The 1063304-nt window shown below is 55.0% G+C and overlaps 14 protein-coding genes, 4 long non-coding RNA genes, 1 other non-coding gene and 1 pseudogene across 88 annotated transcripts; 11 read left to right on the forward strand and 9 right to left on the reverse strand.

Moving 5' to 3' along the window:
* Positions 1-17505: 17505 nt before the first annotated feature.
* FAM20C (FAM20C golgi associated secretory pathway kinase) lies at positions 17506-85390 on the forward strand. The gene is given in 10 exon segments (NM_001193713.2): positions 17506-18338; positions 20105-20283; positions 35115-35193; positions 72528-72620; positions 74592-74707; positions 81403-81583; positions 82202-82311; positions 82553-82634; positions 83546-83605; positions 84536-85390. Coding segments are annotated over 10 exon segments (1755 nt in total). The 5' UTR covers positions 17506-17733; the 3' UTR covers positions 84786-85390.
* Positions 85391-122492: 37102 nt separating this feature from the next.
* On the forward strand, positions 122493-127019 carry FOXL3 (forkhead box L3). The gene is made up of 4 exons (XM_001091091.4): positions 122493-122839; positions 123224-123392; positions 123634-124263; positions 126830-127019. Exons 1-3 carry the CDS (start codon positions 122565-122567, stop codon positions 124066-124068), a joined length of 879 nt encoding a protein of 292 aa, XP_001091091.1. The 5' UTR covers positions 122493-122564; the 3' UTR covers positions 124069-124263; positions 126830-127019.
* A 137715-nt stretch (positions 127020-264734) lies between these two features.
* LOC100424078 (uncharacterized) lies at positions 264735-268396 on the reverse strand. Its single transcript, XR_013415828.1, has 5 exons — positions 267827-268396; positions 267638-267783; positions 265753-265855; positions 265325-265391; positions 264735-264850 (listed from the first exon to the last, which is right to left on the reverse strand). It is a non-coding gene; the product is annotated as an uncharacterized LOC100424078 (long non-coding RNA).
* Positions 268397-337959: 69563 nt separating this feature from the next.
* On the reverse strand, positions 337960-360503 carry PDGFA (platelet derived growth factor subunit A). 5 transcript variants are annotated; one of them, XR_013414996.1, is made up of 9 exons: positions 360160-360503; positions 359145-359274; positions 357610-357706; positions 352533-352637; positions 351244-351431; positions 341775-341901; positions 341247-341649; positions 341100-341168; positions 337960-339242 (listed from the first exon to the last, which is right to left on the reverse strand). XR_013414996.1 is itself a non-coding variant. In XM_028845421.2 (8 exons), exons 2-7 carry the CDS (start codon positions 359205-359207, stop codon positions 341113-341115), a joined length of 636 nt encoding a protein of 211 aa, XP_028701254.1. In that variant the 5' UTR covers positions 359208-359274; positions 360160-360503; the 3' UTR covers positions 337960-339242; positions 341100-341112. The 5 variants fall into 5 exon arrangements, 3 of the variants coding, with proteins under 3 accessions (XP_028701254.1, XP_028701256.1, XP_077852059.1); XR_013414995.1 differs by lacking the exons at positions 359145-359274; positions 360160-360503 and adding an exon at positions 358400-358528; XM_028845421.2 differs by lacking the exon at positions 341247-341649.
* A 30793-nt stretch (positions 360504-391296) lies between these two features.
* On the reverse strand, positions 391297-873623 carry PRKAR1B (protein kinase cAMP-dependent type I regulatory subunit beta). Of its 3 annotated transcripts, XM_028845428.2 has the most exons (12): positions 873530-873623; positions 575107-575179; positions 558902-559100; positions 527958-528128; positions 524317-524408; positions 454516-454577; positions 453319-453365; positions 440470-440628; positions 428722-428782; positions 423559-423680; positions 393574-393655; positions 391297-392677 (listed from the first exon to the last, which is right to left on the reverse strand). In XM_028845428.2, exons 3-12 carry the CDS (start codon positions 559076-559078, stop codon positions 392505-392507), a joined length of 1146 nt encoding a protein of 381 aa, XP_028701261.1. In that variant the 5' UTR covers positions 559079-559100; positions 575107-575179; positions 873530-873623; the 3' UTR covers positions 391297-392504. The 3 variants fall into 3 exon arrangements, with proteins under 3 accessions (XP_028701261.1, XP_028701259.1, XP_028701260.1); XM_028845426.2 differs by lacking the exons at positions 575107-575179; positions 873530-873623 and adding an exon at positions 574750-574812; XM_028845427.2 differs by lacking the exons at positions 575107-575179; positions 873530-873623 and adding an exon at positions 559961-560022.
* DNAAF5 (dynein axonemal assembly factor 5) lies at positions 574239-629089 on the forward strand. The gene is made up of 13 exons (XM_028845424.2): positions 574239-574855; positions 577186-577370; positions 588658-588782; positions 589253-589371; positions 599571-599803; positions 601388-601600; positions 606506-606649; positions 608636-608804; positions 615139-615286; positions 617267-617417; positions 618213-618369; positions 623255-623446; positions 628147-629089. Exons 1-13 carry the CDS (start codon positions 574261-574263, stop codon positions 628281-628283), a joined length of 2568 nt encoding a protein of 855 aa, XP_028701257.1. The 5' UTR covers positions 574239-574260; the 3' UTR covers positions 628284-629089.
* SUN1 (Sad1 and UNC84 domain containing 1) lies at positions 662396-720295 on the forward strand. 50 transcript variants are annotated; one of them, XM_077995905.1, is made up of 24 exons: positions 662396-662616; positions 677874-677955; positions 678349-678445; positions 686301-686489; positions 687932-688116; positions 689241-689267; positions 689383-689562; positions 693329-693526; positions 694406-694489; positions 694800-694910; positions 696493-696591; positions 697157-697250; positions 697817-697875; positions 698000-698142; positions 698597-698806; positions 700152-700238; positions 701519-701562; positions 702969-703098; positions 705215-705469; positions 707332-707416; positions 712439-712554; positions 715123-715290; positions 717879-717971; positions 718624-720295. In XM_077995905.1, the coding sequence occupies exons 2-24, from the start codon at positions 677928-677930 to the stop codon at positions 718738-718740; spliced, it is 2799 nt and encodes a 932-aa protein (XP_077852031.1). In that variant the 5' UTR covers positions 662396-662616; positions 677874-677927; the 3' UTR covers positions 718741-720295. The 50 variants fall into 50 exon arrangements, with proteins under 50 accessions (XP_077852031.1, XP_077852032.1, XP_014988617.3 ...); XM_077995906.1 differs by having other exon boundaries at positions 698003-698142; XM_015133131.3 differs by having other exon boundaries at positions 662396-662426.
* Positions 721799-742923, forward strand: GET4 (guided entry of tail-anchored proteins factor 4). 5 transcript variants are annotated; one of them, XM_015133150.3, is made up of 9 exons: positions 721799-722009; positions 731584-731662; positions 732090-732171; positions 733037-733186; positions 736144-736282; positions 737387-737527; positions 739947-740022; positions 740107-740179; positions 741822-742923. In XM_015133150.3, the coding sequence occupies exons 1-9, from the start codon at positions 721855-721857 to the stop codon at positions 741908-741910; spliced, it is 984 nt and encodes a 327-aa protein (XP_014988636.3). In that variant the 5' UTR covers positions 721799-721854; the 3' UTR covers positions 741911-742923. The 5 variants fall into 5 exon arrangements, with proteins under 5 accessions (XP_014988636.3, XP_077852056.1, XP_077852055.1 ...); XM_077995930.1 differs by lacking the exon at positions 721799-722009 and adding an exon at positions 722120-723264; XM_077995929.1 differs by lacking the exon at positions 721799-722009 and adding an exon at positions 723290-728346.
* On the forward strand, positions 737534-739686 carry LOC144339683 (uncharacterized). 2 transcript variants are annotated; one of them, XR_013414998.1, is made up of 3 exons: positions 737534-738525; positions 738560-738768; positions 738804-739686. It is a non-coding gene; the product is annotated as an uncharacterized LOC144339683 (long non-coding RNA). The 2 variants fall into 2 exon arrangements; XR_013414997.1 differs by having other exon boundaries at positions 738560-739686.
* Positions 744368-804479, reverse strand: ADAP1 (ArfGAP with dual PH domains 1). 2 transcript variants are annotated; one of them, XM_001084174.5, is made up of 11 exons: positions 804196-804479; positions 786112-786242; positions 774510-774601; positions 767720-767802; positions 754271-754383; positions 752022-752168; positions 747115-747198; positions 746666-746728; positions 745899-745970; positions 745492-745720; positions 744368-745409 (listed from the first exon to the last, which is right to left on the reverse strand). In XM_001084174.5, exons 1-11 carry the CDS (start codon positions 804275-804277, stop codon positions 745381-745383), a joined length of 1125 nt encoding a protein of 374 aa, XP_001084174.2. In that variant the 5' UTR covers positions 804278-804479; the 3' UTR covers positions 744368-745380. The 2 variants fall into 2 exon arrangements, with proteins under 2 accessions (XP_001084174.2, XP_077852052.1); XM_077995926.1 differs by lacking the exon at positions 746666-746728.
* COX19 (cytochrome c oxidase assembly factor COX19) lies at positions 820281-827415 on the reverse strand. Its single transcript, NM_001257834.1, is given in 3 exon segments — positions 820281-821081; positions 824875-824986; positions 827240-827415. Coding segments are annotated over 3 exon segments (273 nt in total). The 5' UTR covers positions 827322-827415; the 3' UTR covers positions 820281-821002.
* CYP2W1 (cytochrome P450 family 2 subfamily W member 1) lies at positions 836146-842182 on the forward strand. Its single transcript, XM_077995934.1, has 9 exons — positions 836146-836319; positions 837639-837801; positions 838181-838330; positions 838397-838554; positions 839840-840013; positions 840313-840451; positions 840550-840734; positions 841309-841450; positions 841664-842182. The coding sequence occupies exons 1-9, from the start codon at positions 836146-836148 to the stop codon at positions 841849-841851; spliced, it is 1473 nt and encodes a 490-aa protein (XP_077852060.1). The 3' UTR covers positions 841852-842182.
* Positions 849087-974876, reverse strand: C3H7orf50 (chromosome 3 C7orf50 homolog). The gene is given in 5 exon segments (NM_001193747.2): positions 849087-849844; positions 852485-852566; positions 858950-859143; positions 965996-966125; positions 974842-974876. Coding segments are annotated over 4 exon segments (585 nt in total). The 5' UTR covers position 966125; positions 974842-974876; the 3' UTR covers positions 849087-849664.
* MIR339 (microRNA mir-339) lies at positions 868328-868421 on the reverse strand. Its single transcript, NR_032481.1, has one exon. It is a non-coding gene; the product is annotated as a microRNA mir-339 (primary transcript).
* GPR146 (G protein-coupled receptor 146) lies at positions 886576-901392 on the forward strand. 5 transcript variants are annotated; one of them, XM_015133124.3, is made up of 4 exons: positions 886576-886733; positions 892635-897636; positions 898286-898422; positions 899641-901392. In XM_015133124.3, the coding sequence occupies exon 4, from the start codon at positions 899665-899667 to the stop codon at positions 900664-900666; it is 1002 nt and encodes a 333-aa protein (XP_014988610.3). In that variant the 5' UTR covers positions 886576-886733; positions 892635-897636; positions 898286-898422; positions 899641-899664; the 3' UTR covers positions 900667-901392.
* On the forward strand, positions 904636-906189 carry LOC144339684 (uncharacterized). The gene is made up of 2 exons (XR_013414999.1): positions 904636-905214; positions 905641-906189. It is a non-coding gene; the product is annotated as an uncharacterized LOC144339684 (long non-coding RNA).
* On the reverse strand, positions 925533-927998 carry LOC144339685 (uncharacterized). The gene is made up of 2 exons (XR_013415000.1): positions 927877-927998; positions 925533-926403 (listed from the first exon to the last, which is right to left on the reverse strand). It is a non-coding gene; the product is annotated as an uncharacterized LOC144339685 (long non-coding RNA).
* GPER1 (G protein-coupled estrogen receptor 1) lies at positions 928043-935155 on the forward strand. 3 transcript variants are annotated; one of them, XM_077995927.1, is made up of 3 exons: positions 929380-929618; positions 930251-930387; positions 932683-935155. In XM_077995927.1, the coding sequence occupies exon 3, from the start codon at positions 933002-933004 to the stop codon at positions 934127-934129; it is 1128 nt and encodes a 375-aa protein (XP_077852053.1). In that variant the 5' UTR covers positions 929380-929618; positions 930251-930387; positions 932683-933001; the 3' UTR covers positions 934130-935155. The 3 variants fall into 3 exon arrangements, with proteins under 3 accessions (XP_028701310.1, XP_077852053.1, XP_001084531.1); XM_028845477.2 differs by lacking the exons at positions 929380-929618; positions 930251-930387 and adding an exon at positions 928043-928202; XM_001084531.5 differs by lacking the exon at positions 930251-930387.
* On the forward strand, positions 934219-935155 carry LOC144340106 (uncharacterized; annotated as a pseudogene). Its single transcript, XR_013415829.1, has 3 exons — positions 934219-934532; positions 934651-934768; positions 934827-935155. The product of XR_013415829.1 is annotated as an uncharacterized LOC144340106 (transcript).
* Positions 974877-981176: 6300 nt separating the features above from the next.
* Positions 981177-992914, reverse strand: ZFAND2A (zinc finger AN1-type containing 2A). 2 transcript variants are annotated; one of them, XM_015133122.3, is made up of 6 exons: positions 992717-992914; positions 991239-991338; positions 990732-990826; positions 988656-988787; positions 986270-986421; positions 981177-985529 (listed from the first exon to the last, which is right to left on the reverse strand). In XM_015133122.3, the coding sequence occupies exons 2-6, from the start codon at positions 991291-991293 to the stop codon at positions 985421-985423; spliced, it is 543 nt and encodes a 180-aa protein (XP_014988608.1). In that variant the 5' UTR covers positions 991294-991338; positions 992717-992914; the 3' UTR covers positions 981177-985420.
* Positions 992915-1063304: the final 70390 nt, after the last annotated feature.

The following is a 1063304-nucleotide window of genomic DNA, read 5'->3' on the forward strand; positions in this document are numbered from 1 at the left end:
GGAGGAGGAGAAGCAAACCCATCGGGGAGGGCTCACGGGCCTGGTGGTATCTGCAGAGGCTCCTGAAGGGTGTGTGAGAGTGTCCAGGAAGGGTGCTTGGAGGGAGCCCTGGGCGAGTGGCCGGCACGAACAAAGGCCTAGGGTGCCCAGAGCCCTGTGTGGGTCGGAGCTGGGTCTTTCCAGGTCAGGGTTAAGGTTCGGGCTGTGTCTCTTTTCCACAGCCCTTGAGAGCGTAAGATTTCCGCAAATGTAGCTTGCATGGTTTCTGACAGTCAGAAATAATCCACATGGTAGGCTTTCTGTAATCCTGTACTTTAAAATTGGCATCACAGACCAGTGCCCCTGCAGAGAGCAGCCTGGGCCTCCAAATGGAGGAGCCTGCTGGGGAATGAGCTGTCTCGGGGGTCCACACTGGAGGAGCCACGCCCAGGCTGGAAAGCCTCTATGCATAGCGGGCCCCGGAGCCGCAGGTCCCTGGTGCAGGGGGTGGAGGTCAGGCAGGCCCTGGGCAGCCAACTGCTGCCCGAAGCCCACCCTGAGGAGGGAGGGAGGCAGAAGAGGAGGCAGGACAGATCCCTTGGGGGAGGCAAAGCCACTTCCCCAGACCCAGCAGTGCCCATATCTGGGGGACCCCAGGAAGGGCCGGCACTTCGTGGACACCCCTCCGGCCAGGCCCTTGGTTCCAAGTTCACACCAGTTCCCTGTGGAATGGTCTGACGGACAGGAGTCTGACCTGGAGAATCCATGCCTCTCACACATGGAGCTGGGCAACAGCTGGGACCTGCCCCGCTCAGCCTCAGGCTCCCCGGAGGCTCCCCTGCCACAAGAGGGGCTGTCCCGGGTGCTTCGAGTGGAGTGAGCTAGAGGGAGTGGGACAGTAGGGCCGCCTGGGAGAGCCGGCCTTGCCCACCACCTGGCCGGAGCTGGACTGACGTCGGCTGGCTCCAAGTCCAGGAGGACACTCATGAACTCTGAGCTACTCAGAGGGTACGAGTCCTGCTGCAACACAGTGGTCTTTACAAAGTGTGAATGAACTGAAACTTCATAAATCATCTAAATTTACAATATCCAAACAGAACTACCTCTTTTTTAGATTTATTTATTTAGTTATCGAGAGAGGGTCTCGCTCTGTCACCAGGCTGGGTGCAATCGTGGCTGACTGCAGCCGCGAACTCTCAGACCCAGGGGTCCTCGTGCCTCAGTCTTCTGAGTAGCTGGGACCACAGGTGGGAACCACCAGGCCCAGCTAAAATGCCTTAAAAAGAATCATCTAAGGCAGGGGTAGAAGCTACAGCTCCAGGGCCCAAGTCAGCCTCTGTTTTTGTCGCACAGGGGGCTAAAAATGATTTTTGTATCTTTAAATGGTTGGAAAATCAAGAGACTATTTTGTGACATGTGAAACTTATAGGAAATTCAAATTTTAGCTCCATAAACAAGGAAAGGTGGGGGGCACAGCCACACGCACTCATCGTGTGTGTCGAAGTCTGCTCTGAGCCACAGCGGCAGACGTGAGTGTTTTCACTGGAGGCAGAGTGACCTCACGGCCTGAAACGCACCGTCCTCCCTTCACACAGCAGTGTGTCCGCCCAGTTCTCAGGCTCCTTGGCAAGGCTGGAGCCCCAAGGGGCTTCCTACCCCCGAGTTTCCCCTGCCCGCAGACCCCATAACCAGAAGCCGGCTCGCCCGGTGCCCTGATCCCACCCTGTCCATGCCACGGTCCCCTTCCTGTCCACACATCCCAGGTCTTCCCTGGCAGCCTTTGGTGACAAGTGCAGACACGCTGCCCCTCGTCGTCTGGGGTCCTTGGTCGCCTCTCACCTGTCACCCAGGTGGCAGGTGCGGCCCTCGGGCCCACTCTGAGGGTGATGGGCTGATGCTCCCGGATGGACGTCAGGCTCCGTGACGGCTGGTCCTACACGGTCTTCCCCAGCTGTCCCTGAGGCCACGCCCCTCTCCTGCTGCAGAAACCTGGGTTTCCTATGCCAGGCTTAAATGAAAGCAGCCTCGGGACAGAAGTCCAAGAAAGGCCAAGAGGACTCCAGCTTGATTGTTCCTCAAGCCTGCTCTTGGCAGAGAGAACCGGGTAAATCTGAGGAACTGGGGAGAGGGCCTTGCCCCATGGGCAGGATTGTCACTGCCAGGACAGGGGCTGCTTTGGGTGCCGAGTCCTGGAAGCTGCTTGGACCCATCCACAACTTCTTCTGTGTGCTGCCGGCAGCTGACCAGCGGCCACACATCCTGGACGCGTGGGGATGGAGCCACGGGCAGGGTACAGTGGCAACCGCAGAGCTGGGGCTTCCCAGGGGCACCGGTGGGGCCCAGCAGAGGCACCCATGGAAAGGAGTGAGTCCTCCAGGGCCGTCTAAGCAGTCGTGTTCCACCCATTCAGTAGCTTCAAAAACAGGCTCACGGTTTGGCTACAAGCCCAGGTCTCCAGCTCAGTTCCCTCACCTTAGGGCTCCCCGTGGTCATGGGCAACACAGCGTCCCACGTTCCAGATGGAGGTCAGGAGCGGAGGGGACAGGAGGTGAGGAGGTGAGTGGGCAGCGCCGACAAGGAGGGAACCCACCCATGCTCTAGACAGGGTTTAGGAGTGGAGGGGACTGAACAAAAGGAATCGTCTTCATTTCACCTTCTAGTAAAGAGAACAGGCTTCAGCCAAGGGAAGGAGGGTGGAAGTGCAGAGCCCTCCTGTGCGGGAGCCCTGGGACGGGGGCACCATCCCCCAGCCCCCGGGAGCCGCCGATCCCCCCAAGACCGGCCTGCACCTGCACATGCTGGGGGCGGGGGCCTGGAATTGTTCTGCCACAGTGGCCCGGCCGGCAGGGAGATCAGAGGAAGAAATAAAATCCTCAGACCTCACCGGGGGTCCCGAAGAGCAGCCTTTGCCCGGGGCCCTCACGCAGATCCCCGCGTCGCAGGGCATCGCGGTCCCTGTTACCATAAGCGATAATGCAGAAGTGTGATAAAAACCGTCTGTCGTTCATAAAATGTGATGATGCCTTTCTGCAAAGCCATAAGCCAGCCCGGGGCTCAGCCAAGAAACGGCTGTAAAATCTGGCGTCATGGCCTCAAAGCATACTTTCCAATATAAAGAATTTTCTAGGCAGCTGTTTCCAGAATTTATCTGTGTGCAATAATTGTACACCTAAAACTATGGCTGTGTTCCACGTCTGGTGGTCTCTTTAGCAGTTCCTCCCCTGTGACGGCGAGAAAGCGCCTTCTTAATGCGGATGGGCTCCGGGTGACGAGTGACCGCCTCGGGTTTGCTTGCTAATGACTTTGCCATCGGACATGAGCACAGGTGCCTGGGGAGGTGCCGTCTGTCTTTGTGATCCCCCAGGTTGCCAGGAAGGAGGAACTCATGCCTCTGTTGAGAAGAGCAGGTTTTGTCTTGATTGGACTCAGAGGCCCTGAGAGCAGGAATTCCCCTCCCAAGGGCTCCCCAGGAGACCCCTCGGGCCAGGACTCCCAGGGCCCCCCAGGAGACCCCTCGGGATGGGACTCCCAAGGGCCCCCCAGGAGACCCCTCGGGACAGGACTCCCAGGGCCCACACAGAGCCTGGTGTTCGGAGGACAGAACCTGTGGGGACCAAAAGCGGGCACAGCTGGGCTTGCACGGAAAGCCGGGGAGGGAGGGGGAGCTGGAGCCAGAACTGGCCCCTTTGGCGGTGGGGGTGGCGGGGTACAGGGAGTCAATGGCCCCAGCCCCAGCGACAGCACAGCCGCCCCCCCAGGGGGAAGGGGATGCTGAATGGGACAGAGAACCCCACATCCTCCACACCTGAGGCCATAGCCCGAGGCTTTCACTCCAGACCCAGACATGTACCGGCTCTGATAAGAAGTTCCCTGTAATTTATTCTCCCTTGAGTCTGAAATTTGCTTCTAAATATCCAATCTTGTTTGTCTGATATATGCGTTTTCATCTCGAATCACCAAGCCTGTAGATTACACTCATGCATGAAATATTTGGTGAATACCTTTTAATTTTACAAAATGCCTCCTTCTGAAATTACCCCTCCGTACCCGGGAAAACACAGAATGACATCACATCACGGCCACCTTGGAGGTACAAGTATTTTGCAAATCTTTTTTTTTTGAGACAGAGCCTTGCTCTGTCGCCCAGGCTGGAGTGCAGTGGCCGGATCTCAGCTCACTGCAAGCTCCGCCTCCTGGGTTTACGCCATTCTCCTGCCTCAGCCTCCCAAGTAGCTGGGACTACAGGCGCCCGCCACCACACCCGGCTGATTTTTTGTATTTTTAGTAGAGACGGGGTTTCACCGTGTTAGCCAGGATGGTCTTGATCTCCTGACCTCGTGATCTGCCCGCCTCAGCCTCCCAAAGTGCTAGGATTACAGGCTTGAGCCACCGCGCCCGGCCGCAAATCTTAACAATGTTGGCTTTCTACAAGCAAGTGGGCGAGTGTTGATGGACACAGAGTCACACTCTACCTGTTGGAGGAAGGGGACGATTTAATTGATGACATCTTTGGTTCCCGTCCCCATCCTCCCTGGGCCCCTCTGTACTGGGGGGCTGTGGCCTCGCGATGATCTAGGCCCACAGAGCAGCCCCCAAATCCTCTTCAGATTCCTTTCAACTCGGTGCTGTGACGTCTGTGACTTCATGAGAAAGGACGCGCTTCCAAGCAGCCGCTGAGAGCGACAGCCAGGCCGACCGGCAAACAGCCCACAGCCAGCACGAGGAGCCGCAGAAGCCACAGCGCCCACACGGGGGTCTCCATCCCCTCCATGGAGGTGCTCCCTGCCTATCCGCTGGGCCCACTCACAGGGCCCCTCTGCGGACGCTGCCCGGCCTCCCTCACCCCCCTGAGGCATCCCTCCGTCAGGTGCTGAGAACCTGCGTCTCTCACCTGCTTTTCCCAAGGCTGGAGCTTCCCCAGGATGAGAGCGGGGCCTGGGCTCCCAGCTCTGGTTTCTAGCCTGGGACCTGGCCCCTGGCTTGTGAGAGGACTGAAGTGGCTGTGTCTCCACACAGCTGACAGCTTCACGAGACAGAAGGGGAGGTCAGGGCCAAGCCCCAGTGATGAGAGGACTCAGAACCCCATGACCCGGCCACAGACGGCAGCTGGCTTAGTCCTCACGACAAGGTGAGAGCCAACAGCTCCCTCCCGCCGTGGGAAACCAGCTCTGAGAGATTCCCCGACATGCCCAGGGCCGTCCGGCTGGCGAGGGACAAGCCAGACCTAACCCCTGTGTGCTGGCTCCAAGCCCACCCTCAGCCTGTCCCTCCCCCAGCGCTGGCCTGTCCCTCCCACACCCCTCCTGCTGCCTCCAGCACGGGGAGCCCCAGGGAAGGGCAGGAGCCCGGGAGGCAGATGTGGGCATCTTGTTCCTAAGTGTCCAGAATTCCAAGACGGCTTAGGGCTGAGTGGGTGAGGCTGGTGGAAAGGTCAAGTTTCTCTATAAAAATAGTGACCACAATAATAGCAACATATGCTTTGTAGCAAAGACTCCCTGCGTGCAAACCCCTGAGGCTGGCCCAGCTGCAGCCACGCCAGGTGCCGTCTGCTGTGGGGCCAGCTCCTCCCTCCTCCTCCAGCTCCTCGGGCTGTCTGGTCTGGGGCTGTGGCTTTGGGGCCTCTGGGGCTCGGTGGCCTGCAGCCCATCCCCTTACCTTCAAGGGCCCCTTAGGGCACAGAGCGCCCCTTCGAGTAGCATCTCTGGGATGCAGGGCCAGCTGTGCCCCTGGGTGCTGCACCCTCTGCTCTGCCTTCTCCAGTGCCCCGGTCAGGATTGGCCCCCCGACTCCGGCAGGAGCTTGGTTGGCTGTCCCAGCCCTGGGCATCTTCTCCCTCAGACCGTGGCCTTGCAGGGCCCATGAGGGTCAAAAAGCAGAGTTCTGGCTGTTTTGTTTTTTGGGTTTTTTTTTTTTTTTTGAGACAGGGTCCAGCTGTTGCTCAGGCCGGAGTGTAGTGGTGTGATCGCCACTCACTGCAGCCTGGATTTCCTGGGTTCAGGTGATCCTCCGACCTCAGCTGCCTGAGTAGCTGGGACTACAGGCATGCACCACCACACCCGGCTGATGTCTGTGTTTTTTGTAGAGATGGGGTCTCCCTGTGTTCCCTCAGCTGCTCCCGAACTAGCTCAATCAATCCGCCCACCTAGGCCTCTGAAGTGCTGGGATGACAGGTGTGAGCCCCCGTGAGCCCGGCCCCTGAACATTTTTTGGAATCTTTCATGTAACTAATCTGTAGGCCTAGAAGTTTGGTCATTGCTCTAAGTAGCTTCTCGGTAGAGAACTAAGAATTCTGTGTTTGACGACTGTAGGGGCCACATCTGACCCACTCCCTTCTCTCCCCTCTGTCCCTGGCAGAGGCAGGGTCTGGCACACAGCAGCTGCTCACCAAATGCAAAATCCAAGTTTTGGCCGGGCGCGGTGGCTCAAGCCTCTAATCCCAGCACTTTGGGAGGCCAAGACGGGCGGATCACGAGGTCAGGAGATCGAGACCATCCTGGCTAAACGGTGAAACCCCATCTCTACTAAAAAATACAAAAAACTAGCCGGGCGAGGTGGCGGGCGCCTGTAGTCCCAGCTACTCGGGAGGCTGAGGCAGGAGAATGGCGTAAACCCGGGAGGTGGAGCTTGCAGTGAGCTGAGATCCGGCCACTGCACTCCAGCCTGCGTGACAGAGCGAGACTCTGTCTCAACAACAACAACAAAAAAATCCAAGTTTGCGCGTCTTCTCTTCACCGGCCACAGGTCACCGTGGTCACGGGGCTGATGTCACTGCCCAGCCTCCCGCAGGCTCAGCTAGCAAGGGCTGGAGAAGCAGGCAGAGGTTTCCATGGAGGATAAAACTGGTGCCAGACGGTGCAGGACAAGGACGGGCTCTGGAGAAGGTGAGGTTTAAACGGGGTCCTGAAGAGAAGGAGAAAGTAGCCCAAAAAGAGGAGAAAGATGTGTGCACCCCAGACAGAGCAGAGGCCGCGGAGCCAGAGTGAACCTCAGCCCGGGAGGAGGAAGTCATTTTGCCCACAGCTGAGACCAGCCTGGTCTTCCGGCCCCGTGGCCCACGAGGCTCTTCCGACAGGCAGTTCCACACCTGCGGGCCCACCCCACACCTCCCTGCCCGCCGCTCACCAGGCCACAGTCCCTCCTCAGGGCCGCCCCACACGTCCCCGTCAGGTGAAATTGTCTGGCCTGGCTTCTGTTTTAGGGGTAAATATTGGACTGCCCTGGTTCTCTGACGGTGATTGGTGTACCCTGAGATCCATGGTTTTCTTTTTTTTTTTTGAGTCGGGGTCCTGCTCTGTCACCCAGGCTGGAGTGCAGTGGCACGATCATCGCTCACTGCAGCCTCAAACTCCTGGCTTCAGGTGACCCTCCTGCTTCAGTCGCCCAAGTTGCTGGGACTGCAGGTGCACACCACCACACACAGCTATTTCTTAAAATGTTTATGGAGATGGGGTCTTGCTATGTTGCCCAGGCTGGTCTTGAACTCCCGGCCTCAAGCGATCCTCCACTATGGCCTCCCTCTGGGATTACAGGTGTGAGCCTGTGTGCCTGGCCTAGCTCTATTTTCCAGCGCAGAAAGTACTAGGACCAGAAGTGTTTCAAGTTTCAGATGTTTCAGATTTTGCAATATTGGCACATATGTAATGAGATATCTGGAGGATAGGATCCAAGTCTGAACATGAAATTTATTTATGTTTCATGCACACCTTAGACACAGAGAAGGTAATTTGTTCACTATTTTTAAAGATTTCATGCATGAAACGAGATTTGGACTGTGACCCACCTGAGGAGTCTTCCACTGGTGGCCTCGTGACGCTCAAAAGGTTTCCTGTTTTGGAGTATTGTGAATTCTGGATTTTCGGATTAGAGATGCTCCCTCGATTTCTTGAGTCCGTTTTGGCAATCTGAATTTTTCTTTAAAAATAACCATTCCATTTGCATTATCGAATACGACGGTGGCGGGTGGCACGGTTCTCCGGGACTCCGACGAAGTCTCGCTTCACGTCCCTTCTCACCCCTAACGGCACTGATTTTCTCTTCTCTCCTTAATCTCACAAACTGGCTTCTGCGTCTTTTGAGGAAGGGTCTTTGTTCCTTCATCAGCTCCGTTTGGTTCTCCTTCGCACTGGTTTTTGGTTTGTTCTGTAAGAATTTGTTCCTTCCTTGTTTGGCCTGTTTTATTGTTTTTTCCAGTTTCTTTAACTGAAAGCCTGGCCATGCCCTTCCCTCCCCTCCCTTCCCTCTGCTTCCCTCCCCTTCCCTTCCCTCCCCTCTCCTTTCCTTCCCTTCCCTCCGCTTCCCTCCCCTTCCCTTCCCTTTCCTTCCTTTCCCCTCCCCTCCCTTCCCCTTCCCTTCCCTTTCCTTCTTTTCTCCTCCCCTCCCCTTCCCTCCGCTTCCCTCCCCTCCCCCCTTCCCTCCGCTTCCCTCCCCTCCCCCCTTCCCTTCCCTCCGCTTCCCTCCCCTCCCCTTCCCTTCCCTCCGCTTCCCTCCCCTCCCCTCCCCTTCCCTCCACTTCCCTCCCCTTCCCTTCCCTTTCCTTCCTTTCCCCTCCCCTCCCCTTCCCTCCCCTCCCCTCCCCTTCCCTTTCGTTCCTTTCCCCTACCCTCCACTTCCCTTCCCTTTGAGGCAGAGTCTCACACTGTGGCCCAGGCTGGAGTGCGGTGGTGTGATCTCGGCTCGGTGCGACCTCCACCTCCTGGGCTCAAGCGATTCTCCTGCCTCAACCTCCTGAGTCGCTGGGACTACAGGCGCCCGCCGCCACGCCCGGCTAATCTTTGGATTTTTAGTCGAGACGGGGTTTCACCATGTGGGCCAGGCTGGTCTCAAGCTCCTGACCTCAGGTGATAAACCTGCCTCGGCCTCCCGAAGTGCTGGGATTCCACGCCTCCACGAGGCATGAGCCACGGTGCTGGCCTCACTGATGTTCAGTCATTATCATTTTCTAATGAACGTGGTTGCCGTTCCTCCGAGCGCCGCCGCGGGCGTCCTGCGGATTTCAGCTGGTGCTGTTCCCATCCGTGTTCGCTTAACACAAACTATGATGCCCCTTTTGCTCCTTCAAAACCCAGAAATTACATATGAGTGTTTTTATTTGTGATATTAATTTCCAAGTAGACTTTTTTTTTTTTTTTTGAGATGGAGTCTCACTCTTGTCACCCAGGCTGGAGTGCAGTGGTGCGATCTCGGCTCACTGCAACCTCCGCCTCCCTGGTTCAAGCCATTCTCCTGCCTCAGCCTCCCAAGTAGCTGGGATTACAGGTGCCCGTCACCAAGCCTGGCTAATTTTTTGGAATTTTAGTAGAGACAGGGTTTCACCATGTTGGTCAGGCTGGTCTCAGACTCCTGACCTCGTGATCCGCCCACCTCGGCCTCCTGAAGTCCTGGGATTACAGGTGTGAGCCACCGCGCCCGGCCCAGGTAGAAATATTTTTAAAGTCAGTTTTTGTTTCGTTATACCACACTGTGTCTACGAACAAGCTGTAGACTGTGCGTGTGTGTGTAGATGCCGTGACAGCCTCTAGATTATCTGCCTTTTGGAATTTCTTGATATTTTTATGACGAGCAAAATGTAGTCAGTTTTTGTGGATACTCCGTGTATAATAGAATGTGAATCCTGTATGTGAGGGATACCAAATAAAGTCAAGATTTACATTGTTTTATTCTTGTGTTTTCAGCTTCTTGATCTGTTGCTTTTAATGAAAACAAATGAGTTATCTTTTCAGAGACCCTCAGACTGTGGATGGGGAATGGGTAGCCCAGGAGTCCAGCGTCGGGGCGGACTGGCCGGCCGGCCAGCGACAGCAGCCAGAGGGACCAGCGCCACCCTGCCCCGCCACCCCGCGTCCCTCGAACCCAGCCCAGCAGATGCAGAGCTCACATTTCTCCTGCTAGCGGCTCTCCCGGCTCCCCTGTGAGCCCCGATAGCCAGGCCCATTCCCTGTCAGCACCTGCAGCCAAGCAGGAGGCCTGGGGACGGAGGAATATTGTCCTGTTCTGGCTTCGCCAGGCCAGGATTAGAACTGCATGCAGTGCAGCATCTGACGCTCGCTGGACGCTCAGGAAGGACGAGACGGCCCTCCTCCTCCTGCCACCCAGAGCCCCAGCCTCCTCCCAGCCCCCCCAGGCTCCCAGAATAGCCTGCGGCCAGAGCTGGCCTGTGGTAAACAGCTCCAGAGCCTCTGGGTAGGTCTTGGATGAGTAATCCTTAGCAAAACATCGTGGGATCCAGAAAGGTGCAGGTGCCAGGCCTGAGCTGTGTGGGCCCCTCCAGTGCCCCCACCCGGACCCTCCGCTGGGCCACTCCAGGCCAGGCGTGAGTAGAGGCACAGGTGGTGCTCCCCTCTGTCCCATCCCAGGAGGGCATCCAGGAGGCTGGGACGTCCCCCATCCATGTGGGAAGGAAAACCCGCCATCCGGTTGCTGATGGGGCCTCAGGGCGTTGTGGGGGGCCCCTGGGAGGAGGTGGGAGGCACATAAAACTCCATCTGCGGGTGGACTGCACACCCCTCTGGCCACAGCCCCCAGGAGGCTTTCTCCTCCACGCCATCACACACCCCAAACTTTGTGGCCCAGCATCTCTCTCCCACCCTTGTCCATACATTGTGGTGCACCCTTCGCAGACGAGCACTGCGTGAGTTCCTTCAGTTCTCTTCCAACATCCCCTGCGCAGCCATTCAGACAGGCTTCCTTCTCTCCCCTTCTTACCCGAGTGGCACGGCTCTGTGCTTCCTCTCACACCTCACTACTTACGCACAGCGGCCTCCTTCTCCTGGGTCAGCCAGGCCAGCTGGCTGCTCAGGGCTCAGGCGTTGGCTCCTCTGAGGAGTCCTGGGCTCCGACCAGCTGTTGGGCAACGCCGGGACGACAGCCTCTCCTGTCTTAAAGGGCAGGAGGTACTGCGGCTTCTTCCCCTGCCACAGCCCCAGGGACCCGACGGGGACACTCTGCCTCTGCCTCTGTGCGGGGTCATGCTCTGCCTGGAAAGCTCCTCCTTCCTTCCTGGCCCATTGGAAAATCGCCATGTGTCCTCTGGCCAGTCCCAGCACCCCCAGGTGGGACCCTAGCAACCCTGCACCTCCCACTGCAGCCCTGTCTCCCTCCTCCTCGCAGGGCAGCTGCCAAGCCTCACCCAGTCCAGGTCTCCCCAGGCAGGATCCCTTGGGGGAAACCTGAGGAGGCAGCTGTTTCCCCCACCCCCCAAGTGTCCTCAGAGAACCCCTTCCAGACCCCAAAGTCCAGAGCTCAGCCTCAGGTTCCCTCACTCGGGTCTGGGAACTGGAAGCCGGTCCTGCTCCCCTCCCCAGCCTCTGCCCCATTTTTTTGTTCGCTTCCATGTAGAGCAGACCAGAATATGCCACCCCAAAATATGCCTCTTTGGCATAAGCATTATTTTGAGCTGCTTATTTTGAGAAACTGCAGCCACAGGAGAAACTCTGCAAGCAAGCATGGAAGCTGCTCTTCTGTGAGAGAAAGTCACATCCGTACAGGAGGTGCCTCCCTCCCTGAGCCAGAAGGCCGGCTGAAGTCACCAGAGATGCTCATCCACGGAGAAGGCCTGACCCCAGTTTGGGGTAATTTCTTGGGCCCCTCCCCACACCCTTTCTCTGTTTCCGTTGAACATGGTATTTAAGCCTGAGCTCCAAGCCACGTCTCTGAGACATAGTCTGTCCCCTGAGTACGTCCCGTGCAGACCAAGGTGTACATGCTATTAAGCTTCTGTTTGTTTTTCTCCTCTTATCTGTCTTGCGTTACAGGGGTCTGTCCCAACTTCAAGGCCTGTGAAGGCTGCAGAGAGAATTGCTTTTCCACCTTGCAGCACGAAGCCTCCCCCCAGGATCCTCCACGCCCCCAGCTGCTCCAAGACTTTCAATTATGAGCACCTGTGCCCTCCTGGAGTCTGGTGGTGCGGGAGGGGCGGGCCTGGTCCTCAGCCCTCGGGTCTTCTGGCCCTTCATTCCTGGGGAGCCTGTCTGTCCCCCTCATTCCTGGGGAACCCATCTGTCCCCTCATTCCTGGGGAGCTCGTCTGACCTCTCATCCCTGGGGACCCCGTCTGTCCCCCTCATTTCTGGGGGCTCCGTCTGTCCCCCTCATTCCTGGGAGACCCCGTCTGTCCCCTCATCCCTGAGGACCCCATCTGTCCCCCTCATTCCTGGGGAGCCCATCTGTCCCCCTCATTCTTGGGGAGCCCATCTGTCTCTCTCATTCCTGGGGACCCCGTCTGTCCCCCTCATTCCTGGGGACCCCGTCTGCCTCTCTCATTCCTGGGGACCCCATCTGTCCCCCCTCATTCCTGGGGACCCCATCTGTCCCCCCTCATTCCTGGGGACCCCATCTGTCCCCCTCATCCCTGAGGACCCCATCTGTCCCCCTCATCCCTGGGGACCCCGTCTGTCCCTCTCATCCCTGGGGAGCTCGTCTGTCTCTCTCATTCCTGGGGACCCCGTCTGTCCCTCTCATCCCTGGGGACCCTGTCTGTCCCTCTCATCCCTGGGGAGCTCGTCTGTCTTTCTCATTCCTGGGGACCCCATCTGTCTCTCTCATTCCTGGGGAGCTCGTCTGACCCCTCATTCCTGGGGACCCCATCTGTCCCCCTCATTCCTGGGGAGCTTGTCTGTCCCCCTCATTCCTGGGGACCCCATCTGTCCCCTCATTCCTGGGGAGACCCTCCCATCTGTCCCCTCATCCCTGGGGACCCCATCTGTCCCCCTCATCCCTGGGGACCCCATCCGCCCCCCCCATTCCTGGGGACCCCGTCCGTCCCCTCATTCCTGGGGACCCATCTGTCCCCCCCTCATCCCTGGGGACCCCATCTGTCCCCCCTCATTCCTGGGGACCCCGTCCGTCCCCTCATTCCTGGGGACCCCATCTGTCCCCCCCTCATCCTGGGGAGCCCATCTGTCCCAGAGCTTTGCACACTGAGGCCTCGGAATCCACAAGCTTTTTCCTAATTCCCAACACATCCACATGACAGCAGCCCATCCGGGACTCCGGCTGGACCTCCCTCCGTCCTCACCACACAGCTGCTCTCCCTGCCCCACCCTCAGCCCTCCTCAGACCCACCCACCCGGACCCTAGGTGAGCCTCTCCCGACCCAAGCCCCAGGGTCATCCCTCTGTCCCCAGCCCCCCCCACGGCCCCTCAGTCGGGACACAACCCACAGCCTGGCCCCACCTGCGGACCTTACAGAGGCTACTTGGGCCCTCACCCAATGCCCACCTCACAGGACTTCTCTCCCCGCAGAGGGCCAAACATGCCCCTGCCCCAGCCTTGGCACCTCCAGCCCCACAGGCCTCCAAGGGGCTGAGCCCTCAGGTACAAGCTTCTGTGCAAAGCCATGCCCGGAGGCCTTCCCAGACCACACGGTCTAAGACAGCAATCCCCTCACGCCCAGGGCAGGCGGCCCTCCCTGCCCAGCCCCAGTGTTATTTACCTACGTCACTCCTGTCACCACCTGGCACTCACCTTGGCTAACCGGAGCTCCAGCCCCTTTGGAAGAAAAGTGTTCCCAGAGCCACTCCCTGGTCTCTGACGGGGCCACGTGTCCTCCCCAGGTGCTCTCCCCAACAGCCAGCCCCTCTGCCTCCGCACAAGGGAGGGCCCAGGGAGGCTCAGGACCTGTGTGGCTGTGTGTGTCTACGTGAGTGTCTGTGTGTCTGTGTGTATCTATGTGTGTATCTGAATGTGTGTGTATCTGTCCATGTATCTATGCGTATATCTGTGTCTATGTGTGTGTGTCTGTGTGTATATGTGTCTGTGTGTATATCTGTGTATATGTGTGTATATCTGTGTGTACCTGTGTCTTTGTATGTTTATGTGCGTATTGGTGTGTGTCTGTGTCTGTCATGCATTGACGTGTATCTGTGTTTTTGTGTGCATCTATATGTATCTGCGTGTATGTCTTTGTGTATCTATAGATCGGTGTCTATGTGTAGATTATTTGTGTGTCCATCTGCGTATTGTATGTCCATGTGTGTCTACGCGTGTATCTGTGTGTCCGTGTGTGTGTGTCCATGTATCTGTGTCTATGCAGGTATCATCTGTGTGTCTATGTGTATTGTGTGTCCATGCATATATCTGTATCTATGTGTATGTCTATGTGTGTGTCCATGTGTTTCTGTATCTACGTATCTGTGTCTACGTATCTGTGTCTATGTGTGTATCATCTGTGTCCACATGTATCTGTGTGTATCTGTGTGTATCTGTGTTTCTGTGTGTGTCTATGTCTGTATCTGTGTGTCCACATGTGTATATCTGTGTTTCTGTGTATTTCTATGTGTGTATCTGTGTTTCTGTGCGTATCTATGTATCTGTGTTTCTGTGTGTCTATGTGTGTATCTGTGTGTCCACATGTGTATATCTGTGTTTCTGTGTGTTATCTATGTGTGTATCTGTGTGTGTTTCTGTGTGTATCTATGTATCTGTGTGTTTCTGTATCTATGTATCTGTGTGTTTCCGTGTGTATCTATGTATCTGTGTTTCTGTATCTGTGTATCTGTGTTTCTGTATCTGTGTATCTGTGTTTCTGTGTGTATCTATGTGTATATCTGTGTGTTTCTGTGTGTGTCTATATGTGTATCTGTGTTTCTGTGTGTATCTGTGTGTATCTGTGTGTGTTTCTATATGTGTCTATGTGTGTATCTGTGTGTTTCTGTGTGTCTATGTGTGTATCTGTGTGTCCACATGTGTATATCTGTGTTTCTGTGTGTATCTATGTGTGTATCTGTGTGTGTTTCTGTATGTATCTATGTGTGTATCAGTGTGTGTCTGTTTTCTCTTTGTTTTCACAGTGTCCACAGACGGGCAGACTGAACCACCAAATTCCTCCTCAGAGCCCAGTAAAGGCACCAGGCAGAAGGGTCCGGCCGAGGGCTGGCCGCTGTCTCCTCACTCCTCAGTGGGGTCCTGTCTTCTGACTTTTGTCACGTGCTGCCGCAGCCTGTGGACGCCTGGTCCCCACGTGGAGACGGGCTTGTGGTCCCTCCTCTGAGAGCCTGCTTTGTGCCCGGCCCCGGGCCGAACTTTGAACGAGGCTCCTGTCTTACTCGAGTGCTTATGTTTTGGGGAGATAAACAATAAACAGGAACAGAAGAAAGTGTCTTCAGACCACGGCGGGTGCTGTTGGGAAAACAGTGGTGGGGCAGGGAGGGGTGCTTCTGAAGGATCTGGCGAGGTCAAGGTCACTGTTCTGAGGGGGCGACAGACGAGCTGAACTAGGATCCTGTGCAAGGGAGGGAGGCGTCCAGTGGTGCACACGGGTCCAGATAACAGCCGGGCTCCCGAAGAACCTACTCTGGGGAGGGGTGGGGGGCAGGAGGCGAGTGGAAGTAAGTGCCCAGGGAATCTCCACGAGGCCCCACACTGGATAATGGTGTTCCATGGGGTCTGGTCACCCCCATATCAGCCCGAGACACTAGCCACAGCTCTGCGTCGAGGTCCTGCAGGCCACGGGAGAGATGGGGGGCAGGAGCCTACAGAACCCCAAGTCCAAGGGAGACCCTTGCTGGGCTGGGAGAACACAGGCCAAGACCTTCCTTCCTGCCACAGGCTTCTGTCCCTGCTGTCCGCTCCCCTGGGACTCTCCCTGCACCCGGGATCTTCCCCCTCACCCTCCTTGGCCTCTCTCGGTGACCCTGTCTACACACAGATGTGCTGTCCATGTGAGTGGAAGGAAGGATGAAGTCCACTCACAGGGATGAGGCTGTCTCCCAGGGGGGCGGCCCACCTCCAGGTCACACCGCCCCACCCAACACAGCCTCCAGTCCAGCTCCAGGTGGGCCGCACCCAGCCCTTCACTCACTTCAGATGGCCCGAGAGACATGGATTCCACTGACCAGCCCCACTTCTCCCCTTATAAGTATCTAGTGGGTGCCCACGGAATGCCAGGCATTGGGCAGGCTCAGAGATGAGTGAGTCCTCAGGAACAACGAGCTCAATGTCCTGAATTCACATAAAGGAAACTGAGGCTCAGAGAGGGCAGGGTGGGCCCAGGTAACAAGCCAGCGAGTGAAAGAAAGAAGGGGGGCCCAGGCCCTGCTCCCAGCCCACAGGCCTGGACTTGCTGCAGAGGCTGCTGGCCCAGGCAATCTGGGCACTGGGGAAGCAGCTGGCTTGGGGGACAGGCCTCCTCCCACACACTTACCTCCCTGACTAGGATCTTAGGCTGACATCCACCTCCCCTTATATTCCCTACTGGGAGCTGGGGGGCCAGAAGCTGCTGCTTGCAGAAGCCACATTGTACAAGCACCGCTGCCCTGGGTGTGGGTGACAGATGAGATGCACTCGCGTGCACACACATGCATGTGCACGCACATACAAACACACACGCACGCACACACACAAACACACACTCATGCACATGCACACACACACGCACACACACAAACACACACTCATGTACACACACACTCATGCACACGCACAAACACACACGCACACGCACACACACGCACACGCCTGCACTCACACACCCCGTCGGCCCCAAGCAGGAAGGCGCCCCCCGCACACCAGCCCCTCTCTGCGCCCCCAGCGGGCACGGAGTCCGGAGGGTTAAGGCGGGCGCGTCCCCCGGGCGGGGCCGGTGCCGGGAGCTCCACGGCCCTGGCGTCCCCTGGGTCCGGGCCGAGTCGCTCCCCGGGTCTCCCGCGGGGCCGCCTCCGCCTCCTCTTGCCGAGACGGGCGTGGGGCACGGGGTCGCCGCCCGGCGGGGAGCTCATCCGGCGGCGCAGACGCCCCGCGGCTCCAGGGAGGGACTTGGCCCGGGCCCGGCCCCGGGCTCCTCCGGGGAGGAGCCGAGAGGCTGCAGCTGGCGGCGGCGGCGGCCCTGGGCGGGCGGGGGTCCCGGGAAGCGGCCAGGCCGGAGCCCCCCACTGGGCCGCAGCTGCTGGCCCGGCCGGAACCGAGCGCGCCCCCACCCGGCCTCCGCCGCTTCCCTCTGCAAACCGCGGGCCGGAGGCGCCCTCCCTCAGCGGGCCCGGAGCTGCAGCGGCGTCGCGGGGCGCGGCCGAGGGGAGGAGGAAGGAGAGCGCAGCGCAGCCGGCCCGGGCCCAGCAGTGACTCGCGGGGCGGCGGCTCCGCCAATCTGCGGGCGCTGACGCGGGGGGCGGCTCCGCGGCGCTCGATATCTGCCCGCCCGGGGCGCGGGGCGCCGAGAGGCTCGGCCAGGCGGGAGCTGCGCTCGGGGCGGACGCTGCACCTGCCCGGGACCCCGCCGGCCGCTCCGCGCCCACCCTTCCGCCCTTCGCCCTCCCAGCCCCGGTCTCCCGGGCGCGGCGTGAGGGCAGAGCCCGGCCCGGAGGAGCCGCCCCTTCCCCGCCCGCCCGGCGCCTGGAGCGGACCGCGCTGAGGATCGGGTCGCCTGCGGCCGCCGCCACCGCCGAGGCCCGTCGCGCCCCGGCCGGGATGGACCCGCGCGCCCGATGAGCCCCGCGCCGGCCGCTGCGAGCGCCGAGCCTCCCCCTGCTGCGGCCCCCGTCGCCCCCTGCGCGCCCGGCCCCGCGGACCAGGACCCCTGCGCTCCCCGGCTGAAGGCGCGGCCGCTCCGGAGAGGCCGAGCGGGGACGGCCCCGAGATGGCGCGGGGACCCAGCGCTTTGGCGGCGGGCGCCCTGCACGCGGTCCGGGCCCGGGCACAGCCCCGGAGCTGGTAGCCGCCCGGCGCCGATGGACCTTGACCCGCGAGGCGGCGCCGCGCTCGTGCCCAGCCGCAGCTAGAGGGGCGCGAGGGGAACGCGCTCCAGGCCCGGGCCGGCCGCGCGGCCATGAAGATGATCCTGGTGCGCCGGTTCCGCGTGCTCATCCTCATGGTCTTCCTGGTGGCCTGCGCGCTGCACATCGCCCTGGACCTGCTGCCCCGGCTGGAGCGGCACGGCGCGCGGCCCTCGGGGGAGCCCGGCTGTTCGTGCGCGCAGCCCGCGGCCGAGGTGGCCGCGCCCGGCTGGGCCCAGGTTCGGGGCCGCCCCGGGGAGCCCCCAGCCGCCTCCTCCGCCGCCGCCGATGCGGGCTGGCCCAACAAGCACACGCTCCGCATCCTGCAGGACTTCAGCTCCGACCCCTCCTCCAACCTCTCGTCCCACTCGCTGGAGAAACTGCCGCCCGCGGCGGAGCCGGCCGAGCGCGCCTTGCGGGGGCGGGACCCCGGCGCCCGGAGACCCCACGACCCCGCGCACCGGCCGCTGCTGCGAGACCCCGGCCCGCGTCAGTCCGAGCCGCCGCCCGGCCCCGGCGGAGACACCTCGCTCCTGGCCAGGCTGTTCGAGCACCCGCTTTACCGGGTGGCGGTTCCGCCGCTCACGGAGGACGACGTCTTGTTCAATGTGAACAGCGACAGCAGGCTCAGCCCCAAAGCGGTGGAAAGCCCGGACTGGTGAGTGGGGGCTGGCAGGTGCCCACCACCAGCACGGGAGCCGTGAGCCCAAGGCACGGCGGAGAGAGGTTCAGGGGCCCCGAGAGGCCGCCCCCCAGGGAAGAGGCCGGGCAGGGAGTGTGGTGTGGGAGGAGGCAGCCGCCCAGCTCAGGGCACTGCCTTTGTCTCCAGAATAACCTTCTCCTTGGGAGGGGCTGCCGGGTGGTGGGAGCTGTGCCCCTGTGGCTGCTGGTGAGGAAGCCAGACCCTGCGCCCTTTAGAAGCGAGTCCTGGCCATCAGCTTGGGAAATGGGGGTCAGGCAATGAATGAATGGGTTGGTGAGGGAAGGAGAATGGCCTTTCCCAGGGAAGGGGCCGGGCTGCCGCTTGGCTTTCAGACACTTGGCGAGGGTGCTCTGGGTGGGTACCTTGGAGAAGGTCTGGATGTGCCTATTGAGTCTTTTAAACCCAGTGGCTGGGGCAGAATGATCAGAGGGGTTTGCTGGCAGCCATGAGGTGCAACAAAGGGGCCCACCCAACAAGGGCGGGGGTGTGCTGGCTGCAAAGAGAGGATGGCTGGATAAAGGGCGAGAAGCCACGCAGGGAACATCTCTTTCAACTGTCCTGGCTGAGTCCTTTCCCCACCCCCCAGCCCTTCCCTCCGCCACACAGATCAAAACAAGCAGATGCTACAACCCGAGGCAGTGGAACATTAACCACGGCAAGGCCGGATAAGTAACTCCCTGCAGAAGGTTACCCCAGCAGCAGAGGGGAGACCAGCCTCCCAAAAGATCTCACTGCAAATCCCTTCTCCCCTGAAGTGTGACCAGGCCCAGTGCCTTCTGTCTGAACACACTGGCTGTTTGGAAGCCTCTGAGCCCTGCCTGCTGGTCAGGTTCAAGGAAATGCTTGGAAATTTGAGAACCAGAGCAGCGGCCTGGGCTGTGGCTCTCGGCAGGGCAGGGAGAGACGGCCACCCAGAGCAGTGAGTGGCCAGGAAGTGGATCCTAGCCCCCCTCCCACGTCCACCGCAGGACAGAGCTTGGGCAGAAACCTTCTCCACTTTAGGTGAATTCGAGCTAGGACAAGTTCCACATTTCCCTCCAGCCCAGCAGGCAGACGGAGGGTCTGTCCTTCCTCCAGTACCGTCCCTTGACCCCAGAGATGTGAGGACAGGCTGCGTGGGCGGCGGGTCATCCATGGGAGCCTGGGCTGGAGAGAGTGCTGCCTCTTTCCTCTCTCCCCACCCAAACTGCTCTCATTAAAATCAAATTTAGCCTCTTGCATCATTCTGCCCCTGGTTGTTGGAACAAAAGCAGAGAGCCAGGGAAGGTTCCTGACAGACTGGGCGTGTCTGTGATTTTCATGCAGTCTGCAGTCAATGGTAGGTTCTCCCCTCTACTCCAAGGGAGAGCCAGCAGCCCCTGGTACCCCCAGCTGACATCATGGTGGGGCCATTTCGGTGACCCCGGGACAGACATGGCGGGGACGGCAGGGCAGTGCTGACGTCCTGGGATTAGTCTTGCTGTAGTTATAGCTGTCTGTGGCATCTCCAGAGGGTGAATAAGAATTACAGGCCTTTCACCGTGTTATTAGCTGGCAGCAGAGCAGCCACAGAAGAAAGTGCAGACATTGCAGGGCCCTCTTTAAGCAGAGGCACCTTCCACAACATCTGCACTGACTTGAACCCAGAGTTAAAAACATTGGCGTCGGTGGCCTCTCCCCCGTCATCCGGCTCACGGGCCTGTTCCTTCTGTGCTGATGTTCATCCCCGCTGCTCCCTGCAGGCCACATGTGGGTGCTGAAGGTGCAGAATTCCTCTCCACCGGGGAGGCAGCCGCGGACTCCTATCCCAACTGGCTCAAGTTCCACATTGGCATCAACCGGTACGAGCTGTACTCCAGACACAACCCAGCCATCGAGGCCCTGCTGCACGACCTCAGCTCCCAGAGGATCACCAGCGTGGGTAGGTGTCCTTGGGCGCACTTGAGGGCCATCTGTGTGCCGGCTGGGGCTGGCGTCAGGGCTGCCGGGGCAGGCTGTGCGTTAGAGAGGTCTGGGAGGCCGTTGTTCGTTGTTCGTTACCGCAGCATTAACCTCCTGCAGCGATCTGCACGGGAAGCGCGGAGGGACAGAAGGCTCACGTCTCGTGTGCTCTCACACCGGATGTGCCCCTGATCTGCTGCACGATGAGCTGGGAGATGCCTGGACAGCCTGTCCACTGTGCTCTGCCTCCTCACCTGGGTGGTCCTTGGGGTGCCAACTGAACGACAGCGTCTTTCCCTCCTGGGGTAGAAGACTAGAGGGGCATCCTTGGCGGCGGTGACCCCTCCACCGAGATCGTGTGCGTGGGACTCTCCTGCTTTTCTGCACATGACCCTGGCTGGGTGGGGAGATAGCCTTGAGCCTGCTTCTTGTGGTTTTGAAGCCGTCCTTCGTCAGAGCTCAGCAAGGCGCTGTGCGGTTTCATACTGAGGAGACGTAGGCAGGGCTCAGGATGGAGGCCTGGGCCTCCCGGATGGAGGAGTTTGAAGGCAATGTCTCCAGGTAGTTTGGGATCTGCTGAACTGGACAAAAAAGGGCATCGGGTTGCTGATTTCAGGAAAATGTACCACTGCAGCTTCTGAGCGTGGAGGTTTGGTGCCGTTGTTCTCAGCTTGTAGGCAATTGTTTGTGAAGCTCCCGTTTGTCACCAGGGCTTGGAGAGGCAGTGAGGGCAGGGCTGAGGCCCTTTGGTGGGAGCGGCTGCTCCCCGGGGATTGCAGGGAGTGGGCCTGGGTGCACACAGTGGGCAGGTGCAGAGGCTGGGAGAGCCTGAAGGCAGGGCTTTCTTAGCGCTGTGTGATGAGGCCAGCCGTCCCCGCATTAGCTGCGTGTGTGTCTCAGAAGCAGCCCTGGGGCTGAAAGGGTCCTGGCAGCCTGCGGTTCTGTCCAGTTGCTGACACAGGACTTAGGTGTCGCCTTTCAGGCTGGCAGGTGGGTTTTCCAGAGCCCTGCAGGGCTGTTCCTGACTGTCTCTGCCCGGTGCCGAGTTGTTTGCTGGGCATTCACCTGGTCATGGGAAGAGAACTTGCAGCTTTCTCCCCACTCCGTGATCAGCTCACCTCATAAGAGAGATCAGCTGGACAAGCTGGGGGTCCTCTTCCCTCCATGCCTGGGAGGAACCTGAACACCTCCCCCTCCCTCGAGGCCCCCCTCCTTGAAAACTCTGCCTTTCTCCTGCCCTGCAGGGGTCTGAGGGCTTCGAGCTGCGCTGGGGAGCAGTCCTGCAGACAGCCACAGCCGGAACGTCCCTTCTGCCCCCGAAAGTGAGCGTGGCCATTAAGGAACTATCCGATGCATTGATCAATGTGTGGGTCCATCCAGCAGATTTTACCGGCACCTCCTGCATGTCAGGCCCCGTTTCTGGGTGGTGGGGAGTTGAGGATGAGTTCAGCCTCAAGGAGATCCGCTGCCTCTGTGGACCGGACGGCCTCCGGAAGAGACGCACACGCAGTGCCCGGTCCTGAGAAGGAACGAGCACTTCAGAGCCACGCACGCCAGGCAGGGCGTGTGGAGAGGAGGGGGCTCCACTGGGAGGGGCTGAGGACCTTCCACGGGGTCCGTCAGGCGGCTCACCTTCCAGGTGGGGTCCGTCGTGGCAGGAAGAGGAATGTGAGAGCATTGCACACCAGCCAGGGCGTTCGGGAGGCGCAGCACTCACATTTGGAAGCCTCCCATGCCGCTGTCCGTGTGAGCCTCTCTCCAGCTCATTTTCCCCGTCTGTCCAGCGGGGTCTCCCCACGTAGGATCGATGCAAGGATAGGATGAGATGGTGCATGTGAGCAAGCTTGTAAAACATTAACTAGTACTTCGTGCGTGGCCTTCCACAACAGCCCCCTCGTATGCACAGGCAGGGTCTGGGCAGAGGGAGCGCTTGGTGGATTCCAAAGGCCACTACGCCCTTGGCGGGCACTGCAGCTCGCCGCATCCCTCAGGGACCAGTCAGCTTTCCAACACCAACACTGCAGAGGTGCGGGAGTTCTGTGCCCAGGAGCTCCTAGAGCGGCTTCAGGGAGAGTGCGGGGCCTCTGGGACCTGGGGCAGCTTTGCCCACCTTAGGAGCCCTTTGTCCATCTGGACAGGCTAGCCCTGGGTCACTGCCACCCCCTTTGGTCCAGCTGCCCCAGGGCAGTGGTGCCCAGGCTGCCTGACATTGCGGTAGTGTGGACAAAGCCTTTGCCAGGGAATCCCTGCCCCAGGGTTCTGGTGTGGCCTCCGCCTGGGTGTGCCCTGGTAAGTCCTGTGCCTACTGAAGGGCTGCCCGAGTGGATCTCGCTCGCCCGCCTCCTAGGCCACATTGGCCACACTGGTTCTAATCCTGTCTTCTTGGGTGGGGGCCCATCCGAGGACAGGCTTGGTGCTGACAGTCATTCTGCAGGGCCTGCAAGGAGGGCGAGTGGACACAGCCCCGTCACCCAGGCGGGACAGCAGGCTCTGGCCCAGGAGATCTGGGGGTGAATCCTGGCTCTGCCGGCCACTAGCCAGAGCGGAACTGGGCAAATGGATTAACCCCTCCAGCACCTGGCTTCTCGCTGAGAACATAGAGACAGTTATAATCCGGACCCCGTAACCTCTGACTTACAAATCTGAATGCCAAACAAAACCCATTCATTAGCAAAACCTGACTCAAGCTGAACGGATTTGGGGGCAGAACGCCGAGGCTAGTTAAAAATCCTTATTTTTCTCTCTTACGGTGAATATTCACGTGTTCCTCTGAGGAACACGAGTGTGTTTGATTGTGGGGTTCTGCCCCAGAGCCGTGTGGGCATGCCACGAGCAGCAGCCACGTACCGCCTGTGCTTTCGTCATCGAAATACTCGCAGTCCCCAAATACTTCTGCCCCCAAAGATGTTGAAGGAGAGCCCGGACCTGTGGTGCCGGCTTCACGAGGTTGTTCAGGCTTAAATGTGCAAATACGAGTAAAGACATGAGAGCAGAGCCTGACAGCTCACCTGCTGGGTGGGGTCTCTGTGTGGCAGCAGCATTTCGGGGCAGCTCACCTGCTGGGTGGGGTCTCCAACACTGCAGTAGTATTTGGGGGCAGCTCATCTGCTGGGTGGGTATTTGGAGGCAGTAGTATTTGGGGGCAGCTCACCTGCTGGGTGGGGTCTCCACTGCAGTAGTATTTGGGGGCAGCTCACCTGCTGGGTGGGTATTTGGAGGCAGTAGTATTTGGGGGCAGCTCACCTGCTGGGTGGGGTCTCCACTGCAGTAGTATTTGGGGGCAGCTCACCTGCTGGGTGGGTATTTGGAGGCAGTAGTATTTGGGGACAGCTCACCTGCTGGGTGGGGTCTCCAACACTGCAGTAGTATTTGGGGGCAGCTCACCTGCTGGGTGGGGTCTCCAACATTGCAGTAGTATTTGGGGGCAGCTCACCTGCTGGGTGGGGTCTCCAACATTGCAGTAGTATTTGGGGGCAGCTCACCTGCTGGGTGGGGTCTCCAACATTGCAGTAGTATTTGGGGGCAGCTCACCTGCTGGGTGGGGTCTCCAACATTGCAGTAGTATTTGGGGGCAGCTCACCTGCTGGGTGGGGTCTCCAACATTGCAGTAGTATTTGGGGGCAGCTCACCTGCTGGGTGGGGTCTCCAACATTGCAGTAGTATTTGGGGGCAGCTCACCTGCTGGGTGGGGTCTCCAACATTGCAGTAGTATTTGGGGGCAGCTCACCTGCTGGGTGGGGTCTCCAACATTGCAGTAGTATTTGGGGGCAGCTCACCTGCTGGGTGGGGTCTTTGTATGGCAGCAGCATTTCAAGGCGGGCTGATCCTTCTTCTCTGGGGAAGCCAGAGCTGGGCAGGTGCCTGAGCCTCGTGAGGGTCTCGGACTGGATGCTGGGCCCTGTACTCCCCCTGCCTTGGGCTTGGAGATGCTCACAGGTGAGTTCTCATTTTTGAAGAGGTCTGTCTTCCTAGGAAGCAGAGATCCCTCACCTGGGAACCAAGCGTCCCGCTGGAGTTGCTCCATGCCCAGGCCCAGGTCTCCTGGTCTGCAGGGCACGGCACAAGGGGGCTGGCCTAGGCCAGGCCAAGTGTCCCTGGAGGATGTACTCTGTCCCAGAAGGGGCCTGACCTGCTTGCTGACCCCGCTTGCTGCTGCCTGGCTGACCTGACTCAGCCACGGCTGTTCTGAGGGCCCTTCTGAGTACGAACTCCCAGTTGGAGGTTCTGGGTGAAGACCCAGCTGCTTGAGATAGCAGCCTCTGGCTGGGCCCTTGGCATCGCCAAGCCAGTCAGGCAGGTGTAGAGCCTGATGCCCCTAGACAGGTCCTGCAACCAAGAACAGGGGTAGCCTTCAAAGGCCAGCCCTGCCTTCCAACCACCGCTCCACAACGAGGGAAACCCAGGCTCTAAAAGCAGGAGGTTTGTCCAAGATTAGCACCTGCGTGCTCCAGGCTCCGAGTTCTGTCCCCTCAGCTGTCTGGCCCCTGGGTGCTCGCTTTCATTTCAAGTCACTCATCTTGCTATTAAACATGAGCCCAGAAGTATTGTTGTAATGGAGAACGAGGCCTGAGAGTCCCTCAGAATGGTTGCATGAAATCTCCCCTGCTCAGAACCACCCAGTCGAATTCATGGTGCTCCACGTGGCCTGCAGGACGGCTGGTTAGAGCCGGCAGAGGTTTATTTATAGCCGGGCTCCTGGCTGCCTGGTAACGGGCCACTGCCACCTTTAAAGAATCTTGGGATATTATCTACCTCTATTCAGCTTGAAATCCGGCATGCGGTGCCTTCGGCTGGCGCTGGTGATAATTAAACTGCCATCATGCACAATTATGGATGCAAATAATAAATGACATAATTAACGACTCTGAGCTGGGCGCGGTGGCTCAAGCCTGTAATCCCAGCACTTTGGGAGGCCGAGACGGGCGGATCACGAGGTCAGGAGATGGAGACCATCCTGGCTAACACGGTGAAACCCCATCTCTACTAAAAAATACAAAAAACTAGCCGGGCGAGGTGGCGGGCACCTGTAGTCCCAGCTACTCGGGAGGCTGAGGCAGGAGAATGGCGTAAACCCGGGAGGCGGAGCATGCAGTGAGCTGAGATCCAGCCACTGCACTCCAGCCTGGGCGACAGAGCGAGACTCTGTCTCAAAAAAAAAAAAAAAAACGACTCTGTACTTGGAATTACTTTTTTAAAAAGTCATCCCACTGGCGTGTGAGGATTTGGGCAGCTTCTGGACTGAAATACAGAATTGCTCCATCCGGATTGGGTCAAAGCCTGTGGTTGGGAGAACATGCCTGCACAAGGAAAACTGACCCCACGGGACGAAAGTCCTTGACACGAACTGATCTGCCAAAAGGGGAAGAATGGGTCTAGCTAGAATCCAGGACTAACCGGCCGGTGAGCTTCGAGGAACAAAGGGCCTTCCGCTGGGTCAGCCCACGAGAGGGAGCTGCCTGCAGGTGCCCGGGAGGGCACGGCCACCCTGTCTGTCCGTTGGGAGCAGAACTCCTTGGAAGGCAGCACCAGCTCCAGAAAGGTCACCGTCCCCCCATCCTGCCCACCGCAGGTGGCAACTGCCTCTGCAGGTCACAGTCCCAGAGCGTGGCTTGGCCGACCTGGAGGAGAAAAGGGAAGATGCCTGATTAGCTGGAGGCCCATGGCCCCAGGGCTAGGGGACTGTGGGTCATCCTGAAAGAAGGACAATGACCGCCTGGAAAGGACGATTTCGGGTGGAGCCTGGAGGAGGCGGCCAATAGCTCAGTCTGCACTCAACTCCCTTCCCAGCCGTCTGATGGAAGGCGAGGAGCTAAAGCTCATGCTGCTGAGGCCTGGGGTCTCCCAGGCACCGGCCTCCACACGCCCAGCAGAGACAGCAGTCGCCTAACTGCAGGAGTGTGCCCCGACGTGCTCCTGCCGACGTTCCTTCTAATGGCAGACGTGGTCCCCACTGGGGCAAGGCTGCAGTTTTCTTTTAAAAAAACAGATCTTTCAAAATAAAAGGGGCCTTGAAGAAAATTGGGAAATAAGTAACAGTCTGGGCTGGAGGCAGTTCTGGCGAAACTGTCCTGAGGGTGGTGTGTGATGGACGGGACTTGCAGGGCTGACGTGGCCTTGCCTGTCACCTGAAGCCTCCAGGAGAGTCGAGGACTGGCAGACCCAGGCCCGGAGCAGGTGCGGGCTCTCAGCTCTTCCGGCCCCTTACCTTGCAGTGGGGGCCCACAGTTCTCACCTCCTTGATGCCAGCCCCAGAGTGCTCACTGCTGGCCAACTCTGTCCTTTTCCATCTTTTCCTCAGAACCGGGTCCTTCGGTGCCCACGGTGAGTGGGTATATGAGGCTGTGTGTGGGCACCTGGGGTCTGGGACACCCAGCAGACCTCTCTGGCTTGGAGATGTGTGGCGTGGGAAGAACAGGGTGACCTGAGCCCTCCTGGTGTCACATTCTTCACATCTGAGCCCTCCTTGGGTGAGGCCCTGCTTCCAGCACACACAGCTGACCCCGTTCGTCTTCAGGCATAACTGCTTCACTCTGACACTTGAAGCTAGACGGTGGCTGTGAACAGCAGGGGCCTGTGAACAGCCTGGCTGTGACCCCCAAGGATGACGCTGGCCCTCTTCACAGACGAGATGACCCGGGCCAAGGGCAGCAGCATGGTGGCCCACACCGACTGCAGCATCTCACACCTGGATGTGTTTGTGTGGTCCACAGGCCTGTAGGAGGTGGAACTGGTTCATTTAGTCAGGTTGTGGATCTTGTTAGAAAGGGTTCCTGCTCCCACCCGAAACCAAGGCTGAGTGGTGGTTGCACCCGGTCTCCATTCCCGTGAGCACCAAGCGGGGTGTGGGGACCCCCAGCCCCGGGCCACACACCTCTTTCCTTCGGGGCCGTCTCTCCCTCTCTCTCGCCAGAGCTGCTCTGGGTTCTTCCTTACAGAACTTCCCAGCGGGTTGCCGGAGCTGTCTGGGGTTATGTGGCTTGCCCGGGGCCACACTGACTGGGGCCAGGCACCGAAGTCCATTCGTATTTCCGTGACAGCAGCCATCTTTCTATATATTTCTTATTTCATAGGAGATGCCAGCGTCTCCTGGAGTCCTTCTGAGGAGGCACCTGCATACTGACATCGCCTCACCCGGGGAGAGACCGTGGGCAAAACCCAGTGATGTCCGAGAGTCTTTGTGGCCCTGAGCTCTTAGTGCTGACAGCAACTTGAAATAATGAAAGCACAGGGCACTCTGTTAGTGGCTGTTAACTTGTGTAACTAGTGGATGTTAATCACATTAACTAGCCATGTTACCTAGTGATGTAGATTAATCAGTATGAATGAATCACGTACACTGACGGGTATCTGGGCGATGGGATTCTTCAGGGAGGCCGGGGAAGAAGCGGACCTGTCACCTTCGGTCTAAAGGTGGTGAGTTCAGTGGTAGGAGGTGCTCAGGGCAGGTGGGTCGGAAGGGGAGAGTGTTCCAGATGGGAAGAAACTATTTGAAAGGCAGTGGACATCTTCCCGTGTGCACAGAGAGGACGGGTGGCCGCTGGGTGAGATTGTACTGGGGAATTGGGGGGCTAGTGGACATTTTCCCGTGTGCACAGAGGACGAGTGGCCGCTGGGTGGGACTGCACTGGGGAATGGGGCCTGTGGAAATCTTCCCGTGTGCACAGAGAGGACGGGTGGCCGCTGGGTGAGATTGTACTGGGGAATGGGGGGCCCTGTGGACATCTTCCCGTGTGCATAGAGAGGATGGGTGGCTACTGGGTGGGAATTGGGAGAACTGGGTGGGGGGGCCCTGTGGATATTGTCCTGTGTGCTTAGAGAGGACGGGTGGCCGCTGGGTGGGAATTGGGAGAACTGGGTTGGGGGGCCGGTGGATATTGTCCTGTGTGCATAGAGAGGACAGGTGGCCACTGGGTGGGAATTGGGAGAACTGGGGAATGGGGGGACCCATGGACATCTTCCCGTGTGCACAGAGAGGACGGGTGACCATTGGAGCAGTGCAGATGGGACCTGTTTCCAGAAGAAGGACTGAACTGACCAGATTTGCATGTTTTTATTGCCCTGGGAATTGGGGCTTGGAGGCCTTCTGGGGTCCAGTTGTGCTGTTGGTTTGACGATGGCCTGTATTTGGCGGGGGTGGCTACAGAGGGAGATGGAGGGAAGGTGGTAGGTTGGAGGGGGCTTAGCAGGTGAGTCTCTGAGACTTGTCCACGGTGTGGGGTGACTCTGGGGTCTGTGCCAGGACGCCCCCGTCTCAGCCAGCTTCACGGGCATCAGAGGGATCAGCTCTCAGTGGGCCCCTCCCCAGGCTGGGGCTGGGCAGGCTCTGACTGACCCCTGTCCACCGGGGGCACAGGGGGCTGCATCAGGGAAGGTGTCTCCGTCAGTCCCGTCCCCAGGGCCTGTGCCCACGCGCCTGGGCTTCTCCCACCAATGAGGTGAGATTTCCAAGCGTCGTGAACCTTGGTCTGTCTTTAAGAAAACCCAGAATGGCACCTTTTCGTCGAGGCCTGCCCTGCGTCCTGGCTCTGCCACCTGCTGACCCCTTCCTGGGTGTGAGGGCAGGATGACCCGTTCAGTGACAGGAGGGTGGACGTCTGCACCTCCCAGCCATCCCAATGTGCGCCGAAGGCCTGAGACGCCGGGCGGCTTGTGTGCTGGTCTTTGTGGGGAGATCATATCTGATTTTAGAGCGGAATTCCAAACATCCTCCAGCAGAAGACCCACTTGGTAGACTGAATGGTGGGCTCAGGTGGGCGGCACGGCCCACGGTCCACAGGCAGCGGAGTCCTCAGTTGCTGTGAGATCTTCATGCCCTTTAATTTCTAATCGTTTATTTGCTCCGTGGGGAGGAGCTGGCCTCACAGCTGAGCACAAGGGCCGGGGAGACCGGACCTGCTTCCGGAAGAAGAAGGACTGAACTGACCAGATTCAGATAATATGGTTTCTGTTTGTTTGTTTGCTTGTTTGTTCCTGAGACGGAGTCTCGCTCTGTCACCCAGGCTGGAGTGAGTGGCACGATCTCAGCTCACTGCAAGCTCTGCCTCCCGGGTTCACGTCATTCTCCTGCCTCCAGAGTAGCTGGGACTACAGGCGCCCGCCACCGCGCCCGGCTAATTTTTTGTATTTTTAGTAGAGATGGTGTTTCACCATGTGAGCCAGGATGGTCTCGATCTCCCGATCCCGTGATCTGTAGGCCTCGGCCTCCCAGAGTGCTGGGATTACAGACGTGAGCCACCGCGCCCAGCCAATATGTTGTTATTCTAAAAAGCAGGGTTACGAGCCCTGGAAGGAGCTGATACACCTGGTACAGGAAGGAACCCTTAAATCCTGTGACCCCAGTTACTAAATGGAAATGGGAACGTCCAATGGAGCTTAATCCAGCCGCTAATTTTTTAATCATCACTTCTTTTTTTCTTACTAAAAACTGTACTCCCTGTTCGTTGTGGAAATTAGAAACACAGTTAAGGAAAAAAATGGAAAACTAAAGTCAACCACAGTTTTACTTTTGGGAGAAAACTACCCAGCTTCAGGTGCCCATCCAATCATCCCAGTTTTAAAAATCCGTGCACTGTATTCAGAAGAAAATGGTTATGGAGTCTAAGTTTTTAATGGGCTGCCTTGATTATTGGTAAAATCATATGCTGTTTGCTGTCACTGAAAACCCCCATGCCCAGTAAGAAGCCGGGATGGAGCCCGTCCTGGTGCCCGGTGAGAAGTTGGTCGGAGCCCGTCCCGGTGCCTGGTGAGAAGTCAGATGGAGCCCGTCCTGGTGCCTGGTGAGAAGCTGGGACGGAGCCTGTCCCGGTGCCCGGTGAGAAGCCGGATGGAGCCCGTCCCGGTGCCTGGTGTGAAGCTGGATGGAGCCCGTCCTGGTGCCCGGTGAGAAGCCGGATGGAGCCCGTCTACGGTGCCCGGTGAGAAGCTGGATGGAGCCCGTCCCGGTGCCTGCTGAGAAGCCGGGATGGAGCCCGTCCCAGTGCCCGGTGAGAAGCTGGATGGAGCCCGTCTACGGTGCCTGGTGAGAAGCCGGGATGGAGCCCATCCTGGTGCCCGGTGAGAAGCCGGGATGGAGCCTGTCCTGGTGCCCGGTGAGAAGCCGGGATGGAGCCCGTCTACGGTGCCCGGTGAGAAGCCGGGATGGAGCCCGTCCCGGTGCCCGGTGAGAAGCCGGATGGAGCCCGTCCCGGTGCCCGGTGAGAAGCCGGGATGGAGCCCGTCCCGGTGCCCGGTGAGAAGCCGGGATGGAGCCCGTCCCGGTGCCTGGTGAGAAGCCGGATGGAGCCCGTCCCGGTGCCTGGTGAGAAGCCGGGACGGAGCCCATCTGCGGTGACCGGTGAGAAGCTGGGATGGAACCCGTCTATGGAACCTTGAGCTGCTGGCCCGCCTGAGGCCGGCGTTCAGATTCTGTGCAGTGTTTTGGAGAGAAATGAGATTTGTTGCTGCTTCCTTCACCTGCGGAGGGCACAGCCTCAGACAGTTTCATTGACAGACCTGACTGCACAGTGGTCCAGGGCGCTGAGCCCAGCGCCAGTCTTGACCTTGGCCTGTCAGTCGTGGTTCCTGACAGGGCAGTGGCTGGAGCAGACGCTGCCTGGAGGGAATGAGCACGTGACCTGGCCAGGCCGGGGTGTGAGCTGTGAGCTCAGGGGCAGCAAGAGCATCAGAAATGGGGAGGGCACATGGCACCTGAGTGGCCATTGCGGTGGCGAGCCCCCACTGCTGCTGCTCTCACACTCAGGGAAGAGACGTGGCACTCACACAACCTTTGCCGTGTAGAGTGCCCACGTCGTCGCTGTTTTTGGTGCTCGGGGTGGGGCCGTGGCACTCATGTGGCCTTTGCTATGGTGAGTCCTCACACTGCCACTGTTCTCAATGCTCAGGGAAGGACATGGTGTCTTGTGGCCTTTGCTGGGGTGAGTGCCTACGCCATTGCTGTTCTCCGTGCTCAGGGAGGGGATGTGGCATCTGTGTGGCCCTGGCCATGTTGAGTCCCCATGCTGCCACTGTTGTCAGTGCTCAGGAAGGGCACGTGGCACTCATGGCCTTTGCCGTGGTGAGCACCCACACCGTTGCTGTTCTCTGTGCTGGGGGGAGACGTGGCACCTGTGTGGCCCTGGCTGTGGTGAGTCCCCACACTGCCGCTATTGTCAGTGCTCAGGGAGGGGCTGTGGCACTCATGTGGCCTTCGCTGTGGTGAGTCCCCGTGCGTGCTCTTGCTGTTCTCAGTTCTCAGGGAGGGGACGTGGCACTCGTGTGGCCCTCGCCACGGTGAGTACCCGCACGGCTGCTGTTCTGACCACTCATAGCACTGTCCCCACGTAGTCCTAAGGGTGGTCCTGGATGAGGCGTGTCACCCCCATTCTACAGGAGCAGCCGAGGTTCTGGCAGGTCACATGAGGCACCAGCCAACTCACCAGGACCCTGGAAAGGAGGCGGGACAGGTGTCTGTGTCCTGAGCCCCATTGTTTTGTAGAAACGGGGTCTCTGTTGCCCAGGCTGATCTTGAGCCCCTGGCCTCAATCTTCCCATGTCAGCCTCCCGCATAGCTGGGACAGACACACACCACCACCACGTCAGCCTCCCGCGTAGCTGGGACAGACACACACCACCACACCGTCAGCCTCCTGCGTAGCTGGGACAGACACACACCACCACACCGTCAGCCTCCCGCGTAGCTGGGACAGACACACACCACCACACCAGTTAATTTTTAAAGTTTTTGTAGAGATGGGGTCTTGCTATATTGCCCAGGCTGGTCTCAAACTCTCCGCCTCAAGCAAGCCTCCTGCCTCGGCCTCCCAAAGTGCTTGGATTTCAGGCGTGAGCCGCCACACTCGGGCACTGGGCCCTATTTACAGGAGGGAAAACTGAGGAGAGGGAGGTGCAGACCTCTCGGAGACACCTGGCCGCAGGAAGCCGAGCACACTGCCCTGAGGGCGCATCGGAGGCCATTGACTGTTTCTGTGTCTGTGCTGGGCTCAGGCTCTGTCTCCCTTCTGCCTGGGGCCGGTGCCAGCTCCTCCCTTGTGCCCAAAGTGACATCCCGTGGATGGTGGGGACTCTGCTTTCTAGTCCATGCTCCCCAGTGCCCCTGGCCTTCCTGGAGGATTCAGTGTCCTCAGGAAGCATCCACGGCACCCTCAGTCCCTCCCCAAAGCCCGCTGTCCTCACGCTGACCCTCCCTCCCAGCCAGCCGCCACCTGAGACCTCGGTTCCTCTGGGGCAGTTCTTCCTGTCTGAAGGGACTGTCTTGAGCTCTCTTCCACCAAAGCTACAAACCCATCTGCAGGCGGCTCCTCCGTCCCACCATCCCCTGCAGGGCTAGGCCCTCCCCGAGTTCCACACCCTCAGCACACGCATGTGCCCTCCAGCCACGTGGAGGAACCGTGAGGTCCCTGGAGCGTCTCCGTCGTCCAGGGCTGGCTGGGTTCGGTCTTCTGTCCACGCCATTCCTTCTCTGGCCGTCCGCCTGCTCCATATCCCACGTCACTCCACCAAATACCCTTCAGATCCTCAGATATTTCTTCAATTTTTCCATTTTTCCATCTTTATCTTCAACCAAACCGCCACTGTCTCCTGCAGCTGCTGCAGCCCCAGCCTCCCCCACCTCCAGTGTCCACCGTTGGTTCTGGGTCAGCAACAGCAGCCAGGGACAGCATCTGCACCAGCCCCTCAGCCCTGCTGCCCCGCGCCGGCCGCCCTTACCTTCTCCTGGGAACCCCTGAGACCTGCTGGCTCACCGGCCCCCATCCCACCTTTTCACCCTCCCGTCCACTGTGATGCGTTGGCCGTGGCCCCCTCAGCCCTACTGCCCCGCGCCGGCCGCCCTTACCTTCCCCGGGACCCCCTGAGACATGCCTGGTTCACCCACCCCCATCCCACCTTTGTACCCTCCTGTCCACTGTGATGTGTTGGCCCTGGACTCCCTCAGCCCTGCTGCCCCACGCTGGCCCCCCTTACCTTCCCCGGGACCCCCTGAGACCTGCTGGCTCACCGGCCCCCATCCCACCTTTGCACCCTCCCGTCCACTGTGATGTGTCAGTCATGGCCCCCTCAGCCCTGCACACGTGCTCACTGTCTCCTTCAGGGACTGCGCTTGCTCTGCCTCTCTGGGGTCGTGCGGTCCCCTGTGGGGCCAGGGCCAGCCCTGCCCCTTGCTCTGAAGGCAGCTCAAATGTTAGCTCCCCAGGGAGGCTGATCCTGAACCGTGCCCAGGGCCCCGTCCCACTTCCCTCTTCACCTTTGCACGCGAGCACTCGCATGCCACCCCACCACGTTCCGTTTACGTCTCTCCCGGCAGGGACGCCCGGCTCCTGTTCACGCCCGTGATGTTAGCGTGTGGCCAGTGCCTGGTGTGGCCCCGTGAGGCCCCTCACACTGGACAATCCCCCGTGTGGCCAGGACCTGGCCAGTCCACACCGTGTGATGACCCCCCGTCTCGGGCGGCCTGGAGTCCCTCGCTGTGGCCAACTTAGCTCCCGGGGCGCCCCAGGCCGAGGCCAGCCCCTTCCCTGCTGTGGGAAGCCCCCAGTAGCCTCCTTCCTTCTCCGTCAGCAAAAAGAAAATCCCAAAGTGGTTAAAGGAGGGTTTTATTGGGAGTTCTTGAGCCTCCTGGACTGGTGAGGTGGCCAAAGCTGGAGGAGGCTTCTGGAGGCTTCCACACCCCCACCGAGTCCTTGCAGAGCTGCAGGAGCTGCCTCCAGTGAGACAGGTGCTTTCAACCCCAGGTCTCCCCAAAGTCACCCTGCTCAGGCTCCTTGTAGCTCCCCAGAAACGCGGGCGGGAGGCGCCACTCCCCATTCTTAGGCAGGTGCAGGGGATGCAGGGTGTGTGTGGATGTCTGTGGGGGTGTGAGTGGCTGTGTGTGGTTGTGCAGGTGTATGTAGGGGTGTGTGGGGGGTGTCTGTGGGTGTGTAAAGGTATGTCGGTGTTTGTTGGTGTGCAGGTGTGTGCAGGTGTGAGTGGGTGTGTGAGGTGTTGCAGGCAGGTAAGCACACCTGGCTGTCCCTTCTGGGGTCAGGCCCTGTGTCTGTGGGTGTGTAGGTGTGTGGTGTGTAGTGTACGGGGGTGGTGTGTGTGGTGTGTGAGAGTATGTACATGGCTGTGTCTGTGGGTGTGTACGTGTGTGTGGTGTGTAGTGTATGGGTGTGGTGTGTGGGGGTATATACATGGCTGTGTGTGTGGGGGGGTGTGTGTGTGTATACGTGTGTGTCCAGGTAAGCACAGCCGGCCATCCCTTCTGGGTTCAGGCCCTGTGTCTGTGGGTGCATGTGTGTGTGTGTAGGTGTGTGGTGTATAGTGAGTGGGTGTGGTGTGTGTACCTGGGTATGAGTGTGTACATGGCTGTGTGTGTGTGTACGTGTGTGTCCAGGTAAGCACACCCGGCCATCCCTTCTGGGGTCAAGCGCTGTGTCTGTGGGTGTGTAGCTATGTGTGGTGTGTAGTATACGGGTGTGGTGTGTGTGGGTATGTACATGGCTGTGTGTGGGGGTGTGTACGTATGTGTATATGTGTGTGTCCAGGTAAGCACACCTGGTCGTCCCTTCTGGGGTCAGGCCCTGTGTCTGTGGTCAGCAAGGAGAGATCTGCCCCAGTGCTTAACCCTGAATATCAGGCAGGGAATCCATCAGCCAGGTGAGAGCTTCACTGCAGAAAACTGAAACTTCCCAGGCGGAATGGGACGCCTGGACCGTGCCCAGAGGACCTGGCTGGCCTGTGTGTGTGGATTGCAGCCAACAGCCCTCGTCCGCCCAGGAGAAGAAGGGGCGTGCGGCCAGAGAGTGACCCTGTTTCTCTCCCTCCTTCCTGCAGCCATGAAGTCGGGGGGCACGCAGCTGAAGCTCATCATGACCTTCCAGAATTACGGGCAGGCGCTGTTCAAACCCATGAAGTAAGTGCCGAGGCCTGTGGGCCGGGCTTCTGCCGGGGGGGCCGTGTCTTCTCCCAGGGTGTTTTGGGGAGATGGTGGGTGACCACTCTCCACTCTCCCCATCGTGGCAAACGAGGAACAGAGGTGGCCTCATTTTCTCTCCTCTCCCACGGCCTCCCCACCTCATCCCTTTTTATAGGACCGAAAACCTACTGCTGGTGTTTCTTACCCTGTGAGAATGAGCATTTGTATTTTAAACAAGTAACCTGGGATGTGAACACCAAAGAATGCCTCTCTGAACGGGGTGACATCCACGCCCTCCCAGCACGCCTCCGCAGCCCGTATACCTTTCTCACAAAGGGCCGGACGCAGCTGTTTCAGGCTTTGCAGGTGCATGGTCTCTCCCCAGTATTCAGAGGGTGTTCCCAGCCCCAGAGCAGCCACACGCAGTCCGTGGCGACGGGGGAGGCCGAGTTCTGATAAGTCTTCATTTATGCAACAAAACGGGCTGGATGTGGTCCAGTGAACAGTGCGCCCTGTTCTGGATAAAATAGAAACCGTGTCACCAAGACCAGTACCACAGTGCTCCGTGGCACGTGACACCTCGTGGCGAGGGGTGTTTGGACACCTGGCCACCCCAGGAGGTTCAGCGAAGTGGCTACGGTGTGGGTCTCGGGCTTACTACCTCCAGTGGGCCAAGGTTGTCCTGCGATCTTCTGTTAGTCCCAAACGAGGCCATTTATGCACTGGCAAGAGAGATTCGCTGTGTTTCAGGCACAAATGTCCTGAGGGACGTGCAGGTCATGCCAGGGAGGCTGCTGGGCTGGGTGCGGCCTGTGGCAGGTCGAGGGGTGTGCGTCCCACAGGAAGGGGTCAGCAGCCTGTCGGTTCACCAGACCTTGGCCATCTGGCCTGATTTCTAACTTTCCAGAGAAGCTAGAAGTATGAATTTTTTAAATTGTTTAATCTTAGTAGTAACTAATTCAGAAGCTCGTAATATGCTTTGCAGGTCAAACAAAATATAGCTGCCTGCTTGCAAGTTGTGGCTGGAGGCAGATGTTTGCAGTTGGGCTTGGTTTCTGGGCCCCTCATTTCTCTGGACAGAGGTTCTGGAGGGACTTGACAGAGGGAGGTGGCCCTGCTCCGGGCTTCCCCCAAGACCCACAGACTGGCCTCAGACCCGGGGCTGCCTGGAGCCGGTGGGTGAGTCACAGTCCCATGCCCGAGCCTGGGGCGAAGGGCATCCCCGCTCACCCAGGGCCGAGGAGCAGCCGTTCACCAAAATTACACAGGGGCTATCAGAGCTCAGGGCCTGAAGCTAAGGGCTGCTGCCAGGGGTGGGATGAACACGTGGGAACTGACCCGCTGCCCCCACGGGTCTCACGGCCAGCCCTGCGTGGGGCCTGAGATCACAGGTGCTTCCTTCGCCATTTCTGTGCATGGATGTGAAACAGCCTCCTCGGGCCTCTCGTGGCCTCTGACCCCATTGAGGAGGCTCAGCTGGGAGAGACGGCGTCGCCCGGAGACCTGAGGATCTCCTGGGTTACGTGAAGGAGCTGTTTGAAGACCCCTCCTTTCAGGGTGCTGTGGTGTGGAGTGGGGAGTGGGCAGGAGACAACAGAGCCTGGGCGGCTGCTGCTGGGTGGACCCTCCCCCTGGCAGTAACGGGAGCGGAACAGCCACCGAATGGCAGCGTCTGGCGTCTTCATCTCCCTTGAGCTGGCTTCGAGTCGCAGGTGTGGTTCCCACCCGTGGGTGCGTTTTCCAGCCTAGCAAATGTTTCCAGATTCATTCAGGAGCGTCCCCTGGAGGGGTGGCCCCATCACCCTGAGCTACGGGCCCTCGGGGTGCTGTGCTCCGGCCACGGAGAGAGTGTTCCTGGGCGCCGGCTTGTCCGGCCCCTATTTCATGGTTTGTGTGAATCCCTGAGGCCCCATTTCTCATCTCTGAGGAGGTGGAAAGTCCAGCTGTGGCTGGCAGCAAAACAGTGACATTTGCGGGGCCGCTGCTCTGCGCCAGGCCCCGCAGTAACCAGCGTCTTGGGCACTCGGCGGCTGTGGGCCCGGCCTGTGCTTGGGGCTTATGTACAGAAGCCTTTATGTTTGTCCATCCTCACGTGTGAGTTGTAGGAGGTAGCGTTTACTGCCATTCCCAGAGCTGAGGGAACTGGGGTTTGGAGAAGGAAAGTAGAGACCAGGATCCAGTGTCCCCTTAAGCCCAGGGTGCCCGACCTACCCTCCACCTCCCCCCACCTTCTCCCTTCCTCCTCCCCCGTCAGCCTCCCCTGGGCCTCCTCCCAGCCTCCCCCAACCTCCCCCAGCCTCCCCTCGGACCTTCCTGTGTCTCCTCCCAGCCTCCCCCTACCCTCTCCCAACCTCCCCCAGCCTCCCCCAACCTCCCCCATCCTCCCCTCAGACCTTCCCATGCCTCCTCCCAGCCTCCCCCAACCCTCTCCCAACCTCCCCCAGCCTCCTCCAACCTCCCAGCCACCCCCGAACCTCCCCTTGGACATCTCCCCACCTCCTACCACAGTCCCTGCAACCTCCCAAAGCCTCTCCCAGACCTGCCCCAGGCTCTTCCAACCTCCCGGCCTGCCCCCAACCTTCCACCTCACCTCCCCCACCTCTTCCTCCTCAGGCCTCCCTAAACCTCCCCAGCCCCCCACCATGGTGGGCACCCACGTCCCCAGCGTGGCCACATGTGGGCTGACTGTAGAGGTCAGGAGACCTCCCATGGTCCTGCAGCGGGCAGAGGTGGTGCCAGGCTCCCGAGCCGCCTCCCCAGGACTCTCAGCCCCCAGCCGGTTTGTCGGGGCCCTGCCATCCCAGCTTGCCTGAAGGCCAAGGCCACTGACCGATGGGCTGGGCAGGGCTGTGCTGTCACCTGGGGAGGCCGGTGTGGCGTGTGGGCTGAGTGGGGAGGTGGGGGCCGGGTTAGAGCATAACCAGGAAACAGGCCTGGGAAGCTGCAGTTGGGGAAACTGAGGCCCGGAAAGGGACAGGATGTGTCCAAGACTGTGGCGTCCAGAAGCTGGTCTGGGACTCGGTCTTCCCACAGGGCACGTGGTGGGCAGAGGCAGGGACCCCACACCTCAGGCGGGCGTGTGCGAACCTTTTGCAAACCTCCCAGCTCGGTCCTCTCACCGCCACCCCCAGGTCAGGTCAGGGCGTTGCTGGTGCCCGACCTGCTTTGCCGACCAGGGCCTGGGTCTGCCGTTGATCGAGGTCCTGCAGCCAGTCGTGCCCCTGATGACCTATGGGGGCTGTGCCCAGGGCCTGGGGGATGCACGTTTTTCTTCCCCAAAGGCTGTAGTTTGAATACGAAAGCAGCTGTGGTTCATGACTGCGACATGAATGAATTAAGATCCATGATTAATAGGTCTCTTTAAAGGCCGGGCACAGCGGCTCGCAGCTGGAATCCCAGCACTTTGAGAGGCCAAGGCAGGCAGATCACTTGAGTCCAGGAGTTCCAGGCCAGCCTGGCCAACATGGTGAAACCCTGTCTCTACTAAAAAATATAAAAAGTAGCCAGGCATGGTGGTTTGCGCCTGTAATCCCAGCTACTCAGGAGGCTAAAGCAGGAGAATCGCTTGAACCCGGGAGGTGGAGGTTGCAGTGAGCCAAGATCACGCCCCTGGACTCCAGCCTGGGGGACAGAACAAGACTCCGTCTCAAAAAAAAAAAAAATAGTTTTCTTTAATAAAGGACTTTGCTCTGTGCACTCATCATGGCTTGGTGAGTTCTCAGTACAATGTCTGAATTAGTTAGATGGACGCAGTGTTGCTCCTCTGAGCTGCTAGACGTAAGGTGAGAGGGTGTAGACGAGGGGCCGGCGAGGTGGGGGCCAGGCCTGGGTGCTGCACCGTGTACGTGGGGCGGGGTAACCAGTGGAAGTTTCAGGGTCTCCATTTCTGATAGACCCTGGAAAGCACACGTGGCCGGCACATTAGCCCAAGAGCTCCCGGGTGCATTTGCTTTAGGGTTACATGAAGGTATTTAAGTTCTTTGTCTAAAGTCAGCTTTACTGAGATATAATTCACACGCCAGGCAGTTCTTAAAGTCTGCAGCTCTGTGGCGTTTAGCTCAGAATTGTGCATATTCATCCCCACAGTCGATTTTAGCCCATTTTCCATGACTCCACAAAGAAATCCTTCGCCCTTCTGTCGTCGCTCCTCAGCCCCTTTGTCCCCCTCCAGCCCCTGTCAGACACTAGCCTCCTTTGTGCTTCTTGATATTAGTAAGTTACTTATTCTGGATTTTCATACAAATGGAATCACGCATTGCGTATTCCTTTGTGAGTGACACATTTCCAAGGCTCTGGAATCCTGCAGTATGTATTCCCTTGTGACTGACATGGGGGGCTCTGGAGTCGTGCACTGCGTAGTGTTTTGTGAGTGACACGTTTCCAAGGCTCTGGAATCCTGCAGTGTGTATTCCCTTGTGACTGACGTGGGGGGCTCTGGAGTAGTGCACTGTGTAGTATTTTGTGAGTGACACGTTTCCAAGGCTCTGGAATCCTGCAGTGTGTATTCCCTTGTGACTGACATGGGGGGCTCTGGAGTTGTGCACTGTGTAGTGTTTTGTGAGTGACACGTTTCCAAGGCTCTGGAATCCTGCAGTGTGTATTCCGTTGTGACTGACATGGGGGCTCTGGAGTCGTGCATTGCGTATTCCTTTGTGAGTGACACATTTCCAAGGCTCGAATCCTGCAGTGTGTATTCCCTTGTGACTGACATGGGGGGCTCTGGAGTCATGCACTGCGTAGTGTTTTGTGAGTAACACGTTTCCAAGGCTCTGGGGTCGGTCGCCGTGCAGTCCTTTGTAGTGACACGTGGTTCCGTCGCCCATTGGTGCTGCAGCACGGGTAGGTGCCTCGCTGTTTTTCATGGCTGAGTAATATTCCACGGTGTGGCTGTTCATTTGTTCCTCTGTTGATGGGCATTGTTTCTGCTTTTTGACACTCGAAGCTAATGTTGCTTTGGACGGCTGTGTGTGAGTTTCTGCGAGGGCAGGTGTTTTCCGCTCTCTTGGATATATTCCTGGGAGCAGCTGCCAGCTCACGTGATAACTGTGTTTAGCGGTTTGGGGAACTGGCTGTCCGTTTTCCGCAGCGGCTGCACTGTCTTGTAACCCTGCCAGCTCGTTCCCGGGTTCCAGTTTCTCCACTTCCTCGTCAGTGTGTGCTGTTGTCTGTCTTTTTGATGACCCGTCCCGGTGGGGGTGGAGAAGTGGTTCGTGGTGGTTTTGACTCACGCTTCGCAGTGACTAACACTGGAGCGTCTGTCCATGTGGGCATGGGCCATTTACGTGTCTTCTTTGAAGAAATGTCTATTCAGAGCTTTTGCCATTTTGTTCAGTTAGGTTGTCTTTTTGTTATTAAGTTTTAAGACATCTGGGCTGGGCACAGTGGCTCACGCCTGGAATCCCAGTACTTTGGGAGGCCGAGGCAGGCAGATCATCTGAGGTCGGGAGATCGAGACCAGCCTGACCCACAAGGTGAAACCCCGTCTCTACTAAAAATACAAAATTAGCCGGGGCGTGGTGGTGCATGCCTGTAGTCCCAGCTACTCAGGAGGCTGAGGCAGGAGAATCGCTTGAACTGGGGAGGCGGAGGTTGCCATGAGCCAAGATCACGCCATTGCACTCCAGCCTGGGCAACAAGAGTGAAATGCAGTCTCAAAAAAAACAGAAAAGAAAAGAAAAAGACATCTTTATATGCTCTGAATACAAGACTCTTACCACATACGCGGTATCCTTTGAAGGACAAGCTTAATTTTAGGATGTCCAATGTAGCTACTTTTGTTGTTGCTGGTGCTTTTGGTGTAATGATGTTTGAATGTTGAAAACAGGTATGTTAGGTAAGGAGGGGTGTAGGAGGTGACACTTGGACCTGGCACAGTCAGCGGGACAGGTGCAGCTTTAGGAAATGCCATGTTGCCACAGAGCGATGGGCCTGGTGTAGCCACTGTTGCTGTCTGACCTGGCTGAGTGCCCTCCCCTTCTGGGACTCGGCGTACCTGTCTGTCAACAAGGGCGTTGGAAGAAGAGGTCTCAGACGCTTGCAGGGCTGAACCCTTTTGACCTGGCCTAGGAGACCGGGCACTGACTTTCCAGCTTGGAGAAGCAGGGGACTGAGCATGGGTTTGAGTCCGGTGGACACACCAAGCCGGCTGTTGGCTGCAAATTCCATCTTGCGTCCCGGAAAGAACCTTCCAGGCGTGCGGTGGCTGCCCATGACGCTGGCTGTGACCGCCTCCAGGTGGAAATACTTATTTCGTCATCCCGCAAACACGGAGTGCCTGGGCCTGGCCTCCCGCCAAGCCCTGGGAACACAGATATGACTCAGACTCGATGCCTGCAGGGGGTCTGACCTCGAGGTGGGGAGGCCCCAGCCACAGGTGCTGCCTAAACACTCCTCGTCACTATGCGCTCCTAGGCTCTGGGGGAGACAGGCAGCTACATGTGTCCGTGTGTCCAGCCTCCCAGCGTGGCCCAGGAGGACAGGGCATGGTTAACAGTGGGAGCCCTGTACCGAGGGAAAGGAGAAATGTACAAAAGAGGCAGAGTGAGCGAGTGAGCACCGTGCCGTATAGTTCAGAGGCTCCAGCTGGGTGGGGAGCAGGGCCCACGGTGGTGTGGAGAGGATGGGCTGGGTGGGGGGCCCAGGGCCTGTGATGGTGTGGAGAGGATGGGCTGGGAGGGGACCAGGGCCCGTGGTGGTGTGGAGAGGATGGGCTGGGTGGGGAGCAGGACCCACGGTGGTGTGGAGAGGATGGGGCTGGCGGGGGAGCAGGGCCCGTGGTGGTGTAGAGAGGATGGGGCTGGGTGGGGACCAGGGCCCGTGGTGGTGTGGAGAGGATGGAGATGAGTAGGAGGAGCATGAGTGACTGGGTAGTTAGGTGGCTGTGAGCATTTGGGGGCTATTGGTGGCTGGGTGGCTGTGGGTCATTGGATGGCTGTGAGCGGTTGAGTGTCTGTAGGTAGCTGGGTGCCTGTGGATGGTTGGGGGCCGTGGCGGTTGAGGGACTGTAGGTAGCGGGTGACTGTGGATGGTTGGGGACCATGGTGGTTGGGGGGCTGTAGGTGGTTGGATGACTGTGGATGGTTGGGGGCCGTGGCAGTTGTGGGGACTATAGGTGGTTGGGTGACTGTGGATGGTTGGGGGCCGTGGCGGTTGGGGGGCTGTAGGTGGCCGGGTGACTATGGATGGTTGGGGACCGTGGCGGTTGAGTGGCTGTAGGGAGCCAGGTGACTGTGGATGGTTGGGGGCCGTGGCAGTTGGGGGGCTATAGGTAGCCAGGTGACTGTGGATGGTTGGGGCTGTGGCGGTTGAGGGACTGTAGGTAGCTGGGTGACTGTGGATGGTTGGGGGCCGTGGCGGTTGAGGGGCTGTAGGTAGTTGGGTGACTGTGGATGGTTGGGGCCGTGGCGGTTGAGGGGCTGTAGGGAGCCGGGTGACTGTGGATGGTTGGGGGCCGTGGCGGTTGTGGGGACTATAGGTGGTTGGGTGACTGTGGATGGTTGGGGGCCGTGGCGGTTGGGGGGCTGTAGGTGGCCGGGTGACTGTGGATGGTTGGGGACCGTGGCAGTTGAGTGGCTATAGGGAGCCGGGTGACTGTGGATGGTTGGGCGCCGTGGCAGTTGGGGGGGCTATAGGTAGCCAGGTGACTGTGGATGGTTGGGGACCGTGGTGGTTGAGGGGCCGTAGGTAGCCGGGTGACTGTGGATGGTTGGGGCCGTGGTGGTTGAGGGACTGTAGGTAGCTGGGTGACTGTGGATGGTTGGGGGCCGTGGCAGTTGAGGGGCTGTAGGTAGTTGGGTGACTGTGGATGGTTGGGGCCGTGGCGGTTGAGGGGCTGTGGGTAGCCGGGTGACTGTGGGTGGTTGGGGGCCGTGGCGGTTGAGTGGCTGTAGGTGGCCGGGTGACTATGGATGGTTGGGGCTGTGAGCAGTTGAGGGGCTGTAGGTGGCCGGGTGACTGTGGGTGGTTGGGGGCCGTGGCGGTTGGGGGGCTGTAGGTGGCCAGGTGACTGTGGATGGTTGGGGACCGTGGCGGTTGGGGGGCTGTAGGTGGCCGAGTGACTGTGGGTGGTTGGGGACTGTGGCGGTTGGGGGGCTGCAGGCAGTTGGGTGGCTCTGAGCAGTTTGGGGACTGGATAATTGGGTGGTGGTGGGCAGTCGAGGAGCTGTGGGTAGCTGGGTGGCTGTGGGCAGGGGACAGAGCTCACCAGCACCCCTTTGTCATTGACCTTTAGGGGCATTCAGGTGGAGGTGTGGTTTTTATTTTCAAGTCCCATTCACAGAGGAGGAAACTGAGGCCCAGGAAGTTTGAACACAGTGCGCCGGTGGTGGGCCCGGGCGTGAGTCCAGGTCCTGACTGTACATTCCCAGCCTGTGGGGTGACATCTCGCTGAGGAAAGGCCAGCTGGGAGCCCTGGTCCTTGATGCTGGCCCGGGAGCCTTTTCTCCGGAGGCTTCTGCCTTCCCTGCTCCTTCCAGCCGGGGAATTTCTGGCCGTCGCCGCCTGGTGATGGGGCTTAGCCATTCAGATGTGTCTCGTGTTTGCCAGGCTGGGTTTACGGCGTCGGGGGCGAGGTTCCTGCCCACGGCATCCCTTTCCCTTCACGTCCCAGTCCTGCTGTCCGTGCCGGGGCTCAGCGTCGGGGCCTGATGCTCCGTGGTGGATCTCAGGGCTTGCAGCCCTTCTCTGTTACAGTCTGCTTTTCTTTCGTTTTGCGAAGAACAGAAACACGTATGCGTGTGTGTGAGTGTGTGTGTGTCTACATCTCCCAAAGAAACTGTCTGCAAACAGCTGTCCCCAGGCCCAGGAATTCCTCCCAACCAAGATATAGGAACAGAAGCAGTTGCAGAAAGGCTTTCAGACTGAAACTTCAGCCCTCCTTCCGGGCTCTGACAACACATGGCCCGCCAGGGCCTGTCTCCGGGCAGCAGAGCGTGAGCAGTGAAGAAGAATTAAAGGCAGGAGGGGACCCACTCTGAACGGCCCCATCCCACGCAGCATCGTGCTGGTGTGAAGAGGCCCCGTGTCCTGTCTGACTGGCTTCCTGTGACCCAGGCACAGCACCAGGGCCAAAGCCAGATGACTCTTTTACCGAGCGAAGGGACCCAGGGGAGGATGGCCACCAGCAGCCCCCCGGGGTGAGCAGGTGCGGCTCGGACAAGCCTTTCCCAGCTGTCTTGGGGCTGCCGACCACCCGAGGCCTGTGGGGGAGGCGGACACAGCCTTGGCCTCGGCCTTGCACCTGCGTGGGGCATTCTGCGTGGCCTGTGTCCAGTGCGGGTGTTACTGGGGTCAGAGAATTGCCCAGGCCCCTCCTGGGGTCGTCGTCCCTGGCTCCTGTCGCCTCCTCTAGGTTGGGACGTGGTGGTCACAGACTGGCTGTGGGTGAGCTCCAGCCCCTCCCAGTGCCCCCCTTTAGGGCAGAGCTGCATCTGGCTTTTTGTGTATCAAGGGGGTAATGTGCACCTGGACCTGGGGGAGTTTCGGGGCCGTCCTGGGAGACGCTGCTGAAATGGTGGCCTTGGGTTCGGCTTGAGGTTAAGTGTGTCCAGGTCCTGACTGTAGATTGGGTGGCAGACAGCAGCCTGGCACAGGGCAGCCCTGTAGAGGTGCCGGCTTCCCCTGAAGCTGCTCCCGGGGCCTCCCTCTCGCAGCTGTGTCTCAGGGCCAGGCAGAGGTGCCCTCTGGATTCTCCACAGTCCCACGTGGCCACGTCCAGGGAGGGCAGCACAGATGCAATTTTAATAAGAAAGACAGCAGAACGATGACCCGGGGCCCATGCGTCCCTGCAAAGCGTGTGCGGATTCCTTCCACTCTCTGTTTGTATGAGGAGGGGACTGAGAGGTTCGATGAGCACGTGGCTGGGGACGGCCGCAGTGGCCACCCTCGGAGGAAGAGGGGCCTGGCTGATGGTCCTCGGTCCTTGTCGGCTGGGTGAGGGGAGGCAGCTGCTCTTTAATTGACGTTCTGTCGACGTTCCTGTTCGATAAGCCACCTGGGGTCCTGTACAGCGGGCCGAGGGCTGCCAGTCCCCGTCGGCCCCGGGATGCTTCGTTGGGAGGACGTGTGAGGCCAGGAGCGGTGGGGTAGGGGTTGGACGCTCAGGCCTGCCACCTGTGGGCTGGCTCTCGAACTTCCCTGGGCCTCAGTCTCCTCATCTGTGAAATGGGGTCACACGAGCTGCCAGGCAGGCCACAGCGTTCACTGGGTAGCTCAAGCCCAGCCACAAAACCACACTGGCTGCTTTTCTCAGTGAAGCACGGAGTCTACCACGTGGCTGGGGCCTTTCTAGCAGCTCCTCACCCTGCAGGCCTGGGCTCGGCACTTCCCAGCAGCTGGGGCCCCTTTCCGGCGCTCCCGTCCTGGAGGGCTCCTTCCGTGTGCCCTGCGGGGCCTCCGTCCAGCGCCGGGCCGCGTGCTGCCACCTCAGTTCACCCGCACTGACTCCCGGGCGCGGCCCCTCTCACGCAAGTGCATGAGCTGCTCAGCGTCCCGGTAAGCTCGTGGCCAACCCGGAGCTGAAGAGAGGCTGGGACACCAAGCTCCAAGCCTGGTCAGAGGGAGGGCAGGGCAGGGTCTGAGTGATGAGTGTGGGGGCGTCATTGTGCGGCCTCACCGCCACGCTCTGACCCCTCCTGGCTCTCTGGACGTGACCCGTGTCCACCACGTGGCCCAGCCGAGGGACAGGGCTGGTCACTCCTCCATCCCACGGCTCACTCAGCCAACGCTTATTGATTGGTATAGATTGGGAAACTGAGGTGGGAGAGGTGACGGGAGCTGACACGGGCCCAGGACAGGCAGATCACTCCAGTCCAGCCCAAACCCAGTGGCATGGACGGGACTCGCTCAGAACCTCTTAGCGGCTCAGACGGGACATACAGTGAGGGTTCCCCAGTGCTCCCCACCGCACAGAGGCTGCAGAGGACAAGGCACCCCGCCTCTGGGCACCATGGGTGGTCGTGGCGTTTGGAGGCATGGTTGCGTCTCCTCGGTTCTTATCCTTTCTCTGTGACGCAGGAAGCCAGGCTCCACCTGGGGCGAGGTTTGAGGGGAATGTGTGACTTCGTTGTCCAGGGCTGGGCAGGTGAACAGGTGGAGAATGGGGGGAGGGGCTGGGGTCACTGTACGAACCCCACCGTGGATGTGCACAGTCCGCACTTGCTGAGTGCATGGATGAAAAGTGAAGAACACCCAGCCCAGGACAGCATCGGCCAGCCCAGGACAGCATCGACCAGCCCAGGACAGCAACAGCCAGCCCAGGACAGCATTGGCCAGCCCAGGACAGCAACGGCCAGCCCAGGACAGCAACAGCTAGCCCAGGACAGCATTGGCCAGCCCAGGACAGCATAGGCCAGCCCAGGACAGCAACGACCAGTCCAGGAGAGCAATGGCCAGCCAGGACTGTCAGCGGGGTCTGAGGGAGGCAGGTTCCCTCTGGGAGTGTGGGCTTGGTTTCGAATCCGGTACCTGAAGCAGCAGGAGGTGCCTGGGCCATGGCTGTGCAGACCCTCCTGAGGCTTTGGCCAAAGGCCTTGGGACCCACAGGAAAAGCAGATCCGGCCAAGAGGACTGTCCGGCAGTCAGCCCAGGGTGTCCTGCAGAGACTCTGGGGTGAATCCCACCCAGGCAGGGTCCATGCCTCCAGGGCCGGGGTGAGGACGGGGAGGGCAGGGGAGCTGGGCTCACGCTGGCTCCTCTCCTAGAGTCTGCGGGAGCTTGGACTACCAAGGCGGGGCCTCGCCTGTGCCTGACGCGGGGTGGGCAGTGGGGCTGCCTCTGAGCTGGGAGCTCCTGCGGGCAGAGTTTGGGCTGATGTAGTCCACTGGGGGCCCGAGGGAGACACGGGTAGTTCCTGCCAGGGGCCCTGCAGCACCTCAGTCCCCTCAGGGGTCCCAGGGCATGAGTTTCCCATTCCCAAAAGAGGGCTGCTGGCCGGCCTGGAGCTGAGGGGATCCCCGGAATTCAAGATAGACACTTCTGGCCAGCCAGCCTCAGACCCCGGGCTCCATGGAGGGGGAGGTGGCAGCCGCAGGGGAGAGGGGGTCAAGCGCCGGGCACCGCAGGGGAGAGGGGGCCGAGCGCCGGGCGCCGCAGGGGAGAGGGGACTGAGCGCCGGGGTGCCGCAGGGGAGAGGGGGCCGAGCGCCGGGTGCCGCAGGGGAGAGGACTGAGGGCTGGGTGCTGCAGGGGAGAGGGGGCCGAGCGCCGGGCGCCGCAGGGGAGAGGGGGCCAAGCGCCGGGTGCCGCAGGGGAGAGGGGGCCGAGCACCAGGTACGCAGGGGAGAGGGGGTGGAGTGCCAGGTACCACGCAGCAGCCTTTGCTGGCCCTCCCTGCCCCACCCTTGGTGACGTGTGGGTGCCAGCCTAGGTGTGGAAGGGCTGAGGACAGGCAGCACGGGAACCCTTGGCTGCTGCAGGGCTGTCCAAGGAGCTGGGTGTGGAGCACAAGGTGGCCAGCATCAGGCCCTGCTCCACACCGGCCAGTCCCCATCAGAAGGACCGGAGTGGACATAGATGGCACAGATCAGAGGTCAGAGCCTGTGCAGAGTCCAGCCTGGCGTGGCCCAGATCCCCAAACACCACTACCTCTGGCAGAGATGCAGGACAGCGCCTGTGAATAGCCGGAGACCCCTGGGGGGCCCCTGGGCAGCTGGTGTCTCTCCTGCCTGGGCTCCAGTGGGGTCTGGAGATGCAGCGGGACAAAGAGGTCTGTATTTCCACAAGGCCTCCTGCTCTGAGTGCATCCAGGGCAGTGGAGAACCCTGAGAAATTGCACAGCCTGCCAGAGCCGCAAAGAATAAATCCTCCTGGCAGGGGACAAAGCTGGCCATGGACTTGGGAAACGGAGGTGGGGGACTGACAGGAGCCTCGCCATTATCTGTGGGCTTTGCCGTCCTGGACCAGATGCAAACCTGGAGAGCATTGGTGGGCGCTGACGGAGCGTGGCCGAGACCCGCCGGCATGGACCCCCTTGGTGGCCCACGAGAGCCCCAGAGAAATCGAAGCCGAGACCCTGAGGGTGAAACTGGGGAGTGTGAATGAGCCCTTGGGGTGGGGGGGATGCCTGGAGACCGACCTTGCCAGGGGATGGTCCCCTGATTGTCAGGAGAACCTGGGGATGGTGCCTGCTCTGTGCTCACTGGGCTGGGCCCTCAGGGTTGGGCAGACGCAGCCCTGGGAGTGAGCGCTCAGGCTGATGGGTCTGCAACCCCTGCAGACATCAGGACCCTTTGCTGAGGGCTGTGCAAGGCAGTAGGAAGAATGGAAGGGGGTCTCTGCTCCTGAGCAAACTCTGGGGAAGACTTTTGAGTGTCTGCGGGGTGGACGGGAGGCCCTCGGGTGTCTGTCGAGTGGACAGGAGGCCCTCGGGTGTCTGTCGGGCGGACAGGAGACCCTTCAGTGTCCGCGGGGTGGACGGGAGGCCCTCGGGTGTCTGCGGGGTGGACGAGAGGCCCTCGGGTGTCCGCGGGGTGGACGGGAGGCCCTCGGATGTCTGTCGGGTGGACGGGAGGCCTCGGGTGTCTGTCGGGTGGACGGGAGGCCCTTGGGTGTCTGCGGGGTGGACGGGAGGCCCTTGGGTGTCTGTCGGGTGGACGGGAGGCCCTCGGGTGTCTGTCGGGTGGACGGGAGGCCTCGGGTGTCTGTCGGGTGGACGGGAGACCCTCGGGTGTCTGCGGGTTGGACAGGAGTTCTCCAGGGACACCCAGCTTGGGAAACCTTCCAGGCACACGCCCCCCCCAAACTAAGGCTTGGGGAAACAAAATGGTCTTGAGGATCAGTGAGGGATCGGTCTGCAATTTCGAAGGATTTTCTGTTCTGGTGTTAAAAATTCATGTTTCTCTCCCCTGTGGCCTCGCCGGCTCCAAAGGCAAACAGATTGCCCAATGGGCTGCGTGGGTGTGGACCCAGCAGAGGCCTGGACCTGACCAGACCTGGACAAGGACCCCTTTGTGTCCACACTCGGTGTGGGCCGGCCTCCAAGCCTGCTCCTCACCCTGGGTCTGGCCGGGCAGAGCTGCCTGGTGCTCAGGAGCCCGTGCTGGCTCCCTGCAGGAAGCTAAGCCAGGGTCCCTTGCAGGAATGTTGATCGACTTCGTCGGAAGCTGCTGGGACCCCCACATGCCGTCCTCACTGCTGTGCCCAGGGGGTCCCTGTGCTCAGAGCTGCTGGCTCCTGGCGTGCCAGTGGCCTCCTGGGTCCTGCCTGAGAGGCTGTCCCTCACAAATCTCCGGCAGTTAGGCCCTCGAGCAGAGGCCAAGTCCCTTCTCCTCTCACCCCTGCCCTGCCCAACAGGGCCGCTGGGCCACCACTGAGCACCTGCTGTGGCTGGGAGATGCTGCTCATGCAGGACCCCACCTCGAGTGGAGCCTAAATGCCTAGGGGCATGGGCAGCGCACATGTGAACAGATACGCAGGAACGTTTCAGAGAGGGGTGACGCGTGGAGGGACTGAAACGAAGGAGTGTGGCAGAGACAGGCTTGGCGAGGGGGGCATCGTTCCACTGACCTTCTGGGGTCTCTCCCACAGATTAAGTTAAGCATGGCCTCTGTGTAGGCACCGCCTGGGGAAGTCCTAGGAGGCCTCGTTGGAGCTGAGACCTGAACAGCAAGGTCGGCGGCATGGGGAGGTCTGGAGTGGAACATTCCTGCAAGGGCCTGCGCTGGCCGCGTGTGCAGCGGGGAGAGGCCTGAGGGAGGGCAGGACACCTGCGCACAGGGAGCTCCACGTGGTGTGCAGGTCATGTGGTGCTGGAGCGCAGGAGGCCTGGGCAGTCGGCTGCATTTTCCCTGGGCACCCAACCGTCACGCCCTGGGAGTGAGGACAGGAGGCCTCCCATGCCTGGGAAGTGAGAGCCCGGAGGGTGGGCCTGGGGCACAGGGCGGAGCCTCGTCTCTAGCAGGGCAGGGAGCTGCATGAGCTGTACTTAGCATCCGGGCACTCGGGAGGGAGGGGCCTGCGCAGGGCCGGAGCTGCACAAGTCAGGAGACAGGGCAGGGCTGGGGCCACACAGGGGTGTCAGGAGGTCCAGGGCAGCTGCGCTGTTGTATTTTGTTTCTCAGAAAGCGTGTGTTTGAGTGTGCAACGCTCGTGTGGTGGGTGGGTGTGCAGGCGGGCATGCCTGTGTGTGCGTGTGTGCCTGTTCAGGGCTAGTGGGCACGAATGTGTGTGAGCATGGGGGTGCGTTCCTGTGGGGTGGAAGTGCACATGTATGTACATGTTTGTGTGCACGTGTAGGACTGCAAATGTGCTCATATATTTGTGTGTGTGGTGGGTGAGTGTACGTATGTGTACATGTGTGCTTGTGCGGGTCCGTGTTTGGACGTGCATGTGTGGGCATGTGTACACACGTGTGTATGAGTGTGTAAGGGTATGTATGTGTATGCATGTATGTGCTTTTGTGGGTGCATGTGTGGGCCTGTGTACACACATGTGCATATGTGTAAGGGTGTGTGTGTGCATGCCTTGCTTGTGTGGGTGCACGTTTGGGTGTGCATGTGTGGCATGTGTACATGTGTACACACGTGTGTAAGGGTTTGCATGTGTGTGCATGCATGTGCTTTTGTGGGTGCATGTGTAGGCATGTGTACATGTGTGTGCCTGTGCGTGTGTACGTGAGGGCGTGTGTGTGCACACGTGTGTGTGTGCATAGTTTGCACACCCATGCGCATGTAGGCTTATGTGGATGTGGGAGAGTGTGCATATGTGTATGGATGAACCCGTATGTGTTCCTATGAAGGGCAGTTAGGACCAGGGCTGGTCCCCAGTTCTCAGGGAGAGGGCCTGGGGCAGGCTCCCTTTCGTCTGAAGCCTGAAGTGTGGGTGTGTAAACTCGTCCCAGCCTCACAGGGACGGGGACTTGGGGATTTGTGTTGTTGGATCGTCCACGGAGTGACAGGCTCCACGGGGGGTGGGTGCTGAGTCTTCACTTAGCTCGACATTGTGTCCCCGGCACAAGCCACACGGCAGGTGCTCAGTGTGTGGTTCTGAGCAAGCGAATGAGCACAGAGCCTGCGGGGTAGAGGCCGAGGAGCGTGTCTCGCCCTCCAGGGCTGTCTTCGCGGCCATGGGCCCTGCAGAGGCAGCAGCTGCAGGTGATGCAGGAGGAGAAGGGGACAGGCGGGCGCGCGTGGGGCAGGTGTCGTGGGGGCGGATGCATCCCTGCAAGTGACGTCTGCAGCCGGCTTGTCTATGTGGGGGGTGTCCCAGCCGCTGCCCCGAGCCCCGTGGGGACGGCACCTGGTACCTGCAGAGCGGTCACCCTCAGCCCCTGTTGCAGGGAGAGGCCCTTCTGTGGACGCCACAGGTGATCCCGGCAGTGGCCTTGCCGGCCCCAGGTAGAGGACTTTCGCGTTGCTTCCCATTTCATGGCTTATTTTTATAATCAGAAGAAAAATAAACTTTCTTCATTTGAAGAACGATCCTGAAATGAGCTTTTGAGAGACTTTGGTGCCCCTCCCCCCCAGGCATCTCAGAAGCATGGAAGGATAAGGAGGCTGAATGGGGGCCGCCCCTGAGGGGCACCTGGGACCCCTGAGCCTGCCCAGCCCTCCACCCCAGGATCATCCTGTGTCTGCCCCGGGCTCCTGGCCCGCGGGGACCATCACGGGGTCGCACGGCAGCTGTCCGCCTGAGCCTTCTCAGTTCACAGAATGGCACCCTCACGGGGTCGCATGGCGGCTGTCCGCCTGAGCCTTCTCAATTCACAGAATGGCACCCTCACGGGGTCGCATGGCGGCTGTCCGCCTGAGCCTTGTCATTGCATGGAACACCCTGGGTTTCACTGAGCTCCGTGAGACCGGATGGGAGGAGAAGCAGGGATGATCTTGGGGGCAGACGCCAGGGCTCACCCTGACTTGCCAGGGTCTGTGGCCTGGAGTGCGGTGGAGGCCTTTGGAGAAGGAGCTTAACCTCCCAAACCCGCTGGGTTCAGCCTGCGCCCACTGCAGGCCGCCCTCTTGGTGTCCACGTGGCCGTTGTCCCACCATAGAGCATGCATTCCCTTCCTCTGCCTCGTGACGGGCTGAGCTCTCTGAGTCCCCGGAGAAGGCCAACTAGGAGGGGCCCTGAAGGGTCACAGTGCGGGGAGTGGAAAGTTTGAAAACAAAACCAACGTGAACGGCGTGTCTCCTGCATGGGCTGACTCAGATGGGCGTGCTACAAGGCCTCGGCACCCTCACAAGAGCTCCAGCACTGACCAGCCAAGGACGAGGGCCCAAGGCTCAGGGAGGAGGGAGTCGCTGTCCCGCAGCCACAGGGCCGCCCAGCTGGGCCTCTCAGGTGACCCTGTGTGCCCCCCGGTCATGACCCTGACACCAGGTGGTGACTCCACCCTCTCGCAGGTCTGTGGGGACAGGCACAGGCGGCCGCTCCACCCCAGTGCCCACCACAGGCCCAAGTCCGCCAGGGCTGGAGCCTCCGGCTGCTGAGGTCACTCTGGCTTGTCCAGACTCCCCGGTGATTTACTGGTGGCCAAAGTTACATCACCTGAGGCTGGCCACAGAAGGTGGCTGTATTCTGCCCTCACCTGGCAACTGGACATTTCTTTGCTTAATAAGTAAAAGGAAATTATTAACAATCAGGTAACCGTTTCAGAGACTCAGATGGGGAAATAAATAAATAGTAAAAACAGCAAAACCCTCAGAGAGTGCGGTTCTAGGCCCTGCACCCACTTGACAGATGGGGAAACTGAGGCCTGTCCCTCCAGCCATCCAAGCCCGCACTGGCTCCCTCCCCTCGGCTGTTCCGATTAGACCTTCTCAACCTCCCCAGGCCGTCCGACTCTGGCCGACTGAGGGCGCGTGTTTCCATGGGGCTCCTGGAAAAGCTGATCCCCTTTGTTGAAAATCAAAGAAAGTCATTTTTTTCCCCAAAAACATTCCCCTGAACGGCAATATCGAGGGTCTTTTTGTATTTTCTCCGGTTATGACAGTCGCCGGGGGTGCCGCGAGCATGTGGGCTATCGTTCTAATTGTCGAGAAAGGGAGGGAAGATGAAAAGGACGGGAAAGAAAATACGGCCTTCATTTTCCCTGTACGGGGGACGAAAATGGAAGCCAGGGGATTTCGTTCAAAAGCAGTTTGATCGGGGCTGGTTGCTTTTAATGCCCCAAAAGGAAACTGCAGATTTAAGACCTCCTTAAACATGCAGAGAACAGGCTCAAACACAAACCCCTAACTATGGATTTAGTTTATTTTTTTTAACTGATGTTTTTTTAAACATCGAGGGCTCCATGGAGGAAAAACAAGATTATAACAGTAACCTCGGTGCTAAATATTTAATCCTGGTTGAGTAGTTAGTAGCAACTTACCCTTTTATTACTTTGAAATGAAAGGAATTATCACAGGGGCTTCTGTAAGAAACACGTGTGCACCTGTGTTTTCAGGGCTCCCGGAGAGTCCGCGTTCCTTTCCACTCTAATCCAGCTCCCCTGAGTCCTGTCCATGAATACTGGATGAGCCGACAGAAGCGTATTTAAAAATATAGTAGGGCTGAAACTTTCAAGCAATTCTTCTTCCCTGTTTGCTTTTGAAATAAAGTCTAAACCATCACGATTATTTTTAAGTGGGAATGACTTTAGAGTTTCTTCACAGTTACAAATCATTGAATGATTTTGAAATGGGTTTTCATTAAGTTGACTGCTTAAGAGGTTGAAGAGCCTCTTCTGAGATGATTTTCCAGCCAGAGAAATGATTTTCTCCCTCTTCTGTGTCTCATGTTGAAGAGCTGGTACAGAGGTTTCCTGCAGACCCGGGAGGGGTACGTGGGGCCAGTTAGGAGGGTCCTGGGGTTCACCGGAATGGTTCGGGAGCCCTCGCCGTGCCACACCGACCCGTCAGAGCTGGTGGGGGACGCCAGGCACGGCCAGGTGCACAGGCCTTAACGAAGCACCAGGAGGAACACCCATCCCCCTGGCATGGCTGTGATGAGGTCCGTGGCCAATCAGAGAGATTCTGAGAAAATGAAAGATAGGTCAGTCGGCAACCCCTGCCCTGGGCAGGGTCTTGGCTCGGTGCTGCCTGCCCCCGTGGGTTCTGAAGAAGGCGGGTTCGTTGGAAAGGCTCGGAAATCTCTAGTCCTTAGATCGTAGGGACTCTCGTCAGTGTGGCTGTCTCAGACTGTGAGGACTCAGGCCCTCAAGCCCCTCTGCTGGGTTGAGGAGACCCCCAGAGACTGGCCACCCAGGGGGCTGGTGTCACGGCTCAGTGTGGGTTCAACAAGCCAGGTCCGTGTCCCTGTCCCTCCCCTGTGAGAGGCTGACACTGCCATGGGGGCCGTGGAGGGTGGAAGGGGAGACACCCGCTGCCTTCACCCCCAGCTCTCCACTGAGGGCGGCATTTCCCCCAAGCCGGTGTGAGCTGGGGAACGACATGTCCCAACAAGAAGCTCAGGTTTGGACGACGGGTGCTCGGAGCTGAGGTCCTTAGCATCTCGGCACAGCCTCCAGCCTCCGCGGCACCTGTGGGTCAATCCCACGTCCTCCACCAAGAGTGACCTCACTGAACAGCCGCCACGACTCTTGGCTCCCGCTGACGGCATGAGCGGGGTCCCGGGCAGCCTCCTCAACGTGACTGTGGTCCTGACCTGGAACAACTGCAGGGCGGTTCGAGGGTCCCACGCTGGGGGTTCCTTCTCCTGGAACTCAGCACTGGGAGCCACTTCCAAGCCCGCTCACCAAGTATCTCGTTCATGGATGGGGATCACAGCCAGGACCCAGGGTCAGGCCACACCGTGCCCCACCCATGCACGCACCACCCCCACCTCTAAGATGCCTCCCTGTCAGCCTCACGGAGGCCACTCTAGGACCAGAAGCCAGGAAATGTCCCACCCACGAGGGGCCCTTCACATCCGGACGAGGTCTCGGCACAACCTTCAGCACCTCCAGGTTCGTGTGAAACAGGAGGACTGTCTGGGCTCCGACGCGTGGGGAGTTAGTTCGCTTCCACGTGCACAGGAGGCAGCCCCCTTTGCTGTAAGGAATGCGTTTTCTGGGAAGTTTCCTGCAATGTGTTCTGGCTGGTGTATAAATAATTCCGCACATCGCCGCCCTCCGGTCCTTCCTGGGCCCTGTGCCCTTCCCATTCCCAGTTCTCCTGACTCGTACACGGCAGCCAAAAAAGAACCCCTGTGTTGAGCGGGGATGCCCTCGGCTGCAGCTGGTCCAGGTCACAGCCGAGCCCAGCCGTGCCCCTCCTGCCTGCGGCCCTGTCGCTGGAGAACTCGCCGTCCTCACGCAAACAGTCCAGACCACAGCGGTGGCGCATCGTGAGAATGACAGATGGGGGATGAGCAGGTGCCAGGGGTTTTAAATAAGACGGCTGTGTTTTGCCAAACGGCTCCCCCACGGGGCTGGAACAAGTGACGCTGAAATGGGCAGGAAGTGTGGACCGCGGACTCGGGAACCCAAAGGTCAGGCTGGAGTCACTGCCAGGGAGAACCCCTCGCCTTCCAGAGCTCTGCCGGCTGAAAGCCTGGCATTAAACAGCTTAATATATCTCGTTCATGACAGGTGGTGGTTTTCTGCTGTGTGAGTGATGAGAAGATTACCCAGGATAGAAAGGCTAATTTTTGCCTCCGTGCCTTCATTTAGTAAGTCAGGGATCTATTGTGTGTTTGGAGGAATAGAAAGTGTCTGTCTTATCTAGTTTTTGGACTCCCTGAGTTTGGCCCTGGGGAAGGGAATACAAGAGAAATGGGATAGAAAGATGGGGCAGGGGGTGGGGAAGGACCTGCTCGTGGCTTCTATGACTCTGAGATGCCCCGAGCATCTCAGGCCCTAGCCGTGGAACCTGTAAACGTCACCTTCTTTGGAAAAGGAGTCTTTGGAGATGTGATTAAATTAAAGACTTCAAGATGAGGACTTTCCCTGGGCCCGAAATGCATTCCCCTGTCCTTAGAAGAAGGAGGTGGAGGGAGATTAAATGCAGAGGAGGAGACCAAGGGAAGCGGTTGCAGGGATGTGGTCACAGCCCAGGAGCTCCTGGAGCCCCCAAGCTGGGAGAGGCAGGAAGGATCCGCCCTGCAGTCTCCACAGGGAGCTCGGCCCCGCCCACACCTCAGCCTTGGATTTCTGGTCCCCAGGACAGGGGAGAACAGATCCCCGTGGCTTCAAGTGCCCCTGTCTGTGGTTATTTATTACGTTGGAGCCTTGTGGCCTCTGTGTCCCAGCGTTCGGAACACCAGGAGCCCTTCACGAGGCTCACGTGGGGCCGTGGGTGGACGGAGGGTGGCCGGGCCGTCTGGTCCGCATGCCTCACCCTGGCCGGCGACCTCAGACAGGTCCCTGGTGTCTCCCCGACTCAGTGTTCCCATCTGTAGAATGGGTAGAAAAACACCTGCCCTGTAAAGCTTGGTATCCGATGAGTCGCGACGTAGGAAGCTCTGAGGACAGAGCCTGGCATGTGGAAAGTCCTGTGTGTTTACTGCTCTCAGTAATATACTGAAGAAAACCCACTGGTGAATACAGGGAAAAGCAGCACATCCACCTGGCTTCCGTGTGGACCCGCTGCTGCACCCTGGTGGGTCCTGTAGCCCCAGCTGCTCGGGAGGCTGAGGTGGGAGGTTCGCTTGAGCCCAGGAAGTTGAGGCTGCAGTGAGTGATGAAAGAAAAGCCGGCGAGGGAGATGATGCTGGAGGACACAGACCAGGGTGGTCCCGGCCAGGGCAGCCAGTGCAGAGGCAGGAGCAGCAGCCCCAGCAGGACCCTCCCATCCGAGCAGCAGGACGGGGCCGACCCCAACCGTCACGCAGACAGGAGACAGGAGTGGGTGCACTGGGGGGTCTGTTCCAGGGCAGCCAAGACTCCTGGAGGGCAGAGCGGGAGCAGCAGCAGTGTGTGCCGGGAGCCCGGGGTGGTCAGGGCTGGGGATGGCGACTGACACACGGGTAGTGGTGGATGACACTCATCGGCAGGGCCCCATGCGAGGAGGGTCCCGGCATCGAGGGCCCCATGGGAGGAGGGTCCTGGCATCAGTGGGGCCTCATGGGAGGAGGGTCCTGGCATCAGTGGGGCCTCATGGGAGGAGGGTCCTGGCATCAGTGGGGCCTCATGGGAGGAGGGTCCCGGCACCGAGGGCCCCATGGGAGGAGGGTCCCGGCACTGAGCGCCCTGTGCGAGGAGGGTCCCGGCATCGAGGGCCCCGTGGGAGGAGGGTCCCGGCATCAGTGGGGCCCCGTGGGAGGAGGGTCCGAGCACCAAGGGCCCGTGGGAGGAGGGTCCCGGCATCAGTGGGGCCCCGTGGAGGGAGGGTGCCGGCATCAGTGGGGCCCCGTGGGAGGAGGGTCCCGGCACCGAGGGCCCGTGGGAGGAGGGTCCCGGCATCAGTGAGGCCCCGTGGGAGAAGGGTCCGGGCATCGAGGGCCCCGTGGGAGGAGGGTCCCGGCATCGAGGGCCCCGTGGGAGGAGGGTCCCGGCACCAAGGGCCCTGTAGGAGGAGGGTCCCAGCTGAGGTCATCCAGCAGCCGCACCATGTGGCCTGGGCTGGAAATGGTGCTCTTGGTAAAGCCCAAGCGTGGTCAGGAGGTTGCCTGCCTGTGTCCAGGTGGGTGAGCAGGAGGCCTGAGGCCCAGAGGAGCACCTGTGAGGTGCGCGTGCGTCTGGCTGGGTGGGCACCTGGCGGTGTGTGCAGCCTTCCCGGCTCCCACGGCCTCTCAGGTACCGGGTCTTTTTCTGCCTGTCTGGCAGGGTTTGGAAGACGGTGGTTTTACATAATGCGTGAGAGGTTGGTGTTTGGCCCACCCCTCTTTGGGCCTCAGTTTCCCATCTGTGCCCAGGGGCCTGGGGTGTTCCTCGGTGCTGAACAGGACACCCAAGGACTCCACCCTCCAGCCCCAGCAGCCGCCGCCACCCAGGGTTCTGCCTCAGGCTTTGCTGTTGGTCTCTGCCACAGACCCGGCATCCGTTCCATCGGCCTCGTCGGGCTGTCCCTGCTTTGTGGAACGCGCTGACCCGGGGAAGGCATCTGGCTCCCCCATCAGACCGGACGCCCCTTTCCCTGCTCGGCGGCCGGCCTGGCTGGGTAGCAGCGGGAACAAGGAAGGACAGCGGCTCTTTGCTTTAGGGGAGGTGACGTCCTGAGCTGCCTCCTCTGCAGTGCTTCTTGGAGAAACCCTGGGGCACACCCCACTCCCCATCCACCTGGAGAGGGTGGGAGTCGGGGGCCCTGCACCAGCAGACCTTGCCTGCCCGTCTGTTCTCCCACGTGTCCAGTGGAGAGAAGACAGCCGAGCCTCCCACCTCTCAGACCCCATCCAGGGACATCCCATGGCTCCACAGAGCCGTCTCTCCCTGGACAGAGCAACCCTCACACCTCACACGTGGCCCTGGATGAGGGCCACGGTGCTCCCGGGTCACCACCTGCACTGACCGTCTCCGGGACTGCAGAGAAGAATGTCCCAAAGGTTTTTCGAATCAACTCACTCAAACTGCTTAGCACAGCGCTCAGTGCAGAGTGAGAGTCACGTAACTGTTGGCTTCTCGTCCCTTACAGGCCTTGGTAATAAGCTGCCAGTTTCCTCTATTTTTAACCAAAGCAAACGTTTTCTATTTTCCCACAAACTGAAGAGCGTTGAAATGTTTGTTAGCGGCAACAGTGGGAACCATTCTATGAGAAAGTGACACGTGGTCCTGACGGCGGTTGGAGGGGCCAGCTCCGGGAAGGCCTAGCGCCGCGGCTGACCCGCCCCTCGGCCGTGTGCGTTGCGGGATGGAGCACCCGGCGTGGTGTCCCTCTCGCTGAAGCCACAGTTGTTAAGGAGCCCTGGATTTTGGAGACACAACAGATCCTCTTGGAGCCAGGACCTCTCCAGGGATGGGTTGTGGAGCCAGACCTCTGGGCCTGCAGCCCCAGCCTTCCTGGGCCCGAGGAGGCCGGTCCTCAGAGGGGCCCAGATCCAGGAGGAAACACGGACGTTCAGAATGGCAGGAGCCTGTGTGTGATTTCTGGAGGGCCCTGAAGCAAAGAGCACAGGCCTGAGTCAGAGACTCCTGGTTCCCGTCCAAGCTGTGCCATGTTCTAGCTATGCAGTTCTATAGACGCCTCTGTCTCCTTCCAGACCTCGGTTTCCTTGTCTTTAAAATGGGGGCAGCCATGAGAGCCGTGGGGGTTCCTGTGAGGACGCGTCGCCCGGCCCAGGGATGCACGTGTGGCGTTTGTCACCCTCTCTCTGGCTCATTCGTGAACAGCGGTGCCTTCTCTCGATCATTCCGTGTCGTTTCCTAAGTGTCACGAGCCTTAGCAGTGATGGCCTGACCGGATTTGGAGGAAACAGGTCGGAGTTTTATAACCTTTTCAGCTGGGGCTAAATCACCGTGTCCATCTGCCCTGCCTTCATGTGGCCGGGGGTCCTGTATTCCCCTCCTTGGCTGCTGGAACAAATCACCGCAAACGCAGTGTCTTCACACAACACAAGTGCCCTCTTCTCAGCCAGAATGCAGGAGTCCGAAAGGACGTGAAGGCTGAGCTCCCCCGGGAGGCACAGGGCGGAGCCGTGTGCCGGCCCTTCCAGCTCCTGGAGGCTCCTGCATTCGAGGCTGGGGTCCTTCCTCCACCCTGAGACCCGGCCACACAGCGTCTTCCTCAGTCGGGTCTTCCTCGGCCCCTCCTGTGGGGACCCCGTGGTCTCTCCTTCCTCAGAGCCTTAGCCACATCTGCACAGTGCCTCCCGCCACGTGAGGCAGCAGTCACAGGCCCTGGGGTTCGGACGCGGACAACTTTGGGGCACCATTACTCTGCCCGCTGCAGAAAGCCTGGGAGAGGTCAGCTCAATCTTCATTCTCACTTTAGAGTGAATAACCACAATTGGTACACCTCCTGTGGCTTTTATCAGAGCTGAGGGAAGCCTTGTCACAGGTGCTGTGTCCCCCTGGGAGCTGCCTTCTTGTGCCTGCCTTTCCGGTGCCCTTTGAGGCCCAGGGAGGCCGTCCTGGCAGGTGGAGGGGTGACCTCTGTGGGGCCTTCCTCAGTGAGGAGGAGCGCACGAGAGCCTTCCTGGGTTCGGCCACCAGAATTTCACCCGGTTCTGCCGAGTCCCCCTCCTTGTGCCCTCATTGGAACCCTGACCTCAGAGCTGCGGCCTCTTTCCTCTGCTGGGCTTTTACAAGGGCGACAAGCCCAGTCAGAGGTTTTGAAGTCGGCCTTTAAAACTTGTCACTGCTGCCCAGGACTGAGGGTGGGTGTGACCAGGTGCAGCTTGATCTGGCCTCACAGGCCTGACCACTCCCTGTATTGGGGGTGGCGGGCCAAGGGCAGGGCTGGCGTGGCAGGACCGGGACTCCTCCTGACCCCTGGTCCTCTGGGGCCACAGGCTGTGGCTGTCTCTCGTGTCTGACGCAGGGGGCTTTGCCGAGAAGGTTCTTGGGGAGGAGGAGCTGCTGCATGGGGTCTGCGGCCCCCGGCACTATCGGGGCATCCCTGGGCCCAGTGTCTGCCCTCAGCATGTGGCATCCCTGGGCCCGGTGTCTGCCCTCAGCATGTCGCTCCTTCATGCACAGTTCAGTAAGTGACCTAGGAAGAACAGAAAGGCGGGTGTTGAAACTCTGCCCTGTCCTTCCCACTCTGAGGCTGTCCTGGCAGAGTCATGTGGAAGGTCTGGGACGGACAGCCCGGCCCAGGCCCTCCCTCTGTGGGTCAGCGAGCTCCCGTCCCTGCTGTTTCTCCGAGATGAGTCCCAAGAAGCCCACGGCGCTGGATGTCTCATGGGGACCTCGGCACCCGCTTCCCGGGAGCCCCCAGACCAGCACCCCCATCAGGTGCATTGCAACGCGGCAGCTAGGCAGGCAGGGTGGGGCGAGGCAGGGAATGGGCCACGGTCATGCCAGGGATGGGCCACGGGCCACTTGCTTCTCGGAAGTTCCCTGTGTGTTGAAAATGAGAGAAATGTCACATCACTTTAGCCCAGGCTGTGGCATTTTCAAACTGTTTACACTGAGCCCAGGCTGCGGCATTTTCAAACTGTTTACACTGAGCCCAGGCTATGCCATTTTCAACTGTTTACACTGAGCATGCCGGTGTCTTCTGTCCCCACGGTCCAGGGTATCCGGCGCCTTCTCAAATGCCAGACGCACATGCACTGCCGATCTGTGAGCTCAACCCTGCAGCCCGGTGAGCCCCTGACATGAGTGTGAGTTGCGGTAACCGGACCTACGTCCACGTGAGGGGCAGCGGGTGTGAGTCTCAGGACGGCCGGGCAGGGCGTTCTGTTCCACCCTGCATGCAGTCGGCCTGTTTGTTTTTACTGACTTCCTTCTTTGAATGATGGGTTTTTTTTTTTTTTTATCATCTCATAAAAAGCAAAACCAGACCCCCTCCCTGAGCCCTGCCGAGGAGGCCCTGGGTAGCTGGCCCTTCCCTGAGAGCAGCGCTGTCTCCTTCCACTCGGGTGGGGCCGGTGGCGTTGGAGTTGCTGGAGCGGCCGGTCAGCTCAGCTTTTGCTGCTGGGAGGGACACTTTGTCTGGCCTGAGTTGCGTGGAGGGTCAGTGGCGGATGGAGCTGCACACCTGTCCCACTCGCTGGCAGTTTCCTGGCACGCTGACCAAGCTGGTGAGGACCGTGACTTCCGGGCCTGGGCCCAGGGCTCCCGGCGTGCTTTGGACTGATCGTTCCTGTTCCAGGAAGCTTTCGGGCGACTGCCCTGCCTCTCCCCCAGCCATGGCATGCTCTGCTGCTCGGCCAACCCCGCTGGATCTGATAACATCTTTCCACGTTTCAAACCCCGACTCCTGGACAAGCAGACCGTGCCTGTCACCTGCTCTCCTCACCTGGTACACCTTCTGTCAGGGCGCCCAGGAGGAAGGAGAGGCTGCCAGGTGACCGCCTCGGCCGAGTTCGTCCCCTTCCGTGCAGCGGGTTCAGTACTTTTCCAAAACCTTTTTCCTGGGGGCTGTATCCGCAGCACCCCTCCGAGGTGAGAGGCTGAGCGTCTCCTGGCCGAGGTGAGAGGCTGAGCGCCTCCTGGCCGAGGTGAGAGGCTGAGCGCCTCCTGGCCAAGGTGAGAGCGGGCCTGCTGGTCTCCGCCGAGGCTGCCCCTCTCCTCTCAACCTTGCAGGTGTGGAGAGAAAAATCCCAGTCTTCCCAGGTTGCCCAGCACTTCTGGCAACCCTTGAGGTGTCCTTTGCAGCTCCTGTGAGCCACCTGGCTCTGAGAAGCCTGCATGGCAAGGCCAGGGGATTGAAGCCACAGATGCCTCCTGCTGTCACCAGTAGACCTGATCTCAGGTTTTTATTGGCTGCAAAAACATCCCCCCTTCCCCTCTCCCTCACCTGGAGACCCCCTGGGATCGTCTTGCTCCCACTTCGTACTCTGCAGAAAGGGAAACTGAGGCCTAGGGCCACCCAGCAAGCACTCTTTCTGCTCCCCTCATGGGTCAGGGGACGTCTCACCAGGGCACAGCAGAGCACTTGATGGTGGTGATGATGATATGGAGGGTTGATGGTTGGGGTTTCATGTGGAGATGAGGCAGGGTGCCCTGGAGTCTGCAGACCCAGTGGCTGTCGGGCTCATCTGGATGTGTGGTCAGAGGGCAGAAGACTCCAGGAGCATTTCAGAGCCTCTTCCAGGAGTGGAGCCTGGACAGAAAGCGTGTCATCACCACTTCCCTGAACTTCCTGGACTGTTCTAGGAAAAGGGGCCATTCAGAAGCCAGGGACAGCCCGGAGGTGGCCCGTGGGGCAGATTGTCTTGGCCTGCATGTCAAAGCCGTGAGGATCCCGGAGCAGGCTGCCTCCGGGCTGGGAACAGAGCTGCTTGTTCTGTGAACAGCCAGGGTCATCGGAAACCCCCAGGTATGATATGTAGGGATCAGGAACCGTGCTAGAACCAGATTGGCCTCAAGGCAGGGCCTGGTCCCTTCTCAGTGCAGCAGGGCTTGGAGCCACCTGGATTCCACGTGCATGAACTGCTCAGAGGAGTAGGCAGGGGCAAGGAGAGAGGGACAAAGGCCAAATCATTGGCAGAGAGAGAAGCTAACATTTTGGCATCACATCCGTTGTCACCGTACCTCAGGTGATAACAGCTCAGGGTACACTCATAGCAGCAGTGGTGCAGATGCTGGTGATGACGGTGCTGATGGTGATTGTGATGATGTTGACAGTGATGATGGAGATAATGTTGATGGTGATGATGAAAATGATGACGATTATGATGGTGGTGGTGACCATGGTAGAAGTGATGGTGACAGTGATGATGGTGATGGAAGTAATGGTGACAGTGATGGTGATGGTGGAGGTGATGGTGATGATGATGGTGGAGGTGACGGTGATGATGGTGGTGGAGGTGATGCTGATGATGGTGATGGAGGTAATGGTGATGGTGGTGATGATGGTGGAGGTGATGGTGATGGTGGAGGTGATGGTGATGATGATGGTGGAGGTGATGGTGATGATGACGGTGGAGGTGATGGTGATGGAGGTGGAGGTGGTGATGATGGTGGTGGAGGTGATGGTGATGATGGTGATAGTGATGGTGGTGATGATGGTGGAGGTGATGGTGGTGATGGTGGTGATGATGATGATGATGGTGGAGGTGATGGTGGAGGTGATGGTGGTGATGATGGTGGAGGTGATGGTGATGATGATGGTGGTGATGGTGGTGATGATGGTGGAGGAGGTGATGGTGATGATGATGGTGGAGGTGATGGTGGAGGTGATGGTGGTGATGGTGGTGATGATGGTGATGATGGTGGAGGTGATGGTGATGATGATGGTGGTGATGATGGTGGAGGTGATGGTGGTGATGGTGGTGATGATGGTGATGATGGTGGAGGTGATGGTGATGATGGTGGAGGTGATGGTGGTGATGATGGTGGAGGTGATGGTGGTGACGATGGTGATGATGGTGGAGGTGATGGTCATGATGGTGATAGTGATGGTGGTGATGATGGTGGAGGTGATGATGGAGGTGGTGGTGATGATGGTGGAGGTGATGGTGTTGATGGTGGAGGTGATGATGATGATGATGGAGGTGATGGTGATGGTGGTGGAGGTGATTGTGATGGTGGTGGAGGTGATGGTGGTGATGGTGATAGTGATGGTGGTGATGATGGTGAAGGTGATGATGATGATGGTGATAGTGATCATGATGGTAATAAGAATAATGATGGTGAAGGTGATGACCATGGTGGCAAAGATGATGATAGAGGTGATGGTGGAGGTGACGATGATGTGGAGGTGATGGTGATGTGGAGGTGATGGTGATGGTGGTGATGGTGGTAGAGGTGACACTGATAGAAACGGAAGGAATGAGATGACAAGAGCTCGAGGCTGCAGATAGATCTAGACCTCTCTGGACAATTCTTTGACTGAGTCCTCATTCATTCATTTGTTTATGAAACGCCTGTTCGGAAACAAGCACTTGGCCAGGCATGTGATCCAGAAAACAGAACACTCTTCCCTGGGGCCCTCCCCCTTGGGTCCAGCGAACAATGCCATCCAGTGTAGCCAGGGCCAAGCCACCTTCTGCCTCAGGCTCCAGGAAAACCCCACAGAGGGGCTGAGACAGACCATGGCAGGGCTGGCAGGGGGCACGTGCAAAGGCAGCGGACGGGGGGGCTGCGAGCTTGAGTCTGGCTTCCTGAGCACATCCTCCCTGAGCAGGGGGCGGAGGGGAAGGAGAGGAGGGGCAGGTGCTGGAGAGCTGACTTGTATTCTAGAGGGAACTGGTGAGGGTTCTCCAGTGATTGGAAAAACCCCAAGTGGGGCCAGGGCTTAACGGGTGGGGTGACCTTCAGGGGTGAATTGTCCTGAAGGGGTGGTTTGTTGGAAGCTACTTTCTTCCTTACCCCTGGGGCTGTTCCCTCCCTGCTTCCTCCTGCTGGGGGCACCTGGGTCTGGCCCCTTCCCTGGGACTTTCAGCCCGCCTGTGGCCTCGGGAGCGGAGCCCAGAGTAGAATTCACTGCCCGCTGCCCTCTGCCCGGGAGTGGAATGCAGGGTCAGGTGGGAGCCGCCAGATGGGATGTGCTGTAATGACGGGATTTGTGCAGGTGACTCAAGTCGGCAAGTCATTCGTCTTCTGTGTGAACTTTGTCTCTTTGCAGTGAGGAAATCGGACTCCACCTTCACTAAATGCGCTTTCCCAGCCCCTCTGCAAGGCTGTGCCGGGGACAGATCGTTGGAGCCGGGTCCTAATCCCCATCTCGCCAAGAACCCTCTGACAGCGCTGTTCTGTGGGGGTTGTGTGTGTGTGTGCACTCCTGTGAGTGTGCATATCTGTGAACGCACACACGTGCACTTGTGAGTGTGTAAGTGTATGGATGCACGTGTGCATGAATGTGTGTACGCACATGTATCTGCACGTACGTATGTGTGTGCACACGTGTTAATGTGCATCCATCGTGAGTGCCCGTGTGTGCGTTTGTGAGTGTGCAGGTGCGTGTGCAGGGTTTGTGTGTACATGTGTGTTTGTGCATGCGTGCGCGTACTGCAGTGGGTGGTCAGAACTAAACCACCCAGCATCCGGGCCCAGCCCCATGCCGATGCTCACTAGACACTGCCTGGGCCTGCCCCTCCCTGGGCCTCAGTTTCCCCAGAGGCCCCCTGAGCTCTGGCAGGCCTGGAGAGCTCTGCGTGGATGTCCCATTATATTTCACCTGCTACTGAGACGTCCACATCACCACGCGGTGAGCTCCTACAGTATACCAGGAGTGTATGCCCGTCCCACAACAGCCCTGGCAAGCAGCTGCTCTTATTCTCCCTCTGGGGTTTGGAATCCGGACTGGCGAGAGTCAGTGACAGCAGCAAGAGGAGCCACCAGACCTGGAGATGTGCCGCCTGTGGGCCTGGGGACGCAGATCTGACAAACGCCCTTCTGCAGGCCTCGTGTGTACGGGACAAGGGGCGTCTGCAGGACCGAACGATTGCAGAGGGTCTTCCCGGAGGCGACGGCCAGGACAGTCCTGACTGAGGAAGCAGGAGGAGGAGGATGGGAAGGGAGGGCAGGCGGGGCCGTGGGCCAGGGAGGCAGTGCTGTTCAGTGCACTGGGGGCAGGGCTGGTGTGCTGGGGGAGGGGGTGGACTCGGCTCCCTCCATCCTGGCCAGGGCGCGGGACGGACGGTGAGCAGACACCAGAGGCCTCAGAAGGCCCCATTTTCAGAGCCCCACTGCGCACTGCTAGCTGGTGTGCCCATTAGATTTAAGATAAAATCAGATTTAAAACTTAGATCCTGGAGGCTCTGGTCACATTTTGAGTGTCCCACAGCCATGTGTGGCCAGTGGCTGCCGAGTTGGACAGCACAGAAGCTCACGTCCAATTTCGAGTGTCCCACAGCCACGTGTGGCCAGGGGCTGCCGAGTTGGACAGCACAGAAGCTCACGTCCATCACCGAGGAAGCACCAGTGGACAGGCGGGCTGGGGGTGAGAAGGTGACCCCAGGCGCCCACACCAACGGGCAGGCTCAGAGGGACATGGAGTGGCTGTGTGTCCAGGGGACCTGGCCTGGGTGAGAACAGCTGCCCCCACAAGACAGTACCTAAAAGAAACCTGTGCCAGCCGGGAGACCTGTGCCAGTCGGGACACCTGGGCCCCAAGAGACCTGTGCCAGCTGGGAGACCTGGGCCCCAAGAGACCTGTGCCACCCAGGAGACCTGTGCCACCCGGGAGACCTGTGCCAGCCGGGAGACCTGTGCCAGCTGGGAGACCTGGGCCCCAAGAGATCTGTGCCACCCAGGAGACCTGTGCCAGCTGGGAGACCTGTGCCAGCCGGGAGACCTGGGCCCCAAGAGACCTGTGCCAGCTGGGAGATCTGTGCCACCCGGGAGACCTGTGCCAGCTGGGAGACCTGGGCCCCAAGAGACCTGTGCCAGCCGGGAGACCTGTGCCAGCTGGGAGACCTGTGCCAGCCGAGAGACCTGGGCCCCAAGAGACCTGTGCCACCCGGGAGACCTGGGCCCCAAGAGACCTATGCCAGCCGGGAGATCTGTGCCACCCGGGAGACCTATGCCACCCGGGAGACCTGTGCCAGCCGGGACACCTGGGCCCCAAGAGACCTGTGCCAGCCGGGAGACCTGTGCCAGCCGAGAGACCTGGGCCCCAAGAGACCTGTGCCACCTGGGAGACCTGGGCCCCAAGAGACCTATGCCAGCTGGGAGATCTGTGCCACCCGGGAGACCTGTGCCAGCCGGGAGACCTGTGCCAGCCGGGACACCTGGGCCCCAAGAGACCTGTGCCCCAAGAGACCTGTGCCAGCTGGGAAACCTGGGCCCCAAGAGACCTGTGCCACCCTGGAGACCTGGGCCCCAAGAGACCTGTGCCAGCCGGGAGACCTGTGCCAGCTGGGATACCTGGGCGCTGCCTCTGCAGTGGATGTTCTAGGAGCTCACAGTTTCCTAACTGCTTTATCAGGCACCCTGTGGTGCAGGGCTTTGCCCCAAGGACCTACAGTGAATTCTAACTGCCCAACTAATGAGTCGCTGAGGATTTTCTAAAGAAAATAAAAATAATAATAATGATGATTATTTTTTGGAGACAGGGTCTCACTGTGTCATCCCGGCTGGATTGCAGTGGTCCCTGCAGCCTTGACCTCCTGGGCTCAAGTGATCCTCCCATCTCAGCCTCCCGTGTAGCTGGGACCACAGGTCCACCATGCCCAGCTAATTTTTTTATTTTCCGTAGAGATGGGGTCTCACTGTGTTTCCTAGGCTGGCCGTGAACTCCTGGACTCATGCTGGGCCGTTCCGGGGAGTCACTGTGCAGACATAAGGCTCGAAGTTTATGGAAAAGAAATCTCGCCTGCATCTGGATTTCTCTTTTTCCAGCTAAAAGTTACTAAAATCTAGTAGAACTCGTGTTCTGTGGAACGAGTTTTGCTCAAAGCTAATCCTTCCAAGTTGAATACGACGACGGCCTTTTAACCTTAAAAATACCCAACACTTCAGCAGCTACCAGCCCCGGAACTGCGGGCTGACTGCAGCGGACCGTTTGGTCTGACCTTTAGTGTTTTAGAAAAATGAAATCCATTTGTCAGCACTTAAAAACCGGGAGATTCCACAAGGTCTAGACTCTTTCTCTTGAACCTCAGGATCCCGGCCAGCCTGGGCCTCGGCTCTGCAGGGCCACCCTGTGGGCAGCGCGTTCAGTTTGCCGCCACACCTGCCCCCGCCCTGCCCCACAGGCCGACCCGCCTTTGCCGCTGGTGTGCACAGAGACGGCAATGACCGCAGACCCGCGGGGTCGTGAAGCAAATGTGTCCTTCAGGCGCCAGCCCACCATCCACGTTTTATTTTAAGTAGCTCCTGGAATCCCCATCTGGCCTCGCACCTACTCGGGGCCCTGTCAAGGCAAATGTTACGTGGGATCGTGGAAACTGATCTGTTCCGTTTCTAGCAGCCCAGACTAGTTCTTAGAAAGGCCGTGCGTGGTACAAATCCTTAACCCCCAGCAAGAAACATTCAGGAAACGTGGAGAATTGTGGCCACAGCTGTCTGAGAACAGTGTGGGAGGAAGGGAGCCCGGGCAGCCTGTGACCCAGACGTGGTCTCCCCCAAGGGATGTGGACGTCCCACTCAGGACCTGAGCCCGGCCCTGCTGTTCGTGCAGTGATGATGTCAGCCCGTGGCAGGGCCAGGAGGCTCCCAGGAGTCAGGCGGACCGCCGCTGTGTATATGGAGGGAAGGACCCGGCCGGGGAAGCCAAGGGTTGGGAAGGTTACGGCATCTGCAGTCTGCATTGCTGGAGTGCTGGAGCCCAGAAGGAACGCCGTCAGCCCTGAGTGGGAGGTGTGGGCCGCAGGGCGTGTGAGCTGAGGATTCCCGCCGGCTCTGTTCCCAGCACCTGGAAAGGTCACCAGCGTTTGATTCTGGTAAATTCTTCCTGGGTGGGGGGCTGAGTTCCCTCCCTGGGCCTGGCCTGGGAGGACGCCCTGGGACGGGCTCTCCCTCCGGTGGAGGCGGCGGCCAGCCTTGGTGGAGGAAGCATGCTTCCCCTCAGACATGACCTTGACAATTGGTCAACATTTCCACCATGATCACATCGGTCAAACACTTGCGTGGACAGGCACGGCACAGGGCCCTGCGGCTCGGCCCCCCTTCCCCTGGAGTGTTGGCCTGAGACACAGAAGCCCTGTCGTGTTTACAGAACGGCACTAACCTTTCCTAAGCAACCCCACCTGTGGCCTTGTGTCCCTTGGCCAGGGTGGAGGGACAGGGCGGTGCCCGCATTGCCCTTCTTGGCCTCTTACTGTGGGAGGCGTTGACGGCAGAGCCAAAGGGTCCTGGAGGCCGTGGGGGAGACTCGGAAACGGGGGAGGTGGGAGGTGACAGGGTGCACACAGCAAACCGGGGCTGAGCCCGGCCTGGGACACTGAGCCCAGCCTCTCCCCCGTGGTGTGACTGTGGGTCCAGGGTGGGTGTGCCGGGGCCCCCCAGCCAGTGCAGGAGAGGCCTTTGAGCTGCTTAACTGAGAAGGGGCCACTGGGAGCTGGGACCCCGGGCCTCCGTCACGTGGGCCTGGGCTGCTCTGCGGGCCCGTCCGCATCTGGGTCCCCGTGGTCCTGAAGACTCAGGGTGGCCCTGAGAAGGCTGGAGCTTCACCCCACTTTTCAGATGAGAAAACTGCAACAGACGGCGTTTGCGTCGCTGTAGGGGGCGGGGGAGGCACACGGGGTCTCGGGTCGTGGCAGTAGGTTGAAGAGCAGCCTGTGAATCTGAGTAAGACCCAAGTAAGAGTGTGCGCCTAGGGCTGACTGGACCCAAATCCGTGGGTGGGCGCGTGAGTGTTCTGAGGCACTTGGTGAGGAGATGTGCTCTGAGACTGCGTCTACTGGCCTTGTTTCCTGATTAAAAACTGGTGTCGTGCTCCCTGGGTGCTGGGCCGGCTGCCGCCCTGCTCACCCTCACAGACAGCCACAGGCCCGCCTGACATCCCCAGCCTGCGTCCTGCTGTGCTCTGGAGCCTCTGCCCTGCTTCTCCGAGGGGCCGAGCAGGGCTGGGCGGCGGTCAGGGTCCCAGCTCCAGGCTTGGTCTCAGGTGTCCTGGCTCCCCCAGCCCCAGGCTCCCACCACGTGCAGAGCAGAGCCCCTGGCACTGCCCAGGCTTGGTCTCAGGTGTCCTGGCTCCCCCAGCCCCAGGCTCCCACCAAGTGCAGAGCAGAGCCCCTGGCACTGTCCAGGCTTGGTCTCAGGTGTCCTGGCTCCCCCAGCGCCAGGCTCCCACCACGTGCAGAGCAGAGCCCCTGGCACTGGGACAGGAATGGGGAGTTCGTGGAGCCCAGGAGGCTCCTTCGACCCGGGCTGTTCACATGGAGACTGGACCTCCTGCCCCCGGCCCAGGCCCCCTCTCTGCCCAAGGCCAGAACAGTGCTTGAGTGTACTAAGCGTAGTCGCTCTACTGCCTGAATTAATGAATGAATGAACAAGTGAATGGACGGGACCCAGGAGCCCTGGGCTGAGCCACCGACGCTGGCCCCTAAGGAAGTCACTCACTCTCTGGGCTCCATGTGCTCATCTGTAAGTGGGTGAGCGTGTGACCTCCAGGTCTCCCTCGTCACGGGAGAGCCCCACGGATTCCAGGCCTGGGTGACAGCAGCAAGGGAGTCCCACTGAGCAGCAGCCAGGTCCTGTGGGGAGCCAGCACCCCCGAGAGCAGCTAACGGGGTCCCTGTTCCCCGCAGGGCATCTGCCTGCCCCTCGACTTAGGAACCCAGACCCAGGCCTCGTGCTGCTGGGAGGGCCCCTGACAACCCCAACGTCCACTGGGTCCTGGAGAAGCCAGGCTGGGAGTTGGGTGGACCTGGTGCTGGGCCATCCAGGCGTTCTTTACCCCACCCTGCTCCTTCACCCCACCCTGCTTTAGGGGCAGGCTCAAAGCAGCCTGTCCTGGGCCTGGGGCACTTAGGCAGCATTAAATCCCCACGGTCAGCATCCACCAGCCCCTCACTTTCCATGTAGAGAAACGGGGACAGCGAGGGGGGAGCTGCTGACCAGCGTCCACTGCGGGCGAGGTGGCTGGCGGCCGCTGGTGGTCCAGCTGGGGCTCTGCGTTGGCTGTCACGGGCGGGGCACCGGAAGTTCCAGCAGCGTTCGCCTCTGCTCACTGGGCTGGGGGTGCTTGTAGCGGGCAGAAGCTCATCCTTGCTGTGGCATCTGGGAAGGTTTTGTGGAGTTTGCCTTTGAGCCGGGCCTTGAAAATGACTTGCACTTGAAGCTTCAACCAACAGACCTCAAAAGTACAGGGTGTGGGAACATGCTGTACACACACAGAATGAGTTCCACAGTCCGTGTAGGGCTGGACACCGTGCGTCCAACAGCCTGTCTGCAGGCCTTGTCAGAGCCTTTATGACGCGCGTGTGGATGGGGAAGACCTGGCGGGGCGGGCGGGAGGAACTACTGCCCAAACTCCAGCCTTCTCTGACCAATGACTTCTTGAGTGCTGAGAAGTTGAGGCCCGGCCGTCTGTAAGACACTCGTTAGGAAATGCTAACAGCCGTCTGGAGACGTGAAGGGAAGGTCGTCCCAGGAGGGCGGAACAGCGTGCACAAAGACAGGAGTGTGGAGGGCCAGGAGACAAGCGTGGGAAGCAGCAGCTGACAGCCGTGACCCCAGCTCAAGAGACGGGAAGCAGCTCAGTGGGAACTGAGGCCGACCGGCGGGCCCTGCAGGGCGGGAAGGAGGGAGACATTGGAAAAGGGGTCAGGTCACCTCTTCCAGGCTTCAGAAAGAGGACCCACGGCAGCCCCCAGAAATCTCCCAGCCTCCCTCACGTCCCTTCCTGAGAGCTGGCGGGCAGCGGAGGCAGGTGTGAGGGGCAGCCGGTCCGACCTGACCCTGGCCTCCGGGGAAGTCCGTCTCGTTTGTTGAGGGGGCTCCTCTTGTACCAGGGCCTGCCCCTCCCCGTGTGTGGGCCCATGCGGCCCATGCTCTGCCTGAATCTCTGGGCACCAGGCAAGAGCGGCTTCTCGGGAGAATCCGTTTGGCTGGTGGCGTGAACCTGGGGTGGGCTGTAAATATTTAATAACCAGCTCCCCGGGCGTAATAAGCCTGATCTGCAGTTTGCCCGTTTCCGTGGTGTGAGAACTGCCCCCCGGGCTGATTTCGAGGTCACCAGCGTGGAGTTGGGAGCACGCGGGGTGCTGCTGCTAGAGGGGACTTTGGCTCTCGGCTGCAAGAGACAGAAACCCCTAATCAGGAAGGGACGAGACCCTGGTGCCTGTCGCTTCTGAAGGGAATGTGTTTAACGTAAGTTGATATCGTTTAATTTTTAATGATGATTGTGTTTCTTGACAGTTAGCAACACCCTTAGAAAGAGAACAGTGGGCTCTGGAGGGCCGAACCCAGCACGTCCCGCCTCCTCCGGCACCCGGAGGTTTTCTCGGTGACAAACCGTTTCCGTTTCTGTCCTGTTTTCGCAGACAAACGAGGGAGCAGGAGACGCCCCCTGACTTTTTTTATTTCTCTGACTACGAGAGGCACAACGCGGAGATTGCAGCCTTCCACCTGGACAGGTGAGCCCTTCCTCCGTCCACGCTCCCGTGCGCTCAGACCCACCGGTCAGCCGGGCCGTCTTGCGCTGGACACAGCAGGACGTCGTCGTCACCTTGGTCACCATCAGGCAGCGCTGGTGCCTGCTCTCCCCCCACCCCGAGTGCTGCCCTGACCAGGCCCTGTGTGTTCCCGTAGCCCACACAACACGTGGTAGGGAGACCCTTTCATATCCCCCCTCACAGACGAGAAACGGAGGCAGTGAGAGGCGATTTGCCCAGATCTCCGTGCTCCTAACCGTCCCTCTGTCACGGAGGGAGAGGGTGCCCTCAGGGAGCCTTAATCCAGATGGGCCCCTCAGGCACCCCCACCGTTAGGGCAGACAGGAGGCGCAGTAGCTGCTGTGCGGTCCGTAATAGAGGAAAAGGCAAGAGGGAAGGAGGCAGGGAGGGAAGGGGGAGTATTTAGTGCCACGAATCTTAACACGGAGAGTCACAGGGCGCAGATGTCTCCGGGAGACCAAAGCAGGCTTCCCGAGGAGGAGGAAGCCACGTTCGCAATGAGGGGGCCCGGAAGGCCCCGCGGTCGCCTGTCTCCGCTGCCCCAGCCCAGCAGAAAGTGAACCCGTCGTGAGGGTCAGCTTGGCCCTGCTGCTGGGGAAGTGAGGGGGTCCGTGTTCAGTACCCTCCAGGGGCAGTTCACGGGCCTGGCCCTGGGTCCAGAGGGGCCCCGTGGATTGAGGGACCTTGCCCTGGTGCAGTAGAGGGAGGAGGCGCCACCCTCAGCCCCCTAGAGCCTCCTTGTCTGCCCTGCAGGGCCCTGACATGTCCCAGCCCGGGGTGCGGCCCCAGAGCCGGCAGCACTGGCATTGCCCTGGGCCAGTTGGAATGCAGAGTCCTGGGCTCCACCCAGACCTGGGACCAGAATCTGCATTTTCACAAGATCTCTAGTGACATGGGCGCACGTTGGAATTTAAAGGGCTTTTTTTTTTTTTTTTTTTTTTTTGAGACGGAGTCTCGCTCTGTCACCCAGGCTGGAGTGCAATGGCTGGATCTCAGCTCACTACAAGCTCTGCCTCCCGGGTTTACGCCATTCTCCTGCCTCAGCCTCCCGAGTAGCTGGGACTACAGGTGCCGCCATCACGCACAGCTAATTTTTTGTATTTTTTAGTAGAGACGGGGTTTCACTGTGTTAGACAGGATGGTCTCAATCTCCTGACCTTGTGATCCACCCGCCTCGGCCTCCCAAAGTGCTGGGATTACAGGCTTGAGCCACCGCGCCCGGCCTAAAGGGCTTTTTTAAGGATCAAAGTCTCCTGTGGTGACTACAGAAATCGCCAGAAGCCCGATTTTCAACCATTTCAGCTATCTAGAAGAGCCTGAACCCATAAAAGGGCTTTTCTATGAAAAGAAAGACAGTGGCCACCAAGCCAGGGAGGGTCACTCGTTAGGAAACAGCTCCCCTCGGATCAACGTGTTTATAAAGCAGGACACAGAGCCCGGTGCCCAGGCAAGCCGTCTGACAGGTGGAGGGGGCAGGTGCTCCACACAGAGGCACGGTCGGGCCCTGGGCCCCGGGTCGGCCCTGGCAGACGGCCCACGTTCCTCCACACCTGGTCATCTCGCCTCACAGGATAATCACCACGTCCTCCATCAGCAAGAAAAGCTCTCGCCCTGCATTCTCCACTTAATTAAGCAAGTGGGAGCCTGCGGTGTGGTTCAGAGAGAGTTCCATTAAAAGTGGTGCCTTTAATTTAATTTTGTTTTAAATTTAGCCCTGGAATGAGGGCAGGCTTTAGCTATGTGGGCAGTTGGCGGTGTGTGCCCATCAGCGAGGCGACGCCAGCCCCGGTCCCTCAGGGGCCTCTCCCGCCCCCATCACCGCAGGGCCAGGCAGAGCCCCCGGGCCTAGGGCTGGGTTTATTCGGAGGCAGGGAGACAGAGGCCGGCTCAGCCGCACAGAGCACAGAACCTCCCATGCCCCTTTCTTGCCAGGATCCTGGACTTCCGCCGGGTTCCTCCCGTGGCCGGCAGGATGGTCAACATGACCAAGGAGATCCGGGACGTCACACGGGACAAGAAGCTCTGGAGGACCTTCTTCATCTCTCCAGGTAGCCTGGCACGGGGGGCCCACATTCATCTCTCCAGGTAGCCTGGCACGGGGGCCCACATTCATCTCTCCAGGTAGCCTGGCACGGGGGGCCCACACCGAACCCACAGTGATGGGGCTTGAGTACCTCTAACTAAAAGAAACCACGTGCAGTGCCGTTCCCAACCCACCTCCCATGTAGGGTGCCCTGTGCCCCCTTCCACACCAGGTGCCGAACCACAGACAGCTTCAAGGTGGCACCATCACCATTTAACCGACGTCCTGCTGTGCACAGAGAGGCTGTTTCTTCTTCCATTTGTTTGTTTATTTTAACTGGTGAAACGATTCACTTTCGGGAGGTCCTAGCCTCTCCAGGGAGCCTTCTCCAGGTGGCCCAGCCAGCAGACCTCTCTGGGACCTGCCCACCCAGATTTAAACACACCCAGCAGAACCCCCGTCCTATAGCAACAGGGTGGGCGGCCTCCCCGGCCTCGGTGAAGCAGCTGGACTGTGAGCAGGGCTGGCCCCGGTCCCCAGTCCCTGGTGCCCTTGAGGGGATACAGGATGGCCTGAATGTCAGGTGGGAATAGATGTCTCTGTTGGTGCTGAGGTTTATAAAACCTTCAAGACTGTACGTGATAAGTACAGTGCACACGTAAACACACTATTTTCTACTTAATTATCTACCCAGGTTGCTTTAACCCTGACATTTGGGCTGGGTGTGGTGGCTCATGCCTGTAATCTCAGCATTTGGGGACGCCAAGGGGGGAGGGTCACTTGATTTCAGGAGTTTGAGGCCAGACTGGGCAACATGGCCAGACCCCTGTCTACAGGAAATAAATAAATTAGCAGCCGTGGTGGTGCTTGATCTGTGGTCACAGCTACTCAGGAGGCTGAGGTAGGAGGATTGCTTGAGCCCAGGAGTGGAGGCTGCCGTGAGTGGGGATCGTGCCAGTGCCCTCCAGCCTGGGCAACAGAGTGAGACCCTGTCTCAAAAAAAAGAAAAGAAAAGAAAAGAAACTGGCATTAGCGGCTCTGCCGAGGGCTTAGTCCTCCCCTCCGAGCGCCTCCCTTGCGCCAGGCCCCTGCTTCACAGCCTGTTCCCATTTCCACCGCTCACCTGCCGAGCTCTGGGACACTCCCCTGCCTGTTCTGAACTCGGTCCCCTACGTTTCCATCTTGAAGGTCAAGAGTGGTCCCAGCGGTGGTGAGTACTGCGGAATGAAGGCACCCAGTGGTCACCCCAGGATACCCTGCAGAGCAAGGACCTCGCTGGGGAGGGGCCCTCCGGGTTGGAGGCTCTCGCTGTCAGGGGCCTCAGCCGCTCTCCTGGCCCGTCTGTTTAATTCATGCAGATAAAATCCAATTAGGGCCCCTGATTAGCTGCGTCTTCAGATTTGCTGGCACATAAAACCTTGACCTGAAAGCTCATTTTCTGCAGATGTTTCAGATCGATGTGTGGACTCTGCACTTTCTCTTAACTGTATTCATGAATTTGTCAGAACCAGGCTTCTGAATCCATGATTTAATTAAGTTTTGTTCCGTCAGCCGGGGCTCACCGAGATCCTCATTTGTTTTCTTCCTCTCAAAGCCCATTAATAAGAGAAAAATAGGACAGAAAGCTCCACAGAGGCAGGAAGAAGGGCTCCCTTCCCTGGTCCAGTGGTGCCTGGCCTCACACACCAGGAATCGGGGCAGAGGCAGAGCCTGAGTGTGGGGGTCTTTGAGGGCTCCCCGGTCCGCTGTGCCTGAGCCAGGCACACCCCAGTGATGGGGAACACATTGGCTCACAGATAATTCAGTCCCTGTTTGGATGGCTTGAGCTGTCCATCTTTTCTAAGGGGCTGAAACTCGCCTCCCCACCCTGGGAGTCCAGGGCTTCCTAAGCACGACTGAGCTCCAGCCGCTGTCAGCCGTTGGATGGACCCTGACCGCACCATCCGGGCACTGCCTCCTGCCCCACCGTTCACAGGACTGACCGCCCTGCAGCCCGCCATGCACACCCTGGTGCCCGCTGAGGCTGGGCTCCACCCCGGTGATGCCTGGATGCCTGACTGCTTCTTATCCACGTCTTTTTACAATTTTTTATTGCAACTTTTACAGTGATGGATTCCAAAGGTTCCAAAGACTAACATTCTCCATCCTCAGGTGCCAGCACCCTGTGCAGCGACGGCGGGAATTCCTCCAGCTTAGGCTCGATTCTCTGCATTGCAGACCAGGCTGTCAGTTCAGGACCGACTGAAAGAGACCGTCACAGGGTCGCGCAGGGAGGAGTCAAAGACACCCATTGATGCTGAGAACGTGCCCTGCCTGGCCCTTCTCCGAGCAGCATCTCCGGAACTCCTCACTTCACTGTAAAACGAGCCTGTGGGGGCAGGTTGCTCCCTCCCCATTTTTAAGGTCTTACTGAGTGACTGGGCACAGAGGCTCACACCTGTAATCCCAGCACTGGGAGGATCACTTGAGCCCAGGAGTTCAAGCTCAGCCTGGACAACAGAGCGAGACCCCATCTCTACAAAAAATGAAAAAAATCAGCCAGGTCTGGGGGTGTGCACCTGTGAGTCCAGCAACTCGAGAGGCTGAGGCAGGAGGATGGCTTGAGCCCAGGAGGTCAAGGCTGCAGTGAGCTATGATTGCACACCACTGCTCTCCAGTGTGGGTGACAGAGTGAGACCGTGTCTCAAAAAAAAAAAAAAAAGAAGACTGAGTTGATTATCAGTCCAAGCAGGTGTATTAAGTCACTTCTACGTCCCATGTTGGCTGACGCTTGGAATCCCCAGGTCCTCAGCAGGCCAGGGACGGTGGTCACCGGAGCACCCCTGAGCTCTGCACTGCAAGTCAGCCGTCGACCACCTTTGCTGCCATTGCTGGAATCCCTTCTCACGTCTCCCTGGAGCCACCACTTTGATTACGCGTTCTGGCAGCTTCCCTGGCTACTCCTGGTTTCCGGATATTAGTTGCGTTTTCCAGGGCAGCGCAAGTTTCTCCCCTAAAATCCCAAGATGTCCTCGGCCGCCGGAGGCCCCAACAGTTTCGTCTCCCTGCCCGGACAGACGAGTCCTTGAATCTTCCACAGCAGCTGGGCCCAGCATTGCCGGGCGCCTCGGAACGCAGCCCGCGGGACCCCACTGCTGCCACTCCGGCCACTCTGCCCTGTCAGTCCGATTTCTTCCAGAAGCCTCTATGAGCACTTGGCTTTCTCTAAAGCAGCAGGGAGCGGTGCAGGAGCCAGCCTGGATTCCTCTTCCAGGGAACAAAATCTGTTCCGATTCGTTTGCTCCACTTTGCTTTGCGTACGTCTCCCGACAGCGGATACCAGGTGACCTCAGAGGCTCTGCAGGAGCCCCGGGCACCTCGGAGGGCTGAGCCCACTGCAGACAACCCCTCGGCCTCCCGTGGCCTGAATGACCCTCCCGTGGGGTCAGTCAGAAAAGGGAAAATCCCATCAGCCAGGGCAAAGTGAGGGAACGAGAGGCAGCCTGGACTAGTGCTTGGGGAAAGTGGGCTCTGGGAGGGGGAAGCAGGAGGGTGAGCCCTAAGCAGCCCCCTGCCCCGCGTAGGGATTGTGGAGCTCAGGTTTGGAGAGGGCAGTTAGGATCCCAGCACCGCACAGCCGTGTAGGGGCCGGGCCGCAGTCAGAGCCTACCTCTCCTAAGCCCCAAACGCTCACGGAACTCCCTCCCCCACTTCTCATGTAAGTTACCATCTGCACATTGCACACATCCCAGAGGTGCACAGGTTGTCCACGCACAGCTTTGCGTTTCTGCAAGGTGAGCGCCCCCAGGACCAGGCCCAGGTGCCCCGCAGCTCCAGAAGCCACTCAGCCCGACACAGCCTGGACAGAAGGGTTTGCCATCACTCGCTTCACCTTTTTTCCTGCCACGGTGGCCTGGGCTTGGCAGAGTGGTCATCAGGACTCTCTCCAGTGCCGTGTCCAGCTTAAACGCACGTTGAAGGTGGCAAGTTTCCAGCTATGGACCCACTTCGCGCAGCCAGAGCCGCTGCCCTAAATAACAGTGTCCGCTGGGCCCACAGCCGTCCAGGGTGGCAGGTGGCAGACGTCCGCCTTGCAAAACTCTCCTCCTGCTGGGCCAGCCCCCCGACACAGTCAGAGATAGGAATGGTCAGAGATGCTCCAGCCACAGGGTGAAGGGGCCGCCTTGGTCCTTGTCAGGAGCCACACTCTTGCCCGGCTTGCTCTCCAGGAGGCCAACCGTGACGCCATTTTTGGGCGACTGGAGGAGGCAGGATCTCTCCTGGGTGTGTCCGGGACCCTGGCTTCCTCCTTGCTGTTTGTGTCTTTTATTATTTACTAAAATGGAAAAGGACTCACACTCCTTCCTCCCAGAAAGCCCAGCCCTCCAAGTGCAGGGCAGCCTGCGTTACCTTGACAGCTGCCTTCCCACGGCTTCCTTGTGTGATTCCCAGCCCGAGATGCAGGCATTGCTGGGTCCCCCGCTTCCTGGGCGAGGGGCTGGGCACGGAGCAGGGAGGCACTCGCCCGAGGTCACACAGCTCAGGCCCCTTCTAACCCCACCCGGGAGGCCCCTTTAGTACCCGACTTGGATCTGCAAAGAGGAATGGCCGGGGGCCCGAGAAATGCCCTTCTCTTTTAACCTGATACCATCTGAAACCGGCTTAGCCGAGGACGGCAGACGCATTTTAAGCCTCCAGCCAACGAGTGCTCAGATGAAGATTTTGCTCCTGAAATGGAGCTCCTGCCCCGGGGGGCTGCCTCATCCGACTGTGGGCTGCTGATTAATCTGTATCAACACACAACAGGATTGCAGCTGGTCTTTCTTTGATCGTTCTTACAGTAATTACCCAGCATTGGCACCAGGGAGAGGGGGCGCGGGAAAGAGGGGGCAGGCAGGTGATCAGGGCGTTGGGGCCAGACCAGCCGGGACCTGCCAGGTGCGTGGGGTGTGGTGGGGACCAGGGCGGCCTGGGACTCACCCCATTGCCTCTCAGAACCTCAACTTATTCAGCTAAAAAAGGGCAGCCCATACCGGCCGCCCTCCTGTTCACTCCACTGGGAAGTGCCCTGCCAAATCTGTCTTCAGATCTCACGGGGAGCCTGCCCTGCAGCCTGGAGGCTCCAGGAACACCCCAAGAGACCCTTGGAATCACTCAGCCCGGCTGCATGGCTCAAGGAGGGACCCCTTTGGCTGAGACGTCAGCCGTGTGCTCAAATGACAGAAATGCTGGGACTGGGGGTGCTGTGAGTGAGGTTCGAGGCTCTGGCCCCGACAAAACCACGTCCTCACCAGTTCTACAGCCCCAGACTTTCCAGCGTTTCTCCACACACAAATAAAGCATGAAAAACGATTCAGTCAGCAAATAAAGTCAGGAATAGCGCCGTCGGCCGGGCCTCCAGCGTCAGAGCAGTGAACCCCATTGCTAGCGGGCCTGGACAGCTCTTGCATTTTTCTCATTACTTTTTATTTATTAAGGTATAATTCATGTACCATGAAATTTACCACTTAAAAGTGTACAGTTCCATGGCTTTTAGTATATTCACAATGGTGTGCCACCATCACCACTGTCTGAATCCAGAATTTTGGGGTCTTCCCAACCCCAAAAAGGAGCCCCGTTTCTGTGAACAGACCGTCTCCATTCTTCGCCCCACAGCCCTCGGCGGCCAGTCCCTCCCCCAGTCTATCTGGATTTGCCTATTCCGGGCGTTCTGTATCAAGAGGGTCGTAGGACGTGTGGCCTCCTCTGTCTGGCCTCCTTCGTGGAGCACAGGGTCCTCGGGTTTAGTGAGGGCTTCATTCCTTCTCTCATTTCATTTCGTTTCGTTTCATCGTGCGGATGGAACACGTTCACCCCGCCTGTCCACTTCTCTCTTGATGGACATTTGGGTCGATTCTCTCTTTTTCGGCCGTGGTGAGCAGTGCTGCTGTGAGCATTCGTGCCCGAGTTTTTGTGTGGAAATGTCTTTTCTGCTCTTAGGGGTTTACGTGGGCGGGGAGTTCCTGAGTCACACAGGGACGCTGTGTTGAATCCATCAGGGGTGCAGACCATTTCTGCCACAGCTGCACCGTGTGCGCCCTGCCTGCCAGCAGTGCACAGAGGCGGCAGCTCCCCATCCCAGCCAGCAGCTGCTGTCCTCTGCTCTTTTGATGGAAGCCATCCCAGCAGAGAGGAGGTGGTGCCTCACTGTGGTTTTGATTTGCATCTCCCTGGTGACTCACGATGGCACCCGTCTCTTCTCATGCTTGTCAGCCATCGGCATCGTCTTTGGAGAATCATCTGTTCAAGCCCTCCGCCCGTGTATTAGTTGGCGTTTCGTCTTTTTGTGATTGAGTGATGAGAGTCCTTCATACCCCCTCAATGCTAGATCCTCAGATGTGTGGTTTGCGAACATTTTTTCCCATTCTGGGGATTGCATCTTCACTTTCTTGACAATACAAATGCATTTTTAAGCAACTAAACGTCAGCCCTAGGATGTCCATAGACCAACCCCTGATTTTTGAGGGGTCAGGCCAGGTTCTGCCTCTGGGGAGCTGTGTGGCCTCAGGAAGTCAGCTCTGTGGGTTCACTTTTCCATACCGTGCGGTGGAGGTGTTTGCTGGGATTGATGGGGGAGCTGTGGGTGAGTCCTGCCCGTGAGAAGCACCAGGCAGAGCCCGGCCCGGCCTTGGGGGCCGTGAGACCACAGGTGAGGACGCGGCCCCGTGTGGCCCGGGTAACCTGCAGCCTGTCCCTCCCCAGCCAACAACATCTGCTTCTATGGCGAGTGCTCCTACTACTGCTCCACGGAGCACGCCCTGTGCGGGAAGCCGGACCAGATAGAGGGCTCGCTGGCAGCCTTCTTGCCCGACCTGTCCCTGGCCAAGAGGAAGACCTGGCGGAACCCTTGGCGGCGCTCCTACCACAAGCGCAAGAAGGCCGAGTGAGTGTGGGGCCGGGGGTTGGCTCTTGGCCGCCCGGCAGCAGAGGGAGCTGGGTCTGGGCGGGCGTGGGACCGTCAGTGGCCACAGGGGTGGCAGAGATGGGTGCAGAGCCTGCTGTGCGATGCTGGCCTGTGTGAGACGACCGCTTCCTGATGAGACAGTGACAAAGGGCTTCCTTACTCCAGTAATTCCATGCACTTCCCTGACCTGGGCTGGTCTGCCCAGCAGGTCCCTCAAATTGGGGCCTCTCAGCGTTTGAGCTCTGCTCTCCCCGCTGCCCCTCTCCTCCCTCCTGCGGGAGAAATGGCCCCTGTTCTTTCCACCCCGTGCTGTCCTCGTGAGTGTGGTGTCCAGGTCCTGTTTCCCCACAGAGACCCTGCAAAAAACACGGGGCCCAGAGCCGAAGGCAGCTCCAGGTGGGGTCACCCCGGGGCAGAGCCACCCCGTCCCCTCCCACACCCATGCTCCCGCTGATGCAGCCTCAGCACTGCGGCCGAGGCAGGTCCATCTGCAGACGCCAGGGTCCCTGCCCCAGTGTTTCTCCTATGCTCCTCATGGCGCACCGGGCTCCCCGTCTGCACAGCAGAGCCCGGCCGTCTCACACTGGCTCCCTGCAGGTGGGAGGTGGACCCTGACTACTGCGAGGAGGTGAAGCAGACACCGCCCTACGACAGCAGCCACCGCATCCTGGACGTCATGGACATGACAATCTTCGACTTCCTCATGGGTACATCCTGCAGGGGAATGGGGTCCCCGTGTCACCCACCCTGCGTGGAGTGGATGCACCCAGGGCTCTGCAGGGCATGGTCCGTGGCGTGGCCCAGCTGTGGTTCCATGGCCTGGGGAGGGGTCAGATTGCTTAGAGGTCACACTGGGAGGAGGAGACGCCGCTCTGCAGGGCACAGAGGCCTCTGAGCTACGCAGCCTGGCTTCCCACAAGCTGTGATGGTTTCTGCTTCTTTCCACAGGAAACATGGACCGTCACCACTACGAGACGTTTGAGAAGTTTGGGAATGAAACGTTCATCATCCACTTAGACAATGGAAGAGGGTGAGCCTGTCCTTGCCCTGCACACCTGGGGAAGGGGCAGCCGCCTCCTGGCCCAGCTACCTGCAGCCCAGCCGAGACGCCGGGAAGTGGGGAACAGACCCTCCAGTGGAGGGATGGGAATGCCACAAAGGCCCATCTTGGAGCCACATGCAGGGGGTAGCCCCGAGCCCCAACCGGGATGGAGGGCCGCCCCAGGAGCGGGACCTCCGAGGCACAGGAACGCTGCAAACCAAGTCCTAGCAGACCTGGTGTTACCTGGGAAACAGAGGCTGGGAGAGGCTGCTGGTAGGAAGAGCAGGACTGTGCCGAATAGACGGGCCTCTGCCCGCACGTGGGACCTGGAGCCAGCCTACCGGGGATAGACAGCCTCTGCATCCCCCCTGCGGCTGCTGCTGGCCTGCCACGGGTGGTCTTGGGCGGCACGATGAGACCCTGGTGACCAGGGAGGGTGACCCCTAATAAACAAAGCACGAGGCGAGCAATTCGGGCAGGAGGACGTCCATTCCTAGGCTCGGAGGTAATTCGGGCAGGAGGACGTCCATTCCCAGGCTTGGAGGCCTCAGAGAGATGGGCTTTGGGCCCCAATAGCTTGTGTGTGTGGCTGCAAAGATGGCTCCACGGCTAAGCTGTGGGCTGATGCTCCCTGGAGCCATCTCAACTCGGCTGCCCAGGACCCTTCCCCAGGCCAGAGGCCAGGACCCCACATACAGGGCTGGAGACGGGCGGGGTGGACCCACTGCGGAGACGGGCGGGGTGGACCCACTGCCTGGGGTGCTGGAGATGGGCGGGATGGACCCACTGCCTGGGGTGTCGGGGACAGCCAGGGTGGACCCCTGTCCTGGCTCCCAGCCCAGCAGCCTGTTAGGAGCCTTGTACAGAGGCCCTTGACAATTCTGCTTTTGTTCTGGAAGGTTTGGGAAGTATTCGCACGACGAACTGTCCATCCTGGTGCCGCTACAGCAATGCTGCAGGTACAGCCCCTGCCGGAGCCGGCTCCAGCTCCACCCTCCTCCCCACTACGCAGGAGACAGAGGAGGCCACGGCCTTCCCCACCCCACCCCGGCCATTACACTGGGAGAGGAAAGTATGATTCCTCTTGAATTCAACCACAGCCCCGAATTCAACCCACACCCTCACTCTGCTGCCTGGAGGCGCAGACCTCACCTGCCCACCCCCACAGGCCCATCCAGCACATCTGTGTCCATCCTGCCACCCCAGTTACAGAGAGGACTCGAGGCCAGGGCAGACTCTGACTGAGACACAGAGACCTTGCTTCCCCGCGCGGCTGCCGGACTCTGCCATTGCCACTGCCACCTTCTACCAGGGTTCAGACCCCCTTTCCCCCCTCTCATGGCTGGGGACGCAGCCTACAGGGCAAATGCTTTGTCCTTCTCTAACGAGGCATCAGAGCACCCGTGTTGGGCAAATGCGCCGAGTTGGGGTCAGTCTCCTGGGTGAGCGGGCCGTCCTCCTCACTCCCCATCCTCCTGCCGGACCCCTCTGGGAAGTACGCCGGCCACCACATCCTGCAAGGGCACCCTCATCCCTTGTGCAGATGAGAGGCCGCAGATCACCCTGGAGCAGATCACACAGCCCAGTGACTGACGAGGCGTCAGATCGCAGGCCCCTCCCTCGCGGTCTCTCTCATCTCTGCTGTCTCTGTCTGTCTCTCTGTCTCTGTCTCTCTCCCTTTCTCTCTCCCTGCTTTCTCTGTCTGTCTCTTTCTGTGTCTGTCTTTCTCCGTGTATGTCTCTTTCTCTCTCTTTCCGTCTCTGTCCCCCTCTTTCTCTCTCTGTCTCTTCCCACTCACTCTCTCGATCTCCCTCTCACTGTCTCTCGCTGTCCCATGGCCAGGCATCTCCCCTGTCCCGTGCCAGGCCTGACGCCCCTCTCCTCCCCAGGATCCGGAAGTCCACCTACCTGCGTCTGCAGCTCCTGGCCAAGGAAGAGTACAAGCTGAGCCTGCTGATGGCCGAGTCTCTGCGGGGGGACCAGGTGGCACCTGTGCTGTACCGGCCGCACCTGGAGGCCCTGGACCGGCGGCTCCGTGTCGTGCTGCAGGCCGTCCGGGACTGCGTGGAGAGGGACGGGCTCCGCAGCGTGGTGGAGGATGACCTGGACACTGAGCACAGAGCCGCCTCGGCGAGGTAGTGTCCACCGGCCGCCGCACTGCCCGGGACGGAGCCAGAGGGGCCGGGCCTCCCAAAGAGCGCACGTGCCCGCGCCCGTCGTGAATTCAGTGAATTCAGAGGCAGGACGAGATCAGTGGAGTCGGGAGCTGCTGCCTCGGGAGGCGAGGCTCCCCAGGTCTAACAGGACACATTTTGTCAGTGTTCGACCAGAAAAGGTTTGGAAGGAGGCGCTGTCTGTGCTCACGGACAGAGGCGGCCGGCGCCCGAGGCATTCCATCCTTTCTGTAGGGAAAGGAGCCTTTATTTACTATTTTGTATTTATATATGATGAATAAGTATATAAACAGAAACGTGTACACAGACTCCGATCACCTACCAAACCAAACACGAGGGCCGCCCTCCCCGGTTCTGGGGGCCCCTCAAGGCCACGTTCAACCCTCAAGTGCTCTCACACTCGGGACCTGTTTCAAGTCAAAACTCTCCTTCCTGGGGCCTCGGCTCCTGGAGGGCTGGAGGGTCTCGTCTGAGGATGGGAGGAGGCTCTCGCTGGACGTCTGGCCTGTGTGCTGGTGGACGGATGCCCACGTGATTTTGGAGGACCTGATGACCAGGCGTCCTGCGAGTCCGCCCGCTGGCCCACTGTGCCCATCTGGGACTTGACTGCAGATGATTGGTGCAAGCGTGTCCTGCAGGGCTGGCTGTGCGCAGCTGTGGGTTGACCTTTGCAGAGTTTTGTGGAATCGTTTGCAATGTGATAAAAGTGCAATAAAGGTACAGCAGATGTGTGTCGGCCTCACGGGGCGGGTCCCTCACACCCTGGTGCGTGGCTGCCTGTTCACCCGCTCTCCAAAAAGCCAGTCCTGGAACCAGGCACGGCCGAGAGTCAGCATTCAAGGTGGCCTGGACCCAAGGCCTGCTGGAGCCGGAGGGGGCTGCCTGTCAAGCCCTGGTGCAAACAGGCCAGGTGAGGCCCCGCCTCCAAGACAGGGTGGTCGGTCCTGGACTGCTCTCAGAGGATGGGGCCACCACCCAAAGCCGCGGCGGCCCTGAGGGCACCCCCTGTCAATAGCCCTGGCAAGGTGTGACTCCTGGTGTTCCAGCAGGACTGGGCAGCCATGGCTGGGTGCGGCGGGGCAGCTGCTCCAGGGCTGTGGTGAGCGAGGGGCGATGTGAAGGGTGCCAGCCCCTTCCCACTGCAGGCCTCTGCCCTGGGAGCCCCTGGGAGGCCCCTGGGGAGACTCTGGGCTCCTTCCAACAAGCCCCAGGAAGGCCCAGCCCCGGAGGGAGAAAGGAGAGCTTGTGGGCCAAGGGCGCCGAGAGTCCCGGAGGTGAGAGTGTGGGAGTCACAGCTCCTGGGGGCAGGGCCCCCGCTCCTGAGCCGTTTCGTCACGGTCACTCCCGAGCCGCTTCCTCGTGGCCACTCCTCACCGTGTGGCCACCGTTCTCTGTGCTGCACGCCCACCAAGCCATCAAGGTCAATCGTTACTCGTCTCTGAAGCAAAACCGCAAGGTTGATTTTATTTTTCTGGTTTTACAGATGGAAAAACTAAGTCTCAGAGAGGGAAAGCCTCCCAGTCCCTACATCAATTTAGGTTCCTGGAACAGCCCACCCAGTGCCTGAAGCCCCATGAGCTGGGAAGAGGTACAGAGGCCCCACCTGGACCCCCGAGTGTCCCAGGGCTGAGTTGAGGGTGGGGCAGGCTCCCCCGACAGCCAGACTCGCAGAGGACTGCAGACCCCTCAAAGGAAACAAGCGGACGACGTGAGGAAGCCCTCCAGCAGGTTCCCCAGCCTCCCTGCCTCAGTGCAGGGCCCAGCCCTCCCTGGAGCTCAGCCTTCCTTCCATAACCGTCCCACACGTCGCCTGGCCCCGGCTTCACAGCTGCACTTGCCACACACTCAGCTCTGGCCTCTTGCCATTTTCTCCCAGCCGAGGGACTCAGCCGACCCTCGCCTCTTCTTCTCCCTGCCCTGAGGACCCCCAGAAGCTGAGAGGAGTAAGGTGGGGGCTGCAGAGATGGGACTGGGCTCCCGGGTCAGAGTCTCCTTTGCTGGCACTGTGTGAGGGGCAGAGGCAGGAGCCGCCATCTTGGCTGCCACCTGCCCAGGGTCACATGGCCCAGGAGCCCCAAGAAATCAGCTGTGGGGCCGGTCACTGTGGCCCCCTCTTCTAAGAGTCTCTGCATACACTCACCTGTCCATTCCACAAAGTCCCTGACACCCATTGAAGCTGTGCCAGGCTGGGTGCAGCACAGCCTGAGAGGCTCAACTCTGTCCTCATCACCATCGCCTTGCAGAGCAGTGGGAGATGCACAGTAAATGCACTGACGGGTCACAAACAGGACCCTGCACACGGCAAGGAAGGCAGTGAGGGCAGAGGATGAGCCGGGCAGACACTGTGTGTGGGGCAGCCAGGGAGGCACTGTGGCCCCATCATTCAGTGGCTGGAGGTGGCCCCACCATGTCTCTGCTTGGGACTGAACCAAAAGAGGTGATTAAGTGGCATGAGGGTTTGGGTGGCCCCAGTCCCATCTGACGAGGGCCCTTATGAGGAGACCAGGACACACACAGAGGGATGGCCCCGTGAGGACATGGAGAGGATGACGTCCATGAGCTACGGAGAGGCCTGGAGGAACCAGCCCTGCCACGCAGTGACCTCGGACTCCAGCCTCCGGGACCGTCTGTGGTTGAAGCTGCCCTGTCCATGGTGCTGTCACAGTGTCCTGAGTGGAGTCACGCAGCCTCCAGGAGGGGCTTCAAGGGGCCTGAAGGAAGGGAGGCAGTGATGCCAGGAGCAGGGCCGGGGGCACAGGTGGAGAAACGCAGTGGCTGTGACCACCCTGCCATGTGGGGCTGGTCCAGAAATGCTAATGTCAGGACCCACGACCATGATAGAATTAAGTTAGTGTTTAAACAGACATGCCCCAGAGTCTGGACTGAGAGGGGAGTGCTCCACACAGAAGCAGCGGTCGCCATCATCCAGCCACCACCACCAGGGTAGCAACCACAGGGGAGGGAAGGTGCGCAGATTCCAGGGCCCGGGAGAGACCAGCAGGACCTGCTACGGGACTGGAGGCGGGCAGAAGGAGAAAGTGTGACCTCCAGGACCTGACTTCGGCCAGGGCATGGGGCACCCTTCACTGTGGGGTGTTGGGGGAAGACCCAGAGGGGCAGAGGAGAGGCGTGAGGAGTCCCTGCAGGCACCAGATGACAGCAGGGCTGGGTATAAAACGTGGTGCTGCCAGCACGGAGTCAAAACACTGAGGAGGGCGGCACGAGGCCCATGACAGCTCATGCACTGCTGGAGTCTGGGTAAGTGGAGGGACAGCAAGGGTGGAGCTGATGGTCCAGACAGAGTGGCCGGCCCTTGCTGTCCACTATGGAAAGACACACAAGCACCATCACACGTGTGAGAGCCTTTGGCATGAGAGACACAAAACCACAGGGAAACACGTGGCATGGAGACTGTGCTGAGAGCAGAGATGTGGAGACAGCAGAGATGAGGAGATAGCAGAGAGTGGACGAACGAGGAGGGCGTGGGGTGGCTGGGGACAGTGTGAGGTCCAAGGAACAGGAGGGGCTCTCATGCACCAGCATGGGTGGAGAAATGAAACAGGATGAAGCCTGGACAGAAGGAACAGGAGATGAGACTGAGGAAGGTACCAGAGAGCAGCGAGGGAGACCAGTGGCTGGAAAATGAGAAAACAAATCCAGAGGCCCCAGCAGCAGCCGCAGTGCTGACCAGCAGGGGGCATACAGCAGAGGCGCAGAAGCCACAGCAGTCCCAGTGCTGACCAGCAGGGGGCACACGGCGGAGGCGCGGAAACCACAGCAGCCCCAGTGCTGACCAGCAGGGGGCACACGTGGAGAAGAGGAAGCCGCAGCAGCGCCAGTGCTGACCAGCAGGGGGCATACGGCAGAGAAGAGGAAGCCACAGCAGCCCCAGTGCTGACCAGCAAGGGGCACACGGCAGAGAAGAGGAAGCCACAGCAGCCCCAGTGCTGACCAGCAGGGGGCACACGGTGGAGACGTGGAAGCCACAGCAGCCCCAGTGCTGACCAGCAGGGGGCACACGGTGGAGACGTGGAAGCCACAGCAGCCCCAGTGCTGACCAGCAGGGGGCACACGGTGGAGACGTGGAAGCCACAGCAGCCCCAGTGCTGACCAGCAGGGGGCACACGTGGAGAAGAGGAAGCCGCAGCAGTGCCAGTGCTGACCAGCAGGCGGCCCGCGGCAGAGAAGAGGAAAGGGCAGCACCCCAGTGCTGACCAGCAGGGGGCACAGGGCGGAGACGCGGAAGATGCAGCAGCCCCAGTGCTGACCAGCAGGGGGCACACGGTGGCGGCGTGGAAGCCACAGCAGCCCCAGTGCTGACCAGCAGGGGGCACACGGTGGAGACGTGGAAGCCACAGCAGCCCCAGTGCTGACCAGCAGGGGGCACACGGTGGAGACGTGGAAGCCACAGCAGCCCCAGTGCTGACCAGCAGGGGGCACACGTGGAGAAGAGGAAGCCGCAGCAGTGCCAGTGCTGACCAGCAGGCGGCCCACGGCAGAGAAGAGGAAAGGGCAGCACCCCAGTGCTGACCAGCAGGGGGCACAGGGCGGAGACGCGGAAGATGCAGCAGCCCCAGCGCTGACCAGCAGGGGACACAGGGCGGAGATGTGGAAGCCTCAGCAGCCCCAGTGCTGACCAGCAGGGGGCACATGGCGGCGGCGTGGAAGCCTCAGCAGCCCCAGTGCTGACCAGCAGGGGGCACACGGCAGAGAAGAGGAAGCCACAGCAGCCCCAGTGCTGACCAGCAGGGGGCACACGGCAGAGGCGTGGAAGCCGCAGCAGCCCCAGTGCTGACCAGCAGGGGGCACAGGGCGGAGACGTGGAAGCCACAGCAGCCCCAGTGCTGACCAGCAGGGGGCACAAGTGGAGAAGAGGAAGCTGCAGCAGTGCCAGTGCTGACCAGCAGGGGGCCCACGGCAGAGAAGAGGAAAGGGCAGTACCCCAGTGCTGACCAGCAGGGGGCACACGGCAGAGGCGTGGAAGCCACAGCAGCCCCAGTGCTGACCAGCAGGGGGCACATGGCGGTGGCGTGGAAGCCGCAGCAGCCCCAGTGCTGACCAGCAGGGGGCACACGGCAGAGAAGAGGAAGCCACAGCAGCCCCAGTGCTGACCAGCAGGGGGCACACGGCAGAGAAGAGGAAGTGAGGAAACGGAAAAAGAGGGTTGACCTGAGCTGAAGGACATGAACTTCCAGATGAAATAGTCCCAGGGCTGGGCATGGTGGCTCAGGCCTGTAATCCCAGCACTTTGGGAGGCTGAGGCAGGAGGATTCCTTGAGTCCAGGAGTTCGAGACCAGTGAGACTCCCCTATCTGTACAAAAAAATACAAAAATTAGCCAGACACAGTGGCTCACACCTGTAATCCCAGCTGCCCTAGAGGCTAAAGCAGGAGGATCACTTGAGTGCAGGAGGTCGAGGCTGCTGTGAGCTATGATTGCACCACTGCACTCCAGCCTGGGCGACAGAGTGAGACAGTGTCTCAGAAAAAGAAAAATGAAAAAACTAATAATTAAAAGTAAATAAATAATCCCGGTTTCAAACAGAATAAAAGGAAGGTCAGCAGAAAGGCCAGGACGGCCCGAAGGAACTTCAGTGCTCTGGCATGGGAAGTTCCCAGGTGAGGAGAGCCTAGTTCCAGCTCCGGAACTGGAGCACTTCTGCTTCCCCCACGGGAGGGCTGGGGCTTCGAGGCGGAGCCATCACTTCCGGACACCGGGCCAACGGACCTCCCTGCAGAAGCACAGAGGTGAGGGCATGAAGTCACGTTCCACACACAGGATCTAGACACGGCTTGTGGCCTACGCACCGGAAACCAGGATGTGCATCAGGGAGGAGGAGGAATGGGGCACAGTAGGGGGACAGAGGCCCTGAGTCGCTGACAAGAGGACCCCCCAAGGGGAACATGGAGACAGGAGCAAGAGGATCCTGCAGAGAGGGGTGGGCGCCCACCCAGAAAAACAAGCCGGGGAAGAGGTGAGGCTCCTGGTACGGCAGGGACGCCGTGGCTCAGCCATGAGTGCGGCCACAGATGCATCATAACAGGAGCAGCCAACGTCATTTTTCCATAAAGAATGTGATATCACCGTATTGGGGAAGGGAATGTTTGAGTGGGGAGATGTTGAGCTGTGACATAAGCCTGTTATTTGGAAACACGGAGGTAAATACAAAAATCAAACACACCCAGCAAAACAAAGAAGGTGATTTTCTCTGGGTCCTTGCCAGGGGCAGGAGGGGCAGGGCCTGGTGCGTTTCATGATTGCGGTGCCATTTCAGACTTTTTAAACACTATTCACTGGCGTGGTGCTATTTCAGACTTTTTAAGCACTATTCACTGGTTTGATACAAGGTCAGAATGCAGTTTGACACACCCACCATCTGGGTCAGAGCTGACGGCCTCCCGGGGAGGGGTCAGCTCGGCCCCACGGCAGCCCTAGTGCACGCCCATAGTGAGGCCTGAGTTCATCTTACCTGCTTTGCTCCTCACAGTTACTCAGGGGTAGGAATCGTGGCCCCGTGTGCCCACGTCACAGCTGTGTAAACCGGGGCTCAGACGGTGGAACGACTTTCTGAAGCTCAACACGGACAGTGCCTGCGTGTGGACCCTGCCCTGACAGCCCTCCTCCTCCCACGTACCCGAAACACCTACGCCACACACAGAGCCACCCACCCGCGGAATCAGGTGGTACAGAGAGGGGACGGGGGCACGAGACCGAGGGCTGAGGAACAAAATGAAGAAAAAGGGCTTTCAATTAAGTTCTTTCCCTTGGTGCGGGCTGCTTCCCATGGAGCACTAAGCTGCCGCTTTGTCCGCAAGTAGGACAGTGTCTTGCCAGAGGGATCAACAAGAAGCGTGGGGGTTGAAATTCAAACATGATTTTTTACAAACCAGGGGAAAACCTGGGATTTCACTCCATAGAATTGAGGGTCAGAAAGGGGGTGGCTCACAAGGGGGCTTCTGCCTGGCGCTGGGATCCCCGCCCCTGAGCCGCTGGGGCCATGCACCTGGCAGAGACCACGGGGCTGAAGGTGGGCACCACTTTTCTCTGAATTAAAGTAAATGAATGAAGAAATAAATAAATACATGAATGGGGGCTCGTGTGTGGCCCAGCCCTCCAGGGCTACAGGACAAGACCTGAAGAATAGGCTGCCGGGGAATGCAGGTGGTGGACACAGCCCAGCCCGGATGCAGAAGCCTGCTCTGAACACTGAGGACATTACCCACCCCAGCCCACAGCCCACAGCCCAGCCCGGCTGCCGAAGCCTGCTCTGGATACACAGAGAACACCGCCCACCCCAGCCCACAGCCCACAGCCCACAGCCCAGCCCAGCTGCAGAAGCTGTTCTGGACACACAGAGGACACCACCCACCCCAGCCCACAGCCCAGTCTGGTTGCAGAAGCCTGCTCTGGACACAGAGGCCACTGCCTGGCCTGAGGCCACGTCACAGAAGGGCAGGGTTCTCGGCCTGCCCAGGGAGCTCCCTGGAGGCACCTGCACCATCCTCACCTGGGAGTGAGTTCCATATGCAGATTTCCGGGCCAGATCCCCAAGCCCAAATGCAGAGGTCGAGGGCAGAGGCCTTCAGCCGGCTACCCAGGGGGCCTGGACGCAGGGGCTCCCAGGCTGTCCTTTTGGGATTCACTGTTCAGTCCTTCCCCACCCGCTGGGGGGTCCTCCCCAGAGTAGCCCCTGACTGCACAGACACCCTCGGCACACCTGGCCTGCAGCCAGTCCGTTCCACAGAAGCCCCACGCCACTGTCCCCCAGGAGGGCCTTCACTAGGGCAGATGACAAGAGAAGGCTCCAGAAGCCTCTGCCTGCCCAGCTGGGCCTGAGAGGGGCGAGGAAGATGGATCGGCCCAGACCAAGCTGTTGTCTGAGGAGCAGAGTTCCAGTTCCCAGTGTATGGAGGATGCGGACATCTTCCTGTGCACAGAGGGCTCTGCTGACCCTTTCAGTGGGCGGGAGGGAAGGTCACCTGCATTTGGAAGAAGGGGCTTGTGGCTGGCCACCTGCTGGGAGGGCGTCCTCCAGAAGGGAAGGCATTTGCTCCCACCCTTGCAGCTTGTCCTGAAGTAGCCCCTGGGAAGAGTGGGAGATGAATTAGGAGAGCCCCAGAGCTGCTGCTGTGTGGGGTCTGGGCGTGATGGTGCTTGCTGGGCCCATATCAGCCATACCCCTAGCCCAAGTTGCCCAGGTCGGGGACCCAGCTAGGCTTCTGTGGGGGGCTCCAGCCAGCCAGCCCCTTCCCAGAGCGCCTGCCCCTCTCGTCTCTGTGGGTCCCAGGGCTCGGCCGTCCTGTGAGCTGGAGGGACCCGCAGGTCCGCAGGTGAGCTCAGGCTCCTGGGACACCTGCTCATGTCTGGTCCGCGTGCTCCATCTAGAGGACAGCTGGGGGAAAGCAGGAACCGGCGTCCGTCCGTGTGAGGGGCGGCCCCAGCTGAGAAGCAGGTGTCTGTCTCATCCTCAGCGCCCAGGGTCAGCGTGGCTCCACCACCTCCCTCAGCCCAGCCCAGAGCCCAGACCGCAGGAAGCCTGTGCGTCGCCCGCTCCCACCTCCCCAGGACCCAGCTCAGTCCTGGCAACTCCATAACTTCCTGCCAGGTAACTGGGTTCTTCTTCAGTATGTCCATTCTGAATGAACATTGGGCAAGTTCAGTACCCTGCACACCAACACACCTACGACAGCCTGCCTTAAAACGTGGAACCGGAAGCCTGCAATTGCCCTGGAGGGGAGCGGGAGCTGTTGCAGTCCCCCGGCCTTCTGGAGCCTCTGAAACCCCCCGCACGCATGGAGCCTTGGGGCCTTGGCATGGCTGCCCACTGGAGCTCTGCCCCTGCCCAACCCCTTCACTTCGTTAATTCCTATCCTGACACAGCTCAGACGTTTCATCTGGGAGGATAGTTCAGGCGCACACCACCACACCCAGCCAATTTTAAATTTTTTCATAGAGATGGGGTCTTTCTATGTTGCCCAGGTTGGTTGTCTCAAACTCCTGGCTTCAAGTGATCCTCCTGCCTCAGCCTCCCCAAAATGCTGGGATTCCAAGCATGAGCCACCGTGTCCAGCCCCGTTTTCTAAATAAGATCACATTCTGAGGTTCTGGGAGGACATGAATATCGGGGGCACACATTTAACTCACTACTACCTTCCAATCCAGATGAATTTTATCTCTTGTTCATAGCTCAGACCATTTTGTTTTCAAGCGTGCTGTGAGTCTTAACGAGGATAGCAAGTGCCACTCCCCATTCAGAGTAAACCATCATCTCATTTAGAAAAGACAGAGTACATTAGATACAAAAACTCAAAGATGTTTAGATGTGATTGTGGCAGGGACACAAATTAACTGCAAATTGCAGCTGTCATCCAGGGCAGATTTCCCGAAGAGACGCTCCCTGTCTAAACGGTAAGAAACATTTATTAGAACTCATGGCTATGGTGACTTCCAGATTTGGGGGAAGTAAAAGGCCATGATTGGTGTCCCGCGAGGCACAGAAATCCTTATTTCTGAAGAAAAGCTGCACACCAGCCAGGGTGGCTGAGAACCCTGTCCTGAAGAACAAATCCAACTTTCCCATCAGCTGCGCCTCAAAGAATATGAACATAAATAGAGTCTCACTCCCTACATCCCAGGCCAAAGGCCGCAGCTCAAACCTGCACAGTCCTGAGTTCTGCCTGGCCTAGTGTTTATGTATTGGCCACATGCGGAGATTCTGAGATGAATGAGAGACACATCTGTGTGTCTATAAACTCAACGCGTGTTTGCTGAGTGTCTACTATGTTACAGGAAGTGCCCTTGATGCTGGGATGGAATGGGGAGCAAGACAGGCTCTGTCCTCGGAGGCCGCCGTCCTGGGACACGCCAGCAGGTCAGGGCAAGTGCATGAAGGCCGTGGGCTTCGGACTTTATCGGCGACAACCGGGACCGCTGGAGGATATTCGGTAAGTCTCTGGAGTGCACACAACGGAGGTTCTCCTCCTGTCTCCTTTACACTTTCCTGGCCACTGGAGGATGGCTCAGTGGGCCCTGAATCCCTGCAGTCAGGGCAGACCATTGACTTTGGTGTCTCGGCCTCAATTCATGAGACTGCTGAGTCCAAGATGTGACTCAAAGCTCTGCCCTTGCCCCTGGACTCAGTCGCTCCCTCCCAAGGCTTAGGCTGCAGGGGGCTTCTCCATTCTCCGCCCTCCTTCCCTGTCCCCAGCTGGCTTCGCTGGTGGGAAAGGCAGGGAGGGGGCCGGGGTGCTGAGTAGAACCTTGAAGCTGCCTCCGCGGTCCGGTCCAGCAGTGCATGAAGACCCTCCTCTCATTTGGGGTCATCTTCTCCTCTGTCTGGTCCTGGAGGGGTTTGGGGACCTTCCTTTCTCCTGAAGTCATTTCCTCCTCGGTCTGGTTCCGGAGGTTTCTGGAGACCCTCTTTTCTCCTGTGGTCATGTTCTAGCTCTTTGCACCTCTCCTCTCCCCAGGGGCTCACAGAAACCCCCTCCATTCCTGGTGGCCGTGGAAGCCCCATCTTAGCCCGGGGGGCCCAGAGCTCACCCTTGGCCTCTCGCTGCTGGCCACTCTCCTGGGCCTCTCCTGTCCTTCCTCTCCTATACGGCATCCATGGGAAACACTCGCCCAGCAGCTGCCCGGGGAGCCTGCGAGGGGCAGCCGTGGCAAAGCCACCCTCTCCTCACCCACCTTTCTTTCTTTTTATTTACTTATTTATTTTTTGAGACAGAGTCTTCCCCTGTTGCCCAGGCACAATCTCCAGTGGCACAATCTCAGCTCACTGCAACCTCCACCTCCCGGGTTCAAACAATTCTCCTGCTTCAGCCTCCCAAGTAGCTGGGATTACAGGCACCTGCCACCACACCCAGATAATTTTTTGTAGCTTTAGTACAGATGGGGTTTCACCATGCTGTTCAGACTGGTCTCGAACTCCTGACCTCATGATCCACCCGCCTTGGCCTCCCAAAGTGCTGGGACTACAGGCATGAGCCACTGCGCCCAGCCTCGCCCACCTTTCTTAGCTGTAAGTCAGGGCCTCTGGGCCTGATCCCCACAAGGACCAGGGGTGAGCACAAGGACACCCACGGTGGTACCCGGGTCACTCGGATCCTCAAGGATATCTCTCAGACCTCCTGCCAGCTCCAGCTGGCCAAGGGGCCCTGAGTCTTGGTCTGGTCTTCTAAACACCCTTTGTGAGTTCCTCATGGGGTGAGGCTGGGGCGTCTGCCTCTCAGGCACTCAAGAAGTTCCCACTGTGTAATCTGGGGCCTGTCAGAAGTTTCTGTAAGGAGGCGAGACCTCTGCCTTCCCCAGGGAGCTGGCAGAATGGACGAGGACATCTTCCCCCATATCCAGCCTCCCCAACCCCAGCAGCCTCTCCTGCCCTCTGGCCCAGAGGCAGAACCTCCCACGGCCGCCCAGGCTGGCCAGCAGCCACTCTCATTCCCACAGACCTGCGCCACAATTCCTCAAGGTCCGCTCAGCCTGGGCGAAATTCGTTTGTTCTTTAATTCCCTTCAGGGAAAGTTTGAAAGTCTGCAAATTGAGTTTCCTGCTTCAAGAACAAAGAACAACAACAAAACACACACACACTAAGTTGGGGGCGTGTTTTAGATTAGAGAAGAACAAGTTGATGGAACAATCAGTGCAATATGTGATCTGTGAATACTTGGATCTAAAACTAGATAATAACTTTCACAGGCAGAGGCAGGAGGATCGCTTGAGACCAGGAGTTGGAGACCAGCCTGGGCAACATAGCAAGACCCCCATCTCCTCAAAAAATTAGAAGATTAGCCATGCATGGTGGTGCGCAGCTGTGGTCCCAGCTACTGAGGAGGCTGAGGTGGGAGGAGCCCCTGAGCCTGGGAGTTGGAGGCTGCTGTGAGCTATGATTGCACCACTGCACTCCAGCCTGGGGTGACCCCGTCTCAAAATATTAAAAATAAATAAATAAATAAACAGAAGGATATTTCAAAGGACATCGTGGAAACAACTGGACAAATTTGCCTGTGGGCTATACGTCAGTGATAGGACTGTGTTGACGTCCCATTTCCTGGGCTTGGCGCTGTGTCCATGGAGGAGACTGTACTTGTCCTTGGGAGAGGCAGGCTGAGGTCTTCAGGATGAAATGTAAAGGCATCTGCAACTCACTTTGAAATGTTTCAGCAAAAAATACTCACCAGGAGTTCAAGAAGATGACTAAATTCAGCTCGGGGATGAAATTTCACCCACAGAGTATAATTAGAAAAAGAAAAATACATTTTATGCAAACTATGTTTTTCTGTCAAGTAAGTGAGTCAAGATGTTCACGACTGGCGGATTTAGGAGCTGAAGCATTTGTGGGTGTTCCCTGCATGGTTCTTTACACTTTTTGGTGGGTATAAGAGAGTGTGCACCGTCTTCATGAATTGTCTGGAGAAAAAGGTGTGTAGGCACAACTCAGGGCCCTGTTTAGGGACAGGAGTCAGCTCCTGCCCTCCCATTCTCCTCTCTTGCCAGGCAGAGGCTGAGGATGTGGAGGAGGGGCCGCACCTCAGGCCCCTGCAGGGAGGAGCGGGGAGGGAGCACGGCTGAGGATGTGGAGGAGGGGCCGCACCTCAGGCCCCTGCAGGGAGGAGCAGGGTGGGAGCACAGCTGAGGATGTGGAGGAGGGGCAGCATCTCAGACCCCTGCAGGGAGGAGCGGGGAGGGAGCACGGCTGAGGATGTGGAGGAGGGGCGGTATCTCAGGCCCCTGAAGGGAGGAGTGGGGAGGGAGCACGGCTGAGGATGTGGAGGAGGGGCGGCATCTCAGGCCCCTGCAGGGAGGAGCGGGGAGGGAGCACTCAAGAAATACTTCCCAAGTCCACGTTCCTGCATCCCAGATTTCCTCTCGTGGGGATGGCTGTTGGACATCCCAAATTCCACCAAAGCTGATCCCGCACTCTTCCCCTACAAAAGGTTCTCCCCACGCAGCCCTCCCTCATCATCAATAACAACTCCCCGGACTCGTCTCCTCCCCCAACACCCCTCATGCGCTCAGCTCCACTTCTGGGGATGAAAGGTCCACACCACCCCTCCCTCAGGCCCCCACCCTGCACGTTCCTGGACACTGAAATCGCCTCCTAGTTTTGAATCCCAGCAGCCTGCACAGTGACCTTCACAAGAGCACCACCTCGGCACATAGTCCAAGGGATCTGTAAATGTGTGAGCAGATTACACTTCCTTCTGCTTCAGGCACCATCCCTGTCCCACACGAGGCAGAGTCCTCACAAAGGCCTTCGGGGTCCTCTGCAAGTGGCCTCGGTCCACTTGCTAAGATTATCCTGCATCTCTTCCTGTCACCGGTTCTCCTTCAGCCCCAGGCCCAGCTGCTTCTCGGTCAGTGGGTGTTCACCCACACAGCCCCTCTGCCCTGACGCCTCCCCCAGCCTCGCATGGCTGGTGCATCACCTCTTTCGGGTCTGTGCACAGATGTCATCTCACAGGGAGCCTACTGTGGCCAGCCCATGACCACACACACACCCATGGGTGCACACACACACCCAGGCACACAGGGAGCCTACTGTGGCCAGTCCATGACCACACACACACCCATGCCTGCACACACACACCCAGGCACAGAGGGAGCCTACTGTGGCCAGTCCATGACCACCCACACACCCATGCGTGCACACACACACCCAGGCACAGAGGGAGCCTACTGTGGCCAGCCCATGACCACACACGCACCCATGGGTGCACACACACACCCAGGCACACAGGGAGCCTACTGTGGCCAGCCCATGACCACACACACACCCATGCGTGCATACACACACCCAGGCACACAGGGAGCCTACTGTGGCCAGTCCATGACCACACACACACCCATGCCTGCACACACACACCCAGGCACAGAGGGAGCCTACTGTGGCCAGTCCATGACCACCCACACACCCATGCGTGCATACACACACCCAGGCACAGAGGGAGCCTACTGTGGCCAGCCCATGACCACACACGCACCCATGGGTGCACACACACACCCAGGCACAGAGGGAGCCTACTGTGGCCAGCCCATGACCACACACACACCCATGCGTGCACACACACACCCAGGCACACAGGGAGCCTACTGTGGCCAGTCCATGACCACACACACACCCATGCCTGCACACACACACCCAGGCACAGAGGGAGCCTACTGTGGCCGGCCCATGACCACACCTGCACCCATGCATGCACACACACACTCAGGCACACAGGGAGCCTACTGTGGCCAGCCCATGACCACACACACACCCATGGGTGCACACACACACCCAGGCACACACACCCTGGACCCCTGATCCTATTATATTTCTTTCCCCATAGTACTTTTCTCACCTAGATTATCATTTTAGTCACCTTTTGGTCAGTAATTTTTCTCCTCCAATAGAACCTAAGCCCATGAAGATGAAGACAGGGCAGGTTTTTTACTACCAGCATTGTTCGCTGGCATAGCCCAACCACATCCACCACATTGTAAGCTCTTGATAAAAAATAAAAATTACTCAACATGACAAAAAGAGCCACCATGTGGTCAGAAGGGACCAAACCACAGACCCACTCAGGTCGTGAGGCATTTCTCTTTCTGCTTTCAGGACTCGATGGCCTTTGACAACTTCGTGAGGATCTCCGAGTTCACCTTCCTTGGAATTCACTGAGCTTCTTGGATGTGTAGAGTCATGTATTTCATCACATTTGTGACTTTTTGGTCATTATTTCTTCAGCTATCCTCTGTCCTTCCTCACTCTCCTCTCCTTCTGGGTCTCCTATTATGCACAGTTAGTGGCTTGTGGGGCCCACAGGTATCTCCAGCTTTGCTCATTTTTCTGTATTCTTTTTTCTTTCTGACCCTCAAACTGGATAATCTCAATTGACCTGTCTTCAAGTCACTGATTCTCTTTTTCTGCCTGCTCAAATCTGCCACTGAACCTCTCTAGTGAAATTTTCATCTCGGTTATCTTAGTTTTCATCTCTAAAAGTTGTTTGGGTAATTTTCATAATTTCTGTCTCTTTATTGAGATTCTCTATTTGTTCAAACATATTCTCCTGGTTTTCTTTCTTTGCCCATGTTAAACCCAACTAAATATGGCCTCAGAAGGACTCTGTACTTCTATATTTGAGTCCTTGTGGACGAACTGCAACCTAGCTTAATAGGTAGACAAGATTGAAAACCTAACTTAGGAATCTGCACCCATAACAATAGCTGAGTCTTGTCCAATCCCAGCAGCTATAGTTCAACCATTCATACACTGCTGAGTGTTAAACTGTGTTCAAATAAGGCAAACACCGAGCTGTAACCAACCCAGCTGTTCTGTACCTCACTTCTGATTTCTGTATATCACTTTCCTTTTTTTGTCTGTAAATCTTCTTCCACCACATGGTTGCTCTGGAGTCTCTTTGAGTCTATGGTGATTCTGGGGGCTGCCTGATTCACGAATCTTTCATTGTTCCATTAAACTCTTTAAATTTAATTCAGCTGAAGTTTTTTTTTTTCCACCCACTGTTTCCTTTAGCTCCTAAACATACTTTAAATAGTTGATTAAAGTCTTTGTCTAGTAAGGCATATCAAAGTCTCTGCTTCTTCAGAGAGAGATTCAGTTGATCTTTTTTTTTTTTTCCCCCTTTACCATCTATGGGCCATATTTTCTTGTTTCTTTGCATGCCTTGTAATTTTTTGCTGAAAAGTAGACATTTGGAATGTTATAATGTAGCAGCTATGAAAATTTCCTCTCTCCCCAGATTTGGAGTAGGGAACTCCAAAATCCATCTGTTCACAAAAGCAATGAATAAACTGACAAAAACAATCAAAACCAACTCATTGCTGCTTATTTAGGTTTTTTTGTTTGTTTGTTTTAGTTTATTTTGTTGCTGCTTATTTTTAGTATGCGTCTGTTTATTTAGTAACTTTTCTGAGCTAATTTTATGAAGTCTGTGTTCTATGCTGTATGTGGTCAGTGAAGTTTCTGTTCTGTGAGTTCAGTCTCAGCTAATGATTCTACAGAGTGAGGACTAAGCTCTGGCTTTTTCTTATCTTGCCCTTCTATCTAAGGGGTCTGGGGAGTCATGCCCTACGAACCATAAATTCTCATCAGATGGGTTTTATTTAACCTTGTGTATTGTGACTTACTTTCCAATCTGTCTCTGGCATAACATTACGTGACAAAGAAGAAAATAAAATCAGTTTTCCTGAAGACATGTTTCTTTGCCATATGCTGAAATGGCCCTGCAAAGCCATCCTTTGTGGGGAAAAACTTGCATCTGTAAAGAATCTCTAGTAACATAGCTAGATCTTTTTCTTCCAGGCCCTCCCAATCCTGAAGAGATTAACTGAGAGTCTAGCACCTTGTAAAGCTCTGAATAGGAAACATTTGTCATTGATTGTCTCTAAGGGCAGCCATTATGAGACTCCAAAAGAACCGTGGTCTCCAAAATCTTTTATCTTAACCTGAATATTTCCTTTCTATTGATCCCAGGTCTTTAGACAATCTCAACCAACTGTCAACCAGAAAATGTTTAAATTTACCTATAACCTGGAAGCCCCAGAGGCCCCCTTTGAATTGTCCTCCCTTTCTGGCCAAACCAATATATTTCTTAAATGTATTTGATTGGTGTCTCATGCCTCCCTAAAATGTATAAAACCAAGTGTTAGGGAATCTTTGGGATTTCAGTTTTCTTCCCAGACACCCCTGTGGCTGGTGGCACCTTTGCTGAGGTCTTGTCCTGCATCCAGGAAGAATGAGGTATGCAGACAAGTGGAGGGTGAACAAAATGAAGAGGAGGTTTACTGAGTGTTACATCAGCTCAGAGGAGCCCCTCAGTGGGTAGCTCCTGTCCATAGGCGGGTCATCCCCTCAAGTGCTCAGCTTTCATCAGAGACGAGGCCCTGGAGAGGGTAGCTCCTCTCTGTAAGCAGATCATCCCCTCAAGTGCTCAGCTCTCATCAGAGACGAGGCCCTGGAGAGGGTAGCTCCTCTCTGTAGGCAGGTCATCCCCTCAAGTGCTCAGCTTTCATCAGAGATGAGGCCCTGGAGAGGGTAGCTCCTATCTGTAGGCAGGTCATCCACTGAGTATTCAGTTCTCAGCAGAGAGGAGGCCCTGGGGTAGTTTCTCTCTGCAACTGGTCACCCTGATGTCTGCATCTCTTAGTGGAGAAGAGGCCCTGGAGAGGATGGTTCCTCTCTGCCAGCAGGTCGTCTCTGTAGCTCTCAGCAGAAAGAGTAACTCCTCCCTGCCAGCAGGTCATCTCTGCAGCCCTGAGGAGAGAGAGTAGCTCCTCTCTGCATCTGGTTGTCGCACAGTCTCTCTTCCCTCTGTCCTCTGGTCATCCTCTGCCCTGCTCTGGCTAAACCTAGGGCTTTTATGAACCTCAGAGGGGAAGGAGTATATGCTGATTGGTCTATGGGTGGCCATGGGTGGGCCTGGAAGAAGCACTATGGGTCCCCTCTCCAGTCCGGGGGACGCAGTCCAGCCTCCAGCCTTCAGGGTCTCCCTGGCTGAAGGTGGGGCCTTACTGAGAACCTGCCCCTTCCACCCAGGAATCAATCTGCCTCCTGCTGCCATTCATGGCCCCTGGGGCTCAGCCTCAACCCCACTGTGAGATCAGAACAGGCACCCGGAGCAGAGACAGGCCAGGCAGTGGAATCTGATCCTGGAGCCTGCAGGGACCATGACTGCAGACGTGGGCCTCCCACTCTACAGAGCAGGCAAGAGCCAGGGACAAGCAGGTCCTGCCGCTTCTGAGCGGGTGGGGCAAGAGCTCCCCAGGTGCAGCTGCAGCCACCCTCCAAGGCACAGGACCCGGGCATCCCTGCAGCCTGCACCCTCAGGGGCCCAAGAAGGCTCCCTCCCTCCCACTGCACCCAGGCAGGCAGGTCCTGACGGCTCCTGGCCTTTCCAAGAGAACAGGGAGGCTCAGAATCACAGCTGCAGTTTGGGTGGGTGTAGCCCCGCCCAGGAGGGCAAGTCTCCCACCAGCTACATGGAGCGTGCAGCCCAGCCGTGCCTCCCAGCTGCAGCCAGTGTGATGGAGCAGCCCATGGGGCGTGTGGCCCAGCCGTGCCTCCCAGCTGCAGCTGGTGTGATGGAGCAGCCCATGGGGCGTGCGGCCCAGCCGTGCCTCCCTGCTACAGCTGGTGTGATGGAGCAGCCACTCACCTTGGGTATATGATCACCTTGGGTACATGATCACCTTGGGTACATGTTCTCAGGACCTCCAGAGGGCTGTGTCATGGGCCACGGTCACTCGTATTTGGCTCAGAATAAATGTCTTCAAATATTTTACAGAGGTTTCTGTAAAATTTCATTGACAAGAGGTTTCCTTAAACACTTGAAACATAGCACACACGGGCAAAATACCTCCCAGTCTTTGAAGGGCGGGGGGCTCTGTGTGTGTTCAGGGGCACGCCTTCAACATGGAGGCAATTTTCAACTCTGCCTTAGCCTTCATTTCCTGCTTGCACAGACGCTGAAGGTCAGCCAGAGGTGAGCACGCAGAGCCGCCTTAGGTCTTTTCTACATTTGTACACACTCCTGGGTATGCGCCTGGACTTCTAGATTCCAAAGAATATGCAGAAACCCTCAAAATCTGTACCTTCTAAAACATCTCAGTTCCCAGTCTTTCCTCCCAATCTTTATGGTTCATCTATTGTTTGCCCCAACGGTTATCCCTTGCCCCAGGCAGCAGTGACTAATACACTTGACTTTTAAATGTTTCAACAAATGCCTATAGGGAGACACCTAAGAGCTCCAAGTTATGTGAAAGAAAGGCAAGCCCTTTGAGCCTGTCCATCCAGGGGCCACAATTGTCAGGGGCATTTGAGCCAGAGCAACTCCATCTTGAACAGGAGCTGGCTAAAATGAGGCTGAGACCTACTGGGCTGCATTCCTAGATGGTTAAGGCCTTCTAAATCACAGGATGAGATGGGAGGTCGGCACAAGACACAGGTCATAAAGACCTTGCTGATAAAACAGGTTGCAGTGAAGGAGCCGGCCAAAACCCACCAAAACCAAGATGGCGATGAGAGGGACCTCTGGTCGTCCTCACTGCTACACTCCCACCAGCACCATGACAGTTTACAAATGCCGTGGCAATGTCAGGAAGTTGCTCTAAAGAGTCTAAAACGGAGAGGCATGAATAATCCACCCCTTGTTCAGCATACCATCAAGAAATAACCATAAAAATGGGCAGCCAGTGGCCCTCGGGGCTGCTCTGTCTATGGAGTAGCCATTATTTTCTTAATCAACTTTTCTTTCCTAATGAACTTGCTTTCAGTTTACTCTATGGGCCTGCCCTGAATTTTTTTCTTGCGTGAGATCCAAGAACCTTCTGTGGGGGTCTGGATCGGGACCCCTCTCCTGCCACACAACCACATGCTAAGGTCTGTCCCCTCCTCTGCCGGTGCTAGACTCCTGTGCTAGGAATGTGTGCTGTTGTCTTCGAGGCCTCAAGCTGGCAAGTGGTGGATGGGTCCAGGGTAAGTGAAAAGGCCACAAAGCTTCCTTACTGAGATTCCTGATGACGCACTCCCCTGGTGGCTGCAAGCTTTGATTAGTGTGCAGAGTTCTAAGAAACTTGGTTCTGATCATTTTTGCTGGTTTGTTCACTGCTTTTCTAGACAGATGGATCCGGGGTTCCCTACTCCAGCTTCTTCACTGATGTCTCCGTGGTTGGGTTTGGAAAGTTCTTCATGCGTTCTAGATACAAGTCCCTTATCAGATATGTGCTCACAAAGATTTTCTCTCTGTTTATGGCTTGTCTTTTCCTTCTTTTCACAGTGTCTTTTGAAAGCAGAAGTTTTAAATTTTAACAAAATCCAATTTATCAATGAATCGTTTTATGGGTGGTGTTCCTTCTCCTACCCCACTGCCCAAATTCTCTTATTTTATTGTACGTGTTGTGATTTTCTTTTTACCCCCAAATTAGATATTTGATTCATTTACTGGTTCTCTGGATTTTAAAAAGTATTGGGTTTTGCTCTGGCCTTTTTTTCTTCCTTTCTGTTTTCCTAAAGGTTGGTGTTTGAATTATAAATAAAAACATGTGTCTATGCATGTGCACTTATGTTAGTTCGATGTTTAATTCAATATAATATTTTTATTTAATAATGAAAACATTTAAGAATCTTGATTGACCTTTGCTACACTTAGAATATTCATTAAAAAGCCTAAAATTACATCTTAATTAGCTCCTTAATCCAACTGTTGTTTAGCCAAGGGCTTCTTAATTTCTAGTGGATGAGGCATTTTCACACCAAGTCTACTCTGATTGCACTCTACTTTTAAGAGGTAGAATGCGTGATGTTTGCATTTGAGATAACCGAGGTTTGCTTGGTTTTGGTCTTTTTGGTTATTTTAGCCTAGTACATCATTTAATATTATATAAGAAATGTGCTATTTATAGGTGACAAAGTTTTCTGTATACTTATTTATTCAAATGTTTTAATTATTCAAATAGTTCAACAGTAGAGCCTACTTGTCTTAATTTAGTGCATCCCTGAAAGACTGAGAAATACATTAAGCTTTCTTCACCATAAGTGCCTTCTGTTGATGTCTCCCTTTATTTCTAATCATTTTTGCTTTATATTTTTGAGAACTAAGTAATTCAGAAAAAGTATGTGATGTTTTCACTGAAGAGTATCTATTTTATGAATATAAAACGACTCCTTTATTTAATATTTTTACTTTAATTTTATACTGATGTTAAGATCAGCACTTTGATTTTTCTTTATTTACATTTGCCTGGTAACCCTTCAGTCATTCTTTTGTACATGTGTATAACTTTTCTCTTCCTATTTTCGTGAGGAATCTAAAACACTTATATTTATTATCAAAACTGGGAGGTTTGGCTTTATATATATATATTGCTTTATAGTTTCACATTTTGTGTTTCTTCGTAGTTTTGTTTCTTTTTGTCTCTTTGCTTTACATAATAATTTCTATTTGCACTTATTTCCTGTACCAATTTGACAGGTAGCAATTCAGTTCTTCTATAGCTGTTGCTGTTGAATTTGTTCATCACGTCCTGACACAGTCCCACCATTGTCAGAGTCAAGAACAGGCCCTCACCCAAGACCACACACCTTCTCCTCCAAATTCAGGATTGGAGCAATGAAATAAAGGAAATCTGCAAAAGCCAAACCATTATGGAAGCCTCTTCCTTGTGAGACACAGGACGATAATGCTCCCTTTCCCTCCTAAGGCAGGAGAAAGTCCAGGGCCCTTGTCAGTTCTGAGCTGCCCAGAAGTGGGGCCTGGGTGGACATCCACTTACACCCCTGGGATGAGCCAGGTGGGCAGGGGTGGCCCAGCTTCGAAGAACTTGGGTTCCAGGATCACAAAGACCAACCAGCAAGGCCTCAAGTCCTAACCCCTCCTGCGTGCTGTGCAAACTTGGGCAAATTATTTCACTGCTCATGCCTCAGTTTCCCCAATATAAGATGGGATAACAATAGTTCCTCCTTATGGAGTTGCTGCAAAAATTAGATGAGATTGTGTCAGAAATGCCAGCAATTGTTATAATTTCTTATTATTACTATATGCAAAGAGCTGGTGGGTCTTGGTGAGGATCTAGAAAATGGGCAGGGGTATGTTCCTGGGGGTGCGTCAGGCAGGGTTTTCAAGACGGCCCCAAAGACATCCACAGAACATGTCTGGAAACTTTATTTGCTCAGCCTTCCCCCTTCCCCACCGCCCAAAATGTCCAATTTCTGTGGGATCCCGCACCACTCATTAAATATTGGAAGATTTTCCTCCGAGGAGGTGGGAATGCCACTCACGTGACTTCCATTTGACATTGTACTGGTGCTCTAGCTATCCACTGCTGTGCTAAACCACCCCACAAACCTAGTCCACTCCTGTGCTAAACCACCCCGCAAACCTAGTCCATTGCTGTGCTAGACCACCCTGAAAACCTAGTCCACTGCTGTGCTAATCCACCCCACAAACCTAATCCACTGCTGTGCTAAACCACCCCGCACACCTAGTCCACTGCTGTGCTAGACCACCCCGCACACCTAGTCCACTGCTGTGCTAGACCACCCTGAAAACCTAGTCCACTCCTGTGCTAGACCACCCTGAAAACCTAGTCCACTCCTGTGCTAGACCACAGCAAACCTAGTCCACTCCTGTGCTAGACCACAGCAAACCTAGTCCACTCCTGTGCTAGACCACAGCAAACCTAGTCCACTGCTGTGCTAATCCACCCCGCAAACCTAGTCCACTGCTGTGCTAGACCACAGCAAACCTAGTGACTCAAGTCTAGAGCCATCGCCTATTTCCCTCTGAAACTACAGCTTGGCTGGGGCTCAGGAGGTGCATTGCTCCACGATGGCATCAGCTGGGACAATGGAGCTGGTTGTGTACCCAGCTAGTGAGCATCTATGGCTGGGAGCCCAGCAGGAACGTCAAGGAGGCCCCGTTCCTCATGGATGTCATGTCCGCTCTAACTCTCTGGTAATATTAAATCCACTTGTTAGTAAATTTCCTTCTGTGTGTTCTGTTCATCCTGTGACAACCAGAGTCAGTTCCTCTCATGTTGAAATTGCTACCTCTCTTCCTGGACACCACATCCCTCAAATGTTTGATGTTCTCAATGGAACAGAAAGGAGAATCCAGAAATAAAGCCACACCCCTACAGCCATCTGATCTTGAGGAAGTTGACAAAAAATAAGCAATAGGAAAAGGACTCCCTATTCAATAAATGGTGCTGGGATTGCTGGCTAGCTGTACACAGAAGATTGAAGCTGTATCCCTACCTTTCATCATATACGAAACTTAAGGCTGATTAAGGATTTCAGTGTGGGACCTCAAACTATAAGAATTCTAGAAGGAAACTTCGGTGGGACCCCATTAAACTAAAGGGCTTCCGCACAGCAAAAGAGACTATCAACAGAGTAAACAGACAACCTAGAGAATGGGAGAAAATATTCACAAACTATGCATCCAGCAAGGGTCTAATATCCAGAGTCTACAAGGAACGTAAAAAATTCAACAAGCAAAAAACAACCCCGTTAAAATGTGAGCAAAAGACTCAAAGACTTCTCAAAAGAAGACATACAAGAAACCAACAAACATACGAAAAAATGCTCAATATCCCTACTCATTAGAAATGCAAAATCACAATGAGCGACCATCTCACACCAGCCAGAATGGTTATTATTAAAAAGTCAAAAAACAACAGATGCTGGTAATGCTGTGGAGAAAAGGGAACATTGGAACACTGTTGGTGGGAATGTAAATTACTTTAGCCACAGTGGAAAGCAGCTTGAAGATTTCTCAAAGAACGTAATACAGAGCTACTGTTCAACCCACAATCCTATTACTGGGTATACACCGAAAAGAAAATAAATCCTTCTACCACAAAGACACACGCACTCATGTGTTCATCTCAGCACTATTCACAAGAGCAAAGACATGGAATCCACCTAGGTGCCCATTGATGGTGGACTGGATGAAGAAAATGAAGAAAATGTACACACGTGTGTGTACGCCGTGGAATACGACGAAGTCATAAAAAGAATGAAATCGCGTCCTCTGCAGCAACATGGATGGAGCTGTCGGCTGTCTCTTTAAGCAAATTAACACAGGAACAGGCACTTTGGGAGACCAAGGCTGGTGGATCATGAGGTCAAGAGATCAAGACCATCCTGGCCAACACGGTGAAACCCCGTCTCTACTAAAAATACAAAAAATTAGCCGGGTGAGGTGGCGGCGCCTGTGGTCCCAGCTACTCGGGAGGCTGAGGCAGGAGAATGGCATGAACCTGGGAGGCGGAGCTTGCAGTGAGCTGAGATCGTGCCACTGCACTCCAGCCTGGGCAACAGAGCGAGACTCCGTCTCAAAAAAAAAAAAAAAAAGAAAAACAGGAACAGAAAAACAAACACCGCATATCCTCACTAATATGCAGGAGCTAAGCATCAGGTACTAGTGGATGTAAAGACGGAAACAGTGGACACTGGGGACTCCCAGGGCAGGGAACGAGGGGTGAGGGTTAAACAGTGGACAATGGGGACTCCCAGAGCAGGGAACGAGGGGTAAGGGTTAAACAGTGGACAATGGGGACTCCCAGAGCAGGAAAGGAGGGGGTGAGGGTTAAACAGTGGACACTGGGGACTCCCAGAGCAGGAAAGGAGGGGGTGAGGGTTAAACAGTGGACACTGGGGACTCCCAGAGCAGGAAAGGAGGGGGTGAGGGTTAAACAGTGGACACTGGGGACTCCCAGAGCAGGGAACGAGGGGTGAGGGTTTAACAGTGGACACTGGGGACTCCCAGAGCAGGGAACGAGGGGTGAGGGTTAAACAGGAGACACTGGGGACTCCCAGGGCAGGGAAGGAGGCGTGAGAGTTAAACAGTGGACACTGGGGACTCCCAGGGCAGGGAAGGAGGGGCAAGGGTTTAACAGTGGACACTGGGGACTCCCAGAGCAGGAAAGGAGGGGGTGAGGGTTAAACAGTGGACACTGGGGACTCCCAGAGCAGGGAACGAGGGGTGAGGGTTAAACAGGGAACACTGGGGACTCCCAGAGCAGGGAAGGAGGGGGCGAGGGTTGAGTGTACATTTAAATATGCTTACTGTGTAGTCGAGGATCCTGGAAGAGTAAATATTTTTAACTTTCTCCATTCTTTCTAAAGACTCAGTAAGGCAAGGAACTTGGCAGCAGAGGCTGACTCCGACGCCTGGACGCTCCAGCCAGAGCGACTCTACCCATATTCCTCTCCCAGAGCTGCCTGAGAGAAGTGCTCAACTATTTAGGTTCAGAAAACATTTGCTTTAGACTGAGGCAAGGCTCTGTAAATACTTTTCTCTCTCTGGAAGCTTGGATAGACGGATTGTGCTCCCTGAGCCGACGGCCGTGTTGCCCTCTCAAAGGGGCAGTCACAGCTACCAGCGTCATTAATATATAATATGTGAGCTATGGATTATGTCATCAACATATACACCAAGGTGAGGTCGTCATCCCCTAATCAAATCTCCGGACTCAGCAGCCCCGTAGAAGTGTGGTACAAATGAGGAGGAACTGTGAACGAATACACCAGGCTCACCGAATTTACATCCTCTGGCAGATCAGGGAAAATGTTAAGAGAATCGGTAGGTAAACGGTCAGCTTTGCTGGGGAGCCTGTTCCTGCTTCCATTTTTTTTTCCTTTTTTTTGTTTTTTTGTCCTTCTCTGAACTAGATGGCTCCTAGGGAAGCATGAATTTTCTTTCTTTCTTTCTTTCTTTCTTTCTTTCTTTCTTTCTTTCTTTCTTTCTTTCTTTCTTTCTTTCTTTCTTTCCTTTTCTTTTCTTTCTCTTTCTTTTTCTTTTCTTTCTTTTCTTTCTTTCTCTTTCTTTCTTTCTTTCTTTCTTTCTTTCTTTCTTTCTTTCTTTCTTTCTTTCTTCTCTCTCTCCTTCCTTCCTTCCTTCCTTCCTTCCCTCCTTCCTTCCTTCCTTTCCTTCCTTCCTTTCTTTTTGAGACAGAGTTTCGCTCTTGTCAGCCAGGCTGGAGTGCAGTGGCGTGATCTCAGTTCGCTGCAACCTCTGCCTCCCGGGTTCAAGTGATTCTCCTGCCTCAGCCTCCTAAGTAGTTGGGACTACAGGTGCCGACCACCACACCCAGCTAATTTTGTATTTTTAGTAGAGACGGGATTTCACCATGTTAGCCAGGCTGGTCTTGAACTCCTGACCTCAAGTGATCCGCCCGCCTCGGCCTCCCAAAGTGCTGGGATAACAGGCGTGAGCCACCGCGCCTGGCCGAATTTTCTAAAATAAAATAAAACATCAGTTCCCAGAAAACAGTTTCTCACTTTGAATTACGTGGTTTCCGCATTTCAGCTGATTACAGCTATACTTGCACATCTCAAAAATTCTCCAAAGAAACAAGTCTAATGCCAGCGATTTTTATAAATGTGCGCTCATGGCTGCCTTTTCTTCAGCAGGAGGGAAACCTCACCAAGCGATTTCAATGATATTCCACCCCTGGGAGATCAGGGCCACCACCTCCCAGCCCAGCTCACCCAAGCCTTGAGTTTATTCTGCCTGCCTGAGTTGGAGTTCGCCCTCCCTCCCTTCTGGGGCGAGTGGAGGGGATGCCAGTCATTGTGCGGTTTCCCGAATGCTTACTGTGGGCTACGCAGTGTTAGACGCTTCATGTAGGAGTCAGACAACCCGGCTGAGACACCTGGTTAATAATTACACAGGTCGGGTCGGGTGCAGTGGCTCACGCCTGTAATCCCAGCACTTTGGGAGGCTGAGGCGGGTGGATCACAAGGTCAGGAGATCGAGACCATCCTGGCTAACACGGTGAAACCCCGTCTCTACTACAAATACAAAAAATTAGCCAGGCGTGGTGGTGGGCGCCTGTAGTCCCAGCTACTCGGGAGGCTGAGGCAGGAGAATGGCGTGAACCCCGGAGGTGGAGCTTGCAGTGAGCCAAGATCGCGCCACTGCACTCTAGCCTGGGTGACAGAGCGAGACTCCACCTCAAAAAAAAAATAATAATAATAATAATTACACAGGTCTGATTACACGTAATTAGACCCGTCACAGAGATGAGGATGTTGAGGCTCTGGAACCTGGTGGTGTGGGGGTCGCCGTGGGCCACCTTGCAAGCAGTGGGCATTGTGTGGTCTCTGCGAGGCCCCTTTGCTCTGAGGCTCGGGAGCACGGTGCTGTGGGGGTCCTCGTGGACCACCCTGTGAGCGCTCTGCATTGTGTGGTCTCTGCGAGGCCCCTTTGCTCTGCACGCAGCTGGCCCTGGAGAGGAACCCTGGAAGGGAAGGTGGGCAAGGCCCCGGGCTCCGTCTAGGGTGCTGGCTCCTTCAGAACCAGGGAACAGGCCAGCACACATCCTGGTTTTGCAGCCCAGTCCCAGCGTGGGGACAGAAAGGGGCAGGGACTCTCCTCACCTTTCTCTGGGCCAAAACATGCTTAGTGGGGTCTCCAGGCAGGTCTCCAAATACGTCCCGGTGATGAAACAGTCAGGGGAAATTCCTCCTGGACTTCAGCCTTATTTCATTTTATTCCCCACCCCTGGGGCTGTGGTTGGGATTTATTGTGTTTATTTTCCGAAGTGCAGCTTTTATGATCTGGGGTCTGCTGAGGGGGCCTCAGACATGACCCTAAGCTGGGTCAGGTCACACGGTGCCACTCACTCTGCTCTGCCCACATGCGCGGCCCAGGAGGAGCGCCCTGAGTCACAGGCGTGGAAAGCAACGATGCCACTCGCTATCTATAAGAGCCTCTTTCCCTGGGAGAGGATAAGGTCCCTCCCCTAAAAATTCTCAAAAGAAACAAGTCTAACGCTGGCAGTTTTTGTAAATGTGTACTCATGGCTCTTTCTTTAGCAGGAGAGAAACTTCTGCAGTTTATTTCACTGTGGTGGACATGGCTGTTTTGGGGCACCCAGACTCTGTTCCCTCTTTCTGTTAACAGACCCCTGACTCTTAGATGGGGCCACCCCCTTCCCACCTCAGTCCTCAGGGCCTGGGTAGGGCTGACCTCCCTTTCAGGCACCAGCCTGGCACTTCCAGAGGCAGAACCCTAACCTCCTGGCGGGAGTGACTGACCGAGGGGCGAGGGTGACTCTCCCAGGCCAGCGAGAGGTGAGGGCACTCACTGGGCCATCGGGAAAGCCGTTCTCAGCAGAAGGACCTTGTGTGAGATGCTGGTGGCAGGTGAAAGGGTGAACCGGCCCCATTTCGAGGGCAGAGTTGATGTCGTGGGCTGTGCTCTCTCTCTTTTTTTTGAGATGGAGTCTTGCTCATCGCCCAGGCTGGAGTACGGTGGCGCGATCTCAGCTCACTGCAAGCTCCTCCTCCCGGGTTCACGCCATTCTCCTGCCTCAGCCTCCCGAGTAGCTGGGACTACAGGCACCACCACCACGCTCGCCTAATTTTTTGTATTTTTAGTAGAGACGGGGTTTCACCGTGTTAGCCAGTATGGTCTCGATCTCCTGACCTCGTGATCCGCTCCCTCGGCCTCCCAAAGTGCTGGGATTACAGGCGTGAGCCACCGCGCCCGGCCGGGCTGTGCTCTTTCTTTAGCGGCTCTTGACACCAAAATGCAGGGTTCTGTAGAGAATTTTTGAAGCCTGAGACATTGTAAACGCTGCGTTGTGCCTCTGATGTTAAAGCAGCAGCGACTGGGTGCCAAGGAGAACCTCAGGATGCTGATTTCCTCATCTGTGCTGGTTGCCGGGAGCGTGGTCAATGCAGGGACGCAAACATGTTCCCATGCCAGCTAGGCTGGGCTGAAAAAGTGACGTGCGTCTCATTTCTGTTTCTCCCTGAGCCCCTCCACGCATCAGGCCCGCCTGAGGCAGAAGCAGAAGAGACAGGCTCCTTCCTCGCTCTGAGGAGTTCCAGCAGCACCGACGGGAGAAGACCAGGCTGACCCAAGGTCCAGGTGGCCGTCAGGTGGGAAGGGCAGCTCACAAGGTCAGAGGCTGGTGGGCGCTCAGATGAGCAAACCTCGAAGGCTTCTATTGTTTCTATTAAAACGTTTTTTTTTGTTTTGTTTTTTTTTTGTTGTTTTTTTAGAAAGATAGGGTCCTGCTCTGTCGCCCAGGCTGGAGTGCAGGGTTGTGATCATGGCTCACTGCAGCCTCGACCTCCTAGGCTCACCCCATCCTCCCGCCTCAGCCTCCCAAAAGTTGGGACTACAGGCATTTGCCACCATACGTGTCCCAGGCTTCTATTCTCAAAAAATAAAATAAAAAATCAATTCCTAGAAAATAGTTCCTCACTTTGAATTATGTGACTTCAGAATATGAGCTGATTTTATTTTTGAGAATTTATGCCTCCCTAGTAACTGTCTAGTTCAGAGAATGACTAAAAAATACTGAAGGAAGAGCAAGCACCCAGAAAAGCAGACACTTCTCCTAAGGATTTTCCTAATGTTCTTTTTAAAAATTGTGTCTGATGGCCGGGGGCGGTGGCTCACGCCTGTAATCCCAGCACTTTGGGAGGCCGAGGCGGGTGGATCACGAGGTCAGGAGATGGAGACCATCCTGGCTAACACGGTGAAACCCCGTCTCTACTAAAAATACCAAAAATTAGCCAGGCGTGGTGGCAGGCGCCTGTAGTCCCAGCTACTCGGGAGGCTGAGGCAGGAGAATGGCGTAAACCCAGGAGGCGGAGCCTGCAGTGAGCTGAGACCGTGCCACTGCACTCCAGCCTGGGTGACAGAGCGAGACTCCGTCTCAAAATAAATAAATAAATAAATAAATAAATAAATAAATAAATATAAATAAATAAATAAAAACTGTGTCTGATGTCGAAGAAAATTCAGCACTCATAAATCTATAGTTAGAAGTTGGCAGGCGATTATTCATATTATGAGGTTCCTGACATTACGTGCTCCCCAGATACATTTAAAGATGTTCGATACCCCGCCTCTACTAAAAAATACAAAAAACTAGCCGGGCGAGGTGGCGGGCGCCTGTAGTCCCAGCTACTCGGGAGGCTGAGGCAGGAGAATGGCGTAAACCCGGGAGGTGGAGCTTGCAGTGAGCTGAGATCCGGCCACTGCACTCCAGCCTGGGCGACAGAGCGAGACTCTGTCTCAAAAAAAAAAAAAAAAAAAAAAAAAAAAGATGTTCGATAAATGAATTCTGACACATTCAACAGTTCATAGACATCAGAAATCAAGCTTTTGAACCATATTCTATGATGGCAGTTTACAAACAGCACTCACTCCAGAATTAGAAACACGAACTTCACAGTGTGAGCTGCGGCCAGCTTGGAATGACGGAGTTCTAGGAGATGTTTTATACCTCCCTCTATTTTATAAGCTTTCTGCAACAAAAACTGCTTTTAATTAAAAACTACAAGTAACATATAACCTGGCCAGGTGTGGTGGCTCATGCCTGTAATCCCAGCACTTTGGGAGGCCAAGGCAGGCGGATCACTTGAGGTCAGGACTTCAAGACCAGCCTAGCCAAACGGTGAAACCCCGTCTCTACTAAAAATACAACACTGAGCCGGGTGCAGTGGCGGGTGCCTGTAGTCCCAGCTACTCTGGAGGCTGAGGCGGGAGAATCGCTTGAACTCAGGAGGCGGAGGCTGCAGTGAGCCAAGATCGCGCCATTGCATTCCAGCCCAGGTGATAAGGGCGAAACTCTGTCTCAAAAAAAAAAAAAGACATAACCAGATATCACAGAAATAACCCTAAAGTCCCCCAGGTTCCCCACCAGTTCCATCCTTCTCTATCCCCCTCTAGGCCAAATGCAAGCATAGATTTGGTGTTTATCAAGATTACAATTTATATTTTTGCCACGTAGATATGCATCAGAAACAACCTAAGTCACTGTTCTATTTTTGGGGTTGATTAATGGTGTCTTATTACACGTGTTGTCTAGAACGCACGCATTTCGCTGGATGTGTCTGAGAGCCGCTGGATTCGTGAGATTCACTGCTGGTCTTCGTGAACGTCCCCAAAACAGGCTGCAGCTCCCCACTGGCTGATGGCCTGCTCTCTGCTTCCCTTGCACGTGTGGGTGGGGGATGCCCCTCCCGCCGTGTTCTGAGGGTTGGGATTTGCTGGCTGGGTGTGCCCCTTGCTAGAGTTGGGAGCCAGGGTGCCCAGGCGGGACCCACCTCACAGCCACAGGCGGTGAGACAGCGGGCGGAGGGGTCGGCTTCTTCCCCGGAGACACTGGATGGTTCACGGATGGTCACGGGCCAGGCGAAGTGGAGGTCCTGGAGCTCGGCTGGCACTTGGTGCGTGTACGTCGGCCGCTGGCATGTTGTCATTGTCATCGCTCTTGTTCTTATTATAATTGGTGTTTTAGGCAATTTTGGGCTAAGCGTTACAGAAGCCCTTCCTGTCACTGCCAGGCCCCAAATAAATCGAGAGGTTATTTTAGAAGTAAAGAAAGCAAATGTTTCAGAACACTACGAAACCCAAATTCATAGCGACAGCAAAAGGTTTTCTAACCAACCAAACTTTATTTTCTATTCAACAAAATAAGTAGACAACGTATGTTGCTTTTTTTCCAGCATCTGTTTTTAAGGTTTACTCATTTCCTGCTTCAAATCCCCTCCCCTCCGCCAGGGCCCCCTTTCCGGCAGCCCCATGTGAGGAGACAGACAAAGGGAGAGATCTCAGGGTGGACAACGCTGGCCTTCAGCTCACGCGTTTCTGGTTCAGCGGTGCACGGTGAACGGGCTTCTCCTGATGGCTGACGGCAGCCACACAAGGTAAAAGCAGGCGAACATTCTCAGGACATCATGTAAGATGCCAAAGACGTCGGTTCTTTGTTCGACTCCCTGGATCTGCTGAGCCAGCTGGTGACAACGGAGAAAAGCGTCACACAAAGCAGAAAGCGTCACACAAGGGCCCAGGCGGGTTCAGCGGCTCCTGCAGGGTGGCCCAGGGGCCCTGGCACCCCCTCCCTGGGCAGCAGTCACCATCTTCGGTTTCGGGGTTCCCTTTCAGAGGTGAGGGCTCCCGTTTCGGGTGATGACACAGACGGCCTTCTTCTTCCAGCGACCAGCGCTGTCCCCAGGCCACGGTGCCTCTCTTGGGCTGGAATCCAGAGGCCTGTAGCAGCCACAGTCTCTGTCCCTGCCGCGTGTTCATGATTCTGGTCCTAGAGGTTGTTGACGACATTCAAGGTGGCTGTGTTTTTCCTTAATTCTAAAGGTTTGCGCAGACACGCAGCGAAAAGCGTGAACTCAACACCCTGCCTTCACTGCAAGTTCTCCTTACTCATGAAAACAGAGAAACACACTTTTACATCTTACACAGGAACGTCCCCCAGCATTGCTCTCATGTAAGGAGACTTAATTAAACCACCAAGGTCCACCTCCTTTCTGGATTGTAAGAGTACGTGATGCTGTTTGATCCACTAAACATACTCCTTTTATTAAAGTTTGATGCCTTTGGAAATCTACCTGTGGTTTATCGGACGGCTTCAGGATTTCTCTTCCGCAGTTTTGAGTTCGGAGACAGGACTGGATTCTGGAGGTGAGGCTCATACACTGGAGCAAACAGAGGACTGGATAGAACACAACCAGGACAAAGCAGGTTCCCATAAGCCACGCCCACCAGAGCCCCGTGGGTTTACGTTGCTGTGGCAACGACAGGTGTTACCACCCCTTCCAAGGCAATGATTCAGCCACCCAAGAGCTACCATCCCTTCTCTGGACGTCTCTGCACGCACTGCCCCTTAATCTAAGCGGGTATAAGCATGGCTGCAGAACTGCCCGAGCCGCTGCTCTCTGCCTGCCGCTAGCCCTGCTCTTCTGGGGCAGTCACGGAGCCCTAACACAGCCGCTTTGATACAGCTGTTTTCTTCCCTCTACCGCCAGCTGGCCCTTGAATTCCTTCCTGGTGAAGCCAAGAACCCTTGCGGGCTAGGCCCCAGTTTGGGGTTCACCTGCCCTGCATCAGCTTCATTCTGATGCCTGGATGTGTGGGTGGATGGATCCTCTTCCTCCTGCTCAGTGCACAGGCGCCCTTCAGATCAAAGAACCTCTGCTTTCCTTCATATTTCCTTCCTACTTTGAAAAATCCCTGGTCTTCATTCCAGTGCTTCCCTGCCACACCCTCTCCACAGCCTCTCCACCTGCCCTTCTTGTCTCTCAACTGCTCTGTCAGCTGCTTTTGTGTCTCTGGGTCTTGGTGCTGCTGTGTTCTTCAGTTTTATATTCCAATATCCTATTTTTTTTTTTTTTTTGAGAGGGAGTCTTGTGCTGTTGCCCAGGCTGGAGTGCAGTGGCGTGACCTCAGCTCACTGCAAGCTCCTTCATGCCTTTCTGCTGCCTCAGCCTCCAGAGTAGCTGGGACTACAGGAGTCTGCCACCACGCCTGGCTAATTTTTTGTATTTTTAGTAGAGACAGGGTTTCACGGTGTAGCCAGGATGGTCTCGATCTCCTGACGTCGTGATCCTCCCACCTTGGCCTCCCAAAGTGCTGGGATTACAGATGAGCCACTGCACCCGGCCATTCCAATTTCCTAATTATATCTTCAATGGCATCTGGTCTACTTTGCTTAGTGGCTATTTTTCATCTTTAAGATCATCAAAGTGGTTTTTAAAATAAGATATAACCTGGATACTGTGAAATCCATGCTTCTTAGTGTACAGCTGGGCAAGTTTTGACAAGTGCATTTCGCCATGCAGTCAACACTACAGCCAAGACAAGAACGGGTCCATTGCCCAGAACCTGTCTCCTCCCATCCCCAGCCCCTGGCAACTGCTGATACATTTTCAGTCCCCATGGTTTTGTCTTGCACCATGTTGTGTAAGTGGAATTATTCAGTAAGAACCTTTGACCACATTGCTTTCATTCAGCATAATGCATTGGGGTTCAGCCTTGCACACCTCAGTGGTTTTCCTTTTTCATGGCTGCATAGTATTCCAGCACATGGCAATACCACAGCTCATTTGCTCACCAGAATATTTGAGTTGTTTCCAGTTTTTAGGGAAAACAAATAAAGCCACTATAAACCCTCATACACTCATAAACAGGTTTTTCTATACCAGTTAGCATTTGACTTGTCAAACACCTAGAACAAGGATGGCTGGGGCATGGAATAAATATGTATATGTAACTGCAAGAAACTGCCAGGCTAGAGTCCCAAATGGCTGAGCCACTTTGGATGCCCACCAACAAGTGAGAGTTCCAGTTGCTGTATCTCCTCTCCACTACTTGGTATTTGGAGATGGTTTTCGTTGGTTGTTGTATTAGTCAGGGTTCTCCAGAAACATAGAATCAACAGGGGTGTGTGTGCATGCGTGTGTGCACACGTGTGTGCACATGTGTGTACACGTCTGTGTAGCAGGCACTGGGAGGGGAGAGACAATTTAAGGAGTTGATTCATGTGACTATGGAAGCCTGGCAAAATCGGATGGCATAGGTCCACAGACTACGCCTGCGGACTCAAGAAGGAATCTGAAGGCATCTGCTGCAGAATCCTTGTGGCTTGGGGAGCTCAGTCTTTGTTCTTTTGAGGTCTTTGACTGATTGGATGAGTCCACTCAATCCTGGAGCGCTGTCTGCATTACTTAAAGTCCACTGATTTCAATGTCAATCTCATCCAAAAGACACCTTCACAGAAACATCCGGAATAATGTTTGACTAAATATTTGAGCGTGGTGGCCCAGTCAAGTTGACACATAAAATGAACCATCACAGTTTTGTTCTCTTTTTCCTCTTAGCTGCACTAACAGATGTGTGGAGGTGTCTTGTTGTGGTTTTAATGTACATTTCCCTGATGGATGACAACGTGGGGCAAATTTTCATGTGCTGTATGTTCTTTGGTGAAGTGCCATCTTAAAAACTGGGCTGTTTGCTTTGCAAATATTTTCTCCTAGTTTGCAGCTTGTCTTGTAATTCTCCTGTCTTTTAAGAGTAGAAGTTCTCAATTTAAAGTGCAAGTAATGCATTTTTTTGTTTATAGATCATGTTTTTGGTGTCAGATTAAAGAAATCTTTGCCTAACCAAAGATCATAAAGATATTCATCTTGCCGGGTGCAGTGGCTCACGCCTGTAATCCCAGCACTGTGGGAGGCCGAGGCGGGTGGATTATGAGGTCAGGAGATCAAGACCATCCTGGCTAACACGGTGAAACCCCGTCTCTACTCATCTCTACTAAAAATTAAAAAAAATTAGCCAGGCATGGTGGTGGGCGCCTGTAGTCCCAGCTACTTGGGAGGCTGAGGCAGGAGAACAGCTGGAACCTGGGAGGCGGAGCTTACAATGAGCTGAGATTGCACCACTGCACTCCAGCCTGGGCAACAGGGCAAGATTCTGTCTCAAAAAAAAAAAAAAAAAAAAAAAGATATTCATCTATGTTTTCGTCTACAAGCTTTATAGTTTTATGTTTTACATTTAGGTCTATGATGCATTTTGAGTTAATTTTTGTTTATTTATTTACTTTTGAGACAGGGTATCACTCCATCTCCCAAGCTGGAGTGCAGTGGCTCAATCTTGACTCACTGCAACCTCCACCTCTCAGGTTCAAATGATTCTCCTGCCTCAGCCTCCCATGTAGCTGTGATTACAGGCACACACCACTGTACCCAGCTAATTTTTGTATTTTTAGTAGAGATGGGGTTTCACTATGTTGGCCAGGCTGGTCTCGAACTCCTGACCTCAAATGATCGGCCCACCTTGGCCTCCCTAAGGGTGGGGATTACAGGCATGAGCTGCTGCTCCCACCCTACCCCAAACGTTTTCATCATCCCCAACATAAGCTCTGTGCATGTTAAAGAACAAAGCCTCCCTCCCTTCTCCTCCAGGCCCCCATAACTGGCGGTCCACTTTCTGTCTCTATGAATTTGACTACTCCGGGGACCTCAAACTAGTGGAACCACATAGCATTTATCCTTTTGTGTCAGGCTTATTCCACTAAGCATGATGTTTTCAAGTCCATCCGTGTTGTAGCACATATCAAAATTTCACCCTTTTTTTGGGGTGAATCATTTAGCTCTTAGAAAAACAATTGGTGAAGATCTTCATGACGTTGGATTTGACAAATCCATGAATGTGTATGACAGCGAAAGTACAGGCAATAAAGATAAATCGGTAAACTGGACTTCATTAAAATTAAGAACTTTTGTGCACGAAAGGACACCATGAAGAAAACCCGTGGAATGGGAGAATGGGAGACAGTATTCGCAAGTCGTTTATCTGACAGGGAATCAGCAACTTTATTTTAAGGCATCAGGTTTTGGTCCAACTGCTCCACAAAGTTTATCTGATCACGAGTGGATTCCTTTTCCACTTGTGGACTTGGGTGGCCGCCTTTCTTTAGATTTCCATGGGCGTCTTACAATTTGGGTGCACAGGCTCACTGAGTGGAAGAGTCTTGGTTCTTCCTGTTCTCTGTCTCCCTTGCTCTCCGGTTCCGGCCCTCTCTGTAGTGGGCTGTGTTTTCCAGAGGTGGCTGCATGACTCTGTGATCCCACCTGTTCTTCGCACTCTCATGTAAGGGGGATTATGTCGTCTGGAGCCTCTACAAGCTGCTTTTCACACAGTTGGGATTCACCGAGACCATGGCATACATTCGTGGTTTGTTCCTTTTTGTTGCAGAGCGGTAACCCACAGCGTGGATGTACCACAGTTTATTTAACCGTTCACCTTTTGACGGACATCTGGCTTGCTTCCAGTTCGGGGCTATTAGACAGAAAGCTGCTATAAACGTTAATTAGCAGGGTTTTGTGTGACCATAACCGGGGTTGCACTCTGGGAATAGATGGTTACCAGTGTAACTTCTGGATCATGGTGGCTACATGGTCAGGTTTTAAAGAAACTCAAACTGTTTTGGAGAGGGGCTGTACCATTTTACCTTTCCTCGTTCCCGCATATTTAGTTTTGACATCTGATTAAGGGGACAATACAGAGTCACTGAGTGTGTTCGAGCCTGAGTGTGACTCGGATCCCGAACGAGGCCAGGCAGCCATAGTGCCCACCCCAGAAGGGGGAGTTGCACGTGCCCACCCCCATGCGCCAGGTTTCTCCTCCAAGGGGGACCCCCGGGACGCTGAGCCCGCCTGCAGACGTGGCTTTACCAAGGGCAGCGACAGTTCCAGGCACCCCTGGGGCCAACTGGGTGCAAGCAGTATAAGTCACCTCATATTTTAACAAGTTCATTCATTCATTTATTTTTTATAGAGACGGCGGTCTCACTCTGTGGCTGAGGCTGGTCTCTAACTCCTGGCTTCAAGCGATCCTCCCACATCGGGCTCCCACAGAGCTGGGGTTTCAAGTATGAGCCCCCATGCCCCGCCGTCTGGGTCGTTTCAGAGCTGAAGGCGCTGCTGTGAAGGCGACATTTCCTGGAAGAAGACTGTCTATCCAGGGCTTTCTGGCCTCAGACCGACTCACAGACACGGCTCTCGGTCAGAATTCTGCAGATTATTCCTGGAAATACTATTCAGTCTCATGCCTACCGTGAAACAAAGCCCCCTACTCCCGTAGGATCCCGCCTCTCTACTTTTCTGCAGAATTTCCTAACCCGGATGGCTTCTCTTCTCTTCCCTCTGCGTGCACCTAAAACGGAGCTTCGGCCCAGAGGGGACCCGTGAAGCGGCGACTCTGCGATGGGGAGTCCACCTCTCTCGGGGCCCCGGCGGGGACTCACTTCCAGGCACTGAGAAACCGCGGGGCGGGAGCACCCGGCGCTGCAGAAAGCGCTGGGACCCGCGTTTCTGGCTTAGCTGACCCACTGACCAAGGCCAGGAGACAGCCGCCGGGCACCACGGATTTGGCCTGGACCCCCGGTCGCTCTGGGGTGGAGAGCAGCGGACAGCGCAGGTGGCGGAGGGGGCCACAGTCCTGGTCTCCGACGCCGACTCCAGGCTGTGCTCTCTGCTGAGACCCAAGTGTCCACCCGGGGATCCCGGCGCCCGGAAAGCACCACCGAGTCTCAGGCGCCCCCAGGGCGCACGAGAATGGGGCGCACGAGACCGGGGCGCACGGGACCGGGGTGCACGGGACCAGGGCGCACGAGACCGGGGCGCACGAGACCGGGGCGCACGGGACCGGGGTGCACGGGACCAGGGCGCTCCGAAGAGACTTCCGTCAGTGCAGGGAGGCTGCGAGGACACCCCAGGCTACCTCCAGGGACGGGGACGGAGCGAGCCCTGCCCTGAGCTCCCCGGGAAAGGAGCGGGGGCCGCCCCGCCCGTCGGACCACCCAGCGCGCCGCCTCCTCCTCCCTCCCCCCGCAGAGGTCAGAGGGTCACCGAGACGCCCAGCTCCGCTCCCCTCGGCCGCTTTACGGGTGGCTGGGGCCTCCCCCGCGCCGGGATTGGATGCGAGAGGACGGGGTGGGGGAAGGCGGGGGACCCCAGAAACCCAGGTTCCGGCTCCGGCGGAGAAAAGCCCACAGTGCAGTAGCTGCTGGGCCGCGTGGAGACGGCTCTGCGCGAAGCCGGCGGACTGCGCGGAGGAGGCGGCAGCTGCAGCCGGGGCGCACCAGGATGTTTGACAGCTCGCAGTATCCCTACAACTGCTTCAATTACGACGCCGACGACTACCCCGCCGGCAGCTCCGACGAAGACAAGAGGCTCACGCGGCCCGCGTACAGGTGACTGCGGGGGTAGCCGCGGGGGTTTGGGGAACACGGACCCCCCCCTGCAGGGGTCCCAGGTAGCCGGGACCTGCCTGGGACGAAGGAAGAATGAGGGGGCTTTCTTCTCTCCGACGGAGCTCAGAGAAAGGAGGCATTTGTCCCTACTTTGGGGAGAGCCAGGGAACGTTCTTGGCTTCCCGGGGAGGGACCTTTCCAGCCCGGGGAAGAGCTTCTGGGGTCTGGGTGGCGCCGGGGGCCGCGAGCTGCGGGGGACACTTTCCCCAACACCGCCTCACTCCTCCGCCTCTGCGCCCCACGGCGCCCTGCGGAACGGGGAGAAGGACGCGCTGTGGGGAGGGCTGCCCCGCGGAGACCCCGCCTGACCCCCGGGCTCCGCAGCTACATCGCCTTGATCGCCATGGCCATTCAGCAGAGCCCCGCGGGGAGGGTGACCCTGTCCGGCATCTACGACTTCATCATGCGCAAGTTCCCCTATTACCGCGCCAACCAGCGCGCCTGGCAGAACTCCATCCGCCACAACCTGTCCCTCAACAGCTGCTTCGTCAAGGTGAGCGCCGCCCCCGACGGGCCCCGGGTGTCCCCGCGTGGCGACCCCTGCACCAGGGCCTCGGTGACGGGGAAAGGAGGGCACCGCTGCGGCTGCGGGGAGGTCCGTCCTCAGCCCACGGGGCCGCCTCCACCTGCGCAGTGCGCTACCGTCGCCCGGGTCCAGGGCGCCCCGAGGGGACAAGGCGGGCCGGCGAGCAGCCCAGCGGAGCCGCTCCCAGCCCCTCCCTCCACGCGCGCAGGTGCCGCGGTCCGAGGGCCACGAGAAGGGCAAAGGCAACTACTGGACGTTCGCGGGCGGCTGCGAGTCGCTGCTGGACCTCTTCGAGAACGGCAACTACCGGCGGCGGCGGCGGCGGCGCGGGCCCAAGCGCGAGGGGCTGAGGGGTCCGCGTGCGGGGGGCGCCCAGGGGCCCCCGGGTCCGCCCGAGCCGGCCGCCGGGCAGGGGTCCCTGGCACCGGACAGCGCTGGTGAGGGCGCCCCGGGACGGGACCCCCATGCCAGCCCCGCCAGCCCCGCCCCCCAGGGAAAGGAGCACCCCCGGGACCTCAAGTTCAGCATCGACTACATCCTGTCCTCCCCAGACCCCTTCCCCGGACTCAAGCCGCCCTGCCTCGCACAGGAGGGCAGATATACGCGGCTGGAGAACGTGGGCCTCCACTTTTGGACAATGTGATGTGGGGCCACCCGGGAGGCCCCTGCAGTTCAGTCTGGGGTCTTCCCCAGACCCTCCCTGGAAAGACGAGTCCAGCCTTACCTTGAGTCAGGAAGCCAGAGTTCGGCAAATCCTACGATTTCTCCTGCAGACTGAAGGTCAGGTGCCACGCTAGGCCTGGATTGGGAGGACAGGCGGAGGTGGTGCTCCTTAAAGGTACAGACTGTGAGGCTGTGACTTTACCTGTTCGGAAAACAGTTGTCTTACAGGGAAAACCCCACTGGGTTCCAGTTTTACCTGAGGGTTTGCTCTGGACTGGCCTAGTGCTCTTGCTCTGAGGAATAAACACAGGTTCATGTTCCCTAGAGTCGGGAAACATTTCATTCCTTGGTCACTTGAGGGTGAGCTTTCTAGACAGCCACATCCCAAAAGCCACAAGTGCCCAGTGTGCGGTCAGTGGGCTGGTTGACGTCGTCCCCGTGGTTAAAATAATAGTGGTAAGGCACAAACCGTGAAGAGGGATGGCAATTGGCCCCATGAATTAGTCACCCCGAGGCTTATGATGGTATCCGTGCTAGGGGTGACATGATCGGAAGTGACAAATGTATCTTGTTGGGTCAGCCGAGTATTTTGGTGACAGTTTAAGAAATCAGTTGTGCTTTTTACACCACAAGGGAGAAAGGCAAGGTGGGAAGGTGGGGCCCAAATTTGGGATGATACTGGGGCAAAGTTCAAATTTCTTGATTCTTCTGAGCAGGCAGTAAGCCCTGATTCAGGCACCTTCTGTCAACTGGTTTCCCAAAAAATCAGGTGCTCAAGAGAGCAGGCTGTGGATAAAATTCCTGCAACACCTCACAGGGCACGGTCACAAGCATCTGAGGTGGGCGCACTCCACTTGAAATGTAAATGATTTAATTACTGTGTAGAGATGGGCATTCTGAAAAACACAGTTATGCGCAGTGAAACTATTTGACCAGCCTTATCGTTTTTCACCAGTCCATTTTTGCAGAGTTAATTGCTTTCAGTGACTTAATTGGAACATTAGTATGGATTACACCTAATCCGATTCGCTGGGTGACAACGATTGGCTAATTTTGTGAACAGCAAAAACGCACCCAACGAGGCTGGCTGTCTGGTTTGGGAATTACATAGTCTTGCTTTATCGGACCCTTAAAAACAGGGACTGGGCGGCCGTGAAGGTAGGCGGGCTGCAGAGACAGATCAGAACATGCAAAAGATGCTTGGCCCTGGCTTCATCTCTGTTCGGAAAAATCCAAGCATTCCCCCACTCACCTGCCCTGTAAATAGATTTGATGTGTTTGGTTCATTGTTTTGAGAAGAGGGAGGAAGGCCATTGCTGACAGATGCTGTGAACGCCTGGCCCCGTGGAGATACGCCCACTCCCCAGCCTCCTGGCTCAGACAACCGCAGCCTCTGCCTACAAGGGCACCCTTCGCCCAGGGAGAAGGAGCCGGAGCCCAGCTTCAAATGCCTGTTCCTGGAAGTGGAAATGAGGCTTGCAATGTGGACACCTCTCCTTTGCGAATGTCAGCTTCTGGTTTCCAGAACTCTCTGCTGGGAGAGCAGCCAGCATTTCCGGCGCTCCCACCGCCCACCAGGTGTAGGATCCCAGGAGATGGGTGCTGCGGCTCTCACGCTCGTTTTACGGATGGGACCGTGCATCGCAGGCATGCAGCTCCAGTTTGGCTCCTCACCCTCTCCATGCTGGCTTGTACAGGCTATCAGCATGGTGTGTACACGTGTGTGTGCGTGTGTATTGTGGTGTGTGCCCTGTGTCTGTCTGCACTCTTGTTATTTATATCCCTTTGCTGGTTGTGCTAAAAGCCTAGATTTAAATCATACAAGATGTAATTTAGACGGTCATAAGAGGCAGATGCTCCCATACGTAAGTATATGGCAAAGAAAGTATCCGAAGATATATTTTTCTGCTGCCAACAGAGGAAATAAAATTTACATTTTATCTTTTGAGTTCCTGCACTTTGTTCTGGTAAGCAAAGCCTGACTTGAAACAACAACAAAACCCCTTTTCCTAAACAGGACGCTCCTGGGGGGGCCTCAGAATAAGTCAAGGTCTTTATAGCTTATCCCCTCTGAGAATGTATTTGTGGCCAAATGCAGACTCTATGCCCGGGAGAGGCAAGGGCGGCACTGGGGGAAATCTGTGTATGATGAGGTGTAGCATTTGTTTTGCAAAGGGTATCAATCATATTTTTAAAAGCAAAGGGACATTTTCAATTTGCCAGTGTGTGATACCCTGCAACTTCAGAAAGGTTCCCAGCCCTTAGAGTGAATGGCATTTAATATAACAGGGTGAGGGCTGGCTGTGACCTACTCAAATGTCGCCGCCACCACGCAGACTTGCCCCACACAATTATAATTAAATACTTTATGCCTTTCTTGCAAATCCGCTGATTGATCATCGATATGTACATTACCACCGCATTACCCCCGAGCAGATGTCTGCCACACGCAGGTTACGGATCACCGGGCTTCCATTAACAAAGTAGGGAGGTGCTGCTGGGCGGACGTTCAGCAGCGTGCAAATGACTGTGTGCAAATGACTGTGCTTGGGACGAAAGTTCCCAGGCTGGGTGGCACCTGGGCCCTGACCTCCTTTTCCCGAGATTTCAGGGCACCCCTTCTCGCAGAAGCTGGGCAGAGGCTCCTCCACCAAATGTCACAGGAGTGAGGGGATGGCCCATGGTAGCTCCTGGAGGATGGAGAATCCCAGGAATCCCACATTTATCCCTCCCTCCCACAGATGGAAGCGGGAGAGCGGCAGATTTGAGAGCAACCACCAGGTCCCTGAGTGCAAACTGACCACAGATGAGACCCTCCCCCGCACTGCTGACTGGTTGGGCCTAGTGTAGCAGCACCCCTCCAGAGAGGCCTCCTTGGCTGACACCTGCCCTTTGCACCCAGCTGAAGTAGGACTCTTGGAATCTGCTGTCCATTGGCCCCTGGTCTGCCTCCTGGGGAAGAAGAGAAAAGCCTTTTCTTCAAATTCCTTCCGTCCTTGATTGAGCAGGGTGGGAGCTGTTTGTTTATTCACTAGCAAACATTCGTGAGCCCTGAGCTAGGAGTTGGGGCACAACCATGAACCCAAGAGGCCTAGACTGCAGCCCCACAGCACATGCGTGAAGTAGACAGACAGCTCCGCGTGTGTGCAGAGCCCTGCACCGGGATGTGTCAGGAAGGGAGCCCACAAGGCGCTGAGCAGAGGATGAGTGCTGCAAAGTGCATGGCCAGGCCAGGCTCTCAGGAGCCGAGGCCGTGACGGTGACAGTGAGCTGGAACAACAAGCTAGGAGGAAAGTGCCTTCTAGGTAGGGGGGCAACCTGTGCCAAGCCCTGTGCCGGGGACCAGAGGCCAGTGTGACTGGAGGGAGGTGCAGCCAGGGAGCCACGCACGGGAAGACCCCAACCACACCCACCAGCCCCCACATCCGGGCCAGACTTACCATCTCTTTAGCCTTTGAAATGCAGCTCCTGCATCCACCTCCATTTGTCCCTGTTCTTTCTGATATATGGAACACCTGCACAGCTCAGAAGGACAGTCACCTCCCATGGTCTGGGTGTTTGGCCTTGGTTAATGTAGCCTCAGCATGCACCACACACTACTCTTGCTCCTGTCCCCAAGCGTTTCTTCCTGGCCAGTTCCATCCTGTGCTCATAGAAGGTGAGGATGGTGTACAGAGGGTGGGGGTCTCCGTGAGCCCCCTCCTCAGTGTCGCCCAGCCAGGACAGCTGCCCTGAAGGTCTGCGGTGGCGCTGGCTTCCCTGGGACAGAGGAGCAATGGGCTGGGAGTCGTGCCTCTGTGGGTCCACAGCAGGGTCTTCTGCCCACTGGAGTCCGAGGCTCCTCGCCCGTGGCATGGGCTGTGCACAGCACCACCCAGGGCTTAGGCGAGAGGCTGTCAGCTGGACCCATGGGCCCTGGCCCAGCTCTGCTCCCATCTCACGCCCCTGTGCATCTGCCTGGCCCTGGGACACAGAGAGGGAAGGGACCAGCTCCCTGGGGTATAAAGGGCTGAGCTGGGCGTCCCCGTGGAACCTGGCTCCCCGCAGTCCCCAGGCCAAGGGGGCTCTCTGGGCACCTCCCTACCAGGAAGCAGGCCCTGGACTCCCTGCCTCTTTCCCTGGGACCCTGTGGTCTGCCCCAGGCACTGTCAGCTTCCTCATGGCCACCTCCTATCCGACTGGCAGGCCGGGGACAAAAACTTCCTCAGGATGACACCAGGGCAGTGAGGGGCCAGTGAGGGGCCAGAGGACACAGCCCTCAGTGGGCTGGGACTGGCACGAGGACACAGCTGGGCGTTTCCCGCCTGGATTCTTCTGAGCGGCCTCCACTGGCCTCCACGCAGGGGTCGGGTGGCCCCCTCCTCTGTCTTGGTTTCTTCTGTGGTTCTGACCGGATTTGGGGAACAAGGGTGCCCCCACTCCCACCACCCCAGGCTGTGACAGGGCTGGGCTCTTGAAATTCCTCAGTTCTAACCTTCCGGTTCCCAGCCCTGCCCCAGGGCCAGGCCAAGTCCATCTCCATGCTGAGGGCCTCGGAGTCTCTCCGTGTGCACTTTCCAGAGGAGGAACCCAAACAAGCCGTTTCTCACCAAAATGTGAAACTCAAAACAAGCACAGGGCCTGCCTGAGGCTGCTGGCGGCCTGGGGACTGAGGGTCCAACTTTGCCCCCTCCTGGCACCTCCTGACCACCCCTACAGCCCCCAGGCTCCCCTTGGCCCCGCCAGGTCCCACCTTGCACTCCCACATCCCTCTCCCAGGTCCTGCCCAGCCCCTCCTGTGCCCTCAGCCCTGCCTGGTCCTCCTGACCCCTCTGGCTCCCTTTGGTCCCTCCTGGCACCCCCTGGTCCTCCTGGGTCTTTTCTGCCTCCCAGCCCCTCCCATTCTCCCCCCAACCCCTCTCTACCCCCAACTCTTACTGGCCCTGTAGCACCCCCAGGTTCCCAGGCCGCTTCTGGACCCCCAGCCCTTCCAGGCTTCTCCTCTGACCCTTGAACTCCCCAACTCTCCTGGCTCCCCAAGCCCCTCCTGGCCCTGCCTGGTCCCTCCTGCCCCCCAGCCCTCCCCATCCTCCCCCAGCACAGCTGGCCCCCGGCTGCCAGGAGTCTGGGGAACACCAGTGGCTTCCTCAAACAGGAGACTGTGCTTTACACTCAGGCCACTGCACCTGAAACAGCTGCACGTGTCCAGTGCCTCAGGCCATCCTGGGACTAGACTGAGAGTCTTATTGACAAAGCTCTGCTAAAGATGGGACTCAGAGGGGCAAGGTTTTGAGAGTCTTTGGTCAGGCTGAGGTCCCACAGTGAGCATCTACCCAGAATGCCTGTCCCAGCGTGGATGATGGGACACGGGGCTGTGGGGTGGGGGGAGGAGGTGCTGGGAGGGAGTGGACGGGTGGATGATGGGACACGGGGCTGCGGGGTGGACGGAGAGGTGCTGGGAGGGAGTGGACGCGTGGATGATGGGACACGGGGATGCGGGGTGGACGGAGAGGTGCTGGGAGGGAGTGGACGCGTGGATGATGGGACTTGGGGCTGCGGGGTGGAGGGAGAAAGTGCTGGGAGGGAGTGGACGCGTGGATGATGGGACCAGGGGCTGCGGGGTGGAGGGAGGAGGTGTGGCAGAGAGTGAACGTGTGGATGATGGGACAGGGGGCTGCCGGGCTGCAGGAGGAGGTGCTGGGAGGGAGTGGGAGCGTGGATGATGGGACGCGGGGCTGCAGGGTGGACGGAGGAAGTGCTGGGAGGCAGTGGACGGAGCACATTCAATCTTCAGAATTCCTACACGTGGGTCACTTCCTCTCCTGCACACAGTAGGCGCCCTGCACACAGATGATGAATAGATTCACGGGGTCCGAGGAGGAAGCTTCTTTGAGGGGAGGAGATGGATGGGGAAGTTATATCGTTCACAACGACTCTGCCACATCCCAGCAAACCCAGGCCCAGTGTCCCCAAGGTCAGCCCAGGAGAGCATACGAATCCTGGTAGAAACAGGGGCTGGTGTTTGCCGAGGGCTCTCCATGTGCTGGGCACGGTTCTGAGAACACTCACCCCCCAGTACCCCATGGAGACAGTAACACTCATCCCCCAGGGCACCGGTGAGGCCTGGAGAGGGTCACGTGCCTGGTCAGTGTGCGGAGGGGTCTGAGCTCAGAGGTCAGCAAATTGTCTGGAGTGACCCACAGGGTCAGTGTCGGGGCCCTGAGAGTGGCCGACGGCATTTGGAGGAGGGGAGATAGGTCTTCCAAGCCCAGGTGCAGGTCCAAGGGCCCAGGGTCTCCACACACCCAAGCCTCCGGGGCGTGCCGCCACCTCGCAGGGCCCCCAGCTCTCCCCACTGAAAGGGAACGATGTAATGACAGTCCAAGAGAGAACGGAGGTGCCGTCAGCTGCAGTGTAAGGCTCGGGGCTGTGGGTGGTGGACCTCTTGGCGGGATGCTAGGGGCCCCACTCTCATCTCCTCGGAGGTGCAGTTCCCACTCCAGCAGGTGCAGAGTGAACCTCAGTCCAAGTTGATACGTAAAGAAGCTCGGTTCTCCTCGGAGGTGCGGTCCCCACTCCAGCAGGTGCAGAGGGAACCTCAGTCCAAGTTGATACGTAAAGAAGCTCGGTTCTCATAGCTCTGCTCTCCCACAGGGATCTCACCCTCCCGCCAGCCCCAGCAGCCCTGTAAGAAGAGCACGGGGCAGACTCCACAGCTCCATGACCCAGAGCAGGAAACTGAGGCTCAGAGGGGCCTCTCAGAGCTTGCTGGGGTAGAGGCCAGACTTGCCTGATCCCAGGAGCCCAGGATGCCCGGCCGAGGGCAGCATGACATCCTCTAACCTGGAAGTTAACGGGCACAGGCTTGAGGCCTCCTCCATCCCTTAGCTGTGATTCTGTTCAACTCCTGAGCAAGTGTCAGAGATGGTGGGAACATTCTGGATCCCAGGGGTCCTGCATCGGGGTGGGGCCGCCACTCCACGCACAGCCTGGCCTCCCCCAGCTCTGGAATGTGGCTGGCCAGGACTCACTGCTGCGAGGCGCTTCTGGGGGGACACCCCTCCCATTTCCACCAAGAGGGGCCTGGTGTGCCGCGCTTGCCGTAATTACAAAAGAAACCCAGGAAAGGGGAAGTGCACACAACCTATTACCTGTAATTTGATTTTGCTATTCAGCCAAATTAACAACCTATAAACATTTGCAAAATTACATGTTTTCATCCTGTGAAAAATACCAAGTGCCTCTTATGCAAATGTGCCGGGTCCTCGCGCTCTGCCGTGCCGGAGAACGGCTCCTCAGAACCCAGCGCGGGGCTTGTCAAGCCAGGCTGTGCATCGTGGATTGCAAATTAACAGGCCTCACATGCTTGTGTACAATTACATTCCCACCAGCTTTAGGCAACTGTAGACCCAGATTCCAAGTAAGATGTGAGTTCACTCAACTGAAACTCGTGGTATTAGATTTATAATAAACAAAGGGAGGTCACACGGCGATGCCATTTGTTTTAAAAGAAAAGGAAATTGAATGACAGCCCCCTGAACTTGGTTCAACTTCCCCTCTGCATCAGAGCGACTTCAGCGCACACCACACACTACACCTGCTCTATATGGGTTTGCAGTGGTACCCCGGTGGACCCGGTGTCAAGCGAGACATGTTCGGCTTCCCCTGCACTCTGTGTGGAGTGAGGCAACAGAGGAGTATGGAGCCTTCGCCAGCCAATGGAGGCACCACAGCCGGCACACCTGATGCCTGCCCACTGCACCCTCCCAGGCACCTGCCCCGAGCCAGGGCCGAGTGGACCTTGAGGTGTCTGCACTGGTGGCTTCCAACATCCACACTGCTCGCCAAGGAAACCCATCCAACCCTTTGGGACCAGCTAACAGGTCCTTCCACGCCCCCCAGCAAGCCTATGTCCAGAAACTCACCCACAATTGCTAATTCTCACCCAGGGACACCACCTCTGGATCCTCCAACTAAACTCAGCTCCTGCAAAGTGAGGTCAGGTAGCAAGAAACGCTGCATTCTTCGTTCCCGAGTTTGGGGTAGGAAGAAGAGAGAGTTTGGACCAGCCCCCTCTTAAGACAGTTACCTGAATCAATTTGGTTCCAGAGAGTGAGAAAAATCTGCCCACTCGTGCAATTCATTGCTTAACGTCTGTTAACAGATGTGATGCTGCTTCACAGGTTAGCGTGGAGCCACAGGCCCTTCCTTCTGTGCAACGCCGCTCCATCCTGGGGCCGCGTACAGGGCTGGACAAACAGCAACGGACATGGTCAGAGTGATGCCTGCAAGGGCCCTGCTGCATGAGGGCACCCTGTGCAGTTCTGAGGCTCCTCACGCTCTCTCGATAGGTGCTTTTGGCCACCAGTAACAGAAATCCTGGGCGATGACAGCGTCGACAAACACAGGAATGGCTTAGCTCCCCCAGCAAGAAGTCTGGGGTGGGGCATACGGCTCCTTCCTGGGGCAGTTTAATGTCTGAACCCAACAGAAGGGATGAGGGCAGCCCCAGCCACAGATCCTGGGCCTTGTCCACACAGGGAAGGCCAGCTGCTTTAGCCAGAGAAAGACGGCACAGGAGAAAAGGCTGGTGTATGTGGGGGAGAGGAAGAGGGGAGATGGGTTGCCCCCCTCAAAGACACTGCATCTGGGCCGAGGGATCGGACAAGTCAGGGCCTTGAGGAAGTTCTGTGAACCATTTTGCCCACAGCCTCCTTTGTTTCTAGTGCCCAGGGAAGGTGCATCCAGGCAGCAGAAGCCAGCATGCCGCAGGCTGGTGAGCCCGTTGATGGGAAGTTCTGGTGTTGAAAGTGAATCTTGTGTATCATCCCGGGTGAGGTTCTGCAGAGGATACTCCCAACAGCCGTCACCTTATCACCCTGGGAGGGTACAGGGCAGAGAACACTCTCCTCTATCACCCTGGGAGGGTGCAGGGCAGAGAACACTCTCCTCTGACAAATGGGGAAACTGAGGCTTGAGAGGACCCACAGCTTTAAAGCAGCCAAACCCAGGAATAAATCCAGCCCTTCAGATTCCCACCCCAGGCTGTTTCAGACAGAGGAGGAAGAAATGGTTTATTTCACCCAGTTCTCCCGCTTGTCCCTAGAGTCAGCAGGTCCCCTCCCTGGTGTCCTGAAGCCTCCTTGCACCTGAGGCTGACCAAGTGCAGATGTGCCTGGCTGTCTACTGGGCCTGCCTTCATAGGCCTGAGATGCAAAGACAGAACATCACATGGACATGCACACACATGAACACACACGCATGTACATAGACATACATGCACACACATGAACACATGTGCGTGTGCATATACATATATGCACACACATGAACACACGCTTGTACATAGACATATATACACATATGTGCACACACATGCACACCAACATAGGCACACACACGTGAACATGCATGCACGTACACAGACATATCCACACACACGCACATGCATGCACACTAACATAGGCACACACACATACATGTGTGAGCACACAAACATGTACATAGACATGCATGCACCTGCACATGTGCACACTAACATAGGCACACACACGTGAACATGCATGCATATACACAGACATATCCACATACACACATACGCACACACGCCTGTATGCTCAAGCACACACACATATAGCCACACACATGTGCATGCACAATGCACAGCATGTGAAATGCCCATGGCTATGCTTGGGCACAGTGAGAATGTTCCTCTCTCTGTCTACAGGATGGGAGAGAAAATGGGTCCTGCTGAGCTGAGACTGCTGGCTCCATCTGACCTGCCACGGTCACGCTTCCATGCCCTCACACACGTGGTTTCCTCCCTCTGCAATGCCTTTTTCATCTTTGTAGCCTCGTAAAAACCCACTTGGCTTTCAAGGCCTGGTGCAAAATGTCCTCCTCTGCCTAGCCCCCAGGCAGAGCCGTTTGGGTGCACACTCCCAGGCCGAGAGGTGAGGAGGCATCTCATAGTTAACGGACACATCTCATCTCCTCCCCGTGTCACAGATGAGGAAACTGAGGCACAGAGACCTGCCTAGGGCCGTGTGGTTTGAGGTGGGGTAAGGATTTGCACAAGTCATGCTGGTTCCAGGGTCCCTGCCGCACATCTGAAGGAGGCTGGAGGTCCTCACGCTTGTACCCCTAGTCCCGCCTCCCGAGGCTCCCGTGCCTCCCGGCTTCCCGGCCTGCAGTTGACCCCACACATAGTAGGTGCTGCGATGTGTTTCTTGGCCATGCTCCTGCCTCCCGTAAAGCGTTGGCTCACAGAGCAGGCACGTATGTGGCTCAGCCATCCCAAACACAGAGACGAGGAGCCACGTGTGTCTGGCGTTTCTGAAAAGCTGGGAACAATTTCTGAAAAGCTGGGAACAATTTTTCCCACTGTTTTCTTTGTAGAGGAACTGATTCGGCCAGATGTGGGCCAGGAAAACCCTGGCTCGAGGTGTCTCCCTCAGCACGGAGGAGGCTGGCAGCTCGGTCCCAGAAACCTCAGGCTCTCCTGCTCACAAGGGGCGCACGCCTCCCCTCCGTGGCGAGGGGTCTGGGCCCGGGTGGATGGGGGGGCCCCGGGCTATGCTGGGCCTGGCCTGAGGATCCTGGGATCCCCAAGGGTGTCTGCCCAGCTGGGCCTGGGAGATACACTCTCTCTGCCTGTGACTTCTGGGGCCTGCCTGGGCCACAGCTTCCCTGTGTCAGCACTGTGCGCTGGGGAGCCTGCTATCCTGGGCCTGAGCTGGGTGACCCCATGGGCCTCCAGAAGCAACAGCCCTCCCAGGCTCAGTCCTCAGCGCCCGGCAGCATTTTCAGCCTTCAGCACAGCTCCCTGAAAGGTTGGGTAGGTGGATTTGGTCCCTTTCTGTAGATGGGGGGACTGAGGCCTGCAGCAGACAGGTTCTGTGACCCCCCAATGGCCCAGGGTCAGGTATGGCCTCCTGCCGGCCGTGGACCCAACGGCCATCCGTCCCAGGGTCAGATGTGGCCTCCTGCTGGCCACGGACCAGGCACAGCGGGGCTAGGAGCCGCTGGAGTCTTTTTTTTTTTTTTTTTTTTTTGAGACGGAGTCTCGCTCTGTCCCCCAGGCTGGAGTGCAGTGGCCGGATCTCAGCTCACTGCAAGCTCCACCTCCCGGGTTCACGCCATTCTCCTGCCTCAGCCTCCCGAGTAGCTGGGACTACAGGCGCCCGCCACCGCTCCCGGCTAATTTTTGTATTTTTTTAGTAGAGACGGGGTTTCACGTGTTAGCCAGGATGGTCTCGATCTCCTGACCTCGTGATCCACCCACCTCGGCCTCCCAAAGTGCTGGGATTACAGGCTTGAGCCACCGCGCCCGGCCAGCCGCTGGAGTCTTTCTGTCCACACTGGTTTGCTTCAACAGGGCTAAGGGAGGTTTTCACTTTGGTCCTGTCATGCCTGGGCCGTGGGAGCCTCTTGCTGGGAGCATGAGGACAGAGAGGGTCCTGTCTGTAACCATCCATTTAGAGTCACCTTTCATGGGGTTTCCTCTAGGAAGTGGCCCCTGCCCGCTGGTTAGGGTGGGGGTGACCTCCTTCATCCTGGTGTTTTTTTTTTTGAGACGGAGTCTCACTCTGTCGCTCAGGCTGGAGTGCAGTGGCGCGATCTCGGCTCACTGCAAGCTCCGCCTCCCAAGTTCACGCCATTCTCCTGCCTCAGCCTCCCGTGTAGCTGGGACTACAGGTGCCCACCACCGCACCCGGCTAATTTTTTGTGTTTTTAGTAGAGACGGGGTTTCACCGTGTTAGCCAGGATTTTTTTTTTTTTTTTTTTTTTTTTTTTTTTTTTTTTTTTTTTTTTTAGACAAGGTTTGGCTCTGTCACCCAGGCTGGAATGCAATGGCGTGATCTTGGCTCTCTGCCACCTCCACCTCCCAGGCTCAAGCAATCCTCCCACCTCAGCCTCCCCAGAAGCTGAGACGACAGGTGTGCACCACCATGCCTGGATAATTTTTGTGTTTTTTATAGAGATGGGGTTTCACTTTGTTGCACAGGCTGGTCTTTTGAACTCCTGAGCTCAAATGATCTGCCCTCCTCCCAAAGTGCTAGGGTTACAGGCATGAGAGCCACCACACCTGGCCCACTATCAACCTTGAGTGGACCCCTGACCCAGGCCTCACCAGCTGACCCCTTCCCCTCAGCCGCAGAGACTGGGGTGGAGGCATCACATGACCCAAACGCAAGGAATGGACCCCAGCCCTGGGCTTCTGCTGGAATGGATGGGGAGGGAGGGTCCACACAGTGGAATGTGGTCTGGGACTGTCGGTGCCACCTGCAGCCATCCAGGGAAAGCCTGTGGGAGGATGGACTCCACAGCAGAATGCAGAACCAAAAGGCAGGAGAGGCAGGTTCCTGAGGGCTTGTTTCCAGCACCTGGATCCAGCCACGCCTGAAGCCCAGTGTTGCCTTCCAGTCACCTAAGCCAATCATTCTCCACTGGGCTCAGGGTGGTTTGGTGACAGTTGGACAGTTGCAATGGAAGGAATCCTGATTTATACAAAAGCAGTTCAATATATGTTTAATAATGGGGGATAAGTACTTTGGTCCAAGAAACAAAATATCCCTAATGGTGGAATCCTGACTGATGAGATGGGCACAGCAGCCTCAGATCCTGGGGGAGGTGTGGCCTAGTAGCCACAGCTAGGCTGCCTGGGTACTGCCTGTGAGAACTGCCTGGGAGGTCTGATGCAAATGCAGGTTCTCCCACAGGTTCTGAGCTGCTGCAGCTGAGGCGGGGCTGGAGTCTGCATCCCCAGAAGCTGCTGAGGCCCAGGAGAGTCTGAGAGCTGCAGTCCTGGCCTCTCTGCTGCTGGGGACGGTTGTGAGGGGCGTGCCCTCTGGGTGGTCAGGACCAAGGGCTGGGGACTTGGTCAGCAAGGGGACAGCTCTGCAAAGGCCTTTAGGAAGAAGAGGGGACGGCAGGGGCACTGACCACTTCACCATTTGTTCCCTGCTGTCCCGTCTGTCCCCATCCAGGGCTGGGCTCGCCTAGGGCCCCTACACAATGCCCGTGACTCTCAGGGTTCCCAGTGCACTGAGCCCCAGGTACCTGGGCCACAACCTGCCCTTTTACCTGCACTGGCCGCCTTCCCTTCCCTGTCTCCCTTCCCCACCATCTCCTGGAACCCAAAACACACTGCTGTCCCACGTCCGGCTGTGGAACCGCCTGGATCATCCGGCCTGACCACCTCCGTCCAGATGTGAGTTGAAGTCCCGTCCTGCACAGGCGCCCCAGGGTGAAGAGGGTACTGGGGCGTCTCTTCCATTGGTTCAGCCATCCGCATGTTCTGTGTGCGAGTGGGCATCGGGTGTGTGCCCACGTGTACACGTCTGCTGGGTGTGCCAGTGTGTGTTTGAGTGGGAGTGAGTCTGTGTCCCTGGATGAGTGAGTGAGCATGTGTGTGTATGTGAGTGTGTATGTGTGTGTGTGAGTATGTGAGTGCATATGAGTGTGTATGTGAGTGTGTATGAGTGTGCATGTGAGTAAGCGTGCATGTGCATGAGTGTGCAGTGTGGATGTCAGTGAGCACACATGTGCTTGTGCCAAGTGAGTCTGCCCATTAGCATGTGCACACAAGTGTGTGGTGTGGGTTTCTGTGCACTCGTGGGGTGGGGCTGTGACGGGGCAGCTGTGGGAGGCTGCAGACATGTGAGGGGGTTTCTGGGAATCCATACCCCTGTCTGTCAGCTGCACAGTCTCACGGCCCCACAACTGCTCACATCAACACAGAGTTGGCAGTCACCGTCTTTTTCAACGCCGTTTGCGCAGAGAAAGGAGTGCACAGAGCCGTGGACCTGCAGCTCCCGGAGCTTCCTGGAGCCTGTCCTCCAGTGGAGGTGCTGGGGATGGCCAGGACACAGCCTCGGCCTTCGTGCACCAACCTGGGGTCTCCACGAGCAAGCTCCGTGTTACAGGAGGCACTCAGCCTGGGGACGCGGTGGGAAGAGCTTTGGGAGGAGCCCCTCGGAGCTGCCTCAGCGCAGCTGATGAAAGCAATCAGCGCCCGCCTGCGCTGGATGTAAAGGTTAATACATAAATCAAAGGGAAATGTCAGATGCCTTTTAACACTGATTGAGATGTAATTGGGCGGGGGCCATGCACCAGGCACCCGTGCTCACGGAACCACGGCAGGCCGCGGAAGAAATTATGTGGCTTATTTGTTTGTGTGTCTGCAATAGCATCAAGACCGATGGGACCTCGGCTCTGGACAGACACCCCCCGGCCTTCTGAGGATGCGAATATTCATGGCCTGGCGCCAGGTCCAGGGCTGGCTGGCGTTGCTGGGCACTGAGGATGCACACGCACATGGAGTCCAGGCCGTGAGAACCTTCCAGATGTCCCCAAAGAGACCCCCTCATCTGCAGTCATCCCTGGGATCACTGGGCAGACTCGAGACAGAATGACCCAACCCCTTGCAGGTGCAGACCTCCCATACAGCCTGTGTCCTGCACCCTCCAGCCCGGGCCTCTGCCCTCTCTGTCCCGGCCCTGGGCACCCTCTGGCCAGGTGGCTCCCAGCCCCAGGGAGGGGCTCCAAACAGAACTGAGTGCCCGTCCAGGGCAGCCTTGCTGTTTCCCACAGCCACATCCCAGCCCAGGGTCTCACAGGTCTGGAGGTAAGGGGCTCCAAGCCTCACCTATGTGAGGGCTGCAGACAAGGACGCTTTATATGAGATGAGATTGCACACAGGCGTGTGTGACAGAGAAATGTGTCAAATCACTAAAAGTAAACATTAAACATTTAAACAAAAATTTTAAAAGGTATAGCTCTGTTTGGCCACTTGTCCCATTTTTGAAAATAATCCCCTCCCCCCCCTTTTTTTTTAAGACAGGGTCTCATTTTGTTGCATGGGCTGGAGTACAGTGGCATAATCACAGCTCACTGCAACCTCGACCTCCTGGACTCAGGTGATCCTACCACCTCAGCCTCCCGAGTAGCTGCCACCACGCCCAGCTAATTTTGTGTGTGTGTGTGTGTGTGTGTGTGTGTGTGGACGGGGTTTTCCTATGTTGCCCAGGCTGTTGTCAAATCCCTGGACTCAAGTGATCCACCGACCTTGGCCTCACAAAGTGCTGAGATTACAAGCCACCATGCCCGGCCTATTCTGTATTTTTTTTTTTAACATTCCTGTGACTGCAGTAAATACAAGTGGCCTTGTTCCCTCTCTGCCTGGAGAGACCCTGACCACACCCTGCTCCCCCACCCAGAACGGGCACCCTCAGCTCTCCCAGTCATGCCTGCTTTCCTTGTTGGTTCTCTATCAGCCTCCGGAGATGCTCTCTGCCATGTTTTTTGTCTGCTAAAAAACAAAACGTTAGCTCCTCTGCTTAGGAGGGCATCTTTCCCCCTCTCAGCTCAGCTAACCCCTATTTGTGCCCTGAGATGCAGCTCCCAGGCTGCCTCCTCCAGGAAGTCTTTCCTGATTACCCCTCCTCTGCAGGTGGGGTTGGAGACACCTGCCCCCGTGTTTCTGACTTTCAAGCACCAATTTCTGTCTATTTCGATCACAGCACCTCCTAGAAGGGCCCTGATGTTCACGAGGAAGAATGCCAACCTCCCCTTTATTCCTCTTGGTGCAGAGCCCACCGGGCACTGGGGCCCTGCCTGCCTGGCCTCCACCTCACCTGCCATGTGGATCCTGATCTGTCACCAATGGCTTTGGACTGTCATCTGCTAGAAAATTGGCATAAAAAATACATACGTGTATAGGGTCTACAGTGTGAGTGGTACTTTTTGATTGTGCAGTACACAACCTGTACAACTATACTCAGCAGCCCTGCAAAGTCTCGTCTGTTACTACATCCACCTCCTCGTCCAGTGCCTCTGGGTAATGTTCACTCTTCTTCTGGTTCAGTCATAACCTCTGTTGACAACCAATGTCCTAAAATGTAAAGGTTAAACCCCACCACACTACCCATATCGGGGTCTCTCAACCTTGGCACTGTTGACTATGGACATTTAGGGCTGGATTATTCATTGTGGTGGGGACTGTAGGGTGTTTGCTGGGATCCTTGCCCTTTCTCAGTGGGAACCCCTCAGTCATGACAACCAAAAATATATCCAGACTTTGCCAAATATGTCCTGGAGGTAAACCACCCCTGCTGAGAGCACCTGCCTGTGCTGCCTGTGCTGAGAGCACTGCCTGTGCCGAGAGCACCTGCCTGTGCCGAGAGCACTGCCTGTGCGGGATGGGGCAGCAGGAGAGCGAGGGGGAAGAGACCCACAGAGACATCAACCAAAGGCGGCATCACCTCGCCCCTGAAGGCCTTGGGAACGCGCTTGTGTTTTTGGTGGTTGTGATGACTTGGGAGTACACTGACAAGCATTGGGTGTGGACTGAGGTGTTAAACACTCCGCAGTAAACAAGACCACCCCACACAATGAAGAATCGTCCTTCTCAAGATGCCAGCCTGCCCTACTGAGAAACACTGTCCAACGTGGCAGGTGCCAGGCAGGGGCGACGGTGAGGCTCCCAGGGAGAAGCCCCCAGGGCAGGGCCAGGCTTTGTTTCTGGCTGGGCACATTCCGAGTTCAAGTGCCCTAATATTTGTTAATAAGTGTGCTTTCTGCTTAAACTTAGCCAGACCAGATGCGTTGTTTGCAACCAAGTATCGTGACTGATACAAGTTCCAGCTTGTTCTTTTAAACCCCAGATTACTCACTGTTCTTATTGTTTTATGTAGCAAATACCTGGACACATGTTTCCAGATGTTTGCCATTTTCTTCACTCGTAGTTTGTTCCCGGGTCCTACTCCTTCCTTCTGGGATAGATTTCCTTCTTCCTGAATTAGATCCTTAAGTAGTTCTTTCTGTTGGTGGTGATATCTCCGTCTTAGTCTGAAAAGTAATGTCTTCCTCCATCTTTCCCTCCCTCCTTCCTTCTCTTTCTTTCTTTGTTTCGATTCTAAAACAGTATTCCATTATCTCCTGGCATAGACTGTGGTTGTTTTAAAATTTGCTGTGTATCAATTGATCAGTCCTGACCGTTACCACCTCTTGGTATTTCCCACTGACATTTCATTATGAAAATTTCAAGCAGGAAGAATTGCGCAGTGAACAGCCATAGACCCACCAGTTAGATTCTGCAACTGTTACCATTTTGTTACATTTGCTTTATTATATGACATGTATCCATCAAATCTTTTATAAACTTCAAAGTGAGTTGCTCACGTGGGTGCACTTGGCCCCTGAATATTTCAGCATGTGTATAACTAACTAGAGCTCAATACTTGTTGGCAGAATTTTAGTTTTTTAGGTAAATTGTACCTGGAGTGGAAGGCACCCGTTTTAAAGGTGCCATTGTGAGTTTGGATAAATGCATGCAGTGGGTGGTCGGACCTGAAGGAAAACAAAGACCAATTCCCCGACTCCAGAAAGTTTCTCTCCTCAGTCAGCCTCACAGACAAACCTATTCTGATGTTTTTCTCCACAGATGAGTTTTGTGTGTCGTAGAACTTCATACAACAGCTCCTTCCCGGGACAAGGCTTTGAGACTTGCCTGTGTCTTGCGTGCATCCGTGCTCCGTTCCTTTCCATTGCTGAATAGGGCGTTTGGCTTATTTATGTCGGCATTTCCTCTTTTTCATATTTGAGTTGTAGGACTTCTTTGTACGCTCCTGAGAAAGTCCTACGGGTTTCGCACGACTTTTTCTCCCGGTCTGTGTTTAGCCTATTTATTTTCTTCATGGAATATTGACAAAAATAATTTTTAATTTGATAAACTCTGATGTGTCAAAAAAATTTTTTCTCTGCCTTAAGAAACCTTCCTTATACCCAGGTTATAATTTTGTCTAGAGGCTTTACAGTTTTCTGTTTCACATTTGGTAATACGCTCCACCTAAAATCAAGTTTTGGGTAACAGTGTCAGATAAGTTTTTTCTCCATATGATCATCCTGGCACCGTTCGTTGAAAAGATTTTGTTTCCCCAATGAGATTGTTTTGATGTCTTTGCCGAAATCAATTACCTATGTGTGTGAGGGTCTATTTCTAAACTCTGTTCTGTTCCATTGATCTATTTGCCTCTCTTAACATAAACACCACGGTGTTGATAACTGTAGCTTCCCAATACATATTGAAATCAGGTCGTGAGAGTCTTACAGCTTTTCTTTTTCAAAGTTGTTTGGGTTATGCTAGGTTCTCTGCAATTCCAAAATAAATTGTATAATCAGTTTGTCAATTTATATGAGAAAACCTGCTGGAATGATGATTAGGACTGTGTTGAAGCCAAAAATCTGCTGTGGGAAAGTTGACATCTTAGCAAGTTCGACTTTTTATAGGACTCTACACGACAGTTTTAAATTTTCCATTTCTGATTACTTCTCAGTATGCAGATATGAAATTAATTTTTGTCTGTTGATTTTATATTCTTCCATCTCACTAAACCCATTTATCGGTTGTAATTGCTTTTTATAGATTCTGTAAGATTCTCTACGTACAGCCTGTCTTCTCTGAATACAGGTTTACTGTCTCATGTTCAGTCTGGATGCTTTTCACTTACTTTCTTGCTTTACTGCACTGGCTGGAGCCTCCAGGACCCTGTTGAATAGTAGGAGCGAGAGTAGACATCCTTACCTTGCTCCTGGCGTTACGAGGGAAGCGTTCCATCTTTATACCGGTTATAAAGTTTATAGGCCACAGGTTTTTAAACATAGATACCCTTTATCAGGTTGAGTAACTTTCCTTCTATTCCTAGTTTGCTGAGAGTTTTTATTGGGAATGGATGTGAGATTTTGTCAAATGATTTTTCTGCATTGACTGAGATAATTATAAGGATATTCTTTTCTGCTTTACTAATATGCTTCATTACATTGATTGTTTTGCAAATATTAAATCATCCCTGAATTCCTGGAATGAACTCCATTTGGCAATTATATGTATACATACATGTATGTGTTTTTAGAAACAATGTTTTACTCTGTCATCCGGGCTGGAGTGCAGAGTACAGGGGCACAATCATGGCTCAGCATAGCCTTGAACTCCTGGACTCAGAAGGTCCTCCCACCTCAGCCTCCCCAGTAGCTAGGGCTACAGGCTTGTGCCACCATGCCTTATTAATTTTTTTAAATAATTCTTTTCAAGACAGGTCTCATCTTGAGACCTCCAGATGAGCCCCCCAGTCTCATCCCTGTGGGGCTCAGACTGGTCTCAAACACCTGGCCTCAAAGTGGTTCTCCTCCATCAGCTTCCTGAGTAGCTGGGATTACAGGTGTGAGCCTGGCCCGGCTCTAGTAGACTTTTTATATGAGGAATGTTAGTCTTTAGTTTTCTTTTCTTCTAATGACTTTAACCTGTTTGGGTATTAAGATAATGATGACTTTATAGAATGAGCTAAGAAGTATTCCCAGCTTTTCAATTTTCTGGAAGAATTGGTGTAGAATTAAAATTCTGGTAGAATTCACCAGTCAAAGCCATGTGAGTTTTCTGTGTAGGAAGGGTTTTAATTGCCAATTTGATTTCTTTAATAAATATAGAGCTATTCAGGTTATCAATTTCTTCTTCAGTAAGTTTGGTGATTTGTGATTTTTAAGGAATGAGTCCATTTCCTATAAATTGCTAAACTTACTGGCACAAAAAAGTTCATAATATCTTATTAGTCTCTTAATAGTCATAGAATCTGCTTGGATGCCACCTCTCTCATTCCTCGTATTAACTGGCATTTTTCTGTTTTTTCTGATCAGTCTACCTAAAGGTTTATTAACGTTATTGATTTTTCTGAAGAACACACTTTTAAATTTATTTTTAATGTTTCATTTGTTTCTGCTCTGATATTTATTAGTTCCTTTTTCTACATACATTGAGTTTAATTTGCGCTTATTTTTCTTGCTTCTTAAGGTAGAATCTGAGGTCATTGATTTGAAAACTTTCTTCTTTTACAAAACAAGTTTTGAGAGCTATAAAATTCTCTTTCAATACTGTTTTAGCATCACCCTGCTCATTTTGGTACGATGCTTTTAAAATTTTTGTTCACTTCAAAATACTTTCTAATCTTCCTTTTGATTTCTTCTTTTACTCCTGTATTGTTAAAAGTGTATTATTTAGTTTCCAACTGTTTTGTGATTTTTCAAAGATCTTTCTGTTGTTGGTTTCTAATTTAATTCCACTGTGGTCAAAGAATGTATCTTGTATCATCTGAATCCTTTTAAATCTACTGAGATTTGCTTCGTGGCTCAGAACATGGACAACCTGGTCAGTGTTCCGTATGCTCTTGAAAAGAATGGATATTCTGCTGCTATGAGAGGAGAGTTCCATAAAAACAACTAGGCTAAGTTGGTAAACAGTGTTGTTCAAATATTCTGCATCCTTAATAATTTTCTGTCTACTTATTTTATCAATTACGGGGAGATGGGCGTTGAAGCCTCCAAACAGAGCAGGAGATTGATCGATGTTGGTGGCAGCCCTATCAGTTATTGATCCCTGTTTTATGACAGCATATTATTAGGGGAATAATTTACTGAGAATTGTTATTTTCTTGTTTGTTGACTCGTTTATCCTATGACATAACCTTCTGTATCCCTGGTAATCGTGTCCACTCTGAAATTTACTTTTCCTAGTGTTATTACAGCAGCTCCAGCTTTCTTTTGATTAGTATTAGTGCGGTATATCTTTCCCATCCTTTTACTTTTAACCTATTTGCTTTTATATTGAAAAGTGTGTCTCTGCAGCATACAGTGGGTCTTGCTGTTTGTCTCATCTGACAATGTCTGCCTTATACTTGGGGTATTCAGACTATTAACGTTTAATGTGTTTATTGATATGGTTTGAGTCTATCTTCTTGCTGTTTGTCTCATCTGACAATGTCTGCCTTACACTTGGAGTATTTAGACTATTAACCTTTTTTTTTTTTTTTTTTTTTTTTTTTGAGATGGGTCTGTCTCTGTCACCCAGGCTGGAGTGCAGTGGCACAATCTCGGCTCACTGCAAGCTCCGCCTCCCAGGTTCAAGTGATTCTCCTGCCTCAGCCTCCCAAGTAGCTGGGACTACAGGCGCCCGCTGCCATGCCCGGCTAATTTTTGTATTTTTAGTAGAGACAGGATTTCACCATGGTGTCGATCTCCTGACCTCGTGATCTGCCTGCCTCGGTCTCCCAAAGTGCTGGGATTACAGGCATGAGCCACCGGGCCCAGTCGACTATTAACCTTTAATGTGTTTATTGATATGGTTTGAGTCTGTCTTCTCGCTGTTTGTTCTCTTTTTGTTTTTTCAGTTCTTTGTTCCCCTCTTTGCTTCCTTTTTTGATTGAATACTTTTTATTATTCCATTTTATTGTCTTTATTGGCTCACTAGCTATAACTCTTTGCTTTATTATTTTAGTGGGTACTTTGGGGTTTATAATATACTACTTTATCTTATCACAATCTACTTTTAAATAGTATTATATCACCTTTCTTTCAGCATAAGAACCTTACAATGGGGTACTTCTTGGCTTTTGTGTTACTGTTGTGATATAGTTACTTTTACCTACATTATGGTCCCCATGATACACTATTAGTATTTTCTTTCTTTCTTTTATGCTTTCAAAAAAAAAAAAAAAAAGAGTCTCACTCTGTCACCCAGGCTGGAGTGCAGGGGCATGATCCTGGCTCACTGCAACCTCTGCCTCCCAGATTCAACTGATCCTCCTGCCTCAGCCTCCCAAGTAACTGGGACTACAGGCGCCCGCCACCACACCTGGCTAATTTTTGTATTTTTAGTAGAGACGGGGTTTCACCATGTTGGCCAGGCTGGTCTCGAACTCCTGACCTTGAGATCCACCCACCTCAGCCTCCCAAAGTGCTGAGATTACAGATGTGAGCCACTGTACCTGGCCTATTATTTTCGTTTAAAGAGTCATTATCTTTTGAAAAGACTTAAATAAGAAAAATCTCATATATTTACTCATGTGTTTACCACTTCTGGTGCTCTTCTTTTCCGCTGAGTAGACTTCTATTTCCAACTGGTAGCACTTTCCTCCTGCCTGAAGGAGATGTTTGCCTGACTTTCTATATCCTCTCTTGGGATCCGGGTTCAGTGGTGGCAAATTCTTTCAGCTTTTATATTTTCCCTTCATTTTTGAAAGATATGTTTGCTGGGTACAGAGTTGTAAATTGACATTATCATTTTCCTTTTCTTTCTGTACTTTAAAGATGTTTCTCCACGGTCCTCTCACTTGCATTGTTTATGATGATAAGTCTGCAGTCAGCCTTGTCTTTTCTCCTCCCTGTGGAGCATGCCTTTTTTTCTCAGGCTGCTTATAAAATACTCCTTTTGCCATTGTTTTTAAACATTTTGATTATTACGTGCCTTGGTGTGGTTTTCTTCATGTTTATCATGCTTAGGGGTTCATCAAGCTTCTTCAGTCTGTGAGTTCATTATTACTGTTACATCAAAATGGGACATTTTTAAGCCATTATTTCTTTAAAAACTTTTGCTGCCCTGCCCCCTGCCTACTTTCATGCACCCCAGTTGCACATACATTAGTCTCCTCGAAGTTGCTTCTGAACTCACTGATACCCTGGTCATTTTCTCACTCTGTTTTCTCCATGGTTTTACCTTAGATCGTTTCTATTGCTATGGCTGTGAGTCCACTAACCTTTTCTTCCACAATGTCTCATACATTGTTAATCTCAATTGTCTGTTTTTCATCTCAGACATGATAATTTTCATCTCTGGAAGTGCAATGTGTGTTTTTTAGTATCTTCCACTTGACCATTGAACTTTTGGGGGGACACATAAAGGACAGTTATAATAAGTGTTTAACATCTTTGCCTCTGCTAATTCTAACACCTATTCAATCCAGGCTGGTTTAGATTGATTACATCTTCTCACTCTGGGTCATGTTTTCCTGCTCCTTACATGTGGTCGTCTTTAATTAGATGCTAGACTTTGTGAATTTTTCTTGATTGGATTCCGGGTGTTTTTGTATTTCTATAAATATTCTTGTGCTTTGTTTTGGGAAGCTTCTCAGCCAACATCCCTTCAAATATTTCCTTTCCCTAATTTTCCCTGTGAAACAGCAGTTAGACATATTACAGCATCTTAATTGAAGTTACTTGGAAACAGTTTGATCCTGAGTGGAAAAGATCAGTGTTGGGTTTAGGGCCAAACAGTCCCCCCTGTGGAAGTAAGGCTCCTCTGTGTTCTCTGTCCCATGAACATGAGGCTTCCGACCTGGCTGGTGAGAACAGGCACTATTCCCTTCTCCGGTGTGGGCACCAGGAACTGGTACCACTAATCCTTTCAGATGGTTCACTCTGCAGCCCTGGTTATTTTCATCACATAAAAATAATGCTGATGAGTATTTAGCTGAATATTCAAGCAGCAGGGGGTTCCTCAGCAGATACCAGAACTCGCCCGTGCCCCTCTCCCCTCTCCTTCACTCTGTCCTGTGAGCTGTATCGTCTTGGTTTGTTCTTCCTGAACCCTCAGTTCTGTGTCCTAACTCCAAGAGTCTGCCAGGCTCCCCTGGGTTCCGCCTCCCTGAGCCATGTCCTGAGAACGTTTTCAAGGCAGGAAGCCGGGGTGGTTGTAGGGCTTACCTTGTTGTTCCCGTCGCTCAGGGATCATTATACTTTGTTATACGATGTCTCGTTTCTTGAAAGCTCTCATTTCACGTAGTCTGCCTGGTTTGGGTTATTTTAGGTAGAAGGATAAATCCGGGTCCTGTTACTCCATGTTGGCCAGAAGCAAAGGTCTCCAGTTGCCTTTCTGAATCATCTTTGCCTTTAGTTTTCTTCTCTTTCATCACAATATGCTGTGTGAAAATTCGTTTTTATTTAACTTGCTCAGGACTTAGGATTTTGAATCTGGAGACGCATGACTTCCATCAGTCCTGGAAATGTCTCAGCCACTATCTCTTCAAATGTCTCCCTTCACCAATTTTCCCTGTGGAACTCCAATTAGACACATATTACAACATTGTAATCTATCATGTAGATAGATCTGGGAAAGGAGACATTTAAAGAGATAATGACTGAGAGATTAACTTCCAAAACAATAATTATTTATGTGTCTGTCTCATTCTTGGCAATTTATTCAGATCTATCTTATGAATTCTCAGTAGCTGTATCTAAATTGTTTCAATTTCAGTGACTGTATTTTTCATTTTTAGGAGATTTTTTGTTGTTGTTGTTCTTTTCCAAATTTGCCTGATTTTCTTACCTTGTTTGCTGGTCTTTACTCGTTTTTTAAGATATCATCTTTCCATACTTTTAATTGTTTGAAAAATTTTAATATTGCATATTTGATGACTCTTTTGTCTGGATTTCTTGAAGATGTCATCTTGCCACTGCACTGCTTTGCATATTTTGCATTTCTTCTTTGCAGGGCTTGTAGGTTTCTACTGTGAGTTCACGGTCTATAATTTTATCCGGAAATGCTGTGTGGCCTCTGTTGAGGATGTGTCCTCAACACATCCTCAACACTGTTGAGGGTGATTTGCAATTTGCTCCTGCCAGAGGCCCCCAGGGGTTTCCACGCTCATCCCACTTTTCCCCCAGTTTCTCATTTGGGCATTCCCGGGCCTCCTGGTGGTGCATTTTTTCAACCTGACCACAATGCAGGCAGTTTTATTGTTGTAATTCTTAGCAGAAACTTTCTTCCCACCAGAGCTCAGACTAAAACAAACAAGCTCTGCTAAGGCCTGGGCTCCACCCACGGTCGCGGTTCTCACCCCCAACGTGTGTGAGTCCAAGGCCTCATCTCTGTTCTGTCGATGGGCATCGAAACACAGGCTCTTCCCTGCTGAGCCTAGTTGCCCACCCCTGGAACGGCTGCACCATCTGCTCACACACCTCCTGCAGCCGTTTTCAGCTTGGATTTTTCCTAGTTTCTGAAAGTGCAGCTCTGCATTTGAAAGGAATCTGCCATGTTTTGGGATCTTTCTTTCTTTCTTTCTTTCTTTCTTTCTTTCTTTCTTTCTTTCTTTCTTTCTTTCTTTTTTTCTTTTTTTTGAGATGGAGTGTCACTCTCTCGCCCAGGCTGGAGTGCAGTGTGGTGATCTTGGTTCACTGCAACCTCTGCCTCCTAGGTTCACGCCATTCTCCTGCCTCAGCCTCCCGAGTAACTGGGACCACAGGTGCACACCACCATGCCAGGCTATTTTTTTTTTTTTTTGTATTTTTGGTAGAGACAGTGTTTCACCGTGTTAGCCAGGATGGTCTTGATCTCCTGACCTCGTGATCCATCCATCTTGGCCTCCCAAAGTGCTGGGATTACAGGTGTGAGCCACCACGTGCAGCCTATTTTGGGATCTTTCTGAGGGATTTACATCATACTAAGTGATTTGTCGGAGGTGCTTTTGGGACAGTTAGTCCACAACATTGCTTATGCCAGATAACCCCGTGTTACAGGTAAGCAGACTAAGGCCACAAGCCTTCCTTCCCCAGTGACACAGGCTAACACGTGCAGGGCCTTGGATGACAGGGGAACTTGCTCTGGTGCAGACAGCAGAGATGCCTCAGTCAACAGCAGGGAGGCAGGACGCACGCATTCTGAGGGCACATCCTTCCTGTATCTGCACCGGATGAAACCCAGAGAAACTCCCGTAACTTCCAAAACGATAGCTCACCAGGAAGCAAGGATTACTGCTACACCTGGCCCACTCTGATACACGCTGAATTTCCTCTGTGCAGATCCCATGACTTCTACATTCCATTTCTGGCATTCTGGGATTCAGCCCGTTGACAAACCTGCCCCCCTGCCAGGCCCAGCCAGGCCGGTCCTGACAACAGGGTGCCACTGTGCCTGCAAACAGCCCACCGTCAGCTGGGAGGGACGGAGAAGCAGCCACCGCACCAGACATCCACCAGGCAGCGTCGACGGCCACAGGGCACAGGGGCCAGCCAGACGCTCTGAGACAGAATCAGCACCCCTGTTTCTTCTAAGCCTCCTTTTCTCTCTAAAGAATAACAGATTTGGTCTAAGTTTCTTAGATGATGGAGTAAAAGGTGAAAACCCCATTTACCCTCCCTTTGTATGCATCAGCTCTTGCCACGATAATGCAGGGAGAAAACCACCCTGGCACCCAAGGGCTCCTGCACAGTAACCGCTGGTCAGGGCGGGCACAACAAGTGGCCATTCACAGGCTTGGGCAGCAGTAACCACCGGTCAGGGAAGACACAGCCGGTGTTTGTTCACGGGGAGGTGAGCTGTGCTTCGCCTTGTGGATTGGGCTCAGCCATTTGTGCTTTTTTCTGGGGCGCAGGCTCAGGTGGCAGCTACCCAGGGGGACACTCATTCCAGGTGGGTCAGGAGAGGTTCCGGAGTGCAGTTCCCACAACACACACTGCAGCTCCCACTAAAGCCCCATGTCCGAACAGTTTCCACGCCAAGCCCAGTGGCAGGGAGCGGGGACGTGCCCTCCTTCCACAAGAGGGTGGGGATGAACATATAACAGTTTATAACAGTTTTATCCACCTCACCTGCCTCCCTTCAACCTCAAACCCCAAAGGCAGCTGCCCTGAGCACCAGCACGTGCCCTCTGCACACTCGTTTCTCTGCAGATGCAGACCTCACATTCTAGTTTTTGTCACACAGATTGGATCCCGCTCTGTGTGCCATTCTGCCTTTCCCTCCCAGGTATTCGGGTCAATATTTGCCGAGCTCTGTTTCCCCAGCTCTGTGCTTGGGCAGCTACCAAAAAGGGTCCGGCGCAGCCTCTCATCTCTGGAAACGTGCACCCAGCATGCGTCTCTCTGTTTGTCTGATTTGGCTTCTCTGAGAGAGAATCTGAGAGCAGTCTGGGGTAACAGCACCCTCCTGTTTATTGCCTGATACCACATGAGCTCTCAGTCAGCCTGGGAGGTCAGTCCCACAGGTTAGCCCTATTTGGGGTGAGGGCACAGGGATGATAGAGACGTGGCCAACGTCGCAGAGCAGCTGAGAGGCTAAGCTTAGTCCATCCCCAGCCGGGGCAGCGGCAGAGCCGTGTTCTTGACCCTTCTCCACGCCCAGGGTTGGATGGTGCTGGAAGCGGATGATCTTCCTGATTCCAGGTGGTTCAGGGAGGGAGAGGGGCAGCCACGAGCACTCGGAAATCAGCAGGGAGAAGGCTGAGGTCACAAGGAGCCCCGGTTATAAGGGTCAGGGGCACTTAGCTCAACATCATAGGTTCTGGGGGAGGGCAAAGGTGGGGCAGGATTGGGGTGGGGGCCTTTGCTAAGGAATGCAGGAGTTGAGAAGAGCAGGAGTGTGGGATGGGTCACCTACAGCCTCCCCCTTCTCCCCACTACCCATCTGTAAGTTATCACTGGCTCACACACAGAGGCTGCAGTGGCAGAGAAAACTCACACCCTGACCAGACAACTGGCCTTTGCTTGAGAGCACTGTTTGCTGAGCACTCGAGAACTTTATGCAGAGCCCAGGTAACTTCAGCCAGAGCGGGAGTGAGATTTAAAATCTGGCCTAGACTCAGCAGTAAAAAGACAAATAATTCAACTTAAAAATGGGCAAAGGATTTGATAGACATTTCTCCATAGAAGATATACAAACGGCCACTAAGCACCTGAAAAGCTCGTCAATGTCACTAAGTTATTAGGGAAACGCAAATCAAATCCACGATGAGACTCCACTCCACACCCACTAGGATGGTTATAAATTTTTTAAACAGGAAATAACAAGAGTTGATGAGGATATGGAGAAACCAGGACCCTCACACACTGCTTGTGGAACGTAAATGGTGCTGCCACTTTGAAAAACAGTTTGGCATTTTCTCAAAAAGGACAACATAATTACCATATGACCCAGCCGTTCCATTCCTGGGTATAAACCCGAAAGAACTGAAATACGGACTCAGACAGATACTAGGATACAAATGATCACAGCAGCATCACTCACAATAGCCACAAAGTGGGAGCAACCTACCTGTCCATCAACAGATAAATAGAGAAACAAAGAGTGGTTTGTCCATGCAGTGGAATATTATTCAGCCATGAAAAGGAAGGAAGCGCTGGCCCAGGCTCAACCTGGATGAACCTCAAAGTCACCTAGATCAGGGGAAGCAAGCCGGGCACAGCACACCACCGACTGCAGGACTGCATTTGTATGAAATATGCAGAATGGACAAATCCACTGAGAGAGAGAGCAGATAGGGGATTGCCAGGAGCTAGGGAAGGGACACTTGTGAGAGACAGCTAACAGGTACAAGGTTTCCTTTTAGGGTGATGCAGATGTTCTGGGATTAGGTAGTGGTAATGGCTGTACGATATTGTAAATATACTGTAAACAGCTGGCTTGTACACCTTAAACTAGTAATTTTCTGTTACAAGAATTGTGTCTTCTTTTGTCTTTTCTTTTCTTTCTTTTTTCTTTTCTTTTCTTTTTTTTTTTTTTTTTTTTGGTCACAGGGTTTTACTGTCGCCAGGCTGGAGTGCAGTGGCACAATCTTGGCTCACTGCAATCTCTGCCTCCTGAGTTCAAGTGATTCTCCTGCCTCAGCCTCCCGAGTAGCTGGGATTACAGGCGCCCACCACACCCAGATAATTTTTTTTTTTTGTATTTTTAGTGGAGACAGGGTTTCACCACGTTGGCCAGGATGGTCTCGATCTCCTGACCCCATGATCCGCCCGCCTTGGCCTCCCAAAGTGCTGGGATTACAGGCGTGAGCCACCGCACCCGGCCCTGTGTCTTCGTTTTAAAAGGGCACGCACACAGTCTGGCCCAGGATGAATCCTGCAGCCCCTTCCTGCTGGGGAAGCCAAAGCACTTCATCTCTCTCTGAACCTTCAGCTTCCTTGTGCCTGAAATAGGGGCAATAGCGCCTGACTCACTGGCTGTTACACCAATTAAGCAAGATAAGGAGAGAAACACCCAGCACTATTGTGCTGAATTAATGAGATCATGCAAACAGTGTAAACCCGGGATTGAAAATAGGGCCACTTAAAAACGTCACTTGGCCCTGTTCCCGTCACACCTGTGGGTGACTTAGCTTGACACCTGGCAGTGGGCCGTAACCTCCCTGGATCTCTCTCCACAGCAAATCCTTCAGCCTCTGTGCTGAAGTCCTAACAGCCTGGACCTAAGCCCCTTTGCCCAGGACACTCGCCTGAAGCCAGCACGTCCCTACCCACTCCAGCCAGGCCTGCAGGCAGTGTGGGACTTGAAGCCACATCATGTCACACTCCTTTTCCCCGCAGCCCCCTTTAGGAAACCTTGCCAGGTACCTAGAATAAAGTCCACCTCTTTATGACCCACGGAGCTCTGGGATCGCCCTCCCCCACCCTGCCCCAGGCCTGGGCAGCAACCGGTTTCATGCATCACTCCACACCCAACCCACCCGGCCAGAGCAGTGCCCACGGGACAAGCCCAGGCTGTGGCCTTCCGGCTTTGCTGTGTTTTCCATTGCACTTCCCGCGTGGGAAGCAACTATGCCATGCTTTCTGATGTTAGGCTGCGTTAATTGCATGACCGTTTTGTGCGCCTCTTTCCTTGTTTGCCCCACAGACTCCATCCACAGACCAGGGGGTGAGTGGTCGATGCACGGGAGGACTGCCCTTGGGAAGCGCAGCCACTGCCTTTCTAGCCTCAGTTTCCCAGCTGGAAAACGAGGGGGGCGGGTCCCTGATGCGCAGCCCCTCCTAGCTCTCGAGGTGCAGCGTGGGGCTCCCCAGCCCAAGTGGTGATGTGCTTGTCACAAGCCCCTCTCCCTGTCTGGGCACGGAAGCCGAGGCGTGACCGGACGCTGAGGAGCCGGCAGCTTCCTCCTCATCCCACCCTCTCCAGATCCACCCCTAAAGCCGGAGGTCCTTGCCTTCCAGGAGCTCAGTGCACCTGCTGTCCCGCAGGTGAGACCCAGGCTGCACGGCTACGCCTCGCCACCAGGTGGCAGCAGAGCGCCAGGGATGGGCAGGACCGCGGGCTGGGCCAGGCGCAGAGGGCGGTGATCCGGGCCCCGCCCCAACCCCGGCCTCGCCCCGCGAGACCCAGGCCCCGCCCCCGAGACCCAGGCCCCGCCCCCGCTTCCCCGCAGAACCAAGTCTGGGGTCCGGGTCTGCAGCCCGACGCCCCAAAAGACAGCAGCGCCCTGGACGGAGCGGGGTTGGGGTGGCAGTGGGAGGGCTCCACCAAGAAAGCTGGCTCTGTAAGCCCCTGCCCCACAGCCACCCTGTAAGAGGGGCTGAAACGTGGTGAACGCTTGCAGAGCTGCTGTCCCGGGGCGCAGCTCGACAGTGACCCGCTCAGCCTCTGGCGCCCAGCCGCGCTGCCCGCGGGCCCCTCCGTACCCCATCTTTTCTCAAATGCCCTTTAGGGCCTCTGCACCAAATTGAAGCCGAGTGGTCTCTGGATTCACTCCTGTCCTTACCTGGGAGGGGTATTGCCCAGACCCCAGGCCAGGGGTCTTGCTGGGGCCAGGAGAGCAAGACCGGGAGGGGGCCCAGAGATGTTTAGCTGGAGACAGATCCAGGCCAGAGGTTTGCTGAGGACAGGGGGCAAGGAGGGACCCCAGGGACCCTAAGCAGCTGCCCCAGAGAGAGACTCCGGCCAGGGGCCTTGCTGGGGCCAGGAGGGCAAGGTGGGGAGGGGACCCAGGGACCCTAAGCAGCTGCCCCAGAGAAAGACCCCAGCAAGGGGCCTTGCTGAGGACAGAGGGCAGGGCAGAGGGGGCCCAGGGACCCTGGGCAGCTGCCAGTAGAGAAACCCAGGAAGTCCAGCCTCTCAAACTGAGGTGCCCTCCACTCCCCTTGAAGGAGCCTCAGAGTTGGGAAATCCAGGCAGATAGGAGGGTGCCCCCCTAGTGTCTTCTTCCTCTGTGGTGTTAGTTATATAAAAATTATAGAAGACCATGGTTTTGAACTAAGTGCCTGCTCTGGGCCCTACATGGGCCAGACTAAAGATCAAATGCAGTCGCCCATGCTCAGGCTGTCCGTCACCAAACCCAAGTGAAGTTGTCATCTGACCTTCCAAAAAATCAAGAGAGGGCGATTGGCCAGGCACGGCAGCTCACACCTGTCATCCCAGCACTTTGGGAGTCTAAGGCAGGAGGATCGCTTGAGCTCAGGAGTCTGAGACCAGCCCGGGCAACACTGTCTGGAACTTGGAATCCTGTCTCTATAAAAAATAATAAATTCTTTTTTAAAAAAGAGAGAAAAATAAGAAAGAAAGGAGAGAGAGAGAATGGCCAGTTTCCCAAACAGGCCGGTTCCAGTCTTCAATCAGCATGGAATGAAGTTCCCTCTGCTTTAATCCTTAGCCTGAAGTCACCCAATGTGAGACAATTAGTTACTGCCCTGCAGGGACAGTGACTTTGAAACGACCCCTCTGCCTGTGTTCTTCACCTCTGCTTTCTTCTAGGAAGCCCTTTCCGTCTCTAAAGCCGCCCCCCTCTGCTCAGCTCACAGAAGCACTAATTCTGTTTTACAGAGGGACATGTTGTCCAATTCTAGAATCGAAATAGAGTCCATTAAGGTCTTTAAACGATATGTGTTGTCATTCTGTCCGTGGACAGTGGAAAACCATTTAACGCATTGTTTTGTACTAAAGCAAATACAGATGTCCTCTGGAGTCGAATGCAAAGTTTCCATGAAATCCTATTTAGAAAACAGAAATGTCGACAAAATTTTGGACCTGGGGGTGCTGTTTGAGGTTGTGACCCCAGATCCTTGTGGGGCCACACATTTGGCATCCTCTGATTTTCAACGCCCACAGAGATGTTTGAGAAAGCACACGAAACCCACGGTCCCCACTAACAGGGTCGTAGGAGAGAATTTGCTGGAAGTCTGGAGGGACAGCAGTGCAGGTGTGGGCAGGACACCAACGCCGCCGCAGGGTTGGGTGCGGGGCTGGCCCACCATGGCCACTCCAGCAGTGACCATTCCAGCCTCACATGCATCGGGGGAGGCCAGTGTGGGGGCAGTGCTATGAGAAGGGACTTGCAGACAGGCCGGGAGGCAGTACTTACAAACCCGTCCCTGCCACGTCCCCAGGCAGCATCTCCTCCCATCTTTCCCTGGACCTCCCGCCCCAGGCTCCCCCAGCTTTGCCCTCTCCAGAGCCCCAAACCCACCTCTGATAGTCAAGTGTCATATTTTAAGTGTTGAATTTTAAGGTAAAAGCATGACTATCCTACAAATATGAAATGTATCAAGGATTTTATTGAACACCTTAATTAGCAAGGAAATCAATAAGATGTTAGAATTGGCTCACAGGAGAATTCAAAGCATATTATATAGAAAATAAGGAATGGGCCGGGCACGGTGGCTCATGCCTGTAATCCCAGTACTTTGGGAGGTCGAGGTGGGTGGATCACTTGAGGTCAGGAATTCAAGACCAGCCTGGCCAACATGGCGAAACCCCGTCTCTACTAAACTTACAAAAAATTAGCCGGGTGTGGTGGCGGGTGCCTGTAATCCCAGCTACTTGGAGGCTGAGGCAGAAGAATTGCTTGAATGTGGGAGGCGGAGGTTGCTACTTGGAGGCTGAGGCAGAAGAATTGCTTGAATGTGGGAGGCGGAGGTTGCAGTGAGCCGAGATCGCGCCACTGCACTCCAGCCTGGGTGACAGAGCAAGACTCCGTCTCAAAAAAAAAAAAAAAAAAAAAAAAAAAGGAAGAAAAACAAGGAGTACCGAAGTGGATATACAGAACATTTTTACAGACACACGTCATTCATATTATTGTATTATTGTCAGGTTTCTGCAAAAGAGCGTGAAAGGCGGCAAGACCCCGGAAGGGTGCGGGAGACGGGACACACAAGCTTTTTTGCCCATTTCAAAGTCTTAAAATTTTCCCGACACAGGTAAAACTGCCTACTTACCCACCATTGTCCCAAACTCAAAAAGTCGAAAGCCCTGTCCTCACCTCCCCTGTCCCACCAGTCAGCCCCATGACCGTCTCCTCAGGTGTCTGGATCTTCACCCATCTCCTCTCCAAGTAGGAGCCTCGGGTCTGCCCAGAAGCCACCACCAGCTGCCTCCCTGTTCCTCAAGGGTGTCATGTGGGAGTGGGTTCCACAGACCCAGGTTCGAACCCTTTACCAGGTGTGTCATCTTGAAACCTGTGGTTCTGTGTCTCAGCCTCCACATTTGAAAATGGGAGTGGCACTGACAGCCACCTGCCCACCCTTCTCCTTCCACGATGAGGGGAGACGCTGCTGCCAAATGGTTGTGAGGATGGAGTGAGTCCACAGGGAGGAGTGGAGCAGACTGGGCTTCCCGGGCCCCACCCAGCCCCTCTCCCTTCACCCACCATCTCTGCCCCACACACCTCCCGGCCCCGGCCCCCCCACACCCCCCACAATCCCCTCTCCAGCTGCATAGACCTCCCTCTCTCCAGCCCAAAGCATTCCTAGCCCCTGATCATCTTAAAAATGAAACCCAAATGCCTTGTGCAGAGGGCAAGCTCCCTTCCATCCGGCTCTGAGTTCCAGCTCCAGCTCCACTGTTCAAGCATTCGTCCCTCACCCATCCGTCTCCATCTCTGTGTGCTTGGGCCAAGCTGCCCACAACCCCTCTTCCAAAGGAGTTGTGATTCCCTCACATTCGTCACACAGTCCTGTCCTCTGGCCATGTGCTCACATAGCCCGGGCATCCAATCAGGGTGCTCCTCATGCAGACTGCAGGGACAGACACATCCTCTCTCCTGGGCAGGGTGGGATGCAGATGTGAAGCCTGGCACTGCAGCAGCTGTTTTGTGCCCATGAGGAAGAGCTGGCTTTGGAATAAGGCCAACTATGCAGAGGGCAGAGATGGAAAGAAATTGAGGCCATGACAGCCTTGTTGAGCCCCTGGGTCAAGCCAAGCCTGAACTCCACCTGTCTCGGGACCTCCCTGTCCCAGGCGTCAGTCCATTCTCTCTCAGTGAAGACAGTTGATTTGTCTTTTCTGCTCCATGCAGCCCAGTGCTTCCTAACTCATTCCTTTCCCTCATCTGCAGCTTTTGCTGGTTTCTGTCCTTGTGCTGTTTTCCTGGACGCCCCAGGCACTGGGTGGTCTGCTGTCTGTAAGTCCAGCCCACTCGCTCCGTGTCCCGCCCACCAGCTAGCTGGCACTATGGCCAAGTTTCCAGAGACCCACAGAGGTGGCCACTGCCCAGAAACAAGGCTTGTTCCAGGGGCGACTGAGACAGGGTCTCGCCCCCACGTGAAGCTGTGGATGCACCAGTGAGCAGCTGCCATGTTCAGACCCAGGACCCAGCACCCAGAGTGGTCACCCTGGCCATCGTCATGGCTCCTTTTAAAGGGGCAGAGCACATTGGCACAGATGTCAGGGGCCCATGGGTCTCCCTTGGCCTGGGGGACTTAAAAGTTTTCTCTGTATTTGTTTTCCCCTCTCCAGCACTTTCTAATATACAGACTAAAACCCCACCTCAGTGGGAGGCCAGGATATCGACGGGCTGGAGATTTATAAGGGAAGAGCCAGGCCCCACCAGCAGGCCCTAATAGCTCCCTAATTCCTCTCATTAGTCAATGAGAGCCCCTAGGTTCTCTCTACACAACAGCTCGAATGTAATTACCAGCCGGGAGTGCTGGGCACGCAGGCCTCGTATCCTGCGTTTTGCAAAATTCCCTGAAATGCACTTCACGATTCTGGAAGCTTCAGTCGGCCTGCAATTACAAGTAGCCCTTATTAAAAATCCATGCAGCCTCCCACATCAAACAAAATTAATCAGTAACAAGCTGTAAGGCTATTAGGTCATTTCCCAACACACAGCAACTCAGGAGTGGCCCTATCTGATTGGCCCCCGCACGGAGGCAGGAATTCTCCCATGTTTCTCCGAATGCCGTGAGCTTTACAGGAGATGTTTGTCTTTGCTTGAATTACAGTTGGGTATTACTCTGCTGAACGTATTCCAATTGGCCTGGCAGGCTCGCTTTGCAGCACACACACCACCAAGATGGTCATCTCATTTTGGCCAAGAGCGTGAGGAAAGGTCTGGTCCCTGTTAGGGGAGGACCTCAGGTGTGGCCGGGGGACCGAGCAGGTGCTGTGGGACCCTTTTCCGTCTCTGTTGCAACAGGGTCCTGCCCGGTCTCCCCACGCCCACCTTGCCTTTTGCACGCAGCTCTGGCACACAGGCAGCCGGGATGAGTCCTTTCAGTCGGCACTTTGAATCTCATAGCCACTGTCTTCCGTCCACCTGCCAGGTGCCTGCACCATCGGGTCTCTGCCGGCCTCTATGCTTCACCCTTCACTCTGCCTACTGGCTGCTCCATGACGGACACAATGACATCTCCCAGCCCAGCCAGGGGCTCTTCTTATGAGAGACTGATAGGAAGGTGGGGTCCAGGCCCCTGCCCTGGCCTCCAGGGTGGGCTTGTGGTGACGGCAGAAACAATCGGCTTGACTTGTGAGGTCTGAAGTCACAGGAGCCGTTGGTGTCAGCCTGGTTTCTGGAAACAGGCACTTGCAACCCTGAGCAGCTGTCCAGTTAGCCGTCTGGACGCTCTGAGTCCACCGTGCTGTGAAACGCGCACATGGAGAAGCCCGTAGACCACGGGGAGAAAGAGAGATGCCCGCCCTGCCCGTCCTGCCCGCCACGGCTCCCAGACCAGAGCCTTGGCTCATTCTATGCCCTCTGCCTGGACCGCTGTTCCTCCTCCCTGTCTCCACGCGGCCGGTCCCTTTGCATTCTTCACCTCTCTGCTCAGAGGCCACCTCCCCTTCAGATCACCCTCTGAGAAGGACACGCGCACTCCATGATCCCCACAACTCCCTCCCTCAGTGACCCGCGCATTCCCTCTTGTGGGGTGACGTTGGTCGCAGTTCACGCTTCCATATTCACTCGCTGACCTGGGTGTCGTCTGCTTCCCTAGCCAGAACGCGACTTCCCACACCTGCCTGGCTCTCTGTTGCTTTCCCGGGGTGGGACGGGTGCTCGGCGCGCGGGACACGCTTGGGGTCGTGGCCCACTGTGCCGCTGCCCAGATGGGTGCGTGGAGGGACGGTGGCCGTTCCCCCGGCCTCTGTTTCTGTTGAAGACTCCTACCCAAGGTTTCAACCTTGAAGGAAATCTTTGCCACTTCGGTGGGCCACTAGAGTGCCACATATTTTTTTTTTTTTTTAAGACGGGGTCTCACTCTGTCGCCCAGGCTGGAGTGCAGTGGTGTGATCTCAGCTCACTGCAAGCTCCGCCTCCCGGGTTTATGCCATTCTCCTGCCTCAGCCTCCCGAGTAGCTGGGACTACAGGCGCCCGCCACGTCGCCCGGCTAATTTTTTTGTATTTTTAGTAGAGACGGGGTTTCACTGTGTTAGCCAGGATGGTCTCGATCTCCTGACCTCGTGATCCGCCCATCTCGGCCTCCCAAAGTGCTGGGATTACAGGCTTGAGCCACCGCGCCCGGCCGAGTGTTACTTTTTTTAAGCACTGGAGAGGAGGGTGTGTTTTCCCTGTGTTCATCGTAGGTGTTCTTTTTTCTCTTAGAAATTGCTTGGCCAGTCCTCTGCCTGTGTTGTTGTCGGCCATAGTCCCCTTTCGACCCTCCCCGCTGCCACCCGGAGGGCCTGAACACAAGTGCCTGTGATGACCTTGGTACCTGCCCCTTACCTGGGGCCGCCCACTTGTCCCCATCCAGGCTGTGTCTTTGTGTCTCTCTATGTCTTTTTCAATGAATTTTGAACAACTTAAAAGCAAGGATTGAATCTTCTACTCTCTTGTCCCTGCAACACCCAACGGGGCAGCTTCATTCCGACAAGATTGTGAGGACGACACAGAGGCTCAGTAAGCTCTTGCTATTTGCCCGGTTGGTTGGGTTGACTTTATTTAGAGTTTCCCGTAGCTCTGGCCTCGGTTACCAAAGTTAATGAAATTAAATAGCATATTTTAGCAGTAGCAAAAACAACAAACTTCTAGGAATAAGCCTAATAAGAAATATGCAGGACATCGGTCAGGTGCAGTGGCTCACACCTGTAGTCCCAGTACGTTGGGAGGCCAAGGCAGGCAGATCACCTGAGGTCAGGAATTCAAGACCAGCCTGGCCAACTTGGCGAAACCCCGTCTCTACTAAAAATACAAAAATCATCTGGGCGTGGTGGTGGGCGCCTGTAATCCTAGCCACTCAGGAGGCTGAGGCAGGAGAATCACTTGAACCAGGGAGGTGAAGGTTGCAGTGAGCTGAGATCGCGCCACTGCACTGCACTGCACTCCAGCCTGGGTGACAGAGTGAGACTCCATTGAAAGAAAGAAAGAAGGAAAGAAAGAAAGAAAGAAAGAAAGAAAGAAAGAAAGAAAGAAAGAAAGAAAGAAAGAAAGAAAGAAAGAAAGAAAGAAAGAAAAGAAGAGAGAGAGAGAGAGAGAGAGAAAGAAAGAGGGAGGGAGGGAGGGAAGGAAGGAAGGAAGGAGGAAGGAAGGAAGGAAGGAAGGGAAGGGAAGGGAAGGAAGGAAGGAGAAGGAAGGAGAAGGAAGGAAGGAGAAGGAAGGAAGGAAGGAAGGAGGGAGAGAAAGAGAGAGAGAGAGAAAGAAAGAAAGAAGGAAAGAAAAGAAATATTAATATTAAAATACTACAAGCCAAAATTAACAGATAGCCCACCAACTGAGGAAAAGGCGTTAGCAATTCATATAGTAGACAAAGTGCTGCTTTCCCAAATACATTAAAAAAAAAAACCTCCTGAAAACAATGAGATAAAGACCAGCAAACTCATCAAAACATGAGTAAAGAACTTAAATGGGCAACCGGCATTTTAACACACAGAAAGGCGCCCAACCATACTCATAACAAGGAAACGCAAATTGAAACTAAATAGAGGTTCCATTTTATGACGGGTCAGACTGGCAAAAAGCAAAATGCCAGGCAACCCTCGCTGTTGACAAACTTGCAGGGAAGCAGGCGCTGTCGTACATAGCTGATGAAAGTACAAGTTAGCACAGCGTTTATGACCACCAAGTTGGCAACATCAATAAAAATGTAAATGCATCTGCCCTTTGGCCCAGCAATTTTGCTTATCCTATAGATACCATCAAGCACAGGTGAGGTCGTCTATGTGTGAAATTACTCACTGCAGCATTATTTACAAAGGCCTAAAAGCCCGTTGATAAGAGGTTGTTATATAAATCATAATAGATCCATAAAATGAAACTCAACTCTAAGAAAAACGAGGAGGCTGGGCACAGTGGCTCACACCTGCAATCCCAGCACTCTGGGAGGCCGAAGTGGAAGGCAGCATGATGAAACACCATCTCTACAAAAATAAGTGAACTGGGCATGGTGGTGTGCACCTGTGGTCCTAGCTACTCAAGAAATAGGCTGAGGTGGGAGGATGGCTTCAGCCCAGGAGGTCGAGGATGCAGTGAGCTGTGACCACATCACTGCACTCCAGCCTGGGCAAAAGAGCAAGACCCTGTGTCAAACAAACAAACAAACACAACACAACAACAAAAAAAGGAGTCTGCTTTTGGCTTCCATCAACCAGGTTGGAGAAAACAAATGACCACATGTATTCTAATGTGTCAGAGAGTTACCAAGGCAGCCAAGACCTGAAGGCCCAAGATATTGTGGGGGAGGGAAACAGGAGGTGAGCTGAACTTCTGCACCCTTTGGGGCAACCGCAAACCCATAACTGGCATGACCGGAGATGCTGAGAAGCTGAGCAGGGAGGCCTGCTGAGAATCCGAGAAGCTCAGAGGAGCTTTCCGCACTGTCATGCCAGCAGGAAGATGAAAATCAGAGTTCAGGACTGCTCACATTGCCAGGGCTTGGAGAGACAAGATCCTGGGGAGAGGAAAGGATCCCAACCGTCCAGGATGTCTATTAAAGGATCCCGACCGTCCGGGGTGTCTATTTACCAGCAGCACAGGGTGAGGGCACAGAGGCTGAGCAGAGGCTGCTAGGAATCTAAGCAGAACTGTGGGAGCCCTGCAGTACTGGAGAGGGAAAGATGGGTTCAGACCTGTCGTGCCAGAGGGTCCCCCGGAAGCACCTGAAGCTTTCATACGGACCCCTGGAGGGCAACGTCTCCTCTCAACTCTAGATTTAAATCCAAGAGGCTTCTTGACTTTGACTTCCAGGAGGCATCTCAGCCAGGACATTTTCAGAACAAACTCCCCATTGTCCTCCCTGCACTGTCCATCCCCACATGCCACCTGGGTCGGTGCGGACTCATCCCTCTAGCGAGTTAGGCGAGACCCCGGGCTCAGATCAGACCCTCCCATCCTCTCATCCCCACATTGACTCTGTCAGCGACTCTTGTTGGCTTCACCTTCAACACATACCTGGAATCAGACCCCTTCTCCCAACTTCAGCACCACCCTTTGGCCCAAGCAACCATCTCCTCCCCCACTCCCCTGGCACTGGTACCCAAGCCGCCATCTCCTTCCTTCTGCATTGGTGTAGTAGCTGTCCAGCTGCGATCTCAACTTCCACTTGGTCCCTAGAGACACAGCACCTGCAATAGTAAAAGTCATTGTGCCAACACTCAGAGCAAAGCCCAAAAACCTTAGAGTGACCCACAGGATCCAACCTTAGAGTGACCCACAGGATCCACCTCAGAGTGATCCACAGGATCCACCTTAGAGTGATCCACAGCATCCATCTTACAGTGACCCACAGGATCCACCTCAGAGTGACCCACAGGATCCACCTTAGAGTGACCCACAGGATCCAACTTAGAGTGATCCACAGGATCCACCTCAGAGTGACCCACAGGATGCAACCTTAGAGAAATCCACAAGATCCACCTTAGAGCGACCCACAGGATCCACCTCAGAGTAACCCACAAGATCCACCTTAGAGTAATCCACAAGATCCACCTCAGAGTGACCCACAGGATCCAACCTTAGAATGACCAACAGGATCCACCTTAGAGTGACCCACAGGATCCAACCTTAGAGTGACCCACAGGATCCACCTCAGAGTGATCCACAGGATCCACCTTAGAGTGATCCACAGCATCCATCTTACAGTGACCCACAGGATCCACCTCAGAGTGACCCACAGGATCCACCTCAGAGTGACCCACAGCATCCACCTCAGAGTGACCCACAGGATCCACCTTAGAGTGAACCACAGGATCCACCTCAGAGTGACCCACAGGATCCACCTCAGAGTGACCCACAGGATCCAACATTAGAATGACCCGCAGGATCCACCTCAGAGTGACCCGCAGGATCCACCTCAGTGACCCACAGGATCCACCTCAGAGTGGCCCACAGGATCCAACCTTAGAATGACCAACAGGATCCACCTCAGAGTGACCCGCAGGATCCACCTCAGAGTGACCCACAGGATCCACCTCAGAGTGACCCACAGGATCCAACCTTAGAGTGACCCACAGGATCCACCTCAGAGTGACCCACAGGATCCAACCTTAGAGTGACCCACAGGATCCACCTCAGAGTGACCCACAGGATCCACCTTAGAGTGACCCACAGGATCCACCTCGGAGTGACCCACAGGATCCACCTTGGAGTGACCCACAGGATCCACCTCAGAGTGACCCACAGGATTCACCTCAGAGTGACCCACAGGATCCAAGCTTAGAGTGACCCACAGCATCCACCTCAGAGTGACCCACAGCATCCACCTCGGAGTGATCCACAGGATCCACCTCGGAGTGACCCACAGGATCCACCTCGGAGTGACCCACAGGATCCACCTCAGAGTGACCCACAGGATCCACCTTAGAGTGAAACACAAGATCCATCTTAGAGTGACCCACAGCATCCATCTTAGAGTGACCCACAGGATCCAACCTTAAAGTGACCCACAGGATTCACCTTAGAGTGACCCACAGGATCCAACCTTGGAGTGACTCACAGGATCCAACTTAGAGTGACCAACAGGATCTACCTTAGAGTGACCTAGAAGATCCAACCTTAGAGTGACCAACAGGATTCACCTTAGAGTGACCCACAGGATCCACCTTAGAGTGATCCACAACATCTAACCCTAGAGTGACCCACAAGATCCAATCCTAGAGTGGCCCACAAGATCCTATATTATATCCTCCCCCAACTCTTTTTAATGAAACTTTTATTTTAGATTTTATGTTTAGTTTTTGTTTTGTTTTTTTGTTTTGTTTTGTTTGTTTTTTGAGGCGAAATTTCACTCTTGTCACCCATGCTAGAGTGCAATGGCTTAATCTCAGCTCACTGCAACCTCCATCTCCTGAGTTCAAGCAATTATCCTACCTCAGCCTCCTGAGTAGCTGGGATTACAGGTGCCCGCCACCATACCCAACTAATTTTTTTTTTTTTTTAGTAGAGACAGGGTTTCACCATCTTGGCCAGGCTGGTCTTGAACTCTTGACCTCAAGTGATCCACCGGATTTTATGTTTAGATTTACAGAAAACTTGTGGAGAGAGCAAAGACATTTCAGTCTACTCTGCACCCGGCTTCCCTCATTCCTACATCCTTCCTGAGGACAGGGCATTTGTCTCATTAATGAAGCAATACGGGCACACCAGTGTTAACTAAACCTGACCTTTATTTGAATTTCATTATACTTTCCCCACTGCGTTCCTTATGATTTCCAAACCTGCCTGAAATTTTGCACCCTGTGACTGAACTACTGGTTAATGAAACTATTTATTTTTTAAAAAGTATTTCTTAATCCCACCGGGCCCAGGAGTGGACATAGACCCGTGAGTCATATTCTGGGACTCACAGGTCCCCATCTGAGACACCTGACGCAGAGAGTACCGGGGAGGTCAGGCCACTGCTGCTGTGTGTTTCAAGGTTGGGGGCCGCCCTCTGGGGTGCCAGGAGATCCTGTGTAGACACTGGGCAGGACAGAGGGCGGGGTGCTGGGGTGCTGTCCTTGGGAGCCTGTCCAGGCCGGATGGCTTTTCTGCAGGCTGGCTGAGGAGCTAATTATCGAGGCAGCCGACCGAGGGTGTTTGCCTCTTGACCTTTTGTGATGCTGCCTGTGGAAGCACGCTTGGCCGCTTCCCAGGGGAAATGCTCTCCCAAGTGTGAAGTGGCCCACCAGTGGGGTTAGGGGAGAGGGCGCCGCAATCCCCCAGCCCTGACCTGGAATGATCATTTTCTGGTGCGGCGTGGCCCTCCTGCGGATGCTGACAGTCACAGGGGCAGGGGGGAGCGGGCTGGGCTCTGCTGGCAGGTGCCAGGGCAGGTGCCAGGGGTGTGAGGGCTGGGCTCTCCCACCAGGTGCAGGGGTCTCCCTGGTCCACACACCCTGGCCTAGCCTCAGACGGCCAGGGTTGTGCGGACTCCAACAAGAACACCCAGTGGAGGGCCCGGGGAGAGTCTTGGAGGCGCTGAGCCCAGTCCCGTGCCCTCACCCCAGGAGCCGGCTGCTTCGTCTCCACGTGGCCTCAGGCCCTGCAGGTCACCCGGGGGCCGCCGCCGCCAGCAGGGGGCGCCTTTCTCTAACCTCCCAGCGAGGAGCAGGTGCCTCCCCCAGCCTCAGACCGCGCTGCAGCCTGTGCCGCCCGTGTCCTCCGTTCTGTTTGCTCAGGTGTCCCCCGGCTTGGGAGCGGGGCCCCCAGCCTCGGTTTGAGGCAGGACGTGGGTAGGAGGGGCCCCTTCCATGGAGCGCGGGGCCCACCGGGGAGGCAGCCCTGGAGCCCCCCACCCCCCACAACCCGCCCAGGATTGACAGCCCCTGCCTGGGGCGCCCTCTGACCCCCCGCGGTCACCGGGAGAGGAGGAGGCCCCAGACAGGTTGGGCCGGGATGCAGGTGGCCCCGGGCTCGGGTCCCAGCGCAGGGGCTGCTGGTGAACGAGCTCCGCCCTTGCCCAGGGAGGGGCCGGCGGGTGGGGCCCCCTCAGAGGACATTGTCCCGAGGGCACCAGGGCCCGGCCGCCCCGCCCAGCGCCGCCTGCCCTCTGAAAGGCCTTTCATCCCGGAGCCGGCAGCGCCACTGGCCGCATCAAAGAGCGTCTATGGAAAGTCATATTTTTCCCCAAACCAGAAAAGTTCAGGCTGGGAGCACAAACATTCAGCTCATTATTTAGAAATAACAAATCCTCTGGGCCCTGGTATCAGATCAAAGCTCGGAAATTAAATTCTCCAGAAAAGGAGGCGGCCTGGGATCAGCAGATTTGTGTTTGCTTATTTTTTTTCATTCAGCAGCTAAAAAAAGGGACTCGAAATCTGCCTAGCGGTTTGGAAGTCTGGCCCGGGGTGTGTGAGCTGCGAGGAGACAGTGAGCTCCGGAGGCTTCTGGGCGTGGAGGCTGAAAATATTTGGTTGACATGACAATGGAGACGGCCTGGCAGCTTGTCAAGCGCCGGGTCCAGGAATGTCCTTGTCCTACCCTACCCCCCAAGGCAGTTCACACACACGCACACACATGCACACATGCACCCACATGCCTGCAGAAACACACACACACACACAAACGTGCACACATGTACCCACATGCATGCAGAAACGCATACACACATACACAAATGTGTACACATGCACACACATGCATGCAGAAATGCACACGCATACACACACAAACGTACACACACACATGCACCCACATGCACACAGAAACACACATATGCACACACACACAAACGTGCACACATGCACCCACATGGATGCAGAAACACACACACACACACAAACGTGCACACACACACACCCAAATGCACGCAGAAACACACACATGCACACACATACACACAAATGTGCACACACACGCACACCCACATGCATGCAGAAACACACACACATACAAACATGCACACACATGTGCACCCACATGCATGCAGAAACACACATACACACAAACATGCACACACATGTGCACCCACATGCATGCAGAAACACACACACATACACACAAACATGCACACACGTGTGCACCCACATACATGCAGAAACACACACATACACACAAACGTGCACACATGCACACGTGCACCCACATGCACACACATGTGCATACATGCGCACATAAATACATACACACAGAAGCTCACACATGCACACAGAAACACACACATGCACACATACATGCACGCACAAACACATACGCACAGATGTGCACACATGCACACAGAAACACACACACACAGACACATACAAACGTGCACACATGCACACAGAAACACACATGCAGGCACAAACACACGCACACACAGATACAAGCACACACACACCCACATGCAGACAGAAACATGCACACACAGGCACACATGCACACACGTAAGCAGAAACACATGTAAAACACATGCACATACACAGAAGCACACAGAAATACACATGCACACACAAACACATGCACACACACACAAGCACACATGCACCCACGTGCATGCAGAAGCACACACTCATACAAAACACATGCCTATGCACCTGCACACATGCTCACTCGCACATGCACAAACATGCACACACACACATGTGCCTGTGCACAGATGCTCACCTGCCCACAGGAGCTCACATCTCCAGGGCGCACACATGCCATATGTACTCATGTGCACACAGGAACACTACAGTGGTTAAAACATCTGGCACAAGAATCAGGAGTGTGGCTCTTTGCTCTTGCCCCAGGAATTGGGGCTGTTTTGAAATTTGTGGCACACCAGAGGACAACAGACCTGCCCTAGAGCGTGCAGGGGCCTTGCTGCCTCCAGACTTGGGCAGAGATGCCCTTGGCAGCAATACTGCCTCTTGCTGTTCCATCCTCATCCCCTCCAGAGGTCCCCAGACCCTGGCTGCAGGTTTGCGTGGCCCACCAAGGGTCACAGGTGCACAGAAGGCACTGGGCACGGTGTAGTGGCCATCACATTCCCCTGCAGTGCCCTGGTGGGGCCACCTTTGTCCTCTCCAGCTGGGGACATGCTGGGATTATGGCAGAGGTGCCAGCAGGGCAGGAATCTCTAAGAAAAAGACCACATAGCCTGTGTGGAGGGCAAGAGGGAATGTGGGCCCCTCCTTGCCCCACTCCTGTGCCTCTAAGCATGCCCCGGTAAGCATCCTACACCTGGCCACTGGGGCACCTGACTCAGGTCCAAGCCGAGCACCACAGTCCTACCCACAGGCCACTAGGGTTGGCTCATTTATGGGCATGTGGCCTAGTCTCAGCAAATGAGATGGCAATGCTTTGGCTGCTCAGGCCCCAGTCCTGAGCAGCATGGAAGGGGGGACACCCGGGCCCCTCCTGCACCGTGGGGGATGTCCAGGGCCTCTACCATGAGAAAGGAGGCCCATTGTGGTAGAAAGTTCTCCACCACCCAGGCCCCTCTACCATCATGGGGGACATCCAGCCCTCTCCACCACCATGGGGATGTCCAGGCTTCCATCGTTCCCACGATGGGGAACGTCCAAGCCCCTCTATCACTATGGGGGACATCCAGGGCCTCTACTAGGATGATGGAAACCCAGGCCTCTCCACCGCCTTGGAGGACATCCGGGCCTCTCCACCACCATAGAGAACCTCTGAGTCTCTCCACCAGCATGGAGGACGTCCGGGCCTCTCCACCGCCATGGAGGACGTCCAGGCCTCTCCACCACCATGGAGGACGTCAGGGCCTCTCCACTGCCATGGAGGACGTCTGAACCTCTCCACCGCCATGAGGGACATCCGGGCCTCTCCACCGCCATGGAGGACGTCCGGGCCTCTCCACCACCATGGAGGACGTCTGAACCTCTCCACCGCCATGGAGGACGTCCGGGCCTCTCCACCACCATGGAGGACGTCTGAACCTCTCCACCGCCATGGAGGACGTCTGAACCTCTCCACCGCCATGGAGGACGTCTGAACCTCTCCACCGCCATGGAGGACGTCTGAACCTCTCCACCGCCATGGAGGACGTCTGAACCTCTCCACCGCCATGGAGGACGTCTGAACCTCTCCACCGCCATGGAGGACGTCCGGGCCTCTCCACCGCCATGGAGGACGTCTGAACCTCTCCACCACCATGGAGGACGTCCGGGTCTCTCCACCGCCATGGAGGACGTCCGGGCCTCTCCACCGCCATGGAGGACGTCTGAACCTCTCCACCGCCGTGGAGGACGTCCGGGCCTCTCCACCGCCGTGGAGGACGTCCGGGCGTCTCCACCGCCGTGGAGGACGTCCGGGTCTCTCCACCGCCGTGGAGGACGTCTGGGTCTCTCCACCGCCATGGAGGTTGTTGGGGCCTCTCCACCACCATGAGGGAAGCTGTCCCAGGACAGGGCCAACACCACAGATGGCCCAGGCAGCCAGGTTCTGGGACACAGCAGAGCTGAATCAAATTCACCCTGAAGTCCACACTGGCAGCCAACCTAAGCATCTCAAAAGACCATTTAAACCCCTTCTTATGTGGGGTAGTCCGAGCCGGGTTCCTCCTGAATGCCACAGACGTGAAGCCTGAGGGCAGAGCCCTGCCTCCAGGCATCCTCCTGGTCTCCGTGAAACAGCCCCAGACACAGAGGCTGACGCCTGGACACAGGCTCCACGGGCAGCAGGATCAAGGGCGTCTCCCCTCAAGGCCTCGAACTCAACCCCTCTGCAGAGCCCTTTCTTGCCATATAAAGGAACACCGGGTTCCAATGTGGGTATTGTGTCTCTTTGGGTGGGTGGGCGGGCATTATTCTGCCTTCCACCTGTGCATATGTGAACAAAACACACATGTGTGCACCTGTCCCATGCCCACCTGTGTCTGCAGACAGACAGACAGACAGACAGACATGCTGTCTTAGTCTAGATTCCTCAAAAGCAAAGCCTGAGGCAGGGATTTCAGTGCAGGTGGTTTATTTGGGAGGAAACCTGAGGAAGCCAGAGGAGGGGAAGTCAGGAGAGGACGTGCTCATGAGCTGACCGCTGCCCTGGCCACAGCAGGCATCTGCATGGCTACGCACACATGGGACCCCATAGCTAGGGATGTGTCTGTGGCCTTTGCACCCCATTCAGGGCTCCCCTGGACCAGCGGAGGAGCCTGTCGTCCTGGTCCCTCATGGGTGATGCTTATTAACCCCGAGGGGCCCTCACCAGAAGACAGGCGTGTTCGGGTCTAACCCGTGGAGATGCTGATATCCCTCTAAACGTCTCCCAGCGCTCCTGCCTCTAAGTTTAGCACCACACATAGAGCAAATAAAGGGGAAGAAATGGGAAACATCTGGAAACACCGACAGTGTGCCTCTTTTTTTTTCTAAAAAACTGATAAAAATAGTGTCATCGACAAGTTCGTTTTCTAGGCAATGTTATTTTAGGCAGCATGTTAATGGCATGAGAATTAGTGCAAATTCAGTAATTAGGCTAGGCTGGCAGCGAGAGCTGGCAGGCGCCAACAGCCCGCAATTTGAATTTCTGTCCTGACGCGGCGTATCTGACAACGGGGTGAGGGGAGCGTGCCATGCTGCCGAGGACACGGGGCGAGAGCAGGGGTCCACAGCCAGGGTGCGCCTGAATACTTGTGTCCTCTGGGTGTCCCTCTGGGTCTTAGGGACAGGGCAGCCCAGGCTCAGAGTAATCCCGTGGGCCAGGAGTGCTCAGTGGACACCAGGCCAGGCCAAAGCCCTCCTGCTGGCTGTCTGGGCAATGACCTTCGCTCTGGACAGGGCTGCGGGGCCAGGAGACTCTGTGAGGCTCACCGCTCCCCACCCGGCACTCCGCTCTCCTGCAAGGGTGTCTGCCTGTGCCCATTTTCATGGTGGCGGGTGGGCTCCGTGGGCCTCCAAAGGTGCCTGGCTGGACAGCAACATCGGTGATGGCTTCTTCATAGTGACCTGCTCTAAGAGAACTGCTAGCCCCTTTCACAGATGGGGAGACAGACTGCAAAGATGAGCTGATCTCCCAGGGCTGCAGAGCCTGGAGTGGGAGAGCTGGATCTCTCACTCTCCTCCATACCTTCCCAGGTCTAGGGCAGGCAGGACTCCGTGCAGGACCCCTGTTCTGTGCGACGAGGATGGCAGCGTCCAGGGCACGTGCTGGCTGCCGGCGTCCTAAGGGCAGGGTGGGCAGCTCTGCTGGAGGCCTCCAGGTGCTCCTGGTGGAAGCCATGCACCCAGTGGCTCTAGCACCTCAGGTCGCTGTGCATGGTCCAGGAAAGCCCCTTCTGTACTCTCAGCCTCAGTTACCTCCACTGCAGAAGAGGGCTCCAGGCTTGTTGGGAGGGTTGAAAAGTGAGATGCACCTTGGGGGACACAGGAAACACGCAGCAATAATCATGTTTGCTGCTATTGTGAGCCCTGGACACACCCTGGGCTTGAGTCCTGTTCCCTCCCAAAGCCCAAGCTTCAGTATCTCTCTTGGTCAGTCCATCTTCCAGAGAAACTTAGCTTTCAGCAGAATCTCCTTTCTTTCTTAATTTTTTTTTTTTTTTTTTTTTTGACAGGGTCTCGCTCAGTCACCCAGGCTGGAGTGCAGTGGCATGATCATAGCTCACTCTAGACTTGACCTCCCAGGCTCAAGAGAGCCTCTGCCCTCAGCCTCCCAAGTAGATGGGACTACAAGTGCCACCACACCCAGCTAATTTTTAAATGTTTTGTAGAGACGAGGTCTTGCTACGTTGCACAGGCTAGTCTTAAACTCCCAGCTTCAAGCCTCAGCCTCCAGACCCTCCTGTCCAGCCAGAACATTCCCAGATGAAACTAGGTGCCTTTTCCCCATTATACTCCACTCCCCTCTCACTGATGCACCCCCAGTGCATCCCAGCACCGTGCCCAGCACACAGTCGGTGCCCAGAAATCATTCACCGAGGGCTTGGATGGCCAAAGCCCATACCAGCCCCTCCTCCCCAGAGGCGGCCCTCCATCCCCAGGCTGCTCCAAGCTCCATAGGGAACAGACCACGCTTTGCTTCCCTCAGAGCACTGGGAAGTTCCTGGAGGCGGCCACCATTTGGGGCCTGCTATCTTCCCACAGAGGCCTCGGATGAAGCCCCAAGACCCTGGCTCTGGCTACCTTGTGACGTCGTCTCCTAAAGGACTGGCCTAAGCAGGGGAGCATTTGGATCCCAGCGTGGGTCTCACTTTGGATTTGCCCAAAATCAGGACCTCAGGCAAGGGTTCGGTGGAGGGTCTGCTTTGGGAGGTGGTCTTGGAAGCACAGGGAAGGGGTGGGCTGACGACCTGCAGAGGAGCAGGTTCTGCTGCAGGCAGCGGGGGCCCCGCCGTGCTGGTAACCCCTGAGGAGCTTCTTGTGAAACACACCTCCACACCGCCCTGTGGAGGGACAGGAATGCTGGCTATCTTTCCAGGACTGGCATCTGTCACTGGCCTGAGATTGCCCCTGCAGACGATAACGCCTGGCACTTTGGGGCTGCTCTGAGTGAGGCTGAGCACGTTTCCAGCCCCCCGTGCAGAGCAGCCGTGGGATGCAGGGACCTGAGAGGGGCATCAGTCAGGGTGCACGGGAGCCGTCCGATGCACCTGCAAGTGGACTTGAAGGTCGCCCGAGGGGCCGTGGTTCAGGACACTTAGTGTCTATTAAAGCAACAAATCCTTCTGAGGGAAGAATGGCACCCTCCGTGTGGCACTCCTGTACCCAGCACATGGGAGGAGGGCGCGGTGAGTGTGCACTGCACAAAGAGGTGATAGCAACCTTGCCCGAGGGTTACCGAGGAACAAGGAAAAGGTTATGTGAGGCTCCTGGGCATCTCATTGGAATACATTACCGTGCACAGCAGGGCCTAACACAACAGAAGGGTCTTATGGCTCCGGAGGCCGGAAGTCTGAACTGAGGAGGCCGGCAGGGTGGGTCCCCCTGAAGGCCAAGGGAGGGTTGGCTCCAGGCCCCTCCTGCCTCTGGTGCTGGCCACAGTCCTTGCCACTCCTTGTCTTGTGGCCGTGCCACTCGAATCTCTGTCTCCACGGCCTGCTTCTCTCTGTTCTCCTCTTCGGAAAAGGACACTTGTCATTTGATTCAAGGCCACTGGAAATCCAAAATGATTCCATCTTGAGGTCCTCAGCTAATTACATCTGCAAAGACCCTCTTTCCAAAGGTCACATTCTGAGGGTTTGGGTGGGCATGAACTTTGAGGGGTTACCGTCCAATCCAGTACAGGGACTTTCCAGCTGCAGGTCCTAGGAAAGGTTCTACACTAAAATGCAGGCCCTGGGGAAGGCTCTGTGCCGAAACACAGGCCCCGGGGGGAAGGCTCTGTGCTAAAATGCATCACCAGTTCACAATGCGGGGCAGGACAGTGCAGGCTGAAGGAGCCATGCTGTTGAGGGGCCTGGGTAACTGTATAACCTGAGGGTCTCCATGCCTTCCGGCCTGTGTGGGTGCCTCTTCCACTGTGAACTGCCCCACCCCCCACTCCAGAGGGGCAGCCCCTCAAATTGTCATCTCTCACCACCCTGGACTCTTCAGGGCAAACCGAGCATTGCTTAATGGAAACATTTTTTCTTTAGAGGTGACAATTCCCCCCCACCAGAGTCGTCCCCAGTCTGGGTACTCGAAGTGGGATTCCTGGACCTGCAGCTCCAGCATCACAGCGCTGTGCCCCGACCTTCTGAATCAATCACAAGACCCCCAGGCGATTCCCGCATTTGGCAATGTGTGAGAAGCACCAGCCTGTGTGGCCAGATCAATGGACAGCTTGTCCCCTGGTGTCCACACTTGTCCCCCGGCATCCACGCCTGTCCCTAGTGGTCTTCATCTTGTCCAGAGCCGCCCGAGCAGACAGGACAGGATGTAGCAGTGAGGATGACGTCTCCTTCCGCTCACTGGTCCACACCAGGCATGTTTCTGACAGTGAGGGTCTCCTGCAGCCCTCAACACTCTGGAAGTACTGGGATGTGGTGTGTGGGTTCCCACTACTCTTGCTTACTTCGAGGACTCCAAACTTTTATTGACCATCAAGCATGTTTTTCTAGAAACCCTGTCTTGTGGGAGCAGGTGTTATCAGTCGTGTCCTGGTCAGTCCTGCAAAAGGAGGAAATGGCCATGGGCCACCTCCTGGTTCACCTGCACCTGTGTAGGCAGCTCCCATGCACCCTGGCCACTGCCCTGCTCAAGTACCTGGGCCTCACTGCGGGTGTGTGAGGACCTTCTCGGGCCCCTCGACGTGGCCGTGTGTCCAGCTCCCAGGCACTCGGCGCCCTGTCCCTCGTCCCCTGTCTCCCGCCCCCTTGTTTACCAGTGGGGAAGACGGGCCTGGCTGGCGGGGGTGCGGGTCTGTCCCTGGCCCCAGCTGTGGAACAGCTGAGCTCATTGGAAACGAGGCTGTGGGCCTGAATGCAGCCCTTGTCTCCTGGCCGCTGTTAATAGCCTCTATAACTGCCCAGCATTTCTATTGACTCAAGATAAGTTCCGGGGGCTGGAGAACAGCTCACTGTTTGGCCCATGTCTGCTGGCCAGGCCGGGCCAGACCGGGACGGCAGGGTTTGGTGAGTCCTGCAGGCCGGGCCCCAGCGGTCGGTGCTGGCAGCTCAGCAAACAGCTCGCCCGGGGCCACACGTTGTCCTCCTTATCCCTCGGGCCCGGCCAGAAACCTCGCGGCGATTACACTATCAGCCTCCCTCGGCGGTGCCAGCGTGTGACACAGGTCACATGTTCTCAAAACTCTGTCCAGAAACAGGTGTTCCAGGTGACATCATATCTGACCAGAGATCACTAAGTCTTCCGACTTCTATCAATATTTGTGTTTCCAGCTCCACGGAGAATCTAATCAGGCTTCTGATGACACCTGCCACATTTCTGGCCCGCTTTGCTCCCGGCTGCGGGTATCGAGTCCCGTCTCCACTCGTTTTGGATTGACCCTCCTGAGAGCCTAGTGAGCCGACAGGAAGGGCCTCTGGGGCGGCCGGATGAGGGGAGCAGAGCCAGGGGGTCGGGAAGGAGGCCCTGGAGCAGGAAGAGGTGGGGTCCAGCCTGTGGGCCTCAGCCTGGGTAAGAAGAGTCCTCTCTGGGCCCTTGGCCTTTGGTGGCTCCAGCCACACCTCACCAGGGCACAAGTTCAACATGCAGGCCCCAAGCGCAGCCGAAGCCCCAGACTCCAACGGCCCAGCCCACAGGTGCGTCCCAGAGGCCGGAGCAGGGCAGCCCTCGGCCACCAGGCAAGAGCCACCACGATGGGTCTGAATCACCACGATGGGTCCCTGCTCTAGAGGAAGAAACTGCACCCTTTTTAAAAGAAAGGAGCAGAAACAAGAAAACAGAGCCTCGCGGCACCTGCAGGCCGTGGCATCCCTCAGGCCCCTGGAGCTCGGGCTCTGGGTGGGGGTGAAGCCCCTCGTGGACAGTGAGTCCCCTCTCAACCAGCCCCCGAGGGCCCCAGAACCCCAGAGAAACTCCCAGCCGCATCTGGGGTTGTATCGAGAAGCCACGAGCAGGAGATAAACCTCACCTAATGTCAGAACAAATAAGAGGTTGAAACCAGAGAGGCCTGCGAGAGATAAGACAGGCACTCGCCCGGGCCGTGCCCCCCAGCCACCCGCACCCCCATCCCGGCCCGGGAGAAACAAAGCCTCCAGAGCTGCCCGCATTAATCATTTCTGGGTGGCCCAGGGCAGGGAGGTCCTGTTTCTTGGCTCCCTGGAGGCCCCGCCTGCCAGACCAGGCCAGGCCTCGAGGTTTCTGGGGGTTCCTGTGCCTGCAGCCAGCACCGTGAGACCAGGGGGCCCAGCAGTGTATGAAGTAAACCCTGTCCCTGAGCTGCACACGCTGAGGGTCAAGCTTGAGACGCAGGCTATTCAGAGAACCACACAACCACACTAGTGAGTGGACAAAGGGCGGTAGCTCTGAAGCCCAGGACCATACAGCATCGTGGGGTTCCTCACAGGCAAAGGGGATATGGTAGCAGCTTGAACACGCACATTCCGAATTCAGTAAGCACCATGAGGCTGGGAAGGGCTCCGTGCCTGCTCCTGGCTGAGGCTTCACGGGGCATATGAGGAGCGTGAGAGGGACAAGCTCTTCCAAACCCAGGCCCAGGTTGAAGTCAGTGTCCCCCAGCTCCCTGCTGAAAAAACCAGGTGCTGACTGGGCAGGGAAGGGAAGGGAGGGGAGGGGAGGGGAGGAGAGGAGAGGGGAGGGGAGGATAGGAGAGTGGAGGGCCTGTCAGGGGAGGGGAGGGGAGGGGAGAGGAGGAAAGGGGAGGGGAGGGTCTCTCAGGGGAGGAGAGGGGAGGGGATGGGAGGGGAGGGGATGGGAGGAGAGGGAAGGGGAGGGGAGGGGAGGGAAGGGGAGGGGAGGAGAGGGGAGGGGAGGATAGGAGAGGGGAGGGCCTGTCAGGGGAGGGGAGGGGAGGGGAGGGGAGAGGACGGGAGGGGAGGGCAGGGGAGAGGAGGGGAGGGCCTCTCAGGGGAGGAGAGGGGAGGGGAGGGGAAAAGAGAGGAAGGGAGGGCCTCTCAGGGGAGGAGAGGGGAGAGGAGGGGAGGGGAGGAGGGGACGGGAGGGAAGGGGAGGGCCTCTCAGGATTCCAGGGCTCCTGTGCTCAGGGGGGTGCCCAGGCCGCCCCCCAGCCACTGGCAGAGAGGAGCCATTGTGCCCAAGCCAGGCGGTGGGTCAGAGGCTGAGGGGAGCCTGGCTGGCTGTCCATGGGCAGCCTCGGTCCAGTTCTTGTCTGTTCATGTCCAGGGCAGTGAAGCTCAGCCCTACAGAAGTCGAATGACTGGGGGAGGCCTGCTCGCACCCACCTGCGGGCAGAAAAGAGGCCCTGGCTGGGTGAGGTGGGGAGTCTAACCCCTGCCCTGGCAGGTCAGGTCTGCAGCAAATTCTCCAACACCGGGGGCAGGTGGTCTTCTGGTTCAGAGCAGAACCAACGGCCCTGCCCTCCCGGAATCTTCCCGCACTTGGGAACAGCAGGTGCGCTCGCTTCCACCCCTTGGGAAGCTGCTCATAGGCCCCGAGGGACCTCCCAGCCGCGGAAAGTCCGCTCTGTGGGATGCATCCAGCCTGCCCCACAGTCCCCCTCAGCATCGCGGGAAGGGAGGCTCCTGACCCCCCAGCCCCTCCTCCGCTCCTCACCACGACCTTCTTGTTGACGTCAGGCTGTGGGGCCGGGGTTCAGGGTCCCTGCCGCCAATCCCACATCCACCATTGCGTCGACAGAGCTCCAGCCCCAGGGTGCACAAGGCAGCTGAGGGGCCCCAGCCCCGTCCCGGGTCTAAGCCATCCCTGCGAAGGTGGAAGACAGCACCCAGAACACAGAGGCCCCCACCCGGGCGTCTGGGGACAGGGCCACAAGCAGAGGAAGGGACATCTCACAGCAAGATGTCTCTTGCTGGGCTGGAGAAAATCAATTTCCTCTGCCCGCTGCGTCTGTGGACACGCCGGTCCCTTTTTAATTCAACCTGAATTAATTAGCAGAGCAGAGGCAGATGTTCCTTCTTGGTTTCTCTCTCCGGCTCTCTGCCTTGTTCGTTTGCAAACGGCTGGGGAGCCTGCAGGGAGATCTGTCCAACAGTGCCAGGGTCCAAAGACCGAGGGGCCCCGTATAGGTCTGGGCACTCACGTCCGCAGCACCTCAGGACCACCAGCAGCTCCAGGGGGGCTCAGGATCCCTCCAGTCCCTGCTGGGGGTCCCTTGTTGCTTTATCTCTGCAGCTGTCGACTCCTAAGCCTTTCCTGAGTACAGAGATTAAGATTCTAAATCAGGATCAAAGAACCAGGGGTGACCCATGGACATCCTCGCTGGGCCCCGAAAGTGTGGCTGAGCCCCTGGTGGTCCGGGGAGAGCACGGCCTTCCAGGCCTGACCGTGGAGACCCCGGCTTGGTCCCGCCTGATCTCTGCAGACCACAGGTTGGTGAACAGTCTCTGGGATGAGGCTGGAGCTGGGAGCACCTCATGCTCAAGGGAACTTAGCATGTGGCTCCAGGAATGGACATCCCGGGGTGGGGATGGGGGGCACGTTTCCATTTTCAACACACCCAACCTCAGCACAAGACTCCCAGATCTGGCCGGGCGCGTTGGCTCAAGCCTGTAATCCCAGCACTTTGGGAGGCTGAGACGGGCGGATCACGAGGTCAGGAGATAGAGACCATCCTGGCTAACAGGGTGAAACCCTGTCTCTACTAAAAAAAAAATACAAAAAAAAAAAGCTAGCCGGGCGAGGTGGCGGGCGCCTGTAGTCTCAGCTACTCGGGAGGCTGAGGCAGGAGAATGGCGTGAACCCAGGAGGCGGAGCTTGCAGTGAGCTGAGATCCGGCCACTGCACTCCAGCCTGGGCGACATCTCAAAAAAAAAAAAAAAAAAGACTCCCAGATCTACAACAGGGATGGGGACAATCTCAGTCCACCGTGGCTAGAGGGAAGAAAGGCCCCAGGGGCCATCAGTGGCTTTCACTTCACTTTACAAACAGAAAAACGGCGTCCAGGCGGGGCGAGGTCAGTGGCAAAGACGAGATTCATGCCCAGGTCCCCTGGCCCCAGAGACTGCCTCTCAGTGGACACTGGCTGCCAAACGCACCAGCATTCCTGAGGCACAGAGAACCCAGTGGGGTCTTCACAAGGCCGGACATCGAGGCCCTTATCAGCGACCCTCCAGAAAGGAGACCAAGCACCTGTGTGCCCAGCCCCGCTGGGTGCTTGTCCCACAGCCACGGTGGAGGAGAATCAGCAAGTACAGGAACCGTAAACCGGTGATCGGATGTGGCTCAGACCCAACAGGACCCATGGGCCCAGGACGCAGGAGAGGAGGCCCCCGGCCACCTGGACCTGGACATCGCCACTGCATGGGGGGTTCAGGAGACGAGGACCCCGTGAGCTGCTGGGATACGCATGAGCCACCCGGGCGGTGGGTCTGCACCCCATGGGAAACACTGCAGAGAAGGTAAGAACCAATCGTTCAGTGAAACAGGAATCCCAGCAGCTCCTGACCTGCACCGAGGACCGGGCTGGGAGCCGGGGCAGCCTCAGAGGCTGCCACACAGGTGACCCAGGGTCCCCTGGTGATCCTGCCACCTCAGGCCCGGAGGACAGTCCCATCTCCTCCCCCTGACCGCGGCGTCTGGCAGGAGGCCAGCTTCGCGTGTCCTTAAAGGCGGGGTTCTCCACTTCCAGGGTGCAGCACCCACCCGCTCCAGGACCTGTGCCTCTTCAGGCCTTGCCTCAGTGCCCATGCCAGGCCCTCTCAAAGTGTGGCCTGCCGACGCCTGCGTCTGTCCTCATTAACAGCCAGATTCAGGGATACTAGCAGGGACTCCAGCTTCCGAAAGCAGCGAGAGGTCTTCACGGGGCAAGTAGCTCATGCTCGAGTTCTCCACGCCACTGCCGTGCTGCTGAGAGACCGGCCACAACAGAAGGAGCAGGCGTGCACAGCTGTGGGTCAGCAGGGCCTCAGATGGACGGTCCCTCCTCTGCAGGCTGTGGTCAGCGGGGCCCCAGATGCAGGCTGGCCTCAGATGGACGGTCCCTCCTCTGCAGGCCGTGGTCAGCAGGGCCCCGGATGCAGGCTGGCCTCAGATGGACCGTCCCTCCTCTGCAGGCTGTGGTCAGCGGGGCCCCGGACGCAGGCTGGCCTCAGATGGACGGTCCCTCCTCTGCAGGCTGTGGTCAGCGGGGCCCCGGATGCAGGCTGGTCTCAGATGGACGGTCCCTCTGCAGGCTGTGGTCAGCGGGGATGTGGACACAGGCTGGCCTTCAATGGACGGTCCCTTTTGCTGCAGGCCGTGGTCAGCATGACCCTGGGCGCAGACTGGTCTCGAAGGCACGGCCCCTCCCACTGCAGGCCGTGCTTGGTGAGTTCCGTCCACATGCATCTCGTCCTCCACGGTCCAGTTGGCTCGCTGGACTGTTCTCTTTTCGGCCTGGGCAGGACCACAGGAGAGCAAGGCCAAAGCCTAGGCTGCTTGGTCTCACCTTGTCAGCCACGGCAAGTCACAGGATGCACCGGAGTCCCGGGGCAGGGGCAGCTGCTCTGTCCCCGTGAGGGAGGAAGACAGCATCACCTGGCCGAGGGCTACGTACAGCAGGGGAAAGGGGGTGAGGGGAACCTCCACGTGGCTCCACGCTTGAGGGCCCCGGGGTTAGGTGTGTTCTCTGTGTCTTACTGGGAATGAAAGTCTGACCCGTCTTCTCCATGAGAACCTTGCAGACATCACAGACGCCACCACGTCCCTCTTGCTTTCTGCCTAGGAGAGAATTCTGTCTGTCTGGGGGAATTCTCTGCACGTTCCCCTGGCAGTGGCACCCCCTGGTGAGGTGGGACTAGGGCCTTGAGTGCTGAGGTCCCTGGGCCCCAGCCCCAGGCGCCATCCTGTCTACACAGCGTCACCTCACCAAAGGCCGTGTGAACGAGGGCTCCCTACCCAAGTGGAGGAGCCACGGTCGCTGGGAGCCCTGAGAGCCCCATGCTCCACACCGAGTGTCTTCCTTTTGCTTTAACCTCCACCCTGCCCAATCCGCCCCTGTGTCCGGCTTCCCATCTCCAGAGACAGGGCCACCTCGGCCCACCCCCCGCCCATGTGCACGGCTCAAAAATGCAGGCGGCCTCCCCGTATGGACAAGCCCATGTGGGCCTGTGTCTCCCACTCTCACTGCTAAAAGCAGCTGTGAGTCCTGGCATCACGGCGGAGACAAGCAAAGCATGCCACAGGTGGAAACAGGAGGTTAGGGTTAGGGTTAGGGTTAGGGCCTCAGCACAGCAGAAACAGGAGGTTAGGGTTAGGGCCTTGGTGCAGCATAAACAGGAGGTTAGGGTTAGGGTTAGGGTTAGGGCCTCAGTGGGCCAGAAACAGGAGTTTAGGGTTAGGGTAAGGTTTAGGGCCTCAGCGCAGCATAAACAGGATATTAGGCTTAGGGTTAGGGTTAGGGTTAGGGTTAGGGTTAGGGCCTCAGCACAGCAGAAACAGGAGGTTAGGGTTAGGGTTAGGGCCTCGGTGCGGCATAAGCAGGAGGTTAGGGTTAGGGTTAGGATTAGTGCCTCAGTGAGGCATAAGCAGGAGGTTAGGGTTAGGGTTAGGGTTAGGGCCTTGGTGAGGCATAAACAGGAGGTTAGGGTTAGGGTTAGGGCCTTGGCGGGGCAGAAACAGAAGGGTTAGGGTTAGGGGGTTAGGGTTAGGGCCTTGGTGCAGCAGAAACATTCGGTGGGCTGCTTATGGCCTTGGAGAAGAGTGATCGCACAGGGCCGGTGTCTCATGACCTCCCTCACCCAACAGAAGAGGGGGACTAGGCCCAGCCTTTCCCAGCCACCTAGCAGAGGTGCTGGCTCAGTTTGGGTCATTCTCCCAGAGCAACGGGCATCCCTCTGACAAGGGGCCTGGCGAAACTGGCATGGAGGTTTGGTCGGGAACCCCACAAGCAGTGAGTGGTGGGAATCATCTCCTTCCCACCACCCAAGCCTGGGACTCTCCTCCCAGTGGGAGCCTGGAGCACCTGCACGGGGGACGCTGCTGCAATGTACACCTGGCCCAGGAAGCGTGTTCTTTCCTGCAGGCCTGACGCTGGGAATTATGGAGCTGAAAAATGCAGTTTCAGAAACAAAAACTTACTACTGGGCTCCGTAGTAGAGTGGAGAGGCCAGAGGACAGGCCCAGTGAATCTGAGGACAGAGCAACAGAATTCACCCGACATGAACAACAGAGAAAAGACAGATACACACACACACACAGGGTGCCAGAGCCGGGGCCCAGCGCCATCTCTGTGAAAAACTCAGCACGTGAGTTGGGTATCACTGGTTTTTCAGAAACAAAGGACAGAGGAAGGGTGGCCAAAAGAGGATCCACATCAATAATGGCTGGAAGTTTCCCATATTTGGCCAAGAAACAAACCAGCGACAAGAAGCTGAGCAAATACCGAGTAGGATAAACCCGAAGAAACCTGCACCAGCACACATCAAACCACAACGTCCAAAGCTCACACGCGCGTTGAAAGCAGCCGGAACAACAGAACTTTCCTCAGAGAGGAAATGCCGATTCGAATGACAGCAAATTTCTCATCAGAAACCACGCAGGCCAGAAGGGAGAGGCTCCGGTTTTTGGGCTGGTGGGGGCTACAGAGGGAGGAGGAGCAGCCGGCAGTGCCGAAGCTGTTCTGATTGATGGCCTTGACGTCGCATCCTGGCTGCCACACGGCGCTCGGCTTTGCCAGATGGAACCAGAGGGGACATTGCACAAAGGGCACACAGAATCTCTCGGTATGAATTCTTAAAATTACACGGGAATCTACAGTTATCTCAAAATTAAAATTTAATTTAAAAAAAACCGAAGTGATCACCTAGAGTCCTGCTCCACCCCCAGTATCCTCCAAACAGGACCTGTTGTCACCGAGTCCCGCTCCCAGCACCACAGAGAAATCGAGCCTGTGCCTCCTGTCCCAGCACAGTCCGCACCCAGCTCCCTCCGTCCCCAAAGCCAGCGGCTCTGCCTCCCCGTCGTCCTCTCTCCCTCCAGCAGCCGGGGCCACAGCCTTCGAAATCACGTGAAAGCTTGCCTCCCGCTGCTCACGCCCCGTTACAGGCTTCCTCTTCCTCCAGGGCCGAGAGCCCCGTAGGCCTCCATCAGAGATCTGCTCCCACCCAGGCCTTTGGTGGCACCTCTGCCTGCCAGCCTGTCCCCAGATCCTGGCTTTGCTGCTTCTCGTCACGCAGGGCGTCCTTGCGTCTCAGGCAGCAGAGCCCCCTCCTGCCCGGCTCTCCCCACCCTCTTGCCTTGCTTTGGTTTCTTCTGTGTTTGACGCCAGCTGACTGATCTTGCTTCCTTCCCTGCCCTCCCGTCTGTGTCCGTCCCCACCCCCAGGAACTGGCGTGTCTCCGTCAGGACCCAGTCCAGGCTCTGGCACCTGTGAGGTGCCCGCCGTGTGGCCTGCCCTCCAAATGGATGACCGGTTGAAGGGATGCGGCCTCCACCAGCCTGTCTGGGCTGCGGACATCCGTGGTCTGTGTCACTCTGACCCCCACTAGCTACAGCCGGGGCCTTGCGGGGCTGGGATCTGCTTTGGGAGACCTCTCTGTTCCCAAGGTCCGCCTGGATCCACCAAGGTCCACCACGGCCCGGCTGTGTCCGGTGAGTGTGGGTCACAGTTCTGGGGACTATAGTCTCCCTGGCTCCTCTCCCAGATCTCGGCCCTCGTACCCCATCCATTCTCTCTTGCTTGCAAAACGTCCTCCAAGGTGAGGCCAAGCAGTGCTCATGCCCGGCCCCACCGGCTCTCCCTGGACACCCTTGTTGTTTCAGAAAACTCCCCTCTCCCCGAACGAGGCACTCAGTCTCCAGACACCCCTTTTCCTCCACCCTACCTACACCTGGTATTTTACGAGCCAGCCTCACTCCTGTTAGCCCTTGGCCCCGTACTCAGCTGAGAAAGTGCTGTGGGGTGCACACCACCTCCCCACCTCACCTCCTCCACCCAGGAGGGACCCCTGGCTCCATTTTGCAGGTGAGCAAACAGGCTCTGAGACCTCGAGGAACCCTCCACACAGGCCCTGTTCTCTGTCGATTGGCTCCAGTGCTTCAGAGGCCCAGGCCGACAGGAGGCATTTTCTCCTCCTGTTTCCAGATTCGGTAGAAACGCCACAACCCCGAGGCACCAGCCTGTGGGTTCTCAAGCCGCAGAGGCCTTGGTTCCAACAGACGTGCAAAGAGGAGGGGGCCCTTGGGAGGCCCTGAGTAGGGCACTGTTCACCACCCGTTTGTGGGGTCTGCAGGGGGTGGGGGCTGGGGCTCTGACGTCCCCGGCTTTCCTGTTCCTTCTCTCTGTGATCCCTGCTATAGCCCTTGGGAGGCCCTGAGTGGGGCACCGTTCTCCCACCCATTTGCGGAGTCTGGAGGGCGGGGGCTGGAGCTCTGATGTCCCCGACTTTCCTGTCCCTCTCTCTGCCCCCTGCTACTGTGTCACAGGCCCCAGTGTCCACAGAATCTGGGCGATTCCAAATTATGCAACGGCCACCAGGAGGGGAAGGGGACGGGGTACAGGGACACTGGGCGGGCAGGCCAGCTGCTCACAATTCAGGTCTCGCCCAAAGGATGTGGGCGCAGCGCCCACAGGGGAAGCCCTTTAGGACCAGTGCCCGCCGCCCGGCATGCTCCGGGAACATTCCTTCCAGGCTGGATGTGCGTTGCCAGGGAATGGGATGCCAGGAGGGAGCGTCATTACCATAGTCAGCCACCACAGGATGTGCCCAAGCCTGGCAGGGTCCTCAGGCTCACCAGATCCCTGAGGGCTCCAGGGAAGGGGCTCCAGGGGCAGCCAGTGCAGGGGCAGCCTGGGTGCTACAGACAGAGGTCTGGGGCCAGGTCCTGTCCTTCACTCCATAGCAGGACGGCCTTGGGCAGGTCCCACATCACCTGCCCAGGCCCATGTGAGACTCTCAGTGCCACAGCTTGTACACAGTAGGTGCAAAAAATGGGTAGTCTGTCTTCAAGAAGCATGATCTTGTGCTGCCCATGCCCATCTGGGGTGAAATTAAGTCCTGTCCAGGGGAAATCTTGACTCCCCAAAACTTCTCTGCAGAGAAGAGTCAAATTCCAAGACATCTAGAAAGGGGGCCTTTGGGGGCTCCAGGGTCCAGGCCTGGGAAGGAGGCTCCTGGCCCGTGAGTGACCTCATTAAGGACGTTGCTAGTGCTTGTTGATGAAGTCGTGAGCTCATGGGAGGGGGTGTCATCCCTGGTCTTCCAGGAAACGAATGTTCTGGGAAAGATAAAAATCAGTGGCAGCAGAAAATCGAGCCTGAGCCAGGAGGGCCTTTGGGGTTCCGGGCGGGCACGTCCTGCTATCTCGCCAGTCAGGTCCGAAGGAAAAGGGCCAACCCGAGTTGGCGAAACTACACCCCAGTGGGGCCGAGGCCTCAGGATTTATGATTATGATTATATTATGATTATATTATGATTATCCAACATCACCCCTGCACCCTCCCAGCACCACTGACGAGCCCATGGGGCCAGCCCTGGGTGGAGATCCAGCTCTGTGTCCATCGCCTGGGCTCACAGCCCCTGCCCTGCACACCTGTGAGACGCTGCTGCCTGCAGGCCCTAGTTCTTCCCAAGTGTCTCTGGGGAGCTTCCGGATGTTTTCAGGGGTGGGTCCTTTGCCCTCAGTGGCAGTGGGCAGATGTCACAGGTGCCCCTGTGCCAGGGGTCTCTGGGGGCTGCTGAGGACAGCCCATGGAGCAGGCAGAGCTGTGCCAACCCCCTCCACAGTCAGCCTTGCCTTCTGTCTCCTGGGGCCCGAGGCAGAGCCCCATGGGCCTCGGGCTTCTCACACTTCCGGCAGCTTCCTCTGCAGCTCATGTCCTCTCCACAGCAGTCAGGCCCGGGCTGGGGTGGGCCTGCATCCTCCATTCACAGAGCAATGCAGTGGTTGAGAACATGGGCTCAAGAACGAGTAGACGGGACTGTGTGCTAGCTCCCAGTTTACTCACTCTGAGCACGGAGCCCTGAGTCAGGTTCTCATTGTCAGCATCCCCCTATGCATAGGGTCTGTCTGGCTCAGGGTGTGTCCAACTCTGCACACACTGGAATCACCTGGGGATGCTTAGCAAGCCCCATGCCTGGCTCCCACCTCAGGCACTCTGACTTAGCTGGTCTGGGACTGAGTTAGCACTGGAATTTTAAAAACTCTCCAGGTGGTTCATGGGTTCAGCAAAGTTTAGGAACCACTGACCTAACTCACAGAGTGGCTGTGAGGGGTAAATACTATGACAAATGCAAAATACATAGCACCAAGCCTGGCTGCAGACTGGACTCAGTGAATGGCCAGTATCGTTATTGTCATTTTTAGTATCACCACCATCAGCACCATCAATATCACCGTAACCACCATCATCAACACCATCACTGTCATCATCGTCATCACCACCATCATCATCATCACCATCATCATCATCATCACCATCATCATCATCATCACAACTGCCATCCACACTGTCATCATGATCACCATCATCACCATCATCACCACCATCACCATCACCAATACCACTGTCATCACCATCACCACCATCATCATCACTATCACTACCATCACCATCACCATCATCACCACTATCAACATCACCATCAGCACCATTGCCATCACATCATCACCATCACCATCATCACCATCACCAGTACCATCACCAGTACCACTATCATCACCATCACTATCACCACCATCACCATCATCACCATCAACACCATCACCATCACCTCACCACCATCATCATCATCATCACAACTGCCATCCACACTGTCATCACAATCACCATCATCACCATCATTACCACCATCACCATCACTGTCATCACCATCACCACCATCATTATCATCACTATCACTACCATCGCCATCACCATCATCACTGCTATCAACATCACCATCAGCACCATCGCCATCACATCATCACCATCACCACCATCATCATCATCATCACCATCACCAATACCACTGTCATCACCATCACCACCATCATTATCATCACTATCACTACCATCACCATCACCATCATCACTGCTATCAACATCACCATCAGCACCATCGCCATCACATCATCACCATCACCACCATCATCATCATCACCACCATCACCAATACCACTATCATCACCATCACCACCATCACCATCATCACTATCACTACCATCGCCATCACCATCATCACCGCCACCACCATCACCACCACCACCATCATCATCATCACATCACCAATACCACTATCATCACCATCACCTCCACCATCATCACCACCACCATCACCAACACCACTATCATCACCATCATCACCATCACCATCATCACTATCACTACCATCACCATCACCATCACTATCACCACCATCCCCATCACCATCATCACAGCTATCAACATCACCATCACCACCATCGCCATTACCATCATCACAGCTATCAACATCACCATCACCACCATCGCCATCACCATCATCACAGCTATCAACATCACCATCACCACCATCGCCATCACCATCATCACAGCTATCAACATCACCATCACCACCATCGCCATCACCATCATCACCATCACCATCATCACCACCACTCCCATCACAATCACCACCACCATCACCTCCATCACCATCACCACCATCATCACCATCACCACCATCATCATCACCATCACCATCACCACCGTCTCCACCACCACCACCATCACCATCACCAATACCACCATCATCACCATCACCATCATCATCATCACCACCATCATCACCACCATCACCACCATCACCACCATCGCCACCACCACCACCATCACCAATACCACCATCATCACCATCACCATCATCGCCATCACCACCATCATCACCACTACCATCACCACCATCGCCATCACCATCATCACCATCACCACCATCACCATCATCACCACCACCACCACCACCATCACCATCATCACCACCACCATCACCATAACCACCATCACCACCATCACTGTCATCACTTCTGCATTGCTCTTCTATATTTTTATCAGAAACTGATGCATAAAATTCTTCGTTCTTTTTCCAGCCAGAAAGCTTATCTGTATCAACTGCAAGTGTAGGCAGGTTGCAGGGGAGTTACTATCCTCTGAGTCAGTGTTGGCTCACATATATCTGGGACTACTGGTTACTTCCATGTTTTAAATTTCTAAGGAGCTTCTCGTTTAAATCTTACTGTAGCCTTGGTATGTGGGCAATTTTAATATCCTTTTTTACAGATGAGGAAACAGGCTCAGGAGAGTTAGTTGATGTGTCCATGGTCCCACTGCCACCTAATGGTAGATCTGGGATCTAAATCCAGGTGTCTATCTCAAAACCCTTGCAAATTAATTGTCGCCCAGAGTCTGGGGCATGGGCTGAGACTCTGGTGTCCTGGTTTTACCCTAAATGTCCTTGTTCCTACTGCAGATGCCTCCCCTTCTGCTTGGATCACAGGAGGCCTTGAGAAAAGGCTTCCAACGGCTTTGGGTCAGCAGAGAGGAGGAATGAGGCTTCCATGGCGCACTCTGTGCCAGGCCCCCAGCCCACCCTTGACCGCTCTGCCAGGATGTCAGGCAGGACTGGGCTGAGTCTGGCTCAGGCAGCCAAAGGACACAGCACAGATTGGTCCCTCCTCTCTCCCCAGGGAGGCCTCCCTCTTCGGGCCCCAGAGCCTTGCCTGCCTCGTCCGTGCCCAGGGGCCTGGGCGGGCAGGGTGGATGCTCTGATCCCAGGAAGTCCTGAAGCAGGGAGGGGAAGGGGGCTGACAGAGAGCACCCGGAGCAGGCTGCTGCTGCGGGAACAGGGGAACCCTCAGACCAGAAAGACCTCAGCTCAGGCCCCAGCACAGGACCTCTGCCGCCCTTGAATGGAAGCTGCTCCCTGTGCCAGCTGCTGGGCACTCAGAGCCCGTCCCCAGCCTGGGCCCAGCAGCACCGAGGGCCAGAGAAAGCCTTTGGACGAAGAGTCCTGGACGTTGTTAGCACAGCAATGGCAGCCCTGGGAAGCAGGTGGGGATGCAGCCGACCCTGCGCTCGCCTTCTGAGAGTCACGGGGCTCTCCCCTTTGAGGGGATACGGGAGGAGAGGTGCACAGAGCCTGGCAGTCTGAGAGGGAGGGAGTGTTCGGCTGTGCTTTTTGAGGGAGAGAGGAAAGGAGAAGGGAGAGCATGTGGCGGCTGCCCCGGGACCTGCAACTGTGGAAAGCAAATGGTGTCCAACGTGCACAAACTGCTCCCTGGCACTGCAGGGAAGGGACTTTTCCCAAATCAAACCAGACCTGCTTCCCACCACTGGCTCTCCCCCAGGGATGATAAGCTCAAGTTAGGAGCTCTTCTCAGCCCCCTCCTGCCCCGCTGGTGGGGCCCTGGGGCTCTGCAGGAGGCGGCCCCACTACCCTGACCCCAGGAGCCCTGGGAGCTGTGAGAGGTCCCCTCCGCAGCCCAGTCACGCAGCCGAGTGAGCCAGCTGTGCTCGTCGCCCAGGCCTTGGTGGCTGCACCATCTCCAGCCCCTTTCCTGCCACCCACCCTGGCACCCTGCTTGGAGACAGGGCCGTGGAGCCACCCTCCCTACATTCCCACATTAGCAAGCATCTACAGCCCCAACTCCACAGAGGCACCACGGTCTCCACTCCTGCCCCTTCCAAGAGGAGAGCAACGCTTAGCTTCTCTTCAGACCTGCTCACCCTCTTCTGGGAATAAGGCAGGCCTTGAGAACAAAGGCCTTCCTGTCAGACTCTGGAACGGTTACTGAAACAACAACAAAAAAGCCATCAATCCATCAGCTTTACAAAGATAGTTTTGGCATGATGTACCTTGTAACTCCTGTTCTCCTGCTCTGTAAGAATCTGTGTCAATTTTTCTGATAGTCAGACTCCACAGTGGGCCTCGACAATCAAGACCTCCCGGTGTTCACACACTTAGGTAGCCGTCCCCCATGGCAGCTCATGACAGCCATTGTAAGGCCAGGCGCGATGGCTCAAGCCTGCAATTCCAGCACTTTGGGAGGCTGAGGCAGGAGGATCACTGGAGTCCAGGTGTTCAAGACCAACTTGGGCAACATAGTGAGACCCCATCTCTACAACAAATTTTAAAAATTAGCTGGATGTGGTGCTGGACGCCTGTAGTCCTCCCACTCAGGAGGCTGTGGTGGGAGGACAGTTTGAACCCAGGGTTTGAGCCTGCAGTGAGCTGTGATCATAACACCACTCCAGCCTGAGCAAGAGATCTAGACCCTGTCTCAAAAACAAAGTCCCTGCAGCTTAGTCTCTTGGATTGTGCATTCCTGGAGGCTGGTGGCCATGTTGTAAGGAAGCTCAAGCAGCCCCGAGGAGAGCACCCCCCATGGGGAGGAGCCTCCCTTCCAGCCACATGCAGGAGCCACCTTGGAAGGGGCTCGCCCGGCAGACTTTCTGCAGACAGCAGACTCATGAGACCTACGGCAGAAAAGCCCTGCTGCGCCACTCTCAAGTTCATGACCCACAGAAGCCATGAGAGATGATAAATTATTATTATCCTTTGAAGCCATTATGTTTTGGGGTGATCTGTTACGTGGCAGCAGGTAACACATTTTTCAACAGTTCTGGAGTTTGCATTATGGAGCTTTTTCAGGGGTCACTGTGGTAAAATAGGAGGCCTTAAGGTTCGAGGTGGACTCTGGTGTCAGACAGGCCCCACGAGAAGAGGGACTCCCTTCTCTGTCCCCTGCCCTTCGGGAGCCCCCTCCACACCTGCCCCCACAGGCCCACCCACCCCAAGCTGTGCCTGGAGAAGTAGGTCAGGCCCCCAGCCCAGACCCCTGCAGGTTTCTGCTCCAAAGGAGCTCTTCGAGGGGCTTCCTTGGCCACCCTTCCATTAAAAAGCGGGTGTCTGGAAAAGTCTTTTGCAGGGAGGTCCCTGGGCATTGTCCTGAAGCCACATTCTAGGGAGCCTGTGGGTGTCTCTGCCTGGGGATGTGGGTTCCTGCTTTGGCAATCCCACATCCTTGGCCATTTGTCCCATTGTGTTGCCAGCCTGAAGGGAGGAGAGAGGTGGAGAAGATCCTGTTTCTCCTGCACATATCAGAAGCTGGCAGCCCTAGAAGGGGCTGAGGGATGGAGCATGACCCTCAACCTGTACAGACAAGGGCCCAGAAAGGCTGTGGAATCCGCCCGGGGCCACCCAGCAGGCAGTCAGTGGTGCCGCCAGCCAGAGTCCCTCCTCCCAGCCCAGCCTCTGCCCCCGACCCAGGTTCCTCCCAAAGGCTGTTTTCTCACAGACGTCTCCGAGGTATTTTTTCTCTGAAAGCTAAACAAACACTTCTTTGCTCTTAGGATGAGATGCGGTTTGTGTCTACACACAGCAGACCCGGCTGCCCTGGGCCCCAGGCTCCCACCATCTGGCCATGCACACGCTGTCCTGGTCCTGGCCGGACCAGAGGGCGTCTGCACAGGTACAAGGTGGCGGGTGGAGCCCAGGACCCCTGGACAGCCAGGCCATCCCGGGGCTCGGCCGGAAGCCAGGATGGCCTGGCCTGTTTTCCCGGCACCTCCTGAGCCCAGGCCATGGCTGCCTGCAGGTGGGGACCCTCCTCCCAGGAGGTCTGGGGACGGCGCCCAGTGGGTGCGGCCGAGGCCGTTTCCTGGGAGAGTTGCTTCCAGCTGGGCACCCAGAAGTGGCTCGGGGCTGTGTGTTTACTCCGACCCTGACCACTGGCAAAAGGGATTTGAGGGCCGGCTCGTCTGTGGCAGCCGCCAAAGTCAATGGAAAAACCACATGGGAGGAAGGGAGGGATGTGGGGTGTTCGAGCTGCAGCAGGGGCATCCCTGAGACGCACGCTGGGGCCACAGCTGGGCGGAAGCAGGTGTACCGGTCCAGCCAGGGTGGGGCAGAGCCCCGGGGCGGGTGGGTGCCACAAGCAGCCCGATCCAGCTCCAAGTAGAACCGATTCCTTTCTGTTGAAAGTTCTGTTTCTAAGAGCGATCGTGCTCCCAGCAGAGTGAACACAGACATTGGTGTCGGCTCTGCACAACGGCTGTGCGGGGGCCCCGTAAGCACCCCAGGAGGACACAGAGCGAGCCCTCCCCTCTCACACCCGACCCACCTCTCTCAGAAGCCACTGCCCTGGTGTGTGACGGCCGCTGCCTTGCCTTTTCCCATGTAGTTTTGCGATAGATTATTTAGCTTTGTTTCTTAACTCCTAAAACACAAAACTGAACCCCCAACGATGGCCTGTGCCCCGTTCCCCAGTGCGCAGTGCCAGCCTCCTTCCCACCAGCGCCCGCACGTCTCCTGGCGGTGGCACCGTCTCCTGGCGGTACTCCCAGGTGTGAAAGGGCTGAGCCATCTCTCGCTGCCACTGGGCTTCCGGCGGTTTCCAGCGTCTTGCTTTCTGAGCAACGCCGCCGTGAACATCCCACAGACTCCTTGAGTCTGCCGAGCATGTCTTCAGAGATGGCAGGAGGGTCGTGCCGGCCCCACGCGGGCAGCCCAGCAGCTCTGGGTGTCGGTGCCACACGTCACTGTCCGGCCGCGGGTTCCCTTGCTCCGTCCTCCCCAGCCCTGGGTAGGGCCAGGCTTTTCAAGCTTTTGCGAATCTGCTGGTGCGTGAGGCTACTTCGCTGCGATCTCGACCTGCCTTTTCCTGATTGATAAGGAACTGAGCGCTGGTCTCGCCTGGGTTGTTGTTGGGTGACTCAGCGCCCGACTTCCACTGTCCGAGGCTTTGCTATGTCCACGCCTGTTAACGTTTTTAAATATTCTGGGCCTCCCTTTTCTGGTCAAATAGATGGCAAATGTTCTCCTTTGGGGACTTGACTTTTCACTCCTTTTATGGTAGATTTTGATGCAACAGAATGTCTTGATTTTAATGTTTTGCAATTTACCAATCTTTGCCTTTATGATGATTAGTTTTGTAGATTGTTTAAGAAATCCATCCCTAACTCAAAGTCATGAAAATAGCCCTTTAAATCCTCTTCTAAAACCGTGATGGGCTTATGTACATTTAGGAATTTAATCCACGCAGGTCTCCCTTTAGTGGCGTGGGGAGGAACAGCACTCTCTGCTTTCTGTGTATGGGCGTCCGGTTGTCCCAAAGCCACCCTCCCCCCACACCTCCCTGTGACCCTAACTCCCTCCCACTCACACCTCCCTTTCCCCCCAACTCCCTCCCACCCACACCTCCCTGTCCCCCTGACTCCCTCCCACTCACACCTCCCTGTCCCCCTGACTCCCTCCCACTTACACCTCCCTGTCCCCCCAACTCCCTCCCACCCACACCTCTGCCTCCCTGTCCCCCCGACTCCCTCCCACCCACACCTCTGCCTCCCTGTCTCCCTGACTCCTTCCCACCCACACCTCTGCCTCCCTGTCCCCCCAACTCCCTCCCACCCACACCTCCCTGTCCCCCCGACTCCCTCCCACTCACACCTCTGCCTCCCTGTGCCCCCAACTCCCTCCCACCCACACCTCTGTCTCCCTGTCCCCCAACTCCTCCCACCCACACCTCCCTGTCCCTGACTCCCTCCCACTCTCACCGCTGCCTCCCTGTCCCCCCGACTCCCTCCCACCCACACCTCTGCCTCCCTGTCCCCCCAACTCCCTCCCACCCACACCTCCCTGTCCCCCCGACTCCCTCCCACTCACACCTCTGCCTCCCTGTGCCCCCAACTCCTTCCCACCCACACCTCTGTCTCCTTGTCCCCCAACTCCCTCCCACCCACACCTCCCTGTCCCCGACTCCCTCCCACTCTCACCGCTGCCTCCCTGTCCCCTCGACTCCCTCCCACCCACACCTCTGCCTCCCTGTCCCCCCAACTCCCTCCCACCCACACCTCTGCCTCCCTGTCCCCCCAACTCCCTCCCACCCACACCTCCCTGTCCCCCCGACTCCCTCCCACTCACACCTCTGCCTCCCTGTGCCCCCAACTCCTTCCCACCCACACCTCTGTCTCCCTGTCCCCCAACTCCCTCCCACCCACACCTCCCTGTCCCCGACTCCCTCCCACTCTCACCGCTGCCTCCCTGTCCCCCCGACTCCCTCCCACCCACACCTCTGCCTCCCTGTCCCCCCAACTCCCTCCAACCCACACCTCTGCCTCCCTGTCCCCCTGACTCCCTCCCACCCACACCTCTGCCTCCCTGTCCCCCCGACTCTCTCCCACCCACACCTCTGCCTCCCTGTCCCTCCGACTCCCTCCCACTCTCACCACTGCCTCCCTGTCCCTCCGACTCCCCCTCACCCACTCCTCTGCCTCCCTGTCCCCCCGACTCCCTCCCACCCACACCTCTGCCTCCCTGTCCCCCCGACTCCTCCCCACCCACACCTCTGCCTCCCTGTCCCCCAGACTCCCTCCCACCCACACCTCTGCCTCCCTGTCCCCCCGACTCCCCCCCACCCACACCTCTGCCTCCCTGTCCCGACTCCATGCTGTGTGGGCTACTATTCTGTCCCCATCTCAGCATCACCTTGTCACAAATGTTATGACTTTTTAATAAGCCTCAATACCAGACAACCCCAGTTCCTGCCCCGATCTTTGTCCTTCCAGAGTGATTTCGCTATTCCCAGTTCTTTGACTTTCAACATACATTTTACAATCAGTTTTCCATGAACCACCACAAGCAGTTGCAGGAGTCTGGCTATGGAACACGTGACACACGTGAATTCCTCTGGGGAGAGTTGACATCTTGATAACTTGGGACTTCTCGGTTCATGAACACAGTTATTTACGGAATCATTCATCTGAGTCTTCTCAAATGTCTCTCGGCCATGTTTTCTTTACATCAGCTTCCTCTATAAAAATCTTATACATTGTTTGTTCTTCCTAATATTTAATAGGTTCAGGCTTTTGTAACTGACATCTTTTCTAAATTTCACTTTGTCTCTGGCATATGAAGCAAAACAGCTGATTTTTTTTGTGTATTGATTTTGTCTCCAGCAAACTTCCCAGCTCTCTTACTGATTTAATAATTTACCCTGGCGCTCTGTGACTGTCAGGCGTTGTATTTGGAAAGGTCCAATCTCGTTAGCTTTCATTTCCTTTCCCTGCCTCGGCCCGGACCTGCAGAACGTCGCCGGCAAAATGGTGCCAGAACGCATCCCTCCTTGGTCCCAGTATCAAAGCAAAAGCTTCCGAGGGTGCTTCTGCTGTGGGTGTTTGTACAGACCGTTTATCAGGTTAGCGGGCACTGCTGTTCCTACTTGAACTATCTTTTTTCTGAATGGACGTCGACTTTTATCAAACATTCTTTTCTCATTTATTGAATTGACGGTGAGATTTTCCCTTAAACCTGTTGGTGTGGAAGGTTCTATTTGTTGCCGTTGTGACATTCAACCCCTTTTAGTCCTGGGACAGACGCGGCAGCCACGAGGTGTGATCCCATCCACGCGCTTAGCCGTTGGGCCTTGTTGCTGTCTTTTACAGGCTGTTATCTCCCTTCGGTATCAAGGGCCTCTCGCCCCCTGAGATGGGATGGAGAATACTTGCTTCGTTGCTGTTCTCTTCACGAGTTAAAGGTAGTGTTATTTGTTTCTTGAATACATTGATAAAAATCACCAGTGAGGGCGTTTGAGCCGGGAATTTGTTTGTTTTGAGACAGGGTCTTGCTCTGTCACCCAGGCTGGAGCGCAGTGGTGCGATCACAGCTCACTGCAGCTCTGATCTCCCAGGCTCAGGTGATCATCCCACCTCAGCCTCCCGAGTAGCTGGGACCACAGGCAGGCACCACCACATCCAGCTAATTTTTAAAATTTTTTGGAGAGATGAGGTCTCACTATGTTGCCCACGCTGGTCTGAAACTCTGGGCTCAAGAGATCCCCCCACTTGGCGTCCTGAGTAGCTGGGATTACAGATGCATGCCACCGCACCCGGCTACATTTTGCATTTTGTAGATACAGAGTCTCACTATGTTGCTCAGGCTGGGCTCGATCTCCTGGCCTCAAATGATCCTCCTGCCTCGGCCTCCCAAAGTGCTGGGATCACCGGCACGAGCTGCTGCACCCAGCCCAGCTGCCCCCTTTCCTTGGTGGGAAGACTCACACGTTGCTGGCGTGGGAGCAGCTGACATGTGCACTTCGAATAACTGTTCCGTAACATCCACTCGGGCCCCGAAGCCACGTGCGACTCCTGGCAGGATCCTGGGACACACCAGAGACTGAGTTCATGCATCTGCCCAGGACACGCACAAGCACCCACACCTGCTATACTGGTGACCGCAAGGAGCTGGAGACCACGCCAACGCGTCTGCAGGGGAGCGGATCAGGGGACAGAACATGCCCCGGACGGGCCTCGCAGGCATGACAAGGAGGGAAAGAAGCTGGAAGCAAAAGAGTGCACATGTGAGATTTCAGTTATGGGCTTAAGAGCAGGTAAAACTCACTGATGGAGGCAGCAGCCGGCAAACCTGGGACCTGGGGGTCCCAGAGAGTCAGGCCCACAGCTACACAGAGGCTGCACCGACAGGAGCCGCAGGGGGCAGCCTGTGGCATCCTGGGAAGGTTCTGTGTCTTGTAAAAAAATTCTTTGATCTGGGCCTGGCGTGGTGGCTCACACTTGTAATCCCAATACTTTGGGAGGCCGAGGCAGGTGGATCATGAGGTCAGGAGTTCAAGACCAGCCTGACCAAGATGGTGAAACCCCATCTCTACCAAAAATACGAAAATTAGCTGGGTATGGTGGCGGGTGCTTGCAATCCCAGCTACTCAGGAGGCTGAGGCAGAGAATTGCTTGAACCTGGGAGGCGAAGGTTGCAGTGAGCTGAGATGGTGCCACAGCAGTCCGGCCTGGGCGACAGAGCAAGACGACTCCTCAAAATAAATAAATAAGTAAATAAATAAATAAATAAATAAATAAAATTCATTGATCTGTGCACTTAATATTAGCTCACGTCACATCATACACTGTGTTATACGGCAATGAAAAGAACAGACATGATCCAACTACATTGCAAAGATGCCCCCTCCCCACTGTCACCACTGCTGGATGCTGGCTGTTCTCTCTGGCTTCTGTTCCTTGACAAGCTTGTGTGTGGGGTGGGAGGCCACCGCCCACGATGGCTTCAGATCCTCTTAGGCCTCGACATGTCACAGGCAATTTTCTGATTTGCACAGGGGTGTAACACTGACAAAGTCAGGTCACGTGCATCCTTCACACGGGATCTTTCTGGTAAGCTGTTCCAAGTCAGTCACCAAACTCAAAGCTGGACACGTATGACCTCCCTCCACCTCTTCAGAGGTCCGAAAGGATCATACACCCATTTCACAGATGAAGCCACTGAGGCTTCCAGGCAAGCCACTCACCCCGGGCCAAGAAGAGAAACGTCTGGGCCTCCTCCTGCCGACTCAGCCCCTCTGACCCCAGCCGTCCTTAGAGAACCACATGGATCCTCAAGGAGACACCTCCAGAGCTGCACATCTGGTGGGTCACTGGCCTCATCACCTGCTCCCTGCGCTTTCTGTTTCTGCAAAGGGTCTCTTGTCCTTTGCCTCTTTACTTACTGGGATCTCAGTGTTGTTGCTTTTTGTGGTTGTTTTTGGGTTTTTGTTTTGTTTTGTTTTTTGAGACAGAGTCTCGCTCTGTCACCCAGGCTGGAGCGCTGTGGCACGATCTTGGCTCACTGCAACCTCCGCCTCCTGGGTTCACGCCATTCTCCTGCCTCAGCCTCCTGAGTAGCTGGGACTACAGGTGCCCGCCACCACACCCAACTATTTTTTTTTTTTTTTGTAGAGACGAGTTTCCACCATGTTGGCCAGGCTGGTCTCGATCTCCTGACCTCATGATCCACCCGCCTCGGTCTCCCAAAGTGCTGGGATTACAGGAGTGAGCCCCCGCACTCCGGCCAGTGTTGTTTTGTTATCATCAATTTGCATATGTCTTCATGTCATTAAAATGCTAATTCCTTGCCATAGTTGTTGCAGATGTGGTACCCATTTAACTTGCCTTTTCCCTTGATACACAAAAGGTTTCAGTTTCCACTTAGATAAATGTTTATTGGAATGTACTAAACTCACAAAAAAATCCACAGGTGCCGAAATGGGGTTCCCGTTCATTTCAGTGTAATCCTGACACTTCCGCGGCTCGACGGCTTCGAGGCCAGCTCTGCCACTTGTTGGAGCCGGGGCTTGTGAGTCTCAGTCTCTGTGAGCCTCAGTTCTCTCGTCTGAAAAATGGGCACGAATTCCCGGATGCTGCTGGTTGTTTAGGGATTCACTGAGATAAAGAGGGCAAGGCAGTGTCTCCCTCATGCAGGCCCTCCAGCGGCCGGGGGCCACGCCAACATGTGTGTTTTGGGGTTGACACGTACTAACTGCACGCGTGTGGGGGATACAGAGCGATGTTTGGACTCATGTATGCAAAGCGTAATGATCAAATCAGGGAGATGGGCGAATGCAGCCCCTCTGACATAGTCCTGTCTTCATGTTGTGAACATTCAAAGTCCTCCCTTCTAGCTTCAAAAATACACAATAAATTATCATCAACTGGAGTCACCCTGCAGTCCCGTCGAACCCTCACATTCATTCCTCCTGTCTCGCTGTAATTGTGCCTCCATTAACCAGCGTCTCCCCTGCGCTCCCCGCCGCCGGCCTCTCATAACCACCGCGCTCCTCTCTCCTTCTAAGAGCTCAACGCTTTTAGCTTCTACACGTGAGTGAGGACCGGCGGTATTTCTCTTCCTGTGCCTGATTTATTTCATGTGGTGGAAAGTCCTCGGAGCTCCTCCGTGTTGCCTAGAGTGACAGGATTTCACTCTTTCTTACAGCGGAATCGTAACTGTACTGTGTGCACAGATCACATTCCCCTAACCCCTTCCTCTGCTGACAGACGTGCGTTTACTCCACATCCTGGTTGCTGGGACTCGTGTTGCAGTGAACAGAGGGTGCAGATAACTCATTCGTGTGCTGATTTCCTTTCTCTCGGACAAATACCCGGTCCCGGTACTGCGGGATCACGTGGTGGTCCTGTGTTTAGCTTTTTGAGGAAGCTCCATACTGTTTTTCACCGTGGCTGTTACTAGTTTACATGCCCCCATCTGTGTATGAGACCTTCCCTGTCTCCACATCCTCACCAGCATGGTTTTTCGTTTTGTTTTGTGTTTTGGTTGTTTGTCTTTTTGGTAATAGCCATTCTGACTGGGACAAGATAGTGTTTCATTGTGGTTTTGATTTGCATTTCTCTGGTGATTAGTGAAGTTGAGCATTTTTTCGTATACTGTCTCTCAGCATATACAAAAACCTACTCAAAATAGGTTACAGACTGAAATGCAAAACCCAAAACTATAAAACTACGAGAAGAAAAACATTAGGAAAACACTTCAGGACATTGTTCTGGGGAGAGGTTTTATGGCCAAGACTTCAAAATCACAGGCAACAAAACCAAAAATAGACAAATGGGGCTACATCAAACTGAGACGCTTCTGCAAAAGGCCAAGGAAATGGTCGGCAGAGGGAAGAGGCAGCCGCAGAAGGGGAGAAAATATTTGAAAACTATTCATCTGACCAGGGACAAATATCCAGAATCTACAAAGAACTCAAGCAATTCAACAGAAAAAAAAAAAAAAAAAAAAAACAAACCACACCAGTAACTTGATTGAAAAGCAGGCAAAGGATCTAAATAGACATTTCTCAAAAGAAGACATACAAATCACCCTGAATTTAAAACAATTCCTGGACCTCACCCAGCCAGGTTCTCCAACCTGAGCACCTTCAGAATCACAGGCAGGGCTTGCCAAGGCCCGGAATTTGCATTTGCAGTGGTTCCCAGGTGACACTCACACTGCTGGTCTGGGGGTCATGTTTTGAGAACATCCCCTTCTCCAGAGAAGAGACCTGAAAGTTAGTCTTGTAAAGTCGCATGAATGATTGTGTCACCCACACACCTGACTGGGGCCTTGGGGGCTGGAGTGGAAGGTGCAGAGGCTGCTCCAAAAGGAGGAGGCAGGAGGGTGCTTCTGCGGGGGGCAGGGGGTGCAGCACCCACCCAAGCAGGGCAGCAGTGTCTGCAAACGGGACCCCCCATCCAGACTGCAGCCTGGGGAGGAGGGAGGGGGCCCTGACAGGCCTCAGGCCACTATGCCCACTGCAGGCTGGTGGTGTGAGCCATCATCCATTGATGGATGGATGCCCCTTAGACAGGGGCTGACCGAGGCTCACTGATGATAGTGGAGAAAGCCTCTGCAGCTCTAAGGCCACCTCCTGTCACCCAGGCATGGGAGAAAGGGCCTGAGGCTGAAGACCCCAGCCTGCTCACCAAGGGAAACCCCAGTCCCAGCCCCTTCTGGAAGGCATGGACTGCCTGGAGCCCAGCCTGGTCAGCCTGCTGAGCTAAGAGGATCTGGTGAGTTTGAAGTCAACCATACTTCTCTGGGCTCTGTAGAGAGGGAATGGACTAGATGGGTTGTCAGACGTGAGAAACTCTTGGTTGGGGTGGCTACTAGACAGGCCCTCATGAAGAAAGGGTCTGTGGACATCAGCTCCTTGAACAGGTGGGGAAACTGAGGCCCAGAGAGGGACGGGCCTGCCCAAGGCATGGAGGGAGTTGCCCAGATCTGAGCCAGGGCCAGATGCCCCTGGTGTGCTCTTCTTCCCGCTGCCACGTGGAACAGATCACAGCGTTCACCCGACCCAGCGACCCCACAGACTCCAGCTCAGAGCACAGGTTCTCAGAGTGTGGCTCAAAGATACCCAAGGTCGGCCGGGCGCAGCGGCTCATGCCTGTAAATCCCAGCACTCTGGGAGGCCAAGGCGGGTGGATCACAAGGTCAGGAGATTGAGACCAGCCTGGGCAACACGGTGAAATCCCGTCTCTACTAAAAATACAAAAAACTAGCTGGGCGCTGTGGTGGACACCTGCTATCCCAGGTCCTCGGGAGGCTGAGGCAGGAGAATCACTTGAACCCGGGAGGCGAAGGTTGCAGTGAGCCGAGATCGCGCCACTGCACTCCAACCTGGGTGACAGAGCGAGACCTCATCTCAAAAAAATAAAAAGACCCCACAGTCAGCAGCAATAATGGGGGCTGCCAGGCCCACCAGAGCTTATCAAATCAAAGCCCGCAACAGCCTCTTCTGTGGGTGCTCAGAACAGTTGTCCCGAGTGACCCCACTTCTCCAGGGTCCACCTGACCTTGATCTGGTCTGCCCACCGGCCACAGAGGCCTGGTGTCTCCCCGGCAGTGGGCATCCTGGACTTCACCAGGAGGGTGGAGAGAGGAGAATGCATTGAAGCCCCAGCAGCCATCAGGGGTGGACAAGCCTTCCTGGGGCCGCAGCACAGAGCCCCGCCTGGACCACGGCGTCTGGTGACCAGCAGGGTCTCCTAATGTCCCACGGAGTGCCCTGCATCTGTGGCTGGAACACACCCTCCCACGCCTGCTGTGGTCCCAGGCCAGCTGCTCCTGAATCTCATTGGCTGCTCGGGGACACGATGTGGCTTTATTCACCTGGGTGCTGTGTCAGCATCCACAGGCCCTGTGCACCGTGAGCCTGGAGTCACCCCCACCCCAGGGAGCCCCCAGGGGGCCCCAAGCCGAGATCTCTTCCCTCTTCTCGGATTCCTGTGGTGACAACCTCTGCTCCTGCAGGCACTGGGTCTGGCCGCAACTGCGTCCTCCCAGAGGCCGTGAAGGGACACGTTGTGTGGTGCGGTGGCTCCTTAACCCGTTGTCACGGAAGGGGGAACAGACGCCTGGGTAGCAGACGGCTTCGGGAGGGGCGCGGGGCATTCCTGGACAAGAGCAGACATGGGCCTCAGCGGCCAGGAAGCCGCCCCAGCCGAATTCCGGATGTGGGTCCCGGCACATGCCTGGTCTTGCGGGACAGGGGGCCCCTCCCGGTGCTGACAGCCCAGCCCCCCAGGGCAGCCTCTCTGGGCTGCAGGTGGCCTCTCGGAGGCGGAAGATCAGTCCCTCGGGGCTGGGAAGATGGGTCACATTCCTGGGTCCCACCACGCACCCTGCGTGCCAGGCCCCAGGGAATGGATCATGGCACTCGAGCCCTTAGACGGGGACTGACCAAGGCTCAAATCTGCTGTGGCCAGACGCTTGGCGAGCGTCCACTGTGCTGAGGTCCCGGGCCCCAGGCTGGCTGCAGAGGCGAACGACGCGACCTGCCTGGCGCTACAGACGGGCCGCCTACCCTGGTGGTGCCACCAACGCCACTCAGGTTACTCCACAGCTGCGTGCCAAGTCCCCGACGGGCACTTTATGGCACATTATCTCGCCTGTGCCCCACAACAACCTGGCCAGGTGGGAATTCCGCTCCCATTAAACAGATAAGGAACCGGGACTCAGAGAGGCCAGGGCGGCCCCAGGTCCCGCAGGTTGTAAAGCAAGGACTAGACCCAGCCCAGGCCCACCTGACTCCGAGCCCACCCGATGCTCTGGCACAGGCCCACACCCCGTTAATAAAATGTAATAAATAGACTCTTTGTTTCAAATAAAATGTTTTTAAAAGCAAGGCAGCCAAGCCAGGCCCAGGTAACAAGCAGAGGGAGGAGGCCTCAGCGGCGGACTCAGCCCAGGCCTGGTCTCCCCACTCCCACCGCTAGCTGCCAGGCTGTGCCTGTGGGCGCTGGAGCCCCAGGGCAGATGCTTTGCAGACTCTGTCAAGGGCCAGGTGAGCCCTAGGGAGGAGCTAGCAGCCGAGGGTGCTCCGTGGCTCATTACGCTGGCCCTGACTCACGAATACCATGCCACAACCTACGGGAAGCCACGTCACAGCCTCCATCCTGCAGGGCAAAGGGGGCTGCCCCAAGGGCATCGGGAGAGGCTGCTGCGGGCAAAGATGGCCGGTGATCTTCTAGGTTACTGGGCCCAGGAAGCAGGAAAGGGCCCAGAGATACTCTCAGTTCTTCTAGAAGGCCCTGGGGGACTTGACTTCTAACCGCAATGCGTGCGTCCAGGTGTATTACCTCATTCCCTGGCTTTTTGCTACAGACTGACCCGGCCGGCTGGGTTGCCTCCTACCAGTCACCGCTGTCAGGTGCAGACCGTTATCTGATAAAACCCAAGGAGGCCTATTAGATGGACCAGGGTTAACACGGGGGCTGTGGCCGCATGAGGGCCCACCTCCGACATGAAAGGCGTCTGGTCAGGGCCACGCTTCCATTTCCCTCCTGTGGACTTTGTTTCCCCAACTAAACATCCATTTCCCGGAGGGCAAGGACTGACCCTCAGACTTCTCCCAACACCTGAAGGGCCCAGCACACAGTAGGCATCCAAGACACCCAAAGGGCCCAGCGCACAGTAGGTGCTGAACACACCCAAAGGGCCCAGCGCACAGTAGGCTCTTAACACAGCTGAGGGGCCCAGTGCACAGTAAGCGTCCAACACACCCAAAGGGCCCAGCACACAGTAGGCACCCAACACACCCAAAGGGCCCAGTGCACAGTAGGCATCCAACACCCCCAAAGGGCCCAGCGCACAGTAGGCACCCAACACACCCAAAGGGCCCAGCGCACAGTAGGCGTCCAACACACCCAAAGGGCCCAGTGCACAGTAGGCGTCCAACACCCCCAAAGGACCGAGTGCACAGTAGGCGTCCAACACCCCCAAAGGACCGAGTGCACAGTAGGCGTCCAACACACCCAAAGGGCCCAGTGCACAGTAGGTGCTCAACACACCCAAAGGGCCCAGCACACAGTAGGCTCTCAACACACCCGAGGGGCCCAGCGCACAGTAGGCTCTCAACACACCCGAGGGGCCCAGCGCACAGTAGGCACCCAACACACCCAAAGGGCCCAGCACACAGTAGGCGCCCAACACACCCAAAGGGCCCAGTGCACAGTAGGTGTCCAACACCCCCAAAGGGCCCAGCACACAGTAGGCACCTAACACACCCAAAGGGCCTAGTGCACAGTAGGTGCCCAACATACCTGAGGGGTCCAGCACACAGTAGGTGCCCAACACACCCAAACAGTCCAGCGTATAGTAGACCTCCAACACACCCGAGGGGCCCAGCGCACAGTAGGTGCCCAACACACCTGAGGGGTCCAGCACACAGTAGGCACTCCACATACCCAAAGGGCCCAGTGCACAGTAGGCACCCAACACACCCAAACAGTCCAGCGTATAGTAGGCCTCCAACACACTCGGGGGGCCCAGCGCACAGTAGGTGCCCAAGACAAAAGGCGATGTCAGGACGGCTGGTGGTGTTGCCTGGGGCAGGTGGCTGCACAGGGCCTGTCAGGGGTTGGAGAGTGACAGTCCTATGGGAGCAAAGGTCAAGGGCACTGAGCTCTCCCCGTCCTCCGTGTCCTGAGTCGCCCACACCCTCCCTGCCAGGTGTCTGGAGGACAAAGCGCCAAGGCCAGCAGCTCAGCCGAAACCATGAGTCCCTTATTCTCTGGGCGGCTCTGCCAGCTGAGCCTGTTTCCTCCCCTGTGATGGGCGCAGGGACCTCACAGGGTCACTGAGGGAAGTCAGTTCACAGAGCTGTGCACCACGACTCTGGTCTCCCGGGGAGGTCGTCCCTCCACGTGTTCCCAAGAGCCTCCGTTCTGAGTCCTGTTACCAGGAGGATGCAGAAGTGGGGCGGTGGTGGGCGATCCTCACTCTCCTCCTCCCTGGTGGGGGGACCCCTCTCTCCTCCTCCCTGGTGGGGGGACCCCTCTCTCCTCCTCCCTGGTGGGGGGACCCCTCTCTCCTCCTCCCTGGTGGGTGGTGACCCCTCTCTCCTCCTCCCTGGTGGGTGGTGACCCCTCTCTCCTCCTCCCTGGTGGGTGGTGACCCCTCTCTCCTCCTCCTTGGTGGGGGGACCCCTCTCTCCTCCTCCCTGGTGGGGATGACCCTCCCTCTCCCCCTCCCTGGAAGACCCAGGTCAAGCCTCAGAGGCCCAGACGCCTTTGAGACGGTGAAGAAACAGCCCCGCCAGCCAGGCAAGGGGGAAAAGCAGCAACGGAGCCAAATCCACGTCTTGTGTTGGGAGCTGGGGGTGCCTTCAGCAACAGCCTCCCGCCGCCGCACGAGCTCTGATCCGACGCAGGTTACAGGCACCTACGGTGGACCAGGCCTTCCCACCTCACGGGCGGCCCTTCACTGCCTCCCCACTGACAGCCCTTGAGGCAGAATCAATCCACCCCGTGCAGAAGGGATGCTGGGCCCGCCCGGCCACGCATCCAGCCCGTGCAGAAGGGACGCTGGGCCTGCCCGGCCACACACAGCAGACATCGGGCCTGGACCGGACCCCAGCGAAGCGACTCTGCTGCCTGCATTCCCCTGCGTGCTGCTCGGGCGGCCGGAACACCAGGCTCTGGAGAAAGTGTGAGCCACACCCAGGACAGCCATCCTCACGGGCCTGTGTGTCAGTGGGCTCAGAAATGACCCAACGGAGGCCGCGTGCAGTGGCTCACGCCTGTCATCCCAGAGTTTTGGGAGGCCGAGGCGAGAGGATGGCTTGAGCCCAGGACTTCATGACCAGCCTGGGCAACATGGCGAGCCCCTGTCTCTATAAAAAATGTTAAAAAATTGCCGGGTGTGGTGGTGTACACACGTAGTCCCAGCTACTCAGGAAGCTGAGGCAGGAGGATCGCTTGAGCCCAGGAGTTTGAGACTGCGGTGAGCCGTGATTGCACCACTGACCCTAACACACCCCCCCAACCCCACACCACGAGAAAAAGAAACAAACGCTCCAAGGGCAACCATGACCGAGCTTGTAGTCCAAGTCCAAGCAGCCCTGTCCACACTCACACCAGCGCTTCGCCCCCTGGGTATCGGGACAGCAGCCAGTGCCTCTCACCCAGACTCTGTGCCCCACTCTTGGAAAGTGGGGCAGAGCTGGGCGGAGACCCCCTTCCCTTCCCCACTGCAAGGCCTCCAGCAAGCCGTATTCCCTGCTCAAGATGGCCCCGTCCTCTGCAGGAAAAGCTTCTCCACGTGCGGCTCTCACATGCCTTTAACCGCCGGTCAGCCCCAGAAGGTGCCGGACACCGCCCGGGCACCACCAGCCCACAGACACATCTGAGTCTGTCTTCTCCCCGGGGCAGAGAGGCCAAACCGGCCCCCTGCGTCCTCCTCACCCAGCTGCCAAGTTGGGGCTTCGGGGCAAGGATTCCCGCAGCACTGAAACAGCCAGAAACCATTCTTCAAGTCAACACATCACCCCCAGCCCCCACCTCCACCTCGGTTTTTAATGGTTAACCAGCACAATAAAAACAGCGATAATAGGTTTCTGATCCCTTATCGCCGTCACACGGAGGAGGCTGCCGAGGCTGCAAATGCTCCTCCGGGCCGGACCTCAGGCTGGACGCCCCTTTCATCCGCAGCCAAGCAGCTCAGAGGGGAGAGAGGTTCCAAACCAAGCCCTTTCCAGTGCAAATTTTGCAGCAAAAATAGAAAAGGAAATTCTTAATCTGCTGTTTCATGTGTGACAAGCGGTTCTGTGGTGGGACAGCGGCCCTGAGAATGCCCCGTCGCTTTCTCTGAGGCCTTCCCCACACAAGCAAGGCTGCACCGCCCGGGCCTTTTGTGCTCCGTGACCAGCGGGTCCAGGCTTTGTTGTGGGGACCCGAGGCTGGGCCGGGCTGCCCCGCTCCGTCGGCCTTTGATCTGAGTTTGGCACCGTGAATGTGGCCGACCGCCTATCCGGGCATCGGACGCCTGGAACCTGGTTCCCCACCAGGCAGCTCCATCAGACTTCGAAACAATGGTGCTGGGAGCTAAGCCTGGACACAGAGCCCACACCTGCAGCGGACAGCGAGGGACAGTCGAGGAGGGTTTAAAGCAAAGTCCAGACTCGGAGAAACCCCGCGGGGGGCCTTGGGCGGTGCAGCCTGCTCCGTGCACCCTTCCCCCTTTTATCTCCTAGGAGGGCCTGGGACTTGTAAACACACTTTACCAAAAAACCAAAAATAAAGAAAAGAAGAGAGAGCGAGACAGAGGGAGCGGGGGAGAGAGAGAGAGAGAGAGAGAGAAGAGGAGAGGAGAGGAGAGCAGAGGAGAGCAGAGGAGAAGAGAGCAGAAGGAGGGAGGGAGGGGGAAGGAGAGAGGGAGGGAAAAAAGAAGAAAAAGAAAAGAAGGAAGGAGAGAAAGGGAGAGAGACACAGAGGGAATGAAGGAAGGCAGGGAGGAAGGAAAGAAAGAAAGAAAAAAGGAAGAAGAAAGAGACAGAGGGAAGGAAGGAAGGGAGGGAGGGAGGAAGGAGGGTGGAGTTCGGAGGGAGGGAGGGAAGGATGGGAGGGAGGGAGGAAGAGAGGGAAGGATGGAAGGAGAGTTCAGAAAAATAGTTCCGACTGAAGTTTTAAGAACCTGACCTCTGTTATGTGATGGCCCCAAGGGCATGAATTGAGGGAGTCGGTGAATGAATGACTGAGCCAGCCGTGTCCCTCCCCAGCCGTGTCCCTCCCCAGTCGTGTCCCTCCCCAGCCGTGTCCCCCACAGCTGTGTCCCTCCCCAGCCGTGTCCCTCCCCAGCCGTGTCTCTCCCCCAGCCATGTCCCCCCCCGCCATGTTCCCCCCCAGCCGTGTCCCTCCCCAGCCATGTCCCTCCCCAGCCGTGTCCCCCCCAAGCCATGTCCCTCCCCAGACGTGTCTCCCCCAAGCCATGTCCCCCCCAAGCCATGTCCCTCCCCAGCCGTGTCCTTCCCCAGCTGTGTCCCCCCCAAGCCGTGTCCCCCCCAGCGGTGTCCCTCCCCAGCCGTGTCCCCCCCAGCGGTGTCCCTCCCCAGCCGTGTCCCTCCCCCAGCCGTGTCCCCCCCGCCATGTTCCCCCGCAGCCGTATCCCTCCCCAGCCGTGTCCCTCCCCAACCATGTCCCCCGCAGCCGTGTCCCTCCCCAGCCGTGTCCCTCCCCAGCCGTGTTCCTCTCCCTCTCCCAGGGAACAGCCGGGCCGGCGGGGTGGGACCCCCTGGAGTTGGGAGGCCTCAGAGATTCTTCTTTCCCCTTAAAAGGCCTGTCTCCGTGGAATGCCTGCTTCCCAGTGGAACCAGCTGCTGCTTCCCAGTACAAAAACTCACACAGGGGCCCAGGGTGCTTCTCACACACTGTCTCAGAAAAGCAGTGGCGGGTTCCAGGCCTCACCCCACTCCCACCACAGTGGCCACCTCTTTCCTCTCATGCTCCGTGGAGAGCTGGACCTGTGGGCCGACAGAGGCAGCCCCGCATACGCCCCCTCGCTCACTCGCCGTCCCCCTGCCCCAAATGCAGCGAATCTGTCCCACGGTCTCAGATTCACCGTCTCCACTCAGAGTCACCAGTTCTAGAGACAAGGACGGCCTTGTCACAGCTGGAGCGCACACGGGATGGGAAGGTGAATGGCGTGGGAAGGGTGCGTGGGCCCTACTGTTGGCTCGTGGGCCGCCCTCTGTGCTGGGGGTCTCGCGGGGCCCACAGCTGCCCGGCCCAGCCTCCTTGGAAGGAGCCTCCCCTGAGGGAGGAGACCCGAGCCCAGACCGCTGAGTGAGCCCTGCAGTGTGGAGCTTGCAGAGGTCCACAGGAACAGGACGTCTCACAAAATGTATGGGGTCCATGTGGACATCCACACCGTCACGGGACCAGCTGGGAGATCCCGGGCTCGGAGGCAGCCTCTGCCCCAGCGTCTCTTGTGCAGCTGGAAACAGCCAGGTCCTCACTCGGGGACCGAGCCAGCCTCCCCTGAGACAGGCCCTTCTGCCCCCGGGCCTGCCTCTCACAGCCCAGCTGCCCATCACAGCCTCATGCTCTGGGCAGGCCGCTCAACCTCTCTGACCCCCAGTGACCCACACCCAAGCTCCGTTTTGGCTAAAGGTGCTGAGATTCCAACCCCGCGATCTGCGAGGCCCACGACGGGGAAGCTTGGAACCCGTCGCGTAAGGCTTGAGCCTGCTCTGGACTTTCAAGGCTCCACGGGAGTCTCAGGCTGCACCATGTGCATCTGGGGTGGGGGACGAGCAGAGCTCGCTGATCTCACAGATGGGGATTCTGAGGACGGGATGCTAGAGCCAGAGGAAGGTGCCGGAAGTCCCTGGAAGCAGCAGGGCCTGGGAGTCCGTCCCCAGGGCAGATGCTCCTGAAAAGACGCGGCTGCAGAGCGGGAAGCGGCAGGGCCCGTAGACAGACTGGAGTGACCTGAGTTAAGATGACGAAGGCCACTTCCAGTTCCCTGACGGTCCCCGTGTCCGGACCACGGAAATCACTTCTTTGGGCCGTGGGAAAAAAACACAGCCGCAGGGGTGCGGCGGGGGAAGCGAGAGGGCACAGGGAGGGGCCGCTTTGCATCTTCACACGCAGAGGGGCCTGGCCCTGAGAGGAGAGGAGCCAGGGGCGTCCCGGAAGATGGGCAGACGGGCCACCGGCTCAGAGACGCTGCTGGGCCAACACGGACCCTGCAAGGACGCAGCCGGCAGCTGCCCCGAGAGAGCGCGTTCGTCAGGGGAGAGCGGGTGGGGCTTCCAGCGCCCGACCTTCCTTTCCTGACTTCACACCTCACACCTCTGATAGCTCTTCCCTTCTCAAGAGCCATGCATGACTCCCACTGGCTGCCAACTCAAGTCCCAACATCTTCCCAGAGGAAGTGGCATTTACACAGGGCCTCGGAGCCGGGGCCGGGGGAGGACAGCCGGCCAGGGTGTGGGAACCCTGCACAGAGACCCGAAGGCGTGGACGGGCGTGGCCAGTGCGGCAGGAAGCTGGGTGTGAGGACAGAGGGGAGGGCGGCCCCCCCGAGGAGCTGGCAAGCCCATCCCCTCCCGAGGGGACCTGGTGGCTCTGGAAGACCCCCGGGAGCCAGCAGCCCTTCCTGCCCTCGCCCCGGAGACAGGCTACCTGGCCCGTGGCCGCTCAGGAAGACGTTCTGTTTTCTCTCCTGCTGGAAATGGAAGGAGGGGGGGATGGGGGTGGGGAAGCTGCAGGACGGGGGGGCCAGGTGAGGGCTGCGCATGGCAGGAAGGCCGAGGACGGGCGGTGGCTTGCTGGGGCTGGAGGGGCTGCCTGGCCGGGCGTTCGCCGTGCAAGTCAGGACGTGCAGCCGCCAGCAGCCTCCCCTCAGCCCCCGACTCACAGCCTCAGGCCCCAGCCCACCCTGGGCCCCGCCTGCCTCCGCTCCTGACTATTCTGGGATTCCTGGCTTCACATCCATGCTCCACTGTCTCCTACTCTGTCCTCAAGGCAGGTCTGGGCCTGTGCGCTGGCAACTGGGGCCCTCGGTCTGATGTCTGCCCCGTGACCGGCCCAGCCCAGGCTGTGGGGACACAGGGGCACTTCTGCAGCCTGGAGGGGATAAGACACAGGCCAGGGCCCAGGGAACAGCTGAACGGTGGGCGGAGACGGGGTGTGTGTCCCCCAGCAGGACAGCAGGCACTGGGGGTGGGCTCACGGCTGGGAGCCCCTTCCCCCTGGCCATCGTCCTCGGGTGGCGTCTGGGCTGGTGTCTTCGCTGGATCCGTCAATCTTACCTGAAGTCGGGGTTTCTGAGGCCTGAGACCCAGACCCCGAGGTGCAAGGGTGGCAGGCGGGGCGGCAGCTCCCGGCGGACACACCCAGGCCACCCTACAATGCGTTCGAACCTTCACCACAGCATTCCCCTCTCTGGGCCTCAGTTTCCTCCTCTGTGACTCAGGATAGCGGTCCCAGCCCCGTTTCCAGGAAGGCAGAGGACCTTGAGGCCAGGGTCTCGGACGGGGAAAGCATGTGGTCCCCTGTGCCCGTGGGAGAGGCCGTCGTTCTCACGGGTCCCACATTGGGAAAAGAAATCAGGGCTGACGGCCCAGGGCTCGAAGCGGCCTACCCCGCACGTGGCAGAGGACAAAGCAGCCGGGACGGCTGGGGCAGTGGATGGGAGGGAGTAGCTGGGGCTCTACGGGGAGGGCATGGCAGGACCCCAGCAGGCAGCCCGCCCCTTCCCACCCTCAGGGCAGTGACCTGACTTGGCACGGAGGGGCCATCCGGGCGGGCAACGGGGGGCTTCTGTTCCCGGGGCCAGGGTGGGACGGCCTTCTCCAAGCAGCAGGAAACAGATGGGCTGACCAGGGCGGCCCAGGCCCCCCACGGAGAGGGAGTGGGGGGCTGGGAGTGAGGTCGGCCGAGCGCCCCCGTCACAGCCCCACCCAGGCCCAGCGAGGCCACCTCCGACCCAGCCACGCCCCGGGTGCCCCCGTCAGCACGGTGAGGACAGCAAGTCCAAGGCCAGGTGCAAAAGAATCCGTGGGGAGCAGGGCTGGGTGGGCGGCTGGGGCTCCTCCCTCTCCTGGGCTCAGCAGAGAGCACGGGCCTGAGGCTTCCGTCCGCACTCCGCTCACCCCAGCCTGACCCTCCTGCCGGGCGACCAGAGCCTCAGGAAGCCGGAGAGAATCTCCGCGGCTCAGCCAGGCCGGGGAAAGGTGACCGTCCACAGCAGGAAGGACCTGCCCCTTCCTGCCTGCCAGGTGTGGACGTGGCCCTGCTCCTGGCATTGGCTACTGGGCAGAAGCCAGAGGATAAAGCAGCTCACGCCCCTCTCGGTGAGACACCCAGCTCCGAATCCCACCCACAGCCCTGTGGCCTTGGGCCAGGGACTCACTTTCCTCCGGCCTCAGTTTTCTTCTTTCTTCTGAGACAAGGTCTCCCTCTGTTGCTGAGGCTACAGTGCAGTGGTGTGATATCAGCTCACCGCAGCCTGGAACTCCCAGGCTCAAATGATCCTCCTGCCTCGGCCTCCTGGGTAACTGGGGCCACAGGCAGGCACCACCATGTGTGGCTACCGTTTTTATTTTTTGTAGAGACAGATCTCCCTGTGTTGTCCAGGCTGGTCTTGCGCTCTTGGACTCAAGCGATCCTCCCGCCTTGGTCTCCTAAAGTACTGGGATTACAGGTTCCAGCCGCCATGCCCGGCCAGGCCTCGGTTTTCTTATCTGTGAAATGGGAAGACAGTAATAGCCACCTCCTGAATCACTGGGAACAGTCGGCCAGGAAATCCTCACTGCTCAGAACACAGAAAACGATGAATTGCAACAATGATCTTCATCATTAATTTATTTTTCATTCACCAAAAAGTCCATGGGGTACAACTGAGTCAGAGACACAGGACGCTGGTGTTCAGGGACAGCCACAAGTCCCTGCGAGGTGCAGGTGGTGCCAGCTCCTGAACCCGGCCACCTGCGGTCACTCACACGTTCCAGGAGCTCACAAGCCCAGCCCCAGTGCGTGGCGGCCCAGGGCCGAGGGTGTAGAGGTCACCACGTCTGCGCCCATTTCGCAATTGTGGGACTGCTCCACACCTGGGGTCTCCACAGAGCCCCACACCAGTCCTAGGTAGAGAACCGAGGATGCCCTCCTTGCAGATGACAACCCCAAGGCCGAAAGCAGAGAAGGGCCCTGGTCACCCAGCCAGGCCGGCAGAGCTGCGGCTGGACCACACCCGGTGAGAGCCCCCCCTACATGGATGCCAGGGTCTGACCCACAGCCTATCCCCGCTCTCAGACTCTCTGTGCTTGCCACGCGGCAGGATCCTCACACTTCCTCCTGCCCGACAGCCCCACAGGCGCCGGGACCCCCAGGCCTGGGGGTGTAACGCCCTCTTCTCCAAGAGAAACTCCCAACCGCCCCTCTGTAGGTCCCGGGCTGCTGCCCCCACAGGCTCCTCCCCTGGGTCACACGGGCCTGGGGACATCTCCTCTCCCCATGTGGCCTGACAGGCAGAGCTCCTTCTTAGCCAAGCACCGGGTGGGCCGCGAACAAGGCCACTGCCCTGAGGCCGCCTCTGGACACTCCAAGCTGTCCTGCCCGGAGGACGAGGCTGGCCCAAGACCAGGAAGGCTCAGGTGCAGCTACTCCGGTGCGGGACGCTGGGCAGCAGGTCTGGGGAGGGCACAGGGCTCGGAGGACTTGGCTGTGGGCAGCCAGGCACTGCCCAGGCTTCCTGCTTTCACAGCCCCGCGGCTGTCCACGTCCTGCCTGCTCGAAGTCCAGGGCGGGACCTCTTGTCATGGACTCTTCTGAAGCCACCCCGGAGGGGAGGGGCCCCCCGCAGGATTCCTGCCCCGTGCTGGTTCCTCCGTCTGCTTCTCTGAGCCTCGTCCACTCATCTGTGAAGGGGGCGTAACTGTGGCACCTGCTCAGGCCCCCTGGAGACCAGGAGGTGAGGGGTGAGGGCCCTGCGTGGCTCCCAGGGGAGAGGCTTCCCCAGGAGGACTCATTTCATCCCTGGTGGGTGGGCCACCTGCACTTGAGTGTCCTGGTCTGTGAAGTGAGGACGCGGCTCTGGCTCACAGCAGACCAGAGACTGGAGCCCACTGGGCACTGGGCGTGCATTGGAGGCGCTGCCCAACACCGCGGCGGCATCCTCCCGGCTTCGGTCCCAGTTTCCCCAAGGCCAATGGCCCCAAGGACCCGGCCCAGCCCACGGGGAAGGCGCATTGTCCGGCAACTGGGCTGGGCCGGGGAGGGGAGGAAGTGGGTGGGGGTGGCCCCTGCTGGGAGCCCCTCTCTGGGGGCGTGGCCTGGGCGGGGGCCAGTGTCCTGCTGTCTGGACCCTGGGCTGAGATAAGCATCTAGGAAAGTGTGGTTCAGCAGGAAGGAGCTGAGCAGAGTCAGAGCCAAAGGAACTTCCGGGAATTGGAGAGGGAAGTGTGGGGAGAGGAGGCTGCGGCAGGTGCCTCTGGGTTGGTTTCCAGGCAGCCAAGGGGCTGCCCCGGTGGCCCCCCCGGACGATCCCCCCGCAGGTCAGCAGGACTCTGGGCTTGTTCCATGTGCCCCATGCCCACCCCGCTCTGTGCAAATTTCCCCTTCTTATGAGGTCGCTGGTCCAACCTACTCCTGTGACCTCATCGAAACGAATCACAGCTGCGACAACCCTGCTTCCAAATACGGCCACACACTGAGGCCCCAGAGGTGGGGACTCCACACGTGGGTCTGGGGAGACACGACTCGGCCTATAACAGGCTCTTGGGCAGGAGGGGAGGCGGTGGAGGCGGCTTCTGTTCCCAGGATCCTCAATGCTCAGAATGGAGAGTGGCAGACAAGGGGCCTGGTCTGGAAAACCGATCCCCAGCAAAGCCTCCCGTTGAGTGATGCCTTCGTGCAGGTGCAGCCGGGACAGAGGGAGGGAGGGGAGGGGGCAGGAGGACAGAGGGAAGGAGGGGAGGGGGCAGGAGGACAGAGAGAAGGAGGGGAGGGGGCAGGAGGACGGAGGGAGGGAGGGGAGGGGGCAGGAGGACGGAGGGAGGGAGGGGAGGGGGCAGGAGGACGGAGGGAGGGAGAGGAGGGGACAGGAGGACGGAGGGAGGGAGGGGAGGGGGCAGGAGGACGGAGGGAGGGAGGGGAGGGGGCAGGAGGACAGAGGGAGGCAGGGGAGGGGGCAGGAGGACAGAGGGAGGGAGGAGAGGGGACCAGAGCAAAACAGCAGATGGTGAGTTCCTGGGCCAGACACAGCCAATTACCAGCCACAAGGGACAATCCCATGGCCACTTGGGATCCCAGCCCTCTCCTTGGGAGAGGCAGGGAGGGAAATTCACCTGCCTGCCCCTTCTCATCTCCCAGGTCCCACTGGTGACTGTGGGCCATGGGGTGTCAGCTCTGCAAACCTGCAGCCAGGTCACTCACTCCTCTGAGCAAGCCCTGGAAGGCAGCATCCCTGTGGATTCGGCTGGGTCAGAGCTGAAGCTGCTGACCCATCGGCAGAGGCTGCACCATGAACAGCCTTCACTCAGGAGGCAGGACTCCCTGAGACAGGGACGCAGAAGGAAGGGGCAGGATGGCCAGGCAGTGCCCCGAGGGATCACATTCCCCTGTTCACAGCTCGGGGGAGCCAGGGTGGGTGCTGGATCCCGAGGCAGCAGGAAGCCCCTGCCCTCAGCTCAGAGTGAGCCTCCGCGTTGTCCCGCCTCCCATCAGCTTGAAACTGCCTCAGTTTCCCTCCCTCCTGGTCCCCATGAACCTCCTGGCGGGTCCAAGGCTTTGGCCAGCAGAGCTAGCACATAAAGTGTGGAGATGCTGGATGGCATTGCCCACGGCAGGAGTCCCGCAAGCCTGCATGCATGCTGTGTAGACTGGTGAGCCGTTCATGGCACTGGCTCAAACCACCCAGAGGGGAGTGGGGGATGCCCACAGGTGGGGACACTGAGGCACCGAGAAGGGACTTACCAAGGGTCCTACCTAAAAAGAGACATCAGGAGATGCCTGGCACAGACAAGACTCGTTTCTCCAGGTGCCTCCCACTAAGCCCTGTTATAAATCCAGGAAATTGCACGGGCAGTGGACAGAAAATTCCAAAGCGTACAAGTGGTCAGGGCCCAGGTGGGAGAGACGGCCCAGTGACAGGAAGGAGACCCAGGCCGGGCATTTCCTGACTCCCAGCCTAGCAAGAGAAGGCAGCTGGGGGGACCCATTCCCCCTCCAGGTGCAACAGGGTCCTGGAGCAGGGGGTTTGGCACAGCAAACCACGCCTGGAAAGCCCCTTGGTCCCCGTGGGCCTGCGACCCTCCTCCCCACCAAGAAATAGGGGTGGCATCGGTAGGGGAATCCCACAGCGTGCTGGCTCGGCACAGGGGTGGCATCGGTATGGGGATTCCCACAGCATGCTGGCTCGGCACAGGGGTGGCATCGGTACGGGAATCCCACAGCGTGCTGGCTCGGCACAGGGGTGGCATCGGTAGGGGGATCCCACAGCGTGCTGGCTCGGCACGGGGTGGCAGCGGTACGGGAATCCCACAGCGTGCTGGCTCGGCACAGGAAGTAGCCATGGAGTAGAAACTTCCTTCCCCACCTGGAGCTGCCACACGGCCTGGGAAACCCCCGGCCCCTCAGGAAGCTCCAGTGGAAACTCTGCCAGCACCAGATCAACCAAGGACACCCAGACGGCACCACCCATCCAAAGAGTGAAAATGTCAGGAACCACAGCTCATGACACCAGCCAGGACCTGGTGCCAACCTACAGGGCAGTGGCCTAGGAAAATAAAGTATGTCCACAGGACTCAGAGTCTCTAAGTAGGGCCAAAATGCCCAGGATACAAGCAAAAACTGCTCATCACAGCAAAAGCCAGGGGATACACACGTGAATGAGAAAAGACAATGAATGACACCAATACCAGGACCAGCTCGAGGCTGAGGACACGACCAGGAGGCCAGGGTTGTCACCACAGGGCACCATGACAGAGCAATGCACTATCCAGAAACAAATGACGTAGAAGATCTCGGCAAAGACACAGACGTTATCAGAAAGAACCAAAGGGAATACACAGAGCTAACAATTACAAACACAGAAACAAAACTCTCCAGATGGACTCAGAAGTAAAGTGAAGATGGCAGAGGACACAGCCAGTGATGAGGACACAGCAATAGAATGGGCCCAATAGGAGCCATAGAGACAGAAAGGGAGGGAAGAAGGAAGGGAGGAAGAGAGGGAGGGAGAAAGGAGAGGAAAAAGGGAGAAGTTAGGGAGGGAAGGAGGAGGCAACAGAGGGAGAAAAAATGAACAGAGCTTCAGGAACCAGTAGAACAATAACAAAAGTCTCATCCGATTTTCAGGAAGAGAACAGGACTGACTGAGGATTTGAATAAGTAATACCTGAACACTTCTCAAATGTGGTGAAAAACATAAATTCACAGAATGAGTGAAAATAAAAATACATAAAAATTTGTGGTATGAAGCAGGGCTCAGCGGGAAATTTATAGCACCAAATACTTAACATTAGAAAAGAGAAAACATCTCAAATCAATCATCTAAGTTTTTGCCTCAGGAAACTAGAGAAAGAAGAGCAAAATAAATGAGAAGCTGGAAGAATGAAGGAAATGATAAAGGATAGAAATTAATGAAATTGAAAACAAGAAAACAGCAGAGAAAATCAGTCAACATAAATTGGTTCTTTGAAAATCCGTAAAATTGATAAACCACTAGCAAGACTGACAAAAATAAAAAGAAGACACAAATCACCAATTTCAGAGATAAAACAGGGAGTATCACTACAAATCCTGTGATCATTAAAAGGATCATAAGAAAATACTATGAATAACTTTACACTCACAAGTTTGACAACTTAGAAGAAATGAACCAATTATTTAAAAACATAAGCCATCAAAACTCAACCAAGATGAAATCGATCATTTGAACAGTCCTAGAACCATTACAGAGGTTGAATTCATAATTTAAAAGTTCCCCAAAAAGAAATCTCTGAGACCAGATGGTTTTACTGGAGAATTCTACCAGACATTTAAGGGAGCAACACCAATTTTACACAATTCCTTCCAGAACATAGAAGAGGAAGGAACACTTTCCAACTTATTTTGTGAAACTGACTCTATCTTGACACCAAATTAGTTAAAGACAGTTTTAAAATCCTACTACAGACCAATGTTTCTCATGAACATAGAGGCAAAAATCCTCCACTAAATATAAGCAAATATAATCCAACAATGTAGAAAAATAATTATACACCAAGAACAAGTGAGATTCATACCAAGTATGTGAGATTGGCTGAGCATTGAAAAACCAGATGATGCAACCCATCAGATTAACGGGCTAAGAAAAAGACAAAAATGATATAACCTTATCAATCTATGCAGAAAATATACTCAACACATTCTTAATAAAAATTATCGGCAAATTAGAAGTAGCAGGGAACTTCCTTAACTTGCCAACAAACATCTACAAAATCCCTGCAGCTAACCTCACTTAATGTAAAAGACCAAATGCTCTTCCCTGAGATCAGGAGCAAGACAAGGATATTCATTCCTGCCACTTTCATTCAACACACTGGAAGTCCTATTCACCGCACTAAGGCAAGAAAAGTAAATAAAAGACATACAGATTGGAAAGGAAGAAATAAAATGATCTCTGTTTATCAAAGATATGATTGTCCACATGGATCATTCCAACAAATGTACAAAAAAACAAAAAACTAATTAGTGAGTTCAATATAATCACAGGATACAAGATCAACATTCAAAAATCAATCATGTTTCCATAGACTAACGATGAAAATGTGGAAACAAAATTTTAAAATGTATTATCATTTACAAGCACTCCAAGAATAATGAAATGCTTAGACATAAACTTGATAACATATGTCTAGTACTTGTAGGCTGAAAATCACAAAATGCTGATGAAAGGACCAAAAAAGACCTAAACAAATGAAGAAAGATATACCATGTTCATGGATTGGGAGACTCAACATAGTTCACCCACCATGAAACTGATCAGTTGATTTAATGAAATCTCTATCTAAATCCCAGCAAGTCTCTTTGTAAATAGAGACAAGCTTATTCTAAAAGCATAGGCCTCAGCTAAACAATCTTGGAAAAAGCATGAAGAGTTACTCTGTTGGGTATAAAAGATTACTGTCTTCACCAAGTCCATAGCAGAGGCAGTTTGAACACATAGATGAATGGAACAACAGGGAACCCAGACATAGACCCACACAAATATGCCCTGCTGGTTTCCAACAGAGGTGCAAACATAATTCCTTGGAGGACAGATGGCCTTTCAACAAATGGTGTTGGAGCAATTGGACATCCATAGGCAAAAAATGAGTATCCACCAAAACCTCACACCTTATACAAAGCGCTAACAACAACAACAAAAAAACAAAACCTGTAATATTGAAACCAAAGTTTGAAAACTCGTTACCAAAGGAAAAATTCCTAAATTGCACTTCATCAAAATTAAAGACCTTTGCTCTGCAAAAGACCTCATAGAGAGGATGAAAAGAGAAATATGGACTAGGGAGGAAATGTTTGCAAACCATATTTCTGAATAAGAACTAGTATCTCAACTGTATAAAGAATACTTAAGACCTCTCACAACTAAACAGCACAAAAACAATCCATCAATTAGAAAATGGGCAAAAGACATGAACAGGCATTTCATCAATGAGGACATCTGGATGGTGAATAAGAATATTGAAAGATGCTCAACATCATCACCATTAGGTAATTGAAACCACAGTGGGATATCACAACACACCCATCAGAATGGCCAAAGTGAAAAACGGTGACCGCACCAAATGCTGGGGAGGATGTGGAGACACTGGATCTCTCGTCCACTGCTGGTGGGACTGTAGCATGTAACAGCCACTCTGAAAACAGTGTAGCAGTTTCTTTGAAAGCTAAATGTGGGCCAGGTGTGTTGGCTCATACCTGTAATCCCAGCACTTTGGGGAGACCGAGGCAGGAGGATCACTTGAGGTCAGGAGTTTGAGACCAGCCTGGCCAATATGGTAAAACCCTGTTTCTACTAAAAATACACAAATTTTTAGTGTGGTGTTGCACACCTGTAGTTCCAGCCACTCAGGAGGATGAGGCAGGAGAATGGCGTGAACGCAGGAAGCAGAGATCGCAGCGAGCCGAGATCATGCCACTGCACTCCAGCCTGAGCTACAAAGCAAGACTCCATTTCAGAAAACAAAAAAACAAAAAAACAAAAAAAAGGCTAAACATGAACTACCATATCACCAGCAATTGCACTCTTGGGCATTTATCCAGTGAAACGGACACTTCTGTTCACACAAAAACCTAGACATGGAAATTTATATCAGTTTTATTCATAATAGCCAAAAACTAGAAACAACCTAGATTTCCTTCAGCAGACGAGTGGCTGAGTAAACTGGGTGCATCCACGTCACGGGATATGGCTCCACAAAGAAAGGGAAGAAACTAGAACTCTGATGACTCTCTAGGGAATGTTGCTGAGCCAAAACAACCCCGAAAGGTCGCACACTATGTGATGCTCTGTGTATAACATTCTGGAAACGACAAAACTGCGGAAATGGAGAACAGGTGAGCAGTTGCTGGCGTTTCCAAAGAGAGAGAGGGGTGGTTACTAAAAGGCAGTGGGGTTCTCGTGCTGACGCGTGTCTGCATCTTGACTGCAGTGGGGACTGAGCCACCTGCACCTGTGATCAACTGAATGGGGCTAAACACACACGCGTGTGGTACACCTGACGTGGTTTGAATGCTTGTCCTCAAAAAATCTTGTGTTGAAACCCGATCCCCAGTGTTGGAAGTGGGGCCTGCTGGGAGGTGTTGGATCATAAAAGCAGGTCCCCTGCGAATAGCCCAACACCATCCCCTTGGTGACGAGTTCCTGCCCAGTTAGTTCAAGGAAGAACCTGGTTGTGTAAAAGTCTGGGACTGGACCAGCACGGTGGCTCATGCCTGTAATCCCAGGATTTTGGGAGGCCAAGGTGGGCAGATCATCTGAGGTCAGGAGTTCGAGATCAGCCTGGCCAAAGTGGTGAAACCCCATCTCTACTAAAAACATACACAAATAATTAGCTGGGCGTGGTGGCGGGCACCTGTAGTCCCAGTTACTTGGGAGGCTGAGGCAGGAGAATGGCTTGAACCCGGGAGGCAGAAGTTGCAGTGAGCCGAGATCGAGAAATTTCACTCCAGCCTGGGTAACAAGAGTGAAACTCTGTCTCAAGAAAACACAAAATGTCTGGGGCCTCCCCATTCTCTCTCTGCCTTCAACTTCCACCATGGTTGGAGCTCCCTTAGGCCCTCACCAGAAGCAGATGCCAGCATCACCTTTCCTGTACAGCCTGCAGAAATGTTAGCCAAATCAACCTCTTATAAATCACCCAGGATTGGGCATTCCTTTCTAGCAACACGAGAATGGCCTCAGACAACACGTAAATGAGAGACTCAAACAGTGCCAAGGTTCTGGTTGTGGGGCGGCACTACGGACGTCGTGGGAGGCTGAGGGAATCAGGAGTGCCCCCTTCACCCTTTTCCTACTCTTTCTTACGGCTGAATGTGGGTCTACAATGATCCCCAAAATTGAAAAATGTATTTAAAAAATGGCCCAGAAAAGCCTAAAACCCAGCCCACGGACGTCGGTTGTGCTCTTTCTGTGACATGACTTCATTTTTGGGGGGGTTTTCTTGTCTTGTTTGTTTGTTTGTTTTTCATTTTTTGAGACAAAGTCTCGCTCCGTTGCCCGGGCTGGATGGAGTGCAGTGGTGCGATCTCAGCTCACTGCAGCCTCCACCTCCCAGGTTCCAGCAATTCTCCTGCCTCAGCCTCCCGAGTAGCTGGGATTACAGGCATGCACCACCGCACCTGGTTAATTTTTGTATTTTTAGTAGAGACGGGGTTTCACCATGTTGGCCAGGCTGTTCTCGAATTCCTGACCTCAAATGATCCACCCACCTCGGCCTCCCAAAGTGCTGGGATTACAGGTGTGAGCCACCACGCCCGACCTGTGACATGACTTTGATGCGCATCCAGGTGGGAGACAGAGTCATAAATGCTGCTGGTGTGAAAACTCACAGCCATGTACAGGATGGGGCGTTAGAGTTGGCTGGGGCAACGGGACTGTGAGTGGCAGAAGCCAGCGCCCAGCAGGTTCAGCAGCCAGGCCGGGGGGCTCCTCGAATGCCTCCAAACAGGCCCCCTCTCTGTTGGGTCCTGCACCACTGAGGGTTTCGGCTCCAAAGGTGGACAGTGGCTCACACACGCAGGACTGCTTTCGGCGTCAGAAATGATCCTAAACAGCAGCAAATCTTAATGAAGGGGAAAATCCAGAAACAAGCAGCAGAAAGAGCTCTGGGCACTGCTGTATCCGGGCGCCATCCCCGGCCCTTGACCACCTCCCTCTATCCTCCATGACCCCAAGCGAGAACGCAATTCCCAGTTCACAAATAGGGAAACTGAGGCACAAGACGGGCACAGGGCTGCCCGTGGTTCAGCACCTAAAGGGGCTTCGTCCAGAATTCTGCCCAAGTTTTCCTCAGTTTCCCTGGTCCTGAGCCCTGGGGGAATTTTTCCTGTGTTTCTTTTTTTTCTTTTTATTTTTTTGAGAAGGAGTCTCACTCTGCCGCCCAGGCTGGAGTGCAGTGGCCGGATCTCAGCTCACTGCAAGCTCCGCCTCCCGGGTTCACGCCATTCTCCTGCCTCAGCCTCCCCAGTAGCTGAGACTACAGGTGCCCGCCACCACGCCTCGCTAGTTTTCTGTATTTTTTTAGTAGAGACGGGATTTCACTGTGTTAGCCAGGATGGCCTCGATCTCCTGACCTAGTGATCCGCCCGTCTCAGCTTCCCAAAGTGCTGAGATTACAGGCTTGAGCTACCGCGCCCAGCCTTTCCTGTATTTCTTAATGGAATTTCAGCCCCTGATGAAACTGTCGTGGCTGTGCTGGACCTGGACGTCCCTCCTGGCATCTCCGAGCCGTGGATGGGGACAGATGGCTGAACTGCCAGGAACCTAGGCTGGGAGGCAGCGCCCTGCCTTCAAGGCCATCCCTGGTTTGGGGTAGACAGACAGAAGGCTCGGCTCCCAGCAGGGCACCGGCCGACTGTGGGAACGTGGAAGGCCCAGCGTGGCCACATCAGAGGGCTGCGGCCATCTCTTGACCTGACCCTGACCTAGACTGGCCATTCACTTCCAAAACACCCTCGCTGGTGTGAACGGTACGTGGGATGTTCTCTTTCCCAGAAACCAACAAGATGTGACGCAAGGTGGCAGAACGTCAAGGTTTGGCCGAGCCGCAGGGTGGGTGGAGCGGCCTCCACCATGTTCGTCCCAGGTACGCGGCGTCCTCTCACTCACCATCTGGGGGGCCAGCTCAGCTGCCCTGAAATGGCCTCTCCAGCCACCGACTTCCTTTCCTGCATGTCTGGACACCCTGGGCAGGGAACCTTTGCTACACGTCCCTCGGCCTCCAGATCCGAGCCCGTTGTGGAGATGGAGATTCAGGGAGGAAGAGGCAGCCCTGGGGCTCATCCCCTTCCAGTCCACCTTCTTGCAAAGAGGAGAGGAGGACCCAGCGAGGAGACTGGCTGGTAATAGAGGAAGGGAAGAAAAGCGGAGAGGGGCAGACTGGACCCACATAATAAGGACCGAGAAGGTGACAGAGCCGGCTCTGGCGGCTGGGAGTGGAGGGACAGGGCCTCATATAACACAATGCCCCATGTGGGAGGACGAGGAGGTTGGTGAGAAGCATCACCAGCCTCTGCTCTTCACGGGAGAAGTGAGGGCAGCTCACGAGGCTGCTGCTGGCGTTTGGGCTGTGAGCTCTGACCAGGCCCCATCCTGAGACTGGACAATGGGAATGCAGGAATCCCTGGTAACCCATGCGCCTCAGTGCACAGCCTGGGGAACACCAGGTGCTCCTCAGCGTCTGGCTGCAACTGCAGGGAATTGCAGCAGTCCAGCCAATCGAGAGGCCATCGCCAGGGCTGACCCATCCTGCCCCATCGACCTTGCAGGCAGATTCCCTGCCTCCCTGTGAAGTGCTCCCCACCACCCACTCCAGCCTGTTCCCAGGCAGGGAGCCAGGAGGGAGCCGGACACAGAGAGGCCCCGCTCTTCCATCCCCGGCCTGGCCTCTCAAATCCTGGCCTCTGGCTTCAAGATGGGGATGCTGCCTCCACATCACCCAGAAGATGGGGGCGGTGTCCGCCCGGGGAGCCGGGATCAGCTGCTGGGTCTAGAGATCTGAGAGGAAACGGAAATGGCCGCTTCCAAAACGCACCACGAGTGGGAAGCCTCTAGGCCTCTGGCATTGCCCTCGTCCACACACCCCATTTTCAAAGTAATCACCCAGAGAGCAGCACTGCAGCTGCCACCCGGGCGAGGGTCCACTCTGGATTTTTTTTGAGACGGAGTCTCGCTCTGTCGCCCAGGCTGGAGTGAGCAGCGCAATCTTGGCTCACTGCAAGCTCCGCCTCCCGGGTTCCCGCCATTCTCCTGCCTCAGCCTTCAGAGTAGCTGGGACTACAGGTGCCTGCCACCATGCCCGGCTAATTTTTTGTATTTTTAGTAGAGACGGGGTTTCACCTTGTTAGCCAGAATGGTCTCGATCTCCTGACCCCATGATCCGTCCGTCTCGGCCTCCCAACGCGCTGGGATTACAGGCATGAGCCACTGCGCCCGGCCCATTCTGGATTTTGAGTCGGAATGGGAGCCAGAGCAGTTGTTCTTTCAATCCCCTAGCCTGGGGATGTTTGTCACGCGGCAGTAGTGACTGGAGTAACCCTGACTGGGGTTCCCTGCAGGTCAAGTTCTCTGCCAGGGGCTGGGGCCTGTGCTCTTCTCTGACGGGCTGACTCTTGAGCTGGTGAGTCTTGGGTGGTTCCCCTCCAGGAGGCCCTGCAACCCTGCCCTAACCTCCAGCCACGCACCAGCCCCTTCTTCATTCTCTAACAGATGCTCACTGGACGCCTGCTACACGGGACCCCCGTCAGTGAGAGTACCCTGTGGCCGAGATAGACAGGTCCCTGCATCCTGAAGGAGCCAGGTCCAGGAGTGCATTGCCTGAAATCAAAGTGTGCAGTTAGCGAGGAGGACCCAGGGTTAAAGCGTAAACCCAACTCCTCCCCAAGGCACACCAGACTCTGCGAGACCCTAAGCCCGCCCCTGTCAGCCTCTCTGACCCCAACCTCTCTGCCCCGTAAAGAGCTGACCCCGCCCTCTGCCCCGAGTTCTGGTCAGGGGCATCTCTGGCTTTGCCGAAACTCACAGCACAGTCAGTGGCCGCATCTCAGAACGGTCAGAAGGGACAGAATTCCCTCGATGCCCTGTCGTTTTCCGGAGCCACACTAGTGTGTTGGGGGTTAGAGTCCGTGACGTGGGTCAGCCCTGCCCTGACATCGGCACTATCTTAGCTTCTACTTACATGGGGAACTCACCTCGCCACGCTGCAGGAAGTGGCCCCCTGTGCTGCACGACCCCCACATTCGCAAGTTCTTCCTCACTGGAGCCCAGGCCGGGCTTCCTACGGACAGCAGCCGTGAGCCCCAAGCCTTCACTCTGGCCTTCCCACAGCTGAGGGACAGGGGACCAGGTTCCGGCCCCAAGGCCCCACCTGCCCCAGATGTGCTGGGTGCTGGAGCCACCCAACCTGCAGTCCATTTGAGGGTCAGGAACCGAAGGTAGAAGAGAGCCTGGGGCTCATTCATTCGTTCGATGAACACCTGCCAAGATCTTTCTCCTTTCTCCTGGGCACATGCAGGGAGAGACAGACCAGGAAGGGAGGCACAGACCAGGAAGGGAGGCACAGACCAGGAAGGGAGGCACAAGGTGGAAGACATGAGGGCGGGAGGGTGGGAGGAAGGGGAATAACGGGCAGATGTGAGGATGAAATCACAGCAGGGTGGGGCCAGGTGGGCAGGGAGGGCCTGGCTGGGAGGCGATGGTCTCACGTGTGCAAAGCCCCAAGGCAGGGTCCACTGGGTGCAGAAGGGTGGGAGAGAGGCCAGAGGGGTGAGCCCGGCCCAGCAAGGAGGTCCTCTCCTTCCCGCAAGCAGCGGCGCTCTGAGAAGGCGCCTCTGCAGGACTCTGGGAAGGCCCCACCCCGGCTCTCCTCCTCCCTCCCCGCTGTGGGACCGGTGTCTCAGGAACTAAGCTAAAGCCCTTGTTTCTCTGGGGATTTGTCTAACTGCATGAGGCCTTTCTGAACCAGACTTCAGGGTGGAATTTTTTCCTCTCAAAAGAGGAATTGGCTGTCCCGGAGACAGAGACAGAATCTTGCAGGAAGGCCAAGGTCAGAGCCTGGGTCCAGGCTGACCAAGGAAAGGGTGCGGAGGCCGCCCAGATGCTGGTCTGGGGACTGCAAGGGGCTGGCGGTCCTGGCCAAATGACTTTCACCGAGTGGCTGGGGCTGGGGTTGAGTTGGGACTCACCAGTGAGATGTACGGACATTCACACCCGTCCTGCAAGGGGGTGAGAGCTGGGGCCTCCAGGAGCTCCAGAGACACGCAGACCCCTCCTGAGAGGGCTGTGGGGCTGCACGCAGCCTGGGTCTATTCAGAGGCCTTCCTTGGGGAGTGGGCTGCATGGAGGACGGTGAGCCCAGAACCACCAGCAGCTCAGGGCCTGAAGGGCAGGGGCGGGCGGTCAGCACAGGGCCTGACGGGGAGGCCTGAGCAAGCGTCAGCCCAGGGCAGTCGTGGAAGGTGGTGAGTGTCGCGCAGCCGGTGTCCTGCCCAGAGTGGGGTCCTGAGGAGCCCTGAGGGAAGTGGCTAGGGAACAGCTGACCAGAGCTGACCGTCCCCGGACAGCCCCCAGCCCTAGGGGAGGGTGCGGGCTCCTGGGGGCAGGCTCTGTCCCTGTCTCTGAGGGCTGCACTCCACCTCCTGGCTCATCAAGGCCGGCTTCAGATGTGGGGTGTGTGGGCTCCACTCCCAAGCTCACCCAGGCCAGCTCCGGATGCTGAAGCCACCAGGCGCGGGGCTGTGTGTGCAGAAGCAGACAGGCAGGGCGGCCCAGCAGACGCTGGGAGCGGCCGCCAGCTGCTAGGATCCTGCTGCCACCGCAAGTAAGGACAGGCCCGGGTGCTGCCGCAGGAGGCCAGGCCTGCGCTCGCCGCTGTGGAATGCATGTTGTCTGACGAGCATCCCTGCAGGGGCCCAGATGGAGGGTGTGACGAGGATGGGGGCTGAGTCTCCACGGCCCGGGGGCACCTGCACACTGCCCCTGGCAGCGTCCCGGGCCTCCCGTCTGAGCTGGCAGCCCTGAGCCTGAGACCAGGGCTCTGACTCACCTCTGGGCCGTTCTCGCCACAAAGACCTGAGTGGGGCTTTCCCGGAGCCAGGCAGGGAGGCGGCCGTGCACCTGGCAGGGGCCTGAGCCCCCTGGAGGGATGAGTTGGGTGACGACAGGGAGGGATCCTGGCCTCACCACCTGTGTGCCTGGGGCTCCCTTCCCAGCGCCTCTCTGCACCCCTCGGGCCGCCTGGGCTTGGCACCTGGGACCCCAGAGCTCTGCCTACCCAGTGTGGGAAGAGGTTGGGTAAGTCCTGTGGCAGGAACCCTGTGTGCGATCAGGCCCCATGACAGAGTCCGCAGCGAGAAGAGATGCTTCCAGTGAGCCAGGATCGGCCAAAGCCTAATCACGAGGCAACCTGAGCTCACAGTGTGGACGTCCACCAGCTGCAGTGTTCGGATTTGGGAAGAAGGGTGCAGCAGCCGCCGTGGACGCTTTCACCCTGCAGAACACGCATCGGGGGCATGCACACTGGGGCCCAAGGCCAGACCAGATACAGGCCTACGTCGAAACACGAGGTTCTGCCAGATCGCCGCGACGCTCGCTGGTTGGAGCATCGTCTGTGGCTGCTGTCTCACCAAAGGCATGGAGTTGTGAGGTTGTGAAGGAGATCAATGGCCCAAGAGCACAAAATCTTTACTGTCTGGTCCCTCACAGAGAAAGTCAGCAAGCCCACGCGCACGTGATACCAAAACGTGGCAAAATGGTTAGGAAGTGGTGAGTTTTAAGGATTTATTACATTCTTAGAAATAACTTGAGGGCCGGTACGGTAATCCCAGCACTTCGGGAGGCTGAGGTGAGTGGATGGCTTGACCTCTAGCGTTCACGACCAACCTGGGCAACAAAGTGAGACCCAAACTCTACAAAAAGCACAAAAATTAGGGGCCGTGGTGGCTCGTGCCTGGGGTCCCAGCTACTCAGGAGGCTGAGGTGGGAGGATGGCTTGAGCCCAGGAGGTGGAGGTTGCATGAGCTACAATTCCACCGTGGGCCACAGAGCCAGAACCTGTCTCAAAAGGAAAATTAAAAAAAACAAAACAAATAAACAAACAAAAAGAAACCAAAAACAAAACTTTATAGTGGTATAATTATCATAAAATAAACTGTGCATATTTAGGGTAAAATTGATACATTTGGACATATGTATGAATTCCTTCAAAACCGTTACAACAAAATAATGAATATATCTATTGTCCCAGGCTAGTTTGCATTTCCTAGAATTCTATAATCAGAATCATATCATATGACATCATATTTTTTAGTTTGTTGTGTTTTGTTTTGTTTTGAGACAAGGTCTCACTCCGTCATCCAGGCTGGAATGCAGTGATGTTATCATGGCTCACTGCAGCCTTGACCTCCTGGGCTCAAGTGATCCTCCTGCCTCAGCCTCCTCAGTAGCTGGGCCTGCCTGGCTTCTTTTCACCAATGTAATTGCTTAAAGATTCCTCCGTGTGGCTGTGTGTGTCATTAGCTCATTCCTCTACTGCTGAGTACCTTTCCATCGTGTGAACATATTAGAACTTGTTATACATTCACCTGTTGGTGGATATTTGAGTTACTTCCAGTTTCAGACTATTGCAAAGAAAGTTGCTGCAAACATTTGTGTACAAGTCTTTGTATGAACATAAGCTTTCATTTCTCTTGGGTGCATATCTAGAAGTAGAATAGTGAGATCACATAGTAGGCCTCGAAACTCTCCCAAAGTGTTTATTTTTTATTTTTATTTTTATTTTACTTTTTTTTTTTTGAGATGGAGTCTCCCTCTTGCTGCCCAGGCTAGAGTGGAATCGTGCAACCTTGGTTCACTGCAACCTCTCCCTCCCGGGTTCAAGCAATTTTCCTGCCTCAGCCTCCCAAGTAGCTGGGATTACAGGTGTGTGCCACCACGCCCGGCTAATTTTTATATTTTTAGTAGAGATGGGGTTTCACCATGTTGGACAGGCTGGTCTTGAACTCCCGACCTCAGGTGATTCACCCGCCTTGGCCTCCCAGAGTGCTGGGATTACAGGTGCCAAAGTGTTTTTTGTTTTGTTACATTTTCACCAACAATGTCTGAGAGATTATTTCTCCATCTACTCATGAACGCTTGGTATGGTCAGTCTGTTTAACCATTGTAATAAATGTGTGATGGTATCTCACTGTGGCTTTGATTTTTATTCACCAAGTACCCAGTGACACTGGTCATCTTTCCCTGTGTTTATTTGCCATCTCTGTATCTTCTTTTCTGTGAGGTTGTTTGTATTTTTATCATCAAGTTTTGAGAGATTTTACATACTCTGAATACAAGTCCTTTATCTGATATGTGACTTGCAAAGATTTTGTTCCAGGCTGTGACTTTCCTTTTCACTCTCTTAACAGAGCCCGTTGAAAAGTTAACAGAACAGAGCCATTACTCTTTTTTTTTGAGACGGAGTCTCGCTCTGTCACCCAGGCTGGAGTGTAGTGGCGAGATCTCGGCTCACTGCAAGCTCCCCACGCTGGGTTCACGCCATTCTCCTGCCTCAGCCTCCCAAGTAGCTGGGACTACGGGTGCCCGCCAACACGCCCAGCTCATTTTTTTGTATTTTTTTAGTAGAGATGGGGTTTCACCATGTTAGCCAGGATGGTCTCAATCTCCTGACCTTGTGATCTGCCTGCCTCGGCCTCCCAAAGTGCTGAGATTACAGGTGCGAGGCACCGCGCCCAGCCTTCTTTTCTTTTTTTAAAAGACAGAGTCTCATTCTGTCATCCAGGCTGGAGTGCAGTGGTGCAATCATGGCTCACTGCAACCTTGACCTCCCAGACTCAAGCAATCCTCCCATCTCAGCCCCCTGAGTAGCTGGGACTACAGGCACAGGCCACCACACCCAGCTAGTTAATTTTTTAAATTATGTTGTCCAGGCTGATCTCAAACTCCTGGGCTCAAGTGATCCTCCTGCCTCAGTCTCCCAAAGTGCTGGGATTCTACACATAAGTCATCGTGCCCTGAGGGTTTTACTTTTGATGAAGCTAATTCATCCATTTTTACTGTCTATGGTTTGTGCTTTTGGTGTCACATCTAAAATATCTGTGCCTAAGTCTGTGTCAGGAAACTTTTCCTCTAGAAGTTTTATGGTTTTAGGTTTTACGTTTAGGTCTATAATCTATTTTGAGTTACTTTTTGTATAGATATGGGTGATTAAAGTTTTCTTGCATCGATCAATAAACAGATACCTGATTGCTCCAGCATCCCTGATTTGAAAAGACTGACCGTGCTTCATGGAATTGCGTTTGCACCTTTGTTGACGATCAGATGTCACATACATGGGAATCTGTTTCTGGGCTTTATTCTGCACCACCAACCTATTTGTCTATCTTGACACCTTGTCTTGATTACTGTAACTTTATAATAAGCTTTGAAATCATGTAATGTCCCCCTTCCAGCTTTGTTTTTCTTTTGTGAAATTGTTTGAGCTGATCCAGGATCTTTGTGATGTTATATGAATTTAAGGATTTTATTTGCAAGTTCAACATCTTTGATAGATAGATAGTTATTTAGGTTATTTCTTCTTGAGTGAGATTTAGTAGTTTATGTTCTTCAAAGAATTTACCCATTTCTTCTAAGTTACTGAATTTATGACACAAGGTGGTTCTTATTCTTCCTATTATCCCTTTTAATACCTAGGATGGCATCACCTTGCATTTTTGATATTGGTAATTTGTGTCTTCTCTCTTTTCTGACCAGTCTATCTCAATGTTCATATAAATGTTCTTAATCTTCTCAAAGAGCTAGCTTTTGTTTCACTTATTTTCTCCATTGCTCTTCTGTTTCCCACTTTTTGGTTTCACTCTGATCTTTATTTTGCTCTTTTTCTTTCTTCATGTTTAATTTGCCCTTTTTCTAGTTTCCCCATGTGGAAGCTGAGGCCACTGACTCAACTCCTTTTTACTCTGCTAACACAAGCATTCACTGCAGGGTCAGTGAACCTTTCTGCAAATGGCCTGAGAGTGAATATTTCCAGCATTGTTTCTAGTCACAGTTTTTGTCCCGAAGTCCATGTTATTTGGTGTCAGTAAAAGCATGGTGACTTTCTCATGGCTGCTCTTGGCATGGTACATCATTTTCCGTCCTTTTTTACTTTCAATGTATTTGTACCTTTGAACCTAAAGTGTGTCTCCTGTGGACAGTGTAGAGCTGGATCTTTTTCCTTTTAATCCACTTGGATGATCTCTGCTTTTGATTGGATTGTTTAACCCGTTTATGTTTAGTGTTACTACTGATATGGTTGGATTTGTGCCTGTCATTTTACTTTCTGTTTTCTATGTCTCATTAATATTTACTCCTCTGTTCCTTCTTTACTTCTTCCTTTTGTATTTAGTGGAAATTTTTGACAATGTCATTTTAATTCCTTAGATTATTTTTATCTATCTCTACATTTTTATATATGTCAAATATATTGTATTTCTATATGTTACAGTTCCAACAGTAAAACTGTATACATATTGCTTTATTGCAATTGTTTTTAAATCAGTTTGGAGAAGAAACATGAAATTATACTATCTTTTACAGTCATTTTCACTTTTGTAGTAGTTTCTCTAGGGCTAACAATTTATAACTTTTACTTCAGCTTCGTAGTCATGTATTTCCAGCAAGATCTAGAAATTTTACTACTATATAAGTCCATTCTATCTCCCTTTTGTGCTCTTATTGTGGCATCTATGCCCAACATGCTATATAATTATTGCTTTAGATGATTTCATGCCAACCTGGGCAACATAGCAAGACTTCATCTCTGAAAAAAAAAAAAATACAAAAATCAGCCAGGTTTAGTGACACATGCCTGTGATCCCAGCTTCTCAGGAGGCTGAGGTGGGAGAATCACTTGAGCCTGGGAGTTCAAGGCTGCAGTGAGCTGTGATCACACCACTGCACTCCAGCCTGGGTGACAGTGAGACTCTGTCTTTAATAAAGCAAAAATTTTTTAATTAAAATAATGATTGTATGCCTTTCAAAGAAGCAAAGAGGGGAAAATACATTTATGGAGGTTTTTAAGACATATATGTTAGTTTCCTTATTTGCCACGTCTGGTTCTCTTTGTTTCATCCTGTGGATTCCAGTCACCTCTGAGTACCGTTGCATCACTCTGATACAGCTTCATGTCTTCCAGGCTCCTCGTGTTGTCACTGTCAAATATATTACATTTCTGTATGTTATAGGTCCAACAGTAAAATTGTAAAGATATGCTTTATTGCAACCTTTTTAAAAATCAGTTAGGAGAAGAAATGTGAAATTATTCTATCTTTTATGGTCACTTTCACTGGCACTCTTTGTGTTTTGGTGTGAATTTGAATTTGAATTTGAAATACTCAAGGGAGTTTCTCAGATGCCCCTCCTTTTCACTTGAGAAACCTCCTTGACTATTTCTGTTAGGTCTGCTAGCAATAAATTTGCTTGTTGTTTTCTGGTTGCTTGTTTGTTTACTAGGAATATCTTTATTTCACCTCCGTTTTTGAAAAATCATTTCCCTGGCTATAGAATTCTTGGTTAGCAGGGGTTTTTTTGCTTTGTTTTGTTTTTTTTTCTAGCACTTTGAATTGCCATCTTACTGCCTCTGGCCTCCATTGTTTCAGATGAGAAGTCTGCTGTTAATTTTCTCAAGGTTCCTTTGCACACAAAGAGTCATTTTTTTCTTGCTGCTTTCAGGACTTTTCTCTTAATCTCTGGATTTCAACATTTTGGCTGTGATACGTCTGGGTGTGGATCTGTTTGCTTTTATCCTACTTGGAGCTTGTCGAACTTCTTGGAAGGAGATAGTTGTCATCCATCAAATTTGGGAAGTTTTCAGTCATTATTTCTGCAAATATTTTCCTTCTCTCCTTCTACATTTCCATTATGCAAATGCACATGTTGATGTGCTTAATGGTGTCCCTCACTACCCATTGGCTCTGTTCATTTTTTTTTATTCTTCTTTCTTTTCTTCAGGTGATATAATCTCTATTGATCTATCTCAAGTTCAATGACTCTTCTAGCTCAAATCTACTGTGGAGCCCCTCAAGTGGACTTTTTATTTAGGTTATTGTACTATAAACCCCAGAATTTACATTTGATTCTTTTTGCAATTCATCCTTTTTTATAGTCTCTATTTTATGACTCATTATCATCATGCCTTTGTTTTATTCTTTCAACATGGTTTCCTTTAGTTCTTTGACATTCTTTTGTTTGGTTTTCTTTAGTTCTTTCATGTTTTCAATAGCTTCTTTTAAGTCTTTGTCCACTGAGCTCAACATCTGGGCCCCTTTGAAGGCGACTTCTGTTGCCTGCTTTTTGTTTTTGTTTTTTTTTTCCCTGTGTATGAATCACACTTTTCTGTTTCTTTGCACATCTTAATATTTTGTTGAAAATTGAACACTTCAGGTAACATGATATTGTAGAAAGTCTGAATCCTCATCTGCCAACCACGGACTTATTATCATTGTCATTTGTTTGTTCACCTATTTGTTTGTTTAGTGGTTTGACTGAAATAATTCTGTGAAGTCGTATCTCCTGCAGTATGCATCCTGCTCACACTTTCCCCCTCATTTTTATCTTTCAGCCAGTCCTAAGTGTCATCCCTTTATTTAACACAGTTTGGTGGTCAGCCACTAATTGGTCAGAGTTTGTTCTTAAGCCTATAAGGTCCCCCAACCCTTCGCTGTTGGATCTATCTGTGGTTGGAAACCACTCACAGAGAGTGTATGAATTTACCCCACATTCAGGCAGGGACTAGAGGTTCCAGTGTTCCTCCCGTCACTCCTCAGAGAGTGCAGTCTTAGGCATGCACACAGTCTAATGGACTGCCAGGGATGATGGTGTTAGCTGGAGTCTCCGCCACTTCCCATGATAAACTTCTGTTTTTCTGCCTCTATTGGCATCACCCCACATCGATACCACCTGATTGCTCTATTGTTTTGAACAATGCCCTGGAGCATGGTTGCTCCACAGCCCATAGTCCCAATCCAAACAAAGTAGAATCACATGGCCGGAAAAGGTGTTGCTTTGAAGCTTGCTATGACCCTCCCCTGGGCAGAAGCTCTGTGCCGTGGAGCACTGAGAGCTGGGAAGTGGGGACCTCACTCTTCACCAGTCACCCCACCGGATCTCACTATGGAGCGAGGGTTTCGGAAAGGCAGGAGCAGTAACTGATGTACCACCTGGCTGCCTCCACCACCCAGGACATATCTTCAGCAGCACAGAGCCAAGGAGGATGGGATTTCCAGTGTTCACCGGTTACCAAATACACCCCAAGTAGCTATTCCACTCTAGGACGCCAGGAGATGGGAGCTGCCACACTGCAGCTGAACCCACCAGGATAGCTCCTGTGCAGCACAAAGCCTGGGGGAGGACGAGTGTTGTGTTATCTTATCTGCCTCGATCTTTCCTATGGAGCAGCTGCTGGGATGGGGGAAAAGATAATTTCGTCCAGCTGCCTGCTCAGTATAGCTCTTCTGCAGCATGTTGCAGAACAGAACAGAACAGATTTCTCTACTAATAGTCTGTGGCCATTGGATACACCCATGGAATGGCTCTTCCATTTCAGGGAGCTGGATAAAGTAGAAGCTTTGCACTAAGCCACCAAGCCTTCTGGAATAGCTCCTTTGCAGCAGAGCCAGTGGGATGTGTGCAACCCATGGCTCAGATGCCAAGGCCTTCTATCATGCTTGGCAAATTTCACAGATTTTATTGAATAAATGCTGCTCAATTTTTCTGTGAGCCTTTTGATCAGTCTCCAGAGACTTCAAACGATTGTCTTTGTTTATTTTGATTAGTCTAACAGATGTCTGTCTGGGGAAGAGGTTTTGCCAAACTCCTCACACTGCCATTTCTAAAGCCCAATTACCTTTTAAGGAGACGTAAATAATAAGAGTAAATCTAGAACTCGGTGTGGTGGCTCATGCCTGTAACCCCAGCAACTCCGGAGGCTGAGGCAGGAGGATCACTAGAAACCAGGAGTTTGAGACCAGCTTGTACAACATCACGAGACCTATTTCTAAAAATAAAAATAAAAAACATAGCCAAGTGTGATGGCACCTGCCTGTAACCCCAGCAACTCAGGAGGATGAGGCAGGAGGAGCACTAGAAACCAGGAGTTCAAGGCTGCAGTGAGCCATGATTTCACCACTGCACTCCAGCCTGAGTGACAGAGTGAGATCATGGCTCGAAACATAAAAAAGAGGCTGGGTGCGGTGGCTCAAGCCTGTAATCCCAGCACTTTGGGAGGCCGAGGCGGGTGGATCACGAGGTCAGGAGATCGAGACCATCCTGGCTAACACGGTGAAACCCCGCCTCTACTAAAAAATACAAAAAAACTAGCTGGGCGAGGTGGCAGACGCCTGTAGTCCCAGCTACTCGGGAGGCTGAGGCAGGAGAATGGCGTAAACCCGGGAGCCGAGATCCAGCCACCGCACTCCAGGCTGGGCGACACAGCAAGACTCCATCTCAAAAAAAAAAAAAAAAGAAAAAAAAAGAAAAAATAAACATAAAAAAGAGTAAATCTTACAAATTTACCCTGTGTTTACCATTTGTGGTACTTTGTATGTATGTGTGTGTGTGTCTGTGATCTACACACACACACACACACACACATTTGCCTAAAGGCTTTCTTATTATGCAAGTCTGCCGTGGTGATGGATTCTTTCAGCTTTTGCATGTCTGAATAGTCTTTACTTCACCTTTAAAAAAAAAGATATTATTATTGGGTATAAAATTCGAGACTTACAAGATTTTTCTCTATCAATAGTTTAAAGACACCATTCTACTCTTTTCTAGCTTGCATCATTTCCAATGGGAAATCTGCCATCACCCTCACATTGCCACCTCAGTGGGAAATCTGCTGTCACCCTCACATTTTGCTGTCTCTGCACATGGAGCATCATAGCTTTCTCTCTGGCTGCTTTTAAGATTTTCTATTTATTACCAGTTTTGAACAATTTATAATGTACATTGGTGTGCTTTTCTTTCTGTTTCTTGCACTTATATGTTACTGCCTTCTTGGATCTGTGGATTTCTATCTTTTATCAGATTTGGAAACTTTTCAGTCATTATTGTTTCAAATATTTTTTGTCCCCTTCTCCCTATCCTTTCCTTCAGGAACTCCACTTACACTTCTATTAAGCCACATATATTATGTATTGTCCCAAAGCTCACTGATGCTTTGTTCATGTTTAAACTTCTTTCTCTGTGTGTTTGATTTTGGATAGTTTCTATTGACACATCTTCAAGTTTGCTAATCTTTTTCTCCATAATGTCTAATCTGTCATTTTTCACGGCAATGAGTTTTTCGTCTCAGACATTGTGTCTTTTTCATCTCTAAAAGTTTGGTTTGATTGTTTTTCCTATATTTTCTATACCCCTATTTAACTTTGCACATGTGGAATAACATGCTGATAACAATTCTAATGTTTTTGTCTGCTAATCCTAACAGCCATGTCAACTCTGAGTCAGTTTCAATTGACTGATTTTTCTTTTTTCAGGAGTCAGACTTTCCTATGTCTTTATATGGTTGCTGTTTTTGTTGGGTGCCACACATTATAAAATTTGCTTTGTCGGTAACATGGTCCATACTTGAGGCTAGACCTTCTGAATAATCTCTCCCATTCCATCAATCCTAAGATGTTCCAGTTTGGCAGATAAAAACAGCCTAAATTCCTGACTCAGTATATGCTATATACTGTTTCCTCTAATAATTTCAGGTAGGTTTTCTTCCCCTTGCCTTGAACACCCAAGCACCAATCAGTCCTCTCTTAAATATTTAAGGACCATACACAGTTTTATGGAGTTTCCCTTCATGCAATTATGTGTCCTAAGAACTCAGCCACTGTGGTCTCCCCACACTCTCTGCTGTATCTCCTCCACACGGGGGGGTCTGCTGGGCTCCATCTCATTTCCCGATCCCTGCCTCACAGCCCAGAAAGTGTCCCCAGGCAGTGACTACAGAAGACGAGGGTTCTTCAGGGCTTGTCTCATTGCTTCCCTTCTCTCCAGTATTACCACCCTTCACTTTCTGATGCCCAGTTTCTTGAAGACCATGATTTCATATATTTTGTCTGTTTTCCGGTTGTTTCTGATAGGAGGGTAAATCTGGTCCTCTTGTCAATGCATCTTGGTGGCACAAGTTCTCACACATACATTTAGTTGTTTAGGAGAAATATGGTTGCTCTAGTTTTCTGTAACTCAATGATCTCAGGGCTGAGCGTTACGCCTATGCCATTTCCTCCCATCTTCGCAGCACCTAGAGCAGTACTTGCTACATAGTAGGTGCTCAGTAAATGATCAACCCACTGTGTGACTGAGAGTTTTCTCCCTCATTTAATTTCCCTCCTTTTCTCCTGTTATACGTGTGTAATGGAACGGTCCTCATGGCAAGTGTAGACTGACAGGGGCATCGGGGCCCTGGCCAGGGGCAGCAGATAGGACAGGGAGACAGAAGCGGTGAGCTAAACCCACCCACCACCAGGGCTGTGGCTTCAGATCAGGCCATAGCTGTGAGGACATGGGGAAGGGGGTGTAGAGGAAGAGGCTAAACCCCACCCAGGTGTATTAGGGGAGGAGGCTTCTCAAGGGAGTGCAGGCCTGCGAGGAGGAGGCAGAGGACTGAGCCAGGGACAAAGGAAGGGAAACGACAGCAGACTCATCCGTGCGTGGCCTCCACGAGAAACCATCAGGTGAGCCAACGATTCCATCTGCTCCAGCCCCATGTGAATGATGACGTTTAACAGCACAGACATGGTATATTCTGCTGTGTTTCTGTGTTTCTTGACATGCGACTTACATGAAGTGCACAAATATCAAGTGTGCAGCTCAGGGTGGGACCTAACGTGTCACTGAGGGGCTGTAGGGGTGGGAGACGAGGGGCTTCTGCTCCCAGGGCCAGGGTGGGACAGCTGTCTCGAAGGGGCAGGAAACAGATGGGCTGACCAAGGTGGCATCAGCCCCTGGAGCAGGTGCCCAGCCTCTGCGAAGAAGGGGTGGGGGAACCGGAAGGGAGGTTGACCTAGAACCCCCTGTCACTGCCCCACCCAGGCCCAGCAAGGCCACCTCCAGCCCAGCCACACTCCAAGTGCCCCCATCAGCACAGTGAGGATGACAAGTTCAAGGCCGAGCTCTCCTGGGCTCAGCAGAGAGCATTGGCATGAGGCTTCTGTCCACACTCCACCCACCCCAGCCTGACCCTCCTGCCAGGGATACGGAGAGCTCTGGCCAAGTCCACGCCAAGGGCTCATGCTTGGGGTGAAGGAGAATGGGTCAGACACTCTTTGCCAAAAAAACCCCCACAGAATGAGCAAAGCAATGTTGAGGGGGCAGTGGTGGCCTCCCCAGGACATGTGCAGGGCAGACAGGTGCATTCTGCCACCTCTGTGGCCGGGAGCAAGTCTCGCAGCCTCTCTAGGCCTCATTTTCCCTCTCTGTAGAGGACGATGGTGAAACAGTACCATTCACAGGTACGTGGGCAGGGCAGGCCTGCAGGGTGGACAAGGGTGGGCAGGGTTACAGGCCTCACTCTCTGAATCCTGGAACACTGTCCTTGGGGCCCCATGCACCAGGATGCCAGCTCCCTGTGATGCCGGCCTCAGGGCCACGCTGAGCTGGACAGCTCAGGAAAAAGACCTCGGGGAGTACAGAATGCACCGTGCGATGGTTCCCTAAAAAGTTCAATACGCATAGGCCCCAGCCCATCGATCTCACTCCTGGATATCTGTCCAAGACACACGAACACAGACAGCCACAAAAACAGCTGCAGGAGAATGTTTATACCAGCTTTGAGGTAGGAGGCAGCCCTCAGACACTGGACCTGATTGAGGACTAGCTAAAACGGGTCAGAGCAGAAGCAGCTTTGCCTAAGCAACCTCCACCAATGCACCATGTCAATTTACCATCACGAGGGCAACACCTGGGAGAGACCGTGCTTGTCCGTGGCAATGACCCAGTGACCGAAAAGTTACTACCCCTCCCTAGAAATGTCCACATAAACTGCATTTTACTCTGGGTGACATTAAACGTGGATATAAACATGGCTGTGAAACTGCCCTGAGCTCCTGCTCTCTACCCGTGGGGTAGCCCTGCTCTGCAGGAGCCACCAGAGCGGCAACACGGGCACTTCCATAAGCTGCTTTCTTCTCCCTACCACCAGCTGACCCTTGAATTCTTTCCTACGTAGAGCCACGAACCCTCACAGGCTAAGCCCCACGGTGGGGCCCACCTGTCCTGCATCACCTTCACTTACAGGAGCCAAAGCCAGGAAAAAATACACATGTCTGACAACAGGAGAACGACTTCATACACTAGATGACCACAGGAGAAATTACCCAACTGGAGAACAAGTTCATACACTAGATGGGCACAGGATGAAATTGCCAACAAGAGAACGAGTTCATATACTAGATGGTCACAGGAGAAATTACCCAACAGGAGAACGAGGTCATACACTAGATGGGCACAGAAGAAATTACCCAACAGGAGAACGAGTTCATACACTAGATGGGCACAGGATGAAATTACTCAACCGGAGAACGAGTTCATACACTAGATTGGCACAGGATGAAATTACCAACAGGAGAACAAGTTCATATACTAGATGGGCACAGGAGAAATTACCCAACAGGAGAACGCGTTCATACACTAGCTGGGCACAGGAGAAATTACCCAACAGGAGAACGAGGTCACACACTAGATGGGCACAGGAAGAAATTACCAACAGGAGAACGAGTTCATACACTATATGGGCACAGAAGAAGTTACCCAACAGGAGAACGAGTTCATACACTACATGGGCACAGGAGGAATTACCCAACAGGAGAACGAGTTCATACCTAGATGGACACAGGAGAAATTACCCAACAGGAGAACACGTTCATACACTAGATGGGCACAGGAGAAATTACACAACAGGAGAACGAGGTCATACACTAGATGGGCACAGGATGAAATTACCAACAGGAGAACGAGTTCATACACTACATGGGCACAGAAGAAATTACCCAACAGGAGATGGAGTTCATACTAGATGGGCACAGGAGAAATTACCCAACAGGAGAAGGAGTTCATACAGTAGATGGGCACAGGAGAAATTACCCAACAGGAGAACGAGTTCATACAGTAGATGGGCACAGGAGAAATTACCCAAGAGGAGAACGAGTTCATACACTATTTGGGCACAGAAGAAATTACCCAACAGGAGAACGAGTTCATACACTAGATGGGCACAGGAGGAATTAACCAACTGGAGAAAGAGTTCATACCTAGATGGGCACAGGAGAAATTACCCAACAGGAGAACGAGGTCACACACTAGATGGGCACAGGATGAAATTACCAACAGGAGAACGAGTTCATACACTAGATTGGCACAGGATGAAATTACCAACAGGAGAACAAGTTCATATACTAGATGGGCACAGGAGAAATTACCCAACAGGAGAACGCGTTCATACACTAGATGGGCACAGGAGAAATTACCCAACAGGAGAACGAGGTCATACACTAGATGGGCACAGGATGAAATTACCAACAGAATAACGAGTTCATACACTAGATGGGCACAGAAGAAATTACCCAACAGGAGAACGAGTTCATACACTAGATGGGCAAAGGAGAAATTACCCAACAGGAGAACGAGTTCATACACTAGATGGGCACAGAAGAAATTACCCAACAGGAGATGGAGTTCATACTAGATGGGCACAGGAGAAATTACCCAACAGGAGAAGGAGTTCATACAGTAGATGGGCACAGGAGAAATTACCCAACAGGAGAATGAGTTCATACAGTAGATGGGCACAGGAGAAATTACCCAAGAGGAGAACGAGTTCATACACTATTTGGGCACAGAAGAAATTACCCAACAGGAGAATGAGTTCATACACTAGATGGGCACAGGAGGAATTAACCAACTGGAGAAAGAGTTCATACCTAGATGGGCACAGGAGAAATTACCCAACAGGAGAACGAGGTCACACACTAGATGGGCACAGGATGAAATTACCAACAGGAGAACGAGTTCATACACTAGATTGGCACAGGATGAAATTACCAACAGGAGAACAAGTTCATATACTAGATGGGCACAGGAGAAATTACCCAACAGGAGAACGCGTTCATACACTAGATGGGCACAGGAGAAATTACCCAACAGGAGAACGAGGTCATGCACTAGATGGGCACAGGATGAAATTACCAACAGGAGAACGAGTTCATACACTAGATGGGCACAGAAGAAATTACCCAACAGGAGAACGAGTTCACACACTAGTTGGGCACAGGAGAAATTACCCAACAGGAGAACGAGGTCATACACTAGATGGGCACAGGATGAAATTACCAACAGGAGAATGCATTCATACACTAGATGGGCACAGGAGAAATTACCCAACAGGAGAACGAGTTCATACACTAGATGGGCACAGAAGAAATTACCCAACAGGAGATGGAGTTCATACTAGATGGGCACAGGAGAAATTACCCAACAGGAGAAGGAGTTCATACAGTAGATGGGCACAGGAGAAATTACCCAACAGGAGAACGAGTTCATACAGTAGATGGGCACAGGAGAAATTACCCAAGAGGAGAACGAGTTCATACACTATTTGGGCACAGAAGAAATTACCCAACAGGAGAACGAGTTCATACACTAGATGGGCACAGGAGGAATTAACCAACTGGAGAAAGAGTTCATACCTAGATGGGCACAGGAGAAATTACCCAACAGGAGAACGAGGTCACACACTAGATGGGCACAGGATGAAATTACCAACAGGAGAACGAGTTCATACACTAGATTGGCACAGGATGAAATTACCAACAGGAGAACAAGTTCATATACTAGATGGGCACAGGAGAAATTACCCAACAGGAGAACGCGTTCATACACTAGATGGGCACAGGAGAAATTACCCAACAGGAGAACGAGGTCATGCACTAGATGGGCACAGGATGAAATTACCAACAGGAGAACGAGTTCATACACTAGATGGGCACAGAAGAAATTACCCAACAGGAGAACGAGTTCACACACTAGTTGGGCACAGGAGAAATTACCCAACAGGAGAACGAGGTCATACACTAGATGGGCACAGGATGAAATTACCAACAGGAGAATGCATTCATACACTAGATGGGCACAGGAGAAATTACCCAACAGGAGAACGAGTTCATACACTACATGGGCACAGAAGAAATTACCCAACAGGAGATGGAGTTCATACTAGATGGGCACAGGAGAAATTACCCAACAGGAGAAGGAGTTCATACAGTAGATGGGCACAGGAGAAATTACCCAGCAGGAGAACGAGTTCATACAGTAGATGGGCACAGGAGAAATTACCCAAGAGGAGAACGAGTTCATACACTATTTGGGCACAGAAGAAATTACCCAACAGGAGAACGAGTTCATACACTAGATGGGCACAGGAGGAATTAACCAACTGGAGAAAGAGTTCATACCTAGATGGGCACAGGAGAAATTACCCAACAGGAGAACGAGGTCACACACTAGATGGGCACAGGATGAAATTACCAACAGGAGAACGAGTTCATACACTAGATTGGCACAGGATGAAATTACCAACAGGAGAACAAGTTCATATACTAGATGGGCACAGGAGAAATTACCCAACAGGAGAACGCGTTCATACACTAGATGGGCACAGGAGAAATTACCCAACAGGAGAACGAGGTCATGCACTAGATGGGCACAGGATGAAATTACCCAACAGGAGAACGAGGTCACACACTAGATGGGCACAGGATGAAATTACCAACAGGAGAATGAGTTCATACACTAGATGGGCACAGAAGAAATTACCCAACAGGAGAATGAGTTCACACACTAGTTGGGCACAGGAGAAATTACCCAACAGGAGAACGAGGTCATACACTAGATGGGCACAGGATGAAATTACCAACAGGAGAATGCATTCATACACTAGATGGGCACAGGAGAAATTACCCAACAGGAGAACGAGTTCATACACTAGATGGGCACAGAAGAAATTACCCAACAGGAGAACGAGTTCACACACTAGTTGGGCACAGGAGAAATTACCCAACAGGAGAACGAGGTCATACACTAGATGGGCACAGGATGAAATTACCAACAGGAGAATGCATTCATACACTAGATGGGCACAGGAGAAATTACCCAACAGGAGAAGGAGTTCACACACTAGATGGGCACAGGAGAAATTATCCAACAGGAGAACGAGTTCACACACTAGATGGGCACAGGAGAAATTACCCAACAGGAGAACGCGTTCATACACTAGATGGGCACAGGAGAAATTACCCAACAGGAGAACGAGTTCACACGCTAGATGGGCACAGGAGAAATTACCCAACAGGAGAACGAGGTCATACGCTAGATGGGCACAGGATGAAATTACCAACAGGAGAACGAGTTCATACACTAGATGGGCACAGAAGAAATTACCCAACAGGAGAAGGAGTTCATACACTAGATGGGCACAGGAGGAATTACCCAACAGGAGAACGAGTTCATACCTAGATGGGCACAGGAGAAATTACCCAACAGGAGAATGAGTTCATACACCAGATGGGCACAGGATGAAATTCCCAACAGGAGAACGAGTTCAAACACTAGGTGGGCAGAAGATGAAATTACCCAACAGGAGAACGAGGTCACACACTAGATGGGCACAGGAGAAATTACCCAACAGGAGAACGAGGTCACACACTAGATGGGCACAGGATGAAATTACCCAACAGGAGAACGAGTTCATACACCAGATGGGCACAGGATGAAATTTTCCAACAGGAGAACGACTTCATACACTAGATGAGCACAGGAGAAATTGCCTAACAGGAGAACGAGGTCATACACTAGATGGGCACAGGATGAAATTATCCAACAGGAGAACGAGTTCATACACTAGATGGGCACAGGAGAATTTACCCGACAGGAGAACGAGTTCAAACACTAGATGGGCACAGGATGAAATTACCAACAGAAGAACGAGTTCATACGCTAGATGGGCACAGGAGAAATTACCCAACAGGAGAACGAGTTCATACACTAGATGGGCACAGGAGGAATTACCCAACAGGAGAACGCATCCATACACTAGATGGGCACAGGAGGAATTACCCACAGCATAACGAGTTCATACACGGGATAGAACGCAAGATGGAATCACCACTCAGGGAGAGAAGGAAGCCAGCAGCGACGCATCAACAGACGATGAGTCCCTGGAGCAGCACCCTGAGTGAAGGGTCAGGCGTGCAGACATGAAATCCCAGCATACACAAAACTGGCCAAGCTAAAACTCAGCTCAGTGTTGCTTTGGGAGGGCCGGTGTCGGGGACAGTTCGCCGGGAACCTCAGGGGGACAGGGGGACATACATGTTCTGCCTTCGTAGGCTTATGTTGAAACCAGCTGAACGGTACAAATTCCACTTCCAGAAAAGACTGCCAAGCAAATGAATGAAATCAAAAGCCTCGCAAAAGTAATCAACGGGTAGAAGTGGGGATGACAGCCACCCTGAGTCAGGGAAGGGGCAGGCAGGCTCTAGGTGCTGGCTGTGTTCTGTTTCCCGGAGTGGTGCTGACTCCTCGGACAGGGTCACTTTGTAGCGAAAGGATTGTGCTGTGCACCTGCGATGTGTGCAGTTTTCCACATGCGTGAGATACACGGATATTCAAAACGACAGAATTAAAAAGCAGGTTCTGCCTTAGACTGGGAGCCACGTATGTCCAGGGTGAAGGCCACACAGCCCCCTCGCCCATAGCATCCTCCTGGAGCTGCACCTGCGGTGGCCACACCCTGTCACCACCCCAGGACCACACCATCGACCTGAGTGCAGCTCCCTGAGAGGTGACAGGGAAGCCCATCTGCTGAGGGAAGTGAGGGGAGTCTGTGGGACGCCCAGCTCTCCGAGGCATGGCAGGAGTTCCAGACTTGCTTTCGCTTCCCGCCTCTCAGGCCCTCAGCCTGAACCCCCACACCCTCCATGAAGGGGCTGTTCCCCTCTGAGGCTGAGCCTGCCCCCCCCAAGAGCATCTGTCTCTGAGTCTGTGCCTGTCCCTCTGTGAAGCTGAAGTCCAGACAGCTTTGAAGCCCATGTGCTCCCATGCTCAGGGGGGCCCGGGACCAAAGACGAGGCAGGAGCCAGCTGTCAGAGTCTCTGGAACCCAGCAGGAGAGGGTAAGGGCTGGACTACCAGCTGGTGTTTTGAAAGAACGAAGGCCTGCAGCTCCAGGGGGAGGGCCTGGCCTGGCCAGCCGCCGAACCTCCACCCCCTCACCAGAAACCCCTTGGGCGGCGGGCCACCCCCAACTCTCCCTCCCACCTCCAGACCACCCTGGTACTCACCCAACCTGCCTTCGCCAACAGCTGGGGGTGGAGAAACTTTTGCATGACCGGCCCTGGGCCTGACTCCTCTGGTGCAGGAAGAACCAGACCCAGCACGGGGGTCCTCCCGTCCCTGGTGCGGTCAAAGCTTCTCCAACAAGCCCTCAGACAGAGCAGTGTATGGGGGCTTCCTTTGAATGTCGAGGTTTTCCAAAGATCAAAACAGAAAGCAAGGTGTTTTGGAAATACCTCGTGTGCCAACTAATTAAGTGTCTGGCTGTTAGCAAGCCCCTCATGGAGAAGGGAAGAGCCAGCTGGATCCTCAGCCACCTTCCATAGAAGTCAGATAAGGAGAGAGTTTCTCACCCCAAAGCACAGGCAAGAAAACCAAAAATAGACAAATGGAATTGCATCAAACCTAAGAGTCTCTGCACAGCAACGGAAGCAATCAACAGAGTGAAAAGGGAAACCCACAGAGTGGGAGAAAATATTTACAAACCATCTATCTGATAAGGGGTTAATGTCCAGAATAAATAAAGAACTCTTAAAACTCAGCAACACCAACAACACCAAACAACCTGATTTTAAAAAATGGGCCAAGGAATTGGGTAGACATTTCTCCAAAGAAGACAGACAAATGGCCACCACCGTCTGAAAAGATTTCAACACCTCTCGTCAGTGGGGAAGTGAAAATCAAAACCACAGTTAGATATTGCAAGCTCCATAGATAAGATTCCGCACGATCCAGGAATTGCACTGCTGGGGACACACCCGACAGAATCAAAGGCAGGACCTTGGAGAGGCGGTTGGACAGCCCTGATTGTGGAGGGACGGTTGGACACCCCTGATCTTGGAGAAATGGTCGGACACCCCTGTTCTTGGAGAGACGGGCGGACACCCCTGATCTTGGAGAAATGGTCGGACACTCCTGATCTTGGAGAGATGGTCAGACCCCCCGATCTTGGAGAGACGGTCGGAGACCCCTGTTCACACCAGCATGATTCACAATGTAACCCCAGCGTCCATCAAGACATGAGTGGGGAAGTGCAATGTTGTCCGTCTACACAGTGGGAAAATTTTTAGCCTTAAACAGGAAGGAAGTTCTGACACCTGCTACAGCCTGGACAGGCCTTGAAGACGTCATACTCAGTGAGATAAGCCAGACACCGAAGGACAAATACCATCTAATTCCACTTATATCAGGTACTAGAGAAATTTGCATAATAGAGACAGAGAGTGGAATGGTGGGTGCCAGAGGCTGGGGTGAGAGGAATGGGGAGTCCATGTTTAATGTTTAATTAAGAGTTCAGTTTTGGAAGGTGAGAAAGTTCTGGAAATCTGTTGCATAATCACGTCAATACAGTTAACACTACTCAACCATACACTTAAAATGGCTAGGGTAGTAAATTTTATGACATGTGTTTTTACCACAAAAATAAAGAGAGGGAGACACAGAGAGAGAAATAGATTCTCCTCCCACATTCTGAAATATGAATTTTCACAAAGGGTCCTGACCATCACAAGAATAAGGTTGTATGCTCCTGGTGCCCGCACTCACCCTACTGACCTGGATGGGTGCAGAGTGGACACAAGATTGTGGGGTGGGAAGGATACCACATTAGGACCACTCCCCCACACCCAGGGCTGTGGCTGCCCCTCCCTGAGCCTCTTCGTCTCTCCTCAAAAACCTGACAACTGCACCCTCTGTTTCATGGAGGGCAACCAGCAAGGAGCTAATGAGAAGGGGACTCACTGTATGAACCGAGGGTGGCAGCCAAGGCAACTGTGGTCAGAGAGAAGAAACGTCCTGACCCCAGTGGCCCAGGGCTTGTTACCAACAGAAGCACAGCTGGAGCTCAAGCCTCCTTCCTCCCTGCTAATCAGGTCTCAGAAAAACTGCCAAACATCATCCAACCATCTACTCATTCATCCACCCACCCATCCATCCACCATCCACCATCCACCCACCCATCTATCCACCCACCCAACCACCCATCCATCTATTCATCCACCCATCTATCCACAACCCATCCACCCACCCATCTATCCACCCACCCACCCATCCATCTATCCATTCATCCACGCATCTATCTGCAACCCATCCATCCACTATCCACCCACCCACATCCACCATCCACCCACCCATCTATTCATAACCCATCCATCCCATCTATCCACAACCCATCCACCCACCCATCTATCCACCCACCCACCCATCCATCTATCCATTCACCCACCCATCTATTCACAACCCATCCATCCACCCATCTATCCACCCACCCGCCCATCCATCCATCTCTCCACCCACCCACCCATCTATCCATTCATCCACCCATCTATGCACAACCCATCCATCCACTATCCACCCACCCATCCATCCACCATCCACCCACCCATCTATTCATAACCTATCCATCCCATCTATCCACAACCCATCCATCCACCCATCTATCCACCCACCCACCCATCCATCTATCCATTCACCCACCCATCTATTCACAACCCATCCATCCACCATCCACCCACTCACCTATTCATAACCCATCCATCCCATCTATCTACAACCCATCCATCCACCCACTATCCACCCACCCACCCATCTATTCACAACCCATCCATCCACCCATCCACCCACCCATCTGTCCATTTATCCATCTATTCACCCATCCATCCACCCATCTATCCACCTACCCACTCACCCATCCATCCATTCATCCACACATCTATCCACAACCCATCCATCCACCATCCACCCACCATCCACCATCCATCCACCCATGTATCCACCTACCCACCCATCCATCTATCCAGTCATCCATCCATCTATCCACAACCCATCCATCCACCATCCACCCACCCACCTGACCATTTATCCATTTATTCACCCATCAATCCATCCACCCACCATCCATCCACTCATCTATCCACCCATCCACACACCCATCTATCCATTCATCCATCTATTCAACCATCCACCCACCCATCTGTCCATTTATCCATCTATTCACCCATCCATCCATCCATCCACCCACCCATCAATCCACTCATCTATCCACCTATCCACTCACCCATCTATCCATTCATCCATCTATTCACCCATCCACTCACCCATCTGTCCATTTATCCATCTATTCACCCATCCATCCATCCATCCACCCACCCATCCATCCACTCATCTATCCACCCATCCACTCAGCCCTCTGTCAATTTATCCATCTATTTACCCATCCATCCATCTATCCACCCACCCATCCATCCACTCATCTATCCACCTATCCACTCACCCATCTATCCATTCATCCATCTATTCAACCATCCACCCACCCATCTGTCCATTTATCCATCTATTCTCCCATCCATCCATCCATCCACCCACCCATCAATCCACTCATCTATCCACCTATCCACTCACCCATCTATCCATTCATCCATCTATTCACCCATCCACCCACCCATCTGTCTATTTATCCATCTATTCACCCATCCATCCATCCATCCACCCACCCATCCATCCACTCATCTATCCACCCATCCACTCACCCCTCTCTCCATTTATCCATCTATTCACCCATCAATCCATCCATCCATCCACCCATCCATACATCCATCCATTCACCCATTCATGTAAAAAATATTCATCAAATGCTTCTGTGCTGGAAGCACAGAGAGAATGAGACCAAAAATGTCCCTGCCCTTCTGGCGCTCACAGCCCAGGTGGGGAAGATGAATACATGGTAGGTAAATAGGCAGGTGACACAAACAATACCAACCAGGTTACTAGGATCTCATTTCACAAAAGTAAAATAGGATACAGAAGTGGTGAGGGGTGGGGACAGCAGTGGGGGTGGGGGAGTCCCCTGTAGGGAGGGGACCCTGGAGCTGCTATCTGCAGCACCGGCAGCTGTGGGGATGAAGGGAGGACGCTCCCGCCTGGGGAAAAGGCTTTGGCCAGGGAGGCAGGCAGAGGATGGCGCCTGCGGCTGGAACAGGAAGGGTGAGGGAGGCACTAGGCGGGAAGAAGGGCTGTGGAAGCCCTAGAGAGTCAGAAGGAGGAACTGCCAGGCCCTGCTCTGCGGCATGCGTGGGCGAGGGAGGGGAGCCGCCCCTTATCTAGGGTTCGATGCACCACGTGACCCCGAGTTCGCTGGCAGCAGCTCAGGCCAGACTTTGTGTCCTCCGTTGTACTGACTCCTCCCACATCCCTTCCAGGGTCTGTCCACCCGGATGTGAGACCTTGGGGGTATCCAGGGCCTTCCCTCTGTGCTGGAGGAGGCATGGGGAGACCTGAAGCCTTTGAAGGCCCCAAGATGAATCCCTTTACCTCAACTAATCCGGGCTCAATGGCACAGGAGGGTGGCCCTGGCAGGGTTGAGGGAGCCCTCACCTGGAGAAGGAGCCACCAGGCCAGCTAATCCCCACCAGACGATTAGGGCCTGATCAGGTTTCCAGATGGACCGCTGAGGCCCGGCTTTCCCAGGGCCCAGAATGTGTGCGGGACCTTGGAAGACCAAGGTACTCTCAGGATCATTCAGACCGCGCTAAGTGCAAAGAAAAAGGAGATGGCTCCGTCTCCAAGTGTCCAAAGGGCAGTTAACTGGGATTAGCCCCCACAGCCCCAGCTGGCTCACTCTGCCTGCCTGCTCCCTGCCTGGTCTACCTCGCCCCGGCCCCACCCCGCCCTGCCAGGACCTCGGCTGGGGGACTCTGTAGTTATCTGGACCCCTCCAGCCTCCCCCTCCCTAACGGAGCCTCATCACGGATGAACACGTGAGTGCCTTCCCAGGAGCGGGCGTGTAAGCCGCACATGCTGTTTTCTCAAATGTCAAGCGATCTCTCCTTTGGCATCAGATAAAACAGGAGCGGGGCCTGTCCTCTTTTCCATCTCCGGGAGCTGGTTTCATACTTGGCTGCCTCTGGTTTGGGATTTTCAAGGCACTTGTCTGCAGGGCTGCAGGTAACATCCTAGGAGGGCTGGGGGCCGGCAGGAGGCCTGGGGGGACAGAGCCGTAACCAGCTTTCCCCTCCCTGGCCTCCAAAGACCCCTTCCTCTGCCCCCAAGAATGACACCTGGCCTGCTCAGCCCCACTCCCCGGCTGTGTTTAGTCTTCCAGATTCAGAACTTTTGAGGCGTGGTGCTTTGGCGTGTGTGAGGCGTGACTCGGCCATGCAGAAACGCACCCAGAATTCACATTGAACCAGGCTTGTCCCACGGTTTCCTGTAGGAGCTCCTTGGGCCACCAGAAATCCGTGTTCTGTGCACAGCTGGGGACCTTGGCCCCACTCAGCTCCCGGGGCCTGGGACGCCTGGGCCTGCGGACGCCCGGGGAGGGGGTTGTTAGCAGTGTGACCCCAGGACCATGGGTGCAAGCTCAGGAGGGAAGTGGGTGAAGAGGAGGGAGGGGCAGGCCGGGGCAGGAAAGCGGGGAATGGAGGGAGGGATGAACCTGGGGGAGGACGAGGCTGTGGTCAGGCTACAGCAGCAGTGCACTGACCCTCTGGACCTCAAGGGGACACTCGGGTGAACATTCCCAAGCTCACACTGGGTCACACCTTGCCCAGGCAGCCGCCTCCCCACCTCAGCAAACCCTGCTCTCCACCGCAGGTGCCAGCAGGACACAGAGCCACCGGATCTGAGGGTGCTGGGCTGTGCCACAGGCCTTCGACACAGCTTTGGCTGCCTAGCAAGGAAAAGACAAGCTGGGCCATGCGGGGTGTGACTCCTGCAGGGGCAGCCGCACATCCCAGGACAGGGCACCATGTGTGCAGACACAGACCCGCGGCAGGTGGCAGGGATGCCTGTGGCGTTTCACGTCTCATCACCTTGGAGAGCAGGAGGGGGCCGGTGGGCCTGCCGGCACAAGGACAGGACATCCTGCAGGGAAGACGCAGACACAGACCTAGTGAAGGAGACAGCCACGTGGTGTGTGTGGCAGTGGGGCAGAGTACGCGGGCCTCACCGCAGCAAGCAGCAGCATGCATGCAGGGCAGACCCCACCAGGGTCTGTGGCTCTGTTCTGCAGACAGCCTGCTGTCATCGTCACCACTGTGAAGGATAGGAGGGGTCCTCCCCATGGCCCTCCCTGCAGCCCCAGCTCTGAACCACACCTTGCAAAGGCCCAGCGAGCAGACCTGCCTCCAGGGCCCGCACACCCAGGGCAGCCTCTCCAGCCGCTGAGGGTTCACCCACCCAGCCGTCCAGGACGGACACCCACAGTGGGTGCTGGGGGACCATAGTGGGTGATCAGGGAGGGGCCCCAGCATGGGGCAGGTGGGGAACAATTAAACGAGTATTTGCAGCCGCCTCTGTGTGAAGGAGGTGCTGGGACGCGCTCGGAGGTGAGCGCACACTCGGAGAGCCGCCTCAGCCACGCAGCAGCTCAGCAGCAGAAACAGGCGGGAGGCTGAACGCACACGTCCGCTTCCTGGAGGAACAAGGCCCCGGGCAGCTGCTCCTGCAGCGACCAGAGGCCTGCCTAGGTGCGGTCACTGAAAATTGTCACATTCTGCTGCAGGACAAACACAGAGAGCTTCAGAACAGGAGAACTCCTCAGTCTTTGGGCAAGCCGTTCAGGTGACCAAATGGAGGCTCAGAGAGGTGACAGCTAACCCAGGGCCCGTGCCAGGCTCAGCATGGCAATCCACACCACGTCACACCACACCACACACACACACACACCACACCATGCGGCACCCGGTAGGTGAAACTCGGCTGAAGCAGGACACAGATCCCCCAAAGTGCTCCCACATCCCCCGGAGACACCTGGTTCAGTGAGACATGACCCTGCCTGTCACAGCGACGTCTCTGCAGGCCAAGCTTTGTCTGTAACCTGCTCTCCACGCTACCAAAACGGCTCCTGCCACCCCAGAACTCAGCGGGGACTTGGGGAAATATTTGGAACACCTAGGCTGTTTTTAAGTCGAAATCGCAGTTACTTCCTTCTTTTCTCTCTGACCTTCTCTGTAGCATGCAGACATACTCTAGATGAATCCATTGGCCTGCATCGGCGGGAAAGTGGTTAACCCACAGCCAGGCCGGGCGCGGTGGCTCACGCCTGTAATCCCTGCACATGGCTCACGCCTGTAATCCCTGCACCATGGGAGGCCGAGGCGGGTGGATCACGGGGTCAGGAGTTTGAGGTCAGCCTGGCCAACATGGTGAAACCCCGTCTCTACTAAAAATACGAAACTTAGCCGGGCGCGGTGGCGGCGCCTGTGATCCCAGCTACTCACGAGGCTGAGGCAGAAGAATGGCTTGAACCGGGACCCGGGAGGCAGAGGTTATGCTGAGCAGAGATTGCACCATTGCACTCCCGCCTGGGCAACAAGAGCGAAACTCTGTCTCAAATATGTAAATAAATAAACCACAGCCAGGTGCTCGAGGCCTGCAGTCTGCCAAGGGGTCCAGGAGGGAGGGGGATTGGAAGAAGCCCTTGGGTGGCAGCCCTGACACTTGTTTTTTTGTTTTTGTTTTTGTTTGTGTGTTTGTTTTTTGAGACAGAATCTCTTGCTCTATGCCCAGGCTGGAGTGCAGTGGCCCCATCTCGGCTCACTGCAAGCTCCGCCTCCCGGGTTCCCGCCATTCTCCTGCCTCAGCCTCCCAAGTAGCTGGGACTACAGGCGCCGCCACCACGCCTGGCTAATTTTTGGTATTTTTAGTAGAGACGGGGTTTCACCGTGTTCACCAGGATGGTCTCTATCTCCTGACATCGTGATCCACCCACCTCGGCCTTCCAAAGTGCTGGGATTACAGGCGTGAGCCACCGCGCCCGGCCCGACACCTTGTTTTGAAAGAGCTCGTCCACAAGCACTCAGAGCTCGTTCCGCAGTATTTTTCATTCGCAGCCCCATGTTTTGCTCATCCACGTCTCCAACTGCCAAGCAGAGGCCGTGGCCCCTGTGAGTGTCTCCCACGGCCACGGCCACGCTGGAGAAGAGGAGCTCGAAGCCTCAGTGTTCGGGCCTTTCCTGACGCCCCAGCCATTCAAACCCCAGGCAACCTTGAGAACGCGCCCTTGCCGGACGGCTGAAACGCTCCTCAAACTTGTCCAGCGGCAGTACAGGAGTCCCCAGCCTGGGCGGGGTCCCAGCCCTCACCCCTTTGAACAACATCAACACGGTCACGTCCGGTCACCTCTCCATGCCTTGGTTTCCTCGGCTGGGAAGTGGAGCCCACAGAGGCTGCCTTTGGCTCTGGGAGGCCTGAGGGCTCTGCGTTTGGGCTCTGGGAGGCCTGTATTTTCAACCACTGAAGACCCCTCCTCCTCTCCCCCTCCTGCCCCCTCCTTCCCTCCTCCTCCCCCTTTCTCCTCTCCCCTCTACTGCCTCTTCCCCCCTCTTCCTTCCTCCTTCCCCTCCTCCTCCCTCCTCCCCCTCCTCCTCCCTCCTCCCCCCCCCACGATCCTCCCCCTCCTTCTCCTCCTCCCCCTCCTCCTCTCCTTCCCCTACCCCTCCCCTTTTTCTTCTTTCCCCTCCTCTCTCTCCTTCCTCCCCCTCCTCCCTCCTCCTCCTCCTCCTCTTTCCTCTCCCTCTTCCTCCCTCCTCCCTGTCCTCCTCTATCCTTCTCCCTCTCCCCCTTCTTCTTCCCCCTCCTCCTCCTTTTTTCTTTCCCCTCCCTCTCTTCCCTCTCCTCCCTTCTCCCCCTTCTCCTCCCTCCTCTCCATCTCCCTTCCTCCTTCCTCCCCTCCTCCTCCCCCACTCCCCTTCCTCCTCCTCTTCCTCCTACCCCAGTGTTGTCACCGTCACCATCATCTCATCATCACCGTGAAGCACCTGGGCCACCCAGCACCCCGTGTGTGAAACACGGGTGGGGCTCCCACCTGTCACCCCTGGCCGGAGCCCTGGTGTGAAAGGAGCTGATTTGTCACTTTCCACAGACAGAGGAGACCCCAGGTCACTTTGCAGCCAGGCAGGGAAAGCACGCGTGACTGGAGTGGTCCTGACCCCACGAGCGTCGCTGAGACACAGGCTGGGAGGGAGTGAGCAACCTGAAAACAGAGATCTCCTCTCCCACTGGAACAGGGCCTTATGCTGGGCAAGGGCATTGGAGTCCTGGGCGCCTGCCCTGTGCTGGCCCCTCATGTGTACATAACCCGGCACCAGCGTCTGCTTTCATCCCCACTGCTTTCATCCCCACTTCACAGAAGGGAAACCAAGGTGTGGAGAGGTTGTGTGGCTCACCCTGGGTCACATGGCCAGTTCGCGGGGGCCCCAGCCTGCAGTGCCCTCCAGGCTCACCCTGGGTCATGCAGCCGGCTCTCGGGGGCCCCGGCCTGCAGTGTCCTCCAGGATTACCCTGGGTCACAGGGCCAGCTGGCGGGGGCCGTGGCCTGTGGCGACCTCCAGGGAAGTGGGGCCCTGTGGGTGGGATGGAATGAGGGTCTGGGATGGGGTGAGACCTCGGGCAATTGTGGGAGGAGGGGAGTGGGAGTCAGAGAGAGGCACCAGCCAGCTGTGAGGGGTGAATCGTGTCCCCCAAAAAAGACGCACTGAGTCCTGGCACCAGCATGACATAATGTGGTCTTACCTGGAGACGAGGCCTTCACAGAGGTGATTAAGTCAAGATGAGGTCATCAGAGGGGCCCTAACCCGGCATGACACGTGTCCTCACAAACGGGAGCTTGGGACACAGGCACGCGGGGTGAACGCCGGGTGAAGACCGCAGCAACGCTGTTGCTAGCCAGGAAGCTGCCGGGAGCTGGGAGGGCCTGGCGCCTTCCGGAAACTCCTCAGGCTGGTGCTGGGGACACGGAGGTGGGTCCCACAGGGAGGGTCTGCTCTGGAGGGGCAACAAGCAGGGGAGAGAGGACAGAGCAGAAATCCGTGAGGGAACTGCACGCCGACCCCAGGCCAGACCCCAAATTTCACAAGGAGACACACGTCGGGGACGCCAGAGAGGCAGCGAAAAGTTTCCAGACACTCAGCGGAGCCCACAGGCTGCCCAGGAGCAGAGACCCCAGATCCCAGATGTTCACGCCACAGAGGCAGAGAGAGAGAGGAGGCACTAGGGCGCCTGAGGCTAGGAGGGGCACAGGGACCAGCCTGCCCGCCACGGGGCTGGACCTCACCTGCACCTGTGCCCTCAGCGTGGAGGCAGAGACCAGGAACCTGTCTAGGGAGAACCAGCAGCCTCCCCAGGGGACCTGGCACCCCCGTCCACCCCTGCGTCCTGGCAAAGCCCCCACAGGGTCACCCTAACCCCCTCGAAGCTGAGGGCTTCAAAACCCACGCCTGCCTGGAGAGTTCTTGCCCACTTTCTCATGTGATGTATTATTTAAAAAAAAAAAAAAAAAAAAAAAAAAGCCAGGCGCGGTGGCTCAAGCCTGTAATCCCAGCACTTTGGGAGGCCAAGACGGGTGGATCACAAGGTCAGGAGATCGAGACCTTCCTGGCTAACACAGTGAAACCCCATCTCTAAAAATACAAAAAACTAGCCGGGCGAGGTGGCGGGTGCCTGTAGTCCCAGCTACTCGGGAGGCTGAGGCAGGAGAATGGCGTGAACCTGGGAGGCGGAGCTGGCAGTGAGCTCAGATCCGGCCACTGCACTCCAGCCTGGGTGACAGAGCCAGACTCCATCTCAAAAAAAAAAAAAAAAACAAAAACAAAACGGTGTAAAGGATATTAGAACTGAGGTCTGGCCCCCAGAGGGTAGTGAACACTAAAGGGAAAAAGAAAATGATGATGAAAATCATTTTACGACTGGGACAATATAGTGAGACCCCATCTCTGTAAAAAATAGAAAAATTAGCTGGGTGTGCTGGTGTGTACCTGTAGTCCCAGCTCTTCAGGAGGCTGAGGTGGGAAGATCACTCAAGCTCAGGAGGTTGAGGCTGCAGTGAACCAAGATCACACCATTGCACTCCAGCCTGGGTGACAGAGCCAGACCCTCCCTGTCTCAAAAAAAAAAAAAAAAAATCATTTTGGTTGGAAGAAGGTAGCTGATGAAAAGTCCTAATTCAGGTTGACTACCGAGATGGCCCCGCTGGGCGCCAAGCCAGATTCCCCACTGGAGCCGCCTTTCTCCGTGGTGTGGTGTCCATCACAGTGGCAGGTCACTGCCCGGGGGACCAGACCACCCAGACCATCTCCAGGGTTTCTGGGAAACCACAGAATGGGTTGTTCTGGGGGTACAAGACCCTGGGTGCTGCCACAGGGCGGGAAGAGGGAGGAGTGGGGTCCCGTGGAGCCTGTCGGCTCCCCATGGCCCCCCAGCTCCTGGCTTCCTCAGCTGTCTTTGTGGCAAGTCAAAGCCCATAGGGTTTGCTCCCCAGGCTCCTGAACCAACCTGAAATCAACAGGAAGCCCCAGAGCTGGGCGGGTTCCTCTGGTTTCAGATGCAGCCAGCGGCCACTGCTGAAGTAGAACCCTGCAGTGATGCGGGCCTCAGACTGGCTCAAAGGACTGAACCACAACCCAGGCTGCAAAGGTCATTCTGTGAGAATCCATAAAGTCCTCACCCAGCATCCCCTGGGCCTCAGCCCTGACCTGTCCGCCAGGTGCAGGCCGGCCTCGGAGCCCAACCTCGCCCAGCAGGCCTGGTCCCCATCCTGGACCCTCCCCTGCTCCCAGGATCCTCCCAGCAGTCATCTGATAGGCTGCCTATGCCCATTCTACAGATGAGGAAACAGGCCCAGCCACTGAACTCAGCCACAAACCTAGGAGGTGAGCGAGCTGAGCCTCTCGGCCAGGTTAGGGTTAGACACTGACTCAGGAGGGTTACACCCTTCCCAAGCCACAGTCTTCTAACAACCTGGCATTCTGATTGACGAGACACTTGCAAAACAGCACCCTGAGGACTCACATGTGAGACAGGCGGTGTCCTCAAGCTGAGAGGGCCTGAGCTCACTGCCTCCGTTCAGCCTCCCTTTTTGGGTCTCAGTTCTTTCATCTGTAAAATAGAGCATGTGAGATGCTCTAGACAAACCCTGTGACCCACCTCAACTGAGTCAGATCCTCATCGAATGCTGGTTGATGATCCAGGTGAGCCTGTTTTCACACCTGTGCATTGTCTGAGACGGGATAAAAACCCAGAGGTCCAGCTCTCAGTGTGGTTGCAAAGAGACTCAGCAAGATGCATGGGGAAGATATTGAACAAATATCACTAGTGCTTGGAAGGAAGAGGGTCTTGAGCCCAGCTTACAATCCCCTAGGCCATGAGGCCTCGAGTGGAGACCATGTTTGAATCATCTTCATCTCCCCAAGGCCTGTACAGGGCCCAGCATATAAGGGCTCAAAATATTTGAGGTAAAAAAAACAGTGGGGAAAAACATGCTTTCCTAAAGATGTTGTCTCCAGCCACATACCAGCATGTCTAACGTTCCACTGTTAGAGCTGCTTCCCTTCCCCAAAGGGCTGGCAGAGTAGGAGGGTTTAGTCCATTTACGTTTATTGTAAACATCAAAATAGTTGGATTTAAGTGTGCCATTTTGCTACTTGTTTCCTATCTGTATCATACATATGTTTGTTCTTCTGAGTTTTTTCTTCTTCTTTCCTGCCTTCTTTGGTGTTAATCAAATATCTTACATTATCAGTTCTCACAGTGTAACCTGGGGACCCTTGAGGCATCCCGAGACCCTTTCAGGGGAATCCATGGTGTCCAAACCATCACATGCATATGAATAATACTAAGCTGTCGTTTGTCCTTTTGGCTCTCATTTTCTCATTGGTCTAATGCAAACACAGGTACAAGAATCCAACTGCTCTCTTGCAAGTTCAAACGTTAGAGAAATTTGCAAAAATGCAAAAAATGTTATTTACTTTGTACTTTGGAGAAAATAGTTCTTTCTTTAAAAATGTTATTTATGTCAATGTGTCATGGGCTTATTATTGTTAATAATTATTTTACTGAGATTTAGCAAAAAATACTTAGTTTGTCTTCCCATTTTGGAGATGAGCACACAGCAGCTCCCCTCCTTCACCTTGGTGTGACCTTGGGCTGAGCTGGCTTTCAGCCTTGGCCTCAATCCTTGATTCCAGGACAGAAGTGCTCTCTCTGCCCATTTGGCCTCTTCTGGTCTTGGCAGGAAAGGTCCTTGCTGACACCTCCCCTCCCCACCCCCAGTCTGTAGGAGGCCATGTGGGCAGTCCAGCCAGGATGGCCAGGAGAGCAGGATGTTTTTTTGGAATCGCATCCCAATTGGCCAGAGGCAACTCCGTTTTGTCCAGAGAACCCTTGGCTCCATCTCCCTGGAATCCTGCCCCTCTCTGAAGCTCAAGTCCAGGCCTGGAGGGGCAGCCAGGAGTGAGCGGGAAGGCTCTGGGCCAGGCGCGTGGCTTGGGAGGGGCAGCAGGAGCTGACTCTGGAAGCTGGAGGCCCGGGGGCTCTCTCCACGTCAGTTCCCGTCTTAACTTCCAGTAGCCCCAGGACAGCCCTTCCCATCGCCATCCCACGGACAAGCCTGGGGTGTCCAGGCCCTGGGACTGAAGGTGCAGCCCTGTCCAGGTCAGGCAAAGCCTTCGCAGCCCTCGCAGTCCCAGCTCCCCCCAGTCACCCCTGGTGGCCCCAGGCCTGGCCATCTCTGATGGCTTTCGAAGGACAGAGGTGAGAGTTGCAGGAACCCCCAGAGACCCATCCCTGGGCCCACCCTCCGGAAGGCCAGGGTATCCCCTTTGATGAGACCAGCAGTGTCAATCCTCATGGGCACCTGAGGACCCCAGGACCTGACACCAGGCCCAGTCAGCACAAATGGGCTGCCCACCACTGTCTGGGTCTATGATCAGTGCCCCCCGCCCAGGGGCCGCTGCCCACCCCTCGCTGCAGCTCCAAAGACGGAGGGTGCTTCCTGGGTCCCTGCCAGTGGCTGGTAGAGGAGGCCACTATCTCAGCAGCTACTTCCGAGGGCAGGCTGGGCCTCCACCCCTCAAAAACTCACCGTTTCCCAAGCTCCCGCAGGATATTCTGGAGCCCTTTGTGTTTCTCCTGAGTTTCTGCTTTGGAAGTGCTGCCTGATATTGTGAAAAACCCAACACAGAGGAACCCAGGAGCCACGGCCTCCAGCCAGCTCCAGGCTGGCCTGCCCCCTTCAAAAGGGGTGGGGGACACAGCCAGGGCGGGGCCCGGAGCAGTTCACGGTGGCGGAAGGTCTCTGCCAGCGTCTCTGCACCCAGGCCCTCCTCCAGGAGCACTCGCCCAGGCCCCTGAGGCAGGGGGACAGTGCAGGGGCTTCTCTGCAGGGACTCTGGGGAGCAGCAGCCCTGGGCACATGTCCCCCGCCCACTCTCCCCTGTCCCACCCCTCCAACCTCAGTGACTCCACAGTGAAGGTGGGGGGCCTTGTTATGCAGCCTGGCCCAAGAACAGATCCCCTGTCCCCATCAAGAAACACCAAGCAGTGGGATCCAGGTGCAAGGCTGTCCTGAAACAGCCACAAAGGGGCTCCCATGGCTCCTGCCTGCAGGGACCTAAGGGCCTCTAAGTGGTGACCAACCTACAACCAGCTCACGAGTAATGATGCTCCTCAAGGTACGCCTGGATGACAGACAGCCCCCCACGTCCCACCCACCCGCCGTCTCTGAAAGGGCCCCGGGAGCCGCTGGTGGCCTCTGGCTGGGAGAAGACCCTGCTCATACTAAGAGAGAGCCAGGCCCCATGAATCCACAGTCCGCAGGCCAGCCTCAGTCTCTGCAACCTGGGGACAGCCCTCCCTGTCCCAGGAGCTGTGGTCATCAGGTGCGGCGCCCAGGATCAGGACAGGGGCAGCCCCAGCCCCCTTTGAACCCTCCTGAGGTCCTGTCTGTCCATCACGGCCAGAGCCCTGCTTGCAGGAGGGGACCCCCAGGCCCGTGTACAGGGCCCGGCCATGCCCACCAGAGGCTTCCTGATGTGGCCAGAGCTGCCGCCTCCTTCCTAGTGGACACAGATGCTCTGGGGAGGACAGGCCACCCTGAGCGCTGGGGACCCTAAGCCTTGGATGGGAAGGTTCCCAGCTGCCTTGGAAGCAGGGACCTGGCTGTACTCATTGGGGTCTTTTCAGCACAAAAGCTGAAGAATTCCTTGGGGGGTGATGGTGGGAGCCTGAGGCGAGTCGTGGGGAAGGGACCCCACGCCAAAAACAGTTAATTCAGGGAAAGGTGGTCGGAGAAAGGAAAGCTGAGCCCCTGTGGGGGGTAATGAGGTAGCTCAGGACCCCACCACGGCCAAGGGCTTCAGGCTGCAGGGTCCTGGAGGTGGACGTGGGTGCAGGACAGCTGGTCAGGGCAGGGTCTGGGTGCTGGGCACGCCTCCTGCCCACGGCAGAGGAGTCCTCAGACACCGCGCAGCCTGCGGGGCAGGGGGAGCTCCCACAAGGGGCTGCGTGCCTGACATCCCCCTCTACCTCCGCTCAGCTAAGCTCGGGCGTGGGGGAAGGAAAAGGAGAGCTTGGAGCTCTGTGAACGGAGGCAGCTCCTTGCCACCTGCCCAGAGGGGAAGGCCTGCCGGCTTCGGGGCTGCATCGTCTGACTCTGTCGGACAAACACCCGCTGGGCTTCTGCTGGGGGCCTGGCCTCTTCCAGCAATTTGTAAATCCGAGCTCATCCGAGGCTCAGGAACCCAGGAACCAGGCACTCTGCTTCCTTCCCATGTGACGGATGCAGCTGCTGAGGCTGGAGACCCCCGAGACTCCCCAACACTCCCAGCATCGATGGAGACCCTGAGACTCCCCAACACTCCCAGCATCGATGGAGACCCCGAGACTCCCCAACACTCCCAGCATCAATGGAGACCCCCGAGACTCCCCAACACTCCCAGCATCGATGGAGACCCCCTGAGACTCTCCAACACTCCCAGCATCGATGGAGACCCCCCGAGACTCTCCAACACTCCCAGCATTGATGGAGACCGACCCCCGAGACTCCCCAACACTCCCAGCATCGATGGAGACCCCCCGAGACTCCCTCAACACTCCCAATGTTGGACAGAGACCCCCGAGACTCCCCAACACTCCCAGCATTGACGGAGACCCCAAGACTCCCCAACACTCCCAGCGTCGACGGTGACCCCGAGACTCCCCAACACTCCCAGCATCGATGGAGACCGACCCCCGAGACTCCCCAACACTCCCAGCATCGACGGAGACCCCAAGACCCCCCAACACTCCCAGCATGAAGAAGCCTGGGCATTGGCTCCAGGGGGTTCTTGCCCTACGCACCACACCCCCTGCTCAGGCCGGCTAGTCCTCAGGGGAATAAGAAAGCATCGTGTCCACCCCAAGACCCAGCGTTCCCAGAGGGCCGGGCGCCCCGGGCCTGGTGAGGAAGGGGCACCCACGGAGGCTGCTGGGAGCTTTCAGGGTGAGGGGGATGGTGTCCGCGACGGGACGCCCAGCCCAGGTTTCAGGCTGGGATTAAGGGCCCTCCGGACCCTCCTAGAATTTTAGGAGAAGCACGAGGGGGTGGGGGCATTTCTCTCTTCTCTTACGAGATCTGGAGGAGACCTCAGGCACCGCACTGTGGCCCCCACAACAAGCCGAGGAACAAGCCTGCTCACCCCCAAGAAGGCCATGCGGACCACCCACCGAGGGTCCTAGGGGGCTATGGACTGAATGTGCCTCAAGCTCCTGCTCTGAAATCCTCACCCCTAAGGTGCTGGTGTTCGGAGCGGGGCCTTGGGAGGGGATGGGGTGAAGCCCTGTGGATGGGTTAGTGCCCTTACAAAAGGGGGCTTCAAGAGCTTCCTCACCCCTTTCCCATGTGAGGACGCGCCAGAAGACACCGTCTATGCCCCAGGAAGCCCTCAGCAGACGCTGAACCTGCCGGTGCCCCGGTCTCCACTTCCAGCCTCTGGAACTGTGAGCAGTGTATTCCTGCTGCTTATGAGCTGCCTAGTGCACAGTCTTCTGTTCCAGCAGCCAGAGGGACTAAGATGAGGTCCCACAAACTCTGTGTGGAGATGGCCCCATGGGGGCTGTGTGGCCACTCTGGGCCCAGAACGCACCCCCTGCCTGGCCCCCCACTTCCTTCTGGGACCCACCTCGACCCCTCATCCTTGAGTCTAGGAGGACCAACCCTGCTGCATCTCAGGTGGGCACCTCCACAGATCTGGCCTACCAGAGGACCAGCGACGGCCAGCAGTGAGCAGGAGGCCCTGGGAACCCACCCGTGCTGCCCAGGCTGTCTTCCAGAAACACTGGGAGTGAAGGAGGTCACACCTACTTTGCACATGGAATGCGGGTGCCTCCCCACAGCAGAAGCCATCCCAGAGGGCAGCAGGACAGAGAGGGAGGCAGGGTGCAACCGTGGCTGAATGTCCAAGTCCCTGGATCAGGCCGGACCTGAAGCTGCATGTTCACCCAGACTTTGCAGCCCTGTGACCCAAGCGTTCTCACTGAGATTGACTGAGTTTCCGTCACTTGCAGGCCAAAGAGATCCAGAATCGGGAGTTGCCCACTCCTGCCCAGCCCGCCCTGCAGGACTCCCCTCAACCTCTTCCTGGCATGCACGGTGGCCAGTGACGCCATGCCCACACTCCAGCCCCCCAGAGAACACATTTCCTTTCTCGCTGTCTACACCGCCCCTAGGATCAGGCATGTGGAGGGCCCTGGGGAAGGAGCCCTGGGCATGGAGCCCAGGAATGTGCTCTGCCCTTCCCGGGCCTGTGGGGCTCAGGCTCAGCTCTCTCCAGCACAGCTGCAAGACCCTGAGTTCCAGGAGAAGCAGCCCAGACCTGCAGCCCCGTGGGCAGCTGGCACTGGACATCCTACCCCAGGGGCCTCGGAAGGAGGGGGCTGGGCTGGGGTGGGCACATGGGCTGGAGACAGAAAGGCCTCTGCCCCACCAAAGCTCTGCTCCAGCCAGGAGTCACCCCAGGAAGCGGAGGTCAGCCTTCTCCCTCCTCCCTCCTTCCTCCCCCCTCCTCCCTGGTGGGCCCATGGGCTCGGGACTGGGAGAGGAGAAGGGGGGCCTGGGAGGAGGGAAGGTGTCTGTGCCAGAGCCTGGTCCTTGCACTGAGGCTGCTGACAGATGGTGTCAGGGAACCTGGGTGCACGTCAGCACCTGCTGTCAGCAGAAGGCAATTCTGCTGAGGGCATTCAGCTGCCGGGTGGGCAGGGCCCGTCCATTCCCGCGTGGACCCCGTGTATCTGGATGCTGCTCCTTGACTTTGGGGAAGGGGGTCAGGGACGGGGAACACCCTTGGGGCATGGAAGCAGCACCCCACCTCCACATCTGGCCTCCTGCCTGGTGGAAAATATCCCCACAGTGGGGGCATCTGGTTGGCAGGGAGTTGGGCAGGGCACGCCCCAGGGGACGTCCCTCAGGGCACGTGAGCCAGCCTGACCCCAGGACAATGGAGGGGAATCTGCCCACTGGGAAACTGAGGCCCCGCAAGGCTAGGCACACTGGCTAGCGAGGCCATCCACGGGATAGGAGCGGCCCCTTGGACCTTCCCCTGCCCCGTGACTCAGTGTGCCCTGGCACATCCGTGTGCCCTGGCACAGAGCCCCCGGCCCAGTCCCCGCTCCCCAGGGGCGGCCGCTGCTTTCTTCTCGGCCCTGGCTCGGTTCACAAACCCTTTTCACTGTGTGCCCAGCCCCAGCCAACAAGGGCTTATTCAGCATCGGCCTGTGTCCTGCTGCTGGGGAGGGCAGGGCTGGAGCGGGAGGAACATTTGTGTAACATGGAAGGCATGCTTCTCTCAAAGGGCAGGAGAGGCGATTCCCAGAGAAGGACATCCAGGGAGGCCGGCCATCAGTGACCAGACACCTGACCTCACACACCGGCAATGATGCGCACATCAGACCCAGCTCGAAGCTGCTCCAGCCCACCCAGCGGACGGCACCAGCGCCCAGCAGCAGCCAGCCCCTCGCGGATGCAAGAAAGAGGCCTCAGCCCTGGGCGGGGGCTGTGCGGACGCTTCTGAGGTGCGTGCAGGTGCCTGTCATCCAGCAGGAGCCCGCAGGTGGACAGCATGGGGGCCACACACCTGGGGACCGGGCAAGGGGTGTGGAGCACCGTGGGACACCCCACAGCAGAGGACACAGCGTCAGGGCACATCCGCGTGTGGACAGCAGGACAGCAAGAGTCGAAATGGTACTATGAACAAGTTGCAGAACAGAACGGCCACGAACACATTTTATCTAAACACGGCGCATGCCATGTGTGTGCATGTGTGTGTGCGTGTGCATGTGTGTGTGTGTGCATGTGTGCATGTGCATGTGTGCGCGAGGGTGTGCGTGTGTGAGAGGGTGTGGGAGGGTACATGCGAGGGTGTGTGCAAGTGTGCGTGTGCGAGGGTGTGCGTGTGTGTGTGCATGTGCAATAGTGTGAACTGAAGCCACTGGGCCTCTCTCTGGTCAAGGCAGATGGGGCCACTCCCCTCCAAGCCTGCTCGGGAACTAAGCCCAGGGATGCATTCCCACGCCCAGGACTTGTTCCAAATGCTCCGCGGGAGGGAGGTCGGTCCCTGGAGGCAGAGATCGTCCTGCCGCTGCTCATGTGAGGACACGGGGAGGGACTGGACCCTCAGACCAGGTGGGGAGGGCCCCTCATGGGGCTGGAGTTTGGCCACCTGCCTCTGTACATGTGTAGCGGAGGAACGCCCTTGCTGGGCCCGCTGAGGAGGAGACAAACTCTAGAGGGTGGTGACCTGATTTGTGAATGGCTGAGCCATCTGATGAATGAGTGGCCCTTCGTGGACCGTCCAGCTGGTGGGTTTGGGGCTCAGAAGCCACACTGAGCCACCCCAGGAACAAGCACGGCCCCTGTGGGGGTAGAGAAGGCAGAAGGAGGGGCACCTCAGTTCCAGGCTTGGCTTGGAAATTAAGAGGTGTCTGGACCCAACCTCTCCTCCCCTCCATGCTCCACCAGCCCTCGCTGTCCTGCACCTGTCCTGTTTCCACAGCGAGTCCACACACGAAGGTCAGGCACTCACTCTGGGCCAGGACTGGTGCCGGGTGCAGCCAGCACAGCTGCGTCGACGCTGCCCTGTCCTCAGGGACTCTCCTGGGGAATAGAGGCCTCCCTGCCACTCCCCGTGCTGTGCCGGCAAACGTCTAACAGTCAGCAATCCAGGAAGACCCTGACTCGCAGCGACTGCCGCTTCCCATGGTGTAAACGCTGCCACCACAGCCATCTTCACGCTGCCCCTGTGATGTTGCTGAACATGGCCCTGCAGAATAGAGTGTGGTGGCTCCCAGGAGCTGGCAAGAGGCAGCTCCACTCCCCACCACCCCCTCCCATTGCTCTGTGATTCTCCTAATGGGGGAAACTTACACCATGACCCGCCCAGCGTAATAAGAGAACACTCCATCCCTGACTGTATCTGGAACTTCTTCAGCATTTTATTGTGGAGCCCTTGTGGAGCCCGGCACCTCCGCCTGGATTCTACGGTTAACATGGGCTCATTGTCTTCACCGTAGACCCGTTCACGGCTCCGTCCCTCCACCCCTCCGTCAACCCATCTCACTTTATTGGACGCGTTTCACAGGAAGTTGTAGGCATCATTATATTTCCACACAAATACTTCAGAAGTATTAACTAGAGTCCAATATCTGTCAACAGTTCTCTTGTTTTAGGTAGAATTTACAGTGGAATTCACAGATCTTAACGGTCCCGCGAGCTGAGTTCTGAGAAGTACACACACCTGCGTCTCCCAAACCCTCACCGGGAATATTGTCAGCCCCTGTGGAGCCCAGAGATTTATCAAAGACCTAAAAACAGAGAACTCGTCACAATCCCACTGTCCCAGTAAAGAGATTTATCAAAGAACTAAAAACAACTCATCCAGCAATCCCACTGCTGGGCAGCTACTCAGGAAATGATTACATCAAAAAGACACCTGCACGTGTTCATTCATCACAGCACCGTGCGCAATAGCAAAGACATGGAATCAGCCTAGGGCTCCACCAACAGACGGCTGGAGAAGGAGAATGCCGTGCATATACACAACAGGGTACTATTCAGCCACGAAAAAGTGTAAAATCGTGCCTTTTGCAGGAACGTGGATGGAACAGGAGAACACAGTGCCAAGTCAAACAATTCAGAAATGGGACACAGAGCACGTGTCCTCACTTTTACTGGTGGGAGCTGAATGATGGGCACCCGTGGGTGGACACAGAGTGGGGAACACTCATTCACGGAGACTCGAGAGGGCGGGCGAGGGATGAGAAAGTTCCTGGTGGGTACAATGTACACTGTCTGGTGATGGCCACACGGACAGCCCCGACGTCACCACTACACATTGTTTCCATGTAACAAAACTGCACCTGTACCCTTTATATTTACATATAAAAAATAGGCCAGGCACAGGTGGCTCACACCTGCAATCCAAACACTCCAAGAAGCCAAGATGGGAAGGTGAATTGAGCCTAGGAGTTCAAGGCCAGCCCAGGCAGCAGAGTGAGACCTCGTGTCCACCAACAATAAAAAATTTGCCATGCGTGGTGGCACGTGCTTGTAGTCCCAGGCACTTGGGAGGCTGAGGTGGGAGGATGGCTTGAGCATGGAAAGTTGAGGCTGCAGTGAGCTGTGATTGCCCCACTGCACTGCAGCCTGGGCGAGACAGCAAGACCCTATCTCAAAAATAAATTAATTTAAATAAATAATAATAATGATATAACCACTTTAAAAAGCAAAAAAAAAAAAAAAGACAATATTGTCATCAACCTAGACATGGTCTAATATGGTAGCTATTTATGTTTACACTTAAAGTCATTAAAATTAAATAAAATTTAAAAGCCGGCTCCTCAATTGCACAGGCCACACTTCCTCAATTACATGGGCCACACTTCCAGGGCTCAGCAGCCACATGTGACCAGTGACCACCACGTGGTTCACACAGACACAGGCGTTCCCACCACCTGACCGGTGATCACCACATGGCTCACACAGACGTGGGCGTTCCCACCACGTGACCAGTGACCGCCACGTGGCTCACACAGACACGGGCGTTCCCACCACATGTGACCGGTGACCACTGTGTGGCTCACACAGACACGTGCGTTCCCATCTCCATAGACAGTCCCACTGGACATGCTACCCTGGGAAGTTTCCACAGACCACATTTGGTGTTTAAAACTGGGCTTTCTTCCTCCGTGTGGCCCAAAGCCTTTTTAAACGGCTCTTGGTGGTGCGCTGAGCACCATGCACCAGATGGTTTCCCGTGGCCTGTGGGTGAAGGTGGAGCTGAGGAGGAACTCGTGGGTCCCAGGGGAAGACCTTTCCCTCACTCCCTGGAGAGAGGCCTGGTGTCCACAGGCTCTCCAAGGCACCTCGCACGAGGGACGCCTGGATCATCCATTGGCAACATGGGCGGCAGGACCGGGGCTTTGACAGCCAGTCGGCTGTGTGAGGACCACAGCATGAACATCTCGAAACTTCCTGGTGACGTTCTGACGCCATCGTGCATTTTTCATGCAAGACGAATGGTTTGCCGTGCATTAGGCTTCCTACGTGGGCCCAATCCTGACGCAGCAGCATGGGATCCCTGCAGTATTTCAACCCCGTAGAAATAAATCACAGGGTGCAGATTGCAAGCTGTCAGTTATGCGTTCCAGGCAGCCCTGGAGAGCCGCCTTCTTGCAGGGAGGCTGCTGCCCCGGGAAGGAAGCCCCTTCTGTCCTCAGGCACCATGGCGCCCTGCTCTGCACTCCCTCCCGAACACCTGTGGGGCCTCAGCCACGCTGCCTAGCTCCTCCGAGCACCCGGATCACGGGGAGGAGGGACGAGGTACCCCCGGCCTGTTGGCTCCCATTACTCCTGGAGCAGAGTCCAAATTCCTCAAAGAAACCCACTGAACCCCGCTGGGAACACCCTGGGATCCGCTGAGCCCTGGGGCCTCCCCTCCTGCACCCCCAACCCTCAGTCTGTACCCCTCAGAGACTCCCAGGCAGGGAAAGCTCACTCTTCCCTCCTCCAGCCTTCACCAGGCGTGTTTCCTCCTAGAACACGGCTGCACCGTCGTGGGCAGGCCCTGGAGCTCCGTCAAGGCCCAGGCACCACATGTGCAAGCATTTAAATACAGCCGACCTGGCGGATGCCCTAAGGCAGGCAGGGCCCGGAGCTCAAGAGAGGCCCACGCACTGTGGGTCCTGGCGTTAAATACCACCACTCTGGCTGACGCCCCGTGGAACGCACAGTTTAAATATCACCGCCCCGGCTGATGCCCCGTGGAACTTGCAGAGTGGGCTCCGTGCTCCCGCCTTGACGGACTTCACACCAGCCTGGACGTTCAGACTCAAGGTTAGGAATCTCTGCCTCCTGACAAAACACAGCCACACCCCCTGCCTCCCTCCGTCGCCTCCGGCTTCACCCTCATGGGAAGGGGGCTTCGGGCTCCTGCTGGGCCCGCACTCCGAGTGGCCATGCTGCATCCACATCCTGCACGGAGTGCCCTTGGCTGCCCCCACACCGAGCACAGCACCGCAGGCAGAGGACGTGGAAGAGGAAGACACGGAGTGCTCATGGGACCTTTGGCGCAGGAGCTGCAGGAATCCCAGGGCCTTGGGGTACTCAGGATGGGGTCGCAAAGGCAGCTCAGGCCTCGGCTGAACTGGAGGGGAACACAGGACCCCTCTTGCTCGGGGCTAAGGGTGGCACTGTCCTCCCTGGGGCCTTCAGGCTCAGACCAAAGCCTCGGTCTTGTTGGGGTCTGGTGTGAATTGGAGCCATCCCACAGGTGGTGTGCAGAGCCAGCTCATAAGAGCTGAGCCTTCATGTCCTGGAATCGGGTGAGCTGGCCCATTATACGCAGCACTATTAAAATGAAATCAGCCAGGCGTCGGGGCTCATGCTGCAATCCCAGCATGCCAGGAGACCGAGGAGGGGGGATCGCTGGAGGACAGGAGTGAGAGACCAGCCTGGATAACACAGCAAGACTTCATCTCTACAGATAAAAATATAAACCAGATCACGAGGGCAGGAGATCGAGACCATCCTGGCTAACATGGTGAAACCCCGTCTCTACTAAAAATACAAAAAAATCAGCCGGACTTGGTGGCGGCGCCTGTAGTCCCAGCTACTCGGGAGGCTGAAGCAGGAGAATGGCGTGAACCCGGGAGGCAGAGCTTGCACCGAGCCAAGATCGCGCCACTGCACTCCAGCCTGGGCGACAGAGCGAGACTCCATCTCAAAAATCAATCAATCAGTCAATCAATAAGCTGGATGCAGTGGCGTGTACCTGCGGTCCCTGCTCCTCAGGAGGCTGAGACAGGAGGTTGAGCCCAGGAGGTTGAGGCTGCAGTGAACTGTGGTTGTGCCACAGCCCTCCAGCCTGAGTGATGGAGCAAAACCCTGTCTCAAAAACAAATTAAATCATAAGAACTTACAGAGGAGTCACTATAAACAGAAGCGCTGAACACAGCACTCGCCCCCGCCTCTCGCGGTGTGGCACTGTGCGCTCCTCCAAGCTCCTGAGATTGGCCGTGTGTTGTGTCTGTCTGAGGCCAGGTCACGTGGGGTCACCGCAGGGTGCCCACCCCGGCCTGCAGTGTGTCCCCTTGGCAGCTCGAAGCCAGCCCCGGCGGGAGCATTTGCACCACAGGTACAGGCAGACACTCCCCATCTGGGCTCTTTCTTCCTTGGAGCCAGTGGTCACAGTCGCCAGCCCACTCCAAGCCACACAGGCCACGGCAATGGCAGCCTGACCACGTTCCCCCATTCCAGGCTGCCCTCCACGGAGACGGAGATGCTCCTTGCTGAAAAGCACTGCTGGGTGGAGGAAATACTTGCTCTTAGGAAACCCACTCAGCCAGCAGTGGGGAAAAGCCGAGCTTCTTTTCTGTAGGATGTTTTCTCTTTTAAGTTCTTATCTGAAAGCAAAGAAGAGGCTGGACACGGGCTGTCTGAGGGCTTCAGCTTGCCTGGGTCCTGGGGCCTTTGGGCTTTGTACCTCTGACCCTCTGCTCCCTGTGGCCACCCACCTTGGACCCAAAAGGCCACGGTCAGCAAATGTCCCAACCAAAGGAAGAGGAGGTGGGGCTGGGCAGCTGCCGTGAGGTTGGGTGAGGCCTTGCGGCCACAATGGATGTCCCTCTCCAGCCTAGAGCTGGCTGGAGAGTGCTGCTGAGGCCAGCCCGTGGCCGGAGGTGTGGGGGGCAGGGGCTGGAACAAAGGAGCAGCTGGGCTGGCGAGCCTTGGCCCTGTCCCCAGCGGCTTCCAGACACATCTCTGGCCCCGAGCTCGAGTGCCTTGTGGCCTTCCAGGGAGGCCGGCGCCCGCTCCCCCAGACTGGGCAGCCTCGCCTGGTCCCGTGGTCCTGGGGAAAGAAAGGCCTGGGCCCGGGACCCAGAGAGAGCTGGGGAATTGAAAAGGGATGCAGGCCCCTGGGAGCAGCTATGGGGTGGAGGCGGGGTGTGGGGGCTGTGGCCAGCACTCGGTGGGCTGGGAGACGAGGGCTAGGGCTGAGGTTCTGGGGCTGGCAGACTGGGAGTTCAGAGCTGGAAGATGGACAGCAGGGCCAGCATTGGCTTGAGAGCAAGGCCCTGCCATCCTGGGGCTGGGCCGCTATGAGCCCTCAGGCTGTGTGTCTGGGAAGCTGGAGGTGGGGGTGTCCTAGGGACGGGGGACAGTGGGCTGGGCCTGCACCAGGAGACTGGCTGGGGCACCTGTCATAGGTAGGTGTGTGTGGGTGGCAGTGCGGCTCAGCCTCGGGACACAGGAGGCCACACATGAGCCGTGACCTGCACGGGCACCCAGACCAAGCGGCCTAGGAGGTGTGGGTCCTCCCAGACAGGCATGAAGGCCCAAGACCATCTTCTTCCTGCATTTCCCAGAGTTCCTCTCACCCGGGGCCCGGGGAGTTCTTGTGGCCGGGAAGCATCATTCATTCTGCAGGGCGGGGCTGAGCACGGACTGCTGGGTTTGCAAAGGGAGTGACTGCCGGCTGCCCCCACCGGCCACAGGGTGGCTGTTGCCCTTCAGGGCTCCATGAACAAGTTTCCTCAGATGTGATGAGCTCCCCATCACGGGAGGTAAGCAAGAGGCATCCTCGGATGTGATGAGCTCCCCAACACAGGAGGTAAGCAAGAGGGGTCCTTGGATGTGATGAGCTCCCCGTCACAGGAGGTAAGCAAGAGGCGTCCTCGTATGTGATGAGCTCCCCATCACAGGAGGTAAGCAAGAGGGGTCCTCAGACGTGATGAGCTCCCCGTCACGGGAGGTAAGCAAGAGGCATCCTCAGATGTGATGAGCTCCCCGTCATGGGAGGTAAACAAGAGGGGTACTCAGCCCTCTGTGGTGTTTGCTGACCAAATTTCAATCTTCCCTTCCAGCTAAGACTCTGGTTTTCCTTTGGGAAAGTCCTCGATCTCAGTCAGTGTGGCTGGGGACTCTCCCACCCCTGGGCTCCCAGTGGGCCCTCCACCCAGGGCTGGCCCCGATCCTGGTGATTGTCCCAGCGTTGGACAGTGACCCAGGCCAGGTCACTCAGGCTCTGGGACTGGGATGCTCAGAAAAGAGGCCCCTCCCTGCAGGGCCACCCAGAGTGTGGGGAACCTGCCTGGGAATGGAGCCCAGGTGGAGAAAAGCAGAGCCAGAGGTGGGAAGAGTCCACGCCCTGATGGTGCTGTTGGAGCACCTGAATCCAGCCATACCTGAAACCCACCACCCTGCACTTTCTGTTAGGAGCCAGCAATGCCCACCTTGTAAATACCCACTTGACCTCAATCAATCTGAGCGGGTCTCCATCACTCGGATCTGAAGAGTCCTTGCTAACGCCCTCTGCTAGGATGCAGCCCAGTCTGTCTGTGGCTCTGCAGGCTTCCTGAGCACCTCTGCAGCTGTACCTGAGCACAGCCTCCTGGGGTTGCCATCTCTCCCTGCCCCATTGCCCCCCTCATCTTGCATCTTGGGGCAAAGGCTCCTCTCTTCCTCCCAGAATCTTTGGGCCCTCTGGAGCCCCTCCCAAGGCCGCAGTGTCCCCACCCTTGTTCCAAAGACACGAACCCAAGTAGCCACACGACGAACCCAGAGGAAGGGTCTCTGAGGGGCAGAGCCTTGTCGCCCCATGGAAGCCGGCTCTTCCTCAGCCTGCCTTGCCAGCACAGGGGGAGGTGGGACGTGGTGAGAGGACCCCACGCAGACCCCACGTCAGGTCCCCACTCCCCGCCCCTTGTCATTTCCATCGGTGTGACCCCAGGCAAGCCACATAACCACTCCAAGCCTCGCAGGTTAAAAATGGGGTCAATAACTCCAGCCGTCTCCTCCTGGAAGTGTGGAGAACACGTCCGGCCAGGCCGCTCAGCCACGGCTGCCCTAGTCCCAGGCAGGGGTTCAGGGCAGGATCCCAGGGGCTCCTTGGGCCAGGGGTGGGGCTCAGCCCCGTACTGGGGCTCGACCTGGATCCTGCAGTGCTGGGGCAGTCACCTGACAACCACTATCCTCACTGACTTCATAAAACCCACCAGGAAAAACCGTGGGAGACATCCCCACGCACAGCACTTCACAGTTCCTCAGATGCTGCGGCGTCCAGCTCAGGAAGTGAAGGTGAGGAAGGGAAAAGGGAAGGAAGGGGGTGGGTGCGGTGGCTCACGCCTGTGAGGTCAGCACTTTGGGAGGCTGAGGCAGGAGGATCGCTTGAGCCCGAAGTTCAAGACCAGCATGGACAACATAGGGAAACACCATCTCTACAAAAAATAGAATTAGCCGGGTGTGGTGTCATGCCCTGTAGTCCCGGCTGCTCGGGAGGCTGAGGCAGGAGGATCCCTTGAGCCAGGGAGGGCGAGGCTGCAGTGAGCTATGATCGCACCACTGCGCTCCAGCCTGAGTGACAGAGCAAGATCCTGCCTCAAAAAAGAATTTTTTTTATTTTAATTTGAAAAAGGAGTCCCTCGGCCGGGCGCGGTGGCTCAAGCCTGTAATCCCAGCACTTTGGGAGGCCAAGACAGGCGGATCACGAGGTCAGGAGATCAAGACCATACTGGCTAACACGGTGAAACCCCGTCTCTACTAAAAAATACAAAAAACTAGCCGGGCGAAGTGGCGGGCGCCTGTAGTCCCAGCTACTCGGGAGGCTGAGGCAGGAGAATGGCGTAAACCCGGGAGGCGGAGCTTGCAGTGAGCCGAGATTGCGCCACTGCACTCCAGCCTGGGTGACAGAGCCAGACTCCGTCTCAAAAAAAAAAAAGAAAGAAAGAAAAAGGAAGGAAGGGCCTGGGCTGGGTGCCGGGGGGGAAGGGGGTCCCGGCAGGGGTGACAGGATGTGGGTGCCCGCCTGGAGCCAGCCCGTCTGGAGGACTCCAGCGCCCTCCTTGCAGGGAAACACTAGGCCCTCCTTCCTCCCGGGTCACCCCGTCCTGGGCACATAAACCATCCAGATGGACGATGGAGGGACTGCCTGGGTCAGCCGCAGGTTGGCAGGAGCCACAGTTGTGGCACCTTCCTGGTGGGTTTCTTGGCATCCTTGGGGAGTGGCAAGGAACTGGAAGGGGGCAGCCTCTCTGCAGGAGGCTGCGGGCGTCGGGCGTGGAAAGATCTGAGCGTGGCCTTGGTGGTTCTGGGCAAATCAGTGCCCCGTTTCCCAGCTGTGCCTGGTGGACACAGGACCTCAGCCACAGTCGGCCCCCCGAGCGCTGCTTCCCTCCCCCTGCCCAGGAACCTGGCTCAGAGCCAGCAGCTGCAACCCCCGCACCTGGCTCCCCTGGGATCTGTGCTGAGTGACACCTGCAGGTGATGCAGCAGCTCCCAGACCAGCGCTGGTGGCTGAGGCCTGGTGGCTGAAGAACAGGCTGGGCCCGCTCAGCAGAACCTCCGGGGTGACCCAGACCCTCCCTTCCACAGGAGGCACATGGGTCCCCGTTTCCAGGAGCTTAACCCGACCAGAGAAATGACCCTGGAGAGCAGAGCGGCCGCCCTTGCCTGGGCACACAGGCCCTGACTCCAGACCTCAGTTTGCCGGGTAACATATTTTCCAATGACAGCTGCTGCCCATGCTGCCAGCCAGGCAGGAGAGCCGGGCCCTGCACTGGGCTGGGAGAGGCCTCCCCAGACGCCCTGGGACTACCCCGGCTCACCCATTCCCCCCAGCCCAGGTGGCCAAGGCGTGGGGCTCAGAGAATGTCCAAGTTCATTCAACAAACCTCAGCAGCCTACGCCGCGGGGGCTCCATGTGCGGCAGGGGAGGCGTACAGCCTGGCGCCAGCAACTTTCCCAAGTCACCTGTAAAACGGGGCGGTGGATCTGACCGGCAGGGTCTGGCACCGCACCCTCTGACACCCACAGCCCTGGCACCGGCTGCTGAGGGGCTCTTTCCCCAGGCCCACGAGCAGAACCATAGGTCCCTGGAGGGCTAATGGCTGTTTCCTGGAGGGGGCAGGGGCAGGAATGGCTCCCCCACCCTCCTGACGTGAAAATCTGTAAAATTCTCTGCTCTTGGAGCTCTGGGCGCCCAGCAGGCCTTGGTCAGCCTGTGAGCAGACACTGCAGCCCCATCGGCCTCCCACACAGAGAACCCCAGACCCAGTGACCACCTCAGAAGGCCTCACAGGGCCCCAGTGCCCGGCATCCCCTCAACCTCCCACACAGAGAACCCCAGACCCAGTGACCACCTCAGAAGGCCTCACACGGCCCCAGTGCACGTTGTCTCCCCCAGTGGCTTTTCATTTAAATGGATTTCCAAATCTCTCCTCCCCAAACAAAGAAGCACTCTCCCCATCCCCTGCATGACTGAGGGGCCAATCTTCTGAACAGGAAACTGGATGTCCAGCTTAGTGCGGAGCTATCTCGGGCCAGGCCAGGTCTCAGAAAGCTATTTTGAAGCCTCCTGTACCCCCAGCCGGGGTGTAGCTCAGGCCGACTGCCCTCTCCCCAGGCACTTCCCTGGGACACCGACACCTGCTTCCTGGGACGTCAAAAATCGAATGTGGTGTCCCTCAAGGCTCAGCCAGGGACCCACCAACCAAATGGCATCTGCCATGTTATGCTCCTTATTATTTTATTTTATTTCATTTTATTTTTAAACAGTGCCTCGCTCTGTCACCCAGACTGGAGTGCAGTGGCGCGACCTCGGCTCACTGCAAGTTCCCCCTCCCGGGTTCCAGCCATTCTCCTGCCTCAGTCTCCCGAGTAGCTGGGACTACAGGCGCCGCCACCACGCCCGGCTAATCTTTTGTATTTTTTTGTAGAGACGGGGTTTCACCGTGTTAGCCAGGATGGTCTCGATCTCCTGACCTCGTGATCCGCCTGCCTCAGCCTCCCGAAGTGCTGGGATTACAGGCGTGAGCCACCGCGCCCGGCCCCTGCTTTGCTCCTTACGATCATCATTGTATCTTTATGAGCTCAAGCTGCTGTCCCCTCCGAGTCTGGCGCATGCTGGCTGGAGACCGGCAGCACCTGGAGGGGGAAAAGCAGCCGTTTGGAGTCAGCAGTGACAGAAAATCAAACGCTGCTGCTCGAGGAATCAGAAGCTGCCCTTCTGAGCTCTGCTGTGCATCCTGCGGGCTCCGGAGAGATTGGCCGGGTCCTCCCCCACCTGCCTGGGGTACAGGACTTGCTGAAGAGAGTGGGGGAAGAATGTCCACATTGTTAGACAAGCTTCAGTTTTCTGAGAATTTTGCAATGCGCCCCCGTGCAGGGTGAGTGGCCCCAGGGCACATGAAGGCCCTGGCTGCCCCTGAGTTGATTTAAAGCTCGGCTGCTGATCTCCGGTGACAGGTTATTTGTGTAACCTACAGTTTTCTATGCACATAGTAATTTCCACCTCCCTCCATGTCACCCAGAAGACACGTTTTTACCCTGAGTCGGAGCAGGAGAACTGTCTGAATGAAAGTGACTTCACAAAGGGCTTGACTGACAGGCAGGCTCGGGGAGCACCGGAATAATGTCCGGGTTATCAAAGCAGACGCAGGTGGGCAGGCGAGAACGGGCATGCTCCCCGGCTCAGAAAGGCCCGCTCGGCTCACAGGAGGCCCCAGAGCAGGAACTAACAGGCACAGGGATCGCTGGCCCCGTGCGTTTCCCTTTAAACGCCGTCTAAGCCGTAACGAAGTCTGATTAGTTTCGCTGAGATGGAAACTGAGAGGAACGAACGGTGATATTCAGCAACCACCATCACCTTCCTCTTTGGACAATCCCATCTCAGTCCTGTGCTTATGCTTGTTCCCCGTGGATCCTGACTACACACCCTCACCTCATGCTTGGCAGTTCGTAAACAAGATGCCCCTCTGTGGTGATGGTGTACGCACAATGAAAAGCTTGACTCTGGGGGGCCAGACAGGCCTGATCTCGGTAGCTCTCAGGCTTAGTCTGCACGCTACCTGGGCCGAAAGAGCCGAATTCGAAGCTCTGTGTCCTTGCCTATGAAAGCGGGGAGAGCAGAACTTACTTGGAAGACTTGTGTGACTCGGGTGAGAGTTCAGCTGCACACACACAAAGCGACATGAGTGAGCAAGTGTCTGGCAATGGCGCAGCCCAGTGTGGAACAGCAGCTGCTGCCTCGTTGTGACACACAGTGGCTGCCTCGTTGTGACACAGAGTGGAGCCGTCTCAGCTCAAAGCCTGCTCTGGCCCCTCCACCTGGCCCTCTGGGAGGGGCCCCCCTTGCTCCTCCGAGCCAAATTCCTACATCTGGGGTCTCGAGGGCAGGAGGCCGGGATGGGTTCAGTGAATCCTGAACAGTGAGGTGGCTCAGTTTCCCTCCTACCAAATGGACCGGGTTACCTCTGAGGCCGTGGGAGGTGAATGAGTCAGTGTTTGTGAAACACTCTGTGGATCAGATGAAAGGGCTCCAGGAGGGGCCACCCATTAGAAGGGATCGCAGGGAGCTTGGCCCACGCTCCCCAGAATGAGGGCCAAGGGGCCAGGGCGGCGGGAGGCCTGGACGCAGAGGAGGCCACAGCCACGCCCCGCTAAGCCACCAGTTCCCGGCACAGGCATCCCAGGGCCAAGGCTGCGGGGACCGTCTCTGCTGGTCACATCCGGCGTGTGAGGCCCTGGAGGCCCCTGTGCCCGTCCGTGCGGTGATACCACCCCCAACAGCCGAGGTCGGCCGGGGGGAAGTAAGGCCGGAGGCAGCAGCACCCAGGGGTGGAGCCAGGCTTGGCCCAGCCTTTCCCACCTGCCCGGGTCTCAGCACCCTCAGTGGTCTGCAGGGAGCCTGCTGCCATGCAAGTCCCTGTAGTTTGAGAGCGTGGACACCCTTTTCTGCCACCGTGGCCTGCTCCGGTCGGGGGCCGTGCCTGAGAGTGGGTGAGGGGGACCTCCCCAGCCCCTGGAGACCCTGGCTTGCCCAGACCACGTGGCAGAACCAGAGGCCAGATCCACCCCAGTGCCGACCTCCAGGCCTCAGGCAGCCCAGGGTGCACGGACCGAGGTCCCCACAGTCTGTATCATGGCAACCCCTCCCCATGGCCCCATCCAGGCCCTCCCGTCTCTATCTCCAGCCTGGGGATCTCCGCTTCTCTCTGACCTGGGGCCTCCACTGCACTCACTCGGAGACTGAGCCAGGCCCATTAAAGGTGCAAGGTTTATCACGGAAGGTGGAGAGCTGTGCCAGCCACACGGCCCCCAGGCCTCTGCATCCACAGAGCACCTGGGGCGTGTTCCAGTCAGCCACAGCTGGGAGGGAGTCAGTGACGACTCATGACTGACTCTCACCAGCAATTTCTACATTGACTGCACATTGCGATGGCAATGTTTGGGTGATGGAGTCAAAATATAGGCTCAAAACTAAATATTACCTTTTTTTTACACGTTTTCAGGAGGCACAAGCAGATTTAAAACCAGGCATGAGGCTGCCGGGCAGCTCTGACCTAGTACGGCCACCTCGTTTTACCGCTGAGGAGAGGAGGGCTGAGCAGGAGAGCCCTGGCCCTGCAGGGGCTAATGAGTGAGAGGAGGGAGAATGGGTTACCCCTGGGAAGAATCAAATTCTGGAGGCAGGTGACCTCTGGGGCAGGCTGCAAGGACATGGGGGTAGGGAATGGACGCCTTCTTCTCTGGGGTTTTTCTTTAAACTGCACTGCCCAGTCCAGTCATTTCCAGGAGGCCTCACCATGGGCACACGCTGAGGCCGGTGGCGGCGGCCGCCTGGCCATTGGCAGACGCAGCTGTGCGAGGCGCCTTTTCTTTCTCAGAAGGACCCGGGGTGAGGAAAGAGACACGCCGGTCACTCACTGAAATAACCACGGAAACGCCGGATTCAGCAGAAGCGTCCACCTGCCCAGGCGCTCCCCCCGGAACTTCCTCCTTCAGTCCAGGGACTGCGTCCAGCTTCTCTGGGGCCCGCGTGAAGCAGGCTCACCCCTCACCCGGCAGTGACCCAGAGCCCCCGGCTTATCCATCACTGTCAGGCTCTGAAAGGAGAGCGACTCTGCTCCAAATGCCCGGCTGCTTCCGCCACACACAGGAGGGAACGGGGGTCCACGTGAGACCGGCCACTGGCAGAGGCCTGGGTCAGACTGAAAGGTGCCTTGCGAGACGGACACTCACCAGCCTGCTCCAACCAGAGCCCAGCTCCTTCTGAGAATCACATGCCCAGACAGAGGCTTGCTGAGAAGGGGGTGTCCTCCTCTCTGTCCAACCCCAGCTGCATGGAAGCGAAGCCGGCCCCAGAGTGACTGAGTCCAGAGCCCAGCCCTGAGCACCCACCAAGGGCCAGGAAGAGTCAGTGCGTGGGGCAGGCGCCGCCCCCACGACCTCATTCCCAAGTTCCCTCTGTGTCCCCGCAGCCCCTGCTGGCCAGGACGGCAAGAGGACCTGGCAGGTGCTCCCAGAGATCGCTTCTCTGCGTGTGCCCGTCGCCCTTCCTCTCTGGTCCTGCGGGCTGCTGGCCTCAGGATCCAGGTCGCCTCAGGTGCCACAGTTGGGGCCGTGCCCCACCTGCCTTCACTGGGTCATGTTGACTCGTCCGTCTACGAGAGTCTGAGCTTGAGGCTTGGAAACTCTCCTCTGCTGGACCTGCTCGGAGCCGTGGATGCACAGAGCCCTCAGCTCAGAGACCAGGGGAGGCTGGCACCACGCTCCTCCCGGCAGGCGGCTGGCTCCAGGTCATCTGGAGGGTCCCAAAGCTGTGAGACTGAGGGAGGCTCCCCGTCCCTGGAGGGGCCCAGGCAGCCCTTGTGTCGGAGCCAGGGATAGTCCCTGACCCCGGGAGCTCCCTCTCCTCCCACACCTTCCACATACCCCTCTCCCTCAGGGCTGTCTTAACTTGAGGTCACCCAGAAATAAGTTTTTGGGGAGGCCATCCCAGGAAACTTTCGCAGGAATGAGGGCTGAGGCAGGGAAGGGCTGCTGTCACCACTATGGGGGACTGCTCCAGTGAGGGGGCCGGCACGAGACCCTCAGAATCGTCCAACCCAAGGGTCATGAGAGCCAGGTCAGAGGTCGCAGGCTGCTCCCAGGGCCTCTAGATCTCTGGAGAGCCCTTGGCTGCAGTTTGCAGATGCCAATGGCTGGAGGTTAGCTGGCACTGCCACCACAACGGCCAGCGGAGGACAACAGCGTGGGCATGGAGATGGACACTCCCCCATGTCCACTCGGCTGGCCGCGGTGCCCAGAGGTGCGGTCAAGCCCCGTCCAGATGTCACTGTGGTCGTGCTGCAGATGTGATCGACACGCGCAATCAGCTAATTGTGAGTGCCGCAGGTCACCCTCCAAGACGTGGCTGGGCCTCAGCTGCAGTTGAGGATGAACGCTGAGGCTTCCTGGAGAAGGACCTCGGCCCCAAGACTGCGACATCAAATCCTGCCCAGGCTCCCAGCCTGCCCTCCTGCGGGCGGCCCTGCAGATTTCAGATTCATCAGCCTGGACCGTCACATGGGCCAGCTCCTTAAATTGATCTCCCTGTGTCTGTGTCTCTGTCTCTCTCCCTATGAAGGGCGCTGACTGATACGGGACCCTCGGCGTCTCCGCTTCTCTTAAGGGTCAGAAATCAAGGGCATACCTAGAGGCCAGAGCCTTCTTTGAGCCTCAGTTTCTCCATCTGTAGACTGAGAAGTGGGCTCAGGCCATTGCTGGCATCCCCCTGAGGTCTGTAGGATCTCAGAGGTTTATTTGCAAGGAGTTTCCACTAAGCTCCCTTCACACACATCATCCTGAGTACACACACACACATTATCCTGAACACACACATCATCCTGAGCACACACATCATCCTGAACACACACATCATCCTGCACACACACACATACTTGTCTATGCACCTTGAGGGTGGCAGGAAGTCCAGACATTGCTCCTGACCCCCTTAGCTCCAGGCCCAGGACACAGCCCTATCAATTCGTAGCACAGAGAGCACCAAAGGCTGAAAGCGTCCTCGTGGAGGGCAGGGCTGTGGGGAAGAGGCTAAGCCACCAGGGGCTCTCGGGGGCTGGAGCCTGGCCCTGAGGTGGAGACACCTCAGGATGAAGGCAAGGGTGACTGTGCTGGGGACTCCTGCCGGGCAGGCTGGGATTTGGTGGTACTGAGAGTGTCCTCTGCACACTCTGGGGGCGACCATCTCAGGGACAGTGGTCATGTGGTGATAACCCTCATTTGAGCCAGTTGGGCATTCTCTACGGGTCCCCATGCCCCCAAGCCCCAGGAATGGACTGGAGCCCTGGGTGCTGGCCACGATCACTGCAGAAAGGAAGGTGAAGAGGAGGCAGGGGTCAGAATAATCCTTTTTCCTGGTCCAGGGCTCAGCTCACGCACCAGGCCTTGTCCTGGGCCCTGAGAGTATACTGCTGCCCTTACCAAGACCAAGCCCTCCCCAGCAGCGGCCCCAGACCCAAGATGCCAGAGAGCTTCTGGTGTGGAGAATCGTGTAGAGACCACTGGGCCCAAGGTCCCCTTCTTGTAGTGGGGAGACCAAAGAGACTGGTCCAAAGCCAGCTAGGGCCCAATATCCCAGAACGCCCATCCCCAGCCCCTGCCAGCCCTCTTTTTTCATTCTCCTACTCCTGAGTGGTAATGGGAGATGGGGCCCACATTGTCATGGAGTTTGGAAGGTATTTTAGGGTTCGGCAGCTGTCATGACAGAAGCCATAAGCTGAGGGTCATAAACAGCAGGCATTTATTTCTCACAGCTCTGAAGGCTGGATCAAGGAGCCAGCACAGCTGGTTTCTCCAGAGGCCTCTCTCCTCAACTTCTAGACGGCAGCCTTCCCCCAGACCCTCACACGGCCTCTCCTCTGTGCACAGACAGCGGGGATCCCTGGTGCCTCTTCCTCCTCCAGTAAGAACACTGGTCCTACAGGATTAGGATTAGGGCCCCAACCTTATGGGATCATTCAGTCTTATTACCTCCTTGAAGGCCTGGTCTCCAAATATAGTCACAAGGGGATATAGCTTCCACCTGTGAATTTGGAGGATGCCATTCCATTCGTAACAGAATCAAATGCTAGAGTGGAACTACTCTACTTAAAAGCTCCAGCGTATCCAGGCCGCAGCACTTAACGAGGTAGGAAGAGCCGGAGAAGGCCTGGCTGGCCCTGGGATACATGTCCATCTCACTGCTGGTTCATAAACACGTGGGCACCTGGGAAGCTGGAGCGTGGCCTGTGTGATGTGGGCACCCACCACCACAATGGGGCTGGTTCATAAACACGTGGGCACCCGGGAAGCTGGAGTATGGCCTGTGTGACGTGGGCGCCCACCACCATGATGAGACTGGTTCATAAACACATGGGCACCCGGGAAGCTGGAGCGTGGCCTGTGTGACTTGGGTGCCCACCACCACGAGGACTGGTTCATAAACACGTGGGCACCTGGGAAGCTGGAGCATGGCCTGTGTGACGTGGGCGCCCACCACCATGATGAGACTGGTTCATAAACACGTGGGCACCTGGGAAGCTGGAGCATGGCCTGTGTGACGTGGGTGCCCACCACCACGAGGACCGGTTCATAACACGTAGGCACCTGGGAAGATGGAGCATGGCCTGTGTGACATGGGCACCCACCACCATGATGGGGCCAGTTCATAAACACATGGGCACCTGGGAAGCTGGAGCATGGCCTGTGTGACGTGGGCGCCCACCACCACAATAGGGCTGGTTGTGTCACCATCAGGCGAGGAAGCCATCACGCCCTGCACTGCTGAGGGGGAAGGAAGGAGGAAGAAAACGAGAAAATGACAGTGACGCCACTGCTCCCATCTGAGTCACCTCATTGGACCCTCACGGTGATCCATAGTGAGCCCTCATTGGCCAATTTTTAAAGAAAGTGTCATTGGTTTGCTTCAAGTCATGCTGACTTCCTTGGGGTGAAGTCAATTTGCACCCAGGGCCCTCAGACTCCAGGTCCCGTGCTCCTTCCACCCCCTAACCCTTGCCACACCCACACACAGCCAGCTGTGCGGAGGAGGGGCAGGCTCTTTCCGGAGCTGGCTGGGCAGCGAGAGGTCCCTGGCTGCCGATGCTGGCTGTTCCCGCAGTTGATATTTGAGCCCTGGACATGGTTATTTTTTATCCATTAAGTAATTCCGGTGGAGGCCAGAAAGAAATTGAGACCCACCTCGGCCAGGGCCAGCAAGGCTGCTGAGATAAAAGGTCACACTGAGGGTGACTGTCCGGTCTCCTGTCGTTCCAACCCAGCTTCTAAATGAAAGCAGGACTCCAGGAAACTCACAGGTGTCCACCCAGCCCTTGGGGCAGCTCCCTGATGAGAAACGGAAGCAGGGAGACTGACCGCCTGGGTTCAGACCCCAGATGGCCTCTCCCCAGCGTGTGGGTTCCTCCCCCAGCTCTTCTCCTGTCTGCAAAGTGGAATCTCCCTTACAGGAGTTCAGGTGAGCTCATGGCTGTGTGAGGAACCCAAAGTGTGATTGGCGCACAGCAGGTGCGCAATAAATGTGGCTCCCAGTCTGTTGCCTGCCACAGGCTCAAGGGCTCTGTGGAACAATGCCTGGTACTCAGAAATGCCCCCACATGGCCCCCAGCCCTGGGGGCAAAATACTTCGTGAATCCCTCTGGTTTCTGTGCTTGATTTCCCCCAAGCCTTAAAACACTGGAGTATCAGCCTCATAGGGTGGGGCTGTGTCTTGTTACTGCATCCCCTCACCTAGAGCCACATCTGATTCAGAGGAGGTAACAATGGCTAATGGATGGATGGATGGATGGATGGATGGCAGATAAAGGATGGATGGAGGATGGATGGATGGATGGAGGCAGATAAAGGATGGATGGATGGATGGATGGATGGATGGATGGATGGATGGATGGATGACGGAGGATGAAGGATAAATGGTGGATGGACGGATGGTGGATGATGGATGGATGGTGGATGAAGGATGAATGGTGGATGGATAGTGAATGGTGGATGAATGGTGGATGAATGGTGGATAGATGGATGGATTGATGGATGGCAGATGGTGGATGGATGAGAATGATGAATGGTGGATGGATGGTTGGATGGATGAGAATGGAGGATGAATGGTGGATGGATGGTGGATGGATGAATGAATGGATGGATGGATGAATGGTGGATGGTGGATAGTGGATGGATGAGAATGGAGGATGAATGGTGGATGGATGGTGGATAGATGGATGGATGGATTCATGGATGCATGGATGGATGGATGGTGGATGGACGGTCGATGATGGATGGATGGATGGATGGATGGATGGATGGATGGATGGATGGATGGAGGATGGATGGTGGGTGGATGGAGGATGGATGGTGGATGGATGGGGATAGATGGATGGATGAGAATGGAGGATGGATGGTAGATGGATGCATGGATGCATGGATGGATGGATGGACAGATGAGAATGGAGGATGAATGGTGGATGGATGGTGGAGGGCGGATGGATGGATGAATGGATGGATGGTGGATGGAGGATGAATGGTGGATGGATGGATGGATGGATGGTAGATGGATGCATGATTGGATGGTTGGATGGATGACAATGAAGGATGAATGGTGGATGGATGGTTGATGGTGGATGGATGGATGGATGGTGGATGGATAGATGGATGAAGGAATGATGGATGGATGGATGATGGATGGTGGATGGATAGATGGATGAGAATGGAGGATGAATGCTGGATGGATGGTGGATGGTGGATGCATATATAGATGGATGGATGGATGGATGGATGGATGGATGGATGCATGAATGGATGGGTGATGAATGGATGGATGGATCATAAATGGTGGAGGGATGGTGGATGGTAGATGGATGGATGGGTGGATGGATGGATGGTGGATGGATGGCAGATGGAGGATGGATGGTGAATGGATGGATGGATGCATGGATGGATGGATAGATGATGAATGGATGGATGGATGGTAAATGGTGGAGGGATGGCAGATGGTGGATGGATGGATGGTGAATGGATAGCAGATGGAGGATGGATGGTGGATAGATTGATGCATGGATGCATGGATGGATGGAAAATGGAGAATGAATGGTGGATGGATGGTGGATGGATGGATGGATGATGGATGGATGGATGGATGGATGGATGGATAGATGATGAATGGATGGATGGATGGATAGATGATGAATGGATGGATGGATGGTAAATGGTAGAGGGATGGTAGATGGTGGGTGGATGGATGGATGGATGGATGGGTGGGTGGATAGATGATGAATGGATGGATGGATGGTAAATGGTAGAGGGATGGTAGATGGTGGGTGGATGGATGGATGGATGGATGGGTGGATGGTGAATGGATGGATGGATGCATGGATGGATGGATGGATGATGAATGAATGGATGGATGGATGGTAAATGGTGGAGGGATGGTAGATGGTGGATGGATGGATGGATGGATGGATGGATGGATGGGTGGATGGTGAATGGATAGCGGATGGAGGATGGATGGTGGATGGATTGATGCATGGATGGATGGAAAATGGAGAATGAATGGTGGATGGATGGTGGATGGATGGATGGATGGATAGATGGATGGATGGATGGATGGATGGATGAAGGATAGAGGATAGATGGCGAATAGATGGATGGTGGATGGAGGATTGTAGATGGATGAATGGATGAGTAGGTGAATGGGCAGATGGTGGGTGGGTGAATAGATGAATGGGGGGATGGATGGATGGGAAGGTGGGTGGGTGAATGGATGAGTGGATGGGTGGGTGGGTGGATGGTGATGGGAGGATGGATGGATGGATCGATGGATGGATGGATGGGTGGATGAATGTGGACAGGCTGGCATAGCCCACATGGCCTCTAGCCCTTCAGCTGGACAGCTGGAGGAGAGGTTTCTCAGCCTGGGCTCTTATCCTCTGTTTCTCTGAGGAGTCCCAGGCCCTTCTTTGCAGTTGGGAAAGTCAATTCCCCAAATCCCTCCGCAACCCGCTTTCGGTATCTAAATTGAGCAGATTCTCCTTGAGGGAAAAGAGCCCCAGGTGAGCTGGACATTTCCCATCCCTCCACACTCTCCTAATGGACACCTCCCATCCCTCCACACTCTCCTAATGGCTCCAGGGACAGGGGAGAACTCCCTGCTGCTCCCTAGGCACCCACTGGGTGCTCCCTGTGCCACAGGAGTGGGCACACAGCACCCTGCAGGGGCTCTCCTGGGGACTGTCATCCTGTTTACACGGCAGAGCCTGCTGGGGACTCTCATCCTGTTTACACGGCAGAGCCTGTGGTCCATCCTGCAGCCACTGCCTACCTTGTCCATCCTGCAGCCACCACCTACCTTCTCGGCCACTGAGTTAGGATCTGGGGTGGCCCCAAGGCAGCCCTTACCCTCCCTGGGCCTTTGAAGCAGGGTCTTTGACTTCACTGGTGGGCTCTGAGAAATATCTCCCCTTTCCTTCCACCCACTTCCACACCAGGAGGCTGCACCTGCCAGAGCCCTGTGACGTTCCAGGGATATTCAGTAGCCTTTGCATGAGGGAGAGGCACACGCAGAGACGCAGAGCCCCATGAAGCCTGGGCTATCAGCTAAGGGTCAGCTCAAAGCTTCCCAGGTCCCACATACCAAAGGGTCCTGGGCCCTCCACCCTGACGCAGGGGCTGAAGCCCCGCCCCAAGCTTCCCTGCACTCACAGAGCCAGAGTCAGAACCCTCCGTCCTGACCCTGGAGGGCCTCCCCGGCCTCACAGCCTCGGGGCCCAGCTCTGCAGAGGTGGCGTGGCCAGCGGGAGCTATAAACGGGATGTGTCTTTAGCCTTGCTGCCAATTCTTGAGAAGCAAGCCCCAGAGGCACTGAGGCCCTTCCAAGTTTCTCCTTTTTCTTTCTTCAAAATGCAGTCGCTGGCTCCCCATCAAGAGGCCTCCTCTGAGTTATGATTGTTTCTCCCTCTGCGAGCTCAGCCTTGAGTCTTGACCCCCAGAAATGGGCTCAGTGCTTCTTCCTGAGACCCCCGGAATCCAAGGGGCATGGCCCCCAGCCAGGGTCCCCGGGGTCCTGACTCCACCCAGCCACACAGTCTCCACTTCCAGCAGGGAGCCAGGCCCCGTGCCTTAGGGCAGCAGCTGCTTGTTTGGGGAGAGGTTGGGGTCAGCCGAGGTGGGCTGGGGGCACCCCAATCTCCAGCTGGCCTGGAGTCTCCAGGAGCCAAGCAAGTCCGGCAGTGGCGGTGGTTCTCCTGCTGCCCTGCATGCGCCATGGCCAGAGTGGCCAGTGCACCCCTGACGTGCTGCAGGGGCGAGGCAGGTCTGTGCCGGGGAGAGACAGCCTGGCCCACAAGCCAGCACTCTGTCACCCTGCGTGCCCTCGCCCTGTCCCCTTGGGTCCCTCTCCCTACTCAGCACGCACAGTGACCTTTCAGGTTCTCCAGTGGGTCCTTTTGGACTCAGAGTAAGACCCTTACCCCTCCCCCGCCTGCCAAACACTCTAACGTCTGGTCCCCACTCCCCCAACCGCTGCCTGGCATGCTGTCCTGGTCACTGTCCTAGACCCCATCCTCATCCTCCAGCTCTTGGCTCAAGAGGCCCCTGAGGCCCCACCCCACTCTCTACATCCCCCAGCCTACCCCTTCCCCACTGCGAGCCTGGGCCCATGTCAGGACTTGTTGAGGCCCCACCTCCCTCGCGGCCACAGCGGCATCCCAGAGCCCAACAGAGCATGCAACCGGAGCCTGCAATCTGCCCAGAGGCAAAGTGCCCGGAGCATTTGCTGCAATCTGCTCAGGGATGCAGGAATGAGTGACCTGAGCATTTGGGAAGGAACAGAAAGGGAGGGAGGGGGGAGGAGGAAGGAGTGGGAAGGGAGAGGGAAGAGGAAAAGATGGAGAGGGGGAGAAGCGGGAGGGGAGGGAGGATGGAGAGATGGAGAAAAGAAGGAGGGAGAGAAGGAGGAGGGAAAGAAGAGGTAGGAGGGAGCAGGGAGAGAAGAGGGAGGAGGGAGAGAGGGAGGAGAAGGAAAGGAAGAAGGAGGGAGGGGGAGTGGGGAGGTAGAGGAATGAGGAGGATGGAGAGGGAGGAGGAAGAGGGAGGGGGAGGAGGGAGAAATGGAGGGAGGGAGGACTATATCAATAGAGCGGATCCTCTTGTCCCAGGGGAGTGAAGGGACACCCTGGCCAGGGGAACCGGAGTGGCTGGATTCCACAGGCAGAGAAGGAGGCCCCAGGATGACAAGAATGGCCCTAGCACAGGAGCAGAGCAGGGGCCCTGCAGGATGTGCCCAGGATGCCCGGCCTCCCATGTCCCTGCTTCGTGGGCCTGGATGTGCAGGGAGGTAAGTTAGAGCCTGGCTCAGCCCCAGCTGCAGAAGCTTCGTAAGAAAAATAAACCCCACGTTCCGGGGTTTCCCTGACCTCCCGGTCAACGGTGCCCTCCGATGTGAGCCCTGAGGGGGGCTCAGGGTAAGCCTCCACCTGCCTCTCCCCCTCCCAGGACCCTGCATGGCTCCCTGTGGCCCTTGGTGAGGCAGGGAGGGCTCCACGTGCAGCCCTGGGCCGTGCCAACTCTCTTGTCCTCCGCCCCTGGTGCCCTGGGCTCAGACGCCCTCTGTCTGGAGCACCCAGCCCGATTGTTCCGTTGGGCAGTTTCAGGTGGATCACGCCTTCCTCAAGACCTCCCAGTCCTACCCACCCCCAACCCTGCACCAGCCAAGGGCCCAGACTGCACTGGTCCAGCAGCGACAAATGCCTCACCTGGTGCCAACAGTGTGTGTGCCCGCGTGGCCGGCATGGTTCCCTGGATGTCAGCAAGGGCCCCACATCACCCAGCGCAGGGCTGGGCACCGAGGAGCTGCCTCCCGAGGACTGGGTGCTGCCGCCGGGGAGCCCAGGCCCAGGTTCCTTCCCTGACCCTGGCGCCCCAGCCCATATGACCTGCTGGGCTAGTTTTTGTTGCTATTGTGTTTGTTGCCCTTTTAGGGGTTTTTTTGAGATAGGGCCTTGCTCAGTCACCCAAGCTGAAATGCAGTGGCAAGATCACGGCTCACTGCAGCCTTGACCTCCTGGGCCCCAGGGATTCTCCCACCTCAGCCTCCCAAGTAGCTGACACCCATAGTCCATGCCACCACAGCCAGCTGATTTTTTAACTTTTTTATTTTTTGTAGAGATGGGGAGTCTCACTATGTTGCTTGTCTCAAACTCCTGGTCCCATGTGATCCTCCTGCCTCAGCCTCCCAAAGCACTGGGATGACAGGCGTGAGCCGCTGCACCTTGCCTGACCTTGATTTCAGTGATGGTTTCACAGTGTACACTTAGGTCAAAATATATCAAATTATATTCTTTAAGTATGTGCAGCTTGTTGTTTGACAATTTCAACTCAATAAAGCTGTTTTTCAAAAAAAAAAAAGTTAAAAAGAAGAAAGACATGTGATATTGAAATGAGACGGTAGTCATAGCAAAAAAAGGTTACCGTGGATTAATTTCCTACACCTTACACCAGAAATATATGTGAATTATCAGAGATCTAATGTGAATGGATCAGACATAGAAACATAAAATGACATGAAACCACAACGAGGGGTCCTCTGTGCTAGGGGACAGCTCCGTGTCTGGATTTCGTGGTGAAAAATGGCGCGGAACTGCACAGTCATCCCAGTGATGATTTCCCAGCTGTGACTCAGCCTCTAGTTCCCAAGACACCACCACTGGGGGAGGAGGGACCTCCTGTGCCATTTTCACAACTTCCTGGGAATCTCTAACCATTTCCAAATAAAAAGCGTTTGAAATGGATGAGCAAAGCATGAAGGCCTAGAAGGAAACAAGAATGGACTTTGCTATATTCTCTATATTTAAAAAACACCTTTTGCTGGGCTCGATGGCTCATGCTGGTAATCCCAGCACTTTGGGAGGTCGAGGAGGATGGATCACTTGAGGTCAGGAGTTTGAGGCCAGCCTGGCCAGCATAGAGAAACCCCGTCTCTACTAAAATTACAAAAATTAGCCGGGCGTGGTGGCGGGTGCCGGTAATCCCAGCTACTCAGGAGGCTAAGGCACGAGAATCGCTTGAACCCAGGAGGCAGAGGTTGCAGTGAGCCGAGATTGTGCCATTGCACTCCAGCCTGGGCGACAGAGTGAAGCTCCATCTCAAAATTAAGTAATTAATTAAATAAAATTTAAAACAACTTTTGCTTTTACAAAAAAGATAAGAAATTAAACAGATGAATGACAAAATGGGAAAACATTTTCAAGTCGTATCATGGCCAAACTTGGGTTTGGATTAATAGCTCTGATGTATTAGTAGTTTCTACAAATAAAGAAAAAGGCAAACATTATTTTTTTAAATGGCCCAAAGAAATGAATAACAGAAAAGGAAAATTCCAGTGTCCTTTAATTATATGAAAACATGCTCAAAAAAAATAGCAAGTAGAAGAATTTTAAACTGAAGCAATTTTATCCATGGAAGTGTGAATATTCATTTTTTAATGTTAGTATTTTAATCAATTAGTAAATGTTTTGAGTATAGTTCAGACAACCCAGCTAAGTGATCCTCTTTTCAACTATAAGTTTTATGAAATCTTAATGTAGGTAGAGTATTTCCGATGAGAATGTCGTGTACAAATTCAGATGTTCTGTAAGTGTGAAATACACACCAAATTTTGAAAACTTTGTGTTAAAAAAGAATGACAGTATCTCATTACCAAATTTTTTATTGATTACATGTTGAAATGATACCATTTTGGCTATATTGGGTTTGGTAAATACATTACTAAAACTGATTTCACCTGTTTTTTTTTAACTTTTATTGTGGCTACTAGAAAATGTAAAATTATGTCTGTGACTCGGATTTTATTTCCATCAGACAGCACCAACCTGGACTTCCTCATTTTTCAGATGAGAAAACTATGGAAGGGGCTGAGCACGATGGCTCACACCTACAATCCCAGCACTTTGGGAGGCTGAGGCAGGCAGATCACTTGAGGTCAAGAGTTCAAGACCAGCCTGTCCAACATGGTGAAACCCCATCTCTACTAAAAATACAAAATTATCTGGGCATAGTGGTGCGGGCCTGTCATCCCAGCTACTTGGGAGGCTGAGGAAGGAGAATCGTTTGAACCCAGAAGGCAGAGGTTGTGTTGAGCTGAGATTGCACCACTGCACTCCAGCCTGGGTGACAGAGTGAGAAAGGAAAGGAGAGGAGAGGAGAGGAGAGGGGAGGGGAGGGGAGGGGAGGGGAGGGGAGGGGAGGAAGAAAGGAAGAAAGGAAGAAAGGAGGAAGGAAGGAAGAAAGAAGGAAAGAAGGAAGGAAGGAAGAAAGAAGGAAAGAAGGAAGGAAGGAAGGAAGAAAGGAGGAAGGAAGGAAAGAAAGGAAGAAGGAAGGAAAGGAAGGAAAGAAGGAAGGAAGGAAGGAAGGAAGAAAGGAGGAAGGAAGGAAAGAAAGGAAGAAAGGAAGAAGGAAGGAAAGGAAGGAGGGAAGGAAGGAAGGAAGGAAGGAAGGAAGGGAGGGAGGGAGGGAGGAAGGAAGGAAGGAAGGAAAGCAAGGGAAGGAAGGAAGGGAGGGAGGGAGGAGGGAGGGAGGGAAGGAGGAAGGAAGGAAGGGAGGAAAGAAGGAAGGAAGGAAGGGAGGGAGGGAGGGAGGGAGGAAGGAAGGAAGGAAGGAAGGAAGGAAGGAAGGAAGGAAGGAAGGAAGGAAGGAAGGAGAACTACAGAAGGGAGAAAGCACAGCCCTCTCTCCGAGCCTGGCTGGAAGCTTTCTGTCACCCTCCCATTGTCTGTGTCCCCCAAACTGGCACACGGGGGACCAAGCAGCTGCTTCTGCACCTGCAGGCATCCACCCTTCTGAGAAGGAGCGTTCTTTGGCCACTCACTCACTCCCAGGTGCCCATAGGCCTCCTGTGCACTCCCCGGGGTCCCCCCCTTCTACTGTGAATTCCCGGTGTCCCCCCTCCTACTGGGAACTCCCTGGGGTCCCCCCTCCTACTGTGAACTCCCCGGGGTCCCCCTCCTACTGTGAACTCCCGGTGTCCCCCTCCTACTGTGAACTCCCCGGGGTCCCCCCCTACTGTGAATTCCCGGTGTCCCCCTCCTACTGTGAACTCGCTGGGGTCCCCCCTCCTACTGTGAACTCCCCGGGGTCCCCCTCCTACTGTGAACTCCCCGGGGTCCCCCCTCCTACTGTGAACTCCCCGGGGTCCCCCCTCCTACTGTGAACTCCCTGGGGTCCCCCCTCCTACTGTGAACTCCCGGTGTCCCCCTCCTACTGTGAACTCCCGGTGTCCCCCTCCTACTGTGAACTTCCCGGTGTCCCCCTCCTACTGTGAACTCGCTGGGGTCCCCCCTCCTACTGTGAACTCCCCGGGGTCCCCCTCCTACTGTGAACTCCCCGGGGTCCCCCCTCCTACTGTGAACTCCCCGGGGTCCCCCCTCCTACTGTGAACTCCCCGGGGTCCCCCCTCCTACTGTGAACTCCCCGGGGTCCCCCCCTACTGTGAACTCCCCGGGGTCCCCCCTCCTACTGTGAACTTCCGGGGTCCCCCTCCTACTGTGAACTCCCCGGGGTCCCCCCTCCTACTGTGAACTTCCGGGGTCCCCCCTCCTACTGTGAACTCCCCGGGGTCCCCCCTCCTACTGTGAACTCCCCGGGGTCCCCCTCCTACTGTGCACTCCCCGGGGTCCCCCTCCTACTGTGAACTCCCCGGGGTCCCCCTCCTACTGTGAACTCCCCGGGGTCCCCCCTCCTACTGTGAACTCCCCGGGGTCCCCCCTCCTACTGTGAACTTCCGGGGTCCCCCTCCTACTGTGTGCTCCCCGGGGTCCCCCTCCTACTGTGAGCTCCCCGGGGTCCCCCCTCCTACTGTGAACTCCCCGGGGTCCCCCCTCCTACTGTGAACTCCCCGGGGTCCCCCTCCTACTGTGAACTCCCCGGGGTCCCCCCTCCTACTGTGAATTCCCGGGTCCCCCTCCTACTGTGAATTCCCGGGTCCCCCTCCTACTGTGAATTCCCCCCTCCTACTGTGAACTCTCAGGGTCCCCCCTCCTACTGTGAACTCCCAGGGTCCCCCCTCCTACTGTGCGCTCCCCGGGGTCCCAGCCCTCTCACATTCTCCTTCCTTACTTAACGAAGTTCTTTACTTTGTGTCCGATGAGCTCGCGTTTCGGTTCCTGACATCAAAGCCTAGTCTCTGCTTTCCCGCGATTCCCAAAACGGGAGACAAACATGTGGGGATTGAGAGATGGTTTTAGGAGATACCAGGACAGTTCGAGAGTGAGGAAGTTCCTATTCACAGAGAACGCAGCTGTTCGGTGCTCACCTGGCCTGTAACACTAGGAGCTGAGGGCCTTGCCTCCGGGAGCAGCAGCCGGAAGCTGGTACCAGCGCTTCATTTTGTCCCTGTGTGTTGCTCAAATTAACCTCAATTCATGGCAGGAGATGCTGGGTTTTTTTATTAGAGATATTGCCTTTCTCTTTAATTATTTAAGTTTTTTAAGTGACCTAATTTTATATCGGAGGGAGAATGCAATTTTTAAAAAAAGGAGGAAAAAGTGAGTTAATTATTTTAAACACACGGAGTGAATAGCAAACAGCATCGTGGCAGGTCAGGCAGTGAAAGTCAGAAGGGCGCCGGGCAGTGGCCGAAATTTAGGAACCCGAATCAGGCCACACCCTCACACCACGGTGGGATAAACAGGCTCAGTCGGACACCGTGGCTCACGCCTGTAATCTCAGCCACTCGGGAGGCTGAGGCAGGAGGATCGCTTGAGCCCAGGAGCGATCGAGGCTGCAATGAGCTGTGATCACACCACCGTACTTCAGCCTGGATGACAGAATGAGACGCTGTCTATAAAGAAATGTTAAAATTAGCTGGATGTGGTGGCGAGGACCTGTAGTCCCAGCTCTTCTGGAGGCTGAGGCAGGAGGATGGCTTGAGCCCAGGAGGTTGAGGCTGCAGTCAGGCTGCACTCCAGCCCGTTTGATAGAGTGAGAGGAGAGGATATTTAAAATTTAAAAGAAAATTAAAAAGCAAATAAAATATAAAAGATAAAACAAAACCGAAGCCCCCCTCCCTTCCTTCTGAACCCTTGTTCTCCCTAAAGCAGCTCTGCCCGGGCTCTGTGGCCAGACTCTAGAACCCTCACGTAGTCCCTCCCTGGTCCCTGGCACCCTCCTGCTCTGAGACCCTGCTCTGCCCGCCCCCATACCTGCGTGGAGCCCACAGGGTGGCCGCCCCCAGGCCCTCCCGCAGGGCCCAGCTGGGGAGCGGAGCCCACACAGCATGGCTGTGCCATCGGCCAACAAGCTTTCCTCCCCCCACGCCCCCATCCACCTGCATGCAGGGGCCTGGCGAGGGCAGCTTCCCGCTGGACCAGCCACCCGCAGCCACAGCCGAGCTGATGGTGACAGGAGCTTCTGCACCTCGGCCCCACCGCATGGAGCAGGATCCACAGCCCAGGGGAGGCCCAGCGTGGGTGCCCAGGGGTGTTTGTTGAATGAATGAGTGAGCACAGTGAGCCTCCCCTCAAGCCTGGAAGTCGGCTTTAGTCCCCTTCCTGCCTCCACTAAGTCCGGATGGCCTCCCATTGCTGCAGGACACGCCCCCCCCACCAACACTTCATGACCAGGAGGGCCCTGAGGCCACAGAGCCCTGGTTCCCACCTGCCACTGCCTCAGAGGGGCCTCTGCTCCCCCCCATGCTCCTGCCCTCCTGCCCCTCTCAAGCCCTCTCCATCTTTCACTTCCCCTCCCTCTGTCTCTCCCCCTCCCTCCATCTCTCCCCCTCCCTCTGTCTCTCCCTCTCTCCGTCTCTCCCCTCCCTCCGTCTCTCACCCTCCCTCCATCTCTCCCCCTCCCTCTGTCTCTCCCTCTCTCCGTCTCTCCCCTCCCTCCGTCTCTCCCCCTCCCTCTGTCTCTCCCCCTCCCTCCTTCTCTCCCCCTCCCTCCGTCTCTCCCCCTCCCTCTGTCTCTCCCTCTCTCCGTCTCTCCCCTCCCTCCGTCTCTCCCCCTCCCTCTGTCTCTCCCTCTCTCCGTCTCTCCCCTCCGTCCGTCTCTCCCCCTCCCTCTGTCTCTCCCCCTCCCTCCTTCTCTCCCCCTCCCTCTGTCTCTCCCCCTCCCTCCTTCTCTCCCCCTCCCTCCGTCTCTCCCCCTCCCTCCGTCTCTCCCCCTCCCTCTGTCTCTCCCTCTCTCCGTCTCTCCCCTCCCTCCGTCTCTCCCCCTCCCTCTGTCTCTCCCTCTCTCCGTCTCTCCCCTCCCTCCGTCTCTCCCCCTCCCTCTGTCTCTCCCTCTCTCCGTCTCTCCCCCTCCCTCCGTCTCTCCCCCCCTCACCCTCCCTCCGTCTCTCCCCCTCCCTCTGTCTCTCCCCCTCCCTCCGTCTCTCCCCCTCCCTCTGTCTCTCCCCTCTATTCCTCTGTCTCTCTCTTATGCTCTCTCTTCTCTCTGTGTATCTCTCCCCTCCCTCTCTCTCTGTTTATCTCTCTTCTGTCTCTCTCTCCTCTCTCTCTGCTCTGTCTCTGTTTGTCTCTCTCTTACCTTCTCTCCCCTCTCTCCGTCTCTGTCCCCTCCCTCTCTCTCTTTCTCTCTGTCTCTCTCCCTTTCTCTCCCCCTCCCTCTATCTCTCTGTCTCCCTCTGTCTCTCTCTCTCTCTCTGTCTCTCTCCTGTCTCTCTCCCTCTCTCTCCTCCTCCCTCTGTCTCCATCTCTTTCCCTCTCTCTCTTCTCCTCTCTGTTCCCAGCGGGGCGTGGCTGCCCCAGGAGAGCTGAATGAGGTCTCTGAGCGCTTTGTTGGGCCCTGGAGGAGGGTCAGTCGGGCCAGAGGTGCCTTCATAGCGTCACTCAGCAGCCAGGGGACTAATTAAGAGCTTGAGTTACCCTAGCAGGGCTGGAAATGGGACCTGCCCCTGCCCCTCCGCCCTCCCCCGAGGGGCCGCTGAACCCCCTCCGCGCTGGGCTGCTGGGTGAGGGTGGCTGGGGCCTCCCCGGAAGTGACCAGGGCAGGTTCGGTCATTTCTCTGGAATCAGAGCTGCATCCAGCTGCCCACCCCCCGCCCCTGCCACAAAGAAACAAACAAACATTCCGCCCAGTTTCTGATTTTCCCAGACGCGCACTGAAGCCTGAGCGGCCTCGAGGTCTCTGGGGCCAGCGTCCTGCGCAGAGCCCAGCACAGGTGACCGCCCCGAGGCCTCCGGCCCGAAGAGCAGAGCCCAGCACAGGTGACCGCCCCGAGGCCTCCGGCGCAAAGAGCAGAGGGTGGGGTCACACCCTTCCCCACCGGGCCCCACTCCCTTCTAATTTGGGAGTGACGTCACCCCCGCCTCAGCCACGTTGGAGGAAAAGTTCCCCATTCACAGGAAGGCGAGATTTGCGGTGATCCCGAAATAGCCCCAAAGGGCTGCCTGCCACCCCCGTCATGCCCAGAAACCACGCCAGGGAAGGACAGAGGGCAACAGCTCCCGGGCCTTTGAAGCCCACGGGAGACTTGAAGAACGTCCGGAAGACCAGGCTCTGCTGGGGGCCAGCCCAGCCCCCGGAGCCTGTGAGAATGGCTCAGGGAAGGAGCCTGTGAAGCAGCGGGGAGGCGGGGGAGGGACAGGCCCTGCCTGGGGCCCCGAGGGACGCAGCCCTGTGCACTCTGAAACCGGACTTCTGGCCTCCGACGGGGGAGAGTGCATTCCTGTGGCTCCCGGCCCCACGCCCCAGCAAGGGAGGGACCATCCTCACTCTTGGCAGCCAGGATCCCGAGTGCAGAGCTTCCGGGACTTTCCCAGGCCACACAGCCACCCCGAGGCAGACGGGACGCAGAGCCTTGCCCCAGCTCCGCTGTGCACAGTGTGGCCTCAGACAGCCCCCTCACGCCTCTGCACCTCAGTGTTTGCATCTGTAGAACGGGACTGGTCCTCAGCCTCCACCTCGAAGGGTTGGGTGGGGTTGCATGGAATTTACCAAGGAAGCAAAGAGTCTGCGGAGATCACTGCTAATATCACCAGGGCCTGAGCCAGCAGGGCCCACCCTCTGAGGCCATTCAGGCCCCGTCAAGGGTCAGCAAGAGGGAGGAGGCCTGGCAGCTCCGTCCGCCCCCTCGGTCCTTCCTTGCTGAGCTGGCCCTCCCTGGGCCCCAGAAAGACAACGGGGGTGTCAGAGGTTCCTCCTGCAGGACGGCCCAGGGCCCCAGCGAGCCTGGGGTTGGAGGGGCAATTCCCACCCACAGGGAGGCACTGGGGCTTCAGGAAATGCCTGGGCAGAGGGAAGAGGGCAGGCCAGGAGGGGGTCCGTGCTCTCAACCCTCTGCAGGTGGGCTTCTGGCTGTGGCTTGGAAACATGAGGTCCTGAGTTGGGGCTGGGGCCCAGGTGGACACCATTCTGTAGAGAAGGTGCGTTTGCACCGGCCATGCTTTCCCGGCAGGATGGCGTGGCTCAGGCGTCCCCATCCTCTGGGTAGGTCTTCCTGCCGCACTGAGGCCAGCCAACACCCTCTGCCCCTGTGCCGTGTCCACCATCGTCCGGCTGGAGCCCTGGGGAAAGGCCCCAGAGGCCTGGACTGTCCAGATCCACAGGCACAAAGCAAACTCACGAGCAGCCTGAACCCAGAACGAACCTGCTTTCATTCCAGCAGACACGCACTCCGTGCCTCACCTTCAATGATAATACCTGAGTATTGATCACTTTCTCTAATGCCAGACGTCGTTCTAAGGGTTTGTATCTATGAACACACTCGCAGGGACCTTGACAGAGGTTCTGTGATCTCCCCATTTCACCGACAGAGAAATTGAGGACAGGGAGATGGAAGCAGCATCCCCAAGGTCGTGTGGTTAGTAAGGAAAGGCCCGGAATCTGACCCCAGGCAGCCCGTCCCTTCAGTCCATGTTAAGCTCCCCCGCTGTTAAAATGGCATGTTTTTATTGTATGGTTTGGTCCTGTTTTCATTTTCAGTTTGTTATGGAAGGCGAGGGCCTGGGGTCAGATGGGCTAGGCACATATTCCAGGGGCCTCTGAGGTCCTGACGGGGCAGGAGGACCGGGAATCACGTCGAGTCTCCAGCATCTTCCCATGGACGGGTGCTCCCGGCCGGCATTGCTGATTCCTGAGTCAAACGATGCTTGTCTTGCCATGGACGGGTGCTCCCGGCTGGCATTGCTGTTCCCTGAGTCAAACGATGCTTGTCCTGCCATGGATGGGCACTCCCGGCCAGCATTGCTGTTCCCTGGAGTAAAATGATGCTTGTCCCGCTGTGGACAGGCGCTCCTGGTCAGCACTGCTGTTCCCTGAGTCAAACGATGCTTGTCTTGCATCTCCAGGCCCCACAGGCAAGTGCTCCTCAGGCTCTTGTGGGGAGGAAGAGAGGAGAACGCCATCCCCTCAGCACCACCCCCAGCACAGGAGTGTCCACCACCCTCGTGGTCCTGATGCCACTGTCCTGAGCTGCTGTGACAGGTCTGGGAGACTCCTGGATCCTCCAGCCTTCCCACGCCGGGGAGACAAAGGGTCTCTTGCCCCCAACAGCTGAGCAAACAAGCCCAGGTCGGGGAAGAGGCTCCCCAAGTTGGTGGCAGATCCTGGTTCTGACTCTATGCAGACTCCAAGTCAGAATTCTCCCCATGTGTCCACACGGCCAGCTGAGGACGAGGTAAGTATTCCTGCACCTGGTTGGGCCTTGGGCCTGCGGAGCCGATGAAGTGGGAGCTCAACTAGCTGGGGTGGCCAGACCCCCACCTTCATGCATGGGTCCTTCTAGAGCCCTTCTTGTCACAGCTGCAGGCAGGCCTCAGTTTCCCTGTCTGTAAGAGGGACTGTCTAAGAGGGACTGTAAGTTTCCCTGTCTGCAGTGTTTCCATTCCCAGGAGCTGCCCCAAGTCACAGCAGCACCAGGCATCTCCCCCCAGATGGCACCGACAGCACCCACAAAAATTTGCCAGGGGCTGCTGAGCCCGGGCCACACAGCCAGAGCAGGGAGGCCTTCCTGGTGGAGGGGCCTCGTCACCCAGCCCTCAGTGAGGTGTGGGTCTGCCGGCGTCTATCCTGAGTCCGTCCGAGCACCAAGGTTACAGCCCCTGTGCTGGGGCAGAACTGCATGTCCGTTGGGCTGCAGATGGGGAGGTGCCCTGGGGACCCAGGAGGGGTGGACGCCTCCACCAGGGCCTTCTCCACTAGCCCAGCCTGGGCAAGATGCGGGCCCCAGGTCAGCATCCACCCTGTCCCCCGTGGCATCTCGGGGGCCCGGCCAGCCCAGCTGTGCCTGTCCTGACCTCCACCAGCCCACACAGGCCCTGCCCGGACAGGTGGGAAGCTCAGAAGTCAGGAGCTGAGCCCAGAGCCAGGTTCCCGCCCTGGAGCATCACTGGGGCCCGTCTCCACGTGGGCACGATGGGCAGCCTCCACCTGAACCTGAGGCCATGGACAGCTTCACCACACGGGGTTCTCACAGCACCTGGCCCTTCCCTCCTCCCTGTGCCAGGCCTGGGCTGGACTCAGGACTTGGGGACAGCTGTGACCCTGTCCCCGGGAGCACAGGGGCCATTGTGAGTATCCCAGGCAGTCGCTGCTCCCCGCTGAGCCTCAGCTTCCCCACCGCTGAGTGGGGCTCCCTCTGCCCCCCACCCCTACGCCCACAGGTGCACGGCTGGGCTGGGGTCTGAGGGTGACCTTGCTTCCCGGTGGGCTCCCCCAGAAGGAGCCTGTTCCCTGGGCTGCCCGCCCGCCCGGCCACCCACACGCCCACCAGGCAGCCGTAGGGACACTTCCTGGCCGCCCGCCAGCTCCCCGACTCGCCTGCGGTGATTCCTGGCACCCGGCCAGCCGCTGTCACTGGCCCCGGGGGGGCCCTCAACATTCTTGGCTTTTGTTTCTGATGACGCTGGGTCCACTGGGAAGGGAGAGACCAGAGCAGGAGGGGGTCAGGGAGAGTCAGCGATGCAATGGCAGGACCCCCAGGCCCCCCACCACAACGCTGGGCCCCCCACGACTCCGGGGTCCACGGAGGAAAGGTGGCAGTGGGGGCACTGTGTTGACGTTGGACTCCCAGTGTAGGGTGGGAGTCGTCTCCTCAAAGAGGCAGAGGGAGCACAAGGGGCCTTGGGTGCTGCTGGGCACTCCCGAACTGAAGGCGGGCAGAATGGACTCAGCACCAGCCCTCGGATGAGGGGCTGGGGACAGCAGTGGGGCCTCGTCCTGCCCCGTGGGGACATCGCTGCCTGTACAGCCCTCCCCTAGGCCCCACCGTCCACGGGGGCCCCTCTGGATTAAGAGCAGCGACAACTGTTCCTATTTATACCGCCTGGCTTCAGGTCCACAGGCTGCAGCCACAGAGCCCATCCAGGAATTCTGCTGCTCTCAGTTTACGTTTAAAATAAATGTTTCCTTAACTCGCATCTCATGGCCGGCGGTGAACGTCAGGAATTGTGAGCGCACATCCCACCCTCTCTGCTGGACGCTAAGGATGGGGGTCCCCTGGGCAGTAGGGATGGGGGTCCCTGGGCTGAGCCTGGAGAGTGGGGACGGGGGTCCCCTGTGCCGAGCCCAGAGTGGGGACAGGGGTCCCCTGGGCCGAGCCCAAAGAGTGGGGACGGGGGGTCCCTGGACCGAGCCCAGACAGTGGGGATGGGGGTCCCCTGGGCCGAGCCCAGAGAGTGGGGATGGGGGGGTCCCTGGACCGAGCCCAGACAGTGGGGACAGGGTTCCCCTGGGCCAAGCCTGGATGGTAGGGATGGGGATCCCATGTGCTGAGCCCAGAGAGTGGGGGTGGGGGTCCCCGGGCCAAGCCTGGACAGTAGGGATGGGGATCCCGTGGGCTGAACCTGGACAGTAGGGACGGGGCTCCCATGGGCTGAGCCTGGACAGTAGGGACGGGGATCCCGTGGGCTGAGCCTGGACAGCAGGGACGGGGCTCCCGTGGGCTGAGCCTGGACAGCAGGGACGGGGCTCCCGTGGGCTGAGCCTGGACAGCAGGGACGGGCATCCTGTGGGCTGAGCCTGGACAGTAGGGACGGGGATCCCGTGGGCTGAGCCTGGACAGTAGGGATGGGGCTTCCTGGGTTGAGCCTTGACAGTAGGGATGGGGCTCCCATGGGCTGAGCCTGGACAGTAGGGACGGGGATCCCGTGGGCTGAGCCTGGACAGTAGGGATGGGGCTTCCCTGGGTTCAGCCTGAACTGTAGGGACGGGGCTCCCATGGTCCGAACCTGGACAGTAGGGACGGGGCTCCTGTGGGCTGAGCCTGGACAGTAGGGATGGGGCTCCCATGGGCCTAGCTGTCCCCAGACACTGGAGACCTGGCCATCAGGAGCAGAGCCTGTGTGTGTGAGTGGCCGCCCCCGCCTCCCACGATCCAGAGGCTTCCTGTGGGCTTGCTGTGCTGTGCCTTGGTTTCTCAACTGGCCAGGCACCCCTGTCCCCAGACGCTGCACCCAGGGCTCCAACCAGGGCATCAGCTGGTGTGACCCAGGCCCAGCAGGGAGCAGAGGCTGGCTCAGCTGGGGTGGGGGAGTTTACAGAAGAGACTCCATGCTGCCTGGGCAGCTCAGGGAGCACCCAGGAGTGACAAGCCCAGGGCCTGCAGCAGCAGGAAACCATTACCTTAGTAAGAGCATCAGTCAGCAGGAGATGCATCCTAGAGACACAGGGCTACTGTGGGAAACCAAGATGCAGAGAGAGCAGAGGAAGAAATACCCTCACCTCTCTTCCTCCTGCCTTCCAGTCTCTGACTCAGTGCTACCATTGGCTAGTCTCAACAGGATCAGTGCTTCCCATTGGCCAGCCTCAACAGGAGCAGTGCTTCCCATTGGCCAGTCTCAACAGAATCAGTGATTCCCATTGGCCAGTCTCAACAGGATCAGTGCTTCCCATTGGCCAGTCTCAGTAGGATCAGTGATTCCCATTGGCCAGTCTCAACAGGATCAGTGTTTCCCATTGGCCAGTCTCAACAGGATCAGTGATTCCCATTGGCCAGCCTCAACAGGATCAGTGCTTCCCATTGGCTAGTCTCAACAGGATCAGTGATTTCCATTGGCCAGCCTCAACAGGATCAGTGATTCCCATTGGGGCTAGCCTCAACAAGATCAGTGCTTCCCATTGGCCAGTCTCAATAGGATCAGTGATTCCCATTGGCCAGTCTCAACAGGATCAGTGATTCCCATTGGCTAGTCTCAACAGGATCAGTGCTTCCCATTGGCCAGTCTCAATAGGATCAGTGATTCCCATTGGCCAGTCTCAACAGGATCAATGATTCCCATTGGGGCCAGCCTCAACAGGATCAGTGCTTCCCATTGGCTAGTCTCAACAGAATCAGTGATTCCCATTGGCCAGTCTCAACAGGATCAGTGCTTCCCATTGGCCAGTCTCAACAGGATCAGTGCTTCCCATTGGCCAGTCTCAACAGGATCAGTGATTCCCATTGGGGCCAGTCTCAACAGGATCAGTGATTCCCATTGGCCAGTCTCGACAGGATCAGTGATTCCCATTGGGGCCAGTCTCAACAGGATCAGTGATTCCCATTGGCCAGTCTCAACAGGAACAGTGCTTCCCATTGGCTAGTCTCAACAGGATCAGTGATCCACATTGGCCAGCCTCTACAGGATTAGTACATCCCACTAGCCAGCCTCTATGGGATCAGTGCATCCCATTGGCCATCCTCAACAGGATTGGTGCCTCCCATTGGATTGAACAGGACTGGTGCCTCTCACTGGCCTCAACAGGATCAGTGCCTCCCCTTCGCCAGCCTCAACAGGAACCCAGCCCCTGTGCACACCAGCACAGGATAATGGGTCCAGGATGGCCTAAGGAGAGAAGCTGGCTCACACGCTGTCTGATAGGTGACCCCAGACCACACTGAGCCTGCCTGTCTGCACCACAATATTCAACAGAGAGGCTGTGACTGTGCACCTGCCCAGACCCCACTGGACCCCTGGGTCCCACCAGCTGCCCCCCGCACTCATGCCCCAGGTGATTGGAGCTGCTTCCAGGGCTGAATTATTCCCAGCTGGGCTCTCCGGCTCTGAGGGTGAACCTGACTCCTCACCATCCCGAGGGAAGCCCTTCTCCCACAGCTTCCAGGACCAGCAGCTCCCCAGAAGGCATCGTCTCCTCTGGGCGTGGGCTCAGCCATGGTGGGGCAGGCAGGAGGAGGCGGGAGGAGTTGGCCTGAGGAAACCGCTGGGCACACTTTCATGTATGGGCCACTCCAAGGAGCTCACTGTCCTTCCAGGGCTGGAATGCTAATTACCTCCCCCGCGGGGACAGAGGAATCCTGTGAGGGGGGGCCACTCCAGCCTGGAGATCCGCAGCCGCTGGGGCCCTCCCTTCTCCAGGGCCGAGAGCGCCTGTGAGGGATGGATGGTAACAGCTCACATAGCTGGGTGCCTGCAGGGCTGGGCTCTGAACCACCTTCTCCATCTCCAGGTCTCCACATTGCTCTGAGGTTGGCCTGTCAGGCCCATTTACAGAAGGGGAAACCAAGGCTCAGGAGCCAAAATTAAGAGCTCAGGGCGGCAGAACCAAGATTTAAATGCAGGCTTCCTGACTTCTAGGCTGGGGTTTCAAGTACCTCCCACTCAAAGGGAGGGTGATGTCAGAAACAGCCACTGTGTACAGTGAAGGCTGAGTCCACACAGATCCCCGGAGGCCGGGAAGTGTGCCCTGACCCCAACAGCCATCTCCCAGGTGGCCAAGGGGAAGTTTGCTGAAATTTCAAGAGCTGCATTTCCAAGCCCAGCAAACACCAGGGGCCAACCGTGTGTCCTACTGGGTGCTGGGGTGTGGGGACACAGGGAGTCAGACAGGTCCTCTGTCCACAGAGACCCCTCAGCCTAGTCGGAAAGATAGAGAGTGGGTGGGTGGTCCCAAGGCATGGATCTGGCCTGTAAAACTGGATGGGTGGGGACAAAGCACCTGTGAGGGTGGGGAGCTTCAGGTACAGCTTGATCAAGGAGCTGCTGCCAGAGCTGGGTTTTGAAGACTGAATAGGAGTTTTCTACTGGGGAAGAGCATTGCATGTGGAGAAGGCTGTGTGCAAAGTGTGAAAGAGAGTGCAGAATCCCATGCACATCGTGACCCAGTTCTCAAGCTCCTCATTCACTGGCAGGGCAGCCCAGAGGGAGCCCCACGCGGGCAGCAGCAGAGGGAGCACCCCACTGTCCTGGCTCCAGTTCCCAGTTTCTCCTCTGCCCTGCGGCCCCCTGTCTGTTTCCAAACTTCCCCCTCAATGCTGCTAGCTGGGAACCGGAGGTAGCACTGGGCAGGCACCCTCCCAGTGGGGGCACAAGCTCCTCCAGCCAAGACACCAGGCACTTCCTGACTCTGGGCTCGAACGGGGGGCACCGAGGGGGCGGCATTCCAGATGGCATTCCAACTCCTCCTCAACAATCTGTCCATTTCCTGCCTGGCTGCAAATTTCAACATTTCCTCCCCGGGCCACCTCCGGTCTCTGCCCGCCGCCTGCCCTGTGCTGACCGGAGGACAGAGGACGGCCCTTGTCCTGCCAGCTCAGCATAGACCCAGTCCTGCCCTTGCTTGAGCCAAGAGGCCCGAGGGTGAGGAAACGGGGCAGAGCCGGGGTCGGGGGGCACCCGGGGTCCAGCCCCCATGCCGCCACCCCAGCTGTGCGCCTAACCTCAATGGGCACATATGCAGCACTTTCTGTGTGCCAGCCCCTCTCAGACATGAGACACGGCCAGGGGAGGACATGGCACACGGGCTCTCCCTGCAGACACCTGGGGTACAGGCACTCCCTGCAGGGAGCTGGGTCCACACTTGGGAAAGGGATTCTAGGAAGGGGAGCGTGTGAGGTGTGAGCAAAGGCCTGGAGCTGGGACAAGCCCAGACGGGAGGCACTGACCTGTTCCAGGTCCCCGCACTCGGAGGCCAGCTCCCCAGCAGGCCCAGCTCCCCAGAGCTGACCGACCTGAGCAGATCCGGGGACAGGCTGGCAGTGGTCAGAAACCCAGAAGAGGACAAGTTTGTTTCTTTGCAGGACACCCTCCCTAGGCTTGGGGATGTCCTGCCTAATGACCACGGGGGTCCCCAAGATGAAACGAGGGCTTCCCCAGCCTCCTTCACACTAGAGAAGTGGCTCCTTCCAGCTCTTCCAACCAGACAGGCTCTTACGGGGAGGTGGGTGCAGGAACCTGGTTCTGAGGAACGCTGTGGCCCAAGGTCCCCTCCCGAGGTCCACGGGCATGTCCAGGCTGGGCGCTGGCTGTGGGCTGTGGCCCTGTGGCTTAGGGAGCCCCCAGCAGGATATCCAGGGTTTGTTCAAGCCCTATCCAGAGAGTCTAGGGCCCACCCTCCATCTATGGTTTTTTTGCTTCAAGTAGCTGGAGTCTGTCTGCTGCCAGGAGCCGAGAGCCCAGCCCGTGGTGGGAGGGAGCCGGCCCCACAGCTCTGCACACTCGTGACGCCCAGTGGACGGGGTGGCTGTGGGCAGTTCTCACCTGATCCAGGTGGCTTCCTGGCCTGGGCCTGCAGTTGCCAGGAAGGACCCTTCATGATGTCCGATGAGGCCGACGGTTCTGCCCTGGGGTGCAGGAGACCAGCTGGGCTTCCGGGGATGGGTGAGGGAGCCCCGGCCGCCCACCCCTCCAGGAGCACGCTAAGGCCTGGGGGCTTCCCGGGAGGGTGGGGTGGACCTGGCCCTTGAGAAACGCACCTGATGGCTCTTGCAGCCTGAGACCTGGGCTGGAGCCCCCACCTCCTCGGCGCAGTTCCCAAAGCTGCGTCCCGGTGAGTCCCACAAGCCGGAGGAAAAGCCATCAGGGGAGGCACCCCCTGGCCTGGCCCTGATATAGTGGGGTCCTGCTCTGGCAGAACGGCCCCCAGGCAGCCCTGGGCCAGGCCAGCCCAGAAGGGCCCAGGGAGGCGGCCACGTGGTTGAAGTGGGGGTGCTGTTTTTGTTGCGGGGTGTCTGCAGGTTTGAACCCTGTTGCCCGTGACACCAATGACCTCGTCCCAGCGGGATCATGACGCTGCCTCACACAGCACAAGACTCGCCGGGAAGACGCGGGACCCACGAAAGCCCACAAAGGGGACGGGGTGGCCCAAGGTCACGCCCACGCCAGGCCCAGCACTCTGCTCTTCCTGCTCACCCACTCGGTCGGGCCTGTGCCCTCCCGCCCAGCCAAGTGGGGGCTCCAGGAAGGGCAGCGAATGTCCCGTGACCCCGGCCCCACTGCGGGCAGCCGGGAGAACACAGAACACGGTAAGGAAGGACTGGTTCCCTGCCGGGCGCCCTCCAGTAGGATTCCCGAACCCAGGGGAGTAAGCAGGAGGATTTTCCATGTGAGGCCGGCTTCCGGGCCAGCCAGCCCGGGGCGAGGCCCAGCCGGTGCCAGCGTAGAGAGAGGAGAGGAGCAAAGCGCCCTGACACATTCTCCTACAGTGATTTAATGGCCGGAGCATTTGTGCAATATTTATGCAGTAAATCCTTCCATTGGGCGGTTTCACTGTGTCACAGGAGGCTCCTCCGAGCCCTTCCCCATCCCTTCCCCCCAAAAAAAAGAATCCTGAGAAAATCTCATTTCACAGTTTCCCATCAAGCCAGGTGCACGGCAGCTGTGGTGGGCACGGCGGGGGTGATTCCTGAGGAACACCCTCTGCTGGTGTCCGCAGCCCGGGAGGGAGCGTGAAATGGAGGATTTCGGCAGGCGTGGCTGTGTCCAGGCGGGCAGGTGCTGCCGCGTCCCCGGCTGCCGGGTCTCGGTTCCCCGGAGCCACAAGACTGCAGGGCTTCACAGCTCCCCGGAGCCTGGGTCCCAGCACTGGGGAAGGACACCGGGCCCTGAGGGCCAACGCCAAACCCAGACAGTGTTCAAATCCAGCTTTCTGAGCAAGGTTCACACCACCAGGAAAGCCGATACACTTTCTAAAATCCACTTCTGAGTTAAATGTTTGAAACAGGCACTTGAAGCAAATGTTGACCTCAACGTCGGAGGAAACCATGTCCATCTGATGCCCTCAGCCCCACCAAACAGTCCACCTTCTCCCCACCCTGCCCTGGAAGGTACACCAAACGGCCCCTGGTATTGTGGGGTTGTGGGGGGCAGGGCGGCACCCACAAGCGTCTTCTTCAAAAACAGCTGCACATCTGAGCTGAAACTGCGCCAGCCACGCTGCTGAGCCGAGCACTAGGAGCTGGGCCTGAAGCCACCAGGAGGGGCTCATCCCCACAACAACAGCCAAGCCCTCGGCAGCACAGAGCCGACGCCTCCGGGGTGGCCCCTCTCCTCTGCGGGCCGCGAGGACCCGCGGCTGGTCTAGCGGCTGCACTCCTACCAGGTGTCAGGCCTGCCACACGTGGGGCTCACCTCACCCTGCACAGTAGGAATGACCCTGTCTTAGGCGGATGCAGGCTTAGAGCCTGGGAAACTGGAATTTGCCCAAGGCCCCCAGCTAGAAACGGAGAGACAGGGGCCCCAACCAAGCCACTCCCTCTGCCCCAGCACTCCTGCCCACCCTGGAGCCTCAGGGCTGCCCTGCCTCCTCTGCGGCTGTCCCGGCAGCGTGGACACAGATCATTGGCCCTGGGAGGGGCTAGAGGGGGCCGAGTTTCCAGCAGATCCATCCTCAGGCTCAGCTGTGTAGAGGAGACTAGCAGATGTGGGCCTGGTTCTCCCAGTGACCAAATGAGGCCCCCACGTGTGTGTCCCCAGGAGACCAGGTGGATTGGCTCTTTGCAGACCCCTGTGTGGCTCAGTGCTGAGCTGGGCTGACCAGCCACCCAGTGCCCAATGCCCCAACCATCCACACGCATAGAAGAAACATGACCGGGGCCTAGGAGGGTTTCCGGGCATCCGCCTCCCCAGGGCTGCCGCAGCTGCCGGTCGGTAGCAAATACAACTCTCCTCTAATAAAACCGATCGTCTGAGGCTGCGGACGCCACAAGAGGAAACAGCTGTGTGCTGCTGGCTGCGAACACGTGTTTCGAGGCCATCTCCCAGCTAGCCTGCTCCTGCTTCTGCGGAATGCTGGAATCCTGGCCGTTTCTGACAATAGAATGCTCCGGGCTATTGAGAGGCGAACCGCAGGGCCGTGGAACATAACATTATCACGCACACACACGGATCGGTTCAGCAGACCACCACGGAGACCCTGCTGCGTGCCAGAGACCCTCACAGGTGCATAAAGGGGTTCCTAGCCCCTCCCACAATCCTGACCGACTGTGGCCTCCACCACCACAGAGACAAAAGATGTCAGAGGTAAAGTGTCCCATGAGCACCAACAGACATGCAAGAGTATCCACATCCGCTGTTTATAAGGGTCCAAAATCCCAACGTTCATCTGGAAGCGCATGGACTTAACTGTCGTACAGCCGGGTGCACGGTGGCTCATGCCTGTAATCCCAGCACTTTGGGAGGCCGAGGCAGGCGGATCACCTGAGGTCAGGAGTTCAAGACCAGCCTGGGCAATGTCCGTCTCTACTAAAAACACAAAAAATTAGCTGGGCATGGTGGCAGGCGCCTGTAATCCCAGGTACCTGGGAGGCTGAGGCAGAAGAATCGTTTGAACCCGGGAGGTTGGAGCTTGCGGTGAGCCGAGGTCATGCCACTGCACCCCAGCCTGGGCCACAGAGTGAGACTCCATCTTTAAACAACAACAAGAAAAAACTGGTGTACAGTGGAACAGTACACTAACAGTTTAAAAAAAGACTAACCTATTGATAAATGCAAAATGGATTAACCTCAAAAGGATTATGGCAAGTGAACAAGGCCCAAACCGAAAGCGTGCGCCTGCAGGATTCCTCCACCGTGGTGTTCGGGAGCAGGCCATGCTAACTGGTGCTGACGAAAAGCAGGAGAGCGGCATCCTCCACGTGGGGATTGTTCTAAGGGCAGAGAAAGCTTTCTGGGCGCTAGGAAGACTTTTATTGCCTGACCTGGAAAGGTGGTGTTTACCCGAGGAGGAAGCCCTGCAGCCACACCCGCGGGTTCACAGATTTGACCACGTGGAAATTCTGTCTGCATTTAAAGCCAGGTAAATGCTTGAGGAATGTTAGCCTCCTGCCTCACCCTCCTCCCTCACCCTCCTCTCTCACCTTCATTCCTCACCCTCATCCTTCACCCTCCTCCCTCAGCCACCTCCCTCACCCTCCTCCCTCACCCTCCTCCCTCACCTTCCTCCTTCACCCTCATCCTTCACCCTCCTCCCTCAGCCACCTCCCTCACCTCCTCCCTTGCCCTCCTTCCTCACCCTCCTCCCTCACCTTCCTACTTCACCCTCCTACCTCACCCTCCTCCTTCACCCTCATCCCTCACCCTCATCTCTCACCCTCATCCCTCACCCTCCTCCTTCACCCTCCTTCCTCACACTCCTCCCTCACTCTCCTCCTTCACCTTCTTCCCTCACCCTCCTCCATCACTCCTTCACCCTCCTTCCTCACCCTCCTCCATCACTCCTTCATCGTCCTCCATCAGCCTCCTCCCTCACTCTCCTTCACCTTCCTCCCTCACCCTCCACCCTCACCCTCCTCCCTTGACCTCATCCCTCACCCTCCTCCTTCACTCTCCTCCCTCACACTTATCCCTCACCCTCCTTCACTCACCCTCCTCCCTCACCCTCATCCCTTACCCTCATCCTCATCCCCCACCCTCCTCCTTTGCCCTCCTCCCTTACCCTCCTCCCTCACCCTCCTCCCTCACCATCATCCCTCTTTCCATTGAGCCTCAAATCATGAAACAAAGTAGGAGGCAGAGGCCGGCCTTGGGGAGAATGGGCTGACCACTGCTGCCTACACAACAGAGAGGTGAGGCAGGTGTCCCTTCAGGCCAAGCCCAAATGTGAGTCCACCTTGAGCCTCAGGCCAAGGGTGTCACAATGGGTCTTTAAAGGTGTAGACCAAGAGCTGATCCCAGGTCTCCCAGCCATGTGACGTTAGGGAAAAACATATCAGGCCCCTCAGACTAGATGGGGGCTCCCTGGCCCTTGCTGACACAGGAAAAATATAGGAAAGTCTAGAGTATTGCAAAGGAGATTATCCTACCTCCTCATGGCCATCACCTCCTCACAGCCATCACTTCTCATGACCATCACCTCCTTCCACAACCATCACCACCTCCCACAACCATCACCTCCTCCCACAACCATCACTTCCCACAATCATCATCTCCTCCCACAAGTATCACCTCCTCATGGCTATCACCTCCTCCCACAAGCATCACCACCTCCCACAACCATCACCTCCATCCACAACCATCACCTCCCATGACCATCACCTCCTCCCACATCCATCACCTCCTCCCACAACCATCACCTCCTCCCACAACCATCACCTCCTCCCACAACCATCACCTCCTCCCACATCCATCACTTCCTCCCACAACCATCACCTTCTCCCACATCCATCACCTCCCACATCCATCACCTCCTCCTACAACCATCACCTCCATCCACATCCATCACCTCCCACATGCATCACCTCTTCCCACAAACATCACCTCCTGTGACCATCACCTCCTCCCATAACCATCACTTCCTCATGGCCATCACCTCCTTCCACAAGCATTACCACCTTCCACAACTATCACCTCCTCCCACAACCACCACCACCTCCCACAAATATCACCTCCCATGACTGCCACCCCCTGTGACTATCACTTCCTCATGACTATCACTTCCTCATGACCATTATTTCCTCATGACCACCACCTCTCATAATCATCACCTCCCATCACTTCCCATGACTATCACTTCCTCATGACCATCACCTCTCATGACCACCACCTCCCATGACCATCACCTCTCATGACTATCACTTCCTCATGACCATCACCTCCCATGGCCATCACCTCCTCACGACCATCACCTCTGTCACCATCACCATCTCTGTCATTCCTGTAACTGTCCTACCACCACTGCCACATCACTGTCATGGCTGTCATCACCCCCCTCATAGCCTATTTCCTTAATTAGTGAGATGTGGGTGAGTGTTCTAGTGTCTGAGGACCAGGCTGGCAGAAGACCCTGACCTCAAGCCCAGGTCTTCAGATGCCAACTGCATGCTCTCTTCCCTCTGTCCCGGGTCCTACAGACCCACCAGGCCCCTGGCCAAAGGCCCTATCCCCAGTTGCTGAGACATGGTCAATGAAAGCCTAGCTAAAAGTCATTTCTGAAATCCTGTTTGCAAACCTCTACATAAGCCACACATATCTGGAACCTCCTCCTTTTTCCTAATGAAGTCAAAGGTGTTAACTTTACAGTGATTGCATGACTGGTACAAAGCACCCTGGCTGCCTGCAGAGCTGACACAGGGCCACTTCCCACTCCCAGAACCCCACACTCACGCTTACGTAACCCTCAGAGGAAGTCTCGCACGATGACCGGCCTGCTGAAGAATGACTACCAGCAATAAAACTTTTTATGGGGTTGGTGGTAGAGTCTATATTTAAAACAATTCTGCAAATCCCTGGGAAATGAATGCTCGTTAGGATCTGGGGCAGCCTGCAAAGTAAAGACGGAGGTTTCAGCGAAGCCCTGGGGTATTGTAAACTGTAGAAAGAAAAATTGGATGTCAGGAAAGCCAGATCGCCTCAACAAAGCTCAGCCGAGGACTTCCTTCCTCTGTCTGGGACCCTGCCTGGGCCTGAAGACACCAATACGAGTGGAAAGGCTGACCTGTGGGGAGTGCCCAGGGTGTCCCAGTGACTGGCACGCATAGGCACAAGTGCCATGGAGAATGGGAGGCCCAAGGGCTGAGCTTCCACCCAACAGCCCTCCCCATGTGGGCACCTCTCAAAGTTCTGGGAATTAACTTACCTGCACAACTGTGTCTCACACGGGACTCCAGGGTGGCTTCTCCAATAGGAGAGCCATGAACCCTTGTGTGGGTACTTAGGTTAAAGTTGGATGACATTTTAAACGTTCAGACCCTCAGCTGTACCAGCCACATGTCTGGTGCCCAGTAGACACATGTGGCCAGTGGCTTCCATGTTGGACGGTGCAGATCCAGGGTACATCCTAGAAAGCTCTATCGGCCAGCGCTGGTCCACAGGCTGGGAGCCCTGCGGGACTGTGGTGGGGTCCAGAGCTGAGGGTCCGAACGCTGTCTTAGTTGGCTCTGGCTGCCATGACAGAGCACCACAGACTGGGTGGATTAAACCACAGCAACGGACTCTCAGCCTTCCGGAGCCAGAAGCCTGCAATCAAGGCATCGGCAGGGCTGGTTCCCTCTGGAGGCTCTGAGGAGTCTGACCGGCCCTCTCTCCAGCCTCTGGCGGCGGCCGGCCCTCCTTGTGTTCCATGACTTACAGGTGCACCTGCCATCCCACCTCTGTCTCCACCCACCCCTTGTGTGTGTGAGTTTCTTCTGTCTCTCATGAGGACACCAGTCACTGGTTTAGGGTCCACCTTAATCTGTCGTGATCTCATTTAAGACATGCATTTAACTAGTTACAAGCGCACACACTATTTCCAAATAAGGTCACATCACGGGTTCCAGGTGGACATGAATTTGGGGGACAGCTCAACGCAGCACACCCCTCCCCCACCCTATATCTCCCCCTGCCCCCCAGCACATCCCTCCCCCGCCCCGTAGCTCCCCCTGCCCCCCAGCACACCCCTCCCCCACCCCATAGCTCCCCCTGCCCACAGCATACCCCTCCCCCACCCTATATCTCCCCCTGCCCCCGAGCACACCCCTCCTCCACCCCATAGCTCCCCGTGCCCCTTCTCCCCTTTCATGCTGTTGGGGGCGTGTCCATCTGTTGACTGTTTGGCTCCACCTCCAGGACCCCGTGCACCCCTGCACACACCCAGCCTGGGCACACTCGGCGGACAAGCAGATGAGAAAACACAGGGTCTGACTTCCCAAGTCATGGTGTCAGCCTCAAACAGGAGCGTTCTTGGTCCAGGGAGGTGTCATGGCGTGAGCTGGGCCTGGGCTGGAGGCCTGGCTGTGCTGATGGGGCTGAGCCCATTCACCCATCAAGCCCTCATTTCTCATCTGTACTACAGGAGGCTCCCCACACTGCCCTCTCTTCCCCATCACCTTTCCAATTGACCTGGGTGGGGGCCAGATATGACCGTGGCCAGGGTCTATGGGGGATCACTGAGGTCTCCCAGATGGCCCCGGACAAGGGCTGACATCAAAGCAGGGGAGACAGAGGAGCTCCGGCCCCGTCTTGCCCAGCAGCCCACAAGCCATGCAACAGCCAGGGGCGTCCGTGTTGAGCAGTCCTGGGGAACCCGCTGCACTGAGCCGTTTGACCAGAGGGGTGGCCCGGCTGGATCGGCGCAGTGCTGAATTCTGGGGACCCCGTCACTCCTGCCTGTCCCCTAGGGGCCCACAGTGGGGCTGGAACAAGAGGGGGCCTGATGGAGCCTGCAGCCGACTGCCCAGGAAGCTTCCGGAACGCAGCCACGTGGGAGCAGTCGCTGGAACTTCCTCACACTGCCTGTCCAGGCCGGGCCGCATTCCCCCTCCAAGGGAAGGGAGGGCCAGAGCTGGTGCAAAATCTGTCCTGGCAGCTCCCCAGGGACTCCCAGGGCAGGCTCAAGTTTCGAAGGAGCATAAACTATGTCTTACAAATTAAGATAGTGACTCCAGTGACTGAAAACATCAGAAATAGCTCTGCTGAGTCAGTCCCTTCCCAAAGTTCTGTGGGAAAGACTCCGTCGGCCAGAGGGCTGACCCCACAGGCTCCGGCTCACTTGCGGCTCCTGCAGCCCAGGGAGAAGGCATGGGAGGGACCCGGGTGGTGACACCTGGCAGCTGGTGAGCAGCCCTGAAGCCCGCCCTGAACTGTCCCTGGTGACAAGGAGGGGACACAGAGGCGCCCGCCATGCCATCTTCGTGGAGCTGGGCGGGCCTGGGGTTTAGGGACTCAGCGCGGGTCCCCTGGCCCCCTCATCCTGACGCTTCCTTTCCTGGAGCTGCCTTTCCATAGCCTTATCCCTGAGGAGGAGTGACCTTTGGCTTGTTTCGATGTTAAGCGAAGAATCTGCACACGAGCCGCCGCATATGCACACACATACAGAGGCACTGATGCACGGTGGCTTTACACGAAGGCGGTGCGTTATGTCACATGACAAGAAGTTCAGGGTGTGCGCTCAGCAATTCTGTGACGCCACAGGAGCTGGGATTCCTCCTCCTCTCTACCCTGCCGTTCTCACTCGGCCTCAGACCTCAGCATTGTCTCCTCATGGTCACAAGAGGACGGCCATAGCTCCAGGCATCATGTCCTCATCCACCACCCTCTAAAGGCATCCCTGCCTTCTGCCCCTTTTATGATTTTTTATTTTTATTTTATTTTTTTAAAGATGGGGGTCTGGCTCTGTCACTCAGGCTATAGTGCAGTGGCACAGTCACAGCTCACTACAGCCTCAACCTCCAGGGCTCAAGCAATCTTCCCACCTCAGCCTCCTGAGTAGCTGGGACCACAGGCATGCACTGCCACGCCTGGAGATATATATATATATTTTTATATATTATATATATATTTATATTTATATTTATATAAATATATATAAATATTTGTTTTTATTTATTTATTTATATTTATATATTTATATATAAATTATATTTATATATTTATTATATTTATTTATATTTATTTATATAATATTTATTTATTTATTTATATATATATATATATATATATTTTTTTTTTTTTTTGGTAAAGATGGGGTCTTGTTATGTTGCCCAGGCTGGTCTCAAACTCCTGGCCTCAAGCGATCCTCCTGCCTCAGCCTTCCAAAGTGCAAGGATTACAGGCATAAGCCACCGCACCTGGCCTTGGGCCCCTTTCTGAGAGCCGGGAAGATGCTCCCAGGAGCTGTGGGTAGGCTTCCCTCCAGTCTCGTGGCCAGAATTGTCTCCTGCCCACGTGTGAGTTGGTGGCGGGCCAGGCAAATGGAGCTACCGGGGCTGCCACTTTGGACTGCTTGGCATTTGCCCCACAGGGCTGCACAGGGGCCCAGGCAAGCTGAGAACATCCCTGGGTCCAGGAGGCAGACGGAGGTGCAGCCCAGCAGCTAGGAGGTGTGTCAGGATGTTCCCCGGTCGGCACCCATGGCAGGGAGGGAGGAGGTGGGGTGAGCGAGGAAGGTCCAACATTGGGCAGCCTGCCCACAAGAAGCTCTGAGGCTAGGAGCTGGCGGAGTTGCCGAAAGTGGGTTGGGCCAGGACTGCTGGGCCTGTGCACCCGCCTGGATGCATCTGTGGTCATGGGCTGCCCTGGGAAGGGCGTTAGGCTCCCTGCAGCCAAGGATCCTGGAGGTGCCCATGCCACCCAGCAACCGGGCAACAACAGCCTGCCCTCCTTCAAGGAGCTCTGGGCAGCTCAGCCCCATGTCTACCGCATACCCCACCCCACAGCTGACGAAATGACCACAGGAGTCCGTCAGTCAGCAAAGGGGAGGGCATCAAATTCGGGGAACAACCAGAAATGGCTGAAACAGAGATAAAGAGACTGATACGGAAAGACTGGGCTGGGCACAGTGACTCCCACCTGTGATCCCGGTCAAGGCGGGAGGATCACTTAAGCCCAAGAGTTCAAGCCAGCCTGGGCAACATAGTGAGACCCCATCTCTTTTTAAAAACCTTTTTTTAATTAGCCAGGCATAGTAGTGCATGCCCATAGTCCCAGCTGCTGGGGACGTGGAGGCAGGAGGATCACTTAAGCTCCAAGGTCACAGTGAGCTGTGATTGCACCTCTGCACTCCAGCCTGGGCAACATAGCAAGACCCCATCTCTAAAAGAAAGAAACAAGACATGGAGGGAATACCCAAAAATGTTTACAATAATGATTTCTGGATTAGAAGGATTATAGGAAGTTTGTCGTTTTTTCTTTGTGCTGTTCTGTCTAAAGTGAATATGTATTTCTTTTACAATCAAAAACCTTAACTTTTTGATAAGAAGTCCTCTTGTCAATAGAGCACAGGATCTGAATTCAAACACGTGGACTCAGCTCCTTCTGGGGCAATCCCAGGTCCTGCTGAGAAGATCCAGGACAAAGTGAGTTCTGGGGACAGTCGGCTGTGCCTGCAGCCTCTGCTTCAGGGTTCCCCCACTGTCCCCTCCAGCCCACACTCCAGCACCCTGAGACCGGGGTTAGGTATGACCTTTCCCACGAATTGGCTGTGTGATAGTTTTTGAAGACAAGAATTGTCATATTGCCAGATTCTTCATCCATAAAGTGGATCATGCCCTTAGCTGGCTCACGAGTTGTGTTTGTTGAGGTGAGTGACTCTAGCTGTTCTAATAGAGCCTCATACTCCCCAGCTTGACAAAGTAGAGTTTATTTCTCACTCAGGGGAAGGCCAACCTGGATTGTTCCCAGATGGTGGGCAGAGTCCACATGGTCATGCAGGGATCCAGGCTCTACGTGACTCAGGCCCCTCCGAATTCTCCACTCAGACAGAGAAAGAGGGATCATGGTTGGGGCAGGAGTAGGGCCAGGCTTGGAAATCCCCCAAATCCCACTGGCTGAAGCCCAAGGACATGGCTGTGCCAGAGGCCAAAGGTCAGGCAACCAGGAAGCGCACTCAGCATGCAGGATGTGTGTTAGGAGCGGGAGGGGGAGGATTAAGGTTGGCCACACAAGTGTGGGATTTTGCCGGTTGGGCTGTCAGGGTCTTGGCCTCCCAACACACCCAAGTCCTCTGGCCATGCACATGGAGCATGTAGGGGGGTGCAGGAGGAGCTGGGCTTCCCCTCGGACATGGAGCCTCCCTCTCTCTCTCTGGAATGGGCACTCACGTGCTTCTGTCCAGGGATTTGAATCTTGAGGGACAGATGAAGGCCCTGGCTCACTTTAGAAATTATTCACAGCAACAGCAGTGTCGTCCTAAAGACACCCGGGGGACGTCCCCACCCTGGCTGGGACGCCAGGCGTCACGTGGCTCTGCCACCTCCCCAGCCCTCCTGCCGTCAGCCGTCCCATTATCCACCACCATCTACTCTCGTAGTTTGTAACCAAGAGCCCCGGCGGACAGGAGGTCAGTGAAGTAAGACTGACCTGGAACTCTTCTGGGAGCTTCAGGATCACACGCTCTGGCCCTGGCTCTGTGGAGGCTTCTCAGCGAGGCTGGGGAGGGTGCAGCACAGCTGGGTCACCTGAGATCCGGGAGAGGATACAAGATGCACAAGGGACCAGGTGCAGCGGCTACAGCACCAGTGCTGCGGGAGGCTGGGGCGTGAGGGAGGCCTGGGCATAAGATTACAGCACCAGCACTGAGGGAGGCCGGGGAGCTACCATGGCACACGCATGCCATGTTTTCCTTACTGAGGATGTGCAAACCCTGTGCATCCTTCTGAATTTTTATATATTTATTTTTGAGACAGGATCTCACTCTCTTGCCCAAGCTGGAGTACAGTGGCTCAATCTCAGCTCACTACAGCCTCGACCTCCCGGGCTCAAGCAATCTTCCTGCCTGAGCTTCCCGAATAGCTGGGACCACAAGCACGCGCCACCACACCTGGCTAATTTTTTAGTCTTTTGTAGAGACAGGGTCTCACTATGTTGCCCAGGCTGGTCTCAAACTCCTGGGTTCAAGCATTCCTCCTACCTCGGCCTCCTGTGCTGCTGGTGGTGTAGCCACAGGAGGCCAGGACAGGAGGCTACACCACTGGCATCTCAGGAAGCCAGAGCGAGAGGCTACATCGCCAGCACTGCAGGAGGCCAGGACATGAGGCTAGAGCACTGTGGGAGGCCAAGGTGGGGGCTACACCACCAGCACCAAGGGAGGCCAGGGTGGGAGGCTAGAGCACTGTGGGAGGCCAAGGCGGGAGGCTAGAGCACTGTGGGAGGCCAAGGCGGGAGGCTAGAGCACTGTGGGAGGCCAAGGCAGGAGGCTACACCACCAGCACCAAGGGAGGCCGGGGTGGGAGGCTAGAGCACTGTGGGAGGCCAAAGCGGGAGGCTAGAGCACCGTGGGAGGCAGAGGCAGGAGGCTACACCACCGGCACCAAGGGATGCTGGGGTGGGAGGCCACAGCAGCACAGGGAAGCTGGGATATTTCCCAAAGCCCCTTCCCAATGTGGTTCCAGGTCAGGGCTGGCCACAGGAGGATGTGCCCTGGACTTGAGAGAAGGAGCTGCTGTTTGGTGTCTGGAGTGGGTATGGGCCTTGTGGGTGGGTCTGCTGGTCGTCTGGGTGGTTCAGGAGAGCGGCCAGCACCTCTGGCTCCTGCAGGCCTCACCCCGCAGCCCTTCAGCACCCTGGGCCGGATGCATGTATGCTCCACAGCCAAGGGCCAGGCTGTCCTACAGGGGCCTGGCTAAGGAGGTGGTGAGAGAGCAAGATGGGGACACGCCAGGTGCTCTGAAGGGCCCCAGCCTGACTCCACTGTCCCCCACTTCATGTCTTTTATGGGCTGGACTGTGCCCCTCATGTCTTTTATGGGCTGGACTGTGCCCCCCAAAACATAAATATGTCCAAATTCTAACCCCCAGGACTCCTGAATGTGACCTCATTTGGAGACAGGGCCCTTGCAAACGAGATCGAGGGACGATGAGGTCACTGGAGGCCCCGATCTGGTAGGACTGCTGTCCTCATGGAAAGGGGGAACCTGGACCCAGAGAGGCTCACACAGAGGGAAGAAGATGGGAAGAGACACAGGGAGATGACGGCCATCTAGAAGCCAATGAGAGGGGCCGGGATGGATTCTCCCTCAACCCTTAGAAGGAGTCCATCCTGTAACACCAGGGCCCCGGACCTGTGGCCCTCAGAACGTGAGAGAATCCATCTCTCAGAGGCCTCCAAACGTCTGCCTTCCCATCCCCACACGCTCGGCCCGCAGCTGCTTCACCCGCCCCCAGGACACTGCCGAGCACCCTGTTTTCTGTACGAGTCCTAACAACACAGGCAAGAGGTTTCTGGGCTTGGCGCCCAAGCCCTCAGACGGTGGCAGGAGGCATCACAAGCCTCCCTGGGCTCTTTTAGGAGAGTGGTGCCAGCGGCCAGCGTGGGCTTCAGAGAAAACGGGACAAGCGGAGCTGGGCCCCCCGGTGTGTGTCCCTGGGAGAAGCGCATGTTCCAGCTGCCTCCCACCCTGGGCGCGTGTCTCAGGGGGGTCAGGGGCTGCGTGAGACCCTCCGCCGCGGCCATGGGGGAGGAGCCTACATGCGTGGCTGGGTGGGGGGACCACGGCACTGTTTCGCTGCTGTTTTGTTTTTGTTTTTTGTTTTGTGGGAGTTTTTTGTTTGTTTTATTTTTTTGAGACGGAGTCTCACTCTGTCACCCAGGCTGGAGTGCAGTGGCGCGATCTCAGCTCACTGCAACCTCTGCCTCCCGGGTTCAAGCGATTCTCCTGTCTCAGCCTCCAGAGTAGCTGGGATTACAGGCACCCACCATCACACCCGGCTAATCTTTGTATTTTTAGTAGAGATGGGGTTTTGCCCTGTTGGCCAGGCTAGTCTCAAACTCCTGACCTCAGGTAATCCACCCACCTCGGCCTCCCAAAGTGATGGGATTACAGGCGTTACCCACCGTCCCCGGACTTGCTGCTGTTTTCGTCACATTAAAACACAAAATTAATTCAGCCATTTCTCCTGACCCCAAAAAGTCTGAGGAGTAGAGCAAGTAGAGAGGTGAATTATTCATATTCACCTTTCAAGCCAGGTCACTGTTTTCTGATTGATAGGAAAAGAGGGCCAGGCAGGGTCCTGCAGAGGGCAGAGAGAAGTCCAGGTAGAACCTGGGAGGGGAGGCAGCCGGCCAGGGCTCCAGGGAACCAGAAAAGAAAACAGCCCCTCTCCAAAGTCTGGCACCATCCTTCCTCTCCCCTCAGGCTGTGGGCCCCCATGGAAATCGGACCAGGTCAGAGGGCACCACAGTTTAAGCGTAAGCCCCTGCGGACCTCAGACCTGTGAGCTGGGGACAGGTTCCCTGGGGCTGCAGGGGCTCCAGAGGAAGGCCGAGGCGGGGCCAGCCCGGCAGGACGCAGGTACCTGGTCCCGCTAATTAATTGCTTCCAGCAGGCTCTGAAAAGCAGCTGGGCCCAGGAATGCCCCCTCCAGTGAAGACCGACTCTGTCTAACTTGTAACAGTTTGGATACTGATGGCAAACCACTCTTAACAAACCTCTCTCTCCTTCTTCTCATGTACAGGTCATCTGCAGGGCTTGCTGCCTCTGGGGGGTCAGGGCAGTGGGCAATCCTCCTCCCATCCCTACCCTGCCTCCCTTCCCAACCTCCTCCCCTCCCCACCAATGGGGCCAGTCCTGCTTCTTAGTGCCATCCTGCCTTGAACAAGCACTGCCCACGTTCTGGTCCTCCTGCCAGCCCACCTTCTCTGTGCTTCACCTGCATCCCTTGCTGGTCCTTGGGTTCAGTAACACTGTGGGGAGTCTCCAGAGATCCCACTAGACCAGATCAGGCACCTTATGGACCCTCCCCACCCACCAGAGAAGCAGAATAGCCTAGAGATTAAAAACTCAGAAGGGCCAAGTTCACATTCTGACTCCTCCACTTACAAGATTTGGTGTAAGATCCTTCCTGAGCCTGTGCCTCAAATTCTCCATTTTTGAAGCATAGGTCTCTGGTAGCACCTACCCATGGGTGGTTGTGAGAATTAAAACCTGAAGCCTCTAACACACCATCTGCCCCCAAGCAGCACTAGTCACTGCTGTCATTTCCTTCATGCACTTACTTCAGTCTACAATTATGTTCCTTTTTGTATATGATTAATGCCTAACTTTCCCTCTTAATGGAAGGCAAGAACTTCATGGTGTCTGGCAGAGTGACAGGTCCCTGTTAGGTTCTCAAGAACTTACGTTGGATGGATGGATGGATGTATGGATGTATGGATGTATGGATGGATGGATGGATGGATGGATGGATGGATGGATGGATGGAAGGATGGATGGATGGTTGGATGAAGGATAGTTGGATGGATGTACAGATGGATGAATGGGTGGATGGATGGATGGATAAGTGCATAGGTGGATAGTTGGATGAATGATAGATAGCTGGATAGATTGATGGTTGGATAAATGGATGGGTGAATGGGTAGGTGATTGAGTGGATAGTTGGATGGATGGATAAATGGGTGGGTGGATGGATGGATGGATGGATGGATGGATGGATGGATCAGTGGATAGTTAGAAGAATGATAGATGTTTGGAACAGATGGGTGGATGGATAGGTGGGTTGAAAGTTGGATGGATGATAGATGGTTGGATGGATTGATAAATAGATGGATGGGTGGATGGATGGATGTGTGAATGGATGGATGGGTAAGTGAATGAATGGGTGGATAGCTCGATGGATGGATAGATGATAGATGGATGGATGGTTGGACACATGAATGGATGGATGGTTGGACACATGAATGGATGGATGGATGGATGGATCAGTGGACAGGTGAATGGATAATAGATGGTTGGACAGATGGGTGGGTGGGTACGTGGGTGGATACTTGGATGGATGATAGATGATTGGTTGGATTGATAGAGGATGGATGGATGGATGGATGGATGAATGGATGGATGGATGGATAGTTGGATGGATAGATAGATAGATAGATAGATAGATAGATAGACAGACAGATAAGTGGATGGATGGATGAGAGGATCTAGGACCAGAATGATGGCTCCACCTTGATGTCCAACTGAGGCCCCTGCAATGGGCATCATCTGATTTGAGGAAGTATCTCCACTGGAACTGGCCAGTACTTGCCCCCTCACTGTGGAATTTGGACTGGGTGGAACAGTGGATAGTTGGATGAATGATAGATGGTTGGACAGATGGATGGATGGATGGATGGATGGATGGATGGATGGATGCATGCATGCATGCATGCATGCATGCATAGATGTGTGAATGGATGAATGGGTAAATGGATGAATGGGTAGATAGTTGGATGGATGGATAGATGATGGATGGATGGTTGCACACATGACAGACTGGATGGATAGATGGATGGATGGACAGATGGATGGATGGATAGTAGGATGGGTGGATAGTTGGATGGATGAATGGATGAATGGATGGATGGATGGTGGATGGATGGATGAGTGGGTGGATGGATGAGAGGATATAGGACCAGAGGGATGGCTCCACCTTGATGTCCAACTGAGGCCCCTACAATGGGCACCATCTGATTTGAGGAAGTATCTCTGCTGGAACTGGCCAGTACTTGCCCCTTCACTGTGGAATTTGGGCTGTGTTAATCAGTGGATAGTTGGATGAATGATAGATGATTGGACAGAGGGGTGAATGGGTAGGTGGGTGGATAGTTGGATGGATGATAGATGGTTGGATGGATGGAGGGATGGATGGATGGATGGATAAATGTGTGAATGGATGGATGGGTAAATGGATGAATGGGTGGACAGTTTGATGGATGGATAGATGATAGATGGATGGATGGTTGGACACGTGACTGACTGGATGGCTGGATGTATGTATGGATGGGTGGATAGTAGGAAGGGTGGATAGATGGATGGATGGATGAATGGGTGGGTGGATGGATGGATGATAGGATGGGTGGATGTATGGATGGGTGGATGGATGGATGGATGGATGGTTGAATGGATAGTAGGATGGGTGGATAGATGGATGAATGGATGGATGAATGGATAGATGGATGGGTGGATGGATGGATGGATGGATGGATGGATGGATGGATGGATGGATGGATGAAGGATCTAGGACTAGGGGGATGGCTCCACCTTGATGTCCAACTGAGGCCCCTACGATGGGCACTGTCTGATTTGAGGAAGTATCTCTGCTGGAACTGGCCAGTACTTGCCCCCTCACTGTGGAATTTGGGCTGAGCTTGGAAAGCTGCTCCAAGCTATTTGTAGAGGGGTTTCCAGCCTTGGATCCCTAAAGGCTGCCAGAGAGAGGCTCCTGTGGTTCCCTAGGACAAGGAAACCTCTTCCATCCTCCATGCCTGTTTCTCAGACAGCGAAGATGAGGCACAGATGTGTGCTTTAGAGGTGGCTGGGGGCCTCAGACACTGCAGTGTGCAGGCACCTGTCAGGCCTGATGTGGTGATGCTCACTCAGGGCCTCTAGGGCAGCCCAGGGTCATGTTTGATTTGATGAAGGGGTTAAGTGCGCTGCTCTTTAAAAGCCGGAAGACAGACAATGTGAGACTTACTCGCTCGGACCCACCACATTGGTGGGCTTTACTTCAGCCCTAGGCCCTCCTTCAGTCCCCTCACCCCTCACCCAACTCCAAAGCCCCCTCCCCAGACTGAAAGAGGGACCGGTTCTTTCCAGAGTCGCTCTTAACCGTTTTGTGAAAAATCCATTTATTGTCTTCATTGCTTGGGAAGTTATAATCTTGAGGCTGCAGCTTCCTAAGGCGTTGCCATGGAGATGAATTTTCTGTCATAAATAAAAGTATTCTGGGGTCAGGAGATCTCAAGCATAACTAGGACAGATTTTGAGGGGGAAAATGCCAGAATTTCTGTAGCACATGAGATGATTTGGGCTGCTTTTTCCGGAGGGTGTTTTTCAGGCTGTCATGAATTTGGCCTCTAGATGTGGGACCATCCCCCCGCCGCACCCCCCACCCCCATTCCCCCCAGCCGACACCGTGTCTGCCTCCCCGCCCCTCCCCTCCTCCACCTGCTCAGGGCCAGAGCCTTGGGGGACCTGGTTTGGAAATCCAGGTTAGGGTGACGTCTGGGGTCACCCAAAGACGGGCTGGCTCCCAGTGTGTCCTCAGACAAGCCTTTCTGTCTCTGGCCCTGCCTGGGTGAGGGCCCCACTCACTTAGCCTAGGATTTTCGGAACATTCCTCACGCGCCTCCTACAGGCCAGGGCTCACTCAGGTATTTCCCCTTGGGCTTGGGGCGGGAAAGGGGACACTCCCACCCCAGCATGAGCCCGGCTTCCGAGGGCCCTGACCCCACCCCCACTCTTGTTCACTTCCCACCAAGGACGTTAGCTTTAGCTTTAGGGATTTCCTTTTGTTCAGGGTCGCTGCAGGTCAGTGTTCAAGAAGGTGGGGGAGGCGGGACTGCAGCCCAGGAGGAAGGTATGCAGGGCTGAGGGGCCTCTGGACGCCACCCAAGCCGACAGCCTCCGCCAGCAGTCAAGGGCTGTTTGCCAACCCCCGTGCACCCCCGCATTAGGTAAACACAGAGTCCTCCATCAGCACAGGGCCCTAGAGCCATCCTTTGCACAGAGGCCCTGGGGTCCCCAATGCTCGAGGGCCCCCCATGACCCTGGGACTGGGACTGCGGCACCCTGGGCCCCTCCTCCCAGCCCCCTGAGGCTCTCACTGGAGGACCCATCTTCCAAAGTTGCCCCAATCCCAGGAGGCAGCTCCAGTCCCCAGCCCCAGTAGCTCCAAAAACATGAATGGGGAGTTGAGGAGGGAGAGAAAAAAAGAAAGGAGGGGATGAAGGAGAGAGGGGGCAACGGGTGATCCCTTTGCAGTTTGGACCTCAGACTATGGTCCCCTCACCCACCTCCCCGGACAGCATCACCCTCCCTTCCCACCTGGGTGGGTCCCTGTCCCAGGAGAAAACCCATACAGACATCACACAGGAAGATCCTGCAGGAAGCCCTTACTCCCTCGCAAATACTCGCAAAACATGGCCTTTGATCGTGAAGAAACAGGCTTCCAGGGCCCCCAGGGGCTGAGGTCCACAGTCGCAGGCCAGCAAGGCACAGCTCCCAGACTGGGGCTCCGTCTAGCCTCCCCAAGACTCGCTTCTGCCTGGGGTTCTCTGCCTCCTCATAACTGTGACACTCTCTGCCCATGCCCCTTTCTGAGCAGCAAAATCAACACAGGGCAGGCTGTGACTCGCCAGGCGGCGAGGAACTGCGGGACACACACACTGCATCGCCGTCTGTGGGGCTGGGACAGCTGCAGAAGGGACGTGGCCCCAGGAGCCTGGCAAGGCATCCCACGGCGAGGGCCCCTCAGTGCCAGCTCTCATGGCCTCTCACCAAGGCTGACCACAGCACAGTGTTCCATCACCACGAGCTTGTGCAGTCCACACCCACCACCAAGAAGGGCGCTGGGGGTCAGGGCCAATACCAGGTGGGGAGGAGGAGGGGTGGCTGGACAGGATAAGGGCCCCAGAATGCATGGCCCCACCCCTGGAAGGCTGTGCCCTCGTCCACAGAACAGGCACAGGGCCACAGAAGGGCATTGTCAGGAGGCGGGGCCTCTGCACCCTGATGACTCCTGGGAAGCGGCAGAAATCAAGGTCATGAAGGATTTGTAACCGGGGGAGGGCTGTTCTCAGAGCGGGAAAAACAGACAGCATCCAAGGGGCACCCCACACTGTCCCAGCTGGTAAATGGGTACAGGTGCAGACCATAGCAGGGTCCTCAGTGAGTCCGAGCTCCTGTTCTGCGTTGGACTGAAGCATCCTCGAGGGTGTATGTGTGAGCCTGTGTGTGAGTTTGTGTGTGAATGTGTGCGTGCCTGTGTGTGAATGTGTGTGCCTGTGTGAGTCTATGTGAGCCTGCATGTGAATGTGTGTGCCTGTGTGTGAATGCACGTTTGTGTGTGATGCATGTGAATATGTGAGCCTGTGTGTGACTGCATGTGCCTGTGTGTGCCTGCGTGTGACTGTGTGTGCCTGCTTGAGCATGTGTGTGCGTGTGACTCCATGAGCCTGTGTGTGAATGTGTGAGCCTGCATATGAATATGTGTGCCAATGTGCGAATGTGTGAGTCTGCGTGAGAATGCGTGGCCTGTGTGTGAATGCATGCAAATGTGCCTGTGTGTGAATGAGTGAGCCTCTGTGTGAATGTGTGTGCCTGTGTGTGAATGTGTGAGCCTGCACGTGAACGAGTGTGCCTGCGTGTGAATGCTTGTGAATGCACGAGCCTGTGTGTGAATGTGTGAACCTGTATGTGAATGTGTGTGCCTGTGCGTGCATGTGTGTGGTGCTCCATGTGTTTTTGTGTTTATGTGTTTGTCTCTGTGTGGCTGCAACTTTCTGCGACTCTCCAAAAACCCTGATTCAAAACCAAAGACACCACAGGAAAAGAGGACTAAAGAACAATTTCCCACTTAAGCATGGACACAAAAATCCTTAACAAATGATTAACAAATAGAATCAATATAAAAAGAAAAATATTTAATGACCAAGGTGGGTTAATCTCAGGAATGCAAGGTCAATGTAGCATTTGAAAAACTAATCAATGTAATTCACAATAACAACAGAATAATGTGGAAAAAATCACGTGGTAATTTTAATAGATGCAGAAACCATACAATAAAATTCAATAGATGCAAGAAAAACTGGACAAAATTCAACAACTTTTCATGATTTAAAAAAAAAAAACAAAAATCCCTCTCAGAAAACTAATAGTAGAAGCAAACCTCCTCAACTTCATTAAAGGCATCTACAAAACAGCTACAGCTAACATCTTACTCAATGTTGAAAGGCTCATTGCTTTCTTTTTTTTTTTTTTTTTTTTTTTTTTTTTTGAGACGGAGTCTCGCTCTGTCACCCAGGCTGGAGTGCAGTGGCCGGATCTCAGCTCACTGCAAGCTCCGCCTCCCGGGTTCACGCCATTCTCCTGCCTCAGCCTCCCGAGTAGCTGGGACTACAGGCGCCTGCCACCTCGCCCGGCTAAGTTTTTGTATTTTCAGTAGAGACGGGGTTTCACTGTGTTAGCCAGGATGGTCTCGATCTCCTGACCTCGTGATCCGCCCGTCTCGGCCTCCCAAAGTGCTGGGATTACAGGCTTGAGCCACCTCGCCCGGCCGAAAGGCTCATTGCTTTCTAACTAAGAACAGGAATAAAGCAAGATTGTCCATTCTATTGTCACTTCTATTTGTTCTGGACGTCCTAGCCAATACAAAGGAATTTCAAAAAAATTCTACTAAAACTAATAAGTGAATTTAGCAAGGTTGCAGGATCTAAGGACGATATACAAAAACAAATTGAAATTGAACAACTAGACCAAAGATTAACAAGGGAGTAGAAGACCTGGACAACATCATACACCAGCTCGACCTTATGTGCATCTACAGAACACTCCATTCAACCATAAAGGTATACACATTCTTTTCCTTTTTGAGATGGAGTCTCGCTCTGTCACCCAGGCTGGAGTGCAGTGGTGTGATCTCAGCTCACTGCAGCCTCCACCTCCCGGGTTCAAGTGATTCTCATGCCTCAGCCTCCTGAGTAGCTGAGACTACAAGCATGCCCCACCATGCCTGGCTAATTTTTGCATTTTTAGTAGACACAGGGTTTCACCACGTTGGCCAGGCTGGTTTCAAACTCCTGACCTCAAGCAATCCATCTGCCTTGGCCTCCCAAAGTGCTGGGATTACAGGTGTGAGCCACTGCGCCCAGCCAGAAATACACATTCTTTTCAAGTGCACGTGAAACATTCTCCAGGATAGACCATATATTTGGCCATAAAAGAAGTCTCAATACATTCAAAATAATTAAAATCATACCAAGTATGTTCTCTGATCATAATGAAATAAAATTAGAAATCATTAATAGATGAAAATTTATGAAATTCACAAATATGTGGACATTAAACAACACACTCCTACATAACCAATAAGTCAAAGAAGACATCCCAATGAAAACTAGAAAATACTTTGAGATGAAAGAAAACTCAACTAACAAAGCTTATGGGATGCAGCTTAAAACAGTGCTTAGAGGGACATTTATAGCTAGAAACTCTTAAATTTTTAAAATAAAAAAGAAAAGATATCAAATCAGTAACTTAATCTTCCATATTTTAAAAAATGGAAAAAAGAACAAACTAAACCCAAAACAAGCAGAAAAATGAAATAACAAAGATTAGAGAGCTACTTGAGAGGCTGAAGCAGGAGGATCACGTGAGCCCAATTCAAGACCAGCCTGGGCAACATAGCAAGACTCTGTCTCAAAAAAAAAAATTACAGGGGAAATAAATTTTAAAAATAGTGGATTGAAAAACAATAGAGAATATTAACAAAACCAAAAGTTGGTTCTTGAAAAAAATAAAATAGGCAAACCTTTAGCTACACTGACCAAGAAATAGACAGAATAATCAAATTACTAAAATCAGGAATGAAAAGAGGGAACATTAGTATCAGCCTTACAGAAATAAAAATAATAAAGGAATGTTGTGAACATTGTACACCAAGAAATTAAATAACCTAGATGAAATGAACAAATTCCTAGAATCACAAACTGACTCAAGGAAAAGAGGCCTGAAGAAATATGAAGACTTATAATAAGAAAAGAGATTGAATTAGTAATCAAAAAATGTCCTACAAAGAAAAGCCCAGGAGCAGATGGCTTCACTAGTGAATGCTACCAAATATTTAAAAAGGAATTAACACAAATGCTTCCCAAACTCTTCCAAAAAATAGAACAGGAAAGAACTCATTCTATGAAGCCAGTCATATCTTGACACCAAAACCACACAAATGCATCACAAGAAAAGAAAACTACAGACTAATATCCCTCATATATGGACTCACAAAATTTCAATAAAATATTAAAAAGCCAAATCCAGCAACACACAAAAATAATGATTGTGCTCCATGACCAAGTGGGATTTATTCCAGGAATGCAAAGGTGGTTCAATATACAAAAAAAAAAAATCAGTGTAATACACCATATTAACAGAATAAAAATTAAAATCACATCATCATCTCAATTGATGCAGAAAAGGACAATCCAGTATTTTTTCATAATAAAAATAAATAAATAAACACTCAACAACTAGGAATAGAAGGGAACTTTCTCACCCTAATAAAGGACATCTACATAAAACCCACAGCTAGCTAAGGCAAAAGACTTAGAACTCTTCCCCTAAGATCAGGAGCAAGACAAAGATGTCTGCTTCAGCCACTTCTAGTCAACATTCTACTGGAGGTACTTTCTAGCCAGGGCAATTATAAATGAAAAGAAAACAGTCCTCACAAAGAGCAAAGCTGGAGGACTCACACTTTCGGATTTCAAACTTACCACAATGTCAGTAAGGAAGACCCAAGGCATAGGGAGAGAAATACAGATCAATGGAACAGAATTGAGAGTTCATTTAAAAAGCCATACATTCGTGGTTGATTGACTTGTCAAGGGTGTCAAGACCACTCAGTGAGGAAGAAGAGTCTCTTCCACAAATGGTGCTGAGACAATTGGATTTCCACCATGCAAAAGAATGCAGGTGGACCCCTGCCTCACACCACATACAAAAATTAACTGAAAGTAGATCAAACACCTAAATATGAGATCTAAACTATAAAACTCTTAGAAAAATATCATAGTCACAAACCTTCATGAATGCATCTTGTGTACAAAATTCCGAGCAACTCTAGTCTAATCTGGTTTAATCCAACATTTCAACGGCCTTACAGATGAGGAAACTGTGGCTCAGAGAGGGGTGAGGCTCTGCTGAAGGAGGTCACTGACCCACCAGGAACAGAAATGACCTTCAGAACACCCCTCCCTTTCCTGCACCAGGCCAACTCACTGAGCCATTTTGGTGCACAACTCTCTGCTGAACCAAGAATGAACAAACAAATTAACTTCTTGGCAGGGTGCAATGGCACATGCCTGTAATCCCAGCACTTTAGGAGGCTGAGGTGGAAGGATCCTTTCAGCCCAGGAGTTTGAGACCAACCTGGGCAACAAAGAGAAGCTCCGAAGCCACACCAGTCCCACCTACTCAGAAGGCTGAGGCTGGAAGGATCAATTGAGCCCAGGAGGTCGAGGCTACAGTGAGCCATGATCGCACCACTGCACTCCAGCCTGGGCAACAGAGAGAGATCCTGTCTCAAATAAATACATATAAAAATAAACAAGAGAACTTCTTGAGACCCATCAGTCATAAGTCCTCCCTGCCGTCCAGAGTGCAGGGTCTGGGCTTTTCCATCCATCAGGGCTGGAGGTCTGGCTGTGTGGACAAGTCCTAGCTCTTGGTTCCTGGGAGAGGAGATTTGGGAGTCGACCCTGCCAGTGGATGCTGAGTAGCACAAGCCTGTGCCAGGGGAGTCCAGGGGAGCCCAGGACAGGGCAGAGCCTGGACTAGAGACAGGCAGGTGGTCCTGAGGTCAGGTGGGGTTCACCACTGAGTTATGAGTCTCTGCCTGACAAGCTTGAGAAGCCTCCCACGCCAGGTGGCAGCTGCCTCTCTGGACCACAAGCCCCGGCACGCCAGAGAGGCTACATTCCCTTCTGAAATGCAGCTGTAGGGAAAGACCCAAAGCTCTGACCGCTGACCCCTCCCTGGGGATTCAGTGAGATCTCAGAAACACTGGGGCAGGTGTGCTGGGGACTATGTGTGGGAATACCTGTGCCATTCCCCAGGTGCCTCTGGGGACCTGCTGGGGCTGAGCTGGGACAAGGAAGCCTCAGTACTGGGAGCACCTAGATGGAAAGGTTCACAGCCAGGCCTCCCTGGTGAGGAGGTATGGAAGCGCAGCAGAAAGTGCCAAAATGGGGCTCCCAACCCAGCTTCTGCCCCACAGCCACATCTCCCAGCCCTCACCGGAAGGGGTGCCACAGTCCTGGCACCAATGGCCCTAGTGGAGGACAGACATTGTGAGGCTGCCCTGCCCTGTGTGCGCTCTGGGCTTTTTCCTCCCAGAGTCCCCTGAGGGAGACAGATGGGGGTTGCAGTCGGTGCTCCGTGGCCAGCGGGAGATGGCGGGTCTGTCGGCAGTGGTTTCTGCAGCCTGGGTCTAGGGCCTGCAATGAGCTTCCCTGCCTGACTGGGATTGCCTAGAAGTCAGAGTCAGGGAGGGGTATTTCTGTCTGTCTCTCTGTCCTGCACACCAGACGACTAAGGGCCTTGGTGGAGCCCCATGCCTGGGACCTCAGGGCCACCAGGCTCCAGCTCAGAAGCCAGAAGGGCTCGGGATGGCTTCTACCACCCAGGGAGGGGCAAGCAGGGGCCTCGGCCACTGGATGCTGGTGTGTGGCTGGGCGGCTGGGGGCCGGATCACAAATACTGCACATTTTTTGGTGGCTCAAAGGCCAGGGTAGAAACAGTGGTTGTTTTATTCTGTAGAAACCACACACTTTTCATCTGAGTACCCTCAGGGAGTGGGGGTGGACTCCAGCTGTGCCAGGCCAGGGTGGGAGTCCAGGGGGCAGGCCAGCTCCTTCTTGCTGCAGTTACCTTTGAGGCCATGCTGGGTCCTGCCTCCCATCCCAGCTGAATGGAAGCAGCCTCAAATGCTCACGGCAAGGACTCAGGGCCCCCAAAAGTAGGAGGGCCTCCTTCAGTGCCCGCTCGGGGCCAGGGACTCTGCCAGGTGACATGGGGTACCCAAAAAGGACTCAGCCCCCAGTGCTGGGCAGGGCAAGGTGGCCTGGGAAGTCCTTCGGAGAGGGCAGGCAGGGATGCTTACAGAGCCTGGGGTCTAGAAGTTGCCTGGTCCCGGCCCTCACTGCAGCTCCTGTAGCTCTGTGCCCCCACAAGGGCCGACCACTGAGGAGTCCCCTCACTCAGTCTTTCCATTAGGGAAACTACTCACAGGTGGGCAAAGGGGGGCAAGGGTTGGCGGTCCTGGAGCTCAGCCCACCCCACCGAGCCTCCCTCTCTTCCAACCAGGGCAGTGGTGTAGCCCAAGGTCACAGTGAGGTCGTCCAACATCAAACAGCTGGGCAGAGCCCAGCAGAGCCCAGTTCTCTCGCCCCATGCTTGGCTGAACCTGGGAAGGGGCACCTGTCTCCCAAGTACTCTGCCTCCCTGACCCCATTCCAGACCAGGCCCACCAAGTACCTGTGGTCCAGCTCACACCAGGCCCTGTCGCCAGGCAAGATTGGAGGCCTGGACGGGGGGCTGTGGTTGCCAAGGCCCTGCAGACGGCCGTTCCATAAACAGCCCTCCCCGGCCACTCCGTTTTCTCAGCTGCTGCCCCATCAGAAAAGTCCTGCCCTTTGACCCTGTTCCTTCAGCCTGGGCAGCCCCACCTGCTCCGATTCCCCCGTGCCACAACCAAGCCAGCTCAGCTGAGGTCATGAGGTGGCAGACCGGGGCCAGGGTGTGGCTGGAACAGTTGGGGTCAGGCAGGGCCCGGAGCTCTGGAAGCTTCTCAACTTCATTCTAAGCCTACAGAGCAGCAGGGGCTCTAGGAGAGGTAGGGAGAGCAGGGTGGTCTTGGGTTTGGGGAAGATGACCCTGGCTGCTCTTGGGAGAGCAGGTGGCTGAAAACAGCACGCAGATGGGTGGGCAACAAGGTTGTCCAGATGAGAAGCAGCCAGCCATGGGGAGGCTGGTGCAGGGCCCTGCACAGTGGGGGCCACGCATACGCGTGGTCTGCCCTCGGGCTGCATGCATCCTCCTGCCCACCTCTGCTCAGCTCCTGCCTCTGCCACCTGGCTTCCTACCCAGGCCTTCTCCAAGCCTCTGGGGGGATCCTGGAACCTCCCGGCATTCTTGTGTGCAGGCTCCAGGTCCCAGGATTCGGAGCCCGGAGCTGACTCAGTGAGGTCTCCTACTTGACCATTTCACACCCTAGCCCCTCCCTGTATTGCTGGGATCCGCCCTCCCGCAAACCATAGGCCCACAACTCTGTCTCTCAGGCTCTGCCTCTGGGGCACCCAGGCCAAAGCACCCCCAGCATCCCACTTAGTAGCCCCATCTATGAACGGCACCCTGATTTCCTTGGGGAACCCCATCCTCCTCCATTTTCTGTCTTGTGCTTCTGATGGAAATCTATCTAACAACAGAAATGGTACACGGGACTCAGACCCAGCCAATCCCAGGACTCGGGATGGAGCCAAGATGGAAGGTGGGGCCTGGCACAGTGGCTCAGGCCTCTCATCCCAGCACCTTGGGGGGCTGAGACAGGAGCTTGAGGCCAGGAGTTGGAGACCAGCCTGGCCAACATGGTGAAACCCTGTCTCTACTAAAAATACAAAAAATTAGCCGGACGTAGTGGCAGGTGCCTGTAGTCCCAGCTACTCAGGAGGCTGAGGCTGGAGAATCACTTGAACCCGAAAGACAGGAGGTTGTGGTGAGCAGAGATCGTGTCAGGGCACTCCAGCCTGGAGGACAGAGCCAGACTGTGTCTCGAAAAAGAAAAGAAAGGTCTGCCGAGGCAGGCGAGTCCCCTGGACAGTGGGGCACGATCCTGCCGCAGGGCTGGGGGGTGCTTCACGAGCACCTGGACCTCGGAGTAGGAGGCAGGAGGCCATGCCAGGCCCCGCACCAGGCCCCGCAGCTTGGAGAGGCGCGGGGGTAAGGAGGCACCCAGAAGCCGGACCCCACGCAGACCAGGCACCGCCCCAGACAGGTCGCGGGAGAGGCCTCGGCCCCCTGGTGGCTCAGAGGCCCCACCACTTCCCCGAGCTGGCGACCCCTCCCAGATACTCTTCAGGACTCTCCTCCCCGCTAGGCACTCTGGGGACCCACGTCCTCCCGAGCTGCCAGAGGGAATGAGGGCTGAGGCTGCCACAGCCACGGGTTCACCCTGCGGGGCATCCGCCTCCCGACGGCCAAAGGGAAACTGAGGCTTTGGGGCGTCAGGAGGCGGCCAGTGTGGCCGCAGGGGCAGGGCCATCGGGCTGTGAGGTGCTGGCTGGGCCGTGGGAGGAGCCCGGTGTCAGCCGCGGGGCTGGGGGCCGAGGCGTGCCCACCTCCAGAGTCCCCGGGGGAGCCACGAGGGCTCGGCCTCCTTCCCCCGCACCGACCCTCCTAGCCTGCCTGTCCCCGGGGCGCCGGAGCCTTGAACCAAAATTCTCCCCGCAAACGGAGGAGGCTACCTTCACTCCATCGCTGGGCACGGGTGGCGGTCACAGCGCTCCCGGGGCCTGTCACCCTCGCCGGGCGCCTCCGGGAACCTGCGGAACTCACAGGCGGCGGGAACCTGCCACTTCCGGTCCAGCCTTGGCCCCGGGCTGAGCATCAGGAGCCTGGGGTCGCCGTTCTCAGCCCTGGGCCTGTGTCCCCTCCCCCTGCCCATCCTGGAAACCCGGAGACCCCAGGACCAGGACCCGCTGGAAGCGGCTGTACAGAGGAGACGCGGATCTGTGAGGGGTCGGGGGGATCTGTGAGGGGTCGGGGGGAATCTGTGAGGGGACATGGGGTCTCTGAGGTGATGGGGGATCTGTGAGGGGATGGGGGAATCTGTGAGGGGGGATCTGTGAGGGGTCAGGGGGATCTGTGAGGGGATATGGGGATCTGTGAGGTGATGGGGGATCTGTGAGGGGATGGGGGAATCTGTGAGGGGGGATCTGTGAGGGGGGATCTGTGAGGGGGGATCTGTGAGGGGTCAGGGGGGTCTGTGAGGGGATATGGGGATCTGTGAGGTGATGGGGGATCTGTGAGGGGATGGGGGAATCTGTGAGGGGGGATCTGTGAGGGGGGATCTGTGAGGGGGGATCTGTGAGGGGTCAGGGGGATCTGTGAGGGGATATGGGGATCTGTGAGGTGATGGGGGATCTGTGAGGGGATGGGGGGATCTGTGAGGGGGGATCTGTGAGGGGGGATCTGTGAGGGGTCGGGGGGAATCTGTGAGGGTACAAGGGGATCTGTGAGGGGATGGGGGAATCTGTGAGGTGATGGGGGATCTGTGAGGGGCTGGGGGGATCTGTGAGGGGGGATCTGTGAGGGGGGATCTGTGAGGGGTCGGGGGGAATCTGTGAGGGTACATGGGGATCTGTGAGGGGGGATCTGTGAGGGGGGATCTGTGAGGGGGATCTGTGAGGGGGGATCTGTGAGCGGATAGGGGGATCTGTGAGGTGATGGGGATCTGTGAGGGGGGATCTGTGAGGGGATGGGGGGATCTGTGAGGTGATGGGGGATCTGTGAGGGGGGATCTGTGAGGGGATGGGGAATCTGTGAGGGGATGGAAGATCTGTGAGGGGATGGGGGGATCTGTGAGGGGATGGGGGGATCTGTGAGGTGATGGGGGGATCTGTGAGGTGATGGGGGATCTGTGAGAGGATGAGTGTCTGTGAAGGGATGGGCGGATCTGTGAGGGGATGGGAGGGATATGTGAGGTGATGGGGGATCTGTGAGGATACAGGGGAGTCTGTGAGGGGGATCTGTGAGGGGACGGGGTATCTGTGAGGTGATGGGGGATCTGTGAGAAGATAGGAGATCTGTGAAGGGACGGGGGGAATCTATGAGGGGACGGGGGGTCTGTGAGGGGATGGGAGGGATCTGTGAGGGGATGGGGGATCTGTGAGGGAGGATCTGTGAGGGACGGGGGATCTGTGAGGGCATGGGGGGATCTGTGAGGGGGGATCTGTGAGGGGACAGAGGGATCTGTGAGGGGACAGGGGATCTGTGAGGGGACGGGAGGGGATATGTGAGGTGATGGTGGATCTGTGAAGGGACGGGGGATCTGTGAGGGAACAGGGGTGTCTGTGAGGAGATGGGGGATCTGTGAGGGGACGGGGGGGATTTGTGAGGGGATGGGGAGATCTGTGAGGGGATGGGGGATTTGTAACGGGACAGGGGATCTGTGAGAGGATGGGGGAATCTGTGAGGGGGTATCTGTGAGGGGACAGGGGAATCTGTGAGGGAGGATCTGTGAGAGGGCGGAGAATCTATGAGGTGATGGGAAGATCTGTGAGGGGATGAGGGATCTGTGAGGTGATGGGGGACCTGTGAGGTGACAGGGGTATCTGTGAGGTGACAGGGGTATCTGTGAGGAAACGGGGGATGTGAGGGGAGATCTGTGAGGGGATGGGGAGATCTGTGAGGGAATGGGAGGGATCTGTGATGTGATGGGGAATCTGTGAGGGGACGGAGGGATCTGTGAGGGGACAGGTGATCTGTGAGGGGACCTGGGATCTGTGAGGGGACAGGAGGATCTGTGAGGGGATGGGAGGATCTGTGAGGGGATGGGGGGATCTGTGAAGGGACGGGGGATCTGTGAGGGGATGGGAGGGATCTGTGACATGATGGGGAATCTGTGAGGGGACGGAGGGATCTGTGAGGGGATGGAGGGATCTGTGAGGGGACAGGGGGATCTGTGAGGGGACCTGGGATCTGTGAGGGGATGGGAGGATCTGTGAGGGGGGGATCTGTGAGGGGACGGGGGAATCTGTGAAGGGACAGGGGATCTGTGAGGGGATGGGGCATCTGTGAGGAGGACAGGGGGATCTGTGTGGGGGATCCGTGAGGGAATGGGGGTATCTGTGAGGAAACAGGGGATCTGTGAGGGGATGGTAGGGATCTGTGAGGGGCTGGGGGGAATCCGAGGGGACAGGGGATCTGTGAGGGGACAGGGGATCTGTGAGGGGATGGGGGGATCTGTGTGGGGGATGGGAGGATCTGTGAGGGGATAGGGGGATCTGTGAGGGGATGGGGTATCTGTGAGGTAATGGGAGGGATCTGTGAGGGGATGGGGGGATCTGTGAGGGAATGGAGGATCTGAGGGGACAGGGCTATCTGTGAGGTGATGGGGGGATCTGTGAGGGGATGGGGCATCTGTGAGGTGATTGGGGATCTGTGAGGGGACGGGAAATCTGTGAGGTGTTGGGGGCATCTGTGAGGTGACGGGGTGTCTGTGAGGGGACAGGGGGGATCTGTGCGGTAATGGGGAATCTGTGAGGGGATGGGGGATCTGTGAGGGGATGGGGGTATCTGTGAGAGGCCAGGGGGATCTGTGAGGGAATGGGAAATCTGTGAGGGGACAGGGGAATCTGTAAGGGAACAGACGGATCTGTGAGGGGATGGGGGATTTGAGGGGACGGGGGATCTGTGAGGGTACCGTGGTTCTGTGAGAGGATGGGGGATCTGTGAGAGGACAGGGGATCTATGAGGGGACCAGGGTTCTGTGAGAGGATGGGGGGCTTCTGTGAGGGAATGGGGCTCTGTATGTGGGGTGGAGGGATTCTGTGATTTTTGCCACTTGAGTTCTAATCCCTGCTCTTCCTTTTGGACCTGGAGGCCATGCCTTCCCTGGGGTCTGTATCTTGGTCCTTCCTGATCCCATTTCCAGGGAGCATGCAGAGGCAAATCTCTCTGTGAATCTTGGCCCTTTGGTGATAGCTGCAGGGCAAGGACCTTCAGTGTCAGTCTCGGCACCTGCCCAGGACACAACCCCAGAAGAGCCTGGCTGGCCCTGCTGTTTGCAGGCACTCTGGGAGCTCCAGCCCCAATGCTCCTCCAGAGTCTGGGGCCCAGCACACAAGTGGGACGGGGCAGAGTCAAGGCCCAGGAGATGGAAGGGCCCTTGGATGCCCAACCACAGCACAAGTCCTGCCGCTCTGTGTCCTGAGACCCTTCTGCTTGGGGTCCCCCAGGCGTTCAGGGCATGCCAGGGGCACAGCTCCCTCATCTTTAAAATGGGAGCCATGCCCTCAAGTTCCCATCCCTAGAATCCTTGGAGGAACCTGTGGCTAGTATGAAAAGCTCAAAAAACCCGGGGAGCCCCCAGGAGGGCCGCGGCTTCTTGTGCCTGACAAGAGGGAACAAACCAGAAGGGCTTCTCTGCAGAGTGGGGTCTCCGAGCCTGGCCCAGCCCAGCGACTGCTCTGTGCACAGGACCCAGGCAAAGACCCAGGCCCACCTGGCCCAGACCCAGGCCTCAGCCTCACCTGCCGCTGGGAATCCCAAGACAGCTGTAGGGACCCAGGGCTGGAGACCACCTGCAGTCATTGACTCTCCCAGCCAGTTCCAACCCCCTCTACAGCCAGGACATGGAGGCCTGGGTAAAGAAAAGGAAATGCCCCCAAGCTAAAGGAGAAGCCCAGCAAAGGCTAGACCCCAGCTCTCATGAACCCTGGCAAGGGCACTGTGCGAGCAGGTGCGTTCAGGTTTCCAGGCAGGTGCAGGAACTTTGTTTTCACAGGCAGCACCATCACTGCTCAGCAATCCCTGTGCCCAAGGGCTTTGTCCTATGCCATACTGGGGCCTAGAAATACTACAGGCCAGAGTGAAGTCCCAGCAGGAGGCAGCAGACAAGACCTGCACCAGGCATGTCAATGGCGTGACTTCCTCACCCTGCCTGAGCTGCAGCTCCATTTCACAGATGTGCATGTAGAGATGCAGATGGAGGCCCCTCGGTCAAGGTCACAGGGCTCACAAGACATGAAGAGCTGACCCTGGGCAGAAAGCCATCTTCCTGGGCCCAGGCAGAAGCAGAAATCCCGGGAATGCAGGGCAGAGCCGCAACAAAGGCTGCAGGCCCATGTGGGTGGAGAGGCTCGGAAAGGATCCAGCCTCAGACCACAGCCTCCACCGTGCTGCAGCTCTTCCTGGCTGGAGTGGCCTCCACCCTGCCTGCCCCTCCCCAGGACTCTCCCCATGCAGGGACAGGAGGAGCTGGCACTAGGGCCCTCACCTGCATGAATGAACCAACAAGGGACGAAAGGAGGGAGTGAGGGAGGGAAAGACAGAAGGAGGGAAGGAGGAAGGAGGGAGAGAAGGAAGGAGGCCTGAGTTCCCACCTCTACTGCTACCTCAGCCACCCCTGGGCTCGAGACCTATGGAATTCTTATGGAATTCTCTCTTCCCCAATAGCACACCTGGCTTTTCTGCCCCATCACTTTAATGGACACGGTGTTACACCAGACGACTTTACACAAAAAAGAAAAACAGAGCATTGTCACCAGCATCTCACGGAAACAAATACATGTTACATTGTCACACGTCACATCCAATGCACATTCCTGGGCAAGGTGCTGTAACCAGTGCAGAGCTGGACAGTAGCCCACAGGCCCAGGCAGGGCCCCAGCAGGCGTCCAAGGAACAGGAACCAGGTTGCAACCACCTGGCCCTGCACTTCCCCTCCAGCCTCCAGGCTGCCCTGATGAGGCTGAAAACAGCACCATGAAGATAAGCTGTTGAAGACAATCCTTCGTAAGAACCTTCCATCAGCACATGGACAACAGATGCCAGCCAGCCACCGGTCCACAGATGATCCTCGGAGAACGTGGGGTCAAGATTGAAAGCGACCTCGATGGTTTGTCTCGTGGGCCTGGAGGTGGTGGAGGGGCCAGCCCGGGCAGGGTATGGTGGGCGCCGCACATGGACACACCAGGTCAGGTGGGCTCCCTTCTTGGATGAAACTCTTCATGGTCTTCTGGCTACTCTGACACTCCTCATCCGCTCCAGGGAGTGGAGCCTGCAGGAGGATGCCCTTGGCCTAACCCTCGTAGGTGCTAAACCATGGAGGCAGGTCCAGGGACCCCACCCAGAAAGCTCTGACTTCCGCTTCCACCCAACAAAACACCGCATGACCTGGCAACCAGGGTCTAGAATCAGTGCTAGAAAAACGTACCACAAAACGCTTCTCACGTCCATGGGTTTTGTTGGTGGTATTTTTTTTTAATTTTGGATCAACAAAAATGAACATAGCAGGCTCTCAGGTATATAAAACAGGTAATATTAGGTAAACATACAAACTTCACCTTTACAAAAAAACAAACCACACACACACATTTCTGTTAATACACATAAAGCACAATATCTTACCAAAAATAAAGAATTTGGATTCTGTCCAAACACTGGCAGCAGAGGGAGTGACCGCCACCACGGCACCAGGGTACGACAACACAGATAGAAGCGGCAATGCATCTCATGTGCCGCGCGGGAACACAGCATTCTAGGTGTACACTGCGGGGAACAAGGTGTCACTCAGCCACAAACAGGGGCTCTGGGGCAGGTGCCGCAGGGACGGCATACGATTGGTTGACGCATAGTTCTTTCAAAATGGCTTAAATTAAAAAATAAAGCAGGGTAAGGGAGAAACACAAAGCCAGAAACATTTAGGAAATGATGCATAGGTAGGTATACCATGTTTATTTTAATACATCTCATTAGTTTGCATCTTGCTAGGAAAAATACCGTCGCACTGTCCTGACAGTTACAGCAGCCTGTGTGTTATCGGTGTAAATGTCATCCAAGAGATAATTTAAAAAAAAAAAAAAAAAAAAAAGCTAGCCAAAGAGTAAAAAGGAAAGCTTAATAATCACTTTATGGTGTAAAAAAAAAAAAAAAAAAAAAAAAAATTTCCACTTAAGGCTCTCAGGAAGGTTTCTGTATGGGCTTAAATACTACAGCGAGGAGGTGTGGTTTCTAAAGTTCGCGTGGCGGTTTCCAAGACATTCCTGCTTTCTGCGTGCCCCTGCAGAGCCCGCCAGCACCCCTCTGGAGTCGTTCCCAAAGCAGGCTCTGCATCCTCGGCAAAAAAGCACCTGTGACCACCCGGACAGAAATCCAGTCTGCTGAGACCTCTGCACTTCCATCCCACGGGAGCGACCCTCCATCTCGTCGAGTTTAGATATTTTTGTGAGTCCGTTTTGTTTTTGTCATGTTTTGTGGTTTTGTTTTCTCTCTCTCTCTCTCTCTCTTTGACAAGGAAGCTTCTTACTGCTTCACCGAGTGCTACAATACTTGCTTTGATGTCACATTAAACAAATGTGCACTGTCTCTTTGTTCTCCCGAGTGTTCTTGGACACAGTTTTTCACGGAGGAGAACAAAGACCGCACACTGGCAATAAAGCACCGTACATAGTAGGTTCAGGAATGTAACACGCCATGTACATCCATGTCCCAGGAAAGGGCTGCGGCTCATCCTCACCTCACATCTGCAGGGAGAAGGGAAAGACAGACACTGAGACCACCGACCAAGTGAACCACCCAGCACACACATCACTACATAGGAGGCAAACAGGGTGAAAACATTTAACCCAATCAGGGGTACACATGGATTTCAAGTTTTCATGAAATTTCCAGAATCACATTTGCCACATTAGCCATGTTGCAGTACCCTGACAGGAATTGGGATTAGGCTCCCAGCATCTCACAGAAGAACATGTCTAGAGACCAAGCCCCATTCTTCCATTGTACAGATGGGGGAAACTGAGGCCAAGAATGGTTCATTTGCCCTTCTCCCTGCCTTCCTTTCTTCCAGCCGAGGGCTTAGATGTGATTTCTGGAGCTCTGGCAGCCACCTTGGCCCATGAGACAACCCTGAGAATGGAGGCCACCAGCCAGACAGAAGAGTCTGCACCTAAGCAGACCTATGCTGATTCTTTAAGAACAACTCTTCCGCATCCTATGTTGCCGCTCCTTCACACACTCCAACACTTGGGCCAACTATAGGCTGAGCATGAGTGCCAGCCAGGCATGGGACAACAGGAGTGCCAGCCTCTCACCATGGGATCTGTCACAGCAGGCCCATGGAGGCCAGAGCCTAACGCTCTGTAGAAACAGAACCTGCAGGCAGGCACAAAACCACTCATCACACCACACTTTGGGCAAACGAAGCCAAGGCTGGCTGACCAACAGTCCTGGACTACTTCAAAGACCCGCCCAAGTGGATACTTTCCTCCCAAGAGGCTCCTCATGAATGGACCTCACCCGCAGGCCCAAGTCCCACATTGCAAACAGGAGCCAGGGTTCTCAGACACCCTATCTCTGAGAGCCTCCTCTCTTCTAAAGAAACTATTTGTTTTGGCCGCCATGGAGTCCCACGTGCCAGGAGGAGGAACCAGGCCAGACAGGGCTCCAACTTTCCCAAGCCAGGCGGGCCAATGCCAAGGACCAGGAAGGCTTGAAACTGCCTCCTCCGTGATGACAGCGACTGCCTAGGTCCCATCTCCATCTGGGAAGTGACGTGTGTTGCTAGGAGACGTTTCCCAAGCTCCCTTGCAGTGGAGGGATGGCAGTTGAGAAAAACACAAAAGTCACTGGGTGGAATTTCCAGGATAGCTCTCTAAGGGTGTTATTTTGCCCTTTTCCCCCCTCACTCCTTCTTCCAGCCTGGAGCACAGATGTGGTTTCTGGAGCTTTCGCAGCCACCTTGGGCCATGAGGCAACTGCAGATGGATGCCACTAGCCAGACAGAAGGGAGACCCTGATGATACTTCAAGACTACCCTCCCTGCTCTGCAATCCCACTTTTAGATGAAAGTCATGAAGCTCGACCTTATCTCAATCCCTGTGCTGTCTGGTGTCACTAGCAGCCAAATGCAATTTCCAACACAGGAGCCGACAGCCCTGTGCGTTTATAAAGGATTTCCAGATATATTCAGCCTCCAACAGTCCTTATCTGTAATCTCAGTTAAGCCTCAGTTTTTTCATCTGTCAAATGGGGTGGGTGATCCCAGAGTGGTCAGGCGGTCAGAGCAGCCCCACCGCTGCTCAGGTCGCCCAACCCATTCCATTCATGTGCAATGCTCCTGCGTCCCCAATCAACGACAAAGAGAAGGACAAAGCTGAAGGCAGGCTCCCAGAGTGGGAGTGAGCCGCGGGCCAGGGCGTTCTGCGAGGCAGGAGCAGACGGGGAGCAAGGAGACCCAAGCCCAGCAGACACCATGAAGGCCAATCAGGGCCACGTCCCTGCCGCACCCGGCGAGACAGGAAGCGTGATTTGCTGGTGTGATCAGTTGGTTGCACTTCCCCGCCCTGCAGGACTCAGCATGTCCGGCGGACAGGTCCTACCTGGTTGGCTGCTTTAGGTGGGTTTTAACCTTTTTCTTTTCCGTTTTTTACCTGACTCCCTAGGCCTTCCTGTTAACAAAAGGGCACGGCAGTGAGTGGGCCAAGGGATGGCCGTCGGGGTGAAGAACTGAAGCAACAAATACCTACGGTGTTTATCTTTCCAGAAGAGAAGGCCAGCACCCTGGCATGGAGAAACTTCTGAGTCCCCTCGTGCTCCCAGGGCCCAGACACAGCAGGGCACAGAGGCCATTCTGCTCCTGGGTGGAGTCCGCTCAGTGGGGTGAAGGAGAGACCCCAGCCAGCCAGGGCAGCTGTAGTCCTCGAACTTGCTCCTCCCGCCCATCCCGGCAGGGGCCCTTCTTCAGATTCTTCTCATCTCAGCCCCGTGGCCCACTGATGAGTTGGGCATCTTATGCACTCCCAGCCCCTCTCAGTGAGGCCTGAACCTCCTCTCCTGTCAGTGCTGCGGCTTGGGCTCCCCACTGGACACCTGCAGGCGTGGGATCTGCCTCCTCAGCAGGCATCTGGCCCAGGAGCAGGCCAACAAGTCCTTCAACAGCAGCCCAGATGCACACAGTCGTGAGCATCGCGCTCCAGGGGGCCACCTAACACCCCAAAAGCAAGGCTCCGAGGATCTGTTCTCGAACACCAATGCCAACGAAGGCAGCCACTCACCTGTGTCCTCTTCCCGATAATCCGGATTCAGGCTGGTGGTTGCGCAGGCGCACTCCAAATGCTCCTCTAACCTCACCTGGACTTCTTTTAATTTTGGTTTCTTCCTGACGTATTCCACCTTGGCCACCTGTCCGACAGAACACAGCCCAGCCATGAATGCCTGCATGGAGTTTCAGACAACACGACGTGCTGGGAGCCAGGGACAGGCTGGGAGGGAGGAGAGAGCAGCCTGACCTCTGACCTCTGACCTCCTCCCAGGAACGCTACCTTGTGGTGGAGAGTGTAGGAGTACCAGGTGAAAAACCTACAAGCTGCAGTGCAGTTTTTTGTGTGTGTGTTTTAGTTTTTTTGAGTAGGATCTCACCCTGTCACCCAGGCCAATCATAGCTCTCTGCAGCCTTGAACTCTTGGGCTCAAATGATCCTTCCACCTCAGCCTCCCACCTGTAAGCACAGGCCACCATGCCCAGCTAATTTAAATTTTTTTTTTTTTCTGGTAGAAATGAGATCTCGCTATGTTGCCGAGGTTGATGTTGAACTCCTGGACTCAAGTGATCTTCCTGCCTCAGCCTCCCAATGTGCTGGAATTTCAAGCGAGAGCCACCACGCCTGGCGTTGGAGCATGGCATTTTGTAGATTCATCCTATTTTTGTTTAAAATAAACCCAAAGGTTCACGTGTGCCTGGGGGGTCTGAAGGATGCACACTGCTAAGGTGTGGGAGTTTGGGGGTTCTGGGGTGCAGGTGGCCAGGGAAAGTGTTTGCTTGTGTGTGGATGTGCAGCTGGAAAATGTTTTCAAATGATCATGTTGTTATTAAATACATTTTAAAAGCCAGGCTGAGCATGGTGGCTCACGCCTGTAATCCCAGCACTTAGGAAGGCCAAGGCGGGAGGATCACTTAACTCCAGGGGTTCAAGACCAGCCTGGGCAACATAGTAAGAGCCTGTCTCTAAAAACAATTTAAAAACTAGCGAGCCATGGTGGCACCTGTAGTCCCAGCCTACTCAGAAGGCTGAGGTTGGAGTATCACTTGAGCCCAGGAGTTTGAGGCTGCAGTGAGCTGTGATAATACCACTGCACTCCAGCCTGGGCGATATACCAAGACCCTATCTCTATTAAAAAAAATTTTACAGCCATGGCCTAGGAATGGGGGGTTCGTGGCTGTATCCTAGCCTGAGGTTGTTGTGGACTTGAGAGTCCAGATGATAATCCCAGCTGCTGGCCTGATGAGGTCCCCACCTCCCTGCCAGCCCCCAGGCAGCAGGGCCAGCAGACCCACAACCGGGGTCCCCTCATGACTCCCCCAGGTCCAAGGCTCTCCTTGGGCTCAGAGAGGCCTGACCTCGGAAACCAGGGCCAGGAACCCTGGGCCATCACTGAGGCTCCACAAGATGAACCGGGAGGAGCACAGGCTGGTGGGCTGTGGCTGTCAGGCACAGGCAGCTCAAAAGCGAACCAGACCTCAGCCGAGTGTCTCTCTTCAGACTGGACTCTGCCTGTCTGCAAGCCACACCTGCCCTCAATTCTCCAGGCACAGAACCACAACATAGGGGTCCTGCCTCCACAGCCCCTTCCTGGGGGAGCTGAAGGCAGACAATGGCCCAGTCCAGGCCAGAGAGGGGGAGCTTCAGGCATTCAACAAGGGAGGCAAGAAACACACACACACACACACACATGCACACATGCATAATGCACATACAAGCCCCGTCATGGGAACACAACTCCACCCCCCACACACACCTGTATAATGCACACACATACCCTGTCATGGGGAGGCAACTCCACCCCCCACACACATTCATGCAGGCATAATGTACACATGGGCCCCATTATGGGAATCTTACTACACACACGCCTGGCATCAACAGACCCCTAATGCACGGCCAGGGACCGCGTGAGTCGAGCACCGGCTCTCCCAGCCCAAACCCCAGCACTCATGTCATCCTCCCAACCACCCTATAAGGAGGCACGACTGGCACCTCCATTCACAGAAGAAGAAACTGAGACACAGGCAAGCCCTAATTAAACCTGTCCCTAACTGCTAGGCTGTCCCACCTGCCCCCTGGGGCACATGCCAGGGAACAGCCACCACCTTCCTGCCCTCCCAGGCCCTGGGGAGCCGAGCACCCAGCAGGCGCTCCATCTGTGCCCACGGAACCAGCCCTGCCGCATACAGGGTCTAAGTCCAAGAACAGCCCCCACTTCACCCCTCACGGTTCATGGGGAAACTGAGGCTAGAAAGGAAACAGAGGCCGGGTCACCCCCTGAGCACAGGGGCATGGGGGAATGCACACTGCTGGGTGAATGAGGAGACCTCAGCACAAGGTCAGATGCCCCCAGCCCAGTGGCCCTGCCTCCCAGGCAGTCAGGAGGGTAAAGGAGGGAAGAGGGGAATGTTTCCCAACCTTCTTCAGGGGGTGGGGTGGGGGACTCTGGAGACTGGGCATCAGCAGGACCCCCAGGCAGAAGGTCAGCTCTGCACCCTGGGACCAGGCAGGCTCCGAAGGTAAGCCAGTCCCTAAGGCACTGGAGACCAGGCTTGTCCAAGGCTGAGTTAATGGTTAACCCACAGTGCAAAGGGTGCCTGCAGGCGTGTGAAGTGGTCTGGCCTGCCTGGGGCATGAACAGACAGCCAAGTATGAGCTCAACAGGTGCAGGGCGTGGGACGCCTGGGGTCAGGAGCCAGCTCAGAAACAGGACCTGGCCTGGGAGGTTTCGCTACGTCACAAAGCGTGAGAGAAAGCGGCCAGGACACCGCCGCTTCCTGGATGGGGTTCCGTTCCATTCGGGAGGCTTCAGACCAGTCCCCCAACTCCCGCGGCAATCTGCCCCTTTCCCCAGGACAGAATCCTCCAGAGAGGCTTCTGCAGCTGTGCACACACTTCCACCTCCCATCTGGAAAAGGGAAGCCGATCACACCCACTCAAGGGTTGAGGAATAAATGAGGCTGCACACGCAGAAGCCCCCAGAACTGAGGACAAAGCCAGCCTTCAGGAGTGGGCTGCCACCGGCGTCTATTCTAACACAGAGCCTCGAAACCAACCCGCCCCCTGGTCCCCAGGCTCAGCACAGTACCACCCCCCACCCACCACAGGCAGAGAGTGAGTCTAGAGTCATGCTCCTGTTGAGGGCCTGGGGTGGGAGAGGCCCAGCCTAAGGATGAACTGCAGCAAAGCCTCAAGAGGAGCAGCAGGGCCGCCTGGGACCTCAGCCACCCCCAGCCCTCCAAGCATGTCTTTAGCCCTCCCTGAGTCAAGAACTGCCAGGTAGTAACTAGGGATCCCAGTGCACAAAACCAGACCCAGCCCCCTCCTGCCTTGGCAGGGGCCGAGCTCCTTCTTCCCCTCCCCTGGAGGCCCTGGACACAGGTCCCAGCAGGTGGAACAGCACCAGCCTCACATCCTGCCACCTCCTGGGCTCAAAGCACCCCTACTCTGCTGCTCCCACCCACCCTCAGCCTCTGCAGGGGCGGCCAAGTGAGGCATGGGGCAGGTGGGCTCTGAAATCTGGGTTCGTGGGGATGGGCTCGGGCAGGGCGCCCTGTTCTGCTTCCAGCCCTGACCCTCCGGGTGGCACAGCCTCTTTGGTCAACAAGCAGCCTCACCTAGTTCCCTCGGCAGGGCAGATACCAGGGCCTGGCTCGGCAGAGACGGCAGGCCCATCTGGCCAGACACCAAAGCCCAGGCGAGGGGCAGGCTTGCTGTCTCATCCACTCAAGATGGCCAGCCGCCGCAGGTATGTGGGCTCCCAGGACACAGCAGAAATGCCGCCCCTCTGGGCACCGTGCGAAAGGCACACGGCACGGCCGCTCGTCTGGGAACCCACTGTCTCCTCAGACAAGCCCATTTTTATCAAACAAAAACAAACAGCGATTTATGATTGCACCTGTTTCTGAGTATGCCAGGATTCTGGGCCGTTCCACCACCTCTGTCTGGCCAGGAAATAGCTGCATTTTTCTCCCAAGAACACAAAATGAATATTGGATTCTCACAAAAACCTCCTCCATAAAAGAAGGCCAAGTCCAAAGAACAGAGACTACAATGTCCTCAGGACCCCCACGGTAGGTGGCCCGGCCCCCAGACCCAAGCTGGAGCCCAAGTGATGGGGGGGTCTCCATGTCCTTCCCCTTTTTCTGTCCCAGAGATGTGGGCTGCACCTCATCACACCAGATATTCCAATTTCCCACAGCTGAGTTCATCTGCATCGTAAGCCTGCCCACCGCAACACTACTGGCACGAACTCACCCGAGACTATAATGAAGGGACGCTGTCACCCCTCTAGACCTGGGATGCCGAGTCCCTGCTGCTACAAAGCCTAGAGGCTGCAGACACGCCCTGAGGAGGGCTTGGGACAGTCACTCCCTGCAGGGGACCCCACCCCAACTCCAGGTTATGTCCTGACCCTTTCAAAGCTCCAAGGCAGAGTATCAGCCATGAAAGACACGTGACTGGACCGCACACGCCCGTCACTGTAACCCTCACAGCTACCCTGTGAGGACGCCATCGTGGTCCATTTTAGAGATGAGAACACACAGCACAGACAAGGGAAGCCCCTTGCCCAGGGTCACACAGTGTTGAATCTCCATTCCTAACCTGCACTCCTTCTCACCTCTTTCACAGAAAGGAAGCCTAGACTCCAAAAGAGCAGAGCCCTGGCCCCATCGCCCCACAGCCCAACCTGGGGGTCTCTCAACAGAGACTTGGAATGTCACTCAATCCAGATGCTCACTTGGGTCATGAGGATCCCAGCCGGGCGTAGTGGCTCACGCCTGTAATCCCAGCACTTTGGGAGGCCGAGGAGGGCAGATCACCTGAGGTCAGGAGTTCGAGACCAGCCTGACCAACATGGCGAAACCCCCATCTCTACTAAAAAATACAAAAAATAGCCCGGCATGGTGGCGTGTGCCTGTAATCCCAGCTATTCGAGAGGCTGAGGCAGGAGAATGACCTGAACCTGGGAGGCAGAGGTTGCAGTGAGCTGAGATCAGGCCACTGCACTACACTCCAGCCTGGACAACAGAGTGAGACTCTGTCTCAAAAAAAAAAAAAACAAAAAAAAAATCCCTCAAATCGGGCATGGAGGAGGTTCATACTTGTGATCCCCGGAATTTGACACCAGCCTGGCCAACAAAGCAAGATCCAGTCTTTATAAAAAAGAAAAAAAAGAAGATCCTGCCTCCTTCAGCACCGCCCCCACATCCACTAAGAATGGAAGCAATGCCCAGGCCTCAAGCTCGTGTAAGAGTCCCCTGCCCAGCCTGGCTCAAGAGGACCCCCACTCCGCCCACCTAGAGACTCCTGCACCAGACCCCAGAGAGTGGACAGAGGCGTGGCTGGGAGCTTCTCACCCAGAACACCCCAGCCACTCCGTTCCAGGGAGCAGAGGCCCATCCCGAGCACCAGGTGAGCACACACCTTCTGGAAGCCTCCAGCCCATCAAGGCAGGCTCAGAGTCAGCTCCGTCCCGGCTAGACCCCTGCAGCCCTCGGGCTGGCATCTCATCCCCATGGTCCATGTCCAGGCCCACACTCCTGTCCTACCCCCGAGGCTTGGGTCTCGGGGAAGAGTCAGGCGTCCAGGGACCAAGAGCTGACTGTGCCAGGCAGAGTGCAAGGAAACACCCACCCAGCTGGGGACCCTGGCCAGTCTCTCCCCGAGGCTGCCGGTCAGTCACATCCTGGTGATCCCAGCAGGGCCTGTGCTGGGCAGTGACCACTCCTGGCTTCACTACCATCTTCTAACAAGAGACCTCTGAATGTTGACTGGAAGAGCATAAAAAATGGAAACGGGAGGTGCCACGCCCAGCCTGGGTGGACAGACTGTGGGGGCCCCTCCCGGTCAGCCCCAACCCCGCTGACCTTAGCTGACCCCATGCCCACTCACAGGCATGGAGTCTGAGGCTCTGGGGCCCATCTCCTTCTCACCAGGTTGACAGCCACCTCTATCCGCAGTGGCAGGACCAGCCTCTTGGCTCAGCCTCCGCAGTGGGGCTCCTGTTTCCTCTGACCTTTGTCCCCTCAGCCAGAGCCCCTGTGTCCGGAGCCGGATGTTTTCCTCCAACCCTCGGATGGGTGGGCAGGGAGAAGACGCCTCCCAGAAGCGGGAAGGTGAGGGGGGCCTGGGTCTGAGGAGGTGGGAATTGGGCTGCCCGGCTCTGCTGCAGGACACAGCCCTGAGGTCTTAGGACACCCTGTCCCTGCTTGGGCTGACCAGGACCCTGTCCCGCCAGATGAGACCCAGAGGCAGAGCCCGGGTCCCGGCTCCACCACTGCACAGAGCAAAGCAGGGGCCACTCCCGGAGGGGGAACTAGCCCTCATCCCCAATGTTGCACGGGCCAGAGGGTGCTGGAAGCCCCTAGGCCCCACCCAGCCTGCTCCGGGGGCCGGGGGAGGGAGGCAGCACTGCCCTGTAGGGCCAAGCCCTCTTATCCTCACCCCATGACAAGCCAGGGTGGGAAGGGTGGGGCCTGCCCAAGGCTGAGCCATGGGCTGAGAAACTCTCCCCACACCTCCAAGGCTCCCCCAACACCCAGAACTGACATGAGAATCTCTAATGAGAACAAGACCACAGGTATCCCGGACTCAGAGCTCACAAGGGCCTCCAACATACAACTTGGGAGGATGCCGAGGCCCACAGAAAGGCAGAGGCTGTGCCCCAGGGAGGCACACAGGACAGGGGACGGTGCTGGGCTCACAGCCGGGGCACTCGGGCCACCGGGACCTGGAGGCCCGAGTCAGGCCCTCCCTTCCCCTCCTTCCCTGACCCCCTGGCAGTAAATACCCTCTAAGGACAGAAGAGTGCCCCAGACAAGCATCCGCAGGGCCCTGGGAAAAACTCGGGGCTTCGAAAGGGGATTGTGTGGCCTTGGAGATCCCGGGTAGTAAGATGTGGAATCTGCTTACTCAATACCCAGGCACCTCGGAGGACCAAGTCCCCAGAGGCCAAGATAATTCCCAGTTACGAGTCTAAAGTGCCTGGTCATGTGACGAGGAAACGGCCCGGCTGGCTGCAAAGTCCTTCGTGGAGAACCTTCTCCCCCTGCCCCATCTCCCTCCAGGGTCCTGGAGTCACAACAGTGGGGGGTGGGGGATGTGAAATAATTATTTTCTAAAGTCAAAGAATGGTTACTAATGTAACCCCAAAACTGAAATCCTCAAACATAATTTCAGTGATCCCATATTCCAGGAAGAGCAGGCTCAGTGGTCACCAAATCCTCAGCTGACTCGAGCCCAGGGGGTCTAGACCAGGCTGGGCAACACAGCGAGATCCCCAACTCTACAAATAATTTTAAAATCAGCCAGGCTTGGTGGCGTGCACCTGTCATAGTCGGGCGGCTTAGCCCTGGGAGTCCGAGGCTGCAGCAAACTGTGATCGCACCACCACACTCCAGCCTGGGCAACGGAGCAAGACCCCGTGTCAAAAAAAAAAAAAAAGTCCTCAGCTGAGGCCGAGCCAGGAGGCTCCGAGTCAAAGCAACAGCCTCCTGGACTAGGGGGGCCGCGCCCGCCTGCACCTGCTGCTCAAACGCGTGGGTCCCGCAGGTCAGATGGGAGCATTAACAGCACTTTAAACCAACTGAAGACAGTTTCCAGGGAGAGGAGCCCTAAGAGAGCCCACCCCTCCCAGATGGGAGCCCTAGGGAGGTGTTAGGCCTCACAGAAGCCAGAAGATACCTTAGACACTCACCCTGCAACCCCGTCCCCAAAACTGGAGACTGATGCCCCAACAGGCAGGAAACCTCCCTTGCAAACAGGATGGCAGCAGCCCCGGCTCTCTCAGAAGGGCCAGGCCCTGCCTCAGACCCATTGCACACGGGAGGAAAACACGCAGGCCAAAGCCAGCCCACCCAGGGCGCTGTATCCTGCAGGTCTCTGGGCACACTTCCCTGAATGCAGGGAGAAGAGGCCCAGCCACGCAGCCCTGGCCCTGGGACCTCAGCAACCAAAGAAGACCTTCAGCAAGTTTACCCGGGTGCTGCTCCTCCCCCAGCGCAACCCCAGGGAGGAAGGCCCTGCTGTGGCAGGAATGCCAGTGCCCCCAGGCTTCTTACGCTGAAATCCCAGCTCAAGGGGATGGCATTAGGAGGCAGGTGTCTTAGGGAAGGCATGAAGTCCTTTTTTTTTTTTTTTCTTAGAGATAGAGTCTTGCTGTATTGTCCAGGCTGGAATGCAGTGACTCCATCACAGCTCACTGCAGCTTCAACCTCCCGACTGCTTTCTAAGGCACTGAGACTGCACTGGTGCACCGGTTTGCCGCAGCCTCGGACTCCCAGACTGAAGCTATCCTCACACCTAAGCCGCCCAAGTACGACAGGTGCACGCCACCACGCCTGGCTAGTTTTAAAATTCTTTGTAGAGTTGGGGATCTCACTGTGTTGCCCAACCTGGTCTGGACTCCCTGGGCTCAAGTCAGCTGAGGATTTGGTGACCCTGACCCTCCCACCTCAGCCTCCAGAGTAGCTAGGACCACAGGCACGTGCCACCACGCCCGGATAATTTTTGTATTTTTTGTAGAGACGGGGTCCTGCCATGTTACCCAGGCTGGTCTTGAACTCCTGGGCTCAGCGATCCTCCAGCCTCAGACTTCCACAGTGGCTGGGACTACAGGTGTGAGCCACCTCGCCCGGCCTGCTTAGGTTCTAGGGGTGGAGCCTTCATGAATGCAATCAGTGCCTTAGACAACAGACTAGGGAGCCTGTTCACCCCGCCCCTCACACTGAGGGCCGAGTGAGAAGGCATCATCTATGAACCCAGAAAACACAGCCCCAGCAGAGAGAGTCTGCCGGCGCCCTGATCTTGGACTTCCAGCCTCCAGAACTTTGAGAAATACATTTGTTGCTAATCAGCTCCTAGTGGATGGAATTCTGCTACAGCAGCCTGAAAAAGACAGGCACCACCCCCAACTTAACGAAAGCGGGGCTCACCCTGGGATTCTGCAGAGGGAAGTCTGCTATCTGGCCTGGAGCCCACCCCAAGCCCTCCCTCTCCTTCTCCTGGGCTGCTCTAGGGGAGAAGCCAGGGGACCCTCCAAAGGTCAGGCACTTCCAGAGGCAATGCAGGCTCTGAATACCCACCCCCTACTCCTCCTGCCACGCACCACAGCCCCCACTGAAGAGCCTGCAGAGGACGCTCCAGGTCCCGGGGACGCCAGACAGCTTCCTGCTAAGCAGCTCGACACCTTGCAAGGCCCAAAACAGCCCCCGCACTGTGGCCTAGAGCGTGGAAAGGAGGTCAGACTCATCCCCAGAGCATCAGAGTGGAAGGCCCAGCCGGCCCTGCCTTTCCCACACCCCCAGGTGCTCCTTCTCCTCCCTGGGCCTCAGTGTACCTGCCAGGGAGATGGGAGCGCAGCCGTGCACCCCCCCCCCACCAGCCATGCCAAGAGCACCTTGTGGTCACCTGGGAGGGACCCTGGCTGCCTGGTAGGGGTGGCCCTCGGGCTGGGGTAGGGAGGGAGGGGCCGGGCTCACCTTGACGCTGCGGTGGTGGATGCGTGAGGGCTGGCACTTGACACTGCTTGTGTTGCAGCAGCCGGTGCAGCGCTTCACCTCCACGCACGGGGGCCAGATCAGGAAGTTGGCGGACGTGGGGTCAACCTGACTCCGAGGAATCTCGTAAATGACCGTCCTGGTCTTGCAGACAGCGGGGACAGCTTCCTCTGCAACGGCGGGGACACAGTGAGCAGCGACTGGCCTCTGCGACCACCGCCCCACCCCAGGGCTGGGGCGGCTCCAGCTGGGCCTGGAGGGCAACCAGGGTGAGCCACAGGCCAGGATTCCTCCTCGGCAGCAGAGGCTGAGCTGGGAGCAGAGGCTCATGGGCGGGGTGGGCAGGAGGACCACACATCCAAGTGCCTGCAGGCTGGAGGAACCTGGACAGGTGGGGCCAGTGACTGGGGGGGCAGAGCAGGACTTAGCAGAGAATCCTACAGCACTCGCTGGGGTGTTCTGGCCTTCAAGACTGGTCTGAAGGGTGCAAAATGAAGACCCCCACAGCAAATGTCACCTGGGGAGGGCCTGCTTGCATCAGCTGGGACCAGCCACCCACACATCACACTTTAAGGTGGAAGATACAAAATCCATCCTCATGGAGGAAACCACAGCTCAGAGAGGGGGGTCCACCTGCTCAGGGCCACAGAGCAATGAGCAGCACCAGGGCTCAACCCCATCAGGTGGGACCCCAGAGGACGTGGGACTGGGGTAGAAAGCAGCGACTGGCCCAGGAACCTCCCAAACCTGCTAGCTCCTCCTCAGGGGGCAGGAGGGCCATGGGGCTGCCCTGTGAGAAGGGACAAAATATCCCCCAAATGGATGCGGGGGTGGAGCCGTGAAGCCAGGCGTGAGTGGGGCAGGGCATGCAGGGTGTGGTGAGGGCGTCCGGGGCGCGCGTGTCCCCACCGGTTCAGCAGCCGGCGCGGGAGCACAGTGCCCACACTGTGAAATTAGGCACGACCATGTTTCCAGCAAGGTTCCTGGGAACAAGCCCCAACAAGACGGAGCACTTAAGGAATTTATGATGGCTTTTCTCCCCTGGAAGTTCTCTTGGCCCAGACCAGGACTCCAGGAGGAGCAGGCGGGCTGGGGCAGGAGACACCCCCGAAGGAGGGAGGCCTGGGGAGAGGCCAGAGCCAGAGGCACCAGGGCCAGGCCTATTTTAGGGAGGAGGGAACGGGTCACTCGCCTGAGGCCACTGTGTTGGGAGAGCCAGCAGCTCCTCCCCACCCAGCCCTGCCCTGCCGATTGCGGCCTCCTCCACTCACCAATGCTTCTCTTCCTTCGAATGGGCAGGGGCCGCTTCTCAGCCGCATGCTTGGTGGCGTGGACCCCGTGAACTCTCAGGCTGGTGTCCAAAGGATCCTCACTCCCTGCAGGCGGAAGGAGAGCACCGTGACTGCTCCAGGCCTGTGCGCTGTGCCCTAGGCCTGTCCAGCCACACTTCCCACAGACCAGCTTTGGGAGCCACTGGGGAACAGGCACCTGGCAGCACAGCCCCCCACAGCTCCCTGCCATGAGGGGCAGGGGGCGCCCCTGGGAGAACCGTGATTCCCACCAGGGCTTTTCAGATATGCAGGAGATGAAACGCCTGAAACTGCAGAAAACGCCCAATTAGCACAGAGAGCCCCAAATGCAGGGGCCGGCAACGAAGCTGAGGGCCCTTCGGGGAAGAGGCTACAGGCAGCCTCTCCTCTGGTGCCTCCTCCGAGGTAGCCCAGGTGAGCGCTGCCTGGGTCAGGAGGGGCTTGAGGCTGCCCGGCTCAGTGCACCTCTCCGAGGGGCACAGGGCGAAGCCAGGCCCCACCTCTGTCTGGGGGCTGGAGCAAAGGAGAAGCAGAGGCCACTGAGATTTCTGCAGGTGCCTATACGTCTCCCTCCCTCCCCCTCACGAAAGCACTCCCCGAACAAGTGGCCTAACCTTTGAGGGGCACTGGAAACAGCCAGACTGGGCTGTGGGCCAGACCCCACTCATTCCTGAAATGAGTCTACTGTAGGGCCAGCGGCCATAAGGAGAGGCAGGAGGGCACGTGGCCTCTCATGGAGCCCACACCGAGGAGTTCCCACAGCCTGACAGAGGGAGGCAGCCTGCGGAAAGGGGTTGAGAGAAGCTGGCATCTGCCAGCCGTGTTTACAGCGAGGCGGCCAGGTGCAGGTGGGGCAGTGGCCCAGAGCCAAGACCAGCACTGACCGGGGAGCAGAACTGAGAACCCTATCCCTGTCGCCCCACCCAGTGCACACACCACCCCATTCACAGGCGCTGATGGCTACGGCAGACAGGCTGGGGGAGTCTCAGGTCTCTCCGATTCCTGCAGCAGGGAGAGGACCCACAGTCCTGCCCATGGATACTGCCCGCACCTGGACACTGTGGGTGGCTCTGGGCCTCCTTGACTTGGCCCCCTGGTCCCAGCTTGGGGGGTCTCTTCCCATCTCCCTCCCTCCTGCCTCTCTAGCATATAACCAAGGGAGAACAGGCGCCGAGACAGTGAGCCTCACAGCCAGGGTGCCCCAGAGGCACAGAGATCTCCCCACCCCCTCCTGGGAAGCTTGGGAGGTCCCGGTCACCAGCCTAGACAGCTAAAGGGCTCTGCACCTCCTGGGTTCGGGACTAGAAGCCCAAAGTGTCTCTTCCCAGCCCACTGAGGCATTCGTGAGCGTCCACAAACCAACCAGAGAAACCTCAGCTTCCTCCGCACCCCGAGGAGCCTGAGACCCGCAGATTTAAAATTAAGTCCCGCAAACCTCACACAAGGTGACAGGCAAAGATGAAGCCCGCCCAGAGCCCAACTTTTTACCGAAAATGACTCAATGTTCCAATGACACTGATTTTTTTTTTTTGAGGCTCAAAATAAGATCAGAACAGAACGACTCACGCAGTAGGAATTTCCCATCAACCAACTGTTACAAGCAGCACTTCTTTTCATGAAAAAGTGACACTTCTGAGTCACATCCTGGTGGTGCCCATCTTGCCATGGCCAAACCAAAGAGCAACCGGTCCACTCGCCACTCGTAGGAGAAAATTCAATCGTAACACCCGCTCCCATTTTCCGATGCCTTGCGATAGCCACGTTTGCATCGGCCACTTTACCAATGACAGTTTCTGTGTGTGCGGTGGGTGCTATCACTTCTTTACATCCGAGGAAACTGAGGCCCAGAGAAATATAACAAGACGAGGAGGAGTGGCTCACAGGAGCCTCTGCGGTCTGCGTCCACAGTGCATGGGCCCTCCAGCCCTGGCTTAATAAACAGAGAAGACGGCAGCCCTGCTAGTTCACTGACCCTGAGAAAGCCTGAGCTGGAGAATTTCTTGAGACAAGGGACAGAAGGGGAACAGCTCCCAGTCTAACAAGCCCACCCTTTGCCCCCAGCTCAAGATGCCAAGAGTGGACCATGCTCCCCAAAGCCGCCCTTTCGATCTACACTGGCTGAGACGTGGCTCAGAGCAGCAGCCACCCACAGCTCAGCAAACACAGCTCTGAGCAGCCCAGGACCAGGCCCAGGTGGCCTGGCCGGCTAGAATCACCCCTGAAACTGCTCCCAGGACAGCTAATCAGGAGGCTTTCCCTTTTGTCTTTTAGGCACAGATGTCCCAATGACAACTCCAGGACAGGGAGAATCTCCCAACCGTCCATCCTGGTCTGACTGGCCCGAGATGGGGATGGGGATATTTATGTTATCAGCCGCTGGATGAACCATGGGCAGCGGGCCAGACTGCTTTGGGGAACAAAACACCTCAGCTGCCACTGCACACGGGACAAACAGGCCCTAAACGCCGGCTGCCGGTCATTAAAAGACCACATGCTGGCCTCCGGCTCTAAAAGCCACAGGTGACAAACCTTCACTCTTCCCTCCAGCACACCCTCCGAATGAAATGCTCGGGCTGTACCCCTGCTCCTTCAGCCACAGCCAAGGAGCGGCCAAGCCCCCAGACAGTGCCTGGCTCAGTCTCCTTAACTGTACAATGGGGACGCAGCCTGCATGCTGGGAGGAGCCAAATGCCAGTCACAAAGCCCCACCCACCTGGAGGAGGAGTCAGCATAGCTGGGGCGCACACCTGGGATTCCTCCAGGCCTCTTTCTACTTCCTACAGTGTTAGCCTTAGAGGCACCTAATGCCGAGAACATCAGCCTGGAAGGGTTATAAAGGAACCCCGAGGGAAAGTTCATTACATTGCGTTTCTCCCAGCACCCAGCCCCTTCCTCATGAGCCCTACACTGTCCCCTGCCCCTAAGAGACCAGAAGCACCTCTGGATCAAAAAGGGAGTACAGGACCCGGAGGGAGGCTTACCCCAGGAGAACTGACCTCAACCAGTTTACAACCCTCCCTAGGAGAGAGAACCTGAGTTAAGGAAAAGGCATCCCCTACAAGCTGGAGAAGCAGCCGTTGCCTCTCCTGTCCTCAGGCGAGAGACTGTGGGTCCCTCTGGTTCCATTTCCAGCCACACCTGGGGAGGGGACTGAACAGGACGAAGGAGGCCCTGCTGTGTTACAAAAGGTCCCCCACCAGGGGCAAGGCTGGAGGCGAGAGAGGAGGTAGATGCCACCCCCATATTCTCACACCCAAAACCTCCTAGACACTAGCAGAATCCTATTCAGACCCCAAAACCTCTCACAAGACAGGAGGGCTGAGATCGGCGCTCTCTGCCTTCCCTGGGGCAGGAGGAAAGAGCTCCAGGCACATGGCTGCAGGGGGAATTTGAAACCGACTAGGAGGACTAGCTTAGGGTATCCTTTTTTTTTTCTGTTTGGACCCTACAACCTAGAAGCCCCTGGGTCAGGAATGCCATCAGCATACGCCACGGAGCTGCAATGCTAAAGGCGATAATGGGTGGGGGTGGAGGAGGCGGGGCGCCAAGACCAGAATAAGAATAGTCCCAGCAGAAAGTGAATGGCCCATTTCCCTGAGGCTTCCAAAGCTAGTCCCACGAGGAGGCCCAGCTCTCCACAGGCCCCCTTCTGCTAGCACCCCCCCAAAAAAAGGCCTGAAACCTTCTCCGAGAAGCAGCCCCCCCCAACTTTTCCAAACCTATCCAGGACCAGCGAGATTCAGGCAAGGGTTCCCCGCCACAAACCAGAGCCAAATCCCTTTCCCCAGAGTTACCCATGGAGGGACCGGGTGAAAACCCCCCCCGCCCAGCTGTGCTCTCCGGGTGAAACTACCGCCCCCGCCCCCGATAAGGATCAGCCCAGGGATTTCCTGGGTCAAGAAACTACAGAAACCATCGGCCTTGTTAGAAAATGGTTTTGGCATGAAACGAAAATAGTTCATGCCTCTCCACCACCATAATTAGGTACAAATTTCCAAATGACTAGACCATGTGATTTCACTTAATCCCCCCCACGCCCCCCCCCCCTTTTTCAGAGTCCTTTGCAGAGAGAGAGAAAAATCTTCATGTCATATACATTCTTCCAATTCTGCGGCCTTTAGTTACTCTTTTTAATAAGTTTATTGCAGACCCCCTTTTTAAACCAGGTTAAGGCTCAAATGAGAGTTCCCAGGCCGAGTGCGCATTTTGAAAAGGGCGCCACAAAGGCCTGGAAGAGAGACCTCGCCTTCTAGGAAGGGGCTCTCTGGCCCTGAGGGGGCGGGCGGCCACCCTACACCCTCGCCCCTCCCACCCACCGGTGGTCCCCCCGGGGTGAGAAGCCCCTTTAACCCTTGCCAACCCGGGTCCAACTCTGCAGCTGACATTCGCTCCAAAACTCTGTGCTTGCAAATAAACTGTGTTCGCTACTGGCCCGGCCCCAGGGCCCGAGGGTGAGCCGCAAAAATAGCCTCAGGCAGCAGATGCGTCTAAGGCTTTTTATTGGGTCGTGAAAACAGTAAGACACCGGCTTCTGCAGCCACAGAGGCCCAGCCCTGCGGCAAGAACGCGGTACCAGCTCGCAGGGATTACAAAGGGGCGGGCCCCGCCCGCCCGCCCGTCGGACCGGGAGTTGCGCCTGTCCTTGGGGCCTCACTCCGCGGGCTGCCCGCCCGGCGCACGGGCCAGGGCTCAGCGCCCAGGGTCTGGGCCGGATCCCGCCGCTCCTCCGGCCGGAGGGCAGGCGCGGGGCCCGCACACCTGGCGGGGGCCGCGGCTGAACTTTGTATGACACACGCGGCGTTTTCCTTAAAGGCGAAAACAATCCTGGGGCGAGCGAGCAGCCTTCGGCCGCCGCTGGGAGAGAAAGTGGAGACTGGAAGAGAAACTCCTGACTCATCCGCCCGGGCGCTTATGGCCGGGGATTGGATTCTGACCTTTCGGTGCGCTCCTGCGCGGCGCCCCGCCCGGCCCCAGCTCGGGGCGCACAGGCCGCCCGCCCGCGCCCTCCCCGCGCGCCGAGGGAAGGGGCGCGATTTACCTACGGAGTCTATCTCCAGGAGTCGCTGGAGGTCCCGGATGCTGTGGATCTGACTGTGCGCCAGCCTCTCGATCACCTCGCGGGGGATCTCGGCTTCCTGCAAGCAGAGGCCACACGGTCAGTGCCCGCGGCCCCGACCCCGCCGGCACGCGCCCCCGGCCGCCAGGAGTGCCGCCGCCCCGGGCCCGAGGAGACCCCGCGAGCGCCGGCCGCAGTCCCCGCCCCAGCCCCCGGGGAGCCCTCGCCCCGGCCCTGGAACCAGAAGCCGGGGGTGGGGCTGGAAGAGACCCCAAATTCTCCACCCCATCCATGTTCCGCCCTTTGCAAAATCAAAGCCTCCCCCCCTTTATATTTTCAGACAAAAGCCCCCGCACTCCGGCCCCTCCGCCCGGGGTGTCAGTTACAGAAGGTATGGGGGCAGCGAGGGGGCCGAGAGTTTCCGATTTAATAGTGAGATCAACATCTAGAAAGATCAAGTTAAAATGCGTCACGGGTCGGCGAGAGTCACGGCAGCCCTAACACTTTAATCCAGGCAGGGCTTAAATTTCACGCCCCGGAATCCCGGGCCGAACCCGTGGAGAGGTCTCTCCGTCTCACAAACACACGCACGCGCGCGCAGACACACACACGCGCACACACATCTCACTCACACACTCGCCCCACCCCGGGCTCCGGCCCAGCCGCGGCCCTAGCGCCGACTAAGACGCCTAAATCCAGAAACCTCCAGGGAAAGCGAGGGTTAAACTTCCATCTCGCACAGCTCTCCTGGCCCTGCGGAGACCACCCTCACCTCTGGCCTCCCCCACTCCCCTCCCCGATTTTTAAGGAGAGTCGGGGGTCGCTGGAGAGCCTGAAGCACTAAGTTCCCACGACGGGGGCTGTGGAAAGTCATTCATCACAGCAAAGCTCCCGGGGATGGGGATGAGGATGGGGGGGCGGGGACGCCGCGGTGGGAGGGTGCGGACGCCTGGCCCGGCCCCAGCTCGCCTGGCTCAGCCACCTGTAAGCAGGCCCGGGCGGGCTGCGCCGGCCCTGCGCCCCGCCGGGCTTGGGGACTGGGAACCGGGGGCTGTGGCTTGGCGCTGCCTACCCTGCCCGGCCAGGGGCTTCCGCAGCAGCCGCCCCTACCTGTTTATCAGGCGCCCTTCTCTCCTCCCCAGGCTTCGCCGGCTCACACACACACACACACACATACACACACCCCCTTCCCCACTCCCCGCACCCCGCTGCTGCAGCGCCCGCTGCGCCCCAGCTTCCCTTCCCCGGAGAGGACCCTGCGCCCCCCGAAGTTTCTCCCCACTCGTCCACCTCGCTGTTCCCCTGTCCCTCCAAGGCAGAGTAAGCGACGCAACACGCTGGAAACTCCCCACACACACTTAGGCATGGCAGAAAATAGAAACCAGTTGGGAAAATTTAAACATCGACCACCCTAGCAGAAACCAAAACGCTCTCTGCAGAGCCCGCGGCGCCCCAGCCAGCGGGGGGTGTGCGCCGGAGGAGCCGGCGCAGGGACGGGGCGCGGGGGCGGCACCAACCTCGGCCAAAGCATGGGCGAGGTATCCGCAGCCGAGGAGCAGCAGGCAAGCCCAGGTCCTCATCGCGTCCCGAGGCGCTGGAGGCTCGGCGGAGAGGCGAGGCCGCGGGGCGGGCGCTCCAGCCAGGCTCCTGTGGCGGCGAAATTCAGTACCATCCCTTAGGGAGCGCGGCCCGGAGGAGGGTGGCGCGGGGAGCACGGAGCTTGCGGAGCGCGCCCGGCGCGAGCAGTGAGTGCAGAGAGGCAGGCAGCGCCAGCAAGGAGGAGGAGAAACAGGGAGTGCGCGCCCGCCGCGCGGGGAGCCTCCTGGGCCGCCGGGTAGGGGGTGGGGACGGAAGGGGCGGAGGGCGGGGGCTGGGCTTCTTCCTCGGTGCGTTCCCGGTGCTGGCCGCCGCCGCGCTCGCTCCCCGGCGCTGGCTTCAGGAGCGACCCGGCCGGTAATTCTGCATATTTGCGGGCATCAGCCCCGAGAAGAACTCCGGAGGGAAGCTGGGGCCGCCGCCGCCGCTGCCACCACCACCGATCACCTGTCTGGACGCCTGGCCCGGCCCCGGCTGCGAGCTGCGAGCGGCCCTGCGCGCCCACCGCCGGCCCCGCGCTCGCCTCCGGCCTCCTCTCGCAGCCGCCGCCCGGCCGGGCACAGCGCGGCCCAGCACCCCCTCCGCGGCGCGCCCTCGGCTCCGGCGCCGCGCTCCGCCCTCCGCCCGCCGGGACCGGGCAGCGCCCGCGGCCGAGCCGCCTGGCAGCCGCCACCCGCCCGGGGCCTCGCTGCGCCGCCCGCGCCGGCCTGAAGGCGGGCGCAGGGCCGAGCCGGCGCCTCCGCCGCAGCCGCCGCCGGGAGAAGAGGAGGAGGAGGAGCAGGAGGCGCAGGCCCGGCTCGCCGGAGTTGGGCGGGCTCCGCAGGGCGCGCGTGTGGAGCCGGCCGGCGGCGGGGAGAGGGTTATAGCGCCGCCGCCGCGCCCCTCCCCCGCCCCCCCCCCCCCGCCTCCCCCGGATTCCGGGCCCAGGACCCGCACCTCGGAAGCGCGCGGGGTTCGTGCGGACCCGGCAGGGCCCGGGCGCCGCCGCCGCGGCAGGGAGCACACACGCGCTCGCGCAAGCAGCTAAATCCATCAAAGCCCCGCGCCCGGCTCCGCGCCGGGGCTCCGCGCCCCTCCCTCGAGCTTGCCCACCCTCCAGTGCCAGCTGCAATCCTGCGGCACCGGGTGGGGAGGGAGGAGGCCGCCGCAGAAGCGCCGCCGTCGCCGGCTCGCCTCTCTCGGGCCCCAGCGGCGGCAGCGGGCAGCGCCCAGAGCTGCTGCGCCAAAAAGGGCGAGAGAGCCGGTCCCCGCCCCCGCCCCGGCGCTCCGGCCGCTCTCCACGGTTCGGATCCAGGGCCCCAGCCTTACCCTCTCCATAAAAGGAGGGGGAGTCAGTCTTTGGGGAAGGACGGGGGCGGGTTTGGGGCACTCACCTGGCGGCTGCCATGCGCCCCCGCCCAGGATCCGAAGCCTGGGGCATCTGAATGAGGACCCTCCACCCACATTTCCACTTGGGAGCGAGCTCCGGTCGGGGGACCGGCCTGCAGCCCGCCTCGTCCCCACCCTGGGACCCGCGCCCCCCAGTCCCCCACTCCCGCGCCGAAGGCAGGGCCGCGCCCTGAGCCGGGAAGTCGAGGGGATGGAAGGGAAAGGAGCCACGGGTGAGGGTCCCCCGGGTTCTGAGCCTCCCGCGTCGGGATCCGCGGGGCGCACAGAGCGCCACCTCCGGCCGAGGCGCAGCTCAGAGCGCGATGCGGGGGAGGAACGCGCGCGGAGGCCGAGGTCTGAGCGTGGCTAGACGGCTCCCACGCCGAGAAAGGGCGGGTGTGCCCGGGCGGGATGGATTTCGCCTCCCTAGACCAGGAGGAGTTGGACCCTGACTACGGTTCCAGTGCCCTCCCAGGGGATCTACGCGCCCTCCTACTGGGTCCAGCAGGGTGGCGCGCTGTGCAGACCCCGAGGCTAGACGGCCTAGGCCCCTGGAAACCAGGAGACGCTCCCGTGGGTGGGCAGTGAAGCAGAATTCAGCCCGTCCCAGCCGTCACCCCCAACCCTGTGGATTAAACCCCTGCCCCCGCCGCGGTCGCCCTCCCTCCAGACAAAGGCCATTAAGGCGCAGCCCTGCGGGCGGTCTTTCATCCCCAGCTAGTCCAGCTCTAGCATTTCAAAGGCCGAGTCCAGAGAGCGCTTCGGGGGCGCTCACCTTCCCCCCAGTATCAGGGGGGAGGGGCCTCTCCCTCCGCTCCCAGTGGGTCGCTTCTACACGCGCCCTTCCACACACCTGCAGGCCCCCTCCCCAGGTTTCTCCCTTCCGTTGTCTGCAGTCCCACACCGTGACCCCCGCGGTCAAGCACGCCCTCTGGGTGGTCAGGACCAAGCGGGACCGGGACAGAACCAGGAGAGCCTTGGAAACGTGGAGAAGCCCCTGAAAGCCAGGTCCCTCCAGGGGGAACTTGGGCCGCTCGGGAGGGGACACCCACTGGATGGCTTCTGGAAGGAGCCGGACTCGCAGAGTCAGGACGCAGGCCGGACCCCGGCCTCATTCCTCGGCCAGTTATCCTGGAGTCGCGTGTATCCTGTCCTGGGCCTCGGACTCCTCCGGGCAGAGGGGCCCCGAGGTCACCTCTGTGGGGTTACAGTACTTGGTGTGACGGTGTGGAAAGCAAGGAGGAAGGTCGCGTTGTATTGGGGGTGGGGTACCCGTCCCTCCCAGCTTGCGGGGTCCTGGAGGTCCTCGCCGCCTCTGAGGGCCTAGATGGCTGCCTCCCTGGGCTTCCCTGCCCGGCCTGGAGCTACGGGTGCGCCCAGCTAGAGTTTAGGGCCACCTGGGAACGTGGAAGGGGCGCTGGAGCGAGGCGGGGGCTGGGGCGGGGCGTGGGTGCTTCACCCGCGGGACGCAGAGCTTAAGCGAAAGCGGTGCAGGCATCTCTCTAATCGCCGGCCTCTATTAAAAATAAAACCGCGACCCGTCGCCATGGCGACCACAACAACAGCGGCCGAGCGAGGGAGGCGAAAACTTGTGCAGCCGCGCGACAGCCACGTTCTGGGGAGACGCGGGGCACGGCGCGCCCGGCGTGGGACAGGGACCCCCCCTGCCCGGCCCCGCCCCATCCTCCGCCGGATCCCGGAAGAAACAAGAAGACGTGGACCCCCACAGGCTTTTTGGGGGAATTGGGCGTTGAAACCGCAGGGCCGACTTAACCAAGAGGTCGCCGACTTGGATAAAAACCCACGCCCGCGGGGAGCACCCTCCCCGGCCTTCGTTTCCATTCAGACTCCCAGCGTCCTCACTGCAGCCCCTGGAGAGCGGGCGGAGGGAGAAAGTGCGTTTCAGCCGCTCGACCCAGGAGGGGACGGTGCGACCCGGGCCTCGCCGGCGGGTTTTGGCCGCGGAAGCTGCAGCACCTGCCCCGCCCGCCCTGCCGCGATCCTTGCAGATGGGGGCGGTCACATGCTTCTTTCTGGCCGGGAATCGAGTTTCACTTCCAGCCGCTATTAGTCGGTTCGCACAGTTCACTGCAAACATTTGATAATGAGGCTAAATATACTCCCGCGTCGGAGGAGGCGTGGGCGGCCAGATCGCGTGGGCACTGCGCTCGGAGCTCCGCCGGGCGTCCCCTCCCAGGCCCAGGAGACAGAGGCGCGGACCCCGGGACGGAGGCTGGCTTTGTGCGGGAGGGAGACGCGCCCCGCGCGCCGCCCCCCGAAACATTCCCACCCCAGGTTGCGGCGCGCGTCTGGGAGGCCGTGGGCGCCCCGAGGTGAGCCCGGGGCCCCTGGCGGAAGCAGCGGGGAGCTCCCGGCGGGTGCGGGGAGCTGCTGGTGGGAAGCAAGGTGCACCTGGCGGCCTGGGATGTCCGGTCGCCCCCGGAGCCGGTGCATCCGGCCTCTCCCGGCGCGCCCCGACGTGCCCGCGGGCCCATAATTACCGTGAGTCAGGTGCCCCAAATAGGCCGAGCGAGGGGGGCCATCGCGCAGCAGGGGCGGGTGGCCAGACGTCTGCCCCTGGCTGGTTCCCTCCCGCCCCTCCCCAAGACCCTGGCACCCAGGGAAAGCGGGAAGGGCCTTGGCCAATCCTCAGGATAGGGGGCTGGAGAGGGGAAGAAAACTTTTGCCGAGCCCAGCGCTGCCCCCTCATACCCATCCCCACCCAGGCTGCATGTACGGGGTCCCTCCGGGGCTTGGCACCAGCAGGCGCGCAGCGATCGCTGTCGTTGTTATTTAGTAGTAGTAGTAACGTCTGACATTTACGGCGACGTGGATGGCGCCAGGTGCTAAGCTCTTTCCTTGTATAATTTCACGGGCACTCACACATCAACGCGAAGCGAGGACTTGCAGGGGTGCTGAGCACCCCAGGGACACCTCTGCAACGTCGGTAAATATAGACCATCCTCAATTCGCAGGGGCATTTGTACGTGGGGTGTACAGGCAGGAACAGGAAAGAAGCGAGGGGCCACCCAGGAACAGTGGTTGTGGTCAACACTCCGGATCCCCAGTTCCAAGGTTCGAGGAGGGGGCACAGGCAAGTTCTCTCCTCTGCTCTCTGCCCCTTGACCTTGGCCTTGGTGAGATCTGTCCCTAGACTGCCCTGGGTGTCCCTTGCCTCATCTGAAAAGCGGGAGGTGGACAGCCGTCCCTGCGCCAGCTGCCTCCACTCTCAGGAAGCCTCCCTCCCACCCACCTGCCCAGGAAAAGCTGCACTGGGGTGCCCTGGGCAAGGGCACTGTTGACCACCTGCCTGCACCTGGGTTGGGGGTAAGGGGGCCAGCTGGGCACCCAAATCCTGGCTGCTGCTCCCCAGTGCCAGGGCAGATTTCAGAACAATTTGTAATGACGAAACCCGTTTCCCTTTATCTCTGGGCAAGGCTTTCTCCGTTCTAGGCAATTAATCCAAAAGCAACCCCAGCCAAGTGGGCTGGACTCCTTGAAGATCAAAACTGCCCAGCCCAGGTGTTAATTAAGTCATTATCTCAGGCCCCCAGCGACTAGGGATCAGGCCTTTCCAGTTCACGCTCTCCAGAAACGTAGATAACCCCCGCCGGCCGCCAGCAGGGTGGGAAGGCTCTCTCTCCATGTTGTTTTAACTCCCTATTAAATCATTGTATTTTCTTTTAAACACACAAATAGAAGTGAAGTTGAAAATAGCACACAAGCCCACAATCGTTGTGTGAACATTTTGTGAATGAAGACATGCATGAAAGGACATTTGGCAGCTTCAAGAAACAAAAGCCGAGAGTCTAGCTAGACCAGGGCCATCCAGCCCAGGAGCGATGGCCACGCGTGGCCGCTGGGCACGAGAGATGTGGCCGGTCCAAACTGCACACTACAGTAAGTGCAGAATGCATACCAGGTTTCAAATGCTTACTAAAGAATGCAAAATTTCTCAATTGGGAATTTTTGTATGAATTTCAGGTTGAAAAAACATTTTGGATACATGGAGTTAAATAAACATGATTACAATGAATTTCGCTGTTAGCCTCCTGGAGGCTTGTCTTGTTCTTCTGGGCCACAGCCAGCTCAGAGGGTTGCTCTAGGAAATATCCACACATTCTTTCAACACAGGTTTATGTGCCAGGCTCTGTGCTAAGTGCTGAGGACACGGCGCTAAGACCAGGCCCTCACGGAGCTCTCAGTTTCTGAGGAGAAACAGTAAGCCAGAGATACGCGCAGGTGCAGCATTTCAGGTAAAGGATTTCAGGCCCAGGTCAGGAAGGCCTTGTCTGAGGAGTCTGAGAAGAAGCCGACTGAGAACATCTAGAACATCTAGGTCAGGCATTTCAGGCAGACACGACAAAGCAGGTGCAAAGGCCCGAGGGCGAGAACCAGTGTGGCTTGTTCACGGAACGAGGCAGATCGCTTGGCCTTGGGACCAAAGGAAGGCTCTGGATTTTATTCTAGGGGCAGTGGAAGCCATTGGAGGGCTTCGGGCAGGAACACAAAATGTCGTGGCATAAAGGAAGACAGGGCCGGGCATAGTGGCCCACGTCTGTCATCCCAGCACTTTAGGAGGGAGGCCAAGGCAGGAGGATCGCTTCAACCCAGGAGTTCGAGATCAGCCTGGGCAACATAGCAAGACGCTGTCTCTCCTAAAACTCTAAAAATTAGCCAGGCATGGTGGCATGTGCCTAAGTTCCCAGGTCCTTGGGAGACGAAGGCAGGAAGATCGCTTAAGCCCAAGAGTTTGAGGCTGCAGTGAACTATTATCCTACCACTCCACTCAGCCTGGGTGACAGAGTGACTCTGTCTCAAAACTAAATAAATAAAGGAACAATAATCATGTTATTCTCTCTCGATTTCTCACATTCTGAATTCAAGATGGACTCAGCCAGCAGGTTCAGGCTCCGGATCTGTCCTGTAGCTACGGTCAGAGCTGGTGGGTTTTGGGGAACGGGGGGCTGGCCAGCATCCCCCACTTTCAGGTGGGCTCAACTCTGTCTCGTGGCCTGTTGGGAGCCAGCATGGGCTTCCTCACAGCATGGAGGCCTCCAGGGTCAAGCTGCCTCTGGGATGGCAGAGGGCTTTGTGTGCGTGCTCCCACGCCCACAGTGGAGGCAATACACCCTTTCCAGTCTAGCAGTACCTGTGCACAGCACCACGCCTCTGTACACTCTCAGCCTAAGCTGTCCCCAGCCCTCCTGGACTCTGGAGTAGGGGACGCAGAAACTCCATCCCAGACAGAGGGAGTGCCAAGGTGTGCACAGGCAGGTTCTAACACTGCTTGGTGGTTTCACGGGGCTCCCTCATGGAGAAGGGGCTGCAGGAGGATAGGGAGGTGTGCAGTCATCTGGGTGAGATATGAGGGTCTGGGCTTCCAGATGGCTGCAGTGGAGACCGTTAAGAAGAATGCATGTGGTAAGGCTTCTGAAAGGCTCAGCAGGTTCCTGGCAGCTGCAGACACTCGATTCTTAGCACTTGCCAATTGCTGGGGTGTAAACACTCCCACTGTCACTATTTCAGGCTATGCTCCTTGCCTCCACTGGGTCTGGCCCTTAAAACAGCAAGAAAGCAACTCGGAAGCTGAGTCAGCCCCGTCTCCCCGCCATCCGTCCCCACAGATCCTTCCCTGTTCCAGAGTTCCCGTTGGCAGCCACCTGGGGTTCACAGGGGGCATCTCCCGTCCTGTGCAGTGAGAGAAAACCAGGGAAGCATCTTGATCTCACCTAAAAATGAAGGTCATTATATCTGACACCTGCGTTGTACAGGTGAGGAGGTTGGCATTACAAGTAGTGGTGGTGGTGAGATTTGAACCCAGATCTCTGTTCTCTGGGGCCTGCCATTTGCCTGGGAGCTGTGGGATTCGGCAGAGAGACACAGAAATACAGACCCAGGTGGCTCCCATAGAAACAGAGTCACCCCACAGGGCAGCTGGAAGGGAGTGGGCGAGAACAGGTCCTCAGGGGTCTCTGCTCTCCCTGTCGCTCCCTGCCTCGCCCCCTCCTCTCCCTTCCTCTCTTCAACCCCTGCAGGTGGAGGTCTGGCTGGGAAGAGACGTTTTCCTAGTAGATGTTTTGGCTGGGCAGACTGAGCTTTGAGAAGGAGCCAGGCAGAGCAGGGCTAGGGAGTGAGGGCGTTAGGGAGCCTGAAGTTTAGTGACCACGGCCCCTCCCAGGCCAAAGCCGCAAACCCCTCCCACACCCAAGGGCTTCAGACTCAAGTCCCAAGTTCCTGCATGTTGGATATGAATTCCAGGTTCCAAGGTGGGGCAGGCGTGGGCCTGAATCATCCGGCAGGTCACTGGGGTCACTGGGGTCACCCAGTTAAAGCCCAGAGCTCTTCCCCTGGATGCTGCCCCCAGCCTCTGTTCCTCTTGTGACCGCAGATGGGTTGGGAGCAGCCTGTGGTCCCTCATTCCATCCGGTTTTGAGGACCTCACCCCCGTCAAAAGGTGCAGGTTAGACGTCGGGAGAGGCGAAGGAGCCAGGCCAAGCCCCCATGCCCCTGACCTTCCTCAGCCTCTGCTGAGGGAAGAGGATGAGACATCGGCCCTGCCCCATGGAAAAGACCCCAAATCGGGGTGATCAGCACCTCCTTTGAGCAGAGGCACAAATCTGACTTTCACCAGCAGGGCCGAGGCAGAGGGGACCTGAGCTCATGAGGCAGAGAAAGGAAGTGGCCTGTCAAGGCCGGACAGAGGGACAGCCAGAAAGCCACATGCATGTGCACAAGGAAAGCACAGAAACATCTAGAACAAAGAAAGTATAGGGGTGGGAGGGGGAGGAGGAAGGTTAAGCATATTGTATTTTTATTTATTCATTTGAGACAGGGTATCTCTCTATCATCCAGGCTGGAGTGCAGGGGCATGATCTCAGCTCACTGCAATCCCTACCTCCCAGGTTCAAGTGATTCTCCCACCTCAACCTCTCAAATAGCTGGGACTACAGGAGTGTGTCACCACACCTGGCTAATTCTTATATTTTTAGTAGAAACAGGGTTTTGCCATGTTGGCCAGGCTGGTCTTGAACTCCTGGCCTCAAGTGATTTGCCTGCCTCAGCCTCCTAAAGTGCTGGGATTAGAGGCATGAACCACCACAAAGCCAACCATATTTTAGAGCCACAATAATCAAAACAGCATGGCACCCATGTGACCAGAGACCCCAGAAAAGGCTCTGTTGTAGATGAAGAATTTTAAAAGACATTGAAAGGATTGTGTGTTAAATGCAGCTGAAACTGTTCTAAAAAAAACCAATCTGGTGAAATCCTCACTTTACCCCACACTAAATAACTTCAGATATATTAAAAAATTAAGTTGTTATTTTAAAAAAAGGGTTCAGGGACAAACTTGTACCACGTGAAGCAAGGATAGGCACACATCCCCTGCTGCATTCCTGCCAAAGATGTTTAGCCCTGATCTGACCTCAAGGAAACAAGGAGACAGCCCAGACTAAGAGACATTCCACTTAACACCTGGTCTGACCTGCAAAAGCATCATTGCCATGAGGAAAACACCAGAGGGTGACCGTTCTAGACTAACAGGGACTTAAAAGACCTGACAACTCAATGCCATGTTCCATTCTTGATGGACTCCCACATTTAAACCAGCAGGCAACTCAAAGACTGATTGGGACCACTGGGGAAATATTAGATTACTTTATTGTATCACTGTTGAGTCCTTTGGGTGTGCTGATGGTGTGATGGTGGTGCAGTAGGACCTCCTTGTGATGCCATGGCAGTTGGGGTAAAGTGTCATGATGTTTGCAGTTTGTTTTCAAATGGTTGGGAGGGGAATATAGATGATGGATAGATAGATAAATGATGAATAGATAGATGATTGATAGAGGGATGGATAGATGAATGGAAATATGGATGTATAGGTGATGGATGTATAGACAGATGATGAATGAATGGATGATAGATAATGAATGGATGTATGGATGGATGATGGACGAATGGATGGATAGATGATGAATGGATAAATGATGGATGGATGATGCATGAATGGATGGATGGATAGATGGATAAATGGATAGATGATGGATAGACGAACGGATGATTAATGAATGAATGAATGAAAAGATGATGAATGGGCCCGGCGCAGTGGCTCACGCCTGTAATCCCAGTACTTTGGGAGACTGAAGTGAGTAGATTGCTTGAGGCCAGGAGATCGAGACCAGCCTGATCAACATGGCCAAATCCTGACTCTACTACAAATACAAAAATTAGCTGGGCATGGTGACATGTGCCTGTAATCCCAGCTACTCAGGAGGCTGATGCAGGAGAATTGCTTGAACCCAGGAAGCAGAGGTTGCAGTGAGCCAAGATCACACCACTGCACTCCAGCATGAGTGATGGAGTGAGACTCCATCTCAAAAAAACAAAAAAAGATGATAGACGGATGATGGGTGGAGGGATGAATGGATTATGGATGGATGGGTGATGGATGAATGGATGGATAGACGATGGATGGAGGGAGGGAAAGATGATGGAGGATAGATAGATGATAAATGGATATATGATGTATGTATAGATAGATGATGGGTGGATGGATGATGGATGGAGGGATCAACAGATGATGGAAGGATGGATGATGGACAGATAGATGATAAATGGATAGATGGATGGATATATAATGGATGGACTGATGACAGATGATGGATGGATGGAGAGAGAGATGATGAATGGATGGATACATGATGGATGAATGGATGCAGAGATGAATGAATGGAGGGATGGATTATGGATGGATACATGGATAGGTGATGAAAGAATAGATGACGGACAGATGGGTAGATCATAGATTGATGAATGGAGGGATGGATTATGGGTGGATAGATAGGTTATGAAGGAATAGATGATAAATGGATGGGTAGATGATGGATGAATGAGTGGATGGATGATGGATGGAGGGACAAAAAGATGATGGAGGATGGATAGATAATAAATCAATATATGACAGATGTATAGATAGATGATGGGTGGATGGACGAAGGATGGATGATGGATGATGGATGGAGGGATCAACAGATGATGGATGGATGATGGATGGATAGATAGATGATAAATGGATGGATATATGGATAGATAATGGATGGATAGATGATGGATGATGGGTGGATAGATAGATAATAGATGGATAGATAGATAGATAGATAGATAGATAATGAATGGACGGATGGATACATGGTGGATGAATAGATGCATAGATGAATGAATGGAGGGATGGATTACAGATGGATAGATGGATAGGTGATGAAAGAATAGATGATGGACAGATGGATAGATGATGGATGGACAAATGGAGGGATCGATTATGGGTGGATAGGTAGATAGGTTATGAAGGAATAGATGATGGATAGATGGGTAGATGATGGATGGATGAATGGATAGATGAGGGATGGAGGGATGGAAAGATGATGGAGGATGGAGAGATGATAGATGGATATATGATGGATGTATACATAAATGATGGGTGGATGGATGAAGGATAGATGGATGGATGATGGATGGAGAGGTCAACAGATGATGGATAGATGGATGGATAGATAGATGATAAATGGATGGATAGATGGATAGATGATGAATGGATAGATGATGGATGATGGATGGATGGATAGATAGAGAGGTGGATGGGTAGATAGATAGACAGATAGATAGATAATGAATGGATGGATGGATACATGGTGGATGAATAGATGCATGGATGAATGAATGGAGGGATGGATTATGGATGGATAGATGGATAGGTGATGAAAGAATAGATGATGGACAGATAGGTAGATGATGGATGGATGAATGGAGGGATGGATTACAGGTGGATAGGTAGATAGTTTATGAAGCAATAGATGATGGATGGATGGGTAGATGATGGATGAATGAATGGATAGACGAGGGATGGAGGGATGGAAAGATGATGGAGGATGGAGAGATGATAGATGGATATATGATGGATGTATAGATAGATGACGGGTGGATGGATGAAGGATAGATGGATGGATGATGGATGGAGAGATCAACAGATGATGGATGGATGGATACATAGATGATAAATGGATGGATAGATGGATAGATAATGGATGGATAGATGATGGATGATGGATGGATAGATAGATAGATAAATAGATAGATAGACAGATAGATACATAATGAATGGATGAATGGATACATGGTGGATGAATGGATGCATAGATGAATGAATGGAGAGATGGATTATGGATGGAAAGATAGATAGGTGATGAAAGAATAGATGATGGACAGGTGGGTAGATGATGAATGGATGAATGGATAGATGATGGATGGATGAATAGATAGATGATGGATGGATGGATAGATAATGGATGGATAGATGATGGATGATGGATAGATAGATAGATAGATACATAATGAATGGATGAATGGATACATGGTGGATGAATGGATGCATAGATGAATGAATGGAGGGATGGATTATGGATGGATAGATGGATAAGTGATGAAGAAATAGATGATGGACAGATGGGTAGATGATGGATGGATGAATGGATGGATGATGGATGAATAGATAGATGATAGACGGATGGATGGATGGATACATGGTAGATGGAGAGATTGATAGATGATGGATGGATGGATGGATGATGGATGGATGGATGGATGATGGATGGATGGACAGATACATGATGGATGAATTGATGGATAGATAATGGAGGAATGGGTAGACGATGGATAAATGGGTGGATGAATGGATAGAAGATGGATTGATGGATAGATAGATAGATGACGAATGGATGGGTAGATGATAATGGATGAATAGATGGATGATGGATGGATAGGTGATAGATGGGTGGAGGGATGGAGGGACTGATAGATGATGGATGGATAGATGGATGATGGAGGGAAGGATAGATGATGGATAGATGGGTAGATGAATGGATAGAAGATGGATGGATGGATATATGATAGATGGGTAGGTGGATGGATGGATGGACGGATGGATGAGTGGATGGACGGATAGATGATAGGTGGGTGGATGGATGGATGGATGGTAGAGTGATAGATATAGGTAGATAAATATAGAGATAGATATGGACAGAAATGAGAGATAAAATGGGGACAACAGGTGAATGAGGTGAGGGGTATACAGCTGTTCATTGTACTATTCTTATGACTTTTCTGTAAAACTGAAGTTTTTAAAACAACAAGTGGTGAAAAAAAGCTAATTCCTATTTCCCAGTTTTCCCACAGTTTATCAAACTTCTAAAATGGAGAGAACGTTCAGAACTTAGAAGGCATAGAGCAAACCCCAAATAAAAGACTAGGAGTGTTATGTTTCATGTTTTATTATTATTATTATTATTATTATTATTATTATTATTATTATTTTAAAAAGGCTCTCCAAGCCTTTATTGTTTTATCTTATTTTATTTTATTTTTTGGGACAGAGTATCACTCTTGTCACCCAGGCTGGAGTGCAATGGCGCGATCTCGGCTCACCGCAACCTCCGCTTCCCGGGTTCAAGTGATTCTCCTGCCTCAGCATCCCGAGTAGCTGGGATTACAGGCACCCGCCACTGTGCCCGGCTAATTTTGGATTTTTAGTAGAGATAGGGTTTCTCCATGTTGGTCAGGCTGGTCTCGAACTCCCGACCTCAGGTGATCCACCCACCTCGGCCTCCCAAAGTGTTGGGATGACAGGCGTGAGTCACCGCGCCTGGCATTTCATGTTTTAAGTTAAAAAAAAAAAAAAAAGACAATTGGGATTGACAGTGTAGACAATCAAAAGATCTTGTAAAAATTTAAAAATCTAAACAAATGGAATCCTTCAGTTTTGTGGGACACTTAATTTCCAGTGTCCCTGTGTTCTTATCTGCATACGTAGAATGGTATGTTTGCCAAATTTTTAAAGCACATTTATCTGTCGGGGTCTCTGCTCATGCTCAGAAAACCACTGACGGTGTGCAGGAGAATCACAGCTGGGAAGAAACACAGAAGGATGTTTTCCTTCACCACCAACCACGGACCCCACCCCCACCCCCACCCCCACCGCTGCACCCCGGGAGAGGCCCAGGCAGCACACGTTACTTTCTGAGCTTCCGGCAGTCACAAGCCAACCTGAAGGCAATTTGGCACCAGGAGCCATCAGTGTGGCCGCGGCCCCTGACCCTGTAATCCCACATCCGGGCACCCAGCCTAAGAAAACGGCACGTTTGCTTCAAGGGCTCAGAGCAGCACGATTTAAAACAGCAACAACCGGGAACAACCTAAGATCCCAGGTGCTCTGAGATCCAGATGCCAGAAAATAAATAAAATAAAATAAAATCCCAGCCACAAATGGCCCTTGTGTTCTTACCCCTTCTCTCGCTGTTGGAAATGGCGGCTCCATTTATGGATGGACAGAAAGACAGCCTCCTAGCACCGGGCTTAGAGCTTCCACGCCCTGTTCTTTTCCATGGCCTCCCGGCGCTCCCCTGTCCTCTGTGTGCCACACGACACTGCCCACTGAGGCATCAGAGCTTGCGGCGGCTTTTGTCAGGTTTCCTCCACACCCAGCGTCCGGATGGTCTGTGATGTGTTAATGTTACTTCTCTAAAAAATGCCGTTGCTTCTGGGTTTTGTTTGTTTGTTTGTTTGTTTTGAGACGGAGTCTCGCTCTGTCCCCCAGGCTGGAGTTCAGTGGTGCGATCTCTGCTCCCTGCAAGCTCCACCTCCCGGGTTCACACCATTCTCCTGCCTCAGCCTCCCGAGTAGCCTGGACTACAGGCGCTGCCACCACGCCCGGCTAATTTTTTGTATTTTTTGTAGAAACGGGGTTTCACCGTGTTAGCCAGGATGGTCTTGATCTCCTGACTTCGTGATCCACCCACCTCGGCCTCCCAAAGTGCTGGGATTACAGGCGTGAGCCACTGCGCCCGGCCACAGAAACGCTGTTGCTTCTCTTTTATAAGAGGCGCTGGGGTGTGAGAAGCTGTGGCTCTGGTGGGGCTGTGTGCCCGGTGGGTCCTGCCCGGCTCTGGCCCCTGGGCGCCCTCTGAACGGACGGTGCTGCCTGGGGGCGCCCCTGACCACACAGGCCGGCTCCCACCACCATTTCTGGGCTGGCAGAGCTGGACTTCAGAGTTGACCTCCTGCTGACTGTGTGACCTCAAGCAACTCACACTGTGGCCCTGAGCCTCAGTTTACCCACCTGGGATGTGATGACCGCCGTTCCAGTGTTGCTGTGATGAGAAAAACAGAAGCGGTACTGAAGACCCCCCTCACCCCCCAGCCCCGCAGACTTGCCACCAGCCTGGACCCTGTTTCCCCAGGCCTGGGAGCCGGGCTGGGCAGGGGCAGGCCGGGCCTCAGCGGGTCAGCTGACTGGGGGCGTGGCTGTCCTGTGATGGTGCCATGGCGAGGTGGGCTAGCCACAGGGGAGCCTGGAGTGTCTGGGTGACTCCTCTTCCTGACTGAGAGAGACTGTTTCACCCACACTGCCCTTGGGGGCCAAGTGAGGTGTGGGGGCAAATGGCTTTCTTGTGAAACAGACTCCGAACTCCCTGGGGTGGGCACCAAACCATGCTGAGGAAAAAGGAGCTGAGAGTTGGTAGGGAGACAGTAAACTGAAGAAGAGGAAAAGGAGGTGAGCGGGGAGGTGAGCCACGAGGCTGGGGGTGAAACAGAGAGAGAGGAGATGGAGGAAGTAAGCCCCAGGGTGGGGTGAGACAGAGAGAAAGGAGGAGACAGGGGAGGGGAGGAGGACAGGTGAGCCACGAGGCAGGGGATGAGACAGAGAGAGGAGGAGATGGGGGAGGTGAGAGGACAGGTGAGCCACGAGGCAGGGGGTGAGACAGAGAGACAGGAGAGGGGATAAGAGAGAGAGGAGGTAAAAGAGAAAGAGAAGGTGAGAGAGAGAGACAGGAGGTAAGACAGACAGAGAGAGAGAGGAGGTGAGAGTCAGGGAGGGGAGCCCCTAGCCCCGTGCCCACTCTGTGGCTGTCTGGTCTTTCCCCTCAGCCCAAGCAAGAAGCAGGTGGGAGCTGGTTCTCCAGCCCCAGTGCCCGCCAGGACCACATTCACGTTCCTGCAGCAGATGGGACTGTGTACATCCAGCATGGTGCCAACCAGTGGGACACGGAGACACCATCTCTCTGACTCCCAAACAGGACCCGACGTGCGCAGGTGTTCTAAGCCAGACAGGACTCCCCAGTCGGCCCTGCAGGTGCAAGATCGAGCTCCGGCGAGCAGGTGAGGAGCCCCGTCGACGTCCGTGCCCGCGGCAGCCCTGGCCTGGGAGCTCAGGGGGAGAGGCCAGACGGGGGATCTCCTGAGTCCTTGCTGCTGACGTGCTGCCTTAGGGGCCGATGGCCTGACTGCTTAGCCTCGTGCAGGAGGACCCGGCTGCCCATCATCTCCCATCTGTGAGTTTCCAGACAGGAAGAGAGAAAGTCACAGCCTACCCCGCGTGGGTCTATCCTTAGACATCACGACTCTTGGCTGTAATGACAAGAACCCAAAGCATTCTGGCCCAAGGAAGCAGGAGGATGCATTGGTCCACGTACCTGTCAGGCTCAGGAGTGAGCAGCTTCAGGCATGGCTGGATCAGGGCTCTCGGCCCATGTCTTCAGAGCTGTCTCCTGCCCTCATCTCCCTTTCACAGCAGCATGATGGCAGACTAACACCCTCACTGCCCCAGACTCTTGGAGTGAGCGGCTTCAGGCATGGCTGGATCAGGCACTTGGCCCACGTCTTTGGTGCTATGTCCTGCGCTCATCTCCCTTTCACAGCAACATGACGGCAGACTAACACCCTCGCTGCCCCAGACTCTTGGAGTGAGCAGCTTCAGGCATGGCTGGATCAGGGCTCTCGGCCCATGTCTTTGGTGCTATGTCCTGCGCTCATCTCCCTTTCACGGCAGCTGGATGGAAGACGGACACCCTCGCTGCCCCAGACTCAGAGCTGCAAGACTGCATCTCGCTGGCTAAGTCTGGGCTTGTGCTGCCCCAGGTCAGTGACCATGGTGGGGGACAATGGTCTGATTGGCCGGGTCTGGACACAGCACCCGGGGCTCCTAGGGTCACCAGTGAGAAATGGCTCCCAGCAGGCAGAAGAGAACACCACGCCCCTCCCTTCCCAGGCCTGCCCGAGGGGACTTCTCTGTCCTCACCCAGCTGCAGCTCCCGCACTGTCCCGGCTGGGCGACCTGTGACCCCTGGCAACGGTGACCCCAGACTTAGCTGGCGAGCACGTAACTGGAGCACTGAGGAGTGGGGTGGGAGAGACCCGGGGCTCCAACCTCCACTCTGAGTGACCTCGGCACACTCTTCCTCCTTGAGGTCTCGTCCCCTGGCCTTTGAGCGAGTGGTGAGCAGTGGGTGAGCTCTGAGGTCCCTCCCTGTCTGGACCACTGGAGAAGCCATTTTGGCCTGGGGCTGTTTTTCTGGACAGGAGAGAGCAAAGGACATCAGATAATCTTATCCTCGCCTCGCTGTGACCCGAGGTGCACCTCTGGGCTGTGGCGGAGGCTCCCCTCTGGTGGGATAGCACAGGCGAGTATCCCCCTGCCCCTGCGTGGAAATGGCAGAAACTAGGCTTCCCCCACTGCCCGTGACGTCCAGTCCCGCTGGGCACCCAACGTGGGCGGAGGGAGGGAGGGAGGGAGGCGGCAACTCTGCCGCTGGCGGCTGTGCACCTCCGATGGGTTACTTTACTCTCTGAGCCCCCGTGGCCTAAAGGTGATAAGACGAAATGCAGCCCACGTGGCTGCTCGTGACGGCTGTTTACGGGAACACCACAACAGGCGCAGCACAGGCCTGGTGCATAGCCCAGGGCATCCGGCACTCGCCCTGGCCTGGGGGAGAGGGCTGCGTGTGATGAGGACTGCACAGACCCACTGCCTGGCACACAGCAGGTGCCCAGTGAACAGGAGTGATTCCGCCCCACCCTGGTGGGGCAGGAGCCAGGTCAGCACCCTGCTCTTCACAGCCTCATCTGTTGGGCTGGACAGCAGCCAGCCCCCTGCACCGCAGGTGCCCGGTGACCCCACCTAGCACAAGTCAGACCTTCCAAGCCCTCAGCTGCAGCCAGGATCACAGTGCACCCCTCCCCCTCGAAATCCGAAATAATCCACACAGCAAACTCTGGGGTCCGAAATGATCCCTAGATCTGCTGATTGTAAACTTCTGGGTGGGATTATCAGAGAGGGCCTGTCTCTCTGTCTCCCCCCTCATCTCGCTATCTCTGTATCTCTGTTTCTGTCTCCCTCTCTCTCCATCTCACCCCATGTCTGTCTCTGTCTCTCTCTCCCTGTTCTGTTTATCTCTGTCTCTCTCCATCTCTCCATTTCTCTCTCTCTCTCTTTGCCTCTCTGTCTCTCTCTCCCCCACCCCCACTTGTTTTGATAGTGTGACTTAAGACACTTTCATTCAACAGTATTTTCTTTTTAAGTTTTTGTAGCAACAGGATCTGGCTAAGTTGCCCAGGCTGGTCTCCAATTTCTGGCCTCAAGTGATCCTCCTGTCTCAGCCTCCCAAAGTGCTGGGATTACAGGAGTGAGCCACTGCACCCGGCTGCATGCAACAGTATTTATTTTGCACGTACTGTGTACTCCGTGTGCACCCCATTCTAGTCAGGAGATACAGCAGGAACACAGTCCCGCCCTAATGGGACTGGCTGTCTAGAAGGTGAGGTTGAGTGACAAACACATGAACCAGGGATTTAACCTGCCTGTCGGACAGACTGTCTCTTTCAGCCCATGCGACTCAACCCAAACAGTCAGGGATCTTACTGGGAAGCCCAGAGGTGGGATTCAGGAGGGGTCCGATCAAGGGTCCAGCTCTGCATCTCTGCACTCCTCTTGGGTTCCCTCATGGTGACAAGATGGCTGCCAGGAGCTGCTGGAGAGCCCTGATTCACGTCAGCAAGAAAGAGTGAGAACCACCCCGTCCGCCTACTGGTAAGATCAATGAAGCTTTCTCAGAACACAGTACTTGGCCAGGGGCTGAGATGTCCATGCCTGAACTGCCGTCCAACCCACGGATCTCCCGTTGTGAGGCGTGCCACGGCCTCACCGGCGCTGACTCCTCTGCTCAGTTCTCTCTCCTTATCTGACGTGACATTGCCGCAGTGTCGCACACCTGCCCCCCGACATGCCTTCTTCTCCTGTTCCAGGACCCCCAGCCCTATGTTCTGGAGTCAACCCCAGCCACTCCTTCCCATCGCCTTCCTGGGCTCCTCCTCTTTTCTTTATTGTTTTATTTTTATCTTGTGAGACAGGGTCTTGCTCTGTTCCCCAGGCTGCAGAACTAGCGGTTGAACCACAGCTCACGGCGACTACCACCTCCCAGGCTCAGGTGATGCTCCCACCTCAGCCCCCCAAGTAGCAGGGATTACAGGTGCAAGCCACCACACCCGGCTAATTTTGGTATGTTCTGTAAAGTTAGGGTCTCACTGTGTTGCCCAGCTGGTCTTGAATTCCTGGGCTCAAGTGATCCTCCCGCCTAGGCCTCCCACAGTGCTGAGATTCCAGGTGTGAGCCACGGTACCCGGCCCGGCTCCTCTTCACCCAGGAGAGCCCAGAGCTCACTCAGCCATCTTTTCATGGGGGCAATGCTCCCTCCGTCCTGACACCTGGACTCGGGTCCAGCTCTGCTCAACACCTCTGCATGGGTGTCTATAGACAAGCTGATATCAAGATGGCCCAAACAGAGCGCCAAACCCACAGCCCCAGCTTTGTCCCCCACACAACGATGACACCACCTCCCAGCTGCCCAGGCCAGCAAGGGGCAGCCAGCCTGCACCTTCCCCCTCACCTGGTACCTCTGGTCTGGGGAGCCCTTGTTGACTCAACCTCTGAGCCTCTCCCAAACCTAACCAGGTAGAACCTCCACCTGGTCCCACCTCTTCTCCCAGGATACCTGTCTGTGGCCTCCCTTCAGCCTTCTCCCTGGCTCCCTACGGTCCTAGAGTGAGCCTTAATTTTAAAACCTAAGCCAGTCGGCAGGGCACGGTGGCTCACACCTGTAATCCCAGCGCTTTGGGAGGCCGAGGCAGGCGAATCACCTGAGGTTGGGAGTTCAAGACCAGCCTGACCAACACGGAGAAACCCCGTCTCTACTAAAAATACAAAATTAGCCGGGCGTGGTGGCTCACGCCTGTAATCCCAGCTACTCAGGAGGCTGAGGTGGGAGAATCGCTTGAACCCGGGAGGCAGAGGTTTCAGTGAGCCGAGATCACGCCCCTGCACTCCAACCTGGGCGACAAAAGGGAGACTCCATCTCAAAAAAAAAAAAAAAAAGCAAAAACCTAAGCCAGTCAGGTAACAGCTCTGCTCCCTGGCTACCCAAAAAGCCCAGGGAATGGGGAGATCCACCTTAAGACGCTAAAAGGAGCCCCTGGCAGGAGAGGTGAGGGGCTTGGCTCCTGAAGGCACCACCCTTGCCAAGTCTGGGGCCCTCCCTGAGTTACAGAGCCCTTCCCTGGCAGTCCACAGGTTATAAATAATTCTGTCCTCCCCAACCCGGGCTCTTGTTGGAGGAGCTGATGGGGGCAGAGCCCAGACCCACTTTCCATTAGCAAACCTCAGGGGCTAGGTCTGGCCTAGGCCCAAGCCGGCCCGGCCCGGTCCCTAGAGAACCCTCAGGAGGCAGCGCTGCCCGCTCTCGCTTTTCAAAGCCATCGCGGTCTTCTGGCCCGTCAGCGAGGCCCTGTGTGAAACCAGGCTGGAGGGGCCTCCAGGAACTGCGGGGTGTCACCCAGAGTGTCCGACAGAGATCCTGGAATTCCAGAGAGGCTGTGAGGTCCCACAGATGAGGGTCACTCAGCCCTGACGGCCCGGGGTCCAGAATCTCCTTTTAGCCTGTTCCTGGATGAGTTCCTGGATGACAACCACACTTATCCTTAGTATCGCAGAAATGATGTAACATTCACTGCCATGGTTCCCTGTTGCTGCCTGATAAACTACAACTACCTCCAAACGCAGTCTCAACCCAACAGTGAAGACTCGTGGAGGGCACCATGGCCCACGCCTGTGATCCCAGCGCTTTGGGAGGCTGAGGTGGGAGATCACGTGCGCCTAGGAGGTTGAGTCCAGCTTGAGCAACATAGAGAGACCTCATTTCTACAAAAAATTACCAAGTTAGCCAGGCGTGGTGGTGCGTGCCTAGAGTCTCAGCTACTTGGGAGGATGAGGTGGGAAGATGGCTTGGGCCCGGGAGGTGGAGCTTGCAGTGAGCCGTGACTGCACCATTGTGCTCCAGTCTGGGCAACAGAGCCAGACCCTGCCTCAAAAAACAAAAACAAAACAAATTCATGACTTCACGATGTCGTAGGTCAGGAACTCAGAAACAGCTTCCCCGGGATCCCGTGGGCCAGGCCGTGGTTGTTAGGAGGCGTGGGTCTCTTGCCCCGCAGCTACTGTTGTGAGTGTCCTCGTAGCACGGCGGTTGGCTTCCCGGGTAGCAAGAGACCCAAACAGCAAAGGCCAAAGCCCCCGTGTCTTGTCTGACCACTCTGGGGGGCCCCACTCCAGCACGGACCCTGTCAATGCAGGAGGGGCTCCAGAGGGCACAGACATCGGGAGGTGGGACCTCAGGGCCCACCTGGAGGCTGGCAGCCCCCCTTGACTTCGGGCTGTGGTGAGGATGAAATGAGCCAATGCCAGTGCCTGGTACATGGGGGGCGGGGGTGGTTATCACCACTGGGCACCACCAGCCTCTGCTCGGGAGACTTTCGGGGGCCTAAACTCATCCATATTCACTTCCCCGAAGTGGGCTCCATGGAGCCTTGCCGAGCCGGGGAAGCGGCGACCGAGGGGGCCTGGGTGTGGTGGAGGGGGGTCTTGTTCAGGGGCCGGGGATACACCCCTTCATAGCGGTGGAAGCCCCCAGGGACAGCGAGCCTGGCTTTCACTCTCCTGAGGGGTTTCCCCCCCAAAAAAGACACCCAGCTCCCAGGTTGCCCCAGGTGGGAGAGGCACTGCCAGGGACCTGGCCTTACCACAACTGCCCTCAGTGTCCTCGGCTGTAAAACGGGGCTGATTTACCTACACTCCAGGGGAACCAGGAACAGAGACTGAGTTCATCCATGCAGAGGGCTCGAAACAGCGCTGGGCACAGGAAGCACCAGGAAACCCAGTGCAGGATACCACCGACTCCCCCTACCAGGCCGTGGCCCTCACTCATACACCCCCTCCCTCCATGCCTGGCCGTGGGGCTTGGGTGCAGGGAACACACCCACCCCAGCTCTGTGGGTGTGGGTGGCCCGGCCAGGCCCTGCTTAGGTTCCAGGGCACACAGCAGGGGTGCACTGAGCTGCAGTGGATCAGGGCCATGGAGGGCCCAGCACGGGGCTGACCAGACCAGAGCCCAGGGAAGCCAGGGTCCCTGGAGGAGGCGCCCTTTGTCCAGGGGCTGCAGAGGAATCTGAGAAGGCTTCCGGGAGGAGGCGGCATTTCAATCCAGCCTTGAAGGACAGCAGCAGCTGTCCCAGGCCTGGAATTTCCTCTTCCCATGCAGCCAGGCCCCACCCGTCTTATCTGCCTCCCTGGGGAGCTGGATCCCAGGGACCTTCCCGAGAAGGGCAGCCCCGCCTGGTCCCGCCCCGCCCCAAGGCCGCAGGCTGTGTCACCCTCCTGGAATGCACTTTCCAGTCCTCCCCTCCCTCCCCCATGCCAGTCCTTCACTTCCTGACCCTGCCGGCCAGACCAGCCCCCAGGCCTCAGAGAATCTTGGGGCCCCCCGGGCCTCCCCGTCACCCCAGCAAGGTGGGGGGAGAGAGGGGAGACCCCCTAGACAGGAGGGAGGAGCTCCTGAGAGGTTCACCTTGCAACCCCCACATGGGGACAGCAAGCCCTCAGTGTCCTCTCCCAGGCCCCAGGGAAGCCAGACTTGCTGAGACAGACACAGCTCACACATCCCCCAGGGCCCTCACTCCCCGAGCGAGCCAACGGGGGCTCCGGGGGCATCAGCATCCTGCGGTTTCTAAAGATGCTGGCGACCCCCCTTCACTCTGGTGGCTCCTCCAAGCCTCTCTGCAGCCAGACTGGACAGGTGGGTCCCAAGATGTTTAGAGCCAGCCAGAGTCCAGGGCTGGGGTCCCCTCCCCGGCACGGTTGCCGTCCTACCCCTTCCTTCCCCATCCCTCAGACCGGTGGGGTCCCAGGAGCCGACCTGGAGGTCAGACCAGGGATGCCCGGAACCCAGTGGAGTCAGCAGGGCTCTGGGCATTCCCCACACGGGACCCCACCTGCCACACAGACCCCGCCTGCCACACAGTCACCTCCCCAGGCCCTGAGCTCAGAGCGGCTGCCCTCTCTGTCGCCTGCACAGGGCATCCTGTCTGCCTCCTGGACTTGGAAGGCCCCTCCCAGCTGGCGGGGGGCTCCTGTTTGGGGACAGTGTCTAGGCTGCGCCAGTGGAGACTTGATGAGGAGACCCTGTGCCACCCACTCATTGCCGGCAGAGGCACCACCTCTGGGGGCCGGTGTGGTGCCAGACTCCTGACGAGCCCTGCAGCCTGTCCCAGGGGCCAGTAGAACTGGGAGGGGGCTGGGTGAGGGCTGGGTGTGCAGCTGCCTCCTGAGGCCGGCGAGTGGGTTCCTGGGGCTCAGGGCGACCCTCCTCTACCTGCCCACACTCTCCAAGGGATCTGCAGTCCCCACCTGCCTGCTGGAACAGGGACTCTCTGAGGGCCCCTGAGTCCCCAACACTGACACAGGAGGCACCGGGGAGCGTCTGTGGCATTAAACCAACACTCCGTGTGTACGTCACATGTGTAGTGGGGACAGACCCAGTCCCCCTACGCTGGGGCCCCCGCCCCTGCTGTCCTGGGTTCTCAGCCTAGAGGTGGAGGTGGACAGGTGTGGGGCCTCCTGCACAGGCCTCCCCTGCACCGGGGGTGGGGTGGGTGGTGAAGGGGTGTGCAGGGCTGCCTGGATGCCCTTGGCCTCCTAAGGCCCAGGAAGAGCCTGGGGCCAGAGAATTGCAGCCGCCATCCCCCCAGGGGGACCACCCACTGCTCACAGGGCCTCCCACACCTCCAGCCACCTCATCGGGCCTCCGGCGGCCGCCCAGTGTGGTGTGGAGGAGACTCCCAGAGGCAGTGAGCCTGCCCTCTTAGGAGGAACCTGGCCAGGTTCCACTGGGGCGGCCCGGCCCATAAACAGGAGGGGTTTATGGCCCAGTGACAGGCAAGGCTGGCGGGGCAAGCCCAGGCTGAATCCCAACCCCGAGCCAGGTACAAGAGGATCTCAGAGTGGGAGTGGGAAGGCGGGGGTCCGTGGAACCAGCCTGCCTCCCCCCGCTCCCTATGGGCCCTTGGGCCAGTCTCCCCCACCCCATCTCAGGTACCCGGGCCCCAGTCCCCAGTCCCAGAGTACCCAGAGCTTGGTCCTGGGCATGGTCAGTCCTTGGGCCGGGGGCACCCAGAGGCCACCCCCACCCCGTCCCTGGCCAAGCCTCACCCCTCCAGAGGGGACCTCTCACCCCCACCCCATCCCCGGCCAAGCCTCACCCCTCCAGAGGGACCTCTCACCACCCCCCCGTCGCTGGCCAAGCCTCACCCCTCCAGAGGGGCCTCTCACCCCCACCCCATCCCTGGCCAAGCCTCACCCCTCCAGAGGGGCCCCCCACCCCCACCCCATCCCTGGCCAAGCCTCACCCCCTCACCACCTCGGGGTTGGGGGGCAGCGTCTCTGCCCTCCTTCAATGCAGAGAGTTGATGCCAGGGTTGTCTACCTTCGTGACAGCTTCCTGTTGTGATTTCTTCAGCCTACAGAAAAACATAAATGTGGGTTCCTAGGAGCACCAATGTACGACCAGGACCTTGTCCTTCTGAAGCGTGTAGTTTGCTTGAGTGTATTGAGAGAGCAACGATAATCAGCCCAAAAACAAAATGACAAGACTCCTTCTGACTTGGGTAGCTTGGAGGGGAGAAGTGTGAGAGGACCGGGGGGGGCTCCCGCCTCAGGTCTGGCACCCCAGCCAGACCCGCTGTCTCCCAGGCTCAGCTTCCCCACCCCACCCAAGGTCTCTGGGGCTCCTCGAGGCAGCGGTTCCATTCCTTCTGACCCAGCTGCCTCTGTAAGAGTCCTGTCTGGGTTTAGAGTTGGTTGTACATTCATTCATCAAACTTCCGAGTGCCCACTGTGTGCCTGGCACACAGTGTGGCAAGACATACCCTCTGGTTCAGAGGGACTAGCTGGCCTGTGTCCATGTCATGAACACTGGAGCCTGTCCCTGGGACTAGAGAGCAAAGCAGGTGCTGTGCACAGCACAACTAGCTTGATGCCCGCTGACCCCCGGCCAAAGCCCACCTGGGTCAAAAGAGTTCCTGCACCCAGGAGGGTGTGGTGGTTTTAAAACAGGACCACCAGTCCCTTGATCTCTCACATCAGCAGGTGGGGGTCTGTGTCCCCCTGGATCTAGGCGGGCTGGCACTTCATCAACCACAGAACCTGCTGGAAGCGACGCTCTGTGGCCTCTGAGACTCGGTCGTAAAAGGCCACGCACCTTACACCTGGGTGGCTGGAACCAACCGGCTTTTGGAGTCCTCAGCCGCCTTGAAGGAAGTCTGGTTCTGCTGGGGCCACCACGCTGGGAGGAAGCCTAAGACGCACAGGGTGTAGGTGCCGTCACCCCCCACCCCCAACTCCCAGGGAGCCCACTGAGCCCCCCACCCACCCCCAAGGAGCCCGCTGAGCCCCCGACCCACCCCCACCCCCAGGGAGCCCGCTAAGCCCCCCACCCACCCCCAGGAAGCCCGCTGAGACCCCCACCCACCCCCACCCCCAGGGAGCCCGCTGAGACCCCCACCCACCCCCAGGAAGCCCGCTGAGCCCCCGACCCACCCCCACCCCCAGGGAGCCCGCTGAGCCCAGACCCCAAGCATCAGGAGCACACAAGCCCCACTCACTGGCCCCGTCTGAGGTCTGCTCTGCAGCATCCGTAGAGAACACGAGGCGGCTGTTTCATGCCACCAGGTTTTGGAGTGTGATGCACACAGCAATTGCCTGGCAGATCGAGGGAGGGCCACAGGGCAGGCTGCGTCCATGGGGACGTCTGTCACTTTTCCAAAACTGGGGGCTGCTGAGAGGCACCTCGTCCCTCGTCAGGGAGTTCTCAGGGGCCAGCCACAGGTGGGGAGACGCTTGGCTTGGGGAATAGGAGGATAGGAGGGGAGGCCTCATTTCTAGCCGCTGTGCTCAGGGCCTTGAAGGGGAGGAGGAGGCAGCATTGCAGGATGACTGCAGGCCCACCGGGCCCACGGGGACCCAAAGGACATGGCACACACGGCAGAAGCTCCGGGCGGCACGTGTCAGGGTGTGGAGGGCCCGGTTCCCGTCACTGTTGGGTGTGACAGAGACATCATATGTGACAGCAGCTCCACAGCCGTGAACGCCCTCTGCACCAGACCCCATGCCACCAGCTCCACCTGTGCAATCTCGCTTCACACTCACCTCCCACCCCACGGGATGGACATTGTGACCCCCACTTTAGAGACGAGGCGAGCAGGCTCAGAAGAGTTAAAGAATGTGCCTGGGGCCACACAGCGAGGAAGAGCTGGGACCAGGGTTTGAGTCATGTTAGGTGACCGTGTAATTCCGTGCTTTACCTGGCACAGCACACGCCAGCCCAGGCAGGGCCACAGCGTGCCAGGCCAGGGATCACCAGGCTCCTTTTCAAGTGCATTCCTGAAATACAACAGCCCAATTTCCCCAACTGCAAAAGTAAGAACAATGTTTGGCTAAGGAGGTTGGTGAAGGGCTGACAGTCTCAATTCTAAGGGAGGTCTCCAGCGGAGTGACACAGCGCTCCATCCCCAAGCGGACCGCCTGCTGGGATCAGTGGAACCCAGCCCGGAGACCTTCTGCCTGGCTGAAGAAAAGCCCTATGCGTGCATTAACAAACCCACTGCGTGCCTGCAAGATTCGACTGTAAAGTTGTTCCCGTGAAAAGCTTCCGAGAGCCTTGGGGGCTCCCAAGCAGGCCAGGGGCAGGCCCAGATTGAGAGGCGAGCTGAGGACCTCCCTGCACTCCCTAGGGGAGAAGTTAGAACCGGACTAGAGGAGCCCTCAAGGAAGGGAAATCCTTTGACCAACTGGAGGTGGAGCTCGGGCAGGAAAGTTAGTCACCAGATGCCTAATTTGGTCACATTCCAGGAGGCAAGAGCGGCCCAAGAGGGGAGCGAGAGGTCAGCGCGGCTGGTGGCTCTGGAAGGGGCCAGGATGAGCTGGACTCTGACGAGGCCAGGGCAGGCCCAGGGCGCATCTGGACCAGGAGTCTCCTAGACCAGAACCCTTGCGGCCAAATGAAGCTCTGAAGGGTGGGGCCCAGGATCCCAGAATCACCCCTGCCGAGGGCCTCCTGGCCCAATCTCCAGACATGAAATCACCCCCAAGTCCCAGGCCTCATATAGCGGGGCCTGCCTGTCTCCCCAGCGTGGCAGCCGGGGGGCCCGGGAGGAAACTGCCTGGCCTCAAAGTGAGTCACCCCCGCCGGCTGATTCAGCCACCCTGAGCCAGGGGAGGTGAGGCCAGGACTGTCCGTGGTCTGGAGGGGCCTCAGCCAAGGCCAGTCCCCGGAGGCCAGCTCACCCCAGCAGGGCGCGTGGGCCAGTGCCACTGTTCAGCCTGAGACCCCTGCCAAGCCTCTTCCCGCCAGTAATTAGCTCATTCCACCAACAGCCTGGATGGGCCGTGACACCCATCTTACAGACCGGAAAGCTGAGGCCCCAAGAGGTCCAGGCTTGGGGCCCATATCGGGCAGGGCTGGGCAGCCCCAGGCAAAGCCCCTGCATCTAGAATAGTGACAGGAGCCTACGGTCACCTGCTGGTTTCTGGACCCAACAGAAGGTCCGTCCTCCTTGGAATCCTTTGGCCAGAATTCCAACCTCCAGGAAAATGTCTCTCTGGGGAGAGCTAGGCCACCTCCCAACTGCCAGGACTGTGTGAAAGAGGCTCAGACTGTCAAAGGGATCAGGGAATGAGTGAAGAAATGAAGGAATGAACTAATGAATGAAGAAATGAACGAATGGCTGAATGAATGAATGAATGGACCGACGAACGAATGAATGAACAAACACGAATGAGCGAATGAGCAAGTTCATGAATGAATGTATGAGCAAGTTCACGAATGAATGAATGAATGAATGAGCAGGTTCATGAATGAATGAATGAGTCAACAGATGAACAAATGAGCCAGTGCTTTGCCAGGACAGGCAGGTGTGTGAGTCCCCACTGCTCTGCCTCCTGCCCCAAGGGAAGGGGTTTCCCGGTCTCCACAGCCAGCAAGAGGCAGAGGCCAGTGAGGGTGTCTGTCCCGGATGTTCTCAGTGGTTCCAGGACGCATCCTGGGGACCCACCCCAGGGCCCAGTGTCTGTTGTGCCCATCAGAGACCTGGCTGGTGGCACCTGACAGGCAGGTGGGGCCCAGGCTGGCCCTTTCCAGGAGCAGGGTTTCCAGTTACACCTGCCTTCTGGGTGACCCTAGGCCAACCTCTGCACGCTGGAACCTCTGTTTCCTCATCTGTTCCTTGCACAGGGCCTCTGTCCCTTGCTATTCGGCAGCCTCACACTTGGCCCGCAGGACCCTGGGAGTCAGGCTGCGCAGGGCAGGCAAGGGGTCCGAGGCTCCCGGGCAGCCTCCCCCAGGCAGGGCAGCCTCTGACTCTCTCTGGAGGTGGGTCTGCCTCGGGTCACCCACTCCTCCCACATCACAGCCCCCAGACCCAGTCCTCACCTGGGCCCCACCTGAGCCCACCCCAGGTAAGGCTTCCCGGGTAAGGTAAGGCTCCCACTTGGTTCTCTTCCTGATACTCTGGAGGGCAGATGTGCATTCCCAGGCTACATCAGAGTGGAGAGGGCGAGGCACAGAGATGCCAAAGGCCTTGCCCAAGCTCACACAGCAATGGCAGAGGGAAACTTGGAGGGGCCCGCTGGACTTCTCTCTGGGTGGTGTTGGGGAACAGGTGCTGGAAAGGGGTGAAGGGGGTGCCCCCACTAGAACGTCAGTGCCAAGACGGCTGTTTTCTGCCATATCTCTAGGGCTGAGTTCAGTGCCAGGTGCACATTGGGAGTTCCGTACACACTGGTTGGCCACCTTGGAGCAGGCAATGATTTTTTATTTTTATTTATTTATTTTTCTGAGACAGGATTTCACTCTGTCACCCAGGAGGGCAGTGACATGATCATAGCTCACCACAGCCTCGACCTCCTGGACTCCAGCAATCCTCCTGCCTAAGCCTCCCAGTAGCTGCGACTACAGGTGTGCACCACCACGCCTGGCTATTTTAAACAATTTTTTTTTAAGGCATACGGTCTCACAACATTGCCCAGGCTCGAACTCCTGGCCACATGCAATCTTTCCGCCTCCACCTCCCAAAGTGCTGGGATTACAGGCATGAGACACCTCACCCAGCAATTTTCAAAATAGGACACTGAACCACAAAAAAAAGGGGGATAAATTGGACTCTAAAAAAAACTAAAGATTTTGCTATTTAGAAGACATCATTTAAGAACATGAAAAGGCCAGCTGCACGCTGGGAGAAAGTATTTGCAATGTGTGCGTCTGACGGAGGAGCTGTGTCTAGAATACACAAAGACCTCCTCCAGCCCAGTGAGATGAAGACAGCCCCATCTCTGTAAATGGGCAAAAGATTTGAGCAGACATCTCATGAAAGAAGATCTGCAGTTGATACAGACACGAAGAGATGCTCCACGTCGTCCGTCATCAGGAAACGCAATTACAACCACGGCGAGATACGACTGCACCCATCAGAACTGCCAAAATTAGAAAGCCTGATTACACCAAGTGCTGGTGAGGAGGCGGGGTACCTGCAACTCCCCCGCACTGCTGGCGGGAAGGCAACGTGGTCGGCCGCTTTGGAGAAGCGTTCAGCAATTTCTCGTCAGTGAAACACACACTTACTATGCGATCCAGCCCTTCCCTGCCTCAGTATTGACCCAAGGCAAGTTAAAACACATGTCCTGATCGGGCGCAGTGGCTCATGCCTGTGATTCCAGCACTTTGCAAGGCCAAGGGGGGAGGATCACTTGAGCCCAGAAGGTTGAGACTAGCCTGGGCAACATGGTTAGGCTCTGTCTCTACAAATGATAATTTAAAAAAAAATTAGGGGGCATGGTGGCACATGCCTGTGGTCCCAGCTACTCAGGAGGCTGAGGTGGGACGATTGCTTGAGGCCAGAAGTTTGAGATCAGCCTAGGTAATCTAGTGAGACCCTGGCTCTACAAAATATTTAAAAATTAGCTGAGCATGGTGGTGACTGCCTGTAGTCCCAGCTGCTTGGGAGGCTGAGGCAGGAGGATTGCTTGAGCCCAGGCAGTCAAGGTTGCAGTGAGCTGTGATCACACCAGTGCACTCCAGCCTGGGTGAGAAATGGAGACCCTGTCTCAAAAAAAAAACCACCCCAAAATACAGAGATGGGTGCACCCTTCACCCAGTTTCCCCCAGTGGTAACGTCGTGCTAAACTACCCCAGCATATCACAGCCAGATCTCAACATTGATGCTCGAGCCACAGAACAGCTCCGGCTGCCTTTTTATTTTTTGAGACAAAAATCTCGCTTTGTCACCCAGTCTGGAGTGCAGTGGCGCGATCTTGGCTCACTGCAACCTCCACCTCCCGAGTTCAACCGAATCCCCCACCTCAGCCTCCCAAGTAGCTGGGATTACAGGCATGCACCACCACGCCTGGCTGATTTTATATTTGTAGTAGAGATGAGAGTTTGCCATGTTGGCCAGGCTGGTCCCAAACTCCTGACCTCAGGGGACCCACCCACCCCTCTGACAGTGCTGGGATTACAGGCGCCCACCACCACCCCCAGTTCATTTGTGTATTTTTAGTAGTGACGGGGTTTTGCCATATTGGCCAGGCTGGTCTCAAACTCCTGACTCAGGTGATCAGTCTGCCTCAGCCTCCCAAAGTGCTGGGATGACAGGTGTGAGCCGCTGCGCCCAGCCCCAGCTGCCCTTTCAGAGTCACACCACCTCCTCCTCAACTGCTGGCCCTGATTCTGGCATCCACAGAATGTCGTATCAACGGAATGGTAGAGTACACAGCTTCTTTCCCGCAGCGTCGTTCTCTGACAGTTCCATCCCAGTTTCTGGGCACACCGCTAGCTCCTTTTCGGTGCCAAGTAGCGTTTCGGGGCACAGACGTACCACGGTTTGTTCACCCCACTGAAGGATGCCACGGTTGTCTCCAGATTGAGGCTCTCTGAGTCAAGTTGCTGTGTTCATGCATGTGCGGGTTTGTGTCTTCGCTCGGGATAAATGCCCAAGAATGCAATTTGCTGTGTTGTACAGTAATTGCACGCTTAGTTCGGTTTTTTGTGTTGCTAAGAAACTACGTGCTATTTTCCAGAGTGACTGCCCCATCTTATGTTCCCACAAGCAGTGTCTGAGTGATCCTGTTTCTCTATAGGACACAGTGCTTTTTTTTTTTTTGGATGGAGTCTCACTCTGTTACCCAGGCTGGAGTGCAGTGGCGCCATCTCAGCTCACTGCAACCTCTGCCTCCTGGGTTCAAGCAATTCTCCTGCCTCAGCCTCCCAAGTAGCTGGGATTACAGGTATGTGCCACCACACCTGGCTAAGTTTTTTGTATTTTTAGTAGAGACGGGGTTACACCATATTGGCCGGGATGGTCTCAAACTCCTGACCTTGTGATCCGCCTGCCTCAGCATCCCAAAGTGCTGGGATTACAGGCGTGAGCCACTGCGCCCGGCTGAGTTTTGAGAGTTCTTGATCGATTCTAGGTATTAGTCTTCTCTGGGATACATGTGGTTTGAAAATCTTTTCTCCCAGTCTGTGGTTCGTATTTTCATCTTCACAAGATCTGTTGCAGGTGTCAGTTTTTAATGTTGATGAATTCCAATTTATCAAATTCCCCTTTCATGGACCAGTGTCAAGTCTAAGAACAGTTTCCCTACAGTTTTATGTTTAAGTCTGTGATCCATTTTGAGTTAATTTTTGCATAAGGTGTGAGACTTGGGTCAAAGTTCCTTTGTGTTTGGCCTGTGGATGTCAGAGCCTGAATCTCCCCAAGGTTCTCTCCTGCAACCCTTATTCACTGTTATTTATTGAAATGTTTCCTGCAGGCCTACTCAGTGCCCAGTTGAAAGAGATCCTGGGGGCCTGAGGTGCATGAGTGGGCTGGGCCTGCCCTTGGAACCCGAGTTTACCATCGGGTAAACCCTCCAGAGGTCGAGGGCACCCTGGCCCTGGCACACACTGACCCCTCCCGGGGCAGCCTTAGGATCTGGGTGTCTGTGTCAGGGCCCACAAAACAGTCACAAGGAACAGGACCACCTGGGATCACGGCAGGATGTGGACCCTTGCGTGCAGAGACAGGGAGCTGGGCCCCATCCACTTGGCCACACTGGGACACGGCGGTGGGCAGCACAGACCCTCACGTATAGTGACAGTGCTGAAATGAGAACGTCTGGATACACAGGGCTACAGAGGGTGGACAGGTGGTTCCTCCGGCTGGAAGCGGGAGCTGTTGTTTAACGGGTACAGAGTTTCCACTTGGGAAGATGAAAGGGCTGGATGTGGACAGTGGTGATGGCTGCACCACGCTGTGGATAACGCCACTGCACTGGACACTTCAAAGTGGTTAAAATGGTAACTTTTGTGTTATGTGTATTTTAGCACCATAAAGAAAAAGAAAAAGAAAAAAACCCTTATCTACAAAAGACTTCAGACCAAGGCCTCCCAAGCTGGGAAGAGGTACTTCATTGCACATTTAATGGTTCATGCAGCACTCAGAGCAGAGATAAGGTGGGGCGGGCTCACAGGTCCACAGGACACCACAGGCACAGGCGGGACACGGCGAAGTGGCTGGGGCTGGGTGGGGAGGGGCCCCACGCATCGTAACCGCCAGGAGGGGAGGGGCTGCAACGTGTGACCTCGGACCAAGGACAGCCTCCCCGGGACACAAGGGACGGGAGCAACATCGGGTGAACTGCATGGCCTCACTTGTCTTTCGGGGCACCCAGGAGCCCCCTGGGGAGCTTCTCTGCACTGGCCTCACCCCTTTGGGCCTAGCTGGCTCCCTCATCACCGCAGGACCCAAGACACATTTAAGGGACAAGTCGGTTGGGCGGGTTGGGGAGTGTGGGGCCCGCGGCTGGCTTGACTTCTGCTTTTCCCTAACATCAACTCGCCCTGGGTGGACTTTCTAAGAAAGGTGAGAACAGGCTGCTGGAGTCCCACCAGCCCCTCCCAACGGAACTTCGAGCCCGGCCCCCCTACTGGGGTCTACCTGCGGCCGTGGCCCTGGCTCCCAAGGCAGGAGCCCCGTGTGTCTCGGTGCCTGGCTTCCTCTCCAGTTAGAGGCAAGATCAATCTCACAGCCCAGAGACTCTCCCACTCCGGCATCCGCAGCAGGGCCCCCTGGGGAGGTGGGGGTGCGGTAGGATGTGGTGGGGAGGGTGGGGGCACACATTTGCGGGAGGGGCCTCGACTTCTTTCTTCAGCCTCATCTCCCCTGGGGGGCAGCCCCTTTGACACACTCTTGCCCCCACTCGGACCTCGATCTGGGGGACCTGACCTCACAGGGTCTCCAGGCCCCAGGGGCAACGTCCTGGCCTAGTTCTGGGCAGGACCCATCTTCAAGCATCTCCAGGAGACTGGCAGGCGTGGGATGGGCCCCCCAGGACAAGCCCGCAGAGGCGGCCAGGGAGGTGTGTGGGGAGGAAGCTGGCCTGTCCCTTTCTGGCTCTTGGGATGCGCTTTGTCTGCTTGTCCTTTGATTTGGAAATGCACAAGGTGATTATTTATTCCAAAACGTGACTCCGGGGAAGGGGCAGTCCTCAGGCTGCTGGGACCCAGCCCCACCCGGCCCACACCTCACACGGCGGCTCCCGGGCCCCGACACAGACGAGCACGGCACGGCCACCACAATGGGGAGATGCGGCTGCAGGGTGGGGGCTGCACTCAGACAGTGAGGGAGATGAAGCTGTTGTAACGCTGAATGTTCCTCTTGAGGATCTCGGAGCAGGGCCCCAGCACGCGCTCGAAGCGGGGCCGGTCCAGCTTCACACACTTGAGGGGTCCCCGGGCCACGACGGTGGCCGCCCGGGGCCGGTTCAGCAGCAGCGCAATCTCCCCTGGGAGTGAAGAGAGAGGTCAGGGTCCGGCCTGGGGGCCTGGGGGTCCTGAGGCCGCAGCAGGGAAAGGCTGCACCCAGGACCCAGGAATCGTCTCCCTTTCAAGGTCAGGATGTGCCAGGCATGTTCGAATTTCAAACAAACTTGTAGCATGAGTATAGCCCAAGAACTATTTGGGATATACTTATGCTAATGAATTGTTTTTATCTGAAATTCACATTCAGCTGGGCATTGTCCTGCACTTTTTTGGGCAATCCTGCAAGAATGCCCAGGTGTGCCCAGGCCTCCCTCAGGACCCAGATCCCCAGCTACAGGAATGCCCAGGTGTGCCCAGGCCTCCCTCAGGACCCCAACCCTCAGCTGCAGGAATGCCCACGTGTGCTCAGACCTCCCTCAGGACCCCGACCCCCAGCTACAGGAATGCCCATGTGTGCCTAGGCCTCCCTCAGGACCCCGACCCCCAGCTGCAGGAATGCCCAGGTGTGCCCAGGCCTCCCTCAGGACCCAGACCCCCAGCTACAGGAATGCCCAGGTGTACCCAGGTGTGCCTGGGCCTCCCTCAAGCCCACCCACCCCCAGCTGCGGGAATGCTGGTGGCTGAGGGCTACACTGTGCCCCCTCATCCCAGAAGCAGGAGGCTGCCTCCTCCAAGGTCATGCCCTCTGGGGAACCCCACATCCAGGGCTGGTTGCTCCTGAGGATCCAAGTCTGGCCCTGGAACCTCAATTTGGGGGAACAGGACTGAGCCTTCTGTTGCAGCCACACTGGGGCTCAGCCAAGCCCGGCTACAAGGCCCTACGGAGGTCCCCCAGTAGCTCCTCACCTCCAGGCCCTTCCCAGGACCCCAAAGAAGACTGCCACAGCCGTGCGAGGGAGGGGACACCCACTGGACTCACCGAAGTAGTCAGAGGGCCCGAGGCGCCCCACCTCCACGTACTCCTCACTGGGGGACCGGCGCTGCAGCACGGATGCGGTGCCCTGTGGGTGGAGGAGGAGGGACGTGAGCGCCAGCCAGGCAGGCGCAGGGTGGGACAGACGCGAGGGGTCACCGCCCAAACCCCCACCTCCCACCCGGCTCCTTCCCTCGCAGCCACCAGCACATCCAATGCTGCCGCTTCTCCCCTTCCTGGCACCTGCGGCCAGGGCGTCTGAGCACCGCAGGACCTGCCCAGAGACCGCTGTCCGGCCTGGCCCAGCTCCCATTTTTGTTCAGAAACACAGACAGCTCCTCAAAATGGAACTCACCGGCCTCCCGCACCTTCGCTGAGGCGAGCGGAGGAGCCGGGTGGGGACGCGCTGGGACCTTCCCTGGGCTTCAGTATCTTTGTCACGGGGCTGCCGGGCTCCGAGCTGACCTTGGATCCACTCTCAAGGACTGGGAGCTCATCCAGGCCTCCGCGGGGGAATGGGGCGCTGGCTCAGGGTCACACGCCCACTAAGCACCCCCCTGACCCCCACACGGGGAAGTGGGGAGGGGTCTGCAGGTTGCCCAGATCAATGATTAACCCAGAGGCTGTGGGCAGAATATCACAGGGCATCCCCGCAGAACGTGCCACGCACAGATCCAGCCTGCGGACGGCGGGGCCAGGGTAGCTAAATGTCCCCTGGACTCTGGTCCCTCCAGGGCCCCAGGTGTGCAAGCCGTGGCCTGGCACAGGGAGAGTGTGGACTGTGTGGCCAGACGGGGCTGCCACGTCACTGTTCCCCACCTGACACTCCCCTTGCCGGGAACCCAGGACTCTTCCCGACACCTACAGTCGCTGTGAAGACACATTAGAGAGGCTTCCTCTGAACAGCCGGGGAAACGGTCCGTTCTCAACACCAGACACCCCCAACAGGTGTTATGAATGTAGCTCTGTGGCTGGCCCTGCCTGCCGTCGGCCTCAGATGCTTCCCAAATTCCACTCTGAGCAGCTCTCTCGGCACCATGCTCTCACCCGTCCCTAGTCTTCGGAGGCAGGGCCCTGTGTCTGCTGCAGAAGTGCACCTGCGTGAGGAAGGTCACCATCCCATTTTACAGCCAGGGAAGCTGAGGCCCAGGAAGGTGGCGGCACCTGCAGCCTGGCCCTCCAGGGCCCAGAGACAGCACCATCCGGGTACCCAGGGACCACGTCCCCACAGCCCCGGCCGACCTGGCAGACCGCAGCCCTCTCAGAGCAGCTGCTCGTGGAGAACGAACACTTCATTTCAAGGTGGGCTCCGTTCACCCCAGCTCACCCAGACCCAGCCTCATCAAATGCCAGCCAGGCTGTGCCTGGGTTAATGAGTAACTCCCCACCTTGCCACAGTCTGGGAGAGACGTGGGTCAGGAGACCCTGCTGGTGCCCGCCATGCCTGGAATCTCCAGGCACCAACTGGCAGCCCCTCTGAGGGCCAGACCCCTGCCCGGGCCCCTGATCTGGCCACGGGACCACTCAGCTCCCAGGCCTCTGCCGTGTTTATGAATCTAGCTGATGGATGAGCTGGATGTGTAAACAACAGACTGGGCGGCCGAGTGCCGTCACCGTGGGCAGGGGGAGACAGGGAGCGTGCCCCCAGCCAGGTGCCCACAGACTCAGACCCCGGGCACCGGAGAGAAGGAAGACTCCTCGGGCCCCCACCCATGGGAACAGCTCCCAGCCCTCCTCCCGGTCCTGGCACTGGCTCAGACCAGTCCCAGGCACAGCTCTGGGCTCTGAGGACCAGGCGGGGGCAGATGGTGGAGGGTGAAACTCGTGGGCTCTGAAGCCACCGGCCCCAGCCTTCCCAGAGGTAAGAACTCTCTGCTTCCTGGTCTTCGAAGCTGTGGCCACTCTGAGAATTCGGTGCAAGAAAATTTGGTTAGACGGCGTCCGGAGCAGTTGGGCCAAGCCCCCACACAGGAGAGCCACTGTGAGCGGCGTTATTTGGACAGCGTTGTCCGGACAAGATGCGGACGGATGCCACTGATGCGCCCTTTGTGCCTTTTTTTTTTTTTTTTGAGACGGAGTCTTGCTCTGTCGCCCAGGCTGGAGTGCAGTGGCCAGATCTCAGCTCACTGCAAGCTCCGCCTCCCGGGTTCACGCCATTCTCCTGCCTCAGCCTCCCGAGTAGCTGGGACTACAGGCGCCCGCCACAATGCCCGGCTAATTTTTTGTATTTTTTAGTAGAGATGGAGTTTCACCGTGTTAGCCAGGCTGGTCTCAATCTCCTGACCTCGTGATTCGCCCGTCTCGGCCTCCCAAAGTGCTGGGATTACAGCCTTTGTGCCATTTCTAACAGCTTTCTGTTTTAGAGCTGGGATTATTTTCCTCTCAGAATCCAGGTGATGAACCTGACGGCCTCTGGTTCACAGGATTACTTGGTGAAACCTGGATGTGGAGCAATGCTCGGGTGCTTTTGACCTCAAATAGCAGAAAACCCAACTTGAGGCTGCTAAGGTCGAATAAAGGCCCACAGATCCCACAGAGTCAGAAGATGGGGGGGCCACGGATCCCACAGATCCCACAGAGCCAGAAGATAGAGGAGGCCACAGATCCCACAGATTCCACAGAGCCAGAAGATGGGGGGCCATGGATCCCACAGAACCAGAAGATGGGGGGACCATGGATCCCACAGAGTCAGAAGATAGGGGAGGTCATGGATCCCACAAAGCCAGAAGATGGGGGGCCATGGATCCCACAGAGCCAGAAGATGGGGGGCCACGGATCCCACAGAGCCAGAAGATAGAGGAGGGCACGGATCCCACAGAGCCAGAAGATGGGAGGCCACGGATCCCACAGAGCCAGAAGATATGGGAGGACTCCCAGGCCCATTTCATGGCTTGGAGGTGGCAGGGACCCAGCCTTGCTCTCGCCTCCTGCTCTGGGACCTCGGGGAGGTGCAAGGTCCTCAATCAGGTCCCTCATGGTGGCACAGAGGCTGCCATGGCTCCGGGAGTCACCGCAGGCCACCCCCACACCATCAGCAGAAAGAGAGAACCTGCCTCTGTCTCCTGCACTTCTCCGCTCAGCAGTGGGAAAAACCATTCCAGAAACTCCTGGAAACTGCCCCTCAATCCTCACTGGCCACAGTGGGTCTCACGCTTGCCCTAAGCAGGTTGCTGGGGAATGTGACCCGTGGGACTGGACGTGCCCCGCTCTGGGGAGGGGCTGAGGATCGGGATTCTGCCAGCAAGGAAGAGGCAGGGATGGGTCCGGGGAGCCCCCACGGGGTTGCTGTGCCGACTGTTCTCGGACACACCACGCTTTGTCCCTTGTCACGCTGTCTGGATGCAAGAGCACACTGGCCATGCTCGGTCGTCTCCGGAATCCAGTTCTAAGTGGCGGCACTTCCTAGAGGCCATCTGGAAATCAGCGGCATAATGACCACACAGATGATTTTTTAAAATTGGGGACATTCTCATTCTTCACATGCCCTGACAGGAAAGGATGCTTGGATACCTTCAGGTTGGACCCTTCTCTGAGGATCTGGAGAGATGTGGTTTGTAAACCTCTGCCGTCTTTCCCTCCAGCCTGGCCAGGGAGGTAGCTGCTGCACCCTAGACCTTCACACGCCCCCTCTTTCAGGGCCCCTGCACGGTGTAGGGGGCATGAATTTCTCCACTTCGCAGATGGAAGCCCAGAGAGGTTGAGCAACTTGGCCAAGGCCACACAGAGGTGGAGCCAGCCAGAGTCCTGCCGCCTCTACAAGCAGATGACATCCAGCCCCACCGGAAGGCTGCGGCCACCCGTGGTGGTGGCCAGCACACATGGCTCACAGGCCCTGTTGCAGGAGGGGTGCTGCGGATTGGCAGAGGGGAGCCAGGGAGGCAGACCCAGGAGGCGTGGGCTTGCAGCCAGGCCCCCCTCCTCGAGGCAAACCCAGGTGCCCCTGCTCCAGGGACTCAGCCAGGTACAAGCTGTCTTCATCCCTCCTGAGCTCATCCCAGCAGCACAGCCCCCTCCAGGCCCCCGTCTCCCTCTTGCATCTGCCCCAGGAGCGGCCAGCACTAATTTCGCTGCAAGGACGCTCAGCTCCTGGCTGTCCCCGAGCTCCCAGGCACCCCCAGGCCCCCCTGCACCCCTGAAGCCTTTGTGAGAACCACCATGAAGCCCCTCACCACAACACCGCTCATGTGGGCGCGTTCCTGCTTCCCACCAAGAGTGACTGGACATCCATCACATGCCGGGCACCGTTTTAGGCCACGGAGGAAACTTCCAGAAACCGACCCCTCAGAGGCACACCAGACGCCACCAAAGCAAACCCGCCAGCCCCCACCCCAGTCACCCCCAAACACAGCTTCACCGAGTTTCCGCTACAATGCAGGTTTGCCTGATGTGAATGCAACCCTGCAACGGGGAGCCTTCAGATAATTAGAAGGGCCTCTGGGGACGTCCAGGAACACAGTCACAAAACGGGATAAAACGCTGTCAATAACGCAGAACAACTTTCCACACGGAGTCATTCTGCTTTTGGAATTTGTATTCTTAGGAGTCACTGCCAAGACGGCCAGCAGGAGCCCCACTGGTGAGGCAAAGGGATCAGTCCCCAAGGCGTCCGTATTCATCCCCCAGGAAGGGGCTGTGGCACCGCTGGATGGGAGGGGCCAAGGCCGGAGGAAGGTGTTCGGTGCCTGTGGATCGGGAACATATTTCCCCCCCGTGCCTCCAGCATGTCGACCCCCTGTCTTTAAGGCCAAGTTCATCCTTTTGCCTTCTCCAAACACACCCAATAGAGCTGTGTCTTGAGCTCAGACGCCATGTTTCTGGAATGGAGAGGGGGACGCTGCCTCTGTCCCTGGGGCCGGGAAAGTCTGGGTCATAAAAGACAAAGGTGCCTCCCCCGGCTCCCGGGGTACTGAAGGGTTTCCGTGCAAAGCCACCGAGTTCACGTGAGCTAAACGCGGCCACTCAGCTGCCCCTTGCCCTCCCACAGCCGACCCCCACCTCTGACCACCCGAGCTAGAGAACCAGACGTGGCCCCTCCCACCCCTGGCCTGGGCTGGGCAGCTTCCGTTTCCAACCGGAGTCAGGGAGGAACCGGGAGGAGGGGAGCATGGTCTCCTCGGCGGAGTCTGGTGGCCACGGGACTCCCTCCTCCTGCCCTCTCATCTCCACTGGGATCAGCAGCCAAGGAGGGAAAGAGGCAGGACCCTCGGAGGCCAGCAGACCTGGGTTCAAATCCCCTCCCCACGTCTCAGCCGCATGACACCCATGGCCAGGCTCCTGGTGGAGCCACACGTCAGGAGGCACCTGACACACACAACCACCACTTCTCAAGAAAGGGAGACATTTCTCTGTTCTTCCCACCATACTGTTGCAGGGACTATTTGTTACAGCAGCTCGGCCTCTCTCCCTAGTTGATACACCTGCACAATGACGGTGGTGACAGTCCCCATCCTGTGCCTGCCCACCCGTGGGCATCTGTGCCAGATGCCTGAGTCCAAGAGCAGAAAGACAGGGAACAGCAGAGGAAGGAGACACAGGACGGACATGGACCAGGAGGGGTAGGATTCTCCAGCTGGCAGAATCCAGCACTCCCACGACATGGGCAGCTGCCGCAACCACCGCGAGCCCTCAGTTTCCGGGAGGCCCAGCTTGAGACGTGCCACAGTCTCTCAAGCCGTCGAAAGCTCTGGAAATAAACGCTCCTGTCCAACTCCACTTCCCAGACTGCCGCAAGGCAGCACAGACGCTCTCAGGAGGATTGAGAGTCTGGGTTTTTTTGGGCTGGAAAAACATCCTTGCCAAAACTCTAGGTCACACTCCCCAAATTTTCTCACTTATTGATTCTAACCCGACTCTAAAAATAACCCAGTGGCACAAACCTGGGAGGAGACACCGCAGAACGTCCTGCCCTGGCTGTTTAATCCTGTCCTGGCCGTTTTGTTCTGTCCTGGCCATTTTGTCCTGCCCTGGCCATTTTGTCCGCAGCAGGGGAATCACAAAGGATTCATTTTCCTTGCAACTATTTTTATTTTTTAAAATTTCCTGCAAAATCAGGTCAGACATGGTGGCTCATGCCCATAATCCCAGCACTTTGGGATGCCGAGGTGGGAGGATAGCTTGAGGCCAGGAGTTTGAGACCAGCCTGGGCAACACAGCAAGACCCCATCTCTTAAAAAAAGAAAAAAACACAAAGATGCTGGGGTGTGCTGGCACCTGCCCGTAGTCCCAGCTACTCAGGAGGCTGAGGTTCGAGGATCGCTTGAGCCCAGGAGGTCGAGGCTGCAGTGAGCTGTGATTGTGCCACCAGACTCCAGCCTGGGTGACAGAGCGAGACCCTGTCTCAGGGGAAAAAAAAAAAAAAAGAAGAAGAAGAATGAGGAGGAGGAGGAGAAGGAAGGATGAGGAAGGAGGAAGAAGGAAGAAGAAAGAAGAAAGAAGAAGGAAGAGGAGGAGGAGGAGGAAGGAGGAGGAAGAAGGAAGAAGGAAGAAGAAGGAGAAAGAAGGAAGAAGGAAGAAGAAAGAATACAATTAAAATTTCCTATAAAATCGAAACCAAAATCAACTTTTTGATTTTCTACAATGGGCAGGTATGATTTTGATCAGAAGGAAGACCAGGCCAGGCGTGCTAGCTCACTCCTATAATCCCAGCATTCTGGGAGGCCGAGGTGGGCAGATCACCTGAAGTCAGGAGTTGGAGGCCCGCCTGGCCAACATGGTGAAACCCCATCTCTACTAAAAATACAAAAATTAGCTGGGCATGGTGCATGCCTGTAATCCCCCCCAGCTACTGGGGAGGCTGAGGCAGGAGGATTGAATGAACCCCAGAAGTGGAGGTTGCAGTGAGCCGAGATCGCGCCACTGCACTCTAGCCTGGGCAACAAGAGAGAAAGTCCATCTCAAAAAAAAAAAAAAAGAAAAGAAAAAAAAAAAGGAAGCAAGAAGAAAGAAGAAGAAGAAGGAAAACCAGCCAAGGTCTTAGCATCAGCCCCCTTGGAAGGGGTCCCGGCTTCCTGTCCCTTGTCACAGCCCCTCTTGCCCGGCCATGAGCCTCCAACGCTTCTTCGGTTCAGAGTTCAGTCGGATCACAGAACTGGGGGCAGACGGGGAGACAGGGTCCCTCACCTTGGAGCCAGTGCTCCAGGGAGAACCTGGTGCCACAGGCATAGACGGTGGCCCTGTCCCAGCCAGGTTCCCGTGGACACAGACCACTGGCCTTCCTCAGAGCTGCCGAGGCATCTCCCTTTTGTTTATTCTTCCAGGCACGCCTTCGGTCACTTGTCCACTGCATTAGGGCTGGGACTACAGCTGTGAATAAGGAGGCCACATCCCTGCCCGGACCAGGACTCGGCATCCGGAGGGGAGGCAGACGCAACCCCACAAGGCTACAGGTGCCTGATGCCAGGAGAGTTGAGATCAGTCCAGGGGGCGGCCAGTGAAGGCCCAGCCACCAGCAAAGTGACCTCTGAGCTGAGACCTCAAGGGCAGGAGGAGCCAGCCGGAGAAGACCTGGGGTCTGCGTCCCAGGCCGAGAGAGGGGCTGGTTTCACGGCTGGGAGAAGAGGCTAGAGCAGGGGGCAGGGCCAGGACGGCGGCTCAGGGCAGTCAGCAGGGGCCTACTCCATCTCAGGGCTAGTGGTCACACTTTCTCATGCCTGGCAGGAGCCCTGAGGGGTACAGGAATGGCTCCCCAATATACGAGGACCCCGATCTGGGGCGGATGCCAGGGAGGCACCAGAGCCCAAGCCCACTGTGCTCACAGTCCAGACCAGAGACCGTCTGGACGCCCCCCGGGAGGAGACACGCGAGGACGCCCATCTCTTCCTATGTGGGACGTCACACGTGTGTGCAGGCAGTGAGCCGGAGTCCTGAAGCACACTGTCGAGTCAGGGAGGCCAGGAAAAGGCCTACACACCCCAAGTCCCTTACGTGAAGTTCTACGAGAGGCAAATGTATTCATTTTATTTAAATAAATATTTTAGGCTGGGCACGGTGGCTCACACCTGTAATCCCAATGCTTTGGGAGGCCAAGGAAGGAGGATTCCTTGAGCCCAGGAGTTCGAGGTCAGCCTGGGCAACATGGCAAGACCCCATCTCTACAAAAAGTAAATTAGCTGGGCGTGGTGGTGCTGGTGGTCCCAGCTACTCAGCAGGCTGAGGCAGGAGGATCACTGCAGCCCAGGAGTCTGAGGTCAGCCCGCAACATGGCAAGACCCCATCTCTACAAAAAGTAAATTAGCTGGGAGTGGTGGTGCCTGTGGTCCCAGCTACTCAGCAGGCTGAGGCAGGAGGATCACTACAGCCCAGGAGTTGGAGACCAGCCTGGCTGGCAAAGCAGGACTCTGTCTCTAATAATGACATGGTTAGGCTGTGTCCCCACCCAAATCTCATCTTGAATTGTGGCTCCCATAATCCCCACATGTTGTGGGTGGGACCCAGGGGGCGGTAACTGAATCATGGCAGGGGGTGGCAGTTTTATAAGGGGCTTTCCCCGCTTTGCTTAGCTTTCATTCTCTTTCCTGCTGTCCTGTGAAGAGGTGCCTTCCACCATGATTGTAAGTTTCCTGAGGCCTCCCCAGCCAGGCAGAATCACAAGCGATTCAACCTTTTTTCTTTATAAATTAACCAGTCCCAGGTATTTCTTCATAGCAGTATGAGAATAAACTAATACAAAGAATAGTAATACTACTAAAAATACTTTAAATGAAACTTAGTGTCACTCCCATAAATGGAAACTGCCATCCCTTTCCATAAATTAAAAAGTAACTAAAAGATTAAGCACAGCTAGGCAGGAGCTGGAAACGTGTTCAACACACAAGCTCAACCCAGGCTTCCTCCTGGCCAGAACAAATGGGACTGAGGAGGCTCCTGTCCTGCACGTTGGGCCGGGCCATCGGCACCAAAATCGAGCTGCAAACCAAGAGTCAAAGAGTCTGGGTCCAGCCCCAGCTCTGCAATGCGCCAGCCAGTCTCAGGCAAGGCCCATAACTTCTCCAGCCTCAGCTGCCTCATCTGTTAAATGGGACACCACCAACCAATGTTACAGAGCAGCGGTGAGGCTGAGTTACCAGCTCGTCCAACGAGACAGTCATCACGAGGGCTGCGACCGTGAGTGAACCTGAGTGGACAGACACCAAATGCCTTCTCAGAGCCACAGTGGCCACAACACATTCCTCCCTCCAGTGAGACTCCTCAGAGCCTGGATAATTCAGCCTCACTCCAGTGCCTTCATGTTTCCTGTGCACACACTGCCTGCCTGTGCGCTTCTGGACTTAGGCAGAAGCAGAATCCTACACATATGCACACACACGTGAACACACACACAGATGCAGACTTGTGCACGCAAACACCTGCACACACACACACCAGTGCACACACACATTGGTACATACATACATGCTCACACACCCCACACACAGGCAAACACAAGCACAGGTGCACACACACCTGTGCATACATGCACAAACAGGCACATACACACCTATGCTCACACACATTGGTACATACATACATGCACACACACTCCACACCCATGCAAACACAAGCACAGGCGCACACACTAACAGGTACACACACACCTGTGCACAAAGGCACATGCCTATGCACACACACCTGTGCACACACACCTCTGCACACGTGTACAAACACACACACGCATGCCTGTGCACACACACCTCTGCACACACACCTCTGCACACACACCTCTGCACACACAGGCACACACAAACACACGCACGCATGCCTGTGCACACACACCTCTGCACACAGGCACACACACCTGTGCACACACACACACAGGCACACATGCACACATCACACAGATGGAACCAGCCCCCACCTATAAAGCACTCCCAGGTAACTCTGTGATTTCTCCTGAATAAACCGCATGGATGTATTTTTATGTTTTTTTAAGCAATTGTTGGAATAACTGTGTTTTCCACACGGAAGGCAATTTCACTGAAAGCTCCCTTCCACTCAAATCCCTTTCTGCTCCCTCAGGCGGTGACTCCTCGGAGCACTCCTGAGCTGTGCGCGGCTCCGGGTGTCTTGGAGGTGGCCGAGCTGCTCCTCCGCTGTTTGTTTCGGGAGCCTGAGCCACTTCCCTGCAATCGTCCCCTGCCCGCTCCTCAGGCCCGGCCGGCTGAGACGGCGCTGATGTACGTCACACACCCTGGGCTGCAAACTGTCCTCGGAACAACAGTGAAAACACACTTCGGCGGGTGAGCTGCCCAAGGTCAGCTCCTGTGCCAACGTTTAATGGATCATCCATGAGGTCTGGGGCCCGGCAAAGGCACGGCCCAGCAGCTTCTGTGGGAAAACAGGCCGTTCCCGCGGATGTCGGCGCCAGGGCTTGGGGCGGGAACAGGTGCAGGGCTGTGTCCACCCCCGCCTGCATGCCAGAGTGAGGCAGTCCTGGCCCCGTGTGAGAAGAGCCTTCCCTTCTGCAAACCCAGTTATTCCCTCGGTTCTCTCTGCAGCCAGGCACTGTCCATCCTGGGACCTACGTGGCTGTCGTGGAAGCCCCCGTGGGTGCTCCTGGTGCGGCCGGTGGGGGCGAGATGCCTGTGGCTGTGCCAGCTCCCACAGTTAGGCGAGAAGCATGGAAGGAGAGGGGCATGGCTGCCCAGGCCCTGCCCTCAATGCCCTTCCATGGCCCTGCCCTCAATGCGCTTCCGTGGCCCAGTTACTCCCCACCATCTGTGTGGGAGTCTCTGCAGCTTCCGGGGAACCAGGGCGAGCACAGGCCCCGAGCTACAGAGGCTCCGGCTGCCTGCCAGGCGGGGAGGTGGGGGCAGCCATTCCTGCTCCAGCCCCAGGTGCCTCTCAGTGGTGGGGGGGCGGGCGTGGGAGCTCACTGCCTGTCACAGCCCTGCCTGAGGTTCGTGTGGCTTCAACCCCAAGCGTCCAAGTGAGGGCCCTGTTGCCTCCAGCTCCACAGGCACAGCCCAGCTCTTCGCCTGCCCCAGTTAGGCGTCTCTGTTCAAAGGACTCCTCCCAGATGATGGCAGACACCTCCCTCGGCCTCACCTCCCAGCCAGGGGTCACCAGCACTGAGGATTCTGCCCCCTGCAGAGCCTGGAATGCATCCCTTCCAGCCCTCTCCACCAGGCCTGCATCGATCACCTGCAGGTGGGCCAAGCCCTGGCCTCCAGGGCCTCACACCCTTTCCTCCATCACTGCCCCTCCATCCGCCTGGTCACACCAGGTTCCAGAAAGAGCTCTAAAAGGGTCTGTTTCACACACAGATCACAACCAATCTGCCCATCACAGCTTCTCGGCCAGCAGCATTTCATCTTCCCTCCAGTTGTTCTCTTCCTCCCTGGATCTTCTTTGCAAGGCCTTGAGGTCCATGCCCCCTAACCATGACTGCCCCCAGCCATGCTGACCCCCAGCCAGGATGCCCTGACCCCATTTGAGATGCCCAGACCCCATTTGAGATGCCCAGACCCCAGCGAAGATGCCCAGACCCCAGCGGAGATGCCCAGACCCCAGCGGAGATGCCCTGACCCCAGCTGAGATGCCCAGACCCCAGCGGAGATGCCCAGACCCCAGCGGAGATACCCTGACCCCAGCGGAGATGCCCAGACCCCAGCAGAGATACCCTGACCCCAGCAGAGATACCCTGACCCCAGCAGAGATGCCCAGACCCCAGCAGAGATACCCTGACCCCAGCGGAGATACCCTGACCCCAGCAGAGATACCCTGACCCCAGCGGAGATGCCCAGACCCCAGCGGAGATACCCTGACCCCAGCGGAGATACCCTGACCCCAGCAGAGATACCCTGACCCCAGCGGAGATACCCTGACCCCAGCGGAGATGCCCAGACCCCAGCGGAGATACCCTGACCCCAGCGGAGATACCCTGACCCCAGCGGAGATACCCTGACCCCAGCGGAGATGCCCTGACCCCAGGGGAGATGCCCTGACCCCAGTGGAGATGCCCTGACCCCAGCGGAGATGCCCTGACCCAGCTGAGATACCCTGACCCCAGCGGAGATGCCCTGACCCAGTTGAGATACCCAGACCCCAGCGGAGATGCCCTGACCCCAGCGGAGATGCCCAGACCCCAGAGGAGATGCCCTGACCCAGCTGAGATGCCCAGACCCCAGCGGAGATGCCCTGACCCCAGCGGAGATGCCCAGACCCCAGCTGAGATGCCCTGACCCAGCTGAGATACCCAGACCCCAGCGGAGATGCCCTGACCCCAGCGGAGATGCCCTGACCCCAGCGGAGATGCCCTGACCCCAGCGGAGATGCCCAGACCCCAGAGGAGATGCCCTGACCCAGCTGAGATGCCCAGACCCCAGCGGAGATGCCCCGACCCCAGCTGAGATACCCTGACCCCAGCGGAGATGCCCTGACCCAGTGGAGATGCCCCGACCCCAGCTGAGATGCCCTGACCCAGCTGAGATGCCCTGACCCAGCTGAGATACCCTGACCCCAGTGGAGAAGTCCTGACCCCAGCTGAGATGCCCAGACCCCAGCGGAGATGCCCTGACCCCAGCTGAGACACCCTGACCCCAGCAAGATGCCCAGACCCCAGTTGAGATGCCCTGACCCCAGCAGAGATGCCCTGACTCAGCGGAGATGCCCTGACCCCAGCTGAGATGCCCTGACCCCAGTGGAGATGTCCTGACCCCAGCTGAGATGCCCAGACCCCAGTCTGCCATTTCAGCTGTCGCTTTTTCAGCCAAGTCTCAATCTTTGGATGAAGAGACATTGAGTCCTTCCAGGTACTGACTAGGGTGCTGGACACCAGACACCTAATGAGTGCTGATGAAATCTCCACTGTGACTTCGCAGCAACCCTGACTCTATCCACACACCAGCACCTCTCATCCCAGGAGAGCCTGGGCCTGGAATGGACACAGCTTCTGCTTCCTGGGATCAAACATGCTCCCAGCCCTCCAGGCAGCCACCCAGGGCAGGTGCAGGTGGGCAGGCGCCTGGACCCAACCCGGAGCTGATGCCCCATGCCCTCGGCCCCCACTCTGAGGGTCCTCTGAGAGCACCTGCCAGGTCAGGCTGCATGTCCGCCCCAGGACTCCCCTCCATGGGATACCCCAGTTTTCTTTTCCAATGAGCCTGAAAACCCTCCACAGTCTGCGTCTGCAGACACCATTCCCTCTGCCAAAAGGAAGAGGAAAGGAAGGGGTGCCACTGCTGAGAGCCCAGGCTGTGCGCTGTCCACTCAGCAGGTGTCCAACAGCCCCCTGGCTTGGGTGGGCCAAGACCCACAATGTCCCAACCCCAGAGGGCCCCAAGCTGCTCCAGCCTCTGCAGCCTCTGCACGCTGTGTGTGTGGGCATGCATGAGTGTATGCACGTGTGAATGTGTGCACAGGTGTGTGTGTGTGTTATTGTGTGCACAGGTATGTGTATGCATTGATGTCTGTGTGCATGTGTGTATGCACAGGAGTCCAGTGAGTATGTGTGCATGTGTGCATACGTGCATGTCTGTGCAGTGTGTGTGTATGGGTCTGTGTGCACTATGTATGTGTGTGTGCTCAGGTGTGCCTGCATGCATGTCTGTGTGTACGTGTGTGTGTGCATTGTGTATGTACGTGTGTGGGCATGTGTGCACACATGCATATCTGTGCAGTGTGCAAGTGTGTGTGCATGGGTCTGTGTGGCCTATGTACGTGTGTGTGCTCAGGTGTGCATGCATGCATGTCTGTGTACGTGTGTGTGTGCATGGGTGTGTGTGCACTCTGTATGTACGTGTGTGTGCTCAGGTGTGCATGCATGCATGTCTGTGTGTACACGTATGTGTGTGCATGGGTCTGTGTGCACTATGTATGTAGATGTGCATGTGCACATACATGCATATCTGTGCAGTGTGCAAGTGTGTGTGCATGGGTCTGTGTGGACTATGTACGTGTGCGTGCTCAGGTGTGCATGCATGCATGTCTGTGTACGTGTGTGTGCATGGCTCTCTGTGGACTATGTATGTGTGTGCGCTCAGGTGTGCATGCATGCATGTCTGTGTGTGTGCATGGGTCTGTGTGCACTATGTAGGTACATGTGTGTGCTCAGGTATGCGTGCATGCATGTCTGTGTGTGTCTGCATGGGTCTGTGTGTACTGTGCATGGGTCTGTGTGCACTGTGTAGGTACATGTGTGTGCTCAGGTGTGCATGCATGCATGTCTGTGTGTGTGCACGGGTATGTGTGTGTGCAGGTGTGTTAACTGTTACGAGTATATATGTGTGGGTGTATGCACAGGTGTGGACGTGTGCAGGTGTCCATGTGTCCATGGGTCAGTGCGCATGGGTGTGTGGACAGGCGTGTGTGTCAGTGTGGGGTGTGCATGGGTCAGGGTGTGCACAGGCATGCATGTGTGTGCACTGAGATGTGTGTACATGTGTGTGCACAGGTGTGCCTGTGTGTGTCCATGTGCGCATGGATCAGTGTGTGTGCATGGGTTGTGGGTGCGTATATGTGTATGTGTGTGCATTGGTGTGCACGAGTGCACACTTGCTTATTATGTTCTAAAGAGGCAGAAAGCACTTTCGAGCCTGGCCCAGCTCCAGCCTCCTCCATTAACAATTCAGCAGCCCTCCTCTGCCCGCTCCCCACTTCCTGTTCTGATCCTGGTGTTCCCGAAGGGTCTCCTCCCTCCCTGTTCAGTTTCCCCACAGAGATCATAACCCATGCAGCCACCACCCCATCATTCTGGACCTGCCCCTCAGCCCAGTGGGCCCCTCTGGGTCCAGCCAGAGCCGTGGCTCCTGGACACCCCTGTGGGAACCTGAGACTTGGAATCTGGACCCATGGGAGGTGGGTCCCCAGCATCACCGCCCCCAGCATCAGCCCTCCTCCCAGGTCCTGAGCCAGCCTCAGGCCTCCTCCCAGGTCCTCCCGTGGCTCCGTGGCGAGCCTCAACATCCACTCTGGCTCCCTCTGGAAGGACTCTGTGTTCCCAGCAATCCTGGCCCTGTCTCCATGGCTCGAAGCTTTCCACCGCCTTCCAGGCAAGCCCACATCCTCTCCATGTGGGCAGTCACACACTCAGGTCCCCACCCCACCGCACTCAGGCCCTCGACTCCAGCAACAGTGACACCTCTGTACCTCTGCACACACTGCTCCCTCAGCCTGGAGGGGCATTCCTGGGACTCTTCCTGCAGCACTCCCAGAAACTGCCTGGGGTGCCAGCACTGACTCTGGCAGTGCCCAGATGCATCTACAAATCCTCACAGCTCAGGGGTAGTGGGATCTGCCAGCCAGACCGACACGCCCAGGGCCCAGGGCACTGGCCCCTGAAAGCACTTTCAGAGTGAACTCCTGAGACAAGCATGTCAGCTTCGGAGAGAGGAAGTGTTGCAGGTGGATGCCCCTCAACCCTGCATCTGGGAGGGGAGCCCAGGGGTATTTTTCCACCGTCCCTGAGTGGAGATTTATGGAGCTGCCCGTCCTGGGAGCCACTGTCTGGGAACCCAGGAGTGACAAGTGACAGGTGTTTGTATTCACCTGCCTGGTAGCTTCCTGAGCTTCCACCCAAGGAGGGGTGATTTGAATTTGCTCAGCCAGGACCGGAAGGAGGGTAAACCTAACCACACACTTCATTTCATTCCTTCAGGGTTTCACAGGAGGTGGGAATAAGACCGGAATAATTCCAACAGATGCTCCGACCATCCCTCATGGACCACATGCACTCTTGGATGCTGAAGAGCCGGCTGGGGTCTGGGGCAGCCTTTAGGGGTTCTTGGGGTCCCAAAAGGTGTCCAGGTCGGATGTCTCCAGGAGCAGATCTTTCTGGAAATCTGGGACACCAAGGGGGAGCACAAATGCTGGTCTTACTACTAAGCAATGTGTCCCTCAGATCCAAAGGACAGCAGGTGACCTGGGTGCAGCCACAGCCAGCTGCCACCCCTGGAGTCCCTCATGAAGCACTCAGGGCAGAATGCATTGCTGCCTCAGCCCCCTTCAAAGCCCAGGCCCAACACTGCACCAGCTCCTCGGATACTGCCCGTCTGCCCAGGGAGAGTCTCATGCTCAGAGAGGCTATAAATACATGCAAGACAGTCAAGAGTTTCCATCGCCAACCAGAACAGCTGACCAAAAGGTGAAAGAAACCTCCCATGGCAGCAAATTAATTGATTTTTATCTTGCCTGAATTGCTATTTAAAACTGGTCTGGTGATTGTGGGGAGTTTCCGAAGGACTCAGCAGGACCGATGAGGCACATGGGACGTTTTCTGGGCCCCTGCACAGCTGCGGTGCTTGACTGCAGTAGCTTGGGCTCCCTGAGGGTCTGGACTTCAGACTTGGCTCAGCTGGGTGGCTGAGGACATGCTACCTCACTTCTCCAAGCCTCAGTTTCCCCACTGTAAAATAAAATAAACTTATCCAGAATCCACCAGGTTCTGGGGAGATTTAGGCAAGGATGTGGGTACCCCTGGAACACTACCAAGGGCTTTACCTCTGCAAAAGGCTGGGGGTTATCAGCTGGTGAGGTCTGAACTCATGGAATTTTCCTCTCAGTGTGTTTTCTCATCGGACAAATTGGGAGAATAATAGTCTTTACCTTGCAGACTCATAAGGATTAAATGAGTTAAATATGGAAATGTTTGAGACAGAGTAAGAGCTAAAAAAGTGTTAGTCACCACCACCACCACCTTTATCATTGCCATTACTATCATCACCACCATTATCACTATCACCATCATCACCATCCTCACCATTACCTTCATCACCACCACCTTCACCATATCATCACCACCTCCACCATCACCACCACCACCATCATCACCATCACCACAACCACCCTGGCCATCTTCACCATGACCATCATGATCATCATCACTATCATCACCTTCATTATCACCATGACATCATCATCACCATCTTCACCAACTCATCATCACCTTCATCACCATCATCATCACCATATTCACCATTTTGTCACCTCATCACCTCCACCAGCATCACCACCTCCACCATCATTATCACCATCACTACCATCACCATCACCACAACCATCATCACCGTCTTCACCATGACCATCATCATATCACCTTCATCATCACCATCATGATCATCACCACCACCATCATCGCCTCTACCATCACCATCACCACCTCCACCATCATTGTCACCATCACCACCATCATCACCATCACCACAACCACCATGGCCATCTTCACCATGACCATCATGACCACCACTACCATCACCTTCATCATCACCACGACATCACCATCGCCATCTTCACCAACTCATCACCACCATCATCACCACCATATTTACCATTTCATCACCTCATCACCTCCACCATCATCACCACCACCACCACCATCATTATCACCATCACCACCAACATCACCATCACCATAACCATCATCGTCTTCACCATGATCATCATCATCATCCTCACTATCATCACCGTCACCATCATGATCACCACCACCATCATCGCCACCACCATCACCATCGCCTCCACCATCACCATCATTATCACCTTCACCATCACCATTATCACCATTACCTTCATCACCATTGTTATCACATCACCTTCATCACTATCATCGTCACCATCATCCAGCACCTTGATCACCATCGTAACCTTCATCACCATCACCTTCATCATCACCATCACCTTCATCATCACCACCATCATCACTATCACATTATCATCACCATCTTCACCATCTCATCACCTCCACCATCATTATCACCATCACCACCACCATCATCACCATTTTCACCATGACCATCATGATCATTACCTTCATCATCACCATCATCTTCACCATTATCAACACCACCATCACCTCCCACCATCACTATCACTGTCATCCCCTTCACCATCACCATTATCACCATTACCTTCATCACCATTGTTATCACATCACCTTCATCATCATCACCATCATCAACACTATCACCATCATCACCATCACCTTCATCATAACCATCATCACTATCACCATCACCATCACCTTCATCATCACTATCACCATCACATTACCTTCATCGTCACCACCTTCACCATCACCACCATCACCATCATCATCACCATCACCTTCATCATCATAACCATCACCATCACCTCCATCATCACTATCACCATCACCATCACATCACCTTCATCATCACCACCTTCACCATATTATCACCTCCACCATCACCACCATCACCATCATCATCACCATTACCTCCATCATCACCATCATCACTATCACCATCATCATCACCATCATCACTATCATCACTATCACCATCACCTCCATCATCACCATCACCATCATCACTATCACCATCATCATCACCATCATCACTATCATCACTATCACCATCATCATCACCATCACCTCCATCATCATCACCATCACCTCCATCATCACTATCACCATCATCACTATCACCATCATCATCACTATCACCATCATCTCCATCACCATCATCACCATCATCATCACCATCAGCGGCAGCAGCAGCAAAATAAAAAACAGGCTTGGCTGGATAAACACAATGTGGGCCATTCAAACAATGGAATATTAGTCAGCCTTGAAAAGGAAGGATGTTCTGACACCTGCTAGCGACAACACGGATGGCCCTTGAGGACACTATGCAAGCAATATAAGTCAGTCACAGAGGGACGAATTCTGTAGGATCCCCTTATACCAGGCAGTAGAGTTCAGACTCATAGACAGAAAGCAGAAGGATGGTTCTACTTTCTAGAAGGGCTGGGAGAGGGGGATGAGGAGTGTGTGTTTCGTGGGGACAGAGCTTCAGCCTGGGAAGATGAAACATTCTGGAGATGATGGTGGTGATGGCTGCACAGCAATGTGACCTGCTTAATGCCACTGAACTGTACACCTAGAAATGGTTATGACGGTAAATTTCATGTTATCTGTATGTTATCACAATTTTTAAAAATAAAACATTTTTAAAAGGGCTTGGCCACTGGAACCTTAACTCACTCCACCTATGGCCTCAGTTCACACTGCCCCACAGTCTCACCCATGCTTGGGGGTCATGGCCAGGGCTGCTAAGCACCCCTTCGGTCTGGCCCCGCATGTTCCTGCCCCGTCCCGGAGGTGTGGCAGAGCCACAGGGTAGGTGACCTTGTGTTCTGCTTGTGGGGAAGCTGCCCCCTCAGGAATCATTACACCAAGTTCCTCCGGCGGCTGACTCTGGGGACGGACAGCGGGGCCAGGAGGCCACAGCTGTGGGACCAAGAACCTGGTTGCTGAATCAGAGAGACATGCGTGGCCAAATTTAGAACACAAGAGGACAACTTCCTCCCAGAGACCCATTGTTCACCACCTGGAGCTGGCCCTCCCCGGGCGTGCGGATTTCCCAGAAGGACCAAGTGCCCAAGGGCTCCAGCCCCACTCAGCATCATTAGAAGGGCTGGGAGGAGGGGAGCAGAGGGGCCGCCCCCACAAGGCAGGGGATGTCCACAACCCACTGCCTGCATGACCACAGCCACCAAGGCCAGCCCCCGCTTCGGTGGGTGGACGACCGTGGGGTGCTGCAAATTGATTTGTCCAGAACTGCGCATCTGTTAGGATTTTCCCAGCCAAAACATCCGTCTTTACGGCAATGGTCTTTGCATGGTGCTTAACTCTCCTCATTTTGCTGCCAGGAATCTGGTCGGGGTAATCCGGGACCTTGGAACCGGCCACTGCATTCCACATCTGTCTCGTCTGGGAACGCCTGCGCGGCGGTGCCCCGAGATACGGGTGGGAAACAAGATCTGGAAATGTCTGCAATGGAAAGCCGGGGCCCGCGGGGGGTGGTTTGGTCTCTGGGAAGGGAGGGTTGAGGGGAAGGAGAAAGATGGTGCCTTTTATAGGTTTTTTTTTTTTTTTTGGTGGAGGAGAGGGTGTTAAACTTTTTATAATGTTGCTTACATTAACAAAAAAATCAGAAAATATCAAGGCAAAGGTACTCGTCAAAGGAGCCACACAAATGGGACCATCCTTTGCTGAAGACACATCAGCATCCCTGTCTCCGTCCGCAAGCGGCATTTTACTTGAAGAATTACTTTGAAGGTTCTTGTCTCCCAGAGCAGAAGCCCCAAGCGTGAGCTGACCGAGGCCTCAGCCTCACACCTGGCCCTCTATCCACACGGAGAACAGCCTGCAGCTGCCCCAGTTCACATGGAAACTCACTTAATGCTGAAAGGCAAGTGAAGACGTTCCATGCCTTTGGGAGAGCAGTTGTCCCCTCGAACCATCTCACAGTTCAGCCGGACGCTGGGAAGCTCTTCCCGGCCCCCCAAGCTGCTGGGCCGAACGTCCAGCTCACTGGGAGAGGGCAGCCATGATGTGCCCAGGACACAGCCCCTTGTGCACAGGCCCTGGGGGAGCTTTGCTTCCAAAAGGGGCATGGGAGGTACACAGCCCCCTCCCCTACTCCAGGGATGACAAGGCTGCCCTGCAGCAAGAGGGATTCGGGTCAGAGCTGGGTGGACTTGTGTGTCCCTCTCGGTGGGCTGTGGCCACTGGAGCACTTAGGAGCCCGCCCCAGCAGAGTCTCAGTGGAGCAGGGACACTCGAAGCCTGGGGGAGGGATGCTGGCACCGCAGACAGCAGGCAGGGTGAGGCCAGAACCCCTCTAAGCCGTGAGGAAGCTCTCACACCTGTAATGACCCCGGCCAGCACGGACAGGGCCCCATGGACAGGGCCACCCCAGGGCCAGACCCTGAGGGCCCCGGAACCTCCACTGTCCCCACGCAGATGTCCGCGTGCACACGGTCCACACGACCCAGGTGGAGGGCTCGGAGCCAGCCCTGGGGTTCTGGAAAAGTGTTTCTTCCAGTCCAGCCCAGAAGGAATGTTTTTATTTTCCTGCTAGAGGTCAGGCCAAATGGGCTCCCGTTCAAGATGCTCTGAGATTTCCCTCAGACAGGGAAGACTTGGCACCACGCACAGTGACCACTGGGCAGAGGCCAAGCCCAGCGCCTCGGTGGGCCTCACCTGCCCTGACCCGCGAGAGGAGGGAGGACACACGGCCGGTGCAGGTTCCCCCACAGGCAGATACCCCCAGGCCTCCGGAAGGTGGACCGAAGGCTCCTGGTGGGGCCCTAAGGCCAAGGCGGGGGCCAGGGACGTGGTTCTGAGCACTTCTCATTTGGCTCTCGGAGGAGGCTGCGGTGTCCCGGCAGGATGTTCCAAAGTAACTTTCACACCCCTCGTCAAGGAGCTCGGGGGCGTGGGACCCTCCCCTGTCCGGGGTTTGCAGCTCTGCCCTCCTGCGGCCTCGCCACACCCTCCCCCACATGTGAGCTCCTGTGTCCCTGCAGCTGTTAGAATGCCCTCCATCTGGAGGACTCCTACTCCTACTTCAATACCCCGTCCCCTCCACCACCCAGCAGTCCCCGGGCCCTCCCCCATCCCCCGCCATCCCCTCAGGGTGACTGCCCTGCGCTGTGGCCGGCCTGCTCCTGTCAGGTGTAGTCTCCACACAGCACGGCCCTTGGCAAAGCAGCTGGACTATTTCTCTCCTCTGCAAATCAGCCTCCAACTCCTGCCGTTGCGGCCGTCACACCCAGAGAAACACTGATGTTCCAACCCCGGTCAGCAGAGCTCTGCAACCAGAGCCCCCCAGACTCGCCCGCCCGTTCTCCCACCTTGGACCGCTGCCTGCATCCCAGCATCCAGGCCCCTGCCTCACCGCCACCGCAGGGCCACGGCCCCTCCACACTCCCTGCAGCCCAAGCGACACCACTCCGGGCGGTCTCTGCGTTGGGTCCTGCTCCATGTCTCTTCCAAGCCCTCACGTCCTTCCAAAGCATCTCACCCATAGGACGCCAGCCCAGGAGAGAGGACAGGGGGTGTCTGCAGTCTACAGCATCTCTCCAGCCCCGGACCAGAGCTGATGCCTGGGAAACACGTATGGCTTAGATCCCTGTGGCTCCTGCAGACCTTCCTCCAGACAGCGACCCCAAAAGAGAGACATGTAGGAACTGAAAGGGCCACCCTAAGTAAGCAGCACCATAAGCAACGCTTCAGAATGTGGCATGGCACTGGCACTGTCCCAGAGACCCCAGCCAGGAGCCTCGTGGCGCGGACCGGGTCTATCTGAGACCCCAGCCAGGAGCCTCGCGGCGCGGACCGGGTCTGTCTGACACCCCAGCCAGGAGCCTCGTGGCGCAGGCCGGGTCCCAGCTGACCCCACACGACGATGGGGCAAGCACAGGGTTCCCCCAGAGGTCCTGTTTTGCAGAGGTCCCCTTCCTAAAAGCATCCAGCAGTGACCAGTGGATTCTGAACAATCGGCCACCCCCTGGTTCAGGCGTCGGCAGGGAGGGGGCACGGGGCTCTGATGAGCCAGGAAAAGTTCCCAGGCCCAAAGACAGCTTTGCAACGTGTTGTTCTGCAGTTGCTTCAACGTTGTGGACATTCATAAAATTAATTTGCAAAGAGAGGAGATAAACTCCATCGAGCGTTCCCATGGCAACGCCTCCCAGGCCACTGCTGCCCTGGATGGGAGCAAGCTGGGGAATTTCGGTCTCGGGACTTTTACGTGGAACCGGCTCCCAAGGTGCAGCTGCCCCCAGGCTGTGGGGAGGTCTCTGGGAGGGGAACTCCAGGGGCCTGGAAAAGCAGGCGTGCAGCCCCCAAGCAGGAATGCGTGGAGGGAACCTGAGCTGGTGCCCGGGCGGGCAATGCCCCACCCAGCCCTGGCCGGATGCCACTCCACCCTCCCGCCAGCGGTGAGGTGACGGAACAGCTGGACGGTCCCCACCTCCAGGAGCCCGCGCAGCCCTGGCACACGCTGCCGCCTCTCCGCTAGGCCCTGGACGCCGCTCTCACCGGGGAACGAGCTGGGTGTCCACCCAAGCCGGGCACAGAAATAACACCTCTGCCCCCATTGCCACAGGACCGAGGACTCTGTCCCCATTTAGAGCTCCTGGGGCCCGGGGCTGTTCCCCAACCTTCGGTAAGAGCCCCTAGAAAGATCCGGTTCCCCTCACCCCGAGGCCGACGGCAGGTGCAGGCCTCACAAGGACGCAGGACGCCCAGGCCCTGGGGCTCAGGGCTTCCGCTGATGCACACGGTGCGGTGGACACTACGGCTTTCCATCTGCACGTCTGCAGCTCCCAGGTTCACAACCCACAGGCCTGCGGGGGAGCGACTGCTCAGTCTGCTGAGGATATTTTCCAACAGCTGTGGGGATCGGGTGTCTGAGGGGCTGGCAGCTCCCCACAGCTTCAGAGACAGCGGGCGTGACCCCGTGGGGTCGGGGGCAAGGAAAAGCAGCCTCCACCCAGGAGGGGCCCAGCTCCTGCAGACAGACCCGCGGGGGTCCCGGGAGTTGAGGGTCATGCAGCCCGGCCCTGCCTTCCTGGCTGCCTCTGTGGCGCCCCGGCTTAGCTCTGCAGTGGAGTTGGCCCGAGGCCTGCAGGTGTTCAGGCCTCACAGGTGTGAGCAGGGGCGGTTTCCACACCTGTGCAGGGCCAGGGTCCCCACACCTGAGGGAAATCAGCTCCCGAAACAATCGCATCTTCGGGCAGAGCGGGCACAAGGCACCGCAGGCTGCCACTGCAGACGGGGCTGGCCCTCACTTTGTCCATCCTGGAGAGCCGAGGGGAGCAGGAGGCCCTGGGTGAAGGACAGGCGGGGGGAGAAAAGGGCGAGGCGGGAGCTCCGTGGCCCTACAGGGATGAGGCCTCATGCACAGGGCGTCCTCAACCCACCAAGGCCACGATTTACAAAACAATGTGCTTTAGAAACTGCTGGAGGAAGAAGGACAGAGACCAGACAGGGCAGGACGCCGGCCCCAAGGAGAGTGGGGGACCGGCATCTCCTCCATGCGCTGCTTCAAGGAAAACAAACGGCGGCCACGAGAGCAGCCACCGAGCCTCCGGGGCCTGCCGAGAAGCCGCCCCAACGGCCGGGCGCCGCCGCACCTGTCTGACGCTATCGGTGGCCGCCCTGGCCGCACAGTCCACAGCTGGAAACCGCAAAAGGCTCCAAAGCGCGTCGGTGCTGCGCCTCTGATCCCCACACCCTGGGGCTGCACTGTGACTTGCCAAATTTGGCTGATCACAGAGGAAAAGCAAAAAAAATCCAGGTTGCCAAGGAGACCCTTTCAAATCCATTTTACAGTGCTGGGAAAGCGATACCTTCCTCTCAGGTCGAGTTTCGTTCCCGAGGCCGTGCAAGGCGCTGTTTTATGTGAACCTGCGCGGCCCCCCTCACCTCCCCTCCCGACCCCCACACACACTCTGTCAGCGGTCAGGGCACCCTGCACAGCGCTCCGCTCTCCCCACATCCCCCTCCTCAGAGCCTTTCTGGGAAACCCGTGCAGCGGCGCATGGGGGCTCCTGGGGAGGGGGCAGCCAGCGTCTGACCCCAGCACCCCTCCTGGGGACTCTGCAGGGAGCCTGTAGAACCCTCGGCTGTCCCCAACACAAAACCACACTGCTGCACAGCTGGGTGAGCCCCCCAAGATCACGAAAATCAGCTGTGACAGCCCTCAGCAGATGCGCCACTGCAGGACCTGGCTCCCAGAGCCGGCAACGCACACAACAAGGTAAAATCCGAGTGGTCCGCCAGGGAGTGGACAGAGGGGCAGAAGGCGGAAAACACCAGAAGTTGTGCTCGCAAGACTGGGATCACGGAGTCGGGCACACCCACGGTGAAGGCATCACGGGCAGAGCCTCCCGGCTGTGGGAGGCGGCGTCTGCCCCTCGTCAGTCCCCGCACCTGTCCTCAGCTGACGACTCTGGCGTGGATGTGGAGGGCACGGCCGGCAGAGCCCCCCGCCGGGGTGCGGTTGGGTCACACACTGTGTGCATGGGGACGCCGGCACATCCTCAACACTCAGAACACGCTGCGCGGCTTGGTGATGCCGTCTCCTCTGTTCCGGGGTGAGAACACCGCGTGTGCTGCCTTGATCTGCTCTCCACAAAGATGCACCCGCGATCCATGCCCCCCACACACATTTTCATGATTTTCCTACACAGGGCCTTGGACTCAGCTAGGAGGGGGCCTTGGTCCACAGAGAATAATGTGTGATTGTCCGAACCAGCCACAGCTACTCATTCTCTCAGTTTCAAGACCATTCAAACCGAGGCTGCCAACTCAGAAGCCCCCGAGTGCCTGCAGATATGGCTGAGGAGCTGAGAGCAGGGCTGGGCAGGGGCTGTGGGAAACTGGGAAGCCTTTCACACCAGAAGGGGCATCTGCCAGCTGGGTACGGCCAGACGGGGCTGCAGGTCCAGTGTAGTGGGATGTCAGATTTTTAAAGAGAAGTAAGAGATCCAGATTTATTTTATTTTCTTGAGACAGGTTCTTGCTCTGTGGCCCAGGCGTGATCTCAGGTCACCACAACCTCTGCCTCCTGGGTTCAAGTGATTCTTGAGCCTCAGCCTCCCAGCAGCTGGGATTACAGGCACCTGCACCACGACTGACTAATTTTCGTATTTTTAGTAGAGACAGGGTTTCACCATGTCGGCCAGGCTGGTCTCGGACTCCTGACCTCAAGTGATCCACCCGCCTTGGCCTCCCAAAGTGCTGGGATTACAGGCGTGAGCCACCGTGCCCAGCCAGCGACCTAGATTTTTATGTGAAATCTCCTGACTGTAAAATAACAAGTAATCCAAATGTTTAAAAAAACACTGTACAGGCCAACACAAATTTGTCTCTGGGCCAGATTCAGCCTGTAAGCACCAGTTTCTTGTCAATGGATGTAAAACCTAGAGCAATTAAAGATATCTGCCTTTCCACCTGTCACCGCAGTCATCCTGCTGGAGGTGGAGCGGCCGGAAGCGCCACCGCCACGGCTCTGTTGTCTAGGCAAGGAAGGGCTCTACTTATGTACTTATTTCAGCAGCGATAACCGGTGAGAACTGAGGAGCCATTCCTGAAGTCAGCAACTTAAACCAGTTTATTGTTATCCTTCAGTTTGGGGTTGGAGGGGCTCAGCCGGGCGGTTCTCACTCGGGGTCTCCTCTGGGGTTGCATCCAGATGGAGGCAGGGATGACCTCATCGGAAGACTCAGCTGGCAGGACATCCAAGATGGCACAGTCATGTGGCAGCTGTTGACACTGGGCGTTCACGGCTGCGCTGGCCAGGGCTGGGGCTGGGGCTGGGGCTGCGCAGGCTGAGAGCACAGCTCTCAGAGCACAGCTGCTGGGCTTTAAGAAGAGCATCCTGGGAACAAGGTTCCCATAGGCTGTGGTGGAAGCTGTAAGGCTTTGGAGGACCCAGTCTTGGGTACCCTGCAACATCATTCCACTGTATTCTGTCCATCGAGTGTGTACCTAAACCAGCCCAGCATCAAGGGGAGGGTGTTAGACTCCCCTTCTCCACGGGAAAGACAGCCAAGAATTTGAAGCCATCTTTTTTGGTTTGGGTTTTGGTTTTGGTTTTGGTTTTGAGACAGGGTCTCTCTCTATTGTCCAGGCTGGAGTGCAGTGGTGCAATCATAGCTCACTGTAGCCTTGAACTCCTGAGCTCAAGCAATCCTCCCACCTCAGCCTCCCAAGTAGCTGGGACTACAGGTGGGTGCCACCACGCCCAGCTAATTTTTTCCCCCCTGTCTTATGGTGCTGATAATTTTTAAACTTTTAGTAGAGATGGAGTCTCACTATGTTGCCCAGGCTGGTCGTGAACTCCTGGGCTCAAGTCATCCTCCTACCTTGGCCTCCCAAAGTGCTGGGATTACAGCATGAGCCACCGTGCCCAACAACCACCCAACAGCTGCCTTCAATACAGCAGATTTCAGCAGTGGGTTTGTGATCCTCGCCTCTGCACACGGGCAGGCGTGCACGCTGGCATTCCCTCCTCTGCACACAGGCAAGCGTGCACACTGGCAGCCTCTTCTCTGCTCACAGGTGGGCGTGCACGCTGGAATCATGGCTGGGGTCACTCCCCTATCAGGACCTGCCAGAGCCTCCTTCCAACGCTGGCCAGAATCATCACTTGGGCTGCCTGTGGTTCCATCCTTTCCCTCCTCCTCTTCTCCTTTTAAAGAAGCATTACTGTTGAATGAGTCCCCTACTCTACTGACCGGACATACTGCCTGAGAACGGCCCCCCAGCAGGGATCCCCCTTTGTGAATGTCCGTGCAGCCTGTGGTACCTTTAGGTTGGAAACAAGCATCATTCATTCATGCATTCACTAATTCATTCACATAATGAGCATTCTGGGACGTGGAGAGGGAAGTGACTCAGGTCCCGGAATCCCACATCCACCTTGTGGAGCTCCGTGAAGGTGGCTGCCCCGTCAAGACCTGCCTTGGTGCTTCTTCCAGGTTAGCAGAAATCTCCCAGCGCCTCCAACACCCCAGCCGGCCTGGCTCCCTCCGGCCTCTGCTGCTTCTCCTGCTCTATCCCAGCCTTCCAGGTCTTTCCTTATGGTAGAGCCGCAGTGGGAAGCACCGGGGATGAGGGTGGGAGAGGCCCTGAACGTGCCCCTCAGGGAAGGGTAATGAAGATTTAGCAGGTGCGGGGGCCCGAGCCTGGGTCTCCAGCGAAACACACACTTCCTTCCCACAGGATCTTACTCCAGCCTCTTGCTTTTCCGCCTGTGTTCCGGTGGCGGTGAGCATCTTCCAACACCATCGGCGGCCCCGGCCACATTGCTGGGCTTCTGTTTTCTTTGTTTTTTTTTGTTTTTTTTTTTTTGAGACAGAGTCTCGCTCTGTTGCCCAGGCTGGAGTGCAGTGGCCGGATCTCCGCTCACTGCAAGCTCCACCTCCCAGGTTCACGCCATTCTCCTGCCTCAGCCTCCCAAGTAGCTGGGACTACAGGCGCCCGCCACCTCGCCCGGCTAGTTTTTTGTATTTTTTAGTAGAGACGGGGTTTCACCGTGTTAGCCAGGATGGTCTCGATCTCCTGACCTCGTGATCTGCCCGTCTCAGCCTCCCAAAGTGCTGGGATTACAGGCTTGAGCCACCGCACCCGGCCACTTCTGTTGTTTTGAACCAAGACTCTGGCTCCCGAATTCGCTGAAGTCGCCAAACATCTACCAGGACTTGAGCTCTTTGCTGACCTCTGTTTCTTCCCAGCAGCCCGCGGGGCAGGGAGGTGCGCTCCTTCTGGACCCAGAATGATCCTGTCACTGCCCACAGCTGCAGGTGTTTCGGCGAGGGCGGGACCTTAAACTCCGCCACCCTGACGCATGCATTTCCCGATGGCAGGTGCAGAGTTGGGGCGTGTGCTTAGGGCATGTGCTTAGGGCGCATGCAAGCATGAGATCCTGCTCACCCTTGAGGGCCGGACACGTGGGGAACATGTCAGACACACAGGAGCATATGTGTGGTTCTGCAGAGCCGGGCAGGTCAGCACGCAGCCTGGACAGGTCACTCATTCCTGCCCAGGGCCACCTGGGGAGGGGATTCCTCTCAGGCAGCCACGACCCAGGCACAGCCTCCGGCTGATGGACACACTGCAGGCCCTGGGGTTCCAGCCCGGTTCCTCCAGCATTAATCCGAAGGGAGAGGGCTTCAGATAACCGGGCAGGGCAAAGTTCAAATAACCATGGGGCACAGGTGATGTAGGGCAGGTGGGCCCCAAAGTGGGGCTTAGCCTGCCGGGGTTCTTGGCTTTGCCCAGGAAAGGATTCGAGGCCCAGCAGGAGGTGGACTAAACAGCTTTACTGAGGCAGCAGTGTTTGGGGTTACAGCTCCTCGCTGCTCCCACTAGGCAGAGCGCTGAGGGGAGCGGCTCAGGGCACCTGTGCAGTCCCATTTACACCCACTTATAATTAGATGCACATTAAAGGGTGGATGATACAGAGATCTCTGGTTAAGGGTGGTAATTTTCCGGGTCCTCAGGCCGTTGCCATGGGAAGGGGCGGGAGCTCCCGGGCGTTGCCATGGCAACGGTAAACTGACGTGGTGCGCTGGTGGGCGTGGCTATGGAGAGCGGCTTGCACCCTGGCTCTGTTTTAGCCAGTCCTCAATTAGGTCCGGTGTCCGAGCCCCACCTCCGGAGTCCAGTCCCACCTGCTGGCTCACAGGCACGGGGTCCCTTGCCAGCGCCCGGAATGGGGGTTCACACGCGAATTCCTGCCCTGTCCTCGGGACAGCAGCTCAGCTCACCCAGCAGTCTGCGTGCGGCCATCGTGGCCTGCGGCCCCAGCATGTCCCGGGGGCTCCACGGAGCCACCTGTCGCCTGCCCGTGGTGGCGCCGTGGTGTGAGACGGCAAAAATGACTCACAAAAATGACTCTACGTCCAGATACAGAAGCTGCCACCGTCTTTTTAAACTTTTAATTTTGCCATCATCGTAGATTGGAGTGCGGCTGTGAGAAATAATATAGAGAGATCCTGTGTACCCTAAATGTATGCGATGCCCCCGACAGTGACCTGCTGTGTACACACGGCGCCACGCCACGGCTGGGATGCAGATGTGGTGCCATTCCCAACCTCACTCCCTTCCTCAGCTCTGCCCACCCTTGCACACCCTGTGTGCAGGTTCCCGCCCTTGCACGCCCTATATGCAGGTTTCATGCAGGTTTTTTATTTTCCTTTTTTTTTTTTTTTTTGATGGAATCTCACTCTGTTGCCCAGGCTGGACTGCAATGGTGCCATCTCAGCTCACTGCAACCTCCACCTCCCAGGTTCAAGCGATTCTCCTACTTCAGCCTCCCAAGTAACTGGCATTACAGGCATGCGCCACCACACCCGGCTAATTTTTGTAATTTTAGTAGAGACAGTTTTCGCCATGTTGGCCAGGCTGGTCTCGAACTCCTGACCTCAGGTGATCCACCCGCCTCAGCCTCCCAAAGCGCTGGGATTACAGGCGTGAGCCACTGAGCCTGGCCAGTTTCATGCAGTTTCATCACACATGCAGATCAGGCACCAACCGCCTTTCTAAGAAGGGAGGCTTTCGATGCTAGAGGACCGGAGGAACCTCGGTGGCAGGAGTGTGAGGCCATGGCCCACCCACCCCGTGGAGGCCCCAGATAGGCGTGCGGTCACAGAGCAGCACTGACTCGAGGGAGGATGAGGCGGGCAGTGGAAGAGGAGAAGGTAGGAAGTGCCCCCACCCAAGCACACACCCAGAGCGCCCACGTGGGAAGCACGTCTCACCTCCGTGATGATGTAAAAGTCATCCCCAGGCTCTCCCTGGACCACAATTTTCTCTCCATCTTCAAACTGGACGGGCTCCAGCGCGTCCGCCACGGTCAGACGCTCCCACTTCTCCAGGGACTCTGTGGGGAGAGGAGGAGGACAGGTCATCCTGGGGCTCACGCCTCCCCGGCCAGTCCAAGACAAGGGCCACCACCACTCTTCCCAAAAGGTGTCTTCAGAAGCACCAGCTCCGTGACCAGTAAGCTGCATAAGACGAGGCCGTGACACTATCCCCCAGCACCTCTGTGCCAGGGGGCCTGGGTTTTCTTGCAATCAGCAGGTCCCGGACGCATGCAGCTCATGTGCCCTCTTTACCAGGTGCGGAGGGAGCTATTCTGACAGTTATCCCTGGCTTAATGTAAATACCCAACAGTGAAAACTGACTCCAGGTTAACTCAGTATGAAAATACTTTTGTTATCTTCGAAAGAATAGAGCTGCTTACATTTTTGCAAACAATGGAGTCCCAGCTAAGCACAAAGGCTACTAAGTGGTTTAAAATAATTCAGAAGCCAGGCACAGTGGGCTTTGGGCTGAGGCAGGAGGATCACTTGAGGCCAGAAGTTCAAAACCAGCCTGGCCAACATAATGAGACCCCATCTCTACAAAAAAAAAAATGTTTTAAATTAGCCAGGCATGGTGGTGTGTACCTGTAGTCTCAGCTACTCAGGATGCTGAGGTGGGAGGAACACTTAAAGGCCAGGAGTTCAAGACCAGCCTGGGCAACATAGTGAGATCTCGTCTCTACAAAAATTAAAAAATTAGCCAGGCATGGTGGCGCACACCTGTGGTCCCAGCTTCTCAGGAGGCTGAGGCAAAAGGATCACTTGAGTGCAGGAGGTCGAGGCTGCAGTGAGCTATGATCATGTCACTGCACTCCAGCTTGGGAGATGGAGCAACACCCCGTCTCCAAAAAAAAAAAAAAAAAAAAAAATGTGAATAACAAAATAATTCAGAATGGTAACTGCCCATCCAAAAGAAACACTGTTCATCGGGGACTGATCAAAGAACATGGAACTGCATTTACGTTGTAAGATTAAGGCATAGTATACTTTCTACTCTTTTAGGTCAAAATGTTTAATTCCCATGCCAAGTTTATCTTTAAATGTTTGAAAATTCAATGTATCTTTCCGCCCTTCTCACAAGGTCTTCCCTTCCTTGTCTTTATTCATCCCTAACCCTTGGAAGGGAAAAAAAAAATTACTAACGTCAGATTTTATAAGAAAATAATGATCACCTGATTAACTCTTTCTTTTTTCACACACACTAAAAATCTTTCCTGTCCTATACAAATCAGATGCTACCTATGTAGGTCAGAAGCTAAAAATAAAAAGCAAAGCATTTATTTTAGATCTAGGTTAGGAGGGAGATTTCTCTCCTTAAAAATCCCTGTTGATGCCGTACGTTGCAAAGGAAAATGCTTCCCGCAAACCCCAGGGCCGGGGCAGATTCTGCAGCATAGGGAAGTGGGGTGAGGCCCCCGCTACCAGAGCTGCTTGACCAGCTTCCAAAAAACAGGGTCTGTACCGGCCAGGCGCGGTGGCTCACGCCTGTAATCCCAGCACTTTGGGGGGTCGAGGCGGGCGGATCACAAGGTCCGGAGATCGAGACCATCCTGGCTAACACGGTGAAACCCCGTCTCTACTAAAAATACGAAAATTAGCCGGGCGCGGTGGCGGGTGCCTGTGGTCCCAGCTACTCAGGAAGGTGAGGCAGGAGAATGGCGTGAACCCGGGAGGCGGAGGTTGCAGTGAGCCGAGATCGCACCACTGCACTCCAGCTTGGGCAACAGAGTGAGACTCCGTCTCAAAAAAAAAAAAAAAAAAAAGGGTCTGTACCAGACAGAAGCTGCTGAATAATTCAGAACCCAGGCGTGCTCCCAAGCAGGTCAACACATCAGTGCACACCTGGCAACTAAATGATGCAGGTGATTTTTTTAGTGCAATTATGGTTTGTGTTCAGGGTGCAGAAGGAGACCAGCATATGAATTTGGAGTGTTTTGTTTACTGGTTTCCTTACAAGGACAGTCACACGAGGCATTTCATTTCAGAAGTCAGTTGCAGTTAGGAAGTTCATTTCCACATATTTGATCAGCAAATGCTTCCTCTATTACATTTGAAACCTGTAGTATTCTGAGTTCTGAAAACAAAAATTATCTCCTGGCTACATTAATCTTGGATGAAAACTAACAGAAGAAACCACAGGGAGATGGCACTTTTGGCCCCAGTTGTTTTTTTTTTTTTTTTCAAGAGACAGCGTCTTGCTCTGTCACCCAGGCTGGAGTGCAGTGGCGTGATCACGGCTCACTGCAGCCTTGAACTCCTGGGCTCAAGAGATCCTCCCACCTCAGCCTCTCAAAGTGCTGGGATTATAGACATGAGCCACCACACCTGTATAATTTTTTTTTTTTTTTTTGGAGACACAGAAACTCGCTATGTTACCCAGGCTGGTCTTGAGCTCATGGCCTCAAGTGACCCTCCCACCTCAGCCTCCCAAGTAGCTGGGACTGCAGGCATGCACCATCACGCCCAGCTAATTTTTTATTTTGTAGAGATGGGATCCATCTCCATTCACTGTGAAAACTATGCAGAATAAACGCAGCCAAGTGTCCCAAAAAGCACCTCACAAGGTCAGCCTGCGGCCACAGGACAAGGCTGCGTGCACCTGCCCCGGTGGGAAAGCCATCGCCAAGCTCTGAGCTGGAATTCTGCAGACTCGCAGCTCCCACGCGGGCCGTGCTGACTCTACGGGGCCTCCTGTCCAGGGGGCCGAGCCCTGCACGTTCAGGAGGAGAAAGCAGAGTCCCAGGAGCACCAAGGCGCAAACGCCATTCCCAGGTTTCCGGTGTGGGGACAGGAATGCCGAAGCCCACAGCTTCAGCCTCGTCCAGGGCCATCCCTCCTGCCAAGCCACCTGTGGAGGCACCGCCCCGCCAGCCCTTTCTGGAGGACTTTGTGCTGATGGTGACTGGGCAGGAAAAGGGAATCGTGTCTTGTTGTTACTCTTCTGGGAGGCCCCGGAGAAGCCGGTCACATTGCCAGCTGCTGCATTAATCAGAGGAACATAAATGGGCGGACAGAGGCCACGCGGCAAGGACGTCTGACCACCCCTGAGAGCCCAGGACGCAGGAAGCAAGAAGCCACCTCCAGCCGGAGGTCACCGACGCTCGCCTGGAGCAGGGAGAGGTCTCGTCCTTCATGGCCTGCAGCAGCCGTTGCCTCGACAGTGCTGGGGAATGAAGGAATCTGTGGGGACAGGGCTGACTATTCAGTGCCCGGTGCCTGGTGGGCACGAGGGCCCGGACCACCCAGCTCCGCCTCAAAAGGAACCCAGAAGGGCAGCAGAGACCCTGCGTTTGGGATTTCGCATAGGGATCAAATGTCCTCCTCTCGGCCCCTATAAAATCTGGGGGACCAACTCGTTTTGTTTTTCCAAGTATGACATTTTTTAAAAGGCACTAGAATTAAAACCAGACATGAAGCCACATGGGTGATTCCATTCCCACAAAACATCCCGAACAGGCAAATAACCCACAGAGACGGGGAGCGTCCGGAGGCCACTGGGGCTGGGAGGGCAGGCGGGGGTGATGGCTCACAGGGATGGGGCTCTGCCTCGGGTGAGGATGGGGCTCTGGGATGGGAGCGGGGCCGACGACGTCATGTATGGACTCGACGGCCCTGAAACGTGCTTCCAGGAAAGGTCAAAATGTTCGGCTTGATGTGACCTGCATTTTACCACAATCGAAAGAACCTCACACTCCCTTCTCGACATTCCGCAGAAGGATTTCAGAGAGAACAGGGTCAAAGTCCTCCCCAAGAAACTCAGGCACAGCCATACTGCACACATATACGTGCACACAGGCACACTCACACCCACGCACACACACGTGTGTGCGCACATGCACACAGACACACCTACACACGTGCACACTCACACCCATGCACACGCAGGTGTGCACACACATGCACACAGACACACACACACAACCTCTCACACACTTACATTCTATATGTACACACTGACACACCCATGCACTCACACTCCCCACACACATGCACACGCACACATTCTATGTGCATTCATGCACACACACGTGCACACACACCCATTCACACACATTCTACACACACATGACATGCACACACACTCATGCACTCACACCCCCACACACATGCACACATGCACATTCTACATGCACTCATGCACACACACATGCACACATGTGCACACACACCCACTCACATTCTACACATGCACACACACCCCCCACATGCACACACACCCATTCACTCACACCCACGCACACATTCTACACACACCCCCCACACACACACACACCTGTGCACACTTGCACACACTCATGCACCCACATATGCACACTCATGAGCACACACATGCACACACACCCTCACACATGCACACACGCACACACATGCACACACGCACGCACACCGCCCATGCGCACACTCACACACATGTGCACGGTTCTGCCTGCTCTAGCCCAAGGAGCCCCCACTGGCCTGGCCGGTGCCATCGCGTATAACTCAGGTTGCAGCAGCGTCTTCCCTGCCAGGCCGTTGAGCAGGTTCACCAAAGGTGAAAAGGCTCCAGGCGCACCTGAATCACCAGCCTGCCCTGTTATCCTTCCCGGAACTGAGAGCGATGATGGTGGCCTAGGAAGGGCAGAGACAGCTCCCAGAGAAACCGCGCTTAGAAGGGAACCAGCAGAGTCAGGGAAAGCAGCTCCACCTAGCTCGCAGTGTACCGGGAGCCAACACCAGCTTTCAGCTCTACATGGACCGGCGTGGAGGGAAGGCTGGGGGCGTGGCTCTGACAGCAAAGGGAGAAGCAGACAGGAAATGCACAGGATGGCAGAGACGCTGAGAAGCAGGGCAGCCCTGCCCACGGGAGAGGAGGCGGGCTTTTGGGGTTTGCCAGCAAGTGACAGTGCGTGTCATGTGTGCACGTGTATGTGTGTGGGCATGTCTGTGTGCTGCGCCCCAAACTTCCATAACACCAACAACACTCAACTTGCCAGCCACTTGGAATGGGGAAGAGGCTGGGGTTGCCAGCAGGCACCCGGATGTCGGGACACACAGCCGGACAGGGGCGCAGCCACTGACCTAGGATGGAGACCTTGCTGAGGAACTCCTCGTACATCTTGCGTTTCCTCAGCGTGCTGCCCTGTTGGGGAGAAAGGAAAAACAGACAAGAACGTGAATCTTTGTGCCTGGATCAACCTGACGTTTCCAGATTTCCCCAAATGACTCTCAACTTCTAAGGAGACCCTCCAAGCATTCCAAGTCCCGAAAGTCCTCAATGACCCGAAGGCTGTGTGAGCTGCCATGGTGTCCTATGCACCCCGCCTCCCTCCTCCTGAGGGGCTTCTGGAAAAGCTCCCGTCATGGCTGCTAAGTGTCCTGGCCGGCAGCAGAGTTCCCCACCCAGCCGGGGCCAGTGGTAGGTCCATGCAGTGAGCACACAGCCAGTCAGAGCCTGAACCCGGGTTTCTAGCCATGAAGGGGAGGGAGCTCATAAACACATCTGGAGAAACTGAGGCCAACACAGACACTCAAGCACATGACGCAGAAGGGAGAGTGCTGCTGACATCAGCTGAGACCCTGGATCCAGCCATGCCTGAGGCTGCATCCTTACCCATTGAAGCTTGACTTCCCTCACCCCTGGGAAAAGCATGCTGAATAATACAATACCAACACACAGGGCCCTGTCCATGTTATGTGAATTAGAAATTAGAATTCATTCCAGAAACTAGGATTATAAATGTGAATTAGAAAAACACACCCTTTCTTCAAGCACACATCCCAGCAAGCTGACGGGCCCCGGTGCAGACAGGAATGAGGCCCCTGCTCCAAGCAGTCGGCTCCAGCCTGGTGCGCAGAAAGCAGCCTGGGTCTCAGCCCCTCTCAGCCGTCTGCCTGGGCCTTTGTACAGTGCACGAACTCCACAACTGTACAGAGCAGCCACATGGTGGGCACGACTGAGCACCGCACATTCAGAAAACAGAGACACACAGTCCGCCCGGACAGCAGCAAGCCCGATTCTGCTGAAATTCCAATGGTATCATCCATCGACAGAGGCCACGTGTTCGAGTAGGGTGTATGCCGCGATGTGAGCTGGACCAAGAGATGACATGCTGGTGACGAGGTTTTTCCATAACCCTGGATAAGTCCCCTGGGGTGTGGAGAGAGGAGGGAGGAGGGAACCTGCTGTGTTGAACGCCCACTCCAGGCTGGGGAGGGGGGCTCTTGGACACGCTGACCCACATTGAACTCGCAACAGATAACCCTGTGAGGGGAACATACTTTTATCCTTATTTTCCAGAGGCAGAAACTGAGGCTCCGCAGGGCTGAGTGACCACCCTAGACAGGAACCACAGAACCAAGAAGGAAAGCCTAGAGCAGGCTCTAAAAGCCCCAAAGCTGCCCCACCTCTCCATTTGTCAAACGGGGATGTATTTTACTCCTTCCTGACATGCTGTTTCATGAATTCCCATAACACCCTGAGACAGAAAACCGCAGTGAGCAGTGTTTACCAGGTGCCTCCCACCTGTGCGACTGACCACGTGCTGACCACGGGCACACAGACACAGTGGCATGTGCAGTTTCTGAACACGTCCCTCCCCTCTCCTCCTTCCTGCTGTCTGGCACATGGAGATGATGGCTGGGGCTGCAGCAGCCATCCAGGGCCCCTGAGGAGCATCAGTAAGAGAAAGCTGGTTCCCCGGGCCCCACAGAACAACGCACCCGCCCTAGACGGACTCCTTCCAGAGCGTGAGAAACAGCCGTTGTGGTTTAAGACACTGTTATTTTGAGTATTTCTGTTACACCTGGCATGGCAGCAGCCGGCCCCCAATGATCCTCACTCGCCTCCGGGTGTCCACACCCCTGTGTGGTCTGCACCATGATGAATAGGGCTGATGGAGGCAACTAGAGAATGCTAAGGAAATGAGTCTGAGATTTGCAAAGCCAGGTTGTAAAAGATACTGTGGCTCCTGCCCTGCTCTCTCCGGGATCGCTCGGCTGCAGAGAAGCTCAGAGGAGGAGCAGCGCCTTCCAGCCACCCTCCAGCCCTGTGGGGGGAAGCCGCCACAGACATCTCCTCTGCCCCATAAAACCTTCTGATCCCCACAGCCCGAGGAGGGTTCCAGGCCAGAGCCGTGCAGCTGCTTCCTCCATGACCCATGGGAAATGGAACAAATGTAACATTGTTGACAGAGGTCACTAAGTTTGAGGGGAATTTGTTACGCAGCCACAGCTAACTGATACATCCAGGGAATTTGTTACGCAGCCACAGCTAACTAATACATCCAGCAAAATTTAATCCTAAGGGTTAGGATAGGCTAGGAAACCTAGGTTAGGATAGAAAACTATAAACTCTTCTGAGCCCTGCAGGCAGCTGCCAGGGACCCTCCCAGCTGCCACAATGCCTGGGGACAATGGTGAACGAGGGTCATTTATCCCACCTCCTAAACAACGTACGTAGGAAGGAGATGTCAGGAAAGAGAGATGGGCCGGACATGAGAAGCAAGACCCCTGACACTCAGAAGAGCCCCCCAAATGCCTGTCAGTCTCCCCAAACTTTCTTCTCCTGAGGGGTGCTGTTCAAAGCATCTTCCCATCCACTCCAGTCACTCACAGGAACAGAAATTGCAATCAAACACCACTTGGTGTTTACCGAGTGCCCTGGACAGGGGCAGGGGCTGTGCTCAGGGCTGTGCCCATCACATTGTCACAACTCAGAGGGCCAAGGAGGAGGAGAACGCGGAGGTGAGTGCTTCGGAGGAGTGCGTCTGAAGTTACCCACTGCCATGGTGAAGTGGGGGTCTGCCCTAGCCCCGTCTCCAGGGCCTGCGCCTACCCACGGCCCCCTCTCCCTTCTCTTGATGCCACCCACAGCCAGATGCAAACTTGCTTGTGTCTCCCTTAAAATGGGACCCCTTGGGCACACCAAAAGTGGCTCCATCACATGGGAAAATGAGGGGCCACCACAGAGCCCCTTCCACAGTTGGGGGTGAGGAAGAGCAGCCCTGGGGACACAGTGAGCATAGGGGAGGCAGCCCGCAGCCCTCCTGTGCAGCCCTCCTGGCTAGGATGGAGCGGGACTCCAGCTACTGGGGCAGGAGGCCCTGCAGGAGCGGAGCAGAGAATGAAGGAAGGGAGACGGATTGCTGCGGAAGGAAAACAGCTCAAGGGGGAAGGGCTGGAGGAAAGGCACGTGATGCTAAATGCCTGTCCCTGGAAAACTATGACAAAAATGCAAGCTCCAGTGAAATGGGGGAGGAATGGTACACAAGTCCCCGAGGCACAGCGGTGACTTGTGTGGGGCTCAGGCCAGGTTTTTTCCAGTTGCTTATTCTGGACCCTGGCGGCGAGGCTGACCTTTCCCATGGGCACAGGCCATTTCCGGTAGCGTGGCCCTCCCCACTCACTCCCAAGCCTCCGTCAATGTCCAGAAACAGACTCGTGGAGCTGCGCCAACCTTCCCACTCACAGATCAGATGACTGAGCCCAGCAAAGGTGTGGCTTGAGCCCAACTTCCATGATGGGGATGAGGACCCTAAGGACACCCACCCTCCCCTGCTTTCCAGAGCCTCAGCATGGAGGACACCGTGGGAAGTTCACTCAACGTGGACAAGTTCAGGTCTGAATGTGTCACCTGCATCACTGTGCCCTGGTGAAATGAGACCATAAAAATCCCTGCCTTGCTGGGTCATGATGAGAACTGAGTCTCAACAAATGTTATGTTGCTGCTAATGGTTATGGTGGTGATGGTGGTGAGGACAGCCACAGTGGTGACGACGATGGTGGTGGTGATGGTGATGATGGTGATGGTGATGAGGACAGCAGTAGTGATGGATAGTGATGGTAACAGTGGTGATGATGGTGGTGACAGTGACGGTGATGGTGCTGATGGTGGTGACAGTGACGGTGATGGTGCTGATGGTGGTGATAATGATGGTGACGGTGGTTATGATGATACTGATGGTGATAATGGTGATGGTATTGAGGATGTTGATGATGATAATGATAATGGTGGTAGTGAGGATGGTGATGGTGATAATGGTAGTGATGATGGTGATGGTGGTGAGGATGGTGATGGTGGTGATGGTGATATTCACGGTGGTGAGAATGGTGGTGATGAGAATAGTGATGGTGAGGATGGTGATGGTGAGGATGGTGATAACAGTAATGGTGATGGTGATAACGGTGGTGATCATGGTGACAGCGATGGTGATAATGATAGTGGTAGTGAGGATGGTGATGGTGATAATGGTAGTGATGATGGTGATGGTGGTGAGGATGGTGATGGTGGTGATGATAATGGTGATAATGATGGTGGTAGTGAGGATGGTGATGGTGATAACGGTAGCAATGATGGTGATGTTGGTGAGGATAGTGACAGTGGTGATGGTGGTGGTGATGGTGATAATGGTGGTGATGATGGTGGTGATAATGGTAGTGATGTTGGCAATGATGATAGTGATGGCAGGGGTGATAGTGGTGGTGATGATGGTGATGGTGATAGTGATGGTGATGATGGCGATGGTGATAATGGTGGTGATGATCGTGATGGTGATAGTGATGGTGATGATGGTGATAGTGGTGGTGATGATGGTGATGGTGATAGTGATGGTGATGGTGATGGTGATAATGGTGGTGATGATGGTGGTGATAATGGTAGTGATGCTGGCAATGATGACAGTGATGGCAGGGGTGATAGTGATGGTGGTGATGATGGTGCTGACGGTGGTGATGGTGGCAATGATGATGGTGGTAGTGGTTCTTACTGGGTACATGAAAGTGTGCTGATGGGGAAAGTCAGGACATTGCAATTCCGACCCCAGCCTGCCCATGACTCCCCATACCCTTCATACCCTTGGACTAGTCTTGTCCTGTCTGGTCTTCGGTTTCCCCGTGACAAGAGTGGTTGAAATGAGCAGCTGTTCCCTGTGTCTCTGGCTTGGGCTCCTTCTCTGTCCCCCCAAATTCCTCACCACTGCTCCACTGGTGCCACATCCACCTTGGCCCTTGTCTGCCTCCCATTGACTTGCAGGGGGATGTCAGGTCCCTGAGCTCAGAAATGAGGTTAGACACCCGTGCAAACAGCTGCTGACCCAGCCCTAGTCCTCAGCAGCCTCCACCACTGCCAAGATTCCTCCTCCTCCCAGAAGGTGAGCATGGCTCACTACACTGAATGTTTCCCAGCGAACAGGCACCTCCCGAGATCCACACCTTCAGCTGGGCCTACTATCATCTCCACTCCAGGGAAGAAACAGAGGCTCAGGGCCGGTGCGGCCTGCCTGTGCCCCCTGGGCTGCCAAGCGGTGAGGCCAAGAACTGAAATGGGACAACCTTGTTCCAGAATCGATGCTCGCACGGCCAGGCTCCACACCGTCCTGGAGACAGCAAGGTCACCTTGAACCTCCACTCACACACTCAGCACTTTGTCTGCTCTGGAAGAACAGAAGTGGCATCCACAGAGCACCTACTGTGTGCATGGCACCACACACCATCATTCTCCATCCTCACACGAGACTGGAGAAGTGCAGCTCAGCGCATGTAATGTGCCCAGGCTGCCCGGGACAGAGAGAGGAGCCGGGATGGTGCGGCCCCGGGTGTTGCTTTCATGCTGCCAATACCAAGCCCACGGCCCTGTGAGGGTCGGGCAGCTGGGGCAGCTCTGGACGTGTTCCATGGCACGGGGCTGCTTTCAGACAGAATCTGCTGCAGGGAGAAGGGGCCCGGCATCACGCAGAGAGAACCGGAAATGTCAGCGACCTGGGTCCCCGGGTCCTGCCTCCCCCGGTGCCTGGAGACCAGAAGACAGAGGTGGCTCTGGCACTCTGCTGTGCAGCCCCGCACCCTCTGGGACACTCTGAGAGGAGCGCGGCTCCCACGGCCCTGAGCACCCCCGGCCCGGTAAAGGGTGTGGAGCCAGAAGGGGACTCTGTCCTGAAATACACACACATCAGCACAGCACGGTGGGACTCTGTCGTCCAAGGCATGTGCAGGAGAGGAGAAGAGCCGCGGCTCAGAGCGCAGAGCTGACCATGGCTGCGGGCCTGGTTGGCACAGCTGCCCGTGCAGCCACCGGAAACCCGGCCCGGCGACACTGACCTCGCCACTCCAATGTGTGGCCCTGGCGTGCCCAGTCCAGGGGACCAAGAGACCAGCAAGGTGGGGGCGGGGCCCCAAGAGGCCGGCACTTGGGGAGAAAACAGCCCCAGGCCTTGCAAGTCACAGCAGACGCAGATGCAGGAAGTACAGGTATGAACCCAGGCCCTCCCCATACCCGGGTCTCAGTTTCTCCATCAGCTCCAGGTCAGAGCAGCACTAAAATGGCTGCGAGCCCCGATTTCAGAGGCCTGGGGGTGTCCTATCTTCCGCCAAAGCCCTCCCCAAGGTCCCCTCTTTGTGGCAAAAGTCCACAGCCCAGGAGGTCCGAGAAAACCTCAGGAACTTGGCCCAAGACCGAGACAGAGTAGACAGCACTTCTCCGCCCACTGCGGGTGCCTGAACAAACGGGGCTTCCTCAGTGACAACGGTCTTTTCGGAAACGCCAAGCCCAGGCCTGTCGGCAGCAGAAAAAGTGCCGCGTGTCTGCCCCAGAGAGCGGAGAGCGGGCCGGACGCCCGGGGCAGCGGCAGGCGCAATGACCCAGCCCAGGCCATTTTAGATTTCCGCCAGCCATGAAAAAAGCACTTCTTTTGAAAAATAATTTATAATTCACACTGACTGCCCAGCAATTACGCCCAGCCGGAGGAATGCAAAGCGTGTTTTGCCCAGGGAACCTCAGACATTAAAGCCGCGTGCGCCCATCCATCTCTCGCAGTGGGGAGACAGCTGAAGGCTGCCAGGGGCCCCCGGGGGAGGGCCCGGCCCCAAAGGCTGCCCCTTTTGGGATCATGTTCCTTCTGTGGCTGAGACGGTCAGTGAGGCGGGGCTGGGAGCTGACCTCTGAGCAGGCTGGTGGGCACTGGGACCCCCACATGAGGGCTCAGGAGTGTGTCTGCTGGCATCCCCAAGGGGGGCTTTGTGTGGGAGGAGGCAGGTGACCCCCATTTCCAGGTGCGAGGCTTCCTCAAGCCCACAGCACAGGGAGGGCGGGGGGCCTGGAAGTGGCTTCCTAACACCGATCCCACCCACTTCCCAGGAGTCAGCCCGGGGGCACAGGGCCTGGGTCGCAGTCTCAGTTCTGCCCCGTCTCGCCAGCACCTGCTTGGCCTCGGCTCCCACAGCTCTGTAACGAGGAGTCCGACCAAACTTCAGAAGCAGAGGTGGAAGGGAGGCCCCAGTCGCCCCCCAACCCCCCTCCCCCCGCTGTCTCCAAAAATGTCCCTGTCCCCTCCACACCCCAGGAGCTGGAGGTGTCAGAGCTGTGGCCTGGGTGGCAGCAGGGTGGACAACAGCCCTCCAGGGGCCTGGGGATCTCTCCAGCACCTTCACACAGAAAGCCTGGAAAACTGGAGCATTGATAGCGGCTGCCAGGTGCAGCGGCTCAGACCTGTAATCCCAGCACTCTGGGAGGCCAAGGCAGGAGGATCGCCTGAGCTCGTGAGAGACCAGCTTGGGCAACATATCGAGACTTCACCTCTATTAACAGAAAAAAAATGGAAAATAAAAATACATACAGCAGCCACTCGTGACTGGCCCCTTCTGCAGCCTGCAGACGCACTGACAGTGGGGTGACATGGCTGGTGATGCCTGGCTGTCCCCACAATGGCCCCAGATGGCTGCATCATGGCCTCATCCCCTCGCACTTCAAAGCTGGGAGGAGCAGAGTCACGCCACAGCCACACACCCCCAAAGCCGTGAGGTGAAGCCCACCAGAAAGCCAGTCCCGGCTCCCACGCACGGCTGTGGGGGCAGCAACTTCAGTCTGAAGGCACCGCTGTGGAACCCAGCATGGCAGACCCCAGGGCCAGTGAGAAGAGGAAGAGGCCCAGGCAGGCAGAGTGGGGGTCTCGAGCTGTGAACAGCGCCCACTCTCCCTCCTGCCTGGGCCTCGTGAGGTAGACATGCCAGGCAGATCCCGGCTCTGGTCCCCCCATGGATCAGGGTCCCCCACGTGCACACTGTGGGACCCTCAGCACGTCACATCTGCCTCAGAGCTCCTGAGCCCGCCGTCCTGCCCCTGAGTGAGGGTGCACACAGGCCCTCCCGGGCTGCCATGGCCTCACATGGACACTGTAGGGCACCAAGCCCGGGTCAAGGCTCGGGGACCCTCCGTGACCTTAGCAGCATCCTCAAGGCTACAAGTGACAAACTGCCTGTGCTGAGAAACGGAGAAGCCCCGTACTCTCCTGGCCCCACTGGCTGTGCGGGGTCACTCTGGATACCGGTCAGCGGGGGCTGAGGGGCAGGGAGGGTCCAACCTCCGCCCCAGACTCAGGTTCCAAGGGGGTCTTGGGCTGCCCAGGCAGGTGGGTTCTGGATACCCCAGCACAGCCTCCACCTCAGAATTCTATATCCACTGCTTCCAAACACTGGGGTCCTGGGTAAGGATCAGGGTGAACAGACGACCCCAAAGCTTACAAGAAAGAAAAACCAGGCCAGGCACAGTGGCTCACACCTATAGTCCCAGCACTGTGGGAGGCTGAGGCGGGAGGATCACTTGAGTCCAGGAGTTCGAGACCAGCCTCGATGGCATAGTGAGACCCGGTCTCTACAAAAAACCAATTTTTTTAGATTAGTTGGGCGTGGTAGCACACGCCTGTAGTCCCAGCTACTCGGGAGGCTAAGGAGGGAGGATGGCTTGAGCCGGGGAGGCGGAGGTTACAGTGAGCCAAGATTGCACCACTGTACTCCATCCTGGGTGACAGAGTGAGACCCTGTTTCAAAACAATTAAAAAGCAAAAAAGCAAGAAAGAAAAAGCAAGTCTGGGGAGTGCTGGCTCCAGGCTGGGCCCCTGCCTGGGAGCCTAGAGGTGGGGTCAACCCCATCCTTCCTCGGATAAAACGGGAAGCAGTGGAGGGAGCAGCCTCCCAGATCAGACACTCTGGGATCCTAAACTGGAGTCAGAGTTCACATTTCGGGCAGTGATCCGCTTCCTGGAGACACCAGACCAGGTCTCCCACGTCCCCCGCATCCCCCCATGTCCCAGCTCGGGGCTAAGGCAGAAACAGGAGCAGTGTGAGGAGCTCGGGGCCGAGACAGAAACAGACACCATCCTGCAAGTGCTCCCGTCCAAACCGGCCCTGCGCGGCCAGCTATTCTTAGCTCACAGGACCCAAAATTAAAACAGAGGAAGCGCCAGCTCCCTCCGCGGTTTGGGAACTTCCCTGAATATAAGGTTCCAACCACAAAAATCCCACAGCCGGGAGCGACAGGGCGTCAAGGATGGCGAGGAAACGGCTTATGCAACACCGGGCCAGGTGCGCCCAGAGGAGACGGGAACCGCTGTGCCCTCTTCCTGCCCCAAAACCACTCCAGCCCCTCTCGGAGGGAGGGTCTCAGGGGACCCCTCCCAGGCGGCAACAGAGGCCTCCCGGTAAAAGCAGGAGTGAGCGGGTTCAGACAGAAGAGAGAACATGGGACTCCTCTGAGGAGGCTGCATCTCACCTGCTCTGTGTACTGAGGTATCCCCAGCAGTGCAGGAGCCCCAGGCCCAGGGCGGGCACCCAAGCAATGTCCCATAGATGCATGAATGATGAGCTCATGAGGGGCAGAGCCTGATGAAACAGCGGTCCCAAAAACTGTGCAAACACGCCATCCACAAAACACAAGAGCCGGCATCGCCGTGGGCCAGGACAGGCCGGCACCAGCAGGACATGGTCTCGGCCCATGACCATCAAATCCTCGTTCCCCAATCAGAGGCCGCACTCCTGAGAGGGAAACCCGGGGCTGCACTTGCTCTCCCAGCTCACGGGGCTCTGTCCTAAACCATCCCACAGGACTCTCCCCAGGCCTCCCCTTGGGCGTCCTGGAACTGCGGCTCCCTCCTTAGGAATCACACCGGCCCAGGCAGGCCTCGGGCACGGAGTGGAGGGAACCATCCCAGGGAGGGGATGGAGGAGAGGCCGAGGACCCCAGCAACACCCACCTGGCTCACCCCCTCCTCGGCCGGGCTGGACCCCGGGACCCCAGGCCCGGAAGGAGAGGGCTCGGAGCAGACGCTGTCCGGGGCTGCCTCGGCAATAAGCCCACTGCCACCAGGTTCTGCTGCGTCACCCCCGACCAGCTCAGGGGACCCCAGCCCGGCAGTCATGGCTGGGTAAGGACCGAGTGGAGGGGTGCGGCCGCCCAAACCACAGGTGCTGGCCCCTGGAGGCCTCTGCCCAGCGATGGGACAGAAGGAGCTGAGGACGAGACCTGAGGCCATAAGGGGACCCCCCCCAAACTATGAAGGAACCCCAAGACCATGGGGGATCCCAAGACCATGAGGGGACCCCAAACTATGAGGGGATCCCCCAGACCATGAGGAGACCCCCTAGATGAAAAGGGGACCCCAAACCATAAGGGGACCCCCAGATCATGAGGGGACTCCCCCAGACCATGAGGGGACCCCAAGACCATGAGGGGACCCCAAATTATGAGGGGATCCCCTAGACCATGAGGAGACCCCCAAACCACAAGGGGACCCCAAACTACAAGGGTACTGCAGACCATCAGGGGACCCCAAGACCACTGTGGCAGGCCCAGAGCTTCCCAGGACAAATGGCCTCACAGGCTACCCTCACTGGATGGCCCCAAGCTGGCCCAGGGAACTGGGCCCACGTCAGCTCTGGTCACTGCTGCTCTCAAGCTCCCACCATGGCTCCCGTGCACTCTGACAGCATGATTCCTGCAGAGGCTGCAGGTCCCCAGCCTGGAGCCCTCCCCGCCCTCTCTGGACAACACCTCACTGCCCCATCTGGGAAGGCCTCCTCATCCACACAGCTCCGCAGCCCCGGCCCAGGCCTGTGCTGCTGTCCCTCAACGCTAGCAGTCCTGAGCTGCTTCTGGCACTCAGGCGTCCTGCCCCAAGGCTCTGCTCAATGCCGCCTTATCAGGGGGTCTCTGAGGCCCCTCCACGGAACAGCAGCCCCGCCCACCACTCTGTCTGCCTCCACCTGCTTCTCAGCGTGGTCCTTCTGCGCAGGCATTGTCCTCTGGGGCTGGGTGCTCATGGCCACCTCCACCAGGACAAGACTCCAGGTGCCCTGCCTGTGATCCCCACGGACCTGCACCCAGAACAGGGCCTGGCAGGTGGCATGTGTGCAGGGAGGGCGTAGACGGTTCTCTCCCTGGAAAGGGTCCTCCCCCGGCTCCCCAAGCGCTCACCTCCAGGAGCCCCTGCAAACACCAGCCGTGGCAGCTAAACTGGCCCATAGGCCCCTACCGCCTACGGCAAGCACAGGCATACACACGCGTGTGCACACAGCACACACCGTACAGGGTACATGGCTCAGAGTACATTTGGCTGCATATACAAAAAAAAAAAAAAAAAGCTAAAAGCCCAAGCGTCAGTCCCCACACACAGGAAGCCTCGGGGTGAGCAGCCACCGTGTCAGCAGGCAGCCACGCCTCACACCTCTTTGCTCTGCCACCATGGCGAGTGGGTTTCACACTCCAAGTCACCTCCTGGCCCAATATGGCAGCTGGAGCACCAGCCATCACGACCACAGTCCAGACAGTGGGAAGGAGAAAGGGGAGGACAGTGAAGGGGCCTCCCCGGCCACCTGCCTATCTTCTAAGAAGCTTCCAGAATCCCTCCACCCCTTTCCACTCCTCTCACAGGCCAGATCTGTCAGGGAGGCTGGAAAGCAACTTTTCTCCAGGTGCGTCCCCACCTTGAATAGAGCCAGGGTTCCCAGGGACGCCTGGCCGAGGTAGGTGTTGGCCCTCTCTGTGCTCAGGCACCAACTCACCATGAGGATGCGGCGGTAGCTGTCCCGGTCGATCCCCCAGAGCTTGAGATCCGTCTTGGCTCTCACGGTCGCGGCCCTGGGGGTGCCGTAGATAAGCGCCAGCTCCCCGAAGCTGCCTCCCTCGCTGATGTTGGTCACCCACTCTCCGTTCACGTACACCTTTGGGGAGCGAGAGAGAGAAGTGTCACAAGGGCCAGGCAGGGTAAGCTCCTCTGCACCCCGGGCAGCAAGGCCCCCCTTAGCTCTCTCCAGAAAGGGGTTCCTGCAGGGCGGGGCACAAATCCTTTTGCTTGTGGGCAGAACCCTGCGTTCCCCAGCAATGGGCCTGTGGACCCCAGTGCCCACCCCAACCCCAGCAGTGCTGGGAGCCGCAGTGGGACAGCATCAGACCCCCACGGCAGGAAGGCCCCGAGCCGCCAGTGCCGATGAGACAACCACACCAGAGGCGGAAGCACCCGGTCCCCAGCCTGCCTCCCAGGCAGTGTCTGATTCAATTCATCAGCTTCTCACTTAGCCTGTCTGGGCCTCAGTTTCCCTAGCTGCACCATGAGGAGCCTGTGATCCCCACGGGGCTCTGTTCTGGGGCCCCATCTGCTTCCTCTCCACCCCAGGCCATTCCTCTGTCCCCCCTCCATCGGCACACACCACGGGGTCCTGACGGAGCTGGGCGGCCTCAAGTGCAGACCTCTCCTGCCAGGGTCTCCCTCCCTACGGGCAGGGCCTGAGCTCCTCGGGCTGGAGTCTGAATGGGTGCCCTATGGCTGGGCACCGAAGCCGAGCTGCGCCTGGGAAGGAGCCCAGACAAGATTCCCTTTCAGCCCGCGTGGGCCGCCGCCCCCACACAGGGCGCCTACTATGCATTGACCATCACAGTCGGGTCCGTGCAAGAATAGTGCAGATTGTTTATTATGCAGTGATTATGCAGATTCAGTTACTATAAATTGACACAATACGTGCTTTATGCCCCCTGTGTGTCAATGAGCTTAAAGAATAGTTCCCATTGGCAAAGCAGTTCCCACTGGTTGCATATCGGGAAAGAATGGATTGCGATGAATCATGGAATCAATTCTTACTGAAATCAATGACTCATTATTTGGATAATAACTGAGGCACAGAGTCTTCTCTCTGAAAGAAAAGGCCACGCAGGTGTAACTCCACAATTAGGTGCAAGCAAGCGCTGGGGAGAACTGGTCAACCACGAACATTCGTGGGCACAGGGACGACCACTGAGCAAAGGCAGACTCCACCTGGCGGGGATGTGGCGATCACCTCCACCTGGCCCGCCAGGCTCCCCAGCTCCTGGAGGGTGGCTAGAGCAGGAATACAGGGCAGAAGAAGCACCAGCTTCCCCCCAGTGATCCCCTCCAGGAATCAGAAGACAGCCGTTCATCCACGGAGCCAGGGAGCGCCCACCTGGGCGTGCAGGGATACGTGGAGGGGGCAGCAACTCCAGCATTTTAGGGGCAAGGGGACCTCAGAGAACGCCCTCCAGAACCTCTGCCTCTTGCTTCTCAAAGGGGACCCGGAGCTGGGGAAGGGCCTGGGATGGCCTCTGGGCACAGTCTGGCCTCCCACCTTATGGCGGACACTCCCACGTTGCCTAAGTTTTTGTAAAAACCAGTTTATGGAGGCAGAACTTGCAAATAGGAACGTGTCCACCTCGTGTGCAGCCCGGTGAGTTTCATATCGCTCAGATGGGGGGGGGGGCTCCACAAACTCCCAGGGGACTCTTCCCCAGAGGGATCCGGAGCTCACCCCGTGGGTCTCACAGTGTCTGTCCGTGCTGCGGCAGACGGACTCCAGGGTGCACAGCACATTGTGCAGCCAGGAGCATCCCCATACTGACATGCACGCCTGGGGTGGCACTCGCCGCTGGCTCAGCGTCAGCAGGCATTCTGCACCGAACGCCGTCACCCTCCAGTACCCTCTGCACCAAACACCATCGCCCTCCCTCCAGCACCCTCCGCACAAAACACCATCACCCTCCAGCACCCTCCGCACCAAACACCATCACCCTCCAGTACCCTCCGCACCAAACACCACCACCCTCCAGCACCCTCCGCACCAAACACCATCACCCTCCAGCACCCTCTAAACACCATCACCCTCCAGCACCCTCCGCACAAAACACCATCACCCTCCAGCACCCTCCGCACCAAACACCACCACCCTCCAGCACCCTCCACACGGAACACCATCACCCTCCAGCACCCTCCGCACCAAACACCATCACCCTCCAGCACCCTCCACACCAAACACCATCACCCTCCAGCACCCTCCACACTAAACACCATTCCAACAGGGGCCCCGCCCTCCAGCGCCCTCCACACTTCTGTTCCCATGCAGGGGCCTCCTGCTGAGCCATGAGAGCAGTGTGGACTCAGAAGATGTGAACCTGAGGTCAGCAGGAGTTTGCTTGACACGGGAGAGCCAGGGAGGCGGGTGACATCTTATGCCCAAGGAGGTGAGTGAGCCTCTTGCCCCTTCAGGGGCCCCTCTCGAATGGCTGCTCAGGCAAGTGGCAGGACACTCCCCTCCCTTGGCAAAGAGCACGGGGGCCCTGGGAGCAGAGAAGGGTGAGTCTGCACAGAGCCAGCCCGGGACGGCCGCACCTCCCACCTTTCTGGGGTTCTGCCCCAAAGGGGGATCCATGGCTGCTGTGGCCTCAGGCAGGACCCGAGGAAGCTGGGCCTGGACACACTGCCCGTGAGGCCTGGAGAAGCCCATGGCCTCCAAGAGCTCCGTCTGCAGCCTCAGAGGAAACCATTGTGCGGGTCCCACAGACGGCCAGGGCCACACTGTGCTCGGCCGCCCGGAGGACAAAGGGGCCATCCTTCTCAGGACACTGGTCACTGTCACCGCTCCCGGCACAGTGCGGGCCCCACCCCCGCTGGTACGCATAGGGGCTACTTCTTGTTGTTGTGCCTCAGTTTTTTTTGTTTTCTCTTCCCTTTTTTTTTCTTTTTGAGACAGAGTTTCGCCCTTGTTACTGAGGCTGCAGTGCAATGGTGCGATCTCGGCTCACCGCAACCTCCGCCTCCCAGGTTCAAGCAATTCTCCTGCCTCGGCCTCCTGGATTACAGACACCTGCCCCACCACGCCCGGCTAATTTTGCATTTTTAGGAGAGACAGGGTTTCTCCATGTTGGCCAGGCTGATCTCAAACTCCTGACCTCAGGGGATCCACCCGCCTCGGCCTCCCAAAGTGCTGGGATTACAGGCGTGACCCACGGCGCACGCCTTCTTTTATTTTTTTTTTTTTTGAGACGGAGTCTCGCTCTGTCACCCAGGCTGGAGTGCAGTGGCCGGATCTCAGCTCACTGCAAGCTCCGCCTCCCGGGTTTACGCCATTCTCCGGCCTCAGCCTCCCGAGTAGCTGGGACTACAGGCGCCCGCCACCTCGCCCGGCTAGTTTTTTGTATTTCTTAATAGAGACGGGGTTTCACCATGTTAGCCAGATGGTCTCCATCTCCTGACCTCGTGATCCGCCCGTCTCGGCCTCCCAAAGTGCTGGGATTACAGGCTTGAGCCACCGCGCCCGGCCGCCTTCTTTTATTTTAAAAGAAGAAACGATGCCCCTGCGGGGCAGCATTTACACTCCACCATCACTGCAGCTTCTCTGGCTGAGCGCTGAGCTCACACCCGGCTCTGCCCTGCCCCCGCCCACCTTCACTTGCTCACCCTGTGTTTAGAAGTAGATGGTGGGGTGGGTGTGCCAGGGGCTGGGGCAGGTGCACGGGCAGGGAGTGTGTAATGTGGACAGAGCCTCATTTTAAGAAGACAAGAACATTCTGGAAATGGACAGTGGTGACGGTTATAAAATAACATGAGGCCGGGCGCGGTGGCTCAAGCCTGTAATCCCAGCACTTTGGGAGGCCGAGACGGGCAGATCACGAGGTCAGGAGATCGAGACCATCCTGGCTAACACGGTGAAACCCCGTCTCTACTAAAAAATACAAAAAACTAGCCGGGCGAGGTGGTGGGCGCCTGTAGTCCCAGCTACTCAGGAGGCTGAGGCAGGAGAATGGCGTAAACCCGGGAGGCGGAGCTTGCAGTGAGCTGAGATCGCACCACTGCACTCCAGCCTGGGCGACAGAGCGAGACTCCGTCTCAAAATATAAATAAATAAATAAAATAACATGAATATGCTTAATGCCACCGAACTGCAAAATGGTTAGAATGATCAAAGTGCATCTTTTACTACAATTAAAGTAGGGCCGAGGGTGGTGGCTCACACCTGTCATCACACACTTTGGGAAGCCCAGGCAGAAGGATTGCTTGAAGCCAGGAGTCTGAGACCAGCCTGGGCAACATAGCAAGACCCCACCTCTACAAAAAAACTTTTAAATTAGCTGGACGTGGTGGTGCACAGCTGTAGCCCCGGCTTCTTGGGAGGATTGCTTGAGCCCAGGAGTTCAAGGCTGCAACGAGCTATGATCGCGCCACTGCACTCCAGCCTGGGTGACAGAGCTAGACTCCATCTCAAAAAAATAAAAAAAGAAGTGTAAAAACACAGAACACAAGACACACCCTGAATAACATCCGATCAGATCGCAAAGCTGAGGCGCCCTGCTCTGGGATCACCAAGCCGAGGTACCCTGCTCCAGGGTACACCCAGCTGCCTGGCGGTGCAACCTGGCCCCCCAGAAACAGCTCCTCCCCCAGACGTGTTGTGTGAAACCGAGGGAAGCCCGGGATGGCCAACGTCAGCGGGGTCGACGTGATGCCAGGGATGGGGAGCAGAAGGAGGGAGTCCTGGAACAACAGGGGCCCGAAAACAATTCGGGGAAGACTCGAGCCCCAAACAGGGCTTGGAAGGGAGCTACGTTCCCGGGCCTGTGAAGTCAGCAGCTGAGTGTCCTTTTAAGCAGAAATGCTATGTTCCATGAATAAAATACATTGGAAGATATTTTTATACTTAGAAAAATGGATTATAGCTCTTGGCAACACACAGATAGCAGCAGGCACTTTTGGAGTCTCTGGAAAACCATAATTTAAACCGAACCTGGTGCTCTTGGCAGTTGGTCACCTGGCCGTCCCCCTGAGGCGCCGCTGGTCAGAGGGCAGTGTCCACCCTGCAGAAGCGGGTGACGTCCACCTCCAAGCCCTGCTGGCTTAAAGGGTCAGGGCCGGGTCCTTCAGAGGACGGCTTCCTGCTGGGCCTCGGGCACTTGGCCGGGCGCAGTGACATGCCCACGGCAACCGGCCATCCCTTCCCGCCACCCGGAATAAAACCAGGGTCCCGCTAGCCTCAGGAACCCACTCGGACCCCGGGTAGCCCTAGTCCTGCAGCCCCGAACCCGGGGTATATCCATTTCATCGCCCCAGGGAGGCAACTGAGAGAAACCAGCAAACAAAACACAGCACCAGGGTTCACACAGCAGCTGGACAGGGCTGCCTGGAGCTGCCATGCGGCTGTTCCCCTGGGGGCTGTAATAACAGTAATTATTATAATACATATGCCCATAACTCACCCGGGCTACCCGACATGCCACTTTTTTATTCCAGATTCCTGACTGAGCATCCTTTGATTTCCTTAAATGTGGGCTTCACCCACACGGGCCCTGCGGGTTTACCCTGCAGGCGAAGGGCCTCCCACATCACAGGGGGCCCCCGCAGGCAGCTCCTGTGCCTGGCCCCACCCAGCCCCGCCGGGCACTCCCTGCCGCCCACCTCTGCCCTGGCTGGAAAATCTGAGATTGACAGAGGTGCTTGGTGTTCGTGCACAGCCGCCCGGGACTCAGGGTATGGTCCCCACAAGTCACAGTCGTTTCCCGCGGGGGGCCCGGCCGTCCCACATTAGCCTGTAGCCAGGAAGCGGGCATCCACCCACGGGGCTCAGACATCCTGGCTCTGGCGGGCCGGGTCCAGCAGGGGCCTTAAAGCTGACTCTGTGCCTGACCCAGGGCTGGGGAAGGGGCAGGGACGGGCGGTGGCGGGGAGGGGGAAGGGGAGGGATTTGCCAGGATAATATATTTGGGGAACTCCAGTTACACCAGGGTGACCTCACTCTTTCCTTTCTCAAAATCGCCTCCCAACGTCCCTGAGCCTGGAAAGAAGCCAGCCAGGACGCCACGACGCCTCGCGTCTGAGAGAAAACCATCTCCCCTCCATTCAGGCTTCAGCCCCGACCCCACGCTAACCGGGCCAGGGCCGGGGCTGGGAGGGGATGCTGTGAGCTCAGGGCTGGAGGAAACGGTCGCTGCTTTGAAGTGGCTCCAGGACCGGCCTCTCCCACTGCCCTGTCATGTACGAGTTACATGTACGAGTTACAGACGGTGGCAGGGGGAGCCGGGAGGGGGGTCTGTCCTGCTGGAAGGACGCAGGGAAGGGAGATGCCTCACTGAGTTCAGAGGTGGAGAGGTGGGTGCAAGGAGGAGGAGGAGGTCCCGCCAAGACGCCGAGTGCCAGGTCGGCCGGGACAGCAACACCTCCCAGCCCCTTTGCTGAGGTCCTGGCCCAGGTGGGGCTCCCAGGAGCCTGGAGGCCAACAGCAGAAAGACGGGGACCTGATCCCTCTGGCAGTCCCAGCCCCCAGCCCCTCACACCCTCGCCTCTCCCAGGAAGTCCTCAGCACGCTGCCGGCTGGGGCCTGATGCGGGGGCAGGAGGGTGGCCACGCATACTGAGGATTAGGACAAGCCTGGGGCATGGGTGGTGGGCGTTTCCTCTGCAGGGCCAACAAGGCTCTTGTGGTGCGTGTGTTGGGGACATGAGATGGGGTAGGGAAGCTGCCAGGCGGCCAATGGGTTCCTGAACGAAGGCGCACAGGAGCCGCGGGGACAGAGGCCCCATCACCCTACAGCAGGTGCCAAGAGCAGAACCTCAGGAGGGTTATCTCAGTCTCCCCGGCAGCGGTAAGCTCTGTTCGTTTTTCTGAGTAATATGGAAATGGCATGGCTCAGCCACACAAGGGCCTGGGCAAAGGTCACGGCCAGCAAAGAACACAGCCTGGGTCCTCTGAGTCCCGAGTCCACGCGGTCCTGACCCGTCCACCACCCTCCTCGAGACACAACAAGTTAGGCGGGAACACATCCTCGGCGCCCCATGTGGGTTTCAGCCTCCATGAGGGAATTCTGGGTAAAGGGTTTGTCTCTTCCACATCTGTTCATTTAGGAGAAGTAAAGAATGTGGAAAACAGAATTCCTGTGGGTGGCCTCAACCCCAAGCTCTGCTGATGCAAACTGGCACCCTGAAGATGTCTTTGGAATTTAATTGGAGATGTGAATGACATCGGGAGACACAAAAGAGGAGAGGCATTCCACAGGGGAGGAAAGGCCTCCGTGGGGACCTATGGGGCTCCCAGGCCCACTGCGGGGAGGCCTGGTCCCTGGTCATCTGTCAAGGTCAGTATCTATCGAAGCCCAGCCGCAGATAGATGAGCTGGGCCTGGCGGGGTCTTGTGGGATGCGTAGGAGTTCGTGAGGCAGAGCAGGAATGAGAGCAGAGGGGACAGGAGGGGCAGAACCACGGTCAGGACATTCATTGGCTAATTTCCTGTTCTTGGTCCCTCTCCACCATTAAGCCACAACCTCCCCCACACCAGAGCAGGCACCAGGTCCTCCCCATCACAAGTGCCAGGCATAAAGCAGGCACTCAATAAACATCCAGGAAGGAGATGGCAGGGGAGGAGGTGACATGATGACTCCAGGACCCAGAGTAGAGAGGGATGGAGGAGGAGGTAACACCAGGACCCAGAGTGGAGAGGGGAGGGGAGAAGGTGACACCAGGACCCAGAGTGGAGGGGATGAGGGAGGAGGTGACACCGGGACCCAGAGTAGAGAGGGTGGGGGAGGAGGTGACACCAGGACCCAGAGTGGAGAGGGCAGGGGAGAAGGTGACACCAGGACCCAGAGTGGAGAGGGCAGGGAAGAAGGTGAAACCAGGACCCAGAGTGGAGGGGATGAGGGAGGAGGTGACACCAGGACCCAGAGTGGAGGGGATGGGGGAGAAGAAGACACCAGGACCCAGAGTGGAGAGGGCAGGGGAGGAGGTGACACCAGGACCCAGAGTGGAGGGGAAGGGGGAGAAGGTGACACCGGGACCCAGAGTGGAGGGGATGGGGGAAGAGGTGACACTAGGACCCAGAGTGGAGGGGATGAGGGAGAAGGTGACACCAGGACCCAGAGTGGAGGGGAAGGGTGAGGAGGTGACACCGGGACCCAGAGTGGAGGGGATGGGGGAGGAGGTGACACTAGGACCCAGAGTGGAGAGGGCAGGGGAGAAGGTGACACCAGGACCCAGAGTGGAGGGGATGAGGGAGGAGGTGAAACCAGGACCCAGAGTGGAGAGGGCAGGGGAGAAGGTGACACCAGGACCCAGAGTGGAGAGGGCAGGGGAGAAGGTGACACCAGGACCCAGAGTGGAGGGGATGAGGGAGGAGGTGACACCAGGACCCAGAGTGGAGAGGGCAGGGGAGAAGGTGACACCAGGACCCAGAGTGGAGGGGATGAGGGAGGAGGTGACACCGGGACCCAGAGTAGAGAGGGTGGGGGAGGAGGTGACACCGGGACCCAGAGTGGAGAGGGCAGGGGAGAAGGTGACACCAGGACCCAGAGTGGAGAGGGCAGGGGAGAAGGTGACACCAGGACCCAGAGTGGAGAGGGCAGGGGAGAAGGTGACACCAGGACCCAGAGTGGAGGGGATGAGGGAGGAGGTGACACCAGGACCCAGAGTGGAGAGGGCAGGGGAGAAGGTGACACCAGGACCCAGAGTGGAGGGGATGAGGGAGGAGGTGACACCAGGACCCAGAGTGGAGAGGGCAGGGGAGAAGGTGACACCAGGACCCAGAGTGGAGGGGATGAGGGAGGAGGTGACACCGGGACCCAGAGTAGAGAGGGTGGGGGAGGAGGTGACACCAGGACCCAGAGTGGAGAGGGCAGGGGAGAAGGTGACACCAGGACCCAGAGTGGAGAGGGCAGGGGAGAAGGTGACACCAGGACCCAGAGTGGAGGGGATGAGGGAGGAGGTGACACCGGGACCCAGAGTAGAGAGGGTGGGGGAGGAGGTGACACCAGGACCCAGAGTGGAGAGGGCAGGGGAGAAGGTGACACCAGGACCCAGAGTGGAGAGGGCAGGGGAGAAGGTGACACCAGGACCCAGAGTGGAGGGGATGAGGGAGGAGGTGACACCGGGACCCAGAGTAGAGAGGGTGGGGGAGGAGGTGACACCAGGACCCAGAGTGGAGAGGGCAGGGGAGAAGGTGACACCAGGACCCAGAGTGGAGAGGGCAGGGAAGAAGGTGAAACCAGGACCCAGAGTGGAGGGGATGAGGGAGGAGGTGACACCAGGACCCAGAGTGGAGGGGATGGGGGAGGAGGTGACACCAGGACCCAGAGTGGAGGGGATGGGGGAGAAGGTGACACCAGGACCCAGAGTGGAGAGGGCAGGGAAGGAGGTGGCACCAGGACCCAGAGTGGAGGGGAAGGGGGAGGAGGTGACACCAGGACCCAGAGTGGAGGGGATGAGGGAGAAGGTGACACCAGGACCCAGAGTGGAGGGGAAGGGGGAGGAGGTGACACCGGGACCCAGAGTGGAGGGGATGGGGGAGGAGGTGACACTAGGACCCAGAGTGGAGAGGGCAGGGGAGAAGGTGACACCAGGACCCAGAGTGGAGGGGATGAGGGAGGAGGTGACACCAGGACCCAGAGTGGAGAGGGCAGGGGAGAAGGTGACACCAGGACCCAGAGTGGAGAGGGCAGGGGAGAAGGTGACACCAGGACCCAGAGTGGAGGAGATGAGGGAGGAGGTGACACCAGGACCCAGAGTGGAGAGGGCAGGGGAGAAGGTGACACCAGGACCCAGAGTAGAGGGGATGAGGGAGGAGGTGACACCGGGACCCAGAGTAGAGAGGCATGGGGGAGGAGGTAACACCAGGACCCAGAGTGGAGAGGGCAGGGGAGAAGGTGACACCAGGACCCAGAGTGGAGGGGATGAGGGAGGAGGTGACACCAGGACCCAGAGTGGAGGGGATGGGGGAGGAGGTGACACCGGGACCCAGAGTGGAGGGGATGGGGGAGAAGGTGACACCAGGACCCAGAGTGGAGAGGGCAGGGGAGGAGGTGACACCAGGACCCAGAGTGGAGGGGAAGGGGGAGGAGGTGACACTGGGACCCAGAGTGGAGGGGATGGGGGAGGAGGTGACACCAGGACCCAGAGTGGAGGGGATGGGGGAGAAGAAGACACCAGGACCCAGAGTGGAGGGGATGAGGGAAGAGGTGACACCGGGACCCAGAGTGGAGAGGATGGGGGAGAAGAAGACACCAGGACCCAGAGTGGAGGGGATGGGGGAGGAAGTGACACCGGGACCCAGAGTGGAGGGGATGGGGGAGGAGGTGACACCGGGACCCAGAGTGGAGGGGATGGGGGAGGAGGTGACACCGGGACCCAGAGTGGAGGGGATGAGGGAAGAGGTGACATCGGGACCCAGAGTGGAGGGGATGGGGGAGGAGGTGACACCGGGACCCAGAGTGGAGGGGATGGGGGAGGAGGTGACACCGGGACCCAGAGTGGAGGGGATGGGGGAGGAGGTGACACCGGGATCCAGAGTGGAGGGGATGGGGGAGGAGGTGACAATGGGACCCAGAGTGGAGAGGGCAGGGGAGAAGAAGACACCAGGACCCAGAGTGGAGAGGGCAGGGGAGGAGGTGACATGGTGACACCAGGACCCGGAGTGTGAACTGGAAGAGGGCCTGTGAGTAGCATGAGATTTGGGGCTGGGGAAAGCGGTGGGTACAGTCAGGAACCCGCCCATCCCACACCTCCTGCAGAGGCGGCTCTGCCCTCAGCACCGCTGACCACTGGGCAGGCCTAGGTTGCCAGGGTCTCTCTGGGATCAGGCCTGCCCCGTCTGCTGGGGGCTCAGCCCCATTCCCTGCAGCCCCCCATCAGGCCCTGGTGTCTGGATGCCGGGCACAACGGGGCCACCTCCTGGGATGAGCCCAGGCCCCAGGACGATGCCCGGCTGGGATGCTGGCCGCATCCTCCTCTGTCTTCTCTATTTCCTGGGCTGGGCTTTTTTTAAACTCAAAGCAAAGCCAGCAGGAGATGACTCTGTGGCCTGGCAGCCGAGTCAGGGTTGACCCGCCAGTGCCGCCCTCCAGCCTTCCCCCTCCACACTTCCTCTGAGGCCAGGCAGTCCCCGGGACCTTTGGCACCTGCCTCAGTTTCCGTCTTTGGGGGAGATAGGAGCACCCCACTCCCTGACACAAAGGTCTGCCCCAGAGGCCCGGTCTAGGGGCCCAGCCCGTGGGTTCCGGCTCAGGACAGAGCACACCAGGGAGAAGAGAAACCGGCTCTTTTCCCGCCTGTGCGGGCCGGGCCTGAGGCGCCCCTCGCGGGGAGGTGGGACCCCTGAGTCATTTCCTGTGCTATCAGCTCCGGAACACAGCGGGCCTGCTCAGGTTCCCAGAAACACGAGGCGATGGGGGACAGACTGCGGCTGCCACGGAAACAAATGAGAAAATGCCCTCCCCGGAATAGCGTGGCCTGGACAGAGGCACAGCCACCGGAGGACAAACCCCAAAATAGCTCGTGCCGGGCAGCGGGGGACGGCATTGCCTGCACAGCAGAGCACGGAGGCCGCCTCCCAGGGCAGGTGGGCAAGGAGAAGGGTAGCCAGGCATGCCAGACCCAGAGATGACTCAGCCAGCCTGGGAAGCAGTGACCATCTCGGGTGTCACAGACCCTCAAAGCACCCTGCACTGTGGGGGCATCCAGGCCGTGTGCAGAAAGGCCGTAAAGAGACGGTTTCAGGAGAGGTCATCACCACGAGCAGCAGAGGGTCCTTCGAGGGAGGCGTGGGACATGTCTGCTGACGCCCACTGGGAACTGACATTTAGCAGACAGCAGAAGGAGAAGCAGGAGCTAACGGGGTTCCCAGCAGAGCAGGGGACACACACCAAGGCCCTGGGGCTGCCAGTGCAGGCAGATTCCAGGAACCGAGGGAGGATGGTGTCACTGAGGTCCTTCCCGGTGACTACGTCAGGGGCTCGGGCCTGATTCAAAGGGAAACCAACTCCTAGGGGTGCTTTCCCAGAGGCTGCGCCATCCGCTCCGCACTGGCAAGGTCAGGCTGCCATGGAGGGGGGGAGCCCAGCGGGGGATGAGGGGACCTCAAAGCTTCACACCAGAGCACCCGGGCTCTAAACCAGACAGCGAACGAGATGGGAGCCAGAGGCTCTGGGCAAGACCGAGCTGTTAAGCCAGGGGTGATGCCGGCATCCCGGCCTGGCCATGGGGCACGAGACAGGGTCTCCAGAGGAGGAGACGCTTCTCCTTCCAAAACAGTGGGAGCATCTCATAAAAGGATGGGTCCCTCTGCTCTTGAGACAAGCGTGGGAAGATGACACAGTGAGACCCGACTCACGGCTTGGAGGTTCTGAGTGGGGAGCCAAACACAGGTGGAAAAGGCCGCCGCTGTTTGACCATGACGTCGTCGGTCCTATGGGGTCTGTAAGCACACCACTCTCCCACCCACTTTGAGATATTAACATCCCACGTGGTGGGTGAGCCTGGTGTATTCACCGGCCTCAGATCTGGAGATGGTGCTGGGTCAAACAGAACCACCCTGGCCAGCACCCAGCAGTCCCAGCCCGGGGGTAAGCAGAAGACAGCGGCCCTGGAAGACCTGTGGCCGCTGCCACCACCTACCAGCATCACCCTCGTTTCCCTCTGCACTTCTGATATTCCCATATTCTCTTCTAAGACACAGCAATTACATTTCTGGATTAAAACCCTAGAAATACGGCACTCAGCGCAGTGTTTGTTGGGAGCCTGGTGCTGCACAGAGGGGCAAGTCTTCACACAGGACACGCAAAGACACACTATTTTCCAAAGAGAGTGATACTCACATCCACTTCCCCTTGATCAATGACATAGAAGTTGTCTCCTTCATTCCCTGTAACAAAAGACTAAAGTCAACAGATACAAAGTACATCAAGACATAGAAGTTACAGTTCCTCTTGCAAACAACTATTGCAACACTGTTGCATAGACCCTCCTCAGGCAACATCCTGGGTGCCATCAATTCTTTTTTAATGACAAGGTTATGGAAACATTGAGATAACTCATTAAAGAGCCTGTTATAAAGTTTCATTAGTGAACTTTCTATAAACAATGAGAGGTGTTTTTGTTTGTTTTTTGTTGTGTTTTTTTTTTGAGATGGAGTCAGGCTGGAGTGCAATGGCACAATCTCGGCTCACTGCAACCTCCGCCTCCCAGGTTCAAGCGATTCTCCTGCTCAGCCTCTGGAGTAGCTGGGATTACAGGTGCGCGACCACGCCCAGCTAATTTTTTTGTAGTTTTAGTAGAGATGGGGTTTCACCACGTTGGCCAGGCTGGTCTCGAACTCCTGACCTCAGGTGATCCACCTGCCTTGGCCTCCCAAAGTGCTGGGATTACAGGCGTGAGCCACTGCACCCAGCCTTACGATGAGAGTTTTATACGTGTGTGTGTGTGTGTGTATAATTCTAGTATATTACTTTAGTTTTATACATACATGTATATATTTTATTTTATATTCACTTAGTTTATACATACATGTATCTATTTTATACATACACACATATATGTGTATATATACATGTACACATGCATGTGTGCACATATACATGCATATATGTACACATATGTGCATATTATATATGTGTGTATGTATGTATAAGTATATATATATATGCTTGTAAAATTTGAGACAGAGTATTACTCTATCACCCAGGCTGGAGTTCAATGGCGCAAACTCAGCTCACTGTAACCTCCGCCTCCCAGGTTCAAGGGACTCTCCTGCCTCAGCCTCTGGAGTAGCTGGGATTACAGGCGCCCGCCACTATGCCTAGCTAATTTTTATTTTTAGTAGAGACAGGTTTTCAACATGTTGGTCAGGCTGGCCTCGAACCCCTGACCTCAGGTGATCCGTCTGCCTTAGCCTCCCAAAGTGCTGGGATTACAGGCGTGGGCCATCACACCTGGCCTTATACTATTTTTCTTTTTAAGTGCATAGTCCATTTTTCCCCTCCGGGCCTTGGCTCGGAGAAGCAGGCGGAACGTACCTTGCTGTATAACGGTCTCCCCAGCGATGTGAGTGACAGGGAACATAGCATCGAATATGTCACTGAAAAGCAAAACACGCTAAATTAGGGCTGCAGGCAGCATGGGGACATTTAAACCCTTCCTCCCCTCACTTCACAAAAATCACTTCACAGTCATCAGGGAAAATGAGAAAATCCATGAGAGTTCAAAGAAGAAAACTGAAATCCTTCATGACCCGAGGGCCGGAGATGGCACTGCGAGCCCCGGGCATACAGCCTCCCAGCCCCATTTCTGTTCTATGCACAGACGCAGTTTGCTGTTTTGGTTTTTACAGAAATGGGGTCACACCATACGTGCATTTTGAACTCCATTTAGAAAAACAAAAGTAACAATAGATTGTGAACATTCTCCCGCCAGTAAATACAATGCTACTAGAATACAACCAGCAATCTGCATTTTTTTCCTTTCAGGGAGAACACTTTCAGTCCAAGAAGAATCCTGGGACCCTTGACACAGAAGGGAGGTTCGGAGCCTCTCTGTGGAAAACACAGACCTTTCGTGACACGCAAACTCGAAGCTGGTGAGGCCGAGTCTTGGGGCTGTGCCAACCGGGCAGCCTGACTGTCCAGTGTTCCAAATCTGGATGTGAAATAGACCATGCAAACAGGACCCAAGGGGCATGGGGGAGCTGGCAGAGGTGCCCGGGAAAAGTGGGGAAGCACCTGTCAGCCAGGAAGGTAGAGGGGCACCTGCCCCAGAACATGGTGCCAGCGTCCCACTCTTATTAATAGATGCAATAACCACCTTCGGAGTCTGGACCCCTCAACGAGCACTTAGCCCACAATGTGATGCAGAGAAACCAGAGACCCAGGCAGCGAGTGCACCCACGGGGAGGCTCCGAGGGCAGCCTCCTGCCCACCCTGATGACTTAAAAAGGAGATTCCTGGAAACCTTTGCCGGCCCACAGGTGCACCCTGACTCACGGGGATGGGGGCTGAACCACCCAGGAAACAAATATAAAATCAAAGATCCAGACAGCCCTGACCCTCCCGGTTCCAGGGCCCATGAATAAGGCATTCTTAAAATAGTGGTTGTTTTCTCTTTATTTAAGAAATGCTTCTTTTTTGAGTCCTTGTTCCCAACTTCCCGGGCAACTCAGTTTCCTGTTTCCTCCGAGAGGGGGGCAGAACTGCAGGAGGGGTCAGTGGGTGGCAGGGCTGTAGGGAGGGCTGGAGAGGGGTCTCCACTGTCCTCCCACCTGGGGAGGGGTCAGTGGGTGGCAGGGCTGTAGGGAGGGCTGCGGTGGGGGTCTCCACTGTCCTCCCACCTAGAGAGGGGTCAGGGGGTGGCAGGGCTGGGGGAGAGCTGGGGGAGGTCTCCACTGTCCTCCCACCTGGGGAGGGGTCAGTGTATGGCAGGGCTGTAGGCAGGGCTTGGGGGGGTCTCCACTGTCTTCCCACCTGGGGAGGGGTCAGTGTATGGCAGGGCTGTAGGCAGGGCTTGGGGAGGTCTCCACTGTCCTCCCACTTGGGGAGGGGTCAATGGGTGGCAGGGCTCGGGGAGAGCTGGGGGTCTCCACCGTCTGCCCACCTGGGTGGTGGGGCTTGGCCATGCTGCCCCAGCCCCAGTCTCAGGCACCTGGCCCTGGTGGGGACGTTTCCTGGCCACAGCCTCCCTGGTGCACATCTGCAGGAGCCGTCCTGGCACTGTGCTCTAAACTGCATTTCTTCAAAACCACAAAGAATGGGTTCTCAGAATGAACAGATCTTTAAGAAATCATTTTACAATTCCCCCCTCTTTTTAAAAAAAAAATATATTTCAACTTATAATGGTAAAATATTCCATTAAAGGCCATAAGTAATCAAACGGACTCTGTGTACCCCCCACCACCCGGCTCAGGACCACACTGCCTCCACCGCTCTCTCCTGGGAAGCTGTCCGGCATCACAGCTGGGGCCCGGGTGTGGAGGCCAAGTGCCGCCTCCAACATGCTTGCTCTGTGTCACCACTTCGCACATGGGCATCCGTGATCACACGTGTGCACCCGTGAAAAGCGTGCATTTCCAGGGGTGTCTGCATCACTGCATGTCACTGACATAAAGATACCCTTTCGCAATTCTATTCTCCCTCCTGACACATATTTTCTGAAATGCACCTGGGTGAAAACACAAATCTGGAAGCTTCTTTGCTCCTTTTACGGCTGCCTAGCATTCTTTTCTTTGAAGAGACGGGGTCTCATTCTGCTGCCCAGGCTGGAGTATAGGGGTGCTGCCACAGTTCACTGCAGCCTCAAACTCCGGGGCTCAAGGTGTCCTCTCACCTCAGCCCCCCGAGTAGCTGGGACTGTACAGGCACGTGCCGCTACACCTGCTTATTTTTTATTTTTTAATAGATGGATCTTGCTATGTTGCCCAGGCTGGTCTCCAATTCCTGACCTCAAGCGATCCTCCTACCTCAGCCTCCCAAAGTGCTGGGATTACAGGGGTGAGCCGCTGTACCGCCCTACCTGGCATTCTCTATACGAACACCCTCATTCCTTCACCCGTTCCTGCCCAGATGGACATTTTCAGTGCTTCTGGTTCCTGCCATCACCCGCTGGGCCACGATGGACACCACAGAACTCCCCACGAAGAGGGAGGCTGCACCCCGATGATTTGAGGCTCACATTCCACTCACGTGCGTCCACCGGAGCCTGAACAAAGGCAGGGGTTGGCTGAAACCTTTCCTGGGAGGTTTCGATCTCCAGACGGGGCTGTTCAGTCCTTGGTATCAATGAAAGTCGACTTTCCACACACCCAGGTGCCTGGGCGTGGCCCCGTCCAGAGCAGCCCCTCCTGGAGCGCCTCTTAAATGAGCCTCGAGGGGTTGCTCTGTTGGCCACACAGGTGTCCCTCACCTCCCCAGGTGTGCGCCTGCAGAGAAGGCCTAGTCCCCGGCTCTGTGATCAGCAGAGCCCAGAGAGCCCAGCCTCATTTACCAAAAAGGTCTGGGAGCCCCATTTTTCTTCAGAAGAAACTTTAATGCCCGAATGTCGCCAGCTCATCTCCGACAAAGGCCTGAACACAGACATCTCCAGGCAACAGCCCGAGCTGCGGTCAGCTCTGCCCACGCCGCCCGCTGCACGGCTTCACCCTGCTTTTCCACCGTCTGCCCCTTTCACACAAAACCCCCATGGCTTCCTCTCTCTCAGCACTTAATGGAATTAAAAGGCCCTGGCCTCCTCTGTCTGTAAAAAGAAAAACAGTTTTCTCTTCTAATCCAGCAGTCACTCTGGAAGGTTAAGTGAAGCTGCTGGCTCCGATTTTAAATCGTCTCACATGGGGGTGCCCCCACCAACCCCATCAACAAACACAGCTTATCACGTCTGCATCAGGGGCTGTGCTGGGTTCTGGGGACACAGAAAGCCCCCCAGCACTCAGGCCTGGTAAGAGAAAGAAAAACACAAAGACATTCCAGCCAGCCCTTCCTGCGGGGGCCGAGGGCAGAGCCCCTGGTCTGTCTCTTGCTCCATCCTCACCCGCCCCTATGAGGTCAGCACTGCTGTTCTGTCCAGTTTCCAGATAAGGAAACAAGACACAAAGTAACTTCACCCAAGGTCAAGAAGCCAGGAAGAGGTGAAGTCAGGCTGAAGCCCGTATCATCAACGCTCCTCCACTGTCTGGCTTCCCTAGGTGCAGAGTCCTCCTCCAAGCAGAGCACATGCCTCCCTCTCACCCACCCCTCCCTCTCTCTGTCCCTCTCCCTCCCTCTCTCGGTCTCTGTCTCTGTCTCCATCCGTGCCCTGGACTGGTCTCTAAGCCGGGGGCTGAGGACTTGAGCATCTGGGACAGACACCACCAGATCTCTTTGAGTAGGAGCCCAGTAAGGAGCCCCTGCTGTTTGGGTCGTGGCTGGCCGGCAGTGCTCAGTCAGGATGGTTTCCAGGAAACGGCCCGTCTTGGGTTCCAGTCCCACCTGGCCTGTGGCTCAGAGATCACAAATCTTTTGAAAGCCCCCACCCACACCACTCCCAGTGCTGATGCCTCCCCCTCCTGCAACACCTCAGTTCCTGTACTTCTTACTCTGTGGATGGCTTCAGCCTCCCACGGCTGACTCCCCGACTCCCACAGCTGACTGAGCTCTGAGATGGAGACCACATGTTCACTGCAGGCTGCAGTGCCGAGCCCAGGTCTGACTCAGAAGGTCCTCAGCACAATATGGATGGTTGGTTGGGTGGGTGGATGAATGGACACATGGATGGACAGGTGGATGAGCAGATGAATGGATGGATGGATGGATGGATGGATGGACAGCTGGGTGGAGGAACAGGTGGGTGAGTAGATGAATGGATAGTTGGACAGGTGGTGGATGAACGGATGGATGGATGGATGGATGGATGGACGGACAGACGGACGGATGGATGGATGATGGATGAATGGATGGATGGATGGACAGGTGGGTAGATGAACAGGTGGGTGAGTGGGTGGCTGGATGGATGAATGCACAGGTGGGTGGATGAATAGGTGGGTGAGTAGATGAATGGATGGATGGATGGACAGGTGAGTGGATGAACAGGTGGGTGAGTGGGTGGATGGATGGATGGATGACAGGTGGGCAGATGAACAGGTGGGTGAGTAGATGGATGATGGATCAATGAATGGATGGATGGACAGGTGGGTAGATGAACAGGTGGGTGAGTGGGTGGCTGGATGGATGAATGCACAGGTGGGTGGATGAATAGGTGGGTGAGTAGATGAATGGATGGATGGATGGACAGGTGAGTGGATGAACGGTGGGTGAGTGGGTGGATGGATGGATGCATGGACAGGTGGGCAGATGAACAGGTGGGTGAGTAGATGGATGGATGGATGATGCATGGATGGATGGATGGATGGATGGACGGATGGATGGACGGATGGATGGATGGATGATGGATCAATGGATGCATGGATGGACAGGTGGGTGGATGAACAGGTGGATGAGTGGGTGGCTGGATGGATGAATGCACAGGTGGGTGGATGAATAGGTGGGTGAGTAGATGAATGGATGGATGGATGGACAGGTGAGTAGATGAACAGGTGGGTGAGTGGGTGGATGGATGGATGCATGGACAGGTGGGTAGATGAACAGGTGGGTGAGTAGATGGATGGATGGATGATGGATGGATGGACATGTGGGTGGATGAACAGGTGGGTGAGCAGATGAACGGATGGATGGATGGATAGATGGATGGATGGATGGATGGATGGATGGATGGATGGATGGATGGACAGTAGGTGGACTGACAGATGATGGATGGGTGGCTAATAGAGGAGAGGAAGGAGGGAAAAGTGAATGAAAACACAGATGGCTGGAAGGATAAATGGAAGGATGGCACTGTCTCTTTAAGGGCACTGCAACAAATATCAAAAGCTGTTGAAGCAGCCACCCTTGGGACCATCAATTCCACATTTAGGAACTTGAAGAAACAACTGGATGACTATGAAAAGATGTAAAAATATTGCAGTATTATTCACTGAAGCACTATCAGCAATAGAGGTTTTAGTAAACAAATCACAGTCCTTCTCAGCAACCTAACACCGTGTGGTCATTAAAGATGGTGCTGTAGATACATGTAACAAGGAATAAAGGTGTTCATGGTGTTGCCAGTGAAAATAGGGTGTTGATGAAACTGCACAATTTAAAAACACAACCATAAAGTAAATAACCTAGAGGCTATGCATTGTAAGGCTAATAGCAACTGTGGGGTAGAGAGGGGGTGGGGTTGGGTCATTTTAATGTGTTTTTTTCTTCTTTTTTCTTTTTTTTGGATTACTTGTACTGACTTGTATTTGCTAATTTTCTATAATTAAATTGTAAATCTGTATAATTTTAAAAATGAGGCCGTTCATCATTGGGGAAGACACTACATGCACTCTTAAAGGCAGACTTAAGGCTCTTAACATTTTTAAAGTAACCAAAAGAGGCAAAATGTAGCCTTTAAAACATGAACATGTGCTTTTCTGCGTGTGGCACAGACTCCAAGCCCACAATGCCTGAGGAAGCGTACGGGATCGGAACCAGCAGCTCTGTTCACAGCCAAACTCGCCTTCAAAAGGCAAGGAGATAGCACGCCAAGCTCAGCCCCCTGAAATCACACACGCGGGGTTGAACGTGAGTAACTCAGCCCGTCGTTCTGCTCTGTGAATTCGCTCCAATACCTGCAGAAACAGGTCCAGCTCCCACTACGAGGGCCCACCGACCTACATGGTGCACCAAGGCCGGCCTGGAAAACACCATCATCTCCCAGAAACGCCACTTCCTTCCTCCCCCAGCTGCCCCGGGCCTCCCGAGCCAAGACAAGCTCAGGTTGGGACTCGCACAGGAATGCTCACCTGAGAATGTTTCCGGAAGCCCCTCCACAGCCTGCAGAGACCTCTCCCAGCCCCAGGACAGGGAGGCCTGTGGAGCCAAGTGGGTGCAGTGCCGTGAGGTCCCCACAGGGACAAGCAGGGCTGCCACCAAGCGGGTGGGAGACACCCAAGGACTCGTCCACCACCCAGGGAACCGGGCTGTGAGGTTCAGGTCAGCATGGCGGGTGGGAGGTGTGGGGCCCACAGAGGGGAGGGGAGCCAGGCCCAGACAGCAGATGCCTGCAGACTCTGCACCCCCCGTGCCCGACCAGGACAGGCCAATGCAGGGCTGGGCACTTCTGCAGACTCACAGGAAGCCTCTGTCCATAGTCCAGCTACATCTGCCCAACCTCAGCCACTCAGGACTATCTGCACACAGAACACTCAGCAGCATATATGACAGGATGTGCAAAACGACAAATTCAACCTGCCGCATCAGCTCCAAGACGGTGGAACCCGGCGAAGACCCAGGTCTTCCAACAAAAGGCTGGGTTGAATGCCTTCCGCCCAAGGGAATGCCCCATTTACATCCTCTCCTCTGAACTTCGCCGCCACAGGCCCTGGTGCTGCCCCACTTCACAGACAAGGAAGCTGAGGCTTAGGAAGCTGATGCGGGCTGGATGTGGTGGCTGGCTCATGCCTGTCATCCCAGCACTTTGGGAGGCCGGGCACCGCAAGGAGGTGAAAGGATCACTGGGCCCAGAAGTTTGAGACCAGCCTGGGCAACATAACAAGACCCCGTCTCTGTAAAAAGTAAAAAAAATTGGTTGGGCGTGGTGGCTCATGCCTGTAATCCCAGCACTTTGGGAGGCTGAGACAGGTGGATCACTTGAGGTCAGGAGTTCAAGACCAGCCTGACCAACATGGTGAAACCCCGTCTCTACTAAAAATACAAAAATCAGTGGGGTATGGTGGTGGGTGTCTGTAACCCCAGCTACCTGGGAGGCTGAGGCAGGAGAATCACTTGAACCTGGGAGGTGAAGGTTACAGTGAGCTGAGATCACGCCACTGCACTCCAGCATGGGCGACAGAGTGAGACTCCATCTCAGAAAAAAAAAAAAGAAGAAGAAAAGAAAAAAAAAAGTGAAAAATGTAGCTGGGCATGGTAGCATGCACCTGTGATTCCAGCTACTCAGGAGGCTGAGGCAGGAGGATCACGTGAGCCCAGGAGGCTGAGGCTGCAGGGAGCTGAGATTGTGCCACTGCACTCCAGCCTGGGCAACAGAGTGAGACCCTGTCTCTAAAAACAAAAAGAAAGAAGGAGAGAGAGAGAGAGGCAAAAGAGAGAGTGAGACAATGAGAGAAAAGAAGAGACAGAAAGAGAAAGAGGGAGAGGGAGGGAGGGAGGGAAAGGGAGAGAGAAAAAGGAAGAGAGAAACAAAAAGGAAGAGAGAAAGGCAGAAAGAGGAAGAGAAAAAGGAGAGAGAAAGAAAAAGGAAGAGAAAGAAAAAGAAAGAAAAAGAAAGAAAGAAAGAGAAAGAAAGAAAGAAAAGAAAGAAAAGAAAGAAAAGAAAGAAAAGAAAGAAAGAAAGAAAGAAAGAAAGAAAGAAAGAAAGAAAGAAAGAAAGAAAGAGAAAAAGAGAGAGGAAGCAAGCAAGCAGCTGAGGCTGAAGCAGAGCCCAGGCAGGGGCTGTGTTCTCACCACTGACAAGACCCACCCAGGCCCAGCCCTGCACGCAGAACACACTGGGTGGGTCTCGGCCCCTTTTGGCTGCAGGTACAGGCCCTGTCTGGTGTAGTGGGTCCTCACCACAGGTCCTGGCCCCTTGTGCTGGAGGCAGCCCCCCTGGCTCTCACTGGCAAAACGAGGTCTCTCCGGACAGACTCTCAGGGCCTGGAGAGGTCAGAGATCTCCATCAACCACAGATGGAGGGCCTTCCTTCCCTTTCCACCTGCCCAGGGTCACGCTTCCACCTCTGGCCAAATGCAGCCACTACCTGTGCCCCCCCAGGCCTGCCTGGCTCACTTTGTCCTCACTGATCCAGGGGACCGGGGGACCAGCTGGGAAACAGTGACGTAGCCCAGGGTCTCTCTGGGGCCGCGTCCTGCCAGCCGGCAGGACTCATCTGAGCTAGGCAGGCCTGGCCTCCTCAGGCTGTAGTCCCAGGAGCACGCTCTACCCGGTTCTGCTGTGGCAGCCATCGCACAGCGGCTCCTCACCGGCCACCAGACCCCAGCGCCACGTGCCACCTTGGCTGAGAGTCCGTCTGCCTCCCTCCCTGATGACAGCTATAACTTCAGAGCCCAGCGTTTTCCCTCCACACCCAGCTCTAAGGTGTGGTTCCCAGTCCTGCCCGCGGCATCGACGTTTTCAAAGACACATTCAGGACAAGATCCGACCCTTGAGGCCAAAAGCCACCCATGAATCCCAACCTCATGTATTTTTGGGAGAAAAAAGTGCAAATGGGGTGAAGCGCCTCGGGCCCTTTATTCCCCGTCCAATAAAAACAGCCAAGTGCTCATCCCGGGTAATTTAAACAACAAGGAACATTTGGGGTTTTCTTGTTTATTTTAAAATCTAAACCCAACCACCCAAGTGCCTTTTATTTATGTATTTATTTATTTTTTGAGACAGAGTCTCACCCTGTCGACCAGGCTGGAGTATAACGGCACAATCTCGGCTCACTGCAACCTCCGCCTCCCGGGTTCAAGTGATTCTCTTGCCTCAGCCTCCCGAGTAGCTGGGATGACAGGCGCACGCTGCCATGCCCAGCTAATTTTGTCTTTTCAGTAGAGACGGGGTTTCACCATGTTGGCCAGGCTGGTCTCGAACTCCTGACCTCGTGATCTGCCCACTTGGGCCTCCCAAAGTTCTGGGATTACAGGCATGAGCCACTGTGCCGGACCAAGTGCCTTTTTTTTTTTTTTTTTAAAGACCAAGTCTCACTCTGCCACCCAGGCTGGAGTGCAGTGGTGCCATCACAGCTCACTGCAGCCTTGACCTTCTGGGCTCAAGCAATCCTCCCACCTCAGCCTCCCAAGGAGATGGGACCATCCGCCCGAACCACTACCCCCCAACTAACCAAGTGCCATTTTAAAAGCAAGCTAATATTTGGTGTGCAAATAAATGTGTTGGGCACAACCTATTGGTCAGTCACTTGCTCAGACCACACTAATATCAGGCCAGCTGGTCAAGTCCCACCCAGCCCTGTAGGAAAGAACAGTCACACTGGGTGATGGGTCTTGTCTGATGGGTCTTGTCACTGACTGTCACCCTGGTCCATTCCAGATGCTCTCCCGGCCCCAGCTTTCCATCATCTTCCCCCTTCCTGGCAGGAGGCAGAGCCTGGGCCTGTGAACCCAAGGGGTGGCAGCAGGCACTAGGTCCCTCCCAGAGCAGAGCCCAGGGCGTGGCAGGTCAGATGGAAAGCAAAACCCTCCTGGGTACCGCATAGCGCTCACACTCGCAGCCTCTCTCCGGGCAAAGGGCTGTATGGGAAAGCCTAGACGCCCCGCCCCTGCACAGACACCCCCAGTTTCTCTTAAAACATGGACCTGAGCTGTGTTCACTTTCCCCAAGCCAGGAGGGCTCCAGGGAACCAGAGGCCCCACCCACTTTCCCCCACCCTCCTCCTGGGACCCCTCAGCACCCCCACCCAACCCAGGACCAGTGAAGGCTCCTTCCCACCAGCGGTAAGTGCAGGAGTTAGGGTGGGAGAGGTAGAGGCAGGGCAAGGTCCAGGAACACAGCCCGCAGACCCATATCCCTGCACTCAGCCACCCGCTCAGCTCACAGGTGGCCACGACACTCAGATTGGGTCCTGCTGGGGCCACGGTGCAGCAAACCCCGCTGTTCCCGACAGGGCCACAGACCCTGCATTTGGCAACACTTGTGTTTTGTGGGACATCCTATTCAGCATCTTTTCTTTAAACCTCAGATGCAAATACAGAGCCCTCAGTTCATGACGTTCTGTGATCTGTTCTTGTTTTATCTATACATTTATTCCTGTCTTCCCAGCGCCCTCTCAGTCCGTGGCAATTGCTATAAGATATTTGAGGTCTCCCCTTTCGTTTGTATGTTTTCTCTTAAAACTTAGAATCATAAGCTATGTGCATTTAACCAAAAAATGGTATCCTGTTGCAGATTTCACGCTGTTTCTTCTTTTTCTTCACGGAGTCCACATACCCTAGATCTACCCATGTCACCACATTGCCTGACACTTTGGGGCTGCGGCTTTGAACTGTGGTTTTGTTTGCATTTACATCTCCCTGATCTCTAAGCTCTGAGCTGCTCTTCAAGGGCTTCTTCTCTGGTTGTGCTTCCTCTTCTGTAAACTTCCTGTTCATATCCTGTGCCCATCTTGATAGAAGTGTTGGTACCTTCTTTCCCACTGATTTGCAGAAATTCCTTGTGTGTTTTAGATACCAGTTGCTTGTCAGGTTTAGATATTGCAACTGTTTTCTTACACACAGTAACCTGTTAACTTTTCCATGATGTCCTTAATTAAGTAGACATCTTTCATCTGATATAACCTCTTTTTTGCTTTATGGTTTGTGCTTCGTGGGTTTTGTTTAAGAAAGTATTTTCCCACAACCAACTAATGAAATACTCTCTGACATGTCTGCCTGGGCTGCCATCGCAGAGCGCCACAGACTGGCAGCAAGACCCTGTCTCAGAAAAAAATGAGGTCCTACTGGAGTAGGGTTGGCCCTAACTCAATATGATTGGTCTCCTTATAAAAAGAGGAGACCTGGACACACACATGGAGAACACGGTGTCCATGCAGAGTGAAGAGTCAGACGAAAGCACAGCAGGAAGGCAACACGGCATCTACAAGTCAAGGAGAGGCCAGGTCAGATCCCCACACACAGCCCTCAGGGGGAACCAGCCCTGCCCACATCTTGAGCTTGGACTTCTGGTCTCCAGAAGCATGAGACACTAGATCACTGTTGTTAAGGCCAAATTTGTCATTCTGTTATGGCAGCCCTAGAAACTAATACAGTGTTTTACACATAGTTGCTCGTTTAATTCTCACAACCACCTTGTGGCATATATGATCATTACTCCCCTTATCCTCACATACAGGTGGGAGCAAGATGGAAGCACAGAGAGGTTAAGGAACCTGCCCAAGGTCACACAGCTAAGGAATGGTGGTGCTGGGATTCAAAACCAGGTGATCTGGCTCCAGAGTCCTTGTCTTAACCACTGCACTAAACTGACTCTTGCATCTATTAAATATCGAGCTCCCATATGTGCCTGCACCTTCTCTCAGCTCTCTGTCCCATGCCATTGTTCTGCCGTCCCTTCCTGCAGGGCACCTGGCTCCATTTATGACCAGGGCTTCCTGCTGAGCCTCAGCTCTTGGTAGGAGAAGTCCCTCTTCTTTGTGCTTCTGTTTCAAAGACGGCTTACCTATTTGCAAATTTTATTCTTTCCTTTCCTTTCTCTTTTTGTTGTTTTTCGTTTTGTTGTTGTTTGTTTTTTAGAGACAGGGGTCTCACTCTGTCACCCAGGCTAGAGTGCAGTGGTGCAATCGTAGCTCACTGTAGCCTGAACTCTTGCACTCAAGTTATCCTCCTGCCTCAGCCTCCTGAGTAGCTGGGCCTACGGGCACATGCCACCATGCCCAGCTACTTTTCTTTTTGTTAGAGATGGGGTGTCTCTGTGTTGCCCAGGCTGGTCTCAAACTCCTGGGCTCAAGCAATCCTCCTACCTCGGCCTCCCAAAGTGCTGGGATTACAGGCATGAGCCACCACACCCGGCTCATTCACATTTCCAAACGTGTTTACCACCTCACAACATTCCAGCTGCAATTTCGAGTGGGGCTGCTTTGAAGGTAGAGATTAATGTGAGGGAGAAATGATATCATCATATTGAGTCATTTCACCCAAGAATATAGACCGCCTCTCCCTATTCAGATCGTGTTTTATGTCCTTATAGAGGTTTAAAACTTTCTCCCTAGAGTCTCATGTAATCTGTATCAAGCACATTCCCGTTTTCAGTGGCTGCTGCCCTTGTGAATGGCATCCTTTCAAATTCTATTCTCCAGTTACTTCTTGCCTATGTCTCTTCTCTCATTCCCTGTACCCACCCAGCCCCTTGGGCTCTTTATTTTTTTTCTCTCTTCCTTTCTGTTGAGACAGATTTAGTATCTTCATTGTGATGGGAAGGAATCCACTTTTTTATTTTCTGTAAGTTGACAAAGAAAAATTGTGTATATTTATGTATGGATCCCTTGGGCTTCTTAACGATGATTTCTGTAAGTTAAGCTTGCACCAACCCTGCTGAACACTCATAAGAATGTAAGAGTTGTTCTGTGTATTCGACTCTGGTTTCCATAGACATGATCAAATTTGTCTTCTCTCTTCTCTTCCAATTCTGACTCCTCTTATTTTTCTTTCTTTATAGCATTGCCAGGACCTCTCAAGCACAGTTAAACCATGAAAGCCATTAAAGCCTCAATGTGGTCCCTCCCTTAAAGAGTATGTAGACAAAGATTCTCTATTAGGATGTTTGCTCTGTGTTGGGTATGTATGACCTTTACCAAGTTAAGAAGTGACCCTATTCTTAGTTTGCTAAGACTTTATGCAATAGTTGTTGAGCTTTGTCAAAACCTTTTCCAACACCTATGTGACATGTCATATGCTCTCTCTCTATAATCTACTAATATGGTGATTTACATGGCGTATTCTGAGGTTGATCCATCCTTGAATTCTGGATAAACTCCACCTGATCAAGTACAGTTCATATAATGATTGAGCAGCTTCCTCTCATTTTCTATTTTCTGTAGCAATTTGAGAAGTAAGAACAGACAGTTTGCTGATGTTTGAAGGAACTCAACCAGTGGAACCATTAGAAAGAACCCTTTGGGAGGAAAGGTCTTTGGCTACCGTTTCAACTTACTTAATGCTTCTAGATCTCTTCAGGTTTTCTATTTCTTCACATGCCAATGTTGATGCTATTTTCAAAATCATCTCCCAACATTTAAAAATTAAGAAAATTCATAAAATCCAAATTTTTGGCTTTCCTTTGAAAAAAGAAAATAAAAAGAAAAGTCTGGCAACACAGGGACTTTGTAATCCCAAAGCAAGAATTCAGCTCACCCTCACTTTGGAAGGAGCATGACCCTCTCCAATCTGCCACAATTCCCAAGGACTCCACGTTTTCCACTTAATTCCTGAACCCCCAGGATCCCGAGTTTGCAACCCTTCCCTAAGGGGCTCACTATTGAGCAGGGGTGACAGATGCTTATGTGGGGTGATGTCACAGGGGGTGGAGTCATCCCCATGACAGATGCTTCCTGGCTGTCACCTCATCATATCTGGTACAAGTCCCAAACTTGCCTGGAGGGACCCAGGGGACTGAGTCTCTGAAGAGTTAACCCATCTGTAAAATGGGCACAGTAACACACTCAGCTGCACTACATGAGGCTTGTGAAGCACTCGGCAGAATAAGGGGCTCCCACGTTCAGCAGCTGCTGTCATAGTTTCTGCTGGTTCCAAACCCCATGCAGCCACTCCCCCAGTGCTGGTAGAAGGGTCACACATGTCCCAGAATCCCCCAGGAGTGATGTAAATGGAGCAGCCTGAGCCCCAATCTCAGCCAGTCTCACCACCGTTCTAGCTTTTCATTCCTTTTTATTGGCTTACATTGCTAATATATTGTGGAACTGCTGCAGCCGGAGGTAGCCTGACAGGTAAACACCTCCCTGCCCTCACCCATGCAAAGAAACCTGCTGAAGCAAACAGGTTCGGCCAGTTCTCAGGGCTGAGGCCACCTGAGAGGGACAGCAGAAAGGGTGGGTGCCCACAGCCCCTCAAAGCTGCACCTCAGGCCTGGGCACCAGGTGCCTGCCAAGGTTGGGGATGCAGCCAGAAGCGCAGTGAGGTCGGGGGTTGCAGCAAGGCCCGCCCCCCTCCGCACCACACAGGGCCTCCCATTCCCTCCTCCTGCTCCAACAATCTGCATTTCTGCATCTTAGAAATGTCTGCCTGAGGCTAAAAAAAAAAATAAAGAATTTTGTGACTTTTAAACAAAAGCACCATGACATTGACCTGGGAGAACATGAATGTGCCAGGATTGTATCCAGTCATAAAGACGGCAAACTGAGTTATTAGCACTTCCAACATTTCCGATCTTTATTTTTTTTTTTTAACTCTCTATTTTGAAAATCTTTGAACCTTCCTAGGGATGGAAGGGGGATGCCAGAGCCAGGACATGGGTTGTTACTCCCCCTCCCATGATGTCAAAGAGCAGAACACACAGAGGCACATATGCACCAACAGTAGGTCTGCAGAGAATGTACATATGTGTATTGACAAGGAGCAGACGGGAATGACGAGTGAAGAAAACAGAACATTTACAAAAAAGGACCTCGCTGAAGGCAGAACACTTGTTCCAGTGCATACTAATATGTTTTTCTGACTTCTCATGTTTTTCAACACGATGCTGTCCAGGGGGAAAGTGCGGCTTGCTCAGTGTCCGTCCTCCTTTAAAAGTGGTTCTGAAATACCTAGACATGCTGCCCTCACTGGGGAAGAATCTCTCTCCATTGATGATTTAAACCTTAGGTCAACATTATTTAAGGAAATGAAGTGGCCTAAACCCCTGGGCAGACCCTGGGTGCTGGCATCATGGTCCTATCTCTTCTGTCCCCACCCACGACCCAGGGTTCCCGTCTGCTGGGATCCCAGCACCCCAGACACAGCATCCTGGCTTGTGTTTAGCCTCTTCCACTGTTTAGGTGAAGGCTTGTTCCGTGTCTCTGTTGACTCCAAGTTTCCAAATAATTCTCTCTAAATAGCAATAAGTAAGTCCTGGCCGTCATGGAAAGCAGAGCTCCTGCTCCCAGCTGGGGCATCAACAGCACGGTGTTCACAAACCCCTGGGGACCCTCAGCCACACTCTTGACTATGAGTCTGGTTCCTAATCACAAATGTGTGGTAACAACAATTCTCTCCTTGGCCAAACTTTAGTCAGGTTCCAGAACCTTCTTCTAGGCCCAACTGTGCTTCCTTGTAAAATAATCCTGCCAAATCAGTTCAGCCAGAACTGATCACCCACTATGATCAATATCTGATCATCTTTGGTATCTGATCATCCTCAGTGTCTGATCAGGCTCCTCATCCCCACCACCCCACGGGGGACGTCTGGTCACCCTGGCCTGTCTTCAGCAAGAATCCTGTTGGGTCAGTGTAACCAGAACTCCCCAACCCTTGGTATTTCCTCTCACTCATTTTCCATCCACTGCCACTTGGGTGGAAATTCTCATGTTCTCATCTCATATTCGGAGGCAAGCCCAAGCTCTTTCCTCCACTTCAAGACCCCATTGCAGTGGTCCCTGTACCTAGTGCAATGGTCCAGAACGAAGTCTTCCATACCATGCTTTAACACACATCACTGAATAACGTTTTCTTGGCATTGGAGAGAGAAGCACGTGAATGGCCAGGGTTCAGGGTTTGGAATGAATCTATGGAATCTCAGAAGGGAGGTACAAGCCAAGTGTCCACTCCACCCTGTGGATCTAGGGAAGGAGGTGGAGGATGGCAAATTCCTTCTGTACATTCTTGGGCTTCCAACGAGAATCGCCAATCCATGCCTCTGGCCATGGTGTCCAGTCCTGGATGTTCACAGTATCTCCAGATACCCAGGCCAGCCCTGAGCTTCTGAATCAGAATCCACTTTGGGTGGAGACCAGCACCTTCAGGTTTAGGTTGGCAAAAGCAAACTTTTACCTTAAAAATATGCATGCTGGCCAGGCACGGTGGCTCACGCCTGTAATCTCAGCACTTTGGGAGGCTAAGGCGAGCAGATCACCTGAGGTCAGGAGTTTGAGACCAGCCTGGCCAACATAGGGAAACCCCATCTCTACTAAAAATACAAAAATTTGCCGGGTGTGGTGACATGTGCCTGTAATCCCAGCTATTCAGGAGACTGAGGCAGGAGAATCACTGGAATTCGGGAGGTGGGGGTTGCACTGAGCAAGATCGTGCCACTGCACTCCAGCCTAGACAACAGAGCAAGATTCCATCTCAAAAAGAAAAAAAAAAAAGTGCATGCTCTTTCAATGGGTTTTTTTCCTCTAGCATTTCCTCTATAGAAGCAACTTTAAAAATACATAAGATGTGGCTAGCAGGCTGTTTATCACAGAGCTGCTTGTAGCCATGAAGGTTTGAAATATGCAATAGTTGGTGATTGGTTAATTAAGTTACAGAATTGAATACAAGGAGGTATTTAAACACAGTGATGTGGAGACACATCCACGGAGATTGGATGATGGTCACTATAGGTCATTAAATTTAAAAATGGGTCATAAGGCAAAATCTGATTGAACTGCAAGGGAAACAGACAAATGCACTATTATAGTTTAAGACTTTAACGCCCCCTCAGCTAGTTATTGACAGATCCAGCAGGCAGAAAATCAGTAATCTAGTTTGAAAAATTACACACAGGAAATAAAAAAAGAGAATCAGTAAGAACATAGATGAACTGAGTATCATCAGTTAATAGGATCTAACTGACATTTACAGACTTCATCAAACAAGAGCAGGCCACACATTCTTCTCAGGCTCACATGAAACATTTACCAAGAAAGAAAACATTCTGGGTCATAAAATATCCCTGAACAAATGTAAAAGAACAGAAATCATACAGTGCATGCTCTCACACCAGAAGGGAATTAAACTAGAAGTCAGTAACAGAAAGATAGATAGGAAATCCCAAAATATTTGTTGATTAACTAACATACTTCTAAATAACATATGGGTCAAACAAGAAGGCTCAAGAGGAGATGAAAAACAATTTGAATCAAATGAAAATGAAAATAGAGCTTACCATAAAGTGTGGGAGGTAGCAAAAGCAAAGTTTAGAGGGAAATCTATAGCAATTGAAAGCAGACATTAGGAAAAGATCCAAAATCAACAACCTAAGCTTCCATCTAGGGAAACTACAACAAGAAGAGGAAATTAAATCCAAAGCAACAAAAAGAAAAGTAAGAATAAATATTAAGACAGAAATAAATGGAATTGAAAATGGGAAAATACTAGAGAAAATCAATGCAGCCAAAGCATCTCTAACTTCAGAAATGAAAGAAGGGACATCACTACAGGTCCCATGGACAAGGGGCATCACTACAGGTCCTATGGACAAGGGACATCACTACAGGTCCTATGGACAAGGGGCATCACTACAGGTCCTATCGACAAGGGACATCACTACAGGTCCTATGGACAAGGGGCATCACTATGGGTCCTATGGACATTAAAAATAAAGTAATACTATGAAAAACTCTATGAGACCAGGCACGGTGGCTCACTTCTGTAATCTTAGCACTTTGGAAGGCTGAGGCAGGCAGATCACCTGAGGTCAGGAGTTTGAGACCAGTCTGACCAACATGGTGAAACCCCATCTCTAGTAAAAAACACAAAAAATTAGCCGGGCATGGTGGCAGGCACCTGTAATCCCAGCTACAGGGGAGGCTGAGGCAGAAGAATTGCTTGAACCTGGGAAGCAGAGGTAGCAGTGAGCCTCGATCATGCCATTGCACTCCAGACTGGGTGACAAGAGTGAAATCCATCTCAAAAAAAAAAAAAGAAAAGAAAAGAAAAAGAAAAGCTCTATGATTACACATTTGATAACTTAGATAAAATGGGCCAGTTCCTTGAAATACACAATCTACTAAAATTCACACAAGAAGCAATAGACAATCTGAACAAGTTTGTATCTATTAAAGAAGTTGAATCAGTGATTATTAACCTTCCAAAACAAAAAGCATCAACCCCAGGCTAGGCACAGCAGCTCACACCTGTAATCCTAGCACTTTTAGAGGCTGAGGCAGGAAGATCACTTGAGGCCAGGCATTCGAGAGCAACCTGGGCAACATAGAAATACCTCATCTCTACTAAAAATTAAAAAAAAAAAAAAAAATTTAATCAGGCCTGGTAGTGCACACCTGTAGTCCCAGCTACGTGGGAGGCTGAGGCCAGAAAATCACTTGAGTCCAGGAGTTGGGAATTGCAGTGAGCTATGATTGTTCCACTGCACTCCAGCCTGGATGACAGAGAGAGGCATTGTCTCTTAGAAACAAAAAACAAAAATAAAAACAAAAAAGCACTAAGCACAGATGTGTTCATTAGTTATTTCTACCAAATATTTAGGAAGAAATAATACCAATTCTCTACAACAGCTTTCAGAAAATAGAAGCAGATGAAACACTTCCTAAATAATTCTATGAGGACAGTTTTAACACGAAAACAAAATAAAGACAGTACAAGAAAGAAAAAATAGAGCGCAAACATCTCTCATGAACATAGATGCAAAATTTTCAACGAAGTATTCACAAATTGAATCTCACAATGCATAGAAAGAATTATATAACATGGACAAGCGGGATTTATTCCAGGCATATACGAGGATGACAGAATGTTTGAAAAATCAATTACCAGCCAGGCACGGTGATGCATGCCTGTAATCCCAGCACTGTGGGAGGCTGAGGTGGGTGGATCACCTGAGGTCAGGAGTTTGAGACCAGCCTGGCTAACACGGTGAAACCCCATCTCTACTAAAAATACAAAAATTAGCCTGGCATGGTGGCACACGCCTATAATCCCAGCTACTCGGGAGGCTGAGTCAGGAGAGTCACTTGAACCCGGGAGGTGGAAGTTCCAGTGAGCTGAGATTATACCACTGCACTCCAGCCTGGGTGACAGAGTGAGACTCCATCTCTCAAAATAAATAAATAATCAATTAACATGATCCACCACATCTACAAGCTGAAGAAAGAAAACCATATGATCATACCAATAGATGCAGACAAAGCATTGTCTAATACCCATTCATGATTTAAAAAATAATTTTAGCAAACTAGGATTATAGGGGAACATTATACTTCATGATGAGAACTCAAGGCTTTCCTGCTAAGATCAGGAACAAAGTAAGGATGTCCTTCTCACCACTCCTATTCAGTATCAATACCGGAAGTCCTAGCTAACATAGTAAGACAAGAAAAGGAAATAAAAGGCATACAGATTGGGAAGGAAGAAATAAAACTGTCTTTCTTCACAGATGACATGATTGTTTATGTAGAAAATCCAAAAGAATCAACAAAAAACAAACCAAAAACCCTCCTGAAACTTATAAGTAATTATAGCAAGTTTACAGGATACAAGGTTAATATACAAAAGCCAGTTGCCTTCCTATGGAAGCAATCAACAGTTAAAATTGGAAATTAAAACCACAACACTATTTATATTGGCACCAGAAAAGAGAAATAGTTAGAAACCTAACAGAATATACGAAAGATATATATGAGGAAAACTACAAAACCACTCTGCTGAAAGGAACCAAAGATCTAAATAAATGAGGAGATATTCTATGTTCATGAATAGAAAGACTCAATATTGTCAAAATGTCAGTTCTTTCCAATTTCTCAACAGATTCAACTCAATCCCAATCAAAATCCCAGAAAGTTATTTTGTGCACATCAACAAACTGATTCTAAAGCTTATACGGAAAGGCAAAAGACCTGGAATAACAATCACAATATTTTTTTTAAAAGACTTCAACTTCAAGATTTCCTATAAAGCTGTAGTCATCAAGACAGCATGATACGGATGAAAAAACACACAAATAAATCAATATAACAGAACAGACAGCCCAAAAGTAGATCCACACAAATAGAGTGAGCCATTCTTTAACATAAGAGCAAAAGCAAACTAACAAAGAAAGGAAAATCTCTTTAACAATGCTAGAACAACTGGATACCCACAGGAGGGGGGCAGATCTAGATACAGACCTTACAGAAAGCTAATTCAAAATGGATCTCAGACCTAACTAAATACAATAAAACTTCTAGAAGACAACGTAGGAGAAAATCTTGATTACCTCAAGTTCGGTGACAACTACATTTATTTTTCCTTTATTTAGCAATGGATCTCACACAATATTGCCCAGGTTGGTCTCAAACGTCTGGGCTCAAGCAATCCTCCCACCTCAGCCTCCCAAAGTGCTGAGATTACAGGCATGAGCCACTACACCTGGCCTTGGTGACAACTTTTTAAATACAACATCAAAAGTACAATCTATGAAACAAACAAACAAAAAAATAAGCACCACGTTTGCTGTACAGCCTGCAGAACCGTGAGCCAATTAGACCAATCTTATACATTATCCAGCCTCAGGTATTTCTTTATAGCCATGCAACTGACTAATACAGTGGTACACTCAGATTTCCCTAAATAAATAGGCAGCTGCAGTAAATGGAAATTCACGCACCACAGTGTGGCCAGCACGGGGCATAGAGGGTGGCCTGGGAATCATGGTACATTTTATATATATATATACACACACACACACACACACACACATATATATATATGTTTGCCCATGGAGTAGAATGAATAGTGTAGTCTCCGATTTTTCTTATGATTGGCATGTATTACTTTCGTAATTAGAAAAAAATTAATCTGGCTGGGCACGGTGCCTCACACCTGTAATCCCAGCACTTTGGGAGGCCGAGAGGCAGGTGGATCATTTGAGGTCAGGAGTTCGAGACCAGCCTGACCAACACAGTGAAACCATGTCTCTAATAAAATTAAAAAAAAAAAAAAAAGCCGGGTGTGGTGGTACACGACTGTAATCTCAGTTACTCGGGAGGCTGAGGCAGGAGAATCACTTGAACCCAGGACAGGGAGGTTGCAGTGAGCCAAGATTGTGCCACTGCACTCCAAACTGGGTGACAGTGAGACTCCATTTCAAAAGAAAAAAAAAAAAGAAGAAGAAGAAGAAGAAGGAAAAGAAAAGAAAAAAATCTGATCTTGGAGAAAAAAAAAAAAAAAGGAAAGGTAAAGCAAACTTTTTTTTTTTTTAAAGACAGGGTCTCTGTCACCTAGGCTGCATTCCAGCGGCGTGATCATAGCTCACTGCAGTCTTGACCTCCTAGGCACAAGCGGTCCTCCCGCCTCAGCCTCTCAAGTAGCTGGGACTACAGGTACAGCATGATGTTCAGCTCATTTTTTATTGATTGACTGATTGATTGATTGATTGATTGATTGAGATGGAGCCTCACTCTGTCGCCAGGCAGGAGTGCAGTGGCATGATCCCGGCTCACTGCAAGCTCCACCTCCCAGGTTCAAGCGATTCTCCTGCCTCAGCCTCCCGAATAGCTGGGACTACAGGCACCCACCACCACACCCAGCTAATTTTTGTATTTTTAGTAGAGACAGGGTTTCACCGTGTTGGCTAGGATGGTCTCGATCTCCTGACCTCGTGATCCGCCCACCTCGGCCTCCCAAAGCGCTGGGATTACAGGCATTTTTATTTATTTGTAGAGATGGGGTCTCGTTACATTGCCCAGGCTGGTCTGAAACTCCTGGGCTTAAGCAATCATCCCGCCTCAGCCTCTCAAAGTGCTGGAATTCCAGGCATGAGCCACAGGATCTGGCCCCAAAAGATAACATTTTAATCAGCACTGGCAGAGGGCAGCGGCGGGAGCCAAGGGATCTGGGGTTCACTAAGAGCTCACGGCGGGTTTTGAGGGCTTCACTCTACCTGGAACTTTTACAACACCCATTTTACAGACAGGACACTGAGGCCAAGACTAAGTCATGACTCCCCCACGCCCGAGAATGCACAAATGACAGAGCCAGGTGCGGACCCAGGGGGTCAGACACCAACGGCCAACCCCACCTGACACTCTACATGGCTGACCCCCAATCCATCAGGAGTGAAAGGCCAAATATCACACCATCCGGGGCACCCCAGTACTGAGCTTGACAGCAGAGGGCACTTCCAATCGTCCCTTCCTAAGGAGGGCACCAATACCCCCCAGGGTGGGCAGGGGCTCAGGTGCTCTCCATCCAGAGCTCCCCACCCAGCTCACGCCCGCCCTCCCTGGGCAGTGGGGGAGGAGGTGAGCACCCACCACTCAGGCTCAGGCAGCCTGGAAGATCCAGGCCACGACCACCAACACTCAACTCCACTCGGCCCTCACCGGTATTTTCCGAAGTCCCGCTACGTATAGGCAGGTCTGTGCTGGGCGCCAGGTCACCGGGAAACGGGGCACACACAGCCCCGGTCTCATAAAGGTACCGGGAAAATGGGTGAACACCGAATGGGTGGGACCCTTCTGACTGTCAGTCACTCATTGAACAAACACAGGCCGAGGCCCCATCACAGGGGGACAGCGGTAGGGGGAGTGGGACCAAAGACCCCCCAGACTCATCTCCCCAAAGACCATGCGGAGGGACCCGTACCGCCTCATAACCAGCAATCCGTGGCCACGCGGCTTCCTGGGCTCGGGTCACGTCAGGCACCCCTGGGACCTGGAGCTCGAAGGGACCAGTCGCTCACTCAGGCCCAGGAAAACCGCACAGCTGGGGGGCTGTCGGGATTGAACTTGGGTCAGGCCAGCCAGGCGATGGCGGGCAAAGCAGGCCTACTCTCCAGACCTCAGTGTCTCAGGTGCACAGTGGGGCAACCCCGCCTGAGCCGGGCAGAGTTGGCAGAGCCCACGGCCTTGTCCATTTCACCCCCCTGACCATCTCCCTCCCTCGCCTTTTCCAAGAAATCCTCTGAAATTCCTCGCCCACCCCCAAGTCAGGCTCAGGGACCCCCCAGGTCAGGCCCAAGGACCCCCCAAGTCAGGCTCAAGGACCCCTCAGGGATCGTCGGGCACGGGGTGGAGGTGCTCGCTCTGCAGCCCACGGCAGGCACTCATGTTCTGACTCCAAGGTGCTTGCAATGTCCTGTGAGCCCGTGCCGCCTCGCCACGGCGGGAAGCCATCGCTACACCGCTGGTGTGTCGGATGTTACAGCTGACGGTGACAGAACCCGTTCGGTGCAGAAGATGAGAGGCCCTGGAGGGATTCCCAAGTCTGGCTGCCTTCCTCAGCCATCGCCTCCCAGGACAGGGCACATTTTCCAGAGTGAAAGGCACCGTGCTCATGGTGCAGCCACAGGATTCCAGGCAGCCGGTGCCACCACAGCCCTCAGACCCTGGCTTCCAAGCACGAGGGCTGGAAAACGCCGCAGGAGCTGGACCGCAGCCCCTCAGGGCGCCACCACCCCAGGGCTGGAAAACGCCGCAGGAGTGGGGCTCTGTGGGCTGCAACACGTGTTTTCTTTCCACTGCTGCTGCTTCAAAGCACAGGCCAGGCCTTGGAAGTGGAGTGTAGTGGAAGAGTCGGGCACACCCCCACCTCCCCCTGCCAGGACCAGGGCACACCTCCACCTCCCCCTGCCAGGACCAGGGCACTTGAAAGGTGTGGAGGGGGCTGGGCCAGGCCAGACGAAGGTGACCGTGGCTCCCAACAGGTGAGCAGCTGAGATGTACCTGTGGGCTCGGTCAGCCCCGTCGGAGAGGCAGACCCTCAGGGAGGTGGTCCTGTTGTCAAAACTGGCCGGCCGGAAGCTGGAAAACAGAGGCCCAAACCGCACCTGTGCTGGCAGGTGGCAGGGAGTCAGCGGGCGGGTGGCAGGCGGGCAACGGGCAGGGGCTGGGGTCCTGGCTGGGGGTGCAAGGTCAGCCTGCATCTGAGGCCTGTGGGTACCCAGGGGGTGGCCTATCCCATTGCCCTGGGGGTCCCACGGCTCCCTGTACAAACTCAGATGCACTTGATTTTGTTATTATTGTTTTAATTTGGTCTGAACCTTTGTTCTAAGGGAACAGACATAGCTTTCCAAAGGCCAGACGGGTGAGGCTGGCCCCGGGGGGGACCAAATGACTCCCTCCTGGCCTCACTGCCAGGCTCATGGTAAAGGCGCCCAGGGAATAAGCCTCAGGCACTGCGTCCCCAGAGCTGGAGGCTCCCTCAGGGCCAAGGAGACAGACAGGGATTGCAAACTCAGCCACCCACGGGCCCAGCCAGGTGCAGGGATGGGGAGCACAACCCCTGTCTGCAGGGCCCACGAGTGTGACCTTCCAGCTTTCAAATAAGATGGACACCCAGAAACTCCCCTACTCCCCTGTTTCCACATAGTGCTTGTGGCTTATTTGGAATTTTTCTTTGAGACAGAGTCTCGCTCTGTCACCCAGGCTGGAGTGCAGTGGCACAATCTCAGCTCACTGCAACCTCCACCTCCTGGTTCAAGCAATTCTCCTGTCTCGGCCTCCCAAGTAGCTGGGATTACAGGCACCCCCACCAATCGCGGCTAATTTTTGTATTTTTGTTGTTGTTGTTGTTGTTGTTTGTTTTTGTTTTTGTTTTTGAGACGGAGTCTCGCTGTGTCGCCCAGGCTGGAGTGCAGTGGCCGGATCTCAGCTCACTGCAAGCTCTGCCTCCCGGGTTTTTACGCCATTCTCCTGCCTCAGCCTCCCGAGTAGCTGGGACTACAGGCGCCCGCCACCTCGCCCGGCTAGTTTTTTGTATTTTTTAGTAGAGACGGGGTTTCACCGTGTTAGCCAGGATGGTCTCGAACTCCTGACCTCGTGATCCGCCCGTCTCGGCCTCCCAAAGTGCTGGGATTACAGGCTTGAGCCACCGCGCCCGGCCAATTTTTGTATTTTTAGTAGAGACGAGGTTTCACCGTGTTGGCCAAGCTGGTCTCAAACTCCTGACCTCAAGTGATCCGCCCACCTTGGCCGCCCGAAGTGCTGGGATGACAGGCGTGAGCCGCTGCGCCGGCTTGATTCAAACTGGTTTTCAAGAGCAGTTGTTCAAACAACAAGATGGAAGGTAAGAGCGGCCAGCAGCGGACAGCGGCCCACCTCTTGCCATGCCACGCCATAGGCCTTACAGATATAGCACCTCAGGCCCAGAGAGGGATGGTCGCCAGCCCAACGCCACTCAGCACCTAACCTGGGAAGACTCAGGAAGGAAAACAGGCAGAAGTCGGTCACCTTGGCCAGGCCAGTTCCAGGGTCAGTAAGCAGCCAGACAGAAGCCAGTCTCGGCCGGGTGCGGTGGCTCAAGCCTGTAATCCCAGCACTTTGGGAGGTCGAGACGGGCGGATCACAAGGTCAGGAGATCGAGACCATCCTGGCGAACCCGGTGAAGCCCCGTCTCTACTAAAAAAAAATACAAAAAACTAGCCGGGCGAGGTGGCCGGCGCCTGTAGTCCCAGCTACTCAGGAGGCTGAGGCAGGAGAATGGCGTGAACCCGGGAGGCGGAGCTTGCAGTGAGCTGAGATCCGGCCACTGCACTCCAGCCTGGGTGACAGAGCAAGACCCCGTCTCAAAAAAAAAAAAAAAAAAAAAAAAAAAGAAGCCAGTCTCACGGCCTGGCACACACAGCCCAAGGGGAAGAAAACACGGCCCCGCAAAGGTGTTGCATGGAAAAGCTGGGGCACGGCATGCAGGCCCACCACGCAAACCCAGTCCACTGTCCTCCGAGCACACCAGGGGGTCCTGTGAGACTCCAAAATAAGGGGGATGCCAGAGGCGATGACTCAACGCCTGTCATCCCCGCACTTTGGGAGTCTGAGGCAGAGGTTTGCTTGAGCCCAGGAGTTCCAGACCATCCTGGCCAACAGAGAGAGACCCCCATCTCTAAAGAAAAAAAAATTAGAAATTAGGCAGACGTGGTGCCACACGCCTGTAGTCCCAGCTACTCGGGAGGCTGAGGTGGGAGGATTGGTTGAGCCCAGGAGGTCAAGGCTGCAGTGAGCTGTGATGGTCCCACTGCACTCCAGCCTGGGCCACAGACAAAGACTCTGTCTCAAAAGAAAAGCAGCGGGAGAAGAGCACCTTTGTCCTGAGCTAGAAAAATCTCCAGGAGAAACTGTAAAGAGAAAAAGGCAATTGGCAGAGCCGTGTGTATCGCGCCCCCAGGAAGACCAAGCTCACGTGTGAGCCAGCGTCTCCATGTGACCCTCCTGAGCACACGGAATGAGCCTGGGGGGAGCAGGTGCCGGCCAGGGTCTGTTTATCTCTCTCCACCTTGTCTGTGTGAACCCTGTGTCTCTGTTTCCTCATTAAAAATCATTCCTTTTAAACACTGTGAAATTGTGCCAGACACCTTGCAGCTCGGTCCCGCAGAAGGTGCGCGTCTACTCAACTTCAAGGAGCGTGAAGACCACCCGCCTCGCCGTGGCCAGCACTGGCTTCGCAGAGACCCGGACTCTAGACGAATCCTCCTGCTGCTGTCTCGCCCGTCCACTGCCCTCCCCCAACACACAGCCCCCCGAGCTGCAGGGTCCACCGGGCGTCTTCCCACTGTCCCTGGCTCGGGTCAGGACGGCCACTGCGTCTGAAGACCGCCAGTGTTCCCCCCGCCGGGTCATGGCACTGATGCTTCCAGGAGCGATTCTCATCTGTGGGGACTCCCCTGTGTTCCAAGCACGCTGCTGGGTGGGGCTGCCTTGGTATGGACAGACCCAGGCCTTCAGGACACGGTGGCCCTCATGACGCTGCCACGTGTCTGTTCTGCAGGGCACAGGGCGAGGCTGAGCTCCCTCCGGTTCTTCCTCACACAGAAATGCCACGGAGGCTGCACTCTCTACCGGATGTTCCCAAGCCCCCGGCACTGCCAGTCACACATGATACAAGCTACAGAGCCATCAGGAGGATTCCACGGACCACACCCACAACAGGGCTATGTGCCCAGCCACAGGCACAGCCTCAAGGAACCTCTGACGGCCAGCACCCATCAGCTGTCCCGAGCCTGGGGCCGTCCAGTGCCTGTCCGGGAAGCAGACACCAGGTCCTGGCCGGCTCCGACGCCCGCCTGCCTGCCTGCCGGGTGAGCTCGGGCAAGCCTCCACTTTCTCCTCTAAATCACAGGCAGAAGGAAGCCAGGCACGCGGTCGTAGTGAGATCAGCTCCACGGAGTCAGGTTGTACCAATGCCACGCGTGTGAATTCATTCTCTGCTCCCACCGCTGCTCCGACTCTGGAATACGCTCAAAACCCCTTCACACTGTCAAAATCCTCCCCCAGATATCGCTATAAACAGCAAAGACGTGATCTCCAGGACGTGATGTCAAATGAAAAACGCCAAGTGGAGAAAAGTGTGTCTCGGGTGCACATGTCTAAGGCAGGAGGGGCTGTGACTCTACGTGAGTATTTGCTTATTTAAACCACGCATAGGCAAATCGATACAGAAAATATTAAAATAGTAACCCACAGGTGAAAGGGAGGGGCTCTGTGTACAGGAGACAGGACCCAGGGAGACAGCAAGACGACTGTAATATCCCACGACTTGGGAGCCGTATTAGTATTTTATGTAATGATACAAACCAAATTCAGATTTAAAAAGTAATACAGGCTGGGTGTGGTGGCTCACACCTGTAATTCCAACATTTTGGGAGGCCGAGGCGGGAGGATCACTTGAGGCCAGGAGTTCAAGACCAGCCTGGGCAATACAGCTAGACCCCATCTCTACAACAAATTTAAAAATTAGCTGGGTGTGGCGGTGCCTGCCTGTAGTCCTGATTTTATTAAGCTCAGACCCAGCTGAAGGCTGGGACGCAGGTCAGGCCTGCCTGGCCTCCCAGGTTCCTGAGGGGCTTTAAACGAGCTGCCCACCTTGGAAAAAGTCGGGGAGGGGAGCAGCGAGGACACAGCTCCTGTTCACGGTCTTCCCAGCAAAAGCAAGGAGACCGTATGAAATCACAGGAAACAGGCTAACCTGAGACCCTGTAAACTACCTGCCTTGGGCTCCTCAGGGATTTGAACCAGGCACAGTGGTTCACACCTGTAATCGCAGCACTTTGGGAGACTAAGGCAGGGAAACTGCCTGAGCCCAGGAGTTCGAGACCAGCCTGGGCAACAGAGTGAGACCCTATCTCTAAAAAAAGAAAAAAAAATTTTTTTTTTGAGACAGAGTCTAGTTCTGTCGCCCAGGCTGGAGTGCAGTGGTACAAACTTGGCTCACCGGAACCTTCGCCTCCCAGGTTCAAGCAATTCTCCTGCCTCAGCACCCCCAGTAGCTGGGACTACAGGCATGCACCACCATGCCTGGCTAATTTTTGTATTTTTAGTACAGATGGGGTTTCACTGTGCTGGCCAGGCTGGTCTCAAACTCCTGACCTTGTGATCTGCCTGCCTCGGCCTCCCAAAGTACTGGGATTACAGATGTGAGCCACCACACCCGGCCCAAAAAAAATATTTTTTTAAAACTTAGCCAGATGCAGTGGCTTAGCTACTCAGGAGGCCGAGGCGGGAGGATCACTTGAGTCCAGGAGGCTGGGGATGCAGTGAGCTGTGATCTCATGACTGCACTCCAGCCTGGGCAACAGAGCAAGACCCTGTCTCCAAAAAAAAAAAAAAAAAAAACTGGGACAGAGTTTGAACCTGGGTGGGGGTCAGCAGCTCAGGGTGCTTCGTGCAGGGTGAGTTCTGTGCCTGTGATGATTTTCCTGCTTGTTCTTAGGAGACACGCACTGAAGCATTTAAGGCGTGGGGTCCTGGTGTCTGCAACCTACTTTCTCTTTTTTTTTTAAGATGGAGTCTCGCTCTGTCACCCAGGCTGGAGCGCAATGGCGCAATCCTGGCTCACTGCAACCTCCACCTTCGGGATTCCAGCGATTCCCCTGCCTTAGCCTCCCAAGTAGCTGGGATTACAGGCACCTGCCACCATGTCTGGCTAATTTTTGCGTTTTTAGTAGAGACGGGGTTTCACCGTGTTGGCCAGGCTGGTCTCGAACTCCTGACCTCAAGCGATCCACCTGCCTCAGCCTCCCAAAGTGCTGGGATCACAGGCGTGAGCCACTGTGCCTGGCCTGCGACTTACTTTCAAACGACACAAATAATAAAAAGAGTAAAAATAACAGTATGTAAATGTAGAAGACAGAAAGAATTGAGGAAGCAAATGCAGCACAAATATGTCCCGAAATGTTGAGTGGTGCGGGAAAGGGTACACAGGGCTTCACGATACTCTCCTTCCAACACTTCTGTGTGAACTGTCTTCAAAGTAAAATTTAAAACAATAGATAAAATTAGGAGATTTCATCAAAAAAAAAATGGACTTTCAGCTTCTTCGGAAAAATTAAGATCTGACACCCTGGGACTCACATTCCACAGACTGGAAACCAGCTGGGCAGGGGTCTCTGTGGGCCCCAAGGCCCAGCCCTCACCCGGCAGCTTCTGCATCTCGGGACCAGCCTGGCGCTAAACGTTTCGGATCTGGGCCAGATGTCATCTTGGTGCCCAGGTGGGCTCTGGCATCGCTGCTCTGAAAACAGGGGCCGGAGCAGCAGGCCTGGGCCACAGAGCCTCGGAAGGATCTGAGTGGACAGCAACCTGCCTGCACCCCCGGGGCTCAGGGAGCACCCCCAACACCGATTCCACAGTCCTTTCCCAGCAGACACACAGCTGCGACCCGAGGGCCCCTTGGCAGCCCCAGGCCTCTCCCCAGGGCACTGGAATGCAGGCCTGGAGCCCGGAAGGCTTGGGACTCCTTCACTGCCTCCCAGGCCCTCCCAGACTTTATCCTGTGAACAGCTTAGAAAAAAAGGGCTTCTCCCTCCATGATGGCTGCAGGACTGTCTTTGAGCAGGGGAGAGAAGGCACAGCGAGGGAGATGGGAAGACAGGTTTTCTGGAGCTCAGTGCAAAGGTAAGGAGGTGAATGAGCTTTGGAGCCCAGAGTCTAGGTCCAAATCACAGCCCCGACACTGACTAGCTGGATGATTTCAGCAGGTCACTTAATTGCCAAGCCTCAGTTTCCCCATCTGTGAAACAGCGCTACGGACAGCACGTTCACAAAGATGGTAAAAGTGCCAGCACGAGGCGGGGCGCGGTGGCTCATGCCTGTAATCCCAGTACTTTGGGAGGCTGAGGCGGGCAGATCAAAGGGTCAGGAGTTCGAGACCAGCCTGACCAACAGTGAAACCCTGTCTGTACTAAAAATACAAAAAATTAGCTGGGCGTGGTGGTGGGCACCTGTAATCCCAGCTACTAGGGAGGCTGAGGCAGGAGAATCGCTTGAACCTGGGAGGCAGAGGTTGCAGTGAGCCGAGATCACGCCATTGTCCTCTAGCCAGAGCAACAGTGCAAGACTCCATCTCAAAAAAAAAAAAAAAAGAAAAAAGTACCAGCATGGCACCCGCATGTCCTCCACCAGCCGCACCCGCACGTCCTCCACCAGCACAGTGCCCGTACGTCCTCCACTGGACTGTGCCCACTGTGCCCAGCGGATGCCGGGGCTCCTCCACCAAGGATGGGGGGTTTCCTGCCAGCCCTGCCAACGAGGGCTGGTCCTGGGGCCCCTCCTACCCCACCCAGAATGGTCCTTTCTCACAGCCAACGCTCTGCCTCTCTCAACTGCTGGAGCACAGTGACCCCAGGTGGCCAGCACCTCCCCAGCCCATGGTCACTGTGCAGACAGCAGCCCGGACACAAGCATTTTCATCCTCACAGAGGCTGTGCTGTACAAGTCTGCTGGGGAGGGGGCCAGCAGGACCTGATGGTCAGCCCGTCTCTCTCTGTCTCTGCACCTGCATGCCCCTCCCTCCCGGGTAAGGAATGGGCATCGCGTGTCAAACTCCCTGCTATCAAGAGCAGCTCCCGGGGGTCTGCGACTGCCCCAACAGCTGTGACCCCCAAACCCCGGCGAGTGTGAAAGAACAACCATGGGGGAGGGCCAGGTGCTGAAGGTGGGGTGGGGAGCGCCAGGACGGGCCAAGCTCCGGGACCAGTCAGAAACCTTGGAGGAGGTGAGGTGTGGTAGCTCATGCCCAATCCCAGCACTCTGGGAGGCTAAGGCAGGGGGACTGTTTGAGCTTAGACCAGCCTGGGCAACAGGGCGAAACCCCATCTCTACAAAAACATACAAAAATTAGCCGAGCCTGGTGGTGGCACCTGTAGTCCCAGCTCCTCGGGAGGCTGAGGCGGGAGAACTGCCTGAGCTTGGGAGGCGGAGGTCTGGCCTACACCCGTCTCTAACTAAAAATACAAAAATTAGCCAAGCCTGGTGGTGCACCTGTAATCCCAGTGACTCGGGAGGCTGAGGCGAGAGAACTGCTTGAGCTTGGGAGGCGGAGGTCTGGCCTACACCCATCTCTAACTAAAAATACAAAAATTAGCCAAGCCTGGTGGTGCACCTGTAATCCCAGCGACTCGGGAGGCTCAGGCGGGAGAATCGCTTGAACCTGGGAGGCGGAGGTTGCAGTGAGCCAAGATCGCACCACTGCACTCCAGCCTGGGTGAAGGAGTAAGACTCTATCTCAAAAAAACAAAAAATCATTTTTATTAAAATGCTTTATACAGTCTTTAAAACTAAGGAAAAAATAAAATGTTCATTTCCTGATACATGTAAATCTTCAGTGCACCTTTAAAAGAATCAAGAGCAGATAATGGGCTGGGCGCGGTGGCTCGGGCTGGGTGCAGTGGCTCACGCCTGTCATCCCAGCACTTTGGGAGGCCAAGGTGGGCGGATCACCTGACGTCAGGAGTTCGAGACCATCCTGGCCAACATGGTGATACCCCGTCCCTACTGAAAATACAAAAAATTAACCGGGTGTAGTGGCGGGTGCCTGTAGTGCAAGCTACTGGGGAGGCTGAGGCAGCAGAATCGCTTGAACCTGAGAGGCGGAGGTTGTGGTCAGCCAAGATGGCACCACTGCACTCCAGCCTGGGTGACAAGAGCGAGACTCCATCTTAAAAAAAAAAAAAAAAACAGTAAATAATAGGGAAGACGGGGGCTAAAACAGGTGGCACAAAGCTTGTGTTTGACAATGAGAACCCCACATGGGGGCAGCTCCGAGTGGACGCCCACAGATTGTCTTCTGCAGCTTCTGAAGTGCATGACAAAGAGGAGTGTGTCCTGATCCTATCGTGACCCTTGTTCTCATCCTGCCCCCTGGAGGAGAAGACGCGGGGCAGGACCCTGTGCCCACCTAGCTAGCAAGCACCAGCGGTGTCTGTGTGCCTGGCCCAGGCCCACGCGGGCACCCAGCAGGCACTTAACAAACACCTCGGAAAGAGCTTGGGAGCGAAAACCTAAAATATCTTTAGAAACCCCCGTAAGCTCCTCGACTTGGCACGTTTTAGTTTGAATCTCAGCCTCGCACCTGGATAAACGGGGAAGCGAACGTTTAGCTGTGGAATCGCCTTTCCCCTAATCAGGTCCCAGAGGCATCCTGCTGAAGTCAGTGGTGAACACATCTCACATAATTAAAAACCAGTCTGGAGAGCTCCCCCAGCTCCCTGGGAGGAGATAACAGCATCGTTGGGGCTGACGGATCGTCCCCCCCGGGCCTCGGGACAGGTGAAGTCTGCTAAGCAACTCTTCCATGCTCTCGGCCACCTGCCTCTCCCCGAGGGTCTCTCCTGGACGCATCATGGGGCACAGGGCTCTCTCCTCGCCAGGCACAGACATTCTTGCCCACTGGAGACCCCTCCTCAATGCCATAGCCAGCCGGCCCTGCTAAGAACGTTGTCTTCCTCGCAATGACATTGAAAGGAATGAAATGCAGGGGAAGCATTTACAAGAAGACGGACAGGACTTCTCCACTGAACACTACGAAATACTCCTGAGAAGTTAAAGATCTAAATACAATCTTTACTGAGAAGATTCAATTTTTTTTTTTTTTTTTTTTTTTGAGACGGAGTCTCGCTCTGTCACCCAGGCTGGAGTGCAGTGGCGCAATCTCGGCTCACTGCAAGCTCCGCCTCCCGGGTTCACACCATTCTCCTGCCTAAGCCTCCCTGAGTAGCTGGGACTACAGGCGCCCGCCACCACGCCCGACTAATTTTTTTTTTTGTATTTTTATTTATTTATTTATTTTTTTGAGATGGAGTCTCACTCTGTCGCCCAGGCTGGAGTGCAGTGGCCGGATCTCAGCTCACTGCAAGCTCTGCCTCCCGGGTTTACACCATTCTCCTGCCTCAGCCTCCCGAATAGCTGGGACTACAGGCGCCTGCCACCTCGCCCAGCTAGTTTTTTGTATTTTTTTAGTAGAGACGGGGTTTCACCGTGGTAGCCAGGATGGTCTCGATCCCCTGACCTCGTGATCCACCCGTCTTGGCCTCCCAAAGTGCTGGGATTACAGGCTTGAGCCACCGTGCCCGGCCTTTTTTTGTATTTTTAGTAGAGACGGGGTTTCACCTGTGTTAGCCAGGATGGTCTCGATCTCCTGACCTCGTGATCTGCCCACCTCGGGCTTCCAAAGTGCTGGGATTACAGGCGTGAGCCACCGCGCCCAGCCAGAAGATTCAATATTGACAAGATGTCACCAAACTGATCTATCAATTCAACACACACTCTTACGACTTCTAAGCTGACTCTAAGACTCACACGGGGCCGGGCGCGGGGGCTCACGCCTGTAATCCCCCCACTTTGGGAGGCTGAGGCGGGTGGATCACTTGAGGTCAGGAGTTCGAGACCATCCTGGCCAACATAGTGAAACCCCCGTCTCTATTACAAAAATAAAAATCAGCCAGATGTGGTGGTGGGTACCTGTAATCCCAGCTACTCGGGAGGCTGAGGCAGGAGAAATCGCTTGAGCCCAGGAGGTGAAGGTTGAGCCAAAATCACGCCACTGCACTCCAGCCTGGGCGACAGAGCGAGACTCCGTCTCCAAATAGATAAATAAATAAAAATTTTAAAGAATAAAATGCAACAGAAATTCAAGGGCACTTGGAAATAGCCAAGACAGTTTTGAAAAGGAAGGAGCAGGTGGACTTTCACTACCTGATTTCAAAACCTACTCCAAAACCACAATAATCAAGACAGTGGTGGTATTAGCGCCACGGATTTGCACTGAGAGGCCAGAAATACACCCTTACATTTGCGGTCAACTGATTTTCAACCAGGGTGCCAAGGCAAGTCAATGGGGAAAGAAAAGAGTGTGCTTTCAACAAATCGTGCTGGGACAACTGGATACCCACACAGGAACAATAAACTTGGACACATACTCACGTCGCACACAGAACGTAACTCCAAATGGATGATAGTCCTAAATGGAAGAGCTAAACTATAAAACCTTCACAAGACAAAATCGGAGAAAATCTTCATTAATGTGGGTTAGGCAAAGAGATTTTAGATGTAACCACAAAAGCAGAATTGGAAAAAGAAAAAATGGCCAGGTGGACTGGCTCACACCTGTAATCTCAGCACTTTGGGAGGCCCAGGTGGGAGGACTGCTTGAGGCCAAGAGCTCACGGCCAGCATGGGCAACAGAGTGGGACCCCATCTCTACAAAAAAGTTAAAAAAATTAATTAGCCAGGCATGGTGGTGCACACATGCAGTCCCAGCTATTCAGGAGGCTGGAGCAGAGAACTGCTTGAGGTCAGGAGTTCGAGGCTGCAGTGAGCCATGATCATCGTGCCACTGCACTCTGGGCAACAGAGCAAGAACCCGTCTTTTAAAAAAAAAAAAAAAAAAACTCACCGGGCGCGGTGACCTACGCCTGTAATCCCAGCACTTTGGGAGGCCAAGGTGGGTGGATCACAAGCTTGGGAGTTTGAGACCAGCCTGGCCAACATGGTGAAACCCCATCTTTACTAAAAATACAAATAGCCAGGCGTGATGGTGGGCGCCTGTAGTCCCAGCTACTCAGGAGGCTGAGGCAGTAGAATGGTATGAACCTAGGAGGCACAGGTTGCTGTGAGCCGAGATCACACTACTGCACTCCAGCCTGTGTGACAGAGCGAGACTCTGTCTCAAAAAAAAAAAAAAAAAACCTGATAAATTGAACTTCATCAAAATAAAATTTTTTGCACTTCAAAAAACACCATTAAGAAAATGAAGACAGCAAACCACAGACTGGGAGAAAATATCTGTAAACCCTACATCTGGGAAAGGACTTATATCCACAACATATAAAGAAGACTTACAACTCAACAGTAAGACCAAGAATCCAATCTTAAAATAGACACACGATTTGGATAGACATTTTACCAAAGAAGTTATACGAATGGCTAAGAAACACCTGAAAAGATGTTCAACCCCATTAGTCATTCGTGAAATGTGAATCAAAACCACAAAGAGGCCGGGTGCAGTGATTCACACTTGTAATCCCAGCACTTCCGGAGGCAGAGGTGGGTGGATCACCTGAGGTCAGGAATTAGAGACCAACCTGGCTAACATGGTGTAACCCCATCTCTACTAAAAATACAAAAATTAGCCGGGTGTGGTGGCAGGTGCCTGTAATCCCAGCTACTCAGGAGGCTGAGGCAGGAGAATTACCTGAACCCAGGAGGCGGAGGTTGCAGTGAGCCGAGATCCTGCCATTGCACTCCAGCCTGGGCGACGAGCAAAATTCCGTCTCAAAATACACACACACACACACACACACACACAATGAAATACCGCTTCACACCCACTAGAATGACCACAATAAAAGAGAGACAATACCAAATGCCAGCAAGGATGCAGAGAAATGAGAACCCTCATCCATCGCTGGTGGAAATGCAAAATGGTGCAGCCACTTTGAAAAAGAGTCAATTCTTTTTTTTTTTTTTTTTTTTTTTTGAGACAGAGTCTTGCTCTGTCGCCCAGGCTAGAGTGCAGTGGCACGATCTCGGCTCACTGCAAGCTCCGCCTCCCGGGTTCACGCCATTCTCCCGCCTCAGCTTCCCGAGTAGCTGGGACTACAGGCGCCCGCCACCACACCCGGCTAATTTTTTGTATTTTTAGTAGCGATGGGGTTTCACCATGTTAGCCAGGATGGTCTTGATCTCCTGACCTCGTGATCTGCCCGCCTCGGCCTCCCAAAGTGCTGGGATTACAGGTGTGAGCCACTGCCCGGCTATTTACTTTTATTATCACTATTTTTTATTTTTAGAGTCACATATTGAATGACTCCTTTATTTATTTATGTGTTTATTTACTTTTATCACTTTTTTTGAGACAGGGTCTCACTCTGTCACCCAGACTAGGGCACAGTGGCACAATCACAGTTCACTGCAGCCTCAACCTCCTGGGCTCAAGGGATCCTCCCTCCTCCCTCCTCCCCGTGGCTGGGACTCCAGGCACGCACCACCACACCCAGCTATTTTTTGTATGTTTTGTAGAGATGGGGTCTCGCTGTGTTGGCCAGGCTGGCTTTGAACTCCTGGGCTCAAGCGATCTGCCCACTTCAGCCTCCCAAAATGCTGGGATGACAGGCATGAGCCACTGTGCCCGGCCGAGTCCGTTTGTTTCAAATGTCCAGAAAAGGCAGGCAGATTCACGGTGGACGGGGGTGGAAGTGAGGATTAACCACAAACAGGCACAGGAGAACGTTCTGAGATGATGGAAACGCTCTAAAATTGGATCACGGTGACGGCGGCATAATTCTGTAAATTCGTTCAAAGTCACTGAATAGGTTACTTACAGGGGGTGAATCTACCTCCGTAAAGCGGTTTAAGAAACAAACAAACAAACTCTGCTTCCTGCTACAAGACCTGGGTCAACCCCGTTTCCTAAAAACCAGCTGGTTTATCAGGCAGCACACTCGGTTCACCACAGCAGGAAACGGAGGGGGCGAAGACAGTGGGTCACAGTCATCTGTCCTGGGTTCAAATCTCCATCCTGCCACCTTGTCTCAAGCAGTGACTTTGCCAGTCTGAGCCTCAGTTTCCCCTTCTGTAAAGGACGGACGGCACTAACCCTGCACTTCACTGGGATGTGCAGTGGTACCTGGAGTCATGCGTACGGCAGAGCCTGGCACATAGCTGGTATTCCATCACGTGCCGAGGACACTGGCTGTTGGTATGAATGCTATAATTAGCTTGAAAATAATCAGACTCTACCGTTGCCAAAGAGAAACACAACAGTTTTTAATTGTAAACTTCCCGACACTATATTCAGTCACTCTTTCATGTCACCTTCAAACTGCATTGACGTGACAATTTACGTTTACGATTTTGGACGAGAAAATACTGCAAGACTTACTCACACCTTCCACCTCCCAGGACACACTTTAAAACCGTGAGCTTAGGCAGTGCGAGGCACAGGGAATCCCTAAAGGAATAAAACCTGGACCCCGCGTCCTTCAGGGAGCAAAGCGTGCAAACAATTGGATGATCCTTCGCAGCTCACTCATAAAAAGTCGCAGCTTTGGCCAGGCGCAGCTTTGGCCGGGCGATCTCACTCACTCCCGGCTCCTGCTCTGCCCCACACTGTGAGGAGCTGGAGGTGCACACTGAGGTGGGGAAACTGAGGCGCGCACATTCGGAATGGGGTTTTGCTCCTTCCTGGGTGTGCAGAGGCTGAGGGGGTCTCCACGGGAGTGAAGCCCCACTCGGACGCCACCCCAGGATCCATGCCTGTAATCCCAGCACTTTGGGAGGCCGAGGCGGACAGATCACCAAAGGTTGGGAGTTTGAGACCAGCCTGACCAACATGAAGAAACCCAGTCTCTAATAAAAATACAAAATTAGCTGGGCGTCGTGGCGCGTGCCTGTAATCCCAGCTACTCGGGAGGCTGAGGCAGGAGAATCACTTGAACTGGGGAGGCGGAGGTTGCAGTGAGCTGAGATTGTAGCATTGCACTCCAGCCTGGGCAACAGAGCAAGGCTCCATCTCGGAAAGAAAAAAAAAAAAATAGTTGCAGCTTCCTGGAACACCAGCTATTAAAGCCCGGAGCTGCCAGGCAGGAGGTCTGACAGCTGAGGCGGCCACGTTGTCAGGAAGCCCAAGCCCCTGGGAGGCCTCACACAGACGCACAGGGTTCAGGGTGCCCAGTGGCACCTCCATATTATCCAACCCCTAGTCACTCCAGTCGCCCCAAGTCATGCCAGCCTTTCCAGCTGAGGTCCCAGACATCACGGGGCAGAGACAAGCCATCCACACTGTGCCGTCCGAACTCCCACCCACAAACCCGTGAGCATGACGAAATGCCGGCTGCCCAGTGCCACCAAGCTAGGGGCGGCTGCTACACGGCCCGCCATGCTAACTCCTGGGTCTTTATCTTGCAGACAAACAGAGGCACTAAGTCGAGGGCCACCTGCACCCCCTCCTGTGCCCTCACCTACACAGGCAGGCGGCACAGGGCACCAACAGGCGGGACGCTCAACCTGCGTCGAGACGAACCCTCAGATTACAGAAAGACTCCCCTGTTCGAGGCATCGTTGCGATGTCCGTGACGCTCTTAAAATCCTGCTGGAATCACTCACTCCCGGCTCCTGCTCCGCCCCACACTGTGAGGAGCTGGAGGTGCACACTGAAGTGGGGAAACTGAGGCGCGCACATTCGGAATGGGGTGTGGCTCCTCCTTGGGTGTGTAGAGGCTGAGGGGGTCTCCACGGGCGGCCTTCTCTGCCTGCAGGCTCTCACATCAGGAGTGAAGCCCCATCAGACACCACCCTGGGGTCCAGCATCCTTCCACAAGGGCCCACCCTCTGCTCCCCGCTGCCAGGGAGACCTCCCAGCACTGAGGGGGCACCAGCCTGGCCATGGGAGTGTCCACCACCGGAAGGAAGCAATGCAGGGCCGTCTCAGCTTCAGCAGCTGACTGTCCACCTCCAGGCTCCCAGACAGGGAGACTTTCAACCTGCCAGGGCCTGGGTGGCTGGACCACAGCCCAGCAAAGGGCCAAGCCCAGCTCTCCCTCCCAGAGGGCAGGCACCAGGACCAGACCCTTCCCTAGACACCTCCCATAGCCTTCCAAGGAAGCGGACTTCAAAGAGGCTGGACCGGGCAGTGCCGTCGGCCAAAGGGTTCTGTGTGCTGCAGAGTTGAGCCCTGGGCCTGCACAGAGGCTGCCCAGGCCGCCCTGTCTCACGATGCGGAAATGTGACCCCGAAGAGGTGACCCAGCACAAGCCTCTTCTCCGCAACGAGCCATCTCTTCAGCCTCTATAAATAAGGTGCAGTTTGGACGAGTGACGGCAAAAGGCCGTGTGATTCACTGCAGATCCCTAATTTAGAAATGAGGAAGAGAAATTTGGCAGGGACGCCTCCTCCACCACATCCTCCCCTCCCGCCCCCCGCAGAGGCCAGAGAGGGCAGCGCCGCCCAAGGTCACTCGGCAGGCAGCCGGGACAGCACGAGAACCCGGCCCGCAGCACCCAAGCCCGGGTCCTCTCCCTCCTACAGAAAGGAGCAGGGAGAGCCCAAGACACAACAGGAGGGATCCAGGTACAGGCGAGACTTGGGAGTTTCTGAGCCAGGCTGCATGCTTCTAAGATCTCATCTATGCAGAACTCCTAGGATCCAGGTACAGGCGAGACTTGGGAGTTTCTGAGCCAGGCTGCAATGCTTGTAAGATCTCATCTATGCAGAATTCCTAGGATCCAGGTACAGGCGAGACCCAGTTTCTGAGCCAGGCTGCATGCTTCTAAGATCTCATCTATGCAGAATTCCTAGAAGAAAGATCAATCTCACTCACTCTACTTTGGCGCGGTGGCTCGCGCCTGTAATCCCGGCACTTTGGGAGGCCGAGGCAGGAGGATTGTTTGAGTTCAGAGGTTCAAGACCAGCCCAAGCAACATAGCAAAACTCTGTCTCTACTAAAAATAAAAATAATCAGCTGGGTGTGGTGGCGAGTCCCTGTGGTCCCAGCTACTCAGGAGGCTAAGGTGGGAGGATCACTTGAGCCTGGGAGGTCAAGACTCAAAGCCAGTCCCGCAGCCATCACGGAGGAAGAGGCTGTTTCTCTGAAGCTGTTCAGGGAATAAAGTCTGGGAGGGCCTGGGAGGCAGTGAGACGAGTCCCAAGCCTTCCAGGCTCCAGGCCTGTGTTCCAGTGCCCTGGGGAGAGACCTGGGGCTCTCAGGGGGACCCTCGGATCCCAGATGTGTGTCTGCTGGGAAGGGACCGTGGAGTCGGCGTTGGGGGTGCTCCCTGAGCCCCAGGGGGTGCAGGCAGGTCGTCATCCACTCACCATTCAGAGCCCTCTGGGGCTCTGTGGCCCAGCCCTGATCTGGTCCCTGTTTTCAGAGCAGCGATGCCAGGGTACCCGTAAAGGGCAGGAGCTGACAGCAAAGTCCAAGTGTGCACCTGACCCAACAAGGCCCACGGCTGAGATACTGGCTCCTTCGTCACTAACGCGTTGCTCGGTAACCCTGACTGCACGCTTTTTTTTTTTTAAGAGACAAGAGTCTTGCTCTGCCTCCCAGGCTGAAGTGTGGTGGTGCCATCATAGCCCACTGAAGCCTCAACCTCCTGGGCTCAAGTAATCCTCCTACCTCAGCCTCCCAAGTAGCTGGGACCACAGGCCTGCACCACCGCGCTCAGCTAATGCTTGAATCTCCTGTAGAGACAGGGTCCTCCTATGTTCCCCAGGCTGGTCTCAAACTCCTGGATTCAAGCGATCCTCCCGCCTCGGTCTCCCAAAGTGCTGGGATTACAGGCGTGAGCCACCGCGCCTGGCATGAGTACTGCTTTTTAAGAGAACACCTTCAGTGATTCTAGAAGGATGGTGCATAACTAAACCTAAGGAAATCCAAATTCATAAACTTTTCTGCTTCCGCAATTCCAAGTGCCAAGCAGCTCGATGGTGGGGCAGGAAGACACAGAAAATATTTCTTCCTTCTTCTTGGGCCTGAACTCATGACAGCTCCAAAGTTACTGAAAGAAGAACAGAGCTCTTTTCCTAATGGGGCTGCTTGCAGAATCATGGTTATTTCCACACAATTAAACCTTGTTTCCCGTGAAAACATCACTTGGAAATGGCTTCATGCTTCTCCCTCCGAACCCCTGAACTCACAATGAGATGCATAAAATCACACAATGATGAAATCGTGCGATGATGAAATCAGCACCCTACAATGGGGCCGTTACTGCACAGGTAATTAAGACTAAGCCATGTTAACCAAACTAAATTAAAACCAAGATTTAAACACTTAAACTGGCCATCTGCCTAATCATAACAGGAAGAGGGTTCAAATCCAAAAAGGCCATTAGCTGAGCTCACACCCCGCAGGATCAGAGGTGAAGGGCCCTGGGCTGAGGGTGGCAGCAGTACACCTGGCGGGGAGCCGGGGGCCCCGGCAGGGGCAACACTGCCCCCGCAAGCCTGGCCCAGGCTGCTCGGCTTCCCCAAAAGAGAGAGACCAAAGGGGCCACCAGGAGGTGGGGAAGAAACGGGCATGGGAGGCAACGTGGCCAGCCAGAGCCACACAGCCAACCACCTGTCCCCTCTCTCCCACGTCCCGCAGGGCGCCCAGACTCTTGTGATCAAAACCAGCCTGCCCCCCACCTCCTCCGGGGTTGGGGGCACCAGCAACCCCCCGCCTGCACATCAGCCTTCCTTGCTCCCGTCCTCACCCTCCCATGCCAGCTCCTCAGCAAAGCCCGTTGGTCCAACCTGGGGCCATCACCCAGTCTGTCCACTGTCCCGTCTCCAGTCCACCAGAGCCAGCGTCACCTGTGGCCAGGACAACTCGCCTGGCCTCTCGCGGTGCCCCACGGCCTCCTTGGCTTCTCCCATTCATGTCCCCTCCATGATCCCAACACCCCCAGCAGCTCCCATTCCGTCTGGTCTTTAATCCCATAACCACGACTAACCACCCGTTTGCTACCTGAAGAGTTTCCTTAAACCACGTACCTCCTCACGTGTTTTTAAGTCAGCACCTAAAATGCTTCGTTATGGCCAGGCATGGTGGCTCACACCTGTAATCCAATGCTTTGGGAGGCCGCTTGAGGTCAGAAGTTTGAGCCCAGCCTGAGCAACACATCGAGACCCCAGCTCTACAATTTTTTTTTTTTTTGAGGTGGAGTTTTGCTCTTACTGCTCAGGCTGGAGTGCAGTGGCGCAATCTCGGCTCACTGTAACCTCCGCCTCCCGGGTTCAAGCGATTCTCCTGCCTCAGCCTCCCGAGTAGCTGGGATTACAGGCGAGCACACTACCACATCCGGCTAATTTTGTAATTTTAGTAGAGATGGGGTTTCTCCATGTTGGTCAGGCTGGTCTCCAACTCTGGACCTCAGGTGATCCACCCACCTCGGCCTCCCAAAGTGCTGGGATTACAGGCGTGAGCCACCATGTCCAGCCTCAAAAAATTAAAAAATTAGCCAGGTGTGGTGGTGCACACCTGTGGTCCCAGTTACTTGGGAGGCTGAGGTGGGAGGATTGCTTGAGTCTGGGATGTTGAGGCTGCAGTGAGCTATGATCACACCACTGACCTCTGGCCTGAGCCACAGATCAAGACTCTATCTCCAAAATTAAAAAAAAAAAAAATTTCTGAAATTACGTACCTCTTCATTTGTTTTTAAGTCAGCATCTGAAATGTTTCATTACAAGTTTAGGTAGTCACAAAGAGGAGTAACTTCTGGCTTATTGTGAAAGTTACTATTTTAACTGCCCTTCTCTCTTTTAAACATAGCCAATGAAATACAAACCCATAGGCTGGGCGTGGTGGCTCACGCCTGTCATCCCAGCACTGTGGGAGGCCGAGGCGGGCAGATCACCTGAGGTCAGGAGTTCCAGACCAGCCTGGCCAACATGGCAAAACTCCATCTCTACAAAAATACAAAAATTAGCCAGGCGTGGTGGTGCGTGCCTGTAATCCCAGCTACTCAGGAGGCTGAGGTGAGAGAATCGCTTGAACCCGGAAGGCAGAGGTTGCAGTGAGCCAAGATCATGCCACCACACTCCAGCCTGGACAACAGAGTGAGATTTAGTCTCAAAAAAAAAAAAAAAAAAAATTGGCCAGGCATGGTGGCAATGCCTGTAATCCCAGCTACTCAGGAAGCTGAGGCAGGAGACTCACTTGAACCCAGGAGGCAGAGGTGGCAGTGAGCTGAGATTGCGCCATTGCACTCCAGCCTGGGTGACAAGAGTGAGACTTCATCTGAATAAATAAATAAATAAAAGAAATAAGAACCCATAGGGATTGGACACTCACCAAAACAAGATACTACGAAGAAAATTTAAAAACTTTTAACATTTGGCCGGGTGCGGAGGCTCACACCTGTAATCCCAGCACTTTGGGAGGCCAAGGCGGGTGGATCGCCTGAGGTCAGGAGTTCAAGGCCAGCCTGGCCAACATGGTAAAACCTGGTCTCTGCTACAAATACAAAAATTAGCCAGGCGTGGTGGTGGGCACCTGTAATCCCAGCTACTCGGGAGGCTGAGGCAGGAGCATGGTTTGAATCTGGGAGGTGGAGATTGCAGTGAGCTGAGATCATGATACTGCACTCCAGCCTGGGCAATAGAGTGAGACTCCGTCTCAAGATAAATAAACAAATAAAAATTTTAAAGCCCTTAACATTTAGAATGTTTCCACTGCTCATTTTCTCCTCGAATGGGTATTTCTAGCCCATTTCCCACGTAATTTATCCTAACGAAAAAATATTTTAATTTAAAACGTATCTTAACATGTTTTGATCTCCCTACCATGCTTCCTTGTAAAAGATGTGTTGAATGTTGGAATTTTTTTCCCTGTGAACACAAGGTTATAAGCATTACATTTTTCTTCATGATTTCTTGTTAGTATTAGCAAATAGTTGACTAAACGTTTATACATTAACATTTTTGACAAGTAATTATTAAATTAAAGAAATAGGCCGGGCATGGTGGCTCACACCTGTAATCCCAGCACTTTGGGAGGCCGAGGTGGGTGGATCATGAGGTCAGGAGATCGAGACCATCCTGGCCAACGCTGTGAAAACCTGTCTCTACTACAAATATAAAAAAATTAGCCGGGTGCGGTGGCGGCGCCTGTAGTCCCAGCTACTCAGGAGGCTGAGGCAGGAGAATGGCGTGAACCCAGGAGGCGGAGCTTGCAGTGAGCCGAGATCACACCACTGCACTCCAGCCTGGGCGACAGAGCGAGACTCCGTCTCAAAAAAAAAAAAAAAAATTGAAGAAGTAAAACTATTTTGGAAATACATCATTTCGTGAGTTTTATATTTATACTGATTTATATGTAGTGCCTTATTTATTTTATTTTATTTTATTTTTTGAGACAAGGTCTCACTCTGTTGCCCAGGCTGGAGTGCAGTGATGACCCTGGGTCACTGCAGCCTCCAACTCCCAGGCTCAAGCAATCCTCCCACCTCAGCCTCCTGAATAGCTGCATGAGCCACCAGGCCTGGCTAACTTTTTATTTTTTGTAGAGATTGGGGTCTTGCTATGCTGCCCAGGCTAGTCTCAAACTCCTGTGTTCAAGCGATCCTCCTGCCTCAGCCTCCCAGAGCTCTGGGATTACAGGCATCAGCCATCGCGCCCGGCCTGTAGTGCCTTGTTTATAAGAAGCATCTGGCTGTGCCGTTGTTGTATGACTGCAATCCGTGCAGGACCCAGGTGTGTGAGTGAATGTGCCTTCTCTGAAGGAGAGGATGGGTGGCCTCAATGGCAGTTCTGAGAATGCAGACCTGGAGCCCTGGCCTCTGTCTGAGCGACCCTGGAGGGTCTGCATCCCAAAGGTCTGTGTGCCCTGCTGGAAAACCATAGCCCTGAGAGCCTCCACCACCCCAACTCAGCCTGTCCCTCCCTCCCTCCCTGCTCACTCCACCTGGTCAGTTCCAACCACAAAAGGCTCTTTCTGGCCCTCCGGCCTTCACACTGGCTGCACCTCCAGACTTCCAGCTCTGGGCTTTAAACACTCCTCCTCTGGGAGCCATTCCTGGCTGTGGTGCCCTCACCCACTGCATGCCTGGTACACTTCTGGCACAGCCTCCCACCCCTGCACAGGTTCCGCCATTGCCACCAAAAGAGCGTGGGGCACTCGTGGAATGGAGGCACAATGGTGGTGGGTGGGGGCTCTGCCTGGGGACAGCCCCATTCCTGCCTTCGACTGCGCCAACTTTAAGGACAGAGGGAACAGGCCTGAAGCTCAGAGAGGTCACGTCATTTGCCAAGGTCCCCCGGCCAGCAGGCAGGCAAAGCTGCTGCCTCCCTCCCTGCCCATGCCGGCAGATGTCCGCGGGACTCACCCGTGCCGGCGGATGTCCGCGGGACTCACCCTGCTGGCGGATGTCCGCGGGACTCACCCTGGAGCACCCCTGGTTCACCGGCCGCCAAGAGGCCCGACTCAGCTTCTTCTGTGCAGCAAAACGGTCCCTAGCATCATCACCTCTCTGGACTAGGAAGCTCAGAGGCACGGAGGCTAGTCCAAGCCGTTCAAGCCCTGCTGCCTTCTGGAAGCTTCCCTGGGCTCCTGCTTTGGTGCTGAAACTCTCCCAGGTCTGGAATTTGGGGTCTGCTCAAGAGCAGGTGGTAAATCTACTCTGCCCTGTCCCCGTCTCCTACAGGCACCCAGACAGGAACCAGCACACAGCCAGGCTCCTAGGTGCCTCTGGCCCTCAAGTCCGCAGGGACCCACCATGAGGGGTGATTGCAACAGACAAACCAGGCTGTACATGTAGCATGCCTGAGACAAAACAGGCTGTGCCTATCAGGGCGCATGCCATGGAGGAACTTTGACCCATGTTGACTGACAAAGCCAGCCTGAAAATTCATACAAGTTCCATGTTCCTCGGAGAGGACCCCAAAACACATGATGCCTTCCAGAGCTCTTCAATGAGGCTTTAGCAATCTCTGACTCCCAAGCCCCTGTGGTATTTATCACACAGGCTTAACGTGTCAACTAAACACTCCCTCTAGGAACCGGGGAAACCCCTCTCGGAAGACAGTTCACACCCACACGGTGCTAGGAACCTGGGAAAACCCCTCTCAGAAGACAGTTCACACCCGCACGGCGCTAGCAACCTTGGAAACCCCCTCTCAGAAGACAGTTCACACCCACACGGCACTAGGGACCTGGGAAACCCCCTCTCGGAAGACAGTTCACACCCACACGGCGCTAGGGACCTGGGAAACCCCCTCTCGGAAGACAGTTCACACCCGCACGGCGCTAGGGACCTGGGAAAACCCCTCTCGGAAGATAGTTCACACCCGCACGGCGCTAGGGACCTGGGAAAACCCCTCTCGGAAGACAGTTCACACCCTCATGGCACTAGGGACCTGGGGAAACCCCTCTCAGAAGACAGTTCACACCTGCACAGCACTAGGAAGCTAGGAAACTCCCTCTCAGAAGTCAGTTCACACCCGCACGGTGCTAAGGACCTGTGAAACCCCTCTCGGAAGACAGTTCACACCCACACGGTGCTAGGAACCTGGGAAAATCCCTCTCAGAAGACAGTTCACACTCACACAGGAGACTGTTTTGTAAATCTGGAGGTTCTGTGCTAGGGACTGGCAGTCCAGGCTCCCCATTTGTGAAGTGGAAGAGTCTCATTTTCCCAGTTTGCTGTCCAAGGTCACTGGAAGGGATAGAGATTTGGAGCCACAGACAATTCCCAACCCATTGAATAAGGATTTCTCAGCTCCAATAACTGGTACTAGGGTGTTGTGGTTATTTATTGTTACATAACAAACCACCTGAAACAGAGTGCTTTGACAAAATAATTCACTCTTCCTCATGGTTCTGTGGGTTGATGCAGCAGGCCTCCTCCCTCCCAAGGTGTTGGCTGGGATGGCTATTTTCCACATAGAATGGTTGGTGGTGGCCACCAGCCTGGCACTCAGGGGTGCCACTGGCCAGGAGTTCCAGCTCCACCCCAAGGAGCCCCTCCACATGACTGGTTAGGCTTCCCCATAGCATGGCAGCTGGGTCCCAAGAAGGATCCTTCCCCAGCGGACAAGTGCTTCTCCAGCCTCTGCTTGCATCACACTTGCTAACGTACCATTGGCCAAATCCAGCCACACAGCCAGGCCCAGAGCCAACACAGAAGGAATTACACAAGCAGGGAGCCAGGCCAGCATCTAAGGCTCTTTGGGGGCCACCAAAGTCAAGTACACCATAGGGAACCTCGGGGTGGGTTGAATTCGGGAATTCAACAAGGCCTTCAAAGATCCAGGTTCTGTCCATTTCTGTTCTCTGCAGCAGCAACCTCTTCCCAACACTTTCTCCCAAGCTTCCCATTCACCCGCCTCATCATTCAGAAGGAAAGTGAGGGCTGACTTCCAGAAGTGTAGTTCTCCCCAGGGAGCAAGGCCCCTTTCCCAGAAGACTTTAGTAAACTCTCTTTGCTTCTCATGGGACCACTGCTAAGCAAGGCCACCTGGCCACTGGGCAGGGTCTCAGGAACTGCCTTCAGCTGGCTGGCTTAGTCTTGGGTTACCTGATCCAGTCACAGTCATTGATGGATGGAATCACCCAGAATGGGCTAAAATAAGGTCTACTCCAAAAGCTCATGGTAGATTCAATCCCCTCCAAAACCGCATGGTGTTACATAGTTGGGGAGGGGCAGGAATAATGGAGAATCAACCCCAATATCCATCGCAGATGACTTCTAGGAAAGCACAACAAAAGGTCAAATGGGTTACATACACTTAATGTGGTGCTATAACTAGTGCTCATCACCCTTATTACCATGATGATTATCAACACCATCAACATCACCACCTTCATCACCATCACTACCATCATCATCATCGCCTTCACCATCACCTTCGCCATCACCACCACTATCTTCATCTCCATCACCATCATCATCCCTTCATGATCATCATCATTGCCATCTTCATCACCATCTCTATCTTCACCACCATCATCATCATCATCACCATCCTTATTACCGTCACAATCACCATCATCACCATCTTCATCACCATCACCATCTTCATCACTATCGTCACCATCCTCATCACCATCTTCATCTCCATCACCATCATCCCATCATCTCTTCATAATCACCATCACTGCCATCTTCATCACCATCTTCACCATCATCACCATCCTCATCACCTTCACCATCACCATCATCACCATCCTCATCACCTTCATCACCATCATTGCCATCTTCATCACCATCACCATCTTCACCATCACCATCCTCATCCCCTTCACCATCACCATCGTTGCTATCTTCATCACCATCCTCATCACCATCACCACCATTCTCATCACCATCATCACCATCATCACTATCACCATCATCACCATCCTCATCACTTTCACCATCATTATCACCTTCATCATCACCATCATCACCATCTTCATCACCATCACCACCATTCTCATCACCTTCACCGTCACCATCTCCATCACCATCACTATCACTGTCTTTATCACCATCACCATCATCATCAACATCCATTTTAACATCACCATCATCATCACCACCAACACTCATTATCACCATCACCACCATCAACATCATTGTTATCATTGCTGTTGCCTCCAAGGAATCTCATAACCAAGAGAGGAGCCCAGCACTGGAAGCAAACCTCATAGTTGAACCATCTCAGGATAGATGCAGCCCCTTTCTTTAGAATCAACTAACCACTAACCACTGCCAGTGGTACTGCCCTGATCCCAGACAACAGCATCTCCTGCCTGGAATTAGCAAAACAACCTCTTAATTGGGTTTTCCACTTCTGCCCTTGTCCCCCTACCTTCTATTCTTAGCAGAGAGCCAGACAGACCTTGCTAAATAAAACATGTAAGAGCCAACATGTTAACCCTTCTAGGGGCTCCCATCTCAGAGTAAAAGCCAAAGTCCTTACAGTGACCCAGAAGGCCCTAAAAGATTTGGCACCTGTTCCTCTGTGTTCTCATCGCCTGTCACTGGCGTCTTCCCAGGCTCTGCTCTGGCTTCACTGACCTCCTTGTTGATTCTTGGACAACCAGGCATGGACCTGACCACAGGGCTTTTGCACCTGCCCTCCTGCTGCCAGCAATGCTCTTTCCCCAGATACATTCCTGGTTCACTTCTTCTTTCCCCCAGGTACTTCCTCAATCTTCCCTTCTCTGCATGGCCTTTCCAGGCCCCTCTCCAAAACTGCATCCCCACCCCCTGCACCATCTTGTGTTTCTTTTTGGCACCTCTTACTGCCTCATCCTATATTCTAACAATTTATTTCATTTACTCATTGTCTCTTCCATTAGAAAAACGCTGAGTAAAGCCAGGTATGGTAGGGGGTGGTCTGTGTTGCGCATGTGGTATCTCCAGCCCCTCGGGCAGGGTCTGGCCTGAAGGAGATGCTCACTAAACATTTGTTGAATGAATGAGTGAGTGTAGCTTCCATCCTAGCAGAGCACCTCCAACTGCCACGTATGATTCAGAGTTGGTTCCTGATTGATGAGAGCATGCCCCGAGTGAGTCTCTCCGGCCTCAGTTTCCTCTGGGTGAAACAGAGCAAATGACTCCCCTACTGCGTGGGACCATTTGGGAGTTACACGAGACAGCGTGTAAGGCTGCTCTCTGGGATACAAGGCCTGCCCCCGCGTGAGTGGTTGGGTTTGTCACTGAGTCAGAAAAATCCATTTATGAGCTTTTGAAAGACAAAGATCCACCTCCACCTCCTCAGAGAGTCATTTTCTCCTTGGGCTTTCCTCCCACTTGTGTCTACATCTCTGAGCACGATTTCCAGCACTGGGCACAGAGAAGATCCAACCAGGATTTACTGGATGGGTGAATGAATGGATGGGTGCCTGAGTGAATGTGTGGAGGGGTGAATGAATGAATGGAAAAATGAATGAATGGATAAATGAGTGACTGAATGGATGGATAAATAGGGGAATGAGTGTGTGGGTGGGTGAATGCATGGCTGGATGAATTAATGAGTGGATAAATGAGCTAATGAATGAATGGGTGAATGAATGGATGATGCATGGGTGAATGTATGGATGCATGAAAGAATGGCTAGATGAATAGATGAAGAAGTGAATGTATGAATGGAGAGATAAATGAATGGATAAGTGGGTGAATGAATGAGTGGATAAATGAGTGAATGAATGAATAAATGGGTGACTAGATGGATGTATGAGTGAATGTGTGGATGGATGGCTAAATGAATGGATAAGGGGGCAATTAATGAATGAGTGAGGGAATGCATGGATGGATGGATGAAGGAATGGATAAATGGGTGAACGAAGGAATAGATGCACAAGTGAATGCGTAGATGAATGAATGAGTGAATGGATGGATAAATGGGTGAACAAATGAGTGGATGGATATGTAAATGCATGGATGGATGAATGAATGAATGAATAGATAAATGTCTGAACAAAGGAATGGATGCATGAGCGAATGTGTAGATAGATGAATGAATGAGTGTATGCATGAATGAATGTGTGGATGGATGAATGGATGGATGGATGAACGAATGAATGGATATATGAGTGAATGTGTGGATGGGTGAATGAAGGAATTGATGCACGAGTGAATGTGTGGGTGGATGGATGGATGGATGGATGAATAAGTGAACAAATGAATAGATGCATGAGTGAATGTGTGGATGGATGGATGGATAGATGGATGGATGAATGAACAAATGAATGGACTCATGAGTGAATGTGCGGATGGGTGAGTGAAGGAATTGATGCATGAGTGAATGTGTGGATGGATGGATGGATGGATGGATGGATGGATGGATGGATGGATGATTCATGCTGACCTCTTCTCCCTCAATATCCCAGATATAGCCTCAGTTAACTCAGAGGACTTCATATCTCCAGTCAAGAAGCAAGAAAGCATTTTTTCACCGTTAGAAAATACGAAGCTACGGGGGTGGTGGACGGGAATGGGGGGCAGTACCCAGCGGCGCCAGGGGCTGAGGCGCCGTTTCGGGCAGTCTGAGTATTTGGACTTAGCAGCTGACAGGACGCCCTGTCCTTCCACAGCTGTTCCTGGGAGTCAAAGCACATCTTTGTTTGTGGGACTCTTAGCAACTGTTGCTTTTTTTGAAGGACAAGCATGAACCAGCTGTCACCGCACAAGACGTAAAGCAGAAAATGTCAAGTCTTCAGCAACAGGCTTGTAAAACAAGAAGAAAATCATTGTCTGGGCTCAGGGGTGCTTTTATTTCTTCTCACAGCCTCCACCTCCTTACGAACCAGCAAGGCTTGCGTAGTTCTCACTCTGCAGCAGCAGAAAGAGGCTCAGAAGCAGACCCGCCTTCCAAAGAGGCTCCCAATTAAATGAGGAGAGAAATGCAAACCTGACAGGCAAGGCCCATGTCAGAAACACAGGCCGCAGACAGCAGCTCCGTGAGCGAGCGTATGGATGGCAAATGTGCGACCCCAACCTCGCCTATCCACAGTGATGTGATTATGAAGACAAGAAACTGGATCAAAAATTAGCAACTTGGCGCGGTCCGGTGGCTCACACCTGTAACCCTAGCACTTTGAGATGCCGAGGAGGGAGCATTGCTTGAGGCAAGGAGTTCGAGACCAGCCTAGGCAACATAACGAGACCACATCTCTACAGAAATAAAAATAAAAACTAGCCAGGCATGGTGGTCCACACCTGTAGTTCCAGCTACTAGGGAGGCTGAGCCAGGAGGATCCCTGGAGCCCATGAGGTGGGAGCTGCTGCAACTTATGACTGCACCACTGCACTCCAGCCTAGAGTGAGACCCTGTCTCAGAAGAAAAACAAAGTTGGCATCTCACACTGAAATATTCACAGACAAAATGATCTGATGGCTCAGGCTTGCTTCAAAACAGGTCCGGGTCAGGAGAAAGTGGGAAGGAAGAGAGATGAGAGCAGCCTGAACACGGCCTCGTGCTGCGGAAGTCGGCGTCTCACGAGAGCCACTCTTCTTTCACATCCTTGTGAAATTTTCCACGATAAAATGTTTTTTGTTTTTTGTTTTGAGATAGGGTCTCACTCTGTTGCCCAGGCTGGAGTGCAGTGGTGCAATCTCAGCTCACTGCAACCTCCACCTCCCTGGTTCAAGCGATTCTCCTGCCTCGGCCTCCCGAGTAGCTGGGACTATAGGTGCCCACCGCCACGCCAGGCTAATTTTTGTATTTTTAGTAGAGACAGGGTTTTGTCAAGTTGGCCAGGCTGGTCTCAAACTCCTGGCCTCAAGTGATCCACCCATCTAGGCCTCCCAAAATGCTGGGGTTATAGGCATAAGCCACCGTGACTGGCCTACAATGTTTTTAAAGAAATAATATCCAGGCGCGGTGGCTCACGCCTGTAATCCCAGCACTTTGGGAGGTCGAGACGGGCGGATCACGAGGTCAGGAGATCGAGAGCATCCTGGCTAACATGGTGAAACTCCGTCTCTACTAAAAAATACAAAAAACTAGCCAGGCGAGGTAGCGGGCGCCTGTAGTCCCAGCTACTCGGGAGGCTGAGGCAGGAGAATGGCGGGAACCCAGGAGGCGGAGCTTGCAGTGAGCCGAGATCGTGCCACTGCACTCCAGCCTGGGCAACAGAGCGAGACTCCGTCTCAAAAAATAATAATAATAATAATAATATCAGCCGGGTGCGGTGGCTCACGCCTGTAATCCCAGCACTATGGGAGGCCAAGGCGGGCAGATCATGAGGTCAGGAGATTGAGACCATCCTGGATAACACGGTGAAACCCCGTCTCTACTAAAAATACAAAAAAATTAGCCGGGCGTGGCGGTGGGCACCTGTAGTCCCAGTTACTCGGGAGGCTGAGGCAGGAGAATGGCATGAACCCAGGAAGCAGAGTTTGCAGTGAGCTGAGATTGCGCCACTGCACTCCAGCCTGGGCGACAGAGCGAGACTCTGTCTCAAAAATATATATATATAAGAAAAAGAAAATTATCTTGCAGCCATTTGTAAGCTAAGAGTCACCAACATGGGTCTCATGACACCAGGCAAATAAAAACCTCACGCACACAGCACAGATACTGCGGAGATGTGCAGGATGGATCACAAACCATGAGGATGACACAATCCTAAGATGCTGGTCTCTGCCGCTTCAGCCCACAGGCACCAAAGTGACCTCCAAAGGGGGAGAAGAGGGCACCCACGTGGCGGCCGCACACGCTGTCCTGAGCCGGAACGCTGCGCACACAAGCGGCTGTGAGGAAGGGAGCTGGGAGCCAACGGGAAGAGGCAGAAACAACAACGCTGGTGAGGCAGGAAGATGACGGCTGCAAAAACCAGCCCAGGGAGGAAACCCCCAGCCATGACCATGGACGCAAGAGGCTGCTTCCTCCACAGCTCTGCACCTCCAGACGCACGGCCTCGTGGGGGCTTTTCTGTTTTTGTTTGTTTTTGAGATGGAGTCTCGCTCTGTCGCCCAGGCTGGAGTGCGGTGGCGCGATCTCGGCTCACTGCGGTCTCCACCTCCCAGGCTTAAGTGACCTCCCACCTCAGCCTCTGGAGTGGCTGGGACCACAGGCTCCAGCTATTGTGTCTGGCCCAGACTCCTGGGTTTTTATTACAATAAAAAAACGTAATGTTAAGGAAGAGAAGGGGGAGGAGGAGCTGCCCCCAGCCCTGTAGCTTTCCTCCGGGAGCAGAAAATGTTTCAGCCCTTGAGGCACGAGAAGCCAGTGGTCTCTCTCCCTTCAGTGACAAAGGCTCCAGGCTCTCCCAGCAGGAGAGAGGTGCGGCTGCCTTGGGCTCTCCATCCCCTGCTCGGCACCAGTGGGGAAGAGGCTGAGGAGCCCACAAGCCTATCCCAGCCTTCTCCCAGCTCTGCGTTCCGGGTTCTGGTTCCCCCCAGGCCTGGCGTCACCTCCCTGCTCAGTCTCCCCGGGGACATGGGCCCACCGAGTTCCCGTCTACCATAGATCGACAGGGCCCAAGTCTATGAGCCTGCTGCCTCTCAACACCTCCCCAGGTGCCACAGGCCCCACCCCAATGGGTCCAAATACCTACTCTCCCCTGCATGCCACAGGCCCCCACCCCAACGGGTCCAAATACCTACTCTCCCCGCCATGCCACAGGCCCCGCCCCAACGGGTCCAAATACCTACTCCCCCCCACATGCCACAGGCCCCGCCCCAATGGGTCCAAATACCTACTCTCCCCCCACGCCACAGGCCCCACCCCAATGGGTCCAAATACCTACTCTCTCCCCCCACGACACAGGCCCCGCCCCAATGGGTCCAAATACCTACTCTCTCCCCCCACGCCACAGGCCCCGCCCCAACGGGTCCAAATACCTACTCTCTCCCCCCACGCCACAGGCCCCGCCCCAATGGGTCCAAATACCTACTCTCCCCACCCATGCCACAGGCCCCACCCCAGTGGGTCCAAACACCTACTCTTCCCACCATGCCACAGGCCCCACCCCAACAGGTCCAAATACCTACTCTCCCCCCATGCCACAGGCCCCACCCCAACAGGTCCAAATACCTACTCTCCCACCATGCCACAGGCCCCACCCCAATGGGTCCAAATACCTACTCTCCCCACACCTGAGCTCGCTGCCAGTCCCACGGACGCCCACAGCAGAATCTGAGCAAGTCTCCTGGGACACCCTCCAAGCAATGCTGAGTCCTGAGCCCCAGCCTCCAAAGCTCCCCCCACCACCTGGGGCCCAGGCTCTCGCCCTCAGAGCGGCCACGCGGGGAGGTGGGGGGGGCCTTCCAGAAACACCACCCAGTTCATCACCCTCTTCCTTCCTTTTTCTGACGCTTTGAAACAGACTGAAACCAAGGAGAGATCTAAGAGTGTTCAATGGGACGGAGTCCTGAAAGAGGCCCCAGGACACTCAGGAACTTAGTCCCCCCTCTTCTTTGCCTGGAAAATCCTGCACACCTCTGGGGATGTGGCTGAAGTTTCACTGGGTCTGATGAACAAGGGCCCACCCGCCGGGGGAATCGGTCACTTCCTCAGTGGTCCAGCAGCAACTAACACACCCACGAGACAACCGGACAATAATCCACTGTTTATTTATGTGTGTTTATTTTTACTTATTTTTATTTTTGAGACAGGGTCTCGCCCTGTCACCCAGGCTGGAGAGAGCAGTGGTGCAATCACAGCTCACCGTAGCTTCAACCTCCCAGCCTCAAGCGATCCTCGAACCTCAGCTTCCCGAGTAATTACAGGTGCCTGCCACCACACCCAGCTAATTTTTTAATTTTTAGGAGGAGGGTAGAGGGTCTTGCTATGCTGCCCAGGCTGGTCTCAAACTCCTGGGCTCAAGCAATCTCGGCCTCCCAAAGTGCTAGGATTACAGGCATGAGCCACCATGCCCGGCCCATCCACTTTTAAACTACGGGTCCCTACTAGAAAAGGCTCTTGGTCAGGAGAGGAGAGGACAGCTGTGTCCCAGGGTCCTGGCCCTACACAGACCGTGGTCAAACCGGGGTGCATGTGGTGGTCTGGGCAGCAGCGGTGGCCTGGAGCAGGTGGTCACAGCTGTCTGTGTGTCCAATCCTCACCTGGACCTTGGGGATGACGTTACCACATGCCCTCAGGGCTGCTGTCAGGACAGCGAGACAGCACACTCACCGCTCTCAGCCCCACACCTGACCCCAAGCAGAGCTCAGGGAGCGTTAACTGCACCTGCATCCCGAGTGGGTGTGGCTTCCTCATTCTGCAGGGAGCAGAGAGGTGGCTGTAGGAGGGCTGACTTTTCCCAAGGAAACCGTGTGACCTGGGCAAGCCCCCCACTGTCTCCAAGCCTCAGGGTCCCCCTGTGACAAGTGGGAACAGGGTCACCAAAACACTGACAATATACTTCATACTACAAGGAACCCCACAGGGCTGGGACCAGCTTGACGGTTACATTCCCCTCCAGGGAGGGCCCCCCCATGTGACCTTCCCTTTGCCTGGCCTCTCTCCGCAGACCCCCATCTCCACAGACCCCCATCCCCAGCCAACTGGTGAATTCCTCACACCCGCTGGCAGGCGACAGGGCTAATTTTAGTGACCAGGACTCAAGAATGGAGCCATGCCAGGACCCACGACACACATCAGAGTGTGAAAGTTGGTGCATCCCTCCTTCCGGTCGCCACGTGGACCCCGTGGCCAAACACCGCACAGCGGCCAGCGCTGTACCAGGGCTTAGCCTCGGGCCTGCATGAACGCAGCCTCTGACCTGTCACCTTCTGTCTGAAGGACAGCCCCACTCCCTGCCCGGGGCAGCGGGCCTCCCTGCACCTTCTCTGAGCCTCGGGTCCCCATCCACATACTGGGTGCTGGAGGCAGGCCATGTGCAGCATCTCAGCCCACAGATCTGCAGGGGGCTTGTCAGCGACGACAAAAAGTGACCTGGCTAGGGGTCCAGGAGCTGTGGTACTGGAGACCACACACCACCAAATTCCCCAGGTTTCAAAATGTTACAGCAGCTGTCGGGTGTGGTGGCTCACGCCTGTAATCCCAACACTTTGGGAGGCTGAGGCCGGAGGATCACTTGAACCCGGGAGGCTCAAGGCCAGCCTGGGCAACACAGCAAGACTCTGTCTCTACAAAAACTAAAACAAATTAGCTGGGCATGGTGGTGCATGCCTGTGGCCCCAGCTACTCCAGAGGCTGAGGCAGGAGGACTGCTTGAGTCCAGGAAGTCGAGGCTGCAGTGAGCCAAGATCGTGCCACTACACTCCAGCCTGAGCAACAGAGCAAGACTGTGTCTCAAAAAACACAAAAACAAAAACCTTAGGGCACCAAACAGCCAGGACCACAGGCAAGATCCACAATGGCTGTGATCACCTCCTGGGTGAGAAGGTCCTGAGGGTCTTCTTTCCACCCACGAATCAGACAAAGCAAGAGGCCTGGCTGGGCGCGGTGGCTCAAGCCTGTAATCCCAGCACTTTGGGAGGCCGAGATGGGTGGATCACGAGGTCAGGAGATCGAGACCATGCTGGCTAACACGGTGAAACCCTGTCTCTACTAAAAAATACAAAAAACTAGCGGGGCGTGGTGGTGGCGCCTGTAGTCCCAGCTACTTGGGAGGCTGAGGCAGGAGAATGGCGTGAACCTGGGAGGCGGAGCTTGCAGTGAGCTGAGATCTGGCCACTGCACTCCAGCCTGGGCGACAGAGCGAGACTCCATCTCAAAAAAAAAAAGCAAGAGGCCTTGTTGTCACTGTGGTGTTAGATAGCACCAGCCCTTCAAACAGGCTCCACAAAGAGCTGCAATTGCCCTGAAGCTCCAGGCCCAGGCCACGAGACTTGTTATGAGCTGGAAAATGCGAGGCATGTGGAAAATGACTGTTCTCTTCAAAAGGTTGTTGCGTTTTCCTGGCAGGTTAACGAGCTGTGTGTGCATTCACCGTGGGCAGGTTGGCCCGGAGCAGCCACATCCCAGCCAGGTCCCAGTCCCAGCTTCTTCGACTCGGAGCTGTGTGGCCTGAGGCAGCCTGCTTAACCTCTCTCTGCCTCCCCTGCCAAACGGCAGCCCCTGGGGCCACTGGGGAGCTCTAGAAAGACAACATGCCTGAGGCCCATGGCCATTACTCATGCGTCTGATGGAGTTTCAAACCTCAGGCTTCGGCCTCTGCTGAATTCAGCTTCTAAAGCCTCTCGGGCTCACGTGGCCCCTGACTTTGCTAACGTCAAGGTCTCCTCTGCCGAGATCCAGCCGGGCTTTCTGCAAATGGAAATCAAATTCTCTGCATGTTCAAGCCATTAAGCATCTCCTCAGACGAGGCCCTGCATTTTCCAAAATGCTAATTTTGTTTTTTTAATGTTGCCCAAAAGAGAAGCAGAAAGTCCCAAAGCCCAAGCCAGAATGGGGGGCCGCGAAGGCTGGGAGAAGCCACGAGACAGCTCCCTTCGGCTGCCCGTGAATTCGGCAGAAGGGCTTGTTTTTCCCATCACCTGAGGATCCGAGCCAATTTGTGGAAAAACAGACTGCAGAGATACGCGGGTGGGAGGAAGAGAAACAACGACAGATAACAGAGACAGTTGCGCAGGCCAGTGGTGCTGCTCAAGCCAGAGGCCTGTGTTTTAATTAGAGCAGCAGAGAGCTGGAGCCGCTGCCAGGAAGGCCGCCCCAAGGGTGAGGTGCCCTCGCCCGCGCCCGTCTGGCGGCTCCAGTAATGAGGTCCCTGCCGGAGGCCCGACACACACCGCAAACACACACAGTGCCGCCCAATTATCGCGCTTCTCGGCTCCCAGGAGCTCAGCGATGCTCCCCTTCCAGGCGCCCTAATCAGTGAAAGCCGGGAGGGGACCAGGACAAGAACCTAAGGGCCTCCTCCTTGCTCCCCAAGGCCTGGGACACACCCTCCAGGGACAGCCTTCACGGTCCTAGCACATTCCAGGGCTCCAGAGCGAGCGGAGGCTGCTTCCTGGGGCTGCTTCCTGAGGGTGCTTCTTGGGGCTGCTTCCTGGGGCTGCTTCCTGGGGCTGCTGAGGTCCCTGGCCAACGTGCAACTGCCCTGGGCACCCCAGGTAAGATGCAGAATCTGCTTCGCTCCAATAGCTGACACCAGGTGAGAAGGCTGCACCTACCACCACCCCAGGGCCTGCACTGGGAGCTACTCAGCTCTGCAGAGGGGCTGTGCAGGTGCCATCCCAGGGGATGAGGACACCCCACTCCAGCCCCGGCTGACGCGGGTGCCATCCCAGGGGATAAGGACACCTCACTCCAGCCCCGGCTGACTCGGGAGCCATCCCAGGGGGAAAGGACACCGCACTCCAGCCCCAGCTGGACACTTGCTGTGTGGGTCAGTGCAACAGGCCAAGGCCCCCTCTCACTGAGTCTTAGAGCTCTGTTCGGTACAGTGAGGTGGGGACAAGGTGGCCTCCTAGGGATTTTCCTGCTGACTGTGGGTGCTGGGAGGCCCGGAGCGGCCTATTTGTCAACTCAGGCCCAGGGTGGAGCAGAGAATGACTCAAGGCTACACCAGCCTCTTTCTCGGACCAAGTACTGAGTTGGGCCTGACTGCGGGATCTGTCTAGACAGCTGGGCCGGCCTCCGAGGGGCAAGGCACCACCCAGGAAGATGGCTCTTCATGGACTCCACTGCCACACAGCCAAAGGGCCACAGAAAGAGGGTGATGACAACGACCACAACAGTGATGACGATGGTGGTGATGATGATGATGAAGGTGAAGATGATGGTGAAGATGAAGATGAAGATATGGTGATGAAGAGGATGGCGATGGTGATGATGGTAAAGATGGTGGTGATGGTGATGATGGGAGTGGTGATGATGGTGGTGGTGACGAAGGTGATGGTGATGGTGATGATGGTGATGGTGGTGATGGTGGTGATTGTGATGGGGATGGTGATGGTGATGATGGTGATGATGATGATGATGGTGATGGTGGTGGTGGTGGCAATAAGGATGGTGATGATGGTGGTGACGGGGATGGTGAAGAGAATGGTGATGATGATTATTGTGATGATGGAGATGGTAGTGATGTAATGAAGGTGATTATGAAGGTGACGATGGTGATGGGGATGGTGATGGGTGAGTGAGTATGGTGAGGATGGTGATGATGATGATGGGGATGATGACAGTGATGGTGGTGGTGGGGATGGTGATGATGATGATGGTGGTAATGCTGATGATGGCAATGGTGGTGATGAGGACGGTGGTGGTGACGGTGATGATGGTGATGACGGTGATGATGATAATGATGGTGTTGGTGGGGTTGGTGATGATGATGATGATGGTGGTGATGATGATGATGGGGATGGTGAAGGGGATGGTGATTAGAATGGTGATGATGGTTATGATGATGGTGGTGGCAATGGTGGTGATGGGGATGGTGGTGGTGATGGTGATGATGATAATTATGGTGATGATGACAGTGATGATGGTGGTGGTGGGGATGGTGATGATGATGATGGTGGTGATGATGATGATGGTGGTAATGATGATAGCAATGGTGGTGATGAGGAGGGTGGTGGTGACGGTGATGATAGTGATGACAGTGATGATAATGATGGCGATGATGACAGTGATGATGGTGATGGTGGGGATGGTGATGATGGTAATGGTGATGACTGTGATGGTGATGATAGTGATGGTGGTGATGATAACAGTACACACATAGATATTCCTGCTTTATATTCTCACAACAACCTCAAAGTAGGTTTTATTATCCTGATTTGACACCTGAGAAAACTTCAGCTCAGAGAATGTTATTACTTATAAATGATATCCACAACTCTCTCCTTTCAAAAGATGTTTTAAACACACCTTAAATTCTGTGGTACCTGAGTGAGATTGCGTGTGCATGACTGTGTGCATAGGCATGCCTGGGAATAAGACCACTCCAGCCCAACACCTGTGTGATGGGAATTCCTGGTCCTGTCTCTCCCCTGAGTCATCTCCCTGCAGCTGCAGTTCGCCACAGGACACTATGGACCCTGCACACTGACAATGCCTAAATCACCCATTCTCAATCTTCCTTCCCCAGGCAGGCAGGGTAAGGGCAGGTGCGGGCGATGTGTCCTCACAGGGGAGAGAGCACAAGCTTAGGTGCCCAAGAACTCAAGCTGGAACCCTAGCTCTGCCCCTGAGGAGTTTTGGGGCCTTGGACAAGGACAGGGAAGGAAATTGAGGCTGTGAGGTTGACACAATGCCTCTCACAGGATCCTGTGCAAAGGCCCAGGGACACCCTTCGATCAAGGCCAACCAGCAATACCACCATCCTAGAAGGACAGGCAGGCGGTCTGGGGAAGGGGCAGCCTCCCTCACAACCACGTTGCACTATCTTCCTTTAAATCAAAGGTCTTGAACATAATCTCTACACTTCTCGAAGTTTATATATCTCCCGCACAATCTTACGTATCTCCCACACTGTTACCGATTGACGAGGGCAAAGTCACAACGCCTGTGACGATGGGGATACCTGTCTTGAACCTGAACTACTGGATGGAGGGGTCATTAGGCCAGCAGGTGTGCACACCCTGCAGGTGGATTTATCTGCAAAGGATTATCTGCCGCACTCTTCCTACGTGGGGAAGCAGAGAAAAGACAAGCAGGCAGCCTCAAAGCCAGGGGTGTGCCAGACGCCCTGCAAACTTGGAAGGAATTTTGCTCTACTCGCCAAACCACAGCTGAGCAGAGGCAAAGCTATGAAGCTCAGCTTCTAGTAAACTGGAAAAAGCAAAGGATTTGGATGCTGCATAGGGGAGACATCACGTGAAAGGTCCAGAGACAATCCCTCCCCTGCCTGCTCCCCCTGGAACCAGTTTCCTGAGCCATCAGGCTGTTTCTTTAGAGACCGTGGCCAGAAAAAGGAGCCCACTGGGGCTTCGATTTGGAAAGTGAGTTTTCCTATGTGCAAAACAAAAGAACTGAAACAGACACACACACCCTGTGCAAAAGCTTCCTTTTCAAGCCAGCCTTACAAAGAGGAGTTTTTAAGCCAACCATCTGCTTCCTCTGTTTCGTGTCCACCTAGCTCTAGGATCCAGAAGGGTCAGAGATGGAGGACACATGTGGTTCTGATTCTCAGGGCCAAGGGCACAGGACCCAGCACAGCTTCTTCCTGGACACAAACAGCTGGGACGGCCCAGAGATATCATTTGGCTCAGCTCATACTCAGGGTCCAGCCTGGCCCTAAAATAAGAGCTTTACTGAACCTGCCTAGAGCCTGGGAGCTGGGGAGAAGCCCAGAAAGGATTTGAGGAGTTTAGCTGAAACACAGTTGCCACCAAGGCAGCACAGACAGGAATGGGAGGCTCTGAGTTCAGTCAGGGGGGAAGGGAAGCAGCATCTGTGGTTCCTCAAAAAGCTAAATATGGAATTACCATACGACCCAGTAATTCCATCCATCAGCATTTGCCCAGGAGACTCAAACAGACACCTGCACACCCATGTTCACAGCAGCACTAATCACAATAACTAAAAGGTGAAAACAACCCAAGTGTCCATCAGCAGACAAATGGATACACACACGGGGTGTGGCCGTGGAGTGGAATATTACTCGGCCCTGAAAAAGGAAGAAAGTGTTGACACATGCTATGCTGTGCATGTGCCTTGAAAACACTGTGCTCAGTGAAACAGCCCATCACAAAAGGTCATATATCGTGGTTCATTCAAGTCCTATAATGACTTATATGAAATATTTAGAATAGGCAAGCTCATAGAAAGAGGAAGTAGATTGGGGTTATAGGGGGAGATAGGACTGACAGCTGAATAAGTTTGGGGCTTCTATTTGGAATGAGGAAAATTTCTGAAACTAAGGGTGGTGATAGCAGCACATCATTGTGAATGTAACTAATGCCACTGAATTAAACACTTTAAAATGGTTAAAATGGGCCAGGCAGCAGTGGCTCATGCCTGTAATCCAATCCCAGCACTTTGGGAGTCTGAGGCAGGCAGATCACCTGAGGTGAGGAGTTCGAGACCAGCCTGGCCAACATGACGAAACCCCATCTCTACTAAAAATACAAAAATTAGCCAGGTGTGGTGGCTCATGCCTGTAATCTCAGCTACTCGGGAGGCTGAGGCAGGAGAATCGCTTGAACCCAGGAGACAGGTTGCAGTGAGCTGAGATAGCACCATTGCACTCCAGCCTGGGTGACAGAGTGAGACTCCATCTCAAAAAAAAAAAAAAAGAAAAGGTTAAAATGGCAAATTTTATGTGATATGTATTTGCCACAATGAAAACAAGAGCGAGAGAGAAGGCTGGTGGGCAGGTCCACGTGCCATTTTTTAGGGTTTGGATGTAAACGTCGCACATGCAGGGAGGACAGATGTTGGAAATGAGATGGAGCTACAAGTTCATGAACCCCCACTTCATATTCCTCCCAAGGTGTCCAGGGAATGACTCTGCCCAGCATCCCTGCAACCACGCCAGCCAGGGGACCAGTCATGGCCCGCGCTCGCCTGTGGCATGTGACACTTCTGAAATGAGCCGGTGACAAGCCTGTGCCTCCATGAACATGGAAGCCTGTGTTGCTGGCCGAGCCCAAGAGCTAGGCGGCCTGGGTCTCTGAGCTCCCCCAGGCCATAGCGTCTGGCAGAGGGGCTCACGATCGAGGACAGCCTCTGAGCTCCTCCACGCCACGGCGTCCGGCAGAGGGGCTCACGATCGAGGACAGCCTCCGAGCTCCCCCACGCCACGGCGTCCGGCAGAGGGGCTCAGGACCGAGGACAGCCTCCGAGCTCCCCCACGCCACGGCGTCCGGCAGAGGGGCTCAGGACCGAGGACAGCCTCCGAGCTCCCCCACGCCACGGCGTCCGGCAGAGGGGCTCAGGACCGAGGACAGCCTCCGAGCTCCCCCACGCCACGGCGTCCGGCAGAGGGGCTCAGGACCGAGGACAGCCTCCGAGCTCCCCCACGCCACGGCGTCCGGCAGAGGGGCTCAGGACCGAGGACAGCCTCCGAGCTCCCCCACGCCATGGTGTCTGGCAGAGGTCTCAGGACCGAGGACAGCCTCCGAGCTCCCCCACGCCACGGCGTCCGGCAGAGGGGCTCACACGGCATCAGCCGCAGATACCGGAGATGATCGGGCTGCAGCACATCCCAGCCCATCCTCAGCCAGAGCTTTCCCGTCCTCGACGCTCTCAATGACCCCAGGCTCATCGGCCAGAAGATGGGGACACAGAGATTTCGTGTGAGTGGTTCTGTCTGACAACTCGGTCAGGAACTGAGGCGACCGTTCACCTCCTTCTTCTTCAGGTTGAGGACCTGAGGGTTTCTAAAGGGCCCTGAACCCCCCACTTCTTGGTCCCTCCATGGCCTTTCCCAGCTCTGCAGAATTCAGATTCTGAAGGTGGGCGTGGATGTCATCTGGCCAGAGCCGGGCTTTTGATAAGCTCTGAGCTCATAGGCTGCCTCTGGAGGGAACAGCTCAGGGGCCTCCCCACACCCGAATGTTTGCCTCTCACTGCGGCTACTTCGAGAGGAACGAGCCGCACAGAGGGACAGGTGAGCTCCAAAGAAGCACCAGAACCGTTGGGAACTTCAAGCACACATTTGGGTGTTTGGATGGGTTTTTTGGGGTTTTGTTTTGTTTCTGTTTTGAGACAGGATCTCGCTCTGTTGCCCAGGCTGGAGTGTGGTGACGCGATCTCAGTTCACTGTAGCCTTGAACTCCTGAGCTCAAGCACTGCTCCCACCTCAGCCTCCTGAGTAGCTGGGATTATAGACATGCACCACCAGGCCCGGCTAATTTTAAGAGATGAGGTCTCACTATGTTGCCCAGGCTAAAACACATGTTTGAATCCCAGGAAGATTCTGAGATCTCCATTTTCCCGGCTACCATCCAAGCAATGCCTTGTTCCCTGTGGCCCCAGCACCTCCACAGGCAGCAGGTGCCTGCTGAAATGAACAAAGCTGCCCTACCCTGTGTTCACCAGCTCTCCCCTGCCCCAGCTATGCCTGGAATGGGCCCCAGGCCCTTCGCTGCAGCTCTGCCATGCCTGGAACAGCCTTGCTGACTCTCACCTTTCTGCCCATCCTGAGTGAAGCCATCTCATTCTATGACATGCAGGCCTCTCTCGATGTCCTTCACCACACACCATCTCTGAAAATGTATGTGCTTAATGACTGCAGGCTGCCTGCTCCCCGGGAAAGCCAGCCCCACGAGGACAGAACCCATTCCCCACCCAGTCTGTGTTCCCAGCACCCTGCACGGAGCCTGGCACACAATGAATGCTCCGGAAGTATTTGTCATCTTAACTTCTGCGGAGTTCTGTGGAACTGATTTTTTTTTTTTTTTTTGGGACAGAGTCTCGCTCTGTCGCCCAGGCTGGAGTGCAGTGGCCAGATCTCAGCTCACTGCAAGCTCCGCCTCCCGGGTTCACGCCATTCTCCTGCCTCAGCCTCCCGAGTAGCTGGGACTACAGATGCTGGCCACCATGCCCGGCTAATTTTTTGTATTTTTAGTAGAGACGGGGTTTCACTGTGTTAGCCAGGATGGTCTCGATCTCCTGACCTCATGATCCACCCGCCTCGGCCTCCCAAAGTGCTGGGATTAAAGGCATGAGCCACCATGCCCGGCCTTTTTTAAGACGGAGTCTCGTTCTGTCACGCAGGCTGGAGTGCAGTGGCGCAATCTCGGCTTACCACAATCTCCGCCACCCGGGTTCAAGCCATTCTCCTGCCTCAGCCTCCTGAGTAGCAGGGATGACAGGCGCTACTGTGCTCGGCCTAATTTTTGTAATTTTAGTAGAGACAGGGATTCACCATGTTGGCCAGGCTGGTCTTGAACTCCTGACTTCAAGTGATCTGCCCACCTCGGACTCCCAAAGTGTTGGGATTACAGGCGTGAGGCACCACACTCGGCCTTGTTGAACCAATTTTGAATTCAGGTGCAAAGCTGTGCTCTATCCACCATACTGTTCCCACATGTGGGAATATTTGAGCCAGAAAAAGAAAATGTTGGACAGTCATCATTACCGTTGCTATAAATAAAAATAATAGTTGGGCGCGATGGTTCAGGCCTATAATCCCAGCACTTTGGGAGGCTGAGGCAGGAGGATCACTTGAGGTCAGGAGTTCGAGACCAGCCTGGCCCACATGGGGAAACCCCCGTCTCTACTGAAAATACAAAAATTAGCCGGGTGTGGTAGCGGGCTCCTGTAATCCCAGCTACTGGGGAGGCTGAGGCAGGAGAATCACTTGAACCCGGGAGGTGGAGGTTGCAGTGAGCTGAGATTGCACCAGCACACTCTAGCCTGGGCAACAGAGCGAGACTTCATCTCAAAATAATAATAATAATAATAATAAATAATAAACAATAATAACAATGTGCTCACCCAGACCAGAGTCCTGGTCCTGCAGCCCATTCCTGGAAGAGCTGAGTGTAGACCAGCCACCTGCTGGGCCCGATCTGCAAACTGAGGCCCAGAACGCAGACATAAATCTTCTAAGCACAGCAGCCAACATTTAGGGTGCCTGCCCAAATGACGACCACTCTGCATTGATTGAAACTCCCTCCCCAGCATTCAAAGATGTCATGGTTCTGTGATCTGTCTCCTGTCTCCTGCCTACAGATGACAGCCCCAGGACGTGCTACCCATCGTGATGCAAGGTGAGCATGGCTGAAGCCCAGCTGTACGTCCACAGTGCTTTGTCCACCCAGAGCACCCCCTTCTAGTTGGCACAAAGGAGCGGGTTCGCAGGGCCACACTGGACGCCGGCCTCATCAGCCACCATCCTTTCCTGAGGACTTGAAGCTGCATTAAAAATGAACAGCTTGGCCGGGCACAGTGGCTCTCACCTGTAACCTCAACACTTTGACAGGCTAAGGCAGGAGGATCGCTTGAGGTCAGGAGTTTGAGACCAGCCTGAGCAACATGGCAAGACCCTGTCTCTACAAAAAATTTAAAGGCTGGGCGCAGTGGCTCATACCCGTAATCCCAGAACTTTGGGAGGCCGAGGCGGGTGGATCACTTGAGGTCATGCGTTCAAGACCAGCCTGGCCAACATGGTGAAACCCCATCTCCACTAAATATACAAAAATTAGTCGGGTGTGGTGGCACACGCCTGTAATCCCAGCTATTTGGGATGCTGAGGCAGGGGAATCGCTTGAACCTGGGAGGTGGACGTTGCAGAGAGCCAAGATTGCACCACTGCACTCCAGCCTGGGCAACAAGAGTGAAACTCCATCCCAAAAAAAAAAAAAAAAAAAAATTTTTTTAATTAGCCAGGTGTGGCGGTGCACACCTGCAGTCCCAGCTATTTGGGAAGTTGAGATGGGAGGATCACTTGAGCCCAGAAGGTCGAGGCTGCAGTGAGCTATGATGGTGTCACTATACTCCAGCCTGGGCGACAGAGTAAGGCCTTATCTTTAAAAAAAAATAAAAAATAAAAAATAAAAAAATGGACAGCTGGTCTGTGTGGCCAGCAGCTGTGGACCAGGGACCTCCTGCCTCAGGGCTGAGTCTGTCTGCAAAGAGGAAGCTGCAGAGGCTCCAGTGAGGCGCGGCTGGGACCAGAAAGGGCTCTCTCTTCCTCAGGGTCCCTCCGTAATCTTCTAAACTGAATTTTTAACCAGGTGAACATAACATCCATTCAAAAATGACATTTCAATTGCATTGTAAATTGATGTTTAAATTCAAGTTAAATTCAAATTAAAATAGTCTTCAGCTCTTCAGTATCTGGCTCCTCCTGGTGACCACTGCCAGGCGGACACCTCTGTGCGTGTATCCCAGGGCCGCTGTGAGCAAGTACAGCAGGTCCTGAAACAACAGAAGTGTATTGTCTCTGCAGTTCTGGGGGCCAGAAGTCCAAATCCAGGATTAGCAGGTGGAAATCAAGGTGCTGCAGAGCCACGCCCTCCTCGCCTCTTCCAGTGTCTACGGCCCTCCTCAGCCTGTGGCCACATCTCACCAATTCCTGCCTTGTGGTCACGTGGCCTCTTCCCCTTCTGTGTGTGGAATCTCCTCCTGCCTCCCCTTAGAAGGCACATGTGATGGTATCAGGGCCCTCCTGGGAAACCCAGGGCCACCCGCCCACCTCTCACTTCATCACATCTGCAAAGTCTCTCTCTGCCACTCAAGATGATACATCCAGGTCCCAGAGACAAGGATGTGGGTATCTTGGGGAGCCTGGACACCTCCCAGGATGGAGTAGCCATGCCCAGCTACTCCAACCACACACAGCTACTCCAACCATGTCCAGGCTAATCCTGAATTCCAGCCACACCCAGCTACTCTAGCCACATCTAGCTACTCTAGTCATTCTCAGCTATCCATCCATGCTTAGTTACTTTCACCACAATGAGATACTCCAGCCGCACCCAGCTATTCCAGCCACACCCAGCTTCTCTAGCCACATCTAACTACTGCAGTCATGCCCAGCTACTCCATGTATGCCTAGCTACTCTAGCCACACCCAGATATTCCAGCCATGTCCACCTACTCCAACCAAACCCAGCTATTCCAGCCACACCCAGCTATTCACACCATGCCCAGCTACTCCACCCAAACCCAGCTATTCCAGCCACACCCAGCTACTCTGGCCACATCTAGTTGCTCCATCCATGCCTAGCTACTCTAGCCACACCCAGCTACTCCAGCAACCCCCAGCTATTCCAGTCACACCCAGCTACTCCAGCCACATCTAGCCACTCGTCATGCCCAGCTAACTCTATCCATGCCTAGCTACTCCAGCCACACAGAGCTATCCCAGCCATGCTCAGCTACTCTAACCACTGGTCAACCACAGAGGTAGCAGGTGTTGCTGCTTGAGGTAACTGGGCACCCTAGACCCAAAGTATCCAGCCTGAACCGGGCACATGCTCTGGATGAGATAGCGTATTTCAGCATGATGTGAGCGGCTGGGAGCCAAGGCCCCTGAAGGCCACTCCTCTGCATAGCCCCCTGCCACCCTTTCTGAGTGAGATTCCAGCAAAATGTATCAAAAGCCCGTTACAAACACGCACCCCAACACCTATCAGGATCTTAATAGGCCAATCTCTGACCCAGCAACCAGAATGACAGGAGTCTCCTGCCTAACCGCAGAGTTACTACTCACAGAAACATTGTAGCGCAGAGAAATTAGAATCCTCCCACGTGACCTTGGCAAAGGCAGCAGTTAATAAACTCTGATTCATTCTTACAATGGAACACTGTGCAGATACTCACAACAATTAGATTTGTACTTATACGGAAGGACTTCTTAGACCCATCACCAGCAAGGAGCAGAGCACAGAACAATGTGTCTAGTGTGCTCCCAGGGTCCCCACCTGCGCTCCTGGGCACACACCTGCAAACACAGAGGGCGGCTAGAGCCCCCCTGGACCACCACACAGTCGCCCTCCAGGAGGGGGAGAAAAAGACACTTTCTCTTTGTATTTTATACCTATGGAGGTCATTTAGATTTTATATAGAACTAGTATCAAAATGTCTCAGTCAATCTAATAAAGAATTATAATTTGTCAAATAATTGTTTTAAAAGAGAATTTTCAATGTTGCACATCCTTTGATCACATCAAGGAATTTACCTCAAAGAAAGAAATGAACAAGTACTCCAGGATGAAAACGCAAGGATGACCACCAAATGTTCATAAAATTAAAAATGCAGGCCAGGCGCAGTGGCTCACGCCTGTAATCCCAGCACTCTGGGTGGCTGAGGCAGGTGGATCATGAGGTCAGGAGTTTGAGACCAGCCTGGGCATCATGGCAAAACCCCATCTCTGCTAAAAATGCAAAAATTAGCCGGGTGTGGTGGCGGGTGCCTGTAGTCCCAGATACTCAGGAGGCTGAGGCAGGAGAATTGCTTGAACCTGAGAGGCAGAGGTTGAAGTGAACCAAGATCTCACCACTGCAGTCTAGCCTGGCCAACAGAGCAAGACTCTGTCTAAAATAATAATAATAATAGAGATTTAAAAAATGCAAACAGCCACAATAGGAAAACATCTAATTCACACAGAAATTGACAGCACAGACCACTGCAGAACCCTTACTGGCGTGGAAAGATGTTAAGGACGCCCTGAGTGTAAGAAAACAGTGTAGAATGAGATGCTATTACAGACAGGATCTGTGCACAAGGTCAATCCTTAACGACTGCCCCCCAAATATCCCCAAGGATTATCTCTAGGCATCAGATGGAGACATTTCTGCTCTTAATCTTTTCAAACTTTTCTGATTTTTCCAATTATGTCTATGATCACCATCCCCACATATGGCACCCAAGCCCCTTCACACTCGGCCTTTTCCCTGAATAACCCTGACTTCCTCTGTCCCCTCACTGTGACCCTGCAGACTTCATCTGCTGTCACCTCCTGCCTCGAGCTTCCAAGCTCCAGGCACAGGCAGGAGCCGCAGGAAAGGTACATCCTGGCCCCATCTCCCCCGCGAAGCGGTGAGCTTAACAACGGCGAGGCACGTCCATGCATACGGAAGAGGCCGGAACACGAAGCCCACAGTCATCACACCACCCGTGCCTTTCTAGGTATAGCGCGGGGGAACCGCAGATCCAGACCCGGTATTTGAGGAAGGCAGCCGGGTCCTCCTAGAGCAGGGATTCAGCTCAGCAGCAGGGCAGGTGCACGCAGCGTAGTATTTCGGGAAGCCACCCCTGCCTGGCGAGCCCACGTTTCCAGAGAGCTGTGACACGCTTCTCCTGGCACCGAGCATTCCGTGATCCACGGCCCGTGAGTCAGAGAAATGGCAGAGCCTCCCTGGAGGCCGGGGAGGGCGGTGGTGATGCCGGGGCGGAGGACGAGTCTGCCTACCTCCTCTCGTTGTCATCCAGGTGAGCGAAGAGCACATTCTTGGAGATGGCCTTGGCCAGTGCAGTCATGGTCTTGTAGTCCTTGGGAATCACCTAAAGCAGAACCAAAACATCACCACGTGAGCCACCCTGTCCTGATGCTGTGACGCGGCCTGAAATCTCCCCATTCCACCCTCAGCTTGCCGTTATCAGGCAATGGTACAAATATGCAATTTGAAGTTTAATGTGCATTTCTCCACTATTTTTTCTTTTAAACAGTCTTGATCACAGCTCCCTGCAGACCTCCTGGGCTCAGGTACTCCTCCCGCCTCAGCCTCCCAAGTAGCTGGGACCACAGGTGTGCACCACCACGCTTGACTAATTTTTTTTATTTTTACTAGAGATGAGGTCTCAGTATGTTGCCCAGGCTGGTCTCAAACATCTGAGCTCAAGCAATCCTGCCACCTCAGCCTCCCAAAGGGCTGGGATTACAGGTTACAGGTGTCAGCCACCGCACCAAGCCTCTTTTTTTTTTTTTTTTTTTTGAGACGGAGTCTTGCTCTGTCGCCCAGGCTGGAGTGCAGTGGCCGGATCTCAGCTCACTGCAAGCTCCGCCTCCCGGGTTTACGCCATTCTCCTGCCTCAGCCTCCCAAGTAGCTGGGACTACAGGCGCCCGCCACCTCGCCCGGCTATTTTTTTGTATTTTTTAGTAGAGACGGGGTTTCACCATGTTAGCCAGGATGGTCTCGATCTCCTGACCTTGCCCGTCTCGGCCTCCCAAAGTGCTGGGATTACAGGCTTGAGCCACCGTGCCCGGCCTCCTCTTACTACTTTCAAAATGCAGTCACGTGTCATGTAATGATGGGGAAGCGTTTCTGAGAAATTCATCATTAGGCAATTTCATCATCGTGCGAATATCACAGAGCAACAGACACAAGCCTAGCTGGTGTAGCCTAACTACGCACTGAGGTTAGAACGTGACAGAGCCCATCACTCCTAGGCTACAAATCTGTACAGCATGTGGCCATCCTAACACTGCAGGCAGCTGTAACACAACGCTAGGTGTATCTAAACATATCTACACAGGCCGGGAATGGTGGCTCACGCCTTTAATCCCAGCACTTTGGGAGGCCGAGGCAGGTGGATCACCTGAGATCAGGAGTTCGAGACCAGCCTGGCCAACATGGTGAAACCACGTCTCTACTAAAAATACAAAACTTAGTTGGGTGTGGTGGTGCACACTTGTAATCCCAGCTACTCGGGAGGCTGAGACAGGAGAATCACTTGTGCCCGGGAGGCGGAGGTTGCCAGGAGCCAAGATCCTGCACTCCACTGCACTCCAGCCTGAGTGACAGAGCAAGACTCCATCTCAAAAAAAAATAAACAACTAAACAAACATATCCACACAGAGAAAAGACACAGTAAAAAATACAGTATCATAATCTTACAGGACCACGTATATGCAATCTGTCAACAACCAAAGTGCGGTCATGTAGTGGGTACCTGTATGCAGTATGCTGTTATTGGCTGCAGTCACCCCACGGTGCAAAGATCTCAAAACCCATTCCTCCTGTGTGTCTGTCTGTCTGTCTGTCTGAAACTCTGCACACTTTGATCAATAATTCCCCACTCCCTCTCTGGATGAATCAGAAGCACTATGAACACCTCAGATGCCAGGATGTCCCCCCTTAAAATAAAACCATGCAGGAAGGTCGTTTAGGCCATAATGAGAGCTAGTGTGGTGCTCGGGCCACCCGGGAAGTCCCTGTCTGTCCAGGTGCAACAGCAGACCACGTAGGCTTAGGCGTGCTGTGTGTTTAACGCACAGAGCCCCTGTGCAGACGTCTTTGAGAGACAGCACTCCAATCTCCTAAAAAGTCACTTCAATTCTAATGCTTGAAAGTGTTGGCTGGGCACGGTGGCTCACGCCTATAATCTCAGCACTTTGGGGGGCTGAGGCAGGTAGGTCACCTGAGGTCAGGAGTTCGAGACCTGCCTGGCCAGCACGGTGAAACCCCATCTCTACTAAAAATACAAAAAATTAGCAGGGTGTGATGACAGGCACCTGTAATCTCAGCCAATCAGGAGGCTGAGACAGGAGAATCACATGAACCTGGGAGGCAGAGGTTGTGGTGAGCTGAGATCGTGCCATTGCACTCCAGCCTGGGAAACAAGAGTGAAACTCTGTCTCAAAAATATATATATAAGTGTTTTGTTTTCAAATCCTTTCTATTTACAGAGGAGTTGCAAAGATCATTCCCGTGCACCTTGCAGGTCCCCTGATGTTACCACCTTACATCCTAGGATGCATTTATCACAACCAGGGAGGCCATGTCGATATGTGACATGCACGAGCCCCACACCAAATCTCTTCTTCCTTTGTTTTGCCTGAGTGGCCTTTTTCTGTCCCAGGACTCTGTCCTGTCTCCCCTGTGCCCTCTGGTCTGCGACAGTTCTTCACACTCTCCTCAGGTGACATGAGCAGGGCTCGTCAGGCATTCTGCAGAGCGTCCTGCAATTTGGGTTTATCTGAGGTTCTTCTCATGGTTAGACTGAGGTTCTGGGTCTTGGGGAGGTAGACCCCAGAGGCGGAGTGCCCTAATAAAATGTTTAACAATGCTTGTGCTAGCTTTAATTAGCTGATTATAAAAGTATTAAGGGCCGGGCGCGGTGGCTCACGCCTGTATTCCCAGCACTTTGGGAGGCCGAGACAGGCGGATCACAAGGTCAGGAAATCGAGAGCATCCTGGACAACATGGTGAAACCCCGTCTCTACTAAAAATACCAAAAAAATTAGCCAGGCGTGGTGGCGGGAGCCTGTAGTCCCAGTTACTCGGGAAGCTGAGGCAGGAGAATGGCATGAACCTGGGAGGCGGAGCTTGCAGTGAGCCAAGATCGTGCCACTGCACTCCAGCCTGGGCAACTGAGCGAGACTCTGTCTCAAAAAAAATAAATAAATACATAAAAAACAAACAAAAAAGTATTAAATACTGGGGAAAGGAATGGGGTGTGTGTGTTTAGGAAACAGAGTCTCAGTTCTGCAAGGTAAGAAGGTTCTGGAGATGGTGGTGGTGACGATTCCACAACAATGAGAATGTGCTTAACGCCACTCAACCATGCACTCAGAAACGGCTAAGAGGGTATTGGAGACTGACTTGTGTCTCCCCAGAAATTCACATGTGGAAGCCCTAACCAGCTATGGTATTTGGAGAGAAGCCTTTGGGAGGTGGCTGTGGCTGTGGCTGGATGGGGTCATGAGAGGAGGGCCCTGAATAATGGGATTTGTGCCGTATAAGAAGAGACCAGAGAGGCTGCAGGAGCATGGGAGGCACACAGCCCAGGACAGTCTCTGCTGACTCCAAGGACCTAGGTGCTAGCGAGTCCCTTCCCTTCCCTGAGCCTGCGAGGATCCTAAAGCCGCCCTGGGGCTGCAGAGACCCCACACAGAGCTGCTCCCATAAATTTGAGCTCAGTTCATCTGGCAAAGACAGTAACAAACCAATCCCGCCCAGAACTGCGTCCGCCATCACCCACGTAGTCCTCCCTCCGACCAAAATGACACTGAGGCCCCAGGAGGACGAGGGTGCCCTGTGGGGGTCCAGGGAGCTCACGGGTGACAGCCACGTGCCGAGGCCTGGGGACGGGAACCCCGTGAGCCTCACCTTCCTGACATAGGACACGGCGTCCTCCTCGGTGTACACCTCAGCGCTCACGCCTCCTCGCCGGCGGCGGGCCTTCACCACGGGGTTCGGGGGCGTGGGCGACACCTCCTCATCATGGGAGTCCGACTGCGAGTTCGACTTCTGCCGCGCCAAAATCTGCCTGTTTTCTTCCTGTGTGGGAGAGGAAAACACAGAAAGGAAGTAAGAACCTGGCTGTTGTGGCCGGGCACAGGGCTCACGCTGGTGATCCCAACACTGTGGGAGGCCCAGTGGGAGGATCGCTTGAACGCAGGAGTTGGAGATAGGGTTGGGCTTTGTGTCCCCACCCAAATCTCATTTTGTGTCCCCACCCAAATCTCATCTTGAATTGTAATCCCCATCATCCCCACGTGTCCAGGGAGAGACCTGGTGGAGATGACTGAATCACGGGGGCAGTTTTCCCCTTGCTGTTCATGTGATAGTGAGGGCATTCTCACAAGATCTGATGGGTTTCTAAGGGGCTCCTCCCCCTTCACTCAGCACTTCTCCTTCGGGCCACCTTGTGAAGAAGGGGCTTTGCTTCACCCTCACCTTCTGCCATGATCGTAAGCTTCCTGAGGTCCCCCCTAGCCATGAGGAACTGTGAGTTAATTCAATCTCTCTATAAACTACCTAGTCTCAGGTGGTTTTTTATAGCAGTTTGAAAATGGACTAATACACCCTGTCCCTACAAAAAAAAAAAAAGAATTAGCTGTAAGTGGTTTCACCTAAAGTCGCAGTTTCTGAGAACCTGTCAACATTTCTGTGTAAGTATCAGTTTTGTGAGACATTAAAAAATAAAGTGGATGAGGCTCTCTGGGTAATTTTTATAACTGTCTGTAAATCCACAATTATCTGAAAATTAAAACTTTAATTTGCTTTTTAAAGTGGGTGAGAGGCTGAACTGGCATGGGGTTTATGGAGGCTGAGATGACAAGCATCTGGAGGTCTGCTGGGAGGAGGGGACTGGAAGTTGAGCCCCGAGTCACCGTATAATGACCATGGTTGTGTCCTCCACGTGGGTTGGGGTTGCTCCGAAGCCCACCTTGCCTTGAGCTGTGGATGGCAGGACGCACCACCCTGCAGACCTTGCTCCTGCCCACAGACAAGTGCACCAACCACTGTCCAAAGCTCTTCAGCCACTCTTAAGCCTCATGCATCCAGCGTGGTCTTAGTCAGCCTGTGCATTTCAATCCCACCAGGGCCGATGTGCCTTTCCTCTTGCACCTGGAGGACCTCTGTTTGCATAACCTGCAGCCTAAACACTGACCTCCACCACCCTCAAAGGTGGGCTTAGGACCAGGGACGGGGGGCTCTGTGGTCTGAGGACACACCTGGCCCTGAGCTGAGCCCCTTTCTTGCTGCAATTCTGCCTCTTTGGGAAAAGGGTGAAGTAAGAGGTGGGAGGAAGGAAAGAGGGAAGGAGGAAGGAGGGAGGGAGCAGGGCATAGGGAGGAGGGAGAGGAAAAGTCAGGAATCAGCAGTGCCAGGCAGCCTGGAGAGCCCAGGAGCCTAGTCCCCGTCCTAAGGCCACGCCAGGTAGCCCAACTCATGGGGACCACAGCTGAGCACACTACTTTCCTAGAGTGCTGTGTGACCCTGATTAGTTGCTTGACCTCACTGGGACTTATCTGTGAGGGGAAATGAAGACACGTGTCCCTAGCATCATAGCAAGAAGAGACTTCAGGCCGGGTGTGGTGGCTTCAGGCCAGGTGTGGTGGCTTCAGGCCGGGTGTGGTGGCTTCAGGCCGGATGTGGTGGCTCACGCCTATAATCCCAGCACTTAGGGAGGATAGTTTGGCCCCAGGAGTTCAAGACCAGCCTGGGCAACATAGTGAGACCACATCTCAAAAAAAATGTGTTGGCCAGGCACGGCGGCTCACGCTTATAACCCCAGCACTTTGGGAGGCCAAGGCGGGCGGATCATGAGGTCAGGAGATGGAGATCATCCTGGCGAACATGGTGAAAACCCTTCTCTACTAAAAATACAAAAAATTAGCTGGGTGTGGTGGCGGACACCTGTAGTCTCAGCTACTCGGGAGGCTGAGGCAGGAGAATGGCGTGAACCCGGGAGGCAGGGCTTGCAGTAAGCCGAGATCGCGCCACTGCACTCCAGCCTGGGCGACAGAGCAAGACTCCATCTCAAAAAAAAAAAAAAAAGTATTTTAAGGAAAAGAGATTTCAACCTGTCCTAACAGATACGAACTGCTCTGTGTGCAGAAGCAATGCTGGCTCACGTGTCCTGAGTGTTCACCTTGGTCACTCATACTCTACTCAGACTCGAGGTAGGTGCGGCCCCCAACCCCTCACACAGATCAGGCACATAAGGCCCTCGCTCTCCCTCCCGGCCTCACCCTGATCCAGCCCCCCGCCTTCCTGATGGTCCTCTGAGGGCTTTGGTACCCCACAGCTGGGAAGCTTCCCAAAAAAAGATGGCGGCCCCATCAGGCAGGGCCTTGCTTCATGGACCAGGAGGTGGAGGAGGAATTCAGGGGCAACCAGGCCAAGTTCCCTACCAATGCCTTCTGACATCCCAAAACCCAGACATGCCCACCTGTGACAAGGCTGAGACCGCGGTTCTGAGGTGCCCACCCTCCAGGGGCACAGGAGCTCTGACAGATGCAGACACCACAGGTGAAAGTCATCAAGATCCAGACCTGGGACCATGGGAGCCCAGGAGCCTGGGAGCCAGGCAGTCCCCCAAGGCCAGGAGCCCAGGTATCCTGTGGCTGCTCCTCCTCTTCCCTTTTACTGTGGAAATTCCCAAACTACACAAGAGTAGACAGAGTAATACAATGAATCACCAAACGCCCGTCACCCACCCTCAACATTATCCAAACGGAGGCAGTCCTATTTCATTTCACCTCCACCCACTTCACACAGACACAGACACACACACACACACAGGATGGAAGCAAATCTCAGATATAGCATTTTAAATACTTCAATATATATCTCTAAAATGCAACTTGTTAAAACATAACCACAATCCCCATTATCATCTTCTGTGAGTTGGATGCAGTTTGTCCCTCCTGAAATTTGATCCTCAATGTGGTGATGTTGGGAGGTCCATGAATGTAATTTTTTATATTAATTAATATAATTCATGTTACATATAAAATATAATATACATATAACAGTAGGAAGATACACCATGAAAATATCTAAAAAAGAGACAAAAAGAGAAAAACATGTGTGTGTGTGTACATATATATAAAATATGTTTTTTATATATATACACATATAGCAAAAACATTCCAGGAGGCTCAATATCTGATTAACACCAGTTCCAGAAGACAAAATAAAATAGAAATTTGCCAGAAATAAAAGAAAAATTTCCCTAAACTGAAGAATATGAGTGTCTTGGTTGACAGAGCCCACAAGATTTTCATTCCTAGTAAAAGGATCTCTTATACTGTACTTCCAGGGATGAGAATTTTCCAAAAGCTCCCATAGAGAAAAGTCAGGTCACCTACAAAGGACTGACAATACGAATGGCTCAAACTTCTCAAAAGAAACACTAGACACTAGAGGACAATGAAACGAAGCCTCCAATATTCTGAAGGAAACTTCCTTTCAAGCTAGACCTTTATACCCAGCTAAACTAGCATTCATGTTTGTAGTTATAATAAAGGCATTTCCCCAGTATACTTGATCAATAATTTTTAACTTTTAGAATGTGCTTACAGACAAAGCATAAAAGGCATAATTCTAGTTTTTGAAAAAAATATAAATATTATCAATGCAGACAATGCAAAATGAAAAGTTCAGATAACAAAAAGGTAATAAAATTTTGAAGAGGAAAGCTAAGCAGGGTGGATATGTGAAGACCTTTGCCTTTTAAAATGGAGAATCAAAGAATATAGTTCACAATGAAATTATAAAGGTGTTAGTGTATCATTTAAAGTTTAGGATTTTAGAAGGGAAATAATAAACGATTTTGAACTGGTGATACAACTATACTGGGAAGATGGAGAGAGAAGATGGGGTCATCTGGCATTGCCCAAAGTCAACAGAGGGTGTTGATAATTTTAGTTATTATTTACCACCACTCTGACCCAAGCCAGCATTCATCTCTCATCTAGAATATTGAGATGGTTGTTCTTGCAGTTAGGTATTTTATTAAATCATAAATCAGGTTTTTACTCCTGGTAATGACAAACTAAGTTGTTTAGATTGAGCTTTCTGGAGAGATTGACTAGAAAACCTTGATGAAATGTTAAAAATGTATTTTTGAAAGCATCGGAGAGCTACCACATCAGAGAAGAATTACAAGGCCAATTTCAAGAAGACAGAAACCCAAAGAGGTGAACACAGCACTTGGAACCATGAGAAGTGTCTACAACAAGCAGCCAAGAAATGACAGGCTGAGGTTTCAACAGATTTGCAGAGGTAGGAAAGACCAAAATTGGAACTTAGGGCCTGCCTAGGAAAAGGAATCCTAGTAAATCCTCCAGATTTTGTGTTTGGGCGCAAAAGACTTTCTGTGGACACTAGAAGGAAGGATGAGCTGGGATTAAGCCAGCCTCCCCGGGACTGAAGCTCAGCTCAAATCATCTTAATCCCTAATTGGATCAGGGTGATCCAGGATTGCCAGCACCCCTAGGTTAGCCATTTTTCCAAGGCAATTACAGATTCTCTCAAAAGGAATATATCAGCTTCAAATTTTCTCTTTAATTTTTCATACATAATGTTGGGAACTTGATCAAAAATAACTCAGATACAAAGAGACAAGATCATGTAATCAAAACCCAAGAGAAGCAAAAGACAACACAAAACGATCCCCTCAAGGGATGCAGATCATGGAATTAATGGACGTAGCCTTTAAAGTAATTATGCTCAGTATGCTCAAGGAAATAAAAGATGAAATTGAGAACACTGGCACGGAACTAAGAAAAAAAATTTTTTAAGGCATATGGAAATGCTAGAATCTAAAAAACATAAAAATTGGAACTAAGAACTTGGTGGATGGGTTTAACAGCAGATGAGAAACACAAGGGAAGAAATTAATAACCTGGAAAATAGATGAAAATATCCAGACTGAAGTACAAAGACAGAAAAGGAAAGCAACTATAGAAAAGTGCTGAAGAGCATGTGGGCTATGGCAAAAAGCTCCAGTTTATGTGAATTTGAGTTCCAGATGATGGGGAGAGAATATGGCAGAAGCAATGTTTGAAGAGATCATGATGAAGAATTTTCCTAAACGAATAAAAGACATCAGGCCACAGACTCAACAAGCACACAAACTCCCACACAGGATAAACCGGCATAGCGTGGTAAACCGCAGGAGCCAAAGACAGAGAAAAACCTAAAATGCAGCCAGAAAAAAGACATTACCGGCCGGGTGCGGTGGCTCACGCCTGTCATCCCAGCACTTTGGGAGGCCAAGGCAGGTGAATCACCTGAGGTTGGGAGTTTGAGACCAGCCTGACCAACATGGTGAAACCCCGTCTCTACTAAAAATACAAAAATTAGCCAGGCGTGGTGGTGCACACCTGTAATCCCAACTACTCGGGATGCTGAGGCAGGAGAATCGCTTGAACCCGGGAGGCGGAGGTTGCAGTGAGCTGGGATTGCATCACTGCATGCCAGCCTGGGCAACAGAGGGAGACTCTGTCTCAAAAAAAAAAAAAGAAAGAAAGAAAGAAAGAAAGAAAAGAAAAGAAAAAAAAGACATTACCTCCAAAAGGGCATCACAGACCTGACAGCTGACTTCTCAATGGAAATAACAAAAATCAGAAGACAAGAAAGATAGCATCGAGGTTCTACTCCTCATCCACTAACTGTCAACCTAGAACTCTATACCCAGTGTGAAAACAGCCTTCAAAAATGAGGGTGAAATACAGCCAACTGCAGACAAACACACTGAAAAATCCATTCCCAATAGGCCCACTGGCAGGAAAACACTAGGAGCTATACCTCAGACAGGAAGAAAATGACCCCTGGGGGAAACTTGGAAATGCTGGAAGAAATGAACCAAAGAACGTGGAAGTGTGGGGGTAAATCTACACACGCGCTAGCCACATAAAATACAACACAGGCCCGGGGCGGTGGCTCACGCCTGTAACCCAGCACCTTGGGAGGCCGAGGAAGGCAGATCACCTGAGGGCAGGAGATCACCTGAGGTCATAAGGCCAGCCTGGCCAACATGGTGAAACCCCATCTCTACTAAAAATACAAAAATTAGCCAGGCAGGCACCTGTAATCCCAGCTACTCGGGAGGCTGAGGCAGGAGAATCACCTGAACCCGGGGGACAGTGGTTGCATTGGGGCGAGATGGTGCCACTGCACTCCAGCCTGGGTGACAAAGAAACACTCCACCTCAAAAAAAAAAAAAAAAGCCGGGTGCAGTGGCTCACGCCTGTAATCCCAGCACTTTGGGAGGCCGAGGCAGGTGGATCACGAGGTCAGGAGATTGAGACCATCCTGGCTAACACAGTGAAACTCCATCTTTACTAAAAATACAAAAAATTAGCCGGGCGCGGTGGCGGGAACCTGTAGTCCCGGCTACTTGGGAGGCTGAAGCAGGAGAATGGCGTGAACCCAGGAGACAGAGCTTGCAGTGAGCTGAGATCACACCACTGCACTCCAGCCAGGGCGACAGAGCGAGACTCCGTCTCAAAAAAAAAAAGAAAAAAAAAGAAACCCCATCTCCACTAGAAAAATACCAAAAAAGTAGCTGGACGTGGTGGTGTATGCCTGTAATCCCAGCTACCCAGGGGGCTGAGACAGAAGAATCACTTGATCTGGGAGGTGGAGGTTGCAGTGAGCCGAGATTGCACCACTGCACTCCAGCCTGGGTGACAGAGTGAGACTCCATCACAAAAAAAAAAAATGTAAGACAGATTGCACACTCCCCTGCCCACTAGAACCCTCCAATAGCCTCTGATCTGAGTTGAAACAGAATTGTTTATGTCGACCGGGAAGGCCCTGCGTGATCCACCCTTAGCGCCATTCCCCTCACCTGCCCCAGGGCTCTCTGCTGTCCTCCCACACGAAACACACTCCCGCTTTCCACTTGTGATTCTCTGCCAAGGACAGCCTTCCTCGATGTCTCAGGGCTCCTCCCTTCCCTCCCTAGGTCTCCACTCAAATGTGACCTTCTTGGTGCAGGAAAACCCTCCCATCACGCCTCTCCTCCCCTCCAGCATTCTGCAGTCCTCTCAGTAGGGGCCGCGGTCTCACAGTTACATATCTGATGTACTTTGCATCTTAACCGTGGTTATTGTCTGTCTCCCTCACTAGGATACTGCCTGGGCTTGATTCACAGCTAAATCTCTGGTGCTTAAAACAGTGCCTATGTACAGTGAATGCTTAATACGTATTTGTTAAATAAATATCAAAGAGACAAGATCATGCAACCAAAGAGACAAGATCATGTGATCAAAGAGACAAGATTATGTGATCAAAAATCAAGAGAAGCAACAGACAATACAAAGAGATCCCCCCAGGGGAAGCAGATCATGGAATTCATGGACAAAGACTTGAAAATAATTAGGCTCCGTATGTTTGAGGAAATAAAGGACAAAATTGAGAACACTGGAACAGAACTAAAAGGAAAATGTTTTCAAAGCCAAATGGAAATGCTCGAATCCAAAAACATAATAATAAACAAAAAAAGTATTTCAATTTTTGAAGAAAACAAAATTTTAAATTCACATCACAGAGTAACCCAAGATATATTAACAAAATTGTAAACACTTTCCTTCTTTTCTTACTTGGTATTTTAGCTAGGCTTTGACTACAACCACACAACAAAAGAAAAAGATGGGGAGGATAAGGAGGGGACGGGGAGGAGAGCCTGCATATAAAAAAGAACCCAAAGAGAACACTTTTTTTTTTTGAGACGGAGTCTCACACTCTTCACCCAGGCTGGAGTGCAGTGACCGGATCTCAGCTCACTGCAAGCTCCGCCTCCCGGGTTTACGCCATTCTCCTGCCTCAGCCTCCCGAGTAGCTGGGACTACAGGTGCCCACCACCTCGCCCAGCTAGTTTTTGGGTTTTTTTTTTTTTTGTATTTTTTAGTAGAGACGGGGTTTCACCGTGTTAGCCAGGTTGGTCTCGATCTCCTGACCTCGTGATCCACCCGTTTCGGCCTCCCAAAGTGCTGAAATTACAGGCTTGAGCCACCGCGCCCAGCCTTTTTTTTTTTTTTTTTTTTTTTTTTGAGACAGAGTCTCATGCTGTTGCCCAGGCTGGAGTGCAGTGGCGTGATCTCAGCTCACTGCAAGCTCCACCTCCTGGGTTCATGCCATTCTCCTGCCTCAGCCTCCCAAGTAGCTGGGACTATAAGTGCCCACCACCACATCTGGCTAATTTTTTTGTATTTTTAGTAGAGACTGGCTTTCACCATGTTAGCCAGGATGGTCTCAATCTCCCGACCTTGTGATCTGTCCACCTTGGCCTCCCAAAGTGCTGGGATTACAGGCGTGAGCCACCACACCCAGCCAAGAACACATTTTTTAAAGAGCTGAGGGAGGGAGGCCAGGCTTGGTGGGCTCACGCCTATAATCCCAGCAGTTTGGGAAGCCAAGGCAGGAGGATCACTTGAGGCCAGGAGTTCGAGACCACCCTGGGCAACATGGTGAAACCCCATCTCTACTGAAAATACAAAAATTAGCCAGGCCTGGTGGTGTGCTCCTGTAATCCCAGCTACTCGGGAGGCTGAGGCAGGAGAATCACTTGAACCCAGGAGGCAGAGGTTGCAGTAAGCTAAGGTCGTGCCACTGCACTCCAGCCTGGGTGACAGACTGAGATTCTGTCTCAAAAACAAGAGCTAAGAGGGGAAGGGGGTGAGAGTTGAAAAATGACCTGTTGGGTGCCATGCTCACTACCCAAGCGGTGGGGTCATTCATATCCTAGACCTCAGCGTCACCCGAGTGGTGGGGTCATTCATATCCTAGACCTCAGCGTCACACAACATCCCCATGTGACAAACCTGCACATGTACCCCCGAACCTAAAATAAAGGTTGGAAAAAAAAGAAGTTAAATAAGAAGCCATCAACAACAACAGAAAAACATTTCAAGTGCTGAGTTATTGGGATCAGCGTGGAATTTCTTCAACTTCGTGCGTGTTGCTGTAATGTTAACACAACACAAACAAATTGGAAGAAACCATGTCATAATAAAAGTAAACTATTGTGTGCCACCGTGCAGACATAAACACCACTAAAACCACCTAAATAAATAACAAGTCCCAGAAGCAATGTCCCCACCAGCTGCACAGCCAGAAGACGGGGCTCCTCAGGAAGGGGCTGGTGCTTCTCAGACACTCAGAGGCCTGAGTGTAAAATAACGCAACGCCCAGCAGTCCTGGGAGCTGCACTGAATGGGCGCCGGCTCTGAGGGTGACCAGTCTCCACTGCATCCTCCTCACCGGGCCTGGCAGCTGGCGTCTCCACTGCCGGCCACCCCACGCTCCTGTCAGCCTGCACTTGGGAACCCTCCTTCGCAGTGGCCCACTGCAAATCCAACCCAAAGGGTCCCACACCCACTCAAACCGGCCAATGGAAATGGGTTTCCATCCACGAAATGAGCCCACAGATGATGGGGAACCCGGCCAGGCCAAAATCAGGAACTCTCTATCAATCGAGATGTCTCCTCTAAAAACCGTGAGATTCCAAATCCCCTGCCTGGTCAGGAGGGGTGTAGGAGGGCAGCTTAGATGCAGAGGGAGGGCCTCCACTCCCAGGGACGAAGATGCAGCCAGGGCCCCCCAGCGCACCCCAGCCAAGCAGGGAGAGCAAACGAAGACAAAAGCCGGGCATTACCAGTGGATCCATGTCCACACGCCCTTCCGCCTACACGCAGTCCTTTCGGACAGCCCAAAGTGGGGCAGACACCCTGCCAGGTGCTGAACGGCACGTGGCCTCCGTCCAGGTCTCCATGGAGCTGTTGGAAGCCCAGCGCCGTGACCTCACACGGTCAAGAGCGGTTCTCTCATGGACAAAACGCCGGGGAGGGGAATCCAGGGGGCCGTGGGGATGGCCCAGGGGGCTCTGCAGACACCAGCAATCACCTCCTGTGGAGATAGCGTGTGCCCTGAACTCCCTGCCAAGTAAACACCTCATCCCTCTCCAGTCACCACGACAACGGGCCATCTCACAATCTCTCAGAATGGCATAGATGCCTCCCTGGAGCTGCAAGTCCCTTGCTCACATCCATCCCCAGGCTGAATCACTGGGAGACAGAGATCAAGGGTGAGATGCTGCAAATACGTTCTCGTACCTTTACGTCCTTCTAATCGACCTCGGGGATCGGCTGCACAGGACCCACTCAGGGAAATCATTACATCAGCATCCGTTGCTTCTACACAAACCAGGAGGAGGTGGGCCAGACACGGTGGCTCACGCCTGTAACCCCAGCACTTTGGGAGGCCAAGGCAGGCAGATCACCTGAGGTTGGGAGTGCGAGACCAGCCCGACCAACATGATGAAACCCTATCTCTACCAAAAATTAGCCACGTGTGGTGGTGGGCGCCTGTAATCCCAACAACTTGGGAGGCTGAGGCAGGAGAATCGATTGAACCCGGGAGGCAGAGGTTACAGAGCACCACTGCACTCCAGCCTGGGCAACAAGGACAAAGCTCTGTCAAAAAGAAGGAAGGAAGGAGGGAGGGAAAGAGGGAGGGAGGGAGGGAGGGAATGAAGGAAGGAAAGAAGGAAGGAAGGAAGGGGGGGGAGGGAGGGAGGGAAATGGCAGGTGCCTGGGCAACAAGGGTGAAGCTCTGTCAAAAGGATGGACGGACGGACGGAAGGAAGGAAGGAAGGAAGGAAGGAAGGAAGGAAGGAAGGAAGGAAGGAAGGAAGGAAGGAAGGAAGGAAAGGAAGATGGCAGGTGCATCACAAGTGAGGGGTGAAGGAAGGAAGGAAGGAAGGAAGGAAGGAAGGAAGGAAGGAAGGAAGATGGCAGGTGCATCACAAGTGAGGGGTTCCAGGCCTTTGTAGAAATTACTAGAAATAGTAGCAATAATAGAGGTAGAAGTGAGTCGGCAGGAACCTGAAGCCTGGGAGTTGAGAGAGGTCGGCCGCAACCACTCCTCGCAACCACTCCTCGCAACCACGGTGAAAATTGTTTACATCAACACTGAGGCTCTGCAGTCACCTGGGAAAAACAGAAGCCGCGGGCAAAACTGCACTCATCATACCAGAGTAATTTTTAGGCAGTTCACATTGCCTCCTGGAGGGTGGGGAGGCAGGGACACAGCTGGAGGCCAACTCGGGCACTCAACACAGGTTTAGTCAGAGAGAGGGCAAGAGGCAGGACAGCCCTGGACAGGGAAAGGTAGGTTCTCAACCCCATAGTAGGAAAACCCGGGGCTTCATCCCAGACGCCCTGCAGGCTGGAGGGGGCGAGGAGAGAGTTTGTTTGAGCAGGTGAGTGGGAATTTTTTTTTTTTTTTTTTTTTTTTTTTGAGACGGAGTCTTGTGCAGTGGCGCGGTCTCGGCTCACTGCAAGCTCTGCCTCCCGGGTTCACGCCATTCTCCTGCCTCAGCCTCCTGAGTAGCTGGGACCACAGGTGCCCACCACCACGCCTGGCTAATTTTTTGTATTTTCAGTAGAGATGGGGTTTCACCATCTTAGCCAGGATGGTCTCGATCTCCTGACCTCAGGTGATCTGCCTGCCTAGGGCTCCCAAAGTGCTGGGATTACAGGTGTGAGCCACTGCGCCCAGCCGATTTTTTTTTTTAATTGAGATGGAGTCTCGTTCTGTCACCCAGGCTGGGGTGCAATGGCGCAATCTCGGCTCACTGCAACCTCTGCCTCCTGGGTTCAAGTGATTCTCCTGCCTCAGCCTCCTGAGTAGCTGGGACTACAGGTGCGCACCACCACGCCCAGCTAATTTTTGTATTTTTAGTAGAGACAGGGTTTCCCCATGTTGGCCAGCTGGTCTCCAACCCGATATCAAGTGATCCTCCTGCCTTGGCCTCCCAAAGTGCTGGGATTACAGGCGTGAGCCAGTGTGTCCTGCCAGGGTTTTTTTTTGTTTTTGTTTTTGTTTTTTTAATTGAGGTAAAAGTCATGTAACTTAAAGTTAACAATTAACCATATTAAAGTGCACAACTCAGCTGCATTGACACATTCACCGTGCTGTGCAACCACCACCTCCGTCCAGATCCAGGACCTCTGCAGACGCTGTGCCATTCAGCAGCTGCCCCCCGACGCCTACTCCAGCCCCTGACAGCCCTGAATCGGCTTCCTGTCTTTGTGAAACTGCCTGTTCCAGCTACTTCACAGAAGCAGAATTGTGCATTTGGCCTCTTGCGTCTGGCTCATTTCACTGGCATTACGTCGCCAGGGTTCGTCCGCGCTGTGCCGTGTGTCAGGTGCTTCACTCCTTTCTGCAGCTTTCCCTTGTATGGAGAGGCCACATTGTTTGTCCTCGTGAGCTGATGGACATGTGGGGTTTTCACAACGTGGCTCCTGTATGCAGTGCTGCTCCGAACGCTCATGTAGAGGTATGTGTTTGAAGACCTGTTCTCAATTCTTCAGGGTGTGTACCTAGGAGTGGCACTGCCAGGTACTGTGTCATCCACATGTTTAACTTTCCCAGGAAATGCCAAGCTTCCTTCCACTGTGGCTACACCAACTCACATTCCCCACAGCAGTGCACGAGGGTTCCCCATCCCCCACACCCGCACAACACTCATGTTACATTTTTGGTTTTGTTTTTAATATGGACAACATGCGTTGGGTTTGGGATGTACTGCCTTTGAGATAACAGTGAGACCCAGACTTGGCCAGGTGCAGTGGCTCATGCCTGTAATCCCAGCACTTTGGGAGGCTGAGGCAGGCAGATCACGAGGTCAGGATATCGAGACCGTCCTGGCTAACACGGTGAAACCTCGTCTCTACTAAAAATACAAAAAAATTAGCCAGGCGAGGTGGCGGGCACCTGTAGTCCCAGCTACTCGGGAGGCTGAAGCAGGAGAATGGTGTGAACCCGGGAGGCGGAGCTTGCAGCAAGCTGAGATCGTGCCACTGCACTCCAGCCTGGGCAACAGAGCAAGACTCTATCTCAAAAAAACAAAACAAAACAAACAAACAAACAAAAAAACCAGTGAGACCCGGACTCGGGAATGGCCCACAGAGAACTGGAGTTCAGACCTGGGACCGAGACATAAGCTCCAGGGTTTAGACCCTGGACCAAGACACGAGGTCTTGTCTGGAAGCTCAGCTCCAACAGATCCCACAAAGCCATTCCCAAAGAGACTAGCCCAGAGCCACAGTAGCTCACCAAGGAGAGGGGGACAAGGGGCCTCCTTCCCCTAATGCCCAGGCCCCAGGCGATGTGCCTGGCGAACTCCTACATATACTTCAAAGCCTGTTTCAATGCCACCTCCATAGGAAGCCTTTGGGTCCCCTTCCCCCACCCACCACCAGTGCATTCTGCTCAGACCTCTGTGGGAGCTCACATCACATGGCCCCAAGATGACGTGTTGCACGAGTTCATTACCCACCCCCATCTCAGAGACACAGTGCCAGGTGCACTCAAGAACCAGGCAAAGGGCTGGGCATGGTGGCTCACACCTGTAATCCCAGCACTTTGGGAGGCCAAGGTGGGAGGATCACCTGAGGTCAGGAGTTCAAGACCAGCCTGGCCAACATGGTGAAACCCCATCTCTATTAAAAATATAAAAATTAGCTGGGCGTGGTGGCGGGCGCCTGTAATCCCAGCTACTTGGGAGGCCGAGGCAGGAGAATTACTTAAACCCAGGAGGTGGAAGTTGTGGTGAGCCGAGATCGCACCACTGCACTCCAGCCTGCAGGACTGAGCGAGACTCCGTCTCAAACAAACAAACAAAAAAAACAGGCAAAAAAATGAGAAATGAATGAGCGAATGAACAAAAATGTAGGCGGGACCAAAGTCAGAGCCCCACGCCCTCATGCCATATAAACTGTCATGACCACAGACTCAGCTACTCAGTCGCTCGGTGATTGGCAGGTACAGGGACGGTCTTGGGGCTGAAGACATAGGGTCAGAGGTGGCCAGCAAGAAAGGAAGGATGATCTCTGCCAAGCTCAGCCCAGAATGTGTCCCAGAATCGAGTAACCCAGCCCTGGGGATTGTCCTGGTCCTGTCCCGTCCCACACAGGGGGATGAAGTGCAGACGTCCAGAAAAGAAAATATGTGGGTGGGGCCTGCGGTGGGCGTGGAATCTAAGAGAGAGCCCTGTGCCAGTGAGGAAGGGGTCAGTGATGCCGCCTTCCCAAGCCTACACGTGGGAAGCACCATCTGAATTACGATGACCTTGTGTTCCATGACGGAGACCAGAGTGGAGGCAGAAACAGTTTCAAGTAAGATGGTCGAGGTCACAAGACAGAGCCCATCGCAGTCAGCAGGCTACAGAAATTGTGACCAGATGAAGCACCTTAGCCAGTCACTGGTGGTGTCAATAGGACTTTTTGTTTGTTTTTGTTTTTGAGGCGGAGTCTCCCTCTGTTGCCCAGGCTGGAGTATAGTGGCGTGATCATAGCTCACTGCAGCCTTGACCACCCAGGCTCAAGCGATCCCCCCAGCTCAGCCTCCTGACTGTCTGGGACCACAGATACACCACCACCACGCCTGGCTACATTTTTTGTTTTATTATTTGTAGAAAGGTTGTATTGCTATGTTGCCCAGGCTGCTCTCAAGCGATCCTCCTGTCTCGACCTCCCAAAGTGCTGGGATGACAGGTGTGAGCCACCACACCCAGCCCCAATGGAACTTTTTTTTTTTTTAAGACAGAGTTTCACTCTTGTCGCCCAGGCTAGAGTGCAATGGCACGATCTTGGCACACTGCAACCTCCGCCTCCTGGGTTCAAGCAATTCTCCTGCCTCAGCCTCCTGAGTAGCTAGGATTACAGACACCGGCCACCACGCCTGGCTAATTTTTGTATTTTTAGTAGAGATGGGGTTTCACCATGTTGGCAAGGCTGGTTTCGAACTCCTGACCTCAGGTGACCCACCTGCCTCCACCTCCCAACGTGCTGGGATGACAGGGGTGAGCCGCCGCGCCCAGCCTCAGTGGGACTTAGCTTTTGAGATCTGTGCCTGAAAGTACTTCACTTCATAGAGGAGAGACTGGCCCAGGGCCTCATGGCTCTGGCAAGGACCCTGGGCTCTCCCTTCCCAGGAACCAGAAGCTGCTTTACTTCAAGGAACGAGGTTGGGGTCCCATTCTCTTGTCTACCTGTCCTGGCACGACGGGACTTCCCATCCTTGGCAGCTGAGGAGTCAGACTAGGCAGGATACATGTAATTTCAAACACACAGGCTGCTTCAGGAGGCCTTGGGAGAAAGGGGGGCGGTGAGCAGAGACCCTCCCCAGGACCACGCAGGGGTGACCTCTCACGGGCTCTGCCTGTGCACATGGCAGGCCGTTCTTCCCCTTCCCCTTCCCCTCTTGGGATTCCGGGAAGGCCTCTCATTTTGCAGCCCCCACTTCCTGTCTTCTGTTTTCACACTGATGCGTTGTCTGAGCTGCAGGACGATCGAGGTCGTGGGGCCGGGACAGGCTTTTCCAGGCCAAAGACATCTTTGTAACAACACTGTGGGAACAGGGTTTCCAGAAAGCTCCGTGGCCAGAATGTGCCCCAGAATGGAGTAGCCCGGCCCTGGGGATTGTCCTGGTCCTGTCCCGTCCCACACAGGGGGATGAAGTACAAACATCCAGCCCGGAAAAGAAAATATTTGGGCGGAGTCTGGGGCGGAGATGGAATCTAAAGAGATTTTTTTGGACCCAAGTTTATCCTCCCGAGAGAAGCCTACACGCAGGGCTTACCGGCAGTGGAATTCCTCGTTCCTGCCTGCGGCCCGGTTCTCGCTCCCACGGGGACGCAGCCTGCCCCTCCCACTGAAAGGGATTTCTGAGAGGCGGCTGATCCACCTGGCTGATGCCTTCGACATTTCTGAGAGGTGGCTGGTCCACCCTGGCTGATGCCTTCGACATTTCTGAGAGGCGGCTGGTCCACCCTGCCTGATGCCTTCAACATTTCGGAGAGGCGGCTGGTCCACCCCGTCTGATGCCTTCCACGGAGGGTGTCTAGGCTTCCATGGGGCTGTCCGCTGCGTGCCGGGCAGGCATGAGTGGTGTTTCTGGACCACCTCCCCCGAGCAGTTCTATGAGCAGCACAAAGACAGCCCCTCTGCACTCTGGGAAACCCTAAGTCTCAAGGGCCAGTTGTATTTGAGGACCAGGGGTCTCCAGGAGAGGGGTCAGATGGTACTAACCCCAGGCCAGGGCCCATAAGCCCACCGAGCAGGGGCAAATCATCCCCAGCCATGAGGTGGAGAAACCGAGGCCCAGAGAGGGTAAAGGATTTCTTCAGGGGAACCCAACCATTCAGTGGCAAGGTTGGAAGAGAAACGCAAGGTCTTCATTTACTGAGCATCTACTGTGTACCAGGCCTCACACAGAGAGTACAGCAAACAAAGGGAAAGAAAAAGGAAAGGAAAGGAGGAAAGGAGAGGAGAGGAGGGCAGGGGAGGGGAGGAGAGGAGAGAGGAAACGAATTAGAAATTAACAGGCTGGGCCTGGCACAGTGGCTCATGTCTGTAACCCCAGCACTTAGGGAGGCCAAGGCAGGCAGATCACTGGAGGTCAGGAGTTCAAGACCAGCCTGGGCCACATAGGGAGACTTCATCTCTATAAAAAATTAAGAAAATTAGGCCGGGCACGGTGGCTCACGCCTGTAATCCCAGCACTTTGGGAGGCCAAGGTGGGCGGATCACGAGGTCAGGAGATCGAGACCATCCTGGCAAACACGGTGAAACCCCGTCTCTACTAAAAATACAAAAAAATTAGCCGGGCGTGGTGGTGGGCGCCTGTAGTCCCAGCTTCTAGGGAGGCTGAGGCAGGAGAATGGCGTGAACCTGGGAGGCAGAGCTTGTGGTGAGCCGAGATCGCGCCACTGCACTCCAGCCTGGGTGACAGAGCGAGACTCCGTCTCAAAAAAAAAAAAAATTAAGAAAATTAAAAATTAATAAAATAAAATAAAAATAGAAGATGAAGATGCAAATCCCAGTGAGGCAGAGTGTACACAGAAGGGTGTGAGCACAGGCGAGGGCCCCGCTCACCTTCAGAAGCAGACGGCACATCTGTACATGTGCACATGTGCACATCTAGGTAAGTACGTGTGTGTGTGTGTGTATCGAGGTCAGTACGTGTACGTGTGTGTATCCAAGTAAGTATATGTGTGTGTGTATCTAGGTAACTACGTGTGTGTGTATCTAGGTAAGTACATGTGTGTATCTAGGTAACTATGTGTGTGTGAGTGTGTATCTAAGTACATGTGAGTGTGCGTGTATCTAGGTAAGTACGTGTGTGTGGGTGTGTGCACATCTAAGTATGTGTGTGGGTGTGTGCACATCTAAGTATGTGTTAGTGTGTGTGTATCTAGGTAAGTACATGTGTGAGCGTGCGCACATGTGTGAATGTGTACATATCTATGTATTTGTGTGTACATGTGTGAGTGTGTACATATCCAGGTAAGTACATATGTGTGAGCATGTGCACATCCAGATAGGTACGTGTGTGAGTGTGTGCACATCTAGGTAAGTACATGTAAGTGTGTGCACATATGTGTGAACATGTACATATCTAGATAAGTACATGTGTGAGCGTGTACACATCTAGTTAAGTACGTGTGTGAGCGTGTACACGTGCATGCAAACACACCCCTTACATCCACCACTCTCAGGGTAAGCTGAGTATGTCCAGGTGTGTGCACAGCTATGCATCTGGGTAAGTGCATGTGTTTTAATGCATGTGAACACACGACTCCACGTACCCTCCCCCTCGGTGGCAACAGTACATCCTTGCCTGTGTGTGCCTGTGTCTGCATCTGGGCGAGCGTGTGTACATGTCACTCACGCACACATGCGCACGCACTTACTCCCTCACCCACCATGGCAGCTGTCCCCCCACCCCACCTCTCCCCACACAGCAGCAGCAGCTGGGAATTCAGCCTCTCCCTCCTGGAGGGCAGCATCCCAGCTCCAGCCTGCCACACACAGGGGCACCAGCCTTGTAGTGCGAAGGCGGAGAAGCCTGAGTTCCTAGGATGGAGGACAAGAAAGAAGCAGAAGGCGGGGGATCCACCATCAGAGCCAACGCCAGGAGAACCCGGCACCCTGCCCCAACGCGCTGGCGGCCAGGGCCCACAGGCAAGGTGGGAAGGGTGTGGCCTCAGAGGCATGCCTGGGTTTGCGTCCAGCTCCATGACTCTCCCTGGCTGACCCTGGGAACCGGCGTTCTCTCTCCAGCACCCATTTTCTCATCTGTAAGATGGGAGTGTCAACATCTCATCTGACCAGGCCTGCATGAGAATTTGATGAGATAAAGTATGCAAAGCACCACGTGCCGTATCTGGGTGTTCCTGCGTTGGGAGGCACTGACTCCCAAAGCAGGAAGGCGCTGATGGTCGGGGCCCCTCCCAACGCAGGAACACCCTGGGTAGGAAGGGCAGAGGGCACGGCTGGAGGAAGGAGTGGGCAGATACCACCTCAGTCCATCACACACTGTCATGGTCACCAAGTAGTGAGCTGGGAGGGCCAGAGGACACTAAAGATCCTCCCTCCCTGCAGAGCTGGGACTTGGGGTTGGAGCTCAAGCCTAGATCTCCTCCTCTGAGCTCACCCAAGACAGGATTGTGGTGAGAGGCTCTCTGAGGAAGCAGCCGTGGCCCTAAAGCAAGTGTTGAAGAGCGGCCAGCTGCAGGAGGGGTGGGGAGGACGCTCCAGGTGACAGGACAGTGCTGGCCAGAGCCCTTGGGCGGCCACGGGCTGCAGTGGAAAGGCAGGCAGGAGCCAGACCCCGTGAGGCAGGAAGGAGCTTAGATTTGTTAGGAGAGCATTGGGAAGGTTTGGGAAGGTTTTAAGAAGGGGATGCAGTTCCATTTGTGTTTCTGGAAGATGGCTCCAGCTGTGACTGATGTGGAAAATGGAGCACGAGGCCCGATGGGAAGCAGAGAGGCTTCTGCAGTCATTCAGTCAAGAGGACAGTAGCTTGGGCTAGGAAAGGGGTGGCAGGGAGAGAAACAGGCATATTTGATTTGTGTGCCAGAGGTAGGATCTCTCTTGGATGGAGAATGTGAGAGAAACCCCACAGAGGAGAAAGGACAAAATGGGGGTCCCGGAATTCCATGAACTGATACAAGTGTGAGGGTCAACCCCCCAAGTTTCATATGCACAGAACACAGAGAACCATAACAAAGGCGCTGAGGACTGGGCTGCAAGCAAAACATTGTCCAAGTCCCAGACGAGCCCCCAAGCGACCCACACAAGGGTGTGCCGAAGCAGCACTACAAACGCTTGGAAACGGAACTCGTATTGGCATCGTCACCCACCAAGGGTGAGAGAGAACTTGTAGTCTGAACCTCATCAACTGATTTCCTGCTAAAACAAACAAAAATATCAACATTCTCCATAAGATTTTAATAGGACCCAAAGTTTGACAACATAATATAGAAAATGTCTAGTATATAATCTAGTTACTTGACAAATTATTCAATATATCAAGAACTAGGGGAGAGCGCCTCTGCCTGGCTGCCACCCCATCTGGAAAGTGAGAAGCGCCTCTGCGCGGCCGCCCCATCTGGGAAGTGAGGAGCGCCTCTGCCCGGCCGCTGTGCAACCTTCCAAGTATGAAGTGACAGCCCTGTGTGTGATCTTTTCTGTCTTCCCCAAGTTTGCATTTTTGACATTAAAGTTTACTTTTTAATTAAAAGTTTTAAATTACAGAATAGAAAAAAGGAACTAGGAAAGTCTGGTCAGCTCTCACAGGAAAAGACAATCCATGGCTGACAATCTCCAGATGCCAGAGATGATGGGATTATCAGGTTAACACTCTAAAGCAGCAATTTTAACTATTTTCCATGAAGTGAAGGTGAATACTCTTGGAATTGGTGGGGGAATTATCAGCAAAGAAATCAAATTTATTTAAAAAGAAAAAAGGAAGAAGAAAGGAGGAGAAGGAGAACAAGAGGAGGAGTAGGAAGAGGAGGAACTACCAAATAAAAAATTTAGAACTGAAAAATAAATACAAATTTTAGAACTGAAAAATAAAGTAACAGAAAATTTAAAATTCACTAGATGGGATCATTTGCAGAATGGATATGACAGAGGATAGAGTTGGTTAGTTTGAAGAGCGACCAACAGAAATCATCCCACCAAAAGGATGGGTCGGCCAGGCATCGTGGCTCATGCCTGTAATCCCAGCACTTTGGGAGGCTGAGGCGGGTGGATCACCTCAGGTCAGGAGTTCGAGACCAGCCTGGCCAACATGGCTAAGCCCCATCTCTAACCAAAATACAAAAATTAGCCAGGCATGGTGGTGCACATCTGCAATCCCAGCTACTCTGGAGGCTGAGGCAGGAGAATTGCCTAAACCCAGGAGGCAGAGGTTGCAGTAAGCCGAGATCGCGCCACTGCACTCTGGCCTGGGTGAGAGAGTGCGACTCTATCGGAAAGGGAAGGGAAGGGAAGGGAAGGGAAGGGAGGGGAGGGGAGGGGAGGGGAAGGGAGGGGAGGGAAGGAAAGGGATTGATTTAACAGAGCCTCAGGGACTTGTGGGAAAATATTTAAAAATCTAACATTTATGTCACTGGAGTCCCTGAAGGAGAGGAAAAAGAGATTGGTACAGAAAAATATATTTGAAGACATGATGGTTGAAAACTTCTCGGCCGGGCGCGGTGGCTCAAGCCTGTAATCCCAGCACTTTGGGAGGCCGAGACGGGAGGATCACGAGGTCAGGAGATCGAGACCATCCTGGCTAACACAATGAAACCCCGTCTCCACTAAAAATACAAAAAAATTAGCCGGGCGTGGTGGCAGCGCCTGTAGTCCCAGCTACTCGGGAGGCTGAGGCAGGAGAATGGCGTGAACCCGGGAGGCGGAGCTTGCAGTGAGCCGAGATCGCGCCACTGCACTCCAGCCTGGGCGACAGAGCGAGACTACGCCTCAAAAAAAAAAAAAAAAGAAAGAAAACTTCTCAAATGTTGAAAGGTATAAATATTCAGATTCAAGATCAAAGGAAAACAAGAGAAACTCAAAGAAAATCAAACTTAGACACATTGTACTTCAACTCTGAGAAACTAAATACACAGGAAAAATCATGAAAGAAGCCAGAGAAAAGAAACACAAAATAAAGCAAATGAGGATTCAAAAGGCTGATTTGCCATCAGAAACCATAAAGAACAATGGGAAGACATCTTTAAACTGCTGAAATAAAATCACTCTCTACTCGGAATCCTGTATCTGCAAACATGTCCTTGTCCTTCAGGAATGAAGACAAACCAGAGAGATTCTCAGATGAAGGAAACTAAGAATCCGTCACCAGCAATCCTGCTCTAAGAGGAATGCTAAAGCAAATTCTTCAGGCTGGTGGGGGAAATGATCCCAGAGGGAAAAAAAACAATTCAGGAACCACAGAGGGGCGATAGAAATGGTAAATACCCAGGTACATCTTCTAGACTATTTGCCCCTCTTAAATTACTTAAAGTATGTGAAAGTGTTAAAAGTAAAAATTGGCAGGGCGCAGTGGCTCACATCTGTAATCCCAGCACTTTGGGAGGCTGAGGTGGGCGGATCCTGAGGTCAGGATATCGAGACCATCCTGGCTAACACAGTGAAACCCCATCTCTACTAAAAAACAAAAAATTAGCCAGGCGTGGTGGCAGGCACCTGTAGTCCCAGCTACTTGGTAGACTGAGGCAGAAGGATGGCGTGAACCTGGGAGGTGGAGTCTGCAGAGAGTGGAGCTCATGCCACTGCACTCCAGCCTGGGCGACAGAGCAAGACTTTTTTAATTTTTTTTATTTTTTGAGACAGAGTCTCGCTCTGTCGCCCAGGCTGGAGTGCAGCGGCCGGATCTCAGCTCACTGCAAGCTCCGCCTCCCGGGTTCCTGCCATTCTCCTGCCTCAGCCTCCCGAGTAGCTGGGACTACAGGCGCCCACCACCTCGCCCGGCTAGTTTTTTGTATTTTTTAGTAGAGACGGGGTTTCACCGTGTTAGCCAGGATGGTCTCGATCTCCTGACCTCGTGATCCGCCCGTCTCGGCCTCCCAAAGTGCTGGGATTACAGGCTTGAGCCACCGCGCTCGGCCAAGAGTGAGACTTTGTCTCAAAAAAAAAAAAAAAAAAGATGCATCATAATATATACTATGCTATATGTACTGTATATACTACATATATAGTAACAAATAGTATTTTCTTTTTTAAAGTGAATAAACACACCAACTAAAAGACACTGTCAAATCACATAAAAAATGAAAACCAAGTATATGCTATCTATAAGACACACTTCACTGATATAGCTTTTAAAATAAGAGGATAGAAAAGATTAATCACACAAATCCTAATAATGTGGCTGTATTAATATCAGATAAAGCAGACTTCAGAACAATGAAAATTACCAGGAACAAAGAGAAACATTGAATAATGATAAGAGGGTTTATTCACCATGAAAACATAGCAACCCCAAATGTATATGCAACTAATAACAGAGCTCCAAAACACATAAAGCAAAAACTGACAGAATTAAAGAAGAAACAGACAAATTATATTTGGAAGTTTCAATGGTGTTCTTTGGTAGTAGGTATAACAAGGGGCCAAAAAAAATCAGCAAGAATGGGCCAGGCGCAGTGGCTCATGCCTGTAATCCCAGCACTTTGGGAGGCCACAGCAGGCAGACCACAAGGTCAGGAGATCAAGACCATCCTAGCTAACACAGTGAAACCCCGTCTCTACTAAAAATACCAAAAAAATTAGCAAGGCGTGGTGGCGGTCGCCTGTAGTCCCAGCTACTCGGGAGGCTGAGGCAGAAGAATGGCATGAACCCAGGAGGCAGAGCTTGGGAGTGAGCTGAGATTGCGCCACTGCACTCCAGCCTGGGCGACAGAGCGAGACTCTGCCTCAAAAAACAAAAAAATCAGCAAGAATGCAAAAGACTCTAACCTGAACAACACCTCAAACAACTAGACTTCACCAACATTTACAGAACACACCACCCAACATTTCCAGAACACACCATTTCCAGAACACACCACCCAACATTTCGAGAACACATCACCCAACAGTTCCAGAACACACCACCCAATATTTCCAGAACACACCACCCAACATTTCCAGAATACACCGCCCAACATTTCCAGAACACACCGCCCAACAGTTCCAGAACACATCACCCAATATTTCCAGAACACAACACCCAACAATTCCAGAACACACCACCCAACATCTCCAGAACACACCACCAACATTTCCAGAACACACCACCCAACATCTCCAGAACACACCACCAACATTTCCAGAACACACCACCCAACATTTCCAGAACACACCACCCAACATCTCCAGAACACACCACCCAACATCTCCAGAACACACCACCAACATTTCCAGAACACACCACCCAACATTTACAGAACACACCACCCAACAGTTCCAGAACACACCACCCAACAATTCCAGAACACACCACCACCATTTCCAGAACACACCACCCAACATTTACAGAACACACCACCCAACATTCACAGAACACATCACCCAATATTTCCAGAACACACCACCCAACAGTTCCAGAACACACCACCCAACATTTCCAGAACACACCACCCAATATTTCCAGAACACACCACCCAACATTTCCAGAACACACCACCCAGCATTTCCAGAACACACCACCCAACAGTTCCAGAACACACCACCCGACATTTCCAGAACACACCACCCAACAGCAGCACACATTGTTTCCAAGGGCACATGTGACATTCACCAAGATAAAGCATATGATCAACCATAAACCACACCCTAACCAAATAAAGATTCAAAATCACACAAGGTATGTTCCCTGACCACAATGAAATTAAACCAGAAATAAACAAAAGAGAGATATCAAAAAAAAAATCCCCAAATATTTGGAAATTAGACAACAAATTTCTAAATAAGAGGAACCAAAGAGGAAATCTCAAGGGAAAACAGAAAGTATTTTGGGCTAAATAGAAAATACAGCATATCAAGATCTGTGAAATATAGCTAGAACAGTGCTTTAGAGAAAAATCTGTAGCATTATATATTTCTATCAGACAAAAGCCTTAATCATCTAAAATTTCACCTTAAGAAATTTTAAGAATAGATAAAACCCAAAGACTGCAGAAGAAATGAAATAATAAAAATAAGAGAAACCAACAAAATCTAAACAAAAATAGAGAAAATCGATGAAATTAAAATCTAACTCTTTGAAAAGATCAGTAAAATTGATAAACTTTTAGTCAGACTGATCAAGCAAAAAAGAAAAGCCAGAAATTACCATCTCAGGAATGAAATAATACAAACAGTACAGACATTAAAAGGATGAGGTAATATTACTCTATATTCATAAATTTAACAACTTAAGTGAAATGGAATAATTCCTTGAAATATGCAAACTGTGCTCGGGTGCGGTGGCTCACACCTGTAATCCCAGCACTTTGGGAGGCCGAGGTGGGTGGATCACTTGAGGTCAAGAGTTCGAAACCAGCCTGGGCAACATGGGGAAATCCCGTCCCTACCAAAAATACAAAAATTAGCCAGGCATGATGCCTGCAATCCCAGCTACTCAGGAGGCTGAGGCAGGAGAATCACTTGAACCCAGGAGGCGCAGGTTGCAGTGAGCTAAGATCGCACCACCGCACTCCAGCCTGGTTAACAAAGCAAGACTCTGCCTCAGAATAAATTAAAAAATAAACAAGCCTCACACTAGAAGAAAATATTTTGTAAATTAAATATCTGACAGTTTATACAAAATTTTGAAACTCAGTAGTAAGAAAACAGACAACCTAATAAGAAACATGGACAAAATACATGAACAGACACTTCACCAAAGAAGATATTTGAGTGGAAAATAAGCGTATGAAAACATCCTCAAGAACTCTAGTCATCAGGAAATGTAAAATAAAACCACTTTAGGGCCAGGCGCGGTGGCTCATGCCTGTAATCCCAGCACTTTGGGAGGCCCAGGCGGGTGGAGCAGCTGAGGTCAGGAGTTCAAGACCAACCTGGCCAACATGGTGAAACCCCATCTCTACTAAAAATACAAAAATTAGCCGGGCGTGGTGGCACATGCCTATAAACGCAGCTACTCGGGAGCCTGAGGCAGGAAAATCACTTGAAAATCACCTGAACCCAGGAGGCAGAGGCTGCAGTAAACCGAGATCATGCCCTTGCCCTCCAGCCTGGGTGACAGAGCAAGACTCCATCAAAAAAAAAAAAAAATCCACTTTAGGTGCCACCATATACCTATTAGAATGGCTAAACGTTTTCTAAAACTGACAGTATCAAAGGCTGCCGATACTGAGGAACAAGAATCATGGCTGCTTGGAACACAAGATAGGACAGACATCCTGGAAAACAGTTTGGCAGTTTCTTATAAACATACACTTACCCTATGACCCAGGAATCTCACTACTAAATATTTACTCAAGGGAAATAAAAACCTTCTTTCACATTAAAAACCTGTAAGACGAATATTTATAGCAGCTTTATTTGTAGTCGGCAAAAACTGGAAAGAATCCAAGTGTTCCTAGACAGGGCACAGGACAGACAAGCTGCAATCCATCTATGCAACAGGACACTGCCAGCAATAAAAATGCAGGACCTGCTCATGCAGAAAAACACAGATGAGGCGGGCGCTGTGGCTCGCGTCTCTAATCCCAACACATTGGGAGGCCGAGGCAGGTGGATCACCTGAGGTCAGGAGTTCGAGACCAGCCTGACCAACATGGTGAAACCCCGTCTCTACTGAAAATACAAAATTAGCCAGGCGTGGTGGCACATGCCTGTAATCCCAGCTACTCAGGAGGCTGAGGCAGGAGAATTGCTTGAACCCAGGAGGCGGAGGTTGCACTAAGCTGAGATCGTGCCACTGCTCTCCAGCCTGGGCAATAAGAGTAAAACTCCGTCAAAAACAAAAAAGAAAGAAAGGAAAGGAAGAAAAGGAAGGGAAGGAAGGGAAGGAAGGGAAGGAAAGGAAGGAAAGGAAAGAAAGGAAGGAAGGAAGGAAGGAAAAGGAAGGAAGGAAGGAAGGAAGGAAAAGGAAGGAAGGAAGGAAAAGGAAGGAAGGAAGGAAAAGGAAGGAAGGAAGGAAGGAAAGAAGGAAGGAAGGAAGGAAAGGCAAAAAGAAAGAAAGAGAAAGAAAAACAGATGAGCCAGGCACGGTGGCTCACATCTATAACCCCAGCACTTCGGGAAGCTGAGCAGGGAGGATCGCTTGAGCTCAGGAGTTCAAGACCAGCCTGGGCAACATGGAGAAACTCTCTCTCTACAAAAAACACAAAAATTAGCCAGGCATGGTGGCGGGCACCTGTAGTCCCAGCTACTCGGGAGGCTGAGGTGGGAGGATGGCTTGAGCCTGAGAGGTGGAGGTTGCAGTGAGCTGAAATCATGCCACTGTACTCCAGCCTGGACAACAGAGCCAGACCCTGTCTCAAAAAAGAAGATTGACGGCGTTATTTTAGATAATCTTTGGAAAGATCACATCTTGCTCAGGAAACTCCCACACTGTGTTTTGCCATCAAATAAGAATTTTTTGTTTGTTTGTTTTTGAGATGGGGTCTCGCTCTGTCACCCATGCTAGAGTGCAGTGGCACAATCTGGGCTCACTGAAACTTCCACCTCCTGGGTTCAAGTGATTCTCCTGCCTCAGCCTCCCAAGTAGCTGGGACTACAGGCGCACGCCGCCACACCCGGCAATAGTTTCTTTTTTTTTTTTAAGTAGAGACGGGGTTTCACTGTGTTAACCAGAATGGCCTCGATCTCCTGACCTCGTGATCTGTCTGCCTCAGCCTCCCAAAGTGCTGGGATTACAGGCATGAGCCATCGCACCTGGCCCAAATAAGGAGTATTTTGTCTGCTTAAGTCTCCACCACAGAAAAACTCACTCATGAAGGCCAGAGCAACAGAGGCCCAGCCTGGATGGCACTCCGAGAGCTGGGTCACCCCTGCCGGCCTGTGTGACTTTATCCCAGGTGCTTTATGAAAGCCTCACGAACATGCACCCTGCTTGGGATACAAGTGGAGAAAAACCCTCCATCAGAGGCTTCTGCCCACCACTCAGCCCTGGCTGGCCTTGAGGGAGTGGCCCAGACCTTGCCCCCTCTCCACCAGGGCTGCTGCCCTACCCAGAGGCACACTTCCTGGTTCTATTGCAAACATTCCACAGCACCTCACTGGTCCAGAAAACACAGCAGAAAATGAGTCTCCACGGAATTTTAGGGCCCTGTTGGGTGGTTTATATTTGGGGATCTCAGCTCCCATCGCAAGCTGAGGGGCATTCTTCCCAGTTAAACACACCCACACGTAGAACATGCACGCGACTTCAAAGACTTCACGAAAGCGCCCCAAAGGTCCTATCGGCTACTGCAGAACACAGAAACAAAAATCACCCGTAATCGTGCCCTGAGACGCCACTCTTATCAACATTTTGGTGGACGCCCCTCAGACTTTTTTCTTTGCATATAACACATTATCGTTGGCATCACTTTCGACAAAAATGGAACTGTACCACAGATCCTATCTTGCAACCTGCTATTTTCACTCAGCAATGGCTTGCTGTTGGAGGAAGGCCTGAGAAAAACTGCCCTGCCCACGCCCAAGAAGGCCGCTGGGATCAGTGAATCGTGTCCCCAAAAATAGACGCTCTGGAGTCCTAACCTCAGGACCTCAGAAGTTGACTTTATTTGGAGGCTGGGTCTTGACAGAGGTGATGAAGTTACAAGAGGTCATTGGGGTGGCCTTGGTCCAGGATGACTGGTGTCCCTGTGAAAAGGGGAGATCTGGACACAGACACTGACGGGGGCAGAACGCCACGTGAAGATAAAGGCAGGGACCCGTGATGCGTCTGCCAGCCTGGACCACTCAAGATCGCCAGCACCACCCGGAGCGGGGGAGACCCAGAACCTTCTCCTGCACGGACCCCGAAGGAGCCATCCCGCCACACCTTCATTTCAGACTTCCAGCCTGGACCACCCAAGATCGCCAGCACCACCCAGAGCTGGGGAGACCCAGAACCTTCTCCCACACAGACCCCGAAGGAGCCATCCCGCCACACCTTGATCTCAGACTTCCAGCCTGGACCACCCAAGATCACCAGCACCACCCAGAGTGGGGGAGACACAGAACCTTCTCCCGCACGGACCCAGAAGGAGCCATCCCACCACACCTTGATCTCAGACTTCAGCCTCCAGAACTGTGGGAGGAGATGTTTCTGTTGTTTAAGATGCCCGGTGTGTGGTACAGTCATCCCCTGGTATCCATGGGAGATGGTTCTAGAATCTCTAAGGATACTAGAACCCATGGATGCTGAAGTCCCTGATATAAAATGGTGTTGTATTTGCATGTAACCTACACACATCCTCCCATATACTTTTTTTTAAATTTATTTATTTCTGAGACAGAGTCTCGCTCTGTCGCCCAGACTGCAGTGCAGTGTCCCAGTCAGCTCACTGCATCCTCCGCCTCCCCGGTCAAATGATTCTTCTGCCTCAGCCTCCCAAGTAGCTGGAATTACAGGCATGCACCACCACACCCGGCTAATGTTTGTATTTTTAGTAGAGATGGGGTTTCACCATGTTGGCCAGGCTGGTCTCCAACTCCTGGGCTCAAGTGATCCGCCCTCCTGGGCCTCCCAAAGTGCGGGAATTATAGGCATGAGCCACTGCGCCCGCCGGCCCCAATTTTTTCTTTCTTTCTTTCTTTTTTTTTTTTTGAGACAGTCTCTCTCTGTCACCCAGGCTGGAGTGCAGTGGCATGATCTCAGCTCACTGCAACCTCCACCTCCCAGGTTCAAGCAATCGTCCTGCCTCAGCCTCCTGAGTAGCTGGGGTTACAGGCCTGCGCCACCACGCCCAGCTAATTTTTGTATTTTTAGTAGAGACAGGGTTTCACCACGTTGGTCAGACTGGTCTCAAACTCCTGACCTCAAGTGATCCACCTGCCTCAGCCTCCCAAAGTGCTGGGATTACAGGCATGAGCCACCGCACCAGCCGGCCCCAATATTTAATACTAAAAAAAAAAAGGAAAGAACTAAATTGTCCATTCACTCATGGGGGAAAGGTTGAAAAACCTTAGTATATCTTTTCCACAGAACATTGTGCAGTCACTTAAAGTGAAGTGTTTAAACAAAATATAAAAAATGAAAAAGATGAAATATAAATTGCATCTATAATGTGACTGCAACTAAGACTTATGTACGTATGTATCCACGTATGTATGTATGCATGCGTGCATATGCATGTGTGTGTGTATGTATTTCTGAGACAGGGTTTCACTCTGTTGCCCAGGCTGGAGTGCGGTGATATGATCATGGTTCACCACAGCCTCAAACTCCTGGGCTCAAGTGATCCTCCCACCTCAGCCTCTGGGTAGCTGGGACCACAGGCAGACGCCACCACACCCAGCAAACTTTTTAAATATTTTTGAGAGACAAGGTCGAATTCCTGACCACAAGGGATATTAATTACCACCTCAACCTCCCAAATGTTGGGATTACAGGTATAAGCCACCATATCTGGCCTACAACTACATTTTTATAAAAACAACATTTGAGGGGGAATTCGGTAGAGAGGACTACGGAGCATTTTTATTTCTTCTTTCCACTTCCAACCTTTTCAAATTTTCCTAAATAGGCATGCATTACTTTAAAATGTTTTTTCACGGATTGCTTCCAGGGTAAGAGCTACATTCACTCCTTTGCGTTAGGACTATGTGATCACAGGAGGCCCCTGTCAAAAGCATAAACACCGCTGGATGGGGACGTGGTGGTTCACAGGCGCTCAAAGGCAGACCTTGGCCTGAACTGGGCTTCCCAAGTTCCCAAATGGTCCCCAGGAGAGATGGGCACAGGGGACAGTTAAGTTGTGATAAAAGGACCAAGAGAAGAAACCTTAGGTGATACACAGAGAGCCTGGGGTGGGGCCCAGAACAAGGGTGGGAGGAGCCCACGGAGAGGGGAGCGAATGCAGCGGGAGGTGTCACAGGGACTCCTGTCCCAGCCGCCACTTCCCAGCCACATACTTCCAGGAAAAGAACCCAGATGCAGGAGGCCAGGAAGGGGATGAGAGGCATCATTCCTGGAGAGAAGAGCAGGCCTGGGCTTCTCCCCGACCACACGGGCAGAAGGGCACTTTCCTCTCCCAGGGCTGCAAGATTAACCTGGAATCTGACCTCTTAGCCATGGCAGCTATTTTCTCTCTCTTTTTTTTTGAGAGAGTCTTGCTCTGTCGCCCAGGGTGGAGTGCAGTGGTGCAATCTCGGCTCACTGCAGCCTCCACCTCCCGGTTCAAGTGATTCTCCTGCCTGAACCACCCCAGTAGCTGGGATTACAGGCGTGCGCCACCACACCCGGCTAATTTTTGTATTGTTTTAAGTAGAGACGGGGCTTCCTCATATCGGCCTGGCTGACCTGGTCTGAACTACTGGCCACAAGTGATCTGCCTGTCTTGGCCTCCCAAAGTGCTGGGATGACAGGCGTGAGCCACCCTGTGGGAGCTATTTTCTTTTATCCCAAGTGCTGACAGCATCTTTAACTAGGCCTGGCCCTCATCTCGGTTCCTCAAGCTGAAAACTGTCGATGAGCCTCACAAGCTACAGAAATACCTGGACCTAAAACCCTGAACCTCCTTCCACGAGAGCTCTGAAGACCTGGAACCCCCTGGAAGCAGAAGGGCGAATTCTGTGGCTCCGAGGACTCCAGCTCGGGGCATGAATCTCAGGAGACCAAACAAGGGAAGGTGGGCCCCAGGTCGGCCTCTCCCCGCGCTTCTCTGGAAGGACCTGCAGGATGGCGGACAGTCTCTGGGGCACCCAACCTTCGAGGACCACAGGATGGAGGGAAGGTTTTCCCGGCTACCGCCTCTGCCCTAGGACACCTGCGAAGGGAAGCAGCGGGCAGTGGGGGCCACTCACCTTCTCCAGCTTCTCGAAGTGCTCCCGGAGGAACTTCATGGGGCGCTCGGGCTTGGAGATGCAGAGGTGCACGATGCAGTCTTTGAGGACCTGCTGGATCCCGTGCAGTTGCACGTACAGCTCACAGCCCTTCAGGCTCTCATCCTCCTCCGAGGGGCAGACGGGCGGGGAGGCCATGGCGAGGGCGGCTGCTTCCTTCCTGTCCAGAAAACACAGATCCCCAGGCCTGAGAGCTGCCCGGGGCTGCACGCCGGATAAACGCAGGCGGCATGAAGCAGGCTTCTCCCAGGAGCGTGGAAGAAAGTCACTGATTCTGCATTTGTCAAAGATCCTTTATTCTGTGGGGCCAGGTGAGGTGTTAAATGTGACGACCCCCAGAGCCTTCCCTCCCAACAGACCCCGGCAGGGGTGGAGGGGGCTCAGACAGGGGTGCGCGGCTGAGAAGCCCCTTCTGCAGTTATGAGGATTCCGGGGTGGGAGGAGTGGGGGGCCCGGCACCCTGAGGGTCCAGCCCGGGGGTTCCTGGGCCTCGCCCTCCTCCATCCCCCCTTTTTGGGGGGGCACTCGTGTGAAATGTGAATGCTGGGGGGCCCCTGCGTGCGGCCTCAGGGGAGGGAGAGATGAGGGTGAGGCTGTGGATGGGCTGGGCCGGCCTCTGCACAGGAAAAGACAGAAACGCAGGTAAACAAGGGAAGCCGGCGGTGGTGGGGGGGTGGGGTGCAGGAGAACAAATGCGGCGGCCACGCAGCAAAGTCACCATGGCCAGGCCAGGCCCGCACCGCACCGCGGAGCGCAGGACCCCAGCCCCCTGCCAAGCCGCTCCCAGAGTGCCCAGACCACCCGGAAGGCGCTCACCCAGAGACCCCGCGTCCCCCGCCCCAGCCCCGGCCTCTGCGCCGGCGAGGACCCTCCCGGGACCCCCGACCCGGCGCCCCAGGCCCGGCCCCGCCCCGCGTGACCCACTCCCGGTTGGGGGCCAAACCCTCCCAAATGTCCCCATTCCCGGGGGCCTCCCAGGCCCGGGGGTCCCAGCGCAGACCCCGGCCCAGCCCCGCGTACCTGGATGCGCGGTGCCCGAGGCCAGGAGGCGGCTGCGCGGGGACGCGGGGCGCGGGGACGGCGGGCGAGCGAGCGAGCGAGCGGGTCCCCGCACTGCAGCGGCGCCGCCCTCCACGCCCGCCCCCGCGCCGCGCGCAGCTGCTGCACCCCCAACGCCGCCCGCGCGGGCCTGCAGCCAGTCTCCCCCCTATTCATTCCTCCCCGCGGGCCCCCCAACCCCGGCCCACCCAGGCCCTCCCCGTCCCCGCCCCATCCCCCACCGGCGCAGGTTCAGGCGCAGCGCGGCCAGGACCCCCGCTCTCGCCGCCCCCTGCCCCCCACACTCAGACCCTGAGTCTCCCACCCTGGCTGATGCAGGCCGTGAGGCCGCCTGTGATGGCCCGGGCTCCCCCTCCCCCCCATTCACAACCACCAAGGCAGCCTGAGCTGCTCACACCAGGGTCACATCCCTGCATCCAGCAAGCATGCCCGTTCCCTGGGGTCTCGCTCTGCCTTAGGGGCCAGAAGGGGGTGGCCAAGTGGGCCCAGCCCGGCTTCCCCAGGTGACTCCCACCGGTTAGGCGCACCAGCTTCACCCCGACACCCAGTGGGAAATCGGGACCTTCCTAAATTCTTTCCCACCTTTCCTGGGGGTCCAGAGGTCATGGAGGCCTAGGAGGAGCCTCTTGGTGACCGTCCTAACCCACAAGCCCAGCCCTGCAGGAAAGGGAAACCTCATCCTGCTACCGCACACCGTTGCCCCATCCTGCCAGGGTGGGGGCAGAAACTCCATCTCCCCTCCCGAGAGGCTTCAAATGCCAGGAGAGGAGCAGGCAGTTCAGGCTGTGAAGAAGATGACACCTGCCTCCCTGTGCACCCACCTGTCCAGCCTCCTGGGTCCTCCAGTCACCTGTCCACCCCAACCCCACCCCCACCCCGTCCTCCACTCACCTGGCCGACTTCCCTGTTGCCTGCTCACCTGTCTCCCACTCTCCTGCCCCATCTTCACCCATCTCCCATTCACCTGTACACACTCAACGTATCCCACTCACCCATCTCACGCTCACCTATTCCACACTCACCTGGACACACACTGTTTCCACTTAGCCCTCCCATGCTCACCTGGTCCACACTCACCTGACCAGCCTCCCTGTTCTATGCTCACCAGTTCACACTCACCCGTCCCATGCTCACCTGTTCCCCCACTCACCTGCCTGCACAGGCGCTACACAGGTCACCAGCCCTGCCCAGCACGCTCCCCAGCAGGGCTGACATTGCCTCAGCCTCTTCTTGCCAGGGTGAACGTAAACCAAGCAGGCCACCCTCGGGAGTCAAACACAAAGCTCCTTGGTCCTCAGCCCTCACCCTCAGCGCCCGCTGGCCCCAGACCCGTCTCAGGCAGACCTGCATTTGTCCTGAGACTTTCTCAGGGATCCAGGCCCGGTCTCTGAATCTGAACTCCATCCCACAACCCACTCAGACCTCTGGCTCTCCCAGCACTGGCCTGCCTGGAGCTGCTGCTACCAGCAGTACCATCACGCACTCCCCACGGCCCCTCCGCTCCCTCCTCCTCCTCCTCTAATTACTCCTGCTCCTCCAGGGTGGACTGGTGAGAAGGACAGCAAAAAAGGCCCAGGTGTCACCTGACCGAGGCAGTGTCTCGCTTTGGGGGTAGATGCTCCAGGGCTGGCTGCTTCTGGCTCTCCTGGGGTTCTCTGGAGACTCCCTGTAAAGACTTCCCCCACACCGTGCCTCTAGAGGAGAGTGGAGGCCCCTCTCTGGCTGAGCTCACAGGACAGCCCTCTGATCCCGAGGCACACACACAAGGCCTCCTTCTGCTGCGATTGCTCCTCAGGCAGGCTCCTTGGCCTGCGTCCTTTTGAGACAAGGATCTCCCAGGTTTGGGGGCTGGCAGCATGCACCTGGCCCACCAGACATGCGGCCCCTGGCCCCACTGAGATGTGACATCTACTGAACTCCTCTCCTCATTGCCACGATGGCAGCTCCCACTGCCTCTCACTTTCACACTTTTCCCGGCCACTCAGGTCCCTGTTCCAGTGGCCCCCACCCCCCACAAAGATTCCCTCTTCAGACTGGCTCTGGTAGCAATGCAAGGTGTGGCCCCTGCTGCCCCAGCCTGCAGAAAAGCTTCTGCCTGACTTCCAGGCCTCTCTTGCTGCAGCCTTACTGGCTTGAGCCAAGGAAAGGAAACAAGGGGGTGCGGAAAGGAAGCAGACACTTCCTTAGTGTCCTGCTCACTGTCTGATCAGTCCCAGAGGATGAAATCAAGTGGGAAGAAACAGGATCCTGGAGAAACGGAGCGACGGCAGTCCTCAAACCAAACCTGAGGCCCTTCCCCTATCTGGACTTCCCAATTATGTTCATCAATAAATACCTTTGGCCGGGCGCGGTGGCTCACACCTGTAATCCCAGCACTTGGGGAGGCTGAGACGGGTGGATCACCTGAAATCAGGGGTTCAAGACCAGCCTGGGCAACACAGCGAAACCCTGTCTGTACTAAAAATACAAAATTAGCGGGCGTGGTAGCATGTGCTTGTAATCCCTGGCTACTCAGAAAGCTAAGGCAGGAGAATCACTTGAACTCGGGAGGCGGAGGTTCCAGTGAGCCGAGATCGCGCCACTGCACTCTAGCCTGGGCAGCGAGAGCGAACGGAACGCCATCTCAAAATAAATAAATAATAAATAATTATCTTCTACTGACTGAGCCAGTTGGCTTTTTGTTTTTGGTTAGTTGCAACTGAGAACATCCAAGTGAATATACGCCTGATCTGACACAATCCCCCCCAAAACACACACTGACAACCCCATTAAATGCTCCTGGGTGCAGATGCAGGGAGGGGTCTGGTGAGCTCTGAGGAGCTGTGCTTGGTCATCGAACCATGTGGCCCTCAACAGGTCGGTCGCCACCCTGCTACCCGGTGACAAGCCCTGGCTGTCATACGGTGCCCAAGCAGCCATGCCCTCGACTGAAAATGTGTAGCTGGTGACTGGGTCACCCATTCAGAAGTCCCAGTAAATCCCGCATCTGAGAATGCCCCCTCCCCATAGGGAAGGGCCCGCCCTCCATGCTGGGCCCTGTTATTTTTCTCGGCAAAAGTATTCACATTTCTAAGCCCTGTGGGGTCTTACTTCACCCCTAGAATGTGCCTGTAGGATTCATCGTGACCAAATGACCACACGTTGCAGAACTCCAACCAAAGAGCCACAGTCTCTCTCTCTTTTTTTTTTGTTGTTGTTGTTGTTGTTGAGAACAGAGTCTCACTGTCTCCCAGGCTGGAGCGCAGTGGCACGATCTCGGGTCACTGCAAGCTCCGCCTCCCAGGTTCACGCCATTCTCCTGCCTCACCCTCCGGAGTAGCTGGGACTACAGGCGCCCGCCACCACGCCCAGCTAATTTTTTTGTATTTTTAGTAGAGACAGGGTTTCACTGTGTTAGCCAGGATGGTCTTGATCTCCTGACCTCGTGATCTGCCCACCTCGGCCTCCCAAAGTGCTGGGATTACAGGCGTGAGCCACCGCGCCTGGCCAAGCCACATTCTTTATGCTTTTTTTTTTTTTAATTTTGTTGTTGAGAAAGGGTGTCACCCTGTCACCCAGGCTGGAGTGCAGTGGTATGATCATAGCTTACTGCAGCCTCAAATTCCTGGGCTCAAGCCATCCTCCCACTTCAGCCTCCCAAGTAGTTGGGACCACAGGTGTGCACCACCACACCTGGTATTTTAAATTTTTTTTTTTGTAAAGACAGGGTCTCACTATGTTTCCCAGGCTAGTCTCGAACTCCTGGTCTCCAACAATCCTCCCACCAGCTTCCCAGAGCACTGGGACTACAGGTATAAGCCACCGCACCTGGCCCAAAGCCACATTCTTTTCCCAATCACTACATACCTCTCACCTCTAAACTTACTCTGTCAGCTCCAATTCACCCTCCAAGATTCAACCAAAATGTTACTTATGCAGGGCAATTCCCTGAGGCACCAGCACTGCCTCCGGAGGGCCCGGGGCTCCCAGTACTTCTCCTTAGTAGCTCTTATCACACGTGCAATTGAATAATGGTGGGCAAGGCTGCTGGCTTAATTGCTGTCTCCCCTGCTAGGTCAAAAGCACCAAATATGCATGGATGGTGTTTGTCTTATTCTTTATTCGCTCTGCATGGCAAAGAGACCAACACAGATATTTTTTGGGGTGCAGACAGGAAACAAAGATTCTTTGTGAAGCTGCTCTGGCCACTGGGCAGTCTGCAGAGTGTCGTGGTTTGAGATGGGATCTGTAGGTCGGCTTCCTGGGTGCGGCTCCTGAGCCTTCCCCGGCCAGCTGTGTTCACTGCACAACGTCCGTAAGCTCTCTGAGCTGAGGATCGAGGAGAAACTGCATGTGATCGTGGCTGACGGGAGAGGCCACTCATCCTCAAATCTAGGTGGATGTACGAGGAGCGAGGGCCGAGAGGCTGAGCATGGAGCACACAGCATATAGTAGGAGCCCAGGAACTGTGAACAGTAATAATTATTCTCCAGCTGGGCATGGTGACTCCCACCTGTAATCCCAGCACTGTGTTAGGCCAAGGCAGGCAGATCACCTGAGGCCAGGAGTTCGAGACCAGCCTGGGCAACATGGTGAAACCCCGTCTCTCCAAAAAAACACAAAAATTAGCCAGGTGTGGTGGCGTGTGCCTGTAATCGCAGCTACTCGGGAGGCTGAGGCAGGAAGATCATTTGAACCTGGGAGGCGGAGGTTGTAGTGAGCTGAGAGCACGCCACTGCACTCCAGCCTGGGCAACAGGAGTGAAATCCAGTCTCAAAAAGAAAAAGAAAGGAAAGGAAAGGGAAGGAAGAGGGAAGGAGAAGAGAAGGAGAAGGGAAGGAGAAGGGAGGAAAAAGAGAGAAAGAAGCGAAGAGAAGAGAAGAGAAGAGAAGAGAAGAGAAGAGAAGAGAACAATGTGACCAGGCATGGCGGCTCATGCCTACAATCCCAGCACTTCGGGGGGCCAAAAGAGGACGATCACTTGAGTCCAGGAGTTCAAGACCCATCTGGGCAACACAGCAAGACCCCATCTCTACAAAAAAATACAAAAATTAGCCAGGCATGGGGGTGCATAACTGTAGTCCCAGGTATTCAGGAGGCTAAGGTGGCAGGATCACCTGAGCCCGGGAGTTCAAGGCTACAGTGAGCTATGATTGCACCACTGCACTCCAGCCTAAGAAACAGAGTGAGACCTTGCCTCAAAACACAGACACCCACACACAATGTTCTCTAATATTCAAGTTTTGCATTGTTCACTGTGTAGGTAAGGGATGCATAATTTCACAGAAAATTTTGCCACAAACCTCAACAGTCTTCTCTACACATGGCTCCTGAGTGTGGTGGGCATTCTCAGATGGCCGCAGGGTCCCCACCTCCCAATGCTCATGCCTTGTGGGGTACCATCCCCTTGAGTGTGTGCAGGTCCTGAGGCTCACCCCTGCCTGGTGGGGTACAGCAAAGGTGAGGAGTGGGCATCACATATGATTCATGGTAACATCTGCCTTGCTGGGGAACTCTCTCTCCCTTGCTGGCTTTGAGGGAGCCAGCTGCCGTGTCATGAGTGGCTGTAAGAGGATCCCGTGGCCAGGAGCTGAGGGCAGCCTCTTGTCCACAGCCAAGGAAGTAAATGCTGGAAACAACCAAGTGCACTTGGGAATAGACCCTTCCTCAGTCGAGCCTCAGATGAGAATGCAGCCCCAGCATAGATTGCAGCCTTCGGAAGACCCAGTAAAGCCATGCCTGAACTCCTGACCCACAGACAGCGGGCCCCAGGACTTCACTGGGGGAAGCTTTATATACAAACATATATATACACATACATACATATATACATATATCCATATATATGGATATATGGATATATCCTCCTGCTTCAGCCTCCTTTATTTCTTTTTCCAGTCTTGCTATGTCACCCAGGAGTGTAGCAGCACAATCTCAGCTCACTGCAACCTCTGGCTTCTGAGTTAGAGCAATTCTCCTGCCTCAGCCTCCCAAGTAGCTGGGACTACAGGTGCACAGCACCACTTCTGGCTAAATTTTGTATTTTTAGTAGAGACGGGGTTTCACCATGTTGGCCAGGCTGGTCTTGAACTCCTGACCTCAGGTGATCCGCCCACCTCAGCCTCCTAAAGTGCTGGGATTACAGGCATGAGCCACCGCGCCCAGCCTGACCCATTTTCAACTCTAGAAAATGTGTCTTCATTATCCCTTCAAAACCTCCTACTCCCCACTTTTCTTCTGCCTTCCTGGGACATCTGTTCAACAGATATTAGCATTGTTGCTTCTGTTCTCCATATCCCTGACCTCTTCTCTTACATACTTCTTGTTCCTGTTTCATTTTGGTAAGACACAGATCTTCATCTCTTTTATAGGCCTTTTTTTCTTTTTTTTTTTTTTTGAGACAGAGTCTTTCTCTGTCGCCCAGGCTGGAGTGCAGTGGCACAATCTCAGCTTACTGCAAGCTCCGCCTCCCAGGTTCACACCATTCTCCTGCCTCAGCCTCCAGAGTAGCTGGGACTACAGGCGCCCGCCACCACGCCCAGCTAATTTTTTGTATTTAGAGACGGGGTTTCACCGTGTTAGCCAGGATGGTCTTGATCTCCTGACCTTGTGATTCACCCACCTTGGCCTCCCAAAGTGCTGGGATTACAGGCGTGAGCCAATGCGCCCGGCTGGCTTTTTTTTTTTTTTTTAATGAGATAAGATCTCACTCTGTTGTCCAGGCTGGAGTGCAGTGGCATGATCATAGCTCTTGGCAGCCTCAATCTTCCTGGCCCAAGTGATCCTCCCACCCCAGCCTCCTGAGTAGCTGGGAATACAGGTGCACCCCATCACACCCAGCTTATTATTATTTTTTTCTTTTGAGAAGGAGTCTCGCTCTGTCGCCTGGGTGGAGTGCAGTGGCACGATCCCAGCTCACTGAAGCTTCTGCCTCCCGGGTTCAAGCAATTCTCCTGTCTCAGCCTCCCAAGTAGGTGGGACTACAGGTGTCTGCCAGCATGCCCAGTTAATTTTTGCATTTTTAGTAGAGATGGGGTTTCACCTTGTTGGTCAGGTTGGTCTTCAACTCCTGACCTCAGGTGATCCACCCGCCTTGGCCTCCCAAAGTGCTGGGATTACAGGCGTCAGCCACCGCACCCGGCTGTAATTGTTTATTTTTTTGTAGAGATGGGGGTCTCACTATGTTGCCCAGGTTGGTCTCAAACTCTTGGGCTCAAGCAATCCTTCCACCTCAGCCTCCCAAGTACCTGGGACTACAGGTGTGAGTCACTGCATCCAGCTAAGTTTCTATATTTCTTTGTAGCGACGGCGTGTCACTATGTTGCCCAGGTGGCCTTGAATGCCTGGCCTCAAGCAATTCTCCCATCTCAGCATCCGAAGGCCTATTTCATTTGTTGTAACATATTGCCATCCTGTCCTACTGCCCTGCTTCTGTCATCCGGTTTATAGCTATTCGGTCTGGCAGTGTGTCTTGGGAAAGGAGAGAGGTCATGATCTCGCTGGGTATTCACAGAGATGCCACCACAATCCAGGTACTTAACTGCACCAGCACCACAAGACTCCCTCCCAGTGACCCTTAATAATTACGCCACCCCATCCCTATCCCCTAGAGATCAGTCATCTGTTCCCCATCTCTGTTACTTTATGGATGTCATACAAACAATACCACAAAAGATCCCTTCGGGACTGGTTTTCATCTACATAATCTTTTAGAGTTTCATCCAAGTTGTTGCATGTAGCAATTGTTTCCATTTCTGAGTCGAATAGTTGTCTAATCTCCACATGTGTGAAGATTTCCCTGCTGTCTGCTGCTGATGGTAAGTTTGATTCCATTATTGTCAGAGAAGGCATTCTGTGCAAGTCTTTTTTTTTTTTTTTTTTTTTTTTTTTTTTTTTTTTTTTTTTGTGGAGACGGAGTTTCACTCTTGTTGCCCAGGCTGGAGTGCAATGGCACAATCTCGGCTCACTTCAACCTCCACCTCCCGGGTTCAAGTGATTCTCCTGCCTCAGCCTCTCGAGTAGCTGCGATTACAGGATGCGCCGCCATGCACAGCTAATTTTTTGTATTATAGTAGAGACGGGGTTTCACCACGTTGGTCAGGCTGGTCTTGAACTCCTTACCTCAAGTGATCCGCCTGCCTCGGCCTCCCAAAGTGCTGGGATTACAGGTGTTAGCCACCACACCTGGCCCTCGGTGCAAGTCTTTTACATTTGCTAAGGTTTGCCTTATGGCCCAGGATATGGTCTATCTTGGTCTATGTTCTGAGGACACTAGAAAAGAATGTGAATTCTGTGATTGTTGAGCAGTTTGTTCTATAAATGTCAGTTAGATCCTGTTGGTTAATGGTGTTGCTCTGCTATACCTTGATGACTATCTGCCTAGTTATTCTAGCAGCTGCTGAGTTACGGGCTGAAGTTGTCAAATACAACAGCAGCTTTCTCTCTTTCTCCTTTCAGTTCTGTCAGTTCCTGTTTTACACATGTTGAAGGTCTGTTGTTTGCTGTATACACATTTGGGATTGCTGTATCTTCCCACTGAGTTCTTTCATCATTATGTAATGTCCCTCTTTCCCAAGGAATTTCAACAGCCAATCCTGCTTTTTAAAATTAATGTTTACATGATACACTTTTGCCATCCTTTTACTTTCAACCTGCCTATGTTGTGTTTGAAGTGAGCTTCACCATATTGTAGACATCATATAGTTGGGTCAGGTTTTGTATCTATTTGGCGAACCTCTGTCTTCTAATTGTTGTGTTTAGGCCATTTACATTTAAATTAGTGATATCGTAGGGCTTACGCTTGCCATTTAATCATCTGTGTTTGTTCTCTCATGCTTTACTGTGGGATACTTGAAGGTTTTTTAGAATTCCACGTTATATTTTTGAGGATATCACCACATACGTATATAACTCATCAGTCTATCAGCATCTATGATTTACCACCTTGAAGGAGTGTAAACCTTCCTTCCACTTAAGTCCCTAACCCTTCTCACTGTTAAACACCTGGTCGTAGATGTTTCCTCCACGTACATCACGCACCACATCAGTGTTGTAATTTTTGCTTCAACCATCAAATATGATTAAAGAAACTCCTGAGGTGAAAGATGGTCAGTGACATTTACTTCTATTTTTATCCACTCCATTGTTCTCAACTTTCTGGAGGCCCCAGCCCTCTTCTGTTAAAATTATCTTTCTGGGCCAGGCACGGTGGCTCACGCCTGTCATCCCAGCACTTTGGGAGGCAGAGGCAGGCGGATCACCTGAGGTCAGGAGTTCAAGACCAGCCTGACCAACACGGAGAAACCCTGTCGCTGCTAAAAATAAAAAATTACTCGGGCGTGGTGGCACATGCCTGTAGTCCCAGCTACTCAGGAGGCTGAGGCAGAAGAATTGCTTGAACCTGGGAGGCGGAGGTTGCAGTGAGCCAAGATCGTGCCATTGCACTCCAGCCTGGGCAACAAGAGCGAAACTCCATCTCAAAAAGAAAAAAAAATTATCTTTCTGGTTACAGGGTATCCTTTAGGCATTCCTTAAAGGTAGGTCTGCTAGCAATAAATTCTATTAGTTTGCCTGTCTGAGAATATCTTTACTCCACCTCCATTCCTGAAGGATAGTTTTGCTGGGTAGAGGACTCACAGTCAACAGCTCTTTCTCCTGTACAGTTGAACAATGGCATGTCACTTCCTCCTGGACTTTTGTGGTTTTGGTTAAGAAATCTGCCTTCATTCAAACTGGTGTTCCTCTCTAGGCAAGACATCATTTCTCTCTGGCAGTATTTTTCCTCCCCCTGTCTTTAGTTTCCAGGAGTTTAATAGTTTAATTGTGATGTGTCTTACTATGGGTTTTTGGAGGGCTTATCCTACGAAGGCTTGTTCAGTTCTGGAATCTGTGGATTTATGTTTTTCATTGAATTGGGGGAGTCTTCAGCATTTTTTTTTTTTTTTTTTTTTGAGATGGAGTCTTACTCTGTCACCCAGGTTGGAGTGCAGTGGCATGATCTCAGCTTACTGCAACCTCCATCTCCTGGGTTCAGGCAATTCTCGTGCCTCAGCCTCCCTGAGTAGCTGGGATTCCAGGTACCCGCCACCACACCCAGCTACTTTTTTTTTCAGTAGAGATGGGGTTTCACCATGAGGCCAGGCTGGTTTTGAATTCCTGACCTCAGGTGATCCGCCTGCCTTGGCCTCACGAAGTGCTGGGATTACAGGCGTGAGCCACCAAGCCTCGCCTGGTTCTTATGACTGCTTTAAAATTCTCGGCAGATGATTCTAACATGTGACCTATATGGAATTCACATCTGTTACCTTACCATGGTCAGATTGTGGCTTTCCTGGTTCTTGGTAAGACAAGTGATTTCCAGATGTATCCTGGACATTTGGGTTACGATGTTTGCAGACTCCTGGTCCTACTTTAATCTACTTTAGCAGACAGTTGCTCTGTTCAGGTTCACGGTGTAGATTTCAGCCTATTTTTGCGGCCTGTCATTCTAACAGCAGTTTTGTCTTCAGAGCCCTGGCACTGCCCTCCTGGTCTGCTTTATTCTTCTGGCCTTCCTGGGGCTGCTGCTCATTTCCCATTGGTGGCACCTGCAGGGGTGAAAGGTACCTCCCTGGGCCACCTGCTGTCACTGGGCTACGTTTTGCTGTGTCAAGATAGAACATGCTCATTCTGGGTCTGTTTGTGCTATGAGAGGAAGGGCAGACTTCAGGCTCCTCTGACACTACCTGTGCCGTGCAGACTGTCCACTGGAACCACAGTTGCGCAGCACAGGTTAATGCACCTGCAGTGGCTTTAAAATCGGCCCTGAAAGCAGACTGGAGTGGAGGTAGTAGCTACCCTCTGAGTTTCTGTTGGGCGTCCCCTTTCCCAGGGCTTTGGCCAGAGCGAGGAGGCTTTCCTTGGAGAATTTCTGTGCGTGACTGTTGGTTGTTCTGGGCTGCAGGCTTCCCTGGGGACTAGTGTAGGAACACACGAGAGAAAAAGAAAACCCAGGGGACCCACCACCTTGCTATTCTTCCAGTCCAGAGGTCTCTAGACCATCTGTCTTGCTGTCAACTCTCAAGCTCCTTTCCTCGTTGCCTGCTGAGTTATGTGCAGGGTATTTTGCTGTATTTCAATGGGAAGAGCAAGGAAAAGTGAAGTCCCACCACTGTAATTAAAGTGCTTATTATTTCTTGACTTCATTGCTGCCACAGCCTTCCAGGGGCTCCCGACCAATCCGTTCAACAGAAGCCAAAGGGGTCCTTGAAAAATGTGGACTCAATCTTGCCAATGCTCCCACCTTGAAATCGTTAGTCCCCCATGCTTTAGGACAAAGGCCCCCATGGCCAGGCGCCACCCATCTGCTCACGCCCTGCCTGCTCCCCTGTGAGCAGTGTCAGCCTCCCTCCGTTTGATACCTGGGGCTGCCATAACAAAGCACCCCAGGCTGGGTGGCTGAACGAGAGAAACTGATTTCTCAAGATCAGGGTGTCAGCAGGGCTGGCTCCTCCTGAGGTCCCTCTTCATGCTCATACTGTGTTCTCCCTGTATGCACATCTGTCTCCAAAATTTCTCCTTTTATGAGGACAGCAGTCACATTGGATGAGTGCCCAACCTAATGACTTCATCTCACCTCGATCACATCTACAAAGACCTTGTCTCCAAACGCCTTGTCTCCAAATAGGGTCACATCCTGAGGTATGGGGGTTAGGACTTCAGCATGTGAATTTTGGGGAGGCACCATTCAGCCCATACCACCACCAATGAGGCCTTTGCTTATGCTATTTCCTCTCTCTACAACACCTCCCTGTCCCCTACCCCCACCTTTCACCTGGCTATGTGATGTGGTTTGGCTGTGTCCCCACCCAAATCTCATCTTGAATTGTAGCTCCCACAATTCCCACGTGTTGTGGGAAGGACCCAATGGGAGGTAACTGAATAATGGGGGTGGGTCTCTCCTGTGCTGTTCTCATGATATTGAATAAGTCTCACAAGATCTGATGGTTTTATAAGGGGGAGTTTCCCTGCACCAGCTCTCTGTCTCTCTTTGCCTGCCGCCATCCATGTAACATGTGACTTGCTCCTTCTTGCCTTCAGCCATGATTGTGAGGCCTCCCCAGCCATGTGGAACTCTAAGTCCACTAAACCTTTTCCTGTATAAATTACCCAGTCTTGGCTATGTCTTTATTAGCAGCATGGAAACGGACTAATATACCATGTTTACTTATTCTTCATATTTTGCCTCTGCTACCATTTGTTCAGGGAAGCCTTACAAGTCTAGTTCAACATCCCTTGACACTCATTCTCCCGGGACCACTGTGGTTAAACACATATTAATTTATCTTTCCATTAAGGGCTATCTCATCCTGCAAGATAAGATCTGGGAAAGCAGGGACCGTGGCCAGTTTCTACATCATTGTCATCCTGTCCCATGTGTTACAGATAGTGCCTGGTCAAACAAATGCCTGTTGGAGGAAACAATGAATTAAGAATGTTACTGAATATGCTACATATCGACATTTAAGAGGTACTGATGGGCTGGGCATGGTGGCTCATGCCTGTAATCCCAGCACTTTGGGAGGCCGAGGCGCGTGGATCACGAGGTCAGGAGATCGAGACCATCCTGGCTAACATGGTGAAACCCCATCTCTACTAAAAATACAAAAAAATTAGCCAGGAGTGGTGACAGGCACCTGTAGTCCCAGCTACTCGGGAGGCAGAGGCAGGAGAATGGCGTGAACCTGGGAGGCAGAGCTTGCAGTGAGCGGAGAACGCGCCACTGCACTCCAGCCTGGGCGACAGAGCAAGACTCCATCTCAAAAATAAATAAATAAATAAAGAGGTACTGATGAACAACACCATTTTGCAACACGAAGATCAACAACAAAAAAGAAGGTCAAACTTGAAGTTCAGTCCTAAAATTACACACATTCTGCTTTTAGAAAACTGAGTGCACCGTCACAGATGAGAAGTGCCTGGCTAACCAGACTTGGGGACTCCTGGTTTGCAGTGAGTGCTGTCAAATTCCCGTTCCAGGCTGGGCTCGCACCAACTCCGCCGCCAAGCTGTTTAGGCACCTCTGTCTCCACTCAAGTCCATACTCAAAGTCACTACTGTGAAACACTGTCCTGCTTTTAATTTCCAAGCTGCCTTGTTATTTCTTGGGAGTAGGCCAAGCTCACTTTAGGAGCAACTTAGTTTACAGTTTAACTTTGAAACAAAGATGATAACAGCCCTTTCCTGAAGCCAATCTCCTTCTTGCCTGGGGACCAGAATGCCTTTGTAAGACTAAGACATGGGCCACAAGATTAGAAATTGTGGTTTGAGTCATGTAGCTAGAGGCCACAAGATCCCAAACCTCCCGGATTGCTCCTTAGGATAACATCACTATTGTAAACTCTAAGATTGGTGCTCGAGATATTTTTCAGGCTCTGCATTCTGATGCACCAGCTGCCACCACCCACACCCCTAATCTGGCTCAACCAGTTCTGTGAGCCCACCCAAGAACAGAAGACAGCAAGAGAATCAACTTTGACGCTCCACTGTTTCATCTCCAACCCAACCAATCAGCACCGCCCTCTCCCTGGCCCCCTACCTGCCTAATTATCCTTAAATGACCCGTCTCAGGAATTTCAGAATCTGCTTTGAGTAATAAAGCTCTGGTGTCGTTTAGCCGGTTTCTGCATGTATTAAACTCTCTATTGAAATTCCCCTGTCTTGATAAATTGACTCCACCTGGGCAGCGAGTAAGGCGAACCTATTGGGCGGCTACACCTGAGATCAAATCACAGGTTGCACGTGAAGCCCAGACCAGGAACCCGTCTTACACCACAGGGGGGATCCAGTCCACAGAACCAGCGCCCTTCCCTCCTGGAACGGACCTTCCCAAAGCCAGAGGGGCTCTAGACGGCTCAAAAAGGGGTTTCCCGGCTACCCTGGACCGATGCAGGGCACCCAGGTTCCTTCTCCAAGCACTCCAGGCCGCAGGGCAGGCTTCCCTAGGGGCAGGACCAGGCCTATAGCCCGGGGCCCGCATCCCAGGCGAGCTGCACCCTCCCGAGACCCTTCCCATCTGCGCAATGGGGACAGGGTAAGGCCCAGCAGGCCGGCTGGCGGGGGCTCCTGCGACAGCGCGGGACAGCAGGCGAGCACCGCCGGACGAGGGCCCAGGCCCACGTGCGCACCTGCTGGGAGGAAGGAGCTCGGCGCCCCGCCCCCAGCGCGGACCGGAAGTGCTGCCGTAATCCGCGCCGAGCGTCGCGAAAGCGCCGTTCCCCTTAGTGACCGGCGACGCGAGCAAAATGGCGGCGCCGGGGGTGGCGGAGGCCGTGGCGGCCTCACACCCGGCTGAGGGGGCCGAGATGGCGGAGGCGGCAGAGCTGAGCCGCGCCCTGAGCCGCCTGCTGCCGGGGCTGGAGGCCGACAGCAAACCGGGCCGGCGGCGCGCCTTGGAGGCCCTGCGGCGCGCGCTGGAGGAGCCGGGCCCTGCCGCCGACCCCACCGCTTTCCAGGGCCCCTGGGCGCGCCTGCTGCTGCCGCGCCTGCTGCGCTGCCTGAGCGACCCCGCCGAGGGCTGCCGCGCGCTGGCAGTGCACCTGCTGGGTCTGGGCCTGCGCCGCGCCGCGCGGCCCCGCGATGCCCTGCCGCGCCTGCTGCCCGCGCTCGCCGCGCGCTTGGCCAGCCCCGAGCCCGCGCGCCGCCCGCCCGAGGCCTGCGAGGAGCTGCGCTTGGCCCTTGTGCAGCTGCTGGGTCTGGCCGTGGACCTGTGCGGCGCCGCGCTCGCGCCCCACCTGGACGACGCTCTGCGCGCGCTGCGCTGCTCCCTGCTGGACCCCTTCGCCGCCGTGCGCCGCGAGAGCTGCAGCTGCGCGGCCGCCCTGGCGCAGGCCACGCCCGGTGAGCACCCCGGGCCCCGCTCGCACACCCCACACTCTCACCCCCACCTCCACCTCCACGGCCCCTCTCACAACCCCCGCGGCTCGGCCCCACCCCACAACATCCCGGCCACCCCCATGGCCCGCGTCCCCCACCCGCCTGCCCCAAAGACCCCGCCCGGCCCCCTCCTCTCACCACCACTGCGTCCCCTGCCTCACGTCCCGCCACCAACGTGCCCTTCACCCGCTCCCTTGCCCTCTACCCCCACGTACCTGTTGCCTGCGCTGCCACCTGCTCCTGCTTGGCCCTCACTCACGTCACTCGTGTCCCCCGCTCCCCGCCTCCACCCTCCACGCCCCAAGCCCCGCCCCCACCTGCCTGCTCCCTGTGCCCCCTCTACCTGCCTATCCTCTGCCGTCCTCCTCTTTGCATCCCGCCGTCCCGCGACCCTCACCCCCCACCCTCCTCCCTGCCTGAGCCCCCTCACCCAGGCCCACGAGCCAGCTCTCCTATCCAGATCCCTGGAAACCACCGCGGAAATTCCTGTTAAGCAGTTTGGGGTGGTGTGTGCCCCGATAGCTGCCCCCTTTCCTTCCCTCTGGGGGCTTGCAGGACTTGCATCTGGTTGAGGAGACACGCTGAGACTCTGCTCTGATCATTTCACTTTCTGTCCCATTCATCCTACTCCACTGCCTTCCCTTTCTGGTTTGGACCACTGTCCTAAGTGGAAGGAGGCCGCTTCTCCCCTCCACTTTATAACGTTCCGCATCATTTTTAGAGCTCTGATCTGATCTGGTCGTTCTGTTTCCTTAACTGGCCATTCCTGCAGGGCCTTGCCCTTTCCCTCCTCTGGCTGGGATGTGGAATGATAGCAGGCGCCGGCTTCCTGCTGGCGGGAAAGCTTTCCAGAGAGGGGAACACTGATGCTATAAATCGGTGGGCTGTAGGGAGCAGGAAAGCAGTGAGAGATCTGGCCAGCTCAGGCCGTCCCAGTGATATCCCAATGATGATTTGAATGTAGTGGAAAGTGCAGGGGGTGTCAATAGGAGTAGTAGACCCGAGTTCAGGTTCTTAAAAGATCACTGCAGCTGCATGGAGAATAGGTTCCAGAAGTAAAGGAAAAGCTGGACTTGGGGAAATGCCGAGATTTCCACGTTGGTTAACTTTGGATTTCACATGGTCCAGAATTCCTGTGGAGCTCGGGAAGAGCCTTGGGCTGGACACGGCCATTGAGAATTCCTGGCATTTAATGTATTTCTCTTTAGCCCTCAACCACTTCCCTATGCCATCTGTACATCAGCCCCACGGGTGCTCCTGCTTCCTCCAGGGAGCTCCTCCTGGCCTTGCCACATTCCCTCCCCGGACCGTAGGTTCCATAGGACAGCACCATGCCCGCCTGTGCCCCTGCCCGAGCACAGCCTGCCGGGGTATGTGCTCATGGTTGCTGTGGGGTGAGGGACTGTGCCTCTGCCTGGAGCGTCCCCTCATCTCCAGCACCTCTGGCCCTCCTCTCCCCTGGGTAGGGGGCCTCACCTCTGGCCTTGGTCACACTGGGCAGTGGCAGAGAGGTTGAAGAGCTCACCCAAAGTCTCACTGGAATGATGGTTTCCCAGACAAGCCCCAAGTAGTGCAGAGCTGAGGCAAGAGGCAGTGTGGATGCCAGAGACCCTTTGGTTCTGGCTTTTTTTTTTTTTTTCTTGGAGAGGGAGTTTCACTCTGTCTCCCAAGCTGGAGTGCAATGGGGTGATCTCGGCTCACTGCAACCTCCACCTCCTGCGTTCAAGCGATTCTCCTGCCTCAGCCTCCCAAGTAACTGGGATTACAGGCGCCCGCCACCTCTTGTTCTGACTTTCTGTGGGGACTTTACAAATAGGAAGTGCAGTGGCTTTGCCTAGAGTGGTTCTGGCCCAGCTTCCTGGAGGAGCCTGGGGTCTGGTCTCAGTTGGGGCTGGGAGTGCGGCCTCCCTGCTGTCCTCTGGGCTCGGCTTCTTTCCTGTGGCCTCCAGTGTCCCCCTCAGGCCTCCACCTTGGCTTCAGCAGGTCCAGGTCTCCCATCTTCAGCCACAATAGGATTGCACCCCCAGCCTTTCCCTGCTGGTCCCTCTAAGCCCCCTGGGTTGCACAGGTGTCATCAAGGTGGGACACTTGTCCCTGGGCCTCTTCCTGTGCTGGGCGGTACAGAGCTCTGTTTGGCAGCCTGAGTTGTTTACTGTTCCTGCAGCAAGGACCTGGAGGGGAAGAGGAAGGGAGGTGAGGAGCTCCCAGGCGGGCAGCTGTCCTCTGAAAGCCCACAGAGCTGGGCAAGGCGTGTGGGAGCAGCTTTGGTAACTGGGGGCCTTCCTGTCCCTCAGACCACTTCCACATGCAGTCGGAGTCTCTGATCGGGCCCCTGATGCAGACCATCTCCCACCAGCACTGGAAGGTCCGTGTGGCCGCCATTGAAGCCACAGGTGCGGTGATCCAGTTTGGCAACGGGAAGTCCGTGGACGACGTGCTTTCCCATTTTGCTCAGCGACTGTTTGATGACGTCCCGCAGGTAACTGGTGTTTCTCCTGGACAGTCTGTTCCTCTCTCCACCATAGGCGGGCTGACGTGCTATTTTTAACTAACTCACTTGTTCTTTTTTCAGAATGCTTCATGCACCAAATGTCCTTTCATTATTCCTACTCACAGGATGTTCCTATTCACATCTTGGAAAAACTAGGAGAGAGCTGAACTGTTTTAATGTTTGGTGTTATGAATTCCAAGGGTGTGAGAAAGGATGGCTTGTGTAGTTATTGTCTCTTAGACACGGTGTGTGCTTCAGCAGTTGCAGAAGCTTCCTTAGTGCTCCCATCCATCAAGATGCACTTTCCTGAAAAGCCACTGTGGTTGGTGGACCTGGCCTGGGAGAATAGTGCAGTCAGGATTAGTTTGTTGGGGATAATTATGTTGTTGGGCTTTGGAACCCACCGAGAGACGGGCAGGCAGGCAGGCAGGAGTCCTACAGATGGGACTGAGTGTCGGCTTTACTGCTGGCAGAATCTGGCCTGGAGGGCATGTCTTGGATCTGAGACCCCAGTGACTTGCTAAAATGCCACACACTGTGGCCCCCAGGGAAGCTGAGCGACCTCTGATCTTTCTGTGTCTGAGTTACCTGTCAGCATAGTCAGACGTGATCTTCTGTGTCTGGCTTCTTCACCACGCATGGCTCTAGGTTTCAGCCTTGCAGAGGTAGGTTTCCTGATGAGAAATGGCATGGAGGTGGTGAGTTGAAGAGTCACTCGGGTATTCTGGGGCCAGGATGGAAGCCCTGACTCACTCCCTCGTCTGTGCGCTGGGGTCCACCTGTCGGGCCGGCTGTAGGTGTGACACAGCACCTGCCCAGGATGCCCCTGCTTTGCCTCCATGGCCAGGCTTCATTCCCGGGCGCGCTCCCTCCAGCGGTAGTGTGGCTGCCTTGGGGCTGTGCGCAGAGACACAGGGGGACCCTTCCCCACCAGGAGCCTTCGTTCACCCCCTTGGTCTCATCAGGCCAGCGGAAATTGAGTCACCATGTGTGCTGGCCGGCCCCTCCTGGAGCTGGTGTGGGTTCAGCACCAGGCAGCACAGAGGGCCCGTAAGCACATTAGGCTCTGCCCGGTGAGGAGAAAGTGGGCAGAGTGCGGGGTCAGTGTCCATGCTGCCTGGCACTTGGCAGCAGGCACTTCTGGCAATGACTGAATACTTGGGCTGCGGAGGGCAGTTCAGGGGGCCAGGGCAAGAACAGAGCCCAGTGAGAAGTGCAGGCAGCCGGCTGGTTTTCTCTCCCACCTTCCTTAAGCCTGAGGCAGAGTATGGCCAGCAAGGAACGTGGTGTCTGTGTCGTGGACCAAGTCTTATTCCTCAAAACAGTGTGATGACTCTATGGAGAGCTCTGTGTGCATACTGAAGCTGCATAGCTGATAGCTGTCGGTGTAACCTACCGTCACTGTCTAAAAATACCGTCACTGTCTAAAAATACCGTCACTGTATCGATAGCTGTCTATAAATACTGGAACTCTGTGGCACTCTCTGTAAATACTGGAACTCTCTAGCTAGCTGCAGACGGTGTAACTCAGTGTAACTGTACCGTAACTGTAAAAATACCGTAACTGCGTGTCGATAGCTGTCTATACATGCTGTAACTGTATTGGTAGCTATGCATGAACCGCCTACTCTGTATCAGTAGCTGTTAGAAATCTGACATCACATCGTTGATCTGAAGCAAGCTTGTCCAACCTGTGGCCTGCGGGCCACGTGCTGCCTAGGACTGCTTTGAATGCCGCCCAGCACCAATTCATAAACTTTCTTAGAATGTTATGATATTTTTTTGTGATTTTTTTTCTTTTAGCTCATCAGCCATCATTAGTGTTAGTGTTATTTTACGTATGGCCCAAGACAATTCTTCCAGCATGGCCCATTTCTTCCCAGTGGGGTTTGCATCTTGTTAGCAGAGACCCTGCACGGCCTTTCATGTGAGTTTCATGTGGAGTCGGGTGCTGCCCCTTTTACTTTGATCAGCCCTGGGACCCCATCCTGGAGCTCACTGTGCGCTCCTTGCAGACACCTCGAGCCCCTCAACAACCCAGGGATTGGAGCCCTGGGACCCCATCCCCTCTGCACAGAAGGTCCTGACTGCCTTCTGACTTGTAGGAAACCTTCCAGCAGCCTGCTAGACTAGGCTTAAATCACTCAACTTCACTGGAAGGGCCCAGAAATAACTTCATCTCCTCCTTACGAGGCTCGGAGGCCTCAGAGCTCACTCAGATAGCTCAGCCAGGTGAGCCTCAGAGCAAGGTCAGGACGTGGGTGGTCTAGCCGCCCTGGAGCCTTAGGCCCCGGGACAGTGGTGTCTGAAGTTGTGGAAAGGGGGGTGTCCCAGTGTGCCAGGGGCTACTGCATCTCCCCACGTACACATGACTGGAGCTCCCAGCCAGGACACTGACGGCATCCAGAACACCGGCGAGGCAGGCAGGACAGACGTATGGCCGTGCAGTTGTGAAGCAGGCCCTGAACAAACTGCCCTGTGCCGCCCTTAGGTGGGTGGCTTATGGACTTCGCCCTGCAAGGGTGCCCTGGTTGTTGCCAGGCCTGCAGTCGGCAGCTGCTCAGCTTTGCTGCAGTTTTCCTGTTCGATGTGTGCTGCTGGTGAGACCACCAGACCTGTTCTTGTCAAGAGGACCTTCCAGGAACATCGGATGTTACAGGAGAGGCTGGGGCTGCATGGACAGCTTTTCAGAGATGAGTATTTGTCACGTTCCTGCCAAGTACCTGTTTGGCATTTGTATGCCTTCTTTTGATAAATGTCTATTCAGATCTGTCCATTTTTAAATCGGGTTATTAGATTTTTTTTCTATTGAGTTTGAGCACCTTATGGATTCTGGTTGTGAGTCCCTTTTCCGATGGGTATTTATGCAGCTGTTTTCTCCCATCCTGTGGGTCGTCTCCTCACTGTTGATGGTTTTCTTTGCTGTGCAGAAGCTTTTTAACTTGGTATGATCCCATTTGCCCATTCCTTCTTTGGTGGCCTGTGCTTTGGGCATTTTACTCAAGAAACCTTTGTCCAGACCATATCCCAGAGAGTTTCCGCAATGTTTTCTTGTAGTGGTTTCATAGTTTGAAGTCTTAGATTGAGGTCTTTAATCCATTTTGATTTGACTTTTGTACATGGCGAGAGACAGGGGTCCAGTTTCATTCTTCTGCATATGGATATCTAGTTTTCCCAGCACCATTTATTGAAGAAACTGCCCTTTCCCCAAGGTATGTCCTTAGCACCTTTGTCAAAATAAGTTCACTGTAAGTGTATGGATTTAATTTCTGAGTTCTCTATTCTGTTCCTTCGGTCTGTGTGTCTGTTTTTATGCCAGTGCCATGCTGTTTTGATTGCTGTAGTTCTGTAGTATAAATTTTTTATGCCAGTGCCATGCTGTTTTGGTCGCTGTAGCTCTGTAGTATAAATTGAAGTCAGGTAATGTGATCCCTCCGGTTTTTTGTTTGTTTGTTTTTGTCATGTTTTTTGCTCAGGATGACTTTGGCTCTTCAGGGTCTTTTGAGGTTCCATATAAATTTTAGGATTATTTTTTCTGTTTCTGTGGAGAATGTCATTGGTATTTTGATAGGGATTACACTGAGTCTGTAGATTGCTTTGGGTGGTTTTGACATTTTAACAGTATTGATTCTTCCAGTCCATGAACATGGAGTATGTTACGATTTTTTGTGTGTGTCTTCTTCAATTTTCTCACATCAGTGTTTTGTAGTTTTCATTGTAGAGATCTTTCACTTCTTTGGTTAAGTTAATTCCTAGGTATCTTATTTTGTTTGTAGCTATTGTAAATGGAATTACTTTCTTGATTTCTTTTTCAGATTTGTTCACTGTTGGCATGTAGAAATGCTACTGGTTTTTGTTTGGTGATTTTTGTATCCTGCAACTTTACTGAATTTATCTGTTCTAATTTTTTGTGTGTGTGGAGTCTTCAGGTTTTTCCAAATGTAAGATTATATCATCTGCAAACAAGGATAATTCTCTTGCTTTTCAATTTAGATTCTCTTTATTTCTCTTCTCTGATCGTTCTAGCTAGTGCTTCCAGTACTGTGTTGACTAACAGTGGTGAAAGCGAGCATCCTTGTCTTGCTCCAGATTTAGAAGAAAGCCTTTGAGTTTTATCCCTATTCAGTGTGATACTAGCTGTGAGTCTCGTATATGGCTTTTTTTGTGCTGAGGTATTTTCCTTCTATACCCAGTTTTTTGAGGATTTTTATCATGAAGGGATGTTGAATTTTATGCTTTTTCTGCATCAATTGAAATAATCACATAGTTCTTGTCCTTCATTCTGCTAATATGATGTGTCACATTGGTGGATTTGTGTATGTTGAGCCATCCTTGTATACCTGGAATAAATCCCACTTGGTCATGATGAATGATCTTTCTAATGTGCTGTTGAAACACTGTCTTGTTGAGGAAATTTTGCATCTGTATTCTTCAGGGATATTGTCCTGTAGTTTTCTTTTTCGATCGCATCTTTGTCTGGTTCTGGTATCAGGGTAGTACTGTCCTCATAAATTAAGCTTGGAGGTATTCTTTTCTCTTCTATTTCTTGGAATAGTTTGAGTAGGGGTGACCTTAGTTCTTTAAATGTTTGATAAAATTTGGCAGTGAAGTACTGGGTCCCAGGCTTTTCTTTGCTGGGTGGCTTTTCATTGCAGCTTCAATATCATTACTTGTTACTGGTCTGTTCGAGGTTCGGATTTCTTTATGATTGAATCTTGGTAGGTTGTATGTGTCTAGGAATTGATCCATTGTTTCTAGGTTTTCCAATTTGTTGGCATATAGTTGCTCATGGTGTAGTTGCTCACGGTGCAGGTGCTCACGGTGCAGGTGCTCACGGTGCAGCTGCTCACGGTGCCGGTGCTCACGGTGTCGGTGCTCATGGTGCAGTTGCTCACGGTGTCGGTGCTCACGGTGTTGGTGCTCACGGTGCCGGTGCTCATGGTGCAGCTGCTCACGGTGCAGCTGCTCATGGTGTCGGTGCTCACGGTGCAGTTGCTCATGGTGTCGGTGCTCATGGTGCCGGTGCTCACGGTGCAGTTGCTCATGGTGTCGGTGCTCACGGTGCAGTTGCTCACGGTGCAGTTGCTCACGGTGTCGGTGCTCACGGTGCAGGTGCTCACGGTGTCGGTGCTCACGGTGCCGGTGCTCACGGTGTTGGTGCTCACGGTGTCGGTGCTCACGGTGCAGTTGCTCACGGTGTTGGTGCTCACGGTGCCGGTGCTCACGGTGCCGGTGCTCACGGTGGCGGTGCTCACGGTGCAGGTGCTCACTGTGGCGGTGCTCATGGTGGCGGTGCTCACGGTGCAGTTGTTCACGGTGTTGGTGCTCACGGTGGCGGTGCTCACGGTGCAGTTGCTCACAGTGTCGGTGCTCACAGTGTCGGTGCTCACGGTGCAGTTGCTCACGGTGCAGCTGCTCACGGTGTCGGTGCTCACGGTGCAGTTGCTCATGGTGTCGGTGCTCACGGTGCAGTTGCTCATGGTGTCGGTGCTCACGGTGCGGGTGCTCACGGTGTCGGTGCTCACGGTATAGTTGCTCATGGTGTAGTTGCTCATGGTGTCGGTGCTCACAGTGCAGTTGCTCATGGTATCGGTGCTCACGGCGCAGGTGCTCACGGTGCAGTTGCTCACGGTGACGGTGCTCACGGTGCAGTTGCTCACGGTGCCGGTGCTCACGGTGCAGTTGCTCACGGTGCAGTTGCTCACGGTGCAGGTACTCACGGTATAGTTGCTCACAGTGTAGTTGCTCACGGTGTCGGTGCTCACGGTGCAGTTGCTCATGGTGTCGGTGCTCACAGTGCAGTTGCTCACGGTGCAGTTGCTCATGGTGTCAGTGCTCACGGTGCAGGTGCTCACGGTGCAGTTGCTCACAGTGCAGTTGCTCACGGTGTCGGTGCTCACAGTGCAGTTGCTCACGGTGCCGGTGCTCACAGTGTCGGTGCTCACAGTGTCGGTGCTCACGGTGTCGGTGCTCACAGTGCAGTTGCTCACGGTGTCGATGCTCACGGTGTAGTTGCTCATGGTGTCAGTGCTCACAGTGTAGTTGCTCATGGTATAGTTGTTCACTGTGTCGTTGCTTATATTGTAGTTGCTTATGGTGTGGTTGCTCGTATGCTAGTTGCTCATGGTGTAGCTGCTCACAGTGTCATTGCTCATGGTGTCGCTGCTCACAATGTTGTTATGGTGTAGTTGATCACAGTCTCTAATGATGCTTTGAATTTCTGTAGTATCAGTTGTGTAATGTCCCCTTTTTGATCTGATTTTATTTACTTGGATCTTTTTCTTAGTCTGGTTAAAGGTGTGTCGATTTTGCTTATCTGTTCAAAAAGCTAACTTTTCATTTTGTTTGTCTTTTGTATTTTTTTGTTTCGATTTCATTTATTTCTGCTCTTATTTCTTCTACTAACTTTGGGTTTGGTTTGCTCTTGCTTTCCTAGTTCTTTTCGACACAGCGTTAGGTTGCTCTTTGAAGTTGTCTGCTTTTTGGCTGTAGGTGCTGATTGCTATACACTTGCCTCCTAGTGCTGCTTTTGTTGTTTTGGCATATTGTGTTTCCATTTTCATTTAAGAATTTTTTAAATTTCCTTCTTAATTTTGTCATTGACCCACTGGTCATTCAGGAGCATATTATTTAATTTCCATGTATTTGTATAGTTTCCAAAGTTCTTGTTATTAATTTCAGTGTCCTGTTTTAAGGCTTGTTTCGTGGCCTAACATATGGTCTATCCTTGAGAATGATCCATGTGCTGAGGAGAAGAATGTGTATTATGTAGCTGTTTGATGCAGCGTTCTATAAATATCTATTAGGTACATTAGGTCTATAGCGCAGATTAAGTCCGATGTTTCTTTGTTGATTTTGTCTCTGGATTATTTGTCTAATACTGGAAGTGGGGCGTTGAAGCCTCTAGCTGTTACTGTGTTGGAGTCTGTCTCAACAGACAATATTTGGTTTATATATCTGGATATTCCAGTGTTGGGTGAATATATATTTAAAGTTATGTCCTCTTGCTGAGTTGACACCTTTATCATTATATGATGACCTTTGTCTCTTAATATAGTTTTCGTCTTGAAATCTGTTTTGTCTAAGTATAGCTATCCCTGCTCTTTTTTTGGTTTCCATTTGTACAGAATATCTTTTTGCATCCCTTTATTTTCAACCTACGTGTGCCTTTTTGGTGACGTGTGTTTCTTGTCAGCAACAGATAGCTGGGTCCTGGTTTTCTTACCCATCCAGCCACTCTGTCTTTTGAATGGAGAGTTTAGTCTGCTTACATTCAATGTTGTTATTGATAAGTAAGGACTTACTCCTGTCGTTTTGTTGTTTTCTGGTTGTTTTGTGGGCTGCTCTTCCTTCTTGCCTTCTTGTCTTCCTTTTTATGAAGATGATTTTCTCTGTTTTTTTTCCGTATGTTTTAATTTCTTTTTGTTTTTTGTGTATCTGTTGTAGGGTTTTTTATTTGAAGTTACCAGGAGGCTTGCAAATAACATAACCCATTATTTTAAACTGATGGCAACTGAACACTGATTGTAAAAACAAACCAGCAGCAAAGAAAAAATGAATAGAAACGCTACAGTTTAATTTTATCCCCTCTGCTTTTTAACTTCTTGTTGTTTTTATAACTTTGTCTTGAAAAGTCATTGTAGTTATTTTTATTCATTTATTTATTTTTATTGCTTTATTTTTGAGATGGAGTCTTGCTCTGTCACCTAGGCTGGAGTGTAATGGTGCCATCTCGGCTCACTGCAACCTCCACCTCCCAGGTTCAAGCGATTCTCCTGCCTCACCCTGCTGAGTAACTGGGATTACAGGCATCCACCACCACACCTGGCTAATTTTTGTATTTTTTAGTAGAGTCGGGGTTTCACCATATTGGCCAGGCTTGTCTCGAACTCCTGAGCTCAGGTGATCTGCCCGCCTCGGCCTCCCAAAGTACTGGGATTACAGGTGTGAGCCACCGCGCCCAGCCAGCTAGTTATTTTTCATGGGCTCATCTTTTAGTCTTTCTAGGCAAGGTGTGAAGAGTTTACACCCCACAGTTACAGTGTTACAACAGTCTGTGTTTTTCTGCATGCTTACTGTTCCCAGTGAGTTGTATCCTTTTAGATGATGTGTTATTGCTGCTCAGCATCCTTATTTTTCAGATTGAAGAAGACTCTTTAACATTTCTTGTAGGACAGGTCTGATGTTGATGAAAATTCAGCTTTTGTTTGTCGGGGAAAGTCTATCTCCCTCATGTTTGAAGGATTTTTCACTGGATATACGAGGGTGAAAGTTTACTCTCCTTGAGCACTTTAAATATGCCACGCCACTGTCTCCTGGCCAGTGAGGGCTCCTCTGAGAGGTCGTTGCCGGGCGTACTGGAGCTGCGTTGTATGTGATTTGTTGGTTTTTTTTCTCTTGCTACTTTTAGAACCCTTTCTTCATCCTCGATCTTTAGGAGTTTGATTGTTAAATGTCTTGAGGTAGTTTTATTGGGTTAAATCTGGTTGGTGTTCTGTAGCCTTCTTGTACTTGAGTGCTGGTATCTTTTTCTAGGTTTGGAAAAGTCTTTGATATTATCCCTTTGAGCAAACGTTCTACCCCGATTTCTCTCTCTCTACCTGCTCTTGAAGGCCAGGAACTCTTAGATTTGCCCCTTTGAGGCTATTTTCTAGATCCTGTACATGTGCCTCATTCTTTCTATTCTTTTTTCTTTTGTCTCTGTGTGTTTTCAAATAGCCCATCTTCAAGCTGCTCACTAGTTCTTTCTTCTGCTTAGTCAGTTCTGCTGTTAAGAGGCTCCGATGCATTCTTCAGTATGCCAATCGCTTTTTTCAACTCCAGAATTTCTGCCTGATGCTTTTTAATTATTTCAGTCTCTTTGTTAATTTCTCTGATAGGATTCTGAATTCCTTCTCCATGTTATCTTGGATTTTGCTGGGCGTCCTCAAACAGCTATTTTGAGTTTTCTGTCTGAAGGGTCACCTATCCCTGTCACGCCAGGATTGGTCACTGGTGCCTTATTTAGTTCACTTGGTGAGATCATGTTTTCCTGGATGCTCCTGATGCTTGTGGCTGTCGGTCAATGTCGCTAGGTATTTACTGTCATTTTTGCAGTCTGGGCTTGTTTGTACCCATCCTTCTTGCGAAGGCTTCTAATTCATTTATTTTGCTTTTTAGGAAAAAAATTGAAAAACATCCTGCTTTGTTAAACTGTTACATGGCAGTGAGGTATTCAGTGTTGTTTTTGAACTAAAAGAAAAGGGATAATCCGTCTCATGCTAATTAGAATTTGCAGATTTCTTATGATACTAAGTCGAGACTGATAGAAAAGGTGGTGGCAGTCCATGAGACTCAGGAGCAGCCCCAAATCCTACCCTGCAGCTGCCCTTGCTATGAGGTGAGATGTTGGAAGCTCCTTTCTACAAAAGAAGCCGATCTGTGGGTTCCAACGGACAGGCGGCCGTCCTGGGCAGGGCCCTGCAGAGACCCTGGCACAGGTGCAGGAGGTCAGGGAGGAGAAAGCAGCGAGGCCGACCCAGCGAGTTCAGACTGCTCCCCGGCTGCCGGCCTGGGGCAGAGTGTGCTCAGGCCTTGCCGTGTGGCCCTGGATGCCTGCCCGTCTCCTGGAGAGGGCCCCATCGCATGTGTTTGGGCTCGGTACTGGCTGCAGTCTGGCTTGTCTCAGTCACGCCCTCTGCCCGACAGGCTTTCTAGCATCTCAGCACATGGCACAGGCTGAGCTTGGAGTTTGCCACTCACATGGATTAGCGTCGTGGCAGGTGCGGCCATGAGTGGTGCCTGTTGACTGCATTAAACCCTGGGGCATCTCTGCTCGAGACCCGCCAGCGCCATGTGTGAAGACAACAGTGACAGCTTGTTCTGTGGTGACTCTCTAACCGGGTGGTGGAGTGGACATGGAGCTGATTTGGGTTTCTCAGTTGTTATATGGGTACTTGTATTTGTGGTTGCTAGTAAGGCCCTGTGTCAGTTAATAACCCCCGCAAATGCACCACGCATTCCTGTGTCCCCTATGCTGTGTCCCCAATGCACGCTTCCCTGCTGCTCGCACGCCAAGAGTCGCCTGTGCTTACCACACAGGGAGCGGGAGTCAGGCGCGTTGGGCCCCTCCTTGTGTGAACTTGTCTACCCCTCACAGGACCTCAGTGACGAGCCCTGTCAGTCATTCCTATCCATTTTCCAGGTGGGAATGAACTTCAGAGCGGTCAGGCCAGGGCCCGGGTCCCAGGCTGGCAGGGACAGATCCTAGATGCGATCTGCTTGGCTCTAGGCCTTGTTGGAGCCCGGGCGGAGCAACCCCTCCTCCGAGTCCCAGTGAGCGACCACGCCATGGGCACAGCTGCTGCTCGGGTCCCCTGCACCTACGCGTGACTGTGAGTGCTATTGCTAATGGTGCATGGCTGTGCGGAGATGCTTCATCCAAAGTGTCAGGAGGGAGGAGGGTCCTGCGCCCCACAGCCCAGCCAGGCACTGATGGCACCACAGAGTCGGCCCCTGGCCTCACAGGGGATGACTCTGAAGCTCGTTCACACCCCAGAGCTCCCTGGATCAGTCTATAGCTGGCTTCAGCCACACCACTTCCTCACCCAGCTTCTTCTTGGCTATTCCCAGTTCCCTTTGAGGAGTGTTGGTGCTGGTCCCCGTCTCAGGCACTGCCCTTTGGGAGCTTGGCTAGGGCACTTGGTGTCTGGTAAGCTGGTTTCTTCTGCCTGCATAGGCAAGGTAGGCAGAGGCCCTCGTGCCGCCTTTTCAGACACCCAGCAGCAGAACCAGGGACCTTGCTGGTTTCCTCCTGAGTCCCTGGGCTCTGGGACCAGATGCCTTTGAGGTCTGGCCATAGTGCACCATACGTGCTGTAGCCCTGGCTCACTGAGCACCCAGGGTGAGACAGACACAGCCTGGCCAGGAGGTTTTCATGCAGAACACTGAACACGCGGCGCAGCTCAGGCAGCAGCTAGGAGCCTGCTCTCGCCAATAGGACCAGGCCGGGGCACGGGGGACTTGTGTGTGAGGCTGCAGGACAGCAGCATTCCTCTCTGGCCCAGCCGGGGGGGACTGGCAGAGCTGGCTGGGACCCAGACTTGGTGGCGCCCAGGACCCCGGCCATGCACCTCTGCCTTGGGGATGGCATCCAGGTGGTGGTAGGTGGCCCAGGACCTGGCCGTGCCTCTGCGTCAGGCAGCGCCTGCATAGCGGCACTCAGAGCTGTGCTGTGGCATCAACTCCAGCATCCCCTTTGCCTACACGAATCCTTATCCCTTCCTCTCGTGCACAGGTCCGGCGGGCGGTGGCCTCTGTGGTAGGCGGCTGGCTGCTGCGTCTGCGCGACCGCTACTCCTTCTTCCACAAGCTCATCCCTCTGCTGCTCAGCAGCCTCAGCGATGAGGTGCCCGAGGTCAGGTACGTGGGCAGGCGTCCAGCCGGCGGCCGCGGGCCCTGCTTCCTAAACAGTCGTGTACAGCAGTGGTGGTTTCTCTTCGCTCAGAATCTGTCACAGAAACCTGCTCGTGTCCCTTCGTCCCTGTGCTCTGAGGTGATGTGCCGTACAGAAGACCTCTGGTTTTGTAAACGTCATTTCACATCTTTTTAGCATTTGACTGAGTAATGGACAGAGATCAGACGGCCCACTTGGTGTACTGTCCGTAGAGTGCTCACAAGATGAACGGGATTTCTGGTCCACCTTTTCTGGGGTTAGGGAGCTTCCCACTCTCATGTGATGGGGTCTTTAGGCGACCCGTGTCCTGGCACAGCCCTGCGACCTCCTGGGCATCTCTGGGAACTTGCAGGGCCCTTCCCTGTGTGCCCTCCCCTGCGTGCCCTCCCCTGCGTGCCCTGCCCTGAGCCGCTGTTGTCCATCTGTTGTGCCACAGGCAGCTGGCTGTCAGCCTCTGGGAAGACGTTGGCCTGCAGTGGCAGAAGGAGAATGAGGAGGACCTGAAGGACAAGCTGGACTTTGCCCCTCCCACCCCACCCCATTACCCTCCACATGGTGAGTGACCGAGGCAGAGGGAGCGCCAGGAGGCGAGCGCTTGTTGGGTAGGAAAGGGGCTTCTGAACCTGAAGGAAGCTTCAGCTCTTGACGTTCTGAGCCCAGGCAGCCGCATTGGAAAGGTGCAGGCATCTCCCCATTGTGCTGGGACTCCTACGTCCCAGGCACCTGGGACTTCCCTGCGTCCTAGGCAGAGCACGTCTCTCCTCAGCATCTGGGAAGCCCCCATGTACCTCGCAGTGACCTCTCCCCTCCTCTGACCAGCTTTATTTTAAAAAGGCCGTGGGCTTCTGAAAGTGTCCAGTGCACTGCTAGATGGCGTCCGCCCCCCTCCCTTGGCTGTGCACACAAGGGTGCACTGAACTCTGGGTTCCTGGGCAGCTCTGCTGGTGGTTGGGGGATGTTGGAAACAGTGGGATAAGGGGCTCATCGTTTCACCAAGACAGAGCTCAGCACAAGGGCCACGGATGAGGCGAGGTCTTCGTGGTTCCACATGATTTCCAACCTGGGAACAGGGTCCCCTGCTGCGTGGCCTCCTGCCCTTCCCACATTTGCTCCCTGGCCATGTTGCAGGCATCCATGTGTGTCTCTGCAGAGCCCAGCAGGTCTGGCTGAGTCTGAGTGGAGGCTCCCAGGTCCGGCCCCAACACACTTGCTCTGCCATGCCACTGGCCCACCTCGGGCTTCATCTGTGTGGAAACCACTCTCTCGTGGGGCTGAGTGTCTTCCACTTGCACATGGTCAGGTGTTTTCATCACTTGAGTCTGTCTGCAGGGTGTCTTCTTAAAAGTGAATAATAGATACGCACTGATGAGGACAGAAAGTAGGTGAAGCATAGCCCAAATCAGATGTGCAGCCCAAATCAACCAGATACCCAGCCCAAATCAATCAGATGCCCAGCCCAAATCAATCAGATGCCCAGCCCAAATCAATCAGATGCCCAGCCCAAATCAATCAGATGCACAGCCCAAATCAATCAGATGCCCAGCCCAAATCAGATACCCTGAGAGATTTGCAGCCTCAACTTACTTCCCATGTCACCTCCCTGGCCTAGTCCAGGCACTGAAGTAGCCCAGGGTCAAGTCCTGGAGGGAAGTGTTGTACTCTGTCAAATACAGCATTAAAGCGGCTTCTTGGCTGGGCATGGTGGCTCACGCCTGTATCCCAGCTACTCGGGAGGCCAGGGTGGATCACTGGAGCCCAGGAGTTGGAGACCAACCTGGGCAACACAGCAAGACTCCGACTCTACAAATATTTTAACAAAAACAAAATAAATTCGCCGGGTGTGGTGGTGCGCATCTGTATCCCAGCTGCTCTGGAGGCTGAGGTGGGAGGATCACTTGGGTCCAGGAGGTTGAGGCTGCGGTGAGCTATGACCACGCCCCTGCACTCCAGCCTGGGTGACAGAGTGAGACCCTGTTTAAAAAAAAAAAAAAAACAGTTTCTTGTGTCTGGTGTTGATATTTGGTGCCCTGTTAAATCCCCGCCCACAGAACCGTGACTCCTCCCAAGCCTGTGAGTCTCAGGGCTGCTGTTCCTCCCGGTCGGCATTCTCCCCCTTGCAGTCCCCCCACAATGCACAGTTGCTGTACAGGGAAAGCACACGTGTTTGGAAAAGGCACAGAAGTTAGTTGCAAGCAAGGTTTGTTCTGATGGAGTGAAGCCAGTGTGAGAACGCTCCATCTTTCTTTTTTTTTTTGGAGACAGAGTTTCACTCTTGTTGCCCAGGCTGGAGTTCAATGACTCAGTCTCGGCTCACTGCAACCGCCACCTCCCAGGTTCAAGTGATTCTCCTGCCTCAGCCTCCCGAGTAGCTGGGATTATAGGCACGCGCCACAACGCCCAGCTAATTTTGTATTTTTAGTAGAGACAGGGTTTTGCCATGTTGGCCAGGCTGGTCTCGAACTCCAAACGTCAGGTGATCCGCCTGCCTCAGCCTCCCAAAGTGCTGGGATTACAGAGGTGAGCCACCACACCTGGACAACTTAATCTGTTTTAAAATGTGGAATTTAGGCTGGGCGTGGTGGCTCATGCCTGTAATCCCAGCACTTTGGGAGGCTGAGGCAGGCAGATCATGAGGTCAGGAGATTGAGACCATCCTGGCTAACACAGTGAAACCCCGTCTCTACTAAAAATACAAAAAAAAAAAAAATTAGCCAGGTGTGGTGGCGGGCACCTGTAGTCCCAGCTACTCGGGAGGCTGAGGTGGGAGAATGGCGTGAACCCGGGAGGTGGAACTTGCAGTGAGCCAAGATCGCGCCACTGCACTCCAGCCTGGGCGACAGAGTGAGACTCCATCTCAGAAAAAAGAAGAGGAACTGTATTTGCAAACTATGCCTCTGAAAACGAGTTAATTTTAACATATAAAACACTTACGGCCGGGCATGGTAGCGGGCGCCTGTGGTCCCAGCTACTTGCGAGGCTGAGGCAGGAGAATGGTGTGAACCTGGGAGGAGGAGCTTGCAGTGAGCTGAGATCTGGCCACTGCACTCCAGCCTGGGGGACAGAGCGAGACTTCATCTCAAAAAAAAAAAAAAAAAAAAAAATATGGAAGTTAGACACGAGGCCGCTTACGAACTCTCTGTTGAACTCGCACTGTCTGCGCGCCGGTGATGGGAGTGGAATCCCACGCGTGCTGTGGTTCTCTGGCAGTGCCTCTCCGTCCAGCCGCCTGGGGTGAGCTTCTGCGCTGGTCGCACCTAGAAGCTAAGCTGTGGGTTGTTTGCCTCTGGCGATTTCGGCTGGGCTCTCCTCACCGATGAGGAAATGCTGCTCCTTAAAGAGGGTCCAGCCTATGTGCCTAATTCATGCTACACGGAGCTCACGCTGCGTGGCAAATTGTTCTCCACGTGCTCACTGAGAAGCCAGTGGAAGGCCCTTCAGGTGTCAGTGGGGCAGGAACGCCGTCCCCGAGACGCAGGAGGGTCCAGTCCTTCCTGCTGTGCACCAGAGAGGGAGGCAGAGGTGGGCAGGGACAGTTTCTGGAAGGTACGATCCTTGGAATGCAGTAAAGGAGAAGACAGAGCAAAGCACACACATATACGCAAACACATACACATATTCACAGGCATGCACATGCACACGTGTATACACATACATCTGTGCACACACGCGTACATGCATAGCCTCGCACACGTGTACACATATACACATCTGTGCACACGTACGTGCATATCCACGCACACACGTGCACATACATATACACATGTACACATGTACATATACATCCCGCCCTGCCCCCGCCAACTGGCTGGCCCTGGTAGTAGGTTCCCGGAAGGGGCTTCCTCCCTATGGTGGAAACACAGGCTCTTTCGAGGCTGCCTGATTTAGAATTGGTGCAAGGACTTGGGACTCTTCCTGACTGATAATTGCAAAAACAGTTATCCATGCCGAGGCGTGGAGAGTGTCGTTAGGCACAGAATTTTTGTTTCGAGTAGAGCAGAGTAAATTTAGAATTGAATTACAATCAGAGTCAGTGGCATAAGCACTACATTTTGTTAGATTTTTGGCATTTTCCCCTCAAATTACTTTGCTTCAGTCTGTAGATTTGAATTTTAAATACGATTTCTCAGATTTTTTTCTACAGTATTTTAAATGTCAGATCAGAAGATTATCTGAGTCTCTTCCTCAGAAGTTTGCACTGGCCTTGTATCGCCAAGCAAATGCCCTCCCTACCATCCTGCCGCTCCCGCCCGCCGTGCCCAGGGTCTGTGACGCCCTCCTTACCATCCTGCCGCCCCCCGGCCACCATGCCCAGGGTCTGTGATGCCCTCCTTACCATCCTGCCGCCCCCACCCATTGTGCCCAGGGTCTGTGATGTCCTCCTTAACATCCTGCTGCCCCTGCCCGCCATGCCCAGGGTCTGTGACGCCCTCCCTACCATCCTGCCGCCGCCGCCCGCCGTGCCCAGGGTCTGTGACGTCCTCCTTAACATCCTGCTGCCCCTGCCCGCCATGCCTAGGGTCTGTGATGCCCTGCTTACCATCCTGCTGCCCCCTGCCCACCCTGCCCAGAGTCTGTGACATCCCTTCCCCCAGGACCATCCTGCGTTCACCCTTCAGGGCTACAGCTCTGTGAGTTTTGAGCAGCATTGCCTCTGTCCCCCGCATGTGGGCATCTCCACCTCCCAGAACCTTGGGCCCTGGCACTGCTGCTGTGGGCTGCGTCCTGTGCGTCTCTTCCAGGATGTCACGAGCATGAGGTCGTGGGAGCATGGCCGCTGGTGTCTGCTCCTTCCTCTCTGCGTGGCGCGTTGGAGGCTCGTGCGTGGCACCTGTGTGCAGCACTTTCCTTCTTCATGTGAGTCACGTTCCCTCCCGTGGACAGACCATCCGGTCACCAGCGGGGCACATTCGGTGCTTTCTAGTCTTTCACCATCACGGGTAAAGCTGATGTAAACACTTGCAGTCTGGTTTTTGTGAGAGTGTTTTATCGGATAAACACTCAGGCGTGGGACTGCCGGGCCGTAGGTACAGTCCTTGCTTTGTTAGAAACTCACCACATGCTGTTTTCCACACCCTTCGCGCCACGTCGCATCCCCACGGGCACTGGACGAGCTTTCCGGGTGCCGTGGTCAGGCCAGCATGTGAAGTGGGGTTTGCTGTTTTTAGCATGTCGGTTGGTACGCAGTGGTGGCCTGCGGTGTTTTTGTTTGCGATTCCCTAACAAGAGGACGTTGGGATCTTTTCTTGTGCTGTGTTGTGCTTCTGCGCACCCATGCGTCGTCTTTGGTGGCCGTTCACATCTGTCATCTATTAAATCGGGTTCTCTGTTTCCAAGTGTGGAGTTTGAGGACCCCTGCCATGCCCTGGATGCAGGTCCCGCATCAGACTGTTTCACGCTCCGCAGCGGGGCCTCAGCTCTGGCTCCTGCTCCCCTCAGAGCTCTGGCAGCTGCCCCCTACCTCGGTGGAGGTGCTCCTTGTCCTCGGTGGACCCAGACCCTGTACTCACCTCACCACTCGCTCCAGGGGCCTGTCCGTCTGCTGCCATCCCCAGCACCCAGAGGCAGTGAGCCAGGCTCGGTGGCTCTGAGCACCCAGGGAGCCGATGAGTGGCTGCGTGGCCTGTCTTACCTGCAAGAACAGATGGTCCGACCCTGTGGTTGGGTCACCAAGAGCGTGAACAGGCAAAGTTTGGTCATATTTTCAGATCACAGCTAATGCAAGCCGTGCTCAGAGGTCATGACCTATCAATAAGGAATTCACGTGGTGCTGGATCTGAAGTGTAATCAGAGCCCAGTTTTCCTGTTTCCTGGGAAAATAAGGTGCGCACCACATAGAAATATAATTCGTACCATATAGTTTGTCGTTAGCTTTGCAGACACAGCATAAGTTTCCGTTAACAGCACTGAAACCTCCACCTTCACAACCAAGCTTCGTGCTGGGAGGGTTGTGAGGGCATCACTTACTGTCCTCAAGTCAGTCACTTCCCCAAACACCGTGCCCTTCTCACACGGAAGCACACGTTCACGCCTGGCGTGTGTGTGACGATCGCACTGCCAGCCGCCAGCCGCAGATGGCTCAGTGACAACACTCCAGAGTCCTTTCTGCTTTGAGACTATCCCTCTGTTAAGATTGTTTTCCTTGGCAATGCCTGAGTGTAAAGGAAAGCGCCTCGTGGTGCTGGTGAGTGGCCGGCCAGAGCTTTTCACACAGGAGGACAGAGTTGGCTCTTCTTAAAGCCTGACTTAGAAGTGAGCAGGGTTCCCTGTGGGTGAACGCTGCCACGTGACAGCCTTCTCCTCCCTCCGTTCTCCTGTTCCACCTCGGAGCTCGCACCTATTCTGCTTTGCTTGTGTGTTTCATCTGTGTGTTTGGAAAGATGGAAGCTTGAATGGAAATTGTCAGAAACGTTACGTTGTGCAAAGGGGCTGGAAAAGCTGGTTAGCATCGTCTGAAGCCAGCAAGGACCCACACGTGGAGCACTGGCCAGCTCTGAGTTAGGCGGGGGTGTTGCAGAAGAAGGAACTTGTTTTCTTTTTTTGAGGCAGACTTGCTCTGTCACCCAGGCTGGAGTGCAGTGGCATGATCCCAGCTCACTGCACCCTCCGCCTCCCAGGTTCAAGTGACTGTCCTGCCTCAGCCTCCCGAGTAGCTGGGATTACAGGCGCCCACCACCACACCCAGATAATTTTTGTATTTTTAGTAGTGACGGGGTTTCACCATATTGGTCAGGCTGGTCTCCATCTCCTGACCTCAGGTGATCCACGCGCCTCGGCCTCCCAGAGTGCTGGGATTACAGGCGTGAGTCACGGTGCCCAGCCTATGTCTGCTATAATATTAAATATAAAAAAACAGGCTTCAGAACCATATAAGACCATGTGCTGCATAACGGCGTTTGAGTCCATGACTGACCGCAGGGAGGAGGCTGGTCCCCTCAGGTAGTAACATTGTGTTTCTCCTGTACCTTCTCTGTGTTCGGAAACAAATGCTCACCGTCTGCTGCAGTTTCTGCGTGTAGACTGCAGTCACCTTGCTGCACAGGTCCGTAGCCTGGGAGCCTCACAGGTATCGCACAGCCCGGTGTTGCCCAGCCCAGCAGCCCGGATGTTGCCCAGCCCATCAGCACAGGCATCACACAGCCCAGGCATCGCCCAGCCCGGGCGTGTAGGAGGCTGCGCCATCCAGGCTTGTGTGTGTCACTGTAGGACATTCACATGGCGACCAAATCACCCAGCGACGTGTTTCCCAGAACGCACCCCACTGTTCAGCAGCACTTGACCGTACCCAGAACTAGCGGTCCCCTGCCTTTTCACCAGGGACTGGTTTTGTGGAAGACAATTTTTCCATGGGTGGGGCGGGGAGCAGGGTGGTTTCAGGATGAAATTGTTCTCCCTCAGATCATGAGGCGTTTGGTTCTCATAAGGAGCGCGTAACCCAGATCCCTCGCACGCACAGTTCACAGGAGGGTTTGCCCTCCCCTGAGAACCTCATGCCGCCACTGATCTGACAGGAGGTAGAGCTCAGGCGGTCACGCTCCTTCACCATCTGCTTACCTCCTGCTGTGGAACCCAGTTCCTAACAGGCCTCAAACCAGTCCCGGCCTGTGTCCAGGCCATGGGTACCCCTGCCCAGCACCGGCCAGTGTTTCTTTGGAAACACCCACAGGCCCAGGTGCCCACAAAGCTCTGTTCAGCTGTCAGCGGACCCCTCCCTGGCTGTTCTTGGTCACACATCCCTCATTTTGCAAACTTTCCAGAGTGGATCATCATCAGGAAGAAAGGTGCAGCCAGGCTTGGTGGCGCATGCCTGTAATATTGAGGTCAGGAGTTCAAGACCAGGCTGGCCAACATGGTGAAACCCCATCTCTACTAAAAATACAAAACTTAGCCAGATGTGGTGGCGTGCACCTGTACTACCAGCTACTCAGGAGGCTGAGACATGAGAATGGAGAATTGCTAGAACTCAGGAGGCGAACGTTTCCGTGAGCCGAGATGGTGCCACTGCACTCCAGCCTGAGTGGCAGAGTGAGATGCTTTCTCTAAAAATAGAAAAAGACCCTTTAAATCCTGACGTGTCATGGTTTCATTTCTATCTTTACAGTTGCTCTGAATTTTTTATTTTTTGTTTTTTATCTTTTTTGAGATGGAGTCTCGCTCTGTTGCTCAGGCTGGAGTGCAGTGCCATGATCTTGGCTCACTGCAAGCTCCGCCTCCTGGGTTCAAGCGATTTGCCTGCCTCAGCCTCCGAGTAGCTGGGATTACAGGCATCCGCCACCACACCCAGCTTATTTTTTCTATTTTTAGTAGAGACGGGGTTTCACCATGTTGGTCAGGCTGGTCTTGATCTCCTGACCTTAGGTGATCCACCCGCCTCGGCCTCACAACGTGCTGGGATTACAGGCATGAGCCACCGTGCCCGGCCTGAATTTTTAAGATCAAAATCTTTTCATCAATCCCTGAAGGCTTTTGTGTAAAAATCGATAAACTGATTGTGAAATTCTTGTGGGCGTGCAAAGGACCCACAGCCGCCGAAACACTGGGGAGGAGTGAGGCTGAATGGCAGCAGTGCCTGGGTGCAGGACTCACAGAACCACAGTCAGGGGCTGCATGGTGTTGGCTTTCAGACCAATGAGCGGAACGAGAGTCCAGAAACAGGCGCCCGCATGCAGACCACTGACTTGATGAAGGCTCAAAGACCATTTAATGGAGTCTTTTAATAAGGGTGCTGTCATGATAGGATTACTCACATGCCAGAAAGTGAACTGGGAGTGAAAAACCTACCCCGGTTGTGTCAGGGGCCTGAAGGTAAAGCCCAGAACCGCAGAGCTAGGACAAAGCCTTCATGACCGCAGGCCGGGCCACGATTCCCTGGATACGTCCTCAGAAGACTGCAGAGTGACGACGAAGCCTTCATGACCGTGGGCCGGGCCACGCTTCCCTGGATACGTCCTCAGAAGACTGCAGAGTGACGACGAAGCCTTTGTGACCGCGGGCTGGGCCACGCTTCCCTGGATACGTTCTCAGAAGACCAGAGCTAGGATGAAGCCTTAGTGACCACGGGCCGGGCCACGCTTCCCTGGGTGCGTCCTCAAAAGCACGCTCTGTAACAGGGCAAGGCAATGTGCTGGACTTCACCAAAATGAACACTTCTGCTCTTTCAAAGGCCTGTTGAGAAAACGAAAAGGCAAACCAAAGACTGAGATGTTTGGAGATGATGTATGTAGGGATTTGTCTCCAGAGTACAGAAAGAGCTCTTGAAACTCAGTAGGAAAACAATCCAGTTTTTTAAATGGGCAGAAAACAATTTGGAAAGACCCTTCACCAGGGAAGATAACACAGGTGGCAAACAAGCCCGTGAAGAAGATGCTCAGTGTGGTTAGTCATCAGGGAATGCAGAGGAAAACCACACGGAAACGCCGCTGTGCCTCTCAGACGGGTCTCAATTCAAGACTGAGTGTACCACATGCCACTGAGAATGGAAAGGAGCACGGACTGGCTCAAACACTTTAGAAAATAGTTTCTAAAACAGTTAAACACATGCACCTTCCCTGTGACCCAGCCCTTCCACAGCTGGTATTTGCCCTGGCACAGTGAAAGCACAGGCCACACAAACTTGCTCTGGACACCATTCGAGTGCTGCTCTGCAGAAGAGCAGACAGCAAACTGGCATCTCCCCAGAACAGGCCACTTCCCAGCTTCAGAAAGGAGCAGGCACGGGCAGACCTCAGAAAACCACGCAGAGCGAAAGAAGCAGAGAAGAGAGTGAATGACAGGCTTCCACTTGTGCCAAGCTCTGCAAGAAAGTGCAACCCGGTCACGGGACAGAAAGCAGATCCGGGGGTGCCGGGGCGCCGTGGGGGCCGCACTGCAGAGGAGCAGAGGAAGCCGGGCAAAGGACGTGGCCATCACCCCCACCGTGGTGATGGCTTCGCAGGCGTGTCTCTCTGATCATACACATCAGCACGTGTGGCGAGTGTGTTGCTTGCATCTCTGTGTGGCTCTAAATGTTTTGTTTTGTTTCTTGGGATAGGGTCTCACTCTGTCACCCAGGCTGAGTGCTGGGGCGCAGTCTTCCCACCTCAGCCTCCTGAGTAGCTGGGACCACAGGCATGCACCATGGCGCCTGGCTCATCTTCCTGTTTTTTTTTTTTTTGGTTTTTGTTTTTGTTTTAAGATGGAGTCTCACTCTGTCACCCAGGCTGGAGTGCCGTGGCGCAATCTCCACTCACTGCAAGCTCCGCCCCCCTGGTTCACGCCATTCTCCTGCCTCAGCCTCCCGAGTAGCTGGGACTACAGGCGCCCACCACCTCGCCCAGCTAGTTTTTTTTTTTTTTGTATTTTTAGTAGAGACGGGGTTTCACCATGTTAGCCAGGATGGTCTCGATCTCCTGACCTCGTGATCCGCCCGCCTCGGCCTCCCGAAGTGCTGGGATTACAGACGTGAGCCACCGCGCCCGGCCCATCTTCCTGTTTTTTATAGAGGTGGGGTCTTTGCCATGTTGCCCAGGCTGGTGTTGAATTCCTGGGCTCTAGTGATCCACCTGCCTTGGCCTCCAAAATGCTAGGACTGCAGCCGTGCACCGCCTATGTGAATGTTCTGAATGAAAGGGGCATTTGGCAGCTTTGCGTCCACCCCGAGACTTGTTTTGAAATGGTGAGTTTGAAACTCACAGGTGTCCCTTAAATGTGACATGCGGTAACTTCAGTTGTTGAGGTTTTGCTTGTGCATTTCTTGTTTTTTCTCTTTTTCGTTCCAGAGCATCGCCCTGTGCTGGGCTGCCGGGAGCTCGTCTTCAGGAACCTCTCCAAGATCCTCCCTGCCCTGTGCCACGACATCACAGACTGGGTGGTGGGCACCCGAGTGAAGTCGGCCCAGCTGCTGCCAGTGCTGCTGCTGCACGCCGAGGACCACGCCACGCAGCACCTGGAGATCGTCCTCCGGACCCTGTTCCAGGCCTGCACCGACGAGGAGGCAGCCGTGGTCCACAGCGTGAGTGGCCGCGGAGCTCTAACTCGAGCTTAAGATCCCACCTCTGTGGTGTGCGGGGCCCGAGGCTGTGACAGACACAGTTGGGAGGCCACCCTGCAGCCAAGACAGCGTTCCCCTCACCCCCAGGCCGCAGCCCCTCCCCAGGCCCGGCCCCTGGGAACCACCGGTCTGTTTTCTGTACCTGTAGGGAACAACGTGTTGAGGGTGAACCCTCCATGCTGGTCTTCAAGCACACTCGGGCGCAGTGCCGGGTGCGTGTTGTGTAAACGTGCGCCAGACAGGGACCAGGCTGCTGACTGAGGACCGAGATGCCCAGAGTTCAGCATTGACATCCGGGCTGTCCTCAGACACCTTCCAGGCCTCACAGGGGCTGTGGGGGCACCTGGCGGCGGGGAGGGCACAGCCTCAGGTGTCCTGTGAGTGGCATCCGTGGTGCCATCCTCTTTCTCACTCCCTGTCTGCACTCGGCTGGTGGTTATCGCCTCGGCAACAGTGGGTACGCACAAGGGAGTCCCATGCTCGGGCCACTCCTGCTCACTAGGCTGGGCCACGGTCTGTGCTGACAGTCACCACCGTGGGGACTTCACACCCGCCCCACAAGGACACTTCCCAGTGCTCAGGAGAACAACTAAAGCTTTGACTTGAGGTTTCAGTTCAAAATATCCTCATCTTGAACCTTAAATTCCATTGAAGGAGGCCTTGCCAGTAGCTTTTACTTTTAGTGGTCCAGGTCACTGTTACTAGCTGTGCGTCATGGCGTGCACCTGTGGTTCCAGCTACCGGGAGGCTGAGGTGGGAGGATCACCTGAGCCCGGGAGGTCAAAGCTGCAGTGAGCTATGATAGCACCACTACTCTCCAGCCTGGACGACGGAGTGAGACACTGTCTCAGATAAAACAAAAAAAATCTACATCATTGTGACTGATTTAAAGTAAATGTTCCAGTTTCCATGTTATTTACATGTCATGTTTCTACTTTTCAAAAACTACCATTAATTTAAAATTATCTGTAGTCCTCTGTGGAATCTATGGGAGAGCAAGAGACACGGGGCGAGGCTGAGGCAGGACAGGAGACATGTGTGTGATCCACTGTACAGTCCCACGGTACAGAGGGGCTGGTGTGTGTGATCTGCTGTGAGTCCCACGGTGCAGAGGGGCTGGTGTGTGTGATCCAGTGTGAGTCCCTCGGTGCAGAGGGGCTGGTGTGTGTGATCCGCTTAGCGATGGGAAGGTTGGGTCACTGGCGTCCGATGAGGGGCATGCGGTGAACCCCGCAGCTCAGACACAGCCTTCCTTTGGGCCGGACTTCGCTGCCTGCGGGGTGTGTCCAGCTCACTGGCTGCAAGCCTGGCCTTGGGGACGTTCTGAGATCACACGAGGACTCTTGTACCTTTCCTGAGGGCTCTGAGCAGGTGCCAAGGACTCACTCGGCCTAACACGGGGCTGTCTGGGGACCACAGTGCCGAGAGCAGGAGCCCGGCTGAGACCCTTGGGTTTGGCTCTGAGTTCTCATGTTTGTTTCTCGCAATGGGAGCCCGGCTGAGACCCTCGGTTTGGCTCTGAGCTGTCGTGTTTGTTTCTCGCAGTGTATGAGATCCGCAGAGCTCGTCGGGACATTTGTCAGCCCTGAGGTGTTTCTGAAGTTGATCTTATCGACGCTGAAGAAGGCGCCCTCCGCCTCCGGCCTCCTGGTGCTGGCCTCCGCCATGCGGGGTTGCCCCCGAGAAGCCCTCCAGCCGCACCTGGCGGCCATCGCCACGGAGCTGGCACAGGCCCACATCTGCCAGGCGTCTGAAAACGTAAGAGCACTTGGGAAAGGGGGGAGTGGAGAAGAGGAGCCTCCCCTGCCTGGCCGTCTGCCATCGTAATGACGTTTGTGGGTCCACCCCGTGCTGCCAGTCCGGGCTGTCAGAAACACCCAGTGATGTGTCTGTGGGTCCGCCCTGTGCCGCCAGGCCGGGCCATCAGAAACACCTGCGGTAGCTGGGGTGCCCTCACTGGTACCCCTCGTTCCAGGGCCTCGTCCTGCACTGTGCAGAGCTCCAGCCCCAGCCCCAGCTCCAGCCCCAGGCGGCCGCTCACATTTACATTGGTTGCTGCACATTTCTTGGCCACACTGGCCACAGTTCTGGCCACGGTTCACGTGTTCAATGACTCAGGAGGTGTCCACGGCGGGGACCGCTGGCCCGTGCTGCTGGGGGTAGATGCGGGGTCTGCATCGTCCCACCCCTGAGGAGCGTGGTCGCATGTCCGCCATCCCACCCAGTCCCCACGCGCCATCCCACCCAGTCCCCACGCTCCATCCCACCCAGTCCCCATGCGCCATCCCACCCAGTCCCCACGCGCCATGCCACCCAGTCCCCACGCGCCATCCCACCCAGTCCCCACGCGCCATGCCACCCAGTCCCCACGGTACCTGCACAGATCGCGCATCCTCGGGGGCGCCGGCAGCCTGTTCCCCATCAGCCCTGCCTGGCATTCCGATCTGTGCTTCACACAGCCCAGCTGAGGATTTGCCAGAGACGTTTGTTTAATTTTAAATTGAGCAGCAAATCCTTGAGCTCAGAAGCTGGAACAGCCTGGGTAGTTGGACTTAATTGTCTGGAATAATCCATAATTGTTTTCTATGGAAGAAGAAGTGATGACTTTGCTTTGGTTTGGAGGCGAGTCGTCCCTGTCTGTGTGTGTCGGACCCAGCACCCCAGATCTTTCTAGGACACAGGGCGGCCCCCACCGGGTGGCCGTCCCATGCAGGGCAGACCTCAGCTCGCCCCTGGAGGCCAGCACTTGCTCCGGCTTGATCATTTCTGGCAGCTTCTATGGCCCCAAAGCTGGCCTGGGGCACGGGGACTTGCCCTCTGCTCTCAGCCCAGCCTGTCCTGTGTCCAGCTCCCTCTCTGTCCTCAGAACGAGAGGTGGGGCTATTAACAGTCATTATTGTGAACTGTTTTAAGAAACCTGTAAACAGTTCCTGGAATACACAGAGGGACGGAAACAGAGCTGGGGTCAGGAAGGAGCGGGGGAGGGAGCCGGACCATGTACTCATGGCGCTTCAGCCACGTTCCAGCTTTTCCCAAAACCCGTTTTTAACACATCATCCAATCTGTGTCAGTTCTGCGCTTTCCTTTACTCACAAGGGGTTGTGAGGATCGCTTTGATTTCTGTATATAGATTTGCAAGCCAGAAGCATTTTTCCCTAGAAGGGCATAACTTGAAAATGTGCACAGGTGCCTAAATCCGTATCTCACAAAGTTTATAGCAAAGAACGTGAAGTTTTCACGTCTCCATGTTGGTTACAGGAAAACGGAATTGTGTCGTCCCGCAGTTGTGTGTTTGGCTCCCCATCTTCCAGTTTTATCGAGGAAAAATTTGCTCACGATCTTTCAAACAGAGACCTCCTTCTGACAAAGCCCAGTCACACAGCCTGGGGAGCCAGCCTCAACCTTCCAGGCTGCGAACGTGTGTGGCCCTTTGGCCAAGGAGCCAGTCACAGTGAACACCCAAGATGTACATTTCACTCCTTCCTTGTTTTCATTTTTTTGTTTCAGAGTGATCCTCCCACCTCAGCCTCCTGAGCCGCTGGGACTACGGTTGTGCACCACCACGCCGGGATAATTTGTTTATTATTTATTTTTATTTATTTACTTTTTGGGACAGAGTCTTTCTCTGTCGCCCAGGCTGGAGTGCAGTGGCACAATCTCAGCTCACTGCAATCTCCTCCTCCCGGGTTCAAGCAATTCTCCTGCCTCAGCCTCCCAAGTAGCCGGGATTATAGGCGCCCGCCACCACGCCCGGCTAATTTTTGTGTTTTTATTAGAGACGGGGTTTCACCGTGTTGGCCAGGCTGGTCTCGAACTCCTGACTTCAAGTGATCCGCCCACCTCGGCCTCCCAAAGTGGTGGGATTACAGGCGTGAGCCACCGCGCCTGGCCCCATTTTACTCCTTAGCAGACTTAAATTCTTGGCAAGAAAGGGTGAATGCACTTAGGTCTCCGTCAGAGTCAGGCCCATGGCTCTGTGCTCTTCCCGCGGCTGGCTGGGCTTTGTTTGTGTCATTCAGGAAGTCGATTATGTTTCCCGCAATTATTCTCCAGTAGCTATGAGAACAGGTTAAAAATGTCTTTCAAGAACAAACTGAAATTGTTTTAAAAGCCCATGTTCAAACAGAAGTCCGTGAAGATGTATTCTAAACTGAGCCTGGCTTCAACCCCCTGCCCTGGGGTTCACAGGAAATGGTTTTAGCAGTAGGTACTTCCAGGTGTCTTGGGCCCAGCAGCGCCCCTGGAGCTCGACAGAGGGGAACTGGAGTCTCCTGGGAGGGAGTTTAGGACAGGTGGGCGCCTAGAGTGAGGAAATGGGTAACTCACCAATTCGCCTCTCACGCAGGGAAGCCGGCAGTTCTGGGATGCCATTGCCATTGTTAAAACAGGAGTCTCTTGTGCTTTCTGAATTAAAAACTTTCCAATCTTAGATAACATTGTTTCAGAAAACAATGTTTGAAATACTCTTTCAAGAAATACTGAGAATTATTTCTTGCTGTATCTTTTTTCTTTTTCATTGTGTGTGTGTGTGTGTGTGTGTGTGTGTGTGTGTGTATGTAGGCAGACACTGAAAATCGTCTGGTCAAATATAGAGGAATCTGTAAATGTGAAGTCTTGTCAGTTCCTCCGAGACGGTGCTGCATTTGTGGCAGGAGGGTGGCGCTTGCTGCACAGGATGCCTGCTTCCCCGTTTGTTCCCGTGCTCGGAGGCGCAGTCAGCCAGGAGGGGCCATGTCTTCTAAATGCACCTTCCCTTTTTAACCGAAAAGATGGTAGCTCCTGAAATGTACATGACAGGTCATTCTAGAAAGCAGCCAGATAGTGTCCTCAGAAGTCAGCCAGTCAGTGCAGGCCTCAGAGAAATGGCTGCGGGAAAAGTCAGGAATGGAATAAAAACAGAAATCGGTAGCTTCTGTGGGAGTTGGGGCCACGACAGGGCCACTCTGCTCTGCCAGCTCCAAGGTAGACGGCGCCACGCAGCTCTGCCAGCTCCGAGGTGGACGGGGCCGCGCAGCTCCGTGTCTTCTGTGGGCCAGGGCGGGGCCACGCAGCTCCGCCAACTCCGAGGTGGACGGGGCCACGCAGCTCCGTGTCTTCTGTGGGCCAGGGCGGGGCCAGGGTGCAAGGACGGCGCTGTCGTATAGCGGGAGTGTTTTGTTTGGCATTTCGTGATTTACATCAGTGGGGAATGGGGCTTAGAGTTTTATAACTGATTAGGAAATTTAGAGCCAACCTATTGTCTAGCCAAATAATTACCAAACTTTTTTGAACTCACCCCCCCATTAGTAAGAAGCAGTTTAAACATAAGCCTCCAATATATGTACACTGTTGATAAATCACGTTTAAATTACATACATGACCACTGTCCTAACTCACTCTGTACTTTATGAAACATACATCAAATAGACATTAGAGGGATATTATAAGAAGTAAATACAGGCCAGGCGTGGTGATTCTTATCTGTAATCCCAGCCCTTTGGGAGGCCACGGCAGGAGGATCACTTAAGCCTAGGAGTTTGAGGCTGCAGTGAGCCACAGCTGCACCACTGCACTCCAGCCTGGGCAACAGAGCAAGACCCTGTCTCTGAAAAATAAGTTAAAATTTATTTAGAAAGAAGTAAGCATACACAAAGCCATAGGAATTCTTGGGTCCAGCACACGGCCACTGTGTTGTGGGCTTCAGATCCTGGCTGATTCACAGCGGATGAGGCTGGAGCTGGGAGGAGAAGCCTTCAACCAGCGCAGCCTTAGGTGCAGAGCTGAGACTCCACCTCCCCATCAATCAGGAAACACTTTAAACCATAGAATTTTGTCTTTGTTAAAACTTGGTATTATAGAAATATCCAAAAATGCACGGAAGAGGGGCAGGCGGCAGAGCGAAGATCCGCTAGCTTCAGTGCTGGCCAGCCCTTTGCATTCATGTTCTGCCTGCCTGGGGCCACTTTGGAGGGCGGGGAGAACTCGGGCGTGTTAAAAAGCAGATAATGCAATGCGCCGTCATTTCTCTCACAGGTACCGTGGTGTGCATCCCTAATGCGGCTTCTTCACCACATAGCTGAAGTGCCTGTTCCCATTTCACAAAATAAGCACAGATTCCTTAGCTCCCAGTCTGTGTTGAGTTTTCCCGTCGTCAAGCACGTCCTTCTGTGGTTGACGCGCCAGCACCTGGGGGCTGTCCCTGCGAGGGCTCTCCCATGCCCGCTGCCCCTTGTGAGCCATAGACTAGGAGCCCCGGGCGGGTTCTGTCAGCCCTGGGGCTGGGGCCAGGGCAGGAGCCCTGTATTAGTCCATTCTTATGCTGCTAATAAAGACCTACCAGAGACTAGGTAGTTTACAACGAAAAGAGGTTTCATGGACTCAGAGTTCCACATGGCTGGGGAGGCCTCACAATCACGGCGGCAGGCGAAGGAAGAGCAAAGTCACGTCTTCCATGGCGGCAGCAAGGGAGTGTGTGCAGGTTACTGCCCTTCATAAAACCATCAGATCTCGCGTGAGACTACCATGAGAACAGCACGGAAAATCCCACCCCCATGATTCGATTCCCTCCCACAGGGTTCCTCCCAGAACACGTGGGGATTATGGGAGCTGCAGTTCAAGATAGGATTCAGGTGAGGACACAGCCAAACTGTACCAAGCCCTGATGGTGCCACCGGTCTCTTCCAGGACCTCTACCTGGAGCGCCTGCTGCTGTGTGTGCAGACTCTGGTGTCTGTGTGTCGTGAGGACTGCGGCGTGGGCAGCCTGCAGCTCATGGACGTGCTGCTGACAATAGTGGCCCTTGCAAGTGTCACCGGCCTGAGGGACAAGGTAAGGCTGACGGTGGTGGCTGCTGCTTGGCCTCGTGGAGCTCACAGCTGGAAGGCATCTCTTAAGTGAGGGGAACTGTCTCCCACACATCCCCTCTGCGCGCAAGCCCCAGGCCTCAAACCTGTCTGACCAGCAAAGACCAGGGATTGAGAACCTTGCGGGTGAGTCCCCAGGTAACAGCCTTCGGGCAGCCCTCCGGCTGCCAGTGTATTCCGGCATCAGGGAGTGGAGACCGCTGTTTAATTTTAGGGTCCACAGTAAAGAAGCAAACAAGAAATAAGACATCACCTTTAAACCTGCGCACCTGAGTGGGGTTTAATAGAGCAGGTGTCGCCGTGCGCATCCCAGCACATCGGGAGACTGAGGCGGGTGGGTCACCTGAGGTTAGGAGTTCGAGACCATCCTGGCCAACGTGGTGAAACCCCGTCTCTACTGAAAATACAAAAAATTAGCTGGGCGTGGTGGCCAGCGCCTATAATCCCAGCTACTCAGGAGGCTGAGGCAGGAGAATCACTTCAACTGGGGAAGCAGAGGTTGCAGTGAGCCGAGATTGTGCCATTGCACTCCAGCCTGGGCTGGGCAACAGAGCGAGACTCCGTCTCAAAAAAAAAGAAAAATAGTGCACGTGTGACTGTGAGTCTACACAGAAGATACCACGATTTCCCACTCTAATTGCAGCGCAGCGTTCAGAATTAGTTCTCGCCCATGGGCTCCCTGTTTATGCCCCAAAATCATCTTTTTTTTCAGTGGAGTCTCTGTCGCCCAGGCTGGAGTGCAGTGGCACGATCTCAGCTCATTGCAACTTCCGCCTCCTGGGTTCAAGGCACTCTCCTGCCTCAGCCAACTGAGTAGCTGGGATTACAGGTGCTCGCCACCACACCCAGCTAATTTTTGTATTTTTAGTAGAGACAAGGTTTTGCCGTGTTGGCCAGGTTGGTCTCAAGCTCCTGACGGCAGGTGATCCACCTGTCTCAGCCTCCCAAAGGGCTAGGATCATAGGCATGAGCCACCGTGCCCGGCCATTATGCACAAAAGTCTTTTAACCCCAACCTCCTTGTGGGCTCCTCGGGCCCCTGGAGGCCGCAGTGTCTGTCTGCCTCTCTGGAAGCTGAGACTTAGTTCTTCTTCCTGTTCTGTCTCTGTGGACAGCCCGTCTCGGCAGGTTCTCTCTGATCTGGGAGATTCACGGTCTGAACGTACCACGGGGAACCTGGTGTGGAGGAGGCTGCTGCTCTCGCCTCCCTTCTTGGGGCCTCTTTAAAAACAAGCTTTCCAAGGGGCGTGTGTCTCAGCAGACGCTGTCACTGATAGGGCCTTAGATACCAGCGAAAGCAGTCTTTGCCTGCTGGCCATGGGGGAGGAAGCCAGGCAGCCCCAGATTCAGACTCCAGGCCTGAGGCAGTGGCCATCAGGGAGCCTCAGCCCTTCCTCTGTTCCTAAGCCCCCAAGGAGAGCAGCCAGCTAAAAGTAAAAGGCAGCCAAGGTTATCATCTCTCTCTGCCCCGTTTTACCTGGAGGTCTGGTCTGCTGGGCTTAACTCTTTAAGCCACTTGCCCGTCCGTCTCTGCCCCTCACTGCCTCAGAGGAGCCCTGCCTGTCTGGGGGGACACCCAGGGTCCGTGGGAGCCCCGGGACCACCTGTGCTGCGTGCGTCCCAGTGTGCACAGTGCCTGCCCAGGCAGACGCCCAGGGTCCGTGTGAGCCCCGGGACCACCCGTGCTGTGTGCGTCCCAGTGTGCACAGTGCTTGCTTCATGATACGCTGCAGAGACGGCGTTGGCGTGAATGGGATCAGGGTCTCACCCTACGCCTGTGGCTCTCACTCTCCTGCACCCTGGTCGGGGCTCCCTGTGGCAGCCTCCCTCCCGGTTATCCCGGCAGGCCCGGCCTGTGTGGTTCTTACGCGTGAGGGGGATGGTGAGTCCCGGCAGGCAGGCTTGAGCCCTGAGTGTTGGAATTGTCTCAGTCTCTGACTTGTAACCTCCAGGCACAGGAGACGATGGACTTGCTGGCCAGAGCGGAGGATGTCAGTGGCTGCCAGGACCTCTATCGCAAGCACATGGGTCCCCTCCTGGAGCGGGTGACCGCGTCGCACCTCGACTGGACAGCACACTCGCCAGAGCTCCTGCAGTTCAGTGTCATCATCACGCAGTCAGGTGAGCCGTCCCAGCAGGTGGTGAGCCGTGCCTGGCCCCGCCCAGGCCACACACCTGCTCCCCCGGGTGCTCAGCAGGTACCAGCACCGACCAGCTGAGCTATGATTCACTGAGGCGTATTTTTAAAAGTACCCAATAGTCACTCTTGCCTGTGGAGAACCAGCATTTTTTTTTTTATTTTTTTATTTTTTTTTTTTTTTTGAGACGGAGTCTCACTCTGTCCCCCTTGCTGGAGTGCAGTGGCCGGATCTCAGCTCACTGCAAGCTCCGCCTCCCGGGTTCAGGCCATTCTCCTGCCTCAGCCTCCGGAGTAGCTGGGACTACAGGCGCCCGCCACCTCGCCCGGCTAGTTTTTTTTGTATTTTTTAGTAGAGACGGGGTTTCACTGTGTTAGCCAGGATGGTCTCGATTTCCTGACCTCGTGATCCACCCGTCTCGGCCTCCCAAAGTGCTGGGATTACAGGCTTGAGCCACCGCGCCCGGCCGAGAACCAGCATTTTAAGGAGCATCGCGTTGAAGACTGTGGGACGCAGCTCTTCCACTTGGCCCGGGCACACGCTTTCATGTGAAACCTTCAAAGTGTGGTTTTCCGTGGCCTGTTTTGTAGCCTGGCTTCTTAAATACGTCTGGATTTTGTTGCAGAATGTAGTTGTCTGGCCACATGGGTGCTGTGTGTGTGACGTGGGGGCCTCGGCCCAGCCCCTCTGAGACCAGAATTTCTGCGGTTCTCTTTGAGTCTGCGAATCGGCCACTTTCCTGGGATGGACAGTGTGGCCCAGTGGGCTTCAGTGTGGGGCAAGATCTGCTGCAGAACTCTAAGGAGGCGTCCGTTCAGCAGCCATAGAGCCTTGGGACACACAGCCCGTGCTGCTCCGTGGGCCATGAACTCGCCGCAGTAGCTTTTCCTCGTTTGCCTCCCCAGCTCTCCCGCTCCCCTGTGCAGTTCCAAGTGCCCCCGCCTCCTGTTGGATGCGTGCACCAGGGCGGTCATGCTCTGCATCTGAGGACACTAAGATCGTTCTTACGCAATCTCTGTGCCTGGTAGGGACTCACCATTTTTTTTTGAGACCTGGAAAAATATCCAAATTTGTTCTTTGTCAGCTGTATTCAAAACTGTTTCCAAATTAGAAAAGAAAATACTAGCTGGGCATGGTGGCTCACACCTGTAATCCCAGCACTTTGGGAGGCTGAGGTGGGAGGATCACTTGAGCTTAGGAGTTTGAGACCAGCCTGGCCAACATGGCAAGGCCTCATCTCTCCAAAAAGATGAAGAAAAAAACTGCACGTGTACTTCTAAATCTAAAATTTAAAAATAATAAAATACAGTTAGCCAGGCGTGGTGATGCGCGCCTATGGTCCCAGCTACTCAGGAAGCTGAAGTGGGAGGATCGCTTGAGCCCAGGAGTTCGAGGCTTCAGTGAGCTGTGACTGCACCACTGCACTCCAGCCTGGGCAACAGAGCAAGCCATGTCTCTAAAACAAAAAAATAAAAACAAAGCTGGCGATTGCTGACGTGCACTCGAGGCATTAAACACTTTATGCCAGACGCTGCTCTGCAAGCCTTATGGCCGTCGGCTCGTCTACCCTCACAGCTGGCCTGTGTGGTGGGAACTGTGACCCCGTTTCACAGACAAGGAGGCAGAGCACAGGGAGCTCCCGAGGCAGCTACTTCAGGGCCTCCCTCAGCCTCTCTCCCACGGGCCTCCTGGGGATGGGGTCCCAGGGTATTCCATTTCAGATTTTTACTGAATGTTACTTCTTTTTTTTTTTTTTTTTTTTTTTTTTTTTTTTTTGAGACGGAGTCTGGCTCTGTCGCCCAGGCTGGAGTGCAGTGGCCGGATCTCAGCTCACTGCAAGCCCCGCCTCCCGGGTTCACGCCATTCTCCTGCCTCAGCCTCCCGAGTAGCTGGGACTACAGGCGCCCGCCACTCGCCCAGCTAATTTTTTTTGTATTTTAGTAGAGACGGGGTTTCACCGTGTTAGCCAGGATGGTCTCAATCTCCTGACCTCGTGATCCGCCCGTCTCGGCCTCCCAAAGTGCTGGGATTACAGGCTTGAGCCACCGCGCCCGGCACTGAATGTTACTTCTAACGACCTCTTGCACCAAATTACTGCAGCCTTCACCTCACAGTCCAGAAAATTGGGCACGCAAACCCCAAGAGACTCAGCTTGCAGTGAAGCCAGGACTCGCATTTACTGCAGCTCTGGTGGCTTCTCCACCCTCTGCTCTTCCTCTTTGCAGAAGCATTTCTTAAGGTGCTGGCGGAACTGATTGGCAGCTTAGAACATGCATCTCTTTGGAACCACATCTGTCATTTGCTGAAAGGCGGAAAGACTGCAGTGTGCTGTTCAATGTCAAGAGTTGGGTATAAAACTGCGTGGGGTTTTTTTTGTGTTTTTTTGTTTGTTTGTTTGAGACAGGGTCTCACTCTGTCACCCAGGCTGGCTGGAGTGCAGTGGTGCGATCACAGCTCACTGTAGCCTCGAACTTCCGGGCTCAAGGGATTTTTCTGCCTTAGCCTCCTAAGTAGATGGGATTGTAGGCGCACGCCACCTGGCTACTTTCGTATTTTTTATAGAAATGAGGTCATATAAACTGCCAGACTAGTCTTGAACTCTTGGGCTCAAGCCATCCTCCTGCCTCAGCCTCCTGACTAGCTGGGACCCCAGGCACCCACCACCACTCCTGGCTAATTTTTGTATTTTTTGTAGAGATGGGGTCTCTGTACATTGCCCCTCTTGATGTTGAGGCTGATCTCAAACTCCTAGGCTCAAACAGTCTTCCACCTCAGCCTCCCAAAGTGCTGGGATTACAGGTATGAGCCACTATGCTGGGTTTAAAACTGTATTTCCCAATGATTATTTTCTCTGAGCCCCACCTGAGCGCACACACGTGACGTGCTCTCGGGAATCGGGGGCACAATCTCAAATATAATAAATATTTCCAACATCGCGTCCTTGGGGATACAGATGATTTTTGTTTTCTTCTTTATTTTTTCTATGTTTTTCTAAGTTTTCTCTAATGAGCATGCACTCCTGTAATAAACAGAAGACAAAAGGATTAAAACAATTTTTTTAATAGGAGAAATTTTTAAATTTCTTATTTACAAAAGGAAGATACCTTTTAAATTTTACTTATTTTAAACATACAGAAAGGGATAACTTTCTAAACTTTGAGAGGACGGGGGAACTGCAAAGACGTTGATTTGACTACATTTGAACCCCAATAAAAGGAACACAGACTTAGGAAAGTATTTGCAGTAAGGATGACAGTGTGAGATCTTTGTTACATAAAGCTGACACAAAATGAGAATAAAGGCTGGGCACGGTGGCTCACGCCTGTAATCCCTGCACTTTGGGAAGCTGAGGCGGGTGGATCACAAGGTCAGGAGATTGAGACCGCGGTGAAACCCCATCTCTACTAAAAATACAAAAAAAAAAAAAATTAGCTGGGCGTGGTGGCGGGCGCCTGTAGTCCCAGCTACTCAGGAGGCTGAGGCAGGAGAATGGCGTGAACCCGGGAGGCGGAACTTGCAGTGAGCTGAGATCGTGCCCCTGCACTCCAGCCTGGGGGACAGAGCGAGACTCCGTCTCAAAAAAAAAAAAAAATGAGAATAAAAGCATTAAGAGTTGGGCTCGGTGGCCACGCCTGTAATCCCAGCACTCTGAGTCCACAACTGAGCAGCCTGCTCTGATGATGGAGGCTGAGGCAGGAGGCTCACGTGAGCCCAGGAGTTGAGGCTTCAGGGAGCTGTGACTGTACCACTGCACTCCAGCCCGGACAGCAGAGTGAGACCATGATTCCAAAAAACAAAAACCATTAACTCCCAAACTAACAGGCAAAATATCCAGATTTTATAAAAAAGAGAGTTAATACAACTAATGAGCAAATAGAGTGGGAACCATCCAGCTCTTCTAGTCATGAGGAAATATGAATTAAAGACTGGAGGGCCCCATTGTTTCCTTTATCCAGTTAAATGAAATAAACAGCTTCTGCCCAGGGTGGCTGAGCTGGGAGTGCCAAGGTGCTTTTGGAAAGCCGTCGGATGGTGCACATCTGGAATTGCCAGTATTTGGAAAACAGCGGGACATTGCGCATTTGGAATTGCCAACATCTTCACTCCTTTCATCCAGCAATCACATTCATGAGAATCTATCCTTCCTAAGGAAATAATTCTAATTATGGAAAAAGCTATGTACCCAAAAATAGGCATCAGGCATAATTTATAATTTAATAGCAGACATTGGAAGTGACCCCACTACCTCATACAAAGTTAAATACATAATGGTATTTCCATAGAAGAAATGCTCTGGCAACCATTAAACACAATTATCCTAAGCCTTTATAGCAGAATGGGAAGACAGGCGTGGTGTGATATGGAGGGAAAGTGAAGCCAGTGCAGAAGTGTCCGTGCTGCGAGCAGGAGCTCACCTGGGAAGGCAGACACGTGGTCTGGTGGAAGTGTCCGTGTTGCTAGCAGGAGCGTTCGTGCTGGGAGGGCAGACACATGGCCCAGGCGGAAGTGTCCGTGCTGTGAGCAGGAGCGCTGGTGCCGGGAAGGCAGACACGTGGCCCCGGGCATCGGGTTTGAACACTCTTGACAGCAAGTGGCCCACCCCTCAGCGCGCCTCTTACCTCCCATCCCAGGAGGTGGACGTGACCTGTCGACATTCGGCTGTTTTCTTTCTGTATTTAAGCCAGAAACTCTGTCTTCTTTCTAGTTTAAGATGTAAAGAGGGTGAAACAGTCAGAAACTGGGTCAGAAGCAGCATGGTTCTCGTGGCAGGGCGACACTTGGCCCGAGACTCCTGCCCTGGGAGGCTCAAGTCAGGCGTCCCAGCGGCTTCGAGGCAACCCCTCCTGCCTGGCTGTGTGAGGAGCCTCTCCAAGACACCAGCTGGTCCCACCGCGAGGCCTGAGCCAGGCCTGACTTTGAGCCAGAGCAGCGAGTACATCGCGTCTCCGTGTGGCAAGGGCAGGTGGGGGTCTCGGTCCACTACCGAGCAGCCTGCTCTGATGACCGCCAGTGCCAGGGAGAAGGCTCACATCGCGGGGTCCCCAGCGACGGCTCAGGGTGATGCACAGATGCTTGGATAAGCCAGCGGATGCTCCCTCTACACTAGCCCTGGGCCAGAGCGCCTCCCTCTGTGGCCCCAACCCAGTCCCCACCCTGCCCTTCAGCTCCTGAGCCTGCGGGCTGAGCCTGGCAGGAGATGCTACGGGGATCCTCGGGGCTGTCCTTGCCCTGTGATTTCTGGAGACTTACGGGGAGGCGGGGTGGCCCTACTGCGGTGGGGACCCGTTGGGGTGTAGGATGCACAGTGCAGGCGCCCACGCCTCGCACCCACTGGAGAGCAGCCGGGGTGCAGGAGGTTGGCCCTGAGTGTGGACGGGGTGATGGCTGCAACGCTGAGGGGCAGATATTAAATAACTTCCTTCACTAGAACAATTTATTTTGGTTGTTATTTCAACTATTGCTTGACTTTAATTTTTCAAAAAATTTAGAAAAGTTTAAGAAAAATAGAAGGTTGCTTTGTTTTGTTTTTGAGACAGAGTTTTGCTCTTGTTTCCCAGGCTGGAGTGCAATAGTGCGATCTCAGCTCACCACAACCTCCACCTCGCAGGTTCAAGCAGTTCTCCTGCCTCAGCCTCCCGAGCAGCTGGGATTACAGGCGCCCGCCACCACGCCCAGCTAATTTTGTATTTTTAATAGAGATGGGGTTTTCTCCATGTTGGTCAGGCTGGTCTCGAACTCCTGACCTCAGGTGGTCCACCGTCTCAGCTTCCCAAAGTGCTGGGATTACAGGAGTGAACCACCGCGCCCAGGTTTGGTTTTTTGTTTTTGTTTTTGAGACAGAGTCTCACTTTGTCGCCCAGGCTGGAGTGCAGTGGTGCGATCTCAGCTCACTTCAACCTCCGCCTCCCAGGTTCAAGTGATTCTCCTGCCTCAGCCTCCCAAGTAGGTGGGACTACAGGTACACACCACCATGCTAGGGTAATTTTTGTATTTTTAGTGGAGATGGGGTTTCACCCTGTTGACCAGGCTGGTCTCAAACTCTGGAACTCAGGTGATCCTCCCTCCTTGGCCTCCCAAAGGGCTGGGATTATAGGCGTGAGCCACCATGCCTGGCCAAATAGAAGGTTTCCATATGGAAAAGCATGATTGCTGCTTTTCTGTGATAATCACCTCACTGATTCAGAAAGAGGAAGGGGGAGGTGGTGGCCAATAGTGTCCTCTCCCAGGTGGGAGCGCCCGTGCCTGGGCCTGTGCTGGACGGGGCCACCTCCCGTCTCCCGAGGGCCATACACAGGAGCCTGTGCTGTGTCTTGCAGGCCCTGCCCTAGGAGAAGCCCTGCCACACGTCATGCCCACGCTCAGGGCCTGTCTGCAGCCCTCCCGAGACCCGCAGATGCGCCTGAAGCTGTTCTCCACCCTGTCCACTGTGCTGCTCAGAGCCACGGACACCATCGATTCCCAGGGGTAGGTCTGGGCTCTGCCTCTGCACGGCCCCCATCTCCCTCCCCAACAGCTCGCTGAACAAGGGGGTTCCCACCTCCCTCCTCCACTGTGAGTCTAAGGTGGGTCAGAGTGTCCTAACTCCCTCCCCAACAGCTCTCTGGGCAAGAGGTTCCCCACACCCAGTCTAAGGTGGGCGTATGCAATGATCCCTGAGCTTCACTGGCCCCGGAGCAGTCTGTCCATCCTCACTGGGTAAACACAGGCTCTCGGCAGGGAATGCACAGAGAAACACTAAGTCAAAGTCATGTCCGTGTGGCCATTAAAATTCCAGTGAATGAAAAAGTTTTAGGGAACATTAACTATTAATAGCTTATGTATTAGCCGTCCTCTGTTTTAAAAGCCTTCAGGCACTTTTCAAACCTAACAAAGAATTGATTCAATTACTACTGATGGTCAAAGTGGTAGAAATACCTCCCTATTATCTAAAAGAACTTTTAGGTGACAGTAAGACACCGAGGGCCTAGGGCCTCCAGTTGTACGGCTTTGAAGTAAGGGCCAGAAACACGGGTGCCCCCCAGAAGCGCTGGGAGGGGCAGTGGAGGAAGAGGCCCCGCCCGGGTGCTGCTGCTGAGGCAGCTCTTAGAGCCCTGCCGCTTACTTTGTTATGAGCAAAATGTGCCGTCAGTTGGGTCCCACCCCCACCTGTGCAGCTGGATCTGGCTGCATCAGCACCGGGACCCGCCCCAGCAGCAAACGCGTCAAAGTGGAAAGCAGTTCACACACCGGAGCCTCACGTGGAAAGAATCCAGCGTTCAGACTTTCTCCTTCATGACCCTCATCTCTGCTCTCGGCCCTCAGCCCGCCCGTCGTACTGCAGGAAATATTGTTTCCTGCTTGTCTTCAAAAACTTCAGGGTTTAGAACGGACCATAGAAAGATATGAACAGAGAGCCGTGACAGCCGTCCAGCTTGCAGGCTGATATTTGTGCAGATACCATGCAGATAACACAGCAGGGTCCAGGCCCTTCCCTCTGGAACTCACGCCTGCCTGTATTTTGGGAGGAACCGTGGGGCAGGTTCTGCCCAGGAGCAGTTAACTGCGGAGCACAGCTTCCACATCCGGGCTGAGTTCCCAAAGAAAGTGCACTAACAGCGTCTTGTGGAAGGCGGTTGGTGTCAGGAGAAGTAAAGTGTTGAGATGGCAGTGATTTTAGTAAACTCATTAGCTATTTTAATAGGAAAGATTTTTTTTAATCCGTTTGGTTTTTATTTTTTTTATTTTTTTGAGATGGAGTCTCGCTCTGTTGCCCAGGCTGGAGTGCAGTGGCACAATCTCGGCTCACTGCAAGCTCCGCCTCCCGGGTTCACGCCATTCTCCTGCCTCAGCCTCCCCAGTAGCTGGGACTACAGGCGCCCGCCATCACACCCGGCTAATTTTTTATGTTTTTAGTAGAGAGGGGGTTTCACCGTGTTAGCCAGGATGGTCTCGATCTCCTGACCTCGTGATCCGCCTGTTTCCGCACCTGTGGCCCTCCCATCCTGCCTCTCTGAAGCCACAGCGACTGTCCTTGCTGGACGGAGGGTTATGTAGCTGGAGAGACAGCCTATTTCTGGGGGAGGGATACAGACGGGAAGGGGCTCACTGGGTGCTGCCAACACCACCACGGCTGCCCTTGCCCAGGCGCCACTCAAGCCTCCTTTTGGAGCTAGGAGTGGGAGAGGCTAAAAGTGCACCCTCAGCCCAGGGCCTCTGGCTTTCTTTCTCTGGCCGCAGGAGAGGCCAGCTGCACGGGCACCGCTGTCTCCCGGGTGGGGTTGGGTCTGCAGGAACCTCCCACTTCACAATGAGAAGCAGCTCCTGAGAGGAGGAGGGGCCTCGTGTTTTGGGGTCGAGTTCGTTTTCCTGTTTGGCTCCCCCTCAGCCCCATTCATCCCCAGACTGAAACATTCCTTCCGAGTGCTTGTCCAGCCTCCTCATCTGCCGTCTCTGCTCCGGTTCCAGGCAGTTTCCCAGCTACCTCGAGACAGTGACGAAGGACATCCTGGCCCCCAATCTGCAGTGGCACGCAGGGAGGACAGCCGCGGCCATCCGCACGGCTGCCGTGTCCTGCCTCTGGGCGCTCACCAGCAGTGAGGTCCTGTCGGCAAAGCAGGTACGGGGCTCCCTGCGTGCTCGGTGGACAGTGGCCGGGGACTGCACGGGCTTCCCGGCGCCCGGCGGGACTCCCACAGCAGGAACGTGGGGAGGCAGCCGCTGCACCTCCACCTGGGGCCTGTACCCCCGGAGTCTCTCCCCACACTGGCCGCAGCAGGGTGGGAGCCAGCAGCGGGTCCGCGGTTCAGACAGCGGGCGAGAGAGCGGGAGCCCGGCCGTGGGCCCGGCCAGCCCCGTGTGCTGCAGGTTTCGCTGCCCTGGATGAGTGTGGGGTTTCTCGGGTTTGCGGCCCCACGCTGGCTACAAGACCAGGAGTCGAATCCCAGGATCCAGGCTAGAGGACAGGCCGGGGCTTTCCACGTCTTTTCTGTGAACATTTCCCGCTGGGACCAGGCGTCAGAAAACAGACGCTGATGCCCGCCCCGTCCTGGCCACCGCCCAGCGGGAAGATGCTGCCCCTGTGCCCGCGTGACGTGAGCGCCACCTCCTGGTACACACAGGGTGGTGCGGTTGGTGCTCCAGCTACAAGCCCCACATCAGTGGGGTCCAGGCGAGCCATTACCCTGGTGCAGGGTTAGTGCCTCACCCAGGAGTTGTAAACAGTGTACGTGTTTTTTAAAAATCAAGTAAGCAAGTTAAAAATTGCTCAAAATCTAAATTTTACAATCAAGATTCAAGCGTACTTCTGAGGTAAAGCTTTCAAGCCCCATAAGTCCTTCCAGGCAGGAGTGCACGGATGGTGAGCCCCCCCAGGACAGATATGAGTCACGTCGTATGTGTTTGCCGATTGCAGATACAGGACGTGCAGGAAACACTGATGCCTCAGGTCCTGACCACCCTGGAGGAGGATTCACAGATGACACGACTGATTTCATGCCGTATTATCAACACGTTCTTAAAAACCTCGGGCAGCATGACGGATCCAGAGAAACTCATCAAGATTTATCCTGGTAGGACATTTCTGTTGTTCACAGCCTATGTAGATACAGTCGGCCCTCCGTATCCCTGGGTTCCATTTGCATCCATGGAGTCAGCCAACCTCAGATCAAAAGTATCTGGGGCAGGGTGCAGTGGCTCACACCTGTAATTCCAGCACTTTAGGCAGGAGGATTGCTTGAGCCCAGGAATTTGAGAGCAGCCTGGGCAACATAGTGAGACCCCATCTCAACAAAAAATTTAAAAATTAGCCAGGACTGGTGGCACACACCTGTAGTCCCAGCTACTCGGGAGGCTGAGGCAGGAGGATCGCTTGAGCCCAGCCTGGGCAACAGACCAAGACCCTGTCTTTAAAAGTAGATATATGTGTCTGCGTGTGTGTATATAGATAGAGAGAGAAAGAGATATATATGGCTATATATATACATGTTTGTACATTAACACGTACAAACACAAATTTGTATGTATATTTGCATATATAAATATGTATGTTTTGGGGGGCAGAATTCCACAATTCCAAAAAGCAAAGCTTGAGTGTGTTGAGCACCGAGTACAACGTTGAACCCGCGTGAAGGAAGCGTCGCATGGACACTGCATTTGGCATTAAAACAACGTTGAACCCGCGTGAAGGACAGTGTGGGACATTGTATTTGGCATTAAACGTAATCTAGAGATGATTGAAGGTGTGCAGGAAGATGTATGTGGGTTGTGTGCAAATACTATGCCTTTTTTTTTTATCAGAGACTTGAGCATTTGAGGATTTTATCAGAGACTTGAGCATTTGAGGATTTTGGTATCCTGGAGGGAGTGGATTCTTAGAACCAAACTCCACAGATACCAAGGGACTACTGTATTTAGGTTTGACAGTGGTTTGTTTTATAGAAAAAAGTAGAAAATGTGGCTGGGCGTGGTGGCTCACGCCTGTAATCCCAGCACTTTGGGAGGCTGAGGCAGGCAGATCAGGAGGTCAGGAGTTCGAAACCATCCTGGCCAAAATGGTGAAACCCCATCTCTACTAAAAATAAAATATTAGCTGAACGTGGTGGCGGGTGCCTGTAGTCCCAGCTACTTGGGAGGCTGAGGCAGGAGAATCACTTGAACTCAGGAGGCAGAGGTTGCAGTGAGCTGAGATCGCATCATTGCACTCCAGCCTGGGTGACAGAGCCAGACTCCATCTCAAAAAAAAAAAAAAAAGTAGAAAATGCTTCTCTTTGACTTCTGTTCAAGTTGGTACTATGAGAACAAACAGCAATGACATGAAATACCACAAATTAAATGGCATAGCAAGAAGCAAGGCAGAGGTCTCCAAACCAGCACTGGGTGGGGGTGACAAGGCTCAGCTTCCACATGGCCGGGAGTGGAGTCCTTAAGGGTTTCAGGGTCCCCCTAAGCAGTGCCCTCAGGGTGGGGTGGCTGGAGCTGCCTGTGGGAAGACGGGGCCAGGCCACCCTGCAGCCCGGTGGGGCCAGGGGCACAGCCTCAGTGTCACCGCCTCTTGGAGCCCAAACCCCAGACCAACCCCAGGCGAGAGTGAGCACTGGGGAGGGGAATGAGGTGATCGACTCGAAGCTCCCAAAAAGCAGCAGCACTGAACAGAGTCATGAATTCAGAGAGCCCCTCACTCAGGGCAGCCTGCACACAAACCCCTCAGGACAGAGTCCCCACCACCCAGGCCATGGGCCAGTACCTGTCCGGGTCCTGTTAGGAACCAGGCTGCACAGCAGGACGTGAGAAGTGGGCGAGTGAAGCTTCATCTGTGTTTACAGCTGCTCCACATTGCGCACGTTACCACCTGAGCTCTGCCTCCCGTCAGATCAGCAGCGGCATTAGATTCTCATAGGAGCCCAAATCCTATTGTGAACTGTGCATGTGAGGGACCAAGGTTGACGATCCTTATGAAACTCTAATGCCTGATGATCTGTCACTGTTTCCCATTGTCCCCAGATGGGACAGTCTAGTTGCAAGAAAACAAGCTCAGGCTCCCACTGACTCTGCATGATGATGAGTTGTAGAATTATCTCATTATGTTACAATGTAGTCATCATAGAAATAACGTGTACAATAAACGTAACATACATGAATCATCCCGAAACCATCCCATCCCCGGTCCATGGAAAATTGTCTTCCACAAAACCAGGCCCTGGTGCCAAAAAAGCTGGGGACCACTGCCTCAGAACACCGGAGACCCGGCGCTAAGGGCGGCCTCGCACCCAGCCCGGGAAGGAAGCGCTAATAATAGAACCACCTCAAAGTTACCTTTTGTGAAGTGTGTTTAAGATCTTCAGAAAGCTGAAAGAGTAACATCCACTAAAAACAAGCTGAGAAACAAGACAAGCAGGAATAAAGAACAGACGGAAATGGGAACGATCACTGGGAAGTCCAGAGCGACAGGGATGGCGTGCTGGCGCTACTTTCAGGAAAGGAGTTACCCAGCGAGGGAGGAAGGGGGATGGGGTGAGCGGGAAGCAGCCACTCCGGCTTTCCTGATTATCTCTAGTTTGTGTGATTATCTATACTTTGTGTATTTATGCCAGAAATGTTTAGCAGTTTTTAAAAGATGGTTCCTACTAATTCCTGGAAATGAACGGAGACATCAGAACTTCACACTCTGTGCTTTGGGTCAACTCTAGACTGAATGTGGCTGAAAACAGAGTTAGTGAAGCGAAAGCCAGGAATGTGGAGTTCCCTGGATTCACAGTACATACGGCGCTGGGCAGAAAAACTGCCTCCTGCTGAACTCTTGAGGTCCGGGTGCCTTTCTCACTCATTCTTTCACCTTTGCTTTTCTGTTTTTATTCTTGTAGTAATAAACATCCTGTTCCCGCTGACTCTGGAACAAGTTCAACCTGTGCGATTTGTTGGGAGTTCACTCACTTTTTAAAACAGGAGCCAGCGGAAAGGCTGCACGCATTTGGGTGTCTGAGCGCGTTTGGGCGTCTGGGTCGCAGCCTCCTGTGTGGTTATTCTCACTACAAAAGGTTCCTTGAGAGGCTCCTTGCCCATTAGTGCCAGCTCTGGGCTTCCCAGGGTGGAGTGTTGGACAAATCATGGCCTCCTTGGCGGGGAAGGGAAGGATGTCCTGAGTTGGGAGCACAGGCAACCAGGCCTCCCAGAACAGGCAGACACAAACGCGAACAGCAGACAGGCCAGTGTGAGCCGATTCTGCCTGGCTTAGTCGTGCACGAAAGGAACCCTAAACTGGTACAAAAGTGGACCTGCAGGCCGTCCAGGGAGTGATCATCATAAAAACACAATAGCCAATGCCACTCTGCAATTCCACAGTCGGCCGCGCCAGCAGGAGGCCTTGGAGGATCCTGTCCATGCCCATAGACGTTTGCTAGTGGGCCAACCTTGGGTGACTTGATCATCTGACTCTGTCCTTCCTCCTGAGACACGTGCAGTGAGGGCACCCACCATGCAGCAAGGACACCTGCCCTGCAGCTAGATCACCCGCTGTGCAATGAGATCACCCTCTGTGCAGCGAGGGCAGCTGCCGTGCAGTGAGCATACCCGCTGTGCAGGGCTGCTTCAGGGTTTGGCACCGTGATGCCTGGATGCTGTCCGCGGCTTCCTCCTTGGTGCCTGCGTTTGGTGGCTGGAAGGCCCAGCACCCTCCACACCTTTCTCCTTGGTCCTGTGTTTGGTGGCTGGAAGGCCCAGCACCCTCAGGGCCCAGCACCCTCAGGGAAGCACCTGGGCATCTCCCAGGAGTTAACCCGCTGGGTACCACTTGTCTCAAAGCCTGGCTTGGTGCGACGGCCTGAACTTTGTATGTTTTTCATGCCTTTCGTTACGCAGGAACCGCTTGCTGAGGTTGGATCATGCCCTCCACATTGCAAAAGCAGCAGAGACCCAGCCCACCCTCGTGTTTGCAGAGGGAAGATGGGCCGCGTGCCAGGCGCAGGCAGCCGCGCCTCCGGCATCGGGAAGACGGGCCTCTGGATGGTTTTGCAATTCGGTCGTCTGCAAATCTCCAAATGATGCACAGAAGGGGGTGCCAGAGGCCGGGCGCGGTGGCTCAAGCCTGTAATCCCAGCACTTTGGGAGGCCGAGACGGGTGGATCACGAGGTCAGGAAATCGAGACCATCCTGGCTAACACAGTGAAACCCCGTCTCTACTAAAAAATACAAAAAAAACTAGCCGGGCGAGGTGGCGGGCGCCTGTAGTCCCAGCTACTCCGGAGGCTGAGGCAGGAGAATGGCCTGAACCCGGGAGGCGGAGCTTGCAGTGAGCTGAGATCCGGCCACTGCACTGCAGCCTGGGTGACAGAGCGAGACTCCGTCTCAAAAAAAAAAAAAAAAAAAAAAAAAAAAAAAAAGAAGGGGGTGCCAGAGATTTTTTTAAGATGATGTGAAAAAAGCATAAATTTGATAATAATTATATCCATTAATCTTACAAGTTTCTACCCATCAGGAAGGATCATCCTTCTCTTTTCAGCAGCAGAAAACTGACTACAGTAGAGAGTTGTCTGTCAGTGAGTCCTCAGCTCTGGTGGGAGGGCAGGGTCGGAGCTGGGGAGGGCGGCCAGCTCAGGGATCTGAGCATCTGGGAGCAGGAGGTGGAGGCCAGGTGAGCACACAGCTGCGGGGAGATGGAGGCCAGGTGAGCACACAGCTATAGCTACAGCGGGGCTTGGGTCTGCTGCGCCCACAGGGCAGGTTATTGTAGGGGCCACAGCAGGGCCTGGGCCACCTCCACTCTGTTGGCTGGGGTTCAGGGGTCCCAGGGCACCAGGAGCACCTTGCATGTGGCTCGAGATGCACGGAGTCTCCAGCAAGGTGTGGGTTTCCTAGGACCCCAGGGTAGGTGCCCCACGGGAGTGCGAACTAAACGCCTTTGCGGACGTTTAGACATGAAGTATCTGCTCTAGACTCACACACCTCACTCTCTCCTTCCAGAACTCTTAAAACGCCTAGACGATGTTTCTAACGACGTGAGGATGGCAGCCGCCTCCACCTTGGTCACCTGGCTGCAGTGTGTCAAGGGTGCTGATGGAAAGTCCTACTATCAGAGCAGTGTCCAGTACCTGTACCGAGAGCTGCTGGTTCACCTTGACGATCCAGAGAGGGCCATCCAGGATGCGATTTTAGGTGAGACTCCGACGGCTTGGCCTTCGTTCTGATGTCTGCTTTCAGCACCTGCCACAGGCCTCTGTAGCTGAGCCGTGTGACCGGCCACAGGGCCCTGGGGCACAGGGCCCTGGGGCACAGGAGGGGCCTCAGCTCCAGCCTGGCGCACACTTGAGTTCTTGGCAACCCCTGAGAGCAGCTGTCTTTGTGGTGATAGCCGCTGACATTTCCTCTAACAGAAATCAAAATTGAAAGCATTCTAGAATATTTGTTAATTGTTTAAAATAAAGTAAGCCCAGTATATATTGACACAGATGACTTGTTTTTGAAAAGTATTTTCCGAAACAAAATCATCTGCAAGAACAATTTTTGCAAATGTCTTAAACGTGTAGCTTGATGGAAGACAATGGACTTTCACATCTTCCATACAGTCAGTCATGATGTGTATGGCTCTGGTTGAAATACGTGGAAAATAAGCTGACCTCGCCTGTGGCTTCAGGTGTAGTTGGACAAGAGAAGAGTATTTTAGTAGCCTTTTCAGATAGGCGTGGGCCTTATTCGATACCACGCCAACAGCGACATGGACTGCCCCTTGAAGGTCACTCACAGCGTGGGCCCTGAGGCCACAACCACAGAGCCTTCCACGCTCAGAGTGTGTTAAAATCCGCTGGTCCATCTCGCACTTGAAATGTAATGATTTGCTTTTTTTTCTTCTTTTTCTTTTTTTTTGTTTTGTTTTTTGTTTTGTGATGGTGAATATAATGACTTTGCTTTAACATAAAATTTGTATTTTTAATTTTTGTGGGTACACAATAGGTGTCTATAAGGCATGTGTGGTACTGTGATACAGGCATGCAGTGTGTGTAATCACATTGGGGAAATGGGGTCCCCATCACTTCAAACACCCTTTGTATTACAAATAATTCAGTGATATTTTTCGTTATGTTCAAATGTGTGATAAATTATTGTTGACCATAGTCACGCTGTTGTGCTATCAAATACTAGCTCTTACTCATTCTGTTTTTGTACCCATTAACCATTCCCACCTCTCCCCCTGGCCCCATTCCCCCTCCCAGCCTCTGGGAACCATCCTTCTGCTCTTATCTCCATGAGTTCAATTACTTTTATTTTTAGCTCCCACAAATGAGAACATGCGGAATTTGTCCTTCTATGCCTGACTGACTTCAGCTAACATAGCAACCTCCACTTCCCTCCGTGTTGTTCCAGTGACTGGATCTCATTTCTTTTATGACTGAATAATATTCCACTGTGTGTGCGCCACATCGTCCTTCTCCGTTCTTCTGTCCGCGGACAGCCCGGTTGCTTCCAAACCTTGGCTGTGGGGAAGCGGGGCAGTCAGCATGCGCGTGCAGGTCTCCCTCCGCAGGCTGATTTCCTCTCTTTTGGGTATATGCCCAGGAGTGGGATTGCTGGGCCGTATGGGGCTCTATTTTTAGTTTTCTGAGGGCCCTCCAGACTGTTCTCCATAGCAGTACTAATTTACATTCCCACCAACAGCGTGAGAGGGTTCCCTTTCCTCCACATCCTCGCCAGGACTTGTTTCTGCCTGTCTTTTGGATAGAAGCCATTTTAACTGGGGTGAGAGGATGTCTCCCTGTAGTTTTTCTCCGCATTTCTCTGAGGAGCAGTGGTGTCGGGCACCTTTTCAGATGTCTGTCTGTCATTTCCATGCTAACCTGTGAGAAATGTCTATTCAGGTCTTTCACCCATTTTTAATTGGATTATTAGATTTTCTCCTGTTGAGCCTGAGCTCCTCATATATTCCAGTGATTAATCCTTGTCAGGCGGCAGTTCGCAGATGCGGTCTCCCATCCCGTTCCCGCGGGCTGCCCCTTCACTCGCTCATTGTTGCCTTTGCTGTGAGGAAGCTTTGGGCCTGAGTGTGCTGGCTTTGCCTTTTGACCTCATTTGGGAAATACTACGTGGACCTTGCGGCTGCGTCCCATTTCCTGGCGTGGCTACGTCCTGTTACACAATGTCGGATCTTCCTGGCGTGTCCACGTCCCGTTACGCGATGTCGGATCTTCCGGGCGTGGCTACGTCCTGTTAGGCGATGTCGATCTTCCTGGCGTGGCCACGTCCCATTACGCGATGCCGGATCTTCCTGGTATGGCCACTTCCCACTTCCTGGCGTGGCTACGTCCCCTTACGCAATGTCGGATCTTCCTGGCGTGGCCACGTCCCATTACGCGATGCCGGATCTTCCTGGTGTGGTCACTTCCCACTTCCTGGCGTGGCTACGTCCCCTTACGCAATGTCGGATCTTCCTGGCGTGGCCACGTCTCGTTACGCGATGCCGGATCTTCCTGGTCTGGCCACTTTACGTTTCCTGGCGTGGCTACGTCCCGTCAGGCATGGTCAGAAACTCGGACCATCATGGCGTGGCTACGTCCAGTCCTGCGGCTCAGAAATTCGGATCTTCCTGACGTGACTGCATCATGTTATGCGACGTCAGAAACTCTCCTGAGTCGGCACCAGTCTCAGAAGAGTCCAGCCTTATGGCGGCAGGGACAAGCTTTGGATAATTCTGATTTTTTGTGTGAAAGCTTGACTCGTATCCTGGGCCACAAACCCTGTCGGTTGTCGTGGCAGTGAGGGACTCACGCCGTGCTCTGACCGATCCGTGTCTGCACAGCTAGCATGGGTGCACTGCCCGTCCGTCCGCCATTCTTCCTAGGGAAAGCAGCTCGGCTGCACGACCCTGGTCCTCAGTGTGAAGTCGGGCACCTGGTGCCCACTTGCGGGTGGAAACCGTGTGCGTGAGGGTGAGTGTAGCGGGGGGTGCAGGCCTCAGCTGCTCCCGCACCTGCGCAGGTGTGAGTACGGTGACAGGCAGGCCGGGCGTGCTCTGCGTGTGACCACGAACCTGGCTTTGACTCACCCCCCGAGGGCCTTGGAGCACATGTTGGGAGTCCCTGCCTTGAGTCATGGAATCAGGTTGTCAACCAGTGAGGGAGCCCCAGAGCCCATGGACCCGTGGCGCGGCCCGTGCTGCGGGTCATGGAACGAAACTGCAAATTGGAGTCCGATTGGAAATTGTTTAAAAGGAGGACAGCAGCCCATGTGCAGGCCTCGCTGGGAGAGCCCGTCCTGCCAGATCCACCCCGCACTCCCAGATCCCCACACTCCCTGGCAAATCCCAGCACTGCCTACTCCCTCCCGGCTCTCCTGCCTTGCACTGTGCACCATCAGCCCGAGTTCTGAGCTTCCCCCACCCGCAGCCTCAGTCTCACTCACCTTCAGGACCTTGCTCTAGACCAAGAAGACCGGTGTGCCTGTGCACCAGCTCAGCCTGCAGCCCGGCCCTCTCACCTCCTCAGGACTGCGCAGGGCACCTCCCTTCCCCACTGCGTGGTCCAGGCCATTCTTTTTCCTGTCTTTAAAAAAACGAACCACAGATGCCCTGGACGCCACCCCCCACCTCCCCCACCGTGCATCCGCCTGGCACCAGGCTCCCTGGAAGCAGCCTACGCTACCCCTCGCGGCCCGGGGCCCGTGGCAGGCATCCGCAGCCATGCACCTGCCTGCACCTCTGAGCAGCGCCAGGCACAGCTGGCGGCCACGCGCCCTCCGCTGCTGCGGGATGCTCCTGCTCAGCCTCCTGGTCTTTCCTTCGCCCATGTGGGCCTCCTCACTGCTCTTCTGCTGTGTCTGCACTGCTGCCTCAGAGCTCTTCTCCTGGCCTCCAGACCACGCTCCACGCCATCCTCCACACCACCCTGCCCTCAGCTCCACACATGAGTGCAGCTGCCTGGTGCCGAACCCTGGGCTGCTACCCCCCTCCCCGACTCTGCCTGCCAGTTCCCCCCACCCTCAGTGGCTCAGTGGCCATCTGTCCTCAAGACTGAAGGCAGAGACCTTGGGGTCCTGGACCGTCTCCTAGACTCCCAGCAGAATCTGATAGGCTCCCCACCCACTGCAGCAACCTCCCCATCCCCTTCCTGCCTCAGCTAGACATGCGCGACCCCTGCTGGCCTCACCCCTGTAGCTCCCACTGCCCCCATCACACACACCACCACGAGCCCCAACACATCTGCCTTCCTGGTTTTCATCATCGGCCACTGCTTCGTGATGAACCCTCCATAAGCGTGGGCTCACTTCCGGCTGTGTCCGTGGTGCCTGGCCCGTGGCAGGTTTGCAGTCACTGCAGCAGGTGAATTGGCATCAGCAAATTGGATAAGAAAGTCATCTATTTTTCCGAGCCTGTTTATTTGCTCCTGCGAGACCTGTTTCTGAGGCCAAAAATGCCACCTGAAGACTCTGCAGGACATCATTTCATTTCATGGTCTACCAACAACTGTCAGGAGGCAATTTTAAGTTATTTGTATCCACGTTGTGACTGCCGTACACCCACCCAGCAGCATCAGGCTCCTCATATTCACGTAGTGACCGCCGTGCAGCGTCAGGTCACTTGTTTCCACGTCGTGACTCGGGTCATTCATATCCATGTTATGACTGCTGTCCACTCGTCCAGAGTGTCAGGTCACTCGTATCCACATTATGACTGCTGGGCACCCATCCAGCAGGATCAGGTCATTCGTATCCACATTGTGAGTACTGTGTACCCACCCCACAATGTCAGGTCATTTGAAAATGCTTTTACGGATGCCTGGATTTTAATACGAAGCTGATTTGCACGAGAAATAAGATTGGTTTCATGTTTATTTCTGGCATGTTCACAGTGTTTTGCTGTTTTACAGAGGTCCTCAAAGAGGGCAGTGAGCTGTTCCCAGATCTCCTGGTGAGGGAGACGGAGGCTGTCATCCACAAGCACCGCTCGGCCACCTACTGCGAGCAGCTCCTGCAGCATGTGCAGGCCGTGCCAGCCACGCAGTGACCACGCCAGCACGAGCCACAGCACACCTGCGTCCCCACCTGAGCCGGAGTTTGTGGCCTTTAAATCGCAGAAACAAGGTACCTCTGTGCCAGCAGTGAGACTGTGACAGCAAGAACGTACTTCTCGGGACACCTGCCCGCTCTTCCCCTGGAATAACAGCTTCTGAGTGGATTCTGCATTTTTATGTGATTTGTTCTGTTCAGTGAGCGGTCTCCCAAACGTCTACAGCTGATGTGAAATTAAAAGTAAATCACAGCTGCTCATCATCTTAGTTTTTATGCCTCACATGTGCAGCTGGGTGCGTGGATCATCAGTTCCATCCTGCTTAGATGCCCACCAAGAAAGTTTTTACCTATTTAACAAAAAAGAAAAAAGCCAAAGTGATTATAAAGAAATGAAATCTCTTTTTGGGTTCTGTCTTCTGAAATTTAATATCTCCGTGAACAGACTAAAAGGAATTTGGAATCTTAACAACTTATCGAATTTCTCCTGTTTTAAATATACTGGGACTTTAAAGGTTATATATCCAGTCGCCGTGTATTTTAAGTCAGTAATGCTGAAAGTGTTGAAAACAGAATATTTCATCAGATGTAATTTTGGTTGCCCCTATAGGTAGCCAGAAAGTAAAATCGTATTTCCCTCTCGCACATTCTACACCCAAGTGCCTAAAAGATCTCATTGTAAGTGGGTATTGTTACCGTAAGCCATTGTGTTCACACAAGGGGGAAATGCTGTATATATTTTTCAACAAATACTAACATTTATACTTTCATGTTTGAAAATTTAATTAAAAATATTTGTTATAATGATTGTGTATGCCTGACTTTGTGGGTTGGTAACTAACCGACATGTCAGGCAGGGATCCCAGCCTCCAGAATTCTAGGGTTCCTCTGAGGGATGTCCTAGTGCCCCCTCTGGACACCAGGGGGCAGGAGCTCCCAACACATTAAGGCAACACCCCGGTAAGGAGGGCCCCATAGGACTCACCTGGAGAGGGGCTGGGGCGTCAGGGTAGGGGCAGGCCAGCCTTGGGGGTGTCTGGGTAGGGGGAGGTCAACCTTGGGGAGTGTCTGGGTTGGTCGGGGGAGGTCAGCCTTGGGGATAGCTGGAGTGTCTGGGTTGGTCAGGGGAGGTCAGCCTTGGGGATAGCTGGAGTGTCTGGGTTGGGAGGTCAGCATGTGTGGCTGAGCCTGCCCCATGGACTCACATCCCTTCCCTAGACACCCTCGCTGCCCTCTGGTCCCCTTCAGAGTTGCGCCATCATGCCTGCTCCCTGCGCCAGCTTCTGTAACTGGTGGCCACAGGGATTCAGGGGCCCTCAGGGGTGGTCCTCCACCTCTCCCTTGTGTGCCCTTTGACCTCTGTGGCTCCTGCCATGTCCTTGAAGGGCCCTTGAGAGCCCCTGGGTTGGTGGTCCTCAGTGGCAAGGGAGCCAGTGGCAGCAGCCTCACCTGGAAGCTTGTTGGAAATGCACATTTCAGGGCCTCAGGCCAGACCTACTGAGGCAGAGACTGGTGGGCCGCCGTCGGCCCTGCAAGTGATTCTGAGGCTGCGGACTGGGAGGTCCCCCACCTGTGCACCATGCAGCTCCCATCCAGCTCCCATCCAGCACGAGCCTCCGTCGTCTTTGTCACAAGAACCAGAAATGAATGGCAGGGAGCTTGCCCGAGAGGACACACATGTGAGGGGCCCCTCGACCCCTCGGACGCAGGTGCACCAGCCCCTGGGCCGTCCCTCGCCCTGCATGCTGGGACCACAGCATAGGAAGAGACATCAGCACTCGCCGATCCATCTCTACACATCTGTAAAGGGAGCTCCCAGGGACCTGGCACGTCCACAGGTGCGTGTGTTCAGAGAAAGATGGAAACCCAGCCTACAAGGGTTCACAGACACCCAAGAGGCGTTACGTCTCTCTCCACTTAATTCTTTGAAATTTTTATAGGCCGGGTGTGGTGGCTCACGTCTGTAAAATCCAGCACTTTAGGGTGCTGAGTGGGGAGGATCACTTGAGCCCAGGAGTTCAAGACCAGCCTGGGGAACATAGGGAGACCCCATCTCTACCAAAAATTTTTAAAATGAGCCGGGCGCGGTGGCTCAAGCCTGTAGTCCCAGCACTTTGGGAGGCCGAGATGGGCAGATCACGAGGTCAGGAGATCGAGACCATCCTGGCTAACATGGTGAAACCCCATCTCTACTAAAAAAAAATACAAAAAACTAGCCGGGCGAGGTGGCGGGCGCCTGTCGTCCCAGCTACTCAGGAGGCTGAGGCAGGAGAATGGTGTGAACCCGGGAGGCGGAGCTTGCAGTGAGCTGCGATCCGGCCACTGTACTCCAGCCTGGGCGACAGAGCAACACTCCATCTCAAAAAAAAAAAAAAAAATTTTTAAATGAGCTGGGCGTGGTGGTGGCTCACGCCTGTAATCCTAGCACTTTGGGAGGCCAAGGGCAGATCTCTTGAGGCCAGAAATTCAAACTAGACTGGGAAACACTAGGAAACCCAGTCTCTACAAAAAAATTTTAAAAATGAGTTGGGCATGGTGGTGCACACCTATAGTCTTAGCTACTCAGAAGTCTGAGATAGGAGAATCACCCAAGCCTGAGAAATCGAAGCCGTAGTGACCCAAGATTGCACCACTGCACTCTAGCCTGGGCAAGGGGAGTGAGACCTTGTCTCCAAAAAAAAATTTGTAAATCATAGAAATCATACATGAATGGATTAATACAATATGTACTTTTTTTTGTCTTGCTTCTTTCACTCAGCAGTTTTGAGGTCCATCCATGTTGTGGTGTCCATCAATAGTTCATTCCTTTTTGCTACTGCATAATATTCCATTCTATAGATGAGCCACAGTGTGTTCACCCACTCAGTTGTCGACATGTGTTTGAGCTCTTTCCAGGTTTTGGCTATTACAAATAAAGCTGCTTTGAACATTTGTGTACACACGTCTTTGTATGGATAGGTACTTTCATTTCTCCTGAATAAACAGCTAGTAGAATAGCAGTCATGGTAGATGTATACTAAATTTTTAAGAAACTACCAATCTGTTTTCCAGAGTGGTAGCACAATTTCCACCAGCCCTGTGCAAGAATTCCAGTTCCTCCCGTATTTGCCAATACACTCGCTAATCAGTTTTTAATTTTAGCCATCTTAATAGGTATGTAGTTGTATCTCATTATGGTTTTAATTTGCATTTCTCTAATGTCTAATGATGCTGAGCATCTTTGGTGAAGAGTCTTTTTAAATACTGACATGGTTTGGCTCAGTGTCCCCACCCAAGTCTCATGTTGAACTGTAATTCCCAGTGTTGGGGGAGGGACCTGGTGGGAGGTGATTGGATCATGGGGGTGGATTTCCCCCTTCTGTTCTCGTAATAGTGAGTTCTTATGAGATCTGGTTGTTTAAAAGTGTGTAGCACCTCCTCCTTTGTCCTCTCTCCTGTCGCCATGTGAAGATGTGCCTGCTTCCCCTTCACCTTCTGCCATGACTGGAAGTTTCCTGAGGCCTCCCCACCCATGCAGAATTGTGAGTCAATTAAACCTCTTTTCTTCATAAGCAAGCCAGTCTCAATTAGTTCTTTATGGCAATGTGAGAATGGACTAATATAAATATCTTGCCCATTTAGACAAAACTGGGTTGTGTTCTTGCTGAATATTGAGCATTCTTCATATATTCTGGTACAAGTCCTTTATCTCATATCTATATATCTATCTATCTATATATATATATGCTTTTCAAATATTTTCTCTCATTCTATAGCTTGTTTTTTCATTCTTTTTTTTTTTTTTTTTTTTTTTGAGATGGAGTCTGGCTCTGTCGCCCGGGCTAGAGTGCAGTGGCCGGATCTCAGCTCACTGCAAGCTCCGCCCCCCGGGTTTACGCCATTCTCCTGCCTCAGCCTCCCGAGTAGCTGGGACTACAGGCGCCCGCCGCCTCGCCCGGCTAGTTTTTTGTATTTTTTAGTAGAGACGGGGTTTCACCGTGTTCGCCAGGATGGTCTCGATCTCCTGACCTCGTGATCCGCCCGTCTCGGCCTCCCAAAGTGCTGGGATTACAGGCTTGAGCCACCGCGCCCGGCCGTTTTTTCATTCTTTTAACAACATCTTTTGAAGAAGATAAGCTTTTTATTTTGAATGAAGTCTGATTTATCAATTTCTTTTTTAATGGATTGTGTTTTTGGTATTGTATCTAAGAAATCTTTGCCTAACCCAAGGATACAAAGGCTTCAGTTCCTGAAGCTCAAAAAGCTGTTGTCGCCAGGCACAGTGGCTCTGCCTGTAATCCCAGCACGTTGGGAGGCCAAGGTCAGAGGGTCGCTTGAGTCCAGCTTGGGAATCATAAGGAGACCCTGTTTCTACAAGAAAAGAAAAAAAAAAAAAAACAGGCATGTTGGTGCATACCTGTAATCCTAGCTAGTAGGAAGGCAGAGGTGGAGGATCTCCTGGGCCTGGGAGGTTGAGGCTGCAGTGAGCTATGATCACACCAGTGCACTCCAACCTGGGCGATTGTGCAAGACCCTATCTCAAACAAACAAACAAAAAGCTGTTGTCATAGGCCAGGCACGGTGGCTCATGCCTATAATCCCAGCACTTTGGGAAGCCAAGGCTGGTGGATCACTTGAGGTCAGGAGTTCAAGACCAGCCTGGCCAAGATAGTGAAACCACATCTATACTAAAAATACAAAAATTAGCCAGGCGTAGTGGTGGGCACCTGTATCACAGCTACTCAGTAAGCTGAGGTGAGAGAATTGCTTGAACCCAGGAGATGGATGTTACAGTGAGCTGAGATCACCCCACTACACTCCAGCCTGGGTAACAGAGTGAGACTCCATCTCAAAAAAATAAACAAGTAAAAATAACTCATCTATTTGTTCTTACCTACACTGCGATTCAAAGGCAACTTCTACTTCCCTTTGTAATCTCCTTTCTGTGACCTAAACGAAGAGCTGAGGTTACTCGAGGGTGGGAGTTGGTTGGTTGAAGAAAAAACACTCACCTTTTTGTAGCCAAAGATAGCCTTCTACATCAGTATGGGATGACCACCAAAACACATTGTTAATTTTAAAAAACAAGGAGCACAGGCCAGGCATGGTGGCTCACGCCTGTAATCCCAGCACTTTGTGAAGCCAAGGCAGGTGGATCACGAGGTCAGCAGTTCGAGACCAACCTGGCCAACATAGTGAAACCCTGTCTCTACTAAAAATACAAAAATCAGCTGGGTGTGGTGGTGCACACCTGTAATCCCAGCTACTTGGGAGGCTGAAGCAGGAGAATCGCTTGAACCTGGGAGGCAGAGGTTGTGGTAAGCTGAGATCTCACCACTGCATTCCAGCCTGGGTGATAAAGTGAGACTCCGTCAAAAAAAAAAAAAAAAAAAAAAAAAAAAAAAAAAAAAAAAAGATCACAACCTTGTGAATCGAATGCCCCATCCGTAACAGGAAGCAGAAGGGAGCTGCCTATTTTGGTTATATGCATAAAAAAATTCTGGAAAGGACAAAAGAAACCAGTTAAACAGTGAGGCCTCTAGAGAATGGACCTGAGTGCCTTAGGGAGTGGAGTGGGAGTCCAGTGTTTACCTCTTGGTACCATGGAATTTACTCCTCTCAGTACCGTGGAATTTACTTTTAGTGCACGTATTTATTACCCAGTCAAAAACAACTCGGCTGAGACTAACCTGTAATTGAAGCCTCACTGACACCTGATACTGTTCTCAGCTCACAAGTCAGGACACTTGTTTCTTCTGTATCGTGAACCCCTGTCCCAGGGAAAGGTGTTCAGGATGTCAAAGCCAAAGCTTTATCAGAAAGTCGTCTTGGGCAGGGTGTGGTGGCCCATGCCTGTAATCGCAACACGTTGGGAGGCTGAGGCAGGAGGATCGCTTGACCTGGAAGTGGAGGCTGCAGTGAGTCATGATGGCATCATTGCACTCCAGCCTGGGTGACAGAACAAGACCCCATCTCAAAGCAAACAAACAAAAGTTGTCTTATTGAGAAAGGAAAATGCAGAGACTTGTAACCAAGTGCTCATAGCAGCTTTATTCTAGCCCCAAATTGGAAAAAAACCCAAATGTCCATCGACAGTAATGAATATGTATAAACAAACTGCAGTCTATCCATGCAACAGAATATGATTCTGCAATCAAATGATAGGGCACACTGCAATGGGGACAGCCCTCACAGATACCAGGCCAGTGAGAAAAGACTGCATCTCATATAATTTATATGGAACTCGAGAACAGGCAAAGCTGTTCTACAGTACTTTTTTTTCTGTTTTAGACAGGGTCTCACTCTATCACCCAGACTGGACGGCAGTGGAGCCACCATAGCTCATTGCAGCCCCGACCTCCTGAACTCAAGCGATCCTCCCGCCTCAGCCTCCGGAGTAACTGGGACTACAGACACGCCACCACACCCAGCTAATGTTTTATTTTTAGTAGAGACGAGTTCTCACTATGTTGCCCAGACTGGTCTCGAACTCTTTGGCTGAAAACATCCTCCTACCTCAGCCTCCCAAGGTGCTGGGAGGACAGGCGTGAGCCGCTGTGCCCAGCCTACAGTCCTTTTTAAATCACTGAATCAATGATGACTATATGGAGGATCTTTATATTTATTATATTGTTCTCTCTACTTGTGTATGTGTGAATTCTGCGTAAGTGTTTTATAATGAAAAACATCAAACTTCAAAAACCGTCACCTGGCTAAGTGTGGAAGACACAAGCTCAGCCTGAGTGCTCTTGGAGCCTCTCCTCCAGGCGGGAGCAGACCGGGCAGTGTCCCTTTTACTGAACGTTTGACTTTCCACTACCAGGTGCCTCCTCACCAGCCTGAGAACTTCAGTTAAATTTTCTCTAAAGATAAATCTTTCATCCTAGCCAGAGCAATCAGGCAAGAGAAAGAAAGAAAAGGCATCTAAATTGGAAAAGAAGTCAAATTATCCCCATTTGCTGATGATATGATCATACATCTAGAAAACCTTTCACCAAAAGCTGTTAGACGTGATGAATGCAGTTAAACTGCAGAATACAAAATCAACGTAGCTGAGAAAGAAATCAAGGCAATCCCACTTATAACAGCTACAAAAAAATAAAATACTGGCTGGGCACAGCGGCTCATGCCTGGAATCCCAGCATTTTGGGAGGCCGAAGTGGGTGGATCATGAGGTTAGGAGATCAAGACCATCCTGGCTGACACGGTGAAACCCCGTCTCTACTAAAAATACAAAAAAAAAAAAAAAAAAAAAAAAATTAGCCAGGCATGGTGGCAGGCGCCTGTAGTCCCAGCTACTCGGGAGGCTGAGGCAGGAGAATGGCATGAACCCGGGAGGCGGAGCTTGCAGTGAGCTGAGATCACGCCACTGCACTCCAGCCTGGGTGACAGAGCAAGACTCTATCTCAAAAAAATAATAAAATTAAAATAAAATAAAATACCAAGGAGTTAGTTTACCTAAGGAGGTGAAAGATCTGTAAAAGGAAAAGCACCCAACACACTAATGAAAGAAATTGTGGATGACACAAACAAAGGAAAAACATCCCATGCTCATGGATTAGAAGAATTAATAGTGTTAAAATGTCCATATTGGCTGGGCACGGTGCCTCATGCCTGTAATCCCAGATACTCGAGAGGCTGAGGCAGAAGGATGACTTGAGCCTAGGAGTTTGAGACTAGCCTGGGCAACACAGTGAGACATCGTCTCTAAATTTTTTTTTTAAATTAGCCAGGCACTTTTGCATGCTCCTGTAGTCTCAGCTAGTCAGGAGGCTGAGGCAGGAGGATCGCTTGAGCCCAGGGGTTTGAAGCCGCAGTGAGCTATGATTGCACCACTGCACCACAGCCTGGGTGACCGAACAAGGCCCTGTCTCTTAAACAAAACACAACAAAACAAAACAAACTGCCCAGAACAATTTGCATATTCAATGGAATCTGTCAGATACAAATGTCATTTTTCACAGAATTAGAAAAAACACGTCCTGAAATTCATGAAATCCAAAAAGAGCACAAATAGCCAGAGTGAAAAGAATGAAGAGCAAAAAAGAACAAAGCTGGAAGCATCACGTTATCTGACCTCAAATTATATAACCAGGCTATAGTAACCAAAACAGCACGGTACGGGTCTAAAGATAGACACATATATCAACAGAACAGAATACAGACCCAGAAATAAAACCACATGTTTACGGCCAACTGATCTTTAACAAAACCAACAAAAACATTCTTCGGGAAATGAACATCCTTCTCAGTAAGTGGTGCTGGGAAAATTGGACGCCCGTACGGAGAAGAATTAAACTGGACCCCTGTCTCTCACTAGATACAAAAATCAACCCCAGAGGGACTAAAGACTTCAATGTAAGACCTGAAACTATAAAAAATACTGGAAGAAAACCTAGAGGAAAACTCTTGCGGACATTGGTCTAGGCAAAGAATGTATGGCTAAGACCTCAAAAACACACACAGCAAAAACAAAAATAGACAAATGGGACTTAATTAAACCAAAAAGCTCCTGCACAGCAAAAGAAATAATCAACAAAATGAACGTTACATCCTGTGGAATAGTAGAAAAAATTTGCCACAGTATTCATCCAACAGGGGACTAATATCCAGAATCTACTCAACTCAACAACCACCAGCAGACACCACAAATAATCCCATTCAGAAGTGGGCAAAGGGCCAGGCGCAGTGGCTCACCCCTATAATCCCAGCACTTCAGGAGGCCTTGAAGGGTGAATCACCTGAGGTCAGGAGTTCGAGACCAGCCTGGCCAACATGGTGAAACCCCGTCTCTACTACCAATACAAAAATTAACCAGGCGTGGTGGTCCACACCTGTAGTCCCAGCTACTTGGGAGGCTGAGGCAAGAGGATCACTTGAACCCAAGAGGGGCAAAGTGGGCAAAGGATATGAAAAGACATTTTCCAAAAGAAGGCATACAGGCCAGGCGCAATGGCTCATGCCTGTAATCCCAGCCCTTTGGGAGGCCAAGGCGGGCGGACCACGAGGTCAGGAGACCGAGACCATCCGGGCTAACATGGTGAAACCCCGTCTCTACTAAAAAATACAAAAGTTAGCCGGGCGTGGTGGCAGGTGCCTGTAGTCCCAGCTACTTGGGAGGCTGAGGCAGGTGAATGATGTGAACCTGGGAGGCAGAGGTTGCAGTGAGCCAAGATTGCACCACTGCACTCCAGCTTGGGGAAGAGAGCGAGACTCCGTCTCAAAAAAATATATATAATAATAATAATAATAATAATAATAGGCCGGGCGCGGTGGCTCACGCCTGTAATCCCAGCACTTTGGGAGGCCGAGACGGGCGGATCACGAGGTCAGGAGATCGAGACCATCCTGGCTAACACGGTGAAACCCCGTCTCTACTAAAAAATACAAAAAACTAGCCGGGCGAGGTGGCGGGCGCCTGTAGTCCCAGCTACTCGGGAGGCTGAGGCAGGAGAATGGCGTGAACCCGGGAGGCGGAGCTTGCAGTGAGCTGAGATCCGGCCACCGCACTCCAGCCTGGGTGACAGAGCAAGACTCCGTCTCAAAAAAAAAAAAAAAAAAAATAATAATAATAATAATAATAATAATAAAAGGAAGGCATACAAATGGCCAAAAGGTATATAAATCATGCTCAACATCATTAATCACCAGAGAAACTCAAAACCACGAGATACCATCTTACCCCAGTCTGAATGGCTATATTTGAAAGACAAAAAATAACACATTGGCAAGGATGCGGAGGGAAGGGAACTCTGTTGGTGGGAACGTAAATTAGCACAACCACCACGGAACACAGTATGGCGATGTCTCAAATAACTATAAATAGAACTGCCGTTCAATCCTGCAGTCTCACCACTGGGCACCTACCCACAGGAAAATAAGTCACCATATGAAGAAAGCACCCACACTTGTATGTTTATCATCATCACACTATTCACAAAAATAAAAATCTGGAATCAACCTAAGTGTCCACCAACGGATGGATAGAGAAAATGTGGTGTGTCTACACGATGGAGTACCGTTCAGCCATAAAAATGAACGAGATTGGGCCAGGCGTGGTGGCTCACGCCTGTAATCCCAGCACTTTGAAAGGCCGAGGCGGGCGGATCACGAGGTCAGGAGATTGAGACCATCCTGGCTAACACAGTGAAACCCCATATGTACTAAAAAAATAAAAATAAAATTAGCTGGGTGTGGTGGCGGGCACCTGTAGTCCCAGCTACTTGGGAGGCTGAGGCAGGAGGATGGTGTGAACCCAGGAGGCAGAGCTTGCAGTGAGCCGAGATCCAGCCACTGCACTCCAGCCTGGGTGACGGAAAGAGAGTCCGTCTCAAAAAAAAAAAAAAAAAAAAAAAAAAAATGAACGAGATCCTGAATTCTGCAGCAACATGGATGGAACTGGAGGCCACGATCTTAAGTGAAACAAGCTGGGTGCGGAAAGTCAAATACCACATATTTTGACTCATGAGTGGGTGCTAGAAAATGTGAACACATGGACGTAGAGAATGATAGACAGTGGAGACTCAGGAGGGTGAAGGGAGAAGAGGAAGTGGATAATGAAAAACGACTTAGTGGGTACAACATACGATATTCGGGTGATGGATCCCCTGACAGCCCTGACTTCACCAGTATCCAGAATGCAATCTATGTGTGTAACAAAACTACACTGTATCCCATAAGTTTTTACAAATAGAGAATATTTCTCCCGACTTCTCCCCATTTTCCAGAATTTTTTTTTTTTTTTTTTTTTTTGAGACAGAGTCTCACTCTGTCTCCCGGGCTGGAGTGCAGTGGCGCAATCTCGGCTCACCGCTACCTCTGCCTCCTGGGTTCCAGCGATTCTCCTGCCTCAGCCTCCCGAGTAGCTGAGGCTACAGGCACCTGCCACCACGCCCAACTGATTTTTGTATTTTTAGTAGAGACGGGGTTTCACCACATTGGCCAGGCTGGTCTCAAACTCCTGACCTCAAATGATTCACCCACCTGGGCCTCCCCAAAGTGCTGGGATTACGGCGTGAGCCACCGCGCCCCGCCGATTACCTTATCTTTCCCTTTTCCAGACTTTGAGTCGTTTCTCATTTTAAAAGCATTTTAAGAGGTCTCAGGCAGTGCCTTTCACAGAGAGGAGGCTGCAGCCTCCATGCAGGCCTCACCCTCTCCGCCTTCTTCCTTTGACCTAGGCATGTCCTTGACGTTGTACCCCAAAGGTCTGTGCCCCTTTCCTGTGAGCAAACGATGGCTCCAGGAGCTGGCCTGGACCCTGAGGCCTAGAACCTGCCCCAAGGGAAAAGCACCTGCTCATTTGTGTTTGGGCATTTACTCAATGCTTTTCTTAATGTCTTGAAAAGTGTCATTTAGGAGACAAGGCAGTGCTTACTCTTGGCTGACAACAAGGTAACTGTAGACAGAAGAATCTATTATTAGGCGTCTGCATGTTCTCTTCTTACTCATCCTAGCCTCATTGCTGGCACTGTCATCCCTACGTTAGTTTCCTTATAGTTTGTTTTCTTTTTTTTTTTTTTTTTGAGACAAGGGTCTGGCTCTGCCACCCAGGCTGGAGTGCAGGGATCCAGGTGCAGGAATCCAGGTCCAGGGGGCTTCTCTGAGCCCCCAATCCTTTATGGGGCCTTTTCCTGGGGTCCCTGTGGGCTCCATTCCAGGATGCAGGACAGAGATGCAGGATGCCGAAGGGTTCCTAGCAGGGATCTGGGTCCAGGGGGTGGGAGGAGCCCAGAGGGTGGCACCGTCACCCAAAGGCTTCCAGAGGCATGGCTCGGGACAACCACCACGCCAGGAGCCTGCGCTGCCAGGGCAGGGTCCACACCCACAGACTCTAACCCGGACGCGGGCAGGGCGGGGTCCACACCCGCAGACTGTAACCTGGACATCGGCAGGGCGGGGTCCACACCCGCAGACTGTAACCTGGACATGGGCAGGGCAGGGTCCACGCCCACAGACTGTAACCTGGACATGGGCAGGGCCGGGTCCACACCCGCGGACTCTAACCTGGACAGGGGCAGGGTGGGGTCCACACCCGTGGAATCTAACCTAGACCCGGGCAGGGTGGGGTCCACACCCGCGGACTCTAACCTGGACCCGGGCAGGGCGGGGTCCACGCCCACGGACTCTAACCTGAACCTGGGCAGGGTGGGGTCCACACCTGCGGACTCTAACCTGAACCTGGGCAGGGCGGGGTCCACACCCGCGGACTCTAACCCGGACAGGGGCAGGGCGGGGTCCACGCCCACGGACTGTAACCCGGACACGGGCAGGGCGGGGTCCACACCCGCAGAATCTAACCTGGACACGGGCAGGGTAGGGTCCACACCCGCGGAATCTAACCTGGACCCAGGCAGGACAGGGTCCACACCTGCAGACTCTAACCTGGACCTGGGCAGGGCGGGGTCCACACCTGCGGACTCTAACCTGGACCCGGGCAGGGCAGGGTCCACACCGCAGAGTCTGTCTAATCTGCAGGGGACAAGGGTGGGGTCTCCCACAGAGCCAGCCTGAGGGGTGGGCGCAGCGTTCTGACCACAGGGCAGGCCAGGCACAGTTCCCAGACCTGGTTTCTGTGCTCACAGTCAAGTGCTGGGTTCCGGGGCTCGTTGCCCTCTGCCTCGCGCTGGCAGGACCCGGGAGGCCTAGGAGTGCTGGGAACTGAGACAAGGTGATCACCAGTTAAAAGTCGTGCTGCCGGCCGGGCGCGGTGGCTCACGCCTATAATCCCAGCACTTTGGGAGGCCGAGACGGGCGGATCACGAGGTCAGGAGATCGAGACCATCGTGGCTAACACGGTGAAACCCCGTCTCTACTAAAAATACAAAAAAAAAATTAGCCGGGCGCGGTGGCGGGTGCCTGTAGTCCCAGCTACACCGGAGGCTGAGGCAGGAGAATGGCGTGAACCCGGGGGGGCGGAGCTTGCAGTGAGTGGAGATCGCCTCCCTGCACTCCAGCCTGAGTGACGGAGGGAGACTCCGTCTCAAAAAAATAAATAATAATAATAATAATAATAAAAGTCGTGCTGCCTTTTATTTTTTTTTTTTTTTTTTTTTTTTTTGTATTTTTTAGTAGAGACGGGGTTTCACTGTGTTAGCCAGGATGGTCTCGATCTCCTGACCTCGTGATCCACCTGTCTCGGCCTCCCAAAGTGCTGGGATTACAGGCGTGAGCCACCGCACCCGGCCCATGCTGCCTTTTATTAACACCATGTGTCACCCTTCTATACAGTATCAGTAAGAAAACACTCCCCTAAAAAAACCTTTTGTTGCTCTAAATCTTAGCTGAACAGTTGCTGCAATTGCTGGTGAGTTTTAATACAGCTTCCGATGAGCACATTTAATTATCCTTTACGAACCTGCTCTAAGTGGAAGTAAATTCAGACAATGTCCAGTGAGGCAGTGGGATCCCATCACACACGGACTCAGCAGCACACACTGCTTCAATATTTAGGAATCGTTGGCGCTTGCTTTGGTACAATCCATGTCTCCAGCCCCTGTGGGACTTCAGATTTCTGTGTTTAAGCATTAAATTCAAAATAAACCTGACTGGGTGCGGTGGCTCAAGCCTGTAATCCCGGCACTTTGGGAGGCCGAGACGGGCGTACCACGAGGTCAGGAGATGGAGACCATCCTGGCTAACACGGTGAAACCCCGTCTCTACTAAAAATACAAAAAACTAGCCAGGCAAGGTGGCAGGCGCCTGTAGTCCCAGCTACTCGGGAGGCTGAGGCAGGAGAACGGCGTGAACCCGGAAGGCGGAGCTTGCAGTGAGCCGAGATCCGGCCACTGCACTCCAGCCTGGGCGACAGAGCAAGACTCCGTCTCAAAAAAAAAAAATTTTTTTTAAATAAATAAATAAACCTTATTAACGTGCAGTGATTGTAAATACAAAGAAACAGAACTCGAGGTGCTTCAATTATTATTATTATTTTTTTTTTCAGAATAGAGTCTCGCTGTCACCCAGGCTGGAGTGCAGTGACGCAATCTCAGCTCACTGCAAGCTCTGCCTCCCGGGTTCAAGCAATGCTCTGCCTCAGCCTCCCGAGTAGCAGGGATTATAGGTGCTCACCACCATGCCCGGCTAATTTTTTCGTATTTTTAGTACAGACGGGGTTTCACCATCTTGGCCAGGCTGGTCTTGAACTCCTAACTGTAGAATGAGACCACCACTTCTCCTGCTGTCTTTCCCGGCTTTTCCCCGTCTCCCCTTTTCCCTAGTTTATAAGACAGGAGAAGGGGGAGAAAGCAAAAAGTTGGAAAGAAACAGAAGTAAGATAAATAGCTAGACGACCTTGGCACCACCACCTGGCCCTGGTGGTTAAAATAATAATGATAATATTAACCCCTGACCAAAACTACTAGTGTTATCTGTAAATTCCAGACATTGTATGAGAAAGCACTGTAAAACTTCTTGTTCTGTTAGCTGATGCCTGTAGCCCCCCATCACGTTTTCCACGCTTGCTTGATTTATCACGACCCTTTTACATGGATCCCTTAAAGTTGTAAGCCTTTAAAAATGCCACGTATTTCTTCTTCAGGGAGCTCGGCTCTTAAGACGCGAGTCTGCCGACGCTCCCTGCCGAATAAAAAACCTCTTCCTTCTTTAATCCGGTGTCTGAGGAGTTTTGTCTGCGGCTTATCCTGCTACATAACCTCATGATCCACTAGCCTCAGCCTCCCAAAGTGCTGGGATTACAGGTGTGAGCCACCACACCTGGCCCAATTATGTTACTCTTACATGACCATTTATAACATTTTTACTTGCATTTAAGCTTCAGAACAATGAACAGAGAACGTGCAAGCCGCAAAATGTGATTGTTTTTGTTTGCTAAGTGTAGATTTTAATCATGAAACATTTTGAGGAATTTGAATAATATCTTTAACAGTAAAGGAATGACTCTTAAAATTGTTGATTCCTTAAAAACTAAAGAGTAGATTAGGAAAATAATAAAATATTATTTCATGATTCTTTCTAAAATAAATTTGAGACTGGGCATCGTGGCTCATGCGTGTAATCCAGCACTTTGGGAGGCTGAGGCAGGCCTCAGGATCACTTGAGGTCAGAAGTTCGAGACCAGCCTGGCCAACATGGCAAGACCTCGTCGCTACTAAAAATATAAAAATTAGCTGGGTGGACGGGCACGGTGGCTCAAGCCTGTAATCCCAGCACTTTGGGAGGCCGAGATGGGCAGATCACGAGGTCAGGAGATCGAGACCATCCTGGCTAACACAGTGAAACCCCGTCTCTACTAAAAAATACCAAAAAAACTAGCTGGGCGTGGTGGTGGGCGCCTGTAGTCCCAGCTACTCGGGAGGCTGAGGCAGGAGACTGGCGTAAACCAGGGAGGCGGAGCTTGTAGCGAGCTGAGATCGGCCACTGCACTCCAGCCTGGGCGACAGAGCAAGACTCCGTCTCAAAAAAAAAAAAAAAAAATACTTTTAGGCCTTCAGTATTTGAAGGAGAAAAGTGGGCTGCAGGGAAACAGGGAGGGTGTGGTCACATTGTTGAATCCACAAGTTTCAGGAGAAAAGGAGCAGGTAGGGGAAGAGTCAGTGCTCCAGAAACCCGCTCTTCACAGAAGAGACGGTGAACCTGGAGTACCCACCCGTGGACATTTAACCTTTTTTTTTTTTTTTTTTGAGACGGAGTCTCGCTCTGTCACCCAGGCTGGAGTGCAGTGGCCAGATCTCAGCTCACTGCAAGCTCCGCCTCCTGGGTTCCCGCCATTCTCCTGCCTCAGCCTCCCGAGTAGCTGGGACCACAGGCGCCGCCACCTCGCCCGGCTAATTTTTTGTGTTTTTAGTAGAGACGGGGTTTCGCCGTGTTAGCCAGGATGGTCTCGATCTCCTGACCTTGTGATCCGCCCGTCTCGGCCTCCCAAGGTGCTGGGATTACAGGCTTGAGCCACCGCGCCCGGCCCATTTAACCTTTTATCTGGAGCACCCTGCTGAGGAACGAAAGGAAAGGCAGTTTCTTGCTTGGTCCAGCTTTCAGCTTAATGTTTCCCTTTCGGCGGAGTGAACTGGGGTCCTCAGTTGTCATTTTCCTCTCACAAGAGGAGGAAGGTGTAGGCCGGGCGGGTGGCTCACACCTATAATCCCAGCACTTTGGGAGGCCGAGACGGGCGGATCACGAGGTCGGGAAATCGAGACCATCCTGACTAACACGGTGAAACCCCGTCTCTACTAAAAATACAAAAAACTAGCCGGGCGAGGTGGAGGGCGCCTGTACTCCCAGCTACTCCGGAGGCTGAGGCAGGAGAATGGCGTGAACCCGGGAGGCGGAGCTTGCAGTGAGCTGAGATCCGGCCACTGCACTCCAGCCTGGGCGGCAGAGCAAGACTCCGTCTCAAACAAACAAAAAAAAAAAAAGGAGGAAAGTATTTCAGATGATCCACTCTGGATGCCAAGCGTGACAGTGAACGACCTGGACAGACGAGGGCTTCCCATCTGAAGACCGGTGAGAATGCAGCCAGAACAGGGCAGCGTGCTTCCTCCGCCTGCTTGCAGCCCGGGATACCTTCTAGCCCAGATTCTTTCCCTCCCCAGGCAGGGCTGGGAGCACGGCCCCACGTTCACCACCCGTGGATCCCGCCTCTCCAGGCATGCGCCCACGTAATAGCCACTTTGTGCCCGTCCAGGCTGGAAGACTTGCCCTCACTGACAGATGCGCCAGGCTGACAGCCTCTGAATGTTTATTTACATTATTTGATGGCCGGGCGCAGTGGCTCACACCTGGAATCCTAGCACTTTGGGAGGCCGAGGTGGGCGGATTGCCTGAGCTCAGGGGTTCGAGACCAGCCTGGGCAACACGATGAAGCTCCATCTCGACTAAAATACAACAAATTAGCCAGACATGGCGGTGTGCACATGTAGTCACAGCTACCTGGGAGGCTGAGGCAGGAGAATTGCTTGAACCCGGAAGGTGGAGGTTGCAGTGAGCAGAGATCACGCCACTGCACTCCAGCCTGGGCAACAGAGCGAGACTTGGTCTCAAAAATAAATAAATAAATAAATAAATAAATAAATAAATAAAAGAATGAAACAAAGGGGGCGCGGGCGGTGGTTCATGCCTGTAGTCACAGCGCTTTGGGAGGCCGAAGCAGATGGATCTCCTGAGGTCAGGAGTTAGAGACCAGGCCCCATCTCTACTAAAAATACAAAATTAGCCGGGTGTGGTAGTGCATGCCTGTAATCCCAGCTACTCAGGAGGCTGAGGCAGAATTGCCTGAACCCGGAAGGTGGAGGTTGCGGTGAGCCGAGATCACACCATTGCACTCCAGCCTGGGCAACAAGAGCAAAACTCCGTCTCAAAAAAAAACAAGAAAAACCCCAAAAATCAAAAAAAATTAGCTGGTCATGGTGGTGTGCACCCATAATCCCAGCTACTTGGGAGGCTGAGGCAGAAGAATTGCTTGAACCCAGGAGGTGGAGGTTTCATCGAGCTGAGATGGTGCCACTGCACTCCAACCTGGGTGACAGAGCAAGACTCCATCTCCAAAAAAATTAAATAAATAAATAAATAATTTGTTAACAGCTCATTTCATTCCGCCAGGGAAAAGATGTCTTCCAACAAGAAGACAGGCACTAACAGACCAAATCGGGACCTGGAAGAAAGCAGGAGTGGATAGAGCATAGGCCCCGCTGAGGTCCGGCTCCTTGAAGGAGGTGGATGTCCAGCTCCCAGGGGCCTCTACTCCTGACCATGCCAAGACTGTCATTTACAGCAGAGGTTCCCAACCCCCAGGTCACAGAACATGGCCTGTTAGGAACCAGGCCACACAGCCAGAGGTGAGCGATGGGCCAGCCAGTAAAGCTTCATCTGTATTAACAGCTGCTCCCATCGCTGATGTTACCACCTGACCTCCACCTTGTCAGCAGCAACGGCATTCGATTCTCACAGGAGCCTGAACCCTACTGTGAACTGTGCAGTCAAAGGATTAGGTTTCACCCTCCTTATGAAAATCTAATGCCTGATGATCTGTCACTGTCTCCCATCACCCCCAGATGGGACTGTCTAGTTGCAGGAAAACAAGCTCAGGCTTCCACTGATTCTACATTTTCAAAGTTGTAGAATTATTTTATTACTGACCAGGTGCAGTGGCTCTCACCTGTAATCCCAGCATTTAGTAGAGATGGGGTTTGGCCATGTTGTTCAGGCTGGTCTCGAACTCCCGACCTCAAATGATCCTCCCGCCTTGGCCTCCCAAAGTGCTGGCGTTACAAGCGTGGGCCACCACAGCTGACCATATATATATATATATATATATATATATTTTTTTTTTTTTTTTTTTTTTTTTTGAGACAGAGTCTGGTGCTGTGTTTCCCAGGCTGGAGTGCAGTGGCACGATCTCGGCTCACTGCAAGCTCCGCCTCCCAGGTTCATGCCATTCTCCTGCCTCAGCCTCCCAAGTAGCTGGGACTACAGGTGCCCACCACCACGCCCAGCTAATTTTTTGTATTTTTAGTAGAGACGGGGTTTCACTGTGTTAGCCAGGTTGGTCTCGATCTCCCGACCTCGTGATCCACCCGCCTCGGCCTCCCAAAGTCCTGGGATTACAGGCGTGAGCCACCACACCCAGCCTGACCATATATTTTAAACTCTTTATTGAAATAACTTTAGGGCTGGGTACAGTGGCTCACACCTGTAATCCCAGCACTTTGGGAGGCTGAGGCGGGCGGATCATGAGGTCAGGAGATCGAGACCATCCTGGCCAACATGGTGAAATTCCGTCTCTATTAAAATACAAAAAATTAGCCAGGCATGGTGGTATGTGCCTGTAGTCCCAGCTACTTGGCAGGCTGAGGCAGGGGAATCGCTTGAACCCAGGAGGTGGAGATTGCAGTAAGCCGAGATTGCACCACTGCAATCCAGCCTGGCGACATAGCAAGACTGCGTCTCCAAAAAAAAAAAGGAAGAAGAGAAAGAAGAAGGAAGGAAGGAAGGAAGGAAGGAAGGAAGGAAGGAAGGAAGCAAGGAAGGAAAGAAAACTTCAGACTTTTTAACAGAAAAATTGCAAAAATAGTGGAGTTCCCATATACACACTTTGCTCAGGTTCTCTTGGTGTTAACACTTTACACACTGTGGGACAAATATGAAAAGCAGGGATTGGGTGGGCATGGTGGCATGTGCCTGTAATCCCAGCACTTTGCGGGACTGAGGCAGGAGGCTCACTTGAGGCCAGGAATTTCTTTTTTTTTTTGAGACGGAGTCTCGCTCTGTCACCCAGGCTGGAGTGCACTGGCATGATCTCGGCTCACTGCAAGCTCCGCCTCCTGGGTTCACGCCATTCTCCTACCTCAGCCTCCTGAGTAGCTGGGACTGCAGGTGCCCGCCACCTCACCCGGCTAATTTTTTTTTATTTTTAGTAGAGACGGGGTTTCACTGTGTTAGCCAGGATGGTCTCGATCTCCTGACCTCGTGATCCGCCCACCTCAGCCTCCCAAAGTGCTGGGATTACAGGCACGAGCCACCGCGCTCGGCAAGGCCAGGAATTTCAAGACCAGTCTGGGTAACACAGCAAGACTCTGTCTCTACAGAAAGTTAAAAAATGAGCTGGGCATGGTGGTGCACACCTGTAGTGTTAGCTATTCAGGGGGCCAAGGTGGGAGGATCACTTAAGCCCAGAAGTTCGAGAGTTCGAGGCTGCAGTGGGTGGCAGAATGAGACTCTGCCTCAAATAATAATAATAATTTACAGTACTTAAACCTCTGTCTCTTGTCCCACCAACTTTGGATGGTATCTCTTTGCCCTGTTCCCCGGAAGATGAGGGTCCCGTCCTTTCCTCTTTCTCTCCCTCCCACCCACCTCCCAACTCATAACAGCTGGACAGTTGCAGTTACATGGCCAAGGTTACTATTTATAGTTAGAACAGATGGAAAATATTCACCTTTTTCATGGTTTACATGTAGATTGATGCCAAAGGCTAAAAATAAATCCACAGTATTTTCTGATTATGGCTATATATATATTTTGAGACAGAGTCTGGCTCTGTCGTCCAGGCTGGAGTGCAGTGGTGCCATCTCAGCTCACTGCAACATCCGCCTCCCGGGTTCAAGCGATTCACCTGCCTCAGCCTCCCGAGTAGCTGGGATTACAGGCATGTGCCACCACGCCCGGGTAATTTTGGATTTTTGGTAGAGACAGGCTTTCACCATGTTGGCCAGGCTGGTCTCGAACTCCTGACCTCAGGTGATCTGCCCGCCTCGGCCTCCCAAAGTGCTGGGATTACAGGCATGAGCTGCTGTGCCCGGCCATTCTCCACTATTTCTGAATCTCCTTGCTCTCTCTGGAAGGGATCATTTCATCTCCTGGTCTCTGGTCCTTCTCTTCTGGGCTGCTGGTTTTCCTGGTGTCTCCCAGTTACCAATGGAGACCTTGCTTCATCTTCCAGGTAGCTCAGCTTCCTCTCCGGCCTCTCTCAGAAACAGAGAGGTTGACGGGAAGCCTCGTGTCCAAGGGGAGGGTTTCCAGGTGTCCAGCTTTGTGGGGTGTGGAAAGGGAAGAGGCACTGGGAACCCTGCCAGATGCCGGACCGAGGAAGGAGTGACTTGGGAAGCCTGGCCCTGCCCTCTCTAAAGCCCTCCCGAGCAGTTGCTCTGCAGATCTGGCTCCTTGACCGGGGAGGCTGGCCAGCCGCCAGCTGCCCTGTGGCCTCAGTATAGAGGATCACGGCTCCCAGCCAGGAGCTTTGTTTAATCTCCACGGTGCCAGCCCCACCCCCAGACCTGCCACGCTCAGCCTCAGAGGCCACCTCCACTCAGGCCAGGTGCCTATTCTTGGCTGGTGCTTCTGCCTGGCCCCTTCACCCACCCCACACTCTACTGCTTCCCCATTCCCTGAATTCCCTCCCCCACCCTCCCCACCCACCAGTCAGTGCCTTGGGTGGGGAAGGGAGATGCTGCCTGGGCCCAGCTCTTCTTCCGCTGAGATCTCAACTTCTGTCTGTGGACAGAGGAGACCTCCACGCGTGCTGTTAGGTAGAAAAAGCAGACTACAGGCCAGGCGAAGTGGCTCACGCCTATAATCCCAACACTGGGGGAGGCTAAGGTGGGAGGATCGCTTGAGCCTAGGACTTTGAAACCAGCCTGGGCAACATATTATTGAGACCCTGTCTAAGACCAGCCTGGCCGACGTGGTGAAACCCCATCTCTACTAAAAATACAAAAATTAGCCGGGCGTGGTGGCAAGTGCCTGTAGTCCCAGCTACTTGGGAGGCTGAGGCAGGAGAATCACTTGAGCCTGGGATGTGGAGGTTGCAGTGAACCGAGATCATGCCATTGCACTCCAGCCTGGGTGACAGAACAAGACTCTGTCTCAAAAGAAAGAAGGAAAGTAAAAGAAACAGAGAGGAGAGGGGAGGGAAGGGGCAGGGAAGGGAGAGGAGGAAGGGAGAGAGAGAGAGGAAGGAAGGGAGGAAGGGAGGAAGGGAGGAAGGAAGGAAGGAAGGAAGGAAGGAAGGAAGGAAGGAAGGAAGGAAGGAATCTACAGCATCCACTTTTATGAAAATACATATATATGTTCATGGGAAAGTGACACAACAAACAGAAATGTTGACAGAAGTCACCTCTGGCTGATAGAATTCAAGTGATCTGTGTTTGTTTTCAACTTTTTAAATACTTCTGTGTGTTTTCTAAAACACTTTTTGTTTCCTATCAGGAGCCAAAACATAAGCATTGCTGTTATGAATGTGGCAGTTTGCATCGTGGCTGAAGCGTTGGGCTGTGGAATCCTCGGATCTGGATTGTTTGTTTGTGACATCGTTTCCTTCTATCACCCCAGGCTGGAGGGCAGTGGTGCAGTCACGGTTCACTGCAGCCTTAAACTTGTGGGTTCGAGTGACCCTTTCATCTCAGCCTCCCGAATAGCTGAGATGACAGGTGCGTGCCATGACGCCTGGCTAATTTTTTCACTTTTTAATAGAGATGGGGTCTCACCATGTCGCCCAGGCTGGTCTCGAACTCCTGGGCTCAAGCGATCCTCCCACCTCGGCCTCCCAAAAATACAAAAAATACAAAAAATTAGCCAGGCATGGTGGTGGGCGCCTGTAATCCCAGCTACTCGGGAGGCCGAGGCAGGAGACTGAGCTTGAACCTGGGAGGCAGAGGTTGCAGTGAGCCAAGATTGCACCATTGTACTCCAGCTTGGGCGACAAGAGTGAAACTCTATCAAAAAAAAAAAGAAAGAAAGAAAGAAAGGAAAGAAAAGAAAGAAAAGAAAAGAAGAGAAGAAAAGAAAGAAGACAAGAAAGAAGAGGAGAGGGGAGGGGAGAGGAGAGGAAGGAGAGGAGAGAAGAGAAGAGAAGAGAAGAGAAGAGAAGAGAAGAGAAGAGAAGAGAAGAGAAGAGAAGAGAAGAGAGGAGAGAGGAGGGAAGGGGAGGGGAGAGGAGAGGAGAGGAGAGAAGAGAAGAGAGAAGAGGGCATGGGAGATGAGAGGAGGGGAGGGGAGGGGAGAGGAGAGGCGAGGCGAGAAGAGAGAAGAGGGGAGGGGAAATGAGAGGAGGGGAGGGGAGGGGAGGGGAGGGGAGGGGAGGGAAGGGAAGGGAAGGGAAGGGAAGGGAAGGGAAGGGAAGGGAAGGGAAGGGAAGGGAAGGGAAGGGAAGGGAAGGGAAGGGAAAAAAGAGAAAAACAGAGTTGTGACACTCAGAGTCAGCGGGGCTCCTGGCCGCTGCACAGCTCTGCCCTGCCCAGGGTTTGTTTTCCAGAAGGCGTTGCCTCCACTCAGGACCTTTCTGGAGAACCCAAGTCATAAAAACATCCCAACCCTTGACCCAGCAGTTCCACTTCCAGCGATTTATTCTAAGGAAACCCCAAGACCAGAGGGCAAAGGTGAGCTCAGGGATGTTTCTCGGAGCATGATTAACGGTGAGCTGGACGGGGCTGAGCGTGTTCATTCTGGGGAGAGCTGTCTCCAGCCACAGCGAAAGGCAGCAAGGCCAATTTACTCAGACAAATGAAAAAGCCAGCTCACAAAAGTCCGTCTGTTGTGACTCCATTTTTGTCTGAGAAAAAGAAGTATGTTGGCCGGGCGCGGTGGCTCACGCCTGTAATCCAGCACTTCGGGAGGCCAAGGGGGGCGGATCACGAGGCCAGGAGATCAAGACCATCCTGGTTAACACAGTGAAACCCCATCTCTACTAAAAATACAAAAATAAATTAGCTGGGCGTGGTGGCGGGCACCTGTAGTCCCAGCTACTTGGGAGGCTGAGGCAGGAGAATGGCGTGAACCCGGGAGGCAGAGCTTGCAGTGAGCCAAGATTGCACCATTGCACTCCAGCCTGGTCTACAGAGCGAGACTCTGTCCCAAAATAAAAAAAGTGTTATTAGGCCAGATGCAGTGATTCACACCTGTAATCCCAGCATTTTGGGCAGATCACTTGAGGCCAGGAGTTTGAGAACAGCCTGGTCAACATGGAAAAAACCCCAGCTCTACCAAAAATACATTTAAAAAGTAGCCAGGTGTGGTGGTGCATGCCTGTTATCCCAGCTCCTCCGGAGGCTGAGGCACAAGAATTGCTTGAACCCTAAAGGCAAAGGTTGCTGTGAGCCAAGATCATGCCACTGCACTCCAGCCTGGGCGACAGAGTGAGACTCTGTGATAGGGTTTGCCTGTGTCCCCACCCAAATCTCATCTTGAATTGTAGCTCCCATAATCACCATGTGTTGTGGGAGGGACCCAGTGGGAGGGAATCGAATCATGGGAGTGGGATATTCCTGTGATGTTCTCGTGGTAGTGAGTAAGTCTCACGAGATCTTTTTTTTTTTTTTTTTTTTTTTTGAGACAGAGTCTCGCTCTGTTGCCCAGGCTGGAGTGCAGTGGCACGATCTCGGCTCACTGCAAGCTCTGCCTCCCAGGTTCAGGCCATTCTCCTGCCTCAGCCTCCCGAGTAGCTGGGACTACAGGCATCTGCTACCACGCCCAGCTAATTTTTGTATTTTTAGTAGAGACGGGGTTTCACCATGTTGGCCAGGATGGTCTCAGTCTACTGACCTAGTGATCTGCCCACCTCAGCCTCCCAAAGTGCTAGGATTACAGGCATGAGCCCCCGCACCCGGCTGAGATCTGATGGTTTTATAAAGGGTAGTTCCCTGCACACACTCCCTTGCTGCCGCCATGGAAGACGCCCCTTTGCTCCTCCTTCACCTTCCACCATCATTGTGAGGCCTCCCCAGCCATGTGGAACTCTGAGTCCATTAAACTTCTTTTCATTATAAATTACCCAGTCTTGGGTATGTCTTTATTAGCAGTGTGAGCTCAGACTAATACAATCTGTCTCAAAAAGAGAAAATAAAATTCTATTTCGTTTTATTTTTTTTCCCTTGACACTGACGGTTGTCGTCGTCGTCGTTTTCAGCAACACATATGTATTGCTCGTCAAATGGAAAAAGAATAAAACGTAAAACCAGTTGCCAGGATGACAGCTGCTTCTCTCTTTAGCAAAGCTCTGCTCCAAATGCCCAGCAGTGTTGCCCTGGGACCCAGCTCTCCTGGGTCCCTTTCCTGGGTCCTGGGCTCTGTCACTCACTCTACTCCCTCCAGCCTCATCCTGGGCAGGTTCCCGGCAGCACATTCCCAGGCGGGTCAGAGGGGCCTTCCAGGCTCCCCTCCCAGAGATGCTTCTCTCATCAAGACACAGGTGCAGTTTGCCAGCCTCTCCCTTCTGGCCCCTGGAGTCACTATTTTCAAATCCGCCATTTTCCCTCTGAACAGGGTACATACAGCCTCAAACAGGTGGATTTTACAACCAAGTGGGAGGATTTTGCCCACAGGAAGACCTCGGAGGCGGCTGCCATCCAGATGGCTCAGGCAGCCCAGCTGACCTGCTGCAGAGGCCTTCCTGGAAGGTCTCAGGCATGGGGGTGTCCACACTGGATCCTGGACAGGAGTGAGCCTCCGTCTCGGAGAGACGCACTGAGTGGGAGCCACACGTGTACCCTGGAGGAAGGCCCTCTGTGTTACTCAGTTCTCGCGTCGCTGTAAGGGAAGACCTGAGGCTGGGTAACGTATAAAGAAAAGAGGTTTGCAATATGGTTTGGCTCCGTGTCCCCACCCAAATCTCATCTCAACTGTAATCCTCATGTGTTGAGGGCGGGACCTGGTGGGAGGTGATTAGATTGTGGAGGTGGTTTCCTCCATGCTATTCTCCTGATAATGACTGAGTTCTCACGAGATCTGATGGGTTTTTTTGTTTGTTTGTTTGTTTGTTTTTTAGACAGAGTCTGGCTCTGTCGCCCAGGCTGGTGTGCAGTGGCACAATCTCTGCTCACTGCAACCTCTGCCTCCTGGGTTCAAGCGATTCTCCTGCCTCAGCCTCCCGATTAGCTGGGATTATAGGTGCCCTCCACATCTGGCTAATTTTTGTATTTTTAGCAGAGACGGGGTTTCATCATGTTGGCCAGGCTGGTCTGAAACTCCTGGCCTCGGGTGATCCACCTGCCTCAGCCTCCCAGAGTGCTGGGATTATAGGCATGAACCACTGCAACCAGCCAAGATCTGATGGTTTCAAGCCAGGCATGGTGGCTCAAGTCTGTAATCCCAGCACTCTGGCAGACCGAGGCGGGTGGTCACCTGAGGTCAGGAGTTTCAGACCAGCTTGGCCAGCACGATGAAACCCCATCTCTGCTAAAAATACAAAAATTAGTTGGGTGTGGTGGGGGCACCTGTAATTCCAGCTATGCAGGAGGCTGAGGCAGGAGAATCACTTGAACCTGGGAGGCAGAGGTTGCAGTGAGCTGAGATTGTGCCATTTCATTCTAGCCTGGGCAACAAGAGCGAAACTCCATCTCAAAAACAAACAAACAAAAACAAAACAAAACAAAAAGATCTGATGGTTTCATAAGTCAAGCTCCTCCTTCCGCACTTCTCTCTCTCACCTGCCGCCATGTAAGACGTGCCTGCTTCCCATTCCCTCGTGACTGTAAGCTTCCTGAGGCCTCCCCAGCCATGTGGAACTGTGTGAGTCGATTAAACCTCTTTTCTCTGTAAACGACCCAGTCTTGGATAGTATCTGTGTAGCAGTGTGAAAACGGGCTAATACAGTTTATGTGGTCCACGGTTCTGCAGGCCGTACAGGAAGTAGGGCAGCAGCATCTGCTTCTAGCAAGGCCTCAGGCTGCTTCCACTCATGGCAGAGGTGAAGGGACAGGTGCATCACGTGATGACAACAGGAGCAAGAGAGGCGGTGGGGAGGTCCCAGATCCTTCATGAACTCACTTATCACCAAGGGGATGACACTGGGCAATTCGTGAGGGATCCGCCCCCATGATCCAACACCTCCCAGCAGGCCTGGGGATCACATTTCAACCTGACGTCTGTAGGGCATAAACATGCAAACCTCATCCGCCTCTCTCCTGGGTCCCCCAGGTGTGGCCATGGCAGGGCAGTTCCAGCACTGCCAGATATGATGATTTTTCAAGAGAAGCTGAAAGTCCAGATTTTAAAAATATATTTTTTAAGTCCTTTAATTTTTAAATATTGGCAACTCATTTATTTTTGTTTGTTTTGTTTTGCTTTTTTTGAGATGGAGTCTTGCTCTGTCACCCAGGCCAGAGTGCAGTGGAGTGATCTCAGCTCACTGCAACCTCCACCTCCCTGGTTCATGCCATTCTCCTGCCTCAACCTCCCAAGTAGCTCTGGGACTACAGGCACCACCACCACGCCCAGCTAATTTTCCTTTTTTTTTTTTTTTTTTTTTTTTTTGAGACAGAGGAGTCTCTCACTATTGCCCAGGCTGGAGTGCAGTCGTGCGATCTCGGCTCACTGCAACCTCTGGCTCCCAGGTTCAAGCAATTCTCCAGCCTCAGTCTCCCAAGTAGGTAGTATTACAGGCAGGTACCACTGCCCTGCTAATTTCATTTTTCTTTTTTTGTCCCCAGGCTGGAGTCCAGTGGCAAGATCTCAGCTCACTGCAACCTCTGCCTCCTGGGTTCAAGTGATTCTCTTGCCTCAGTCTCCTGTGTAACTGGGAATACAGCTGCGTGCCACCACGCCTGGCTAATTTTTGTATTTTTGGTAGAGACGGGGTTTCACCATGTTGGCCAGGCTGGTCTCCAACGCCTGACTTCAAGTGATTCTCCCACCTTGGCCACCCAAAGTGCTGGGATTACAGGCATGAGCCACCGAGCCAGGGCCCGGGAATTTCAATTGAAAAACCACAGTTATAGGCTGGGTGCAGTGGCTCACGCCTGTAATCCCAGCACTTTGGGAGGCGGAGGTGGGCGGATCACGATGTCGGGAGATTGAGACCATCCTGGCAAACACGGTGAAACCCCGTCTCTACTAAAAATACAAAAAACTTAGCTGGGCGTGGTGGTGGACGCCTGTAGTCCCAGCTACTCAGGAGCCTGAGGCAGGAGAATGGCGGGAACCCGGGACGCAGAGGTTGCAGAGAGCCGAGATCGTGCCACTGTACTCCAGCCTGGGCAACAGGGCGAGGCTCTGTCTAAAAAAACAAAACAAAACAAAGACACCTGGGAGGCAGAGGCTGCAGCAAGCCGGGATGGCACCACTGCACTCCAGCCTGGGTGACAGAGCCAAACCCTGTCAAAAGAAAGGGGAAGGGAAGGGAAGGGAAGGGAGGGGAGGGGAGGGGAAGGGAAGGGAGGGGAGGGGAGGGGAGGGGAGGGGAGGGGAGGGGAGGGGAGGGGAGGGGAGGGGAGGGGAGGGGAGGGGAGGGGAGGGGAGGGGAGGGGAGGGGGAAGGAAGGAAGAAAGAAAAGAAAAGAAAAAGGAAATCACGCCTGTAACCCCAGCACTTTGGGAGGCTGAGGCAGGTAAATCACCTGACGTCAGGAATTCAAGACCAGCCTGATCAACATGGAGAAACCCTGTCTCTATGAAAAATACAAAAGTAGCTGGGTGTGTGGCGCACGCCTGTAGTTCCAGCTACTCAGGAGGCTGAGGCAGGAGAATCGCTTGAAGCTGGGAGGCAGAGGTTGTGGTGAGCTGAGATCCCACCATTGCACTCCAGCCTGGGCGACAGAGCAAAACCCCACCTCAAAAAAAAAAAAAAAAAAAAAATTGGAGATGTCATGAGACCCGCAAGAAGAGATGGAGCATGGGGCAGTCAGACGTCTGCATCTGGAGTTGAGGGGCGTTGCCGTCTAGAGATGTGAATTTAGACACCAGCAGCTTATGGGGGTTATTGGATGTGACGAGTGTGTAGACAGCAATAAGACACACTAGGGCGAGCCCTGAACGCTTCAGTGTCTAGAGGTCAGGAGCATAAGGAAGAAACCGCAAAGGTCAGAAGGAGACTCAGGATGGGTGGAGACGAGAGGGTGCCAAGCTGAGGAGGACGATGTGGGGAGGACGCTGGGGGGGAGGACGGTGGGGGACGGGAGGGTGCAGGGCTAGGGAGGACGGTGGGGGATGGGAGAGCGCAGTGCTGGGGAGAACAGTGTGGAACAGGAGGGTGCAGGGCTGGAGAGGACAGTGTGGGGAGGACAGTGGGGGATGGGGGGTGCAGGGCTGGGGAGGACAGTGTGGGGAGGACAGTGGGGGACAGGAGGGTGCAGGGCTGGGGAGGATGGTGTGGGGATGATGGTGGGGGACAGGAGAGTGCAGGGCTGGGGAGGATGGCGTGGGGAGGACAGTGGGGGACAGGGGGGTGCAGGGCTGGGGAGGACGCTGTGGGGAGGACGGTGGGGGATGGAAGGGTTCAGGGCTGGGGAGGACGGCGTGGGAAGGACGTGGGGGATGGGGGTGCAGGGCTGGGGAGGACGGCAAGGGGAGGACGGTGGGGGACGGGAGGGTGCAGGGCTGGGGAGGACGGTGTGGGGAGGACGGTGGGGGACGGGAGGGTGCAGGGCTGGGGAGGACGCTGTGGGGAGGACGGTGGGGGACGGGAGGGTGCAGGGCTGGGGAGGATGCTGTGGGGAGGATGGTGGGGGACGGGAGGGTGCAGGGCTGGGGAGGATGCTGTGGGGAGGATGGTGGGGGACGGGAGGGTGCAGGGCTGGGGAGGACGGTGTGAGGAGGACAGTGGGAGACAGGGGGTGCAGGGCTGGGGAGGACGATGTGGGGAGGACAGTGGGGGACAGGAGGGTGCAGAGCTGGGGAGGATGGTGTTGGGAGGATGGTGGGGGATGGGAGGGTGCAGGGCTGGGGAGGACGCTGTGAGGAGGACAGTGGCGGACAGGGGGGTGCAGGGCTGGGTAGGACGGTGTGAGGACAGTGGGGGGCAGGGGGGTGCAGGGCTGGGTAGGACGGTGTGAGGACAGTGGGGGACAGGGGGGTGCAGGGCTGGGGAGGACGGTGTGAGGACAGTGGGGGACGGGAGGGTGCAGGGCTGGGGAGGACAGTATGGGGAGGACGGTGGGGGATGGGAGTGAGCAGGGCCAGGGAGGATGATAGGGGACAGGAGGGTGCAGCCTGGCCGCAGAGCCATCGCTGGGGAAGGCTGAGAACCCACCTAGGCTTCAGTGAGTCACAGCGACAGTGGCCTTGGTGGGAGTGATTTTGGCAGCGCGGTAAGGATGGGCTCTGGAGAGAACAGGAGGAGGCAGTAGAGGGAGGGAGGACAGACAGCTCTTTCAAGATAAACAAGGACATTTGGGAGGCACTTTGTTTTATTGTTTTGTTTTAGGATGCCTGCTCTTTTACTTAGCTAATCCCTGGGGGCAGGTCATCTCTTGGCAGGTCTGTTAAACAGTAGCAGGATGCATAGCAGCCCCCAGATTTGTTCACCTCAGAATGAAATGTTACTTGGAATAAGGGTCTTTGCAGATATAATGAAGGTAAAGATCTAGAGATAAGACCATCCTGGCTTAAGGTGGGCCCCGGATCCAATACATATCCTTATAAAAGGAGGTGGCTGGGTGCAGTGGCTCACGCCTGTAATCCCAGCACTTTGGGAGGCTGAGGCAGGCGGATCACATGGTCAGGAGATCGAGACCATCCTGGCCAACATGGTGAAACCTGTCTCTACTAAAATACAAAAAATTAGCCGGGCATGGTGGTGTGCACCTGTAATCCCAGCTACTCGGGAGGCTGAGGCAGGGGAATTAATGGAACCTGGGAGGCAGAGGTTGCAGTGAGCCGAGATCACACTACTGCACTCCAGCCTGGTGACACAGCAAGACTCTGTTTCAAAAAAAAAGGAGAAGGCCAGGTGAGGTGGCTCACACCTGTCATCCCAGCACTTTGGAGGCCAAAGTGGGAGGACGGCTTGAGCCCAGGAGTTTGAGACCAGACTGGGTAACATGGCAAGACCCTCTCTCTACAAAAAGTTAAAAAAATAAAATTAGCTGAGCATTGTGGTGGGTGCCTGTAGTCCCAGCTACTCGAGAGGCTGAGGCGAGAGAATCACTTGAGACCAGGAGTTTGAGGCTTCCATGAGCCGTGATTGTGCCACTGCATTCCAGCCTGGGTGACAGAGCAAGGCTCTCTCTCAAAAATAAGCAAATACATACATACATACATAAGTAAATAAAACGCTCTTCAGGGCCCAGCATGCATGTCTGCAGTCTGTACTGAGTTCAAACCCTCTGTCAATACTGGGAGCGTCTGTGCATGGATTTTGGATTCTGTGTATTGGGAAATCTGGCTGAAATCTGTTGCAGCTCTCTGGCAAGTTCCTTTCACCACTCCCCACAGACTCACGCCCTGAAACCACACCAGGGGCCGCCCTCACTCACCGCAGGGGACAACCACCCACCAAAAACCATTTCCTCTGCGGATGCTTCCGGCCCAAAGGAGGAACCAGAAGCGGGCAGGATGGGGAAGCAGCCGGCAGAGAAGCCAAATTGTTTCCTTAAGAGAAAGGGATTTATGGGAGGTGGAGGTTGCAGTGACCTGAGATCGTGCCATTGCACTCCAGCCTGGGCGACAAGAGCGAAACTCTGTCTCAAAACAAACAAACAAACAAACAAAAAAAACAGAGAGAGAGAGAGAGAGAGAGAGAGAGTGAAAGGGATTTCCTGAGCCTCCCGGAGGTCGGCTGGGTAATTTTCCTTCGTCCGACCCTCTCCTTGGCCCTTGTGCAGCCACCCTCATCCAGATCCAGATGGCACGAAGCCTCTGGACTCGGGTTTCTGACTCGTCTCCCAGGAGCCGGTTTCTGTTTACCGCTGAAAGGCACAGCCTGCTGCCAAATTTGAGGTGTGAGCTCACCAAGAAAGCAGCACTGCGCTCCCCCGGGAGCTTCCCAAAACGGGCCGTTGCTGCCCTCGGTTCTGCAGCAGAGATGGTGGCCGTGAAGACAATGAGCCTGCCTACGGGGTCACTGCGTCCGGTCTCACTCCAGCCAGGCTGCCGGCCCGGCCCCTGCCTCCGTTTCCCTTGCTTTGAAATATCAATGGCTGCGCCACCTGCTCCATCCTGCTCTGCAGCGCTGGGAAGAGCCTTAGGGACTGAAGTCCAGCCTGCTGCCCAACTTCTGAAATGAGGACGGTTGGCCAGGCCGAAGAAAACAGAGCCAAGCTGTGTTTCGGGAGACACAGAAGCCGCCAGATTCTCCTACCTGCTTGTTCTTGTTCCTCCCTTAACCCACTCTGAGGACCGGGGCCTTACGGGGTGGGGAGCCGTACTGGCGCCAGGGTGGGCAAGGTGGAGGCCAGCCTTTTTGGGGACACGATCCTAGTATTAGAATGTCCATCTTTTCTAGTGACAGACCCAGGCAGTAGGTTCTGGCACAGCCATCTGCCAAAATCTTTCCTCCAAACAGATGTGCCTGTTTAAAAAGGAGATCTAATGCAGGGTTTTAGCAGCAATGTAAGGGCCATCAGTAGTCAGGTGTGGTAGCAGGTACTGGGGGACGCTGAGGCACAGGATTGCTTCAGACCAAGAGTTCAAGACCGGCCTGGGCAACATAGTGAGACCCTATCTCTACAAAAAAATTTTAAAAATTAGCCAGACACGGTGGTGTGTGCCTGTAGTCTCAGCTACTCAGGTGGTGTGTGGGAGGATGGCTTGAACATGGGATGTCGAGGCGGCAGTGAGCTATGATCATACCACTCCAGCCTGGATGACAGAGCAAGACCCTGTCTCTAAACAACAACAACAAAAAGCAAAACAAAAGGGAAAAAACAGGAGTTCGAGACCTGCCTGGCCAACGTGGTGAAACCCCGTCTAGGCTGGGCGTGGTGGCTCACGCCTGTAATCCCAGCACTTTGGGAGGCCGAGGCGGGCAGATAACGAGGTCAGGAGATCGAGACCGTCCTGGCGAACACGGTGAAACCCTGTCTCTACTAAAAACACAAAAAAATTAGCTGGGCGTGGTGGCGGGCACCTGTAGTCCCAGCTTCTAGGGAGGCTGAGGCAGGAGAATGGCGTGAACCCAGGAGGCGGAACTTGCAGTGAGCTGAGATCGCACCACTGCACTCCAGCCTGGGTGACAGAGCGAGACTCCATCTCAAAAAAAAAAAAAAAATCCCATCTCTACTAAAAATACAAAAATTATCCAGATGTGGTCCCAGCTACTCTGGAGGCTAAGGCACAAGAATCACTTGAACGCGGGAGGCGGAGGTTGCAGTGAGCCGAGATTGTGCCATTGCACTCCAGCCTGGACAACAAGAGCAAAACTCCATCTCAAAAATAAATGAATAAATAAATAAATAAATAAAGGCTTTATTGGCCGGGTGCGGTGGTTCATGCCTGTTATGCCAGCACTTTAGGGTGCTAAGGTGAGAGGATCGCTTGAGGTCAGGAGTTCAAGACCAGCCTGGACAACATAGTGACACCTCCATGTCTACAAAAAAAAACACAAAAAAGGCGGGGCGCGGTGGCTCACGCCTGTAATCCCAGCACTTTGGGAGGCCGAGGCGGGCGAATCACGAGATCAGGAGTTCAAGACCAGCCTGGCCAACATGGTGAAACCCCGTCTCTACTAAAAACACATGAAATTAGCAGGGCGTGGTGGCAGGTTCCTATAATCCCAGCTACTGGGGAGACTGAGGCAGGAGAATCGCTTGAACACAGGAGGCGGAGGTTGCAATGAGCCGAGATCATGCCACTGCAACTCCAGCCCAAGCAACGGTGAGAGACTTCGTCTCAAAAAAAAAAAAAAAAAAAAAAGCCACGCGCGACTGTAGTTCCAGCCACGGGAGTCTGAGGTGGGAGGATCACCTGGGCCGGGGAGGTTGAGGTCACAGCGAGCTATGACTGTGCCACTGCAGTCCAGCCTGGGCAACGGGAGTGAGACCCTGTCTCAAAAAAAAAACAAGAGTAAAAAAGGTGAACATGATTGTAAATTATACTTCGTTCTAAAAATGCACAGAACAAATCAGTATTTGCAAGACGCGGTGCAGTCCCCAGCACGGAGAAGACAACCTGCGAATTCCACGACAGAAGAGCTGCATTTCCATCAGCCAGGGCCCTGCGGGTGACCACGCCTGCAGACCCCACTCATTCCCCAGAAGGGCGCCCGGGGAGCAGGGGCCAAGGGAGGAGCCCGGCCTGGGAGCGCCTGCGCACGCCTGGAGCTGCGGCGAATTGGGGTGGGGGCGGCGGCCAGCACTGGGAGACGTTCGGGAGGCCAAGGAGGCACTGGCCGAGGTGAGCCCCGTGGGAAGCGGGGGCTGCCTCCCAGAGCCGCAGGGGCCCCTCCCCAAGACCCCTCCCCCAGATCCAAACACGTTTCCGAAGATGCAGACCCCTCCCCAACGTAGACCCCGTATCTGAGACGCGGACCCTCCGCCGATGCAGACCCCTCCGCCAGTGCGGGCCCCTCCCCCAGGTGCGGACCCCTCCCCCAGTGCGGGCCTCTCCCCCAGGTGCGGGCCACTCCCCCAGATGCAAACCCCCCACCAGGTGCAGACCCTTCCCCCAAATGCGGAGCCCTCCTCCGGGTGCAGACCCCTCCCTCAGGAGCAGCCTCTCCCCTGCATGCAGGCCCCCTCCTCCAGGTGCAGCCCCCCTACCGGGACGCGGCCCCGCTCCGCCCCGCCCCGCCCGTCTCACCCCGTGACGCATCCAGGCCCCTCCCCATCCCTCCCTCTCCTTCTCCCCTTCCCCCGCCTGGAGTCCCCCTCGCTCCTCCGCCCGCGGCCCGTAGCCGCCTCGTCATTGGCCAGAACGCTTCAGGTGGCGCGCTCGGGATTGGTGGAGGCCTGCGTTGCTCCCGCCCTCGGCCCGGGGCGCGGCCCGCGATTGGCTGGGGCGGGCAGAGCGTCTTCTCCGGCCTGGGCGGCGCAGACGAGGCCTGAGGCGGCGGCGCGAGGCAGGTGAGCTCCGGGCGGGCCGGGCCGAGGGGACCCTGGGGTGGGTGCCGGACTGCGGAGAAGCGGGGCGGGGGCCGGGAGGACGCGGGGTCGCGGCCTGGGCGCCCTCTGCGCGGGCTGTGCTAGGGCCTCCTGGGCCTACGGCTGCCGCCCCCGCCCGTCCCGCGCCTCGCAGCTACCCCAGCCCGCGCAGGTGAAGACGCCCAGGGACCCTGGGGGTCGTGGCGCGGGGGTCCTGCTCCTTCCCGGGGTGTCGCCGGCCGGGCCAGGGCGCGGGGTCGGGGGCGGAGCGGGGAGAGGCGCGGGAGGCCGCGGCGGGTAGCCCGGGCTGGGCGTGGAGGAGCGTCCTCCCCGCGTTCTCAGGCCTCGGCCGGGGCTGCCCGCGTGGACCCCGCTGCGGGGTCCCAGCCCCTGGAAGTAGCGGCCGGGCCGTGGGTGGGGTGGTGGGAAGGCGGTTTTATTTAAGAGGTGGGGTCTCGACCTCCTGAGCGCGAGCGATCCTCCCGCCTCCGCCTCCCGAAGCGTTGGGATCACAGGCGTGAGCCACCGCGCCCGGCTGATACTCGTATTTTTTGTAGGGTTGGGGGGGTCTCTCTGTGCTGCCCAGGTCGGACTCTTAGGCTCAAGCGATCCTCTCGCCCCCACCTGCCTGGAGGCGCGCGCGCGGTCTCCGCGCCCTGTTGCGCCTGCAAAGTGCCCGGAACGGTGTCTGGCGCAAAATAAGCAGCGGCGGGGAACACCTTGCCACTGTCACCGTCACGGGGGGGGATTTCTCCCGGCCGCCCAGGGCTCCCCGGGGCAGAGGGGTGCTGAGGTCCCACGTCTCTGCTCTCGCTTTGCAGCTTGTGGTTGCTGCGCCTGGCTCTGATTCCAGGTGGGAAGCTGCTCATAATCGTGTCTTCTAAGCTTCGGTAATAGTATTGCCCGTGGAGTGCTTGCGGCTCTGATTGCTAATGCTTTGTATGAAGGCTTTTGTGTGCAATCCGTTTTTACTCCCTACATCTCCACTGTGTAGAAACATCGTGGGTTTTGGTTTGTTCTCATCTGTTGTTGGACACTTGATAGTTTTTTGAACCCTTTAGTTTTCTCAAATTATTTCTCCAACAGTTTCCTCTTATTTGTTTACCTTTTTTTTTTTTTTTTTTTTTTTTCCCTGAGTGTTTTGGAAATACTGCTGTTTGGGCTGGAAGGCTTGGGCTGGCTTTATAATTTTCTTATCTTTCTTCCATTTTCTATTCTACTTTCTAGATTTCCTCTTTTTCTTCCAATGTATCTATTTAGCATTTTAGTTTGGCCATCGTATTTTAAATTTCCCAGGGCTTTTTTTTTTTTCTCCTTTAAAATTTGTGATATGTTTTTCATAAATGCAGTATCTTCTCATTCACCTGCTTTTTTTTCCGATTGTGCTAAAATACATGTAACATAAAACAACATTACCACCTAGTTACATAACTTTTTCATCATCCCAGATGGAAACCCTATACGTGTTAAGCAGCCACTGCCCATTCTTCCGTCTTCCCAGGCCCTGGTAATGGCTAATCTGCTTTCTGTCTCTATGAATTGGCCTGTTCTGGAGATTTCATGTAAATGGAATTATACAGTATGCAGCCCCTTGTGTATGGCCTCTTTCACTTAAGATAATGTCTTCGGAGTTCATGCATGTTGTAGACTGTATCAGTATTCCATTCCTTTTTATGACTGAATAATTGTGCATTGTATAGATATACCACATTATGTTTATGCATTAGTCTGTTGATGCTCGCCTGGGCTGTTTCCACCTGTTGGCTCTTGTGAGTAATGCAGCTATTATGAACATTTGTGTATGAGTTTTTATTTGAGCACCTGTTTTCAATTCTTTGGTTATATACCAAGGAATGGAGTTGCCAGGTCATATGGCAAGTCTGTGTTTAGCTTTTTGAGGAAGTGCCAAACGATTTTTCGCAGTGGCTGCACCATTTTACATTTCCATCAGCAACATGAGAGTTCACTTTCTGCACATCCTCCCAACACTTAGTTTCCAAAAAGGATGACCATGCTAGTGGGTCTGAAGTGGCTTCTGATTTGGCTGTGATTTGCATGTCCCTGATGACCAGTGAAGTTGAGAATTGTTTCATGTCCATGTTGGCCATTGTATATTTTTGGAGAAATTCTCATTCAGGTCCTTCCCCGCCTACCCACCCAACCCCCTGCCTTTTTTTTTTTTGAGGCGGAGTCTCGCTCTGTCACCCAGGCTGGAGTGCAGTGGCGCGATCTCGGCTCGCTGCAAGCTCCGCCTCACGGGTTCACGCCATTCTCCCGCCTCAGCCTACGGAGTAGCTGGGACTACAGGCACCCGCCACCACACCTGGCCATTTTTTTTTTGTATTTTTTTTTTAGTAGAGACGGGGTTTCACCATGTTAGCCAGGATGGTCTCGATTTCCTGACCCCGTGATCCGCCCGCCTCGGCCTCCCAAAATGCTGGGATTACAGGCATGAGCCACGGCGCCCAGCCTTTTTTTTTTCCCCAGGCTGGAGTGCAGTGGCACAAACTCAGCTCACTGCAACTTCTGCTTCCCGGATTCAAGCGATTCTCCTGCCTCAGCCTCCCGAGTAGCTGGGATTACAGGTGCCTGCCATCACACCCGGCTAATTTTGTATTTTTAGTAGAGATGGGGTTTCCCCATGTTGGTCAGGTTGGTCTCAAACTCCCAACCTCAGGTGATCCACCTGCGTCGGCCTCCCAAAATGCTGGAATCACAGGCATGAGCCACCCTGCCTGGCCTCTTTCTCCTTTTTTAAATTGGGTTGCCTTTCTTTTTTTTCCTCTATTTTTTTTTTGAGTTGTCAGAATTCTTTATTCTGTATACTAGACCCTTATCAGATACATGATTAGTAAATACTTTCTCCCAGTCTTTGGATTGTTTCTTCACTCTCTTGTTAGTGTCCTTTGATGCACAAATTGATGAACTCTAATTTTTCTGTTTTTTCTTCTGTTGCACATATTTTTGATGTCATACCTAAGAACTCTGAAAAATCAAAGTCAGGAGGATTTGTCCTGTGTTTTAAGGGTTGATCATTGTAGCTCTTGTATTTAGGTTTTTGATCCATTTTGAGTTCGTTCTTGTGTGCGGTGTGTGGTAGGGTCTAACTTTGTTCTTTTGCATGTGGATATTCAATTGTTCAAGCATCATTTGTTGACAGGACTGCTTTTTCCCTATTGAGTGGTCTTGGTGCCCTTGTCAAAATCAATTGACTATAGATGTGTGGGTCTATTTTTGGACCCTGTTCTGCAGGTCTGTATGTTTTTATGCCAATGTCACACCTTTTTTTTTTTTTTTTTTTTTTTTTTTGAGATGGAGTCTTGCCCTGTCGCCTAGGCTGGAGTGCAGTGGCGTGATCTCGGCTCATTGTAGCCTCCACCTTCTGGGTTCAAACGTGTCTCCCGCCTCAGCCTCCTGAGTAGCTGGAATTACAGGTGCACGCCACCACGCCCAGCTAATTTTTGTATTTTTAGTAGAGACGGGGTTTCACCGTGTTGGCCAGGCTGGCCTCAAACTCCTGACCTCATGATCCCCCCACCTCGGACTCCCAATGCCACACTATTTTGTAGTAAGTTTTGAAGCTAGGAAGTTGGGGTCCTCCAACTTTGCTTTTGTTCTGGAAGATTTTTCACTATTTGGGACCCTTTGCAGTTCCATATAAAGATTGGTTTTTCCACATTTGCAAAAAAGACCATTGGGGTTTTGATAGAGACAGTATTGAATCTGTACATCACCGTGGGAATACTGCCATCCTAACAGTATTAAGTCTTTCCATCCATGAACATGGAATGTCTTCCCATTTATGTAGGTTGTCTTTAATTCTTTCTACAATGTTTGTGATTTTCAGTGTACAAGTGGTGCACTTACTTGGTTAAATTTATTCCTAAGTTTTTAACACTTTTTGATGCTATCGTAAAATGAATTGTTTTCCCAGTTTGACTTTCAGATTGTTTATTGCTAGTGTGTACAAATGCAACTGACTTTTGTATTGATCTTGTATCCTGAAACTTTGCTGAGTTTGCTTATTAGTTCTGACAGCAGTTTTTTGGTTGATTCATTAGGATTTTCTAGATATGAGATCATGTCATCTGAGAATAAAGGTAGTTTTACATCTTCCTTTCCAATTAGTATGCCGCCCCCGCCCCTGCTTTTCTTTTTTTTTTTTTTTTTTTTTTTGAGACGGAGTCTCGCTCTGTCGCCCAGGCTGGAGTGCAGTGGCGCGATCTCGGCTCACTGCAAGCTCCGCCTCCTGGGTTTACGCCATTCTCCTGCCTCAGCCTCCTGAGTAGCTGGGACTACAGGCGCCCGCCACCGCGCCCGGCTAATTTTTTGTATTTTTAGTAGAGACGGGGTTTCACCGTGGTCTCGATCTCCTGACCTTGTGATCCGCCCGCCTCGGCCTCCCAAAGTGCTGGGATTACAGGCGTGAGCCACCGCGCCCGGCCCGCCCCTGCTTTTCTTAACGAATTGCTCTGGGGAGAACTTCCAGTATGGTGTTGAGGAGCAGTGGTGAAAGTGGCCACCCTTGTCTTGTTGCTCATCTTAGGGGGAAAATTTGAATACGGCATTCACTGAGTTTTTCACAGATGCCCTTTATTGTGTGAGGGGCAAGTTCCCTTCCATTCCTGGCTTGTTGAGTGTTTTTGTTATGGAAAGGTGTTGGAGTTTGTGAGGTGCTTTTTTGTACCAATTGAGATGATCACATGGCTTTGCCTAATTGCTTCTTGAACAGATTGTGAGTATTCAGTTTCTCCTGTATTTTGGTTCCATCTTATACCCTCACTTCCAATTGTAACCTAGTGCCACTATTTTTGGAGGCTTTTGGGGGTTCCGTGATCGTGTTCTCCACTGCATGCTTATGACTCAACTTTTTCTGGCCTAAGACAGTTTTTATTCATCTATCTAGCTCCCCAGAATGTGTTACTATTTTCTTTTCTCCCTTTCTTTTTGTTCTTAATGAAATATGCCCTTAAAAAATAGCCCTTTCTCAAAGGGCTCCTTAGTAGCTGGAGTAGCTGGAGTAGCTGGAACTACAGGTGCATGCCACCACGCCCAGCTAATGTTTGTATTTTTAGTAGAGACGAGGTTTTACCATGTTGGTCAGGCTGGTCTCGATGTCTTGACCTCATGATCTGCCCACCTCAGCCTCCCAAAGTGCTGGGATTACAGGCATGAGCCACCGCACCCGACCTGGTGACCTGTTTTCAAAGAATGCTGATGTTTAATGGGGTGTGTTGTCAGCTCATCACCGTTGTTTCCTGGTCCTGAATTTATGATGATCGAATGGTCTCTTAAACAGTCTGCTTTATGGTGTCTCCAGATTCTGAAAATCCAATTCAAATCTGCTTACAGTAAATGCCAGGTAGTGTTTTTTGTAGGAGAAGCTGTGATGGGATGAAACCATCCTTCAGCGTTCAACCCTTGCCGTTACCGCAGCGTTTCAGGGTGAGGTGAGAGTCCCGGAATTGCCTCTCCTGGAGGCAGTTGGATTGCATGTCCTAAAGCCCACGGGTGATTCAGGTTAAGCGGTCCTGAACACAGCGGGAAAGGGAGTTCCCACATGTGGGTTTGCCAGGCAGACTGGAAACAGGACTGTCTGGGCGGTAGGCGCGGTGTTGTCGGCCTCACCTTTCCCTTTGTGTATTTGGTGGGGTGGTTGTGCTTGGGTTGCCTGCTGGAGGGTTGCAGTGTTCCGTTGATTGAAAGCCTGCCCTCGTTTTCTTCTTCCCCTTGCTTCCTAAATGTGGAGCTCGTTGCTATTTTGGACTCTGCTCACCCACTCGATTTATAGACAGAGGAGACCAGCCTGGCTCACCCACTCGATTTATAGACAGAGGAGACCAGCCTGGCTCACCCACTCGATTTATAGATACAGGAGACCAGCCTGCTGCGTCCTATTTGAAGCAGTTTGCTTCCACTGGGATGAAATAAACTAGGAAGTATCAGGTGAAAAATACAGAACATGATGTTGCTTCTTACAATACACTGTTTATATACTTGTATGTTGTAATTGTTTCTACTTTATTAAGTATCTCGTGTAATTTATAGTTTAAATTGTGTCTGTAATTAAGCATACTTGTTGTGTTGGTACTTGGGTTTTCATTTAGTTGCCTAGGGGCATACAGCGAGTGGCTGTAGGTTGTGAGTTTTAGTTTAGGCGGCAATGTCTGTGACAGACACTTTTCGACGTTTGTGCAGAATTAAACTGTAGGCCTCAGACAAGCAGTGTGGATGCCATAACATCTGGGTGCCGGGTTCCCTGGGTCCCAGCGGTGGAGGGGAGACGCCCCTGGGGCATGTGTAGTTTGAACACAGAGCAGCCCTTTGGTCGCTTTGTTCTTAGTTATTCTGTTTGATTTTTAATACTATTGGAAGATGTGAGCTGTATCTGCAGTATGAAAAACAGATGACTTTATTACGTCTTTACTTGCTACAAACTGAAACGTATTCATCTCGAGCCTAGTACCTGGTGCTGGGAAGGACAGAGCGCTAGAAGGGTGATCTGGACGTGGTGTGGATGTGTATTCCAGCACGTGTAAGACCCTGAGACTGCTGTTCCCAATTACCGTTGGGAATGGAGCAGCTGACACACCTGTTCGGGTTAGACGAGGAAGCATATGAAGGCCTGAACGTGCTGGGAGGAAGAATGAGAGGCCCAAGCGCAGCACACATGGCCCTGTGGTCACCCGTGAATTCCCACACGCACACCGCCCTGTGGCCGCTCGTGAATTCCCACACAGCCCCGTGGTCGCCCACGAATTCCCACACACAGCCTTGTGGCTACGCACGAATTCCGACACGCACACGGCCTTATGGCCACCCGTGAATTCCCACACAGCCCTGTGGCCGCCTGTGAATTCCCACATGCACACGGCCCTGTGGCCGCTTGCGAATTCTCACACAGCCCTGTGGTCGCCCACGAATTCCCACACACGGCCTTGTGGCCACGCACGAATTCCGACACACACACGGCCTTGTGGCCACCCGTGAATTCCCACACGCACACGGCCCTGTGACCACGCACGAATTCCTGCAAGCACATGGCCCCGTGGCCGCACACGAATTCACACACGCACACGACCCTCTGGCCACGCATGCATTCCCACACGCACACAGCCCTCTGGCCACGCATGTATTCCCGCACGCACACGGCCCTGTGGCCACGCACGAATTCCTGCACACACACAGCCTGTGGCCACACACATATTCTCGCACACACATGGCCCCATGGCCACGCACGAATTCCTGCACACACACGGCCTGTGGCCACACACATATTCTCGCGCACACGTGGCCCCGTGGCCACGCACGAATTCCCGCATGCACCTGGCCCTCTGGCCATGCATGTATTCCCGCACACACACGGCCCCATGGCCACGCATGAATTCCCACACATGGCCCCGTGGCCACACACGAATTCCTGCACACACACGGCGTGTGGCCACCAGCAAATTCCTGCACACACACGGCCCTCTGGCCACGCACGAATTCCCACATGCAGCCCTGTGACCACGTATGAATTCCTGTACAGGATTTTTCTGGAGCGTAGTCAGGTAAGGAGTAGAGAGTGGTGGAGACGGGAGGATTGTCAGCTTAGTGGCCAAGTGAGCAGGGTGCGTGGTGTGGCGAGCGCTCCCTTCCCTTCCAGGCACTTGTAGCGTTCACTTGTTCTGCAAGCAGGGGTTAGAGCTGAAGGTGAAGGAGGCGCAATTCCTGCCCTCACAGAGTTCAGGGGCCACTTGGAGAGAAGGACTCAGTAAGAAATAATCATTACCATTTGTGTTAGTGCTGATCACCAGTGAGCGCTGGAATTGGCAGGAACTGGGGTAGGATGAGGCCCATGGGGGCTTCCTGCTGGTGGTATCTCTGCTGAATGTTAAGTGTGAGAAGAAGTTAGCTAGGCAGAGTTTGGGGTATAACTAGACCAAGGAGATGTGGAAGGGGGTGAGAAAATAGGAGGGCACCTCCAACAGGAGGACACTCATTGCAAGGAAAGAGTGGAGGAGCGGCACGTAAATGGGTGGGGAGGAAAGGGCTCCCTGCAGCCATGGTGGATCCTAAGGCACGGATGGGAAGTGAGGAGGGAGAAGTAGCAGCACTTGCACCAGGGCTGTGTGTGCAGGCAGCCACGGGAGGAGTCCGTGTGAACAAGGTAGGCAGATTTCTCTGTAGATGGATCATTCAGGTGGTTTTCTTAAGGATCAGTTTGAAAGGCAAGACTGGAGCCAGGGAGACGGTCAGGGCGTTTGCAGGGAGCCAGCCAGAGGTGGCGTGTCAGGGTGGGAATGGAGAGGGAGGGGGCATGGGGCACGCGCCCAGGAGAGGGAGGAGCAGGCCTGGGGCATGATTTGGACCTGTGAACCTGCCTGACGTGTGGGCTGTCCAGGCGGAAACGCCCAACAGGAAATAAAACGATGCTTGTGTACAAACGGCATTTACAGATGGGTTAAATGAGTTATTAATGGCTTGCAGTGTAAAAGTCAAAACAGTAAGAGTAGGAGAGTCCACTGCAGACCATTCTTGTGTTCTTGGCTTAGGGAAAGTCTTTCTAAGAAGCAGGATGTGAGTCAGGGAAGGGAAAGACCAGACATGGTGTAGCCAAAGTCACCTGGTTGAAGTTAAGGACGGGAGTATCCCTGGCGTGTGTAGCGGATTCATATCCTTATGTATATGTGGTCCTGTAAAACAGAAAAGGACAGATCTCCTCACGGGATGAGAAATACACCTGGCTGAGAAACATGAGAAGATGTTTCAAGTCCCTGATAATTAAGGAAGTGCACGTGAAAGCTGTGTGAACCTCCGGGTCCAGACCCAGCACTGGCTTTGTAGGAGGAGGATGCTGAGTGTGGCTTCAGCACGTCATTGCTTGAGGGCCACTGGCTGAGATGAGTTCTTCCAGGAGACTTTTCGTTGGTGGTCCTGATTGTACTGGTTATAAGGAAATTTTGTGCACTCTAGGTTTGAAGCAAATACAATGAAACTATTTAATAGTTCTGTCTTCCTAGACCTTTGCAGTAATATGTATAAACTAAATAATTTGGCCTTGGGCTTTTGCTGAAACACTGTGATGACCACCTTTTTGTAAGAGGAAATGGGGTTTTTATTGAAAAGATCCAGTGCCCTTATCATACGGAGATGTACACACGTGATAATCGGTCTTCTGGAAGAAGTCATTTTCTTTGACACTCAGAACTGTTTTCTTGATGTACAGGCTAAATGGGCTTGTGTATCTTTTCCTGTTGTTTCATCATTTCCAAAACAAGTGAAGAAACATTGCGTCTTGACTAGGAACTATCTGTCAATACGGCTTTGCTGCTGACAGGGTGTGCTGGGAGGCAGCCTGGAGCAGGCGGGTGCGTCCACTGGCTGGGTGCTCCGCTGGCCGGGTGCGTCCGCTGGCTGGGTGCTCTGGCGGTGCTCCAAGGAGCAGGTTCTGTTTCTAGCCCCTGTGAATGTGTCCACACCACCGCTAAGGCAGTGGGAGACCTTGAATTGGACCCCAGAGGACTGGCTGCCTGTCCTCCCTCACAAATGAAGATGAAATTTGTTTCTTTTTGAAAGTAATATTTATTATGGTAATTATTATTATTATTATTATTATTTGAGACAGAGTCTCGCTCTGTTGCCCAGGGTGGAGTACAGTGGAGCGATCTCGTCTTACTGCCAGCTCCGCCTCCTGGGTTCACGCCATTCTCCTGCCTCAGCCTCCCGAGTAGCTGGGACTACAGGCGCCGCCACCACGCCCGGCTAGTTTTTTGTGTTTTTAGTAGAGATGGGGTTATTCACTGTGTTAGCCAGGATGGTCTCGATCTGACCTCATGATCCACAAGTTTTAAGTAATTATTTACAGTGGACTTAAGAAACAAACCGGGCTGGGCATGGTAGCTCACGCCTGTAATCCCAGCACTTTGGGATGCTGAGGAAAATTGCTTGAGGCCAGGAGTTCAAGACCAGCCTAGACAACTCTCTAAAAAAATAAAAAGGCCGGGCGCGGTGGCTCAAGCCTGTAATCCCAGCACTTTGGGAGGCCGAGGCGGGCGGATCACAAGGTCAGGAGATCGAGACCACAGTGAAACTCCGTCTCTACTAAAAATACAAAAAATTAGCCGGGCGCGGTGGCGGGCGCCTGTAGTCCTAGCTACTCAGGAGGCTGAGGCAGGAGAATGGCGTGAACCCAGGAGGCGGAGCTTGCAGTGAGCCGAGATCGCGCCACTGCACTCCAGCCTGGGCAACAGCGTGAGACTCCGTCTCAAAATAAAAATAAAAATAAAAATAAAAAGATTAACCGGGTGCCATGACTCGCCCCTGTGGTCCCAGCACTGTGGGAAGCTGAGGCAAGAGGACCACTGAGCCCAGGAGATGGAGGCTGCAATGAGCTGTGATCTCGCCCCTGGCACTCTAGCCTGGGTGACAGAATGAGACCCTGTGTCTTAAAATACATATATAAGAAAGAACGAACAAAGAAACGAACAGCCTGATGTCAGGCTGGCTGCCGTTTGACAACCCTGGCCTGGGGTGCTTAAGGATCAGCGAGGGCGAGGATTGAGCCAGTGTGTGTGCCTGTGTGCTCATCATGCCCCCCTCAGTGTCTCTCGGGAAGGTCCCTGAGGGAAGGATCTGGTGAAAGAAACATCGCCGCCCAGCCTGGTGGAGCAGGTGTCCACAGCTAGCAGGCCCTGCTGAGGCTGGGGGCTGCAGCTCCGGGTGTCCCTGTGGACGTGGGGCTTGTGGCAAATGGCACTCTGGGAGGAGGGGCCTGTGTGTCCCCCCGAGGATCAGTGACAGACTGACAGAGTTTTGCAAGTTTGAGTCATATGTGTGACTTGTTTCAGGAGGTAGGCTGCCGTTTTAAACCGGGGCTTGCAGGATCCATGTGGGCAGGTTCCCCACCTGCAATGTTTCTGATGGGAACGCTGCGTCTCACTAGGCTCCCTCTCAGTGTCAGTCCATGTCGTCAGTGAGCAACGCTGGGGCACAGGAAATGCAGCCTACAGCATTGTGCTAATGTCTGTTAACCGTGTCTCTGCAGCAGATCCCGTTGTTTATGTCTTCTAGAAAATATCAACTCAGTGTTGACAGTTGCTGTTCCTAGGCTGAAGGGAAGTGCTGCCCGCAGGCATTAAAGTTTGCCCTTCCCAGTTTTCTTTAGAGCTGATAGCATTTCTTAAGAAAAGATGGTGTGTTGATTTTATTTCAGAACTCTCAGGGTTTGTTTTTTGTTTTTGTTTTTGAGATGGAGTCTTAGTCTGTCACCCAGGCTTGAGTGCAGTGGCGGATCTCAGCGCAGTCCCCTCTGTGCACACCTGTGCTGAGCCGGCCAGCCTGAGAACCCACCCCCAGGGCTTTCTGATGCCCAGCTCCTATCTCAGCGTCCTGCACAAAGCTGGGTACCAGTTAGTCTGTCTCCTTCCACCAGGCCAGGGGACACACACTCGTGTGGCAACTCTCTTTTTTTTTTTTTTTTTTTTTTTTTTTAATTTTTTTTTAATTTTTTTTTAATTTTTTTTTTTTTTGAGACGGAGTCTCGCTCTGTCGCCCAGGCTGGAGTGCAGTGGCCGGATCTCAGCTCACTGCAAGCTCCGCCTCCCGGGTTCACGCCATTCTCCTGCCTCAGCCTCCCGAGTAGCTGGGACTACAGGCGCCCGCCACCTCGCCCGGCTAGTTTTTTTTTTGTATTTTAGTAGAGACGGGGTTTCACTGTGTTAGCCAGGATGGTCTCGATCTCCTGACCTCATGATCCGCCCATCTCGGCCTCCCAAAGTGGTGTGGCAACTCTCACAAGCAACTTCCGCCTCCCAGGTTCAAGCGATTCTCATGCCTCAGCCTTCCAAGTAGCTGGGACTATGGATACGTGCCACCACGCCTGGCTAATTTTTGTAGTTTTGCTAGAGACGGGCCATATTGGCCAGGCTGGTCTCCAATTCCTAACCTCAAGTGATCAGCCTGCCCGCCTTGGCCTCCCAGAGTGCTGGAATTATAGGCGTGAGCCACTATGCCTGGCCAGACCCATTTAGTTTTGTTCCGTTTTCAGCTTTACATGAAGATTTTTCAACCACATTCTCTGAATTATTACTAGATTAGTGCAGACTTTCTGAATAGTAGACTCAAATGATAGGGAGAGTAGGACTAAAATCTAAAATTCATTTTTTACCGAAGCATTCAAGAAAGAAAAACTGAGCTGTATATTTTCATGTCTACCATATAGTATAATTTATATACTGTAAAAGGTAAATGGTATTAAAAGAGAAACCTAGTATAACTTAAGAATCTCACCTAGTTTTTTTTTTTTGTTTTTTTTTTTTTTTTGAGTTGGAGTCTCACTTTGTTGCCCAGGCTGGAATGCACTGAAATCTTGGCTCACTGCAACCTGCGCCTCCTGGGTTCAAGTGATTCTCATGCCTCAGCCTCCCGAGTAGCTGGGATTACAAGCATGTACCACCACACCCGGCTGATTTTTGCATTTTTAGTAGAGGAGGGGTTTCACCATGTTGACCCCGCTAGCCTTGAACTCCTGACTTCAGGTGATCTGCCTGCCTCTGCCTCCCAAAGTGCTGGGATTACAGGCGTGAGCCACTGTGCCCGGCTGGATGTATATATTTGTAAAGAAACCAAAGCCATAGGTTTGAAACCAAAGTTTGCAATCTAAACAGATTCTACTTTTCCTCTGTTTGTGAACTTGTAAGCTCTCTTGGCCACCAGCAAGCACAAGATAAAAGGGAGAGACTTCGTCTGGGTGACAGGCACTCCTGGCCGCCATCTCCTAAGGTGTGGGCCTTTCTGGTGTCGATGGGTCTCCACCCATCCATCTTGCAGAAGCCATCTCATAGGAGGACCAGCAGGGATCTTCCCACACTCCCCTCTGTGCACACTGTGCTGAGCCGGCCAGCCTGAGAACCCACACCCAGGGCTTTCTGACACCCAGCTCCTATCTCAGCATCCTGCACAAAGCTGGGTACCAGTTAGTCTGTCTCTTTCCACCAGGCCAGGGGACACACACTTGTGCAGAACACAACTCTCACAAGGCCATGCCAGGCGTGACACTCAGGGCAGGGCAGCCAGGGAGACACAGATGCTGGCAGGAGTGTTACGCCTGAAGACAGCACCTCTATGCAGAATGTCAACTTCAGATTCTTTCCAGGTTCTTCTGATGCCATTGAAAACATCCTGGGTCCATTTTTCACTTACTGTGTGGTTACAGATCAGATTATAAACACAAAACACATCTCCCTTGAGTCTCTCAGACAGGCGACCAAGGCAGCCTCCTCTTTACATAGGAAGGCTCTCATGTTACATTTCGGTTTTAATTAGCAGGGATGTAATGGAGACTGGGAACAGTATTGTGAAAACGCGGAGTACTCTTTGGCGGTCAGTAGAGCTGGTCTCAGAACCATGCTTTTGCCTGCAGGTGTGCCGGCCAGCTCTGCAAGGGCTGGGGGCTCCCGCCTGCTGGCTGAGTCCCAGCTGTGGGGCTCATCGGTGAACCTCTGCCTTTCATTTAGGGCAGGGTGAACAAATCTTTCGTTTCAGGAATTGCACACCCAGAAGAAAAATAACTGTTCTTTTTTAAAGTTTAAAACATCGGTCCTATCGCTTTACTCCTCAAAATAACCGCAGCTGATGCCTGAGTGCTTGTCACCTGTCAGGCATTGCCAGAGGTGCGCAGTTTCATTTAATCCTTTTTTGACTTCATTTTAGTTTATCCTATAATTTAATACTTGGTGTCGTAAAGGACTAAGGATGAAGTTTAAAATCTTCCTGATCCATGTTGTGGTCTGTTAAGGGGGAAGGAGGAAGGAGGGAGTGAATGAGACTGCAGGGCGGGGAGGGGAGTTGGAGAACTCTGGGAGCCTCTCACCTGGCAGCAGGCCTGTGGCGCATGTGGGAGAGCGCGGAGCACCTGCCTTGGGGACGCCGGGGCACATTGTCACAGCCTCTGCTGCCGCTGCCTCGCGAGGTTCTGCTTGGCATGAGCCTGGCCTTCGGCGCTTGTCAGGGTGGGGTTATTTTCTCAGCTGAGAGGTAACGGCCAGGACACTTCCCTTGATCCTGGACAGGTGTCGTTAGGCCAGGACTGCATCGGGGGGGTAAGGTGCCCTGTTTCCTCATTTCAACGTGTTAGGAAATAGAGAAAGTGATAGATTCCGCGCGTTTTATACACAGATGCATTTCACCGGGGAGCGTAAACTTAAAATTCACGTGATTATAAAAGTGAAATCAGAGTGATGAAGATAGATTAAGGGTCTGTAATCACAGACTCTCCACATCTGCACTTCCCTCAGCACCTGCTGAACCTGGAGTGTGACCTCTTTTCCCTACCATGCCAGTCTTCCTTGCTTTCCTTTTCTCTGGCCTGGCTGTGCTAACGGACTTACTGCTAAATTAGCCCAACATCTGAGCAGGAGTGGGCATCCATAGCATTACTCAGTTAGCCCCGTGTCCCCCCACCCAGGGCAGGAGTGTCCCCCCACCCAGGGCAGGAGCAGGAGTGGGCGTCCGTAGAAACACTGAGTTAGCCCCGTGTCCGCCAGGGTGGGAGCGGGAGTGGGCATTCGCCGAGCCCAGCCTTGGGTTGTTGCTTGGCAGTGCAGGCAGAGCCCATTGTTGCATTGCTGCTGGGTGGGGCTGGGTGCTGCAGAGGCTGCCGGACCAGACCTGTGCACCTCAGGAGCCCAGGCATGGTGTGTAGGGGGAGCGTAGCCTACATTGGATCCAGACCAAGGCCCTGCTCCTGTGCCGGGCTCCTCTGCACGTGGACTGAATCTAGATTTAGGTGTTGGTTAAAGTAGGTAGACAAGTGGGGGAGAGAGAGTTAAACAGATATTAACTATTACGTGGATTAAGTGATCACAGTTGTATTTGCAAAAAGCTGTTGAAGCGTAAGTTCATAGAATGCCAAACAAGTGTGAATTGTACTTGCCGAGCCTGTGTTCTGGGTCGGGTACTGGGCTGGGTGTCCCTGGAAAGAACTGAAGAATTTTGAAACGTGTTTTGAAATGCAGAAGTTTCGTCATGCTTGTCCATACTTATAGGTGTAGTACAATTTTTACATGTAAACAGTGGTCTTTATTTCTGTGGTACTTTATTTCAAAGAAAGTAGTATGAATTAAAGTACTTTTGGCTTGGTATATGGAGCTCAGTCATTTGTACAAAAGTATGTTTTGTCCAGGATGTTCTTTTAGTTATATCTTCCTCAGATATTTCAACAGCCAACTAGGACTCACGTTGCTACTATGAAGACTTCTTAAAAAGGCAGGGCGTGTGCATGTGAATATTTTTAGCCAGAGGAAGGTGTGAGTCATTCCAAAGAAATCTAGAGGACAGCCTGAGAAACAATACACTCACCACTTTCTAACCTAAAAAATAACCTGTTTTTTGGTGAGGAAAAAAAGGTAAATAGTGCCTTAAACTTTTTTATTACTCACCCTGTAGTTTCTTTTCTGATTCCGAGATGCTTGTGAGAGCTTCAGCCATCTAGGAACGTGTATGCTGCTGCTTGACCACGGAGTAGCAGGTAGTTCTCTTTTAGTTAATAAAATAAAAGCTGATTTCAAAAGACTGAGAACATTTTGACACAGAGGATTTAGAAACATCTTGAAGAGCGCTCTGAGTTTCTGTGTTTCTTGGAAGGTGCCCCCGTTTTCATGAGTCAGTCACTTCAGGGCTCCCCAGGTCTTTTTCTCAGGCTATATTAGGGGACTAGATAAGCCAGCAGTGTTCCTGGGCTTGTGACTATGGAAACACTTGTCTCCTCTGTTTAGAAAACACTGCCGCTGGCTGTGTTGCCTGGGAGTTTTGATGGTGACCTGAGTTGAGTTGCATGTAGGCGGCTCAGGTTGACTAAGACAGGACTGCCCTGGATTTCCCGCTCGTTAAACACTCTGCATTTCTTTCCCGCCCTCTGCAGTATGGTTTGAAGTGGTGAACATGGATTTTTCTCGGCTTCACATGTACAGTCCTCCCCAGTGTGTGCCGGAGAACACGGGCTACACGTATGCGCTCAGGTGAGTGTGCACCTGCACGTGGGGGCCTGGCCTTGTGATGCCCAATCGCTGCCGCGGTGGCGTGGACCTTAGCAGGAACTCGATAGTACTGCTGACTGCATGCTATATTTTGAAGGTGAAAAAAAATGGTAAACTGTATCTTACGGCTTTAGGGTGGTTTTGAAAGCTGCGTTTCCGAATCTGTTTATCCTGGTGACTGGGTGGTTAGTCATCACACATGGCATGCTGGCTTCAACCACACCCAGGCGGTGGTGATCCGGAGAAGTCTCTGTGGTGATGGCTGGGGTTTGTGATGTGTATCAGTGGCTTGGTATTTTTGAGTTAACAGAAGTAACCTGGAAAATTATTTCCCATTTGAAAGGAAGCATCATAGAACAGTGTTGAAGCTCAAGGTTTCAAGAACACAACTTTTGTCTGAGGCTGAGTTTTCTGCTTTTATTCATATTCTGATCCACTCAAACCGAGAGACGTTTGAGTCTGAAGAGGTGCTGGCCCTGCCCCTTGTGTTTTCAGTTTACCAGGTAGAAAGGGTGACTGAAATGAAGCTTGCGTTTGATGAAATTACGGGTTAGCGCCAAGGGAAAATATACAACGAAACAGGCCAGGATTTGATCAGCAGGTCGAAAAACTTGTGTACCCAAGCAGATGTTTAAGGCACCAGGAAAATGCTTGTGTAATTTTTTCAGAGGCTTGTCTTTTTTTTTTTGGAGACAGAGTCTCACCCTGTCACCCAGGCTGGAGGGCAGTGGTGCAGTCTTGGCTCACTGCAACATCCACCTCCTGGATTCAAGCAGTTCTCCTGCCTCAGCCTCTGGAGTAGCTGGGATTACAGACATGCAGCCACCATGCCCGGCTAATTTTTCTGTTGTTAGAGAAATGGGGTTTCACCATGTTGGCCAGGCTGATCTCAAACTCCTGACCTCAGGTGATCTGCCCGCCTCAGCCTCCCAAAGTGCTGGGATTACAGGCATGAACCACCACGCCCGGTCTCAGTGGCTTATCTTCTAAAGAGTGAAAATGTAATTGAAACTGTAAGAAAATTAGAAAATATTTTAAGAAAAATACTTCTTACCAGCATTAGTCAGATCTCACATTTGATGATTGAGTTTTTAATTCACAATTCTAGGTCACATCACACTTCCATAGCAACACACTCTGTTTTGTAAAAGTCCTGTGTTGGTTAGAACAGAACGGGTAGGCCAGCTCAGGGAGACTGCTCCTTCCTTCAGACCGTGCAGCATGAAACAGTGATTTATGGTCATTTATTGTTGCTTTTCTGACCTATTTTAAATAGAGTTTTAAAAATGTCTGTGTGTGTTTCTCTACCTTGGGAGAGCAACACTTAACTTCATTGAAATTCACAGCCTTTCTTCAGTGAGACCTGTGGGCAGACCTCTGTGGCAGCTGGACTGGGAAATGCAGGGGGAAGGTGGGCAGGGGCTGGCAGGAGTGGTGTAGGCTGGGCTGGGAATTTAGATTCTTGGTGGGCAGGGGCTGGCCGGATGGTGTAGGCTGGGCTGGGAATTTGGACTCTTGGTGGGCAGGGGCTGGCCAGAGTGGTGTAGGCTGGGCTGGGAATTTGGACTCCCGGGCACTGGGAACCCCTGAAAGGTTTTAAAGGGGGGGATGCTCTCTGAGGTTGCTGTAGGATAGAGGTCGGGGGTTGTCCAGGAGATGGCCAGAGTGCTTTGGGGAGGCCCAGCTCTGGATCAGGACCAGAGGGAAGGACCAGCCGCCTTGCATGAGTCGAGGCCTGTGGCACACAGCCAGAAACTGGAGGCGGGGGCCTCAGGGCTGGTCTGGACATCAGTGCCTGGGTCCACCTGGTCCTGGGCTGGCCTCCGCAACTCTTGCCACCTCAGCTGACCAGCCTTACACTGGGTCCTTACGCTCTTCTCTTTTTCCTTTCCTTAGGCTCCTCGTAGCCCTGGCCTCTTCTCTGAAAGTTCTCCTTGTCTTTCAGCCCTCCCTGCATAGTCAGAAGGTGGAGCGGCTGTTCCTGATGGCTTTCTGTCTCCGTCACTACCCTCATCTTGATTCTTAGCAATTTCAGTAAACACTGAAAAGATCTTCCAGCATCCTGGCTACTCACTTTCTTTAATTAAAATTTTTTTCTCTTTTGGGGGCCAGGCACAGTGGCTCACGCCTGTAATCCCAGCACTTTGGGAGGTCGAGGTGGGTGGATCACTTGAGGTCAAGAGTTTGAGACCAGCCTGACCAACGTGGTGAAACTCCGTGTCTACTAAAAATACAAAAATTAGCTGGGTGTGGTGGCGCATGCCTATAATCCCAGCTACTCGGGAGGCTGAGGCAGGATAATCGCTTGAACCTGGGAGGTGGGGGTTGCAGGGAGCCGAGATTGCACCACTGCACTTCAGCCTGGGAGATGGTGTGGGACTCCGTCTCAAAAAAGTAAATAAAATAATTTTTTTTTCTCTTTTGGAAAATGACAATATGCACGTTGAGAGAACAGTGACAAGCCTATTTGCCGGCGACTGGCTTCGACAGTGATGCATACGGGTTTTCCGCCCCCACCCAGCACTTTGGAGCCTCTGTGACCAGTGCTTCAGCTCACGGGTTTCCAGCCGGCCGTCCTGCTGCACCAGTGGCCTGGCACTCTCCCTGCTGGGACAGGGTGGGCCCAAACACTTCCTCCCACGTTCCCCTGGAACTTCACTGGATTATTTAACGCCAGTCTCTGAAAGATAATGGTATATTTGGCCGGGCATGGTGGCTGACGCCTGTAATCCCAGCACTTTGGGAGGCTGAGGCGGGCGGATCATGAGGTCAGGAGATGAGACCATCCTGGCTAACATGGTTAAACCCCCTCTCTACTAAAAATACGAAAAATTAGCCGGTCGTGGTGGCGGCGCCTTCAGTCCCAGCTACTAGTGAGGCTGAGGCAGGAGAATGGCGTGAACCTGGGAGGTGGAGCTTGCAGTGAGCCAAGATCGTGCTACTGCTCTCCAGCCTGGGCGACACAGCGAGACTCCATCTCAAAAAAAAAAAAAAAAAAAAAGATATATTTAAAATAACCCAAATACCACTGTCATCCCAGTCATTTAAAGGGGTTCTTAATGTATTTAGTCAGTGTTCCAATATCCCAGATCCTTGAATTTTCTCTTTCACAATTAACTTTTTTAAAATTAGCCTAAACAGGATCCTCATGTTACATTGGGTGATTTCCCTCTTAAGTCTCAATCTGTAATTCTTGTCAACTGGTAGTTAAGTCTGGAAGTGCGGTCATTTTTTGGTTTATTTCTTTATTGGCGTGACTCTGTGACAGATGGTGTTACGGGATGTAGCTCCCTGTCACCATCTTGAGTCTGTGCTGTCTGGTGTGTCTCCTCTGATAGCGCTGAGGGTGATTGATGATGGCAGCTGAACCCAGCCGCAGTAAAATCCAGCCATTGGCGATGGTGGCCTTGAGCTTCAGGGTCAGCAGAGGATGCTTCCCAGAGCCCTCGGACCTGACGTGCTGCTGCCCACGCTCAGATCCAGGGGCGCTGGAGACGTGAGGGTCCCACCATCCAGCCGCTCACGGGGGTATTGGTTGTGGAAGCCAGAAGAAGAGAGTTTCCAGAAGGGGGGACTTGCCAGCAGGGGCAGATGCTGCTGTAGGTCAGGAAGATGGGGTGACTCATCCATGGAGGTCGGGGGGCCTGGCGGAAGCTGCTTCAGAGCCTCCACCAGGCAAGGAACGAGCAGAGACTGGCCGGGGCTACAACCAGTCGGCTGCTGGGGGAGGTGGAGAGGCCTGGCTCTGAGTGGAAATTGTTTGTTTTTTACCATGGGGTGAGCCAAGCGTGTGTCTAGATGCTGGTGGTCAGGAGCCAGTAGAGAGAAGCTGAAGATGTAGGAGAACGAGGAAGGGTCTCCTACAGAGAGAGGAGGGCAGGAGAAACTCCATCCAGAGCATGCAGGCTTGGCTCGGGATTCCTCTTCCATCGCAGCAGGCAGGAAGGGTGCGTCAGGGTAGAACATGAGTGAACGTATGAGTATATTCATAGGAAGAGATTGATTATGTGGAATTGGCTCATGGAGGCTGGCAAGGCCCAAGATCTTCAGGTTGAGTTGGCAAATGGAGACTCAGAGCAGCCGATGGTGTAAGTTCCAGGCCAAGTCCAGAGGCCCGAGACCCAGGAGAACCACAGTATAGTTTCAGTTTGAAGGTGGGCAGGCTCAAGACCCTGGAAGAGCTGATGTTCCGTTTTGAGTCTGAAGGCAGGAAGCAGCTGGTGTTCCAGCTCCAGGCTGTCCGGCAGGAGGAGCTCCTTCTTACTAAAGCCTTCCTATTCTGTCCAGGCCTTCAGCTGATTGGAGGACAGTCTGCTTTCCCAGTGTTTTGATTTTGATTGGAATGTTACTGTCCTCCAGAAACACCCTCACAGATACACTCAGAATAATGTTGGAGCAAATATCTGAGCGCCCAAGGCCCAGTCAAGTTGACACATACAGTTAACCCCTGCAGAGGGAAAGGATGGGCGGGGTCGAGGAGGAGGCAGTTTTCTGATGGCATCTGGCTTTTCTGGGAAGAAAAATGTAGGGCCTTCCCGACAGAGACCGAGAGGTGGAGGGAAGAGATGGTGACGTCAGACATGGGGCTATGGAGGGGGTCTGAGAAGGCCACTGAGGGCTGGGCACACATGGCCCCCAACACATGGATGGCCTGAGGACCTGGGGACCGCAGATCATGACGCACTCGCACCTGCAACATGGGGGAACTTGAGAGAAAGCATTCGGGCCCACCCAGTCCCGGCAGGGAGAGTGCCAGGCCACTGGGGCGGCAGGACAGCAGACTGAGGAACCCTTGTGAGCTGAGGCCCCGGTCACAGAGGCTCTGAAGAGCGGGGGCGGGCAGGGGTCTGCGGCCGGAAGAGCGGGGGCGGGCAGGGGTCCGCGGCCGGAAGTGCTGGGGCGCGCAGGGGTCCGCGGCCGGAAGAGTGAGGGCGGGCAGCAGTCCGCGATTTGAGTTGGTGTCAGGGCACAGCCATCACGCTCCGTGAGCAGCGGTCTGAAGCTCAGAAGTCTCAGACACGTGGACTGTGCACCTTTCGGTCTGGCACACCTGAGCTGAGTTAACCTTGTGTGCCTTTGTTGGGCAGGTGCTGTGGGTCCAGCACCTGCCCAACAAAGTACAAAGTACATCTGAATAACACATTTTTGAAAGAACAGTGCATAACTAATGAGAGAAAGACATTAAAACTTGATGTTCTTACAGGTGAGATCTCCAAGTTATCTTCAGGGTTTTCGTCAGTCCTGTCTCCTTGTTCTGTCACTTAATTCTCTCTAATCCTAGACTGGACACCTCCATTTGAAATTCTGTGTTCCCCCAAACATTGTAGAAAAGGTAATAAAATGCTGTAATACTGTAGCCTGCTGGGCTGCGTTGTGTCCTGGGATGGTGCTGGGCCAGCATCCGTGTCCTCCTGTCTCCCCTGGACGCTGGTGTCCTCCTGCAGGGCCCTGGGCACACCTGTCTGTAGGAACCATGATACGGATGGTGGCTGGGTTGACAGCCTAGGCTGGCGAGCAGAGGTGGCTTGTGACATTCCTGAACTGCACCTGAGCTGTGATGCTGATGGAATCGTGGGTGCTGGGACTGGAAGGGACACTGAGCTCACCTGATGCCGTGGATGAGGGAGGCTGGAAGGGACCCTGAGCTTATCTGATGCTGTGGTTGAATGGCTGAGACTCAGGAGCTTTCCTCACTTGGGTGCCTGCTTTCTGTTGGCACTTGAAATTTTAGTCTTTGAACTCAAAGCCGTGGAATTCCCGGTCCCTCCCGCCCTCCTTCCTTTCCCCTCGTCTCTTCCCTCCCTGACTTTTAAGCATGGCTTCCTTACCTTGATGAGGAGTCTGGTGCGGTACAGCTCAGGGTGAAGATGCTTTGACTGGCTGTGGTAGCCAGCATGAAGATCCTCTCATGCTTTTACACATCTGTGTGTGGATGGGTACATGGTGGTATTTTGTCGTTTATTCTAACATAGATAGGATGGTGCTAGGGTTTTTTTGTCGACCAGTGTACCTGGAAGTCTTTCTGTGACCGTGTGCAGGTCTCCCTGTGTTCTCATGGCCCTGCAGCATTGTGTAGTTGGAATGTGCCCTGGTTTGCCTGCCCGTTCCCCTGTGGGTGGCATCCCTGTGCCTGTTCCCCTGCGGGCGGCGTCCCCGTGCCCGTTCCCCTGTGGGTGGCATCCCCGTGCCCGTTCCCCTGCGGGCGGCGTCCCCGTGCCCGTTCCCCTGCGGGCGGCGTCCCCGTGCCCGTTCCCCTGCGGGCGGCGTCCCCGTGCCCGTTCCTCCGTGGGTGGCGTCCCCATGTCTTGCTGCTGTGACAGCACTGCCGTGAGGGTCCTTCCACATGGCTTCCTCACCAGCACCCTTTCTTTTTTTTTTTTTTTTTTTTTTGAGGCGGAGTCTTGCTCTGTCGCCCAGGCTAGAGCTCAGTGGTGCAATCTCGGCTCACTGCAAGCTCCGCCTCGGGTTCATGCCGTTCTCCTGCCTCAGCCTCCCAAGTAGCTGGGACTACAGGCGCCCGCCACCACGTCCGGCTAATTTTTTTGTATTTTTAGTAGAGACAGGGTTTCACTGTGTTAGCCAGGATGGTCTCGATCTCTTGACCTCGTGATCCGCCCGTCTCGGCCTCCCAAAGTGCTGGGGGATTACAGGCGTGAGCCACCGCACCCGGCCCTCACCAGCGCCCTTTCTACCCAAACCAGCAAGTGTTCCCAGTTTGTGTTGGAAAGCAGGGATCTCATCTCGACTTCAAACCCAGTAATTAGATCAAGAGGCTGAGTGTGGTGGTGGGAGGGTAGAAGTCAAAGAGGTTAACGGATGAATTGAAAGTCGTAATTGTCTTGGTCCATATCTAATTGACAAGTTCTGATTTGAAATCAGATTGTTTTTTTAAACTAGCATCACAATTGTGTAAAATATTCTGCTAGAAACAAACCCTGCTTGAGATGATACTGAAATTCTGTCTAGCTTAATACCCATCATCACTGTTCAGCATAGCTTAGTGCAGTCTCTCTCTCGTCCCCACCTCAGCCTCTGAATTAAAGAACATCTTCTTAAATTGTGTGTGGCAACTCGAAGCAGTTCGTATTAACTTACTGTTGGTCATGAACGTATGACAAGGTCTTGCTCTGCTACCCAGGCTGGAGTGCAGTGGCACAGTCATAGCTCACTGCAGCCTCAAACTCCCAGGCTCACGCAATCCTCCTGCCTAGGCCTCCCAAAGTGCTGGGATTGCAGGCGTGAACCCCGTGCCTGGCTCATCTTTTTATTTAATTACATTAATTGAATAATTATATGGAAGGTATTGGAAGTGTCTTTCTTTTGGTCACAGGCTCAAAGCAGTTTTAAATTTGTCTCAAGCCTTTAGATAAATTCTAAATTTAGAAGGGGAGCATTGACGACTCGGTCACTTGGCCTCCTGTCCTGCGTGGATTCATTTTATATGCACTGGTGTATTGGATTAAATCTTATGTCCGCGTAGTGTTGACTGGGAAACACACACTGATGTGTTTATAGCGAGGACGTAGGTGGGGGCTCAGGGCTCTAGCATATGCCCTCAAGCAGTTCTTAGGGTGAGTTGTAGACACTAGGTCCCAGCATCTGGGAATGTGCTGACCTACGTCTGATGTGAAGGGAGAGTGGCTGGGGCAGATGTCAGGAGCCGATGCTGGCTGACCTCTGCCACCATACGTTTGCATTAGAGTGAGGTTGTCACCCAGTAATAGTTGCTCTTGAAAATCCACAATACATTGCACTCTCAGTTTATGATTTGTTCATTTTGTTTCAGAATGGGGGCTATAAGCACTGCTTTATCTCTGATTAGTTTTTTTCCTTCTAGTTCCAGTTATTCTTCAGATGCCCTGGATTTTGAGACCGAGCACAAATTGGACCCCGTATTTGATTCTCCACGGATGTCCCGCCGTAGTTTGCGCCTGGCCACGACAGCATGTACCCTGGGGGATGGTGAGGCTGTGGGTGCCGACGGCGGTGCCAGCAGTGCTGTCTCCCTCAAGAACCGAGCGGCCAGGTGAGCATCGCCCTCTTGTTGTCTGTCTGATCTCTAACACCAGTTAAAACTGAGCTTCCATACTTTTTGGTCTGTAAAGCCACACCCTGTCTCTTGAGCATAAGGATATGTGTGTGCACGCGTGTACAGACACACAAACCCGCCATATAAAGTGACAGTGTTGCTGTAAATAAAGACTGAAAGGAACTCTGGAATCTACGTGGGTTGTTTAGTATTGATGTTCTGCCGTTCATGTTTCAGGTTCTCTTCACTGGTGCACTCCACGTGCAGTGCCAGCCCTCAGGTCTGGAAGCTTGTGGTCCTGTGGTGGGAGTTGAGCCACAGCTGTCCTACCACATGTTTAAGGAGGAAGGAATCTTACAGATTACACATGGTGTTGTGGACGATCTCCATGTCCAGTTCATTCTTTTTTCTTTTTTCTTTTTTCTTTTTTTTTTTGAGATGGAGTCTCTCTCTCGCCCAGGCTGGTGTGCAGTGGTGCAATCTTGGCTCACTGCAAGCTCTGCCTCCCGGGTTCACGCCATTCTCTTGCCTCAGCCTCCCGAGTAGCTGGGACTACAGGCACCCACCACCATGCCTGGCTAATTTTTTTTTTTTTTTTTTTTAATTTTTAGTAGAGACGGGGTTTTACTTTGTTAGCCAGGATGGTCTCAATCTCCTGACCTTGTGATCCGCCCACCTTGGTCTCCCAAAGTGCTGGGATTACAGGCATGAGCCACCGCACCCTGCCTTTTTTTTTTTTTTTTTTTTTTTTGAGACCGAGTTTCGCTCTTGTTCCCCAGGCTGGAGTGCAATGGCGCTATCTCGGCTCACCACAACCTCCGCCTCCCCGGTTCAAGTGATTCTCCCACCTCAGCCTCCCGAGTAGCTAGGATTACAGGCGTCCGCCACCACGCCCAGCTAATTTTGTATTTTTAGTAGAGACAGGGTTTCTCCATGTTGGTCAGGCTGGTCTTAAACTCCCGACCTCAGGTGATCCGCCTGCCCTGGCCTCCCAAAGTGCTGGGATGACAGGCGTGAGCCACCACGCCCGGCCTGTGACCACCTATTCTTGCTGTACTTAATACAATTCCATCTTTACCAGTAACTTAGAAATCGCTTTTAGAAAAGGGGAGGATTACATTTATAAATCACAGTTTTTTTATTTTCCGGCCTTTTTTATTTTTAGTTTATTTTAGCTTTTAACCACTTTGGGGTCATGGTGGCCAAAGTAACCTGGAAACTATTTTGTGTTTACAATTTTAGAGGGAGTTCTTGGATCCCAGCTTAAAAATTCCTTTTTTATATTAACAATTGATTCATTACAGCGGAAAAGGCATAAGAAAAGGGCTTGCCTTAAAATGCTGTTTTTATCCCCAGATGAAGAGTTTGTGTTGGTCAAATGTAATCGTTTTGTATTTTCTAGAAAAGATCTATAAACTTGCTGTCTTTTTTCTTCTTAGAACAGCGAAACAGCGCAGAAGCACAAACAAATCAGCTTTTAGTATCAACCACGTGTCAAGGCAGGTCACGTCCTTTGGCGTCAGCCACAGCGGCACTGACAGCCTGCAGGATGCTGTGACTCGACAGCCTCCTGTACTGGATGAGTCTTGGATTCGTGAACAGACCACAGTGGACCACTTCTGGGGTGAGTCCCTGGGAGATGCAGATCGCCCCACCTACGGTTGGGATGTCTCTCAGATTATGCTGGGGAGAGGGAGGCTATGGCCAGGTTGTTGGTTTGCAGGGATTATGCTGGGGAGAGGGCGGCTGTGGCCACATTGTCAGTTTGCACGGATTATGCTGGGGAGGGGGAGGCTGCGGCCAGGTTGTCGGTTTGCTGCATGACTGGTTGGGAGGAGCATCAGTTAGGTTTCAGGCTTGTCCTCAAATTTGATCAGGACGCTCCTTGGAAGCCGCTTCCATGTGCACCTTGTCAGGTTGTCATTGGGTTATGCTAACGTATAGTGACTAGTTGTAATGGGGAGATTAAGCAGCAGGTAGTAATCTTAAAACTCTGTTTTTATAAATGCATTACTTTTGTAGAATGTTTGAACAAAGTCCAAAAACGTACCAGTGTGTTTCCAAGAAAGCTCTAAGCAATGAAGCAGCCAGGGTTAGAGAGTTGTTAGAGAATGCTGCAGGGTGAGGCATTGGCACTCAGACTTGGCTGACGTGGGGTCTGGGCAGTGTGAGCCACAGCCTGGCTGGGGAGAGCATGGGGTCCCAAGGCTGTGCAAGGAGAGGGAAGCGTGGTAAGGGATGCCCAGCCGCTCATCTTCGTTCAGTTTATGTTCTGGTTGGCCTGTTTGAGACAATTAGAAGATCCAGATTAGTTCCAGAGATCGTGTGTGCTAATTTTGAGAAGACTTGATATTCGTGTTTGTTCTGTTTTGCTCAACTAGTGAGAGTGGTTACCAGGCAATGGAGAGGCATCTGCTGCTGAGGCTTGTGCCTCACTGAGCGGGCTGTGAGAAGATGGGCATTCCCCTCCTTCCCTCATGTTCTGCTTCCCTCCTTAGGCCAGGTGCTGTGTGTGCTGCTGTCTCTCTGTATTTTCTCCAAAGACAAGTTTTCACCTTCAGTCAGAAGATGGTATCTGCATCTATCTGGAGGCATTTTAGGAAATGAACCGTGACCAGTGCCATAATGATTTATTAACCATTGTAACCTTTACATTTTTAAAATGGGTTTTGTTCTTATTTGATAAGTTGAGCTCAAAAGCAAAAATGTGTGTGTTTTTTTTGGTTTTTTTTTTTTTTTTTTTTTTAGGTCTTGACGATGATGGTGATCTTAAAGGTAATTATTTTCGTCCTTTTACTTTCATACACTTTTCAAAATAGAAGTTTTAGTTAAGTATCTGCAGACTGTGATAAACAGGTTCCATCTACCATCTACTGTTTGAAAACTTTAGGTGGAAATAAAGCTGCCATTCAGGGAAACGGGGACTTGGGAGCCGCCGCTGCCACCGCGCACAACGGCTTCTCCTGCAGCAACTGCAGCATGCTCTCCGAGCGCAAGGACGTGCTCACGGCGCACCCCGCGGCCCCCGGGCCCGTGTCGAGAGTTTATTCTAGGGACAGGAATCAAAAACGTAAGTCTCAGTCCTTTAAAACTCAAAAAAAGATGTGTTGTCCAAATTTAGTATTTCCTTTCTATAAGCCTCAGTGTCTGCAGTATTTGTCTTAGAGACTTAAAATTATCCTTTGAAAGTGTAAGAAGTACACCCCAAATCAGCGTCATCCTGCCTGTCCTCTTTCAGCTTACGTTTTATGTGGTTAGTAATTGTGTACCTAAAAGTATTTGAAATTCTATAAATTTGGACTTGATGTGAGCAAAAGAAAGTTTCTATGTAAACGGAACTATTAAAACTACAGTCACTTTCAGATGCACACCCTGATTTTTATAAAGCAGCATGGATGTTCACGCGTGCTGAAGGAATGGCTTTGGGACGTTGCTCTGGTCGGTTCTGTGAAGTGTTTATGCCAGTGTTCCTGTCAGGAAACCATTGCCCATGGTTGGTGCCCCGTGCTTATGGTGATGGAGGGGCCTTCGGAGAACATCTGGGTCTGGGAAGGACACGTGGCTCTGGTTTGTTCTGTGACAGCAGCAGTCATTGCAGGGAACCCCCTGACATGGACAACCTCTGTCCATGGACTTCCCTCAGTGGCGACTGGGAAAGAGTGTGGGCGTCCCTGCGGGGGTGCCCTCCCAGGTCTGCAGGAGAGACAGAGCCACAGGCCCCTTTCCGGCTTCCAGGCAGGACTGCGATGCCCTGAGGGGCTGGGAGTCTGTGCCCTTCATTATTACCTGGCCTGGGATCTCTCTCACCTGTGGCAGGAAGAGGCTGGGACCCTCGGCCGGGCCGGGTGCTGCCTCATTCTCAAGCCCTTGGCACCTTGTCCTTTGAAGCCCTCATTCTGCTGTGCTTGGAGGTGCCGGAAGCCTCAGGAGTGCAGGGCCGGGTCTGTCTTATCCACTCCAAGCCTAGCTATGCCCATGACGTGGGACGTTCGTCCAGTATTATTCAAATGACCGGACATAATGAAGGATGGCAACAGGATGAAGGCTTCCGCCCTAAGAGTTCTAGCATCTTGTTTTTACCAACTTGTCTTCGTGGCCCTCACTTGTGGTTGTGTCTGCTGTGGTGGTATGGACACTGCTAGTGTTAATGCCGCACAGTAAGTGTGAAAGGGGCCGAGAAAGGTGGCGGGAGCAGGGCGGCACATGGGTTTTCCTCACGGCACTGTGCACGGTGCCCGCTTGGGTTCCTCCATGTGGACCAGCACCACTGAGCACCCACTCTGCGCCAGGCACTGTTCGTGGTGGTCACGGCAGCCCCCTTTTTACCGACAAGCAAACTGGGGCTCAGCCAGCTCAGGAGGCTCGCAGGCAGGTGGGGGAGCCTGGAGCTGAGCCCAGGTGTCTGACCCAGGTGTTCCCCCTTAACTGCCTGCCTCCATGAGCACTTGGCACCCCACGGCCTGTGCGGTGCTGCACGTGAGCCCTCGCATAGCTTACGCGACACGCACAAGGATTCCCTGTATTCAGGGTTTATTGAGGCTGTGTTTTGAAGCATGCCATTGATAGGCTGAACATAACATTTTTCTTAGAATAAAAGCACATTCCATACACTCTACTATGGCAGAATAAGGAGGTTCACAGATAATTGAGAGAAGCTACCAAACTCTGCTGTTTTCCGAAGGCCTCCCTAGGCGTGTTGTAGTAAATGTGTGTTTATGACTGACAGAATTTTGGGGATCAGGGCCCAAGCTTAGCCGTGCAGTTGAGTGTGTCTTTAGATGGAAAAGGCGTTGGTGTGGTGTGGATTGTGGCTTCCCGAAACTCATGGTACCTGCCCGCAGACGTCGGTCTCATGGCGCCTCCCCACAGATGTTGGTCTTGGGTGTTTTGGGGGAGAAAACAAGCCCCATCCTTCCCGCAGGGGTTCTGGGCTTCACACCTGCCTCACCCTCTCAGATGAAGGCCAGGACTTGTGCGGCCCACATTAGTGTTCACCCTGTATTACAGTAAAATATGTTTATCAAAGAACATTGGAAAATCAGGCACAAAGAAGAAAATAAAAATCACCTACAAGCTGCCACACCAGAAAAAAAGCACACTTCCAGAAATTTCCTCTCTACGTACTTACAGTCAGATTGCGTGAATTGGTTGCATAATCATATTTACTTAAAATAAATATGGCTTTCCTCAAGTATAAATTTTCTCTCCACATTTTCTTTATTTTTGTTTTCATGTATGTATTGTAATTCTCTCTCTAAAGTCTTTCAGTAGTACAGATAAAGTAAGTCCTTTCCCCCCACCCAATCCATCTCCTCCTGGGGGAACCACGGCTAATGATAATAGTTAAATGGGAATTCTTACGCTTTTTAAAATGCGGTAAAATTCAGATAACATGAAATTAGCCATTAAAATGTACGGGTTAGGAGTAGTCAGCCTCCTGTTGCATGACTGTCCTGGGATTCTCTTATGCACCTGCAGAACCGTGCAGTTTTGGCTTTGTTTTTCCTTAAATGCCATCATGGTGTATGCACAGTTTAGCCTTTCTTTTCATTTTATATGTTAATTGATGCTTGTATGGTTTTTTTTTTTTTTTTTTTTTTTTTGAGACAGAGTCTTGCTCTGTTGCCCAGGCTGGAGTACAGTGATGTGATCTCAGCTCACTGCAGCCTCCACCTCCCGGTTTCAATCAGTTCCCCTGCCTCAGCCTCCCGAGTAACTGGGACTACAGGCGCATTCCACCACGCCCGGCTAATTTTTGTATTTTTAGTAGAGTTGGGGTTTCACCATGTTGGCCAGGCTGGTCTTGAACTCCTGACCTCGTGATTCACCCGCCTTGGCCTCCCAAAGTGCTGGGATTACAGGCGTGAGCCACCATGCCCCACCCAACACACATTGTATCTTCTGAAGTGAGAGGTGGCACATGCCTGCAGTCCCAGCTACTTAGGAGGCTGAGGCAGGAGGATCGCTTGAGCCCAGGAGGTCGAGGCTACAGTGAGCTGAGATTGTACCCCAGCACTTCAGCCTGGGCAAGAGTGAGACCTGTCTCAAATCAATAAATTAAAAAATAGGCTGGATACTGTGGCTTATGCCTGTAATCCCAGATCTTTGGGAGGCAAAGGTGGGAGGATCACATGAGGCCTGGAGTTTGGGACCAGCTTGGGCTGTAACATAGCAAGATCCTATCTCTAAAAAAGCAGAAACAAATTAGCTGGGCATGATGGCATGTGCCTGTACTCCCAGCTACTCAGGAGGCTGAGGCAGGAGGATCACTTAGGCCCGGAGTTCAAGGCTGCAATGGGCTATGATCATCCCACTGCTAGGCGACAGAGAAAGACCCTGTCTCTAAAAAAAAAATTAAGAATAAAAATAATAAATAGGAAAGGAGGTGATTCTGGAGGTGATTCCGGTGCTCCGGTGTCCCATCCTTAAGCTGGTGGGTCAGAGGCCATGAAGCAAATGGCTGTTTGGCAGTATCTGAATGTGGTAGTATATGTGTAAACAGCATTGGAGTGAAGTGGCCGCGACTCGGGGACTCTGTAGATGATTGCTAGCGCGGCAGCAGAGCTGGCGGCCTTCCCCAGGGGTTACCCTGCAGCCCCCTCTCCGGGGTCGCCCGGGGGTTACCCCGCAGCCCCCTCTCCGGGGTCCCCCGGGGGTTACCCTGCAGCCCCTCTCCAGAGTCCCCTGTCCACCACCAGCTGGGCTGTTCCCCAAGTGATTATCTTTGGTGTCCATTCTAAAAGTGCCTGAAATGAGTAATTTGGCTACTTGACTTATCAGGAAGTAGATGTTGGCTTTATGGGAAGAAATAACGCGTGTTCATGGTTTTTTAATAGGCGGTGCGTCTTTCTACGTGAATAGGATTTTGTGGCTGGCCAGATACACTGCGTCATCTTTTTCATCATTTTTAGTTCAACTTTTTCAAGTGGTTTTAATGAAGCTCAATTATGAATCAGAAAATTACAAATTGAAAATTTATGAATCAAAAGATTGTGAATCCGAAAGCTTTAAATCAAAAAGCCATGAATCAAAAGGTATTTAAATATTTTTTCCCTCCTTCTTCCACCAGTCGCTTTCGCGGTGGAGAAAGCACTGTGCTTTTCCTCGCCGGGCGCCTCCCTCACTGCCTCCTCCTGCAGTCTTGGTGCTGGCCCTCTCCTGGCTTCCCCCTCTGGATCTTGCATCTCTGGGAGCTTGTGGAACTTTTCCTTTGTTCTGTGTGTAGTTCGGTTCTCTCAGAGCTGATCAGTGTTGAAACAGCTTTAAGGTTATTTCTTAAATGAAAAGTTAATGTGCTCAACTTTTGATTTTTATTAGCTTTTTAAAGCAAAAACTTTACCTGAGTGGTATTTAGAACCTATTTTTTGAGAATTTTTTTTTTTGAGACGGAGTTTCACTCTTGTTGCCCAGGCTGGAATGCAATGGCGCGATCTCAGCTCACTGCAAACTCCGCCTCCTGGGTTCAAGCGATTCTCCTGCCTCAGTCTCCCGAGTAGCTGGGACTACAGGTGCCCGCCACCACGCCCAGCTAATTTTTTATATTTTTAGTAGAGATGGGTTTCACCATATTAACCAAGATGGTCTTGAACTCCTGACCTTGTGATCTGCCCACCTCAGCCTCCCACGTGCTGGGATTACAGGCGTGAGCTGCTGCGCCCGGCCCAGAACGATTTTAAGCTGATGTTTGTATTGTTTGGACTGCGCGCGGGATTTAGCCAGGGGGTGGGGGGTCTTTCCCGTCTCTTCTCGTGGCCCGGGCCCTGTCACCGGCGTGGTAGGAGCCATCCGCTGCGTGAGCTCTGTGGAAGTGGCTAGCCTAGCACATTCTCTGATCATGGTGACTTCATCAGGGTGCGAGGAGCGCTCGAGCTCGGTGTTGTGAGTTCTCTAAGCCTCTTTTGCATGTGTTGCAGCTCATGCCAGTTACTGTGGGAGAATGAATGTGAGAGAGGTTCTCAGAGAGGATGGCCACCTCAGTGTAAATGGGGAAGTGCTGTGTAAGTATGGCTTCGTTTTCCTGTGAGCGTCGGTCGTGGAGTTGGCCCCACATGCCGTCACGTTGGGCACTAGCAGAGAATGAGCGGCCCGTGTGACATGGTGGTCCTCACTGATGACGACGGGCTGGTGGAGCTGCTGCTTAAGCCCCCATCACAGAAGCTCATAGCCACCAGATTGCATTTGCTTTGATTGTTAACTGTCTTGTGTGTAATTGAGTTTCCTAGTTTTTCAGACTGCCGTTGCCATGCACAGCTGAGATGGACAGAGTTTGCTTGTGAATCCGCCACATTCACTGCTTGTCACCCACAGGCGACGACTGTAAGGGCAAGAGGCACCTCGACGCGTACACAGCTGTCCACTTGCAGTCGCCACGGCCGCCCAGGCGGGCAGGGACCCTCCGGCACATCTGGGCGTGTGCAGGTTGTCTCTCGCCCCGTCTCCATCTCATCCTGCCCCGTCACCACGCTATTTGCGCCTTGTGTGGTTTGTGCTTGGAATTCAAGTGCTTTAAAGTCTTGCTGTAAAAACTGACAAGAATAGTATTAACTTTGGTTTAAAACAGGGTGAATCTCTCTCGAAAAGATTCCTTGTGAATTGATTTTTTGGAGATGGAGTCTCACTCTGTCGCCCAGGCTGGAGTGCAGTGGTGCAGTCTCGGCTCACTGCAGCCTCCGCCTCCTGAGTTCAGACAATTCTGCCACAGCCTCCTGAGTGAAGGATTCTTTTTGTGTTTTTAGTAGAGACAGGATTTCGTTATGTTGGTCAGTCTGGTCTTGAACTCCTGACCTCAGGTGATCGACCTGCCTCGGCCTCCCAAAGTTCTGGGATTACAGGTGTGAACCACTGCACCTGGCCTCCTTGTACATTTATTTAGGATGAGTTAAACATTTGAAAAGGAATGTATTTGCGGTGAGATTGAAAGTTGAGAAAAGGTGAGTCCCTGCTCACCCCGCTGTGTGGGAACTGGAACCGGGGTTCGCCGCGGCTGCACCTCTGCCCTGTGCCGCTTTAGTGGTTGCTGTCTGTGCCCCAAAGCTTACATGAGCACATTACTTGTTTCCAGTCTACACTCAAAACTTTCTTGGCAGAGAGACACCCTTTTTTGGCATCTTAAAAAAAAAGTTTCAAAAATAATTGTCTCATCTGCTAATTAATAAACGTAAAGCAATTGATTTTTCTGTTAAATTCTCATAAGCCATACTTCTTTGCATGCCAGCCATGTTGTAATTACATAGTTGCAGGAATTAACATATAGATGTTAAGTCAGTGTGAGGAGAGAACCACCCACCATGAGATCTGGAACAAAACTTACTTTGGGAGGCCGAGGCGGGTGGATCACTTGAGGCCGGGAGTTCAAGACCAGCCTGGCCAACATAGCAAAACCCTGTCTCTTTAAAAAAAAAAAAAAAAAAAACTGGAACAAAACGGATTTCATGAGTTTCCTGCTTTTTGTAATGTGAGGTTTGATACTAAGTTGATTGTGGTGCATTCCATCATCCGGTAGTGCCGTGTTACCCTTCTGAAACACTTTTTCACTAGAAAATATTAGCCTTTAGAATAATGTGAATTTTGGTCTTTGAGTAATTATTTTCTCACCTAGAGCGTATGAACTGCAGGGGTCTATGGAATTTCAATCTGCTTTAAAATATGGTACTATCTTTCCAATATAAACTGTGCTGGCACCAATGGCCAATATTTATAGGGTGGCTTCCAGCCGCTGCCCCCGGGGTTTCGTAAGGGATATCTGCATTTTACATCTGAAGTATCTGCAGGCAGAAGTGAGTGAAAATATTAAATATAGAACTGAGCTTTTCCTATGGTAATGTCAGTGCGGTATTGCCAACACTTACAAGAGTTACTTGGTTTTCGTATTTTTTGAGGAGACTCGACCCACCGACGTGGGCTCTGGTGAAGTGTGTGGTGTGGGTGTCCCCGCGGTGCCGTCAGTGCGGAGGCTGGTCTCTGGCATCTGTCTGCGGCCTTACACGTCTTCTCTGCGCAGGTTACTTCTTGCTGCAGACTCTGCGCAGGATCGGAGCTGCGGGCCAGGCTGTGTCTAGGACGGCGTGGTCGGCCCTGTGGTTGGCCGTGGTTGCTCCAGGTGGCTATTTTGGGTTTCTGTGTTGCGTTCTCTCCAGAGCTTCTGGCAGCTAAGCACCTGCACTCGATGATTTACCTAACCAAGTAAAAATCTCATGTAGGCTCTCATGCTTTGACCCTTGGCGTAACGTGTCTCGTTCCTCATGATGTAGCAGTGTTAACTGACTCTACTTGCTGCATGAGCACCCTTGGTTTCTCTGGGGTTGCGTCTGGGGTGAGTCCGGCTGCTTGAGTGCCCTGTGCAGGGCACAGAATGCATGGATCTGGGGCTTGCTCTCCTGCATCCTGTCCTGCGTGTTCATCAGCGTGATACGTTACTGCCTCGCCTCTCCTGCATCCTGTCCTGCGTGTTCATCACGTTACTGCCTCGCCTCTCCTGCATGCTGTCCTATGTATTCATCAGCGTGGCACGTTACTGCCTCGCGTGGCAACTAGCATCATGGAACTTCTTCACCTCCAGCTTCATCTTCATGTGCTTCTTGCTTGGCCTTCACAGAAACAGTCCATTTAGGAGCTTGGTTTTCCTGAGAACATTTCCTTAGAACGTTTGGTGTTTTCTCTTGTAGGGAAGGCAGCCTCCGGAGTGTTCTGGTGGCTAGGGATTGGATGGTACCAGTTTGTTACTTTGATTTCTTGGCTGAATGTGTTTCTTCTTACCAGGTAAGGAAATGGATATCATGTCAGCTTGGTGCTTTAAAGAACCAATTTTGTGCCATTCGCAGGGTCTCATTTGATTTGTTATTTTATAAGGATTTCGCTTATATTCACATAGTGTTTATATATTTTACAAAAGTGCCTTTATATTCTTATTTTTCAAACCAACCTGTGAGGTAAGAAAGGCGCAGATATCATTAAGGAAAACAAGTGTGCAGAGGTGAGGCAGCTGGAAGGGCCTGGGCAGGGTGGGGACCCAGGTCCAGGCTCCTCCCCTGCTGCAGTGCCCAGTGGCGCCAGTCACCTCGGGAGACTGGTGACCTGAAGGGGCAGAGACTCAGGGCAGCTCAGGCCGTCCCCACAGCACCAGAGAGTTGGTACCATAGGTCTCGAGGACGCCGTTGTACACTAAGGTTCTCCTGTAGGCGTCACAAGCCTTGTAGATAAAACCGTAACTGCTTTTCTAACACTGGGGGGTGGATTTTGCACAAAATTATCTAGAGGGGGAAAGCAGATTGGTGAATGCTGACTTTCATTATTTCCAAATCAGAGGTTTTCATTTTTACCCCCAGGTGCCTTCGAAACATCTGCAAGCTTTTAGTCTTGCTCGTCCCACTCCTCCTTTTACTTGGTAAGTCAATCCAGGGGCTAAGCAATACACATACATGTAACTTAGTGGAAAAAAATGAGCGTGTAAGTCCATGTTTTGAGAAACGTGGTGTACCTGTGTGCGTGTGGTGGTTATTCTCTTTTAGCAGGTCTCTCCTTACGGGGCCAGGGCGATTTCTTTTCGTTCCTGCCTGTGTTGAACTGGGCAAGCACGCATAGAACACAGCGGGTGGATGACCCCCAGGATGTATTTAAACCCGCGACTTCTCGCCTGAACCAGCCTCTGCAGGTAAGAGGGTAGAAGGGCCTGTCAGTTGGCACCGCACATGTGAGGTCTTCAGGGACGCGTCCACACTGCTGTAAGCCAGGCACTGCGGTCAGGTGCCCTGTTGTAGGAAATATTTTTAAATGTCAGATAAGCAAGTCTTTGGAGCTCCTTAAGTGTTCTAAGAGTTCAAATGCACATTTAAAGTACTCTCATGATTCAGTTAGTTTTAATGTAAAAAACATTATAGTATTCATTACTGTGCAAAGTACAGAAAGTATAGAGAAGCAAATGAGAACCACCCATAGTCAGGCACATAAGGATCGAACCTGATACTCCAGGTTTCTGTGGATTCCTCCATTTGTGTGCTGTGCACCCCAGAGCTGGCATCTTGCTGTAGGACACTGTTTGGAGGTTTTGACTGACTCTGCTCATGGTGACTTGATTACCTGGTTTCATTCCTCTCTTACCATTTCAGGGTGACAACGAGGCTTTTCCATGGCATTGGATGAGTGGCATGGAGCAGCAGGTGACCTCCCTGTCTGGACAGTGCCACCACCATGGCGAGAATCTCCGAGAGCTGACCACTTTGCTTCAGAAGCTGCAGGCTCGGGTGGACCAGATGGACAATGGCGCTGCCGGGCCATCAACATCGGTCAGAGATGCTGTGGGACAGCCCCTGAAGGAGGTGAGTGCTGCCGGGCTACCGGGCTCCACGGTGACACCAGCGCGCTTCTGGGTGCCGTGTTCTCTCTCTTTGGGCGACAGAGGGGATGGGAGAGGTGTCGTTGTGACAAGGGGTTGCACTTTCTGTTCTTAGTTGTTGAGAGCAGTGTGCCGGGGAAGGAGTGGGTTTCCCATCATCTGCTGATGACCAGGAGGTGTGGCTTCCATAGCACGCGTGGAAGTGGTGGGCAGGAGATGTGTGATAACCCCAAGCGGGAAGTCTGGCGGTCGTGGAGAACCGTGGCCTTTCCTGTCCTGTTCTCCAGATTGCCCTCTTGGTGACAGGTCATGGCGCTCTGTCCCTGCAGACGGGACGGCCACTGAGTGTCCCTGTAGACAGGACGACCACTGAGATGGACACATACTGTCTCACGTGGGCCCCAGACGCACTTCGCCTCGGAGGCAGCCCAAGATGCTCCCGCCCACCGCAGGGATTGCGTGGGGGGGCCCAGGAACCTCTGCTTCAGAGGATGCCCTCTCTTGTAAAGAAAATAGTCGACAGCTTTTCAGAACAGTTTAGTGAAAACTAAATTGTATGTGGCCTGAGCTAATTTTAGTACAGATTGAGCCCATTCTTAAGCTGTCTTCCAGCATGTGCCTGTCTGGGTGTGATCATGGCAGTGATTGGAACGCAGAGCAGGGCTTCCCTCAGAAGCGGTGCACGCAGTGTTAAACGCTCAGCCACCTGGCAGCGGGCAGAGCCTGGTACCTGCTTCCCGGAACCTCTAGCTCATGTTTGCATCTGCACTGCCTAGTGGAGGACGCCACTACTAGCATATGGTCGTTACATTTTTGTCAGTCAACACCACATCGAACTTTAAATGGCAGGTTCTCACTTGCATGGCCCCATTTCAGGTGCCCAGTAGCCACGAGTGACTGGTGCTGCCCTGCTGGGCAGCACAGCTGCAGCACGGCCCACCGTGGCCCGAGGTGGGCATCAGGCCCTCACGGGGTTTGCTGCGTCAGTGCATTGGGCTCAGGCCTGTGGTCCCAGCTACTCAGTAGGCCGAGGCGGGAGGGTCGTCTGAGCCCAGGAGGTGGAGGTTGCAATGAACCACAGAGGGGACCCGTGGTTCAGGCTGGAGTGCAGCCGTAAAATAAATAAATATATAAATAAAGATCTCTGGAGTTAGGGATGAAGATGAGGATGTTGTTATTAAGCGGATTACTCCTTTAGGGTCTGTGCCACATTGCAACTGTAGATTCTCTGATTGTCGACATTCCGTGTAGAAACGCCTTGGCCTAACTTGCCAGGTTTTTGTTGCTTAGCTTTCTCCATCATTTGTTCACCCCTTTTCTTTCCTAAGACTGACTTTATGGCTTTTCACCAAGAACATGAAGTGCGCATCTCACACTTGGAAGATATTCTGGGAAAACTGAGAGAAAAATCTGAGGTATTTATTTTGCACCTTATGCTTTTTTAAAATAAAAAGAAAATCAACTATGGCTCATATTTTAAAGCCCCTGGGTCATTTAATGTTCCTCTTTTTAGGCTATTTGCTGTTGTGTAAAGTGGAAAGAAACACTTGTTCTCTGTTTGGTGTGGCAGGGGCTCTGGGACTCTAACATTTAATCGGGCATGTAACTCACTCATCCCTGTGTCTCGGCACAGAGTAGGGTTGCACATGCCAGGAGGTGGCTCTGCCAATTCCAGGCGGCCTCTGGGTTCCCATCCAGCTTTTTCCGGCTCCAGGGTGCTTCCTCGCTGCCACACACCCCCTTGCAGTGTCTTTAGAGGGGAGATAAAGGACCTGAACCTTTTGACAGACAGCACTAGCTTTGGGTGGGAAGGCTGGGACCATTAGTTGCTGAGAATGCCAGGGGAGGGGCCGGGCCTCTGCGCTGCCCTCAGCCCTTGGGAGTTAGGGTGGGGCTCAGGTTCCGGCTCTTTGTGTCTCTGGTGCTTGACACAGAGCCTGGCGTGTCACATGTGCATGTGTGTATTGAACTACATTGAGAAACGTGGTGAGCCTAAGGGTTGTCTTTAGCACACCCTTTTGGGAATCTTGGGACCTGCTCATGGATTATGGAACCTGTGAGATCAGGCGGGTTTACCTGGGAGGGAGAGGAGGGCTGAGAGGAGCAGGCAGAGGGGAGAATGTACCTGCCTGCGAGGGTCTGCGGGGCGCCGCCTCCTGTGTCCACTCATGAAGGTCTGCGGGGCACCGCCTCCTGTGTCCGCTCGCAAGGGTCTGCAGGGTGCCTCCTCCTATGTCCGCCTGCCCTGGGCCAGGCTGTGGAGACCTCCGTGGAGTGCGACTTGGGGCTGACGCCGGCACTCAGCATGGTGCTGCTGTCAGGTCGCGCGGATGGCACAGGCCAGCATGGCTCAGCTTCATGTGTGCCTCTGCCGTGTCCCTGTCCTTCACGTTTAGAACACACTTTGGAGGTGTGACAGGGAGCTGACTCCCAGCCTGGGTGCTGGTTACGGGAGCTGCATGTTCTGAGCCCGCCAGGCCGTCCCCGTGTGATTTGTGCTCCTTTCTGCACACACTTGATGAAGGTTACTTTCAAATGTACAATGAACACTTCCTACCTGCCACCCACAGGCGGATCTGGACTTTGAATTAAAGGGGGTGTTTCAGAGAAATCAATGGAGTTTTAAGTATATGGATTTATGAAAAGTTAATATATAACTTAAGTATTTCAGTAGATTATTTCTTGTATTTTTTAGGCCATCCAGAAGGAACTAGAACAGACCAAGCAAAAAACAGTCAGGTAGGAGGATTTGGAAAACACTCACTTTTGTCTTCTGTGTGTGTGTGTGTGTGTGTGTTTGTTATGTGGAGCGGCAGCAGAGTGATGAACGAGGGGACACGGGGCCAGCCTCCACCGTGGGTCACCTGAAGGCCCTGAGGTTTGTGCTGACAGACACTCCTGCTGGGCTGCGTGAGGACAAACGGGTCCTGAGGGACTTGCCATATCCCCTTCCGTGTGGCATGGACCTCCGTGTCAAAGGTGCTGCCCTTGCCCCTGCTGTAACTTCGTCTCCAGTGTGCTTGCAGGGCCACCCTCAGGGAGTAGGTCGAGGCCCATCTTGCAGCCCATGCCATAGTGGGTGTCATGGTGGGCTCTGCGCCGGGCCTGCGCTGGCACCGTTGGCATCTAGGTGGGTGGGGTTACAGCTCAGCCTCATCCCTGCTGCTGCTCCTGGTGGGCAGGACACCTGCTTCCAGAACCACCCGATTTGTGCTGGGCATGTCACGGTGGGCCTCTGCGTGGCTGTTGGCCCTGCTGCCCTTGGAATTCATGGCACATCCGGGTCCCTCTGCGCTTCCTGGGGATGCTGGCGTTTTGCTCCTCGAGGACTCCAGGCGGCTTTCTTCCACACAACTACTGATTTGCCTGAAGCCTGCTTAAGTGGAGTGCCTCCCTCTCACAGGTGTTCCCAACACGGCAGCTTTGTCTGTCTTCCTTAGTTTTATACACACAGCTCATACCCCCACAGCCCTCCCCGCTTCTAGATTGGGCAGCCTTGGCTTGGTTGTGGTTTCCCAAGGTCCCCGCGTCTGCACTCAGGAGGGTCCGTCCTCCCCTGTGCCCCATGTTCCTCCTCTGTGAGGACAGGTGTGAGAGCTGAAGCAGTTTTCTCTTCTTCCAAAGCTTTTATTTCAATAAAAAGTTGCTTTAATACGGTAATATGTCAGTCCTAAAGTGTTGATCCGGGAATGAGCTTTTTGAGATATGAATTGTTAGTATCTCATTAAGTATGTGTACCTATAAAGGCCTCAAGTGATCCGTCTGCTTCGGCCTCCCAAAGTGCTGGGCTTATAGGCATGAGCAACCGTGCCCAGTCCAGAAATAAAGTTTTTAGATGCTTAAATCGTTTTCAGAGAGAGCTCTCACTCGCCACTGAGAAACACCGCTAGCAGCATTTTTGTAGGTAGCCTCCTTGTGCAGTGTGGATATTTGTATGTTACAGACATAAATTGATGCAGAAGACGACCTCTCTGGGATTTTTATTGGAAACTGGCATTCAGTTTCCATGTTAGTGTGGCACAGGTTGACATCTGTACAGTTAGGACACCCAGGAGTGGGATCGGGTCCCCTCAGCCTGTGTGTAGTGCGGGAAGTGTGTAGGCTGGGAGGCTTGTGTGTGACCCATTCTCACTGTTGGATTCCAGTGCGGTTGGTGAGCAGCTCCTGCCCACGGTTGAGCACCTCCAGCTGGAGCTGGATCAGCTAAAGTCAGAGCTGTCCAGCTGGCGACACATGAAGACTGGCTGTGAGACAGTGGATGCTCTACAAGAAAGAGTGAGCTGCTTGCGTGTTTACTTTTTGTTTTATAATAGAGTAAAAGAAAACCTGATGACTTAGGTTTATTAGTTGTTTAAATTTTTTTTTTTTTTTTTTTTTTGAGACCGAGTCTTGCTGTGGTGTGCAGGCTAGACTGCAGTGGCACGATCTCGGCTCACTGCAGACCACCTCCACCTCTTGGGTTCAAACTCTTCTCCCACCTTAGTCTCCCGAGTAGCTGGGACTAGTGGCACGTGCCACTATGCCCAGCTAATTTTTGTGTTTTCAGTAGAGACGGGGTTTCACCACGATGGTCAGGCTGGTCTCAAGATTCCTGACTCCAAGTGATCTATTTGCTTCGGCCTCCCAAAGTGCTGGGATTACAGGCCTTAGCCACCCACCATGCCTGGCCTAAGTTGTTTAATTTCAACTTCCTTTAAAAACTTTTTTGACTATATGTGAACTTTTTAAATATTTCAAAATAACTAATTCAGCGCTCTGTAGATTTTCCCGTTCCCGCACCACCGCCTGTCAGCACCCACCGTGCGTCTTTCCAGTCTCCTTGGTGTGCGTGCAGCCCAGGGCCAGCGCTGACTTGTGGCTGGGTTGTTGCTGTGTACTTTTCATTAAATAGACTCACCTTGAACCTGCTGCTTGCTCTGTTTCATGTTAAAACATATCATAGACATTGCTTCAAGTCCATCATCCTTAGGCAGAGGAGAAAATCTAGACATTTAGAGCTGCTTAAGAATGAAAACACAATCATTTGGCAAAAGTCGTCAAAGTCAGACAGTAGATTGGTAAAGGTATTTGCAATATGTGTGGTAAAATTATCTCTTATGGGCAGAGAGCCCCTAGAATTGGTAGGAAGAGAAGCAGTGGCGACAGAGAAAGCGTGCGATAGGCTGGGCGCGGTGGCTCACACCTGTAATTCCAGCAGTCTGGGAGGCCTAGGCGGGCGGATCACCTGAGGTAAGGAGTTCGAGACCAGCCTGTCCAACTTGGTGAAACCCTCTACTAAAAATACAAAATTAGCCGGGTGTGGTGGCGTGGGTCTGTAATCCCAGCTACTCGGGAGGCCGAGGCAGGAGAATCGCTTGAACCTGGGAGGCGGAGGTTGCAGTGAGCCGAGATCACGCCATTGCACTCCAGCCTGGGCGAGAGTGAGGCTCTGTCTCAAAAAAAAAAGAAAAAGCCAATGTGCCATCAGGGAGCTCAGTCCTGCTGATGGGACTTGCAGACTACAGCAGGCTCTCATCTGTAGTCTACAGGCCCACGAGGACGCCGGCTGCTGTCAGCACTGGCCAAGGCAGCAGGCTTTCCCCTGGCCAGGAGGACTGTCACCAACCACGGCCTCGGGGGGAAAATCTTAGGATATTCACCAGTGACAAATACCTGCACTCTTTGAAACGCACAACCATGCCCTTGGGAGTCATCCTACAGAAATAAAGGCACCAGTACAGAGGCCACACAGGCAGTAGGGTTAGCGCTGCGAAGTTAGTGTGGGGAGAAGTGAGGGTAGAAAGCAGCCACGTGCCACTGTTAGCGGGTGTGGGCTAGAGAAAGGTGTGTCCACACGTGGAGCGTGGGAGGGTGGCTGTGATGAACGGCCGTGCCATAGGCTTTGCCATTTCCTTCACGGTCTATTGTTATAAAGCAAGAAGAAAAAGGTATTTACATATGTGTTTGTGTGCGTAGAAATAACACGGGGCGTATTTAGCATACATGAAGCTATAATTTAGGTTCGTTTATATGACTGTTTTCTTACCAGACCAAGTTTGTTGATGGCAGGGCCTCTCCAGTGCACCTGTGTGCCTAGCTGCAGGGTGCCCGGCGGGTGCTTGCTGGATGGACATGCACCTCCGGATGGTGTGGACATGCCCCATCGCATCTTGCAGCTCCTAAGATGCAGGTCGTCCTCATCCCACGAGCTCGCCTATTTCTGTTCTTTTTAACGTGTTCCTGCATTATTGGAGAGGTTCTTAAATTTAATACGAAGGAAAACACTGCCACAATGACATTCTAGATTTCGAGAGGATATATAATACTTCTGAGATATCTAAGATAATGGACCCAAAGAATGGAAATGATTTAGTTAAAATAGTAAATTTGTGTCTCTCTACTGTTTTACTAGGTGGATGTGCAAGTCAGAGAAACAGTGAAACTCCTGTTTTCCGAAGATCAGCAAGGCGGCTCTCTGGAACAGCTGCTACAGAGGTTCTCGTCGCAGTGTGTGAGCAGAGGCGACTTGCACACGATGCTGCGAGACCTGGAGCTGCAGATCCTGAGGAACGTCACCCACCACATTTCCGTGACCAAGCGGCTCCCAGCCTCGGAAGTCGTGGTGTCTGCTGTGAGCGAGGCGGGGGCGTCTGGAATAACAGAGGCGGTGAGTCGGCGGCAAGAAATGCTTACAGTCCATTCTCTGCTGAGACTGAAGACCTCGCTGTGAGGCGTGGATGTTGATGTGTTGTTTTAAGAGTGGTCTGGCTGGGGTATGCTTAGCTGACATAAGTGAGATGGGATGTGCCTGGGCAGTGTGCCGTGTATGGAGGGGCACCTGTGCGGTGAGCTTCAGCTCTTGCTATCGATGTCATTACTGAGCTGCCTCTTGGGAGTTCTTTATACTTTGTGAATCTTTTTGTCCGAAAGAGCCCATCTGCTTGTGTGGTGGCCACACCTTCTGAAGTTCCATGAAAATGTTTCCGTGTATTAGTCTGTTCTCATGCTGCTAATAAAGACATACCCAGGACTGGGCAATTTAGAAAGGATGATTGACAGTTCCACATGGCTGGGAAAGCCTCACAATCATGGGGGAAGGTGAACAAGGAGCAAAGTCATGTCTTACATGGCGGCAGGCAAGAGAGCATGTGCAAGGGAACTCCCTTTATAAAACCATCAGATCTCATGAGACGCTATCAGGAGAACAGCATGGGAGAAACCCCACCCCCAGGACTCAGTTTCCCCACCTAGTCTCCACCACAGTGTGGGAATTATGGGAGCTGCAATTCAAGGCCATGACTCGGTTCCCCCCACCCAGTCCCCACCACAGCGTGGGAATTAGGGGAGCTGCAATTCAAGGCCATGACTCGGTTCCCCCCACCCAGTCCCTACCACAGCATGGGAATTACGGGAGCTGCAATTCAAGGCCATGACTTGGTTCCCCCATCTAGTCCCCACCACAATGTGGGAATTATGGGAGCTGCAATTCAAGGCCATGACTTGGTTCCTCCCACCCATTCCCTACCACAGCGTGGGAATTAGGGGAGCTGCAATTCAAGGCCGTGACTTGGTTCCCCCCACCCAGTCCCCACCACAGCATGGGAATTAGGGGAGCTGCAATTCAAGGCCATGACTCGGTTCCTCCCACCCAGTCCCTACCACAGCGTGGGAATTACGGGAGCTGCAATTCAAGGCCATGACTCGGTTCCCCCATCTAGTCCCCACCACAATGTGGGAATTATGGCAGCTGCAATTCAAGGCCATGACTCGGTTCCTCCCACCCAGTCCCCACCACAGCATGGCAATTAGGGGAGCTGCAATTCAAGGTGAGACTTGGTCAGGGACACAGCCAAACCATGTCACTCAGTAATACCTAAATTCCCAGAATTTCCTGTGTTCCAGGCTTGAAGTCTCATCTTTCCTTTATTCATGTTTTATGGCGTCTGGGGGATTTTTCTGGTTCAAAGATTGATGGCGGCCATGACTGAGCCCTGGGGGAAGAGACCTCGTGCCGTCCCATCTCCATCCTATGGCCTTGGCAGTTAGGTACAGGACTGGAGTGTGGAGTTACTTCTCTCATGCCTAGGATCCCCTACATAGGTTCCATTGAGAAAATGCTCTTGGCCGGGCGCGGTGGCTCACGCCTGTAATCCCAGCACTTTGGGAGGCCGAGGCGGGTGGATCACGAGGCCAGGAGATCGAGACCATCCTGGCTAACACGGTGAAACCCCGCCTCTACTACAAAATACAAAACATTTGCCGGGCGCAGTGGCGGGCGCCTGTAGTCCCAGCTACTCGGGAGGCTGAGGCAGGAGAATGGTGTGAACCCGGGAGGCGGAGCTTGCAGTGAGCCGAGATCGCGCCACTGCACTCCAGAATGGGCGACAGAGCCAGACTCCGTCTCAAAAAAAAAAAAAAAAAAAAAGAAAATGCTCTAATGTAAGTGTCTGGTTCTCATCTATGGCACTAAAACCCAAGTCTCTCCTCTCCTGTTCTGGTGTTTGGTGGTCTGTCCTCGTGTCTGTCCAGCAAGCACGTGCCATCGTGAACAACGCCTTGAAGCTGTATTCCCAAGATAAGACTGGGATGGTGGACTTTGCTCTGGAATCTGGTGGTGAGTAAACAGACGTTCAGATTACTAAGTGAGATGGTCACCTGTTAGCAGGGTTGTGCACTGGAGAGGCTGTTGCTGCCCCACGTCCAGCAGTAAAGACTCCTAACGTTTACACATCTGAGAAAAGGCATGTGATTCTGGGCATGTCCCTGGTATTCTTTCTTGCTGGCCAGTTGTGTTTGGGGGGCACAGGTTCTCCCCTGGAAGGGCTGGGGGTGCATGCTTGTGGCTAAGTCAAGGTTCACAGCACAGAAAGTTTGGTCGACTTCACTCTCTCCTGTGCTGTGATCGGGGATTGTTCAGTGCCTTCAGGAGAGACTCAGCAGTGACCACACAGCTCTCCCCGAGGGTGTCCATTCAGCAGCAAGACAGACCGGGAGCAGGAGCAGGCTAAGCAAATGGAATGATGGGGGCAGTGTTTCAGGACCTCAGAGAAATACAAAGGCCGCTGTGGTCAGGGTCTGGGAAACCCTGCAGGGGCACAAGCCTAGGCCAGACCTCTTGGGGCAGATGCATTTGAAAATCAGAATCGCAGCTGAGGAAAGTCTTGGGGTCCACACAGCCCCTCCATGGGGAGTGGGGCAGCACACCTGGATCAGACACGAGCATTTCCGAAAGAACCATGAGAGGAGAACTAGACCTGCTTCACGTCTGCTCAGGGAAGGTTTGCACCACACGTGTTATGGAAATCGAAATCTTGGTTTTCTGAAGGTTTGTGGTTTTTTTTTTTTTTTTTTTTTTTGAGACAGAGTCTTGCTCTGTTGCCCAGGCTGGAGTGCAGTGGCGCGATCTCGGCTCACTCCCAAGCTCTGCCTCCCGGGTTCACGCCATTCTCCTGCCTCAGCCTCCCGAGTAGCTGGGACTACAGGCGCCCGCCACCACGCCCTGCTATTTTTTTGTATTTTTAGTAGAGACGGGGTTTCACCATGTTAGCCAGGATGGTCTCAATCTCCTGAGCTTGTGATCTGCACGCCTCAGCCTCCCAAAGTGCTGGGATTACAGGCATGAGCCACCACGCCCAGCCTTTCTGAAGTTTTTAAATGTAGGATTTGCAAATGTGGGCTGGGAGACTCACATTATCACTCAGAATATGCTGAGTTCAGTACACGTTAGTGCGTGGAGGGACTGGAGAGTCTGCAGAGCAGGAGGGATTTCTAAAACCCACGATGGTGTAGGGCTGGGTAGGGACTCTGCCGCGTGGTTGTGCAGGAACCTGATCCCATTAGTACGGGAGCAGCTGGGTTTGAGTTCAGTCATTTGCCACCCCGTGGGTTCTTCCTGTGGTGGCTGCAGACTGAAGTCATAGTAACAATGGCCAGATTCTTCCAAATGGTAGATGTCAACAAGGCTACTGGCTTGATCAGTGTGTGTGTGTGTTTAAAGTGACCTTTTTAGAATATTAAGTGCTTTTAGTTATATATTTTGAAATTCAGTGATTTAGGAAGAAATTATTTTCCATTAAGAGGCATCAATTGACATGAACCATACAGTTTGAGCCGAGATGTCATTTATTCTTAAAACTCTAGTTAATCCTAACAGGTTTCTGTGTACCTCAGAACATTGGTAATCCTGAGAAGGCTGCACTGAAGGTTCTGATACTGAAGAAAACATTGATTGGCACTTTGTGAGTTAGACGGAGAACAGGATTTTTAAAAAGATAATTCAGTGGTTTGGAAATTCGGGTCTCAATCAGCTACATTAAAATCCCCTGGTTTTCCTGGTTAAAGCATCAGTTTCTGGCCGGGCACGGTGGCTCACACCTGGAATCCCAGCACTTTGGGAGGCCAAGGCGGGCGCGGATCACGAGATCAGGAGATCGAGACCATCCTGGCCAACACGGTGAAACCCCATGTCTACTAAAAATAAAAAAAAACTAGCCGGGCGAGGTGGCGGCGCCTGTAGTCCTAGCTACTCGGGAGGCTGAGGCAGGAGAATGGCATGAACCTGGGAGGCGGAGCTTGCAGTGAGCCGAGATCATGTCACTGCACTCCAGCCTGGGGACAGAGTGAGAAAAAAACAAAAACCATCAGTTTCTGCCTCTCCGGCCCGTGGTTCACCAGCACCAGGGCCCCTGGAGTGCCGCCCTTCTGAGCTTGCCCTTGCTGCCTGGTGTTGTGTGCTGCCTTCAGGGCCAGCTTGGTTTTTGTTTCTTGGGGTTTTTTGTCCTGCTATGACAACAACATTCTGCCTGCCCTATTTCCTATTGAGGGCCAAGCTGGACTTGTTTTTTATGCTTCCTCTTATTATTGAGATGTAATTCACACAAAAATTCACCATTTTAAAATGTACAGCTCTGTGGTTATTAGCATATTCACAGTGCAGCCATCACCACTGCCTCACCCCAAAATCTTTCTGACCCCCGCTAGGAAACCCTGTACCTGCCAGCAGTCATCCTCACGGCCCCAGCCTTTTCACTGTGATTGGTAATTACTGTGACGGAAGGTCTGCTCTTCAGGGCCTGAAAGCTCACCTGCCAGGTGACACCAGGCTCAGTTGTGTGCTTTATTCTTCATTGAGAAAAACCAAGGAAAGTTCATTCAGAGTAGCTATCTCTCTAGCAGTAGTGGGGGAAGGCCAGTATTGTAAGAATTTCCCAATTTCAGTAAGTAAAAATTCTGTATCCTAAAGCAGTTGTAAACTCTTAACACTCAATTTGAGAAAGGACAATTAAGAAAAGGACTGGTCTAACAGTAGGAGGTTCTTTCTATATGTAAAAACTTGAGAAGTTTGGCCGGGCGCGGTGGCTCACGCCTGTAATCCCAGCACTTTGGGAGGCCGAGGCGGGCGGATCACAAGGTCAGGAGATCGAGACCACGGTGAAACCCCATCTCTACTAAAAATACAAAAAATGAGCCGGGCGCAGTGGCGGGCGCCTGTAGTCCCAGCTACTCGGGAGGCTGGGGCAGGAGAATGGCGTGAACCCAGGAGGCGGAGCTTGCAGTGAGCCAGGATCGCGCCACTGCACTCCAGCTTGGGCGACAGAGCGAGACTCCGTCTCAAAAAAAAAAAAAAAAAACTTGAGAAGTTTAAAAACACTTTTTTTAACCCTAAAATATTTATTAGGTGGTATTAGATAACATTCTTTGTCATTTTCAAACTTATGTATTTTAATGGGTTCTTAACTAATTACCTATTTTTTAGTTTTTGTGGATACATAGGTGCATATATTTATGGGGTGTATAAGATGTTCTGATACAGGCCTGCAATGTGAAGTAAGCACATCATGGAAAACGGGGTACCCATCCCCTCCAGCATTTATCCTTTGAGTTACAAACAATTCAGTTATACTCTAAGTTATTTAAAAATGCAGTTAGGCCGGTGCAGGGGCTCACTGCACTTCGGGAGGCCGAGGCAGGTGGATCACCTGAGGTCAGGAGTTTGAGACCACCCTGACCAACATGGAGAAACCCCGTCTCTACCAAAAAGATACAAAAAAATTATCCGGGTGTGGTGGGCGCCTGTAATCCCAGCTACTCGGGAGGCTGAGGCAGGAGAATCGCTTGAACCCAGGAGGCAGAGGTTGCAGTGAGCCAAGATCGTACCATTGCACTCTAGCTTGGACAACAAGTGAAACTTCATCTCAAAAAAAAAAAAAAAAAAAAAAAGCACAATTAAGTTATTCACTGTAGTCACCCTGTTCTGCTATCATACAGTAGGTCTTATGCATTCATTTTTCTTAGAGACAAAGAGTCTCTGTTGCCCAGGCTGGAGTGCAGTGGTGCAGTCTCGGCTCACCACAACCTCTGCCTCCCAATTTCAAGCGATTCTCCTGCCTCGGCCTCCTGAGTAGCTGGGACTACAGGGGCACAGCACCACGTCTGGCTAATTTTTGTATTTTTAGTAGAGATGGGGTTTGTCCCTGTTGGTCAGGCTGGTCTGGAACTCCTGACCTCAGGTGATCTGCCCGCCTTGGCCTCCCAAAGTGCTGGGATTACAGGCGTGAGCCACTGCACTCTGCCTCATTCTCTTTCTTTCTTTTTTTTTTTTTTTTTTTGACCCATTAACCATTCCCACTTTCCCCAAGCCCCAACTCCCCTTCCCAGTCCCTGGTACCACCCTTCTACTGTCTCTGTCCATGAGTTCAACGGTTTTGGTTTTTAGATCCCACAAATAAGTAAGAACATGGGATGTTTGTCTTTCTATGCCTGGCTTATTTCACTTAACATAAAGACCTCTGGTATCCATCCATGTTGCAAATGACAAGCCTTTTTTTTTTTTTTTTTTTTTTTGAGGTGTAGTCTTGCTCTGTCACCCAGGCTGGAGTCAGTGACGTGATCTTGGCTCATTCCCAGTTCAAGCAATTCTCCTGCCTCAGCCTCCCAAGTAACTGGGATTACAGGCGCCCGTCACCATGCCTGGCTAATTTGTGTATTTTTAGTAGAGATGGGGTTTCGCCATGTTGGCCAGGCTGGTCTGGAACTCCTGACCTCAAGTGATCCATCTGCCTCATCCTCCCAAAGTGCTGGGATTACAGGTGTGAGCGACTGCGCCTGGCCTGCTCTCATTGATTTTTATGGCTGAGTAGTACTCCATTGTGTTTATGCAACCCATTCATCTGTTAGTGGACATTTAGGTTGCTTCCAGATGTTAGTCATGGTAAACAAGTAGTGCTGCACCAAAGATAGAAGTGTGGATCTCCCTACGATAGACGGCCCTCCTTTCTGTTGGGTATGTACCTCGGAGTGGCATTGCTGGGTCATATGGTAGCTCTGTTGTGGGTTTTCTGAGGGACCTCCGAACCGCTCTCCATGGTGGTTGTACTAGTCTCCATTCCCAGCAACAGTGCGTGAGGATTCCTTTCTCCGTGTCCTCACCAGCATTTGTTACTGCCTGTCTCTAGGATAGAAGCCATTTTAACGGCAGGGAGAGGAAATCTCATTGCAGCTTTTACTTGCATTTCTCTATCAGTGACGTTGAGCACTTTTCTTGAAAACATTCTGAGTAAATCCTTAAGAGGTGCAATACTATTACTTCCAAAATGGTGGAACTGGGCCCTGAGACTGATCTGAACTTTGCTTTAAGGTGGCAGCATCCTGAGTACTCGCTGTTCTGAAACGTACGAAACCAAAACGGCCCTGATGAGTCTGTTTGGGATCCCGCTGTGGTACTTCTCGCAGTCCCCACGCGTGGTCATCCAGGTGAGTGGCCGCCGGTGGCCGGAGCTGCTCTTCAGCATGGGCTCTGTTAGTGTTCACAGGTCGTACGTCCCCAGCCTGGCAGAACTTCGTGAGATGAACATGTCTGTGGAACTGGTACCGCAAGCAGCAGCAGTGTTCCCACACCGAGGAGTCCCCGTGTAGCCTCCACGCTACACGTCTGTTGGCTTGGGTTTAGTGTCGCAAAGATGGGACCGTGTGGCACATGCTGGTCCCGTCGGCCTTCCTCCCTCCCTCTTTTGAGTGGCAACTGTTCCTGCTCAGGGCTGTGGGTCTTCCGTCACGAGAGTGTCAGCTGTGCTTTCTCGGGTGTTGAGAGAGAATAGGTGGGGAGGCCCTTGCTGTCTGGCCTCGGTGTAGGCCTTTACCCCCCGTCTCCCAGGCCTTCACCCCCCGTCTCCTGGACGTTCTGCTGTCGTCCTTATTGTGTACTGCTTTTCTGTGGCTTCGTTTAATACTTTATACTATTGACTGTACAAGTTTAAAGCACTAAAGGATGGAGAATTTAAACAGATAGATCTATTTTGCCTCAGTACTCAAATCCTGCCTAATATTCATGACATGTTTTGAAGAAAAGTCCAGTAATTCCTTGTATGTGGAACAATGCCAAGACAGCTTTCACTTGGAAAACACAAGTCCAGCCTGAAAGAATTCATGACATGCCCGTGACCTGAAGTTGAAGGTCCTGCGGGACTGTCGTCGTCATGATCTCGTCCCCAGGCCACCCCGGTGGAAGTGTCAGGTCGGCGGGACTGTTTGGCTTTCTGTGGCCATCAGCAGCACACAGACTCACCAGCACTTTGCTCCCGAGGGCGCAGCCGGGAGCCCTCCTCACTGCAGGCAGATGCAGCCTCTGCTGCCGTGAAGCCACACAGCCCTGCGCTTGGCATGCAGCTGGTTTTTCCGTGCCAGCTCGCGAGCGCCACCGGCACAGTCTGTGTCACCCGGCAGGGCCGACAGGTTTCCTGCATGGGGTTGCCACGGTGTTCCTGCATGGCGGTTCTCCTGCTCCTGGCTGTAACCTCCTCCTCAGCGGGCTTGGTGATCCTGACCCTTCCAGAGGAGCTCACTGGCCCGCAGCGTCGTCAGCGTGACGCTGGTGGGGATCTGGGGGTGAGAGTGCAGTGTGGCTTCAGTGTCTCAGAGACTGAGGGAGAGGGTGGAGCTCAGCCCTCCCTGGCACAGTTCTCTCTCGGCAGGAACTGCACGTCCCTGGAGGGGCAGACTTCATATAAACCGCTGTCACTGTGATGGGACTGGACCGCGAAGCTGTCGGCTCCTGGGAAGTAAAGAGAACGTTTACAGAACGTAGGGACAGCAGATGGAAGGGACCATATAAACCGCCGTCACTGTGATGGGACTGGACCGCGAAGCTGTCGGCTCCTGGGAAGTAAAGAGAACGTTTACAGAACGTAGGGACAGCAGATGGAAGGGACCACAGTGGAGCCTCGCCAGAGGGTCTCTCCAGACCTTTGGGCGAGGGCGTGGCCCAGCTCACTGCACGTCGGGGAAGTTGCTGTGGTGCCACACCGAGGAGTGTGCCAGCATGCTGGGAAAGCCTGTGCACAGCAGGGTGACTCACCAGGCGTTTGGCTGCAGCACTCCCAAGAGGGGAACCAGGGAACCTCAGTGTCCCTCCAGCACCCTGAGCTGGCAAGGGCTAGGCTCTGCGCTGGCAAAGGGAGAGCAGTTCAAGGCTCAGCTCCATCTTCACAGCGCAGCAGAAGGGTGGCTTGGGGGCTGAGGGGCAGTAAATGCACAGCTGGCATAGAGGAGAAGCCGGCGGGTACGTGCCCATTGTTCACCGTCTCGTCTAAACATGAACTAACGTGTGTGTCATTCTCACACACCGAAGGCAGGCTGCCTGCACGGCGGCCTCCTCCATTGCACACAGCAGCATGACTGCCTGGACACAGCGTCTGCAGCTTCTCAGCCAGTCCCTGTGTGTGCCTGGGGACGTCGCGCTGTGAGGCGTGCTCTCGGTCGCATCTGCATCCTGCAGTTCTGTCCCTGCACCTGGAGGTGGAGGTGCGACTGCAGGCCAGAGGCAGATGTGTGCACAGTGGGCTGACCTCGCCAAGCTGCGCTTCTGGGGCTGCACGCCGCACCGTGGCCGGCGGTGAGAATGTGCATCTCCCCAGGGCGTCAGCGGCAGACTCTGTTAGACCCTTGATTTGATGTTGGTCGGATGGGGGCAGTGGTGGTTCCCTGTGATGTTGTCCCTTCTTGCTGTGCAGGGTGGAGGGCATCTTCCCACGACCGAGGACCACTGACGTTCACCTTTTCTTTGAAGTATGTTGTATGTCTCACCCATTTTTCTTTAAGGTTCTGGTCATTTTAACTTTTATACAACATACAGGCTGGAGATAATGGCCCTTTGAGGAGTGAATTACAAATGTTTTTCCCAGCTTATCTTTGGATTTTGCTCATGGCAGTTTCTACCATGTAAAAATTATTTTTAGCTCAGTATAATCAGCCTTTCCTCTTACTGCTTCTAAGTGGGTAAGAGCATGCTCACACTCCGAGTCCTCATGTTTTTCTTTTCCTCAGCCTGACATTTACCCCGGTAACTGCTGGGCATTTAAAGGCTCCCAGGGGTACCTGGTGGTGAGGCTCTCCATGATGATCCACCCAGCCGCCTTCACTCTGGAGCACATTCCTAAGACGCTGTCGCCAACAGGCAACATCAGCAGCGCCCCCAAGGACTTCGCCGTCTATGTGAGTGCACGTGGCTGCCTCTCCTCCTCCCACACCTTCCTGGGAGTTCCCACAGATGAAAGCAAGTGACGTGAGCGCACTGGGGATGGCTGCCTCCGGCCGCCCTCTCTCAGCAGATTCAGTGTTGAGGGGAACATTCTAGTGTTTTTCCAGGGAGGGTAACTTAGAAATGGCATATTACCTGATGTCCACTTTACGTGCAGTACTACACTGACCAAGGCAGACACACCTAAGGATTTTGCTCTTCGCTGCCTTTGCCAGGTTGCCTGTGACAGGTGTTCGGGCAACTGGGTGACATGGGAGCAGCTAACTGACAAGAGGACTGCCATGATCCCAGCCCCAGAAAAACCCACCATTAATACTGTGATACTTTCTGGTTTCTTCCCCATGCCTTTTAAAGAATACAGTTGAGTCTGTAATCCCAGCACTTTGGGAGGCCAAGATAGGCGGATCACCTGAAGTCAGGAGTTCGAGACCAGCCTAGCCAACATGGTAAAACCTGGTCTCTACTAAAATATACCAAAAAAAAAAAAAAAAAAAAAGCCAGGCATGGTGGTGCACGCCTGTAATCCCAGATACTTGGGAGGCTGAGGCAGAAGAATCACTTGATCTAGGAGGCGGAGGTTGCTTTGAGCTGAGATCGTACCCCTGCACTCCAGCCTGGGCAACAGAGTGAGACCCTGTCTTAAAAAAAAAAATTACTGTTCAGACAGTAGTGTTTATGAACCTTTAAAATTTTCATAAAACATTTCATAAAAGTATTACTGCCCTTAAAAAAAAAATTGGCCAGGCGTGGTGGCTCACGCCTGTAATCCCAGCAATTTGAGAGGCCGAGGCAGGTGGATCACCTAAAGTTGGGAGTTTGAGACCACCTTGGTCATCATGGTGAAACCCATCTCTATTAAAAATACAAAATGCAAAAATTAGCCGGGCATGGTTGCGTGCCTGTCATCCCAGCTACTCAGGAGTCCGAGGCATGAAAGTCACTTGAACTTGGGAGGCAGAGGCTGCAGTGAGCCAAGATTGAGCCACTACACTCCAGTCTGGGCAACAGAGCGAGACTGTGTCGCAAAAGGAAAAAAAAAAAAGGAAATTGTATTACGAGCGTTTTTCCGGGGCAGTTAGACTTTATGGCCATCCTCAAGTAGCGTCAATCCTCCGTGTTTATCTGGCCGGTTCTCCTCTCGCTGAGTATTTCTTTCCCTTTTCTGCTTCCCTGTGTAACTGCCGCTCCTTTACACCTTCATAATCCCCATGGACAAGACACTCACAAGTGGCATCACGGTTTCAGAGGCCAGCAGCATGTTTTACGGCCAAGTCAGTGCACTGTGTTACTAGCGTTTTCTTTTTCTTTTTCTTTTTTTTGAGATGGACTTTCATCTTGTTGCCCAGGCTGAAATGCAGTGGCGTGAAAACTCACCACAACCTCTGCCTCCTGGGTTCAAGCGATTCTCCTGCCTCAGCCTCCCGAGTAGCTGGGACTACAGGCCACGCCACCACGCCTAGCTATTTGTATTTTTTTTTTTTTTTTGAGACAGAGTCTCACTCTGTTGCCCAGGCTGGAGTGCAGTGGCGCAATCTCAGCTCACTGCAAGCTCCGCCTCCCAGGTTCACGCCGTTCTCCTGCCTCAGCCTCCCGAGTAGCTGGGACTACAGGTGCCCACCACCTCGCCCGGCTAATTTTTTTGTATTTTTAGTAGAGACGGGGTTTCACCGTGTTAGCCAGGACAGTCTCGATCTCCTGACCTCATGATCCGCTCGTCTCAGCCTCTCAAAGTGCTGGGATTACAGGCGTGAGCCACCGCACCCAGCCCTGTATTTTTATTTCACTGGTGATTATCAGAGGCAGTAATTACTCACTCGCTGGAATTTCTTTAGATCTAGGGAGCTGGAACTCCCTAGAAAGTCCTTTCCCATTTCAAAACAGATATGCAAATAGTCCCCTGTATCTTCTGCTAGTTTTCTGACTCTGGTAAAATACAACATAAAGCTTACCATTTTAATAAGTGCACAGTCCAGTGACGTTAAGTCCAGTCACACTGTCGTGCTGCCATCACCACTATCATCTCCAGAGCTGCTCCATCTTCTAGTCTGAATCTCTATCCCCACTGAGCCCTGACTCCCCACACCCCAGCTTGGCCCAGCACCCCCTTCTGCCTGCTCTCCTGCTGGAGTCGGTCTTCTGTGGCCCCTCCTCCCACTAGTGAGGCCTCGTCTCCCCAGGCTCAGCAGGTGCTCCAGAGCTTCCACTGTGCAGAGGGCAGCAGCTGAGCATGGTCTGTGCATCGGGCGGGGTCACTTCTCTGACACACATGAGTGTGTCCTGTTTTGGCCACAGTTTTCCTAATGTGTATAATGGGGGGAATCGTGCTGACCTCAGGACGTGTCATGGGTTATGTGAAGCCCTCAACAAAACATACCCCTTCCTTCCAGGGAAGGCCTCATGACTGTGCCGTGGAGGAGTGACTTTCTCTAACTAAGTGGAGGGAAACGGTCCTGTTTGCTCAGTGTTAGCTGTGGAAGGGAACAGTCCTCTCTGCTCAGTGTTACTTTTCCATTAGTTCATGATTGTATGGTCTCGATTTCAGGGATTAGAAAATGAGTATCAGGAAGAAGGGCAGCTTCTGGGACAGTTCACGTATGATCAGGACGGGGAGTCGCTCCAGATGTTCCAGGCCCTGGTAAGAACCGGGACTTGCACTGCCCTGGGGTCTCTTGAGTCCCACAGCCTCTCGTGACAGCAGGGCCCAGCCGGCATCAACAGACTGGAAAGCAGCGTGAGGACCAGCCTTTGAAAAACGTTAACCTGCGTTTCCTGGCTCTGCATTAATGAGCCTTTCCGTGGCTAATAGAGTTCTCAGTTTTACCCGTGCTTCATGCCCCGTGATACATTACTTACAAGGATCATATTAAAGAGTTAACTTCCGGCTGGGCATGGTGGTTCACGCCTGTAATCCCAGTACTGTGGGAGGCTGGGGCGAGTAGATCACGAGGTCAGGAGTTCAAGATCAGCCTGACTGACCAACATGGTGAAACCCCATGTCTACTAAAAATACAAAAATTAGCTGGGCGTGGTGGCACTTGCCTGTAATCCCAGCTACTCGGGAGGCTGAGGTAGGAGAATCGTTTGAAACCGGGAGGCAGAGGTTGGCTGAGATCGCGCCATTGCACTCCAGCCTGGGTGACAGGGCAAGACTCTGTCTCAACAACAACAAAAGGTTAATTTCCAATTTAGCTGCTTCCTGTCAGACGTCATATTTGGGGAAGTGATTGGGCTTGGGGTTATAAATACGAAATACATGTTTTGTTTTGTTTTTTCCTCCTTGATTTCAGAAAACACCTGACGACAGAGTTTTCCAAATAGTGGAACTTCGGATTTTTTCTAACTGGGGCCATCCTGAGTACACCTGTCTGTATCGGTTCAGAGTTCATGGCGAACCTGTCAAGTGAAGACAGTACTCATTATTTTTGTACATTTTTGTATATACTGGGACAGCCTGAAACACTGGAATCCTTCGTGGACGAGGGCATATACACTGATGGGACAGTGCCACTCCTTCAATAAACGTGGCTGCTGGCCAGGGACTAGAGCGTGTGACGGGCGCCCTGGCACCACCTGTTGGGTGCTCACTGACTGCATGTGCAGAGGGGTCAGCAGCAGGGGAAGCGTGTTGAACACGTGTCTCAGACGCTCCTTGTTTTTAATAGGAAGTTCTTTGTATTTGCATTTCCTTGACAACAGGAGCAAAGCAGAGGAAGCTGAGAGTCTGGCGTGTTCTTGACGCTTTGGTCTTGAGCCTTGCACTGGCTCTTCTAAAGGACTTTTGGAGGGCAGATAATTTCATCTGTTAAATCCAACACACATTTCTTTCAGGGAAAAACAATGTCACCAAATTTTCAGAGTTCTAAACTCCTTTCCTTCAAGCCGGGATTTTCCTTTATTCAGCACCAGTACGTACTAAGTCTCCAGATGGGGAAATGACTAAAATGGGTTTTTCTGCTTTGTTTGCTCTACTTCTGAGAAAGGTTTCCAGTCTGGACTCGCTGTACCAATATCCGTGGTGGAATATGGGAGCGTTTCATTCTCCTTGTAGGCTGAAGTCAGTCTGACTTGAAGGAGGCTGGTTTGGATCTAAGCAAACACCCAGATGGGGTTCTTTGGTCTCAGCAAGGCTTTTCCTGTTGGGATTCACAGTAAACAGAAACCCAGAAATCTCACCTTGGGTGTTTTCAGGGGTCATTTTGAGTTTTGCTGAATAGGGAGCACGAGATACCCTGAGCCTTCCTCTCTTCACTGGTGGTGATCAGAGGAGCTGTCTGGTGTGTCAGGGTCGTGAAGCCGTTACATTTCAGGACGATCCTCTTTCCTTCAGCAGCACTTCTTACTGGCTCTGGCTGGAATCTGCCTTTTATCACAGCTGTCACCATTCTCACGTGATTCTCGTGAGACTCTCTGGTTATAATTACTATTTAATATTTAGACTGTTTTACTGAGCAGACTTTATAATAATGAGATATCTGCAAGGCACTTAAAGTGTTACAGATGTTTTACCTTAAGAATTATTTAAGTTGTGTTGGGTTAAGACAGTTTTCGGTGTACCGTAAATGTTGTGTTTTCAGAAAAAGACAAAACGATGGTGCTGACTGGTTTTCTGTATATTGCACAACAGTCCTCAAATCCACGAAACTATTCATACATCAAGCAGCATTTTTTTCACTCTCCTTAGAATTGGAACTATGCAGTTAAAGCGGATAAAATGTACAGATGTTTCATATATTACAGGTTACATATATAAATCAAAATTTCCTATATAAAACTGATTTGGGATTTGGGGTGGAAATATTTTGAATATTTATTTTTAAAGATGCAAGATAGGACTTTGTGCAATGTATTTTTGTAAATGCTTTTCAAAATATCTGTCTTTGGTAGTGCTGCTGCTGCTGCCACCAAATTGGTAAGATGCTATTAAGAGGTTTAAATAAAGAGTTTTAATTTTTAAAAGTTCATGGGATATAAACAGTATTTCTTTTCTCAGTTTATCTGTCTCTGCCCCTGGGATGTGGGGAGGGACTGGGTTTGCTGGCTGTTGTTGGCAAGCTCTGTGGCACAGCCTTTGGTAACCTGTCCTCCAAGGCCTTGAGGCCTCAGGTGTGCTGGGCATCTCTTTCTGTAGGGCACCATTTCCACTTGGAAAACGGACTGAATTACAAGTTGCTTGATGGGCAGAACGTTAGGAGATGTGATGGCTTTCCTCAGGACACAGTTTTCATCGCTGCTTCTGTAGCTGAAAGGCAGGTGCTGACACCAGGTCACAGGTGATAGCACACACACCACACTGTTTCACACCTGGCTTTTCCCCAGTTACCAAGTGTGTCCCGTAAGAACCTTTTTTTTTTTTTTAAACAGCTGTTTTTGTCCATTGTATGCACAGCTGGATCATGGTGATTCAAACAGGGCCCAGCTTAAAGGCTTGTTTCCTCTTTTTTATTGTAAACAATGCTAACCTATAAGGTCGGAAGTCTAACGGAGTCTTCAGACCAAACCGCTTTCAAACCCCAGTGCTTACAGCCAAGCTATTTCCAAACCCGCATGGCTAGGGCTGGGCCCCGGTCCCGTTTCTAACTCTCTGCCTGGGGTTGGACCCCGTTTCCGCCGCCTGACGGGGCTGGAAGCTCTAGGCCGACCCAGTCCCCCCTTCGAGCAGGGCCCGACCCCTGGGGAGTGACTGTCCGTCAACCCAGGCACAGCCACAGGTCCCCAGCCACGGCCAGGGAAGGACCACAGGTGGCTTTTCGAAGAGGAGGAAGGCAGCTCAGCTATCCTAAAAGGTTTTTTTGTTTGGAGACACAGTCTGGCTCTGTTACCCAGGCTGGAGGGCAGTGGTGCCATCTTGGCTCACTGCAACCTCTACCTCCTGGGTTCAAGCAATTCTCCTGCCTCAGCCTCCCAAGTAGGTGGAATTACAGGCATGCGCCACCACACCCAGCTCATTTTTGTATTTTTAGTAGAGACGTGGTTTCGCCATGTTGGCCAGGCTCGTCTGGAACCCCTGACCTCAGCTGATCTGCACCTCGGCCTTCCAACGTACTGGGATTACAGGCGTGAGCCGCCGCGCTCGGCTCTATAAACGTATTTTTAATTTAAACGTTTTACACGTAGAGCTCAATGGCTGCTGTTAACACCAAGCGCGTGGGCAGGGCCCCACCCCAGGACGCTCCCTGCTCAAGGTCAGCCGCCGCCGCAGCCTCGGGCTCCCCGCCGCGCCGCACCAGGCAGTTCCACCCCACCGGCCATTGTGGCGCGAGCCAGTCCCGGCCCCGGGTCACGTGCTGCGCCCCGCCCCGCCCCGGGCCACGCGTTGCCTGCGGCCCCGCCCCTGGGTCACGTGTTGCCTGCAGCCCCCGCCCCAGGTCACGCGCCGCCAGCCGGCGCGCCCGCCCCCGACTGCGCGCGACTCCTCGCGGCCACCGTAGAAGGGCGTCGGGCGGCCGCCGGGACGGAAGCCGGGAGGCGCTGCCGACCGCGCCTGCGACAGCGTCAGCCCTGCGCGGAGCGCCGGCCCGATGGCGGCGGCGGCGGCGATGGCCGAGCAGGAGAACTCCCGGAACGGCGGCCGCAACCGCGGCGGCGTCCAGCGTGTGGAGGGCAAGCTGCGCGCCAGCGTCGAGAAGGGCGACTACTACGAGGCGCACCAGATGTACCGGACCCTGTTCTTCAGGTACCCGCGCCCGGCCCTCGCCGCGGCCCGGCGCCCGCCCCCGCCGCCTCCCATTGGCCGCGGCGCCTCGCCCCGCGCCCCCATTGGCCCGCGCCGGTGCCTGTCGCGGGGCCGAGTGAGCCAGGGGCCGCGGGTCGCCCGGCGGAGGGTCTGAGCCGCGCCTCCCGGGTTTGGCCCTGCCTGGCCCGGCGCCCCGGCCCCTCGGCCTCCGACTCACGCCTCGGGTTCCCTCCCCTCCGCCGCGTTCCTCCCTGGCCTTCCCCTACCCCTGGCTTCCACCTGTTCCCTCCTCCGCCCCCCTACGCCCCTCAGCCTTCCTCTCTCTCCTCGGCCGCCCCCACACTCGCACTTCGGTCTTTCTCCTCGGCCGCCCCCCCAAGCTTGGTTTCCCTCTCTCTCCCTGGCCTCCCCCTTCTTCTGTCTCTCTCTTCCCGGCCCCACCCCGCCCCTCGTCTCTCTCTCCTCGGCCTCTCCCTGCCCCCCGCCTCGCTCTCCCTGGCTTCCCACTGCTCCCTCCGTCTTCCTCTCTCTCCCCGGCCTCCCCCTGGCCCCACTCCTTTCTCTCCTCGGCCTCCCTCTGCCCCCCGCCTTTTTCCCTGGCATCCCCCGGCCCCCCCTTCTCTCTCTTCCTCCTGCCCCCAACCCCGGCTCGCTCTCTCCCCAGCCTCGTCCTTTTCGGCTTCCCTCTCCTAGCCTCCACCGCCGCTGGACCTCCCCCACCTCTCCCGTGGCCTTCCCCACTCCACTTCCTTCCCCCAGGCCTTCACCTGCTCCCCACCCCATATTTCCCTGTCCCAGACCTCCGTGCCCGGCCTCCCCCTCCGTGTTCTCTGGCTCCACCGCCCCTCCCCCATCTCCCTCCATCTCTCCCTTGGTCTCCACCTGTTCCCCTCCCCTTGGCCTTCCCAGGCCTTCACCTCTCCCTCCCCCCCTTTCTCAGGCCTCCCTGCCCGGCCTCCCCGTCCCCTTCCTCTGCCTCCACCTCTCTGGGCCTCCCCTTGCCTTCCCAACCTCTCCCCTGGCCTCCACCTGTTCCGCATTCCCCCACCTCCCTGCCTCCCTCCTCCTGGCCTTCAGGTTCTCCAGCCGGGCCCTACACCGAGCTCCACAGGAAGTCGCTGGCGTTCCTCTCACCGAGGGTCCAGGCTGAGGGTGAAACCGCTTCTCTGTTGACGCCGCCTGGCCTGCCGAACCGAGTCAGCCGCCTCTGGACCTAGGCGCGGTGACACCTGCGCGGCCCGGTGCAGCCTGGCGGGCGAGTGCGGGCAGAGCCGGCTGTGCTGGGTTAACTGCACGCCCCTCGGGACTGTGACCACTTGGAAGTTCCAGGCTGCTTCGGGCTTGGTTGATCTCTTCAGGACTGCTCTGTTACAATATTTCTGCTATCATATAGTTACTGCAAAAATGTTTCAGTTGTTCTGTGTGTGGCATTCTGTAAATTATGCATATCAGGTTATCTCTTACGGCTCAGGTCAGGGAACAGTTTGGCCGGTTACTGGAGGGATTGGGTCTGTTTTAAAGATAATTTCAGAGGATTTAGTCATTTCCGTGGGGTACCTTTTACTTCTAAACTGCCACAGGACAGTGGATGTTTTGATATTGTATTTAAGGGCAGTCTGGCTTTCATACAGTTTAGGCCTGGTTTTATTTGGTTTGGTATTCAGGGGTTTTTTGCTTTTAATAAACTTTTTTTTTTTTTTTTTTTTTTGAGACGGAATCTCGCTCTGTTCTCTCCCAGGCTGGAGTGCAGTGGTGCGATCTCGGCTCACTGCATCCTCCACCTCCTGAGTTCAAGCTATTCTCCTGCCTCAGCCTCCCGAGTAGGTGGAATTACAGGCGCGCGCCACCATGCTCAGCTAATTTTTGTATTTTTAGTAGAGACGGGATTTCACCATGTTGGCCAGGCAGAAACTCCTGACCTCGTGATCCTCGTGATCCGCCCGCCTCGGCCTCCCAAAGTGCTGGGATTACAGGCATGAGCCACCGCGCCCGGCCAGTAGACTTTGCTTTTTAGAGCAGTTTTTAGTTTGCAGCAAAATGGAGTGCAGTGTGTCCTGAATCCCCCCTTGGACAGCCTCCCGCCCCACGGACACCCCTCCAGAGGAGTCCTTCAGGGACCCATCTCCCACATCGGAGTTTGCGCTTGGTGTGCGCGGGGATGAGAAACCGCGTCAGAGCGTCACACAGCACAGCTCCATATCCTGAACATTCTCCGCTGGGCCTAGGTTTTAAATCCTTTCTCTCCATAGCAAGTCCACTTGTTGTCTGGAGAAGTCTAGAGGTGCCACTTTGGTTGTAGTTTGCTAGCTTATGTTTGAATTAAACACGGTCTGTGGTGCCTGGCCTGTGCCTGCGCCGGGCTGGCTGGAATGCAGCCTGGATAGGCGATTGGTCCGCACTCAGTGGGGCTGGGTGCTGGTGAGCCCAAGCGAAAGTGGGCTTACCAACCCCGGGCAGGGAGTAGATGTCATATCGCTGCTTACTCATTTATGCCAGGAAATGAGAAAACAGGAGTGTTTTTGTCAGTAGTTGTCAATCTTAGCTGACCCGAACGGGCTGGGATGAGACCCTGGCCTCTGTTTGAAGAGTGTTCACGTTGTTTGTACAGCCCGGGCTGAGGACAGTGGACGTGAGTCCCTGACTGTAGGCTTATGAGGAGACATCTTACATGACCTGAAGGACAGCCTTGTTTCCAGAATTTTCTATGAACCTCGACATACTATAAATGCACACCAGGCAGGCTACATTGCGTCTTATAGTTGTATTGTAGATGCTTTTCTTTTTTGAAAACTGAGCTGTTTAATTGGTTTAGAAAGAGATTCGCTTTCCTCCTTAGAAGAAACTACTAATTTTATCTCTGGCAGAAACAAGTCTTTGATGCATGACGCTTATAGCGATACGTTTTAATGCTGGTTGAATTTGTCACTGAACGTGTAGCAGCTCCCAGATGGCACGGGTTGTGATAGTGCCTTCAACCTGATTGTTCTTCAGGGATCAAGGCGAAGGTGTCAGTAGTTACTAAACCGTAGAACGCGAGCCTTCCAATGGGTAGAGGGGCCATAGAGCTGTGTGATGGGGAACTTTTATGTCGTTCAAGATTCACCCTGATGCCTGCCATGCCTAGAGATTTGTATATAAATATTTGCTGAATTTGCCAGGCAGTGGTGGCTCACGCCTGTAATCCCAACACACTGGGAGGCCGAGGCGGGTGGATCATCTGAGGTCAGGAGTTCAAGACCAGCCTGGCCAACATGGAGAAACCCTGTCTTTACTAAAAATACAGAATTAGCTGGGTGTGGTGGCGCCCGCCTGTAATCCCAGCTACTCGGGAGGCTGAGGCAGGAGAATCGCTTGAACCTGTGAGGCGGAGGTTGCGATTAGCCGAGATCGTGCCATTGCACACCAGCCTGGGTGACGAGAGAAATTCCGTCTCGATAAATAAATAAATATTTGCCCAATGATTAACCAGCAAAAGTGGATCTCCCCCAAAATAAACACAGTATTCCTTGTTTTGAGCCACTTCTACGGTGACTGGGGATTTGTCAGTTTTGGTTTTCAGTGATGAGTGCCTGGTCGAGGGAGTATTTTCACAGTGAAACCAGGGAGGTGATGAGTGTTCTGTGCCCTTAAGCTCTCTAGACTGGGAAGCCTTCTGGCCACGTGTGACATTGTGGGGTCACCTGGCAGGGGCATGGTGCGGCTTAGCTCAGAAAGCCTGGACACGCCACCTCTTACAGGGCCCGGGACACGTTACTGAACCTCTCAAACCTTGGCTTGGAGCCTTTCAAGCCAGGAATGAAGACTGAGTCAGCAGCGGCAGCTGTCACCTCACTGTCACCTGCTGAGACAGCATCCTTTTCTTTCCAGGGTAGAATTCCGTGTGGATTCCCAGCTCTGCTTCAGAGCACTCCATGGGTGGGTTACTTCCAGAGAAGTCACATTCCCCAAGTTACGGTCTTTGTTTTTTGAGACAAGAGTCTCACTCTGTTGCTCAGGTTGGAGAACAGTGGCGCGATCTCAGCTCACTGCAGCCTCTGCCTCTCAGGTTCAGGCAATGCTTGTGCCTCAGCCTCATGAGCAGCTGGGACTACAGGCGCCCGCCACCACGCCTGGCCAATTTTTGTATTTTTTGTAGAGATGGAGTTTCACCATGTTGGCCAGGCTGGTCTTGAACTCCTGATGTCAGGTGATCCGCCCGCCTCAGCCTCCCAAAGTGCTGAGATTATAGGTGGGAGCCATAGCACCCAGCCATTTTTTAAAATGCTTTTCTGCCCATAAATATATATAATTGCACGTTTACATTTAAATATTTATGAAAAACGTGTAATTTGGTGAGGTCTGACATGAGTGAACTATGACCAGTCAAGACATGGACTATATCACGGCTCTGTGGGGCTCTGCAACCAGGCCTCCTCGCCCCCACTCCCACCCCTCCGCACCCCTGGCACCCATGCATCTGCGGGCTGCACTTAGGTGTGGTGGCATTTCCTGGACTTTTATGTACGTGGAATCACAGCGTGCGCTTTCTGTCTAACCGCTTGAATTCACGCACCACAGTGACTGGGAGACTCCTCCGGGAGAGTCCTCAGTTCCTTTCATTGCTGAATGGTGTTCCCTGTGTGTCTCTGGCAGAATCATTTATCTCTTCAGCTGTCAGGTGAATCTGCCAAAAGACAGTGTTCGTTGACGTATTTTTAAATATTCTAATGTTTATTTAAGCCTCGGGTTTGTGTGCAGGCTTTGTTGATTTATTTTTAAATATTCTAATGTTTATTTTAGCCTCAGGTCTGTGTGCAGGCTTGTTATATAGGTAAACTCGTGACTGGGGTTTGTGGTACAGATTATTTCAGCACCGGGTATCAAGCATGGGTACCTGACAGTTTTGTTAAAATGATTTTTGAGTCTCTTCCTCTTCCCTCAGGCAGGCCCCGGTGTGTGTTGGCCCCTTTCTGTCCCTGTGTTCTCATCATTCAGCTTTCACTTCGAAGTGAGAACGTGTAGTATCCGGGATTCTGTTCCTGCGTTAGTTTGTGAAGGATAATGGCCTCCGGCTCCTTCCAAGTTCCTGCAAAGGGCATGATCTCGTTCCTTTTTATGGCTGCATAGTACTCTGTGGTGTATATGGACCACATTCTCTTTATCCATCTGCTACTCACAGGCCCCCAGCTTGATTCCACGTCTGTGCTGTTGTGAGTGGTGCTGCAGTGAGCATTTGAGTGCGTGCGTCTTTATGGCAGAACCATTTAGAGTTCTCGGGGTATATATGCAGTAGTGGGATTGCCGAGTCGAATGGTTAGTTCTGTTTTTAGTTCTTTGAAGAATTGCCATACTGCTTTCCAGGATGGTTCAGCTAATTTACACTCCCACCAGCAGGGTACAAGGGTTCCCAAGAGATACCTTTTTTTTTTTTTTTTTTTGGAGACAGAGTCTCGCACTGTCACCCAGGCTGGAGTGCAGTGGCACGATCTCGGCTCACTGCAAGCTCCGCCTCCCGGGTTCATGCCGTTCTCCTGCCTCAGCCTCCCGAGTAGCTGGGACTACAGGTGCCCGCCACCACGCCCGGCTAATTTTTTGTATTTTTCGTAGAGACGGGGTTTCATTGTGTTAGCTTGATGGTCTCGATCTCCTGACCTCGTGATCTGCCTGCCTCGGCCCCCCCAAAGTGCCGGGATTACAGGTGTGAGCCACTGCACCCATCCAAGAGATGCTGTTTTAACTCATAGCCACAGCAGTTTAAGGTGAAGGAGAGGAAGGAATTGGGAACCCAGCAGGTTTGGTATCGCTGGGTGTGCGCCCCACAGAAGTTGCGCAGCAGCTCCTGGTTTGCCTGGTTGTGCTAGAGAGAAACCGACCTGGTTCACCTGGTTATGCTAGAGAGAAGCCGACCTTGCCCCGTAGATGGCACTGGTTATGGTCATCACCTGATTTCTCCACGCTTTTCCCTGCTGGGTTGAGGAGTCGGCATCCAGGCCGAACGGATTATTAGTGCTCTTCGGAGCCACCATCCAGGCCTTGAGGGGCCTCAGCCTTGGCTGCAGTATTTGTAGATTCACTTTTAGAAACTTGATGTGGCTGAGACCGCAGCCTGGGAGGCAGTGACCTGCAGCAGCCGCCCACACAGTGGTGGGTCCGGCTCCTCCTGCCACATGGTTGCTCTTGCAATGTGTTTGCCTGATTTTTTTTATTGCGGCCTCTGAGCTTCTTTTGTTTCTTCAGTCATCTAAAGAGATTTTTTAAAGGAAAATGGTCCAGTGTGTGCGGTGCACGCTGTAGCCCAGGGACCAAGAGGAGCGTCGTGTGAAGGAGCTGTGCTTGGCGGCTCAGGTCCCTTCTCAGAGTGAGTGCTGGCAGAGCGGAGCGGCCTCACACTCCCTGCAGGAGCCCCGCATCTGGGCGCGGGTGGCTTCAGCTCGAGGCAGTCGGTGCAGGGGTCCTTGTGAGGTCTGTCTGGCTGCCTGTGCCCGGCACCTGCGTGCGTCTTGAGTATTTCCTCTTCATCCTCCATGTGTCCCTGGTGGCTGAATGCGTGAGCCAGCTTCCCTCTGCCGAGAGCGAAGGGCGGGATTCGCCCCAGGAGCTTGGTCTTCCTTCATTTGACACCAACAGTTTCTGCCACTAGTTATCATGCTTGCATTTCTGTGTTCTACTTTTTTTTTTTTTTTTGGTTGAGACGGAGTCTTGCTCTGTCGCCCAGGCTGGAGTGCAGTGGCCGGATCTCAGCTCACTGCAAGCTCCGCCTCCCGGGTTTATGTCATTCTCCTGCCTCAGCCTCCCAAGTAGCTGGGACTACAGGCACCCGCCACCTCGCCCGGCTAGTTTTTGTATTTTTTTAGTAGAGACGGGGTTTCACCGTGTTAGCCAGGATGGTCTCGATCTCCTGACCTCGTGATCCGCCCGTCTCGACCTCCCAAAGTGCTGGGATTACAGGCTTGAGCCACCGCGCCTGGCCCTGTGTTCTACTTTTTAACGTGTTTGTAAGAGAAGAGCAAAGTCAGCTAGATTGTTTGTCCAGACACTTTGCTCTGTGGATACAGATTCTTTGACCGGCAGAGAGCACCATCGCTCTCTGGCTCTCAGCGCCTCTGTCAGTAGGCAGAAGCCGTTTCCCTGTCTGGAAGGCATGTCTGGGTGTCCACACAGCACGGCCAACAGTGCGCAGCGTGCAGAGCCAGGCCGGGAGAAGGCCCAGCCTTGCCCAGCTGCCCCCTACTCTCCCTGGCCTCGGGCCTGAGAGGGTACCTGTCCCGGCTTAGTCACCCGGAAGCCAGAATCCTTCACAGCTTCCGGAATTCTCCAGTACAAGAGGAAGCCATCCATGTTCAGAGCTGCTTTAGACGGTTTGCCCGTCACTGGCATTCCTGGACCTGGAAACGGGCACCCCCAGCCAGGCCGGGGACCACTGTGTGCCCAGAATTCTCCTCCCGTTCTTTTTCCCCTCGCCTGGCTCACAGCTGCCCTGGGAAGAAGGGAGCCGGCCGCAAGGCGCAGTCCAAGCCGGGCCGGAGGCCGAGACCATCGGCAGTGCCCCCCACAGCAGGCTTCTCGTGCAGGAATATGGGTCACTGCCTTCCAAGGAGTCCTTTTTCTTCTTCTGGTTTTTAAGCTGCCACCACTTGCTTTACCTCCGATAGAAGCATCCAGAATGCTGTAGTATCGGCATAAGCAGAAGCCGGGGTGGTGCTTGCTCAGGGTCAGTGCATCGGTTCTGCCCATGGCCCTGCCGGTGGCAGTGTGAGGCCAGGTGTGTCTGGAAGCTTGTTTTCCCAGAGTGCCCTGTGCCAGGCGGCTCCTGGCCTCCTCTGAGTCAGTCACAGCCCTGCAGGACTGGAGCCAGGATGGCCGGTCACAGAGTCAATGGTCCTGTCGAGGCTCCTGCTGTGGTGTTGGGGTGGGTCTCCCTCCAGAACCTTCACTGTGCAGGGAGCGCAGCAAAACCTGAGGCCTGTCGGAGGCCTGTCGGAGGCCTGCGGGCTGACGGGGGGCGGGGCACTTTCTTTCTTGGGTACAGGCTTTTCCCTCCTGGTGCCCTGCCTCTGTGCAGCCCGACGGGTGGGAAGGCATGTGTGCCAGGCTAACAAGATGCCCTAGTCATGGCGAGGCTGTCTGTGTTTGGGATCCCCGGCTGTGGTGCCTTCTGAAGAGGAACCCTTTTCCTGTGGTTAACTGAGCAGCCAGCCCTTCACGTTCTCAGCTGGCCGTCCCATCCTGGCAACACCAAGCTCACATTCCGGCCTTCACCGGCATTGCTGTGTCTGTTTACCACCTGCACTGCAATTGTTTTTTGTTTGTTTTGGGGGGATGGCGCCTCGCTCTGTCATCCAGGCTGCAGTGCAGTGGTGCAATCGTGGCTCACTGCAGCCTCGGCTACCCAGGCTCAAGCAGTCCTCCCACCTCAGCCTCCTGAGTAGCTGGGGCCACAGGTGCATGCCACCATGCCCAGCCGATTTTTGTGTTTTTCGTAGAGACAGGATCTCACTATGTTGTCCAGGCCAGGCTCAAACTCATGGGCTCAAGCGATCCTCCCACCTCAGCCTCCCAAAGGGCTGACATTACAGGTGTGAGCCCCCGAGTCCGGTCTGCACTGCCGTTTACTTAATATTTTTCTTTAACTAGATTTATTTTTAAACAAGGCTTTGTCCAAGGACATTTGGCTTACAGACACAGAGCTGATTAACTGGTTATGTATTTTTTGATAAGGCAGTTAAGAAAAATGTGTAGCTGATGAAATAGCATGTGCTGGGCCCCACCACTGGGCCTGGGAGGTGCAGCGTGTCCCAGCAGAGGCTGCCTCCTGCCTGCCACGCCTGCTGTTCTCACAGGCAGGGGCTCTGCTGCTTAGAGCAGTGTGGCCATCTCGGCTTTTCTCCTCATCGTCTGTCGCACACTGGTCCCCACCACGCCTCTCGCCGCCCCTGCCTCTGTCCCTGTGTAGCCCGAGGAGCTCCAGCTTTCCCCGGCGACGGTGCTCTGGGAGTGGGGACATGATGCAACCGTGCACCCCAGACCCTTCCCTGTCCTGGGGGGAGGAGTGCGGCACGCAGAGGAGCAGAGGGCAGGGACACTGGCCCCGTAGGGGAAGAAGGTGCTGCTGTCACAGCCATTACTGTCCTTGGTGGGACCCCAGCCTGGAGTCCGCCATCCTTCGGCCCCTGCCTGTGGCCACTGAGCTCTCAAGTGGCCACGTGCACATCCCCTGCTCCTTCCCTGTCCACCTGCCTCGCCCAGTGGCCTTTCTGGTCCCAGCTGCTGAAACAGTGAGCTGCTCCAGGGTGAGGCTGCTTTCTGGCTCCTGGCATATTTGGACACAGATGGGCCCTTAGTAAGTGTCCAGAGGTGCCCCACACTGCCCTCGTGGTCAGCATGACGCCCAGGGCAGACCCTCTTCACACAGCACCTGGGCCTCAGGAGCTGTTGCCCTGTTCTTGGTGAAAAGCATCTGTGCGTAAGGGGAGCACCGCTTTTAGGATGCCACCCGTTCCTGGGCACCTTGTTTTTAGCTTCTGACCTGAAGATGAGCGGGGAGTGTGGTGGCGAGAGCGTGTGGGTGCGGCTCACGGTCTCCTCTCTGTGGCAGGTACATGTCCCAGAGCAAGCACGCGGAGGCCCGGGAGCTCATGTACTCGGGAGCCCTGCTGTTCTTCAGCCATGGCCAGGTACGCTGTCTTGTTCCTCCTGCATCCCTTCCTGCTCCCGGCAAACAAGTTGAGGTGGGAGTGACATGGGAGGGGCCTGACAGGCATATCTTGGGCTGCCCTTGGCCTTGGCCACTGGGGCTGTGGGTGGCGGAGGGGCCCAGAGTCCCTGGCTTGGCTGCTCCCCTCTCAGGGCTGAGACACTGCGCTGCGTTTGTGCACAGTGGGGCTGAGTGGGCATTTTGGTATAAACGGCCCTGTCCATTTTCATTTGATTCTTGGCCAGGAGATCTGTTTTTTGGCGGCATTGCCAAGGGACGTGGTGCTCAGAATAGACTCCTCAGCACTGGCCGCGCTCTGGCTTCTGCTGGAAACCCAGCCTTGTCTTTTCTGTCCTGAACAGGTCAGAGCTTTGTTCTTGATTTTTGTGTGTTTCTCTCTTTTGTAGCAAAACAGCGCAGCAGACTTGTCCATGCTTGTCCTGGAGTCCCTGGAGAAGGCAGAAGTGGAGGTGGCTGATGAGCTGCTGGGTGAGCATCCGGCCCTGCACCCCGGGACCCTGTGACGGTGGCCCCGGTGCGCCCCTCCCCGGGCCTGTGCGCTGTGTTTGGTGTCTGCGTTTGGGGGTCCGCCGTGTTTGGTGTCTGCGTTTGGGGGTCCGCCGTGTTTGGTGTCTGCGTTTGGGGGTCCGCCGTGTTTGGTGTCTGCGTTTGGGGGTCTGCCGTGTTTGGTGTCTGCGTTTGGGGGTCTTGTGCTCTGGGGTTCACCCTGCTGCAGAGGCAGTTCTCACCCGGTCCCGGTGAGCCAGGCCCCCTGGCTGGCCCTGGCCCGAGCACACTGCAGGCTGAGCAGCACCTGCTGTGACTCGTCGGCAGGGTATGATCGGGGCCCTGGCCTCTCCCCTGCTCTGATGGACAGTGGCCTCCCCGCCAGCTGGCAAGGTGGGCGCTGGTTCAGGGTGGGGCACCATTTTATCCAGGGATTTGACTTGTCGGCATGTCCTGTCGGGTGAGCGTGAGGTCAGCAAAGCCCTTCTGTGGGCGGCCTGGCTGCGAGTCCCACTCCTAGTCCCTGCTGCTCTGGGAGATGCCCCCGAGCCAGAGCCAGGTATCCAGAGCGGCCACAGGTGTTCCTGGACTCCAGACTCCCCACGGCACCTTCCCCAGCCCTTGCCTCGGCCAGGGTGTCTGTCCTTCCTCACTGTGCTCTGGGGCCCATGGTGCTGGCACCGCGGTGGGCAGGTCAGCAGGGTGGCCCATGGCTCACTCAGGGACACCCACCAGCTTCCTCTGCCTGTTAAGTAGTTGTGGATTGAAATCCACTTCCGTAAGGTGTGTGGTACAGAGAACCGGAGTTGCTGTGCGTTTCTCTGATGAGGGTGTGTGCTCTTTGCAGAAAATCTGGCTAAAGTGTTCAGTCTGATGGACCCCAACTCTCCTGAGCGCGTGGCCTTTGTGTCCAGAGCCCTGAAGTGGTCCAGTGGAGGCTCCGGGAAGCTGGGCCATCCCCGGCTGCACCAGCTGCTGGCCCTTACCCTGTGGAAAGGTAGGTGTGGGGCCAGGGTGGGCGTGGGCCCCTCTCTGCTCTCACGGTGTTGATATGCACTGTGCATTCCAGTCCATCAGGGTCACCCACTGGGGCAGGGGTGGGGTTTCACCCTGTGGTCATGTGGGTCGGTCCATGGAGGCCCGTGCACCATGCCAAGCCCCCGATCAGATCCACTGCCCCGAGAAGCTGCAAGACGGGGGGCAGGCGACCGCCTCTCCAGGCCTTCCCGTGGGATGTTCTGACCCTCAAGGAGGCAGCCGCACCCTCACAGGGCCTACACGTGCTGCTGCTCCTTTCTGGAACGTTCTTTCCAGTGCTGGGATGATGCCATGCCTTGTTTTTCTCCTTTACACTGACCTCATCTTCTGATGAAGCCTTTGCGGGGATTAATCACCCTGTGGTGGGGCTGATGAAGCCTCTGTGCGGGTTACTCACCCTGTGGTGGGGCTGATGGAGCCTCTGTGCGGGTTACTCACCCTGTGGTGGGGCTGATGGAGCCTCTGTGCGGGTTACTCACCCTGTGGTGGGCCTGATGGAGCCTCTGTGCGGGTTACTCACCCTGTGGTGGGGTCTGGCTGGCTGTGTTCTGCAGCTCTGAGGCGGGAGTGGTGCTGGGTAAATGTTGAGTGACTTGAATGAGGTGCTAATGGGGGTTTAGAAGTGTCCTCCCCAGGGCATTCCCTGGGAAATGGGGTGGCAGGTGGCCCCAGTACCGTGAGATGGTTTCCTTCCTGCTGTCGGGAGGCCTGCTCGGGTCTGCATGTGCCTGGGCTTGGCGGGTGAGGGGCAGCCCCGCATTGGAAGCTCTAGGAACTTGGATCTCGGCTGAAGGCCTTTGCTCCAGAGACCAGGGCTCTGAGCTTGAACAGCTCCTCCTAGACACAGCTGTGCTCCACCCGGCGCGGTGGCAGCTGCACGAGGGCCCATGTGCTCTGCACACGTCAGCAGCCCCGAAATGCACGCCCGTCCGACCTTGTCCCTGGTCATGCAGGTTCCGCCTGGGCTGTGACAGGAGGTTCAGCACCCTCAGGCACCTGGCAGGCCCTCCTGACCTTCTCCCCAAGCGACAGGAATGGGAAGGTTGCAGATCCGAGTAGAATTAGGAGGCTCTTCTCAGAGGAGCCTGGCAGAACCTGGCCCTGGATGTGTGCCGAGTGGCAGGGCACCCACAGGGAGATGAGCCAGTGCCCACCTCTCACCTCAGTTTCCCCGTGGTCGCCTCCTTCCTCAGAAGGGGCTGGCCCAGGCTGGTGCCTCCTTGGTCCCTGGAGCATACCTGCTGCCACCTTCCCTGGCCTCTGGCTACAGCAGGCCTCCTGTACTCCACCTGTCCCTGAGCCAGCACGCCTCCACACAGAACACGGCCGCAGATGACCCTCCTCTGCCCTGCATAGCGAGCTGCCGCCTGTGTGGGTCCCACTGCCAGGTTGGGGAGTCAGGAGCTGCCCCCACACCCTGCCTGGGAGCTGTCGCCCGTCTTTTGGATGAGTCAGGAACACCTACGTCAACACTGGGTGGCCGCCCTTGCCACACCTGCGCATAGGCCCTGTGGGGAGAGCCAGGCAGTGGGTGGCGTGGGACAGGTGATGCCCAGTGCCCAGGAGACCTGCATGGCAGTTCCTAAGACAGGCACAAGCGATCATGAGGGACGTACGTGTCTATCTCCCCACCCACCATGGGGTTAGGTCGAGGCAGTCCAGGGAGCGCGTGGGAGGGCTGTGCTCGTTGCATCTGCAGAGATTCTCTGAAGAGGGACCCTGGCTGCCTCCCACTGGGGTAGGCGCGGGCCCAGGTCCCCGACAGCATGACAGTGCTGTGAGACTTCGATGGACCTCACCCGGGGAGCCCAGGCCTGCTCCATGCCAAGGTGGCCACGCACGGCCTCTGCTGTCCTAAGCACAGGCCCCATACAGGACCTGAGGCTGGGGCTCCACGATACTTGGGCTATGTGCTTCCCTGGTGCTTCTCTCCTGGGGATGAAATCACACCCATAGGTAAAGGTTTGGGAATGTAGGGAGACAACAGGAGACAAAGCAAGGTGACAAGGACTCTGGCAGCCACAGAGGCAGCAGGAGGGCCCTGGAGGCTCCTGTTGGGCAACGCAGTTGGGAAAGGGCCCACTAGGTGGGAGAGGCAGGCGCCTGGTGAGTGCTGAGATCTGCACCACGGGAAGGGCTGTGCTCCCAAGGCATGCACGGGGCCTGGGAGCGGAGTGAGTGTGAGCGGGTGTTAGGACGGGGCCTGGGAGCGGAGTGAGTGTGAGCGGGTGTTAGGACGGGGCCTGGGAGCGGAGTGAGTGTGAGCGGGTGTTAGGACGGGGCCTGGGAGCGGAGTGAGTGTGAGCGGGTGTTAGGACGGGGCCTGGGAGCGGAGTGAGTGTGAGCGGGTGTTAGGACGGGGCCTGGGAGCGGAGTGAGTGTGAGCGGGTGTTAGGACGGGGCCTGGGAGCGGAGTGAGTGTGAGCGGGTGTTAGGACGGGGCCTGGGAGCGGAGTGTGCCTTTGAGATATCAAGGGTTGATCGTTGGGTCAGTGTGGTGAGTACATCAGGCTGGTTTTGACTGTTGATTACATGCTAGATGCACTGGCCTAGGCCCTGATTACATTGCTCCCTATAAGTTGCTTCTGGTAGGTGGGGAGGGTCCCATGTTAACACTCTGTAACTGATCATTACAACGCACGTTAATGTGATTGGATTAAGCAGCTCTGAGAGCTTGGAGGATGAAGGTGTTGCATGGCTGAGTGACTGTTCCCTGGTGATCTGTTTATTTGGTGCTGTGTGTGAGGTTTGGGCCGGCTCTGAGTCCCTATCGGGTACCTCTGCCTGTGGGCTCTGGCTGGGCTCTTCTCCAGGGCAGGCAGGTGGACTACAATTAACATAGAGTATCTTTCCACTTTTCCTGTTCTATATTATATTCATGAAATGCATTCAAATTTTTCTGTGTTTCCTTTGCAGAACAAAACTATTGTGAGTCGCGGTATCATTTTCTGCACTCGGCGGATGGGGAGGGCTGTGCCAACATGCTGGTGGAATACTCTACGTCCCGTGGCTTCCGCAGCGAGGTGGACATGTTCGTGGCCCAGGCCGTGCTACAGTAGGTGTTTGTGGCTCTTTGGGTCTTGGCTTCCATCGCTGCCTTGGCCGGGCGGCCTTAGAGCAGGTCCCCTTGTCCCCTGCCCGAGCCATGCTGCAGGATAAACTGAGTTCACTCTGGGCAGAATCCACAGCGCACTTGTCAGCCAGAGTCACCCGTGATTATTCATAAGTTTAACCAGTTTCAAGAAGTATCTTAGAAACTCCCCCTTTCCCGACGGGCACTGGAGCGCCCTCCACACTGCGCCTCTTGCCCGCTGCCGGGAGGCCCCGCGGCCTCTGCTCTCCTCAGGCCTGCCTCAGCCTCTGCCTTCCCGCAGTATCTGGAAAAGCGGAAATGCACACCCAGGTCATAGAATGGTGAGCATCTACCCCGCGGCCCCTCCCGCCAGCTCTCTGGGGCATCCTGCAGGCCGAGCTCCAGGCGCTCCTGCTCCAGGCGCTGGCCTCCGCTTCCTTTCTCATGAAAGCGTTATTTGTGTCCATCAGTTTCTTCCCACAGAACAATGTGGATTTCAAGGCGGGCGTTGGGGAGTTAACGTGGGATCTGGGGACAGACACCCTCTGACCTCGGTGGTGCGCACTGCAGAGCTCTGCCAGGAGCTGGCGTCCGTGACTTAGATGAAAAGCTGGGTCAAACCTGGAGCTCCCTGGCTCTGCACCGCACTGCGTACACGTTTTCTCTGGGCTGACAGTGGCTCTGCCCCTGGGACACTGAGCTCTCCCCGTGGGCCCTCCTCGAACAGGAGCCAGGGTCTGTGTGGCACCCGCCAGCTGCTGTGCCGTGACTGAGTGTTCTGGTGCGGGCAGCCTGAGGAGAGGAGAGCTTGCTCAGTGCATCGCATAGTTGAGTCTCAGGCTGGGGCCCAGCTCCAGAGCCTGGTGACCTTCCCAAGCTTCGTTCTCTTCACCTGTGAATTTCAGGCTTCCCCAGTATGCCCTGCACGTGAGGGGAGACACGTGTGAAGCACTGGGTTCCTCCGTGCCGGGGGCCGCGGGACCCATGGGCGCACGAGCTTGGGAAGGATGTGTCAGAGGCTGGCGCCTGTGCGGCCAGAAGCCATGTTCTCCAGCCCTTCCACCACCAGCATGTTCTCATTTCCAGGTTTCTCTGTTTAAAAAACAAAAGTAGCGCGTCGGTGGTCTTCACGACATACACCCAGAAGCACCCGTCCATCGAGGACGGGCCTCCATTTGTGGAGCCGCTGCTCAACTTCATCTGGTTCCTGCTGCTGGCTGTGGACGGGTGCGTCTTGGTGTCTTGGGGGTGGGGTGTGAATATGTGTGTTGTGTGTCGACGTGGCATGGGTAGCTGTGTGGGTGTGCGTGCAAGTGTAGCCATGGTGGGGGTAGCTGTGTGGGTATATGTATAGGGTATGAGTGTTGGGTGTAGACGTGGTATGGGTGTGTGTGCAGGGCTGTTGGGTGTAGACATGGTAGTGTGGGTAGCTGTGTGGGTGTATGTGCTGTAGTGTGGGTGTGTGCAGGTGAGTGTTGGGTGTAGACTTGTGGGTACAGGGGTGGGTGAGTGTAGACGTGATGGTGTGGGGGGTTGTGTGCAGGTGAGTTGGGTGTCGATATGGTGTGGGTAGCTGTGGGGGGTGTGTGTGCAGGTGCTGGGTGTCCATGTGGTGGTGTGGGTGTGTGTAGATGTGTGCAGGTGTGTTGTAGGTGTAGAGGGGGGAGTGTGTGTAGGTATGGGGTGTCTGGTGTGGGTAGTTGTGTTGGGGTACGTGCAAGTATGTGTGTTGGGTGTAGACATGGTGAGGGTGGGTGTGTGGTGTGTAGGTGTGTTGTCTGTAGACGTGTGGGTAGCTGCGTGGGGGCGTGCAGGTGTATTGGGTATAGACGTGGCAATATGGGTTGCTGTACGTGTGCAGGTATTGAGTGTAGACATGGCATGGGTAGCCATCTGGGTGTTTGTAGGTGTTAGGTGTGGGTGTGGCGGTATGCACAGGTGAGTGCTGGGTGTAGGCACGGTGTGTGCAGATGTGTTGGGTGTGTAGGCGTGTGTGCAGGTGAGTGCTGGGTGTAGGCACGGTGTGTGCAGATGTGTTGGGTGTGTAGGCGTGTGTGCAGGTGAGTGCTGGGTGTAGGCACAGTGTGTGCAGATGTGTTGGATGTGTAGGCGTGTGTGCAGGTGAGTGCTGGGTGTAGGCACAGTGGTGTGTGCAGGTGTGTGTTCGGTGCAGGCGCGGTGGTGTGTGCAGGTGAGTGGTGAGTGCAGGTATGTGTTCAGTGCAGGTGAGTGGTGAGTGCAAGTATGTGTTCAGTGCAGGTGAGTGGTGAGTGCAGGTATGTGTTCAGTGCAGGCGCGGTGGTGTGTGCAGGTGAGTGTTGGGAGTAGGTGCGGTGGTTTGTGCAGGTGAGTGGTGTTTACAGGTGTTTGGTGCAGGCATGGTGGTGTGTGCAGTTGTGTACGCAGGTGAGTTGGGTGTAGGCACGGTGGTGTGTGCAGGTGTGCAGTGTAGGCGTGGTGGTGTGCAGGTGAGTGGTGGGCGTAGGTGCGGTGGGGTGTGCAGGTGAGTGGTGGGCGTAGGTGCGGTGGGGTGTGTAGGTAAGTGTGCACAAATGAGTGTTGGGTGCAGGTGCATGTTTGGTGTAGGCGTGGTATGTGCAGGTTGTGTGTAGCCACGGTGGTGTGTGCAGGTGAGTGTTGAGTGTAGGTGTGTGTGCAGGTGAGTGGTGTGCGCAGGTGAGTGGTGTAGGTGTGACGTGTGCAGGTGAGTGATGCGCAGGTGAGTTGTGTGTAGGCACGGTGGTGTGTGCAGGTGTGTTGGGCCTAGGTGCGGTGGTGTGCACAGGTCAGTGCTGGGTGTAGGCGTGGTGGTGTATGTTTTAATGGTGTGTGCAGGTGAGTGGGGTATAGGCACGGTGTGTGTGGGTAAACTGGGCGTAAGTGCAGTGGTGTGTGCGGGTGTGCAGTGGAGGCACGGTGTGCAAGTGTGTGTTGGGTATAGGTACGGGGGTGTTAAGGTGAGTGGTGTGGGCAGGTGTGTGTAGGCGCAGTGGTGTGGGCAGGTGAGTGGTGTGTGCGGGTGAGTGCTGGGTGTAGGCTCGGTAGTGTGCGCAGGTGAGTGGCATAGGCGCAGTGTATGCAGGTGAGTGGTGTGTGCAAGTGAGTGTTGGGTGTAGGTGTGTATGCAGGTGTATGTTGGGTGTAGGTGCAGTGGTGTATATAGGCGTGGTGGTGTGTGCAGGTGACGTGTGTAGGCGCGGTGGTGTGTGCAGGTGTGTTGGGCATAGGTGCAGTGGTGTGTGCAGATGGGTGTAGGTGTGTGCAGGTGAGTGGTGTGCACAGGTGAGTGGTGTAGGTGTGACGTGTGCAGGTGTTGGGTTTAGGCACAGTAGTGTGTGCGGGTGTTGGGCCTAGGTGCGGTGGTGTGTACAGGTAAGTGTTGGGTGTAGGCTCAGTGTGTACAGGTGAGTGTTGGCTGTAGGCGTGGTGTGTGCGGGTGTGTGTTGGGTGTAGGTACAGTGGTGTGCAGGTGGGTGTAGGCGCGGTGGTGTGTGTGGGTGAGTGTTGGGTCTAGGTGTGGTGTGTGCAGGTGAGTGATGTAGGTGAGTGGTGTGTGCTGGTGAGTGCCAGGTGTAGGCGCGGTGGTGTGTGCAGGTGAGTGTGGTCCTGTTCTCACCTAGCACATCCCTGTGTCTCTGTGTCCCAGTGGGAAGCTAACGGTGTTCACTGTGCTATGTGAGCAGTACCAGCCATCCCTCCGGCGTGACCCGATGTACAACGAGGTGAGAGCTCAGGGCTGGGGAGGGAGGAGGGGACCCCAGGGCCTGGGTCTGCCGGCTCCTGAGCCTGCTGCCTCTGCCTTGCAGTACCTCGACCGCATAGGACAGCTGTTTTTTGGCGTCCCGCCCAAGCAGACGTCTTCCTACGGAGGCCTGCTCGGTAAGCTGGGGCGCCCTTGCCACGCCCACTGCAGCCCTGGGTCGGTGTGGGGTCATCATCTGCCCAGGCAGGGCCAGTGCGGTCCTTCATGTAGAAGTGATTTTCTGCTCTTTCAAATGTTTCTCAACTTTTTTTTGTTAGTAGGAAATTATATTTTAGAGTAGAGAATTCTAGCACGGTGCCTCCCAGCCCCGTCTCCACTCCAGAGCTCCCCATCCCCGAGGTTTCTCCCACTTCCTGGCAGGGGTCACGTCGCGTGGCCGGCTGTGTGCTCACCTGTTTATCTGTGCGCCATGCCAGGTGGCCTCTGTGAGCCTGGTGTGCCTGGACATTGCCGGCCATTATGCTGGGACAGGCAGTGCTGCTGTGGCTGTGGGGTCACGGCGGGGCAGGTGTCTGTGGGTGGTGTCCCATGCCACCGCGGGAGAGGCCCCTCACTGAGGCACCTGCCTTCCCAGTGTCATCTCTTTGGGTTTAGTGGGAGGTGTGAGGCGGTGACCTCTCTCCACAGCTGTCTGCCCTGGTGCAGCTGCATCGCGTGGCAGGCCCCGTCCTCCCGGGGTGCCCATCCACACACACTGGCCCTCACTGTGCCCCACGGCACAGGCTCCTCCACCCAACACCCGTGAGGAGCGCCCTGACACTTCTGCATGGCTGTTCTGTTGAAACCGCAGCCTGGGCTCCTGTTCCACAGAAGCGCCGTCGGGCATGTCCTGCGATTGGGGTGATATCGTGGATAAGAGAGGGTGACACCACCACGGCCATGTCTTTGTATTCGGAGAACACGGTGTAACGTCTCACTTGTTCGTTTCAGGAGACGTTTTGGACTTTGGTTTTGTATGTAGAGTAGTTGTTGATTGGGTAAAAATCGGATGACAGTGACTGCAGTTGGCCCCTGTGGGAGCAGCCGTTGAGGCTTTGGTGCATCCAGTTGATTCGGGTGTCACCACAGGGTGTGGCGCACGTGTGCTCCACGGTCGCGCTTCCCTTTGTTGAAAAGTGTCTTTCTGGCCGGGCGTGGTGGCTCTCGCCTGTGATCCCAGCACTTTGGGAGGCCGAGGTGGGCGGATCATCTGAGGTCGGGAGTACGAGACCAGCCTGACCAACATGGAGAAACCCCATCTCTACTGGAAATACAAAATTAGTCGATCGTGGTGGCGCATGCCTGTAATTCCAGCTACTAGGGAGACTGAGGCAGGAGAGTCGCTTGAACCTGGGAGGCGGAGGTTGCAGTGAGCCGAAATCACGCCATTGCACTCCAGCCTGGGTAACAAGAGCGAACTCTGTCTCAAAAAAAAAAAAGTTATTTCCGTGAGGTTGTGTTGGCTCTGTAGGGCCCTCCGTGGAGGGTGGTTCTTTAGGCCCCCATGCCTGCTCCCTGGTGCCGTTGGTGGACATGGAGCGCGGCTCTGTAGAGCCCCCGTGGCTGCTCCGTGGTTTCAGTATCTCTTTATGGCTATCGGCTCCCTGTCTTCCAGAGGGTCCTGTCCTGGGGTTCGTGGGTCGCAGACAGTAGCGTTGTGAGGCTTTTGCTGGTTGCGTGGGACACTGGGACACCTCACGAGACGTCTGTGGGAAGGAGGGGCTTGGGGGCCTGTGGGAGGCTGCCCGGGCCTGACTGCCACAGTGTCCTCCTTTCCAGGGAACCTTCTGAGCAGCCTCATGGGCTCCTCAGAGCAGGAGGAGGGAGAGGAGAGCCCCAGCGACGGCAGCCCGATCGAGCTGGACTGAAGCGGCCGGGCCACGTGGAGACACCACGGTCGACGACGGCTCGAGGGACGTTTCAGAGGCGAGTCCTGGGTGGCTCCTCGCCTGGGGGCTCCCGGCCCTGAGGCTGGCGGTGGCCGCGTGCCGGCGCGTGTCTGTTACTGTGCGGCGGCTTAGGGTGGCGCGGCTGTGGGTTGCTGTGCTGCTGGGGCCCGGGAGCGGGGCCTCGCCCCTGCTGGCCGCCGCGTCCCCCAAGATTGACCACAATAAAGCACAGGCCTTGCCGCGGCGTCACCCTCTCCCACTCCTTTGTTCTGGGTCCTTTCGGGAGGGCTGATGGGCAGCACAGGAGGCCCATCCTCAGCGGGGACTGGGCACATCATGCTCCTTGCCTGGCATCCAGCATAGCTGCGGTCACCAAAGCAGGCACTGGCCCTCGGACATGAGCGCCCAGCCGGGCCCATGTGGTCTGCAGATGCGAGCGGCTGTTTTTGAGCACGGGGCCACTCTGCGGTCACGGTGAACTGGTCCCCGTCGCAGACGGAGCGCACGTGCCCGCGCCATGTTCTCAGGCTCAGTGGAGGGACGCGTTCGGCAGGACGGTGCCCACGGGTACTTGCAGCTGTGTCCCATGTGGCATCCCGGAGCTGCACCCTGCCGGTCTCCGTCAGCGCCACGCTGCTGTGCTGGAAATGCCACTTTAAAAAGGGATACCACGGGACTCTGCCCATCTCTTTCATAATGCAATATTTATTTGTATTGGGTGATTGATTTTTTTGACCTGACATTTTAGGTTTTAACCAAATAACCGGTCCAGGAGTGAGCAGCTCCGTTCTCTGTCACAGATGCTATTCCAGATGTTACCAGAACAATGACAAAAGGGGAGACGCTCTATTTTTTCACAGTTAAAGGACAGTTGTAGATTGATACACAGTTGTGCATGGGAAGGGGAAACGCACAGCTTTATTTCCTGTAAAGTGGAATTTAAGGAAGGCTTGTGTGAACCGTTGCGCATAAATAAACCCTTTCTACCGGGCTGTGCGACGCTGGTCCTTTCTCGGGAGCCCACCCGTGGGTGTGGGGGCCTCTGCTCTCAGGGCTGTGCCTGGGAGCCCCCAGAGGCGGCGTGCCCTGTGGCCAGACTGCCCGTGCGTGGACGGAGCAGAGGGCTATCGGGAAGTCTCACATTCACTCGGCTGTGATTTTAGAAGTAAAGTTGTGTAATTTCATTGAAATTCATAAAAACCAAATCCACCAGGTCTGGGTGTCGCAGCCTCAAAGAGCAAAGCCCTTGGGCTGCCGGGGAGGCAGCCGTGCAGAGAGCCCGTACCCTGCCCTAGGTGCTGACAGGGCACCTGTCCCTGCCGTGTGGCACTTGCTGTGAATAGCGAGTGTGATCCGGAGTGACAGGATTATGTGTGCAGCGTCACTCCGGCTTACCGTGAGACGGCAGGAACAGCTGGCCAGAGCCCTGCAGGCGGCCCCCCTGTGGCCTGTGCTGAGCCTGCACCGCGGCGTCCGCCTCTCCTTGCCTCAGGACTTCGCGGTGGAGTCACGGTCCATCCGTATGCCTGCTGGGAATGCTGCGCGCGAGGGGAGGCCCTTCCCCACAGCTGTGTCCACACAGGGAGGGCTGGACAGCGAGCGACCCCTGCTGCAACCACCTTCTGTGCCTGTGCGTCTTGCCTGGTTTGAAAAATGCTTTCCCCCATTAAAAAGTTGCTCTGTGGTCTTTAAAACGTGACGGTCATCAGCGTCCTCAGCGCACACGTGGACACATGGGGACGTGCACTCACACAGCACGTGCCCACACTTCCACTCTGTGGGGAGGCTGTGGGCACTGCTGGTTGCCCCCGGGGGTGTGTCCAGCGCAGCCCAGGGCTCTCCCTGACCCAGGCCCAGTCCTCTCATTGCTGGGGTTTGGACCATGGCGCCTGGTGAGGCTGCGGGGCACTTGCCTGGGGTCTCAGCTCCAGGTGGGGGTATCTCACCCACATCCTCACCAGCACAGCCCCCTTGGGGACCCCTCTACCCTGCCCTGGGGCCCCAGCTCCTCATTGGAGAAGTGGGATTCAGCATGTTCTGTGTGAGGGTTGAGGGGCCCAGCATGGGAGCGCTGGCAGGTGCAGGCGCAGGCACAGGGGACCCCCCCCTACCCGGGATGCATCCCCCACACTCTCCTTCATGCTGAGCTGGGCTTGTCTTTCAGGCTGTGGGCTCTGCCCAGGAACTGCCTGGCAGGCCTCAGATGGAGGCAGCTGGGGAAGAGGTGCTGGGGAGCACCTCGGGTGGGGGCCAGCTTCCGTGCACAAGGAACATGGCGCTGTGACCAGCTCAGACACCGCGTCCTCCCTCCAAACCTCAGGGAGCAAAGGCCCTGTCAGGTCCCTGGGAGCAGACAAAGATTCTCCTGAAGCCAGGGGAGCAGGGCCATGTGTTCCCAGCCCAACCCCCTCCCCACTCCATCCTCAGACACACAGCTGGAACCATGCCAGAGCCGCACTTTATTCCAGGATGTGACACAGGGCAGTGGATGCCCGGCCTCGGGAACCCCCTCCCCCCATGAGGGCTTGTCCAGGGCTCCCCTGGAACACAGCTCAGCCAGGCAAGGCTGGGAGAGGGCTGGGCCCCCCAGGTGACCTGCAGACGCCCCCCCCCCACCTGGCACGCCCCATACAAGGGGAGCCCTGGAGCCCGGCCTGCCTTGACAGGTAGGAGATAGGTGAGAAATAAATACACGGCTGGGCCACCAGCAGCAAGTGCAACAGTGCCCGGGCCCCCCCAGGGCCACGTCTGCCTCTGGTGGCCTCACCGCGGCCCAGGCCATTATCCCCAAGGGTTCCACCACCACTATCAGCGAGCACCGTGCTGGGCACACAGAGGCCACATGTGGTGGGACAGCAGCCTGGTGACCCCTCTAGCCAGGGAACCAGGAGCACGGGCTGGGGCGACTCCCGCCCAGGGAGGACCTGTGCGGATAATCCACCCAAACACCCCTACAGCCCCCACGGCCCCGTGACACACAACAGGCGCTCAATAAATACTTGTGGAGGTGGGGAGAGGGCGGGGCGGCATGCGAGCAGGGCCCAGTCCCCAGCGGCCGGCAGCTGCCAACCATGCCAGCCCCAAACAGGGCTCTGCGCTGAGGCCTGGAAGTTCCCTCAGCCATGGTGGGCGGCTCCTGGGGGCCGTGTCTGAGCTCGGGAGCCAGACTGGGCCCCGGAGGAAAGGGGGGCCCTGGGTCAGGGAGGGGCAGGTTGACTGGGTGTGGTCAGCAGCAGCGTGACGGGGTCAGAGGTCAGGGCCGGGGCTGCCTGCCTTGAGGTTCCAGAGAAGCACAAGGCCCTAGAGGCTCAGGGCCTACCTGGCAGCGCCCGGGCTGCCCTGAGGAGCAGGTGGGGCCAGGTGGCATCAGGACGCTGCAGCCCCCCATCCACAGGTCCCCTCCGTCAGCCACAGTGAGTCCAGTGTCTGTGGGCCTCTGACCGCACTCGCTAGGGTTTATGCTTGAAGTGTGCCTCCACTGCAATGGAACAGGGTCCGTGCTGTCACGGCCGCAGGGAACTGGGAGCCCGTCCAGGCTGCTGGCCGCCCGCCCCCCTCACCTGCGTACTCCTGGGGCAGCATGGGCCTGTCCACCGCCTTCTGGAAGGCCGCCACCCACTCCCTCTGGTCGGACTCCGTCTCGCAGGCAAACAGAAACTTGCGGTCGGGCGTGACAATGGTGATGCCGTGCGGCCAGTGGTGGCCCTGGGTGGACGGCGGGAACCCGTGCAGCACCGTGTAGCCACTCTCCTTGCTGCCGATGAAAACTTCCCCTCGGGCGAAGGCGTCCTGTGGGTGGAGACCACACTAGAGGCGGGGCCATCTCCCTTCCGGCTTCACTCAGAGCCAGGGGAGGCCACAGGCCAGGACTCGGGAGGCCACCCACCCTCCTGGTCACACATCCAGTAGCCCCAGCCAGTGAGCTGCCCCCCTGTGCTGGCCGGGCCGGGCCACAGCTCTCCCTTACCAGGGGATCTTTAAAGTACATGAGCCTGCGGTCGTCCATGGTGAACCAGCGCTTCCGGAAGCCTTCTGTTTGCTGTGGGTCAGAGAGGGCCTGTGACTGGCAGGTCAGCCGAGGCAGGCCTGCATCCAGCCGGCAGCAGCACACCCCGGAGGGCAGGGTCCAGGCCAGCCCGGGTCAGTCACCTCCACTCATTCACATCTGCCACTGGCCATGCCACACGAGGCCTCTGCACACGCCCGTCCTCCCAGCCCGGGTCAGTCACCTCCACTCACTCACGCCTGCCGCTGGCCACGCCACACGAGGCCCCTGCACACGCCAACCCTCCAGCCTCCGCACAGCACCTCCCTCTTGCTCCTCCAGGTCCCCCAGCCCTCCCAGGGCCCCAGATGGGGGTTCAGGCCTCACTTATGAGCCCTCACACTTGCACTTCTGCTCCGGGACCACCAAGACTCCCGGGATTTCCCTTTCCCTCCCACATCATGCCTCAGGGAGTGGCAAGACGTGGGCCCCTGGCCGCGCGGGTACACAATCCTGTGGGTGAGGAAGCTGGTCGGACTGAGCAGGCAGGGAGGGTCTAACCAAAGCCTAGGACAGTGGCCCGGGTCTGCGGGGACCCTGACCAGGCAGAGATAGGGGCCGTGAGGACCCACCAGACACTGACCAGTTTAAAACACTGAGGCAGCAGCTGGGAAGGTCACTGCACTTCAGCCCGAGACCCACCATGACACACCCCAGGCCACCCCAGGCTGCACGGGCAGCACACGCACCTTGGGCCCCGTCTTTTCCATGTAGCCTTCCTTCAGGTAGTTCCTGGAGAGCTTCGGCACCAGCTGGGGCAGGACACACCGGGCGGGGGGCCTCAGAAGCCCAGCTCAGGCCGAGACCCTCCCTGGCTGTGCCCCTCCGTGCTCCCCTCACCCCGGGCCACCAGGGCAGGGTCCAGGCCTGGCACAGCCTCTGCAGGGTCCACGCCTCTGCCTCTGCTTGCCACCCCTTTCCCTCCCCCTTTCCCTCCCCCTTTCCCCTTTGGCTGAGCTTAAGTTCTAGAGTGAGGCAGGAGAACTGCAGGTACTTCAGGGTGAGCCCTTGGCCAGTCCCAGGCCCACCCTAGGGCTCAATGTCATCCCAGAGTCAGGGCAGGAGGGCTCCCTCCACCCCCCCACCCCCCCACCGCTGTCTGCCCTAGAGCTGAGCGCAGGGCCACCACTCAACTCACATCTGCGTCGCTGGCCCCCGGGAATGCCACCTGCAGGTAGTGGAAGCGGGCAGCTCGGAGTGCATTGAACCAGTCCACAATCTCCTAGGGGCAAAGGCAGGCACAGGCTTGGGCTCAGGAGGCTGCAGGGCTGGGGTCCCCACAGAGGGGCCGTTTCCCCCAGAGCCCAGCCCCTTCCTCCTCCCCGGCACCTCAGCTCCCAGCAGTCCTGTGCAGGCCTGGCCTCTATGCCCGCACTGAGGCCAGCGCTGCTACCCAGGGGCTGCCCCTCTGGGAGGGTGGGTACAGACTCCCCCAGTGAAGTCCTGAGAAGGGCTGAAAGGCCTAAAGGCTGGGCTGGGCTGAGCTAAGGGCTGGGCTGAGCTAAGGGCTGGGCTAAGGGCTGGGCTGGGCTGAGCTAAGGGCTAGGCTAAGGGCTGGGCTGGGCTGGGCTGGGCTGAACTAAGGGCTGAGCTAAGGGCTGGGCTGAGCTAAGGGCTAGGCTAAGGGCTGGGCTGAGCTAAGGGCTGAGCTAAGGGCTGGGCTAAGAGCTGGGCTGGGCTAAGAGCTGGGCTGGGCTAAGGGCTGGACTGGGCTAAGGGCTGGGCTGGGCTGAGCTAAGGGTTGGGCTGGGCTGAGCTGAGCTAAGGGCTGGGCTGGACAGCACAGGGCTGGACGGGGTCAGGGGCTGCCATCCAAGCTCACCCTGTGGCCCTGGCACTGCTGGGGCCTGGGCCAGCCTGCCTTCCTTTCAGATGGTGCTATTTTTATGAAGATCCTTATTTTGTAGCTCATGGAAGTCTTGGGGTGACGGGGGAAGGGAGGCTCATCTGTTTACGAACACTCTTGGAGCTGTGCCCCCTACCAAGAGTGCTGCGGCAGAGGGCAGAACTGCTGTCCAGGGAGCTGCCCTGGTCCTCTGGAGAGCGTGGAGTGGGCCAGCAGCCTAGAACAGAGGGCCCATGGCCCAGGCCTGGCACCCAGCCCCACGTCAGGTGCCCTTGGGGTCCGTCCAGACCTCAGCCTGGCTGTCCCCTGCCCCCAGACCCAGCGGCCCTCCTGGGGTCTGCCCAGACCCTTGGCCCCATGACCTTGTACCCTGAGCCCCGGGGCCCCTGTCCAGGCTATAGACTGGAGCTGCTGACCTCTGGAAAGGTGCCCATCTCCACTCTTGGCTCCACCCTCTCCTGGCCAGGAAGAACTAGGGAGCCCCATCCCTCTTCCCTTCTCTCATGTCCCCTTAGGCTTCTCCCCCAGCCCCTTTGGCCTTGAGTTTCGTCCCGCAGGCAAAGCCCCCAGCACTGGACCAATCCAGCCACAGCTTCTCCAGCTGACACCTGGTCCAGCACCAGCTGGAGGATGGTACAGCCCCAGTCTCCTCCTACAGCCGTGGGATTGCCCCAGTCTCCTCCTACAGCCGTGGGATTGCCCCAGTCTCCTCCTACAGCCGTGGGATTGCCCCAGTCTCCTCCTACAGCCGTGGGATTGCCCCAGTCTCCTCCTACAGCCGTGGGATTGCCCCAGTCTCCTCCTACAGCCGTGGGATTGCCCCAGTCTCCTCCTACAGCAGTGGGATTGCCCCAGTCTCCTCCTACAGCCGTGGGATTGCCCCAGTCTCCTCCTACAGCAGTGGGATTGCCCCACCCTCTTCCAGTGGCCCCACCCAACAAAGCCCCGCCCACCCCAAGACTGCCCCGCCCTCTTCCAGTGGCCCCACCCAGCAAAGCCCCACCCACCCCAAGACTGCCCCTCATAGGCCTCCCGCCCTGCTTTCTCCTGTGGCCCTTCCTCCTAGGCCACGCCCACCAGCCACACCCACACCACCCAACCAGCCTCCCCTCCTTCCCCCTCCCACCCCATTCCTCCGGCCCGCCCCATCCCATTTGGCCCCGCCCTCCCTCCGGCTAGAGGAAGCTGAACCTGTCCACACCGCGCTGCCCCAAAGGCCTTGGGAATTCACCACTCCAGGTCCCCCGGGAAATAGAGGGCGCTCTAAGCAGGAGAACTGGTTGGAAGCTCGCCCCTTGTCCCCCAGCAGGACATGGAGCCGGCTCTCGGGGGGCTCTGGGCAGACGGGACATGGCTGGTGCACTCCAGGGAGCTCTGTGACCCTGCAGGCTGCAGCCCGAACTCCCTCAGCTCCCACCGCTGGGGGCCAAGCGCCTCTGCCTGGGCGGGGGGATTTATCTTCGGAGGATCTGACCTGCCCAGATTCCAGGATATCTGGGAAAGATTTCTCACAGGGAACACAGCAGATCAGACCGGCAGCAACTTAGAAGACAAAAACATTTTTCAGGAATAAGCAAGCTTCAAAAATTAGTATTAGTAAGATACCACAATCAAACCAAAAACAGCGTTTCAAAAAGGAATATTCAGCTAGGCACGGTGGCTCACCCCTGTAATCCCAGCGCTTTGGGAGGTTGAGGTCAGGAGTTGGACACCAGCCTGACCAACATGATGAAACCCCGTCTCTACTAAAAATACAAAGATTGCAACTGGACGCGGTGGCTCACACCTGTAATCCCGGCACTTTGGGAGGCCGAGGCAGGCGGATCACCTGAGGTCAGGAGTTTGAGACCAGCCTGACCAACATGGAGAAACCCCCATCTCTACAAAAAATACAAAATTTTTGGGCGTGATGGCACATGTCTGTAATCCCAGCTGCTCGGGAGGCTGAGGCAGGAGAATCACTTGAACCTGGGAGGCAAAGGCTGCAGTGAGCCGAGACTGCACCATTGCACTCCAGCCTGGGTGACAAGAGTGAAACTCCGCCTCAAAAAAAAAAAAAAATTGCCTGGGCGTGGTGGCACGTGCCTGTAGTCCCAGCTACTCAGGAGGCTGAGGCAGGAAAATCACTTGAACCCGAGAGGCAGAGGTTGCAGTGAGCTGAGATCACACCATTGCACTCCAGCCTGGGCAACACAGCGAGACTCAATCTCAAAAAAAAAGAAAAAGAAATACTCCAAAAACCAAAGGTTCTCTGTAAAATTAAATACATAAGAGCAGAAACAAAACCCTCAACACAGTGTTGGAGACAAAGTTGAAGAAATCTCCCAGACAGCAGAAGCAAAATGAGCCAGCTTAAGAGTGCCAACATCTCCATAACAGGAGTTTCAGAAAATGAGAACAGGGAAAGTGGAGGGAGGAAATTATTAGATAAGAAAGCAATCCCTGACCTCGTGGAAACCAGTAACTGGACTCGAAAGGCCACCCTGGGCCTGTACCCAGCACAGCAAAAGACGAGGGACTCTTGCCAACACACGCACGGCATCGGAGAATTTCAAAACCCCACGACAAACGTACTGGGAGGGAGGAATCAGTGCAGAGCCTTCAGAACTAGCAGGAAAATTAACTCCAACCTAGAATTCTTTTTTTTTTTTTTTTTTTTTTTTTTTTTTTTTTTGAGACGGAGTCTCGTTGTGTCTCCCAGGCTGGAGTGCAGTGGCGTGATCTCGGCTCACTGCAAGCTCCGCCTCCCGGGTTCACGCCATTCTCCCGCCTCAGCCTCCCAAGTAGCTGAGACTACAGGCGCCCGCCACCACGCCCTGCTAGTTTTTTGTATTTTTAGTAGAGACGGGGTTTCACCATGTTAGCCAGGATAGTCTCGATCTCCTGACCTCGTGATCCACCCGCCTCGGCCTCCCAAAGTGCTGGGATTACAGGCTTGAGCCACCGTACCCGGCCTCCAACCCAGAATTCTATATCTAGCCACAGTCTAAGCCAAGCAGGAGGTAGAACGTTCCAAGGTGCCAGGTGACAGGCCACTTTCCTTCCAAGCACATCACTTCTACCAAAAGGAACAAGTAAACTAAAAAGATGTGGGACCGGGCGAGATGAGCCTGCAGGAGCGAGATCTCCATGCCATGGGAGTCACGGGCTCCCGGTGCCCAACTGCCTCCAGAGAAAAGTCTGCAGACAGCCTATGGCAGCACACCGTCAACTGCGGCAGAGAACACAACCGCTTGCTGTGGGAAAAGTGATCGAAGCGTGCTCCGTCCGAGGTATCCAACGTCAGCCCCGTAACAACCCCAGGTGCAGACACCAGGAGAGCACAGTGGGCAGGGGACGGGGACGGGCACGTGGGAGGGCATGGAAAGAGCTGGAACCTCTACTTCCTCGTGGGAAGTTGTCAGATGGTGCCTAAAATGGGTAAATTTGCAGCAACACCGGCAGGTTATTTTTGGATACGGGGACAAATTCCCAACGGGGGTTAGGAGGGGCCTCAAACTTCTGTTTCTCAAGACTTGGGAACAATTTAGCGCTTTAGACCATGTGCACATAGACGGGTGATAAAAACAGAAACGAGAACCAATGCAACAGAGAGGCTGGACCCACCGCTGGGCCCCCTGCAGCCTGCCCCAAAGACAAAAGGATAGCTTTTGTGGGAGTTTTATCTGGGTTCCCCTCAAGCCCTCCAGAAATGAGGGGTGCACCCGCCCTCCCCACCGCCACACCAAGGGCAGCCAAAGGAACACTGCCCAAACCAGCCCCAGAGCTGGCTGCTGTCCCCTTCTCCTCCCCATAGGACCCCAGTTCCCCCAAAGGCCCCCTGTGGGCATTGTGGGGGTGGTGGATCCTCTAGCCTGAGCTGGCAGCCCCCACTGACGGGGGCAGGCTGGGTGGCCCCAGAGACAGCACGGTGATCCGGTTCCTGGGCAGCCCGGCCCCGGGAGGGAGCCTGCTTCCTGCACATGTCTTCCCCTGCTGCCCACCCGGTGCCCACCCTCCTGTGCCCACCCTCCCACACATCCAAGCACCTGCCTTCTCATGCCGCCCGGCCCGAGTGCCTGCCTTCCCACACGGTCCAAGCACCCACTGAGTGCCTGTCTTCCCACGCTGCCCAGCCCAAATGCCCGCCCTCTCGTGCCACTCAGCCTGAGTGCCCGCCCTCCCGTGCTGCCCTGGCCCGAGTGCGCGCTAGCGCCCACCTTCCCATCCTCATGGTAGATGAAGATGTTGCGCGTGCTGTTGTCCTTCAGGTAGGTGACCTGCAGGCCATGGGGGTGGCCGATCTTGGCCGGCTGGAAGGTGGCGTTTAGGTGCTCAATCTTCATCACAGCCTTGGGTTCCTTGGCCTGGGAAGGGGTGGGGTCTGAGCACCTTACAGGGGCCGCCATCCAAGCTCGGGGGAGCAGGAAGGGCAGACCCTGTGGGTGCTGACGACACACCTGCTGTGCTGTGTGGCTTTGAGCAAGTTACTTAACCTCTCTGAGCCTCGGCCTCCTGGTCTGTAAGCAGAAGGTAATGGCACCTCCCTCCCAGGGGTGATGGGGACTCAATGACACTGTGTGGGTGGCTTTTGACATCAGACATTGCACCTCCCTCCCCAGGGGCAGCCCCGGGCCCCACACGGCACGGCAGCTCCCACAGGGGCAGGCCCCAGCCACCAGCCCACCTCCAGGCAGCGCCTGACAGCAGCGTGCCACAGCTCAGGGCGGGTGCTTCCGACCATCAGCCCACGGCCCTGGGGCCACCTCGCGGAGACCCTGCCATTCTTGCCAATGTGTGTGTCCTGTCCCGAGCCAGTCTCCCCAGGGTACCTCCAGGAAGGTTGGGGGCTTTCTGGGATCCTGGCTGGCTCCAGCGGGGCCCAGTGACTAGGTTCTCCCCCTCCCACGGCTGGGCCTGAGTTCAGGGGGCCCTGCCCGGCCACCCAGGCTCCTGGAAAGCCTCAGCTGCCCCACCCTGGGAGACACGAGGGCCGGGAGACACGAGGACCGGGAGACACAGAGGACCGGGAGACACAGAGGACCGGGAGACACAGAGGACCGGGAGACACAGAGGACCGGCACACAGAGGACCGGCACACAGAGGACCGGGAGACACGAGGACCGGGAGACACAGAGGACCGGGAGACACAGAGGACCGGCACACAGAGGACCGGGAGACACGAGGACCGGGAGACACAGAGGACCGGGAGACACAGAGGACCGGGAGACACAGAGGACCGGGAGACACGAGGACCGGGAGACACAGAGGACCGGCACACAGAGGACCGGCACACAGAGGACCGGCACACAGAGGACCGGGAGACACAGAGGACCGGCACACAGAGGACCGGGAGACACAGAGGACCGGCACACAGAGGACCGGGAGACACAGAGGACCGGCACACAGAGGACCGGGAGACACAGAGGACCGGCACACAGAGGACCGGGAGACACAGAGGACCGGGAGACACAGAGGACCGGGAGACACAGAGGACCGGCACACAGAGGACCGGGAGACACAGAGGACCGGGAGACACAGAGGACCGGCACACAGAGGACCGGGAGACACAGAGGACCGGGAGACACAGAGGACCGGGAGACACAGAGGACCGGCACACAGAGGACCGGGAGACACGAGGACCGGGAGACACAGAGGACCGGCACACAGAGGACCGGCACACAGAGGACCGGCACACAGAGGACCGGCACACAGAGGACCGGGAGACACAGAGGACCGGCACACAGAGGACCGGGAGACACAGAGGACCGGCACACAGAGGACCGGGAGACACAGAGGACCGGGAGACACAGAGGACCGGGAGACACAGAGGACCGGCACACAGAGGACCGGGAGACACAGAGGACCGGGAGACACAGAGGACCGGGAGACACAGAGGACCGGCACACAGAGGACCGGGAGACACAGAGGACCGGGAGACACAGAGGACCGGGAGACACAGAGGACCGGGAGACACAGAGGACCGGCACACAGAGGACCGGGAGACACAGAGGACCGGGAGACACAGAGGACCGGGAGACACAGAGGACCGGCACACAGAGGACCGGGAGACACAGAGGACCGGGAGACACAGAGGACCGGGAGACACAGAGGACCGGGAGACACAGAGGACCGGCACACAGAGGACCGGGAGACACAGAGGACCGGGAGACACAGAGGACCGGGAGACACAGAGGACCGGCACACAGAGGACCGGGAGACACAGAGGACCGGCACACAGAGGACCGGGAGACACAGAGGACCGGGAGACACAGAGGGCCGGGAGACACAGAGGGCCGGCACACGGAGGCTTCACAGCCCATCACAGGCTGGTTCTCCTGAAGTGTCCCCATCGGGGGGGCAGCAGGGAGGGCAGCTGAGGATGGACGTGGCCACCACAGGCCCCAGCGTGGGAGGCCAGGATGCTGCCCCGGGACAGGCCCCCACCCCACCCCTGTGTCTGGCTCACGTCATTTCTGTTGAAATACTTCAGGGCACCCTCTCGTTCCGTCAGCACAAACTTCCGGCTTAAAAACTGCCCATTGTCCCGGCCACGCTTCCAGAGAAAGCCCTCGCGGTACCCTGTGGGGGAGAGGACAGGAGTCAGACCGCGACCATGGATGGGGGAGAGGGGACACGGAGGAGACAGGGAGACGGACGGGGAGAGGGGACATGGAGGAGGGGACATGGTGGGAGAGAGGACGTGGGGGGAGAGGGGACATGGGGTGAGGGGACACGGAGGAGACAGGGAGACTGACAGGGGAGGGGGGACAGGGGGTGGGAGGACGGGGGAGGGGGGACAGGGGAGAAGACACGGTGGGAGAGGGGACACGGTGGGAGAGGGGACACGGTGGGAGAGGGGACACGGTGGGAGAGGGGACACGGTGGGAGAGGGGACACGGGGGAAGACACTGGGGGAGCGGGGACATGGGGGATGTGGTTCAGTGATGATGGATGGTTGGTGAGGGGATATGACAGTGGACCAGGGCTGATGGCTGCAACCCTGGCCCGAGCCAGCCTGAGGAGGGCCTGGATGAGTGGGACATCCAACCAGCTATCCTTTACCAGCCCCCAGGGACCCCCTGCACCCTGGGTGGGCATGGCCAGAGCCACTATGGGCAGAGGCAGAGCTGGGTCCAACCACGTGCTGCCCAGGAGGACCAGGTTGGCCTCCACCCTCCTCCCTCAGCCATCTGCGACCGCTGGGTCCAGGTGGTGCCGTCCCCTCTTTTTTCAGGAAAGCTCATCTGAGAGGAGCCCAGCCCAAGCCCTCATCTCCACCTGTGGCCTCACGCACACCACAGAGCCACAGAAAAGTGGACCAGGCATCCCCCTGGGAGCCTAAGCACCTGAACACACCACCTTCCATGTGTGGTTAAGACCTCACTGTGGCAGACGATCACAGGGGAGGGAGGCAGAGACATGAGGACAGGAGGGAAGGGGACGTGGCCATGGAAACTGAGGCCGGAGGGGGCCCCAGAGCCCAGGAGCACCGGGGAGAGGCCAGAGGACCCGCCCCGAGCCCAGAACCAGCTCTGCCCACCCCAAGCCTCGAGCCCGTGGGATCATCCTGGAGCTCTGACCGCCAGAGCTGTGGGAGAATAAACGCACGTGGCTTCACCTCACTGAGCTGCGGTCAGTGACCGACGCGCAGCCGCTCAGAAGGGCGTTCCCATCGCCCTGGTCCCGCTCCCACTTCCGCTCCCTGTCCGTGGTTCCCATCGTTGCCCGTCCTTTCTCCTGCTCTAGAACTCCATATCCTGCAGACTCAGACGCAGGTTTTTCTATGGCCCTGGCTCTCCCACCCCAACAGCACGTGGCTTGCAGGGTCTGCGTCCTGGGCTCCGTCTGCCGGGCCTCGGGTCACGTGCAGGTCCCGCCATCGGCAGCAGCTCTGTGGCTGGGGTTGAACGCATCCTCAGCGGGTGCTGCCTCTCCCGGGGTGACGGGGCCATCTGCCGAGCATCTGTGGGCCTCTCCCGGGGTGACGGGGCCGTCTGCCGAGCATCTGTGGGCCTCTCCCGGGGTGACAGGGCCGTCTGCGGAGCGTCCGTGGGTCCCTCGGGGCCGTCTGCGGAGCGTCCGTGGGCCTGTCCGTGGCCCCTCCCCCATTACTTCAGAGACCACTGGCTTGGGGACAGCATCCTGTCCTGCGGGCCACGTGGCCTGGGAGCCCCTCGAGGGGTCATCTGAGGGCGGGGGCTGCTGACCTGTGCCACAGGGAGGCGAGGAGGCTGTGGGTTCCAGGTGGGGCTAAACAGCCACCTGCAGCAGCCACCAGGCCAGACAGAGCCTCAGCCGGCTCAGATTCCAGACACCGCCCCTCAGCCCTGACCCCCAAGCCTCCAGCTCCCCGGCGTCCCCTCCCCAGCTCAGACAGCCCCATCCCAACACCAGAGACCAGGGGCTATTTTCTCTGCTGAGATGCCATAAAATGCCTGGCATCGGGGAGGGGACAGCTGGCGCCGTCAGGGAGGGGGCCCTGGGCTGTCTTGGATGGGGCCAGACCAGGCCTGCTCCCTGCACAGCCTGGAGCTCCCTGCCTCCCAAGTCTGTACAAGGCTGACTTCCTAGCCCCATGCACACAGCAGCAGCCGGGAACCCCCTTCCCACGGAGGAACCCCCTTCTTCTGCTTCTCACTGGGAGAGCAAGGCCACCAGTGTCCCTCAGGCCCAGGCAGGGTCTGCTCAGAACGCCTGTTGACTGAGCCCCTGCCCGGGCACAGCTGGGCATCCCCATGGCTCTGCCTCTGGCATCAGGACCTCTCTGGATGCAGCGCTTCGTGGCTGAGGGTGGATGCCAAGAAGTGTCCGGGGCGGCTTAGCAGCAGCAAGCCCAGCAGTGCTTCCTGGCCTGCCGCTCACGGCCTTGTGTGCACCCCGGGGAGCCTCCAAGGCATGCATGTCTGTGTCACCGATGCAGACAAGTTCGGGCCACCTCGCCCACGGGGGCTGGAGCTGGCTGGGTCCAGTGTGTGTGGCTCCACAGATCCCTGCCCAGGATGCAGCGGGGGCCCCTTCCAGCCACCAGGCTCCGGAGGCCACAGGGTGGGGAGGCGCCCCCGCCATGCCTGCCACGCCCAGCAGGTGGCAGCAGTGCCCCAGGAAGCGCACAGGCCACAGGGTTGGGGAAGCCACTGCCCCCTCTGCGCGCGGCGGGTCTGGTGTTCTCGGGGTCCAGACGCCAGTGCGAACCCCGGCTGGTCTTCCCGACAGCAGGCGCCAGGACGCCGCATTCTACGGGCGATGACGACGCAGGAGTGTATTTCAGGACAGCCCTGGCCACGATTCCGAACTCGCCCCACGCCCAGTCTGGACCTCAGGCTGAGCCTCTGCTTGCCCCAAGCCTGGCCAGCCCCTTGGCCTCGCTGGGGAGGGCCAGGACCTCAGGGTCTGCAGCCCCCTGTGGACTCCACAGGTGGCACCGGCAACAGCCAATGAGACGGGGCTTCTCCCCACAGCGCAGCCCCTCACAGGGCAGCATCCTGGACAGTCGGGTGGGCTGAGGCCAGAAACGGCCATTTTCTCTTAAAGTTTAAGACTCGTGAGTCCTGGGACAGAGACCAGAGGACTCAACCAGCATTTATCAAACACCTACTGTGTGCCGGGCCCTGCTGTGAGCTGGTCCCACTGTGTGCCAGGTCTAGTCCCACCTGTGGGGAGCGGGGTCCAGTCCACACCCCATGCCCTGCTCAGAGGCCTCTCTCAGGAGCCCCCCCTCCGCCTACCTCAGGGCTAAGAGCAGGAAAGATTCTCAGCGTCACCACGACCCACGAGAACAGCAAAACCAAACCAGCGTGCATGCGCGCGCACACACACACACACACACGCGACGTCCGACTGCCGGCGGGGACACCGGCCCTTCCATGCTGCCCGTGGGGACATAAGGTGCCCAGTCCCTGGAAAGCAGCCAGACCGTTTCTTCCACCACAGTGAAGCGCACACATCACATGCCTCAGAGAGAAGTGAAATCCGAGGAAACAGGAACAGCCTTCACGTAAAGCCCACACCCATTTACGAGGCTCAGTCTTTTTTTTCTCCCCCCAAGGCTGGAGTGCAGGGGCACTATCATGGCTCACCGCAGCCTTGACCTTCCAGGCTCAAGTGATCCTCCAGCCTTGGCCTCCCAAGTAGCTGGGACCACAGACGCATGCCACCACACCCGGGTAAGTTTTGTATTTTTTTTGTAGAGATGGGAGCTCACTGCATTGCCCAGGCTGGTCTCGAACTTCTGACCTCAGGTGACCCTCCTGCCTCTCCCCCCACTGTGCTGGGGTTGCAGTGTGAGCCCCACGCCTGGCCTGAGACTGCTGGGTTTTGGATTTATCAGAGCTGGAACTGCACTCTAAATAGGATATGCAAAGTAGATGTAAATCACACCTCACGTATGTGATTTATATGCTAATTTTCTTGTAAACTGGGGCAGGGAAGCATGTGGCCCTGCTCTGAGTGACAGCTCACAGGTGGTGGTCCCTCTGGGTTGGGAACTGGGTCCTCATATCTCATGGTGCCTCTGGCCTTCCACAGGAACGTGTGCACCATGAAGGGGTGGCCTCTGGGCACAGGGCCAAGGCCCTGATCACTGCACCCTGACCGTCCCCGTGAAGGGCCTGGACCTGGCTTCCGGTCTTTGGGTCCTAGCAGCTCCTGCCCTCCTCCAAGAGGCAAACACTGGAGCTCATGGTGGCTCGGCAGAGCAGCGTCTCCTTGCTGGGCAAGGCCCCAGAGTCGAAGACCTCGTCCGTGAGCCTGCACAGGGCTCCATCTCTCCCTGCCTGCTGCTTGGCTGCCTGGCCCATCCACCCACACTCTCCAACCCATTAATGCACCTTCCCCAGGTTGGTGCGTCTGGGGCCAGCAGAGGCTGAGAGCCAGCAGCCGTATCCTGCAGAGGGCTCCAGGTCCCAGCTCCACCCTGCCTGGGGCTCTCTCTCCAAACAGCCAGGACAGGCAGGCTCCCCTGCTCCCAGGGGTGAGGCCAGAGGGTGAGTGAGGGCTCCTGGGGTCAGCTCTCATCTGTTCCTGTTCTCATACAGCCCCCAGCATGGGTCCTGGCTCCCGACAGGCCTGGAGAGAACCCCCCAACTCACACACGGGCTCACAGCTTCCACAGCGCCTTCCCGCCTAGAGTGGCACATGAACGCCCCCATCCCCGCCAGGCTGCCCAGGCTGCAGGAGGCGCTACCCTCAGGGCCAGGTCAGCCCCAGGGTACCTCCTCCCCAAGCCCCAAACCCTGAGGTCCCCGCACAGGGGCCCCAAAGCCCAAGAGCAAACCCATAAGACAAACATGGTGGGAAGGGGGCAGGGATCCCACGGAGGGCCAGGAGCCGGCACCCGCCCAGGGAGGGGCAATGGGGCAACCCTACCACCTCTGGCCAGGCCCCAAACACCCGTCCCCCGAGGGGCAGCCTCGTGGTCTCCAGCCAGGCCCCAAACACCCATCCCCCCCGAGGGGCAGCCCTACAGCTTCTGGCCAGGCCCCAAACACCCGTCCCCTCAAGGGCCGCCTGAGGCCTCGCGCTGCCTGCAAGGAATGGCTGGTGATGTTCCCAGTAATGCCCTCGTCCCGCACACCATCGTCCCCACTGTATGGACAGGGAAACCGAGGTCCCAGACCTCATGTACGGCCCCAGCCCCCTCCTGGGCTCCGTCTGCCCCGTTTAGGGCAATGGTCGGCCCATCCCTGCCTGGCACCACCAGGAGGGGCCATCCCGAACCACAGGGGAAACCACGGAAGCCCCCGCAGGAGCACGGGGTCCGGAGCCTGGGGCAGGAAGCCCTGCATCTCAGTGAGGCCAGGGCCTGGCCCTCAGGACAACATGAGGCATTGTCCAGGCCCCTGTGAAAGGCACCATTGAGGCTGTGGCCCAAGGCGGGGCCAGCCCGGGGTGGGAGCAGCTGTCACCAAGGTCACCCCCAGGGGCAGGTGGCAGGGCAAGGCTGGCTCAGACACAAGGATAAACCCCCACATCTGGGGGAGGGGTGCGGCGCGTCCCCACGCCGTGACCTTGGCCAAGGAAGGTGGCGCAGAGGGTCGGGGAGCCCGGCTGGCCCAGTGGTCTGAGGTTCACCTGGGGTCGCAGCGGCACATGCTTCCGCTATGCCCTGACGCCAAGGGTTTCTCCCCCCGTCCTTTGTCATCAAAGAGCGTCTCGGGGAGACACAGCGGCCACAGAGGGGCTTCCCTGCCACAGGTTACTGCACCGTGCACCTCGGGGGCATTTCCACTTCCCTCACTTCTCCTGCATTTATTTATTTTCATACGGAGTCTGTAGTCGTCCAGGCTGGAGTGCAATGGCGTGATCTCGGCTCACTGCAACCTCCGCTTCCCAGGTTCAAGCGATTCTCCTGTCTCAGCCTCCTGAGTGGCTGGAGCTACCACGCCCGGCCTATTTATGTTTTAAGACAAGGTCTCTGCGGCTCAGGCTGGAATACAGTGGTACAATCACAGTTCACTGCAGTCTTGACCTCCTGGGCTCAGACCATCCTCCCAACTCAGTCTCCCAAGTAGCTGGGACCACAGGCGCCCCCATGCCCAGCTAATTAAACTTTTTCTTGAGATGGGGTCTCCCCACGTTACCCAGGTGGTCTTGAACTCCTGGCTCAAGCAATCCTCCCACCTCAGCCTCCCAAACTGCTGCAATGACAGGCGGGAGCCCCAGTGCCCAGCCTTCTTTTGTATTATCTGGAATTCGTGTGCAAAGGCTGCTGGCCTTCTCCCCTTCCTGTTTACTGATTCCATTCTTTATGTCTATGTCTATTGACTTGGGGACGTGTAGCTTGCTCCCTGGGTTATAATCCCCTTATACCATCTCCCTTTTGTTGCTCAAGTTACTCCAGCTTTAGCCATTAAAAGCTCCTTCAGGCAACAGAGCGAGACTCCGTCTCAAAAAAAAAAAAAAAAAAGGCTCCTTCAGAGGCCGGGTGTGGTGGCTCATACCTATCATCTCAGCACTCTGGCAGGCCAAGGCAGGTGGTCACCTGAGGCCAGGAGTTCGAGACCATACTGGCCAACATGATGAAACCCCGTCTCTACTAAAAATACAAAAATTAGCAGGGCTTGGTTACTAGGGAGGCTGAGGCAGGAGAATGGCGTGAACCCGGGAGGTAGACGTTGCAGTGAGCTGAGACTGCACCATTACACTGCAGCATGGGCAACAGAGCAGGGGAAAAAAAGAAAGAAAGAAAAAAAAAACTCCTTCAGAAAAGCCCAGTGGTGCTGGGCGCGGTGGCTCGCGCCTGTAATCCCAGCACTTTGGGAGGCCGAGGCGGGCAGATCACGAGGTCAGGAGATTGAGACCATCCTGGCTAACACGGTGAAACCCTGTCTCTACTAAAAATACAAAAAATTAGCCGGGCGTGGTGGCGGGCGCCTGTAGTCCCAACTACTTGGGAGGCTGAGGCAGGAGAATGGCCTGAACCCGGGAGGCAGGGCTTGCAGTGAGCCGAGATCCTGCCACTGCACTCCAGCCTCGGCGACAGAGTAAGACTCTGTCTCAAAAATAAAAATTAAAAAAAAAGCCCAGTGGTGATCCTTCCTTTTGGGTGCCCTAACAGAGGGATAGAGTGGGGCTCCCCTTTCCTCAGCCATGGTCCCTGGGTGGCATGGCCCACATTCAGGACTCCTGGGGCCCCCGCACTGTGAGAACAACACAGCCAAGGTGCGGGCTGTGGGCACTGGGCATGGTGCAGCCTCTGGGAGTTCCTGGTTCCGGCTCATTCCGGAGCAGGCCTGCAGTCACTCCTCTGTGTGGAGCGGGATCCGCCTGGCCCAGGCCTCACCCGGCCAACGTGGGGTTGGGGTGTGGCAGCCCCTTCCCAAGCCCCGAGCTTCCCCCTTCCTCCCGGGCTCTGCCGCAGGGACTTCTGTATTTCCCTGTGGTCCTGAGGTGCCGCCGCTGCCGTGAGAAAGTGCTCTTGTGGCAAACCCAGGGAGCAGGGCAGGAAATGCCGCCGGGAATCCCCAGTGCACTCTGCAAGGGCTTAGGGAGGCCCGGGAACTACCAACTGGCCCTGGAGCCCTGTGCAGGGGACTCTGGCCGCGGGGCCACCCCAGACAGGAGGACACATCCTCTCCTGCTGCCCAGACGTGGGCTCAGGGTGGGGGCCATGGGAAGGCTCGGGGGGTCCCTGAGGTCTAACCCTGAGCACCAGACACCTGCTCCCTCATCAACCTAGCAACGGGCAGGACCTGGGATTCCAAATAGCAGCAGGCAGCTAGGTCTATGGGAGGGGTGCCCTGGAGCCCCTGAACACACAAGGAGACAGGCGTCTCACCCCCAGCCCTGTGCAGCACTCAGAGACAGCAGCCTGAGGCACAGACGGTCACTGCCTGCTGGTCGCCAGGCACCTGACCATCTGAAGCGGCCAGGCCTTAATGCCTACGGACCAGGCTGCAGGGGCAGGGTAGAGGGAAGGCTGTGAGCAGCCCTGCCCTGAGCAGGTGGGTGTCAGTAGGACCTGAGCACAGGGCCGTATGGCTCAGGCACCTCTGGGTCCCTGGGGGATCCCAGCAGCCTCCCTGCAGCCGGGGCTCTGGGGCCCGAGGCCCTCTGGCTGGCATGCCTGGCGCCTCCTGCGCAACCTAGAAGGTCCTGTGGCTCACGGATGGCTGGGCAAAGGCCTCGGTGGAGGCAGGGACAGACCCACACCCCCAAGGCCTGCAGACACCCGGGATTCTGTTCCTATAACGTTCAGGGCCCTGTGGGGAAGGGTGGGAGACGCAGGCAAGGAGAAGGCAGCATTAGCATCCTGGGTAGCAACGGCCTTAAAGAAACAGGATGGGGCCAGGCACGGCGGCTCACGCCTGCAATCCCAGCACTTTGGGAGGCTGAGGCAGGCAGATCACGAGGTCAGGAGTTCGAGACCACCCTGGCCAACATGGTGAAACCCCATCTCTATTAAAAAAAATAGAAAAATTAGTTAGGTGCCTGTAATCCCAGCTACACTGGAGGCTGAGGTAGGAGAATCACTTGAACCCAGGAGGTGGAGGTTGCAGTGAGCTGAGATCACACCACTGCACTCTAGCCTGAGCAACAGAGCTAGACTCTGTCTCAAAAAAAAAACAACAAACAAACAGGACTACAGAATAGGAATGCTGGGTTAAAGGCCTCCACACTACCAGTGGCTGCAGCTGCCGGCCCTTTAGTGGGAGCAGAGGTGAAGGTCTGGGGTCTTATCCACTCAACGGGGGCCTCCAGAGGCCTGAGGAGCTGGCGTTCAGAGGTAAGGAGGCCTCTGGAGACAAGGCTAGCACCGAAGGTCACCCACCCGCCTGGGAGAAAGGTCTGGAAGTCTCCTACTCACCCCTTTCAGTGTGAGAGAGGTTTCTCTTTCAGGGAGGGCATATCCAGACCCCACCTTCAACACCAATGACCCGGCGGTGGAGAGGAGACCCGGTGGGACAGGCGGGACCCCAGCACTCCCAGCTACCAGCCTCAGGCCTCAGCTTCCAGGACCGCCTGCAGCCTCGAAAAGTAATGCACGGGGCCCTGAGCAGGCCCTGAGGGAGCCACAGGCAGCAGCCGCTCTGGAGGGATAGGAGACTTCCCCTCGCTCGGAGGGATGGGAACCTTCCCCTCGGCTCGGGCGCTCCATACTCTCCCTGCAGCTTTACACCCTTGGCCCGGTCCCACCTCCATGGCCCTCCTCTGAGCTCTCCAGCCTGGCCTGAGTGTTCCTGTGCTTAGGGATACAGCAGCCACACGCTATGGCGCAGCCGCTGTCCACGGCCCCATGCCCTCCGCAAGAGGCTGCCACATGCCTGCCAGGTAACACCTGGCCACAGCACTCACTGCACCTTCACGAAGGGCCAGCCCTGCGCTCAAACCTGCGCACTTCACCTGTCCCACACACACCCGTGCACCTGCCCACCATCCTCACACCTGTCCAGGGGAGACAGCAGAGGGCGTAGCCCACGGGGCCTGGTCTCCACAGGTCGACCACAAGCCTGGAGCTGCAGGTGTGGCCGCCCCACTGGGCCTGGTATGAGAAAGTGGACATTCTCTCAGCATGGCCTTCAGAGGCCAGCAGGCAAGACCAAGGCCCCAGCCTCTGACCCTGCAAGCCAGTGTGTGCCTGAAAATCTCTGCCCCAGGGGACCCTGCTAGGAGACCCCTCCCTCCCTCCAACCTATGCCCGAGGGCCCCGAGTCTACCCTGCTGGGTGGGAGGCCCCTCCCTTCCTCCGACCCCTGCCCAAAGGTCACACGGGAGGCTTTAGCTCATCTCAAATGCTCTCAAGGCACCGGGAATATCTCAGACAACAGCAAAGGCGGGAGCGGGATTCCAATGGGGCGGCCTCGGGCCTGGGGCGGGAGGCGTCTTGGGTCACCAGGGCTGTCACCACCTCCTGACCCTGAGCCCAACGACACCCGAATACACCTGCAGAACCCGCACTTACTGCCCACGAGACGCTGTCTGCCACCTGCACGCACCCCCACTTCTGGAACCCAGACCCTGATCTTCTCCAGAAGGACAAACCCAGGGGCCAGAGGCAGGCACACAACCCAGGGTGCCACGTCTCCCAAGCCACATCCCGGGCCCGACCGGTCAGAGCCGATGAGACAGGGACTTTTCCCAACACTTCCGTGAGCCACGCCTGACCTTTCCCGGCAGCCCGGGAGAGCGGGGATGTAAAACCCAAACTCGCTGAAGGAGGTGGCCACCAGGAGGGTTGGTGCCAACCCAGAGACGCAGAACTAGGAGGAGGAGGTGCTGAAACCAGGGCCCAACACCACCAACTGAACCCCTAGATCAAGCTGTGCCTGAAGCCAGTTCTGTTATTCCAGCCAATCTATTTCCAGTTTTGCTCACATCCAGTTAAGTTTAATTTTCCATCCTTTACAACCAGAGGATTCTGATACAAGAGCAGACACAAAACTCAGTCCTGTGGTCATGCCAGCCCAGCCCACGCCTGCCTCTGAAATGAAGTCACGCGCCACCTTGCTACAAATTGCTAAGATGTTTTTTCCGAGGGAAACAGAGGGGCTCTGGGGTGATTCTTTGGGGGTTTCAGGCAGGAGCAGAGCGAGGGGTGTGCTGGGCGCTGAGCAGGCCCAGGTACCCGTGTGTTCATCCCCTGACCGTTTCTTGCTCTCTCCTTCACACACACAGGGATTCTTAGGAGGAGGAAATTGCTGTCTGGGTGGACAGTAATTGAAAACGCCTGCACAGGCTGGCTGTGTGCCAAGTGGGGGTTGCGGGGTGGAGGCGCAGGAGCCGCCCTGGAGGAGGGCAGAGCCAACAGGGCCGCTGCATGAGATCCCAGTCTGACCTCGGGAGGTGCCTTGCTCAGGCCTGGGGCAGCCTCCCACTGGTCACCCCGGTCACCTCGCGCCACTGCTGGTAGAAAATCCATGGTCCTGACAGAGCCCAGGGAGGCGCACGGGACGGGGCAGAGTGCCAGCTCCACCAGGGAGGGCCGGGAGGGGCTGGAGCACTGGGGGTTAGGGGCTCCTCCACCAACCCCGCCTACAACGCCAGGACTGTGTTCAGCCATTTCAGGGCCACCTCTCTTCCACATATTTTGAGACAGAGTTTTGCTCTGTCGCCCAGGCTGGAGTGCGGAGGCGCAATCTCGGCTCATTGCAACCTCTGCCTTCCAGGTTCAAGCAATTCTCCTGCCTCAGCCTCCCGAGTAGCTGGGATTACAGGCACCTGCCACCATGCCCAGCTAATTTTTGTATTTTTTTAGTAGAAACAGTTTTGCCACGTTGACCAGATTGGTCTCCAACTCCTGGTCTCAAGTGATCCATCCACCTGCCTCGGTCTCCCAAAGTGTTCTTTTATTCTTGGGGTAAGATTCACAAATACAATTCATCTTTTTTCTTTTTACAGACACACTCTCGCTCTGTCATCCAGGCTGGAGTGTAGTGGTGCAACCTTGGCTCACTGCAGCCTCTGCCTCCCAGGCTCAAGAGATCCTCCCACCTCAGTCTCCTAAGTAGCTGGAACCACAGATGTGCGCCAACCACGCCCAGCTAATTTTGCATTTTTTGGTAGAGTTCAGAGCAACATGGGGTTTCGCCACGTTGATCAGGCTGGTCTTGAACTCCTGAGATCAGGCGCTCTGCCCGCCTTGACCTCCATAAAGTGCTGGAACAGGCGTGCGCCAACCACGCCCAGCTAATTTTTGTATTTTTAGTAGAGACGGGGTTTCACCATGTTGGCCAGTCTGGTCTCAAACTGCTGACTGCAAGGGATCCGCCTGCCTCAGACTCCCAAAATGCTGGAACCATAGGCGTAAGCCACTGCACCCAGCTTTTTTTTTTTTTTTTTTTTTTTTTGAGACAGTCTTACTCTGTCACCCAGGCTGGAGTGCAGTGGTGCAAACACAGCTCACTGTAGCCTTGAACTCCTGCACATAAGGGCTGCTCCTGCCTCAGCCTCCGGAGTAGCTGGGACTACAGGTGGTGCCACCATATCCAGCTAATTTTATTTTTTTCTTTTTTGAGATGGAGTCTCGCTCTGTCGCCCAGGCTGGAGTGCAGTGGCGCCATCTCAGCTCACTGCAAGCTCCGCCACCCGGGTTCACGCCATTCTCCTGCCTCAGCCTCCCAAGTAGCTGGGACTACAGGCGCCCACCACCGTACCCGACTAATTTTTGTATTTTTAGTAGGGACGGGGTTTCACTGTGTTAGCCAGGATGGCCTCAATCTCCTGACCTCGTAATCCTTCCTCCTCTGCCTCCCAAAGTGCTGGAATTACAGGAGTGAGCCACCACACCTGGCCAATTTTTTCTTTTTTTTAAAGGGAGGGCATCTTACTATGTTGCCCAGGCTTGTCTGACCACCAGCGATCCTCCCCGGCCTTGGCCTCCCAAAGTGCTGGGATTACAGGTGTGAGGTGCCCAGCCTCATGTTCCACCATTCCAGGGCAGCCTCTCTCTTATACAAGGGCAGTGCTGGGGTTGAAGGTCTGGGCCCTGGGGGCTGCCTCCTCCCTGCGAGGAGCTCACGTGGCCATGCCCAGCAGCACCAAACATCCCCATCCAGCCTCTGGACCCGCCCCATCCATGCTGAGGTTCAGAACCAGGCCCTAGGGCTAGGCTTGCCTCGGTTTCCCTGTCTGTCAACACAGTGGAGGAAGGGACACTCAGGAAGCTCCAGTGTGCAGACACACAGCTGCCCTGGGGAAAAAACCACTCAAGGCCCCCAGTCGCCGAACCCACCTCACACAGAGCAGCCAGCAGGAGGAAGCTGGCCCACCCGGCTGGGGGCTCCAACTCAAAGCCCCAGGGTTTAAATGAGACGCAAGGAGGAGCAGGAGTTGGGGGCTCCTGGGAGACACAGCCTGAGGCTTGGCCAGCTGAGCAGCACTGGGGAGACTGAGGCTGGGGTGGGCTGGCCTCTCAGGCCCCCACAGCACTGCTTCCCAGCTCCCACCTCCATAGCCCTACCAGCCCACGAAGCTCCAAGATGCTGCCTGGATGTCTCTGCCACCCCGAGGGCCCCCAGTGGCACCCAGGCAGGCCCAGGGGAGGTGGAGGCCGCAGGCCCAGGTTGCACCCTCCACACCTGCAGCACGGTGTTGCCACACAGAGGATGCCCTCACGCCCCTCACCCGGGCCCTCGGGTCCTGCCCACACTGCTCGAGAGAGGGGTCCCTGCAGGCCACCCCTGAATGGAAGCGCGTGTCCACCACCAGCAGAGGAGGGGCCAGTCACGGCCCCAGGGGGTCCCCAGGTACCCCAGTCCTTCAGGGCTGGACTGTAGACAGCTGTGAGGACCCCAAGCCCCAGTCACCCCACTCAGAGTCAGAGGACAAAACAGGTCTGAGGGGGTCCGGGGACGCAGGTTCAAACCCATGAACATGTTTACCCAGGTTAATGACTGCACGAAAGGGAGGAAAGAGATGGAAATAGGAGAGAGACGGGGAGAGGGAGCTGGGAGGCCCCGCCCCACCCGGGTGGCCTCACCTGCCGAGTAGGGCTCCTGCTTCTCAGGGTAGATGAACTCCTGGCGCTCGTACTTGGCCCGGATCCACTGCTCTCGAAGGAGCCTGCAGGGAGAGGAGAGACTGAGCCACCGGGCCGAGACGGCCTCCAACCCAGCACACGCTGGTCTCTGACCCAGACCCCGGGCATCTCAAGAGGCTCTAGGGGCCGCTGGCAGACTTGGGCTGCCCCTCTGGGCACAAGGTCCTGAAAGAACTGCAGGGTCAGCCTCCTGCACTGGACATTTCTCACTCTCTGACATTAATTTATTGGTTTCTCGTGCGTTCCGCCCCTGGAGCGTCAGGCCCCACGTTCTGACCATGCGTCCTGGTGGACAGGCTGGCTCTTCCCCTCTCCTTCCCACCTCGGCCTCAGCTGATGCCCCACAGGGCTGAGGTACAGGGGTCGAGCCAGGCCCCCCACCCTGAGTCAGATGTCCCTGGGCCCTCCCCGACCCTCCCCACGTCGTTGGACCAGATCTGGGAAGTGGCCGCAGCGCTGCCTTGCAGGTGGTTCTGAGACACAGGGCGGGGCTGTCAGGGCACCCGTCGAGGTCAGGAGGCGTTCGGGGCATCAGGAGAAACTATGGGCAAATACCCAAGAATCCAGGAAGACCCAGGATGGGAGAAGTTCCCGAGAGCAAGGCCCCCAAGGCACCCGCTGGGCCCAGACATCCTTGCCCAGAGCCACCCACCACGGTCTCCCCATCCACCGTGACTCACTCGACTCACTCGAGTGAGGCCAATATCGTTGCAGAAACCACGACCCGCACACAGGCTCGGTGCGGCCCCGGGGCACAGGCAGCGGCCCCAGCCTTTTCCACTCCCGGGGAATTACACGGCAAAGAACAAATAGGAACCCTCTGGCTTCCTGCTGGGCCCACGTGAACAGCCTCGGAGACAGGGCGGGAACCCCCGCCCACTGGATCTGAGGAAGCCTGGGGAGTGATGGGTGATGGGCCCCAGTTGGGTCTCTGGCCCCAGGTGTCTGAGTGTCCTGTGGGATCTGAGGGGTCTCTGGCCCCCGGCCCCAGGTGTCTGAGTATCCTGTGGGATCTGAGGGGTCTCTGGCCCCCGGCCCCAGGTGTCTGAGTGTCCCCCACCTGCTATAACGGATCACCCCAAAACTCGGTCCCCGAAAGCAACACGAACGTATTGTCTTGGTCACAGAGGCCAAACATCTGAGATCAAGATGTCGGCAGAGCTGGTCCCCTCCGGATGTTCTGGGGAGAATCTGCTCCAGGGTCCCTCCCACCCCTGGAAGCCACCGGTGCCCCCACCTCGGCCGCTGTCCTCACCTGGCCTCCCCTGTGGGTCTCCCAGTCTCCCTCCCCTGTGGGGTTTGGGCCCACCCTACTCCAGGACAACCTCACGACCTTATCTTAACCTGAAGACATCTGCAAAGATCATACTTTTCTTTCTTTTAGAGACAGGGTCTCACTGTGTCTCCCAGGCTGGGGCACAGTGGTGTGATCACAGCTCACTGCAGCCTCCAATGCCTGCACTCAAGGATCCTCCTGCCTCGACCACCCGAGTAGCTGGGGCTAGAGGTGTGCTTGGGTAATTTCTTAATTCTTTGTAGAGACGTGAGCTCACTATGTTGCCCAGGCTGGTCTGGAACACCTGGGGCCAATCCTCCCACCTGGGCCTCCTACAGTGCTGGGATTATAGGCATGAGCCTCGTGTCCAGACCCTATTTCCAGATAAGTTCACCTTCACAGGGCAGCAGGTTAAGACTTTAGGCCGGGCGCAGTGGCTCAAGCCTGTAATCCCCGCACTTTGGGAGGCCAAGACGGGCGGATCACGAGATCAGGAGATCGAGACCATCCTGGCTAACCTGATGAAACCCCGTCTCTACTAAAAACTACAAAATAGCTGGGCGAGGTGGTGGGCGCCTGTAGTCCCAGCTACTCGGGAGGCTGAGGCAGAAGAATGGCGTAAACCCGGGAGGCGGAGCTTGCAGTGAGCTGAGATCCAGCCACTGCACTCCAGGCTGGACGACAGATCAAGACTCTGTCTCAAAAAAAAAAAAAAAAAAGACTTTAACACGTCTTTTTGGGGGACACCGTGCAGCTGCCTGAGCCGCTCTGGCTGTGTGACCATGGAGGAGTTGCCCCCAAGTACCCAGCGTCCTGTCTGTGACCCGAGGGTCACACAATAGCCTCTCGGAGTCACGGGAGGACCCAAGGCCGCATGTGTGGAAGCCGGGGGCCTGTGGACGAGAGGCAGGTGCCAGGGATGGCTTTGACAACCACTGGCCTGCCAACAGCCCTCAGGGTGGGGCACCCACAGGGTCTGCAGCCCTGCCCTGGTGCGGACTGGGTCCCCAAGGCTCACACCCGCACACGAGGGCCTTCCAAGGCCTGGCACAGAAGCTTCCAGAAGCAGCAGCAAGAGGAGGAAGCCCGGGGAGTGAGCACCAGGAAGTCGGGGGCAGGACCCCATCCTGCCCAGCGGAGCCCTCCTGAAGCCCCTCATCACCTGAAAACCAGTACTGCCTGGAGCCCGCCCCACTCCCACAGCCCCGGAGGGGCTGCGCTGACACCCTCATGTGGTCACAAGGAGGGGGTCTTCGGGCACGTGGCAGCCAGGACACAAAACCACCGCGAAAGCGTCAACCACACACACCTCACCCCACGCCCCAGGATGTGTCCCAAGTTCCAGGGCTCCGGGGAGCCAGGCTTCAAGGACCCCCACAGCCACCCCTTCAAAGCCAGGGCCTGAGGGTCTGGTGGGTCCCCTCAACCCAGAGCAAAACGTGGGCTGGGGGCAGGGGGTTGGGCAGGTGCTCAGGGCGACGGCCTCCCCTAGGTGTGGACTCACAGGGGAAGAAGCTCTGAGCCCCAGAACCCACCTCCCCACGGGGCTCCCCTAGCTCAGGATGCCATGGGAGACCCCTCCCCGCTTTCCCCAGGGCGGGTCCCAGTGGCCACTGTGGCCTCCATAGTGGGTGCTGTTCACGCAGCTGGCAAGTCCATCCCTGAGGGTCCACTCCTGAGTGTGCCTTCTGCCCGAGTTCTGCCGGTTTCTACCACTGGGAGTTCAGGACACGGTCAACACCCTTCCTGGAGGCTTTGCCTCTTGGGAAAGTGACTCCCCAGGGCCCCGGCTTTGCTTCTAGATAGTGGACCAATGGCTCACCCAAGTGGGTTTTTTCCCTTTTTATTATAGGAAAATAGCCAGGGTAGCGCTCATGACCCCGCCCACACCCCGGCCCCCCGCACCTGCCTCTCAGACCCCGCCCCGCCCATCAGACCCCGCCCCCGTCCCACCTCTCAGTCCCCGCCCCGCCTCTCAGACCCCGCCCCTGCACCTGACTCTCAGACCCCGCCCCCGCACCTGACTCTCAGACCCTACCCCAACCCGCCCCTCAGACCCTGACCCTGCCCTGCCTCTCAGACCCCGCCCCCAAACCTGCCTCCCAGCCCCCACCCCCCCAGACCCCGCCCCTGCCCCACCTCTCAGTCCCCAGCCCCCGGCCCCGCCTCCACTGTCTATCCTGGGTGTTTCTGAGGCTGCCACCACCTGAACTGTGATCCCATCCTGACCCCCAGGCCTGAGTGTGCCTTTATTTGGAAATATCGTGGTTGCAGATTCGTTGAGGCCATACAGGAGCAGGGTGGCCCCCAATCCAATGTGGCCGGTGTCCTTAGGAAGGGGAATTAGGACACAGACAAGCACACAGGGCCCACCACATGAGGAAGCACCCCAGAGAGGCCTCGGGAGAAGCAGCCTCGAGCCTCCAGCCTCCAGAGCCAGGAGAAAGTAGATTTCTGTTGCTCTGGGCTGCTGGGCGTGTGGTGCTCTGTTCCAGGAGCCCCAGACAGGGATGCAGAGCCCTGTCCAGCCGGGACACCTGCCCCAGAGGGGGCTTGCTGGGGCTGGGGGCTCCAGAGCTTTGCTGGGATGGCCAGAGAGGAGGCCCCAAGCAGGTGCTGCCAGCAGCCAAGGGCTCCTCCTGCAGCTTCCCTCACTTGCCCTGATCACCCCTGGCCACACAGGAAGCAGGGAGGGGCTGGTTTCCACCCAGAAGTAAAACCAAGCAGAGCAGCCGCACGACTTTCTTTCCCCCGATGTCAAGATAGAAACTGGAGAGCTCTGAGGGTGACACAGGAAGAGACAGGTCCCGGCCTCTGAGTCACAGGCCGCTGCTAAAGATAATTGCACGCAGGACCCTCTGCCCTCTCCTGCGGGCTCACCCTCCCCTCTTACAGGTGGGCAAACTGAGGCCCTGGGCCTCTGCTTGGCTGGAGGTGGGCATGGTGCTCATTCTGCCTGGAGGGACCCCCAGTGTGTGCCGGGAGGCTGCAGGGCATGCCATGGGGGGCCTTCCGGGACCCTGCTCCGGGCCCTGCCCGCCACTCTTAGCTCCTGTGAAGATGCTACCCAGACATCTGTGCAGCAGCGCTTTCCCATAAAGACCTTCAACTCGGACCCGGGCTTGTCCAGGCTACACGGAGACCGTGGGCACCAGGGCTGCTGGGGCTGGGAGAATCTCTGTGGGGGCAGAAGTGGGAGGAAGGTGGACAAGGCCCCTGCCCACCTTGCCAGGCTGGGTGGTTGGGCCCCCTGGGCCACAGAGCTGGACCACAAAATGGCAGGATGTAGGCACCTCCTGCCCTCCAGGTTACACAGCAGGTCCGCACTGCACCCCCACCCCCAGGTTACACAGCGGGTCCACACGGCACCCCCACCCCCAGGTTACACAGCAGGTCCGCGCTGCACCCCCAACCCTCCAGATCCATGCTGCACCCCTGCCATGCCACAGCATCCACGGCTCATACAGGGATTCACACCTCACCCCAGATGGTGGGCGTCAGCCCTGGGAGTCTCCTCACCCAGGACCCCACAGCAGCAGCCCCCGAGCCCACAAGCGTGTCCCCGCAGCCCCCCGCACCCATGTCTGCCCCTGGTCCCGACTCAGAACAGCCAGGGAGTGGGAGGAACTCGGATGCAGTGACCCAGGCCACAGAGCAGCCGGGGGCGGGGTGATAAAATAATGTCTCAAAAATAGCTGTGCTGGGGCTCCGTGATTCATACCGAGAGCCCGGGGCAGGGCCAGGGCAGGGTTCCCCTGTGAGAGCTTGGCGGGGGAGAGAGCAGCTGGCACCCAGGGTCTCAGAATGAGAGTATGGGGGGCCAGGGCCCCAGGCCTGCCCAGGTGGGGAGAGGTGAGTGCATGGGGCTGAGCTGCCATCCTCGAGCTTCTCAGCGGCGATATGGGGATTGCAGCTGGACCTGTCTCCAGGCTCACAGGAGGCTCATCAAGAAAACACCTGCCAAGCACCTGGACTGGGGCCTGGCATCATGGCCCTTTACCAATAATGCTGGACTGGGGCCCGGCACCGTGGCCCTTTACCAATAACAAATCAACATGCAGTCAAAGAAACTGAGTCGCTCGTGGCCTGAACATACTTCCAGCCCCTGCTCCCCAAAGACCCCCGGAGGGCTGGTTCGAACTGCAATCTCAGCTGTTTAGGAGACTGAGGCAGGGGGATCACTTGAGCCCAGGAATTTGCGGCCAGCCTGGGCAATGTAGGGAGACCCCATCTCTATATTTAAAAAAAAAAAAAAAAAAGGCCCAGGGTGGTTTGTAGGGTTGCAGCCAGGAAGTCCATCCTTCCTCCCCTCTCCCTCCTCCCTCTTCCCTCTGGCTCCCCTCCACCCTACCACCCAATCCCCACCCACCTTCCAGAGGCCTTTGGATCCAGTGAGGACCCCTGACCCCACTGCCCCCTCATGGAGCTCACTGGAGGGGGCACAGATCCCAAACAGGGCCCCGGACGCGGGGGAAGGCCCCCTGGTCACTGCAGTCCCCACCAGCAGCTCCTGGGCGGGCAGAGCCCAGGCTGTCTCAGCCCCCAAGTCAGGGCAAAGCCAGCAACAGCACTTGGGCCCCTCAGGGCCTGGGAGGCCAGGCGCCCACCGCTTTCCTGCAGCGCCGTTGGGTCACACCCAAACCCTGCACCCAGCTCATGCTTGGGGTGTCTCTGTGGGGTGGGCCCTCCACTCAGTGGGTTCACGGAGTGAGTCAACGGAGGGAGGTGCTGAGCAAACAAGAGGCTGGGCGGTGCCCGGTGGGGCTGGGATTGAACCAGAGCAGGAAACATGGGGGGCCGGGAGGGCACCCAGTGGGCCACACGTCCTTCCCTTATGACAGGTGTGAGAGGGTCAGTGCGAACAGTCAGGCCGGGCCCTGTGTCACCTGTCATTCCCACTGTCTGGGCAGATGGGGAGACTGAGGCTTGGAGGGGTGGGTTTTGGTGGAGGTGGCTGATGTGAGGCTGAGCAGGCCTTATTTCCTCTCTCTCTGCAACCTCCTGACCCCAGGATGCCCAGAGGACTCGGTCTCAGGCTTCCCCAACCGGCCACCAGTACCCACGTCTGCTCCTGCCCCAAGGAGCCAGGGCAGGCCCCGAACAACAGCAGCCCCTCCCGTCCTCCCAGACCACCGGGAGCACCTGGGAGTCCCCCTCAGATCCACCTGAGACCCCCAAGGCCCCAGAGAACTCGGGTGGGCTGCAGCTACTGATGCAGAATGACCTTTCCAGCCCCCACCCCAGCGCCCACCGCCCCCCACCCCAGAACCAAAGCCCAGTGGCGGGCAGCAGACACAGGCAGCACCTCGGGGTCCGGGGGACTCAGCTGCGGCTGGCTTCTCCCGGACCCTGTGGGCGGCACCCAACTCCCCACACTGCCGGGTCCTCCCGGGGCCATCTCGGAACTGCCCAGCACTGTTGACCACGGCCCTGACAAGGCCCCTTTGTACTCACTGGCAGTCAGAGGGCGTGGGCCGGTAGTAGAAGGAGGGTACTTTGGACTCGAACCTGGCTCTCGCGGCATCGTTCCCGTGGGAGGCCAGGAACTGCAAGAGAGGAGCGGCCAGGTCAGAGGCCTGGGGTCCCAGGGGTAGTCCAGGAGGTGCTGGCTGCGCTCAGGGCTGTCACTGCAGGGACCCGCAGACCAAGGCTCCGAGGCCTCTGCCAGCGCCAGGACGGGAACCCCCACCTCCTCCTGCCCCAGGGACACCATTTCTGAGTGATGGACCCTCCCCTGGCACAGGGAAGGAGCCAGCGTCCAATGGGGTCCCGGCAAAGGGGGCCCAGGGGCCAGGCCCCTCTTGAGGATGGGTCTGAGGTTTGCCCCACTGGTTCAACCCCCAAGTCCACCCACACCAGCCATCCTGAGTCCACCCACACTGCATGTCCCGTGGGAGAGAGCTGGCTGCATCCTGTGACCCCCATCTCTGCCCCAGAGGGCAGGGACTTCCCTCCCCAGCTCACATTTAGCAAAGAGCCAACAGGCGCCAGACATGGGGCCCTAGAGAGGGACTGGTGAGCGAGAGACCCAGACGTGGCCGGGACAGAGTCTCCGAGAGGACTCTGCAGGGACACACTGCAGGGACCCACAACACATTTATAAAACAGGCTGATGGAGAAGGAAACGGTGCTGTGAAGCAGGGGAGGAGCTCCAGGAAGCTGGAATTCCAGGAGGCTGGCGTTCCAGGAGGCTGATGCTCCAGGAGGCTGGCACATGGACTGTGCTCCTGGCAGGTGCAAAGACCCTGAGGATGGATGCTGGCATTGACCCTGCCGCCAGCCAGGTGTGGTGAGCCTCGAGCGGGGCAGGAGGGGCCACCACACCCCACGTCAGCCCTGAGGGCATGGGAGAGGCTCTGCTTGCTATGCTCTAAGCCCCCGAGGGAGCCACTGTTTGCACCTTCAAGCTCCTGAATGCAGCTCGCCTGAGGCCGTGGCCAGGCCCAGCCAGACAGACGTCCCCTAACATCACCCTGCTCCGAGGATCACACGGCCATAAATGGGGAGGGCCCAGAGGAGTAGCTGGAGAAATCACAAGCAACAAGAGGCTGGCACTGATGTAAAATTTGAAAACGAATGGCTTTTCCATAGAAAAATACAAGGAGAGATCCTACCACCAACAGCAACGGGACAAATTGTCTGAGTCACTGGATGGGAAACGTCCCAGGTCTCCACGGGAAAACCGGCGTGTGCTCCCGAGGATGCAGAGGAGCCTCGACCAGAGACACAGGGAGGTGGAGAAATGTCTCCTCGAGGGAGTCTACGTGTTTTTTATAATAACTGCCAAAGGCCGGGCGCGGTGGCTGAAGCCTGTAATCCTGGCACTTTGGGAGGCCAAGACGGGCGGATCACGAGGTCAGGAGATCGAGACCATCCTGGCTAACACGGTGAAACCCCGTCTCTACTAAAAAATACAAAAAAATGAGCCTGGTGAAGTGGCGGGCACCTGTAGTCCCAGCTACTCGGGAGGCTGAGGCAGGAGAATGGCATGAACTTGGGAGGCAGAGCTTGCAGTGAGCTGAGATCCGGCCACTGCACTCCAACCTGGGCGACAGAGCAAGACTCCGTCTCAAAAATAAATAAATAAATAAATAAATAAATAAATAAATAAAATAACTGCCAAAAAACAGCAACAAAATTTATTATTATTATGTATTTTTTTAACCTAGAAATGGTTCTAAAGTTTAAAAAATTAACTAGGCCGGGCGCGGTGGCTCAAGCCTGTAATCCCAGCACTTTGGGAGGCCAAGACAGGCGGATCACGAGGTCAGGAGATCGAGACCAACCTGGCTAACACGGTGAAACCCCGTCTCTACTAAAAAAATACAAAAAACTAGCCAGGTGAGGTGGCGGGCGCCTGTAGTCCCAGCTACTCAGGAGGCTGAGGCAGGAGAATGGCATAGACCCGGGAGGCGGAGCTTGCAATGAGCTGAGATCCGGCCACTGCACTCCAGCCTGGGCGACAGAGCAAGACTCCGTCTCACACACACACAAAAAAAAATTAACAAGGGCCAGCCGGGGACAGGGGCTCACGTCTGTAGTCCCAGCACTTTGGGAAGCCGAGGTGGGAGAACCACTTGAGCCCAGGAGTTCAAGACCACTCTGGGCAACATAGTGAGACCCTGTCTCTCAATAAATAAATAAATAAATAAAGCCAGGTGTGATGGCGCACACCTGTGGTCCCAGCTATTAGGGAGGCCGAGGTGGGAAGATGGCCTGAACCTGGGAGTTTGAGGTTGCAGTGGGCTATGATCGTGCCACTGAACTCCAGCCTGGGCGGCAGAACAAGACCCTGTCTCTACTGGACGCAGCGGCTCACGCCTGTAATCCCAGCACTTTGGGAGGCCGAGGCGGGAGGATCCCTTGAGCCCAAGAGGTCAAGGCTATGAGCTCTGGTTACACCACTGCACTCCAGCATGGGAAAAAGAGCAAGATCCTATCTCTGCAAAAAAAAGGAAAGTAAAAATAAAAAATAAATAAATGGGTAAGGGTTTTAAAAATTACTTTTACATATGTATACATATATGTATACTTTTAATTTGTTTTAATAGAGATGAGATTCCACTCTTTTGCCCAGGCTGGTCTCAAACTCCTGGACTCAAGCCATCGTCCCACCTCGGCCTAAAAATGGGGAAGGATTTGAGGTTGGGCGCAGTGGCTCACGCCTGTAATCCCAGCACTTTGGGAGGCCAAGGTGGGCGGATCACAAGGTCAGGAGATCAAGACCATCCTGGCTAACACAGTGAAACCCCGTCTCTGCTAAAAATACAAAAAATTAGCCAGGCATGGTGGTGGGCACCTGTAGTCCCAGCTACTGGGGAGGCTGAGGCAGAAGAATGGTGTGAACCTGGGAGGCGGAGATTGCAGTGAGCCGAGATCGCACCACTGCACTCCAGCCTGGGCGACAGAGTGAGACTCCATCTCAAAAAAAAAAATAAATAATAAAATAAAAATAAATAAATGGGGAAGGATTTGAATTGACATTTCTCCAAAGAAGATGCACAAATGGCCACTCGGCCACACAAAGGCACTCAGCACTGTTAGCCATCAGGGGAACGCAGATCAAAACCTCAATGAGCTACCACCTCTCCCCCCTAGGATGGCAAGGTCAAAGTGGCACAGGGGAGTGTGCTGGAGAGGATGTGGAGAGATCAGAGCCCCCGTACGCTGCTGGTGGGAACCTCCGGCTGTGGTGACTAACAGTCCGGCAGTTCCTCAAAATGGTAAACAGAGTTACCATAGAGCCCAGCAATTCCTCTGCACCCTAAGAGATGCAAAGACCCAGAGACATGCACACGAACATTCACGGCGCATTCTTAGTGACAGCTAAGAATGGGAACAAGCCCCAGGTCCGTAAACAGAAGCACAGATAAACTGTGATTGAGCCACACCATGGAGGGTTCCTCAGCCATAAAGAGGAATGCCAGCCGGGCGCGGTGGCTCACGCCTGTCATCCCAGCACTTCGGGAGGCAGAGGTGGGCAGATCATGAGGTCAGGAGTTCAAGACCAGCCTGCGCAACACGGTGAGACCTCGTCTCTACCGAAAATACAAAAATTAGCCAGGCATGGTGGTGGGTGCCTGTAATCCCAGCTACTCAGGAGGCTGAGGCAGGAGAATCGCTTGAACCTGAGAGGCAAAGCTTGCAGTGAGCTGAGATCGTGCCACTGCACTCTAGCCTGGGCGACAGAGTGGGACTCTGTCTCAAAAAAAAAAAAAAAAAAAAAAAAAAGAGCAGCCAGGCGCAGTGGCTCGCGCCTGTAATCCCAGCACTTTGGGAGGCCAAGGTGGGCGGATCACAAGGTCAGGAGATCGAGACCATCCTGGCTAACATGGTGAAACCCCGTCTCTACTAAAAATACAAAAAATTAGCCGGCGTGGTGGCAGCGCCTGTAGTCCCAGCTACTCGGGAGGCTGAGGCAGGAGAATCACTTGAACCTGGGAGGCAGAGCTTGCAGTGAGCCAAGATCGTGCCACTGCACTCCAGCCTGGGCGACAGAGTGAGACTCCATCCCCCCGCCCCCCCAAAAAAACAAAACAAAACAAAAAAAAGAGCAGCGCAATTCTGACACACGCTACTACCCAGGTGATCGCTGGACACCAGAAGGAAACCAGACACAAAACACTGCACATGTCGGCCGCATGTGGCAGCTCACACCTATGATCCCAGCACTTTGGGAGGCTGAGGTGGGAGGATCGCTTGAGCCCAGGAGTTCGGGACCAGCTTAAGCAACATAGTGACACCCTGTCTCAAAAAAAAAAAAAAAAAAAAAAGACCACATATCGTGTGATTCCATCTGTTTGAAATGTTCAGAACAAGCAAATCCACAGAGACATGAAGCAGCTCTGTCTACATTCAGTAACGGCTGGGGCGGTGGCAATGGGAGGGGGGTGAGTACGGGCTGCGTTGGGATATTAAAATGTCCTGGAATTAGACAGTGGCGATGGTCGTGCAGCCCTGTGGCTTCACTAAAGCTACTGAACTGTACACTTTACAGGAGTGACTTGTATGTGGATTATACCTCAATAAACCTGTTATCAAAAAATAACCCTCAGGGTTGGGTGCAGTGGCTCAAGCCTGTAATCCCAGCACTTGGGAGACTGAAGCGGGAGGATCACTTGAGGCCAGGAGTTCAAGACCATCCTGGGCAACACAGTGAGACCCCGTCTCTACAAAACATACAAAAATTAGCCAGGTGTGGTGGTGCATGTCTGTAGTTCCATCTGCTCAGGAGGCTGAGGTGAGAGGATGGTTTGAGCCCAGGAGCTTGAGGCTGCAGTGAGCTGTGATTGTGCCACCGCCCTCCAGCCTGGGTGACAGAGCAAGACTGTCTCAAACAAAACAAAACAAAACAAAAACAAAAACAAACAAACAGGCCGGGTGCGGTGGCTCAAGCCTGTAATCCCAGCACTTTGGGAGGCCAAGACAGGTGGATCATGAGGTCAGGAGATCGAGACCATCCTGGCTAACCCGGTGAAACCCCATCTCTACTAAAAAAACACAGAAAATTAGCCGGGCGAGGTGGCGGGCACCTGTAGTCCCAGCTACTCAGGAAGCTGAGGCAGGAGAATGGCCTAAACTCGGGAGGCGGAGCTTGCAGTGAGCTGAGATCCGGCCACTGTACTCCAACCTGGGCGACAGAGCGAGACTCCGTCTCCAAACAAACAAACAAACAAAAAAACACAAATAAACAAAAACCCTGAGGCAAAGAAGGCCTCTTTATGTATGCTATAGACCCTAAAACCACAATATAAAAGGTTGACCACTTTGACTATGTCGAAGTAAAAATTTCCATGGCAAAAACCACCATGAGCAAATTCGAAAGACAACCTAGAAAAAAATGTTTTTCGTATCTCAAAGGATGAATTTCTCTAACATACCAGGAACCCCTAGAAGATGAAAACAGCTAACATTGCAGCAGAAAGGCAGGCAAAGGTGTGAAGAGACTTCACAGGCAAGAAAACACAGGGCCGGGCGCGGTGGCTCACGCCTGTAATCCCAGCACTTTGGGAGGCCGAGGCAGGTGGATCATGAGGTCAGGAGATCGAGACCATCCTGGCTAACACAGTGAAACCCCCATCTCTAATGAAAAAAAAATTAGCCGGGCCGGGCGTGGTGGTAGGCACCTGTAGTTCCAGCTACTCGGGAGGTTGAGGTAGGAGAATGGCGTGAACCCAGGAGGTGGAGCTTGCAGTGAGCTGAGATCGCGTCACTGCATTCTGGCCTGGGCAACAGAGTGAGACTCTGTCTCAAAAAAAAAAAAAAAAAAAAAAAGAAAAGAGATCCTGAGAACAACCTCTCACTCATCAGAGCAGCAAAGGAGAAGCCCTGGGCGGCCAGTGTGCTGGGGAGGAGGCAGCAAATACCCCCACAGCGTGCTGGGCAGGAGGCAGCAAATGCCCCCACGGCGTGCTGGGGAGGAGGCAGCAAACACCCCCACGGCATGCTGGGGGCATGTGAGCAGTTACAGTGGGGAGTTTGGCAAACATGTCTCCAAAATTACCAAGCCACGTAACTTTTGAACTTGCACTTTCACTTCTAGGAATTTAGGCCACCAATGTACTTCCACATGTGCAAAGTGACGCATCAGTGAGGCTGCTTGCCGGCCCAGCGGGAACGGCAGGAACAGTCTGGAAATGACTGGCATGTGCAGCCCAAGGGGACATGGCAAGCAGGCCGTGGTTCCCCCTAGGAGGGCGAGGGGCTCCACGTGCTCTCAACAGGCAAAGAACGTCTCTCAGAAGCACACGCTAGGCCCGGCGCTGTGGCACACACCTGTCATCCCAGCATTTCAGGAGGATCATTTGAGTCCAGGAGTTTGAGACCAGCCTGGCCAATATAGCAAGACCCTATCACTAAAAATTTTTTTTTTTTTTTTTTTTTGAGACGGAGTCTCGCTCTGTCGCCCAGGCTGGAGTGTAGTGGCCGGATCTCAGCTCACTGCAAGCTCCGCCTCCCGGGTTTACGCCATTCTCCTGCCTCAGCCTCCCGAGTAGCTGGGACTACTGGCGCCCGCCACCTCGCCCGGCTAAGTTTTTGTATTTTTTAGTAGAGACGGGGTTTCACCGTGTCAGCCAGGATGGTCTCGATCTCCTGACCTCGTGATCCGCCCGTCTCGGCCTCCCAAAGTGCTGGGATTACAGGCTTGAGCCACCGTGCCCGGCCTAAAAAAAATTTTTTTTTAAAATTAGCCAGGGCTGGCGCAGTGGCTCACATCTGTAATCCCAGAAATTTGGGAGGCCAAGAGGGGGTGGATCACCTGAGGCCAAGAGTTCAAGGCCAGCGTGGCCAAAATGGCAAAACCCCGTCTCTATTAAAAATACAAAAATTGGCCGGGCGCGGTGGCTCAAGCCTGTAATCCCAGCACTTTGGGAGGCCGAGACGGGCGGATCACAAGGTCAGGAGATCAAGACCATCCTGGCTAACACGGTGAAACCCCGTCTCTACTAAAAAAAATACAAAAAATTAGCCAGGCGAGGTGGCGGTCGCCTGTAGTCCCAGCTACTCGGGAGGCTGAGGCAGGAGAATGGCGTAAACCCGGGAGGCAGAGCTTGCAGTGAGCTGAGATCCGGCCACTGCACTCCAGCCCGGACAACAGAGCGAGACTCTGTCTCAAAAAAAAAAAAAAAAAAAAAAAAAAAAAAAAAAAAAAATTAGCTGGGCATGGTGGCACGCATCTGTGATCCCAGCTACTCGGGAGGCTGAAGCAGGAGAATTGCTTGAATGTGGGAGGTGGAGGTTGCAATGAGCTGAGATCATGCCACTGCACTCCAGCCTGGGCAATAGAGTGAGACTCTGTCTTAAAAAAAAAAAAAAAAATTAGCCAGGCATGGTGGTGTATGCCTATGGTCCTAGCTACTTCTTGGGAGGCTGAGGCAGGAGGATCATTTGAGCCTAAAAGTTCAAGGCTGTAGTGAACTATGATAGCGCCACTGAACTCTAGCCTGGGCGACAGAGTGAGACCGTGTCTCAGAAAAAAAAAAAAGAGAGAGAGAAAGGAAGAAAGGAGGGTAGGGAGGGACGGAGGGACGGAGGGAGAGAAGAAAGGAAGGCAGGAGGTAAGGAGGGAGGGAGGGAGGGAGCGAGGCCCACACAGACCCCTGGCTGCCTGACCAGGGTGGGGGCGGTGCTCAGAGGCGGGAGACAGGGAAGCAGACAGCTCCCTTCTGCAACTGCCCTTGGAACCTGCGGAATGTGTCACTAAATTGTCGAAATACATTAAATAAGATAGAGATAACCCACGTGTCCATCCGAGGGTGAATGAATAAAGCAAAGGTGTTCCATCCACACAGGGCACGTTCTCTGGCCTTGAAAGGGACGAAGCTGTCACACAGGCTGCAGCATGATGGGCCTCCGGGACCCGGCACAGCGGGAAAGGAGTCGGATGCCGAAGCCCACACACCGTGCGATCCCATTTGTAAAAGTCCAGAACCCACAAATCTACACGGAGAGAAAGTGGATTTGTAGCTGCTTCGGGCTGGGCGGGGTGAGAGTCAAAAGGCACAGACTTTCTTTCTAGGGTGATGAAAATGTCCCAATATTGGCTGCAGCGAAGTTTGCACAACTCTGTGAATTTACTAGAAAACCTTCAACTGTGTACTATACATGGTGAATTGTATGGCTGTGAATTGCATCTCAATGAAGCAGTTGTTTTAAAAGGTATTATCAAGGAATAGAAAACTGGGGGGAGAAAAACATAAAATTTGAAGAGAAGGAAAGAAGAGGAGAATCCTCGATTCCTGGCCCTTTAACCTTGGTCCGGTTCTCAGCGATGACCACCTCGGGCTCGTTTCTCCCTTAGGGGTAGGAGCAGGCTTAGCCCCTGGATGTCCCCGCTGACCACCAGCCCAGGAATGGCCAAGGGGCCTGAGTGCAGGGAGCCATGGGGGCCCCAGCACAGCCCCCACCCCACAGAGTCCCCGGCAAGGAGCCGGACTGAGACCCAGCTCTGCCCGGGGGCCAGGGTGCAGACGCTCTCAGGGGCCAAGCCCCTAGGCCTGCCTGAGATTCATGTTTGATTTTCATCACACGAGTGAACGTGCAGACAACAGAACGGGGATGGAACCTCCTTGTGGCCCCCCACTCAGTGCTCTCCCAAAGCCCCCATCGCACCGGACCTCTGCAGCAGGAATCAGGGGGTTTTTTTGTTTTTTTGTTTTTTTTTTTTTTTTTGAGACAGAGTCTTGCTCTGTCTCCCAGGCTGGAGTGCAGTGGCACGATCTTGGTTCATGGTTCACTGCAAGCTCCACCTCCCGGGTTTGCGCCATTCTCCTGCCTCAGCCTCCTGAGTGGCTGGGACTACAGGCACTCGGGATCCTGGCTAACTTTTTTGTATTTTCAGTAGAGATGGGGTTTCACCGTGTTAGCCAGGATGGTCTCGATCTCCTGACCTCGTGATCCGCCCGCCTCAGCCTCCCAAAGTGCTAGGATTACAGGCATGAGCCACAGCGTCCAGCCAGGGGTTTCTTGGTAATACCCACGGTGGGCCCTCCCCAGCCTTCCTCTCCAGTCTTCCCCTCCGGCCATCACCCCAGGCAGATCAGGACGGCACCAAGGTGGCCCCTGTCCTCTCCTGCTGATTACATTTAGGGTTTTTCCAAGAACAGTGAACGCCCCACCCCTGGGCCTTTGCCCCATTTGCCCTGTAATTATGGGGACAATGGGCAGGTCTTCTCCCTGAGCCGAGGAGTCTGCGCCCCCATAGGCCCTCCAGGGACTCACCGCTGTTTCCTCCAGGAGTGATGGCAGAGTGACTTGGAGATGGGACACTCATCCCATCATCTTTCTGACATTGGCCATTGGTCCCCTGTTGACCAGGGAGGGGGACGGTCCAGGGGCCACCCTGCCTATTTTTTAGGGAAGGAAATGGAGGCTCAGACAAGCCCACAGCCTGGTGAAGGGACGGATATCACATCCCAGTGTCCCCCCTTGGGTCAGTGAAGGTGGGTCAAAGGCGGTGAGCCCAAGGTGGGCCGGGGTCCTGAGGGGATTCGCAGGGATGCCCTCAACTCAGAGTGTGGGGGATCACGGCGTTAAATGCAGAAGCTGATTTGGGGTTGCCCTGGGTGGGTCAGGGACTCTGCTGTCCCTGGGTCTTTTTCTGTCTCCCAGGCTGGAGTGCAGAGATGCCATCACAACTCATTGCAGCCTCGAATTCCTTGGTTCAGCCGGGCGCGGTGGCTCAGGCCTGTCATCCCAGCACTTTGGGAGGCTGAGGTGGGTGGATCACCTGAGGTCAGGAGTTCAAGACCAGCCTGGCCAACATGGTGAAACCCCATCTCCACTAAAAATACAAAAATTAGCTGGACATGGTCGTGTGCACCTGTAATCCCAGTCACTCAGGAGGCTGAGGCATGAGAATTGCTTAAGCCAGGGAGGCAGAAGTCACAGTGAGCTGAGATCACTCCGGCCTGGGTGACAAAGCCAGACTCCGTCTCAAAAAAAAAAAGAATTCCTGGGCTCAGGTGATCCTCCTGCCTCAGCCTCCTGAGTGGCTGGGATTACAGGCACCACCCCCACGCCAGGCCGAGGCACTGGGATCTCAGCTGTGATTTCTAACAAGCCCCAAGGTGTGACCCCTGCACCAAGGCTGCCTGTTAGAAGCAAATAAGCTACTCCTGACCAGGGGCCGGGGCCAGTGGTGTCAGGGAGCCAGGGGCTGGGGTCAGTGGTGGCGCACAGCCGGGGGCTGGGGTCAGTGGTGGCGCACAGCCAGGGGCCGGGGCCAGTGGTGTCGGGGAGCCGGGGGCTGGGGTCAGTGGTGGTGTATAGCCGGGGGCTGGGGTCAGTGGTGCTGGAGAGCCAAGGGCTGGGGTCAGTGGTGGTGCACAGCCGGGGGGCTGGGGTCAGTGGTGGCGCACAGCCAGGGGCTGGGGCCAGTGGTGCTGGAGAGCCAGGGGCCGGGGCCGGTGGTGTCGGGGAGCTGGGGGCTGGGGTCAGTGGTGGTGCACAGCTGGGTGCTGGGGTCAGTGGTGCTGGAGAGCCAGGGGCTGGGGTCAGTGGTCCTGGAGAGGGGGTGCCAGAGTCAGTGGTGTTGGAGAGTAGGGGCCCACGGTCAGTGGTGCTGGAGAGCGGGGAGACACGCATAGGAGGCCACCAGCCTCTACGACCCTCTCTATCCCCACAGCAGCCCCCAGACCACCGCTCTCACCTCCATGCGGCCCCTAGGTCCCGCTCACCAGCAGCCAGGCAGATCAGTGGTTCCAAGACCCCAAGTCCCACAAGTGGGGCTAGGGTGACCCTCCCACTGGGGTCTTCAGGGCCCCACATTCCATCTGAGCTGCAGCCCCCAGCCGGGGTCTTGTTCCTTCTCCACCTGCCTTGGGGTCTTCCTATGGGGGCCCTTCCTGCTGCCTCCAGCATGCCTGACCTCCCCCTGCATGCCAGGGCTTCCTGGTTGGCTCACACCCGTCTCCCTCCCCAGAGAGGCGTCTCTAGGGCCCCACCAAGCATCTGTGGCCGGAGTCCCTGCCTGGCCCTGCTAAGTGCTCCGTGAAGCTGCTTCAGGTGCACAGGTAAGAGGTGGGCAGTGGCTGTGTCACCTCAGAGGCTGCCCAGGGGACAGGTAATGGAGCTGTACACGGACGGCAGCGGGTCAGGGTGCACAGGGACTGCAGGGTAAATGCGACCCTGACTCTGGGTCCTGTGGCGCGGCCTGGGACGCTGCATTCTGTTTCCTTAGAGACAGGGTCTCTGTTACCCTGAACCGAATGCTCCAGGAGTGGGGATTTGAGGGGAGCGCTCCCGAGCTCCCAGGGCACGGGAATCGGGACCCGCCTTCACTCCCTGGCCCACCACACACACCTGGAGCTGTTCACAGAAAGGCTGGACCCAGCAGGGGGTGGGTGGAGCAGCCATACAGGACAGGCCGCTGGAGAGGGGGCGGGGTCCTGCGCCGCCCTGGCCTCCACAGCCTGGGTCCAGCCAGCCAGGCCCCTCAGAGCAGCCCAAGGCCCCAGGGGGGCACAGCCAGGCCGTGCAGCGTCTCTGGCTCCAGAGACCTGGGCTGGAGCCACCCGGGGACTGCGCGGGTCCCCCCGCCCCTCCCCCGCCGTACCTCCACTTGGGCCTCGTCCCAGGCGTCCAGGCGGACGGACTTCACCTTGCTGACCTGGGGGATGTTCCGGTGGATTCCCGAGCAGCTGAGGCAGATAAAGACTCCCAGAGTGTAGGAGGCCCAGTCGGGATCTGCAAGGGAGAGCCGGACGTTCACAGAGGCTCAGCCCAGGGACCCCGGAGGGAGGGTGGTCAGAGCCTCGGGTCAGGGTCAGGAGCCCCCGGCCATGCAGTGGAGGCTTCAGAGGAGACCCCCGGGTACACCTGGCTCCGTGCGCCCCCAGGCGCCTAACCCCAGCTCCCCTTGCCCTCTGCCGGGTGCAGACGGAGCTCTCCCCGGACACCCCCAGCATCTGAGCAAGCGGGTCTGCACAGGCTCCCTGCCGGGTGCCGGGAACCTCCAGCAGAGGCTGGCCCACAGGAGCCCATGCCCCGGGCTGGAGGGCACCCAGCACTCCTGAGGACTGGGTCCACGTGCTTCCCTGGTGTCCGCTGCCCTGGGAGACGTCTGTGGGCCCGAATCCTCCTGGGTGAGGGGGCCAAGATTGGAAACTTCAGATAGGATCTGAGTGCGGGGGTGCCCCCGAAGGACGGACCGTAGCCGCGGATGACGATGCACCGTGCGTGGGGTGACAGCGCACGGCCGGCACTAACTTTGTGATAACGGCCTTTGGCTCCACCCTGCATGTGGCCTGTCCAGCGATTCCACGTCTCCATGTCTGGTTTGCCTTAAACGGTCCAACAAAGCTGGGCACGGTGACTCACGCCTGTAATCCCAGCGCTATGGGAGGCTGAGGCAGCAGAATCTTTTTTTTTCTTTTCTTTTTTTCTTTTTTTTGAGACAGAGTCTGTTGCCCAGGCTGGAGTGCAGTGGCGTGATCTCGGCTCGCTGCAACCTCTGCCTCCCAGGTTCAAGCGATTCTCCTGCCTCAGCCTCCCGATCAGCAAGGCACGCCCCACCACGCCCGCCTAACTTTTGTATTTTTAGTGGAGATGGGGTTTCATCATGTTGGCCAGGCTGGCCTCGAAATCTTGACCTCACTCGGCCCACTAAAGTGATGGGCCGAAATCCACCCACTCGGCCTCCTAAAGTGATGGGATGGCAGGCGTAAGCCACTGCGTGGGGTGTGAGTGCCACAGCTCAGTCTTTCCGCTGCTGCACGCGAGAAACGTCTCATTCTGAAACGGCAAAGTGAGTCGTGGGGAACGTCCAGCCCCACCCTGGGGCGATGGCTAAGAGGGCTGCTGTGTGACTCTCATGTTTTCTTCTGGCTCCGAACGACCCTTCACATTTCAAGGGAGTGGAATGGCTGAAAGGCGCCCCAGACAGAACAGTCTCTGGGGGAGATGAGTCATCTCTGAAATGCTTTTATTTTTAAGTGGAGGCTCTCCTGGGTGAGGCTGGTGGAAATCGAGGCACTCCCGACAAATAGGTGCGGCTGTGGACCAGAGCCTGTTTGAGGAATCATGAGTGGAGAGGACCTCGCCCTTCAGGCCTGGCTGAGGATAGCCCCCCTCCCCACGCTGATCAGGGCCCACCCTTGGCTGGTGGGGGACTCCCATGCCGGGCAGTGGAGGCCCAGTGGGGCTGGGCCTGGCCTCCGAGTCACTGCCAGGAGGAGAGGCACCCAAGCGAGTCCCAACTGGGGATGGTGTGCATGAGACCCAGCAGGCCGGGCCTCTGGGATCTGGGGATCATGCCCGGCCTCTGGGATCTGGGGGTCACTCCCAGCCTCTGGGATCTGGGGGTCACTCCCGGCCTCTGGGATCTGGGGGTCACTCCCGGCCTCTGGGATCTGGGGGTCACTCCCGGCCTCTGGGATCTGGGGGTCACGCCGGGCCTCTGGGATCTGGGGGTCACGCCCGGCCTCTGGGATCTGGGGGTCACGCCCGGCCTCTGGGATCTGGGGATCACGTCCGGCCTCTGGGATCTGGGGGTCACGCCCGGCCTCTGGGATCTGGGGGCCACGCCCGGCCTCTGGGATCTGGGGGTCACGCCGGGCCTCTGGGATCTGGGGGCCATGCCCGGCCTCTGGGATCTGGGGGTCATGCCGGGCCTCTGGGATCTGGGGGCCATGCCCGGCCTCTGGGATCTGGGGGTGATGCCAGGCCTCTGGGATCTGGGGATCACGCCTGGCTCTGGGATCTGGGGGTCACGCCGGGCCTCTGGGATTTGGGGGTCACGCTGGGTCTCTGGGATCTGGGGGTCACGCCTGGCTCTGGGATCTGGGGGTCATGCCCAGCCTCAGGGATTTGGGGGTCATGCCCGGCCTCTGGGATTTGGGGGTCACGCCCGGCTCTGGGATCTGTGGGTCATGCCGGGCCTCGGGGATTTGGGAGTCACACCTGGCCTCTGGGGCTTGGGGGTCACGCCCAGCCTCTGGGATTTGGGGGTCACACCGGGCCTCTGGGGCTTGGGAGTCACGCCCAGCCTCTGGGATCTGGGGGTCACACCAGGCCTCTGGGATTTGGGGGTCACGCCCGGCCTCTGGGGCTTGGGGGTCACGCCCGGCCTCTGGGATTGGGGGTCACACCGGGCCTCTAAGATTTGGGGGTTGTCTGTCACAGCTGTTAGGCTCCCTGATTAATGAAGTCTGTCTCCCCATTAACGTGGGCTTCTTGAGGACCCCAGACCCAGCACCCCCAGATCTGGCACAGAGCTCAGTCCAGAGCAGGTCTCCACGGGAGTTGTGAATGAAGGAGCCACCAACACCCCGACTTCAGCAGAGCCCCTGTCTTCAGGAGAGACCAAAGGCTTTCTCCTCACCCCTCAGTCAGTCGGCAAACATTTGCCAAGTGACCCTCTCGCGGGAACCAGGAGTTTTGCCTGTGCTGAGTAGGGCGGCTTTTGGGAGAAAGAATTCGGCTACAGGATCAGTAGTTGTTTGGTTTTGTGGGTTTTTTTTTTTTTTTTTTTTTGAGACAGGATCTTGCCCTGTCGCCCAAGGTGGAGTGCAGTGGTGCAATCACAGCTCACTGCAGCCTCCAACTCCTGGGTTCAAGCGATCCTCCTGCCTCAGCCTCCCAAGTAGCTGGAACTGCAGGCATGCACCAGCATACCCAGCTAATTTTTACAATTTTTGGTAGCGATTTTAAAATTTTGGTTGCCCAGGCTGGGCTTGAACTCCTGGGCTCAAGCGATCCTCCTGTCTTGGCTTCCCAAAGTGCTGGGATTACAGATGTGTGATGCCGTGTCTGGCCGGCAAAGTATTTAGTTACAGACTCCCCTGGAGAACAGGTGGGGAAGAACCACACTGAACTCCCAGGAGAGAGAGACCTGACTCCTCCCCCCGGGCTCCGTCTTCTCCCGAAGCCTTCATGAAAGATGCCGCAAATGCTTGGTGCATGGCTGTGCACGGGGCACCCGGCAGGTATGCCAGTCTCCGGGCCTCGGCCTCCTCATCTGTGGCACGAGCCACTTACAGGCGTAGTGGTCAACGTGAGCCCAGGTGGGAACATTGCTGCTCAGGGTGCAGTGGGGGCCCCCCTTCTCACAGCATGGCAATGCTGTTGGGTTCTGCTCTGACAGTGTGGACCACGGACCCAGGCTTCCTGTCTCATGGCCTTTATCTGCCCGTCTGGAAGTCCTGAGGGAGGCTGAGCAACAGCCACCAACAGCTAACCGCCCAGCCCAGGGTCCAGAATGCCTGTGTCCACCTCCATCCTCACTCGGGCGCTCTGGGGCAGGCTGTCCCTCTCCTAACCTGGAAGGAGGCCTGTTCACGGAACCGCGGCAGGAGCTGGGCCTGGAAGGAGGCCTGTTCGCGGAACCCGTAGCGGGAGCTGGACTCTATGGGCATGGACCAGCTGCCTGTTGTTGTAAAGAAGGTGTTACTGGAACTCAGCCATGCCCGTTTATGAATTGTCTACAGCTGCTTTTGTGAGCAGTCGTTGACTAGCTGAGATGGAGACTCTACGGCCCTAAAATATTTACTGTCTTTTTTGTTGTTGTTTTTTGAGACAGTTTCGCTCTTGTTTCCCAGGCTGGAGTGCAATGGGGTGATCTTGGCTCACTGCAACCTCCGCCTCACAGGTTCAAGTGATTCTCCTGCTTCAGCCTCCTGAGTAGCTGGGATTGCAGGCATGCGCCACCACACCCGGCTAATTTTGTAGTTTTAGTAGAGATGCGGTTTCACCATGTTGGCCAGGTTGGTCTCAAACTCCCGACCTCAGGTGATCCGCCTGCCTCGGCCTCCCAAAGTGCTGGGATTACAGGTGTGAGCCACCACGCCCAGCCTGCTACCTGTCTTTTTAAGAAAAAGTTTGCTGGCTGGGCACGGTGGCTCACACCTGTAGTCGCAGCACTTTGGGAGGCCAAGGCGGGTAGATCACCTGAGGTCAGGAGTATGAGACCAGCCTGGCCAACATAGTGAAACCCCGCTTCTACTAAAAATACAAAAATTAGCCTGGCGTGGTGGCAGATGCCTGTAATCCCAGCTACTTGGGAGGCTGAGGCAGGAGAATCACTTGAACCCAGGAGATGGAGATTGCAGTGAGCTGAGATCGTGCCACTGCACTCCAGCCTGGGCAACAGAGTGAGACTTTGTCTCAAAAAAAAAATAAATAAAAAGTTTGCCAATCTCTGCTTAGAGGGAAAAATGGGTGTGGCACAGATGGGTGAGCCCAAGAAGGGCTTGTAAGTAGGACTGATAGCTTACAGCCATTACTAATATAGCCTATCTTTGACAAACCAGATACAAGTGAAGCTAGGGAGTGGTTACAACCTGTCCTGACCTCTTGCAACTGGCACAAGGTCCCCCTAGTGTAAAGTTAGAGATCGTCTGATGCAAACCTGTCACATCCTCCTGGTATTCATGTGTGAGGATATACATGTGTGCGTGCACACCCACAGACACAATATGAACAGCCTACTGGGGAGGGCTCAGGGAATTTAATATGAAGAAATAGAGACACCAGCCAGGTGTGGGTGCTCACACCTGTCATCCCAGCATTTTGGGAGATTGAGGCAGGAGGATCACTTGAGCCCAGGAGGTGGAGGTTGCAGTGAGCCGAGATGGTGCCACTACACTCCAGCCTGGGTGTCACAGACCCTGTCTCTCATACACACACACACACACAATATGGAGACATGAAGACCTTTTACATAAGAATCAAAAGATGAGAGCCAGTTAAATCAAGTGTGTTGGAGACAGGGGCAATACAAGGTTGTCGCTGGAAGGGCAGGAAGTTTGTACCATTTTTATAAAGTTTTTGTGGAGTTTTACTAGGATGACTAAAATTTAAAAGATGGATACTACCAAGTGTTGATGAGGATACAGAGCAACTGGAACTCTCATCCACTGCTGGTAGAAGTACAAATCAGTCCAACCCACTCTGAAAACAGCTTGTCAGTTTCTTACATAGTTAAAGATATATCTCCCATATGACACAGCCACTCTACTCCTAGGAATTTGCCCAAGGGAAATCAAAACGTAGGTCCATAAAAAGATGTACATCCAATAGTATATAAAAAGAGTAATACACCATGAGCAACAGGGGTTTTTACCAGTAATGCAAGGTTGGTTTAACATTTGACCATCAATCAATGTCATTCACCATATTTACAGATTAAAGAAGAAAAAAACATAATCGTTTCAACAGATGCAAAAAATGTTGGCAAAATGCAACGTCCTGATAAAACTCTCAGAAAACTAAGAATAGAGGGGAATTTCCCCAATCTGATATAGAGGATCTATGAAACATTTACAGCACATGTCATATTCAAGGGAGAATGACTGACTGCTTTCCCCCGAGATCAAGAACAGGACAAGAATGTCTGTCCTAACCACTCCTAGTCATCATTGAGCTAGAGATTCTAGTCAGTGCAATAAGGCAATATAAAGAAAGAAAAAGCGTCTAGATTGGAAAGGAAGAGCTAAAACTATCTTCATTAACAGACAACATGATTGTCTATGTAGAAAATACAAGAGATTCTATTAAAAACAACTATGAGAACAAGTTTAGCAAGGTTGCAGGATACAAGATAAATATACAAAAATCAATTGTATTTCTATACACTAGCAAGCATTCAGAAATTGAACATTTAAAAATACCATTTATAATAGCATAAAATGTATGAAAGAGGGATAAATGTGATGAGATATGAAACATAGGACACTGAAAACTACAAAATATTGCTCAGAGAAATTAAATAAGACCTATAGATTTGGAAAGAGATAACGTTTTCATGGGTTGGGAGACTCAACATTAATAACACATATATTCTCTCCAAATTATAGATTCAATGCAATCACAATCAGAATTTCAACAGGATTTTAAAAATAGAAATGAACAAGCTGATTCTAAAATTCATATGTAAATGCAAAGGACCCAGAATAGCTAAAACAACTTAGAAAAAAGACAAGGAGGGGGAACTAACACTACTTGTTTTCAGAACTCATTATAAAATTACAGTTATTAAGACAGTGTGGTGGTATTGGCACAAAAACGGATGAACAGATCAATGGAACAGAATCGGGAATCTAGAAATAAACCCACATATATGTGGACAACTAATTATCAGCAAAGATATAAAGCCAGTTCAGGAGAGAGCAAACAATCTTTCCTACCAACAGTGCTGGAACAATCAGGTATCATCCACAACACAGTAAACAACCCATACCTCTCACCATATCCAAAAATTATCCCAAAATGCATGATGGTGCTAAAGGTAAAACCTAAAACCATAAAATTTTAAAAGAAAACAGGAGAAAAGTCTCTGTAACTTTGGGTTAGGCAAAGATTTTCTCAGATACAACAACAAAGGCAGAATCCACTGAGAGAGAGAGAGGAGGAGGAAGAGAGAGAGGAGGAGGAAAGGAGAGAGGAGGAGGAAGAGAGGAGGAGGAAGAGAGAGAGAGAAATTGACTTCATCAGAATTATTATTATTATTATTATTATAATAACAGGGTCTTGCTCTGTTGCCCAGGCTTGAGTGCAGTGGGGCAATCATGGCTCACTGCAGCCTCAACCTCCTGGATTCAAGTGATCCTCCTGCCTCAGCCTTCTGAGTAGCTAGGACTACAGGTGTGTGCCACCATACCCAGCTACTTTTTAAAATTTTCTGTAGAAACAAGGTATTGCTATATTGCCCAGGCTGGTCTCTAACTCCTGGGCTCAAGCAATCCTTCCACCTCAGCCTCCCAAAGTACTGGGATTACAGGCGTGAGCCACTTCGCCTAACCAAGTCCCTGTTTTATTTATTTTTCTTTCTTTTTTAGCTTTTTTTTTTTTTTCTTTCTGAGACAGAGTCTCACTCTGTCACCCAGGCTGGAGTGCAGTGGTGCGATCTTGGCTCACTGCAACCTCTGCCTCTTGGGTTCAAGCAATTCTCCTGTCTCAGCTTCCCAAGTAGCTGGGATTACAGGAGCCTGCCACCATGCCTGGCTAATTTTTGTATTTTTAATAGAGACAGCGTTCACCATGTTGGCCAGGCTGGTCTCAAACTCCTGACCTCAGGTGATCCGCCTGCCTCGGCCTCCCAGAGTGCTGGGATTATAGGCGTGAACCACCGAGCCCGGCCTATTTTTAACAATTTTTAATCTTTAATTTTTGTGGGTACATAGTAGGTGTATATATTTACAGGGTCCACGAGACATTTTGCTACAGGCATAGCAATGTGAAATAATCATATCACGGGAAACAGGGTACCCATCACCTCAAGTGTGTATCATTTCTTTGTGTTACAAACAATTCAATTATACTCTTTTAGTCATTTTTACAAGTACAATAAATTATTGTTGACAATCGTCACCCTGTTGTGATATCAAATACTATATCTTATTCTATTCTTTGTACCTATTAACCATCCCCACTCTACCCACCCTGAGACCCTGTTTTAAAGAAAGATTCAGACCCTGGGATTGAAGAGCCCGGGGTGGGGGTGACTCTGGGCAACGTCTTAAGGCCTTGGGTCACTGGGAGAGTGACCCCCACAAGCCCTTGAAGGCACTGAAATAGAAAGTGGCCTCCTGGTTTGACTATGCTGAAGCTCTGCAGGGTGGGCTCGTGTGTGCGTGTTTGTGTGTGTGTGTGTGTGTGTGTGTGTATGTGTGTGCAGGGAGACGGGGAGCTAGAGCCCCCCCAGCTTCCAGCAAGGAAAAAGGCTGGCTGGTCCCCGAGGCAGAAGGGACGGGCTGACTCTTCTGTTTTCCAGGTGGCCGAGGCTGGGCTGGGCAGGCCTCCTCCTCAGGCTGCTGGGCATGGCCAGGCCTCCTCCTCAGGCTGCTGGGCATGGCCAGGCCTGCCTGCATCTGCAAATGCCCACAGCCCATCGGAGCGAAAAGGGGCGGGGTGCCCACTCTCAGGGACCCTCCAGGGTGGAAAGGGAGCTGGTCTGACACTCCAGCAGCAGGGCCCCCACAGGCCCACGCAGGAGGGCCTCTCCCTAAGCCTGGCTCCACTCCAGCTGCCCTCCACTCGGGGCATGGAACTGTGGGGCCGGCCCTGTTTCTGCCCAGGACCACTTCTGGGTTCCCAGGGCTGTGGGATTTTCTTCCAAAATGCCTGGAGTTGGCATCCATGGCCTGTGTTCTCCCCGGGACAGGCACAAGGCCAGCAGGTGCACAGTGGGCCCAAGGGTGGCTGCAGCATGGCTGATGTGGTGGTGGAGATGGAGGCCCCGAGTGCCAGGTGGGGAGGGGGCAGGCCCAAGGCTCCAGCCCCCACAAACATCCAGGCTGCCAGCACCATCTCCAGGAGCTGCCTCCTCCTCGGAGACTCTGCCCACAGCCGCCAGCCTCTTTCCCTCCCTCCTCCCAGCCCGGCTGTGCCCTGCCAGCTCCCAGGCTGCCCGAGGTGACTCAGCCGCTCACCATTTCCGGAGCTGGTCTGGGGCACCTGGGCAGGTGAGCCACTTCCTTGGGCTGAGCCAGGTGGGGTAGGCGTGTCCCCCAAGCCAAGGCCCAGGCTGGGGCATGGGCAGGGGGAAGGGCAGCAGCCAAGCCTGGCTCCAGAGACCTTTGCCCTCCCAAGGCTGATGCACAGCAGAGATCCTGGTGCGATCAAGGCTGGGTTGGACGCTGGCTCTGGCCAGGCAAGCAAGGGGAAGCCAAGGTGGGACGGCACCCTTGGGGGAGGGACTCTGGTGCCCACTGCCCTTTACAGCTACCTGAGGTGGGGCATGCGTGGCTGTCCCCCAGGCACACTGTGCCCAGCCCCACTCCGAGACCCAGGCCCGGGGCACACAGCATCCAGCCCCACGCCGAGACCCAGGCCCCAGGCACGCGGCGCCCGGCCCCACGCCGAGACCCAGGCCCCGGGCCCCCAGCCCCCTCACACTCACAGTCGGCCCTGGTCGCATTTCACTGTGAGGATGGGGCCCATTGGTGCTAGGAACAGGCCCTCCCACGACCCAGATCCAATGGCCCCAGATCCAACTTGGTTCAGGGGCACGTGGCCCTCTCCTGGATCCCTCCTAGCAGCACCTGGACACAGTCCACTTTCAGAATCCCCCCAGGACCTCCCCAGGCTCTGCCCTGCCCTCTGTCTTCCCGCCCTCTCTCCCTCCTGCTGCTCCAGCCCCATAGCAGGAATCCCACAGTGAAGGCCATCCCCAGTCCTCCCTGGACCCACCCTGACCTGCAGCCAACTCCCTGGGGCCCCCACCCCGTGCCCCTCCACACTCTTCGGGGCCCTCGCACAGGGCCGACTCCTCTGCGGCCCATCTGGTCTCTCCGCTGTCAAACCCTATTTTTGGAACTCGATAGAGGTGGTGGTTGAACAGCATGGTGAATGTTCTAAATGCCACTGAATTTTCACTTTGAAATGATTAACTTGAGGCTGGGCGGGGCGGCTGGCGCCTGCAATCTCAGCACCTTGAGAGGCCGAGGCGAAAGGCTGGAGCCCAGGAGTTCGAGACCAGCCTGGGCAACACAGTGAGACCCCAAGACGCCATCCTTATGAAAGAACTTCCTATAAAAGGTTAACTTTTTCGTATGAATTGCACCTCAATTTGGGGTTTTTTTTTTTTTTTTTTTTTTGCTTTTTTTGAGAGAGGGTCTCTGTCACTCAGGCTGGAGTGCAGTGGTGTGATCACAGTTCACTGCAGACTTGGCCTCCTGGGCTCAGGTAATCCTCCCACGTCAGCTTCCTGAGTAGCTGGGACCACAGGTGTGCACCACCACATCTGGCTAATTTTTTGGTAGTTTTTGTCTGTTTGTTTTAGAGATGGGAATCTCACCATGTTGGCCAGGCTGGCCTTGAACTCCTGGGCTCAAGTGATCCTCCCACATCAGCCTCCCAAAGTGCTGGGATCACAGGTGTGAGCCACCGCGCCTGACCTCGATTTTTTTAAAAAAGGAGAGAGAGAGACACAATTCACACACTGGCGACCCCTGTCTCTACCTCGGGCCTCTTTCCTCCAGAGCTGTCCATGCGGGCTGGTGTCCTCTCGGCAGCCACCGCGGCTTCTCACAGAGCCTCACATTGCAGGCCCCTCCCATCTCCCTGGACGCTGCTCCCATGTCTCCTCAGCGAGTGAGGTGCTGGCTAAAGGCCTGGGCATCTTCATTTCTACTCTGCCCACCACACCCCGACATCCCATTGACCAGCAAATATTTCAAGACGATCCAGGCTTTCACCCTCCCCACACTCACTCCCTGCCCTAGGCCTAGCCATTGCCACCCGGCCTCGGTCACTGCAGCAGTGTCCCATGCACCTCCTGCCCCTGCGCTGGCCCTACTTGCCCTGGATCCTACGACGCGTCGTGGGCTGGGACCCTCCTCGGCTCACACAATTCCCATGGTTCCCATCTCACCGAGTCACACCACAGCCCTCCCAGTGTCCCCCAGCCCTGCGTGGCCCCACAGCCACCTCTGACCCCATCTCCCCGCCCTGCTCTGGGCACACTGGCCTCCTCGCTTCTTTGACGTGTGAGGTGCATGGCTACCCCCACACCCCACACCGCCAGCCCCTTTACCTCATTCCCTCTTCCGGAGGGGCCGTCTCTCTCCTCCACTGAGGACCCAGCACTGCCAGGGACCCGCTCCTCACCCCACACCTTGGCCACCCCACAGCCTGCCCTGAACCCACTCTATTCCAGCTGGGCCTTTCCCGCTCACAACCCCGGAGCCCCAGCCCCTATCCTGAATCTGGAGGACCTGACCCAGCCACTTCCGTCCCTCCCTCGTCACCCCATGTCTACCCTGACTCCTTGCCTGGCTGGGATCCGAGGTCCATCAGTACAATACCCTCTGCTCCTCACCCCCCCTTCCGTCATTCAGTACGGAGCCCATTTCTACACCCACCGAACAGAACAGGCCCTGCAGAAGGCGCTCCATGGTGGCCCAAGTTTCGGCTTCCCTCCCCTCTGGCCCATGGCCTGGCCCCCTGTTTCTATGAGGAAAACAGTCACTTCCAAGGCCTTCTCCTGCACACCAGGCTGAGTTCCCACTGCAGGACTCTGCCCCGGTCTTAGCAGAACTCCTCCAAATGCATCTCCAGGTGCCGTGACCCCCTCCGGCCTCTCATCCCCTGGCCAAGCTGTCACCACCACCACCTGGACAGTGACTTGGGGTCAGTTTGCTCCTCCTGACCCACCTCCCAGCCCGCAGGTGCCTAGTTCTCCTTCCTGAAAATGCGTTTATGTGGCATCCAAGATTCTACGTCCTTTTTTTTTTCTTGAGACAGAATCTCACTCTGTTGCCCAGGCTGGAGTGCAGTGGCATAATATTGGCTCACTGCTACCTCTGCCTACCAGGTTCAAGCGATTCTCCCACCTCAACCTCCCAAGTAGCTGGAATTATAGGCGCGCACCACCACACCTGGCTAATTTTTGTATTTTTAGTAGAGATGGGATTTCACCATGTTGGCCAGAATGGTCTCAATCTCCTGACCTCATGATCCTCCCGTCTTGGCCTCCCACAGTGCTGGGATTACAGGCGTGAGCTACCACTCCTGGCCCTCACTCACAATTCTTACTCCACCCTCGGCCCTCCCTGTCCCCGAGTGCTGTCACCATCTGTCTTTGTCTCTCCTCCAAGGAACAACAGATGCTGAGAGCAAAGGCCGGGTTCGGTCCCATCTCCCTGAGCCCCAGTGACAGCGCAGGGCAAGGCACTCAGTACACGTGCATGGAGCGGGAGACGGCGCCTTGCCCGCCGGAGTCCAGGGGAGGGCGCCGCTGGAGTTCAGCCCTTGTGGGCCTCTGCCTTCCGGGGGGCGCGTGAGCACACACCTTCTGGCCACACGACCACCTGCCGCCTCAGCCACCATGGACCCCGCCAAGTCCCTTCCTGTTTCCTCATTCTTTCATTTGCAAAATGGGGCCATGCAGCCACCTGACGGGTGACGGGAGAAGCAGTCGGGGGATGCGGCTGGCTGCCAGGTACTGCCACAGAGCAAGGCTTGGCAAATGCCTCTGAGTCTAAAACAGCAGTGGCCCTAGGAACACAGGGCCTGGGGGCAGGGACAGCGCCACACCTCACCCGAGATGTGTCCAGAGCGGAGGTCTAACTCAGCGTCTGTGCGTCGGGGGAAGCTGGCTGCCGTCACAGCCAGCCCAGCGGCTCAAGGAGTCCACAAAGAGGTAACCTTGGCCCACACCACAGCTCTGGTGCATCTGGAGATGGGGGCTGGTCTAGGCTGAAGTCAGGGGGAGCCTGGCCAGGGCCTGGGCACCAAGCACAAGGCAGAAGGAAAGGCCTCCAGCTCCTCCCGGCCCTGAGCACCAGCTCATCGCCCGTACCAGCCCTCCACACCCGGCCGCAGGGCAGGCAGGCAGGAGGGTGGGCACGTGTGACCTGCTGGCCTGTGGCTTGAGTGTAAAACCAGGTAGGGGAGACCTGTCTAGCAGTTCCTCAACCAGTTAAACACAGAATTGCCAAAGGACCCAGCAACTCCCGTCCTGGGTACAGACCAAAACAACCTGAAGCAGGCTCTCTAAGAGACGTCTACACCCTCGCGCTCATACAGCACGATGCACAACGGCCCAGAGGTGGTAGCAGTCCAGTGTCTGCCTGCAGACAAACGGGCACATGCAATGTGTTCCTCCACACAGGATATGATCCTGTCTTCACACGCAAGAAAATCTCAGCACTCGCCACAGCATCCGTGAACCTGGAGACATTAGGCTGAGTGAAACTGGCCGGTCACAAAAGAATGAATACCGCACTGTTTCACTCCTACGAGGTCCCTGGAGTCATAAGATTCATAGAGACAGAAAGTAGAGGCTGGGCACGGTGGCTCACGCCTGTCATCGCAGCCGTTTGGGAGGCCAAGGTGGGAAGATCATCTGAGGTCAGGAGTTCAAGACCAGCCTGGCCAACACGGCGAAACCCTGTCTCTACTGAAAATACAAAAATTAGCTGAGCGTGGGGTCCTGTGCCTGTAATCCCAGCTACTTGGGGGACTGAGGCAGCAGAATCGCTTGAACCCAGGAGGCAGAGGTGGCAGTGAGCTGAGATCGCCCCACTTCATTCCAGCCTGGGGAACAGAGCAAGACTCCGTCTCAAAAAAACAAAAAAGAAAGAAAAAAGAAAGTAGAAGGGTGGGTGCCCCAGACTGCGGAGAGGAAATCTGGAGCTGTTGTTGAATGGGGACAGAGCTTCAGTTTGGGAAGATGAGGAGGTTCTGGAGATGACGGTGCTGGCAGTGGCACGGTGAGGTGAATGTGCTCAAGGCCCCTGAACTGTGCACTCAAAACGATGAGAAGGTAAATTATTATTTTTTTAAAAATCCGGCCGGTCGCAGTGGCTCATGCCTGTAATCCCAGCACTCTGGGAGGCTGAGGCAGGAGGATCACGAGGTCAGAAGATCGAGACCATCCTGGCTAACACGGTGAAACCCCGTCTCTACTAAAACTACAAAAAATTAGCCAGGCGTGGTGGTGGGTGACTATAGTCCCAGCTACTCGGGAGGCTGAGGCCGGAGAATGGTGTGAACCCGGGAAGTGGAGCTTGCAGTGAGCTGAGATCCGGCCACTGCACTCCAGCCTGGGCGACAGAGCGAGACTCCGTCTCAAAAAAAAAAAAAAAAAAATTCCAACCTAGTTTGGCTGCTGCCCTGGGGAGTGAAGGGAGTCTGCCCAGCCCCCGCCCACATTCAGCAGCCTTCTTCCCACCCTCACGCATGCCAGGCCAAGTTCCTGAAACTCCTCCCCACCAAGGGAATTGCTACCAGCAATTTCTGAAATGTCACCTCGGCCCTGAAGCCTTCCTGGGTTGAATGAGGAGGCTGAGCTGTGAGTCTGCCCCATCAGCCTTGCAAGCACAGGCTCGGGTTCCACGGAGCCTCAAGGACTGGCCTCCAGGGTCACTCATGCCCCATTATCCCTGGGGCTGGGGCCACCCCAGAGCCTGGATCTGGCTGGGGCCTCAGATGTGGAATGAAGGAGCAATACCTAAACCACCAGGGCCTCCACAAGAGGGTCCCAGCCATCTTCCTGCTTCTTAGGAACAGACTTCCTCTCAGAGCCAGGCCTCCAGAACCGGGGGCCCAGGGTGCCCCTGGGATTGTTGGATCCATCTGGTGCTCCAGGTGCCTCAGACACCCAGGTGACACGAAGTACCAGTCACCACCTGCTCTCCAACCCAGTTAAAGAGCCCAGACACAGGCCAGGCGCGGTGGCTCACGCCTGTAATTCCAGCATTTTAGGAGGCCGAGGCAGGAGGACTGCTTGAGGCCAGGAGTTCGAGACCAGCCTGGCCAACATGGCAAAACCCTATCTCTACCAAACAAACAAACAAACAAACAAACAAACAAACAAATTAGGCTGGGAGCAGTGGCTCACACACCTGGAATCCCAGCACTTTGGGAGTCTGAGGCAGGTGGATCACTTGAGGTTAGGAGTTCGAGACCAACCTGGCCAATATGATGAAACCCCATCTCTACTAAAAACACAAAAATTAGCCAGGGGTGGTGGTGCACGCCTGAAATCCCAGCGACTTGGGAGACTGAGGCAGGAGAATGAGAATCAGTTGAACCGGGAGTTGGAGGTTGCAGTGAGCAAAGATCATGCCACTGCATGGCAGCTTAGGTGACATCAAGAGATTCTCTTAAAAAAAAAAAAAAAAAAAAAAAGGCCGGGCGCGGTGGCTCAAGCCTGTAATCCCAGCACTTTGGGAGGCCGAGGCGGGTGGATCACAAGGTCAGGAGATCGAGACCATCCTGGCTAACATGGTGAAACCCCGTCTCTACTAAAAATATAAAAAACTAGCCGGGCGTGGTGGCGGGCGCCTGTAGTCCCAGCTACTCGGAGGCTGAGGCGGGAGAATAGCATGAACCCGGGAGGCGGAGCTTGCAGTGAGCCGAGATCGTGCCACTGCACTCCAGCCTGGGCCACACAGCAAGACTCCGTCTCAAAAAAAAAAAAAAAAAAAAAAAAATTAGCGGGCATGGTGGCATGGACCCGTAATCCTAGCTACTCGAGAGGCTGAGGTGCGAGGATTGCTTGAGTCCCGGAGGCAGAGGCTGCAGTGAGTTGAGATTGAGCCACTGTACTCCAGCCTGGGTGACACAGCGGGACCTTATCACAAAATAAAAAAGAAAAAAGAGCTCAGACACCCCAGTCCTCCCAGGGCATCAGACGGGCTGAGACTCAAAAAGGAGAATATGTCTGTTTTTCTTTTTTTTTGAGACAGGGTCTCACTCTGGCCTAGGATGGAGTGTATCACTGCAGCTTCCAACTCCTGGCCTCAAGCGATCCTCCCGCCTCAGCCTCCCAGTGTTGGGATTACAGGCGTGAGCCACCACGCCTGATTCCTGTCCTCTGTTGCAATTAGGCAGGCAGTGCCAAGGATGCACAGAGGCACCTCCTCCCTCCCCCAAGCCCCACCCAGGATGGAGACCCCCACCCAGGTCTTGCAGGACAGTGGGTCCAAGCACGCCCCAACTCGCCCACCTGCCAGGCCTGTGAGGAGAGGCTCTCTGGGTGGCCGCTGGGTGAGGACCTGTTCAAGGTCAGGGGAACCCACTAGTGGGACAGATCATGAGAGTTTGGAAGGAGCTTCTGTGGAGGCCTCAGAGACCCCCAGACCATGTGGCTTCCCTCACATGGCCAGTAGGTGGGGCCTGCTCAAGTCTACCCCAGCACCCACAGGCCTGGCGTTCAGAGGTGGCCTGGGACTGTCTGATGTCCTGCTGACCGGGTCTGCACCAGCCGAGAGCCAGTGCACAGGACAGTGTTCTGAGGAAAGCAGAACGTGCTGGTCACCCCAGTCCCCATCAATACTGGAGTGGCTCCTTGTCACCCAGCTGGGCCACAGCAGGAACAGGAGATCCCAGAGCAGCCGCATCAGCAAAGCAGCATAGCGCCCTCAAGGGTGTGCCATGGGGTCATGGGGTCCGGGCAGCCCCCCGTCTCCTGACACCTCCTGTTCCACCCTGTGGCCACAGCCCTGGGAAGCGGGGACAAGCACAGCGGCCGGGTGTGACCCATATCCCCAGCTCCAGTTTGCAAGGCATCAGTCTCCCTGGCTGTGAAATGAGAACAACCCCTCACAGCATCCCCGCTCCATGGCGCTACCCGACAGAGGAGGCGAGTCACTGAGGTCATGGACCAATTCTGAGAAGGCACAGGTGCGGCCCTGTGCCCAGCAGCACCGGGCAGGGGGAGGGCCGAGAACAGCTCTGTGGTGGGCCAGGCACACCTGCACCCACTGGGAGGGGAGGGCCACTGAAGGGCCCAGCAGGCCAGGGAAGTGCCCTCTTTCTTCCTCCTGCCAGGCTGGGAGGCCCAGAGGGCAGCTGGAGAGGGGCTCTGAGTCCAGAGAAGCTGCTCCCAGGCTGTGTGGCCAGGAATCAGAGGTTCAGAGACAAGCCCAGCTCCCCTCCCCGTGGGCCATAGCAACCCCAGGCCAGGCCCTTTCCCACTGACTCTCCAGGGGAGCATTCCTGAACAGGAGGAAATAAAGATCTGGGGTCAGAGATTCTCGTGCGAGCCAGCCCAGGGGGCCGCCCCCACCACACCATTGCACTGGCCCTGCAGCCGCCCTGCCTCAGGAGACCACGGAAAGGCCGTGGGTCCTGCCTGTCTTTCCAGAAAAGCCTGTCACTATCTCCCCTCTGGGACACCCCAGCTCCTGGTGTGGACTCTCGGGCCAAACTGTGGCTGGACAGCAGCCACCACGACCTGGGGCTGGCAGAGACCCCTCCATCCCAGAGAGAATCAGATCCTATTTCCGGGGTGTCCAGAGACTGCATGCTGAACCAGGGCCTTGGGGGCAAATGCAGGGTCTTCCCCCGCTCTCTCCCTGGGGACCTCAGCCATCCTTGGTGAGTTTAGGTTTGTTCCAAGGGGCTCAGGCTATTGGCCCCCAGATTCCTGGTGTGCCTGGGGTGGCAGGACTGCCCTGGCAGGGCCCTCTCCCCACAGCGCAGCCGGCCTGGGGCTGACAGCTCCGAAGCAGGGCAGGGCTGGTCTGGGCACTGGGCCCCGTTCACAGCCAATGGCAGGACCAGTGGCCTGGAAGGGAGGGACTCCGCGCCTTTGGACTCCTGTGCCTTGAAATCCCACAGACCTAGGAACCGAGTCAGGGATGCCCGGCCGGGAGAACGAACGGGCGGGCGGCAGGTGGACGAGGACCTGCGTCCGGCCCCACCTCTTCCAGGCCTCACCTGTCCTGGCACCCGCCCCGGAGCAGCCAGGTGCAGGGAGCCGCGGGAGGGGCGCCGCTCACACCCAGGGACCCCCGGTGTGGGGAGGGAGTGAGGCATGACGTCACCGCGAGGTGGCCCCGGAGCCGGGGGACCCCACAGTCCAGCAGAGCCCTCCAGCCGGCGGCCCGTTCCCTCCCTGCAGCCAGCCCCGATTTCCTCTTTCTGTGCGGAGCCCGAGCTTTCGCAACGCGGCGGGCGGTCCGCGGTGACCGTCAGACACGCAGCCCGGAGGGGGAGGGGAGGCGGCGGCAGGGGGATTTCCGGGGGTCCTGGGGGCGCCTCCCGCTCCGCCCGGCCCGGGGAGACGTCCGGGTCCCGCAGGTGCAGCCGGGCCCGGGCCCCATCCGAGCGCCGGCCGGGTGTTCAGCACCGCCACCCCCGCGGCGTCCGCGGTCCCCCGCCCAGTCCCTGGGGCCCACCCAGGACCCACCCGGCACCCCGCGCCCACCCGGGACCCACCCGGCCCCGCGCCCACCCGGCCCACACCTACCCGGGGCGCCGCAGTCCGCGCAGCGCGCGTTCCCCGGCCGCTGCAGCAGCTCCAGGACCGCCCTGCGCCGCTCCTTGGCCATGGCCGCGATGCGCCCGCGATGCCGATGCCGGGGCCGGGGCCGGGAGCGTCCGCCGGCTCGCTAGGGCCCCGCGCAGGCCGCCCGCCGCCGCCGCCCCTGCGCCATGCCGGGCGGCCTCAGCCCGCGCGCCGGTTCCGCATTCCCGCCGCCCTCAGGGCTCCGCAGCCGCCGCTCGTGTCTCCGCCGCGGTCGCTGAGCGAGTGCCGGCGCGGGGCCCGGGGCGCACGCTGCGCTCTGGCCGGCAAGGCCCGCGGGCGGCCCCCAGCGGTGCAGGCGAGCGTGTGGCCTCCTCCCTCGGCCGCTCCGGCGCCCCCAGCCCGCGCGCCCCGGGGACCCACCGGGAAGTAGCCCGCTGCCCGCCCCTCATCCGCGCGCAGCATCCCACCTGCCTGGGCGAGAGGCCGCCCCAAAACCTGGCCGGACTGGATGGGACCCTCGTGCCGCCACGCGCGCTGGGACGGAACCTGCACACCTACTGTGGGGGGTGCAGAGGGCACCTGCCGAGCCCCCCAAGACCATGGGCACGGGGGTGCTCATGCAAGGCAGGCGTGTGTGTTCTGCGCTAGGGACCAGGGCGCTCACACCATCCCTGCCTGGGAGGGGTGGCCAGCAAGTGACAAACGCCAGCATCCCAGGGCACTGAGGCCGCAGAGGCCCCAGAGGGAGCCTCCCCCTGAGACCCACCCAGCTGCCCACCACCCACAGAGGGGACCCTCTGAGCACTCCTCCCACTCAGGCTGGCTGAGGGGCCCGGCGGGGACTTCACATGGGGGCTGACAGGTAACAAAAAGCCTGGGTTTGATGTCGCCTTCCCCAGACTTGGGTGCCCTTCCTCTGCACACCCCAGCGTCTTTTCAAATTCTTTCCATTTTCTTCTTATATTGTTAGTGCAGTACGCCCGGCTGAAAAAAAACTAGAACATACCAGACTGAAAAAGGAAAGCCTCCCCCCGCTGCCTTCCAGGCAACCACTATTAACAAACAATTCCTCAGCACCTTCCAGAATGAACGGTCTGAGGCCTGTGGCCTTTCATTTATTTAATCATTTATGGAGACAGGGTTTTGGCTAAGGGCTGTAATCTCAGCACTTTGGGAGGCCAGGGCTGGTGGATCGCTTGAGCTCAGCAGTTTGAGACCAACCTGCGCAACATGGCAAGACCCCATCTCTACAAATACAAAATTTAGCCAGGTGTGACGGTGGGGGCCTGGAGTCCCAGTTACTCAGGAGGCGGAGGCAGGAGGATCACTTGAGCCCAGAAGCTGAGGCTGCAGTGAGCTATGATGGTGTCACTGCACTCCAGCCTGGGGAAGAGAGGGGAGACCCTGTCTCTAAAAAAAAAATTTTTTTTTTTTTTTTGTAGAGATGGGGATCTTCCTATGTTGCCAGGCTGGTCTTGAAGTCCTGGGTTCAAGTGATCCTCCTGTCTCAGCCTCCCAAAGTCCTGGGATTACAGGCGTGAGCACTGTGCCCAGACTCTTTCTTTTTGAATGGTTGTATTCTACTCAAAAGTTCGGCTGGGTGTGGTGGCTCATGCCTATAATCCTAGCACTTTGGGAGGTCGAGGCGGGTGGATCACCTGAGGTCAGGAGTTCAAGGCCAGCCTGACCAACATGGCAAAACCTCGTCTCTACTAAATATGAAGAAATTAGCTGAACGTGGTGGCACATGCCTGTAATCCCAGCTGAGGCTGAGGCAGGAGAATCGCATGAACCTGGGAGGTGGAGGTTGCAGCGAGCTGAGATTGTGCCATTGCACTCCAGCCTGGGCAACAAGAGTGAAACTCTGTCTCAAAAAAAAAAAAAAAATTCCAAAAAAAGTTCAACTGGACCATGACTTGTTCACCCAGTCACTGGCGTAGAAGCATTCAGGGCGTTCTGAATGCATCAGAATCACGGTCTACACAGCCTCATCTTTTATTTTTTAATTTTTTTTTTTTTTGAGACGGAGTCTCGCTCTGTCACCCAGGCTGGAGCGCACTGGCCGGATCTCAGCTCACTGCTAGCTCCGCCTCCCGGGTTTACACCATTCTCCTGCCTCAGCCTCCCGAGTAGCTGGGACTACAGGCGCCCGCCACCTTGCCCGGCTAATTTTTTATATTTTTAGTAGAGACGGGGTTTCACCGTGTTAGCCAAGATGGTCTCGATCTCCTGACCTCGTGATCCGCCTGTCTCGGCCTCCCAAAGTGCTGGGATTACAGGCTTGAGCCACCACGCCTGGCCCACAGCCTCATCTTTGTGAGAGTTTCGTGTGGATTTGCACTCAAAGTGGCATCCCTGGGGCAATGGTATGGGATGTGGGACGGCCTCCACTGAGGCCGCACTGACCAGTGTGCCACCAAAGACACCTGTCTCCCTGCTCCAGCCAACGTGGAATGACAGAGCTGCTTAAGCTCTGTCCACCTGAAGCAGAACACAGCAGCCTGTTTTGGTCTGCGTCTCTGGGATCATGAGCCCTGTGGCGTCACATGCCCTTTCCCTGTAACCATTCACACAGGTCTTTCTCCTCCCTCAGATGGGAGCCTTTGGGGTGGGGATAGGTGGCATTTCCATCTCTGGGTCCCTGTGCCAGGCTTGGAATCCACCACACAGCATGAGCTTGGAGAATGTCACCTAATAAAGACAGATGAATGTTAATAACAGCAGCAGCTCTGCACTAGGTATTAGGAGAAATGACCTGACTTGTATTTTCCTTTTTTTTCTTTTTTAGAGACAGGTCTTGGTCTATCGCCCAGGCTGGAGTGCAGTGGCACAATCTCAGCTCACTGCAACCTCTGCTTCCTGGGGTCAGGTGATTCTCCTGTCTCAGCCTCCTGAGTAGCTGGGACCACAAATGGGTGCCACCATGCCCAGCTAATTTTTTTATTTTTTGGTAGAGACGGGGTTTCCCCATGTTGCTCAGGCTGGTCTCGAACTCCTGACTCACATGATCTGCCTGCCTTAGCCTCTGAAAGTGCTGGGATTACAGGCCTGAGCCACCATGCCCGGCTTGAGATGTATTTTCTTTCTTTCTTTCTTTTTTTTTTTTTTTTTTTAAGAGGGAGTCTGTTGCCCAGTCTCTGTCGCCCAGGCTGGAGTGCAGTGGCGTGATCTCGGCTCACTGCAAGCTCCGCCTCCCGGGTTCACGCCATTCTCCTGCCTCAGCCTCCCGAGTAGCTGGGACTACAGGTGCCTGCCGCCACGCCCGGCTAATTTTTTGTATTTTTAGTAGAGACGGGGTTTCACCGTGTTAGTCAGGATGGTGTTGATCTCCTGACCTCGTGATCCGCCCGCCTCGGCCTCCCAAAGTGCTGGGATTCCAGGCGTGAGCCACTGTGCCCGGCCTTGACATGTATTTTCTTATTGAAGCCCTATTTTCAGTTGGGAAGACTGAGGCACAGAGAAGTTCAATCCCTTGCTGGAGGCCACACGCCTCAGGACTGGAATATACATAAAACGATATAACAAAGCGACACACCCTAACAGAGCCCAGAGCCTTTACTCAAGGTCCCCAAAGAGGGGGAGGCCATCGTACGAGGAATAGAAATAGCAGCAGGGAGGCCTCAGGGGAGCAGGTGCCCAACAGGCCAGAGCTTCCAGTATGAGCCAAGACCATCGATGGCCTGCTGTTCCAGGTCCTCCTCCGTGGGAGGTTCCAGCAGGCAGGTGTCTTGCCTTCTCTGTCCTTCCATCCTGCTAAGGGAACTGTGGCATCACTCAGGGGACTGGAAGGCATGAGGATGACACGGAGGTGGTGAGCCACATGATCTAAGAGATGTCGGGGCTGAGGGGGATTCTTCAAAAGAGGAGGCTGCCTGGCCGAGGTCCACAAGTACCTGCCTGGACCCCCGAGAGCACAGCTGTCCTGAGATCCGGCTGCCCCCAGTGGCTGTGGTCAGGGTTGGGCGGGGCCAGGGGGGAGCCCAGGACTCAGGAAGAATCCGGAAGGTAACAGCATAGCTCAGGGCGGGCCAGATCCAGACCAGTGCTGGTCAAAGGCTGTTCCAGCCAGCAGCAGCTGGCGAGAGGCCTGGACATGTGGCCTGCCTGCTCCTGCTCATGCCCAGTGGCCCACAAGCTCTGCTGAGCCTCCTACCCATTGTCACTGACCTGCACGGCTGCACCAGGGACCCTGACACTCATTCCTCAAGCGTCTTCCTAGTCCAGAGCTAGAGGCACCTGCCTCCTGTGACCACTCGGCCGCGCGGCAGGCCCCAGGCAGGGGGCTCCTGAGAGCAGGGCTGAGCTCCTTCAGCGTCTCCTGAGCATGGGGCCTGCACACAGTAGGCCCGCAGATGACTTTGATTGGAAGCTAGCTCCTCCCAGGTAGAGGGGGGCTGTCCCCAGGGAAGGGGCAAATGGACTGAGGCTGGGCTGGGCCCTCTCTGTGACCATCTTGCCCAACACTCAGCCAAGCAGTTGCTCAATCCAGTAGCTGCCACAGGGGAGGGGAGGGTGGTGAGGTTCACTTCCCTCTCCGCCCCGCACAGGGGCCGGGGCTAATTCAGTCCAATTATTTGTGCTTGGACAGCGCCTCACACGACGGTCGGTCGAGAGTCAGTAGGCTGCCCTGCAGGCCAAGGAGGGGTCTTCCACGTCCAGGCTCAGCACAGGGGTGGGCTGCTCCTGGCTCTGCCTGCCTCATTTGTGGGGATGGGGGTCGTGATGTTGGGCCCCCATGTGGCCGGCCCCCTTCTGGGTAGCCCACTGGCTGCAGCCTCCACCCTGTCCTCTGTGTCTGTGCCTTTGGCCTTGTGCAGACCCTCCTGGGCCTTCTGCCTGCTGTGGGGGCCCCGCCACCCCTCAGGCACCTGGAGTAGGAGCTCAGCAGCGCATGGATCCTAAGGACCTCTGCTCAGGAAGGGCTTAAAGGAGACACAGGGATTCCCCAGAAACAGCCGCTGCGCCCTGAAATGCAGGGGACAGGGAAACACCACCCAGGACGAGAGGTGGTCTTGGCACCACTTTCCGGGAGTGGGGCTAGACCTGGAAACCCCTTCGGGGGCAGGGAGTCTGCAGGGGCCTCCTCGAGATGACAGGCCAGGGACGGTGGGTGCACAGGTTGCCTTATTGGGTTTTGGGGCATTTGAACATTATCTTTTGCTTAGTTTTCCAAACAGAGATGGGGTCTGGCATGGAGAAAGGGGTCGTGGAGAGCTGTCCCCAAAACCGAGGGGCTGGTGGCAGGTATGGAGCTGGGCACTGCACCTGGGGAGGGGTCCTGGCATCCCCCATCCTCCCCTCCCCCACTGGACAGCTGGGGTTGGCCTGACCGCTCCAGTCACAGCCCAGGCATCCCCAGGTGATCTCTTGAAGCCTGGGACCAGCAGGATCCTCTGGGGCTGGAATCACACACTTGGCATGGGGAGGAGGCCCAGACTCGACACAGGACCCCAGGAGGTGCTCTCCTCCCCCAGCCCTGACCCCTTTCAGCAGTGACCATCAGGCAGTAAAGTTCACACCCAAATTGGTGCAACCTCAAGAAACAGTTACTTATAAAGAACTCATACAACTCAATAATAAAAAGGCAAGTGAACCAATTAAAAAAAAGGGCAAAGAATCTGAATACATGCTTCCCCAAGGAAGACATGCAGCTGCCGACAGGCACGGGAAATGTTCAGCACCATTAGTTGTCAGGGAAACACCAATCAAAACCACAACGAGATGCTCCACACCAGGATGCAGTGAAGACCTGGGGTGGTGGGGGGAGGCTAGGATTTACAAAGAGGAGCACCGGTGAGGATGGGGGAACCTGGACCCTCCCACAGCCCTGCCGGGTGGAAGACGGTGCAGCCGCCCTGGAAAACAGGCTAGCATGGAGCTGCCGTGGGACCCAGGAAACCCACTCCCCAGTATGCGCCCGAGGACTGCAGAAAACACGTCCACAGGCACTCGGACACAAGTGTTCTCAGCAGCATCTTCCCCGGTTTTTGTTTTTGGTTTTTTTTTTTTTTTTTTTTTGAGACGGAGTCTCGCTCTGTTGCCCAGGCTGGAGTGCAATTGCGCGATTTTGGCTCACTGCAAGCTCTGCCTCCCAGGTTCACGCCATTCTCCTGCCTCAGCCTCCCGAGTAGCTGGGACTACAGGTGCCCGCCACCACGCCCGGCTAATTTTTTATATTTTTAGTAGAGACGGGGTTTCACCGTGTTCACCAGGATGGTCTCCATCTCCTGACCTTGTGATCCGCCCACCTCGGCCTCCCAAAGTGCTGGGATGACAGGCGTGAGCCACTGCGCCCAGCCTTCTTTCTTTTTTCTTTTTCTTTTTCTTTTTTTTTTTTTGAGACAGAGTCTTGCTCTGTCGCCCAGGCTGGAGTGCAGTGACACAATCTTGGCTCACTGCAAGCTCCGCCTCCCGGGTTCCAGTGATTCTCTTGCCTTAGCCTCCTGAGTAGCTGGGATTACAGGTGCCTGCCACGACGCACGGCTAATTTGTGTGTTTTTAATAGAGACGGGGGTTTCACCATGTTGGTCAGGCTGGTCTTGAACTCTTGACCTCGTGATCCACTCGCCTCAGCCTCCCCAAATTCTGGGATTACAGGGGTGAGCCACTGCACCCGGCCTTATTATTTATTTTTTTCGAGATAAGGTCTTGCTCTGTCACCCAGGCTGGAGTACAGTGGTGCAATCATAGCTCACTGAAGCCTCAACCTCTTGGGCTCAAGTCAATCCTCCCTCCTGAGCCTTCTGAGTAGCTAGGAATACAGGTGTGTGGCACTTTGCCCGGCTAAATTTGGTGGGGGTTTTACTTGTAGAGACAGAGTCTTGCTATGTTGCCCAGGCAGGTCTTGAGCTCCTGGCTTCAGGTGATCCACCTGCCTCAGCCTCTCAAAGTGCTGGGATTATAGGCGTGAGCCGTCTTTCCCAGCCAGCGTTACTCAGGACAGTCCTAAATGCAAACAGCCCAAACGTCCACCAGCTGATGGGTGGATAAGCCAAGTATGGTCTGTACACACCACAGAGTGCGACTCAGCCATGAACACAGCACGACACAGGTGAAGCTTGAACACGCTGTGCTAAGTGACAGGAGCCAGCCACAGAGGGGCAGATGGTGGGTGTGGTCACACGCAGAACCTGCCGTTTATGTGAGCCCTGTGCATGCACGTCCTCGTTCTGAAGGCTGTTTCTCTCATGTTTAAATAAGAATCCAGCAGCTCCTCCTGCTTGGCTGCATGGGCTGAACCCAAGAGGCCCCCTCTGCCCAGAGTGTAGGGTCCAGCCCTGTGAGGCTTAGCGGGTGTTCTCCCCGTGTGCAAAGATGAGAGATTGTAATAAATAAAGACACAAGACAAAGAGATGAAGAGAAAGCAGCTGGGCCCGGGGAACCACTACCACCAAGATACGGAGACCGCCAGTGGCCCCGAACGGCTGGGCACGCTGATATTTAATGCATACAAGACGAGGGGGCAGGGTAAGGAGGGTGAATCTTCTAAGTGATTGACAAAGTGAAGCAAGTCACGTGATCGTGGGACGGCGGCCCTTCCCTCTTAGGCAGCCGAAGCAGAGAGAGAAGGCAGCATACGTCAGCGTTTTCTTCTATGCGCTTATAAGAAAGATCAAAGACTTTAAGACTTTCACTATTTCTTCTGCTATCTTCTAAGAACTTCAAAGAGGAACCAGGAGTATGGGAGGAACATGAAAGTGGACAAGGAGCGTGACCGTTGAAGCACAGCGCCACAGGGAGGGGTCTAGGCCTCCGGATGACTGCGGGCAGGCCTGGATCATATCCAGCCTTCCACAAGAAGCTGGTGGAGCAGAGTGTTCCCTGACTCCTGCAAGGAAAGGAGACTCCCTTTTGCGGTCTGCTAAGTAACGGGGGCCTTCCCAGACACTGGCGTTACCGCTTGACCAAGGTGCCCTCAAGCGGCCCTTATGCGGGCGTGACAGAGGGCTCACCTCTTGCCTTCTAGGTCACTTCTCACCATGTCCCTTCAGCACCTGACCCTATAGCCGCCGCTTAATCCTAGGTTATATCAGTAATGCAACAAAGAGTAATATTAAAAGTGAATGATTAATAATGTTTATAATGATTGATAATTGTCCATGATCATCTCTATATCTAATTTGTATTATGACTATTTTTATTCTATTTTCTTTATTATACTGAAACAGTTTGTGCCTTCAGTCTCTTGCCTCAGCACCTAGGTAATCCTCCGCCCATACCAGAGGCCACTCCAGTCCTCAGTGCCCAGGCGGGCTGATGCCATATGTCTTTAGCAGATGGGGAGACTGAGGCTGAGTCACCCATCTCATGGGGGCTGTTGCGGGAACGAACCACAGGCCTGTCTGTGCCAGAGGCAGGCACAAGACCGCACTCTGCAGAGTCAGGCTGGAGAAACCCCACAGCCTCACAGAGAGGGAGGTGTGGACGTGAGTCAGGAAAGGCGGACGCAGCCTTAGACGGGGCTTGCCTTTCCTGGGGGACCTGCCTGTGCCCCCTCCCTCCCTCTCACTCACCATCCCCCTCTGTCCATCCGCCCATCATCTATTTGTGCAACCTGTCATCTGTGTCTATGTGAACTGCCATCTCTATGTTTCATCAAGCAGTCTCCCTGTTCTCTACCTCTGTCATCTGTTTATCTGTCATCTGTGAATGATCCGTCACCACCATCATCTCTCTCCACCATCTACACATCTACCCTCTCCCCGCACTTCCCTCCCCTCCCTGTGCCACTCCCCAGTGTGTTTAACACCCCTCTCACTCCCACCTGCAACGTGGGCCACAGCTGTCCCAGCCCGTGCAGGACCCCTGTGGGCGAGGGGCCGTGGTTGTCCCAGCCCATGGAGGACAGCAGCCTGTGACCTCTGATGGGGTCACAGGAGGATGCAGCTTCTGCCTGGCCCCTCGCCCCTGCCCTGCCTCTCCATACACAGTGGGGGGCTGTGACTGTCCCAGTCCATGCAGGACCAACGTGGATGAGGGGCTGTGACTGTCCCAGGCCATGCAGGGTGGTGGCCTGTGACTTCTGACATGGGGTCACAGGAGGATGTGGCTTCTGCCTGGCCCCTCGCCCCTGCCCTGCCTCTCCATACACAGTGGGGGGCTGTGACTGTCCCAGTCCATGCAGGACCAACGTGGATGAGGGGCTGTGACTGTCCCAGGCCATGCAGGGTGGTGGCCTGTGACTTCTGACATGGGGTCACAGGAGGATGTGGCTTCTGCCTGGCCCCTCGCCCCTGCCCTGCCTCTCCATACACAGCGGGAGGCTGTGACTGTCCCAGCCCATGCAGGACCAACGTGGATGAGGGGCTGTGACTGTCCCAGGCCATGCAGGGTGGTGGCCTGTGACTTCTGACATGGGGTCACAGGAGGATGCAGCTTCTGCCTGGCCTCTCGCCCCTGTCCCACCTCCATGTACACAGCCGGGCCCCCCTGCAGCCTCCACACTGCAGAGGTCACGCGGACAGAGCCCAGGAACAGAGGCGCTGGGCCCAACCCTGCCCACTCAAGGGCTAGAACCCACCCATCGAGAGCAGAGCTCAGTGACTCCAGCCTCCTCACACCTGTGTGTGAACCGCCCGGCTGAGCCCAGCCAGCCTCAGAGCCATAAGGGTGGGAGCCGGAAGATGCTGTGTGAGGCCCTGAGTTTGGGATGGCCTGTGACATAGAGACTAGCATCTGCACTGGTGGCCTCAGAGAATCCCAGCCCCCACCAGCCCCACGTCCAGGCCACTCCCCTCAAAGAGAGGCCTCCATGAAGCAGGATCCCCACCCCAGCGGACGCCCATGAGGGCTGGTGCTTCCCACGTCTGCCCTGAGAAAAGCTGGGACCCCAGGGAGGGTCTGTGGCTCTGCTGCCCAAAGGGCCGCTACCTGGACCATCCTGCCTGGTCCCTATCGCAGCCCCCACAGGTGGGTAGACCCCTGCCCCGCCCAGGCTCTGGCTCAGCCCCTGCAGCCCCTCACTGAACCCCACACTTCATAGGCACCTGTCCTGTGCTGCCCTGATCTGGGCCACATCTGGAAACTGAGCTGGCAGGGTTAGTGGGGGGTTGAGGGTGGTGGCAGGCAGGTGGCCGTGGGGGCAGATGGTGGGAAGGGGATGCCCAGTCAGGAAGGCCTGGGGCTTCAGGACGCACGACCCTGGCCCCAGCCTGTGGCTCCTGGAGCAAAGGTCTAGCTGCACAAACTACCGTCCCTGCCCCAGCTGACAGCTATGCACCTGGCTCTGCCTCTGCAGGTGACCCTCAAGGGTGCCGTGGTGCTGCTGCTGTCCGTCCATCAGGGGCCACCCCCACCAAGTGCTTCTGCTTCCTCGAAGGTCACACAGCCCCTGCAGGCTAAGGGGGGGTGGGCGCTGTCCGGCCCTGTCTGGCAGGCAGCCCCACAGACTAACCCCGGTGCCCCTCGTCATGACCCCAGCTCCCCTGCTCTTCAGAGTGGACGAGTAGGCCGCCAGCCTCCCCTCTGAGCACGGACACCTGTCGAGGTGCACGGCTGTCCAGAGCCGGGGGGGGGGCCTCGGGCCCCTCCCACCAGAGGGACCTGCTGCCGCCCCAGGCCAAGCCTGAGCCACCCACATGCCTCACAACTAGGTGTGGGGGCAGAACAATGTCCCTGAAGATGTCTGCATCCCGGTCCCTGGGACCTGTGAACATGGTGCTTACATGGCAAATCGGGTTGTTTGGGACCGAGATGGGGATGGTCCGGGATTAGCAGGACCCCGTGCAGTTCCAAGGGTCCTGACATGGAGGCAGGAGGTCACAGCTGGAGAGACAGGAGCACACAGGCAGGGGTCGGAGGGATCGGAAGGGGCCACGCTGCCGACTTGAGGCTGGACCAAGTCCCAGCCCTGACTGAGGTGCTTCAACACCAGAGCCTCCCAAGGGGACACATCGCTGTTGGGCTTTTTTTTTTTGAGACGGAGTCTTGTTTTGTTGCCCAGGCTGGAGTGCAGTGGCACAACCTCGGCTCACTGCAACCTCCGCCTCCTGGGTTCAAGCGATTCTCCTGCCTCAGCCTCCCGAGTAGCTGGGACTACAGGCATCCACCAACACACTTGGCTGTTTGTATTTTTAATAGAGACGGGGTTTCACCATATTGGCCAGGCTGGTCTTGATCTCCTGACCTCATGATCTGCCTGCCTCAGCCTCCCAAAGTGCTGGGATTACAGGCGTGAGCCACTGCGCCCAGCCTCTGTTGAGCTATTTATAATTTGAGAGAGGGTATTGCTCTGCCTCCCAGGCTTAAGTGCAGTGGTGCCATCATAGTGCACGGCAGCCTCTATCTCCCAGGCTCAAGCGATCCTCCTGCCTCAGCCTCCCGAGTAGCTGGGACTACAGGTGCATACCACCACACCAGGGTAATTTAAAAACAATTTTTTTTGGTAGAGACAGAGTTTCACTACGTTGCCAGGGCTGGCCTCAGGCGATCCTCCCACCTTGGCCTCCCAAACTGCCGGGATGACAGGCGTGGGCCATCCTGTCTGGCTTGGGCCCCTTGTAGACTCTGCTCTGGAATAGTAATGCTTGCGGTGCTTTAAGCCACTGGGCTTACAGTAATCTATTAGTGTGGCCAGAGGAACCGACACAGGAAGCTTCAGGAAGAAAGCAGTTTGCCTTGCTCCTGAGGCCTGGGTGGAACAGGGCCAGCGCTGAATTCCGGTACAAGGCCTGTGCACACGAGACCCCGCACATCAGCTCTGGGGCTGCAGACCCGACCCTGGGGGGCTCCAGGCCTCCAGGTCAGACCTCCCCTCCTGGGAAGCAACACCGGGGCGGGCCTGGGACCACGCCGCCTCTGGTTTACCTCATCCCAAGGGGAACGCTTGGAAAATGTTCTGGAAATTGTCTTTGGGAGCCTTTTAATAATGTGGCCAGCTTATCATGACAAGCGTGTATGAGAAGTAAAATGCATTCTGCACACGACAGATGATGAACTACCCGAAATATCTTGTGAGAAGCTCTGGCAGGAACAACAGGGTGTCTGGATTCTTAAGCACAGCGCATTCAGCAGCCAGACCCAGAAAATCAGAGGCAGCGTCGGGAAGCTACTGCGCGTTTGTAAGGAGTCCGGCTGTCCACACAAGGGCGCTATTTTGGGACTCGGGCTTCTCAGCCTGTGACCTGCTGAAACCATTCATGCCGGCATCGTCCCTATTGGAAACTCTTTGAAGTTATTTTCGAATGAGAATCGACTCAATCTATTCCACTACAGTTTCATACAAAGCATATTTTTTCTCATTTCAAAATAATTTCAGACTTCCAAAAAGTTCCAAAAATAGGACGGTGTGTATACTCGGTTCCCCAAATAACATCTTACATAACACTGGGTGAGCGCTGGCAGTCACTTCGCAGAAGGCCCCTCGGTCTGGGTCTGTGTCTGATGTCTCCTCGGGATTACATTCAGGTCATGCAGTTGGGCAAGAGAAACAGAGGTGACACCGTGCTCTCAGTGAGGTCGCCAGGTCGCTGTTGCCTGTGTGGCTCGCTCCCGGCAGTGACTGCTGGGTTAGGGGGGCTTCCGCTGCTCTGCTGTGATGTGACCACTGTCTCCTTGGAGGGAGTACACATCTCAAGGGAAGGTTTCTCAAGATTCAGCAGACACCTGCTTCACACCACACCTCACCACTCGCTTCATGTCAACTGAGGGTTCTTTTTTTTTTGAGACAGTTGTCGCCCACGCTGGAGGGCGGTGGCACAATCTCGGCTCACTGCAACCTCCGCCTCCTGGTTTAAGCGATTCTCCCACCTCAGCCTCCCGAGTAGCTGGGATTACAGACATGCGCTACCAGTCCCAGCTAATTTTTGTATTTTTAGTAGAGACGGGGTTTCTCCATGTTGGCCAGGCTGGTCTCGAACTCCTGGCCTCAAGTGACCTGCCTGCCTTGGCCTCCCAGTGTTGGGATTATAGATGTGAGCCACCACGCCTGGCCCACTGAGGGTTGTAATCTGCATCCGTCACCACTGTGGTTTCTGCAATAGCAATTTCCTGTTCCCAAAATTCCTTCTACATTAGAATTAATAAGACAGACCTGGCCCTCCCCTCATTGATACCCAATTACTTATTTTGTATAGACTAGTGGATACCAATTTATTCTGTGAGCTACAGCCCATTACAATAATTAATTTTCTTTTTTTTTTTTTGTGAGACAAGGTCCTGCTTTGTTGCCCAGGCTGCAGAGCAGTGGTATAATCGTGGTTCACTGCAGACTTAACCTCTGGCTCACGTGATCCTCCCACCTCAGCCTCCTGAGTATCTGGGACTACAGGCGGGTGACACCACACACAGCTGATTTTTCTTATGTTTTGTAGAGACAGGTTTCACCATGGTACCCAGGCTGGTCTCGAACTCCTGGCCTCAAGCGATCCTCCCACCTTGGCCTCCTACAGTGCAGGGATTGCAGGTGTGAGCCACTGCGCCCAGCCTGTTTATTTTCATGCTGAACTCCTGGCCTCAAGTGATCCTCCCACCTCGGCCTCGCAGCGTGCTGGAATTGCAGACGAGCTGCCGGGCCCGGCCTGTTTATTTTCATGCTCAAATTGCCCCAGGTTGGCCATCGTGTGCTCCTTCCTATCCCCCAGTGTTATTTCAATAAGCCCCTTCATCTCAGCAATTCTTCACTCTCTGGCTTATCCAATACCTTCTCTGGCCTGGCCCTGGTTCCTTTGGTTAGAAAATGGTATCAGGGCCAAGACCCTGAGTGTGGGGGGCGCTGCGTTCAGGCCTTCAGGGCAGAGCTGGGAAGCATTTGTGCACAGCCCCTCACAATAGTCCCCTTTACACACAGTTTCAGTTACCCATGGTCAGCCACGCTCCAAAAATACTAAGTGGAAAATTCCAGAAATAAACCATTCATGAGTTTTCAATTCCATGCTGTTCTGAGCAGCTGTCCTGCCGGGACGTGAACCCTCCCTCTGTCCAGCATTCCAGGCTGTCCACGCCACCCTGCCTGCCAGGCACTCAGTAGCCATCTCGGTGATCAGACCTACCGTCACGGTGATGCGGCGCCTGGGTCCAAGAAGCCTTTATTTTACTTAATAATGGCCCCAAAGCACAAGAGTGGTGATGCAGGCGACTCAGACATACCAGAGAAGCTGCCAAGTGCTTCCTTTAAGGGAAAAGGTGGAAACTCCTGACCTAAAACAGCCATATGCCGAGGTTGCTAAGATCTTCCGTAAGAACACAGCTCCGACCTGTGACATTTTGAAGAGGAAGCAGAAAGTTCTGTCAGTTTTGCGGTCACACCTCAGACTTGATCACAGGTACGTACAGGAAAAAACATGGGACAGGATTCAGGACTATCCGCGGCTTCAGGTATCCGCTGGGGTCTCAGAGGATACCCTGGGCAGGTGACAGCGATCACTCTATTTCTCTATCCAGGTACCTTTGTATGTTAGAAAAGCAGGAGCTCAATACGCCTGCCTTTTATCATCCACAATGTACTTCTAGTTTTTTCCATCTCAGAATATAGCTTCAGAATCGTACACGGAAAAAAGAAATTCACTCCCTAGAGTGCAGTATCTTTCCTCTCTCCCAGCTTTGGTCCATAGTCTGCCCCACGCTCCTGACGAGTCGGAGTGCGGCACGAAGAGGAAGGCTCTGGCCCCAGGGCACCCATCAGCGAGTCAGAGTGTGGTTCAAGGGAAGAGGCAGGCCCCAGCCCCAGCCGAGCGCTCCCGATGGTGGGTCAGAGTACGGTGTGAAGAGGCCCCGGCCTGGGCCCAGGCGCTCTGTGGGCACGGCCTGTTGTGTTCCCCTCATATCCTGGTTCGTTTACTTTTTGAGCATGTGAAACCCTCTGCCATAGGCCGGGCGCGGTGGCTCAAGCCTGTAATCCCAGCACTTTGGGAGGCCGAGACGGGCGGATCACGAGGTCAGGAGATCGAGAGACCATCCCGGCTAACACGGTGAAACCCCGTCTCTACTAAAAAGTACAAAAAAAACTAGCCGGGCGAGGTGGCGGGCGCCTGTAGTCCCAGCTACTCGGGAGGCTGAGGCAGGAGAATGGCGTAAACCCGGGAGGCGGAGCTTGCAGTGAGCTGAGATCCGGCCACTACACTCCAGACTGGGTGACAGAGCAAGACTCCGTCTCAAAAAAAAAAAAAAAAAAAAAAAAGAAACCCTCTGCCATGACAGCCAGAACTCCACTCCCAGGGGTGCTCCGAGGGGCTCGCGGCCGGCCACGCCCATCAGCTCCAGCTCCTCCTTCTGGGGTTCTCCTTTGTAGTTTCCTATGTCCCTGTCTCCGTTTCACAGTAAGCTCACGCCACACAGCCGCACTGCGTCGGTGAGCTCATGGCACATGGCCGCACCGTGTCAGCATGGACTCCACGGTGGCTGCGTCACGGCTCCCGCATGCTGTGAGGACACTGGGGTTTCCACAAACAGTGCTGGGGCAACCCTGTGCCTACACGAAATATTCTGATAACAAATAAGACTTTTCAAACTAGCAGTGATATGTTAATATGTCTGCAGCACTTAGAGGCCTGACAGAGAGCAGACACGGGATGGTGACAGCTGCAGCGGAAGCAAGTCGTAGAACCCATGGGTGCAGGGACACAGGGTTGGGCGGGCCCACTCGCAACAAGTACTCAGTTCTGTGGGGGGGGGGGGCATGTTTAACCACAAAAGGGCCACCACTGCAGGACAGAAACAGAGGGCCTTTGCTGCAGAAAACTGGAGATGGGCTGAGAAGCCTCAGCCACCCACAGGCAGGAGGGGTGAGGGCAGCCTGTTTCCTGGAGCCCGAGGTCGGCCAGGCTGGTGGCCCCACCTGCCAGGGCTTAGAGACAGCCACTGCCAGGGTCGCCAGAGAGGACGTGACCTGGATCCTCCCACCCCATCTCCTGCCACCGCCCTCCACTGACCAGACAGGAGCCAGCCCCTTTCCAACAACGCCTGGGAAGGGGACAGGTCTGGCTGAGGCCGCAGATGTGCAAGCACCTGCGTTCCATCCACAGGTTTGGGCCCCGGCTGGCCTGATGCACTGGGTGGACCCGGGCTGGGTTTCCGTGACCCACAGGCAACTCTGGCGCAGACGGGCTGAGAACTCTGCTCAGGGGCCAGGCCGTGCTGCGAACATGTGCCAGGGATCTTAGGCAGAGCTCACTGGCACAGAAGACAGCTGGTGCGAGCCTGCAAATGGACTCAGGTTCTCTTTTTCTGTTAAAATATAGGAGTTATTGAAATTAAATACCCAGCTTTATAAATATGGTCTGATACAAATCAGAAAATGACCCTTTGATCATGAAGCTACTTGGTATTCAGGCAAAACCAGAAAGAATCAAGAAGTCAAATCCATCCAAAGCCAGAAGGTTCTCACTTCCTACTCTGTGTTCCACTTTTTTTTTTTTCTTTCTTTAAGGAAATGAACTGGCATATACGAATACAAACATGAAAACATCCTGCTAGGGAATGGTGATTTCCTGATGATATCTGTGTTCAGAAGGGACTGAAATTTATGCACATTTACCTGTTTGAACTCAGAAGGTATCAGAGGACTGCAACATAAAACTGCCCCATACAAGAGGGCCCCGGCCTCGAAGACGAGGGTCTTGCTCCACGCTCCCCTCCCTCCCAGCCTTGCAGGGAACGCCGTCCCACTCATGGGTTCATGCAGAAACACCCTCCTAAGGGAAAACAGGACGCCACTTCCCTACCCAGGAGACGCCCCCACAGGGGTGGAGCCTCTATTTGAAGCCTGTTTCTAAGGACACTACACGCAGGCCTTCGCCGACCTAAGAGGCAGGATGATGCCCTCCGTCCCAAGAGACCACTGAACACGGCCTAGGGGTCTTCTCATCAAAATTCATTTTTTTGCCTCTGATTTTCCACCAATCAAGTCTCCAAATCCCAGCTTCTCCAATGGTTCTTGTAGCATCAATTTTCTAAAAGAAAAAGAGAAAGCTGTCAGGGCGGGAGGCGCAGGGAGGACGAGAGGGGCCCTTGCAGGCCCTGGCTTCTCACCACAAACCGGGGGTCCTGCCGCCCCTATCTACGTCCTGGGAGACAGGCCCCTCGGCCTCAGCCCCCGTGCCTGGCGCCTTCCCCAGTGGGCAGAGTCAACAGGGCAATGAGGACATGACCACTTAGAGACATCCCAGGGCCTAAGGCCTGGGGCCTCCTGGGATACCCAAGAGGGGCAGCTGTGCCCGCTGCCCCCAGGACACACCACTTCCCCACATTCTGGTAAAATATGTATCTGGACAACAGCTTCACGCTGACCTCCCAGACTTGCCTTTATTGGCAGAATAAACCCTAAAGAATGACCCCTAAAGATGTTCACGCCCTAATCCCTGGAACCTCTGCCCGCCACCTTCCATGGCACCCTGGCAGAGGAGACCTTAGGTTGCCATCCGCCCAGGTGGAACTGAGACTGCGGTCGACGGTTATCTGATCTTTTTTTTTTTTTTAGAGACACGGTCTCACTTTGTCTCCCAGGCTGGGATGCAGTGGTGCAATCAGCGGTTCAAGTTCACTGCAGCCTTGAACTCCTGGGCTCAAGTGATCCTCCCACCTCAGCCTCTTGGGTAGTTGAGACTGCAGATGTATGCCATCACGCACGGCTAAGTTGTTTTTTTTTTTTTTTTTCCCCAGAGACAGTCTCGCTCTGTTGCCCAGGCTGGAGGGCAGTGATGCGATCTCGGCTCACTGCAGCCTCCGCCTCCCAGGTCCAAGTGATTCTTGTGCCTCGGCCTCCTGAGTAGCTGAGACTACAGGTGCACACCACCACGCCCGGCTAATTCTTGTAGTTTTAGTAGAGATGGGGTCTCACCATATGGGTCAGGCTGGTCTCGAACTCCTGACCTCATGTGATCATCCACTTCGGCCTCCCAAAGTGCTGGGATTATAGGCATGAGCCCCTGTGCTTGGCCAGCTAATTTTTTTTTTTTTTTTTGAGACAGAGTCCTACTCTGTTGCCTAGGCTGGAGTACAGCGGCATGATCTCGGCTCACTACAACCTCCACCTCCCAGGTTCAGGCAATTCTCCCTGCCTCAGCCTCCCAAGTGGCTGGGATTACAGGCGCCTGCCACCACGCCTGGCTATTGGCTAATTTTTGTATTTTTAGTAGAGATGGGGTCTCACCATTTTGGTTAGGCTGGTCTTGAACTCCTGACCTCAAGTGATCTGCCCACCTCGGTCTCCCAAAGTGTTGGAATTACAGGTGTGAGCCACTGCACCCAGCCAGCTAATTTTTTAAGACATTTTTTGTAGATACAGGGTTTCACTATGTTGCCCAGGCTGGTCTTGAACTCCTGAGCTCAAGTGATTCTCCTGCTTGGCCTCCCAGAGTGCTGGGGCTACAGACGTCAGCCACCACATCCGGCCAAAGTAATTCCCAGCTGTTTATCACAGTGCAGCCATCTTAGGGACGTGAAATTCATGACTCAGCATGACTTTTTTATGGGCCCCACACTCTTCAGGACAATAGTAACAACCATGTGAACTCACACACACATGGTGACATGCCCCCCGATCCTACTGTGTGCTTTATAGGGATGGCCTCCTTTACCCTCCCCACAACCCAACCAGGAGGCCCAGCCACCATCCCATGAGGCCCCCATGCACTCTGTGCTGCTGGCAGGGGGTGAGGCTGCTCCACCAGGGTGTCTGTGTTACCCCCGGTGCCTAATCCCCAGGACAGGACGCGAACTTCTAAATCACTGCAGAGGCTTGAGATCTCAGACCACGGTGGTCATCTAAAACACACCTATATTTTCACATCAGGCTAACACGGTCCAAGTCCTCACAACACAACTTTTTAAAAGTTTATTTTAAATAAACTTAAAGTTTAAGTTTATTTTAAAGTTTATTAAAGTAAACTTTTTAAAACTCTATAGTGGTTCATTTTCTAAAACAGACACACACAGAGGTGGGAGTAAAGTCACGTCTGGGATTTTAGCACAGAAGGAAAAAGGAAGAAAAGAAATGGCTAAAAACAGGGCAGGTGCCAGTTACAGGAGGCAGATTATCCTCAACTTCTGTATGTTTGATGATTTTCATGAACAAATAACCAATCAAAATTCTACAGTCAAAATAACTGACCTTACAGAAGGAGCAGGATTTAAAAAAAAGAAAAAAAGAAAAAAAAAAGGCCGGGTGCGGTGCTCACGCCTGTAATCCCAGCACTTTGGGAGGCTGAGGCAGGTGGATCACAAGGTCAGGAGATTGAGACCATCCCGGCTAACACGGTGAAACCCCGTCTCTACTAAAAATACAAAAAATTAGCCGGGCGTGGTGGCAGGCGCCTGTAGTCCCAGCTACTCGGGAGGCTGAGGCAGGAGAATGGCATGAACCTGGGAGGCGGAGCTTGCAGGGAGCTGAGATCGTGCCACTGCACTCCAGCCTGGGCGACTGACACTCTGCCTCAAAAAAAATAAAAATAAAAATAAAAAAACAATGAAATCAGAAACACGTGCCCTGCACATTTGCCTAAACATCACCTGGCCAATTGCGAGGCCACCTGAGGCACTGGCCCTGGCTCCCTTCCTCCCCGCTGTCCTCAGGAGTCTCATGGGGAAGCTGAGCATGAGGCAGGAGACCTGCTCACACCCTCACATGAACAGAGCCCAATTCACATGGTCTCTAAAGCTTGGCAGCACCATGGAGAAATTCTCAGTTCCAGTTTTCTAAAGATGCATTAATTTCAGACTAATTTAAACACATGGCTCCAGCCAGCGTGCTACTTATAAACAATTAGAGATGGTAAGGGACAGACTCAGTGTGGTCCTTGGACAAATGTGAGCCCTGGAAGAGCCTGAGCAACAGCCCCAAAGGCAGAATGTGGCCTCACTGGAAGTCCACACCGCTGAGAAGGCCCATCATCCTTACGGCCCCAAATATCCACACAAATAACCCTGAACACACCTGTGTGGCCTGAAAGGCACAACGGATTTTTGCCTTGAGGGAAAAGTCTGAGTCTGTTATAGGAAAATGAAAAGAACTCAAAGTAGATGGTGAATTGTCAACCTGTCTTCAGCACAGACACAGCTGTCTGAAGACTGAAATGCTTAGTGAGCTAATCATGGCCTCGAAAAGCAAAAATAAAAGCTCCCACCACCATCATATAATTACATGCTACGTGCTTTTTTTGCATAAGGATTAGGACAGCTCTTATTTTAAGTAAAAGCTGTGGGGATCATAGCTACAAACGCGTTTGTTTTGTTTAAAAGTGAGCTTTGGTGAGTTCTGGTTACGAAAGGAAGAACCATTCATCTTTCATCATTTCTTGAATAGTCTATTGTCCTCCCTGTCACATTCCAAACAACTCTAAGTGGAGCAAAACAACCCAGTGCATATTTTTAACGACTGAGAATGCAAAAGAAAGAAACTGTATACCCACGACCTTCAATCTTTTGACTCAGTCAGCATTTTTATGATGCACGATTTTGAAACCTTAATGACAGGTCGGTAGCAACCAAATGTGGAAAGAAAATGCTCTCGGGAATGCAATGATGTATAACGCTATCGCTCAAGAGGAGGTTCCCAAGATTGGGAAACAGCTTTTGGTACAATTTCATCTGATAAGCCTCCATTTCAAGGGCAAACAATTCTACAGTCCTGAAAAACACTAGCTGAATCCCAGGCCTGAAAAAGACACACCGTGATGCCTTTCAGGAAAAAAAAAGTTTTAATTGGAGTAGTGGGAAATGGAAGTCATAACGCTTAGCTGTACTTACCTCTCCATCCTGCATTCTAAATATTCTTTGGATTCATTTCTGCACAAAGCATTTTCAAAATGATTGTCATAAAGACACTTCATGAATTTATCTTTAAAGCTTTTACATTCACCTAGAATGAGAAAGAAAACAGCACGTTCGTTTCAAAGTGAAACATGATGCAACCACACAACGGCCTTAATAAGAGCTGCGCTACTTTTCCTTTCAAAACTTGTTTCCTCAGGCTGGGCGTGGTGGCTCACACTTGTAATCCCAGCACTCTAAGAGTATCGCCTGACCCCAGGAGTTTGAGACCAGCCTGGGCAACATAGTGAGACCCCCCCCATCTCTACCAAAAAAAACCTTAAAAGTTAGCTAGGTGTGGCGCATGTCTGTGGTTCCAGCTACTCAGGAGGCTGAGGCAGGAGGATCGTTTGAGCAAAGGAGTTCAAGGTTGCAGTGAGCTATGACCACAGCACTGCACTCCAGCCTGGGCAGCAGATCTAGACCTTGTCTCTTAAAAATAATCCAGGCCGGGAGCAGTGGCTCACGCCTATAATCCTAGTGCTTTGGGAGGCAGAGGTGGGTGGATCACCTGAGGCCAGGAGTTCAAGACGAGCTTGGCCGACTTGGTGAAACCCCATCTGTACTAAAAATACAAAAATTAGCTGGGCATGGTGGCGGATGTCTGTAGTCCCTGCTATTCAGGAGGCTGAGGCAGGAGAATCGCTTGAACCCGGGAGGCAGAGGTTGCAGTGAGTCGAGATCATGCCACTGCACTCCAGCCTGGGCGACAGAGTGAGACTTCATTTCAAAAATAAATAAATAAATAATCCAGCCATGGACAACATGGGGAAACCCCATCTCTAAAATAAATAAATAGGCCGGGCGCGGTGGCTCAAGCCTGTAATCCCAGCACTTTGGGAGGCCGAGACGGGCGGATCACGAGGTCAGGAGATCGAGACCATCCTGGCTAACACAGTGAAACCCCGTCTCTACTAAAAAATACAAAAAACTTAGCTGGGCGAGGTGGCGGGCGCCTGTAGTCCCAGCTACTCGGGAGGCTGAGGCAGGAGAATGGCGTAAGCCCAGGAGGTGGAGCTTGCAGTGAGCTGAGATCCGGCCACTGCACTCTAGCCTGGGTGGCAGAGCGAGACTCCGTCTCAAAAATAAATAAATAAATAAATAAAAATAAATAAATAAATAAATAAAACAATTAGCTGGGTGTGGTGCTGTACACCTATAGTCCCAGCCACTCTAGAGGCTGAGACAGGAGACTCCCCCGAGCCCAGAAAGGAAGGAGGCCAAGGCTTCAGTGAGCTATGATTGCACCACTGCACTCCAGCCTAAGCAACAGAGTGAGACCGTGTCTCAAAACAAAAACAAACAAACCCAAACCTGTTTCCTTCAGAAACATGCTGAAAACAACACTGGAAAAAACCCACAACGTGGTAACCTTCAGCCCAGTACAAGGTTAAGGTGCAAGCTAGGTGATGGTCCCAGGAGAGTTCGGGGTAAAAAGTCTTTCATTTTTGCTGTGTTTGAAAATGTCACAATAAAATATTAGGAAAGAAACAGTGATTCACAGATCGTTTTTCTTTTCTTTTCTTTCTTTTTTTTTTTTTTTTTTTTGAGACGTTGTCTCACTCTGTCGCCCAGGCTGGAGTGCAGTGGCCCGAACTCGGCTCACTGCAACCTCCGCCTCCCGGTTCAAACGATTCTCTTGCCTCGGCCTCCTGAGTAGCTGGGACTACAGGAGAGCCACATCACAGCCAACTAATTTTTATATTTTTAGTAGAGACGGGGTTTCCCCATGTTGGGCAGCTTGGTTTCGAACTCCTGATCTTAAGTGTTCCGCCCACCTCGGCCTCCCAAAGGGCTAGGATCACAGGCGTGAGCCACCGCGCCCGGCCCACAGATCCTTTTTCAAAGCCTTCATGTCCATGGAGGCAATTTAACGGCTAACCCCATACCGGAATCCGGCCAGAACCATTGAGAGATTAGCAGCACTTTGGAGCTTTGCAGCAGACACGCCAGGCACCGTCTAAGCCCCGGTTGCAGCTGCGGGCTTCGCGGCTGCCGAATGTCCCGCTCTGCAAACCCGGGGCACAGACAGCCCACCGAGTCAGGGCGGAGCCAGGGACCCGGAACCCGACGCAAGGAGTCGGTGTCGCTGTCCTCGTCACGGCGGCCACGGTCCTGCCAGCTCCCACCTGCAGGGTCCACAACGCAGCAGTGACCCGGGCCTGGGGCGTAGGGGCGGGTGGCGTGCCTCAGTTTCCCCGCCTGCACCGTGCCAGATGCCGGCACCCCATGGGGCTCCGCGCTGGGCCGCGACCCAGACCCTCCACCCCAGACCCCTGCCCACCGACCTTCCGCTGCTCACCTAAGTGATCCAGTGGGAAGCTGCCCTTGTCCGGGGGCCGCGGCTGGAAGCTCTTGGTCCCGAAATTCATGGCGGTCGACATCTTGGCGACGCCGAAGTCTGCGAGTGCCTTGCGAGCGTACGCAGGGCGGCCGGCGGAGCGCCGAGCAGGCACCCCGGGAGCGCCGAGCACGTTGTGCAGTCCCCGTCCCCGCCCTTTGCCCCGGCCCGGCCCACCCCTGGTCCAGGCCCGGCCCCGCCCCCTGCCCAGGCCCGGCCCCGCCCCCTCGGACTCAGGAAGCTCCTGAGCCCCGGTGGGCGCTGCCCGGGCTCTCCCGTCCCCTGGGACCCTCGCAGCAGTCGGTAGCAGAATCAGCTTTTGGAATGGGTGAGAAACCAAAGCCCAGAAAGGTTCAGTGAATTGCCCAAGGACACATAGCGGTGCCGGGCATCTCTGCATCCCAGGTGTCTGCCGGGGCCTCGATTTCCCCATTGCACAGAGGCCTCATCACCAGGCCCATCCGGGGAGGAAGGCGGCACCGGAGGGACGGGAGAGCATGTGGACTCGCTGCCTGCGACTGCTGGAGCCAGGTGCCACCACCGAGCAGCTTCAACAACAGGAATGTGCTCTCAGTCCTGGGGCCCGGAGTCCAAGCAGTGGGCAGGGTGGGGGCCCTGGGGACAGTCCCAGGCCTGCCTCCCAGCTTCTGGGGGCCGCCAGTCTCTGATGTTCCTTGGCTTGCAGAAGCACCACCTGGTCTTGGCCCCTACGTTCCCATGGTGTCCTGTGCGTGTCCAAATTTCCTATTTTTATTTATTTATTTGAGACAGGGTCTTGCTCTACTGCCCAGACTGGAGTGCAGTGGCGCGATCACGACTCACTGCAGCCTCCACCTCCTGGGCTCAGCGATCCTCTCGCCCCAGCCTCCTGAGTAGCTGGGACTACAGGCACACACCACCACACCAGACTAATTTTTGTATTTTTCGTATAGATGGAGTCTCCCTATGTTGCCCAGGCTGGTCCTTAACTCCTGGGCTCAGGCAATCCTCCTGCCTCAGCCTCCCAAAATGCTGGGATTACAGACATGAGCCACCATTCCCAACCTAAATTTCCTCTTTTTATAAGGATAGCAGTCATGTTGGGTTAGGGCCTACCCCAGTAACTTCATCTTAACTAATTACATCAGCAGCAACCCTATTTCTTTGTTTTGTTTTTTTAAGATGGAGTCTCTCTCTCTTGTTGCCCAGGCTGGAGTGCAGTGGCTCAATCTTGGCTCACTGCAACCTCCACCTCCCAGGTTAAAGCAATTCTCCTGCCTCAGCCTCCCAAGTAGCTGGGAATACAGGCGTGCACCACCACACCCGGCTTTTTTTTTTTTTTCTCGAGACAGTCTCGCTTTGTAACCCAGACATGAGTGAAATGGTGCAATCTCAGCTCACTGCAACCTCCACTTCCTGAGTTCAAGTGATTCTCCTGCCTCAGCCTCCTGAGTAGCTGGGATTACAGGCACTTGCCACCACGCCCAGCCAATTTTTTTGTATTTTTAGTAGAGACGGGGTTTCACCATGTGGCCCAGGCTGGTCTCGAACTCCCGACCTCAAGTGATCCACCCGCCTTAGCCTCCCAAAGGGCTGGGATTACAGGTGTAAGCCACCGCCTGTAAGGTGGTGAGGCACCTATTTCCAAAGCAAAGGTCACATCCTAAGGTCCTGGTGGCTAGGACTTCACCATATGAATGGGGGACAGGGTAGTTGCAACTCAACCTAGGACAGAATGAAAGTGTATTGTAAGTGGTAAGGCCCGGGCCCAGCATTGGCCTGTCGATGTTACCATGGCAACAGCAGTCATGGGAAAGGGCTCAGTGAAGACCCCAGCTTCCACCTGCGTAGCCTCTCCCAGCCCTGAACCTGTCCTGGCCATGAGGAAGTTGAACACTGGACCTTTTACAGTGCTATGGATGGCCCAAGCTCCAGCCTCCACTCACTCATCCATCCCCCCACCCCATTCCACAATCATTAGCCAGGCCCTGGTGGGAAGCACCGTGGGCCCCCAGCAACACTGAGTTTGCTGCCTGGCCCCCTCTGGACCCCTGGTGTGACCCAAAACCACTGTTGCTTAGGAGCCAGTTACTGCAACTTCCCAGGGGCTGCTTGCAGACAAAGGCTTGGTCAAGGCAGCCCAACCGCCCCCACCCCGGGGCCTGCCCTTCTTCAAGCCTGGCCCAGGTGTCCCCTCCCCATGTGGCTTCCAGCTCTCCCCATCGCTGGGCCCTGGTGAACCTGCCCCTCTGCAATGCATACCATTAGATTCCTGTGCCCGAGGTCGGACTCTGCTCCGTGTGCCCAGAGCTGAGCCACAAGCCTGGCACTGAATGTTTCTGAACCGCAGGGCAGTGCGGACCTCACGCCTAGGCCCCAGGGGAGGGCCCAGGGCTGCAGATATCCAGTTGTCAGGTCCTTGATTGGCCTGGGGCTCTGGGCCCACTGAAAACGACAAAAGGAAAATTGCACCTTATTCCTGTCATATAAACTACTATTTTACATCAGGGGCCCACACACTGGGTTACTCATTAATACATTTCCAGGGTTGTGAACAATGGGAGCTTTTATTACCCAGCAAAGAGCTCACTCACTTGACCTGAGCAGCGGCTTAGCAGTGGAAGGACAGCCCCTCCCTTGGGGCTGCCCTAAGCCTCTCTGTCTGAGAGCCCCGAGGGACCTGTGGCCTGGAGGTGACAACTGGCTTTTAATTGACTGTCACCTGGCAAATGGTTATTGCTTTATATGAGATATGAGATCTTTAGCTGGGAGAGAAAAGGAAAGAATTTTTATGAGCAGTTCACCGGTATAAAAAGTGGGGAAGGGGCTGGGGGTGGTGGCTCACACCTGTAATCCCAGCTCTCCACTTGAGCCCGGGAGTTCAAGACCAGTCTTGGCAACATGCTGAAACCCTATGTCTATAAAAAATACAAAAATTAGCAGGATGTAGGGGCACACACCTGTAGTCCCAGCTACAACACGCTGAAACCCTATGTCTATAAAAAATACAAAAATTGGGCCAGGTGTGGTGGCTCACACCTGTAATCCCAGCACTTTGGGAGGTCGAGGCGGGTGGATCACGAGGTCAGGAGATTGAGACCATCCTGGCTAACACAGTGAAACCCCGTCTCTACTAAAAATACAAAAAATTAGCCGGGCGCCTGTAGCCCCAGCAACTCGGGAGGCTGAGGCATGAGAATGATGTGAACCCGGGAGGCGGAGCTTGCAGTGAGCCGAGTTCGCACCACTGCACTCCAGCCTGGGCGACAGTGTGAGATTCCATCTCAAAAACAAAACAAAACAAAACAAAAATACAAAAATTAGATGGGTGTAGGGGCACACACCTGTGGTCCCAGCTACAACATGCTGAAACCCCGTCTATAAAAAATCCAGGCCGGGCGCGGTGGCTCACGCCTGTAATCCCAGCACTTTGGGAGGATGAGACGGCAGGATCACGAGGTCAGGAGATCGAGACCATCCTGGCTAACATGGTGAAACCCCGTTTCTACTAAAAATACAAAAAATTAGCCAGGCGCAGTGGCGGGCGCCTGTAGTCCCAGCTACACGGGAGGCTGAGGCAGGAGAATGTCGTGAACCTGGGAGGTGGAGCTTGCAGTGAGCCAAGATTTCGCCACTGCACTCCAGCCTGGGCAACAGAGCAAGACTCCATCTCAAAAAAAAAAAAAAAAATTCCAAAAATTAGCCTGGTATAGGGGCGCACACCTGTAGTTCCAGCTACCCTGGAGGCTGAGGTTGGAGGATCATCTGAGCCCTGGGAGGTTGAGGCTGCAGTGAGCCAAGATTGTACTACTGAACTGCAACCTGGGCGAAAAAAGTGAGACCCTGTCTACAAGAAAAAAGGAAAAGCTCAGAGGAGGGAACGAACCTTGTTTGAGCCCCAGTGATCAAGGCATTGCTAAGCATTTTCCACCCGGGATCCCCAGAGCCTGGAACAGTGCCTGGCATGCTGGACATGCTCCGTTTATAGTTTGCAAATGAATGAACCCAGTTAAGCAGGTCTCTTATCCTCATCTGACACTGAGAAACAGAATCCCAGGGGTCCCATCCCTTGCTGAAGCTTACATGGCCGCGTTTGTGTTATCTGCCGCCGCATAACAAAGCAGCCCACTTAGCAGCAGTCATTACCCATGGACTTGCACTTGGGCAGGTCTTGGTGGAGACACTCCACGGGGCCTCGGCTGGGTTCGCTCCACTTCAGACGGGAGGATCCACTCAGGATGGTGCACGTGGCTGGCAGGCAGGTGGGCTCAGGGTTGGGCGGAGGCGTGGCCATGGTTCTGTGGGCCTGGGTCCCCTCCACGTGGGCCCCTCTAGGAGCTGCTGGGTTTCCCCACAGCATGACGCCTGGGTCCACGGCACAGGTGTCCTGGGGAACCAAGAGGAAGCTGCATCACTGTTTGGGATCCAGCCTCTACCGTGGTCAGAAGTGCCCACCCAGATTCAAGGAGTCAACTAGAGAAAACTTTTGCTTTTGAAGAATTAAAGTTAGTTTTATTCAGATTCCTACTGAGCACTGCAATCCGGGAGGGTGTTTCAGAGTTTCCGTCTGACTGCTCCAAAGCAATGTTTCAGGCCACAGCTTATCAATCAACAGGTGGTGGAGGCTCTGCACCTGCGCAGGGGTACCTTCGAGCCAAATCCGATCATCAAAGTTTCGGTGCAAGAGTCCATCTCGTCATAGATTATAGCCACTGATCCTGTCGGATGGTATGTTATGTACAGGAGGAGGCAAGGGCTAGGATCGTTGACCTTTTTAAAAAATGCAGTGATTTGGCCGGGTGTGGTGGCTCACGCCTATAATCCCAGCACTTTGGGAGGCCAAGGTGGGCGGATCACCAGAGGTCAGGAGTTCAAGACCAGCCTGGCCAACATAGTGAAACCCTGTCTCTACTAAAAATACACAAATTAGGCCGGGCGCGGTGGCTCAAGCCTGTAATCCCAGCACTTTGGGAGGCCGAGATGGGCGGATCACGAGGTCAGGAGATCGAGACCATCCTGGCTAACCCGGTGAAACCCCGTCTCTACTAAAAAATACAAAAAACTAGCCGGGCGAGGTGGCGGGCGCCTGTAGTCCCAGCTACTCGGGAGGCTGAGGCAGGAGAATGGCGTGAACCCGGGAGGCGGAGCTTGCAGTGAGCTGAGATCCGGCCACTGCACTCCAGCCTGGGCGACAGAGCAAGACTCCGTCTCAAAAAAAAAAAAAAAAAAAAAAAAACACAAATTAGCCGGGCGTGGTGGCAGGTGCCTGTAATCCCAGCTACTCGGGAGGCTGAGGCCGGAGAATCGCTTGAACCTGGGAGGCAGAGGTTGCAGTGAACCGAGATGGCGCCACTGCACTCCAGCCTGGGTGACAAAGAGGGAAACTCCGTCTCAAAAAAAAAAAATACAGGGATTCAAGCAAGAGCTGTGGGAACCTGCGCCGTGCCTGCTCAGTCTCCGGGGCATTCTTCCGGGGGCCACCCAGTCACTGAGCAAGGGCGCACACTTCTTTCCGCACAGTTGCAAAGATGCCTTAAACTAAATTTCTGGAAACTGGGTTGCTGAGCCAAGGGACTGTTCCTTTTTGATGTGTGCTGGATCTCCTGTGCACTGCAAAAGCCTTGGGTGAATGCCACAGGCCAAATGAGCAAACACGGCTTCTGGCCTCTGCTACTTTGTGTCACAAAGGAGGAAGACCACAAGCCTTCCTGTGGAAGGAGAAGCGCAGTGTTACATTTACGCAAAGACAGTGTGGTTGGGAGAATCTGTGCGGCCATCTCTGGCAGCTGCCATCTGCCACAGCCGACAGGTGCGGGGCTGAGTTTGGAACCAGGTCTGTCTGATTCCAGCCCCTCCGGGGGAGCCCACCTACCCACCCACCCCACCCACCCTGCCTCTGATGTCAGGGCCAGGCAGGACCTGAGCCAGCCAGAGCGCTGCATTCCTCCTGGTCATAGGGATGGCACAGGGCTGAGTATCTGACCGACAGGGTTGGATCAATCAGGTCTGATCCAAACAGTCCCAGGCTCCGCCTGGGCAGCCAGGCCACAGTCGGCACACATCTCTGCAGGGCGCAGGAGGTCCGCCGGCCATCAGAAAGCAATAATCCCTTGGCTCAGCCACCTGGTTTCTAGGAATTTATTTTAAGATATCTGTGCAACTGTGCCCATCCTTGCAGGTATGGACACATATTTTTAGCAGGATGTTCTGTGACAGCCTAAGATTGGAAACAATGTAAATATGCGCACCCAGCCATGCCCCCCAGAGCAAGCAACACGTACAGGCGGCCCTTAGAGAATTGTCAATTCCCCAATGATGAGTTTTTTTTTTTTTTTTTTTTTTTTTTGAGACGGAGTCTCGCTCTGTCGCCTGGGCTGGAGTGCAGTGGCCGGATCTTAGCTCACTGCAAGCTCCGCCTCCCGGGTTCACGCCATTCTCCTGCCTCAGCCTCCCGAGTAGCTGGGACTACAGGCTCCCACCACCACGCCTGGCTAATTTTTTGTATTTTTAGTAGAGATGGGGTTTCACCCTGTTAACTAGGATGGTCTCCATCTCCTGACCTCATGATCCACCCGCCTCGGCCTCCCAAAGCGCTGGGATTACAGGCATGAGCCACTGCACCCAGCCATAACGAGTTATTTTTAAAAGAGGGCCAGGCACCGTGGCTCACGTCTGTAATCCCAACACTTTGGGAGGCCGAGGCAGGTGGATCACTTGAGGTCAGGAGCTCGAGACAAGTGTGGCCAACATGGCAAAACCCCGTCTCTACGAAAAATACAAAAATTAGCTGGGCGTGGTTGCATATGCCTATAATGCCAGCTACCCGGGAGGCTGAGGCAGGATGATCACTTGAACACGGGAGACGGAGGTTGCAGTGAGCCGAGATTGCACCACTATACTCTAGCCTGGAAGACAAGAGCGAGACTCCATCTCAAAAGAAAAAGAGGCTGGCCCAGCATTGGCTCACTTCAATAATCCCAGCGCTTCTGGAGGCTGCCACGGTAGGATCGCTTGAGCCCAGGAGGAGTTCAAGACCAGCCTCTAGACTCCCTCTCTAAAAGAAACTTACAAAATTCCCAGCACTTTGGAAGGCTGAAGCGGGAGGATCACGAGGTCAAGAGATCAAGACTGTCCTGGCCAACATGGTGAAACCCCATCTCTACTAAAGATACAAAAATTAGCTGGGTGTGGTGGCATGCGCCTGTAATCCCAGCTACTTGGGAGGCTGAGGCAGGAAAATCGCTTGAACCGGGGAGGTGGAGGTTGCAGTGAGCCGAGATTGTGCCATGGCACTCCAGCCTGGCGACAGAGTGAGATTCCGTCTCAAAACAACAACAACAACAAAAAACCCAAAACTTAAAAAATTAGGCCAGATGCAGTGGCTTACACCTGTAATCCCAACACTTTGGGAGGTCAGGGCAGGAGGATTGCTTGAACCCAGGAATTTGAGACCAGCCTGAGTACCACAGTGGGATCCCCATCTCTACCAAAATAAATGAATAAATAAATAAATAAAGTTAGCTGGGCTTGGTGGTGTGTGCCTGTAGTCCCAGCTATTTGGGAGGCTAAGGTGGGAGGATGGCTTGAGCCCAGGAGGTGGAGGTTGCAGTGAGCCTGTACTCAGCACTGTATAGCAGCCTGGGCAACAGAGCGAGACCCTGTCTCAAAAACAAAACACAAAAAAACAAAAATGTTCCCTGAATTAATTAAGTAAGCTTTGCTAGGCAGGTAGGACCCCCAGCCTACCAAGTAGTGGCCCTGGTATAAGGCACTCCCTCCCCACTGCAGCCACCCAGCCCTGGCACCGAGGCTGTACAGCGGGATAGAGGCAGTGAGCTCCCCACCACAGGAGGCGTGCAACTGTGGCTGGGGCTTTCCCTCCCAGCCAATCAAAGGGGCCAACTCTGGGAGGGGTGAGGGGTGAGGGCCTCAGGCTGCCAGCCAATCAAGGGGGACCAAACCCAGGAGGGGTGAGGGCCTCAGGCTCTGCGGTTTGTACAGGGCATGGGCAACGCCCCAGAGACAGGCCGTGGGGAGGGTCCCGCCCCACTGGCGCCGGCTCCAGCTGCCTCATGTCAGGGCAGGCTGTGCAAAGCAGGCCCCACCGCTTCTGCTGCCAGCAGCCCTCCCGCCCCTCACAGCGGTTTAGGAGACAGATGGACAGGGCTCGTAAACCTCACCACCTACCACCCAGCAGCCCTTCCACGTTGCTGTCCTAGCTCAGACAGTTGCATCCCCTGCCTGGGCAGCAGACCTCAAAAAGGAGCAGGCTGCTACCTGGGGTGAACACCCTCAGGAAACGTGTCGGGAGATGCGGGTGGCGGCTTGTGAGGGCTGTGGGATTTGAGGCCCCTCACGGGCCGTCCTGAGGTCTCACTCCTGTCCCTTGCCCGGTGGGGAACTGATCAGAGAAGAGCTGGGTGCACACGGATGGGGTTTGGGAGAGGCCTGCAAACCCCGAGCTCCGCAGGGTCCCACTCAGAACCTGTGAAAGGCAGGGAGCTCCCCTCCAAGCCAGGGCCTCGGCCCCAAAGCCCTGTGAATTCCAGTTCTGAGGGGTGGCCAAGGCCGAGGGGCCTGGACTGGTGGGTTCAGCAGAACAGTCCACGGGCCGCATCCTTCTCTCTGGACAGGGGACATGGATGCCTGACCCCAGAGGGCCCCCGTCCTGCCCTCCCCTATCCGGCCCCACCAGGGCCTCAGCCCCACATTCCACGCAGGCCTGCAGCTTTAAGCCGCCTGCTGGGGGCTGCCCTGCAAACTGCTCGTTCCACATTCTAGGGGTGGTGGGGTGGGTGGGGTGCGGGCACGCCCTCCCGGGGAGGCCTATAAGGGCGCGGGGGGGACGGGGCCCAGGAGGGGAGCGGGGCCTCACCAGCCACGTCGTCATGGCCCTGCTGCTCTTGCTGCTCCTGGGCCTGCTGGGGCTCTGGGGGCTGCTCCGTGCCTATGCCCGAGACACCTCCCCAGCCCACCGGTGGCCCCCAGGGCCTCGCCCGCTGCCACTCATCGGGAACCTGCACTTGCTGCGTCTGTCGCAACAGGACCGGTCCCTGATGGAGGTAGGTCAGGGGGCCTGGGCAGCTCTCGCGGCCCGGACAGCTGCTGTGTCCTGGCCCCACTCCTGGGGAAGCCGGGCCCCGTTTCCACTGCCTGTTCCCTCATGGTGCCAGGCCCAGCAGGGGACGCAGGAGGCCGGAGGGCCCACCCTGCCTTTGGGAAGGGAAAGCCGCCCCTTCCCACAGGGAAGCAGACAAGTGAGTAAGAAGCAGCCCTGGAAGTGCCACCCAGGGTCCAGCACGGGGGCAGGAGTCTGGAGGGCTCCCTGGAGGAGGCTGTGTCTGCTGAGAGCCTGCAGGAGACCGGGCTGAGGGACAACAGAGGGGAGGAGGGCCTGGGCGTGTGTTGGCTGCCCGCTCAGCCTCTCTTGGCCCTCAGGTGTTCAACAGTAAACACTTCTCACTTTTTTTTTTTTTTTTTTTGTGACGGAGTCTTGCTCTGTTGCCCAACCCAGGCTGGAGTGCAGTGGCACAATCTCGGCTCACTGCAAGTTCCACCTCCCGGGTTCACGCCATTCTCCTGCCTCAGCCTCCAGAGTAGCTGGGACTACAGGTGCCCACCACCACGCCCGGCTAAATTTTTATGTTTTTAGTAGAGACGGGGTTTCACCTTGGTCTCGATCTCCTGACCTCATGATCCGCCCACCTCGGCCTCCCAAAGTGCTGGGATTACAGGCGTGAGCCCCCGCACCCGGCCCCACTTCCCACTTTTGAGCCTCTGTTTCCTCATCTGTGAAATGGGAAGAGGACCCGTGCCTCCTGGGCAGGGATGCTGAAGACAGAGGGTACACGTACACGGCACGGGGCAGCCTGACCGGCCCTGGCCCTGTCGCTCAGTCCTCACTCAGGCAGGCAGGGTCAGCGGGACAGGACTGACCAGTCAGGCAGTTGGCTGCCCCCAACTGTGGGCTGGGGTGCTGCTGGCCGGGCTGCAGCTGAGGGTGGTCAGGGGCCGGGCCTGTCAGGCTCTCACTCTGTGTAGACTCTGGCATTTCAGAAAGTGCCACCCTAGCAGATAGCCAGCCCCCATCCCTGCTGCCTGGACTCAGGGCTCAAAAGAGCTCCCTGGGAATTTGGGCTAAAAAGAAAAGCCCACAACAGCCATGCCAAGCACCAGATGGTGAGGGGGCTCTGTGGGCTCCAGGCTGGATGCTGCCTGCTCCACCCTGTACAGCCGGCCGTATGGCATCTAGGCGCCTCCCTCCACCTGCCCCCATTTCCCCTCTGTCCCCACCCCTGCCCAGCACAGGCCCGGCCTGAGGGGGCCTCAGGGGGGCCTTGTGGGTGAGGGCTGCCTGGGTGACGCCTGCCATCCCTGCCAGCTCTCGGAACGCTACGGGCCAGTGTTCACTGTGCACCTGGGGTGCCAGAAGACGGTGGTGCTGACAGGGTTCGAGGTGGTCAAAGAGGCGCTGGCAGGCCCTGGGCAGGAGCTGGCCGACCGGCCTCCCATCGCCATCTTCCAGCTCATCCAGCGAGGTGGAGGTAGGTATGTGGCCTGCGCAGTGGGGGACTGCAGGGTGTGGCGGCACCTGGATCCCAGGAGGGGTGGGGGCTCCAGCAGCAGGAGAGGCTCCCAGGGTGGCCTGGGGAAGAGCAGGCAGGAGCTGGGCCTCCGGGCTGGTGCTGGGGGGGACCAGGTGTCCACACAGCAGGTCAGGTGCTCAGGACCAGCAAGCAGGGGTCTTTTCATCCCAAGTCAAGAGGGGCCGGGGCCAGTCCAGGGGGACGGGAGTGGGATTGGGGGTGAGGGCCCAGCCAGTCTTACTACCCCTAGGTCAGCCTGCTCACTTCCTGCCCGCTTGCCTGGTGGGGCTGGCTGGGGTGAGAACCTGGGCTCACTGGGCGCTGCATCTGCCCACAGGCATCTTCTTCTCATCTGGGGCGCGCTGGAGAGCTGCCCGCCAGTTCACGGTGCGTGCCCTGCACAGCCTGGGCGTGGGCCGGAAGCCGGTGGCTGACAAGATTCTGCAGGAACTGAAATGCCTTTCGGGGCAGCTGGATGGCTATAGAGGTGAGCAGGGGGCTGGGGACGCCCCTTCCCAGGCCTCAACGTGCCTGAGGCCTGTCTCCCTTGCAGGCCAGCCCTTCCCACTGGCCCTACTGGGCTGGGCTCCCTCCAACATCACCTTCACGCTCCTCTTCGGCCGCCGGTTCGACTATCGGGACCCGGTGTTTGTGTCCCTGCTGGGTCTCATCGATGAGGTCATGGTCCTCTTGGGGTCCCCTGGCCTGCAGGTGAGGGGCTGCCTCCCGTCCTCGGGGTGGGGTGGAGCCTGGGGTGCTGGGCGTGCAGGGGAAGGACAGGGGCCCCAGCACTGTCCCCTCTCAGCTCTTGGCCCTCCCACCTTGCAAAACGAATCAGACTCAAGGGCCTGAATCCAGACCTATCTGATGTTAGCTGGTCGTATGGCCTCAAACCAGCCGCTGTGCTCTCCAGGAAATGGGGGATCTTGATCTCCCCTGACGCCCTCATCAGTGACAGATGCACCTGCTCAAGGGCGGGGGCGGGAGGCAGGCATGGCTTCCCCAGGATTGCGGGGGGCTCCATGCCCCCCCAGCCCTGACAGTCCAGGCATCTTCCAGCTGACACCCTTCACAGTGCCCCAAAACCACAAAAGTTGATCCCTCTGATGTTTGGAACGCATGTGCATTTCATTTTGCTTCAAAATGTAAAGTTTCCCTCTTTTGGGTCCTCACCGTATTCGATGTGTGTTTACCGAAGCCCGCATCTCAGGTGTGATACCCACGTCACGGCTGGACCCAGAGGCCACGGGTCCTGGTCCTCCTGGCTTCCCAGCGGCAGGGCTGTGACGGGAGTGAGGGCAGCGGCGGGTTCACAAGCGAGAGCAGGGGGCACAGCTTCCACCCGTCCTAGCCAGGGTGAGATCACCCTGCCTACTGGTGCAGCCAGGAGGGCCCGGAGCCCACCTGGAAGATGGAGGTTGCATGGCACTGCGTGGTCCGGGGCAGCGCCAGGGCAGCGGAGCGTTCCCTGGCTTTCCCTGCTGGCGCCAGCTCCTTGCCACGGAGGTGCCGTGTGGACCTCGCTACTGGTGATCAAGGACACCCCAGGAAGGCGAGTGGCATGAGGTGTGGCGGGACGGCCATGGGCAGTCACGGAGCACCCGCTGGTGCCAGGCTCACCCCTCAGATACAGCCTCGTGTCCGCGGCGGCCCCAACTCTCCGAGGTCTGAGGTCTGCTCTGCCTCCCATTCCATGACTCACAGGAGGTTCAAGGTTATTTCCACGGTGGCAGTCGCCTCCCTCCTCCCTCTCCAGGATGGAAGGAGGTCCTGCTGTGCAAACCTGCCTGGCTGTCCCCTTCCAGGGCACGGACGGGGGTTTCCTGGGAGTCCCTGGTCCTCCCTTGAGGGCGAAGGGTCCCTGTTCTGTGGCCGCCTCCAGCACATCCGCCCAGAGCCCCTGGGTGTGAACACAGCCGCTGGGGACGATCACTGCCTGCCAGGGTGCAGTCCTGGGGCTGCGTCCTCATCTCTGCTCCTCCTGCCTCCTACCCAGCTATTCAACGTCTACCCCTGGCTTGGGGCCCTGCTCCAACTGCACCGGCCCGTCCTGCGAAAGATCGAGGAGGTCCGCGCCATTCTGAGGACCCTCCTGGAGGCGCGGCGGCCCCACATGCGCCCGGGGGACCCTGTGTGCAGCTATGTGGATGCCCTGATCCAGCAGGGACAGGTGTGCCAGGACCCAGGTCCTCCTCGAAGGCCTGTAGGAGTCCTGAGGGCCACCCCAGGGGAGCAGGGCTGGGAAGGGGTCCATACCAGTCCTGCACCAAGCTCCCCACCTCCTGGCTGGCGGCCTCTCAGAGCCTCAGTCTCCTCGTCTGTGAAATGGGGCATCCATAGTGCCTGCCTGGGGGATGGCTGAGCCCAGATCACTGGGGCATCCATAGTGGAGCCCAGGGCTGGGCTGGGTCTGTGGGGTGGGGGACAGACCCCAGATCATCCCACGGAGCCCTGCCCCAACCTCTGCAGGGGGATGACCCCGAGGGCCTGTTTGCTGAGGACAACGCAGTGGCCTGCACCCTGGACATGGTCATGGCCGGGACGGAGACGACCTCAGCCACACTGCAGTGGGCTGCGCTTCTGATGGGCCGGCACCCGGACGTGCAGGGTGAGATCCCGGTGCCGGGCGAGACGACACCTGCCCCCGGGGGACCCCCAGGGCGGAGGGATGGCACTCCCACTGACGCAGCCCACCCCTCGCCCCAGGCCGGGTGCAGGAGGAGCTGGACCGCGTGCTGGGCCGTGGGCGGCCTCCCCAGCCGGAGGACCAGCAGGTGCTGCCCTACACCAGCGCCGTGCTCCACGAAGTGCAGCGGTTCATCACGCTCCTGCCGCACGTGCCCCGCTGCACCGCCACCAACATGCAGCTGGGCGGCTTCCTGCTCCCCAAGGTGGGGCCGGGCCTCCCTCGCCCCTTCCATCTCCTTTGGGGTAGGCCTCCGCGGGGGTGCAGGGGCACTGGGACGGCTGAGCCTCCAGTGGGTGCCTGATGGCCCAGGGCTCCCCAACTGGAGGCAATAAGGGGCGTCCAGCCAGGAGCAGGAGGGAGGCAGCCCTCACCCCACAGCCCAGCACTTGGGGCTCTGGCCAGCAGACCTGGTGCCTCCCTGCATATCCTGGGGTCCCCTCCATGTGCCCTGTGGGCATCCCTGTCCATGTGTCCTGGAGGGTCCCCTCCATGTGTCCTGTGGGCATCCCTGTCCATGTGTCCTGGGGGGTCCCCTCCGTGTGTCCTGGGGTGTCCCTCTCCGTGCATCCTGGGTGTCCTCTCTATCCTTGGGGCTCCTGGCTGTGTGCCCCGGGGTCACGTGGCCTCCCTGGGTTCGGGTGCCTCACCTGCAAAGTGGGCTAACACCAGATGTGGTGGGTGTGGCAGGAGCTACATCCTGGAATGAAACTTTCCGATCTGGGCCCCATCCCACCTTCCCCGGGGCCCCTCTCTCTGTGCCCTGGCTGCCCACACAGGGCACGCCCGTGATTCCTCTGCTGACCTCGGTGCTGCTGGATGAGACACAGTGGCAGACCCCAGACCAGTTCAACCCGGGCCATTTCCTGGACGCGGACGGGCACTTCGTGAAGCAGGAGGCCTTCCTGCCTTTCTCTGCAGGTCGGCAGCCCTTGTGGCTGGGGTGGGGCAGCACCACCAGGGCTGCAGGGGTGGGATGTCCCCAGCTCCGCCTGCCGCCTCCACTCCCACCTCCTGATCTCAGGTTCTGAAGGCGGCTGTGGCTGCTCCTCTGCTTCCCTGGGGAGGTCCCCACCCCTCCCCTCCAGGAGCAGACCTGGCACAGCCCACTCTGTGCCTCGACTTCCCCTGCAGGCCGCCGTGTCTGTGTCGGGGAGCGCCTGGCCAGGACCGAGCTTTTCCTGCTGTTTGCTGGCCTCCTGCAGAAGTACTACCTGCTGCCCCCACCTGGTGTCAGCCCGGCCTCCCTGGACACCACGCCTGCCCAGGCTTTCACCATGCGGCCGCGGGCCCAGGCCCTGTGCGCGGTGCCCAGGCCCTAAGGGCTCCCCCAGTCCCTGGGTCCTCCTGCCCACTCCCCTCCCAGCCCCCAGCTTGGACTGCTCTGGGAGAGCCCTGAGAACTCCCACCCCCACCCCCACAGGGTCAGCAGCTGCTTCCGGTTACACCCAGGTCTCCCCCTGCCCGACCCTGTGGGACCCCCACCCCTCTGGTGCCATCTGCAGCTCAGTCCCTGCCAGCCCCCAGGAGCGCCTCCAGGGCCCTGCCCACTCTTCCACCCCTGAAGCTGCACTCCCACCCACCGAGCTCCCCCGAGGGCCCACCCAGCTGGGGCTGCCAAGAGACGGCAGGTGGCTGCATCCAGCCAGAGACAGGCGCAGACAGGTGTCCTCAGCGTGTGAGCCCTGCACCCACCAGGCCCTGGGACTCCTGCAGACCCCACTCTTCCTGCTCCTGGAACAGTTCCTGTGGCTGTACCTGGAGGCAGTCGGCCTGCAGTGCCAGACTGTGAGCCAAGCCACCGGGGCTGCCCTTGGTCCTCCGTGCACGTGACAGGTGCAGGGAGGCGAGGCCCACATTCTCCTTTGGAGACAGGAACTGGAGCCGGAGGCTCCCAAGTCTGCCCCATTTTCTGGGGACCTGAGCAGACCTATTCCACTCCGGGCTGTTTTCCGCTCTGTGAAGTGGGTGATGGTGACTGCGGGACCCGTGGCGTGTGTGCTGGTGGTGGCATGGCCGGCGTGTGCTGGGACACCTGGTGTCTGAGATGGCCCTGGCCCCCGTCCCAGCGCAGAGCATGCATGTGAGCAGCAGGTGGCCCCTCATAAGAAAAGAGGATAAGCCGTGGCACGTTCCCACCTGCACCCCGTGGAGCGGCGCCCCAAGGCCAGGACCCGGCAGCCGGGACACACGGGTGGGCGCACGGCAGGCCTCACACTCCCGGGTGGGGCTGCAGGGTCCCTAAGTCACGGGCGGGGCTGCTGCTGCGGAGGCTGCTGGACCTGCTGGACCCGCTGCAAGGACCAGAAGGGGTGGAGGGAGGGGGGCTCGGCTGCGTCCGCTCACGTATTTCTAGAGAAGAGCAGGGACCAAGTGCTGGCTTCACTATTATCCTCTCAGACATTTGAAATATGACACTGAAAACTTGAAGGGCAGAGAGAACGGGGTTCCGGCGCCAGGTGGGGCCACGTGACACCCCGTCCAGTGTGACTGGTGAGCCCCTCTGGAGCTCTGGAGGGTGCGGAACATTCCAGGGCAGGGCTGTGGAGAGTCCCTCCCAGCTGTTGTCAGGGCCTCCTGGGTGGGGTGGAGGACTCAGGCCCCGCCCTCCCGGTCCCGCAGGGGACCCTCATGCCCCTGCCTTACATTGGCCTGGGGTATTCATCTCCGCGGGCCCAGGGGAGCCCCCGGCCCACGTGGGGAGGAAACGTTGACCCTTTCCCGCCCCGCTTCATGGAGGCCCAGCCGACGTGAGGGATGCCAAGTGCAGGGGTATGAGTGATGGCTGAGCTTCCCCTCAAAGCACTAAGACAAATGTAACCCCAACCCTGACTCCATCCCTGACCCCGCCTGCCCGACTCACGAGACCTCTCACCCCATCTCACCCGGGAAGAAACAACTCAGCGAGATCACAGGCCTCCTCCACGGGGTGCAGCCAGGGCCCCCCAAGCTAGGCGGTCCAAACGCCTCATTCTCAAGTGTAAACAAGCCTAGCTTAGTGAAAACAGCGTGAGCAGGTGTCAAATCTCCTTCAACTCGTGCCCAGGGGCATGGGCAGGGGTGTGGGGTGGGGGGAGGGAAGGGAGGGGCCACGTGAGACCCGAACCCAGAGGTGCCACCTTCTCGACCGGGCAGACCTGGGTGCCCCCGTTTCTCATAGCTGCACTCAGGCTGCTGGCGGGGTGCGCAGGCACATCCCGGAGGCTTGCTGGGAAACGCTGGGGCTTGGCATGGACGTCTACGCTTCATTTCCAAGTGTTTTCTTGTTGGCATTTTTAAAAATTGTGATAAAACACACATACAGAAAATTCACCATCAGCCATGTTTAAGTGCACAGTTCAGGGGCACAGCCACATTCGCTGCACTGTGCAGCCACCACCGTCACCTCCAGAGTCTCCTCATCTTCCCAGGCTGAAGCTCCACTCTTGTCTCGGGAGACGACAGACTCGGGACAGCCGCTCCGAGTCCCGCCCCAGCCCTTCTCCTTCCTGGGTCTGTGGGTGTGAGGGCTCTGGGGACCTCGGGTGAGTGGGGAGGGGGTTGGTGCTGCTTTATCCACGCACCTGCAGACGGGTCCTTTTCAAGGGTCCTGGAGAACTCGGGGTGGGACAGCCCATGAGCCCAACTTCTTGCGCGTGGATTTCGGGAGATGCCTCTGCGGACATCACGGTGCCCACATGTCACGGGAGAGGCAGACACCCTGAACCCCATGGCTCACGACGGGGCTGAGCTGCTCCCCGGACGTCTGTCCTCAGCAGCAGGGGGGACGCCGACCCTGGCCCCTGCACCCCCCACCTCTCGGTCTCCAGGGGAGGACCCTCCTGGGGTGGGCAGGCGGCTCTCGGCCCCAGATCTGCTTCTGGGTCTGAGGCTGGCCCTCAGCCGGGCCACACGGGCCTCCCATTACCCTCCTAAGTCAAGGTAAAACAAAACCACAGTCCCCGAGTCATCTGCAAACCTCCCACAGCAAGCTCGGAGGGCCGGGCTTAGGAGGAGGCCAAGCTTTACCCACGGAGATGCCGTTAAACAGAACCCAAGTGACCCAAGGGAGCTGCCACGCCACCGCTCACCCACACCCGCAGGGCACACACATGCAGGGGCTGGGGGCGGCGTCCAGTGTGGTGGGGGTCTTGGTTCAGATGTCCTGAAGCTCCTCCCTCGGAGTGGGCAGCCCCCATCGGGAAACCTCTGGCCGGGAACCCAGAGGCTGGAAGCTCGCCTCACTCTGGGACCTGGGCTCTCCCCGTGATGGCTGGGGCTCCCTCAGGGCGGGGTTCTTCTTCCCCCCTTGGATGGTGAGGGGCAAGGAGGCAGGATGATGGCAGGGCTGGGTGGGCTCACCAGGCTTCAGAGGGCAGCGGGACTTGGACAGCTCAGCCCAGCGCCCAGCTCTCTCCAGGCAGGTCTCAAAAATGCCCTGAGGCAGGCCCATCACTGGCCAAATTCCACCCCCTCCTGCCTGCACCCAGTCCCTTGTGAAATCTAAGCAAAGTCCTGGGGTGTCTGAGGTCAGAGTACATCGCGTAGCTGCCGCTGCCTAACAAGCGGGTGGGTGGCCCGTGGCTCTGGACTGCTGGGCCACGGATGATGAGGTGAGGCTTGGAAGAGTCTGAAGGATCTTAACTTTGATGGTTATTCAGGGTTTGAGGCTGCGCTCAGCTTTATCATCTGTGAAACCCGTGCAGCCAGCAAGGGTACCGGCAGTTCTGAGGTCCCGGTGGGCAGGCCGGGTGGCCTGACCCAGGCAGGGCAGGGGGACGGCAGCTGGAGCGCGCGGTGGAGAGCCTGATCCCTGGGAGCCACTGGAGGGCGCGTGGCGCACGGCACCCGACCAGCGCGTGACTGTGACCGGAGCAGGAGCTGAGGAGCTGGACAGACGGCAGGTGGCGCCACCTGATCTGTGCAGGGACAGGCAGGGAGAGAGCGAGCCCAGCTGGAGGCGTCCGGGGCTCCAGGGAGAGGAGTGGGGAGCAGATAGCGCCGGTCCGGGCTGGAAGGTCAGCTTGAGGCTCTGGGATGTGAACACTGGGCACCGAGTCATCCAGAAATAAATGCCAGGCACGGTGGCTCACGCTGGAAGGAATCCCAGCACGGTGGGAGGCCGAGGCGGGAGGATCGCTTGAGCCCAGGAGTTTGACACCAGCCTGGGCAACACAGTGAGCCCCCACTTCTACAAGAAATACAGAAAGTAGCCGGGTGCAGTGGTAGCAACTGTGGCCCCAGCTACTCGGGAGGCTGAGGGAGGAGAATCGCTTGAGCCTGGGAGGTGGAGGTGACAGTGAGCAGAGCGCATGCCACTGCATTCCAGCCTGTATGAGAGTGGGACCCTGTTTCTAAAAAGATGCCACTGTCTTGCGGGATTGGAGGGAGGAAAGTGCTCTGAGGGTGATTCAGTGGCCGAACCTGTCATTCTTGGTGGAGGTGAGCAGGCAGCACCCGGTGTGAGCTGTTTGTCAGACGTCAATCCTGTAACAAACTGCTCAGAGGCTGCTTCCTCAGAGGCTGGGTGGGCTGGGGCAGGGGATGGTTTCCTCAGGTCTCAGTGCTGCTCTGACAAGTGTTCACCCCCCCAATGTCAGGGAGGCCCCTTTGCCCCAGAAAGCCCGTCCACACAGATCTGCTCACCCCCATGGGAAATGTGATTCTGACTTCCAGTGTTCCTTTTGATTATTTAAAAAATTTTTTATTTTTGAGGCGAAGCCTCACTCTGTCACCCAGGCTGGAGTGCAGTGGTGCAATCTCTGCTCACTGCAAGCTCCACCTCCCGGGTTCAAGCGATTCTCCTGCCTCAGCCTCCCGAGTAGCTGGGATTACAGGCGCCCACCACCATGCCTGGCTAATTTCTGTATTTTCAGTAGGGATGGGGTTTCACCATGTTGGCCAGGCTGATCTCGAACTCCTGACCTCGTGATCCGCCCACCGTGGCCTCCCAAAGTGTTGGGATTACAGGCGTGAGCCACCACACCCAGCCCTAAAAAAAATTTATTTTAGATGTCGGGTCTTGCTCTGTGGCGTAATCAATGCTCACTGCAGCCTCAACCTCCTGGGCTCAAGCCATCCTCCCACCTCAGCCTCCCTAGTAGCTGTGACTACAGACACATGCCACCACCCCCGGATTTTTAATTTTTTGCAGGAGGGCGGTTTAGCCATGTTGCCCAGGCTGGTCTCAAACTCCTGAGCTCAAGCCATCCTCCCGCCTCCACCTCCCAAAGTGCTGAGATTACAGGCTTGAGCCGCCGCACCCGGCATGAGTTATCAGTGTGTGGTTTGGTGGTTCTGACACCTGCACACGCCTACGTACTCATTGCAGGGACATTCCTCCCTGAGCTCTGCCCAGATGCTTTGTCACAGCCCATCACTTATGGCCTTGGACATATGCGAAGGAACAGCACGCATACCCGCACTGAAGTCTGGCCCCTCACTTGGCACAAATCTCAATCCACCACCTGGCTTGCTGCGGGTCAGCAGCTGCCCTCTCCACCGTGAGGAGCACTTGCCCAGGCACACATGTAAGGGATGGATGTGAGGGTCGTCTCCAGGCTAAGGTGGGGCTTCCTTAGCCGGACGCTTCCTGGCTCAGGAGTCCCGCACAAGCGCCAGCCGAGACAGGGACTCACAGCCCGTTCTCCGGCACACACAGCCCCAGCACAGGTGGCCCCATGTGGTTGGCCCTTGCGGTTGCATGGGTGGGTGCCCTCACTGACCTGCATGGGGTAGGGAGACCCCAGGGCATTGCATGGTTCTCTGAGCTGCGTCCCAGGTGACATCTCCGCACCACCCTTTGGCACCTTTTGCCAGGGAGCCCTGAGGAGCTTGGCACCGTACGACCCACAGAGGTGGGGACCCTTGACAAGACAGCACTCCCCAGCCGGTGTCAGAGGAGCATCTGTGCTGACGAAGGGAGGCCCAGGTCTTCAAGAACTCTTCCCATTAACTGTCGGTGAGGACTCAGCAGTACCCATCACATTTCCCTTTCTGATTTGGCTGCTGGGAAGCTCAGAGCCATGGTTCCGGATCTATCAGCCCTGCCTTCTGTAGGCTGCAGCCCTTCTTTGCACTCTGCGGGTCTGCCTCTACTGTCTGTTGGTGTTTAAGGTGCCTCCCAGCATAGGGGCTGCTGAGCACCCTGACTGCTGGGCTGGCCACGGACCCTTCCGAGCAGCTTCTCTGCAGAGCTGTGCTGCCAGGACCTGGATCCCAGGCACCGCCTCGCCGATCTGAAGGTTCGTGCTGTGCAACGTGCCTTCCTGTTTGTGAGTTCACCTGACTGGCACCAGGAGGGGCTGAACTCCTCGCCTGCTGCTGGCAAGGCCCATCCTGGGCCCATGCGGTGCACACAGCAAGGCCTGTGTTGTGGGTGGTCAGAATTTTGGCCCCAACGGTGGGTGAGACGGGGCTGGCTGCTGGTCACAGAAGAGCAAACAGCCTCATCGCCTTCCCACAGCTTGGTGGGTACAGAGAAGACCTGGGGACTCGGTCCTTAGGGTCTCCTCCAGCCCCGAGTCTCGATGCCCACATAGAGACGGCCTGAGTAGTCAGCCAGACCTGCCCAGACCCCCCCGATGTATGGACCCAGCTCCTCAGCTTGGACCACATTTTAGCCCAGCCCTGGGTGTCTTAAGGGAGCTAAGATGGAAGTCACAGTAGACGTCTGTGGGTCACAGTGAGGTCAGTCACCGCTCTGAGGTACAGGCCCCGAGAAGCCCAAAGCCCTCCCCAGGATGACAGCCTGGAGCCTGTGCCTCACTGCTCTCACGGTGGTGAGGCCGTGCTCCCACCTCCCGGCTTGCATGCAGCTCTGTGGGTCAGGGGCAACCAAGCCAGGCAGCCTGACCTCAGCCTCAGCAGCTCTGCTGGGGGGCGGGGCACTCAAGGGGGCACTCAGGGCCTGAGCCAGCGTCCCAAGGCTGCCAGGTGGTGGCTGCAGCTACTTTTCTGCTCTACCGTCAGTTGGGGGAGCACTGAGATGGCAGCACAAACCCCCAACCTGAGCCAGGCAGCAGGGAGCTCTGGGGCAGCAGCACCTGGGCGTCTGCTCTGGGGACGCCCAGGCTGGAGCCGCTGGACTCAGCCCTCCCCGGGGCCCATCCTGGAACAGACTTGGCCTCGCAGGGGTGCACGGACCTCCTTGCCATGGCCAGGAACAGACTTGGCCTCGCAGGGAGGGGTGCATGGACCTCCTTGCCATAGCCACCTGGCCCTCCATGGCAGCTGCCCAGAGTTCTGTGGTCACCATGGCCCTCTCAATGCCCCGCTGCACCTCACATCACTTGGGGACCACAGGCTGCTGGGAACAGGAAGTGTGTGGCTCGATTCTGTGTGGCCCAAGTGTGTTTCCTGGCAGGGTCAGTCACTGCCAGCGCTGGGAAACGGCCGGCCTGAACGCAAGTGGTCAGCCAGCACCCACGGCCAGGAACGCCACACACAGAGAGCTATGAATGGCATCCTGGGATGGCCACCACTAAAGACAGGGTCTCAGCCCGGGGCGCGCTGGCATGGAGGACGCGCTGGCATGGGGGACGCGCATTCTGCAGTCCACAGGCAGGGGACGCACCGGGCAGAGCAGGACCCACGGCCCCTGGTGGGTCGTGTTTTATTTCAAATGCGGCCACAGAGACGGTTTCTGCACAGGTATGTGATCTGACTCCACAAGCCCCCAGCAGGGACTCCCCATGACCAGCACTGAGGCTGTGTGGGGTCAAAGGAAAACAGGCAACAGCCAGGCCCCTGGATGGACGCGGGCAGGGGACCAGGAATGCAGCCCACGCAGGGGGATGGGGAATCAGGCGGAAGGTGCAGGTTTGCAGCTGGCAGGAGGAGCCAGCGTGGCCCAATCTCTAAAATATTCCTGCTGGAAAAATAGACATTTCCCTCCCAAGCAGATTCCCAGGGCTCCAGGGCCCCTCCAAGGCCAGGTGTCTGGGTGATTCCAGAGCGTCCATGCTCTGTGCTGAAGGCACTGAACCCGTCGTCACTGTCACAACTGTCTCCGGCCAAGGAGGGTCTGGAGGACAGAAGGGGCCCTTGTGAGGCTCTGGTGCTGGTGATCCTGGCCCCCACTGCCAGAGGAGCTGCACCCTGTGTGGTCCGAGGCCGCCCTGCGCTGGGCAGTGGCCCCGTCCCGCGCTGAACCCGCTAGGAGAGCAGCTGCAGCACCTGCCGGATGCGCTGGACCCTCCCCGGCAGGAGGGGATCGGGGTCCTCCTCGTCCAGCTCCCGCATCAGAGCTTCTGCCTTCTGGACCGTCAGCTCGAGGGCCCGGCCCTGCAGCCCCTCCAGGTAGGCCAGCATGGTGGAGAAGTGCTCATCCGGAACCTGACAGGGAAGAGACGGAGTCAGTCGGGTAGGGCAGGGCGGGGCCACTGAGCAGCAGGAGACAAGATGCTGCAGCCAAGGACACCCTGGCCTCAGGCTTCCGTCCTCCCACCGCAGCCCGAGGGAGCAGGCGGCCTGGCCACAGACCCTGCCCCAGATGCTGCAAGAAGAAACACCTGTTAGAAGCAGAGAGAACACTGAATCAACGTGTGGCTAAAACAGAAGCCGCGCGGGGAGAAGGACATTTCAAAAACATTGTAAAAATCCTCAGAAAAATGAGAAAACATGACAAAAATAAAACGGGTAGGCCGTGATAAAATGTGCACTCGGAACAAAAAGCTACGTATGCTCTGGCACTTGGAGTGCTTTTCTTTCCGCTCAGGGTGGCAGTGGCCAGGTGGCATCTCTCGGTGGCCTGACCCTTGTCTGCTGGTGGTGGGGGCTCCTCTGCGCAGGCTCGCCGGCCACCTGCAAATCTGCTCTGCAGACGGGTTTCCTCAGGTCCCTGTGGCAGCAGCTCTCAAAACCGGGCTCTCTTCATTATTGAGTTAGCAGAGTTCTCATTCATGTGGGACTTGCAAACGTCTCCCACTCTGGAGCAACCATTTCACTTTCTGGCTAGTTCTGTATGCAGTGCAAAGTTTTAGATGCATTTTCTTTTTTTTTTTTTTTGAGCTGGTCTTGCTCTGTTGCCCAGGCTGGAGTGCAGTGGTGCGATCTCCACCTCCCAGGTTCAAGCGATTCTCCTGCCTCAGCCTCCCAAGTAGCTGGGATTACAGGCAAGCATTACCACACCCAGATAATTTTTGTATTTTTACTAGAGACGGGGTTTTGCCATGTTGGCCAGGCTGGTCTCGAACTATTGACCTCAAGTGATCTGCCCGGCTCAGACTCCCAAAGTGCTAGCATTACAGGCGTGAGCCACCATGCCCCGCTACACAGTCTTAGATCCTGATGAGGATGCTTTCTCGACCTTTTCCTTTGTCACTTGTGCTTCTAGAGCCACATTTAAGAAACCGTTGCCTCACCCAAGGTCATGAAATGGACTCTTAGGTTTTCATGTAACAGTTTTGGTTTTAGCTCTTAAATTTAAGTCTTTCATCCATTTTGAGTTAATTTTTGCATATGGTGTGAAGCTGGGGGCCGCATGCATTAAGTATTAGCATATTTGTAAATATGTACGGTTACATGTGGAATAAAAACGGATAAGTAAAATGCACATTTGTGTGTTTATAAATATGTTTATGACAGCGTAAGATACTTTGTGTGTGTGTGTGTGTATACACACATATAAATGGCTTTGCCTAACCAAGGATTATTTTTCTGTATAAAAATTTTTGTATAAAGTTTACTTTTGGTAATAGTAACATATAAATAAAACCATGTAAACTTCGGTTAAAAAAAACAAAGCCAAACGTGGAAACCCAGTTGTCCTGGGCTCTGTTGAGAAGCTTCCTCCACGTGGAACGGGCTTGGCCCACGTGCTGGAATCAGCTGCCCCGGGCCTGAGGGTTTCCAGGCTCCCTAGGCTGTTCCAGTCACTTCTACTTCCAACTTTGTGCCCACCCCAGTATCATGATGACAGGAGCATGCAGTAGGGCTTACAATCGGGATGCACATGTCCTCTGACTTTGAGGAGAGAGAATGGCTTGAGCCCAGGAGGTTGAGGCTGCAGTGAACTGTGATCATGTCACTGCACTCCAGCCTGGGCGGGACCCTGTCTCAAAAATGCCCACAAAAAACCAACATCAACAAAATAATGAAAGCGGCCGCAGGCTATGCCAGGAATGTCCCAGGGCTGTGAGTGGGGCCAGTGGGCCTGCCCCGCTCTGAGAGTCTGCAAACACAGGCACGGCAAGAGAAAACCGCGCCCTGCCCTCAGCTCACATGCACAGAGCACGCAAAGCCTGGTCTCTAGTAACATGGGCGCAGGAGAGCTGGCAAGGCAGAACCGTGGGCTCCGCCAGCCTCAAAGGACACAGGCAGCTCCAGCCCACCTCCCAGCAGCTGGGTTTAGTTTAGAATTCTGTCTCGTTTCATTCTGTGAAACCCCATCTCACATCCTGCCCCTGAAAAGGACAGCTACCCACACTTGCATGTGCAGACGTGCGTCACACGCACACATGCATGTGCAGACATGTGTCACACATACACACACGTGCAGACACATTACACACATGCAGACTCACGTCACACGTACACATGCATGTGCAGACACATCCACACGCACGTGCAGACGTGTCACACACACATGTGCAGACACACACCACAAATATGCAGACTCACGCCACACGTACACATGCATGTGCAGACACACACCACACACGTGTAGACTCACGTCACATGTACACATGCATGTGTAGACGCACATCACACACACGTATAGACACACGTCACAGGCACACATGCACAAGGGCAGGTGGCCTCCCTAAGGTCCTCCTGTGTTGGTTTCTGTCCTGAAGGCCGGCGATGGGGCTCCTGGAGGAGGCAATGCAGCTCTCTTAGAACAAGGGCACCAGGAGACCTTCACTGCAGCGGGCCCTGAGGGTGGCCCTTTCAGACTGTGACTTCCGCTGTCAGGGCCCCAGTGTGCACAGACCTCAGCCCCCGGGAGACGCGCCCGCCCCGCCGTGCACACACCTTGTCTCTGTCATACATGTGGAGCAGGAGCCACGTCTGCCTTGTCTTCTGAAACCTCCAGTTCTTGTGCTTTTGGGCCCATCTAGGGAAAGGAAGACAAACATCTCAGGGTGCTGGGCAGAAGAATCCTGGGTGCCTGTCTGCCCTGACAGATCTGGGACGCCTCATCTCAGGAGACGGAGCCCCACCAGGCGCTAAACACCAAGGCCTCGGGTGAAGGGGGTTTTTGGAGCCCCTCCCCTGCCCAAGGTGAGGAGCCACAACCCTAGGCCCTGCTGCCGCCTGCCCAGGAAGCTCGTGGATGCCACTCTTACCGTGGCCACCCCACGGCTCACGACTGCCCCCAAGTCCCCATGGGCTCCCCCGCCCCACGGGTCACACGGATTTTACAGGGGAGGGAGGATGAAACGAGTTTCTCTGGGAAGAAAGGGAGCAACTTAATTGACAATGTACTTTCCGTATGAAAATGGGAAGATGGTGAGGAACACTCCTAAGTCCAGGCCCTCACAAGGGGGCAGTGGGCCTGGGGATGAGCAGCTCCCGGCTGCCAGAGGGGCGGCTCCCTGGGGCCACAACCGCCCCGCCCCCACCTTGCTCCTGCACTGGGGCCTGTGGACATCAGGCAGCTGCCGGACGGAGCGAAGCCGGCGCTGTGGCTAGGGCAGGGCCAGGCAGGGTTTAGTCCAGAGACCCCCTCCCAGACACATGTTTCCAGGGTCAGGCAGGGCAGTCAAGCCCAGATGCCTCCATCAATGTGCAGGCCCAGGTCTGAAGACTGCAGGCTCAGCACAGACGAGGGCCCTGAGCCTGTTGTGAGCACTGCCCAGCCCGCCTGTCCTCACTGCCATGTGGGTGAGTGGGGTTCTGTGGGTGGGGAGTCCTGTGGGTGGGTGGAGTCCTGTGGGTGGGTGGAGTCCTACGGGAGGGAAGTCCTGTGGTGGGGAATCCTGCAGGTGGGGATTCCTGCGGGTATGGAGTCCTGTGGGTGAAGAACCAGCTGTGTACCTGCTAGGTGACACACCAGCCCCATGTGCACTGACGCAGTGTTCCTGGGTGATGAGAGGAGCCTCCAGGGAGGTTTAACTTTAGTTCCTTTCCTTTTAGACAGCCCCACGTGGTCTGCTCCCCGGATGTCCGATCCGGCCAGCACGGGCCCCTGTGAGGTGCACCCGGGCCAGCCAGGCCATGGCGTCTTGCCTGCTGGGGGCTGCTTCCCTGCTACAGGGCAGGAGTTGGCGTCTCAGCTCTGCCACCTTCTAGCTCCCCCACCTTGAGCTGCTGCTTCCACCAGCCTGTTTCCTCCTTGGGAACCTGGAGCGGTGACCCCACTTCACGGGTGTTACCGGAGCCCACGCACGGTGAGTCAATCACAGATGCCCTGCACACTGCCCTCCCATGCGGCCCGAGGCCACAGCACTGCTGCCCATGGCCCTGAACCAAGGGTGCCTCTCTCTCAACCCAGCCCAGGCAGGCTTCAAGCGGAGCCCGTCTCCCTGGTCACTGAAGATAAGCCGTCCCGCTCTTGGCCTCATCACTGGGGGAACAGACACAGCGAGGGGCAGGAGAGGGGCTCAGTGTCGCCTGTGGGTCCCACAACGCTGGGCGAGGCCTCCTGATGGCCACCTCTGCCACTCACTCTGGGGACCGGTCCCTGTGCAGCTGCACAGTTCACAGGACACAATCCTCTTTCTCTCTGCCTAGGTGGGGCAGGAGACAGGAAGCCCCATCTTGGAAAAGGAAAGAGAACAGCCAGAGAGAAGTCCCTTGTCCCCAGCACAGCAGGGGCCACAGCCACTACAGGGTCATCTGTCTACAGCAGCCCAGAGAGAAGGGCCTCCTCCCCTGTGGTACTCACCAGCTGGGTGGAGAACCAGAGTCCCTGTTAGCCCACTGGGCTTAAAAAACAAAAAGCGGGGGCAACCAGGCGCAGTGGCTCACGCCTGTAAGCTGAGCACTTTGGGAGGCTGAGGCGGGTGGATCATAATGTCAGGAGACTGAGACCATCTTGGTTAATATGGTGAAACCCTGTCTCTACTAAAAATACAAAAAATTAGCTAGGTGTGGGTGGCACACGCCTGTAATCCCAGCTACTCGGGAGGCTGAGGCAGGAGAATCGCTTGAACCTGGGAGGCGGAGGTTGCAGTGAGCTGAGATTGCACCATTGCACTCCAGCCTGGTGACAGAGCGAGACTCCATCTCAAAACAAACCAACCAACCCCCACAAAAAGCGGGGGCTTCTTGCTGAACTCCCTTCCAAAAGAAAACAGAGAGGTTCTCTGCTGAGACAGCATTTGAAGCCGGCCCACAGCCACAGCGTACACGTGCTCGTAACGGCAGCAGAAACTGCCGACCGGGGCGAGTTGACGACCCAAACCCCACAAAGGCCTGAGTGGGGCTGGCACAGGCAGGGGCCGGGTCTCATGGGTTGGCTGCTCCTCCGATACTGGAGCTGGGCTGTCCCTCGGCAGCAGGGCAGTGGGCCTGGGTAGGGAAGGACCCCAAGAAGTATTTCCTAAGCCCCACTGATGGGATCGTTTGGCCTCTGCTCTGGCCTTTCATTCCAGGGTTCCAGGCCCAGAGGCCACAGGCTGCAAGAAGGCTAAAACGCCATGCTGTGCTGGGCTCCGTGGGGGGCCTGAGGAAGGTGGGCTTGGGCTGCCCCATGGCCGGAGTGACTTGCTCTCGTCCCTCCGCAGGTGAGTGGGGGACCCTGTTCCGGCTGGATCTGTGCGGCCCGGGTCCCAGCTCCTCTCTCTCCTGTGGGGGCACCACTTTCTGCCTCGAGCAGACCCAGGCAGGGGGTCGGCCCCTGAGAACAGCGAGCTCAAGCCTGCAGGGACCTGGGAGGCAGTTGTCACCTCGCCACCCGCCCCCAATGTGAACACCCAGCAGTCGTGGAGTCGTGGCTGAGGCCCTGAGGCATGCTGGTTTTCTTCTTTCAGCCATATGGAAAGTAAACCTTCAACTTTCCGTGTTAAGCATATAAACTCTTCTTTCTCTTTAAGAAGGAGCAGGCTTCCTGCTGACAGCCATGTAACTACCACAGTGGACCCCGCAGCCCAGAGGCCCACGGAAAGCAGAGGGACTGCCCCCAGCACTCCCCAGCTTCCACCCACGCAAGGCCAGAGCAACATGGCTCCGAGCTGGGCGACCAAGTCCAGGACCCCTGCTGGGGAAATGAGGGGATAGTCACAGCCCAGGGAAATAGCACACAACGGCCACAATCCCCCACCCTAGCCCTGCTGCACAGCTCCCACCAGTCCCAGCTCCACACAAAAACAGTAGTACCCCAGGAAGGCTGCAGAGGAACTGAACCCTTGAGATGCCAAGAACAGCCCAGGGTATGGTCACCGGTCACAGGCCAAGGTCACTGTGTGCGGACACTGCCCAGCCTGCGACCTGGGTTCTAGGGATGGGACATGAAGACCCCATGGGTGCTGGGTCCACGTGTCTGGGGGGACAGAGACTTCGGGGGATCTGGAGGGGAGACCCCCAAGGCATCCTGGAATGGGTGGGGCACACCCAGAGAGATGAGAGGAAACTCTCCACCACAAGAGCTCACCAGAACATTCGGGGTGTTCTCCGCACAGAGCCCACCTGGCCGCAGATGGCTTTGCTTCCAGGAGGAACCCCTCGTGGAAAACCCATAAGATGGCCATGGGCCACGGCGGCCAGCACGTCCTTCCTGAGTGCCAGCCCAGGGCCTCTGCAGGGGGAGGACAACTCAGGGGCATCTACCTTCACCTCTGCCCCTGTGCTGGGGGCTCTGTGGTGGGCCAGCCGTGGTGTGGCCGATGGTCCCCAGCAGCCCCCAGGCTAAGGGCATTCCCTTGTGGGAATCCCTTGGCTTCCTCTCTTTGGAAAACCCTGAGTTGCCAGGGATACCGTGGGCCCCACACATCCACGTGGGCTCTGATCTGGCAGCAGATGCGGCTGGGCTTGCGGGCGCCCTTGGAGACCCCCAGGAAAGAGGACAAGCTCCTGCCCGGGTGCCCGTGTCTGTGGCTGGCCCCCTGGTGTGTGGCGTGCCTGGGAAGGGGCTGCTTTGTTTCTCAGGAGTAAGGGTCCCCCCTCCTCCCACATCCAGGACACAGCGCCTCCGCACAGGACTTGCTGCTTCGGGGTTGCGAGTAGCACGAGGGGGCCACAGGAAGGTCCCAGAGGGTGAGAGGAGGGTGAGGCCGAGGATGGGAGCAGGGCGGGCTCCCAGGCACCCAGGACGTTCCTGTGGGGAGCTCGGAGGGTGTGCGATCACGGAAGGGGAGCCAGGGCGCCCCCAGGGTGAAGACCAGGGAGTGGCAGCCATGCTGTGGAGCGGCTGGTCCCCACTCCTGCCCACGTCCCCAACGTCCCCCTCGTGCTAACAGAGCCCACACTGAGAGCAGCCGAAGGCGCCGGCAGACGTGGGGAGGAAGGAGGACAAACCCCGCCCACCTCTGCTCCCTGCTCGCCCCAGGCGTCAGGGCAGGTCCAGAACAGAGTCACCTGCTGGTGGAGACAGGAAGGGCGCAGGTGGCACAGCCGCAGGCTCCAGTCGCCCTCTGCCTCCCACAGGGAGCCCACGGTCCATTCCTGTGGCTGGCACCTTCCAGGCCTGTGTCCAGCCACTCCTCTGTCCAGCCCACACCCCACCCACACCTGGGCTCAAGGCGCTGCACCAACGGCCTCCAAAGCCCCCTCTGTCTACAGCGACTGACCCTGAGGTGGCCTGTGGCCCTGCCTGCCGAGAAGCAGGAGTGGGTGCAGGAGGCAGTGGCCTCACACCACAGCCAGCACCATCCCCTGGGCCAAGCACATTCTCGGAGCAGGAAAGAGCTCTTGGGGTAGCCCTAGGCACCTGGCCTCAGCCCCACGTTCCCCAGGGAGGGGGAAGCTAAGGCTCCAGAGAACTGACTGGTGCAGAGACCCATGATGACTCAACTGGTTCCAGCCGGATTCACCCAACGCTATGGCTGAGCTCCTTCTGCAACCCTCCAAGGCAGCCTAAGCTCTGAGAAGCAGGAGGCTCACCCCCCTTCCCCATTTCCTGAGCCCAGCGCTGAGCCTGGTGCAGGGTGGCCAAGAGCCCCTCTCCTGCAGGTGGAAGGCCGTCCTGGGGATGCACACACAACACACATGTCCACACACACACACATATAAACACACATGCACACATGGTTATACAACACACGTATACACGTGTGCGCACACGCATATACACACATGCACACACGTACATATGCACACATGTATACATAACACGTATATACATGCACACACGTATACACATGCTCGCACATGTATGCACAATACACGTATAAGCGCATGCACACACATACACAACACACGTAAGCACATGCGCACACACGTCTACACAACACACGTACACACATATACAACACGTACATGCACACGCATGCATATACACATGTGTACACATATACGCACACATGTATAGACAACACACATGCACACACGTACACATGCACACACGTATTCACAATATGTATACATGTGCGCACACACGTATACACATGCGCACACATATACACGTGCACATACACATATATACAACACACGTATACACATGCACACACAAGTGCACACACGCAGTATACACAACACACATGTGTGCATGCAGTGTGCACATCCATGCAAGCCCCGCTGTTCATTCTGCTGGCTGCACAGCCGAACCGGGTGTCGTCTCTCTGAGGGACTCCCACAGAGGTGTGGCTGGAGTCTGTCCTGGGCAGAGCCAGCACCCCCCACAGGACCCCCTGCCCCTCAGGGTGACCCCATCACAGGGACCGGACCCAGTTCTTGTCTCTGAGGAAGCCAGCCACACAGACGCTGTGACACCCCTTACTCTAGGCGCAGTCAGCACTCAGGGAGACTGACGGAGCGGACAGAAACGGGCAGCAGCCTGTGCTGGTGAGCACCGGGGAGGTGGCCACGGCCCGCAAGGCTGTGGAGCCCATGCCGAAGCCCCTGACCCCTGCAATCCTGCATCATCCACCCAGCGACGTCGCAGGCAGCCAGGGAGATGGTGCCCTGCGCCTGGTACCTCACGATCCCCGTCTCCCCGCTCTCGGGAGGCAATGGCGCCTCCTGTCACTGTGAGTGAGGGCTGAAGGCCACCCCGAGTTCCCTCCTCCTCACCCCCACATCCAAGGAGCACCCAGGCTTGGATTCTTCCTGCGGTGAGCATGGCTGGGACGAGGTTCACCATCGGACCCATTTCTAAGAGCACAGTTTCGGCAAACCCCTGCACAGGTGGCAGCTCTGCTGCCGCCCCTGAAAGTTCCTGAAGGCTCTGAGCCATTCAGACAGAAAAGTCAGTGGCGGCAGCACAGGTCTGGCATGAATGCTAATGCCCCACTACTCTAGAACCTTCCACACACTGTGTGCGGGTGAAGGCTGTGACCCCCTCAGGCAAGGGTGGAGACACATGCCTGGGACAAAACTACGTGGGGCAGGGCCGCTTACGCGCAGAGGTAGTCCAGGGCCAGCTCAGCTCCCGAGCGCCTGGCCGGCAGGTGCTGGGCTGCAAGGCCTGCCTCCCGCAGACGCTGCCTCTCCTCTTTCTTCCGTTCCTTTTTCAGCTTCCTTTCCAGGACCCTCTGCTCTTCTGGGGACAGCTCCAGCTCTGCGTCCGGCACAGGCCTGAGCACAGCTCCTCCCTGAAAATCAAGGAACACATTAGGCTTTGGAAATGGAGGGCAGCCAGACACAGGTGCGCTGCCTGGGGCTTCCCAAGCCCACCCTCGCCTTGGTAGTGGCCAAAGGCTCTGTCCCCAAGCACCGGGCCCGGCCCTGGCCGACACCATCCTGTTGAGCCTGTGCTACAACAAAGAGACAGACGGGTCACGTGAGGATGGCCAGTCCCGCAGGCAGGCGCCAGGTGCCAGGGCTAACGGCCCAGAGGCCCCTTCCCCACCCCCATCCACCTCCCACAGACTCTTGCCTCCAGAGGCTCTGTGAGGCCCTGCCGCACCCCGCAGGGCGTGGGAAGATCTGGGCCGGTCCGCAGGGAGGGGTGAAGGCCTGCCTGTGCCTGTTATCACACAAGCCAGGCGCTGGCCCGGGATATGACCCAAATCCCGAGGTCGGTGCTTGGGGCCTGCTGCTTTCAGGCAGGTCACTGGCCACCTGGCTCCGCCTGGGCTGCAGGCTGGGGACAGGGAGGGCGACCAGGACCCCAGAGGGAGGGAGAGGGCCTGCTGTGACAATGTGTCTCCAGCCACATCTTGCCAGGAAAGCACAGGCCCTCCGTCTTGCCCACCTTCCCCTAATTAACGAAAGAAGTGGATGGCGCAAAGCGTCAAAGCCGGGGCAGCTGGGCCACAGGGTGACCACGAGGTGACCCCAGCCACTGTCCACACGCTTCATCTTTCCTGGAAAAAGTCAGAACATCAGTGTAGACTCTGGGCAAGGCCAGGAGCCCAGGGAAATGGTTTGGGGCGTGGGAATCAGAACCAGGCACCGCCCACCACGAGCCAGGGCTTCCAGGAAGGGAGGCTGGGCACACACAGCCCACACCTGTGCATCCCACCCCAGGGAGAGCAAAGTAAAGTGAGGCAAGGCCCCCCTACCGACAGTTATATATACAACCCACCCCCCAACACAGACACACATTCACAGACTCACCCCTGACAGCCAAACACAGCCCCCATCCCTCACCCATGTTCCCACACCGACTCACACACACCCACAAACACATACACCCACCCACACCACACCCACCCACATACCACACCCACACACCCACATACACCACACCCACACACCCACCCACGCACACACCCACACTTACATACACCCAGATACACCCACACACACCTAGATACCCACACACCCAAACCGACCCACACCCAACACACCCACAGACACCCAGACACCCACTCACATACACCCAGACACCCACGCACACACACCACACACCCACTCACACCCACATATACCCAAACACACCTAGACATACCCACACCCACCCACACCCAACACACCACTGACACCCACACACACCCACTCCCCCACACCCACACACCCCCACCACACCCACTCACACCTACACACCCACATATGCCCACACACAGCAACACCCAGACACCTATGCACACAGACACCCACACACCCAACAAATCCACACCCAAACACCCACACACCGACACCCACACACACCCACGCACAGACCCACCCACATATACCCAACAAATCCACACACAGACACCCACAGATACCCAAACACCCGCAGACACCCACTCAGATACCCAAACACATCCACACACACCCAACACACCCACACCCACACACCAGATACCCACAAACACGCACACCCAGACACCCACACACCCACACCTACACACCCACCCACACCCACAGACTCCACACCCACCCACACCCACACCCACTCACCCAGACACCCACACACCCACAGACACCTACACACCCACCCACACACCCACCCACACACCCAGACACCACACCCAGACACCCATAAACACCCACACCGATACCCACACACCCACCCACAGACACCCATACCCAGACACACACCGACACCCACAAACACCCACAGATACCCACAAACACCCAGATACCCAAACACACCCACACACCCACCAACACACCCACACCCACACACCCACACACCCCCACGCCAACACACCCACAGCCACACCCCTAGAGCCTGCCGGGGGTCCATAGCAAGAGGCAAGGCCTGGGGGGCGAGGGGCACCCACCCGGGCAGGTGTCCGGCACAGAGAGGCTGAAGAGTCCTGGTGGGAAGGCCTGGGCTGCCCATACACACAGGTGAGAGGCTCTGAGACCCACCAGGCCAGGCCTGCAGGGCTCTGAGGAGCGAGTATTTTCATGGTAGGGATGTGGACACCCCCAGGGGAGCCTGGTGACTGACCGGCTCCAACCAGCTCCACGTCTACCTCCTAGGCCCACAGCTGCCAACGGGGCAGGCACAGCAGAACACCTGGCCCTGAAACACAAAACCCCTCCTGGCACAGGCCCAGCCTCTGCCCCCACCCTGTGGGCCACGCAGGCCGCCGCTGATGACGCAGGCCAAAGTCCATAACACTGTTAGGGCTGCAGAGGGGCCGCCGCAGTGGCCAAGGGCCTGTCAGCCCACATGTGTGGGGCACCTGGAGAGGCCCTGAGCAGGTGGGCAGGCCCTGTAGCAGGGTCCCAGGTTGGTGGACAGAGCGGTGAGGACAGGGCCAAGGCTGTGGGCAACAGCAACGCAGGTGCTGGCCTGGGATGGATGGCGAGGGGGACCCAGGCCGTCCCATACGGGGGCCAAGCGGGGGACCTTGCAGGCCCCGCTGTTTCTCGCAGGTTTCCCGAGTGCCCTGCGCGGGGATGTTTCTTGTGTCAGGCACCAGCCTGGACGCTGTGGAAGCAGCTTCCTTCACACCCACCCTTGCTTCTGGCCACTGGCACTCCCGAGCTGACAGGAGTCACAGCCCAAGTCCCGTGCTCCCGAGGCCGCCACTGTGGCCACGAGGCGGGAAGCTCAGGAGCGCCAACTGCCCTGGGCTGTACCTGACACTGGCCAGTGCACCTTTAACTTCTCCTAAGTCACCGATGAACCCCGGAAATGATTTCAGCTGAAAAACCCAACTCCCATTTCTGTGCTGGGCCTCAACAGAAGACGCAGAGGCAGGTGGAGTGAGGGAGCCACGCCCAGAGAGCCACGGGGCCTCGGCGGTGCCCGGCTCCACTCTGTGCCGTCGGCCGCCCTGTGCTCACGCTTGCTGCCTTGGGGTGCCCAGCTCCACTCCATGCCATTGGCTGCCCTGTGCTCACGCTCGCTGTCCTGGACCAGGCGATTCCCCAAGGCTGTGACCATGACGTGAGTGGCCCCAGCTATCTTGGGATGACACAGGCGGGCCCCGGGAGGGTGCCAGCTGGAGGGGGCCGGGGGGCAGTAGGTTCGGGCAGGCTGGAGGGCACAGTCCGCGGCAGGGCCAGGGGGAGTGGGGGCAGTGCGGGAGGGTGGTGGGGCCACCAGGACCCGCGCTTCCTCTGCTTGGCCTGCACAGTCTCTGGCCCGGAGAGCACAGGTAAGCAAGGCAGGATGGCTGTCACCCACGGATGAGCAGCGGACAACTTTCTCCAACTGCCACCCACGTGCCGACCCTCCAAAGAACATGGGTTTCATTGGCAAACACTTTTAGCAAACTTACCACTATCATCACATAGAGCTCCCAAAGTTGCCCCAAGGGCTTGTAAATTACCTAAGTACACACCAAAAACTTTTTAAAAGAATCCAAGTGTCGGCCAGGCGTGGTGGCTCCCAGCACTTTGGGAGGCCGAGGCGGGCGGATCACAGGGTCAGGAGATGGAGACCATCCTGGCTAACACGGTGAAACCCCGTCTCTACTAAAAAATACAAAAAAAAAAAAATTAGCCAGGCATGGTGGCGGCGCCTGTAGTCCCAGCTACTTGGGAGGCTGAGGCAGGAGAATGGCGTGAACCCAGGAGGCGGAGCTTGCAGTGAGCCAATATCACGCCACTGCACTCCAGCCTGGACAACAGAGCGAGCCTCCGTCTCAAAAAAAAAAAAAAAAAAAAAAAAATCCAAGTCTCAAAAAGCCTGTGAGGGTCACTTCTACGGACTTGAGTTTCAGGCCTAGGATGCAAAGCCTGGTGCAGCAGCCAGGGCTCACTCCAGGCTCCTGCTGGCTCCAGGATTCTGGGAAGGGGCAGACCTCGGGCCCGCTGGAGCCCCTCTAGGCCCAGGGTCCACCCCACAGACCCTGCAGGCTGGGGCCACTCTCCAGGGAGAGGTGTGCTGGGAGGCTTTGAGCCGACGCTGTCAGGGCAAGAGTCTCTCTCCTAACATGACGGCTTTCGGACACAGATGGGACGGGCCCTGTGGAAGGAAGCACTGGCCTGTCACAGATGTGTAATGTCTAAAGCCGGCATCTCTGGACCATCCCAGTGCAAGCAGAAAACCGTATAAAAGTACAGTCACCCTATCTCAATGCTAGGACAGTCTCCAGCATTTCAGACTTGACGACATACAGACACTCAAATGAAGTATAGAAAAATAAAAATTCCAGCCACACATTCTCTTCCCTGCGGTTAGATGTCTTCAGGATTACATTTGAAAACGCATAGAGGCCGGGCGCGGTGGCTCAAGACTGTAATCCCAGCACTTTGGGAGGCCGAGACGGGTGGATCACGAGGTCAGGAGATTGAGACCATCCTGGCTAATACGGTGAAACCCCGTCTCTACTAAAAAATACAAAAAACTAGCCGGGCGAGGTGGCGGGCGCCTGTAGTCCCAGCTACTCGGGAGGCTGAGGCAGGAGAATGGCGTAAACCCAGGAGGCGGAGCTTGCAGTGAGCTGAGATCCAGCCACTGCACTCCAGCCCAGGTGACAGAGCGAGACTCCGTCTCAAAAAAAAATAAAAAATAAAAATAAAAGAAAACGCATAGAACAATTCAATGTGCATGAAAAGCTTCACACAGGACATGCACCCACACAGATAAACTGCAACCCTAGGACTGGGATGGTGACACGGCCTGTCACTGCGCCTACACTGTATTTTATAACGTGAACACTTTCACAGACTACCGCAAGCAACGCGGCACATGCGCAGTTAAACACGAAATCCTTACCATCAGGCAATGAAAATGTTCCCTGTACTCAACAAACACACTGAAAACAAACCAGAGCCAAACTCTACAGGCTGGGAGGAGCAAAGTGGATCAATGGCCACGGCAGCTTCCAGAGGAGAGAGCCCCGAGATTCTTACAGAGAAGCTGACACTGTTTGAGACAATACAACCGCATGAAAACTATGTTTTTCCTTTACGCCTATAACTCCTGGCAAGCGACACAGAGAAGAATGACAATCATTTGATTTGAAAAGGTTCCTCTAGACTTGACTGAGGCAGCAGAGCCCCAAAGGCTCCCTTCTGCCCACCCCGCCCGTCCATCTGTGTGACATGGGCCCGTCGTGAGCCGTGCTCCCAGCGTGAGATGCCACAATGCACTGGCTCTTCCTGGAGATGTCCGAGGCAGGTAACACGTGCTAGTCGCATCCCAACCAAAAGAACCGGCAAAAATAAAACCATCATCATTTTCCAGGTTTCTGAGTTTAAGCCAACAGGAAACACGGGAGAAACACGCGGCGCTCCATAAAGCTGGCCTGGCACGACTCTGGCACCAGGTTCCTGCACTGGACACCAATCTCCAAGGTTCTGAATTTTTCTAAGTGACGACCATGAACATCACATACACAGAAATGGGCCCCGAGAAGGGTATGTCGGCCACCGGCCATGGCAACGTTTGGGTTGGTCTCACCTTGTTTCGGCCTGAGCCCGGATCTCAGATCCCAGCACCGATTCAGTCTACAGCCCCTTTTTCCCTGCGGGTCCTCCCTGCCCTGCAGGGATGTGCTGACTTAGCGCACTGAGCACAGGTGTGCAGGCTGTGCAGTGAGAGCCCCGGGGCTGGGAGAAGCAGGCAGCCTTGGTCCAGCAGGTCCTGTGTGGGGGCCGCGTTGCCGGGCAGGGCCTGACAGGACTGCTGTGGGCTCTGAGAACAGCCCAAATGGACAGTGACCCCTGCCCAGTCTCTCCAGCCTGGGAATGAGCCTCCCCAGCCACGGCATCACACCAGGGAGATGTGACGGGAAGTGGCCTTGGTGGCTCCTGGGTCCCTGCTAAATTGTTGGGGAGGGGAGTGCCAGGGGGTGAGGAAAGAGAGGTGGGGTCAGGAAGAGGCGTAGGCTCCCTGTCCCCTGGGTGTGAGAGCCGGTGTGGGCTCCCTGTCCCCTGGGTGTGAAAGCTGGTGTGGGCTCCCTGTCCCCTGGGTGTGAGAGCAGGTGTGGGCTCCCTGTACCCCGGGTGTGACAACAGGTGTGTGGGCTCCTTGTACCCCCCAGGTGTGAGAGCAGGTGTGTGCGCTCCCTGTCCCCTGGGTGTGAGAGCAGAGGCGTGGGGTCCCTGTTCCCCTGGGTGTGACAGCAGGTGTGGGCTCCCTGCCCTCCCCCGGGGTGTGACAGCAGGTGTGGGCTCCCTGTCCCCCGGGTGTGAGAGCAGAGGTGTGGGCTCCCTGTTCCCCTGGGTGTGACAGCAGGTGTGGGCTCCCTGCCCTCCCCCCGGGTGTGACAGCAGGTGTGGGCTCCCTATCCCCCAGGTGTGAAAGCAGGTATGTGGGGGGGGCTGGGGGTGAGGAAAGAGAGGTGGGGTCAGGAAGAGGCCTCAGGTCTTCGTCAACCTGAGGCTCAGGGAGGAATGTGCAAGTCCCTGTCTCATGAGCAGGGTTTGGGCCATCGGGAGATCCCGCGGAGGCTGGGCTCATGCAAGCTGTCAGCTGCCAGTGCCCGCAGGCATCCACGCTACTCTGGATTCAGGGTTTAGAAAAAATCCTCTGTTCCAGCCAGACCTTCCCGTGTCCCCTCAAGTCTAAGGGAGCAGAGCCTTCACCTAAGAAAGGACGGCAGAGTGGGGAGACCCAGGGCTGACCAGAAGGCAGGGAGGGGACGAAGGGCTGACCCAGAAGATCAGGGAGGACCCAGGACTGACCCAGAGGGTTGGGGGGACCCAGGACTAACCCAGAGGGTCAGAGGGACTGAAGCTGCGGCCTGTGTGGCCCCTAATGCCCGGCCCTCATGGAGACACCAAGGCAGGTGTGTCCTGACACCTGGCCTGAGTGTCCTTGGTGGGCAGCTCCTCACCCACAGTGAAGCGAGGCCAAAGGCTGAGTGCTGACTGCCACTCTCCTTCCTCCGGAGGCCCCTCTGTGAGCAACGCCCATGTGACGCGAATGTCACCTGACCAGACGGAAATACTCCCGGCCGGGGCCCTGCAGTGACCCTGGACCAGCGTCTGTCCGGGCGGGACTGTCTAGTGTCTGAGGTGTCACATGAGGATCCCAGACAAAACATACTCCCCCTCCGGTGTCACACCAGCGCACGCCAGCACACACCAGTGCACAGCAGCACACGCCAGCACACAGCAGCACCCACCCACGCACCTTGGACTTCTTCTGCGCATTTCATTGAGGATGTGGGGTCTGTGGAGAGCCCAGACCACTCAGAAGCCTCGTGTCTGAGGGTCACGCAGGCCCAATGCACCTCAAGCTGTGGGTGTCGGGCCACTGCCTCTGGCCCCAGGCTCAGGCTCCCTGGGGAAGCGGTGGCCTTGTCGGAGGACAGACTGGCAGAGAAAGGACCCATTGTCTCTCAGAGGGAAGATAAAGAGCTCCCTGCTCAAATTGGAGCTGCAGGGAAGGACGCCACCAGCCTGGCCTGCCGTGCCCTGCTGTGCGGATGAAGGGGTCACCCGGCCTGGACCCTGTCCAGTAGACGTGCAGGGGACAGTGTCAGTGAGGCAGGTGCTGCTGTCCTACAATGCCAGCCGGGTGACGGGGCCAGGGCTCCAGTGTTGCTGTGTCAGGCCCTTGGGGAGCATCCCTGGATCGCAGGGGAGGTGGGGAGGGCTCCGCGCAGGGGAGGTGGGGAGGGCTCCGCACTGCGGGGTGGAGGACAGCAAGACAGCTACACACCCTCCTGCACCTTCTTCTCGGGAAACAAGCCACGGACTCAATACTTACAAACTTTCCCAAGGGGGGGAGTCTTCTCTGGTGGCATCTCGTGTAGAACCCCAGCATGTGAAATGACCGCCGTGGGCAGCTGCAGATGGCAAGGTACGAGCTTCTCCGCCCCCGCCCCCAACTGCACACAAGGCCAGGCGCTCTGGGGCCCAGTGTCCAGGGCTCAAAACCGCATGCGCAAATTCCTGGACTCAAGCCGCGTGTCCTTCTGTGGGGGGAGACTGGGTTTTGGGGTGCAAACGTGAGTCCTGGGGAGCAGAAGCCCAAGGAGCACCTGGGGCAGCTCCCCTGACTTGGCTCATGCGATTCGATCCAGGAAAGCACAAGTCCCTCGGCACACCCAGGTGATGGTGATGACGGCCCACAGGCGTGGTGCCTGGATCACACTGGACAGGCCGTGTCCTGGTGCACTCGAGGCCGCCTGGACAGGGCAACCAACCCTCAGTCCACCAGGAGCCTCGCTGCACTGTCGGTGAGCCACGGTGGAGACGGCAGCTCAGGAGGGAAGGACGGGAACCCTGGACACGTGCACATGGAGCCTGTGTCACCCCACCCTGCCCCCCGTCCCAAGACGACAGATGCAGGCCTGCGGGGAGGCATGTCCCCACCCACCAGCGCCTCCTGGACCACGAGCTCCTCTGTCTCCTGCATCGCCTCAGACCCCACCCAGGAGTTCCAAGGTCAGGAGCCTGGACCCACGTCCCACATCCCACAGCCCTCTTATGGGGCACCTGTAGCGATTCTGTTCCAGTTTAAAGAAAACCTTAATCAGATTTATTACCTCAATTATTAGAATTCCATAGTGTTAACTCACAGTAGTAAACTGCTTTTTCTGAGAAACAAGAGTTTTTTAAATTAAGCCTTTTGAGGCAACTACAGGCGACAGCCGTCATGAGGGAACACGGGATGCCCACGTGCCCTCCACCACCTCCTCCCAGGGCAACCCTCGCAGAGTAGCCAGGACCACCTTCGGATCCGCACTGTGAAATGACAGTCCCACAACCAACAGCATCGATGGGGTCTTCTTAATGATCAGAAACACACAGGGGATTAATTTACCGTTATTCCACAAAATACACAAGCTCTCAAATTCTTTAAAGGTGAATCCCCCCAAATGTCCTCCCTCCCATTACTTCCTCCCGAGGACACCAGTGGAACGTCCCATGCTCTCCCCCTTTCATGTTTATACTGATTAAAACACATCGTATCAGAAGCGCATATAAGTCCAGGCGCTGCTACAAAGTGTGACGTCTCCGCGGTGAGCTGGCCACTCTGTGGTCCCGGCGCAGACACTGGGGCGGGCGCCGGCTCTGTCGTCGAGGCGCTCACAGGCAGGCACACGTGAGCTCCTGGAGGACAGGGAGAGCGGCCGCCCCGCCCCTGCGGAGCATGGGACGCTTCCTGCCGCGGTGGCGTGGCAATGGGTGACGCCTGCCTGTGGCCCCTTCTCAGAAGGACGTTTTAAATGCATGAGGCCTGATGCACAGGCACAGGAGATACATAGGAGCACATGTGGGCATCCGAGTATTTATAGGGTCTGGTGGCTCCTGCAGCTGCAACATGGGCCAAGTGCAAGTGACGCGTGAGGTGTCCCCAACAGATGGCACGGGGAGCACCCACACCCGCCACTGCTGGGTCTGCGGAAGCTCGTATCAGCTGGAGGTTAGTGAAGACACACAGGGGTTCATTCTCCACCCAGGTTCAAACTCCCTGAACTCACGAGACCCAGGCTGAAGACATGGACAGACTGCCAGCCCCAGCGCCCCTCTAACACCACACCTGAGGCCCCCTGGGAGTCTGGGACCCCATGCAGGGTCCCCCGCAGGCTCCTTCCTAGGAAGGAGGTTCCTGCCCTACTCCACATTTCTCCCCATCCAAATTCCAACTCGTTCCAACTGGGCCCTGGAGAACATGATGAAGACCATGGGGCCCTCTTCCCAAGAAACACACACACACACAGAGACAGCAATGCGCTCAGACCCCAATCCCTGGCAGCCTGACTCCTCGTTCTATAGAGAAGGGGTGAGGATCTCCAGGGTGACTGCTCACATCTTGGCACATGTAGAAGGCAGGGCTGGAGCAGCGGCCCCTGCAGCCCAGGCCAGGGGACTGGAGGCCCTGTGGAAACAGAGGCTTTTTCTTGTTGACACATGGTCTTGCTCTGTGGCCCAGGCTGGAGTGCAGCGGCATCATCACAGCTCACTGCAGCCTCGACCTCCTGGGCTCAAGCAATCCTCCCACCTCAGCCTCCCAAGTAGCCAGGACTATAGGCATGTGCCACCACGCCTGGCCAGTTTTTAAATTTTTTTAGAGATAGGACCAAGGCTGCTCTCAAACTCCTGGTCTACAGTGATCCTTCCGGCCAGCCTCCCAAAGTGCTGGGATTACAGGTGTGAGCCCACAGTGCGCAGCCCCCACTTTCTTCTTAAAAACCCTTCTTAAAAAACCTTAAGCTTGGCTGACAGTGGGACCTGTCTCCCTATGCCCACCTGGAGGAGCTCAGAAGCCTCAGCTCAAGGGGAGCCCTTGCCAGAGATGTGGGACCAGGAATGGGCCCCACAGAGCCCTGCCTGTGGGCTTCCTAAACAGCTTGAGTTCAGCCGCACACACCAACGATGCAGGTGGGTTGCAACAAACAGCAGGAAATGGACCCATAGGGGCAGGAGAGACGTGGGAGCCCCAGGTGCCTTTGATGGCCAGTGCTGAATTTCACGAGCAACATTAGAAACTTTTTATTCCTGCTTTTCTCTTAACCCAAGGGTGAAAATGGAAACCCGCGGTGTGGGGCAGTCTGCTAAACGCTAGGATGAGGGCAGGGAACGAAAGCCACCCTCCCCACTGCCACCTGGCCCTCAAGAGCCTTCCCAGGGGCTCTCCAGTTTCAGCCTCTCCTCGCTGAGTCAGACAGTGCTGCCGGCCTGGACGGGAGGAAGACCCAGGCTGGAGTACAGAGGAGCACTTTCTATAAAGATCAGATCAGGTTTCTGGAAACAAAAAGCCCTAAGAACCTGCGAACGGCTATTTAGACTTGATGCACACGCCACCATTTCCCAGGTGTCCATTCCCAGCACCACGCACGCCCATCCCCAGCTGGAGCACACTCTTCAGTGTGGAAGACAAAAGGAGCAGACAGAAGACAACCCCAGGGAGCTGGGGGAGAAGGTGGGGGCTCCTTCCACACTCCTGGTCTGTTCTGGTCGGAGGTGTCACAAGGGAAGGTGTGGAGATGCAGCCGATGGGGACATGGGGCAAACGCGCCCCCTTCGCCCCACACCTGCCCAGCCAGAAGGAACCAGTCAGCAGCTAGCAGCAGCTCAGTCCTGACTGCTGGAGACCCAGCCCCAGGGGCAGGCAGGTTGGGATCTGCTGCTCTGGGCCTGGAGGTAGTTGTGGGCCAGGGTGGAGGCTGGAGAAGCCAGGTACCTCCCCCCAGAGCTCTGCAGGGGCCAGTCTGCTTAGGCTATCAGCTTCATCACTGGGGTGGTGGCTGCTAAGAGTGAAGCCTGTAGCTGGTACCTCAGGGACCTAAATAAGAACCACTCCCTGTTCCAAGGATCCTAGGTGGGTGGAGGATGAGAAGCAGCTGAGCCTACAGGGCGCAAGAAACTCACTGGGGTGTGGGTGCTAGGGACTTGGGTTTGGGGCTGTACTGAGCAAGCCTGTTGGTGGGGGGACAGTGCTGGCAGTGAGTGAGGAGGTGCATAAATCAGGTCGGGGACAGGGACTCTGTCCTGGCACCACTGGGGCACAGGACACTGGCTCAGGTGTCAACTGAGGACCCCCTAGTGTAGGAGAGGGGCTCACAGCCACTGAGGCCTGTAGACACAGCTTTGTGTATTCTGAGGTCACAGAGCACAAGAGGTTGGGGGGTGCGATGTGGACTAACCTCGCCCGTCCAGCAGGAATGGGGCTGGTAACAGAGCCCTGTAACCACTCAGCACTGGCAGAGGTTGTGTGGCTCCCCAGTGGAGCTGAGGGCTGGTCTCCATATTCCCCTGAGCTCTGGAAACTCCTGCATCGCTAGCTTCGGGCCCTTCACTGCCTCCCTTGGGCCTCCAGAGGCAGGCTGGGGTTCTCTCCTTTCTCAGCCTCTACAGCCAGTGTCTGCCACAGGACGGACACCCACCAGGGCACTGCCTGGGATGGAGGACTCCTTTCTGCCCCTGGTCGGGTAGGCCGCGCAGCAGCTGAAGCTTCAGCTGCCGTGGAGGGAACAGTGAACTGCTGGGCAGAAGCAGAAGCGAGCCTCCTGGAACTCCTGACCCCAGATCCCAGAGGCCCTGCCCCCTTGTCACCTCCCAGAATGTTGGCAAGGCCTCTGGGTGACTTTCACCCACATCCACATCCAGAGGAGTGACACAGGCTCCTAGACTCCGGCTCCCCACTGAATGGCAGCTTTGTATCCACACGTGTGGCTGGGCGGCTCTAATTTGAACTTAAACATACGGATGCTGTCTAACAATTCACGACACTTCTCGTTTCTTTTGCTACTATTGGGCCAGTTGAGGGTGGAGCCCAGCTGCACCTGGCACCGCTGAGGAGCCTATGCGAGCAAGCGCTCCGGCTGATGGGTGGGCAACAGCTGACCTAGGAGGCAAGGGTCCAGCAGGGCAGTGCTTCTGTGTTGCCAGAGGCTGTGCTGCAGCTCCCTGCCAGGGCCACGTCCTTCCTAGCTATGAGAACACGAACCTGCCTCAGCTTCCCTGTGGAGGCCGCCGCTAACTAGCAGTCTGAGGCAGTGTTGTTTCTAAGCCGGGAAGGCGGCTCCCGCAGGAGCAGCAGGGGTAGGGCTGAGCAGCCGCTAGGCACGGGGACTGCCAACCACACAAAGCCTGCTTCTCAACCACTCGCAGGAAAGCGGCTCGCACTTGCTCCCCATTCTTCAATGCTGATTCTGCCACTTTACTGAAAATCACGTTATTAACGTTTGAAAAACACATGGGAAACGTGCAAAGACATCCACGCCCCTCAGTCGCTGCCGCTCCAGCACCTGGCTCTGAAGCCTGTGCAGAAGGCGAGGCTCCCGCGGCGCCCGAGAGGGCCTGGCACGCTCCCCGTGGAGGGAACCAAGCTACTCCGCACGTGGATTTTCTAGCGCGCAGCCCACTTCATCAGGCAGCCTCTGCGCTTCATCCTGCCGGCGTGACCGGTGTGCTCTGTAGTGTCAGGAAACTGCAGCGCTTTGAGTATAAACTAAAAACAGCAAAACTACATTTTCATCTCAGAGGCCCCTTCCTTCTCCCCCACGAGGTCACCTGGGCCCGGAGGCACAGCACGAGCCGTGCAGGAGCCTCGAAGAGGTTTGAGCGACAGGAAGAAAACAAAACATGTTACTGCCTCTAAAATGAGGAAATGACAGAATCAAAATTAAATGTCCGTGAAGTGGATCATTATGTCAATTTTGTTAGTTGTTACACATAGTTGAAAACACTCACATTTGGGAACTAAGTACGTCTTAGGTTTTCTCACTCTGCCACAGCTCTTCAGTGAACACAACGAATTCATAAAAATCACACTGTCAATTCGGTGAGTTACTCATAACCAAAGGACTATGAAACAACGGTCACCATTCCTGGTCACCATTCCTGCCGTCTCTGTAGCCCTCTGAGGCCCAGCAGCAGGCTCTCTGTGCGGATGCCTGGACGCCGCAGCTGAGGACGCTCCGAGGATACAGCGCAGGACCAGCGCGGGGCCGCCACCTGCCCGGGCCACTGCCTCCTCGGAAGATAAAAGACTCGCTCCAAACACCTCTGCGCTCTCCCACCCACCCAAACCCGGCTGACCCCGACGCAGCAGCGGCGGAGCCTCTGGAAGGAGCTGCGGGCCCGCCCCGCCGTCCTCAGGAAGGCTCCCGAGTGAAGCTAACCCGACTGTTTTCATTATGAGTCTTTGCTTTAGTGGACACAGCTTCGCACTAGCACCCACCGCGCCATGGGGGGGCCGCCTCGCCCCAGCCAAGGAAGCCCCGGGCTTCCGGGCGCCCGACGGGGTCCTCTCCCCCGGCACAGGGAGGGGCGAGGCGGCGCTGCGGGCGACACAGGTCCTCCCAGGGGTCACGAGGCGGCCGGCGACTCTAGACCACCCGGGGTCCTCAGAGCTCGTGTCTCCCCCAGGGGCTGCTGCATCGCGGCTGGGGGCCCGGCCCGCCCCCACAGCGCAGGGGTGCGCGGCCGGTTGCGGGGGCGCTCGAGGGGTCGCAGCGCCTGCAGGGCCTGGACCCCTACCCCGCCACCCGCGGTCCGGCCCTGCGCCCCCAGTAGAGTAAGTGGGAGGAGGCGCGGGACCGTCCAGGGCCTGCCCGGGGAACGGCGCGCAGCAGAGCCCCGAGAAGCGCTGCTCGGTCGGCCCGGGGTCTGTAGGGCGGAGCGGGGCCCGCAGCAGCGCCCGGAAGCCACGGCCTCCCGCGGGAGCGCCCACCTGTCGCCGCGGGGCGGGGCTGGAGCAGGGCCCGTCCCTTTCCCTCCGCTTTTCTCCCCTCCCTGCAGCCCCGGTCCGGCCGCGGCCCCGAGCACTGACCTCTGCCCCGGTTGTCAGGTCCCGCGGGCACGTACGGCGCCGGGGCACGGATGCGGCCGCAGTGCGTACCGCGGGGTCCGCACCTCCAGCAGCCGCAGCGCCCCCGCACTGCGCATGCCCGGCCGGCCCGGCGCGGCTGGAACCAGATCCAGCCGGCTGGACGGTGACGCCAGCTCGCCCGCGGGGGCGGGACCTCGGCGCGGGGGTGGGAGAGCGGGGGCGGGGCTTCGGCGCTGGGAGGGCGTGGGTGGACCCTGCTGCAGCCCCACCGCCCCTCAAACCAGGCTGCTCTGGCCGCCCCGGGCCTTCGGTCCAACTGTGCGAACGGCGTGGAGCGCGCACCCCCCGCCCCCGCGCAGTGTCGCTGCACGTACTTGCCTCTGACCGCCCCCACCCAGCGCCCATCGTCCACCTACTTATCTCCCCCATCTGCCTCCATTATCTTCTCATCTCCCCCAATCTGCCTCCATAGACCCATCTCCCCCAGTCTGTCCCCATCTCCCCTAGTCTGTCCCCATCCCCCCCGGTCTGTCCCCATCTCCCCTAGTCTGCCCCCACCTCCCCCAGTCTCCCCCTATCGCTCCCCCAATCTGACTCCATGCCCCTCATCTCCCCCAGTCTGCCCCCATCTTCCCCAGTCTGCCATCTCCCTAATCTGTCCCATCTCTCCCCAATATGTGTCCCCCATCTCCCTCAATCTGCTCCCATCTTCCCCAATTTGCCATCTCCCCCAGTCTGCCATCTCCCTAGTCTGCCCCTATCTCTCCCCCAATCTGACTCTATGTCCCTCATCTCCCGTAGTCTGCCCCATGTCCCCCAATCTGCTCCTAATCTCTCCCCCAATCTGACTCCACGTCCCCCCATCTCCCCCAGTCTGCCCCCATCTCCCCTGTCCAGGCCCTGCAGGCAGAAGCCTAGCTCTCCCCTGGCATCCACGTGTTCAGCAAAGGGGAGGTGCTCAAAACCGGCTGGCTGAATACAGGCATGAGTCACACCGCCTTTTCCTTACCACACAGAGGGCATCTAGATCTCTTCTGGCTTGTGTGTTCCCTGCCCTGGGACTACGGCTGCAGATCAATTTTTTTGCTTGTTTGTTTTCGGAGATAGGGTCTTGCTCTAGCACCCAGGTCAGAGTGCAGTGGCACCATCAGAGCTCACTGCAGCCTTAATCTCCTGGGCTCAAGTGATTCTCCCACTTCGACCTTCCAAGTAGCTGGGACTACAGGAGTGCACCACCGTGTCCTGCTAATGTTTTAATGTTTTGTAGAGACAGGGTCTCACTATGTTGCCCAGGCTGGTTACGAAATTCTGGGCCCAAGTGATCCTCCTGCCTTGGCCTCCAAAAGTGCGGGGATTACAGGTGCACCACCATGCCCATCCTAATTTTTAATTTTTGGAGAGACGGGGTCTCACTATGTTGCATGGCGTAGGAGGCTGAAACTCCTAGGCTCATGTGATTCTCCTCGGCCTCCCAAAACACTGACTGGGATTACAAGCATGCAGCACGGTGCCTGACCTGCCTTGCAGGTCAATTTTATGGTGCAGGAAGCCACACTGGCCACCCAGAGCACAGTGAGCCCGGAGGTTGGGCTGGTTCCGGGGGAGGAGGGGCTTAGACTCCCTCCCAAGGCGTCAGGGTCTGAAACACACTGTGCTCTGGCTGCGGAGCCTGCTCTAGAGGCCACCCCCGCCTGGGGAGAGGGTGTGGGCGCCCCAGTCCCCTGCTGAATGAGGATCTGCAAGGCAGGAGTCGGGCCTGGGGCTGGCTGTGTTTTCCTCCTGGCTGTTTCACCACCTCTGGGCCTGTCCCCATGCAGAGGCCTGCTCCATGGTGGCAGCCAGGCAGGCAAGGGCGGACTGGAGGCCTCCTGGAGCTAGTGGACACGAGGAGGCCAGGAAGGGATGGCCTGCCCACTGCCCACAGCCCCTGCACAGCAGTGCTTCCGGTTTAGCGTCTGTGCCGCTGGTGTCCTCACCCCCCTTGCACAGAGAAGGAAGCGTGTGCTCAGTCACCGGTTTCATGAGAGGTACTCAATTCTGGGCCTTCTGAGCCCCAGCGGCCTTGTGTGCTGACTCCCCAGTGTGTCTCCAGCATGAACGCACCAGCCCATACGGTCACCCGCCTCCATGTACGGGCCAACCCTGTGCATCCACCCGTCTTCCCGAATGTGCCAACCCACGCATCCACCCGCCTCCACGAACAGGCCAACCCTGCTCATCCGCTGTCTTCACCAGCGCACCAACCGGCACAGCCACCCGTCTCCATACCTGAGCCCGGGGACCAGGTTTCTTCTCCCCATAGTTCTGTGTCGGTGGCTCTGGGCTGCTTTGAGAGACACGGGCAAAAGCATGAGCAGGAGAAGCTGTCCTGGCAGTGGGGTGCAGTTCCCCAGGCTGGGCCACCAGCCCCACAGAGACAGGGATTTGGTGCTGGCTGATGACCCGTGGCCCCCAGGGGCTTCACTCCACTCCATCTCATGCTTCCAGCCACCACGCTCTTTGCACTTCACAGAGGGGGGAACTGAACCCAGCAAAGGTGGACACGTAGCAGCTGCTACGCTTTCCTAGGTTCTGCCTAGTGACCCGCCTGTGGGGCTGTGCTGTCTCCCAACCCCTGAAGCCACACATAGGTTTGTGGCATTGGACAGGTGGGGCTCCCTCCGGTTAGGTGGGACTCTCCGCAGGCAGGTGGGGCTCCCTCTGGGCAGGTGGGACTCTCCCCGGACAGGTGGTGCTCCCTTTGGGTAGGTGGGACTCTCCCCAGGCAGGTGGGACTCTCCCCGGGCAGGTGGGGCTCTCTTTCCAGGCACATGGGGCTCTCCCTCCCCGGGCAGGTGGGGCTCTCTCTGGGCAGGTGGGGCTCTCTCTCCGGGCACATGGGACTCTCTTCGGGCAGCTGGGGCTCTCCCAGGCAGGTGCCACCATGCCTGCTTTCCCACAGTCCACAACCCTGGGCGCCAACACAGAGCAGCAGGTGCAGGGCTGCTTACTGCACCGGCACATCCAACCACCTAAATGAATGCACCAGTCCACACATCCACCCAGGCTCGACTGAGGGCCCCTTGTACCTAGTACAGTCTCAAGGGTGGAGTAGCCAGGAGGGAGCCCTCCCTTTGCCTTGGCTTGAAGCATCAGTGGCCAGTGGTCCAGACTGAGACTCTAGAGCCCCCTCCCCCAGCAGCTCGGCAGGTCCTGGCCAGGAGGAGGGGCCAAGAGGGGAGGAAGGCACCCCAGAGAGCTGGTGAGCTGCTTCCCTATATGGGATGCTGCTCTACGTGCTACGTGTCTGGACAGAACAAGACAAAGATGCATGCCTATGGAGAGACTACGCTGAGGCTGTAATAATATTGAGGAGAAAAATTAAGGGTAGGCTTATTTTCTGAGATTCAAAATGGTTGGGGGAGGAAGGAAGTCAGGGAACAGCACCATAGGTGGCTCCTGGGCAGAGACCAGAGACCTGCAGGAAGGGCAGAATGGTCCAGGTGGGGGGACGGCCAGCAAGCACCACCCGGGGAAGGGGCTGAGAGTGCAGGGTGGCTGTGGGGACATGCCGAGGGGGTGAGAGCAACCTGGTCACCAAACCTTCCCCAGGTAATAAGAATTAGCCTTGGTCACCAAACCTTCCCCAGGTAATAAGAATTAGCCTTCGAAAGCTGGGCCCAGGCATTGAGGCCACGTGGAGCATTCTGAGTCATTCAAGAAAGACATAACTATGTCCGACACGTTCTTTTTTTTTTTTTTTTTTGAGACGGAGTCTCACGCTGTTGCCCAGGCTGGAGTGCAGTGGCGCGATCTCGGCTCACTGCAAGCTCCGCCTCCTGGGTTCACGCCATTCTCCTGCCTCAGCCTCCTGAGTAGCTAGGACTACAGGCGCCCACCACCGCGCCTGGCTAATTTTTTGTATTTTTAGTAGAGACGGGGTTTCACTGTGGTCTCGATCTCCTGACCTTGTGATCCGCCCGCCTTGGCCTCCCAAAGTGCTGGGATTACAGGCTTGAGCCACCGCGCCCGGCCCCGACACGTTCTTTTAATTAACCACCCTGCTCCGGTGGTCAATGGGCCCCACTTCCCAGACATGCCACGCCCCAAACAACGCAGGGTAAATGGGCCCCAGATCCAGAGAACTGCTCCCGGCCCACGGGGCTGCCCAAACATGTCCCTCGCACTCAGCCCGCCTGAAAATAAGGTCTCTGAGATGGAACCTGGGGCCGGGGATGAAGCCCCCGCAGGTGGATCTACTGTTGGCCAGAGTAGAGAAGGTGCCACGGAGGGCCTTGGTGAGGATCCTGTCTGCCAAATCACTCTCGTAGCATCATGAGAATCCACTGCGGGGGTGTGAGGCCTGGGAGGCCCCTGTGAGCGGAGGCCACAGCCACCCGCCCACACCGCCAAGCATGCCCAGGTGACAGTAGCGCCCTTGGGCTGCTCCAGTCCGTCCATGAGAGGCAGCGGCAGGAAAACCACACCATCAGCAGGTCCCGAAAACACCAGGAGGTACTGCCAGAAAAGCACGATGCTAGGGTACTGCACGTACGTGGGCAGTGCCTCTGCCCCAAGCATCCTTCCTCCAGCCCAATCACACCGTCTACCTGACCAATCCTGCACGCTCCTCACTACCCTGCCGGGATACCCCCTCTCTGGGAAACCTGGGGGCCCCAGGGAGCTGGAGGACCTCTCCTTTGTGCACTCGCAGTGCTGACACAGGCCACGCAGTCTCGGCAAGTCTGTTACACACTGAAAGAAGAGTTACCACTACCTCGATACGAGGGAACACGGCCCAGCTCAGTCTGTGAAGCTAGTATAACCCTGATACCAAAACCAGATAAAAACAAAACTATGGACTAATATCCCTCATAAATATGGATGCAAACTTTCTACTCAACAACATGGAAAAAGAGTCACACACCACGCATGACAAGTAGAGTTGACTCTAGAGGTGGAAGGCTGGCTCACCATTTTTATTTTATTTTTTTTGAGACAGAGTCTCGCTCTGTCGCCCAGGCTGGAGTGTAGTGGCGCGATCTCCGCTCACTGCAAGCTCTGCCTCCCGGGTTCACGCCATTCTCCTGCCTCAGCCTCCTGAGTAGCTGGGACTACAGGCGCCCGCCACCATGCCCGGCTAATTTTTTGTATTTTTAGTAGAGACAGGGTTTCACCGTGTTAGCCAAGACGGTCTTGATCTCCTGACCCTGTGATCCGCCCACCTCGGCCTCCCAAAGTGCCGGGATTACAGGCGTGAGTCACCACGCCTGGCCAGCTGGCTCACTATTTAAAAATCCATCGGGCTGTGTGCGGTGACTCATGCCTGTAATCCCAGTACTTTGGGAGGCCGAGGCGGGCGGATCACCCGAGGTCAGGAATTCGAGATCAGCCTGACTAACATGGAGAAACCCCATCTCGACTAAAAACACAAAAATTAGCCGGGCATGGTGGTGCACGCCTGTAATCCCAGCTGCTAGGGAGGGTGAGGCAGGAGTTTGAACCCGGGAGGCGGAGGTTGCAGTGAGCCGAGATTGCGCCACTGCACTCCAGCCTGGGCAATAAGAGTGAAACTCCGTCTCAAAAAAAAAAAAAAAAAAAAAAAATCAGTCAATAGAATGCATCCTATCAACAGGCTACAGAAGAAACACCACGTGGTCACATCAACTGATGCAGGGGGTATGTGACAAAGTTCAAGACCCACGCGTGGTAAACACCCAGGAAATCGGTAACGGAGGTGCCTCCTGAGTGAGGTAAGGAGCATCTGCAGATGCTCCTCCAAGGCCAGGAACAGGGCAAGGGTGTCCACCCTCCCACTGTCCCCACTGCTGTCCAACATCGGGCTGGCCAGGGCAACAGGGCAGGAAAAGGACCAGAAAGGAAGAAAGATAACACTCTATTTGCAAGCGGCATGACCGTTGATGCAGGAAATCTCAGATAATCTACAAAATAAATCCTGGGACTGTAAGTTCAGAAGGTGCAGGACCACAGACAGGGAGCCGGTGGTGGGCTCGTGCAGGACCACAGAGAGTCAGGGAGCCGGCACTGGGCTGACGCAGGACCACAGAGAGTCAGGGAGCCGGCGGTGGGCTCACGCAGGACCACAGAGAGTCAGGGAGCTGGCGGTGGGCTCATGCAGGACCACAGACAGGGAGCCGGCGGTGGGCTCACGCAGGACCACAAAGAGTCAGGGAGCTGGCGGTGGGCTCATACAGGACCACAAGAGAGTCAGGGAGCTGGCAGTGGGCTGACGCAGGACCACAGAGAGTCAGGGAGCCGGCGGTGGGCTGATGCAGGACCACAGAGAGTCAGGGAGCCGGCGGTGGGCTCATGCAGGACCACAGACAGGGAGCCGGTGGTGGGCTCATGCAGGACCACAGAGAGTCAGGGAGCCGGCAGTGGGCTGACGCAGGACCACAGACAGGGAGCCAGCGGTGGGCTCATGCAGGACCACAGAGAGGGAGCTGGCGGTGGGCTCGTGCAGGACCACAGAGAGTCAGGGAGCTGTCGGTGGGCTCATGCAGGACCACAGACAGGGAGCCGGTGGTGGGCACGGGCAGGACCACAGACAGTCGGAGCCGAAACTGGCCTTCCCGTGCTAACACCACCTACAACTGCTCACCAACAAGGAAATGCTTAACTGTAAATCTAACAAAAGCCTGTATGGGACTTAAACTCTGAAAACCACAAGACACTGATGAAAGAAACTTTGAAGAATCCAAATAAATAGAGACAGACATTGTGTTAATGGACAGAATGGACAGCATAGTCAAGACATAAATTCTCCCAAAATTGAGGTTCAGGTTTAATGCAACTCCTACCATAAATTTCAGGTTTTTTTTTTTTTTTCCCTGTAGGTAAAGACAAGATTATTCTAAAATGTATATGGAAAAGCAAATTAACAAGGATAGCTAAAACAGCGCTGAAAAAGGATGACCAGAAAGAACTGTGTGCCTGATTTTGGGTCATGGGACAGCTGTGGTGCGGCACGGGCAGTGGGAGACACACAGAGGAACAGGGAACAGTGAACCCAGCAGGTGCCCCATGTTAGCAATGTGATTTTTTCAAAATTTTATTTTAGGTTCAGGGGTACCTGTGCAGGTTTGTTATACAGAAAAACTTGTGTCATGGGGGTCATTGTATAGATTATTTCATCACCCAGGTACTGAGCCTGGTACCCATTAGTTACTTTTCGCCTTCTCTCCCTCTTCTCACCCTCCACCCTCCTTTCCCTCCTCCCACCTCCAGCCTCAAGTTCACTCCTGTGTCTGTTGTTCCTTCTTTGTGCTCATGAGTTCTCATCATTCAGCTCCCACTTATAGTGAGGACATGTGGTATCTGGTTTTCTGTTCCTGACTTAGTTTGCTAAGGATAATTGTCTCCAGCTCCATCCAGTTCCCAGAAGACAAGCTCTCTTTCTTTTTAATGGCTGCATAGTATTCCATGGTGTATATGTACCACATTTTTTTTTTTTTTTTTTTGAGACGGAGTCTCGCTCTGTCGCCCAGGCTGAAGTGCAGTGACGCAATGTCTGCTCACTGCAAGCTCTGCCTCCCGGGTTCATGCCATTCTTCCGCCTCAGCCTCCCAAGTAACTGGGACTACAGGCGCCCACCACCACATCTGGCTAATTTTTTTTTTCTGTATTTTTAGTAGAGATGGGGTTTCACCATTCACAGGATGGTCTCCATCTCCTGACCTTGTGATCTGCCTGCCTCGGCCTCCCAAAGTGCTGGGATTACAGGCATGAGCCACCGTGCCTGGCAATATACCACATTTTCTTCATCCAATCTGCCTTTGGTGGCATTTTGGCTGGTGTCACGTCTTTGCGACTGTGAACAGCGCCAGGCTGGTGTCACGTCTTTGCGACTGTTAACAGTGCTAGGCTGGTGTCATGTCTTTGCGATTGTGAACAGGGCTGCAGTGCACATTCGCATGCATGCATCTTTATGGTAGAAAGATTTATGTTCCTTTGAGTGTATGTAAACCCAGTAACGGAGCAATCAGATTTCTGACAAAGTTTGTAAAGGCAATTCCATGGAGACAGAAATCTTTTCAACACATGGTGCTGGAACAACAGGACATCCACAGGAAAACAATAAACCTCGAACCAAAGAAGATTTACAGATGGCAAATAAGCATGGGGCCAGACGCCCCACATCCTTCCATGCGAGGGAGTGCCCATGAAAACAGCAGTGAGGTACCATACACCTGTCACGATGGCCCAAATCTAGACACTGACATCACCAAATGCGGACGAGGATGTGGAGCAACAGGAACGCACTCATCGCTGTGGAAGCGACTGCAAAATGGCACAGCCACTTTGGAAGTCAGTTGGTGGTTGCTTAAAAAGTAAGCAAAATCTTGCCACAGCATTCAGCAAATGTGTCCCTTGCTATTCACCCACATGAACTGAAAATTTAGGTTCACAAGAAAACCTGCACACAGATATTTCGAGCAGCTTTATTCATAACTGCACAGATTAGAAGCAACCAAGATGCCCTTCCGTAGGGAAGTGGGTAACTGTAGTCCATCCAGACAGCACTAAAAAGAAGGGCTCTGTCATGCCGTGAAAAGACATGACCAAGTTTAACAGCATTCTGTGAAGTGAAAGGCGCCGGCTGAAAAGGCTGTGCGCTGTGGGATCCCACCGCATGACATTCTGGAACAGGTGCACCATGGAGCCAGGAAAGGGATCCATGGTGGTCAGTGGTGGTCGGGAGGGAGGGATGAATGGGCGGCGCACAGGGCCCTCTTGGGGCAGTGAAGCTGCTGTGTATGGTGCTGTAACAGTGGATGCACGGTGGATATTCATTTATCAAAACCCACAAAGTGTGCCACACCAAGAGGGACCCCCTGTGAGCTGCGGACTTCGGGTGATCGTGATGTGGCCGTAGAGGGTCATCACTGTTGCAAATGCACTGCTCGGGATACAGGGTGTTGGTAATGGGGGAGGCCATGCATGTATTGGGGGGTGTGTATGCAAACTCCATCATCTGCTCAGTGTTGCTGTGAACCTAATACTGCTCTTAAAAAAGAGTCTATAAAACAAAACAAAACAAAACAAAAATGGCTGAGTGTGGTGGCACACACCTGTATTCCCAGCTGCTTGGGAGGCTGAGGTGGGCAGATTGCTCGAGGCCAGGAGTTCAAGACCAGTCTGGGCAACACAGTGAGACCCCCATCTCTGCAAAACACTTTAAAAATTAGAGAAGCATGGTGGCATGCACCTGTCCTCCTAGGTACTCAGGAGGCTGAGGGGTGAGGATCACTTGAGCCTGGGAGTTCGAGGCTAAAGTGAGCTATGATTGCACCACTGCATTCCAGCCTGCATGACAAGAGTGAGACCCTGTCTCAAAAACAAACAAACAAAAAAAACAACAACCTAAACTTCACAAAAAATGAACTCAAATGGATCATCTATTTAAATGTCAAATGTAAAACTATAAAACTTTGATAAGAAAATGTAGGATAAAATCTTTGGGATCTGGGAGTCATTGAGGAATTCTTAACCATGACACCAAAAGTAGATCCTTAAAATTAAAAATTAAAAAGAAAAAAAAAATGGATAAATGAGCACCAAAATTAAACAGAAAAAAGCCTTTTCTCTGCAAAACCCTCATTAAGAGGATGTAAGAGATAAGCTATGGACTGGAACAAAATATTTACAAACCACACATATACAAAAGCCTAGCGTCTAGAACACATAAACAACGAGAAGGCGCAGCTCGCAGCAGGGCTGGGAGGATGAGCAACGGCAGATGTGCCGGCTGCAGCCGTGCTCCATAAGTGAGTGGCTGCTGCACGCCGGACCTCCAGCTGATGGTGCCTCCCGGGGTCAACCTGAGGCCAGAGGCTCCGCCATACGCTGAAGACCCATGCTGGACACCTCCCACGTTCCTTGTAGGAACAGCCGCTTCTGCAGAACGTGGAAAAGGTCCACGCTGGAAGCCGTGTGGACGGAATTTGGGAAGAGGGAATGGAGAGAGTGCAAGAGAGGGAGGGAGGCCTGCATGGCAAGGTGGTGGCCACGTGCTCCAGAGAAGAGGACCTGGGCTCTGGGCTTCGGGGAAGAGGACCTGGGCTCTGCGTTCCAGGGAAGAGGACCTGGGCTGTGCCCAGGCCCTCCACAATTCCTTACTAATGTTACTGCTGTTTACAGGGGCTCTGAACAACCCCAAGTTTTATTAATACATCCACAGTGTCAGACGTTACACGCTATCTCACTTATGCTAAGGCTCACTCTCATTTTATCATCTGTAACGTCAGGGTGTGCCTTATAACAAAGAAAGTCACAAGCCACACTCACAAGAACTAGGAAGTTCATTGTAAAATACTCCTTGTCCTTGATCAGCGTGGCACACAGTATCGGACTCACTCTGCAAACACAATCACTAGAGCAGGTGCATCTCCAAGGGGAACGCCAGCCAGCCTTTCCTGCCACTCCCCGCACCCCCACCCTGAGAAAGCCCAAATGTAAACAGACCCAGGCCAGCTGGGCCCCTCTCCAGCTCCTGACCAGCAGCCCTGGATCCCTGGGTGGCGTGCAGCTAACCTTCCCGACCGCCACTCAGAATAACCAGGAAAGCCTGCCGACCTGCCTGAACGCAGCAGGGGAAGGGCGGCCCCGACATCTCCGTAAGACATGTGGCTGCATGGCAAGAGCCTCGGCAGTGCGCTGGGCTGCAGAGTGAGGTGCACAACTAGGGCAACTCCCTCCCCCCTCGCCGCCACACACACAGCGCACACAGCCACAGAGGCACGGCCCCAGGCCAGGAGCACACAACTGCCCTCAAACGCCCTCAGCAGCCAAGCAGGGGAGGCCACATCCACCCCCATGACTTCAAACATCAACACTAGACTAGGGTGCAACCGCGAAGCTAAGTCAGGGCCACGCACCCCCCACACCCCCATCTGTGCCTACCCCTACCCCTATCAACTGAGTCTTGTACAGGGGTTGGCCGGGACCCTTGGGTACAAAGCTGCAGCCTCTGGAGGGTGTTTACACCCCTAGCTACGAGTACTTATTGTGGTTCAGATCTCCCCAGGACACACACGAGCTTTCTGCCATTCTCCCTGGCAGGGCTGGCCTGCTTGGCATGGGAAGTCTCTGCAGGTAAGGCGGCCTGCGGTGACCTGAAAGCTCAGTGGCTTAGAGGAAGCTAACTTCCAGCACTCCCCAGCCACAGAGCACCCCTGTGGGTAGGACCCACAGAGCCTGGCATTACAGGGACCAGACAGCGACGTGCATACTCTGACCAGTGATTCTGAGGTCTTGGGCCATTTATACCATGGAGATAACGAAGCTTCTCTTAGGCAGGCTGCTAGGAGGGCCCAAAGTCCCAAACCCTGATCTTAAAAGCCAGAGTACCTCTAGGTTCAAATCCTGGCTCCACAGCCTGCAGTGTGACCTGGGGCAAGTTGCTTAAGTTTTCACAATTAAATTTAAAATACACGGTGGCTCACGCCTGTAATCCCAGCACTTTGGGAGGCCCAGGCGGGCGGATCACTTGAGGTCAGGAGTTCGAGATCAGCCTGACTAACATGGTGAAACCCTGTCTCCACTGAAAAAAAAAAAAAAAAAAAACAAAATTAGCCGGGCTTGGTGGCACGCACCTGTAATCCCAGCTACTCAGGAGGCCGAGGCAGGAGAATTGCTTGAACCCAGGCGGTGGAGGCTGTAGTGAGCCAAGATCGTGCCATTGCACTCCAGCCTGGGCAAAGTGAGAGAAACTCTGTCTTTAAAAAAAAAAAAAAAAAAAATTAACATGCATATGGTGACCTAGCTCATTGATTCTAAGGCATACTCTCTCATTTTATCATCTCTCACGTGAGGCTGCGCCTTAAAATCAGCAGTATGTCAGAATTTAATGGGCGGATGGCCTTCTTTTTAGTGATCCATAAATGGCATAGCTAGCACTAATTGTGTCTTACGTTTGATGAAATACAGCCCAATCTACCTTAAAACGATGGTTGAGGCTTAGAACAGAACCTGACACAGAATATGCCCAGCTGCTTGTGACTGTCTTTGGCAAGTAAGAGCAGTACCTGGCACCTCTGGGCACATAGGGCCCGGGTTGGATCCACTGTGCCAGGGACCTTGTACCGGGCTGGGCAGCAGGTCAGTGTCACACCAGCAGGCATGGTCCGTGGTGAGCCCCTCCCTACCCTCTCGCTGGAATAGAAAGCTGACCCCAACGTCCGACTCTGACCCATGCTCAGGAAGCCGTCCTGTCCAGGAAGGTGGCTGAGGTACATCCCTGAACACAGTGAGCCACAGCACCATTCAGCGGAGGGCCAGTGGCTGCTATTCTTCCTGCTGCTGTTCCACTTGGCCTGCAGGTCACAGCAAGTCTACGTGGAACTGTGCAACCCACATGCTTCGATTTTCAGAAACGTTCTTAGATCCTGAACCAGAATGTGCCGCAGGGGGTACTGTTTCACCTCAAAAATTACAGCAGAGTAAATGTCCTTGTTTCAACTTTTCCAATGTTTAACTTGTAACAATAGCTACAAAAGTAAGCAGGCAACAAACAATGTGTTTCTTTAAACGGCTTTCCTGTGAGTGTTCCGTTTACAAAGAAACTCCTAAAACCAGGAAGTAATTGATGACTTTGGAAACAGCAAGCAAACGTTGGAGAAGAAAGAGGGGCAGGTGTACCTGGAAGGACTAGCTTGCAGTCACTCATTTCCTTTGGAGGGCGGTGGGGCTTGCACCCTGCAGATTAGGGTATATTCTGACTCGGCAAAACAGGCATCAGCGCCCGTAAAAAGAAACCGGACTGGCACTAAGAGAATTCTCAAAAACTCCAAAAGCCCTGGGTGTGCGTCCTCCCATAGGGAATCTCGGGCGCACGAGCTCGTCAAATGGCTGGTCTCAGGTTACACAACCAGCGCCGCCTCCACCGCCACCGCCCCGCGACCGCACTGGTCCAAGCGGTTCCCCGGCTGTCTGGCCGCGAGGGCAGGGCTGGGGGCGGAGCCCAGGGCGGGACCAAGGCTGGGGGCGGGGCCAGGCATCGCTGCCGCTCGGCGGCCTGGGGCGGAGCCAGGGCAGGGGCGGGGCCGGCGGTCACGTGTGTACACAGGGCCAGGGCAGCGTGCGCGCCGTGAGCCCGGCCGGGAGCCCAGCCGCCTCCTCCAGCCCGAGCTGCCCGCCCTGCGGCGACTGCGCGGGCCGCAGCCCAGCAAGCCGGTGAGTGGGGCCCGGGAGCCTGGGTGGGGTACATGGGGCACACCCTGGTCTCCGCCTGGGGAGCGAGTCAGCCCCGAGCTGCTGCGGCTCCCATGGCGGGCGCTGTGCTTAATGGGACTCGGGTCCTCTGGCAGTTGCCCACTGCGGGGCGCCCTGCCCTTGCAGGGAGGGGACCGCTGTCCTCCGGCCGCCCTCGGAGCTGAGCCCCAGGGGCGGGCGTTCGGTCATTAACCTGGTGATGGCAGCTGAATCTGCTGCCAGCGTAGGCGGCTCAGCGCCGCCACTGGCTCTGCCCATGTCCGACAGGGCACCACTGATCCTGCTCTCCTGGGCCACTATGGTGACTGCTTTCGGCCCCTTCTATGATTAGCGTGTTAAAGTGAGTTTTGGAACTGTGTCTACATGGAGATGTCGGATCTGCTGTCAGTTGTCTTGGACAGTTGGCAGGGCATGGGACAGCTCTTTCAAAGCTTCACTGGAAGGCAGTGCTCTCCAGCTGCCAAACCACCACTACCAGCAGCAGGAAACCCACTATTAAGTTAATATTACAAACCTGGCAAGTCAGTTCTCTAAACTAGGCATCAGTCTGTGTGTCTTGATGTGACTGGTCACGGTGGCTTATCTCTGCACACATGCTACATGGTGGACCTGAGGATAATTCTGTATTTGTCATCCAGAGCAGTGGCTGTCAACTTTGATCTCTTCCCTGCCTATGAAAATGTACTTGAGTCCTCCATTCCACTTTTAATAGCCAGCTCCTGTCCACACGGAACAGCACATCTTTTATCTTTTGCTACCTGCAGCATCTAGCAGAGGGCAGCATTCAGTAACAGGGGCAAGAGGCTTTCTTTAAAGGCCTCTGCAAACTTGTGTGAGTGAAACGGTTCTGACCATGTTCCCAGGCTCCTCACGCATAGTGGTGATGAGATATTCTATCGTCCTAACTGGGGCACCGTTGAGAGTGAACGGAGGTACTGTTAATAATTAGACCAGTGCACGCTCACAGTACCCATGACAGGTGCAGCTCTTTCAAGAACCACTGCACGGCCTGGCTCCCCAACCAGAATCCCTGGTGTCTTCCTCAATGAAGAAGGCCTCTGAAGACAAGTGACTTAAGAACATAGTTCATATGTATTGAATACTGTTATGCCTTTTCACAAAGAAGAGGTCGGGGCCAGAGCAGTGATGCTCACTGCCCGATGCCACACACATCCGTGCTGACATCCATGTGTCATCCTGCCTCTCTAGCCAGCATGGACATATCCCGAGAATGGAGGACAGAAGAATGCAGACTTAGAACAGAATGTAAATATGAAAGTTGACTTGGAGTCCCTTCATAAGCCCCTAGTAGGCTGATGAAGAGAGAAGGGTAAAGGGCACGCACCTCATGTGGGTCTTAGGTTAGGATGTAAAGGCTGATTATATCTATCATACAATGAATAAATGGCATACTGCACAGACCGCTGCATGGGGAAATAGGCTCGTGTAACTTACAGTCAGAAGAGGGACATGCTGCTCACTGGGGCAGGGAGAAGAAGGGGCTCCTTGGGGAGCTGCAGCTCTCACAGCCCCTAGGATGTCATCTGGAATCCTGAAAAAACAACCGCCACCTGGCCTTTAAAGAACCAACCACAGCAAGGCCTTGCCTTTGCAGAAGGGAGTTCTCGCCCAGAGAACCTGGCTGACCGTGTCATGCACACGACGATCCCATGGTGCTGTTTTCTTTCAACAGCGTTTCCCAGTCATTCTCTCCCGCCTGCCGGCTCCTCTGCTCTCCAGGACTTTCACTAACCTGCCCGCCCAACTGGTCAGCATTAGGCTGCCCAGTTAGGCCACATCTGTCCAGGGATCTCAAAGGCTCAGAACCCCAAGACACCATGTAGGTAGCAAAGAGGAGAGGGGACCCAGTCTGGAGAGTAGAACAATAACTTTTCTCTCTAATTTGAGATCCCAAAATGAGATGCTGCCCAGGACCAGAAGTCAGTTTCTTAGACGCGTGCTGTCTACCCAGGAGCCTCCATGTGCAAACAAAACACCCCCTTGAGCAGCAGAGGGACAGGGTGGAGTGGGGCAGGTGTCTGTGCATCCCCACAGAGCCATACCCGGGTCCCTTCCTGCACAGGCCAAGGACTTTCCCCATTTTAATGGGAACCAGAGCAAGCCCTGCAGACCACTGTTGCTACCACAGCAAGTGTGATGAGGAGAAATAACCTGCTGGTTCCTCCCTGGGAAAGAACCAAGGTGGTGATAAGATCTGTGGCTCACAGCACTTCCCTGCAGGTAAGGCCACGCCTAGTAAACCCGGGCTCGACTGGGGAGCCCGGGCAGGGGCCAAGCCTGCCCAGAGTCTGCAGTGGAGACTCTCTCTTCTTGGCCAGGTCCTTGAATTTCTGAAGAAGTCTTTTTTGTTTGTTTCTGTTTTTCCCTGGTCTGCTGTACCTGGAAAGGGAATTAGCCTCACACCAAGTTAGGGAACAAAAAGCCCAAGTAAACAAAAGAATGCTGTTCCACCTTCTTCCAGGGAACTGGAGCCCATAGCTGCTGGCACAGGTGCCCGGCCGGTCCACTGGCCCAGCAAGGTGCTTGGTCTCAGCCCCCAGAGCCCGTCCTGGAGCCACAAACATGCTCACTGTTATCCATGGAGAAAGACAGGCATGCTCTTTGGTTATAGTCTAAGCCAAGTCACCTGATTTACTTGCACTACTCTGCAGTTTGGAATTGTAAAAAGCAAAAGGCTACAAAAATCAAAACCACCCATCTACGTAATGAACCGTTTCTTATCACAGCCCAGGAAGGCACAGATAGGAATCAGTGTACGTAAGCTCTCCACATTGAAACCCTATGAAAACAGCAGCCTTTCCTAAGAGTCTGGCTCCCAAGAGCTGGGTGTTAATTGTTGCTAAAGCCTGGGTTCATTACTACAAAAGGAAATACACATTCCAGAGTCATTTTGAAAGCATTTTGATTGTTCTAGAACATTCACCCAAGGTTGAGCGTCTCATGGTGCATGGCAGGTTCAGCCAGGAGCTGGCCGTGGCCTTCATACTCCTTTCCTGCCATCCTTCTGAGGATGCAGTGCCTGAGGCCTCGGTAATTCTATTTCCACTCAAATCTAAGGCTCTAAAGCTTCGACAACTGTCCTGGGACAATAAGAAACGCTAAGTCCCCACCCTGCCTGCTCTCCTTTCTACTCTGTGGGGAAATCAGATCACTCACCTTGGGGAAAAGCCTTTTACGTCACTGAATACATCCCCTTCCACGGTTTTCATCCAACAGTCAGCCAGACTGCTGCAGCACACATAAAAGCTTCCCAGGCCTGCAAAGAGCTCCAAGTACAGGGGAAAGAAATGGATGTGTAGACAGGCTTAACCCAGCACAACTGGCGGAGGGGTGTGGAGACAGTGGTCAGAGGTGGGCTCCCAGGGGTGCTGATGCCCAAAATAAAATGTCAAGAACGAGTCAGTGTTTGCTGAGAGAACGAGGGGAAGCGAGAAAGGGTGTTCTAGGCAAGGGATCAACATCCGCAAAAGACAGTGTGAAAAAGAGCACCCGGAAACTTCGCGGGGATCACCGGGCGTGGGACTTGCTGGCCCCAGCTCTGACAGGGCCCTGAGCAACAGAGAAAAGAACTTCCCGACTAACAGGGACAGCAACGTCAAATGTGATGGCTTTTGTGAAACTGATTCAGCCCCCTTGGAGTAGAGGATTCCTCTGCTGGTTTCTGTTTCTGCCAGCTCCGTGCAGTGCAGGCACTACTGTGCTCTCTCTCTCTCACACACACACAGGGACCCAGGTGCCTCTCAGGTTGAGGGGGTGGTCACCGTCCCCACACTCAGCCTCCTCTGTCTCCAGGCCTGCTGCTTCTGAACAGGCCTGGGGCAGCCCATTTCTATTGGGAAACCCTATCGAAGTTAGCCCCGGGTTTCAGCCAAGTTCATCTCACTGCTCACAGACGTTCATTATTAACAGGCTGCTTGATAGCACTTTGCGCTCTTTTTAAATAAGACATAGGAAGAAAGATGCCAACGTCTCACTTAATATGCTCCTGACAGCTGGCCTGACGGGGTCCTGTCGCCCCTGTCCACACGCTGCCATGGTTTCCACAGCCACACGCTGGCTCCAGACATTTTCATGAGTTATGAACCAAAGAGAACCAGGACCCCTGGAGCAGATTCTCCTTCCCAATCCCAAGTTCCTTTGAAAGCGGTGAACACAGGCCAGGGAAGCGAGTGTTTATACTCCAGTTTAGTACTAGTGAAACATCGGGAATTCACTGTGTTGGTATCAAGCCCGAATCCAGAACATAAAGACCATAAAACTTTGCAAAGCCTCTGCTGTCTGACCGCGCGCTCCCCAGGCCTCCGCCGTCTGACCGTGTGCTCCCCTGGCCTCCGCCGTCTGACCGTGCGCTCCCCTGGCCTCCGCCGTCTGACCGTGCGCTCCCCTGGCCTCCGCTGTCTGACCGTGCGCTCCCCCGGCCTCCGCCGTCTGACCCTGTGCTCCCTGTGCAAGCACCACCCACAGGGTGCATCCTGGGGGCTGCCTCCTCCACGTTCGCCGGCAGTGTGGGGCCCATGATGTTGTCACCCCACCCTGCCCCACAGTTCCCCTGCACACATGTCTGTTCACAAAGATTCTGAGTAAAAGTTCACAAAACAGTTTCCTCTGCCCTTCATATTTGGGGAGGAGGCCAAAGATCCGCAGGCGTCATCATCCCAGGCCAGGGCTGGTGACAGGGAGCAAGCGCCGGCACCTTCCTATGCTTCACGTGGGTTGGTTTATTTAACCTTCCTGTCTCAATGAGGATTTTCCTAAGCCTGGGGAAACTGAGGCACAAAGCAAGAAAGTCACCTGCCTGCAAAGACACCTGTGTGCAAGCCAGGACTGGAAAAGCTTGGCCTGCAGTACACATGCTGGCTGCCCGCTCCAGAGCCCAGGCCCTTAACCACTTCCTTCCCAGAAAGACGGAGGGCGAGGAGGTTTCTTACAGTGCTTCATGTCAACTCCTGCTGCTGCCCGCCACTAACCCAGGCTCCTGCAGATGGCAGGGGATGGGCTGTCCTACAAGCAGGCTTACTACGAAGCCCTGTCTAATGTTCCCTCGTGTCAGGTAGGAGGAATTAGGCCAGAGGTCAAGGCAGCATCTAGAATCAGTGGTGCTTTCTCAAAGTAGGAAAACAGTTTTAGGACTGTTTTCGTTCAAATTTTGGGCACCACTGTACTGGGTTCTATGACAGAGAAGCCACCAAGGTCCCGTGCGAGGAGCCCGGGCAGGGACAGCTGAAGCTGTGCACCTGGGCCCTCCCGATTCCCTCCTACCAGCTAGGCCTGGCAGTAGCCAGCAGCCAGCAGCCACCCGACCCTGACAGTGAAGGAGAGCTGCCTCACACTGTCAGCCCCCAAAGCTCAGGACACACAGGCCCTGCCAGGTCTTTCTGGTGGGCCAGGCCTTGGCAGGGCTCTCACGGCGGGCCCCACTCTGAACCACAAGCAGAGTCATCTGCAGTGTGAGACCTGCCGTCAGCACAGGGCTGCAGGCTGGGGGCTGTGCAGGGACACAGGGGCCGGCACCACTGGGCGGCCTTTCCGTCCCAGCCTGCCTGTGCACCCTGTGGGCAGTGACTCCTCAGGCACAGTGGCCCAAAGTCACAGGCGGTCTGTCAGGGGCTCTCCAGGGAGCTGGACACACTCAGGTTTAGATCAGGAACAGAACAGATCCCCAGGGCATTTGCTCAGGCTCAGAGCAGAGCAGGGAGCCATCCACCTGCGGCGGGTGCGTCCAAGGACTTCCAAGTCAACAGGGACAGCTGCCCGGACGGGCTGCCCAAGCCAACCAAGGGTCCTGTCCCATTGGTCCCTGTGGCTTGGGAGTCTGACACTTCTTGGTTTTCCTTTCTCAAGCTGCCCCAGCTTCTCCAAGCCCTGAGCCTGGGACTCCCAGCTCTAAGCGATGCTCTGCAAGCAGCGTCCCTGCACCCTGTGCAGGTGGATGGACACGGGACAGCCTGCAAGGAAGTGAGGCCCAGCAGCCTTCCTGGGCTTGGAACACCGCAGCCTAGGAAACATCTTCCCAGGAAATCGCAGTTGGAGCCCAGCACGGGGTCTTGGAAGAAAAGGCCCCACCTTCTATCCTCACAAGCACGCGTTAGGAGTGAGCACCGCTCAGCAGATGACACAGAGGTACAGCCGGACCCAAGGAGGGGCACTCCGGAAACAGCTACATCCACAGGCACTCGGCGGGACCAGGAACCCAGAAGGCTTGACGTTCAGGGGGTCTCGGAGAAACTCCACCCCTATCCTTCCCAGCCTCTTGCTTAGTTGGGCCTCACCCTAGCCCGCTGGAGATGGCAGCTGTGCCATCAGAGAGGGGGATGGGCAGATTGGCGGAGGTCACCCTGCAGGCCAGCAGAGGCCTCGGTGAGAGTACGCGGCCCCACAGATGGCTGCTCACGGGGCCCAGAGGCCACCCCTGCGCCGCAGAGGGCACCAGCACACCCGGACTTCCCCGAGGCTTCATATAGCTCCCAGGCCCCACCAGCAGCGTGTGGGCAGAGGCCCAGGCCCCTTCCTGTCGCTCAGAGAAGCTGCTGCCCCCAGAACACGGGGTGCCAGCCTCCCATCAACACTGGGTCCCGACCTCGGTCCGCTCAGGATTCCTGTGTGGAAATGTCACTTCTGCCCCAGCCCTCTGGGGTGTACCTGGCATCCAGCTCTGCCCCCCTTCTGCTTAAGCAGGTGCTGGGAGACCCTGAGCCGGGCAGGCTGAGGTTCTGAGCTCGTGAGGGGTGCAGCAGTTTCCCGCACAGCATGGGGAGCACATTTGCTCATGTCTCCCAAGCTGGCTGTACACTCTGAGGACAGCCCTGGGCTCTGACACCCTCCAACTTTCACTGGGCCTTCTAAGCCCTCCTCTCCTGTCCACTGCTAGCCCATGGCCTGGGCCTGGCCTTGAAGCTGTAAAGACCTCTCACCCCATCCAAACGAGACTGGTCAGATATCTCCCGCATGTCAGCCACCACTGGATTGGGAAGGAGGGGTGGTAGGTGCAAGGCTGGCCCTTTTTATGAGAGTAATTTAAAAAACAAAAACAGGTCAGGCACAGGGGCTCACACCTGTAATCGCAGCACATTGGGAGACTGAGGCAGGAGGGTCACTTGAACCCAGGAGTTTGAGACCAGTCTGGGCAACATAGTGAGATCCTGTCTCAAAAAATGTTAAATGAAAACATTAGCCAGCTGTAGTGGCACATGCCTGTAGTCCCAGGTACTTGGGAGACTGAGATGGGAGGATCGCGTGAGCCCAGGAGGCAGAGGGTGCAGTGAGCTATGACTGTACCACTGCCCTCCAGCCTGGGTGACTGAGGGAGATCCTGGATCCAAACAAAAAAATAGAAAGAGAAGGAGGGGGTAGATGAATCCCATTTGTGTCATTAATCAATTCTCTTATAGAGAAAATAAAACGATTGAAACTGAGCCATCTTGGACTGCTGAGGCCCAGGCAGGGCCAGCTCCTTCCACCTTCCCAGCCAAGATGCTGCCTGCGGCCCCTCCCCTCCTGGCCCGAGATGCTGTCACTGTCCCTAAGAGACCCTGAGGCCTGCTCCAGGCTGAGTGGGTGAGGAGCCTCTCAGCAAGCGCCTGCATCGAGGCGTGCCCTCCTGAGAGGTGAGGCTGACCTGCAGCGTCCAGCTCGGCTGGGGAAATTCACCTGAGAAGGGCCCAGTCCTGGGTGCCTCCCTGGGGGAGGCCTTGGGGCTGCTTGTGCTGGTACCGACATGGGCCTGGGGAGGGACCTGCGTGTGGGTGGCAGGTACTGAGTCATGGGGGAGGGTGTCAGGGGGAGATGCTGGTGGTAACAGTGGGACGTAGGAAGTGAAACCAGCAGTGTGACTTTGGAGGTGCTGGAGGAGCAGGGCCTGGCGGAGGGGGTAGGGGAGCCAGGAAGGAGCAGTTGCCAGGGACGGCCTGGCCTGGAAGGGTGGCCAGGAGCTGGGGAAGAAGCCGGTGGTCTCTCAGTGCAAAGGTGGGGCTGGCCTGGAGGAGAGGCCCACAGGGTCCCTGCTGGCTGAGGGTGCAGTGGCGGGCCCCGGAGGCTGAATATCAACCCCGCCGCTGGGCAGGCAGCGCTCAGAGCAAAATGGGTGACTGGAGGGCACGTGCCAGCTCTGCTCCTCGAGCCTGGCCCAGGAGGGGCCTGCAGCACGGGGCTGGGGGGCAGGCAGCCCTTCTCTGTTGTCTCCCCTGCCTTCTGAGGAGGGAGCCTCTGGAATCTTTCATCGCCACTGCAACAAACTCAGGCTTTCGTGTCGGAAAAGAGCCCACTTCTGACCAGGCTCATCTGGGCTCTCCCCAAGCCTCTAAGTCTCCCACCACCTGGCTCCCCGTTCCTCTTTCCCTTGAAGGAAGTCAGCAGAGCGCGTGGCTGACGGGAAAGACGCCACAGCAGACCTGCCTGGCGGGGGGAGAGGCCAGGCCATTGTTCTCCAGTTCCAGGATGCCCCGCTTCCCCAAACAGCCTGGCAGCCTGGAACAGGAAGTCTCTGGGCACAGAGGCAAGCAGGGGGCACAGAGGCAAGCGGGGGACCACAGACAGGCAAAGAGTCGAAGGCTCCACCCACCTGGGCCAGTCCAGGCTCCCACAGAACCCCTCTGCGGCCAGGCAGGCACGTGGGGCCCGGGCCATCACCCTCACTTGGACGCAGGTGCGGCGATGGCAGGGGAGGGGTGTCTACGGCAGCGCCCAGAGCCTTGGGCAGGAAAGGACCCTGGCTAATGTGCCTGGAACAGCTCAGTGACAGGGAGCTGGGCTGGCTGTGAGGGTCGGGCACGCGTCACGAGTCTTCTGTGACCAGGAGACGCAGGAACACTGGCTCACACGACTCGCCAGGTCCTGGCACGCTGTGGTCCTGTGGGCACCACCTGCGGCTCCCAGCCTGCAAAATGTACACTTTGCTGGGCATGGTGGCTCACATCTGTGATCCCAGCACTTTGGGAGGCCGAGGCGGGCAGATCACCTGAGGATGGGAGTTTGAGACCAGCCTGGCCAACATGGAGAAACCTTGTCTCTACTAAAAATATAAAATTAGTTGGGCGTGGTGGCGGGTGCCTATAATCTCAGCTACTCGGGAGGCTGAGGCAGGAGAATCGATTGAACCTGGGAGGCAGAAGTTGCAGTGAGCCGAGATTGCACCACTGTACTCCAGCCTGGGCAACAGAGCAAGACTCTGTCTCAAAAACAAACAAACAAACAAAAAAACCATACACCTCATGCTCACTCCTCTGGGAGCCATGGCTAACAGCCAGCAGGCAGGATATTCTCAAACCAGCTCCTGGAGGGCACTCACAGGGACCCCGTTCCTACCATGAGCCCCGCCAGAGAGGAGGTGGGCCATGGAGGCTTGTCCACCCAGGTGTGGCCGAGAAGAGGGTTTCCTCACACTCTGCTGACCTGCTTTCCTTCCATGCCTCTCAGCCCAGCTCCTGACACAGGTGGAAACCTGACCTCCTTGGCTTTAGAATGTCCCCCAGAGCCCACAGAGCAACCCGCCCCCAGCCACCTTCCCTCCCAAGATCTCCAGGTAATGCCTGGTAAAAGGAGGACTCCGGGGAGAATGTTGGGAAAACATGCAAAGCACATCACCTTCCAACCGATGGAGAGTGAAGGAAAACAGGTACCATTTGGCTTGTAACCTTCACTGGAAATAGAAACCATCCTCATCATTGATACCTGGTGAACTGCACAGAGAACAACCTGCAGCTTTGGAAGCTTATAAATCCTTCAGTATTTGTCAGCTACCAGTAAACAAAAATGCACACGGGAGAACTTTCCACCCGAACCCCACCTGGAGGCCAGCGTTCCCAGGTCCCAGCTGGTGTGACAGCACGCACTCGAGGGCCAGCTCAGACACGGCGAGTAGGACGCACGTGAGCACAGGGAGGAAATGCCAGCAGATCCTGCTTCACGTGACCACCTCCCAAGAATCAAGCCATTCTTAGCCTCACAGACGCTGGCCGCCTCCCTCTGGCTCGGCCTCACGGCGGGGCAGGCATTAGCAGTCCAGGCAGCTTCTCTCTGACTCCCCGCAAGGAGGGGTGCGGTGGGCAACAGGCTGGCCCCGCACAGTTCCACCTGTAGGAGAGCCCAGCAGAGCAGCCCTTGCAGGAGGCTGTGTGTGTGGGGCCGGCTCAGCTTTTCTCTGGCCATGCCCGTGTCCCTTCTGTGCACGGAGACACCAGATGCACGTGCTCCCCTCTCTGCTTCCGACCCAAGCCTGCCCTCGGCCTCCGCTGTGCCTCCAAGGGCTCCTGTGTCTTGTGGGCTGAGTGAGCACGGCCAGGCCTTTGCTCGACAGTAGACCCTTCTATTGATTTCTTCACAGAAAAAAGGGCTCATAACCAACATTTAAAGCACACTGAACACCAGGAGCGGCTGCATGGACCTGGACACGTGTCTGCCTGACCTGCCCCTGGGCTCTTGGTAGGATGCCCTGCAGCAATGCAGACAGGGGCCTGCAGGGAGAGGCCACATCCCCAGGAGCCAGGCTATCAGAAAGGTGGGGCAAGAGGCCAGCTGTGCTCGCTTTGCAGTGCGGTCCCGTCCAAGCACGGCCCCTCATTTCTGGAACCCGGCTGTAAACAGCAGGAGGGAGGGGCGGCGGCGCCTGCCAAGGGAGGCAGAGGCCCTGCGGGGAACTTACCAGAGGAAAACAAGTGCTTGCATCCTGGGGCCCTCACACGCACGCGCAGGAGGCCAGGCGTGCTGCTGATAAGAGCCTGCGGGTTTGCAGAGAAGCGCAGCAGCGCAGGTCTCACTGGAGTTCTGGTGGCCACCTCTGTCCTGCCATGCTGCTCACTGACAGTGTCCGGGGCCCACATCACCAAGAGGCTCGGGCCACAAAGTAAAGGTGAGAGCCTGTGGTGCCCGCAGGCAGAAGAGGGGACACGGGGGGCTCTGTGCAGCGCAGAGAGGGTGCAGGTGGGCGAGGGGACGTGGGAGGCTCTGTCCAGTGCAGGCAGGAGAGGGGACGCGGGGGGCTCTGTGTAGCGCAGGTGGGAGAGGGGACGCGGGCACCAGCCGGCATCTCTAGGGAATGAAGGGGTGCCAAGACGGAGCACACTGAGGGGTCCCGGCTCTTGGCAAGCTCTGTGAGGCAAAGGCGGCTGGCCAGGGGTGCCCTCCTGTCAGTGGCTGGAGGCAGCACACAGGGCACACAGCGAGACAGCCCTCCCACTCCGATCTTCTAACCACAGACCCTGGATAGATCTGGGGGCCCTGGGCGCCCCGTGAGGCCAGGCCAGGCTGTTGACTGACACTCAGTCGCAGTGGCCGGTGTTTCCTGGGGACTCAAGTGGAGTCTGAGCAGTGACGTCCTCAAAATGGGCTGCCACTCTGACAGCCAAAGCCATGCAGCCTCGCAGGCAGGAGCTGGGGTGTGGGGGACCACAATCCCGAAGAACCCTGTCCTCTGGACCCTGGTGCAGCAGGAGGGGAGAAGCCCGCAGAAGCCCGGATGCCTCCCCCCTCAATGGCCCCCGCTGCTGTGCTTGGAGCAGGTGTATCCTGTCTGGAGCTTGTGCTGGCCCGGCGAGTGGAGCCCAGAACCCACCCCCAACTACCAACATCCCCCAGATTGCCACCTGCCCGGCCCAGGAGGTTCTAGCCAAGATGTATTAGCGAGGGGCTGGACAAGGTGAGCATGTGAGAAGCAGGGGCTGGGGGGCCAGGACCTGGGGGTGCTGCGGCAGCACTGTGGCTGGGCACACCCGGCGACGGCCTAGCTCTGCATGCCTGTCACCACCTGACCCTCACTGCGGCTGCTGGGTGGCATTCACCAGGATTGCACAATGACCTACACCTCCCGTCCTGCCCGCCAGCCTCTGGATGGGAATTCCCACATCCACCCACCCGCCCATCTGCCAGCTGCCTGCATGCTTAGCCCCAGGGCCACGTTGCCTGCTGTGGGGCGCACGCTGCTACTGGCACTGGGGGCCTCGGGCCCCTGGCCCCTCTGCACTCTCCTCCTCCCGAGCCTCCTCTTCCCACCCTGCTGTGGCCCCGTGTGTGGTGTGGGTCTTGCAGTGGCAGGACTCCGGTGGCAGATGAGGACCCGCTCCCGCAGCCAGCCTCTGCACTGCTCCCGCCTCCGGGCACAGGAACGATGCCATCTGCTCGTCTGCCTGAGATGCTTTTCTAATCCACTCTGAGAGCAGGAGGTCAGCCAGGACCAAATGACATGCTGGACATCAGGCTTCCTGAGATAGCTGCAGGTCCCCGAGGAATGCCTGTGCTTTGGTGGGGGCAGAATTCTTACTCTAGGATGGCTCCAGCCGCTAGGTTCTCGTTCAGTGACGTCAAGACCGGCTATATCCCCATGTCCCCAGAGCCTCCTTGGGCTGTGACCCACAGGTCACCCTCCCTGGAGCCCAGGCTCTGCAAGGACTCCAAGGTGCCGGGTCCTGGGCTGCCGGGAGGGAGGGAGGCACAGGGCTGACCGTCCACATTGCCTGTCCCTCCTGGCACTGGCAGGATCCGAACACCACAGGCACCTAGTAAACTTCAGGAATCATAGCGCGGGGCCCGTCCAACCAAGTCAGGATGACCGGCCAGGCCTTGCAGCAGCCCACAAACAGTGGGCTCTGACTGAGCATGTGGGGCATGCCAGGCTCCCTCTCTGGTACCCAGCCCCAGCTGCTGAAATGAGTGCAGCCACATCAGCCCCCGGTCAGGACCTGATGCGGCCATTTTTCAATGCTCAACTTCATTTTCACAGAAATGCACCTGAGGCAGTCTCACTCTGTGGTCTCCAGCTATTCCTGCGCCACGAGAAGGCGCCCCTGTACCTGCAGCACTTCTGAGCCAGGGTCCTGGGAGGGGACACGAGCTGACCACCTGTTCCTTCTTTCTGCAGGGTCGCGGAGCCTCGCCGGCTGCCATGTGGGGCTGCGGCTGGTTCAACGGCACAGGGCTGGTGGAGGAGCTGCCTGCCTGCCAGGACCTGCAGCTGGGGCTGTCACTGCTGTCGCTGCTGGGCCTGGTGGTAGGCGTGCCAGTGGGCCTGTGCTACAACGCCCTGCTGGTGCTGGCCAACCTACACAGCAAGGCCAGCATGACCATGCCAGATGTGTACTTTGTCAACATGGCAGTGGCGGGCCTGGTGCTCAGCGCCCTGGCCCCTGTGCACCTGCTCGGCCCCCCGAGCTCCCAGTGGGCACTGTGGAGCGCAGGCGGTGAGGTCCACGTGGCACTGCAGATCCCCTTCAATGTGTCCTCACTGGTGGCCATGTACTCCACTGCCCTGCTGAGCCTCGACCATTACATCGAGCGTGCACTGCCGCGGACCTACATGGCCAGCGTGTACAACACGCGGCACGTGTGCGGCTTTGTGTGGGGCGGTGCGCTGCTGACCAGCTTTTCCTCGCTGCTCTTCTACATCTGCAGCCATGTGTCCACCCGCGCGCTGGAGTGCGCCAAGATGCAGAACGCAGAAGCCGCCGACGCCACGCTGGTGTTCATTGGTTATGTGGTGCCTGCACTGGCTGCCCTCTATGCGCTGGTGCTACTCTCCCGCGTCCGCAGGGAGGACACACCCCTGGACCGGGACACAGGCCGGCTGGAGCCCTCGGCACACAGGCTGCTGGTGGCCACCGTGTGCACACAGTTTGGGCTCTGGACGCCACACTATCTGGTCCTGCTGGGGCACACAGTGCTCATCTCGCGAGGGCAGCCCATGGACACGCACTACCTGGGGCTGCTGCACTTTGTGAAGGATTTGTCTAAACTCCTAGCTTTCTCCAGCAGCTTCGTGACACCGCTTCTCTACCGCTACATGAACCAGAGCTTCCCCGGCAAGCTCCGGCGGCTGATGAAGAAGCTGCCCTGTGGGGACCGGCACTGCTCGCCAGACCACATAGGGGTGCAGCAGGTGCTGGCGTAGGCGGCCCAGCCCTCCCAGAGAGACGTGACTCTGGTGGACGCAGAACAGTTAGTTACTCTGGATGCCTCTGCGTCCTTCCAGAAGGAAGAGAAGTAGGAGCGGTGTTTTTCTTGAAGTTTTCTTTTTCCCACAAATGCCACTCTTGGGCCAAGGCCATGGTCCCAGTGGCTGGCGTCTGGCGTGAGCTTCCCTGAGGCCTGTGCGTCTCCTGAACACACAGCTCAAGGTCCACATCCGCAAAAGCCTCCTTGCCTTCAGCTTTCTCAGCATTCAGTTTGTCAACGAAGTGATGGACGCCTAAAGCCAGTATATATACTTTGTGGTTAAAATACTTGATTCCCCCTCCTTTGTTTTATAAAAACAGATGTTTTCTAGAAAAATGACAAGTATTAAAATGAAGGAAACCCTATGAAAGAATGGCAACAGCCGGGGTGGCTGGGCCCTGGCAGTGGGCGGCGGCTGCTGGCCGGGCCTGCTGGGTGTGCCACAGTCACCATAGGGTTCTGAGAACATTTCACAGAAGTGCCTGAGACACGGAGACACGGCTGGTGTTAAACGGAGTCATTTAGTAGCAGTGACGCGCTCTCAGCCACCAAATGTCCCTGACACCCTCCCCAGCCCCCAGAGATAACATCAGCTGAGGCTTTTTTCACTTTGAACCTGTTCTAAATCAACTCCTCAAAGTGTGCACAAAACTAAAGAATATAAATAAACAAAAGAAAGTAAGGTGTGTTAGGATTTCTGACTGAATACCAAAGCTGAAGGGCCCCCCCAGGGGACAGAAGGCTGGAGGCTGTGTCACATGGGGTCTGGCGAGAGGGCCAGGGTGGAACCTGAGGCCAGCTCCCAAGGCACCTGGAACCAGCATCCGCATCTCCTCGGCCCTGGCAGCCTCAGGTAGGGCCCGGACCGGCCTGTTCCACTTGGGCCCACGGGTCTGTAGTGAGACGGTTCCATCCATAGTGAGGCAGGTCTTAGTGAGGCGGATCTGTAGTGAGGCGGGTCCGTGGTGAGGCAGGTCCCTAGTGAGGCGGGTCTTAGTGGGGCGGGTCTTAGTGGGGGGGGTCCGTAGTGGGGCGGGTCCGTGGTTAGGCAGGTCCGTAGTGGGGCGGGTCTTAGTGGGGAGGGGGATCCATAGTGACGCGGATCCTTAGTAAGACGGGTCTTAGTGAGGCCGGTCTTAGTGGGGCGGGTCCGTGGTGAGGCAGGTCTGTGGTGAGGCGGATCTTAGTGGGGCGGGTCTGTGGTGAGGAGGGTCTGTGGTGTCTCAGTGAGGCGGGTCTGTGGTGGGGCGGGTGTGTGGTGGGGCGGGTCTGTGGTGGGGCAGGTGTGTGGTGGGGCGGGTGTGTGGTGGGGCGGGTGTGTGGTGGGGCGGGTCTGTGGTGAGGCGGGTCTGTGGTGGGGCGGGTCTGTGGTGAGGCGGGTGTGTGGTGAGGCGGGTCTGGTGAGGCGGGTGTGTGGTGGGGCGGGTCTGTGGTGAGGCAGGTCTGTGGTGGGGCGGGTCTGTGGTGAGGCGGGTGTGTGGTGAGGCGGGTCTGTGTTGAGGCAGGTGTGTGGTGGGGTGGGTGTGTGGTGAGGCGGGTGTGTGGTGAGGCGGGTCTGTAGTGAGGCGGATCTTAGTGAGGCGGGTCTGTGGTGAGGCGGGTCTGTGGTGAGGCAGGTGTGTGGTGGGGCGGGTCTTAGTGAGGCGGGTCTGTGGTGGGGCGGGTCTTAGTGAGGCGGGTCTGTGGTGGGGCGGGTCTTAGTGAGGCGGGTCTGTGGTGGGGCGGGTCTGTGGTGAGGCAGGTGTGTGGTGGGGCGGGTCTGTGGTGAGGCAGGTGTGTGGTGGGGCGGGTCTGTGGTGGGGCGGGTCTTAGTGAGGCGGGTCTGTGGTGGGGCGGGTCTTAGTGGAGCGGGTCTGTGGTGGAGCGGGGTTAGTGAGGCAGGTCTGTGGTGAGGCGGGTCTTAGTGAAGCGGGTTTAATGAGGCAGGTCTGTGGTGGGGCAGGGCTTAGTGAGGCGGGTCTTAGTGAGGCGGGTCTGTAGTGGGGCGGGTCTGTGGTGAGGCGGGTCTTGGTGAGGCGGGTCTGTGGTGAGGCGGGTCTTAGTGAGGCAGTTCTGTGGTGAGGCGGGTCTTAGTGAGGCGGGTCTGTGGTGAGGCGGGTCTTAGTGAGGCGGGTCTGTGGTGAGGCGTGTCTTAGTAAGGCGGGTCTGTGGAGTGGAGGGTCTATGGTGGGGCGGGTCTTAGGCGGGTCTGTGGTGAGGCGGGTCTTAGTGAGGCGGGTCTGTGGTGAGGCGGGTCTTGGTGAGGCGGGTCTGTGGTGAGGCGGGTCTTAGTGAGGCAGTTCTGTGGTGAGGCGGGTCTTAGTGAGGCTGGTCTGTGGTGAGGCGTGTCTTAGTAAGGCGGGTCTGTGGAGTGGAGGGTCTATGGTGGGGCGGGTCTTAGGCGGGTCTGTGGTGAGGCGGGTCTTAGTGAGGCGGGTCTGTGGTGAGGCAGGTCTTAGTGAGGCGGGTCTGTGGTGAGGCGGATCTTAGTGAGGCGGGTCTGTGGTGAGGCGGATCTTAGGCGGGTCTGAGGTGTGGTGGGTCTGTGGTGAGGCGGGTCTGTGGTGGGGCGGGTCTTAGAGAGGCGGGTCTGTGGTGTGGAGGGTGTTAGTGGGGCGGGTCTGTGGTGGGGCGGGTCTTATTGAGGTGGGTCTGCAGTGAGGCGGGTCTTAGTGAGGTGGGTCTGTGGTGGGGCGGGTCTTAGTGAGGCGGGTCTGTGGTGGGGCGGGTCTTAGTGAGGCGGTCCGTGGGGAGGCAGGTCCGTGGTGAGGCTGCTCTGTAGTGAGGCGGATCTTAGTGAGGCGGGTCTGTGGTGAGGCGGATCTTAGTGAGGCGGGTCCGTGGTGGGGCGGGTCTTAGTGAGGCGGGTCCGTGGTGGGGCGGGTCTTAGTGAGGCGGGTCCGTGGTGGGGCGGGTCTTAGTGAGGCGGGTCCGTGGTGGGGCGGGTCTTAGTGAGGCGGGTCTGTGGTGGGGCGGGTCTTAGTGAGGCGGGTCCGTGGTGGGGCGGGTCTTAGTGAGGCGGGTCTGTGGTGAGGCGGATCTTAGTGAGGCGGGTCTTAGTGAGGCGGGTCCGTGGTGGGGCGGGTCTTAGTGAGGCGGGTCTGTGGTGGGGCGGGTCTTAGTGAGGCGGGTCCGTGGTGGGGCGGGTCTTAGTGAGGCGGGTCTGTGGTGGGGCGGGTCTTAGTGAGGCGGGTCCGTGGTGGGGCGGGTCTTAGTGAGGCGGGTCTGTGGTGAGGCGGGTCTGTGACGGGGCGGGTCTGTGGTGGGGCGAGTCTTAGTGAGGCAGGTCCGTGGTGAGGCGGGTCTTAGTGAGGCGGGTCTGTGGTGAGGCGGGTCTTAGTGAGGCGGGTCCGTAGTGGGGAGGGTCCGTGGTGGGGCGGGTCTTAGGTGGGTCTGTAGTGGGGCGGGTCTTAGTGAGGCGGGTCTGTAGTGGGGCAGGTCTGTAGTGGGGCGGGCCTTAGTAGGGCGGGTCTGTAGTGAGGCAGGTCTGCAGTGAGGCGGGTCTGTAGTGAGGGGCAATTGTTCCTCATCAGCCTCCCTCTGGACCTTCCACTCACTGGGATTTTGTAAAACATCTACTTTAAAATATGTCCGTGAGAAAAGCCCCCATTCCTCCACACCATCTGTTCGCCTCTCCCCGATTTTCTGGGATTAAAGTATAGGCCTGCAATCCCCTACCCCCAATTCTAAAGCCCAGAAAGCTCTGAAAACAGGAAGATGTTCCCCGCAGGTGGCAGCAAATTCACTGGGCAGTGATCCCTGACCTGAAGGGCTGTGAGGGCTTCATGTCCATGCGGACCCCACTCCTTCTGAAGACGTGCTGATGTGGCTGTGAGAGCTGACCCGCGCCCCGGGGTTCTGTGGCACACTTCCGCCACATAGCCTGAATGCGCTGGAATTCTGCATAAGCTCGGCCTCAGGGACAGTGGGGGTGGGGTTGGGGGAGCCCCACCTTGCAGCCATCGACGTGGGGACGTCACGCTGTGGTCCCAGTCTCCTGGGAATTCAGTCACGAGGTCACTGGCATTATTCATCGCGTGCTGCGAGCAGGTCAGAGTCGGCCTCCTGAGAACGCGGCTCTGGATGGCTCCTGCCAGGAGCTCAGACCCGCCAGACGGGCTCCTAAGCTCTGGGATTAGAGAACAGTTTTCTGAGCTGTTTCTGTCAGTGTTCTATTTTCAGGTGCGCCAGGATCTCATGTGAACCTTTAGAGCTGCAGGCCTGACCTCCCTCCCACTCCCACTGGAGCCAGAGCTGGTTGAAGGGCCACGTCTCTGATGGTCCTGGGCTTCCCATCTCCATGCCTGCGTGGAAACCCTGGCATCTGATGAGGAAATGATCACACAACCCCACAGAACCCTGCCCGGCGGCTGGTGCTGTCACCCCAACCCTCCTCCCCCTGCAGCCCAGCTCTGCAGGGTGGGGTGTCCAGGCTTGAACCAGGAGACCCTCTTCCTGGCTGATACTTTCCAGCCCCCTTGGCTCCAGGCTGAGCTCCTGGGAAAGGGGCAGACCCTACACACAGGTGAGGGCGGCACTGGGCTACCTCTGTCTGGGAATTACCCCATCCAACTGTCCTCTCCAAAGGCAGGAAGGGCCTCAAATCACTATTTCAATTTCTCAGTGGCTTTGGGTGCAAACTGGCTCATTTCTGTGGGTCTGTTGGGGGGACTGGCCTGCATTCAATACCCCTCACCCTACCCTGCTGGGTGGCCCTGTGGAGGGCCCCGGCGACACCCTGCTGCCTGGTCAGCTGTTTCTGGTGGGCCCCCGCAAGGCAGGCATGTGCCTCCAGCGCAGACCCTCCCCTGCTACCTAAGACCCTTCACTGTGCACCATGGCCTCCCCCAACCCCCTACCCAGCAAGTCCCCTCCTCATCCCCAGGCCCCCGCCAGCCTCTGTGGCCCAAGACCGTCCACTATGCACTGAGGCCTCCGTCCTCATCCCCAGGTCCCCGCCAGTCTCTGTGGCTGCTTCCCAGAAGCTGCGTCGCTGACTTTTCCTGAGATACCTGCTCATCTATATTCCGTGTTGCCTTCAACTGGGAAGATTTGGCACCTCCTGAGCCTCCTGCCGCCCCTGAGCGATTCCCAAAGTCTTCACCTCATCACACACAGAACATGAGAACTTGAGTCACTCAGGGGAGAAAAAGGAGCTACTTGAAAAAGTCAAGGTTGTCGTCTGCCCAACTCCCCAGTTATTCCAGGCAGCCGTCTCCCCAACTCTCCAATTCTTCCAGGCAGCCATCTCCCCAACTCCCCAGTTCTTCCAGGCATCTGTCTGCCCAACTCCTCAATTCTTCCCCAGTTTGCGAGACACCTCTCGCAAACTACTATAGTTCAAAAATCTATACTCTAATAGATTTGACTACTATAGTTCAAACATCATTCATCTTATTTTTGTTTATCCACAAGAAAGCCTTGCCCTGTTTCCTTAAATAAGATACCAGAAAGGGAGTTTAGTTGTGGATTCACTTCATTAAAGGTGTAAGACTTATTGTAAGAAGCTGGATCTATTGTGAGTTGTGGCAGAGAGATTGGGAAATCTACACACGTCTTCTTTCATACACAGCATGCAACAGAGGGAAAGCAGGAATGGTAATCCTAACAGAAAGTACCATAAAATTGGTTATTTCCCCTCGAATTGTATGTCATAATACTTAATACTAACCCTATCCCTAGCCCTACCCCTAACCCACCTAAACCTCACCCTAAACACCCTATCCCTAACCTCCTAACCACCGTAACCCTAAACACCCTAATCTGAACCCTAACGCTTAAAGAATCGCTCTGGGCCTGCCTGGCTTTCCCGAGCCTGAGCATGTGAACGAACCTGACCCGCCCCCTCCATTCTCTCTGGGCTCCTCCATCCTGTGTCTGCTGAGCATCGCTCACAGACCCAAGCCCCATCCTGTTCAGCCACCTTGACTTGCTGGGGGACCACAAGAGGAACATAGCTGTGACGCTGCCAGCTGAGCCCGGCCACATCTGGGGCTTCCACACAATGCTCTCCCCAAACAGCAAAGCTTTGGATGCAGATGGGAGGCATCCTGAAGCTGGGACAAGGGCTGGGCAGGGGCTGGCGGCCAGTCTGGCAACGTAAGCAAGCCCCTGGCTTTCCCTCTGCTCACTGCCTTGGCTCTCTTCCTCACTCTTGGCTCTCTTCCTCACTCTGTGACTGAGCGCGTGCTCCTGAGAAACGGGCTTCCTTGCTGCTCCTGGGGTGTGCGTCATTTTCCCGTGTCCCATGTCCTGCGGGTTCTGGGCACCACAATTCATTTGTCCACTCTGCTGCTGACAAACATGGGGACTGTTTCCAACTTCAGGCATTCGTGCACGGAGCGGTACTGTTTTGCTGTGTCTCCCAGCACCCACCACAGGACCCTGCGTGGGGCACTCCTCAAGCAGACACAGCCTCAGCTGTGCACACTCACCAAGTTGCTTCTCCCGGCCGCCACCCCGTGGCTTCACGTCCTCACCTGCCCTTGGTGCAATGTGTCTCTGGTATTTTATGCCAAGCCAGGGGAGGATTAAGGCATTTCCCGTCTTAACGAGGTCTTGGCCTCTCTCAACGAAGCGTCTCTTTAGGGATTCTGCCCACGTTTCTAAGTGATGTAAGGTCCTTCCTGCTTTGCTCTGAATGTGGGCCCTTGCCATGAGGCTCCTTAACCTAACTGTACCCCTGTACCCATGCTGTTCCCTTTCCAAAGGAGGACAAGCTCTACCACACCACAGAGAAGTCACAGCTCCACAAGTCCCTGCCTGGAAGATGGAAGATGCCTCGGAAAACAGCCTGCTCTTCTCTCTGGAGAGGCGGGGGGCAGGGGAGTACTGGCCACACTCAAAACTGGCAGCTTCTGAGGGGAGGGAGTCACTTCAACATCTCCAACCTTAGACAGATGTGTGTGCCTCAGGCAGCACACACACACACACACACACACACACACACGAGTGCAGGCGTGCACACATATGCAAGCGCACACACACACACACACACGAGTGCAGGCGTGCACACATATGCAAGCACACACACACACACGTGTCTGTCTCCTCCCTGGGAACACCGTGACCGGAAGAGGCTTCACATGTGTCGGCTGCAGGGTGGGAGACCTGACACAGTGCCAGGGCCGCCCGAGTCCTCCGAGGACTCTGTGGCAGCAAGGAAGGGCCGTGGGAACCCCCTGCGGACAAGGTGTCACCTTTTGTTTCTGGAAGCAGCAGCAGGTACCAGCCCTGAACACCGTGCCCACTCCAGCCTCGTGTTCAGGCGTAGCTGCATTCGTGGCATGACCTGGAGATGGACTGGAGATGCTACTGCCCCTCTGCTCACCCCTCCCGCCAGCGCTTGGCTCTGCAGGCACTGGGTGGCCTCAGGCTCCCTCTGCCCACCCCTCCCACTAGGGCCTGGCTCTGCACGCACCAAGTGGCCTCAGGCTCCCTCTGCCCACTGCCAGGGCCTGGCTCTGCACACACTGGGTGGCCTCAGGCTCCCGGCAGCTCCTGCTTACTCCCCACTTCCCCCCACCCCAACCCCCGCCGTGAAAATCACGTGGATAACTCCTGGAAAGTGCTGAGCAGAGACCGGGCACCTGGAGGGCCTCAATCCACGTGAGCTAGGGTAGGATTCTCAGGGGGACGCCCTCATGGCTGGATGCTGAAGAGGCTTTTGTGAGCTGAGGTGGCAGGCATGCCAGGCTCCATGGCAGGGACCCCCGTGCCCTAGCACCTGCTGCACACATGTGCATACGTATGCAACAAGCGCACACACACACACACACACACACAAGCACATACACATATGCACAAACATGTACACACACATACATATTCAAGCACACACACATGCATATGCACACACGCATACATATGCAAGCACACACATATGCAAACACATATGCACACATATGCAAGCATGCACACACACATACAAGCACACACACATGCACACATATGCAAACATGCACACACAAATGCATACGTATGCAAGCACGCACGCACATATGCACACATATGCAAGCACGCACATATGCATACATATGCAAACACACACATGCAAGTGCACACACATGCACACACATACAAGCACGCACACACACATATGTACACATATGCAAGCACACACACATATGCATACTTATGCAAGCACACACACATATGTATACGTATGCAAGCAAACACACACACATGCGCATACATATGCAAACAGGCACGCACACACACCAGACGCTGCTGAAGGGATGCACGTAGCCTGAGTGCCTTCCCAGCCCTAATGGGCTGTGACTTGAAGACGGGGAGACCAGGCCCTCAGCAGCCATGGAACGGGCCCCGGAAAGATGCACAACGGCTTCACTCTGGAAGCAGATGGTGGCTCTGGAGGGAGACAAGGCTTACCTTGCTCCAGGGACTCTGAGGGGATGCTGCATAGGGAGGCTGCCCCAGCAGGAGACATGGAGAGGGAGGGCTGAAGGAACAGCAGTGGGGAGCAGGGGCACGGACAGGTTCCAGACCCAGACCCTGAGCTTCCCTCAGTGCCTAAACGCAACACCCTGACTCCCGAGGGGAAGGGAGGGAATCCTGAGCTGACCTCACACAGGAGAACTAAAGCTCAAAGCTCAAATGTCACCCTGAAAGGCACCGGCAGGCAAAGGCTGCGTCTCCAGAGCCAGCCCTGTGCCCACCCAAACTAGTGTGGTGCAGGGACTCCTCCCTCAGCCTAGTTGCCTGGCCCCAGACTGTCGGGTGTGGGGCCAACAGGGACCCTGGGGAACACCCCATGGACACGAGGGAGACTGAAACCCAGAGGGTCCCACAGCAGTGAGCAGCTTCTGCTGCCAGGCTCCAGGGCTCCAGAAGCCCTAGCCCACCCCACACTCAGGGTGCACGGAAGGCCCTGGGAGGGCAAGCGAGCAGCATCCGATTCTTTTCTGCAGGACATTCAAGCTGTGCCACACACACTTAACACTTCTAAAGAGAAGACAGCATCCCCCGTTGTCCAACCCTATTCATCACAAGATGCTTTCTGCAGAGCCCCTTGGGGCATGAAGGTTCTTCCCATCACCAGTCTGAGAAACCACAGGGCCCTGGGCAGGAGGAACCACACAGCCCCATCCTGTTCTAGGGACCAGGGCACCCCTTGGGGCCCCTCTCCAGACCCAGGGTTGGACGGGCTGGCTTTCTGCCCAGCTCCAGCCAACTGGCATACACTAAGTGTGCAGCTGAGGTGGTGGGAAGAGGGTAAAACGTACCCCACTTGGCAACCACTTCCAAAATTAAACACAGTTAATATCTGTCCCCGCTGTCCCAATTCCAGACATTTACCCAAGAAAATGGGAACAGAAGTCCACACAAGCACCTGTATACAAATGTTCACAGCAGCTTTGCTCGTAAGAGCCCAACACTGAAAAACGACCCAGCTGCCCATCAGCAGGTGGACAGAGAAACAGACGTGGGCTGTGCATGGAAGGAACGCTGCTGGTCAGCGAAATGGACCGACCGGGGACAGGCATGGCAACAGGGTGAACCTCAGAAACATGGAGCTGCGTGGACAGGGCTAGACGCGACCACGTGCAAACTACTGGAGCCTCCTCAGTGGTTCTGGAGCGGGGAACCCAACTCAGCAGCAACACAGTGGCAACAAGGGCCGGGTCTGGGAGGGCGTGGACCGGGAAGAGGCAAGGGGACTTTCGGAGCGACAGAGGCGGTTTCCCTTGCCGAGGCCCTGGCAGCACAGCTCGGCTGCACCTGTCAACACTCCAGGGTGGACATAGGAGATCTGTGCGCTTCCCGAGCGCGGATCACGGCTCAGCATCTCATGGGGAAAGGGGCAGGGACATTTAAAACACCCAGGCAGAGTTTCTTTTCAGGACATGCAGTAAGGTTTCAGGTGCAGGCGCCTTTTCAGGACATGCAGTAGGATTTCAGGTGCGGGTGCTTTCAACACGCGGCGATCAAACGCAGCTCCAGGGCCAGACGCGGTTTCTAGCCTCAAGGGCAGGCTCGGTTCTGGAGCTCCCTCCAGTGGCCGTCGGGGCGCCGGCACTTTCAGGGCCCCACCAGGAGAGCAGGGGCCCCGCCGAGGAGCCAGAGCGCGGGGACCACAGGGAGCCCTGCGCGGCCGGCACGGATGCCTCTCAACAGGTGGGATGAGGCCAACACAACTGGGTGAGTTCCCGCCACCGCTTTCGCCGGCAGCCAGCGGCTGGAGGACAAGGAGAATGCGCCGGTTCCGTTCCTGAACAAGCTCCACGGCGCTGTGGGGTCCCGGCCCAGAAAGCCCAACCCTGCCCCAGAATTTCCCCAGGCCCACAGAAGGGGACAGCATGGGGAAAATGTCTGTGATCACACACGCAGCAACGGTGCGGCCGCAGGTGTCTGCGCATCTGGCAGGGCTCCTAGGGTACCCCCACGCCGCCTGGACGCAGCCTAGCAGATTTGGGGCCAGACTAATCGGGGCCCATCTTAGCCCACAGATGCCATCTCCAGGCCATGCTGAGGGACAGGGGAGCGGAGGGCACTGCCTGTTTCCTGGCAGGGGGCCCTGCTCAACAGCCCTTCCCTTCCCCACAAACTGTCTCGCTGTCCCAGGCCATTCCTTCCAGTACCTTGGGAAGTCCAGGACCAGACCTCTACATGGACAAAGCTGGAGGAGGGAAGTGGGGATGAGGGGTTCTACCTGCTCTCCACCTACCTGCCCTCCTGCCTGTCTGTCCATGGGATGCCTGAAGGCTCCCAGACCACCAGCCCCCAGACCCTTGGTACTGCATCCCTGTCGGCCAGGGGGCTGCTGGGGAGGCTGATGCCCGTCCCTAAGCCTGAGCCTCCAGCCCGGAGGTGAGGGTTTGCGGCACGGTCTGTCCGCGGAGGCTGGAATACACCCCAGAGGTGAGGGTTTGGGGCACAGTCTGCTGGCAGAGGCTGGAATGCACCCCAGAGGTGAGGGTTTGGGGCACAGTTTGTTGGTGGAGGCTGGAGTGCACCCCAGAGGTGAGGGTTTGGGGCACAGTCTTCACACAGGCTGGAGTGCACACCAGGGAGGCTTCCTGCCTCTGGCAGAATCACCGCCATGCTCAGTCACAAACACGGAGCCCCTGCCAGGCATGGACGCTGCAGCACGTGCCAGGGCCCCAAATAAAGGTCCTGGCTTTTGTCCCAGTGGGGTCTGCTTCTCTGTGGAGCTCAAGGGTCCCTGGAGTGCCTGCCTTAGCAGAGGGCAAAACCTGGAGACACGGATGCTTTGTCTTCAGGGCTCCACCGGCTCCTCAGGACAGAGCCCCTCAGCACCACAGTGTGTCACACATCCCCAGTTTCCCCTCGCGGTACTCATGCTGCAGCCCCGGCGTGGAGGCCAGAATCCAGGTGTCACTCCTGGCTCTGACCATGACCTTGGATAAACCACCCCTCAGACCTAGAGTCCTCAGGCACATCCCTCTGGCCACCGCCACCCAGCAGGGAGCAGGACAGCCCCAGGGGTCTGTGACTGTCCCTGGGACATCAGTCTGAGAAACAGCGCCAAGTGGAGGCTGAGGCAGGAGAATGGCATGAACCCAGGAGGAGGTGGAGCTTGCAGTGAGCCGAGATCGCGCCACTGCACTCCAGCCTGGGTGACAGAGCGAGACTCCGTCTCAAAAAAAAAGAAAAGAAAGAAAAGAAACAGCGCCGAGTCGGACGCTGCCCGGTGTGGACACTGGCCCTCCACAGTCACGCAAACTCGGCTTTGCAAAATCAGTCCTTGGTGAAGGAAATAATGTATATAGTGGTCCACTTCCAAGACACAATGCCTTGAACCAGCTTAGGTCAGCAAGTTACAGAAGAAACAGGATGTACCAGGCCTCTGCCTGGGTCGCCAATGCCTACTTGTTGGCTTCCCCCTCCCCAGTCTTCCCCCCAACCCTTAGTTGCCTTCACCTGAACCAAAAAATTTTAGTCTATGATGAAAGTTTTACTAGTCTGCAACATAACTTGTTCTCTCTGTTCTTATCAGCCTGCCCAGCTACTTAGGTCATAAGTCAAATACCTGAAAAGCCCCTGAGCTGACTAGAATTGCAATGCATTGTGGGCTGCAACTAAATGCAGCAGGAAAACCCTAAGAAACACCTACGGCCCCTGCCCAGCAACCAATAGGCGACATTCAGGAAAACTGTGACCTCAGAGTACTCAGCCTGTGAGGAACCGGGGGAGGGGCCTGCGCACTAGGAGATAAATGGCTTGTTGTGACCGTGCTGGGTGTGCCTGCCCATCAGACACCCGATCTTGCAACACTGTCATTAAAAGTCTCACTTCCACTGTTCTCCGGGTCTCTGAGTCCATTCTTCGGGTTTGGACAGGTGAGTTTGTTTCTCACATCAGCACAGGGGAGAGCCCAGTCCCCAGGTGCAGTTCCCTGCACACGCACCTGTGCACACACACGTGCACACACACATACATGCAGCACCACCAGAGCCAGCCTCACTGAACAGCCTCCAGGGTAGCAGGAGCCATGGGGCGGCCATGAGACTGGATTCCACTCGCAGAGGCCCCGTGGCCGTTCGGGGCAAAGCCACACTAACATTTCTGGTATCAAACTGAAGTCAATCCTTTAATGACCCTCCCACACATTGTTAGCAGATCAGGTGCGATGGCAAGAAAAGCAAGTGAGAAGCAGCTGTACAATAACATAGGCTTAAAAATTCTTTTTGAAAGAAACTTCAACAAACGAGGCACTGAGGAGCAGTAAAACAGGAAGCTGCTGTGGCCCCGGGTTCTGTGGCAGTAGCACTGGCAGTCACATGTGCGCGGAGAGGACCAGAGCTCCTTGGAGAAAAGCTGATGTGAGGTGGGCCTGGGCACTGGTGGGGGCAGCAGGGGGGCTCCCACTGGCCACACAATACATTAAATTAAAACCCACAAAAACTGATGAGTCCACAGCGACACTCCGAAAAGCAGGCGGGAGGGAGGAAAGGGGACAGGGAGGAGAAGTGCTGCTGTGAGTCTTCATGGAAGCTGCTGTTTCTACAGCCCCCGGGCAGGAACAGGTTCAGGAGACGCTAAAGGCACTGGGTGGGAGGGCGCCGTCCCCACAGGACACAGTGCCAGGGAAGTCCTATGATGCACACCCACCTCAGCCAAGTGACCACATTCGGTGTCACCAGCATGGGACAAGCTGGTGTGGCATGCCTGCGGGTGACGCCACATACAGTAGGCAGCCTTGCCCGCGTGGGACTCGCCCACCTAAGTGGAGCCAGCCTAGGACACCTTAGAAGGAGGGCTTCGGCACCCAAGACTGGACCTCCCAGGCCGCACGGCCGCGCCACAGGCTCTGCGCCTGGTCAGCACATGTGGGGAGGCTGCAGGACAGAGCCAAGCAGCTCTGGACAAGCGGCACCCAACAGTCACCCAGCCACACAGGGGAGGAGCGGGCAGGGGCCCAGCGCTCAGGACGGAAGAGCCCTGGACAAGGCATCCGGAGACACCTTAGACTCTGGCCCTAAGCGGGGATCCAAGATGGCCTTGATTCCCGGACTACACCCGGACCCTCCCTTGCGCATCGAGCGCCCCCAGCTCCCCATGATCCCGGAGCAGTAAGCATCCCGGCTGCCCACTGTCAGCACACACGGTGCCTCTGCCGCCCTTCTCTCGCCACCCCCTATCTGCAGCCCATGTGCAGAGGAGGGCACAGAAAAGGTCCAAAGCACGTATGACTGCAGCGAAGCTCATGAATGCTCTTGTACACGCGCAGCGGTTCAGACACAGGTCGGCCCCGCCAGGCCCTGCACACTCGTGGGACCATGACCACTCCTCGGATTTCCAGGGTCAAATGGGGTCCAGTCAAGGAAGGGCTGTGCGTTCTGCTTGTGCGTTTAGGCATATGATTAAACACATTTCGTAATAAGCTATGATCATCGCATCTGAGACACAGAGCTTTCCACAACAGTCTGTGGGCTGAGATTACTGCTTCCCTAAACGTCTGAGGGGTGACACCAGTGCCGCCAGCCAGGCCTGCAGCCCTCCTTGTAGAAGGGCTTTAATTATGGAGTCAATTTATTTTCTTTTCTTTTTTTTTTTTTGAGATGGAGTCTCACTCCATCGTGCCCAGGCGGGAGTGCAGTGGTGCGATCTCGGCTCACTGCAATCTCCCTGCTTCCGGGTTCAGGTGATTCTCCTGCCTCAGCCTCCCAAGTAGCTGGGATTACAGGCGTGTGCTGCCACGCCCGGCTAATTTTTGTATTTTTAGTAGAGATGGGGTTCACCATGTTGGCCGGGCTGGTCTTGAACTCCTGGCCTCAAGTGAGCCACCGCGCCCGGCCTGGAGTCACTTTCTTTAACTGTTATGGGACTAAAGGAGTCTTCGAGTTCTTCTCGGGTCAGCATGGTAATCTGTATCTTAAAGCAACGTGCCCAGTGTTGGCATAAAGTTGTTACAATGTTCCCTTACTGTCATTCTGCTGTCTCTAGAAGGATCTGAAATGTCCCGGGCCCACCAATCAGCACCAGGTCCTGAAAACCAGGACGGGCAGCACGAGAGGAAGGTACTCCTCTGGCCTGTTTCTCTCCCACTCTGCAGCTTTGCACAGAAAGCACCTTACACCCTCCATTGCTGTGAATTTCAAAATAAATACAATGACCAAAGGCCAGCGGAAGGGAACGGCAGAGAGCTTTCAAGCAACACTGCCCTCCCTCCTCACCGCGTTCCACTCCCCTTTCGGAGACCCGTGGCCGGCAGCTATTCCCCCACGCAGGCGGCTCCTCCAGCACCCCAGCTGAACTCCCACCGCCCTCAGGCTCTGCTTCCCACCCCGTAATCCCGCTGGAATCCACCACGGTGGCATCGACCTGTGGCTCCTCAACATCGTAGAGCTTTCTTACTTTCTCACAACTCCTTGAGCCACTTTTTTCACTGTGGTTTCTTTTCCCGGCTGGTATTTGGTACTCATGAAAACAGAAGCTCCGTGGAGAAAGTGAAGAAAGTCCTTGAAAGTCGCCTGTTCAAGGGCGCCACTGCCGTGACAGCCCCCGACCCTGGCACCCCACTGCCGTGACCCTCGACCCTGCACCCCGCTGTCGTGACACCCTCAACCCCGCACCCCACTGCCGCGACCCTCGACCCCACACCCCGTTGCGTGACCCTCGACCCTGCACCCCACTGCAGTGACACCCCCAACCCTGCACCCCACTGCAGTGACACCCCCAACCCTGTACCCCACTGCTGTGACAGCCCCCGACCCCACACCCCACTGCCGTGACCCTCGACCCCGCACCCCGCTGCCGTGACACCCCTCGACCCCGCACCCCGCTGCCGTGACACCCCCCAACCCCGCACCCCGCTGCCGTGACACCCCCCAACCCCACACCCCACTGCAGTGACGCCCCCCAACCCCGCACCCCACTGCCATGACTCTCGACTCCGCACCCCACTGCCGTGACCCTCGACCCCGCAACCCGCTGCCGTGACACCCCCCCAACCCCGCACCCCACTGCCGTGACGGCCCCCAACCCCGCACCCCACTGCTGTGACGGCCCCCAACCCCGCACCCCGCTGCCGTGACCCTCGACCCCGCACCCCACTGCCGTGACCCTCGACCCCGCACCCCACTGCCATGACACCAACCCTGCACCCCACTGCCGTGACGGCCCCCAACCCCGCACCCCACTGCCGTGACACCCCCCAACCCTGCACCCCACTGCTGTGACCCTCGACCCCACACCCCGCTGCAGTGACACCTCCCAACTCCGCACCCCACTGCTGTGACCCTCGACCCCGCACCCCGCTGCCATGATGCCCCCCGACCCCGCACCCTGCTGCTGTGACCCTCGACCCCACACCCCGCTGCCGTGACCCTCGACCCCGCACCCTGCTGCTGTGACCCCCGACCCCATACCCTGCTGCTGTTACGTCCCCTGACCCTGACCCCACAGCCGTGACGCCCCCCAACCCTGCACCCTTCTCCATGTCCCACAGCACAGGACCTGGCAGCGGGTGTCTCACCACCGAGAAGCACGTTCCTCCCTCCCCTCCAGGGACCAGCCAGGCCTCTCCAACAGGTGCTTTCTAAACTGCAATCTCCTCATCTACAAAAGGACAATCACAACAATGGAACCCAGGGGACAGGGCTGCATCAACTACAACCAGGCAGCGTGGACGGCAGCACACGGCCCTCGGCAAATCAGAGGCGCTCAGTGACCACAGCCACCATGACAGTCAGCAGGGTGGGGCGGGGGGCAAGGAAGCAGCACTGGGAGACTTGGAGATACCCCAAAACTGCCTTCCTCAGAAACGCTGCTGGGCAAGAACCTGCAAATCCCCAAGGCGTCTGTGTCCAATGGCCCAGGCCCCATGCTGAGGTCGCCCAGGCGTCCAAGGCCAGGAGAGGCGCCCAAGGCCAGGAGAGGCACCAAGGAGACTAAGAAGAAACAGCACAGCAGGTGGGGAGGTAAGGCCTGTGCCTGGGATGCCATGCAGCCTGCCAAGCAGCCGCTCAAGGGACCCGCCCACGTGTCGGATGGTCAGAAACAACCATTTTAGGCCGGGCGCGGTGGCTCACGCATGTAATCCCAGCATTTAGGAAGGCCGAGGTAGGCAGATCACAAGGTAGGAGTTCAAGACCAGCCTCACCAACGTGGTGAAACCCCGTCTCTACTAAAAATACAAAAATTAGCCGGGCGTGGTGGCGGTACCCTGTAATCCCAGCTACTCGGGAGGCTGAGGCAGGAGAATTGCTTGAACCGGGGAGGCAGAGGTTGCAGTGAGATCGCACCACTGCACTCCAGCCTGGGTGACAGAGCGAGACTGTCTCAAAAAAAAAAAAAAAAAAAGGAAAAGAAACAACCGTTTTAGGGCTCCGGAAGCTGACTGAGGCCACACAACAAATCGGGTCACATTTATTAAAAAAAACAAAAACAAAACAAAAAAAACCTCCTGATCTCAGGTAGGAACAGCAGAGTCTGAGTCACCAAAGCCAGGGGCTGCCACTCTCCAGGGTGCCCCACTCCCAGCTCCAGCAGCTGAGTCCACCAAGCCAGGACAGGCCCAAGGACCAGAGGACGAGGTGATCCACAGTGGAGCTCGGGGAGACCCATTCACGCCCAGGCCTTGTCAAAAACCATGGGGGGCTAGGTGACAAGCAAATGGGGAAGGCCAACATGGCAGAGCCAGGGCTGCAAAATCGGCCGGAATAAGTGTCAGACCTGCTAGAAGGGTAAGAGGTACACGGCAGGGAGGAGCACCCCCAAGGAGGAGCAGGCCAGGGAGGAACACCACCAGGGAGGCTGCAAGGAGCACCCTTTCCTGGGCCTGCATGGTGCTCAGCAGGAGGCTGGGGAGCACCTCCCTCCCAGGCACAGGCTCTGGGGAAGAGTCCCCTGTGGCACCAGTGGCTTCCCATGGATGTGCCGTGCTGGTTTTTGGAGACTGCAGGCGAGCTGGGCACCGTGTAAAGAGGCCTGAGAGGGTTCCCCTGACACAGGCAAGCGTCATGCACAGGGCATGAGCATAGGGGAGGGATGTAAGAAAGGTCTACACTTTCAGTAACCAACAGGGCTGGCCCTGGGAAAAGCTGCAGAGGAAGGAAGCTGGCTCTGAATTAATGTCCAAGATCTTTTCCTCCACTTGGCAGGGCTCTCTCCCTTCAGGGACCGGTGGCCTCAGCCAGGACTCTTCCCAGCCCAGTGCCGCAGCCTTCTCAGCAAAGCCGGGGGAGGACAGCATGGGGACGCGCATGCCTCGCCCGGCTGGGGAGAGGACCTGCCTTCTAGCCGCACTTCCTGCACAGCCCACGCCCAACCCCCGGGGGACACTCCCGGCACAGCCTTGCAGGGTGGTCAGCGAGGGGCCGGCCCCTGCTCTGCAGCCAAGACTCAGGTTACCTGATGTCCCGTCCGGAGCTCTTGCTGTTCTGGGTACCCTGTTGTTGGGGGCAGACGGCTGAGACTCCCAGTCTGGGCCGGATGCCAACGCTGGCCCTTGGCTCAGGACTGTATGAGAGGCTCCGAGGAAGGCACTCTTGGGCTTACACAGGCCTGAGTGCTTCTCCCTGGTCTTCTTGGGGGCTTTCAGGTCCTATTTTTATTTATTTTTATTTTTTGAGATGGGGTCTCACTCTGTCACCCAGGCTGGAGTGAAGTGGTGCGATCTCGGCTCACTGCAAGTTGTGCCTCTTGGGTTCACGCCATTCTCCTGCCTCAGCCTCCCGAGTAGCTGGGACTACAGGCGCCCGCCACTACGCCCGGCTAATTTTTTTTGTATTTTTAGTAGAGACGGGGTTTCACCGTGTTAGCCAAGATGGTCTCAATCTCCTGACCTCGTGATCAGCCCACCTCGGCCTCCCACAGTGCTGGGATTACAGGCGGGAGCCACCGCACTCAGCTCTGGCAGGGCTGCTTTCTGGACGTGCAAGCCCTCAGGTGCCCCGTGCACAGGCACACACTACATTTTCCCTCTGCAGTACTAAGTTGGCTGCCTCGTACTGGGGCTAGTTTGAATTTTCCTAGATCACACGGGCAAGCCAGACGCGGCTTACCTGCAGTGAGTGTGGTGTGAGCGGCTTCAGAGGACAAAGGCCTGGGAAGGGGGCCCCATGGGACTTGGGGTTAAACCTTCCACAGCAAGCAGGGGCCCCAGCCAGGCTCTGCACAAGGCAGGCGCTGCGCTCGGGTGGGAGTCCTGCGCGATGCTCCTGCACCCCACACTCCCGTGACCACAGGCGAGGCCTAACGCCCCCCACGCCAGGTTGATCTCATCTCCTCAAATTCCCACCAAGATGCTCATGACGGGGCCCAAATGCGCTCCCGGGGGGTTGGCTAGTCTGCAGGATCACAGGCTGGCCCAGTGAAAACCTGGGCTTCGCCACCTTACAACCATGCAGAACTCACAGCCAGGCCATGTGCCCACCTGCCCACTGGGATCCCGGGAAAGTGCCTGCTCCAGACAGAGGCTGGGAGCTCTGTGAGGGGCACATGGAGTGGGGTAGGGCCTGCGGCTCAGCCGTTTGGCTCTGGCTGGCCAGGTGCCCCCTCAAGCCCCAGCTCAGCCTTCCCCCAAACACTCAGCTCCACCCCCCACCCCGGCAGGTCCGGGCTCTGTCGAGATTGCTGGTGAATGGCCGGCTGAGGAGGCGAGGAGGCCTGTGGAGAGGGAGGGCCAGGACCACAAGGACAAACGGCACGAAAGTGGCTATGGAAGGAGCAGGAAGCCAACAGCCGCAAACAAACCTCCCAAGCCACTCGAAGCTGAGACCCGCGGGCCACAGGGACAGACCTGAGGCCGGGGAGGGGCAGCCACCGACCTTCACGGCCATCCTGGGTCCCCAGGCAGGCAACGCCCAGCTGCTCATCTGCTGTCCACCTTCCTATGGGGACACCCCGAATCACATGAGAGAACTGTGACCTCAAAAGCTTATGCTGTTTTTGCACAGAAACAGTGACTTGTGAACCATCCTGGGATGGTTTGAAAAACAAGCTCAGGCCTGGAAAAGCAGTTCAGAAGCCACTCAACTGTCCACCCTGGGGAGACGGTTTCGTAAGGTACCACCACAGCCTATAACTACTTATCCATTAAAAATGATAATAAAACCCAGGAAGAGGCCTGGAAAACATTCAATAAACCAGTGTGCTGAGTGAATCTGCACAACTCCCCGCCCTGCCCAGTGTAGACGTGTGACAGGAAGTGGCAGGGGCAGTGGCTCCTCTGAGGGGCTCCGTGGTGGGCAGGCCCTGGCGGGGGCTGGGAGGACCCAGGGGCAGGGTTGACTCCTGGATGCCCTCCAGGAGGCACAGGGCCCTACAGGAGATACCAGCCCTCACCACTGGAGTCCCCGGCCTCCCAGCTCCGGGGAAGCGGCGTTGGAGAAGTGGGGTCCACGCTTTCTAGAACCTCTCTGAAGGGCTGTTTAAGCAGCAACAGCCAATGCTGCCATCAAGAACATACAATTCTCAAGGTCCTGGCTTTGGGGAGTTCCCCCAGGCCCCAAGCTTGACCTTGGCAGCCCCTCTGCGTGGCTCAGGAACGAGTCCCACAAACCCCTGGCTCTTGGCCCGAAACTGGCCACCAAAACAGACTGTGAAGGGCCGGCCCCTCCTCCTAGGGAATTCCAGGGCTCGGAAGGACCCTTCGCTTTTGCTGGGGTTAGAAGGACAGGTTCCGGCGGGAACACAAAACGGAGTGGCCACTTTGGAGGCTTCGTATAAAGCTAAATGTGCACTCACTATAAGAACCAGCAATGCCCAATCTTAGCGATCCACCCACAATAAAATCACGCTCACACGAAACCCTGTATGCGAATATTTAACGCAGCTTTTATAATAGACACAATCTGGAAGGAACTCAAACGTCGCTCCCACGGCGGCTGGACGCAGACCGCGGCACAGCCCCCCGGGCTCAGTGTCTCCCACGGCGGCCGGACGCAGACCGCGGCACAGCCCCCCGGGCTCAGTGTCTCCCACGGCGGCCGGACGCAGACCGCGGCACAGCCCCCGGGGCTCAGTGGCTCCCACGGTGGCCGGACGCAGACCGCAGCACAGCCCGCCGTGCTCAGTGGTGAGCAGCCACGGCCTCTCGGCGTGTGCGACGTGACGCACAAACTCGAGTGCAGGAGGCACAGGAACAGCCAGGCTCAGAGGCTCCACACGCACAGGTGCCACCCGCGTGAGGCCTGGGGAGTCTGATCACGAGCAGAGTGCAGCTGCGGCGGCCACGTTGGGTGGAGGAAGGGGCTGACCACCCAGGGACGGGCCGAGGAGTCTGGAACAGAACGGTTTGTGCGCTGCCTGCGAACACGGTGCTTTCGAGACTAGATGCCTCTGTGGTGAACGCCAAAAGGAGTATTTTACTGCACACAAATTCTTAGAAATGACCATTTGAAAAGTACAGGTTCTCGGCCAAGGCACCCAGGCTCAGATGGCGGTCACATCATTAAGCAGCTGGGTACCAGCAGCATGACTTCATCCCTCTGACTCCATAACCTCGCTGCAGAGGGTCCCGGCAATTTGTATACAAAGTGCCACTCACGTGGGAAGCTCTCAGTGAGAGAGGGGGGGCTGAGAGCCGCTTGGCCTGGGCCCTGCACCTCGTCCCCCTCTGCTTGTACTGCCTTTGGGGGTAAGGTAGGGGAGAAGGTGCCAGGCCGTCAAGGCCCAGGGTGCAGGGGGCCAGGTGGGAAGAACAGGAAGGCCGGCCAAGCTGGAGCCAGCACAGCCCTGCATTTGTTACTCTGTCTCTTAGACTATGGAGCAGCAGCAGTGGAGAAGAGGGGGGCACATCCCCCACCCGGCAGCCCAGCAAGGCTGCAACCTGTGGCTCCCAAAGGGCTTGGTCCCTCCCAGCGTGCCATCATCCAGGGCCACCAGGGCCACCAGGGCCGGGGGACTATGCCAGGTAGTGCCACCGGGAGACGGGCTTGGTGCCCAGGCCGGGTAGGGGTGAGCTAGGCACATCCACCCCCGCTCCACCAGATTGCCCTCGCCAGGCCGGGACTTGAAAGGGCCTCAGAGATAACTGTGAGGACCCCTCTCTCCTAAGACCCGCAGTCAGGGGACCATGAAAGGTGGGGAAAGGGGAGCCCGTCTGGGGCCACTCAGAATTCTTCCCTTTCCTTGTAGAGCCTGGGCAGAAGAACCAGAACGAAACCTAAGTACAAACACAGTGGGCTTGAGCGGGGCTTGGCACAGCGCAGGGGCGGCAGCAAGGGGGCAGCGCAGATCGGAGACAGAAAGCCCGTGCTGGCACCCGCCATGCGGACGGGGAAGCTGAGACCCAGGGCTCAGGTCACGCTTACGTCGGTCGGTAGCCGGTACCAGGACCTTATCCCATATGCAGCAGACAGGCTGTGAAGCCAGAGTCAACCGAGGAACCTGGGAGCCCCGACCCAGACAAGATACAGCTCGGGGGAGGGTCCGGGAGGCCTCTCGAAGCCGTGGCTTCCTTCTGCCTGCGCAGGGGCCCCTCCCGTCCACGAGAAAAGCCCAGTAATAAGGAGAAAGCAGGCAGCAGCCTTCATCTGAGCTCCAGACTGCGCTCTCGGGGCCAAGCTCAGGTGTGCGCCTGTCCCCCGACCCACTGGGTGGCTGGGCCTGGCTATGACCGCATGGGAGAGCACGGCAGACCCCGCGAACGGGGACAGCACCTGACGGCAACGTCCACAAACGCTGCCCCACAGGAGCACGCACTCCTACACGAAGCGCCTGCAGCTGACAGCTGCCGGGATGGGACATCTGGACAGCCTCACACGGCTTTCAGACCTGCGGTCCATGTCGAAAAGATCTTGTTTCCAATTTGCCTTAATTAAACAAACATTCCAAACCACTTCCTCTCAGTCTGGCCATTGTTCTTCATTCCATGCCACGCGGAGTCCTGGGAACCACTCATCACCGTAGGGTGCAGGCGGACATCCCCTCGCGGCAAGGCCAGCGCGTGGCTCCGCAGTGCCCCGCGGGCTGAGAGAGGGTAGCTGGGGCCAGGTGCTTGTGAGGCACATCACAGTGGGACCCGAGGGCGCTGCATGCAAGGGACTCTACAGCGCACTCCTCATGGGCCGTCTGGCCTGAGTTACTCAGAGCAGGGGATGCTCCATCCCAACTCAAAACCAAAATGAATGGGGTTGAACAGGAGCCGTGAGGGGCGAGGACGGGCTCACAGGAGGAGGGGCCAGCATGGGCCACGCACCACACTCTCACCCAAGACCCAGAGCCAGCCAGGCAGCTGATGGGCAGAGACGCCTGCCACTTCCAGAAGAGCAGGCTTCACGGGGTGGGCATCCCAGAGCATATCACAGCCCCTGGGGTGGCCCTGGGGGGCAGGGCAGGTGCTGCGTGATCCTGGTCCTGTGTCCAGCTCCTGCCACTGCCCCATCCTGTAACCATCTGGACACAGAGACTGGGCAACGTTCCATGTTCACACCAAGGGGAAGATCCAGCACCCGCAGAAAACTAAGGAAGCACGGGGGAGTGTGGTGCTACTGAAGAGAGGATGCATCATTTGCATTTATCCAAAGAAAGGGTTCATGAGGTCCTGCGTTCAAACAGATAAAATCAGACTGGGGTGGGGTGGGAGGAGCCTCCCCGAGGCTCCTTGAGGAACTGCCTGGCAGTGACCGAGGTGGGGCTGGGACAAGGCCCTGGTGCTGGCCTCTCCTGGAACATTCCGCCACGTGCTCCTGGGGGCAGAGGGTCCCCGCAGGCCGAGCTCGGCCAGCGCCACCCTGCCCACTCTTCTGTGAGCTGCCCTTGGCGCGACGCTCCCGGAGAACCCAAGGACACATCCAGAATGTTCCCCGCAACCACTGAGGAGGCTCTGCTGGGAGACCTGCAAAACCACCACCATCATGTGGGCCAGCAGCCGCACTCACCTTCCGTGCTGGAGCCACGCCAAGCGGCTGATGGGCGGGATGGTCTCTAAGCACAGTGAATTCCATCTTGTGAGGGAAAGTGACAGAAGACGAGAGAGTGGACTGGGCGCAGTGGCTCACGCCTGGAATCCCAGCACTTTGGGAGGTTGAGGGGGGCAGATCACGAGGTCAGGAGATCGAAACCATCCTAGCTAACACAGTGAAACCCCATCTCTAATAAAAAAATACAAAAAATTAGCCAGGTGTGGTGGCAGGCACCTGTAGTCCCAGCTACTTGGGAAGCTGTGGCAGGAGAATGGCGTGAATCCAGGAGGCAGAGCTTACAGTGAGTGGAGATCGTGTCACTGCACTCCAGCCTGGGTGACAGAGTGAGAATCCATCTCAAAAAAAAAAAAAAAAGATGAGCGTGTGGAGGCTGGCACTGCCCAGGACGCAGCTGCAGACGACGGGAGCACCTGCCCTTCCATGCTCAGCATGCTGTGGTCAGCACACACCTGCCCTAACTGGGCCCTCCCGCTGCGGACACCAAGCAGGGACAGGACGGCGGCACCGACGTGCTCACGTCCACCAGCGCCAGGCGACACAGCAGAAAACCAGGATGCCCTGCCCCTCACCGCACTGTTTCCGGGCTTGGCGGGCACACACCCTGAATGAAAGACTCCGACCTGGCATGCAGCCATGGCCTGCGTGCTTCTGAAGGAACAAGAGAGACGAAGTCACCATGGGCTGCACCACGTCCTGACAGCAGCTAACCTCCCCAGGCCGGAATGGAACAGATGGAAGATATGGCAGGTCTGTCTGAGGGGAGGTCACAGGATGTCCCGAAGGTCAGGATATGGCACAGAACGCAGAGTTCCAACCCCACCTGCCACCGGAGCGGGGAGACCCGTGTACACCACACACAGCCTCCCTGGGACCTGGGCTCTTTCTATAAAGGGGCTGCTGGTGTGTGTCCACTTAATGCTCCAGGCCTGTGACGATCAGATGCCCAAGGGTGCTCCTGCATGTCCTGCGGAGGCAGGGGAAGCGATGCCCTCCTGAGGGCGTGGGAAGGGGCTCTTGGCCTCCCCTGACTCTGGATCATCGGAGAATGTATCCGCCTGGCATGTGAGACATGGTGTACTTCTCTGAACCTCAGGCTGTCTTCCAGCCTGTATTAGCTCTAAAATTCCTTCCACACACACCTTGATGTCTCCCCTGTAAGGTGGATACGGCGTGTGATACTGTGAGCACCTCCAACCGACTGCTCCCTCCCTTGTGCCTATGGGGGAGAAGCGAATGAGCCAGGACTGGGCTCATCTCCGGCAGTGCCGCCCCACCCTTGCCCCCGGTGGACCGCTCCCCTTGAAAAGGAGCAGCAGTGAGAAGGGAAGCCTCACTCCGCCCAGCAGAGACAAGGGGTGTGTGGTATCTCATAGAACCGTTAGACCCATGCACCCCCATTGCACAGATGGGCGCTGAGGCTCAGGAAGGTTACAGATGTTGCCCGGTATCACACAGCCATTGCATGTGGGGTAAGCGGAACACGGGCTGGAGCTGGCAACGCTGAAGACCAGGGTTGTTTGGACGGCAACATGCAACTCCCTGAGTGCTCTGCTCCTGCAGAGTCAGGGGGACCCGTGCTGCTGCCTACCATGGAGGGCACAGGAGAGGACTGGGGATGGGACAAGGAGCAGGAAGGGGTCGCTCAGTCAGTCAGCGCTGGCAGAGTGAGGGGTGCCGGGAAGGTACCGCAGGCCCTGCGTCTGGAGCCTCTCAGCACAAGGACTGGGCTTTGTACGCGAGGACTGAAGGCTGAAAGGCGAGGGCCAAGGTTTCCCACATGGGCATTCGCTCAGGAGGGCTCCTGAAGCCGGAGATGCACTGCCTTACTTTGTGTGTGTTTTTCTCTATGCATTTTCCAATATTTGGCTGTGTGCGCGTTTAACTCAATAAGCAATGATCAGATGAAATTCCCCTTGAAATTCTTCCCTTTTATTCTATCCTGGGGATGAACAGGAAAATATGTTCACTTCTTAAAAACTCATAACGACACAAAATTCAACAAGGAAATCAGTGCCTGACAAGATTACTATTGCCCCAGGATGCCTCTGGTGTACGGGCCGAGACCATGTGCTCAGAGTCAGCCGGCCATTCCCAGATCTGCTCCTGGCTGGCTGTGAGGCCGAGGTGATACTACCTCCCTGCAGTCAGTTTCTGCATCCATGAGACACGGAGAAGTGCCTCACAGGCTCTGAAGGAGGGTGACCTGAGATCAAGCATGCAGAGCACCAGGCACAGCACCCAGCACCCAGGATGCAAGCGTTCAATGTCACATTCTACACTGTGGGAAGCTGAGGCGGGAGGATCATTTGAGCCCAGGAGTTCAAGACCAGTCTTGGCAATACAGTGAGACCTTCTCTCTACAAAAAAAAAAAAAAAAAATTAGCAGCTCACATCTGTAGTCCCAGCCTCTCAGGGGCCGAGGTGGGAGGATGGCTTGAGCCTGGGAGGTGGGAGGCTGCAGTGAGCTGAGATCAGGCCACTGCATGCTGGCCTGGGCAACAGAGCAAAACCCTGTCTCAAAAAAAAAAAAAAAAAAAAACAGATTTAAAAATTGGTGAAAGGTCTTTACACCTTACAAACAGTCCACGAGATTCCTCCCATCCCGTCACCCATGCAAGTATTAAGTAGGTCTTGGGGACTAAAGTTCCTGCAGCTGGGCCCTGTCCCTCACACCCGCAGTTGTGCGGTAGCTGACAAGTTACTCACCCACCCAGTGCTTACAGGAGAAGGCTGGGTTCCGAGACCCAGAGCCCCGATCCGGCTAATTCTATGTTGCAAGCAGGAAATCTAGGTGTATCAGCCACTCGCCCGTCCAGGGCAGGCTCCCTACCCAGGGCACGTGAGTGGAGAGCTTGGGAGCTGAGCTCTTCCTCAGCTGCTGGGACAGGCAGAGAGACCAGAAGCCATGGGTTTGCACTAGCAGGGCATAGCTATTTTTAAGTGACATGTCTCGGCTATTTCAAGGTTTGGATTTTTATTTTATTTATTTTTTTCTGTACTTTCTCATGACTCACATCTTTTAAAATGGTGTCTCGGGCATTTTTAATGCTGAAATCATCTCAACTTCACAACTGATCAAAAAAAATGTCTAAGAGCAAATCAGCTCTTTATCATTCAAATATAAAAAGGTACATATTAGAGTTGTCAACTTTCTACTGCTGGAAGAAAACCCCACGTTAGTATTTTTCCATTAGAAATTTAACACAGCATTCTGTTTAGAAAATGTGTGTGTGTGTTTTCTAAAATACACATCGGTAAGATTTTAAATTGCTATTGCACAGATGCCTTGAGGCGCCTCTGCAACAGGCTCCTAACGAAACACCACCAAGCAGCTGACTCCCTGGCAGGCCCCAAGGGGCCGAGTGCACCTGGAGGCCCAGCACCCCACTCCTGCACCTGCACCAGCTCTCCTGCGGGGGAGCAGGCCCCGAGGGGCGGAGCGCACCTGGAGGCCCAGCACCCCACTCCTGTACCTGCTCCAGCTCTCCTGCGGGGAAGCAGGCCCCGAGGGGCCGAGCGCACCTGGAGGCCCAGCACCCCACTCCTGTACCTACTCCAGCTCTCCTGCGGGGCAGCAGGCCCTGAGGGGCCGAGCGCACCTGGAGGCCCAGCACCCCACTCCTCTGCCTGCACCAGCTCTCCCGGCGGGGGTGGGGGTGGGGGTCCCACGCAGGCCTCTGAACCGCGCCTCAGGCTGCAGCAGCCGCATTACTCATACTCAGCGGACAAAGGATCCAATCTCACCGCTTGGAAACTAATATTACAGAGGGAAAACGACACCCAGAAGTAGGAGTGAGATTCGCTGAAGTTCCGTTCGGAGAAAGACTCACCCCTCAGCCTGGACAGCTGGGGCTGGCAGTGCCTGAGGACCCCCTCAGCCTGGGCAGCCCATGCCGGGGTTGGGGAGCCTGGCTCTGCTCTCGCTCTGCTCTCACAGGGCAGCCCAGGGTTCCCAAAGCGGCGGCTGAAATTCGAATGGCCAGCAGGTGGCGCACTCGGAGGCGGCCGCCCCTCACGAGGCGGTTCGGAGGCCCCGGGAGTCCGCGGAGGGAGGTTTATTCTCCGCCCGCATGAGGCCGTGGAGGCTGTGAAATCCTCAACCACGGGCAACGGAGGCGGCCTGCTGGGCAAGAGGCCACCAACACCTGGCCCGCAGGTAAGTTCCGACGCCTCTGCAGCGAGCGCGGGAGGCGGGACCTGAGGCGCCGCCAACACTCAGAGAAAACTACGGGCTGAGGGTCCCTCATCTGAACGCTTGGGACCAGAGGAGTTCGGAGTTCAGATTTCTGCAGATTTTGGAATACCTGCAGCTACAGAATGAGAAAGCTAAATACAAAATTCATTTGTGTTTCTTTTTTTTTTTTTTTTTTTTTGGGACGGAGTCTCGCTCTGTCGCCAGGGCTGGAGCGCAGTGGCCGGATCTCAGCTCACTGCAAGCTCCGCCTCCCGGGTTCCCGCCATTCTCCTGCCTCAGCCTCCTCTGTAGCTGGGACTACAGGCGCCCGCCACCTCGCCCGGCTAGTTTTTTTTTTTTGTATTTTTTTTTAGTAGAGACGGGGTTTCACCGTGTTCGCCAGGATGGTCTCGATCTCCTGACCTCGTGATCCGCCCGTCTCGGCCTCCCAAAGTGCTGGGATTACAGGCTTGAGCCACTGCGCCCGGCCTCATTTGTGTTTCATACACACCTTACACACACTGCCTGAAAGTAACTTTATACACTTTTAATAATTTCATGTATAAAACAAACTTTGAACTGTGCCTGGGACTGCAGCCCGCCACAGGAGGTCAGGTGTGGAATTTTCCACTTGAGTCGCGACGCTCCAACAGTGTTGGACTGTGGGGCACTCTGGACTTCAGATTTCCAGATGCTCAACCAGAACTCAGATTCCTAAGTTACTTGTCAGAAATGCCTGCTATTTCTTGGGATTACATTTCTCTCTGCAAATGTCTGTGAAATTCCTAAGTTAAATTCTTTATGTATCATGCACGTGCTACTAAGTCAATTACGAAATTTAGTGTTTAACGCAGGTCAGCTGCAAAAACAAGAATATTGCTTGCTTCAACCCAGGATGACAGGTTATTACCTAAAAGATACACAATAGCTAGAATGACGCCTTCAAACTTAAAGAAAGGTTTGTATCTGTGGGTGAAGAAAAGCAGTTAAACTTCCATAAAAATAAGTCTAGTGGAACTGAGCTGATTGCCAAAGTGTGGGAGAAAAAAGGCCAGCAAAAAAATGGTTAACGCTAGCTTTCGGAGGAGGCCGCCCAGAGCCCAGCCAGAGAGAAGCAGGCGGAGGGGGCCTATAAAGCCCTGTGCCAAGGGGCAGACTCACTGGCTCAGACGGAGGACGCACCCGCCGGCAGGCTCAGATGGAGGACGCACCCGCGGGCCAGCCGGGAACCTTCCCTCGCGGGCTCCCAGGGCGGGTCTCTTCCTCTCTCCAGCCCTGCTCAGGCATTCGGCAGGTCCAGCAGAGGTACACCTCCTGCAGCTGGGTTCCAAGTGCACCTCCAGCCTGATGGGCCTGACCAGGGAGGCTTCCAGGACCACAGAAGGGGCTGCAACCCAGGTAGGACTCAGCCTCGGCCTGGCGGTGCCATACCACTCACTAGGGGCGCGTGGGGGTGGTGCCACCCAGGCCGCTGTCCTGTTATGGAAACAGCTGGACGCAGACATGCAGACACCTCACCCCCTGGTGAGAGCAGCACCCAGCTTCCCAAACTCAAGGTACAGACCCCTCTCCCACGGAGCTCCGGTGGTCTCAGCGTGACCACAACAGCAGGGGGCTTTACAGACCCCTCTCCCACGGAGCTCCGGTGGTCTCAGCGTGACCACAACAGCAGGGGGCTTTACAGACCCCTCTCCCACGGAGCTCTGGTGGTCTCAGCGTGACCACAACAGCAGGGGGCTTTACAGACCCCTCTCCCACGGAGCTCCGGTGGTCTCAGCATGACCGCAGCAGGGGCTTTGCCTGGATGGCCTTTCTAACACATGCTGAAAGTAGGACCCAGTATTCCGTCATGTTCTGTCCCAGCAAGAACGTGTCTCACTTCAAGAAAATGAGGGTGCCTGCTCTGCCCTGCCCTGCGGCGCCCCGGTCACTCTCACCAACCCTGAAGTCCTGGGAGGGCCACACGCCTTTTGACAGATGCAGACTTAACAGCTGACTAAAGTGTGGCTTTATTTCTCTATGACAAGCAGAGGAAATCTGAAATGAGGTATCACGCTGTTTATAACTCCATGGACACCTCCAGGGAGGACACGGGGCCAGTGGTGAACGGCACACTCGGTTCCTCTCGCCCAGGACCACATCAACACTAGGACACATCAGACACCAGGTCCCGTATCTTCTTGGTGTCTGCCAAGGATTAAACGACTCGATTTACGTGGGAAAGAAATGAATGACTTGGTTTTAAACTATTTTTCCCTCAGAGTTCATTTAACAAAATAAGTAAAGAAAACAAACATAAGTTAAGGGTTCTGTCCACCTTTAAGCTTCCTGCCACGCTGCAGTCTAACACCTTCCAGAATTTCTACATTTAAAGAGCAAAAGAAGTCCTCTGTGCCGTTTTAAAGAAATTAAATATAGAGGCTGAATGCGAAGTCTTTCAACTTTCCCTAGAGAGCCTGAGAGCAGAGGCGTTTACGCTGCTCGATGGTATTATCTACTAAAGAGGAATCAAGAGTGCAAAATACTAAAATCAAATTCATCAGCCCCAGCTAAGTGAAGGTGATTGAGTACTTTTAGAATAAGTGACACTGAGGCAGTGATTCATCTTGTCTTCCCCTACCCGCCTTTTTTTGAGATGGGGTCTCACTCCAGTTGCTCAGGCTAGAGTGCAGTGGTGTGATCTCGGCTCACTGCAGCCTCTACCTGCCGGGCTCAGGCGATCCTCCCACCTCAGCCTCCCGAGTAGCTGGGACTACAGGCGCACACCACTATGCCCAGCTACTTTTTTTGTACTTTTTCAGTAGAGACAGGGTTTCGCCAAGTTGCCCAGGCTGGTCTCGAACTCCTGGACTTGAGCAATCCTCCCACCTCATCTTCCCAAAGTGCGGGGATTACAGGCCAGCCTTTTTTTTTTTTTTTTTTTTTAAAAAGAAGTATTTTCAAGCGATAGGTCAATAAATCACTAGTCTGGTTTTGTAGCACTTCAAAACAACAAGCCCCGGCCGGGCACAGTGGCTTACACCTGTAATCCCAGTACCATAGGAGGCCAAGGTGGGCGGATCACTAGAGGTCAGAAGTTTGAGACAGGCCTGGCCAACATGGTGAAACCCCGTCTCTACTAAAAATATAAAACATTAGCCAGGTGTGGTGGTGCACACCTGTAATCCCAGATACTCGGGAGGCTGAGGAAGGAGAATCACTCTAACCCCGGAGGCAACGGTTGCAGTGAGCTGAGATTGTGCCACTGCACTCCAGCCTGGGTGACAAAAAAAAAAACACAACACATTCAAAACAATAACTCCTAATGATTTCAAAGGGTGAAATGAAAACTCCCAAAGGAAAAACAACTCAAACCCATTTTGAAGTGTTAGTTTACTCCAGGGCACCAGCGCCATCTGGGCTGGGTAATTCTCTGCTGGGCTTGGGCACCTGTCCTAGGCACTGTAGGGAGGTGGGCGGCAGCCCTGGCCCCACCAGCACCCCCCTAGCTGTGACAGCCCCCAGGTCCCCAGAGACCGCCAGTGTCTGCAGGCTAAGACCGTGGCCTGCTGCAGAGAGAACTTTCGGGAGCACAGTGACACGGGGCAGGTGACGGGACCCTCCCCACTGGCAGCAGGGCCAGAGTGACACGGGGCAGGTGACAGGACCCTCCCCACTCACGGCAGGGCCAGGGTGACACGGGGCGGGTGACAGGACCCTCCCCACTCGCAGCAGGGCGAGAGCACCGCCATGGACAGACGGCCCACTCCTCCCTCCCTGCAGAAGCCAAGCTCAGGAGGGACTCTCTCCTTAGTTTCTTCCTAGGTTATAAACAGCATTGCAAACATATATTAGGTTTTACAATAATTTACTAAAACATGGAATAAAAACTTAAAATATTATTTCCCAAAACAATGACCTCTTTCACTCTATATTACAAAAATAAGTTTCATTTTTGGTACCTAAACATAGAACTAGCATGAGGAAACCCCTGAACGTCTGTGATCTATTTTATTGTAAGAGATGATTCTGCTCCAATGTCCAGTTCTCCGGACCCCCTGTCTTTCAGAGACACTGGGCTCTCCCTTCCTGTTTTACTTCTCCATCAGCGGCTGAAATGCATTTTCCCGTCTCCTCACAAACGCCATTTTCTGGGGTGGCCAAGCCCACACCCCTGCTGCTTCCTAGGCCTGCTCTGTGGCTATAAAGGGAGAGAACACCCTGCCTGTGGGGGTTCTCCACGTCCAACCTCCAGCTGCAGCCGACTGGCCGTGGGGCCTGCAGGAAAGAAGGCCGTGTACTCCCCACAGGTGACTCTTCCACCTCAGCTCAACCACAGCCACCTCCTGAGCCCATAAAGCTGAGGTTCTGGCCTCCCCAGTGACACACCCAGACTCTACAGACACCCAGTCAGGGGCGGCGGGCCTTATCCCAAAGCTGGGGCCACTTGATGAAGCTTCATCCTGTCCTGTTGCTTCTCCAGGTACCCAGAGAGTGAGCGTCTCCACGCAGGACAGTGCACGGCAGCTGACACCTGCAGGGACGCCCGCCGGATGAGCAAGCGGAGGACCCTGGCCTCCACAGACGTGCCATGCCAGCGTGCGGAGCATCTGTTCCTCCCACTCTCTGCAGTTCACAAACCCAACCCAAACCACCACAGGTGCTCCTCGGGAGTTTCCTGTCTAACAAATGCTGGGCTCACTTCAGGGAGAATCACGCTTCTTTCTAAAGATGGATTCGCTGTTTAAAACAGAGCTCTGGGAGCCTTTTGGCAAATCTTGAAAGCTGCACGGTGCAGAGACATGGAAGTGACTTCCCAAGCCCGGGGCATGGGCCTGGAGATGTACCCGGGCACCATGCAGCCTGCAGCCCCCAACACCACCTCCCCCGAGCTCAACCTGTCCCACCCGCTCCTGGGCGCTTCCCTGGCAAACGGGACGGGCGAGCTCTCAGAGCACCAGCAGTACGTGATCGGCCTGTTCCTCTCGTGCCTCTACACCATCTTCCTCTTCCCCATCGGCTTTGTGGGCAACATCCTGATCCTGGTGGTGAACATCAGCTTCCGGGAGAAGATGACCATCCCCGACCTGTACTTCATCAACCTGGCGGTGGCGGACCTCATCCTGGTGGCTGACTCCCTCATTGAGGTGTTCAACCTGCACGAGCAGTACTACGACATCGCCGTGCTGTGCACCTTCATGTCGCTGTTCCTGCAGGTCAACATGTATAGCAGCGTCTTCTTCCTCACCTGGATGAGCTTCGACCGCTACATCGCCCTGGCCAGGGCCATGCGCTGCAGCCTGTTCCGCACCAAGCACCACGCCCGGCTGAGCTGCGGCCTCATCTGGATGGCATCTGTGTCTGCCACGCTGGTGCCCTTCACCGCCGTGCACCTGCAGCACACCGACGAGGCCTGCTTCTGCTTCGCAGACGTCCGGGAGGTGCAGTGGCTGGAGGTCACGCTGGGCTTCATTGTGCCCTTCGCCATCATTGGCCTGTGCTACTCCCTCATTGTCCGGGTGCTGGTCAGGGCACACCGGCACCGCGGTCTGCGGCCCCGGCGGCAGAAGGCACTCCGCATGATCCTCGCGGTGGTGCTGGTCTTCTTCGTCTGCTGGCTGCCGGAGAACGTCTTCATCAGCGTGCACCTCCTGCAGCGGACGCAGCCCGGGGCTGCTCCCTGCAAGCAGTCTTTCCGCCACGCCCACCCGCTCACCGGCCACATTGTCAACCTCGCGGCCTTCTCCAACAGCTGCCTCAACCCCCTCATCTACAGCTTTCTCGGGGAGACCTTCAGGGAAAAGCTGAGGCTGTACATTGAGCAGAAAACAAACCTGCCGGCCCTGAACCGCTTCTGCCACGCCGCCCTGAAGGCTGTCATTCCAGACAGCACCGAGCAGTCGGACGTGAGGTTCAGCAGTGCCGTGTAGACGGCCTCGGCCGCACAGGCCCCGCCGGCGTGTGACTCGGGAGCTGCACGCACCTAGGTGGACACAAGGCACGGCCATGTCATGTCTCTAGACCGCTGTCAGACGTGGCTCTGGCTCCTCGGGGCCTCGCGAGAGTCACACTTGCCTGGTCACCCTGAGGCTGCTAAGGAAACCTCACGACTGGTCCTCCTTGACCCTGCACTCCTCACTCCATACACAGAATTGCTACAATCCCAAAACGCTCGCCCCGCAGGGTCCAAAGGTCAGCTCTGACCAGCCTGTCGCTGTGGTCCTCCCCATACACCCTGCCTGGCGCCATGGGAAACGCTTCCGACACCCGCGACCACGAACGTCACAAGGAGAGGCCACTGCAGTGACGCAACTCAGTTACACATACCCTAAAGCAAGTCTGCCACTGTGGGGGAACTAATGCTGGAGACCCAAGACGCTAGTGGGTCTCAGCTGGATGCTGCGGTGTGTCCTCTGCACCCATGGTCTGGAACGCACGAGGTGTGAGCTAGCTGGTGCACTGCCGAGTTAAAGAGGAAAAGGAAAACACACGCTCTGGTGCATGCCTGAGCACCCTCCATCTTCCAGGACGGCAGCAATGGCGCTGTGCAGCCTCGCCAGGCCTGCGAGGTCCTCGGCCCAGAGCAGCAGGAAGGGCCCTCCGCGGAACGCCCGGCCGGGGCAGCAGGAAGGGCCCTCCGCGGAGCGCCCGGCCCGTGGCAGCGGGAAGGGCCCTCTGCCGTGCGTCTGCCGCCTGCTCTGAGACGGTTCAGTCACTGCTTGTTGACATCGTCATGGCAATTGCACTCGTGGACTGGGACTGTGCGAGCTGCCATGTGGGCTAGTTGGGTGCCAGGACAATGAAATACTCCAGCACGTGTGGCTGACGAATTTGCTTCTACAGAAATAACAGCTGGGGACAACTGCGGTGATGATATAAAAACCTTCCCATAAAATGTAAGAAAAGCTGACGAGGCTGGCGATGTTCAGCCTTTGTCAATAAAACAGTCATGTGCAGATCCTTCCAGAGGCTCTGTCTTGGGGGTCTACCAAGTGGGGTGAGATGTGGGGTGGGCATGAGGCTCTCAGGAGAATCCCTCCCCGCTCACAGAAAACACAGCCCTCCCCTGCCACCCCGAAAAGTCTCACAGGGCCAGCCTCTGAGTCCGGCCAGCCGGACCCACCCTGGCATTTCCAGGCTGTCCAAAATGCTGTGGGGGTACTTCCGTGTCATGCTTGGGCGCCATGACGAGCTTCCCGTGAATGTAGGAGGCAGGGCTCAGCCTTGTCCAGTAGCCTGTGCAACCTACTAAGCTGCCTTTCTAGCAGGCTCTTGGCCACGTGCGAGGCCCAAGCACTCTGCAGCACCCAGGCGGGAAGGGTCCTGCTCCTTCCACCGCCGGGGCCGGATGCTGGCGTTGCTCCCCTCCTTCCCACCTCGCCCACCTGGCAGGAGCTGTCCCTGATGTTACCAAGGTGCACCTGCACCAGTGCCTGCGGCCCTCTCTTCACAGAAACCCATGCAGGGAGCCGGGATGCATGGGCGAAGGGAACGAGCTGCCTGCACTACCCCTTCACTTTTCTTGTGTTTGCAATTCTGTTCTGTTTAAAGCTGTGATACTGTTTTTTATTTGTGGTAACATAAAGTTTGATTTGCAAACATATGAAAGGAAAAGGCCAATTAAAGAAAACATCTACAAAGAGCAGGTGGTAAACGGATGCGGCACAACAAAGACTGAACGCAGCCACAGTGAACCCAGGAAACTCCCTCCCCTCCCGTCTGTGGGACACGAGGCTGTGTCGGTGGCTGTGCGCAGCCTGGGTCTCTCAGGTAGGTGGGGCCTGTATTCTCCATAACCCCAGCACCATGGTGCCGGGCTCCTCAGGAGAACAGTGCTTGGCCCAGACCGTGGCCTATAGGAGCAGCCTCTGTGCCCACTTCCATTAGGGTTGCTTTCCCCATAAATGCCCCGCCGGGAAGCCTGGGAACAAGGCAGCTCCCACGCACCAGCAGGTCTCATGGAAGTGGAGATTGCTGTGGGGTGGCCAACCCAGAAGCCAGGCTCACGCGTGGCACAGTCCTACAGAACACTGTGCGTGGCTTCGGCCACGACTCAGGCCTGGCGCACCCCCCCGCCCCGCCCCTCCAGAGCCTGCAAGTCACCCCAGCTAAAAGGACACAGCCCATCACACTGACAGCCGTGCTCAGGAGCGCCTACAGCCGTCACACTGACAGCCGTGCTCGGGAGCTCCTTCCAGGCCCCAGGGACGGGGCTTGCCCTCCTCCCCAGGGATGCCCCCACTCAATGCTCAGGACAGCCAGGCAGCAGCCCCCAAAACCCCCCCACACCCGGGCGCTGTCTTTACAAGACGCATGCTTCAACGAAGCCCCTTTTGACTTCAGTGTTGCTGATGGGGAAAAACCATCCAAGTCCCAGAAAGCAGGTGGGGTGGACTCCCCATATCAGGCATTCCCCACACAAAACAGTCCTGTTCACACAGCTTCAACAGGGCCAAGGGCAGACGCTTTAAAATACGCACACTAGAGACCCGGCATTTCTGACCTCCAGCTCTGACGAGCTGATGTGGGGAGATCCACACGGAACGTGCTCTGGTCCCTGCCCCTCACAGCAGCCCCGCAGGATGGGCACTGTCCCTGCCACGCCAAGGAGGCGCTAGAAGGGTCAGTCACTGCTCAAAGCCTTAATTGGTGGGTGACACAGCCGGGAATTCAGCCACGCTCCCCTGGCTCGAAGCCCACGGTCCTGCCCCCTCTGTAGCACTCGGCAACCCCTGGCGTCTAACTGGCAAAACCATGCCATGAAGAAATCATACAGAGCTGGGGGCCATGGGCATTGAGGAGTCACCCAAGGTCACCAGCCCATCCTCCTCTAAAGCCCGCTGTGCAGGAAGTGCAGGGATGGCAGCTGGGAGGGCTCCCCTAAGGCAATCTGGGAGGGAACTGCATCTGAACAGAGCCCCAGGCATATATTAGGGATGGGGCTCAACTCTTTCCTCCACGTCAACCCACCACAGGGGACAGTGCTGACTCTGTGGCATCCTTCCCTCCCTGCCGCAGATACAGCAGGGGCCCTGCTCCTTCCTGCCCTCACCAGACACCACTGTGAGCGCGTGGAAGTGTCAGGCCGCCCTGCTACGCCACTCCTCTCCACCAGGTCTCTTCCGGGGACTTGTCCAAGGCTCTGGGTGGACAGAGCTGACACGCTGTCATCTAGCTGCCAGAAGCAGACTCTCAACCTGTGAAGCTGGCGGCGGCACTGCTCTGGGGACAGTCACAGGCGTGACAGGCACCCAGCAGCCAAGCCACGGGGCTGTGGTAAGGGCAGGTCCAACACTGAGGTCCCCACACAGTAGAGCCAGCCTTGGACCCTGGGCCCTGCAGTCCCTAACCTTGATAACCCAGAGCTGAGAGCTGTAGGACAGAGACCCACAGGCCGGGCAGGGACTCAGTGGGTGCCTCTGGCCCAGCCACACACGCCCTTCTCCAGCGCTTGCCTGGGAGCCAGGGCAAATGTAATTATTTTTGGCAGGCGAATGGTGAGATAAAATCAAGGCGTCTTAACTGCTCTATTGTTTCCTGGTAACCCAACTCTCTTATACATAAGTGCTTTTTAAACTCCATAAAGAGCTCAAAAGTACGTAGCTGCAAGCATAGGAAAAACCCCCGCATTAGCATTGAACATGACCTCATCGTTCTCTGTGCCTAACAATTGACTCTTGACCTCACGAGAGTGACACGGCCTACCGGCCCTTCCCAGGCCCCGTACCTCCCACTGAGTGAGAAGCGGCAGCGGTGGGCTCACTAATGCTCCTGCGCCCATTACCTGAAGTCTTGGGGGGGCGGAGCGGGGGAGAGAACGACAAAGAAACCTTCTTCAGAGGGTGTTTCTGTGGCGGGGTGGGAAGCTGTTCCTAAGCCATCCTAGACGCCCCGCAAACTGGGCAATGAGGCAATGTGAGGAGGCTCCTGAAGCTGGGGCTCTCCCGGCAGAGGCGGGAGACAGAGCAGGCGAGAGGAGTCCATGGGAACGGGCCAGGGCTGAGGACAAGGCTTAACCTAGACATTTAAAGTAAGAAGAAGCACACAGACTATGCAAGTACACGCACACGTCTGTGTGTGCACATCCTGAGCGTGCTTGTGAGTACGTGTCTACAGTGTGTACATGTGTCTGAACACACACAGACACACGCTCACATGTTCCAAGCTCCATCTCTGCAGCCCTCCTGCACCAGGCCTGGCCCCAAACACTGCCACGCTCCAGAAGGGCCCAGGGCTCCAGGAGAAATGGCTGATTTGGGCCAGGGCAGGGAGAGACAAGATGAGCCTAAGACAGGTGATTCTGACGGAGGCAAGAAAGGATCCAAGAGCACGTCAGGTGACACCCAAAGGACACAGGATGTCCTCACCAAAGCTGGGACAGCGTGAGCAGTATGATGAATAAGAAGAGACAACTGTGATAGGCCGTGAAAAACAGGAGTCCGCAAGTCCACTCCAACAATAAACAGACCTAGTATAATTTAAATAAAACGAATGAATCCATGAATGGAAAGAGTCTCACTTCTAATAAAGCGCTGGCTGGTAAAGTGGTTGGAAAAGCATCACCCTGTGGCTTAGAGAGGGAGACGGGGGCAGGTAAGAGCCACAAATGGAGGGCAAATCTCGGGGGACGGTGAGGTGCAGGGGACTGCAGAGCCTACCTGTCCCCCATGGACAGCTCATTAGTGCTTGGGGAAAAGTCACCACATAGCACAGACGGGACAGCCCCTCGCTGGGTGATCACATGGGCAGCGCCAACAAGGAGGCCGGTCCAGATGCAACACCCTGAGAAGGGTGCATCTCGTGCTGTAATCTAGGAACGCACAGCCTGAGTCTAATTGGGAGGGAATGTGAGATAAACAGGAAATGAGGATGGGGAACCAGCATGCATCAAAAATGCCCATGTGATAAAAGACAAAGGCAAAGCAACCGTCCCAAACTCAGAAAGAGGGAAGGAGATGTAACAGTTCAACGCAATATGGATCCTAGACAGGGTGCCCTACCAGAAGGAAAAATGTGTCGTGAAGGATTTTACAGGGTCAGTCGACAAGAGTGGAATACCCGGGGAGATAAAAGTGCTGCCTCAATGACCAATTTCCCGAGACTGGCAACCATGCTTCTTAGGAAGCCCACATTGGAGTGTGTGGAGGTAAGAGATAGGACTGCGCGAGTCACCCCCAAGAGTCTCCGTGGGGGCAGGATGCACACAACAGGTGGGGTGGGTGCACAGCAAACGCACACGACAAACGTTACCCACTCCACGCCTATGGATCAGCCTTAAAGAACTGGAAACATGCATCCAAGCAAGCATTTGTTTGTGAATGTCCACAGCAGCACCGTCCACGAGAATCAACAGGTGGAAACAGCCCAGATGTCCATGAGCCGATAGATGGAGAAACAAAATCAGTCGATCCAACAGCAGAATATTACTCTGCCATGAAAAGGAACAAAGCGCAGACCAGGCTACAGCACGGTGGACCTGGAAACGCCACACTCAGGGAGATAAAGTCACGGTCAGGGAGATAAAGTAGACACGAGGGGAGAAGCCACGCTCAGTGAGATAGAGCAGACACAAGTAGAGACACTACGCTCTGTGAGATAAAGCACACACAAGGAGCAGACATGAGTGGAAACGCCACGCTCAGTGAGATAAAGCAGACACGAGCACAACGTCCACTGCGTGCATCCGCCGACGTGAAACGTGCAGGGCAGACAGGTCCACAGGACAGAAGGCTGGGAAGTAGCTGCGGGACTGGGACAAGTTGGGGCTGGGGAGCCACTGCTGACGCGCATGGGGTTTCTTTGGGGGTGAAGAAAACGTTCTAGAATTAGATTGTGGCGATGGCTGCACAAGTCAGTGACTAGTACACACTTCAAAATGGTGGATTTCTGCTACGTAAATTACATCTCAGTAAAGCTGCCGTTGAGACCACAGTAACCACTCAAGCGCGAGGTTGTGTTCCTGCAGCCGGCCTTCCCTTCTTGGAGGCTTGCTGTCCTCTGCAGACCAATTCTGTCCCTCTGAAGCACAGGCCACCATTGGGCAGTGCTGGCTAACGGCCGCCCCATGGCTGGCCACGGGGACGCCAGCCCAGCCCTCCACACACACTTCGTTAGCAGCTGCAAAACATTTCCTAGGAGCAGAAGGGTTTCTGCCATCTGGAATCCTAGATGCCATCCTCCAACATTTATTGAAAAGCTTCTAATTAAAGTTTTCTCTTCTCACTCACTGCCTGGTAACTCAAGCTTTATTTTCTTCTCCACAGTGGGAAACTCATCATCTGGGGTGTCTTTGGATGTGCTTTTAAATTAAAAATGGAGGAAAAGAACGTTAGTCAAAATTAAAGCTGAATTGACTGAGTCACTCTGGACTGCCTCATAAGGTGGAGATGCCAGCTCCGCCTCCCGCAGAGCTCGGTTGCCAGGGCCAGGTCAGGCTGCCCGGGTGTTGCCGCCTGACCTGCGCACAGATATGGCCATGTGAGGACACAAGCGGTTGTCTCATCTGCTGTGTGCTATGTGCAGACACTTTTCACTGGGCGATTTGCTCAGAACTCCAGAAGACAAGGGTACATCATTCAGGCCACGGTGCGGCAGAGGCACCTGACAGCGGCAACTCGGCCACGGCACACCCCCAGTGACGCTGTGCAGCAGACGCACCTGAGGGTGGGTTCGGAGTTCCGATCCGAGCTATGGAACCTGAGGATGGACAACTGGATAATACATTTCTCATCTAAGAGGAACATCTGAGCCCTCATCCCAGTTCTGTGCACCGCAGGCCAAATGGGAGGGAGAGCCTATGTTCTGGGTTAAATGAAGGTTGCCAGGTGGAGGGTGCTGAGTGGAAATGCTGTACATGCCACATGCCTTTTTCAAGGTGTGTTCCCCCATCCAGCTGGCCACCACGGCACCCGGCCCCGTATGAGCCCCCAGTGGAGCGCCATGTGTCGTGTGCTGGCACGGGGCCTCTTCTCAGGCCTCCTTAGGCTGCTGCCAGCCCACTGGAGCCGACAGAGGCTGGGTGCCGCTGTTCGGGCCGCTGTTGCTCTTCTTGCTGGTGACCAATTCTCTGGGACAGAGTGGACACCAGAGGCAGGCAAAGCCACAGCTGTGGGTGCCACACGCAGGCTGCACAGACCAGGGACAGGTCTGAGTTCGGAGGCACCCGGCCCATCTCCGTGGCCAGAGCTTCTGTCTGAGCCTGGGGAGGAAAAGCCTCCACCTCGCTAAGAGGCGTCAGCTGGGGAGCCTGGGCCGTGCACCCTCCAGAAGCCGTGGCTGGAGACCTTCGCTCCTGGCTGCCTTCCTGGCTCTCTGGCAGGTGGGGAGTCGGCTGACCCAGCTCTACCGGAAACAAAGTGGGGGCTGGGGGAGGGGCTGTCTGTGAAACGTCCCCGGCCAGAGCCCTTCACTGTCCCCTCTGCCTCCCGGGCTCCCGGACTCCACTGTGGGTTCTTATGGTAAAAACCCCTTTCTGAGCACTTTATCCATCTCACCCACAGGCACAGACAACACCCCGAAAGGACAGCTGTGCCTACGATCCATCAGCAAGTACCCCGGGAATGGCTGAGGGGCAGAGATAGGGGAGGCCCCAGATGCAGGCACAGAGCCTAGTGCGCGGGGGATGGGCCAGGCAGTCCCTGCTCCTGGCCTAGGTGGGGTCTGCAAAGGCCCTTCCACCCCAGGCATGGCCCGTCAGGGAGGCTCACGGTCCTCTCGGAAGGACACCGCCCGTTTCAGGCACATGGGCCCGGCAGTGTCATGTGTCTGGCGGCCCCTGAGGTGACACGTGCACCACGAGAGCAGGCGTGTACGCGCGCACACTTCAGCAGACTCCGCTCCCGCACACGCCCAGGATGTGTTCCTGGGAAACGTCAGCTGCTGCAGTCGGTCTGTCTGAGGTCTGCCATTGTCCAGTGGGAGAAGGACGGAGCCTGGGAACAAGGGTTAAAAAGCCAGAGGAGCACAGAACAAAAGGCCCCAGAAGCTGGGGTGCTGCTGAGCCCGGGTACTGGGGTGGACTCCATCTGAAACTTACCGCCAGAAGTCAGCTGCTGGGAGTCCTGGAAGGGGCCCAGCTACTCTCGAAGCAGTTGCATGCAGCATCGGACCAGGGGCTGGCTCTGTGGAACACGAGCATCTGCCGACTGAGCCTCTGAACAGGACACAGTGAGCGGCTCCTTACACAGAGCCCCTTCCTTCCTGCTCCTGCCCCTCCCGCGGCTGTTCCTGGACAACCTCTAGAGCTCGCCACCTTCAGCCTCCTGTCTGATTCTCATCGGGATCAGCCTTCATGGGGCAGCCTGGGTTCCTTGAGGGGTGGACCGTCCCGTGTCCACCGGAGAGTCCCAGCACCAGGCCCTGTCCACGGCACACCTGCTGAAGGGCCACTCAGCACAGCCATGGCCACCTGAACTCCCGGCATCGGTACCCGGGCAGACGTCAGCTGCCCCAGGCAATCACAAGAAAGGAGCTGCACGTTGGGGGCACAGCACAAAGCCCTGCTTGGCCTCCAGAAAGCGAGGTTCGCTCCTGAGTCTTGGCTCGCAGGGGTCGCCCTCACCCTGTTCTCTGGTTCAAGAGGCAGTGGCCAAGGCGGCCGAGCCAGGAAGAAGCTGCAGTGCCTTGGCAGTGTGTGAAATGCAGAAGGTCTTGCCCACAGACGTCATCACAGCAGAGCCCTCTCCCCACCGGGACTGGGCAGCGTGTCCCCTGGCCACAGACCTGGCTTTGGAGCACGTGCACCACTCACGTTGACCATCCAGAGCCACAGGCAACAGCCCGGTGCCAAGTGCAACCAGTCAGAAAAGAAAAACACACACAAAAAATGGCAAAACACAAACTCCATCCAAAGTCCACCCACAAGCAAAGTCAACCGCATTATTCAGAGCTGCACGCACAGCACACGGCCCTAGAGAAAAGCGAGGAGCTGAGCCCAGCACGAGCGGAAGTTCCCTTCTCCACAGCGCGGTCCCACTAAAGCTGTGGGCCGCTGTTGATCTGTGTGTCTTACAATAAGAAGAGGAGGGGGAGAAGAAGGGAAAAGTCGGCGTCTGCAGCCACAATCGAGTTCTTCCGCTCACCCACGACTGTGAAGCTCACAGCTCCGGCCACGCTGGAGCTCAACACCAGGTCACTGTCACCTCCAGGGAACGGTCTTGCTTCTTCAGTAAAACCAAAGGGGTGTTTCAAACAATGCCCACCTTCCATTCACCTGTTTTTAAAACTTTTTTTTTTTTTCTAGGCAGGAGTGGATGTTTATTAAAAAGCTTTAGGAGAGAAAGGAAGGTGCACTCGAAAGAGACCCCAGCGGGCGACCTGGAGAACAGGTGACCCACTGAACCACGATCCTGCGCCCCTTCCCGTGATTCTTCCCTGAGGGTAGGCCGCCCGTAGGCACAATGCCCACCTCACCCTTGGGAAGCGAGCACGTGTGGTGGGATTGGGAAGTTGCACACGGGCAAGAAAGCAGGCATAGGCCGGGCGCAGTGGCTCAAGCCTGTAATCCCAGCACTTTGGGAGGCCGAGACGGGCGGATCACGAGTTCAGGAGATCGAGACCATCCTGGCTAACACGGTGAAACCCCGTCTCTACTAAAATACAAAAAAAATTAGCCGGGCGAGGTGGCAGGCGCCTGTACTCCCAGCTACTCGGGAGGCTGAGGCAGGAGAATGGCGTGAACCCGGGAGGCGGGGCTTGCAGTGAGCTGAGATCCGGCCACTGCACTCCAGCCTGGGCAACAGAGCTAGACTCCGTCTCAAAAAAAAAAAAAAAAAAAAAAAAGAAAGCAGGCATGGCGTCAGTGACATCAGACACATAACCGGGAGCCTCAGTAAGAAAAAGGACAGCAGCTCTTCCTTGCTGCAAAATACAGTCAGGAGGAAAAAGCCCCACCCCCCGCAGCAGCTTGAACAGAAACATCGTGCGGGGAGGTGGGCACACCAGGGAGCAGGAAGAGACACCCTGCTTCTGTCTAGACCCTGACCCCTCACCTGTGACATGGAGCCCACCACATGTCTGACAGCAGACCTCTGTGGCATGCGTGCTGGGGTCTGGACGGGGTCTCCCGGGCCCTCCTCCCTGGCAGCCCTGTCTGGGAGGCGCGGGTGCAGCCAGTTCACACATAAACGGTGCGGAATGCCACAGGCCACAGGGAAAGGTGCTTACATGCTACCCAAACTAAACTTCCTTCCATGCCTGACTCTGTGGTAAAAGACAAGTGTCCACGCTGGGCAAGGACGAAAGCTTCATCCCCTGGGCTGAGATTCTCCGGTGAAAGCGTCAAAGTGGAAGTGGCTACTGGAGAAAAACCCTCACGCGGGAAGGCACAGTCATTCAGTTTCTTTAAGGAAAACCCCAGCTATCAGCTATTCATACAACAGTCATGAGAATGACCTTACACCCCACAAACGCGCAGTCCTTTTGGCATATCTGCGGCTGGGGAGGCTGTCACCGCACAAATTGGCCCTTAAATGACCTTATACCCCACAGACACGAAGTCCTCTTGGCATATCTGCGGCTGGGGTGGCTGTCACCACACGAATTAGCCCTTATTTGTATTTCCATTTACCAAGTTCAACTGTATCAGGAGATATTTGCCAATGAAACTGCTAACAAAGTCAGACTTCCTGCTACAAAGCCCGACTTCAGAAATTCAGACCACACTTTCATTTATGACAGAATTTAAACAAAACAAACAGTGACAGTCCTCACCCTGCACAGGAGAGGGCTGTGCTCCGTCTCCCGCGCACTGTCGCATGGCATCTCTCTGGCCCCTGAGACGGGTCTGCGGTTGTCCCCACTTCACGGTGAGACACAGGCATGCCGAGGGCGCCCGACCTGGAACTAGCTTGGGGGTGGGCTCCTAAGGACCAGGCAGTGTGGAGAGCACCCGGTGGGGCAGGGGAGAGCAGGAAGGGTGGAAGGAACCCTGGCCTGAACGGCCCATAGCAGCGCTGCCCTGGCCCAGGGGGTAAGTTTCCACCACACTACAGGCTCTGTGCTTTGGGGTCTCGGTGCCACCCAAGCACCAGCCCCGTGCTGGCACCCACCAGGCTCTGCCGTGGCACCCACAGGTTTCGGCCCCATCTGATTACCATCTCACACTGCCAGGCGGGACCAAAGTGCCTGGATTGAGGTGGCAGCTCTGCTGAGTCCTGAACCATGGGCAGGGCTCTGTCAGGCCATAAAGGCCCTGGAGAGGGCCAACCCCAACTGTCAGCACTGAGGCCAGGGCCTCAACACTGGCTTTCATTGACCAGCCTTGAAAAGCATCATCCGCCATGCATGCAGTGGCCCGGGAGGCTGAGGCGGGAGGGTATGAGGCTGCAGTGAGCTATGATCATGCCTGTGAATAGTGACTGCACTCCCGCCTGGGAAACAGCAAGACCCATCTTTAATGCATTAACGTCATCTATGAGCAGCAGATGAAAACTCAGACACCTGACAGGCTGGTGGCTCCAAGGTGCTCGCACACCCTGACGCCTGCACGTCACCACCGCGGTGCTGGGCAAATCGAAGCGGAGGCTTTCTCCAGTCAGTGCAACTGTGCTCCCGAGGGGCCTGCGCAGCTCACGGGGAAAGGCCACCCTGTGCCACTCAGAATTGCCAGGAGCGCAGCAAGTTTAAACTAGACACTGTTTATGCGCCTGACAGCAGGAGACGTGAGCCGGGTGCCTGGGAAAACCATCTTCAAAGCAACAACTGTTTTCCCAGCTGTGAATGCTCCGTCCTGGGAAATCTGCTCATACCACTACAAAAATAATTTTGAAAAGACTATACAAATATGCACCCTCATCTGTCCATTCTGGTACTTTAGACCCAAAACTGAAGAACTTTCTGGAGCACCCTGTCCACTTACCAGTGACTAATATTCTTTATAAACATGAGTGAATGTTATAATGAAATAAGCTTCCTTGAATAAATGTGGTTAGTTCACTTAACGGAGAACAATAAATTCAGAGGCTTCCTTTGAAGAGTCAGGAAGTGGAGATAATCACAGCAGAAGAGAGGGACAGACAGGAAGCCTAGGCTTTTGCACTCTCTATTTTCTTAACATGTATCGCAATTTTATAAAAGAAAAACAGTTGTCATGAAGGAAGACGCATTACAACCCTGGGTAAAAGGGCCGGGGTAGGAGCATGGACAAACCACAGGCTCTGGGCACCTCTGGAACAAAATCTCACTTCAGCTTAAAATACCAAACGTATACCGTGACCAGCAATTTCAATATGGTGACCAAGTGACATGCCCCTTCCAACGCCAAGAAGACAACAGCCCCGGAAACAGCTTCAGTCAGGAGACCCAGGGTGCCGGCCTGGTTCTACTGCCGGCTGTGGAACAGGCTTCCGAGCCTGAGGGTGACGCCCCAGCCTCTAAGAGCAGATGCCTGAGAACGACAGGGGCTGCCTCACAGGGTAGCCTGTGGTTATCTCAAAAGCAGCAAAGGAATCAATGAACTGTGAGATCCTGGTTGTTACTCACTCCACAAATTACTGTGATGACACTACGTGCAAAACCAGGAGGCCAGCCATGCTTTTAAAAATACCTAAGAAAAAAAGTTACAAGCATATGAAAATGTACCAAATATTTATCTTTCTCATTTTATTTATTTATTTTTTGAGATGAGGTCTTGCTCTGTTTCCCAGGCTGGAGGGCAGTGGTGTGATCTCAGCTCATTGCAACCTCCGCCTCCCAGGTTCAGGCGATTCTTCTGCCTCAGCCTCCCGAGTAGCTGTGATTACAGGTGCCCACCACCACGTCCGGCTAACATTTCTCTTTCTAAACGTTTCCATGTTTTCTGTATTTTTCATAATGGGTGTGTTTTACTTTTAAAAAGAGGAGGAAAAGGCTTTGTTTTTAAAATTAAATTAAGAATGATATTAAAAGACCATGTATAAATTGAATCCATGCTAAGTGTTCGGCCACGTCAGAAAGACGCATCCATATCACAGGAACAGAGAGGAGCACGTGGAGGGGAGAGGGGAGAGGTGAAGGGGCAGAGGGAGATGCTTTCCTTGCCAAACCTTTCCTTGTATGATTTCTATGCTGTTTATCTAGGACACGAATGGGAAATGGAAAGAGTTTCCAAGGCACGCACTGTGCAGATGCTGCGGAAGTAACTTCTCACTGCTCACTGCTCCCATCCTCGAGTCCCGCACGCTGCCCGGCCAAGCATTCTCAGGCTGTCGGGCTCTGCCAGCCATGTGGGGCTCCTCTTCATGTGCGGATGGCACCACCATCCCGCCCAACAGAGATGGCCACCTGGTCCCCGCACAGACCCCAACAGAGACGGCCACCTGGTCCCCGCACAGACCCCAACAGAGACGGCCACCTGGTCCCCGCACAGACCCCAACAGAGACGGCCACCTGGTCCCCGCACAGACCCCAACAGAGACGGCCACCTGGTCCCCGCACAGACCCCACAGAGATGGCCACCTGGTCCCCGCACAGACCCCAACAGAGACGGCCACCTGGTCCCCGCACAGATCCCAACAGAGACGGCCACCTGGTCCCCGCACAGACCCCACAGAGACGGCCACCTGGTCCCCGCACAGACAGACCCCAACAGAGACGGCCACCTGGTCCCCGCACAGACCCCAACAGAGATGGCCACCTGGTCCCCGCACAGACCCCAACAGAGACGGCCACCCGGTCCCTGCACAGACTCAAGGGTGTGTGTGTCTGGGCAACAGAGGGCCATCCAGACCCAGCCAGAGCGAAGCCCCAGAGATGTGTCCGTCCAGCGCTTCTGAGGGTCCCTGTGTTCTGGGTGCCGTGTGGGGGAAAGGACAGAACCAAGAGAGGCCAGGACAGCATGGCAGGGAGAGGGTACAGGAGGGGATTGACACGGGGAGGGGCAGGCAGGGGCCAGACCCAGGCCGGAGGGGCCGAGAGCTTCCACGGAGTCCGCTGACAGCACAGAGACGGATTGACACGTCGGGAGGAGCCCGGCCCACATGAGCAAACAGGAAGGCAGGTGGGAGAACAGGTGCAGCCTGGTGTGGGTGATGGGCCTGGGGTGGGAAGAAGGGCCCCGCTCAGGGTGTATTTCAAAGGTAGACAAGACAGGGTTACTGTGTGTGGAGCACGGAGAGAAAAGAAACCAGAGAAGATGCCGTTGCTGCCGGAGGGGAATCCCTGGCTGCGCTCCCAGCTCCCAAAAGACCAACTGACCTCAAGTCTGAATCTGCCGCCCCCTTCCCTCCATGCTGTTTCTGCAGTGGCGAAGGGCAGCTGGGCCAGGTGAACACACAAAGAGGAAGCCAAAGTGTGGTGCATGGCCAGGCCGGACAGAGGAATGCAGCTCCCTGCCACCGGTACTGCCGGGACTGCACCAGGCCACTGGGAAGCGCAGCTCTGCCAGCACCAGCCTCCTTGCCTGCCTGTGCAGCATCAGCTCTGCCTGGAAGGAACACGGACTCGACTCTGGGAAGGAAGGAAGCTCCAATGCTCTGCATTGCAGGACCATGAAGAGAAGAGAAGGGGGGAAAGGAAAGCCACAGAGGAAGCCGCATGTCCGCGTGCACTGTGAGCAAGGCCGACGCCTGCCCAGATAAACTGCCGCTTACCCCCGTCTGTAACCCACTCTCCCCAAGCGCAGTGGGCACTCCGCAGCCCACCTAGGAACGGGAGAGAGCCCATGATGTGCTCACAGACACCCAGCTCCACACGGGTCAACAAATACGGTCCCATCTGCAAAAAAGAGAGAAAACTGCCATTTACCAAGAACCCACTACACAGAAGCCAGCGACTGCGGAACCACCAACAGACATGACTGCCTCCTGCTCCTTAACCCAGGGAAGCTGGTGGCTTCTTCCCACTTTACAGAGAATGAAACCACGAGATGAAGCTTCTGTCTCCCAATCACAGAATCGGCTGTTGCTTCCAACACCATGCTGCCCACAGGCTGCAAAGCACACACCAAAAGCTCAGTCAACAAGACAGAACTACTGGATGGAGCTCTGAGCTCTTCCCGACAATCTTATGAACACTAGAGGTTATCTCCCAAAACTGTACCACTATGATGTACAGTCTGCAAGGTCTTCCCTGAATCCCACCAGAGGCCTGCAGGGAAGACCTTCCCGCACTGGAGTCCCGCACTCCGGGAGGAAGCAGAGGAGGACTGTGTCCCGCACCCTGGGAGGAAGCACAGGAGGGCTGTGTCCCACACCCCAGGAGGAAACAGAGGAGGGTTGTGCCCCGAACCCGGGAGGAAGCAGAGGACTGTGTCCCACACCCCGGGAGGAAGCAGAGGACTGTGTCCCACACCCCGGGAGGAAGCAGAGGACTGTGTCCCGAACCTGGGAGGAAGCAGAGGACTGTGTCCCGAACCCCGGGAGGAAGCAGAGGACTGTGTCCTGAATCCAGGAGGAAGCAGAGGACTGTGTCCCGCACCCCGGGAGGAAGCAGAGGAGGGCTGCTCTCCTTGACAGGCCCTGTGGGCAGCTCTGCATCCAGCTGCTGGGGACTTCACGAATCTCACAGCCCAAACGCACAGGTGTGCTGACTTGTCAACTGGGGGTTCCCGTGAGGCAGGGACAGTGCAAATCTGCCTGGGGTTCTGATTCTGAGCAGATGGCTTTCTATCCACCCCAGTTTCCCTGCCATGTGTCTCAGCCAGCTAAGAGGATTTTGTACCTCCCATTTTAAAGAAAAGTGGCTCTTGCCTGGGAGGGCAGTTTAGTTCCACTCTCTGCTGCTTGAGTGTCTGAGATCACCCGAGTTTCCGTGTCACCAATGCACACCCGCCCCTACCGTGTACACCTGCTTTGACGCCTCTGGGGGCCATCCAGTGTCCACTCCCCTCACTGGTATGGCTGCTCGGTCTCTTCTTTACCACTTGCTTTTGAATTAGCTATGTTAGAAAATTCTGCTGTGATGTTTCTTCCAGGCTTTTTTTTTTTGAGACGGAGTCTCATTCTGTCGCCCAGGCTGGAGTGCAGTGGGCGCGATCTCGGCTCACTGCAACCTTTGCCTCCTGGGTTCAAGCGATTCTCCTGCCTCAGCCTCCCGAGTAGCTGGGATCACAGGCGCCCACCATCACACCCAGCTAATTTTTGTATTTTTTGTAGAGACAGGGTTTCAACATGTTGGCCAGGCTGGTCTCAAACTCCTGACCTCAGGTGATCCACCCACCACAGCCTCCCAAACTGCTTGGAGCCACCACACCCAGTCTCTTCTGGTATTTTTATGTTTGAGGCAGAAGGGACCATTTCCCATGTTGACCAATCCATCATATTGACAGAAGTTCTATATATCTTCATTACCTAAACTTTTATGACAAGCAAGTATTTGTTTTAAACAATTTTAAAATACCTTAATCCAATAAAAAAAAAAAAAGCCTCTTCAAGTGGTCCTAATCCTACAAGCTGAAAACTACAGGCCTGAAGATCACCTTGAGAATCCAGCGTGCCCCCGAGGCCCCCTATTCCTTTGTGGTTCCTAATAGAGGACCCCCATTCCTGTGTGGTTCCCAATAGCATATAAAAAACACTTTCACTGCTGATTTTCATAAAGTCTACAGTATAACACTCCATTTGACTTGCAGCTCAGCATGCCATCCCTCCACACCCTGGGGTTCGGTGAGTTTAGTCTGCAGGTGTGAACGCGGAACAGGTGGACTTGCCCACCCCACTCACCCCTCCATGGGCAGCACAGCCCTTCCCGCCCTCCAGGCCCTCCCCACTCACCCCTCCGTGGGCAGCGGAGCCCCTCCCGCCTGCCAGGCCCTCCCCACTCACCCCTCTGTGGGCTGCGGAGCCCCTCCCACCCACCAGGCCCTCCCCACTCACCCTTCCGTGGGTGGCGGAGCCCCTCCTGCCCACCAGGCCCTGGGGCAGAACAGCTTCCCGATTCCCATGTGCCTCTGGTCTCGGCGCCACGGGTGACGTTGGGTCCAGATGCCAGCAAAGACGTCTCTCTACCAGGCCACCACCTCCGTCCTCACCTCCCCACAGGCAGACTCTCTATGTCCACTCTCTCCACAAATGCCAGTGCCAGCACCCGCTCGCCGGCCTGGGCCAGGTCCAGGGCTTCAGTAACGAACCGGAGGGCAGCAGGGGAGGGCACCAATGCCAGCACCTTCTCCCGGCCCCCACGCCCAGACACGGAGGCTACACAAATCTGCCCCAAGCACAGAGGCCAGCGGGTGCCCACAGGAGACGGGGGAACTGGCCCAGCGGAGTCAGGGCCCAGTCTGTGGAACGGCTCTGGCAGAACAAGGGCACGTGGTCCCCACACAGAGGACCTCGCTTCCCGCCAAAATACCTTGAGATGCCAGAAATAAAAGCACACACAACACCACGAAAAGCTAAACAATCCACTGTGAAAATCAGGGAGGAACATCCTCCCACGACAAGGATGCCGAGCAGGGCTTCCATCTTCGTGGTGCGCCTCCGAGAGGAAAAGCCCGCCACGAAAGACCCTTCACCCATCTCCCCCAGCCGGCACCCCCGGGCCCAGGTCTCCAAGTCTAACGGAAGCTGGGAAGGGCCCCTGGAGGGAAGGCACGGCTGCCCGGGCAGCCTGAGCACTCTTCCTGCGCCTCCCGCCATGTCTTCCCATGGCTCCCGTGGGGCAGAGCGGGAGCGGGTGTCGGGGGGTCGGGGATCCACCGTGGGGCCGCATCCCAAGGGAGCAGTCTGGGACACAGGCCTCGGGGGGCCTGTGCGGCCACAGAGCTGTGGGGCGTGGGAGGCCGCGATCTGTGTAGGGCAAAAGCTATAAACACAAACAACCCAACTGGAAAAATATTTGAAACATGAAGGAAAGATAAAGGGCTCTCAGTTTAAGAAGTGTGTTTGCAAATCAGTACAGAAAAGATAAATTACAATAGAAGTGGCTAAAAAAAAAATAAAAACAAAAAACCACACACAGGCAATTCACAAAACAAAAACAAATGACTAATATATACGTGGAAAATGACCATCAACAGTAATCTAAGAAGCTGAAATTAAAGCAATCACGCCGGGTGTGATGGCACACGCCTGTAATCCCAGCTACTCGGGAGGCTGAGGCAGAGAACTGCTTGATCCCGGGAGATGGAGGCTGCAGCGAGCTGGGATCGCGCCACTGCCCTCCAGCCTGGGCAACAGAGCAAGACTCCGTCTCAAAAAAAAAAAAAAAAAGAAAAAAACCTTTAATGTCTGGCTCTACTTTGCAGTCTGCCTGTCTAATCCGCAGTAAACTTTTGAGGAGGTGGACCAGATATAATATGCCTCTGTTATTTTTAGAATTGATTGATTAAAATGTTTTGCTATTTAAAATAAAAAAATAAATAAAGCAATCACAAACTGACATTGTTTCCTGTCCTACTGGATCACAGCACCCAGGGTGGATGTCGGGTAGCAGGTGCTCTGCTGCAGCCGAGGCCTCACATAACCATCTTGATGGCAAAGGTTTTCTCGAAGTGCGACTTTAAGGGAAAGACAAAAAACGAAACCAACTACTGTTCTCATCCACGGCATAACACAACGGTGTTGAACAAAACAATCTTTATTCAAGGGCCTGCTGTTTGTCGTTTTGCTTAAAGTCAGTTTCTGGCCAGGTGCAGCGGCTCATGCCTGAAATCCCAGCACTCTGGGAGGCCAAGGCAAGACGATCGCTTGAGCCTGGGAGTTCAAGACCAGCCTGGGCAACATAGGAAGACCCTGTCCCTATAAAAAATACAAAATTTAGCTGGGCATGGTGGTGCACACAACTGTGGTCCCAGCTACTTGGGAGGCTGAGGTGGGAGGATCACTTGAGCCAGGGAGGCTGAGGCTGCAGTAAGCCAGGATCACGCCACTGCACTTTAGCCTGGGTGACAGAGGGAGACCCTCTCAAAAAAAAAAAAAAAAAAAAAAAAAAAAAAAAAAAGCAGTTTCCAAGGACCTCAGGGCGGGTGACAGTGAGTGAGGACTCGCTGTGGATGGAAAAGCAAACACGCCCACTGCAGAAATACTCAGCACACGCAGCTGCTACAAGACGTTAACTGCAGTGTCGTCTCACGGCGGCAGAATCAGTCTTTCTGGTTTCTTCTGTAAATTTTTTTGCATTTTCTAATTTATTTTACATGAATCATGTATAACTTAGGAAAAATAACACACATTACTATTTTAAAATTACATTTTGCTGAGTTATTTTCTGTTCACCACAAAGCAGCAGCGCTGGCAAACATCTGGGCTGATCACAGCAGCAATGACAACATTAGATGGAAATTCCATTGACATGGAAACAGTGGGCTTTTCTGGAATATGGGGAAGTGGATCCTGTTTTCTTTGGCCCAGAATGAGGATGGTCAGATCTCCATGGCAGTGAGGAAGGCTGGCGAGCCTCCAGTTTCTCGGCAGTTGTTTAGATCTGACCAGCAGGCTGCGAAAGCCCAGCTTAGAGACGAGAGAGGCCGGCTGGGAGCCCAGTGCCAGCTAACAGCCCACCTGCCCTGTGGCCCAGCCTCCACCTGCTCACTCTGAGAGATGCCCAGCAAGGTGGCTGGGACAGCTATCCCCAAAAGGCTCCTGGAGAAAGAGACCACAGGAGGGCTCCACACAGGGCGAACAGGCCACCTCAGGCAGGAACACCGCGGATGGCCCCATATAAAGCCAGGAAAGTCCCCCAGGACATGGCACCTAGCAGCTTCCAGCAACGATCGGGCCAACAGCACATATCACGAGCCTTGGAAAAGCAAAAGAGCTTTAATTCTGCTTCTCCTAATTCTCAGGACATTAATCGGCTGTCCTCTTCCAAATAGGAGCGCTGTGATCCAAGTGGCTAAAAAGAAAAAGCAATGACACCATGTGCCGACGAGGGTGCGGGGTCCGGCCTCAGCTGCACTCGCGGTGGGGACGCCGAACGGCGCAGCTGCTCTGAAGAAGCGCAGTGGTTTCGTAAACATCTAAACATGCGTGCACCACGCAACTCAACGGCCACGCCCTGGGCACTTACCCCAGAGCGATGGAAACGTATGCTAAGGCGTATTTACAGAGCTTTATCCACGAGACCCAAACGTTCGCTGCTCCTTGGATGAAAGAGAGGCTGTCAAGCAGCGGACCAGGAGCCACGCAGCGCAGGCGCCTCCTGTATCTTCACCGCAGCGGTCGTTACAGAAAGCCATGCACGTGGAAAAGCTGACGGGCACACGCACACGCACACACCCACACATACAACCTGTGGATTCTGGGCGAGCTCTGTGCGATGCACCCACGTTGATGTCCCGGGGAAGCTACGCCACACAGGCCCCTCACACTTTTTTTTTTTAAAATTCACTATGAATCTACCGTTATTTTAAACATAAACTTGCTTTAAGAGGAAGTGCGAGTGAGCGCCCCGATGGCACCGGCTTGCTCAGTCCTCTGTTTTCACACCGTCCCCCAGCGACCAATGCCCCGAAAGCCACGAGTGCCCGCTCCCGGAAGACGCCACCCGGGCAGGAGCAGCCGCTCCTGTGCTCTTCCTGTTGGGAGCAGGTGTGCGACCCATATGGCAGGGGGACGGACCCACTTCGACCACCCACACTGAGAAGATTCCGTAAGCATCAGGAGGTGCTCGAGGGTCACCACGCCCCACAGAAAGCAGAACAGCTGGAATCAGATGGCAGCGCTGGGCAGGGACTCAGAGGTCACCTACTTCACATCTTGCTCCCCACAGGGCTCCTTCCCAGGCGATCCTTACAACACCCACCTCGTCCCAGTCCGAGCACTTATAAGGACAGAATCCCTACCTCCTCTGAGACAGCTGATTTTCCGACAGCGCGTCTCCTCCCAAGCCACCATCTCTGCCTTTAATTCCTCCCCGTGGGTGGCAGGTCTGACTCCCAGGCAAGGAGCAGTGCAGAAACTCTGAGCCATGGCAGCCTTCGAGGGGCAAAGGGGCTCCAGGACTTGGCCTGGACGGCAGGAGGCCATGCTCTGCTCTGGGGCTCTTCTCGAACTTGTCTCCCTGGAACTTGTCTCCCGGGAACGAAGCATCCGGTGTTATGTGCGCTTTTATTTCTGGCATCTCAAGGTATTTTGGCGGGAAGCTAGGCCCCAGCTCAGGAAGAAGTGCAAACCTCTCGGTGGCTCAACTTCCCATCGATGTAGATCCTAATTTTATATTTCAAGTTAAATGTCCTCTTGTTGCTCACCGATGCCCTATTCTTCTCCTAATTAGCCCGCAGTGCAGCGGTGCCCATGGCAGGCTTTTCCACGCAGGATGACGACATCACTACAGCTCTACGGACCGGCTTCCATCACCGATGCCCACGCAGGACGATGACATCACTACAGCTCTAGGGACCGCTTCCATCACCAACGTGCCTTTTTAATTTTGTTTTGTTTTCTAGAGACCAGGTCTTGCTTGCTACGTTGCCCAGGCTGGCCCTGACCTGCTGAGCTCAAGGGATCCTCCCACCTCAGCCCCCCTAGAAGCTGGGACCACAGGCCAGTGCTTATTCAAAAATAGACAAAAAAGCAGCTCATCGTTGCTGCTATAGGAATGCTGCCGGCGTCACATGCTGCCCATCTTCTCATCCGGAGAGCCACACAAGGTTTCCTTCAGAATTCAACTGAGACCAAAACAAGAAAACCACAGCACAACGCTTACCCAGCAATAATATTAAAACACCAGGCTTCTGGGTTATGCCAGAAACACAAAAGTAGTTCTGCTGTGGAAAATGTGAATTATATGGCCATATTAAAGATTCTCACATCTATCATACAACACTGGCTCAAAAGTCCTAGCCGTTGCTAGAAGAAAAACAAAGATGGCGTAAGCGCAAAGTGGAGATACACCTGCCATTCTCTAGAGACATTTTCACTTACTTAAAAAACCTGATCCAAGAGAATCCATTGACAAAATAACAGAATTAGAAAACTCAGCATCGTTGTTAGCTCTACGATCAACATCCAAACTATCTATAACTTCCCAATACACTGTCAGTAACCATTATGACACACCAGAGGAGGAAACAGACTCAAAAGTATCAAGAATCCTAACAACAAACAAGCAAGACCTTTCCAAAGAAAACCATAAAACTTCCCTGGATAACAGAAAAGACAACCTCAATAAGTCACAAAAAAAATTTTGTGGAATATAAAAGCTGATCCCAAAATTCATACAAATAGAAGGCCAAGAACACTGTCTGAAAAAACAATGAAGAAAGAGGTTTTTACGGCCAGGCAAGGTGGCTCACACCTGTAATATCAGGACTTTGGGAGGCTTGAGGAGGGAAAATCGCTTGAGCCCAGGAGTTTGAGATCAGCCTGGGCAAGATAATGAGACACCATCTCTACCAAAAAAAAAAAAAAAGAAAAAGGTACTCACTTTACTAGATATTAAAGCATATTTAAAAAAAAAAAAAAACTGAAGTATTAAACAGTGTGGTAAGGACCTCACTAAATAAATTATGGTATAACAAGATAATGGAATACTATGCCACTCTTAAAAAAAAAACGCTATTGTGGGCCGGGTGTGGTGACTCACGCCTGTAATCCCAGCACTTTCAGAGGTCAAGGCAGGAGGCTCGCTTCTTAGATATGGCATCAAAAGCACAGGCAACAAAAGAAAAATAGATCAACTGGTCTTCATCAAAACTGAAAACTTCAGTGCCTCAAAGGACATCATCAAGAAAGTAGAAGAGAAGCCACAGAATGGGAGAAAATACCTGCAAGTCGCATGTCCGAGAAAAGAACTGTACCTGGAATTCGTAAAAACTCTCGCAACTCAGGCCGGGCGCGGTGGCTCAAGCCTGTAATCCCAGCACTTTGGGAGGCCGAGACGGGCGGATCACGAGGTCAGGAGATCGAGACCATCCTGGCTAACACGGTGAAACCCCGTCTCTACTACAAAATACAAAAAAACTAGCCGGGCGAGGTGGCGGGCGCCTGTAATCCCAGCTACTGGGGAGGCTGAGGCAGGAGAATGGCGTGAACCCGGGAGGCGGAGCTTGCAGTGAGCTGAGATCCGGCCACTGCACTCCAGCCTGGGCGACAGAGCGAGACTCCGTCTCAAAAAAAAAAAAAAAAAAAAACAAAAAAAAACAAAAAAAACAAAACTCTCGCAACTCAATAATAGACACAAATAACCATTGTGGTTCAAGTGGGTGAAAGGTTTGTTTTGTTGGTTTTCTGTTTCCTAGTTTTTTGGGGACGGGGTCTTGCTCTGTCACCCAGGCTGGAGTGCAGGAGATCAGAACTCACTGCAGCCTCAAAATCTTGGGTTCAAGCAATCCTCCCACCTCGGCCTCTCGAATAGCTGGGACTACAGGCATGTGTAACCATGCCTAGCTAACTTCTTAATTTTCTGTAGAGACAGGATCTTGCTAAGTTGCCCAGGCTGGTCTCAAACCTCTGGCTTCAAGTGATCCTCCTGCCTCAGTCTCCTAAAGAGCTGGGATTACAGGCGTGAGTCACTGTGCCCAGCGGCAAAGGGTCTGAATAGACATTTCTCCAAGGAAAATATAAAAGTGACCAATAAGCACATGAAAAGATGCTCACCCTCATTAGCCTTGGGAGGTGCCAATCAAACCCACAAGGAGATGCCACTTCCCAGACACACTAAGATATCTAGAATCAGAAGGTCACATATCACAGTGCTGGCGAGGACACGGAGAAAGTCCAACCCTCAGCCAGGCGCGGTGGCTCATGCCTGTGATCTCAGCACTTTTGGGAGGCCAAGGAGGGCGGATCACATGAGGTCAGGAGTTCAAGACCAGCCCAGCCAACAAGGCGAAACCCTGTTTCTACAAAAAAATACAAAATTAGCTGGGCGTGGTGGTGCATGCCTGTAATCCCAGCCTTGGGAGGCTGAGAGAGGAGAATCACTTGAACCCGGGAGGCGGAGGTTGTGGTGAGCCAAGATGGTGCCACTGCACTCCAACCTGGGTAACAAGAGTGAAACTCCATAAAAAAAAAGGGGGGGGATAGAATGCTCAACAAAAGATTCTAAGGCAAGTGTATCTTTCTTTTAGAACAAAAGAAGTTAGATCCCTATCGCACATAAAACATAAATTTAAATTGGTTCTAAAAAATATAAAAGAGAAGCACTTCTTTCGGAAGAAAACTCAGAAATCATAAAGAAAAAAAACTGACCTTACATCAACTATATCTCAATAAAAAGCTGTTTTTTAAAACCACACACTCAGAATGACGAGACTACACCCACAAGAGTGGCCAAAATTAAGAAGCTAGCAGCACCACGTGTCAACCAGGGTGTGCAGGCACCAGGATCCTCATGCTTCTTTTTTGTTCAATGTTTTGGGGTTTTTGTTTTTGTTTTTGAGACAGGGTCTCACTCTGTCACCCAGGCTGGAGTGCAGTGGTGCAATCTTGGCTCACTGCAGCCTCAGGTGATTCTCCCATCTCCGCCTCCCTAGTAGCTGAGACTACAGGTGCGCACCACCATGCCTGGCTAATTTTTGTATTTTTTGTACAGATGGGGTTTCACCATGTTGCCCCGGCTAGTCTCAAACTCCTGAACTCAAGTAATCCTTCTGCCTCGGCCTCCCAAAAGTGCTAAGATTACAGGCATGAACCACCGTGCCCAGCCAGTATCTTCTCAAAAAATTAACCACACACTTACTATAGGATCCAGCAATTCTGGTCCTAGGAATGAAAGCACAGAAAGACGTAGATGCAAATGTTAACAGCACATTCATAACAGCCCCAAGTTAGAAACAACTCAGTCTCCAAACTCTGGTAAACAGGTGAGAGAATCTGTGATCATTCCGCACCACGGACTATTTCACTCAGCCCTGAAAACAGATCAAAAACGGACAGACACGGGGCAGCACAGCCACAAAAACGGATGGACATGGGGCAGTGTGCATGGACTATTTCACTCAGCCCTGAAAATGGATCAAAAACAGACGGACACGGGGCAGCACGGCCACAAAAACGGATGGATACGGGGCAGTGTGCATGGACTATTTTACTCAACCCTGAAAACGGATCAAAAACGGATGGACACGGGGCAGCGCGGCCACAAAAACGGATGGACACGGGGCAGTGTGCATGGACTATTTTACTCAACCCTGAAAACGGATCAAAAACAGATGGACATGGGGCAGCGCGGCCACAAAAACGGATGGACAGGGGGCAGCGCGGCCACAAAGACGGATGGACATGGGGCGGCGCGGCCACAAAAACGGATGGACACGGGGTGGTGCGGCCACAAAAACGGATGGACACGGGGCAACGCAGCTCAGCCCTGAAAATGGATGGACATGGGGCAGTGTGGCCAGCAGGCGGCCCATGGACTATTACTCAGCCACAAAAACGGATGGACACAGGGGGCAGCATGGCCGACAGGGATGGAGGAGGGAGCTGGCCTCCTGCCGCCTAGGCGGGCCTGAGAGAGACCATGTGAGTTATCGGGGTTTCAGTTTTCCCACACGTAAGACAGTTCCGGTTCCACCTGCCTTTCAGCCCTGCACATGTATGAGTTCAAAATTCAGCGGGCAGACCCCCCTCATGCAGCAGTCAGACAGGAGAAAATAAAAACAATGTGGGCGGGGGCGGGTGAAATTCCACTGAGAAAAACAACTTGGGCTCCCAGGGAGCCTCCGCAGACACCAGCAACCACTCGGCCCCACAAGTTCAGACACAAAATCCCACTGCCAGAGCGGTTATGCTTCTTGGGGCAAAATACCATTTGTCTGAAGTATTTTGGCTCAGAGCAAATTCTCAAGGCCATGAAGTTCATGGCCTCATTTGATGGTTTTATAAAGCTGTGGGCTTCATGCTCAAGTAATTCACATTGATTTTCAAGATTACAAAAGCAGCAAATTGAGAGTTTCTACACACTGGTCCATGCCAAGTAGCACTGCTCTCTTCTGTCGACCACTACCTGCGCCCCGCGTTCTGTGAGGTGCAGGCCCCACAGCCGGAGGGTCAAGCTGCTTACTGTGGCCCATGAAGCCTTCCGCAGCCACTGCACTCACACAGGGCAGCGTGCTGCACCCACCCACCGCACTCACACAGGGCAGCGTGCTGCACCCACCCGAGGTCACCGCACTCACACAGGGCAGCGTGCTGCACCCACCCTAGGTCACCGCACTCAGGGCAGCGTGCTGCACACACCCGAGGTCACCGCACTCAACACAGGGCAGCGTGCTGCACACACCCGAGGTCACCGCACTCACACAGGGCAGCGTGCTGCACCCACCCGAGGTCACCGCACTCACACAGGGCAGCGTGCTGCACCCACCCTAGGTCACCGCACTCAGGGCAGCGTGCTGCACACACCCGAGGTCACCGCACTCAACACAGGGCAGCGTGCTGCACACACCCGAGGTCACCGCACTCACACAAGGCAGCGTGCTGCACCTACCCGAGGTCACCGCACTCACACAGGGCAGCGTGCTGCACCTACCCGAGGTCACCGCACTCACACAGGGCAGCGTGCTGCACCTACCCGAGGTCACCGCACTCACACAGGGCAGCGTGCTGCACCTACCCGAGGTCACCGCACTCACACAGGGCAGCGTGCTGCACCTACCCGAGGTCACCGCACTCACACAGGGCAGCGTGCTGCACCTACCCGAGGTCACCGCACTCACACAGGGCAGCGTGCTGCACCTACCCGAGGTCACCGCACTCACACAGGGCAGCGTGCTGCACCTACCCGAGGTCACCGCACTCACACAGGGCAGTGTGCTGCACCTACCCGAGGTCACTGCACTCACACAGGGCAGCGTGCTGCATCCACCCAAGGCCTTGTCTGAGCCCCGATGGTCCTTACACGGCACCTCGACACACGGACCCTGCCCTCGGCTGAGCCTCCGCTGGCTTGCAGCCAGCCACAGGAAGGGATCCTGGTCTCTCCTAGTGGGCTCCATGAGGTAACCAGAGTCAGAAACCAGGGGTGAGTCTCTTCCCCAGGACACACGGCCAGGTGACTGAAACCAGCACAGCACCCAGGCCTCTGCCCCGGCACCTCCAGGCTGCTAAGAATCGCTGTTGAGATGCCTGCGTGGACAGAAAGTGTTGCACACATAAGGGATTCTTATGAGGCAGAGGAAGCCAGGGGGGTTCTGCTGACAACACTGGACTGAGGGAGCCCACCTTTCATCTCCAGGCAGCCAAACGGCGCTGACAGCAGCAGGGAAGCGGCCGGGTCATACAGGGGCCTCCACACCAGCAGCCATTCGGCTGGCTCTGCATGGGGTGGTTGCACGTATGCCCCCTTCCCTGGCATACAGGTCCATGGCTTCAGACAGAAACAGAGAAGCTAAGGGTCCCCTTTAGTGGGACTGGAGAGGGAGGGGGAGGGCGAAAGACAGAAAGACCTGCCGAGTCACATCGCCTCCTTCCACGTCCACCGACCCCAAGGGATGCTGGACAGCAGGCCCAGCTCACCCGGGGCCCCACAGTACCCCCCAAAGGGCATGTGTCATTTGAAACCTCATCCTCACAACCCGCTCAAGTGGGAAACCAGGCCTGGAAGGGTTAAAGGAACATGAAGACAGAACTCCTAAACCCCAGCTCCCCGGGGAGGGCTTAGCTACGAAACAGGAAGCAGACAGGGCAAACCCTGGGACCCCTCTGGTCCACAAGAGGAAAGGCCCAAGGCGCCAACCCCAGCGGCAGAACCTCCTGCCCGCAGAGCTGAGGAGGACAGAAGCGGCAGGTGCCAGTCCCTTCTAAGACCAGTGAGCAATCATACAGCCCAGTCACCAAGACACGAGACAGGCCCGTGGGAGTAGCTGTTCCTCCTGCCGCAGCCACCACAAGCCACCCACCTCCCCAGCACTCCAGGCCAGCAGGGGCCTCTGGGATGGTGAGCTCAGCAAACAACGCCCAGAGCCAAGACCCTGAGGCCCTGGGGCCCAGGACCAAGGAACTGCCAAACCTCGCTGGTGCCAGACAGAGGCACCAGGGACTGAAGCCTGGGAGAGGGAGTGCAGCCGGCCCAGGCGGCTTCCCGGGGCCAAGCCCACAGGCCTGAGTGGGAACTGGAATGCTGAGGGAGCGCTCCCCAAGGGGCGATGAAGTCCCGTCACTTGGGGACATGGCGGCGATCCTGGCGCAAGCTCAGAGCGCTCATGCTGTGGGAAGAGGCTGCACGGGGCCCCGGGAGCGGCCGCTGACCCACAGGCTCCCCGGACAGACGCTGCCGGGAGGACAACATGATGGCCCACGGGGGGACACAGGCTTCTCCGTCCTCGATGGCGGATTCCGGAGGTCCGTCCAGGATCCACTGGGGGAGGGGAGGAGCCAGCACAGTACTTTTCCACAAGCTCCCCGGAGCCCAGGAATGCTGCTCCCCAGGCCCAGCCACCCACCCTTCTAAGCACTTAGGTTCAGCTTCAAAAAAAAGCTTGAAACCCCTTTTTTTTTTTTTTTTTTTTTTTTAACAATTTCCCATGAGAACCAGGGAGAATCAGCAAGGAAATATCCATATTAGCAGAGATTCCCCCTTTAATGTGGAAACTGGCTCCCGACACACAAGAACATGAGCCCCCAAGCCCCCACATGAAGTCACAGAGGCCCATCTGAAAACCCTCCCAGTAGCCTGGAAACTGGCCACAGGGGCATGCACTTTGCAGAGAATCCAGCCGAAGGCAGCTCCTTCCACCAGCTCCCTCAGAAGGAACGTGGCTGCCGACCCCTGCTGGTGAACAGGGCCCCACCGAGACCACATTCCCTGGCTTCCCAGGCCCTTTTCCCGCTGCCAGCTCCTCCAAAGGCTAAGGAACCGGCTCCAGGTCGCTTCCCAATGCTCAGCTGGGCGGACCTGAGACCAACTCCGCGCCAGTGGCTGGAAAGCCAAGTGCGAGTGTGGTGACTCTGCCGGCAGCCGCGTGTTCCAGACCAGCAGAGTCCAGCCCTCAAAGCGGAGCTGAAGGAAACAAAGGCTTTCTTCTTTCCCCTCTTGCTTTCCAACTTTCTTTTAAGCAACACGTATTTTAATAATGAAAAACAATTACTTGAATCACATACTTTAAAATAATTACTTGAACTTAAACAAAAGGACAGACACCACCCCCTCACTTGGGTATGAGTTTTAACCTCTGCCCACAGTCACCATAAGCCGAGCTGTCGTGGGGGTCCTGCCAGTGACCAGCGGCCTGTGTGGGGATCAGGGAGGAGGAGGGTTCACCAAGAAGGGAGAGTCAGAAGCCTCTTCACTAAACTCAAAAAGTTCAGAGTGATGCCACGCCCACCAAAGTCTTGTGTGCCTGAGGCTCTGTGGAATCGGGACTGGGCTGAACCACAGAACAAAAGATCAACCAGTGTCCATCTGGAACCCAGAAACCAAAAAGCACCCACACAACTGGACCTCAGGCTGTGAAGAAGGTGCGAATAAGAGGCAGTCGGCCTGGGGACACAGGAATTCAACAGCTCGTGGAGGAGGAGGAGCTGAAATTCAGGGCGAGGCTCAGGTGGAATGCTGGGCTGCCTCCTGACCCACTGCATGGGAGCCATAGGACCTCTGCACCTGCCAGGCCTCGGCCTCTGGGTGACCTTGGGGCGTTCCGCTAAAGAGAGCCCAGGACAAGCTGTCTGCCTGTGCTGGGGGTGCTATCTGGCTTCCCTCGCCCCTCGGGGGTGGCAGTGAGAGACGACCCTCTGAGATAGCCAGGACCTCCTCTAGGCACGTACCCCCACTTCTCCCCTCCACCCACGCCTGCTGAGCCGCCTGCAGCCACAGACGTGGTGGACGTGATTTTACACCACCTTCCGAGAGCTCAGCACTGCCTCATTGGACAGGATCCCAGAGTGAGCTGGGCCACACCCAGCAACCAGGCACACTCCACTGTCCCAGGCATCTGCGGCTGGGCAGCCCAGGGACCCCTCCAAGCACCAGCTGTGCCCACCTCCTGCTGGAAGCCGCTTTGAAGAAGGGTCCGCATGGGCTCCCCCTTTCCACCTCCCTCCGCACAGCGGCCCTTTTCTCATTTCATGAAAAACAGGGCCACCTGCCACCCCGCATCTCACAATGGCACATCGCCCCAGGCACGAGACCTCCAGCACTAAACAACAGCAGAGCTTGAACCCTGGCGTCACCCTGGGGAAGTGAACAAATGTAACAGTTGGCACCGGGCCCTTGAACAACTCAGGGACCCAGTCTAGCTGTCACTTACTGATCGATCTTTAAAATAAATTCTGAAAATATGTGCCCCAAACCACAGAATGGTCTCAAAGTTTAAGGACTTAAGCAACAAAGCTACAACAACACTCTCGTTCCTATTTACTCATCTGTGTCAACAAGGCTGCGTGGCACTGAAATCTGACGTGGGAACAGGAACACAGCCCGTGGAAACCCGCTTTCTCTCTAACAATGACACGCAGATCCACAGGTGAGTGCACCAACCGCAGAGACACGGAAAGCCCTGCCCTTCGCGGGGTGGTGACACGGGGTCACAAGGCCCTGACCACGATGCAATGCATGCCTCATCAGATTTCACTTTATGTAGAATCATTTGTGAAAATTCCTAATCGATTATGCTGTTTTGATCAACAGCATGCTACTAACGGTAAACACAGCTCAACGTAGAAGAAAAATTTTAACACTCAGAACTTGGTGGGTAAAAAAATTTTTTATATTTTCAAATTTAAATGTATATGCATCTTTTTGTGGAAGATAAACATGATACAGGACAGAACAAAATACTTTCAAGAATAAAAATGCAGGGCTGGGCGTGGTGGCTCACACCTGTAATCCCAGCACTTTGGGAGTCCGAGGCAGTGGGATCATGAGGTCAGGAGATCAAGACCATCCTGGCTAACACAGTGAAACCCCGTCTCTACTAAAAATACAAAAAGATTAGCCAGGTGTGGTGGCGGGCGCCTGTAGTCCCAGCTACTCGGGAGGCTGAGGCAGGAGAATGGCGTGAACCCAGGAGGCAGAGCTGGCAGTGGGCCAAGATGGCACCACTTCACGCCAGCCTGGGTGAGAGAGTGAGACTCTGTCTCAGGAAAAAAAAAAAAAAAAAGAATAAAAATGCAGGCCAGGCGCGGTGGCTCACTACTGTAATTCCAGCATGTTGGGAGGCCGAGGCGGGTGGATCACTTGAGGTCGGGAGTTAAGACCAGCCTGGCCAACATGGTGAAACCCCATCTCTATAAAATATACAAAGAATTAGTCGGGTGCGGTGGTGTGCACCTGTAATCCTGGCTACTTGTGGGGCTGAGGCAGGAGAATCGCTGGAACCTAGGAGATGGAGGTTGCACTGAGCCAAGATCCCACCACTGCACTCCAGCCTGGGTGATCTGGGTGACACTGCCCTCCAGCCTGGGTGACAGAGTGAGACTGTGTCTCAAGAAAACGAGGAATAAAAATGCGTAACTTTAGGAGAAGATGGCTCACGTATCTCTTCAGGTGAATGGTGGTGGACACTCAGATCTCAATGTTATTTATAATCCACTGCACAGTTTAGAAAGTGAGGCCAACGGGTGATTTTCATACGGACAATAACCATGTTATTCGACGTGAACATTTCTAGATGTGCGTTTTTAACCACAGGCTTCAGGCCACGCCCCTGCGCATGTCCAGGTGAGGAGCCGCCGCCCGCACCTTCTCAGAGCACAACCAAAGGCCTGCTGCAGGCCCCTCACCATCCTGCATGCCGCCACCAAGTCCCCTACACATCACGGCACCCAAAACAGCAGTGTCCTGATGGCTAAAAAAGGCGATCATGGGGTTCCAACTCAAAATTTACTAAAATCCTTTTTTGTCCTACAATTGCTTCTGGAAGGCACCAAGCCCATCCACGCCTCCGCATCTGTTCCAGCCTCTGCTCCACAGAGACCAGCAGGCTGAGCCGCCCCCTCCCTCTAGATCAGAAAACAGGTGGATCCCAGAGGGCGGGGCCCGCGAAGCACTGGCGGCCTTACCTTGGAGCTGGCTCCATCGACGCTTGGCACGGCCTCAGGGCCCAGCAGTGGCCCCTCTGCTGAGGCCTTCTTCAGCTTTTTGTTCTTTTTCTCCGTCACTTCAGGAACTTTTCTCTTCTGTTGTGCCATCCTGCAACAGAGAAAGTAAACTGCTGAAAATAAGGAAATAAAAGGCTTAGCTCATATAAGATTTTTAAATAAAAAGAAATAGGGCACTCTCCCGTTTTTTAAAAAAAGTGTTTCAGAAAATACGGAAAACATAAAAGTTAAAACAAACTCAAACCCCCACATTTCATCACCTATGGCAACCAATTTGACATTTTGGTGTATTTTCTTTCCGTCTTTTTTTTTTTTTTTTTTTTTTTGAGTCAGGGTCTCACCCTGTCACCCAGGCTGGGGTGCGGTGGCACGATCTCAGCTCATCTCACTGTCACCCAGGCTGGAGTGCGGCAGTGCGATCTCAGCTCATCCCACCCTGTCACCCAGGCTGGAGTGCGGCAGTGCAATCTCGGCTCATCTCACTCTGTCACCCGGGCTGGAGTGCGGTGACACAATCTCGGCTCATCTCACTCTGTCACCCAGGCTGGAGTGTGGCAGTGCGATCTCGGCTCATCCCACCCCGTCACCCAGGCTGGAGTGCGGCAGTGCGATCTCGGCTCATCTCACTCTGTCACCCGGGCTGGAGTGCGGCAGTGCGATCTCAGGTCATCCCACCCTGTCACCCAGGCTGGAGTGCGGCAGTGCAATCTCAGGTCATCTCACTCTGTCACCCGGACTGGAGTGCGGCAGTGGGATCTTGGCTCATCTCACTCTGTCACCCGGGCTGGAGTGTGGCAGTGCGATCTCGGCTCATCTCACCCTGTCACCCAGGCTGGAGTGCGGCAGTGGGATCTTGGCTCATCTCACTCTGTCACCCGGGCTGGAGTGCAGTGACACAATCTCGGCTCATCTCACTATCACCCAGGCTGGAGTGCGGCAGTGCAATCTCGGGTCATCCACCCTGTCACCCAGGCTGGAGTGCGGCAGTGCAATCTCAGATCATCCACCCTGTCACCCAGGCTGGAGTGCGGCAGTGCGATCTCGGCTCATCTCACCCTGTCACCCAGGCTGGAGTGTGGCAGTGCGATCTCGGCTCATCTCACTCTGTCACCCGGACTGGAATGCGGTGACACAATCTCGCGTCATCTCACCCTGTCACCCAGGCTGGAGTGCGGCAGTGCGATCTCAGGTCATCTCACTCTGTCACCCAGGCTGGAGTGCGGCAGTGCAATCTCAGGTCATCCCACCCTGTCACCCAGGCTGGAGTGCAGCAGTGCGATCTCGGGTCATCTCACCCTGTCACCCAGGCTGGAGTGCGGTGGCACAATCTTGGATCACTGCATCCTCAAAATCCCAGGCTCAAGCCATCCTCCCACCTCAGCCTCCTCAGTAGCTGTAATCACAGGTGCCACCATGCCTGGCTAACTTAAATTTTTTGTAGAGGCAGGGTCTTGCTATGCTGCCCAGGCTGGTCTTACACCCCTTGGTTCAAGCCATCCTCTGCCTCGGCCTCTCCAAGCGCTGGGGCCACTGCCGTGCGCTGCCGTGCCCGGCCCCGTTCGGTCTTTTTTCTGACTGCTTTTATTTAACACAGCTGCAATCATACATGGATTATATATTCTATATTTCTAACAGAACATGAACACAAAGCTTTTAAGATTGAGAGAAATACCATCTTCAGTGACAGTATCATAATTTCCCAAAAGTGAAAATCTGCCTGCTCTCTAATCACTGAATATTTTGAATTGTTTTCACTTTCTCCTATCATGGGCTCACTCGTGCTCCCCATCAACTAGGGAAGCTGTGGCACCACCCGGGCTGTGGGTGCCAGCCCTGCCCATCACAGGACACCTGGCCACCTCTGGTGGAGGGGCTCAAGGACCACCCTAAGTCTGGGATCTCCTCTGAGCATCCAAGGAGCATGGAGCAGGCCACGTACGAGGGTGGATGCAGCATTCGAGGGGCACGTGGTTAGGCCTCCTTTCTCCAGCACAGCTGTCTCTAGAACACCACACCAAGACGGAGAAGTCCAGGGATGGCAGAACCCGTGTCCTTTGTGGACTGTGTTAAGAGGGAGTCGAAAGAGGCAGCTGAGGCCACCAGACCTGGGAGCCTGCTGGAGGGGCTGGGGTAGCAGGCCCTGGGTCCCTGATGGAGGGGTACTGGCGGCTGTGGCTGGGACCTAAGGAAGAACCTGGGGTGGGGTGCGGGCAGGGAACGGGCTGCTTCTAGGAGGGAGAAGCAGGAGCCCGGCCCACACCTGCTGCTGCAGCGAAGCCTCCTGCATGGGCTCGCTCAGACAGGACAGCAGGAGCAGAAGAAGCCCTCGCCCGACCCCATGTCCCTGTCCCCACCCCTCCCTTCCTGTCCCCACCCTCCCCAGGGCCACCCCCTCACCCACACTCCTCCTTACTTACACTCCTCCCCACCCTCCAGCTCCCAGTCTCCCCTGCTGCCCCTACTGGGTAGAGCCTTAAAAGGAGCTGAGAACAGAAAAGTGTCCTGCAGAGCCCCAGGCTATATAGGCCCCCGAGTGGGTGGGGGTGGGGGAGTACCACAGAGGCGCTGGGGAGCTGAGAGACAGGAACTCAACAACCAGCACGCTGCTTCACCACATGGCCTCCAGCCCAGACAGCTCAGACACACACCCACAAAGGACCGCGTCAGTAAGCCAGGGAACACCAAGAAAGCCAAATCCCACCCCAAAATTAAAACAGGCCGGGCACAGTGGCTCACGCCTGTCATCCCAGCATTCTGGGAGGCTGAGGTGAGCAGACTGCTTGAGCCCAGGAGTTTGAGACCAGCCTGGGCAACATAGCGAGGCTCCATGTCTACAAAACATTTTTAAAAATTGGCTATGCTTGGTGATGCACACCTGTGGTCTCAGCTACTCAGGAGGTGGAGGTGGGAGGATTGCTTAAGCCCAGGAGGTCGAGGCTGTGGTGAGCCATGATTGCACCACTGCACTCCAGCCTGGGCAAAAGAATGAGACCTTATGTTTAAAAAAAAAAAAAAGTAAAGCAGGAAAGGTGACAGGAGAGGGGCAGTTAAAGGATGATCATCATGGAAAGGGCCTGGCAGCACTGAGCCCACCCAGAGCCCAGGTGTGGTCTAAATACCACTAGCTGTGAAAAAGAGTCAGGGGAGGTCAAGGCAGGCCTGGGATGCTAGGTTACGCCAGAAACCAAGGAGACAGTTGAAGAGCAAAGGCCCCGTCCAAAGGGCAGAGCCTGCACAAGGGCTCCCTCCATCCCACTTGGGGCTGTCACTGGTAACAGCACACTGAAAGAATATTCCTATTGCGGAATCAGAAAACCCCAAGCCCCTTATTCTTTAATTGAGCCTTAAATTTAAAAAGCATCAGAAGCCAGAGGCTACAGATTTCAATTAGCTGTGTAATAAGAAATCTTGGAAGAATGAGATACTGTTGGCACAGGGGTTCTGAAAAGACAAAAGACCATGCCAGCCAATTACCTTGTGAGAGAAATAAGAAAAGTTCAGCAAATATTTACATACCCATTACTATAAAAGTTAAGTCAAATCTATATTCATTCTGTAAGTTATCATTTAAAAACTTAATCACTATGTCTATTTGCTAAAAAGGGATAAAAGACTTTTCCATATTATGGAAAAGTTTATTTTAATAGTTCTAAGGGAAAGTGACTCAAGCTTTGAGATAATGAATGTTTGTTATGGAAAATGACGTTTACTTTCATTTACTGTCAACTGATTTTCAATAAGAGTGCCATGACAATTCAGTGAGAAAGACAAATGGTGCCAGGACAACTGGCTACCAACATATAAAAGAACTGATTTGGAGCCCTACCTCACACCATACACAAAACTAACTCAAAATAGATCAAAGTCCTAAATGGAAGACCTAAAACTATAAAATTATAGAAGAAAACATAGGAGTAAATCTTCATGACCTTGGATTAGGCAATGGCCTCTCACATATGCCACCAAAAACAGGCAGCAAAAGAAAAAGAAAATAAATTGGACTACAACAAAATGTAAAACTTTTGTGCTGCAAAGGATGCCAGCAAGAAAGTAAAGAGGCTGGGTGCGGTGGCTCATGCCTGTAATACCAGCACTTTGGGAGGCTGAAGCAGGAGGATCACTTGAGGCCAGGAGTTCCAGACCAGTCCCGACCACACAGCAAGACCGCATCTCTACACAAAACAAAGCAAAAAGAAAACCCAGGCCGGGCACGGTGGCTCACGCCTCTAATCCCAGCACTTTGGGAGGTGGGAGGACTGCTTGAGCCCAGGAGTTCAAGACCAGCCTGGGCAACACAGTGAGGCTCCATCTCTACAAAAAATACAAAAAATTAGCTGGGCATGTTGATGCACACCTAGAGTCCCAGCTACCTCGGAGGCTGAAGTGGGAGGATGATCTGAGCTCAGGAAGTCGAGGTTGTAATAAGCCATGATTATGCCACTACAACCCAGCCTGGACAACAAAGTGAGAACCTGTATTTAAAAAAAAAAAAAAAAAGACCACCCATAGTATTGGAGAAAAATACCTGCAAATCACATATCTGACAAGACACTAGTAACTAGAATATATAAAGACCTCTAACAACTCAACAATAGGAGACAAATAACCCGGTTTTTAAATGGGGAAGGGATCTGAAGAGACGTCTCTCCAAAGATACACGAATGGCCAACAGGCACATGAAACGCAGCTCAGCATCATGGGCCATTTAGGAAATGCCAATCAAAGAGAAACGAACACATCTCCATAAAAACGTACAATGATGTCCACGGCAGTACGTGCCTAATATCCAAGCAGTCGAAACAACCTCCGTGTCTGTGCATCCATGGACGAAGGGGGAACCAAACGTGGCGCATTCGCACAGGGGATACTATTCGGCCACCAAAGGAAATGGGACACTGACACGTGCCGCAACACGATGAACCCAGAAGACACTGTGCTGGGCGAGAGAAGCCAGACCCCCGAGACTCCGCACTGCAAAATTCCACTTCTGTGAAAAGCTCAGGATATGTAAATTATACTGACAGAAAGGAGATCAGAGATTATTTAGGGATAGGGCAAGCGGAGGGAAGAGTGGGTGACCACGAAGGGCTACAGGATTTCTTGTGGGAGAAGGAAAAAGTTTTAAAATTAGATTGTGGTGATGGTTCCACAACCCCTCGATATACTGGGAAAAATAAAAACTATAATCCCTCTCAAGTTATTTACCATAAATTTAAAAATGTAACACCTTAGCCAGGCGTGGTAGCATGTGCCTATAGTCCCAGCTACTCTGGAGGCGGAGGCAGGAGAATCACTTGAACCTGGGAGGTGAAGGTTTCAGTGAGCCAAGATCGCGCCACCACACTCCAGTCTGGGCGACAGAGCAAGACACCATCTCAAAAAATTAATTAATTAATTAAATAAATAAAAATATAACACCCACGTGCTACTTTACAATAATAATAAATGGGAGAAAGATTGTTTGCTATAAAGTTTGTTGTGAGAACCAAATTTGTGCCATATTTTTTCTACAAAAAATCAAGCCGTATGCCCAGCCTTGCAATATAGTGAAACCCTGTCACTACAAAAAAGATTTTGGCTGGAATGCAGTGGCGTGATCATAGCTCACTGCAGCCTCAACTGCCCAGGCTCAAGCGATCCTCCCAACTCAGCCTCTGCAGCAGCTGGGACTACAGGTGTACGCCACCATGCCCAGCTAATTTTTGTATTTTTTGTAGGAATGGGGTTTCATCATGTTGCCCAGACTGGTCTCAAACTCCTGGGCTCAAGCGATCCTCCAACCTTGGCGTTCCAAACTGCTGGGATTACAGGTGTGAGCCACCAGACCTGGCCCCAAAATACATATATTTTGTAGTTAGCTGGGCATAGTGGCCCGCGCCTGTAGTCCCAGCTACTTGGGAGGCTGAGGCAGGAGAATCACTTCAGCCCAGGAGTTCAAGGGTGCAGCGAATCATGATCATGCCACTACACTGCAGCCTGGGTGACAGGGTGAGAGACCCTGTCTCTTAAAAAAAAAAAAAAAAAAAAAAAAGGCAAGGCTGGGTGCAGTAGCTCACACCTGTAATCCCAGCACTTTGGGAGGCTAAGGCGGGCAGATCACCTGAGGTCAGGAGTTCGAGACCAGCCTGACCAATATGGTGAAATCCTGTCTGAACTAAAAATAAACAAAAATTAGCTGGGTGTGGTGGCGGGTGCCTGCAGTCCCAGCTACTTGGGAGGCTGAGACAGGGGAAGCACTTGAACCAGGGAGGTGGAGGTTACAGTGAGCCAAGATTGCGCCACTGCACTCTAGCCTAGGCGACAGAATGAGAGGAAAGAGGAGAGAAAAGAAAAGAAAAAAAAGAAAAAGAGAGAGACAGAGAGAAAAAGGAAGGGGAGGGGAGGGGAGGGGAGGAAAGAAACAGTCATCTACCTGCCCTGTCTCTGACTCCTTTCCTCCCCCCATCCCATCAGGCTTTTGCCCCAACCACCTTGCCACAATGACACCCACCTGGCTAAATCCCATTGCCAACTCTCAGTATGCAATTTATCTGACCTAAGAGCATTGGACTGTTGATCCTTCCTTCTCTCTTGACAGGCGTTTTTCACCCGACATCAGCACAGACAGCACAACTCCTGCTTTTGCTCCCACCTCTTAATCGCCTGTCCTTGAACACTGAAGGACCCAGGCTTAGTGCTCAGCCTCCTCACTCCCTCGTGATCCCATTCGGTCACGTGGCTTCAAATACAACTAGATGCTGATGACTTTGTTTCCTCTCTTTACAGGTCTCTTATTAACCCTATCCTTGAACTACACGCCAACTCAACTGTGCATGTATACAGTTAAACATATATGCGGTCATATACATGTACCTAGACATATATATACATGTACATACCTGAACTCCTGATCTCTGTTTACACTGTTTATACAGATGTATACATACATACATATACACACACACACACGTATATATATATATGTGTATGGCCAGGCACAGTGGCTCACGCCTGTAATCCCAGCATTTTGGGAGGCCGAGGCAGGGAGATCACTTGAGGTCAGGAGTTGGAGACCAGCCTGGGACATGGTGAAACCCCGTCTCTACTGAAAATACAAAAAATAGCTGGGTGTGCTGGTGCATGCCTGTAATTCCAGCTACTTGGGAGGCTGAGGCAGGAGATTCGTTTGAACCCAAGAGGTGGAGGTTGCAGTGAGCTGAGATCACGCCACTGCACTCCAGCCTGGACAAGAGAGTGAGACTCTGTCTCAAAAAAATATATATATATATGTGTGTGTGTGTGTGTGTGTGTGTGTGTATAAACTGTGTATATACATAACTATATATATAAAACCATACATACGTACCTATATGTGTCATCTACACACATATCATCTCAAACTTAAGAAGTTGTAATCAATACCCTGGTCACCCTCCACAAACCTGAGCTTCCCGGTGTTCATCCTCTCCAAAAACATCCATCTGATGAGGTTCACGTCGTAGCTCAAGCTTAAAACCTTGGTCCATCCACAACTCCTCTCTTTTTCACACGCTCATCCAACCTACCACCACCTCCCGTCGGTTTACCACTGAAATACACCCAGAATGTGACTCCCTTATGATCCCGTAGGTACCCGGTCCAAGCCACCACCTCTCACGATGGCTTTTAAAGCCCTAAATCAGATTGTGTGTCACCTCCACTCAAAAACTTCCCAAGCTGTCCCCTTCCACTTGAAGGGAAAGTCAAGGTCCTTGCCAGTTGGTAAGGTCCACACCACTGCCCTGGCCCCTCCCCGCATCTCTGGGCCTCACCTCCTCTTTCTCTGTTCCCAAATTGGCCGCAGCCACACTGGGCTCCCTGCTGTTGCCCGGCATGGAATGTTCTGGTGCCTCACTCCTCCTTCTGCTTCCTCTCCACTCTCGAACCCCCTGTTCTCATCTTCTCCACGGCACTTATCACCACCTGCTCTGTGCACCTTGGTCATCTGTCTCTCCCCTCCAGAATGGAAGTTCACTAGATCACAGACTTGTCTCCACTTGTTGACAGCTGTAGCCCAATGCCCCGAACAGCGCAGGAGGAACCCAATGAACGTTTTTTAAAAACGAACGAATGAAAGATGGAAGGAAGGAAGGAAGGAATGGAAAGCATGCTTATGATGGAAAGTGAGGCCGGGCTTGATGGCTCACTACTGTAATCCCAGCACTTTCGGAGGCCGAGGCGGGAGGATCCATCGCTTGAGACCAAGAATTCGAGACCAGCCTGGGTATCATAGTGAGACCCCGCTTCTACAAAAAACATTTTAAAAAATTATCCGGGTGTGGTGGCGCGCGCATGTGGTCCCAGCTGCTGGGCAGGATGAGGCGGGAGGACAGCTTGAGTCCAGGAGGTGGAGGCCGCAGTAAGCTATGATCACGCCACTGCACTCCAGCCTGGGTGACACAACGAGACACTGACTCAAAAATAAAAAAAGAGAGAAAGTGGGAGCTGAAAGCCTCGGAAGGCAATCAGGGAGTCTTCAGGGGAAGACAATAAACCAGAGCCACAGCGAGGGCTGACAGCCTGAGACCTAGGAGCCAGCGGCGTCCTTCCTCCCGCCCGCACTGAGTTAACCCAGAGGGGGTGCCAGTGTCGGAGCCCGCGCGGGACCGCACCGGACGCACCAGCCTCTCCAGCACCCGGGACCCCAGGGCCGCCGCCCAATCGCGCCACGCCAGGCCTCCGCGCACCCACGTGGACGGGGCGGAGCCCCGCGGGAGCCCACCCCGGGGCTCTGGATCACCTCGGCGCCCTGACCCGCCGGCCACCCCGCTGCAGCCCCACTCTCCTACCTGCGCCCACTTCGCCCACCCAAGCTTGAGCAGCTGCGTCGTGGACGCCGGCTTCCGGCAGGGACTCGCGCCCCAGGTAAGCGTTAGTCCCGCCTTCAGGAGCGCGGAGCCTCCCATTGGACGAGGTCAGCGTCCGTCTCTCCGCCGGCTAATGGCAAGCGACGGCAGCACGGAGGGCGGGTCCAGGCCCGGGCGCGGGCTAGTGACGCCATCTCTAGGGGCCTAGAATTGCTAGAAGAGCTGCTGGTTGCCAAGGCAACCCGCCCTGCCCGGAACACGTGCAGAGGACTAGGTTTGGGCCCCGCAGCGATGGGGGGGTCTGGGGTGCAGCTGCCCCTGCCAGGCAGGCGTCCCGGGATGAGGCCTCCGCCGAGGGTCCAGGGCATGGAACTCCACTCGGAGTCGAAATGGATGAGCTATGGCTATTGGGATCAACACGGCTAGGACTCAAACTAGGTGCTAAAAAATATACAGGGTGGGTACTCTTATAATAATACTTGTGTCAGGGCGCGGTGGCTGACGCCTGGGATCCCAGCACTTTGGGAGGCCGAGGCAGGCTTGAGCTCAGGAGTTCAGACCCGCCTAGCCAACATGACGAAACCCCGTCTCTACTAAAAACACAAAAATTAGCCAGGCGTGGTGACAGCTGCCTGTAATCCCAGCTACCCCGGAGGCTGAGGCAGAAGAATCGTTTGAGCCCAGAGGTGGAGGTTGCAGTGAGTCGAGATCGTGCCACTGCACTCCAACCTGGGCGACAGAGTGAGACTCTTGTCTTTAAAAAATATATATAAATAAAAAATAAATTAATTAAAAAAATAAAAATTAGCCGGATGTGGTGGTATGTGCCTGTAGTTCCTGATAGTCCGGACGCTGAGGTGGGAGGATCGCTGGAGCCTAGGAGGTGGAGGTTGCAGTGAGTTATGATCAAGCCACTGCACTCCAGCCTGGGCAACAGAGCCAGACCCCGTCTAGAAAAAAGAAAAAAAAAAAAAAAAGCACGCTTTCAAGTCACCCAGTAAGTTAAGTGCTTCGCAGCCATATTAAGGATGATGTACTGTTGCCTCAGGAATCCAAAGGTGACAAGCAAAGAAGGTGCACTCTTCCTTACTGGTAGAAGATTGTATTTGTTTCCTATTTCTGCATACCAAATTAACCCAACATTTAGCAGCCTAAAAGAACATTTATTTTCTCATGGTATCCGGGGTCAGGAAAGTGGGTGTGGCTGAGCTCTGTGCCCTTTGCCTCAAGGTTTCAGCAAGTTGTGGTCAAGGTGTCTCCCAGGGCTGTGGTTTCATCTGAAAGCTTGTCTGGAATGATCCACTCACAAGCTCACACCCATGGATATTGTAAGGACTCAGTCCTCCAAGGTCACTGGAGAAGGGCCTCAGCCTTGCTGGCTGCTGCCCACAGGCCACCCTCAGTTCCTTGGTACATGGGCCTCTCCACAAGGAAGCTCACACCACCACAGCTGGCTTGCCTTAGTCGGAGCAAGCACACACAAGCGGAGGCACACACAAGATGGATGTCACAGTCTCCTTGCACCCTAATATCAGAAGTGACTTCCCTGGGCTTTTGCCATATTCTGTTCATTAGAAGTCGGCTGGGTGCGGTGACTCACACCTGTAATCCCAGCACTTTGGGAGGCTGAGGTGGATGGATCGCTTGAAGTCAGGAGTTCAACACCAGCCTGGCCAATGTGGTGAAACTCCATCTCTACTAAAAATACAAAAATTAGCCAGGCATGGTGGCATGCACCTGTAGTCCCAGCTACTCGGGAGGCTGAGGCATGAGAACCAATTGAACCCGGGAGGTGGAGGTTGCAATGAGCCGAGATCATACCACTGCACACTCCAGCCTGGGCAACAGAGCAAGACTCTAGCTCAAAAAAAAAAAAAAAAAGTGAATCATGGCCAGGTGCAGTGGCTCAGGCCTGTAATCCCAGCACTTTGGGAGGCTGAGTCAGGAGGATGGATGGACACCAGGAGTTCAAGACCAGCCTGGGCAACATAGTGAGACCTCGTGTCTACAAAAATAAAAATAGAAAATTAGCTGGGTGTGGTGGTGCACGCCTATAGTCCCAGCTACTTAGGAGGCTGAGGTGGAAGGATTGCTTGAGCCTGGAAGATGGAGGCTGCAGTGAACTACGATCACACCACTGCACTCCAGCCTGGGTGATGGAGTTAGACTCTGTCTCAAAAAAAAAAAAAAAAAAAATGAAAAGAAAATTTTTTCATTTTTATTTTTGGAAATTAGAAATTGATACGGTTTGGCCGTGTCCCCACCCAAATCTCATCTTGAATTGTAGCTCCCATAATTCCCACGCATTGTGGGAGGGACCTGGTAGGACACAATGACATCCCAGTGGCACTGAGTACTCCTAGCACCCAGAGCATGGCTCCTAAATACCATCCCCCATGAACATGGACCAGGGCTTCTGGGAGAAATGGCTGATCCCAGGGCTGTGGCAGGGTGAGCACAAGATGGGCCCTGAATAGGTAAATCTGAATATCCTTTACAAGATAGCCGTGTAAGGCTATCTGGGGTCATCCTCACACATTGTCAGATGATACCCTTGTAAGGCTATCTAGGGTCATTCTCACATACTCTCACGTTATGTCTTACACCCGTCTTTCTTGGTTGTTGAGTCTTCCAAGAACAAGGACTGTCTCTCCATTGATTTGCATCTACTATTGTACCTTTCATGAAACACACATTTTTCTCTCTTTTCTTCCAAAATAAAACTTCATGAAACACATTTTAAAGTTTTATCCAATATAGGTCTTACATGTCTTAAGTTTATTCCTATGTGTTTTATCTTTATTGCCATTGTAAATGGGGTTTTCCTCTTCCGTTACATCTTCTGATTATTGTTTGTGGGAATGAAGGCTTTTGATCCTGTGTGTTAGTTTTACATCCTATTATCTTACTACATTCTTTTATTGTTTGATGAGGTATGCATGTTTTACAATATTAAGAAGTTATATCACTCACTTCCTACTTTATTGAACACTAAATTATTGGTGTCTGAGATATGAAACTTTTGTTTTGAGACAGAGTCTCACTGTGTTGCCCAGGCTGGAGTGCAGTGGCACAATCTCGGGTCACTGCAGCCTCCATCTCCTGGGCTCAAGCAATTCTCCTGCATCGGCCTCCTGAAAAGCTGGGACGACAGGTGCCCGCCACCACACCCGGCTAATTTTTGTATTTTTAGTAGAGGCAGGGTTTTACCATGTTGTCCAGGCTGGTCTCAAACTCCTGACCTCAAATGAACCACCCACCTTGGCCTCCCACAGTGCTGGGATTCCAGGTGCTCACCACCACACCCAGAAAATTTTTGTTTTTAGTATAGACAGGATTTCACCATGTTAGCCAGGCTGGCCTCAAACTCCTGACTTCAGTGATCTGCCCGCCTCCGCCTTTCAAAGTACTGGGATTACAGCTGTGAGCCACCGTGCCTGGCTGTTACTAGCTGTTTTCATAAGACTGTGAACCATAGCTGATCGGTCCAACTGTTGCAAAATACTCTCAACCATCTCCCAAGGATCTCTGGCCTCAAATTGGATTAAGCTGGCTTTTCTCATTTACAGCAAAGCTTAAAGTGATACCGCTTTCTCCACTTCTCTTTCTTCCTACAAACTTCATGACACACCCTGGATGCTTGTCTGTTTACGCTAGATTCAGTATCTAATGCACCTCGTATTGTCAGAACACATGCAGCACTCAGTTCAGCTGTGTTCTTGGTAGGCCCCGGAAGGCCAAGACTGGTTGGGTTTCTGACACCTGAACAAGTTTAGGAATCACTGCTTCAGACAGAACTTCCAAGATTTACCGCCAAGAGACCCAGCTATGTAGCACAATGGAAGATTGGCTTGGACCCCCACAGAACAGAGAATCAGAGGCTGCGAATGACTGACAAAGTGTGGGTGCCACAGAAGTCCTGGGGAACTGAGTCAACGCCCAGCCCAACAACCGGCCCAAATCACCCCAGCAAATGATCACACCGCTCAGCACTGTGCACTGACCCTGGCTCGCCGAACAGCCAATTTTATCTAGAATGTCTTACACTTTCTTCCCAACTGCCATAGAAACAGTAACCTTTCTAATTGCTCTCATTCTCTAGGGACTGTTCAAGTGCAACCAGGAGATGGAAACGCTGGCCCATGAAGAGCCTCCTCTGAGTGGACTGCTGTTTCATTTTTTTCTTAAGATTCACCACAGCACAACTATCTGCAAAAATAGCTTTAGTGTGGAATGAAACATCCAGAATGCGGGCCGGGCGTGGTGGCTCACACCTGTAATCCCAATGCTTTGGGAGGCCGAGGCAGGCAGATCACAAGGTCAGGAGATTGAGACCATCCTGGCTAACACGGTGAATATCCCCATCTCTACTAAAAATACAAAAAATTAGCTGGGCGAGGTGGCAGGCGCCTGTATTCCCAGCTACTCGGGAGGCTGAGGCAGGAGAATGGTGTGAACCCAGAAGGTGGAGCTTGCAGTGAGCCAAGATCACGCCAGTGCACTCCAGCCTGGGCGACAGAGCGGGACTCTGCCTCAAAAAAAAAAAAAAAATCCAGAATGCAAAATTAGAGAGCTGCTCTAAAAAGTGTTTTTTTTCTTTTTTTTTGAGGCAGAGTCTCACCCTGTCACCCAGGCTGGAGTGCAATGCCACGATCTCAGTTCACTGCAAACTCCACCTCCTGGGTTCAAGCGATTCTCCTGCCTCAGCCTCCCAAGTAGCTGGGATTACATAGGCACGTGCCACCACGCCTGGCTAATTTTTTTTGTATCTTTAGTCGAGACGGGGTTTCATCATGCTGGCCAGGCTGGTCTCAAACGCCTGACCTCGTGATCCGCCCACCTCAGCCTTCCAAAGTGCTGGGATTACAGGCGTGAGCCACCGCGCCCGGCCGAAAGATCCTCATTCTTAAGCTTAACATTTGGGAAACTACGGCAATTTCAGCCACTGACCTATTTTAGGAACTCATTTCAGAGCTGATCTTTCAAGTGCAGTCTTAGGCTTACAGAAAAGAATACATCTGGAAGGTTAATGAAGAGTACATTTAAAAATATCCCCGACCCCTTTTAACTTTGTTAACCTAGAGAAACTGAGTTAGGATTGACGGGCTGGTTATATCCGTCCTTCCTGTGACGCTGCACCTAATTTCTCACCAGGAATGCTGGACGCTGTCAACCCTCACTCTGACTCAAAGGCCTTTTGGGGACATCTTGTGAAAATGTTTCATACTGCAGCCCGTACACCAGAAAGGGAAGTAGCAGCCAGGCTCCCAGGATCCCGTCCAAAATGCCGGGCACCAGGGGCGACAGAGTGGCCCTGGGCCCTGCCCAAAAAACCCAGTGATGCCAGCCAAAGCCCAACTCAGACAAAGGAGAGCCCCCAGAGCAGGGGGCGAGGACGCTTCCCGAGACGTGCTTCCCCTGCTGTAGGCAGGTGGGGTGACGACGGGAGGCGCCAGGCACAGGATTGGGAGCCTGTCCAACCTAGCGAGAGAAAATGTTCTGCATCTGCAAACATCTGCTGCCACGCCCCACCAGTCCAGGTCCAAATCCGCTTCTTCAGGCAGGGCTGGTGACCTCCACGGTTGACTCTAATGCTCCAGTCAGCGGGCCCACAGCCGACTCGCTGCTCTGGGTGACGCTCCAGCCAGGAGGGCCACGGCCGACTCGCCCGCTCTGAGTCACGCTCCGGCCAGGAGGGCCACGGCCGACTCACCTGCTCTGACGCTCCAGCCAGCGGGGCCACGGCCGACTCGCCTGCTCTGAGTGACGCTCTGGGGACACCTTCATTTCCATCAGGGAGGCTTCGGGTTCCACCAACTTTTTTTTTGAGAAGGGTCTCGCTCTGTCATCCAGACTGGAGTGCAGTGGCACAAACATGGTTCACTGCAGCCTTGAGGTCCTGGGCTCAAGCAATCTTCTCACCTCTGTCTCCCGAGTTGGTGGAACTCCGGGCATGCAGCACCACACCTGGCTAATTTTTGTATTTTTTGTAGAGACAGGGTTTTGCCATGTGGCCCAGGCTAGTCTCGAACTTCTGGGTTCAAGTGATCCATCCACCTTGGCCCCCCAAAGTTTTCGTCTTACAGGCCTGAGCCACCACGCCTGGCCTTGCTCTTAAGTTTTATACTTCAATACTCCGTCAAATCGAAGACAGAAAACCCAGCGCATGAACCAGGCGCTGCCCCTCCCTGCTGAGAAAACGTGCCAGGGCTGTTTGGCCTTTGGTGAGAGTGCTAGACAACGCCATCCAACAGAGACAGCACCAAGCTGACCACCCAGTTTCCAAATTTTGAGCAACCACAGTAAAACCCAGCAAGTGAAATTCATTTTAATGCTTTATTAACCTAGCATATTCAAAATATTATTTCAACATGTAAATATTTTTTAAACAAGTGAAATTCATTTTAATGCTTTATTAACCTAGCATATTCAAAATATTATTTCGACATGTAAATATTTTTTAAACAAGTGAAATTCATTTTAATGCTTTATTAACCTAGCATATTCAAAATATTATTTCAACATATAAATTTTTTTGCTCTTCAGGCTTTGGTTTTATTTGCATTTCTAGAAAATATACACACATTTCTAACTCTGTGCTACAAAAATTATACAGCAGTCCCTGTTTATCCTCTGGGGATCTGTTCCAAGCCTCCCAGTGGATGCCTGGACCCCACTCTACAATAAAGGCAACATGGAAACAATATTTTTTTTTTTTTTTTTTTTTTGAGACGGAGTCTCGCTCTGTCGCCCAGGCTGGAGTGCAGTGGCCGGATCTCAGCTCACTGCAAGCTCCGCCTCCCGGGCTTACGCCATTCTCCTGCCTCAGCCTTCCGAGTAGCTGGGACTACAGGCGCCCGCCACCTCGCCCGGCTAGTTTTTTGTATTTTTTAGTAGAGACGGGGTTTCACTGTGTTAGCCAGGATGGTCTGGATCTCCTGACCTCGTGATCCACCCGTCTCGGCCTCCCAAAGTGCTGGGATTACAGGCTTGAGCCACCGCGCCCGGCCAGAAACAATACTTTTAACAGTGAGTGAGAGAGAGAGAGACAGACAGATAGACAGACAGACCGATAGATATTTGGTATTGTCTTCAAAGCCCAGTGTGTTTTGGACACTTTTTTTTTTTTTTTTTTTTTGAGACAGAGTGTCACTCTGTGGGCCAGGCTGGAATGCAATAGCACAATCTCAGCTTACTGCAACTCCTCTTCCTGGGTTCAAGTGATTCTCCTGACTCCCAAGTAGCTGGGATTACAGGTGCCTGCCACCACGCCTGGCTAATTTTTGTATTTTTAATAGAGACGGGGTGGTACCATGTTGGCCAGGCTGGTCTTGAACTCCTGACCTTGTGATCCGCCTGCCTCAGCCTCCCAAAATGCTGGGATTACAGGTGTGAGCCACCGCGCCTGTTTTTTTTTTTTTTTTTTAAATGAGACAGTCTTGCTCTCTGTCACCCAGGCTGGAGTGCAGCGGTGTGATCACAGCTCACTGCAGCCTTGACGTCCCCAGGCTCAGGTAATCCACCCACCTCAGCCTCCTGAGTAACTGGGACCACATGCACACACCATCATGCCCGGCTACTTATTTTTTTGAGATACTTCATCTTACTACATTGCCCAATCCTGTCTCAAATGTCTGGGCTCAAGCAATCCTCCCACCTCAGCCTCCCAAGGTGCTGGGATTCCAGGCGTAAGCCACTGGGCCCGGCTGGAAACATCTCAATTTGAACATTAAATTATCAGAACATTGTTTCTTAAGACTTTAAAAATTAAAACCATTTTTTCATTAGAACACCTCATCTGCAAATTCAGTTCACATACCCAGGTTCCTAACGTACCTAAGTTTTCCACTGACTGAACCAAGTTAGTGGTTTTTAAACTTAACCACACTGAACACTGTGCCGTCTGCACTTTCACTGCTCCACAGCACACATGGCCGGCAGTGCTGGAGACGCAGGGAAACGGCTTGTCCAGGCGCAGTCCCAGACCAGACGTGTCACCCAGGCAGCTCCAGGTGTAAACCTGAGTCCACCTCAGACCACAGAATCAGGGCCTCGGGGTGGGGTCCAGCACCCTCCCGAAAGGAGCCCTGTGTTTTGACACAGGCTAGGGCTTGGGAACCGCTGGCCTAGGACAGACCCCATGAAATAAGCACAGAAACAGTCACATGTCACCTAGTGTCAGGGATGTGCGTGGTCAGGTGATTGCATTGTTGTGCAAACATCCTAGAGTGACTGACACAGTTCAATGGTCCGATGGTCCGGCCTCCTCCACACCTAGGCTGTAGGGCGTAGTCTGTGGCTCCCAGGTGACAAACGTGTGCAGAGTGTGAGTGCGCTGAATGCTGTGGGCCACTGTGGCACGGCGCTGCGTGTTTGTGCTTCTAAACCTAGGCCTGGTGTGGTCCAGCCTGCTGGGAGGATTACATCCCAGCATTCTGTCGGACTGAAGGGTGACCAGCTTGTTTTTACTTGTTTTTTTTGAGATGGAGTCTTGCTCTGTCACCCAGGCTAGAGTACAGTGGTGCGATCTTGACTCCCTGCAACCTCTGCCTCCCGGGTCCAAGCAATCTTCCTGCCTCAGCCTCCCAAGTAGCTGGGATTACAGGTGCCCACCACCATGACTGGCTGCTTATATTTTTAGGGGGGACGGGGTTTCACCATGTTGGCCAGGCTGGTCTCAAACTCCTCCAAATACCACAATGTACCCCATCAATATGTACAATTATGTCAATTAAAAGTAATGAAAGCAAACAAGTTTGTGACAGATTGAAATAAAAAGGTATAGTGAAAATACAGCATCATCGCGTGGTCCGTCATTGACAGAAACATTGTTTGCCTGACTGCAGGTCTGATCACCTTTTCATACAACGGAAACAATACAAACCCTTCCCGTTACATTTTTAGATGGTGAAACCAGAAAAAAAAAAATGCAGTGGCTCATGTTTTTGTGAACTCTCAGCGGGTTGCCTGGTGGGCACATCTGGATGGCCAGGACAGTTCAGATCAGGATGGAACTCGGGGGCATTTTATTTCACCTTATTCCAGCACCCCCTAAGTTCCCAGAAAATCACTGCACTCTTGATGCGCATAGCAGCTGTCAGTATAAACCTAAGACCAGTATTTATGTTACCCGTGTTCATCGCTTCACAAAATCAGTGGTGGAGAGTGTCAGGCCACGAAGGGTGCATCTGTCATCTAAGCCACGAAGGACTGTGGACCTCACACCCCACCCTCCCTCCCCTCCCCTGCATTGTTTTGGCTTTCTGCTCTTCAATCCTATAAAACCCAGTCTCCTGTAATCTCCAGTACTTGAGGAAGCCCTATCCTGCCATTGTCGTTTTAAGTCACTTCTGGAAGTTTCCACTGCTTCGTCACTGGACAGAGCCATCTTCAACAGGTGGCATTTTGCAACTTTGCTGGTGCTGAAATCACATCCAGGTGCAAAGCAGCTGTCTCTCAGGCTGGCTGGCTGCTGACAACTGTGTTTTTTTTTTTTTTTTTTTTTTTGAGTCTCACCGTCTCCCAGGCTGGAGGTGCAGTGGCACAATCTTGGCTCACTGCAACCTCTGCCTCCCAAGTTCAAGTGATTCTCCTGCCACAGCCTCCTGAATAGCTGGCATTACAAGCATGTGCCACCACCACACCTGGCTAATTTTTGTTTTAGTAGAGATGGGGTTTCACCATGTTGACCAGGCTGGTCTCCAACTCCTGACCTCAGGTGATCCGCCTGCCTCCGCCTCCCAAAGTGCTGGGATTACAGGCGTGAGCCACTGCACCTGGCTGAACTGTGCCTGTTTTAAGTTGGCTGTGGCAGGGACAATTGGTCCAAGAAGACACACCTTCTCTCACACAGCGAGTCCCAGCCCCTTGGAAGTCAGGAGCAGGCACAGCCGTGCCTCAGGGAATGCGAGTAGTGCCTGTGGCCACCGCTGGACAAGAACCCTCAGCCAGGCAGGTGGATGTCCTTCCCCACCTTCTCGGCCAGAGAGCCACATCGTTACAGAGGCAACATGGTGAAGAGCGCATAAGTGAGCCGTCTGGTGTTTGCTGGTTTTGAACTCCTGACCTTAGGTGATCCACCCACCTCGCCCTCCCAAAGTGCTGGGATTACAGGTGTGAGGCACCACGCCCGGCCTAATGTGTGTATTTCAATGGGAAAGTTTCACGGTTTCAGGCTATTTGCCATTAGAAGTACAGGGGTACCCGAGTGTGGAAGTTTTCTAGAGCGGAGATAACCCACACGGCAGCGCGGATGGGAAGGACCTAATCACTCTACTTTCCACCACAAAGAACAGCTCTCTTCAGGTTTGTCTTGAATGACACAGAAGGGTTGGTCTGAAGATCTTGGAGGGCAGAAAGCTGTTTCAGAAACCAGCTCTTCGATGCTGCTGCGAGCTTGTGGAGTGAGCTGCTTTTGTAACCTGGGGCCCCGGTCCTGTGTCCTTCATCCACTCTGATGAAGTCACACCACTGGAGCATCGCGTCACACTGTAGTTACACATGCAGCCTTTCCATGGTCACCACTGAAGAGCTGCAGCACCCCACGCAGACCTAACTGTGTTCACATGAGCCGGGTGAACCAGTATCTGAGTCGCTGGGCCAGCACTCCAGGAGCCAGGGCGAGGAAATCTCCCGACGGCTTAGATTCAGAGGCTGTCATGGGTGAGCACCTACAGAGAGGGTGGATGGTCAGCTCAGCCTCCACGTGCTGACCGCAAGAACCCACACAGCTTCCTGCAGGTAAGCGACTACCACCGACCCGGCCCAGGGACGGACACAAGACACCACCAGGTGCAACAGCTTAGCAGATGCAGATGCCTCCCAATTTGACAAATATTAGCATTGAGTTGACTCATATCCCCAAGACACGCTGGAGCCCTAGACTCAGTACCTCAGAGTGTGACCTTCTGTGGAGACAGGGTCTTTCCAGAAGTCACAAGTCTTTAAGGGATCACGAGTGTGGGATCACATGACCAGCATCCTTACAAAAAGGGGAAGTCAGGACACACACAGAATGGCGTGTGAAGATGAAGGTGGAGACTGGGGTTGCGCATCGACGAGCTCCGAGATGCTGGGGAGATGAAGCCGATGCTCCCCGCAGGCCTCAGAAGGGGCCGGCACTGCCAACACCCTGCGCCTGGACTTCCAGCCCCCAGAACTGTGAAAGAACTGATTTCTGTGGTTTGAGCCGCCCAGTTTGTAGTACTTGGTGACGGCAGTAGTGAGAAATGAGAACCACCAGAATCAACTTCAGCATTCAACTTTATTATAGTCCCATCTCCCTCAACAAACAAGGTCAGCAGTCAGTGTGGGACGGTGCTCGATGGGGCACCGCCTCCCACTAGAGTGCAAGCTGCTTCCACGCAAGCTACTGCGTGTTCCAAGCCATCGCAGCTGAGTCTCTTCTCACCCGGCTTTGACGGTAGGGCGACTCCCGTGTCTGCAGCTATGGTCCAAAGGGTGTCTGTGCTGGATACAGAAGTTGCCGTGACACTGGGCACATGCCATCTGCAGCATCTCTTTCTTCTTGCAGCCCTCTTTTGAGCAACGGTATATAAAAATCTGAGAGAGCAAAATGACTTCAACAAGTCGTTCTTTTTTTGGAGACAGGGTCTCGCTCTGTTGCCCAGGCTGGAGTGCAGTCGTTCAATCTCGGCTCACTGCAACCTCTGCCTCCTGGGCTCAAGTGATTCTCCTGCTTCAGCCTCCCTAGTACCTGGTACTGCAGGTGCACACCGCCACGTGCAGCTAATTTTGTCTATTTTAGTAGACATGGGGTCTTCCCATGTTGCCCAGGCTGGTCTCAAACTCAGCCTCAAGTGATCCTCCCACCTTGGCCTCCCAAAGTGCTAAGAATACATGTGTGAGTCACTGTGCCGGCCTTAATAAGAAATTCTTTTAACAGCCCCCAGTAAGAACATTCACATTTAACATTTAAACTAGACATGGCTCCTGTCTGCACCGAGTACAGATGCAAAATTTCATTTGACCATCTCAGTGCAGGTAAGAAGAACATGGGGCCGGGTACGGTGGCTCATGCCTGTCATCCTAGCACTTTGGGAAGCCAAGACGGCTGAAGTGCCTGAGCTCAGGAGTTCGAGACCAGCTTGGGCAACACGGTGAAACCCCCATCTCTACTAAAATATAAAAAATTAGCCAGGCATGGCAGCGTGTGCCTGTAATTCCAACTACTCGGGAGGCTGAGGCAGGGGAATTGCTAGAATCCAGGACGCAGAGGTTGCAGTGAGCAACCTCGCGCCACTGCACTCCAGCCTGGGCAACAGAGCAAGACTTTGTCCCTTTAAAAAAAAAAAAAAAGAAAAAAGAAAAGCCAGCATTGAAGCTGGGATTTCCGTGAAGATGGCCCGGAGGGGCTGCTGGGAGGACAACAGACAGCAGCAGCCAGGAAGCAGGGAGCAGGAGGGAAGGAGGCCAAGCACGGGTGACAGGCAAGCCCCCTAGAGGCACTGGCTCCAGGAGCTCTGGGACAGGGGAGGTTGTCCCCATCAAGGAAAATATCTATCATGTCCCTGTACCCAGTGTTTTTTTTTTTTGGTGCCAGGGTGTAGGCAGCCATGTAAATTCCTAGGAGTCAGAACTCCAAAAGGGGAAGGCAGCAAGCAGAGTGGGGAGGGTTCCAGCAGCCGGGGGTGGCCCTCCGGTCAAGGCAGGCAGGCATGGCCATGCTGAGCGACCATGCAGGAGGGACCCATGCAGGGATGCAGGCAGAACAGACCATGCCCGCCACAAGGGCGGGAGCAGAGTGAGCCAGCAGCAGCCTGGAGGGCACACCTGTGCGGGGGCCTTAGGGCAGTGCTAGGTGAGCCCCCACCATGGGAAACTGTGTCGTGTGGGAGAAGTGGGTACGCCAGAGAGAGCTGTGGTGTCTCAGAGGCTTAAGAGACCTCCAAAGGCTGAAGGTCCCAGGATACAGCCACAGCAGGGGGAACCAGACAGGGCCAGAAAGGGGGGGACCAGAGCAAGCTTCCGTACAGAGGGTTTTGTGTGGCAGACTAAGGAACACCGATTTTATTCTCTATGTTTGAGACTAAGAGTTACTTGGTTTATGGTAATATAATTGTAAAGTACTGAACATCATATACTAAGATAGTTTGTAACCACCAACCAGGACCCGTGACTAGGAACAGATTAAGCCTGACAGTAGCCAGCTCCCTAGAGAAGCTCCTTGAGCTGGGTGTGGTGGCTCACGCCTATAATCTCAGCACTTTGGGAGGCTGAGGCAGGCAGACCATGAGGTCAGGAGTTCCAGGACCAGCCTGGCCAACACAGTGAAACCCTGTCTCTGCTAAAAATACAAAAGTTAGCTGGATGTGGTGGCATACACCTGTAGTCCCAGCTACTCAGGAGGCTGAGGCATGAGAATCGCTTGAACCCAGGAGGCGGAGGTTGCGGTGAGCCAAGACGGCACCACTGCACTCCAGCCTGGGTGACAGAGCGAGACTCTGTCTCAAAAAAAGAAAACAAAAAAAGAAATGAAACACACATGAACAGAATGGATCTAGAAAGCCATGTGAATTCTCCGTCTCAGGAGGTAAACTAGTAAATTCCAGTCAAGAACGACGAACCTGACCTGGGATCCCTCATGTTAAAGAACATTTATAAAACTCAAAACTCAGGCCGCTCGCAGTTTAGCACAGGGACAATGCAGCCTTAGGTCACAACTTTTCTACTTTGTATATCAACTATTGAGACTAACTTTCAGGTAGAAAACTGACTCTTCCCAAGGAAAAACCAGGCTTCTCGGATGAAGGAACTGAGGTGGGCTCTGTCCTTACCTTCTCTTTCTTCTTCCCAGGATGAGAGTCACAGTCTCTGTCAATGTGATCGCTAACCACCACATCTGGTATCTGGCCCTTTTTCACTGGGATGGGAGTATTACAGAGTGGGCATACCGGGACCTGAACATCCTAAAAACAAAGGTAAGATGGCATCTGAGACTCATACAACCTACACTCACAAAAGTTTTAAACGGGTACTCCTGCGCGGCACACACTTAAACACAGAGTACAAAAACCGGTCTCCTGAGCCCTCTGACAACAAAGCATCGTTGGGTCACGGATTAGCGGCAGCCATCTCTAGAATGTGGGCATCAGCTGCCCTAAGGAGTCTAGTGAAATTTCAACGAATGGACTTCAGCTGACTGCAGAAACCAACTGGGGCCATCTCAGGCTGGCATCGCCCAGGTGAGAGCAGAGCCTGCCCAGACGCCTCCACAGGGAGGAGATGGAGGGAAACACAGACCACAAAGACCCTCCAGCTCCCCTCAATCACCAACGGCCTGATCCCTTCTGCGGTTTCCCGGCGGCTTCTATGTACCTGGAAAGTTGTTTGTGCCCAGATGAGGCCACGTGTAACCAGGGCGAGCTCCCAGGCACTAACAACCGTCACTGGCTGCAGGCAAAGGTTGCAGGGGCTCTGAGGGGTGGACCGCCCAGCAGCTGAAGGCCCAGCAAGGCTAAAAACCTGAGCTGGGGGCTCTGGAGGGGAGGACCGCCCAGCAGCTAAGGTCCAGCAAGGCTAAAAACCTGAGCCAGGACAGGAGTTGATGGAAAGGCCAATGAGAAAACTGAGGTGGCAACCGACATCAAACGGGTGACAGGTGATCACAGAATTATGGGCACAACTTAATTATCTGCAGCCCGAGCTGGGAGAGTCACAGGTGGTGGTGCTCCCTCATTTGGTCAAATGAAGAAATGATTAGTAAATGGTCTCCAGCCAGACCCCGCCCATGCCGGGGCAGGAAGGGGCAGTGGGAAGACATGCTGGGCAGTCTGGCTTAGTCATCTGTGCCTAGTAAACGCAGGGAATGTGAGTCACTCTCCCTACCCTCGGTGATGACCTAAAAATGGCTGGAGGGTCAGACGCTGGCCAACACTGATCAGAGCACAGAATGCTGGGCCACCCACATTACCACCGCCACCAGGGTCAAGCGGCAGAGTTCACCAAAACGACCTGTGACCTAACCAGAGACAAAGCGAACATGGGCTGGGAACCATCTGAAAAGTCAACAACAGAAGTCTCAAACCTCTGGACTCGGGGGCAAGCTCAGGTCCTTAGAGTCCTCTTTCAGTTTCTACTGTGTACTCTGGCAGTCACCAAAATACGACGTCAAGGCTGCAGTTATTCAAATAAATAAGCATATTTACTGCCTTCCTGATTGGCTTCCAAGTCAAATATTAAAACCTCTCTTGCATCCCGTGAAGACACAGCTATGGTGTAATGGATCAAAGGAACCATGTATTTGAACATCTTTTTTTTTTTTTTTTTTTTGAGATGGAGTCTTGCTCTGTCGCCCAGGCTGGAGTGCAGTGGTTGGATCTCAGCTCACTGCAAGCTCCGCCTCCTGGGTTCACACTATTCTCCTGCCTCAGCCTCCTGAGTAGCCGGGACTACAGGCGCCCGCCACCATGCCCAGCTAGTTTTTTGTATTTTTTTAGTAGAAGCAGGGTTTCACCGTGTTAGCCAGGATGGTCTCGATCTCCTGACCTCGTGATCCGCCCGTCTCGGCCTCCCAAAGTGCTGGGATTACAGGCTTGAGCCACCGCGCCCAGCCCTTGAACATCTTAAGTAAGCCTGGAACACAAGGTTACAACTAAGTGACTCCATGAGTCCCTGACAATAAGATCTCAGTTGCCTGAGAGTCATCCAACAGAAAGTCCTGTGAGGGCAGAAATGTTCATCTGTACTGCCTAACAGCGGGCACGTGAAACAAGGCTAGTGGGATTGAGAAACTGGATTTTAAAATTTAAGTTTCACTGAGTTAGCCACACGTGGCTAGTCCTACCATACCAGCAAGACAGTGCAGCTTCAGACAGTGAAGATGAGAATCTTTTGAATCAAGAATGAATTACCTTCTGGAATGCAAACGGACACTTATGTGCAGCATATGTAAAATGATCTTTACAGAAATCTTGTTTACACGCATCACATTTTACTGGAAGAAAATCTAAAACACAAAAAACAGGGAAGTGTTTTAAAGACTGGAACAAAATAATTCTAGAAGGGACTATCAAAGTGTTTACCTACACTGAGTGCTTCAGGCTTATAAGATGGATAGGTCCTCAAGGCCCACACATTCGAAAACAATCCCAGGGTCAGGCTGTCTTCTAGAGACCGACCCCATGGCCTGAGGCATTGCAAGTACTCAAACAGCACACTGGATCCACTCAGCCCTGCCAGCCTGCACCCCTGCACCCTGCCTGTGGTGGATGCTAAGTGTCCAACAGAACCTGCACCAGCGCAGTTCCCAATACTGAAAAGCCAGGAAGGCCTAGACACAATTATCAGCTAATTAACATAACAGTCAGCTTCCCCCCAACAAAATACCATTTTCCATTAAGTCTCTTAAAAGTACTTACCTAGCTGCTTGCAAGTTTTTTCTGAGCAATGCTTCCCCAAATCAGGAAACTCCATTATGAGAACAGTGCTCAAAACGCTGAGGGCAGAGTTAAGTATCACCTACGAGAATTAGAATAGTTAGGAGGAAAACTGGACTGCCCTTCAGTCACCAGGATTTACAATTCATAGCTAATGAAAGTCAACAAACGCGCTGTGTGGGTAGCGTTCAATGGAGTTTGAGTACAAATACCAGGTATCGGCCACTCGTACTTAATCCCATTAAGAGACACGGACTCCTTTCTAGCCTTTTAATTCCTAGTCTATGAAGCACTCCTTGAACTCGGGTTTCTATTTTAACTCACACTGAGAGGGGCGAGAGCCAATTCACACAACTGCCAGTGATGATTACGATTCTGGTGAATTTTAAGTCACAATTTTATCCATGGAATATACTTGTTGACATAAACAAAACTCTGTTACTAGGTGCTAAATCACGTTAGCTGACTCCATTATCCAGAGGAGATTTAACTCTGTCCCTCGCCTCTCCAACTCCCTTAGGCACTGAGTCTGTGAACTTATTCCTCGATGACATCAACCTGGAGTTGATCAGGGAGAAGCGCAAGCTGTTAAGTCACCATGGAAAACAGGCAAACAGCTGGTGAAACTGCTGCACTCAAGAGAGAATCAAGGGGTTCACGAGGTCCCCTCCATGATCTAGTACCCAACAGCCCTCCTGGAGCCTTTTCCTGGGGCTCACGAGGTTCCCGTCATCTAGTAGCCACTACTAGCCCTCCCGGGGCCTTTTCCTGATCCTCCCATCAGCGCTCTCCACCCTCCTGGAGGCCTCCTAGGCTGTCCCCTGTGACTGGAACACTCTCGCCCACAGCAAACGTCTACTCATCCCCTCCTGCCTCGGTTTAAAGCCACTCCAAGCCTCCCCAGTTCCCTCTAAGTTACACACCCGCTACTCAAGGTGCCCATTAGTTCTTTCCCTGCCCATATTCGCCCACAGTTTCCAATTACGGATCAGCTGCTTTTTTATTAGCTCCCCGTGCCCGACACACAGCAAGCGTTCCGAAATTGTTTTGTTCAAGGAATTCACAAGAATTTGATGTGAATCCCCAAATGATTTTGTTCTGGACTCACAACAGACGTCCGAAGAAGCCAACACCCTACCCTGGCGGGCCGGGCATGTAGCAAGAAAACAGACACTTCTACGTGGCTGTCGCTCGGCTGGCGAGTTAACGATCCCGTCCGACTCGGTACTACGGCCCCAATGGCAGGCCCGGCCCCCAGAAGACAGGCCGGACCCCCAACCGCCAGACCCCCGGCAGGCCCGGCCCCCAACAGACAGCCAGACCCTCAGCAAGCCCGGTTCCCAGCAAACAGCCGGACTCTCAACAGACAGGCCGAACCCCCGAACAGCCTGACCTCCTCTGGCAGGCCCGACCCCCGGCAGACCTTGGCCCCGGGGGACAGCGTAATCCCGGCCCCGTACCTAGCTCTCGTGCGGGACCCAGGCAGCTGCGGTAACAGATGGAGGAGACAGAAACGCAGGTGTCCTCCTTCGTAGTCGGCTCCGGGTAGCAAAGCAAAAAGAACCTCGACACTGGGACCGAGACGCTGTCGGACGCACACCTACGCCCACAGCAAAACGCAACATCACGCCGCCAGCGGCCTACGGCCATTTATCTGCACCCCCCGGACCTGAGAGCCGTCTCGGCCTTCGGGTTTCCGGGCGCGCCCCGACGACGTCTCCCGGAGACCGGCCAATCCCGCCAGGCCGCGGCCCAGTAGCGTCGGCGCGCCTCGAAGACGTCACCAGCCATCCGGCCAATCCCACCCCGCCGCGCCGCGCAGGCCCGCCCACTCCTGGCCCTTCCGCTTCCCTTCTCGAAGCGTCCAGTCGCTTCTCGCAGGCGGCGCGCTTGCTGAGTCACAATGAGGCGACTCCGCGCAGGCGCAGTGGGGCGGGCGAGGCGCGGGGAAGCTGTCAGGGTTGCGGCCGGGGCCCTGTGGGGCAGGAGGGCTAGGCCGGCGTGAGGGAGGAGGCCTAGCGACCCATCCGGCGCCTCCCGCCCGGCCCGCCCGCCCACGGCCGCGCCTCCTGCGGGTCCCAGGAGGCCTCCATCTCAAAACAACGTGTTTTTAGGTAATTTCAAACTTAGGGAAAAGCTTCAAGAATAATACCGAAAATGTCAGTGTCCCCAGCACCCGGATCCCCCAGTGTAACCCTTTCCCATTTCACCGCGCTGCCCCCGGCCCTCTGGGCGGTTTATGTGGCCGCGTGGGGTTGACTCTGCCTAGGACTGCGGTCTCTGTACAGAACGCTCTGCCTGTAAGGGGCCCTGTCTGGGGAAGACCGCGTCCGGCTGGGCAGGAGGAGGGGGTGGGCCCAGAACATGGAGACCAGCCTGGGCAACATAGCGAGATCCCATCTCTGCAGAAATAAAAAATTAGCAGACCAAGCACGGTGGCTCATGCCTGTAATCCGGGCACTTTGGGAGGCCGAGGTGGGAGGATGGCCTGAGGTCAGTGTCTCACAGGTCCGTGTGAAGAGACTACCAAACAGGCTTTGTGTGAGCAACCAGGCTGTTAGGGGCAGGCGGGTTTAGTCCTAAAGGAGAGTCAGCAAAGGGTGATGGGATTATCATTAGTCGTTATAGGCTTTGGGATAGGCAGTGGAGTTAGGAGCAATGTTTTGCGGGTAGTGGGTGGGTCTCACAAAGTACATTCTCAAGGGTGGGGAGAATTACAAAGAACCTTAAGGGTGGGGGAAGATTACAAAGTGCGTTGATCAGTTAGGGTGGAGCAGAAACAAATTATAGTGGTGGAATGTAGTCGAACGTCCTCAGTTAAACCTACTTTCACTTCTTTTGTGGATCTTCAGTTGCTTCAGGCCATCTGGATGTATACATGCAGGTCACTGGGGATATGATGGCTTAGCTTGGGCTCAGAGGCCTGACAGGAGTTCAAGACTAGCCTGGTGAACATGGCGAAACCCAAAACCCTGTCTCTACAAAAATAAATTAACCCGGCATGGTGGCTTGCACCCCTTGAGTGGTGGAGGCATTAGTCAGCTGTGAATGTGCCCTGCACTAGAACCTGGGCAGCAAAGCAGACCCTCCCTCAAACCCAAAAAGCATCGTGTTAACGGGACCAGATGGTCGCCTAATCAATAGAGACTACGCCTATTCAGGTAAGGACAGACACGACCAGGCACACTCTTTTTTGTTGTTTTGTTTTTCCTTTATTTGTTTTGAGATGGAGTTTCGCTCTTGTTGCCCAGGCTGGAGTGCAGTGGTGTGATCTCGGATCACCGCAACCTCCACCTCCCAGGTTCAAGCGATTCTCCTGCCTCAGCCTCCCAAGTAGCTAGGATTACAGGCCTGCACCACCACGCCAGGCTAATTTTGTATTTGTAGTAGAGGCAGGGTTTCTCCATGTTAGTCAGGCTGGTCTCAAACTCCTGGTCTCAGGTGATCTGCCTGCCTCAGCCTCCCAAAGTACTGGGATTACTGGTGTGAACCACCGCGCCCAGCTTGTTTTTTTTTTTTAGACAGGGTCTTTGTCATGCACGTCCGTGTGAAGAGACCACCAGACAGACAGGCTTTGTGTGAGCAATAAAGCTCTTTTTTTTTTTTTGAGGCGGAGTCTCGCTCTGTTGCCCAGGCTGGAGTGCAGTGGCGCGATCTCGGCTCACTGCAAGCTCCGCCTCCTGGGTCCACGCCATTCTCCCACCTCAGCCTCCCGAGTAGCTGGGACTACAGGCACCGGCCACCTCGCCTGGCTAATTGTTTTGTATTTTTAGTAGAGACGGGGTTTCACCGTGTTAGCCAGGATGGTCTCGATCTCCTGACCTTGTGATCCGTCCGCCTCGGCCTCCCAAAGTGCTGGGATTACAGGCGTGAGCCACTGCGCCTGGCCGAAATAAAGCTTTTTAATCACCTGGGTGCAGGCGGGCTGAATCCGAAAAGAGTCAGCGAAGGGAGATAAGGTTGGGACCGTTTTATAGGATTTGGGTAGAGAAAGGAAAATTACAGTCAAAGGGGGGTTGTTCTCTGGTGGGCAGGAGTGGGGGTCACAAGGTGCTTAGTAGGGGAGAGCCTTTTGAGCCAGGATGAGCCAGGATGAGCCAGGAAAAGGACTTTCACAAGGTAATGTCATCACTTAAGGTAAGGACCAGCCATTTTCACTTGTGGTAGAATGTCATCAGTCAAGGCGGGGCAGGGCATTTTCATCTCTTTTGTGATTCTTCAGTTACTTCAGGCCATTTGGGCGTATAGTGCAAGTCACAGGGGATGCGATGACTTGGCTTGGGCTCAGAGGCCCAACTCTTCCTCTGTGGCTCAGGCTGAAGGGCACTGGGATGATCACAGCTCACTGCAGCCTCCACCTCCCAGGCTCAAGCCATCCTTCTTCCTCAGGCTCCTGAGTAGCGGGAGCTACAGGTGTGCACCATCATGCCTGGCTAATTTTTGTATTTTTTGTAGATGCAGGGTTTTGCTATGTTGCGTAGACTGGTCTTGAACTCCTGACCTCAGGTGATCCCTCTGCTTCGGCCTCCCAAAGCAGTGGGATTAGAGAATGTGAGCCACTGTGCCCAGCTTATCGTATAGTCTTTACTCTTGGTTTTCACCAGAGGACTCAAGGGCTGTGAAAAGAGCAGGACCTCACCAGCTGCACGGCAGTGGTGACTGGCTCCATCTGCTGTCCCTCCCAATCCCACAACATCTCCCCTTGAAGGCACTGCCCAGGCCCGGACTCCCACCTTTCAAGATGTCTGGATCAGTGCAGGACCTCCTTCTTGGTCACCTCGCTCTCCTTGGACTGGTTCATTAACCCTGTTTTACCCACATTTTTTTTTCTTTTTTTTTTTTTTTTTTTTTTGAGGCGGAGTTTCATTCTTGTTGCCCAGGCTGGAGTGCAATGACTGGGTCTCGGCTCACTGCAACCTCCGCCTTGCAGGTTCAAATGATTCTCCCGCCTCAGCCTCCCAAGGAGGATTATAGGTACATACCACCACACCCACCTCATTTTTTTGTATTTTAGGAACAGATGGGGTTTCACCATGTTAGCCAGGCTGGTCAGGTGATCCACCTGCCTTGGCTTCCCATAGTGCTGGGATTACAGGCGTGAGGCACTGTGCCCGGCCTACCCCCTCTTTTCTCTTGATGTAAGTGCTGCTTTGATATGGACATTTTAATCCATAATCTGTTAACATTTATGTATTAAGTTTACTACTATCTGTGGTTTTCAGTGTTGACTGACCTGTGGAGTGGCCTGAGCCTGAATGCCCGGGGCTATGGCTACTGAGTGAATGGGTTGTGCTAAGGGGAATTGCCACCTTGGGAACCCTGTGTAGTTATAGCTTTTCTGATTAAGTATCAATAAAAGTCTGACCTTGTGAAAAAAACAAACATGACTGGCCCTGCTTATGTTTCACCTTGCGTTGCTCAGTGATAGTTCTGCAAAGTCGCAGCAAATATGGAATCATGTAATTATCGTGAGTGTTGGTGAGTAACACCCCTAGGCCCTGGCTCCCGGGGACATAGAAAGTCAGGTTCCTCCGAGCTGCCGGCCACAGCAGTTTTGTTAAGCAGTTCATTGTCAACCTTGTACGTGTGTCTCTCTCAAGGTTCCTTATTTAATAACGTCTAGTTGATTCATTAACATGGAATTCATGGCCAGTACCTCTGTCACTCATGCCTGACTGATGTTTATCAACATGTCTTTTTCTCCCTCAGGCACATGGCAGCCTTCTTGCAATCAAGAAACTACGTGGGGCCAGGCGCGAAGGTTCACGCATGTAATCCCCACACTTGGGGAGGCCAAGGCGGGTGGATCACCTGAGGTCAGGAGTTTGAGACCAGCCTGACCAATATGGTGAAACTCCGTCTCTAGTGAAAATACAGACATTAGCCGGGTGTGGTGGTGCACACGTGTAATCCCAGCTACTCGGGAGGCTGAGGCAGGAAATCTCGGGGGTGGAGGTTGCAGTGAGCCGAGATCGCCCCACTGCACTCCAGCCTGGGCGACAGTAAGACTCCATCTCAAAACAAAACAAAAAAATTAGCCAGGTGTGGGAGGGAGGGCGCCTGTAATCCCTGCTGCTCAGGATGTTGAGGCAGAAGAATCGCTTGAACCTGGGAGGTGGAAGTTGCAGTGAGCTGAGATTGTGCCACTACACTCCAGCCTGGGCAACAGAGTGAGGCTCTGTCTAGAGAAAAGAAACAATGCTAAAGTCTGATCCTCAGACCCCATTCAGTTTTTTGTTGTTGTTTTTGTTCGTTGAGACAGAGTCTTGCTCTGTCGCCCAGGCTGGAGTACAGTGGTGAGATCTCGACTCACTGCAACCTCTGCCTCCCGGGTTCAAGTGATTCTCCTGCCTCAGCCTCCCTAATAGCTGGGACTACAGGTGCTGCCACCACACCTGGCTAATTTTTGTATTTTTAGTAGAGACGGAGTTTCACTGTGTTAGCCAAGATGGTCTAGATCTCCTGACCTCGTGATCCGCCCGCCTCGGACTCCCAAAGTGCTGGGATTACAGGCGTGAGCCACCGCGCCCGGCCCTTTCCGGCCCTTTTTTCTCTCTGAGAAAACAAGACAGTAAGCTCCGGGGAAGAAACAGGACCCAGCTTCATCTTTTCTTATCTTTTCTTGAGGCTTAACAGGGCTGCGCACGTCTTCAAATATTTGTTGAGGCTGTGAATTATAAATGCAAAGGTAGAATCCACTGTGTCCAAGCGGAAGAGAGGGTGTCGTGGGGAGAGGGCAGTGGGGTGACAAAGTCACCTGGCTGCCAGGCTGGACGGATGAACACATTCATCATCTTGAGGCATGCGAGCTTCTCCCGCCTCTATCCGGCCTTCCTTCAGCCCATTTCCCCCCGACTTCTGCCTCCACCTCCGGGACGTCCTGAGGGCGTACCGGCCTCCCACGTGCTAAGTCCAACAGACACTTCAGCCTGGCTCTCACCAGCCATGGCAGGTTGTCCTCCTCCCTCTTGAGAACACGCTTTTCCTCGGCTGCAGAGACACCTCCTCTCCTTGTTTTCCTCCCACGTTAACAGTAACCACACTCACGCCACGTCACTCACGGTATTTCTGCATCAGAAATGCCATCCTTGGGCCAGGCGCCATGCCTCATGCCTGTAATCCTTTGGGAGGCCGAGCCGGGTGGATCCCTTGAGGCCAGGAGTTCGAGAACGGCCTGGGCAACAGACAGACCCTGTCTCTACAAAAAGAAAAAGTTTTTAAGTCATCCCTGATTTTGCAATGCTACTCTGATCTGAGCGCCTGCGGCCTCGGGATCCCCAGGCGTCTGTTCCCGAGAACGCGGGGCGGAAAGCCTAGCCCTGCACGGAATATCAACGACGTTAAGTCGACGGGTTGTTTCGACTTAGTTCTCTTTCCTGAGGGGTTCTGAATAAGTAACGAGCACCCCACAACTCCTCCGTGCCGCCATGTTCCCTCCCGGCCACGCCCCCTTACTCCCCCTCCAATCTGCGCCCTGCACCCTGGCAGCGCCCCCTGGCGGCGGCAGCGGGTCTTTGTGGAGCCAGCCCCGCCGCTGCTTGGCCGCTGGGTTTGTTTCTTATTTTAATGGGTGCGCATTGGGTAGGACTGCAACATTGTTTCTTTCTTCCACAGATATTAGTTTGACATACACAGGAAGTTAATTTCCCGTCTGGCTGCCACACCTGCTGGTGGCGTGGACTGTGGCCCACAGGCTGTTCCTTGCTTGCTTTAACCCTGGGAGACATCGGAGCCATCCCAGCCGGGCTGTAGAGAGTGTTGAAGACCGGGTTCACACGAGATCCTTTGCGGGGTGCAGTTGAGGAAAGCATGATTTTAGCTTGTAAGCTGCCTGGAGAATGCAAATGTGTGTGTGTGTGTGTGTGTGTGTGTATATATATATTTTTAGACAGTCTCCCTCTTTTGCCAGGCTGGAGTGCAGTGGCAGGATCTCGGCTGACTGCAACCTCCTCCTCCCAGGTTCAAGCGATTCTCCTGCCTCAGCCTCCGGAGTAGCTGGGACTACGGGTGCACGCCACCATGCCCGGCTAATTTTTGTATTTTTAGTAGAGACAGGGTTTCACCACATTGGCCAGGCTGGTCTCGAACTCCTGACGATGTGATCAGCGCGCCTCAGCCTCCCAAAGTGCTGGGATTACAGGTGTGAGCCACTGTGCCCAGCCAATGTATATATTTTTTAAAGACAGCTCAGCCCAAAGCAGCGCCAGCATGGACAGGGTGAGTAATGGAGACAGTACCTACCAGAGGGGCTCAGAGGGTGTGGGGGCAAGCATGCAGCCGGCTGGACCTGCGGGGACCCTGCTCGTGGCTGGAAAGGGGACCAGAGGGTCTCTGGGAAACACAGGCTCTGACCTCTGTGCAGGGTGAGGAAGGATTTTAGGAGCAGAGGGAGAGCTCAGCTCAGGCCCGAAGTCAGCACCAATGAGTGCACCCCTGGGATCTTTGAGGAACCCGAAAATGCTTGATGGTCTTTGTGAGTCTGAAATCCCAACGAAGCGTCCTCGAGTTTCCCCATAGGGACTCCGTTCGTCTCCTGGGACATGATGTATGCAGGCTTTGTTCTTTCTGGACCAGTTACGCCCTATGCCAATCTGAGCCCTGTGGGGTTGGCCCTTCCAGGGCGCTGTGATTAGGTCTAGGGAATTCCACCTGGAGGGAAGGGTAGGCTGTGTCCTTGGGAGGGAGACAGCAGGTGGCAGGCGCCAGCCTCCCAGGCAGAGGTGAAACCAGCTGGACTTCCTGGGTCAAGTGGGGACTTGGAGAACTTTTCTGTCTAGCAAGAGGATTGTAAAATGCACCAATCAGCACTCTGTAAAAATGCACCAATCAGTGCTCTGTAGCTAGCAAGAGGATTGTAAAGCGTACCAATCAGCACTCTGTAAAAAGCACCAATCACCACTCTGTAAAAATGCACCAATCAGTGCTATGTAAAATGCACCAATCAGCACTCTGTAAAATACACCAATCAGCAGGATTCTAAAAGCAGTCAATCGTGGGGAGGATTGAAAAAAGGGCACTCTGATAGGACAGAAATGGAACATGGAGGGGCCAATAAGGGAATAAAAGCTGGCCTTCGTCGATGCACTCCCCACCCACCGCCAGCATGCAGCCGCAACCTACTCCAGTCTTCTTCTATGTTGTGGAAGGTTAGTTCTTTCTGTCTTCACAATAAACCTTGCTACCGCTCACTGTTTGGGTCCGTGCTATCTTTAAGACCTGTAACACTCACCGCGAAGGTCCGTGGCTCCATTATTGAAGGGAGACCACGAACCCACTAACAGGAACCAACTCTGGACACGCTATGTCCCTGCATCCCCGAAGCTCCCTGAACTATTCTTTGCAAAGGGACCCTGTGCCCTTTTTTTTGCCAGCAACACAAACTCTTAAAAACAGCCACCATCATAGCCATCGATTACCAAACTCTTCCGCTGGGCCAGGCGGAAAGCAAAGCACAATGGACCTTACCAGGAGGTCCCGCTGCGCTCCTGTCCAGCCCCTACCCACTCAGGTAGTCATCACCCCCAGGAGGGCCCCCTCTCCCCGCCCAGCTTCTCCCCACTCAGGTGGTCATCACCCCCAGGAGGGCCCCCCTCTCCGTCCAGGCCCTCCCCACTCGCTCAGGTGGTCGTTGTCCCCCGCCCCCCGGGAGGGACCTTGCTTCTCATCCAGCCCCTCCCACTCACAAAGGTGGTCATCTCCGGGCCAGGTAGACAAAGCCCAGGTACCCACGGCCTTTCCATTCTCTCTGGTCCCTCTTGGCTGGAGTTCAGGCAGGTCGGTGGCGGGATCCTGTGTTAGGGTGTAGGACAGTGCTGGCCTGGGTGGCTGGTGCCAGGTCCCTGACATTCCGGGTCTATCTGAGCAGCTGGCAGGAGACCGGGGCAGGAGCTGCCCTCACCCACTGCTAGCACCAGGCTGGCCTGCGTGGGAATCAGAACTCACTGCCTGGTGCTAGCAGAGAAGGAGTTTACTCTTCCCCCACCCCCAAAACTGAATGGATTTAATGAGGAGTTTGGGGTTCTCCCCTGTCATGGCTTTGATCTGAGCTGATAAGGAAACCACAGACTCTCCCATTTTTGTACCTCCTCTTTGATGGGCAAGTGGACCCAGGTGCTGGAAGCCATGTGGCCTGAACCCGGCTCCTCCTGGGGCCTCCTGTGCAGGCCAAGCTCCTTTTCTCTGATTGTTGTATTATCCCAGAGAGGGCAGAACCGGGCTGGCTGAAAGCTTTTGAACATTGAGTCATGAGCGAGATGCGACAGAGGACTGCGGACATGAAATCTGACAGAGCTGCTGCCGCAGGCCATGCGGCATCCAAGGGTGGGTGGGGTGTGCTCTGTGGCTGTCTGTCATCAGCAGGAGACAGCTGGCCTCTGCTAGGCTGCCGGGGCCCAAGTCTCCCTGGCTTCGGATGGCGTGGTCCAGGTCGCTGGTGGTGGAAGATTCCGTCCCCCGGATTCGTATAGTCGCAGCGCACTGTTGCCCACTGCATGGCAGCCTTGAGGTCACCCTCTCCTCTGTCCTTGGCTCTGACATGCGGGGCTCAACCCTGTCTCTTCCCTTTTTTTTTTTTTTTTTTTTTTGAGACGGAGTCTTGCTCTGTCGCCGGGCTGGAGTGCAGTGGCCGGACCTCAGCTCACTGCAAGCTCCGCCTCCCGGGTTCCCGCCATTCTCCTGCCTCAGCCTCCCGAGTAGCTGGGACCACAGGCGCCCGCCACCTCGCCCGGCTAGTTTTTTGTATTTTTAGTAGAGACGGGGTTTCACCGTATTAGCCAGGATGGTCTCGATCTCCTGACCTCGTGATCTGCCCGTCTCGGCCTCCCAAAGTGCTGGGATTACAGGCTTGAGCCACCGCGCCCGGCCTTTTTGTTTTGTTTTGAGACGGAGTCTCACTCTTGTTGCCCAGGCTGGAGTGCAATGGCGTGATCTCGGCTCACTGCAACCTCTGCCTCCCAGGTTCAACCGATTCTCCTGCCTCAGCTTCCCGAGTAGTTGGGATTACAGATGCCTACCACCATGCCCAGTTAATTTTTGTATTTTTAATAGAGACGGGGTTTTGCCATGTTGGCCAGGCTGGTCTTGAACTCCTGACCTCAGGTGATCCGCCCACCTTGGCCTCCCAAAGTGCTGGGATTACAGGCGTGAACCACCGCGCCTGGCAAACCTTGTCTCTTCTTTAAGGACACATAGGCCCCAGTGTGCCTCCTGCTTACCCCCCGCCTGTCTCATCAGTAGCCATCCGCTCTGCACGTCCCGGCGCCTCCCAGAAGCTTGTTCAGCACACATTAGAAACACCCGTGATGGAAATCCATTCCTGTTAGGTCTAAGCAGGAAATAGGACGGCAGGTGCCAGGGTGGCTAAGTGGGCACATAACCCGGTGACACAGACTCGCAAACGTGAACAGACCCCGGAACCAGGGGAACAGTGCGCCGTGAAGTCAGGCACAAACAAGGCAAAAGAGTAATTATGCGGCTGCAGCCTCTGCAGCAGAGCTCGATAAGCAGCGCTGAGGTTTCCCAGCTCCATCCATCCAGGACCAGGAACCCGGCGGGGAGATGGGCCCGACGTGCCACATCCACACGAGCGTTAAAATTGAGTCCCACGCACGCAGGACCCCATCCCTTCCCATTTTCCCTGACAGTCTCCTTCACGGTAAAGGTATAAAACACAGTTAAGGTTTCTTACCTCCTTCCCCGCAATAATAATTGGCAGTTACTCAGCTCCCCAGGGTGTTGTAAGTAAGGGGCGCATGGGGAGACCAGGCTGCTCTCATTAGGAAGCTCTGATTTTAGCTGGATTGGACGTGTGTCAGCCAGGAGACGCAGTGAATAGAGTGAGGCACTCTTGGTGAGAGCACCCGCACTCCACAACCTGATTAATTTTTAATTTTTTTTTTTTAGACGGAGTCTCACTCTGTCGCCCAGGCTGGAGTGCAGTGGCCGGATCTCGGCTCATGCAAGCTCTGCCTCCCGGGTTTACGCCATTCTCCTGCCTCAGCCTCCCGAGTAGCTGGGACTACAGGCGCCCGCCACCTTGCACGGCTAGTTTTTTGTATTTTTTAGTAGAGACGGGGTTTCACTGTGTTAGCCAGGATGGTCTCGATCTCCTGACCTCGTGATCTGCCCGTCTCAGCCTCCCAAAGTGCTGGGATTACAGGCTTGAGCCACCATGCCCAGCCTTTATTTTTAATTTTAATTTTAATTTTTTTTTTTTGAGACGGAGTCTTGCTCTGTCACCCAGGCTGGAGTGCAGTGGCCGGATCTCAGCTCAGTGCAAGCTCCGCCTCCCGGGTTTACGCCATTCTCCTGCCTCAGCCTCCCGAGTAGCTGGGACTATAGGCGCCCGCCACGTCCCCCGGCTAGTTTTTTGTATTTTTTAGTAGAGACGGGGTTTCACCAGGTTAGCTAGGATGGTCTTGATCTCCTGACGTCGTGATCCACCCGTCTCGGCCTCCCAAAGTGCTGGGATTACAGGCTTGAGTTACCGCGCCCGGCCAAATTTTTATTTTTTTGACACAGAGTCTCACTCTGTCACCTAGGCTGGAGTGCAGCGGCACGATGTTGGCTCACTGTAACCTCCCCCTACCAGGTTCAAGTGATTCTCCTGCCTCAGCCTCCTAAGTAGCTGGGACTACAAGCACACGCCACCACACCTGGCTAATTTTTGTATTTTTAGTAGAGACGGACTCTCACCATGTTGGCCAGGCTGGTCTCGAACTCCTGACCTCAGGTGATCCACCCGCCTCAGCCTCCCAAAGTGCTAAGATTACAGGCATGAGCCACGACGTCTGGGCCTCATCCCTGTTTCAGCTAGTCCTCAGTTAGGTCTAATGTCCAAGCCCCGCCTCCGGAGTCAAGTCCCCTCTCCTACCTTACTTCCAGGCCCCTGACAAAACAGCCACGCCATCCACTGCTGCCCGTGGGCTGTGTGTGTTCTTACCGTGGGCCACTGTTCTTCCCACACCGAGGAGTGGACGGCCAGGTGCGCGGCCTGAGGCTCTGGCCCGGAGATTTCTGTCCACAGTGTCTTTCAGGGCCACCTCTGAGTGGGCCCGTAATGTGGCAACTGTCCACCTTCAGTGGGCGCTCAGTACCGAGCCAACCCACTTGTGAACCAAGGGCAGCTCTGTTCTTCCTCCGTCTGCTGGTCACCAAGGTCCCCTCCCGTGACCGCAGGTGGGAACGGACAGAAGGTACTGGCGTGGCAGGGGAGGGTGGCGTCCCCCCTGCACTCGGGCCTGCTTAGGCCTGTCCCATGGACCCTTCCACTTGGAGCCCTGTGGCTGGGCTGCCTGGCCTGTGACTTGTTGGATCTGACAGGGTCCAGCTCAGAAGGGAAGCTCTTTCCGCATGGTTGCTTCATGCCCCCTGGCCGGATGGTCCCCTGTTCCGTCTCTGCCAGGGCCAGATGGTTCCCTCCTGCAGGGGACATGGGGCAGGGGACACCAGGCCTTGCTCCAAAGTCCTGGGAGTCCATAGTGTGTTCCCTCGTCGGGCTGTCATGAATTCCACACAGGTCTCTTCCCACCCCAGATACCCCTAATGCCATGAGGGTCAGCAGGTGTGCCCAGCTAATTCCTGTGATTGTTTTTGTAGAGACGGGGTTTCGCCATGTTGGTCAGGCTGGTCTTGAGCTCCTGTGTTCCAGCGATCCGCCCGCCTCGGCCTCCCGAAGCACTGGGGTTACAGGTGTGAGCCACCGTGCCCGGCCAGTACAAAATTGCAAATGCAGGCTCTTGTCCTTCTGTGTGAACAGGAACTGCTTCCTATCTTACTGACAGGGATGGGAAAAGGCCGTTTCCAGCTCAGCGGCCAACGTCGCATCCGTGAGGCTGTGTGTCTGCTCCGGGAAAGACGCCACGCCTGCAGCCGTTTCAGGCTTTGACTTGGTGAGGTCTGCCCCATCCTTGGTCGTATTTCATGACTGGTCTTATTTTTTTTGCAGGGGCCAGAATAATTATTTAAACGGGCATGGGGACCTCTGAATCTCTACAGCTGGCTCAAAGCCCTGGCCGTCTCCTAGGAACACATCATTGCTTGGATTTCCTATCTTGCAAGGGGGCGGGGGCGGCAGGGACTGCAGTTTCAGAGGCTTCTGCGTGGCCTTGTCGGGGAGGACAGCTCCCTGAACACCCAGGAACCCATGTGGGAGTTTTCAAGTGACCATGTGCGCCCTCCAGTGGTGTTTTCAGGAATGACGACTGGTCGGGAGCAGGAGACCGACTGGACACGATGAGAGTTTCCTCCCTAAGCATTAACGGCAGCCTAGACCCCCGTCCAGCCGTCCCTGAAGTGTCCGGCATCCCCTTCGAGAGAGGCTGTAGGGTCCTCTCGTGCAAGGCCCAGGCGCATCGTGACAGCTTGCACGCGCTGTGGTTTGGGGTAGGTCTTCCTCCAGGCACTGAGTCACAGGTCAAAGGCTGGCTCAGGTCTGGAAGCCCAAGCAAAGCACCGAGACGTTGCCTTGGGGTGGCGCCCCGCCCTCTAGTATCCATTGTTGACTTCTCTTGGTTCCATCTTTAAGTAGTTCTCTTGTTGGCTGCCTGTCTGTCCGTCCCCTACGAATACCACGTTTTAGGAACCATCTTCATAGCCGTCTGCAGCTCCCCCCTCCCCCTCACCACTCAGCCTGCTGCCCTCGCTAGGATTGCACCCACCTGGCTTCTGATGACTCAGCACTGCCACCTGACCCCAATTATTCTGGGGTCCCATGATTCTCACTGCTACTAGGGAACCCTTTCTAGAACCACGTCTTGTGGCTGGGCGCAGTGGCTCACGCCTGTAATCCCAGCACAAGGTCAGGAGATCGAGACCACGGTGAAACCCCGTCTCTACTAAAAATACAAAAAATTAGCCGGGCGCGGTGGCGGGCGCCTGTAGTCCCAGCTACTCAGGAGGCTGAGGCAGGAGAATGGCATGAACCCGGGAGGCGGAGCTTGCAGTGAGCCGAGATCGCGCCACTGCACTCCAGCCTGGGCGACAGAGTGAGACTCCGTCTCAAAAAAAAAAGAACCACATCTTGTATCGTCTGCTCTGGTTTACAGAGGACAGACACTCCCCGGCCCCTGGATAACATCGGTGCCCCCGGTCAGCCCATTCCTTGTTGATACCAGGTTGCATTCCCCTGGGTCGTCCTGTGCAACGTGGTTGGCTGGCTTTTTTGTTTTGTGTGTGTGTGTTTTCCAGCTGTATGTGGTATCTCCCTGGTAGCTGCCCACTTCCTGCAGCCTTCTTTTTTTTTTTAATTTTTTTATTTTAGAGACAGGATCTTGCTCTGTGGCCCAAGCTGGAATGCAGTGGCATCATCGCAGCTCACTGCAGCCTCGAACTCCTGGCCTTAAACAACCCTCCTGCTTCTGCCTCCTGAGTAGCTGGGATTACAGGTGCACACCACCATGCCCAGCCAATTTTGTTTTTCAGTTTTTGTAGAGATGGGGTCTTGTTATGTTGCCCAGGCTACTGGGCTCAAATGATCCTCCTGCCTCAGCCTCCCAGAGTGCTGGAATTACAGGCGTGAGCCACTATACCCAGCCAGATCATTTCTTTTCTTTCTTTCTTTTTTTTCTTTTCTTCCCTTCTTTCTTTCTTTCTTTCTTTTTTTTTTTGAGACGGAGTCTCCCTCTGTCGCCCAGGCTGGAGTGCATTGGTGCAATCTCAGCTCACTGCAAGCTCTGCCTCCCAGGTTCACACCATTTTCCTGCCTCAGCCTCCCAAGTAGCTGGGACTACAGGTGCCCACCACCATGCTCAGCTACTTTTTTTGTATTTTTAGTAGAGATGAGGTTTCACCGTGTTAGCCAGGATGGTCTTGATCTCCTGACCTCGTGATCCGCCCGCCTCAGCCTCCCAAAGTGCTGGGATTACAGGCGTGAGCCACTGCGCCTGACCTTTTTTTTTTTTTTTTTTTTTGAGACGAAGTCTCACTGTGTTGAGGCCAGGCTGCAGTGGTGCAGTGGTGTGACCTGGGTGCGATCTCAGCTCACTGCAACCTCTGCCTCCTGGGTTCAAGCAATTCTCCTGCCTCAGTCTCCTAAGTAACTGAGATTACAGGTGTCCACTACAACACCTGGCTAATTTTTTGTATTTTTAGCCAGGTTTCACCATATTGGCCAGACTGGTCTCAAGCTCCCAACCTCATGTGATCCGCCTGCCTTGGTCTAACAAAATGCTGGAGTTACAGGTGTGAGCCACTGCACCCAGCCTCATTTCTTTTTATCGTCAGATAATATTTCAGCAGACGGATGTGCCACACTTTGCTTATCCATTCAACATTTCCCTCTTGAAGGTCACCTTGGTTGCTTCCAAATTTGAACAATGATGAATAAAACTGCTACAAACATTCACGTGCAGGTTTTTGTGTGAATATATGTTTTCAACTCATTTGGGTAAATTCTTTTTCTTTTTGAGATGGAATCTCGCTATGTCGCTCAGGCTGGAGTGCAGTGGCGCCATCTCAACTCATTGCAAGTTCTGCCTCCTGGGTTCACGCCATTCTCCTGCCTCAGCCTCCCGAGTAGCTGGGACTACAGGCACCTGCCACCACGCCCCGCTAATTTTTTGTATTTTTAGTAGAGACAGCGTTTCACTGTGTTAGCCAGGATGGTCTTGATCTCCTGACCTCGTGATCTGCCCACCTCGGCCTCCCAAAGTGCTGGGATTACAGGCATGAGCCACCGCACCTGGCCCATTTGGGTAAATTCTAAGAGGTACAATTGCTGGATCTGATGGCAAGAATATGTTTATTTCTGTAAGAAACCACCCAAGTGTCTTCCAAAGTGGCTGGACAATTTTGCATTCTCACAGCCATGATGAGGGTTCCTGTTGCTCTGTGTCCTCACCAGCATTTGGTGATGTCAGTGTCTGGATTTTGGTCATTCTAACAGGTGTGTGGTGGTTTCTACATTGTCATTTTCATTGGTAGTTCCCTAAGGACATAAGATGTTGAGCATCTTTCTGTATGCTTATTTGCCATCTGTATGTCTTCTTTGGCATCTGATGCCCTTCATAAGGTCCAATTTATCAATCTTTTATAGATTATGTTTTTGGTGTGGTATCTAAAAATTCATTGCCAAGCCAGGCATGGTGATGTGTGCCTGCCGTCCCACCCACTGGGGAGGCTGAGGAGGGAGGATTGCTTGAGTCCAGCAGTTGGAGAACAGCCTGGGTAATGTAGCAGGACTCCATCTCAAATAATAATAATAAAGATGATAAAAACTCATTGCCAAACACAAGGTCACTTTGATTTTCTCCTGTGTAATCTTCCGGAAGTTGTATAGCTTTGCATTTTATAATCAAGTGATTTTAAGTAATGATCCATCTTGAATTAATTTTCGTGAAAGGTGTAAGGCCTGTGTCTATATATATGTGTATGTATATATACACATATGTATACTTTTTTTATTTTATTTTATTTTATTTTGAGATGAAGTCTCACTCTGTCACCCAGGCTGGAGTGCAGTGGTGCAATCTCGGCTCACTGCAACCTTCGCCTCCTGGGTTCCAGTGATTCTCCTGTCTCAGCCTTATAAGTAGCTGGGATTACAGGCATGTGCCACCACGCCCGGCTAATTTTTTGTATTTTTAATAGAGACAGAGTTTCACCATGTTGGCCAGGATGGTCTCGGATTCCTGAGCTCAAGTGATCCACCCGCCTCGGCCTCCCAAAGTGCTGGGATTACAGGCGTGAACCACCAAGCCTGGCCCTTATTTATCTATTTTAGTGAGACAGGGTCTCACTCTGTTGCCCAGGTTGAAGTGCAGTGGTGTGATCACAGCTCACTGCAGCCTTGAACTCCTGGGTTCAAGGGATCCTCCTGCCTCAGCCTCCCGAGTAGCTGGGACTACAGGTACCCACCACCATGCCTGACTCATTTAAAACCTTTGTTTGTTTTTTTGTAGAGATGGCATATCACTGTGTTGCCCAGGCTGGTCTCAAACTCCTGACCTCAAGTGATCCTCCTGCCTCAGCCTCCCACAGTGCTGGGATCACAGGCGTGAGCCACTGAGGCCGGCCTAGATTCTTATTTTTCCCTTTTGTATGTGCATGTTCACTAGTCCCAGCACCATTTGTTGAAAAGACCGTTCTTCCTTCATTACGTTTTCTCTGCTCCTTTGTCAAAGATTTGTGGACGGTATTCGTGTGGCCGGTCTCTGTGCTCTCTCTTCTGTTCCATTATCTATTGTGTCCTTTCACCGATATCACTGTCTCGATTATTGTAGCTTTATGTTAAGTCTTGAAGTCAGATATTATTAAAAAGCCTTAAAAATGGTTTTGCTGCACCTGCTAGGGGTTATCAGACTGTAATTCACAGCCACTGGTGTCGGGTGCTGGTGGCCAGCCTTGATACTGGCTGACAGGGGGCCCGGCTCTAAGCCTCCCCTGCAGATTATACTTGCGGGACCGTTCCTGGCACTGACTGCTGTAGGTTGGGTTCCCTGGAAACGGACTCAGATGGATCATCACATGCAAGGGTCTACTGGGGAGTGCATTCGTGGACAGCATCTGGAAGGCCCTGCAGGAAGCTGGGGGGCAGAGGGTGAAGCTGAAATGCAATCCAGTGGGCTGGGCATGGTGGCTCATACCTGTAATCCCAGCACTTTGGGAGGCCGAGACTGGCGGATCACGAGGTCAGGAGATCGAGACCACCCTGGCTACCACGGTGAAACCCCGTCTCTACTAAAATATACAAAAAAGTAGCCGGGCGAGGTGGTGGGCGCCTGTAGTCCCAGCTACTCAGGAGACTGAGACAGGAGAATGGCGTAAACCCGCCATTTGAGGTGGAGCTTACAGTGAGCTGAAATCCGGCCACTGCACTCCAGCCTGGGTGACAGAGCGAGACTCCGTCTCAAAAAAAATACAAAAAAAATTAGGCGGTCATGGTGGCTCGCACCTATAATCCCAGCTATCTGGAGGCTGAGGCAGGAGGATCGCTTGAACCCAGGAGGCAGAGGTTGCAGTGAGCCTAGATTGCACCACTGCACTCCAGCCTGGACGACAAAGCGAGACTGTCTCAAAAAAGGAATGCAATACAGCAGCATCTGAGGGCACCCCAGGGGCTCTGGAGCTGGGATGTCCCTTCACCATCGTCCCAAATTGAGGCCTAGGGGCTGGGCATCGTCCCTGCAGCTTGCAATGATTCAGTGCCACCCTGGGTGCGGAGGCCCCTTTGGCGGAGGGAAGATCCCTCGCAGAGACAGGCAGCCAGGGGAATGAGCGCCTCCGTTTTGCAGGGCTCTGGATGGTGGACTCCAGCACCCACTACCCTCTTCAGATCTCAGCCGAATCTCACTCATCAGAGAAGCCGTCTGTGTTGACAGACGCGGCTCGAGGTTAAGTGGTCTGCCTGGGCAGCCTCACGGTTGGGAGGCCTTTTAAGCCAACCTTAAAATCTGGAGGCCTGTCTCACCATGCAGGGTGCTGACAATGGAGAATTTAAAATTTAATCTATACGTTAAGATACTGTTGGTTTCTTGCCTCATGAGAGAGTGAGGGGGAGAGAACGCTCAGAGTTACCTGAAGGGCTTTCTGTGGCTAAGCTGGTCTCCGGACCCCCACGAGCCAGAATCCCTTCCTGCCCGGTGTTCCAGCCAGAGCCAGTCACATTGTCAACAATCAAATTTTCAGGAAAAGATTTGAATTGCTTAATCAAGCAAGGACAAAGGCTAAGAGATGAACGGTCAATATTAATAGAAGCAAGGATTAGAAATTAGTTGGTAGCTTAACTGATATTTTTAGAATCCACTAGAAAGGGATAAGAAATCTAAAAACAGGAGCGTGGTAAATGCTACATAATTCAGCACAGGATCACGGTTAGCTTAATGTCCTTTGTAAAGAAACGATTACAAATTATGTGGGAGGACTTAGCTGTAAAACTGCTGGAAAAGCAGAATTTGATCAGAGACAGGCAGCCTAGATTTATGAGAAGAAACAGGCCCGTGGGTTGCATTGGAGATTTTAAAAGATATTATATTTATGACAGACAATGAGGGTGCTTTGTGTGGCCTACATCTGTGAAGAAGTTGCTAATACTGGACTTAGAGATTTATTCTGAAGGTAAGAAGTGGGAACAGAGGTAAGAAGAAATCCCACACCTCCAAAGCCCTGCATCTCCTTCTTGCAGGTGCCCTTCGAACGACAGTGGAGGCAAAGCAAGAATGGTCTGTGGGTCATCTCTCGTGCCGTCCACTCAGCCCAGCATGGCAGGGGGCCTCGTCACAGATTCCTGTGCGTGTCAGTGGTGGATTAATCTCGTTTCACCAACACCTGGTCACACAGGAAGCCGGGGCAGTGAGGAACGGCTCTGACATGGTGTCGAAATGACCCTCCTTACCCTTTCTTTTCACTAGAAAGAGCAAGGACTTCTGTGTCTTGTAGAGTCCTTGAGGAAGCCATAGGCCACAGAAGTGTCTGATCTCAGGCAGTCCTTTGAGAGGCAGCTGGTGAACGTCCTCCAAGGAGACAGAGCCTCTGGGAACAACAGGGGCTTTCATCTGGGAGCAATGAGGACCCCCGAGGGTGCATGACAAGGAGGGGGCAGGACTGCTCAACTGGACGGCTCACTGGGCGATGGGGCCTGGAGGCAGGCAGGCGGGGCAGGGCCCGCAGGAAAGCGGTATGGGGACCCAGGGCTTACAGAGCCAGTGCTCGGCGATTCCCGCAGCAGCTCAGGGCCCAGCAGGTGGGACTGCAGGGAACCATGATCAGGAAGAGGCAGGAACGTGCCCTCCCACCACCCCATCCGGCCTCAAACTGGGAGTCCCCGCTGCAGCAAAAGGACCGGAAAAGGAAATCACCAGTATACAGATTGGGAAGGAAGAAATAAAACTTCTTTGTTCACAAATGACGTGATTGCAGAAAATCCTAAAGAATCCAAAAAGGAAAAGAGAAGAAAAGAAAAACACAACTTTTGGAACTCATGAGCAAATGCAGTGTACAAGGTTATGAAACAAAACTCAGTTGTTTTCCTATACATCAGCGACACACAGTTAGCATTTGAAATTAAAGACAGGCTGGATGTGGTGGCTCATGCCTGTAATCCCAGCACTTTGGGAGGCTGAAGCAGGCAGATCACCTGAGGTCAGGAGTTCAAGACTGGCCTGGGCAACATGGCGAAACCCCGTCTCTACTAAAAATACAAAAATTAGCCAGGCATGGTCATGTACACCTGCAGTCTCAGCTACTCGGGAGGCTGAGGCAGGAGAATCGCTTAAACCCGGGAGGGGCAAAGTGGGCAAGGGATATGAAGAGACATTTTTCAAAAGCAGGCAAACAAATGGCCAAAAGGTATATGAATAATGCTCAACATCACTAATCATCAGAGAAACTCAAATTAAAACCACGAGGCTGGGTGCGGTGGCTCACGCCTGTAATCTCAGAACTTTGGGAGGTTGAGGCGGGGGGATCACCTGAGGCTAGGAGTTTGAGACCAGCCTGGCCAACATGGGGAAGTCCTGTTTCTACTAAAAATACAAAACATTAACCGGATGTGGTGGTGAGCGCCTGTAATCCCAGCTACTTGGGAGGCTGAGGCAGGAGAATCACTTGAACCCAGGAGGCGGAGGTTGCAGTGAGCCAAGATCATGCCACTCACTCCAGCCTAGGTGATAACAGCAAAACTCCATCTCAAAAAAAAAAAAAAAAAAAAAGGAACTCTATCTCTAAAAAATAAATTAAATAAATGAATAAGTGTTTTCTGAATGACTGAATGCATTTGGCTAAAAATAGAAGCCATGCTCGGAATATTTGGAGGGTTCAGAGTTTGAGACCTGTCTCCTACTGAGCCTGGGCAAGTTTGCTTAGAGCAGGAAATGAATCCCTTTCCTACTTGCATGGCGAACACAGTGGTAAGACCGGGCTTGGAGGGAGGCTGGCTCTGCACCATTTGGCTCTGCACACCGTCCCTCACCCAGCTCAGTGCAGACATCACCTCTGCTGTGAACTCCCCCAGACTCGGGGAGCCCCAGAACCCACGGCACTCACCACCCGGCTGCGTTGCTGTTGCAGGCACAGACCCGTGGCTGCTGCCCACGCGCAGCCTTCTGGATAAATCCTATGGACTGAATGATTTACTCTCCAGAGACTATGATTTGCTCCTGGGAACCTGGGGAACCAGATCCAATTCTCCTTTGGTCAACACACTGCCACCAAGTGGCCAGAGGCAAGCAAGATGCCTGTTCCAGTGGTGGACCCCGCCATGGAGGGATGAGAACCTTCTTTACAAAGCCTGACTTTCTTTTCGTTTCTGTTTTGAGACAGGGTCTCACTCCGTCACCCAGGCTGGAGTGCAGTGGTACACTCTCGGCTCGCTGCAGCCTCCACCTCCTGGGCTCAAGTGATCCTCCTGCCTCAGCCTCCTGCATAGCTGGGACCACAGACACACACCGCCACGCCTGGCAAAGCTTTTCTTTTGTGTTTTTTTTGTAGAGACAGGGTCTCAGTATGTTGCTCAGGCTGGTCTCAAACTCCTGGGCTCAAGCGATCCTCCCGCCTCAGCCTCCCAAAGTGCTGGGATTAGAGGCTTGAGCCACTGCACCCGGCTGAAGGTTTTCCATTATGATTTGCTCCTGGGAACCTGGGCAACCGGATCCAATTCTCCTTTGGTCAACACACTGCCACTAAGTGGCCAGGGACAGGCAAGACACCTGTTGCAGCGGTGGACCCTGCCATGGAGGGATGAGAATCTGAGTCGGGCTCAGCTGGGCCCGTGGGAGGCACAAGGACTTCACCTCTGTTCAGGGCGTGGAGTGCCTGCCTTTCCTGGCGATATTGCAAAGCCCAGAGTCAGGCTTTCTTTCTCTCTTTTTTTTTTTTTTTTTTTTTGAGACGGAGTCTCGCTCTGTCGCCTGGGCTAGAGTGCAGTGGCGTGATCTTGGCTCACTGCAACCTCTCCCTCCTGGGCCCAAATGATTCTCCTGCCTCAGCCTCCCGAGTTGCTGGGATTACAGGCGCCTGCCACCACGCCTGGTTAATTTTGTATTTTTAGTAGAGACGGGGTTTCACCATGTTGGCCAGGATGGTCTCAACCTCCTGGGCTCAATTGATCCTCCCGCCTCGGCCTCCCTAAGTGTTGGAATTACAGGCATGAGCCACCGCACCTGGCCTTATTCCTTTTTTTTTTTTTTTTTGAGTCTCACTCTGTTGACCAGGCTGGAGTAGAGTGGCTGGATCTCAGCTTGCTGCAACCTCCACCTCCTGGATTCAATTGATCCTCCTTCCTCAGCCTCCAGAGTAGCTGGGACTACAGGCATACACCACTACGCCCAGCTACCTTTTTCCTTTTTATGGCTCAATAATACTCCACGTTGTGTGGAGAGACTGCATTTGTCTGTCCGCTCACCAGCTGCTGTCCAGATCAAACAGTTTTCAAATCAGTCACTCCCATAAAGCTTACGGGGTATGTCTTATGGGTCCACCTCTGGCTTGTTTCCTGCAGACCTGAGCAACACTGGCCTTGCCCTTTCCATGGCTCTCTAACTGGGCCTGTTGCAGCCTTTTTTGAGACATGAAGACATGTGGCTCACGCATGTGATATTTATGAAAATATGAAGGGGTCGGGTGCAGTGGCTCACGCCTGTAATCCCAACACTTTGGGAGGCCAAGGCGGGCGGATCACGAGGTCAGGAGATCGAGACCATAATGGGTAACATGGTGAAACCCCCTCTTTACTAAAAATACAAAAAATTAGCCGGGTGTGGCAGCAGGCACCTGTAGTCCCAGTTACTCGGGAGGCTGAGGCAAGAGAATGGCATGAACCCGGGAGGCAAAGCTTGCAGTGAGCTGAGATTGCACCACTGCACTCCAGCCCGGGTGACAGAGCGAGACTCCATCTCCCCCGCAAAAAAAAAAAAAAAAAAAAAAAAAGAAAATACAAAGGTAGCCTCGAGTGTGTAGTTCCTGAGGGCAGCCTCACATCCTCTTTTCCGAAAGCTTTATTTGTTTGAAGCTTTTCCAGTCACCTTCATTTCAGCCTCAAAAACCCGAGTCCAGCCCAGGATCCCCCTTGGGAAGGCTCAGCAGCCCGTTCTCCGGGCGTACATGGCCAGCATTCACCCGGGCCAACACACTGCTGAGGGTGGACTGCAGATGCTGAGGAGGGCCTGGGGGCGATGAGCACCGGGTCCCCCAGGGGAGCCTGGAGGACACCAGGGGCTGCCGGGGGCCGTTCCCACTCATCACCCACCCAGCAGCCTGTGAAGAAGGGAAGCCCGCTGGGGCATGAGGCGCTGGGGGGTTCCTGCCCGCGGGCTATGAGCCGACACTAGCCGCACACCTGAGACTCTGTTAGTAAGGATAGACATCTCAGGAAAAGCTGGAGAGGAGTTTCTGAGATCCCTGGCCCTGTCGTAGAATAAAGAAAGTACCCCCATGTCCTCTTGTCTAGGATTCCCCTGGGTGTGAGGCCCCCGAAACATTGGATTTTTGAAATTGAGTCACGTCATGTGCGGTCCTGTTTGCAAACCTGAAACAGACGGCATAGTGCACTTTAAAATTTTTTACAATTTTACAAATTTTTAAAATTTATTTATTTTTGACACAGGGGCTTACTCTGTCACCCAGGCTAGAATGCAGTGATGTGAACTTGGTTCACTGCAGCCTCAGCTTCCTGGGCTCAAGCGATCCTCCTGCCTCAGCCTCCCGAGAAGCTGGGACTATAGATGTGCCAGAACATCTGGCCAGCTTAGTGAATTTTTAAATATTTATTCATTTATTTAGAGGTGGAGTCTCGCTGTGTCTCCCAGGCTGGAGTGCAGTGGCGCGATCTCGGCTCACTGCAATCTCCACCTCCCGGGTTCAAGTGATTCTCCTGCCTCAGCCTCCCAAGTAGCTGGGATCAGCAGGTCCCAGATGGTGTCACTCTGGAAGGAGCTGCAGTTCTGACTGCTGTCACCATGAAGCAGGGCTGACCACCTGCACTTCCCGCTGGTGGCCTTGCTCAGGGCAGTCTCGGGTCTGTATTTCTTCTTCTTCTTTTTTTTTTCTTTGAGACAAGAGTCTCGCTCTGCCGCCCAGGCTGGAGTGCAGTGGCATGATCTCTGCTCACTGCAAGCTCCCCCTCCCAGGTTCAAGCGATTCTCCTGCCTCTGCCTCCCAAGTAGCTTGGATGACAGGCATCAGCTACCACACCCAGTTAAATGTGTTTGTTTCTTTGTTTGTTTGTTGTGAGAGAGAGTTTCACTGTTGTTGCCCAGGCTGGAGTGCAATGGCACATTCTCAGCTCACTGTAACCTCCGCCTCCCAGGTTCAAGCAATTCTCCTGCCTCAGCCTCCTGAGAAGCTGGGATTACAGGCATGCGCCACCATGCCTGGCTAATTTTGTATTTTTAGTAGAGACAGAGTTTCACCATGTTGGTCAGGCTGGTCTCAAACTCATGACCTCAGGTGATCCACCTCCCTCAGCCTTCCAAAGTGTTGGGATTACAGGTGTAAGCCACCATGCCCAGCCTAATTTTTTGTATTTTTAGTAGAGACAGGGTTTTCCAATGTTGGCCAGGCTGGTCTCAAACTCCCGATCTCAGGTGATCCACCTGCCTTGCCCTCCCAAAGTGCTGGGATGACAGGCGTGAGCTGCCGCGCCTGGCCTCAATGAGCTGACCGTGAGGTTCATTTGTGTGGCCATGTGCAGCAGTTTTCTTTACTTCCTTATCACGTAGTATTCCATGATGAGTGCATTTCACACCCACCCATTCTGTGATGGACATCTGGGCTGCTTCCTCGGTTTTTTGGTTTGTCTTTTATTTTTTTCCCTAGAGACAAGGTCGCCTACCACCATGCCCGGCTAACAAATTCGGGAGGCCAAGGCAGGTGGATCACCTGAGGTCAGGAGTTTGAGACCAGCCTGGCCAACATGGCAAACCCCATCTCTACTAAAATTACAAAAATGAGCCAGGTGTGGTGGCGGGCACCTGTAATCCCAGCTACTCTCAGGAGGCTGAGGCAGGAGAATTGCCTGAACCCAGGAGGCGGAGGTTGTAGTGAGCCAAGATCATGCCACTTTGCTCCAGCCTGGGTGATAGAGTGAGACTCCATCTCTCTATTTTTGTAGCAATGGAGTCTCACTATATTGCCCAATCTGGCCGATGCTTCCATTTTTTGACTGTTATGAATATCATGCTCTGACCAGTGCTGTCTTCGGGTGGCCACGGGCACCCCCTTCTGTTGGGCACATGCCCAGGCGTGGAACTGGAGTCTGACATTCACGTGTTCCTGGTTCAGCAGCATGCGCTGAGAACGTGCCACACACACGGTCGTCCCAGGGACAGAGCAGGGAACTTCTGTTCCAGCTGCCATTGAAATGGCCAGTGAGGGCTGGGCGTGGTGGCTCACGCCTGTAATCCCAGCACTTTCGGAGGCCAAGACGGGCGGATCATGAGGTCAGGAGATCGAGACCATCCTGGCTAACACGGTGAAACCCCGTCTCTACTAAAAATACAAAAAATAAGCCGGGCGCGGTGGCAGGCGCCTGTAGTCCCAGGTACACGGGAGGCTGAGGCAGGAGAATGGTGTGAACCCGGGAGGCGGAGCTTGCAGTGAGTGGAGATTGTACCACTGCACTCCAGCCTGGGTGACAGAGCAAGACTGCGTCTCAAAAAAAAAAAAAGAAAAAAAAGAAATGGCCGGTGAGGATGTGGCCTCAGGAGTCACCGCCTCGCTGTGCACCTCTTCTCTGCCTCAGTCTCCCTACCTGCCATGCCCTGAAAGGATAGCACCTTTCATTGTGGTGACGTGGACCGAGCTGTCTCCATGGTCATGCTGCGGCCCCGACACCCCCGGCCTCTCCGTGGACTTTCCCTGCCGCCTTTTCCATCCACCCTCAGCCCCCAGCAGGGAAGACTGGCTGAGCACTGGGTGTCCGCAGGCTGCATGTGGACAGGGTCTACAGGGCCCCCGCCAGGTGCAGCAGAGGCAGTTAGATTGTCAGTCTCAGAGTCCAGAGTGGCCTGAGCCAGGCAGCAGGATCTGAAGAGAAGCTTCAGGCAGACGGGGGCAGGGACAAGCTGATCTCATCATTGCAACAGGGAAACCGAGTGGAGAGCTGCTGGGGAGAGTCAGAGGCCCCCAGGAGTGCCAGTCTCAAACTGGCACCTGCTCCCCACAGGAGCCCTGCAGCCAATTGCCCTACCCAAGCCGCCTGCCTTGCCATGGAAAGTGTTTAACGAACGAGGCCAGGCATGGTGGCTCACACCTGTAATCCCAGCAGTTTAGGAGGCCAAGGCGGGTGGATCACCTGAGGTCAGGAGTTCGTGACCAGCCTGGGCAACATGGCAAAACCCTGTCTCTACTGAAAACGCAAAAATTAGCCAGGCATGGTGGTGGGCGCCTGTAGTCCCACCTACTAGGGAGGCTGAGGCGGGAGGATCACATGAACTCAGGCGGTCAAAGCTGCAGTGAGCTATGATTGAACCGTTGAGCTCCAGCCTGGGTGACAGAGTGAGAGCTGTCTGGAAAAACAAAACAGAAAGGAAAGTGTTGAGCGAAAACGTCTTCAGGTGCCTTTCACCTTGAGAGAGGGCATGAGGCTGAGGGCGCCTTCCCATCTGGTTTGCATCCTCAGAAGCCCCCATCCCTTCCCTAGTACTTTGCCTTTCACACTGTAATTTCTTTCTTGAGAATCAGCCGACCAAAATTAAGTCTCCCAAATTCCTAAGTAAGCCGAAAAGCTATTTTTCTTGCAAATCTTATGAACGTAATTTAATATAAGGCATAAACTAATACAATAAAGACCATATATTAGAGCAGTGGCACAATTAAAAAGCAAGCCAACGGAAGAGACGAATGGACGGCGTGTTAACCACAGGGAAGATAAAATAGAAATAAGATGTGGGTTATATTCTGTGCATAAATAACTTTAAAGAGGAACAATAAATGACTTCTATAACATTTAATATATGTGGTGGAGATTATTTAATTGCAGTGAAGTAAGAGGTGATAAGTTGAGCTGAAATTTTGCATGATCAGGATTAAGTTAGTTCCTGGCCAGGCATGGTGGCTCATGCCTGTAATCCCAGCACTTTGGGAGGCTGAGGTGGGAGGATCACCTGAGGTCAGGAGTTGGAAACCAGCCTGGCCAACATGGTGAAACCCCGTCTCTACTAAAAATACAAAAATTAGCCGGGTGTGGTGGTGGGCGCCTGTAATCTTAGCTACTTGGGAGGCTGAGACTAGAGAATCACTTGAACCCGAGAGGCAGAGCTTGCAGTGAGCCAAGATCACACCACTGCACTCCAGCCTGGGTAACAGAGTGATACTCCATCTCCAAAAAAAAAAAAAAAAAGGCTGGGGGATTAAGTTAGTTCCCCAAAAAACAGACACACAAGTAGGATTTTTAAGCTTTTTTTTTTTTTTTTTTTTTTGAGACAGAGTCTTGCTCTGTCGCCCAGGCTAGGGTGCAGTGGCCGGATCTCAGCTCACTGCAAGCTCCGCCTCCCGGGTTTAGACCATTCTCCTGCCTCAGCCTCCCGAGTAGCTGGGACTACAGGCGCCCGCCACCTCACCCGGCTAGTTTTTTGTATTTTTTAGTAGAGACGGGGTTTCACCGTGTTAGCCAGGATGGTCTCGATCTCCTGACCTCGTGATCCGCCCGTCTCGGCCTCCCAAAGTGCTGGGATTACAGGCTTGAGCCACCGCGCCCGGCCGATTTTTAAGCATTTTTAAGACTCTGGAGATATGCGAGAATATGTTCTTGTTTGAGTGCCGCAGACCCCAGCAGGGCAAATCCCCCTTCATCTGAAAAGTGGCACGTGGTCTTTAAAACTGTTCTCTTCTTTTAAAATCTCATCAGGTGGAATCTGTTCAGCAAGAAAGAGGAAGGGATGTTGACACACACAACGTGGGTTTATCTCCAGAGAATTGTGCTGGATGGAAAGAAGTCAGTCTCAGAGGCTGCGGCCCATGTGGTTTCATGTCTACGACATTCCTGAAATGACAACTGTGTAGAAATGTAGGTCACGGCCAGCGTGGGGGCTCACGCCTGGGATCCCAGCATTCTGGGAGGCCGAGGTGGGTGGATCACGAGGTCAGGAGTTCGAGACCAGCCTGGCCAACATGGTAAAATCCTGTCTCTACTAAAAACACAAAGAAATTAGCCAGGCGCGGTGGTGGGCACCTATAATTCCGGCTATGTGGGAAACTGAGGCAGGAGAATTGCCTGAACCTGGGAGACAGAGGTTGCAGTGAGCCAAGATCTCGCCATTGGACTCCAGACTGGGCGACAGAGCGAGACTCTGTCCCCCACCCTCACCAAAAAAAGAAGTCTGTCTCTATCTTCTCTTTTTTTTAGACGGAGTTTCGCTCTGTCACCCAGGCTGGAGTGCAGTAGCATGATCTTGGCTCACTGCAACCTCCGCCTCCTGGGTTCAAGTAATTCTCTGCTTCAGCCTCCTGAGTAGCTGGGATTACAGGCACATGTCACCACACCCAGCTAATTTTTGTATTTTTTTTGTTGTTGTTGTTGAGACGGAGTCTCGCTCTGTCACCCAGGCTGGAGTGCAGTGGCCAGATCTCAGCTCACTGCAAGATCTGCCTCCCAGGTTTACGCCATTCTCCTGCCTCAGCCTCCCGAGTAGCTGGGACTACAGGCGCCTGTCACCTCGCCCGGCTACTTTTTTGTATTTTTTTAGTAGAGACGGGGTTTCACCGTGTTAGCCAGGATGGTCTCGATCTCCTGACCTCGTGATCCGCCTGTCTCAGCCTCCCAAAGTGCTGGGATTACAGGCTTGAGCCACTGTGCCCGGCCAGTTTTTGTATTTTTAGTAGAGACAGGGTTTCACCATCTTGGCCAGGCTGGTCTTGAACTCCTGATCTCATGATCCACCCGCCTCAGCCTCCCAAAGTGCTGGGATTACAGATGTGAGCCACTGCACCTGGCCTCTATCTTCTCTTTTGAGAAGTTTTGAATTTGAATTATAGAGTCTTTGATTCTATCTGTTTTTGTTTTTCTAGACAGGGTCTTGCTCTTGCCCAGGCTAGAGTGCAGTACAATTGTATTAATAGCTCACTGCATCCTCGATCTCCGGAGTTCAGGTAATCCTCCCACCTCAGCCTCCTGAGTACCTGGAACCACAGGCGTGAGCTACCATGCCCAACTAATTTTTAAATATTTTGTAGAGCAGGCGGGGGTGGGGGGGTCTCTCTCTGTTTCCCAGGCTGGTCTTGAACTCCTGGCTCAAGGGATCCTTCTGCATTGGCCTCACAAAGTGCTGGGGTTACAGGCACAAGCACTGCTCCCAGCCTGCCCAGGCCTCTGGGAGTGCCAGAGGCACCTTTTTTCTCTGGCAAAAACTCTAGCCTACTTCTCTTTGACCAAAAAGAAAGAAGCCGGCATCTCACTACATTCTGTAAATTAAGGTGATTTATCTCTCATGACTTTCTAGACTAAAATGATGGCATTGCTTCCCATAAACCTAACCCTAACCCCAAACCTAACCCTCCTCCTGCCAAGGTGAGAGAATTGTTTAAGCCCAGGAGTTTGAGACCAGCCTGGGCAACATAGGAAGACTCTATCTCTACAAATAATAATAATAATAATGGTAATAATAATGATGATAAAGAAGAAGGAGGAGAAGGAGGAGAAGGAGGAGGAGGAGAAGGAGGAGGAGGAGGAGAAGGAGGAGGAGGAGGAGAAGGAGGAGGAGGAGAAGGAGAAAGAAGGAGGAAAAAGAAAGAAGAAGAAGAAAGAAGAAGAAGCTGGCCAAGGCCTCCTTAGTCTGCGACCTCACCTCCTCCATTGGCCATGACGTACCTGGCTACACGGGCTGTCCACTATGACCAGCTCTTTAACGCTGAGGTTTGGGGACCCAGGGGATCCTGTAACAAAGTAAGAAAACTGTCTCAGCTAGGCGCAGTGGCTCATACCTGTAATCTCGGCACTTTGGGAGGCCAAGGCGAGAGGATCGCTTGAAGCCAGGAGTTCAAGACCAGCCTGGGCAACATGGAGAGACTCTGTCAAATACACAAAAAATACAAAAATATTAGTTGGGCATGATGGCACATCCCTGTGGTCCCAGTTCTCCAGGAGGCTGAGGCTGGAGGATTGCTTAAGCATGGGGAGGTTGAGGCTGCAGTGAGCTGAGCTCACACCACTGCACTGCAGCCTGGACGACAAGCGAGACGCTGTCTCCAAAAACAGAATAATGATAAGAAGAAAGTGGTCTCAGGGGAAGGAGTCTAAGTTAACAATGGGATGTTCTCGATGTAAGGATTTTCTCTCTACAGCTTCCTCAGACCCTGGGTTCCCAGGACTGCTACCTGCTGCCAGGGAGGGCGCCCAGTCGCTCAGCTATCTAGCACCAGCTGAGCTTTGCCGTGGTCCTGCACGTTGGACTTACTGAGTAGACTGATGAAATGTATTTCTGTCTAGCGAAAATGGGGGTTCTTGAAATATTGTATTTTTTAGAGTGAATTTTTAGGTGCAGAGAACTATATGCAAATTACCCCAGTGCAGTTTATTGATGAGGGAGTCAAACCGAGGCAGGAGTCAAATGTAGGCGGGAGTCAAATGGAGGGATAGTTCTAAATGTTGAACAAAACCTTCACCACCTCTGGAGGCTCTGCTTCCTGAGCAAACTTGAGATTCCCTGGCACACAGGGAATAACCATCTCTGCCTTCTGGAACGTTCCCGTGTCAACTTAGGGGTTGAGCTTTTTGAAAAGGACGGATCCTCCCCATAAAATTCAGAAGTGAGGCCGGGCGCGGTGGCTCACGTCTGCAATCCCAGCACCGTGGGAGGCCAAGACAAGTGGATCACGAGGTCAGGAGATCGAGACCATCCTGGCTAACGTGGTGAAACCCCGTCTCCACTAAAAATACAAAAAATTAGCCGGGCGTGGTGGCGGGCACCTGTAGTCCCAGCTACTTGGGAGACTGAGGCAGGAGAATGGCGGGAACCCGGGAGGCAGAGCTTGCAGTGAGCCGAGATGGCGCCACTCACTCCAGCCTGGGCAACAGAGCGAGACTCCATCTCAAAAAAAAAAAAAAAAAATTCAGAAGTGTATTTCAAGGAGGGATCAACTTTAGTCTCAGACAAAATTGGGACACAGCCTCCTGCCTTCCTTTACCCTTGGGCAGCAGCTGCTGTGAGCACCTGGCTGCTCCCTGGGACTCGGACAAAGAGTGTCCGGAACAGAGCTCAGAGCCGCCCCCTGCAGCCCCTCCGGCGAACACCCAGGAGCTGGGATTACAGGCACCTGCCGCCATACCTGGCTACTTTTTGTATTTTTAGTAGAGATGGGGTTTCACCATGTTGCCCAGGCTGGTCTTGAACTCCTGACCTCAGGTGATCCACCCACCTCAGCCTTCCAAAGTACTAGGATTACAGGTGTGAGCCGCCACGGGCAACCCCTTCATCTGTATTAACAGCCGCTCCCATCGCTGATGTTACCGCCTGAGCTCCACCTTGTCAGATCAGCAGCGGCATTTGACTCTCACAGGAGCGTGAACCCCACTGTGAACTGTGCAGTCGAGGGATTAGGTTTCACCCTCCTTATGAGAATCTAATGCCTGATGATCTGTCTTTGTCTCCCATCACCCCCAGGTGGGTTCATCTAGTTGCAGGAAAACAAGCTCAGGGCTCCACTGATTCTACATGATGGTGAGTTGTAGAATTATTTCGTTCTATATCACAATATAATAATAGTAGAAGTAAAGTGCACCATAAATCGAATGTGCTTGAATCCTCCCGAAACCACCCCCCACCCCCACTGTCCATGGAAAAACTGTCTTCCACGAAACTGGTCCCTGGTGCCAAAAAGGTTGGGGCTCCCTGCTATTGATGACCCCCAGGCACCTCCCCAACCTGCTGCTGTACCCCATCCTAGTCACTGCAGCCGCCCTGGTCCAGGCCACGTCCTCTCTCCCCAGCCAACCTGCCTGCTGTTCCCCATCCCTCCCACCACAGCCACCCTGGTCCAGGCCGTATCCTCTCTCTCCAGCCAACCTGCCTGCTGCTGCTCCCTGTCCCTCTCACCGCAGCCGCCCTGGTCCAGGTCGCGTCCTCCTCCCTAGGACAGCTGTGATGCTTCCCAGCTGGACTTCCTGCTTACCCTATAACATCCTTTAACACAACGGCCAGAATGATTTCCTTCAAAACCAGAAACACGATGATGTCATTTGCCTGTTTAAAACCTCCTGTGGGCCGGGCGCGGTGGCTCAAGCCTGTAATCCCAGCACTTTGGGAGGCTGAGACAGGCGGATCACGAGGTCAGGAGATCGAGACCATCCTGGCTAACACGGTGAAACCCCGTCTCTACTAAAAAATACAAAAAACTAGCCGGGCGCGGTGGCGGGCGCCTGTAGTCCCAACTACTCGGGAGGCTGAGGCAGGAGAATGGTGTGAACCCGGGAGGCGGAGCTTGCAGTGAGCTGAGATCCGGCCACTGCACTCCAGCCTGGGCAGCAGAGCGAGACTCCGTCTCATAAAAAAAAAATAAATAAATACATAAAAAAAAAATAAAACCTCCTGTGGCTTCATGTTAGTCAGAGTCTAACAGGAAAACAGAGCCGCGTTCAGGTTGTGTAACGAAAGGCGTTGAAGGTGGGGAGTCGTTTCCTAGTGTGGGGCAATCGACAGGCAACCTGGGGACACGGGGAGCATCAGCAGGGACCTCAGTCACCTGCAGAGTGGGGCGGCACCAGAACAAATGGAACCGAGGCCACGGGCAGGCATGCCCAAGCCTGAAACCCCAGCATTATAGGAGGCCAAGGCGGGAGGATTACTTGAGGCCAGGAGTTCGAGACCATCCTGACCAACAGAGAGAGAGACCCCCATGCCTATAAAATATTTAAAATTAGCTGGGCGTGGTGGCTCATGCCTACGGGTCCCAGCTACTCAGGAGGCTGAGGTGGGAGGTTTGCTTGAACTCTGGAGGTCGAGGCTGCAGTGAGCTATTAATACAATTGTACCACTGCCCTCCAGCCTGGGCAACACAGCAAGACCCTGTCTACCCCTCAAAAAAATCAAAAAGCAAAAAATAAAAATGGGCCAAGTGCAGTGGCTTAAGCCTGTAATTCCGGCACTTTGGGAGGCCAAGGCAGGAGGATCACTTGAGCTCAGGAGTTCGAGAAGAGCCTGACCAACATGGTGAAACCCCGTCTCTACTAAAAAAAATACAAAAATAGCTGGGCATGGTGGCTGGTGCCTGTAATTTTAGCTACATGGGAGGCTGAGGTAGGAGAATTGCTTGAACCTGGGAGGTGGAGGTTGCAATGAGCGAAGATTGCAGCAAAGGAAGGGAGGGAGGGAGGGAGGGAGGGAGGGAGGAAGGAAGGAAGGAAGGAAGGAAGGAAGGAAGGAAGGAAGGAAGGAAGGAAATCAACCCTGTCTGTACTAAAAAAAGAAAAGAAAAGAAAAGAAAATGGAAAAATTAGCCAGGTGTAGCAGCAGGTGCCTGTAGTCCCAGCTACTCGGGAGGCTGATGCAGGAGAATCACTTGAACCTGGGAGGCGGAGGTTGCAGTCACCTGAGATTGTGCCGTTGAACTCCAACCTGGGCAATGCAGTGAGACTCCATCTCAAAAAACAAACAAACAAACAAAAAATTAAGGCCACCATAGCTCCCGCGCCTAGAGCAAGGCCTGGATTGAGGCCATGGTGGGGTCGGCAAGTGGGTGAATGAGTGAACAGTGAGTCGCCCTCCGCACTGGGCGCCTCAGTCCAGCCGTCCCCATACACCCGAGGGGCCCCACACAGCCACACCTGGCTTTTCTCAGACAGTGGCTCTTCCCACCTGGGTCTCCGTCCTACAGCTCTGTCGCCCTGATGTCAGGGAGCGGGCGCTGCTGTCAGACGTGCTGGCCTTGTCTCGCGACTCTGCCACTCCCCAGCAGTGTGGGCTGGTCTGCCCCGGTTTCCTGGTCTGAAGAAGAGAGATTGAGATACACGTGGCAGCCTGGGCAGGTGATTGTGAAGGGTCCAGGCTGTTCCTGCGTGCAGCCTCGGGACAGGGCTGTGCCAGAGCCATCGACTCTGTACTAGCTGAGAGCGAGTGGGCTTGACACCAGGCCAGCTGTCTCCCCAGACGAACCCCGCTCTGGGACACTGTGTGGGAATCTTGGCTGCCCCAGGACGTTCATTCACCCTGCCTCTCTCAGGACACCCTGGCTTTGCAGAGCCCGTTGAGTGTCTCTGAGCCGGGTGCCAGGGGGTGGCACTGTTTGCTCACCATTGGCCTCTGCTGGCAGAGTGGTGCCTGGCGTGGCGTGGAAGCCCTCAGCCTCCCAGGCGCTCTCTGCCTCACAGGTGTCCCTCCGGCTCCAAGTGCTCCTGCTCCCACAAGGCTCAGGAAACCTGTGCTGCTCAGAGCTTTACATTTAAAAAATCACATTGTTCTGGTTTGGACCCCATAACTTAGACATTTCTTTCAGGAACTGGATTGGCTGTGGAGGGGCCATTTAGAAATCTTCTTTCTAGTCAGTTTCCTTCATCTGTAATTTGGAAATGCAGAGAAGGTGATTGAACCTAGCGGAATCCTGGGAGCATGTCCTCGAACACGGCAGGTGTCCCGGGGACAAACAGGTGCAGCTTTCTGCAGAGGACAGCAATACCCCGGATTACCTGGGCTCCCAAGTTCTCCGATGTGCCCCGAGGGGCAGTGCTAGGGTATAGGGGTTGTGGAGTTTACTCATTCCTGGAGGTAGGTATTCAGCCGAGATCAGTGGTCTTTATGTTGGATAAATGTTGGGGAAGAAATCTTTCTGCTTGGGGAGCTGTTGATTTAAATATTGGCTCTTAGCTGATAAAAACAGTATTTGGCCGGGCACGGTGGCTCATGCCTGTAATCCCAGCACTTTGGGAGGCCGAGGCAGGCGGATCACGAGGTCAGGAGATCGAGACCATCCTGGCTGACACGGAGAAACTCCGTCTCTACTAAAAATACTATAAAAAAAAAAAAAAAAAAAAAAGCTGGGTGTGGTGGTGGGCGCCTGTAGTCCCAGCTACTTGGGAGGCTGAGGTGGGAGAATGACGTCAACCCAGGAGGGGGAGCTTGCAGTGAGCTGAGATCTCGCCACAGCACTCCAGCCTGGGTGACAGAGCGAGACTCCGTCTCAAAACAACAACAACAACAAAAACCAGTAGTTCCTACCGGTCAGGTGCGGTGGCTCACGCTTGTAATCCCAGCACTGTGGGAGGCCAAGGTGGGCAGATCACCTGAGGTCAGGAGTTTGAGACCAGCCTGACCAACATGGCGAAACCCCATCTCTACTAAAAGTACAAAAATTAGCCGGGTGTGGTGGCAGGAGCCTGTAATCCCAGCTACTCGGAAGGCTGCGGCAGGAAAATCGTTTTAACCCAGGAGGTGGAGGTTGCAGTGAGCTGAGATGGTGCCATTGCACTCCAGCCTGGGTGACAGACCTAGACTCTGTCTCAAAACAAAAACAAAAAAACAGTTCCTACCGTTTAAGAAACACTCCTCACAGCCTGCCCCTGTGCCCTTCACGCCGCACTTTGTCCAGTCTTCACAGTGACCCCGCAGGTCAGTGTGGGTGATGGTCACAGACATGAAGCTCAAAGCCGCAAGGGACCTTGCCCAAGGTGTCCGGCCCGGGAAGAGTGGAGCCGGAATTCCACCTCAGGCTGTCTGACCCCCAAAACCGCAGTTTCCGACGCACAGACTCTCCAGATCATCCTCTCAACTGGAGAAACATCACTTTCCCTGCAGCACGCAGCAGCTTCCTTGATTTTACCACCAGATCCAGGGTCCAGCCTGGTGTCTGGTTACTACTTTCACACCTGCTGTAAAGGGATTTGGGGCCAACCACAATGGCTCATGCCTGTAATCCTAGCACTTTGGGAGGCTGAGTTAGGAGGACTGCTTGAGCCCAGGAATTCGAAGCCAATGTAGTGAGACCTCATCCCCACAAAAAATTAAAAAAAATTAGCTGGGCATGGTGGTGAATGCCTGTGGTCCCAGCTCCTCAGGAGGCTGAGGCGGAAGGCTTACTTGAGCCCAGGAGGTTGAGGCTACAGTGATCTGTGATTGTGCCATTACACTCCAGCCTCTGCAACAGAGCAGACTCTGTCTCTCTCTCTCTCTCTCTCTCTCACACACACACACACACACACACACACACACACACACGTGGGGGGGATTGGACTGTGGTCAGCATTTCCAGGATTCACCTGGAATCCCAGCACTTTGGGAGGCCTGGCTGGAGAACGGATGAAGAGGGGCAGGTCGGGGGAATGCAGGAGCCTGTGGAATCCTTTACAGTTCACAAACTGTGTTCACGTCAGTGATTTTGGTTTTTTGCTTTTTTGAGACAGGGTCTCACTTTGTTGCCCAGGCTGGAGTACAGTGAAATGGTGCAATCACAGTTCATTGCAGCCTCAACTTCTTGGGCCCAGAAGATCCTCCCGCCTCAGCCTCCCCAGTAGCTGGGACTACAGGCGCTTGCCACCATGCCTGGCTAATTCTTTTTTTTTTTTTTGGTAGAGACTGAGTCTTGCTCTGTTGCCCAGGCTGGTCTGGGACTCCTGGGTTCAAGCGATCCTCCCACCTCGGCCTCCCAAAGTGCTGGGTCACAGGCGTGAGCCACTGCACCCAGCCTCACATCAGTGCTTCTAGACCTGAGAGCTTTCTGGCCTGCCTGGCTCCCTGCGGGGGGGAGGATGCCAGGTTAAAGGTCATCTCCCCAATGGGGGCTGCACCTGCCACCCGACACCTCAGAGCCACTCTCTTTTTGAACCTGGACACCCTATTTTAATTTTCTTTTACTTTTTGCTGTTTGGTATTTTTCTTCCTATTTAAGTGACTATTTTTATTTTCTGCCTCTCTCCCCTAAAATGTAAGTTCCGTGGGATCAGAAACTTTATCCTATTCCCCTAGCCAAGCGATAGTCATTAAATGAACCACTAAATTAGCGATTCTCACATCAATAGATGAAAAATAGGCCGGGCGCGGTGGCTCAAGCCTGTAATCCCAGCACTTTGGGAGGCCGAGACGGGCGGATCACGAGGTCAGGAGATCAAGACCATCCTGGCTAACCCGGTGAAACCCCGTCTCTACTAAAAAGTACAAAAAACTAGCCGGGCGAGGTGGCGGGCGCCTGTAGTCCCAGCTACTCGGGAGGCTGAGGCAGGAGAATGGCGGGAACCCGGGAGGCGGAGCTTGCAGTGAGCTGAGATCTGGCCACTGCACCCCAGCCTGGGCGACAGAGCGAGACTCCGTCTCAAAAAAAAAAAAAAAAAAAAAAGAAAAATAAACCTCACAGCTTGCAGAGAAGAAAATGCACAGTGATTGTTTTAAAGAAATGGCTAAGGCGGGCACGGTGGCTCACACCTGTCATCCCAGCACTTTGGGAGGCCGAGGCGGGCAGATCACTTGGGGTTAGGAGTTAGAGACCAGCCTGGCCAACATGGTGAAATCCCATCTCTACTAAAAATACAAAAAATAGCCAGACGTGGTGGCACGTGTCTGTAATCCCAGCTACTTGGGAGACTGAGGCAGGAGAATCACTTGAACCCAGGAGGTGGAGGCTGCAGTGAGCCGAGATCGCACCACTGAACTCCAGCCTAGGAAACAGAGCAAAACTCTGTCTCAAAAATAATAAATAATAATAATAATAGTAAAATAAAAAAGGGCGGCCGGGCGTGGTGGCTCAAGCCTGTAATCCCAGCACTTTGGGAGGCTGAGACAGGCGGATCACGAGGTCAGGAGATTGAGACCATCCTGGCTAACACGGTGAAACCCCGTCTCTACTAAAAAAAATACAAAAAAGTAGCCGGGCGAGGTGGGAGGCGCCTGTAGTCCCAGCTACTCAGGAGGCTGAAGCAGGAGAATGGCGTAACCCAGGAAGCGGAGCTAGCAGTGAGCTGAGATCCGGCCACTGCACTCCAGCCTGGGCAACAGAGCGAGACTCCGTCTCAAAAAATAAATAAATAAAAAATTAAAATTAAAATTAAAAAGGGCTAAATTTTAAGTGCATACATAAACTTTTAAAAGATAGAGTGAGACTGTATAAACAGCGGATTTTTTTCCTACAGTCTTAGATTTGGGGCCAAGTTGGCTGGAGCTAGAAATCCCATGCTTTCTTGTGAAAATCTCACCAACAAAGGAAGGCCCACCAGATACCTTTGAATCGGGCACCAGACCAATGTGGCCATGTTAGCAGCGTCACTGGCACCATCTGGCCTGGCTGCCCGGTGTTGGAGAGGTTTAAACGTTGTTACTGACCCGCGTTGGTTGTAGCTCTGTTCTTCATTCTGAGACTAGAGGGAGGAGAGGGTTTTCCGGAGTGTTAGAAACACACTTTGGTGAAATGACTTCTAACCCAGCACAGAACATCGACCGGGGTTGTAAAATGAGTACAGAAATCCTTGTAATGTGAGAGGATTATGGTTGCCCATAAATATTTATGGGGTAACAGCAGCTTCTTAGATGTGGTACACAAGACATCTGCCACAGAGGCCGAAGCCCAGACTCGGTAGTTCAACAGACTCACGTAACATGTTTATTGTTTATGAAGAGAAGTCATATTTGTTTTTTTTTTTTTTTTTGAGACAGAGTCTCATTCCGTCACCCAGGCTGGAGTGCAATAGTGCGATCTCGGCTCACTGCAACCCCTGGCTCCCGGGTTCGAGCTATTCTCCTGCCTCAGCTTTCCAAGTAGCTGGGATTACAGGTGCCCGCCACTATGCCCAGCTAAATTTTTGTATTTTTATTCTATCTATCTATCTATCTATCTATCTATCTATCTATCTATCTACCTACCTACCTTTTGGAGATGGAGTCTCACTCTGTCGCCCAGGCTGGAGTCCCGTGGCACGACCTCGGCTCACTGCAACCTCCACTTCCTGGGTTCAGGTGATTCTCCTGCCTCAGCCTCCTGAGTAGCTGGGACTACAGGCATGCATCAGCACTCCTGGCTAATTTTTGTATTTTTAGTAGAGACAGGGTTTCACCATGTTGGCCATGCTGGTTGCGAACTCCTGACTTCATGATTCACCCGCCTCAGCCTCCCAAAATGCTGGGATTACAGGCGTGAGCCACTGTGCCCAGTCAGAAACGTCGTATCTTTTTTTTTTTTTTTTTTTTTTTTTGAGACAGAGTCTCTCTCTGTCGCTCAGGCCGGAGTGCAGTGGCGCGATCTCAGCTCACTGCAAGCTCCGCCTCCGGGGTTCACGCCATTCTCCTGCCTCAGCCTCCCGAGTAGCTGGGACTACAGGTGCCTGCCACCATGGCCGGCTAATTTTTTGTATTTTTAGTAGAGACGGGGTTTCACCGTGTTAGCCAGGATGGTCTGGATCTCCTGACCTCGTGATCCGCCCGTCTCAGCCTCCCAAAGTGCTGGGATTACAGGCGTGAGCCACTGTGCCCAGCAAAAAGTCATATTTTTAAAGTAAAGTTAGGAGCTGGGTGTGGTGGCTCATGTCTGTAATCCCAGTACCTTGGGAGGCAGAAGCTGGAGGACTACTTGAGGTCAGGAGTTCAAGACCGGCTGGGGCATGGTGAAACCCTGTCTGTAACTTTATTTTTAAAATACACAAAAATTGGGCCAGGAGGATGGCTGACGCCTGTAATCCCAGCACTTAGGGAGGCCAAGGAGGCCGGATCACCTGAGGTCAGGAGTTCCAGACCAGCCTGGCCAACATGGTGAAACTCCATCTCTACTAAATATACAAAAATTAGCCGGGCGTGGTGGCGTGAACCTGTGATCCCAGTTACTCGGGAGGCTGAGGCAGGACTATTGCTGGCACCCAGAGGTGGAAGTTGCAGTGAGCTGAGATCACACCACTGCACTCCAGCCTCGGCAACAGAGCGAGACTCCATCTCAATCAATCAATCAATCCATAAAAATAAAATACACATTTTTTTTTAAAGTGAAGTTTGGGTCAAGGGGCTTATTTTCTTCTAACTTCCTCACCTGTCAAAACTGTTTGCCTCTAAATTCTCAGAAGCCGCCCCAGGCCCCACCGAATTCTAATGACTGCACATTGTTTCGCTACTGGAGATGGGTCTCTGCCTGTCCCAACAGTGCTGGGTGGTGGCCCCGACTCGGGGACCCCCAAGAGGCGAGGAGTTCTTCAGGGGCACTTGTCTACATGCTCCCCGGCCTCCAGTTGGCCCGAAGCCTGGGGAAGGCGCAGCGCTTGGCTCTTGAATTTTGCTGGCAGTTTTCCCAAGTTCCACAGAAGCCCCTGTGAGAAGTGCAGTTCTGCCTCCTGTTGTTTTGGGCTGTTGTTTACGCGGTCCTTGGATACATATGGCGCATGGAAGCAATTAAGGTAAAGATGCTGAATGGGCCCGTCCCCCAGGGCTCCAGGCTGCCAATCTCCCATCCCAGGGAGGCTCCGCTCAAACTCAGGGAGCCCCGAGAACGTGCGTGCATGAGAACCGCGCTCTTCAGAGTGGTTTGGTTTTGTTGCTTCTTAAGATTGATTTTTAACCTCAGCCAACAAAAAACCAGGAGTAGGTGGGGCGTAGTGGCTCACGTCTGTAATCCCAGAACTTTGGGAGGCCAAGGCATACGGATCACCCGAGGTCAAGAGTTTGAGACCAGCCTGGGCAACATGGGGAAACCCTGTCTCTACTAAAAATACAAAAATTAGCCAGGCATGGTGGTGGGTGCCTGTAATCCCAGTTACTCAGGTGGCTGAGGCAGGAGAATTGCTTGAACCCAGGAAGTGGGGGTTGCAGTGAGCTGAGATCGCACCACTGTACTCCAGCCTGGGTGACAGAGTGACAGTGTCTCAAAAAAACAACAACAGGCCAGGCGCGGTGGCTCACGCCTGTAATCCCAGCACTTTGGGAGGCTGAGGCGGGCAGATCACGAAGTCAGGAGATGGAGACCATCCTGGCTAACACGATGAAGCCCTGTCTCTATTAAAAATACAAAAAAAAAAAAAAAAAAAAAAAAAAAAAAAAGCCAGGCGTGGTGGCGGGTACCTGTAGTCCTAGCTGCTCGGGAGGCAGAGGCAGGAGAATGGCATGAACCCAGGAGGCAGAGCTTGTAGTGAGCCAAGATCTTGCCACTGCACTCCAGCCTGGGCGACAGAGTGAGACTCCATCTCAAAAAAAAAAAAAAAAAAGAAGAAGCAACAACAGAAAACCCCCCCAAAACCAGCAGTGCTTCCTTGCAAAGTTGTGAAGATTTGCAGCTAGGAGCGCTGTAGCCCAGCCACGCAGGCCACGACCACATTTGCCACTTCTGCAGTAGAAATGATACTGGAGTACTGGGAAGGGAAGAGTGTGGTCCCTTTCAATGATATGGAAGGTGGGAGGGAAGTGCTGGGTAGAGAAAGGCTGGTCCCTGGCTAGGGCTCCACCCCCATGGACCTAGGTGAGGACAGGCATTTCCTGCCCCAGTGTTGCATTTCCCATTTCCCAAGACCACCCTGGCCCGCCACGCCCCCATCCTGGGCCTCTGAAAACCCGAAACCCTAGGGCAGACACGCAGGTGACCAGAGGTGGAGAGGAGCACGTCGGAGGAAGAAGATGCAAGCGGCTGGAGGTTGAGAGGAGCACGCCGGCAGGAGAACTCCCCAACAGACTCTGGCACGCTGGCCGACCATCGACCCATCGACCGGGGCAGTCAGAGGAGAGGTGGGCCCCCCGAGAGGCCCAACTCCAGGGAAAGACCGTCTCCCTTCTGGCTGAATGAAACCACCTCCACTCAATAAAACTTTGCACTCATTCTCGCAGCCCAAGTGTGATCCTTCTGGTACACCAAGGCAAGAACCTGGGATGCAGAAAGCTCTCTGTCCTTGCGGCAAGGCAGAGGGTCGAATTGAGCTGGTTAACACAAGCCGCCTACAGGGCACCTGGAACACACACCCACTGGGGCCTCAGGAGCTGGAAACATTCAGCCCTAGACACTGCCATGGGGTAGGAGCCCCACAGCCTGCCTGTCTGTATGCTCCCCTGGAGGTTGAGAGCGGGGCACTGAGGAAGCGAGACACGCCTCATCACACGCCTGCAAGGGGGAACCAGGGGAATTTTCCAGTTTCAGAAACGGCCCTGCCACATCGCGCGGGTGCATCTCTGCTGCTGTGAAAGTGAGAGCCGGAGGTCCCAGGGAGCGGAGGTCATGAGGCCTCTGTTCTGGCTTCTTGGTATTCCTGGCAGTTTGGTCCCCTGGAGGTGGCCACGTGGCATGGACAGGGGCCTCTATGCAGGCTCTTTCAGCAGCTGTGCTGTGCTGCCACCATGGCCACCTCCGTGGTCATCATCCAAAGGCACCTGCCGTCCACAGCACAGAACCACGCTCAGGTGCTAATTTTTAAATTTTTTATCATTTATTATTATTATTAGTTTTTGAGATACAGTCTCGCTCTGTCGCCCAGGCTAGAGTGCAGTGGAGCGGCCTCACTGCAACCTCCTCCTCCCGGGTTCGAGTGATTCTCCCACCTCAGCCTCCCGAGTAGCTGGGATTACAGGTACCCACCACCATGCCCCACTAATTTTTGTATTTTTGGTAGAGATGGGGTTTCACCATGTTGGCCAGGCTGGTCTCAAAGTCCTGAGCTCAAGTGATCCGCCCACCTCAGCCTCTCAAAGTGCTGGGATTACAGGTGTGAGCCTTTGTGTCTGGCCTATTTTTAATTTTTTAGAGATGGAGTCTCACTATGTTGCGCCAGCTGGTCTTGAGCTCCCGGACTCAAGCAATCCTCCTACCCCAGCCTCCCAAGTATCTGTGACCACAGGTGTGTGTCACCATGCCCAGATAATTTAAAAGTTTTTCCTTTGTAGAGATGGGGTCTTGTTATGTTGTCCAGGCTGGTATCTAATTCCTGGGCTCAAGCAATCCTCCTGCCTCCACCTCCCTAAGTGCTGGGGTGACAGGCCTGAGCCATTGTGCCCAGCCTGCAAATTCTTTCTCTTCTTTCTTCCCCAAACTGCCACAGTAATGTCATGCAGAATATAGTTGCATGACTAAAAATAAGAAAACTAGTTTTCTTATTTTTAGCCCCGATGAAAAAAGAATAGCACTTCACTAGTGAGAATCTGTGGACCAGTAGAAAAAGAAGGTTTACACTATGCAATTATCAAAGTACAATGGCCTGCACTGACTGAAAGCTGACTTGAGAAGTCATTGAATTGGGCTAATTCATATGTGAAAATTTAAATTCGACATATTTGTGCAAAAGAGGTTGTTCAACAGAGGCCAGGTGCAGTGGCTCACGCCTGTAATCCCAGCACTTTAGGAGGCCGAGGTGGGTGGATCGCCTGAGGTCAGGAGTTCAAGACCAGCGTGGCCAACATGGTGAAACTCCGTCTCTACTGAAAATACAAAAATTAGCCAGGTGTGGTGGTACATGCCTGTAATCCCAACTACTCGGGAGACTGAGGCAGGAGAATTGCTTGAACCTGGGAGGCAGAGGTTGCAGTGACCCAAGGTTGTGCCATTGCACTCCAGCCTGGGAGACAAGAGCAAGACTCCGTCAAAAAAAAAAAAAAAAAAAAAAAATAGAAGAAGTTGTGTAACAGAAAGAAGTTCAATCACATTTAACCTAAAGGGGGCAGCAATTTATAGCACATTTAACCTAAAGGGGGCAGCAATTTATTCTCTCTAAGGTTGGAAGGAGTATTCCTGAGAACCACGGGCGCTGAGGGAGATCTGGAAATGTATGTAAGTTACCATCATAAGGCACAGACACATGGGAAGACATGCCACATTCAGATTTTAGCAACACTCATAAACTCCAACAATAGGTGATGGGGGGAAGGGAGCTGCGGGTAAATTTCGACAGTGATTTAGGCTGGCTGAATGTGAAAATGTTCTCTTTAATATTCAGACTTGTCAAGTAATTTCTTCTGAACTCCCAAATAATAAACAAAATGTGAAATAAATAAGGCTGGCCAGGCTGGGCACGGTGGTGGCTCACGCCTGTAATCTCAGAACTTTGAAAGGCTGAGGCACATGGATCACTTGAGGTCAGGAGTTCGAGACCAGCCTGGCCAACGTGGTGAAACCCCATCTGTACTAAAAATACACAAAATTAGGCAGGCGTGGTGGTGGGCGCCTGTAATCTTAGGTACTCGGGAGGCTGAGGCAGGAGAATCGCTGGAACCAGGGAGGCAGAGGTTGCAGTGAGCCCAGATCGTGCCATTGCACTCCAGCCTGGGTGACAGAGTGAGGCTCCGTCTCAAAAAGAAAAAAAAAGAAAAAAGAAAAAGAAAAAAGAAAAAATTAAGTAAGGCTGGCCAGACACCCGGGGAGGGTGGCATGCGGGCCACTCTGCCCAGCCATCCCATTCTGTTTTTGTTTTAGATCTGAGCCTTCGAGGCCAGGGCCGGCTGGACAAATGCCCCCAAAACAGCACATGTGCACTGCCCTGTTGGCAGCCACTGGACTTTGCTGGAGCTGTGTGTGTGCATGCGTGTGTGCGTGTGTGTGTGTGCATGTGTGTGTGCGTGTGAGTGTGTATGTGTGTGTGTATGTGTGTGTGCGTATGTGTGTGTATGCGTGTGCATGTGTGTGCGTGTGTGTATGTGTGTGCGCACGTGTGTGTATGTGTGCGCACGTGTGTGTATGTGTGTGTGTGCGTGTGTGTATGCATGTGTGAGTGTGTGTGCGTGTGTGTATGCATGTGTGTGTGCGTGTGTGTATGTGTGTGCATGTGTGCATGTGTGTGCGTGTGTATATGTGCGTGTGTGTGCGTGTATGTGTGCGTGTGTGTATGAGTGTGTGTATGTGTGCGTGTGTGTATGTGTGCGTGTGTGTATGTGTGCGTGTGCATGTGTGTGTGTACGTGTGAGTGTGTGAGTGTGTGTGTGCATGTGTGTGTACGTGTGAGTGTGGGAGTGTGTGTGCGTGTGAGTGTGTATGCATGTGTGAGTGTGTGCATGTGTGTGTATGTGTGTGCATGTGTGTGCGTGTGTGTGCATGTGTGTGCGTGTGTATATGTGCGTGTGTGTGTGCGTGTATGTGTGTATGTGTGCGTGTGTGTGTATGTGTGCGTGTGTGTGTGCATGTGTGCGTGTGTATGTGTGAGAGTGTGTGTGTATGTGTGTGTGTGTGTGTGCACGGCTAAGGATTTCGGAGAGCAAGGCAGTTCTCCTCTAACTCCAATTCTATAAAAACTACTGCTTGTAGTCAGGGAGCAGGCTTTCCTTCTTCCCGCGCCTGGGCTGTGTGAGGAGCTCCGTATTTATTTTGGCAAGCCTCAGAAGTGGTGTTGCCATGAATTTCTGGTAGTGTCTGGGCTCAGCTGGGCTGGGTGGGGCCCCCTGGGTTCCAGGCCTTCTTGCCTGTGTTCATTTAAAACCTTGATTGGCGACACCAGGAAGACACCACCAAAGCAGAAGTCCTCGCTGAGCATTTTGGTTTAAGAAAATCGACGACCTCCAAGCGGTGACTTCATTTTAAATACCACCCACAGATTCTGGTGTCACTTGAAAATCTAAAAGATAATTATGAGTGTTCATAGCATTAGTTGACAAGGGTCTGAAGATAACTTTCTCTCTTTTTCTTTTCTTTTCTTTTTGTTTTGTTTTGAGACAGTTTCGCTCTTGTCGCCTAGGCTGGATGGAGTGCAATGGCGTGGTCTCAGCTCACTGCAACCTCTGCCTCCTGGATTCAATCGATTCTCTTGTCTCAGCCTCCCAAGTAGCTGGTATTACAGGTGCCCACCACCACACCTGGCTAATTTTTTTTTTTTTTTAGAGGGAGTCTCACTGTGTCACCCAAGCTGGAGTCAGTGGCGCAATCTCTGCTCACTGCAACCTCCACCTCCCAGGCTCAAGTGATTTCTCCTGCCTCAGCCTCCCAAGTAGCTGGGATGACAGGTGCCCACCATCAGGTCTGGCTAATTTTTTTTTTTTTTTAAGATGGAGTCTTGCTCTGTTGCCCAGGCTGGAGTGCAGTGGTGCGATCTTGGCTCACTGCAACCTGTCTCCCGGGTTCAAGCAATTCTCCTACCTCAGCCTCCCGAGTAGCTAGGATTACAGTCACCTGCCACCATGCCCAGCTAATTTTTGCATTTTTATTTTTATTTATTTATTTTATTTATTTATTTATTTTTTTTTTGAGACGGAGTCTCGCTCTGCTGCCTAGGCTGGAGTGCAGTGGCCGGATCTCAGCTCACTGCAAGCTCCGCCTCCTGGGTTTACGCCATTCTCCTGCCTCAGCCTCCCGAGTAGCTGGGACTACAGGCGCCCGCCACCTCGCCCGGCTAGTTTTTTGTATTTTTTAGTAGAGACGGGGTTTCACCGTGTTAGCCAGGATGGTCTCGATCTCCTGACCTCGTGATCCGCCCATCTCGGCCTCCCAAAGTGCTGGGATTACAGGCTTGAGCCACCGCGCCCGGCCAATTTTTGCATTTTTAGTAGAGGCAGAGTTTCGCCATGTTGGCCAGGCTGGTCTCAAACACCTGACCTTAGGTGATCCGCCCGCCTCCCACAATGCTGGCATTACAGGCGTGAGCCACCATGCCTGGCCGAGGCCCGGCTAATTTTTGTATTTTTAGTACATATGGGGTTTCACTGTGTTGGCCAGGCTGGCCTGGAATTCCTGACCTTAGGAGATCCACCCGCGTTGGCCTCCCACAGTGCTGGGATGACAGGCATGAGCCACCGCGCCCAGCCTGAAGATAGCTTTCGAGGATTGTACAGGGAAAAAAAAATTCCCAAAAAAATCCCCAAAAAAGTCCCAAAAAATCCCACTTAAACAAATTTGATGTCCTTCAACTAAAATCAAGTTCTGTGATGTCTGTTGCAACAATGTTTCCAGGCTTCAGTCATTCACAGGCCACCTGCTCAGCCATGGCCACGTCCCCGGACCACCTGTATGATCAACTATGATGTGTGTTTTTTAAACCAATTTGCTCTTTTAGCTTAAATAAATTCGCTTCAGATGAAGCTCTACCTCACCGCTGTAGAATTACGCTTTTGGGAGGACGGCAGTGCCCCCTGATTTGAGGTTTTGCTTTCTATTGTTTCAGTCTAAACATGTGACAGTATCTTGGGAGAGAGAGAAAGATGACATTCACATAACTTGTATTACAGCCTATCGTTATAATTGCTCTGTTTTATTATTAGTTGTTGTTAATCTCTTCCTGTGCCTAATTTATAAATTAAGCTTTATCATAGATGTGTATGTGTGCATAGGAAAATACAAGTACAAGTAGGTTTCGGGACTGTCTGGTTTCAGGCGTCTACTGGGGTCTTGGAACGTATCCCCTCTGGATAAGGGCGGACTCCTGTACTCCCAAATTTTTTTTTTTTGAAACAGAGTCTTGCTCTGTCACCCAGGCTGGAGTGCAATGGCGTGATCTCGGCTCATTGCAACCTCTGCTTCCTGAGTTCAAGCGATTCTCCTGCCTCAGCCTTCCAAGTAGCTGGGATTATAGGCACCCACCACCACGCCTGGCTAATTTTTATATTTTTAGTAGAGATGGGGTTTCACCATGTTGGGCAGGCTGGTCTCAAACTCCTGACCTCAAATGATCCACCCACCTCAGCCTCCTAAAGTACTGGGATTACAGGGGCAAGCCACTGTGCCCAGCCTACTCTGAATTTTTTTTTTTTCCGAGATAGAGTTTCAGTCTTATTGCCCAGCTGGAGTGCAGTGGCGCGATCTTGGCTCACTGCAACCTCTGCCTCCTGGGCTCAAATGATTCTCTTGCCTCAGCCTCCCAAGTAGCTGGGATTACAGGCGCCCACCACCACGCCCAGCTAATTTTTTTTTGTATTTTTAGTAGAGAAGGGGTTTCATCTACTCTTAATTTTTTAACGGGCATACTTCAATTAAAATCTACGATGAACCAGAATCTTATCCTCCTCCTGAACCAAACAAGGACCTCAGATTTTTTCAATTGTAACAACCATCCTCTGTGTTACATGTTATTGTTAACCGGCATTTTGTTTCCATCTTGTTTTCAATTTTGTTTTTGTTTTTGTTTTTTTTAGACAGGACTTACTCTGTTGCCCAGGCTGGAATACAGGGGTGCAACCAGCTCACTGTCCTGGGCTCAAGTGATCCTCCCATCTCAGCCTCCTGAGTAGCTGGGACCACAGGCATGCACTACCATGCCAAGGTAATTTTTCTTTATTCGTGTTTGTTTGTTTTTGAGACAGAGTCACGCTCTGTGGCCCAGGATGGAGTGCAGTGGCGTGATCTCGGCTCACTGCATTCTCTGCCTCCCGGGTTCAAGTGATTCTCCTGCCTCAGCCTCCTGAGTAGCTGGGACTACAGGTGTGCACCACCACACCCAGCTAATTTTTGTATTTTTAGTAGAGACAGGGTTTCACCATGTTGGCCAGGATGGTCTCAATCTCTTGACCTCATGATCCGCCCACCTAGTCCTCCCAAAGTGCTGGGATTAGATGCGTGAGCCACCGCACCTGGCCAATTTTTCTTTTTTCGAGATGGGGCTTGCCATGTTGCGCAGGCTGGTTTCAAACTCCTGAGCTCAAGCGATCCTACCCTCTTGGCCCCCTAAAGTTTTGGGATTACGGGTATGAGCCACTGCACCTGGCCACTTTTTTTTTTTTTTGATGTCACCATTCATGCATCTCACTTCCCTCTTCTGAAATTTCCTTATTTCCTTAGTAGTTAGTGTTTTTAAATTATTTTATTTAAGATACGATGTCACTCTGTTGCCCAGGCTAGAGTGTAGAAGTATAATCTTGGCTCACTGCAACCTTCACCTCCTGGGCGCAAGGAATCCTCCCACCTCAGCCTTCTGAGTAGCTGGGACCACAGGTGGACCATACCCAGCTCTCTCTCTCTCTCTATATATATATACACACATACACACACACACACACACACACACACACACACATATACATATATATATATATATTTTTTTTTTCCACAGAGATGGGGTTTCACCATGTTGCCCAGGCTAGTCTTGAGCTCCTGGACTCAAGCCATGCACCTACCTCAGCCTCCCAGAGTGCTGAGATTACAGGCATGAGCCACTGTACCTGGCCTAGTAGTTCTTTCAGCAAAGGCCTGTTGAAGTAAATGTTCTTGTTTGAAAATGTATGTCTTGGGCTGGGTAGGGTGGCTCACGCCTGTAATCCCAGCACTTTGGGAGGCCGAGGTGGGTAGATCATGAGGTCCTGAGTTCGAGATCAGCCTGGCCAACATGGCGAAACCCCGACTCTACTAAAAACACAAAATTAACCAGGGGTGGTGGTGTGTGCGTGTAATCCCAGCTATTGGGGAGGCTGAGACGGAAGCATTGCTTGAACTCAGGAGGTGGAGGTTGCAGTGAGCTGAGATTGCACCACTGTACTCCAGCCTGGATGACAAGAGTGTGACTCCGCCTCAAAACGAAAAAAAAAAAAAAAAGGAACGTTCTTATTTCACCTTTAGACAGCTTAGCTGGAGGCTGGCGTGGTGGCTCGTGCCTGTAGTCCCAGTTGCTCGGGAGGCTGAGGCAAGCTGGAGTTGGAGGCTGCAGTGAATCGTGGTGTCACCAGCACACCAGCCTGGGCAGCACGGCGAGACCAAGACTCTATTACAAAATGTTTTTGAAATGGCTCAGCTGGGTGTGCGGACTCCTACACTGGCCTCAGCTTTCTCTCAGCGTTCGGAGGCCTCGTTCTGTCATGTCTCTGCTTGTTGCTGCCACTCTTGTCACCCATCCGTGGGTGACCAGTGTCTTCTCCCTGGCGGTCTGTGAACCATCTCCCTGTCTTCGATGGCCTGTGGTTTTTCCACCGAGGCCTGTTTTGGTTTGGATTTCTCCTCATGCATCCTGCTTGGGACCTATGTTTTCTGAGTCCAGAAACATCTATCTTTCATTAGTTCCATAAAATTCTCAGCCCCTCCCTCTGCCTCTGGCCTCTACCCCATTTCTGTGTCCTCCCCGAGCACCTGTGAGAGGGACGTAGGCAGCCTCAGCGGCCTGCAGGCTCTTAGCTTTCCTGGGCTGCCCTGTTACTGGCCCTGAGTTCACCTCACCCTCCTCTCTCTTCTGCCTGTCCCCACCCGGGTTTAGACACAGAAATCCTCTAACCCTCCTTTTCGTCCTTGTTCTCTCTCTTCCTTTCCTGCTCCCAAATTACAGCACCCAAAACAATACCTTACTCATCATACAACCACAATAACCATTTGTCGATTTAATTTCATTTTAAGAAATTTCAGGCTGAGTGCAGTGGCTCACGCCTGTCATCCCAGCACTTTGGGAGGCCGAGGTGGGCAGATCACTTGAGGTGAGGGGTTCAAGACCAGCCTGGCCAGCATGGTGAAATCCTGTCTCTACTAAAAATATGAAAAATTAGCCTGGTGTGGTGGTATATGCCTGTAATACCAGCTGTTTGGGAGGCTGAGGCAGGAGAATCGCTTGGACCTGGGAGGCGGAGGTTGCAATAAGCCGAGATAGCACCACTGCACTCCAGCCTGGGTGACAGAGGGAGGCTCCATCTCAAAAAAATAAATTAATTAATTGAATAAATGAATAAATAAAAGTAATATAAACAAAAATACCGAACAAATTAACCTGGCATGGTGGTGGGCACCTGTAATCCCAGCTGCTTGGGAGGCTGAGGCAGGAGTATCACTTGAGCCTGGGAGACGGAGGGTGCAGTGAGCCGAGACTGTGCCACTGCACTCCACCCTGGGCAACAGACCCTGTCTCAAAAAAAAAAAAAAAAAAAAAAAAGTGAACAACAAAAAAAGAAATTGCAGGAAGAAACACCCAGAATTCCACTCAAAAAAGGTTTTCCTTGAGAACGCCATCCAAATAAACAGGATCAGCTTTATAGACTCCTCTCCGAGACGCTGGTGTTTCAGTTGGCAGCCGGCCTGTTTCTTTTAAGCCCACCCTAATTTATTTTTGGTCCCTTGCATAGGAGCTGGTGCTTATTTTGATAACTGCATTTATGCTTTCAAGCTTTGACAGACAAATCATTGCCCTGGGCTTTCTGGCGGCCACGAGCTCCGGCTCACCTCCCGTTCTGAGGAGCCGCGGACCCTCCAGCAGACCCAGGTCTGTTCTCTGCAATTAGTTATCTTGCAGTGGAGCCTCTCCTGGACAGTTGTCTCTGAAAAGAGAAAAAAGACAAAGTCAGGATGTAAAGCCCTTTCTAAACTCTCACCGTCTGTGTAAATGGTAGGAAGCGGTGCTCACTCTCTGTTGAGGGTTAAAGAGGCAGGTTAGCCACGGTGGGGGGACTGTCTTGGGCTGCATTGCTGGCCCCAGGCCCCCTCCAGCCACGTTCAAGGCTGCAGGTCCCTAGAGGGGAGTTTCCTAGTCTGGGGGGTATTCCCAAAGCCGAGATGAAGCCTCTTTTCACAACATTCCCCGGAAAATCTTCCCCCATCCGTGGTTGCCTCTTACCCCAGCTGCTCTAATTAGGCAGGAGACGTCAGCCCAGCACCTCCTGCCCCTCCTTCTCCAGCCAGAGCACAGAAGGCCGGATCGAGCCAGGGTACGGGGTGAAAAGCCAAGCCCGGGCTCTGAGACAGAAGCTGTTTTGCCGTTTGGCCTCATCCAACTCAGGCAACGACTCCCAATTGTTCCTCGGGTAACACGGAGCACAGCGAGGTCAGAGGAAGGGGAGCGGGATCCCGCCTGCTGGCCGGCTGCCAGGCGGAGCTGGAACACCTGGGCGCCAGATGTGCCCTCTGCACGGGGACCACTGTTGACCCAATGGCCGCACTTTCCACACCCACACCGTCGCTGCTTTGCTCAGAGGGACCAGGGCTGGAGGCCGAGCTGGGCCGGCTTTCTTTCCGCTGCCTGCATTTCTCCTCTCTGCACTGCCCAGACCTGTGGCACCCCTTCCTGCCTGACAGTGCAAAGGAGTGGCTGCCCAACCTCTGCTTGGTGATTGCAGCAGCAGACCCTGGTGCCCGTGTGGGTTCTTCATGCCACGGTATCTCTGCTGGGATTCATCTGGGAGAAGCCGTGGGAAGAGAACTCTGTTCTCATGAGCACGTGGGGTTGGGCCGTGTCACTGACTGTCCACGTCATGCTTGGTCCACACGGTCGCTGGACACAAACACTGGAGAGCTCCCTGGGGCACACAGCAGGAGTTTCGATAGGCAAACCCACCAGTGTCGTCATTAGAGGAAGAGCCGGCTGCTGGGCGCAGATGAGGACCGGTGGGGGCCAGGCATGAAAACCAAGCCAGCCACATGGGCAGCCAACATGGCCCAGCCCGGCAGCCCCACGCAGGAGGCTCCGGAATGGTGGTGATCCCTCTCAGCCAGAAATGTCCAGACCAGGGGGATGAAGGCAGCGAGAGTTGCTTCAGGTCCGTTTGTTATTCTTTTTTTGAGACAGGGTGTTACTCTGTCACCCAGCCTGGAGCACAGTGATGTAATCACAACACGCTTCAACCTTGACCTCCTGGGCTCAAGTGATCTCCTGCCTCAGCCTCCTAAGTAGCTGGGACTGCAGGCGTGCACCACTATGTCACCCAGGCAGGGGCAGCTCACTGCAGCCTCTGCCTTCTGGGCTCAAGTGATTCTCCTGCCTCAGCCTCCCAAGTAGCTGAGATTACAGGCACCCACCACAGTACCTGGCTAACTTCTGTATTTTTTGTAGAGGTGGGGTCTTGCTCTGTTGCCCAGCCTGGTCTCAAACTCCTAGCCTCAAGTGATCCACCCGCCTCAGCCTCACATCCCTCTTGCTGGGATGACAGTGGAAGCCCCCGAGCCTGGCCTGTTTGATATTTTATTTTATTTTTTTTTATTTTTTGAGAAGGAATTTCACTCTGTCTCTCAGGCTGGAGTGCAGTGGCGCCATCTCAGCTCACTGCAACCTCCACCTCCTGGGTTCAAGCGATTCTCCTGCCTCAGCCTCCCGAATAGCTAGGACTACAGGCATGCACCATGACACCTGGCTAATTTTTGTATTTTTAGTAGATATGGGGTTTCACAGTGTGGGCCAGGCTGGTCTCGAAATCCTGGTCTCAAATGATCCGCCCGCCTCGGCCTCCCAAAGTGCTGGGATTACAGGCATGAGCCACTATGCCTGACTGCTGCTCTCTTTAAAATAGTGAATTTTATATCATGTGAATCAAACCTCAATTTAAACTCTTAGAAGGACATTCCCCAAAACTAAACTGAAAGAGTAAATCGGTATGTGTTTATTGATCAGAATTAAGAGCACCTTTCTTCGAGCAGAACTTTGCCCAAATCCTTCCTAGATGAAGGGAAATTTCTTCTTCCAGGGCGCCACCTGGCTGACCCCAGTGCTTCAGTCGCAAACTTCTTCCAGGTGTAAATGTGTGCGTGGAGATCACGCTTGCTCTTTTTCTGGCTTGACTTGTTTCACATTTGAGGTAATTTGGGATCGGCTCTAATACTTTTTTGCTTTGGAAGAGTAGTAGAAATTAATTAATCTACAACTGCACTGATAGCAAAAGTTAATATAAATTTTAATAAAAATACAACCTCAATAAGCTCTCCCATTGTTCTCATAAATACAACAGTAGTTTAAAATTGTAGATTAAAAAAAATTAATAAAACAGCTGAGGCTAGGGACCGTGAGGCTCAAATACAGGGACACGGTCTGTGTTCTGCCTGCCCAGAGGTACGGGGGCCGAACAGATCCCCTCCCAGTGCCTTTCCCTCACTCTGTGCGTTGAACATCTCCCTGGACCTTTAACTAACCCAGTTCGTTTGGTGGCTTATTTTTATTTATTTATTTATTTATTTTTAATTTTTTTTTGAGATGGAGTCTTCGCTCTGTCACCCAGGCTAGAGTGCAGTGGTGCAATCTTAGCTCCCTGCAACCTCTTCCTCCTGGGTTCAAACGATTCTCTGCCTCAGCCTCCCAAGTAGCTGGGATTACAAGCATGCACCATCACGTCCGGCTAAGTTTTGTATTTTTAGTAGGGACGGGGTTTCACTATGTTGGCCAGGCTGGTCTCGAACTCCTGACCTCAGGTGATCCACCCGCCTCGGCCTCCCAAAGTGCTGGGAAGGTCAGGTGTGGTGGCTCACACCTGTAATCCCAGTACTTTGGGAGGTCGAGGTGGGCGGATGACTTGAGGTCAGGAGTTCGAGACCAGCCTGGCCAACATGGCGAAACCCCATCCTTATTAAAATTACAAAAAAATTAGCTGGGCATGGTGGCACATGCCTGTAATCCCAGCTACTTGGGAGACTGAGGCAGGAGGATCGCTTGAACCCAGGAGGAGGAGGTTGCAGTGAGCCGAGATAGTGCCATTGCACTCCAGCCTGGGTGACAGAGCAAGACTGTCTCAAAAGAAAGAAAAGAAAGAGAGAAAGAGAAAGGAAAAACAGAAAGAGAAAGAAAGGGGAAAAAAAGAGAAAGAGGAAAAGAAAGAAAGGAAGAAAGGAAACAAATTCCAGGTATGCTGTATGATCACATAAAAAGGGGGTTTTCCACTAGACGTGGCGTTTGCGGGAAGCGTGACTGCTGTGGTTTGGAAAAGCCCCCGTGTCCGAGCCCAGGGCTTGTAGTTGAGGTCTGCTCTGTTGAGATATTCTCTCCCCTGATCAAATGGGAATGTTTTTGGTCAGACGGAGTTTTCTTTTTTCTCTTTTTGAGACGGAGTCCCACTCTGTCACCCAGGCTGGAGTGCAGTGGCTTGATCTCAGTTCACTACAACCTCTGCCTCCTGGTTCAAGCGATTCTCCTGCCTCTGCCTCCCGAGTAGCTGGGAGCTAATTTTTATATTTTTAGTAGAGACAGGGGTCTTGCCATATTGGCCAGGGTGATCTCGAACTCCTGACCTTGTGATCTGCCTGCCTTGGCCGGCCTCCCAAAGTGCTGGGATTACAGGCATGAGCCACCGTGCTCAGCCTGGCAGTTTTTTTTTTTAAAGGTGAGGAAAGTATAAAAATGAAAGCAGGGCCCGGCGCGGTTGGTGGCTCAAGCCTGTAATCCCAGCATTTTGGGAGGCTGAGGTGGGTGGATCATGAGGTCAGGAGATCGAGACCATCCTGGCTAACACAGTGAAACCCCATCTGTACTAAAAAATACAAAAAATTAGCCGGGCATGGTGGCGGGCACCTGTAGTCCCAGCTACTCAGGAGGCTGAGACAGGAGAATGGTGTGAACCCGGGAGGCAGAGCTTGCAGTGAGCCGAGATTGCACCACTGCACTCCAGGCTGGGCGACAGAGCGAGGCTCTGTCTCAAAAGAAAGAAAAAAAAAAAAACGAAAGCAGTAGGGAAGAGAAAACCTTGGTTAGTGTGGTCTTCATGCAGCCAGCTTTCTTCCCTAAATGCCAGAACTAGAATCGGAAATAATTTAAACTTGGCCAGAAATCGGTGCCCTGCCCTGCAGGCAGACACCTGTGTGTCTGGGGGAGACAGAGCATGAGGTGTGACCTGCGAGACCTCCAGGCCGGGGAATGCAGCGGGACTGAGGTCTGCAGAGGGACCCTGAGGGAGCCAGCGGAGGCCTGAAGCCTCCCGACGCCTCCTGCTTGGAGCCGCGTTGCTGGGAGCCAGGGGACACCAAGGAAGCCCTGCGTCTTGAGTTGCTGCAGACAGAGGCACGGGGAGAGCCCGTCTGCGACCGGTGGGTGTCCTGGGTCTTGTTGATGCCTCCTTAGAAAGAGAGGCAAGAGCCACCGAGAGGGAAAAAGGCTGGCTTGGGTAGAAGCCCATTGGGATTGGGATCAAGCCCTCAGATTTCCGTTGGGACCTGTTCTACTTTGTCTCCATGGACTTGACGGCTTTGCTGAAACCGGAATTGTGTTCAGGTGTGTTGTTCAGACCTGCCCAGATGAGCTCAGCCAGCACCCAAGACCCTGTTCCTGGGGAAAGCCCCTCTTCTGCAGCGAGATAAACAAGATCGGCTGTTCCTGGGAGAGGCTTGAGAAATCTTTTCTTCTTTTTTTTAGTTGCTACATAATAATTTATATTATTTTTGGCCGGGCGCGGTGGCTCACGCCTGTAATCCCAGCACTTTGGGAGGCTGAGACAGGCGGATCACAAGGTCAGGAAATCGAGACCACCCTAGCTAACACGGTGAAACCCGGTCTCTACTAAAAATACAAAAAAATTAGCCGGGCGTGGTGGCGGGCACCTGTAATCCCAGCTACATGGGAGGCTGAGGCAGGAGAATCGCTTGAACCCGGGAGGCGGAGCTTGCAGTGAGCCAATATTGCTCCACTGCACTCCAGCCTGGGCGACAGAGCGAGACTCCATCTTAAAAAAAAATTATATTATTTTTACTTTATTTTGATCATTAGGCATATTTATTTTGATTGTATACATGTACCAAATATTACCCTGTGTCCCATATTTGGATATATGTGTACAATGCATAAGGATCAAATCAGGGTAATTCTCAGACCCACCACTCTAACGTCCATCACCATCTGTGTAAGAAACACTCCAATTCCACTCTTGGTGGCTGTGGTGGCTCATGCCTGTAATCCTAGCACTTTAGGAGGCCAAGGCAGGAGGATTGCTTGAACCCAGGAGTTTGAGACCAGCCTGGGCGACATAGTGAGGCCCTGTCTCCACAAATAAAATTACTGGGACATGGTAGTGCACACCTATAGTCCCAGCCCCTCGGGAGGCTGAGGTGGGAGGATCATGAGCCCTGGAGGTGGAAGTTGCACTCCAGCCTGGGTGACAGAGCGAGACTCTGTCTCAAAAAAACAAAAACAAGGCCGCGCGCAGTGGCTCATGCCTGTAATCCCAGCACTTTGGGAGGCCGAGGCGGGTGGATCACAAAGTCAAGAGATCAAGACCATCCTGGCCAACATGGTGAAACCCCGTCTCCACTAAAAATACAAAAAATGAGTTGGGCGTGGTGGCACACACCTGTAATCCCAGTTACTCAGGAGGCTGAGGCGTGAGAATTGCTTGAACCCGGAAGGTGGAGATTGCAGTGAGCTGAGATTGTGCCACGGCTCTCTGGCCTGGGGAAAAAGAGAGAAACTCCATCTCAAAAAAACAAAAACAAACAAATAACCCCCCAAAAAAACCCAGATCTGCTTTTGTAGTGTTTTGAAAAAATACAATAAATTACAGTTAACTTGAGTCACCCGAGAGTGCCATGGAACAGTTTAACATACTACTCCCATCCCGCTGTGATTCTGCTCCATTAACCAACCTCTCTTCACCCTCCCTCCCCTCCCCGACCCAGGTTCTCCTAACACAAATTTCCTCTCTACTTCCACAAGCTCAGCAGTCTCACTCTTGTTGCCCAGACTGGAGTGCAGTGGCGCGATCTGGGCTCACTGCAACTTCCGCCTCCTGGGTTCAAGTGATTCTCTTGCCTCAGTCTCCCAGTAGCTGGGACGACAGGCATGTGCCACCATGCCCGGCTAATTTTTGTATTTTTAGTAGAGACAGGGTTTCATCATGTTGGTCAGGCTGGTCTCAAACTCCCGACCTCAGGTGATCTGCCCGCCTCAGCCTCCCTAAGTGCTGGGATTACAGGTGTGAGCCGCTGCACGCAGCCTGAGCTCAGCTTTTTAAGCTCCCACACATGAGTGAGGACAAGGAGTACCTGTCTCTCTGCCTGGCTAATTTCTCTTAACATGATAAGCTCTGGCCTCACCCATGTTCCTGCAGGTGATGGAATTGAATCCTTTTTTATGGGTGAATAGTACTCCATAGTGTATATATACCACATTTTCTTTTAAATCAAGATCCTGGACAGTATACCACATTTTCTTTATTGATTTGTCTGTTTTCTTTTTCTTTCTTTCTTTTCTTTTTTTTTTTTTTTGTTTGTTTGTTTGAGATGGAGTCTCGCTCTGTTGCCCAGGCTAGAGTGTAGTGGTGCTATCTTGGCTCACTGCAACCTCCGCCTCCCAGGTTCAAGCGATTCTCCTGCCTCGGCCTCCTAAGTAGCTGGGATTACAGGCACCTGCCACCATGCTCGGCTAATTTTTGTATTTTTAGTAGAGATGAGGTTTCACCATGTTGGTCAGGCTGGTCTCGAACTCCTGACCTTGTGATCCGCGTGCCTCGGCCACCCAAAGTACTGATATTACAGGCATGAGCCACCGTGCCTGGCCTCCATTTGTCTGTTGATGGACACCTAGGCTGCTTCCAAATCTTGGCTATTGTGAATAGTGCTGCAATAAAGGAAGTGTAGGTATCTCTTTAATGTACTGATTTCCCTTCTTTTGAGTAAATACCTAGTAGTGGGATTGCTAGATCATGTGGTAGTTCTCTTAATGTTTTTTCTTTTTATTTTGTTCTTTTTTTTTTTTGAGATGGACTCTCACTGTTTCCCAAACTGGAGTGCAGTGGCGCGATCTCGGCTTACTGCAACCTCCACCTACTGGGTTCAAGTGATTCTCCTGCCTCAGCCTCCTGAGTAGCTGGGATTACAGGCATGCGCCACCACACCCAGCTAATTTTTTGTATTTGTAATAGAGATGGGGTTTCACTATGTTGGCCAGGCTGGTCTGAAACTCCTGACCTCAGGTGAACCACCCGCCTTGGCCTCCCAAAGTGCTGGGATTACAGGCGTGAGCCACCGCACCTGCCCCTCTCTTAGTTTTTTGAGGACCCTCCATGCTGTTTTTCGTCACGGCTGTACTGGTTTACATTCCCGGCAAGGGCATATGAGAGCTCCCCTTTCTCCACATCCTCACCAGCATTGGTTATTTTTTGTCTTTTTGATAATAGCCATTCTAACTGGGGTAAGATGATATCTCATTGTGGTTTTGATTTGCTTTTCCATGATGATTAGTGATGCCGAGCATTTTTTCATGTTTGTCGGCCAGTTATATGTCTTCTTTTGAGAAAGTCTCTTTAGATCCTTTGCCCATTCTTAAACTGGAATCTTTGGGTTTATGCTGTTGAGTTCTTTGTATGTTCTGGATATTAGTCACTTGTCAGGTGGATAGTTTGCAAATGTTTTTCCCCCTTATGCAGGTTATCTCTTCGCTCTGTTGATTATTTTCTTTGCTGGGCAAAACTTTTCTGTTTGATGTAGTCCCATCTATTTTTGATTTCGTTGTCTGTGCCTTTCAGGTCTTACTCAAATCTTTGCCCAAACCAACGTCCTGAGGCATTTCCTCTCTATTTTCTTCTAGTAGGTATATAGTTTCAGGTCTTACATTTAAGTCTTTAATCTATCTTGAGTAGATTTTTGTATGTGGTGAGAGATGAGGGTCTAACTTCATTCATCTGCATATGAATATCATTTCCCCAGCACCATTTATTTAAGAGGCTGTCCTTTCCCCCAATGAATGCTCTTGGCAATTTTGTTGAAAATCAGTTGACCATAAAAATGTGCATTTATTTCTGTGTTCTCTGTTTTGCTCCACTAGTCTGTATTTTTTTTTTTTGTACCAATACTATGCTGTTTTGGTTACTATAGCTCTGTGGTATATTTTGAAGTCAAGTTGTGTAATGCCTCCAGCTTTACATATAAAGTTTAGGATATTTTTTTCTATTTCCGTGAAAAATGTCATTGGTATTTTGATAGGAGTTACATCAAATCTATAGAGTGCTTTGGGTAGTATGGTCATTTTAACAACATTAATTCTTCCAATTCATGAACATGGGATGTCTTTTTATTTTTTGTGTGTCCTCTTTAATGTCTTTCATCAGTGTTTTGTAGTTCTCTGTGTTTTGTTTGTTTTTTGAGACAAGGTCTTGTTCTGTCACTCAGGCTGGAGTGCAGTGGTGCAATCCTAGCTCACTGTAACCTTGAACTCCTGGACTCAAGCAATCCTCCTGCCTCAGTCTCCTGAGTAGCTGGGAATACAGGCATGCACCACCATGCATTATATTTTTTACTATTTTTTTAGAGATGGTGTCTCACTGTGTTGCCCAGGCTGGTCTCAAACTTCTGGCCTCAAACAATCCTCCTGCCTTGGCTTCATAAAACATTGAGAATACAGATAGGAGCCACTGTGCCTGACCTGTAGTTTTCACTATAGAGATTTTTCACCTCCTTGGTTAAGTTTATTCCTAGACATTTTATTATTATTTTTATGGCTACTATAAACAAGATTGCTTTCTTGATTTCTTTTTCAGCTAGTTTTTTATTAGTATGTAGAAATGCTACTGGGATTTGTATATTGACCTTATATCGTGTAACTTTACTGAATTCGCTTTTCACTTCTAAGAGTTTTGGGGGGACCTTTAGGTTGTTCTTTTTCTTTCTTTCTTTCTTTCTTTTCTTTTTTTTTGAGACGAAGTCTCCCTTTGTCACCCAGGCTGGAGTGCAGTGGCGCTATCTCGGCTCACTGCAAGCTCCACCTCCTGGGTTCACGCCATTCTCCTGCCTCAGTCTACTGAGTAGCTGGGACTACAGGCGCCACCACCACGCCCGGCTAATTTTTTGTATTTTTAGTAGAGACGGGGTCTCACCGTGTTAGCCAGGATGGTCTCGATCTCCTGACCTTGTGATCTGCCCGCCTCGGCCTCCCAAAGTGCTGGGATTATAGGCGTGAGCCACCTTTAGGTTTTTCTGTAGGTAAGATCATGTTGTCTGCAAAGAGGGACAATCTGACTTCTTCTTTTCCAATTTGGATGCCCTTTATTTCTTTCTCTTGCTTAATTGCGCTGGCTAGGACTTCTCTGAGAAATCTTGTTTAAAAATTACTATGGAAAATTTCAACCATGAACACAAGGAGAGATTCAGTAGTGTGAATCCACACGCAGCCATCACCGGTTTTCTCATCTCTCCCTTCCATTTCCCTTCCATTGTGGTAAAATGTACATAACATACAATTTTCCATATTAACCACTTGTTTTTGCTTTCTTTGAGACAGGGTTTCATTTTGTTGCCCAGGCTGGAGTCCAGTGACATAACCAAGGCTCACTACAGCCTCGACCTCCCCAGTTCAAGTGATCCTCTTACCTCAGCCTCCCAAGTAACTGGGACTAAAGGTGCAGTTTTTAATTTTAATATTTTTTATTTTATTTTAATGGACATTTAAACAAAAAAATTATTTTTAGACAGAGTCTCACTGTCACCCAGGTTGGAGTGAAGTGGTACAATCTCGGTTCACTGTAACCTCTACCTCCTGAGTTCAAGTGATTCTCATGACTCAGCCTCTCGAGTAGCTGGAACTACAGATGGGCGCCAACACGCCTGGCTAAGTTTTTTTTTTTTTTTTGAGACGGAGTCTTGCTTTGTCGCCTAGGCTGGAGTGCAGTGGCCGGATCTCAGCTCACTGCAAGCTCCGCCTCCCGGGTTTACGCCATTCTCCTGCCTCAGCCTCCCGAGTAGCTGGGATTACAGGCGCCCACCACCTCGCCCGGCTAGTTTTTTGTATTTTTAGTAGAGACGGGGTTTCACCATATTAGCCAGGATGGTCTCGATCTCCTGACCTCGTGATCCGCCCGTCTCGGCCTCCCAAAGTGCTGGGATTACAGGCTTGAGCCACCGCACCCGGCTGCCTGGCTAAGTTTTGTATTTTTTTGTAGAGATGGGGTTTCATCATGTTGGCCAGGCTGGTCTCGAACTCCTGACCTCAAGTGATCGGCCCACCTCTGCCTCCCAGAGTGCTGGGATTACAGGCGTGAGCCATCGTGCCCGGCCATTTTCATTCTTTACTGAGATGCCCCCAAAACCCCCAGATAGGTGGTCTCCCTCATGGCCATAGTAATAAATCTGACCTGTGCAGGTGGGGCCCGGTAGTCTGGGTGGAAGACCCCAGATGCTGCCTCAAGCTAGGGGCCCTTATGTGTGCCATGTACAGGGCAACGAGGTTGCTGCACCCCTCTGACCCCTGGGCACTCAGGCAGGTGGGAGCTTCTTCTGGACTCTGGAACAGCCTGTCCTTCGGGGGAGATGACCAAAGCCTCCTTTCTAGGACAGCTCCCAGCCACCCCTGCACACTGCGCCAGTCACCTTCTCATTCACATACCTGAGTTCAGCAAAGCATCACCCCCAGTTTCTCAGGACGGCGGCCGCAGGAGCCTCCTGGTGACACAGGTCCTCTCTGGTCTCTGTTCTCCTGTGTTTTGTCTGAGTGCTGAGGTATTGACTCGTGGCCATTGCCTCCATCTTGAAGTCTGTGGTTCTTCACCATCATATAGAACTCTGTTTGAAAGTCATTCTTTGGGAGGCAGAGGTGGGTGGATTGCTTGAGGTCAGGAGTTCAAGACCAGCCTGGCCAACATGGTGAAAACCTATGTCTACTAAAACACAAAAATGAGCCGGGCATGGTGGCAGATGACTGCAATCCCAGCTACCAGGGAGGCAGAGGCAGGAGAATTGCTTGAGCCCAGGAGGCGGAGGTTGCAGTGAGCCAAGATCGCACCACTGCACTCCAGTCTGGGCCACAGAGTAAGACTTTGCCTCAAAAAAACGAAAGACAGGACGGGCACGGTGGCTCAAGCCTGTAATCCCAGCACTTTGGGAGGCCGAGACCGGCAGATCACGAGGTCAGGAGATCGAGACCATCCTGGCTAACACGGTGAAACCCCGTCTCTACTAAAAAAGTACAAAAAGCTAGCCGGGCGAGGTGGCGGGCTCCTGTAGCCCCAGCTACTCAGGAGGCTGAGGCAGGAGAATGGCGTAAACCCAGGAGGCGGAGCTTGCAGTGAGCTGAGCTCTGGCCACTGCACTCCAGCCTGGGTGACAGAGCGAGACTCCGTTTCAAAAAAAAGGCAAAACAAAACAAAAAAGAATGTCATTCTCAGCCAGGTGCGGTGGTGCATGCCTGTGATCCTAGCACTTTGGGAGACCAAGGTGGGAGGATTGCTTGAGCCCAGGAGTTTGAGACCACCTTGGGCAACATAGCAAGACCTCAACTCTACCAAAAAAAAAAAAAAAAAAAAAAATTAGCCAGGGATGGTGGTATGTGCCTGTAGAGCCGAGATGGCTTCATGGTGACAGACTGGGTGACAGCCTGGGTGACAGTGGAACCCTGTCTAAAAATAATAATAGTAATTTTTTTTTTTTGAGACAAAATCTCACTCTCTCTCCCGGGCTGGAGTGCAGCGGCGCGATCTCGGCTCACTGCAACCTCTGCCTCCTGGGCTCAAGCGATTCCTCTACCTCAGCCTCCCGAGTAGCTGAGATTACAGGCAAGTGCCATCACGCTGAGGTAATTTTTTTATTTTTAGTAGAGATGGAGTTTCGCCATGTTGACCAGGCTGGTCTCAAACTCCTGACCTCAAGTGATCCACTCACCTTGGCCTCCCAAAGTGCTGGGATTACAGGCGTAAACCACCATGCCCGGCTTGATAATAATAATAAATTTTTTTAATGAAAAAAATGAGTCATTCCCATCTTAGTAAGTTTGAGGGTGTCTTATTTAGGAGGAAACAGTCACAACCAAATGATGCAGAATTTTCCTAGAGCAGGCAGAGAGAGGTGGGTCCGCCCTTGCCAGCGGCCCTGAGCCAACCCTGAAGGTGAACAAGCCAGGTGCCCATTGTCTCCAGCACACTTTAACAATGTTGATGAAAGCAAAGGAGGCCTTTTCAGCAATGCCCTATTCAGCCCCGTGAATAGGGCAAGGTTCGGCCGCTCTGTGGGAGTGGCCAGGGCCCCGAGACCCCAGACACGCTGCCGCGGGGGAACTCAGTGGGCCTCTTCCAGTAGCCTGCCCCGGCCTGTGTAACCTGGCAGAGAAGGAGCAGCAGGTGGCCCCCGCTCACGCTTCCCACAGGCTGGACTCCCTCTACTTCGCAGTGGTCCTGAGAATCCAATGAGCCACACAGCCTCTACTCAGGTCATTGAGACATAGGCCCCCAGCGCTCCTCCTGCCCGTTCAGAACGTGGGGTGCACCCCAGGTGTGTTGCAATGTCAGACTGACCTGCCCAGAGCTGCAATGGCCCAGCGGGAGGTCACGATGGGGTTCTGAAAATGAGCCAGGTGTGGGGGAGTAGGGGTCAGGAGGGGCTCTGGAGTAGCAACCCCTGTGCCTGCCATGCAGATGTCCCCCTGCAAGCCGGGCAGCAAGGCGCTCAGACAGAGCACCAAGAAGTCCCATTCCCCAGGTCTCCCGGGCTCACTCCTCCACTGCTATTAATATTTGTGTCTAGGGCCCGGGCGTGGTGGCCCATGCCTTTAATTCCAGGCTGAGGTGGGCAGATCGCCTGAGGTCAGGAGTTCGAGACAAGCCTGGCCAACATGGTGAAACCCCATCTCTCCTAAAAATACAAAAATTAGCTGGACATGGTGGCATGCGCCTGTACTCCCAGTTACTTGGGAGGCTGAGGCAGGAGAATTGCTTGAACCCAGGAGGTGGAGGCTGCAGTGAGCAGAGATCGTGCCACTGCACTCCATACTGGGCAACAGAGTGAGACCCTATCTCAAAAAAAAAAAAAAATATTGTGTCTAGGAATGAAAGCTCTTTGCAGCAAGCCACAGAGAGCAAGCAGCTCTGGTGTTCCTGTGTGGGGCCTGGAGACATCCCTGATGGCTGGGGCGGGCAGGAGAACCAGGAACCTGGGAGACTTAAGGTTTAAACTTCTCTGCCACCTTGGCCCTCACTCACAACGACGCCGGTGAGCTCCAGTTCGCACTCATGACCAGTTCGCACACATGACCCTAACTGGGATGTAATTTCTTCTTACAAACTCACTACATTTCTCCATTGACAGACGTCCTACTCCCGTTACCCCCGGAACTCATTACCCATGGACTCCTTAACTCCTTAACGGAGATTACCGTGAACCATCTCAAGTTTCTTGTTTTTCTCCTGGTGGGTGGAATTTGACTGACCTCTGACTCTGTAGGAAGGTCAAAGGCAACAAGAACATTATTCCTTTAGTTATGCCTTTGTTTATGAAATCTTCAGAGCAGTTTAGCCACCCTCTGACTGTCATACATCCCTAGGCGGGAACGAGTTGATAAGACTGGAGGGGCCTAGGTCATAATGGAGCAGGGGGGAGGAGGGAAGAGCTCTCTTCCACCCTGCCCCTCACCCCTGCCTCAGTTTCTCTGTGTGTAAGTAGCTGGAAGGGCTCTGCTGAGAATTAATTAACAAATGCCCATTAAATATTCCCGGGGTAAGTGTCCCTTGGCTACTTAGTAGTGTTAAATAATTGCAACCCTCAAATGACGAGCTATCATGTCGCTGATCTGATACATGAAAATGTTGTTATATGTCTTTTCACAATGACTTTATTTAACAAGAGCTGATCTTTGCAATTTGGTTTATTTTCTCTACCCCTTTTAATTTCAGACTCAGGGGTTATTAGCAGATAACTGCTCATTTCTGCTGTAAATCAAGAAAATACTCATTAGAAGCCCAATGTTGAGATTTGTCAGGAGTCAGGGCTTGTAAAGAACTGGGGGGAGGGCAAAATTTAGTGTGAAAATAGGCTAAGTTCAAAAGTAGTTTTATTCAGGGAAAACGAAATGGCGTTTTCTGAACTGAGCAACCTCTTAAATTTTTTTCTTTTTTTTTTTTTGAGATAGACTTTCACTCTTGTTGTCCAGGCTGGAGTGCAATGGTGCGATCTTGGCTCACTGCAACCTCCACCTCCCAGGTTCAAGTGATTCTCCTACCTCAACCTCCCAAGTAGTTGGGATTACAGGCACGCACCACCACACCCAGCTAATTTTTGTATTTTTAGTAGAGATGGAGTTTCACCATGTTGGCCAGGCTGGTCTCAATCTCTTGACCTCGTGATCTGCCCGCCTCAGCCTCCCAAACTGCTGGAATTACAGACGTGAGCTACCGCGCCCGGCCCTCTTAAGTGTGTTAAACTCTAAATTGAACCTGGTAAGGTAGTAGGAGGACACCATACCAGCAGATATGGAATCGAGTCCTCAAGACCAGGGAGTGGCGGGAGACGAGTAGGCCAAGAGGACCCTCCCCAGGGACCCCTTGGGGCACTGAGCTGGCCACACACGTTGGCATATAATTGAGGAGGGCTGGACTGAGAGGACAGTTGTGAGCTCCAGCATGCTGGCAGCCACCCTGCGCCCACAGAATGCAGACATTGCCAGCAAAAGGAGCAGGGGCTGGGGGGATTTAAGAGCATATCTGTAAACTCTGAAAAAAAAAAACAAAAAAACCCCAAAAAACCAGAGTGCTGATGTTTAAACCATATGGCGGGAGTTGAGGACGCAGGGATGCAGAGTTCAGCTCCTGGTCCTTCCCCGCCTCCAGTTCCCAGATAGCATTTCCTCCCTTGTTTCTTGTTTGCGTGTTGATCACAGGAGAAAGTATTTTCAGTCCTCACCCCCGCCTTTCCTCATTTTATACTCCTTTCCAGACGGGTAGGATCTCTTCTTGCAAAATTATCCTCGCCTAATCCATGGAGACAGAAAGTGGATTAGTGGTTGCCAGGGGCTGGGGGAGGGGGCTAGGGATGGGGAGTGACTGCTAATGGGTGCCAGGTCTCTTTTAGGGGTGATGAAAATGTTCCAGAACTGGATAGGGGTGATGGTGACGCAGCTCTGGGGATGTATAAACAGATGCCGAATTGTATACTTTAAAAGGATGGATGTGATGGTGTCAATAATATCTCAATAAAGCTGTTATTTTAAAAATCGGCCTTGGCCGGGTGCAGTGGCTCATGCCTGTAATCCCAGCACTTTGGAAGGCCGAGGTGGGTGGACCATAAGGTCAGGAGATCAAGACCAGCCTGACCAACAAGGTGAAACCCCATCTCTACTAAAAATACAAAATATTAGGCAGGTGTGGTGACGTGTGCCTGTAATCCCAGCTACTCAGGAGGCTGAGGCAGGAGAATGGGTTGAACCTGGGAGGCGGAGGTTACAGTGAGCTGAGATCACGCCACTGCACTCCAGCCTAGCAACAGAGAGAGACTCCGTCTCAAAACAAAAACAAAAACAAAAACAAAAACAAAAAAAAAAAAAAAATCAGCCTTGCTTGTTGTTGCGGTCCTATTACAATTGCTGAGACCGTGTGTCTTCAGCCTCTGGATGGGAACTCATGTGAAGTTATTCCAGTGGTTCTATGAGTTGCTCTCAAAGTTTGAATTCACCCCTAGCTTTTGCCTGAACACTTGTACAAGTTGGCCAATGTGGAAGACCCCCGGTGTCCGTTCTGGAGTCCATGTGCTAAAAGCTGCATCTGGAGCAGACACAGACCTTGGATTTCTTTTCTTTTTTTTAGACAAAGTCTCGTTCTGTTGCCCAGGCTGGAGTGCAGTGGCATGATCTGAGCTTACTGCAACCTCCACCTTGCAGGTTCAAGTGATTCTTCTGCCTCAGCCTCCCAAATAGTTGGGATTACAGGTACCCACCACCACCGCCTGGCTAATTTTTGTAGTTTTAGTAGAGAAAGGGTTTCACCATGTTGGCCAGGCTGGTCTTGAACTCCTGACCTCAGGTGATCTACTCACCTCGGCCTCCCAAAGTGCTGGGATTACAGGCATAAACCACTGTGCCCGGCCAGGGCTTGGATTTCTAAGTTGTAAAATGGGTTTATAAAAATCCTGTAGCAGGGCCAGGAGCGGTGGCTCACACCTGTAATCTCAGCACTTTGGGAGGCTGAGGCAGGCGGATCACGAGGTCAGGAGATTGAGACCATCCTGGCTAACACGGTGAAACCCTGTCTCTACTAAAAGTACAAAAAATTAGCCGGGCGTGGTGGCAGCGCCTGTAGTCCCAGCTACTCGGGAGACTGAGGCAGGAGAATGGCGGGAACCTGGGAGGCAGAGCTTACAGTGAGCCGAGATCGCGCCACTGCACTCCAGTCTGGGCGACAGAGCGAGACTCCGTCTCAAAAAAAAAAAAAAAAAAAAAAAGTCCTGTAGCAGAAAAACTGAAATGTGACTTGAGCCCCAGTCAAAGGGAGATGGGGAGACAGGGAGGACCCTGCTCTTTCTGGGTCCTTAGAGCCCACCAGACCCTCTGAAAGGAACAATAAAAAGACCCTCCTTTCACCAGGTCAGTTGCAGGAAACGGCAAAACTCCCAGAATTGGGCCTCTGGTCCACGGAGCCCAAGGGTGGAGCATGGAGAGGCCCATCAGGCATGGGAAGTCCTGGCAGAGGGGACCGGGAGGTCTCCAGCGGCCTTGCTATGCCCTTTCTTGTTCTTGCAACTTCCTAATTTCAAATGTTTAACGAATTGAAAAACAAGAAGATAACCCAGGCTGAGTTTGACGCTGGAACCCCTTCACCCAGCCTGGACACAAGGTGTCCCCATCCTCCTGGGGACCAACTCGGCATCTCCTAGGATGGCTCTGCAGACAGCATTGCTGAGTCATAGGACAGAAAATAAAAACAGGTCAGTGCTGGGTGAAAAAAGTTTTCTCGGAGCTGGACTCCAAGACCACACTGGCTAAGAACCCGTGTGCATCTCAGCACCAACTGGACCAATGTGAGGCCTCCTGCTGAGGTCCCAAGCCCCATTTTAGAGAAAGGTGACCTTTGGGTGGCCTGTAGGATGGCACTCAGGTGACCTCCACCTTCCTCCTGCCACAGTGGTCAGAAGAAGGCAGCCCTGGGAGGAAGCCCCATGCCCAGGAGAGGGAAGATGCAGGCCACACTGCAAAGACAGGCGGCTTGGAGGCTCCCTTCTGCCCCCAGCCCTCTCCAAGGAGCTGCCAGGCCTCAAGCTACTGCACAGGTCCCAGGGAAAGCCTCAACCCCTTCCTCTCCCATGAGCGGGCGTGGAAGAGACTGCACGGAGGTCCCGGCTTCCCTGAGGGCGGTGGGTTGGGGAGGGCGCCTGCAGCTTCAGGACCCTGCTCCCTCCCAGGATCGTGGGTTTCCTGCCCCAGGGATTTCGCGGCATGGGCATGAGCGCTGGCATCTGCGCGCCCCGAGGGTCGGCCGCTGCATGACCTTCTCGGGAAGGTGGGGGGAATTCGAAGATGTCCCACCCCGGGTTTTGTCCCCAGCTTCCTGGTCTTTGTTTACCAGGCCCCTAGGAGGACCTATTTCTCTCCTCCTGCAGCCCTGGGCTCCCCACTTGACAGTTTCATATCCAGGGAGGGACAAAGGGGGCCGCGGCCGGATTAGCTTTCGCAGCGTGCGGTGGGTTCCCGGGGTGCAGCTGCTTCGCCGGCCCCTGCCAAGGCTTCGGCGTCTGCAGGATGGACTCAGGATCGGGCTGCCACCGAAGGCACTTTCCTGGCCAGCTCTGTTCCCGCCCCGTCGGGCCAGGCCTGGCCGGGCTGAGCGGGGCGCGAAGTCCGCGGCGGACGGTGGGGAGGGCGCGCACGCATCGGTCCGATTTCAGGCCTTTGTTGCAGGAGCCTCGTGCCGATGGGTTAATGGGGCAGAAGAGATCGGTGAAGGGCGACAGAAGCGGCCTTTGAAAGAGGGTGTCAGCGCGGGGCAGCGAGACAAAGGCCAAAACACACACGGGCGGAGAGGGACAGATGGGGACGGGCGAGGGAAAACAATTAGGCCGCAAGTGCGGGGGCGGGGCGCGGCTCCATCGTTTTCCAGTTAACCAGGCCCGGCCGGCGCGGGCCCCACGCCCCAGGCTGGAGCGGTGCGGAAGCGCAGAGCAGACCGGCTTCTGCTGCGCGCGCTAGTCCTGCACCCCGGCCTGCACCCCCTCCCGACCCCTCCACTCCGTGCCGGGGGTGGGGGCAGAAGGAGGGCAGGGGAGAGGGAGGGAAGGATGGATGGATGGATGAATGAGTGAATGAATGAATGGATGAATCCCCCTGCCGTAAATAACAGAAGAGTTGCGTCCCGGTGCCCGGGTTTGGGGCAGAAGGAGGGACAGGGGAGGCGGAGGGAGGGAGGGAGGGATGGATGGATGGATGAATGAGTGAATGAATGAATGAATAAATCCTCCTGCCCGTGAATAACAGAAGAGTTGCGTCCCGGTACCCGGGGTGGGGGCAGAAGGAGGGGCAGGAGAGAGGGAGGAAGCGAGGGATGTATGAGTGAGTGAATGAATGAATGCATGCATGCATGCATGAATGAATGAATCCCCCTGCCCGTAAATAACAAGAGCTGCGTCCTGGTGGCTGACCGTGGCCACCCCAGGCCACTCTACTGGCAGGATGACCTGAGAGCGTTTCCTAGAAGCCGCACAGCCCCTCTCCCGGCCTCCACCATCGGGGCCGCTCACCCTCTGGGGACTCTAGCCCCGGGACCCCAGGACCCAGGCCCGGTCCGCGCGGCTCCGGCCCCAAGCGCGCTGTCCAGACGCGATCCCCACCAGGCGGCGCTGCGCCCCTCCGAGCCCGCCCGGCCGCGCTCTGCAAACCGATGCTGTTTAATTAACGTGCAAATTGAGTAGATTAAATGACTCTAAATAATTAGCCACAGATCCTATAAACAGGATAACATATTTAATTAAGCAGCGATATGGATTTTGGAAACTGTTAATGTATTTTTAGAATGGCAGCTCAGATCCTTCACTTTTCCCCCCTAACTTCAAACATGTAACTACAGCCCTCCGAACGTGGATAAATATCTGGAAACAAGATTATGCCTGTTAACTTCAACTAATAGAAATGTTGGTTTAACAGGAACTTGCACCGCTCCGGCGCCGGCGCCGCTGCAGCCCGCGTGGCCCGGGCCGGGCCCGGTTCCGTTTGGCTTTGTTGTTCTTGGTGCGCATGGTCGGGCGCCTGGGCCCCCAGCCCTGGGCAGAGAGGGTCAGAATATACAGGAGGAAGGGGAAGGAAGGGAGAAGGTGAGTGAAAAATACAATCCAATTTCATTATATCAATCACATTTAATTGGCAATTTGTAGGAGCAATGACCGGGCTGGCTTTAGGTAAAACTATTAGACGACAGGCGGGTGTGCTACTAAAATTCTTGGTTAGTTAATTAGTGTCTGAACTGCGGAGGGAAAGGATCCTAGATTTACTCTCTACAAAGAGAGAGCAGCCCAGACAATTCATTAGGCAGGCGGCTTGTAAATTAGAGCTAAGTTAACCTGATTTCCCTTAATTAAAACATCTTTTCTCGTTTACGATGTGGATATAAGTAGATCTCCAGGGTTTTGAATTTTCTGCAACAGCAGATGGTCAGCTAGAAGCAGATAATAGTTAACGCTTTCTCTCTACCAGATCCGAACAACGTGAGCCGCCGGCCCATCTGAGGATTAAAAGGAGCCATAACAAAGAGTGTTAACCCTTCACAGTCTTCCGGCTCCCCAGACTCGGAGGGTGGAGCTGCCCCTGGCCTGGGGGAACCAGTAGGGCGCGGGCGACCAGGACCGCAGACCCCCTGGACCTCTGAGGGGGCAGCAGAGGGGCCTGGGGTGTTGGGGAAAGTGTCCACGGGCTGTCCTCTGGCGAAGGGGGGTGTTGGGAGGAGGGACGCTGACTGCTGTCCGGTGGGCTGGCACAATGAGGTGGCCGCCCCAGACTTCCACAGATGGGGCTCTCTGCCTGGC

This window comes from Macaca mulatta, chromosome 3 (assembly GCF_049350105.2).
Source record: "Macaca mulatta isolate MMU2019108-1 chromosome 3, T2T-MMU8v2.0, whole genome shotgun sequence".
In the NCBI taxonomy this organism is placed as follows: Eukaryota; Metazoa; Chordata; class Mammalia; order Primates; family Cercopithecidae; genus Macaca; species Macaca mulatta.

Coding starts and splice junctions, on each gene's coding strand:
- FOXL3 (XM_001091091.4), top strand. CDS start 122,565: ATGCGAGAGGACGGGGTGGGGGAAGGCGGGGGACCCCAGAAACCCAGG. Junction 122,840..123,223: donor CTCACGCGGCCCGCGTACAG/GTGACTGCGGGG, acceptor CGGGCTCCGCAG/CTACATCGCCTTGATCGCCA. Junction 123,393..123,633: donor TCAACAGCTGCTTCGTCAAG/GTGAGCGCCGCC, acceptor CCACGCGCGCAG/GTGCCGCGGTCCGAGGGCCA.
- PDGFA (XM_028845421.2), bottom strand. CDS start 359,207: ATGAGGACCTGGGCTTGCCTGCTGCTCCTCGGCTGCGGATACCTCGCC. Junction 357,707..359,144: donor TCGCCCATGCTTTGGCCGAG/GTTGGTGCCGCC, acceptor CTCTGCTTGCAG/GAAGCCGAGATCCCCCGCGA. Junction 341,902..351,243: donor TCCACCACCGCAGCGTCAAG/GTGAGCCCGGCC, acceptor TCTGTCGGACAG/GTGGCCAAGGTGGAATACGT.
- PRKAR1B (XM_028845428.2), bottom strand. CDS start 559,078: ATGGCCTCCCCGCCCGTCTGCCCCTCGGAGGAGGATGAGAGCCTGAAG. Junction 524,409..527,957: donor CCGTGTCCTATGTCAGGAAG/GTGAGGCTCACG, acceptor GTTCTGCTTTAG/GTGATTCCCAAGGACTACAA. Junction 453,366..454,515: donor GGAGACCGTTATACAGCAAG/GTACGTTCCGCC, acceptor CTTTTGTTACAG/GGAATGAAGGAGACAACTTC.
- DNAAF5 (XM_028845424.2), top strand. CDS start 574,261: ATGGCGGCGCCGGGGGTGGCGGAGGCCGTGGCGGCCTCACACCCGGCT. Junction 577,371..588,657: donor TGTTTGATGACGTCCCGCAG/GTAACTGGTGTT, acceptor TCTCGTGCACAG/GTCCGGCGGGCGGTGGCCTC. Junction 623,447..628,146: donor CATCCAGGATGCGATTTTAG/GTGAGACTCCGA, acceptor GCTGTTTTACAG/AGGTCCTCAAAGAGGGCAGT.
- SUN1 (XM_077995905.1), top strand. CDS start 677,928: ATGCTGCTGCTTGACCACGGAGTAGCAG. Junction 686,490..687,931: donor CTCAAGAACCGAGCGGCCAG/GTGAGCATCGCC, acceptor TTTTCTTCTTAG/AACAGCGAAACAGCGCAGAA. Junction 694,911..696,492: donor GCACATCTGGGCGTGTGCAG/GTTGTCTCTCGC, acceptor TTCTCTGCGCAG/GTTACTTCTTGCTGCAGACT.
- GET4 (XM_015133150.3), top strand. CDS start 721,855: ATGGCGGCGGCGGCGGCGATGGCCGAGCAGGAGAACTCCCGGAACGGC. Junction 740,023..740,106: donor GTGACCCGATGTACAACGAG/GTGAGAGCTCAG, acceptor TCTGCCTTGCAG/TACCTCGACCGCATAGGACA. Junction 740,180..741,821: donor TTCCTACGGAGGCCTGCTCG/GTAAGCTGGGGC, acceptor CCTCCTTTCCAG/GGAACCTTCTGAGCAGCCTC.
- ADAP1 (XM_001084174.5), bottom strand. CDS start 804,277: ATGGCCAAGGAGCGGCGCAGGGCGGTCCTGGAGCTGCTGCAGCGGCCG. Junction 767,803..774,509: donor CCCACGCCCTCTGACTGCCA/GTGAGTACAAAG, acceptor CTCTCCCTGCAG/GCTCCTTCGAGAGCAGTGGA. Junction 747,199..752,021: donor TCTACCATGAGGATGGGAAG/GTGGGCGCTAGC, acceptor CTTTGCCCCTAG/GAGATTGTGGACTGGTTCAA.
- CYP2W1 (XM_077995934.1), top strand. CDS start 836,146: ATGGCCCTGCTGCTCTTGCTGCTCCTGGGCCTGCTGGGGCTCTGGGGG. Junction 837,802..838,180: donor GCTCATCCAGCGAGGTGGAG/GTAGGTATGTGG, acceptor ATCTGCCCACAG/GCATCTTCTTCTCATCTGGG. Junction 840,735..841,308: donor GCGGCTTCCTGCTCCCCAAG/GTGGGGCCGGGC, acceptor CTGCCCACACAG/GGCACGCCCGTGATTCCTCT.
- GPR146 (XM_015133124.3), top strand. CDS start 899,665: ATGTGGGGCTGCGGCTGGTTCAACGGCACAGGGCTGGTGGAGGAGCTG.
- GPER1 (XM_028845477.2), top strand. CDS start 933,002: ATGGAAGTGACTTCCCAAGCCCGGGGCATGGGCCTGGAGATGTACCCG.
- ZFAND2A (XM_015133122.3), bottom strand. CDS start 991,293: ATGGAGTTTCCTGATTTGGGGAAGCATTGCTCAGAAAAAACTTGCAAG. Junction 990,827..991,238: donor AAAAACTTGCAAGCAGCTAG/GTAAGTACTTTT, acceptor TTTGTGTTTTAG/ATTTTCTTCCAGTAAAATGT. Junction 986,422..988,655: donor CTGGGAAGAAGAAAGAGAAG/GTAAGGACAGAG, acceptor TTGCTCTCTCAG/ATTTTTATATACCGTTGCTC.